At 44.5% G+C, this 1,153,433-nt stretch overlaps 1 protein-coding gene, 4 non-coding genes and 4 pseudogenes across 5 annotated transcripts; 4 read left to right on the forward strand and 5 right to left on the reverse strand.

The window, feature by feature from the left end:
* Window positions 1-37,122: 37,122 nt before the first annotated feature.
* Window positions 37,123-889,650, forward strand: LOC124718676 (C3 and PZP-like alpha-2-macroglobulin domain-containing protein 8). The gene is made up of 28 exons (XM_047244301.1): window positions 37,123-37,286; window positions 206,717-206,841; window positions 373,901-374,094; window positions 463,096-463,263; window positions 579,637-579,762; window positions 584,190-584,587; window positions 598,633-598,926; window positions 611,585-611,775; window positions 698,296-698,413; window positions 707,252-707,389; window positions 718,930-719,099; window positions 730,652-730,749; window positions 730,831-730,976; window positions 743,500-743,650; window positions 747,027-747,221; window positions 753,279-753,551; window positions 762,748-762,961; window positions 772,755-772,937; window positions 776,071-776,262; window positions 778,631-778,835; window positions 788,904-789,156; window positions 795,859-795,989; window positions 805,817-806,032; window positions 833,060-833,202; window positions 842,370-842,535; window positions 843,651-843,849; window positions 870,645-871,070; window positions 884,812-889,650. Exons 2-28 carry the CDS (start codon window positions 206,744-206,746, stop codon window positions 885,075-885,077), a joined length of 5,352 nt encoding a protein of 1,783 aa, XP_047100257.1. The 5' UTR covers window positions 37,123-37,286; window positions 206,717-206,743; the 3' UTR covers window positions 885,078-889,650.
* Trnat-ugu lies at window positions 467,190-467,263 on the reverse strand. The gene has a single exon. It is a non-coding gene; the product is annotated as a tRNA-Thr (tRNA).
* Window positions 553,377-553,450, reverse strand: Trnat-ugu. The gene has a single exon. It is a non-coding gene; the product is annotated as a tRNA-Thr (tRNA).
* Trnat-cgu lies at window positions 553,815-553,889 on the reverse strand. Its single transcript has one exon. It is a non-coding gene; the product is annotated as a tRNA-Thr (tRNA).
* Trnat-ugu lies at window positions 553,963-554,036 on the forward strand. Its single transcript has one exon. It is a non-coding gene; the product is annotated as a tRNA-Thr (tRNA).
* Window positions 843,368-843,485, reverse strand: LOC124719268 (annotated as a pseudogene).
* Window positions 889,651-963,889: 74,239 nt separating the features above from the next.
* LOC124719171 lies at window positions 963,890-964,007 on the reverse strand (annotated as a pseudogene).
* Window positions 964,008-978,473: 14,466 nt separating this feature from the next.
* LOC124719141 lies at window positions 978,474-978,590 on the forward strand (annotated as a pseudogene).
* Window positions 978,591-1,080,552: 101,962 nt separating this feature from the next.
* LOC124719160 lies at window positions 1,080,553-1,080,670 on the forward strand (annotated as a pseudogene).
* Window positions 1,080,671-1,153,433: the final 72,763 nt, after the last annotated feature.

The following is a 1,153,433-nucleotide window of genomic DNA, read 5'->3' on the forward strand; positions in this document are numbered from 1 at the left end:
TTTCTTGTTCCTATCTGCGACTCAGCATCTCCACTATATGGTCAGTAGTAACATCCCTTTTCATTATTATTGCGCTCCATCCTGGATCTTCCATTGTTCGATGTATACATCGATATTTCTTATACCAATTTACCTATACACAGATACCAAATTGGCAATATAGAGTGCCAAAATTTTTATTTCATATTATATTTCACCACAATTTCCGGTAAATATTTGAGGTTGTTCTTTCGAAATTGTAGTAGAACGTAATTTTGCTTTCACTGTGGGAAGAAATCTTAACTATTTTTTGAGCTTTCATCACGCCCATCTCCTTGAATGTGTGAAGCAAGTGTAGGTGGCACAAAGAAGAATTTTTAACGCAGCTAGTGTGCTTTTAATTCACATTGGCATTCCTGAGAACAGTTGCTGAAACAGGTGAACAAAAATCTAAATGAAAAGACTGGAGGACGGAGATGTGTGACGGGAAATGTTGGCGTACTCGCCGCTCGGCGCTGCTAGCAGAAACTGTAACGTTTAGTTTGACCACACAGTTTTGACACTACAACCGCTAGGTCGCTGGCGTTTTCGGAAACGAAAATGCAAGGATATCGACATGACGCGTTCGGAACATATCCGACATGGGACGAAAATTAACGGCGAACCAATCGGTCACCTTTTATTGTGCCACTTACATGCAGTTATTCCCAATGTTAGCAAAGTGGTTATCGCCAAGCGTCAACGCGCATCGTTTTCCTTTCAATGCTTACGCTGAAGGGGTTAGGCATTCTGCTAGTTTGCTGATGTACAGAATATCTAACAATAAATCAATACTTAAATATACAGATCTAAAACCGGCAGTATATTTACAATGCGCAGCCGATATTTTAATCGGCCAGTACGTCGATATACACTCCTGGAAATTGAAATAAGAACACCGTGAATTCATTGTCCCAGGAAGGGAAAACTTTATTGACACATTCCTGGGGTCAGATACATCACATGATCACACTGACAGAACCACAGGCACATAGACACAGGCAACAGAGCATGCACAATGTCGGCACTAGTACAGTGTATATCCACCTTTCGCAGCAATGCAGGCTGCTATTCTCCCATGGAGACGATCGTAGAGATGCTGGATGTAGTCCTGTGGAACGGCGTGCCATGCCATTTCCACCTGGCGCCTCAGTTGGACCAGCGTTCGTGCTGGACGTGCAGACCGCGTGAGACGACGCTTCATCCAGTCCCAAACATGCTCAATGGGGGACAGATCCGGAGATCTTGCTGGCCAGGGTAGTTGACTTACACCTTCTAGAGCACGTTGGGTGGCACGGGATACATGCGGACGTGCATTGTCCTGTTGGAACAGCAAGTTCCCTTGCCGGTCTAGGAATGGTAGAACGATGGGTTCGATGACGGTTTGGATGTACCGTGCGCTATTCAGTGTCCCCTCGACGATCACCAGTGGTGTACGGCCAGTGTAGGAGATCGCTCCCCACACCATGATGCCGGGTGTTGGCCCTGTGTGCCTCGGTCGTATGCAGTCCTGATTGTGGCGCTCACCTGCACGGCGCCAAACACGCATACGACCATCATTGGCACCAAGGCAGAAGCGACTCTCATCGCTGAAGACGACACGTCTCCATTCGTCCCTCCATTCACGCCTGTCGCGACACCACTGGAGGCGGGGTGCACGATGTTGGGGCGTGAGCGGAAGACGGCCTAACGGTGTGCGGGACCGTAGCCCAGCTTCATGGAGACGGTTGCGAATGGTCCTCGCCGATACCCCAGGAGCAACAGTGTCCCTAATTTGCTGGGAAGTGGCGGTGCGGTCCCCTACGGCACTGCGTAGGATCCTACGGTCTTGGCGTGCATCCGTGCGTCGCTGCGGTCCGGTCCCAGGTCGACGGGCACGTGCACCTTCCGCCGACCACTGGCGACAACATCGATGTACTGTGGAGACCTCACGCCCCACGTGTTGAGCAATTCGGCGGTACGTCCACCCGGCCTCCCGCATGCCCACTATACGCCCTCGCTCAAAGTCCGTCAACTGCACATACGGTTCACGTCCACGCTGTCGCGGCATGCTACCAGTGTTAAAGACTTTTTTTTTTCCACTCCATTTCCAGGAGTGTATTTTCATAGGTAAATCGATATGTTGATACATTTTCGATTAGTCGACAGTGGACAAGGATATTTTTTAAACGTCGATATGTCGGATTCCCGATACTTTTAGAAATATCAATAGTTCCAGCACGAACCAGATGCTCGCTGCAGAGGCTCTTACCCAGTAACACTGTTGGCAGCGATTTGGTTCACTTAAGCTCAACAGTTGTACGTTTATTTGCCCGTGCACATCGCAGCCGCCATTCACCCCTGTCATCTACGGTCTGTGGCATACCACACTTACCTGGCCACCAATTCTGGATAGCGCCATGTTAACCCTGTGGTGCATGAATTTCACTGCAGTGGACAGCTGTTAATGGTCAATTCTCTGGCGTTTTCAATCATTCATGAGGCTGCAAATGCATGCAGGACACAACACCAGTAGGGAGTGCGCACTGCAGTGAACTGTGTGCATTTGCAGCCTCATGACTGCCGAAGAAACGACCATTAACAGCTGTCAACTGTAGTGGACGCTATGCGCCACAGGGTTCAGTTTACTTTAGCTGGGGCGGCACGCAAACAGTTCGGAAATACTTGCACGCTTTACCCAAAAGCCAATGATCGTGCCCCACAGGACGGCAGACAAATCGCTCCGTTTCCGCATTATGACAACGATTGCTTTTTTTTTGCCATCCCCCAACGTTCTTTATACACCGAAGCGCCGAAGAAAATGGTATAGGCATGGATATTCAAATACAGAGATACGCAAACAGGCTGAATACGGCGCTGCGCTCGGCAACGCCTATATAAGACAACAAGCGTCAAAATGGTTCAAATGGCTCTAAGCACTACGGGACTTAACATCTGAGGTCATCAGTCCCCTAGACTTAGAACTCCTTAAACCTAACTAACCTAAGGACATCACACACATCCATGCCCCAGGCAGGACTCGAACCTGTGACAGTAGCAGCCGCGCGGTTCCGGACTGAAGCGCCTAGAACCGCTCAGCCACAGCGGCCGGCAACAAGTGTCAGGCGCAGCTGTTAGATTGGTTACTGCTGCTACAATGGCAGGTTACCAAGATTTAAGTGAACAGGCAGAAGATGGCGCTGCGTTCAGCAACGCCTACATAAGACAACAATGGACATAGTGTTATAGTCGGCGCACGATGGATGGAACACAGCATCTCCGAGGTAGCGATGAAGCGGAGATTTTCCGACACGACCATTCCATGTTGTACCGTGATTATCAAAAATGTGCTAAAACATGAAATCTGCTGCTGCCGCAAAAAGATCCTGCAAGAACGGGACCAACGACGACTGAAGAGAATCGTTCAGCGTGACAGAGGTGCAACCCATTCTCAAATTGCTGCAAAAAATGTTCAAATGTGTGTGAAATCTTATGGGACCTAGTTGGTAAGGTCATCATTCCCTAAGCTTACACACTACTTAACCTAAATTATCCTAAGGAGAAACACACACACCCATGCCCGAGGGAGGACTCGAACCTCTGCTGGGCAATCAACAAGTGTCAGCGTGCGAACCATTCAGCATCATCGATGGCCCATGAACATCGACAGTAGGCAATTGATGGCTGGAAACATATTGCCTGATGGGACGAGTCTCGTTTCAAATTATATCGTGTACGGGTGTAGAGACAACCTCATGAGTCCATGGATCCTGCTTGTTATCATGGGACTGTTCAAGGTGGTGGAGGCTCTGTAATTGTCTGGGGCATGTGCAGTTGAAGTGATATGGGACCCCTGAGACGTCCAGATACGAGTCTGACGGGTGACACGTACGTAAGCATCCTCTCTGATCACCTGCTTCCATTCATGTCCATTGTCGCCGAACGGCCAATTCCAGCAGGACAATGCGACACCGCACACGTCCATAATTGCTAAAGAGCGACTCCAGGAACTCTCCTCTGCGTTTAGACACTTCCGCTGGTCACCAAACTCCCCAGACATGGACACTGCTGAGCGTATCCGGGATGCCTTGCAACGTGCTGATCAGAAGAGTTCTCCACCCCGTCCTACTCTTACGTATTTATGGACTGTCCTGCATGATTCATGGTGTCAGGTTCCTCCAGCACTACTTGAGACATTAGTCGAGTCCATGACACGTCGTGCTGCGGCACTTCTGCGTGCCATGTCCGCAGGTTTATTTTCCGGTGTGTTTGGTCGTTGCGGACGTCGCAAGACATCCTGTTCAAGTTCGGTGGTTGATCCTTCCACTCAGTTTTTTATTAGCCAAACGGCTCTCTGACCGAACACGCTGAGCTACCGTGCCGGCTGTGTATTGGGCAGGGATGCTGACCATTACAGCGCCGCACCGCTACGACGGTTAATGCTGCCCAAGATGGCTGCCCTCCCCAAAGCAAGAAGACCCGGGTTCGAGGCCCGGCCGCAGCACAATTTTAGTTCAGCTTCCAACATATAAGATCTATACATGTTCTTAGACCTTATAACTAAATTTTCGCCAAGTCTAGTCTTTATGTTGGAAGTTGAAGAAATGAATCAAAATTTGTTCGTTGTTGATCGTTGTGTTTGGTCGTTGCGGACGTCGCAAGACATCCTGTTCAAGTTCGGTGGTTGATCCTTCCACTCAGTTTTTTATTACCGAGGCAAAACGTCTCTCTGACCGAACACGCTGAGCACAGCTCGTGGTCTTGCGGTAGCGTTCTCGCTTGCCGCGCACGGGGTTCCGGGTTCGATTCCCGGAGGGGTCAGGGATTTTCTCTGCCTCGAGATGACTGGGTGTTGTGTGTCTTTCATCATCATTTCATCACCATCATTGACTCGCAAGTCACCGAAGTGGCGTCAGCTAAAAAGGACTTGCAATTTCGGCGGCCGAACACCCCACATGGGGTCTCCTAGCCAACAATGCCATACGATCATTTCATTTCATGTGCGTGCTCGCGAGGGCACCAGGTGTACCAGTATCTTTGGTTCTTCAGTGTATACCCTGCACTGCCAGTGGTGCCACCTGTCGCCTCTGAGTGGTCACAGCACGCTGTCGTCACACTGATACGACTGGACCGTAGCCTGACGTATCGCTTTCCCCACCCGCCACGGTCTGTGACACCGCAAACGCCGAAGTTTATACGCCGGCCGTCGCACAGGATCGCTAATTGCAGACACCCCCCCCCCCCCCCCTGCCACCGCTATATCCACCGCAAGAAGCGAGATCCAGTTTCAGTTCGGTGCGGCGACACGGGCCATCCATCACAGTCCGCTCGCCGTGGCGCTCCCCTTTGTGTTCCCAGGCTGGGCTGGGGGAACTAACTGGGCGTGGTTCTTTGTGGAACACCCCCGCCCAACCCCTGCCACGGTCGCCACCTTACTCGTTCCGCGCTGGCTTCCTGCAATGCTCAGACCTCACTCCGCGTTGAATTAGCAAACTGCCTGGTAGGCTAGTCACGCAACCTGGCTCACACACACGCACACACTCACGCAAATACAAACGCACCCACGCACACTTTGGGCGTGGCAGCCTGTAGCAGACCTGCCTCACGCGGCAGGGTGGAGCCCAATGACGTCACAGTTTATTTCTGCACTGTTCCCTTGTAGTTCCGACCGTACTGCAGGTTGGCGTGGCAGCTCCAGCGTTTTTCAGTATACTGGGTGAGTCACCTAACGTTACCGCTCGATATATTACGTAAACCACATCAAATACTGACGAATCGATTCCACAGACCGAACGTGATGAGAGGGGCTAGTGTAATTGGGTAATACAGACCATAAAAAAATGCACGGAAGTATGTTTTTTAACACAAAACTACGTTTTTTTAAATGGAATCCCGTTAGTTTTGTTAGCGCATCTGAACATATAAACAAATACGTAATCAGTGCCGTTTGTTGCATTGTAAAATGTTAATTACATCCGGAGATATTGTAACCTAAAGTTGACGCTTGAGTACCACTCCTCCGCTGTTCGATCGTGTGTATCGGAGAGCACCGAATTACGTAGGGATCCAAAGGGAACGGTGTTGGACCTTAGGTACAGAAGAGACTGGAACAGCACATTACGTCCACATGCTAACACCTTTTTATTGGTACGTTACCATGAGGGGTGAGGTAAACGTACACACGTGGTTTCCGTTTTCAATTACGGAGTGGAATAGAGTGTGTCCCGACATGTCAGGCCAAAAGATGTTCAATGTGGTGGCCAACATTTGCTGCACACAATTGAAATCTCTGGCGTAATGAATGTCGTACACGCCGCAGTACATCTGGTGTAATGTCGCCGCAGGCTGCCACAATACGTTGTTTCATATCCTCTGGGGTTTTAGGCACATCACGGTACACATTCTCCTTTAACGTACCCCACAGAAAGAAGTCCAGAGGTGTAAGATCAGGAGAACGGGCTGGCCAATTTATGCGTCCTCCACGTCCTATGAAACGCCGGTCGAACATCCTGTCAAGGGTCAGCCTAGTGTTAATTGCGGAATGTGCAGGTGCACCATCATGCTGATACCACGTACGTCGACGCGTTTCCGGTGGGACATTTTCGAGCAACGTTGGCAGATCATTCTGTAGAAACGCGATGTATGTTGCAGCTGTTTGGGCCCCTGCAATGAAGTGAGGACCAATGAGGTGGTCGCCAATGATTCCGCACCATACATTTACAGTCCACGGTCACTGTCGCTCTACCTGTCTGAGCCAGCGAGGATTGTCCACGGACCAGTAATGCATGTTCCGTAGATTCTCTGCCCCGTGGTTTGTGAAACCCGCTTCATCGGTAAACAGGTAGAACTGCAACGCATTCTCTGTTAATGCCCATTGACAGAATTGCACTCGATGATTTAAGTCATCACCATGTAATTGCTGATGTAGCGACACATGAAACGGGTGGAAGCGGTGACGATGCAGTATGCGCATGACACTACTTTGACTCAGTCCACCGGCTCTCGCAATGTCCCGTGTACTCATGTGTGGGTTCATGGCAACAGCAGCTAACACACCAACTGCGTCCGCTTCTCCTGTGACGGGCCTGTTACGGACCCGTTTGTGTGCTACGACCATACCTGTTGCATACAGTTGGCGATAGATGTTTTGCAATGTGCGGCACGTTGGATGCTCTCTGTCCGGGTACCGTTCTGCATACGCCCTGCAGGCTTCAGTTGCATTTCGTCGACACTCGCCATAGATGAGTATCATCTCCGCCTTTTCAGAGTTCGAATACACCATGGTCACAGTTCCTACAACACTACACTATCACAGACGTCTGGTAACACGGTGTACTACAGTTGGTCTGCGTGCGGAGACGAATGCAGAATAACAATAGCAGCAAGCGCTACATGCGGACACTGCGACAGCTAGACCAAACCACAACAATGCACTACGGCCACACTCGTAAACACGGTCGTCATCGTAAACATGTCCCTGCAGATGCTGCTCGCCGACCGTGGCCCGTGTTTGTTACAACACGCAACTGAACGTCGGAGGTTCCAAGCGTCAGCATTAGGTTGCAACATCTCCGGATGTAGTTAACATTTTACAATGCAACAAACGGCACTGATTACGTATTTGTTTATATGTTCAAATGTGCTAACAAAACTAACATGGTTCCATTTTTAAAAAAACGTAGGTTTGTGTTAAAAAACATACTTCCGTGCATTTTCTTACGGTTTGTATTAAACAATTACACTAGCCCCTCTCCTCACGTTCGGTCTGTGGAATCGGTTCGTCAGTGTTTGATGTGGTTCACGAAATATATCCAGCGGTAACGTTAGGTGACTCACCCTGTATACGACAACGACTAGCCACTCCCAGTAGACACCGAGAATTTTATACAGGGCACTTCGAAGTTTCTACTCTGAGGTGACGAAAATCATGGAATAACGATATCCACATCTACATCTACGTCATTACTCTGCTATTCACAACAAAGTGCCTGGCAGACGGTTCAAGCTGTCCCTCCACTGTTCACCACTCGAACGGCACGCGGGAAAAACGAGCACTAGTATCGTCTATACAATGGACAAAATGGCAGTGCAATGCGAGAGTGTACTCAGCTGATTTTGCTCGCGTATCATGTAATTTCTGGAAAACCAGAATCTACTCTGTAGGAATCAACATGGATTCCGGAAACAGCGACCGCGTGAGACCCAAGTCGCTTTAATTGTTCACGAGACCCAGAAAATACTAGATACAGGCCCCCAGGTAGATGCCATTTTCCTTGACTTCCGGAAGGCGTTCGATACTGTTCCGCACTGTCGCCTGATAAACAAAGTAAGAGCCTACGGAATATATATATATATATATATATATATATATATATATATATATATATATATATATATATATATGGCTGGATTGAAGAGTTTTTAGCAAAAAGAACACATTATGTTGTTCTCAATGGAGAGACGTCTACAGACGTTAAAGTAACCTTTGGCGTGCCACAGGGGAGTGTTATGGGACCATTGCTTTTCACAATATATATAAATGACCTAGTAGATAGTGACGGAAGTTCCATGCGGCTTTTCGCGGATGATGCTGTAGTATACAGAGAAGTTGTAGCATTAGAAAATTGCAGCGAAATGCATGAAGACCTGCAGCGGATAGGCACTTGGTGCAGGGAGTGGCCACTGACCCTTAACATAGACAAATGTAATGTATTGCGAATACATAGAAAGAAGGATCCCTTATTGTATGATTATATGATAGAGGAACAAATACTGGTAGCAGTTATTTCTGTAAAATATCTGGGAGTATGCGTATGGAACGATTTGAAGTGGAATGATCATATAAAATTAATTGTTGGTAAGGCGGGTACCAGGTTGAGATTCATTCGAAGATTCCTTAAAAATGTAGTCCATCAACAAAGGAGGTAGCTTACAAAACACTCGTTCGACCTATACTTGAGTATTGCTCATCAGTGTGGGATCCGTACCAGGTCGGGTTCACAGAGGAGATAGAGAAGATCAAAAGAAGAGCGGCGCGTTTCGTCACAGGGTTATTTGGTGAGCGTGATAGCGTTACGGAGATGTTTAGCAAACTCAAGTGGCAGAGGTTTCCAGAGGGTGCGTTTCTGGACTTATACCTCCCGAGGAGATCACGAATGCAAAATTAGAGAGATTCGAGCGCGCACGGAGAGTTTCCGGCAGTCGTTCTTCCCGCGAACCATACGCAACTGGGCCAGGAAAGGGAGGTAATGACAGTTGCACGTAAAGTGCCCTCCGCCAGACTCCGTTGGGTGGCTTGCGGAGTATAAATGTAGATGTAGATGTAGATGTAGAAGTGCCTGGCAGAGGGTTCAATGAAACACCTTCAAGCTGTCTCTCTACCGTTCCACTCTCGAACGGCACGCGGGAAAAACGAGCACTTAAATTTTTCTGTGTGAGCCCTGATTTCTCTCACTTTATCGTGATGATCATTTCTGCCTACGTAGGTGAGTGCCAACAGAACGTTTTCGCAATCGGAGGAGAATTCTGGTGATTGAAATTTCATGAGAAGATCAAGTCGCAACGAAAAACGCCTTTGTTTTAATTATTGCCATTCCAATTCACGTATCACGTCTGTGACACTATCTCCCCTATTTTGCAATAAAAATGACCGGCCCATCTCTGAACTTTTTCTATGTCATCCGTCAGTCCCACCTGATGCGGATCCCACACCGCACAGCAATACTCCAGAATAGGGCGGACAAGCGTGGTGTAAGCAGTCTCTTTAGTAGACCTGTTGCACCTTCTAAATGTTCTGCCAATGAATCCCAATCTTCCGTTTGCTCTACTCACAATATTATCTATATGATCGTTCCAATTTAGGTTATCTGTAACTGCAATCCCTAAGTACACTCCTGGAAATTGAAATAAGAACACCGTGAATTCATTGTCCCAGGAAGGGGAAACTTTATTGACACATTCCTGGGGTCAGATACATCACATGATCACACTGACAGAACCACTGGCACATAGACACAGGCAACAGAGCATGCACAATGTCGGCACTAGTACAGTGTATATCCACCTTTCGCAGGAATGCAGGCTGCTATTCTCCCATGGAGACGATCGTAGAGATGCTGGATGTAGTCCTGTGGAACGGCTTGCCATGCCATTTCCACCTGGCGCCTCAGTTGGACCAGCGTTCGTGCTGGACGTGCAGACCGCGTGAGACGACGCTTCATCCAGTCCCAAACATGCTCAATGGGGGACAGATCCGGAGATCTTGCTGGCCAGGGTAGTTGACTTACACCTTCTAGAGCACGTTGGGTGGCACGGGAGACATGCGGACGTGCATTGTCCTGTTGGAACAGCAAGTTCCCTTGCCGGTCTAGGAATGGTAGAACGATGGGTTCGATGACGGTTTGGATGTACCGTGCACTATTCAGTGTCCCCTCGACGATCACCAGTGGTGTACGGCCAGTGTAGGAGATCGTTCCCCACACCATGATGCCGGGTGTTGGCCCTGTGTGCCTCGGTCGTATGCAGTCCTGATTGTGGCGCTCACCTGCACGGCGCCAAACACGCATACGACCATCATTGGCACCAAGGCAGAAGCGACTCTCATCGCTGAAGACGACACGTCTCCATTCGTCCCTCCATTCACGCCTGTCGCGACACCACTGGAGGCGGGCTGCACCATGTTGGGGCGTGAGCGGAAGACGGCCTAACGGTGTGCGGGACCGTAGCCCAGCTTCATGGAGACGTTTGCGAATGGTCCTCGCCGATACCCCAGGAGCAACAGTGTCCCTAATTTGCTGGGAAGTGGCGGTGCGGTCCCCTACGGCACTGCGTAGGATCCTACGGTCTTGGCGTGCATCCGTGCGTCGCTGCGGTCCGGTCCCAGGTCGACGGGCACGTGCACCGTCCGCCGACCACTGGCGACAACATCGATGTACTGTGGAGACCTCACGCCCCACGTGTTGAGCAATTCGGCGGTACGTCCACCCGGCCTCCCGCATGCCCACTATACGCCCTCGCTCAAAGTCCGTCAACTGCACATACGGTTCACGTCCACGCTGTCGCGGCATGCTACCAGTGTTAAAGACTGCGATGGAGCTCCGTATGCCACGGCAAACTGGCTGACACTGACGGCGGCGGTGCACAAATGCTGCGCAGCTAGCGCCATTCGACGGCCAACACCGCGGTTCCTGGTGTGTCCGCTGTGCCGTGCGTGTGATCATTGCTTGTACAGCCCTCTCGCAGTGTCCGGAGCAAGTATGGTGGGTCTGACACACCTGTGTCAATGTGTTCTTTTTTCCATTTCCAGGAGTGTATTTAGTTGAATCTACAGCCTTCAGATTTGTGTGACTTATCGCGTAATCGAAATTTAGCTAATTTCTTTTAGTACTCATGAGAATAAATTCACACTTTCCCTTACGCAGGGTCAAATGCCACTTTTTGCACCATACAGATATCTTATCTAAATCAAGTCGTTTTGATCATCTGATGACTATACAAGACGGTAAATGACAGCACCATCTGCAAACAATCTAAGACGGCTACTGAGATTGTCTCTTGTGTCGTTAATATAGATCAGGAACAGTAGAGGGCCCATAACACTTCCTTGGCGAACGCCGGATATTACTTCTGTTTACTCGATGACTTTCCGTCTATTACTACGAACTGTGACCTTTCTGACAGGAAATCACGAATCCAGTCCCACAACTGAGGCGATACTCCGTAGGCACGCAGTTTGTTTAAAAGACACTTGTGAAGAACGGTGTCGAAAGCCTTCTGGAAATCTAAAAATATGGAATCAATTTGACATCCCCTTACTTCATGAGTATAAAGAGCTAGTTGTGTTTCACAAGAACGATAGTTTCTGAAACCGTGCTGACTGTGTCAAAAAGTCGTTTTCTTCGAGGTGTTTCATAATGTTCGAATAGAATATAGGCTACAAAACCCTACTGCAAATCGACGCTAGTGATATAGGCCTGTAATTCATCGGATTAATCCTATTTCCGTTTTTGGGTATTGGTGTGACTTGATCAATTTTCCAGTCTTTAGGTACGGATCTTCCTGTGACAGAGTGGTTGTATATAGTTGCTAAATATGGAGCTTTTTATCAGCATACTCTGGGACGAACCTGTCTGGTATACAATCTGGACTGGAGGCCTTGCCTTTATTAAGTGATTTAAGCTGCTTTGTTACACCGAGGATATCTACTTCTATGTTTCTCATCTTGGCAGTTGTTCTTGATTGGAATTCAGGAATATTTACTTCGTCTTGATACAGATGGCAGTAGTATCGTGTATACAATCGACAAAATGGCAGTGCAATGGGAGAGTGTACTCAGCTGATTTTGCTCGCGTATCATGTCATTTCTGGGAACCCAGAATCTACTCTGTAGGAATCAACATGGATTGCGGAAACAGCGATCGTGTGAGACCCAACTCGCTTTATTTGTTCATCAGACCAAGAAAATATTAGATAGAGGCTTGCAGGTAGATGCCATTTTCCTTGACTTCCGGAAGGCGTTCGATACGGTTCCGCCCTGTCGCCAGATAATCAAAGTAAGAGCCTACGGAATATGAGACTAGCTGTGTGGCTGGATTGAAGATCTCCCGAGGAGATCACTAACGTAAAATTAGAGAGATTCGAGTGCGCACGGAGGCTTTCCGGCAGTCGTTCTTCCCGCGAACCATACGTGACTGGAACAGGAAAGGGAGGTAATGACAGTTGCACGTAAAGTGCCCTCCGCCACACACCGTTGGGTGGCTTGCAGAGTATAAATGTACATGTAGACGTAGATTCTTGGGAAAAGATTTCCGACTTTATTATGGCCGCACGACGAGACTTAACAGACTGTGAATACGGAAAAGTAGTTGCAGGCTAGACGTGTCGGACATTCCATTTCTGAAATCGTTAGAGAACTCAATATTCCGAGATCCACAGTGTCGAGAGTGTGTTGAGAATCCCTCTCACCACATACAACGCAGTGGCCGACTGCCTTCACTTAACGACCGAGAACAGCGCCGTTTGCGTAGAGTTGTCAGTGCTAATAGACAAGCGCACTACGTGTAATAACGGCAACAGTGTGGGACGTACGATGAACAAATCCGTTTGGACAGTGCCGTGAAATGTGGCTTTAACGGTCTATGCCAGCAGGCGATCAACGCGAGTTTCTTTTTTTTTTTTTTTTTTTTTGGCCGCGCGGGATTAGCAGAGCGGGCTAAGGCGCTGCAGTCATGGCCTGTGCGGCTGGTCCCGGCGGAGGTTCGAGTCCTCCCTCGAGCATGGGTGTGTGTGTTAGTTCTTAGGATAATTTAGGTTCAGTAGTGTGTAAGCTTAGGGACTGATGACCTTAGCAGTTAAGTCCCTTAGGAATTCACACACATTTGGCGAGTGTCTTTGCTAAAACGACGATATCGCCTGCTGTACTTCTTCTGGGCTCGTGACCATATCTGTTGGATTTCTTGATGCAATAATTTCCAGCAGCAGTATGTATTGTAGAAATTTATTTTCTGAACTTCTCGTGTGCTACCAGTTTCGTCATTACACTGATGCCATCTTCAGGCTCCACACGCCATAGTCGTAAAATCGCTAAACACGGAAGGAGCCATACAACTGGATGCGACAGCTCTGTTACATAACGATTTGATTCACGGATCCGTGTATAGCGATTTTACGATAATGACGTGTAGGGCCTGAAGGTGGCATCAATGTAATGCCGAAACAGGTAGCACATTAGAGGTTCAGAAAATAAATCTCTACAATATTTACTACTGTTGGAAATTATTACTTCAAGAAATACTTGCCAGCCGTTGTCCGATGGTCCATAATGGATCAACGAAGATATCTGTTGGACGCTGGGCGACTAGGAAACGCGTGGCCTGGTCAGATGAGTCCCGATGTCAGCAGGTAAGAGCTGAAGGTAATGTTCGAGTGTGGGACGAAATTGTGAACAGTGCACTGTGCAAGCTGGTTGTGACTCCATGATTGTGTGGGCTGGGATTACATAGAATGGACTGGGTCCTCTGGTCCAGCTGAACCGATCATTGACTGCAATGGTTATTTTTAGCTACACTATTGGCCACACCAAGAAGAAATGCAGATGATAAACAGGTATTCATTGGACAAATATATTATACTAGAACTAACATGTGATTGCATTTTCACGCAATTTGGGTGCATAGATCCTGAGAAATCAGTACCCAGAAGAACCACCTTTGGCCGTAATAACAGCCTTGATACGCCTGGATATTGAGTCAAACAGAGCTTGGATGGCGTGTACAGGTACAGCTGCACATGCAGCTTCATGACACGATAGTTCACGAAGAGTAGCGACTGGCGTATTGCGACGAGCCAGTTGCTCGGCCACCATTGACCAGACATTTTCAATTGGTCTGAAATCTGGAGAATGTGCTGCCCAGGGCAGCTCTTGAACAATTTCTGTATCCAGAAAGGCCCGTACAGGACCTGCAACATGCGGTCGGGCATTTTCCTCTTGAAATTTAGGGTTTCGCAGGCATCGAATGAGGGGTAGAGCCACGGGTCGTAACACATCTGAAATGTAACGTCCACTTTTCAAAGTGTCGTCAATGCGAACAAGAGGTGTAGCCAATCGCACCCCATACCATCACGCCGGGTGATTCGCCAGTATGGCAATGACGAATACACGCTCCCATAGTGCGTTCACCGCGATGTCGCCAAACACGATGCGACCATCATGATGCTGTAAACAGAACCTGGATTCATCCGAAAATATGACGTTTTGCCATTCGTGTACCCAGGTTCGTCGTTGAGTACTGTTGACTACACCATCGTAGGCGCTCCTGTCTGTGGTGCAGCGTCAAAGGTAACCGCATCCGTGGCCTCCAAGCTGATAGTGCATGCTGCTGCAAACGTCGTCGAACTGTTCGTGCAGATGGTTGTTGTCTTGCAAACATCCCCATCTGTTGACTCAGGGATCGAGACGTGGCTGCACGATCCGTTACAGCCGTGCGGAAAAGATACCTGTCATCTCGGCTGCTAGTGATACGAGGCCGTTGGGATCCAGCACGGCGTTCCGTGTTACCCTCCTGAACCCACCGATTCCATATTCTGCTAACAGTCGTTGGATCTCGACCAACGCGAGCAGCAATGACGCGATACGATAAACCGCAATCGCAATAGGCTACAATCCCACCTTTATCAAAGTCGGAAACGTGATGGTACGCATTTCTCATCCTTACACGAGGCATCACAACAACGTTTCACCAGGCAACGCCGGTGAACTGCAGTTTGTGTATGAGAAATCGGTTGGAAACGTTCCTCATGCGAGCACGTTGTACGTGTCGCCACCGGCGCCAACCTTGTGTGAATGCTCTGAAAAGCTAATGATTTGCATATCGCAACATCTTCTTCCTGTCGGTTAAATTTCGCGTCTGTAGCATGTCTTCTTCGTGCTGTAAGAATTTTAATGGCCAGTAGTGTACTTGGAGACCATCTGTAACCATTAATGGACTTTATGTTTGCAAACGATGATCGAGGTTTCGTGGTAGACAATGCCCATATTAACGCCCCACAGTTATTCACCATTTGTTTGAAGAAGATAAAGTGTCACTGAAATGATACAGCATTTGGCGTGGACATCATTAAAACAAAGGCGTTTCTCGTTGCGGCGGAATCTTCTGACGAAATTCACAATCACCAACATTCTCCCCCGAATACGAAAATATTTTGTTGACACCTACCTGCATAGCTAGAAACAATCACCATGAGAAAGTAACGGAAATCAGAGCTCGTACAGAACGATATAGGTGTTCGTACTTTCCGCACGCTATACGAGATTGGAATAAAAGAGAAGGCGGATCGATGAACCCTCAGCCAGGCACTTAAATGTAGTTTACAGAGTATCCATGTAGATGCACAATTGGAGAGAATGATTTGGGCACGCAGGTCGCCCCACATGAAACCCAGCGTACATTTATTGGACGTAATCACGTCTGTTCGTATACAAAATTCTGCAGTGGCAACACCTTGGCAGTTATCAACGCCTATAGACGGAGCATGGCTCAATATTTCTGCAGGAGACATCGAACGCCTTGTTGAGGCCATGCCGCATCGAGTTTCTACACTACACATGGGAAAGTGGTTGGCCCGACAGGATATTAACAGGTGTCCCATGGCTCTTGCCGCCTCAGTGTACATCAAGCCTCTAGCAATGATAAATAACGTCATGGGTAGATAGATAATCAGCGATCACAGACCCTGTAGAACACACGCTGCTTCCACAAACTGCCTCCATTCCTTCCTGTTTTGTTCCCAGTCCCTCGAGGTGTGTTCAGTTCCCAGGGCTGCTTAGGTCTTTTGCCAGGTCGTCCATCCAGCACTGCCTTGGTCGTCCAATGGGGCGTTTGGTGTTTGGTTTCCCCTCCAGTGCCATCTTCGCCTGTCTTCCATCTGGCATACGGGCTACATGGCCCACCCATTGTATTATTTATCTTCTGCAGGTAAGTTGGTTGTCGCATCAGATGGTAGATTTCCTCGTTTTTCCTCCTCCTCCATTCTCCATTATCTAAAACTTGTCCCCATGTCTTCCTCATTACTCTTCTCTCAAATATTAATAGTTTTTCCTATTCTCACTTATTCATGTTCTATGTCTCTGAACTGTACATTGTATTGTATTGCATTTTAACCGGGAACCTAGAAACGACGGAGATGCTCCGTCCCCGCCGCAGCCGCAGTCCACTTCACTCCTCCGCCGCCCCACACCGAACCCAGGGTTATTGTGCGGTTCGGCCCCCGGTGGACCCCCCAGGGAACGTCTCACACCAGACGAGTGTAACCCCTATGTTTGCGTGGTAGACTAATGGTGGTGTACGCGTATGTGGAGAACTTGTTTGCGCAGCAATCGCCGACATAGTGTAACTGAGGCGGAATAAGGGAAACCAGCCCACATTCGCCGAGGCAGATGGAAAACCGCCTAAAAACCATCCACAGACTGGTCGGCTCACCGGACCTCGACACAAATCCGCCGGGCGGATTCGTGCCCGGGACAAGGGGCTCCTTCCCACCCAGAAAGCCGTACGTTAGGCCGCACGGCCAACCGGGCGGGCTTGAACTGTACATTACTGCTGGGCATATCACTGTGTTGTAGAGTTTCATCAATGTTCACTGAGATCGATTCTAAGCCGAGCTTCATGGGTAACAATTTTTATTAGAAAAAATAATGTCCACTCATGTTAGGCATCTTTTTATTCATCTAGGGTATATATAACCGCTTCAGATTTATTTAGCCCTTTATTACTGGATCACTACCACTTTTGTGGAACTGAAAGCCACGTCTTCAGGTGAATATATGATTAAAACACGTTCACCTGGAAATGTGACTTCTAGTGCTACGAAATCGGTAGTGACCCAGTAATAAAAGTCTAAATACTGCTAAAGGAGTTATTAATTCCCAAGATAAATACTCATAGATGTGGTTGCCCCATCTACAAGGTTCAGTTTTTACTGATTTTGCCATCCTTGGGTCGATGATGTTTCATCGAATGGGCTGGGTCTACTAACCAGGTGTCTTGCATCGACATATGGCAAACTCCAGTAAACTGATAGAGTGATGTTCATCAAGAAAACCTTGAGAATGATACGAAACAACTCCTGTGGAAATATTAACCGATCACCCTTTATCAGTTGCACACAGTAAAACTATTTTAAACTGTTAGGCTGTAATCATGGACGAGAAATAGTTTGGACAAGAAAAGAATAGAAGCTTTCGAAATGTGGTGCTACAGAAGAATGCTGAAGATTAGATGGGTAGATCACATAACTAATGAGGAGGTATTGAATAGAATTGGGGAGAAGAGGAGTTTGAGGCAAAACTTGACTAGAAGAAGGGATCGGTTGGTAGGACATGTTCTGAGGCATCAAGGGATCACAAATTTAGCATTGGAGGGCAGCGTGGAGGGTAAAAATCGTAGAGGGAGACCAAGGGCTGAATACTCTCAGCAGATTCAGAGGGATGTAGGTTGCAGCAGGTATTGGGAGATGAAGAAGCTTGCACAGGATAGAGTAGCATGGAGAGCTGCATCAAACCAGTCTCAGGACTGAAGACAACAACAACAGGCTGAAATCCACTAGTCAATAACGGTGAATTTACATAGGGAGAGTTTCAAAACCAACTCCTATCTGACTCCTACAAGGACCAGATCTGTGTTTTTCACCTGAGGAATAACGGGCCGGCCGCTGTGACCGAGCGGTTCTAGGCGCTTCACTCCGGAACCGAGCTGCTGCTACAGTCGCAGGTTAGAAACCTGCCTCGGGCATGGATGTGTGTGATGTCCTTAGGTTAGTTAGGTTTAAGTAGTTCTAAGTTTTAGGGGACTGATGATCTCAGATGTTAAGTCCCATAGTGCTTAGAGCCATTTTCTGAAGACTCTCCAAGTAGTATGAGAGGGCATACTGCTAGAGCTTCGTGCTATGCCAAAATGCCTGGGTGTCACATTAGAAAGGGCACTCATTTGCAGGTAACATCGCACAAAGAGGAAGGACACAGCAGCTGCAAGGAACGACATCAAGCGCCAACCAGCAGGCATCTCATGGCGTACAGAACCCAGGACAGTAAGAACTGCATCTTGTAGGAGACAGGTGCCTAAATTGTACCATTTTTGAGCTTCCATTTTTATAGCCTATAATGAGTCATCCTCCTCTACAATTACACTACTGGCCATTAAAATTGCTACACCAAGAAGAAATGCTGATGATAATCAGGTATTCATTGGACAAATATATTATACTGGATCTGACATGTGATTACACTTTCAGAAATCAGTACACAGAACAATAACGGCCTTCATACGCCTGGGTATTGAGTCAAATAGACCTTGGATGGCGTGTACAGGTACAGCTGCCCATGCAGCTTCAACATGATACCACAGTTCATCAAGAGTAGTGACTGGCGTATTGTAACGAGCCAGTTGCTCGGCCACCATTGACCAGACGTTTTCAATTGGCGAGAGATCTGGAGAATGTGCTGGCCAGGGCAGCAGCCGATCATTTTCTGTATCCAGAAAGGCCCGTACAGGACCTGCAACATGCGGTCGTGCCCTATCGTGCTGAAATGTAGGGTTTCGCAGGGATCGAATGAAGGGTAGAGCCATGGGTTGTAACACATCTGAAATGTAACGTCCACTGTTCAAAGTGCCGTCAATGCGAACAAGAGGTGATCGAGACGTGTAACCAATGGCACCCCATACCATCACGCCAGGTGATACGCCAGTATGGCGTCGACGAATACACGCTCCCAATGTACGTTCACCGCGATGTCGCCAAACACGGATGCGACCATCATGATGCTGTAAACAGAACATGGATTCATCCGAAAAAATGACGTTTTGCCATTCGTGCACCCAGGTTGGTCATAGAGTACACCATCACAGACGCTGCTGTCTGTGATGCAGCGTCAAGGGGAACCGCAGCCATGTTATCCGAGCTGATATTCCATGCTGCTGCAAACGTCGTCGAAATGTTCGTGCAGATGGTTGTCGTCTTGCAAACGTCCCCATCTGTTGACTCAGGGATCGAGACGTGGCTGCACGATCCGTTACAGCCATGCGGATAAGATGCCTGTCATCTCGACTGCTAGTGATACGAGGCCGTTGAGATCCAGCACGGCGTTCCGTATTACCATCCTGAACCCACCGATTCCATATTCTGCTAACAGTCATTGGATCTCGACCAACGCGAGCAGTAATGTCGTGATACGATAAACTGCAATCGGGATTGGCTACAATCCCACCTTTATGAAAGTCGGAAAGTTGATGGTACGCATTTCTCCTGCTTACACGATGCATCACAACAACGTTTCACCAGGCAACGCCGGTCAACTGCTGTTTGTGTATGAGAAATCGGTTGAAAACTTTCCGCATGTCAGCACATTGTAGGTGTCGCCACGGCCGCCAACCTTTTGTGAATGCTCTGAAAAGCAGATCATTTGCATATCACAGCATCTTCTTCCTGTCGGTTAAATTTCGCGTCTGTAGCACGGCATCTTCGTGGTGTAGCAATTTTAATGGCCAGTAGTGTACCTTTTTTTATAGAGATAACCGATACAGTGTATACTGTCGATTCTTGCGTGGGTTAAAATTATCTCAGCTGTTTCGTTAAAAGAATTCGTATGATTTTGTGTACAATGTATTATATTTCAGGCTAAAATCTATAAAAATGAAATTAATGTGTTACAATCGATATGTACTAACAGTTTAAATTTCTTTTTTTTAACAATAATTGAAATTTCAAAATTTCTGGGGTAGTTACAATTCATATTACTAATCACGCAATCTAGCTTGGTAGTAAAGGATGTAGCGTGCAACATTGGCTCCGTTCATAACATAAGTTCATGGCTTGTAGAAAATAAACTAACGCTAAATCGCAGTAAGACTCAGTTTTTTCTGTTTGTAACACGCAATTCAAGTAAACCCGGCGTTTTAATTTCACAGAACGGGCATATGATTAGTGAAACTGAACATTTCACATTTCTGGGAGTTCAGATAGATGGTAAGGAAAGCCCACGTTCAGGATCTTGTGTAGAGACTTACTGCTGCCAATTTTAGTGCTCGAACGTTATTAGAAGTAAGTGATCGTTCGACATGAAAATTAGTCTACTTTGCTTATTTTCATTCGCTTATGTCGTATGATGATGATTTTCGGTTTGTGGGGCGCTCAACTAGGCGGTCATCAGCGCCCGTACAAAGTCCCAGTATTTACACGGCCCAACTTTTGTACATAGTCCAATCTGGCCACTGTCACGGATGATGATCATGATGAAATGAGGAGGACAACACAAACACCCAGTCCCCGGGCAGAGAAAATCCTCAACCCAGCCGGGAATCAAACCTGGGACCCAGTGATCCATAGGCAGCAATGCTATCCACTACACCACGAGCTGCAGACTTACGTTGTATGGTATTATATTTTGGGGTAGCGTTGGGGTTGTTTTGGGGAAGGAGACCAGACAGCGAGGTCATCGGTCACATCGGATTAGAGAAGGACGGGGAAGGAAGTCGGTCGTGCCCTTTGAAAGGAACCATCCCGGCATTTGCCTGGAGCGATTTAGGGAAATCACTATTTTGGGGTAACTCTTCCCATTATGAAAGGATATTTTTGGCTCAGAAACGGGCGGTTCGGGCAATAAGCGGTGTAAGTTCGCGATCCTTTTGTAGACCCCTGTTCATTAGTCTGGGTATTCTGACATTGGTCTCTTAGTATATACTGTATATTCTTTATTGTCGTTTCTTGTTAACAGTATCACCTTATTCCCAAGAAGTAGCAGCTTTGACTCAGTTAATACTGGACAGAAATCCAGTCTGGATCGCACTTCCTTAACTCTTGTGCAGAAAGGTGTGCAGTATACTGCTGCATCCGTTTTCAATAAGCTATCACAAGAATTCAAAAATCTTAGCCGTGATCCACGATCTTTCAAATCGAAACTCAAGAGTTTCTTCAGAGGACACTCCCCCTGTTCTGTTGAGGAACTGCTTGAAAACTAAAGCTGATTCTGATGTTATACTGTTGACTGCGTTTACTTAAATTATGGCTTGACTTTTTTTGGGTTCATTAACATTTTTTTATCTGTTATTACTTTTATGTTGAAATTTCATGTACTGTCACGTTCCATGACCTTGGAGATTTGCTCCTCAATTTGGTCATACGAAACTAGACGAGTTAATAAAATAAAAAATAAGGAAGGAGCGTTATGGTCTGGGGAATGCTTTCGTTGGACTCACTGGGTGATCTTGTCATTCTTGAAGGGACAACGAGTCAACAGAAGTATGTATCTATCCTTGGGGACCATATCCACCCCTGTGGGCAGTTTGTTTTTCCCTCGGCGCGATGGCATCTACCAGCAGAACAATGCAACGAGTCTCACAGCTCGCAACGTAAATGTATGGTTCTAAGAGCACCAGTATCGGTTCACCGTACTCTGTTAGCCACCAGACTCCCCGGATTTCAATCCAATCGAGAATCTATGGAACAACCTCGATCGTGTTTGTGCCATGGATTCTCAACCGAGAAACCTATGGCTGCTGGCTACGGTATGGTCCCACCCTCTCGGCACCTTCCAGAACCTCACTAAAAGAGCATAAATACAAATCTTCAAAATACATGTACCTGTGTTAACAAATCTTAGAAACATTAAAAAAGAGAAATATCTAACTAGCTTTTACATCAAATCTGTTTACGTACATTCTAAGGTTACTCAACAATTATCAATTATCAGTCAACTCATGTACACTAACGTGCTGGCAAAATGATGCATGTGAGAAGACTTCTGCTTCCACGTTTCTCTTTCTCATCATTCCTACATTATAATCTAACAACGTAGCAGGTCAGCAACTGGAAGCAGTTAATTCCATAAATTATCTGGGAGTACGCATTAGGATTGATTTAAAATGGAATGATCGTATAAAGTTGATCGTCGGTAAAGCAGATGCCAGACTGAGATTCATTGGAAGAATCCTAAGGAAATGCAATCCGAAAACAAAGGAAGTAGGTTAGAGTACGCTTGTTCGCCCACTGCTTGAATACTGCTCAGCGGTGTGGGATCCGTACCAGTTAGGGTTGATAGAACAGATAGAGAAGATCCGACGGAGAGCAGCGCGCTTCGTTACAGGATCATTTAGTAAACGCGAAAGCGTTACGGAGATGATAGATAAACTCCAGTGGAAGACTCTGCAGGAGAGACGCTCAGTAGCTCGGTACGGGCTTTTGTTGAAGTTTCGAGAACATACCTTCACCGCGGAGTCAAGCAGGATTGCTCCCTCCTACGTATATCTCGCGAGGAGACCATGAGGATAAAATCAGAGAGGCATACCGACAATCTTTCTTTCCACGAACAATACGAGACTGGAATAGAAGGGAGAACCGATAGAGGTACTCAAGGTACCCTCCGCCACACACCGTCAGGTGGCTTGCGGAGTATGGATGTAGATGTCGATGTAGAAGGCGGCAAAGATGCCATTACCAGCAGGTCAGTGAGTTTGAATGGGGTCGTGTAATAGGGCTTCGAGAAGCCAGATGTTCCTTGTGAGATACTGCACGAGGACATGGCAGGCCGCGGTGGCCGAGCGGTTCTAGGCGCTTCAGTCCGGAACAGCGCGGCTACTACGGTCGCAGGTTCGAATCCTGCCTCGGGCATGGATGTGTATGCTGTCCTTAGGTTATGTTGAGTGGTACTTAAGATAAGTAAATAAATTAGTGAAATCAAAGTGAAGTAGAAATTAGAAAATTAATGAAAAACGTAGTTTAGGTCAGAAAAGTACACACTGGGAAACAGCGGGCACAGCAGCAGAGCAGAAGAGACCATGACCATGAAGTCAGCAAGTTCCACATAAGTGGACGCTCTCGATTCAGCCGTCAGGGCATCGCCCGACCGGCTCACGTTTTTCTCAGTTGTCACATGTGAGCTAAGGCCCTCGCCTACATTCCAAGAGCCAATGACCGACGTTAAGAAGATTCTTCGAGAAGCTTTTCAACGTGACAGAAGGGGCAATGACCGTGAAGTCGTTCACCTCCAGTGAACTGAAGTGAATAAATACGCGAGATGCAGTGGGCCCGACGGGCAGAAGAGTAGCAGTAGTTTTCAGGGAGTTTCGGTGCTGAAGACCGTCATGCAGGAAGAGACTACATCGTGCACAGACGCACCAAGTCCGCCGCTGTAATGGAATAGCAAGCAGCAGCCTCCGTGCCAGAAGACAGAAGTTAGAAGGTATTTGAAGTCTGATTTCTACGTACCCGGGTGACTCGTGACGATGGGAAGGTTACGACCTCACATCAGCAGTCACCTGTGAGCTGGGATGAAGATCGGACAGCCGAAGACTGGCAAGCTGGAGTCCGTTGTTCGAGTCCGGGACACTGGCCTTCCCCCGCCGCGCCGCGGACGCTGGCCGACGCACAACACACGCGGCCGCTTAGAGAAGAGAAACACTGGGACGCCACATCCAAGGTATCACCGTCCGATGCACGACTTCGTTCTCAATCATTAAACGGGCCACAGCACGATGCGCGTCTCCAGTCAGCTGGGCGAGACGGCGACACGAGATACACACCGCCAGGCGTAATCAGACGCCGCCGCTGCCGCAGCAGAAGGCTTCGCAAACGACACAGCTGCCGCTCTACGAGCCAGAACATCCAGTAAGAAACAGTTGTACAAAACATTCAATAAAAGTTATCTTCTGTAAAAATGCTGTTTCATTCTACCTCATATCCGAGCCAAGGAAGAACCCACCCTGCCCACGTGTTGTTAAGAGAGAAAAAGTAATTTATTTAGTATTTTCACCCTGACATAATGCTTTAGAATCAAATGCCGTTTGCAGTAATGCTCATCCTGGCAATTGACTAGCATCAAAAGAGAAAACACAGTAGAAGTGTTACATTTAGTAGCAGAAGTGTTACAGTTAGTTAGGCTTGAGTACTTCTAAGCGACTCATGACAGCCGATGCTAAGTCCCATAGTGCTCAGAGCCATTTGAACCATTTGAACTTGGCAGGAATGTAGCGACTGTGCATGATCGTTGGCAGCGGCTGTCAACGAGAATATACAGTCGCAAGAAGACCGGGCTTCTGATTGGCACGTGGCACTACAGACAAGCTAGACCACTGTGTTCTGATTATGGCTCTGGCGCATCGTATAGCATCTGCATCATCAGTCTGAACAGAAGTTACTATCACGGTAACACAATGAACTGTTATGGTTCAAATGGCTCTGAGCACTATGGAACTTAACATCTGAGGTCATGAGTCCCCTAGGCTTAGAACTACTTAAGCCCAACTAACCTAAGGACAGCACACACATCCATGCCCGAGACAGGATTCGAACCTGCGACCGTAGCACCAGCGCAGTTCCGGACTGAATGACCTAGAACAGTTCGGCCACAACGGCCGGCTCAACGAAATGTTAGAAAATCGGTACTTCACGTAAAGCTTCGATCCAAACGCTTTGTAGCGTGCGGGATAGCAATTCGATTCTACACAGACTACGCGAAAGAACATTCCCCCCTTCTAACAACCGTGTACCGCAAGTCTCTAGAGGAACGGAAGGTGCCAAACGATTGGAAAAGAGCACAGGTAGTCCCAGTTTTCAAGAAGGGCCGTCGAGCAGATGCGCAAAACTGTAGGCCTATATCTCTGACATCGATCTCTTGTAGAATTTTAGAACATGTTTTTTGCTCGGATATCATGTCATTTCTGCAAACCCAGAATGTACTCTGTAGGAATCAACATGGATTCCGGAAACAGCGATCGTGTGAGACCCAACTCGCTTTATTTGTTCGTGAGACCCAGAAAATGTTAGATACATGCTCCCAGGTAGATGCCATTTTCCTTGACTTCCGGAAGGCGTTCGATACAGTTCCGCACTGTCGCCTGATAAACAAAGAAAGAGCCTACGGAATATCAGACCAGCTGTGTGGCTGGATTGAAGAGTTTTTAGCAAACAGAACACAGCATGTTGTTCTCAATGGAGAGACGTGTACAGACTTTACAATAACCCCTGGCGTGCCACAGGGCAGTGTTATGGGACCATTGCTTTTCAGAATATATACAAATGACCTAGTAGACAGTGTCGGAAGTTCCATGCGGATTTTCGCGGATGATGCTGTAGTATACAGAGAAGTTGCAGCATTAGAAAATTGCAGCGAAATGCAGGAAGATCTGGTGGGGATAGGCACTTGGTGCAGAGAGTGGCAACTGACCCTTAACATAAACAAATGTAATGTACTGCGAATACATAGAAAGAAGGATCCTTTATCGTATGATTATATGATAGCGGAACAAACACTGGTAGCAGTTACTTCTGTAAAATATCTGGGAGTATGCGTAAGGAACGATTTGAAGTGGAATGATCATACAAAATTAACTGTTGGTGAGGCGGGTGCCAGGTTGAGATTCATTGGGAGAGTCCTTAGAAAATGTAGTCCATCAACAAAACACTCGTTCGACCTATACTAGAGTATTGCTCATCAGTGTGGGATCCGTACCAGGTCAGGTTGACAGAGGAGACAGAGAAGATCCAAAGAAAAGCGGCGCGTTTCGTCACAGGGTTATTTGGTAAGCGTGATAGCGTTACGGAGATGTTTAGCAAACTCAAGTGGCAGACTCTGCAAGAGAAGTGCTCTGCATCGCGGTGTAGCTTGCTGTTCAGGTTTCGAGAGGGTGCGTTTCTGGATGAGGTATCGAATATATTGCTTCCCCCTACTTATACCTCCCATGGAGATCACGAACGTAAAATTAGGGAGATTCGAGCGCGCACGTAGACTTTCCAGCAGTCGTTTTTCCCGCGAACCATACACGAGTGGAAGAGGAATGGGAGGTAATGACAGTGGCATGTAAATTTCCCTCCGCCACACACCGTTGCGTGGCTTGCGGAGTATAAATGTAGATGTAGATGTAGATTCCACTGACTCCAAACCATCGCCATTTGCGACTTCACTGGTGTCAAGAGAGAGCTCAACGAAGGGCTGGTTGGATGTCTGTTGTGTTTTCTGATGAAAGCTGGTTCTGTCTCGCTGCCAGGGATGACCGAGTGTTGGATAAAAGGAGTGAAGTTCACGGCCGCAACCGACCTGTGTGCTTGCCGGACATAGACCTACACCTGGAGTTATGGTCTGGGGTGCGGTTTCGTATGACAGCAGGAACGCTCTCGTGGTTACCCCACACACCCTGACTGAACGTCAGTCTGGTAATTCGACCTGTTGTGCTGCCATTCATGAACAGCATTTCAGAGGATGTTTTCCAAGAGGATAATGCTCATCCACCTGGCGCTGTTGTAATCCAGCATGCACCGCAGAGTGTCGACGTGTTGCCTCGGCCTGCTCAATCACCAGATCCGTCTCCAGTCGAGCCCATATGGCACATCATCGAACGATAACTCCAGCATCATCCACAACGAGCGTTCTTTCAACATTCTAGCGGTTACACCAGTTATTAATGTACCAGCACTCCACATTTGCAATGGCTTATCTCGCACATTAGCCTGTGATCTTATTTTTTTTCCCTTTATTGTTTCAGTGCCCCATCTGCGACAGGCTGCCAGCATATGCGCTGCTCTTTAGCTGAATGACAGTAATTATACAAAGAAGACATTTAAAATAACAGAAAGGAGAAACAATGGCGTACATAGATATAAAAAGGGAACAGTACAGAAGAGAAAAGACAGAAAGGAGGGAGACTGTAAAATGCAAATCCATAAAAAGTAGCGCACACACATTGGGACAATTGAAGAACAGAAGGCAAAGTACGGCCAGAGCATAAGAGTATCGACGGATGGCATAGCACATAACAATCACTGACAGTAACACTATGTACAAGTCCAGCACACAATTAAAATCTCAGCTCTTGACGCACAGGAGAACAGTACCAAACACAACACTGCCATAGCACACTGATTACGATCTGCCCAGGGCATAGAGATGAGGGAGAAGGGAAAAAGGGGAGGAGGGGAGAAGTGGGGGGAGAGTTGGGGGGAGCGCCGAAGAGGGCCAGGTAGAAAAGGAGGTGGGAGGGAAACAATAGAGGAGGGGGTGCAGGGACCCAGGGGGAAGGAGGGAAATCTGCTCTGGGAGAAGGAGGGTAGAGGATAAAGGGGGCCCATGGGAGGGAGGGGAACAAGGCCAGGTTACACTTGGAAGGAAGGGTAGATGCCATGGCAAAGTTTAACATCTGGGAGGGGGAGGTGCTGGAAATTGCCCTGATGATGGAGTTGAAGGGTGTGGAGGTGGTGAGTGGGTGGGTTACAGGGATAGAGGTGCAGCCACAGGCAGAGGGTGGAAATGAAGGAGGAAACATGAGGGTGGGGAGCATCAAGCCTGCAGGCAGTGTAAGGGATGAGGAGAAGTTGGAGGAAAAGGAGGAGGTGGGGGAAGAGGATGAGGTCATACAGGAGTCATGTGGGGGAAGGAAAGCGCATATGGAATGCAAGGTGGAGCGCGTGACTTTCGAGGATTCAGAGGAGGGCCTTATCAAAGTGGGGGGGAGGCAGGCAATGCTGACATAACAGAGGATAGGATGGATGAGGGATTTGTAGGTGTGGAGGATGGTGGAAGGATGCAATCTCCATGTCCGGCCACAAAGGAGCTGGAGGCGGGAATGGGCTTCCTGCTGGATGGTCAGGAAATAAGGGGTCCAGGTGAGGTGAGGATCGAGGTGAGGCCAAGGTATCTCAGGGTGGGGGTGAGCTGGATGGGAGGACCATAAAGGGTGAGGTAGAAATCGTGGAGACAGAAGGAGCGGGTGGTACATCCTATGATGATTGCTTGGGATTTGGAGGGGTTGATATAAAGGAACCACTGATTGCACCAAGTGGTGAACTGGTCATGTGGGTTTGAAGGGTGCGTTGGGACTGTTGATGGGTAGGATAGAGTGCCAGGAATGCGGTGTCATCAGCATACTGGAGGAGGTGGACAGGAGGCATTTCAGCTCTATACAGGAGATAAAGGAGGGGAGAGAGGACAGAGCCCTGGGGAACGCCAGCAATGGATAAATGATACGGGAGTTGGTGACGTGGAGGTCGACGTAAAAAGGACGGCGTGAGAGTAAGGAAGCTACCAGATTGACAAAAATGATATGCAGGGTGTAGCTTTGGAGTTTAAAGATGAGACTGGGATGCCATATGCGGTCATAGGCATTTTGGAGGTCGAGGGAAAGCCTGTGATCTTACAATGTTAATCACATAAATATGTTACCTAGACAAATGTATTCGCGAAATTTCATAACTCTACATTAATTATCTTACGATTTTTTCACATCAGTGTATAATCATATTATTTAGATCTTTAATAAGGAATTTTATTTTTTTTCAATTGTTCGTTTCTGTAACTGATCACTACATTTCGCTTTTAAAATACCTCTGTCCTAATTCTCTTCTCATGGCGTCATCTGCTGTGAGCGGTCCGCTTTAGCTAGACAACTCTTGTACATCAATACCCAGTATTATTTGCGCGGTGAGAACTTGCACAAAGGTATTTCTGACATGTTTACATTTTGTGATGCATTGCTTTCGGCCTAATAGTGTTTATGTTTCCTGTGGTGTCACTGCCAGACACCACACTTGCTAGGTGGTAGCCTTTAAATCGGCCGCGGTCCATTAGTATACGTCGGACCTGCGTGTCGCCACTGTCAGTGATTGCAGACCGAGCGCCACCACACGGCAGGTCTAGAGAGAATTCCTAGCACTCTCCCCAGTTGTACACACGACTTTGCTAGCGATGCTACACTGACAAATTACGCCCTCATTTGCCGAGACGATAGCTAGCATAGCCTTCAGCTACGTCATTTGCTACGACCTAGCAAGGCGCCATTACCAGTGTATATTGAAATGGAAATTATGTACAGTCAAGAGAGATGTACACCGATTGTGGACTAAAGTTAAGTATTCTACCAGTACCTCCTGTTTTGCTAGTCTTATTTCTCTGACCTGTTCCAGACCTCACGCCAGTCTGCGTGTAATTAAACGCGTGCATTTCGGCCTCCTCTAGCAACACGGTGTTGGCTCTTCGGCCAACACTTCATTTCCCTCTGAACTGCACCATATACTTTACAAGTAAATCTACTGCCTTTTTATTTTTCAGAATTTAGCTTGGAGGAATAAGCGGATCACTCGCCTTGAATGCCGTTTTGGTTCGCTTTATTTTAATAGGGCACTACACAAAGTGTCTTAAGACTCGACAAGGGTAATTATCCACTGAAGCTTTTTACGTATTTTGAACGTGACTCTCAGAGTACAAAACTTTAATTTATGGCAGTTCCTTTAAAACTTTTCTCTGATATGTGTACTGGTGACTTTGATAGACAGGATCAGTTACTAGCTTCTGAACATTTAAGGATGCTATACGTTTATTTTTAATTTAAAGTGGCACAGCACGGTGTTCTTAAAATACTGACAATGGTGTTTTTCCTGCTAAGACACTAGCATGGACGGCAGATTACGTGTTTAACACCTGTTGTGACAATAATTTGGTTTGTAATATTTTCCTTGGTAGTAGAAAATTGTACTGAAATGGGGTCATGTCATTTTTAGAAAAGATTGTATTTTTCGTTGTAGGCAAATCTGAGGATGCCGTAAACAAGGCGAAACGCGTTATTGGCGAAGTATATAATAACAGTACGTGTTTTGGAGCAAAGACTGTTTATCTCTTTCTAACAGTCATCAAAAAATTTTCTAGTAATTTTGCTGAGCAGAAAGCTTTTGCTCTCACAAAACACGGAATTATTTCAGATCCTGATAGACAATTAACTGATGAAAAGTGCACGTTTAATTATAGATTAGCTAGGGGAAGGAGGCACGCAGAATGTTTTTTCGGTACGTTAATACACAAGTTTCTAGGAAACCACGCTGCGCATTTCTGTTTAATCCTATATATTCTTTCTTTTCCGAAACTTCCTTCAACTAATCTCGATTACTGCAACAGTCTCTGACATTCCACTCGTAACGGTTTCTCACTCTTTTGTCCTCTGCATTCCCGTTGCCCTATTCAGCAAATACTTCACAAGACCAGCAGAATGAGTGTCAAACACAGAATCACTTCTTACTCTTCTGAGCACAGAGACCATCTAAAAAGGAGAAGGAAGTCTCGTAAATTGTCATTCAGTACACAGGGTGAATCACCTAATACTTGAACCGCAAATATAGCGGAAATGGAAAGTGATATTGTCTTGCGTTTTCACAGATTCGATTGGTAGCTAGGGGCTCGTATTGTCAGCCAATACACAATCTACATCTACATCCATACTCCGCAAGCCACCTGACGGTGTGTGGCGGAGGGTACCTTGAGTACCTCTATCGGTTCTCCCTTCTATTCCAGTCTCGTATTGTTCGTCGAAAGAAGGATTGTCGGTGCCTCTGTGTGCGCTCTGATCTCTCTGATTTTATCCTCATGGTCTCTTCGCGAGATATACGTAGGAGGGAGCAATATACTGCTTGACTCCTCGGTGATGGTATGTTTTCGAAACTTCAACAAAAACTCGTACCGAGCTACTGAGCGTCTCTCCTGCAGAGTCTTCCACTGGAGTTTATCTATCATCTCCGAAACGCTTTCGCGATTACTAAATGATCCTGTAACGAAGCGCGCTGCTCTCCATTCGATCTTCTCTATCTCTTCCATCAACCCCATCTGGTACGGATCCCACACTGCTGAGCAGTACTCAAGCAATGGGCGAACAAGCGTACTGTATCCTACTTCTTTTGTTTTCGGATTGCATTTCCTTAGGATTCTTCTAATGAATCTCAGTCTGGCATCTGCTTTACCGACAATCAACTTTATACGATCATTCCATTTTAAATCACTCCTAATGCGTACTCCCAGATAATTTATGAAATTAACTGCTTCCAGTTGCTGACCTGCTTTACTGTAGCTAAATGATAAGGGATCATTCTTTCTATGTATTCGCAGCACATTTCACTTGTCTACATTGAGATTCAATTGCCATTCCCTGCACCATGCGTCAATTCGCTGCAGATCCTCCTGCATTTCAGTACAATTTTCCACTGTTACAACCTCTCGATAACCACAGCAACATCCGCAAAAAGCCTCAGTGAACTTCCGATGTCATCCACAAGGTCATTTGTGTATATTGTGAATAGCAACGGTCCTACGACACTCCCCTGCGGCACACCTGAAATCACTCTTACTTCGGAAGACTTCTCTCCATTGAGAATGACATGCTGTGTTCTGTTATCTAGGAACTCTTCAGTCCAATCACACCATTGGTCTGATAGTCCATAAGCTCTTTGTTCATTAAACGACTGTGGGGAACTGTATCGAACGCCTTGCGAAAGTCAAGAAACACGGCATCTACCTGCGAATTGTAATAATACGTTTGTTTGTGTGCCCATCTTCCTCAGCAGCTCTTAACATCTGTTATTATAGGTTATCTGTCTTGAGCTGACTGCAGTGTAATTAAAAAGAACTACACCAGACGCGTTTCGCTTTTATTTACAAAGCATTTTATGTGGTATTTTGCAAATTGGATACACAAGTATGCGCATATGTTTTTTGATTCTTTTAGGTTAAAAACAGCGTTTCCTTTATGAAGTTGGCCTGTAAGCTACTTACGGTGTTTCTTTACATAGTCTGCACCTTCCTCTCTTGTTAGCAGTGGTTGGTGTCGGCAGGCTTCATTCATTTTTGGCATTTTGCGTTATTTCCTGCACTACACTACTCATAACTGACTTTCTTAACTGCTTCTCATTCATCACTGCCACCGTGTTTATACCTGTTCGTTTGTTTTCGTTGACGTTGTGAGTGTTGCCAACCTATGAAACGATTTTGTGTGTGTACTTTATAATGATAGTTTATAATGATTTCCACTACTGTATGGACAGAATGGACGTGGCACTACAAGTAGAACGTTGAGAAAATACACAGAGAATCACAAAAATTAAATTCTATAAGTTGATGCTTATGCCTCTTCTATAGTATGGCATTGAAGCCTAGCTTTATGAACACAAAAGATTCTAGCCACATTCGGGAAATGTTTTACGAGTACTGGTAAATAATTTCGATGTCCGGGGAATCTGGTGGCCAGCGGAAGTGTTTAAACTCAGAAGTGTGGTACTTACTCCACTCTGAAGCGATTCTGAACGTGTGAGGAGTCGCACTGTCCTGCTGGAGTTTCCCAAGTCTGTCGGAATGCACATTGGACAGGAATGGATGCAGGTGCTCAGACAGGATGCCTACACAAGTGTCACATTTCAGATTCGTATCTAGACGCATCAGGAGTCCCATATCACTCCAACTGCACACTCGCCATACCATTACAGACAGTCCACCAGCTTGAGCAGTCCCCTGCTGACATGCATGGTCCATGGATTTATGGGGTTGTCTCCGTACCCGTACACGTCCATCCGCTCGATACAATTTCAAACGAGTCTCGCCAACATGTCTCCAGTGATCAACAGTCAATGTCGGCGTTGACGAATCCAGGCAAGGCGCAAAGCTTTCTGCTGTGCTATCATCAAGGGTACACTAGTGGGTCTGCAGTTCTGAACGCCCATATCGATGATGTTTCGTCGAATGATTCGCAGGCTGACAGTTGTTGATGGCCCAGCATTGAAATCTGCAGCTATCTGCGGAAGGGTTGCACATCTGTCACGCTGAACGATTCCCTTCGGTCGTCGTTGGTCCCGTCCTTGAGGATCTTTTTCCGACCGCAGCGATGTCGCAGATTTGGTGTTTTACCGGATTCCTGATATTCACGGTACACTCGTGAAATGATCGTACCGGAAAAATAATGTTTTTCTATTGGCAATAAAGAAAACTGACCAATCAGAACGAAATATTCTTCGCACGACTTTTCTCTTGGAGATATAGAATGCTTACAGCAGTCTAAGGGGGTACGGTCGTGTGTAGTATGAGCTGCAAAGGAAGTTACAATTTGCCGCTTTTAGATGTGTTACAGGTTTCAAAAATGGTTCAAATGGCTCTGAGCACTATGGGACTTAACTACTGAGGTCATCAGTCCCCTAGAACTTAGAACTACTTAAACCTAACTAGCCTAAGGACATCACACACATCCAGGCCCGAGGCAGGATTCGAACCTGCGACCGTAGCGGCCACGCGGTTCCAAACTGACGCGCTTAGAACCGAACGGCCACACCGGCCGGCTGTTACAGGTTTCAAAAGTGTTTTAAAGTGAAGGGCAAAGGAAGTTACAATTTACCGCTTTTAGATGTGCTACAGGTTTCAAAAGTGTTTTAAAGTGAAGGCATATTTATTCAGGTGTGTTTATTTTATAAAGTACGGATTTTTAAGTAATTTTGTGTATGAGAAAAGACAGTAATTCCGCGTGGCATATTGAGCAGATCGGTGACTATAAACTTGAGTGCATTAGACGCTGATAAACTTAATAGTATGGCGAGCACTGTCATTTAAGAACAATTCGTGCTTAGTAGCTGGTCATATTTCGGGAAATACGTTACCGTAACTTGCTAACGTGGAGTAAAAGGTTTGTGCATCACTGTGTTACGATGAGCACGGGCTTGGCAGTGAACGTGTACATCTCAAGGTTCAGAATATACCGAACTTTTGCCAGTATTTCCACCTTTCATTCAAAATTAAGACCTTTTCCGATTAGAATACTTACGTCGAATGCAGCCTCGTGCGAGGTGCAGTGCGGTAGATTTCTGCTCAGTTTTCCTACCGATGATCTGCTGCAATGAGTTCGCAGGTAGGTGCAGCTAAGGACGAAAGTAGCCGCGACGCCACAAGGATTAGGAAAGGACGGGGAAGGAAGTCAGCTGTGCCTCATCAAACGAACTATCCTGGCATTTGCCTGAAGCGATTTAGGGAAATCATGGAAAACTTAAATCAGCATGGACAGGTGTGGGTTTGAAACGTCGTCCTCCCGAATGAGAGCCCAGTGTGCTAACCACTGCACCACCTCGCTCGATACACTCATACACTATGTGATGAAAAGTATCCGGACACCTGGCTGAAAATGACTTACAAGTTCGTGGCGCCCTCCATCGGTAATGCTGGAATTCAATATGGTGTTGTTCCACCCTTAGCCTTGATGACAGCATCCACTCTCGCAGGCATACGTTCAATCAAGTGCTGGAAGATTTCTTGGGGAATGGCAGCCCATTCTTCACGGAGTGCTGCACTGAGGAGAGGTATCGATGTCGGTCGATGAGGCCTGGCACGAAGTCGACGTTCCAAAACATTCCGAAGGTCTTCGGTAGGATTCAGGTCAGGTCTCTGTGCAGGCCAGTCCATTACAGGAATGTTTTTGTCGTATAACCACTGCACCACAGGCCGTGCATTATGAACAGCAATGGCCATCACCGAATTGCTCTTCAACAGTGAGAAGCAAGAAAGCGCTTAAAACATCAATGTAGGCCTGTGCTGTGATGGCGCGACGCAAAACAACGAAGGATGCAAACCTTCTCCATGAAAAACACGACCACACCATAACACCACCGCCTCAGAATTTTACTGCTGGCACTACACACGCTGGCAGATGACGGCCACCGCAAATTCACCACACCCACACCCTGCCATCGGATCGCCACATTGTGTACCGTGATTCGTCACTCCACACAGCGTTTTCCACTGTTCAGTCGTCCAATGTTTACACTCCTTACACCAAGCGAGGCGTCGTTTGGCATTTACCGGCGTGATGTGTGGCTTATGAGCAGCCGCTCGTCCGTGAAATCCAAGTTTTCTCACCTCCCGCCTAACTGTCGTAGTACTTGCAGTGGATCCTGATGCAGTTTAGAATTCCTGTGATGATCTCGATTGATAACTTCATGGCAGATTAAAACGGTGTGCCAGACCGAGACTCGAAATCGGGACCTTTGCCTTTCGCGGGCAAGTGCCCTACCAACTGAACTATCCAAGCACGACTCACGCCCCGTCCTCACAGCATTAATTCCGCCAATACCTCGTCTCCTACCTTCTAAAAATCTGCGAGGACGGGGCGTGAGTCGTGCTTGGGTAGCTCAGTTGGTAGAGCACTTGCCTGCAAAAGGCAAAGGTCCCGAGTTCGAATCTCGGTCCGGCACACAGTTTTAATCTGCCGAGAAGTTTCGTTCAGCGCACACTCCACTGTAGAGTGAAACTTTCATTCTATCTGGATAGATGTTTGCCTATTGCACTTTAGGACCCTCTTCAACTGTCGGCAGTCTCTGTCAGTCAACAGAGGAGGTCGTCCTATACACTTTTGTGCTGTACATGTGTGGTGTGCGTACTGTAAGACCTTCAGTACACACACCATTACATTATTTGACCTGTCCCTCTAACGAAGTAGGCGAGTGTCTGCAATATGTCTCGTGGTCTTACCGTGGCGTGTTTATCTTCCGCCGTTAGGTCTGACGATAGAAATGCCACTTGCACGCTTAGAGTAGCAGATTGACGGTGACCAACTTTAAACAGAACTTGATTAATTTTCACACACATTTATTAATATAATAAAAATCATAGATATTACGTAACTTGATTCTGGATGCTGTTTACAATTGACAATCTGAAGTTCCTTTGGTCTTGGTATGTTAATCTTATTCTCACATATCTCTGATACTTGACAAAGTGTCTATACATTTCTCTACATGGCTATGTACAGGAATATGGTAATCTTATTAGGCACAGAGTGGAACTTGACTACAGACTAATGCAGACTGACTAATCGGAGCTCTGTACACTCGTTATAATACCTCGCGCGTTCAGGTATCACTGTGCGAGTGTGATCCGCGAGGAGAAAAGGTTCTACGTTAGCAGCAATCTCATTGGCTGCGTTACATATTAATACACGGATCGGCGGAAGCAGAATTTGGTCCGTCTCTATGGCAGCGCCATCTCGTAGTGCAGAGATGGACGAGCCCTGTGCCTGCGTTGTTGTGCTTAGCGGGGCGCGCTCTAGTGGGAAAGTTGTGTACGCGCTGACTATGTGGAACTATTTACACAACAACATGTCCCTTCACGTTTCCCCTTCACTATCTTATCGAAAACAGTGGATCTATGGATGTTTAGGTGTGTGGAAATCTCGCATACAGATGTATGACACAAGTGACACTCAGTCACCTGACCCCATTAGAAGTCCTTGAGTTCCACGTACGGAGCGCCCCATTCAGGTCTCTCACGATGTGTAATGATTACTGAAGTCGCTAATATGAAAAACATATGTCCGGATACTATTGATCACATCGTGTATGTGAGAGAGAATGTCCATGTGGTGCGGTGGAAATGTACTATTCTTTTGTCCCTTTAGTTACGACGTGTAATCGAGGAGAGACAAGAAGGAGCGTCAGTGGGTCCTTCGTTGCTCTATTCCCGTCCCTCCGCGTGCGTGCATGCGGAGGCGTCGTGCCTTTCCGCGGGAGGTGCCGCCTTTCACGGCCTTATCTGCGTCCTTTCGCGGAGTCGCGCGGCTGAAAGCGTGCGCCCCTGCGCGCTTCCTGCCCGCACAAACAGCGCCGCGACGCTAAACAGCCCCTCGCAGGCGACGCCGGCGTCCTTGCAGCCACTCCACTCCAGGGCGGCGCCGGCCTCATCTGTCGCCGGCCTTGGCGGCGCCTCCGCGCATGCGCACAGCTGCAGCGCCGGCCGGGGGAGGGGGTGGACGCGGCAGGCGCCGCCGCGACGCCTGGACCAGCCGGCCAGTCGCCGCTCGGACCCCGCGCTCCACGGTCGCACAGTGGCGGTGCCGCGTGACGTCACACAGTGTCGCATCGCAGTGCTGTGTCGCGGGTCAGCGCCCCAGCTAGGCGCAGCGAGCGCCGGGTTGTCTACGCCGTAGGCGCCGCTCTAAGACATCGCGCTGTTCCGAGGGACTTTCTTGGTAAGTCGTCAGCCTACTTATCCAACACCATGTGTTTAGTCTTTCTTATTGTCAGGTTACGGAGACAGCCGTGTGCGGGCAGCAAGACACGAGTAATACCACCTCGTTGACATCTCTTTTTCTCTACATCTTACCAAGTTCCTAGGCATTCATATTCCACGTAACATCAATTAGCTTCATTTTCTCCTTTGACGTGTCGCGGTATAACTGCATTGTTTACGAAATAGTCAGTGCCCTGACATCTCTTTTCCCTCTACTATCAATTCCACATCTTACCAAGTTCCTAGACATTCATATTCCACATGACATCAATTAGCTTCATTTTCTTCTTTGACGTGACGCGATATCACTGCATTGTTTATGAAATAGTTAGTGCCCCAATGTACCATATCGTTCATGGCATATTCCTGGTGTGAGATCAGCCTATGGAGCAAATACTTACGCGTTCTCCAGGTGTTGCCCACATGTCAGTCTGAGGATACACTGCTGTAGCGATAACATGAGACCACTGAAACTGCTTGTTTGACAATGGTTCTTGCCTCATAATATTTTACAACTTATTTGTGACTTCAGTCTTCTCACATGTTAAATGTGGCACGTCAAATTCTTGATCTCAGAGTAGCACTTCGTAGCCTGTATCCTCAAATTTTTGTTGGCTGTATTCCAGTCTCTGTCATTTTCTGTGGTTATTACCTGGTCCAGTTCACTCCAGTACAACTGATGTTATTCCCTGATGTCTCAATACATGTTCCATCATAGTGTCCATTTCTTTCATCTCAGAAGTTCCTTCAAATTAAGGCCCATCTCTGATATTATTAGACTTGTTTCAAGCAAGAATGCCCTCATTACCAGCTTCCTTCGTCATGCTATTTTGCCTTACAGATAGCAACTTCCCTCATCTCATTTGGTTAAATATGGCACACCAAGACATCTCAGAGTAGCACTTCACAGCCTACATCCTAAAATTTTTGTTGGCTATATTCCAATCTCTGTCTTTTTCTTAAGTTATTACCCTCTACAGTTCCCTCTAGTACAACTGAAGTTATTCCCTAATGTCTCAAAACATGTTCTGTCTTAGTGTCCATTTCTTCCATCAGTCAAAAGTACATTATCAGAAATTTCTTCAACTTCAGGCCCATCTTTGATACTATTAGACTTGTTTCGAGCAAGAATGCCCTCATTACTAGCTTCTTTCGTCATGTTATTTTGCTTACAGATAGCAACTTCCCTCATCTCATCTCAGCTGGTTAAATGTGTCACAGCATATTCTTCATCTCAGAGTAGCACTTCACAGCCTACATCCTCAAATTTTTGTTGACTATATTCCAGTCTCTGCCTTTTTCTACATTTATTGCCCTCTACAGGTCCCTCCAACACAACTGAAGTTATTCCCTGATGTCTCAACACACGTTCCGTCGTAGTGTCCATTTCTTTCATCAGTCAAAAGTACGTTCTCAGCAATTTCTTCAAGTTAAGGCCCATCTATGATATCATTGGACTTGTTTCGAGCAAGAACGCCCTCATTACCAGCTTCCTTCGTCATGTTATTTTGCCTCAAAGATAGCAACTTCCCTCATCTCATCTTTGTAGTCCCGGACGTCCGTGTTAATAAATTTGTTGCTATTCTCATTTTTTCTACTCATCATAACTTTCTCTTTCTTTAGTTCACTCTTAATGTATAGTGTGTGCTTATTGGACAGTTTATTTCGTTCAACAGTCCATGCAATTCTTCCTCATTTCTAAGGTAGAATTTTCATCAACGAATCTCATCATTGATATTTTGTCACTGTGAATATTAATCCCACTTCTGAACGTTTCTTTTTTATCGTCATTGTTTCTTCCACGTAGAAATATAACAACGAAGGCGGACTACTCCTTCCTTTCCCTCTTGGTTCTGATACATATTTCATATTATCCGACTTTTCCTATAGCTCACCATTTATCTGGTAATTTCGAAAACTCTTGCGCTATCGTACATTGACAAACGCTTTTCTAGGTCGAGAACCACCATCATGTCTTCATTTTTCTTAAGTATTCTTCCCATTATTAATCGAAAGTCAGGATTGACTCTCTTGTGCTTTCACTTTTCCTAAATCCAAACAGATTGTCATCTTTTCAGTTCCATTCCTCTATATTTTTCTTGTCAGGAAATTGGAATTCTGGGATGTTAAACTGAGTCTGCGATAGTTCCAACACTCTCCGTAATTTCGCGTATTACATTTCTCCAAAAGTTTGTCACTACGTATCCAGACTCATAGATCCAACAAACGATTTGAGAAGCTCCGAAGGAAATAATAACTATTTCCTGGTTAATCAGAAATTATTAGTTCACTTTACATTGCAACGAATGGTACTGATGTGAATTTTCTTCTCATTCTGTAACGCATCATCAGTTGTCATCAAGAAACAGCAAATAGGAAATAGAGAGTAAGGATCGATATAGAGTTGAAAGATTCTTCAGTATAGATTTTGTAGATGCATTTATCTGAATAAACTACCATATTTAGAAGGCAAATTAACCATCAAGCTATACACACGACAATTCCACTGAGTCATTCGCCTTCTGACACTGAATTTTCATGATGATAGGTCATGTTGACTCAGAAGACAACATGAAAACTATTCATCAACCAGACCACCTATATTGGAAAAGATTGTCATCTGGTTAACTCTAAACTCATAATTTTCAGCTGTCCCCATCGGGGTATATCAACAACACCTGTCGGCAGCTGAGGGTTTCAATTAATTATCATTTATACTAAACTCCTAAGTTTAAAACAGCATTTTTTACAGGTAAGTACTTCGCTTTTTGCGCCGTGAAGTGTTATGTGTATAACAGAGAGCGGTGATGCGGGCTTCATCAACGTTCCTTTGAAGACGTTCTGTTTTATCAGGTTGCGGTTCACGCGAAAAAGTCACATTGTGATTTCAGTCAGTTGGGCATTATGAAACAAAAACACAGAAAACATATCCCGACAAATGAAAACCTAAGCACCTCGCTATTCACACAGGGTGATCCAGCTTGGTTACTATTCTCTGATATTTCCTATACCGTTTAAGATATCTTAATTCTATATTAGACTAAATGAACTGTAGGGTGGGTCTCACTAAATGGTGCGTAGTCTGTTTCTGTGGCTGCAGAGATATCTCTACCAAATTCGCTTTTTGAAGTAGAACTATAGCAACGACAGCTGATAGTCGTAGAACTGCTACAGACAAATAAAAAGGAGTTTCACTCTTCAAATTCGGGTTAGATGTTTCGGAGAAAGACACCTAATTTTCTTAAACTAACCAACGCTCGACAGACGAGAAGCAGAAAGAGAGAACGAAGGCTACAGTTCTTCTGTATCCCTTTCATATCGATATTTCTTCTTTATCCGCCGTGACATACGTTCCTATTTGGGTATGAAATCAGGAACTCCCACATAAGACAGCAATCGGGATTATGTTCAAAATAGATAATGTCTAAATACTACAATTACTCCGGAACTATTAATCTGATTTTTTAAGAGTGAAACTCGTTTAGAAGTAGTGAAAGCTACTAGAATTCCAGCAGAAAAAAGTTGGTACTGATATACTTGTAATTAATATGGGTATAGAAAGAAACTATAAGCCATTTAGTGAGAAGTTTTTCCATAACTCATCTGGGTGAAAACAGAGACCTGTAACTGTCCCGAAAATTTTTGAGGTAAACAGTATAGCTCAGTCTCCCGGTATATCAATATTCACTGTTGGCCTGTATTCCCGTCGAACAGCATAACGCCGTACGTTCACAAACGCCACAGTTTATACCTGTAACGAAAAAATGTATCCAAATTGATGGTCTGCTCACCACACCAGCAGGCACAGAATATTTTAATGTTAGCTTATAACATTTTTTTCTGTGGGGAGACAAATTTCAAATTGACAGCGAAAAAAAAGTTTGTATTTGAAATGCATAAATTTTCAACGTGCGAGAAGGACGCAGTACAAAATTAATTATGCATGCAGACAGTTCATCCGTTCCGGGAATCGAAAATGTCGACGAGTTTTGCCTGTTATCGATGTCGTCGCTGGCGAGATTCTGTCCCACGAATTCCAAGTCAGCACCAGTACGTACGTATCAGATCCTGAGACTAGCCCGGACATACAAAAAGGAGCTTATATCCGGAGAGAGAAAAGACTTAATAAAATATTTCTTATTTACTTACTAAAACACGACTTTAGCTTAGATTTTACGTTTGCGTGCAAATATTTTTCTATTTTTCTACTGATGATGACGAATGCAGTGGAAGTTCTAGTGGCAAAAGACATTTTTAAGTGATATAATTACAATTTAACAACTTGCGAATTTATTTTTTCCTTACTTGTACTGCGAAGCTTTGCTTCTTTCCCAGTTTCATGACTCTAGGTCAATGGGTGGAAACTAGTAGGTTTCGATGAGTGAGTTATCGAATATGGTGGAAGCTGAAGAAATGGATTAAAATTTGTCCCGTAGCCGGTTCTCCTTGTTTACTAGACAGGTACGCTAGCCATCACACCACCAGAGTGCTAACAGACTCGTAGCTGCAAATAGCTCCCTAACACAAACTTCAGTTTATTGCGCTGGTTTAGAAGCTTATTCTCCGTCGCCGTAGACCGTTGCATGTGGCGCAACTTTCAACTTGATACGTCCACCCATTTCGGAGGAGAAAGCGGCTTTGGAGACGTACAGACAGAGGGACGGTTAACAAACGACATCTTTTTTATCTGTGGTACAGTTACACATAATAGAATGTAGTCGAATTAAATCAGGTGATGATGAGGGAATTAGATTAGAAAATGAGACACTTACAGTAGTAAAGGAGTTTTTCTGTTTGGGTAGCGAAATAACTGATGATGGTGGAAGCAGGGAGGATATAAAATGTAGACTGGCAATGGCAAGGAAAGCGTTTCTGAAGAAGAGAAATTTGTTAACATCGAGTATAGACTTAAGTGTCAGGCAGTCCTTTCTGAAAGTACACTCCTGGAAATGGAAAAAAGAACACATTGACACCGGTGTGTCAGACCCACCATACTTGCTCCGGACACTGCGAGAGGGCTGTACAAGCAATGATCACACGCACGGCACAGCGGACACACCAGGAACCGCGGTGTTGGCCGTCGAATGGCGCTAGCTGCGCAGCATTTGTGCACCGCCGCCATCAGTGTCAGCCAGTTTGCCGTGGCATACGGAGCTCCATCGCAGTCTTTAACACTGGTAGCATGCCGCGACAGCATGGACGTGAACCGTATGTGCAGTTGACGGACTTTGAGCGAGGGCGTATAGTGGGCATGCGGGAGGCCGGGTGGACGTACCGCCGAATTGCTCAACACGTGGGGCGTGAGGTCTCCACAGTACATCGATGTTGTCGCCAGTGGTCGGCGGAAGGTGCACGTGCCCGTCGACCTGGGACCGGACCGCAGCGACGCACGGATGCACGCCAAGACCGTAGGATCCTACGCAGTGCCGTAGGGGACCGCACCGCCACTTCCCAGCAAATTAGGGACACTGTTGCTCCTGGGGTATCGGCGAGGACCATTCGCAACCGTCTCCATGAAGCTGGGCTACGGTCGCGCACACCGTTAGGCCGTCTTCCGCTCACGCCCCAACATGGTGCAGCCCGCCTCCAGTGGTGTCGCGACAGGCGTGAATGGAGGGACGAATGGAGACGTGTCGTCTTCAGCGATGAGAGTCGCTTCTGCCTTGGTGCCAATGATGGTCGTATGCGTGTTTGGCGCCGTGCAGGTGAGCGCCACAATCAGGACTGCATACGACCGAGGCACACAGGGCCAACACCCGGCATCATGGTGTGGGGAGCGATCTCGTACACTGGCCGTACACCACTGGTGATCGTCGAGGGGACACTGAATAGTGCACGGTACATCCAAACCGTCATCGAACCCATCGTTCTACCATTCCTAGACCGGCAAGGGAACTTGCTGTTCCAACAGGACAATGCACGTCCGCATGTATCCCGTGCCACCCAACGTGCTCTAGAAGGTGTAAGTCAACTACCCTGGCCAGCAAGATCTCCGGACCTGTCCCCCATTGAGCATGTTTGGGACTGGATGAAGCGTTGTCTCACGCGGTCTGCACGTCCAGCACGAACGCTGGTCCAACTGAGGCGCCAGGTGGAAATGGCATGGCAAGCCGTTCCACAGGACTACATCCAGCATCTCTACGATCGTCTCCATGGGAGAATAGCAGCCTGCATTGCTGCGAAAGGTGGATATACACTGTACTAGTGCCGACATTGTGCATGCTCTGTTGCCTGTGTCTATGTGCCTGTGGTTCTGTCAGTGTGATCATGTGATGTATCTGACCCCAGGAATGTGTCAATAAAGTTTCCCCTTCCTGGGACAATGAATTCACGGTGTTCTTATTTCAATTTCCAGGAGTGTATTTGTATGGAGAGTAGCCATGTATGGAAGTGAAACATAGACGATAAACAGTTTTGAGAGAATAGAAGCTTTTTAAAAGTGGTACTAGAGAAGATTGCTGAACATTAGATGGGTCGATCATGTACCTAATGAGGGGGTATTGAATAGAATTGGGAGAAGAGGAATTTGTGACACAACTTGACCAGGAGAAGGGATAGATTGGTAGGACATGTTCTGAGGAATCAGGGATCACCAACGTAGTACTGCAGGGCAGATTAGAGGGTAAAAATCGTAGAGGGAGACCAAGAAATTAGTACAGTAAACAGATTCTGAGGTATGTAGGTTGCAGTGGTTACTTGGAGATGAAGAGACTTACATGGAGAGCTCCATTAAATCAGTCTTTGGACCAAGCACCACAACAACAACAGTTACAAATTAACAATTTTCGGATTTTTTCCTACATTTGTGCTATGAAACGCAGCTTCTCACCAAATTATACGAGTTTAGGTCAACCGGAAGCACACTATAGCTTTTGATGAGTGAGATTGCTAGTGTCAAACTGTGTGATATATATGGCCGTCCTTTTGATTGCATTGACTTTGAAACTTAATTTTTTTTTATTCTGCCAAGGAACCACAGACCTCACTCAGTATGTGACTTAAATATCAATTAAATGAATACCCCTAGCTGCATACAGGCGTTGACATAAGTCAACGGGGACAGTTTAAAATGTGTGCCGCCGACCGGAACTCGAACCCGGGTTCTCCTGCTTGTATGGCAGAGGCTTTATCCATCCGAGCTACCGAGGACACAGAGAATAGTGCGACTGCAGAGATTTACCTCTGTCACGCCTTCCGACAGACCCACATTCCCAACTTATTGTCCCGCACTATATTCGTAGCGCCCCTGCCCATTATAATCATTACTCGCGGCTTTTTGCCGATTCCCCTAAGAGTTCGGGTACTGTTTGTGCATCAACACAGAAGAAGATGGTCAAATGGCTGGTGAGCCTTAACTATGTATGAAGATGGTATCTGTTTTTCCGGACATGTCGGAAAGAACAGATACCATCTTTACATATACTTAAATATCAGCTCGATACATTCAACCAATCGAGATGCAAAATAGGGTTCTTGCATGTCTGACAGACAGACACATGTACGGAAAACAATGCAGCTTCTCAAGAGTTCCCTCTATACCGACTGATGTACAGACTCTTAAGAAAATAGTTAACGTATAATATTAAAATCAGTTTTTTAGATCTGTGGAGCTAAACACAAAAGATTACCATAGATACATTAACGATTTTTCTTTGACAAAGGATTTACGGCCCTGAAATGGCTCTGAGCACTATGGGACTTAACATCTGAGGTCATCAGTCCCCTAGAACTTAGAAGTACTTAAACCTGACTAACCTAAGGACAATACACACATCCATGCCCGAGGCAGGACTCGAACCTGCGACCGTAGCAGTCGCGCGGTTCCAGACTGTAGCGCCTAGAACCGCTCGGCCACCCTGGCCACCAAGGAGTTACGAGAGTAGTTGATGGGATTGGACAGTTTCCAGAACAGAAGTTATAATATGTGCATCCACAAACGTGAAATAGGCGAATGTAGTGGAATTAGATGAGGTAATGCTGGCAGAATTAGATTAGGAAACAAAACCACTAGATGTAGTCGATGGTTTTTGCTCTTCAGGTAACGGTATACCTGAGCAAGAAAGGCGTATCTGAAAAAGAGAAATTTCCTAAAGTCGAATATAAATTTCAGTGTTAGGAGGTATTTTCTGAAGGTATTTGTTTGGATTGTAGCCTTGTACAGATGTGAAACGTGGCTAACAAGCAGTTCAGGCAATAAGCGAGTAGCATTATTTGAAATATGATGCTGTAGAATATTGTTGAAAATGATTGTAGATGAGTAGATTGAATAACTAATGGTAACAAAATAACTGTGGCACAGCTTGACTGATGGAAGAGATCGGTTAAAGAGACACATCTCGGCCTGAGTAATCATGAAGTTGTCAGTTTGTCGGTGAAAGGAAGTGGATAGGAGATGGGGTGGAAATATTTTAGAGGGAGATCAACATTTGAAAACAGCAAGCAGGATGCACATTGCAGTAGTTATCCGGAGATGAAGAAGTTTTCACGGGAGAGAGTACCATGGGCACCGCATCAAACTAATCTTCGGTCTGAAGACCACAACAACAACAAAACATTAAGATCCGGTTACCTTCCATTCGGAAAGTGGGTGCACTCAGCGACTGGTGGCTTCCAAATTATAGAGTGCAGCAATCAGTTGTCCTTTATATATTTTATTACGCAAATCCAGATATTGGCTAGCCATTCTCAGTGCACTATTTTCTATTCTCGATGCATGTAAGTCCCTGTTGTTCGTGCGCCAGTCACATTTCTTGAGTAGTATTCGAAGAAATGTGACTGACGCCCGAAGAACAGGGACTTACATGCATCGAGAATAGAAAATAGTGCATTGAGAATGGCTAACCACTAGCCGAAATCTGGATTTGCGTAATAAAATCTAAAAAAGGACGTCTGATTGCTGCACTCTACAATTTATTTAAAAAAAAATTAGACTGCTTAAATGAGAGTCTGGTCATTTCACTGTGTGCATTGTTTATTCTACTGTACACTCGCGGTTCTAGGCGCTTCAGTCTGGAACCGCGCGACCGCTACGGTCGCAGGTTCGAATCCTGCCTCGGGCATGGATGCGTGTGAAGTCCTTAGGTTAGTTATGTTCAAGTAGTTCTACGTTCTAGGGGACTGATGACCTCAGAAGTAAAGTCCCATAGTGCTCAGAGCCATTTTTTTTTGTACACTCGCGATTTAGGTGTTTGGCCATTTTCCAGTAGCACAATGTTAAGCACGGTCAGAGTTCTGTAAACGAAGTCATCGTCAAAATACGAGTATCTTAAACCTGGTTATACAATGATCACAGTAAACAGTGTGGTAGTGGAAAGTTGCCAAAGTCCGAGATCATGATTGTACAGTAAAATAAACAATATTTACAGTCAAATGGCAGTACTTTCATTTGATGACGAACACGCTGCAGTTCATGCATGCCCGAAGGAACAGGTACTGCGCCGTCGATGGCTGTTATGGAATACATGGGAACAGGTGTTCTGTCGCCTTGGAACAAGGCATCACCATTGACGAACAAACATTGTACTACGGAATAGACCTGATCAACCAAAGTGGGCAAATAATCCTTGGCAGTAATCCGACCTTGAAGAGTAACCAGGGATCCCGTGGAACACCACGATATGGATGACCAACTGATCACCGAACCGCTGCCATGTTTCACTCTTGGGGCCGAAACTCGGCCAGAATTTGGAAGCAGTGTCAAACGACACCAAACGTTTTCTTCCATTGCTCCACAGTCCATGTTTCCTGGAAGTTAACGAAACTCCTCCTGGAAAGGCCACGAAGGCCCAATGGTCCGACCGGCCGCCGTGTCATCCTCAGCCCACAGGGTCACTGGACGCGAATACGGAGAAGCATGTGGTCAGCACACCGCTCTCCCGGTCGTATGTCAGTTCACGAGACAGGAGCCGCTACTTGTCCTTAAGTGGCTCCTCAGTTAGCCTCACTAGGGCTGTATTGTGTTTTACGTTAACGAGGGGCCTGGAAACGACGGAGAGGCTCCGTCCCCGCCGCAGCCGCAGTGGTACACTACCCCACGACGACTACCGCAGTCCACTTCACCCCTCCGCCGCCCCACACCGAACCCAGGGTTATTGTGCGTTTCGGCCCCCAGTGGACCTCCAAGGGAACGTCTCACACCAGACGAGTGTAACCCCTATGTTTGCGTGGCAGAATAATGGTGGTGTACGCGTACGTGGAGAACTTGTTTGCGCAGCAATCGCCGACATAGTGTAGCTGAGGCGAAATAAGGGGAACCAGCCCGCATTCGCCGAGGCGGATGGAAAACCGCCTAAAAACCGTCCACAGACTGGCCGGCTCACCGGACCTCGACACAAGCCCGCCGGGCGGATTCGTGCCGGGGACCAGGCGCTCCGCCCCAGTCTGGAAAGCCGTGCGTTAGACAGCACGGCCAACGGGGCGGGCTCACTAGGGCTGAGTGCACCTCGCTTGCCAACAGCAATCAGCAGACCACGATGGGCACCCATCCAAGAGCTAGCCCAGCCCGAAAGCGCTTAACTTCGGTGAACCGACGACAACCGATGTTACCACTGCGGCAAGGCTATTGGCTTTCCAAGTTTCCTGATACTGGTCTTCACATCATTGCTTGTTTTCAGAATCCATTATTACTGGCATTCTTGTTCTGTTATAAATACATCATACCGTTTGTGTGAACGTCCAACGATGTGATAGTGTTTTTAGTCGTTCGTCTAATTCTATCTAATTGGCCTACTCTGGTGTTCAAAAATGGCTCTGAGCACTATGGGACTTAACATCTGAGGTCATCAGTCCTCTAGAAAGAATAACTACTTATACCTAACTAACCTAAGGTCATCACATGCGTCCATGCCCGAGGCAGGATTCGAACCTGCGACAGTAGCAGCCGCGCGGTTCCAAACTGAAGCACCTAGCAACCGCTCGGCCACACTGCCCGGCGCTACTGTATTGTGGCAGTCTTTGTTTACATCGTAATGTATACGCTGCAAATCACTGGAAACTGTGCGGCATTTTTTCATTTTCTAAGCTTTGCTCCAGGAATATTTCAGCCTTGAAGCTGATTGGGAAACACTGCTTGTAAAGGGTGTTTCTAAATTCCTTCTGCCACCGTCCTCTATCGGTGGCTTCCAATCGGATTGTGTTACTACGAAATGTCGTCTGAGCTGCGCAACTGGATTCGTTGTATCCTGTTGCAGAAGCTCAGAGATCGTAGTAGATGAAGGCAAGTCATCTAGTAAAACAGAAATGATATCTGCTTTTCGCCAAGGACCTTTTTCCTTTAGTAATCTATATAAAGTCTGTTGACATAATATCGATATATCGATGTTCCCTTAGAAGTGATCGATATATACCAAAGAAACATTATATTGATATTGAAAAGGCAATATCGAGTGCATATATATATATATATATATATATATATATTGGAACAATCGAAATAAAATGTTCAAACGTACCTACGTTCTGTATTTTAATTTAAAAAACCTACCTGTTACCAACTGTTCGTCTAAAATTGTGAGCCATATGTTATGTGACTATCACAGTGCCATCATCACAAATCGAAAAAAGTGGTCCAACTAAAACGTTCATATTTCTTTACGTACTACACGAATATGTATAAAAAATGGGGGTTCCTATTTAAAGAAACGCAGTTGATATCCGTTTGACCTATGGCAGCGCCATCTAGCGGGCCAAAGATAGCGCCATCTGGTTTCCCCCTTCAAGCTAGACGAGTTTCGTTCTTTGTAGTTTTTTCGTTTGATGCTTATTTCCTGAGATATTTGGCCCGGCCACGATCAATGGAGCACCCTGTATATATATATTCAATTTTCGGTAAATATTTAAAATTACTTACATCTGAGGTCATCAGTCCCCTGGACCTAGAAACTACTACATCACACACATCCATGCCCGAGGCAGGATTCGAACCTGCGACCGTAGCATCCGCATGGTTCCGGAGTGAAGCGCCTAGAACCTCTCGGCCACAGCAGCTGGCTCTCCAGTCTTTCTCTTTGACTGTGTGAAGCAAGTATACATGTCACAAAGGAAAAGGCCAATTGCACTGAGGGTTGGCGGTGTGAACGGAATAACAACATATCCAACGTGAAGGAACAGCACACCAATTGCCTTAGAAAACAATTTTTACCGAACTAGTGAGCTGTTTCTTCACATCGGCATCGTTCAAAAACAGTTGCTGAAAATGGTGGACAAAATTCTAGATGACAAAACTGGTCTTTGCGTTGGGCGTAAACGTGCGAGGGGAAATGCTGACGTAATCGGCGCTACCAACACAAACTGCAACGTTTAACTTCACCACTCTATTTTGACACTGTGACAGCTAGTTCGCTGGCGTTTGCAGAAATGGAGAAGCAGGGAAGTCGACACGAAGTGTTCCAGAAAAATCCGATATGTGACGAAACCGAACGACTGATCCATCGGACACCTTTCATTGTGCCCCTTTCATGCAGTTACCATTGTTAGCAGTTATCGTCAAGTGTCAACGTGCATCGTTTTGTTTTCAGTTCTTGCTCTAAGGGTGATAACCATACTGCTAGCTTATTAATGTACAGAATATCTAATAACAAATGAATACTTAAATATATGGCTCTAAAACTGGCAGTATATTTACAATGCGCAGGCGACATTTCTTTGGCCGGTACGTCGATATTTTTCCGCCGATATGCCGATAATCGTTCTCAGTATATCGAGAGCCGATAATTACTCTTTTTTAAATATCGACATATCAGAATAGTCCGCAGCTCCTAGCGTTCTCGCTTCCCGAGCACGGGGTCCCGGGTTTGATTCCTGGTGGGGTCAGGGATTCTCACCTGCCTCGAGATGACTGGGTATTGTTGTGCCATCTTCATTCTTCAACTGGCTCTGAGCACTATGGGACTTAACATCTGTGGTCATCAGTCCCCTATAACTTAGAACTACTTAAACCTAACTAACCTAAGGACATCACACACATCCATGCCCGAGGCAGGATTCGAACCTGCGACCGTAGTAGTCCCGCGGTTCCAGACTGAAGCGCCGAGACCGCACGGCCACACCGGCCGGCAAAATCGTTTTTGCGGACATCACACACATCCATGCCCGAGGCAGGATTCGAACCTGCGACCGTAGCAGTCGCGCGGTCATCATTCTTCCCCATTATCGGTCGGAGGAAGGCAACGGCAAACCACCTCCGCTAGGACCTTGCCTAGTAAGGCGGTGCGTGTCTCCCGCATCGTTTCCCTACGCTCTGTCAGGGAGTATGGGACCTCATCATCATAATATCGGAATCTCGATGTTTTTAAAAAATATCAGCAGCCCTGATATATATTAACGATTCAGGGGAAAATGTGAGCAGCACTGTTTGATTGTTTGAAGATGACGCTGTACTTTAACATTTACTAAAGTCAGCAGAAGCTCACAACGGAATACAGAATAATCTAGATAAAGTAGTGCACGGTATTAATGGTTACAATGGACCCTTTAACAATAAACGTGCGCCGTTCTCCATACGAGGACGAAATGAAATGGATTAAACTCCAGTAACATGGATAACACGAATTTATATGTTGTCGCTTCAACTGATTACCTACGAATTACAATTGCAAAGAACCAGGACTGGAAGGACCACACAGAAAACGATGTGGAGAAGGCGAAGACTTCGTTTTTCTTGTCAGAAAACTTAGATCTCGCAACAAATCGACTACCCACGCTTCTTCATTTTCTTATGGCGTACAGGAGTGGTGTATGGGATCCGTACAAATGGGATTGGTGGAGGACGTAAAAGAAGATATTTTCTTGGTAAGTACAGGAGGGAGTAAAACGGATATGACAAGCAATTTGGGGTCGCAATCATTAAAATAAATATGCTTTTTTTCCGCTCCGGAAGGATCTTTTCACGAAATTACATTCACCACCATTCTCCGCGGAGGGCGAATTGATTTTGTTCGCCCCGACCTACACAGGGCGAAATGAATATCACAAAGCTACGTTTTCCTGGGTGGGGAAATCTATCGCAGCGTCTTCCGCCGTCCGATGCAGACCGCAGGACGCTGCATGAACCGTTTTCGTATGCGCGTGTCTGGACGTGATGAAAGCTCAAAAAGTAGTAATACTCCTTCAAACAGTGAATCTTGTAAAAAATGAAAGTGGTGTTTCTTTTATGTAATTTGCCAACTGCACATGATAGGGTTATACGAGAACTACCTTCTGACAGCTTTATTTTAATTTAACGAAAATTTTGCTCTTCCGAAATAGATAAATATTTTAAGAAATTTGGGTATTTCACATTACTCAATATTTATCACGCCATACCTGCTAAACTGTGTGTCATATAGCAAAATAATTTTATAGTTGCCTTCAGCAGTATATGTCAGAACGTCTGCAAACTTCCTGCCCAATAGAGTCAGTAACAGTGAAGTAATACACTACTGGCCATTAAAATTGCTACACCACGAAGATGACGTGCTACAGACGCAAAATTTAACCGACAGGAAGAAGATGCTGTGATATGCAAATGATTAGCTTTTCAGAGCATTCACTCAAGGTTGGCGCCTGTGGCGTCACCTACAACGTGCTGCATGAGGAAAGTTACCAACCGATTTCCCATACACAAACAGCAGTTGACCGGCATTGCCTGGTGAAACGTTGTTGTGATGTCTCGTGTAAGGAGCAGAAATGCGTACCTTCACGTTTCCGACTTTGATAAAGTTCGGATTGTAGCCTATCACGATTGTGGTTTATCGTATCGCGACATTACTGTTCGCGTTGGTCGAGATCCAATGACTGTTAGCAGAATATGGAATCGGTGGATTCAGGAGGGTAATACGGAACGCCGTGCTAGGTCCCAACGGCCTCGTATCACTAGCAGTCGAGATGACAGGCATCTTATCCGCATGGCTGTAACGGATCGTGCAGCCACGTCTCGATCCCTGAGTCAACAGATGGGGACGATTGCAAGACAACAACCATCTGCACGAACAATTCGACGATGTTTGCAGCAGCATGGACTATCAGCTCGGAGACAACGGCTGCGGTTACCCTTGACGCTGCATCACAGACAGGAGCGCCTGCGTTGGTGTACTCAACGACGAACCTGGGTGCACGAATGGCAAAGCGTCATTTTTTCGGATAATCCAGGTTCTGTTTACAGCATCATGATGGTCGCATCCGTGTTTGGCGACATCGTGGTGAACGCACATTGTAAGGGTGTATTCGTCATCGCCATACTGGCGTATCACCTGGCGTGATGGTATGGGGTGCCATTGGTTACTCGTATCGGTCACCTCTTGTTCGCACTAACGGCACTTTGAACAGAAGACGTTACATTTCGGATGTGTTACGACCCTGCATTCGATCCCTGCGAAACCATACATTTCAGCAGGATAATGCACGACTGCATGTTGAGGTTCTGTACGGGCCTTTCTGGATACAGGAAACGTTCGACTGCTGCCCTGGCCAGCACATTCTCCAAATCTCTCACCAATTGAAAAGTCTGGTCAATGGTGGTCGAGTAACTGGCTCGTCACAATACGCCAGTCACCACTCTTGATGAACTGTCGTATCGTGTTGAAACTGTATTGGCAGCTGTACGTGTACACGCCATCAAAGCTCTGTTTGATTCAATGCCCAGGCGTATCAAGGCCGTTATTACGGCCAGAGGTGGTTGTTCTGCGTACTGATTTCTCAGGATGTATGCACCCAAATTGCTTGAAAATGTAATCACATATCAATTCTGGTATAATATATTTGTATAATGAACACCCGTTTATCAACTGCAATTTCTTCTTGGTGTAGGAATTTTAATGGCCAGTAGTGTACATTAGAATGTGATGTATGACGTGAAATGTAGTAAGCGATAAACTTTTTTCCCTTCATATTTTTTGTGGGGGTGAAAGCGAGACATAGTTATGGAAAGGTTTGAGTTTATTTTTACAGTCTGTCGGAAGTCGGGGGGTGCTACAGTTTCTCCTAGAGAAAAGGGGTACTGTGTGGTTCATTCCAGCACACTGCGAGGAACATTTTGCTGTTATAGAGGCGGAACAGTGTGACGTCACACTAGTATCGGAGAGGGTGGAGGCCAAACCTGCAGTGCAGTGTTTCATCTGGAAAATTGTTAATCTTGGCAATCCGAAAGTTCATAGAAGATAGGGAAGAGAATGAAAGCTGCATATTATTGGGAAGAGTACCCAGGAAGCGCAAAGTGGTCACAAAAATGTTATTACGTCGTGAACAAGAATGAATGTCTAACAATTTTTCGACGGTTTCGTTAGTTAAAGACAGAGAAGTAGTTCATATACCAGACTAGTGAAACCAATCACATTACAAGAAAAACTCACTGATATTAAGATATTTAGTAAGTAACGTTAATTTAAGCTTTCAGGTCTACATCTACATGGATACTCTGCAAATCACACTTAAGTTTCTGGCAGGGAGTTCGTCGAAACACCTTCACAATAATTGTCTATCATTACAAACTCGTATAGCGCGCGGAAAAAGCGAAAACCGATATCTTCCCGTGCGAGCTCTGATCGCACTTATTTCATTACGACGATCGTTTCTCTATGTGTAAGTCGGCGTCAACAAAATATTTTCGTATTCAGAGCAGAAAGCTGGTTGAAATTTCGTGAGAAGATTCCACCGCAACGGAAAAGGCCTTTGTTTTAATGGTGCCCACCTAAAGTCCGTGACACACTTTTCCCTATTACACGATAATACAAAACGTCCTGCCCTTCTTTGAACTTTTTCGATGTACTCTGTTAATGCTATCTGGTACGGATTCCACACCGCGCAGCAGTATTCTAAAAAGAGGATAGACAAGCGTAGTGTAGACGGTCTCTTTACTAGATTTCTAAGTGTCCGGCCAATAAAACGCAGTCTTTAGTTCGCCGCCCGCACAACATTTTCTGCGTGTCTTTTCAGGTTTAAATTGTTCGTAATTGCGACTCCTAGGGATTTAGTTGAATTTATTGCCTTTAGATTTGACTGATTTATCGTGTAACCGAATTTTAAAACATTCCTTTTAGCACTCATGTGGATGACCTAAACCTTTTCAATATTTAGGGCCAGTTGCCAATTTAAGCACCATACAGATATCATTTCTAATTTTTTTTTTTTTTTGCTATTTGTTTTGGTCTGCTGATGAGTTTACTAGACAATAAATGACAGCCTCATTCGCAAAAAATCTAAGACGGCTACTCAGAATGTCTCCTAAAACGTTTGTATAGGTAAGCAACAGCAGAGAGCCTATAATTCTGCCACTGACAACGCCAGAAATCACATCTGTTTTACTCGATGATTTTCCGTCAGCTACGTCGAACTGTGACCTCCCTGGCAGGAAATCACGGATCCTGTCACATAACTGAGACGATATCCCATAAGCGCGCAGTTTCACTACAAGCCGCTTGTGTAGTACAGTGTCAAAAGCCTTTTGGAACACAAGGAATAAGGAATCAATTTGAAATCCCTTGTCAACAGCACTCAACACTTCGTGTGAGTAAAGAGGTAGTTGTGGTTTACAAGAACGATGTTTTCTAATTATCTGTTGACTGTGTGTCAGTAGTCCATTCTCTTCGAGGTAATTCATTATGTTCGAACACAATATACGTTCTAAGGTCCCGATGCATATCATCGTTAATGATATGGGACTGTAATTTATTTTATTACTCCTACTGCCTTCCTTGAATATTGGTGTGACCTGCGCAACTTTCCAGTTTTTAGGTACGGATCTTTAGTCAAGCGAGCGGCTCTATATGATTGTTAAGTATGGAGGTATTGCATCAGCTTACTCTGAAAGGAACCTAACTGGTATACAGTCTGGACCAGAAGACTTGTTTTTATTAAGTAATTTAAATTGCTTCACTACTCCGAGGATATCTATTTCTAATATCGATTGTTATACGTACTGCTAGGCTACTGCTCTAGCAGAATAAATGTTGATTTGTCAAGCGTCTGCAACGTATATCGTACCGGACTGCTTTCCTTCCACACTAACTAAAATGTATACAGGGTGTTACAAAACGGTACGGCCAATCTTTCAGGAAACATTCCTCACACACAAAGAAAGAAAATATGTTATGTGGACATGTGTCCGGAAACGCTTACTTTCCATGTTAGAACTCATTTTATTACTTCTCTCCAAATCACATTAATCATGGAATGAAAACACCCAGCAACAAAACGTACCGGCGTGACTTCACTTTGTTACAGGAAATGTTCAAAATATCCTCCGTTAGCGAGGATACATGCATCCACCCTCCGTCGCATGGAAACTCTGATGCGCTGATGCAGCCCTGGAGAATGGCGTATTGTATCACAGCCGTCCACAATACGAGCACGAAGAGTCTCTACATTTGGTACCGGGGTTGCGTAGACAAGAGCTTCCAAATGCCCCATAAATGAAAGTCAAGAGGGTCAGGAGAGCGTGGAGGCCATGGAATTGGTCCGCCTCTACCAATCCATCGGTCACCGGATCTGTTGTTGAGAAGCGTACGAACACTTAGACTGAAATGTGCAGGAGCTCCATCGTGCATGAACCACATGTTGTGTCGTACTTGTAAAGGCACATGTTCTAGCAGCACAGGTAGAGTATTCCGTATGAAATCATGATAACGTGCTCCATTCGACGCCACATTGGGCGACCTGCCTGCCGGATGGCGATGAAGTGATAAAGACAGCACGACACCCATTCCCTAAGCGGATAAAATCCCCGACCCAGACAGGAATCGAACCCAGGGCCGTAGGACGGCTATCCGTCACGCTGGCTATCGGGGCGGACAAGAATCCGGTAAAACATCAAATCTTCGACATCGCTGCGCCCGGGAAAAGATCCTGCACGAACGGGACGAATGACGACTGAAGAGAATCTTTCAGCGTTGCAGATGTCCAACCTTCCCGCAGATTGCTGCAGATTTCAATGCTGGGCCATCAACAACTGTCAGCGTGCGAGCCATTAAACGAAACATCATCGATTTGAGCTTCCGCAGCCGAAGGCCCACTCGTGTACCCTTGATGACTGCACGACACAAAGCTTTACGCCTCGTCTGGGCCGTCATCACAGAAATTGGACTGTTGATGACTGGAAACATGTTTCAAATTGTATCGAGCGGATGGATGTGTATTTGTATAGAAACAACTTCATTACATCTACATCTACATGGATAGTCTGCAAGTCACATTTAAGTGCTTGGCAGAGGGTTCATCGAACCACCTTCACAATTCTCTATTATTCCAATCTCGTATAGCGTGCGGAAAGAATGAACACCTATATCTTTCAGTACGAGCTCTGATATCCCTTACTTTATCGTGGTGATCGTTCCTACCTATGTTGGTCGGTGTTAACAAAATATTTTCGCAATCCGTTGAGAAAGTTGGTGATTGGAATTTCGTAAGAAGGTTCCGTCGCAACGAAAAACACCTTTCTTTTAATGATTTGCAGCCCAAATCCTGTATCATTTCTGTGACACTCTCTCCTATATTTCGCGATAATACAAAACGTGCTACCTTTCTTTGCACTTTTTCGACTTTTCGGCTTTTTCGACGTCAGTCCTATCTGGTGAGGATCCCACACCGCGCAGCAGTATTCTAAAAGAAGACGGACAAGCGTAGTGTAGGCTGTCTCCTTAGTAGATCTGTTACATTTGCTAAGTGCCCTACCAATAAAAGGCAGTCTTTGGTTAGCCTTCCCCACAACATTTTCTGTGTGTTCCTTCCCATTCAAGTTGTTCGTAATTGTAATACCTACGTATTTAGTTGAATTTACGGTTTTCAGATTAGACTGATATATCGTGTAACCGAAGTTTAACGAGTTCCTTTTAGCACTCATGTGGATGACCTCACACTTTTCGTTATTTAGGGTCAACTGCCACTTTTCAGACCATTCAGATATCTTTTCTAAATCGTTTTGCAGTTTGTTTTGGTCTACTGATGACTTTATTAGTCGATAAACGACAGCATCATCTGTAGACAACCGAAGACGGCTGCTCAGATTGTCTCCCAAATCGTTTATATAGATAAGGAGCAGCAAAGGGCCTGTAATACTGCCTTGGGAAACGCCAGAAATCACTTCCGTTTTACCCGATGACTTTCCGTCAATTGCTACGAACTGTGACCTCTCTGACAGAAAATCACAAAATTGAGGCGATATTCCATAAACACGCAATTTCAATACGAGCCACTTGTGTGGTATAGTGTCAGAAGCCTTCCGGAAATCCAGCAATACGGAATCGATCTGAAATACCTTGTCAATAGCACTCTACACTTCATGTCAATAAAGCAATAGTTGTATTTCACAGGGACGATGTTTTCTAAACCCAATTTGACTGTGTGTCAGTAGACCGTTTTCTTCGCGGTAATTCATAATGTTCGAACACAATATATGTTCTAAAATCCTGCTGTATATCGACGTTAACGATATGGGCCTGTAATTTAGTGGATTACTCCTACTACCTTTCCTGAATATTGGTGTGACCTGTGCAACTTTCCAGTCTTTGGGTACGGATCTTTCGTCGAGCGGACAGTTGTATATGATTGTTAAGCATGGAGCTAATGCATCAGCATACTCCGAAAAAAACCTAATTGGTATACAGTCTGCACCAGAAGACTTGTTTTATTAAGTGATTTAAGTTGCTTCACTACGCCAAGGATATTTACTTCTACGTTACTCATGTTGGCAGCTGTTCTCGATTCGTGTTCTGGAATATTTACTTCGTCTTCTTTTGTGAATGCATTTCGGAAGGCTGTGTTTAGTAATTCTGCTTCGAATCCATGTAAACTGCAAGTCAAGAAGGGACTGTTGAAGCTGGTGTATGCTCTATAATTGTGTGGGGCATGTGCAGTTGGAGTGATATGGGATCCCTGATACATGTAGATACGACTATAGCAGGTGACATGTACGTAAGCATTCTTTCTGACCACCCACATCCATTCGTGTCCATTGTGCATTCCGTCGGACTTGTTCAATTCCAGCATGACAATGCGACACCCCACACGTCCAGAACTTCTGCAGTGTGGCAGCACGAACACTGTTCTGAGTTTGAACACCTCCGCTGGCCATCAAACTCCTCAGACATGAACGTTATTGAGCATATCTGGGATGCCTTGCAACGTGCTGTTTAGAAGATATCTGCACTCTCTCGTACTCTTACGGATTTATAGACATCCTGTTGTATACATAGTTCCGCGTAGTCAGTGCGTACACAACTTTCCCACTAGAGCGCACCTCGCTATGCACAACAGCGCAGGTGCAGCGCTCGTCCGTCTCCGCACTACGAGATGGCGCTGCCTTAGAGACAGACCAAATTCTGCTTCCGCCGATCCGCGTATTAATATGTAACGCAGCCAGTGAGATTGCTGCTAACGTAGAACCTTTTCTCCTCACGCATCACACTCGTGCAGTGATACCTGAATGCGCTATGTATTATAACGAGTGTACAGACCTCCGTTTAGTCAGTCTGCATCAGTCAGCATTAGTCTGCATTAGTCTGTACCAGTCTATAGTCAAGTTTCAGTCTGCGCCTAATAAGATTATCATATTCCTGTACATAGCCATGAAGAGAAATGTTTAGACACTTTGTTAAGCATCAGAGATATGTGAGAATAAGATTAACGTACCAAGACCAAATGAACTTCAGATTGTCAGTTGTAAACAGCATCCAGAATCAAGTACCGTAATGTCTATGATTGTTATTATTTTAATAAATGTGTGTGAAAATTAATCAAGTTCTGTTTTAAAGTTGGTCACCATCAATCTGCTACTCTAAGCGTGCAAGGGGCATTTCTATCGTCTGACCTAACGGCAGAAGATAAACACGCCACGATAAGACCACGAGACATATTGCTGACACTCGCCTACTTCGTTAGAGTGACGAGTCAAATAAACTGATGGTGTGTGTACCGAAGGTCTTACAGTACGCACACCACACATCCCTTCAGGAGTCATGGTGTCAATTCCCTCCAACACTACTTCCGACACTAATCACTAATCGTGTGATCGTGAGGGGCCCCACACGATATTAGGCTGGTGTACCAGTTTCTTTGGCTCTTCAGTGTATAACGTAGCGTCTTAATTTTTTATCTAGTGTTGCCATGGAGTCTGAAGAACAACTCAGTTTCATCCTCCATTTCAAGCTGCGCTAGCTTGTCGTTAAACTTCGAAAAAGTGTCTGTCGGGCCTCACGTCTTTCCTTAAGGTCCATGTACGAGCGGGAGAGAGCCGTCATGTTCCTCTCCAACCGAGAAAACCGCTGCGACGTGCAGGAAGGTCTTCTCCTGAAGCACGTAGTCGTTTTCCGCAGGTAAAATAATACAGCTCTCAGCGGCATTGTGTTGCCCGGACCCTAGGAAGACGGTCTGCTATGTTCGCAATGTGCGTGTGGGTTGAGCGCCGTGTGGCACGCATTTTACTCTGCACGTTGCGGGGGGTTTTCCACTGCTGGGAAAACGTAGCTTTATAACGTTAAAGATGTCATAGGTCGCACGAAAAGATTTAGTTCGTTTTTAGCCCACGTCTAATTCAGGAGTGTGCTACTGATCGATCACTGCCTCAGTACATTTGTTTCACTCGATCTCTTAGGGGTGGCAGGAACGCAACTAACAAGGAGAGGGCGTCAGCGATGCGATAGTCTTTTTTTAAACTCTCTGTACGGTGAAGTAGTTTAAGACCCCAGGCATCACCCACTGCAGCCATTCACCCTAGTGGGCACACGTTTGCGAATAATTGACGAAAAAAAACTTCGGAATTTTGTGTCACACTTTATAGTGTTAAGAATTAGTATTATATAGTCCTTCTGTGTTGTGTAATGGATAAGTCGCCACGGTAGCTGGGCGTGTTCGGACAGAGAGATGCCTCGTCTCTGTAATAAAAAAAACTGACTGAGGGGGTCAATGGTGAACTTGAAGCAGTGTCGTGCGACGTCCTCTATGCAATGAACCATAAGGAACAAATGCAAAAAAAAAAGGAAGAGAAAGAAAGATAGAATAATAGCTTCATCTACAGAAAGTTGTGTGTTCGAACATCGTCAAGTGTATAACATTTTTGAATTTTTTTCAGTCTTTATGGAAATTACTTCGATCATTATTTTTATTCAACTAATTGGTTTAAATGAAACAACAACATTAACTGTTTAAATATCTCCACGACGCATTTCAAAGGTTTAAACCTCCACCATCAGGTGGATTTACATTTGCTAGTATGACATTTGTATGTGTTGTGTTAATGATTTTTTGGAGGAACTTGCGGCACTGTCTAGAGGAGAAACAAAACACTATTTCAGAACAAGGTTTTGAGTTTCTTTTGACAAAAAATTAAACGTATATCTAACGGTAAAATTGAAATAAGTAAAATAGGGTACCTCCAGTGGTCTTTAAACAGGCGCCATATTTGTTTATAGAATATGACAGTGTACATGTGATGTGTTACGGCTGTGAAAGGAACCTTTGACCACTGGAGGTACTCTATTTTACTTATTTTATGTTTGCCGTTAGATATACGTTTTATTTTTTGTCAAAAGAAACACAAAACCATGTTCTGAAACAGTGTTTTGTTTCTCCACTAGAGAGTGCCGCAAGGGTCTCCAAAAATCGTAACCCAACACATACAACTGTCATACTAACAAATGTATATCCACCTGATGATGGAGGTTTAAACCTTTGAAATGCGTCGTGGAGTTAAATAAACAGTGACTGGTTACAGTAAACTTGTTGTTTCATTTAATGTCAATAACAGTCACTGTAAAGCCTAACTAAAATGTTCGTAATTGGTATAAATATATTTTTTTATTTCTATCCTTCTGTTACACCATATGAACTTTCTCATTTGTGTCATGTTTTCTTTATATCATTCTTTTTTCAATCTGAATTCTTGTGTGAGTATTATGTATATATTATTATAATTATGTATATAATTATATTGAGCTGATATAATATTTAATTATTTTAAAATTCCAACCTATTAGTTACAAAACAAAAGACGAATTACTCTATTTATATTTGTCCAATCATGTGAAAAATATATTTTCGTTACCAGATGTGCAACTCTTTTTTCGCGCGGTAATCGTCGTACAAGCATTTCGAACGTAATATAAGTACATATTCCTCTATGGTCAAAACAACACAGAAAAAAATTTAAGTGAAAGACGGTTTTGGGTTTATAAGTAAAACGAAATTCAAGCAAAATGAGAAATAGATACAATGGATGCAATAATGTGGATGAGGGAATGGGGTGATAAATCGAGAGGAATTAAATCGAAATTAACACATAAACTTAATTAAAAACTCACGAACAAAGAGTTCAAGTGGAAAAAGTATGTCACTGTTGAAATTGTAATTGTATCACACGTACATTATAAATGGTCTACTTGTTTGCGTAATAAATAAATACTCTGCTGCTGCTATCTCCAAACTACTGCAGCTGCAGCTGTTACGCTAGTTAAAAAATAAAAATTCAAACTACTAGCAACGCGATATGCAATTCGTGCTTTAAAATAGAGAGATACACACAAAACGTCTGTGCTAATAAATCTCATTACTGCAAGATCATTGTCAATTAAAGTTCTTTGGAAAAAACGACGTTTTATCAATGGAGTGAGTGACTGGTTATTTTGCAAAAACAATTTTTAGTAAAATTTATAGAAGCAATCACATTCTTATGGTACAGTCATAAACTGTTTCGGCCATACAATGACGATCTTCAGATTCTATAACAATACAAAAGAAAAATTTATGCTAAAACCTAAAAATAAGTGCCATATTTAACCAGGCTTATTAGTAATCTAACTGAATTTATGCGAAATACATATAGTTCATGCCTAAAGGCGGCATCCACTGAACAGAGGTTGAAGCGTTGTCAACCTAGCTATAACATGTAAAACACCGTTCTTTTATGGACATAAAAATATGTTACACAAAAAAAAATTTACAATTAAAGTTCTGTTACTGAGAAACTCGGAAAATCAAAATTATATATGTGAAACTTGAAATAAAGAGACGAATGCTGATTGCTGATTGATGGGAAAAAAATAAACTAACTCTATTAATAAAACTTTACATCACTGAGACAAAATATTCCAACACTTGAAATATTAGAACTTCCATTTATATTAATAGTGGAAAAAACCTGCTCAAACTGTCTTTACTTTCGTAGAAACACGTATCATATCCATTTTTGAAGAAAAATAAAAATCTATGGTTCTAAATTATTGATCAAATTAATTACTAACCTTCGATGTCTCGGAAAATGTGCCGTTACAGTTCCTTTTGAGATCTGGATAAATTTAGAAAATATCTCTCCATAAATGAAAAATAATATAAGAAAATATTGTCGACACACAGCACGGCCAAAGCACATCTCACTCCATCACAAGATATAACTCGACTGGACCGAAGACCAAGCACTTTGGTGCCTTTCCCCCCTTTTAAACCAACCAACGCCAGCCGTGGTGGCCGTGCGGTTCTAGGCGCTTCAGTCCGGAACCGTGCGACCGCTACGGTCGCAGGTTCGAATCCTGCCTCGGGCATGGATGTGTGTGATGTCCTTAGGTTAGTTAGGTTTAACTAGTTCTACGTTCTAGGGGACTGATGAACTCAGATGTTAAGTCCCATAGTGCTCAGAGCCATTTGAACCAGCCAAACCAACCAACCAACAATTCGACTCGTCATCTCGCTCTCTCTCTGCAAGACTGCACTCACAAGCAAAGCTTCCATTAACAGCGTCTCGCAGCACAACCTCTTTGGCACAGACGTCGCCCGCTATTATTCCGATGCTTTTGAAGCTTTACTTTTCTGAGTGATACCTAAAATATTACCAAAATTACAATTCTGTGTATAAAACAAAACCCTTACATTGTAAATTCAGTCCCTCTACAGAACTTGTCTCAAAATATGGTAGAAAACCTGAAGAGATTCTGGTCGTATGTAAAGTACACCAGTCGCAAAAAACAGTCAATACCGTCACTGCGCGATAGCGGTGGAAATGTTACCGATGATGGTGCCACTGAAGAATAGTTACTGAATACAATTTTCCGTAATTCCTACACGAAGAAGACGAAGTAAATATTATAGAATTCGAAACCAGAACAGCTGTTAGCATGAGTGACATAAAAGTAGATATCTGAGGTGTTGCGAAACAACTCAAACCACTTAAGAAAGGCAAGTCTTCCTGTCCAGATGGTATACCAATCTGGTTCCTTTCAAAGTATGCAGACACAATAGCGCCTTTCTTAGCAATCATATACAACCTCTCACTTGACGAAAGGTCTGTTCCTAAAGACTGGAAAGTAGCACAGGTCACACCAATATTCAAGAAAGATGTAGAAGTAACCTATTGAATTACAGACCCATATCACTGACCTCAATTTGCAGTAGGATTTTGGAGCATATGCTGTACTCGAACATTATGAATCAACTTGAAGAAAATGACTTACTGATACATAACCAACACGGATTCAGAAAATATCGTTCTTGTTCAACACTTTATTCCCATGAAGTAATCAGTGCTGTCGACAAGGGATCTCAGGTCGATTCCGTATTCCTAGTTTTCCAGAACAATTTTAATACCGTTTCTCACAAGCGACTAATTATGAAATTGCGTGCATATGGAGTATCGTCTCAGTTGTGTGACTTGATTCGTGATTTCCTCTCAGAGAGGTCACAGTTATTAGTTATTGACGGTAAATCATTGAGTAGGAACAGAAGTGATATCTGGCGTTCCGCAAGGTAGTGTCATACACCCTCTGCTGTTCCTGATTTATATAAATGATCTAGGTGATAATCTGAGCAGCCCTTCGATTGTTTGCAGATGATGCTGTAATGTACCGTCTAGTAAAATCATCAGACAAGCAATTCCAATTACAAAATGATGTAGAGAGAATTTATGTTTGGTACGAAAAGTGGCAATTGGCACTAAACAAAGAAAAGTGCGAGGTCATCCACATGGGTACTAATAGAAATCCGATAAATTTAGGGTATACGATAAATCGCACAAATCTAAGGGATGTCAATTCAGCTAAATACCTAGGAATTACAATTACCAGCAACTTAAATTGGAAAGACCACATAGATAATATTGTGGGGAAGGCGAAACAAAGACTGTGCTTTGTTGGCAGAACACTTAGAAGATGCGACAAACCCACCAAAGAGACAGCCTACATTACACTTGTCCGTCCTCTGCTGGAAAATTGCTATGCGATGTGGGATCCTTACCAGGTAGGACTGACGGAGGACATCGTAAAAGTGCAAAGAAGGGCAGCCCGTTTCGCGTTATCGCGAAATAGGTGTGAGAGTATCACTGATGTGATACGCGTGCTGGGGTGGCAGCCACTTGAAACAAAGGCGGTTTTCTCTGCGGCGAGATCTGTTTACGAAATTTCGATCACCAACTTTCTCTTCCGAATGCGAAAATATTTTGTTGACACTCACCTACTTAGGGAGAAATGATCATCATAATAAAATACGAGAAATCAGAACTGGAACGGAAAGATTTAGGTGTTCTCTTTTCTCAAGCGCCATCGAGAGTGGATGGTACAGCAGTGGTATGAAAATGGTTCGATGAACCCTCTGCCAGGCACTTAAGTGTGAATTGCAGAATAACCATGTAGATATAGATGTAGATGTAGAACCTAGGTGTTGGCAAGAAGTATTTTCAAAACAGGTTGCATACAGTGAAATATGTTTTCTAGAAAGCATGTAATTCAAAACTGTGTGACTTTTAAATTCCGATAGCAGCATCATCCATCTGTTCTGATCTAGAATAATCTTTACTACCATACTTTTGGACATAGACATTAGCTGCGTAAATTACTTTCGATGCGTCTGGTACCACTTACTCGAAACTGAATATGACTATCTATAAATGAGATTGGGTACAAAGAATGGCTAATAGTGATCCACAAAAGGGCTTCTGTATGAAACACAAGGGCTACCTGTCGCGTGTAGAACTGAAGACCGTGTCCTACATGAGCGCCAGAAGCGAGCGACAGCGAGCGACTTCTGGACATGCGACACTCCAGCGACAGACTTCTGGATACGCGACACTCCAGCGACAGACTTTTGGATATGCGAAACTCCAGCGACAGGCTTGTGGATACGCGACACTCCAGCGACAGACTTCTGGATACACGACACTCCAGCAACAGACTTCTGCATATGCGACACTCCAGTGACAGACTTGCGGATACGCGACACTCAAGCGACAGACTTCTGGATACGCAACACTCCAGCACAGACTTCTGGATATGCGACACTCCATCAACAGACTTATGGATACGCATCACTCCATCGACAGACTTCTGGATACGCGACACTCCATCGACAGACTTCTGGATACGCGACACTTCAGCGACAGACTTCTGGATATGCGACATTGCAGTGACAGACTTCTGGATACGCGACACTCCAGCGACAGACTTCTGGATACGCGACACTCCAGTGACAGACTTCTGGATATGCGACACTCCAGCAACAGACTACTAGATACACGACACTCCAGCGACAGACTCCTGGATACGTGACACTCCATCAACAGACTTCTGAATACGCGACACTCCATCGACAGACTTCTGGATACGTGACACTCCAGCGACAGACTTGTGGATACGCGATACTCCAGCGACAGATTTGTGGATATGCGACACTCCAGCGACAGACTTGTGGATACATGACACTCCAACGATAGACTTGTGGATACGCCACACTCCAGCGACAGACTTCTGGATACTTGACACTGCAGCGACAGACTTCTGGAGATGTGACACTCCATCGACAGACTTCTGGATACGCAACACTCCAGCGACAAACTTCTGGATATGCGACAGTCCAGCGACAGATTCTGGATAAGCGACACTCCAGCGACAGGCAGCAGCATCGGGCGGAAAGCTTCGATGTCCTGCGTGTGAGCGACCATGTCGCGCTACAAGATGGCTGCTTAGAGCCAACCAGCTTTTTCTATAAAATGGCGTCCCTGACCTGTAGAATACTGTAGCTGGAGAGTAGGACTACAAAATTAGGTATACTTAGAACAAAGCGAAAAGAAATGCTGTGCATGAAATTTACAAAGTGAAGAATCTTCAAGGAGAATTTGATAATTCATAAACTACTGGCCATTAAATTTGCTACACCACGAAGATGACGTGCTACAGAGGTAAAATTCAACCGACAGGAAGAAGATGCTGTGAAATGTAAATGATTAGCTTTTCAGAGCATTCACACAAGATTGGCGTGGGTGGCGACACATTCAACGTGCTGACATGAGGAAAGTTTCCAACCGATTTCTCATACACAAACAGCAGTTGACCGGCGTTGCCTGGTGAAACGTTGTTGTGATGCCTCGTGTAAGGAGGCGAAATGCGTCCCATCACGTTTCTGACTTTGATAAAGGCCGAATTGTAGCCTATCGCGATTGCTGTTTATCGCATCGCGACACTGCTGCTCCCGTTGGTCGAGATGCAATGACTGTTAGCAGAATATGGAATCGGTGAGTTCAGGAGGGTAATACAGAACGCCATGCTGCATCCCAACGGCCTCGTATCACTAGCAGTCGAGATGACAGGCATCTTATTCACATGGCTGTAACCGATCGTGCAGCCACGTCCCGAGCCCTGAGTCAACAGATGGGGACGTTTGCCAGACAACAGCCATCTCCACGAACAGTTCGGCGACGTTTGCAGCAGCATGGACTAACAGCTCGGAGACATTGGCTGCGGTTACCCTTGACGCTGCATCACAGACAGGAGCGCCGCGATGCTGTACTCAACGACGAACCTGGGTGCACGAATGGCAAAACGTGATATTTTGGGATGAATCCGGTTCTGTTTACAGCATCATGATGGTCGCATCCGTCTTTGGCGACATCGTCGCCATACTGCTGTATCACCCGGCGTGATGGCTCAAATGGTTCAAATGGCTCTGAGCACTATGGGACTCAACTGCTGTGGTTATCAGTCCCCTAGAACTTAGAACTACTTAAACCTAACTAACCTAAGGACATCACACACATCCATGCCCGAGGCAGGATTCGAACCTGCGACCGTAGCAGTCGCACGGTTCCGGACTGCGCGCCTAGAACCGCGAGACCACCGCGGCCGGCACCCGGCGTGATGGTATGGGGTGCTACTGGTTACACTTCTCTGTCACCTCTTGTTCGCATTGGCAGAAATTTGAACAGTGGACGTTACATTTTAGATGTGTTACGACCTGTGGCTCTATCCTTCATTCGATCCCTGCGAAACCCTACATTTCAGCAGGATAATGCCCGGCCGCATGATGCAGGTCCTGTACGGGCCTTTCTGGATACAGAAAATGTTCGACTGCTGCCCTGGCCAGCACATTCTCCCGATTTCTAACCAACTGAAAACGTTTGGTCAATGGTGGCCGAGCAACTGGCTCGTCACAATACGCCAATCAATACAATTGATGAACTGTGGTATCGTGTTGAAACTGCATGGGCAGCTGTACCTGTACTCACCATCCAAGCTCTGTTGGACTCAATGCCCAGGCGTATCAAGGCCGTTATTACGGCCAGAGGTGGTTGTTCAGGGTACTGATTTCTCAGGATCTATGCACCCAAATTGGGTGAAAATATAATCACATGTCAGTTGTAGTATTATATATTTGTCCAATGAATACCCGTTTATCATCTGCATTTATTCGTGGTGTAGCAATTTTAATGGCCAGTAGTGTATCACCAGGTAAATTCTACGAATACACGTGAATGAACAGAGCAGCATTCGAATATCTCATCAACAAATTAAAGACCAATGTTTTTTTAGATTTTCAAGACATTTTAACAGCCGATAAATGCGGAAGACTGACTGACTGCCCTAAATATAAAGATTGAGCACAGCAAATTTGAGCTTGCTGTGGTATAGCAGAAGCGTTGACGTATGTGTTTGCAGTTTCTAAATGATCCTGGGTTCTATGTCAGCCAGTTCCTATATTTTACCTGGCTCAGTTACAATTTTTATACTAAGTTTTATGTATATTGTTAACACTGCATCGCTAAGTATATTTTAACGTATTGCCAAAGTACTTAATCTTTGAGTATATACACACCTATCCCAGTATATCACAGACCTTGAATTCCTAATAAATTACAATGAACAACCATGAAGTTTTACAGATATTTGACGTTGCCAAAGTAATTCGTCAGCAGTAAGTGTTAAGGCGAAGCGTTTTAGTTAATATGAATAGTTGTTGTTGTTGTTGTTGTTGTGGCCTTCAGTCCTGGGACTGGTTTGATGCAGCTCTCCATGCTACTCTATCCTGTGCAAAATTCTTCATCTCCCAGTACCTACTGCAACCTACATTCTTCTGAATCTGCTTAGTGTATTTATCTCTTGGTCTCCCTCTACGATTTTTACCCTCCACGCTGTCCTCCAACGCTAAATTTGTGATCCCTTGATGCCTCAAAACATGTCCTACCAACCGATCCCTTCTTCTAGTCAAGTTGTGCCACAAACTTCTCTTCTCCCCAATCCTATTCAATACCTCCTCATTGGTTACGTGATCTACCCACCTTATCTTCAGCATTCTTCTGTAGCATCACATTTCGAAAGCTTCCATTCTCTTCCTGTCCAAACTAGTTATCGTCCATGTTTCACTTCCATACATGGCTACACTCCATACAAATACTTTCAGAAACGACTTCTTGACACTTAAATCTATACTCGATGTTAACAATTTTGCTTTTGTTGATGTTCATCTTATATCCTCCTTTCAAGACACTGTCCATTCCGTTCAACTGCTCTTCCAAGTCCTTTGCTGTCTCTGACAGAATTACAATGTCATCGGCGAACCTCAAAGTTTTTACTTCTTCTCCATGAATTTTAATACCTACTCCGAATTTTTCTTTTGTTTCCTTTACTGCTTGCTCAATATACAGATTGAATAACATCGGGGAGAGGCTACAACCCTGTCTCACTCCTTTCCCAACCACTGCTTCCCTTTCATGCCCCCCGACTCTTATAACTGCCATCTGGTTTCTGTACAAATTGTAAATAGCCTTTCGCTCCCTGTATTTTACCCCTGCCACCTTCAGAATTTGAAAGAGAGTATTCCAGTTAACATTGTCGAAACCTTTCTCTAAGTCTACAAATGCTAGAAACGTAGGTTTGCCTTTTCTTAATCTTTCTTCTAAGATAAGTCATAAGGTTAGTATTGCCTCACGTGTTCCAACATTTCTACGGAATCCAAACTGATCTTCCCCGAGGTCCGCTTCTACCAGTTTTTCCATTCGTCTGTAAAGAATTCGCGTTAGTATTTTGCAGCTGTGACTTATTAAACTGATAGTTCGGTAATTTTCACATCTGTCAACACCTGCTTTCTTTGGGATTGGAATTATTATATTCTTCTTGAAGTCTAAGGGTATTTCGCCTGTCTCATACATCTTGCTTACCAGATGGTAGAGTTTTGTCATGACTGGCTCTCCCAAGGCCATCAGTAGTTCTAATGGAATGTTGTCTACTCCCGGGGCCTTGTTTCGACTCAGGTCTTTCAGTGCTCTGTCAAACTCTTCACGTACCACCTTATCTCCCATTTCGTTTTCATCTACATCCTCTTCCATTTCCGTAATATTGTCCTCAAGTACATCGCCCTTGTATAAACCCTCTATATACTCCTTCCACCTTTGTGCCTTCCCTTCTTTGCTTAGAACTGGGTTGCCATCTGAGCTCTTGATATTCATACAAGTGGTTCTCTTCTCTCCAAAGGTCTCTTTAATTTTCCTGTAGGCTGTATCTATCTTACGCCTAGTGAGATAAGCCTCCACATCCTTACATTTGTCCTCTAGCCATGCTTGCTTAGCCATTTTGCACTTCCTGTCGATCTCATTTTTGAGACGTTTGTATTCCTTTTTGCCTGCTTCATTTACTGCATTTTTATCTTTTCTCCTTTCATCAATTAAATTCAATATTTCTTCTGTTACCCAAGGATTTCTATTAGCCCTCGTCTTTTTACCTACTTGATCGTCTGCTGCCTTCACTACTTCATCCCTCAGAGCTACCCATTCTTCTTCTACTGTATTTCTTTCCCCCATTCCTGTCAATTGTTCCCTTATGCTCTCCCTGAAACTCTCTACAACCTCTGGTTCTTTCAGTTTATCCAGGTCCCATCTCCTTAAATTCCCACCTTTTTGCAGTTTCTTCAGTTTCAATCTGCAGTTCATAACCAGTTCATAACCATAACCAGTAACCAATAGATAACCAATATGAATAGTATGTAAAAGTAAAGAATACAAAATTTTTGAAAAGAAAGTCAAACGTTTTGTGAAATGGTTTGCCTAGAAGTATTAAATAAAAATATTAGGGAAACGTGAAATGCACCTCATTTTCTGTTGATGATTCAAAGGCACATAGAACGTTTCTCTGATCTATTTATTTCTTTTAGAGAAATCATTTCATAAAATATTTGACCGATTTCCTCCATTTTTTTTTATTTTCAAGTTTTGTTCAGAAAGCATGATCTTACTGACTCCTCGTTTGCCTTCGTAACGTCTTCTGTTCTCGAAAACCCTAACTTTGGTACTTGATTCGAAGGGACCCTATTTGACATTTAAATACACCACCAATGTATCTTTGTATGTGCAAAATAGCTAGGCCTTGAACACATGACAGTTTTGACCGTTCAATTACATAGCTTGGCAGCAGTTTTTCGTAACTATTTCAATTTTTCCTCAACTCAGTTACGTTTTCCTTAATTACCCTGATTATTTTCAATCAGTTAAATATCTCATGCAAAACTAGACCTCGCGCTGGTCACTTTGATAACCCGTTTGCCTGTTTTTCTCCACTTTGTTTGGCTATGAAAACCGCTAGGTGTTCGTGCATTCGGAACCCACCGAGTTGGATAACGTATGTGATATTCGTTAACTGCAGCCGTAGCATTACCATGACATTTGCCATAAATAAACACCATATAGGCGTATTCCTCTATTGTAAATTTGAAAGGCATCCCTGTTTCATAAATAATCTACAAACTACAACAAGTTCTATGTTGTTTCACTTAAATACACTTTTGATATTATGTTCTTACACTGAACAACACAGAAAATTAAATCGTTTCAAGGTTAGGAAACGGCAGATTCAACTCACTATCGGTCCCCAACAATGACATAAACGTTTCTACATTCTTAATGAAAGTAAAGAAATTTACTTGTATAATAACCTTTGCTTCTCTGGATGTTCTGCCAAACTACTGCAGCTACACGTCTGGGACATATCCTGTTAGATTCACCAGAACTATAACAACAAAATAAATGGAAATCATGCTTTACTTTAACCGTATACAGTTTTGCGATGGCTTCAAATTAGCGAAGTTGCTAAATTTCAGGCAAAATCTTTTATTAGCCGTAACTCCGTAAGTAAATATCTACATCTACATGGATACTCTGCAAATCACATTTAGGTGCCTGGCAGCAGGTTCATCGAACAAACTTCATAATTCTCTATTATTCCAATCTCGTACAGCGCGCGGAAAGAATGAACACCTATATCTTTCCGTACGAGCTCTGATTTCTATTATTTTATCGTGGTGATCGTTCCTCCCTATGTAGGTCGGTGTCAGCAAAAAATTTTCGCATTCGGAGGAGAAAGTTGGTGATTGGAATTTCGTGAGATGATTCCGTCGCAACGAAAAACACCTTTCTTTTAATGATTTCCAGCCCAAATCCTGTATCATTTCTGTGACACTCTCTCCCATATTTCGCTATAATACAAAACGTGCTGCCTTTCTTTGAACTTTTTCGATGTACTCCATCAGTCTTATCTGGTAAGGATCCCACACCGCGCAGCAGTATTCTAAAAGAGGACGGACAAGCGTAGTGTAGGCAGTCATCCTTAGTAGGTCTGTTACATTTTCTAAGTGTCCTGCCAATAAAACGCAGTCTTTGGTTAGCCTTCCCCACAACAATTTCTGCGTGTTCTTTCCAATTTAAGTTGTTCGTAATTGTAATACCTAGGTATTTAGTTGAATTTAGATTAGACTGATTTATCGTGTAACCGAAGTTTAACGAGTTCCTTTCAGCACTCATGTGGATGACCTCACACTTTTCGTTATTTAGGGTCAACTGCCACTTTTCGCATCATTCAGATATCTTTTCTAAATCTTTTTCTATTTTTTTTATCTTCTAATGACTTTATTAGTCGATAAACGACAGCGTCACCTGCAAACAACCGAAGACGGCTGTTCAGATTGTCTCCAAAAGCGTTTATATAGTTAAGGAACAGCAAAGGGCTTATAACACTGCCTTGGGGAACGCCAGAAATCACTCCTGTTGTACTCGATGACTTTCCGTCAATTACTCCGAACTGTGACCTCTCTGACAGGATATCACAAATCCAGTCACATTGCTAAGACGATATTCGATAAGCACGCAATTTCACTTGTGTGGTACAACGTCAAAAGCCTACCGGAAATCCAGAAATACAGAATCGATTTGCAGTCCTATGTTTATATGAACTATTTTTCTTTACTTTTACTATTAGAATAACATATTAAAATATTTGCATATGTTCATGAATCAAGCTGTATACAGGATGTTACAAAAAGTTACGGCCAAACTTTCAGGAAACATTCCTCACACACAAAGAAAGAAAATATGTTGTGTGGACTTGTGTCCGGAAACGCTTACTTTTCATGTTAGAGCTCATTTTATTACTTCTCTTCAAATCACATTAATCATGGAATGGAAACACAGAGCAACTGAACGTACCAGCGTGACTTCAAACACTTTGTTACAGGAAATGTTCAAAATGTCCTCCGTTAGCGAGGATACATGCATCCACCCTCCGTCGCACGGAATCCCTGATGTGCTGATGCAGTCCTGGAGAATGGCGTATTGTATCACAGCCGTCCACAATACGAGCACGAAGAGTCTCTACATTTGGTACCGAGGTTGCGTAGACAAGAGCTTTCAAATGCCCCCATAAATGAAAGTCAAGAGGGCTGAGGTCAGGAGAGCGTGGAGGCCACGGAATTGGTCCACCTCTACCAATCCATTGGTCACCGAATCTGTCGTTGAGAAGCGTACGAACACTTCGACAGAAATGTGCAGGAACTCCATCGTGCATGAACCACATGTTGTGTCGTACTTGTAAAGGCACATGTTCTAGTAGCACAGTTAGAGTATCCCGTACGAAATCATGGCGGTGAATCGAAGAAGTACAGTACATACTGATGAAACTAAATTGAGCTCTAACATGGAAATTAAGCGTTTCCGGACACATGTCCACATAACATCTTTTCTTTATTTGTCTGTGAGGAATGTTTCCTGAAAGTTTGGCCGTACCTTTTTGTAACACCGTGTATAAACGATATACTGAAGACGTAACGTTTGTAACCGAGCGAGGTGGCGCAGTGGTAGCGCATTCGGGAGGAAGATGGTTCAATCCCGCGTCCGGCCATCATGATTTAGATTTTCCGTGATTTCCCAAAATCGCTCCAGGCAAATGCTGGGATGATTCCTTTGACAGGGCACGGCCGACTTCCTTCCCCATCCTTCCCTAATCCGATGAGACCGATGACCTCGTTGTTTGGTCTCTTCCCCAAACAAACCAAACCGTAACGTTTGTTTGCTAGAACACTTGTCAACAGAGTACCCGAAAATGCGCTAAGGCCGAAACTGTGTACAAGTGCAGTAAGGAGTACGTAAAAAGTAATGGAAAATGGGGAGGTGACACAAGAAAACTTGAGGAGTCACGCGGAATGTATGATTCAACGCTGCAAGAGATGGAGTAGTTGAAACGGGCCCTTAATTAGAGACTGTGACATACGTATTTTATTAGTCCGTTGTGAATCCGTTCCGATTTAATTCACGAGGACGTCTGTGTCAGAGACTCCCCCATACTGCGGAGTGTCGGAAATCCATTTGTGTTTCTCCAGACGACCCCATTCCCGCGCCACAATGTCATTTCTCGGGTTACTCCACCCCCTCTCTATACAGCGGTGGTTACGCGCTGTTAAAGGGGATGCTCCATTAAGCCAACAGAACTTCCGCGGCCCCCACAAACCGATGGGTAAACAGCGCTTCAGTTGCGACGTAAAACGCTTTCTATTGCCGCACCTTAATGCGCCAGTGGGTAGGGGATTTCAAAAGCGGTATCAGACTCTACAGTTTCACCTTTACGACGAAGATAGCTGCTTTGTCCAGAAAATAACACTAAGCATATTTTATGAGACTAGTTGCTTCTACACAACCGGCCAGTAATATTGCTACAACACGAAGATGACGTGCTACAGACGCGAAACTTAACCGACAAGAAGAAGATGCTGTGATATGCAAATGATTAGCTTTTCAGAGCATTCACACAGGGCTGGCGCCGGAGGCGGCACCTACAACGTGCTGACATGAGGAAAGTTTCCAACCGATTTCTCATACACAAACAGCAGTTGACCGGCGATGCCTGGGGAAACGTTGTTGTGATGCCTCGTGTAAGGAGGAGAAATGCATACCATCACGTTTCCGACTTTTATAAAGGTTGGATTGTGGCCTATCGCGATTGCGATTTATCGTATCGCGACATTGCTGCTCGCGTTGGTCGAGATCCAATGACTGTTAGCAGAATATGGAATCGGTGGGTTCAGGGGGGTAATACGGAACGCCGTGCTGGATCCCAACGGCCTCCTATCACTAGCAGTCGAGATGACAGGCATCTCAGCCACATGGCTGTCACGGATCGTGCAGCCACGTCTCGATCCCTGAGTCAATTTGCAAGACAACAACCATCTGCACGAACAGTTCGACGACGTTTGTAGCAGCATGGACTATCAGCTCGGAGACAATGGCTGCGGTTCCCCTTGACGCTGCATCACAGACAGGAGCGCCTGAGATTGTGTACTAAACGACGAACCTGGGAGCAAGCATGGCAAAACGTCATTTTTTCGGATGAATCCACGTTCTGTTTACAGCATCAAAATGGTCGCATCCGTGTTTGGCGAGATCGCGGTGAACGAACATTGGAAGCGTGTATTCGTCATCGCCATACTGGCGTATCACCCGGCGTGATGGTATGGGGTGCCAGTGGTTACACATCTCGATCACCTCTTGTTCGCATTGACGGCACTTTGAACAGTGGACGTTACATTTCAGATGTGTTACGACCCGTGGCTCTACCTTTTATTCGATCCCTGCGAAACCCTACATTTCAGCAGGATAATGCACGACCGCATGTTGCAGGTGCTGTACGGGCCTTTCTGGATTCAGAAAATGTTTGACTGCTGACCTGGCCAGCACATCTCTCACCTATTGAAAACGTCTGGTCAATGGTGGCCGAGCAACTGGCTCGTCATAATACGCCAGTCACTACTCTTGATGAACTGTGGTATCGTGCTGAAGCTGTACCTGTACTTGCCATCCATGCTCTGTTTGACTCATTGCCCAGGCGTATCAAGGCCGTTATTACGGCCAGAGGTGGCTGTTCTGGGTACTGATTGCTCAGGATCTGTGCACCCAAATTGCGTGAATTTGTAATCACATGTCAGTTCTAGTATAATATATTTATCCAATGAATACCCGTTTATCATCAGCATTTCTTCTTGGTGTAGCAATTGTAATGCCCACTAGCGTATAACACGTAAACAAATGATTCAGAACTGCTTTGATTTTTGACTAAGTCTTAGGAAATGTAAAAGAGCGTAAAACGTTTACCTTATTTTTCATGTGTCATAGATCAAAATTGTCCACAATTCTCACTATGCCACTGTAGTCTAGCTACTGCGACATTTTCTACGCGTTTACATTACATGTGTCGTCAGTGAAAATTACTTTTGTAGTGTCCTTCCACTGGAGAGTAGCAAAATTTAAGATTAGACACATAGATCCAAAGACACGTGTAGGCCTGAATCCTATAGTCAGAGATCACAAAACACACAGAATACTGACGACGTATCTGTTCTGATAGAATACGAAGAAATCGAAGGCCATCGACAAATATCGACATTCTCATATTTCACTGAATCTCCAAAGAAACTGGCATAGGCATGTGTACCCAAATACAAAGAGATGTAAACGGGCAGAACGCGTCGCTGCGGTCGGCAACGCCTATATACGACAACAAGTGTCTCGAGCAGTTGTTAGATCGGTTACTGCTGCTACAATGGCAGGTTATCAAGGTTTAAGTGAGTTTGGACCTGGTGTTATATTCGGCGCACGAGAGATAGAACACAGCATCTCCGAGGTAGCGATGAAGCGGGGATTTTCCGGCCCGACCATTCTATGAGTGTACCGTGACTATCAAGAATGTGCTAAAACATCAAATCTCCGACATCGCTGCGGCCGGTAAAAGATCCTGCAAGAGCGGGACCAACGACGACTGAAGAGAATCGTTCAGCGTCACAGAAGTGCAACCCTTTCACAAATTGAAGCAGATTTCGATGCTGGGCCATCAACAAGTGTCTGCGTTCGAACTATTCAACATCATCGATGGCCCATGAACACCGAAATTAGACTGTTGATGGCTAGAAACACATTGTCTGATGGGACGACTCTCGTTTCGAATTGTATCGTGTGAATGGACGTGTACGAGTTTGGAGACAACCTCATGAACCCATGGACCCTGCGTATTAGCAGGGGACTGTTCAAGCTGGTGGAGGCTCTGTAATCCTGTGGGGCGTGTGCAGATGGAGTGATATGGGACCCCTGATACGTCTAGATACTACTCTGACGGGTGACACGTACATAAGCATCCTGTCTGATCACCTGCATCCATTCATGTCCATCGTGCATTCCGACGGACGGCCAATTCCAGCAGGACAATGCACCACTCACACGTCCAAAATTGCCATTGAGTGACTCTTCTGAGTTCCGCTGGCCACCAGGCTTCCGAGTCACGAACATTATTGAGCGTATCTGGGATTCCTTGTATGCTGTTCAGAAGAGATGTCCACCCCCTCTGTACTCTTGCGTACTTATGGACAGCCCTGCAGGATTCATGGTGTCAGTTCCCACCAGCGCTACATCAGACATTAGTCGAGTCCATGCCACGTCTTGTTGGGGTACTTCCGCCTGCTCGCGGGGGCCCTACACGATATTAACCAGACGTACCGGTTTCTTTGGCTCCTCAGTGTATATCGTCCGTAAATCTTATGGGCCTCCGACACGTTTTTTCTTTTTTTGCAGTCTTCGGTAAATATTTGAAAATTTTCTGTAGAAACAGCAGTAAAACATAATTTTGCTTTCTGTGCGAAGCAATCGTGCTACTTTTAGCGCTTTCATCGCGTTGAGCGTTTCTCTTTGACTGTGCGTAGCAAGTATAGTTGGCACAAAAGAACAATTCCGATTGCACTTGGGGGAGGGGGTGAATGGAATACCAAGTTTTCCGACATGAAGAAATGGGAAACCAGTTGCTTTCGAAACCATTTTTAACGCATGTAGTGTGCCTTTTCTTCACATCGGCACTGTGCAAAAGCAGCTGCTGAAAAAGCTGAACAAGAATATAAATGGCTCAAGTTAAAAAATGTTCAAATGTGTGTGAAATCTTATGGGACTTAACTGCTAAGGTCATCAGTCCCTAAGCTTACACACTACTGAACCTAAATTATCCTAAGGACAAACACACACACACACCCATCCCCGAGGGAGGACTCGAACCTCCGCCGGGACCAGCCGCACAGTCCACTACTGCAGCGCCCCAGACCGCTCAGGTAATCCCGCGCGGTATAAGATTGGTCTTGGCGGTGGACAGAGATGTGAGAGGGGAAATGTTGACGTAATCGGCGCTACCAACAGAAGCTGTAACGTTAGTCTTCCCCACGCTGATTTGACACTCCAAATGCTGGGTCGCTGACGTTAGCAGAAACGAAAAATAAAGAAAAAGCAATAAAAAAAGGGGAAAACGACATGAAGTGTTCCGTAAAAATCAGACATGTGACGCAACCACCACGGATCCATCGGACACCTTTTATTGTGCCACTTACGTACAGTTAGCATTCTCGATCAAGACTTCCCATACTCCGAGGAGGGTAGGCCGCACCGCCGACTATACAAGGTCGGAGGTGGTTTGCCATTGCTTTCCTGCGACTGTAATGGGGATGAATGATGATGACAAAACACAAGAATACCCAGTCTTCTTGAGGCAGAGATAATCCCTGACCCCGCCGGGAATCGAACCCGGGACCCGTGGCGCGGGAAGCGAGAACGCTACCGCAAGACCAGGAGCTGCGGGCGATAAAAATGCGCGAGAGAGCTTTGAACTTAGCTCGCCCGCTTTGCAGTGCAGCGTCGTGGCCATTTAACCACGACTCCGTGTTTAGCATTGTCAGCAAACTGACTATCACCAAGCGTGAACGTGCATCGTTTTCCTTTCAGTTCTTCCTCTGGGGAGGATAACCAGGCTGCTAGCTTGTTGATGTATTGAATATCTTGTAAAACAATAAACTGGTAGCCAAGATCGTAAAAATTCCTTCTATTGCATGATTACCGGTTTCGGCGTAACTTAAGCCGCCATCATCGGATTTGTATATACTCTCGATAGATTTTATATATCACCAGACTTATGTGCTGTGTATATCCCTGCAGATCCTATAAAACATCTATGTATGTTCGTATCTTATTACGTATAGGACCAAACAGATGTACATTTTTGCAATTCCGCAGTTCTCATGTAATTTGCGTTTGCTTTTCGATATGTCGTATATGTGGACAGGCAGATGCGCAATGTGTAGGTCTGCAGCTTTCATAATTTTTTTATGTGTTTACGGGATACAGTAATCTCTAGAATTATGAACAAGACCTAATGACGTAGTGTTGCCACACACGCAGAGCCTGTTATGACGCGAGCTGTGACGTTCATTGGTGCCTCTTCTGCTAGCGCCATGTCGCGACATGGCCTGTAGTGTAAGAACGGAGCCGGAGTTGCGGTAGTACCTAGCTTGCGCTTGTATGTGATGGAGACACTTAACATTTATAATCTCATCTCTCTTGGACGCCTATGTGCTACTTACGACTATTTTGTAAGGCCTGTGTCTTATAGGCAACTATTAATAACACCATTCTTTGCCTTGATGTTGTAACATGTATGTGTCTTAAGGTATATATATATATATATATATATATAAAAAATTGGGGATTAGATTCCATATATATATATATATATATATATATATATATATAAAAAATTGGGGATTAGATTCCATATATATATATATATATATATATATATATATATATATATATATATATGATGGCAGCTTTAGTTTCGTCGAACAGATGTGCAGAACTATAGACCTATATCTCTAGCGTCGATCAGTTGTAAAATTTTGGAACGCGTATTATGTTAGTGTATAATGACTTTCCTGGAGACTAGAAATCTACTGTGTAGGAATCAGCATGGGTTTCGGAAAAGACGATCGTGTGAAACCCAGCTCGCGCTATTCGTCCACAAGGCTCAGACGGCCATAGACACGGGTTCCCACACTGCTGCCTTTTCTTGACTTCCGCAAGGCGTTCGATACAGTTCCCCACAGTCGTTTAATGAACAAAGTAAGGGAACATGGACTATCAGACCAATTGTGTGATTGGATTGAAGAGTTTCTAGATAACAGAACGCAGCATGTCATTCTCAATGGAGAGAAGTCTTCCGAGGTAAGAGTGATTTCAGGTGTTCAAAATATACATAAATGACCTTGTGGATAACATCGGCAGTTCACTGAGGCTTTTTGCGGATGATGCTGTGGTATATCGAGAGGTTGTAACAATGGAAAATTGTACTGAAATGCAGGAGAATCTGCAACGAATTGACGCATAGTGCAGGGAATGGCAATTGAATCTCAATGTAGACAAGTGTAATGTGCTGCGAATACATAGAAAGAAAGATCCTTTATTATTTAGCTACAATATAGCAGGTCAGCAAACTGGAAGCAGTTATTTCCATGAATTATCTGGGAGTAGGCATTAAGAGTGATTTAAAATGGATGATCATATAAAGTTGATCGTCGGTAAAGCAGATGCCAGACTGAGATTCATTGGAAGAATCCTAAGGAAATGCAATCCGAAAACAAAGGAAGTAGGTTACAGTACGCTTGTTCGCCCACTGCTCGAACACTGCTCAGCCGCGTGGGATCCGTACCAGATAGGGTTGATAGAAGAGATAGAGAAGATCCAACGGAGAGCAGCGTGCTTCGTTACAGGATCATTTAGTAATCGCGAAAGCGTTACGGAGATGATAGATAAACTCCAGTGGAAGACTCTGCAGGAGAGACGCTCAGTAGCTCGGTACGGGCTTTTGTTGAAGTTTCGGGAACATACCTTCACCGAGGAGTCAAGCAGTTTATTGCTCCCTCCTACGTATATCTCGAGAAGAGACCATGGGGATAAAATAAGACAGATTAGAGCCCACACAGAGGCATACCGGCAATACTTCTTTCCACGAACAATACGAGACTGGAATAGAAGGGAGAACCGGTAAAGGTACTCAAAGTACCCTCCGCCACACACCGTCAGGTGGCTTGCGGAGTATGGATGTAGATGTAGATGTAGATGTAGAATCATTGAATAAAAAGGATTCCTGCGATGTTGGCAACCAGTTTATTGTTTTACAAGCATCTAGATCACTCCAACATGAGCACAATGTGCTCCCTATAGCATGGAATATATAATAATAAATCAATGCTTAAATATACGGCTCTAAAACCGGCAGTACAATAGCAATTTGTAGCCGATATTTTTGTAGAAAAACGAGGGTAATGTAATGTAATCGAATTAACTCGGGTGATGCTGAGGGAATTATATTAGGAAATGAGACACTTAAAGTAGTAAAAGAGTTTCGCTATTTAGGGAGCAAAATAACTGATTATGGTCGAAGTAGAGAGGATATAAAATGTAGACTGGCAATGGCAAAGAAAGCGTTTCTGAAGAAGAGAAATTTGTTAACATCGAGTATAGAGTTAAGTGTAATGAAGTTGTTTCTGAAGGTATTTATATGGAGCGTAGCCATGTATGGAAGTGAAACATGGATGATAAATAGTATGCACAAGAAGAGAATAGAAGCTTTTGAAATGTGGTGCTACAGAAAAATGCTGAAGATTAGATGGGTAGATCACGTAACTAATGAGGAGGTATTGAATAGAATTGGGGAGAAGTGGAGTTTGTGGCACAACTTGACTAGAAGAAGGAATCGGTTGGTAGGACATGTTCTAAGGCATCAAGGGATCACCAATTCAGTATTGGAGGGCAGCGTGGAGGCTAAAAATCGTAGAAGGAGACCAAGAGATGAATACACTAAGCAGATTCAGAAGGATGTAGGCTGCAGTAGGTACTGGGAGATGAATAAGCTTGCACAGGATAGAGTAGCATGGAGAGCTGCATCAAACCAGTCTCAGGATTGAAGACCACAACAACAACAACAACATTTTTGTAGGCCGGCACGTCGACATTTGGCCTGTCGATATATCAATTCCTTTTTCGATATGTCGAGGACCGATAATCAAATTTTTGTAAATATCGAGACAAGGAATTGCCGATATTTTTAAAGACATCAGCAGTCCTATAGTAAGAGTGTCTATGCTTTGAAAATTTCTCGCCTTTTTCTGATTTCAAGTTTAACCGAGGAGCTGAAATTAGCATGCCGTATTCTTCGAAAAGAATGATTGTGTGAAGTATCTCCGATAGTACCATTCAAATTGTACCGGGAAAAACGAATACTGGAAACCGTTTTTCTGGGTGAATGTTCGTCCGATAGAAGCAGTGATACTTTAATGTGTATTCCGTGCACTCGTCACTAACTCGCTCTTTCAGTGTAATACCAAGATGTAAGAGCAGTATGAATTGTCTGTTCCTACGGCGCTCTAAATAAGCGTTACATTCACAGCGGAAGCTCTGGGGAGGCTTCGTAGACGTCAGTACTTTGGTGTGCCGTCGTGGTCTTCAGTTAGTTTACTGGTTTGACGGAGATCTTCACGCTTCTCTGTCTTGTACAAGTTTCTTTCATTTGTGCGTAGCTATTGTAGCATACATCCACTTGAACCTGCTTAGTATATGCAACCCATATACAGAGGAATGGAAAACAAAACTGAGGATGTGTTTGATGACGATCAGTTTGGCCTTAGGAAAGGTAAAAGCACGAGAGAGGCCATTCTGACGTTGCGGTTGATAATGGAAGCAAGACTAAAGAAAAATCAAGACCGTTCATAAGGTTTGTCGACCTGGACAAAGCGTTGGAGCCTCGCGGGATTAGCCGAGCGGCGTAAGGCGCTGCAGCCATGGACTGTGCGGCTGGTCCCAGCGTAGGTTCGAGTCCTCCCTCGGGCATGGGTGTGTGTGTTTGTCCTTAGGATAATTTAGGTTAAGTAGTGTGGAAGCTTGGGGACTGATGACCTTAGAAGTTAAGTCCCATAAGATTTCACACACATTTAATTTTAAAGCGTTGGACGTTATAAAATGGGGCAAGACGTTCGAAATACTGAGAGAAACAGAGGTAAGCTATAGGTAGAGACGAGTAATATACAATATGTACAAAAGCAAACAGGAATAAGAGGACGACCAAGAACGAAGTGCTCGCATTAAAAAAAGTGTGAGACAAGGGTGTTGTCTTTCCCCCTTGCTGTTCAATCTGTACAACGAAGAGGCAATGGCGGAAATAAAAGAAAGGTTCAGGAGTGGGATTAAATTTCAAGGTGAAAGGATTTCAGTGATACGATTCGCTGGTGACATCGCTATTCTGAGTGAAAGTGAAGAAGAATGACATGATTACTTATTGAGAGTAAATCAAAGAAAGACCAAAGTAATGAGAAGTAGTAGAAATGAGAACAGCGGGAAACTTAACATCAGGATTGATGGTCACGAAGTAGATGAACTTACGGAATTCTGCTACCTATACAGTAAAATAACCAATGACGGACGGAGTAAGGAGGACATGAAAAGCGGACTAGCAATGGCAAAAAGTGCCCTAATATCAAATATAGGCCTTAATTTGACGAAGAAATTTCTGAGAATATACGTTTTGAGCACAGCAATGAATGGTAGTGAAATATTGACTGTGGGAAAACCGGAAGAGAAGATAAAAATGATTCAAATGGCTATAAGCACTATTTGACTTATCTGAGGTCATAAGTGCCCTAGACTTAGAACTACTTAAACCTAACTAACCGAAGGACATCACACACATCCATGCCCGAGGCAGGATTCGAACCTGCGACCGTAGCAGCAGCGGTGTTCCGGACTGAAGCGCCTAGAACCGCTCGGCCACAACGGCTGGCAAGAGAAGAGAACCGAAGCATTTGATATGTAGTGCTAGAGACGAATGTTGAAAATTAGATTGACTGATAAGGTAAAGAATAAGGAGGTTCTGTGCAGAACGGTGAGGAAAGTAAAACGTGGAAAAAGGAGGACAGGATGATAGGACATATGTTAAAACATCAGGGAATTATTTCAGTGCTAATAGAGGGAGCTGTAGAGTGCAGAAACTGTAGAGGAAGACAGAGATTGGAATACATCTAGCAAACAATTGAATACATAGGTTGCAGGTGCAGCTCTGAGGTGAAAAGCTTGGCACGGGAGAGGAATTCTTGGCGTTTCATAGCAAACCAGTCAGAAGACTGATGTCTCAAAAAAGAAAGTGTCTCTCTAATACTTCCCCCCCCCCCTTCTCCTCACGGCCGCACACAGTTTCTTTCATTACAAAATGGACCATTCCCTATTGTCTCAGTGATCGTCTGAACAGTTTATGATCCAAATTTCATGTTTTCTCCAGTCGAATATTTTCAGAGAAGATTTTCTAAAGATCGGAAACACTTGACTTGCACCTAACAGTACACATTTTATATCTCTTCTACTTTCACTACTGTGTGCTGTTTTTCATCCATGTTCCACACTTGAATATAATGGGGAGAAAGCACTGATAACTAGTACAGAGGGATGTAACTTCTGCCACGCAGTTCAGAGTACAAATGTAGATGTAGATGCAAATGTAGAACTTAAAACTTGGTTCCCAATTCAAAAATATTTTATATTCTTTTTTTCTGATTATTTATGTGTTCAAATGGTTCAAATGGCTCTGAGCACTATGGGACTTAACCTCTGAGGTCATCAGTCTCCTAGAACGTAAAACTACGTAAACCTAACTAACCCAAGGACATCACACACATCCATGCCCGAGGCAGGATTCGAACCTGCGACCGTAGCGGTCGCGTGGTTCCAAACTGCAGCACCTAGAACCGCTCGGCCACCGAGGCCGGCTCTAACTGTGTCAGTGTTATAAATTGTATTAAATACATTGGCTGAAAAAGACCGGCTTTGTATAGACTTTATATTCGCTTTTATTCTTAGAACATTCCAGATTTCTTGAGAACGTATGAGAACGTCATAATAATGAACTGTCAAAAAGCATTTCACACTGAAAAGTATACTCGAATGCTCAATAATACTATTCTGCTTTGCACTTCTCGAACACGAACGTTTTGTTCATGCGTTTGTGATCGTTGTCTTTAACAAACTTCATTCACGTTAGCTCTACTTCGTCCATTTCGTATTCTTCTTTCTTCAGCAGTTCCTCTCCTTCTGCTTCATGAGTGCCTAACTCGATCTTCTTCTCTGATTCCGTCTCATTTTTCATCAGTTAAGGTTTTTCTCAGTCTATTAATATTCTACCGTTTACAACCTAAACGTACTTCTCGATCCCAACTGTTTCACTTCTTTCCTGTTCTTTCTATTTTCTTATTTTCAGTTCACTTCTGAGAAGATCTCCTCCTCTTTTACGTTTTATCGTCCTATTAAATTTTAGTATTATTTAACCCAATTAAATAGACCACTGGCTATTAAAACTGTTGCAACAAGAAGAAATGCTGAAGATAAACGGGTATTCATTAGACAAATATATTATACTAGAACTGACATGTGATTACAATTTCACGTAATTTGGGTGCATAGATCCTGAGAAATCAGTACCCAGAACAACTTCCTCTGGCCGTAATAACGGCCTTGATACGCCTGGGCATTGAGTCAAACAGAGATTGGATGGTGCCTAAAGGTACAGCTGCCCGTGCAGCTTCAACACGATACCACAGTTCATCAAGAGTAGTGACTGGCGTATTGTAACGAGCCAGTTGTTCGGCCACCACTGACCAGACGTTTTCAATTGGTGAGAGATCTGGAGAATGTGCTGGCCAGGGCAGCAGTCGAACATTTTCTGTATCCAGAAAGGCCCGTACAGGACCTGCAACATGCGGTCAAGCATTATCCTACTGAAATGTAGGGTTTCGCAGGGATCGAATGACGGATAGAGCCACGGGTCGTAACACATCTGAAATATAGCGTCCACTGTTCAAAGTGCCCTCAATGCGAACAAGAGATGACCGAGATGTGTAACCAGTGGCACACCATACCATCACGCGGGGTGATACGCCAGTATGGCGATTGACGAATACACGCTTCCAATGTGCGTTCACCGTCGATGTCGCCAAACACGGATGCGACCATCATGATGCTGTAAACAGAACCTGGATTCATCCGAAAAAATGACATTTTTCCATTCGTGCACCCAGGTTCGTCGTTTACACCATCGCAGGCGCTCCTGTCTGTGATGCAGCGTCAAGGGTAACTGCAACCATTGTATCCGAGCTGATAGTCCGTGCTGCTGCAAACGTCGTCGAACTGTTCGTGCAGATGGCTGTTGTCTTGCAAACGTCCCGATCTGTTGACTCAGGGATCGAGACGTGGCTGCACGATCCGTTACAGCCATGTGGATAAGATGCCTGTCATCTCAACTGCTAGTGATACGAGGCCCTTAGGATCCAGCACGGCGTTCCGTATTACCCTCCTGAACCCACCGATTCCATATTCTGCTAACAGTCATTGGATCTCGATCAACGCGAGCAGCAATGTCGCGATACGATAAACCGCAATCGCGAAAGGCTACAATCCGACCCTTATCAAAGTCGGAAACGTGATGGTACGCATTTCTCCTCCTTACACCAGGTATCACAACAACGTTTCACAAGGCAACGCCGGTCAACTGCTGTCTGTGAATGAAAAATCGGTTGGGAACTTTCCTCATGTGAGCGCGTTGTAGGTGTCGCCGCCGGCGCCTACCTTGTGTGAATGCTCTGAAAAGCTAATCATTTGCATATCACGGCATCGTCTTCCTGTCGGTTAAATATCTCGTCTGTAGCACGTCATCATCGTGGTGTAGCAATTTTAATGGCAAGTAGTGTATCTCTTGTACGTGTTCACAACCTTAAAAAAGTCACTTACATTTAATTTTACACTCGATTATATCACTTTTCTTTGAAGTATAATCGATTTCGAGGAGTGAACTGACTATGCATTTCGTCATGAGCTGGAACAAATCCCTCCACAATAGGATAGTGGAACATCTGAGAACATTAGCGAACATCCTGGAACATCCAGCAACAGTTTCGAAAATTCTAGAAGATTCAATTACATGCTGGAACATTCCACATCATTCCCGAACCTTTTGAAAGATTCTATAGCGTTCTGGATCATTCTCGAATCTTCTGGTAGTTTCTCTTACATACTGGAGCATTCTACAGCATTCCTGAAAATTCTTGAAACAACATTGTGTCCAGTCTCGGCCCCTTTGGCACTCGATTGCCTGATGCGACACCACACATAATTTTTTTTTTTTTTTTTTGCACATAGAAGTTCTTAAAATAAAATAAATTTCTACAATACATACCTTGTTGGTAAATTATTGCATCAAGAAGTTCATGTCAGCCGTCGTCCCACGATCCATAATGGATCAACGAAGTTCTTGCCATAAGAAGTCAATTAGCGAGAACCCCTATTTTGGCAGCCATGTCGTCGAGTCGAACCCCTGTACATTCTAACCAAAGCCTTCTTCATAGACCAGGGCTGCAGAGCTAACGTACCATAAACCTCGTTATGGCTGTGTGGGTGCATCGCAGATATACAGTGGAAAGCGCAAATAAGTAACGCTCACATTCACTTTTTATTATAGCACGAAACCGTTGTAACAAATGCTGCATATGTGAAAAGGCTGCCTGCAGAATAACGGTTTGGAGATAGCGGTCTTGGCGCTCTGATCCAGTTACCGCTAGGAATATAACGTTAAAAGGTTTAGCGTTAGCTCGGATTAGCGGCCCCTTGTACAGTCATTCGAATATCTACCTTACCGTACCTACGTTACAATACATGGTGTTTCAAAAAGAATATACGTATTTCGAATGCATATATTTATTAAATTTCAAGGCATACGAGTATGAAACTTTACACACATATTTACGAACCTCTCAAGTTCAGATTACAGATGTTCAATACGTCCCCCATCAGCGATACGAACAATATCACATCGATACTCAAATTCCTCTCATACTCGGGCAAGCATGTACTTCGTCACTGATGTTATGGAAGTACGTATTCGGTTCTTCAACTCTTCCAGTTTCTGTCGGAGTGATGGTACATAAACGTTGTCTTTAACGGAACCGCACAGGAAGATGTCAGAGGGAGTCGAACCCCATGACCGTGGAGCCCAGCTGAGACATGCTAAGTCCCTAGTGATACGCCCGCTAAACCCTCTGGGCAGAACAGGTAATAGGACTGTGGAAAGGGCCAAGTAGGTTGAGGTCAGTTTCACCTTCTAATTGTAATTTGCTGTAATTTAATAACTTTTACAACCAAAGCGGTACATAGCCGGGACCTTTACCGAATGCAACTCTTTCACGGCTGAAGACCTCCAAACAGTAAATCTTGACAAATCAACAAGATAAAAATCCAATGAAGATAGCAATAAAAGAATTTAAAAAAAAAAACATCACAGCAAGACAGATAGAACAAATATATGAAAGGTGCAATACAAATGGCTGAAGGCCACAATTAAATTTCAAAATTTTAGAATATATTACCGTTGACCTTTATAGGCAGAAGGCCAGAATGTTTAAAAACAAGAAATCTTAAAAATCAACAAGATAAAAATGCAATTAAAGAGACAAATAAAATAAATAAAAAACATACCACGGCTAAGTAGAGAGCCTCAAGGCAAAGCAGATAGAAAAAACTTACGCAAGGTGCAATACCAATGGCTGAAGGCCACAACTAAGTTTCAAAATTTTAAAATATGTTACCATAATCTTTTAAAGGCAGAAGGCTTCAATGTTTAAGCTTGATAGATAAATTTAAGAGTAAATTTTGCAAATTTTTAAGAAAAAATAAAAAATAACCATAAGCCTTACATTTTAAGTAGCTGAAAACATAATTAAACACCGGTGGCATTCAGAAGGCCTCCAGGGAGGTCGGTCTGCCCTCGCTCACTTAGGCGAGACAGGTGGTGAGCCCAACTACACTCGATCCGTCGGAACCCAACCAGGGGACAACCACGAACCGACCGACAAAACGACTTGCTTGCCATGAAAACTGAAACAGTAAAAGTTGCAAACGTGATAATCCACAATGGAGTATGTATTAGCTGTCAAAATTACACACCGTGTTGGACAGCAGCAACAGGTGAGGAAAGGACGCTGCCTCAAATTACATTAGTGGCCAGGGCAGGTAACCAGAACACTAACGCCCACTAGGTAGAAAATTCCGCTGGTACACTTGAATTTGAAACACGGTAGTATAGTTAACTTCACCCGAAAGAACACTGCGTGAATTTACGTCAGTGCCCAGGGCAGGTAACCAGAACATTGACGGCAACAAGGCAGAAAATTCCTCTGGTACACTCGAATTGTAGTCAACCAAAATAGTTAATTGCACCGCATGGCGGCTAAATTTGAGCAGTAGAAACACTCGGTGTTGCTCACAGGAATACCTCCCCAACAGCAAACCACCAAAACGGACCACACAACATGAATGGACGTGGCTTGAGTAGTTGAAACCACTGCTCAACTTCTACGTCCTGGGTCGGTGAGCCACGAAGCTCGTAGCGATCGGACAGCCCCACACACGCTCCGACACTGCACAGGGACCGCCAGCGGACCCAGCCGACTGCTCCACGTGGAGATAACTTCCCTCGTCAGCAACAAGCGACCGACTGCCTGCCAACCCCCTAGCCGGAAACTATATGCACCAAACCAGAGATAGTACACGGTGCAAATATCGATACACATGACTGCTGCCACTCTTAGAAGGAAGAAGAACCAAGATGTAACCGCAACAAGGGCGGGAAACCAGAGCACGGCTGCACCGAACGAGGTGGCGCAGTGGTTAGACACTGGACTCGCATTCGGAAGGACGACGGTTCAATCCCGCGTCCGGCCATCCTGATTTAGGTTTTCCGTGATTTCCCTAAATCACTCCAGGCAAATGCCGGGATGGTTCCTCTGAAAGGGCACGGCCGACTTCCTTCCCCATCCTTCCCTATTCCGATGAAACCGATGACCACGCTGTCTGGTCTCCTACCCCAAACCAACCAACCAACCAACCAACCAGAGCACGGCTGACCTAGCTCCTTGACAACCAATCCAACGGTTCGGTAGAGTTTCATTCAGATGTTCACGCACTTGGCGACTCCAGTCAGGGGGTGCCCCGTCCTGTTGAAAAATAAAGTTGGCTTCGTGCAGCCTCAGAAACAACCATAGACGTCATGGACGTCATGGTTAAACGCAGGGTGGATGGGTCATTGGGGCATTCGGTCTATCGAAAACCCATGCATACGGATCTGTACCTGCAGGCGTCAAGCTGTCATCACCCGTCACAAACAATGGGTTTCCTTCGAACGTTGGTGCATAGGGCACATGTCGTGTCTGATAAAGACAGCTTTGCAGACGGATTAGAGCACTTGAAATCTGTATTTCAACGTAATGGATATTCTGCACATCAGGTCAGTACTGCTTTAAGGAGGAAAAAACGTGACCACCAACAAGATCAAGAGGATAAGAAGGTGTTTAAGTCCAGAGCATTTCTCCCGTATGTCGGGAACATTTCATCGAAAGTAGGCAGAATTTTAAAGAAACATCGTGTGAAAGCAATCTTCCGGCCACCTACAAAGACTCGTGCTCTTCTGGGCTCAGCTAAGGATGACCTGGGATTACGGAAGGCTGGAATTTATAAAATACCTTGCGAGTGTGGGAAAGCCTACATTGGTCAGACCACACGCACAGGACACGACTGCTGCGTTGAACATGAGCGCCACACTCGCCTTTTACAGCCAAGTAAGTCGGCTATAGCCGAACATTGTATTTCCACAGGACATACTATGGATTATTCGGCCACGAAAATCTTGGCCCCATCGATATCCTTCTGGGATTCAGTTGTGAAGGAATCCGTGGAAATACGTTTAGCGGATAATCTCATTAATCGTGATGGCGGCTTTTTATTGAATAAGGCCTGGGACCCGTTGATTTCTTTAATTTCAACCAAAAGAAAACTTTTTATGGCTTCTGACACGTCGAGCTACAAGTAATTTTAATATTGAAATTTTATTGTTTTGGACACGTCTGCGTGCATGTTTTACTTTTTTCACGCATTCGATTGCGCTTCATAGATGCAGTAATATTGTAGAGGGCCTTGGAATCGACAGGTGGCGCGCATGCTACGGTAACTTGCGCATGCGCGCCTGCGGCACTTTTACGTATAAATAGAGCGACTTGCACTAGCAACCTCCAGTGTCAAACACTCGCCTGAAGATGGCTGTAAGGTTGTCAGCCGAAATATCGTGGAAAGAAGTCGATGAGATCCGGCTGCAATCCCGAACTCTTGTGGAATATTCGATACGCCGGGAAAACTTCAAGAGTCACGACCATAGATTTGTAACATAGCGAGATACTGCTGACCGCTAACCGTGTTTCCGTCAAAGAAGAATGGACCGCAAACAGATGGTCGGGATATCGCGCAAAACGCATTGACTTTGGACAAATCTTGTACACATCCAATGGCTGCATGTGCGTTCTGTAGGCCCCAAATTCGAACATCGTGTTTGTTTACCTGACCACTAACATGGAAAGTCGCTTCATCACTGAACACGATGCGTTGTGCGAAAGTGTTATTGAAGTGTTGTCAGAAGAGCCAACACCGTGTTGCTAGAGGAGGCCGAAATGCCCGCTTATAAGCTCACGCAGATTGGCGTGAGGTCTGGAACATTACAAGGAAATGAGAACTTAGAAAAACGGACGCAGTTTCTGTAATGCTTAACTTTAATCTATAATTGTAGAACATCGCTCTTGATTGTACATGCTTCACAATATAAATCTCAAATGCTGTGGCGCCTTGCTAGGTCGTAGCAAATGACGTAGCTGAAGCCTATGCTAACTATCGCCTCGGCAAATGAGAGCGTAATTTGTCAGTGAACCATCGCTAGCAAAGTCGGCTGTACAACTAGGGCGAGTGCTAGGGAGTCTCTCTAGACTAGACCTGCCGTGTGGCGGCGCTAGGTCTGCAATCACTGACAGTGGCGACACGCGGGTCCGACGTATACTAATGGACCGCGGCCGATTTAAAGGCTACCACCTAGCAAGTGTGGTGTCTGGCGGTGACACCACAGTTATTATTGCCAATAGCATCAAGAAACTCGTTACAAAATGCTACTCGTTTGCATTTGTCAACAGGACGCAGAGCTTGTAGCAGCTGTAACTTGTGCGGCTTCATAACCAACCGACGTCTCAAAACACGCCACACTGTTGTTGTAGGCAGTTGTAACTCCCGACTGGCAAGACGAGTTGATTTTGAAAGACTACGTTGAAAGGCTGTTTGAATTCGTGCAACATTTTCTTTCAAGAACAAGAGGGTGGCCAAGACTCTTCCCTTTACATACACATCCTGTATCTAGAAACTGTCGATACCATCTGCGAATGTTCCACCCATTCGGAGGATCAATTTGGTACCTCAACCTGAAACGTCTTTGCACTATAATCACGGAATTGCTCTTCGTAAACTCGAGAACACAAACTGGTTTCTGCTGCGGAGTAGCCATTTTAAACATATGACGGTTACCAAGCAAAACAGAGAACAACTGACATCTAGCGGCAATTAATATAAACTAGATCATGTATTAGTTTCTCCAAATGCCGGGCCGAGGCGCAGCGAGCTATAGTTTGGACAAAATAATGATTTGTAATACGTATATTCTTTTTGAAACATCCTGTATATTTAGTAAGGTTTCAACGGCGAACCAGAGCTGGCGCCCAGGAAAACTGTGTAAATCGATTAATTCCTTCTGGAAAAGATTTTAGTTAAATTAATGCTCAGCTATTGGCACAATTTTTATGTGCACCGTTCAGATTTTACGTGCAAAAACAGTCGCAAAATGGTTCAAATGGCTCTGAGCACTATGGGACTTAACATCTGAGGTCATCAGTCCCACAGAACTTAGAACTACTTAAACCTAACTAACCTAAGGATATCACACACATCCATGCCCGAGGCAGGATTCGAACCTGCGACCGTAGCAGACGCGCAGTTTCGAACTGAAGCGCCTAGAACCGCTCGGCCACCCCGACCGGAAAACAGTCGCTCTTAAACAACTCCGAACTGGAGCGAGATTGATGTTTCAAATTGCGTCCACCGGTCTATCGTACCGTTATCTAAGACAAGTTTCATCCGTTTGAAAAAATCTTGCTTCGTTTGGGTTTTCCATGCAAAAGACATGTTTTTGTGGGACATATTTGAAGCGCACCACTTGTGTACTTTGTACTTGTACGAATTGATTCAAATTTTGCACATAGGTATATAGATGGATAAAATCAAAACTAATTCTTTTTATCCAATATTCTTTAACGGTTGTCAAGACACGATGGTTTAAAGTCGAGCTAAATGTAGCACGTAAAATTCGTTCTGACGTGAACTGAATACTCGGAAGCGGTTTAAAGTGAATACAATAAATAAATAAATACATTTTACGATAAAAGCGAAAATTCCTTTTCAAAAATCTAGCTCCATTCGCATTTTACGTGCAAAAATACGTATTTTGTAAAATTTTTCTTTTTTTCTATTTTTCTTTTTTACGCGCTCCACTTCTGTGTTTCTAATCTATGCAAACCGGTACAAATTATGTAAGAAGGTAAACAAATACATGCATTTAATGGTTATTTTGTGGAAGATTGATACATTGCCACGTTAAAGCGATCTAAAATTGTACATAAAATGCACATAAAATCCGGCTTTGCGCAAATCACACGTGATAAGACGGTTTAAAGTTATACTGACAGTAAAAATATATTCTTACAGTAGTATAAGAGGCGTTTGCAAAAATATTTCATCGTTCGTGTTTTACGGCGAAAAAGCTCCCGTTCGCACATGAAATTGTGTTTCGTGGAAATGCGTTCCATCTTAATCGCTGTATTTGGATATAGTTATACAACTTTTCATTATCGTATCGTTGCAATATTAGAGAATTTGCTACTCACCATATAGCGGAAATGCTGAGTCGCGATAGGCACAACAAAAAGAGTCACACAATTATAGCTTTCGGCTATTAAGGCTTTTGTCAGACGTGTGTGCAAGATGCGTTTGCGTGAGTGTGTGTGTGCGTGTGTGTGTGTGTATGTGTATTGCTGACAAAGGCCTCAATGGCCGAAAGCTATAATTGTGTGAATCTTTTTGTTGTGCCTATCGCCACTCAGCATCTCCACCATATGGTTAGTAGCAACTTTCCTTCTCTCGTATTGTTACATTCCATCCTGGATTTTCCATTGTTTAATCATCGTATCGTTGTGTGCATAAGTTAAAGATTTTATTCACCAGTGGCTTAAAATCACAGAAACATCTTTGGACGATTGAAACAATGCATGTCACAATTGCGAATTATGCCGAGCCCTGTGCAAAATGTTATACTGTTTGATCAAGCATCTAAAGCTTTATCGATGACCACGCAGAAAATCAAACCAACCCGAAAATTACTGTACAAATAACTGTCGGAAAAATGGTCACTTTTTTCCTAGCCAATACAAAATGTTTTCTGCGTTTTCTTCTAAAACTGCTATCTTGCACAAAATTTTCGGGCAAAAAAAGCTTGAGTTCACCGGAATTTTGTCTTCGATGACATGGTTTGAGACCGTGGCTGTTATGTAAAATAAATTGTAGAAGTGATCAGCAACCAGAAGCAAATTGGCTTTGAGTCATTTTATTCAAAAAGTACGGTTACCGGTTTCCAGTTCTTTTACAATTGATCATCAGACGGTTTTTTCATGCTTTTATGAATACAGGAAACCAGAGTACAACCTGTATTGACGACAGCATGAAAACCCTGTCTGATGATGATTTGTAAAAAAATTCGAAACCGGTATCGGTATTTTTCGAATAAAGTATCGTAAAACCAATTTTTAATGGTTGCTATTCACCAGCAATGATTTATTAAGCTTAAATTCGTCAGATATATAACAGGATTCAAGAGTTCATAGTATTTTGCCGTGTATACATCGTTTTGCAGTCGCTCTGCTTATTTCAGCCAACCATACTCATTCTTAATTCAGTTAGTTGTTGTAACATTTCCTTTTTCTTGAGCCGATTTCTTAATTTTCTATTTGTACTATTGCACACTTTAAATAAACAATGACTACAATTTTAAGATAAGAGATAATAGCAAGAGTTATGCTTCTTAATAGTTTATTGTTTGTTGCGCAAATCTGTCACCTTGCGAAACAGCAAAATTTAAGTATGTTTATCTATGTAATATTGTCGTTTCGTGAGGTTATGCGCATAATATAAACTATTTATATAGGTTACTATAATAAACTCCGTACAGTGTTTAATAGCCGGCCGCGGTGGTCTCGCGGTTCTAGGCGCGCAGTCCGGAACCGTGCGACTGCTACGGTCGCAGGTTCGAATCCTGCCTCGGGCATGGATGTGTGTGATGTCCTTAAGTTAGTTAGGTTTAAGTAGTTCTAAGTTCTAGGGGACCGATGACCACAGATGTTAAGTCCCATAGTGCTCAGAGCCATTTGAACCATTTTTTTGTTTAATACTTCGATCGGTGTAGTATTTATATTACGTGTTGTTTTGTGCACTAGATTAAGTATTTATGGTTATTTTTATATGTTTGCGTATAGAGTCTCATGCATACTGGCAGAATTGAAGCTGTGAGGACGGGTCGTGAGTCGTGCTTGGGTAGCTCAGATGGAAGAGTACTTGCTGGCAAAAGGCAGTGGTCCTCAGTTCGAGTCTCCGACCGGCTCACAGCTTTAATCTGCCAGGAAGTTTCAAGTCTCACGCATATACATTAAAGAGCAAAAGGATTTGTACACCTGCCTAACCTCGTGTAGGGCACCCCCGAGCACGCAGTACTGCACCAACACGACGTGGCATGGACTCGACTAATGTCTGGAGAACTGCTGGAGCGAGTTGAAACCATGAATCCTGCAGGGCTGTCCATAAATCCGTAACTGCACGAGAGGGTGGGCGTCTATTCTGAACGGCACATTGCAAGGCATCCCACATATGCTCAGTAAAATTCATGTCTTGAGAGTTTGGTGTCCAGCGGAAGTGTTCCTGGAGGCACTCTGTAGCAATTCTGGACGTGTAGGGTGTCGCATTGTCCCACTGGAATTGCCCCAGTCCGTCGGAATGCACAATGGATATGAGTGGATACAGGGGATGAGACAGGATGTTTATGTACGTGTCACCTGTCAGAGTCGTATCTAGAAGTATCACGGGTCTCATATCACTCCAGCTGCACACGCCCCACGCCATTACAGAGCCTCCACCTGCTTGAATAGTCCCCTGCTGACATGCAGCGTTCGTGGATTCATGAGGTTGTCTCCATGCCCGTAAACATCCATCTACTCGATACAATTTGAAACGAGACCCTTACAACCAGGTAACTACACTCCTGGAAATTGAAATAAGAACACCGTGAATTCATTGTCCCAGGAAGGGGAAACTTTATTGACACATTCCTGGGGTCAGATACATCACATGATCACACTGACAGAACCACAGGCACATAGACACAGGCAACAGAGCATGCACAATGTCGGCACTAGTACAGTGTATATCCACCTTTCGCAGCAATGCAGGCTGTTATTCTCCCATGGAGACGATCGTAGAGATGCTGGATGTAGTCCTGTGGAACGGCTTGCCATGCCATTTCCACCTGGCGCCTCAGTTGGACCAGCGTTCGTGCTGGACGTGCAGACCGCGTGAGACGACGCTTCATCCAGTCCCAAACATGCTCAATGGGGGACAGATCCGGAGATCTTGCTGGCCAGGGTAGTTGACTTACACCTTGTAGAGCACGTTGGGTGGCACGGGATACATGCGGACGTGCATTGTCCTTTTGGAACAGCAAGTTCCCTTGCCGGTCTAGGAATGGTAGAACGATGGGTTCGATGACGGTTTGGATGTACCGTGCACTATTCAGTGTCCCCTCGACGATCACCAGTGGTGTACGGCCAGTGTATGAGATCGCTCCCCACACCATGATGCCGGGTGTTGGCCCTGTGTGCCTCGGTCGTATGCAGTCCTGATTGTGGCGCTCACCTGCACGCCGCCAAACACGCATACGACCATCATTGGCACCAAGGCAGAAGCGACTCTCATCGCTGAAGACGACACGTCTCCATTCGTCCCTCCATTCACGCCTGTCGCGACACCACTGGAGGCGGGCTGCACGATGTTGGGGCGTGAGCGGAAGACGGCCTAACGGTGTGCGGGACCGTAGCCCAGCTTCATGGAGACGGTTGCGAATGGTCCTCGCCGATACCCCAGGAGCAACAGTGTCCCTAATTTGCTGGGAAGTGGCGGTGCGGTCCCCTACGGCACTGCGTAGGATCCTACGGTCTTGGCGTGCATCCGTGCGTCGCTGCGGTCCGGTCCCAGGTCGACGGGCACGTGTACCTTTCCGCCGACCACTGGCGACAACATCGATGTACTGTGGAGACCTCACGCCCCACGTGTTGAGCAATTCGGCGGTACGTCCACCCGGCCTCCCGCATGCCCACTATACGCCCTCGCTCAAAGTCCGTCAACTGCACATACGGTTCACGTCCACGCTGTCGCGGCATGCTACCAGTGTTAAAGACTGCGATGGAGCTCCGTATGCCACGGCAAACTGGCTGACACTGACGGCGGCGGTGCACAAATGCTGCGCAGCTAGCGCCATTCGACGGCCAACACCGCGGTTCCTGGTGTGTCCGCTGTGCCGTGCATGTGATCATTGCTTGTACAGCCCTCTCGCAGTGTCCGGAGCAAGTATGGTGGGTCTGACACACCGGTGTCAATGTGTTCTTTTTTCCATTTCCAGGAGTGTAGTTTCCAGTCATCAACAGTCCAGTGTTGACGGGCCCAGGCAAAGCGTCAAGCTTTGTGTCGTGCAGTCATCAAGGGTACACGAGTGGGCCTTCGGCTCCGAAAGCCTGTTTCTTTGAATGTTTCGCATGCTGACACTTGTTAATGACAAAGCATTGAAATCTACAGCAAGTTGCGGAGGGGTTGCCCTTCTGCCACGTTGAACAATTCTCATCAGTCGTCGTTGGTCTCATTCTTGCAGGACCTTTTTCCGGCCGCAGCGATGTCGGAGATTTGATGTTTTACCGGATTGCTGAGATTTACCGTACACCCGTGAAATGGTCGCACGGGAAAATCCCTAGTTCATCGCTACCTGGGAGATGCTGTGTCCCATCGCTCGTGCGCCGACTATAACACCTCGTCGAAACTAACTTAAATTTTGATAACCTGCCATTGTAGCAGCAGTAACCGATCTAACAACTGCGCCAGACACTTGTTGCCTTGTATAGGCGTTGCTGACAGCAGCACCGTATTCTGCATGTTTGCATATCTCTGTATTTGAATACGCATGCCAGTTATAGTTTGTTTGGCGCTTCAGTTTATTTAAAACAGGTCCCTTATGTTGAATAACGAACACAGGTTCAAAAAATATCGTTCTTTTGCAACACAGCTAGCTCTTTATTCCCATGAAATAATGAGTGCTGTCCACAAGGGATCTCAGATCGATTCCAAATTCCTAGACTTCCAGAAGGCTTTTGCTACCGTTCCTCACAAGCGACTATTAATCAAATTGCGTGCATGTGGAGTATCGTCTCAGTTGTGTGACTGGACTCGTGATTTCCTCTCAGAGAGGTCACAGTTCGTAGTGATAGACGGTAAATCATCGAGTAGAAAAGAAGTGATATCTGGCGTTCCGCAAGGTAGTGTCATAGGCCCTCTGCTATTCCGGATTTATATAAATGATCTAGGTGATAATCTGAGCTGTCGCCTTAGATTGTTTGCAGATGATGCTGTAATGTACCGTCTAGTAAAATCATCAGACGATCATTTCCAATAACAAACTGATGTAGAGAGAATTTCTGTATGGAGCGAAAAGTGGCAATTGGCACTAAACAAAGAAAAGTGCGAAGTCATCCACATGGGTACTAAAAGAAAACCGATAAATTTTGGGTATACGATAAGTCGCACAAGTCTAAAGGCTGTCAATTCGACTAAATACCTAGGAATTACAATTACGAGCAACTTAAATTGGAAAGACGACATAGATAATATTGTGGGGAAGGCGAAACAAAGACTGCGCTTTGTTGGCAGAGCACTTAGAAGATGCGACAAACCCACTAAAGAGACAGCCTACATACACTTGTCCGTCCTCTGCTGGAATATTGCTGCGCGGTGGGGGTTTCTTACCAGGAAGGATTGAAGGAGGATATCGAAAAAGAGCAAAGAAGGGCAGTTTGTTTCGTGTTATCGCACAGTAGGGGTGAGAGTGTCACTGATATGATACGCGAGTTGGGGTGGCAGTCACTCAAACAAAGGTGGTTTTCTTTACGGCGAGATCTATTTACGAAATTTCAATCAACAATTTTCTCTTCCAAATGCGAAAATATTTTGTTGACGCCCACCTACGTAGGGATAAATGATCATCATAATAAAATAAGAGAAATCAGAGCTGGAACGGAAAGATTTAGGTGTTCCTTTTTGCCACGTGGAGTTCGAAGGTTTGACTCGGCGCCCCACTGCAGAGTCCTAACTAAGGTACGAGCATATGGGATTGGTTCCCACATATGTGAGTGGCTCGAAGACTTGTTAAGTAATAGAACCCAGGACGTTGTCCTCGATGGTGAGTGTTCATCGGTGGTGAGGGTATCATCTGGAGTGCCCCAGGGAAGTGTGGTAGGTCCGCTGTTGGTTTCTTTCTACATAAATAATACTTTGGATAGAGTGGATAGCAATGTGCGGCTGTTTGCTGATGATGGTGTGGTGTACGAGAAGGTGTCGTCGTTGAGTGACTGTAGGAGGATACAAGATGACTTGGACAGGATTTGTGATTGGTGTAAAGAATGGCAGCTAACTCTAAATATAGATAAATGTAAATTAATGCAGATGAATAGGAAAAAGAAACCCGTAATGTTTGAATACTCCATTAGTAGTGCAGCGCTTGACACAGTCACGTCGATTAAATATTTGGGCGTAACATTGCAGGGTGATATGAAGTGGGACAAGCATGTGATGGCAGTTGGAGGATAGTCGTCTTCGGTTCATTGGAAGAATTTTGGGAAGATTTGGTTCATCTGTAAAGGAGACCGCTTATAAAACACTAATACGCCCTGTTCTTGAGTACTGCTCGAGCGTTTGGGATCCCTATCAGGTCGGATTGAGGGAGGACATAGAAGCAATTCAGAGGCGGTCTGCTAGATTTGTTACTGGTAGGTTTGATCATCACGCGAGTGTTACGGAAATGCTTCAGGAACTCGGGTGGGAGTCTCTAGAGGAAAGGAGGCGTTCTTTTCGTGAATCGCTACTGAGGAAATTTAGAGATCCAGCATTTGAGGCTGACTGCAGTACAATTTTACTCCCGCCAACTTACATTCCGCGGAAAGGCCACAAAGATAAGATAAGAGAGATTAGGGCTCGTACACAGGCATATAGGCAGTCATTTTTCCCTCGTTGTGTTTGGGAGTGGAACAGAGAGAGAAGATGCTAGTTGTGGTACGAGGTACCCCCCGCCACGCACCGTATGGTGGATTGCGGAGTATGTGTGTAGATGTTGATGTAGAAGGTGAAATGGTAGAGAAGTAGTATAAAAATGGTTCGATGAGGCCTCTGCCAGGCACTTAAGTGTGAACTGCAGAGCAACCATATAGATGAAGATGTAGATGTATAATATGCTTAAATCCTTTAGAGACAAGGTCACGTTTACTTAATCATGGCAAAGGGATGACAGTAATTAGCGTACGGTGGAAGGCGTGCTGTAACGTGCTTTCGTGTGAGGTACTTTACCAACAGCGTGTGTGGGTGTTACAGGGTGAAGACCAGTTCGCCGGATGGAGCAGCGCGAAATATTTACACCGCCAGCGTGTTTTACCTCCCGCGGTGACAGCACTGTTATTCACCCCTGTCTGCAGGGGTGCCGAACTGGATAAATATGGCGGCCGCGTCGCCGACCGGACAGATAAATGGCATCTGCCACGACCTGCGACCTCGCCCTGGCGGCTCGGATTTCGGGGACAGCGGTTCGATACTCGTCCGGGGGGGTGGGTGGCTGGCGGCTGATGAAATGGCTTTCCGCTCTCCGCCGGCAATCGCCGCGAGAGAGCTACGTGTCTGCGAAAGAGGGACGCCACGCTCGTGCAGTGGGTCTAGGCTGGAGGGGGGGAGGGTGACTGGGGGGCTGAAGGGGGGACGCCATAAGTCTTCCGCACGATTTACAACCTGCAGCGTGCGGGCAACGGCCATGATTCTGTGTCACGGACTGTCGGTGCTGACAGATGCGTCGCCCGACCACAGCTTTGGAGTGCCTGGGGTAGGTCAGGCCGCAATTAGCCGAATTAATACGTGGAACACGGTGGAAAATAAAACCTCGCATTGCTTCTCTTCGGAATGTACTAGGAGTGAGCGTAACAAACCCTAGCAGTAGCAAGGCACTTTCCATATCGCGCATCACCGAGGGCGTGGGGAGTACTTTATACCCACCCTAAAATTAATTTTAAGAAAAACGAAAAATCGTTAATTATTGTTAAATTACGAGGCTAAACCAGAAAGTAAGGTTACAAGAAGTGGTTGAAGTACAAAAACATGGGCCGCCCGGTGTGGCCGTGCGATTCTAGGCGCTTCAGTCTGGAACCGCGTGACCGCTACGGTCGCAGGTTCGAATCCTGCCTCGGGCATGGATGTGTGTGATGTCCTTATGTTAGTTAGGTTTAAGTAGTTCTAAGTTCTAGGGGACTGATGACCACAGATGTTAAGTCCCATAGTGCTCAGAGCCATTTGAACCATTTTGAAGTACAAAAACATGAATTTATTTTAGTAAAATTTACATGTCTTCCATTTGTAGACTTAGAGAAAGCTTTTGACAATGTTGACTGGAATACTCTCTTTCAAATTCTGAAGGTGGCGGAGGTAAAATACAGGGAGTGAAAGGCTATTTACAATTTGTACAGAAACCAGATGGCAGTTAAAAGAGTCGAGGGGCATGAAAGGGACGCAGTGGTTGGGAAGGGAGCGAGACAGGGTTGTAGCCAATCCCCGATGTTATTCAATCTGTATATTGAGCAAGCAGTAAAGGAAACAAAAGAAAAATTCGGAGTAGCTATTAAAATCCATGGAGAAGAAATAAAAACGTTGAGGTTCGGCGATCACATTGTAATTCTGTCAGAGACGGCAAAGGACTTGGAAGAGCAGTTGAATGGAATGGACAGTGTCTTGAAAGGAGGGTATAAGATGAGCATCAACAAAAGCAAAACGAGGATAATGGAATGTAGTCGAATTAAGTCGGGTGATGCTGAGGGAGTTTTGCTATGTTGGGAGCAAAATAACTTATGATGGTCGAAGTAGAGAAGATATAAAATGTAGACTGGCAACGGCAAGGAAAGCGTTTCTGAAGAAGAAAAATTTGTTAACTTCGAGCATAGATTTAAACGACAGGAAGTCGTTTCTGAAAGTATTTGTATGGAGTGTAGAAATGTATGGAAGTGAAGCGTGGAAGATAAATAGTTTAGACAAGAAGAGAATAGAAGCTCTCGAAATGTGGTGCTACAGAAGAATGCTGAAGATTGGATGGGTAGATCACATAACTAGTGAGGAGGTATTGAATATAAATGGGGAGAAGAGGAGCTTGTGGCACAACTTGACTAGAAGAAGGAATCAGTTGGTAGGACATGTTCTGAGACATCGAGGTATCACCAATTTAGTATTGGAGGGCAGCGTGGAGGGTAAAAATCGAAGAGGGAGACCAAGAGATGAATACACTAAGCAGATTCAGAAGGATGTAGGTTGCAGTACGTACTGGGAGATGAAGAAGCTTGCACAGGACAGAGTAGCATGGAGAGCTGCATCAAACCAGTCTCAGGACTGAAGACCACAACAACAACAATATGAGCCAAACCACGTCTGCCTCACTACCAAATTTTGTTACTATAAAACAGACATCTGTAGTTAGCTACGTTCAAGCCACACAATCAAACTGGCATACCACGTAATTTTGCACCACCTTTCGCACAAATCAACTCCTCTTTCCAGGCATACTGAAATAAAACAATAGATGCAATCAAATCAAATGTGACCTTTCATCAATTAAGGCATTACACGTGTAAATCGAGAATCACACTTGTAACGTCATATGCATGTTTACCCATAAAAGAACTATTACTGATATATCTTATCATGACACAGTTCGATTCTAACCCCATTGACAATTTCTAGAGAGCCTGTATAGGGAGAAAGTGGCCAACCGGACCATACAGCGGCCATTTTCTGCCAAACTGCGGGCAGGTCTTTTGAAAGGCCAGTAGTGGAGTAGTGGAGTACACACTCACAGAATCGAAAGCACAAGACAATATGGCGAAATCATTCATTGAATGCCTTTGTTTATAAGAATAATGCGTTATAATAATTTTCACACAGCCAATTTACGGGTCTGTTTTCAAATTTAACTATGTACATTGCAAGTTGTTTTATACGTAGTAAAAAGCAAAAAGTCTTCCTTCGCATAGACAAGAGTACTTGGTTGGTTTCCACAAGGCTCCTGTTTGATTTGTGTCAGCCCTGTTGACTGCTTCTGCCCACTCCTTTCGTCTTTCTTCAATGCGTGGAAATGCCGACATGCGAAATCCACCTTCGCCTCTATTGGAACAACCAAATGCAGCACAACCTGGCATCGTTTACGAACGTCTGCGGAACCAATTACAGATGTCAAAAACAATACTGTACAACTACTAGCGTGTTTACTTCAAACATGTAGGCCTACCGACTCCATCACAAAACGCTTCATTATTTCAACTCGTATTTAAGATCGCAAACGCTAACTACGTACTAAAAGCGATATACAACTAAATCGAACATGCATTCACAACACATAACAAGTCTCTCAATAATTCAAATACCTTTTAATCGTTTCCAAAAGTCCCGGCGTCCATAGGAAGCGCGAGAGACGTTTGGCGCCATTTTGCTGCCAAAGCTAATCAACCAATGCAGCTCTCTCTCTATACAGGCTCTCTAACAATTTCAGGCGTGTCGGGCGCTATTTTTCAGCCAAAGCTAATCATCCAATCACGGGCAGCGTCACCTATGGCTGCTCTCTCCCTATACAGGCTCTCTAACAATATTAGACGTGTCCTGCCGTCTGTAGTCTTGATGGAAACTAAGACATAAAACCGTCAGAGTGATCAAAACGCCTGCGAGAAAGCAGTAATTAAATGGCAGCGAGAGAAAGTGGAAAAGGCAGTCAAGAAAAGAAAGTCGCAAGAAACGTGTTTTCCTTACCGAAAAGTTACATCCTTTTTTCAAACTCATTATAAGTATTGGTAGAAGGCGTAATTCTCCCACCGACGAAGGCTTCCGAATTCCGCGAGAGACTTCCCCCGCCGGGCAGCAGAAATTAAAATTCATCCGGCGCAGCTCCTGGGAAAAGCCGCGGCATCTGAAGACCGCTGCGCAGCGCCTCCTAAGCGTCCCTATTTGTTGTTGCATCCGTAATTTCCAGCAGCGGCGGTCGTCCGCATCTCCGGCGGGCCCTTTTTCCCTTTTTGCCGTTGCGCTCCGGCAGAGCACGTAAACGCCGGCGCTTGTTTCGTCCCCGTAGTACAGCCGCGGAGGACACCACCGCAGCCGACCACCGCAGAGGGGGGTTTAATCCGGTAAGATGTTCCCAGAGTGCGGCGATAAACTCCGCTACCTCTGGCCAGGGGAGAAGACGGAACCGGAGGTATAGAGGGGTAGGGGGTGTTTGCGGGTGAGGTAGAAGAGTCCAGATTAAAAGCCGTGCCGGCCCTGCAGTGCACCCGGGAACACAGCACACCGCAGAGCTGCACGCAGCTCTTCAAGAGGGAAGGGAAGAGAGAAGAAAGAAACAGGGGAGGGACCGGGACTTCACGTGGCCAGCGCCTGTCAGCTGTTCCTGTTGTTAATTTCGCCGAGAGCCGCCGCACAGCCCTATGGCGCTGCGGGTCCTTCTCAGCACCTCCCCACAAACCTCCCACCACCACTGCTCGTTCAAGGCCACTCACCCCCCCCCCCACCCCCGCCATTCCTACTCCACTTAAAAAAAAAATAACCTAGGAGATATCATCGTCAGAGAGACCGATTTACTTCAGTCTGAAAACCAGTAATGCAGCCATAACACAAAACTACACTACTGGCCATTAAAATTGCTACACCAAGAAGAAATGCAGATGATAAACAGGTATTCATTGGACAAATATATTATACTAGAACTGACATCTCATTACATTTTCATGCAATTTGGGTGCATAGATCCTGAGAAACCAGTACCCAGAGCAACCACCTCTGGCCGTACTAACGGCCTGGATACGCCTGCGCATTGAGTCAAACAGAGCTTGGATGGCGTGTACAGGTGCAGCTGCCCACGCAGCTTCAACACGATACCACAGTTCATCAAGAGTAGTGACTGGCGTCTTGTGATGAGCCAGTTGCTCGACCACCATTGACCAGACGTTTTCAGTTGGTGAGAGATCTCGAGAATGTGCTGGCCAGGCCAGCAGTCGAACATTTTCTGTATGCAGAAAGGCCCGTACAGGACCAGCAACATGCGGTCGTGCATTATCCTGCTGAAATGTAGGGTTTTGCAGGGATCAAATGAAAGGTAGAGCCACGGGTCATAACACATCTGAAATGTAGCGTCCACTGTTCAAAGTGCCGTCGATGCGACAAGAGGTGACCGAGACGTGTAACCAATGGCACCCCATACCATCACGCTGGGTGATACGCTAGTATGGCGATGACAAATACACACTTCCAATGTGCGTTCACCACGATGTCGCGAAACACGGATGCGACCATCATGATGCTGTAAACGATGACGTTCTGGCATTCGTGCACCCACGTTCGTCGTTGAGTACACCATCCCAGGCGCTCCTGTCTGTGATGCAGTGTCAAGGGTAACCGCAGCCACGGTCTCCGAGCTGATAGTCCATGTTGCTGCAAACGTCGTCGAACTGTACGTGCAGATGTTTGTTGTCTTGCAAACGTCCCCATCTGTTGACTCAAGGATCGAGACGTGGCTGCACGATCCGTTACAGCCATGCGGATAAGATGCCTGTCATCTCGACAGCTAGTGATACGAGGCCGTTGGGATGCAGCACAGCGTTCTGTATTACCCTCCTGAACCCACCGATTCCATAATCTGCTAACAGTCAGTGGATCTCGATCAACGCGAGCAGCAATGTCGCGATACGATAAACCGCAATCGCGATAGGCTGCAATCCGACCTTTATCAAAGTCGAAAACGCAATGGTAGGCATTTCTTCTCCTTACACGAGGCATCACAACAACGTTTCACCAGGTAACGCCGGTCAACTGCTGTTTGTGTATAAGAAATCGGTTGGAAACTTTCCTCATGTCAGCACGTTGTAGGTGCCGCCACCGGCGCCAACCTTGTGTGATTGCTCTGAAAAGCTAATCATTTGCATATCACAGAATCTTCTTCCTGTCCGTTAAATTTCGCGTCTGTAGCACGTCATCTTCGTGGTGTAGCAATTTTAATGGCCAGTAGTGCACAAGCTATATCAAAATTGGTCACCCAAGGTGGTAGTGGTGGTGGTAAGTTCCTTTGGGACCAAACTGCTGATGTCATCGGTCCCTAGGATTACACACTACTTAATCTAACTAAAAATGTCTTACGCTGAGGACAACACACACACACCCATGAACGAGGGAGGGCTTGGACCTCTGATGGGGGGAGTTGCGCGAACCTTGGCAAGGCGGCTGAGACCACGCGGCTACCTCCCCGCGCTGCGAATCATCCAATTTGGCACGTCTATGTTACTCAAACTAATGTAAATGTAATTGTCGTGTGGCTAGGGCCTCCCGTCGGGTACACCGTTCGCCGGGTGCAAGTCTTTCGATTTGACGCCACTTCGGCGACTTGCGCGTCGATGGGGATGAAATGGTGATGATCAGGACAAAACAACACCCAGTCCCTGAGTGTAGAAAATCTCCGACCCAGCCGGGAATCGAAAGCCGGCCCTTAGGATTGACATTCTGTCGCGCTGTCCACTCAGCTACCGGGGACAGACCTCAAACTAAAAAACTTATAAAATGAATTTAGTTCTTTAATGAACGGGAAACTCAAAAAGTTTTTTTGTCATACCTTTTCATTGGTGTTCAATATTCTCCCCTTCACAGCATATGTCATTGCAGTATTCAAATTGTTCCCACACTGCACTGAGCACGTCTCGAGTTACGGCTTCCACAGCTGCTGTTACGTGATGTCTCAGTTCATTCATTCTTGTTGGTAACGGAGGCACATAAACAGAGTCTTTTTTAAACAACCACAAGAAATAATCTCATACAGTCAGGTCCGGTATCCGGTGACCTCGGAGGCCAGTAATGTAAGGTTGAATCATTTGATCCACTGCGACTGATCCACTGTTCAGTAGTTCTTCGATTCAAAAATTTCCGCTCTTCCAGTAGGGTGGCGCCCCATCCTGTTGGTAAATGAAGTCGTTCGGAGCAGTCCCCAATTGTCGGATAAGAAAACTCTCAAGCATATCAAGGTAAGTGCTTCCTGCAACAGTGTTCTTGGCAGAGAAAAATGGACCGTACACCTTTACCCGTGAAACTGCACAAAACACATAAACTTTTCGAGAGTCCCTGTCATGTTGTACTACTTCATCCGATTGTTCCATACCACGTATTGTCACATTATTATGACGATTCATCTTTCCATTTAAATGGACTGTTGCCTCGTCACTAAACACTAAGCGTGGAAGAAAACTGTCATCCTCCATCTCGCAAAGAACGAAATTACAGAACTCCACACTTTGTTGTTCGTCACCTTCACAAAGTGCTTTTAGTAGCTGAATTTTGTACGGTTTCGCGTGTAAACGTCGACGCAACACACGGCAGATGGACATCGTAGTCATTTTAAGCTGTTGAACTGCACGGCGAACGGATTTCTGCGGACTCCTTGTCAAACTATGGAGGATGCGTTCGACGTCTGTGTCAGACACTCGGGGACGGCCCGGCGATTCGCCGTTACGCAAACAATCTGTTTCTCGGAATTGCTCGTGCCATCGTGTAGTGCTCTCTGCTGTTGGAAGATCCATACCACACCCAGCGCGAAAGCCATGGTGAACAGTTATTACTGACCCGCATAACGCAAAACGTAGAACACGAAACGCTTTCTGTTGTCCCGACACCATTTTTACTACAACCGAAGTAGGCGCATACTGCTGCTATCTATCAGGAACCATGTAAAACACAAGAGTTTACTCTCTCCAACAAGACGTTGCTCATACACATATCTCAAATGACATAATACTTATGAATTTTTTTTTTAATTGAATGATTCTTTTTGATACACCTAGTAGTTTGAATATAAAATAAACTTGAAGCTATCCCAATCCTAATTGCGTCTTTCTCACCAAGAATTTTGATGTGCTAACATATTTCTGCTTTTTTGTGCTGAAAGAGGGTAGCAGAGACAGAGAAATAGAGATGGACAGAGCGTTGGTGAAATGAGAGGAGCCGGTACCAGTGTTAGAGAAAGAAAGACGAGACAGTCATGGTGTGAGAGACAAAGTGGTAGCGAAACAGAGAGGTGGATTATATAATGACGGTGGGAGCCAGGCAGTGAGGAGATAGTGACGGTCAATAAGACACAGTGGCAGTAAAAGAGAAAGAGAGATGGGTGGAAATAGTAGAGTTTTTGAGGTGCCAAGGTATGATGAAGACAGTAATAGTGGAAAGAAAAACGAAAAGAAACAGTCTAACTGAAGGAGTAAACAGTGACAGTGGGAGAGAAACGCAGGAGGAGCCAGTGTAAGTGAGAGAGAAGATAATGTCAATGGCAGAGAAAGGGACTAGTGCAGAAGGTGCCAGAGAAAGATAGGACATTACATTTCCGTTTGTGGGAAGGAATCGGCTTTTATCAATTTTCTCCTATCGGCCTCTACCCACATGTTATAAAAATTTTTCTGTTTCTCCCACTTTATATATATATATATATATATATATATATATATATATATATATATATATATATAGAGGCAGTGAGGAGATAGAATGGGAAACATCACAACAGGGGATAACCTTAGGAAACCTACAGATTAAATGCCTGGCTTTTGCAGACGATTTGGCGATTGTCACGAAAGGTATAAAGGAAACAAAAGACGCTATTGAAAAACTGCACGAAATCGCTTCCAAAACTGGACTACAAATCTCTTACGAAAAGACACAGTTTATGAGCACAAAGAAACTCTCATCCCTGAACACAAAGTATGGCACGATTTACAAAACGGCAAACTTCAAATACCTCGGTGAAACACTACAAATGAGTGGACATAACAGAGACTCAAACGAAGAAAGAAAGACTAAACTGGACAAGGCATACAAAGTAGTGTGGAATCATTACAACAAGAAGTCTATCTCACAAAATGCCAAATTACGCCTCTACGACACGGTGGTGCTCCCCGAGGCACTATATGCAGCAGAGACCACACTAATCCTAGGGCATACACGTATCAGACAATTAGAAAAAGTAGAACGGAAAATACTTAGGAAAATATTTGGCGCAACTAACAACAATGGAATATGGATCAAGAAACCTACAGAGGAACTGTACAAACATACGGAGACAATCACAGAGAAGATTAGAAAACGCAGACTACAATTCTATGGACACCTATACAGAATGCCATCACACAGGCTGACCAAACAGATCTTTGACTGGGTAACCACTAGAAACAACAAATGGGTGGCAGAGGTAGAAAACGACCTGAACCAACTCAACATAACAGCAGACACAATAAACGACAGAATAAAATTCAGAAACATCATTAAGAAAAGTAAACTACATGAGATACAATGTGACAAACGAACAGGCATAAAATGGACCGAAGAACGCATGCAAGATCACAGGCAGAAGATGAAAGAAATATGGGCAACCAAAAAGGCAATCAAGATGAAGCCGAAGACACAAATCCGACAAAAAGCATGGACAGAAGACCGGAAACAGAAACAGAGCGAGCGAATGAGGGAAGTTTGGGCAGCAAGGAAGGCATCAAAAGGAACTGGCCATGTAGTTTAGTCCAAATGCGCTCTTTAAGGGCAAAACACCAATAATAATATACACACACACACACACACACATATATATATATATATATATATATATATATATATATATATATATATATATATATGTTAAAATTTGCCGGTGTATGGGACAGAATCTGGAGCAAACAATCCCCGCAGACGTGAGTGGAGAGAAGACAACGGTGATGGAAGAGAAAGACAGCAGACAGTGAGTAAGCAAGGGACAGTGCAATGGGAGAGAAAAAGAATGGGACAAACGCGATGCTGGTGGGGCAGAGACAGTGAAAATGGCAAAGAAGGAGACAGTGGTAAGGAAAAGCGAGAAAAAAGGATGAAGACAGTGAGAGTGGGAGAGACAGGCAAGAGAACGTGTTAATTGGCAGGAGTTCAAATTCGCGAAGTGCCGCCATTTTCATTCTTTTCACCCGCGCGGGGTAGCCGCGCGGTTTGAGGCGCCTTGCCACAGTTTGCGCAGCTGCAGGTTCGAGTCCTCTCTCTGGCATGGGTGTGTGTGTTGTCCTTCGCATAAGCTAGTTTAAGTTAGATTAAGCAGTGTGTAAGTCTAGGGACCGATGACCTCAGCAGTTTGGTCTCATTGGAACTTACCACCAGTACCACCATCGTTCTTTTCTCTTTATTGTTATTTCTTCTCTCTCTTCCCTGCACGTTTCCGCTGGAGGCCATGGATTTCGAGTTGTTCAACAAAACTTACAGAAGTGACCTTCAAACGCATCTCCATACCTGCCACCCCTCCCGCCCCCCCCCCCTCCACACACACACACTCATACACACACACACACATTTATCCGTCATCTGTCATCTAGTATGTTGTCCGTGGCACTCTATCTTATCATTGTACAAAAATTTCCAACCACAGGAACTATTCCCGATATTCGCCCTTGTTTGGTACCAATTAATTGGGCTATTGACGCCACCAGCATAGTCGGCTATTTCATTAACATCGTTAATTTAAACGTACCCGCGAGGGTAAACGACTTTTGCAAACTTTAAACTGAAACTAATTATGTTGGCAATACGATCCAAACTTAACCCCATAGAAGCATATCAGCTTCATAGTCAGAAGGCCTGTTTATCTTACGTTGTTAACATTCAAGAACTTGTTAGTTAAAATTTACACAAATGACAGTGAGCTTTACAATTTTTAAGTGCTCGACAAAGCCGGTTGCGGAATAAAGCCAGTCGGTGAAGATCGAAAAAAGTCGAATGTCGGAAATAATTCGTGCAGTCGCAAATATTTGTACAATAGTAGGAGAGAGTGCCACAAACAACATACTAGAAATTCTGATCGGTGGAGCTGAGTGTGGGAGTGCGGATTCATTTCGTCACATTTGTACGTTGCTCGTGAATAACTCGAACACTACGAGGTTTAACGAAAAGGGATCCCAGTACAACATTTAACTACGTTAAATTCCCTACAGATATGTCCAGCTCCTTTTTTTCAGCAGGGCTAATAGCTTGCGTGTAGCGAGAGAGGGAATAGAAAAATCTCAAGCGCGGTTTCTGACGGCCAGTGATAGCATTGCGGGTTGCATAGAATGGCGTCGGTAGGGGCAGCTACATACTCCGCATCGGCCAAAAGTATCTCTTGGTCATTTTGCTGGAGCTCTCCAGGCTACCCTGTCCTTAGCGACTTTAGCGACTACCTTGGTCCTGCATAATTACTGAAACTGCATACATTCGAACCTGCTTACTGTACTCAAACCTAGGTGTGCCTCTACTGTTACTTTGCACACTTCAGACCACTGAATAACTATTCTTCAGCGAATCAGAGACTATGTCGTAGCCCTATTCAGTTCTTGTTCGTTTGTTACTCGTTCTATCGATCAAATGTTCAGATTTCTTATGTATTACCAAATGTCACAAAATTTTGTCTCATCTTTGTCTATGCTTTGTGTCATTCCTGTAAAGTATACACTCAATACTTCCTAACATTTAAATTTTTTCTCGGTTTTTCCCGCTTCCCGAAATTTTTTTCTAATACATTTTACATTGAAGCGTCAAAGAAAGTGGTGTTCAAGTTCAGAAATATCTACACAGGCAGAATACGGCGCAGCGGTCGGCAACGCCTATATAAGACAACAAGTGTCTGGCGCATTTGTTAGATCGATTACTGCTGCTGCAATGGCAGATTATCAATATTTAAATGAGTTTGAACGTGGTGCCTTAGTTGGTGCACGAGCGATGGGACACAGCATCTCCGAGGTAGCAATGAAGTGGGGATTTTACCGTACGGCCATTTCACGAGTGTACCGTGAATACCAGGAATCCGGTGAAACATCAAATCTCCCACATCGCTGCAGCCGGAAGAAGATCTTACAAGAACGGGACCAACGACGACTGAAGAGAATCGTTCAACGTGACAGAAGTGCAATCCTTCGGCAAATTACTGGATATTTCAATGCTGGGCCTTCAACAAGTGTCGACGTGCGAAGCATTCATCGAAACATCTTCGATATGGGCTTTCAGATCCGAAGTCACACTCGTGTAGCCGCGATGACTGGGCCGGCCGGAGTGGCCGAGGGGTTCTAGGCGCTTCAGTCTGGAACCCCACAACCGCTACGGTCGCAGATTCGAATCCTGCTTCGCGCATGGGTGTGTGTGATGTCCTTAGGTTAGTTAGGTTTAAGTAGTTCTAAGTTCTAAGGGACTAATGACCTCAGATGTTAAGTCCCATAGTCTTCAGAGCCATTTTTTGAACCTCGATGACTGCACGACACAAAAATTTAGCCTCGCCTGGGTCCGTCAACACCGACATTGGGCTGTCGATGACTGGAAACGCTTTGCCCGGTAGGACGAGTCTCGTTTCAAATTTTATCGAGCGGATAGACGCATACGAGTATACAGACAGCCTCATGAATCCGTGGACGCCGGCCGGTGTGGCCGTGCGATTCTAGGCGCTTCAGTCTGGATCCGCGTGACCGCTACGGTCCCAGGTTCGAATCCTGCCTCGGGCATGGATGTGTGTGATGTCCTTAGGTTAGTTCTAAGTTCTAGGGGACTGATAACCACAGATGTTAAGTCCCATAGTGCTCAGAGCCATTTGAACCATTTGAACCAATCCGTGGACTCTGAATGTCAGCAGGGGACTATTCATACTGGTGAAGTCCCTGTAATGGTGTGGGGCGTGTGCAGTTGGAATGATATCGAATCTCTGATATGTCTGTATACGACTCTGACAGGTGACACGTACATAAGCACCCTGTCTGATCACCTGCACCCATTCTTCAAGCCCATTGTGCATTCCGACGGACTTCGGCAATTCCAGGCAGGACAAGACGATAATCCACACGTCCAGAATTTCTGCAGGAAAACTCTTCTAAGTTTAAACACTTTTGCTTGCCACCAAACTCCCTAGACACGAACATTATTGATCATAAACGAGATGCCTTGCAAGGTGCTGTTCAGAAGAGATCTCAACCACCTCGTACTCTTATGGATTTATGGACAACCCTACAGGATTCATGGTGTCAGTTCCCTCCAGCACTACTTCAGACATTAGCCGAGTGGATGCGGTACTTTTGCGTGATCGCGGGGGTCCCTACACGATATTAACCAGACGTACCAGTTTCTTTGGCTCTTCAGTGTATGTCCTGCTTAAATCTGTCGTCGTCTTTCTTTCCGCCCGAACGTCAAACGGCATCTGTTAGTGACAGTGTCTGATTTCGTAAATTAATTTCTTCTCTTTTCCCTAATTTCATTCGACTACATTCAACTGCTCTTGCTTTAATGTTGCTGATCTTCATCTCAGAAGCTCTTTACTATAAACTAGCCATTCCGCTGAACGGAACTTACGATATATTTTTACCATCTCTACAAAAAGAATACAAAGTATTTGTGTCTTCTGCTTACACTTTAATTTCTTCTTTATATTTCTGTTCTAAAACTGAAGAAACTGCAAAAATATGGGAATTTAAGGAGATGGGACCTGGAAAAACTGACAGAACCAGAGGTTGTAGAGAGTTTCAGGGAGAACATTAGGGAAAAATTTACAGGAATGGAAGGAAGAAATACAGTAGAAGAAGAATGGGTAGCTTTGAGGGATGAAGTAGTGAAGGTAGCAGAGGATGAAGTAGGTAAAAAGACGAGGGCTAGTAGAAATCCTTGGGTAACAGAAGAAATATTCAATTTAATTGATGAAAGGAGAAAATATAAAATGCAGTAAATGAAGCAAGCAAAAAGGAATACAAACGTCTCAAAACTGAGATCGACAGGAAGTGCAAAATGGCTAAGCAGGCATGGCTAGAGGACAAATGCAAGGATGTGGAGGCTTATCTCACTAGGGGTAAGATAGATACAGCCTACAGGAAAATTAAAGAGACCTTTGGAGAAAAGAGAGCCGCTTGTATGAATATCAAGAGCTCAGATGGAAACCCAGTTCTAAGCAAAGAGGGGAAAGCAGAAAGGTGGAAGGAGTATATAGAGGGTCTATACAAGGGCGATGTACTTGAGAACAATATTTTGGAAATGGAAGAGGATGTAGATGAAGATGAAATGGGAGATACGATACTGCGTGAGGAGTTTGACAGAGCACTGAAAGACCTGAGTCGAAACAAGACCCCGGGAGTAGACAACATTCCATTAGAACTACTGACAGCATTGGGAGAGCCAGTCCTGACAAAACTCTACCATCTGGTGAGCAAGATGTATGAAACGGGCGAAATACCCTCAGACTTCAAGAAGAATATAATAATTCCAGTGCCAAAGACAGATGTGAAAATTACCGAATTATCGGTTTAATAAGCCACGGGTGTAAAATACTATCGCGAATTCTTTACAGACGAACGGAAAAAGTGATTGAAGCCGACCTCCGGGGAGATCAGTTTGGATTCCGTATAAATGTTGGAACATTTAATACAACCCAGTATGTTATCCTCGGTGTTGAGTGTTCATCAGAGGTGAGGGTATCATCTGCAGTGCCCCAAGGAAGTGTGGTAGGTCCGCTGTTGTTTTCTATCTACAAAAATGATCTTTTGGATTGGGTGGATAGCAATGTGCGGCTGTTTGCTGATGATACTATAGTGTACGGGAAGGTGCCGTCGTTGAGTGACTGTAGGAGGATACAAGATGACCTGGACAGGATATTTTATTGGTGTAAAGAATGGCAGCTAATTCCAGTAATGTTTGAATACTCCATTAGTAGTGTAGCTCTTGAGACAGTCACGTCGATTAAATATTTGGGCGTTACACTGCAGAGCGATATGAAGTGGGACAAGCATGTAATGGCAGTTGTAGCGAATGGGGATAGTCGTCTTTGGTTCATTGGTAGAATTTTGGGAAGATGTGGTTCACCTTATAAAACACTAATACGACCTATTCTTGAGTACTGCTCGAGCGTTTAGGATCCCTATGAGGTCGGATTGAGGGAGGACATAGAAGCAATTCAGAGGCGGGCTGCTAGATTTGTTACTGGTAGGTTTGATCATCACGCGAGTGTTACGGAAATGCTTCAGGAACTCGGGTGGGAGTCTCTAGAGGAAATGAGGCGTTCTTTTCGTGAATCGCTACTGAGGAAATTTAGAGAACCAGCATTTGTGGCTGGCTGCAGTACAATTTTACTGCCGCCAACTTATATTTCGCGGAAAGACCACAAAGATAAGATAAGAGAGATTAGGGCTCGTACAGATGCATATAGGCAGTCATTTTTCCCTCGTTCTGTTTGGGAGTGGAACAGGGAGAGAAGATGCTAGTTGTGCTACGAGGTACCCTCCGCCACGCACCGTATGGTGGATTGCGGAGTATGTATGTAGATGTAGATGTAGAAACAATACTGACCCTACGACATATGGAATGCAAACCTACGTGTCTAGCATTTGTAGACTTATAGAAATCTTTTGACAATGTTGACTGGAACACTCTCTTTCAAATTCTGAAAGTGGCAGGGGTTAAATACAGATAGCGAAAGGTTATTTACAATTAGTACAGAAACCAGATCAAAGTTATATGAGTCTAGGGGCATGAAAGGGAAGCAGTGGTTGGGAAGGGTGTGAGACAGAGTTGTAGCCTATCCCCGGTGTTGTTCAATCTGTATACTGAGCAAGCAGTAAAGGAGACAAAAGAAAAATTCCGAGTAGGAATTAAAATACATGGAGAAGAAATAAAAACTTTGACGTTCGCCTATGACACTAATTCTGTCAGAGAGAGCAAATGACCTGGAAGAGCAGCTGAACGGAATGGACAGTGTCTTGAAAGGAGGATATAAGATGAACATCAACAAAAGCAAAACGAGGATAATGGAATGTAGTGGAATTAAACCGGGTGATGCTGAGGGTATTACATTAGGAAATGAGATGCTTAAAGTAGTAAAGGAGTTTTACTATTTGGGGAGCAAAATAACTGATAATGGTTGTAGTAGAGAGGATATAAAATGTACACTGGCAACGGCAAGGAAAGCGTTTCTGAAGAAGAGAATTTTGTTAACATCTAGTACAGATTTAAGGGTCAGGAATTTGTTTCTGAAAGTATTTGTACGGAGTGTGCCCATGTAAGGAAGTGAAACCTGGACGATAAATAGTTTGGACAAGAAGAGAATAGAAGCTTTCGAAATATGAAATGTGGTGCTACAGAAGAATGCTGAAGATTAGACGGGTAGATCATATAACTAATGAAGAGGTATTGAATAGAACTGGGGAGAAGAGGAGTTTGTGGCACACCTTGACTAGAAGAAGGGATCGGTTGGTAGGATATGTTCTGAGGCATCAAGGGATCAACAATTTAATATTGGAGGACAGCGTGGAGGGTAAAAATCGTAGAGGGAGACCAAGGGCTGAATACACTCAGCAGATTCAGAGGGATGTAGGTTGCAGCAGGTTTTGGGAGATGAAGAAGCTTGCACAGGATAGAGTAGCATGGAGAGCTGCATCAAACCAGTCCCCAGACTGAAGACCACAACAACAACATTTCTGCTCAATTTCTTCGTTTGTTTGCTGTTCGTTCTGTCTTAACAAGATGGGAGGCAGGTTAGAATGCTGTCTCACACCATCCATATATCTGCATGTACACTCCCCAAGTCACCTTATGGTATGTGGCGGTGGGTATTTCTAGTATGATTGCCTACTCTTCCATTCCTTTCTCTGTTCCCAAATGTCGTGTGTGAAGAATGATTGTCGGTAAACCTCCTTATTAGCTTTAGTATACCGGACACTCCTGTCGTGAACACTTCGCGAGACGAACGTGGGAGGAAGTAATACCTTGTCCAGCTCTTGCCGGAAAGTGCTCTCTCGGAATCCGAATACTAAACGTCTTCGTGATGCACAACGCCTCTCTTCTAATGGCTGCCACTGGAGCCTGCTGAAAATTTCCGTAACGCTAGCGCGTCGACGAAGCGATCCCTTGACATTATGCGCCAGCCTACGTTGGATTTCCCCACTTCCGCTAATAATTCGACCCAACACCGATTGCAGACTGTTGAGCAATGTTCAGAAAGCGGTCGAAAAAGTGTTTTGTAGGCCACTTCTATTGTGAATGAGTTACATTTCCTTAAATTCCTGCAACGTCCTTGCCGCAGTGGTAACACTGGTTCCAGTCAGATCACTGAAGTTAGGCGCTGTCGGGCTGGATCAGCACTTGGATGGGAGACCATTCGGTCTGCTGCTGTCATGCGGTGTCCACTCAGCCCTTGTGAGGCAAACTGTGGAGCTATCTGGTTGAGAAGTGAAGGCTCCGGTTTCGTAAACAGACATACGGCCGGGAGAGCGGTGTGCTGACCACACGCCCCTCCATACCCGCATCCAGCGACGCCTGTGGGCTGAGGATGACACGGCGGCCGGTCGGTATCGGCTCGGGAGGAGTTTAATGTAGTTTTTAAGATTTTTCCCACGAATCTCATTCTGGTGCCTACTTCCTCTACAGTTTGTTTTATGTGGTCATCTTGCTTTAGGTCGCTCTGGATGGTTTGACAAATGTATCGTACAGTAGTCGATTTCTCTGCCTGCTTATGCACGACACGTTAGATTTAATTTTCAAGATCAAGGTGTGTGTGTGTGTGTGTGTGTGTTTGAGGTTTACGGGCGCTAAACAGCGGGGTCATCAGCGCCCAAACGCATAAAAACAGGAACACATGCAGTGAAGGGACTAAGACGGACAGCGAACAAGGAGAACGGCTAAAAGACACAGACCTGACGCAGTTTCAAATCCTCACATACAGAGGCAAAACAAGAGGAGAAGGAACACACTAAAAAGGAAGGGAAACAAGGAAAAGAGAACAGAAACCGAAGGGAAACAAGGAGGTAATCGTGACTGGCTGACCTCTTACCTAAAACCTGGGTGAGCCAGTCACCCAGCAGCACATTAAAACCCTCTCCCTAAAATCCGAGGCAACAAATTGGACAGGACACAAAACCGTAAGACCTTAACTACAGTCGTTGCGTCATCTTGTAAAATAGAGGGCAAATCCGGTGGCAAAGAAACCACCGCCCTCTGGTCAGAGAATCAAAGACAGTCAAAAAATGTGGCGGACAGTAATCTGGACGCCACAAGCACTGCAGATTGGGGGGGGGGGTCCTCCCGCCGGAGTAAAAAACGGTGCGTTAAGGGACTGTGCCCGATGCAGAGGCGAGTGAGGAGAACCTCATCACGCCTGCGTGACTCGTAGGACGTACGCCATGGCCGCGTGGTGGCCTTGACCAGGCGCAGCTTATTTTCACCGACTGCCAGCCACTCCTCTTCCCACTGACGCAGAACGCGAAAACGCAGGAGGGAGGTAACAGCATGGAGGGGGACGGCACATGCAACAACGTGAGGGAGGGAACATGCATCTTTGGCAGCCACATTCGCCTGTTCGTTTCCCCTAATACCCACGTGCCCCGGCACCCAGCAGAAGGAAACCTCCTTCCCCTGCCGTTGCAGATGGAGTAGGGCATCATGGATGTTCTGGACGACTGTATCCGCTGGGTACAAGTGTTGCATGGTCTGAAGGGCACTCAGGGAGTCAGAACAGATGAGGAACTTAAGACTGGGAACACATCTCATCTGCTCCAATGCCCGCAAGATCGCAAACAATTCGGCATCAAAGATGGTAAACACCGCAGGAAGCTGTAACTTGACGACTCGATCAGGGAAAACAACAGCACAACCAACAGAGTCCCCCCGTTTAGAGCCATCCGTAAATACTGGTACATGGTCAAATGCCAGTCTCTGAACCGAGTTTCATAGCTTCTATGTACCTGGTTACAATTCCTTGCTGCTATTGATAGTGTGACACTGAAACGTTTTTAGAAAGTGAAACATGGATTACTATCAAAAATATTTAATTTTCTTTTCCTTTTTGTTCAAATATTCCCTAAAAACATCAAGACATTGTTCCCTTTGATTAAACCAATTTTTGGGGCAATGATAGCATTGTTCGTGAGGCACTTCAGAAACAAGACTTTATAGTCTTTCACTGCTTCGACTGACGAGGAAAAACAAATTACATGCATTATATCTTTAGTTTTTGGAAACAAAAAGAAATCACAAGGTGTTACGTCAGGGCTTCTTGGTGGAGGGTCATGGGTTTTTCGAACAGAACCTGAAACTTTTAAGGCATTCAGATACTCAGTTGTTAGCTTTGTTGTGTGCAATGATGTGTTGTCGTGATGAAAGTTTTTTCACAGACTTTTTTAAAAGATTTGCGTTAACAGAGATTTATGTACCAATTGGGAGCAACGGTGCATCTATCGTAATCCTATATTAGCAATATGTCCCAATTTAGAAAAATACCTGGCAATCATCTGCTTACCAGCACTGCTAATTCGTCAAATTTTCTTAGCCTTAGGTTCTGTTCGAAAGATTTATTGAATAGATAGATTTTTCTTTTCTGGATCACAACAATGAATCCAATTCATGACCAGTAGGGATACTGCAAACCAAATTTAAAGTACCTCCTTGGGTATTTGCAGATTTCTTTCTGCACCATCAGCGCTTGCTGTTTTGATCTGGCGTTTGTTAATGTGGAGCCCATAGGCAACAAAGTTTTCTCACGTCTAAATACTGATGTTTCGGTCTTGAATCGTACCAGTGCCCAATGTTGCGGGAATAAATTCATAAGATGTTCCTCGATCTACTTCAAGCATTACGAAAGAAATGCCAAACAGCAGTTCTTGAGCGTCGTCCACGAAATTGATCACTAAGAAAAAACCAATCTATCTTGAATTACCCATACCAATTACAAACTGGTGTCTTAGATTAGGCTTCTTTGTAATACGTGTTTCTAAGCCGAGGTTCACGTTGTTTAGCCGTTAAAGACGATTTAAAATCGTAAAAAAATCATGGACCGGAATTTTATTCTAGTGGAATGCATTTTTCGGTGTGGACAAAATCTTTAAATGATAATAATTAACGTAGTTAGAGCAAATGGAACAGATCACACGGCAGTCAACAAGCAGCAGGTTAGAAATGATGTGTCAAAAATAAAAAATAGATTTCGTTTGTTTTTAGAACGGTGGCATTCTAAAGACTTTCAGACTGTCATGTTAACTGAATCTTCCGGCGGTTCTTGGTATAACATCATAATAAATAAAAAAAACGGTGGTTTGCTTTTTGTTCTACAGTAGTACTTTTATTGTGTTAACGGGATTTCGGCTTAGAAGGCCATCTTCAGACATTTACTAACAATTGTCGCCAAAGAAGTTAAAATGTTTGTAACTGATATTGGAAAAGAAGTTACACATCTAGATAGAAGCAGAAAGGTACAGTAAATAACATCTTTGACAGTGTGATGGTAATGCAGTGTAAAAAGTAAAAAGTTGAGCAGTAAATACATGTAAACGGAGCAAACAGGAAAAAACTTCCACACAATACCGGAACAGCAAGCCTACATAACAGTTTGTATTAATAAACGAAACCAATAAAACAAAACAAAATTAGTACTTGACAAGGCTACTTCAGGAGGTACACAACATGGAAATCAACAAACTTGTAGCTCACAATCCCGATCTAATCTTAAATGACCAGACACATCTTAAGACATCCCCTCTCCTAAAGTTCAATTGATCTTTTCTGTTTTTAATTACTTCCCACACTGTCTCTTCCTACAATTCCACCATTTTCTTATATTCATTGGTTTTTTGTTTATTTTATTGAAATTTTCTATGTAATCCATATAAACTGTACGTACAATTGTTAGCCGGCCGGAGTGGCCGAGCGGTTCTAGGCGCTATAGTCTGGAAGCGCGAGACCGCTACGGTAGCAGGTTCGAATCCTGCCTCGGGCATGGATGTGTGTGATGTCCTTAGGTTACTTAGGTTTAAGTAGTTCTAAGTTCTAGGTGACTGATGACCTCAGCAGTTGAGTCCGATAGTGCTCAGAGCAATTTGAACATAACAATTGTTAAGTCTTTCTTTTAACTGGTACTTGTATTGCTTTCCATGTTTAATACCTCTTGTAGTTGTCTCATCAAGTACTGTTATTATTTTACTTGGTTCATTTATTTAATGCAAACTGTTACACAGTCACCGGTTTAGTATAATGTTAACGTTTGTTTTTGCTTCTTTTGTATTTGCATATTGCTCGACATTTTACTTTTTAAAATTCAGTACCATCACACTCTCAAAAAACGCATTTTCTGTATGTTCCATCACAGTCTTCCGTGTTTTTTTTTCTTTTTTTTTTACGCGCGTTGTAGCCGCGTGGTCACAGGCTCCATGCCACGGTTCGCGCGGCTCTCCCCATCGTAGGTTCGAGTTCTCCCTCGGGCATGGGCGTGTATATTGTTCTTCTTAGCGTATGTTAGTTTAAGTTAGGTTAAGTAGTGTACAAGCCTAGGGACCGATGACCTCAGCAGTTTGGTCCCATAGGAATTTACCACCACTCCGTTTTCCCGCATTTAGTAATTTCTGGTTATCTTGTTGATATTGCCCTTATATATTCTGTAGTTCCACCGACAACTATTTCTTTATTTAATTGGTCTGTGTATCGCTCCGCATGTTTTATACGCACTGAAGTAGCCTTGTCAAGAACTAATCTTCTTTTACTTTATTAGTTTTGTTTATTAATATCAACTATTACGTAGGCTTGCTGTTCCAGTTCTGAGTGAATTTTTTTTCCTCTTTGCTGCGTTTACACGTATTTCTTCTTCTTCTTCTTCTTCTTCTGCTTTTACGGCCTCATTGGACCACTTCAGTCAATCATTTCTGGTCCTCTTCTTTGGTATTTTCCCCTTCCGAGTGGCCCAGTATCTCTTCATTCGTTCCGATGCTTTTCGTCGTTCCTCATCTGTAAATACCCTTTTCATTGTATGTCGTTTGTCAATTTTTGGTTTAAATCTTATTTGTGTGTCCCTCAACTTCTTTAAATTTGGCGTTTTGTTCTGCAAATCATCCAGAGTTATTTCCAGTTCTTCCATATCCTCTCTTATTTCCTTAAGCCATCCTCCTTGTTGTTTCAAATTCCAGAGTTTCTCAATAATTTTCCTTGATAATCTGGTTTCTGGTGTCCTCAGAATGTGACCACAAAAAGAGATCCTTTTCTTTCGTATAGTATCGGTGATGGGCTCCAGTTCTCTATATACCACTTCATTTGGAACTATCCGCCATTGCCCAGCTTTTTGATATTTCTTATTTATGCATGTTCTAGCAATTCTTCTCTCTACTTTTAAAATTTTGTCAATTCTGTTTTTCTGGGTGACTTTAAAAAGAGTTTCACTTCCGTATGTAACCTCTGGTTGAACCACCGTCTTGTAGTGTTTTAATTTTGTTTTAATTGATAGACATTTTTTATTGTACGTAGACCATGTTAGTTTTTGAGCTTTTATCATTTTATTAGTTCTTGCTCGCCATGCAGGTTTCTCGTCCAATTTATGTGTTATAATTTCACCCAGGTATTTAAATTGTTTCACTATTTTAATTTCCCTATTGTTCACTGTGATGTGATCTATTACAAGTGGATCCGTTACCATTATTTCAGTCTTTTCAAATGATATCTGGAGTCCTAATTTTTGTGCTATATTTTGTAAGCTTGTTATTTGTTTCGTGGCTTCCTGAATATTATTAGCTAGTAATGCTAGGTCATCAGCAAATCCCAAGCAATTTAGGTTTATTTTATCTTTCTTAGTTCCAATTTTAATATTCATAGGATTTTATTTATTTAACACATATTTACTGTTCAACTTTTTACTTTTTACACCGCATTACCACCACACTGTCAAAGATGTTATTTTCTGCACATTCCTGCTTCAGTCTAGATGTGTAACATTTTTCGGTTGTCTTCTACAAAGATTTCTAAGTTCTTTGGAGGCAATTGTCAGTAAATGTCTGAAGATGGCCCCGTAAGCCGAAAACCGGTCAAGACAATAAAAGTGTTACTGCGGAACAGAGCTGTCAAGAGTGTCCGTCGTATACGTGCTTTGGCCGCATCACTTCTCGAGTTGCTACTTAGGGCCGCTTTTAGCTAATTGCTAAACACCGGACGAGCAGGAGCGATGGATCGCTGTACGCCGACGCCCACGTTAGCGTAATGCCGGCTTGTGAGGCTGAGTTAGGTGTGTCGCCCTGTGGCTTTGTGGCAGGGGCTGACTTGTGACTACACGGCTCCCACGTACGGAGCCAATCCCAGTGTTGGAGGAGGCTTTTCTCCGCTGTGCGGAACAATAGCGCCTTTCAGTGTGTGTGTGGGTGGGGGGGGGGGAGGGGCAGTGGTGGGGGGTGAGGGAGGCTGGAACGTATCGAGCGCCAGGGATAGAGCAATCACCGTAATGCCCGCCGGCCAAGACCTGGGAGTCGGGAATCAGGATACGGTGGGGCAGAGTCCAGGTACCTCCGGCCTTTACTGCGGACGCTGCGTGTTTCGGGAGCCTCCATCTCTCCTTTGTCCGTGAAACACCAGCGATCTCGACAATAGTTGTTCTTTTCCGGGAAGGAAGGAGGAATCTACTTGCCCTGCCGAACAAAATATTGCGAAACCGTGAGGGACCAATCATGAGAACGCATGAGATACACGAGGGGGTGCCCAAGGCAAAGGGGATTTATTTTTTGTAAAGCTACGTCTTTTCAAATTGATTACCAAACCATGTTATCCACCACAGACTACTGACTGAGAGAGACAGGCCTGACCAGGTGAAGCATGTTCTACGGGCTGTCAGACAAGAGACTGGCCATAAAAATTGTTACACCAAGAAGAAATGCAGATGATAAACGGATATTTAATGGACAGATATATTATACTAGAACTGGCATGTGATTACATTTTCACGCAATTTGGGTGCACAGATCCTGAGAAATCAATACCCAGAACAACCACCTCTGACGGTAATAACGGCCTTGATACGTCTGGGCATTGAGTCAAGCAGAGCTTGGATGGCGTGTACAGGTACAGCTGCCCATGCAGCTTCAACACGATACCACAGTTCATCAAGGGTAGTGACTAGCGTATTGTGACCAGACGTTTTCAATTGGTGAGAGATGTGGTGTATGTGCTGGCCAGGGCAGCAGTCGAACATTTTCTGTATCCAGAAAGACGCGTACAGGACTTGCAACATGCGGTCGTGCATTATCCTGCTGAAATATAGGGTTTCGCAGGGATCGAATGAAGCGTAGAGCCACAGGTCGTAACACATCTGAAATGTCCACTGCTCAAAGCGCCGTCAATGCGAACAAGAGGTGACCGAGACTTGTAACCAATGGCACTCCATACTATCACGCCGGGTGATACGCCAGTATGGCGATGACAAATACACGCTTCCAATGTGCGTTCAAAAATGGTTCAAATGGCTCTGAGTGCTATGGGACTCAACATCTGTGGTCATAAGTCCCCTAGAACTTAGAACTAATTAAACCTAACTAACCTAAGGACATGACACACATCCATGCCCGAGGCACGATTCGAACCTGCGACCGTACCAGTCGCGCGGTTCCTGACTGAGCGCCTAGAACCGCTAGACCACCGCGGCCGGCCCAATGTGCGTTCACCGCGATGTCGCCAAACACGGATGCGACCATCATGATGCTGTAAACAGAACCTGGATTCATGCGAAAAAATGACGTTTTGCCATTCGTGCACCCAGGTTAGTCGTCGAGTACACCATCGCATGCGCTCCTGTCTGTGATGCAGCGTCTAGGGTAACCGCAGCCACGGTCTCCGAGCTGATAGTCCGTGCTGCTGCAAACGTCGTCGAATTGATCGTGCAGATGGTTGTTGTCCTGAAAACGTCCCCATTTGTCGACTCAGGAATCGAGACGTGGCTGCACGATCTGTTACAGCCATGCAGATAAAATGCCTGTCATCTCGACTGCTAGAGATACGAGGCCGTTGGTATCCAGCACGGCGCTCCGTATTACCCCTCTGAACCCACAGATTCCATGTTCTGCTAACAGTCATTGGATCTCGACCAACGCGAGCAGCAATGTTGCCATACGATAAACCGCAATCGCGATAAGCTACAATCCGACCTTTATCAAAGTCGGAAACATGATGGTACGCATTTCTCCTCCTTACACGAGGCATCACAACAACGTTTTACCAGGCAACGCCGGTCAACTGATGTTTGTGTATGAGAAATCGGTCAGCACGTTGTAGGTGTCGTCACCGGCGCCAACCTTGTGTGAATGCTCTGAAAAGCTAATCATTTGCACATCGCAGCATCTTCTTCCTGTCGGTTAAATTTCGCGTCTGTAGCACGTCATCTTGGTGGTGTAGCAATTTTAATGGCCAGTAGTGTATTTTCAAATTGTTCACAAAACAACCTTACCCAAAACAGACTACCGTCTGAGAAAGACCACGTATTGCTCGTAGGCCTGACCAGGTGAAGCACGTTATACGGGCTGTCGATGAAGAGACAAGTGGCCCTGGCATATGGTATACCTCCACGCTACGCATGTTGTATACGCCATGAGAAACTCATACACGCGCATCGTCTCTAACGTGTGCAGGACATTACGCCTGCCGATCACCCACCGTGGGAGAACTTTGGCCGATGGTTTGTTGCACAAACTGCCAATCCGTTGCTCTTCTCTTAAGTTTCGGTTACAGACGATGCAACATTTGGAAGAGGTGGAAAAACAGATTTTCATGCCCGACACTTACGGGCTGTTATCAGTCCTCCTGCTGTAGTGGAAACGAAATGAGCGTTTGCCGTCATTGGCCGGAAGGCCCCTTACAGGGCTGGTCCGGCCACCTTGGTGCAGGTCTTACTACAGTCGACGCCACATTGGGCGACCTGTGCGCCTTATGAGGATGCAATGATGATAAAAGCAACACAACACGCAGTCCCTGAGCGGAGAAAATACCCGACTCAGCCGAGAATCCAACCCGGGCCCTCTTGGACGGCAATCCGTCACGCTGACCACTCACCTATCGGAGCGGACCCTGCTGCAGTACAAGGTGGACATCAGCATCAGTTTAACATTAACGTGTGCGATTGAATTGTGCGAGGAGTTACCGAAAGAAAGCGATTTTTTTTTAAACTATGTATTTTTAAATTGTTTACAGAACAACCTTATCCCCTTCAAAATACTCTCCATTACAGCTAATACACTACGTGATCAAAAGTATTCGGACACACCCAAAAACATACGTTTTTCATATTAGGTGCATTGTGCTGCTACCTACTGCCAGGTACTCCATATCAGCGACCTCAGTAGTCATTAGAATTCGTGAGAGAGCAGAATGGGGCACTCTCTGGAACTCACGGACTTCGAATGTGGTGAGGTGATTGGGTGTCAGTTGTGTCATACGCCTGAACGCGAGATTTCCACACTCCTAACCATCCCTAGGTCCACTATTTCCGATGTGATAGTGAAGTGGAAACGTGAAGGGACACGTACAGCTCAAAAGCGTACAGACAGAGCTCGTCTGTTGACTGACAGAGACCGCCGACAGTCGAAAGGCTCGTAATGTGTAATTGGCAGAAATCTACCAAGACCATCACACAGGAATTCCAAACTGCATAAGGATCCACTGCACGTACTATGACAGTTAGGCGGGAGGTGAGAAAACTTCTATTTCGTGGCCGAGCGGCTGCTCATAAGGCACACATCACGCCGGTAAATGCCAAACGACGCCTCGCTTGGTGTAAGGAGCGTAAACATTGGACGACTAAACACTGGAAAAACGTTGTGTTGGGTGATGAATCACGGTACACAATGTGGCGATCCGATTGCAGGGTGTGGGTATGGCGAATTCCTTGTGAACGTCATCTGCCAGCGTGTGTAGTGCCAACAGTAAAATTCGGAGACGGTGGTGTTATGGTATGGTCGTATTTTCCATGGAGGGGGCTTGCACCCCTTGTTGTTTTGCGTGGCGCTATCACAGTGCAGGCCTACATTGATGTTTTAAGCACCTTCTTGCTTCCCATTGTTGAAGAGCAATTCGGGGATGGCGATTGATTTTTCAACAGGATTGAACACCTGTTCATAATGCACGGCCTGTGGTTACACGACAATAACATCCATGTAATGGACTGGCCTGTACAGAGTCCTGACCTATAGAACACCTTTGGGACGATTTGGAACGCCGTGGCAGGCCTCACCGACCGTCATCGATACCTCTCCTCAGTGCAGCACTCCGTGAAGAATGAGCTACCATTCCCCAAGAAACCTTCCAGAACCTGACTGAACGTATGCCTGCGACAGTGGAAGCTATCATGAAGGCTAAGGGTGGGCCAGCACCATACTGAATTCCAGCATTACCGATGGAGGCCGCCACCAACTTGTAAGCCATTTTCAGCCTGGTGTCCGGATACCTTTGATCACATAGTGTACATCTGTCCCAGCAGTGCTTCCATGGTCCGAACATTTTTTGTATTCGTCTTTATAAATCGCTGACAATTCTTCCCTCGCTTTTTTCTTGACTTCTTCAGTGTCGTCAAATCTGTGTCCGTTCATGCCCCTTTTCATGAGTGGATATGAAAAAAAGTCGCATGGATCCAGGCCAGGCGAGTAAGGTGCGTGGAGCAGTGGAACCGGGCCATTTTTAGCCAAAAACTGTATAACAGAAATGTCTGTGCGTGCATGTGCGTTGTCGTGATGAAAGAACCAGTCTCCTATATGCCACAAAATCACCGAACCGAGCACTGAGATAACGCAGTAATGTCTGACAGTTTATGTAACTCAGTAGTTAAATCTTCACGTGTTTGTTCAAGTGTGGTGTCTAACTTTTGAAGCTTTTGCTGTGTTTGTCTCTGATTTTGTTCCATTGTGTCTAACTGTTGCTGTGTTTGTCTCTGATTTTGTTCCATTGTGTCTAACTTTTGAAGCTTTTGCTGTGTTTGTCTCTGATTTTGGATCAATTGTCTACATTTCCCTTACTTCACGTCTATGGTCACAAATTTATTGTCGTCAGACTACTGGTTTCGGTCTATAATCACCGTCTTCAGTGCTGCTGACAAGATGACTCTTGCATATGCTGTTATTTATATATTTTTGACGATGCTAGTGCTACTTTTGTGTTCAACATTTGACGATGCCTCTGTGGTAGCAGTACATTAGAACATGTTTTTATAAAACACACCTGAAGACAGTAAAAGCAGTCAGGAACTCAGTCCACGTTTTCGGTCGGATTCAGCTAAACATTTTGCAACAGTCGGCTTGATCTCTGCGAATTATTATCAAACTACGTTTCCATTCAGTGAATTTTCCAGCCTGCTTCCAAAATCAAATCGCATACCTCTGATACGTTCGGTACATACTGATGCGTCAACATGTTTGTTGTTTAATTACTACAGCAGCCTGAAGGTTTAATTATAATAGCAGTGTTTACAAAAAAAGGATGCGATTTACGGATCAGCTACGTTGGTATTTCGCAATGTTTCCTTCGTACCGCTATGGATATTATCGTTCAACGTTTTCGTCATAACAATGCCCGTTTGATGACCATCGAAAATTCGCGGAATTCTGTCTTCCATTCCTTTCCTATGTGTGTGTGTGTGTGAGTGTGTGTGTGTGTGTGTGTGTGTGTGTGTGTGTGTGTGTGTGCCTGTGTGTGTTTACCTCTTTACCTCTGTTTCTCTCTCTCGCAAATGCACACACACACACACACACACACACACACACACACACTGGCGTCGATAACACATTTTAAAAAGCCCTTTTCACACAAGCAGTAACAATATGTTGAAGCAGAGTTATCCGAAACACAGTAATCACTTGGATGTTGCCAAGTGAAAATGAAACAGGTAGGGTCTACGATCGAGATAAAGATTTAATAAATCGGAATCACATAAGTGGGTGGAAAAAGGAATACACCAGGGAAAATGCTCCTATCGTCGCACAAAAATGGCGATTACGTTAATGTTAAAGAAACTTCCGACTGAAATGTGGACTAGCAGCTGGCTCACTCAACTTTCCTTAGCACTTTTCATAATTGCAAAAAAATTTCGGATGTGGACGTATTTGCGCTTTTTTTTAATGGGGGGGGGGGGGGGGTAGGACGTGAAACGGGCTGACTTGGAGCAGGAGAGGCACCACAGGACATATTAATTTCCACAGTCTACAGTTTTACAAATAAATTCATAAAACCTTGTCAGCATGACCAGGAAGGATTCCGGGTTCACACTCATAGCAATGGAATTCCAAAAACATAGCAAAATAAATTTTTTTTACATGTGAAATTCCATCATTTTTTCACTTACTACTGGCTGCATTTCTTGCTATAGGTACAGTTTTCTTCATAAGTAAGAGAGATTCTTCCATGAATTCTGCGCAGCATACAAACCATACATGGTGGTATATGAAACTCCAAAATTTTCCAAATCTATTAAGAACTATGGTAAATATTGAGACAATTAACTATAAAATTTGACTTCTTTTCTAAACATGAAGTTTAAAATGTAACACCTCATGTATTTCTTCATAAATCAAATACACTACTGGCTATTAAAATTGCTACACAAAGAAGAAATGCAGACGATAAACGAGTATTCATTAGACAAATATATTATACTAGAACTGACATGTGATAATATTTTCACGCAATTTGGGTGCATAGATCCTGAGAACTCAGTACCCAGAACAACCACCTCTGCCCGTAATAACGGCCTTGATACGCCTGGGCATTGAGTCAAACAGAGCTTGGATGGCGTGTACAGGTACAGCTGCCCATGCAGCTTCAACACGATACCACGGTTCATCAAGAGTAGTGACTGGCGTATTGTGACGAGTCACTTGCTCGACCACCATTGACCAGACATTTTCAGTTGGTGAGAGATCTGGAGAATGTGCTGGCCAGGGCAGCAGTCGAACATTTTCTGTATCCAGAAAGGCCCGCACAAGACCAGCAACATGCGGTCGTGCATTATTCTGCTGAAATGTAGGGTATCGCAGGGATCGAAGGAAGGGTAGAGCCACAGGTCGTAACACATCTGAAATGTAACGTCTACTGTTCAAAGCGCCGTTAATGTTAACAAGAGGTGACCGAGACGTGTAACCAATGGCACCCCATACCATCACGCCGGGTGATAAGCCAGAATGCCGATGACGAATACACGCTTCCAATGTGCGATGTCGCCAAACATGGATGCGACCGTCTTGATGCTGTAAACAGAACCTGGATTCGTCCGAAAAAATGACGTTTTGCCATTCGTGCACCCAGGTTCGTCGTTGAGTACACCATCGCAGGCGCTCCTGCCTGTGATGCTGCGTCAAGGGTAACCGCAGCCGTGGTCTCCGAGCTGATAGTCCATGCTGCTGTAAGCGTCGTCGAAATGTTCGTGCAGATGGTTGTTGTCTTGCAAACGTCCCCATCTGTTCACTCAGGGATCGAGACGTGGCTGCACGATCCGTTACAGCCATGCGCATAAGATGCCTGTCATCTCGACTGCTAGTGATACGAGGCCGTTGGGATCCAGCACGGCGTTCCGTATTAGCCTCCTGAACCCACCGATTCCATATTCTGCTAACAGTCATTGGATCTCGATCAACGCGAGCAGCAGTGTCGCGATACGATAAACCGCAATCACGATAGGCTACAATCCGACCTTTATCAAGGTCGGAAACGTGATAGTACGCATTTCTCCTCCTTACACGAAGCATCACGACAACGTTTCACCAGGCAACGCCCGTCAACTGCTGTTTGTGTATGAGAAATCGGTTGGAAACTTTCGTCATGTAGGTGGCGCCACCGGCGCCAACCTTGTGTGAATGCTTGAAAAGCTAATCATTTGCATATCACAGCATCTTCTTCCTGTCCGTTAAATTTCGCGTCTGTAGCACGACATCTTCGTGGTGTAGCAATTTTAATGGCCAGTAGTGTGTATTCTAGAGTGTCATACACCTGCAGGTATGGTTTGTATGCTGTGCAAAATTCATCCAAGAATCGCTGTTACTTATGAAGAAAACTGTTCTGAAGAAAACTACCTATAGCAACAAATGCAGCCAATAGTAAGTGAAAAAATGATGGAATTTCACATGTAAAAATATTATTTTGTTATGTTTTTTAACTTCCACTGCAATGAATGTGAAGGCTGAATCCTTCCTGGTCATTCTGACAAAACATTTGTGAATTTATTAACTGTAACTCGCTCACACCCACTAGTCCGTCGCTATAAGTCAGTCTTACCCATCCACTTCAATTTGCCGTTTCACGTTCAATAATTTAGCCCAACTCACTGTCACTGTCTCTTTTTGTCACTCTTTCACTGTTTCCTGTCTAACACACACAGTCTCCTTCCTTCTGTCCTGCTACTACTCTCTCCCTCTTGCTCTCTTATTGCCACTATCTCATTCATTCCTTCCCACTGTTGCTGTCTCTTCTCATTGTCACTACCTCTCTTTTGCTCGTTGCCATTGTCATAGATTCTGCCTCTTATTATCACTGGCTTTCTCACACCCACATTTTCCTATTCTTTCTTCTTCTCGTACGGGCAATGACTCCTTCATTCTTTTCTAGCACTGTTCTGTCACTGTCAACTATGTTCCACTGTCACTGTCTTCCCATTCTTTCTTCCGCACTGCCAATCTCTCCTTCTACTGTATTCCGCTATTTATTTCTTTTACGTCTCTTTCCCATTGGAACTGTCTGCTCTCTCGGCATATAAAAGCGCGACTATATTATCACGCCAAAAATTTTAGTAAACTTTTTAAATCTACATCTACATTTATACTCCGCAAGCCACCCAACGGTGTGTGGCGGAGGGCACTTTACGTGCCACTGTCATTACCTCCCTTTCCTGTTCCAGTCGCGTATGGTTCGCGGGAAGAACGACTGTCTGAAAGCCTCCGTGCGCGCTCTAATCTCTCTAATTTTACATTCGTGATCTCCTCGGGAGGTATAAGCAGGGGGAAGCAATATATTCGATACCTCATCCAGAAACGCACCCTCTCGCAACCTGGCGACCAATCTACACCGCGATGCAGAGCGCCTCTCTTGCAGGGTCTGCCACTTGAGTTTATTAAACATCTCCGTAACGCTATCACGGTTACCAAATAACCCTGTGACGAAACGCGCCGCTCTTCTTTGGATCTTCTCTATCTCCTCCGTCAAACCGATCTGGTACGGATCCCTATACTCAAGTATAGGTCGAACGAGTGCTTTGTAAGCCACCTCCTTGGTTGATGGACTACATTTTCTAAGCACTCTCCCAATGAATCTCAACCTGCTACCCACCTTACCAACAATTAATTTTATATGATCATTCCACTTCAAATCGTTCCGCACGCATACTCCCTGATATTTAAACGGAAGTAACTGCTACCAGTGTTTGTTCCGCTATCATATAATCATACAATAAAGGATCCTTCTTTCTATGTATTCGTAATACATTACATTTGTCTATGTTAAGGGACAGTTGCCACTCCCTGCACCAAGTGCCTATCCACTGCAGATCTTCCTGCATTTCGCTACAATTTTCTAATGTTGCAACTTCTCTGTATACTACAGCATCATCCGCGAAAAGCCGCATGGAACTTCCGACACTATCTACTAGGTCATTTATGCTGAGAAAGGTAGAATGAGCCAGCTGGTACACCATTTTTCAGTCAGAGTCTTTTTAAAAAGTATCATATCCGCCTTTATTGTGCTTAGACAGGAGCGTCATTACGCTGATCCCCTTCTTTTCCTTGCTTCAGGAGGGCAGGTCACTTATACCTAAAGAGCTGCATGAACCAATTAAATTTCGATAGTTTACTTATAAGAAATTATAGTAACGCAAAGCTCATTTAACACATCACAAATTTTGCTTGTGCTTAAGTATTACAAAATGGAATTCCCACAACCCTGCTGATGATAATGGAGACACTTTACACCATACTGCTCCTAAGTTACTTCATAAAATCACCAATTACATTGTTGTAGACAAAATTAAAAAACACATGCGTCTCCATCAGAGGTATGCCCACTACTCCCAACATTCTGCGATACTCACAGTATTCCAGAGGGTTTACAAAGTAAAAGAGTTCAAAAACTTTCTTGACAAAAGAAGAATCTTTACGACATTATATCATTATCTTACAAATGAATCCAGAAATAAATTTAACAACTCGCGTTACATTATGCAATTAATGATATGAACTTTAGGTATGCCAGGTATTTCGTAATTTCAGATATTTCGAAAAGGAAAATAATTTTAACTGTGCATACCGAGTGTAACAAATTAATTTCTTTTTATACATTTTAGTCTGAAATACAATACATCATATTAAATTCTTTTAGTTAAACAGCTGAGATAACGTCCACCTATACAAGAATCGATAGTATAAATGGTATCGTTTATTTCTATAAAAAAAAGGTAATGTTAGAAAGGGTGTCCCATTACAATATCTAAATAAGTTTGTTTTGTTATTATCCTTCTGCTTGGCTTGATGCGGTCAGTTCTTTGTGGCGGGCCGCATCAAAAGCGTGCTCTACCATGCATACCGATTCCAAAAGCAGAGATAACAACAAAGTGTATAAAATTTAATTTTGTGATGAAGTCGCTTTTTTCTCACGGCTTCATGCACGTATGCGAAATGCCACACACATTCCACAGGTATCTAACACTTTCACACATATTTCATTTTCATTTTGTAGTGCTCATTATCGCGTTCTGGTTGACGCACAGAGCAACAGAAATAATGGTTCATATATGCCACTCCTTCTCAAGTTCGTCCCTCACTAATGGGGGTGGTAGGATTACCTTACTGCCACGGTGTTATATATACAGACATACTATTATGTAAAGAGAAGTCGTTGTTCAATGTTGTTACCAAAAATGTGGAAAAGTTCTTGGCCGATTCAACTCAAATTTTTGCACGATATTCCAGTAAACGATGGAACTGACATAGGCTATATATCTTTCCAGTATGTATGGCATAGAAATAAATGTGTACTCTGTGAAAGGGAAATGTTGTTGGCAAAAATCTCGGGATGTTCATGGCGATTTGTTTCAGATTTTTACACGAGTTCGCGAAATCTCCGTATCCTCTCGCTGTTGGCGTCCCTTATATAACCTACTAGGGTGATAACAAGACTAAAAAGGGAAAAACACTAATGCTCTCTGGTGGGCGTTATATCTGTCACACAGAACTGCAACTCGAATCATTTCCATACCCACCGCCGGTGTATATGTTCACAAACTTGCATCGACTTCCCACCACGTCTTCTGCAAGAGCTTCACTTGCTTTTGTCACGTAGTCTGTGTCTATACATTCATGTATACATCGCACCGAAATCATACCGCAGTACACCTGCTTCGAATGATGTACACTGTATTTGCGGTACAAGCATAAATACACTGAAGTGCCAAAGAAACTGGTATAGGCATGCGTATGCAAATACAGAGATATGTAAACAGGCAGAATACAGTACTGCGGTCGGCAATATCTATACAGGGTGTTACAAAAAGGTACGGCCAAACTTTCAGGAACCATTCCTCACACACAAAGAAAGAAAATATGTTATGTGGACATGTGTCCGAAAACGTTTACTTTCCATGTTAGAGCTCATTTTATTACTTCTCTTCAAATCACATTAACCATGGAATGAAAACACACAGCAACAAAACGGACCAGCGTTACTTCAAACACTTTGTTACAGGAAATGTTCAAAATGTCCTCCGTTAGCGAGGATACATGCGTCCACCCTCCGTCGCATGGAATGCCTGATGCCCTGACGCAGCCCTGGAGAATGGCGTATTGTATCACAGCCGTCCACAATACGAGCACAATACCGGGGTTGCGTAGACAAAAGATTTCAAATGCCCCCGTAAATGAAAGTGAAGAGGGTTGGGGTCAGGAGAGCGTGGAGGCCATGGAATTGGTCCGCCTCTACCAATCCATCGGTCACCGAATCTGTTGTTGAGAAGCGTACGAACACTTCGACTGAAATGTGCAGGAGCTCCATCGTGCATGAACCACATGTTATGTCGTACTTGTAAAGGCAAATGTTCTAGCAGCACAGGTAGGGTATCCCGTATTAAAACATGATAACGTGCTCCATTGAGCGTAGGTGGAAGAACATGGGGCCCAATCAAGACATCACCAACAATGCCTGCCCAAACGTTCACAGAAAATCTGTGTTGATGACGTGATTGCACAATTGCGTGCGGTTCTCGTCAGCCCACACATGTTGGTTGTGAAAATTTACAGTTTGATCACGTTGGAATAAAGCCTCATCCGTAAAGAGAACATTCGCACTGAAATGAGGATTGACACATTGTTGGATGAACCATTCGTAGAAGTGTACCCGTGGAGGCCAATCAGTTGCTGATAGTGCCTGCACACGCTGTACATGGTACGGAAACAGCTGGTTCTCCCGTAGCACTCTCCATACAGTGACGTGGTCAACGTTACCTTGTACAGCAGCAACTTCTCTGACGCTGACATTAGGGTTATCGTCAACTGCACGAAGAATTGCCTCGTCCACTGCAGGTGTCCTCGTCGTTCTAGGTCTTCCCCAGTCGCGAGTCATAGGCTGGAATGTTCCGTGCTCCGTAAGACGCCGATCAGTTGCTTCGAACATCTTCCTATCGGGACACCTTCGTTCTGGAAATCTGTCTCGATACAAACGTACCGCGCCACGGCTATTGCCCCGTGCTAATTCGTACATCAAATGGGCATCTGCCAACTCCGCATTTGTAAACATTGCACTGACTGCAAAACCACGTTCGTGATGAACACTAACCTGTTGATGCTACATACCGATGTGTTTGATGCTAGTAGTGTAGAGCAATGAGTCGCATGTCAACATTACATTCCTTCAATTGGACCAACTGGCGGTGAATCGAGGAAGTACAGTACATACTGACGAAACTAAAATGAGCTCTAACATGAAAATTAAGCGTTTCGGGACACATGTCCACATAACATCTTTTCTTTATTTGTGTGTGTGGAATGTTTTCTGAAAGTTTTGCCGTACCTTTTTGTAACACCCTGTATAACACAACATGTGCCTGGCGCAATTGTTACATCGGTTACTGCTGCTACAGAGATACGTTATCAAGACGTAAGTGAATTTGAACGTGGCGTTATAGTCGGTGCACGAGCGATGGGACACAGAATTTCCGAGGTAGCGATGGAGTGGGGATTTTCCAGTACGAGTGTACCGTGAATATCAGGAATCCGGTAACACATCAAATCTCCGACATCGATCCTGCCCGAACGGGGCCAACGACGACTGAACGGAATCCTTCATCGTGACATAAGTGCAACCCTTCCGCAAATTGCTGCAGATTTCAGTGCTGGGTCATCAACAAGTCTCAGCTATACGGCTCGCGTGGGCCCGTCAACACCAACATTGGACTGTTGATCACTGGAACCATGTTGCCTGCTCGGGCGAGTCTCGTTCCAAATCGTATCGAGCGGATGGGCGTGTGGGGGTGTGGAGAAAACCTCACGAGTCCATGGACCCTGCATGTCAGCAGTGGACTGTTCAAGCTGGTGGAGGCTCTGTAATGGTGTGGGGCGTGTGCAGTTGGAGTGATATGGGACCCCTGATACGTCTCTAACAGATGACACGTACGTAAGCATCTTGTCTGATCACCTGCATCCATTATTCATGTGCAGTCCGACGGACTTGGGCAATTCCAGCAGGACAATGCGTCACCCCACACGTCCAGAATTGCTACAGAGTGGCTCCAGGAACACTGTTCTGTGGTTAAACACTTCCGCTAGCCACCAAACTCACCAGACATGAACATTATTGAATTATGTGGGATGCCTCGCAACGTGCTGTTCGGAAGAGATCTCCACCCCCTCGTACTCTTACGGATTTATGGACAGCCTTGCAGGATTGATGGTGCCAATTCCCTCCAGCACTACTTCAGACATTAGTCGAGTCCACGCCAGCTCGTGCTGCGGCACTTCTGCGTGTTCGCGGGTGAACTACACGATATCCGACAGATGTGCCAGTTTTTTTGGCGCTTCAGTGTACATTGTTTAATGCGTGCTTATTTCATAACGCTTAATTATTAAAATTTTCCCTGGATGTGAGCATATCACACTAATGTCATATTATGCTTCTAACCCAGTATAGATCAATACATGCATTAATGGTCGATAAGTAAGCGCTCGATTGAGCAGAATCTCTTCTTACACCTTCGTGATGAATGTACCATAATGAATAAATCTGAAGAGCCCACGTTACATTGTGGTAATACAAATATTCAAATGTTTTTTATTCCAGTCTTTGATCACAATATCAGTTCTTTTGACGATGACCGGTTTCAGTCAGTAATGACCATCCTCAGATCTACAATATAAAATTCATGAGATCATGGAAACTGGTGTGCAAGACGCTTATCGTACCAAAGGCCTGGAAAATATCTGAGTGGAAACTGAGTCACCTGATCACAGGTTCTGAGAGGCAGTTGCTCTCGTGTGGGACAAGCGTGACGGAAGTGTAGAACACGATTTCTTTTCCGAAGGCCCCAAAAATGCCTCAGTGGAAGATGAATCCCGGAGTAAGAAGTTGGCGGTGATAATTGGTTTTGTGCGACAAGCCCGATGGGTGTAGAAGACGCTCACCGTATGAAAGCTCGGAGTACTACCTCGGTGAAAATTGAGTCAGTTAAGAAACGAGTTGCTGGCGGTAACTGTTCTCTTGTGAGAGCCTAACTAAAGTATAGCAGCCACTTTCTGTAAGAAAGACCTGAAAGACAACTCAGTGGGAATTGACTTACCTGGAACAAGCTGTCAGTGATAGGTATTCTCGTTTAAGCGCAGCCTAACGGGTGTAAAAGCGGCATCCTGTAAGGTCCCCAAATATCACAAACTATCCGTCTTCAGGCCACAAGTGCCCCCTCGGGACCGTCCGACCGCCGTGTCATCCTCTGCTGAGGATGCCGAAAGGAGGGGCGTGTGGTCAGCACACCGCTCTCCCGGTCGTTACGATGATTTTCTTTGACAGGAGCCGCTATTATTCGGTCGAGGAGCTCCTCAATTGGCATCGAGAGGCTGAGTGCACCCCGAAAAAAGGCAACAGCGCATGACGGTCCGGATGGTCACCCATCCAAGCGCCGACCACGCCCGATAGCGCTTAACTTCGGTGATCTCTCGTCTACATCTACATCTACACCCATACTCCGCAAGCCACCTCATGGTGTGTGGCGGAGGGTACTTTGAGTACATCTATCGGTTCTCCCTTCTATTCCAGTCTCGTATTGTTCATGGAAAGGAAGATTGTCGGTATGCCTCTGTGTGGGCTCCAATTTCACTGATTTTATCCTCATGGTCTCTTCGCAAAATATAAGTAGGAGGGAACAATATACTGCTTGACTGCTGGCCGCGGTGGCCGTGCGGTTCTAGGCACTTCAGTCCGGAACCGCGTGACTGCTACGGTCGCAGGTTCAAATCCTGCCTCGGGCATGATGTGTGTGATGTCCTTAGGTTAGTTAGGTTTTAAGTAGTTCTAAGTTCTAGGGTACTGATGACCTCAGATGTTGAGTCCCATAGTTCTCAGAGCCATTTCAACCATTTGAACTGCTTGACTCCTCGGTGAAGGTATGTTCTAGAAACTTCAACAAAAGCCCGTACCGAGCTACTGAGCGTCTCTCTTGCAGAGTCTTCCACTGGAGTTTATCTATCATCTCCGTAACGCTCTCGCGATTGCTAAATGATCCTGTAACAAAGCGCGCTGCTCTCCGTTGGATCTTCTCTGGTGCGGATCCCACATCGGTGAGCAGTATTCAAGCAGTGGGCGAATAAATGTACTGTAACCTACTTCCTTTGTTTTCGCATTGCATTTCCTTAGGATTCTTCTAATGAATCTCAATCTGGCATCTGCTTTACCACTGATCAACTTTATATGATCATTCCATTTTAAATCACTCCTAATGCCTACTCCCAGATAATTAATGGAATTTACTGCTTCCAGTTGCTGACCTGCTATATTGTAGCTAAATGATAAGGGATCTATCTTTCTGTGTATTCGCAGCACATTACACTTGTCTACATTGAGATTCAATTGCCATTCCCTGCACCATGCATCAGTTCGCTGCAGATCCTCCTGCATTTCAGTACAATTTTCCATTGTTACAATCTCTCGATATACTACAGCATCATCCGGAAAAAGCGTCAGGGAACTTCCGATGTTATCAAAAATGGTTCAAATGGCTCTGAGCACTATGGGACTCAACTGCTGTAGTCATCAGTCCCCTAGAACTTAGAACTACTTAAACCTAACTAACCTAAGGACATCACACACATCCATGCCCGAAGCAGGATTCGAACCTGCGACCGTAGCAGTCGCACGGTTCCGGACTGCGCGCCTAGAACCGCGAGACCACCGCGGCCGGCTCCGATGTTATCCACAAGGTCATTTATGAATATTGTGAAAAGGAACGATCCTACGACACTCCCCTGTGGCACACCTGAAATCACTTTTACTTCGGAAGACTTCTCTCCATTGAGAATTCTGTTATCTACGAACTCTTCAATCCAATCACACAATTGGTCTGATAGTCCATATTCTCTTACTTTGTTCATAAACGACTGTGGGGAACTGTATCACACGCCCTGAGGAAGTCAAGAAACACGGCATCTAACTGGGAACCCGTGTCTATGGCCCTCTGAGTCTCGTGGACGAATAGCGCGAGCTGGGCTTTACCCATGCTGATTCCTCTTTGAGCCGCTACCATTCGGTCGAGTGGCTCCTCAATTGACATGACGAGGCTGACGGGAACCGGTGTATCCACTGCTGCAATGCCGTTGCCTAACGTTAGTTAGCAATAATATCCGTAATACGTAAGTAGGCCGTACTTCCAACAGCGCAACAAAACCGTGTGCTACGGCTTCTGACAATCATCGCGTTTGTTTACATCAGGTTTATTCTTGTGATGAATGGATTGCAGTTCGCAGTACATCACGTGAGGAAACGGCAAGCTGAGTTTCAGACGAGCTATGTTTTCTAAAACCATGCTGATTCGTGAATAGAGGCTTCTCCGTCATAAGAAAGTTCGTTATACTCTTATTTGAATTCAGAATATGTTCCGCGATTCTGCAGAAAATAGAAATCGGGGATATGGGTCTGCAGTCTTTAGGAGTCCATTCTTTTATCGAGTCCACTCCAATAGCTGAGTGGTCATCGCGGCGATCTGTCACGCCTAGGGGCCCGGGTTCGACACTCGGCTGGATCGGAGATTTTGTCCGCTCAGGGACTGGGTGTTGTGTTGTCCTCATCATCATTTCATGATCATCAGTGGAAGGCATCGGGGAAACCACCACTGGAATCACCTTCATAGACGTTCATGGGTTGGGTTGGGTTGGGTTGGGTTGTTTGGGGGAAGAGACCAAGAGGTCATCGGTCTCATGGGATTAGGGAAGGACAGGAAAGGAAGTCGGCCGTGCCCTTTCAAAGGAACCATCCCCGCATCTGCCTGGAGCGATTTAGGGAAATCACGGAAAACCTAAATCAGGATGGCCGGACGCGGGATTGAACCGTCGTCCTCCCGAATGCGAGTCCAGTGTGCTAACCACTGCGCCACCTCTCTCGGTAAGCTCATGCGGTGGACCTCTCTGACAAGGCTTCCCCCATGACAAGACCTGCCGTAAGGCAGAAAAGAAAGTCTTTCTTTTACCCAGGAGTGGAAGAGTCAGCGAGTAAAGAAGTTGCAGGCGATAGGGGTTCTCGTCTGGGACCAGTCTAACGCAGGTGCAGAAGACGCTTTCTGCGCCAAATTCCCGAGCTACTCCGGTCGCCATATCGGCGGTGGAGCCGGTGCTTTGGACCAGCGAGTAACGACCGCTGCAGTAGACCACGGCTGCACACACACCCACATTGAGAGAGCCCGCGATATTAATGAGACTCATTAGACGGCTGCGGATTCACTTTTGCGCCGGCGCAGTCATTAGCCGGCCCGCTGCGCCCCTAATTAACAGGTTGGCACCCCCGTCGCGGCCCCCAGTGGGGCGAGAACGCGCGACCTCACACTACGGCCGCCCGACTGCGACCTTTTTTGACGCCACCGTGTCGCACGCGGTGTTTACTGTACCCGCTTCCTCCGGCGCGGGTGGCAACTAATTTTCGCCTTACTTTCTCCTGCCCAAGTCTCCGCCTCTGCTTTCGTAGCCACTCCGATTCACTGTCTGCTCCACTGCAGTTATTCACACACCCCTTTCTGCTTATTCTCCGTCAACGTGTATCCATACTTTGCGAATCAGTAGCCTTTCCATAGCTGAGGATACACATCGTCTCTGGTTATACACTACTCGCCATTAAAATTGCTACACCACGAAGATGACGTGCTACAGACGCGAAATTTAACCGACAGGAAGAAGATGCTGTCATACGCTAATGATTAGCTTTTCAGAGCATTCACACAAAGTTGGCGCTAGTGGCGACACCTACAACGTGCTGACATGAGGAAAGTTTCCAACAAATTTCTCATACACAAACAGCAGTTGACCGGCGTTGCCTGGTGAAACGTTGTTGTGATGCCTCGTGTAAGGAGGAGAAATGCGTACCATTACGTTTCCGACTTTGATAAAGGTCGGATTGTAGCCTATCGCGGTTGCGGTTTATCGTATCGGGATATTGTTGCTCGCGTTAGTCGAGATCCACTGATTGTTAGCAGAATATGGAATCGGTGGGTTCGGGAGGGTAATGCGGAACGCCGTGCTGGATCCCAACGGCCTCGTATCACTAGCAGTCGAGATGACAGGCATCTCATCCGCATGGCCGCTTCACCCACGTCTCGATCCCTGAGTCAACACATGGGGACGTTTGCAAGACAACAACCATCTGCACGAACAGTTCGACGACGTTTGCAGCAGCATGGACTATCGGCTCGGAGACCATGGCTGCGGTTACCCTTGACGATGCATCACAGACAGGAGCGCCTGCGATGGTGTACTCGACGACGAACCAGGGTGCACGAATGGCAAAACGTCATTTTTTCGGATGAATCCAGGTTCTGTTTACAGCATCATGATGGTCGCATCCGTGTTTGGCGACATCGTGGTGAACGTACATTGGAATCATGTATTCGTCATCGCCATACTGGCGTATCACCCGGCGTGATGGTATGGGGTGCCACTGGTTACACGTCTCGGTTACCTCTTGTTCGCATTGACGGCACTTTGAACAGTGGACGTTACATTTCAGATTTGTTACGACCAGTGGCTCTACCCTTCCTTCGATCCCTGCGAAACCCTGCATTTCAGCAGGATAATGCACGAACGCATGTTGCAGACTCTGTACGGGCATTTCTGGATACAGAAAATGTTAGACTCCGGCCCTGGCCAGGACATTCTCCAGGTCTCTCACCAACTCAAAACGTCTGGTCAATGGTGGCCGAGCAACTGGCTCGTCACAATACGGCAGTCACTACTCTTGATGAACTGTGGTATCGTGTTGAAGCTGCATGGGTAGCTGTACCTGTACACGCCATCCAAGCTCTGTCTGACTAAATGCCCAGGCGTATCAAGGCCGTTATTACGGCCAGAGGTGGTTGTTCTGGATACTGATTTCTCAGGATTTATGCTTCCAAATTGCGTGAAAATGTAATCACATGTCAGTTCTAGTATAATATATTTGTCCAATGAATACCCGTTTATCACCTGCATTTCTTCTTGGTGTAGCAATTTTAAAGGCCAGTAGTGCATATTTTCCCAAATCTTGTATAAATTAAGAGGGGTAATGTACAAAAAAGTTACATTTTCTTCAAGTTTGTAATATTACGTACACGGTCATTATTTTCCTCTTTTTTGTTGTTCATTACTTGTTTCCACATTATTTTTACGCTGAGGAGCTAAGGAAACTGGTATAGGCATGCGTATTCAAATACAAAGATATGCATAAGAGACAGAATATGGCGCTGCGATAGGCAAAGCCCATATAAGACAACAAGTGTCTGGCGCAGTTCTTACATCGGTTACTGCTGCTAATGGCAGGTTAACCTAGATTTAAGTGAGTATGAACGTGGTGTTATAGCCGGTGCACGAGCGATGGGACACAGCACCTTCGAGGTACCGATGAAATTGGGATTTTCCCGTACGACCATCTCACGAATGTACCGTGCATATTAGGAATCCGGTAAAACATCAGATCTCCGACATCGCTGCGACTGGAAAAAGATGCTGCAAGAATGGGACCAACGACGACTGAAGAGAATCGTTCAACGTGACAGAAGTACAATTCTTCCGCAAACTGCTGCAGATTTCGATGCTGGACCGCCAGCAAGTGTCACCGTACGAACTGTTCAACGGAACATCGTCGGTATGGGCTTTCGGGGTCGAAGGTCCACTCGTGTACCCTTGACGACTGCACGAGACAAAGCTTTACGCCTCTGCTGGGTCCGTCAACACCGACATTCGACTGTTTATGACTGGAAACATGTTGCCTGGTCAGACAAGTCTCGTTTCAAATTGTGTCGAGTGGATGGTCGTATACTGGTACAGAGACAACCTCATGAATCCGTGGACCCTGGAAGCTAGTGCAGGCTCTGCAATGGTGTGGGGCGTGTGTAGTTGGAGTGATATGGGACCCCTGATATGTCTGGATACGAGTCTGACAGATGACACGTACGTAAGCATCCTGTCTGATCACCTGCATCCATCCGTGTCCACCCAATGTTGGCACGGTAGCTCAGCGTGTTCGGTCAGAGGGTTAGCTACCCTCTGTAACAAATAAACTGAGTGAAGGGATCAACGCCGGCCGAAGTGGCCGTGCGGTTAAAGGCGCTGCAGTCTGGAACCGCCAGACCGCTACGGTCGTAGGTTTGAATCCTGCCTCGGGCATGGATGTTTGTGATGTCCTTAGGTTAGTCAGGTTTAACTAGTTCTAAGTTCTAGGGGACTAATGACCTCAGCAGTTGAGTCCCGTAGTGCTCAGAGCCATTTGAACCATTTTTGAACGGATCGACGAAAAACCTCAAAGAGTGTCATCGGGGGTCCGCCCCGAACAAATTCAACGATCAGTACAGAACAAAATTAGATCACAAAATAGCTGCACGGTAGCTCAGCGTGTTGAGTGAGAAGGCTGCGTACTCTCTGTAATAAAAAAAACTGAGTCAAGGAATCAACGATCAACTTGAATGGATGCCTTGTGACGTCCGCCTAGGCCAAACGCAACGAACTGTATCGAACCTAGAGACCAGGGTTCGATATCCGGCCGGGGCATGAGATTTTCTCCGCTCAGGAACTGGTTGTTGTGTTGTCCTCATCATCATTTCATTCCCATCTCCAACGCGCAAGTCGCCCAATGTGGCGTCGAATGCAATAAATAGTTGCCCTCGGCGACCGAACTTCCCCGACTGGGGGACTCCCGGCCCACAATGCCGTACGCTCATTTCCGTTTTGCGTGCTCGCGTGGGTCCTACACCATATTAGGCAGGTGGCACCAGTTTCTTTGGCTCTTCAGTGTATCTTTCTAACCAAACATGTTTCCCTTATTCATAACAGGGGTCACCAGTGACCTGCAATGGAAATGTAATAATTTAATTGTGCATTTCTGTACGGAAGTTCTTGTAAGCACAATAAACTATCTAACGATACTACATGACAAAAAAAAGAACAGTGAAGTACCCAGAAGACATGATCGGATGTCTATGTAACCTCCGATTCAAGTATGCAGGCCGCGCGGCGTTAGCCGAGCGGTCTTAGGCGCTGCAGTCATGGAATGTGCGGCTGGTCCCAGCGGAGGTTCGAGTCCTCGCTCGGGCATGGGTGTGTGTGTTTGTCCTTAGGATAATTTAGGTTAAGTAGTGTGTAAGCTTAGGGACGAGGACCTTAGCAGTTAAGTCCCATAAGATTTCACACACATTTGAACATTTTTGAACAAGTATACACCGTCGCCAGGTATGTAAATTATTAGGGCTGTATTTCTTTGTGACAGGAGCGAGACTGCATTACCAGACCTTCTAGGCTGTATAGGTCGCGTCAACAGCGCCATATGTTGAGTGATCGCGGTGAAAGACAAAGAGACGCCATGTACTCATGCGAGATGGCGTTATCAGCACATGAGGGGATTGGAAAACGACCTCATTCCGTGTCTTCATTTCGCTGGACCGTAGAATAGTGCAATATACACATTTCTTTGTCTGTAATAATCTCTTCTACCTACTAATTTTACTGCTAATACTAATTTTATTGTTTTTTGTTTAAGCATTTTTACTTCTGCGTTTTGGGAAACATTACCGACGAGTTTCAACTATGGTAATTTACGTAAATATGCTCAGTAAGGATTGAATCTGTTCTTTTATCCCCTATCGATTACTACATTTTAGACCACCTTTAAACTTGCTTTACCGCCAGTCCGGTAAAATATCGATCAGTGCGCATTGTCCGATTAATGGTTGGCGCCTACTACTAATTTTCAAAACGCAGCAGAAAAATTAATTCAGATTCCGATGTCGCAAGCTCTCGACACTCCACCATGAGCCGGATAAACTTTCGCACCATTCGATGTAGAAAATACAAGGAACAGAAACATTTAAAAGAAAAAATCTGTGGTAAAGACTATGGGACCAAACTGCTGAGGTCATCGGTCCCTAGGCTTACACACTACTTAATCTAACTTAAACTAGCTTATGCGAAGGACAATACACACACACACCGATGCCCTAGGGAGGACTCGAACCTCCGACGGGGGGGAGCCGCGAGAACCGTAACAAGACGCCTCAGATCGCGCGGCAATCCCCCGCGCCTGAACAGAAACACAGGACATTAAAATTTTTTATTATCTGTCAATAATTCAATAAACGATATTAGCCTAATCAGTGGCTACTTATTCAGATTTTATGGTCTAATTAAGATTCCACAGAGCACGTTAATTACACACGTGCAATTACATTCATTACTTTCATGTATTAGCAGGGAAAATCAAATATGACTTTGCTACACATACCAACGCGGAGAGTATACACACACGCATTTTTCGCACAGTCTAATAAGCACAACCACGATACACTCTGGTGTGAAAGTTGTTACGTTTAACAGCTGGAGCGTCACTAGCTAAATCAGTCACATGTGTCATGAAGATAATGGTTGTCCTACTTAATTAACCCAAGAGTTATCGTATTCTTGTGTTCCATGTGTTAGTAAATACCAAGAGACATAAAGTATCGTTCCCGGGTTCGATTCCCGGCAGGGTCAGGGATTTTTTCTGCCTCGTGATGACTGGGTGTCGTGTGATGTCCTTATGTTTGTTAGGTTTAAGTAGTTCTAAGTTCTATGGGACTGATGACCATAGATGTTAAGTCCCATAGTGCTCAGAGCCATTTGAACCATAAAGTATCGTGAAAGACATGTTGTGAGTTAACGAGCATTGCGTTCTCACTTAAATATATGGCCAAAAGAGTCAGCCTACAGGAATTGTGAAACGAACCCTGTCGTCCAGGATCGCGTGCCACAAAGGGCGCAGATTCACCACGAGATGGGGAAACTCACAGCCGTCTATTGTCTATTGAGGGCTAAGCGCTGTAGTGTGCGAATGAGACAGACGAGAACCTACGTCATAGGGAAACCCAGTAGAAGGCTCTTATGGCCAAGGAGACGTAGCAGTGTTAATTATGGCGGACCTAAGATCGGCCATAAAGGAAAACATTTATGAAAACTATTTAATTCTGTAGTAATGCAGGGAATCAAGCCACAGTAATTTTAATCTGCCCTCGTCCATAAATTTTCATGGTGATTACAACTAAAATTGAATATTGATCATATCTATAATAGTTTAGCATTCACTGTCTAAGTGAAATCAACAAGCTTTGTAAGACAGACCTGAATGCTAATGTCTGAACGCTTTGGTCGGTCTTAATGATCTACATTTCATATAGAAGCGCATCATTAAAATGAGAAACGTTGTAAATATCAACTCTGTAACTTTAAATCTACTATATATTTTAAACAAATAAATTATCAGTATTTTCAGTTAAGCATCAGATCATCATTTCCTCCACACAAAACACATTTAGCGATGACAGCATGACACCTTATTGAATCATTCGGTAACAGAATATGTGTTGTAAAGTTTGTAAGAGGTCCATGACTAAGGAATTTGTCGCTAGCGCACTCGAGCAGATGCAATTTCGATGGATTGTTCACGTTCTGCCTGCGATACGTAAGCTATAAGAGAATCTTAGACCAGAAAGCAGTGTTGGCTGTAGTGCGAACTGTGTAGCAGTAGGAGTAAGTTGTAGCTAGCTATCTGGTACACCGAGTTGGCTGGGCCGGTCGTGGGGAGCGATGGCGGTGCCTGAGCGATGTAGTATAAGGTAAAGGCAGCCTCGCGCATATGTACTATTGTTATAACAAGTCCCATGTAATTTTTTTTGAAAAATCTCTTAATAATAATCCTTCTTATAAAAATTAACTTTTGACAATCATTCATCTCAGTATAAAGAATTTACTAATTTTTCCTATCAATGGTCATCCCGATTATTGTAAGGAAAAATCAGTTGTTTCTTGTTATACATGACAAATGAACAGCCCAGCATTGCACTGGGCTGTGCCAGAAAAATTTCTTATAGGAGCAGATATTATCCGGCGACCTTATTGAGGAAAGAATTTTCAATTTATTCAGTATGATCTTTCAGGGCCATGACGCAGCACTGCTGACGTAAAAATTTTACCAGTTCAGATTCTCAGTTAATTATTAATATGAATCACATTTTTACTAGGAGGTTAGTCACATTTTATTATTGGTAGGTTATGGAATTTATCTGTTGGTAGGTTACGCTGAATGTGAATGCAATATAAATATTTTTAACTATGGGGAGGTTACAAGTTTAGTGCATAATAGTTACTTTTGTTCTTTATTTATTTACCAGAAAGCACTTTGCTGCAAGGCTACTGGCCGTGACATTCAAAGTTAAGAAGGAAATTGTATTTGTTTTATGTAAAAGAATTTAACAATGGGTATTATTGTTACTTTATTTAGAACGTGAAAGTGGTCAAGCTTTGATTATTTAAATATGTTAAAATGTAAAATAATGTAGAATAAGATGTAGCCAATCGGATGGACGGCCTCAGGAAAGAGAACTGCCTTAGTTGAGCGAGGATATTCGGCGCGCGGTAAACTCGGCCAGGGACGGGCAGAGGGCAGTTCTGGTCTAGACACCAAAAAGGACATTTCGGCTGGAGACACCAAAGGGTGCAGTTCGGACTGAGACGCGAAAGCGGACAGCCGGTCTTTAGGCAGCTAGGAAGAGAAACGACTTAGAAAATTTCGCGTTGTGTGGGATCGCGCGCCTGGTGTGAACTATAACTTTTCGCGCAGATAACTTGTATTTCGCGATGAGATTGTGAAGGGTCGAACTGTATCGACTGGATACACGCTCGAGTGTAACGGGCACTCTAAATACGACCACTTTCGGTATTAGTTTGCTTTCTGAATAAACATTATTCTAACCAAATCGCAACTTTGTGGCCTACATCATCTATCGGTCGTTAATTTAGTTCCCAATATTATTATTACTGTTATTACATGTTGTGTTAACTTTGTATTTCGCAAACTTCCCATTAGCTAAACAATTTAACCAAAGGGTCACAAGTGTCTAATTTAGGGCGTGCGGTTCAACCCCTAGACGAGTTTGCGCCAAGACATTTCGGCGAAGAGGAACCGTATGTGGACCCGAACGTCTTTGCCTCTTTATACTCATGAAGTAATAAGTGCTGTCGACAGGGGATGTCAAATTGATTCCATGTTTTTAGATTTCCAGAAGGCTTTCGACACCGTTCCTCACAAGCGTCTTCCAACCAAACAGCGTGCCTACGGAATATCGCCCCAGTTGTGCGACTGGATTCGTGATTTCCTGTCAGAATGGTCACAGTTCGTAGTAATAGACGGAAAGTCATCAAGTAAAACAGAAGTAATATCCGCCGTTCCTGATCTATATTAACGACATAGGTGACCATATGAGTAGCCACCTTCGATTGTTTGCAGATGATGCTGTCATTTACCGTCTTGTAAAGTCATCAGATGATCAAAATGACTTGTAAAATGATTTAGATAAGACATCTGTATGGTGCGTAAAGTGGCAATTGGCTCGTAATAAAGAAAAGTGTGTTGTTACTCACATGAGTACTAAAAGAAATCAGCTAAATTTGGATTACGCCATAAGTCACACAAATCTGGAGGCTGTAAATACAACTAAATACTTAGGGATTACAATTACAAATAACCTAAATTGGAACGACCACATAGATAATATTGTGGGTGGAGCAAACCAAAGACGGCGATTCATTGGCAGAACACTTAGAAGGTGCAACAGGTCTACGAAAGAGACTGCTTACACCACGCTTGTCCGTCCCATTCTGGAGTATTGCTGTGCGGTGTGGGATCCGCATCAGGTGGGACTGACGGATGACATCGAAAAAGTACAAAGAAGGGCAGCTCGTTTTGTATTATCGCGATATATGGGAGATAGTGCCACAGACTTGATACGTGAATTGGAGTGGCAATCGTTAAAACAAAGGCGTTATTCGTTGTGACGGGATCTTCTCATGAAACTTCAATCACCAGTTTTCTCCTCCGATTGCGGAAACATTCTGTCGTCATCCATCTACATAGGGAGAAATGATCATCACGATTAAACAAGAGATATCAGGGCTCGCACAGAGAATTTTAAATCCTTGTTTTTCCCGCGTGGCGTTCAAGAGTGGAACGGTAGACAGACAGCATGAAGGTGGTTCATTGAACCCTCTGCCAGGCACTTTATTGTGAATGGCAGAGTAATCATGTAGATGTAGATGTATATGAAGATGTACATGGCATGTTAGCTCGCAATGTAAAAACAGCCGAGTCACACTGACTCAGTGAGTTAAGTCCCAACTCATTCATGAAGAAATACTTTCAAATATGTATTTGTAGCTTATACCGCAGAAAGCAAGAGAATATAAAAGCACTTCATGCATGAGAAGCGCATATATCTGTTTGTTTTCTATTGTTATTATCATAGAGAATTTACATAACACTTACAAAATTTTTTCTAGAGTCCAATGATTCACCCCTTCGTACACTTTACCTGACTGGCTAATGCACAAATATTTTTGTAAATGTAATTACTTTTACTTCAAAAGTAGAAATGTTGAAGATTGTTGCCGCCCTTTTTTGGCTCAGATTTAGCAACAATTGGGGAAATCGTTTCTCATCGGTTGGGAAATAGGTTTATAGTTTTTTAACCATTTATTAACATGACTGCGTCGTTTGTCCCTTATTTGATACGTTAAGCAATATAGATATTACGTTCCACATGCCTTTCCTACGATCCTAATTCACTGATTTGTCTGGAAGTATAGCGAACAAAAGTCTAGTTTGTTAGATGGTGTAAGTAGGCTGTTTAGATATGTTGGTAACGCCACGTAGCGCTCCCTATGAAAATCGCTGACTGTGCTGTGTGCAGTCTGTGGCTGGATGGCATTGTTGGAATATTTGCTATTGTAGTGTTGGGCAGCTGGATGTGAACGGCGCGTAGCGTTGCGCAGTTGGAGGTGAGCCGCCAGCAGTGGTAGATGTGGGGAGAGAGATGGCGGAGTTTTCAGAGCGGGCGATATAGTCGTGTGTCCGTCAGAAAGAGGAAATTTGTAGTCTGGATATCATGAACTGTTACATATATGTTGACTTTTGAACATTATTAAGATAAATACGTAGTTTGTTCTCTACCAAAATCTTTCATTTGCTAACTATGCCCATCAGTAGTTAGTGCCTCCCGTAGTTTGAATCTTTTATTTAGCTGGCAGTATTGGTGCTCGCTGTATTGCAGTAGTTCGAGTAACGAAGATTTTTGTGAGGTAAGTGATTCATGAAAGGTATAGGTTATTGTTAGTCAGGGCCATTCTTTTGTAGGGTTTATTGAAAGTCAGATTGCGTTGCGCTACCAATATTGTGTGTCAGTTTATTGATTATCAGACTAAGTAAAGAGAGAGATGTGAATGAGTAGGTTCAGTTTTACTCAGCTGTCTCTGTATCAAATAACAAAGAAGTTTATCAGTACAGTAAATTAAAATTTTTCTAAGGGAACGTTTCAGTGGTATACGACGTCTTTCTGTAAAAGGTCATGTCTTCTGGTGTTTACTGGCAAATTTTTGTTATTAAAGGAAAACGACAATCTTCAGTATATGTCTGTACGCTACAAGAGAATCGTAAATAAACTGTCCCGTAATGCAGCGTTATGTATCAAAAGAATGGCTCTAAGCGCTATGGGACTTAACATCTGAGGTCATCAGTCCCCTAGACTTAGAACTACTTAAACCTAACTAACCTAAGGACATCATACACATACTTACCCGAGGCAGGATTCGAACCTGCGACCGTAGCAGCAACGCGGTTTCGGGCTGAAGCGCCTAGAACCGCTCGGCCACAGCGGCCGGCCGTTATGTGTCCTTAGGAAACTAAATAATCACAAATCTGCTGCAATTGTTTAGTTATTGTCGACTTTTATGTCATTAAATACACTCCCTATAGTATAAATCAATATAAATGTTAGTAGTCTCATTCTTCCAATGCCGCATTCAGAAAAGTTGCTTGCTGGCCGCTTGGAGCGCCGCTATCTCTGGTGTTAACAAAAACGATACGTAATGTCGCGATTGTTGTGTTTGTTGTTCCTAAGAAGTTACCGAACAAAAGAATGGTGGCGGCGATAACAATTCGCGAACAAGTGCATCCTACTGCAGCTCCCTACCAGACAGATACTGCCATTATAGTACGTCGTGATTTTACACAGAAGCGGGAAAAAACCTCGCATAGCCATGCGTATTGAAATACAGAGATATGTAAACAGGTAGAATACGGCGCTGCGGTCGGCAACACCTATAGAAGACAACAAGTGTCTGGTGCAGTTAGATCGGTTACTGCTGCTACAATGGCACGTTAACAAGATTTAAGGGGGTTTCAATGGGCTGTTGTAGTCGGCGCAAGAGCCATGGGTCACAGCATCTCCGAGATAGAGATGAAGTGAGGATTTGCCGTACGAACATTTCTCGAGTGTGCCGTAAATATCAGGAATCCGATAAAACATCAAATCTCCAGTACCGCTGCGATAGGAAAAAAAGTCGTGCAAGAACGGGACCGACGACGACTGAAGAGAATCATTCAAGGTGACAGATCTTGCCGCATCAGATTTTCACCTTCTTCGCTGTCTATCGAACAACCTTCAAGGACCTTCATTTCCAGATGAAAATGTGCTCCAAATATGGCTCGACGTGTGTTATTCGCCTCAAAATCGGCTGATTTCTGCAGTCGTGGAATCGAAAAGTTGCCCCAGCATTGGCAGACTGTCGTAAATAATGCAAGAGAACACACAGGGTGACAATTAGTGAACTATATGAAAAAAAAAACTTAAATTAGTTACAAACTACGGCGTGAACGGACTTTATTCAACATGTAAACGTCACTACATATATTCGGATTTAGGTTGTGACGTGTTCGATAAGCCTGTCATCATTGGTGATGATGTGGCACAGACGAACAGCGAAATTCTGCATGACCCGCTGAAGTGGCGGAACTTCGATGCTGTCGATGACCTCCTGAACGGCTGTTTTCAGCTCAGCAATGGCTTTGGGTCATTGCTGTACAACATGTCTTTAACATCGGCCCAGGAAAGGAGGTCGCACCTGTTTAGATCCGGATAATATGGCGGCCAATTGAGGCCCATGCCTGTGGCCTCTGGGTATCCCAGAGCCAGAATGCGGTCCTCAAAGTGCTCCTTCAGGACTTCACTCTCCTGCTGCGATTGGTTCGAGCTCCGTCTTGCATGAACCACATCTTGTCTAAATCGGGGTCACTTTGGAAAATGAGGATGAAATCACCTTCCAAAACCCGCACGTACCGTTTGGTAGTCAACGAACTGAGCCGTAGTATAAATTGCTGTCTTGAAGAGCGCGCCGCAGCGCGTAGTGTAAAGCAGTCGCTTTCCGTTTCTGGCGGTGGCGCCGTTGTGGCAATCGCAGCTTTAGTGTCTCCCTCTGGTGGCGAAGGGGAAAGGTTGCCTGTTCACGTGCATTTAAGGGGCGCTATGAGCTCGCCAGTCGGTTAGCAGCTAAATTCCCGTCGCTCTGCAATCTTCCTCTCCCTGGACCTCGAACGTGCTTATGGCCGCGTATGGCATTCAGGTCTCCTCTTCAAGCTCCAAACCTTCGCCCTTCCCATTAACTACGTCCATCTGATCGGCTCCTTTCTCTCCCACCGTCCTTCCTACGTCGCCATCCATAACACGGATTCCTACACCTTTTTTCCCTCCGCCGGTGTGCCCCAAGGCTCCGTCCTCTCCCCCCTTCTGTATTGTATACGGCGGACATGCCGCCGCCGTCACCCCCCGTCCACCTTTTCCAGTTTGCCGATGACACCGCCTTCCTTGCCCTCGCCCCCACCCTCCAGCACTCCCAACACCTTCTCCAATCCCATCTTGACCGGTTCACCGCTTGGTGCAACCAGTGGTTGCTCAAGGTCAATCCCTCCAAAACCCAGGCGATCATTGTAGGCAAAACCACCCCTTCCTTCCACCTCCTCGATTTCTATCTAACCATCTATGGCCGTCCTATCGTCCTCACTCCCACCCTTAAGTACCTTGGCGTCACCCTCGACCGTCGCCTCTCCTGGACCCCCCCATCTCCGGACAATCCAAGCCGAGGCACGCTCCCGACTCCGTCTCCTCGAGCTCCTTTCCAGCCGTACGTGTGGTCTGGACCCCTCCACCACCCTCCACACCTATAAATCCCTCATCTGCCCTATCCTTTGTTATGCCCATCCGGCTTGGATCTCCACCCCCCCCCCCCCTACCTTTTATAAATCCCTCCAAATCCTTGAACGCCATGCTCTCTGCCTCACCTATCGCATCCGTCTCCCCTCCCCCACACGGATCCTGTACGATCTCATCCCCCACCTCCTCCTTCTCCTTGAAAGGATACGGATCCTGTACACCTCCCTCCCCATCTCTCCCCTGCCCATGGCATCCCTGTCTCCCCTCTCCCTCTCCCACTCCCCATTCCTCCTCCTCCTCTCTTGGCAGATCCCAGGACTCACACACGCTCAGTGAACATTCGCGCGCCGGAGATCATCGCCATCAGTGTCTCGTGTGTGTGCCTTCGTTTGTGTTTAGTGTTTGTTCGCCGTCATGCCACCACTGTTCACGTGTGCCGTCGCCGTCATCAAATGTTATGTGCGCCATGTCAACAGGTTTTAGAGTTTTTTCTTGTCCAGCGTGAACGGCTTCATGTATGTTGTTTTTGTGTCTACAGTTTTTACCCGCCATTTTTATTGTATTATCTGTCATTCCTTTATGTCATTTATTGTACCACTCGCGGCTGAAGAGCTGCTGACAGCCCACCTTTGTACAAGGTGTTTAAAATAACAATAAAGAAAAAAAAATCGGTCAGTCAGTCTGAGTCAGTCAGTCGGAGGCAGTTGGTCATCCAGGGCAGTCGTCTGGGCGAGTCTGGTCAGTTGGTTAACGAAGTTAATCTGGGTCTGTCTCTCGTCCCCATTTGTCCAACAGTCAGTGTCTGTCCGTCGTCCAGAGTGCTCTAGCATGCGTTAGGCCGCCAGTCTGCTCGAGTTTGCTCAGGCAATGGTCAATGTGCAATTGGATCGATCGTTTGGTCGGTCGCGCACTGAGACACGAGATGACTTGTCCGCCTTGAGCGTCGGCGCATGTGAGGTTGCCACGTGAGCCCAGTGGACCGCGCCGTATAGCGACGGGTAGTGGCTCCGCGGCCGACACGAGAGCAACAGGAGTCAACGCACGACATCGGTCTGGCCGGGGTGAGCTGCGACGCCGTGAGACGGGAGATCGGCGCGCCTTCCTGCGTCCGTTGAAGCGGCTGGCAGCGGACGGTTCGGGAGAGCGATTTGGGGCTGCTGCGCCAGGTCTTCGCCAGACATCGCAGTTTATTAGAGGTGATTAGTGATATGTTGTTTCAGTTACTTGTTAAATTTTACTTGTGTTCTTGGCCAGTCTCTCGTCCCCAGCTTGCTCGTCTGTCTACCGTCCGCATTTGTTAGGCAGTCAGTGTCTGTCTGTCTGTCGGTCTGCCGTACGTTAATAGCTGCCTGTGTCATGTTTGTCGGATTCGGTGTTAACGAATTTATTGCTTGAAGTGTAACGGTCGAATTCCTGAAATATGTTTTTATCTTGCCTATCATCTTGCGAGGTGGTGTAGGTGTAATGTAGAGCATGTTGTACATTTTATGTAAGTCTGCATTTTATGGTTTTATTCAAATAGTCATTTTAGGTTATAAGGTTGCTACCCTTCCACCGTAAGAGTCCTTTAAAAAAATTGCACTTTCGGTGCTAAACAATTTGAGTGTTGTACCATTTCCATCCCTCTTACGGGGTGCACAGTTTACGTGTTTGTATGAATTTTTAAAAAATTTTTAGTTTAAAGTAACCTGGTGTGTTGCAGATTTGCACCAGTGTACTCTTTCAGAGGTTGTTGTGAGCGGTCATGACTACGGCTGTGTTGAAAGGGAGCAGGCAAGCTTCTCAGCCCGAAGGCTCCTACTGTTAATATTGTTCTTACTGCCTCTAAATAAAATTGTAACTTGATGTTCCGAGGGTGCTTTTCTGCTTGTAATTTTAAATCTGTTTTTGAAAACGCTTTTAGGAATAAAATTCACATTTGTTAAAAGTAATTTCATTTTCCATCAGTTACTTCCTGGCAACTACTTCCACGCTCACCTAGTGTGATTAAATGTGTTAATGTTCTTGATGAATCGCTAGTAAATAAAGTAAATTCTTTAAGAAAAGGTTTTGGAAAGTTAAAATCACGGTTGACGAGCCATCGAGGAATATCGCACTGATCACTCTGTGACTGGATATTGCACACCACACAGTCACCTGTTGACAGTCAACAGACTTCTCGATCGTGAAATGCGGATTCTCAGTCTCCCAAATGCGCCAATTTTTCTTATTGACATACCCGTCCAAGTGAAGGTTGTGATATTATTGGATTTCAGACATTTTGGATATGAGAAAAGGACAGCCCTCGAGCTGTAGTTTGTAATGATACTAAGCATGACAACGCGAGAGTTAAGAAACGAAATTTGTTTATGACGTGCGCCTATACCAAGACGCGCGGCCAGCGTTTAAAAGGTGCTTTTAAACACTATGACCCGCTGGGCGCAGATATTTAAAATTATTGCCGCAGCGCTTGATAGCAAGAAGCTGCGAAACAGAAGAAAGAACAATTTATCATTTGTTAGGAAAATTCTAGAGTCTTTATAGTTAGTTGTACTTCTGGTCACCGATATGTTAACATGTACTTCATTACCTTTGATGTTTGGTCGTGTAGCACCGCTACAAGTTATACACTCCTGGAAATGGAAAAAAGAACACATTGACACTGGTGTGTCAGACCCACCATACTTGCTCCGGACACTGCGAGAGGGCTGTACAAGCAATGATCACACGCACGGCACAGCGGACACACCAGGAACCGCGGTGTTGGCCGTCGAATGGCGCTAGCTGCGCAGCATTTGTGCACCGCCGCCGTCAGTGTCAGCCAGTTTGCCGTGGCATACGGAGCTCCATCGCAGTCTTTAACACTGGTAGCATGCCGCGACAGCGTGGACGTGAACCGTATGTGCAGTTGACGGACTTTGAGCGAGGGCGTATAGTGGGCATGCGGGAGGCCGGGTGGACGTACCGCCGAATTGCTCAACACGTGGGGCGTGAGGTCTCCACAGTACATCGATGTTGTCGCCAGTGGTCGGCGGAAGGTGCACGTGCCCGTCGACCTGGGACCGGACCGCAGCGACGCACGGATGCACGCCAAGACCGTAGGATCCTACGCAGTACCGTAGGGGACCGCACCGCCACTTCCCAGCAAATTAGGGACACTGTTGCTCCTGGGGTATCGGCGAGGACCATTCGCAACCGTCTCCATGAAGCTGGGCTACGGTCCCGCACACCGTTAGGCCGTCTTCCGCTCACGCTCCAACATCGTGCAGCCCGCCTCCAGTGGTGTCGCGACAGGCGTGAATGGAGGGACGAATGGAGACGTGTCGTCTTCAGCGATGAGAGTCGCTTCTGCCTTGGTGCCAATGATGGTCGTATGCGTGTTTGGCGCCGTGCAGGTGAGCGCCACAATCAGGACTGCATACGACCGAGGCACACAGGGCCAACACCCGGCATCATGGTGTGGGGAGCGATCTCCTACACTGGCCGTACACCACTGGTGATCGTCGAGGGGACACTGAATAGTGCACGGTACATCCAAACCGTCATCGAACCCATCGTTCTACCATTCCTAGACCGGCAAGGGAACTTGCTGTTCCAACAGGACAATGCACGTCCGCATGTATCCCGTGCCACCCAACGTGCTCTAGAAGGTGTAAGTCAACTACCCTGGCCAGCAAGATCTCCGGATCTGTCCCCCATTGAGCATGTTTGGGACTGGATGAAGCGTCGTCTCACGCGGTATGCACGTCCAGCACGAACGCTGGTCCAACTGAGGCGCCAGGTGGAAATGGCATGGCAAGCCGTTCCACAGCACTACATCCAGCATCTCTACGATCGTCTCCATGGGAGAATAGCAGCCTGCATTGCTGCGAAAGGTGGATATACACTGTACTAGTGCCGACATTGTGCATGCTCTGTTGCCTGTGTCTATGTGCCTCTGGTTCTGTCAGTGTGATCATGTGATGTATCTGACCCCAGGAATGTGTCAATAAAGTTTCCCCTTCCTGGGACAATGAATTCACGGTGTTCTTATTTCAATTTCCAGGAGTGTATTTCATTTAGTGTGAAAAACCACGTTATCACCAAGGAAAAAAAAACGCTTTTGTAAACCTTGTGACAATAAAAAATACTTACGCGCACGCCAGGACATTTAATTTTTACAAAATATCACACATACAAAAGCAGCGATTTTTGGACTGCTCCATGTATGAGAAAAACATAAAAATGTAAGTTTTGTATTCATTGTAAATTTGTTAATGTTTATAGTTTAACGCCTTTGTTCTTTGAGAATATATTGATGCTTCACTGTACATAAAATCTATGCTTATTCTTTTCTTTAAATTAACCACAAATAATGTTTATGTTTAGATGAACTTTGTTACAGGTTCGCTCTTTATCGCGGTGTCTCGATTGTACTTGGGAGACCATTAATGTGTTCAATTTCCGATCTGACAACTTTTTTTTCTACAAAATTTCACTGTTTTGCATTCATTTCCAATTTTTTTTATATTTCAAATAGGTCCCTTAGGTAATTTCATTGAAGAGTCTGATTGCGTGAAAGCAATCCGGGTTAAGAGGTCATTTGAGAAACTATTTTCGCGCGATCAATCTGTATGTCTCCTGAACACAATCGAGAACCGACGCATCGGCGATCATTCATTAATTTTTCTCTCTTTCCAAGTCGTACCAAAAACCGGCCAAGGAGAACTGCCGTGAGTACGCAATCTAGTGTTAAAGGTTGCATTCTTTATCTTGTCGGCAAACATTGCCATAAATTATCATCAATATTATACACTCCTGGAAATTGAAATAAGAACACCGTGAATTCATTGTCCCAGGAAGGGGAAACTTTATTGACACATTCCTGGGGTCAGATACATCACATGATCTCACTGACAGAACCACAGGCACATAGACACAGGCAACAGAGCATGCACAATGTCGGCACTAGTACAGTGTATATCCACCTTTCGCAGCAATGCAGGCTGCTATTCTCCCATGGAGACGATCGTAGAGATGCTGGATGTAGTCCTGTGGAACGGCTTGCCATGCCATTTCCACCTGGCGCCGCAGTTGGACCAGCGTTCGTGCTGGACGTGCAGACCGCGTGAGACGACGCTTCATCCAGTCCCAAACATGCTCAATGGGGGACAGATCCGGAGATCTTGCTGGCCAGGGTAGTTGACTTACACCTTCTAGAGCACGTTGGGTGGCACGGGATACATGCGGACGTGCATTGTCCTGTTGGAACAGCAAGTTCCCTTGCCGGTCTAGGAATGGTAGAACGATGGGTTCGATGACGGTTTGGATGTACCGTGCATCTTCAGTGTCCCCTCGACGATCACCAGTGGTGTACGGCCAGTGTAGGAGATCGCTCCCCACACCATGATGCCGGGTGTTGGCCCTGTGTGCCTCGGTCGTATGCAGTTCTGATTGTGGCGCTCACCTGCACGGCGCCAAACACGCATACGACCATCATTGGCACCAAGGCAGAAGCGACTCTCATCGCTGAAGACGACACGTCTCCATTCGTCCCTCCATTCACGCCTGTCGCGACACCACTGGAGGCGGGCTGCACGATGTTGGGGCGTGAGCGGAAGACGGCCTAACGGTGTGCGGGACCGTAGCCCAGCTTCATGGAGACGATTGCGAATGGTCCTCGCCGATACCCCAGGAGCAACAGTGTCCCTAATTTGCTGGGAAGTGGCGGTGCGGTCCCCTACGGCACTGCGTAGGATCCTACGGTCTTGGCGTGCATCCGTGCGTCGCTGCGGTCCGGTCCCAGGTCGACGGGCACGTGCACCTTCCGCCGACCACTGGCGACAACAACGATGTACTGTGGAGACCTCACGCCCCACGGGTTGAGCTATTCGGCGGTACGTCCACCCGGCCTCCCGCATGCCCACTATACGCCCTCGCTCAAAGTCCGTCAACTGCATATACGGTTCACGTCCACGCTGTCGCGGCATGCTACCAGTGTTAAAGACTGCGATGGAGCTCCGTATGCCACGGCAAACTGGCTGACACTGACGGCGGCGGTGCACAAATGCTGCGCAGCTAGCGCCATTCGACGGCCAACACCGCGGTTCCTGGTGTGTCCGCTGTGCCGTGCGTGTGATCATTGCTTGTACAGCCCTCTCGCAGTGTCCGGAGCAAGTATGGTGGGTCTGACACACCGGTGTCAATATGTTCTTTTTTCCATTTCCAGGAGTGTATTTGGTTAAATGAGGAAAGCAAAAACCTTTTAACGCTAGAAGGTGGACTTCGTTGCTAAACCAAACCATGCACGCGCATACTAATTCCCTCACGTCCCGCGCCCAACCGCGCAGTTTGAATGTCCTAACGCAAACAGTTCAGAAGTTGTGATGATTTTATTTCATGTAGTTCAATAACTGTCAACCTGTATTATTGATGACTAAAGTCTCTGTTTTGTGTATCTGCTGTGTTTATTAAACATACGGATATCGCCAGGAACTTATACACCTGCCCAATATTAGCAGTATTTTTACGGTTACGCTGCAGTGATTTCACAGTTACTGTTGTTGGTCTGTACCTCGCAGTAGCTGGACAGACCATCCACCATATCCAGACCGCCCACAGAAGGTGCGAATGCAATATGGACGTCGGCGGCCGACCGCGCACAGCGGTGATATTAAAGTAGTAACTCAGCCGCCTCGTGGCTCTGCTTTCTGCGTTTCTCCCTGCCGACCGCACGAGCATCCAGGACAGTCTGACGTCATCAGAAAAGTCCTGTAGACCTGGACCCCAACGGGAGACTGAGGCATTCTACAGTGGCGCGTTGCCGTATTGTGTTCGTAGCTACTGGAACTTCTGATGATCAGGGCAATCATTGACTTTTATGACGTTAAATGAAGTAAGTGCAAGTAGCACAAAGTGCCGTTTTTGGTTCGCGAATGCTGTATAAGAACAGATAAGTAAGTATGAGATACTACTTTCTCCGGAATTTAGTATACTTTGAGAAGGATGTTGTCTAAAGTAAATATGTAGATCATTGTTCTACTGACAAACGCTATACGAACTAGGGAGAGAAATTTTTAAGACAGTGTGAATGCAGACGACGGGGAATTTTGTATCATAATATTTTAAGTAAATTTATGCTAGAAACTGAACTAAACATTGTGTCTTCTCATGGAGGAAGCCTCGTCAGAGGTCCACCGCACGAGCGTCTAGGGAAGTGATTCCAGTGGTGGTTTCCCGTTGCCTTCCACTGATGGTGACGAAATGACAATGAGGACAACACAACAGCCAGTCCCTGAGCGGAGAAAATCTTCGACCCAGCCGGGAATCGAACCCGAGAGCCTTGGCGTGACAGACAGCCGCACAGACCACTCAGCTATCGTGGCGGAGTTTATGGTAAAAGGAAAGCTAATTCGAGTGCAAATGAAAGCGGTTAATAACGAAAAGTACAAACATAACATCAGAATATTAAATATTTATTTCGGGAAAAAGTCCATTTCGAAAATGTGCTATTTGTTTATTGGTTAGTCATGAAAAGCGCTGGCTAAAGCAGGTGAATAATGTTTTCCTATTGTCCTCAAAGAAAACTGACCAATCAGAACGTAGTATTCTTCGCGTGTCTTTTCTCTTGGAGATACATAGCCCCTCCCGCTAGAGCTTCGAGTTCTCCCTCGGACATGGGTTTCCGTGCTGTTCTTAGCTGTATGGGTGACCATCGAGGCCGCCATGCGCTGTTGCCATTTTTCGGGGTGCACTCAGCCTCGTGATGCCAATTGAGGAGCAACTCGACCGAATGGTAGCGGCTCCGCTCAAAGAAATCCAACGTAACGACCGGGAGAGCGGTGTGCTGACCACACGCCCCTTCTATCCGCATCCTCAGCTGAGGATGGTCCAGATGGGCCTGAAGACAGAGTGCTTAGTTTAAGTTATTTTAAGTAGTGTGTAAGTCTAGGGACCGATGACCTCAGCAGTTTGATCTACATCTACATCTACATTTATACTCCGCAAGCCACCCAATGGTGTGTGGCGGAGGGCACTTTACGTGCCACTATCATTACATCCCTTTTCTGTTCCAGTCGCGTATGGTTCGCGGGAAGAACGACTGTCTGAAAGTCTCCGTGCGCGCTCGAATCTCTCTAATTTTACATTCGTGATCTCCTCAGGAGGCATAAGTAGGGGGAAGCAATATATTCGATACCTCATCCAGAAACGCACCCTCTGGCGGGCAAGCTACACCGCGATGCAGAGCGCCTCTCTTGCAGAGTCTGCCACTTGATTTTACTAAACATCTCCGTAACGCTATCACGGTTACCAAATAACCCTGTGACGAAACGCGCCGCTCTTCTTTGGATCTTCTCTATCTCTTCCGTCAACCCGATCTGGTACGGATCCCACACTGATGAGCAACACTCAAGTATAGGTCGAACGATCGAAGCGTGGAATGTCAGATCCCTTAATCGGGCAGGTAGGTTAGAAAATTTAAAAAGGGAAATGGATAAGTTAAAGTTATAGTGGGAATTAGTGAAGTTCGGTGGCAGGAGGAACAAGACTCCTGGTCAGGTGACTACAGGCTTATAAACACAAAATCAAATAGGGGTAATGCAGGAGTAGGTTTAATAATGAATAGGAAAATAGGAATGCGGGTAAGCTACTACAAACAGCACAGCGAACGCATTGTTGTGGCCAAGATAGATACGAAGCCCACACCTACTACAGTAGTACAAGTTTATATGCCAACTAGCTCTGCAGATGAAGAAAGAAATTGAAGAAATTTATGATGAAATAAAAGACATTATGCAGATAGTGAAGGGAGACGAAAATTTAATAGTCATAGGTGACTGGAATTCGAGTGTAGGAAAAGGGAGAGAAGGAAACGTAGTAGGTGAATATGGATTGGGGCTAAGAAATGAAAGAGAAAGCCGCCTGGTAGAATTTAGCACAGAGCACAACATAATCATAGCTAACACTTGGTTTAAGAATCATGAAAGAAGGTTGTATACATGGAAGAACCCTGGAGATACTAAAAGGTATCAGATAGATTATATAATGGTAAGACAGAGATTTAGGAACCAGGTTTTAAATTGTAAGACATTTCCAGGGGCAGATGTGAACTCTGACCACAATCTATTGGTTATGACCTGTATATTAAAACTGAAGAAACTGCAAAAAGGTGAGAATTTAAGGAGATGGGACCTGGATAAACTGAAAGAACCAGAGGTTGTACAGAGTTTCAGTGAGAGCATAAGGGAATAATTGACAGGAAAGGGGGAAAGAAATACAGTAGAAGAAGAATGGGTAGCTTTGAGGGATGAAGTAGTGAAGGCAGTAGAGGATCAAGTAGGTAAAAAGACAAGGGCTAGTAGAAATCCTTGGGTAACGGAAGAAATATTGAATTTAATTGATGAAAGGAGAAAATATAAAAATGCAGTAAATCAAGCAGGCAAAAATGAATACAAACGTCTCAAAAATGAGATCGACAGGAAGTGCAAAATGGCTAAACAGGGAAGGCTAGAGGACGAATGTAAGGATGTAGAGGCTTATCTCACTAGGGGTAAGGTAGATACTGCCTACAGGAAAATTAAAGAGACATTTGGAGATAAGAGAACCACTTGTATGAACATCAAGAGCTCAGATGGAAACCCAGTTCTAAGCAAAGAAGGGAAAGCAGAAAGGTGGAAGGAGTATATAGAGGTTCTATACAGGGGCGATGTTCTTGAGGACAATATTATGGAAATGGAAGAGGATGTAGATGAAGATGAAATGGGAGATATGATACTGCATGAAGAGTTTGACAGGGCACTGAAAGACCTGAGTCGGAACAAGGCCCCCGGAGTAGACAACATTCCACTGGAACTACTGACAGCCTTGGGAGAGCCAGTCCTGTCAAAACTCTACCATCTGGTGAGCAAGATGCATGGAACAGGCGAAATACCCTCAGACTTCAAGAAGAATATAATAATTCTAATCCCAAAGAAAGCAGGTGTTGACAGATGTGAAAATTACCGAACAATCAGTTTAATAAGCCACAGCTGCAAAATACTAACACGAATTCTTTACAGACGAATGGAAAAACTAGTAGAAGCCGACCTCGGGGAAGATCAGTTTGGATTCCGTAGAAACACTGGAACACGTGAGGCAATACTACCCTTACGACTTATCTTAGAGGAAAGATAAGGAAAGGCAAACCTATGTTTCTAGCATTTGTAGACTTAGAGAAAGCTTTTGACAATGTTGACTGGAATACTCTCTTTCAAATTCTAAAGGTAGGAGGGGTAAAATACAGGGAGCGAAAGGCTATTTACAATTTGTACAGAAACCAGATGGCAGTTATAAGAGTTGAGGGACATGAAAGGGAAGCAGTGGTTGGGAAGGGAGTAAGACAGGGTTGTAGCCTCTCCCCGATGTTATTCAATCTGTATATTGAGATAGCAGTAAAGGAAACAAAAGAAAAATTCGGAGTAGGTATTAAAATTCATGGAGAAGAAATAAAAACTTTGAGGTTCGCCGATGAAATAGTAATTCTGTCAGAGACAGCAAAGGACTTGGAAGAGCAGTTGAATGGAATGGACAGTGTCTTGAAAGGAGGATATAAGATGAACATCAACAAAAGCAAAACGTGGATAATGGAATGTAGTCCAATTAAGTCGAGTGATGCTGAGGGAATTAGATTAGGAAATGAGATACTTAAAGTAGTAAAGGAGTTTTGCTTTTTGGGGAGCAAAATAACTGATGATGGTCGAAGTAGAGAGGGTATAAAATGTAGACTGGCAATGGCTAGAAAAGCGTTTCTGAAGAAGAGAAATTTGTTAACATTGGATATAGATTTAAGTGTCAGGAAGTCGTTTCTGAAAGTATTTGTATGGAGTGTAGCCATGTATGGAAGTGAAACATGGACAATAAATAGTTTGGACAAGAAGAGAATAGAAGCTTTCGAAATGTGGTGCTACAGAAGAATGCTGAAGATTAGATGGGTAGATCACATAACTAATGAGGAAGTATTGAATAGGATTGGGGAGAAGAGAAGTTTGTGGCACAACTTGACCAGAAGAAGGGATCGGTTGGTAGGACATGTTCTGAGGCATCAAGGGATCACCAATTTAGTATTGGAGGGCAGCGTGGAGGATAAAAATCGTAGAGGGAGACCAAGAGGTGAATACACTAAGCAGATTCAGAAGGATGTAGTTTGCAGTAGGTACTGGGAGATGAAGAAGCTTGCACAGGATAGAGTAGCATGGAGAGCTGCATCAAACCAGTCTCAGGACTGAAGACCACAACAACAACAACAGGTCGAACGAGTGTTTTGTAAGGCATCTCCTTTGTTGATGGACTACATTTTCTAAGGGCTCTCCCAGTGAATCTCAACCTGGTACCCGCCTTACCAACAATTAATTTTATATGATCATTCCACTTCAAATCGTTCCGCACGCATACTCCCAGATATTTTACAGAAGTAACTGCTACCAGTGTTTGTTCCGCTATCATATAATCATACAGTAAAGGATCCTTCTTTCTATGTATTCGCGATACATTACATTTGTCTATGTTAAGGGTCAGTTGCCACTCCCTGCACCAAGTGCCTATACGCTGCAGATCTTCCTGCATTTCGCTACAATTTTCTAATGCTGCAACTTCTCTGTGTACTACAGCATCATCCGCGAAAAGCCGCATTGAATTTTCGACACTATCTACTAGGTCATTTATATATATTGTGAAAATTAATGGTCCCATAACACTCCCCTGTGGCACGCCAGAGGTTACTTTAACGTCTGTAGACGTCTCTGCATTGAGAACAACATACTGTGTTCTGTTTGCTAAAAATTCTCCAATCCACTCACATAGCTGGTCTGATATTCCGTAGGCTCTTACTTTGTTTATCAGGCGACAGTGCGGAACTGTATCGAACGCCTTCCGGAAGTCAAGGAAAATAGCATCTAGCTGGGAGCCTGTATCTAATATTTTCTGGGTTTCATGAACAAATAAAGCGAGTTGGGTCTCACACGATCGCTGTTTCCGGAATCCATGTTGATTCCTACAGAGTAGATTCTGGGTTTCCAAAAACGACATGATACTCGAGCAAAAAACATGTTCTAAAATTCTACGACAGATCGATGTCAGAGATATAAGTATATAGTTTTGCGCATCTGCTCGATGACCCTTCTTGAAGACTGGGACTACCTGTGCTCTTTTCCAATCATTATCGCTTAGGAATTCACACACATTTGAACATTTTAAGGAGTCAGAGCCCAACCTTTCAATGGTACGATCGTGTGCAGCATGAGCTCCGAGCCAAGCTACAGTTTATCGCTTTTAGTTGTGCTACATGCCTCAAATGACCTTTAAAGTGGACGCATATTTATTCCGGTGTGTTTTGTTTTTAGAAAGTACGGGTTTTTAAGTAATTTTGTGTATGAGAAAACACAGTTACGTTGCATGCAACCTGGTGCGAATTGCAGTACGGTAGGTTTCCTACCGGCGATCTGCTACCACGAGTTCACACGTAGGTGCAGGACAAAAGAAACCGCGCCACCGCAACACGGCTAAGTGATCAACGCATTCACTCAACTTCGTTAGAGTGCTGAACACATGAACAGTTGATATGCTGCAGTTACACCTATTGTACACTGATGACCCACAACATTATCATAAACTGCTTAATTGAGTATTGGCCCATCTCTAGAAATAAGTACAGGAGCGATCCTGCTTTGTATTGATTGCACAAGTCCTTGGTAGGTTTCCGGACATGTGTAGCACCTGATGTGTACCCAATTTCGGTAATTTAGAGGTCAGGGGTGTATTTGCACAGAGGTGGGTCCCCATAGTGTCCCACACGTATTCCATTAGGTTCAGATCACATAATATTGATGACTAAGAAATCAAAGTCATGTTCCGAAACCACTGTAGCACGAGTCTAGCCTTGTGACACGGAGTGTTATCCGGCTGGAAGATGTCATTGCCAAGCATGAAGTGATGCTGGTCGTTGGCACATAATCGTCACCCCTAGCCCGCAGCTGTCATGGAGCCATTGGTTAGTACAACAGGCACCATCAAACTCTGTCTCGCGTAGCATAACTGTGCCTCTATTGTCCAACGTCCATGGCTTGCTGCACGTTTGGAAGAAGTGTTCACCTGGATGACAACATACCTGGAGACGATCATCAACTAGCACTGTTGATATTTTTAAAAAATATCTGGTATCCGATATATCGGTATTTAAAAAATTATGTTCCCTCCATATATGTGAAGAAAGTATCGATATATCGATATATTGCCGGAAGAAGTACCGAAGCACCGCCCTATAAATATATCGACTGCACATTATAAAAATACTCTTAGTTTTAGAGCAGTATATTTAAGGGGACCACAACGTGGATCTGGTCGAAAAAGATCGATTTTCGGTTTTCATCATATTTCGATAGATTAAGGTTTTATTTAAGTACTCTGAAAAGGATTTTGCTGAATTTTTTTTTTCGAGCATTTAAAGAGCATTTTCCCACCACGTGTGTTTATGTGCCACGCCCACTTTTCTGTCACCCACTGTCAACCCACCCACTGTCAACTCTAAGCCATAAGGAGATGCCATTATTAGCAAAATATAATGTGTAGGCCATTCTCAAAAACGTTTGGGAACAAGGCTGAGAAAACTAACTGTTGATACGGGAGGAAAAAAATAGAAGATGGAAAATTGTTGACTGGACAGGGTCGGTTAACTAAAACTGAAATACAAAACTTACAGGCATACTATGGGCAGGCAATTAGGAGAAATAAAGTAAATCTGGAGGCAATGAAGAGAGATGTTTGGTCGATATTCTTCCATAAGTCCTCTACTGAAGACAAGCCATGTCATGGATTGTGTCCATCAGGAGAAAATTCGTGATGCAAATACAATAGGGCTCAGGCATTCTCTTCCTGCTGATGTTATTACAGCAATTAAACCTATTTTCAGATACTTGACTCATCTTGACCTTACAAGGAAAGGTCTGCGTGGGCAGACACAGAACCCAAATGAATGTTTCAACAGCATAATTTGGAACCGCCTTCTAAAACTGTATTTGTAGGTATGCATAAAATGAAACTAGGAGTTCATGATGCTGTTATTACATTCAATTGTGGTAATACTGGAAAGTGTTGCGTACTGAAAAAGATGGGAATTAATCCTGGTGAAAATGTGATCACTGGGCTGCAACAGTGCGATAAAATGAGGATAGCCAATGCAGACAGGGCTGCATCTGATATGTCCAAGGAAGCAAGACAAACATCTAGGAAGGTGAAACAGAAGGTGGAAGACCTGCTAGAGGCCAAAGAAGGGCCATCATATGCTGGAGGACAGTTTTAATTACCCGTAAGTAACAAATTTCAAAAGTTTTTTCTTTAAAGTCAATTTCCCGCAAACTAAAATTTTCAGTACATACGCCCCATTATATCAGAAACTATCGTAGATGAATGAAATTTTCAGAGACTCTGCATAAAATAGAAAGCCACCTCTGGAAGTTCACAACAAATATTTTCTGCAGAAAAAAATTAATATTTTTTGTTAACAAAATAAAAAAACTATTTCTTAAAAACTATAAAATCGATAAAGTAGGTTTTAGTACAGTTGACTCTATTAGTATGATGTAACATACAGTAAAAATATTAAGGTCCTACATCAATTTTTTTTTTCAAAAATGCGTCAAATACTTTCCTAAATTAACAGGGGTTAAGTAGGCAGGCTGTGGTCCCCTTATGTATTGATTTATTGTTAGATAGAAGCACTTAGAGCAAGAACTGAAAGAAAAATAATCCCCGTTAACGCTTGGCGATAACCGGTTTTGCTAACAATGGTAGCTGCACGTAAGTGGCACAATAAAAGATGTCTGCTGGGTCCGTCGTTCGGTTTCGTCACATATCGGATTTATTCGGAACACTTCGTGTTGATTTCCCTGTTTTTACATTTCTGCCAACGCCAGCGACCTAGCAGTCGTAGGGTCAAAACTGCGTGGTGAAGTCGAAACGTTGCAGTTTCTGTTTCAGCGCAGAGTGCCGATTAAGTCGTCATTTCCCCTCACACGTCTCCTCCCATTTGGATTTTTGTTCACCACTTTTGTTCACCAATTGTGGCTGATTCTTGAAGAAACCAGTGATAAAACTGCTCCCGATGTTGAAAGTTTGTGTCTACTAAACACTCCACACGCTGTAAAGTGATAAGGGTAGTAACAACTGTCATGGAGAATGTTCCGGAATGTTAGACACGGTCGTATGGCTTATCCTGTACTGGCGGGCCAACTGGCTGGTACTGACACGGCGGTCGCCTTCATGTCAGCAAGCTGTCAATTCGAATACAGAACCATTGTGTACAACGCTGTATCACATCCACTACAAGGTGAGTCAGCAATCCTCTCTTCTATTTTAGACTGATATGCTCTCCGTATTTCTTCTGACTTTAGTTTCTTAATGTCAAAACGTTTTGTGGCCTTTTTGTTTACTCAATAGTGAGGTCCTTTGCCTCTATTTAATTCTCACTAGATGATGGTCTGAACTACAGTCAGCTGCACAATGGCTCCAAACATTCATTATGTCTGATCCGTGCCTCCTGTCAATCAATATATGGTCTATCTGATTTCTAGTTTGTCCATCATAGTTGGCTGATAAGCCTCTCCTTCTCCCATTTTTGCATTCGAGTCTCCTATTAAGATCTCAACATGTTTGGGGGCCTGATCGTACAACTGCTCTACTTTGCTATAAAACTCATCCTTCTGTTGTTCATCTGCCAGTATAGATCATAAGATCTATACTGTTCTTCTGGAGGGCTCTATCTTTTAACATGGGCTGGCGGGTGGTCCTGGCGGTCAGCCGGCGATGTGGGTGTCCGTCCCTTATCGTAGGGGCTTCTAGCTTAACACGGTTCTGCTCTCGGCTTCTATTCTCGTTTCTTCCCTCGGAACTGCGTCTGTTTCACGGTGGGAAGGTATGACATGCATTTAGGCGTTCTTGTGTTAGTCTGTGGTATTCCATTTGCTCACTCGTTGATCGTATTACTTTGGTTAATCTAATGTCAGGATTTATTCGTAGGTATGTGACATACTGCCGGATTTGCTTATCATGTCAGGGTTTTCATGGAAAGTGTTGAATTTGCCTGACACCTTACATATTCAGGATTTATTCGGAGCTATGTGACGTACAGCCGGATTTGCTTATCATGTCAGGGTTTTCATGGAAGGTGTTGGATTTGCCTGACACCTTACAACTGCTGGTCCATCCCAGACTGAGTTCCAGACACTCGTCGCCGGCCGATGTGGCCGTGCGGTTCTAGGTGCTTCAGTCTGGAACCGCGTGACCGCTACGGTCGCAGGTTCGAATCCTGCCTCGGGCATGGATGTGTGTGATGTCCTTAGGTTAGTTTGGTTTAAGTAGTTCTAAGTTCTAGGGGACTGATGACCACAGATGTTAAGTCCCATAGTGCTCAGAGCCATTTGAACCAGACACTCGTCGACGCAGAAACACTATCGGTCGCTCCAGAGATGGTACGACAGTGCACGTATCGATACGAGCTGCTGCTGCCGCTCACGGGCAAGTAAGGCAGGAAGTTAGTGACGCCAGTAAATGGAATAAGAAAACGAGGCGTCAGTACCATAATAGAAGATGACAAACAATAAATGGCATGAACACTAACCGTGCACGGCTCAAGTCTCTTTTGCTTAACAGTTCTTATTTCAGCAAGAGGTAGTGCCTTATGCAACTGGTAATCACTTTGGCATGATTTTAATTTTATTGTACCCCAGTACAGCCATAACCAATGAGTAATTGGCCTATGGACTGCTGGTCATTGTAGGACTAATAACAGCGGATTCCAGTGGAAGATGCAATTCTCGTTTGTATGTACACACTGAGTTACAAGTTAACAGGTGTGGAAACGCAGTTTGCCTGCTGAGTTGAGCGAACGCAGGCCTACGGTCGTAAGGAACGCGCCGCGGCCTGTCTTTGCCGTAGGCCTCGGTTCATAGCCCTCTGTGCCTACAGGAGCAGTACAAACAGCTAAGGGCCCTTGGCAACTAGGTGTCGCTGACTGCAAGCTCTGTTTAAGATGTACAAGAATAAGATTGTCTATCAACAAAACCAGGATGAGCTAAAAATTTGTTCCAGCAGGATGGTCGTTTGTGTTTATATTAATTTTATATCTTAATGTTTACCTATTAATTAGACTTGCGGCGGCGTGGTTCTTTCCGTCCCTTTACGACGTACCTGCACCTACCTGTGAACACTGTCTCAGCAGGTCATCAGTAGGGAAGCCGAGCGAAACCTACTGTACTTCGACGTGAACCAGGATGCAATTGAAGTCACTAATCTACGTTTCGGGAGAAAGTTTTCACACGAAATGAAAGGTTGGAAATTTTGCCCTCAATTAATATATTCTGAAACTTAGGTGAACAAGTATCACTGCCAGGCCCGTGATAGTCTTAACGCAGTCACTCGCAATCCCTTTCACTCACGTTAGCAAGTTTATCGTGTTGCATTACCCGAAAACGTAATAGCTACAAAAATATGTATTGTTTTTGATTCAGAATGCTCGCCAAATATTAACTCTGTCAGTACCAAATGCAGTCACAGTTTTTTAGCCACCGACCTGCTCAATAAGCCACGCGGAATTTATGTCTTTTATCTTCACAAAATTCACTTAAAAATTCCTAAATTTCTTCACGGCCATCGGAATAATTATGCCGTCACTTTACAACACTTTTGATGTATGAAACACTGCTAGATCCGCCAACCTATCATTTCCATCGGAACTGCTACTACACACGTCCGAATTGTTTCATGGCTACGCTCCCACTCCTCTCTAGAATACTCTAAGTCTTCTCTACCAGCAGAGAAAGGCGTGCGAAGAATATTGCTTTACCATTGGCCAGTTTACTCAACAGCCAATAGCGAAACAACATTCTCCCGCGTCACTCCGCGCTTTTCGTCCATAACCAATTGCCAAATAGTAAACCTCACGACTGCACTTTTTACCGACGTAATTATCTAATATGCTGAAGTTTTGCTTATGCATAAAGTTATTTACTATTGTTATTTATACCTGAATTAACTTTCCCTTTAGCATAAACTTACTTTACACATCTATTCTACAAAAATCCCCTTTGTCAATATCCATACTTCTTCGAAATGTTCCCACACTAAATGTTACTACACAACTCGTTAACAATTGTCTTCATATTAACCTTAAACCACACTCACGCATCATTCATACTGCTAAAACACATTTATAACATTTTACATACACAAAAAGACATAATAACGCTTTATGAAAATACTAGAACAGCTTATGAAAAACATTCTATTACTTTAGTGCACTCTAGTGGGCACAATCGAAACTAAATCACAGTCCCCCTATCCAATACTGTCCTTTATCGCCGGCCGCGGTGGCCGTGCGGTCCTGGCGCTGCAGTCCGGAACAGCGGGACTGCTACGGTCGTAGGTTCGAATCCTGCCCTGGGCATGGGTGTGTGTGATATCCTTAGGTTAGTTAGGTTTAAGTAATTCTTCATGCTTTCCCGGCGATCTGTTGACATCTTGGATATTCGGGAATCCAGCCGGATTTCGCGTCGTTCTCGCACGATATTTCAACAGCGTGCCTCGCTGTCTTCTTCAGGTGCTACCTGAGACTGGTCCTTGGGTCGATCGAGTCCAGTATTTATACCTGGGAGGAGCTGGGCGCTCCCTAATCGGTCCGCGCCGGGTCGAGTGCTCCATCTGTGGTCCGCGCCCGCCAGACTCGGCTTCAACGGACCCCTCCAGTCGCAGATGTTCCGACTGCCGTCGGCGCCCGTTCTGGCCGTCCTCAACGGATGTGGTCGTCACCTGAGGTGTCTCAGACCCGATCTGAGATGTTGGGTACTCTATATCCTGAGTGTTACTATGATTTCCACTTCTGTTTCGTGCTGGGCGCTCCCTAATCGGTCCGCGCCGCGTCGTGTGTTCCGTCTGAAGTCCGCGCCCGCCAGACGCGGCTACATTGTCCCTCTCTGGTCGCTGGTGTTCCCTCCGCCGTCCGCGCCCGCCCTGGCCGTCTTCTGAAGTCGAGTTCATGATCTGGGGTGTATCAGATCTGGTCTCCAATGTCAGACTCCTTGTCTCACGGCTGTTCTCTCGGTCTCCACTTCTATTTCTTGTAGAATCCCGGAGTGCCCTGCGTTGAGTTTTCACAAGCTCAAGCGCTGGATTCCAGGCAGTGCTGATTTGGTATCCCGAGTCACGGTTGATTAGATTGTCTGTGACCTTAATCTCAATGGCTTCTTTAATGACACTGTCCCAAAATCTTGAGGTCTGTGTCACAATCTTGGTGTCATTGTAATCCATTGAATGACCACGTTCCAGACAATGCTCTGCTATGGCTGATTTAGTTACCTGCCTCAGTCTGGTATGTCTCTGGTGTTCTTTACACCTGATGTTCACAGTTCTGGTGGTCTGGCCAATGTCGACATCCCACACTGGCATGGTATGTTGTAAATACCTGGCTTGCGTAGCCCCAGGTCATCTTTTACATTCCCCAGCATAGCCCCAATTTTGGTGGGTGGGCAAAATATGCTGTTGATGTCATATTTCTGGAGAATCCTGCTGACCTTGGCAGAGATAGGTCCGGCCTATGGCAGGTATGCCATCTTCTTTGCCTCTTCTGGTTCTTCTTCTTGATCCTTTGGCCGGTTAGCAGGTTGAAGTGCCTTCTGGATATCTCTAGAGGAGTACCCATTCCTGCTGAACACTGATTGTAAGTGTTCTATTTCTGTGGCCAGACTATCAGGATCTGACAGAGTTTGTGCTCTGTGGACCAGTGTTTTGAGCACTCCATTCTTCTGTGCCGGATGGTGGCAACTGCTGGCTTGTAGGTACAAGTCAGTGTGCGTAGGTTTGCGGTACACACTGCGTCCAAATGTGCCATCTGCCTTTCTCTTCACCAGAACATCCAAGAACGCAAGTAGTCCATCCTTCTCCATTTCCATTGTGAACTGAATGTTCGGATGGCAAGAGTTCAGATGTAGCAGGAACTCATCTAACTTCTCTCTACCATGGGGCTAGATGACAAAGGTATCATCCACATACCGAAAAAAGCACTTGGGGTCATATGTGGCTGAAGACAGTGCCTCCTCTTCAAACCTTTCCATAAATAGGTTGGCCACCACTGGTGATAGAGGGCTGCCCATAGCCACCCCTTCTGTCTTCTTCAGGTTTAAGTAGTTCTAAGTTCTAGGGGACTTATGACCTAAGATGTTGAGTCCCATAGTGCTCAGAGCCATTTTTTTTGTCCTTTATCGGCTGATACATAAACTACGTGCGCGTCCAGTCTCGCGTCACCATCTGTCACTATCCAGCTCTGAGACACATCTCCCACTTAACCGCCTCCAAGGCAGGATCGGTGTACGTCGCTACGCCTCAGACTGAAGAGTCAAAGAAACTGGTACACCTGCCTAATATCGTGTAGGGCCCCCGCGATCACGCAGAAGTTCCGCAAAACTGCGTGGAATGGACTCGACTAATCTGTGAAGTAGTGCTGCAGGGAAATGACACCGTGACTACCGCACGGCTGTCCATAAATCCGCAAGAGTATAAGAGGGTGGAGATGTCTTCTGATCAGCACGTTGCAAGGCATCCCAGCTATGCCCAGTTACGTTCATGTTTGGGGAATTCAGTGGCCAGCGAAAGTGTTTAAACTCAGAAGAGCCACTCCATAGCAATTCTGGACGTGTGAGTGTCGCAGTGTCCTGCTGGAATTGCCCAAGTCCGTCGGAATGCACAAGGGCACGAATGGATGCTGGTGATCAGACAGGATGCTTACGTACGCGTCAAAGTCGTATCTAGACGTATCGAGGGTTTCCATATCACTCGAACTACACACGCCACACACCATTACAGACCCTCCACCAGCTTTGAAACTTCCCCTTAGAAAAATTTATGAATTACTGTGCTGATAAGCCTATTACGTTATTTGATTTTCAAACAGCTGAGCAGAACTGAACGTACTCAGACATTTCTCTCTTTACTTATTCTGATCAACACTAAACTGACACACAATACTTTTAGCGCAACGGAATCTGACTTTGAATAATCCCTACAAAAGAATGGCCCTGACTAACAATAACCTATACCTTTCATGAATCACTTACCTCACAAAAATCTTCGTTACTCGAACTACCGCAATACAGCGAGCGCCACTACTGCCAGCTAAATAAAAGATTCTAACTACTGAAGGCACTAACTACTGATAGGCATAGTTAGCAAATGAAAGATTTTGATAGAGAACAAACAATGTATTTACCTTAATAATGTTGTTCATGATATCCAATACTACAAATTTACTCTTTCTGATGGACACACGTCCAGATCGTCCGCTCTCAAAATTCTGCCATTTCACTCCCCACATCCACCACTGCTGGCGGCTCACCTCCTACTGCGTAACGCTACGCGCTGTTCCCATCAAACTGCCCAACACTACAATGGCGAATAATCCAACAATGAGTCCAACCAGCCACAGACTGCACACAGCACAGTCAGCGATTTTCATACAGAGAGCTACGTGACGTTACCAACATAAAAACCTAAACAGTCCTATAGTGCTCAGAGCCATTTGAAGAACCGTTTGATGCTGATATTCACGGTACAGTCGTGAAATAGTGGTACGGGAAAATCCCCACTTCATCACTGCCTCGGGGATGCTGTGTCCCATCGCTCGTGCGCCGACTGTAACACCACGTTCAAAACTGATAACCTGCCATTATAGCACCAGTAGCCGATCCAAAAACTGCACCAGACACTTGCTGTCTTATATAGGCGTTGCCGACCGTAGCGCCATATTCTCTCTGTTTACATTGGTCTATATTTGAATACGCATGCCTACGCCAGTTTCTTTGGTCCTTCAGTGTATTGCGTTTTTAACCTGGTTGCAGAACGCGATCTTTCTACCCCTTCCTGTCCCTCTCCCACCCGTACGAAAGGAGGAGGCTGAAACAACATTAAAAGAAAACACTTTTACACTACTGGCCATTAAAATTGCTACACCACGAAGATGGTATGCTACAGACGCGAAATTTAACCGACAGGAAGAAGATCCTGTGATATGCAGCTTTTCAGAGCATTCACACAAGATTGGCGCCGGTGGTGACACCTAAAAAGCGCTGACATCAGGAAAGTTTCCAACCGATTTCTCATACACAAACAGCAGTTGACCGGCGTTGCCTGGTGAAACGTTGTTGTAGCCTGTCTGATTACAGCCTATCGCAACTGCGGTTTATCATATCGCGACATTGCTGCTCGCAATGGTCGAGGTCCATTGACTGTTAGCAGATTATGGAATCGGTGGGTTCGGAAGGGTAATACGGAACGCCGTGCTGGATCCCAACGGCCTCGTATCACTAGCAGTCGAGATGACAGGCATCTTATCCGCATGGCTGCAACGGATCGTGCAGCCACGTCTCGATCCCTGAGACAGCAGATGGGGACGTTTGCAAGACATCTGCACGAACAGTTCGACGACGTTTGCAGCAGCATGGACTATCAGCTCGGAGACCACGGCTGCAGTTACCCTTGACGCTGCATGACAGACAGGAGTGCCTGCGACAGTATACTCAACGATGAACCTGGGTGCACGAATGGCAAAACGGCATTTTTTCGGATGAGTCCAGGTTCTGTTTACAGCATCATGATGGTCGCATCCGTGTTTGGCGACATCGCGGTGAACGCACATTGGAAGCGTGTATTCGTCATCGCCATACTGGCGTATCACCTGGCGTGATCGAATGGGGTACCATTGGTTACACGTCTCGGTCACCTCTTGTTCGCACTGAGGGCACTTTGAACAGTTGACGTTACATTTCAGATGCGTTACGACCCGTCGCTCTACCCTTCATTCGATCCCTGCGAAACCCTACATTTCAGAAGGATAATGCACGACCGCATGTTGCAGGTCCTGTACGGGCCCTTATGGATACAGAAAATGTTCGACTGCTGCCCTGGCCAGCAAATTCGCCAGATCTCTCACCAACTCAAAACGTCTGGTCAATGGTGGCCGAGCAACTGGCTCGTCGCAATACGCCAGTCACTACTCTTGATGAACTGTGGTATCGTGACGAAGCTGCATGGGCAGCTGTACCTGTACACGCCATCCAAGCTCTGTTTGACTCAATGCCCAGGCTTATCAAGGCCGTTATTACGGCCAGAGGTGGTTGTTCTGGGTACTGATTTCTGAGGATCTATCCACCCAAATTGCGTGAAAATGTAATCACATGTCAGTTCCAGTATATTTGTCCAACGAATACTCGTTTATCATCTGCATTTCTTCTTGGTGTAGCAATTCTAATGGCCAGTAGTGTAAATAGGAAAAGAATAATATTCACCATGATACTCATCAGGAATAACGTCCTCTGCGACTCACCCGGGAGCGAGACTTCTGCCGGTAATTCCGTGTATCTGGCGCTATGGAGAGGAACTCCATTGTATCTCGAGGAAAAAGTTTCGCCGCCGCCTACTGCGGAAACGCCTCCGTCTCGAGGAAGGATGCGCCCTTTCGGCAGGAGTCAAAAGAAATGTGGCGTCCGTTGTTCACCCGCTCTCCTCCCTTAGCAGAGAAAAATACGCGAGCGTTGCGCTGGGGAAGAGGAGCTCCAGTGATGAAATTCAGGACGGCGCGGAAACGGTGCGGCTGGCGAACCGGCGAGGGAAACTTTTCTGCCAGCGTAGGAAAACGCGAAGAGGCTGTGCGGTGGGAAGTGGGGGTAGGATGGCCTGGCGCGGTGTAGGCAGCGGGTCTGTTTGTGGAAGGGGAGGGGGCAGACAGACAGACACAGACAGAGAGGTTCTGTTTCTTTGCGGGACGGCGGACTGGCTATTCTTACTGGGAGGACGGAAGTTGGCGGTTGGCATGGAGACGGAGAGACGCCGCGGGAACTGCGCCTCAGACGTCACTTCCGCGCCGAGCGGCGGAGACATCGGCAGACCGAGGGGAATTCCCCGCTGGGTCGCGTAACAATGGAGTACGGTCCGCCGTAATACGTGAGACAGTAATTGTAATAAAAATTTATGTCCAGCATTAAATTCTCCATAATACATATAGATGGTCAAGAATTTAATGCTAGACCATATATGTGTATGGTACAGAAGTTAATGCTTGACAATACATATGCATAGTCCAGTATTGGCAGTCTGGTAACCAATGAGGTTTATCCGAGGTGCGATTATTGCTAGTCGAAAACATTATGTCCAGCATTAAATTCTGGGCAGCACACACACAGAGTTATTTATGGTGGTTAAGATAAGTGGAACATCCTCTATATATACGAGAAAATTTAGTATAGTAGTTTAGTCCTTTTAAATACTGTTGGGTAGAGTAGACATACACTACAGGCTGTCCTTGCTACAAACTGCATCGACATAACGTATATATATATATATACAGGGTGTTGCAAAAAGGTACGGCCAAACTTTCCGGAAACATTCCTCACACACAAATAAAGAGAAGATATTATGTGGACATGTGCCCGGAAACGCTTAATTTCCATGTTAGAGCTCATTTTAGTTTCGTCAGTATGTACTGTACTTCCTCGATTCACCGCCAGTTGGCCCAATTGAAGGAAGGTAATGTTGACTTCGGTGCTTGTGTTCACATGCGACTCATTGCTCTACAGTACTATCATCAAGCACATCAGTACGTAGCATCTACAGGTTAGTGTTCATCACGAACATGGTATTGCAGTCAGTGCAATGTTTACAAATGCAGAGTTGGCAGATGCCCATTTGATGTACGGATTAGCACGGGGCAATAGCCGTGGCGCGGTACGTTTGTATCGAGACAGATTTCCAGAACGAAGGTGTCCCGACAGGAAGACGTTCGAAGCAATTGATCGGCGTCTTAGGGAGCACGGAACATTCCAGCCTATGACTCGCGGCTGGGGAAAACCTAGAACGACGAGGACACCTGCAATGGACGAGGCAATTCTTCGTGCAGTTGACGATAACCCTAATGTCAGCGTCAGAGAAGTTGCTGCTGTACAAGGTAACGTTGACCTCGTCACTGCATGGAGAGTGCTACGGGAGAACCAGTTGTTTCCGTACCATGTATAGCGTCTGCAGGCACTATCAGCAGCTGATTGGCCTCCACGAGTACACTTCTGAGAATGATTCATCCAACAATGTGTCAATCCTCATTTCAGTGCAAATGTTCTCTTTACGGATGAGGCTTCAATCCAACGTGATCAAATTGTAAATTTTCACAATCAACATGTGTGGGCTGACGAGAATCCGCTCGCAATTGTGCAATCACGTCATGAACACAGATTTTCTGTGAACGTTTGGGCAGGCATTGTTGGTGATGTCTCGATTGGGCCCCATGTTCTTCCACCTACGCTCAATGGAGAACGTTATCATGATTTCATACGGGATACTCTACCTGTGCTGCTAGAAAATGTGCCTTTACAAGTACGACACAACATGTGATTCATGCACGATGGAGCTGCTGCAGCCGGCCGCGGTGGCCGTGCGGTTCTAGGCGCTCCAGTCCGGAACCGCGCTGCAGCTACGGTCGCAGGTTCGAATCCTGCCTCGGGCATGGGTGTGTGTGATGTCCTTAGGTTAGTTAGGTTTAAGCAGTTCTAAGTTCTAGGGGACTGATGACCACCGCAGTTGAGTCCCATACTGCTCAGAGTCATTTGAAGCTCCTGCACATTTCAGTCGAAGTGTTCGTGCGCTTCTCAACAACAGATTCAGTGACCGATGGCTTGGCAGAGGCGGACCAATTCCATGGCCTCTACGCTCTCCTGACCTCAACCGTCTTGACTTTCATTTATGGGGGCATTTGAAAGTTGTTGTCTACGCAACCCCGGTACCAAATGTAGAGACTCTTCGTGCTCGTATTGTGGACGGCTGTGATACAATTCGCCATTCTCCAGGGCTGCATCAGCGCATCAGGGATTCCATGCGACGGAGGGTGGACGCATGTATCCTCGCTAACGGAGGACATTTTGAACATTTCCTGTAATAAAGTGTTTGAATTCAGGCTGTTACGTTCTGTTGTTGTGTGTTTCCATTCCATGATTAATGTGATTTGAAGAGAAGTAATAAAATGAGCTGTAACATGGAAAGTAAGCGTTTCCGGACACATGTCCACATAACATATTTTCTTTCTTTGTGTGTGAGGAATGTTTCCTGAAAGTTTGGCCGTACCTTTTTGTAACACTCTGTATATATACTAGCCGACCCGGCGAACTCTGTTCCACCTAAAAGCCAATAAATAATTAGATTTTGGATGTTAAGTTCAATTTTTTATTAGGAAATACAAATAAAAAATTTAATTATTTTAACGATTCTTTATTCTTTATGTTTTTTTGGTGCATAACTTCCACTCTTCAATTAAGTGCCTTGTGATACATGACATTTTTTGTTTTATTATCAGGCGCAAGAACAAACAACGCAGATGGTCTTCCGACCCGTGAACATGCCACATATAATTGACCATGCGAGAAACATGGATATTCCAGATTTAAACCACAAACTTTCAACGATTGGCCTTGTGATTTGTTAATGGTCATGGGGAATGCAAGACGGGTCGGAAGTTGAAGTCTTTTAAACTCAAACGGCATATCGGTTGCGATCATCGGGATCCTCGGAATGAGAACTTCCTCACCTTCGAATTTTCCTTTGAGTATCGTCGCGTAAATAACATTGTTCATCAATTTACTTGCCACCAAACGCGTACCCTTGCACAGTTTTGGTTAGTTTATATTTCGAAGCATGATTACTACGGAGAAAACTTTTAGGCATAAATTGTGCGGTGGTAAGCCAGGCACATCCAAGGAGTTTAAAAATTCAATTGGGTTGTTGGTGGCTTCATCTTCATTTGTTACACAGTCAATAGATTTGAATGATTGCATTTTCCCAATGATCTCATTCTGAATTATGTAGTTTAGGTCATCTACATCTTTATTCTTAGCCGCTAAAATAGCTCGCTCACTCAACCATTCAGTACTTTTGTAGTTAGTAATGAAGTTTGGGAATACTTTGTTGGTAAGTTCGTCTTTCGATGAGTCAAAGTTACAGAAATTATGAGGAAATGAAATCAATCCGCTCGATTCTTCGACAGGTGCTCGACCATTACCGATAGTCAGCAATTGCTCAGAGAAATTTTCAGCAGATGTATAATCAAGCAATGCAACTCTCATGTTTCTTGTCAGCTGAAGTTTCTTAACATAGATTCGATGATTTGAGGCAAGCATTTAATTCGTCTGCAGCCGTTGATCTTGGAAGTGTTTGACGGAAACCGCCAGACAGTAAAATAATTGCTCGTTTAAAACATCTCAAGTCATAGCGTAGATCTCTCAATGTTCGGTTAAGTGCCTCTTATGCACGTTTATGCGCCATTGTGCATTCGTCCCAGATGATGATTTTGGATGCTGATAAAACTTCGGCCATTGCTGAGTTTTTTTGTAATATTACATGTTGGTTCTTCAATAGCTTGAAGATTTAACGGTAATTTTAATGCTGAATGAGCCGTACGGCATCCTTCTAACAATGTGGCTGCTATTCCAGAAGAAGCAACTGCAGCCGCAACGTTGGATCCCGCACGAACAGTGGCCAAAACTACTGACATGAGGAATGTCTTGCCAGTTCCACCAGGGGCATCCACGAAATATAAACCACAATTTCCATCATTCATTAATGTATTATAAACTTCCTTTTGTTGGGGGTACAACAGGGGTACATTCGTTTGAACTACTAAATCTAATTCCTGGTGATCATATTCACGTTCTAGTTCCAGTTCGCGATTAAATGCGTCATTCATTTCACGATTTGGAGCTGGCATTCCCAACGTGACTAATAAATTTCCGCATATGTCTTCGATCAAGAGCAAAGCTCGATTATGTATTTCCTCATTCATTTCAAGATCTTGATTTCTGGAACTGACACGAATTTGATGTAAGATATCTTCTGGCATATTATCCTCGTATTTGTGCCATAGGTTAGATGGGTTCAATGGAAAGCATGTTGAAATGATGATAGCAAATATTGTGCGTATCTGACTTGGAGATGCTGAGGTAATGGCTTCACGGATTCTCGTACACCAATGGGTATCGTTTTCTAGTAAATTGAGTTCTTCACGTGCAGCACGATATGTTGGGAATATTATACCATTAACAGTCCGTAGTGTCTCAAATGACGTTGGCCCACGCACATTTACCAGCAACAACCGCAACTACAGTACTGGCGATTAAAATTGCTACACCACGAAGATGACGTGCTACAAACGCGAAATTTAACCGACAGGAAGAAGATGCTGTGATATGCAAATTATTAGCTTTTCAGAGCATTCACACAAGTTTGGCGCCGGTGGCGACACCTACAACGTGCTGACATGAGGGAAGAACCAACCGACTTCTCATACACAAACAGAAGTTGATCAGCGGTGCCTGGTGAAACGTTCTTGTGATGCCTCGTGTAAGGAGGAGAAATGCGGACCATCAAGTTTCCGATTTTGATAAAGGTGGGATTGTAGCCTATTGCGATTGCGATTTACCGTATCGCGACATTGCTGCTCGCGTTGGTCGAGATCCAATGACTGTCCGCAGAATTTGGAATCGGTGGGTTCAGGAGGCAATACGGCCTCGTATCACTAGCAGCCGAGATGACATGCATCTTATCCGCATGGCTGTAACGGATCGTGGAGCCACGTCTCGATCCCTGAGTCAACAGATGGGGACGTTTGTAAGACAATAACTTTCTGCACGAACAGTTCGACGACGTTTGCAGCAGCACGGACTATCAGCTCGGAGACCGTGGAAGCGGTTACCCCTGACGCTGCATCACAGACAGGTGCGCCTGCGATGGTGTACTCGACAACAAATCTGGGTACACGAATGGCAAAACCTCATTTTTTCAGATGAATCCAGGTTCTGTTTACAGCATCAAGATGGTCGCATCAGTGTTTGGCGATATAGCGGTGAACGCACGTTGGAAGCGTGTATTCGTCATCGCCATACTGGCGTATCACCCGGAGTGATGGTATGGGGTGGCATTGGTTACACGTCTCGATCAGCTCTTGTTCGCATTGACGGCACTTTGAACAGTGGACGTTACATTTCAGATGTGTTACGACCCGTGGCTCTACCCTTCATTCGATCCCTGTGAAACCCTACATATCAGCAGGATAATGCACGACCGCATATTGCAGGTCCTGTACGGGCCTTTCTGGATACAGAAATCGTTCGACTGCTCCCCTGGCCAGCACACTGTGCAGATCTCTCACCGATTGAAAATGTCTGGTCAATGGTGGCCAATCAACTGGCTCGTCACAATACGCCAGTCACTACTCTTGATGAACTGTGATATCGTGTTGAAGCTGCATGGGCAGCTGTACCTGTACACGCCATTCACGCTCTGTTTGTCTCAATGCCCAGACGTTTCAAGGTCGTTATTACGGTCAGAAGTGGTTGTTCTGGGTACTGATTTCTCAGGATCTATGCACCCAAACTGCGTGATAATGTAGTCACATGTCAGTTCTAGAATAATATATTTGTCCAATGAATATCAGTTTATCATCTGCATTTCTTCTTGGTGTAGCAATTTTAACGGCCAGTAGTGTAGAGGCATTGATCATGCTTTGGATGAACTGTATACATACGGCCAAGAGCATCGGTACAACGCACATCCGGATAACCAGGAACCGCATGGCCTTGCTTCCGTCGTTGGAAATTCTTCGATGAAGCACGAAGTCGAGCCATACTAACGCGGTGCTCTTCACGGGCAATTTCCTGTTCTTCTTCAGTCCTTTCATTCGCAATTTTTTGTATCCTTCTTGCATTACGGCTTTGTCGAGAAATATTCGATCGATTTGGTCGCGTAATTGTTAATGATGATTCAAAGAAAATACAAATTATTTCTTTAAATTTTTAATTAATGATATATACTGATACTTAAAAATAGACGTTTAGCTGTCATTTGCGTTTTGTTATTCCATGTCAGATGCGTTTTTGTTATACCACGTTTTATAGTGACGTTTAGCTGACATACGTTTTGTTATTCCATGCCAGATGCGTTTTTGTTATACCACGTTTTATAGCGGTCGAAAGGGATAAAAGGTATCCTATGTCCGTGTCCTGGTTCTAAGCTTCCTCTCCACCAATTATCATCCAAATTGGTCCAGCCGTCGTTTAGCTGACATTTGCGTTTTGTTATTCCATGCCAGATGCGTTTTTGTTACACCACGTTTTATAGCGGTCGAACGGGATAAAAGGTATCCTATGTCCGTCTCCTAGTTCTAAGCTACCTCTCCACCATTTTTCAACCAAATCGGTCCAACCGTTCTTGAGTTATAAATAGTGTAACTAACACGGTATTCCACTTATCTTGAACACCCTAAATAACTGTTTGTCCAGACGGGGTGGTCTCGCGGTTCTAGGCGCGCAGTCCGGAACCGTGCGACTGCTACGGTCGCAGGTTCGAATCCTGCCTCGGGCATGGATGTGTGTGATGTCCTTAGGTTAGTTAGGTTTAAATAGTTCTAATTTCTAGGGGACTAATGACCACACCAGTTGAGTCCCATAGTGCTCAGAGCCATTTGTTTGTCCAGATGCAGATTACAAAATGTTTCAAGCGAATGTTCTTTAGCCGTCAGGGGGACATCAATCAGCATGATTGCCTTTGTTGTAGCTTTGTTTTTTTCAAAGATATCAACAGCTGCATGACTTTTTTAAATGAAACCCTGCATTTGTATTCGGTAGGTAATTCATTTCCTCTCCTAAAGACCTATTCAAAAATGTATCACAGTGTACCATTCACTGAAACGCAACGTTATTAACTACGTAACATTGGCTTAGAGCCCGGGATCACAAACTCGTCCACTTGCCGAGTTGTCAGGAAACAAATGAAAACCAAGTAAAAACATAACACAAAATTGACTTCGACTCTCCTGTACCATTGCCCAGCAGTAGAACATTCAAAGGTGCTCTCCAACCCGAACGCCGGCCGAAGTGGCCGTGCGGTTAAAGGCGCTGCAGTCTGGAACCGCAAGACCGCAACGGTCGCAGGTTCGAATCCTGCCTCGGGCATGGATGTTTGTGATGTCCTTAGGTTAGTTAGGTTTAACTAGTTCTAAGTTCTAGGGGACTAATGGCCGCAGCAGTTGAGTCCCATAGTGCTCAGAGCCATTTGAACCATTTTCCAACCCGAACTTCCTCTCCAATGTTCTATTTTCCGATGAATGTTCCTCAAACAAAGGACAGGTAAATACAGGGAACATGCATTATTGGTCCAGCGACAACCCACGATGGCTTACACAGGTGGAACATCAGCGTCAATGGAGAGTTAACGTCTGGTGTGGGATGCTTGGTACTACAATTATTATTTCATCGATGGCAGTATAAACGGCACAGCGTATGCCAACTTCCTCAGACGAATTCTTTTCCTCTTCTGGATGAAGTACCGCTACGAACCAGAAGGCTTATGGGATATCAACACGATGGATATCCAGAACATAATGCCTTGCGTGCACGTCGTGTTCTGAACCGAAGGTATCCTGCCAGACGGATTGATCGAGGAGGAACAGTTACTTGGCCTGCTAGGTCTCCTGATTTAAATCCTCTGGACTTTTTTCTTTGGGGACGCATTAAAGACGTTGTCTATCGTGATATTCCAACAACTCCAGAGGACGTGCTTGCTTGTAATTCTCTTCAGTAGGCAACACTGGAAGCGGTAAATAATTCTTTCGTTCAACGAGTGCACCAGTGTATCGGTGTCCAGGGTCACCACTTTGAGCGCCTTTGAATGTTCTACTCCTGGGCAATGGTGCAGGAGGGTCAAGGTCAGTTTTGTGTTACGTTTTTACTTGGATATAATTTGTTTTCTGACAACTCCAGCAAGTGAACAAGTTTGTGAACCCGATCTCAAAATCAATGTAGTGTTATGTAATTAATGTAATTAATGTAATTAATAACAAGTTATTTATTTACTTATTACATTATTTATATTATATCTATATTATATTTTATATACACACTCCTGGAAATTGAAATAAGAACACCGTGAATTCATTGTCCCAGGAAGGGGAAACTTTATTGACACATTCCTGGGGTCAGATACATCACATGATCACACTGACAGAACCACAGGCACATAGACACAGGCAACAGAGCATGCACAATGTCGGCACTAGTACAGTCTATATCCACCTTTCGCAGCAATGCAGGCTGCTATTCTCCCATGGAGACGATCGTAGAGATGCTGGATGTAGTCCTGTGGAACGGCTTGCCATGCCATTTCCACCTGGCGCCTCAGTTGGACCAGCGTTCGTGCTGGACGTGCAGACCGCGTGAGACGACGCTTCATCCAGTCCCAAACATGCTCAATGGGGGACAGATCCGGAGATCTTGCTGGCCAGGGTAGTTGACTTACACCTTCTAGAGCACGTTGGGTGGCACGGGATACATGCGGACGTGCATTGTCCTGTTGGAACAGCAAGTTCCCTTGCCGGTCTAGGAATGGTAGAACGATGGGTTCGATGACGGTTTGGATGTACCGTGCACTATTCAGTGTCCCCTTGACGATCACCAGTGGTGTACGGCCCGTGTAGGAGATCGCTCCCCACACCATGATGCCGGGTGTTGGCCCTGTGTGCCTCGGTCGTATGCAGTCCTGATTGTGGCGCTCACCTGCACGGCGCCAAACACGCATACGACCATCATTGGCACCAAGGCAGAAGCGACTCTCATCGCTGAAGACGACATGTCTCCATTCGTCCCTCCATTCACGCCTGTCGCGACACCACTGGAGGCGGGCTGCACGATGTTGGGGCGTGAGCGGAAGACGGAATTCGGCGGTACGTCCACCCGGCCTCCCGCATGCCCACTATACGCCCTCGCTCAAGTCCGTCAACTGCACATACGGTTCACGTCCACGCTGTCGCGGCATGCTACCAGTGTTAAAGACTGCGATGGAGCTCCGTATGCCACGGCAAACTCGCTGACACTGACGGCGGCGGTGCACAAATGCTGCGCAGCTAGCGCCATTCGACGGCCAACACCGCGGTTCCTGGTGTGTCCGCTGTGCCGTGCGTGTGATCATTGCTTGTACAGCCCTCTCGCAGTGTCCGGAGCAAGTATGGTGGGTCTGACACACCGGTGTCAATGCGTTCTTTTTTCCATTTCCAGGAGTGTATATTAAATTTCATAAATTATATTTTATTTTATATATATATTACATTAATTATTTATTAATTATATACATAGGGTGTCCCATTTATCTTGACCAGCCTAAATAAATGTTTGTCCATATACACACACACACACACACACACAAATATATATATATATATATGGACAAACAGTGATATATATATCTACTTGATAGTGCCCAAGAACAGTTAGAACCAAAAATTGGTGAATACCAAGCAGGCTTTAGACTAAAATGATCCTGTCCGGAATAAATTCTTATATATATATATATATATATATATATGGACAAACAGTGATATATATATCTACTTGATAGTGCCCAAGAACAGTTAGAACCAAAAATTGGTGAATACCAAGCAGGCTTTAGACTAAAATGATCCTGTCCGGAATAAATTCTTAATTTAAAACTAATCCTTAGGCACCAAAGGATTTCTGGTAACAATATTGTATGTACATCTGTGGATTTTAAAAAGGCCTATGACTTAGTTCCCAACTGCCTTGCCGCAGTGGTAAAATCGGTTCCCGTCAAATCGCCGGCGTTAAGCGCTGTCGGGCTGGGCTAGCACTTGGATGGGTGACCATCCAGTCTGCCGAGCGCTGTTGGCAAGTGGGTTGCACTCAGCCCTTGTGAGGCAAACTGAGGACCTACTTGATTGAGAGGCAGCGGCTCCGGTCTCGTAAACTGCCATACGGCCGGGAGAGTAGTGTACTGACCACTTGCCCCTCCAAATCAGCATCCAGTGACGCCTATGGGCTGAGGATGACACGGCGGCCGGTCGGTACCGTTGGGCATTCCAAGGCCTGTTCAGAACGAATTTAGTTTAATTTAGTTTATGACTTAGTTGATTGCGAATCTCTTTCCCAATTTTTAAAGTAACAAGGGCTAGATAATAAAAGGCTAACACTGATCAAGGAAGCATTAATTGACACTAGCTCTAAAGTTAAATTCATGGAAGATATTTCTGAACCATTTGATATGAAGACTGGTGTTAAACATGGAGATGGACTCTCCCCATTACTGTTTAACTGAGTTTTGGAAAAAACAAATACAGAATGGTGAGATCAAAAATCGAGTTAAAACAGAGATCAATCAATCAAGTTAGGTAGAAGTAATAATAGATTGCCTCGCCATTGCAGATGATCTGGCAATTTTTACTATGGATTTACCACAGCTCAAAAATAAATTGTAGTTCTCAAAGAAGGTGCGGGAAAAGTAGGACTACAAATATCAATGGAGAAAACGGAATCTATGACATTCAACAAGCAGGCACCAAAGTTTTTAAACACAAAATATGGAAAAATAAAAAGGCTTTCTCAGTTTAAATACTTGGGGAGTATCATACAAGAAAACGATCTGGAAAAAGCTACAAAAGAAGATAGCTGTCAAAAAATGACAACTGCTTTCATACAAACGCAAAATATTTATAGTAAAAAATAACTTTCTACATTCAGTAAATTTACGCGTTACAGCACTGTAATCAATCCTGGATATGTTTATGGAGTGGAAACCTAAATTTTAAACAGAAAGAGGGGTAGTGAAGAAATTCATAAGAAAGAAAGATAGATTATTAGGAAAACATTAGGCCCGAAAATTACTGATGGAGAAACATACAGGCTGAGAAGTAATAAGGAAATAGAAGAATACACAGTCATACAAGGTGACATAAGAAAACGAAGGCTTAAATTTTGTGGGCGCATTTAAAGAATGGCACCCACTAGGTTGTAGAATTCTAAGAAAACAGAAGTCAGGGCAAAACTGAGCCAATTGAATGGATCGCTGCCGTTAAGGAGGATCTTAAAGTAACCATTGTAGCTTAGGCAGAGCTTACAGATAGAAAAACACTCAGACTAAAGAGATTTGATTGGGGAGTTGGTCAGACGAAAATTAGAAAACGGACTGGACCACCGTGGTCTGATGAAAGAGAGAGACTTCATTCTGAAAGGATGAAACAAATTTGGACACAAAGGAAGACCAACCATCAAAAGTGAAATTGATCGATTGTACCTCGCGTGATCCTGTTGGGCCCATAGGTGTGAGTCACTAGCTATTGCCACCTAGAATAACTTCGAATGTATGATAGTAGCTGAAAAGTATGTGGGATAAATGTTGCATGGAACAATGGGGGCCATAATATGACGTTGCTTTCTTATTGCTAGGTGGGGTCGTGTCAGAGATATGAGTTCAACTTTCTTTTTTAAATGGGATGCTATAGTTTCGTACTTATTATCTGATAGCGGCTATCGAGACGAATCCAGTGATGTGTAACAGTAAGGTCCTTGACGGTCAATGAAAGTCAAAATGGTGGCATTAAAGTCTATTTACAGAAGGTGTTGGAAGTTCTGATCACTGATAGCAATGCAGTGCTGCAATCTTTTTATCAGTGATTGATTGGTATGCCTTATCACTTCGGCACTTATCAAATCAAATGCTCTGATAATTCTCTCTCGTATATCGTGCAAATAGTAAATATTCGCCGAATATGGCGTATCCAACTATCGTGCCATTGACATGTAAACACCATTCGACGGTTTCGCAGTAGAACACTAATAGGAACGGTAAGATTAGTATATTGTATATTGTATATTGAGCAAGCAGTATAGGAAACAAAAGAAAAATTCGGAGTAGGTATTAAAATCCATGGAGAAGAAATAAAAACTTTGAGGTTCGCCGATGACATTGTAATTCGGTCAGAGACAGCAAAGGACTTGGAAGAGCAGTTGAATGGAATGGATGGCGTCTTGAAAGGAGGATATAAGATGAACATCAACAAAAGCAAAACGAGGATAATGGAACGTATTCGAATTAAGTTGGGTGATGCTGAGGGAATTAGATTAGGAAATGAGACACTTAAAGTAGTAAAGGAGTTTTGCTATTTGGGGAGCAAAATAACTGATGATGGTCGAAGTAGAGAAGATATAAAATGTAGACTGGCAATGGCAAGGAAAGCTTTTCTGAAGAAGAGAAATTTGTTAACATCGAGTATAGATTTAAGTGTCAGGAAGTCGTTTCTGAAATTATTTGTATGGAGTGTAGCCATGTATGGAAGTGAAACATGGACGATAAAAAGTTTGCACAAGAAGAGAATAGAAGCTTTCGAAATGTGGTGCTACACAAGAATGCTGAAGATTAGATGGGTAGATCACATAACTAATGAGGAAGTATTGAATAGGACTGGGGAGAAGAGAAGTTTGTGGCACAACTTGACCAGAAGAAGGGATCGGTTGGTAGGACATGTTCTGAGGCATCAAGGGATCACCAATTTAGTATTGGAGGGCAGCATGGAGGGTAAAAATCGTAGAGGGAAACCAAGAGATGAATACACTAAACAGATTCAGAAGGATGTAGGTTGCAGTAGGTACTGGGAGATGAAGAAGCTTGCACAAGATAGATTAGCATGGAGAGCTGCATCAAACCAGTCTCAGGACTGAAGACCACAACAACAACATTCATGAATTCATACAAAAATGACTCTACCTTATCGAGTTTGGGTTCGAATGAAGCGTCTTGATGTGCAGAATACGATTGAGAGGACGGAATATGTAAGAAATGAAGGTCTGGAGACCACGCCACCATACACACTGTAGAATCTGTTCTGTGTTTGTTCATTTATTTTGGCACATTTAACTTGTAGATGGTTGTTTCCGCTACTGTATACGCCCTCATGGTACCTTATCACCAGCTATTGCCTCACCAGCGTTTCCACTGTCAATTCTTGAAGTCCACACTTCCATGATCACTTGCACCAACAGAGCATAGATTCTTGGGACAATACTTCATTCAGTGATGGCTGACCTCTATCTTCTCCCTATCTGCAGAGTTACGTTGTCTAGTCTGGACGGCAGCATGATGACTTATGGCTTATTGCCTCACGAGGTCTTCCTTGGCCCTCCTGGATACTGCGGCTGCAGTATCATCGAAGATGTTCCATGTCAAGTCACTCTTTAGTGCTGCTTTTGATCCTCATCCCTAATACCTGACGTCCATTACCGCCGCGCCTTCATACAGCGCGCAGTCCCACAGTATGTGTTCTGGTGTTCCCACACTGCTACAGGTAAAGCTATCATTCACCAGTCTTTTGATTTTGTAAGGATACGCAGCATATGGGCCATGGACAATCAGGTGACGTACCAGTCCACTCGATGGGTTAAGAAATCTCCTTCTTAATCTTTCCCTGATGTTAGGAGGAAATGTGTATGTTCTCCTGACGGTACGCTACTGTCTAGCACTCCTTTTGCCAAAGCTGTAATATGGGCCTTCTCATTACCTTTTTAAAATTGGCCTCAGTTCCAAGCATCCTTCCTACTTCACTTTCTTTAATCAGTAAAAGTCACCACATTTCCTAATTTCCAAGTCTAATGAGCAAATTCCTAGAATTACTAACAAAGCCTCATTCGGGGATAGTGCACTAGGCGTCCGTTAATCTTAGCAGCACTCCTTGTTGAACTCTTCTCACTACTGAGGCTGTCTCCGGTAGCTCCAAGCTATAAGCCCAGACGCTCCCACCATATCCTGCGATTGATTCTACACCGAAGGACCAAAGAAGCTGGTACACCTTCCTAATATCGTGTAGAGCTCCCGTGAGCACGTAGAAGTGCCGCAATAAGATGTGGGGTGGACTAATGTCTGAAGTTGTGCTGGAAGAAACTGACACCATGAATCCTGCAGGGCTAACCATAAATCCGTAAAAGTGTGAGGGGGTTGACATCTCTTCTGAACAGCACGTTGCAAGGCACCCCACATATACCGAATAATTCTTCATATCTGGGGAGTTTGGTGGTCAGCAGAAGTGTTTAAACTCAGAAGAGTGTTCCTGGAGCCACCCTGTAGCAATTCTGGGCATGTGTGGTGTTGCGTTGCCCTGCTGGAAACGCCCAAGTCCGCTGGAATGCACAACGGACATGAATGAATGCAAGTGATCAGACAGTATGCTTACGTACGTGTCACCTGTCAGAGTCGTATCTAGATGTATCAGGGTTCCCGTATCACTCCAGCAGCACACGCCTCACACTATTACAGAACCTCAACCAGTTTGAACAGTTCCCTGCTGAAATACAGGGCTCATGGAATCATGAGGTTGTCACCGGACCCTTACACGTCCATCCGGTCGATACAATTTGAAACGAGACTCGTCCAACCAGGCAACATGCCTCCAGTCATCAACACTCCAATGTCGGTGATGACGGGCCCAGGAGAGGCGTAAAGCTTTGTGTCGTACAGTGATCAAGGGTACACGAGTGGGCCTCCGTCTCCGAAAGCCCATATCGACGATGTTTCGCCAAATGGTTTGCACGTTGACATTTGTTGATGACCCAGCACTGAATTCTGCAGCAATTTGCGTAAGGGTTCACTTCTGTTACTTCCAACGATTCTCTTCAGTCGCCGTTGTTCCCGTTTGTGCAGGATCTTTTTCCGGCTACAGCAGTGTCGGAGATTTGGTGTTTTACCACATTCTTGATATTTGAGGAACCACATTGAAACTCACATAAATCTTGATAACCTGCCATTGTAGCATTAGTAACCAATCTAACTGCGCCAGACACTTATTGTCTTTTGTAGGCATTGTCGACAGCAGCACCGTATTCTGCCTGTTTACATATCTCTGTATTTCCATATGCATGCCTATAAATATAGTCTTTTGGCGCTTGAATGTAATATAGATTGGTGTCATGCTCTGACTGTCTTCAAGAGAAACCGATATTACCTACGAGGTGCATTCAAGTTCTAAGGCCTCCGATTTTTTTTCTAATTAACTACTCACCCGAAATCGATGAAACTGGCGTTACTTCTCGACGTAATCGCCCTGCAGACGTACACATTTTTCACAACGCTGACGCCATGATTCCATGGCAGCGGCGAAGGATTCTTTAGGAGTCTGTTTTGAACACTGGAAAATCGCTGAGGCAATAGCAGCACGGCTGGTGAATGTGCGGCCACGGAGAGTGTCTTTCATTGTTGGAAAAAGCCAAAAGTCACTAGGAGCCAGGTCAGGTGAGTAGGGAGCATGAGGAATCACTTCAAAGTTGTTATCACGAAGAAACTGTTGCGTAACGTTAGCTCGATGTGCGGGTGCGTTGTCTTGGTGAAACAGCACACGAGCAGCCTTTCCCGGGCGTTTTTGTTGCAGTGCAGGAAGGAATTTGTTCTTCAAAACATTTTCGTAGGATGCACCTGTTACCGTAGTGCCCCTTGGAACGCAATGGGTAAGGATTACGCCCTCTCTTTCCCAGAACATGGACACCATCATTTTTTCAGCACTGGCGGTTACCCGAAATTTTTTTGGTGGTGGTGAATCTGTGTGATTCCATTGAGCTGACTGGCGCTTTGTTTCTGGATTGAAAAATGGCATCCACGTCTCATCCATTGTCACAACTAACGAAAAGAAAGTCCCATTCATGCTGTCGTTGTGCGTCAATATTGCTCGGCAACATGCCACACAGGCAGCTGTGTGGTCGTCCGTCAGCATTCGTGGCACCCACCTGGATGACACTTTTCGCATTTTCAGGTCGTCATGCAGGATTGTGTGCACAGAACCCACAGAAATGCCAACTCTGGAGGCGATCTGTTCAACAGTCATTCGGCGATCCCCCAAAACAATTCTCTCCACTTTCTCGATCGTGTCGTCAGACCGGCTTGTGCGAGCCCGAGGTTGTTTCGGTTTGTTGTCACACGATGTTCTGCCTTCATTAAACTGTTGCACCCACGAATGCACTTTAGACACATCCATAACTCCATCACCACATGTCTCCTTCAATTGCCGATGAATTTCAATTGGTTTCACACCACGAAAATTCAGAAAACGAATGACTGCACGCTGTTCAAGTAAGGAAAACGTCGCCATTTTAAGTATTTACAACAGTTCTCACTCTCGCCGCTAGCGGTAAAATTCCATCTGCCGTACGGTGCTGCCATCTCTGGAACGTATTGACAATAAATGCGGCCTCATTTTAAAACAATGTGCATGTTTCTATCTCTTTCCAGTCCGGAGAAAAAAAATCTGTGGTCTTAGAACTTGAATGCACCTCGTATTTGCAATGGTTATAATTTTATTCATCACGTTTGTACCTTTTCTGCCTGCTTCCACTACATGATGTGCAAAGCTGCGATGTTGATCCACAAACACCCCTAGATATCTTGTTACTGCGCTTTTCCTAATCGTTATATCATTTAATTTCATTTCAGAGTTTCTTCGTAAGTTCCCTTTCAGCAGCAGGTACACCATTTTGTGAGGTGATGATGCACTTCGACACCAGTCCTTAAGTTTGTGGAGGGCTGCATTACATTTTTCTTCTGTAATTCTTCTGGAGTCACCACTTACAACGAATAGAACGTTATCTGCAAATGCACCAGTCCGTTTATGTTACGGCTGTCAATTAATTTCTATAGTATGGGCTTTTGTGCTAGACTCCAAAACTCCAGACAACATAGTGATCCTTGTGGACAGCCGTTTGTTATTGTTTTGGTTATTTTTTTTCCTGGGCCTGTTAAAGAAAAACATGTCGCCTGTGGCAATAACCTCTCAGGCAGTTATACAGCGTTTCTGGGCACTCCAAATCCCTAAAGCGACCTAAGAAAGGTGGCCACCATAGGTTATCGAAAGCACCAGCTATATTGATCACCATCGTTAGAGCTTATGTAGAAGGAGTATCTGTCGCTAGCGAAATTGACTTATAGCTTGCCTCTTCTACTCCTGCACTGGCGAGGCTCATCCCTCATAGCAGTCTGTGATGTAATCCTTTGCTTCATAGTTTTTCAAATATCTCGCAGACAATGTTAGATAGATTAATTGGTCTGTAGGAGTGAAGTAGGACACTAGGATTTGGAGCGAAGTCGACGTTCTATCTCGTCCCAAAGCTGTTCCATTGGGTTTAGGACCATTCTATTGGCAGGTTAATCCATTTCAGTAATGTTATTGTCAATAACCAATGCATCACTGATGCTGCTTCAACAGGGGTCATACACATATGAAAAACCATGTTCTCCAAACCGTTCCCCTGCAATACAAAGTACTCACGCACTGTAAAATGTGTCCATATGCTCCGAATTTAGCGTCTTTTTAAGCTCTATAACGGAGACCACAGCCTAACCATGAAAGACATCCCCAATGCGATGGTATCACCTCCACTGTGGTTCACTGTTGGCATTATGTGTGATGGGAGGAAAATTTCTCCAGGCACTCCGCATACCCAAACCTTTCCATATCAATACTGCAGGCACACAATGATACATCACTCCAAATCACACGCTTCCAGTCATACACTGTCCAGCGCTGTCGCATACCACTGACTACAGAACTGTGTGGTCAATGAACGGCTGCTCATGCATTATACCCCATTACTTTTAATTCCATAGGCACAAGCATTGCGCCAACTGGACCTCCGGTAGCACTTTGAAATTAACGAGAGATTCCGTCCACTGATTTCATGCGATTTTCTGCAACCACCCTCTGCTGTGCTCGACTGTACCAGTCTGTCAGTAGATGAGGTCTGCCAGGCCTTGGTGTAGGTGGTTGTTCCTTCGAAATTTACACTTGACAGTCACATCCTCAACAGTTGACCTGGACAGAAATAGAAGGGTTGGGATGTTGTTGGTGTCACTAAGGTGACATCCAACAAGTAGTCCACATTCAAAGCCACTGATCAGCCTGTTCTGCTACTACTGCTTCTCTGCTGGTAACACAACATTCTCTGCACCCTTTCATATTGATTGGTCCACCTATCATGACATCTATTGCTCAGTTAACAATTAAATTGGGGTCCCCATACACATTTGATTAGATAGTGTAAACTGAACGATAAAAGCAATGGACCAAATACTGAACCTTGGGGTACAATAATTTCAAATAATAGACAGTTCAGTTCTAAGACAATTATTTACCAGCACACATTAATACAAGGGTACATCTCTCCATATAAATTCAGATAGTTATTATGAGAAGTGATTTTTGGCTTTTCCTAAAGTAGTGTTGTAAGTCCTCTGCTGCTCCTTATCTACACTCATGCTCATAAATTAAGAATAATGGTGAAACATCGCTTTGGTGGGCAGTTTTCAGGTTTAAAACACCTTGGCATATGACCATGTGGTGCATTTGACCTGTGGTCGTCGCACGGTGGCGCAGGCAGCAGTCCACATACACAGAGGTGTGTGGGTGCATGTCAGAGTACGGTGCACCGAGTAAGTGTGCAGACGTTTTCAGAAGTGCTAATGGTGACTGTGTGTTGATAATGGCCCAAAAAACACATACTGATGACGTTATGAGGGGTAGAATAGTAGGGCGACTGGAGGCTGGTCAAACACAGCAGGTCTTATCACGATCCCTCTACGTGCCAGAAAGTGTGATCTCCAGATTATGGCAACGATTCCAGCAGACAGGAAACGTGTCCATGCGCTACAAAAATGGTTCAAATGGCTCTGAGCACTATGGGACTTAACATCTATGGTCATCAGTCCCCTAGAACTTAGAACTACTTAAACCTAACTAACCTAAGGACAGCACACAACACCCAGCCATCACGAGGCAGAGAAAATCCCTGAACCCGCCGGGAATCGAACCCGGGAACCCGGGCGTGAGAAGCGAGAACGCTACCGCACGACCACGAGATGCAGGCCATGCGCTACAGTACGGGCGTCCACAGTGTACTGTACCACAAGAAGACCGATATCTCACCAATAGTGCATGGAGTACTGCAGGTAGCATTGCTCAAAACATAACTGCAGCCACTGGAACAGTTGTCTCCAGACACACAGTCTACAGACGACCGAACAGACATGGTTTATTCGCCTGGAAACCTGCAAGGCGTATTCCACTGACCCCTGGTCACAGGAGAGCCCGTAAAGCCTGGTGTCAGGAACACAGTACACGGGCATTGGAACAGTGGTCGCGGGATATGCACAGATGAGTCCAGGTATAGTCTGAATAGTGATTCTCGCCGGGTTTTCATCTGTCGTGCAGCAGGAACCAGATACCAACCCCTTAATGTCCTTGAAAGGGACCTGTGTGGAGGTCGTGGTTTCATGGTGTGGGGCGGGATTATGATTGGTGCACGTACACCTCTGCATGTCTTTGACAGAGGAACTATAACAGTCAGGCGTATCGGGACGTCATTTTGCACCAGTATGTCCGCCTTTTCAGGGGTGCAGTGGGTCCCACCTTTCTCCTGATGGATGAAAACGCACGGCCCCACGGAGCTGTCATTGTGGAGGAGTACCTTGAAACAGGAGATATCAGGCGATTGGAGCGGCCTGCCTGTTCTCCAGACCAAAACCCCATCGAGCAAGTCTGGGATGCTCTCAGTCGACGTATCGCTGCATGTCTTAAAAACCCCTACGACACTTCAGGAGGTAACAGCCACTGCAGCAATAATGGGAGGCTATACCCCAGCAGCTGCTCGACCCTCTGATACAGAGTATGCCAACCCGTTGTGCATGCTGATCATATCACCTATCACCTATTGATGTAGGGGTACATGCACAGGAAACAGTGGCGTTTTGTAGCACATGTATTTCGGGATGGTTTTCTCAACTTATCACCAATACCGTGGACTTACAGATCTGTGTCGTGTGTCTTCTGTATGTGCCTATGCTATTAGCGCCGGTTTTGTGTAGTGCCACGTTGTGTGGCACCACATTCTGCAATTATCCTTAATTTGTGACCATGAGTGTATATAAACGGTTAAGGAGACAATATAAGCAGCCGTGCCAGAATGAGATTTTCACTCTGCAGCGGAGTGTGCGCTCATATGAAACTTGCTGGCAGATTAAAACTGTGTGCCGGACCGAGACTCGAACTCGGGACCTTTGCCTTTCGCGGGCAGAAGTAAAGCTGTGAGGGCGGGGCGTGAGTCGTGCTTGGGTAGCTTAGTTGGTAGAGCACTTGCCCGCGAAAGGCAAAGGCCCCGAGTTCGAGTCTCGGTCCGGCACACAGTTTTAATCTGGCAGGAAGTTTCATAAGCAGCCGTGTTAGACTGTTTGCAGATGATGCTTTCATTTATCGTCTAGTACAATCATCACAAAATCAAAACAGATTGCAAAACGATGTAGAAAATATTTGTGTCTGACGTGGAAATTGGCAATTGACCCTAAATACCGAAAAATGTGAGGCCATCCACATGAGTGGTGAAAGGAATCAGTCAAACTTTGGTTACAAGATAATTCACTCAAACCTAAATACAGTTAATTCAACTGGGTACCTAGGATTTACGAGTACAAACAGTTTAAATTGAGAAAAACACATAGAAAATGTTGTGGGGACGGCAAACCAAAGATTTCGTTTTATTGGTAGAACAATAAGAAGATGCAACAGATCTTCTAAAGACGCTGCCTACACTATGCCTGTCTATCATCTTTTGGAGTACTGGTGTGTGGTCCTGGATTCCTGGCAGACTGGCTCTGAGGTCTTTGGGACTTAACTTCTGAGGTCATCAGTCCCCTAGAACTTAGAACAACTTAAACCTAACAAAACTAAGGACATCACACACATCCATGCCCGAGGCAGGATTCGAACCTGCGAATGTAGCGGTCGCGCGGTTCCAGACTGAAGCGCCTAGAACGCCTCTGCCATGCCAGACAGGATTAACCGAGTACATCGAGAAATTTCAAAGGATAGCAGCGCGTTTTATACTACGGCGAAACAGGGTACCGCGTGTCAAGGACATGATACAGGATCGGGGTGGACATCATTAAAACAAAGGCATTTTTCTTTGCAGCGGAATCTTCACACGAAATTTCAGTCAGTAGCTTTCTCCTCCGAATTCTAAAATATTTACCTACAAAGGGAGAAAAGATCACCATAATAAAACAGAGGAAGTCAGATGTTTCACACAAAGATATAGGTGTTTCGATAAACCCTCTGCCAGGCACTTAAGTGTGATTTTCAAAGTACTCATGTTGATGTATATGTAGCTGTAGTTGTAGATAGTGTGAACTTAACGATAAAAGCAACGGACCAAACACTGAGCCTTGAGGAACAGTAAATTTTTCCGTTCTAAGACAATTATTTATCAGCACACATTCATACAAGGGTACACCTCTTCACATAAATTCAGGTAGTTAGTATGAGCTCTAAGTAATATTTCCGACTGTGTCATCAACAATGCGATGAGGGAGATTCGTGTGTGTCGCGTGGGGACCTCACACCTTAATTTGCGTCGCGACGTCGGGAGATTACGGCAGCCAGAGGTCTCTCGCTCGCGGCGCCGGTACAAATCCGGAGCGGCGGTTTTGTTTCACAACAGGTTGCCCCTCCCAGCGGGGACAGACGGAGAGAGGCGGGTAGTTGATTTCTGGGGCCCTGGCGAGCTGTTAGCCCGCCGTCCGCTCCCGGGGGAAATTAGCAGCCGACCTGACTCCCGAGCCTCCTGCACTCTTGCTGTCTTTGAAGCTCCTTATTCGCCGCCAGCAGTACAAGAATAACACCCCTCGCTCTGCCCTGTTGTACGTCCAGCACACAAGGGAACGCCGTACCACCTTTGCGTCCTAATTAACTATTAACTGTTTCATTCATTTACTCTCTTTCGTGTATCCCGACCCACAGGGCGGTATAAAAAGTCAAAGTAGACAGTACAAATTTTTCCAGGTGCCAGGAGTACTTTCTCTCTCAGGGGTCCATAAGAACTTACACTACTAGCCATTAAAATTGCTACACCAAGAAGAAATGCAGGTGATATACGGGTATTCATTGGGCAATATACTATACTAGAACTGACATGTGATTACATTTTCACGCAATTTGTGTGCATAGGTCCTGAGAAATCAGTACTCAGAACAACCACCTCTGGCCGTACCGCCTTGATACGCCTGGGCATTGAGTCAAAGAGAGCTTAGATAGCGTGTACAGGTACAGCTGCCCATGCAGCTTCAACACCATACCACAGATCGTCAAGAGTAGTGACTGACGTATTGTGGAGAGCCAGTTGCTCGGCCACCATTGACGAGACGTTTTCAGTTGATGAGAGATCTGGAGAAAGTGCTGGCCAGGGCAACAGTCGCACATTTTCTGTATCCAGAAAGCCCCGTACAGGACCAGCAACATGCGGTCGTACATTATCCTATTGAAATATAGAGTTTCGCAGGGATCGAATGAAGGGTAGAGCCACGGGTCGTAACACATCTAAAATGTAACGTCCATGTTCAGAGTTTCGTCAATGCGAACAAGAGGTGACCGAGACGTGTAACCAATGGCACCCCATACCACCACAGGCGGGTGATACGCCAGTACGGCGATGACGAATACACGCTTCCAATGTGCGTTCACCGCGATGTCGCCAAACACGCATGCGACCATCACGATGCTATAAACAGAACCTGGATTCATCTGAAAAAATGATGTTTTGCCATTCGTGCACCCAGGTTCGTCGTTGAGTACACCATCGTAGGCGCTGCTGTCCGTGATGGAGCGTCAAGGGTAACTGCAGCCATGGTCTTCGAGCTGATAGTCCGTGCTGCTCCAAACGTCGTCGAACAGTTCGTGCCTATAGTTGTTGTCTTGCAAACGTCCCTATCTGTTCCCAGAATGAGATTTTCACTCTGCAGCGGAGTGTGCGCTGATATGAAACTTCCTGGCAGATTAAAACTGTGTGCCCGACCGAGACTCGAACTCGGGACCTTTGCCTTTCGCGGGCAAGTGCTCTACCATCTGAGCTACCGAAGCACGACTCACGCCCGGTACTCACAGCTTTACTTCTGCCAGTATCCTGTCTCCTACCTTCCAAACTTTACAGAAGCTCTTCTGCGAACACACAAGAGCACTTGCCCGCGAAAGGCAAAGGTCCCGAGTTCGAGTCTCGGTCGGGCACACAGTTTTAATCTGCCAGGAAGTTTCATATCAGCGCACACTCCGCTGCAGAGTGAAAATCTCATTCTGGAAACATCCCCCAGGCTGTGGCTAAGCCATGTCTCCGCAATATCCTTTCTTTCAGGAGTGCTAGTTCTGCATGGTTCGCAGAAGAGCTTCTGTAAAGTTTGGAAGGTAGGAGACAGGATACTGGCAGAAGTAAAGCTGTGAGTACCGGGCGTGAGTCGTGCTTCGGTAGCTCAGATGGTAGAGCACTTGCCCGCGAAAGGCAAAGGTCCCGAGTTCGAGTCTCGGTCGGGCACACAGTTTTAATCTGCCAGGAAGTTTCATATCAGCGCACACTCCGCTGCAGAGTGAAAATCTCATTCTGGAAACATCCCCCAGGCTGTGGCTAAGCCATGTCTCCGCAATATCCTTTCTTTCAGGAGTGCTAGTTCTGCATGGTTCGCAGAAGAGCTTCTGTAAAGTTTGGAAGGTAGGAGACAGGATACTGGCAGAAGTAAAGCTGTGAGTACCGGGCGTGAGTCGTGCTTCGGTAGCTCAGATGGTAGAGCACTTGCCCGCGAAAGGCAAAGGTCCCGAGTTCGAGTCTCGGTCGGGCACACAGTTTTAATCTGCCAGGAAGTTTCGTCCCTATCTGTTGACTCAGGGATCGAGACGTGGCTGCACGATCCGTTACAGCCATGCGGATAAGATGCCTGTCATCTCGATGAGGCCGTTGGGATCCACCATGGGGTTCCGTATTACCCTTCTGAACCCACCGATTCCATATTCTTCTAGCAGTCATTGGATCTCGGCAACGCAAGCAGCAATGTCGCAATACGATAAACCCCAATCGCGATAGGCTACAATCCGACCTTTACCAAAGTCGGAAACGTGATGGTACGCATTTCTCCTCCTTACACGAGGCAACGCCGGTCAACTGCTGTTTGTGTATGAGAAATCGGTTGGGAACTTTCCTCATGTCAGCACGTTGTAGGTGTCGCCACCGGCGCCAACCTTGTGTGAATGCTCTGAAAAGCTAATCATTTGCATCTTCTTCCTGTCGGTCAAATTTCGCGTCTGTAGCACTTCAACTTCGTGGTGTAGCAATTTTAATGGCCAGTAGTATAATTATGTATGTAGACAGTTCACCGTCCCACGTATCGAGAATCTCTACAATTTTTGGCTGTTAACGACGTTGACACTGGAAGGATATCTAAAATAATAAAGTCTGCTCGAAGACCCCTCGGTACTGACCGGCCGCCGTGTCATCATCAGACCACAGGCGTCACTGGATAGGCAGGTGCAATGGTCAGCACACCGCTCTCCTAGCCGTTGTCAGTTTACGAGACCGGAGCCGCTGCATCTCAATCAAGTAGCTCCTCAGTTTGCCTCACTAGGGCTGAGTGCACCCCGCTATCCAACAGCCCTCTGCAGAGCAGATGGTCACACATCCAATTGCTATGCTGGTAAGTGATTTGTGAAACGTATAGGTTAATGTTAGTCAGGGCCATTCTTTTGTATGGATTTTTGAAAGTCAGATTGCGTTGCGCTAAAAATATTGTGTTAAAGCACAGTCTTGTATAATTTTTCAAAAAGGGGACGCAATCTGACTTTCAAAAATCCATACAAAAGAATGGCCCTGACTAACATTAACCTATACGTTTCACAAATCACTTACCTCACAAAAATCTTCATTACTCGAGCTACTGCAATAAAGCGAGCGTCACTACTGCCAGCTAAATAAAAGATTCTAACTACTGAAGGCACTAACTACTGATAGGCATAGTGAGCAAATGAAAGATTTTAATAGTGAACAAACACTGTATTTACCTTAATAGTCATGATATATATAGCAGTTCATGACAGTCTTACAAATTTCAAAACTCCGCCATCTCTCTCCCCACGTCCACCACTGCCGGCGGCTCACCTCCAACTGCGCAACGCTACGCGCTGTTCACATCCAGCTGCCCAACACTACAATGGCAGACAACAATGCAAACTAGCCACAGACTGCACACATCACAGCCAGTGATTTTTCATATAGAGCGCTACGTGGCGTTACCAATAAGAAAACATAAACAGCCTACTTACAGTATCACTAGCAGTCGAGATGACAGGCATCTTACCCGCACGGCTGTAACGGATCGTGCAGCCACATCTCGATCCCTGAGTCAACAGATGGGGACGTTTGCAAGACAACAACCATCTGCACGAACAGTTCGACGACGTTTGCAGCAACATGGTGTATCAGCTCGGAGACCATGGCTGCGGCTACTCTTGACGCTGCATCACAGACAGTAGCGCTTGCGATGGTGTACTCAACGATGAACCTGGGTGCACGAATGGCAAAACGTAATTTTTTCGGATGAATCCAGGAACTGTTTACAGCATCATGATGGTCGCATCCGCGTTTGGCGACATCGCGGTGAACGCACATTGGAAGCGTATCAACCGGCGTGATGGTATGGGGTGCCATTGGTTACACATCTTGGTCACCTCTTGTTCGTATTGACGGCACTTTGTACAGTGGACGTTACATTTTAGATGTGCTACGACCCGTGGCTCTACCCTTCATTCGATCCCTGCGAAACCCTGCATTTCAGCAGGATAATGCACGACCCCATGTTGCAGGTCCTGTGCGGGCCTTTCTGGAAACAGAAAATGTTTGACTGCTGTACTAGCCAGCACATTCTCCAGATCTCTCACCAACTGAAACCTTATGGTCAATGGTGGCCGAGCGACTGGCTCGTCACAATACGCCAGTCTCTATCCTTCATGAACTGTGGTATCGCATTGAAGCTGCATGGGCAGCTGTACCTGTACACGCCATCCAAGCTCAGTTTGACTCAATGCTCAGGCGTATCAAGGCCGTTATTACGGCCAGAGGTGGTTGTTCTGAGTACTGATTTCTCAGGATATATGCACCCAAATTGCGTGAAAATGTAATCACATGTCAGTTCTAGTATAATATATTTGCCCAATGAATACCCATTTATCATCCACATTTCTTCCTGGTGTAGCAATTTTAATGGCCAGTAGTATAATTAACTGGTGATGAAGTTTTGTTCCATCAACTGCGAAAATGTAGTTAGGGATGAACTACTGTAGTTTCGTTTCCCTGTTTTGTGAGGGATGTCAGGAAGAAAAGGTCTCGTGAAGATTTGAAACTAAGAATGAAGATTGTTGGAAGTCGCTAAGTGCTCTCATCCTCAAATACTGGAAAAACAGTCTGGGCAATTTGCGCGCCATGAGATGCGCTGCCTCAACACACATCCACAGTTTCTAACTGCAATACTTGACTTATTGTGGTAAATCTTTAGCGTAAGAGTATACCTCTTAAAGAGAAGATCATGATGGCATTTTAAATTTTTAAGTTACAGTCAGATTAAATACTGAAAGTTGAAACTTCAGTCAGCACTGGATGTCGTTAGGCATCCTGTAACTGTGGTCACATGATCGCACCCCAGGTTATCCATTTAGTAGTATAGATCGGACGACTCCAGTTTAACTTTGCTCTGCAGGCCTTCAGTGTTTTTTTCACACAATAATCCGTTTAATTTTTGACAATTAGTGTAAATTTTTAGTGCCAGCATGTCACTTGCTTGCTTAAATAATTATAGCTCTAGTCTGTATCAGGATGAGACTTAGATTGTTTGCTGTAAATCGACTGTAGGTTTGTTCCTCTATCATTTTATCATCTGCCCTGGATGTGTTGTCAGGTTTTGACCCTTCATTAGTATTCATATAGCCAGGTTACATATGCAATACAGTGAGTAGTGCTTTATTCATGGCTGTAATTTACTGCATTATTTTTTCAGTACAAATTTTAGTCGTTAGTTGCAGATAAATTTTATTATACTTTACTGGTTTCGACAAATTAATTTGTCATCTTCAGAAGCCTACAATATTAACGACATTATAAATATTTGCTCCTTGGATATACACTTATGTGAAGTATAAAAAGTATATTACACATACTTACTTAGTTTAGCATTTAATATCGTACTTATTTTTGAAAAATGACATCAATGTGTCCTTTACCACCAATAATGCTACAAAGTTGCTTTCTATACACGATGAGAACCTCGAATTGATGAATTTCTCAAATCTGGAGTATATAAAATACAACACAACGTAATACAACGTTTCTATCTAGGACAGATAGGGAAGACCTTTAACACCTGTTTTTGTGAGCACTTGCTCAACAAACAGAATTTTATGGAAATTGTACAAGTAATTGACAAAGGCTTCAAAATGAATCCTTTAGAAAACTTTGAAATTTATGAACATTCTGACCTAAATTCAAAAGATTTGTTGAATGATCAATTTGCATTAAAAAAACAGACCCTATTTTGATTGTATATCATCTCTTATAAAATGTGGAAATTAGCTGATGATTTTTATATGTTAGTATCATGTGTCGTATTTTTTCAAATGTATTATATATAACTTATTTATATTATATATAACTTATTTATATGCCTTAGTTACAGTTTTATAGGTGTTTTTATATATGTTTCTTGCCGCTAGCCCAACAGATACACGTATGTGATTCAGTTATTGTAAATTTCCAAACAGTCTTTAAAATAATCACATAGAATATGTAAATTTCTGAACATACCATGGAATTATCCTTCTATGAAGAATATATTGATAAACTCAGTAACTTTCTGTAACAAATTTTTTATAATCCACATGAGTGTATAGCCAAGGTCTAAGAATTTATAATATCGCTAATTTTGAAGGTTTCTGAAGGTGAAAAAATAAATTTGTCAAAACCAGTAAAGCATAATAACATTTATTTGCAACTGATGACCAAAAATATCCTGAAAAAACGGTGATTACTGTATACAATACCTTGCACTCACGTGTAATGAGCTTTACATTCAAATAACCTGCTAATAAACTACTTGTGATACTCAGTTCACTCATGGCAGACAGGTGATAAGTCATCAGCAATGAAGAATTAATTTTAAAAAATGTAAAATAAAAGTGGGTGCCCAACCTGCTCAGCAATGTGTATACCTTCCCTTAACAATCCATCCTTTCTCGTACAGTTAGCCACTTGCAAAGCAGGCGTTTAGGAAAGGCCTACATCTTCATGAACGATCTAGTTATAATTTTCTATCTGTAGGGTTTATCACCTAAATAGTAGAGTGATTATATTCATAACTGAACACAAAATTTGGGAACAAAATAACAAAAACATTTTTAATCATTGAAAACTGATATTACAGCATTACTGTAACATATCATTTCTATGCTCAATTTAATAATAATTGTACAACATTAATCATAAAATGCATGTATATCAAGTGAGACTGATATTACGAAAATTAAATTAAAACTGTGATACGCCTACACACAAAACGAGTAGCAAATGAATGGAGTTTCTTAAATATCAAAATTATTTCATAATCTGAATGCATTATTAATAAATTATCGTAAATTAACATTTTTATTGTCAGTTCTATTGATCACATTGAGGGGACTCTCAATTGTTTCCCACTTACAACGTTTATGTGACACAACACAACCAAAAGAAACAGAAAGTCAAAATACAATGTTACTGTCAAAGAGTGGCTATTAAATATAGCAAAGTAAAGAGGAAAAGAAAAATAAGAATATACTCAGTATCGTATTACAAAGGTAACATATCAGATAGTCATAAAGTGGCATTTTGTTCACCCGTATCGACTGTATGCCTGCTCATACATGTTACTCATAAAGTGGTGCAGCTGTCTACTGACAATATATATAAACTGATTTTCCTTAAACATAACTCGCAAAGATACTATAACGAATGTCTGAGATACAGCCAGTTCGACGTTTGCCTCTGATCACATATCTTAGTTTTCATGTCTTTTACTAATAGGTCTTCAATCTGATACTATATGCTGTCTTATGTTTTGCAGCCCCATATTTTGTAGTAGTGAAGATACATATCAATGGCTTAACATAAGACAAGGAAGATGGCATTCTGTTACGTTGTTCTGTGTACATTCTCATGGTAATGATCAGTATTATGAACAAAAACATGTACTGAGTTTGTATTTGTTGCTGCTTCCACAGTTGATGTTGAGTCTAGCAAAATCCTCAGAGTGTGCAGTTTCTTCCTAACGTACAATTGCAATACCACAGATTTATTCATCTCCATGGGAAACGTGTCTCACCTACCACTGTCATTTTCTGTTTCAGAGATGCTAGAGTGACCAGACACCAGAGATGACTGCTGCCAAAGGAGGTGCCATGTTGGCTCTTCTGCAGTTGGTAGCACTGGCAGCCATGTTGCATTCTATGACTGCTGCGGAGACGTGTGACCAGTAAGTACTATCACTTAGTTTGCATCCTATATCACTAGTCAGCAGTAAGTATGTCTCTCACATTTGAATAACTTGAATAACAATTTAGTGGTCATAAACAATGGAATAAAATTATAATTTAGATTTCATAGAGATAGTGCTTGGGAAATCACTATGCGTCATGTTCAGCAGCATAAAACTGCTGGTTTATGCAGTGACTTAAACAAAACAATGCATAGCGCCTTGTCGACATTGAAGTCATCAGAGGCAGAGCTCAGTTTCGAACAGACAGCGAGTGTTGCAGCAAACAGACTAACTCATTTTCATGGGAATCGAGTTGGTATGTGTCGTACTCGATTTCGGGGCGGAAAGCTGCGCATAAATTACCAAAAACTTTCAGCACTGCAGCTTTTCGGTGGATAGAGAAAATAAATAAGTATATTTTTTTCGTTTTTTTCTCTAAATTACTTTGGGTTCTGTGCATTATTGTGCAAAATACAATCGCCGAAACGTACAATTGAAAATGCAGAGTTATTCATCAACCCAGAGACATAAAAGTACTGTCATATGAAGGCAAGCATGAAGGAGACAAAGCTGATGATGTAGAAGTTGACAAAGAAGGAAACGATGGATGAACCGCTACCAGATGAGTACTGGATGTGTTTCCCAGAGCGGATTCGTCTACTGGACAAATATATTATGGATAAAAGAGACCACTTTGGCTGGGAGGGGTGCATTGCATGTCTCAACGGTTTAAGTGGCCATACCGTAGGTGCATGCACAATGGAAGTGTATCAGAGTGTATACTTGGACGAGGAAAAAACTAATTTTTTTCCCTGAATTTCCAGTTAAAAGTACATTTCCACCCAGGTGAAAATACACTTTTTCTGTGTTTAAGTAAAACTTATCAGTCTTTTGAATGATTATGGTTTTATACATGAACGTAGAATTTCCAGGCACTTCAGAAAACGAAACTCAGGGAACCAAACGCGTTTTGGGAAGATGTCTGACGTGCAGCAACATGTACACTGCTTATTTCCATATTACGAAACTATAAATTCGAATTCAGCCGAACACCGCATGTGACTTACCGAAGCATTGAAATCGTGATTGTGATGCGCTTTTGTAAGCCTGTCACAGGTCACGTCACGTGATCTCGCCAGCCGACGACAGCGGATATTCAGCACATAGGACACGTGATGTAGTCGGCCAAAAGCAACATCACTGTTAGGTAATGCGAACACACAAATAGGGAAAGTTAATGGTTTAAATTAATATATGTAGTGTTGCTACAAGAAAAGAAAAGCTTTCACATATAATGTTGTCCCTTTTGCGTGTCTTGCACTTTAAGATACATCACACAAATGTGCCAGTAAAATGTTTAAGAACGACATAAATGTTAGAACTTCTGGGCTCCAAATTATTCAAAATAATCGTACTCAAAGAATTAATTTTTAAATGAAGAGTCAAAAGCTCTGGGATTTATGAAATTCAGCGTACATTCTCGCACGTAGTTCATCTTGCGTAAAAGGAAATTTACTTTGAAAGTAACGCTTTTCAAACCACCATTCGCAATATTTTCCAGCGACCTGTTAGAAACAGGTTGGTTTCAGCACTTGCCAGAGAGCGCCTGATAACATAATGTCATAAAAGAAACAAGACGTTAGAGGACACTCTAAGTGCACGGGTATTTCGAGAACCATACTAAAATGCATAATTCGGCTTAAAGTGCACATTCGTATTTCCAGATTCGGATGTAAATATTGTTCGAGTACCAGTATTGTATTATCTCATGATTGGTTCTTTATTATGGCATTATGCCATACGTTCTGTAAGATGAAAACATGCACCTGAAATGCAGCGAACAGTTTAAACTGGTAATAAATTGGCTGGTTTAGCGGAAAAGATAAGTAAAAACCAAATTTCTTTAGCAAATCGACAGAAATAACTTCATTGTTCTGCAATGCGATTAATGCTTGACTGTCAGAAAGGGAAAATAAAATAAAATCTGAAACTAATAACATATTTTAGCCTACCGTAATTATGTAATTCACTGGATAGCTCCTGGTCACAGAAATCAGTTTTGTTTTCATTTGACATAAGAGCAATAAACGAAAAGCAAACAGCAAAATCACCAAACGTAAATATGGGTCACGTGAGATTACCCACTTCCCCATTACAACTTAAGACTACTCTGTAGATCTGCACCGGATCTACGATATTTCCGAACCAGAGCAATACTAGATAGTGGCGACCCCCCCCCCCCCCCCCCAACCTTCGAGCGTCTGAGGTAGGAAACCAAAAATTTAAAAAATCGACTTTTCAAAACATGTCCATTTTGTAGCGCACATGTTTCTGAAGAGTCTGATACATAAAACATACGTGTTTGAGGAAATGGAAGACATATTGTTTGGTCTTAAATGTGCCAAAGTGTAGTCCCACGCCTCTTCACACAGCATTCTATAGCACGTCACTGTATTTCGTTCTGTGGAACTCAAACATGTAACATTTTGTAATTGGTGCCATCAAACTATATTCAGGACAGGGGAAATTAAAAATTTCCTGTGGTGCCTCTCCTGCTCCCAATCGGCCGGTCTGAGAACCTGCCCCTGTTTCAAAAAAACTCACAACAAATACTGGATGGGATTGTTTGTAACCGGGAGAGCAGTAACTCTTCAGAAAATTTGCACTCTTAGCTAATAACGTTATGTTTTGTGTGACATAAAATTGAATATAGAATACATAAAAGCAGTAGCCGGCCGGTGTGGCATTGCGGTTCTAGGAGCTTCAGTCTGGAACCGCGTGACCGCTACGGTCGCAGGTTCGAATCCTGCCTCGGGCATGGATGTGTGTGATGTCCTTAGGTTAGTTAGGTTTAAGTAGTTCTAAGTTCTAGGGGACTGATGACCTCAGATGTTAAGTCCCATAGTGCTCAGAGCCATTTGAACCATTCTGAACCATAAAAGCAGTAAAGACAATAGACAAGCAAGCCAGTACACATTTCTTCAATCCTTAGGTCCTTGCATTTTTTTTCTCACTAGACTTCGTACAGCTTTATATGACGTGCTTTCCTTTTGGGTAAGAATCTATTAGCTCATCAAAGTTCGTCAAACGTTTTGCTACACGAAAAAACCAAATGTTGTGTAATACTGAAAACTCTATTAATACGAATAGAACCCAAGACTGGTGTGGCTTCTCGATCTGATTACGTGTATTTTGTCACGAAGTAAGTGTGCCTAATATTGCAGCAATTGTAACACACACCGAATAAGCGACACTGTTTGGGCACAAATGGTCATTTTTATAACACGACAGAATATAATCACGAAGTACCAATATCAAATTCCTATTAGGCCTACTACAAGCAAAACGTTTCATGTTAAGAAATAGTTTCACATTTCATTCATACACTCTAGCTTCTGAAGCAGTAGTACGAAATTTTTACATCAATTTGGAGTCGTTATATTCTTCCATAATTTTTGTGATGTCCCCGTTTCTTCTCCTTCCTCGTTCTAACAATCAATCTTGTCATCACTAATTCTGTGACTATTCCTGCCAGGGTTAAAACTTATTCTCCGTTTAACTTGACTAACCCTGCCGCAATCACCGTTTTAGTTATCCCGCGTTTTTTCTCCGGTTACGCGTTATCACGTGTTCGAACAACACGTTTTCTGCGCTGCTTCCACAATAGAACTTTAGCGGCTGCTATCTGGGGACTTTACAACTGGCCCTTACCAGTGTAGGGTTCTGGCAAAAAAGCGCATGCGCATGAGCTCGCTGGCAACTGCTCATACGAATCTACTGTAAGCAGTTGCGACGTCACTCTCATCGGTGGCAATTTGCTGTTATGAAGCATTGCATAGTCTTCCTAAAGCCGTCGACACATTTTGCTGTTGGCAGACGCTTGTGCGAGCACTGTGTTTTGTGCTGTATATGGTGCATTTCTTTGGCAACTTAGTTTTATTTTCGTTTTTTTTTTTCTCTCTTTCAAGTTTTATTGCTGCAGTATTATTCTGCAGTAGTAGAGTATTGGTTCTTACCGGTCAATGCTACAAAAATTTAACTGTAAACTAAAACAATGAAAAATTCCCGAAATTCTAGAACAATCCCGGGATTTTTCCCGGTTTTCTACCGGAAGAAAAAATTCCCGTTTTTTTCCCGGATCACCTGGTTGTCCCGGGTCGTATACACCCCGTATATCTGTTGAGAGGCCGGACTAATATATGGGTCCTGCAAAGGGGCAGCAGCATTTACAGTAGTAGTAATTCCAATCCCAACGAAAGCATGGTTTTGACAGATGTGAAAACTACCGAACTATCAGTTTAATAAGTCACAGCTGCGAAATACTGACACGAATTCTTTACAGTCGAATGGAAAACTTGTGGAAGCCAACAATGAGGACGATCAGTTTGGATTCCGTAGAAATGTTGGAACACGCGAGATAGTACTGACCCTACGAATTATTTTAGAAGATAGGTTAAGGTAGGGCAAACCCACATTTCTAGCATTTGTAGACCTAGAGAAAGCTTTTGACAATGTTGAGTGGTATATTGCCTTTCAAATTGTGAAGGTGGAAGGGGTAAAACACGGGGAGCGAAAGGCTATTTACAATTTGCACAAGAACCCGATGGCAGTTATAAGAGTCGAGTGGCATGAAAGGGAGACAGTGGTTGGGAAGGGAGTGAGACAGGGTTGTAGCCTTTCCCCGATGGTATTCAACGGGTATGTTGAGCAAATAGTAAAGGAAACCACAAAAAATTTGAAGCAGGAACTAAAATCCAAGGAGAAGAAATAAAAAGTTTGAGGTTTGCCGACGATATTGTAATTCTGTCAGAGACAGCAAAGCACCTGGAACAGCAGTTGAAGGGAATGGACAGTGTCTTGAAAGGAGGATGTAAAATGGAAGCAAAACGAGGGTAATGGAATGTAGTCAAAATAAATAACGAGATACTGAGGGAAATCAGATTAGGAAATGAGACACTTAAAGTAGTAGATGAGTATTGCTTTTTGGGGAGCAAAATAACTGATGATGGTGAAATAGAGAGGATATAAAATGTTGAGTAGCTAGGGCACAGAAATCGTTTCTGAAGAAGAGAAATTTGTTAACATCGAATATAAATTTAAGTGTCAGCAAGTCGTTTCTGAAAGTATTTGTATGGAGTGTAGGCATGTATGGAAGTGAAACATGGACGATAAATAGTTTACACAAGAAGAGAATAGAAGTTTTCGAAATGCAGTGCTTCAGAAGAATGCTGGAGATTAGATGGGTACGTAAGTAATGAGGAGGTACTGAATAGAACTGGGAAGAAGAAGAATTTGTGGCACAACTTGAGTGGAAGAAGTGGTCGGTTGGTAAGACACATTCTAAACCATAAAGAGATCACCAGTTTAATATTGGAGGGAAGGGTGGAAGGCAATATTCGTAGAGGGAGACCAAGAGATGAATTGAGATTCACAAGGATGTAGGTTACCGTAGTTGTACGGAGTTGAAGAAGCTTGCACAGGATAGAGTAGCATGGAGAGCTGCATCAAACCTGTCTCTGGACTGATGACCACAGCAGTGGAGACAATCTGGGCGATTGACTGATATGGCCTTGTAGTGTTAACCAACATACCTATGTTGCCACAATGAGATTTTCACTCTGTAGCGGTACGGCACACAGTTTTAATCTGCCAGGAAGTTTCATTCCTATGTTGGTTTCGCAAACAGCTGAAAACAGCGCCAGAATACAGACATTACATTTCCGAAAAAGGTATACCTCTACTTTATGTCTTAATGATGATGCCCTCATGTTAGACAACATACTTCGGAATTAAAGTAGTCACCGGTTCAGAAATACCAGTGGGGAGCATGTCATTATCAGGAAAAACCAAAACTGCCATTATGTGGGTCACAATGTCACATATTAGATTCAAAAATGGTTCAAAATGGCTCTGAGGACTATGGGACTTAACATCTATGGTCATCAGTCCCCTAGAACTTGGAACTACTTAAACCTAACTAACCTAAGGACATCACACAACACCCAGCTATCGCGAGGCAGAGAAAATCCCTGACCCCGCCGGGAATCGAACCCGGGAACCCGGGCGTGAGAAGCGAGAACGCTACCGCACGGCCACGAGCTGCGGGCTATTAGATTCCTTAATTGGGTACGCAGGCTAGAGAATCCGCACACATCAAAAAAAGATTTGCATCACCTCGGTTCCGAGAGTTTCGGAATCTGTAAAGAAAATTTCCGCTTTTTTATTGCTCATGAAAACCACAATTTGCATGTTCTACCACCATACAGCGAGACCTTCAGAGGTGGTGGTCCAGACTGCTCTACACATCCGTACCTCTAACACCCAGTAGCACGCCCTCTAGCGCTGATGCCTGTATTCGTCGTAGCATACTATTCACAAGTTCATCAAGGCACTGTTGGTCCAGATTGTCCCACTCCTCAACGGCGATTTGGCGTAGATCCCTCAGAGTGGTTGGTGGGTCACGTCGTCCATAAACAGCCCTTTTCAATCAATCCCAAGCATGTTCGATAGGGTTCATGTCTGGAGAACATGCTGGCCACTCTAGTCGAGCGATGTCGTTATCCTGAAGGATGTCATTCACAAGATGTGCATGATAAGGGCGCGAATTGTCGTACATGAAGACGAATCCTCGCCAATATGCTGCACATATGGTTGCACCATCGGTCGGAGGATGGCATTCAAGTATCGTACAGCCGTTACGGCGCCTTCCATGACCACCAGCAGCGTACGTCGACCCCACATAATGCCACCCCAAAACAGCAGGGAACCTCCACCTTGCTGCACTCGCTGGACAGTGTGTCTAAGGCGATCAGCCTGACCAGGTTCCCTCCATGCACGTCTCCGACGATTGTCTGGTTGAAGGCAAATGAGACACTCATCGGTGAAGAGAAATTGACGCCAATCCTGACCGGTCTCCATTCGGCATGTTGTTGAACCCATCTGTACCCCGCTGCACGGTGTCGTGGTTGCAAAGATGAACCTCGCCATGGACGTCGGTTGCTCATCACGCACCCCATTGCACACAGTTTGAGTCGTAACATGGCTCACTATGGCTGGACTAAAAGCATTATTCAACATGGTGACGTAGCTGTCAGGGTTCTTCCGAGCCATAATCGGTAGGTCGCGGTCATACACTGCAGTAGTAGCCCTTGGGGGGCCTGAGCGAGGCATGTCATCAACAGTTCCTGTCTCTCCGTATCTCCTCCATGTCCGAACTACATCGCTTTGGTTCACTCCGAGACGCCTGGACACTTCCTTTATTGAGAGCCCTTCCAGGCACAAAGTAACAATGCGGGCGCGATCGAACCTCGGTATTGTCCGTCTAGAGATGTTTGAACTACAGACAACACGAGCCGTGTAGCTCTGGAACGACTGGAACTGATCGGCTGTCGGACCCACTCTGTCTAATAGGTGCTGCTCATGCATGGTTGTTTACATCTTTGGGCGGGTTTAGTGACATCTGTGAACAGTCAAAGATACTGTGTCTGTGATACAATATCCACAGTCAACCCTTTACCTTCAGGATTTATGGGAACCGGGGTGATGCAAAACCTTTTTTGACTCCTGTAGAATTTAATAATTTTATTTAAAAAAATAATTTATGTGCCTGTTTCTCAGAAACTATATAAGATACTTCTACAAAATTTTCTCTGTGTAATCTCTATGCGGACAGTAACATCCTCTCATGAGATTTTTGAAGATACCGAATAGCAAAATTTTAATATTTTTTTAAATTCTAATTCTGTAAGCATAATATAAAATTCATGCAAAATTCCAAGTTCTTTGCCCCCTATTTCGACCTACATTCAGAATTTCAAAATGTACTCTTGAGACAACATTCATTGCGTTTGTATAAAATAAGTGTGCAAAATTTCATAATTACACATTCCGAAAAAAAGTTATATAACTTTAAAACAACATAATTTTCAGGAAATACAGTTTCAAGTTCAATGTAACATTTTTTCTTCAGAAGTCCCCAGATTTGTACTCAGGGTGCCCCTTCCCTTCAAGGGCTCTCTTCTGGTTTCTTGTTTTCGCCCTTACTCCTAGAGCAGGTCTTCAACCGACTTCACAGCTGTAGATAAGGGCTATGAATCTATTTTACTCAGAATGCGTCGAGTGGAGTTTGCTATCCTGAAGCCTGTTCTCTCTAACATCTACGTCCTCTCTACGATGTCATCATTAAATACAAGAACTGCGCCATACGTTGCCGGCCGTGGTGGCCGAGCGGTTCTAGGCGCTACCGTCTGGAACCGCGCGACCGCTACGGCCGCCGGTTCGAATCCTGCCTCGGGCATGGATGTGTGTGATGTCCTTAGGTTAGTTACGTTTAGGTAGTTCTAAGTTCTAGGGGACTGATGACCTCAGAAATAAAGTCCCATAGTGTTCAGAGCTATCTTTTGCGCCATACGTTGCAATTCTTACAACTGTATGAGATGAAAATGTGATTTTAGGGCATCGTTTCCACGTGAGTGAATTCAGAGACTCATTTGAATTCTGGGTTTCGCCATGAATCCATTTCATTTGAAGTTCAGGATCGGCCAGAAACCTTTAAGCCAGCTTGACAACATCCAGGACACAATTTGGAAGACTCTCGTTATGAATGTGGAGATTGCTATCCCTCTGAGGCTGTAGCTATTTACACTAGCTAATGTCACACAGGTTATGAATGGGATGTTCGTCTGTTGACTCCATGTGGAAATACGTAGCCCATACAGCACTTTTTCATGTCACTTCCACTGGACAGATTCTCTCCGAGAGCCTTGCCATAAAACTCTTGTATGATCTTCTTTGTGAGTCTGTTGTGTCTACCAGTGCTGTTTCCATTTTGTGATTTGCTACTATTTCTAAGATACTGAACAGAGTCACAGGCGATTTATAACCAAACAGTATATATCACAGCCTTCTAGATATATCTACACTCCTGGAAATGGAAAAAAGAACACATTGACACCGGTGTGTCAGACCCACCATACTTGCTCCGGACACTGCGAGAGGGCTGTACAAGCAATGATCACACGCACGGCACAGCGGACACACCAGGAACCGCGGTGTTGGCCGTCGAATGGCGCTAGCTGCGCAGCATTTGTGCACCGCCGCCGTCAGTGTCAGCCAGTTTGCCGTGGCATACGGAGCTCCATCGCAGTCTTTAACACTGGTAGCATGCCGCGACAGCGTGGACGTGAACCGTATGTGCAGTTGACGGACTTTGAGCGAGGGCGTATAGTGGGCATGCGGGAGGCCGGGTGGACGTACCGCCGAATTGCTCAACACGTGGGGCGTGAGGTCTCCACAGTACATCGATGTTGTCGCCAGTGGTCGGCGGAAGGTGCACGTGCCCGTCGACCTGGGACCGGACCGCACCGACGCACGGATGCACGCCAAGACCGGAGGATCCTACGCAGTGCCGTAGGGGACCGCACCGCCACTTCCCAGCAAATTAGGGACACTGTTGCTCCTGGGGTATGGGCGAGGACCATTCTCAACCGTCTCCATGAAGCTGGGCTACGGTCCCGCACACCGTTAGGCCGTCTTCCGCTCACCCCCCAACATCGTGCAGCCCGCCTCCAGTGGTGTCGCGACAGGCGTGAATGGAGGGACGAATGGAGACGTGTCGTCTTCAGCGATGAGAGTCGCTTCTGCCTTGGTGCCAATGATGGTCGTATGCGTGTTTGGCGCCGTGCAGGTGAGCGCCACAATCAGGACTGCATACGACCGAGGCACACAGGGCCAACACCCGGCATCATGGTGTGGGGAGCGATCTCCTACACTGGCCGTACACCACCGGTGATCGTCGAGGGGACACTGAATAGTGCACGGTACATCCCAACCGTCATCGAACCCATCGTTCTACCATTCCTAGACCGGCAAGGGAACTTGCTGTTCCAACAGGACAATGCGCGTCCGCATGTATCCCGTGCCACCCAACGTGCTCTAGAAGGTGTAAGTCAACTACCCTGGCCAGCAAGATCTCCGGATCTGTCCCCCATTGAGCATGTTTGGGACTGGATGAAGCGTCGTCTCACGCGGTCTGCACGTCCAGCACGAACTCTGGTCCAACTGAGGCGCCAGGTGGAAATGGCATGGAAGCCGTTCCACAGGACTACATCCAGCATCTCTACGATCGTCTCCATGGGAGAATAGCAGCCTGCATTGCTGCGAAAGGTGGATATACACTGTACTAGTGCCGACATTGTGCATCCTCTGTTGCCTGTGTCTATGTGCCTGTGGTTCTGTCAGTGTGATCATGTGATGTATCTGACCCCAGGAATGTGTCAATAAAGTTTCCCCTTCCTGGGACAATGAATTCACTGTGTTCTTATTTCAATTTCCAGGAGTGTAGTTCAAGTTTGCTTGAAAGTAATCCAGAGAATCGTTGTCCACCGAGGTAGTACTGAAGCGTAGGTTCAAAAAGTGGGCGTGGCAGGAGGGACTCGTCGCACATTCAATTATTTTTCAGGCACTTCGGATGCGATTTCATCATCGAAACTGTGGGAACTTATTGTCCATGAGTTTTGCTAACAAATGGAAAAAAAACTGAAAATTGATATTTTCGGTCAATTCTATGAACGTCCGCCCTTAATACACATATTTACAAAAAAAATGGTTGTGAAGTCGAGAAGTCAAAAAGCTGAAAAATATTTGGGTAATGGTTGCTCTGTTCCATGTGTTCCTCTCAGACGAACAGTTTGATACAGGGGACGACATTTTGGCAGGCAGCATGGAATCAGACAGAAAACTGATGACTCTAAAAAATCTGAAGTATCCAGAATGAGATTTTCACTCTGCAGCGGAGTGTGAGCTGATATGAAACTTACTGGCAGATTAAAACTGTGTGCCTGACCGAGACTCGAACTCGGGACCTTTGCCTTTCGCTGGCAAGTGCTCTACCATCTTTTTCTTTTTTTCCTTGGTGATCGTTGTGTTTGGTTGTTGCAGACGTCAGAATGACATCCGTTAAAGTTCGTTTGTTGATCTTCCCACTCAGTTTTTTTTTATTACAGAGGCCAACCGGCTCTCTGACCGAACACGCTGAGCTACCGTGCCGGCACCATCTGAGCTATCCAAGGACGACTCACGCCCCATCCTCACAGCTTTACTTCCGCCAGTACCTCGTCTCCTACCTTCCAAACTTTACAGAAGCTCTCCTGCGGAACTTGCAGAAGCAGCACTCCTGGAACAAAGGATATTGCGGAGAAATGGCTTAGCCACAGCCTGGGGGATGTTTCCAGAATGGTAAGTATAGTCTACAATCCACTTCCATGGCTTTGCAAGGTATGGATCCAGATGGTAGGTCCGCAGCTCGTGGTCAAGTGGCTAGCGTTGATGCCCTTGGATCACGGGGTTCCGGGTTCGATTCCCGGCCGGGTTGGGGATTTTCTCTGCCCGGGAAATGGGTGTTCGTGTTGCCCCCATCATTTCATCATCATCATTTGTGACAGTGGCTAGATTGGACTGTGTAAAAAATTGGGACATTGTACGGTCCTGCCGGCCGCGGTGGTCTAGCGGTTCAGGTGCTCAGTCCGGAACCGCGCGACTGCTACGGTCGCAGGTTCGAATCCTGCCTCGAGCATGGGTGTGTGTGATGTCCTTAGGTTAGTTAGGTTTAAGTAGTTCTAAGTTCTAGGGGACTGATGACCACAGATGTTAAGTCCCATAGTGCTCAGAACCATTTGAACCCATTTGTACGGTCCTGATGCCTGCCCATTTGGGCGCCCCACAAACGTAACATTATCATCATCCAGATGGAGGGGTAATAGTGTGTTGTAACGGTGATTTATTTTGCTTACGAATACGGGAAGTACAGCGAGTGTAAGCTGTCAGCTCATATTGCTCTTTGCACACAAACGGGTGATGGCGTGATAATCATCGGCAACGTCTTGAGCACGTTTACGTCCACCTCCTCCGAACACAACAGGTTCTACACGCGTAGCGCCTCAGCCGTGACGAACACCAGCCGTGCCTCTCAATTATGGAGAGGCCATTAGCAGCTGGGCGTGGGCCGCAGCCATTAACAAACTGGGCGTGGCGCTAAATTCGTAAATGTGCAGACGGTATAGCGCAAAACACGACTGCGTCTGCCAAATTAGTTGTAACATCTGAACAGGGAAGAGTCTATCATCGTGATGGGTGTAATACACTGATGTGGCAAAACGTTACGACCACCTGCTTAATACACTACTGGCTGTTGTGTCTAGACAAGACAGTCTAGACACAATGAGAGGAAGCCGAAAGGCACGCGCCTAAACTCACGCAGGCTGGCGTGAGGTCTGAAACAGGATAAGTAATGAATGCTATAAAGAAAAGTGCGTAGCTTCTGGAATACTTAACTTTAATCCACATTTGTGGAACATCGCTCTTGATGATACATTGATAGAATCTCAATATCAATTGAATACGGAGCCTTGTTAGGTCGTAGCAAATGTAGCTGAAGGCTATGCTAACTATCGTCTCGGCAAATGAGAGCGTAGTTGTCAGTGAACCGTTCCTTGCAAAGTCGGCTGTACAACTGGGGCGAGTGCCAGTACGTCTCTCTAGACCTGCCGAGTCGTGGCGCTCGGTCTGCAATCACTGACAGTGGCGACACGCGGGTCCGGCGTATACTAACGGACCGCGGCCGATTTAAAGGCTACCGCCTAGCAAGTGTAGTGTCTGGCGGTGACACCACACTGGCCATTGCTACACCACGGAGTTTACGTGCTACAGACGCGAAACTTAACCTACAGGAAGCAGATGCTGTGATATGGAAATGATTAGCTTTTCAGAGCATTCACACAAGGCTGGCGCCGGTGGCGACACCTACAACGTGCTGACAGGAGGAAAGTTTCCAATCGATTTCTCGTACACAAACAGCAGTTGACCGGCGTTGCCTGGTGAAACGTTGTTGCGATGCCTCGTGTAAGGAGGAGAAATGCGTATCATAACGATTACGACTTAAAAGGTCGGATGGTAGCCTATCGCGATTGCGGTTTATCGTATCGCGACATTGCTGATCGCGTTGGTCGAGATCCAATGACTGTTAGCAGAATATGGAATCGCTGGGTTCAGGAGGGTAATACGGAACGCCGTGCTAGATCCCAACGGCCTCCTATCACTAGCAGTCGAGATGACAGGCATCTTATCCGCATGGCTGTAACGGATCGTGCAACCACGTCTCGATGCCTGAGACAACAGATGGGGACGTTTGCAAGACAACAACCGTCTGCACGAACAGTTCGGCAACGTTTGCAGCAGCATGGATTATCAGCTCGGAGACCGTGGATGCGGTTACCCTTGACGCTGCATCACAGACAGAAGCGCCTGCGATAGTGTACTCAACGACGGACCTGGGTCCATGAATGGCAAAATGTAATTTTTTCGGATGAATCCACGTTCTCTTTACAGCATCATGATGGTCGCATCCGTGTCTGCCGACATCGCGGTGAACGCACATTGGAAGCGTGTATTCGTCATCGCCATAGTGGCGTATCACCCGGCGTGATGGTATGGGGTGCCATTGGTTACACGTGTCGGTCACCTCTCGTTCGCAGTGACGGCACTTTGAACAGTGGACGTTACATTTCAGATGTCTTACGACCCGTGGCTCTATCCTTCATTCGATCCCTGCGAAAGTCTACATTTCAGCAGGATAATGCACGACCGCATGTTGCAGGTCCTGTACAGGCCTTTCTGGATACAGAAAATGTTCGACTGCTGCCCTGGCCAGCACATTCTCCAGATGTCTGACCAACTGAAAACGTCTGGTCAACGGTGGCCGAGCAACTGGCTCGTCACAATACGGCAGTCACTACTCTTGATGAACTGTGGTATCGTGTTGGAGCTGCACGGGCAGCTGTACTTGTACACGCCATCCAAGCTCTGTTTGACTCAATGTCCAGGCGTATGAAGGCCGTTATTACGGCCATAGGTGGTTGTTCTGGCTACTGATTTCTCGGGACCTATGCACTCAAATTGCGTGAAAATGTAATCACATGTCAGTTCTAGTATAATATATTTGTCCAATCAATACCCGTTTATCATCTGCATTTCTTATTAGTGTAGCAATTTTAATGGCCAGTAGTGTAGCTTGTTTGTCCTTCTGATCTCATTGATTCTGCGTATCAGGGATCCGACAGTTTGTTGGTAGGTCTGTGGACGTTCTTAGCACTAGATGTCTACGCACAGGTGATGCAATTCGCGTAAATAACGGGTCGCTGATTTTCGTGCGTAGTGAAATCGCCCGATAGCGACCCGGAAGGGTTCCATAGGATTTACATGTGGCGAATTTTGCCGCCGAGACATCACCGTGAAAATGAAACAAATGAGCCCTCGGTCACAATTTTTGGTATTATTGACCAGGTTTCATTCAACACTTCTAAGAATTTAGACATACAAAGTGGTTTATAACATGACTACAAATTTATGAAAAACAATTTTTTTTATACATAAAAAACTGTAAGTACTGACTAACAATACCAGACATTGACAGTACTCACATGTCAAGTATAACATAAATAACAAGCCAGAAGGGCTTTAGTCACAAAAATTTAAAAAAAAATGTGTGAAGGCGAGCCTCTAAGTGCTGCTCATACCTGTACAGCCACAGGTTACAACGCAGGTGGCGGAGCACTGTCTCACCGAGGGACTCAGAATGCTGTATGACGCGACACAAATGGTTGCCCCTGCATCTCGCTATTGGGACTGTGTTTTAAAAGAATCCATAGAGATTCGTTTATCTGACAATCTTATTAATAGAGACAAGGGTTATCTTTTAAGTAAGACTTGGACCCGGTGTTACCTGACATTAAAAAACAACGGTATGTGTTTCGATCGTCGGAATTAAAATTTTTAAAAACATTTTAATTTTTGACAGCGATATCTCGATTTCGCCTGTTTCCACCACTGGCGCCACGGTAGGCTTTCTGCGCTAGAGGGAAGTTACGGCACCTTCTCGCGCACGCGTTGTGGGTCTTCTGCGGCCTATATAGGGGCCGCAGCTTGCGCTAGGAAGTCAGTTCTGGCGAGATCGTGCACCAGCACTCTCAGCTGAAGATGGCGGCCAGTTGGACCGATGAAATATTGTGTCAAGATGACGTTATGATCCGGCTGCACACCCGAGAAGAATATTATCAATTATTACGCCGGGATAGCCTTCGTAGTCACAGCCGCAGGTACAACTTGGGTACTTAATATTCGAATGGAGACAGACGAAAATTATAATGAATATTGAAACTTCCTGGCAGATTAAAAATGTGTGCCCGACCGAGACTCGAACTCGGGACCTTTGCCTTTCGCGGGCAAGTGCTCTATCATCTGAGCCAACGAAGCACGACTCACGCCTGGTACTCACAGCTTTACTTCTGCCAGTACCTCGTCTCCTCGCTTCCAAACTTTACAGAAGCTCTCCTGCGCTCTGCACTCCGCTGCAGAGTGAAAATCTCACTCTGGAAACATCCCCCAGGCTGTGGCTAAGCCATGTCTCCGCAATATCCTTTCTTTCAGGAGTGCTAGTTCTGCAAGGTTCGCAGGAGAGCTTCTGTAAAGTTTGGAAGGTAGGAGACGAGATACTGGCAGAAGTAAAGCTGTGAGTACCGGGCGTGAAACGTGCTTCCTTAGCTCAGATGGTAGAGCACTTGCCCGCGAAAGGCAAAGGTCCCGATTTCGAGTCTCGGTCGGGCACACAGTTTTAACCCGCCAGGAAGTTTCATACCAGCGCACACTCTGCTGCAGAGTGAAAATCTCATTCTGGATAGTGAATATTGTTCAGTACATATTACAATGGCCAATGTTTTGTTTAACAGCGAACGATGAAGTAACTTTTCGTCTACATCAGATTTTAGAAGTACAGTTTGAAGCATAAAAGCCGGCCGGAGTGGCCGAGCGGTTCTAGGCGCTACCGTCTGGAACCGCGCGACCGCTACGGTCGCAGGTTCGAATCCTGCCTCGGGCATGGATGTGTGTGATGTCCTTAGGTTAGTTAGGCTTAAGTAGTTGTAAGTTCTAGGGGACTGACGACCTCAGAAGTTAAGTCCCATAGTGCTCAGAGCCATTTGAACCATTTTTGAAGTATAAAAACGTCATTATGGAACATACAGAAAGGGCTGAATAACACAACTTGTTGAAAACGATACAACATGAAGTACAGCCAGTAAACCTTTTAATAAATGAAAAATTATGCGATGGCTTAGATGGAAAATAACACTTCGGTGAACCGCACGATGAGACGCAAAATTAAATGTCAAGGAACGTCTTTACACCGTTAAAAAGTTTTTGTTACGCAACCGCAGCTGCTCATTGAGAATGAGGCCATCATTTCGAGAAATATGTTTAAAAATCTCTAACTTTTCAAGAATATCTAATTTTCGCCCCCTTCTTTTCGGTGTGCAATATGTTGCTATCGGAAATAGTTTTAGGCGCGTGACATGTAATCAGAAGAAGGTCGGCAAAAGATGAATTTTGAAGGATAGTGCCATTTTTTCTTAAAAGGTGTTCTTTATATCTGTTTGTCCTAAGGAGTAGGAGCAGCAAGCATTGCAGAAAATTTCATAGAAGCCAGAATTTTCTAAAGGGGAACGAGTCGTTTTTACATTATGAATGAAGTTTTGTTTTTCAAGTTATTGTTGGTAGAAAAGGCAACGTCGCAGTTATATTTATTACGCAGAAGACGCTGGAACTGATAGGAGATGGGCCCCAAGAAAGGAACAGAAAAACATATTTTTCGACATGTTTGAGAGTGAATGTCGAGTGATACTAATACGCATGTACACACTCAAGCACTAAATTTTCTGTAAATATGAATGTATTTTTTTGATTTGATAAACTACAATCCCTATCTGTTTATACTAAATTTTAGACGCCCTTAACAATCTGGCACTTCCGCTAATCCGGCACCCATATGTGCGAGGAATGGCCGGTTTAGCAAGCATAACAACGTGATAAAACTTTTCGGCTTACTGGAAGAGAGAATGCGATTTTTTTCTCCAGAACTAACACGGAAATAACAACAACACTTCTGCGCCACGTTTGTTCTCAGAAGAGACTCTTCACAAGCAGCGGGAGCTGCGTTCTAGCGGCGAATTTCTGATGCACGTCCTGGTCCGTGTCACCCATTGTTCGAATTCTCCCTCACTTAGCCTACATCAGCATTCGTAATAGGCAGCTCAAGGTGGTATAGATACGTGCGGAATTATCGCTGGGCTTGCGATGCACTATGTGATTGAAAGTATCTGGACTCCCCAAAAACTTAAGTTTTTCGTATTACGTGTATTGTGTTGCCACCTACTGCCAGGTACTCCATGACAATAGTCATTAGACACCTTGAGAGAGCAGAATGAGGCGTTGCGCAGAACTCACAGACTTCGAACGTGGTCAGGTGATTGGGTGTCACTTGCGTCATACGTCTGTACGCGAGATTTCCAACTCCTAAACATCCCAAGGTCGACCGTTTCCGATGTGATATTGAACTGGAAACGTGGAGGGACACGTACAGCACAAAACCGTACAGGCCGACCTGGTCTGTTGACTGACAGAGACCGCCGACAGTTGAATAGGGTCGTAATGTGTAAGAGGCAGAAATCTATACAGACCATCACGCATAAATTCCAAACTGCATCAGGATCCACTGCAAGTACTGTGACAGTTAGGAGGGAGGTGATGAAACTTGGATTTTATGGTCGAGCGGCTGTTCATAAGCCACTCATAAATCTGGTAAATGTCAAACGACGCCCCGCTTGGTGCAAGGAGCGTTAACATTGGACGATTGAACAGTGCAAAAACGTTGTGGAGTGACCAATCAAGGTACACAATGTGGCGATCCGATTGCAGGGTGTAGGTATGGCGAATGACCGGTGGACGTCATCTGCCAGCGTGTGAAGTGCCAACAGTAAAATTGTGATGTTATGGTGTCGTCGTGTTTTTCCTGGAGGGGGCTTGCACCCCTTGTTGTTTTGCGTGACACTGTCACAGCACAGGCCTGCATCGATGTTTTAAGCACCTCCTTGCTTCCCACTGTTGGAGAGCAATTCGGTGATGGCGATTGCATCTCTCAACACGATCGAGCACCTGTTCATGATGCATGGCCTGTGGCGGAGTGGTTACGCGACAATAACTTTCCTGTAATGCACTGGCCTGCTCAGAGTCCTGACCTGAGTCCTATAGAACACCTTTGGGATGTTTTGGAACGCCGACTTCGTGCCAGGACTCACCGACCGACATCGATATCTCTCCTCAGTGCAGCACTCCGTGAAGAACGGGCTGCCATTCCACGAGAAACCTTCCAGCACCTGATCGAACGTGTACCTCCGAGAGTGGAAGCCCTTGGGTTGGGTTGGGTTGTTTGGGGAAGGAGACCAGACAGCGAGGTCATCGGTTTCATCGGATTAGGAAAGGATGAGGAAGGAAGTCGGCCGTGCCCTTTCAAAGGAACAATGCCGTCATTTGCCTGGACTGATTTAGGGAAATCACGGAAAATCTAAATCAGGATGGAATTATAATTATAAAATTATGAAAATTCTCCTATTTGACCTATTCCAAAAACCTCACGAGAGAAGCCTACAACATATAAAGAGATGAAACTGGGAAATTTTTGTAGAAATCTCTTGAATACTTTCTGAGAAAAAGGAACATACATTATTTTTTTAAAATAAAACTTCAAATTAGATTAAAAAAAACGTTGAATATATATAATCAAAGTATTTTATATGTAAATGTGTTACTTTCATTTAAAGCGTGCTACAAAATTTCATTGCCATTACTCGAAAACTGTGGATTTTGTGTCTGTTTTTCATGAACGTCCTCCCTTAACCAGACTGGAAATCAAAACATGATGAATGAGAACTTTCAGTCAAATCATTGTGCTTTAGTAAAATATTATCGGGTTTCGATCGGCATCGAGGGGGTAATTGCCCACGAGCTTTCGACAGGGATCCCCCCTGTCGACATCAAGCAGTTGATGGCCGTGTGAATGCCACTGCCATGATGATATAGACGTCCCGCGTCATACCGGTTGTTTCAAAAAAGACTTTACAAATTTAAAAATTCATATAAATTAATTCATAGCATCTACAGAGGTGATTGTAGTGTCAATTTGTAGAGAAATACGTCACGTTTTGTCTCACGTAGTTCGCTAATGCCGAATCGCACCGTAAGGAGCGCTAGCGGCAGTTACGTTAAAGATGGCCGGCTTCACTGGAGCCAAGCGTGCTACCTGCGTGTTTTGTTTTGAAAAATCAGAGTCGGCGACAACAGTTGAGCATAATTTCCATACCAAATACACTAAAGATCCTCCTGGTAGGCCTACAATTTATGAGTAGCATAAATGTTTTGTAGAAACAGGATGCTCGGTAAGACGCGGGAAATCTTCAGGTTGTCCAAGCATATCTGACGACGTCGTTGAGCGAGTGAGACAATGTTTTTGTCAACAGCCCTACGAAATAGACATGGCGTGCATCTCGCGAACTGTAAATCCCACATATGACTGTTTGGTATGTGTTGAGAAACCGTTCGCATTTGAAACCGTACTGATTAACGATCGCACAAGCATTAAAAGACGCCGATAAAATTGCTCGCAAGAACTTCTGTGCTCATATATTAAATCGATTATATGAGGATGAAGATTTCTTGGACAAAACCATCTTTTCTGACGAGTCGACTTTTTACTTAAATGGCAAGGTTAACACACACAACTATAAGATTTGGGGCAGATAAAATCCAGAACAAACATTGTAACATGTGCGTGATATTCCTAAACGGAACTTTTTTTGTGCATTGAGCAAGAACAAGGTGTGTGGCCCCTTTTTCCGTGAGAGAACCGTCAACAGGATAGTGTAGCTGGATATGTTACAACAATTGTTGATACCACAGATCGATTAGGACGACCGAGAACGGAATGTTTACTTCATGCAAGATGGTGCACCACCCCACTACCTGGCTGATGTCCAGGATTTTCTCAGTGACCGCTTTATAGGTCAGTGGATTGGCCGTGATGCGTCAACTGCATGGCCCACACGTTCAAAAGACCTGACACCACTCAACTTTTTTATGGGGATTCATCAAGGATATCATGTTTGTACCTAAAATGGTTCAAATGACTCTGAGCGCTATGGGACTTAACATCTGAGATCATCAATCCCCTAGGACTTAGAACTTAGATTCCGGAATAGTCCCCCATTCGGATATCCGGGAGGGGACTGCCAAGGGGGAGGTTACCATGAGAAAAAGATTGAATAATCAAAGAAAGGATAACGTTCTAAAGGTCGGGGCGTGGAATGTCAGAAGCTGGAACGTGGTAGGGAGACTTTTTTTTTTGTCATCAGTCTACTGACTGGTTTGATGCGGCCCGCCACAAATTCCTTTCCTGTGCTAACCTCTTCATCTCAGAGTAGCACTTGCAACCTACGTCCTCAATTATTTGCTTGACGTATTCCAATCTCAGTCTTCCTCTAAAGTTTTTGCCCTCTACAGCTCCCTCTAGTACCATGGAAGTTATTCCCTCGTGTCTTAGCAGATGTCCTATCATCCTGTCCCTTCTCCTTATCAGTGTTTTCCACATATTCCGTTCCTCTTCGATTCTGCGTAGAACCTCCTCATTCCTTACCTTATCAGTCCACCTAACTTTCAACATTCGTCTATAGCACCACATCTCAAATGCTTCGATTATCTTCTGCTTCGGTTCTCCCACAGTCCATGTTTCACTACCATACTGCAGACGTACATCCTCAGAAATTTCTTGCTCAAATTAAGGTCGGTATTTCATATTAGTAGACTTCTCTCGGCCAGAAACGCCTTTTTTGCCATAGCGAGTCTGCTTTTGATGTCCTCCTTGCTTCGTCCATCATTGGTTATTTTACTGCCTAGGTAGCAGAATTCCTTACCTTCATTGACTTCGTGACCATCAATCCTGATGTTAAGTTTCTCGCTGTTCTCATTTCTACTACTTCTCATTACCTTCGTCTTTCTCCGATTTACTCTCAAACCATACTGTGTACTCATTAGACTGTTCATTCCGTTCAGAACATCAACAAAAGCAAAACGAGGATAATGGAATGTAGTCAAACTAAATCGGGTGATGCTGAGGGGATTAGATTAGGAAATGAGACACTTAAAGTAGTAAAGGAGTTTTGCTATTTAGGGAGTAAAATAACTGATGATGGTCGAAGTAGAGAGGATATAAAATGTAGACTGGCAATGGCAAGGAAATCGTTTCTGAAGAAGAGAAATTTGTTAACATCGAGTATAGATTTAAGTGTCAGGAAGTCGTTTCTGAAAGTATTTGTATGGAGTGTAGCCATGTATGGAAGTGAAACATGGACGATAACCAGTTTGGACAAGAAGAGAATAGAAGCTTTCGAAATGTGGTGCTACAGAAGGATGCTGAAGATAAGGTGGGTAGATCACGTAACTAATGAGGAGGTATTGAATAGGATTGGGGACAAGAGAAGTTTGTGGCACAACTTGACTAGAAGAAGGGATCGGTTGGTAGGACATGTTTTGAGGCATCAAGGGATCACAAATTTAGCATTGGAGGGCAGCGTGGAGGGTAAAAATCGTAGAGGGAGACCAAGAGATCAATACACTAAGCAGATTCAGAAGGATGTAGGTTGCAGTAGGTACTGGGAGATGAAGAAGCTTGCACAGGATAGAGTAGCATGGAGAGCTGCATCAAACCAGTCTCAGGACTGAAGACCACAACAACAACAACAATTCCGTTCAGCAGATCATTTAATTCTTCTTCACTTTCACTCAGGATAGCAATGTCATCAGCGAATCGTATCATTGATATCCTTTCACCTTGTATTTTAATTCCACTCCTGAACCCTTCTTTTATTTCCATCACTGCTTCCTCGATGTACAGATTAAAGAGTAGGGGCGAAAGGCTACAGCCTTGTTTTACACCCTTCTTAATACGAGCACTTCGTTCTTGATCGTCCACTCTTATTATTCCCTCTTGGTTGTTGTACATATTGTATATGACCCGTCTCTCCCTATAGCTTACCCCTACTTTCTTCAGAATCTCGAACAGCTTCCACCATTTTATATTGTTGAACGCTTTTTCCAGGTCGACAAATCCTATGAAAGTGTCTTGATTTTTCTTTAGCCTTGTTTCCATTATTAGCCGTAACGTCAGAACTGCCTCACTCGTCCCTTTACTTTTCCTAAAGCCAAACTGATCGTCACCTAGCGCATTCTCAATTTTCTTTTCCATTCTTCTGTATATTATTCTTGTAAGCAGCTTCGATGCATGAGCTGTTAAGCTGATTGTGCGATAATTCTCGCACTTGTCAGCTGTTGCCTTCTTCTGAATTGTGTGGATGATGCTTTTCCGAAAGTCAGATGGTATGTCGCCAGACTCATATATTCTACACACCAACGTGAATAGTCGTTTTGTTGCCACTTCCCCCAATGATTTTAGAACTACTTAAACCTAAGTAACCTAAGGACATCACGAGCCAGGATTCCAGCCTGCTCGGCCACTGCGGCCGGCTTTGTACCTCCTGTGTCAGCTTCTCTACCTGAACTTAGATCAAGAATTTACGCCGCCACTGAGCAAGTTACACCTGCAATGCTACAGAAGATTGGGAATAAAATGACTTCCGATGGGATGTGTGCAGGATAAGCGCCGGAATAATATCCTTAGTTTAAGATTGCAAAAACTTGATGTGTTTCCCTAAGAAATAACACTAATCCCATCTCTTTATCTTCTTTCAACTAATTGATATGAATTCTGAAAGTAGTAAAGTCCTTTTTGATACAGCCCGTATATGGCAATGTTTTGGTGGCACGATCTCCGTGCCCGCTTCACCTGGACAATCACTGGATTCCAGCCCGTACTCAGCTGCAATCCACTGTCTTTACTGAGGGTGCTGTCCAACATTTTGATCTTTATTGCTTCATTTATTACGCTATCCCAGAAGCCGTTGGTCCGTTTAACAGTAGAACCATCGTCGAATGCAATTCGGTGTCCGTTCTACTGAGCGTGAAATTATTGGTTTGCTTATTTATTTGGCTATGAACGAGATCGGTTTTCACACGCACACAGGATTCTTTTGAACTTCATGTATGGGATGTGGCTTTGAGCTCAGTAGCACATTTGGGTTGTCAGTCCACATTCCCAGATTTGTATTTACGGTAACACACACACATGAAAAGGCTACTCACTTGCCCCGATTTCCAGTGCGTCCCATGCTAAAGCTGATTTCTCGGAATAGCGTAAGTGGAAACACAATTCATGTTCTATAGGACGCTGTTCAATAGTGCGGACGGTCTGACCGACATAAAACTGTTAACATCTACACGGTATTTTGTATCCTCCAGGTGTTCTAAGACCTACATTGTCTTTCACAGGCTAGGTTAGTTGCCGGACCTTTGGTGGGGCTATGAAACCTCTCTCGATTTTATGTTTCTTCAGGAATCGGCTAATCTTCCCTGTCACTGAACTACAAAACAGTAAAAACGCAGTCTTCCTCGGGCGTCCTACTGCTTTCGAGGCTAAGATTGCTTGGGAAATCGGCGTGCTGTCGTAAGCGTTTCCATTGAAAACGCTACGTACTTGGCTGTGTAGCCTCGGCAGGCTTTCAGCGTCTGGGACGGTTTCTGCTCGATGTACCGAGGTCCACAGAACAGACCGCTTCTGTGCTGGCTGGTGGTAGCTGGTGGTGTGCAGATACCGATCCGTGTGGGTGGGCTTGGAGTAAACGCTTTGACCGAGGCACCAGTATGTTCACTTAAACATACGTTACGGCCTTGTAGCCCATCTCCGATGTTACTCGAACCGTATATTGAGCAAGCAGTAAAGGAAACGAAAGAAAAATTTGGAGTAGGAATTAAAGCGATGGAGAAGAAATAAAAACTTTGAGGTTTGCCGACGACATTGTAATTCTGACAGAGACAGCAAAGGACGTGGAAGAACATTTGAACGGAATGGACGGTGTCTTGAAAGGAGGGTATAAGATGAACATCAACAAAAGCAAAACGAGGATAATTGACTATAGTCGAATTAAATGACGTGATGCGAAGGGAATTAGTTTAGGAAGTAAGACACTTAAAGTAGCAGATGAGTTTTGCTATTCGAGGAGCAAAATAACTGATGACGGTCGAAGTAGAGAGGATATATAGCTGTAGACTAGCTATGGCAAGGAAAGCGTTTCTGAAGAAAAGAAATTTGTCAACATCGAGTATAGATTTAAGTGTCAGGATTGGAGCCATGTGAATGCTGAAGATTAGATGGATAATCACATAAATAATGAGGAGGTAGTGAACAGAATTGGGAAGAAGACAAATATGCGGCACAACTTGAGTAGAAGAAGGGATCGGTTGGTAGGACATGTTCTGAGGCATAAAGGAATCACCAACTTAGTATTGGAGGGCAGCGTGGCGGTAAAAATCGTAGAGGGAGACCAAGAGATGAATGCACTAAGGAGATTCAGAAGGATGTAGGTCGCAGTAGGTTCTCGGGGAAGCTTGCACAAGATAGGGTAGCATGGAGAGCAGCATCAAACCAGTGTCTGGACTGAAGACCACAAAAACAACAGTCCACAACACCTGAGGAACACCGTAGAACGACGTGTATGGGCACCCATAGCATTTGACACCTTTTCCTCAAGAGTGGGCAGAGGTATCACGTTCAAATTAATGTAAAACACACTACTGACCATTACAATTGCTACACCAAGAAGAAATGCAGATAATAAACGGGTATTCATTGGACCAATATATTATACTAGAACTGACATATGATTACATTGTCACGCAATTTGGGTGCATAGATCCTGAGAAATCAGTACCTAGAACAACCACCTCTGGCCGTAATAACGGCCTTGATACGCCTGGGCATTGAGTCAAACAGAGCTTGGATGGCGTGTGCAGGTACAGCTGCCCATGCAGCTTCAACACGATACCACACTTCATCAAGAGTAGTGACTGACGTATTGTGACGAGCCAGTTGCTCGGCCACCATTGAACAGACGTTTCCAATTGGTGAAAGATCTGGAGAAAATGCTGGCCATTGCAGCAGTCGAACATTTGCTGTATCCAGAAAGGCCCGTACAGGACCTGAGACATGCGGTCGTGCATTATCCTGCAGAAATGTAGGGTTTCGCAGGGATCGAATGAAGGGTAGAACCACGTGTCGTAATACATCTGAAATGGAACGTCCACTGTCAGAATGCTGTCAGTGTAAACAAGACGTGACCGAGACGTGTAACCAATGGCACCTCATACCATCACGCCGGGTGATACGCCAGTATGGCGTTGACCAATACACGCTTCCAATGTGCGTTCACCGCGATGTAGCAAAACACGGATGCGACCGTCATGATACTGTAAACAGAACCTGGATTCATGCAAAAAAAATGACGTTTTGCCATTCGTGCATCCAGGTTCGTCGTTGAGTACACCTTCGCAGGCACTCCTGTCTGTGATGCAGCGTCAAGGGTAACCGCAGCCATGGTCTCCGAGCTGATGGTCCATGCTGCTGCAAACGTCGTCGAACTGTTCCTACAGATGGTTGATGTCTTGTAATCTTTCCCATCTGTTGACTCAGGGATCGAAACGTGGCTGCACGATCCGTTACAGTCACGCGTATAAGATCCCTGTCATCTCGACTGTTACTGAATCGAGGCCGTTGGGATCCAGCACGGCGTTCCGTATTACCCTCCTGAACCCACCTATTGCATATTCTGCTAACAGTCACCGGATCTCGACCAACGCGAGTAGCAATGTCGCTATACGATAAACCGCAATCGCGATAGGCTACAATTCGACCTTTATCAATGTCGCAAACGTGATGGTTCACATTTCTCCCCTTACACGAGGCATCACAACAACGTTTCACCAGGCAACGCCGGTCAACTGCTGTTTGTGTATGAGAAATCGGTTGGAAACTTTCCTCATGTCAGCTCGTTGTAGGTGTCGCCACCGGCGCCAACCTTGTGTGAATGCTCTGAAAAGCTAATCATTTGCATATCACAGCATGTTCTTCCTGTCGGTTAAATTTCGCGTCTGTAGCACGTCATCTTCGTGGTGTAGCAATTTTAATGGCCAGTAGTGAATAAAATACTAAGTTCTATACTGTCTTGGCGGAGTCGAAAATTAATGTTTCTAATTAAAAATTACAGCCATTTATGTCACGTACTCTTATAACCGGAAACTTGCGCATCGACTGCCTCAGATGACGAGTCCTTGTCGCACTTTTCCGCTTTTCTTGTTACTGTTACATATTTCCATAATTTATGCAGCGCGCTGTGTCTGAATATTCAGACCGAGCAGAACCGCCGCCGACTTCAGTCCGCGTTTCGCAGGAACAGGTGGAGAGGCAGCTAGCAGAAGGCGGTTAGCTCCCCGCTCCCCTTCCCCCCGCAGCCAGTAGCTAGACGCGTCTGTATGTGGCTCACAACGCCGGCGCAACACACACAGAGCGAGAGAAAGCGGGCATCGCGGCTCGTTTGCCGCCCTTTGTTCTGCAGTCTGCGCCTGCAAGGCGCGCCTCGGCCTGTGTGACTTTTATTGTTCCTGCCCTTCTCCGCTGCTGTGTTCTCAGCCCAGCCTCTGCGCTTAGCAGCTTCCCGCTTCATCCGCACACAGACTACTCGAGACCTGCCGCGGCAGCATAGGTCTCCACGCCTCTAGCACACACCACACACTTCTCCCAGAGAGTTCCGCGTTTTCCTGTCTGCGCAATTTGTTACTCAGTCTTAGAGCTGCAAGGTAACTCATTTCGCGTACCCCAGACAAGACCTGTGTGTAGCGAGGTTAACTCGTAATAATTCGTGTAGACCAAAGTTGCAAAAAAAAAAAAAAATAAATAAATAAAAAAAAAAAAAAATTGTTGTTGTGGTTTTCAGTCCCGAGACTGCTTTGAGACTGGTTTGATGCAGCTCTCCATGCTAACTCTATCCTGTGCAAGCTTCTTCATCTCCCAGTACCTACTGCAGCCTACATCCTTTTGAATCTACTTACTGTATTCATCTCTTGGTCTCCCTCTACGATTTTTACCCTCCACGCTGCACTCCAATGCTAAATTTGTGATCCCTTGATACCTCAGAACATGTCCTACCAACCGATCCCTTCTTCTAGTCACGTTGTGCCACAAACTCCTCTTCCCCCAATCCTATTCAATACCTCCTCCTTATTTATGTGCCCTATCCATCTAATATTCGGCACTCTTCTGTAGCACCACATTGGAAAGCTTCTACTCTCTTCTTGTCCAAACTATTTATCGTCCATGTTTCACTTCCACACATGGCTACACTCCATTCAAATACTTTCAGAAACGACTTCCTGACACTGAAATCTATACTCGATGTTAACAAATTTCTCTTCTTCAGAAACTCTTTCCTTCCCATTGCCAGTCTACATTTTATATCCTCTCTGCTTCGACCATCATCAGTTATTTTGCTCCCCAAATAGCAAAACTCCTTTACTACTTTAAGTGTCTCGTTACCTAATCTAATTCCCTCAGCATCACCCGACTTAATTCGACTACATCCCATTATCCTCGTTTTGCTTTTGTTGATGTTCATCTTATATCCTCCTTTCAAGACATTGTCCATTCTGTTCAACTGCTGTCTCTGACAGAATTATAATGTCATCGGCGAACCTCAAAGTTTTTATTTCCTCTCCATGGATTTTAATACCTACTCTCAATTTTTCTTTTGTTTCCTTTACTGCTTGCTTAATATACAGATAGGATAGTATCGGGGAGAGGCTAAAACCCTGTCTCACTCCCTTCCCAACCACTGCTTCCCTTTCATGTCCCTCGACTCTTATAACTGCCATCTCGTTTCTCTACAAATTGTAATTAGCCTTTCGCTCCCTGTATTTTACCCCTGCACCTTAAGAATTTGAAAGACAGTATTCCACTCAACATTGTGAAAAGCTTTCTCTAAGTCTACAAATGCTAGAAACGTATGTTTGCCTTTCCTTAGTCTTTCTTCCAAGATTAGTCGTAAGGTCAGTATTGCCTCACGTGTTCCATTACTTCTACGGAATCTAATCTGATCTTCCCCGAGGCCGGCTTCTACCACTTTTTCCATTCATCTGTAAAGAATTTGCGTTAGTATTTTGCAGCTGTGACTGATGAAACTGATAGTTCGGTAATTTTCACATCTGTCAACACCTGCTTTCTTTGGGATTGCAATTGTTACATTCTTCTTGAAGTGTGTGGCTATTTCGCCTGTCTCATACATCTTGCTCACCAGATGGTAGAGTAAAATTTAGTTTCTCTTAAAATTTCGTAATTCACTACACTGAAGAGCGAAAGAAACTGGTACAACTTGCTAATACGGCGTAGGGCCCCCGCGGGCACCCACATGTGCCGCAACACGACATGGCATTGACTCGACTAATATCTGAAGCGGTGCTGGAGAGAACTGACGCCATGAATCCTGCAGGGCTGTCCATAAATCCGTAAGCGTACGAGGGGGTGGAGATATCTTCTGAACAGCACGGTCCAAGGCATCCCAAATACGCTCAATAATGTTCAAGTCTGGGGAATTTGGCGGCCAGCGGAAATGTTTAAACTCAGAAAAGCGTCCCTGGAGCCACTCTGTAGCAATTCTGGACGTGTGGGGTGTCACATTGTCCTGCTGGACTTTTCTATCGCAATGGACATGAATGACAGCTGGAGACTGCGCCTGCTGTAAAATATGTAGGCGTAACTATCCATTTGTAGACTTAGAGAAAGCTTTTGACAATGTTGACTGGAATACTCTCTTTCAAATTCTAAAGGTGGCAGGGGTAAAATACAGGGAGCGAAAGGCTATTTACAACTTGTACAGAAACCAGATGGCAGTTATAAGAGTTGAGGGACATGAAAGGGAAGCAGTGGTTGGGAAGGGAGTAAGACAGGGTTGTAGCCTCTCCCCGATGTTATTCAATCTCTATATTGAGCAAGCAGTAAAGGAAACAAAAGAAAAATTTGGAGTAGGTATTAAAATCCATGGAGAAGAAATAAAAACTTTGAGGTTCGCCGATGACATTGTAATTCTGTCAGAGACAGCAAAGGACTTGGAAGAGCAGTTGAACGGAATGGATGGTGTCTTGAAGGGAGGATATAAGATGAACATCAACAAAAGCAAAACGAGGATAATGGAATGTAGTCGAGTGAAGTCGGGTCATGCTGAGGGTATTAGATTAGGAAATGAGACACTTAAAGTAGTAAAGGAGTTTCGCTATTTGGGGAGCAAAATAACTGATGATGGACGAAGTGGAGAGGATATAAAATGTAGACTGGCAATGGCAAGGAAAGCGTTTCTGAAGAAGAGAAATTTGTTAACATCGAGTATAGATTTAAGTGTCAGGAAGTTATTTCTGAAAGTATTTGTATGGAGTGTAGCCATGTATGGAAGTGAAACATGGACGGTAAATAGTTTGGACAAGAAGAGAATAGAAGTTTTTGAAATGAGGTGCTACAGAAGAATGCTGAAGATTAGATGAGTAGATCACATAACTAATGAGGAAGTATTGAATAGGATTGGGGAGAAGAGGAGTTTGTGGCACAACTTGACCAGAAGAAGGGATCGGTTGGTAGGACATGTTCTGAGGCATCAAGGGATCACCAATTTAGTATTGGAGGGCAGCGTGGAGGGTAAAAATCATAGGGGGAGACCAAGAGATGAATACACTAAGCAGATTCAGAAGGATATAGGTTGCAGTAGGTACTGGGAGATGAAGAAGCTTGCACAGGATATAGTAGCATGGAGAGCTGCATCAAACCAGTCTCAGGACTGAAGACCACAACAACAACAACAACAACAACTATCCAGAGTGACCTTAAGTGGAATTACCATGTAAAACAGATAGTGGGAAAAGCAGACACCAGATTCAGATTCAGCGGAAGAATCTTAAGGAAATGTAGCTCATGCACGAAAGAAGTGGCTTATAAGGCGCTTGTTCGCCCGATTCTTGAGTATTGTTCACCTATTTGGGACCCCTGTCAGGTAGGACTGATAGAGGAGATAAAGAAGATCCAACGAAGAGAGGCGCGTTTCGTCACGGGATCGTTTAGCTGGCGAGAGAGCGTTACGGAGATGCTGAACAAACTCCACTGGCAGACGGTACAAGAGAGGCGTTGTGCATCACGGAAGAGTTTATTATTGAAATTTTTCAGGAGGAGTCAGGCAACATATTACTCCCCCCCCCCCCCCCCATACATCTCGCGTATTGACCACGAGGAGAAAATTCGAGAAATTAGAGACATTACAGAGGCTTACCGAAAATCATTATTCCCGCGGACGAGTGGAACAGGGTTGGAGGAATCAGATACTGGTACCGAAACTACCCTCCGCCACACACCATTAGATGTAGATGAATGGATTCGGCTGATGAAGCAGGATTCTTATCTACATGTTGCCTGTCACAGTCGAATGTAGACATATGAGGGGTCCTATATGAATCCCACTGCGCATGTCCCACACCATTACAGAGCACCAGTTTGAAAAATCCCCTTACTCGTCCATCCGTTCGATACCGTTTGAAACGAGACTCGTTCGACCAGCCAAATTTCAGATCATTACCTCCAGAAATGGGCAACGCAGTGGCCGGCGACCTTCACTTAACGACCGATAGCGTTGGCGTCGATTTGTCAGTGCTAACAGACAGGCAACACGGCGTGAAATAACCGCATAAATCAAAATGGGACGTACGACGAACGTATCCGTTGGGACAGTGCGGGAAAACTTAGGCTTAATGCGCCATGGTAGCAGATGACCGACGCAGGTGCTTATGCTAACAGCACGACATCGCCTGCAGCACCTCTTCTGGGCTCGTGATCACATCGGTTGGACCCTAGACGACTGGGAAACCGTGACCTGGTCAGATGAGTCCCGATTTCAGTTGGTGAGAACTGATGGTAGGGTTAGTGTCCGGCACAGAACCCACAAAGTCATGGACCCAAGTTGTCGACTAGGCACTGTGCAAGCTGGTGGTGCCTCCATGATGGTTTGAAGTGTGTTTACATGGAATGGACTTGGTCCTCCGTCCCAAAACAGAAACGGTCATTGACAATTTGCATCCATTCATGTTGCCAAAGAACGATGGAATTTTTACGGATGAAAATGGGCCATGCCACTGGACCACAGTTCTTTGCGATTGGTTTGAAGAACACTACAGACAAGTCGAGCAAATGGTCTGGCCACCGGGATCGTGCGACATGAATCCCATCAAAGGTTTGTAGGACATAATCCAGAGAGCAGTTCATGCACAAAATCCTACACCGGCAATACTTTTCCAATAACAGTCGGCTATAGATGACGATGATTATATTTGGTTTGTGGGGCGTTCAACTGCGCAGTCATCAGAGAATGTATAGAGTCCCAATTTGTACACAGTCCAATTTTTTCACAGTCCAATCTAGCCACCGTCACGAATGATGATGATGATGATGAAATGATAAAGACAAGACAAACACCCAGTCCCCGGGTAGGGAACATTCACAACCCGGCTCAGGACTCCGTGAATTACAGACAGCTATAGATGGTGATGATGATGATGACATTTGGTTTGTGGGGTGCTCAAGTATGCAGTCATCAGAGCACATATAAAGTCCCAGTTTTTACACAGTCCAATTTTTTAACAGTCCAATCTAGCCACTGTCACGAATGAAGATGATGATGATGCAATGATGAAAACAACACAAACAGCCAGTTCCCAGGCAAAGAACAGCCCCAACCCAGCCCAGGACTCCATGAGTTACAGACAGCTATAGTTGATAATGATGATGACGACGATATTTGGTTTGTGGGGCGCTCAACTATGCAGTCATCAAAGCACATATTAACTCCCAGTTTCTACACAGTTCAATTTTTTAAAAGTCCAATCTAGGCACTGTCACGAATGATGACGATGATGATGATGATGATGATGAAATGATGAAGACAACACAAACAACCAGTTCCCAGGGAGCGAACGTCCACAACCCAGCCCAGGAGTCAATGAATTACAGACAGCTATAGATGATGATGATGCTATTTGGTTTGTGGGGCGCTCAAGTATGCAGTCATAACAGCACATATAAAGTCCCAGTTTGTACACAGTCCAATTTTTTAACGAATCTAGCCACTGTCACGAATGATGATAAATGATGAAGACAACACAAACAGCCAGTTCCCAGGCTGTGAACATCCTCAACCCAGCCCCGGACTCCGTGAATTATATAGATGATGATGATGATGATGATGATGATATTTGGTTTGTGGGGCGCTCAACTATGCAGTCATCAGAGCACATATAAAGTCTCAGTTTGTACACACTCCAATTTTTTAACAGTCCAATTTAGTCACTGTCACGAATGACGATGGTTATGACGGTGATGATGAAATGATGAAGACAACACAACCACCCAGTCCCCAGGCAGAGAAAATTCCCAACCCGGCCGGGAATCGAGCCCGGGACTCTGTGATCCAGAGGCAACAACACTAGCCACTAGACTATGGGCTGCGGAAGGACAGCTGTAGGGCCATCATGGCTCAATATTTCTGTAGAGGCCTTCCAACGAATTGTTGAGCCCATGCCACGTCGATCTGCCGCTCTACGTCAGGGAAAAGGAGGTCCGACACAATATTAGGTATTCCGTCCACCCCAAAAGCTGAACGGTCAGCGCGTTGGAATGCCACACGCGGGTTCGATTCCCAGCGGGGGTGGCAAATTTTTCTCCCCTCAGGTAATGGGTGTTGTGCTGTCACCATCATTTCATCCCCACTGTCGTCCCACTCAGTAAGGCTTGCGCTTGGCGGCCGCACTTCCCTCCTGGGAACTCCTGGCCACTGAAGCCATGTCACTGGATCACAATTGTTCGTGATTGGTTTGAAGAACACTGTGGACAATTCGAGCGAATGGACTGGCCACTGGGATCATGCAACATGAGTCCCATCGAAGGTTTGTAGGACATAATCCAGAGATCAGTTCGTGCACAAAATCCTACACCGGCAATACTTTTCCAATAACAGCCAGCTTCCAGGAGGTATCCCGTGTCTTTTGTCATCTCGGTGTATGTTCATTGTGATACCAAGCTTTCTTCAGGCCTCACCAGTGCAACTGATGACTACCCGCCGCCTGTACTTATTTTTGCCAAATAATGCGGCAAACGGGATGCTATTAATGGCCGAGCCAGTCGTATTTCCGCGGCCAGCTATGGAGCCATGACGCGCGCGACATTACCTCGTCAGCGGCGGCCGACGCAGCTTATTACGCAGCGGAATACCGCCGACTGCGGCTATTTGGAACACGTCCGCGCCACGCCCAGATGCTCATCTGTTGACAGAGCGCGCGGTCGCGCGTGGCTGAGCAAACAGTGGCGCGATTATCCGGTCGACAAGCGGCACGCGTGCGACCGTGTGTGCGTGTGTATCGATTATTGTGTCAGCCGCACCGCTACACGCTGGAGCTAGCCGCTCTACGGCCCGAGGGTCGGAGGTCCGTCGGCCACGCCCACGTGTCACTTGCACGTGGTTTATCAAAACGGTACTGCGGCAGTGCGTGCTGCACGTGGCGCGCTGGGGTCGGCTGTTCACATCCGACACGTATCCAGTACAGCAGAGGCCTCTTCACGACTTTCCATCACAAGCGATCTCACAGCAAGGTATGCGAGTGTCGGACTTACCTACTGTACCGCAGCAGATTACACTACTGGCCATTAAAATTGCTACACCAAGCAGAAATGCAGATGATAAACGGGTATTCATTGGACATATTATACTAGTAATGACATGTGATTACATTTTCGCGCAATTGGGGTGCATAGATCCCGAGAAATAAGTACCCAGAACAACCACCTCTGGCCGTGATAACGGCCTTGATACGCCTGCGCATTGAGTCAATCAGAGCTTGGATGGCGTGTACAGGTACAGCTGTCCACGCAGCTCCAACACGATACGATAGTTAATCAAGAGTAGTAACTGGCGTATTGTGACGAGCCAGTTGCTCGGCCACCATTGACCAGACGTTTTCAGTTGATAAGAGATCTGGAGAATGTGCTGGCCAGAGCAGCAGTCGAACATTTCCTGTATCCAGAAAGGCCCGTGCATGACCTGCAATACGCGGTCGTGCATTATCCTGCTGAAATGTAAGGTTTCGCAGGGATCGAATGAAGGGTCGTAACACATCTGAAATGAAACGTCCACTGTTGAAAGTGCCGTCAATGCGAACGACAAGTGACCGAGAGGGGTAACCCCATACCATCACGCTGGGTGATACGCCAGTATGGCGATGACGAATACACGCTTCCAATGTGCGTTCACTGCGATGTCGCCAAACACGGATGCGATCATCATGCTGCTGTAAACAGAGCCTGGATTCATCCGAAAAAATTACGTTTTGCCATTCGTGCACCCACGATCGTCGCAGGCGCTCCTGTCTGTGATGTAGCGTCAAGGGTAACCGCAGCCACGGTCTCCGAGCTGATAGTCCATGCTGCTGCAAACGTCGTCGAACTGTTCCTGCAGACAGCTGTTGTCTTTCAAACGTCCCCATCTGTAGACTCAGGGAATAACACGTGGCTACAAGCTCCGGTACAGCCATGCGGATAAGATGCCTGTCATCTCGACTGCTAGTGATACGAGGCCGTTGGGATCCAGCACGGCGTTCCGTATTACCCTCCTGAACCCACCGATTCCATATTCTGCTAACAGTCATTGGATCTCGACCAAGGCGAGCAGCAATGCCGCGATACGGTATACCGCAATCGCGACAGGCTATAATCCGACCTTTATCAAAGTCGGAAACGTGATGGTACGCATTTCTCCTCCTTACACGAGGCATCACAACAACGCTTCACCAGGCAACGTCGGTCAACTGCTGTTTGTGTATGAGAAATCGGTTGGAAAGTTTCCTCATGTCAGCACGCTGTAGGTGTCGCCACCGGCGCCAACCTTGTGTGAATGCTTTGAAAAGCTAATCATTTGCATATCACAGCATCTTCTTCCTGTCGGTTAAATTTCGCGGCTGTAGCATGTCATCTTCGTGGTGTAGTAATTTTAATGGCCAGTAGTGTAAAACATTCTCTGATCGCAAATTCAGTCATCTCTCTCGACCATTAGTATCATGACGAGACTAATACTTCTCCTTAAACTTACAGATATCAGCCATCAGCAATGACTGCCTTCGTCAAGAGGTATAAAAACTTGAAGATAATCCAAAGACTGAGCATAATTTGTTGCTCCACCTCTGTCCGTAATCCAAGGAGTTATTTGGCTTGGCATCGAATGAAAGTGTTGTTGGACTTCCTCCTGAGCCATATCGTGCAAAACTCTGTCCTACTGCCGCCTTAGGTCGTCAAAATCCAGAGCTGGTTAGAGGGCCCTGCAGACACTACACGAAACGTTCTCAGCTGTGATCCGGCGACATTGCTGGCCGAGGTAGGGTTTGTCAAGCATGAAGACAAGCGGTAGAAACTCTCACTGTGCGGGGACTGGCATTATCTTGCTGAAATGTAAGCCCGGGATGGCTTGCCATGAAGGGAAACGATTTGGGGCGTTGAATATCGTCGAAGTACCGCTTAACTGTAAGGGTGTCGCAGATGGCAACGAAAGTGGTGCTTCTATGAAATGAATTGGGATCACAGACCATCATTCCTGGTTGTTGTGTAGTATGACTGACGACACTCACGTTGGTATCCCGCCGCTGTCTGTCTCCAGGGTGCATATTCTGTATCTTTACGCCATTGTGCCGATCGTTTCGGTACTCAAGAGCACCGATCGGTCTGTTACTCGAATTAGAGCCCCACCATTATTCAGTAAGCATTTCGGTAGCGATACGGTTCGGGTCTACAGAACCGTAGCGCTGTTGTCGGTTCGCGTCGCTCAAGCCAATCAAAGGCGAGCTGCCGCAGATCCGCGCATGCGCACTGCAGTGCACACAGCGCCACGAAATAATAGCGGCTATCAGAGGACACAGGTGCGGTGTTCTTCCAAGTACCGAAAATTGCGTTTACGTTGCCATAACGCATGACGCCGCATTCCATCGAGCTGACGTGCCCGCCTTCATCGCTCTTCCCTCCTCCTTACAAGGGAACCTCCCCATCGCACCACCCTCAGATTGCCACAGTGGATAGGCCTTGAAAAACTGAACACAAATCAATCGAGAAAACAGGAAGAAGTTGTGTGGAACTATGAAAAAAAATAAGCAAAATATACAGACTGAGTAGTCCACGTGCAAGATAGGCAACATCAAGGAGGATGTCAGCTCAGGAGCGCCGTGGTCCCGTGGTTAGCGTGAGCAGTTGCGGAACGAGAGGACCTTGGTTCAAGTCTTACCTCGAGTAAAAAGTTTAATTTTTTATTCTCAGACAATTTTAGTGTGGGAGTATACGTGATTACGATTCCTCCAGGTTGTACACCTCTTGTGCAACCGTTAGATGTGTTTGGTTTTCGGCAAGTGAAATACTTTGTGAACAGATTCTATGAGTTGGTGAAGCTGCACAGGTACACAGAGCAGTATTGTTTACGTGATCGTGTGTCAATTATCAAAGTTCAGACACTCACACATAATCAACTTCGCTCTCCAAAATTCCAGGACATGTTCAGATTTGCTTGGACATATGCAGGATTCGACGGTCTACACACGGAAAAATTTGAAAACGTTAAAAACGTATGTTTTGACCGAGCACAGGGAAAACTGTGCGACTGTGAAACTCTTGCATTCATTTGTTGCAGTTCATGTGACAAACTCTTATGTTTTCATCACTTTTTTGGTAGTAATTATCACATCCACAAGCAAACCTAAATCGGGCAAGGTAGAAGATTCTTTTTACCCAGTCGCCAAGTGTACAAGTTAGGTGGGTCGACATCATATGCCTGTCATGTGACACACATGCCGTCACCAGTGTCGTACAAAATATATCAGATGGTTTTTCCTGTGGAGGAATCGGTTGACCTATGACCTTGCGATCAAATGTCTTCGGTTCCTATTGGAGAGGCACGTCCTTTCGTCTACTAATCGCGCGGTTTTACGGTGCGGTCGCAAAACACAGACACTAAACTTATTACAATGAACAGAGACGTCAGTGAACGAACGGACGGATCATAACTTTGCGAAAATAAAGAAAATAAACTTTTCAGTCGAGGGAAGACTTGAACCAAAGACCTCTCGTTCCGCTGCTACTCACTCTAACCAAGGGACCACGGCGCTCCTGCTCTCATATTATCCTTGATGTTTCCTACCTTCCACATGGACTACTCAGTTAGTATATTTTGCTTATTTTTTTCATAGTTCCGCACAACTTCTTCCTGTTTTCTCGATCGATCTGTGTTCAGTTTTTCAAGGCCTATCCACTGTTCCAACTTATAACTAAATCTGAGGGGGGGGGGGGGGGGGTGCGATCGGGAGGTTCCCTTGTTAGTATCAGGCGCAGTATATCCATTTCCATGATTCTCAGCTGGAATGCATAGAAGTTTTTACAGTTTCCCTGACCGAATGTTTCCATGCATGCACAATAACGACAGCATATTTGACTGTATTCTGCAGATTGTCGTAAGTGGTTCAAATGGCTCTTAGCACTATGGGACTTAACTTCTTAGGTCATCAGTCACCTAGAACTTAGAACTGCTTAAACCTAAGTAACCTAAGGACATCACACACATCCATGCCCGAGGCAGGATTCGAACCTGCGACCGTAGCGGTCGCGCAGTTCCAGACTGTAGCGCCTAGAACCGCTCGGCCACCCGGCTGCCCTGTCGTAAATTCCGCATTATGTCATCTTACTCTCATTCACACTGACATCGTGTTTTGGATTTTACGTTTCGAAAAATGAGTTAGGAATAGTGCGTAGTACCACATTGTACTAATACATTTATAAAAACACCCGAAAAACTGATTCTGAGAGTTTCAAAGAATAAGAAGATAAACAGAATGTGGCTACGACTCGGTCCTAGAGATCCAGATGATTAAGTAGCCCACTTCCCTTCATGATACGTCAACGCTTTGGGTCTTAAAAACAAAATTGAGAAAACGCATTTTCGAGAGCTCCTGCAGTGCGTCGAAGTTTATAACATGCATCTCATGAATGAAAATGTTTCGTATATGGTGCTACAACCTAAAAGTATTATGTCAGAGATCTTTCGTCTTTGTCTACTGCTGTAGAGGATTCGATCGCAGATAAATACTTGCGACCAGCAAGACTATGAAGATGACTGCTAGTTACATTCCCAGTGATTTAAGTTGTGCTCTTAGATTCCTGTCTAACCGCATACGCGGAAATCGCTACATAATAAGTGAATTATTTCTGACAAGAAAAAATATAAAGGTCACGGTCGGTTGTTTCACTCACAGAAATTTCGTATTTCGGTTTTTAAACACACAGAAATCACGAGTCATTATGGAGGAAGTGCACTCTTACATGTAAGTAATAACGAATATTGCAGAAAAATCTTAACTTACTGTCGTGTACATAGTTCCACGTAGTCAGCGCATACACAGCTTTCCCACTAGAGCGCGCCCCGCTAAGCACAACAGCGCAGGCGCAGCGCTCGTCCGTCTCCGCACTACGAGATGGCGCTGCCATAGAGTCGGACCAAATTCTGCTTCCGCCGATACGCGTATTAATATGTAACGCAGCCAATGAGATCGCTGCTAATGTAGAACCTTTTCTCCTCGCGGATCACACTCGCGCAGATATACCTGAACGCGCGAGGTATTATAACGAGTGTACAGACCTCCGGTTAGTCAGTCTGCATCAGTCTACATCAGTCTGCAGCAGTCTGCATCAGTCGGCATCAGTCGGCATCAGTCAGCGCCTAATAAGATTATCATATTCCTGTACATAGCCATGAAGATAAAAGAATAGACACTTTGTCAAGCATCAGAGATATGTGAGAATGAGGTTAACGTACCAAGACCAAAAGAACTTCAGATTGTCAATTGTAAATAGGATCCAGAACCAAGTTAAGTAATTCTGTATTTGTTATTATAGTAATAAATGAGTGTGAAAATTAATCAAGTTGTGTTTAAAGTTGGTCACCGTCAATCTGGTACTCTAAGCCTGCAAGTGGCATTTCTATCGTCTGACCTAATGGCAGAAGATAAACACGCCACGATAAGACCACGAGACATATTGCTGACACTCACCTACTTTGTTAGAACGACAAGTCAAATAATCTGATTGTGTGTGTACCGAAGGTCTTACAGTATACACACCACACTTACACGAACAACAATGTCTCAGAACATGTTGCATATATGAAGAGGAAAAGGCGGAATGTTTCTACCCAACAACGCAGAGATACAAAAGTCAGAATGGTTCTTATCTAAATGGCAAAAAAAAGTGTGCACAATTCGACTCCGCGCCGTGAAAGTGCGGGGAGACAATCATAACAAATGTTTCTTAAAATATGTAAATTATCTATCCTTTTAAAACACTGCTCACACAGAGTAATATAATTATTACTGTATAGATGAAGATAAATCACAAGTTTATTGCTTGTGGAAAGGGAGTGTGGATTCATGAAGTCAAACCCGTGTGTAGAGGGTTGTTTCACTGTATGCACAGCAGTAACATCGTCGATTACGTCACTGTGATTGGCAGTAGTCTCCTCCATATAACAGACAGCCGCCCGAAGCTGGGCTCCATATACGAGGTACATTCAAGTTCTAAGGCCTCCGATTTTTTTTTCTCTGGACTGGAAAGAGATAGAAACATGCGCATTGTTTTAAAATGAGGCCACGTTCATTGTCAATACGTCCCAGAGATGGCAGCACCGTACGGCAGATGGAATTTTACCGCCAGCGGCGAGAATGAGAACTGTTTTAAATACTTAAAATGGTGACGTTTTCCTTACTTGAACAGCGTGCAATCATTCGTTTTCTGAATTTGCGTGGTGTGAAACCAACTGAAATTTATCGACAGTTGAAGGAGACATGTGGTGACGGAGTTATGGATGTGTCGAAAGTGCGTTCATGGGTGCGACAGTTTAATCAAGGCACAACATTGTGTGACAACAAACCGAAACAACCTCGGGCTCGCACAAGCCGGTATGACGACATGATCGAGAAAGTGGATATAATTGTTTTGGGGGATTGCCGAATGACTGTTGAACAGATCGCCTCCAGAGTTCGTATTTCTGTGGGGTCTGTGCACACAATTCTGCATGACGACCTGAAAATGCGAAAAGTGTCATCCAGGTGGGTGCCACGAATGCTGACGGATGACCACATGGCTGCCCGTGTGGCATGTTGCCAAGCAATGTTGACGCGCAATGACAGCATGAATGGGACTTTCTTTTCGTTGGTTGTGACAATGGATGAGACGTGGATGCCATTTTTCAATCCAGAAACAAAGCGCCATTCAGCTCAATGGAAGCACACAGATTTACCGCCTCCAAAAAAATTTCGGGTAACCGCCAGTGCTGAAAAAATGATGGTGTTCATATTCTGGGACAGCGAGGGCGTAATCCTTACCCGTTGCATTGCAAAGGGCACTATGGTAACAGGTGAATCCTACGAAAATGTTTTGAAGAACAAATTCCTTCCTGCACTGCAACAAAAACGTCTGGGAAGGGCTGCGCGTGTGCTGTTTCACCAAGACAACGCACCCGCACATCGAACTAACGTTACGCAACAGTTTCTTCGTGATAACAACTTAGAAGTGATTCCTCATGCTCCCTACTCACCTGACCTGGCTCCTAGTGACTTTTGGCTTTTTCCAACAATGAAAGACACTCTCCATGGCCGCACATTCACGAGCCGTGCTGCTATCGCCTCAGCGATTTTCCAGTGGCCAAAACAGACTCCTAAAGAAGCCTTCGCCGCTGCCATGGAATCATGGCGTCAGCGTTGTGAAAAATGTGTACGTCTGCAGGGCGAGTACGTCGAGAAGTAACGCCAGTTTCATCGATTTCGTGTGAGCAGTTAATTAGAAAAAAAATCTGAGGCCTTAGAACTTGAATGCACCTCGTAGTACTGTGCGCTGATACGCCGAATGGGCCACCCACATCATAACTCTGTGTGGTTTCTTCATTTCCTTTTCGATACTGGTGCAGCTCTCATATTCGTGTTCTTGGATTCGTTTCGACGCGAGATTTCGTTTGACTTGCGTTTCTACACTCCTGGAAATGGAAAAAAGAACACATTGACACCGGTGTGTCACACCCACCATACTTGCTCCGGACACTGCGAGAGGGCTGTACAAGCAATGATCACACGCACGGCACAGCGGACACACCAGGAACCGCGGTGTTGGCCGTCGAATGGCGCTAGCATTTGTGCACCGCCGCCGTCAGTGTCAGCCAGTTTGCCGTGGCATACGGAGCTCCATCGCAGTCTTTAACACTGGTAGCATGCCGCGACAGCGTGGACGTGAACCGCATGTGCAGTTGACGGACTTTGAGCGAGGGCGTATAGTGGGCATGCGGGAGGCCGGGTGGACGTACTGCCGAATTGCTCAACACGTGGGGTGTGAGGTCTCCACAGTACATCGATGTTGTCGCCAGTGGTCGGCGGAAGGTGCACGTCCCCGTCGACCTGGGACCGGACCGCGGCGACGCACGGATGCACGCCAAGACCGTAGGATCCTACGCAGTGCCGTAGGGGGCCGCACCGCCACTTCCCAGCAAATTAGGGACACTGTTGCTCCTGGGGTATCGGCGAGGACCATTCGCAACCGTCTCCATGAAGCTGGGCTACGGTCCCGCACACCGTTAGGCCGTCTTCCGCTTACGACCGAGGCACACAGGGCCAACACCCGGCATCATGGTGTGGGGAGCGATCTCCTACACTGGCCGTACACCACTGGTGATCGTCGAGGGGACACTGAATAGTGCACGGTACATCCAAACCGTCATCGAACCCATCGTTCTACCATTCCTAGACCGGCAAGGGAACTTGCTGTTCCAACAGGACAATGCACGTCCGCATGTATCCTGTGCCACCCAACGTGCTCTAGAAGGTGTAAGTCAACTACCCTGGCCAGCAAGATCTCCGGATCTGTCCCCCATTGAGCATGTTTGGGAGTGGATGAAGCGTCGTCTCACGCGGTCTGCACGTCCAGCACGAACGCTGGTCCAACTGAGGCGCCAGGTGGAAATGGCATGGCAAGCCGTTCCACAGGACTACATCCAGCATCTCTACGATCGTCTCCATGGGGGAATAGCAGCCTGCATTGCTGCGAAAGGTGGATATACACTGTACTAGTGCTGACATTGTGCATGCTCTGTTGCCTGTGTCTATGTGCCTGTGGTTCTGTCAGTGTGATCATGTGATGTATCTGACCCCAGGAATGTGTCAATAAAGTTTCCCCTTCCTGGAACAATGAATTCACGGTGTTCTTATTTCAATTTCCAGGAGTGTATATTGTTCCGAACACATTTACGAGTCTCACAATACATCTTTGAATTCAACTTTCAGTTTACATCGATTTCCACTTACAATCCGGCGAATCTTTTTATTGCCTCACTTCCGGTCCTAGTAATGCACCTTGAGCTCTTTAGTGTGTCACTCGAATCAATGTCCTTGCTAAATGCGTTTCGACGCCACACTGATTTATAACTTTACAGAAAGGTAATTCATAGCAGTTAGGCGCATGCGCCTGCATTAGTACGATGGCGACACAGCCAAAACAAACACTGTGCGACAAACAGGTACAGGCATGGTCTATTCCCTGTGAACATAGCCATTGTAGACGCATTTTAAGCTCGTCTTTAAGACTTAACTTTGTTTGTCACATTCACTTTTATACAGCCCCTTGTTTGTCAAACAACCCCATGCGCGCACCAACGAAGTTTGTCAATTTACCCTCACTTTTCAACTAGACCCAACCTTGTTTGTCAAATTCAGTTTTATGCAGCCCCTAGTTTGTCAAACAAGCCCGTGCAAGTTTGTCAATTTACCCACACTTTTGAACTAGACGCAGGTCGTGTATGCTGTATTTTGACACCAGTGGGAGAGGCCACAAATACAAACGAAGCATTTCTAACGTCGGCGCTGGCACTATGTTTAACGAAGAACCCGTTAATGGAAATGTTACTTTCGGAACCTGATTATTACATCTACACTTTTTGCCAATGGACTGTGAAACTCTTAAAAACCTGTTTACAGTTGCTTCGCCGTCAGTTTGAAAAAGAAGACACAAATATGGAAAATTTATTCTGTCTTGCTCAGCCCGGAAATGTCAGTTTATAAAAATACGGGGGAGAGTCAAATGAAAACCTTATATTTGTAATAACAAGTTGAAATTTCGCGCCGTTATCCTGTAAGTTGGTAAGCGTGCTGAAAATAGAGTGCAGAATGGCCTGTAGGTGGCATCACAGTGCAGTTGCACACATACCGTCGCAGTATCAGTTTAAAGATGGCCGCCCCACTTGCGACTTGGACCAGGAAAGAACAGAAATCTGTTATTCGGTTTTTGCGTAGTAAAGGTGTGAAACCTATTGAAATTCCTCGAAGAATGAAGGTTCAGTACGGTGATGCATATTTGTCACAGCAGCAAGTCTACAAATGGAGTAGGAAGTTCGCAAATGGTGTGACTTCAGTGGAAGATGCTCCTCGTCCAGGTCAGGCACAACGAGTTGTGACTCCACAGAACATGGCAGAAGTTGAAGCCATAGTGAAGGATAACCGCCGAGTGACACTGAATGACACTGCAGAATGTTTACAGATTAATCATGGGTCAGCACACCACATTGTGCATGATGTGCTCCAGTTTCACAAAGTATCTGCAAGATGGGTGCCACGGCAGCTGATTCCTGAAATGAGAGAACGACGTGTTGATACTTGTGAAGAACTTCTTCGGCGCTTTGAACGAGAAGGTGATGACTTCCTTGCAAGAATCGTTACTGGGGACGAAACCTGGGTTCACTTCCACCAACAAGAAACGAAGAGAACGAGCAAGGAATGGTGCCATTTCTCATCACCAAAACCAAAGAAGTTTCGAACAGAACCATCAGCAGGGAAGGTTATGCTGACTCTCTTGAGGCACGAAAAAGGCGTCATTTTGGAGCATTAAATGCCTAGAGGGACCACTGTCACCAGTGCATCATACACAGATCTCCTAAAAAATCATCTGCGGCCTGCAATCAAATCAAATCGACGTGGATTGCTGTCAGCAGCTGTCCTTTTGCAACATGACAATGCAAGGCCCCACACTGCCCGTACAACAGTTGCAAGAATCACAGACCTGCATTTTGAGTGTCTTCCTCATCCACCATACTCACCAGGCCTTGCCCCAAGTGATTTCCATATCTTTGGACCACTCAAAGACGCAATGGGAGGAAAGAAGTTCCGTTCTGATGAAGAGGTACGCCACGCGGTGCATGAGTGGTTGCTCGGACTACCAAAAGAATTTTTTTCTAAAGGAATTTATGCACTTTGTAAGCGCTGGAGGACTTGCATTGAGCTTGGGGAAGATTATATTGAAAAGTGATACAGCTTTGTACCACTTCCGCACAATAAATAATATTTTAAGAAATATTTATGGTTTTCATTTGACTCACCCTCGTATCACAACACGGGAACATATAGCCTACACCTCCTGTGGATCAACACGAGAACTTCGATTCGTTTACTCTTTTGTACTCCCGCTTGTGTGCTGTGCGCAGAACATCGATTTTGTCCCTAACGTCTTCCTGTGTTATTTGTGAGTGCGAAACATCGACACCTGTGCACATCTTGGTGATTGCCAGTGAGATTTTACTGTCATCCTTGACTGCAGTATCCATAGTTGCGGAAATGGACGATACAAGGAGATAAATTACAATAAAAGCCTATTTTCACGAAAGGTATGCGGCGAAAAATCAACACGTACAACGCCCACAGTCTTGTCAAATATTCTGTCAATCAAAATTCCTGTCAAACACGTCAAACATTCTCTGTTTGACAAACACCTCAAACAGCACAGTATGCGGTAAAATGTTTAGCAATCAAAGGAAAATTTAACAAATAGTTTGATCGTGTACGGTAACATGTAGTCCCCTAGTTATTAACGATTCGAATGTGAAGGTACTTTGCCACGCATGGAGGTTAGACCAGCGAGCGAACAGACGTTTTCACGTTGTTGTTTTTGTTGTTGTGGTCTTCAGTCCATAGACTGGTTTGATGCAGCTCTCCATGCTACTCTAGCCTGTGCAAGCTTCATAATCACCCAGTACCTACTGCAACCTACATCCCTCTGAATCTGTTTGGTGTATTCATCTCTTGGTCTCCCTCTACGATTTTTACCCTCCGCACTGCCTTCCAATAATAAATTGGTGATCCCTTGCTGCCTCTGAATATGCCCTACCAAGCGATCCCTTCTTCTAGTCAGGTTGTGCCACAAATTTCTCTTCTCCCCAATTCTATTCAATACCTACTCATTAGTTATGTGATCTACCCATCTAACCTTCAGCATTCTTCTGTAGCACCACATTTCGAAAGCTTATATTCTCCTTTTGTCTAAAATATTTATCGTCCACGTTTCACTTCCATACATGGCTACACTCCATACAAATACTTTCAGAAACGACGTAATGACACTTAAATCTATACTCATCTTAACAAATTACTCTTCTTCAGAAACGCTTTCCTTGCCATTGTCATTCTTCATCCTCTCTACTTCGACCTTCATCAGTTATTTTGCCCCCCAAATAGCAAAACTCCTTTACTGCAGTAAGTGTCTCATTTCCTAATCTAACTCCCTCAGCACACCCGATTTAATTCGACTACATTCCATTATCCTCGTTCTGCTTTTGTTTATGGTCATCTTATATCCTCCTTTCAAGACACTGTCCATTGCGTTCAGCTGCTCTCGCACTTCCTTTGCTGTCTCTGACAGAATTACAATGCCATCGGCGAACCTCAATGTTTTTATTTCTTCTCCATGGATTTTAATTCCTACCCCGAATTTTTCTTTTGTTGCCTTTACTGCTTGCTGAATATACAGATTGAATAACATCGGGGATAGGCTACAACCCTGTCTCACTCCCTTCCCAACCACTACTTCCCTTTCATGCCACTCGACTCTTATAATTGCCATTTGGTTCCCGTACAAATTGTAAATAGCCTTTTGCTCCCTGTATTTTACCCATACCACCTTCAGAATATGAAACAGAGTATTCCAGTCAACATTGTCAAAAGCTTTCTCTAAGTCTACAAATGCTAGAAACGTAGGTTAGCCCTTCCTTAATCCATTTTCTAAGATAAGTCGTAGGGTCAGTATTGCCTCACGTGGCCGGCCGGTGTGGCCGTGCGGTTAAAGGCGCTTCAGTCTGGAACCGCGTGACCGCTACGGTCGCAGGTTCGAATCCTGCCTCGGGCATGGATGTGTGTGATGTCCTTAGGTTAGTTAGGTGTAATTAGCTCTAAGTTCTAGGCGACTGATGACCTCAGAAGTTAAGTCGCATAGTGCTCAGAGCCATTTGAACCATTTTGAGCCTCACGTGCTCCAACATTTCTACGGAATCCAAACTTATCTTCCCCTGAGGTCGGCTTCTACCACTTTTTCCATTCGTCTGTAAATAACTCGTGTACGTATTTTGCAGCCGTGGCTTACTAAACTGACAGTTCGGTACAAAAAAAAAAAAAAAAAGCTCTGAGCACTGTGGGACTTAACTTCTGAAGTCATCAGTCCCCTAGAACTTAGAACTACTTAAACCTAACTAACCTAGGACATTACACACATCCGCGTCCGAGGCAGGATTCGAGCCTGCGACCGTAGCAGGCGCGCGGTTCGGGACTGTAGCGCCTAAAACCGCTCGGCCACTCCGGCCGGCATAGTTCGGTAATTTACACATCTGCCAACCCCTGCTTTCACGTAAGATTAAAAAAAAGAAGATGTGTCGCATAGCGTGATGTGGTGCCACATTATGTAGCAAGGTGGAGGTTGCCGTAATGCATCCTAAAGTGGGGCGTATTTACTTTGTAATGAAGTAATAGCCGCGTTGTGTGGAAAGCAGTTTCACTGTCGTTAGGAGGGGAACGGTCGAGGGGGAAGGAGGGGAAATAAACAGTCTGTGAGGGCGCCGATTAGGCGTCTCGTGGGAAGCCATTAGGCAGATTAAATTTGTGACCGCCCGTTCCGAGTTTCAGATTTCCGAAGTCTGAGTTCGCGTGACTGCAGCGAAGAGAGGGGCCTTGCTTTTTATTTTTCGGCGATGTTGGGGATGGGTGGGGGGGAGGGAGGGTAAGGAACGGGACACGACTCTGGTCTGTACAGTCTTACTCATTATATTAATTGCAGAAATGGACCGTCTGCCCATCTCCGTTGGTAATGAAACCCGCTTACGGGAATTGTGGCATTTGGGGCCCGGAAACCTCATTTCCGTAATGAGACAAGCAAAGCAGGTGGGCGCGACAGAGAGGGAAAGAGCGGGGGAGAGATAGAGAGACAGAGAGAGAGAGAGAGAGAAATGTAAAAACGCGAGATGAATAAAAACGTGTTTTTCACAGAGCGAGGGCGGAGCGGCGTTGTGTGATGTAGCTTGTGGCAGAAAGAGCGCCCTTCGATACGCCAGGAAGCTTTCGCCCAACATTACTTTGGTCCATTGTCTGTTTCCGATACCCTCTGTGTATCGGATGCGGGCGTGCGCTTCACTCGTTACAACTTCCAAACGAAACGACGGCTTGCATTTCATTCTCAGGAATTGCCAGTAATGTTTTGCGAATTTGCACTGACTCGTCTGTCAAAAACATTGGATGAGAACTGGCTTTTACTTTACGCAACAGTATAGCGCCTGCTCTGTTCTGGCACACTGGCGTCCAGGTTAAAGTCATGATAAGATAAAAGGAAGTTTGGTGTTATTTCCTGATCGAAAAAAAAGCTCGAATTTCCCTTGTAATCACGCTTGGATTTTTACTTACAATAAAAATACCTGATGAAGACCTGCGCTAAGCATCAGCTACACTTACAGTTACACTTCGCAGGCCATCTTAATGTGCGTGATAGAGGGTAATTCTTGCACCACCTGCTAAACCCCCTAATCCTCTTGCGATAACGAGTAGCGCACAGTAAAGCTTGCTTGACTGGTTTGGACATTAAAGGCACTAAACTATAAAGATATGAGTCCCTTATTGCTCGGTCACGGATTAAAAACCATGCACCAAAAAAGAAGAATCATATCACTCGAAACCCAGGGAAGGAAATAAATCCGTAAAATTACACTACTAGCCATTAAAATTGCAACACCACGAAGATGACGTGCTACAGACGTGAAATTTAACCGACAGGAAGAAGATGCTGTGATATGCAAATGATTAGCTTTTCAGAGCATTCACACAAGGTTGGAGCCGGTGGCGACACCTACAACGTGCTGACACCAGGAAAGTTTCCAACCGATTTCTCATACACAAACAGCAGTTCACCGGCGTTGCCTGGTGAAACGTTGTTGTGATGCCTCGTGTAAGGAGGAGAAGTGCGTATCATCACGTTTCCGACTTTGATAAAGGTCGGATGTAGCCTATCGCGATTGCGGTTTATCGTATCGCGACATTTCTGCTCGCGTTGGTCGAGATTCAATGACTCTTAGCAGAATATGGAATCGGTGGGTTCAGGAGGGTAATACGGAACGCCGTGCTGGATCCCAACGGCCTCGTATCACTAGCAGTCGAGATGACAGGCATCTTCTCCGCATGGCTGTAACGGGTCGTGCAGCCACGTCTCGATCCCTGAGTCAACAGATGGGGACGTTTGCAAGACTACCATCTGCACGAACAGTTCGACGACGTTTGCAGCAGCATGGACTATCAGCTCGGAGAGCACGGCTGCGATTACCCTTGACGCTGCATCACAGACAGGAGCGCTTGCGATGGTGTACTCAACGACGAACCTGGATGCACGAATGACAAAATGTCATTTTTTCGGATGAATCCAGGTTCTGTTTACACCATCATGATGGTCGCATCCGTGTTTGGCGACATCGCGGTGAACGCACAATGGAAGCGTGTACTCGTCATCGCCATACTGGCGTATCACCCGGCGTGACGGTATGGGGTGCTATTGTTTACAAGTCTCGGTCACCTCTTGTTCTCATTGACGGCACTTTGAACACTGGACGATACATTTCAGATGTGTTACGACCCGTGGCCCTACCTTTCATTCGATTCCTGCGAAACCTTACATTTCAGCAGGATAATGCACAATCGCATGTTGCAGGTCCTGTTCGGGCCTTTCTGCATACAGAAAATGTTCGACTGCTGCCCTGGCCAGCACATTCTGAAGATCTCTCACCAATTGAAAACGTCTAGTCAATGGTGGCCGAGCAACTGGCTTGTCACAATACGCCAGTCACTGCTCTTGATGAACTGTGGTATCGTGTTGAAGCTGCAGGGGCAGCTGTATCTATACTCGCCATCCAAGTTCTGTTTGACTCAATGCCCAGGCGTATCAAGGCCCTTATTACGACCAGAGGTGGTTGTTCTGGGTACTGATTTCTCAGGATCTATGCACCCAAATTGCGTGAAAATGTAATCACATGTCAGTTCTAGTATAATATATTTGTTCAATAAATACCCGTTTATCATCTGCAGTTCTTCTTGGTGTAGCAATTTTAATGGCCAGTAGTGTACGACTGTAACCACACTGAAGTAGAAAACAAAAGTATCAAGCCAAAATTGAAAACAATAATTTTACTTTCGCCAGTCACTGTTTATTTATCTGAACTACGCGTTTCAATGGTTTGAATCTCCATCATCACGTAGATTTACATTATTCAGTACGACATTTGTGTGTGTGTTGTGTTATGACTTTTTGGAGGAACAAGTGCCATTAAAGTGGGCATAGGCTCCTTTCAGTGTCGTAACACATCACATGTTCGCTGTCATATTTTGTAAACAAACCTGTGACCGTTACAGTGCCGCAAGCTCGTCCAAAAAATCGTAACACGACACACACACACACACACACACACACACACACACACACACACACACAAATGTCATACTGACAAATGTAAATCTACATGATGATGGAAGTTCAGACCTTTGAAACGCGTCATGCAGACAAATAAACAGTGACTGTAACATTAAACTTGTTGTTTCATTTAATGTCAATAATAGTCAAAGTAGAGCCCAACCTAAAATGTTCGCATTTAAAATTGAAAACATTACCTGAAAGGAAAAAAAAAGAAACGAGCAGCAGGTGTTAAAACAATATAGCAGATGGCCTTGGCTAGCTGATCAGCAGAATAAGAAAGGATGAGCCAGCCACTCTGCAACACACTATAAACCGCAACATAAAGAAACAAGGGAAGAGAAACACAGATGGTGAAAACACGAACAACAAGTCGAACAGACGACACCAGAGATAGTTAAAATTCAGATAGCTTGTAGACGTTGCTATACGCTCACCCTTAGACTGAGTGATAGAACTTAAAACTTTCAACTTAGAACTAGATCAGCCGTTGAGGCCTTATCGCCTAATGCAAAAAAAAAAAAAATAAATAAATAAATAAAAGTCGGGCCACTAAGGAATTATCAGAAGTGGACGGAAATCGGTAGATGCGATGTACAGGTCCAGATAAAAATGATTACAATTCTAGGAAAAAAATCAATAATTAATTCAAGAGAAAGAGACTGACAAATTAGGCGAGTCAACAACGAGTTTCTCGACCTCTGGCTCATATGTTAGTAGTTATTCGGCTTGGCAGTGATTGATAGAATTGTGACTCTTCAAGCTTTCCCGGCGGACATGTTGTAAATGAACCATGAACCCTGCCATTGGTGGGGAGGCTTGCGTGCCTCAGTGATTCAGATGGCCGTACCGTAGGTGCAACCACAAAAGAGGGGTGTCTGTTGAGAGGTCAGACAAACGTGTGGTTCCTGAAGAGGGACAGCAGCCTTTTCAGTAATTGCAGGGGCAACAGTCTGGATGATTGACTGATCTGGCGTTGTAACACTAACCAAAACGGCCTTGCTGTGCTGGTACTGCGAACGGCTGAAAGCAAGGGGAAACTACAGCCGTAATTTTTCCCAAGGGCATGCAGCTTTACTGTATGATTAAATGATGATGGCATCCTCTTGGGTAAAATATTCCGGAGGTAAAATAGTCCTCCATTCGGATCCCCGGGCGGGGACTACTCAAGAGGACGTCTTTATCAGGAGAAATAAAACGGGCGTGGAATGTCAGATCCCTTAATCGGGCAGGTAGGTTAGAAAATTTAAAATGGTAAATGGATAGGTTAAGGTTAGATATAGGCGGAATTAGTGAAGTTTGGTGGCGGGATGAACAAGACTTCTGATCAGGTGAACCATCGCCAGCAACTGGGGCGAGTGCTAGGGAGTCTCTCTAGACTAGACCTGCCGTGTGGCGGCGCTCGGTCTGCAATCACTGATAGTGGCGACACGCGGGTCCGACGTATACTAACGGACCGCGGCCGATTTAAAGGCTACCACCTAGCAAGTGTGGTGTCTGGCGGTGACACCACAGTAAATTAATGCAGATGAATAGGAAAAAGAATCCCGTAATGTTTGAATACTCAGTTAGCAGTGTAGCGCTTGACACAGTCGTGTCGATTAAATATTTGGGGCGTAACATTGCAGAGCGATATGAAGTGGGACAAGCATGTAATGGCAGTTGTGGGGAAGGCGGATAGTCGTCTTCGGTTCATTGGTAGCATTTTGGGAAGATGTAGTTCATCTGTAAAGGAGACCGCTTATAAAACACTAATACGACATATTCTTGACTACTGCTACAGCATTTGGGATCCCTATCAGGTTGGATTGAGGGAGGACATAGAAGCAATTCAGAGGCGGGCTGCTAGATTTGTTACTGGTAGGTTTGATCATCACGCGAGTGTTGTGGAAATGCTTCAGGAACTCGGGGTGGGAGTCTCTAGAGCAGGGCTTCCCAACCTTTTAAGCTGGTGGACCCCTTTCTTCAGTCGAAAATCCATGGAGTACCCCTAGTCTGTTCCCAATGCCGCCTCCTCCCCCCCCCCCCCCCCCCGAAGTATCAATAGTCTTTGATTTACAGATGAATGAAAACACTTATGAAATAGGTAGTGCACTGACAAAGCAAGTTTAACATTTAGTGATGCCTGGGGCCGCATACGTGCCAGCGAGTGCTGTGATTGGTCGACAAAGCTCGCTCCGCGCATGCGTAAAAGGTTTCAGCGCATCTACCGCCGTGATCCGGCGCACAAACGACCCCCGTATTGTTGCGAAACAGTCGATCAGAGAAGCCGCATTCTCCGCACTAAATTGTGTATGCGTTCTCACTTAGGAACCGCAAAGGCTGCTTGGGAATACGACCTGAAGTAAAAGCACACATTTTTTTCACACGGAAAAAAATAGTGATGAATTTGATTTTCACATTTTTATTCAATAATTTTACTCGTTATTTTAGACGATTTGGTGAAAGGTGGCCGCGGACGCCCTAGAAAGAGCCGACGGACCCATAAGGGGTCCGCGGACCACAGGTTGGAATGCCTTGCTCTAGAGGAAAGGAGGCGTTCTTTTCGTGAATCGCTAGTGAGGAAATTTAGAGAACCAGCATTTGGGGCTGACTGCAGTACAATTTTACTGCCGCCAACTTACATTTCGTGGAAAGACCACAAAGATAAGGTAAGAGAGATTAGGGCTCGTACAGAGGCATATAGGCAGTCATTTTTCCCCTCGTTCTGTTTGGGAGTGGAACAGGGAGAGAAGATGCTAGTTGTGGTACGAGGTACCCTCCGCCACGCACCGTATGGTGGATTGCGGAGTATGTATGTAGATGTAGATGTAGTCCTGGTGTGTTTGACCAGTCTCCAGTTGTCCTAGTATTCCGACCCTCATACCGTCATCAATATGTGTTCCTTGAGCCATTTTCAACACACAGACACCATTAGCAAGTCTGAAAACGTCTGCACAGTTACTCGCTGCACCGTTCTCTGACATGCACCAGCATACGTCTGCGTATGTGGACTGCTGCCAGCGCCACCGTGCGACGACCGCAACTCAAATGCACCGCATGGTCATACCTGAAGTGACTTCAACCCGCAAACCGCCCATCAGAGTGTTGTCTCACCATGTATCAGCATTATCCATAATTTATGAGCATGAGTGAAGTTCTAGTGTTTCTAGAGTAGATCGCTCGGATTTAACAATTGCAGCCATACACGGCTCGTCCATGAGCATAAAAACATAGCGGAAATTTCGTGTCGAAACGTGTTCGCCAGTATTATGGCTGGTTCAAATGGCTCTGAGCACTATGGGACTTAGCAGCTGAGGTCATCAGTCCCCTAGAACTTAGAACTACTTAAACCTATCTCACCTAAGGACATCACACACATCCATGCCCTAGGCACGATTCGAACCTGCGACCGTAGCGGTCGCGCGGTTCCAGACTGAAGCGTCTAAATCCTCTCGGCCACTCCGTTCGGCTGTTAGCATTATGAATAAGGCCAAGCCCACACGCATCGATTTTTATCGTACGTAGAAATATTGTACGATTAAATTCTTTTTTGCCTTAATTAATGTTTTCTGTGCATTTATGTGGCAAAACAACGTTTGCTGGGTCAGCTATAATAAATAAAGATTTTCAGAGGCGGAACGAACTTCGCTGGATATAGCTAGTCAGAACTGTGGATTTTGCAGTGGACACAAAGTGTGTTGTGAGGCCATCACTCTGTTGTATAAATAATTCAGAAGCCAAGATCGCTTAAACACTGTTTACTAGATGACCGGTTTCAACACACGAAAGGTGCAATCATCAGATCTGTGAAGATATAACACGAGAGATTTGAGGGAGGGCAGTGTGATGCCGACCGTTGTTAGTCGAGCTGTAGTCATGTGTCAAATAGTTTTATCTGGTGACTTCGGTTTTATATATGGGACGGAATAGAATGACCATGGGAGCAGTTGCTTTTAATTTTTTAATTTTTATTTCTGCGCCAGTGATTTTATATCAGCTGGTCTGCCACAATATCCAAATGATTTATGCATGTTAAGCTACATTCAGGTATGTGGTGCTGTACAAATAGTAATGTATACATTGTAACTCATGTAAACCCTCCCTCAAACCTGTCTCGTTTTAACTTCACAGATCTGATGATGGCACCTTTAGTGTTTTGAAACCGGTCATCTAGTAAACAGTGTTTAAGCAATCTTAGCTTTTGAATTATTCATAGAATTTTGGGTCACCTATGCCTGAGGTACAGGCAGGATTTCCCCGTTGCGTCCAACGCTGGCTTGCTATTCCAATGCCGGAGAGCCTCAGCAGTAATGACATAAAAGACTAACACTCTATCGGAAATTCACAGTTTAGCCCTTCCCTGATCTGCCGGACGTTGCTAGCAGAATGTGTCACAGAGATCAACATTACAGACCAATATCCTTAACATCTGTTTGTTGCAGGATTCTCGATCATATTCGCAGTTCGAATATAATGAATTTCCTTTAGACAGAGAAGTTGCTGTCCATGCATCAGCACGGCTTTAGAAAGCATCGCTCCTGCGAAACGCAACTCGCCCTTTTTTCACATAATATCTTGCGAACCATGGATGAAGGGTATCAGACGGATGCCATATTCCTTGACTTCCAGAAAGTGTTTGACTCGGTGCCCCACTGCAGACTCCTAACTAAGGTACCATCATATGGGATTGGTTCCCAATACATGAGTGGCTCGAAAACTTCTGAAGTAATAGAACCTAGTACGTTTTTCTCGATGGTGAGTCTTCATCGGAGGTAATGATATCATCTGGAGTGCCCCAGGGAAGTGTGGTAGGTCCGCTGTTGTTTTATATCTACATAAATGATCTTTTGGATCGGGTGGATAGCAATGTGCGGCTGTTTGCTGATGATGCTGTGGTGTACGGGAAGGTGTCGTCGTTGAGTGACTGTAGGAGGATACAAGATGACTTGGACAGGATTTGTGATTGGTGTAAAGAATGGCAGCTAACTCTAAATATAGATAAATGTAAATGTTGTGTTGGCAGAAGAGCCAACACCGTGTTACGAGAGGAGGAAAAAAAGCACGCGTTTTAGCTCACGCAGGCTGGCGTGAGGAGGGAAGAACTATACTGACGTGAGGTCTGGGACACGACAAGGAATCAGAATTCAGTAAGCGGACGTAATTAGTTTGATACTTATCTTTAATCCATTAATGATGAACGTCGCTCTTGACAGTACAAGATTCACAATATTATCAGTTCAGAATACATTCTTGTAGAATATGGCGTGTTGCTAGGTCGTAGCAAATGACGTAGCTGAAGGCTATGGTAAACTGTCTTCTCTGCAAATGAGAGCGTATGTAGACAGTGAACCTTCGCTAGCAAAGTTGGCTGCACAACTGGGGCGAGTGCTAGGGAGTCTCTCTAGACTAGACCTGCCGTGTGGCGGCGTTCGGTCTGCAATCACTGATAGTGGCGACACGCGGGTCCGACGTATAGTAACGGACCGCGGCCAATTTAAAGGCTACCACCTAGCAAGTGTGGTGTCTGGCGGTGACACCACAGTAAATTAATGCAGATGAATAGGAAAAAGAATCCCGTAATGTTTGAATACTCAATTAGTAGTGTAGCGCTTGACACAGTCACGTCGATCAAATATTTGGGCGTAACATTGCAGAGTGATATGAATTGGGACAAGCATATAATGGCAGTCGTGGGGAAGGCGGATAGTCGTCTTCGGTTCATTGGTAGACTTTTGGGGAGATGTGGTTCATCTGTAAAGGAGACCGCTTATAAAACACTAACACGACCTATTCTTGAGTACTGCTCGAGCGTTTGGAATCTGTATCAGGTCGGTTTGAGGGAGGACATAGAAGGAATTCAGAGGCGGTCTGCTAGATTTGTTACTTATAGGTTTGATCATCACTCGAGTGTTGTGGAAATGCTTCAGGAACTCGGGGTGGGAGTCTCTAGAGCAGGGCTTCCCGACCTTTTAAGCTGGTGGACCCCTTTCTTTAGTCGAAAATCCATGGAGGACCGCTAGTCTGTTCCCAATGCCCCCTCCTCCCCACTCCCCCCCCCCCCCCCCCCCCCGAAGTATCAATAGTCTTTGGTTTAGAGATGAATGAAAACGACTTATGAAATAGGTAGTGAACTGACAAAGCAAGTTTAACATTTAATGATGCCTGGGGCCGCATACGTGCCAGCAAGTGCTGTGATTGGTCGACAAAGCTCGCTCCGCGCATGCGTAAAAGGTTTCACCGCATCTACCGCCGTGAGCCGGCGCACAAACGACCCCCGTATTGTTGCGAAACAGTCGATCAGAGAAGCCGCATTCTCTGGCACTAAATTGTGTATGCATTCTCACTTAGGAACCGCAAAGGCTGCTTGGGAACACGACCTGAAATAAAAGCACACATTTTTTTCACACGGAAAAAAATAGTGATGAATTTGATTTTCACATTTTTATTCAATAATTTTACTCGTTATTTTACACGATTTGGTGAAAGGTGGCCGCGGACCCCCTAGGAAGAGCAGGAGAACCCCTAAGGGGTCCGCGGACCACACGTTGGGAAGCCCTGCTCTAGAGGAAAGGAGGCGTTCTTTTCGTGAATCGCTACTGAGAAAATTTAGAGAACCAGCGTTTGAGGCCGACTGCAGTACAGTTTTACTGCCGCCAACTTATATTTCGCGGAAAGATGACAAAGATAAGAGAGATTAGGGCTCGTACAGCGGTATACAGGCAGTCATTTTTCCCTCGTTCTGTTTGGGAGTGGAACAGTGAGAGAAGATGCTAGTTGTGCTACGCTGTACCCTCCGCCACGCACCGTATGGTGGATTGCGGAGTATGTATGTATATGTAGATTGTACCGCCGCCGCTGACAGGTTGATGCGGCACCGCCCACCCCCCACCCCCGCTCTCCCTCAGGACCGGAGGCAGTGGCGTCACCAGAGAGACAGGGGACAGCACTCAGGATGGACAGGCAGCGAGGATGCGCTAAGGGGCTCAGGGCCCGACGTGGTCCCAGGGGGCGACGGAGCCGTCAGCCGAGGCTGAGGGGAGGGGGTGGCGGCGGGGGAGGTAGCAGCTTGTGAAGGGTTCAGGGGCGGTAAGGGGCTGCGGTGGGTGCAGAGCCCCCAGCACTGCACTTGACAGTTCGAATTATTACGTCAGTTTAGGTTGGCTGTACTGTAATAGCGATGCTGCAGCTGCAGTCTCTATACGCATAGCAGGTGATGCTGTCTTCTGTTCCATCTCGTAAAGGTAAGCTATTGACCAATAGCAGTATAGACACTGGCGTCCAAAATGAAGACAACAAACGGAAGTTTTACAAAGCAGCGTTTATTTTGCCACATAACAGATTATAGAATACAGAACGTAAACAACTGCAAAATGCAAACCGGTACACAACAAGGTTGTTTTTTTTTCCAACTTAACGGATTTGCACCCACTAACTATTTAATATACAACAAAGTACAGTGTCAGCACAAAATATTGCCCTGACTATAACAATTTATTACAGAATAACCATTTGATATAATCATCAACGCCGGCCGGAGTGGCCGAGCGGTTCTAGGCGCTTCAGTCTGGAACCTCGCGACCACTACGGTCGCAGGTTCGAATCCTGCCTCGGGCATGGATGTGTGTGTTGTCCTTAGGTTAGTTATTTTTAAGAAGTTCTAAGTTCTAGGGGACTGATGACCTCAGATGTTAAGTCCCACAGTGCTCACAGCCATTTGAACCAATTTTTTTTCATCATCAACAAAAGCAAAACGAGGATAATGGAATGTAGTCGAATTAAGCCGGGTGATGCTGAGGGAATTAGATTAGTAAGTGAGACACTTAAAGTAGTAAATGAGTTTTGCTATTTGGGGAGCAAAATAACTGATGATGGTCGAAGTAGAGAGGATATAAAATGTAGACTGGCAATGGCAAGGAAAGCGTGTCTGAAGAAAAGGAATTTGTTAATATCGAGAATAAATTTAAGTGTCAGGAAGTCGTTTCTGAAAGTATTTATATGGAGTGTAGCCTTGCATGGAAGTGAAACATGGACGATAAATAGTTTGGACAAGAAGAGAATAGAAGCTTTCGAAATGTGGTGCTACAGAAGAATGCTGAAGATTAGATGGGTAGATCACATAACTAATGAGGCGGTATTGAATAGAACTGCGGAGAAGAGGTGTTTGTGGCACAACTTGACAAGAAGAAGCGACCGGTTGGTAGGACATGTTCTGAGGCATCAAGGGATAACCAATTTAGTACTGGAGGGCAGTGTGAAGGGTAAAAATCGTAGAGGCAGACCAAGAGATGGATACACTAAGCAGATGCAGAAGGATGTAGGTTGCAGTAAATACTGGGAGAAGAAGCAGCTTGCACAGGACAGAGTAGCATGGAAAGCTTGTAACGTTGTTACTTTTATTTGCTATGAAAGCGATGCTGACAGACAATAAAAGCGGGTTAAAAGCTGTGAGCTCTCTGGGGAAGCTAACCTTGCGTTACTGCGCAATTGTTTCACCAGGTATCCAGTCTAGCTTACCAAATTCCCAAGCAGACTAACATTAATTATAACCTTTTAATAGTCATACGACAATCGGTGATATATATATATATATATATATATATAAAAAGAGAATTTAAATAACAAGAAATAAATCAGTTTATATTTCGAAATTTATTTTAGCATTGATAATTGAAATTTCAGCATATTAAACGTGAGTCATAACTAAGCTGGTGCCTTATTTAGGACTGTGAAAATGTGGGTTTGTAATCTTACGGAACACATCAAATAGGGAGCCAAGATTGGGAGACTACATACAACACTGCATTCATAAAATAACACACAAAGAACGTTGAAACATATGCAAGAGGAAATTAACCACACCAACCGATACAATTTTCACCCAAAGAAGTTACGTTCGTAGCACAATCCTGTCCGTCATGTAATTACCACACACTGGTATACTAAATTCATACTAACTCTCTGTGAAATCTTCCCGAAAAGAATGGCTGAGGGCTACTTTGATGATTATACCACATGCTTCACGTGCTCAACTTGGTTTACACAAAGAATGTAACACCACAATAATTTTGATAATTAAAATAAATTACATCGAAAAGCAATTTACAAAAGAAAAACCTCGAACTGGTTACTAACGTCTTACTATTAACCTGATGGGTCAAACAATTGTATAAGCACGTGGTACTGGTCTCGCAAAGTACACCCCACGTGGGTTGAACATAAAGAAAAGTTGCTATATTGGAAAATATTGTCAAGACGAGACGTTATAATCTCACGCACATTCGCATTTAAGATTGATGATATTAGTTAGAGTTACTGATCAACACATGGTTCCACTTTACTCACAAAGTAGTGACAAAGCAACTACCGGAAGATATTCTGAACTTCACAGTCAAATTACACTGCGTTGCAATTTAAGATAACATTAGATATTTTAGAGCTAAACCTGAAATAAAGGTGATTAAATTTTCAGTTAGGCTGAACTTAAGAAATCCATTGTCCTACGGAATTGGCAGACACGCGCTTAGCCGGAGATCTTACCACTTCAGACGCTCGCCGCGGACAGACTGACCTGCGCTCCTACCGAGCGTGCTTCCCTATACAAAACGGAAGTGACCAGAGAGGCAGCTTCCTATACCAACATGACAAGGGACAGACAGGACCACACTAAGCATAGAAACCTCTCCGCTTTTACAAAGCGTAGCTACCTGTTCCGACGTTGGTCCTACTGTTCCCTAGCAGACAGGCTTGTCTGCTACCATCCAGCATGCAACTAGATACACATTTGCTCATTCATCCTCTCACACAGAAGGGAAGGGGGATGACAGTATCTTATCATATACTGTATATAAAAGAAAGCGGATGTAGGTTCCGTATGAGACTGTGTGACATGAATTACATATAAACTGTGTTTTAAAGTGTAGTAGTGTGACAGATCGTTCTTGTTTATGCGTAAAAGTAACACGTTCCTCTCCTCCCAGATAGTCAGAAACACCACAGTAAATTTAGAAGTGGAATGTATGCCGTAAATGACAACAGATTTAAGAAATTAACATGAAAGGAATCCAACAGAGACCTTTCAAGCTGCATCAAGCCAGTCTCAGGACTGAAGACCGCAACAACAATAACAACATAATCATTTACATTTGATGCCGTTACATAGGTTAATGTTACTAGTTTTTTTAGACCACTTACGTTAGTAAACCTCAACGTGTGCTCCCTTGGTAGCTTGGAGAATGTCGAGGCTGTATTCGAGCTCCCGCCAGGTGCTTCGTAACATGTGTCCTGTCACAGTACCCACAGCAGCTTGTATCCTAGCCTTCAGTTCGTCGACGTCAGCAACTGGTGTGGCGAAGACCCTGTCCTTGATATAGCCCCAGAAAAAAAAGTCAAGGGGCGTAATGTCTGGAGAGGAGAGTATGTCCGGATTGGTGGACTGGAAGGAATGGTCCAACACCCTGGTCACCCGGTTATTCTGTTTCAAATTTTTATAATCAGGGCAAGACTTTGTGCTCACCCTGTATATCAAGCACAGACGTCGACGAAATGAAGGCTAGGATGGAAGCTGCTGTGGGTACTGTGACAGAACACATGTTACGAAACACCTGGCGGGGACTGGAATACAGCCTCGACATTCTCCGAGCTACCAAGGGAGTACACATTGAAGTTTACTAACGTAAATGGTCATAAAAAAACCTAGTAACACTAGCCTATGTAACAGCATCAAATGTAAATTATTATGTCAAACGGTTATTCTGTTATAAATTTTTATAATCAGGGCAAGACTTTGTGTCACCCTGTATATCTAATAGACAACAAAGCTAGCAGTACAAGCAGAGTGCAGATCAGACTATTTTCTACTAATGTCTAAGACATTATTCAAGTTTATCAGAGACACAGAAATTCAAGTGGAATCCGAGCCAGAGAAAACCAATAATATTCAATATAATTTACAAAGCCTTGACCATAGTTCTGACCGTTTCTTGTACTAGCAAAGGCTAGCAGAAAAACTTGCTGCCGTTGAAAGAACATCTGGAGATAAGATGTGTGAGATGGTTAAAGACACCATTCATAACGCAGCTTATGAAGCACAGGGAAGAAAAGAAATCCAAAAGAGTAATAGAATATGTGACGAGTGGTGGAACCACTCGGTACAAGAGAAGGTAGAAAGTAAGAAGAAAGCTTATAAAAACGGCTGGACTCAAGATCAGACAATGATTGGTGGGAATACAGATAGCGGAGAAAATATGCACAGAAAACAATAACTAAGACAAGAAACAAAGCCTGGCAGAAAACCGGTGAAGAGATAGAAAAGAGCATGGGGAATACACGAGTAGATCAAGCCTGGAAGGTATTAAAATCACGAGAACACAGAATAAAGATAAAGCAGATATAAACCTCATTAGCATGCAGGAATGGATACAACACTACCAAGGATTACTAACTGAGAACAGAGCGGCATTCACTGAGAACCCACTAGACATTGAAATCAGTTTATTTTATTCAATCGTATGGCTAGGGCTCCCCGACCGGCGAACCTTTCGCCGGGTGTCGGTCTTTCAATTTCGCGCCACTTCGGCGACTTGCAGTCGACATCCGTCTCTGAGCAGAGAACATTCCCCGACCCAGCCGGGAATCGAAGCCGGGCACAGAAGATTGACAATTCGTCACGCTGACCATTCAGCTACCGGGGGCGGACGTTGTAATCAGTAATGATAATATACAACCGATAACTCCGAAGGAAGTCCAAAATGCAATTAATGCCATGAAAAGCAAATAGTCGCCGAGTCCAGGACTAACTTATGTACAGGGTGTTACAAAAAGGTACGGCCAAACTTTCAGTTAACATTCCTCACACACAAGGAAAGAAAATATGTTATGTGGACATGTGTCCGGAAACGCTTACTTTCCATGTTAGAGCTCATTTTATTACTTCTCTTCAAATTACATTAATCATGGAATGGAAACACACACACAAAAAAAAATTGGTTCAAATGGCTCTGAGCACTATGGGACTCAACTGCTGTGGTCATAAGTCCCCTAGAACTTAGAACTACTTAAACCTAAGTAACCTAAGGACATCACACACATCCATGCCCGAGGCAGGATTCGAACCTGCGACCGTAGCGGTCGTGCGGTTCCAGACTGTAGCGCCTTTAACCGCTCGGCCACTCCGGCCGGCGGAAACACACAGCAACAGAACGTACCAGCGTGACTTCAAACACTTTGTTACAGGAAATGTTCAAAATGTCCCCCGTTAGCGAGGATACATGCATCCACCCTCCGTCGCGTGGAATCCCTGATGCGCTGATGCAGCCCTGGAGAATGGCGTATTGTATCACAGCCGTCCACAATACGAGCACGAAGAGTCTCTACATTTGGTACCGGGGTTGCGTAGACAAGAGCTTTCAAATGCCCCCATAAATGAAAGTCAAGAGGGTTGGGGTCAGGAGAGCGTGGAGGCCATGGAATTAGTCCGCCTCTACCAATCCATCGGTCACCGAATCTGTTGTTGAGAAGCGTACAAACACTTCGACTGAAATGTACAGGAGCTCCGTCGTACATGATCCACATGTTGTGTCGTACTGGTAAAGGCACATGTTCTAGCAGCACAGGTAGAGTAACCTGTATGAAATCATGATAAAGTGCTCCATTGAGCGTAGGTGGAAGAACGAAATTAAAATGCGCTCTAACATGGAAATTAAGCGTTTCCGGACACAGGTCCACATAACATCTTTTCTTTATTTGTGTGTGAGGAATGTTTCCTGAAAGTTTGGCCGTACCTTTTGCTAACACCCTGTATAGAACTGATTGAAGCAGCACCGTCAAAACTCCTTGAGATATTGGCAGTGATTTTTGACAAATGCCTTAGATGTGACGAAGCCCCAAAGGAGTGGAAAAAGGCCACAATCACATCAATATTTAAGAAGGGCAACATGATAAATTGTGCAAACTATCGTGGTATTAATGTGACGCCATCCGTGGCATGGGTCTATGTGGGTATCATAAAAAAGAGGATAGAGAAGAAATAACTGAATCTGAAGAACAAAATGGATTCAGATCTGGTCGCTCCTATACTGATGGAGTATTTACCCACAAAAACCTAGTGGAGAGAAGGACAGCAAGGGACCCACCTCGTCTTTGTAGACCTCCAGAAAGATTCTGACACGGTTCCACAGAACAAGCTATGGACAAGTCTAATTGATAATGGTGTGTCACCGAGCTATGTGAAAACTGTCATACTCCTCTACCAAGGATACACGGCAATGGTAAAAGTGAGAAATCAACTATCTCAACAGTTTGAGGTGACAAAGGAACTATGCCAGGGATACACACTCGCCCCTACACTCTTGAAGATGTACCTAGAGGAGGCACTAAAATCCAGGAAAATGAAAAGCGGAGTAATGGGTATCCCCATAGACCATGAGATCTTGTTCAGTTTATTTTTTGTTGACGACCAAGTGTTAGGAGCTGGAGGTGAGGAAGATGGAAATTACATGTTCCACAAATTAAAAGAAGAATATGAAAAATGAGGTCTTGTCATAAACGTATCTAAAACAGAATATCTGAAAGTGGGAGAAAATGCTGTTAACGACTTACAACTCGGTGCTGATACTGTTAAAGTGCGTCGTAATTTTAAGTACCTGGGTGTGACACTGTCGCCCAGTAGCAGTAGTATGGATGATATAAACAGTTGGCCAGGGCAAGCGAACCTTAAAACAACTAAATGGTATTCTCTGGAACAAAAACATAACTCGCAGAACAAAACATACCGTCTGTCACACAATTATTGAAAGTATCACAATACGTGCTGCAGAGTTGTGGGAACTAACTCAGACGTAGGAAGATCGCCTGCTGGCTGTCGAGATGGATTTCTGGAGACGGAGTTGAGGATATTCCAGGCTTGACCATATTGGAAATGATAAGATCAGAGAGGTTGTGAATGTCGAAAGCACAAGCCTAGACTACATAGAAAAGAAGCGCCTACTCTGGTATGGTCACATACAGCGTACGTCAGACACAAGATGACCAATACGTGTATGGCAATGGACTCCAGATCATAGAAGAAAGCGCGGTAGACCTGCGAGATGCTGGAAAGACGACGTCAACGAAGTAATGGCGGCGAGAGGTCTTAATGAAGGAGACTGGAATGACCGTGAACGATGGAGGTTGGGATGCGAGAGGCGGCGGCGGTCGTAGATAATGGTTCAAATGGCTCTGAGCACTATGCGGCTTAACTTCTGAGGTCATCAGTCGCCTAGAACTTAGAACTAATTAAACCTAACTAACCTAAGGACATCACACACATCCATGCCCGAGGCAGGATTCGAACCTGCGACCGTAGCGGTCTCTCGGCTCCAGACTGTAGCGCCCAGAACCGCACGGCCACTCCGGCCGGCGCGGCGGCCGTAGAAACATCGCTTATATATATATATATATATATATATATATATATATATATATATATATATATATATATATATATATATATCGTGACTGGGCCTAATATCTCACGAAATAATCGTCAAACGAAAACTGTATGTGTGTGTGTGTGTGTGTGTGTGTGTGTGTGTGTGTATTGTTCAGTTACAGTAACAATGTTGTGTTCCTTCCCTGTCAGTTAACCTTCCATGTCCTTCGACTCTTTGTAACAGCAGTGTGATACCTGTGTAACTTGTAAGCAGTCTGCCATTCTAGGTACCGTACTGCATCCCCACTATCTGCAGAACTAAAAAAAAAAAGATATTTTAGTCAACATTTTCATTCATGCTATAAACGTGTGTTTGGCTTTATTTAACCTAATAGGGCAGAGGTTGTGTTACTGTGAACAGTTCAGTGACCGGGTTGTTCTAATCAGAATCGACAGCAGACCAACACCGACAACGATAGTTCAGGTATACATGCCGACGTCGCAAGCTGAAGATGAACAGATAGAGAAAGTGTATGAGGATATTGAAAGGGTAATGCAGTATGTAAAGGGGCACGAAAATCTAATAGTCATGGGCGACTGGAATGCAGTTGTAGGGGAAAGAGTAGAAGAAAAGGTTACAGGAGAATATGGGCTTGGGACAAGGAATGAAAGAGGAGAAAGACTAATTGAGTTCTGTAACAAGTTTCAGCTAGTAATAGCGAATACCATGTTCAAAAATCACAAGTGGAGGAGGTATACTTGGAAAAGGCCGGGAGATACGGGAAGATTTCAATTAGATTACATCATGGTCAGACAGAGATTCCGAAATCACATACTGGATTGTAAGGCGTACCCAGGAGCAGATATGGACTCAGATCACAATATAGTAGTGATGAAGAGTAGGCTGATGTTCAAGACATTAGTCAGGAAGAATCAATACGCAAAGAAGTGGGTTATGGAAGTACTAAGGAATGACGAGATACGTTTGAAGTTCTCTAACGCTATAGATACAGCAATAAGGAATAGCGCACTAGGTAGTACAGTTGAAGAGGAATGGAAATCTCTAAAAAGGACCATCACAGAAGTTGGGAAGGAAAACATAGGTACAAAGAAGGTAGCTGCGAAGAAACCATGGGTAACAGAAGAAATACTTCAGTTGATTGATGAAAGGAGGAGGTACAAACACGTTCCGGGAAAATCAGGAATACAGAAATACAAGTCGCCGAGGAATGAAATAAATAGGAAGTGCAAGGAAGCTAAGACGAAATGGCTGCAGGAAATATGTGAAGACATCGAAAAAGATATGATTGTCGGAAGGACAGACTCAGCATACAGGAAAGTCAAAACAACCTTTGAGGACATTAAAAGCAACGGTGGTAACATTAAGAGTGCAACGGGAATTCCACTGTTAAATGCAGAGGAGAGAGCAGATAGGTGGAAAGAATACATTGAAAGCCTCTATGAGGGTGAAGATTTGTCTGATGTGATAGAAGAAGAAACAGGAGTCGATTTAGAAGAGATAGGGGATCCAGTATTAGAATCGGAATTTAAAAGAGCTTTGGAGGGCTTACGGTCAAATAAGGCAGAAGGGATAGATAACATTCCATCAGAATTTCTAAAATCATTGGGCGAAGTGGCAACAAAACGACTATTCACGTTGGTGTGTAGAATATATGAGTCTGGCGATATACCATCTGACTTTCGGAAAAGCATCATCCACACAATTCCGATGACGGAAAGAGCTGACAAGTGCGAGAATTATCGCACAATCAGCTTAACAGCTCATGCATCGAAGCTGCTTACAAGAATAATATACAGAAGAATGGAAAAGAAAATTGAGAATGCGCTAGGTGACGATCTGTTTGGCTTTAGGAAAAGTAAAGGGACGAGAGAGGCAATTCTGACGCTACGGCTAATAATGGAAGCAAGGCTAAAGAAAAATCAAGACACTTTCATAGGATTTGTCGACCTGGAAAAAGCGTTCGACAATATAAAATGGTGCAAGCTGTTCGAGATTCTGAAAAAAGTAGGGGTAACCTATAGGGAGAGACGGGTCATATGTACAACAATCAAGAGGGAATAATAAGATTGGACGATCAAGAACGAAGTGCTCGTATTAAGAAGGGTGTAAGACAAGGCTGTAGCCTTTCGCCCCTACTCTTCAATCTGTACATCCAGGAAGCAATGATGGAAATAAAAGAAAGGTTCAGGAGTGGAATTAAAATACAAGGTGAAAGGATATCAATGATACGATTCGCAGATGACATCGCTATCCTGAGTGAAAGTGAAGAAGAATTAAATGATCTGCTGGACGGAATGAACATTCTAATGAGTACACAGTATGGTTTGAGAGTAAATCGGAGAAAGACGAAGGTAATGAGAAGTAGTAGAAATGAGAACAGCGAGAAACTTAACATCAGGATTGATGGTCACGAAGTCAAAGAAGTTAAGGAATTCTGCTACCTAGGCAGTAAAATAACCAATGACGGACGGAGCAAGGAGGACATCAAAAGCAGACTCGCTATGGCAAAAAAGGCATTTCTGGCCAAGAGAAGTCTACTAATATCAAATACCGGCCTTAATTTGAGGAAGAAATTTCTGAGGATGTACGTATGGAGTACAGCATTGTATGGTAGTGAAACATGGACTGTGGGAAAACCGGAACAGAAGAGAATCGAAGCATTTGAGATGTGGTGCTACAGACGAATGTTGAAATTTAGGTGGACTGATAAGGTAAAGAATGAGGAGGTTCTACGCTGAATCGGAGAGGAAAGGAATATGTGGAAAACACTGATAAGGAGAAGGGACAGGATGATAGAAAATCTGCTAAGACATGAGGGAATGACTTCCATGGTACTAGAGGGAGCTGTAGAGGGCAAAAACTGTAGAGGAAGACAGAGATTGGAATACGTCAAGCAAATAATTGAGGACGTAGGTTGCAAGTGCTACTCTGAGATGAAGAGGTTAGCACAGGAAAGGAATTCGTGGCGGGCGCATCAAACCAAACCAGTCAGTAGATTGATGATGACAAAAACCTAACTTTTAATTTAAGTCATAGGATCACTACTTCCTTGCGTCTTCTTACATTTCTCAGCAATCCATACTGATCCTCCCCAAGCTCAACTTCTACCCGTTTTTCCATTGTTCTCTAAATTATGCGTGTCAGCATTTCGCGACAATAACTTATTAAACAGGTGGTTCGCTGGTATCCACACCTGTCAGCACCTGCCTTCTTTGGAATTATTACATTCTTCATATACTATGAAGGTATTTCAGCTGTCTCATACGCCTCACACATTATCTAGAAAGATTTCGTCAGAGGAGGCCTTCCAACACTCTGGACGTTCAAAACGGTTCAAATGGCTCTGAGCACTATGGAACTTAACATCTGAGGTCATCAGTCCCCTATACTTAAACCTAATTAACCAAAGGACATCATACACAACCATGCCCGAGGCAAGATTCGAACCTGCGACCGTAGCAGCAGCGCGGTTCCCGACTGAAGCGCCTAGAACCGCTCTGGATAAGTCTCAGGGATTTATTCAGTTCGGATTTTAGAACGACCGTGTTTTTTAACCCACGTAAAATTCATCTACGTCCGCAGAGAAGGTCAATTATACTAGCAATTTCACGTGGTTCAGTAGCCTGGTCGATCTAGTTGAATTGGGCGTCACTTTGGCGATTTATGTGACCCTAACGTGCCCCAGTTATACTACCAGGGCTGCAGTTTAATGCGAGATTCCCCAAATCCCATATCCTCACACTGCGTGCAGGTGAAGGCTATGTTAATGGGAAACTGGATATTTTCGTGGACCAACCGGGAGTGGATCCCGCGATCTCTCAGTTGCCAGGCACCTGCTCTAACACTTTTTTTTTCTCTTTTCTGTCTTCTTCCTTACGATGTATTGCTTCGCTTTATCCTTTGACCAGTACTTCTGCGTGGATGTCGGATGACATATTTCAAATTCCATCGATGAGAACGGACCCAGTTTCTCTATCACACAGCATGGCTAGTTGCCTGATCGAAAGCGCTGAGCTACCGTAGCGCCACCGCTAGACCACCGGCCCCGACAGAAGTTCAATAACTCAGCTGTGTACACTCTCTCCTTCCGTCCAAGCTCACGTCTCTGCACTCATTCAGAAACTAATTAAAATAATGTTGCTTTTTTTACCAACCTGAGGGAGAAAAATTTGGTAGCAGAATAGCAAGGACAAAGCCAGTGATTAAATTCTTCAATTTAACATGACGTCCAATAAATCGAACTTCTCCACTAAGCCGAAAAAGGAATGTAAAGCTCCAAAAACGTCACGACAAATAAAATTCTAGCCTCAAGTAAAATGTAATTAAACTATTCCAAAAACCATCACCCCAAAATACTCTCTAATTATTTCCCCTATCTTCTCACGTTCTGAGGCTTTTTGCGGACGGTGCTGTGGTATAACGAGAGGTAGCAACAATGGAAAATTGTACTGAAATGCAGGAGGATCTGCAGCGAATTGACGCATGGTGCAGGGAATGGCAATTGAATCTCAATGTAGACAAGTGTAATGTGCTGCGAAAACATAGAAAGATAGACCCCTTATCATTTAGCTACAATATAGCAGGTCAGCAACTGGAAGCAGTTAATTCCATACATTATCTGGGAGTAGGCATTAGGAGTGATTTAAAACGTAATGACCATATAAAATTAATCGTCGGTACAGCAGATGCCAGACTGGGGTTCATTGGAAGAATCCTAAGGAAATGCAATCCGAAAACAAAGGAAGTAGGTTACAGTACACTTGTTCGCCCACTGCTCGAATACTGCTCACCGGTGTGGGATCCGTACCAGATAGGGCTGATAGAAGAAATAGAGAAGATCCAATGGAGAGCAGCGCGCTTCGTTACAGGATCATTTAGTAATCGCGAAACAGTTACGGAGGTGATAGATAAACTCCAGTAGAAGACTCTGCAGGAGAGACGCTCAGTAGCTCGGTACGGGCTTTTGTTGAAGTTTCGAGAACATACCTTCACCGAGGAGTCAAGCAGTATATTGCTCCCTCCTACGTATATCTCGCGAAGAGACCATGAGGATAAAATCAGAGAGATTAGAGCCCACACAGAGGCATACTGACAATCTTTCTTTCCACGAACAATACGAGACTGGAATAGAAGGGAGAACCGATAGAGGTACTCAAGTTACCCTCTGCCACACACCGTCAAGTGGCTTGCGGAGTATGGATGTAGATGTAGATGTAGAAGTTGTAAAAATGCAAAGTGTCAATTGATAAGCCCTCCTGCTATTCCTCGGTATTACTTAAACAGAGATCAACGTCCTTCTGCAACTTGTGGTTAACACTAGCTTCTGCTCGACTCCACGCAAATCTGATCATATATGTATAACATCTCAACAATAACTGAATTAAATCGCCAATCGGAAACCCGGTTCATGATTCATGGATCATGCTGCTCGGTCCGAGTTGCAGGTTACCTATACAAACGGCTCCCACAGGCAAAAACATTCGATTTTCGGTATCTCATATAATTGTTTGCCAAAATTAAGAATTTTTATCTGCATCTACACCTATACAGATACTCGCAGCCGACAGTAAGGAGTGTGGCGGAGGGTACTCGGTACCTCTACTAGCCATTTTCTTTCCTATATATATGAAGAGGGTATCTGTTCTTTCTCTTCCGAAAGAACTTTCATATATATATGAAGATAAAATGTGTACAGATTCTTGATGCAAGTTCATACTGAGTTATGACGGAATCCGTAGATAAGGTTCACCACTTGTCACGGAAAAATAGAATCTATAACTATAAGGCACATTAACAGTTTGATACCGAGCGAGGTGGCGCAGTGGTTAGACACTGGACTCGCATTCGGGAGGACGACGGTTCAATCCCGCGTCCGGCCATCCTGATTTAGGTTTTCCGTGATTTCCCTAAATCACTCCAGGCAAATGCCGGGATGATTCCTCTGAAAGGGCAAGGCCGAATTCCTTCCCCATTCTTCCCTAATCCGATGAGACCGATGACCTCGCTGTCTGGTCTCCTTCCCCGAAACCAACCAACCAACCAACCAGTTTGATACAAGAATTAAAAAAAAAAAAAAGGTTCAAATGGCTCTAAGCACTATGAGACTTAACATCTAAGATCATCAGTCCCCTAGAACTTAGAACTACTTAAACCTAACTAACCGAAGGACATCACACACATCCATGCCCGAGGCAGGATTCGAACCTGCGACCGCAGCAAATACAAGAATTACATAGCTTTTAGTGTTGGGTACTAAAGACTGACCACAACCTGAATTACAACACTGACGTTCTAGATTTAAGTGTGTGATTTAGCTACTTGTGCAGTACACAAGATTATAGTCTTACATGATGAAAATGAAGAAAGTAATTTATGTAACATATTTCAAATTATGAACTAGTTTTCTTCTTTGTCGGGCGTCTTCAGACCGCTGGATTGCGTTATAGCATTTGTATCTGGAGTATGTTTCTTCGGCGTATGTTCTTTAATTTTAAGTCATCGTCATTTTATTTTTCTGTTCTCAAAAAGTAACTGCCAATAAAAATTGCAATACTAGAAGCATAAATGGCGTAAACTCTCACTACAAAGTCTTACAGGCCTTATTAGTATAGAAGGGAGAACGATTCAAAGCTTCACAACTATTTCACACGCTACCACAACATATTACAGGACTTTCAGATGATATTGCGACGTTCAACAAAATTTGGCGTTGCTCAAAATCTCCTTACATCAACAAAATAGTATCTTCCTAGAAGTTCTCACATACAGTGATTCTGGGTTACAAGCCAAGGTGTCGCATTTAACCTGACCGAGCGAAATAAACGTTTAGCGCAGAACCAAAAAAAAACAAAGTATCAATCAAATGTTGTTTTGCTAGCACAAGGACACTAACCAGCGTGATTTATTTTCTTGTAGCTTCGTTAGTTACAAATATATGAGCATCAGTATTCCCCTTTTTAAAAATATCACCCTGTATTTTGTAGTTGAAACTCCAACTCCTCGCCTTAAGACCCGTTCAAAAACTCCTCGCAGTCTACCATTCACGTAAATGTGGCGTTATTAAAATATAGCACAAAAATTATTGCCTCTCCTGTACCGTTACACAACGCACGTACGCACACCGACGTAAGGGGTCCGCTTCCTGCTGCTGGCGGAAAACGTAGCCGTGTTGAGCTGAAGGTGTGTGCCAGTACCATTTACACCGACGAGCAGAAGCTACAAACGCTACGCGTCACTTCGTTTTACAGTACTGCAATACTGTTAAGCGATATGTTGTGTATAATATAGGCACCCATCGAATGAGCATATGGAGTAGATTCACAGATACGTGAGTCGCTCGAAGACTTCTTAAGTAAAAGAACCCAGTACGTTGTCCTCGACGGCGAGTGTTCATCAGAGCCAAGGGATACCGTCAGAAGTACCCCAGGGAAGTGGGATAGGACCGCTATTGCTTTTTGTATAAATAATTGATTTGGCGGACAGGGCGGACAGCAATCTACGGTTGTTTGCTGGTCTACGGTGAGGCGTCCAAGTTGAAAGGTCCCTGTTGGATTCCTTTCACGTTAATTTCTTAAATCTGTTGTCATTTATTGCATACATTCCACTTCTGTGTGAAAGGATGAATGAGCAAATATATTTCTAGTTGCATGCTTGATGGTAGCAGACAAGCCTGTCTGCTAGAAAACAGTAGGACTAACGTTAGAACAGGTAGCTACACTTTCTAAAAGCAAAGAGGTTTCTATTCTTAATATGGTCCTGTCCGCCCCATGTCATGTTGATATAGGAAGCTGCCTCTCTGGTCACTTCCGTTTGTATCTGTGAAGCACCCTTGGTAGGGGCCCACGCCAGTTTGTCTGCGGCGAGCGTCTGAAGTGGTAAGATCTCCGGCTAAGCGCATCTCTGCTAAGTCCGTACGATAATGGATTTCTTAAATTCAGCCTAACTGAAATTTTAATCACCTTAAGTTGCAACGCTAGCAGCGCATGTCGGGTGTTTCAAGTGTCAACTTCGCGTCTCGATATCTCTGGATGTAATGGGAATATTGCGATGCAATCAACGCCATTGTGTATGTGCTTTGTCATGCTATGTATTGCTGAAGAAAGAATATGGGAGGTCCATTTAAAAAAACATAAGTTTGTGTTAAAAAACACATATGCTTTCATTTTAGAATGTTTCCAAATATGTACATTCATGGGCCCCAGCCCTACATTGATACCGGTGAAAGTCGTTTTCCAATAGCTGTTATTGTTCCAGAGATATTTTGGGTGGACAAGATAGCTGGGACACCCTATATATATATATATATATATATATATATATATATACACTCCTGGAAATGGAAAAAAAACACATTGACACCGGTGTGTCAGACCCACCATACTTGCTCCGGACACTGCGAGAGGGCTGTACAAGCAATGATCACACGCACGGCACAGCGGACACACCAGGAACCGCGGTGTTGGCCGTCGAATGGCGCTAGCTGCGCAGCATTTGTGCACCGCCGCCGTCAGTGTCAGCCAGTTTGCCGTGGCATACGGACCTCCATCGCAGTCTTTAACACTGGTAGCACGCCGTGACAGCGTGGACGTGAACCGTATGTGCAGTTCACGGACTTTGAGCGAGGGCGTATAGTGGGCATGCGGGAGGCCGGGTGGACGTACCGCCGAATTGCTCAACACGTGGGGCGTGAGGTCTCCACAGTACATCGATGTTGTCGCCAGTGGTCGGCGGAAGGTGCACGTGCCCGTCGACCTGCGACCGGACCGCAGCGACGCACGGATGCACGCCAAGACCGTAGGATCCTACGCAGTGCCGTAGGGGACCGCACCGCCACTTCCCAGCAAATTAGGGACACTGTTGCTCCTGGGGTATCGGCGAGGACCATTCTCAACCGTCTCCATGAAGCTGGGCTACGGTCCCGCACACCGTTAGGCCGTCTTCCGCTCACGCCCCAACATCGTGCAGCCCGCCTCCAGCGGTGTCGCGACAGGCGTGAATGGATGGACGAATGGAGACGTGTCGTCTTCAGCGATGAGAGTCGCTTCTGCCTTGGTGCCAATGATGGTCGTATGCGTGTTTGGCGCCGTGCAGGTGAGCGCCGCAATCAGGACTGCATACGACCGAGGCACACAGGGCCAACACCCGGCATCATGGTGTGGGGAGCGATCTCCTACACTGGCCGTACACCACTGGTGATCGTCGAGGGGACACTGAATAGTGCACGGTACATCCAAACCGTCATCAAACCCATCGTTCTACCATTCCTAGACCGGCAAGGGAACTTGCTGTTCCAACAGGACAATGCACGTCCGCATGTATCCCGTGCCACCCAACGTGCTCTAGAAGGTGTAAGTCAACTACCCTGGCCAGCAAGATCTCCGGATCTGTCCCCCATTGAGCATGTTTGGGACTGGATGAAGCGTCGTCTCACGCGGTCTGCACGTCCAGCACGAACGCCGGTCCAACTGAGGCGCCAGGTGGAAATGGCATGGCAAGCCGTTCCACAGGACTACATCCAGCATCGCTACGATCGTCTCCATGGGAGAATAGCAGCCTGCATTGCTGCGAAAGGTGGATATACACTGTACTAGTGCCGACATTGTGCATGCTCTGTTGCCTGTGTCTATGTGCCTGTGGTTCTGTCAGTGTGATCATGTGATGTATCTGACCCCAGGAATGTGTCAATAAAGTTTCCCCTTCCTGGGACAATGAATTCACGGTGTTCTTATTTCAATTTCCAGGAGTGTATACATACATATATATATATATATATATATATATATATATATATATATAATCACCAGTTATCATAAGATGATTATTAAAAGATTATAATTAATGTTAGTCTGCTTGGGAATTTGGTAAGCTAGATTGGATACCTGGTGAAACAGTTGTTCAGTAATGCAAGGATAACTTCACCAGATAGCTCACAGCTTTTAACCCGCTTTTATTATCTTGAATATCAGCACCGCTTTCAGATCAACTTAATGCATCAACTTTATAAAGTGATTGACTGTAGGAAAATATAAGACGATGTAACCTTCCCGTATAAATAAAAAATATAAAATAATGATGCATAACCTTCCCAAACAGAAAATAAAAATAGAAATAATTAAATTTTGATAGTTAAATTCTGACGTATAAAAACTGATAAATCTTAACTCATAAAAAACTGATAAATTTTGACGTAAGCAGCGCTACGTCATGGCCTTGTGAAATCAACCTGAATAAACTGAAAAATTCTTACCTCGTGATGAAGTCGCCGGATAACGCCGTCTACGTATCTGCTCCTAAATGGCACAGCTTAGTGCACTGCTGGCCTGTCTACTAATACTCAACAACATTTGTCTGAGATCTGAATTACTGCAAAAACTGACTTTACTTAGTGACACAACTGCACAGCTGGTCTCTGATTACTAAAGAGCACATGACTATGATCTGACAAAAATTCTGGAATATTTTAATTTAGATAAATGACTGGATCCGGACTGGCAACGACTTCAGGAAAAATTATACTTTTACAGTTGACTAGTGCCGCGCGGGATTAGCCGAGCGGTCTGGGGCGCTGCAGTCCTGGACTGAGCGGCTGGTCCTGGCGGAGGTTCGAGTCCTCCCTCGGGCATGGTTGTGTGTGTTTGTCCTTAGGATAATTTAGGTTAAGTAGTGTGTAAGCTTAGGGACTGATGACCTTAGCAGTTAAGTCCCTTAGGATTTCACACACATTTGAACATTTGAACAGCTGACAAGTAAAAACTACTATGTTCCAAAAAGTTTTTACGTTATTGATAAAGATGTACTATCAATCACAAGGGGAATATTGAATATATTACAAATCTGGGTCAACTGGTGCTGACGAATAACAAAAGAAAAGATTGAAACCAATTCATATTAACATCGCAGACAAGTGACTTAACTAAGAGGGTGCCAATAAAAGTAATAAAATTTACCTTACAATAGATTGTTGACTTAATTACACCGTTTATTTTTCATTATATCAAGGGGGTATGACGTCAAACGGGCCGACTTGGAGCAGGAGAGGTACCACACCACATTTTAATTTCCACTGTCTATACTTTTACAAATAAATTCATAAAACTTTGTCAACATGACCAGGAGGGATTCAGAATTCACACTTTTAGCAATGTAAGTTCAAAAAAGTAACAAAATAAATTTTTTTACGTGTGAAATTTCATCATTTTTTCACTTATTATCGGCTGCATTTGTTACTATAGGCACACTTTTCTTCATAAGTAAGAGAGATTCTTCGATAAATTTTGCGCAGCATACAAACCATACTTACATGTGTATGAAACTGTAGAATTTATTTAATTAATGAAAAAATGAATAAGCTGTTACATTTTAAACTTCATCTTTAGACAAAACTCAAAGTTTATGGTTAATTATCTCAATTTTTACCACAGTTTTTAATAGATTTGGAAAATTCTAGAGTTTCGTACACCTGTAAGTATGCTTTGTATGCTGTGCAAAATTCATCGAAGTATCTCTCTGACTTATAAAGAAAAGTGTACCTATAGCAACAAATGCAGCCAATAGTAAGCGAAAAAAATGATGAAATTTCAGACGTAAAAAAAATTATTTTGTTATATTTTTGAACTTACATTGTCGGCTCGTTTGACGTCCTATCCCCCATTTGTTCATCATCATCTCATTCCGTGGTATCATTTAGCTCTGCAGCTGATCACAATTATTATTCAGTTCCATATAGTAAAATTTTACAATTTGTTCTGCACTGTGGCTTTAACAACTACAAACTGCCCTGTATACCAGCGACAGACTACAACCACACTGTTGCAGCGAGGGACTGCAACTGCGGCAAAGACTGCTCTGACCTGCGACTCTATTGCAGCTCTCTTTGGACAGGGGCAAAGATATTTTATGTCTCAGGCAGCGCCTGTGAATTGTCGTTCTAGCAAGTGAGCAATACCTCGGGATTACATTTGGTCCAGCAGGGTGGTGAACTCCTTACAACGACTTAGACAAAATTTGCAGTTGGTGTGACGACTCTAAGCTAGATCTGAATGTGGAAAAACGTAAGTCAGTACGGATGAGCAGCAAAAACAAACCGGTAATGTTCGGGTACAGCATTAGTAGTGCCCTGCTTGATACAGTCATGTCGTTTAAATATCAGAGCGTAATGTTGAAAAGCTATTTTCTACATTTACGTCTACATCTACATCGATACTCTGTAAATCACATTTGAGTGCCTAGCACAGGGTTCATCGAACAACCGTCAAGATTCTGTATTATGCCAATCTCGTACAGCACGCGGAAGCAACGAAAACCTATATCTTTCCGTACGAGCTCTGATTTATTTTATTATGGTGATTGTTTCCCCGTATGTAGGTCGGTGTCGTCAAAATATTTTCACATTCGGAAGAGAAAGTTGGTGATCGGAATTTCGTGAGAAGATTCCGCCGCAACGAAAAATGCCTTTTGTTTTAATGATGTTCACCCCAAATCTTGTATCATTTCAGTGACACTTTCTCTCCTATTTCGCGATAATACAAAACGTGCTGCCATTCTCTGAACTTTTTCGATGTACTCCGTCAATCCTATCTGGTAAGGATCCCACACCACGCAGTAGTATCCCAAAAGAGGACAGACAAGAGTAGTGTAGGAAGTCTCCTTAGTGGATCTGTAAACATTTTCTAGGCGTTTTGCCAGAAAAACGAAGTCTTTGCTTAGCCTTCCCCACACCATTTTCTATGTGTTCCTTCCAATTTAGGTTGTTCGTAATTCTATTACCTAGGTATTTAGTTGAATTTATGGCTTTTAGATTAGACTGATTTACCGTGTAAGCGAAGTTTAACGAATTCCTTTTAGCACTCATGTGGATGACCTCACACTTTTCGTTATTTAGGGTCGATTGCCAATTTTCGCACCATACAGATATTTTCTAAATCGTTTTCCAGTTTGTTTTGATCTTCTGATGACTTTATTAATCGATAAACGTCCGCGTCATCTGCAAACAACCTAAGAGGGCTGCTCACATTGTCTCCCAAATCGTTTACATAGATAAGGAACAGCAAAGGGCCTATAACATTACATTGGGGAACGCCAGAAATCACTTCAGTTTTATTCGATGACTTTCTGTCAGTTACTACGCCACATAACTGAGACGATATTCCATAATCACACAATTTCACTACGAACCGCTTGTGTGGTACAGTGTCAAAAGCTTTCTGGAATCTAGAAATACGGAATCAATTTGAAATCCCTTGTCGATAGCACTCAACACTTCGCGTGAGTAAAGAAATAGTTGTTTGACAAGAACGATGTTTTGTGAATCCATGTATCAATAGACCGTTTTCTTCAAGGTAATTCATAATGTTCGAACACCATATATGTTCCAACATCCTACTGCATCTCGACTTTAATGATGTGGGCCTGTAATTTAGTGGATTACTCCTACTACCTTTCTTGAATATTGGTGTAATATTTGATATGGAAGGACCTTGTGAGAATTGGCGAATGGTCGACTTCGGTTTATTGGGAGAATTCTAGAAAAGTGTGGTTCTTCTGTAAAGGCGACCGCATATAGGACGCTACTGCCACCTACTCTTGAATACTGTTAGAGTGTTTGGGATTCGTACCAGGTCGGGTTAAATGAAGCCATCGAAGCTTTTCGGAGTCATCCTGGCAGATTTATTATTGGTAGGTTCGAGCAACAAGAAAGCGTTACGATGATGCTTCGAGAGCTCAAATGGGAATCCGTGGAAGAGAAAAATAAAAAATGGTTAAAATGGCTCTGAGGACAATGGGACTTAACATCTGAGGTCATCAGTCCCCTAGAACTTAAAACTATTTAAACCTAACTAACCTAAGGACATCACACACATCCATGCCCGAGGCAGGATTCGAACCTGCGACCGTAGCGGTCGCGCGGTTCCAGACTGAAGCGCCTAGAACCGCTCGGCCACATCGGCCGGCTGTGGAAGAGAAGGCAACGTTCTTTTCGAGGAACATTAATTATTTAGGAAATTTAGAGGACCGGCATTTGAAGCTGACTGCCGACCGATTCCACTGCCGCCAACATACATCGCACGTAAGGATCACGAAGATAAGATACGAGAAATCAGGGCCCGTACTGAGGCAAGTAGACAGTCGTTTTTCCCTCACTCTATTTACGAGTGGAATAGGAAAGGAACTGAATTAACATTATTGTTGGTTTATTGTAATTTGAGGTAGGCGTAATGTAAATAAGATGACGTTATTGCATTTACTGCCGGCCTGCATTCTGCATTCATGAGTAGTCTTTCTGCCGCCTCTTCGTTGCGGTACACCTACGCAAACATTCAAATGAAGACAGTTCGCGGAATTACCGGTGTGTATTTTCCTTGTGCTTCCATTTGTTTTCTCTCAACTCCAGAAAGTGGACAAGTTACGTTACCCCAGGTAACTGCTCAGTGTTATTTACAGCACAGGAGAGTCAAAGTCACTTTTGCGTTACGTTCTAATAACGTCTTGTTTACGACAATGGATCACCGAATAAAAGAATGCCAGAATGAAAAATGCTCCTTCGGCATTACAATAAGGCGAATATGTCCTGGACACAGTTAGGGGTGTAAAGGAAGGGAACTAGATTTTCGACTTATCTGGCTGCTTCAAACACACTTAAATCAAATCATCCTGACATATTCGCGCTTTCTGACTTGTTAGTAAACCCCCCAGGACAAACCCATCCCCAAGAATTTTAACTCCACTTCCCAGAAAACTTGTCTAGCTATTACAATTATGCTCATCACCCATATGATATTATGTATTGTTTACTATGACTGGCGAATCTTCTGGATCTTGGGTATGTTGTTGTTGTTGTTGTTGTTGTTGTGGTCTTCAGTCCTGAGACTGGTCCGATGCAGCTCTCCATGCTATTCTATCCTGTGCAAGCTTCTTCATCTCCCAGTACCTACTGCAACCTACATCCTTCTTAATCTGTTTAGTGTATTCATCTCTTGGTCTTCGTCTACGATTTTTACCCTCCACGCTGCCCTCCAATACTAAATTGGGGATCCCTTGATGGCTCAGAACATGTCCTACCAACCGATCCCTTCTTCTAGTTAAGTTGTGCCACAAACTTCTCTTCTCCCCAATCCTATTCAATACCTCCTCATTAGTTACATGATCTACCCATCTAATCTTCAGCATTCTTCCGTAGCACCACATTTCAAAAGTTTCTATTCTCTTCTTGTCCATGCTAGTTATCGTCCATGTTTCACTTCCATACATGGCTACGCTCCATACAAATACTTTCAGAAACGACTTCCTGACACTTAAATCTATACTCGATGTTAACAAATTTCTCTTCTTCAGAAACGCTTTCCTCGCCATTGCCAGTCTACATTTGGTATCCTCTCTACTTCGACCATCATCAGTTATTTTGCTCCCCAAATAGCAAAATTCCTTTACTACTTTAAGTGTCTCATTTCCTAATCTAATTCCCTCAGCATCACCCGACTTAATTCGACTACATTCCATTATTCTCGTTTTGCTTTTGTTGATGTTGGGTATGTAATATCTCTTTATATTCTACTAATTATCCCTGCACAATTCTATGAGTGAATTACGTCTCCTGCTTGACCAACTATATACTCGCAGAATCGATGCGCAAAGTAGTACAGTACTATTACTATTCCATGAGCGCATAATTACTCTTTGTAATATTCTCTCTGGTGTGTCGAGGGGACTTCTAGGATCTTCTCCGTGCCGAATAGCCGCATTGAATAATTGAAATTTTGCTATAGAGATTACTGGAAGAAAGAGATTGAAAATATAATGCATGCTACTCAAGAAAATATATACTGAGCATTTACATCAAAGGTGTGTAAGGAATTTCATTATATATGTATTCTCTAATTGGAAATTTGCACGGAAGTGTCGTGTCGTTGGTAATCAGAAGGGAACTTCCGATGAATTGGAAACGAACCTGCGATTATTAGATCCAAGAGCCCCATTATTTCATCGGATAATTACACTCTATCAAAGCAAACTTTCCGCTTGATCTGAGGTCTCCCGACTGACTACGCAACGCAAGAAAACCAAGAAATTATATTTACACAGAATTGCAGAACGCTTCGAATCATCGAGACTGCAGACAAGGAGAGTCGTAGTTCGATTCTGATTAAACAAGTAAAGCTTAATTATAACTTTCTTGAGCGACTGAGATGACTGTGATATGGCTGCTTATGAATGAGATCCTTAATGAAATACTAATAACTAACTTTCCTCCTCACCAGCAATCAGTATAAACACAATATTAATTAAAATTATAGGTACAGCATCAGGGACTTCAGCCTATAAATTGCGAGATCCACGTGTGGCAACACCTTGCAGCTAAGAGAACTCATTGTGCTGGGGAAGCTAGAATTAACTAATGAAAAAGCGCGAACATGTCAAGATGTTTTGATTTAAATGTATATTCAGCTTTCTCTGTGCTACAGTAGGAAAATTTTCATTCTGGTTTCCAACTTTTAATACTTTTTGACAGTAGACCGCTATAGCTTTGGCAACCGACGTAGAGTTTTGTTGAATCGGGCGACGACTGAACCGTCATAGATTTTTTATTGCCTTTCGAATCATTTTGCTTATATCGTGGCAACGGATACAGCATCCACAAAGCAACGGAACGACCATTAATTAAGTGTATTTGTCTTACTTCTTAACCAACCGGAATCGATTCACGCAAGTCCGAAACATACAAATGGCGCACGTAAAAAAAGACAAAAAGCGCTGTTTTTGCACGTAAAATCCAAATGAAGCTTTTGAAAGCGAGTTTTAAATTTTATCGTAACGATGCAGTTTTTTTATTTTTTTCAAGCAGTTTAAACCGACTACGCGCATTCAGATGACGTAGGAACGAATTTTATTTGCTCGACTTTAAACCATCGTATCTTGGTAACGGATACAGATTATTACATAAAAAAGTTGGTTTTGAGTTCGTACAAGTTTAAACTATAGAAGTGGGGTGCCTTAAAATCTTCCAGAAAAAGGTGTTTTTTGCACATTTTGCTTGTAAAATTTGAACTTTGCATATACAAGTGACGTCAATAGCTTAGCATTGATTTCAGCCCAACTGAATTTTTTTGCAAAAGGAATTAATTCATTCGCACAGTTTGCCTGGGCATCAGATCCAGTTCGTCGCTGAAACCTAACTTAATATACCGGAAGATAGCGAGAGTTAGACGGATGTTCCACTACCCATATAAACGGCCGCTGCTCGGGCTGAACCAAAAACATTTTACCCCACGTTCCTAGCGCAAATAGGAACCAAGCACCAAGACCACCCCCGAACCTCGAATTGGGAGCGACGATCTGGAAAATATCTGTTATAACGCTTCCGGTCTGTAAGGATAGGGTGCCATTTAAGAAGGACGAAATGCTGTTCACATATTCGTATTGTACAACCAGTGGTTGATGTTATTGTTATGGTCTTCAGTCCAGAGACTAGTTTGATGCAGCTCTCCATGCTACTCTATCCTGTTCAAACTTCTTCATCTCCAAGTAACTACTGCAACATTTATCCTTCTTGATCTGTTTAGTGTATTCATCTATTGGTCTCCCTCTACGATCTTTACCCTGCACGCTGCCCTCCAGTACTTGATGCCTCAGAACGCGTCCTACCAACCGATCCCTTCTTGTAAGCAAGTTGTGTCACAAATTTCTCTTCTTTCAAATTCTATTCAGTACCTCTTCATTAATTACATGATCTACCAATCTAATCTTCAGCATTCTTCTATAGCATCACATTCGTATTCTCTTCTTGTCTAAACTATTAATCGTCCATATTTCACTTCCATATGTGGCTACACTCCACACAATTACTTTCAAAAAGGACTTCCTGACACTTGATTCTATACTCGATGTCAACAAATTTCTCTTCTTCAGGAACGCTGTCCTTGCCATAGCCAGTACAGATATTCTATTCTCTCTACTTCGACCATCATCAGTTACTTTGCTACCCAAATAGCAAAACTCATCCACTACTTTAAGTGTCTCATTTCCTAATCTAATTCTGTCAACATCACCTGATGTAATTAGAGTACATCCCAGCATCCTCGGTTTGCTTTTGTTGATGTCCGTCTTATATCCTCCTTCCGAGACACTGGCCATTACGTTCAACTGCTTTTCTAGGTCCTTTGCTGTCTCTGACAGAATTACAATGTCGTCGGCAAACCTCAAAGATTTTATTTCATCTCCATTAATTTTAATTCATACTCAAATTTTTCTCTTGTTTCCTTTACTGCTTGCTCAATATACAGATTGAATAACGTACCCTGTCTCACTCCCTTCTCATCCACTGCTTCCCTTTCATGCCCCTCGACCACCTGGTTTCTGTAGAAATTATAAATGGCCTTCGGCTGCCTGTATTTTACTCCTGCTATCTTCATAATTTCAAAGAGAGTGTTCCAGACAATATTGTCAACAGCTTTCTCTATATTTACAAATGCTAGAAACGTAAGTTTGCGTTTCCTTAGCCTGCTTTCTAAGATACATCGTAGGGTCAGTATTGCCGAGCGTGCTCCAACATGGAATCCAAACTGATCTCCCTTGAGTTCAGCTTCTACCAGTTTTTCCATTCGTCTACAAAGAATTCGTGTTAGTATTTTGCAAACGTGACTTACTAAATTTATAGTTCTGTAAATTTCACACACGTCAAGATCTGTTTTCTTTGTGTTTGAAGTATCATATTCTCCATGAATAAAAAATTAGGAGTGCGGGTAAGCTACTACAACCAGCATAGTGAATATATTATTGTGGGGCCAAGATACACGAAGCCCACGCCTACTACAGTAGTAAAAGTTTATATGCCAACTCGCTCTGCAGATAATGAAGAAATTGATTAAATGTATGATGAGATAAAAGAAATTATTCAGGTAGTGAAGGGAGACGAAAATTTAATAGTCATGGGTGACTGGAATTCGAGAGTACGAAAAGGGAAAGAAGGAAACATAGTAGGTGAATATGGATTGGGGGTAAGAAATGAAAGAGGAAGCCGTCTGGTAGAATTTTGCACAGAGCATAAATTAATTATAGCTACCGCTTGGTTCAAGAATCATGAAAGAAGGCTGCATACATGGGAGAACCCTGGAGTTACTAAAAAGTATCAGATAGAGATTTAGGAACCAGATTTTAAATTGCAAGACATTTCCAGGGGCAGATGTGGACCCTGACCACAATCTATTGGTTATGAACTGTAGATTAAAACTGACGAAACTGCAAAAAGGTGGGAATTGAAGGAGGTGGGACCTTGATAAACAGACGAAACCAGACGTTGCAGAGAGTTTCAGGGAGAGCATAACGGAACAATTGACAGGAATGGGGGAAAGAAATACAGTAGAAGAAGAATGGGTAGCTCTGAGGGATGAAGCAGTGAAGGCAGCAGACGATCAAGTAGGTAAAAAGACGGGGGCTGGTAGAAATCCTTGGGTAACAGAAGAAATATTGAATTTAAATGATGAAAGGAGAAAATATAAAAATGCAGTAAATGATGCAGGCAAAAAGGAATACAAATGTCTCAAAACATGAGATCGACAGGAAGTGGAAAACTGCTAAGCAGGGATGATTAGAGGACAAATGTAAGCATGTAGAGGCTTATCTCACTAAGGGTAAGATAGATACTGCCTACAGGAAAATTAAAGAGACCTTTGGAGAAAAGAGAGCTGCTTGTATGAATATCAAGAGCTCAGATGGAAACCCAGATCTAAGCAAAGAAGAGAAAGCAGAAAGGTGGAAGGAGTATATAGAGGGTCTATACAAGGGCGATGTACTTGAGGACAATATTATGGAAATGGAAGAGGATGTAGATGAAGATGAAATTGGAGATACGATACTGCGTGAAGAGTTTGAGACAATTCCATTAGAATTACTGGCGGCCTTGGGAGAGCCAGTCATGACAATCTACAATCTGGTGAGCAAGATGTGTGAAACAGGCGAAATACCCTCAGACTTCAAGAAGAATATAATAATTCCAATGCCAAAGAAAGCAGGTGTTGACAGATGTGAAAATTACCGAACTATCAGTTTAATAAGTCACAGCTGCAAAATACTAACGCTAATTCTTTACAAACGAGTGGAAAAACTGATAGAAGTCGACCTCGGGGAAGATCATTTTGGATTCCGTAGAAATGTTGGAACACGTGAGGTAATACTGACCTTACGCCTTATCTTAGAAGAAAGATTAAGGAAAGGCAAACCTACGTTTCTAGCATTTATAGACTTAGAGAAAGCTTTTGGCAATGTTGACTGGAATACTCTCTTTCAAATTATAAAGGTGGCAGGGGTAAAATACAGGGAGCAAAAGGCTATTTACAATTTGTACAGAAACCAGATGGCAGTTATAAGATTCGAGGGGCACGAAATGGAAGCAGTGGTTGGGAAGGGAGTAAGACAGGGTTGTAGCCTCTTCCCGATGTTATTCAATCTGTATATTGAGCAAGCAGTAAAGGAAACAAAAGAAAAGTTCGGAGTAGGTATTAAAATCCATGGAGAAGAAATAAAAACTTCGAGGATCGCCGATGACATTGTAATTCTGTCAGAGACAACAAAGGACTTGGAAGAGCAGTTGAACGGAATGGACAGTCTTGAAAGGAGGATATAAGATGAACATCAACAAAAGCAAAACGAGGATCATGGAATGTAGTCGAATTAAGTCGGGTGATGCTGAGGGAATTAGATTAGGAAATGAGACGCTTAAAGTAGTAAATGAGTTTTGCTATTTGGGAACCAAAATAACTGATGATGGTCGAGTAGATTGGCAATGGCAAGGAAAGCGTTTCTGAACAAGAGGAATTTGTTAACATCGAGTCTAGATTTAAGTGTCAGGAGGGGGTTTCTGCAAGTATTTGTATGGAGTGTAGCCATGTATGGAAGTGAAACATGGACGATAAATAGTTTGGACAGGAAGAGAATAAAAGCTTTCGAAATGTGGTGCCACAGAAGAATGCTGAAGATTAGATGGGTAGATCACGTAACTAATGAGAGGGTATTGAATAGAATAGGGGAGAAGAGGAGTTTGTGGCACAACTTGACAAGAAGAAGGGACCGGTTGGTAGGGCATGTTCTGAGGCATCAACGGATCACAAATTTATCATTGGAGGGCAGCGTGGAGGGTAAAAATCGTATAGGGAGACCAAGAGATGAATACATTAAGCAGATTCAGAAGGATGTAGGCTGCAGTAAGTACTGGGAGATGAAGAAGCTTGCACGGGATAGAGTAGCATGGAGAGCTGCATGAAACCAGTCTCAGGACTGAAGACCACAGCAACAACATTCTTCTTGAAGTCTGAGGGTATTTGCCTGTCTCATACATCTTGCTCACCAGGTGGTAGAGTTTTGTCAGGACTGGCTCTCCCAAGGCCGTCAGTAGTTCTAATGGAATATTGTCTACTCTCCGGACATTGTTTCGACTTAGGTCTTTCAGCGCTCTCTCAAACTCTTCACGCAGTATCATATTTCCCATTTCATCTTCATCTACGTCCTCTCATTCCCATAACATTGTCCTCAAGAACATCGCCCCTATATAGACCCTCTACATACACCTTCCACTTTTCTGCTTTCCCTTCATTGTTTAGGGCCAGCTTACCATCTGAGCTCTTGATATTCATACAGGTGGTTCTCTTTTCGCCAAAGATCTCTGTAATTTTGCTGTAGGAAGCATCTATGTTGCCGCTAGTGAGATATGCTTCTGCATCGTTACATTTGGCCTCCAACCGTCCCTCCTTAGCCATTTTGCCCTTCCTGTCCATCTCATTTTTGAGACATTTCTATTCCGTTTCGCCCACTTCATTTACTGCATTTTTATATTTTGTCCTTTCGCCAATAAAATTCAATATCTCTTCAGTTACCCAAGGATTTCTACTGCTCTTCTTATTTTTATCTACTCGATCCTCTGCTGCCTTCACTATTTCGTCTCTCTAAGCCACCCATTTTTCTTCTACCGTATTCCTTTCCCCTTTTCTCGTCAATTGCTCCCTTAATGCTCTCTCTCTGAAACTCTCTATGACCTCTGTTTCTTTCAGTTCATCCAGGTCTGATCTCCTTAAATTCCTACCTGTGGTGTGCGTATTGTAATACCTTCAGTACACACACCATCAGATTATTTGACTTGTCACTCTAACGAAGTAGGCGAGTGTCAGCATAATGTCTCGTGGTCTTATCATGGTGTGTTTATCTTCTGCCGTTAGGCACGCTTAGAGTAACAGATTGACAGTGGCCAACTTTAAACAGAAGTTTATTAATTTTCACACACATTTATTAAAATAATAACAACATAAAATTACTTAACTTGATTCTGGATGCTATTTACAATTGACAATCTTAAGTTCCTTTGGTATTGGTACGTTAATCTTATTCTCACATATCTCTGATACTTGACAAAGTGTCTATACATTTATCTTCATGACTATGTACAGGAATATGGTAATCTTATTAGGCGCAGACTGAAACGTGACTATAGACTGGTGCAGACTAATGTAGACTGGTACAGACAGGTGCAGAATAATGCAGACTGACTAAACGGAGATCTGTACACTCGTTATAATACCTCATGCATTCATGTATCACTGTGCGAGTGTGATCCGCGAGGAGAAAAGGTTCTAGGTTAGCAGCAATCTCATTGGCTGCGTTACATATTAATACGAGGATCGGCGGAAGCAGAATTTGGTCCGTCTCTAAGACAGCGCCATCTCGTAGTGCGGAGACGGCCGAGCGCTGCGCCTGCGCTGTTGTGCTTAGGCCGGTATTACACTATCAAATTTCTTTGTCAAAGATTTGATCAAAGATGTGATCCAATACTCCGTCCAATATATTTGACAAAGATCTTTGACGTAGCGCTAGAAGGGGTATTACACTGTCATCAAATTTTTTGTCAAAGTTTAAGATGGCTGACAACAACTTGTTATTAACCGCAGCAGTTCTACGTACTCCAATTGCATTGTGTGCACATGCAGAAAAGAAGTGGGGGGGGGGGGGGGGAGGGGGAATGGAACCATACATACGAGGTTGACAGTCTTAAAAGTCCTGGGATTACAACTTGATAATAAATTCAGTTGGGAGGAGCACACCACAGAACTGCAGAAAGGCCTTAACAAATCTGTATTTGCAATTCGAGTGTTTAGCAGACATAGGCAACATAAAAATGAAAAAGCTTGCATACTTTCATTCCATAATGTCATAAGGGATAATATTTTGGGGTAAATCTTGAAGTCAAACAAAAGTTTTCAAGGTCCAAAAGCGTGTAATACGTATTATTTGTGGAGTAAATTCACGGACCTCCTGCAGAAACCTCTTCAAAGAACTGGGTATACTAACTACTGCCTCTCAGTATATTTACTTCTTAATGAAATTTGTCGTAAATAATATATCTCTTTTTCCAAAAAACAACTCAGTTCATACATACAATACCGGGAATAAAAATGATCTGCACAAGGACTTAAAAGCACTCACTTTACTTCAAAAAGTGGTCCACTACTCAGGAAGACTCACCTTCAATAATTTGCCAGGAAACAGAAAAAATTTAGTTAGAAATAAAGATCAGTTTAAAAGGAGCCTGAAAGACTTACTACTGGCCAACTCCTTCTACTACACTGGCGAAATTTTTAATAGAAACAAATGATGTATTTATTCATACAATTATTATTGTTATTTCAGCTTAAAAAAATCGACATGTTCCACATCCACGAGGATCTCCTCACCATGGATCTATGGAACGAAAAACTAATCTAATCTGGGTGAAGCCGTGGGTTTTACGACGACACGATAAAAGCATTCAACAAAACTTGTTACGTGAGCTTACAGTGGAAGACGTCAAGTCGTACATCAATTACTTAAGAATGGATGAGCATATATTTCTGTATGTGCTCAATGAAGTGTATCCTCATATCACAAAGCACAATATTCACTTAAGAACTGCTACATCTTCAGAAGACAGGCTCACTATAACACTCCGATTCCTTGCTACAGGAGAGGGTTATGTTAGGTTAGGTTAGGTCTCCAATCTTCTTAATCTATTTTTGTATTCAGGGTGCCTCACGTTGTAAAGCGCCTCATCAGCTTCAGACATCTCTATTAATTTTGTAGTTGTCGGCACACACCAATTGTATTTACCGGCAATGGTTATAAAAACACTACAGACGACAGAACGCTGCAGCGATGCTAGCGCTCCATGTGGTAACATGTCACATTGCAGTGAACAGAAGACAAGCGGTTTCTTTGATCAAATATACAGCGAGGCCCTAGATTTGATCAAATATTGGACGACATTTGACGAAGTCCCTATTACACTATCAAATATCTTTGACAAAGATATTGGACAAAGAAATTTGATAGTGTAATACCGGCCTTAGCGGGGCGCGCTCTAATGGGAAAGTTGTGTACGCGCTGACTACACGGAACTATGTACACAACACTACATTTGCATGATACATTTTATTTATTTTCCTGCTGGACAAGAAGATATCTCGAAGTAGTCAAGGTGAATGGGACACGGTGTATTTCACTGAAATGCTGCATCATAACTTGCGACAGTGTTGTTTTACCGCACTCCACTCGCTTCGTAAAGGTCCCTCCGCTACGGCCCCATTTGACGGATTTTTCCTACCGGTAAGGGCTTCTCCGCATCGGCCACGCAACAAAAAATAGAGTTGTTTTCGCTGCAGAAGAGTTTTCGCATGTAGCCTACAGCCAGCACATCGGGAGGAAATACGATTGTGTTTGGACTTTCAGGTACCCCTCTGCCCTTCCCATCACCCCCTCCGATAGCGCTACAGCAACACACTGCGTCCACTTCTATTTCTTTTTCTGGTACGCGGGCCACGTCAGTCTCTCGTGTATAGTGGATGACGTCACGCGTTCTGTGGAGAGGACTCTCCCCGCCGGTTTATGTTACGGCGGGTCAGTCGATAGCCCTTCACCGCGCGAGGCAGTAAACAGTTTCGCGCCGGCCGCGCTATCTGCGGAACTGTGAGCGTTATTCAAACGGCTGTGGCTCTCCAGAACCCAGAGGCTATCTGCTACGGCTCTTAAGAAGGCACTGTGCGATGCGATACGAAACGCAGGCCGGAGGTGTGGCTACAGCCGTGGAATGCCTCGTATCTGCCTACACGTTTCACATTCAGAGGCGGCTGAAAAGCCGGAACTGCTCCTGTCTGCATTTACTGTATGTTGTCCACATCCCAGAAGTGTCCATAAAGCCAACGTCCGAAACGTGTGAAGAAGTCGATGAGGTACAGCTGACTCGGTTACGGTACAGTAACACAGCTCGAACAACCTTTCACTTTTTGTCTGGGATCTGCACGAAAACATTAATCTCTGACTAAATCGATTGCGCTGATCACGAATCTGAAACCTGTTACTCTACAACACGTGAGGTGTCTGTGCGCGGGTCGTTGTGGGCGAGTGGTTCTAGCCGCTTCAGTCCGGAACCGCGCTGCTGCTGCGGTCGCAGGTTCGAATCCTGCCTCGGGCATGGTTGTGTGTGATGTCCTTAGGTTAGTTAGGATTAAGTAGTTCTAAGTTCTAGGGGACTGTTGACCTCAGATGTTAAGTCCCATAGTGCACAGAGCCATTTTAATTTTGAAACTGACTTAAAAGTCCATCGCGCCCCCATCGGTAATGATGGAATTCAATATGGTGTTGGCCCACCCTCAACATTCGTGAAAGCTTCCATTGTCGCAGGCATACGTTCTTTCAGGTGCTGGAAGGTTTCTTGGTGAATGGCAGCCTATTCTTCACAGAGTGCTGCGCTGAGGAGAGTTATCGATGTCGTTCAATGAGGCCTGGAACGAAGTCGGCGTTCCAGGATATGCCAAAGATGTTCTATAGGATTCGGGTCAGTACTCTTCAGTACTCTATTTAGGCCAGTCTAATAACAGGGATGTTATTGTCGTGTAACCACTCCGCCACTGGCCGTGCATAATGAATAGGTGCTCGATCGTGTTGAAAGGTGCAATCACCATCCCCTAATTGCGCTTGAACAGTGGGAAGCAAGAAGGTGCTTGAAACATCAATTTAGGCCTTTGCTGTGATAGTGCTACGCAAAACAACAAAGGGTGCAAGTGTCCTCTATGAAACACACCACCATACAATAACACCACCGCCTCCGAATTTTACTGTTGTCACTACACACGCTGGCAGATGACGTTCACCGGGCATTCGCCATACCCACACCCTGCCATCGGATCGCCACATTGTGTACCGTGATTCGACACTCCACACAACGTTTTTCCACTGTTCAATCATCCAATGTTTACTCGTTTGGCATTTAGTGGCATGAAGTGTGGCTTACGAGCAGCAGCTCGACCATGAAATCCAAGTTTTCTCACCTCCGGCCTAACTGTCATAGTACTTGCAGTGGATCCTGATGCAGTTTTGAATTCCTGTGTGATGGTCTGGATAGATGTCTGCCCATTACACGTTAAGACCCTCTTCAACTGTCGGCGGTCTCTGTCAGTCAACAGACGAGGTCGGCCTGTACGCTTTTGTGCTGCACGTGTCCCTTCATGTTTCCACTTCACTATCAGTTCGGCAACAGTGGACCTAGGGGTATTTATGAGTGTGGAAATCTCGCTTACAGACGGATGACAGAAATAACACCCAATCACCTGACCACGTTCGAGGTCCGTCAGATCTGCGTAACGCCCCATACTGCTCCCCCATGCTGTCTAATGACTACTGAGGTCCCTTATTTGGAGTACCTGGCAGCAGGTGGCAGCACAATGCACCTTTTATGAAAGACATATGTTTTCCGGGGTGTCCGGATACTCTTGATCACAAAGTGTATTTATTTCACGTGTATTTAACATACTTCAGACATATTTGTACACGTATGTTACCTGTATCTTAAGCGCATTTCACCCTGCAACTTTCGTTCTGACGCAACTAAATACTTATGAATTATGTGACGTACAATGGTGGAACTGTACACCATGTTCCTCTGACGCGTCAGCCAACATATCCTGAAAATGGGGTAGGTGTACATTAGAAAATATGGTTTAAGGGACCCCCTTGCATCCTAACTATCTAAACGAATGTAGCGTATTTTCCACTGTTTCCCTGAAATCAGAGTGCTTATTCTGGCCGAGGAAATGATGCAATACATGTTTTACAAATCTCCAAGCTTGGTCTTCTATTTCTGTAATTGTACTTTCAATGTGTGCATTACGCATCAAGTTACATATTGTATGAGGTCCAACAAATACCGTTCTTTCAACAGTGCAACCAATAGATTTGGGTACTGAATACACAAGTACTGGAAATAGTTCCCTGTTTTATCCAAGGAGCGCTAGTTAAGATCCCACAGTGTTTCTATGTATATTCATCGTCTCTGGGCACGGTATAGCTAGAATCCACGTAATTTCATTTTCGTTTCGTCCTCTTTTGTTTCATGCATAGTAATTTGTAACGTAATGAGAATGAGTTACGAATGAATATACTAAATCATTATAAGATTTTAAAATTATTTTGCTTCTATGATATGTAAATGCGTGGGCTTGCCGAAAGATACTGTTATTAGGCGATGGAGTGGCTCTCTGTGAACAACGAGATGAAACAGATTGGGCGAACAGTTAATAATAATTGCCAGCGGAGAGCAGCGGCGGAATCAGAGAGAATAGCTCTGGGAAGAGGAATTTCCGATTTAGCAAAATCAACGAGAGTAACGCTCGTATCACAACACTTGCCGCAAAGGTGACGTCATTTCGATGTCACTCGCAATGTCGACCGCATGATCGGCTATCGACTTTGTGACAAGGAAGAACAAGAATATTATTGCTCCTCCATTCACTCGCAGCAATTTAAGCTGTCTTCTTAGGTTCCTTCCTAACCATGTACTCGGAAGTCGCCACATATTTGGAAATAGAGGGCCAAATATTTGTGAGAAGAAAAATACAAATTTTACTGCAGCTCCCTTTAGTCGCAGCAATGAAAGCTGTAATCTTAGCTTTCTCTCTAAACACATACTCGGCCGCATCTCGTGGTCGTGCGGTAGCGTTCTCGCTTCCCACGCCCGGGTTCCCGGGTTCGATTCCCGGCGGGGTCAGGGATTTTCTCTGCCTCGTGATGGCTGGGTGTTGTGTGCTCTCCTTAGGTTAGTTAGGTTTAAGTAGTTCTAAGTTCTAGGGGACTTATGATCACAGCAGTTGAGTCCCATAGTGCTCAGAGCCATTTGAACCATAGCCAAACACATACTCGGATATCGCTTAATATTTATTTCATCCTTCGTTCTCAGATCAGAGCGAATATAAATAGCGCCTCATGTTGCAGAACATATTTGCATTTCATTCATAAAAAATTAACACAATGTGTTAACGATGCTTACATGGGAAAAATGATTGGGATGCGAACCAACAACATTCTACTCCCGATACCATAACGTTATTCATTATACAGGCACTTAAAGATGCGATGTTTGATTCCGGTCTTGCTTATCATATTTTATTCTGAAGGCTTGTATCGTTGATGCATTATTAAGTTACATTCAATGGCAATGGTGAGGTGTTTGTGATAAATTTTGGATGATGAGTTACCTTGAAACTGCGTACTGAAAACTATAAAACATGCTGTTTCATTCTTAATTTGTATTGACGATAATAACTAACTCTTGACTGAATACTTTCATATGAAGGCATTAATCATCGATAAATCATTAAGCGACATTTTATTGTAGCAATTACTGGTATACTAAATCAGTCCAAGAATGAAGTCATCTCGTAAATCTCTGGTACTCGCGCATTATATCTTGTGAGAGACTCGTATCAGAAGCTGACTTAAGTCGATATCGATCATGCTGTCGTAGATGTTGCGAGTGTCGTCAAAAAGATGTCACGTTTGCGGGAACAGTTGTGGAACTAGCGTTAGCCAAACAATGATGGTCTTCAGGAAGTTTAATAAAGGAAATTTTGTTGTTTTTCTCTAGAGCGTAAGTGGGCATCTAGATGTGTAAATACACTACTGGCAATTAAAATTGCTACACCACGAATATGACGTGCTACAGACGCGAAATTTAACCGACACGGAGAACATGCAGTGATATGCAAACAATTACCTTTTCAGAGCATTCGCACAAGCTTGGCGCCGGTGGCGACACCTACAACGTGCTGACACGAGGAAAGTTCCCAACAGATTTCTCATACACAAACAGCAGTCGACCGGCGTTACCTGGTGAAACGTTGTTATGATGCCTCGTGTAAGGAGGAGAAATGCGCACCATCACGTTTCTGACTTTGATAAAGGTCGGAATGTAGCCTATAGCGATTGCGGTTTATCGTATCACGACATTGCTGCTCGCGTTGGTCGAGATCCAATAACTGTTAGCAGAATATGGAATCGGTGGGTTCAGGAGGGTAATACGGAACGCCGTGCTGGATCCCAACGGCCTCGTATCACTAGCAGTCTACATGACAGGCATCTTATCAGCATGACTGTAACGGATCGTGCAGCCACGTCTCGATCCCTGAGTCAGCAGACGGGGAGGTTTGCAAGACAACAACCATCTGCACGAACAGTTCGACGACGTTTGCAGCAGCATGGACCATCAGCTCGGAGACCATGGCTACGGTTACCCTTGACGCTGCATCACAGACAGGAGCGCCTGCGTTGGTGTAGTCAACGATGAACCTGGGTGCACGAAAGGCAAAACGTCATTTTTTCGGATGAATACAGGTTCTGTTTACAGCATCATGATGGTCGCATCCGTGTTTGGCGACATCGCGGTGAACGCACATTGGAAGCATGTATTCGTCATCGCCATACTGTCGTATCACCCGGCGTGATGGTATCGAGTGCCATTGGTTACACGTCTTGGTCACCTCTTGTCCGCAATGACGGCACTTTGAACATTGGATGTTACATTTCAGATGTGTTACGATGATTGGCTCTACCCTTCCCTGCTAAACCCTACATTTCAGCAAGATAATGCAAGACCGGATGTTGCAGGTCCTGTACGGGCCTTTCTGGATACAGAAAGTGTTCGACTGCTGCCGTGGCCAACACATTCTCCAGATCTCTCACCAACTGAATCCTTCTGGTCAATGGTGGCCGAGCAACTGGCTCGTCACAATACGCCAGTCACTACTCTTGATGAACTGTGGTATCGTGTTGAAGCTGCATGGGCAGATGTACTTGTACACGCCATCCAAGCTCTGTTTGACTCAATGCCCAGGCGTATCAAGGTCGTTATTACGGCCAGAGGTGGTTGTTCTGGATACTTATTTCTCAGGATCTATGCACCCAAATTGCGTGAAAATGTAATCACATGTCAGTTCAAATATTATATATTTGTCCAATGAATACCCGTTTATCATTTCCATTTCTTCTTGGTGTAGCAATTTTAATGGCCAGTAGTGTATCTTTAAAAAGACTGAAAAAAGCGTGAAATGGAATCACAAAGATAACAGCAAAATTTAAAATGAGAAAATTCTATTCTAGTTTAATTTTATCTTAGGTTTGAAATTTCAAGATGTTCTTTAGTAATAATTTTTAAATGATACGCATTCATTAATCCAATTGTTGATACAGGTCCCTCTTCTAATTACTATATAAACTTTATAATTTTTATACCCATGCAAAGTTTCAAATACACTGAAGCGCCAGAGACACTGGTACACCTGTCTAATATCGTGTAGGCCCCCCCCCCCCCCCCCCCGAGCTCGCAGAAGCGCCCCAACACGACGTGGAATGGACTCGACTAATGTCTGAAGTAGTGCAGGAGGGAATTGACACCATGAATGCTGTAGGGCTGTCCTTAAATCCGTAAGAGTACGAGGGGGTGGAGATTTGCAATGCATTCCAGAAATGCTCAATAATGTTCATATCTGGGGAATTTGGTAGCCAACGAAAGTGTTTAAACTCAGAGGAGCGTTCCTGGAGTCACTCTGTAGCAATTCCAGACGTGTGCGGTGTCGCATTGTCCTGCTGGAATTGCACAAGTCCGACGGAATGTACAATGGACATAAATTGGTGCAGTTGATCAGACAGGATGCTTACGTACGTTTCACCTGTCAAAGTCGTATCTAGACGTATCAGGGGCCCCGTATCACTTCAACTGCAAACGCCCCACACCATTACAGTGCCCCAGCATTGAAATCTGCAGCAATTTGTTGAAGAGTTGCACTTCAATCGCGTTGAACGATTCTCTTCAGTCGTCGTTGGTCCTGTTCTTGCAGGATGTTTTTCCGGCCGCAGCGATGTTGGAGATTTGATGTTTTACTGGATTCCTGATATTCACGTCACACTCGTGAAATGGTCGTACAGGAAAATCGCCACTTAATCGCTACCTAGGAGATGCTGTATCCCGTCGCTCGTACGTAAATTATTACACCACGTTCAAACTCGCATACATCTTGATAACTGCAATTGTAGCAGCATTAACCGATCTAACAACTGCCCCAGACACTTGTAGTCCTATATAGGCGCTGCCGACCGCAGAGTCGTATTGTGCCTGTTTACATATCTCTGTATTTGAATACGCATGCCGGCCACGGTGGCCGAGCGGGTCTAGGCGCTCAGTCCGGAACCGCGCGACTGCTGCGGTCGCAGGTTCGAATCCTGCGTCGGGCATGGATATGTGTGATGTCCTTAGGTTGGTTAGGTTTAAGTAGTTCTAAGTTCTAGGGGACTGACGACCACAGATGTTAAGTCCCATAGTGCTCAGAGCCATTTGAACCATTGAATACGCATGCCTATACCAGTTGTTCCTTTGGCGCTTCATTGTAGTTTTCATACGTATGCAGTTTGAGACCGATGAATCATCGCGTGATTTAAGAAAAATACCATAAAATACACTGTCTCTTTCTCGTACATAGGTGGGCTGTCAGTGCGATCGCGTTCGTGATCGAACGTTTGAAGCAGATTCTACTACAGCCTTGACTTCATACGTTACATGCGTAAATAGGGACAATGTGTTTTTCCACAGTTTAGATAAACTAGATTAGTTGTTCAACCATTGTTTTGCGTCGCTGCGATGGACGGGCGCTCCACGTAATAGCTAGAGCTGTCCATCTGAGACCGAACCTGAAAATGCTTGAAAAGAAGTCCATGTAAATAAAGAAATATTTGACTCGATTACTGCCCAACGAACGCGAGGGGGTCCGCAAACTGGTATGTGCAGTGCTGTTTACTTAATATACAGGATGTAAATTTTAAGTTGACGAACCAGAGTAACTCGAACAATAAGCTTCACACGAAAAAATGTGTAGAAGTCAAAGTTGATTATTTTCGAGGGGGGCATCTGTTGGTTCTAAAATTAGCCCACCACCCCAGCCCCCTGGGAGTGGGGCAGGAGGCAACTTTACAATTTCAAATGGGAACCCCCATTTTTCTCTGCAGAATCAGATTCTACGTAAAAAACTACGTACATTTTGTATTAAACATTTGTGTTGATTCTTGGTAGTTGCCGCTGCAATTCAAGAAAATCCATCTTCTCGTTTTTGCGTGGAAAATGTTTATGGATAATTAAAAATACTTATTTACTTCGTAAATTTTGATTCGCTAAGACTAAAACTCTCCCTCTCTCCCAATAGAAAGAGAGGAATTAGAGTTTTACAAATGTTGACCACAAACAAACAAAACTTATCCGAATCTGTGGGAAAAATTAATATTTGGGTCAACATTTGTAAAACTCTAGTTAGTCTCTCTCAAACGCCACCCTTTGGGAGAGAGGGAGAGTTTTAGTTTAAGCGAATCAAAATTTACGAAGTAAATATTTTTTATTTATCCGTAACCATTTTCCCCGCAAAAATGAGAACATGGATTTTCTTGAATTACAGCGCCAACTACCAAGAATCAAAACCAATGTTTAAGGCAAAATGTACGTAGTTTTTTATGTAGAATCTGATTCTGTAATAAAAAAATTGGGGGTTCCCATTCGAAATTTTAAAGTTACCTCCCGCCCCACCCCCAGGGGGCTGGAGTGGCGGGTTAATTTTAGAACTAACAGATGTTCCCCTCGAAAATAATCAACTTTGGATTCTACACATTTTTTTGTGTGAAGCTTATTTTTCAAGTTGTTCTGGTTTGTCAACTTAAAATTTACACCCTGTATATTAATTAAACAGTTTGCCAACTCAAAATTTACACCCTGTATACAGTCAAAGGGCCCTATGGTGTCCGTAAGGGATAAGCTTGATTAGGTGTCAATTGAATTGGAGTTGCGTAGCTTGAAGTGCATGGAAAGAAAATTGCGGATCAGTTAGATGACGATCAGTTTCGCCTTCGAAAAGGTAAGGGCGACAGAGAGGAAGTGCTCATGTTGAGACTGATAATGGAAGCACGGTTTGAGAAAAGTGAAGAGCAACAAATAATCCTGAGTTGATAATGAGCATCAAAACGGATACAGAGATTAGTGTCAGTACACGGTTGTCGTTGCGAGACTGAATATTGTAGCCCCTATATCCTCCAAAAATAAACCAAAAATATACCTATTAAAAAAATCAGATAATAATTGACTTGACGCCTTCCTGAGAGACAATCTCCACTCCTTCCAAATTGACAATGTAAATGTGGACCAGTTGTGGCTTCAGTTCAGAGAGTATCTACACCAATTGAACGGATTATACCAAACAAATTAACAAACGACGGAGCTGATCCTCCTTGGTACACAAAACGGGTAACAACACTGTTGCAGAAACAATAAAAAAACATGCTAAATTTAAACAAACGCAAAATCTCCAAGATTGGCAATCTTTTACAGAAGCTTTTCTTCAATGCGAGATGCTTACAATAGTTTCCACAACGAAACTTTCTCTCGAATCCTGGCAGAAAATCCAAAGACATTCCGGTCGTATGTGAAGTATGCTAGCGGAAGGACACAATCAGTGCCTTCTCTGCGCGATAGCAATTGAAATATCAGTGGTAGTGTGCTGCTAAAGCAGAGTTACTAAACACAGCCTTTCGAAATGCCTTCACCAAACAAAACAAAGTAAAGATTCCAGAATTCGAATCAAAAACGTCTGTCCACATGAGTAACATAGAAGTATATGTCCTCGGAGCAGTGAAGCGACTTAAATCACTTAATAAAAGCAAATCATCAGGCCCAGACTGAATACCAATTACGTTCCTTTTGTACAACCGCTCGCTCGACGAAAGATCCACACCTAAGGACTGGAAAGTTGGACATGTCAGACCAATATTCAAGAAAGGCGGTAGGAGTAATCCATTAATGTACAGGGACATATCACTGACATCGATATGCAGCAGGATTTTTGAACCTGTATTATATTCGAAAATTACGAATTACGTGAAAAGAACGGTCTATTGACACACAATTAACACGGATTTAGGAAACATCGTTCTTGTGAAACACAGCTACCTCTTTTACACACATAAAGTGTTAAATGCTATTCACAAGGGATTTCAAATTGATTCCGTATTTCTAGATTCCTAGAAGGCTTTTGACACTGTACCTCACAGATGGCTTGTAGTCGAATCGCGTGCTTATGGAATACCATCTCAGTTATGTGACTGGGTTCGTGATTTCCTGTCAGAGAGGTCAAGATTTGTAGTAACTGATGGTAAGTTATCGAAAAAATAGAAGTGACTTCTGGTGTTCCCCAAGGTAGTGTTATAGACTCTCTGCTCTTTCTTATCCATACGAACAACTTAGGAGACAATGTGAGCAACCGTCTTTGGTTGTTTGCAGATGATACTGTCATTTATCTTCTATCAACGTCATCAGATGATCAAAACCAACTGTAAAATGATTTAGAAAAGATAATTGTATAGTGCGAAAATTGGTAAATAATGAGATGTGTGAGGTCATCAACATGGGTGCTAAAAGAAATCCGTTACACTTCAGTTTCACGATAAATCAGTCAAATCTGAAGGCGGTAAATTCAACCAAATACCTAGAAATTACAATCATGAACAACTTAAATTGGAAAGAACACACAGAAAATGTTGCGGGGAAGACAAACCAAAGACTGCGCTTTACTGCTAGAACACTTACAAAACGTAACAGAACTACTAAAGAGACTATATATAGTACATTCATCAGTCCTCTTTTGGAGTACTGCTGGGTGGTGAGGGGTCCTTACCAGATAGGGTTAAGGAAACACACCGAGAAAGTTAAAGTAAGACCAGCACGTTTGACTTAAACAAAGGTGTTTGCCATTGCGGCGGAATCTTCTCACAAAATTTTAATCACCAGCTTTCTCCTCCGAATGCAGAAATGTTTTATTGACGCCTACCTACATAGGGAGAAACGATCATCATTGTTGTTGTTGTGGTCTTCAGTCCTGAGACTGGTTTGATGCAGCTCTCAATGTTACCCTATCCTGTGCAAGCTTCTTCATCTCCCAGTACCTACTGCAACCTACATCCTTAGGTATTCATCTCTTGGTCTCCCTCTACGATTTTTACCCTCCACGCTGCCCTCCAATGCAAAATTTATGATTCCTTGATGCCACGATCATCATAATACATGGGTTATCCAGAAAGAAAGTTCCGATCGGTCGCGAAATTGAAACCACTGGGAAAACCCGGCAAAGCTTTGCATAGATGTGTTGGACAGTGTCTCTAGTATTCCCGTCGATCGTGTCGCGTCGCTCTTTTCAGTTCTGAGTGGACAGTGAGCACGTAAAGATGTGTAGGGAATAGCATCTCCCGCCAAGTATGAGGGCCCGGTTAGAGATTTCGCCTGTGTCCTGCAACCCACATAACACAACTGTCGAGCAGTTCCTTCTCCATGCCAATTCTCGGCCGCACACTGCAGGGGCAATGAAGACACTACTGCAGCGTTCCCGGTGAGATGTGTTTGATCACGCACAATACAGTCCGTAATTGGCTCCCCCTGAGTCTCGTCTCTGCTCACAAGAACAGCTGGCTATGAAGACAACATTTTTCCACAGACAACGAGCTGCAGGCCAGTGCAGATAACTGGCCGAAAGCACAGGTGGCTGCTTTCTGTGACGAGGATATTGGAAAGTTGATACCACACTACGACAGCACTCAAAGTTGGAACGGCGAGTATGTAGAGAAGTAGGTGGAAGTTGTACCTAACTGTTGCAAATAAAACGTTTCTGCTTTTCACTGTGCTTTCCACTTGGCGACCGATCGGAACTTACTTTCTGGATAACCCTCATAAAACAAGGGAAATCAGAGCTCGCACGGAACGATACAATTGTTCGATTTCCCGCGTGCTGTTCAGTATTGGAATAACAGAGAATTACTGTGAAGGTAGTTCGATGAACCCTCTGCCACGCACTGAAATGTGATTTGGAGAGCATCCGCGTAGATGTGAATGTAGACGTTCATAGAATTCCCAGACCTTAAAAAAAGCTTACGACAATGCAAAACGTTTATGTTCGGAATTGTTATTCTGAAAATAGTAGGAGTAAGGTAAATGGGAAGACGGGTAACATATATTGAGTACAGGAACCAAGAGGGGACAATAAGAATAGAAGACCAAGAGCGAAGAGCTCGGTTTAAAAAAGATGTAAGGGAAGGATGTAGTCTTTCACCCCTGCTGTTCAATCTATGGATCGAAGAACAACGACAAAAATAGAAGACGGGTTCAAGAGTAGGATTAAAATTGAGGGTGCAACGACATCAATGATAACATTCGCTTATAGAATTGCTACCCTCGATGAAAGTAAAGAATAATTAACAGCGTCTGTTGAATGGTATGGACAGCCTAATGAGTATAGATTCCGGATTGAGAGTAAACCGAAGAAAGACGAAGGTAATGGGGATTAATGACAGAAACTAGATTAGCGTTAAAATTGGGGACGACGAAGTTAAATTATTCTACTTCCGTGGAAACAAATTTACACATGAAGGACTAAGGAAGGAGGACATAAAAAGCAAATTAGTACAGGCAGAGGCGTCATGCTTAGTCAACAGCAGTCTCGTACTACCAAACCTTGGCCTTAATCTGAGGAGTAAATTTGTAAGAGTGTACATTTGTAGCGCAGCATTGTATGTTAGTCAATCGTGGATTGTGGAAAAACTGCACCGGAGGAGAATTTACATCCACATCTACATCCATAGTCCGCAAGCCAACTGACGGTATATGGCGGAGGCTACTTTGAGTACCTCTATCGGTTCTCCATTCTGTTCCAGTTTCGTATTTTTCGTGGAAAGAAAGATTGTCGGTATGCCTCTGTGTGGGCTCTACTCTCTCTGATTTTATCTTCATGGTCTTCTCGCGAGATATACGTAGGAGGGAGCAAGATACCGCTTGACTCCTCGGTGAAGGTATGTTCTCGAAACTTCAACAAAAGCCCGTACCGAGCTACTGAGCGTCTCTCCTGCAGAGTCTTCCACTGGAGTTTATCTATCATCTCCGTAACGCTTTCGCGATTACTAAATGATCCTGTAACGAAGCGCGCTACTCTCCGTTGGATCGTCTCTATCTCTTCTAGCAACCCTATCTGGTACGGATCCCACACTGCTGAGCAGTATTCAAGCAGTGGGCGAACAAGCGTACTGTAACCTACTTCCTTTGATTCCGGATTGGATTTCCTTAGGATTCTTCCAATGAATCTCAGTCTGGCATCTGCTTTACCGACGATCAACTTCATATGATCATTCCATTTTAAATCACTCCTAATGCTTACTCCCAGATAATTTATGGAATTAACTTCTTCCAGTTGCTGACCTGCTATATTGTAGCTAAATGATAAAGGATCTTTCTTTCTGTGTATTCGCAGCACATTACACTTGTCTACATTGAGATTCAACTGCCATTCTCTGCACCATACGTCAATTCGTTGCAGATCCTCCTCCATTTCAGTGCAGTTTTCCATTGTTACAACCTCTCAATATACTACAGCATCATCCGCAAAAAGCCTCAGCGAACTTCCAATGTTATCCACAAGGTCATTTATATATATTGTGAATAGCAACGGTCCTACGACACTCCTCTGCGGCACACCTGAAATCACTCTTACTTCGGAAGACTTCTCTCCATTGAGAATGACATGCTGCGTTCTGTTATTTAGGAACTCTTCAATCCAATCACACAATTGCTCTTACTTCGTCCATTAAACGACTGTGGGGAACTGTATCGAATGCCTTGCGGAAGTCAAGAAACACAGCATCTACCTGGGACCCCGTTTCTGTTGCCCTCTGAGTCTCGTGGATGAATAGCGCGAGCTGAGTTTCACACGCTCGTCTTTTTCGAAACCCATGCTGATTCCTACAGAGTAGATTTCTAGTCTCCAGAATCGATACGTTTGAGATGCGGTGCATTGTATTTCAATAGTAACAGCTTGTATAACCTAACGCAGATGTTACCTAACTGTATATGTGTGGTTATGTTGTTCACTTAGTGGGATGAAACAGTTTAATTTCGTTCTGGTAATTCAAATTCAGCTGTGCTTCTTCAGAGCTCAAATGCTCTAATCTTGCTGCATTAGCAGAAGCGTTCAGTTTTAAGTTCTACATCGTGGTTATAAATAGCAGGGGGTTCGCATTTGTGTCATTACGGCGTTCTGCGTGGTGGATGAACGGGTTCTTAATGTTTTGTACTTATGAAATGAAATTACTTGATCTAATGGTTTTGATATATCCGCCGTCCGCGGATAGGAAAATCTCAGAGTGTGAGTTATAGCGTTTTCATTTCAACTAAAGTCTTTCTTCAAAATTTACAAAATAATATTCGTGAGGTAGGTCTGATCCTCCAAGCCTACCAATAACTGAATCAGAGATTCTTCCAAACATAAACTGTCTGTGGTAACCATACAACTTCACCAAACCAAGCCCCGGGCGTCTCGTGAAGAGCGGCGTGGAGTCCACGTCGCCGTCACCTGAGTCCGAGGGCGAGGCCCTGCAGGGATGGCTCGGGTAAGTGGCGGCGGTGGACGATGACGCGGCGGCTACGATGACACCAGTGGGCTCGCTCGGCGTGAACTGCTCCTGCGCCAGCCTAAATACTGCTTGGCGCATGGATATGGCTGGCTCTATTTGCAATCACGTGTCGAGCTGAAGGAAAGAGGTCCGCGGCCTTAGCGACCTCTTGCGGCGCCGTGGACGCCTCCTGGTGGTCTCTGGGAAGCGTCTGTGTTTCCGGGACGACCGGCCAGGCTGACCCCTACTCGCTCCGGGACCCGCTGTACCGGTCTGTTTCGCGGGAAGCAAGAGTTGCAGGCGCTTAGTCTCGACACAGAAGGTTTGGTTGGTTGTTTTGGGGAAGGAGACCAGACATCGAGGTCATCGGTCTCATCGAATTAGGGAAGGATGGGGAAGGAAGTCGGCCGTGCTCTTTGAAAGGACCCATCCCGGCATTTGCCTGGAGCGATTTAGGGAAATCACGGAAAACCTAAATCAGGATGGCCGGACGCGCACAGTTGGTTTGTTGCGGGCGCAAAGAGCCTCATACAGGCTCTATTTAACCTGTCGTCCTTCACACATCCTCACAATTTCTGTATAACTGAATATTTAAACTTGAAAACTGTGACACAGAAAATTGCAAGAAAAACGCTGGAAACATGTTGTTGTTGTTGTTGTTGTTGTTGTTGTTGTGTTCAGTCCTGAGACTCGTTTGATGCAGCTCTCCATGCTACTCTATCCCGTGCAAGCTTCTTCATCTCCCAGTACTTACTGCAACCTACAGCCTTCTGAATCTGCTTAGTGTATTCATCTCTTGGTCTCCCTCTACGATTTCTACCCTCCACGCTGCCCTCCAATACTAAATTTGTGATCCCTTGATGCCTCAGAACATGTACTACCAACCGGTCCATTCTTCTTGCCAAGTTGTGCCACAAACTCCTCTTCTCCCCAATTCTATTCAATACCTCCTCGTTGGTCGTGGGATCTACCCATCTAATCTTCAGCATTCTTCTGTAGCATCACATTTCGAAAGCTTCTATTCTCTTCTTGTCTAAGCTATTTATCGTCTATGTTTCACTTCCATACATGGCTACACTCCATACAAATACTTTCAGAAACGACTTCCTGACACTTAAATCTATACTCGATGTTAACAAATTTCTCTTCGTCAGTAACGCTTTCCTTTCCATTGCGAGTTTACATTTTATATCCTCTCTATTTCGACCATCATGTTATTTTGCTCCCCAAATAGCAAAACTCCTTTACTACTTTGTGTCTCATTTCCTAATCTAATTCCCTAAGCATCACCCGACTTAATTCGACTACATTCCATTATCCTCGTTTTGCTTTTGTTGATGTTAATCTTATATCATCCTTTCTTCTAACATGAGGCGTAAGGTCAGTATTGCGTCACGTGTTCCAACATTTCTACGGAATCCAAACTGATCTTCCTCGAGGTCGGCTTCTACCAGTTTTTTCCATTCGTCTGTAAAGAACTAGCGTTAGTATTTTGCAACTGTGACTTATTAAACTGATAGTTCGGTAATTTTCACATCTGTCAACACCTGCTTTCTATGGGATTGGAATTATTATATTCTTCTTGAAATCAGAGGGCATTTCGCCCGTCTCATACATCTTGCTCACCAGATGGTAGAGTTTTGTCATGACTGGCTCTCCGAAGGCCGTCAGTAGTTCTAATGGAATGTTGTCTGTTCCCAGGGCCTTGTTCGACTCAAGTCTTTCAGTGCTCTGTCAAACTCTTCACGCAGTATCGTATCTCCCTTTTCATCTTCATCTACATCCTCTTCCATTTCCATAATATTGTCCTCAAGTACATCGCCCTTGTATAGACCCTCTATATACTCCTTCCACCTTTGTGCTTTCTCTTCTTTGCTTAGAACTGGGTTTCCATCTGAGCTCTTGATATTTATACATGTGGCTCTCTTTTCTCCAAAGGTCTCTTTAATTTTCCCGTAGGTAGTATCTATCTTACCCCTCGTGAGATAAGCCTCTACATCCTTACATTTGTCCTCTAGCCATCCCTGCTTAGCCGTTTTTCACTTCCTGTCGATCTCATTTTTCAGACGGTTGTATTCCTTTTAGCCTGCTTCATTTACTGCATTTTTATATTTTCTCCTTCCATCATTTAAATTCAATATTTCTTCAGTTATGCAAGGGTTTCTACTAGCCCTCGTCTTTTTACCTACTTGAACCTCTGCTGCCTTCACTACTTCACCCCTCAGAGCTACCCATTCTTCTTCCACTGTATTTCTTTCCCCCATCCTGTCAATTGTTCCCTTATGCTCTCCCTGAAACTCTGTACAACCTCTAGTTTATTCAGTTTATCCAGGTCCCACGTCCTTAAATTCCCACCTTTTTGCAGTTTCTTCAGTTTTAATCTACAGTTCATAACCAATAGATTGTGGTCAGAGTCCACACCTGCCCCTGGAAATGTCTTACAATTTAAAACCTGGTTCCTAAATCTCTGTCTTACCATTATATAATCTATCTGATACCTACTAGTATCTCCACAATTCTTCCATGTATATCACCTTCTTTCATGATTCTAGCTATGATTAAGTTATGCTCTGTGCAAAATTCTACCAGACGGCTTCCTCTTTCATTTCTTACCCCCATTCCATATTCACCTACTATGTTTCCTTCTCTCCCTTTTCCTACTCTCGAATTCCAGTCACCCATGACTAAAGTTTCGTCTCCCTTCACCACCTGAATAATTTCTTTTATCTCATCATACATTTCATCAATTTCTTCATCATCTGAGAGCATTTTGGCATATAAACTTGTACTACTGTAGTAGGCGTGGGCTTCGTGTCTATCTTGGCCAGAATAATGCGTTCACTATGCTGTTTGTAGTAGCTGACACGCACTCCTATTTTTTTTATTCATTATTAAACTTACTCCAGCATTACCCCTATTTGCTTTTGTATTTATAACCCTGTGTTCACTTGACCAAAAGTTTTGTTACTCCTGCCACCGAACTTCACTAATTCCCACTATATCTGTCCATTTCCCTTTTTAAATTTTCTAACCTACCTGCCCGATTAAGGGATCTGACATTCCACGCTCCGATCCGTAGAACGCCAGTTTTCTTTCTCCTGATAACGACGTCCTCTTGATTTGTCCCCGCCCGGAGATCCGAGTGGGGGACTATTTTACCTCCGGAATATTTTACCAAAGAGGACGCCATCATCATTTAACCATACAGTAAAGCTGCATGCCCTCGGGAAAAATTACGGCTGTAGCTTCCCCTTGCTTTCAGCCGTTCGCAGTACCAGCACAGCAAGACCGTTTTGGTTAGTGTTACAAGGCCAGATCAGTCAATCATCCAGACTGTTGCCCCTGCAACTACTGAAAAGGCTGCTGCCCCTCTTCAGGAACCACACGTTTGTCTGGCCTCTCAACAGATACCCCTCCGTTGTGGTTGCACCTACGGTACGGCCATCTGTATCACTGAGGCACGCAAGCCTCCCCACCAACGGCAAGGTCCATGGTTCATGGAGTGAAGGCTGGAAAAATACCCAAAACGTAATTCCATGTATTCTTAAAATCATTTTTGTCAAACCCTGACAATTTTTAGTCAAAGTCACAGTCCAAAACTCGCCCACAATCGAACGTAATTGTGTCAATTACAAATTTTTCAATATCTCCATCAACAATAATGTATTATTCCAACTGCATTCAGTGTGTCCACGAAAGCTCAGACTGTATTAGTCCCAATTCACTGTAGTTATCTCCCTCTTAATACGAAAATTTACAGGGAATAAGGTTTCTCCACTTTTCAGGGAGTGCAACGCTCTGTTGTAATAGTTACCGCCGGTTGCACGTTTCCCCTCATTTTCAACAGGATTCATACTTTATTTAAAGACAGAATCAAATATAAAGTTAAATGTATTGGGAAAAGATTACGCACGAAAGGGGACAGCACAGGTGTTACAGTAGGAAGTTGAAAATTTGGTAGTCTAATTTAATAAGGAAAACGTAGGTTCTCTGCAAAATTGGGGAAGAAAGCAATATTTGAAAACATTGACAAAAGGATGGGAGAGGATGTCAGGATGTGTGTTAACACATCAGGGAATAATTTCGTCTGAATGATGAGTCTTCCTAAGACTTGCGAGATCACTGATTCTAGCTTTGTCACATGTTTTACGTATACATGGTGGTCCATTGATCGTGACCGGGCCAAATATCTCACTAAATAAGCCTCAAACGAAATAACTACAAGGAAAGGAACTTGTCTAGCCTGAAAGGTGAAACCAGATGGCGCTATGGTTGGCCCGCTAGATGGAGCTGCCATAGGTCAAACGGATATCAACTGTTTTTTTTAATAGGAACCCCCATTTTTATAACATATTCGTGTATTACGTAAAGAAATATGAATGTTTTAGTTGGACCACTTTTTTCGCTTTGTGGTAGATGGCGCTGTAATAGTCACAAACATATGGCTCACAATTTTAGACGAATAGTTGGTAACAAGTAGGTTTTTTTAAATTAAAATACAGAATGTAGGTACGTTTGAACATTGTATTTCGGTTGTTCCAATGTGATACATGTACCATTGTGAACTTATCATTTCTGAGAACGCATGCTGTTACAGCGTGATTACCTGTAAATAACACATTAATGCAATAAATGCTCAAGATTATGTCCGTCAACCTCAATGCATTTGGCAATACTTGTAACGACATTCATCTCAACAGCGAGTAATTCGCCTTCCGTAATGTTCGCACGTACTTTGACAATGCGCTAACGCATGTTGTCAGGCGTTGTCGGTGGATCACGATAGCAAATATCCTTCAACTTTCCCCACAGAAAGAAATCCGGGGACGTCCGATCCCGTCAACGTGCGGGCCACGGTGTGGTGCTTCGACGACCAATCCACCTCTCATGAAATATGCTAGTCAATACCGCTTAAATCGCACGCGAGCTATGTGCCGGACATCCATCATGTTGGAAGTATATCGCCATTCTGTCATGCAGTGAAACATCTTGTAGTAACATCGGTAGAACATTACTTAGGAGCCGGCCGGAGTGGCCGAGCGGTTCTAGGCGCTACAGTCTGGAACCGCGTGACCGCTACGGTCCCATAGTGCTCAGAGCCATTTGAACCAAGCCATTACTTAGGAAATCTGTATACATTGCACCATTTAGATTGCCATCGATAAAATGGGGGCCAATTATCCTTGCTCCCATAATGCCGCACCATACATTAACCCCCCAAGGTCGCTGGTGTTCCACTTGTAGCAGCCATTGTGGATTTTCCGTTGCTCAATAGTGCATATTATGCCGTTTTGCGTTACAGCTGTTGGTGAATGACGCTTCGTCGCTAAATAGAACGAGTGCAAAAAAACTGCCATCGTCCCGTAATTTCTCTTGTGCCCAGTGGCAGAACCGTACACGACGTTCAAAGTCGTCGCTATGCAATTCCTGGTGCATAGAAATATGGTACGGGTGTAATCGATGTTGATGTAGCATTCTCAACACCGACGTTTTTGAGATTCCCGATTCTCGCGCAATTTGTCTGCTACTGATGTGCGGATTAGCAGCGACAGCAGGTAATACATCCACTTGGGCATCGTCATTTGTTGCAGGTTGTGGTTGACGTTTCACATGTGGATGAACACTTTCTGTTTCCATACATAACGTAACTATCCGGCGAACGGTCCGGACACTTGCATGATGTCGTCCAGGATACCGAGCAGCATACATAACACACGCCCGTTGGGCATTTTGATCGCAATAGCCATACATCAATACGATATCGACCTATTCCGCAATTAGTAAACGGTCCATTTTAACAAGGGTGATGTATCACGCAGCAAATACTGTCCGCACTGGTAGAATGTTACGTGATACCACGTACTTATACGTTTGTGACTATTACAGCGCTATCTATCACAAAGCGAAAAAAGTGGTCCAACTAAAACATGTAATAAAAAATGGGGGTTCCTATTTAAAAAAACGGAGTTGATACCCGTTTGACATATGGCAGCGCCATCTAGTGGGCCAACCATAGCGCCATCTGGTTTCCCCCTTCAAGCTAGACAAGTTTTGTTCTTTGTAGTTTTTTCGTTTGACGCTTATTTCGTGAGATATATGGCCCGGTCAGGATCAATGGTCAACCCTGTATGTGTTGTTGTATCGGTAGGTTCAATACTGCCGAATATGAAACTTCCTGGAAGATTACAACTGTGAGATGGACTGACTTGTGAGACTCCATCTTGGGTCCTTTGCCTTTCATAGGCAAGTGCTAATCTGCCAGGAACCGTCTTATCAATGCACACTCTGTCGCAGAGTGAAAATTCATTCTGGGGAGTTCTGAACATTGTTATGTAGCCTTAAAATGGAATACCTACATCTGCATCTACATGATTACTCTGCAATTCACATTTAAGTGCTTGGCAGAGGGTTCATCGAACCACAATCATACTATCTCCCTACCATTCCACTCCCGAACAGCGCGCGGGAAAAACGGACACCTAAACCCTTCTCTTCAAGCTCTGATATCTCTTATTTTATTTTGATGATCATTCCTACCTATGTAAGTTGGGCTTGGTGACTGAAATTTCGTAAATAGATCTCGCCGCGACAAAAAACGTCTTTGCTTTAATGACTTCCATCCCAACTCGCGTATCATATCTGCCACACTCTCTCCCCTATTACGCGATAATACAAAACGAGCTGCCCTTTTTTGCACCCTTTCGATGTCCTCGGTCAATCCCACCTGGTAAGGATCCCACACCGCGGAAAAAAATGGCTCTCAGCACTATGGGACTCAACTGCTGTGATCATTAGTCCCCCAGAACTTAGAACTACTTAAACCTAACTAACCTAAGGACATCACACACATCCATACCCGAGGCAGGATTCGAACCTGCGACCGTAGCAGTCGCACGGTTCCGGACTGCGCGCCTAACACACCGCGCAGCAATACTCTAACAGAGGACGAACGAGTGTAGTGTAAGCTGTCTCTTTAGTGGACTTGTTGCATCTTCTAAGTGTCCTGCCAATGAAACGCAACCTTTGGCTCGCCTTCCCCATAATATTATCTATGTGGTCATTCCAACTGAAGTTGTTCGTAATTTTAACACCCAGGTACTTAGTTGAATTGACAGCCTTGAGAATTGTACTATTTATCGAGTAATCGAATTCCAACGGATTTCTTTTGGAACTCGTGTGGATCACCTCACACTTTTCGTTATTTAGCGTCAACTGCCACCTGCGACAACATACGGCAATCTTTTCTAAACCGCTTTGCAAGTAATACTGGTCTTCGGATGACCTTACTAGACGGTAAATTACAGCATCATATGCGAACAACGTAAGAGAACTGCTCAGATTGTCACCCAGGTAATTTATACATATCAGGAACAGCAGAGGTCCCAGGACGCTTCCCTGGGGAACACCTGATATCACTTCAGTTTTACTCGATGATTTGCCGTCTATTACTACGAACTGTGACCTTCCTGACAGGAAATCACGAATCCAGTCGCATAACTGAGACGATACCCCATAGGCCCGCAGCTTGATTAGAAGTCGCTTGTGAGGAACGGTGTCAAAAGCTTTCCGGAAATCTAGAAATACGGAATCAACTTGAGATCCCCTGTCGATAGCGGCCATTACTTCGTGCGAATAAAGAGCTAGCTGCGTTGCACAAGAACGATGTTTTCTGAAACCATGCTGGTTACATATCAATAGATCGTTCCCTTCGAGGTGATTCATAATGTTTGAATACAGTATATGCTCCAAAACCCTACTGCAAACCGACGTCAGTGATATAGGTCTGTAGTTCGATGGATTACTCCTACTACCCTTCTTAAACACTGGTGCGACCTGCGCAATTTTCCAATCTGTAGGTACAGATCTATCGGTGAGCGAGCGGTTGTATATGATTGCTAAGTAGAGAGCTATTGTATCAGCGTAATCTGAAAGGAACCTAGTCGGTATACAATCTGGACCTGAAGACTTGCCTGTATCAAGCGATTTGAGTTGCTTCGCAAACCCGAAGGTATCTACTTCTAAGAAACTCATGCTAGCAGCTGTTCGTGTTTCAAATTCTGGAATATTCCATTCGTCTTCCCTGGTGATGGAATTTCAGAAAACTGCGTTCAATAACTCCGCTTTAGCGGCACATTCGTCGGTAACAGTACCATCGGCACTGCGCAGCGAAGGTATTGACTGCGTCTTGCCGCTTGTGTACTTTACATACGACCAGAATTTCTTCGGATTTCCTACCAAATTTCGAGACAATGTTTCGTTGTGGAACCTATTAAAGGCATCTCGCATTGAAGTCCGTGCCAAATTTCGCGCGTCTGTAAATTTTAGCCAATCTTCGGGATTTCGCGTCATATTACACAGTGGCCAGCGAAACTTTCTTTCTATTTCAGCAGTAGTGCCCAGAGTGCTTTCGGCAATCTGATGGAATTTGTTTCGTGATGTTGGCGATTTCCGAAAGTGGCGACCATGCCAGGATCGCCGCCGCCTTTCGCAGCCGAGTCCCCAGCAGACGAGTGGGCGGTCAAGAAGTGGTCACGGCCGGCCCATTCGTCTCCACGAACAGCCCCGGAAGTGGTCACTTATCTGCCAGCAGACGGTAAAGAACCACTTCCGGGGGAACCCTGCGCCCCCGCACAGATCGCTCAGGGCCGTGGCAGCGGCCGGGCGTGGGTGTGGGAGTGTGGGGGAGGGGGTGACGTCGCCAGGTGATGGAGAGTCACCAGGATGGTGGGCCGCTCAGGGACCGTACGTCTCCCACAAGGAAGGCGGCGAGAGAGGGCCGACGTCTCGTACGTCATAAGAGTTACGGCAGGGTGCCACGAAAAGGAATGGCCGGGCTACGTACTAACTTCGTCACCTAGATCCTCCCCTTAAAACTTGACTGCAGTGAAGTAAGTTAGTGGTTTGTCAGCAACTTAGAAGTAGGAGTAATCCGCTGAATTACAGGCCTATATCACTAACGTCGATTTGCAGTAGGGGTTTGGAACATATACTGTATTCGAACATTACGAAATACCTCGAAGAAAACGATTTATTGACACATAGCACGGATTCAGAAATATCGTTCTTGTGAAACACAGCTAGCTCTTTGTACTTATGATGTAATGAGTGCTATCTACAGGGGATGTCAAATTGGTTCCATATTTTTAGATTTCCAGAAGGCTTTTGACACCGTTCCTCACAAGCGTCTTCTAATCAAACTGCGTGCCTACGGTGTATCGCCTCAGTTGTGCGACTGGATACGTGATTTCCTGTCAGAAATGTCAGTTCGTAGTAATACACGGAAAGTCACAGAGTTAAACAGAAGTAATACCCGGCGTTCCCCAAGGAAGAGTTACCGGCCCTCTACTATTCAAAAAAATGGCTCTGAGCACTATGGGACTTAACTACTGAGGTCATCAGTCCCCTAGAAATTAGAACTAATTAAAGCTAACTAACCTGAGGACATCACACATATCCATGCCCGAGGCAGGATTCGAACCTGCGACCGTAGCGGTCGCGCGGTTCCAAACTGTAGCGCCTAGAACCGCTTGGCCATCCCGGCCGGCAAATAATGATAAGTGTGAATTTATTCAGATGAGTACTAAAAGAAATCAGCTAAATTTAGATTACGCGATAAGTCACACAAATCTGAAGGCTGTAAATTCAACTAGATACTTACGGACTACAGTGACAAATAACCTAAATTGGAACGATCACATAGATAATATTGTGGGTAGAGCAAACCAAAGACTCCGATTCATTGGCAGAACACTTAGATTAGGTCTACTAAACAGACTGCTTACACCAAGCTTGTCCGCCCTATTCTGGAGTATTGCTGTGCGGTGTGGGATCCGCATCAGGTGGGACTGACGGATGACATCGAAAAAGTACAAAGAAGGGCAGCTCGTTTTGTATTACCGTGAAATAGTGGAGATAGTGTCACATACAAAGGCGTTTTTCGTTGCGACGGGATCTTTTCATGAAATTTCAATCACCAGTTTTCTCCTCCGATTGCGAGAACATTCTGTTGGTAGGCACCTACATAGGGAGAAATGGTCATCACGATAAAGTAAGAGAAATCAAGACTCGCACTGAAAAATTTAAGTGCTCGTTTTTCCCGCGTGCTGTTCGAGAGTGGAACGGTCGAGAGACAGCATGAAGATGGTTCATTGAACCCTCTGCCAGGCATTTTATTGTGAATAGCAGAGTAATGACGTGGATGTAGATAAGAAGCTATATTCTTGAACACACAGTACAAGAAATGCTGTACATCAGTGGTCATTAAACTGTTTTGCTAAGGACCCAATACTGTCACTGTGGGACAGCGCCTTGGGACGCAAATACACCTATATTATTATCAACTGGTAACCTACATTAATACGTATGAGACCTTAATGTACTAGCTATTCTCAAGTCGCGATAAATTACCTGGCGACTCTCAACTACGGATCGTTAAAACTCGCCACCATTTGCGACACTTTCTATTTCAGGGGTGCCGTAATCCTCTGCAACCACGAACTTGAGACTTTAATTTCCTGGCGAAATGTGTTGTCTTTTATGTCTGAGCGGATGAGTAATTCATTAACAACACTAACTGTGCTTATATTTAAAGGCTTTATGCAGTATGGGACGGCATCACAATTTAATGTTCAGTAAATGTCTTGAGTGTCACTTTTCTTTTGCCCATTGCGTTATGTTACAACAGCCTTAATTTCATATTCTTTTCTACAAAGACCACACAAGCGACTCGTAGTGAAATTGCGTGCTTATGGAATATCGTCTCAGCTATGAGACTGGATTTGCGATTTCCTGTCAGAGAGGTTACAGTTCGTAGTAACTGACGGAAAGTCATCGAGTAAAACAGAAGTGATTTCAGGCGTTCCCCAAAGTAGTTTATAGGTTCTTTGCTGTTCCTTATCTATACTAACGATTTGGGAGACAATCTGACCAGACGTCTTCGGTTGTTTGCAGATGACGCTGTCGTTTATCGACCAATAGATTCATCAGAAGATCAAAACAAACTGCAAAACGATTTTGATAAAATATCTGAATGGTGCGAAAAGTGTGAGCTGATACACATGAGTGCTAAAAGGAACTCGTTAAACTTCGGTTACATGATAAATCAGTCTAATCTAAAAGCCGAAAATTCAACTAAATACCTAGATATTACAGTTACGAACAACTTAAATTGGAAAGAACACATAGAAAATGTTGTGGGGAAGGGTAACCAAAGGCTGCGTTTTATTGGCAGGACACTTAAAAATTGTAACAGATCTACTAAGGAGACTGCCTACGCTACGCTTGTCCGTCCTCTTTTAGAATACTGCTGCGCGGTGTAAGATCCTTACTAGATAGGACTGGCGGAGTACATCGAAAAAGTTCAAAGAAAGGCAGCACGTTTCGTATTATCGCGAAATACGGGAGAGAGTGTCACAGAAATGAAACAGGATTTGGGCTGGACATCATTAAAAGAAAGGCGTTTTTCGCTGTGACGGAATCTTCTCACGAAATTCCAATCACCATCTGTCTCCTCCTCCAAATGCGAAAATATTTTGTTGACACCGACCTACGTAGGGAGGAACGATCCCCAAGATAAAATACGGGAAATCAGAGCTCGTACAGAGAGATAGAGGTGTTCGTTCTTTTCGCGCTCTATGCGAGATTGGAATAATAGGGAATTGTGAAGGTGGTTCTATGAACCCTCTGTCAGGCACTTAAATGTGATTTGCAGAGTATCCATGTAGATTTAGATGTAGATGTGCATACCAGTTACGAGGAAGAGCGCCGGCCAGGTGAGAAATCGGTACATTTGGAACTCTGGTATCATTTTCTGAATATTTTCTGGTAGATGTTAGGAAGGGGGCATTTCTGGGTTTATTTTCTAAAAAATCTGTAAAATGGGGATGCATACCGTGATTCAAGAATTGTTCCGTCTGTGCTATTGTTGTCGGTAGCAAGCGGATGCGATGCGAGTGAGTTGCAACGTAACAATCGATATGCACAGGACCAACTTCGAGATATATCGCACGCAGAGGGGCACTACCATAAACTCCGTAACATTTTATTTAAAAAATAACATACCGTCATGAATTTCTTTGAACAGCATTAATTTTAATTAATACTGTTGGACCAAAGCGTCATTTACAGTTTGTTTTACATTTTGCTACTATTGTAAATATGAACGTCCAAGCTCTGTTCCAAATATTCGGTAGTAAGATTGCGTCTTAGATCACTCAAAACACTTTTATAAGCAGAAAAGGAGCGTTCTACCAGAACTGAGGTAACTGGGCAGTATTTGAATTTGGGTATTACGTTGGCACTTGTTTCTGGTAAAAGTTCACCCGTCCCATTAATAAAACTATCAATTTGACACAAGGGTTCAAGGCCTGGGTTATTGTTTAAAATGTTTTCAAACTTTAAGTTTTCTTGGGAATACCTCCGGCAATGAGAAGTTCACTAGAATAATTTTATTCATTAACTGAATAGATTCATTCAGCGCCAAACATGGAGTTTCAAGCTTTTTAATACTTGCAGGTATATGGAAAGAATGAGTGCTAATGACAGCAATGTCTTTTATAATACCGGAGTCATTAAAAGCTTCCTTGCACTGTTAAACTGCCAAAACCTCTGCACTATCGAAGTCGTTTACTACCCAGCTAATGGTCTCGAAATGTTAATTGTAGCCGGCCGGAGTGGCCGTGCGGTTCTAGGCGCTATAGTCCGGAGCCGAGCGACCGCTACGGTAGCAGGTTCGAATCCTGCCTCGGGCATGGATGTGTGTGATGTCCTTAGGTTAGTTAGATTTAATTAGTTCTAAGTTCTAGGGGACTGATGACCTCAGAAGTTAAGTCGCATAGTGCTCAGAGCCATTTGAGCCATTTGTTAATTGTAAAGCAACACAGCTTCGACCACGTACCTCAACGGGTTACCACTGATTCGAGGGGCAAGGACACATTTGGTAGTTTTTCTTTGTAGGTCTAGATGCGAGCAGGAGCCTTTAGAAACACTTTCTTTGTAGATGAAATCACTTTATTTACATTCACAATCGCGGAGCCTACTACTTCAACAAGGCGATGTAGTCGATAAGCAAAGCACGTCAGATAAATCAAATTGGGATAAAATACTCGGATTGCATTTCCTGCTTTGATCGTATAGGGAGCGGCATCTGAAATAAACAGAAACATCCTTTTTTATGCAGAGGATTTCTAATACTATTATTCACAAATCTGGCGATCGAAGAATGATTTACTTTTTCAAGTTCTTTGCAGACCGCTAAATAGATTAGATTAGATTAGATCAGATTTGAAGTGTTGGTAGAAGAGACAACACCGTGCTGCTAGAGAAGGCCGAAATGCACGCTTTTAAGCTCACGTAGATTGGCGTGAGGTCTGGAACAAGGTCAGAGAAATAAGACTAGCAAAACAGGAGGTAACTGGTAGAATACTTGACTTTAATCCATAATTGAAGAACATCGGTCTGATGGTACAGTCATCACAAGTTAAATATCTATTGATAATGGCGCCTTGCTAGGTCGTAGCAAATGACGTAGCTGAAGGCTATGCTAACTATCGTCTCGGCAAATGAGAGCGTATTTGTCAGTGAACCCTTCCTAGCAAAGTCGGCTGTACAACTGGGGCGAGTGCTAGGGAGTCTCTCTAGACTAGACCGGCCGTGTGGTGGCGCTCGGTCTGCAATCACTGACAGTGGCGATACGCGGGTCCGACGTATACTAGCGGACCGCGGCCGATTTAAAGGCTACCACCTAGCAAGTGTGGTGTCTGACGGTGACACCACAAGATTAGTACTTGTTTCACAGATCTTGAATACGACACTTCGTAATGATGTGAACGTGTAGGTTAATAAAAGGTGTCTATACAAGATATTACAATACACAAAATATTACATGACACTTAATATTTTTAATTTTTTGTGGGGGGGGGGGGGGATAATAGGAAGAAGAAGGCTCTTCTTTTAAAGCACTGACAATTAAATTTGCAATGTTATGGCCACTAGTGTCCGTAGTTCCGTCAGCTGAAATCCAGATAATGCTGTCCTTGAGTTCATTGCGTATTTCTTCCAGAACATTCACGTAAATTGTCGGCATGTAATTTTTAGGCAATGTTGATTCATCTTTCTCAAATCCTAGTATTTGATGAGTTTCGTATTTAAATGGTTTGGGTGTCCAGACCGAACAAAAAGTATTTGTGTTTTCGGACGAGTTTCGATCCGCCGTCCACAATTATATCCGTGTGGTAATCTATGTCGCCACCGATTTCTTGACAAATTAAATATGACTATCGTTCTTTATATTTAGTACATCACAAAAAGTCAAAGCTGATTTTTCTCTGTAACTCTTGCGAAAATATTGGGAACAACTTGTTTCTAACCATTAATGGAGTTCTGCGCGCTTGTTTCACGACGAAACAGAAAGCAATATCATCCATTTTCACGGTACGTATGAACAGCAACACAATTACAGCAGAAATAGCGTTCAAATCCGCTACAGAGACTGTGATTGTGCACGGTTTTTGAAATCAAAATTACGTAACTAAAGTACGATTACGAAAAACGTTGACGGCTGTAAATACTTCAGAATATATCAAAGTTTCATACACACTGACATAGTAATAAGATTTCTAATACGAGGGTGAGTCGTACGAAAACCTAAAATTTGTAATAGCAAATCGGAATTTCGCGCCGTTATCCTGTAAGTTGGTAAGCGTGCTGCAAACAGCGTGCAGAATGTCCTGTAGGTGGCAGCATAGTGCTCATGCACACATACCGCCGCAGTATCAGTACAAAGATGGCCGCCCCATTTGCAATTTGCACCAGGGAAGAACAGCGTTCTTTTACTCGGTTTTTGCGCCGTGAAAGTGTGAAACCTAATAAAATTCATCGACGAATGAAGGTTCAGTACGGTGATGCATGTCTGTCACAGCAGCAAGTCTACGAAGTTCGCAAATGGTGTGACTTGAGTGGGAGATGCTCCTCGTCCAGGTCAGACACAACGAGTTGTGACTCCACAGTACATTGCAGCAGTTGAAGCCATAGTGAAGGAAAACCGCCGAGTGACACTGAATGACATTGCAGCATGTTTACAGATTAGTCATGGGTCAGCACACCACATTGTGCATGATGTGCTCCAGTTTCACAAAGTGTCTGCAAGATGGGTGCCACGGTATGAGAGAACGACGTATTGATGCTTGTGGAGAACGTCTTCGGCGCTTTGAACGAGAAGGTGATGGCTTCCTTGCAAGAATCGTTAATGGGGACGAAACCTGAGTTCATTTCCACCAACCGGAAACGAAGAAAGCGCGCAAGGAATGGCGCCATTCCACATCACCAAAACCAAAGAAGTTTCGTACAGAACCATCAGCAGGGAAGGTTATGCTGACTCTCTTTTGGGACGAAAAAGGAGTCTTTTTGTAGCATTCCATGCCTAGAGGTACCACTGTCACCAGTGCATCATACACAGATATCCTACAAAGTCATCTGCGGCCTGCAATAAAATCAAATCGACGTGGATTGCTGTCAGCAGGTGTCCTTTTGCAACATGACAGTGCAAGGCCCCACACTGCCCGTACAACAGTTGCAACAATCACAGACCTGCATTCTGAGTGTCTTCCTCATCCACCATACTCACCAGATTTTGCCCCAAGTGATTTCCATATGTTTGGACCACTCAAAGACGCAATGGGAGGAAAGAAGTTCCGTTCTGATGAAGAGGTACGCCACGCGGTGCATGAGTGGTTGCGCGGACTACCAAAACAATTTTTTTCTAAAGGAATTTATGCTATTTGTAAGCGCTGGAGGACTTGCATTGAGCGTGGGGGAGATTATGTTGAAAAGTGATACGGCTTTGTACCACTTCTGCACAATGAATAATATTTGAAACAATATTTAAGACTTTCATTTGACTCACCCTCGTAAATAAGTTGGATCTACTTCCAAGGGCGGGACACAAGTGTAGGAGAGTTATGCCAGCGTTTGTGTTTGTTTACATCAGTTTTATTCTTATGATGAACACCAGTGTTTCCGAGCCGTAAGGCGAGAAATTGCAAAAGTCCTTTTACTTTTTGACTTGCTCTGGTATTTTTGTTTGTTACCTGGTAGGAAAACTTTACGCTTACGAAGTTCGTAAGGTTAGTTGATGTTATCGGATCCGAGTGTCAGTTGCTAGATACATATCTCTATAAAATACAACTGGGGTCAGCGATGCGCACGGATATTTAATTACGACGGCTTGTGGCCTGCGGGTCGCAGTTCGATATCCGTAGCTGTAAATCTGTGCCGGCTCCAGGGCACCCATGCAGAGTTAATTAACACCTCGAAAGACTTGAGCTGCGACCGTGAAACTTCGTGATGGAGGTGGTCCTTTTACAATGGGCGTTCAGTAAGCAATGCAACTCAGTTTTTTTCCCCTCGGCTAATTTCGATTGCGAAAATGCAAAATTTGTTGTGGGACTGAATCATTATTTTAAAGAAGAAAGTTTTCTCTATTTCGTGTGGCGCTCTTTAGTGGTAATTGAAAAATAAATTTTGATAAGAGGAAATTAACTGCAGTGCCGTTAGTTAAAAGAATCAGCGAAGTAAAAAAAAAAAAGTTTAAATTATCACACGGCACAGATAAATCTACCACTAAGAGAGAGAAAACTAAGAATTCAAAATTTTGTCTAACCTGCTTTTATACCGTGGAGTGGACTGTCCGCGCACATCATTTGTTTGCCGTATGCCGATCGTTAATATTACGCGTTACGCGCAGAAGTGCTCTCAGGAAACTGCATTTACAATCGCCTTAATAGGTCTAAGGGGCGCATGAGTGGTACAAATTCGAACATCAATTATGTTCGGCAGCGACCAGCAAACGATATGTCGGCGGTCTTGCAGTTCTCCTAGCTGAAACGTAGAAAAGTTGGCAGGCAAGGTTAATGTTGTTGAAATGAAAACATCGGCAAACAGTAACAATTATTCATACATTGACGATACTTGTACATAGATAAATACTTTACACACCTTTAAAATATGTTTCAAGTACAAATTCAATCGAGACAGCGGTCACTTATAGAGAGCGATCGACAAAGGCGGAGACATCAAGAGATAGCCGGCCTCAGGAAAGAGCGATCGTCTTTATACAGAGGGGTCCAAAAAAATGTATCCACTGTTTAAAAGTCCATAACTTGCAATCTGATTGACGGAGTTGTCTCATTTTTGGTGGAAGTGTAGCTTAAAGTCAACATAACGATATCACTGTAGGTGTTCGAAATGGTCGCCATTAACATCCTCACACAAACGATTCCGCCGAACTGCAGCACGAACGACGGCCGGTGTGGCCGAGCGGTTCTAGGCGCTACAGTCTGGAACCGCGCGACCGCTCCGGTCACAGGTTCGAATCCTGCCTCGCGCATGGATGTGTGTGATGTCCTTAGGTTAGTTAGGTTTAAGTAGTTCTAAGTTCTCGGGGACTGATGACCTCAGCTATTAAGTTCCATAGTGCTCATAGCCATTTGAACCCATTTTACCTGTCGGGAACACTAAAGGACGTTGTTTATCGACAAAAGTCACGCACATTGGATGAACTTCGAGAATCCATCGTACATTCATGTGCAAATATCCAACTGAACACGTTGCAGTCAGTAGTTCGTGCTGCAAAAAATGGTTCGAATGGCTCTGAGCACTATGGGACTTAACTTCTGAGGTCATCAGTCCCCTAGAACTTAGAATTACTTAAACCTAACTAACCTAAGGACTTCACACACATCCATGCCCGAGGCAGGATTCGAACCTGTAACTTTCACTATTTTAATAAGATGATAAATGATGTCAATATGTTGGAAATAAAATGTTAACTACGATGTCAGGCTTCAAGAAGAATATAGTTATTCCGTCTCCAAACAAAATACGTATGAAAATCAGCGAACTAGCAGTTTAATACTTATATGGATATAGTGTCTGTTCTTTCAGACGTGTATGAAGGAACAGACACCATTGATGACCTGCAGCTGTCTAGAACGAAATTAGAATTATATTAATACCCTCAGCTGCTGACGGGCGTTGTTGATATATAGCAGCGGGAACATGTGAAAATGTGTGCCCCGACCAGCACCCGGACCCGGGATCTCCTGCTTACATGGCAGATGCTCTATCCATCTGAGCCACCAAGGGCACAGAGGATAGCGCGACATGTCCGAAAGAACAGACACCATATCCACATAATGGCTCTGAGCACTATGGGACTTAACATGTCAGGTCATCAGTCCCCTAGAACTTAGTACTACTTAAACCTAACTAACCTAACGGCATGACACACATCCATGCCCGAGGAGGATTCGAACCTGCGACCGGAGCGGTCGCGCGGTTCCAGACTGTTGCGCCTAGAACCGCTCGGTCACCCCGGCCGGCGGCGACGGATTTCAATCGGTGCAGTGCCCTTTGCGTTCAAAAACCGAATAACTGCGCGCAATTCGCACTTGGCGATAACTTCCAACGGGAGCCCCATTTTCAACGGCTGCCAAGCCAAGGCTGAGTGCCACAGAGAGGGGTGCGCATGTTTGCCCGCATCTCGTGGTCGTGCGGTAGCGTTCTCGCTTCCCACGCCCGGGTTCCCGGGTTCGATTCCCGGCGGGGTCAGAGATTTTCTCTGCCTCGTGATGGCTGGGTGTTGTGTGATGTCCTTAGGTTAGTTAGGTTTAAGTAGTTCTAAGTTCTAGGGGACTGATGACCTAAGATGTTAAGTCCCATAGTGCTGAGAGCCATTTGAACCATTTTTGGTGCGTATGTTTACACATAGCGCGTGAAGCACTCTTCATAACAGTGTGATAAACTACCACACAAACAGAGTTCTGTATTTATAAAAAAAATAGGTGACCTTACTTTTGGGACTACCCTCGTCGTTGCCATTTGGTTTCCATACAAATTGTAAATGGCTTTTCGATCCCTGTGTTTTACTGTTTTATCCCTGCCACATTTAGAATTTGAAAGGGAGTATTCCAGTCAACACTGTCAAAAACTTTCTCTAAGCTACAAATGGTAGCAACGTAGGTTTGCCTTTCAAATGGCTCAAATGGCTCTGAGCACTATGGGACTTAACATCTATGGTCATCAGTCCCCTAGGTTTGTCTTTCCTTAACCTATCTTATATGAGAAGTCGTAGGGTCAGTATTCCTTCGCGTGTGGCTACATTTCTCTGAAACCCATACTGATCTTCCCCGAGGTCGGCTTCTACCAGTTTTTCCATTGTTCTGCAAAGGATTCGTGTTAGTATTTTGCAATTGTGACCTCTAAAACTGATGAAATTAGAATTATATTAATACCTTCAGCTGCTGACGAGCGTTGACGTACATCAACGGGGACAGGTGAAAATGTGTGCCCCGACTGGGACTCGAACCCGGGATCTCCTGCTTACATGGCAGACGCTCTATCCATCTGAACCACGGAGGGCACAGAGGACAGTGCGACTGCAGGGACTATCTCGCGCACACCTCCCGGGAGGCCCACATTCTCACCTCGTATGTCCACACACTACATTCGTAGTGTCTCACCCCAACACACTCATTACTCGTGGAAGACATTCTTACCAAGTCCCGTAAGAGTTCGGGGGATATGTGTGCACCCGCACAGAAGAAGAAGGTCATGGCCGGTATTGCCAGAACTATATACTTATATGGATATGGTGTCTGTTCTTTCGGACATGTCGTGCTATCCTCTGTGCCCTTGGTGGCACAGATGGATAGAGCATCTGCTATGTAAGCAGGAGATCCCAGGTTCGAGTCGTGGTCGGCGCACACATTTTCACATGTTCCCGTTGATATATATCAACAACGCCCGCCAGCAGCTGAAGGTATTAATATAATTCTAATTTCGTTCTAGACAGCTGCAGGTCATCAATGGTGTCTGTTCCTTCATACAAGGGCAGTTCAATAAGTAATGCAACACATTTTTTTTCTGAAACAGGGGTTGTTTTATTCAGCATTGAAATACACCAGGTTATTCCCCATTCTTTTAGCTACACAACACTATTTTTCAACGTAATCTCCATTCAATGCTACGGCCTTACGCCACCTTGAAATGAGGGCCTGTATGCCTGCACGGTACCATTCCACTGGTCGATGTCGGAGCCAACGTCGTACTGCATCAATAACTTCTTCATCATCCGCGTAGTGCCTCCCACGGATTGCGTCCTTCATTGGGCCAAACATATGGAAATCCGACGGTGCGAGATCGGGGCTGTAGGGTGCATGAGGAAGAACAGTCCACTGAAGTTTTGTGAGCTCCTCTCGGGTGCGAAGACTTGTGTGAGGTCTTGCGTTGTCAGGATGAAGGAGAAGTTCGTTCAGATTTTTGTGCCTACGAACACGCTGAAGTCGTTTCTTCAATTTCTGAAGAGTAGCACAATACACTTCAGAGTTGATCGTTTGACCATGGGGAAGCACATCGAACAGAATAACCCCTTCAGCGTCCCAGAAGACTGTAACCATGACTTTACCGGCTGAGGGTATGGCTTTAAACTTTTGCTTGGTAGGGGAATGGGTGTGGCGCCACTCCATTGATTGCCGTTTTGTTTCAGGTTCGAAGTGATGAACCCATGTTTCATCGCCTGTAACAATCTTTGACAAGAAATTGTCACCCTCAGCCACATGACGAGCAAGCAATTCCGCACAGAAGGTTCTCCTTTGCTCTTTATGGTGTTCGGTTAGACAACGAGGGACCCAGCGGGAACAAACCTTTGAATATCCCAACTGGTGAACAATTGTGACAGCACTACCAACAGAGATGTCAAGTTGAGCTCTGAGTTGTTTGATGGTGATCCGTCGATCATCTCGAACGAGTGTGTTCGCACGCTCCGCCATTGCAGGAGTTACAGCTGTGCACGGCCGGCCCGCATGCGGGAGATCAGACAGTCTTGCTTGACCTTACGGCGATGATGACACACGGTTTGCCCAACGACTCACCGTGCTTTTGTCCACTGCCAGATCACCGTAGACATTCTGCAAGCGCCTATGAATATCTGAGATGCCCTGGTTTTCCGCCAAAAGAAACTCGATCACTGCCCATTGCTTGCAACGCACATCCGTTACAGACGCCATTTTAACTGCTCCGTACAGCGCTGCCACCTGTCGGAAGTCAATGAAACTATACGAGACGAAGCGGGAATGTTTGAAAATATTCCACAAGAAATTTCCGGTTTTTTCAACCAAAATTGGTCGAGAAAAAAAATGTGTTGCATTACTTATTGAACTGCCCTCGTACATGTCTGAAAGAACAGACACTATATCCATATAAGTATTAAACTGCTAGTTCGCTGATTTTCACACGTATTTTGTTTGGAAACGGAATAACTATATTCTTCTTGAAGCCTGACATCGTAGTTAACATTTTATTTCCAACATATTGACATCATTTATCATCTTATTAAAATAGTGAAAGTTACTGGTTCGAATCCTGCCTCGGGCATGAATGTGTGTGATGTCCTTAGGTTAGTTAGGTTTAAGTAGTTCTAAGCTCTAGGGGACTGATGACCTCAGATGTTAAGTCCCATAGTGCTCAGAGTCATTATATGGATATGGTGTTCGTTCTTTCGGACATGTGGCGCTATCCTCTGTGCCCATGGTGGCTCAGATGGATAGAGCATCTGGCATGTAAGCAGGAGATCCCGGGTTCGAGTCCTGGTTGGGGCACACATTTTCACATGTTCTCGTTGATATATATCAATAACGCCCGTCAGCAGCTGAGGGTTGGTTGGTTGTTTCGGGGAAGGAGACCAGACAGCGAAGTCATCGGTCTCATCGGATTAGGGAAGGACTGGGAAGGAAGTCGGCCGTGCCCTTTGAAAGGAACCATCCCGGCATTTGCCTGGAGCGATTTAGGGAAATCACGGAAAACCTAAATCAGGATGGCCGGACGCGGGATTGAACCGTCGTCCTCCCGAATGCGAGTCCAGTGTCTAACCACTGCGCCACCTCGCTCGGTGCAGCTGAAGGTATTAATATAATTCTAATTTCGTTCTAGACAGCTGCAGGTCATCAATGGTGTCTGTTCCTTCATACATGTCTGAAAGACCACACACCATATCCATATAAGTATTAAACTGATAGTTTGCTGATTTTCACACTTATTTTGTTTGGAATTGGAATTACTACATTCTTCTTGAAGTCTGACATAGTAGTTACCATTTTATTTTCAACATATTGACATCATTTACCATCTTATTAAAATAGTGAAAGTTACATTGGAGTTCACTATCGACATAATATGGACGTCACATCAACCTAAATGTACTTGAAAATGGCGATAAATTCGAAACAGTCAGTCGTGAATGAAGATTACTTATTACAAACATCTATTCTAGTAATCTCGTTAATGTTTTCGAAGTATGAGTTAGTTTGCTCAAAAAGGTCCGTGTGCAGTACGGTGCCCCATTAGACAACCGGACGCTACGGGCACAGAAAAAGGCTTTGCGATGCTTGGAGCGGTAGCGTCACGGGATGGACGTCTTTGTCAGTGTTCCAGGGTGGCTGCGATGCCAGGGCGAGAAGAAAAGGGACAAATCAACAGAGCAGAGGGCCAGAGGGGGCGTGGATGAGGCGCCAGTCAGACGAGCAGCGGCCACCGACTGCCCTCCAGGGGTTAAACGTGGGCACGCTTGAAAACGAAAAACGCAAAAAAATGTCCTCTCCGCCACAAAAGGGTCATGGGCCACGTGTGTGTGTGTGTGTGTGTGTGTGTGTGTGTGCGAATCGGCAAAAAGTGACGCGCTACACCGTGCCGGAGCTGTAACTGGTTTTTCATTTGCCCCCGTCACAGAGGCGGGATGTGGTTTCGCTGTGTCGTAAATGAACAAAAAAAGAGAGGCAGAGAATGGCAAGAGTCGCCCGCTAGCGAAGGGAAAAAAAGGCAGCGAAGAAAATCTCTGTTTTAAACACTGCGAGAGAGCTGTGCGGATGACAAAACAGGGACTGCGATTCATTAAATTCAAATAAATACAAAATCTGGCAAACTTGTATCAACGAATGGAGGAGGAATCGAAAGCTAAGAATTTGCCGTTCCGTTCGCGATGATACCATCGTCAGTGTTGGACTACAAAGAGTGATTCAACAAGGACAAAACAGATACAAAAAAACGGTTCAAATGGCTCTGAGCACTATGGGACTTAACTTCTGAGGTCATCAGTCCCCTAGAACTTAGAACTACTTAAACCTAGCCACGCGGGATTAGCGGAGCGGTCTAAAACGCTGCAGTCAAGGACTGTGCGGCTGGTCCCAGTGGAGGTTCGAGTCCTCCCTTGGGCATGAATGTGTGCTTCTCCTTAGGATAATTTAGGCTAAGTAGTGGGTAAGTTTAGGTTCAAAATGGTTCAAATGGCTCTGAGCACTATGGGACTTAACATCTGAGGTCATCAGTCCCCTACAACTTAAAACTACTTAAACCTAACTAACCTAAGGACATCACTCACAACCATGCCCGAGGCAGGATTCGAACCTGCGACTGTAGTGGTCGCGCGGTTCCAGACTGTAGCGCCTAGAACCACACGGCCACCCCGCCGGCGTGAAACAACAGATGTCCGATATCGCTGCGGTAGGAAAAACATCCTGCAAGAACGGGACCAACGACGACTGAAGAAAATCGTTCAACGTGATGGAACTGAAACGCCTGGTTAAATCCACAGGACAGAACAGGTAGCTGGAATTGTGGAAAGGGGCCAAAAATGAGCGGCTGTCAGTTACACTCGAACACATATAACTTTGTGATTCTTGAGCTTCTCCCGGCGTATTTGATAATCAAAATATCCACGGGTGTACTGCCGGTCTACAGTGTCCAACGGGCACAATATTTCGGCCATCATACATGTCGCCATCATCAGGTTAACTGACGGACTGAGCTCCTGTGAACGTGCCGGTACGGAGATCCGTACACTATGGCTGCTCAGGGGGAACTGGGTTCGGTCGCGGCGGCAGCCGATTTAAATACCCTCCGCCCGCGGCGCGCTCCCTCCGCCGTCCGCGTCCCGCGCCACGGTCGCGCGGTGGAACAGATTGCGACGGCGTCTGAGATGACGTCGGTGTGATGGCTCTGTCCGCCGTGGTCGTCACAACTATACATTTGCTCGATTTACTCTTGATTAACCCAATCGCTGGTTCCCAAGCCTTGCTAAGATTATAGCCACAGTCACGGTTTATGAGGTCGTAATTGGTGCGAATTTCGATGGCCTCTCTAACAACGCTGTCCCAGTGTCTCGACGTCTCTACCAGAATCCTCGCGCGTTCATACTCCATAGCGTGATTATCCGACAAACGATGTTCAGCGACCGCCGACTTGCTCAGATACATCAGTCGAGTGTGCCTCTGGTGTTCACGGCATCGATCCTCGACGGTACGCATCGTCTGACCAATATACGACTTGCCACATTGACACGGAATCTGGTACACGCCGGCCTTCCTCAAACCGAGGTCATCTTTGGCGCTCCCCACCAGTGCACGGGTTTTATTCGGAGGACAAAACACAGTTCCTACCCGGTGTTTCTTCAAAATGCGGGCAATTTTCCCCGAGAGTGCGCCTGTATATGGGATAAACGCAGTGCCTACCTCCTCCCTCGTGACTTCATCCATCTCCACAGGTTGTGCTGTAGTGGTTGGGCGGAGAGCACGTTGAATCTGCCACTCTGAGTACCCATTTTTTCGAAATTCAGTTCTCAGATGTTCCAATTCCTGGGGTAGACTCTCTGCGTCAGAGATAGTGGGCGCCCTATGTACTAGAGTTTTGAGCACCCCATTCCTCTGTGAAGGGTGGTGGCAGCTGTCTGCGTACAAATACAGATCAGTGTGCGTTGTCTTGCGATACACCCCATGGCCTAGGGTGCCGTCAGGCCTTCTCTTGACCAAGACGTCAAGGAAAGGTAGTTTACCCTCCGTTTCAGTCTCCATAGTGAATTTGATGTTGGGGTGTATGGAGTTTAGATGTGTAAGGAAGTCGAGGAGTTTATCCATACCATGTGGCCAGATGACGAACGTGTCGTCCACGTGACGGAAAAAGCAAGTAGGTTTCCATTCGGATGACGACAGGGCTTCCTCCTCGAAGTTCTCCATGTACAAATTCGCTACCACCGGTGAGAGTGGGCTACCCATGGCGACTCCCTCCGTTTGTTCCTAGTATTCTCCATTAAAAAGAAAATACGTGGAAGTCAAGACATGCCTAAAAAGTTCAGTGGTCTTCTCGTCAAACTTCTGACTAATCAATTCTAGTGACTCTCGCATGGGTACCCTCGTGAACAAGGAAACGACGTCAAAACTCACCATGATATCTGACTCTTCCAACCTGAAGCTATCAAGGCGTTTAACAAAATCCACGGAATTACGGATGTGATGAGGGCATTTACCCACATAAGGACTTAATATTCCCGTCAGGTATTTGGCCAACAAATATGTAAGTGCCCTGATGTTGCTGACAATGGGGCGTAATGGTACCCCCTCTTTGTGAACCTTTGGGTGTCCATATAGTCTAGGCGGTACCGGACCTTGGGGTAACAATTTCTTAGCGTCACCCTCCGGTAAATCTGCGTCCTTGAGAAGCGACCTCGTCTTGTTGTCCACTTTCTTTGTAGGGTCAACGCTGATCTTCCGGTAGGAATCGTCATTTAGCAGGCTGTGCATCTTATCAGTGTAGTCCTTATGGGAGACAACAACTGTAGCATTGCCTTTCTCAGCAGGTAAGACAACAATTTCAGAGCGCTCCCTCAGATCACGAATCGCCGCCCTCTCTTTACTGGTGATATTTGACTTCATCGGCTTGGATTTCGTCAACGCACGACAAGTTTCACGACGTATTTCCTCAGCTGATTCAGGCGGAAGTCGAGCTGCAACCTGTTCAACAGCACTAACAATTTCTGCGATCGGAGTGAACTTGGGGGTGGGAGCGAAGTTGAGACCTTTCTGCAAAACCGAGACCGCATCATCACTTAACACCATGCCACTCAAATTGATGACAGTGTTGCCCGGAACCTGCAGAGATGGGTTGTCAAGGAGACGTGAGAACTTAGCTGTTTGACGTCCCGTTGCCTTTTTATGGGCGGAATCAGCTGCAGCCCACGTGACACCATCAATCCAATCCCAGGAAAAAGAGGTGAAATTACTAGCCAGTTGCAAATGTAGTTTGAGTAATTCCTGTGAGATAAACTCAAGGCTCCGGCGGGTGAATTGCACTCTCTCACGTACCAATGCGAGGCTGGCTCGTTTCTTGATTCTCTTAGCTGCTGCAGAATCGATGTGATGCATAACCTTGGCAAAATTTGGAACAACATTCTCGGAACGACATCTCTTTAGAAAGGCAAGAGTACTTAGCAAACGACATCTACGGTGGCGCAACTTTTCAAATTTCTTCATACTGCGGTACATCTCCTCCCCGTAAAGGTGTATGATGTGATTCTTGAGTTTCTCCCGGCGTATTTGATAATCAAAATATCCAGCTTACAGTGTCCAACGGGCACAATATTTTGCCGATCATACATGTCGTCATCATCAGGTGAACTGACGGACTGAGCTCCTGTGAACGTGCCGGCACGGAGATCCGTACGCTATGGCTGCTCAGGGGGAACCGGGTTCGGTCGCGGCGGCGGCCGATTTAAATACCCTCCGCCCGCGGCGCGCTCACTCCGCCGTCCGCGCCCCGCGCCACGGTCGCGCGATGGAACAGATTTTAAAACGGCTGAGGGCCCATGATTTAAAAACACAACTATAATAAATTTTAAAAGGCAGACGGCCCAAAACTTTATCCTTAAATATATATATTTTGTTAATGGGGCTGAAGGCCCAAACAATCTAAGATTTAACAAGTAAGGAATTTAAGACGGCTGAAGGTCTATGACTGAAAGACACAACTACAATAAATTTTAAAAAGGCAGAAGGCCCAAACCGTTATCTAAAAAAATATTTTAAATGAGGCTGAAGGCCCAAACAGTGCAAGACTTGAGAAGTAAGGAACTTTCAATTTTAAAGCGGCTGAAGGCCCATTATTTAAAACCTAACTGAAAGCATCCAAATTCAAACCATCGGCTATGAGCCATTAAAATACACAATCAAACAACAATAAGAAAAGGCAGTACAGCCAGTGGCGCTCAGAAGTTTCCAGGGGTCGGTCTGCACTTGAAATATTAAATTTCGCCTAGGAGAGACAGGTAGTCGGCCCAGCTATATCCGATCCGCCAGCAACCCAACCAAGAGACAGTCAACGGACCCACCAACAAGACGACTTGCTTTCCAGCCGACCAGTACACAAGGAACTGCAAAGTCAAACGTAAAAGGCGTAACCGGCCACAACCAAGTATGCATAATCTGTCAAAACTACACACACGTGTTGGACAATGACAACAGGTGAGGAAAGGACACAGTCTGAGTTTTATGTCAGCGGCCAGGGCAGTTAACCGGAACGCTAACGGCCACAAGGCAGAAAATTGCGCTGGTGTACTTGACTCCATATAATCAAAATCCAGTTAAACTCCACCAGGTGCTGGCCAAACTTTCGCCAACTCGAACACTCGCTGTTGCTCACGGGAATACCCCCAACAGCCAACCATGAAAACCAACGGCATAATGTGAACAGACTGGCTTCAGTAATTAAATCGCCACTCATCTTTGATGTGCTGGGTCGGTGAGCCACGAACCTCGTAGCAATCGGAACAGCTCCCACACACTCCGACAGTGCGTAGAGGCAACACCGTCTCAAAGGAAGACCTCGGCGTTTGTTCGTGACGTCACGTCAGCTAGGGACGGCGAACACCAGGTCTGTTGCAGGCATACTCATAATGGTGGTGTCTCCCTCCCTGACACTGGAAAATGTGAAACTATTGGCGGTAGTTGACCAACACACATTGTTCTGAGAGATTTCTGCAATCAATTAATTGTGCAATTCACTGCACTTCTTAACAAATAGTATACTCCTGAATTTAAATTTCCACCTGTTTTAAGGATTGGCATACAAAAACAACTTCATGGTCCAGCAGCAACAGAATTCGTACTTCTTTACCTTATTTGTAAATCTGAGGAAGTTACGTTTGTACTAGGTTGCTTTTACAAGAAACTGTGATCATATTGGTGCTCTTCTTTAGGTATCTTGGTTGACTATGTGGTGAGCAGCACTCAATGTTAATGTAATATCTTGCGATTGTACACGTTGGGGGAGGGGGTGGGGGACAGAAGAAGAGGCAAAAGAGAGATACTTGTTCAATGAAATAATATTTTTTATCTTATAAACTTTCTCCTTTCAGTTGCAAGAGGAGAATATTTATCTTTCCTAATGTGCATGTTTAAAAGAGTTTAAGCTCAGCAGTATTTTCGATGTATGAAGCTATTTTGTTTCCTGCTTAGAATTCCTTTCGTTGAAAACGACTGTAATCTAATGACTGGCAACCGTTGGACATTTACGCATGTAAATTACTTCACATCTCCAGTGATAACAAAATGGATCAAGTAAATATAGTTACCTGAATGTAAAATTTCCGAAGCTTGCAATGGGGCAAAGCATCTTCTCATATTGATCTACGTTTGTTTATACAGGATTCAGTAATACAGAACTATGATCTTCATTTGTAGCTTTACGATGGTAAGAAAATCTTTCATCTAAATAAAACTGCAGAATCCAAAACAATACCAAACGTTTTGTCCAAAAATAAGAGATTTATAGTGATAAGCACGCCCAGGCGTTTCTGCCTGCAACACACCTGGCGTTCGCCGTGCCTAGCTGACGTGACGTCACCAACAAGCGCCGAGGCCTTCCTTTGAGTCGGTGATGGTAGAGACCGCCAGCGGGCCCGGCCCACTGCGCCGCGTGGAGATTTCCTGGCTGATCCACACCAACCGACCGACTGCCGCACACCGGCTAGCCGGAAACTAGAAGCACCCGACCAAAGATAGTAAAAGGTGCAAATATCGATACACACCACTGTTGGCACACGTAGAAAGAGGAAGAACCACGACATAACCGCGGGAAACCAAACCCAGAGTAACAGTCAATGTTTAAAACAACGTATAATCCGGGACTAGCACGGTTCAGGAACTGCAACCCTTCCACAGATTGCTGCAGGTTTCAGTGCTAAGCCATCAACAAGTGAGCAAGTGTCTGCGTGTGAGCCATTCAACGGAACGTCGTCGATATGGGCTTTAAGAGCCGAACATCTGTACCCTCGATGACAGCACGACACAAAGCTTTAGGCCTCCCCTGGGCCTGTCAAAACCGACATTGGACTGTTTATGACAGGAAACATGTTGCCTGGTGGGACGAGTCTCGTTTCAAATTGTATCGGGTGGGTGGACGTGTACAGGTATGGAGACAACCATATGAATCCACGCGCCTTGCATGTTAGCATGGGACTGTTCAAGCTGGTGCAGGCTCTGTAATAGTGTGGGATGTGTGCAGTTGGAGTGATATGGGAACCCTGACACCTCTAGATACGACTCTGACAGGTGACACATACGTAAGCATCCCGTCTGATCACCTGCACCCATTGATGTCCAGTGTGCATTCCGACTTACTTGGGCAATTCCAGCAGCACAATGCGGCACCCCGCACACCCGGAATTGTTTATAGTGGCTCCAGGAAGACTCATCTCAGTGTAAACACGTCCGCCGGCCACCAAACTTACTGACACGAACATTGCTGAGCGTATCTGGGATGCCTTGCAACGTGCTGTTCTTCCCCCGTCGTACAGCCCTGCAGGATTCATGGTGTCAGTTCCCTCCAGCACTACTTCAGACATTAGTAGAGTCCGTGCCACGTCGTGGTGCAGCGCTTCTGCGTGCTCGTGGGGGTCCTACACGATATTAGGCAGGTGTACCAGTTTCTTTGGCTCTTCAGTGAATTCATTTTAAAAGACGAATGGTAGCAGTAGCAACCAAGGAGACAGGTCACAATTCTCAGTTATTTAGGTGCGCCATCCCCCTGCGTGCTAACGCCTCGCTGTTGAGGTACAGGGTCATGCGTAGATGGGAAGGCGAGGGCTATAACTGACAGGCTACTAGCTCCGTCTAGTAAAGTTAACAACGTGGCCAAGGCGTACTTCGTTCCAGCCACGTAGAGAGGTCGAGGTCCTATGACGCATGGCTTCTTACTCCACACATCTCACACATATCACGACTGTCATCCTACAACAACAACACCTCCCTACCTTTTGGGAGGCAGCCGAGGTCATAATGCTACGGAAGCCAGGAAAACACCATAGACAACACAAATTTAGAAAATACCAACAGAGCTAGCTCTTTACACACACGAAGTGTTGAATGCTATTGACAAGGGATTTCGAACAGATTCCGTATTTCTACATTTCCAATAGGTTTTTGACGCTGTTCCAGAAAGCAGCCTCTAGTGAAATTGCGTGCTTATGGAATATCGTCTCAGTTACGTGACTGGATTCGTGATTTACTGTCAGAGAGGCCACAGTTTCTAGTAACTGACAGAGAGTCATCGAGTAAAACAGAAGTCATTTCTGGCGTTCCTCAAGGTAGTGTTATAGGCCCTTTGCAGTTCCTCATCTATATAAACGATTTTGGAGTGAATCTGAGCAGCCATCTTAGGCTGTTTGCAGATGATGCTGTTTTTTTTATTTTATTTTATTTATTTATTTATTTATTTTTATCGACTAGTAAAGTGCTGTGGCCTTCTCCAACAGACATCACGGCGCCTAGAGTATCAGCAACCAAACTGACAGCCTGCACCAGCGGGTTGCCCGCCTCGCAGGCACACCGTAGCACTACACAACCGACAGGCAATATTGATGAACGGCCACAACGGCAACCACAACAACAACACCTCAGCAAAGACACCAGCAGCCACCAGGGGCCACTACCGGCCCACATAAACATAAGGAAGAGGTCGCTGCAGATCCTGGAACTATTTTCACACGTCAAACCACGTGATGCAAAATAGTTCTGAGGTACTCATCCGCCGAAGCGCTATAAAGGCCGGCGATCGGCGGCACATCGGCAGTTCATCAACCGCCAGCAGACATGGATAGCTGCCGCCCCGGCAGCCCAGCTTGGATCTTCTTGCTGATCTCTGGATTAAGCTTGGTATATCGGAGAAGTCTGTGGCGGAAACTAGTAGGAAATTATTTCAGTTTTTTTCTATATAACTCTTGTATGTAGTTGTGATTCGAGCACAGATCACTGTTTTGTGTTGGTGTTATACTTGGAGAATTTGTTTTGGTTAATTGAACAGTCCAATAAATTGTTTTCGGACTTTGATCGTTAGTTTCTTCTGCTTACGCACACATACCATAAAGCACTCAGGAGATCAAAATAAATAGCAAAACGATTTAGAAAATGTATCTGTAGGGTGCGAAAATTGGCAGTTGCCCTAGATAATGAATAGTACTAGGTCATCCACATCAGTGCTAAAAGGAATCCGTTAAATTTCGGTGACATCTAAATCAGTCAGATCTAAAGGTTTTAAATTGAACTAAATACCTAGCAATTACAATTACGAACAACTTAAATTCGAGAGAACACACAGAAAATGTTGTAAGGAAGGCAAACCAAAGACTGCGTTTTACTAGCAAAACACTTACAAAATGTAACAGATGTACTAGAGAGACTGCCTACACTACGATTGTCCGTCCTCTTTTGGAGTACTGCTGTGTGGTCTGGGGTCCTTACCAGATAGGATTAATGGAGTTCGTGGAGAAAGTTAAAAGAAAATAAGCACGTCATGTACAGGGCTACTACAAATGATTGAAGCGATTTCATAAATTCACTGTAGCTCCATTCATTGACATATGGTCACGACACACTACACATACGTAGAAAAACTCATAAAGTTTTGTTCGGCTGAAGCCGCACTTCAGGTTTCTGCCGTCAGAGCGCTCGAGAGCGCAGTGAGACAAAATGGCGACAGGAGCCGAGAAAGCGTATATTGTGCTTGAAATGCACTCACATCAGTCAGTCATAACAGTGCAACGACACTTCAGGACGAAGTTCAACAAAGATCCACCAACTGCTAACTCCATTCGCCGATTGTATGCGCAGTTTAAAGCTTCTGGATGCCTCTGTAAGGGGAAATCAACGGGTCGGCCTGCAGTGAGCGAAGAAACGGTCGAACGCGTGCGGGCAACATTCGCGCGTAGCCCGCGAAAATTGGCTCATGCCACAACTGGAGACCGACAGCGCCGACTTCATCTTTCAACAGGATGGTGCTCCACCGCACTTCCGTCATGATGTTCGGCATTTCTTAAACAGGAGATTGGAGAACCGATGGATCGGTCATGGTGGAGATCAAGATCAGCAATTCATGTCATGGCCTCCACGCTCTCCCGACTTAACCCCATGCGATTTCTTTGTGTGGGGTTATGTGAAAGATTCAGTGTTTAAACCTCCTCTACCAAGAAACGTGCCAGAACTGCGAGCTCGCATCAACGATGCTTTCGAACTCATTGATGGGGACATGCTGCGCCGAGTGTGGGAGGAACTTGATTATCGGCTAGATGTCTGCTGAATCACTAAAGGGGCACATATCGAACATTTGTGAATGCTTAAAAAAACTTTTTGAGTTTTTGTATGTGTGTGCAAAGCATTTTGAAAATATCTCAAATAATAAAGTTATTGTAGAGCTGTGAAATCGCTTCAATCATTTGTAATAACCCTGTATTATCGCCAAACAGGGGACACAGTCAAGGACACGATACAGAATTTGGGGTGGACATTATTAAAACAAAGGCGTTTTTAGTTGGGGATGGATCTTCTCACGAAATTTCAATCACGAACTTTCTCCTCCGAACGTGACAATATTTTGTTGACGCCGACCTACAAATGTAGAAACGATCACCATAATAAAATGAGGTAAATTAGAGCTCGCACGGACAGATGTAGGTGTTCGTTTCTTCCGCGCGCTGTTCGTGAGTGGAGCAACAGAGAATTACCGTGAATATATTTATACGGATATGGACAGACACCATTGCTGACCTCCAGCTGTATAGAACGAAATTAGAAATATATTAATACCTTCAGCTGTTGATGGCCGCTAATATGTACCAACAGGGACGGGTGAAAATGTATGCCCCGACCGGAACTAGAACCCGTGATTTCCTGCTTACATGGCAGACGCTCTACACATCTGAGCCACCGAGGACACGGAGGATAGCGCGACTGCAGGGGCTATCTCACGCACGCCTCCCGCGAGACCCACATTCTCACCTTGTATGTCCACACACTACATTCGTAGTGTCCCTACCCAACACACTCATTACTCGTGGCAGACATTATCACCGAGCGAGGTGGCGCAGTGGTTAGACACTGGACTCGCATTCGGGAGGACGATGGTTCAATCCCGCGTCCGGCCATCCTGATTTAGGTTTTCCGTGATTTCCCTAAATCACTCCAGGCAAATGCCGGGATGGTTCCTCTGAAAGGGCACGACCGACTTCCTTCCCCATCCTTCCCTAATCCGGTGAGACCGATGACCACGCTGTCTGGTCTCCTTCCCCAAACCAACCAACCAACCATTGTTACCAAGTCTCGTAAAAGTTCGGGGAATATGTGTGCATCCGCACAGAAGGAGGTCATGGCCGGTATTGGCAGAACGATATACTTATATGGATATGGTGTCTGTTCTTTTGGACATTTCATTAGATTAAAAAAAATTAAAGCTAAATTTAGGAAAACTGGTATTTCACTTCTCGGTTACATGTAAAGAAATATTTCTTAGGGGACGAAATTTGCTATAGAAATATCTCCACAAGAACGCAAAACGGCATGATTAGCAAAAAATTTGGACTCCTGCTACCAGAATAGCTTTTCGGTCAGGAGTACATCTGGAAATAGCGTGCTCATATGGCCTTAATTAGCATGAAAAGCTTAGAAACTGTTGCAATTTGTGAACAACATAAAAATTCGATTAAATAAAAACAAAAACAAAAATTCTGCTAGCCATACAATCTACATGAGCGAATCAGCTGGCACTGAGCTAGTAAGTACTAAAGCTACAAATTGTTTATATGTCTTAAATCGAGAACGAAGTTTTTCGCGGCGGCACTTCTGTATAAAATATTCTCGGTATTCTTGCCGCGTCAGTTCTAGATAAAATCTCGAGCTTTCGACGATTACCTCCATCGTCATCGTCAGGAGCTGACTGTCTCTACTGCTGCTATGGTAGCCTCTATATAGCCCGAAGACGGCTTCTGATTGGTCGGATTCTGATTGGTCGGCGATTACGTGCTGCTGTCTCAGACGGTGTCACTGTGTGCGCCGGTGGCGCCACCGCTTCCGTTTAAACGTAAACCTTGGAAGGAACGTCTCTGCTGCTTCTCTGCATCAAGCGCTCGTTTCCACGCACAGCTCAGATGGTATCCGCTATCGCGGTTAAAGTTCTTTTGGCTCATTCTGATTTCAACAGCCTCCTTAATAACAGAATCCCAGTACGTGGAGGCATGGGACAGAATTTTAGTTTCATCGAACAATATTTTGTGTTTGTTCGTGAGGCTGTGCTCCGCAATTGCCGATTTCTCAAGCTCTCTATTTTTAATGTGGCGTTGGTGTTCTGCACAGCGGTCGGAAACGGTACGAATAGTCTGACCTACATATTTGCTTCCACACTCACAGGGTATATTATAAACACCGGGGACCCTGAGGTCGAGATTGTCCTTAACAGGGCGCATCATCTCCTTAATTTTCTTAGGAGGACGAAAAATCGGTCTAATACCACGTCTACGCAGGACTCTTCCTATTTTGCTGGAAATTGCGCCACAAAAAGGAAGAACCGCAATCGGTGTTTCATCCTGTGAGGTTGCAGCATTATCACGTTTCCTTCTTTTGGAGAACGCTGCCTTTATATCGCGTGCACTATAGCCGTTCTTTCGGAACACGTTCTTTAGGTGATTAATCTCGAACCTTAAGTGGTCCTCGTCAGAAACAGTTTTGGCTCTATAACCCAGACAATATATTCGTCCAGTATTTGAGTATGGGCACACGTAGAGACTTCCAGTAAATTTTACACATAACTGCAAACCTTTACGAGACTTTTTCTCATTGATACCCCCCTTGCCGCCCCCCCCCCCCCCACACACACACACACAAAGTAATGAAACGAAAAAAAGTTTATCACTTATCACAGTTCTGCTGTTCACGCAATAAAATTTAAGCATCAGGCGTGACATTTTAATTTATTAATTCCTTACTTCTTTGTCTATTCCCAACACATTTTGCAGACAGTATACACATTTGCCACAGAATGGCATTGTAGGGCACATCATGCAAGGCATATGTCGTCATAAACGTTTAAATACGTGAGAAACTAGCTTTTCTTAAAACAGAGTGCAAATTACGCAGATACATTAACTCACTTGTAAAGTAATCAGACGTTTGAAGCTGTTTCATACTGGTCGTGTGAACAATCGGTGGTAGTGTGAGGTTCATAATGGTATGGGGTTACGGGGCTATCACACTGAACTTACGTCAGGCTGGAGGACTTTGAGAACAAAGGAACGCAAAATTTTATCTCGGGTGGAGGGTCATCGGCAGAAAGTAGAGGTGCTCTCACATTGTTTTCGAATGCATAACCGTGTTACATAAGTCCCTGCGGAGAGCGGTTCGCTTTTGCTTGGTATTTTCTCTGGCAATATAAGCTCAGACACTGTTTTCACATTGGGCCTGATGTGATAATGGAATGCTGGAACCGCTCGCTTCTGGAGTAAATCGGCGACTAAACTACGGCTGCTGCTTTATTTACAACTGGCTATGAAGTAGACGTACCCGCAAGAGTGCCTCAGGGAAGTCTTTTGGGGTTCTTGCTGTTCGTATTGTGTATTAATAACCAGGAAGTTAACATCAGTACTGACGTCAGACTTTTTGCGTTTGTTGGACTTATCTGTAACAGATGACTATCACAAAAAGCGGCACTAATATTCACTTAGATCTTGATAAATCCACAAAGTGACCAAAGGTTGACAACTTGCTTCAGATTTTCAGAAACGTAAAAATATGCAATTCGTATAACGCTGGAAAATACCGTTTTACGACTACAATAAAATGATTTACGATACAATGGGCCCGCAGGAGAGATACCAAATAAAGAACATAGAATTGTCCGCCGAAGTCCCCAAAAAATACTAAACCAACATACATACCTATAACATATTAAAACACAATATCAGACAGGTTAAACGCACTAATGCAGAACACAAGTAACCAATCTGTGTGTAGAAGCAACAACAATATCCGCCATAGACTTCATTCAGAGGAAAAAAATTACGACATATACAAAATCGAATGTCACGGCTCCAATAAATTTTACACAGGACAGATAGGGTGCAACATCAGTATCAAATATCGAGACCACACGAAAATTAGTGAAAATAGTGCATCTACATTCTTCAACCACTTAAAGAACGATAACCACAACGCATAACGAAAGGAGTTGGCAATGAAAATAATATTACCTAAAGGCTTAACACTGAACATACTTGAAGAGACAGAAATCTACATACACACAATACAACGCCCTGATGACGTTTCAAATACCAAAGATAACGGATAGATACAAACAACTGCCTACAGACACGTCGATTACAGAGCCATACATACAGCCCGTTATGGTAACACTAATACACCATAGCCAACTGCAACCGCATAGCATTTTTGCTACAGTTGTTGATCTGTCAAATTTGGCGATGAAACACCAAATTGTAAAAAATTACAGAAAAGGACCATTAGCAACAGGAACAAACCACACAACAGCTTGTGGCATAAGAGACCTAAACATACACCACGTTGTAATACAATAGACAACGACAGTGACCAGTGATTATGTATGGACGTGAGTACCAAATATATATGAAAATATGATTAACCAACAATATAATAAAAGAAAAATGTTATATAATTTTCGCAGATGGTCTGAAGATGGCAGACTATCCCAAAACAAATACATCATTAAAGTACTATAGGAGCAATCTGGATTTTATTACTTAATAAAATGAAACGAATCAGTTGGAATCTGACAAGTGATACTAATACCTTGCTGTAACAGAGAGCCTCAAAAGCAGTTTGCTTACGAAACTTTCGTGTAACCCATCCTAGATTGTTGCTTTAGGGTATAGCACCCACACCAATCAAGCCTAACAGAAAATAGGGTGAACGGATACAAAGAACAGCACAGCTCTGTTTGACATACAGGACGGCGTCAGGGAAATGGTGAGAGATGTCAAGTGTAAACGATTTAGAAAAAATATCTGAATGGTGCGAAAAGTGGTAGTTGACCATAAATAACGAAAAGTGTGAGGTCATCCACATGAGTGCTAAAAGGAACTCGTTAAACTTCGGTTACACGATAAATCAGTCTAATCTAAAAGTCGTAAATTCAACTAAATACCTCGGTATTACAATTACGATCAACTTAAATTGGAAAGAACACATTGAAAATGCTGTAGGGAAGGCTAACCAAAGACTGCGTTTTATTCGCAGGACACTTAGAAAATGTGACAGATCTACTAAGGAGACCGCCTACACTACGCTTGTCCGTCCTATTTTAGAATACTGCTGCGCGTTGTGGGATTTTTATCAGATAGGACTGACGGAGTACATCGAAAAAGTTCAAATAATGGCAGCACGTTTTGTATTATCGCGAAATATGGGAGAGAGTGTCACAGAAATGATACAGGATTTGGGCTGGAAATCATTAAAAGAAAGGCGTTTTTCGTTGCGACGGAATCTTCTCACGAAATTCCAATCATCAACTTTCTCCATCGAATGCGAAAATATTTTGTTGACACCGACCTACATAGGGAGGAACGATCACCACGATAAAATAAGGGAAATCAGAGCTCGTACGGAAAGATATAGGTGTTCATTCTTTCCGAGATTGGAATAATAGAGAATTGTAAAGGTAACGATGAACCCTCTGCCAGGCACTTAAATGTGATTTGCAGAGTATCCACGTAGATGTAAGTGTAGATGATGAAGGTAGACTGAACCGTTTCGCGAAAAACAAACCAGAAAATTTGAAGAAGCAGTATGAAGTAATGAATCTAAGAATATAATACAGCTATCCTCGCATAGTTGCTATAGATTACTGACCTGTTATAACCCACACACAGTTATCTGAAGTAGGGATAGCGAGTATCGCTGAAACAACCAGTTTTTGATTACATCTGTTATTTTCGTCTCCAATTCAACCCAACTGTTAAAACCGCTAACAATAATATGTTTCTGAAATAACTGATTCTCGGTTGATTGTTGCTATAAATGTAGACATCGCACAAAGATTGAAAGATTCTGCGACTCTCTCAGCCTTTCGCATCATTCGTTTCAAGATTCTCAGAATCAAGGGGTTCAGACACGTTGGAAACTGAGCTACAGCAGTCAACATGATCGTGTATACCGAGCGAGGTGGCGCAGTGGTTGGCACTTTGGACTCACACTTTGGAGGATGACTGTCCAGACCCGTGTCCGGCCATCATGATTAAAGATTTCCTTGATTTCCCTAAATGGTTTCAGGCGAATGCCGGGATGGTTCCTTTGAAAGGGCACGGCCGATTTCCTTCCCTGTCCTTCCCTAATCAAATGGGACCGATGACCTCGCTCTCTGGTCCCCTCCCTCAAACCAACCAACCAACCAACCATGATCGTCTAGGATAGTGACACTTTAAGTTCCTCATGAAATGTACTTTCGTAAACGCTGGATTTTGTACTGCAAGAGAACAGTTTGTTAAGCCGTGCATCAGGTGGTGCTTTCATAGTCAGTGACAGTGGTAAATTATGAGGCATTCCTGTAGCGAAGAGCTGTGTCAAAGTCAAGTAAATCTGTATGAATGCATGGTTTCGCGGCGATATGAACTGATAAAATTTCCTCGTGCTTCCAGCCGCGTTAGGTGGTTAAAATCCCACGAGCTTTCGACCGAGCTCTCCCCGGTCAAAGTGGTAAGACTGACTGCTGTGTCACCGTGGCCGCGTCGTTATATAGCCGCACTGCTGACTGTGACGTCACTGGTGCTCACTACCTCGCCATATATGGTAATGTTTTCATCCCACGTCCATCGCGCCCGTTTTAACCTCGCGATGGCCGTGTCCCAGGCTGTGCTGAGCTGCAAATAGCCGTCCTTGTTGATGGTGTTTTCAGAGGTTTTTATTTCACTAGCTTCTTAACTGGAATACTCTCTTTCAAATTCTGAAGGTGGCAGGGGTAAAACATAAGGAGCGAAAAGCTATTTACAATTTGTACAGAAACCAGATGGCAGTTATAAGAGTGGAGGGGCATGAAAGGGAAGCAGTGGTTGGGAAGAGAGTGAGACAGGGTTGTAGCCTCTCCCCGATGTTATTCAATCTGTATATTGAGCAAGCAGTAAAGGAAACAAAAGAAATATTCGGAGTAGGTATTAAAATTCATGGAGAAGAAATAAAAACTTTGAGGTTCGCCGACGACATTCTAATTCTGTCAGAGACAAATGGTTCAAATGGCTCTGAGACTATGGGACTTAACTACTGAGGTCATCAGTCCCCTAGAACTTAGAACTACTTAAACCTAACTAACCTAAGGACATCACACACATCCATGCCCGAGGCAGGATTCGAACCTGCGACCGTAGCGGTCACGCGGTTCCAAACTGACGCGCTTAGAACCGCACGGCCACACCGTGTCAGAGACAGCAAAGGACTTGGAAGAGCAGTTGAACGGAATGGACAGTGTCTTGAAAGGAGGATATAAGATGAACATCAACAAAAGCAAAACGAGGATAATGGAATGTAGTCAAATTAAATCGGGTGATGCTGAGGGAATTAGATTAGGAAATGACACACTTAAAGTAGAAAACGAGTTTTGCTATTTAGGGAGTAAAATAACTGATGATGGTCGAAGCAGAGAGGATATAAAATGTAGACTGGCAAAGGCAAGGAAATCGTTTCTGAAGAAGAGGAATTTCTTAACATCGAGTATAGATTTAAGTGTCAGAGAGTCGTTTCTGAAAGTATTTGTATGGAGCGTAGCCATGTATGGAAGTGAAACATGGACGATAAATAGTTTGGACAAGAAGAGAATAGAAGCTTTCGAAATGTGGTGCTACAGAAGAATGCTGAAGATTAGATGGGTAGATCACATGACTAATGAGGAGGTATTGAACAGAATTGGGGAGAAGAGGAGTTTGTGGCACGACTTGACAAAAAGAAGGGGCCGGTTGGTAGGACATGTTCTGAGGCATCAAGGGATCACAAATTTAGCATTGGAGGGCAGCATGGAGGGTAAAAATCGTAGAGAGAGACCAAGAGATGAATACACTAAGCAGATTCAGAAGGATGTAGGTTGCAGTAAGTACTGGGAGATGAAGAAGCTTGCACAGGATAGAGTTGCATGGAGAGCTGCATCAAACCAGTCTCAGAACTGAAGACCACAACAACAACAACAACAACAGCTTCTTTTATGACGCTATCCCAAAATGACTTCGTCCTCATAACGACAGGCGTGTTCTGCCACGGCCGATTTTTCTGGATAGCGTAGGCGTAAGCACCTCTCGCGTTCCGTCCGGCGTGGCTCCACAGAGCGTACTGTTTGGCCGACGTAGTAACAGCCACACTGACATGGTATGTTGTACATTCCAGGCGTTCTAAGCCCTAGATCGTACTTCACAGGCCTCACGAGCTGTCGGATTTTTGCTGGGGGCTTGAACGCCGATGAAACATTATGTCTTTTCAGGTGCCGGCTAATCTTTCAAGTAAATCTATTATTCACTTATCAAATAAAGTGAACTAATATTTCATGTGTTGTCGTTTGATGAGTATCCTGCCAGAGCAATTAAAGGACCCACTGTTATGGCTCGCCGAAAGCAGTTTCGTCAGGCCATGACTCCAACTTATCTGAAAACACGGATGCGAGCCACGTGTCTTCTGATCTTCGTTGTTTTACGCTTCTTTGAAGCTGAAGAACTACTGTGTATCCACTCGCTTGGCTGTTCCGTTGTCTCACGATCGTAAATGTATACCCATGTTTCATCCACGGTGACGAAATATTCAGAACTCTAACACGATCCCGTGGAAATTGGACCTAAGTGACTGTGAAGCAAACCATTCGTTCACGCTTTTCGTCTGCACTGACGCATTTAGGCAACTACACTCCTGGAAATTGAAATAAGAACACCGTGAATTCATTGTCTCAGGAAGGGGAAACTTTATTGACACATTCCTGGGGTCAGATACATCACATGATCACACTGACAGAACCACAGGCACATAGACACAGGCAACAAAGCATGCACAATGTCGGCACTAGTACAGTGTATATCCACCTTCCGCAGCAATGCAGGCTGCTATTCTCCCATGGAGACGATCGTAGAGATGCTGGATGTAGTCCTGTGGAACGGCTTGCCATGCCATTTCTACCTGGCGCCTCAGTTGGACCAGCGTTCGTGCTGGACGTGCAGACCGCGTGAGACGACGCTTCATCCAGTCCCAAACATGCTCAATGGGGGACAGATCCGGAGATCTTGCTGGCCAGGGTAGTTGACTTACACCTTCTAGAGCACGTTGGGTGGCACGGGATACATGCGGACGTGCATTGTTCTGTTGAAACAGCAAGTTCCTTTGCCGGTCTAGGAATGGTAGAACGATGGGTTCGATGACGGTTTGGATGTACCGTGCACTATTCGGTGTCCCCTCGACGATCACCAGTGGTGTACGGCCAGTGTAGGAGATCGCTCCCCACACCATGATGCCGGGTGTTGGCCCTGTGTGCCTCGGTCGTATGCAGTCCTGATTGTGGCGCTCACCTGCACGGCGCCAAACACGCATACGACCATCATTGGCACCAAGGCAGAAGCGACTCTCATCGCTGAAGACGACACGTCTCCATTCGTCCCTCCATTCACGCCTGTCGTGACACCACTGGAGGCGGGCTGCACGATGTTGGGGCGTGAGCGGAAGACGGCCTAACGGTGTGCGGGACCGTAGCCCAGCTTCATGGAGACGGTTGCGAATGGTCCTCGCCGATACCCCAGGAGCAACAGTGTCCCTAATTTGCTGGGAAGTGGCGGTGCGGTCCCCTACGGCACTGCGTAGGATCCTACGGTCTTGGCGTGCATCCGTGCGTCGCTGCGGTCCGGTCCCAGGTCGACGGGCACGTGCACCTTCCGCCGACCACTGGCGACAACATCGATGTACTGTGGAGACCTCACGCCCCACGTGTTGAGCAATTCGGCGGTACGTCCAACCGGCCTCCCGCATGCCCACTATACGTCCTCGCTCAAAGTCCGTCAACTGCACATACGGTTCACGTCCACGCTGTCGCGGCATGCTACCAGTGTTAAAGACTGCGATGGAGCTCCGTATGCCACGGCAAACTGGCTGACACTGACGGCGGCGGCGCACAAATGCTGCGCAGCTAGCGCCATTCGACGGCCAACACCGCGGTTCCTGGTGTGTCCGCTGTGCCGTGCGTGTGATCATTGCTTGTACAGCCCTCTCGCAGTGTCCGGAGCAAGTATGGTGGGTCTGACACACCGGTGTCAATGTGTTCTTTTTTCCATTTCCAGGAGTGTATTTCGCTGAGAGCTTTCTGATGTCCAAAATCTCATCAATAGTATCACGCACGTATTCTCAGAATACAGGGTGAAAAGTATTTCAACCGATAAACTCTGGGAAGTTGTAGAGGACATCAAAACAAATATTTTTCCCTAACGTCATTTTTTCCTATGAGGTTTATTTAAACTGTTGGAGGCCGTATTACGATCTTCAGTTGTTAGAGGCCGTGTTACGCTCTTCAGTTGTAGGCAACTGCTGTCCACCAGTGTAGTAGTGCATCGTCTCTGTTTAGTAATGGAGCGATACAGCTGGAGGGAGTACACTGATATGGTTGGTGCGTATTACGTAGCGCACCACAGTGGACGAGCTGCACAGCGGGTTTATCAACAACGATATCCTAATCGCCATATCCGCACCTTTGCTGCTGTGTACCAACGTCTGCGTGAGACCGGGTCATTAGCAGATTACCTGGACAGGGACGCCGTCGCACGGTAAGAACGCTGCAATTTGAGGAAGCTGTCTTGCAGCATGTGGAGCGGGATCCTTCAATCAGCACTCGTGCAATTGCAGGTAACATGGGGACGAATCAGATGAATGTAAGAACAGTCCTTCGAGAGCAATTGTTACGTCAATTTCAACCTGGAACCAGTTGATTATCCACCCAGAGCACAGTTTTCGCAGTAGTACCTGGAACAGTGTGAAATGCATCCTACATTTCTATCCTTTGTGTTGTTTACCGATGAAGCAACGTTCGGGCGTGATGGAGTCTTCAACATGCACAATTAGCATGTTTGGAGTGAGGATAAGCCACATGCCACAGTTACTAGCGCTCATCAAGTGCGGTTCTTGGTTAATGTGTGGGTCGGTGTTGTTGGGGACTGTTTAATTGGGACGTATCTGCTACCTGGGCCATTAAATGGCAATCAATATTACAATTTTCTCGCCAGAGCATTGCCAGAATTGCTGGAAGACGTCCCGCTCCCTACAAGACAACGCATGTGGTTCCAACATGACGGGGCATCGGCACTTTTCAGTCGTCGTGTGCGTCGATTCCTGGACCGACGGTTCCCAGGGACGTGGATTGGCAGAGGTGGTCCTGTACCATGGCCTGCTCGATCCCCACATATGTCCCCTCTGGACTTCTTTGTGTGGGGAGAGATGCGCAACCTTGTTTACGCAAGTCCTGTTGCATCAGAAGAGGATCTGGTTGCCCGGATAGTAGTAGCAGCAGCAGGAACAATTCAGGATACTCTTGGAGTTTTTGCCCGTTTCAAACAGGACATGATCCGACGGTGTAACCTTTGTTTACCGGTCAATGGAGGAATTCCGGCCGGGGTAGCCGTGCGGTTCTAGGCGCTACAGTCTGGAGCCGAGCGACCGCTACGGTCGCAGGTTCGATTCCTGCCTCGAGAATGGATGTGTGTGATGTCCTTAGGTTAGTTAGGTTTAATTAGTTCTAAGTTCTAGGCGACTGATGACCTCAGAAGTTAAGTCGCATAGTGCTCAGAGCCAGTGGAGGAATTTTTGAAAATGTACTGTAATTGAAATTGGGTTGTGTTAATGTGTTGTGTCTTGGTCATAAAAAAATGGAAAAGTGTTTGTTGGTTTAATTAATTTGCCGCGAGAAAAATCTTCCTCTACCGGTTTAAATACTCCTCATAGGAAAAAATGACAATAGGGAAAAATAATTGTTTTGATGTCCCCTACAACCTCTCAGAGTTTGTCAGTTTAAATACTTTTCACCCTGTATGTCCAGGGTTTCCCCTGACCTTTTTAGTAGTTATTTTCCGATTATCCAGCATCGTGGAACGAACAACACCCACTGTTTCCGAAACTGTGCCTTCACTTCGCATTCGAGAACGCTGTTCATGCCCAGTGCTGAAACGCTCTGTTTTAACAGAGCAACCCTATTCTTGATAGTGGAGTAGGACAGGCAGCTACCAACCAATATCAACCAATGCGCCAGACATAAATTTGTTTGGCAGTGTTCCCGTTATTTAAAGAAAAAGTGCTCACTTCAGTCTTGCACAGAAAAATAAAACGAAATGTTAGAGCTACGCAGACTTCAAGAAGAATATAATCATTCCAATCCCAAAGAAAGCAGGTGTTGACAGATGTGAAAATTAACGAACTATCAGTTTGATAAGCCACGGCTGCAAAATACTAACACGAAATCTTTACAGACGAATTGAAAAACTAGTGGAAACCGACCTCGGAGAACATCAGTTTGGATTCCGTAGAAACGTTGGAACGCATGAGGCAATACTGAGCCTACGACATATCTTAGAAGACAGATTAAGGAAAGCCAAACCTACGTTTCTAGCGTTTGTAGACTTAGAGAAAGCTTTTGACAATGTTGACTGGAATACTCTCTTTTAGATTCTGAAGGTGGCAGGAGTCAAATACAGGGGGCGAAAGGCTTTTTACAATTTGTACAGAAACCAGATGGCAGTTATAAGAGTCGAGGGACATGAAAGGGAAGCAGTGGCTGAAAAGGGAGTGAGAGAGGGTTGTATCCTCTCACCGATGTTATTCAATCTGTATATTGAGCAAGCAGTAAAGGAAACAAAAGAAATATTTGGAGTAGGAATTAAAATCCATGGAGATGAAATAAAAACTTTGTGGTTCGCCGATGACATTGTAATTCTATCACAGAGAGCAAAGGACCTTTAAGAGCAGTTGAATGGAATGGGCAGTGTCTTGAAAGGAGGATATAAGATGAACACCAACAAAAGCAAAACGAGGATAATGGAATGTAGTCGAATTAAATCGGCTGATGCTGAAGGAATTAGTTTAGGAAATGAGACGCTTAAAGTAGTAAATGAGTTCAGCTATTTGGGGAGAAAATAACTCATGTTGGTCAAAGTATAGAGGATATAAAATGTAGACTGGCAATGGCAACGAAAGCTTTTCTGAAGAAGAGAAATTTGTTGACATCGAGTATAGATTTCAGTGTCAGGAAGTCGTTTCTGAAAGTATTTCCATGGAGTGTAGCCATGAATGGAAGTGAAACGTGGACGATTAATAGTTTAGACAAGAAGAGAATAGAAGCTTTCGAAATGTGGTGCTACAGAAGGATGCTGAAGGTTAGATGGGTAGATCACATAACTAATGAGGAGGTATTGAATAGGATTGGGGAGAAGAGAAGTTTGTGGCACAACTTGACCAGAAGAAGGGATCGGTTGGTAGGACATGTTTTGAGGCATCAAGGGATCACCAATTTAGTATTGGAGGGCAGCGTGGAGGCTAAAAATCGTAGAGGGAGACAAAGTGATGAATACACTAAACAGATTCAGAAGGATGTAGGTTGCAGCAGGTACTCGGAGATGAAGAAGCATGCACAGGATAGAGCATCATGCAGAGCTGCATCAAATCAGTCTCTGGACTGAAGACCACAACAACAACAACCCAATTACTATCACACATAAAGTAAATAACAAGATTTATTCCCAAAGCGCCACAATTAATCTAGACCAGTTTTAACTGGGAAAAGCCGAGGACTTATTAGCAATTCCCTGTGAGTGTCTCCAGTTGCTAGTAACAGTCAGAGTGCAAATAATTTAGTCAGGTTACGCTGGTCGTCCGTAATTAGTTCTGAGTTGCTCTATCTCCACACGTTTCACGATTACGTGCTAACCGGACAAGGAAATTCTTCCTTTCCGACGCCAGTCAGCTTACTTCTTCAAAAACAGTGGGCTCGCTACGCTAAATAATACTGTCTGCCTGTGTGCCGATTGTTAGCGCCAAAAAACAATAACGCAGCGTTCAATGACTGTGTTTGTTATCCCACTTTGTCTTCCATTCCCACTAGCGTAAAAAGCTCGCGCACAGATGCAGGCGAATAATACTGAACACTGGCGAATTGTCTGCGAATGCTCGTTCGTTTCTATTCGCTCCCGTGTGGAGAGAGTTCGGCAGTCATTTTTTCCGTGCTCCTCAAAGCGGCACATAATATCGATGAAAAGAGTGATCCTAATTTCGCAAGGTCTCTGTTTGCGAAGTTCGTAACGGAGATTTTCGTCGTCCAAATAAGTCATAATGTCAGAGGATTGAGCTTGTTCCATACTTGTACAACATAACAACATTAGCGATAAGGTCTGTAACTGTGTGGAAATGACCAGCACTCTTTTTCAGTCACCTGGTACCCTTCCTCAACTACCTACTGCGAGATAAGTTACGTACTATTAGGGCACACCAATAAACTTATACTGAATGCTGCAAAACACTTCGAAGTGGGAAAAACAGACCTATTTACACTGATGCCGGTGTTTAGTTCTGAATAACTGGTATTATTTGTTTGGTCTCGGTTATAACAGGCTATTTTTTTCATTTTTCACTAATAACCAGGTTCAAATAACGATATATGAATTTATTATAGCAGTGGTGCTACAATTTTTGGTTCTTGTATAACACTTTTTTGAAAAACGAGTAGCATTTATTCGTAACATTTCCATTGCTTTGAAATGTTGAGTTATTAAGCGATGAGTGATATTTCAGTAACAACGCCTACAGTTTGAAACGATCAACAACAATAGATATAAGATTTGTTACATCACTGCTGAGACAATAATGTACCCATTGTCTTCCTCCACCCAAAAGCAGTGATCCTTTAGTTTTTTGGGACCAAAGTAGCAGATGTATGTTAAACTTACCATTTATGGCTAACAAATACACGCATAAAAATCAGTTTTGGATCACCTCAGTTCCGAGGGTTCCGGAAGCTGCACAGAAAATCGGAATAGAGATCAACATAAACATCATTTTCCCCTTTTTATTGCTCATGAAAACCGCATATTGCATGTTATACCACCATACAGCGAGACCTTCACAGGTGGTGATCCAGATTTCTGTACACACCGGTACCTGCGAAACCTAGTAGCACTTCCTCTTACGTTGATGCATGCCTGTATTCGTCGTGGCATACTATCTCATCGTGGCATACTATCTACAAGTTCATCAAGGCACTGTTGGTCCAGATTGTCCCACTCCTCAACGGCGATTCAGCGTAGATCCCTCAGAGTAGTTGGTGGGTCACATCGTCCATAAACAGCTCTTTTAAATCTATCACAGTCGTCATGTTCGATAGGGTTCAGGTCTGGAGAATATGCTGGCCGCGCAAGTCGAGCGATGTCGTTATGCTGAAGGAAGCCATTCACATGATGTGAACGATGGAGGCGCGAATAGTCGTCCATGAAGACGAATGCCTCGCCAGTATGCTGCCGATGTGGTTGCACTGTCGGTCGGAGGATGCCATTCACGTATCGTACAGCAGTTACGGTGCCTTCCATGACAACCAGCGGCGTACGTCGGCCTCACATAATGCCACCCCAAAACAGCAGGGAACCTCCACATTGCTGCACTCGGTGGACAGTGTGTCTAAGGCTTTCTTCGTCTGTGATTTGCTCTATAATTACAACGTTTTCTTTCTCTTCTGTTCCATGACATCATTAACAATAAGCTGCAAGGTGCATTAGATTCCACTGAGCCTCTTCACATTGAGTACATAACATTTTTCATATATTTACATATCCATTTTTTTTTCTTTTTGACATAGTTAGCCGGCCGGTGTGGCCGTGCGGCTCTAGGCGCTTCAGTCTGGATCCGTGTGACGGCTACAGTCGCAGGTTCGAATCCTGCCTCAGGCATGGATGTGTGTGATGTCCTTTGGTTAGTTAGGTTTAAGTAGTTGTAAGTTCTAGGGGACTGGTGACCACAGATGTTAAGTCCCATAGTGCTCAGAGCCATCTGAATCATTTTTGACATAGTTAATAAAACATCAACTAATGCTATATCGTTCTTTGACGGGTTGCTGAAATAGTGTCAGCAGCTGAAAATACCGACATAATTATTGATGGTGTGATGGTAACTTCAACATACTGAAGAAATGAAATATAGTATGGTTAATAAAAGCAAAGTATCTATGCAAAATTAGCCTATTTTGTAGAAATGAGGATCACCCTGTGGGAAATATGTACAGTTTTGTTGATAAATATTATACATGTGGAAGTCCATCATGTGATGGTCCCTTATACAGGGTGTTACAAAAAGGTACGGCCACACTTTCAGGAAACATTCCTCACACACAAATAAAGAAAAGATGTTATGTGGACATGTGTCCGGAAACGCTTAATTTCCATGTTAGAGCTCATTTTAGTTTCGTCAGTATGTACTGTACTTCCTCGATTCACCGTCATGATTTCATACGAGATACTCTACCTGCGCTGCTAGAACATGTGCCTTTACAAGTACGACACAACATGTGGTTCATGTACGATGGAGCTCCTGCACATTTCAGTCGAAGTGTCCGTACGCTTCTCAACAACAGTTTCGGTGACCGATGGATTGGTAGAGGCGGACCAATTCCATGGCCTCCACGCTCTCCTGACCTCAACCCTCTTGACTTTCATTTATGGGGGCATTTGAAAGCTCTTGTCTACGCAACCCCGGTACCAAATGTAGAGACTCTTCGTGCTCGTATTGTGGACGGCTGTGATACAATACGCCATTCTCCAGGGCTCCATCAGCGCATCAGGGATTCCATGCGACGGAGGGTGGATGCATGTATCCTCGCTAACGGAGGACCTTTTGGACATTTCCTGTAACAAAGTGTTTGAAGTCACGCTGGTACGCTCTGTTGCTGTGTGTTTCCATTCCATGATTAATGTGATTTGAAGAGAAGTAATAAAATGAGCTCTAACATGGAAAGTAAGCGTTTCCGGACACATGTCCACATAACATATTTTCTTTCTTTGTGTGTGAGGAATGTTTCCTGAAAGTATGGCCGTACCTTTCTGTAACACCCTGTATACAGGCAGTTTCGAACATTACAGCATGAAAGTGGAGATTTGCAGATACCACCAACTCGAGGATCTGATGGGTACCCAGACTACCAGTCACAGATGGTGTTTGCAAATCTTCGCCAGTCCCTACTATCCAAATGTCTTTGTATTTCTCTGGCTCCCATAGAGACAGGTTTTGATGATGAGGTCCCATAGTCCGAGGAGCGTAGGGGACGATGCGCGAAACCCGCACCACCATACTAGGCAAGGTCCTAGCGGAGGTGGTTTGCCATTGCCTTCCTCCGTCCGTAATGGAGATGAATGATGGTGAAGAAGGCGACACAACAACACCCAGTCGTCTCGAGGCAGGGAAAATCCCTGTCCCCACTAGGAATCGTACCCGGGACCCCGTGCACGGGAAGCGAGAATGCTGCCGCAAGACCACAAGCTGCGGACAGGCAGGTTTTGGTGGAGAATAAAAAAAAAAAAAAATTGGAAAACATGTTTTTGCAAAAGGCATAGATTAAGCAACCAAATGCATCGTTAAATATTTTCTGTGGTTACCCCACGTTATTTACTACGAATGTTGTGTCGTTCTTTTCAGAACGTCACAGCCTATCTCAGTCTACCCCTCCTGACGTCGACGGCACGTTGAATCCCGATCATCCTTTAACATTTTAAATGTTCGGATAATAAGTTGCCGTCTCTTTAATCTAAGAATAGATGATCAATGCAGCTAGCCGCTATCTCTGTGTAATGTCTTGTCCGTATAGACGTGTATCTGTTGTCTTTAAGATCCCTTCACCTTCACACACAAGTCTATACAGTAAAGTAAGGCCCTCCCAGTTCTTGGCTGATCCGTGATAAGACAGGCGAAAAATTAAACTAATGGAGGATTATTAGTATCATCTCTATTTTCACTCGCTCTCTCTCTTTCTCTCCTTTATCTATGTATAGTTTTTAATATAAGATTTCATTACGTGAAATCAGCCAAATAGAATCTTTGCTGGAGTCCTTCGTCTTGGTAATCAGCGGCTGGCTTGCTGTAAGTGATCTTTACATTTATTATTACGGTTAAACACTGCAGTCAGTCGGGAGAATCAATCGTTTGGACAATTTGTTCCTTTTACGAAAGATTGCGAATTTCAGATGTGTACGAAGCCTTTTTGGACGATTTAACACAGACTCAGTGATTGGAGGCTCTCTTCGACACAGCTGACACTTCCCCACTGATTACAGGGCCAACGTGATCATCAAATGATTAAAAAAAACTCATTCGTTCATTCACTCCAGAACAAAAAAGTCAAACCTTATTTAGGGGGGAAATCGTGTATTAAATCCATCTCCATTACATGTCCAGATCTCCGGTGATTCCACGCCTTAATTATTTTCCTTTTACAATCTTTTTCTCTTCAAAACAAACCGCTAGCTGCACAAATGTTGATTGGCTCGCTTTAGCGAGAAGAAAAGCAGAATATGTATCTCTCAGAAACACGTCAATCCCCTCAACAGATACTCCAGAAGCTGTCCTAGTTACCACTGCAACAACCATGGAGAATGCATATATCCATCTCTGTAATTTCAAAGAATAAATGCACTAGAAAATACTTTGGCTTCTACGAGCTGTCGCCGCATATACAGGGTGTTACAAAAAGGTACGGCCAAACTTTCAGGAAACATTTCTCATACACAAGTAAAGAAAATATGTTATGTGGACATGTGTCCGGAAACGCTTAATTTCCATGTTAGAGCTCATTTTAGCTTCGTCAGTATGTACCGTACTTCCTCGATTCACCGCCAGTTGGCCCAATTGAAGGAAGGTAATGTTGACTTCGGTGCTTGTGTTGACATGCGACTCATTGCTCTACAGTACTAGCATCAAGCACATCAGTACGTAGCATCAACAGGTTAGTGTTCATCACGAACGTGGCTTTGCAGTCAGTGCAATGTTTACAAATGCGGAGTTGGCGGACGCCCATTTGATGTATGGATTAGCACGGGGCAATAGCCGTGGGCGGTACGTTTGTATCGAGACAGATTTCCAGAACGAAGGTGTCCCGACAGGAAGACGTTCGAAGCATTTGATGAGCGTCTTAGGGAGCACGGGACATTCCAGACTATGACTCGCGACTGGGGAAGACCTAGAAAGACGAGGACACCTGCATGGACGAGGCAATTCTTCGTACAGTTGACGATAACCCTAATGTCAGAGTCAGAGAAGTTGCTGCTGTACAAGGTAACGTTGACCATGTCACTGTATGGAGAGTGCTATGGGAGAACCAGTCGTATCCGTACCATGTTCAGCGTGTGCAGGCACTGTCAGCAGCTGATTGGCCTCGACGGGTACACTTCTGCGAATGGTTCATCCAACAATGTGCCAATCCTCATTTCAGTGCAAATGTTCTCTTTACGGATGAGGCTTCATTCGAAGGTGATCAAATTGTAAATTTTCACAATCAACATGTGTGGGCTGACGAGAATCCGCACGCAATTGTGCAACCACGTCATCAACACAGATTTTCTGTGAATGTTTGGGCAGGCATTGTTGGTGATGTCTTGATTGGGCCCCATGTTCTTCCACATACGCTCAATGGAGCACGTTATCATGATTTCATACGGGATACTCTACCTGTGCTGCTAGAACACGTGCCTTTACAAGTACGACACAACATGTGGTTCACACACGATGGAGCTCCTGCACATTTCAGTCGAAGTGTCCGTACGCTTCTCAACAACAGATTCGGTGACCAACGGATTGGTAGAAGCGGACCAATTCCGTGGTCTCCACGCTCTCCTGACCTCAACCCTCTAGACTTTCATTTATGGGCGCATTTGAAAGCTCTTGCCTACACTACCCCGGTACCAAATGTAGAGACTCTTCGTGCTCGTATTGTGGACGGCTGTGATACAATACGCCATTCTCCAGGGCTGCATCAGCGCATCAGGGATTCCATGCGATGGAGGGTGGATGCATGTATCCTCGCTAACAGAGGACATTTTGAACATTTCCTGTAACAAAGTGTTTGAAGTCACACTGGTACGTTCTGTTGCTGTGTGTTTCCATTCCATAATTAATGTGATTTGAAGAGAAGTAATAAAATGAGCTCTAACATGGAAAGTAAGCGTTCCGAACACATGTCCACATAACATATTTTCTTTCTTTGTGTGTGAGGAATGTTTCCTGAAAGTTTGGCCGTACCTCTTGTAACCTCCCCACAAAAATTTTCAAAACAATATTTAATAGAAATGGAGCCAAGAAGCAATATTGTCCCCACAAAAATATTTAAATAAAAAATATAATAATAAATGGGAGCCAAGCGTAACCTCCCTAGCAATTAAATTTAATGACAATAAAAGTGAGAATCGCAATCTGACCCAAGTTTAAGTTCCTCACAAAAATAATGAAAAACAATTCAGTGCTAATGATACTTCAGTGACAATGATAATTCAATTAAACCGAAATATCGGTCTTTGGCCCTGTGCAAAACAATCAGAATTAAATTCTTACCTCATTGGAACTGCTTGTCAAATTTCTGCTCTTATTGTTGCGCACGGGTTGGAGGAACTGCATTGCAAATAATATTTTTTTTTTAATTTATTTTTAAATTTAACTGAAACTTTTCTTTAAGGGAAATGAAGGAAATCGTAATTAAATGATTTTTTTTGTGTAAAAACTGCTTTGAAATCAAAATTATTATTGGGGCATTTGTTGGAAATTAATTACAATAAATAAACTTTACATTATCTGATGATTACCTTAATTAACAATATACTTCATTCAGCATCTTGACCAGAATGCCATGTCGACGCTCGCCGACTCCTCACACACAACTGCACTGGGCTGCTACTACGCACATACTGCCCTGCTCACAGACTGCCCACTGACAGACTGCTCGCAACTGTACTGCACGACTACTACTAGCGTACTGCTCGCAACACTCGCGCGGTCAAGCGCAGACTAACTACGATAAATGGCTCTCTGGTCAAAGATTCTGCAATGCCTCGCCATCGCCGCCTCACAACATACGTGTTTCATAACCCTCCACTGGGGGGGCAAAAATTTGGCAGCGATGGTGAGTCATTTGGACTTGCCAAGCGCGGCAAAATTTTTTCTTTAATTAATGAACTTTTACAATTTACAGAATATTTAGATACATGAATTAAATGTTGTGCACATGCACCGAGTACAAAACATTTCAGACAAAGACAAGATATGAGTACAAAACTTAGTAGCAAATCAGAAAAATGTATATAAAAAATTATTTGACAGATAAAGTGCACAGGCACTGAAAAAATTCTTTAGCAGAAACAGAATGGCAAAAAAATCATGTTGACAAGTGACATGAGTGCACATGCACTGCAGTTCAGAACATATCAGCAAATGACGAAATGTATATACAATGAGTAAGAAATGACGCAAGTGCATACGCACTGAAGTATTGAACATACAGAATGAGTACAATTCATATTGAAAAATGAGAAAAGTGCACAGGCACTGAAGTTCAGTAGAAAACATATTAATACCTAACATAAGTGCACATGCACTGTAGTTCAGAACATATCATCAAAATAAAAATGTATATACAATATAAAAGACAAGAGTGCACATATACTGTACTTCAGAGCAAATCAAAAAAATGTCTTTAGCATTTTCACAACAAATAAACATAATGGCAAAAAATCATATCGACAAGTGCCGTAAGTGTACTCGCACTGGAGTTCAGCGAATCGAAAAAAATGTATAACCCATGAACATAAATGATGTTAGCAAAAAAATGATCTTCACTATGTGACAAGAATTAGGATAGGAAAGGGAAGGATTGCATCATGGTTGTAGCACTTTAGATTGCACACAGCTGTTCTGAAAGTCCATATCTTTCCACAGAAGCACAACACCAAGTGACACAATTTGAAGTTCTTTTCCCATCAGAATTTATCAGTGTAGCCAAGACACTGAACTGTCGTAGTAATGTTCCATGTTCTCATTTTGGCAGTACACTAGGTACACCAAACAGTGGGACCATAATAACGTCTTCATCGCTCACGGTAGTGGACAGCATGTCGTGTCAACACCACGCTCTTACAAGGCACACCAACGTAGAATTTGTGCAAAACCAAAGATAGTGCTCCATGATCACTAGGATAGACAGGACAAATGGACATTGCAGTAATTCAGGGTAGTTAGCTCATAAGGTGAAGGACATTAAGTCACATACCATTCTTCATTAGTAGTTTGCGGCATTCATAGCCCAGTTGTTGAACATTTCTGTACCATGTATGTAGTATTACAGAAAAATGTTCATTAATTGTTTTACATAGAATCAGTAACCTTCTTTTCCTAGTTACAAAGCATTACGAAATAATCGCATTCTTTTCCAGTTACAAAGTATAGCATAGTTAATTAATCATTTGTCATTCCAATATAGTATTAATCATTAGCCTTCTCATAATTACAAAGCATTATGAAACAATCACATTCCTTTCCAATTACAAAGGATAGCATAATTAATTAATCATTTTCCAAGTGACATATTATTCATTGCTGTTCAGCATTACTCAGAACTTTCTCAAACTGGTATCACTATTTGGGACTGGTAATACATTTTTTTGTTAGCAATGCATTGCGTTGGGATCGATAATTAATTGCTGAGGCATAACACTATTTGCTTTTGACCTATTGCTGCAAATGAGGATAGGTAACGTCATTCGTCATGAGTCAGCTGTAGCAAGGTTATGCAACAAGGCAGTATATGTGATCACATTTATAAATGATAAACACAAATGGGTAAAAAATAAAAAATGCAAGTACTAGAACAGGTATAATAAGTAACAGGTTTAGTAAGTATCATGAAAAACTTCTCCTGAAAAAAAATACAAAATGGATTATCGAGCTGAAAGAAGAAACGCATACTATGCTGAAAAGTAGTGAACTTCGAATTAACAGGTAGTGAAATGTGTATAAAAATGTGTTCCATAGCTGTCCTTTCCAAAACTTTCCGTCATCCTACTATGCAATATAACGCCTGCTGTCAAAGCAAACTGCAACAAATACTTAAATAACTACATAGCATAAATACATAACTTCAACATTATCCTCATCTGTAAAGAAAAAACTTCATTATTCATTATCCATATTATCATAACTTCATTATTATCATCACCTGTAAAGAAAAACTTCATTATTCATAATAGCATATTCTTCATCATTATTCATCAGCATTCATTATCATCTGCAAAAAAATCACTTCATTACTCATTATACAACTATTCCTTATCTCTAGCATATTTCATCACTAAAACTAAGATGTGTAGTTCTGTCTGACAGCCTGCATCAATCACCTTGTATTCTGAAAGAAAAAATTAGTTAAGACTGCTATTCTACGATGAGCATAGTATATTCTTGTCAATGCTTGTTAATCCTGATCCATTTACTCTTCCCCATAAAGTTATTGCAACTTCTTTCGTTTATTCCGTAGGTGAAATTCCCATTTCTGTTGAATTTATATCTTACACGCATCATTTCTTTCTGAAATTGATGGACAGAGATTAATGTCTTGCATTTAAATCATATACCCACTAAATAATGACTGGTTTATGGTAACATAATTAACCATACAGCATAACATGACAGAAAACGTAATATGTCAAAGACATTGACAGTGTTCAGATGCAAAAATGTACATAGAATATCACAATGCAGCAGCAAAAAATGTAAAACGGTCATGATCTTGAGATGGCATAAGGCAAAAAATGTCAAAGTCGACTGGTGTGTGTTATATCTTAACTATTTCACAGTGCATACAAACAAAACTGGAATACAATCATACACACAAAAAAAATGGAAAATGTGCACGGTCTGATGTGTAACGACAAGAAAAGCGACCTGCTAACCTTACCTTGTCGGGCACTTGCCAATAAAAAATACGATAATCCTCAGTAATTAGTCATGTGAATATAATTGCATTAATAAATGGCATCATAGCATGTTACATCATAAAGTGGTTTCATTCAATAAACGGTTTAATGTTTGAGATATGGTGATTGCCTTTCGATTTTCTGGTTCTCAAAGTTTCGACGTGTACAACATTGGGGTGAGGGATGCTGCGAATCCGATATGGACCTGCGTATAGAAGTTCAAATTTACTGCACTTACCTTTTAATTTACTGGATAAATAGTGTGTACGTACTAATATTTTCTGTCCAACGTGAAAGTCGCGGCGTCTACAAACCTGTTTTTGTTGTCTTCTCCGGCGCTCTGCGGCACGTTTGATGTTGTTCAGCGCAATGTCAATTATTTCGTGGTGTCTTAGTCGACGACATTTAGGGAAGTTTACTAAATCTTTAATTTTGTTTGGTGGTTCAACGTTTTTCAGTATAACAGTATAACATCTTGGAATGAGAGTATGTGTGTATCCCAATCAATATGCCTTTTGTGGCAGTATATTCGGCACAGCTTACCAATTTCTTTCATTAATCTTTCACAGGGGTTCGAAGAAGCATGGTACTTGGATATATAGATCGGAGAAATGTTTCTAGCTCGTAACATACGTGTCCATGTGCTACAACGAAATTGAGATCCATTGTCAGAAATTACTTTCATCACATGCCCTACATGAAATAGAAAATGTTTTACAAATGCTTTCGAAACAGTTTTAGCAGTAGCTTTGCGTAATGGAGTGAAAGTAACAAATTTTGAAGTGAGCTCAACAGCGACAAAGATGTAGCAAAAACCTCTGTTAGTTCTCGGAATCGGACCAAAAATGTCTACAGCGGCCATGTGTCTTAATTTAACGGGTACAATGGGATATAAAGGAGGAATATGTGAAGTGGTGTCTGATTTAGCTTTCTGGCAAATTTTACAAGACGCTAAAACTCGTCGTATACGTTTCTCCATGTTAGTAAAATAACAGTTCTGTCTCAGTATAAGAAAACATTTTCGTGCTCCGTAATGTGCGTAACTTAAATGAGTGTACCAGATTAATTCGTTAACCAGTTCGTCAGGAATGCATAATAACCAATTGTTGCTGTCAGGATGAGAGCGGCGAAACAGAATTTCATTGCGTACAGTGTAATGGTTTCTAATCGTAACATTATTCTTATCTTCCCAAAGCTGTTTAATTTCTTTCCACACGTTGTCTTTGTTTTGTTCTTGTGCTATGTCCTGTAATGACGATGAAATAAAGTTTTCAAATGCAACTTGCTGAATGTACATGACACTGAAATTTGTTTTGCAGAAGTTGGTTGCTACGTCTTGCTGATTGTTGCCGAGAGAACGCGATAGTGCGTCTGCTATAACATTTTGTGTGCCGGGAATGTGAACTATTGTAAAATTAAATTCCTGCAAATAATGTTTCCATCTGCTTAATCTATCGTGAGTGAATTTAGCCGAAAGTAAAAATTGTATCGCTCTGTGGTCTGTGTAGACGGTGGTATGTCTGCCATAAAGAAAGTGCCTAAATCTCGTGAAAGCCCATACAACACATAATGTTTCCAGTTCTGTAACAGAATAATTTCGTTCAGCAGGTGACAGAATGCGGCTGGCAAATGCGATGTTTTTAATTACTGTAGAGCCATCTTCTTCAATTTCCTGGAAAATGTGTACGCCTAAAGCGGTGTTGGAACTGTCGGTGGCAACGGAAAAATTTCTAGTAAGATCTGGGTGCGATAACAGTGGAGCATTCAACAAAGCATGTTTCAGTTTCATAAATTCAGAATGTGCTTGCTTATCCCAAGACCAAATACTGTTTTTACCTGTTAATTGGCATAATCTGGGTGTGTCTAAAGCAGAGTGATGAATAAATTTACGAAAAAAGTTAATTAAGCCCAAAAAACTGCGTAATTGCTTCTTTGTCGTAGGAACAGTAATGTCACGTAGAGCTTGAAGTTTTTCCGGATGAGGTGCTAGGCCTCTGCTGAAATTACGTGTCCAAGAAATTTTATAGAAGTTTTGCCAAAGTGCGATTTACTGAGGTTAACTGTGAGTCCTTGTGCATGGAAAGTTTGCAACAGTTGTTCTAAAATCACATTGTGTTCAGACCAGTTAGCTTCTGCAATAAGAATATCGTCTACGTACGTCGTAATTCTGTCCTTAAGTTCTGTCGGAAGTATTGTGTTCAAACCGCGAATAAAAGCTGCAGAAGAAATAGTTAACCCGAACGGTAATTTGCAAAACTGATAACAGTCGCCAAAACAGAGAAAAGCTGTGTATTTTCTGCAGTTCGGATGAAGTTGAATTTGCCAAAATCCCGATTTCAAATCTAATGTGGAATAAATAGCTGTACCATGAAATTTCTGTAAAAGTTCCTCTAGTGTCTGTGGTCGATCTGTTTCATTAATAATAATGTCATTAATGTGACGCGAATCAAGTACAAGGCGAAGTGAGCCATCTTTTTTCTTAACAATATGTAACGGGTTTATGTACGGACTAACTGCCGGTTCAATAATTCCTTGGTCAAGCAAATCCTGCAATTGTTTTTTAACTTGTTCTCTATGAATATACGGAATAGGATAATGCTTAGCTTTAAATGTATCGTGCTGTTTGACTTGAAATTCATACGTAAATCCGGACATAGTACCAGGAATGTTGTCAAAAACTGGAGCTTGCTGTAAAAGAATTTCGTGTAATTGCGTTCGTTCGTCGTCTGTAGTTGCACTGCTCTCTTTAACCTTATCAGAAATCATCTGTATTACGTCGTAGTCAGCTTCGTCTGGAGTATTATAGTTGTGTGCGTACGTATCCGTGAACAATGTGGGATTACAGTCTATGTTACGTGTTGCGGAAATGACCTCTGTGCGGTTAATTGTTTGTTCTTCCGCAGATAAAGAGTGTTGAAATTCTAAAGCAAGTTGTACATTTTCATCCTTTAACATTAAATACGAATTCTTAAAATCAATGACTGCGTCGTGTTGTACCAGAAAATTCGTACCTAAAATAACGTCTGTTGTCAATAAAGGAACAATCCAAAAATTAGAGTGAAAAGTATGACCTGCAATACAAAATGATAAATGCGTCTGTAATTTAACGTCTACACCTTTACTCGATACTGCTCCCTTCACTTTGGTTTTGCCTAAAGGTAATGTCGGATAAGTATTCTCTTTGTTACACTCGTTATAAGTCTCCTCATTTATTACTGATATAGGTGATCCGGAATCGATTACTGCTGAAAATTTCGATGAACCAATTTTAATTTCGATGATAGGATGTGAAATAGTTTTCTGAACAAATGGTCTTTCCTGCAAAAGAGTGTCTCTGATGTCGTCAAAAGTAATTACATTTTCGTGAACTACATTTTGCGTGTCAAAGGTAGTGCTTGTGTTACTGGAATATGCAATCTGTACTGTGTCTGGTCAAATTCTGTCGTACGTGCTATTATTAACGGGAAGATGCTGTGGCATTTCGATTATTTGAACTGTTCTGTTAACTAATCCTGACGTATTACGCTATGGATGACACCTATTGTCTGGATCATTCATGATAATGTGTTGTTGCTGATGTTCTTGCTGCTGAAAAGATCGACTGTTATTAAATGTACGCTGAAAATTGTGCTCATTATTTTTACGTTGGTCATGATAGTCACTTCTATACGGTACATTGCGATAAGAATTCAAATACTGTGTTTTCTATACGTAGTTATTTCCTTGCTACTGTGCGTTACTATTTGTTGGATCTGGGACTATACGTGCACGCGGCGAAACATTAAAGTTTGCTTGACCTTGTAGACTGCATTGTTGGTTAGGTATGCTAAGCGGCTGACTTTCATGCTATTGTGGTGAAAAACATCTATTGTTACAAAAATGTGGTTGCGACTGCCGACAATTTTGTACATACTGATGATTACGATTTTATCTGTTATTAACGTTACGGCGGTAGTTGTCATTACGGGAGTGCCTACTGAAAATTGTCACATTCGGTAAAAGATTTGTCATATCGGGTTTTCATTACAATGTTTCTTAATTCTAGATAGAGCAATAGTTAAAGAGCAGTTTTGATAGATATAAAGAATAGTAGAAGAAAAGGCAGCAGTGCAGAAAACTAAAGATGAAACAGCACTACTACAGCTCGGGGCCCTATGCTCGCTACGGCACATATTCATTAAAGCGTAATGAATCCCCTGAGGTCATTTACGCACTGCAAATAAATTTTAGCTTTTGCGTTGCAAGCAATAGCGGTAAAATTCCAAAAGTAAATCGCTGTATTCTTGCTAATTCCAGTTTCTGCATAATACGTAATGCTGATGAAAATACAATAGCAAATTGTCGCCTCTTGTTCAAAGCTAGTTTCTGCATTACAGGCAATAGCGGTGAATGTACAAAGATAAATTGTCGTATACAGTGTAAAGCGTGTACCTGTACGCTGTCATTATTAAATTCCTTACATTTTCTTACAAATGCAAACTGCTTATTATCAACGTTCTCGTCACTGAATTTGAGAACACGTTCGGGTTTGTGTGAGAATCTGTTCGTCTGTGTCATTTCGGATTTCAAGTTGCGTAGCTTTTCAGATATTAAGTCGCGTAGCTTTTCGGATTTTAATTCGCGTAGTCTCTGTAAATTGCTCACATTATACGCGTTACTTCTTGTTGTAAACTCGATAACTTTCCACGTAACGTGTTATTAGACGAATCTATCTCATTAATTGTCTGCTGTAAATTTTGAAATTCAGGTGTTTGCTTAAATGAAATCGGTGCAGTATCGTTTGATTTATTATCATTATTACTTTCAATAGCATCAATACGACTGGCTAATTCATCATATTTTTCAGTCAGTATTTTTGCCTGATCATCGATTTTAGAATCGGACGCATTAATCTGTTTTTGCAACTTACGTGTAGTTTCGCTCAGTTTTTTAACATCAGCTTTGATGACATCGCAATCCTGTGTTAGTTCTAATTGTTCGAATCTGTCTGTCACTGTTTGAATATTTACTGTGTGTGTATCTGTTTTTGATTTAAGATCAGAAATTTCATGACGTAATTCCGCGTTCAACTGTTCGTTGGTGTTAATTTTGTCGGACACTGTAGTAATATTATTGTCTACATACGTTTTTGCCTTCGCAAACATTTTACGTTTGTCTTCCTGTCTCTGTGCTGTGATTGTTTCCATTACTTGTCGTTTTACTTTGTTTTGATCCTGAATAAATTTACGGAAACGCGTATCACTGTTTTGTATGTGAAGATTAAAGCGTTCGTCAATCTGAGTGTTCTGTTGGTCGAATTTCGCGTCGATCTTTTCATCCATTGTGCGCGAAAGTTCTGCTGTCATTGCTTTAAACTCGTCGCGTAATTGTGTAGCTTTTTCAGAGCATTGTTTAGCGACTGTACTAATTTCCACTCTAAGTGTTTCTGTTGCGACTGTCTGCATTTCACTTAATTCTTGCGCAACAGACCTAATTTCTTCGCTACTTTTCTTTGAGCTAGCCTCAATTTCCTCGCGTAACTGTTCCTTAGTGTCATGACACTGCGCAGCAACGGCTCTAATTTGTTCACTAAGCTGCCTGGAATTGTCGTCTAATTTTTCATTTAACTGTCTGGAATTGTCGTCTAATTTTTCATTTAACTGTCTGGAATTGTCGTCTAATTTTTCATTTAAGTATTGTTTGAGTTTTTCATTATCTTGTTTGTTATATTCCCTAAGTTGTCTGAAATTGTTGTCTGTTTTCTCACTCTGTTGTTTGTTTGATTCAAGAATTTATAGCAACAATGCCTTAAGTGGATCCGATACAAAATTAGCATTTCTATTCTCCGTGCTATTTAATGGTGGATCTGAAATTGTCTTGTTTTGCGTGACCATTTGGTCATTCTGTAATTTACAGAATGGTTTATCAGTCGGATGTACACTTGGTTCAAAATGGCTCTGAGCACTATGGGACTCAACTGCTGAGGTCATTACTCCCCTAGAACTTAGAACTAGTTAAACCTACCTAACCTAAGGACATCACAAACATCCATGCCCGAGGCAGGATTCGAACCTGCGACCGTAGCGGTCTTGCGGTTCCAGACTGCAGCGCCTTTAACCGCACGGCCACTTCGGCCGGCTGGATGTACACTGTCAGACACTATTTCGGAATTAAATAGATCCGTCGTACTTCCAGTACACTGTTCATTTTCACTAGAAAAATTTGTCTGTACATTACTTGGATTTTCTAAATCGGGTGTGTTATGCTCGGCAGCGCTCATTACTATAGACCGCTCCGCGTCATCAATTGTCGTCAAATTAACAGACGAGACAATTGAGTTCGTTTGTTCATCATTAAGGTAAAAGTCATCATTAGTGGTTGGAATGCACTGACTGTTAGTGAACGCAGGATTGTCATCATTACACTGCGTGTCACAATTACTATCGGTCACGCTGTTTAAGTCGGTAATTTCATTCAAAATACCTCGCGATACACTATTCATAGTCTTTCGCGGCATTTTCACAATAGTCACAATTATTCACAAAAGAAATAAGCACAAATACAGAAAGGCAACAAACAAATACAACAGAGCAACGAATTGCCGTTGACCTGTAGAAAGAAAGTCACAAGATTAGTAAAAGCGTTGCGCCAAATCCTAATTATATCTAAGCAAATAAGAGCAGATATCTGACTGTTTTTCAAAAGACTCTCAACGAAATTCGATCCTGGACTGGGTGTCGCCAAGTGTAACCTCCCCACAAAAATTTTAAAAACAATATTTAATAGAAATTGAGCCAAGAAGCAATATTGTCCCCACAAAAATATTTAAATAAAAAATATAATAATAAATGGGAGCCAAGCGTAACCTCCCTAGCAATTAAATTTAATGACAATAAAAGTGAGAATCGCAATCTGACCCAAGTTTAAGTTCCTCACAAAAATAATGAAAAACAATTCAGTGCTAATGATACTTCAGTGACAATGATAATTCAATTAAACCGAAATATCGGTCTTTGGCCCTGTGCAAAACAATCAGAATTAAATTCTTACCTCATTGAAACTGCTTGTCAAATTTCTGCTCTTATTGTTGCGCACGGGTTGGAGGAACTGCATTGCAAATAATATTTTTTTTTTATTTTTAAATTTAACTGAAACTTTTCTTTAAGGGAAATGAAGGAAATCGTAGTTAAATGATTTTTTTTTTTGTGTGTAAAAATTGCTTTGAAATCAAAATTATTATTGGGGCATTTGTTGGAAATTAATTACAATAAATAAACTTTACATTATCTGATGATTACCTTAATTAACAATATACCTCATTCAGCATCTTGACCAGAATGCCATGTCGACGCTCGCCGACTCCTCACACACAACTGCACTGGGCTGCTACTACGCACATACTGCCCTGCTCACAGACTGCCCACTGACAGACTGCTCGCAACTGTACTGCACGACTACTACTAGCGTACTGCTCGCAACTCAAGTGAGCTACTGCTATCGACAGACTACATCACACAACTGCACTGGGCTGCTACTACTGACCGACTGCTCTGCATGACGACTACTAGCGTACTACCGGACGCAACTGAACTGAGCTACTGCTATCGACAGAGTGTACTGCATGACGACAACTAGCGTACTGCTCGCAACACTCGCGCGGTCAAGCGCAGACTAACTACGATAAATGGCTCTCTGGTCAAAGATTCTGCAATGCCTCGCCATCGCCGCCTCACAACATACGTGTTTCACTCTTTGTAACACCCTGTATTACGTGAAAATCAGATCAGATAACTTTTCCAAAGTGAATGAATGTGGATGGCTTGATTGTAAATGATTAATTGGTACGTGGTAGAGGGTATTTGCTGTGGGGACATTACAGTCCTTCGCTCACCTCCCTCTTTTGCTTGTGACTGGGTGGAGTATATTTTCATGAGGATGCTTGTGATGTTGCAGGTCTGTGACGGTGGTGAGTCCGCGGACGGCGGTGGCAGGGGGCGCCACGGCCGTGCTGGTCACCCTCAGTGGGGGGCCGCGCCGTCCCCCTCGGCCCCCCCTCAATGTGACCCTGCACCTCTTGGCGGCGTCTGGCGGCGACGAGGCCGACGCCGACCGGCCCATCATCTCCAGGAGCTCTGCCCTGGTGCAAGGTACGCCTCGCAGGGTATCTTACTGTTGTGTACATAGTTCCGCGTAGTCAGCGCGTACACAACTCTCCCACTACAGCGCGCCCCACTAAGCACAACAGCGCAGGTGCAGTGCTCGTCTGTCTCCACACTACGAGATGGCGCTGCCTTAGAGACGGACCAAATTCTGCTTCCGCTGATCCACGTATTAATATCTCACGCAGCCAGTGAGATTGCTGGTAACGTAGAACCTTTTCTCCTCGCGGATCACACTCACGCAGTGATACATGAACGCGCAAGGTATTATAATGAGTGTACGGACCTCCGATCAGGAATCTGCATTAGTCTGCACCAGTCTGAACCAGTCTGCATTAGTCTGTACCAGTTAAGTTTCAGTCTGCACCTAAGAAGATTATCATATTCCTGTACATAGCCATGAAGATAAATGTATAGACACTTTGGCGAGTATCAGAGATATATGAGAATAAGATTAACGTACCAAGACCAAAGGAACTTTAGATTGTCAATTGCAAATAGCATCCAGAATCAATTTACTTAAGGTTTATGCTTGTTACTATTTTAATTAATTTGTGTGAAAATTAATCAAGTTCTGTTTATAGTTGGTCACCATCAATCTGCTACTCTAAGCGTGCAAGTGGCATTTCTATCGTCTGACCTAACGGCAGAAGATAAACACACCACGATAAGACCACGAGACATATTGCTGACACTCGCCTACTTCGTTAGAGTGACAAGTCAAATAATCTGATGGTGTGTGTACCGAAGGTCTTACAGTACGCACACCACAATATCATTATGCTGCTTCACCATTTACAACAGTCTGCCAACACTGGCGTAACTTTGCGATTCCGCCACTGTAGAAATCACATCGTTTTAGGCGGAGAAGTCATTCGGATAACACTTTCATCCAGAGAGGAAGTTCCTTCATGGCTGTCCGACACACAGGGGAAAAGGTGAAAATCTGGGAGCGCAAGATCAGCTGAATAAGGTGGGTGCGGATTGACTCCCTAACCCAACTGCTGTATAGTGTTTCTTGTCAGTCTAGAAGAACGTTTGAGGGAGTTATCAATGGAGTAACATCACTCCACGTAGTCTTCCTTGTCGTTTTTTTTCGCACTGTGTCTGCAAGAGGTCTCACTTGTTGGCAAGAAATGTCAGTAATGATGGTTACACCTTGGGGTAGCAATTCGTAGCACACCACACCGTCACTGTTCCACCAGATGCTTAACATTATCTTTTGTGGGTGCACACAGGTTTTTGAACGGGGAGTGGGAGCTTTGTTTGGGCTCTTCTATTCTGTTCTTTTCCGTACGTTAGCATAAAGACACAGTCTCTCATCACCAGTAATGATGCAGGGTAGAAATGGTCGATGTTGCTCACTAGCCTATTGCTGATAAGCAAGCACAGATGCAAATGTTTCCACCCACAGATTTTTGTGATTTTAACTTTGAGAGTGTCGTACACACACACCCGAGTTTTGAAACTTCCCCACTGCACGAAATGTCACACAATGGTCGAATGATCACACTTCACCAATGTTGTGTACATAGTTCTGCATAGTCAGAGCGTACACAACTTTCCCACTAGAGCGCGCACCTCTAAGCACAACGGCGCATGCGCAGCGCTCGTCCGTTTCCGCACTACGAGATGGCGCTGCCTTCGAGACGGACCAAATTCTGCTTCTGCCGATCCGCGTATTAATATGTAATGCAGCCAATGAGATGTCTGCTAAGTGTAACCTTTTGTCCTCGTGGATCACACTCGGGCAGTGATACACGAACGTGTGAGGTATTATAATGAGTGTACAGATCTCCAATTAGTCAGTTTGCATTAGTCTGCATTAGTCTATAGTCAAGTTCCAGTCTGCACCTAAGAAGATTATCATATTCCTGTACATAGCCATGAAGATAAATGTATAGACACTTTGTCAAGTATCAGAGAAATGTGAGAATAAGATTAACATACCAACACCAAAGGAACTTCAGATTGTCAATTGTAAATAGCATACAGAATCACGTTACACAAGGTTTATGCTTGTTACTATTTTAATAAATGTGTGTGAAAATTAATCAAGTTCTGTTTAAAGTTGGTCACTGTCAATCTGCTACTCTAAGTGTGCAAGTGGCATTTCTATCATCTCTCTTAATGGCAGAAGATAAACATGCCACGATAAGACCACGAGACATTTTGCTGACACTCGTCTACTTCGTTAGAGCGACAAGTCAAATAATCTGATGGTGTGTGTACCGAAGGTCTTACAGTATGCACACCACACTTATTCTAACGTGTAGATCTGTCACTCACTGGAGGATCCCAAGTGAAAAACAACAGTGGTTGCCACACAATTTTCAATTCTTAGTATTATCCTGACAGTTTCTTCTGTAATTTGGAAGCAGATTTTCATCCCCCTCTTCATTCTTAGATAGTATTACATAGCGAAGAGCTGTTTGAAATATATCCTTGTTTTCTAGTCCGCTAAGCCGTAGGTTAGCTTCTAAGTTTTCGTAGTTTACGTAATTAACTGCACTCACCTGGGGATCCTTGGTTGTGTCTGGATGGTGTTCTGGACTGTTTGTTTGTTTCTCCGATTTCGAGCGATTTTGCTGTGCAGCATGTTTTCCCTGCTTTATGATTTCTGGTATAGTGTGGAGTTTGATGTGTTTTGGCTGAGCATTTCCCCTGATAGTGACTTGTTTTTTATCTCTTCTGAGGACTACTTCGTGAAAGGTGACTGTTGTATGTCCGTTTCTGGGGTGGTTATGTCTGGTGTTGTGCCGGTGCAGGCTGTGTCTTCCTGTTCTGCTACCTTACTGTTTTGTTTATCGTAGTGACTGTGTGTGCTACCCCCGTAGACAAAACGAACTGGTGTAATATAGAGTCTACATTTGGTTGTATTTTATCCTGCTTGTTGTGCGGGTAGTGTGCAGTTGTCGTTCTCTGTGGTGTCGGATTTCTTGTGAACTCCGTGACATTTTCATTCTCAGGATGTTCAAGGACGTCGTTACATTTCTCTGGACTATCTCATAGTATTACGTCTTCCAGTTCGTCAACTCGCGAAAAGAGACACGCCTGGAAGATGGCCTAACCAAAAATTGGTTCAAATGGCTCTGAGCACTATGCGACTTAACTTCTGAGGTCATCAGTCGCCTAGAACTTAGAACTAATTAAACCCAACTAACCTAAGGACATAGCACACATCCATGCCCGAGGCAGGATTCGAACCTGCGACCGTAGCGGTCGCTCGGTTCCAGACTGTAGCCCCTAGAACCGTACGGCCACTCCGGCCGGCTGGCCTAATCAAACACGTGATGTTTCAGGTGCCTGACCACCTCATACTCAATTGTTACCTTCACGCACATATCGTCTATGTAGTTGGTAATGCTGAAGTATGTAAATTGTATTGTCTCCCAGAACTGAGGCTCTACATTACTATTAGTATCTGCATTTGGGGGTTGTAACAACGCCATGTGTTGCCGCCAGGCAACGGCTCGCCGCCAGCCTCTCATCCTAGTCGACGGAGATTTGTATCTTTGCCTGTTTGTGTTATTAGTTGCGTCTGTCCCTGCGTGTGTTGGGGGGGGGGGGGTTCTGACAGTTATGGTAGCACTCATTATTAACGGACGTTGTCCAGAACATCGTGCTCGGTGCGCTGTATTTGTCTTTCGTAGGGCTGTTTATATGTAGGACAGTCTGGCCCGCCTACCTTATCGTATGTTCTATTTCTGTGTTTGCGTGGTATACAGCCTGCAGGATTCTCCTGCGTGCATTCTCACTTTTTGTGTCCCGATTTTGCACATCTCCTGCATACTGGTGTCCTTGTCGCAGCACTTCGATAGGTGACCGACCGAAGCCCCAACAGTTAAAACATTTTTGTACAGCAACAAAGTGATTGATATAAAAAGACTTAAATTGAATAAAAACCCTTTCTTTTTGAAGAGGCAGTATCCGTACTCTTGGAGATACTTCCTAGGTTGTCTACCCTGGTGCAAATTGGGCCCCATGTGATGCCAATCCTAGCATGTAGGTCACCGACTGGAAGATCCAAGAGACACAGAGCAGTGACTGTCCCACGGGAATCAGATTAGATTAGATTAGATTAATACTAGTTCCATGGATCATGAATACGATATTTCGTAATGATGTGGAACGAGTAAAATTTTCCGATACATGACATAATTAAGTTAATTTAACAACATAATTAAGTTAATATAACAACTTTTTATTTTTTTGTTTTTTTATAATTTTTTGTTTTGTTTTTTCTTTTTTTCTTAATTTATATCTAAAAATTCCTCTGTGGAGTAGAAGGAGTTGTCAATCAGAAATTCTTTTAGTTGCTTCGTAAATACTTGTTGGTTATCTGTCACACTTTTGATGCTATTTGGTAAGTGACCAAAGACTTTAGTGGCAGTATAATTCACCCCTTTCTGTGCCAAAGTTAGATTTAATCTTGAATAGTGGAGATCATCCTTTCTCCTAGTATTGTAGTTATGCACACTGCTATTACTTTTGAATTGGGTTTGGTTGTTAATAACAAATTTCATAAGAGAGTATATATACTGAGAAGCTACTGTGAATATCCCTAGATCCTTAAATAAATGTCTGCAGGATGATCTTGGGTGGATTCCAGCTATTATTCTGATTACACGCTTTTGTGCAATGAATACTTTATTCCTCAGTGATGAATTACCCCAAAATATGATGCCATATGGAAGCAATGAGTGAAAATAAGCGTAGTAAGCTAATTTACTAAGATGTTTATCACCATAATTTGCAATGACCCTTATTGCATAAGTAGGTGAACTCAAACGTTTCAGCAGATCATCAATGTGTTTCTTCCAATTTAATCTCTCATCAATGGACACACCTAAAAATTTTGAATACTCTACCTTAGTTATATGCTTCTGATTAAGATCTATATTTATTAATGGCGTCGTACCATTTACTGTACGGAAATGTATGTACTGTGTCTTATCAAAATTCAGTGAGAGTCCGTTTACAAGGAACCACTTAGCAATTTTCTGAAAGACATGATTGACAATCATACCCAGGACTTCTGCCCTGGTGCGAGGAAGGCCCCACAGGACACCTAATCCTACCATGTAGGTCCAGCACCAATTGGAGGATTCCGAGTGAAACAGAACAGCAATTGCCAAATGGCCTGTTGGCCTGTTTCTCTGGTTTTCCCGAAGTTTCGCCTGCACAAGTGGCTGGCATTGTCAAAGGTCACCCACCACTCTTCCATTGCTGGTTGTGGACTGGAGTCGAGCTCACAGTGTATAACGGTACTTTGCGGGCAGATGTGTCAATTAGCATCATATTAATTAAAATGGGGGGATAAATAGACTTTATTTTGGAAGAATTAAAAAGGGGAAAGTAATACGAAACTTTAATAACTCCACAGTATTACTAAGAAGCAATATAATGAAAAGTAATAAAAAGCAAAGTGGCAAAGACCAAGCGGGACGGAAAGATATAGGGTCGCGTTTGTTTTTAACACTTATAAAAGAACATGTAACACATTATTGAGCTCTCTACCTGCAGTTATCGCAATCGGGCTAGTCGATGAAAAAGTGGTACGCAACTGCGAAATTCGTTAAGGAGATTATTTAAAGACTCTTCAAGCACGTTTAAAATACATTACGTGTGACGAAGTGATCAGAGACATTTATTGTCGGGTGAAGAAAAATGATTCCGACAACATAATTCGCACTTTGTGTTAGCCGGGAAAAATACTCTTGGGAAACTATTATGGTTGTGGAACCCACGAAAGTTGTACGCAAAGGAAAGCTATAGTTTACGAAATTCTGAATTTTATGAATGTGAAACGCGTGTGCGCAGAACATTAAGAGAATCATATCCTTGGACCGTTGCGGGGGTAGCTGATACAAACAACGCGCCAGCATAAAAATGGTTCGCTTATTAACTACCAGATAATAATTAACGGGGACCTAAAATACACTCCTGGAAATGGAAAAAAGAACACATTGACACCGGTGTGTCTGACCCACCATACTTGCTCCGGACACTGCGAGAGGGCTGTACAAGCAATGATCACACGCACGGCACAGCGGACACACCAGGAACCGCGGTGTTGGCCGTCGAATGGCGCTAGCTGCGCAGCATTTATGCACCGCCGCCGTCAGTGTCAGCCAGTTTGCCGTGGCATACGGAGCTCCATCGCAGTCTTTAACACTGGTAGCATGCCGCGACAGCGTGGACGTGAACCGTATGTGCAGTTGACGGACTTTGAGCGAGGGCGTATAGTGGGCATGCGGGAGGCCGGGTGGACGTACCGCCGAATTGCTCAACACGTGGGGCGTGAGGTCTCCACAGTACATCGATGTTGTCGCCAGTGGTCGGCGGAAGGTGCACGTGCCCGTCGACCTGGGACCGGACCGCAGCGACGCACGGATGCACGCCAAGACCGTAGGATCCTACGCAGTGCCGTAGGGGACCGCACCGCCACTTCCCAGCAAATTAGGGACACTGTTGCTCCTGGGGTATCGGCGAGGACCATTCGCAACCGTCTCCATGAAGCTGGGCTACGGTCCCGCACACCGTCAGGCCGTCTTCCGCTCACGCCCCAACATCGTGCAGCCCGCCTCCAGTGGTGTCGCGACAGGCGTGAATGGAGGGACGAATGGAGACGTGTCGTCTTCAGCGATGAGAGTCGCTTCTGCCTTGGTGCCAATGATGGTCGTATGCGTGTTTGGCGCCGTGCAGGTGAGCGCCACAATCAGGACTGCATACGACCGAGGCACACAGGGCCAACACCCGGCATCATGGTGTGGGGAGCGATCTCCTACACTGGCCGTACACCACTGGTGATCGTCGAGGGGACACTGAATAGTGCACGGTACATCCAAACCGTCATCGAACCCATCGTTCTACCATTCCTAGACCGGCAAGGGAACTTGCTGTTCCAACAGGACAATGCACGTCCGCATGTATCCCGTACCACCCAACGTGCTCTAGAAGGTGTAAGTCAACTACCCTGGCCAGCAAGATCTCCGGATCTGTCCCCCATTGAGCATGTTTGGGACTGGATGAAGCGTCGTCTCACGCGGTCTGCACGTCCAGCACGAACGCTGGTCCAACTGAGGCGCCAGGTGGAAATGGCATGGCAAGCCGTTCCACAGGACTACATCCAGCATCTGTACAATCGTCTCCATGGGAGAATAGCAGCCTGCATTGCTGCGAAAGGTGGATATACACTGTACTAGTACCGACATTGTGCATGCTCTGTTGCCTGTGTCTATGTGCCTGTGGTTCTGTCAGTGTGATCATGTGATGTATCTGACCCCAGGAATGTGTCAATAAAGTTTCCCCTTCCTGGGACAATGAATTCATGGTGTTCTTATTTCAATTTCCAGCAGTGTACTAAAAACAGTGCATACACCGTTAGATTGAACCCTGCGTGTGAAAGAAAATCACATCGAACATTTCGAGAGCGAAGAATAGACATTTAAGTGCCGAATTGATAGCCTGGGTCGTGTCGATATTTGGACATTATATGACACGCGTTATTCAGAACACGATGTCGACCATTTTAATACTGAAAAGAAGGATAGGATCATCACCTCCAATCCCGATTCATATTTCATATTTAGTAAGTGAAAAGAAATTGTAACGTGCGCGTGGGGCACACAATACTCATTAAAGGCTGTACTATGGTAAATGAGTGGGGTTTACTCTACGAGACAGGATTTTTGTATAGATATTGACCGCGTGTACCTGAATGGAGGCAAATCAGACTTACACCCACTCTGTAATAACAATGATACATCAAGCAAGTCCGAAATACAACTACACGTCAGGACGGACAAAAAGCAACACAGCAGATGCTGCCAATTTGTTAATAATACGGTCGCCAGCCTAATTAGGCATTAACTGAGTTTCTTCTCTGTACAAGTTGATGTACATTCATGCAAAACAACACGTAGTAACGCTGCATAATATAGTAAATTTTAGAACTAGAAAATCTATTGAACTGATAGTTTCACTTTCTGTACTGATATGGAAAAACCATGAATACATAACGCTACACTGTAATGTATACTACCAAACTTCGTACTGTCTATTGATCTGATTAAAATCGGGCATAGGTTACCCTAGAAATAGTAATTTCGAGCCACAAACAAAATGTCAATTTTAATAAAGATAAAACACTGATAAATTTTGGCTTTTATATTGACTTTAACTTTTGCTGGTCAAATCAATTTAGAACACTTCAGAATTCAAATGAATAAAAAAAGGGGGGAGGGGGAACCTTGAAACTGTTATGATCACTGTATTAAAAAAATTAATTACTGACTCCATTATGCGCTCAAGATTTCCAATATATGAGTTACTACTCTCTTTATCTTATTTCCTACTCATTTAAATACCTTTATATCTGTCTCGAAATAATTAAACTTCATTACTAAATCAATATTAAAGTTATCTTCCAACTTTGTCAGACCTTCGTTATTCATTTACTGGTTCATTAACAAAACAATTCTTTAAACACCATTCTAACATAGTTAGGTCTGCAGGTAATTATTATTAACACAAACTTTAATTTTTCATCTCGGGACACTCGGATTGCACAACATTTGGAAAGGACCCTGTCTAGGTTAGTTGTGAGGATAATTAAATGACAGGAAAGTTCTGGTAAAATTTAAGTTGTTATTGAACAGTATGGAACAAAAGTAACACTGGTCCATACGAATACAGTGCTAAAAGTTTCAACCTGTTCGTATCGATGCGGCGGTTGGCGGGCGGCGAGATGGCGAGGCACAGAGCACACATACAACCACAGCTATGGCTCTTAACGTACCGGCACTTTATTTCTTCATAGCGTCGCAATACTTTTCCGGTTAGTGCCTATGGAATTTTGCCATGCTGTATGGGCGTTGGAACGGCATACCCGAGGCTCAGTGAAACTACGTCTTCCAGGAGAGCCTCCTCGCTCCAGAAGGTGTTGCTCAAACCAGTGCCAAACTCCAACTACTACTGCTGAGCCCGTTATGCCGTGCAGTGCCCGCGTGCATTTTCCCGCGCTCGCCTGCCATCCACCTTTTACCGCTCCCTTACAGACAGGGTATTTACCCGAGGTTTTGCATTCTACATATCCTAACAGATTGCCTACGTATGGACCAGACGCACATTTACAATTTTAATCATCTTACAACAGTTTCAACGTTTCTTACATTTCAATTCTGTTACAATATTGTTTGACATTTGACATAAACATTAATATTCACATTGAAAATTGATTACAGTTTTCTTAACACAATGGCATGAAACAAGAAAACAAATGAAATCACAACATCAATTACTCAAGTTTAACGAAAAATCAGATGGAAAAAAAAAATTATTTATATGTACAATAGGACAACGTCGTTGTTGTTACAAAATGTGTTAATAAACAAACTACATTTCAATTTTATCCACGATTTTGGCTTCATTACGTAGTCTTCACTACACGATAAACAATATCTGTAGAAGTTATAGACCACGTATCGTCGTAGTATTTAGCCAACCAATATTGTGGGATACCAAAAAATGTAAATGCATGGAATTTTTCTTACAGCGGATGTATAATGTGTGAGTGCGACGAACTATATTGAGAAACTGAACATCCATTACCTACTTGCATGTTTATCTGCGAAAATGGTCCTTGTCAGTACATCAGCATAGAGTTCGAATAGAATCGCTGCAACATTGCAAACCATTCAGATTAATCGAACATCTAAATACGCATAATGCTGGTACCACCAGGATGTGTTCTTTCTCCTCACCCCAGTGGCAATAATTGAATTAAGAGTCAGCCAGGAATAACATTTAAATCAATTGACGACCATTGAGCTAGCGTCACGAATTTTCAAACGTCTACTGCCATGTATGAAGGCGCGTGACACCGCGAGTGTTAACGTCGATCGAGGGGCGTCGTCGTGATCGTATTGAATGTCATTGAGCGGTTACAATTGGCAGATTATATGTACCTGCGCGCCAACTTTGGAGCACTTTTTTGTGGCGTTTACCATTGCAGCATGGGAATCCAGGGTCTGTTCACCTCGAAACATTCTTGTTTCCTGTTGAAGCTGTTGTCATGTTTATTACTATAGCTTCCTTGCCGGACGGTGTGGCCGAGCGGTTCTAGGCGGTTCAGTCTGGAACCGCGTGACCGCTACAGTCGCAGGTTCGAATCCTGCCTCGGGCATGGATGTGTGTAATGTCCTTAGGTTAGTTAGGTTTAAGTCGTTCTAGGTTCTATGGGACTAATGACCTCAGATGTTAAGTCCCATAGTGCTCAGAACCATTTGTACCATTTTTTTTAACAATAAGGTGTAATAACTTTTATGAGCAGCAAGAACTTCCGTGTCAGGGAACCTTGTTATGGGGTCGGACTCTCCCTGCCAACATAATTTACCATGCAGGCGGAAGAGAACCAAAGACTACCCTCTCTAAGTGTGATGTTCACAAACGATGGAAAAAAAAAAATGGAATGTCGGGTGACGATGGCCTACCGTCGGGTAGACCGTTCGCCTGGTGCAAGTCTTACGATTTGACGCCATTTTGGCGACTTGCGCGTCGATGGGGATGAAATCATGAGGATTAAGACAACACACACAACAACCAGTCCCAAAGGGGAGAAAATCTCCGACCCAGCCGGGAATCGAACCCGGGCCCTTAGGAATGACAGGCTGTCCGCTGACCACTCAGCTACCGGGGGCGGACACAAGCGGTCGTGAGAACTTGGAACAATTTGTGCAGCAAAAGGCGACGCACACTGACCGATACCTGCACACATGGTCAAATCGTCACCTGAGCCAGAAAAGAGGTATGATTAACACGCACACAACGCGAGCAAGACGAGTATGTGAGCCGCAGCACACAGGAGGAAAACGTAAAGAGCAGTGGGTATTCCACCAGTTACATAAGTAGTGTCACAGAATCAAACACTCGTCCAGTCGACACAAATGTCAGGTACGGCCCTTCTGCTATACTTTCTAAGAGCAACGGACAGAATCGGTCGTACGTTGCGCGAAGATGCCGTAAAACTTATTTATAAAACAACAAAGAAGACCGAATAGTGTCTAAGATAGGCAAAGTAGAAAAGGGCCCACTTGCAATGACTAGAATACACGGCATACCATGTACATGTAGAAAAGTCTTCATTGGAATGACACGCCGATCAGTCAACACCAGGATCACCGAACATTAGTGGCACCGCAGATTGTAGCAGGTAGGGAAATCTGAGTGGCAAAAACGCGATGTGTGACACCAACCACCTAGTGAAGTACGTCGACACAGAAGTTCTTGCTGTAGAGAAGAGCTTTCACACCCGTTTGTTCGAGGAAGCTATAGACACACACGTACATGACAATACCTTCAACAAGAAAGTAGAAAGCCTCAAACTGAAGGGATCTTGGATAACCCATGCTGCAGCGAACGAGCGTTGCAGGTAGCAAGGTGCGAATCTCAGTGGTAATGACCACCGGAAACTCTCGCGACCTTGACACGCCAGGTTCATATAACTTGCGGCTGTGAGCTCGATTCCAGCCCACCACCATCAACTCCGAGTGAAGCTTTGACAAAGACAGCCACTCATGCTGCTGTAATGTCAGAAAGTACACCAGACAAGCGTTGGCTGAAGAGCCTGAGACAGAAGCCGACAGGCAATTCCTCAGTAAGTGACCACAAAAGCCTTAAAAATTTTGTAGAATGGTGGCTGTGTCATAGGACCCATACTCAGTACTCCTGGTCCGGTGCAAGGGAGGACACGCATAACCTGTGGTCCTAGAGTGTAGAGCCATCACCTGATGAAGGACGCCAGTTACGATAAATGCAAGATGTCCTACATGAGAGTATATCAGAGCCAAGCGAAAATGTATCATCAGATGATTTTGACGTCTCTTTACATAAAAAATATAAGCTTCTCTTGAAATTCCACACTCTTTGAAGGCAGGTCATTCATTACCGCCGGATGAACTACGAGTGAAACAAATGTAACTGCCTCCTCAGGGGTGTGTGTTGGGACCAAGACTACTGTCAACATGAATGTAAACCTAAGCAGACAATCATGACATCTCTCTATGAATGTTCTGATCATCTCCTGGAATTCTACTCTCGTTTTAGAGTGTACTGCATCTTACAGCAATAAATAAATCGACAATACTACTGCCAAAACTTGCCATATAATCATAACATCTCACAATGCGTGACCTGGCCATTTCCTGGGATTTGGCGGGAAACAGCAATAACAGGTTCACAGGGGTGTAAATGTAACTAATGATATAAGCTACATGCATGTAACCTCTAGCTGGTGATCTTGATATCAGTTTGTATAGCCTGATCACCTTTGGAATTACGGGTCGTCTTATAGAGTGTGAGTGTGAGGGCTTTATTTTGTCAAGTTTCACAATGGATTGATCCAACAAGTACCCTTTGGCTTCTGCAAGAAAGAATTTCCCCCCCACTGTACTACACAAGTCAGACAGACGCTCCTAATATACCAACAAGAACTACTTGAAAAACATTCAGCAACAAATATGTTCTGGAGTCGTCCGCTGTAAGGAAAAGACACAAAAATATTCTGTATATTCTTACGTAACTAGTGGAATGGTTGGGTACAGGAGTATTGCTAGTTAGTGTAAGTAAAACATTAAACGAACGAAAAATATTATTCATTGCAAAAAATTCTAGAAAGCAAGTGAAACTTTTTCTTATAAAATAATAATAATTTTCCGGATTCAGTAGATTGCCTCTAATGGATATGAATGCTATTATTTTATGGAAAGGTTCTTTTCTTCCTTTTCTTTAAGAATGTTATTTACTCGGCAGATGGCTGAGAGCCATGCCTACACAACTTGAGTAGGTTTTCTAGGTACAGTCAAGGTTGTCGCGTGAGAAATGAGATGGAGTGTACTGTTATAGAGGACAGATGGGGCTCGCATATGCTGTAGCGCACAATACCATGAGCTGCGACGACTGCTGCCTGTGTCACTCACTGCTGACAAATAACATTACTTTTCTCTTTCTGTCTGGATTGACCTTTGCCAATCAAACTCTCCCTACACCTAGAAGAAGTCAAGGACTCCTATCCGCCCCTAGTCTAACTATTGGCGTGGTACACTGGTCAGATAACCAGTCCACCATGCTGCCACTCAATACTCGCTTGCAGGCGTTAAACTAGTACACTGTCCGTGTTCACGCCGCACAATAAGTGTGGCGGCCAACACAGTGAACAACGCTTAATCGCAAGAGACTCAATATAGAGTGTCACTCAGATTTGCTAACGACAGAGGTGCTCTCCCAGTGAAGTACTGAGGAGAGACTTTGTTCCTCACTCTTTGCGTGCATGTACGAGTACGCTCGCTCTCGTTACATGTTCCTGCTCCAAGGGCGACAACAAAAAGGCCCCTTTTTCTGGAAAAGTTGTATGGGTATATCATTCACTGTCTTCTGTCACTCCTGTTGCTATTTGCATCAGAAATATTCCACCAATCAGCGTTGCTCTTTTAAACGGGAGAATGACGTTCCGTTTGAGTCGACCAATGCGGAAACCTGTAGCATCTCCGTTAGGCGTATACTGTCCTCCTGTGAGAACTCCATAACTACGTAGTCGGTCCATGAAAAAATGCGTCTTCTGGGCGCTCCCACACAATGTAGCGGAATTTGCTTTTAAGTCGGACACGGGGTTCATGATCCCTTCACTCTTCTCTCTGGGCGGTCGCTTTGGCCTAAGTAGGTATGTTTTTGGCCCAGCCCTTTGAAGGGACGGTCTTCCCAGTGGGCTGGTTACCTCTTTAGAAAGAAAATTCCTGTGGCCGTCATGTTGTGTACACCAGCCATGACTTTTTTCAACCTCGGTGCGCACTTGCGATTTACTTGTTAGATTTGCGTATCGCTTACATGAATTCATACAAAATTGACTCTGCCTTATCGAGTTTGGGTTCGAATGAAGCGTCTTGTCCAGAGTGCGATTGTGCAGACGGAATATGTAAGGAATGAAGGTCAGGAGACCACACCACCTTACAAGTGTACTGCCATTACCAATGAAATACACAGCATGAGACAAACGCAATCATACCAAAATCACAGGGGCTTACGTCAGGACTAACATTAATGTCAACTTGCGTGTAAAACTTACCAAATGCTTATGTCATCCCTCGAGGACTGCTGTGCTGATGTCGCGGAATTCTGATTTCATTATAGTGTGTGTAGCCATCACTCAAAGGAGACTGTGACAGAAAAGAAACACAGAAGCACTGTGTCATAAGACTTTATTTGTAGTTTTCACAAATCTCGTGTATGCATATGGAACACGTTTGTTTTTTAAAATACTTTGTTAGTTTTTGTACCTTTTGCAGCATTTATTTTTATTTTCCCTCGAGTGAAATACACTTCATGAAGTTGTTTCTCTTTCAATATGGATGATGTTTACTTCGTTTCTTCTCTACTTACTGACAGTATTTTTCATGTATTCTTTCGTATATTTATTAAACAGCTCTCATGTTGATGTTAACGACTCTGCACAGCTTCCCATTTGGTCTACTACAAACAGTTTGGCCGGCCGCGGTGGTCTAGCGGTTCTAGGCGCGCAGTCTGGAACCGCGCGACTGCTACGGTCGCAGGTTCGAATCCTGCCTCGGGCATGGATGTGTGTGATGTCCTTAGGTTAGTTAGGTTTAAGTAGTTCTAAGTTCTAGGGGACTGATGACCACAGATGTTAAGTCCCATAGTGCTCAGAGCCATTTGAACCATTTTTTTGAGCAAACAGTTTGTTTCATTTCTACCAAAAGCTGACATGCGACGTCCTTTATTTAGACAGTTCCTCAAACACATAGGTAATTATGTAGTAAATGAGTTTACACAAACCCTTCTGTCGCAGATAAGTACATTGTTTGCACAATATGCCACGATTTCTCGCATTGGCAAGTTCATCCTTATATTAAGTAATTAATTAGGTATATTTACGCATTCCCGTATTTTAAAGGTGTTTTTTTTTATTAAGACAGAATAGTGTAGAGGTAGAGAGGGACGTTCTTTTCTTAATAAATTTAAATTAGATGTAGTTTTATCCGTCCATGGATCTCTTTCACAAGAAAGTAGATTCTGTGGTGGTGTTATGGATTAGGAAAAGAAAACAAACTTCATTAATGCAGACATTTACATACTTACATGGACCGACATATGTAATCAGTGTCATGATATAATATGTGTAATTGATAATCATGAAATCTGTTTATAGAATAATCTGAACATCTATGGAACTTTACTCTCATCCAATATGGTGCAGCAGCACATTTATTACTAAGGTGTGAACTACGAGCACAACAAATGTAACGACTACGGTCCATGGGGGTGTGTGTTGGGACCAAGACTATTACCAAACTTAATTTAAACCTACGCTGACAATCATAGCAGCTCTCAATAAATGTTCTAATCGTCTTCTGGAATTCTGCTCTCGTTTTAGAGTGTACTCCACATTTGGAAATGGGAGACACAGCAAAAAACAGATGAACAATGCTACTGCCGAAATTCATGTAAACTTGTCCATATGCCTGAAGCTATTTGGGAAAATCACGAAAAACCTAAATAAGAATCGGGACTGGAACCTCCATCTACATCGACATCTACATTCTGTGCAAGCCACCATTGCATTGCCCCCACTGTTGCACTTCCAAGTGGAGCGAGGGGAAAACTGATTATATGCCTCTGTATGAACCCCAATTTCTTTTCTCTTGTCTTAATGCACGTCGGTTTCAGTAGGATCGTTCTGTAGTCTGCCGTAAATGCCGATTCTGTAAATATCTGCGATAGCGTTCCGCTACAACTCTCACTTTTTCCCTCCACAGATTCCCATTAAAGTTCAAGGAGCATTTCCGTAATACACTTGTCTTCCTCTAATCTACAAGTAACAAATCCAGCACAACGCCTTTGAATTGCCTTTACGTGATTCTTTAACCCCATCTGGTGGGGATCCCAAAGACTCGAGCAGTACTGAAGAATGGATCGTGAAATGTCCTTTATACTGTCTGCTTCATAGAGGATGAATAAGAACTACAACGGCAAACTTTCGTAGGTGGTAGTATGGACCAAAAGAAGAAAAAAAAAAGCAGTCGATCGCACGTGGTCTCAACTTTTGTCCACTCTTTCCTACACCACTTGTACCACAGTCAACCACTAAGTATTGTAACGCACTTTATTCCTAACATGTGTGACGTAGCACCCAACTTGACTTTTCCTACCAATTTGGAGAGCAAAGATTCTAGCCGGCTGGAGTGGCCGTGCGGTTCTGGGCGCTACAGTCTGGAACCGAGCGACCGCTACGGTCGCAGGTTCGAATCCTGCCTCGGGCATGGATGTGTGTGATGTCCTTAGATTAGTTAGGTTTAATTAGTTCTAAGTTCTAGGCGACTGATGACCTCAGAAGTTAAGTCGCATAGTGCTCAGAGCCATTTGACGAAAGATTCTGTGTAATATCTTTACTTAAAAGTTTGGCTGTTCTTTTTTTTCTCACAGTATGATTCTTCTGAAAGCCAGTCTGTTGTCATATAATGATTGCCTAATAAGCAGGAAAGAATTTCGCAACACAAAAAAATTAGTGGAACAACGGTCAGTTTGTTTGCATTTTAACTTTAAAATGTGAAGTTGCCCCACCAATAATCAAGAAAAAAATCAAGAAAAAAATCAAGAAAAAATACGATCGTAGTACAATTAAGACGAAGCCAGCGCTAGAGCAAGCCGGATATTTTCCAGAATTGTAGAGATCCATGTTTTTCAGGAAAATTTAAATGAATTTGGTAAGTTCAACATTTAAGCTATATTGCTCTGGCTAACCTTATGTGTCGTAACTGCTCATCAATACTTCTGATTCTTTCCTTACAGGTTATTCAACACACCATATTGTTTAATGATACCAATAACTCGCCTCCACCCGATTCTTTAAAGAACCGAACTCGCATGTGCAAAGTAGTTTCAAATGTCTGATGAGTTAGAGTAAGGTTGCTATCGATGAGCCAGCTCGATTTTTCTGTGGATATTGAAAATAAGCGCATTCTAGCTGTCACTGAGTGTACCCCCTGTTGACAAGGATTAGCCACCTTAGTCGTGAGTTTTTCCATGAAGCCACAAAGCAACAGTGAAAAAAGATTTGAGTTGCCTCTGTTCTTCTAATTCACTAGCATTAATGGTAGAAACATCGTAATGATATTGTGAATAGTAATTGAGTTTCTGCAGCCATCATTGGAAAGTACGAGCAGGTCTCACCCTTTCGTCATCCACACTTCTTATAAAAATAGATGTACGTATATACATATGTATGTACGTTCCATATCTCCTCCCAATCCACTGGACTGAGTTCAACCAAACTTTATACACATATCACTTATCAATTGCAGTTGTTTCAGAGAAAATGCCTTATCGGCATGCTGCACATCGAAATTTATATTTTTATTTATGCAACCAGATGCGTATCGCCTTTTTTACAAAGCATCTTCAGTGGGTGTCCCGAAATATTACATGATTTGTCCATTTTTACACATAGGTTATGGTTTCACATCTGGGTTATAGATTTAAAAACAGTTCCTTAACTTTTTTTTATGAAATGGAAAGGTACTTAAGGTAACTTCTAATTCACTGCATCTAAGCAAACTGCTTTTTCTCATCTGGCAACCAGGTGGACGTCTTACAGTTCACTGTTTACGTTACGCATCCCTGTAACTACCATCTTTTTAATACAGAGTTTCATTTGTTTTTCTCAGTGTTACCAACATTCTCAGTTTTCTGCATTCAACTGTTGTGTGTGTGTGTGTGTGTGTGTGTGTGTGTGTGTGTGTGTATTAGAGAGGGAGAGAGTTTTTTTATAATAAAAAATTATTTATTTTATTTTATTTATTCGTTTATTTATTCTTAAAAATAATAATAATGTTTTTTGTTTATGGCTCTAACCACTATAGGACTTAACATCTGCAGTCATCAGGCCCCTAGACTTAGAACTACGTAAACCTAACTGTATTTGTTTTATAATTTTTTTGTTTAATTTGGTGTCTAGATCCCTATTGTACCTATTGTTTGTTGCTATTTGTGTGATGATGTCTAGTTCTTTCTGGTACATCATCACACAAATAGCAACAAACAATGGGTACAATATGGATCTAGACACCAAATTAAACAAAATAATTAAAAAACAAATACAGTCAGTGAACACAGTGCACAAACACCCACAAACAACAGTACAGCCGGCCGAAGTGGCCGTGCGGTTAAAGGCGCTGCAGTCTGGAACCGCAAGGCCGCTACGGTCGCAGATTCGAATCCTGCCTCGGGCATGGATGTTTGTGATGTCCTTAGGTTAGTTAGGTTTAACTAGTTCTAGGTTCTAGGGGACTAATGACCTCAGCAGTTGAGTCCCATAGTGCTCAGAGCCATTTGAACCATTTTTTTGAACAACAGTACAACAAAACACTACAGAAACAGGCACAGTTACAGAACAATAACGACACAAAGAATACAGGAAAACAAGAAAGAGCCGGCAGCTGTGGCCGAGCGGTTCTAGGCGCTTCAGTCCGGAACATCGCCGCTGCTACGGTCGTAGGTTCGAATCCTGCCTCTGGCATGGATGTGTGTGATGTCCTTAGGTTAGTTAGGTTTAAATAGTTCTAAGTTCTAGGGGACTGATGACCTCAGATGTTAAGTCGCATAGTGCTCAGAGCCATAAACAAAAAACATTATTATTACTTTAAGAATAAATAAACGAATAAATAAAATAAGGTAATTAATTTTTTACTTAAAAAACTCTCTCCCTCTCTAATACACACACACACACACACACACACACACACACACACACACACACACACACAAAACACTTGAATGTAGAAAATGTTGGTAACACTTAGAAAAACTAATGAAACTCTGTATTAAAAAGATAGTAGTTACAGTGATGTGTAACGTAAACAATGAACTGAAAGTGAACTGTAAGACGTCCACCTGGTTGCCAGATGAGAAAAAGCAGTTTCCTTAGATGCAATGAATTAGAAGTTACCTGTAAATACCTTTCTATTTTATAAAAAAAACGTTAAGGAACTGTTTTTAAATCTATAAACCAGATGTGAAACCATAACCTATGTGTAAAAATGGACAAATCATGTAATATTTCAGGACACCCACTGAACATGCCTTGTAAAAAAAAAAGGCGAAACGCGTGGGTGTGCATAAATAAAAATAAAAATTTCGATGTGCAGCATGCAGAAAAGGCATTTTATTTTTAACAACTGCCATTTGTATACAGCTGCTGCGAAAATGGCCACTACAAGAAACGTGTTAATCACTTATCGTTTGGAAATAATGGCTGTCGGCGTACCTGCCTATCAGAGGGTTTGTATTAGGTATGATGAAAAGTTGGATCCCATGTCGAACGCATACAGTCATTTTAGTCATCCAGTGTTTGACAATGAGGGTACTTAATGACTTGCAACAAACTTTACTCATAATTTCAAACCTTTATGAAACGATTTCTCTCTGGCAGTTCTCTCCTCCCTTAAAATGATGAAAGGAAAGAAGTTAATCGCTTACTACTTGTTCCTTGTTCATGCAGCAAAACTGCCGCATCTGGCATCAAAGACGAAGAATTTAAAAGGTGCTTCGAACACTACAGTGAACGTTTGGACGAGTGTATTAACGCTAATGGAGAGTACTTCGAAGGAGATGAAGGTTGTATTTGAAAACAACAAAGTATATGCTTTCTAGAAAGAAATTCCGGTTATTTTTGGGTCCCCCCTCGTACAGTAAGAGGTTCAGGTGGGTGAAGGTCACAGAAATTAGCCATATACAAGAAGCCTTCCACGACATAGAGAGCCTTCATCAGAGCAGACCTCGGACTGAAGACCACAACAGCAGCAGCAACAACAACAACAACAACAAATTGTTCGCCCAGAGGCGTACGGCGAAGAGCGTGATCCTGATTAGCGCCTATGCACGCGCGCTTGTTCGCTCGCACGCGGACAATACAACAATTGTCCTGCGCTGGCCGTTTCGCGCAGTTCCGGACGCAGCGCCGTAATGACCTCTGACAAATTACGAGTGGGGCGCACGGCCGTGTTTATGGGCCGTAATTCTGGTTCAGGCGCAGCGATGGACGAGACGGCAAACGCTCACGCCGACCCGGGATCCGGTAAACCAGTGACGTGTAGGCGGGGCACAGAGATTCCAAAACCCTCCCCTGTGTCGCGTGGCAGCCGCTTGCGCGGGTGACACAATAAACGCGCGGGATTTGTACTCGCGAGCTCAGAGCCAGCAGTAATGCATTGCAAATAGTATGACCTACTGTGTGTGCGCTCATGTCGGCACTAAAGTGTGTACAACTGCCACCAGAGACCTGGCTACCCCTGGTCCCGTAGCAACGGGTCCGCTCAGCACCTACACTAATGCTCAAAAGTATTTTGACAACATAAAATTCGTCATCATTTCTCTTAACATAAAACACTATCGGACAGTGCCTTGAGTATAGTGGAGAGCAGTGCAACTGCAATTATTTCAAGGTGTCAGGTTGCAATTTGTTTGTTTACACTTTGCGCCTACGGACGAATGCGACTTTCAGCGAGCTCAAAAATATTCTGACACGCCGTTTGTTCCTTGAGTTCGTGAATGTTACTTTCCTCTTAGTTCTGATTTCTACTGCTAAACTACTGGCCATTAAAATTGCTACACCAAGAAAAAATGCAGATGATAAACGGGTATTCATTGGACAAATATACTAGAAATGACATGTGATTACATTTTCACGCAATTTGGTTGCACAGATCCTGAGAAATCAGTACCCAGAACAACCGCATCTGGCCGTAAAAACGGCCTTGATACGCCGGGGCATTGAGTCAAACAGAGCTTGGATGGCGTGTACAGGTACAGCTGCCCATGCAGCTTCAACACGATACCACAGTTCATCAAAAGTAGCGACTGGCGTATTGTGACGAGCCAGTTGCTAGGCCACCATTGACTAGTCTTTTTAATTGTTGAGAGATCTGGAGAATGTGCTGGCCAGAGCAGCAGTCGAACATTTTCTGTATCCAGAAAGGCCCGTACAGGCTCTGAGCACTATGGGACTTAACTTCTGAGGTCATCAGTCCCCTAGATCTTAGAACTACTTAAACCTAACTAACCTAAGGACATCACACACATCCATGCCCGAGGCAGGATTCGAACCTGCGATCGTAGCGGTCGCGCGGTTCCAGACCGTAGCGTCTAGAACCGCTCGTCCACTCCGGCCGGCTGGCCCGTACAGGACCTGCAACATGCGATCGTGCACTATCCTGCTGAAATGTAGGGTTTCGCAGGGATCGAATGAAGGGTAGAGCCACGGGTCGTAACACACCTGAAATGTATCGTCCACTGTTCAAGTGCCGTCAATACGAACAATAGGTGACCGAGACGTGTAACCAATGGCACCCCATACCATCACGCTGGGTGATACGCCAGTATGGCGATGACGAATACACGCTTCCAATGTGCGTTCACCACGATGTCGCCAAACACGGATGCGACCATCATGGTGCTGTAAACAGAACCAGAATTCATTCGAAAAAATGACGTTTTGCCATTCGTGCACCATAGAGGCGCTCCTGTCTGTTATGCAGCGTCAAGGGTAACCCCAGCCACGGTGTCCGAGCTGATAGTCCATGCTGCTGCATACGTCGTCGAACTGTTCGTGCAGATGGTTGTTGTCTTGCAAACGTCCCCATCTGTTGACTCAGGGATCGAGACGTGACTGCACGATCCGTTACAGCCGTGCGGATAATATGCCTGGCTAGTGGTACGAGGCCGTTGGGGCCCAGCACGGCGTTCCGTATTACCCTCCGGAACCCACCGATTCCATATTCTGCTAACAGTCATTGGATCTCGACCAATGCGAGCAGCAATGTCGCGATACGATAAACAGCAATCGCGATAGGCTACAATCCGACCTTTTTCAAAGTCGAAAACGTGATGGTACGCATTTCTCCTCCTTACACGAGGCATCACAACAACGTTTCACCAGGCAACGCCGGTCAACTGCTGTTTGTGTACGAGAAATCGGTTGGAAACTTTCCTCATGTCAGCACGTTGTAGGCGTCGCCACCGGCGCCAACCTTGTGTGAATGCTCTGAAAAACTAATCATTTGCATATCACAGTATCTTCTTCCTGTCGGTTAAATTTCGCGTCTGTAGCACGTCATCTTCGTGGTGTAGCAATGTTAATGGCCAGTAGTGTATTTATTTAAGGGGAGGTATACCATCTTTAGGTTAAAAAAATCGATCTTTTTAAACTTCGACTTTTGGATCCATAAAAATGTTTAGTATACCCCCCAGTTCTTCCGAGTACGAAACGGAAATATTTGTTATTCGCAGTTGAACAAAAAAATGCACCTGCCTGAAATCGGCCTTTTTGACGCACCAGTTTTTTTCTTTCAGAGGACGAGTTATTGTACCGGTGCTTGGGAGGAAGCATACAAAACTCAAATGAGAGCTTCAACACGTATGTTTGGAAGTTAGCCCGCAAGCATTTGCATTCTGGTGCGAAGACTGTGGAGATTGCGACTCTCCTGGAAGTGAGCAGCTTCAACAAAGGGTATTCAGCAATTTTGAAGACCGTGACGACGATGGACGTTACCCTGGGACTCTATTCGACGCAGTTCGCCAAGCATTCGGACGACCACCGGATTCAAGCGGCCGAAAACCACTTGTCACCGGCCGTACGAGCGGCTCTGGAGCAGCGCAGGATGGCCCAGATAGAGCAGATCTGAATGAAATAATTGGACACCGAGGGAATTATAGTGGAATATTGTAGGTCTATACGAAATTCCTCAACATATCGTTGACATTTTCGGAAACTCGTATCTACATTCGAGTGCTGAATTCAAATCAGTCATAGGTTTCATAATGAGGAAAGCTATGGACAACTGAACATGGCCACACGTTTTAATGAGCAATCTAGGCTTACAGACAAGGGCGCCCATGTGCGGGATCGAAGGGGAGTCGCCCACCACCAACCCATCCCCGTCCCCTAGCTCTCAGATAAAGGAAATAATAGAGTCAGGTCCTTTTCTTTCAGGAAAATTATTTAAAAGTCGGTATTATGTAGGACTTTAATGGAGTCAGAACTGGAACTTTCTTATGGCATTTAACGCGAATCTCTCGCCCAGAGCGAAGTCCCCAAGCGACTGGAAGAAAGAGCAGATGACTCCTGTGTATAAGAAGGGCGAAAGAACGGACCCGCAAAATTACAGACCAATATCCCTAGAATCGGTTTGCTGAATAAATCCTTCGACATATTCTCAGTTCGAGTATAAACTGAAGATAAAAAAAAAAGGTAAACCCGCCAAATATCGTGTAAAGCCCTCGAGAGCACAAAGAAGCGCCGTAACACGACGTGGCATGGACTCGACAAACGTCTGAAGTAGTTCTGGGTGGAATTGACACTATGAATTCTGCTGGGCTGTCCAAAATTTCGTAAGAGTACGAGTGGGTGGATATCTCTTCTGAACAGCAAGTTACAAGGCATCAAATATATAGTCAATAATGTTCACCTTGGGGGAATTTGGCGGCCAGCGGAAGTGTTTAAACTCAGAAGAGTGTTCCTGGAGCCACTCTGTAGCAATTCGGGACGTGTGCGGTGTCGCATTGTCCTGCTGGAATTGCCCAAGTCCGACGGAATGCAGAATGGACATGAATGGGTGCAGGTGATAACACACGATGCTTACGTACGTGTCACCTCCCAGATTCGTATCTAGACTGCACACGCCCCATACCATTACAGAACCTCGACCAGCTTGAACAGTCCCCTGCTGACATGCAGATTCACGGTACACTCGTGAAACGGTCTTACGGGAAAATCCCCACTTCTTTGCTACCTCGGAGATGCTGTGTCCCATCGCTGTTCATCTTATGGACGCTAAACATCGAGGTCATCAACGCCATTAGATTTATCAAAACAAACGAACGTGGAGATAAGCTCTAAAATTTTTGCACACTCGTGCACTCCACGCCACCTCACAGACACTCCATCTCACATGCGCTAAAATAAATTACAAAGAGGAAAAGTAGCTACACATGAAATTAAAACACAGAGAAAACAAAATAACGTTTATCTCGACGTGGTTCTCATATTGCGGGGAATACCGTTTTGACCATCTACATGATCTTGAAAAGGATCCCGGTCCGAAACCAGTCATCGAGTAAATAAAACTGAAATTTACAACGTTGGGTTGTCTTTCCGTCGTTGTTGCAATAATAACTGATTTTTGTTCGCCTGAATTCAAAGAAAAAGTATCGGCAGCAATTGAGAGACTTATACCAAATAAATTAACAAACGACGGAGCTGATACTCACTGATACAGAACTCTGTTGCAGAAGCAACGAAAACAACATGCGAAATCTAACGAAAGAAACCTCTCCAACATTGGCGATATTTTACAGAAACTCGAAATTTAGGGCGGAATTCAATGCGAGAGGCATATAATTGTGGTGTCACCGCCAGACACCACACTTGCTAGGTGGTAGCCTTTAAATCGGCCGCGGTCAGTTAGTATACGTCGGACCCGCGTGTAGCCACTGTCAGTGATTGCAGACCGAGCGCCGTCACACGGCAGGTCTAGAGAGACTTCCTAGCACTCGCCCAGTTGTACAGCCGACTTTGCTAGCGATGGTTCACTGTCTACATACGCTCTCATTTGCCGAGACGATAGTTAGCATAGCCTTCAGCTACGTCATTTGCTACGACCTAGCAAGGCGCCACTATCATTTGCATTTCCTATTTATCTTGTGATGCATGCATGTACCGTCAGAGAAATAAGACTAGCAAAACAGGAGGTAACTGGTATAATACTTAACTTTAATCCACAATTGGTGGACATCGCTCTTGTACAGATATAATATCCATTTCAATATACACTGGTAATGGAGCCTTGCTAGGTCGTAGCAAATGTAGCTGAAGGCTATGCTAACTATCGTGTCGGCAAATGAGACCGTAGTTGTCATTGATCCATCTCTGGCAAAGTCGGCTGTACAACTGGGGCGAGTGCTAGTAAGTCTCTCTAGACCTGCCGTGTGGCGGCGCTCGGTCTGCAATCACTGACAGTGGCGACACGCGGGTCCGACGTATACTAATGGACCGCGGCCGATTTAAAGGCTACCACCTAGCAAGTGTGGTGTCTGCCGGTGACACCACACATCGGCCGATTTAAAGGCTACCACCTAGCAAGTGTGGTGTCTGGCGGTGACACCACACACACACAATCAACTTCGCTCTCCAAAATTCCAGGACATGTTCAGATTTGCTTGGACATATGCAGGATTTCACGGTCTACACACGGAAAAATTTGAAAACGTTAAAAACATATGTTTTGACAGAGCACAGGGAAAACTGTGCGACTGTTGCAGTCATTCGTTGCAGTTTATGTGACAAACTCTTATGTTTTCATAACTTTTTTGGGAGTGATTATCACATCCACAAGAAAACCTAAATCGGGCGAGGTAGAAGAATCTTTTTACCCATTCGCCAAGTGTGCAAGTTAGGTGCGTCGACAACATATTCCTGTCATGTGACGCACATGCCGTCACCAGTGTCGTATAGAATATATCAGACGTGTTTTCCTGTGGAGGAATCGATTGACCTATGACCTTGCGATCAAATGTTTTCGGTTCCCATTGGAGAGGCACGCCCTTTCGTCTACTAATCGCACGGTTTTGCGGTGCGGTCGCAAAACACAGACACTACACTTATTACAGTGAACAAAGACGTCAATGAACGAACGGACAGATCATAACTGCCAAAATAAATAAATTAAATTTTTGACTCTAGGGAGGACTTGAACCAATGATCTTCCGTTCCACTGCTGCTCACGCTAACCACGGGACCACGGCGCTCCTGATCTCACACTGTCCTTGATGTTGCATATGTTGCACATGGACTATTCAGTTTGTATATTTTGCTAATTTTTTTCATAGTTCCACACAACTTCTTCCTGTTTTCTTGATTGATCTGTGTTCAGTTTTGTCAAGGCCTATCCACTGTGCCAACTTATAACTACATCTGAGGGGGGTGCGATAGGGAGGTTCCCTTGTCAGAGCCATTTGAACCAACAGCGGTCTGTTGACACACAGTCAGCATGGATTTCGGAAACATCGCTCTTGTGAAACCCAACTACCTCTTTACCCGCATGAAGGGTGGAGTGCTATTGACTAGGGATTTCTTTCCTATTCCGTATTTCTGGACTTCCGGAAGGCTTGTGACACTGTAGCACACAAGCGGCTTGTAGTGAAATTGCGTGCTTCCGGAATATCGTTTCAGTTATGTGACTGGATTTGTGATTACCTGTCAGAGACCCGGGTTCCCGGGTTCGATTCACGGCGGGGTCATGGATTTTTTCTGCCTCGTGATGACTGGGTGTTGTGTGATGTCCTTAGGTTGGTTAGGTTTAAGTAGTTCTAAGTTCTAGTGGACTGATGACCATAGATGTTAAGTCCCACAGTGCTCAGAGCCATTTGAACCATTTTTTTGAACCTGTCAGAGAGGCCACAGTTCGTAGTAATTGACGGAAAGTCACCGAGTAAAACAGAAGTGATTTCTGGCATTCCCCAAGATAGTGTTACAGGCTTTTTGCTGTTCCTTATCTATGTAAACGATTTGAGAGACAATCTGAGTAGCCCTCTTAGGTTGTTTGCAGATGACGCTGTCGTTTATCGACTAGTAAAGTCATCAGAAGACGAAAACAAATTGCAAAACGATTTAGAAAAGATATCTGAATGGTGCGAAAATTGGCAATTGATCCTATCTAACGAAAAGTGTGAGGTCATCCACATGAGTGCTAAAAGGAATCCGTTAAACTTCGGTTACATGATAAATCAGTCTAATCTAAAAGCCGTAAATTCAACTAAATACAAAGGTATTACAATTACGAACTTAAATTGCAAGGAACCGATAGAAAATGTTGTGGGGAAGGCTAACCAAAGACTGCGTTTTACTGGCAGATCACTTAGAAAATGTAACAGATCCACTATGGAGACTACCTACACTACGGTTGTCAAATGGTTCAAATGGCTCTGAGTACTACGCGACTTAACTTCTGAAGTCATCAGTCGCCGAGAACTTAGAACTAATTAAACCTAACTAACCTAAGGACATCACACACATCCATGCCCGAGGCAGGATTCGAACCTGCGACCGTAGCGGTCACGCGGTTCCAGACTGAAGCGCCTTTAACCGCACGGCCACACCGGCAGGCCACTACGGTTGTCCATCCTCTTTTAGAATACTGCTGTGTGGTGGGTGATGCTTACCAGATAGGATTGATGTTGTACATGGAAAAAGGTCAAAGAAGGGCAGCACGTTTTGTATTATCGCGAAATAGGGGAGAGTGTCACTTAAATGAGATGGACATCATTAAAACAAAGGTGTTTTTCGTTGCGGAGGGATCTTCTCACGAAATTCCAATCACCAACTATCTCCTCCGAATACGAAAATATTTTTTTGACGCCGACCTTCATAGGGAGAAACGGTCAACATGATAAAATAAGGGAAATCGGAGCTCGTACGGAAAGATATACCGGGTGATCAAAAAGTCAGTATAAATTTGAAAACTGAATAAATCACGGAATAATGTAGATAGAAAGGTACATATTGACACACATTCTTGGAATGACATGGAGTTTTCTTAGAATCCAAAAAAATAGAAAAGTTCAAAAAAGTCCGACAGATGGCGCTTCATCTCATCAGAATAACAATAATTAGTATAACGAAGTAAGACAAAGCAAAGGTGATGTTCTTTACAGGAAATGCTCAATATGTCCACCATCATTCCTCAACAATAGCTGTAGTCGAGGAATAATGTTGTGAACAGCACTGTAAAGCATGTCCGGAGTTATGGTGAGGCATTGGCGTCGGATGTTGTCTTTCAGCATCCCTAGAGATGTCGGTCGATCACGATACACTTGCGACTTCAGGTAACCCCAAAGCCAATAATCGCACGGACTGAGGTCTGAGGACCTGGGAGGCCAAGCATGACGAAAGTGGCGGCCGAGCACACGATCATCACCAAACGACGCTCGCAAGAGATCTTTCACGCGTCTAGCAATATGGGGTGGAGCGCCATTCTGCATAAACATCGTAAGATCCAGCAGGTGTTTATCAGCCAGGCTGGGGATGATGCGATTCTGTAACATATCGGCGTACCTCTCACCCGTCACGGTAGCAGTTACAAAACCAGAATCAGGCATTTCCTCGAAGAAAAAAGGGCCGATAACGGTAGATGCGGTAAATCCAACCCATACCGTGACTTTCTCGTCGTGCAATGGAGTTTCCAAGACAGTTCTAGGATTTTCGGTAGCCCAAATTCAGCAGTTGCGGACGGTGACAGACCCTCGGAGCGTGAAATGAGCTTCGTCGGTCCACAACACGTTACTCAACAAATCGTCATCTTCCGCCATCTTTTGAAACGCCCACACCGCAAATGCCCTCAGCTTCACTAAATCGCCAGGTAACACTTCATAGTGCCGATTTTGTACGGATAGCATCGGTGGGCATGCGTAAGTGCCAACCAAACAATAGTGTATTGAATTTTGGTGCGACGTGCGGCTGCATGAGCGCTGACATCCCCGTGCATAGACGAACCCGCTACAGTCTCCATTTCTCCCTGAACTGTCTCAGCAGCATTACGCCTTGTGCTCGGTCGGCCACTACGGGGTCTATCATCTAAACAACCTGTGGCTTCGAACTTTGAAATCATTCTCGTCCCAGCTGCATTTGTCAACGGACCTGTACCTGTTTGAATCCCCTTCCTATGGCGATAGGATCGTAACGCTGAACTAGCACATTCCCCATTCTGGTAATACAGCTTCAGTAAAAGCGCCTTTTCAGGTAACGTCAACATGCTGCGACTGCTGGCGCATCTGATTCTCTCTCTCATTACATCTCGTTTTATACACGATTGTCATGCGCAGTCACTGACGTTTTGCTGTCCAGCGCCATCTGTCGGACATTTTGTGAACTTTATTTTTTTTTTTTGTTCTAATTAAACCCCATGTCATTCCAAGCATGTGCGTCAATTTTTACTTCTCTGTCTACATTATTCCGTGGTTTATTTAGTTTTCATATTTATACTGACTTTTTGATCACCCGGGATTTGTTCGTTCTCTCCGCGCACTATTCAGGGTTGGAACTGTAGTGTTGGCAGAAGCGCCAACACTGTGTTGCTAGAGGAGGCCGAAATGCACGCGTTTAATTACACGCTGACTGGCGTGAGGTCTGGAACAGGACAATATCTTGAGAATTGCAATTAAAGTACGTAGTTGATATAATACTTAACTTTAATCCACAATTGTAGAACATCTCTCTTGATGATACATGCTTTACATAATAAATATCAATTGAATACGGCGCCTTGCTAGGTCGTAGCAAATGTAGCTGAAGGCTATGCTAACTATCGTCTCGGCAAATGAGAGCGTAGGTGTCAGTGAACCTTTCCTTGCAAAGTCGGCCGTACAACTGGGGCGAGTGCCAGGACGTCTCTCTAGACCTGCCGAGTGGTGGCGCTCGGTCTGCTACCACTGACAGTGGCGACACGCGGGACCGACGTATACTAACTGACCGCGGCCGATTTAAAGGCTACCACATAGCAAGTGTGGTGTCTGGCGGTGACACCACAGGAATAATAGAGGATTATTGTGTAGGTGGTTCGATGGACCCACCTGTCAGGCGCTTAAGTGGGATTTTTGTATGCATGTAGATGTAGATGATTAGAAATGTGGGCGCCAATAGCGATGATAAAGTTGTCGACACCAGCTTCTGTCGTTGGTGGTGAGAGAGTTCCGGCGAACGCGGTGCGAATTGGAACCCTTCAGGGAGCGGGCGTTCGGATACTGTTGCTAGGTCTCAAGGCCGGCCGGGGGAACGTGTAACGATCCCGTCCCGACCGACTGCGGACCAGTCCGTAGAGCTCAGCGTGGCCAGGGGCTGGGGGAGAGGGGTTGGGGGTGGTAGGAGGGGCGGAGAGGCCGCTGTGTACCCTGGGAGAGCAAACAGCGGCGTTGATGGAGCCCGGGATCCGTCTTGTAGGCCGTCTAGGAGCAGAAGGGCCCGGGGCCCGCTCCACGTTTCAATAGACCGACGCCGTTGCAGGCCGTGGTAGTGCCATGTCGCGACCGAGCCCCACCCGAGTTCAAGCAGCGCCTCTCCTCATCGTACGACCGACATTTCGCAAATACGTTCACGCTGGTATTACTTTGGGTTGTTTAATGTTACAAATTGGTTCAAATCGCTCTAACAAGGGAACCTCCCCATCGCACCCCCCTCAGATTTAGTTATAACTTGGCACAGTGGATAGGCCTTGAAAAACTGAACACAGATCAATCGAGAAAACAGGAAGAAGTTGTGTGGAACTATGAAAAAAGAAGCAAAATATACAAACTGAGTAGTCCATGTGCAACATAGGCAACATCAAGGATAATCAGATCTCAGGAGCGGCGTGGTCCCGTGGTTAGCGCGAGCAGCTGCGGAAAGAGGAGTCCTTGGTTCAAATCTTCCCTCGAGTGAAAAGTTTAATTTTTTATTTTCAGACTAATCTGTCCGTGCAATTTTAGTGTGGGAGTAGACCTGATTACCATTCCTCCAGGTTGTACACCTCTTGTGCAACCGTTAGATGTGTTTGGTTTTCGGCAAGTGAAATACTTTGTGAAAAGGTTCTATGATTTTGCGAAGCTGCACAGGCACACAGAGCAGTATTGTTTACGTCAATTATCAAAGTTACGTCAATTATCAAAGTTCAGGCACTCACACATAATCAATTTCGCTCTCCAAAATTCCAGGATATGTTCAGATTTGCTTGGACATATGCAGGATTTGACGGTCTACACACGGAAAAATTTAAAAACGTTAAAAACATATGTTACAACAGAGCACAGGGAAAACTGTGCGACTGTGAAACTGTTGCATTAATTTCATACAGTTTATGTGACAAACTCTTATGTTTTCATCACTTTTTTGCGAGTGATTATCACATCCACAAGAAAACCTAAATCGGGAGAGGTAGAAGAATCTTTTTATCCATTCGCCAAGTGTTCAAGTTACTTGGGTCGACAACATATTCCTGTCATGTGACGCACATGTCGTCACCAGTGTCGTATAGAATATATCAGACGTGTTTTCCTGTGGAGGAATCGGTTGACCTATGGCCTTGCGATCAAATGTTTTCGGTTCCCATTGGAGAGGCACGCCCTTTCGTCTACTTATCGCAAGGTTTTGCGGTGCGGTCGCAAAACACGGACACTAAACTTATTACAGTGAACAGAGATGTCAATGAACGAACGGACAGATCATAACTTTGCGAAAGTAAAGAAAGAAAATTTTTACTGCAAGGAAGATTTGAACCAAGGACCTCTCGTTCCGCAGCTGCTCGCACTAACCACTGGACGACGGCGCTCTTGAGCTCACGCTCTCCTTAATGTTGCCTATCTTGCGCATGGACTACTCAGTTTGTATATTTTGCTTATTTTTTTCATAGTTCCACACAACTTCTTCCTGTTTTCTCCATTGATCTGTGTTCAGTTTTTCAAGGCCTATCCACTGTGTCAAGTTATAACTAAATCTGAAGGGGCTGAGATGGGGAGGTTCCCTTGTGGGCACTGTGGGGCTTAACCCTTTCAGGCCAAACTTTTTGTCTGGAGAAAGAAATTTTATTTTCTTTATGTGGTAATGATCTTAGGCTATTTTGTAATAATTTTAGGTGAAAGATTTATGCAAAAGGAGGTGCCTGTTTCCAAAACATACTTTGTACAATTTGCTTAATTTTATTTACTAAAATAGCTAATTACGAAATATTCTCTGTTCTATTAAACAATAACATGATCATTCAATAATTGCCAGGCAAAATAACAACAACAATATTCAGTTACACAGTGGAATACAGCGAACCAACCACCTCCATGTATTCTGGTGGTCATGAGCTGCTACGTTGACTTGCTGGTGTTGTCATAGTGGTGCCCAACAGTTGGCAGCCCTTGAGCATGATGAAAAGGTTGAACAAGCACAAACGCGTATCTCAAGTTTCCGTTGGGAAAAAATGTTACTGCTACAACTAAGACACAGCAAAAGTTTATGTACACAACTGTAGCCAGAGGATCTGAAAGGGTTAACATCTGAGGTCATCAGTCCCCTAGACTTAGAACTACATAAACCTAACTAACCTAAGGACATCACACTAACGAACCTGCGACCGTAGCAGCAGCGCGGTTCCGGACTGAAGCGCCGCGAACCGCTCGGCCACACCGGCCGGCTTTAATGTTACAGCAATGAAAAATTACGTCAGATGTACACTGAAGAGCCAAACAAACTGGTACATCTTCCAAGATGCTACTCCAGACGGGTGTAAAATGTATGTGCGCAACGGAAAATAATACACGCTAAAATGAAGCAGATCTTAGGCTGTCTTAATAGACTTTAACACATAAATTACAACCTAAACATAAATGACTGATTAAGGCAACTAATACTATTAAATGTCAAACATTGTTCCTGTTGTGTTGGCTGAAGAGCCAACACCGTGTTACTAGAGGAGGCCGAAATGCACGCCTTTTAGCTCACGCAGGCTGGCGTGAGGAGGGGAGAACTATACTGACGTGAGGTCTGGAACATGACAAGGAATGAGAATGCAGAAAGCGGACGTAGCTAGTGTGATACTTAACTTTAATTCATTAATGATGAACGTCGCTCTTGACGGTGCATGATTCACAATATTAACGGTTCAGAAGACATAGTAACTGAATATGGCGCCTTGCTAGGTCGTAGCAAATGACGTAGCTGAAGGCTATGCTAAACTGTCGTCTCTGCAAATGAGAGCGTATTTAGTCAGTGGCCCATCGCTAGCAAAGTCGGCTGTACAACTGGGGCGAGTGCTAGAGAGTCTCCCTAGACTAGACCTGCCGTGTGGCGGCGCTCGGTCTGCAATCACTGATAGTGGCGACACGCGGGTCCGACGTATACTAACGGACCGTGGCCGATTTAAAGGCTACCACCTAGCAAGTGTGGTGTCTGGCGGTGACACCACAGTTCCTGCTGTATTTATTGTAGATTCAAATCCACCCCCTGTAGCTGAGTGGTCAGCGCGACGGACTGTTAATCCTCAGGGCCCGGGTTCGATTCCCGGCTGGGTCAGAGATTTTCTGCGCTCAGGGACTGGGTGTTGTGTTGTCCTAATCATCATCATTTCATCCCCACCGACGCGCAAGTCGCCGAAGTGACGTCAAATCGAAAGACTTGCACCAGGCGAACGGTCTACCCGACGGGAGGTCCTCGTCACACGACATTATTATGTAGATTAAAAACAAAATTTTATATTGCAAGGTTTACATTTCCTAAGTGAAATTACTGGTCAGTTTTCCAACTCTGCCCCGCATGATTGCGGTCTAATGTCAATAACGCAAAATGACTGATATCATCTACATACCAAACGCTAGAAGACACTGCTTACAAAGATTATCTACAGTGCTGTGGAATCTCAGTGGAAATAAACTAACGTGATCACAGCTGTTTAGCTTTTATAGCCCTAATTTGCGATATCCCGCCGACCGGAGTGGCCGAGCTGTTCTAGGCGCTACAGTCTGGAACCGCACGACCGCTACGGTCGCAGGCTCGAATCCTGCCTCGGGCATGGATGTGTGTGATTTCCTTAGGTTACTTGGGTTGTAAGTTCTTCGGGACTGATGACATCAGAAGTTAAGTCCCATAGTGCTAAGAGCCATTTGAACTATTTGCGATATCCCCGTATGTACTGTGTCTGGTGCGTCGAAGTGATGATTCTCGTACTCGTCTGCGACGATGGAAGAACTCCAACCACAAATAAACTCTTTCAAACACTAGGACGGCAGACGGCGGTCCTCTGACTAATATACTCTACTAGTGCCTTCTCCTCTCTGTGTTCTACAGACGAGAAACGCTAACTCCCAACCACAAGGACGGAGTTCAGATGACGTCTCAACGTAAGTATAGGCAGAGGAAGTGCTCTCAATTACTGAACGCTGCGTACTCAATGACGACTTCCAACCCAGAGGTGAAGTCCAGAATCATATAAGTTCGCAACAGTACAGCGCCTAACTGTTCTAACTACAAACTCTCCTGAGAGGAAAGACAGCATCTCTGTACCAACAAAGCTGATACCGAGCGACCGTCACACACGGGCGCTCACAACGGAACACCTCGTCTCTCCACAGCTGGCTTCCCAGCAAGACTCGGCTCCCCACACTCGTAATTCCGAAAACGAATCATATTCCAGAAACCATGAAATATTCTCCCTGTCTACAGATTCTTCCGAACGCCGATCATCCATATTTTAGTCTTTGGTCGTCCAGCGCGGAAAGTTTGCGAGGAAAAACCTATACTCGTACAATGGTACACTTCTCAGTAAAAATCATTGGAAACAACCAAGCCTCGCGGTTTCCGAGATGCCGTTTCTTCGTTCCTCGCACCTGCATCCAAAATTGGCAGAGTTGGGAATTATTATCCGGTTATCCTTCCGGTCCTGCTACAATAGCGACCAGCCGTCACCCTATTGTGCTCCAGAGCTCAGGTGCCACGACGTCCGTCTAGCTACTTCCTGTGTTTAAGCAGGACCAACACCTGTGCGGCCTTCCACCCAGAGCTTGAGTTCTGCCTGGTCCACCGTTTCACCTCCACTGGCGTTCCAACCTCTACTAGTATTGGCAATCATTCATTACGCCGTTTATATAATAAAGACACTACGTCACCTTTCACGCAAGCAATAAGCCTTAACAATCATTTACAAGCCATACGTCACAATGTCAGTCTCCTTTATGTATTCATATTTATGATGTACAACCTATCAAATGATACCTAATTGTGTTTGTAGATCACGGCAAAGTATGTGGATCGGCTCTTGTAACCACCTTGCAAGCTCTAATACCGTGTAGGGCCTCCACGAGTCGCAACATGAACAAAGAGTGTACTCGACTAACCTTTGAAGTAGTGCTGGAGGGAATTGACACCATGAATCCTGCAGGGCTGTCCATAAAGCCGCAAGAATACGACGGGGTGGAGATCTCTTCTGAACAGCACGTTGCAAGGTATCCCAGATATGCTCAATAATGTTCATGTCTGGGGAGTACAGTCGCCAACGGAAGTGTTTAAACTAAGAAGAGTGTCCTGGAGTCACTCTCTAGCAATTATGAAATTGTGAGGTGTCGCATTATCCTGCTGGAATTGCCCAAGTCTGTCGGAATGCTCAATGGACACGAATGGATGCATGTGATCAGACAGGATGCTTACATACACATCACATGTCAGAGTGCTGTCCAGATGTATCAGGGGTCCCATATCACTCCATCTTTGCACGCCCCACGCCATTACAGAGCCTCCACGAGCTTGAACAGTCCCCAGCTGACGTGCAATGTCCATCAATTCGTGACTTTGTCTCCATACCCGTAGACGTCCGTCCGCTCGATAGAATTTGAAACGAGACTCGTCCGACCAGGCAACATATTTCCAGTCATCAATAGGCCAATGTGTCGTGCAGTCATCAAGGGTCCACTAGTGGGTCTTCAGCTCCGAAAGCCGATATCGATGGTGTTTCGTTGAATGGTTCGCACGCTGACATTGTTGATGGCCCAGGATTAAAATCTACAGCAATTTGCGGAATGGCTGCACTTCTGTCACGTTGAACGATTGTCTTCTATTGTCATTGGTCTCGTTCTTGCACAATCTTTTTCCGGCCCCAGCGATGTTGGATATTTGATGTTTTACCGGATTCCTGGTATTCACGGTACACTCCTGAAAAGGTCGAACGGGAAAATCCCCACCGCATCGCCACCTCAGAGATGCTGTGTCCCATCGCTCGTGCGCCGATTGTAACACCAAGTTCAAACTCAGTTAAATCTTGATAACCTGCTATTCTGACAGCCGTAACCGCCAGACACTTGATGCCTTATATAGGCCTTGCAGACAGTAGCTCCATACTCTGCCTATTTATGTATCTCTCGATCTGTATATGCATGTCTATACCACCTTCTTTGGCGCTTCTTGTATCTACCAAAACCTGCAGCTACCAACGTTAATGATGTGGGTCAGTAGTTTAGTCGATCACTCCTATTGCCTTTGTTGGATGTTGGTGAGCAGGCAGCTGCGGTGAGGACAACAAGTGGGGCGCGAACCCCCGGCGCTGTCTTCACCCCAGGGCGCAGCTGCGTGCGCCGCCAACTGCTGCAGGCTCGGCGCAGTAACTCACCCCTGGAAGGCTAATTAACCCTTCAGCGCTGAGCGCCTCCAGGGGCGGCCGCATTCAACGCTACTCCCACACCCACCCCCCCCCACCCTCGCAGCCCCCCCCCCCCGGCAATACTCGCAAGCCTTCCGTGGTGAATGCCAGTAGCGCCTTCCTTCGCCTTCGGGGGCAACTACTGTGAGCTGACAAGTACGGGACCGCTAGGGACACGGTCGATTCACCGGTAAGGCTGGCATTCCACTATCATATTTCTTTGACAAAGAAATACGAACAAATATTCGTCAAATTTCTTCGACAAAGATCTTTGACGTGGCGCTAAAAAGGTGTATTACACAGTCATCATATTTTTCGTCAAATTTCAATACGGTGGACAGCTACTTGTTATGCGCTGCCGTTGCTAGTACCACAATTGTATTGTGTGCGTATTTGGAAGAGAAGCGGCGGAAAAAAAGGAAACAGATGAAGCCACAGGTACAGATAATAAAAGTATTCAGCAAAATTTGTTATGACAGTTGCTAGCGGAGAAAGTCCAGTGTTAATACATTACTGGCCATTAAAACTGCTACACCACGAAGGTGACGTGCTACAGACGCGAAATTTAACCGACAGGAAGAAGATGCTGTGATATGCAAATGATTAGCTTTTCAGAGCATTCACACAAGGTTGGCGCCGGGTGCGACACCTACAACGTGCTCATATGAGGAAAGTTTCCAACCGATTTCTCATACACAAACAGCAGTTGACCGGCGTTGCCTGGTGAAACGTCGTTGTGATGCCTCGTGTAAAGAGGAGAAATGCGTACCATCACGTTCCCGACTTTGACAAAGGTCCAATTGTAACTTATTGCTGTTGCGGTTTATCGTATCGCGACATTGCTGCTCGCGTTGGTCGAGATCCGATGACTGTTAGCAGAATATGGAATCGGTCGGTTCAGGAGGGTAATACGTAACGCCGTGCTTGATCCCAACGGCCTCGTATCACTAGCACTCGAGATGACTGGCATCTTATCTGCACGGCTGTAACGGATCATGCAGCCACGTCTCGATCCCTGAGTCAACAGATGGGGACGTTTGCAAGACAACAACCATCTGCTCGAACAGTTCGACGACGTTTGCAGCTGCAAGGACAGTCAGCTCAGAGACCGTGGCTGCCTTTACCCTTGACGCTGCATCACAGACAGGAGCGCCTGCGATGGTGTACTCAACGACGAACCTAGGTGCACGAATGGCAAAACGTCATTTTTTCGGATGAATCCAGGTTCTGTTTACAGCATCATGATGGTCGCATCCGTGTTTGGCGGCATCGCGGTGAACGCACATTGGAAGCGTGCATTCGTCATCGCCATACTGGCGTATCACACGGCGTAATGGTATGGGGTGCCATTGGTTACACGTCTCGGCCACCTCTTGTTCGCATTGACGTCACTTTGAACAGTGGACGTTACATTTCAGATGTGTTACGACCCGTGGCTCTACCCTTCATTCGATCGCTGCAAAACCCTACATTTCAGCAGGATAATGCACGACCGCATGTTGCAGGTCCTGTATGGGCCTTTCCGGACACAGAAAATGTTCGACTCCTGCCCTGGCCAGCATATTCTCCAGACCTCTCACCAATTGAAAACGTCTGGTCAATGGTGGCCGAGCAACAGGCTCGTCACAATACGCGTCACTTCTCTTGATGAACTGTGGTATCGTGTTGAAGCTGCAAGGGCAGCTGTACCTGTGCACGCTATCCAAGCTCTGTTTGAGTCAATGCCGAGGCGTATCAAGGCCGTTATTACGGCCTGAGGTGGTTGTTCTGGGTACTGATTTCTCAGGATCTATGCACCCAAATTGCATGAAAATATAATCACGTATCAGTTCTAGTATAATATATTTGTCCAATGAATACCCATTATCATCTGGATTTTTTCTTGGTGTAGCAATTTTAATGACCAGTAGTGTATGTAAGTTACTTACGAATGTATGAGAGTGTATTTCAGTATTTGCTCACTAAAGCGGCTTCTTATATTACAAAACAGAACACTCTCTTGAGAAATGCTACATGTGCAGAAGACAGGCTCACTTTCACACTGCGATTTCTTGATACAGAAAAGATCTACTCTAGTTTACAATACAGGTCCAGAACATGACATAGCACATACAAAAAAATCCAATAAACGTGTGAAGCGATTTATAAAGTGCTAAATGGGAAATATGTGAAGGTAAATAAATGTTTAGTACACTATATGGGCAATACGAACTATTTTTATTTCCATTGTTCTTCTTACCTCAGTTACACGTAGCGTAACCGAACAAGGTGGCGCAGTGGCTAGCACACAGGACTCGCATTTGGGAGGACGACGGTTCAAATCCGCTGCTGGTCATCCCGATTTAGGTTTTCCGTGACTTTCCTAAATCGCTCCAGGCAAATGTCGGGATGGTTCCTTTCAAAAGGTACGGCCGATTTTCTTCCCCATCCTTCCGTAATCGAATGAGACCGATGACGTCGCTGTCCCGTCTCCTCCCCCAAACAATCCAACCCAATATGTAGAGTAATACTATTTTATATCAGTGTTTGAACAACGCCTTCTGCCTTACAAATTTTGTTCCTTGTTCTTTCTTTCGATTTATTATTTGAGTCTTGCTTAATTTAGTACAGATACCGAAACAATATCAAGATAAGAAGCATAGTACATTAGGAAACTCTTGCAGCGAGTTAGGTATCAACATTCTGTCGTCTCAAAATCTTCGTGAGTCTTCGAGTTTTAGATTTAATGACCAACATATTTCTCTACATAAATGTAACACAGGAAAAATTCTGTCAACGGAGAACGAAAAGGAGAATAAACTCCTGCTTAAACGATTCTGGAAATCATAAGGAAAAACAATACTGCATTTGCTTCAGTATTACAATGTGAACTTCCCAGAATCCTTCTGATGATAACGCAGACATAACTCCATATCTCTCCGTGTTACGACGCTTTATAGTTTCCGCCGGATTTTACGTGCGTGCTTTACTTGTACTAGTAGGGTACTTTAGAACCTGTGTATCGTGGAAACGCATAAAGATATCAAGGCATGTTAGCAACATATCGTAAAGATTACACCCACTTGCTGTGCATAGCCGTACTTGGAATCCGCGGCCCGCTTATGGTTCGAAGAAAAGGCACAAAAACGCTTATTTCCAGTTTTGAAAGAAACTACCCATGAACTAATAAAGCCAGCCGGGGTGGCCGAGCGGTTCTAGGCGCTACAGTCTGGAACCGCGCGACAGCTACGGTCGCAGGTTCGAATCCTGCCTCGGGCATGGATGTGTGTGATGTCCTTAGGTTAGTTAGGTTTAAGTAGTTCTAAGTTCTAGGGGACTGATGACCACAGAAATTAAGTCCCATAGTGCTCAGAGCCATTTGAACCATTTTGAACTAATAAAGATTTTTGAAAACTGAAGATAACTCGTCTAGATAAATGCCTAGAGAATATACCGCTAAAACTTCAGCAATTTTCTGCGGTTATTTATTACGAGGGCTGGAACTTAAATAGTGGCAACTATTTCTTCACAACCGATACAAAAGAGTTTCATGTTTGCACCTATTAGTGTCCTTCAAAGTAGTCACCAGCGTTGTGTAGAACCCGTTGCCAGCGATGTGGAAGGCGTAGTATACCGTTAGCAGAGTCTGTTCTGTTGATGGTGCGAATAGAGCGGTCTACTGCCTGTCGAATCTCTGGAACAGTTCTGAAGCGAATGCCACGAAGCCAAAACTGAAACGCCAATCCAACGAATGCCGTCATTATGGGTCGCCGCGAAAGTCGAAAGTGCGGCAGAGCTCCAGTATCGTGAAAGTTATCATGATTCTCGTGTACGACTGTGATGGTGTTATCCTAACGCATTACGTTCCTCGATAGGAGTCCGTTAATGCACAGTATTACTGTTCATTTTTGGAGCATCACCTGCCACTAGCTTTGCGAAAGAAGCGGCGACACTTTCTGCGCAACCCACCCATCATTCTGCACGACAATGCGCGGGCGCATACAGCGCAAGCTGTGGCTGCTCTGTTCGGTCGATGGGACTGGGCAGTACTGTACCATCCACCATACTCCCAGGACTTAAGTCCTCGTCATTTTGATTTGATTCGGAAGATGAAGGTACCAGTTCGTGGCATTCGCTTCAGAACTGTTCCAGAGATTCGACAGCCAGCAGACCGCTTCATTCGCACCATCAACAGAACAGGCTCTGTTAACGGTATACTACGCCTTCTACATCGCTGGCAACGGATTCTACACAACGTTGTTGTCTAACAGTAACAGCCTATTGCAGGGATTTCACCGTACTGTTGAATATTGAAGCCATTGAAGATATTAATTACAGTCTGTCGTCTGGTAACCTCTTAGCAGCTTCCTTGTCCGAATCTGAGAAATACATTTCAGTACTGGAAGTGTCACCTGATACGTTGTTAACGAGTCGATCAACAACAAACCCACGAAGCCAACCAGGCGCCGCATTTTCTCCTCTCCTTTTATGACGTGCCGTTCTATATCCCGCCAACTTTCGGCAGTGACATGTGAAAAATCTGCGTGCGTTAGTTCCAGTACGTCTGGCAACTTAACAGTTTTGTTATTTGTCGGGCAAAATCCCTTAACTTGGCTCTAGATCAGTTCTGTTGGGTTCATATCGTAATGGTACAGTGGCAAAATTGAAAAAGCAGCATTTGTATGGTGTGCTCGATGCTGTGTAAATGATTGTTTTTCATGTTTCTATGGCACTTACCAATCTGGTTCGTGTGAGACTACATCTGAGGTACGAAGCAACGGACATAGTCCAAATAAAGAGTGTTTGGTCTTCCAATTTTGTCCTAAAAATGAAATTTTTATCTTTCCTTAATTTAAGCAACCTTTATTTACAATCTAACATATCGATAACTAAGAATTTATATTTGAAATGAAAACAGGAATTTTACGTGCAGTATGTAATCAGAAACAATAAGACGTGCATTGCTCATCAAAAATGATGGATTTTTACAATTACGAGATGCAGGTATGAAACATCCCCTTATAAAACTTATGAATGACAGTGCTGGTAAACCTCTTACGTTATTTGATCTTCAAATAGCTGAGCAAAATTGAACGCACTCAGACATTTCTCTCTTTACTTATTCTGATCAACAGTAAACTGACAAACTTTTTTTTCAATAATTCCTACAAAAGAATTGCCCTGACTAACAATTACCTTTCATGAATCACTTACCTCACAAAAATCTTCATTACTCGAACTACTGCAATACAGCGAGCGCCAAAATTGCCAGCTAAATAAAAGATTCTAACTACTGAAGGCACTAACTACTGATAGGCATAGTTATCAAATGAAAGATTTTGGTACAGAACAAACAATGTATTTACCTTAATAGTGTTAAAAAGTCATATATATATATATATATATATATATATATATATATATATATATATATATATATCTCAATTCATGACATTCATCTTTACAAATTTACTCTTTCTGATGGACACACTTCCAGATCGTCCGCTCTCAAAATTCTGACATCTCTCTCCCCACATCCACCACTGCTGGCGGCTCACCTCGAACTGCGCAACGCTATGCGCTGTTCACATCCAACTGCCCAACACTACAGTAGCAAATATTCCAACAATGCAAACCAGCCACAGACTGCACACAGCAGTCAGTGATTTGTATACAGAGCGCTACGTGGCGTTACCAACATAAAAACCTAAACAGCCTACTTAAAGGTATTTCAAACTGAACGAGAAACGAATGTGAGTAGGGGTAGACCTGAATCAGCGGCCCATGAACTGCACCATGTTGTCAAGATACTACGCTATCGATTCCACTATACGTCCAAATACAGTCCCTCGGAAAACTTGAAAGCCGATTTTTTTCTGTAAATTTATGAAAAATTTCGAGAACAACCTATTTGTCGGCACTTTTTAACCGTGTTCCACACACGAGTTCACTGCGGAGCAAGAAGCAGTCTCAGACATTTTCATGCTGCGTATTAACATCGCAGCAATCAGAGCACAACAGTACAGAGAGTGTGACCGTACACGATTTTCGCAAGAGAAACTATATAGCTGCAGCGTGATTAAGAAAAACCTTGATAGCTGTTAATACGAGGCGCATTTGAAAAGTCCGCGCACAGTCCGAGAGATTCCACGACCGGCACGTATCGAGATCATGTTTAGTTAGTAGCATCTTTGGAATGAACGCACACCAAGTTTCAGCCATATTGGTCAATTTCTTTGAGTTTGGGATTTGTGCGAGTCAAGGAAGCAGAGTGACTGTCAAAAAATGGACGAAAAAGAATTGCGTGTGGTGATTAAACATTACTTTATGAATGGCAAAACGCCTCAGGAGACTAAAGAGAAGCTTGATAAATATTATGGTGACTCTGCACCTTCGATTAGAACAGTTTATAAGTGGTTTCAAAATTTTCGGAGTGGCCATATGGGCACAAGTGATGCTGAACGTTCTGGACTCCCTGTGGAGGTTAAGACTCCAGAAATCATTGATAAAATCCATGATATGGTGACGCATGACAGAAGAGTTAAGGTGCGTGAGATTGCTAGTGCTGTGGGCATCTCGAATAAACGGGTACATAACATTTTGCATGAACATTTGGACATGAGATGCAACATGTGTTCCGCGATTGCTCACGCTTGATCAAAAACAGAATCGTGTGAAGTGTAGCAAGGATGGTTTGCAGCTGTTCACGAAGAATCCGCAGGACTTTAAGCGTCGTTTCGTCACTGTGGATGAAATGTGGATACATTACTATACTCCTGAGACCAAACAACACTCTAAATAATGGATTACCAAGGGAGAATATGCACCAAAAAAAGGCGAAGACCATTCCTTCGGCCGGAAAGATTATGGCGACTATCTTTTGGGATTCGCAGGGGATAATCCTCATCGACTATCTGCAAGAGGGTAAACCAATTATAGGTGTATGTTATTCATCGTTAATGGACCATCTGAAAACCGAGCTGCAAAAAAAACGCCGGCGATTGGACCGCAAAAAACTCCTTTTCCATCACGACAATGCACCAGCACACACCTCAGCAGTTGTGGTCGCAAAAGTAGTGGAAATAGGATTCCAACTCGTTTCACACACCCCTATTCTCCAGACTTGGCTACCTCACACTAGTATTTGATCCCCAATTTGAAGAAATGGCTGGTGAGACGAAGATCTTATTCAAACTAGGAAGTGATTGTAGCAACTAATAGCTATTTTGCAGACTTGGACAATTCCTATTATTCGCAAGGGATCAACAAATTAGAACAGCGTTGGACGAAGTGTATCAAGTTAAAAAAAGAGACTACGTCGAAAATAAAAAATAAGTTTACCCCAAACACGTAAGTAGTTTTTATTTTGGTACGGACTTTTCAAACGCCCCTCTTAGATTAGAATATCTTAAAGTATCGTTTAACGTAACTTAGTAATCATATTTCTAATACGTATGGAGGACCTATGTCCAAGAGCGCAACAACACCAGTGTGTGTGCTATGGCTTTTGACCAATCATAGCGTTTGTGTTTCCTTACATCAGGTTTATTGGTATGCTGAACAGAGCATAGTGACCGTAGTAGTGTGATAGACTGAATGTTTGGTTACGACCAAGAGAGTAAGGTCTGCGTTCGTTTGCGTCTGTTACTTCTAAATATTTTTTCCCCTTCGTTTGTTTAAAATATTCTGCGACATTATTAATTTAAGGAAGGTACACTACTGGCCATTAAAATTGATACACAAAGAAAAAATGATGATAAACGGGTTCATTCGACAAATATGTTATACTAGAACTGATATGTGGTTACATTTTCACGCAAATTGGATGCATAGATCCTGAGAAATCAGTACCCAGAACAACCACCACCGGCCGTAATAACGGCCTTGATACGCCTGGGCATTGAGTCAAACAGATCTCGGTTGGCATGTACAGGTACAGCTGTCCATGCAGCTTCAACACGATACCACAGTTCGTCAAGAGTAGTGACTGGCGTATTGCGACGAGCCGGTTACTCGGCCACCATTGACCAGACGTTCTCAATTGGTGAGAGATCTGGAGAATGTGCTGGCCAGGGCACCAGTCGAACATTTTCCGTATCCAGAAAGGCCCGTACAGGACCTGCAAGATGTGGTCGTGCGTTATCCTGCTGAAATGCAGGGTTTCACAGGGATCGAATGAAGGGTAGAGCCACGGGTCGTAACACATATGAAATGTAACGTCCAATGTTCAAAGTGCCGTCAATGCGAACAAGAGGAGACCGAGACGTGTAACCAATGGCACCCCATACCATCACGCCGTGTGATACGCCAGTATGGCGATGATGAATACACGCTTCCAATGTGCGTTCACCTCGATCTCGCCAAAGACGGATGCGACCATCATGATGCTGTAAACAGAACCTGGATTCATCCGAAAAAATGACGTTTTGGCATTCGTGCATCCAGGTTCGTCGTTCAATACACCATCGCAGGCGCTCCTGTCTGTAATGCAGCGTCAAGGGTAACCGCAGCCATGGTCTCAGAGCTGATAGTGGATGTTGCTGCAAACGTCGTCGAACTGTTCGTGCAGATGGTTGTTGTTTTGCAAACGACCCCATCTGTTGACTCAGGGATCGAGAGGTGGCTGCACGATCCGTTACAGCCATGCTGGTAAGATGCCTGTCATCTCGACTGCTAGTGATACGAGGCCGTTGGGACCCAACGTGGCGTTCCGTATTATCCTCCTGAACCCACCGATTCCATATTTTGCTTTAACAGTCATTGGATCTCGACCGACGCGAGCAGCAATGTCGCGATACGATAAACAGCAATCGCGATAGGCTACAATCCGACCTTTATCAAAGTCGGAAACGTGATGGTGCGTATTTCTCCTCCTTACACGAGGCATCACAACAACGTTTCACCAGGTATCGCCGTTCGACTGGTGTTTGTGTATGAGAAATCGGTTACAAACTTTCCTCATTCCAGGACGTTGTAGGTGTCGCCACCGGCGCCAACCTTGTGTGAATGCTCTGAAAAGCTAATCATTTGCATATCACAGCATCTTCTTCCTGTCGGTTAAATTTCGCATCTGTAGCACTGCATCTTCATGGTGTAGCAATTTTAATGGCCAGTAGTGTAGTTCGTGATCACTAATTCTGTTGCCCAGTTAATCGAGAACATCAATTTTATTTACGTGGCAAAATACATAAAATAATTCCTTCTTTAATGCGTCAGCTGATGACCTGTTTTCATTTTCCCCCCACCACAGTTTAACCTCAGATTTCCCCTCGTCTATTTTCGTTAATTACTCCAAAAGGTTGTGTTAGCTCTTGACTTTTCGTTACTGCCAGTTTCCAGGTGTATGTGGGGTACGTTTCGTGTTGCTCATAAATTCACTATTATCGTACTACAATCGTAGTCGTGTCATTTAAGACTGCCGATTGGTGCTGTTCATTTATTCCCTTTGCTACTTCCAACTTATTAGCAAAGACTGGCAGTACCATTCAGAAGCAAAATTAATGTTACTCAAGGGATTCTTTTCACAATATAGTTACCACAGTGCGAAAAGTCTCCTCGGCGGATGGAATGTAGCGGTGCTTTCTTTAAGCGAAGCTGCAGTTTTTGCAGAGAGAAAGAGAGGGAGAGAGAGAGAGAGAGAGAGAGAGAGAGAGAGAGAGAGAGAGAGAGAGAGATGAGCCCCGACTGAAGTATTCAGAAAATACTGCTTTGTGGCTCGCCACAGAGTGGCGTCCTTCTTTTCATCGCAAAACTTCCGCCCGCAGTCGAACGTTGTACGTTTCACTGCCGGCGACGCCAATACATTCCGGGAGTACTCCCGTATTGTCATGAAGGACCGCAAGAAAAACACAGAGAGCAGGCCGGAAAGGAAATGATGTCCTTTTTTTCCCTCTTCGTTTTTTTTTTTTTTTCATCCCTGAGGATCCGGGAATCGAGGCAGACTGTATCGCCGCGGTTATTCCCTGTTGCTTATTCTGGCGGCATGTGTTCGCGTAGCCAAGTCTCAAACGCTGCCGTGTTAACCACGCTTTTGTTCTCTCTTATTAGTGAGCTCAGCGCTCGGCTTGCCACATAAAGAGCAGAAAAATGTAAGAAAAGGGCGAAGGCAGCTTACGAAAGAACTGCGGTGTGCGGCATGTTTTGTTGCGGAGTAGCTAAACTGTACAGGTAAAGGTTTAACCTCTAACAGATACACTATGTGATCAAAAGTATCCGTACACCTTACTGAAAAGGAATTACAAGTTGGTGGCGCCCTCCATCGGCAATGCTGGAATTCAATATGAGGCCGGCCGGTGTGGCCGTGTGGTTCTAGGCGCTTCAGTCTGGAGCCGCGCGACCACTACGGTCGCAGGTTCGAATTCTGCCTCGCGCATGGATGTGTGTGATGCCCTTACGTTAGTTAGGTTTAAGTAGTTCTAAGTTCTGGGGGACTGATGACCTCAGCATTTCAGTCCCATAGTGCTCAGAGCCATTTGAACCATTTTTGAACCACTCTCGCAGGCATACGTTCAATCAGGTGCTGGAAGGTTTCTTGGGGAATGGCAGCCCATTCTCCACGGAGTGCTGCACTGAGGAGATGTATCAATGTCGGTCGGTGAGGCCTGGCACGAAGACGGCGATCCAAAACATCCCAACGGTGTTCTATAGGATTCAGGTCAGGTCTCTGTGCAGCCCAGTGCGCTACAGGGACGGTATTGTCGTGTAACCACTCTGCCACACGCCGTGCATTATGAACAGGTGTTCGAATTTGTTGAAAGATGCAATTGCCATCCGCGAATTGCTCTTCAACAGTGGGAAGCAAGAGAGTGCTTAAAACATCAATGTAGGCATGTGCTGTGATAGTGCCACGCAAAACAACAAGGGGTGCAAGCCCCCTCAATGAAAAACACGACCACACCGTAACACCACCGCCTAGGAATTTTACTGTTGGCACTACACACGCCGGCCGCTGTGGCCGAGCGGATCTAGGCGCTTCAGTCCGGAACCACGCTGCTGCTAAGGTCGCAGGTTCGAATCCTGCCTCTGGCATGGATGTGTGTGATGTCCTTACGTTAGATAGGTTTAAGTAGTTTCTGAGTCTAGGGGACTGATGACGTCAGATGTTAAGTCCCATAGTGCTTAGAGCCATTTGAACCACTACACACGCTGGCAGATGACATTCACCGGCCATTCGCCATACCCACACCCTGCCGTCGGTTCGCCACATTGTGTACCGTGATTCGTCACTCCACGCAACGTTTTTCCACTGTTCAGTCGTCCAATGTTTACGCTCCTTACACCAAGCGAAACGTCGTTTGGCATCTACCGGCGTCATGTGTGCCTCATGAGCAGCCACTCGACCGTGAAATCCAAGTTTTCTCACCTCCCGCCTAACTGGCATAGTACTGGCAGTGGATCGTGATTCAGTCTGGAATTCCTGTGTGATGGTCTGGATAGATGTCTGGCTGTTACACGTTACAACTCTGTTCAACTGTCGGCGGTCTTGTCAGTCAACAGACGAGGTCGCCTGTACACTTTTGTGCTGTACGTGTCCCTTCACGTTTCCACTTCACTATCACATCGGAAACAGTAGACCTAGGGATGTTCAGGAGTGAGGAAATCTCGCGTACAGACGTATGACGTAAGTGACACCCAATCATCTGACCACGTTCGAAGTCCGTGAGCTCCACGGAGCGCCATATTCTGCTCTCTCACGGTGTCTAGTGACTACTGAGGTCGCTGATATGGAGTACCTGGCAGTAGGTGGCAGCACAATTCACCTAATATGAAAAACGAATGTTTTGGGGATGCCCGGATACTTTTGATCACATAGTGTACCTCAGTTTGATTTAGAGATCGAGACCAACCAAAACAAAAGATGTTTACGTAACTGTCGTTTTAAAGGCACTTCCGAGCGAGCTGGCGCAGTGGTTCTCACACTGGATTCGCATTGGGGAGGACGATGGTTCAAACTCGCGTCTGGCCATCCTGATTTAGGTTTCCCGTGATTTCCCAGAATCGGCTCAGGCTAATGCCGGGATGCTTCCTTCGAAAGGGCACGGCAGATTTCCTTCCCCATCTCTAATCTGATGGGACCGATGACCTCTTTGTTTGGTCCCCTCCCCAAAACCAACCAACCAATATTCGTGTTAAGTGAATAGCATCTTCATCTAATCAAACCGCAAATAACATCTGTAGACTGACCAACTTTCACTTAGCTTCATAGTAAAATTGTCATTACAGTCTCTCTAGTTTCGGTCACATCAATTGAAAAATTACGTGAGAGAGGTGAAATAAAATTAGTTTAGTGCATCAGAGCCGAATTTTATTACAAAATATTTTATTTTCGGGCAGTTTCTTCAGCAAATAGTTGACCGTGGCCCTGGGGTGCACTTGATGTGACAATTCAGAGGTGTGCACTAATAGGGTTAAAATTCTGACATGATGAGCCAAGCATACCGCTCCTCTCTACTATTTATTACACTCTTTAACTTTGAAGTGTTAATTTATTTTTGTGTATAATTCCCCAACTGATTTTTGTATCAGTGTTCGTATGATATGTTCTGAGTAGGATGACATTTTAATGAGAGATCCTGCGACATACGATCTTTGATCTTGATGATTTGAATCCCAAAGTTTTTATTTCGAAACAGTGTCCTTACGTATCATCTACTTTGAGGAACTACTCCGCTATACACGCGTATAATACTATCTGTGTTACCTGCAAGATGATGGTGAAGCTCACTTGAGTACATCGATATTTTGTTACTGTTGATTCGTAGGTAAATAAAGAAGTGAATAATATGCCTTGCAGTTACTCCTATTCAGTTATTGCTTATTATTTCCAATTCGTAATGGGTACCAGCTACCGTCATACAGCATTACCTCTAACTGCACACATTATTTCAGTACGTTCACCCCTTTGTTGTTGTTGTTCTTCTTCTTCTTCTTCTCATTATTCTCCTTCACTTCCCGTAGTACCCAATTTGCATGTTATGGTAGTCCGTTCTTGTATCGCCTTGCTACATTCTTCTTCCGGTGCATTTATTACTTATAGCCTTTACTGAGAATCTTTCGTCACCCATGCAGTCTACATGTTCCTTCCATTTTCTCCTATTTTACTCTATTATTCGTTTACGTTTTATATTCCTAAATATTTTCTTATATTTCTGAGGGTATTTTCGTTGTGTCGTAACTGCAAGAAAATGCGATTTTTTTTTTCCTCCAGACGCGTTTCGCTTTATTGAGGTAAAACATCGTCAGTGGCCTGTAATTAAAGATGTTTATAATTTTATTTGTTTTTAAGTTCGGAAAACAGTCATAGAAACAAATAAAATTATAAATATATTTAATTACAGACGACTGATGATGCTTACTTCAATAAACTGAAACGCTTCTGGTGGAAAAAACACGCATTTTCTTCTAGTTGCGACGACAGAACAAAAATATCCTCACGAACTGTTAAGCAGCTACGAAGAATATGGCCACACAAATGAAGAATTTATTGAGGCATTTCCTTATATCTTATATTCTTTTTCGATCTTCCATTGTACATCCTTCCACTCTTCTTAGATATCTCATTTCTTGGGTCTATATAGTACTTTCTTGGCGCCTTCTTGTTACCCATGCTTCACATCGGTAATTAAAGGTTGATACTGCTATTGTTTTATAAAACTTCAGCTGAGTTTCTTTCCTGGCTTTATTCTACAAACTTTTTTGGTGATTCGACTTTGTTAAAATAAAGCATTCTGTCTAAATCTTCAGCGGTTGTGAAGCACTCTCGTATCATGCATTGCAAGTAACTCTTTCACCCATTTCTCCTGATACTTTCCACCCCTCCCTCCTTGGTGGTGATGCCTTAACGAGTTTAGCGCCCCTGCCTCTCACTCTATGATTTTCACCAGATGCACCACATGGTTTAATATGATTTTGCCATGGAGTATAATATCATTAGAGATAATTTTCTTTCCTTATCCGTACTTTTTCTTAGCGTACCTGTACATAAAACGGTGGCTGAATACACAGTGAATTTAACTATTCATTTATTGAGGCATTATAAATATGTGGGTAACACTGAATATTTCCAAAGATTGCTTTACGTAACAAAACATGGCCCTCAAATGAAGAAAAAAATTCTAGGAATTTACATTTCGAGCACAGCATTGTATGTAAGGTATACAAATGGTTCAAATGGCTCTGAGCACTATGGGACTCAACTGCTTTTGGTCATCAGTCCCCTAGAACTTAGAACTACTTAAACCTAACTAACCTAAGGACATCACACACATCCATGCCCGAGGCAGGATTCGAACCTGCGACCGTAGCAGTCGCACGGTTCCGGACTGCGCGCCTAGAACCGCGAGACCACAGCGGCCGGCTGAAAGGTATACACTGAAACGCCAAAGAAACTGGTATAGGCATCCTAATCAAATACAGAGATATGTAAATTGGCAGAACACGGCGCTGCGATCGGCAACGCCTATATAAGACAACAGTTGTTAAATCGTTTATCGCTGCTACAGGGTGTTTCAAAAATGACCGGTATATTTGAAACGACAATAAAAACTAAACGAACAGCGATAGAAATACACCGTTTGTTCCAATATGCTTGGGACAACAGTACATTTTCAGGCAGACAAACTTTCGAAATTACAGTAGTTACAATTTTCAACAACAGATGGCGCTGCGGTCTGGGAAACTCTATAGTACGATATTTTCCACATATCCACCATGCGTAGCAATAATATGGCGTAGTGTCTGAATGAAATTACCCGAAACCTTTGACAACGTGTCTGGCGGAATGGCTTCACATGCAGATGAGATGTACTGCTTCAGCTGTTCAATTGTTTCTGGATTCTGGCGGTACACCTGGTCTTTCAAGTGTCCCCACAGAAAGAAGTCACAGGGGTTCATGTCTGGCGAATAGGGAGGTCAATCCACGCCGCCTCCTGTATGTTTCGGATAGCCCAAAGCAATCACACGATCATCGAAATATTCATTCAGGAAATTAAAGACGTCGGCCGTGCGATGTGGCCGGGCACCATCTTGCATAAACCACGAGGTGTTCGCAGTGTCGTCTAAGCCAGTTTGTACCGCCACAAATTCACGCAGAATGTCCAGATAGCGTGATGCAGTAATCGTCTCGGATCTGAAAAATGGGCTAATGATTCCTTTGGAAGAAATGGCGGCCCAGACCAGTACTTTTTGAGGATGCAGGGACGATGGGACTGCAACATGGGGTTTTTCGGTTCCCCATATGCGCCAGTTCTCTTTATTGACGCAGCCGTCCAGGTAAAAATAAGCTTCGTCAGTAAACCAAATGCTGCCCACATGCATATCGCCGTCATCAATCCTGTGCACTATATCGTTAGCGAATTTCTCTCGTGCAGCAATGGTAGCGGCGCTGAGGGGTTGCCGCATTTGAATTTTGTATGGACAGAGGTGTAAACTCTGGCGCATGAGACGATACGTGGACGTTGGCGTCATTTGGACCGCAGCTGCAACACGGCGAACGGAAACCCGAGGCCGCTGTTGGATCACGTGCTGCACTAGCTGCTCGTTGCCCTCTGTGGTTGCCGTACGCGGTCGCCCTACCTTTCCAGCACGTTCATCCATCACGTTCCCAGTCCGTTGAAATTTTTCAAACAGATCCTTTATTGTATCGCTTTTCGGTCCTTTGGTTACATTAAACCTCCGTTGAAAACTTCGTCTTGTTGCAACAACACTGTGTTCTAGGCGGTGGAATTCCAACACCAGAAAAATCCTCTGTTCTAAGGAATAAACCATGTTGTCTACAGCACACTTGCACGTTGTGAACAGCACACGCTTACAGCAGAAAGACGACATACAGAATGGCGCACCCACAGACTGCGTTGTCTTCTATATCTTTCACATCACTTGCAGCGCCATCTGTTGTTGAAAATTGTAACTACTGTAATTTCGAAAGTTTGTCCGCCTGAAAATGTACTGTCGTCTCAAGCATATTGCAACAAACGGTGTATTTCTATCGCTGCTCGTTTAGTTTTTATTGCCGTTTCAAATATACCGGTCATTTTTGAAACACCCTGTACAATGGCAGCTTATCAAGATATACGTGAGTTTGAACGTCGCGTTATTGGGCGCAATAACGATGGAACACAGCATCTCTGAGGTAGCGACAAAGTGGAGATTTTCACGTACGACCATTTCATGAGTGTACCGTGAATATAAGGAATCCAGTCAAACATCAAATCTCCGACATCGCGGCCGAAAAGAGATCTTCCAAGAACGGGACCAACGACGACTGAAGAGAACCGTTGAACGTGACAGGAGTGCAATCCTTCCGCAAATTGCTGCAGATGTCAATGCTGGGCCATCAACAAGTGCCACTGTGCGAACCATTGCAAGAAACATCATCGATATGGACTTTAGGATCACAGTGTAGCGATCCGATGGCGGGGTGTGGGCATGGCGAATGCCCGGTGAACGTCATTTGCCAGTGTGTGTAGTGCCAACAGTAAAATTCGGAGGCGGTGGTGTTATAGTGTGGTCGTGTTTTTCATGGAGGGGGCTTGCAACCCTTGTTGTTTTGCGTGCCACTGTCACAGCACACGCCTACATTGATGCTTTAAGCACCTTCTTGCTTCCCACTGTTGAAGGGCAATTCGGGGATGGCGATTGCATCTTTCAACACGATCCAGCACCTCTTCCTAATGCACGGCCTCTGGCGGAGTGGTTACACGACAATAACATCCCTGTAATGGACTGGCCTGCACAGAGTCCTGACCTGAGTCCTATACAACACCTTTGGGATGTTTTGTAACGCCGACTTCGTGCCAGGCCTCACCTACCAACATCGAAACCTCTCGTCAGTGGAGCATTCCATGAAGAATGGGCTGCCATTCCCAATAAACCTTCCGGCACCTGACTGAACGTATACCTGCGAGAGTAGAAGCTGTCATCAAGGCTAAGGGTGGGCCAACACCGTACTGAATTCCAGTATCACTGACAGAGGGCGCAACGGACTTGTAAGTCATCTTCAGCCAGGTGTCCGGATACTTTTGATCACATAGTGTACGTAGTCAAATACAGAGATATGTAAACAGGTAGAATACGGTGCTGCGGTCGGCAACGCCTATATAAGACAAGTGTCTGGGGCAGTTGTAAGATGAGTTACTGCTGCGACAATGGGAGGTTATTTAATATTTAGATGACTTTCAACGTGGTGTTATAGACGGCGCATGATCGATGGGACACAGTGTCTTTGAGATAGCCGTGATGTGGAATTTTCCCGTTCCAACACTTCACAGGTGTACTGCGAATATCAGGACCCCCCTCCTTGCAGCGGTGTACCGTAGGTCTCTAGAAGAGCGTAGCGTTCCAAAGGATTGGAAAAGGGCACAGGTCATCCCAGTTTTCAAGAAAGGACGTCGAACAGATGTGCAGAACTATAGACCTATATCTCTAACGTCTATCAGTTGTAGAATTTTGGACCACGTATTATGTTCGAGTATAATGACTTTTCTGGAGACTAGAAATCTACTCTGTAGGAATCAGCATGGGTTTCGAAAAAGACGGTCTTGTGAAACCCAGCTCGCGCTATTCGTCCACGAGACTCAGAGGGCCATAGACACGGGTCCACAGGTAGATGCCGTCTTCCTTGACTTCCGCAAGGCGTTCAATACAGTTCCCCACAGTCGTTTAATGAACAAAGTAAGAGCATACTATCTGACCAATTGTGTGATTGGATTGAAGAGTTCCTAGATAACAGAACGCAGCATGTCATTCTCAATGGAGAGAAGTCATCCGAAGTAAGAGTGGTTTCAGGTGTGCCGCAGGGGAGTGTCATGGGACCGTTGCTATTCACAATATACATAAATGACTTGGTGGATGACATCGGAAGTTCACTGAGGCTTTTTGCAGATGATGCTGTGGTGTATCGAGAGTTGTAACGATGGAAAATTGTACTGAAATGCAGGAGGATCTGCAGCGAATTGACGCATGGTGCAGGGAATGGCAACTGAATCTCAATGTAGACAAGTGTAGTGTGCTGCGAATACATAGAAAGATAGATCCCTTACCATTAAGCTACAAAATAGCAGGTCAGCAACTGGAAGCAGTTAATTCCATAAACTGTCTGGGAGTAGGCACTAAGGGTAACTTAATATGGAATGATCATATAAAGTTGATCGTCGGTAAAGCAGATGCCAGACTGAGATTCATTGGAAGAATCCTAAGGAAATGCAATCCGAAAACAAAGGAAGTAGGTTACAGTACGCTTGTTCGCCCACTTCTTGAATACTGCTCAGCAGTGTGGGATCCGTACCAGATAGGGTTGATACAAGAGATAGAGAAGATCCAACGGAGAGCAGCGCGCTTCGTTACAGGATCATTTAGTAATCGCGAAAGCGTTACGGAGATGATAGATAAACTCCAGTGGAAGACTCTGCAGGAGAGACGCTCAGTAGCTCGGTACGGGCTTTTGTTAAAGTTTCGAGAACATACCTTCACCGAAGAGTCAAGCAGTATATTGCTTCCTCCTACGTATATCTCGCGAAGAGACCATGAGGATAAAATCAGAGAGATTAGAGCCCACACAGATGCATACCGACAATCCTTCTTTCCACGAACAATACGACTGGAATAGAAGGGAGAACCGATAGAGGTACTCAGGGTACCCTCCGCCACGCACCATCCGGTGGCTTGCGGAGTATGGACGTAGATGTAGATGTAGATGTAAAAACGAACATGAATTTAAAATAGTTTCAAAGCCCGCTAAAACACTCCATTCGAGTCAAGTGATGCCTGTGACGTGACTGGCTAGCTCGCCGTTCGTACTGCGACACGTCAACGATATGCGCTTCCAGAGCTCGGAGCCGAAGGCCCACTCGTGTACCGTCGATGACTGGCCGACACTAAGCTTTACGCCCCGCCTGGGCACGTCAGCACCTATGTTGGGTTGTTGATGACTGGAAACATGTTGCGTGGTCGGAGGAGTCTCGTTTCAAACTGTATGGAGCGGATGGACGCGTACGGGTTATCAGGGAACTGTTCAAGCAGGTGGAGGCTCTGTAATGGTGTGGGGCGCGTGCAGTTGGAGTGATATGGGACCTCTGATACGTGTAGATACGACTGACAGGTGACACGTACGTAAGCATCCATTCATGTCCATTGTGCATTCCGGCGGACTTGCGCAATTCCAGCAGGACAATACAACACCCCACACGTCCAGAATTGCTACAGAGTGGCTCCAGGAACACTCTTCTTAGTTTGAACGCTTCCGCTGGCCACCAAACTTCCCAGACATGGCGTTATTGAGCATATCAGGGATACTTTTCACCGTGCTCTTCCGATGAATTCTTCACCACCTCGTACTCTTACGGATTTAATGGACAACCCTGCAAGACTCATGGTGTCAGTCCCCTCCAGCACTACTTCAGACATTGCTGGAGTCCATGCCACGTCGTGTTGCGGCACTTTTGCGTGCTCACGGGGTCCCTACACGGTATTAGGCAGGTGTACCAGTTTCTCTTGCTCTTCAGCGTAACTATTCCACACAGTGGTGTTACTGACAACAATCGACAAAATTTGTAACATGCATCTTTAGTGAATCATTTCAGTGTTGCACTATAATGACAGTCCACTGGTTGGCAGTTTTACAAAAAGTTAATCTGTACTTATCTTTTCAATGTCTGTATCTGTCTATCTACTAATGTCCTGCACAGAGATCGTGGTTTGTTTCGTGAAATGACTGAAAACTTATTATTTGTTTGTTACATTTATACGTTTATTACGTTTTCTTAATGCAGACATGATGATATCGGTCTTTGGAACACACTGTGATTACTTCATTGGCACTCCTCTATAATTTAGATTCATGACATTAACAGTCACAGCCAACAGCGTACATACGCCACACTTCACAGAACCGACCCCTAATGACGATTATTCGCCTCGTATGGTGCCAACAACCTCCAAAGGCAATGTTACACCAGAATACATATTTTTCGTTGTAGAGACGGAAATAAAATGTTGTCTGTGATTTACGTCGTGTTATATGGTCTAGCTGTGTTGTGTAGTGGATTAGCCGGGACGGTAGTTGAGAGTGTTCGGACAGATAGTTGGTTCGTCTCTGTGCTCTGAGCACTATGGGACTCAACATCTGAGGTCATCAGTCCCCTAGAACTTAGAACTACTTAAACCTAACTAACCTAAGGACATCACGCACATCCATGCCCGAGGCAGCATTCGAACCTGCGACCGCAGCGGTCACGCGGTTCCAGACTGAAGCGCCTAGAACCGCTCGGCCACTCCGGCCGGCATTTACGGATGTCATCGATAATATTTCATTAACACAATTGAAGGGCTTATTTCAATAGTGGTACAAGTCCATTTTTGTTCATCTTGAGATACAGAGTCCTAAAGTTAAATGACCGCTGAAAAATCTGCAGTTGAGATACCAGAAATATTCAAGCATATGACTTCTTGCTAGAGATGATGTTTCCTTCTGTTTGTTTGGATTATTAATCTCAGAAGCATTATAGACAGAAAAGCGGAGGTAATGGACTTGTACCACTATTGAAATAAGCCCTTCAATTATTTGTTTCATTAGATTATTTTCACTTTGCAACATACGTCACTTTATTCATTTATATTTACATTGATAGTAATAAATGCCTGCATGACTAACATTTGGTATGTCACACACTTTTGCGTAAAAAGCATACCGAATATTCTCATAAATATCGAATAGAAATAACCGATTAATGCTGTAATATCTCTTTATATTCGATGAATAATTCTGATACAATTCTACCCTTGAATGACGTTTACTAATTTTCTATCTTCATACTCGCAGAATCCATGCGAAAAGTAGTTCATACAATAGCTATGCCATGGACGCAAAATTATTCTTTGTAGTACTCTCTTTCGTGGTTGTTAGAAAAGAAAAAAAAGAAAGGGAGTTTACGGGATGTGCCGATTAGCCTGAGCTTGGTTTGGAAGAACTGTAATCTGATTATTGAGATTTATGACAGAAGATAACTGAGACGAAACTGTACGATTAAAAAGGAAATATATATAGATTGCTCCTTCAAATAAAAGGTGTGTATTGGAAATTTGAGAATTAATGATATTTATCGATATATTGCGTAGTTGTTAATCAGAAGGGAACTTCCGAAAGACTGGATACGAACCTGCATTTAATAATCCAAGAGCTCCATTACTTCTTCGGAAGGTTAAACTTCATCAAATCCAAATATCCGCTTGATTTGAGGTTTCCCGACTGATTATACAACGCTCCCAAAATTACGAGGCATTTTATTTGTACAGATTAGCAGACTGCCGCAAAGCACGAGCCTGCAGAGAAGAAGAATCATCGCCTGATTTCATTCTAACAAGTAAAATTTCAGAATCATTTTGAGTGACTGAGCTATGACTGTGTTTCCTATCATGAATGATTGATTGCTCGAACGAATTAAGAGCTACAGAATTACGTAGAAAAGAGAGGAAAAAAAATTACAATGCAATAAAAAAACCAAGCTCCCTATCGAAAAATCGAGAATTACGCAATTATGACCAAACAGTATCGGTAGAACTGGGAGAGGGCCCCGGCATCGGTAGGTTCTCTATAGAGAAGAGAAAATCAACCTAGGGTTGTTACAAAGTGAATCAAGGACTGTAGGAAAAACATTAAAGAAAGAATCGAAAAGTTTGAGATGTGGCGTTACAGAAGGATGCTGGTAGTTGTGTGCATGGAACTTAAGAGGCACAAGGAAGTACTCAGCAGGGTCGGCGAAGGGAGGTATACCTGGAAGATTGCAAGAAATAAATGAAATGATCTTATAGCATTGTTGGCCGGGAGGCCCCATTCGCGGGAGTTCGGCCGCCGTATTCCTAGTACTTTTTAGGTGACGCCACATCCTCCACTTGCCAGTCAATGATGATGAAAATGATAACGAAGGACATACAACACTCAGTCCCCTGCCAGGAATCGAACCCGGGACCCCTGCGAGGTAAGCGGTTACGCTACCGCTACGCTATGGAGGAGGGCTATTGGGAGGAAGAAGAGTGTGATGCTGGGACATCTGCTAAGGTATCAGTGAATAACTGACGTGGTACTAGAGCGAATTCTAGGGGGTAAAAACTGTGGGGGAGGATAGGCACTGGAATACATTTAACACATAACAGAGGGTGCAGTGTGCAAGTACAGCTCTCAAATGAAGAAGTTGGTACGGGAGAGACAATCTTGGTGGTCCCCATCAAAGCAGCCAGAAGGCAGACGGCATAAAAAGATAGATACGGTATATCTATGTTACTACATCTACATGGTTACTCTGCAATTCACACTTAAGTGCCTGGCAGAGGGTTCATCGAACCATTTTCATACTACTTATCTACCATTCCACTCTCGAATGGCGCATGGGAAAAAGAAACACCTAAATCTTCCCGTTCGAGCTCTGATTTCCCTTATTTTATTATGATGATCAATTCTCCCGTCGTAGGTGGGTGTCAACAAAATATTTACGCATTCGGAAGAGAAAGTTGGTGATTGAAATTTCGTAAGTAGATCAAGCCGCAAAGGAAACCGCCTTTGTTTCAGTGACTGCCACCCCAACTCGCGTATCATATCAGTGACACTCTCACCCCTATTGCGCGATGACACGAAACGAGCTGCCCTTCTTTGCACTTTTCCGATGTCCTCCGCCAATCCTACCTGGTAAGGATCCCACACAGCGCAGCATTATTCCAGCACAGGACGGACAAGTGTAATGTAGGCTAGTCTCTTTAGTGGGTTTGTCGCATCATCTAAGTGTTCTGCCAACAAAACGCAATCTTTGTTTCGCCTTCCCCATAATATTATCTATGTGGCCTTTCTAATTCAAGTCGCTCGTAATCGTAATTCCTAGGCATTTAGCCGAATTGGCAGCCCTTAGATTTCTGCGATCTATCGTATACTCAAAATTTATCGAATTTCTTTTAGTACCCATGTAGATGACCTCGCACTTTTCTTTGTTTAGTGCCAATTCCCACTTTTCGCAACATACAGAAATTCTCTCTCGATCATTTTGTAATTTGAATTGATCGTCTGATGATTTTACTAGACGGTAAATTACAGCATCACCTGCAAACAATCTACGGGGGCTGCTCAGATTATCACCTAGTCACCTAGATCATTTGTGTAAATCAGGAGCAGCAGAGGGCGTATGACACTACCTTGCGGAACGCCAGATATCACTTCTGTTCTACTCGATGATTTACCGTCTATCACTACGAACTGTGACCTCTCTCAGAGGAAATCACGAATCCAGTCACACAACTGTGACAATGCTTCATAAGCACGCAATTTTATTAATAGTCGTTTGTGAGGAACAGTATCAAAAGCCTCCTGGAAATCTAGGAATATGGAATCGATCTGTCTAAACGGTTAACACGGGTTCACACCAAACAAATCCAATTGTAGGTTGCCCTTCTAGCAGCTTGTTTTTCAGTTTTCCATACAGTTATTAAGAGGTTCAATTTTACGCTAAAAGCTTAGCACATTAATACAAGCACTAACTTAAGAAAATTTGTATGCATATGCCTTTAAACAGGGTAACTCAATGCTCACTCGGGAGGACGACGGTTCAATCCCGTCTCCGGCCATCCTGATTTAGGTTTTCCGTGATTTCCCTAAATCGTTTCAGGCAAATGCCGGGGTGGTTCCTTTGAAAGGGCACGGCCGATTTCCTTCCCAATCCTTCCCTAACCCGAGCTTGCGCTTCGTCTCTAATGACCTCGTTGTCGACGGGACGTTAAACACTAATCTCCTCCTCCTCCTCATTGCTCACAAACTACCCAGACTATATTCATAGAGTGCTAGCGAGTCAGTGGACTTAGCGATTTCCAACAAACTTTACATATTATTTCAATCATTTTAGAAACTTTTACTCGCTGCCACCCACCACAGAACAATGAAACAAAATGAACGTTTCTCGCTTAATGCATTTTCGCTGTCCATGCAGTAAATTTCAGCATGACGTTTTAATTTGTTACTCTTTTAGCGCTAACTCTATTCGCAAACATTTTGCTGGCGGAATGTACCTGCAGAGTTACAACACATTACGACACGCACTTTAAGGTGTCAGTTGAGCCGTTGAGTATACGACTCGGATGCTGTACTGAAGGGGCAAAGAAACTGGTACACTTGCCTAACATCGTGTAGGGCACCCGAGAACACGCAGAAGTGTCGCAACACTACGTAGCATGGTCTCAAATAATGTCTGAAGTAGTGCTGGAGGGAACTGACACCATGAATCCCACACGGCTGTCCATAAATCCGTGCCGGCCGCGGTGGCCTCGCGGTTCTAGACGCGCAGTCCGGAACCGTGCGACTGCTACGGTCGCAGGTTCGAATCCTGCCTCGGGCATGGATGTGTGTGATGTCCTTAGGTTAGTTAGGTTTAAGTAGTTCTAAGTTCTAGGGGACTGATGACCGCAGCAGTTGAGTCCCATAGTGCTCAGAGCCATAAATCCGTAAGTGTACGAGGGGGTGGAGATCTGTTTTGAGCAGCACATTGCGAGGCATTCCAGATATGCTCAGTAATGCTCATTTCTGGGGAGTTTGGTGGCCAGTGGAAGTGGTTAAACTCAGGAGAGTGTTCCTGGACCCACTCTGTAGCAATTCTGGAGGTGTAGGGTGTCGCATTGTCCTATTGGAATTCCCAAGTCCGTCTGATTCCACAATGGACACGAATGTATGCAGACGATTAGATGGGATACTTACGTACGTGTCACCTGTCGGAGTCGTATCTACACGTACCAGGGGTCCCATATCATTCCAACTGCACACGCCCCACACCATTACAGAGCCTCCAGCCGCTTGAATTGTCCTCCAGCCGCATAGACATACAGCGTCTATGGATTCATGAGGTTGTTTCCATACCCGTAGACGTCCACCCGCTCGATACAATCTGAAATGAGACTCGTCCGACGATGGAAGATGCTTCCAGTCATCAACAGTCCAATGTCGGTGTTGACGGGCCCAGGCGAAGCATGAATCTTTGTGTCATGCTGTCATCAAGGGTACACGAATGGACCTTTGGCTCCGAAATCCCATATCGATGATGTATCGTTGTATGGTTCGCATGCTGACACTTGTTGCTGGTCCAGCACTGAAATCTGCAGCAAGTTGTGGAATGGTTGCCCTTCTGTCACGTTGAACTATTCTCTTCAGTCGTCGTCGGTTCCGTTCTAGGAGGATCTTTTTCCGTCCGCTATGTCGGATATTTGATGTTTTACCGGATTCCTGATATTCACGGTACACTCGTGAAATTTTCGTTCGGGAAAATCCCTTCATCGCTACCTCGGAGATGCTGTGTCCCATCGCTATTGCGCCGACTATAACGCCACGTTCAAACTCACGTATATCTTGATAAGCTGCCATTGTTGCAGCAGTAGCCGATCTAACGACTGTTGTTGTCTTATACAGGCGTTGCCGACCGCGGCAGCGTATACTGTCTATTTACATATCTCTGTATTTAATAACGGATGCCTATGCCAATTTGTTTGGCGCTTCAGGGTATAACTCCCATACAATGTTGTGATCGAAGTTTAAATTCTTAGAATTTTTTCTTTAATTTAGGGCCATGTTTTGTTACGTAAAGCAATCTTTAGAAATATTCAGAGTCACCCACATATCTATTAACTGGAAATCGATAAACGAATAGTTAAATTCACTGTGTGTTCAGTCACCGTTTTATGTACAGGTATGATAAGAAAAAGCACGGATACAGAAAGAAAATTGTCATGAAGGATATTATACTCCCTGGCAAAATTGGTGAAAAACACAGCGCGAGAGGCAGGGGCGCTAAACTGATTAAGGCATCACCACCAAGGATGGAAAAGCGGTGGGGGGTGGAAAGTATCAGGAGCGATGAGAGATGGGTGAAAGAGTTACTTGCAATGAATGATACGAGAGTGCTGCACAACGATTGAGATAATTTACAGTTTTACACTCCTGGAAATTGAAATAAGAATACCGTGAATTCATTGTCCCAGGAAGGGGCCATTTCCACCTGGCGCCTCAGTTGGACCAGCGTTCGTGCTGGACGTGCAGACCGCGTGAGACGACGCTTCATCCAGTCCCAAACATGCTCAATGGGGGACAGATCCGGAGATCTTGCTGGCCAGGGTAGTTGACTTACACCTTCTAGAGCACGTTGGGTGGCACGGGATACATGCGGACGTGCATTGTCCTGTTGGAACAGCAAGTTCCCTTGCCGGTCTAGGAATGGTAGAATGATGGGTTCGATGACGGTTTGGATGTACCGTGCACTATTCAGTGTCCCCTCGACGATCACCAGTGGTGTACGGCCAGTGTAGGAGATCGCTCCCCACACCATGATGCCGGGTGTTGGCCCTGCGTGCCTCGGTCGTATGCAGTCCTGATTGTGGCGCTCACCTGCACGGCGCCAAACACGCATACGACTATCATTGGCACCAAGGCAGAAGCGACTCTCATCGCTGAAGACGACACGTCTCCATTCGTCCCTCCATTCACGCCTGTCGCGACACCACTGGAGGCGGGCTGCACGATGTTGGGGCGTGAGCGGAAGACGGCCTAACGGTGTGCGGGACCGTAGCCCAGCTTCATGGAGACGGTTGCGAATGGTCCTCGCCGATACCCCAGGAGCAACAGTGTCCCTAATTTGCTGGGAAGTGGCGGTGCGGTCCCCTACGGCACTGCGTAGGATCCTACGGTCTTGGCGTGCATCCGTGCGCCGCTGCGGTCCGGTCCCAGGTCGACGGGCACGTGCACCTTCCGCCGACCACTGGCGACAACATCGATGTACTGTGAAGACCTCACGCCCCACGTGTTGAGCAATTCGGCGGTACGTCCACCCGGCCTCCCGCATGCCCACTGTACGCCCTCGCTCAAAGTCCGTCAACTGCACATACGGTTCACGTCCACGCTGTCGCGGCATGCTACCAGTGTTAAAGACTGCGATGGAGCTCCGTATGCCACGGCAAACTGGCTGACACTGACGGCGGCGGTGCACAAATGCTGCGCAGCTAGCGCCATTCGACGGCCAACACCGCGGTTCCTGGTGTGTCCGCTGTGCCGTGCGTGTGATCATTGCTTGTACAGCCCTCTCGCAGTGTCCGGAGCAAGTATGGGGGTCTGACACACCGGTGTCAATGTGTTCTTTTTTCCATTTCCAGGAGTGTAGATAGAATACTTTATTTTAACAAAGTGGAACCATAAAAAAATATAGCCAGGAACGAAACTCAGCTGAAGTTTTATAGAACAAAAGCATTACCAACCCTTACTTACGGATGTGAAAAATGGTTAACAAGAAGACGCCAAGAAAGTACAATATAGACCCAAGAGATGAGATATCGAAGAAGAGTGAAAGGATGTACAAGGGAAGGTCGACAAAGAAATGAAGATAAAAGGAAATGCGTCATTAAATTCTTCATTTGTGTGGCCATATTGTCCATAGCTGCTTTACAAGTCCTGAGGGTATTTCTGTTCTGTCGTCGCAACTGCAAGGAAATGCGTGTTTTTTTTTTCTCCACCAGAAGCGTTTCGCTTCATTGAAGTGAGCATCATCAGTGGTCTGTAATTAAAGATATTTATAATTCGATACAATTTGAAACGCGACTCGTCCGACCAGGCAACATATTTCCAGTCGTCAAAAGTCCAATGTCGGTGTTGACAGGCCCACGTGATGTATAAAACTATTTGTCGTCCAGTCATCTTTGGCTCCAAAAGACCATGTCGATGATGTTTCGTCGAATGGTTCGCACGCTGACACTTGTTGATGGCCTAGCACTGAAATCTGCAGCAGTTTGCATAAAGATTGCACATCTGTCACGATGAACGTTTCTCTTCTGTCGTCGTTGGTCCCGTTCTTGCAGGATATGTTCCCATCAGCAGCGATGTCAGAGACTTGATGTTTTACTCCTGACATCCATTGTCACTCGTGAAATGTTCGTACAGGAAAATCCCCACCTTATCGCTACCTCGGAGATGCTGTGTCCCATCGCTCGTGCACCGACTATAACAACACGTTCAAACTCACTTAAATCTTGATAATCTGCCATTGTAGCAGCAGTAACCGATCTGACAATTGCGCCAGACAGTTGTTGTCTTATATGGGCGTCGCCGACCGCAGCGCCGTATTCTGACTGTTTACATTTGCCTATATTTGAATACGCATGCCTATACCGTTTCTCTGGCGGTCCAGCGAGTAAGTGCGACCCCTGCTGAGCTTCAGGAAAGTGAAGTGGGAAGTTCCCCAAAAGATCATGCAGATTTAAGAGATACAATATCCTGCAACAGATAACCTCCTATTTAATGAAACCTACGAGAGATGGTCCAATTGAGCATGAAAATACAGGAACCACACCTCACATGATAATGAAGGAGCTCGTCTCTTTACAAAAGGAAAATAGCTGTCTCCACAGCATTCAGATAGGATGCTTACGTACGTGTCACCTGTCAGAGTCGTATCTAGACGTACCAGGGGTCCCATATCATTCCAACTGCACACGCCCCACACCATTACAGAGCGTCGAGCAGCATGAATTGTCCTCTGCTGACATACAGCGTCCATGGATTACCACAAGAAAGCAAACAAATGCATGTTGTTGTTGTTGTAGTCTTCAGTCCTGAGACTGGTTTGATGCAGCTCTCCATGCTACTCTATCCTGTACAAGCTGCTTCATCACCCAGTACCTACTGCAACCTACATCCTTCTGAATCTGCTTAGTGTATTCATCTCTTGGTCTCCCTCTACGATTTTTACCCTCCACACTACCCTCCAATACTAAATTGGTGATCCCTTGATGCCTTAGAACGTGTTCTACCAACCGATCCCTTCTTCTAGTCAAGTTGTGCCACAAACTGCTATTCTCCCCCATTGTGTTCAATACGTCCTCATTAGTTGTGTGATCTACGCATCTAATCTTCAGCATTCTTCCGTTGCACTACATTTCGAAAGCTTCTATTCTCTTCTTGTCCAAACTATTTATTGTCCATGTTTCACTTCCATACACGGCTACACTTCATACAATTACTTTCAGAAACGACACTTAAATCTATACTCGATGTTAACAAATTTCTCCTCTTTAGAAACGCTTTCCTTGCCATTGCCAGTCTACATTTTATATCCTCTCTACTTCGACCATCATCAGTTATTTTGCTCCTCAAATAGCAAAACTCCTTTACTACTTTAAGTGTCTCATTTCCTAATCTAATTCCCTCAGCATCACCCGATTTAATTCGACTACATTCCATTATCCTAGTTTTGCTTCTGTTGGTGTTCATCTTATATCCTCCTTTCAAGACACTGTCCATTCCGTTCAACTGCTATTCCAAGTCCTTTGCTGTCTCTGACAGAATTACAATGTCATCGGCGAACCTCAAAGTTTTTATTTCTTATCCATGGATTTTAATACCTACTCCGAATTTTTCCTTTGTTTCCTTTACTGCTTGCTGAACATACAGATTGAATCCCATCGGGGAGAGGCTACAACCCTGTCTCACTCCCTTCTCAACCACTGCTTCTCTTTCATGTCCCCCGACTCTTATAACTGCCATCTGGTTTCTGTACAAATTGTAAATAGCCTTTCGCCCCCTGTATTTTACCTCTGTCACCTTCAGAATTTGAAACAGAGTATTCCAGTCAACATTGTCAGAAACTTTCTCTAAGTCTGCAAATGTAAAGAATTCACGTTCGTATTTTGCAACTGTGACTTATTAAACTGATAGTTCGATAATTTTTACATCTGTCAACGCCTGCTTTCTTTGGGATTGGAATTATTCTATTCTTCTTGAAGTCTGAGGGTATTTCGCCTGCCTCAGACACCTTGCTCACCAGATGGTAGAGTTTTGTCAAATGCATATAAACAGTTAATAAATGGACAAAAGCTTGTAGGTATTAAATATAGCCTTGGCACAGGTGTGCGGACTAATGAGAGCATAAAGTGAAACTGTATTAAGGATATGGGCAATGACTGTGAAAATAGTTACTGATCTGAAAAAAGAGCCCTGTAAATGCCAGTACAAACACCAGCGGATTCGCAAAGAGCATGCTGGAGCAACTAGTAGGCTGCGAATATTAAAATTATGCAATGAAACCTTGATGTAAGTTGACTAGCTCTATGTCCTTTGGGTCAGTGATTGCATTGCTGTCACATGTTTAGCACTCTTAAACGGAATGAGTGTGGAAGATGGCTTGAGTAGAGGCTGGAAATTCTGAGTCCTGATCGACCTCTGTATTCTAAGTCGGAGGCATCATCATCCCCCTCTCTCTCTTTCTCACTCTTTTCCGCACCCCCTCTCTCCCTCTCCCCGTCCCCTCCCTCTCTCCCTCTCCCTCCCCCCCCTCTCTCTCTCTCTCTCTCTCTCCCACCCCCCCCTCTCTCTCTCTCTCTCTCCCTCTCTCCTTCTCTCCTCCCTTCTCTCCCATAATGGTGTGGCACCGCACAGAAAGACAATCAGAAAATGTCTGCCGCTGGATGATAGGTTTTCCAGCCCCAGGTTATCAAAACTTTTGCATATAGACGTGCACAAAAAATACGCCTTTTACAGAAATAATTGTTGCGAGCCAAGCAGTATCTCTTTAAAGTCAGTACCACCATTAGACTGTTTCTTATATGCAGTGTTACATTTACACGATCATGATTTCGGCTTCAAAGTACCATTATCAAGTGTTTGAATGTTATACAGTGCCTAAAATGGCATATTGTCGTATTTAAAATACACTCTTAGAGACACATTGTCTAAGGGTCAATACTGGGGGGTCAGTGCAGACAGAATGTCAATCCTAAGGGCCCGGGTTCGATTCCCGGCTGGGTCGGATGTTGTGTTGTCCTAATCATCATCATTTCATCCCCTTCGACGCGCAAGTCGCCGTAGTGGCGTCAGATAGAAAGACTTGCACCCGGCGAACGGTCCACCCGACGGGAGGCCCTAGCCACACGACATTTTCGTTTTATTTTCTGTTGCATGGCCGTGGACAATGGCTGACCTCACGATCTCAAGTTATGGGTACTTCACCTGCCTTTCAGAACTTTATCTCACTAAAAGGGGTTCCTTCTAGCATCTCTCACAATGCGGTTTTGTGGAATGCAGGCCACCCTCCTACAACTGCTATGCAGAGACGGAAGGTAGTGATTTCTCTTCTTTTTTACCTTCGCTGGGGCTGCGTTGAGTTCGGAAGAAGTTTATGACCCTCCTTCTGAGTTTAACTTCTCCATCACGAACCAGCTGAAGAAACCTTTGAAGGCTGCAGAAAATAACAGTTCTCCCTCACTGTAATAAAAAGAAAGGGGTAGTAGAAGTAATGATCTGTGCAGTAATTGGCAGTAGCGAATACTCTTTGCAGTTTTCATACCATACTGGCCATTGAGATGTGCGTATCTGTACTACTATATAAAGATAAGTTATTTAATGTTGTTACCACAAATCTCAGAAAGTGCATGTCCTATTTACTTCAAATTTTTACGTAACATTTTAGTGAATATCTATACTACGATATAAAGATAAGTTATTTAGTGTTGTTACCACAAATCTCAGAAAGTGCATGACCCATTTACTTCAAATTTTTACACTATACTTTAGTGAACTTTCAGACAAACATATGTTATGTAATTTAACTATGTTATATATAAATATTTATGTAATATTTAAGGGGAAATACCTAAATGGCCGGCCGGAGTGGCCGAGAGGTTCTAGGCGCTTCAGTCTGGAACCGCGCGACCGCTACGGTCGCAGGTTGAATCCTGCCCCAGGCGTGGATGTGTGTGATGTCCTTAGGTTAGTTAGGTTTAAGCAGCTCTAAGTTCTACGGGACTGATGACCATAGATGTTAAGTCCCATAGTGCTCAGAGCCATTTGAGCCGTTTTGAGGTGCGGGTCTCCCACATCGTCCCCCTACGCTCCTCGGAGTGTGGGACCTCATCATCATCATCATCATCATCATCAGTCTTAAGGACATGTGATCAAAAAGATTTTGTCCGCAACTCGTGGTCTTGCGGTAGCGTTCTCACTTCCCGAGCACGGGTACCCGGGTTCGATTCCTAGCGGGGTCAGGGATTTTCACCTACCTGGAGATGACTGGGTGTTGTTGTGTCGTCATCATCATCATCACCATCATTCATCCCTATTACGGTGGGAGGGAGGCAACGGCAAACCACCTCCATTACAACCTCGCCTAGTACGGCGGTGCGGGTCTCCCATATCGGTCCCCTGCGGTCTGTCAAGAAGCATGGGACTTCATTTCCATTATATATGAGTATATATGTAATATATAAAGAAGAAACGTTGTTACCAGAAATCTCAAAAAGTACTTGACCAATGTACTTGAAATTTTGAAGTATACTCTAATAAGAATTAACGTTGCCAGTGACTATATATTTTTTTTAAACTGTGGCGTATGGATTTTCTGTTAAAACCGACTGTGAGAAAGGAAATGCTCCACTGTGATTTGCAGTAAAAACGTGTGGTTTTGTTTTCTTTTTCGCAGCCAGTTTTAACTACGGTATCAGGACACTTAAACCATTAGATAAATTGTTTGTTCCATGTATATTGTTCATCGTTATATATCTTTTTAAACGAAATTGGATACACCACAATGTGCTGTTTTGTTTTCTTCTTCACAGAAAACAGGAAAGTTGTATTAATGGCTAAACGGCTTATCATTAGAATACTGGTATGGAAATTAGTATGGAATCTCAATTTGCAGTAAGAATAATTAAGATTCAATGCTACCATGGGAGGGGGGGGGGGGGAGAGAGCGCGAGGAGATGGACTGCAGCTGCGGGAAAATAGAGGGGATGGATGTAGAGAGGTTCAAGGAGGAGATGGCCAAAAAGAGGAGGTAGAAGGAGATACAGAGGGAGGAACTAGGAGATGGACAGAGAAATGGGTGGGAGGTTATAGGCAGAGAGCTGGGGAGGAATAGAAGATAGGCAAAGAGAGGGGGAAGAAGAGATGGACAGAGAGAAGGGGCAGAAGGAGATTAAGGTGTACATCCTGTTCCTATAGATATTTAGAAATTGTGAAACATTTCTAGGTTCACTAGTCACATTATAAGGTCGCTTGTGAGACATTTTGGACATTAACTGCAAAGTAACGATAAAAATGAAGATATGAAGTTTTATAGACGACAATTCGATTGTTAATGAACTGGAGGTAGTGGAAGGGGGGGGGGGCATGTTTAGTGCTAATATAAAAAAGATATAATTTTTAAACTCATAAAAAAAGTGACATTGAACAGTCAGATTTCCACAATTAACTGTGATAATCCTATGGTTTACTGTTCTATTTAGTGATCACAATTATATGTTAGAAAAGATATTCTGTTACATGGACATTTAAGGTACCTATATAGGCCTGACTAGCTATTGCAGAGTACACAGTGGGAAAAGATCTGGCTTGAAAAACATGTCGTACGCCTTAAGATAGACAACCCAACTTACATCATCTGCATCATCATGCAACTTAAGACAGACAACCTAACTTAAGTCATTTGCTCCAGATGCGAATAATTTAAGTTAAGCTGCCTGCCTTAAGCTGCATGATGATGCAGATTATGCAAGCTCGGCTGTCTGTCTTAAAGGTGCATGATCATGTAGATTATGTAATTTCGGTTGCCTATCTAAAGATGCATTATGATGGAATTGATGTAAGCTGTATTGCCTGTCTTAGGGTGTGTGATGATGTGTATGATATAATTTGGGCTGCCCATCTTAAGGTGCATTCTGATGTGGATGACGTAAGTTGGGCTGCCTGTCTTAAGATGCATTATAATTATATGATTGCCTGTCTTAGGGTGAATGATGATGTGGATGATGTCAGCTGGGCTGCCAGTCTTAAGGTGCATGGTGATGTGGATTATCAAATTTTGGTTGCCTGTCTAAAGGTGCATTATGATGCAGTTGATGTAAGCTGTATTGCCTATCTTAAGGTGTGTGATGATGTGTATGATATAATTTGGGCTGCCCATCTTAAGGTGTAGTGTGATGCGGATGACGTAAGTTGGGCTGCCTGTCTTAAGATGCATTATAATTATACGATTGCCTGTCTTAGGGTGAATGATGATTTGGGTGATGTCAGCTGAGCTGCCAGTCTTAAGATGCATGGTGATGTGGGTGATGTAAGTGGGGTTGCCTGTCTTAAGGTGCATGACATATTTTCTGGGCAAGGTTTATTTTTTCCACTCTGTCGTTGTCACCTTTATGCTTTTGTGTATGAAAAGAGAGAGGAAAACGACTTTTTATATGATTCTGAACCTGCCATAATTCTTTTCTGTAATTCCACATGATCTCTATGCATAATAGACCATAGTTGCAGCAGCATTTTACTGAAACGAAAGTTCTCTAAATTTATGCAACAGCATATCACGATATCAGTGAGTGCTTTCTTCTATTTAAGAATTAATGTTTCACTGCTCTGTTGAGTGATTGCAGCATTCAAAACTCCTGGCAGATTAAAGGCATGTGTGCTGAACGCAGAACTGGACCCAGAAACCTGTCCTTGGCAAGAATACTCGTACCGAATGAGGTTTAAAAAATGAACATATTGGACAACTTGTGTGCTGGTGATGAGGACAACACAACACCCAGTCCCCGAGCGGAGAAAATTTCCAACCTGGCTGGGAATCGAACCCAGGCCCACACAGCTAAGCAGGCCACAGTATCAAGAGCGTGCCGGGAATATCAAGTTCCAGGCATTATCAATCACCATGGACACGTCAATGGCCGATAGCATTCACTTAACAACCCAGAGCAGTGAGAAATGCGTAGAGTTGTCAGTGCTAACAGACAAGCAACACTGTGTCAAATAACTGCAGAAATCAACTTGGGCCACTGACGTGTCCATCTACTTAGCTGGGTGGTAACATCCTTTCCTACCATGCAATGGGCCTGGGTTCGATTCCCAGCTGGGCTGGAAATTTTCTCCGCTCGTGGACTGGGTGTTGTGTTGTCCTCATCATCATTTCATCCTCATCACCGGCACGCAAGTCTCCCAATGTGGCGTCGACAGAAATAAGACCTGCACTTAGCGGCCGAACTTCCCCAAATGGACTCTCTCGGCCAACAATGCCATACATTCATTTTTAACCTCATTCGGTACGAGTATTCTCTCCAAGGACAGGTTTCTGGGTCCCATTCTAGCTTCAGCACACATACCTTTAATCTGCCAGGAGTTTTGAATGCAGCACTCACTCAACAGAGAAGTGAAACATTAATTCTTAAATAGAAGAATGGCGATACTGTTACCGTGATATGCTGTTGCATGAATTTAGAGTACCTTCGTTTGAGTAAAATGGTGCTGCAACCATGGTCTGAAATGCATAGAGACCATGTGGAATCAGAGAAAATAACTATGGCAGGTTCAGAGTCGTATAAAAAGTCGTTTTCCTTTCTCTTGCCGCCGCACACGGATTGCCGGCAGCGGTGGTCACGGAAATGTACGGTCGCAAGAAGACTGAGATCGAGACGACCAGCTGGCACTACCGAGAGGAAGGACCCTGTATTGGGCTTGTGGCTCTGGCGCATCGTACTGCATCTGCAGCAGTAATATTTGCAGCAGTTGGCACCACAGTGATGTAACGAACTGTTACAAATCGGTTACTTCAGTGACAGCCAGACTCCCTGTAGCCTGCTTTCCACTGACCCAAAATTACCTCCCTTTCCAACTTCAGAGGTGTCAAGTGAGAGATCAGTGGAGGGCAGGGAGGAGGTCTGCTGTGTTTTTTGATGGAAGCTGTCTGTGCGTCGGTGCCAGTGATGGCCGTGTCTTGGTTAGGAGGAGACCTGTTGAGTGTTTGGGTGTCACTTGCGTCATACGTCTGAACGCGAGATTTCCACACTTAGAACATCCCTTGGTCCACTGTTTCTGTTGTGATGCTGAAGTGAAACGTGAAAGGACAAAAGCGTACAGGCCGACCTCGTCTGTTGTCTGACAGTTGAAGAGGGCATTAATGTGTAATAGGCAGACATTATCCAGACCATCACACAGGAATTCCCAATTGCATCAGGATCCACTGGAAGAGAGGCGGGAGGTGAGAAAACTTGAATTTCACAGTCGAGCGGCTGCTCATAAGCCACACACCACGCCGGCAAATGCCAAACGACGCCTCGCTGGGTGCAAGGAGCGTAAACATTGGACGAGTGAACAGTGCAAAAACGTTGTGTGGAGTGACGAATCACGGAACACAATGTAGCGATCGAATGGCAGGGTGCGGGTATGGCGAACGGCCGGGGAACGTCATCTGCTAGCTTGTGTAGTGCCAACACTAAAATTCGGAGGGAGTGGTCTTATTGTGTGGTCGTGTTTTTCATGGAGATGGCTTGCACCCCTGGTTGTTTTCCGTGGCACCATCACAGCACAGGCCTACATTGATGTTTCAAGCACCGCCTTCCCACTGTTGAAGAGCAATTCGGGGATGGCGATTGCAGCTTTCAACACGATCGAGCACCTGTTCATAATGCACGGCCTGTGGCGGAGTGGTTACATGACTATAACGTCCCTGTAATAGACTGGCCTGCGCACAACCCTGACCGGAATCCTACAGAACACCTTTGGGATGTTTTGGAAAGCCGACTTCGTGCCAAGCCTCACCGACCGACATCGATACCTCTCCTCAGTGCTGCACTCCGTGAAGAATGGACTACCATTCCTCAAGAAACCTTCCAGCACCTGATTGAAGGTACGCCTGCGAGAGTGGAAGCTGTCATCAAGGCCAAGGGTGGGCCAACACCATACTGAATTCCAGGATTACGGTTGGAGGGCGCTACTAACTTGTAAGTCACTTTCAGCCAAATGTCCGGATACTTTTGACCATATAGTGTACCTGCCCAGTGTACATTGTTGTTGTCTTCAGTCCTGAGACTGCTTTGATGCAGCTCTCCATGCTACTCTATCCTGCACAAGCTTCTTCACCTCCCAGTACTTACTGCAACCTACATCCTTCTGAATCTGCTTAGTGTATTCATCTCTTGGTCTCCCTCTACGATTTTTACCATCCACCCTGCCCTCCAATGCTAAATTTGTGATCCCTTGAGGCCTCAGAACATGTCCTACCAGCCGGTCCCTTCTTCTTGTCAATTTGTGCCACAAACTCCTTTTCTCCTTAATTCTATTCAATACCTCCTCATTAGCTATGTGATCTACCTATATAATCTTCAGCATTCTTCTGTAGCACCACATTTCAAAAGCTTCTATTCTCTTCTTGTCCAAACTATTTATCGTCCATGTTTCACATCCATCCATGGCTACACTCCATACAAATACTTTCAGAAACGACTTTCTGACACTTAAATCTATACTCGATGTTAACAAATTTCTCTTCTTCAGAAACGCTTTCCTTGGCATTGCCAGTCTACATTTCCCCTCTACTTCGACCATCATCAGTTATTTTGCTCCCCAAATAGCAAAACTCCTTTACTACTTTAAGTGTCTCAATTCCTAATCGAATTCCCTCAGCATCACCCGATTTAATTCGACTACATACCATTATCCTAGTTTTGCTTCTGTTGATGTTCATCTTATATCCTCCTTTCAAGACACTGTCCATTACTTTCAACTGCTCTTCCAAGTCCTTTTCTGTCTCTGACAGAATTACAATGTCATCGGCGAACTTTAACGTTTTTATTTCTTCTCCATGGACTTAAATACCTACTCCGATTTTTTCATTTGTTTCCTATACTGCTTGCTCAATATACAGATTGAATAACATCGGGAACAGGCTACAACCCTATCTGACTCCCTTCCCAACCGCTGCTTCCCTTTCATGCCCCTCGACTCTTATAACTGCCATCTTGTTTCTGTACAAATTGTAAATAGCCTTTCGCTCCCTGTATTTTACCCCTGCTACCTTTAGAATTTGAAAGAGGGTATTCCAGTCAACATTGTCAAAAGCTTTCTCTAAGTCCACAAATGCTAGAAATGTCGATTTGCCTTTCCTTAATCTAGCTTCTACGATAAGCCGTAGGGTCAGTATTGCCTCACGTGTTCCAACATTTCTGCGGAATCCAAACTGATCTTCGCCGAGGTCGCCTTCTACCAGTTTTTCCATTCGTCTGTAAAGAATTCGTGTTAGTATTTTGCAGCTGTGACTTATTAAACAGATAGTTCGGTAATTTTCACATCTGTCAACACCTGCTTTCTTTGGGATTGCAATTATTATATTCTTCTTGAAATCTGAGGGTATTTCGCCTGTCTCATACATCTTGCTCTCCAGATGGTACAGTTTTGTCAGGACTGGCTCTCCCAAGGCCGGCCAGTGTACATGTGGTACTGCAAATGGAGGATCTGCGACATTTAAACATGAACGTCCCTAGAATGAGATTTCGCGAAACGTTGTTACTTTCTTGCGTCGTTTTTTCCACAGCGCCTCATCGGTACGCGGGTAAAAGTTGATAACAGTGTGAACGACAGAGAAAAAGTTCCTTGTATATGTATGTCTCCTCCCTTTTGTCTCTCCTGACGGCTACGTACACACATGATTTTTTTGTGCACTACTATGGCAAAGCAGCTATCGAAATACGTAAGTCTCGTTGGAATCCTCGCTTGATGGGATATTGTTTCTGGAAATTGTCTTAAATGATTAATTACGCCATTTTACTGGAATCGGCTGTGTGTTCTTGGTGCAACGTTGTAAATTAACTAAACAAACACTGTTTATTGCCTTGTTTCACAATTTTTTTTATTGTTACTGCAGAACCAAGGTTTCGGGTTATAAGACGAACTGGAAAAGAAATTATGCAAAGCACCTTTCATAGAGAAAACCTCAAACAGAGTAAGCAACATTTTGAAGGCAAAGGGTTTCTCTGTGCTTTTCTGTCTCCCTCAGACAATTGGTAGTTGCCTGTTCAATGCAAAAGACAGACAACCAGCCAACACAAAAAGTGGAATAATGAGATTTTCACTCTGCAGCGGAGTGTGCGCTGATATGAAACTTCGTGGTAGATTAAAACTGTGTGCCCGACAGAGACTCGAACTCGGGACCTTGCCTTTCGCGGGCAAGTGCTCTACCAACTGAGCTACCGAAGCACGCCTCACGCCCGGTCCTCACAGCTGTACTTCTGCCAGTATCTCGTCTCCTACCTTCCAAACTTTACAGAAGCTCTCCTGCGACCCTGCAGTTCGAGTCTCGGTCGGGCACACAGTTTTAATCTGCCAGGAAGTTTCATATCAGCGCACACTCCGCTGCAGAGTGAAAATCTTATTCTGGAAACATACCCCAGGCTGTGGCTAAGGCATGTCTCCGCAATATCCTTTCTTTCAGGAGTGCTAGTTCTGCAGGTTCGCAGGAGAGCTTCTGCAAAGTTTGGAAGGTAGGAGACGAGATACTGGCAGAAGTAAAGCTGTGAGTACCTGGCGTGAGGCGTGCTTCGGTAGCTCAGATGGTAGAGCACTTGCCCGCGAAAGGCAAGGTCCCGAGTTCGAGTCTCGGTCGGGCACACAGTTTTAATCTGCCAGGAAGTTACAAAAAGTGGGGTTTTATGTGACAACATGCTAGGAGTGTCGCTCTTGCCACACTGGACAGACGGGGAAGTCAATCTGTAACAGGTTGAAAGATGATCATAGGAGTTGGACACTGAAGATATCTGATTCAGCCTTTGCAAAACATTGCCTTAACAATAACCACAGATACATAATAGATGTATAAATTTTACACACAGAGGAGAAGCGGGCTAAACTCAACCAGTTAGGAATTTTAGAAATTGAAAAATAGATATGTACATCCCACACCTATTATTAAACGAGCATGCCCAGTTCAATTATTCACCTCTTTTAGATGATATCACAAATGCAGTATAGAAGTAAAGCTTTGGGCCTCAATGCATCAGTAGATAAAAGTTTCTTGGCTGATCCATAACTTTATTCCCTGGTTGTTTAGTCTTGTTATTGTAATTGCTGGATTGTGTAATTCCATATGTAATTTGTTAAAAATTGGTCATTGAAATAATTTTACACTAAGCCCTGGGTCGATACATTAAGAAGTTGAGACGATTACCTTGCCTTATCATCATGTTTATCCGTGCATTATCATGTTTGGGAATCAGTAATGTAATTGAAATGGTCTTATAACCCGAAACCTAGGTTGTGCAGTAACAATAATAAAATTTGTGAAACAAGGCAAAAAGCAGTGTATGTTTAGTTGATTAATTATATACACTACCGGCCATTAAAATTGCTGCACCATGAGGATGACGGCTACAGACGCGAAATTTAACCGACAGGAAGAAGATACTGTGATATGCAAATGATTAGCTTTTCAGAGCATTCACATTAGGTTGGCGACGGTGGTGACATCTACAACGTGCTGACATAAGTTTCCAACCGATTTCTCAAAGACAAACAGCAGTTCACCGCCGTTCCCTGGTGAAACGCTGTTGTGATGCCTCGCGAAAGTAGGAGAAATGTGTACCATCACGTTTCCGACTTTGATAAAGTAGCCTATCGCGATTGCAGGTTATCGTATCGCGACATAGCTGCTCGCGTTGTTCGAGATCCAATGACTGTTAGCAGGAGGGTAATACGGAACGCCGTGCTGGATCCCAACGGCCTCGTCTGCATCACAGACAGGAGCGCCTGCGATGGTGTACTCAACGAAGAACCTGGGTGCACGAATGGCGAAACGTCATTTTTTTCGGATGAATCCAGGTTCTGTTTACAGCATCACGATGGTCGCATCCGTGTTTGGCGACATCGCGGTGAACGCACATTGGAAGCGTGTATTCGTCATCGCCATACTGGCGCATCACCCGGCGTTATGGTATGGGGTGCCAATGGTTACACGTCTCGGCCACCTGTTGTTCGCACTGACGTCACTTTGAACAGTGGACGTTATATTTCAGATGTGTTACGACCCTGGCTCTACCCTTCATTCGATCCCTGCGAAACCCTATATTTCAGTAGGATAATGCACGACCGCATGTTGCAGGTCCTGTACGGGCCTCTCTGGATACAGAAAATGTTCGACTGCTGCTCTGGCCAGCACATTCTCCAGATCTCTCACCAATTGAAAACGTCTGGTCAATGGTGGCCGAGCATCTGGCTCATCACAATACGCCAGTCACTACTCTTGATGAACTGTGGTATCGTGTTGCAGCTGCATGGGCAGCTGGACCTGTACACGCCATCCAAGCTCTGTTTGACTTAATGCCCAGGCGTATCAGGGCCGTCATTACGGCCAGAGGTGGTTGTTCTGGGTACTGATTTCTCAGGATCTACGAATCCAAATTGCCTGAAAATGTAATCACATGTCAGTTCTAGTTTTTATCATCTGCATTTCTTCTTGGTGTAGCAATTTTAATGATCATTATATATCGGGGCTGTTCGGAAAGTAACTTGCGATCGGTGGCGAAATGGAAACCAATGCGAAAAACCGATTAAGTTTTATACAGATGTGTTTGGTAGTGTCTGTACTATGGCCTGTCGATCGCAGCACGTCGCTCTTTTCAATTCTGAGATCATAGTGAGCACTTAAAGAGGCCTAGAAAATAATGTCTTCCGCCACGTATGACGACCTGGTGAGAGAGTTCCCTGAAACAAAGGAAGTAGGTTACAGTACGCTTGTTCGCCCACTGCTTGAATACTGCTCAACAGTGTCCAATCCGTACCAGATTGGATTGATAGAAGAGATAGAGAAGATCCAACGGAGAGCAGCGCGCTTCGTTACAGGATCATTTAATAATCACGAAAGCGTTACGGAGATGATAGATAAACTCCAGTGGAAGACTCTGCAGGGGAGACGCTCAGTAGCTCGGTACGGGCTTTTGTTGAAGCTTCGAGAACATACCTTCACCGAAGAGTCAAGCATTGCTCCCTCCTACGTATATCTCGCGAAGAGACCATGAGGATAAAATCAGAGAGATTAGAGCCCACACATAGGCATGGCGACAATCTTTCTTTCCACGAACAATACGAGACTGGAATAGAAGGGAGAACCTATATAGGTACTCAGGGTACCCTCCGCCACACACCGTCAGGTGGCTTGCGGAGTATGGATGTAGATGTAGATGTAAAAACGAACATGAATTTGAAATAATTTCAAAGCCCGCTAAAACACTCTATTCGAATCGCGTGATGCCTGTGACGTCACTGGCTAGCTCGCCGTTCCTACTGTCATAATGCTAATTCACAGTGACGGCCTGCTTCCGAAACTTACGTCTCGAAGAACGGGTTACAAACGGTGTGTAGTACCATACTGTACAAATACATCTATGAAAACTCCTGAAAAGTTGTTTTTGAGTGTTCCAGAGAATGAGAAGGTGCATAAAAATGTGGTTGCACCCTACAGGCAAATTGCCACAATGTCGAAGCACAGGTTCACTAACTTAATTAAAATGTGTTGCATTGTGAATTGTTTCCGATATATGCTACCGAGCGAGGTGGCATAGTAGTTAGCACACTGGGCTTACATTCAGGAGGACAATGGTTCAAACCCGCGTCCGCTCACCCTGATTTAGGTTTTCCGTCCTTCCCTAATCTGATGGGAGCGACGACCTCCCTGTTTGGTCCCCTCCCCAGAATCGACCAACCAACCAAGGTATGCTCTCCCACTCGTTACAGCGAAGGCTAGTGTCATTCAACGAAATTAAAATCCTAGTGAAAAGTGTCGTATTACCGAACAATACCCTCAACTGTTCGGTTGCTCACTTGTCAAAGCGTAATCTCGCAATAATTCCTAGAACTACAGACTCTGCTACAACACTTGAAGAAGTACGTCAACCAGACTGGCATTTCTTTCCTGGAACAAATAACGACAGCACCACTTGGATTATGGGCCAGTTCTAATATTTTGCAATTACCAATAAACATGCGAGTATAGACGAGTACCCGCAGTATATAATGGAAGAGTACCATAGTCTTAAAAAGAGTCAGAAATACAAAGCTTGGTTTCAAAATTTCTTACTTCACACTTTGCCGTAATGAAGGGGTAATTTTTGCTTCGTGCACAACACTACAGCGAGTCGCTACTAAGTTTGCATCATTTTAATTAAGTTGCCAATTTTTTTGTTACGAAAAGAAGATTTATTTAGTTTAAAAAATAAATAAATAAAAAGCGATGGCGTAATGGTTACCTGCACCTTCCCGGTGAACAAGAGATCCCGGCTCGAATTCAAAAAAAAAAAAAAATTGTTAGGGTGAAAGTGGCGGTGGCACTAGATTTGTTTTTATTTGTAGGTTAGATAGGATTTTGGCGGTGGTATTAAAAACGGAAAAAAGCATTGAATCGCCAGATTTAAGAGTTGATGTCCATAGATCGCTGGTTCGAATCTAAGCCGAAGCGCGATCTGTGACGTCTTGTCACGCTTCTCGCGGCTCCCCCCCGTCGGAGGTTCGAGTCCTCCCTAGGGCATGGGTGTGTGTGTTGTCCTTAGCGTATGTTAGTTTAAGTTAGCTTAAGTAGTGTGTAAGCTTAGGGACCGATGACCTCAGCAGTTTGGTTCCATTAGACCTTACCACAAATTTTCAAATTTTTTTCTAACCTGAAAGAATATTACTACTTATTTATAAAAAGACTCGACAGTCCTCTCATATGAAAACCAAATCACAATTACAAAACATCATACCGATCAGAAACAGAATATCATTATTTTTCTTGTTGTCTACATGCGCATACATTTTCAATAGCTGTTCACACACGTTACGTTCAAAATGTTAATGTGACCACACCGTTTTTACTTTATTAGAAACAATGTTTTTAGGTTCGTAGTGTCCAGTTATGATCCTTACTGTTTAAGATTACGCAATTCCATTATCTTACATAAAGATGCGGCAAGTCTGCTTCAGACACTAGGGCTAGTTTACACTCACAAACATCACAGCCCGTAAGTTCGTGTCACTTGTACGTCGCACACGCTTTATATCTTCACTACTAGCAATACTTTCCAAAAAAGTGAATTGTTTCTTCGCAAAGTAAGTAGATTTATCCCGTGTTGTCCATTTCTCAGCTATGGCTGCAATACAACTCACAATCGAAACAACTGCTACAATCAGCTCTTGCTAACGCTATTTTATTATTTAGTGTAAAAATTTTGAAAAATATGCTACTTTTGGAGGATTAGAGCATGTGACCTCCACTTCTGGAGTCGAAAACGCTATCCGTTGCACTACCAAACGCCTGCTAAATGCATTATTTCTGCTGAGTTTCTTCTAGAGAGAAAATCAGCACTACGTTTTGCCAAGAATAATTTTATTATGCTTTGGGTCGTAGCTCATCACTGGCAGTCGACAATCTAGTTATAATATACGGACCCGTTTGTAAAACTTCTACAGTTCCCTCGTTTTGAGAGAGGTTAATGAAGTTGCAGGGAGCAGGGTAAAGAATGTCCGTCGTTGCACATATGGCTATGAGCACTATGGGACTTAACTTCTGAGGTCATCAGTGCCCTAGAACTTAGAACTACTTAAACGTAACTAACCTAAGCACTTCACACACATCCATGCCCGAAGCAGGATTCGAACCTGCGACCGTAATGGTCGCGCGGTTCCAGACTGTAGCGCCTAGAACCGCTCGGCCACGCCGGCCGGCCGTTGCACATATACTCGGTCTAGATGGATGGCGCAGAAATACATCAACTTTCGCAAGGCTTCCACTATAAGCGTTCACAAAATTCCTGTCTATTGTTACTCAAAAGCTGTAATTGCGTTTTTCATCACTAAATAGCTAAACCGTTTGCAATAAAAGTAGGTAAAAATCTCGTAACTTCGGCTATCGCTCCTGCAACACAGGCATAGCTTCGTCTTAGTCCTATACTGTTACGTCACCAGGACATCAGCCGGTAACAGAGCGTTTTCAATCACGTGACCAGATCTTGATATTTAATGATTTTTAAGCTTTAATTACATAAAAACAGAAATTTTGTGAGAATATGGACCGTAATTGCTATTTCAATGTTATAATTATTCAGAATAACAACAATCCGAACCATATTTTTAACAAAGGAAAATTGCCTATTATAATCGGTTCTTTATCTACTTTTACATCTACATCGACACTCAGCAAATCACATTTAAGTGTCTGGCAGAGGGTTCATCGAACCACCTTCACAATTTTCTATTGTTCCAATCTCGTATAGCGCGCGCAAAGAACGAACACCTATATTTTTCCATACGAGCTCTGATTTCCCTTATTTTATCATGGTCATCGTTTCTCCCTATGCAGGTCGACGTTAACAAAATATTTTCACATTCGGACGAGAAAGTTGGTGATTGGAATTTCTTGAGAACGTTGCTCCGCAACGAAAAACGCCTTTGTTTTAATGACGTCCATTACAAATCCTGTATCATTTCAGTGACACTCTCTCCCCTATATGGCGATTATACAAAACGTGCTGCCCTTCTTTGAACTTTTGCGGTGTACTCCATCAATCGTATCTGGTAAGGTTCCCTTACCGTGCAGCAGTATTCTAAAAGAGAACGGACAAACGTAGTGTAGGCAGTCACCTCAGTAAATGTTACATTTTCTATGTGTCCCGCCAATAAAACGCACTTTGGTTAGCCTTCCCCATAATATTTTCTATTTATTCCTTCCAATTTAAGTCCAATTTTCCGCGTGTTCGTATTAATATTATGTTTTCTTTAGACATCAACAACTATGTGTACAGAAGGGGTAAGGCTCGATTTACAACAATTGCCGCAAATGTAACGTCACTCTGACATCACACACAATATCGATGACCGTATGATCGGTTGTCACAGCATTCGATACGTGCCTCTCACAAGATTTCATGTGCGCGTCCCAGAGATCTATAAAAACACGTCATTCTTGGAATGATTTTTTGTAGTTATTGCTATAATAAAATGACATGTAACGACTTATCGACGGTTCATGCCTTTATATAGGAGTGCTCTTTAAGGAGTGAGCTGTAATCGTCAATAATTTACAAATGAAGAACGAAACACATTTGTGTTTCATAATCTGCGGTATGTCCTTTCAACGTAACGAAGCACTCAAAATTTATCACAGACATATCACCATTCTCATTAAATGTCACTTAATAGCGCATCAACGATACAAGCCTCCACGATAGAATATGATGACCAAGACCAGAGCTAAATATCCCATGGTTAAGCGCTAGTGTACTGAATAACATGTGGTTTCTGGAGTCGGAAGTTGGTTCGCACCGCGTCACATTCAAGCTTTTTGAAGTTAGCATTGTTAACACGTACTGTTACTTTCTTGTGAATATAACACATGCATCTGCAATATTCGCTGTCATTTACATTCAGTCTGATGTGAGAACAGAGGATCAAATAAATGTTTAGCGAATTTTGAGTGTGTGGTTAAGCAGGAACGTAAGAAGACAGCTTAAATTGCTTCAATAATATTACTAGTCTTCATTGTCACAAACTCGACAGCAGATTGAACGGTCGTCGATTTTCCGCGTGACGTCAGAATGACGTGACGTTTGCGGGAATCCTCGTGAAAAGAGCAAGACCCGCACAGAGTCCACATAAAGAACATTTAAAGCTTGGATAAGAAAAATCTAACTCCGACCTACAATACCGCTCTACAGAATTGGCTAATTACTACCAGTAAGGTCAGCCTACATTGACAGATGCGAGTTTCGGTTACGAAATTGAGATTTATTTAACAAACAGTGACAGACAGGTCGTTAAGGTCAACAGATACAGAGTTCAGCCGATGCTTCCCTTTTTGAAAAGTTGTACGGCTAATGCAGCTATAACGCTATGACTGCTATATACAACCCGCCCTAATTCCTGAACAGAGCGCCGCTTTTGTTCCGAAACTATTTCCCTGTTAGTCTCTCTGTGACGACAGCGAAAATTTAATATTTCTGACAAATGTACGGGTGCTTTTAACCCAGTGCTCGCGTTCCGTAACGCCAAAAACACAATCCCAGCAAATTTCGTTTGTTTCTCGCTTTATAACAGAGATCAGATCTATCGAGCAATATTCATTACTTACGTACTTTCTGTGAGTTAGATGTGTTTCAGGTATAGCCCCGATAAATTTTTCCGAGTTTTCGGCGTTATCTGGTGTTCGCTAGCACACATATTTCTTCTTTAATCGATACTTACGCAACTAGTAGGCCACTGGAAAATAGCGAACTTCATTCCAGATTTCAAGAACGCTGGTCGTAGAGATTTTGATAATTATTGCCCTACACTTATAGATCCTGCCAATCTCTAGAGTTGCGGAACATGTTTTACGTTCAAGCATGAGGTTTCAGGAGAAGGACAAACCTCTTGTTAAAAATGAATGTGGATTCCACAAGCAGAGATTTTGGGAAGTCAGGTCCGTCTGTTTGTCGCTAAGATCCATAGCTCCATAGTAGATCTGCTGATATTTTTAAAAAATATCGAGACCCCAATTTATAGATATTTTAAAAAAATTTAATTATCTGCCCTCGAGATATCTAAAAAAGTATAGATATATCAACGGGAAAAATATCCACGTAGCGGCCTATAAAAATATCTTCGTACATCCATAGTTGAAATGGAGGACAGTGGGACGTCAGCTGGTATAACTTTATATTAAAAATGAAGAAATTCCTCCAGCTGTATTTAAGGTGTCGATTTTATTTTGGCAACTAGTTTCAATGTTGTAAGAACGACATCTTCAGGGCCATACTCTTGTTGATGTTAACTGCGTGCGGCTAATATTAGAAGGCAGTGGAGAGATATGGATGTGCCCCGTGTGGAAGGTGGGTAGTTACTCAAAGTTACTAGTAGTAACTAGTAATAACTACAAAATTACTACCCACCTTCCACACGAAGCACATCCATATCTCACCACTGCCTTCTAGCATCAGCCGCACGCAGTTAACGTCAACAAGTGTATGGGCCTGAAGACGTCGTTGTTACAACGTTGAAACTAGTTGCCAAAATAAAATCGACACCTTAAATACAGATAGAGGAATTTCTTCATTTTTAATATAAAAATATGGGTTGCACGTTGTAAACACACTGGAGAGCCAAAGAAATTGATACACGTGCCTAATATCGTGTAGGCTGGCTCCCCCCCCCCTCCCCTCCCCTCCTAGCGCGTGGAAGTGCCGAATCCCGATGTGGCATCCACTCGACGGATGTCTGAAGTAGTGCTGGACGGAATGGACACCTTGAACCCCAAAAGACTGTCCATAAATGCACAACAGGACGAGCAGGTGGAGATCTCTTCTGACCAGCACATGGCAAGGCATCCCAGATATGCTCAATAATGTTCATGTCTGGGGAGTTTGGTGGCCAGCGGAAGTGTTTAAACTCAGAAGAATGTTGCTGGAGCCACTCTGTAGCAATTATGGGCGTGTGGGGTGTTGCATTGTCCTGCTGGAACTGCCCAAGTCAATCGGAATTCACAATGGATACGAATGGATGCAGGTGGTCAGACAGGAGGGTTACGTACGTGTCACCTGTAAGAGTCGTATCTAGAAGTAAGAGGAGTCCCGTACCACTCCAAATGCACACGCCCCACACCATTACAGAGACCCCAGCAGTTCAGTCCAGTGCTGACACGCAGGGTCCGCAGATTCATGTGGTTAACTCCAAACCCATACTCGTCCATCCGCCCGATACAATTTGAAACGAGACTCGTCCGACCAGGCAATATGTTTCCAGTCATGGACATTTCAATGCCGGTGTTGACGGTCCCCTGCCGGCCGCTGGTGGCCGAGCGGTTCTGGCGCTACAGTCTGGAACCGCGCGACAGCTACGGTCGCAGGTTCGAATCCTGCCTCGGGCATGGATGTGTGTGTTGTCCTTAGGTTAGTTAGGTTTAAGTAGTTCTAAGTTCTAGGGGACTTATGACCTCAGCAGTTGAGTCCCATAGTGCTCAGAGCCATTTGAACGATTTTGTTGACGGTCCCAGGCGAGACATACAGCTTTGGGTCCTGCAGCCATCAAGGGTTCACGAGTGGGCCTTCGGCTCTGAGCTCCGAAAGCCCATATGGTTCATACAGTGACACTTGTTGATAGCCCAGCATTATAATCTGCAGTACTTTGCCAGAGGGCTACATCTCAGTCATGCTGAAAGATTCTCTTCAGTAGTCTTTGGTCCCATTCTTACATGATCTTCTTCCGGCTCCAGCGATGTTGGAGATTTGATGCTTTACCACTTTGCCGGAGGGTTACATTTCAGTCATGCTGAAAGATTCTCTTCAGTAGTCTTTGGTCCCATTCTTACATTATCTTCTTCCGGCCCCAGCGATGTTGGAGATTTGATGCTTTACCACTTTGCCGGAGGGTTACATTTCAGTCATGCTGAAAGATTCTCTTCAGTAGTCTTTGTGGTCCCATCCTTACATGATCTTCTTCCGGCTCCAGCGATGTTGGAGATTTGATACTTTACCACTTTGCCGGAGGGTTACATTTCAGTCATGCTGAAAGATTCTCTTCGGTAGTCTTTGGTCCCATTCTTACATGATCTTCTTCCGGCTCCAGCGATGTTGGAGATTTGATGCTTTACCATTTTGCCGGAGGGTTACATTTCAGTCATGCTGAAAGATTCTCTTGAGTAGTCTTTGGTCCCATTCTTACATGATCTTCTTCCGGCTCCAGCGATGTTGGAGATTTGATGCTTTACCACTTTGCTGGAGGGTTACATTTCAGTCATGCTGAAAGATTCTCTTCAGTAGTCTTTGGTCCCATTCTTACATTATCTTCTTCCGGCTCCAGCGATGTTGGAGATTTGATGCTTTACCACTTTGCTGGAGGGTTACATTTCAGTCATGCTGAAAGATTCTCTTCAGTAGTCTTTGGTCCCATTCTTACGTGATCTTCTTCCGGCTCCAGCGATGTTGGAGATTTGATGCTTTACCACTTTGCCGGAGGGTTACATTTCAGTCATGCTGAAAGATTCTCTTCAGTAGTCTTTGGTCCCATTCTTACATATGCTGAAAGATTCTCTTCAGTAGTCTTTGGTCCCATTCTTACAGGATCTTCTTCCGGCCCCAGCGATGTTGGAGATTTGATGCTTTACCACGGTCCTGATATTCGCATTATACCTGTGAAGTGGTCGTACAGGAAAATTCCACATCATGGCTACCTCGGAGACGCTGTGTCACATCGCACATGCGCCGTCTATAACTCCACGTTCAAACTCACCTAAATTTTAAATAAGTTCCTGTTGTAGCAGCAGTAACTGATCTAACAACTGTGCTATACAGTTGTTGTCTTACATAGGCGTTGCCGTCTGCAGCGCCGTATTATACCTATTTACATAGCTCTGTATTTGAGTACGTGAACTGTATGATCGGAAGTATGCGGACACCTGGCTAAAGATGACTTACAAGTTCGTGGTGCCCTCTAACGGTAATACTGGAATTCACTATGGTGATGGCCCACCCTTAGCCTTCATGATAGCTTCCACTCTGGCAAGCATACGTTCAATCAGGTGCTGGAAGATTTATTGGGGAATGGCATCCCATTCTTCATGGAGTGCTGCAGTGAGGAGAGGAATCGATGTCGGGTTGTGAGGCCTGGCACGAAAACGTCGTTCCAAAACATCCCAAAGGAGTTCTATAGGATTCAGATCAGGACTCTGTGCAGGCCAGTCCATTACGAGGATGTTGTTGTCATGTAAACCACTCCGCCACAGGTCGTGCATTATTAACAGGTGCTCGACTGTGTTGAAAGATGCAATCGCCATCCCCGAATCGCTCTTCACCACTAGGGAGCAACAAGGTGCTTAAAACATCAATGTAGGTCTGTGCCGTGACAGTGGCACGCAAAACAACAAGGGGTGCGAGCCCCCTCTATAAAAAACACGACCACACCACACCCTAACACCACCGCCTCCGAATTTAGTGTTGGCACTACACACACTGGCAGATGACGTTCACTAGGCATTCGCCATATCCACACGATGCCATTGGATCGCCACATTGTGCTCCGAAAGCCCATATCGATAATGTTCCTTGAATGTTTTGCGCGCTGACGCTTGTTGATGGTCCAGCATTGAAATCTGTAGCAATTTGTGGAACGGCTGCACTTCTCACGTTCAACGATTCTCTTCAGTCGTCGTTGGTCCCGTTGTTGCAGAATCTTTTTGCAGCTTCAGCGATGTCGGAGATTTGTTGTTCAGCAGATTCCTGATATTTTCGGTACGCTCGAGAAATGGTCATCTGGGAAAATCCCACTTCATCGCCACCTCGGAGATGCTGTGTCCCATCGCTCGTCGCCGGCTTTAACAGCACGTTCAAGCTCATTTAAATGTCGATAACCTGCCATTGTAGCTGCAGTAACCGATGTAACATCTGCGCCAGACACTGGTCGTCTTATACAGGCGTTGCCGATCGCAGCGCTGTATTCTGCCTGTTTACATATGTGTGTTTGAATACACACGCCTGTTCCAGTTTCTTTAGCGGTTCAGAGTACGAGGGCAGTTCAATAAGTAATGCAACACATTTTTTTTCTCGGCCAATTTTGGTTGAAAGAACCGGAAATTTCTTGTGGAATATTTTCAAACATTCCCGCTTCGTCTCGAATAGTTTCATTGACTTCCGACAGGTGGCAGCGCTGTACGGAGCTGTTAAAATGGCGTCTGTAACGGATGTGCGTTGCAAACAACGGGCAGTGATCGAGTCTCTTTTGGCGGAAAACCAGGGCATCTCAGATATTCATAGGCGCTTGCAGAATGTCTACGGTGATCTGGCAGTGGACAAAAGCACGTTGAGTCTTTGGGCAAAGCGTGTGTCATCATCGCCGCAAGGTCAAGCAAGACTGTCTGATCTCCCGCGTGCGGGCCGGCCGTGCACAGCTGTGACTCCTGCAATGGCGGAGCGTGCGAACACACTCGTTCGAGATGATCGACGGATCACCATCAAACAACTCAGTGCTCAACTTGACATCTCTGTTGGTAGTGCTGTCACAATTGTTCACCAGTTGGGATATTCAAAGGTTTGTTCCCGCTGGGTCCCTCGTTGTCTAACCAAACACCATAAAGAGCAAAGGAGAACCATCCGTGCGGAATTGCTTGCTCGTTATGTGGCTGAGGGTGACAATTTCTTGTCAAAGATTGTTACAGGCGATGAAACATGGGTTCATCAATTCGAACCTGAAACAAAACGGCAATCAATGGAGTGGCGCCACACCCACTCCCCTACCAAGAAAAAGTTTAAAGCCATACCCTCAGCCGGTAAAGTCATGGTTACAGTCTTCTGGGACGCTGGAGGGGTTATTCTGTTCGATGTCCTTCCCCATGGTCAAACGATCAACTCTGAAGTGTATTGTGCTGCTCTTCAGAAATTGAAGAAACGACTTCAGCGTGTTCGTAGGCACAAAAATCTGAACGAACTTCTCCTTCTTCATGACAACACAAGACCTCACACAAGTCTTCGCATCCGAGAGGAGCTCACAAAACTTCAGTGGACTGTTCTTCCCCATGCGCCCTACAGCCCCGATCTCGCACCGTCGGATTTCCATATGTTTGGCCCAATGAAGGACGCAATCCGTGGGAGGCACTACGCGGATGATGAAGAAGTTATTGATGCAGTACGACGTTGGCTCCGACATCGACCAGTGGAATGGTACCGTGCAGGCATACAGGCCCTCATTTCAAGGTGGCGTAAGGCCGTAGCATTGAATGGAGATTACGTTGAAAAATAGTGTTGTGTAGCTAAAAGATTGGGGAATAACCTGGTGTATTTCAATGGTGAATAAAACAACCCCTGTTTCAGAAAAAAAATGTGTTGCATTACTTATTGAACTGCCCTCGTATTTTCGAGAAAGATAGCAGTAGCGATATGGGTCAATAACTTTGTAAGCGGCGCTGTGTGGCAGTGCTGGACTCAGGACGTGACGTTTCGGTTGTTCCAGGCCAGGCGGTGATCCCAGTGCTGGTGCCTCTGGACGCGCCGCCATCCTGCGTTCTCCAGGCAGTGGTGGGGGGCAGCGTGCAGACGTCTTCGCGGCTGACGCTGGCGGGGCCCCTGCGGCACGCCATCCTGCGGCCAGACCGGACCTCCTACTCCCCGGGGGACACAGGTGAGGCGCCACCCACACAGTCAGCAGGTTACAAGTCTCCACAGGGTGCAGTCGGCCCACGGTGATCATGTGTAGACTACCTGTCCCCCTCCACATCATTTAAAGAGGGATGTACCACTGTGCAAGGAAGAATTTTTAAGGGAGCACAGCTGGAGAATACCCTAGAAGCTATCTCAACAGATGACCAATGGCCTTCCATAGTGGTGACACCAGTTCCCAGCTGATCACCAACGTGAAGCAGTGTCTGGTTGGGCTAGCACTTGTAAGGGTGAATATCCAATCTGTTGGCAAGCGGAGTGCTCTCAGCCCTTGTGAGGCAGTTGAGGAGGGTAGTGCATGGAAGTGTGGTCTGTACGGCCCATGGTGATTATGTGTAGGCTATCTGTCCCCATCCACATCATTTAAATAGGTATAGAGATTTACACTGCAGTGCAAGGAAGAACTTTTGAGGAGGTACAGTTGGAGAATACCCTAGAAGCTATCTCAACCGGTGGCTAACGGTCTTCCATATTGATGACACTGTTTCCCATCTGATCACCAAAGTAAAGCACTGTTGGGCTGGGCTAGCACTTGGATAGGTGACCATCCAATCTGGCGAGGACTGTTGGCAAGCAGAGTGCACTCAGCCCTTGTGAGGCAGTTGAGGAGGGTAGTGCATGGAATTGTGGTCCGTCCGGCACATGGTGATTATGTGTAGGCTACCTGTCCCCATCCACATCATTTAAAGATGGATAAAGATTTTCACCACAGTGCAAAGAAGAAATTTTTAGTAGGTACAGTTGGAGAATACCCTAGAAGCTATCTCAACCGATGGCTAACGGCCTTCTGTAGTGGTGACACCGGTTCCCATCTCATTACCAAAGTTAAGCATTGTCTGGTTGTGCTAGCACTTGGATGGGTGACCATCCAGTCTGGCGAGGACTGTTGGCAAGTGGAGTGCACTCAGCCCTTGTGAGGCAGTTGAGGAGTGTAGTGCACGGAACTGTGGTCCGTCTGGCACATGGTGATTATGTGTAGGCTATCTGTCCCCATCCACATCATTTAAATAGGGATAGACATTTGCACTGCAGTGCAAGGAAGAACTTTTGAAGAGGTGCAGTTGGAGAATACCCTAGAAGATATCTCAAACGATGGCTAACGGCCTTCTGTAGTGGTGACACCAGTTCCCATCTGATCACCAACATAAAGCAGTGTCTGGTTGGGCTAGCACTTGGATGGGTGACCATACAGTCTGGCGAGCGCTATTGGCAAGCGGAGTGCACTCAGCCCTTGTGAGGCAATTGAGGAGGGTAGTGTAAGGAAGTGTGGTCTGTCCAGTCCATGGTGATTATGTGTAGGCTACCTGTCCCCCTCCACAAAATTTAAAGATGGATAGAGATTTTCACCACAGTGCAAAGAAGAAATTTTTAGTAGGTACAGTTGGAGAATACCCTAGAAGATATCTCAACCGATGGCCAATGGCCTTCCATAATGCTGACACCGGTTCCCATATGATCACCAAAGTTAAACACTGTGGGGCTGGGCTAGCAGTTGGGTGGGTGACAATCCGGTCTGGCGAGCACTATTGGCAAGAGGAGTGCACTCAGCCCTCGTGAGGTAATTGAGGAGGGTAGTGCAAGGAAGTGTGGTCCATCCGGCCCATGGTGATTATGTGTACGCTGCCTGTCCCCCTCCACATAATTTAAAGAGGGATAGAGATTTGCACCACAGTGCAAGGAAAAACGTTTGAGCAGGTACAGTTGGAGAATACTCTACAAGCTATCTCAACAGATGGCCAACAGCCTTCCGTAGTGGTGACGCTGGTTCCCATCTGATGACCAAAGTTAAGCACTGTCGGGCTGGACTAGCACTTGGATGGGTGACCATCTGGTCTGAGGATCACTCGAGCACTATTGGCAAGCAGAGTGCACTCAGCCCTCGTGAGGCAAATTGAGGAGTTACTCGATCGAGAAGTAGTGACTCTTCTCTCGTAAACTGACATACAGTCGGGAGAGCAGTCTGCTGACCACATGCCTCTCCATAGCTGCATCCAGTGACGCCTGTAGGCTGAGGGTGACACGGCGGGCGGTCGGTGCTGTTGAGCCTTCATGGCCCCTTCATTCATGAAGATGCAAAGCTAGTACTTTTTGCTGCTGCTACAAGAAAAGTAATCACACCCAGCAAGAAAGAATCAGCTGAGGAAATCGCAAATACTGTCTTTCAGAAAATTATTAAGTGGCTCTCTACAAACGGACTCTCCTTACATTTTGACAAAACACAGTTTATACAATTCGGTACAATAGATAACATAACACCGTTGATAAATATAGACTATGAACAGAAGTCTGTTGCTAAGGCAGAATATACAAAATTTCTGGGTGTGTGCATTGATGAGAAACTGAACTGGAAGAAACACATCTGTGATCAGCTGATATGGTTAGGTTCAGCCACTTCTGCTATTAGGGTTATTGCAAATATTGGTGATAAACATATCAGTAATGTAGCCTCTATGCCCATTTTCGTTCACTGCTTTCATAGGGCTTCATATTTTGGGGCAATTCGTCATTAATAGAGAAAGTATTCATTGCACAAAAATGTGTAATCAGAATAATAGCTGGAGCCCACCCAAGATCACTTTGCAAACATTTATTTAAGAAACTCGGGATATTCACAGTACCTTCGCAACACGTATACTCACTTATGAATTTTGTCATTAATGTACCATCCCAATTCAAAAATAACAGCTAAGTGCATAGCTGCAACACTAGAAGAAAGGATGATATTCACTACTCTGGATGAAATCTCACTCTGGCTCAGAAAGGGGTGAATTATGGAGCCACAAAATCTTTGGTCATTTGCCAAATAGTATCAAAAGTCAGACAGATTGCCAACCATCATTTAAAAGCAAATTAAGAGAGTTTCTGAATGACACCTCTTTCTACTCAATAGATGAATTCTTAGATATCAATAAGTAACTGTAAAAAAAAGTATATATTTTGTGTAAAGAAAACTTATGTTGAAGAGACACGTTCCGCAGGCCGGAGTGGCTAAGCGGTTCTAGGCGCTTCAGTCTGGAACCGAGCGACCGCTACGGTCGCAGCTTCGAATCCTGCCTCGGGCATGGATGTATGTGTGTTCTTAGGTGAGTTAGGTTTAAGTAGTTCTAAGTTCTAGGGGACTGATGACCTCAGATGTTAAGCCCCATTTGAACCATTGACACGTTCCACATCATTTCGAAATGCCGTATTCATGATCTATGGAACAAGGATTAATGTATGTCTCAACACATTATGATTACAACTCTCTCAATCCAAATGGCACATCCCATTGAAACGAAAGTTTGCACTTTCGACCTATACACAAATACCTGACAAACAGAAAGCTGCATATTAACTGGAATGGGTCTATCACTAAGCCCACAGACCAGGCAACATACCTCGAAGTGACAATTGCCAGATGCCCCACGTACAAACGTCACTGCAAAAAATCGTGAAATAAGGTAACAACAAGGAACAATATCCTCAGAAAACTAATTGGCAATAAGGGGGGGGCGCCAAATGTAGTGTTTATAGCCACCAGTTTAGCACTTTGCTTTTCTGCAACTGAATACGTGTCCGGTATAGACCGGCACGTGCTGAGACGGTCGACATAAGCCTTAATTAAACCTGTAGGATGCATGAAGCGCACTTCACTGGAAAATCTCTACCATGCTTCAGGTTTCTGGAGTCCCAAGTCGCATACGGTAGCTCAAGAACATAACAAGCAGTTCAAAAAGACACTGGATGGGGGCCATACATTATATATGTGAAGACAGTAACTGTTCTCGAAAGAACAGAATACTGTTGTTGACCGTGCAGCTTTTCCCTGGAATAAATGATGACTAACTGAAACCCTCAGCTGCCGACAGGTGTTGTTGATATACCTCGATGTGGACAGTTGACAATGTGTGCTCCGACCGGGACTCGAACCCGGGACCTCCTGCTTACATGGCAGACGCTCTACCCATCTGAGCCACCGAGGACACAGATGAATAGCGCGACTGCAGGGACTTATCCCTTGCACGCTTCCCGTGAATGTGTGTCTCACGGGAAGCGTGCAAGAGAAAAGTCCCTGCAGTTGCGCTATTCATCTGTGTCCTTGGTGGCTCAGATGGATAGAGCGTCTGCCATGTAAGCGGGAGGTCCCGGGTCCGAGTCCCGGTCGGGGCACACATTTTCAACTGTCCACATCGGGGTATATCAACAACACCTGTCGGCAGCTGAGGGTTTCAGTTAGTCATCATTTATGCCATACATTACGCCATAGCTTTTATGGATTAAAAAGATTAAAATCAAGATATGGGTTCCTCAGTTACAATTTGCATGAAGCCCGTGATGGCTACTATGTTTCAGAACATCCACCAAGTGGTGCTGAATTGTACTACAAGTCATAGAATATGCTAACCTGTGTCAGAACTGGCAAACCACCTGTAAACATCAGTATGATAAAACTGAGCGTATTAGAACCTGATGGCAACTGCTGGAACTGTGGAGAAATACAAAACGCGCAACGTGTTCCGACATGCTGGAATTGGCCTGCACGTTGCTTCCTAGATGACCTCTGGCTAAACAAGCCTGAATCTTTCGACTTTGCCCAGTATTGGGCCAGAAAAATTGCCAGCGTCAGGCACGAAAAAGTAAAGTAAGTTAGGTGGGGATGTATGTAAAATTGGTGAGAAACGTTGAAAACAACTTCTGTTTGACGCCAGACACTTCTACAGCTCTTTAGAAATATTGTCTCCAATTTTCTGAGTGTAATTCGTGTTACAAAGCCATCTTGCTTCAAGCAGTGTGCAGTGCCATGACACTTTTCTAAATGACTCTCTCCTCAATTGAGATATTTTATTATTTTCTGCCATCAGAGAAGAATACAGAAGGCTGTGAGCCCATTTGCGATTCGATTAATTACGACTGATGAAAGAAATACACACATCGTGGAACACAAAATGTGAGCAAAAGGTTTAGCCAATTCATTTGGAAGAGACGTCCAAAGACAACGCTTTGCCCACGTACTACTGTTAAAATGTCCTCATATGATGCTTGTCTGGAGTTCAGTGACGGCAGTACTAGAAGAATCAGGACCCATATGAGACTAAGATTTGATGTTGGTTGCTTCACTGAAAACCTGTTGAAGAAGGTAGATGATATGTGTATTGTTAGTTCTGAAATGTCTGTGGTGGACATAGTCAAAAGGGAATGCCAGAAGGATCAGAGTACAACAAAAGGACAAACGTATGGTTATGGGCAACATAGAGGTACTCATTTCTGCTATAAATCCTAACAAAATCTTTTTTCTGCGTTTTGCCTCAATTTTCATTTTTCAGTGTATAAGGAACATTCTCTGTTCAACCATTCCAGATAAAAAGATGGAAATTGTTACAGACTTTGTACATACTATAACATAACTTCGTGCAGTACAAAATTTTTCAAAGTGCATTGCCGTGAAGTTTATTTAAATTTTCGTCGAATAATAATTGCTGTGTGTCATACATATAAATTTAAAAAAATTGCTGTGGCGCTTCTGAGACTGATATGAAGAAAACCGGCACACAATTTTTTTATCTAATTAATAAGAATAATTACCACATTTTGAAAGTCATAAGGAAAGTAACCTTTGAGAAAATGTTGCTCGTGTGATAGTATATGTCCTAAACTGTCGAGCTACGTTGTAAGGTTCTAAGCACTATGGGACTTAACATCTGAGGTCATCAGTCCCCTAGACTTAGAAGTACTTAAACCTAACTAACCTAAGGACATCAAACACATCCATGCCCGAGGCAGGATTCGAACCTGCGACTGTAGCAGCAGCGCTGTTCCGGACTAAAACGCCTAGAACCGCTCGTCCACAGCGGCCAGCCACAAGGATTTGGGTTTGACTATACAAATTTAGTTGCTGACTCTCCTGCAATGCCACTTAACTCGGGTCAGTTTCGCATAAACAATTATTACAAATATTTAATGATGTTCCCCAAAAATCTGTGATCGGGGAGTGGATATTGAAACACGTTTCACTAGAGAAAAGTCTTGATATCACAATGAGATTTATTTAAATCAAACACGTTCGTCTGAATAGTGACTGAGCACTGCAACATTAAACGAGCATTTCTCTTAAACAAGAAATTCAAGTGAAATCCGAGACTGTACCGCTGGCAATATTCAGCAAGAGTTGCTACTGCTCTCTGAAATTACGTGCAACATAGTGTGTACCGGACGGCAACAAGACCAGATGTGCGTCAGCATAATTATTACGCAGCAGTGGCTGAGCACCGCGGAAATCGATCCGTACTACAGCCTCAGTACAGTTAAGGGGCTCCGGAAAGGCTCAAAATCATGAAAAGTTCAATTTTTACTTTTTTGCGTTTTCTGAATCTGCAGACTATTACCTTTTAATAGATATATAATTTATTCAATTCCGAAGACTACAACTATTTTTAAATTTTTTTTGAAATGTGTTCTACATGGGCGTGACCCACTGTGGCGCTGTTAAACTGCTGTCAAATGGTGTTATTATTAACGTCCGTGTTCATCAGGTACATTTTAGTGATGTGAGATAAAGTATGTGTTGTGGCTAACCTGTGATGGTTCAATATATATCGCTGGTGTGTTTTTGTCGATTGTTTCATGTTTATTTACTCTGTCGTTATCTCGAAAATATTCGTAATTAATTCTGTTTCTTGAGTCTCTGTTTTGTTGAAGTATAATAATGAGTAAAAGTAAAGTTATTAGAAATCCTCTGAAGGCTTTTAAGAAAAGGAGAAATGTTGGAAAGCCAAAGGTATGTGTTATTACTGTAAACAATAAAGACGATAACCAAGTGAGTGAACCTAACCTCTCAAGTACACCTGCCCAAAGCAGTCAAAGTGGGAAAGAAAATACTTCACAGAAGAAGCTTGGTTCAATGAGTGAAAACTATGAATGTTTTATGGGCGAATCGGATGTGAGTGAAATATTTGATATGTCGGTTCTCAAAGGAATTTTTTCAAACTGTGTAAGATGTATTCATTGTAGTGAAGTTGGTCTGGAACTCTCCATAATAAAGCACGTAGGACTTGCTAGTGAAATACAACTGAAATGTGATAAGTGTTCATACATGACCACCTTTTGGAACAGTGTTGCAGTAACTGCAACTGAAGAAAATGGTAGCAAAATCTACGAACACAACAACGAGCGATGCTTGCTCTAGACAAGGAACGCCTTCGGGCTGCAGACAGGGCTGTAAAGAGTCTAGAAATACAAGCAAGAGTAAACAGGAGGAGGAACAAGAGGAAGCTGGAGGAGGAGTTTGCAGAGGATGAAGATAATCCATCCTATGGACCTAGAATGCACTAAAAAGTTAATCCAATCTTTGTCGCTCGATTCCCAAAACTTTTATTTTCTCATACTAATTACATGTTTTCTAAGGATCTTCCAAACATATTTGTTTCAAACTTTCAGTAAATGTTACACAGTACCTTCTGCATAATTTAACACAGCCTTTTTCCAAAAAACTGTATATTTTTGAATATATAAATAAAAAATTGCAAAAAAATGTTGTGAATTTTCATTACAATTGAAAAAAAAATCATCTTTAATAACTGAACCAAAAATTTTGTAAAATCGCTGTGTTAAGTTGTAGCCCATATTCCAATAAATAATCTGTAAAAAGTTCAACTTCCTACCTCAAATACTTTGTGAGGAAAGATGTAATTTATAAGCGTTATTTTAACATTGCAAGTATAGGGCGTTCCGGAGCCCCTTAAGTCTGCTACAGAAGGAGGATTTGAACATATTATTGCAGTGAAGAGCCAAAGAAACTTGTACAACAGCCTTACATTGTGTAGGGCCCCTGCGAGCACGCAGAAATGCCGCAACACGACGTGACATGCACGCAACTAATGTCTGAAGTAGTGCTGGAGGGAACTAAAACCATGATTCCTCCAGGGCTGTCCATAAATCTGTAAGAGTACGAGCGAGTGGAGATCTCTTCTGAACAGCCACTTTGCAAGGCACCCCAGATATGCTCAATAATGTTCATGTCTAGGGAGTTTGGTGAGCAGCGGAAGTGATTCAACTCAAAAGAATGTTCCTGGAGATACTTTGTAACACCCCTGGACTCGCGGGAGGGGGGGGGGGGTGCCGCATTGTCCTGCTGGAATTGCCCAAGTCCGTCGGAATGCACAACGGACATGAATGGATGCAGGGGATCAGACAGGATGTTACGTGTTACCTGTCAGAGTCGTATCTGGACGTATCAGGTGTCCCATATTACTCCAGCTGCAAGCGCCCCACACCATTACAGGGCTCCATCGGCTTGAACAGCCCCCTGCTTCAGTGTGATTCCATGAATGCCGGGGCTGCGCATATTACCACTAGTGTTGACATCGTGCGTGCGGCCGATGGCTGTGTCTGGTGGAGGCCGATTGCAGCGACCAGGCTGTCAGCGCACCGGGTCGATCAGAGGACACTGGAGTGAAGCCCACAAAAGAAGCGCGCCATGAAATTTCCGAGTTTTGCGTCCGGAGGTCTGAGTGACGCCGAACCAGTCTCTCCGATGGTCCATAAGAGAACTGCCGACCGTTCCCCGCAGAAACCCCGCAAAACTCAGGGCGATGAGTCCATAACTGGCAATCCTGTCCCAGCGGCAAACTCCGCGGCAGTGAGACTTCAGGAACTAGTGTGCTGGATTCCCACCACACATAGGGGAAAGTGGGTAAAGAATACGCGATTAGTACACTACTGGCCATTAAAATTGCTACACCAATAAGAAATGCAGACGATAAACGGGTATTCATTGGACAAATATATTATACTAGAACTGACATGCGATTACATGTTCACGCAATTTGGGTGCATAGATCGTGAGAAATCAGTACCCAGAACACCCCCTCTGGCCGTAATAACGGCCTTGATACGCCTGGGCAGTGACTCAAACAGAGCTTGGATGGCGTGTGCAGGTACAGCTGCCTATGCAGCGTCAACACGATACCACAGTTCATCAACAGTAGTGACTGGCGTATTGTGACGAGCAAGTTGCTCGGCCACCATTGACCAGACGGTTTCAATTGGTGAGAGATCTGGAGAATGTGCTGGCCAGGGCAGCAGTCGAACATTTTCTGTATTTAGAAAGGCCCGTACAGGACCTGCAACAATCGGTCGTGCATTATCCTGCTGAAATGTAGGGTTTCGCAGGGATCAAATGAAGAGTAGAGCCACGGGTCGTAACACATCTGAAATGTAACGTCCACTGTTCAAAGTGCTGTCAGTGCGAACAAGAGGTGACTGCGACGTGTAACCAATGACACCCCATACCATCACGCCGGGTGATACGCCAGTATGGAGATGACGAATACACGCTTGCAATGTGCGTTCACCGCGATGTCGCCAAACACGGATGCTACCGTCATGATGTTGTAAACAGAACCTGGATTCATCCGGAAAAATGACGTTATGCCATTCGTGCATCCAGGTTCGTCGTTCAGTACACCATCGCAGGCGTTCCTGTCTGTGATGCAGCGTCGAGGGTAACCACAGCCACGGTCTCCGAGCTGATAGTCCCTGCTGCTGCAAACGTCGTCGAACTGTTTGTGCAATTGGGTTTGTCTTGCAAACGTCCCCATCTGTTGACTCAGGGATCGAGACGTGGCTGCACGATCCGTTACAGCCACGCGGATAAGATGCCTGTCATCTCGACTGCTAGTGATACGAGGCCGTTGGCATCCAGCACGGCGATCCGTATTACCCTCCTGAACCCACCGATTCCATATTCTGCTAACAGTCATTGGATTTCGACCAACGCGAGCAGCAATGTCGCGATACGATAAACCGCAGTCGCGATGCGCTGCAATCCGACCTTTATCAAAGTCGGAAACGTGATGGTACGCATTTCTCCTCCTTACACGAGGCATCGCAACAACGCTTCAGCAGGCAACGCCGGTCAACTGCTGTTGGTGTACGAGAAAACGGTTGGCAACTTTCCTCATGTCAGCAAGTTATAGGTGTCGCCGCCGGCGCCAACGTTGTGTGAATGCTCTGAAAAGCTAATCATTTGCATATCACAGAATCGTGTTGCTGTCGGTTAAATTTCGCGTCTGTAGGACGTCATCTTCGTGGCGTAGCAATTTTAATCGCCAGTAGTGTATTTAACTGCTCATGTCTAGTAGATGAGAAGGTTAAAAGGAACTTTTCGGATAACAAATCATTGCCACTTTATTTGGGAGCAACACGCATCAGTTAGAGCTGCCTGACTTTTAAAACAAAGCTGAAATGTCCACATATGTAAGACTCTGTTCGTTCATACTTTAAGCCGTATTGTCTGGTAAAAGTACATGACATGTAGTCAGAGAGTACGCACCAACATCAATCACAAGAAAATTCACCATGTCCTTCATAACCGTCGCCGGCCGCGGTGGTCTAGCGGTTCTAGGCGCTCAGTCCGGAACCGCGCGACTGCTACGGTCGCAGGTTCGAATCCTGCCTCGGGCATGGATGTGTGTGATGTCCTTAGGTTAGTTAGGTTTAAGTAGTTCTAAGTGCTAGGGGACTGATGACCTCAGATGTTGAGTCCCATAGTGCTCAGAGCCATTTGAACCAACTATCGCACTTAATCCAATCTTCCCTGATAGGCTCCTTGTAGACTTCACCAATCATTGAAAGTTCAGGACATCAGATCTACATCTACATAGATACTCCCCAAGCCACTGCTCGGTGCGTGGCGGAGGGTACCCAGTCCAACTATTAGTCATTTCCTTTTCTGTTCCACTCCCAAATCTAGTGAGAAAAAAACGCTTGTCCATATGCCTCTGCATGAGCCCTACTTTCTCGTTTCTTATCTTCATGGACCTTATGCAATGTCTGTTGGCGGCAGTATAATCTTTCGGCAGTAAGCTTAAAATGGCGGTTCTCTAAATTTACTCAATAGTGTTTCTACAAAAGAACTTCGCGTTCTCCCCAGGGATTCCCATTTGAGATCCCGAAGCATCTCTGTAACACTTACGTACTGTCAGAGCCTACCGATAACAAATCAAGCGCCCCGCCTCTGAACTGCTTCGATGACTTCCTTCAATCCGACCTGGTATAGATCCCGAACACTCGAGCAGTACTCAAGAATAGGTCGCACCAGCGTTCTGCAATCGTTCTCCTTTATATGTGAACCACTCTTTCCTAAAATTCTCCCAATAAACCGGAGTCGACCATTCGCCTTCCCCTACGAAAGTCCTCACATCCTCTTTCCACATCATATCGCGTTGCAACGTTACGTCCAGATATTCAAACAACTTGACTGTGTCAACCAGGACACTAGTAATACTGTATGCCAGCTTTACAGGTTTAATCTTCCTACTCATCCGGATCAACTTACGTTTTTCCATATTTCGGGCTGGCTGCCATTCATCACACCAACTGGAAATTTTGTCTAAGTCGTCTTGTGTCTTCCTGCAGTCACTTAACTTCGAGACCTTACTGTACACCATGACGTCGTCAGCGAAGAATCGCAGATTGCTGCCCACACTGTCCGCCAAATCATTATCAACAGGATCGGTCCTGTCACACTTCCTTGGGGCACTCCTGACAATACCTTTCTCTCTGATGAACACTTGCTGTCGAGGACAATGTACTGGACTCTATTACTGCTCTGGTGAGTCCTACTTCATTTGTAGTGACTCCTTAAGCAGCCTACAAGCCCTTCTGAGTGCTTCAAATAGTTCAAATGGCTCTGAGCACTATGGGACTTAACTGCTGTGGTCATCAGTCCCCTAGAACGTAGAACTACTTAAACCTAACTAACCTAAGGACATCACACACATCCATGCCCGAGGCAGGATTCGAACCTTCGACCGTAGCGGTCGCGTGGTGCCAGACTGTAGCGCCTAGAACCGCTCGGCCACTCTGGCCGTCCCCAATGCTTCCCTAGACATCCCTTGGTATTGTTAACCCAGGAGTCTCTTTATGCCCCCTACAGGAGTGGACGCTCAATGACCTTCATTTGGACCCCAGGCCATGTTGGGATACCGGGCAATGAACATGTTGACCGCCTGGCCAAATAGGCCACCAGTAAACCACCTCTGGACATTGGCCTCCCGGAGACTGATTTGCGAGCAGTCTTACGCCGCAAAGTTGTCGACATTTGGGACACTGAATGGCGCATCCTGACCACACCACACAAACTCCGTCCTATCAAGGAGTCGACGAATGTGTGGCGGCCATCCATGCGAGCCACTCGCAGGGAGTCAGTTGTCCTTTGTCGGCTCCGCATGGGCCACACCCGCTTGACACACTGCAATTTACTGCGCCATGAGGACCCGCCTCTATGTCGCTGCGGGTCGGCTTTGACAGTGGTCCACATTTTGTTGGCCTGTCTCCTTTTAACTGTGCTCAGGCAGACGTTTGCGCTGCCTGGTACGCTCCCTGCCCTTTTAAAAGATGACACTGCTATGGCAGGCTTAGTTTTGCGTTTTATTCGGGCAGGGCGCTGTTATCACATAATCTAAGTGTTTGTCGTTTTTTGTGTTGAGTCTGGCCTTTGGCCTATGATTTTAGACTGGATTTTTGTTTTTTAGTGTGTTTCTAGGTGGTTGGCTTTTCCTTTTTTGTCTCTATGGGCGGACAACCACTGTCACACTCTGTGTGATCTTGATCCCCTTTGTCTGGTCTCTTGAGTATTTTTTGTCCTGTGTCGTCTCTTGTCTCCATTGTTCGTTTTTATTCTGTGTGGGTGTTTGAAATTTTTGGACAAAGGGACCGATGACCGTAGCAGTCAGGTCCCTTCAATCCCACACACCAACCAACCAACCAACTTAAGAAGTCTTCGAACCACTCACATTCCTGGGAACTTATTCCACATACTCGTACCTTCGTTAACAGCCTGCAATGGGGCACCATGTCATATGGTTTCCGGAAATTTGGAAATATAGTAGCTGCCTGTTGCCCTTCATCCATAGTCCTCAGTGTATAACGTGAGAAAAGGGCAAGCTGAGTTTCGCACGAGCGATGCTTTCCAAAACCATGCTGATTCGTGGACATAAGCTTCTCAGTCTCAAGAAAGTTTATTATATTCGATCTGAGATTATGTTCAATAATTCTGCAACAGACAGAAGTTAAGGATATTGGTCTGTAATTTTGCGGGTCCGATCTTTTACCCTTCTTATATACTGGAGTCATCTGCGCTTCTTTCCAATCGCTTGTCACTTTGTGCTGGGCGAGAGATTCATCATAAATGCAGGCTAGGTAAGGGGTCAATGACGTAGAGTACCCTTTGTAAAATCTAAATGGGATTCCATTCGGATCTGGTGATTTATTTGCTTTCTAATCTTTCAGTTGTTTCTCCACGCTTATTACGCTTATTACTTTGTCGTCCATACAGGCGTCTGTCCGATGGTCAAATGACGGTATGTTTGTATCAATCTCTTGTGTGAACGATTTCTTGAACGTGAAGACGCATCTCCATCTACATCCATACTCCGCAAGCCACCTGACGGTGTGTGGCGGAGGGTACCTTGAATACTTCTGTCGGTTCTCCCTTCTGCTCTAGTCACGTATTGTTCGTGGAAAGAAAGATTGTCGGTATGCCTCTGTGTCAGCTCTAATCTCTCTTATTTTATCCTCATGGTCTCTTCGCGAGATATACGTAGGAGGGAGCAATATACTGCTTGGCTCCTCAGTGAAGGTATGTTCTCGAAACTTCAACAAAAACCCGTAGCGAGCTACTGAGCGTCTCTCTTGCAGAGTCTTCCACTGGAGTTTATCTATCATCTCAGTAACACTTTCGCGATTACTAAATGATCCTGTAACGAAGCGCGCTGCTCTCCGCAGAATCTTCTCTATCCCTCGGATTTGGACCTGGTTGTTTCTGAAGATGAGGGCGCCGTTAAGTCCATGTTAGCTGTAGAGGTTCAGCGTTGTTGGTACTGGTCTTTCGTCTCGTCTTAGTTTTGGCTGGTTTAGCTTGTTTGTCTAATAATGCCCTTGTCTGTGACCCAGACAACATGTCGGTTTTTTTTGCCGTTTTCTTCTTTGTTGTGGCTCTATCATAATTTGGCAGTGGATAAGTGCTGGATAGGCTCACACCTGCTCGTACCTCAGCTCTCTGAACTTCATTTGTGTCACGTTCTTGGTTTGTTCTTGGTGACTGCAGAGGCAAATCACCTGTCACTGAGAAGCAACATTTGTTCGTGGGCTCCTGTGAAGCTCCTTTGCCTCCTTCAGTTGTTGGAAATTCAGCTCTCTCAGTGATTTCTGACGTAGACACCCGGATTGAATGGGATTATTCCCGTTCATTCAGAGGATTTCTCAGCTGTTCGTATTACGGCTACTCTAGAATATGCAACTCGAAATAAAGCACACCCATCTGTCTGCGTAATGGGACTTCCTGGCTTAGTAGCCGTTAGGGGATGGTGGATTAAGAGTACGCGTGTAGGCTTTCCTGCTATCTTACAACATACTCTTAACCGATGCGCTACACAGTTCAATAAACTAAACTCCTTCCGGACAGGCCATGAAGGCCAAACGGTACCGACCGACCACCGTATCATCCTCAGTTCATAGGTGTCACTGGATGCGGATATGGAGGGGTATGTGGTCAGCACACCGCTCTACCGGCGTGTGTGTGTAGACGAACACGTGGAAATGAAATCTGAGCCAAGAAAGGTTAGTAATTAGAAAGGTACTTGAAAACATGACCTGTTTGTGATATTGTAAAAAACTACATTTGTGACAGTCGTGATAGAAGAGGCTTTAGGCCGGTATTACACAATCAAATTTCTTTGTCAACGCTGATATGTCAAGTATTTATGGCGAAGAAGTTTGATGGTGTAATAGGACACTTTGTCAAATCTCGTCTGTCGTCAAATAAATTTGATCAAATCTAGGACCTCGCTTTAGATTTGATCATTAAGTCGCCTGTCTTCTGTTCACTGCAGCGTGACATGTTACCACGTGGAGCGCTGGCATCGCTACAGCGTTCTGTCATCTGTAGTATACTTATAAACATGTCCGGTAAATAAAATTGGTTTGTACCGCCAACTACAAAATTAATATAGACGTATGGAGCTGATGAGTCGCTTTACAACGTGAGGCATCCTGAATACAAAAATAGATTAAGAAGATTGGAGAGTCATAAAAATATTGCTGAGGTCATTAGCCGGGAGATACAGCTCTCGGACACAAAATTTAATTGATTTGTTTATAAAATAAAAATAGATCTTAATGCACATAAAGTGTATTGAACATTTATTTACCTCCAGACATTGGTTCTTTAGTGCTTTATAAATTGCTGCACACGTTTCAGGTATTATTTTTGTTAATGTGCACTGTGGAATTCGATTGCTGTACTGTAAGCTAGAGTAACTTTCTCCTATAGCAAGGAATCGGAGTAATACAGCTGAGCCTGTCTTCTGCAGATATAGCAGTTCTTAACTGAATATTGTGCTTTGAGGATACACTTCACTGAGCACGTGCTGAAATGTATGCTCATCCATTCTTAAGTGATTTATGTACGACTTGACGTCCTCCACTACAAGCTCACGTAACAAGTTTTGTTGAGTGCTTTTATCGTCTCGTCGTAAAACCCACGGCTTCACCCAGGTACGTTTCCTTTTTTTTCTCCCGCTTCCCTTCCACATGGGCACACAGTGCAATTGTGATACATGCAACTGATTCGGTTAATAACAAGTTGTTGTCAGCCATCTTGAACTTTGACGAAAAATATGATGACTGTGTAATACCCATAGAGTAAATATCTCTGGAGTGAGCATTGCGTTCTGCGCATGTTGTCAACATTAAACCAGGATTGTCACGTAATCTCGGGACTTCGCTGTGCCTGTGTGCTTTCTGCAGCGTTTGAAGTTTATAATACCAAGAGTTTTTGTTGTGTTTCACCGTTTGTTGATAGTGTAATAGCGATGGTGAATTACGTTGTTGCTACGGATGGAAAGACAAATATGTGAAAGGAGGGATAGTAACTTTTCATGGGTACATTCCATATAGCTCTAATTATAGTTTTCATTTTAGTAAGAGACACTGCATACGTTTAAAAATTTCGAGACCCATTATAATTAAGACTTGATTCTGTAGACCTATTTTTCTACGATTTTATGACTATATAATAGACATTACGGCTCGTACAAAAGCTTACAAACAATCGCTTCCTCTCGTAAATTTGGTAGTGGAACAGGAAAGGGAAAGGTTAGTTGTTTCAGTAAATACTATCCTCCATGCATTTATCAGTGACTTGTCGATTATGTATAGAGATTACTCAGTCTACTATTTATTTCATGAACTGGGAGCAAGTACTTAAAATGCGTTAAATAAATACCTCAAAGTGCCACCAGTACGAAAAATTGTGCTTTAGGTCGCAAGAACGAGAAAATAAATACGCAGAAATACAAGAAAAAAAGGACGAATTAGCAGGGATATAATCGCTAATGTGTGGTAAATTCGGTGTTTTTCGGACACTTGCGAAAGTACTAACGTACTGTCAAGTCGTTTTGCAGGACTATCACTGCAAAAATGTACTTCAGGCTCTGTAATACTATAATATGCGGTATCATACCAAAAACTACCAAAAATCGAGTGCATCTGAACTGTGACACCTATCGCAAAGAAGCTGAATGTAATATCACTTGCCCTTAAAAGTTACGTAGCTGGTTTATTCCCGGTATCAAATGGATACTGTTAAAATGTCTTCGCAACGTATATAAATAATCCACGACACGTACGAAAAGAGTCCGTCTGTACTAGGGATGTACTTAGTGACATTCTAAATATACAGGGCGTTATACGAACAAACACACGACGTCCCGAGATCACGTGACCAGGCCGGCAATGTATGTTGCGCATGTGAGTGCTCACTCCAGAGATATTTACTCTATGGTAATACCCCTTTGTAGCGCCACGTAAAAGATCTTTGTCAAATAAATTTGACGAATATTTGATCATGTCTTTAATGAAATCTTTGACAAAGAAATTTGGGATAAATTCTAGTGTCCGATTCCAATCGTCGGCTTTGACCAATGACGTCATACCTAAGGCAAAGACGCTACATATAGGCAATCTATGAAAGCAACGGATTATAATCGTAAAAAAAAGAATGTACAATATAATAAAATTACAGTCACATTCACGCAGTTATTTACTTAGTCATGAATTATACCGAAACGAACTGATGATAACGAAAATAAGAACAAGAATTTTAAAAAAAATTAATGTCTGGTAAGAATTATTCTCGCAATTTATGTGACTAGAAAAGCACAGAGAACCTTTAATTTGCATTACAGTAAAGCGCATGGTGAAGTCATATGCTATGAAAAAGCGTTAATTTTACAATAATTATTGAGTCTAACGGGAGAAGCGCTGGAAAGTGGAGGTGCAGGGCCAGGAGAAACTAAAATGTACCAGAAAAAGAGGAAAATTAAATGAATGACAACAAACACGAAACAGTAGCATAAAATGTGGAGAAACCGACACACTAAATTCTCAAAGAAAAGCCAGTACATGACAAACGAATATCTGCAAAAAATAAAGAATATTGGAATGGATAGCTAGAATTAATCTATGTTGGTAAATTCCAGTTACAGATTCCAACCGCTCCATGATTCATATGATATTTTTTTTTTGCTGATATATGCACTGAAACGTAATACCATTTCTACATTTGGAATTTTTCTCTAAAGCTACTGCGGTGAATTACAAAATTTGGAATCGGTAACTAGAACTAACCTTCTATGCAGGTCAATTCTAGTTACCGATTCAAATATTAGCCAATATTAGTAACATTTTTGCAATAGTTCAGATAGCAATTAGAAATGCAGAAATCAAATTAACCTACATTTTAGTGCACACACGTGCTGAAAAAACTAAATAATGAATCATCGAAAGTCTCGAATCCTATTCCAGCCTTTCGATGGTTCATAATATTTCACATTTTTGCAGTAAATTTGTGGACTATGTTTTTCTAGGATTTCTAGGTTTCTTATTGATCTCAGAACTACTACGAAAAACTAATAACTATTGTAGGTACAGCTTCCAAATTTTTCTCTTTATCACAGTAATGAAGATAATAATACCATATGTAGAAATCCTGTAACACTTCAATGCACGCACTTGTTGTTAAAATTATCCAAATAACGAACTGTGGAATGGGTGGAATCGGTAACTAGAATTAACCCATGTATGTCAGTTCCAGTTACCGATTTCAACATTTGTTAGATCCCACTTTTTGACAATTTTCATTACTTGTGTACTCTTCCCATTAGATTTAGCTATTAGCATTAAACGTTAACGCTTATTCACTATGCGCTACACTGTACTGGATTTAAAGGTTCTCTGTGCTTGTCTTACTCGCATAAATTACTATAACAATTTATTTCAGACATGAACACTTCTTTTTTCTTTTCTTATTTATTTTCGTTACCTTTAATTCTTGTCGGTATAATTTGTGGCTAAGTAATTAATCACGTGAACTGTGTTTGTAGTTTTATCGTATGCTACATTCGTTTCTTTACGAATGTGATCCGTTGCTTTCATAGGTTGCCCCTATGTAGCGTCTCTGCTTGGATATGACGTAATTGCTGAAAGCCGACGAGTGGAATTGGACACTAGAATTGACCCGACGTTTGATAGTGTAATACCGGCCTTACTAAAGCAAAACGCGTCTGCTCAACTTATGATTGTACGCAGTCACTAAAGACGTAATCACTCCAATATCACTTGTGAGAGATTCCAAAAAAAGAAAAAGACGGCATGTAATTACTTTTGTATTGCATCACTGTTCGTTTTAGAACACCCACTCGCAGCAAGAGAAAAGTGCATCACACTAAGATCATCTGTCACTAGTTCTTGCATAACTCGCGCGAGGCGCTGCTGCAGCTTACAGTTACTGTTGCCAACATTCATTCCGTGCTAACTAATACTAAATATTAGATATAAAATAGAAACTCAGAACAGTGCGGAAAAACTGCTATTTAGGGTACGATGAAGTGAATGTCGGAACAACAAAATACACATCGAAAACTGGGTCAAGTGAAGCGGATTTGCGCCATGACGTCAGAATTGGCCAGAGAGCATTTATTACACAGATGAAAGAGCTGACAATACTGTTCATAAACAAAGGAATACGAGAGACGAAAAAGTTAGTTGACATATATAAATGCCTGCAGTATTTTCACGTTAAGGATATCGCGTGTTTCCATAGTATTATTTCTCTGGAAAATGTAGGGGAAAAATGAATGGAAAATATTGGAAGCATAGAATACATCACGTTACATATATATCAGCTGTATCTCGAACCTCATTCGAACTGTATTGCTTAAGTGCAGTACGGGATACAAGTTAAGCGTACGTCGATTTCTTCGTTTTCACTAGCATTAGTTTCCTGTTGCTGAGTTGAACTATGAATCCCCTGCTTCAATAAACCCAAAATGAAGCACGGGACACAAATTTTACATGTGTTTTTTATTTCGCCTCCTCTATCACTAACAGTCTGTTCTTACGTAGATATTCGTACTACCGAGCTACGTACATAATATTTGTATACCATACATCCGTTGACCTCTATGTATTATGTACATTGCTAACGAAATGGACGTACGATACATTTGCAACCTGTACCTCAGTTGAATTACGCGAAGAGGCAATAAGACGACACACTTACAATTTGTGTCCCGTACTTCACTATGGGGTACAGTTTTTTTTTCCGCCTTCGATGCCAATAGTATCGACTGAAAGTTATAGTTTTGCTGAGCAGTGACAATAGTATCTCATTGTTTAGTTGAGCTATATAGCTATACACAACATTTGTATCCTGCTCTCCGGTTGACATATACAGGGTGTTACAAAAAGGTACGGCCAAACTTTCAGGAAACATTCCTCACCCACAAATAAAGAAAAGATGTTATGTGGACATGTGTCCGGAAACGCTTAATTTCCATGTTAGAGCTCATTTTAGTTTCGTCAGTATGTACTGTACTTCCTCGATTCACCGCCAGTTGGCCCAATTGAAGGAAGGTAATGTTGACTTCGGTGCTTGTGTTGACATGCGACTCATTGCTCTACAGTACTAGCATCAAGTACATCAGTACGTAGCATCAACAGGTTAGTATTCATCACGAACGTGGTTTTGCAGTCAGTGCAATGTTTACAAATGCGGAGTTGGCAGATGCCCATTTGATGTATGGAATAGCACGGGGCAATGGCCGTGGCGCGGTACGTTTGTATCGAGACAGATTTCCAGAAAGAAGGTGACCCGACAGGAAGACGTTCGAAGCAGTTGATCGGCGTCTTAGGGAGCACGGAACATTCCAGCCTATGACTCGCGACTGGGGACGACCTAAAACGACGAGGACACCTGCATGGACGAGGCAATTCTTCGCGCAGTTGACGATGACCCTAATGTTAGCGTCAGAGAAGTTGCTGCTGTACAAGGTAACGTTGACCTCGTCACTGTAAGGAGAGTGCTACGGGAGAACCAGTTGTTTCCGTGCCATGTACAGCGTGTGCAGGCACTATCAGCAGCTGATTGTCCTCCACGGGTACAGTTCTGCGAATGGTTCATCCAACAATGTGTCAATCCTCATTTCAGAGCAAATGTTCTCTTTACGGATGAGGCTTCATTCCAACGTGATCAAATTGTAAATTTTCACAATCAACATGTGTGGGCTGACGAGAATCCGCACGCAATTGTGCAATCACGTCATCAACACAGATTTTCTGTGAACGTTTGAGCAGGCATTGTTGGTGATGTCTCGATTGGGCCCCATGTTCTTCCACCTACGCTCAATGGAGCACGTTATCATGATTTCATACGGGATACTCTACCTGTGCTGCTAGAACATGTGCCTTTACAAGTACGACACAACATGTGGTTCATGCACGATGGAGCTCCTGCACATTTCAGTCGAAGTGTTCGTACGCTTCTCAACAACAGTTTCGGTGACCGATGGATTGGTAGAGGCGGACCAATTCCATGGCCTCCACGCTCTCATGACCTCGACGCTCTTGACTTTCATTTATGGGGGCATTTGAAAGCTATTGTCTACGCAACCCCGGTACGAACTGTAGAGACTCTTCGTGCTCGTATTGTGGACGGCTGTGATACAATACGCCATTCTCCAGGGCTGCATCAGCGCATCAGGGATTCCGTGCGACGGAGGGTGGATGCATGTATCCTCGCTAACGGAGGACATTTTGAACATTTCCTGTAACAAAGTGTTTAAAGTCACGCTGGTACGTTCTGTTGCTGTGTGTTTCCATTCCATGATTAATGTGATTTGAAGAGAAGTAATAAAATGAGCTCTAAAATGGAAAGTAAGCGTTTCCGGACACATGGCCACATGCAATATTTTCTTTCTTTGTGTGTGAGGAATGTTTCCTGAAGTTTGGCCGTACCTTTTTGTAACACCCTGTATAGGTATATCTCATCAATGTTACGTATGTAGTTAGTGTTAGTGTAAAGGTCAACTGAAGGGGAGGATACAAATTTTAGTTGTGTCGGCCGTTTTGCCTCCAATATTGCTACTACAGATTCGAAAAAATCAAACTGATAGTAGTGCTGGGAAACGAGAGAAGAACGACAGCTTCGAAATTTCTATTACGTACTGGACCACACGAAAGCATACGTAATGGTGTAATACAACAATGAAATACGTCAAGATAGTCAAATGCAGTAGAAGAAAAAAAATGGAAAACTGAACTTATCACACGGAAACTTCTTAAAAGAACCGAAGCTCGCCTAGGAAGACATCAACAAAAATCACATACCCACAAACACAACATTACGAAAACACACACACACAAACGCACACACACATTCACCCTCCCCCCACCCCCCATCCTAATGTGAAATTAGCTAACATATTTCGACGGTACATTTGCCCAACATGTTTAATAAAACATTTAAACGGGTAATATGTTCGGGGAATACAATGTCTACACGAATACTCGTCTAGGTGACTTTGAAGTGTGTAAATCTAGCTTTTCCCCTTCCCTACAAGAGATTTCACAGCTGACTAATAACCCTTTATACTATTTGTGCAAGCCCCTGTGGATAAGGATCTGAACTCAATGTTGTGATTAACTACGAGATACTGATAACCCCTTTCCCCTAAATCCCTACATGAAGAAAACCCGTCTGCAATTACAGTGGAACCCTCTGCAACGCCATCTTCAATTAAGCTGACCAAAACTTCCTTCCTTCGATTGGGTACTAGTTTGAACACTACATCGTCACACAACTGACCTGAAACTACTGCCCCCCAAACCCATAATCCCACCAGAGGTTCCTCCCTGTTGCACTTCCTTTTGCCAAAATGCGACTCGTCAATTTCGACCATAACCCGCCCCCCCCCCCCCCTCCCATCGGCTCCCTATATATCATTTATTCCCCACACACTTCCCCACAAAAAGAATACCAATCCACAGCTGTACGCTTACTCACGCGACATTCATGCACATACAGCCACACAGGATATCCCAAACACCAACAGTGAGTGATTTTCATAATGTCTCTCAAGGCGAGTTTAGATTTTTCGAGCCACGTCCCTCGTCTAATGGATCGCCAAAACCTATCTCTGCTGCTGCGCCATACCAATAAGTCGTGAATGTGGCGACGAGATACACTTATGAGGCGCATATGTTCGCCGCACTCACGACATCGAACATACTCAGCAATGAGACCACACATTTGCAAAAAATCAAATCGTGGCGAACATGTCTTCGCCCATAGCCTCTCGTAAATCATCAAGATTCATCGCAACAATCTATACCTAGAAACGAAAATGAGATACTAAAAATTGTTCTAAAATAAGAAACTAATAGTCCAAATTAACTCAGTATCACCACGAATGAAATTAAGTACCGAATGCATTGGAAACAACAATTTAATAAATGCACACGGAAAATATTTTCAGCAATATGAAGCGATCTCTTTCAAAATCACATTCAGTTATTTTAATGTACAATGTTATCGCTTAGCGAGAACACAGACCTGTTTAATTATCTATGGCTCGAAGTGAAGACACTACTATCTATGAGTAATGTATGACGTTCTAGGTCAAAGCCAACGGGTTGTATCCCCTGCTTCACTAGACTCCAAAAAATGGATACGGTGAAAGTGATACTTGAACAATTATTTATAAATTAGTGATCCTGCGCAACATGTTAATGACTGGTGTCTGCTTACCTGGCGGCGCGTGGTTTTCTGTTGTTCAGCTCGTTGTTCCAGTCAGCATTTTTTGATCAACACTTCGCGTGCAGCTGCGACCGACGGATGCAAAGGCCTGTGAGACACACGGCGATTTTCTCTGATGTTCACCGCTTGAAAAGTGAAAAGCGGGAGTGCTGAAAACGGTCTGCAGTTGGCAGACTGCCCGAACAGAGAACTGTTTCTGCGCAACGGTCGTCGTGCAGTGACGTCATCCAGTCATTGTTGAAGCCAACTGAATCGAGCGGAAGTGAGCCGGTGCGCTCTGCTAGTGGTTCACTCACAACTTGTTTAAGTGTATATATACGGGCGGGCACGGTAGCTCAGCGTGTTCGGTCAGAGAGCTGGTTGGCCTCTGTAATAAAAAGAAACTGAGTGAAAGGTTCAACAACGAACTTGAACGGATGTCATGTGACGTCCGCAACGACCAAACACAACGAACAAAAAAAAAAAAAAAAAAAAAGGATGGATAGAGCGTCTGCCATGTAAGCAGGAGATCCCGGGTTCGAGCCCCGGTCGGGGCACACATTTTCCACTGTCCCCGTTGACATATCAAGCCTGTATGCAGCTAAGGGCATTCATTTCATTGTTAATGTTAGTTAAGTGTTTCTTTTTCTTTTCCTTTGAAGTTGTTCACACGCATTTTTTTTTTCTTTTTATTTCAGTACGCTCCCTGTGCATTCAAAAGTAGAACGAGAGAGAAATGAAGTTTTTGAGAACCGTGTATTGTAACCCGTGGGCAGGGCTATTGCCTGCTTTTGACAATGTTGACTGGAATACTCTCTTTCAAATTCTGAAGGTGGCAGGGGTAAAATACAAGGAGCGAAAGGCTATTTACAATTTGTACAGAAACCAGATGGCAGCTATAAGAGTCGAGGGGCATGAAAGGGAAGCAGTGGTTGGGAAGGGACAGGGTTGTAGCCTATCCCCGATGTTATTCAATCTGTATATTGAGCAAGCAGTAAAGGAAACAAAAGAAAAATTCGGAGTACGAATTAAAACCCATGGGGAAGAAATAAAAACTTTGAGGTTCACCAATGACATTGTAATTCTGTCAGAGACAGCAAAGGACCTGGAAGAGCAGTTGAACGGAATGGACAGCGTCTTGAAAGGAGGGTATAAGATGAACATCAACAAAAGCAAAACGAGGATAATGGAATTTAATGGAATTAAATCCGGTGATGCTGAGAGTATTAGATTAGGAAATGAGACACTTAAAGTAGTAAATAAGTTCTGTTATTTGGGGAGCAAACTAACTGATGAAGGTCGAAGTAGAGAGGATATAAAATGTAGGCTGGCAATGGCAAAGAAAGCGTTTCTGAAGAAGAGAAATTTGTTAACATCGACTATAGATTTAAGTGTCAGGAAATCGTTTCTGAAAGTATTTGTATGGAGTGTGGCCATGTATGGAAGTGAAACGTGGACGATAACTAGTTTGGACAAGAAGAGAATAGAAGCTTTCGAAATGTGGTGCTACAGAAGGATACTGAAGATTAGATGAGTAGATCACTTAATTAATGAGGAGGTATTGAATAGAATTAGGGAGAAGTTGTGGCACACCTTGACTAGAAGAAGGGATCGGTTGGTAGGACATGTTCTCAGGCATCAAGGGATCACCAATTTAGTATTCGAGGGCAGCGTGAAGGGTAAAAATCGTAGAGGGAGACCAAGAGATGAATACACTAAGCAGACTCAGAAGGATGTAGGTTACGTAGGTACTGGGATATGAAGAAGCTTGTACAGGATAGAGTACCATTGAGAGCTGCATCAAACCAGTCTCTGAACTGAAGACCACAACAACAATAACTTAGAACAAACTGATGGTGTTGCTATGGATAGCCCTTTGTCTACTATAGTAGCTAACTTTGTGGTAGACTTAGAGGAAAATGCATTTCAGTCAGCGGTCTTGAAACTTAAAATCTTTCTGGAGATATGGAGGTAAGTGGACGATACCTCTGTAGTTTGGCCACATGGAGCAGCAATGCTTCCTGCATTTCTGGAACACCTTATCTCCATCCGTCCAAGCATTTGCTTCACAGTGGAAGTAGAGAGAAATGGAGACCTCCCCTTCTTAGATGCCTGGCTCTGACAAAAGAAGACGGTTCCTTGGGTCTCAGTGTGTTTCGTAAATCAACTGCCACTGACCTATATCTACGAGCTACCAGCTGCCATCACCCATCTCAATGGAGTGGTGTGTTGCGCACTCTGATTCACAGGGCTAAAGTTATATCAGATGCAAGAATCTTATCAGCAGAGCTTACCCATCTTCGCCCTGTTTGTTGCACAAAATGGGTACTCTGATAAACAGATCCGTAAGGCATTTCTGCCTGCATGCACTAAAGGTGAAGAACAGCCAGAAGAAATGGAGAACTCCATGAGGACGGCTTTTCTACCCTATGTCGGCGGCATATCCTTTAAGACTGGCAGGTTGTTCAAAAAACACCAAATAAAATGTGTCTTTTATCCTCTAGCGTGAGTCCAAACTATGCTGGGTTCTGTTAAAGACAACCTAAGTCTAAGGAGACCAGGGATATACAGAATGTTTCAAAAAGAACTTTACAACTTTAAAAACTCATATAAATTCATTAAAAGAAGATGTAGAGCTGGCTTTAGTGTTATTTTGTAGGAAAATAAATCAAGTTTTTTTACCTTTGTAAGTAGGCTGTTTAGGTTTTTATGTTGCTAACGCCACGTAGCGCTCTGTATGAAAATCACTGGCTGTGCTGTGTGCAGTCTGTGGCTGGTTTGCATTGTTGGAATAGTGGCTATTGTAGTGTTGAGCAGTTTATATATAAGTTCTTGACCTCCATCTTCACAAATTTCTTTCTTCATATATAAGTTCATGACCTCCATCTTCACAAATTTCCTTTTTCTGGCGGGACACACTTCCAGATCGTCCGCTCAAAACTCCGCCATCTCTCTCCCCACATCCACCACTGCTGGCGGCTCACCTCCAACTGCCCAACGATACGCGCTGTTCACATCCAACTGCCCAACACTACATTAGCGAACAATCCAACAATATATATATATATATATATATATATATATATATATATATATATATATATAAGTTTGAAGACTATTAAGGTAAATACATTGTTCTCTATCAAAATCTTTCATTTGCTAACTATGCCTATCAGTAGTTAGTATCTTTTATTTAGCTGGCAGTAGTGACGCTCGCTGTATTGCAGTAGTTCGAGTAACGAAGATTTTTGTGAGGTAAGTGATTCATGAAACGTATAGGTTATTGTTAGTCAGGGCCATTCCCTTGTAGGGATTATTCAAAGTCAGATTGCGTTACGCTAAAAAAATATTGTGCGTCAGTTTAGTGATGATCAGAATAAGTAAAGAGAGAACTGTCTGAGTACGTTCAGTTTTACTCAGCTGTCTTTGTATCAAATAACGTAGAAGTTTACCAGCACAGTCATTTATAATTTTTCTAAGGGGTCGTTTCATACCTTAAACTAGTCCGCCCCTGGTAGCTGCGTGGTCAGCGTGACTGAATGCCATACCTAACGGCCCGGGTTCGATTCCCGGCTGGGTAGGAGATTTTCTCGGCTCAGAGACTGGGTGTTGTGTTGTCTTTATCGTCATCGTTTCATCTCCATCGACCCGCAATTCGCCGAAGTGGCGTCAACTCGAAAGATCTGCACCAGGCGAACGGTGTACCCAACGGGAGGCTCTAGCCACATGGCATTTCCATTTATTACCTTAAATTGAGGATGTTACATGTAGCTTCCGTTGTTTATCCTGCACACATCCCATCGGAATTCAATTTCTTCCCAAACTCGCAACGGCATTGCAGGTTCAACTTGCTCAGCGGCGGGGTAAATTCTGGCTCTAAGTCCAGGTAGAGAAGTCGGCACAGGAGGTACAAACACGATATCCTTGATGAATCCCCATAAAAGAAAAAAATCGAGTGGTGTCAAGTCTGAGGAACGTGGGGGCCATGCAATTGACGCATCAAAGCCGATCCATTGAGCTGGAAAGCGGTCACTGAGAAAATCCCAGACATTACCAGGGTATGGAGTTGGTGTACCATCTTGCATGAAATAAACATTTCGTTCTTGGTCATACTCAAGGATCTGTGTATCAGAAATTGTTGTGACATATCCAGGTACACTACCCCGTTGACGGTTCTATTACGGAAGAAAAAGGGCCGTGCGCTTGGTTCTTGCTTAATGCACAAAAAACGTTCAGTTTAAGGCTGTCACGAACTTGTTGCACCGTTTGATGTGGATTCTCAATGCCCCAAACCTACAGTTGTGTGTGTAAACCTTGCCAAATAAGTGAAAATCGACTCGTCAGAAAAGCTGATTTTGTCCAAGAAATGTTCATACTAATGTAATCGATTTAACATATCCATACAGAAGTTCTTACGAGCAATTTTATCAGTGTCTTTTATTGCTTGTAGGATCGTGAATCTGTATGGTTCCAAATGCAAACGGTTTCTCAATGCACGCCAAACAGTCGTATGTGTGGGATTTGCAGTTCACGAGATGCACGCCGGCTCGATTTCGTACCGCTGCTGACAAAACGTTGTCTCACTCGTTCAGCGACGTCGTCACATGTGCTTGGACGACCTGAAGATTACCCGTGTCTTACCGAGTACCCTGTTTCTACAAAACATTTATGCCGCTCATAAATTGTAGGCCTACTAGGAGGAGCTTTAGTGTGCTTGGTACGGAAATTACGCTGAAATGTTGTCGCCGACTTACATTCTTCAAACCACAACACTCTGTTAGCACGCTCGGGTCCAGTGAAGACAGCAATCTTTAACGCAACTGCCGCTAGCGCTCCTTAGGCTAGGCGCAAATTGAGAAGCGTATAGCACGTGTGACGTGACACGACACTACAGCGTGACACGCACGTGCCGCACGGGTCGAGCGGGTGCAGCGCATATTGCGACGCGTACACCATACTTCGCACGCGCCGACTGGCGAAGCGCGCGCAACCTGTTATCTTTCTCAAACGATTTTACAGAAACTATTCACTGAAAATATTTGATTTTTGCCTTACTTGTAGCGTTATAAGCTTCGTGGTGAAGTGCCCATCATCTCGCTAATGACCATTCTTATTGTGATGTACACATTTTAGTAAGACACTACGCAAAACTCAAAAAGTTTGCAACGAAAATTAGGGGTCGCTATGATTTTGCGTTTGGTCCGTGTTACACCATATGTTGCTGCGTATGAAATTCAACTAACATGCTGAATTTTTGTTTGGGCTTGGGAGGAGATCTCTATTTGGCTCCGATCCCGAGAAAACGGATCCCATGTAGCGCGCTCACTTCCGAACTCACGCCCGCGAGTATGAAATATTCGCAACATCTCTCGTATCTCCTAAACCGCTCGACACATGGAAACGAAAGTTTGGCGAATGATAGCACACAAGGAGGAGAGTGTTTTGCCAATTCTTAAACAGACGGGACTTTCTTATCTATGGCGATATATCAATACTTATACTTCCCTTTTTATTTATTTCACTACAGTGACTGTAATTTTCTAAGAGTTATCGATAGCTAGCGAAACAAGAGCTTGCCAGTGTGCAAATAAACATGAAATTTCTTTTTTTATGTTACTGCAAACCGACACTATGAGGTTTTTCGTAAGCTATTGAGCTCTGTGATTGCCAATTACTTGTTTAATGAGGCACTCAGTTTCGGAAATCTGTCGCAATAGCTGCTGTGAGATGTGTTTGGCAAATTACCCTGTGACAAAGGAAGTACAATTAAACCAAGAGAAATGTGGCCGTTACTCACAAACGGTGATGCTTCTTAGAATGAGAAAAGGTTAATAACTCACACAAAAATGGATTGCCAATTCTGTTGGAATTTTGGTAGAATCCCCGTAACCCGTCGTATTATTAACACTGAGTGACTGGAATGGAAACTTACCAAAGGATTTTATTCCTTCTCTTGATCTGAGCAGTATCAAAATAATGACGAGCGTTCCATCAGGCGGAATGATAGGCACATGCCAGTTACTGGTTACTCACCTACGGCTTGCCAAACTGACAATGAGTGATCGCGAATGAAATAGTTGTTATTGAGAAAAATAAACAATCGATCTGTCGCACAACACAATGGTCAGTGTATTGTCAGCAGCGAAGGATAATGCGCGCGACAGGAATGCACAAACTAGCTTCGTGTGCCTTGTGAGTTGGAGTTCGAGAAACATTGTCATGAAAGTAGATCTGCCTTTGTCAGCAGTACACTTCAACAAATTAAATATATCTTATCATAAAGATCTTTTAGGATATTCCTAATTTCGTAATAAAACCGATCATTTTTCAAAAAATGGTTCAAATGGCTCTGAGCACTATGGGACTCAACTTCTGAGATCATCAGTCCCCTAGAACTTGGATGGCGTGTACAGGTACAGCTGCCCATGCAGCTTCAACACGATACGACAGTTCATAAAGAGTAGTTACTGGCGTATTGTGATGAGCCAGTTGCTCGGCCTCCATTGATCAGACGTTTTCAATTGGTGAGAGATCTGGAGAATCAGCTGGCCAGGGCAGCAGTCGAACATTTTCTGTATCCAGAAAGGCCCATACAGGACCTGCAACATGCGGTCGTGCATTATCCTGCTGAAATGTGGGGTTTCGCAGGGATCGAATGAAGGGTAGAGCCACTGGTCGTAACACATCTGAAATGTAACGTCCACTGTTCAAAGTGCCGTTAATGCGAACAAGAGTTGGCCGAGACGTGTAACCAATGGCACCCCATACCATCACGCCAGGAGTTACACCTGTATGGCGATGACGAATACACGCTTGCAATGTGCGTTCACCGCGATGTTGCCAAACACGGATGCGACCATCATGATGCTGTAAACAGAAACTGGATTCATCCGAATAAATGACGTTTTGCCATACGTGCACCCAGGTTCGCGTTTAGTACACCATTGCAAGCGCTCCTGTCTGTGATGCAGCGTCAAGGCTAACCGAAGCCATGGTCTCCGAGCTGATAGTCCATGCTGCTGCAAACGTCGTCGAACTGTTCGTGCAGATGGTTGTTCTTTTGCAGACGTCCCCATCTGTTGACTCAGGGATCGAGATGTGGCTGCACAGAGGGCACTGGATGTCACCGTGCTCTATGATTCGTGTACGATGACGTTATAGCCCCACCCATTGGCGCCTGCACTTTTCTAGCAAACCAGCGTAATCATTGGCAGACGATTGCAGCAACAGGATTCTTCATCGTGTGTGCTCCAAGTCGGTTTAAAGTGTGTTGTTCTGGAGTGTTTCTAATACTGTGGCCACACCTGTGTGTGCCTTCAGTGTCTTCGTTGTATTTAAGAATCACTACCTATATTTTTTAAGTTTATGTCTACTTTTTTAATTGTCCCCCCATGAACGTCTCTATATCAGTGTATTTTTACCTCCATTACCTCCCCTTACTCTTTTTTATGTTCCCCTTTTTTATCGCCTTATATATGTAACATTTTATCCTTGTCTTAGTTGTCATGTCACTCGGCTGAAGAGCGGCGGATTGTGCCACTGACAACTCTCCCCTGCCCATATGGGGCAGGGGAATGAAATCACAATAAAGGGAAAAAAACAGGAACATGTCAGTAAGCACCTGAAGATGACGAGCAGTTGCCTCGCTGAAATATTGTGCAGCTTCCACAGCATTTCCCGATGCGACAGCCATGAACCAATGAAGCAACTATAAATCCATCTCTATAAATCCGTCTCAAATTGCTGCAACTATTGATACAATTTAGACACACGGCGTGGAATATATGTACAGCCCGTGCAGCATGCAGTGGCCGATGTGCAGTGAACAGCTTTCCTGCAAAGTCCAGAGCGAGTCCATTCATTTGTTCGGGAGGCCAGTGTGTCTGGAACCTTTCAGTCGATTGGCGATGACGTAATCGACGCTCACGCCCTGCAATTTTCCTCAAACCATTTCACAAAAACTGTTGTATATATATATAAAAAAAATTCATTTTCGCCTTGCTCATAGCTGTACATGTCAGCTTCATGATGACATGCCCATTATTTAGTTATTGGGTATGGTTATTGTGATATTTGCATTTAAGTAAGAAACTGCGACAGAAAAAAAAAAGTTTGCAGTGGAAAATAAGGCTCGCTATGATTTTGCGTTTGGTGCATATTACGTAATATGTTGCTGTGTATGAAATTTAGCTAACATACTGAAGTCTTCTTTAGATTTTGGTGGAGGTCTATCTGTCACCAGTATGGATAAAACTGGTCTGAAGCCATTTGCGATCGCGCGGGCCAGCGATAACGGCAGAATGAAATATCTAGAACACTGAAACTTTCTGGCAGATTAAAACTGTGTCCCAGACCGAGACTCTAACTCGGGACCTTTGTCTTTTGCGAAAGACCTCCACCAAAATCTAGAGAGAACTTCAATATGTTAGCTAATTTTCATACAATAATCTATTCTAAAAATTTATACAAATCATAAAAACGTGGAACAATAAGTTAACGGTGATAACACGCAAACCAAAGCCCAAGCAGAGTAGAACACTGAGCAATACGAGAATACATTCTACAAGATGCTCGGGAAAAAGGAAAAATAGCAACCAATATACAGGTCGAGCTCGACATCCTGTGTAAACTTCGGGACATATATCGATTAAAAATGACTAATGAGCGAAAGACTTTCCATAGTTGAACAAAAAAGAGAAATAGCGCTTTTTCAAAACAACTGTCTTAGGTTTGACGATAATTACCTAAAAATAAAGAGAAATAATGAAATAATCGCGAGACGAGAGAGAAAGTGGAAAATCGGGGGTCTCCGGCCTAAATCGGGGGAGTTGCTAGGTATGCTGCAGTATCAGCAAAAAAAACGCTGGGTCACCTTGGTAAGTTAAGGGTTAAAATGAAATGACGATTGGTGACTGAGGACCGCTTGTCTTCTTACAGTTAACAAAGAAATAAAAAGCATTAAATGTGTCAGTGATAGTTGAAGCAGGTACGTTATCTTACAACATAAAAGAAAAAAAAAAGAAAAAGTTTTGGTGATTGTATTGTAAGGTATTTGTGCCAGAGTTCTGCTTGTGTCCTGTGGCAGGAACTGCACTTGACACTAAACATCTCTGACAGTCTCAAGGGGGAAGGGCAAAGCAGAGGGGGAAGGAGAGGAGCATTTGCCAATTTAAAGGCGCAGTGTTTCATGCGGGGGGAATCACAACTGGCCGATAGTCACGAGAAGGCGCTCGACCGCGAAGTTTTATGGCTGAACAGAGAAGCGTGGGGGAGGGGGGGATGAGGAGAAAGGGGGGCAAAGGAAGGAAGAAAGTGGTGTGGGGTAAGGTGAAAGAGGGAGGGTGGGGGTCAGCCGAGCTGCGCTGGGGAATAGGGAGCTCTGTGTAGTGTGTGTGTGTGTGTGTGTGTGTGTGTGTGTGTGCGGCGGGCAGTAATGGGAACGTCAGGGAGTTCCCTGGGGCCTTCGCCACTCTGCCCTACTCTACCTGCCGGGGACCCCAGGGAGCCACGTGGCCTAACAGGAGCTGCGGACGGCAACTGGGGCGTCTCAAATTCTACTGCGTCCCGAAACTGTAATGAGCGGCCAGTGTCACAGCCGCTTACCGCCTCTGCCGGGCCGAAAGGAGCGAGGAGAGCAGCTAAAGAGCACAGGGGATGGAGTAACGCCGATAGCTCAACGTCCCGCAGGTATCAAAACGCTCCTGACTGAACACAACCACCAACAGAAATATAGGGCGCGGCAGAAAAACGGGCTGTTCTAATTAGCCTATAAGACTCTGGCTTCCGTGTCTATCAAACTGATAGAACAAGGTGACTTCCCTGGGAGGCCGTGTGTATCAGATTGATAAAGTGCGCTCAGAATAATATGCACACTGCACTCGTATTCCAGAGGACGATGGTTCAATCCAGCATCCGACCATCCTGATGTAGGTTTTCCGTGATTTCCCTAAATCGCTCCAGGCAAATGCCGGGATGTTTCCTTTGAAAGGGCACGGCCAACTTCCTTCCCCATCCTTCCTTAATCCAATGAGACTGATGGCCTCGCTGACTGGTTGGTTGGTTGGTTGGTTTTGGGGAAGGAGACCAGACAGCGTGGTCATCGGTCTCATCGGATTAGGGAAGGATGGGGAAGGAAGTCGGCCGTGCCGTTTCAGAGGAACCATCCCGGCATTTGCCTGGAGTGATTTAGGGAAATCACGGAAAACCTAAATCAGGATGGCCGGACGCGGGATTGAACCGTCGTCCTCCCGAATGCGAGTCCAGTGTCTAACCACTGCGCCACCTCGCTCGGTCGCTGTCTGGTCTTCTCCCCCAAACAACCCAGAATAATGTGACTGGTGGATGCGCAATCGGCAGGGCACGCGTCGGGGAGTGGTAGGGGTGGGGGATGTGGGCAGGCGCTGTAGGAGAAATGCTGAGCGCTGGAGGGGAAGTGAAGAGTACACTCATACGTTTTGTTCATTTGAAGTGGAGCCCCTGCACGCCCATACTTGCATGGTGACCACCCAAGAAGATCTTTCATTACCTATGCTTTGGTTACTACACTGAAGTGCCAAAGAAGCTGGTACAGGAATGGATATTCAAATACAGACATATGTAAACAGGCAGAAGAAGGCACTGGGATTGGAAACTCCTATATAAGACAACAAGTTCAAATGGTTCAAATGGCTCTGAGCACTATGCGACTTAACTTCTGAGGTCATCAGTCGCCTAGAACTTAGAACTAATTAAACCTAACTAACCTAAGGACATCACACACATCCATGCCCGAGTCAGGATTCGAACCTGCAACCGTAGCGGTCACGCGGTTCCAGACTGAAGCGCCTTTAACCGCACGGCCACACTGGCCGGCAAGACAACAAGTGTCTGACGCAGTTGTTAGATGTGTTACTGCTGTTACAATGGCAGGTTATCAAGATTTAAGTGAGTTTGAACGCGGTGTTACAGACAGCGTATGAGCGATGGGACACAGCAGCTCTGACATAGTGATGAACTGACGATTTTCCTGTATGACCATTTCACGAGTGTACCGAGAATATCAAGAATCCCGTACAACATCAAATTCCAACATCGCTGCTGCCAGAAAAAGATCCTGCAACAACGGGACCAACAAGACTGACAAGGCAATCGTACACTGCGACACAAGTGCAACCCTTTCGCAACTTGCTGCAGATTCCAGCGCTGGGCCAGCAACAAGTATTAGCGTGAAACTTCGTGGCAGATTAAAACTGTGTGCCGGACCGAGACTCGAACTCGGAACCTTTGCCTTACACGGGCAAGTGCTCTACTATCTGAGCTACCCAAGCACGACTCACGCCCTGTCCTCGCAGCTTTACTTCCGCCAGTAGTAGCAAGTATTAGCGTGTGAACCATTCAATGAAACATCATCGACACAGGCTTTCGGAGCCAAAGGCCCACTCATATACCCTTGATGACTGCACGACACAAAGCTTTACGCCTCGCCTGGGCCCGTCAACACTGACATTGTAATGTTGATGAATGGAAACATGTTGCCTGGTCGGACGAGTCTCGTTTCAAATTGTACTGATTGGATGGACGTGTAAGGGTATTGACACAACCTCACGATTTCATGGACCCTGCACGTCAGCAGGAGTCTGTGCAAGCTGGTAGAGGCTCTGTACTGATGTGGGGTGTCTGCAGTTTGAGTGATATGGGACCCCTGGCACGTATACATACGACTCTAACAGGTGACACGTACGTGAGCATCTTATGTGATCGCCTGCGTCCATTCATGTCAGTTGTGCATTCCGACGGACTTGGGCAATCCTAGGAGGAAATGCGACACCCCACACGTTCAGAATTGCTACAGAGTGGCTCCAGAAAAACTCTTCTGACCTTAAACACGTACACTGGCCACCAAATACCCCAGACATGAACATTATTGAACGTATCTGCGATGCCCTTCAACGTGCTGTTCAGAAGAGATCTCCACCCACTCGTACTCTTACGGATTTATGGACAGCCCTGCAGTATTCATGGTTTCATTTCCCGCCAGCACTACTTCACACATTAGTTGACTGCACGCCACGTAGTGTTGCGGCACTTCTGCATGCTCGCATGGCCCGACACGGTATTAGACAGGTGTATGAGTTTCGTTGGATCTTTAGTGTATTTAAGAAGCGTTCGGCTAAATGGCGAATGTTTCTACATGTTTCTCTTGTTATGTTAATATTTTCTTCTTTTTTCAAAACACAGCTGAGTTTAATGGCATGTTACAAAGATGCCATTTTTGTTACCTATTTTAGTGTTGGCAGAAGAGCCAACACTGTGTTTCTAGAGGAGGCCGTAATGCACGCGTTTAATTACACGCTGACTGGCGTGAGGTCTGGAACAGGACAATATCTTGAGATCTGCAAATAAAGTACGTGTATGATGTAATACTTAACTTTAATCCACAATTCTAGAACGTCTCTCTTGATGATACATGCTTCACATAATAAATATCAATTGAATACGGCGCCTTGCTAGGTCGTAGCAAATGTAGCTGAAGGCTATGCTAACTATCGTCTCGACTAATGAGAGCGTAGTTGTCAGTGAACCATTGCTATGAACGTCGGCTGTACAGCTGGGGCGAGTGCCAGGACGTCTCTCTAGACCTGCCGTGTGGTGGCGCTCGGTCTGCTATCACTGACAGTGGCCACACGCGGGTCCGACGTATACTAGCGGACCGCGGCCGATTTAAAGGCTACCACCTAGCAAGTGTGGTGTCTGGCGGTGACACGACACATCTTATTTCTAGTATTTTGATATGGTGGTTTATTTTTCATCATCCCAAAGAAATGTAACTGTGTTTTCCTCTTCTACATCTACATTTATACTCCGCAAGCCATCCAACGGTGTGTGCCGGAGGGCACTTTACGTGCCACTGTCATTACCTCCCTTTCCTGTTCCAGTCGTGTATGGTTCGCGGGAAGAACGACTGTCTGAAAGCCTCCGTGCGCGCTCTAATCTCTCTTTTTACATTCGTGATCTCCTCGGGAGGTATAAGTAGGGGGATTATCCAGAAACGCACCCTCTCGAAACCTGGCGACCAATCTACACCGCGATACAGAGCGCCTCTCTTGCAGAGTCTGCCACTTGAGTTTATTAAACATCTCCGTAACGCTATCACGGTTACCAAATAACCCTGTGACGAAACGCGCCGCTCTTCTTTGGATCTTCTCTATATCCTCCGTCAAACCGATCTGGTACGGATCCCACACTGATGAGCAATACTCAAGTATAGGTCGAACGAGTGTTTTGTAAGCCACATCCTTTGTTGATGGACTACATTTTCTAAGCACTCTCTCAATGAATCTCAACCTGGTACCCGCCTTACCAACAATTAATTTTTTATGATCATTCCTCTTCAAATCGTTCCGCACGCATACTCCCAGATATTTTACAGAAGTAACTGCTACCAGTGCTTGTTCCGCTATCATATAATCATACAATAAAGGGTCCTTCTTTCTATGTATTCGCAATACTTTACATTTGTCTATGTTAAGGGTCGGTTGCCACTCCCTGCACCAAGTGCCTCTCCGCTGCAGATCTTCCCGCATTTCGCTACAATTTTCTAATGCTGCAACTTCTCTGTATACTACAGCATCATCCGCGAAAAGCCGCATGGGACTTCCGACACTATCTACTAGGTCATTTATATATATTGTGAAAAGCAATGGTCCCATAACACTCCCCTGTGGCACGCCAGAAGTTACTTTAACGTCTGTAGACGTCTATCCATTGATAACAACATGCTGTGTCCTGTTTGCTAAAAACTCTTCAATCCAGCCACACAGCTGGTCTGATATTCCGTAGGCTCTTACTTTGCTTATCAGGCCACAGTGTGGAACTGTATCGAACGCCTTCCGGAAGTCAAGGAAAATAGCATCTACCTGGGAGCCTGTATCTAATATTTTCTGGGTCTCACGAACAAATAAAGTGAGTTGGGTCTCACACGATCGCCGTTTCCGGAATCCATGTTGATTCCTACATAGTAGATTCTGGGTTTCCAAAAACGACATGATACTCGAGCAAAAAACATGTTCTAAAATTCTACAACAGATCGACGCCAGAGATATAGGTCTATAGTTTTGCGCATCTGCTCGACGACCCTTCTTGAAGACTTCATCCTTAAGAAGAAAATTACTGTACGTCTTCTAACGATTTCTCCAATGGTGCTCAGTATTTAAGCAGAACTGAATGCTAGTAGGCTACATAGAATTATGATAATTTTACAGATTCCTTTGCTGACATAGGTTGGAAGAAGATACGCAGTACCACCAGCTATCTTCGAAAGCGCTGACATTATGTGTGAACTTTCATGAGTAGCAAGCAGATACCATGTCTGAAACTTAAAAAAGTAGCGGTCTTGGCAGAATTTGGTATTTCCCCAGAGAACGTGCCCACGAGTGCTTGTTTAAAATTTCCTGCGTACGTTACAGAACAATATGGCGGACGCCATTTCACGGCAATCCTTCTGTTTTATTTAAACCCCTAAAATATCACAACCTAGTACTGATTAGCTGTGCTACCTTACTCATAAGGGGTATGGAATCAACTTTTTGGGTGCTTCTAGACATTTCATTCTTGTTTCTATCGCCGTCACGTCATAGGCAAGACTTATATCAGTTCTCTCGGGATCATACTAAAACCAACGCATAATTTTCGATAATTCGTACCTCCTGGTTTTCAAAACTGAATATCCTGACTTCTGAAGGTTTCACAGTGATGCTGCTGCAATTGCAAAAAACAATTTACTCTTGGTTTTTATTTGTGTCCTGCTCTGACAAAACTCTACCATCTGGTGAGCAAGACGTATGAGACAGGCGAAATCCCTCAGACTTCAAGAAGAATATAATAATTCCAATCCCAAAGAAAGCAGGTGTTGACAGATGTGAAAATTACCGAACTATCAGTTTAATAAGCCAGCGCTGCAAAATACTAACGCGAATTCTTTACAGACGAATAGAAAAACTGATAGAAGCTAACCTCGAGGAAGATCAGTTTGGATTCCGCAGAAATATTGGAACACATGAGGCAATACTGACCCTACGACTTATCTTAGAAGATTTATTTATTTATTTATTTATTTAACCTGGCAAGATTAGGGCCATCAGGCCCTCTCTTACATCTAACCAGGCATTCTACTTATTTTACATTCATACGTTTTAGTAGGCATGTTAAACTACATCTAGTACAAAAAGTGAAATAAACAATTAGAAAGGTACACCTGGAAAAATACATACATATAGAGTTTATATTCATAGATCATAAGTACTGTTATAATTAGACATTATTGAAGAGACAAATTTTAGATAGGAGTGCTGGTAGCAGGGAGTATGAGGGAGACTCATGGTGAAGGGAGGAGAAGAATAGACATGATGAAACATAATTAAGGAAATATAAAGGAAAAGAAGATTGCCTGGCTAATAGAGATAGATGAAGGGGAAGGCATCTCAGGAGCAAGATAGAAGACGCTAGCTTTGCTATTTGACAGATGGGACGATTGGCCTGGTACATTAATTTTGTGGAGAACTTTATGAGGATGATAGTAGGAAATGCTTCAACTTCTTCTTAAAAGTAGCAGGAGATAGATTAAGGAAAGGCAAACCTACGTTTCTAGCATTTGTAGTCTTAGAGAAAGCTTTTGACAATGTTGACTGGAATACTCTCTTTCAAATTCTGAAGGTGGCAGGGGTAGCTATTTACAATTTGTACAAAAACCAGATGGCAGTTATAATAGTCGAGGGACATGAAAGGGAAGCAGTGGCTGGGAAGGGAGTGAGACATGGTTGTAGCCTCTCCCTGATGTTATTCAATCTGTGTATTAAGCAGGCAGTAAAGCAAACAAAAGACAAATTCGGAGTAGGAATTAAAATCTATGGAGAAGAAGTAAAAACTTTGAGGTTAGCCGATGACATTGTAATTCAGTCAGAGACAGCAAAGGACCTGGAAGAGCAGCTGAACGGGATGGAAAATGTCTTGAATGGAGGATATAAGATGAACATCAACAAAAGCAAAACGAGTATAATGGAATGTTGTCGAATTAAGTGGGGTGATGCTGAGGGAATTAAATTAGGAAATGAGACACTTAAAGTAGTAAATGAGTTTTGGTATTTGGGAAGCAAAATAACGGATGACGGTCGGAGTAGAGAGGATATAAAATGTAGACTGGTAATGGCAAGGAAAGCCTTTATGAAGAAGAGAACTTTGTTAACATCGAGTATAGATGTAAGTTTAAGAAAGAAGTTTCTGAAAGTATTTGTATGGAGTGTAGCCATGTACGGAATTGAAACATGGACGATAAATAATTTAGACAAGCAGAGAATAGAAGCTTTCGAAATGTGGTGCTACAAAAGAATGCTGAAGATTAGATGGGTGGATCCCATGACTAATGAGGAGGTATTGAACAGAATTGGGGAGAAGAGGAGTTTGTAGCACAACTTGACTAGAAGAAGGGATCGGTTGGTAGGACATGTTCTGAGGCATCAAGGGATCACAAATTTAGTATTAGAGGGCACCGTGGAGGGCAAAAATCGTAGAGGCAGACCAATAAATGAATACACTAAGCAGTTTCAGAAGGATGTAGGTTGCAGGAGGTACTAGGAGATGAAGTTTGCACAGGATAGGGTAGCATGGAGCGCTGCATCAAACCAGTCTCAGAACTGAAGACAACAACAACAACAGTTAGATCTATGATGGGAACATTACAAAAAATATAAAAACACATTTGGTGTACTGGCAGGGCCCTGCTTTGTACACTATTTGTAATCCTCGTAATGTGAGCGCCATAAATTTTCGAAAATAGTCCGTAAGGGAATCACAAATGATTACATTGTTCGGATGCTCGGTGTGTGTGATCTCAGTGACGTGGAAGGTTACTACAGAACAAAATACGTCATAATCGGAAGATAAATGTGCATTCACAAGAAAATGACATTGTCAGCGGAAATTCAGACGCGATTGTGATCACGGAGATGAGTTTATTGCGAAGTCAGTACGGAGATGGACAAAGTCAGTGCCAGTGGTGACTCGCTATTGTCAGTATAACACTGTCGAAGGATCTCCCGGGCCGAAGTTTGTGTGTGATCTTTCACCTACAGAGGGTGAAGTTGTTTGATGAGCAAACTGTACGTGCTATATGCATTTTCACCAGTGCTGAACCACCACATGTTGTTCAGAATCACAACGCAAATGCAGCTCAGAACAGAATGAGACTTAGCCGGCCGCTGTGGCTGAGCAGTTCTAGGCGCTTGTCCGGAACCGCACCGCTGCTAAATACGCAGGTTCGAATCCTGCCTCGGACATGGATGTGTGTGATGTCCTTAGGGTTGTTAGGTTTAAGTAGTCCTAAGTCTAGGGGACTGATGACCTCAGATGTTAAGTCCCATAGTGCTTACAAGGGAACCTCCCCATCGCCCCCCCCTCAGATTTAGTTATAAGTTGGCACAGTGGATAGGCCTTGAAAAACTGAACACAGATCAATCGAGAAAACAGGAAGAAGTTGTGTGGAACCATGAAAAAAATAAGCAAAATATACAAACTGAGTAGTCCATGTGCAAGATAGGCAATATCTAGGAGAGTCGCAGGTCAGGAGCGCCGTGGTCCCGTGGTTAGCGGGAGCAGCTGCGGAACGAGAGGTCCTTGGTTCAAATCTTCTCTCGAGTGAAAAGATTTATTCTTTACTTTCAGACAATTATCAAAGTTCAGGCACTCACACATAATCAACTTCGCTCTGCAAAATTCCAGGACATGTTCAGATTTTCTTGGACATATACAGGGTTTGACGGTCTACGCACGGAAACATTTGAAAACGTAAAAAACATATGTTTTGACAGAGCACAGGGAAAACTGTGCGACTGTGAAACTGTTGCATTCATTTGTTGCAGTTTATGTGACAAACTCTTATGTTTTCAACACTTTTTTGGGAGTGATTATCACATCCACAAGAAAACCTAAATCGGGCAAGGTAGAAGAATCTTTTTACCCATTCGCTAAGTGTACAAGTTAGGTGGGTCGACAACATATTCCTGTCACGTGACGCACATGCCGTCACCAGTGTCGTATACAATATATCAGACGTGTTTTCCTGTGCAGTAATCGGTTGACCTATGACCTTGCGATCAAATGTTTTCTGTTCCCATTGGAGAGGCACGTCCTTTCGTCTACTAATCGCACGATTTTGCGGTGCGGTCGCAAAACACAGACACTAAACTTATTACAGTGAACAGAGACGTCAATGAACGAACGGACAGATAATAACTATGAAAAAATGAAGAAAGTAAAATTTTCACTCGAGGGAAGACTTGAACCAAGGACCTCTCCTTCTCCAGCTGCTCACGCTACCACGGGACCACGGCGCTCCTAATCTCACATAGTCCATTATGTTGCTTATGTGGCCCATTGACTACTCAGTTTGTATATTTTGCTTATTTTTTCACAGTTCCACACAACTTCTTCCTGTTTTCTCAATTGATCTGTGTTCAGTTTATCAAGGCCTATCCACTGTGCCAACTTATACTAAATCTGAGGGGGGTGCGATGGGGAGGTTCCCTTGTCAGAACAGAATGAGACTTAGCCGGCCGCTGTGGCTGAGCAGTTCTAGGCGCTTGTCCGGAACCGCACCGCTGCTAAATACGCAGGTTCGAATCCTGCCTCGGACATGGACGTGTGTGATGTCCTTAGGGTAGTTAGGTTTAAGTAGGTCTAAGTCTAGGGGACTGATGACCTCAGATGTTAAGTCGCATAGTGCTTAGAGCCATTTGAACCATTTGAACCAGAATGAGACTTAGGACAGATGTGGATTCTGCCAAACTGAGAGCGTTTTCTGATCAGTTACTCAATGCTGGAGCTCCTCGCTCCGAAAAAAATCAGTGCTTGAAATGTGCTCAGCATACAAAAATATTGGTCATACGGTTTTTAGTGCTGCCATGACACGAAAACGATTTCCACACATTCTTGTTAACGATAAAGCAACATGTCAACAATGCTTATTTAATTTAAATACACTTTTAGGCAAGTAAAGAACCTAACACTGCACACCATTTTCATCATGGCAGCGACAACAACAACCGTTATGAAATTGTCTCGAATGAAAAACAGCCTACAGTTGCATTAAATTATGTTTATTTTAAACCTTCACCATGGTTTCTGCTATAATACCACAGCCTTCTTCATAAGTCCTAAAAAATGATCAAAATAACATCTAGACCAGTGATACAATCCGCACATAAACTTCAAAATTAGATAAGTGATAACATGTTACTTACATACACACTGATAAATGAATAATGTCGTAAACCAGCGGCTGCGTCAAGACCAATAAAATAGCTTTAACAGACATAAGCCTGGTACGAACATAAGTAAAATTACATATGGCACAGTATGTCCTCCGCCACTACCACTGTTACACTGGGCACATGGTTGTCAAATGTGGTGCACCCCGTGCACCATAGGTGGCCCTCACCGCAGTGAGATACGTCGCACCGTGTATCAGACAACTAGTCAATATGTACGACAATAAATCAAGCCCACATGTGCAAATAACGGACCATATATGAATCGTGATTTATTTTCAAAGAATATTCTTAAGAATTTATTTTATTTACTAGCGATTCATCAAGAACATTAACACATTTAATAACACTATGTAAGCATGGAAGTAGTTGCCAGGGATAACTGATGAAACATAACCAAATTCCTTTTAACAAATGGGACGTTTATTCACTTTAATAGTGCCTAAAAGCATTTTTTAAAAGAAACAGATTTAAAATTATAATCAGAAAGCACCCTCTAAATATCAAAGTTACAATTTATTCAGAGGCAGAAAGAAACAAATTTTAACTGTATGAGCTTTCGGGCAGAGAACCTTGCCGCTCCCTTTTGACGCGGCCGTAGATACGACCGCTCACAACAGCCTCTGAAAGACTACACCGGTGCAAATCTGCAACACACTAAGAGTTTTAACAATTTACACAAGCACACAAACTATGAACCCCTGTAGGAGGGATGGAAATGGTGCAAAACACTAACAATTAAAATATTCCAGAATGAGATTTTCACTCTCCAGCAGAGTGTGAGCTGATATGAAACTTCCTGGCAGATTAAAACTGTGTACTGGGCCGAGACTCGAACTCGGGACATTTGCCTTTCGCGGGCAAGTGCTCTACCATCTGAGCTACCCAAGCACGACTCACGCCCTCTCCTCACAGCTTTACTTCTGCCAGTACTTCTACCAGTTGGTAGAGCACTTGCCCGCCAAAGGCAAAGGTCCCGAGTTCGAGTCTCCGCCCGGCACACAGTTTTAATCTGCCAGGAAGTTTCATATTCAGCGCACACTCCGCTGCAGAGTGAAAATCTCATTCTGGAAACATGCCCCAGGCTGTGGCTAAGCCATGCCTCCGCAATATCCTTTCTTTCAGGAGTGCTAGTTCTGCAAGGTTCGCAGGAGAGCTTCTGTAAAGTTTGGAGGGTAGGAGACGAGGTACTGGCAGAAGTAAAGCTGTGAGGACGGGACGTGAGTCGTGCTTGCGTAGCTCAGTTGGTAGAGCACTTGCCCGCGAAAGGCAAAGGTCCCGAGTTCGAGTCTCGGCCTGGCACACAGTTTTCATCTGCCAGGAAGTTTCAATTAAAATATTAACCTTGCCGCCGAAAAACTTGATTTTAACTTCTAAGAATAGTCTTATGCTGAAAGGATGGCAACTTTATATACTAAAATGATCATTTAAATAAAAGCCCACCAAATGCAATCTTATATAAAATTCTACAACGTTGGCCAAACAATAGTTAAGATGCTCTACAGTACACAGATACCGCCTCTCAAGATCGTAGGCAATAATATCAAAGTTTCCAAAGATCAAAAAATATTTCAGGTATTAGGCGGTCAATAAATTCGTTTACACATCAAACGCGACAAACATGACAGAGGCAGCTGCTATGTATGGTACATTGATAGGGAGATTATCGAACAACCAGAATCGCAGGTTGCTCTCTCTGTGAGGTATTGGACGGGTAAAACAAAAGGTTTCGAACTCCAGGCATATTTTTTGATTTAACTAAGGCGTTTGATTGTGTTGATTACAAAATATTGTTCCAGAAGTTGGATCATTACAGAATATCGGGAGTAGCTCACAATTGGTTCACCTCTTACTTTAGCAACAGACAGCAAAAGGTCATTATTCACAATGATGAGAATGGCTGTGATGTGAGGTCTGAGTGGCGTACAGTCAAATGGGGGGGAGGGGGGAGGGGTGGCACTCCTGTTTCTTACTTATATAACTGATATGTCTCCTAGTATTAAAAGTAACTCCAAAATATTTCTGTTTGCTGATGACACTAGCTTGGTGGTAAAGGGTGTTGTGTGTAACATTGGCTCGGTTTGAAATAGTGCAGTGCGTGACCTAAGTTCATGGCTTGGGGAAAGCAAACTAACGATAAATCGCAGTTAGACTAAGTTTTTACAGTTTCTAAAACACAATTCAACAAAATCTGACGTTTTAATTTCACAGAATTGACATATGATTAGTGAAACTGAACAGTTCAGGTGTCTAGGTGTTCAGATAGATAGTAAACTGTCGTGGAAAGTCCACATTGAGGATCTTGTTCAAAGACTTAACGCTGCCATTATCACTATTCGAACGGTATAGGAAGTAAGTGAACGTTCGACACGAAAATTAGTCTACTTTGCTTATTTTCATTTGCTTATCTCGTATGGTATTATATTTGGGGTAGCTCTTCCCACTCTAGAAGGATATTTTTGGCTCAGAAACGGGCGGTTCGAGCAGTAAGTGGTGTAAGTTCACGAACCTCTTGTCAACACCTGTTCACGAGTCTGAGTGTTTTGACATTGACCTCTTACTATATACACTCCTGGAAATTGAAATAGGAACACCGTGAATTCATTGTCCCAGGAAGGGGAAACTTTATTGACACATTCCTGGGGTCAGATACATCACATGATCACACTGACAGAACCACAGGCACATAGACACAGGCAACAGAGCATGCACAATGTCGGCACTAGTACAGTGTATATCCACCTTTCGCAGCAATGCAGGCTGCTATTCTCCCATGGAGACGATCGTAGAGATGCTGGATGTAGTCCTGTGGAACGGCTTGCCATGCCATTTCCACCTGGCGCCTCAGTTGGACCAGCGTTCGTGCTGGACGTGCAGACCGCGTGAGACGACGCTTCATCCAGTCCCAAACATGCTCAATCGGGGACAGATCCGGAGATCTTGCTGGCCAGGGTAGTTGACTTACACCTTCTAGAGCACGTTGGGTGGCACGGGATACATGCGGACGTGCATTGTCCTGTTGGAACAGCAAGTTCCCTTGCCGGTCTAGGAATGGTAGAACGATGGGTTCGATGACGGTTTGTATGTACCGTGCACTATTCAGTGTCCCCTCCACGATCACCAGTGGTGTACGGCCATTGTAGGAGATCGCTCCCCACACCATGATGCCGGGTGTTGGCCCTGTGTGCCTCGGTCGTATGCAGTCCTGATTGTGGCGCTCACCTGCACGGCGCCAAACACGCATACGACCATCATTGGCACCAAGGCAGAAGCGACTCTCATCGCTGAAGACGACACGTCTCCATTCGTCCCTCCATTCACGCATGTCGCGACACCACTGTAGGCGGGCTGCACGATGTTGGGGCGTGAGCGGAAGACGGCCTAACGGTGTGCGGGACCGTAGCCCAGCTTCATGGAGACGGTTGCGAATGGTCCTCGCCGATACCCCAGGAGCAACAGTGTCCCTAATTTGCTGGGAAGTGGCGGTGCGGTCCCCTACGGCACTGCGTAGGATCCTACGGTCTCGGCGTGCATCCGTGCGTCGCTGCGGTCCGGTCCCAGGTCGACGGGCACGTGCACCTTCCGCCGACCACTGGCGACAACATCGATGTACTGTGGAGACCTCACGCCCCACGTGTTGAGCAATTCGGCGGTACGTCCACCCGGCCTCCCGCATGCCCACTATACGCCCTCGCTCAAAGTCCGTCAACTGCACATACGGTTCACGTCCACGCTGTCGCGGCATGCTACCAGTGTTAAAGACTGCGATGGAGCTCCGTATGCCACGGCAAACTGGCTGACACTGACGGCGGCGGTGCACAAATGCTGCGCAGCTAGCGCCATTCGACGGCCAACATCGCGGTTCCTGGTGTGTCCGCTGTGCCGTGCGTGTGATCATTGCTTGTACAGCCCTCTCGCAGTGTCCGGAGCAAGTATGGTGGGTCTGACACACCGGTGTCAATGTGTTCTTTTTTCCATTTCCAGGAGTGTATATTGCTTACTGTCGTTTCTTGTTAACAGTATTAGCTTCTTTCCATGAATAAGCAGCTTTCACTCGGTTAATACTCGGCAGAATGAAAGCTGCGTTTGGATCGGACTTCCTTCAAAGCTGCATCCATTTTCAAAAAGATACCACTAGAATTCAAAAATCTTTGCAGTAATCTACGCGCTTTGAAATCGAATCTGGAGAGTTCCCTCATGGGCCACTTCTTCTGTTCCGTCGAGGAGTTCCTTGAAAAATTAAGCTCATTCTTGTCATATTGTTGATTGCTTGTACTTATGGACTGAATCTTTTCCGGTCCATAAACATTTTATTTTTATCTGTTATTACTTGTCTAGCTTGAAGTCGGAAACCAGATGTCGCTGTGGTTGGCCCGATAGATGGCACTGCCACAGGTCAAACGGATATCAACTGCGTTTTTTTAAAATAGGAACCCCCATTTTTTTATTACATATTCGTGTAGTACGTAAAGAAATGTGAATGTTTTAGTTGGACCACTGTTCCCGCTTTGTGATAGATGGCGCTGTAATAGTCACAAACGTAGAAGTACGTGGTATCACGTAACATTCCGCCAGTGTGGACGGTATTTTCTTCGTGATAAAGTACCCGTGTTAAAATGGACCGTTTACCAGTTGCGGAAAAGGTCGATATCGTGTTGATGTATGGCTATTGTGATTAAAACGCCCAACGGGTGTGTGCTGTGTAAGCTGCTCGGTATCCTGGACGACATCATACAAGTGTCCGGACCGTTCGTCGCATAGTTACGTTATTTAAGGAAACAGGAAGTGTTCAGCCACGTGTGAAACGTCAACCACGACCTGCAACAAATGATGATGTCCAAGTAGGTGTTTTAGCTGCTGTCGCGGCTAATCCGCACATCAGTAGCAGACAAGTTGTGCGAGAATCGAAAATCGCAAAAACGTCGATGTTGAGAATGCTACATCAACATCGATCGCACGCGTACCATATTTCTATGCATCAAGAATTGCATGGCGACGACTTTGAACGTCGTGTACAGTTCTGCCACTGGAAACAAGAGAAATTACGGGACGATGACAGATTTTTGGCACGTGTTCTATTTAACGACGAACCGTCATTCACCGCCAGCGGTAACGTAAACCGGCATAATATGCACTATGGGGCAACGGAAAATCCACGCCGGCCGCGGTGGTCTCGCGATTCTAGGCGCTCAGTCCGGAACCGCGCAACTGCTACGGTCGCAGGTTCGAATCCTGCCTCGGGCATGGATGTGTGTGGTGTCCTTAGGTTAGTTAGGTTTAAGTAGTTCTAAGTTCTAGGGGACTGATGACCATAGATGTTAAGTCCTATAGTGCTCAGAGCCATTTGAACCATTTCTTGGAATATCCACGATGGCTGCAACAAGTGGAACATCAGCAGCCTTGGCGGGTTAATGTACGGTGCGGCATTATGGGGGGAGGATAATTGGCCCCCATTTTGTCGATGGCAATCTAAATGGTGCAATGTATGCTGATTTCCTACGTAATGTTCTACCGATGTTACTACAAGATGTTTCACTGCATCACAGAATGGCGATGTACTTCCAACATGATGGATGTCCGGCTCATATCTCGCGTGTAGTTGAAGCGGTATTGATTAGCATATTTCACGACAGGTGGATTGGTCGTCGAAGCACCATATCATGGCCCGCACTTTCACCGGATCTGACGTCCCCGGATTTCTTTCTGTGGGCAAAGTTGAAGGATATTTGTCATCGTGATCCACCGACAACGCCTGACAACATGCGCCAGCGCATTGCCAACGCATGTGCGAACATTACGGAAGGCGAACTACTCGCTATTGAGAGGAATGTTGTTATACGTATTTCCAAATGTATTGAGGTTGACGGACATCATTTTGAGCATTTATTGCATTAATGTAGTTTTTATAGGTAATCACGCTGTAACAGTCTGCGTTCTCAGAAATGGTAAGTTCACAAAGGTACATGTATCACATTGGAACAACCGAAACAAAATGTTCAAACGTACCTACGATCTATATTTCAATTTAAAAAACCTACCTGTTACCAATTGTTCGTCTAAAATTGTGAGCCATATGTTTGTGACTATTACAGTGCCATCTATCACAAAGCGAAAAAAGTGGTCCAACTAAAACATTCATATTTCTTTACGTACTACACGAATATGCAACAAAAAATAGGGGTTCGTTTTTAAAAAAACGCAGTTGATATCAGTTTGAGCTATGGCAGCGCCATCTAGTGGGCCAACGATAGCGCCATCTGGTTTCCCCTTCAAGGTAGACAAGTTTCGTGCTATGTACTTTTTTCGTTTGACGCTTATTTCGTGAGATATTTGGCCCAATAACGATCAATGGACCACCCTATATATATATATATATATATATAGCTTTCACAAACTACAACAAAACACAAGAAACACAGGACAACTTCTATGTAATTCGAAGACAAACATCGAAAACAATAAGACAAGAGAAACGCAAATACATAAACGATCAGCTAAACTCCATCGAAGAAGACTTCAGAAATTTCAACATACAGGATTTCTACAGGACGTTCGCCAACCAAGTCAAAGGATACTCACCACAGAACCTCTGCTTCAGAAAAGAAGACGGAAAACTGGCACTTACCAACGAAGAAAACTGTGAAGAGCTCGCGAAGTACTTTTCAAAATTACTAAATTGCCCGGAACCTAACTCAACCTTCGAACCCCGAGAACCGGCCAACGCACCGGAAGACTCACCATCACCAACAAAAGAAGAAATCCTCCACTGCATAAAGAAACTGAAAAACAACAAGGCAGCCGGTGAAGACGGAATAACGGCAGAACTGCTGAAGAACCTAGGACCAAACTCGCTAAACGAAATCACACAAATCATACAGAACACCTGGACAACCGAAATCATACCGGACGACTGGAAGACCGCACTCATTCACCCGCTACACAAGAAAGGTGACAGTACAGACACAAACAATTATAGAGGAATTTCCCTGCTACCGGTCATCTACAAAATTCTATCAACCTGCCTTCTCACCAGAACGCAAGGGCAACTGGAACCCGCCATCTCGGAATACCAAGCGGGTTTCAGACCCAACAGAGCCTGCCCCGAACAAATCTTCAACCTGAAATCAATCATAAAATACCACATGACAAGCCCCAAAAAAATCATCTGCACTTTCGTCGACTTCAAAAAGGCTTACGACTCGATCGACAGAAAGTCCCTCATCCAAATCCTCAGAGAAAAAGGCCTAGACCAAAAGACCCGAAGACTAATCGAACAGACACTAACCAATACAAAATCCAAAGTCAAATTCATGGGCGAAATCTCGGACCCCTTTGAAATCCACACTGGCCTAAGACAAGGAGATGGACTATCCCCGCTATTGTTCAACACCGTCCTGGACAAAGTAATGAGCGAATGGGAAGCTGAAGTCAGGAGAAAAAACACCTAGAGACCAGTCACATTAGGAAGGAAAAGACTGGAAATCCCTTACCTAGCATTCGCAGACGACCTAGCGATACTGACCTATGACCCAACATCAGCAAAAACACAGATCGAAATCCTGAAAGAATGCGCCGAGAAAGTCGGCCTACAAATCTCTTTTGAAAAAAACGCAAGTCCTAACAAGAGAAGGCGACGACATCACAACCAAGTACGGCAAAATTAAAGGGGTCACACACTTCAGATACCTAGGCGAAATCATCGAACCGACCGGAACAGAGAAACTGGCTTACGAAGACAGACAACAGAAGACACGGAAATCACTAGGCATGGTACGAAACGTATACAACAAACAATGCATTTCCAGAAACACCAAGATCAGACACTATAACAAAGTGATCAAACCCGTAGCACTGTATGCCAGCGAAACACTAGCACTCAACAGGAAAATCAAAATTGAAGAAATCAAAAAAGAAGAACGCAAAATCATGAGGAAAATTTTAGGAGGAAGACCCACACCAGATGGCTACAGACTACAGAAGAACTCAACAGTAGAAGCATATTCGAACATCGAGAACGATATGAGAAAAAGGCGCCTTAAATTCTACGGACATTTAGATAGACTCCCTGAAACAAGACTCACCAAGAAAATTCTAGAACACATCAAGACACTTAAAGTCTCGACACCCTGGATGGATGGAGTCCGAAAAGACCTACAAGCAATTGGCACCACAAACACCACAAACAAAAGCACCTTCCGAAAACACATAGACAATTGGGAAGTAAAGTCAGAAGCGCTAAAACAGCGGACCAAACAAGAATGGTCTGAGGAGAGGAAAGAGGCCCTCTCCAAGAGAATGAAGGAGTACTGGAAGGACAAGAAGAACAAGCCTTCAAAGTCATAAGCTTAACGATTTCCTTTTAGGGAAAATTCGCCAACAATAAATAACAATATATACACTCCTGGAAATTGAAATAAGAACACCGTGAATTCATTGTCCCAGGAAGGGGAAACTTTATTGACACATTCCTGGGGTCAGATACATCACATGATCACACTGACAGACCCACAGGCACATAGACACAGGAAACATGGCATGCACAATGTCGGCACTAGTACAGTGTATATCCACCTTTCGCAGCAATGCAGGCTGCTATTCTCCCATGGAGACGATCGTAGAGATGCTGGATGTAGTCCTGTGGAACGGCTTGCCATGCCATTTCCACCTGGCGCCTCAGTTGGACCAGCGTTCGTGCTGGACGTGCAGACCGCGTGAGACGACGCTTCATCCAGTCCCAAACATGCTCAATGGGGGACAGATCCGGAGATCTTGCTGGCCAGGGTAGTTGACTTACACCTTCTAGAGCACGTTGGGTGGCACGGGATACATGCGGACGTGCATTGTCCTGTTGGAACAGCAAGTTCCCTTGCCGGTCTAGGAATGGTAGAACGATGGGTTCGATGACGGTTTGGATGTACCATGCACTATTCAGTGTCCCCTCCACGATCACCAGTGGTGTACGGCCAGTGTAGGAGATCGCTCCCCACACCATGATGCCGGGTGTTGGCCCTGTGTGCCTCGGTCGTATGCAGTCCTGATTGTGGCGCTCACCTGCACGGCGCCAAACACGCATACGACCATCATTGGCACCAAGGCAGAAGCGACTCTCATCGCTGAAGACGACACGTCTCCATTCGTCCCTCCATTCACGCATGTCGCGACACCACTGTAGGCGGGCTGCACGATGTTGGGGCGTGAGCGGAAGACGGCCTAACGGTGTGCGGGACCGTAGCCCAGCTTCATGGAGACGGTTGCGAATGGTCCTCGCCGATACCCCAGGAGCAACAGTGTCCCTAATTTGCTGGGAAGTGGCGGTGCGGTCCCCTACGGCACTGCGTAGGATCCTACGGTCTCGGCGTGCATCCGTGCGTCGCTGCGGTCCGGTCCCAGGTCGTCGGGCACGTGCACCTTCCGCCGACCACTGGCGACAACATCGATGTACTGTGGAGACCTCACGCCCCACGTGTTGAGCAATTCGGCGGTACGTCCACCCGGCCTCCCGCATGCCCACTATACGCCCTCGCTCAAAGTCCGTCAACTGCACATACGGTTCACGTCCACGCTGTCGCGGCATGCTACCAGTGTTAAAGACTGCGATGGAGCTCCGTATGCCACGGCAAACTGGCTGACACTGACGGCGGCGGTGCACAAATGCTGCGCAGCTAGCGCCATTCGACGGCCAACATCGCGGTTCCTGGTGTGTCCGCTGTGCCGTGCGTGTGATCATTGCTTGTACAGCCCTCTCGCAGTGTCCGGAGCAAGTATGGTGGGTCTGACACACCGGTGTCAATGTGTTCTTTTTTCCATTTCCAGGAGTGTATATTGCTTACTGTCGTTTCTTGTTAACAGTATTAGCTTCTTTCCATGAATAAGCAGCTTTCACTCGGTTAATACTCGGCAGAATGAAAGCTGCGTTTGGATCGGACTTCCTTCAAAGCTGCATCCATTTTCAAAAAGATACCACTAGAATTCAAAAATCTTTGCAGTAATCTACGCGCTTTGAAATCGAATCTGGAGAGTTCCCTCATGGGCCACTTCTTCTGTTCCGTCGAGGAGTTCCTTGAAAAATTAAGCTCATTCTTGTCATATTGTTGATTGCTTGTACTTATGGACTGAATCTTTTCCGGTCCATAAACATTTTATTTTTATCTGTTATTACTTGTCTAGCTTGAAGTCGGAAACCAGATGTCGCTGTGGTTGGCCCGATAGATGGCACTGCCACAGGTCAAACGGATATCAACTGCGTTTTTTTAAAATAGGAACCCCCATTTTTTTATTACATATTCGTGTAGTACGTAAAGAAATGTGAATGTTTTAGTTGGACCACTGTTCCCGCTTTGTGATAGATGGCGCTGTAATAGTCACAAACGTAGAAGTACGTGGTATCACGTAACATTCCGCCAGTGTGGACGGTATTTTCTTCGTGATAAAGTACCCGTGTTAAAATGGACCGTTTACCAGTTGCGGAAAAGGTCGATATCGTGTTGATGTATGGCTATTGTGATTAAAACGCCCAACGGGTGTGTGCTGTGTAAGCTGCTCGGTATCCTGGACGACATCATACAAGTGTCCGGACCGTTCGTCGCATAGTTACGTTATTTAAGGAAACAGGAAGTGTTCAGCCACGTGTGAAACGTCAACCACGACCTGCAACAAATGATGATGTCCAAGTAGGTGTTTTAGCTGCTGTCGCGGCTAATCCGCACATCAGTAGCAGACAAGTTGTGCGAGAATCGAAAATCGCAAAAACGTCGATGTTGAGAATGCTACATCAACATCGATCGCACGCGTACCATATTTCTATGCATCAAGAATTGCATGGCGACGACTTTGAACGTCGTGTACAGTTCTGCCACTGGAAACAAGAGAAATTACGGGACGATGACAGATTTTTGGCACGTGTTCTATTTAACGACGAACCGTCATTCACCGCCAGCGGTAACGTAAACCGGCATAATATGCACTATGGGGCAACGGAAAATCCACGCCGGCCGCGGTGGTCTCGCGATTCTAGGCGCTCAGTCCGGAACCGCGCAACTGCTACGGTCGCAGGTTCGAATCCTGCCTCGGGCATGGATGTGTGTGGTGTCCTTAGGTTAGTTAGGTTTAAGTAGTTCTAAGTTCTAGGGGACTGATGACCATAGATGTTAAGTCCTATAGTGCTCAGAGCCATTTGAACCATTTCTTGGAATATCCACGATGGCTGCAACAAGTGGAACATCAGCAGCCTTGGCGGGTTAATGTACGGTGCGGCATTATGGGGGGAGGATAATTGGCCCCCATTTTGTCGATGGCAATCTAAATGGTGCAATGTATGCTGATTTCCTACGTAATGTTCTACCGATGTTACTACAAGATGTTTCACTGCATCACAGAATGGCGATGTACTTCCAACATGATGGATGTCCGGCTCATATCTCGCGTGTAGTTGAAGCGGTATTGATTAGCATATTTCACGACAGGTGGATTGGTCGTCGAAGCACCATATCATGGCCCGCACTTTCACCGGATCTGACGTCCCCGGATTTCTTTCTGTGGGCAAAGTTGAAGGATATTTGTCATCGTGATCCACCGACAACGCCTGACAACATGCGCCAGCGCATTGCCAACGCATGTGCGAACATTACGGAAGGCGAACTACTCGCTATTGAGAGGAATGTTGTTATACGTATTTCCAAATGTATTGAGGTTGACGGACATCATTTTGAGCATTTATTGCATTAATGTAGTTTTTATAGGTAATCACGCTGTAACAGTCTGCGTTCTCAGAAATGGTAAGTTCACAAAGGTACATGTATCACATTGGAACAACCGAAACAAAATGTTCAAACGTACCTACGATCTATATTTCAATTTAAAAAACCTACCTGTTACCAATTGTTCGTCTAAAATTGTGAGCCATATGTTTGTGACTATTACAGTGCCATCTATCACAAAGCGAAAAAAGTGGTCCAACTAAAACATTCATATTTCTTTACGTACTACACGAATATGCAACAAAAAATAGGGGTTCGTTTTTAAAAAAACGCAGTTGATATCAGTTTGAGCTATGGCAGCGCCATCTAGTGGGCCAACGATAGCGCCATCTGGTTTCCCCTTCAAGGTAGACAAGTTTCGTGCTATGTACTTTTTTCGTTTGACGCTTATTTCGTGAGATATTTGGCCCAATAACGATCAATGGACCACCCTATATATATATATATATATATATAGCTTTCACAAACTACAACAAAACACAAGAAACACAGGACAACTTCTATGTAATTCGAAGACAAACATCGAAAACAATAAGACAAGAGAAACGCAAATACATAAACGATCAGCTAAACTCCATCGAAGAAGACTTCAGAAATTTCAACATACAGGATTTCTACAGGACGTTCGCCAACCAAGTCAAAGGATACTCACCACAGAACCTCTGCTTCAGAAAAGAAGACGGAAAACTGGCACTTACCAACGAAGAAAACTGTGAAGAGCTCGCGAAGTACTTTTCAAAATTACTAAATTGCCCGGAACCTAACTCAACCTTCGAACCCCGAGAACCGGCCAACGCACCGGAAGACTCACCATCACCAACAAAAGAAGAAATCCTCCACTGCATAAAGAAACTGAAAAACAACAAGGCAGCCAGTGAAGACGGAATAACGGCAGAACTGCTGAAGAACCTAGGACCAAACTCGCTAAACGAAATCACACAAATCATACAGAACACCTGGACAACCGAAATCATACCGGACGACTGGAAGACCGCACTCATTCACCCGCTACACAAGAAAGGTGACAGTACAGACACAAACAATTATAGAGGAATTTCCCTGCTACCGGTCATCTACAAAATTCTATCAACCTGCCTTCTCACCAGAACGCAAGGGCAACTGGAACCCGCCATCTCGGAATACCAAGCGGGTTTCAGACCCAACAGAGCCTGCCCCGAACAAATCTTCAACCTGAAATCAATCATAAAATACCACATGACAAGCCCCAAAAAAATCATCTGCACTTTCGTCGACTTCAAAAAGGCTTACGACTCGATCGACAGAAAGTCCCTCATCCAAATCCTCAGAGAAAAAGGCCTAGACCAAAAGACCCGAAGACTAATCGAACAGACACTAACCAATACAAAATCCAAAGTCAAATTCATGGGCGAAATCTCGGACCCCTTTGAAATCCACACTGGCCTAAGACAAGGAGATGGACTATCCCCGCTATTGTTCAACACCGTCCTGGACAAAGTAATGAGCGAATGGGAAGCTGAAGTCAGGAGAAAAAACACCTAGAGACCAGTCACATTAGGAAGGAAAAGACTGGAAATCCCTTACCTAGCATTCGCAGACGACCTAGCGATACTGACCTATGACCCAACATCAGCAAAAACACAGATCGAAATCCTGAAAGAATGCGCCGAGAAAGTCGGCCTACAAATCTCTTTTGAAAAAAACGCAAGTCCTAACAAGAGAAGGCGACGACATCACAACCAAGTACGGCAAAATTAAAGGGGTCACACACTTCAGATACCTAGGCGAAATCATCGAACCGACCGGAACAGAGAAACTGGCTTACGAAGACAGACAACAGAAGACACGGAAATCACTAGGCATGGTACGAAACGTATACAACAAACAATGCATTTCCAGAAACACCAAGATCAGACACTATAACAAAGTGATCAAACCCGTAGCACTGTATGCCAGCGAAACACTAGCACTCAACAGGAAAATCAAAATTGAAGAAATCAAAAAAGAAGAACGCAAAATCATGAGGAAAATTTTAGGAGGAAGACCCACACCAGATGGCTACAGACTACAGAAGAACTCAACAGTAGAAGCATATTCGAACATCGAGAACGATATGAGAAAAAGGCGCCTTAAATTCTACGGACATTTAGATAGACTCCCTGAAACAAGACTCACCAAGAAAATTCTAGAACACATCAAGACACTTAAAGTCTCGACACCCTGGATGGATGGAGTCCGAAAAGACCTACAAGCAATTGGCACCACAAACACCACAAACAAAAGCACCTTCCGAAAACACATAGACAATTGGGAAGTAAAGTCAGAAGCGCTAAAACAGCGGACCAAACAAGAATGGTCTGAGGAGAGGAAAGAGGCCCTCTCCAAGAGAATGAAGGAGTACTGGAAGGACAAGAAGAACAAGCCTTCAAAGTCATAAGCTTAACGATTTCCTTTTAGGGAAAATTCGCCAACAATAAATAACAATATATACACTCCTGGAAATTGAAATAAGAACACCGTGAATTCATTGTCCCAGGAAGGGGAAACTTTATTGACACATTCCTGGGGTCAGATACATCACATGATCACACTGACAGACCCACAGGCACATAGACACAGGCAACAGAGCATGCACAATGTCGGCACTAGTACAGTGTATATCCACCTTTCGCAGCAATGCAGGCTGCTATTCTCCCATGGAGACGATCGTAGAGATGCTGGATGTAGTCCTGTGGAACGGCTTGCCATGCCATTTCCACCTGGCGCCTCAGTTGGACCAGCGTTCGTGCTGGACGTGCAGACCGCGTGAGACGACGCTTCATCCAGTCCCAAACATGCTCAATGGGAGACAGATCCGGAGATCTTGCTGGCCAGGGTAGTTGACTTACACCTTCTAGAGCACGTTGGGTGGCACGGGATACATGCGGACGTGCATTGTCCTGTTGGAACAGCAAGTTCCCTTGCCGGTCTAGGAATGGTAGAACGATGGGTTCGATGACGGTTTGGATGTACCATGCACTATTCAGTGTCCCCTCCACGATCACCAGTGGTGTACGGCCAGTGTAGGAGATCGCTCCCCACACCATGATGCCGGGTGTTGGCCCTGTGTGCCTCGGTCGTATGCAGTCCTGATTGTGGCGCTCACCTGCACGGCGCCAAACACGCATACGACCATCATTGGCACCAAGGCAGAAGCGACTCTCATCGCTGAAGACGACACGTCTCCATTCGTCCCTCCATTCACGCCTGTCGCGACACCACTGGAGGCGGGCTGCACGATGTTGGGGCGTGAGCGGAAGACGGCCTAACGGTCTGCGGGACCGTAGCCCAGCTTCATGGAGACGGTTGCGAATGGTCCTCGCCGATACCCCAGGAGCAACAGTGTCCCTAATTTGCTGGGAAGTGGCGGTGCGGTCCCCTACGGCACTCCGTAGGATCCTACGGTCTTGGCGTGCATCCGTGCGTCGCTGCGGTCCGGTCCCAGGTCGACGGGCACGTGCACCTTCCGCCGACCACTGGCGACAACATCGATGTACTGTGGAGACCTCACGCCCCACGTGTTGAGCAATTCGGCGGTACGTCCACCCGACCTCCCGCATGCCCACTATACGCCCTCGCTCAAAGTCCGTCAACTGCACATACGGTTCACGTCCACGCTGTCGCGGCATGCTACCAGTGTTAAAGACTGCGATGGAGCTCCGTATGCCACGGCAAACTTGCTGACACTGACGGCGGCGGTGCACAAATGCTGCGCAGCTGGCGCCATTCGACGGCCAACACCGCGGTTCCTGGTGTGTCCGCTGTGCCGTGCGTGTGATCATTGCTTGTACAGCCCTCTCGCAGAGCCCGGAGCAAGTATGGTGGGTCTGACACACCGGTGTCAATGTGTTCTTTTTTCCATTTCCAGGAGTGTATAATATATATATATATATATATATATAATGGTATGTCATTGTTGGCCGGGAGGCCCCATTCAGGAGAGTTCTGCCACCGTATTGCAAGTTCTTTTTAGCTGACGCCACATCGGCGGCTTGCTAGTGAATGATGATGAAAATGAAGATGAAGAGCACACAACAGTCAGTCCCCTGCCGGGCATCGAACCCGAGCCCCTTGCGTGGTAGGCGGTAACACTACCGCTACGCTACGGAGGCGGACTGTTATTACTTTTATGTTGTAAGTTCATGCACTGACACGTTCCATGACTTGTGATTTGCTCCTCAATTTGGTTCTACGGATCTTGACGTGTAAATAAAAATAAAATAAAAGATAATGCGTATTACTTAATTGGGACATACTGTGTGTGTCCCATTAACAACGAAATAGTTAAATGACACCTAGACTTTAAAGACAGCCTGTATATCGTGAAAAGCAACAGCTTCCGCAGTGATCCCTTAAGGACAGACTTGCGACAAGATGCATCCTTGTACTTAAAGATGTGTAGCTCCAAAACTATCACAGCTAAAATAGTAAAACTTGAGACAGTTGTGTACAACACTATGGTTGGTAACCAGTGCAATGTTTGTTTGAAAATATGAATGGACATTCATTTGATAAGGATTTGAATTTTTACTTACCATTGTTCCTATAATGTATCTTTTCTCGTAAACTAATGAAGCAATAAAACTGGAATTTCACCTTTTACATTTGCATAAGAGGCTAATAGAACGTGTGGAACATATTGTTGTTCGAGGTCATAATTGCTTCGAAATTAATTTTCCAATGTTGTGTTATATGGTGCTGCTGTGTTTTCCTCAAATTTTAAAGGAGAACTTTTCTCAGAGAAAAGCTAACGGAAAAGCGCTGCACATGATTATTCAGTAAGTAATTCTTAAGAACTACGCCAAATTTCAGGACTTTAGTTTTTATAGTTCCTGAGAAAAGGTGTATTACAGCTCAAAAAAATCATTTTGCTGCAATTCGCATTTAAAACTTTTATTTCAATTTTTTACAATATCGCTATACCTATAGTGACTAATGCTGTACATATCCATAACCTCTATTCTTTTCCTCGTCTTTCTGGAGTAATCTCTTCCCCTGCTTCCTTTGCGTAGCCAATTTTTGCATTTTTTCTTCTGCTCGATGCTTCATGGGTGCTTCTGGGTATCTTCTGTGTGAATGGACTTGAATTGAAGTCTAGTCTTTGCAGGCACTTAATCCTACCACCATTCCAACTGCTGAACATTAGACAGGCATCACATATAGTTCAAAAATGGTTCAGATGGCTCTGAGCACTATGGGACGTAACGTCTGAGGTCATCAGTCCCCTAGAACTTAGAACTACTTAGACCTAACTAACCTAAGGACATCACACACATCCATGCCTGAGGCAGCATTCGAACCTGCGACTGCAGTGATCGCGCGGTTCAGGACTGTAGCGCCTAGAACCGCTCGGTCACCGCGGCCGGCACATATAGTTACCTTCTCAACAATTATGGTAAAAAAACACTGTTTTTGGACAGCGTCAGAACACATCCACACGAGGTGATTGTAGCCCTCATTTGTATTCTGTGTTTTTCCATGTACTCAATTTTTCAGCGGTTCAGTATTAGCTAGGTACCTGAAGGTTGAGTTTATAACATCTAAAACAGCAAGTGGCAAACCATGTTCGCTGGTGTATGGCTTTCCACTGGCTTCTACCTGAAGGTATTAGCACTAAGATATGTCACAAAGGGAATCTTGAGGATCCACACTTAGGAGCAGCAAGTGTAATACTTTTATTTAAGTATCCTGTATCTTTTACACATGTAATTCGACATTTCCTCACTTTTTTGAATATGCGTCGGCTGTTACGGCCCATTTCGAGCAGAACAGGTTCAAATGCTTCAAATGGTTCTGAGCACTATGGGACTTAACTTCTGAGGTCATCAGTCCCCTAGAACTTAGAACTACTTAAACCTGACTGACCTAAGGACATCACACACATCCATGCCCAAGGCAGGAGGCGAACCTGCGACCGTAGCGATCGCGCGGTTCCAGACTGTAGAGCCTAGAACCGATGGGCCACTCAGGCCGGTGCAAAACACGTTGATATATTCGAAACTAAAGACTGAAATAAAATGTAGCACGTGCTATTAAAAAATATGTTGTAAACAAAGGAACAAGCAAAGATAATCTTTCTCACAGCCTTCTAGACTTATCCGCAGTTCGTTTCAACTGTGTGAACGAAAAATTAACGGACAAACAATTTGTAGTGTGGAGAAGGCGTGGATCACATCATAGAAAGAGGGGGCGTAGCAGGCGCAGTCACACAGACAAACGTTTTTAAAACGTATTTCTCGTCAGAAATCGATTACGACACTTCTTTTAAGAACCAATCTAATAAAGTACGCTACAAAAAAATTCAAATTTTTTCCTAATTTTGCCCTACATCTGCCCATAAGCACTCCCAACTTTACATGACATCCCTGCCAGATTCAAACCTCTCCGCAGTTACCTGACACTGGAGGACGAAGCCTCTGCTTCCTACACCCCAGTCGTCATTAATAGAACCAATTTGCCTCCTCGCTCGGCCGGCCGCGGTGGTCTCGCGGTTCTAGGCGCGCAGTCCGGAACCGTGCGACTGCTACGGTCGCAGGTTCGAATCCTGCCTCGGGCATGGATGTGTGTGAAGTCCTTAGGCCAGTTAGGTTTAAGTAGTTCTAAGTTCTAGGGGACTGATAACCACAGCAGCTGAGTCCCATAGTGCTCAGAGCCATTTGAACCATTTGATCCTCCTCGCTCGGAAAATTCAATGGTTCAAATGGCTCTGAGCACTATGGGACTTAACATCTGAGGTCATCAGTCCCCTAGAAATTAGAACTACTTAAACCTAACTAACCTAAGGACATCACACACATCCATGTTCGAGGCAGGATTGGAACCTGCGATCGGAAAATTCACTCGGCCCAATTCTACAAGTGTAGGCCTCCGTGAGTAGAACGCTTGAACAGGTGCCGATGGCACAGCGGTGGTCAAACAAACTTTATTAAAACATATTGCTTGCTAGAATTCGATTATGAAACTTTGCGATGTTATTCTTTTAAGAATCAATCTAAGAAATTTCGCAATACAAAATTCCGATTTTTTTCGCAATTTTGCCGTACATCTGAGCTTAACCACTAGCGAATCTATAAGGCTCCCCTGACAGAGCAAAACCTCTTCGTGAGAAGGACCAAGACTGTGCTTCCTACATCCCATTCACGAAATGAACCTCTGTTGAGCTTTGTCGCTAGTCGAACCACTTCGCCCGGAAAATTCACTTGGCCCAGTTGTACAGACATAGGCATCCGTGAGTGGAACTCTCGAACATGTGCCGATGGCACGGTGGTAGTAGAATAAACTTTTTTGAAACATATTTCTCGCCAGAATTCGATTATGAAACTTTGTGATATTATTCAGTTAAGAATAAATCTAAAAAATTTTGCAATTTAAAAATTCGAATTTTTTCGCCATTTTGCCGTACATCTCAGCTTAAGCACTCGCAAATTTGTATGCCTCCCCTGACAGAGCCAAACCTCTTCGTCTGGAGGACGAAACCGGTGCTTCCTACCTCCCGGTCATGAAATGAACCTCTGTTCAGCTTTGTGGTTAAGGGGCTCCGGAACGCCCTATACTTGCAATGTTAAAATAACGCTTATTAATTTTCCTCACAAAGTATTTGAGGTAGGAAGTTGAACTTTTTACAGATTATTTATTGGAATGTGGGCTACAACTTAACGCAGGGATTTTACAAAATTTTAGTTCAGTTATTAAAGACGATTTTTTTTCAATTGTAATGAAAATTCACAACATTTTTTTGCAATTTTTTATTTATATATTCAAAAATATACAGTTTTTTGGAAAAAGGCTGTGTTAAATTATGCAGAAGGTACTGTGTAACATTTACTGAAAGTGTGAAACAAATATGTTTGGAAGGTCCTTAGAAAACATGTAATTAGTATGAGAAAATAAAAGTTTTGGGAATCGAGCGACAGAGATTGGATTAACTTTTTAGTGCATTCCAGGTCCATAGGATGGATTATCTTCATCCTCTGCAAACTCCTCCTCCAGCTTCCTCTTGTTCCTCCTCCTGTTTACTCTTGCTTGTATTTCTAGACTCTTTACAGCCCTGTCTGCAGCCCGAAGGCGTTCCTTGTCTAAAGCAAGCATCGCTCGTTGTTGTGTTCGTAGATTTTGCTACCATTTTCTTCAGTTGCAGTTACTGCAACACTGTTCCAAAAGGTGGTCATGTATGAACAGTTATCACATTTCGGTTGTATTTCACTAGCAAGCCCTACGTGCTTTATTATGGAGAGTTCCAGACCAACTTCACTACAATGAATACATCTTACACAGTTTGAAAAAATTCCTTTGAGAACCGACATATCATTCACATCCGATTCGCCCATAAAACATTCATAGTTTTCACTCATTGAACCAAGCTTCTTCTGTGAAGTATTTTCTTTCCCACTTTGACTGCTATGGGCAGGTGTACTTGAGAGGTTAGGTTCACTCACTTGGTTATCGTCTTTATTGTTTACAGTAATAACACATACCTTTCGCTTTCCAACATTTCTCCTTTTCTTAAAAGCCTTCAGAGGATTTCTAATAACTTTACTTTTACTCATTATTATACTTCAACAAAACAGAGACTCAAGAAACAGAATTAATTAGGAATATTTTCGAGATAACGACAGAGTAAATAAACATGAAACAATCGACAATCACACCAGCGATATATATTGAACCATCACAGGTTAGCCACAACACATACTTTATCTCACATCACTAAAATGTACCTGATGAACACGGACGTTAATAATAACACCATTTGACAGCAGTTTAACAGCGCCACAGTGGGTCACGCCCATGTAGAACACATTTCAAAAAAAATTTAAAAATAGTTGTAGTCTTTGGAATTGAATAAATTATATATCTATTAAAAGGTAATAGTCTGCAGATTCAGAAAACGCAAAAAAGTAAAAATTGAACTTTTCATGATTTTGAGCCTTTCCGGAGCCCCTTAATCGAACCACTTCGCCACCTTGCTCAGAAAATTCACTTGGCCCAATTATACAGGCGTAGGCCTCCGTGAGTGGACCACTTCAAGTGCCATTGGCGCGGTGGTGGTGGTGCTGAGGACAGGGTATACGGTGCGGGGGAATAGAGCAGGCGGCCGCGCAGTGGCAGAGGTGCAGCCGCCGACGCCGCCCCCGTGGAGACTCGTGCCCGGTGAGCGCCGCCCCCGGGCTATCACAGCCCGCCTCCGCCGCCGCCGCCACTCTGCGCTGACCCCGTGACCCCGGAGCGCCCTCCTCGCCGCGCCTTCTTTCACCTCCGCCTCCCGCCTCCACCCCCGCCGCCACTCAGACGCCACTTGTCGCCCGGCCAGATAAGGCACAGCGCCGTCTTTGTCGCGACGCCCGCCCCTACCGCCCCCGGTCGTCGCGGCGTCAACACGCGCCTTTGTGCCGCGGCAAAGCGCGTCCGGCCCGCCCCGTGGCCGCCGCTAGCACTTCGCATTGCCAGTGCGCGTGCCCTAACTCCAGCGAGTCCGACGGGCAACTTGGCTGAAAAGGTCCCGACATCCAGCCGCGTTAAAATTATACAACGTAAAGTCCCGAGCGACTAAAAAAAAAGCGATGGTGACGCCTCTATATAACAAGGGTAGAAGGACGGATCCTCAAATTTACAGACCAATATCCTTGACATCGGTTTGTTGCAGGATTCTCGAACATATTCTCAGTGCCATACCCTCAGACTTCAAGAAGAGTATAATAATTCCAATCCCAAAGAAAGCAGGTGTTGATACATGTGAAAATTACCGAACTATCAGTTTAATAAGTCACAGCTGCAAAATACTAACACGAATTCTTTACAGACGAATGGAAAAACTAGTAGAAGCCAACCTCGGGGAAGATCAGTTTGGATTCCGTAGAAACACTGGAACACGTGAGGCAATACTGACCTTACGACTTATCTTAGAAGAAAGATTAAGGAAACGCAAACCTACGTTTCTAGCATTTGTAGACTTAGAGAAAGCTTTTGACAATGTTGACTGGAATACTCTCTTTCAAATTCTAAAGGTGGCAGGGGTGAAATACAGGGAGCGAAAGGCTATTTACAATTTGTACAGAAACCAGATGGCAGTTATAAGAGTCGAGGGACATGAAAGGGAAGCAGTGGTTGGGAAGGGAGTAAGACAGGGTTGTAGCCTCTCCCCGATGTTGTTCAATCTGTATATTGAGCAAGCAGTAAAGGAAACAAAAGAAAAATTCGGAGTAGGTATTAAAATTCATGGATAAGAAATAAAAACTTTGAGGTTCGCCGATGACATTGTAATTCTGTCAGAGACAGCAAAGGACTTGGAAGAGCAGTTGAACGGAATGGACAGTGTCTTGAAAGGAGGATATAAGATGAACATCAACATAAGCAAAACGAGGATAATGGAATGTAGTCAAATTAAATTTGGTGATGCTGAGGGGATTAGATTAGGAAATGAAACACTTAAAGTAGTAAAGGAGTTTTGCTATTTGGGGTGCAAAATAATTGATGATGGTCGAAGTAGAGAAGATATAAAATGTAGACTGGCAATGGGAAGGAAAGCGTTTCTGAAGAAGTGAAATTTGTTAACATCGAGTATAGATTTAAGTATCCGGAAGTCATTTCTGAAAGTATTCGTATGGAGTGTAGCCATGTATGGAAGTGAAACATGGACGATAAATAGTTTGGACAAGAAGAGAATAGAAGCTTTCGAAATGTGGTGCTACAGAAGAATGCTGAAGATTAGATGGGTAGATCACGTAACTAATGAGGAGGTATTGAATAGGATTGGGGAGAAGAGAAGTTTGTAGCACAACTTGACCTGAAGATGGGATCGGTTGGTAGGACATATTCTTAGGCATCAAGGGATCACCAATTTAGTGTTGGAGGGCAGCGTGGAGGGTAAAAATCGTAGAGGGAGACCAAGAGATGAATACACTAAGCAGATTCAGAAGGATGTAGGTTGCAGTAAGTACTGGGAGATGAAAAAGCTTGCACAGGATAGAGTAGCATGGAGCGCTGCATCAAACCAGTCTCAGGACTGAAGACCACAACAACAATTCTCAGTTCGAATATAATGAATTTCCTTGAGACAGAGAGGTTGCTGTCCATGCATCAGCACGGCTTTAGAAACCATCACTCCTGTGAAACACAACTCTCCCTTATTTCACATGATAGCTTGCGAACCATGGATGAAGGATATCAGACGGATGCCTTATTCGTTGACTTCCGGAAAACGTGTTACTCGGTGCCCCACTGCGGACTCCTAACTAATGTATGAGCATATGGGATTGGTTCCCAAGTATGTGAGTGGCTCGAAGACCTCTTAAGTGATAGAACCCAGTACGTTGTCCTCGAGGGTGACTGTTCATGGGAGGTGAGGGTATCATCTGGAGTGCCGCAGGGAAGTGTGGTAGGTCCGCTGTTGTTTTCTATCTACATAAATGATCTTTTGGATAGGGTGGATGGAATGTGCGGCTGTTTGCTGATGATGCTGTGGTCTGCGGAAAGGTGTCATCGTTGAGTGACTGTAGGAGGATACAAGATGACTTGGACAGGATTTGTGATTGGTGTAAAGAATGACAGCTAACTCTAAATATACATAAATGTAAATTAATGCAGATGAATAGGAAAAAGAATCCCATAATGTTTCAATACTCCATTAGTAGTGTAGCACTTGACACAGTCACGTCGATTGAATATTTGAGCGTAACATTGCAGAGCGATATGAAGTGGGACAAGCATGTAATGGCAGTTGTGGGGAAGGCAGATAGTCGTCTTCGGTTCATTGGAAGAATTTTGGGAAGATGTGGTTCATCTGTAAAGGAGACCGCTTGTAAAACACTAATACGACCTGTTCTTAGGTACTGCTAGAGCGTTTGGAAATCTCTATCAGGTCGGATTGACGGAGGACATAGAAGCAATTCAGAGGCGGGCTGCTAGATTTGTTACTGTGTAACCTCCCCACCGTAATTTTATAAGAAATGTAAAGCAATACTTAATAGAAATGGGAGCCGAGTGTAACCTCCCTACAAAAATTTTAAAAGAAAAAAGGACGATACTAATTAGAAATGCTAATGGACACTGCTCTAAGCGTAACCTGCCCACAATGAAATGTACTGACAATGGCAACAAAAATGTGAAATACGCAATCTGACTCGAATGTAAATCCTTCAAAAAAAATTAAAGTCCATTCAGTGATAAGAAAATTCAATTAAACCGAAATATCGGTCTTTGGCCCTGTGTAAAACAATCAGAATTAAAGTCTTACCTCAGAATAAATGGACGTCACATATCTGCTCTTGTTGTTGCGCACCGCTTGGAGGAACTGCATTGCAAATAATAATATTCTCCTTTTTTGTGATTTTACTAAAAATTTTCTTTTAAAGAAGTGGAGTAAAAAGGGAAGTGCAACGAAATCTTTAGTTCCATAAAAAATTAAATTTTGAAAAAACGCTTTTGAAATAAAAATTATTATTGGGGAACTTGTTGGAGAATAGTTACAATAAATAAAATTTTTTATTATCTAATGATTATATTAATTAACAGTATACCTTATTCACCATCTTGACCAGTGTTGCCGACCGCCTACATCACGCAACCGCACTGGGCTGCTACTACTGACCGACTGCTCTGCATGACGACTAAACCGAGCTACAGACTCGCAACGACTACTACTGACCGACTCGCAACGACTCACTCGACCGACTGCTACAGACTGAGAACCGCTCGCAACACTCGCGCGGTCATGCGCAAACTCTCTGGTCACAGATGCTACAATGCCTCGCCATCGCTGCTGCGTTACATACGTGTTTCATAACCCTCCACTGGGGGGGGCAAAAATTTGGCAGCGATGGTGAGTCATTTGGACTTGCCAATCGCGGCAAAATTTTTCTTTAACTAACAAAATTCTACAACTTACAGAATATTTAAATGTTGTGCACACGCACTAAGTACAAAATATATCAGACAAAGACAAAATGTGAATACTAAACATAGTAGCAAATCAGAAAAAAGTATATACAAATTTTTTTTTTGACAGATAAAGTGCACAGGCACTGAAAAAATTCTTTAGCATATTCAGAACAAATAAACAGACTGGCAAGAATAATTAGATGTAGTACATAAAGTAAATGTTGTGCACACGCACTAAGTACAAAATATATCAGACAAAGACAAAATGTGAATACTAAACATAGTAGCAAATCAGAAAAGTATATACAAACTATTTGACAGATAACAAAGTGCACAGGCACTGAAAATTCTTTAGCATATGCAGAACCAATAAACAGACTGGCAAAAAAAAAAATTGTACATGCACTGAAAAATGTCTTTAGCATTTTCACAACAAATAAACATAATGGCAAAAAAAAAATCATGTCCAAAGTGCACATGCACTGAAAAATGTCTTTAGTATTTTCACAACAAATAAACATAATGGCAAACATCATGTCGACCAGTGACATAAGTGTACTCACACTGGAGTTTAGCGAATCGAAAAATGTATAACCTATGAACATAAATGATGTTACCAAAAAAAAATTTTTTTTTTTTTTTTTATGTGACAAGAATCAGGATAGGAAAGGGAAGGATTGCATCATGGTTGTAGCACTTTAGATTGCACACAGCTGCTCTGAAAGTCCATATCTTTCCACAGTAGTACAACACCAAGTGACACAACTTGAAGTACTTTTCCCATCAGAATTTATCAGTGTAGCCAAGACACTGAACTGTCGTAGTAATGTTCCATGTTTTCATTTTGGCAGTACATTACGTACACCAAACAGTGGGACCATAATAATGTCTTCATCGCTCATGGTGGTGGACAGCATGTCGTGTCAACACCACGCTCTTACAAGGCACACCAACGTAGAATTAGTGCAAAACCAAAGATAGTGCTCCATGATCACTAGGATAAACAGGACAAATGGACATTGCAGTAATTCAGGGTAGTCAACTTATGAGGTGAAGGACATCAAGTCACATAATATTGACAATTACAGACTTAATTAGTAGTTTGTGGCATTCATAGCCCAGTTATTGAACATTTCTGTACCAAGTATGTAGTATTACAGAAAAATGTTCATTAATTGTTGTACATAGAATCAGTAGCCTTCTTTTCCTGGTTACAAAGCATTATGAAATAATCGCATTCTTTTCAGTTACAGAGTATAATTAAGAATCATTAACCTTCTCCTAATTACAGTTAATTAATCATTTGTCTAATTACAGTTAATTAATCATTTGTCGTTAATTAATCATTTGTCTAATTACAGTTAATTAATCATTTGTCGTTAATTAATCATTTGTCTAATTACAGTTAATTAATTAATCATTTGTAGCCTTAATTAATTACAAAGCATTATTAAACAGTACCATAGTTAATTAATTATGTGTCATTCCAATCTGTTAAGAATCATTAGTCTTTTCCTAATTACAAAGCATTATGAAACAGTCACATTCATTTCCAACAACAAAGTATGGCATCGTTAATTAATCATTTGAAATTCCAATATATTAAGAATTATTAGCCTTCTCCTAATTGCAAAGCATTATTAAACAGTCACATTCATTTCAAATTACAAAGTATCAACATTGGAAACAAGAGCTAATCAATGGCATAATTAATAACAATTCGTGGAGTGACATTAATTATTGGCACTCCGTGGCCAGCAAGTATTGAATAAAATCATCATTCAGTATTATTCAGATTATTACGAAGTCATTATTAAAAATCAGTTAATTACAGTCATAGCATTAATAATCATGGGCATTACAAGTACTCATTACAATAAACAGTGTTCCTCATTCAGTAGTATTCAGATCATTACAAAGGCATTATTAAAATCAGTTAATTACAGTCAAATCATTAGTAATCACAAGCATTATAAGTGGTAACATTACAATAAACAGTGTTCCTCCTTCAGTAGTATTCAGACCATTACAAAGTCATTATTAAAATCAGTTAATTACAGTCAAATCATTAATAATCACAGGCATTATAAGTGGTATCATTACAATAAACAGTGGCAGTTATTAGCTAGTGACAAAGCATCATTTTGAATATAGTCTCATTAAGAGGTCATTAATCAAGTGACATGCTATTCAGAGTTGATCAGTATTATTCAGAATTATCATAAACTAGTGACATTATGTGGGACTGGTAATACATTTTTTTGGTAGCAATGCATTGCGTTGCGATCGATAATTAATTGCTGAAACATAACACTATTTGTTTTTGACCTATTGCTGCAAATGAGGATAGGTAACGTCATTCGTCATGAGTCAGCTGTAGCAAGATTATGTAACAAGGCAGTACATGTGATCACATTTATAAATGATAAACACAAATGGGTAAAAAATATAAAAATGCAAGTACTAGAACAGGTACAATAAGTAACAGGTTTAGTAAGTGTCATGAAAAACTTCTCCTGGAAAAAAAATACAAAAACGGATTATTGACCTGAAAGAAGAAACGCACACTATGCTGAAAAGTAGTGAACTTCGAATTAACAAGTAGTGAAATGTGTATAAAATGTGTTCCATAGCTGTCCTTTCCAAAACTTTCCGTCATCCTACTATGCAATGTAACACCTGCTGTCAAAGCAAACTGCAACAAATACTTAAATAACTACGTAGCATAAATACATAACTTCAACACTATCCTCATCTGTAAAGAAAAAAACTTCATTATCCATATCATCATAACTTCACCATTATCATCACCTGTAAAGAAAAACTTCATTATTCATAATACCATTTCCTTCATCATTATTCATCAGTATTCACTATCATCTGCAAAAAATCACTTCATTACTCATAAAAACTTCATTATCCATATCATCATAACTTCACCATTATCATCACCTGTAAAGAAAAACTTCATTATTCATAATACCATTTCCTTCATCATTATTCATCAGTATTCATTATCATCTGCAAAAAATCACTTCATTACTCATTATACAACTATTCCTTATCTCTAGCATATTTCATCACTAAAACAAAGATGTGTAGTTCAGTCTGACAGCCTGCATCAATCACCTTGTATTATGAAAGAAAAAATTAGTTAAGACTGCTATTCTTCGATGAGTATAGTATATTCTTGTTAATGTTTGTTAATCCTGATCCATTTACTCTTCCTCATAAAGTTATTGCATCTCCTTTCGTTTATTCCGTAGGTGAAATTCCCATTTATGTTAAATTTATTTCTTAGAATCATCATTCCTTTCTGAAATTGATGAACAAAGATTAATGTCCTGCATTTAAATCATATACCCACTAGATAATGACTGGTTTATGGTGACACAATTAACCATACAGCATAACATGACAGAAAACGTAATATGTTAAAGACGTTGACAGTGTTCAGATGCAAAAATGTACACAGAATAATACAATGCAGTAGCAAAAAAAAATGTTAAACAGTCACGATCTTGAGGTGTCATATGGCAACAAAAAATGTCAAAGTCAACTGGTGTGTGTTATATCTTAACTATTTCACAGTGCATATAAACAAAACTGGAATACAGTCACATACACAAAAAAATGGAAAATGTGCACGGTCTGATGTGTAACGACAAGAAAAGCGACCTGCTAACCTTACCTTGCCGGGCACTTGCCAAGAAAAAACACGATAATCATCAATAAGTAGTCACATAAATATAATTGCTGAAATAGTCGTAAATGTGTAAATTCATCTGGAAAAATATGCACGGTCTGATGTGTAACGACAAGAAGAGCGACCTGCTAACCTTACCTTGCCGGGCACTTGCCAAGAAAAAATACGATAATCATCAATAAGTAGTCACATAAATATAATTGCTGAAATAGTCGTAAATGTGTAAATTCATCTGGAAAAATATGCACGGTCTGATGTGTAACGACAAGAAGAGCGACCTGCTAACCTTACCTTGCCGGGCACTTGCCAAGAAAAAATACGATAATCATCAGTAATTAGTCACGTGAAATAATTGCATTAGTAAATGGCATCATAGTGTGTTGAATCATACAGTGGTTTCACTCAATAAACGGTTTAATGTTTGATATATGGTGATTGCCTTTCGATTTTCTAGTTCTCAAAGTTTCGACATGTACAACATTGGGGTGAGGGATGCTGCGAATCCGATATGGACCTGCGTATAGAAGTTCAAATTTACTGCACTTACCTTTTAATTTGCTGGATAAATAGTGTGTACGCACTAATATTTTCTGTCCAACGTGAAAGTCTCGGCGTTTACAAACCTGTTTTTGCTGTCTTCTCCGGCGCTCTGCGGCACGTTTGATGTTCTTCAGCGCAATGTCAATTATTTCGTGGTGTCGTAGGCGACGACTTTTGGGAAATTCTATTAATTCTTTAATTTTGTTCGGTGGTTCAACGTTTTTCAGTATAACAGTCGGAGATAGCATAGTGGATTCATTTGGAATGGAATTAATTACATCTTGGAAAGAGAGTATGTGTGTATCCCAATCAATATGTCTTTTGTGGCAGTATATTCGGCACAGCTTACCAATTTCCTTCATTAATCTTTCACAAGGGTTCGAAGAAGCGTGGTACTTGGATATATAAATCGGAGAAATGTTTCTAGCTCGTAACATGCGTGTCCATACACTACTACGAAATTGTGATCCATTGTCGGAAATTACTTTCATTACATGCCCTACATGAGATAGAAAATGTTTTACAAATGCTTTCGAAACAGTTTTAGCAGTAGCTTTGCGTAACGGAGTGAAAGTAACAAATTTTGAAGTGAGCTCAACAGCGACAAAGATGTAGCAAAAACCTCTGTTAGTTCTGGGAATCGGACCAAAAATATCTACTGCGGCCATGTGTCTTAATTTAACAGGTATAATGGGATATAAAGGAGGAATATGTGAAATGGTGTCTGATTTAGCTTTCTGGCAAATTTTACAAGACGCTAAAACTCGTCGTATACGTTTCTCCATGTTAGTAAAATAACAGTTCTGTCTCAGTATAAGAAAACATTTTCGTGCTCCGTAATGTGCGTAGCTTAAATGAGTGTACCAAATTAATTTGTTAACCAGTTCGTCAGGAATGCATAATAACCAATTGTTGCTGTCAGGATGAGAGCGGCGAAACAGAATGTCATTGCGTACAGTGTAGTGGTTTCTAATCGTAACATTATTCTTATCTTGCCAAAGCTGTTTAATTTCTTTCCACACATTGTCTTTGTTTTGTTCTTGTGCTATGTCCTGTAATGACGATGAAATAAAATTTTCAAATGCAACTTGCTGAATGTACATGACACTGAAATTTGCTTTGCAGAAGTTGGTTGCTACGTCTTGCTGATTGTTGCCGAGAGAACGCGATAGTGCGTCTGCTATAACATTTTGTGTGCCGGGAATGTGGACAATCGTAAAATTAAATTCTTGTAAATAAAGTTTCCATCTACTTAACCTGTCGTGAGTAAATTTAGCCGAAAGCAAAAATTGTATCGCTCTGTGATCTGTGTAAACAGTGGTATGTCTGCCATAAAGAAAGTGCCTAAATCTCGTGAAAGCCCATACAACACATAATGTTTCCAATTCTGTAACAGAATAATTTCGTTCAGCAGGTGACAGAATGCGGCTTGCAAATGCGATGTTTTTGATTACTATTGAACCATCTTCTTCAATTTCCTGGAAAATGTGTACGCCTAAAGCGGTGTTGGAACTGTCGGTAGCAATGGAAAAATTTCTAGTAAGATCAGGGTGCGATAAAAGTGGTGCATTCAACAAAGCATGTTTCAGGTTCATGAATTCAGAGTGTGCTTGCTTATCCCAAGACCAAATACTGTTTTTACCTGTTAATTGGCATAGTCTAGGCGTGTCTAAAGCAGAATGATGAATAAATTTACGAAAAAAGTTAATTAAGCCCAAAAAACTGCGTAGTTGTTTCTTCGTCGTAGGAACAGTAATGTCACGTAGAGCTTGAAGTTTCTCTGGATCAGGTGCAATGCCTTCTGCTGAAATTACGTGTCCAAGAAATTTTATAGAAGTTTTGCCAAAGTGCGATTTACTAAGATTAACTGTAAGTCCTTGTGCATGAAAAGTTTGTAACAGTTGTTCAAGAATCAGATTGTGTTCAGACCAGTTAGCTTCTGCGATAAGAATGTCGTCTACATACGTCGTAATTCTGTCTTTAAGTTCTGTCGGAAGTATAGTGCTCAAACCGCGAATAAAAGCTGCAGAAGAAATAGTTAAGCCGAACGGTAGTTTGCAAAATTGATAACAGTCGCCGAAACAGAGAAAAGCTGTATGTTTTCTACAATTCGGATGAAGTTGAATTTGCCAAAATCCCGATTTCAAATCTAATGTGGAATAAATAGCTGTACCGTGAAATTTCTGTAAAAGTTCCTCTAGTGTCTGTGGTCGATCTGTTTCATTAATAATAATGTCATTAATGTGACGTGAATCAAGTACAAGGCGAAGTGAGCCATCTTTTTTCTTAACAATATGTAGTGGGTTTATGTACGGACTAACTGCTGGTTCTATAATTCCTTGGTCGAGCATATCCTGCAATTCTTTTTTAACTTGTTCTCTGTGAATATATGGAATGGGATAATGCTTTGCTTTAAATGTGTCGTGCGGTTTGACTTGAAATTCATACATAAAGCCGGACATAGTACCAGGAATGTTGTCAAAAACTGGAGCTTGCTGTAAAAGAATTTTATGTAATTGCGTTCGTTCGTCGTCTGTACTTGCACTGCTCTCTTTAACCTTATCAGAAATCAATTGCATTACGTCGTAGTCAGCTTCGTCTGGAGTATTATAGTTGTGTACGTACGTATCCGTGAACAATGTGGGATTACAGTCTATGTTACGTGTTGCGGAAATGACCTCTGTGCGGTTAATTGTTTGTTCTTCCGTAGATAAAGAGTGCTGAAATTCTAAAGCAAGTTGTACATTTTCATCCTTTAACATTAAATAAGAATTCTGAAAATCAATAACTGCGTCGTGTTGCACCAGAAAATTCGTACCTAAAATAACGTCTGTTGTCAATAAAGGCACAATCCAAAAATTAGAGTGAAAAGTATGACCTCCAATACAAAATGATAAATGCGTCTGTAATTTAACGTCTACACCTTTACTCGATACTGCTCCTTTCACTTTTGTTTTGCCTAAAGGTAGTGTCGGATAGGTATTCTCTTTGTTGCACTTATTAAAAGTCTCCTCATTTATTACTGATATAGGTGAGCCGGAATCAATTACTGCTGAGAATTTCGATGAACCAATTTTAATTTCGATAACAGGATGTGAAATGGTTTTCTGAATAACTGGTCTTTCCTGTAAAAGAGTGTCTCTGATGTCGTCAAAGGTAATTACATTTTCGTGAACAACATTTTGCGTGTCTAAGGTAGTGCTTGTATTATTGCAAGATGCGTCCTGTACATTATCTAGTCAGATTCTATCTGACGTGTTATTATTATTAGGAGGGTTCTGTGGCATTTCTACTATTTGAACTGTCCTATTACTTCTTCCAGGCGTGTTACGCTCTGGATGGTACCTACTGTCGGGTTCATTCATGAGAATATGTTCTTGCGTATGATTTTGCTGTTGGTGAGACCGACTGTTATTATATGTACGCTGGTAATTGTGCTCATCGTTTTTACGTCTGTCGTAATAGTCATTCCTATACGGTGCATTACGATAGGAATTGAAATACTGTCTTCTTTGTACGTAGTTGTTTCCTTGCTGACGTACGTTACTATTTGTTGGACCAGGGGCTATACGTCCACGCGGCGAAACATTAAAGCCTGGTTGACCTTGTGTATTCCATTGTTGGTTAGGTATGTTAACCGGCTGGTTTTGATGTTGTTGTTGTGAAACACCTCTATTGTTACTAAAGTGTTGTTCCTGTTGCTGAAAATTTTGACGGTATTGATAATTAGAATTTTGCCTGTTATTAAAGTTTTGGTAGTTGTCGTTCCTAAAACGTCTGTTATCTTTCCGATTGGAATTACGTCCCTGATCATAATTGTAGTACTGTTGTTGACCTTGGTTGTTACTCAAAAAGTTTTTGTTTACAAAAGAATAATCAGATTGCTGTACTTCCAAGAGCTGTAAAAGATCTCTGAATGCTGAAATGTTTTCTTTTTGCTGGCCCGTTAGAAGTGACACTCGTAATGACCGTGGTAATTTAGAGATGCATAGTTGTATAAGTGCGGATTCACTGTACGGTTCACTTAGGTACTGGTTTTGTTGTACCATGTGCTCAAAAAATTGCGTTACACTGGGAAAATTTGAGTTTTCATAGTTTGGCAAACTAATTAGTTGGTCTTTAATTCCGCGCTGTGTCGTCTTCGACCAGTACGCTGACAGAAAAGCATTCTGAAATTCCTCTACCGAGTAACACTGTCTCGCGATCGGTCTCATACGAGTTGCCGGTTCGCCTTCCAAAAAACTGCAAATAAATTCAAGTTTATGTGTTACAGGCCAAGTCGGTGGAAGAGCAAAACTAAACTGTTGAATCCAATCCAGTGGGTGAATCTGCGTTCTATCGTTTTTAAATATTTTGAACTTTCTTACTGACAGAAAATGTTTATAGTCGAAATTATCATCTCTATGTAATGAAACAGGTTCAGGATCGTAAGAGAATCTATTGAACTGCGGTTGATCGGAATCTAAGTCCCGTACTCTCTGTAGATTACCCAAATTATACGCGCTGCGTGAGTCTGACACATGTTCATAAAGTGGCGTCTGTTGCGGTATGTTATTAACTGAAATGTTTTTCATCTCTGTTACTTCTTGTTGTAAATTTGACAACTTCCTACGTAACGTATTGTGAGATGAATCGATCTCATTAATTGTCTGCTGTAAATTTTGAAATTCAGGTGTTTGGTTAAATGAAACCGGTGCAGTATCGTCTGATTTATTGTCATTAGTATTTTCGATAACATCAATACGACTGGCCAATTCATCATATTTTTCAGTCAGTATTTTAACCTGATCATCGGTTTTAGAATCAGACGCATTAATCTGTTTTTGCAACTTGCGCGTCGTTTCGCTCAGTTTTTTAACATCAGCTTTGATGACATCGCAATCCTGTGTTAGATCTAATTGTTCGAATCTGTCTGTCACTGTTTGAATATTTACTGTGTGTGTATCTGTTTTTGATTTAAGGTCAGAAATTTCATCCCGTAATTCCGCGTTCAATTGTTCTATGGTATTAATTTTGTCGGACACTGTAGTAATATTATTGTCTACATACGTTTTTGCTTTCGCGAATATTTTACGTTTGTCCTCTTGTCTTTGTGCAGTGATTGTTTCCATGACTTGTCGTTTTACTTTGTTTTGATCTTGAATAAATTTGCGGAAACGCGTATCACTGTTCTGTATGTGCTGATTAAAGCGCTCGTTAATCTGAGTGTTCTGCTGTTCGAATTTCGCGTCTATCTTTGCGTCCATAGTGCGCGAAAGTTCTATCGTCATTGCTTTAAACTCATCCCGTAATTGTGTAGCTTTCTCAGAGCATTGTTTAGCGACTCCGCTAATTTCGTCTCTGAGTGTTTCTGTTGCGGCTGTTTGCATTTCCCTTAATTCCTGCGCAACAGACTTAATTTCTTCGCTATTTTTTTGTGAACAAGCCTCAATTTCCACGCGCAACTGTTCCTTAGTGTCATGGCACTGCGCGGCAACTGCTCTAATTTGTTCACTAAGCTGTCTCGAATTGTCGTCTAATTTTTCATTTAAGTGTTGTTTGAGATTTTCATTATCTTGTTTGTTCTGTTCCCTAAGTTGTTTGAGATTTTCGTCATTATTATCAAGTTTTTCATTTAAGTGTTTGAAATTTTCGTCATTTTTGTTCTTTGACTGTAGCATTATTGTCATAAATTGTTCCAAAGTAACATTACCTACTTTATTCTCACTACTGTTTGATGGTGTATCTACAATTGTCGCGTTTTGTGTGACCATTTGGTCATTCTGTAATTTACAAAAACGTTTATCAGTCGGATGTACATTGTCAGACACTGTTCCGGAATTAAATAAATCCGTCGTACTTTGTGTATCCTGATCATTTTCTTTAGACAAATTTGCCTGTACGTTACTTGAATTTTCCAAATCGGGTGTGTTAAGCTCTGCAGCGCTCATTACCATAGAGCATTCTGCGTCATCAATTGTCGTCAAGTTAACAGACGAGACAATTGAGTTCGTTAGTTCATCATTAAGGTGAAAGTCATCATTAGTGGTTGGAATGCACTGATTGTTAGTGAACGCAGGATTGTCATCATTACGTTGCGTATCACAATTACTATCGGTCACGTTGTTTAAGTCGGTAATTTCATTCACAATACTTCGCGATACACTATTCACAGTCTTTCGCGGCATTTTTACAATAGTCAAAATTTTCCACAAAACAAATAAGCACAATGCAAAAGCAACACACAAATACAACAAAGCAACAAATTTCCGTTGACCTGTAGAGAGAAAGTCACAAGATTAATAAAAGCGTAGCGCCAAATCCTAATTATACTTAAGCAAATAAGAGCAGATATCTGACTGTTGCTCAAAAGACTCTCAACGAAATACGATCCTGGCAGGGTCGCCAAGTGTAACCTCCCCACCGTAATTTTATAAGAAATGTAAAGCAATACTTAATAGAAATGGGAGCCGAGTGTAACCTCCCTACAAAAATTTTAAAAGAAAAAAGGACGATACTAATTAGAAATGCTAATGGACACTGCTCTAAGCGTAACCTGCCCACAATGAAATGTACTGACAATGGCAACAAAAATGTGAAATACGCAATCTGACTCGAATGTAAATCCTTCAAAAAAAATTAAAGTCCATTCAGTGATAAGAAAATTCAATTAAACCGAAATATCGGTCTTTGGCCCTGTGTAAAACAATCAGAATTAAAGTCTTACCTCAGAATAAATGGACGTCACATATCTGCTCTTGTTGTTGCGCACCGCTTGGAGGAACTGCATTGCAAATAATAATATTCTCCTTTTTTGTGATTTTACTAAAAATTTTCTTTTAAAGAAGTGGAGTAAAAAGGGAAGTGCAACGAAATCTTTAGTTCCATAAAAAATTAAATTTTGAAAAAACGCTTTTGAAATAAAAATTATTATTGGGGAACTTGTTGGAGAATAGTTACAATAAATAAAATTTTTTATTATCTAATGATTATATTAATTAACAGTATACCTTATTCACCATCTTGACCAGTGTTGCCGACCGCCTACATCACGCAACCGCACTGGGCTGCTACTACTGACCGACTGCTCTGCATGACGACTAAACCGAGCTACAGACTCGCAACGACTACTACTGACCGACTCGCAACGACTCACTCGACCGACTGCTACAGACTGAGAACCGCTCGCAACACTCGCGCGGTCATGCGCAAACTCTCTGGTCACAGATGCTACAATGCCTCGCCATCGCTGCTGCGTTACATACGTGTTTCAACTGGTAGGTTTGATCATCACGCAAGTGTTAACGGAAATGCTTCAGGAACTCGGGTGGCAGTCTCTGGTGGAAAGGAGGCGCTCTTTTCGTGAATCGCTACTGAGGAAATTTAGAGAACCAGCATTTGAGGCTGACTGCAGTACAATTTTACTGTCGCCAACTTACATTTCGCGGAAAGAGAGATTAGGGCTCGTACAGAGGCATATAGGCAGTCATTTTTCCCTCGTTCTGTTTGGGAGTGGAAGAGGGAGAGAAGATGCTAGTTATGGTACGAGGTACCCTCTGCCACCCACCATAAGGTGGATTGCGGAGTATGTATGTGGTTGTGGATGTAGATACACCTTCTAGGGTGGAAAGCGTCCGTCACAAGGCCGTTCTCAGTGATAAACGCACACAATTTCGTGCAGCAGAACGTGAAGTGGACAAGAGATGAGGTTGTCACTTGTATTTCTAGTAATTAAGTCTTAGGCCACACCAATAAAAAGACTTTTCTCCAAACAATCGAATTTTCGTACATACACTGACAGAAAAAAACATACCAACACTAAAAAGTAGTCTGAAGAGGCAAAGAAACTGGTACAGGCATGCGTATTCAAATACGAGGGGTTTTTGAAAGCTCCGTTCAAAGTACGAGAGATGGCACCACTGGTGCGTATCGAGGTCATGTGTAGTTAGTAGCATCTTTCGAAAGAACGCACACCAAGTTTCAGCCATATTCGTCTATTTCTTTGTGTCTGGCAATCAAGGAAGTCGTGTGATTGTCAAAAAATGCACGAAAAAGAATTTCATGTAATGATTAAACATTACTTTATGAAATGCATAGCCCGCATCTCGTGGTCGTGCGGTAGCGTTCTCGCTTCCCACGCCCGGGTTCCCGGGTTCGATTCCCGGCGTGGTCAGGGATTTTCTCTGCCTCGTGATGGCTGGGTGTTGTGTGCTGTCCTTAGGTTAGTTAGGTTTAAGTAGTTCTAAGTTCTAGGGGACTGATGACCATAGATGTTAAGTCCCATAGTGCTCAGCGCCATTTGAACCATTTTTTGAAATGCATAACGCCTCAGGAGACTAAAGAGAAGAATGATAAACATTATAGTGGCTCTGCACGTTCGATTAGAACAGTTTATAAGTGGTTTCAAAGTTTCGGAGTGGCCATATGGGAACAAGATGTTTTGTTGATCCGAAAATAGAGATGCACTGACTCGTGACAGAAGAATGTAAGAGCCAATACGTTTATCTGTCTCTAAATTAAGCTCACAACTTGGAGATATGCAGCAGCTTATTCTCACAACGAGAAGAGATAGAGATACCGTTTTGACACAACAAGGACCTGATTTCCGTGACGACGTACGTTAAAAAAAAACCGAAAATCGCATTTTTGGTGATACGTTCCTCTGACTCTCACACGACGAAGTGATGCTGAACTTTCTGGACGCCCTGTGGAGGTTACGACTCCAGAAATCATTGATAAAATCCATGATACGGTGATGGATGACAGAAGAGTTAAGGTGCGTGAGATTGCTAGTGCTGTGGGCATCTCGAATGAACGGGTACATAATATTTTGTATAAAACATTTGGACATGAGGAAGCCGTCCACAAGATGGGTTCCGCGATTGCTCACGCTTGACCAAAAATGGAATCGTGTGAAGTGTTGCAAGGATGAAACTTCCTGGCAGATTAAAACTGTGTGCCGGACCGAGACTCGATCTCGGGACCTTTACCTTTCGCGGGCAAGTGCTCTACCAACTGAGCTACCCAAGCACGACAGAGGTTCGCAGGAGAGCTTCTGTAAAGTTTGGAAGGTAGGAGACGGGGTACTGGCAGAAGTAAAGCTGTGACGACAGGGCGTGAGTCGTGCTTGGGTAGCTCAGTTGGTAGAGCACTTGCCCACGAAAGGCAAGGATGGTTTGCAGCTGTTCAGGAAGAATCCGCATGACTTTAAGCGTCGTTTCGTCACTGTGGATGAAACATGGATACATTACTATACTCTTGAGACCAAACAACAATGTAAACAATGGGTTACCAAGGGAGATGGTTCAAATGGCTCTGAGTACTATGGGACTTAACTTCTAAGGTCATCAGTGCCCTAGAACTTAGAACTACTTAAACCTAACTAACCTAAGGACATCACACACATCCATGCCCGAGGCAGGATTCGAACCTGCGACCGTAGTGGTCGCACAGTTCCAGACTGAAGCGCCTAGAACCGCTCGGCCACCGCGGCCGGCACCAAGAGAGAATCTGCACCAAAAAAGGCGAAGACCATTCCTTCGGCCGGAAAGGTTATGGCGACTGTCTTTTCGGATTCGAAAAGGATAATCCTCATCGACTATCTGGAAAAGGGTAAAACTATTACAGGTGCATATTATTCATAATTATTGGACCATTTGAAAACCAAGCTGCAAGAAAACCGCCGACGATAAGACCGCAAAAATGTCCTTTTCTACCACGACAATGCACCAGCACACACCTCAGCAGTTTTGGTCGCAAAATTAATGGAAATAGGATTCCAACTCGTTTCACACTCCCCCCCCCCCCCCTATTCTCCAGACGTGTGTCCCTCGGACTACTATTTGTTTCCCAGTTTGAAAAATGGCTGGAGGGACAAAGATTTTATTCAAACAAGGAGGTGATTGCAGCAACTAATAGCTATTTTGCAAACTTGGACGATTCCTGTTATTACGAAGGGATCAACAAATCAGAACAGCGTTGGACGTAGTGTCTAAGTCTAAAAGGAGACTATGTCGAAAAATAAAAAAGGGTTAGCCAAAAACGTTAGTAGTTTTTATCTTTACACGAACTTTTCAAACGCCCCTCGTACAGGCAGAATACGACGTTGCATTCGGCAACGTCTATATAAGACAACGAGTGCCTGGGACAGTTGATGCATCAACTACTGCTGCTACGACGACTGAAGAGAATCGTTCAGTGTAACAGAAGTGCAACACTTCCGAAAATTGTTGCAGATTCCAATAGTGCGCCATCAACAAGTGTCAGTGTGGTAACCATTCCACAAAACATCATCGATTCGGGGTATCGGAGCCTAAGTCTTACCAGTGTACCGCTGATGATTGCACACACGAAGCTTTATGCCTCACCTTGGCCCGTCAACACCGACAATGAACTGTTGATGTCCGGAAACATGTTGCCTAGTCGGACGAGTCTCGTTTCAAATTGTATCGAGCGGATAGACGTGTACGAGTATGGAGACAACTTCATGAATTGATGGACCCTGTATGTCAGTAACTCAAGTTTATGCACCAACAACCGATGCTGAAAAGGAAATTATTGACCAGTTCTATGGAGATTTACAAGAATTACTACTGTCAACACCAAAAAAGGATATCGTCTCCATAGTTGGAGATTGGAATGCAAAAGTGGGAAATGAAGCTGTAGAAGGTATAACAGGGAAATATGGTCTTGGTACAACAAATGAAGCTGGACAGAGACTCCTAGAATTCTGCCAAGAAAATTCATTGATAATTACTAATACACTGTTTCAACTACCAAAACGACGCCTATATACCTGGACTTCGCCAGATGGCCAACACCGGAACCAAATTGATTACATACTTTGTAATCAGAGGTGGAAGAGCGCGGTTCAGTCAGCTACAACAAGACCTGGGGCTGACTGCGGATCAGATCATGAGCTCCTGATTGCAAAATTTCGGCTGAAACTTCAGAATGTAGCAAAAAGTATCCCAACTTGCAGATACGACCTTAACTCTATACCCTCCGACTATGCTGTAGAGGTACAAAACAGATTTAATGTATTACAGCTGGAGGACAAAAGCTCGCAAGAGATGTGGACAGAAGTAGCTAATACTGTCAAGGAGGCCGCAGAGAAACACATTACCAAGAAAAGGAACAGTAAGAAGGCTAGATGGCTATCAGTTGAGGCACTGCAAGTTGCAGAAGAACGAAGGAAAGCAAAAATCAAGGGAGATAGATCAGCTATGTTTGAATTAAATAAAGATTTTCAGAAATTAGCTAGAAGAGATAAAAATATATTCTTTAATGAACAGTGCAAGAAAGTTGAAGATAGTAACGTAATGGGGAAGACAAGAGATCTTTATAAGAAAATTAGAGAAATTAAAGGAAAATTCCAGGCAAAAATTGGAATGATAAAGGATGGAAACGGGAAAGATCTGAGTGAAGCAGAGGATGTTAAGGAAAGATGGGCAGAATATGTAGAAGACCTATACAAGAAAGAACTGCATCATGACAGGGCTCCTACTGCTGATGTTAATGTTAATTTAGAACTAGAGCCAGATATTTTGGAGAGCGAAATCCAGTGGGCCCTTGAAAATATGGCTGATAACAAAACCAGTGGACATGATGAAATACCAGCAGAATTGTTTAAAGTCACTGGAAAGGATGCAGTAAAAGTGCTGCACTCAATATGTCAAAAAATATGGATCACGCAGCAGTCGCCAGAAGACTGGAAAAGATCAGTATTCATCCCCATTCCAAAAATCGAAAAGTTCTAAAGAATGCTCAGATTACCGAACAATCGCACTTATTTCACATGCTAGCAAAGTTATGTTGAAAATCTTACAAAATAGACTTCGCCAATATCTAGATCGAGAACTACCAGAAGAACAAGCTGGATTTAGGAAAGGAAGAGGAACTAGAGATCAAATTGCTAACATTCGGTGGATTATGGAAAAACCGAGAGAATTCCAGAAAGATGTGTACCTCTGCTTTATTGACTGCGCCAAAGCCTTTGACTGCGTCGATCACAACAAATTATGGAACGTATTGAAAAACATGGGTGTACCAGATCACCTCATTCATCTGATACGGAGTTTATACCTTGACCAAGAAGCCACGGTGAGAACTATGTATGGAACAACGAAATGGATAAAGATTCAGAAAGGGGTCCGGCAAGGCTGCATACTGTCACCGTACTTATTCAATCTGTATGCAGAACATGTCATGAGGAATGCGAGGCTAGATGAAGGAGAAACAGGAATTAAAATAGCTGGAATAATTGTAAACAACCTCAGGTACGCGGATGATACGATCCTGTTGGCAGAAAGTGAAGAAGAATTGAGAACACTCTTACTGAAGGTGAAAGACGAAAGTGAAAAGGCTGCTCTTATGCTGAATGTGAAGAAAACGAAAATTATGGCAACTACACCTACCAATTCGTGGGATATAGCAGGAGAAACCATGGAGGTAGTGACAACATTCAGTTATCTCGGTTCCCAGATCTCTGCTGACGGTGACTGCAGCCATGAAATCCGGAGACGCCTGTTGCTCAGTAGACAGGCGATGTCAAACCTTGACAAGGTTATAAGGTCCAGAGATATAACACTAGCAACATAGATCCGTATTGTGAGGGCTATGGTCTTTCCAGTTGTGATGTATGGATGTGAGACATGGACCATTAGAAAGGCTGAACGGCGAAGAATTGACTCCTTCGAATTGTGGTGTTGGAGGAAACTTCTTAGAGTTCCATGGACTGCAAAGAGAACCAACAGATCAATATTGGAGCAAATTAAACCAGATTTCTCCCTGGAAGGTCTAATCTTAAAACAAAAGCTGACCTACTTTGGACACACAATGCGAAGGCATGCCTCGCTGGAAAAAACATTAATGCTGGGGAAGATTGAAGGAACTAGAAGAAGAGGACGTCAGAGGATGAGATGGATCGATGGCATCATAGAAGCAATGTGTTCCAACCTGGAAGGTCTACGGGAGAAAGTGCAAGACAGGAAAAACTGGCGTGATTTGGCTCATGGGGTCACGAAGAGTCGGAACCGACTAAACGAATAGAGAGAGAGAGAGAGAGAGAGAGAGAGAGAGAGAGTATGTCAGCAGGGGGCTGTTCAAAGTGGTGGAGGCTCCGTAATGGTGTGCGACAAGTGCAATTGGAGTGATATGGGACCCCGGATACGTCTAGATATGACTCTGACAGATGACACATACGTAAGCATCATGTTCTGATCACCTGCATCCATTCGTGTCCATTGCGGATGCGAAAGGACTTCGGTAATTCCAGCAGGACAATGCGACGACTCACCAGAACTGCTACAGAATGCCTCCAGGAACACTCTTCTGAATTTAAACACTGCCGCTGGCCACCAAAGTCCCAGACATGAACATTGTTGAGCATATCTGGGATGCCTTGAAACGTGCTGTTCAGAAGACATCTCCACCCCCTCCCACTCCTACGCATTTATGGACAGCCCTGCAGGATTATTGAAGTCAGTTCCCTCCAGCACTACTTCAGACATTAGTCGAGTCCATGCCACGTCGTGCTCAAGCACTTCTGCGTGCTCGCGCAGGCCCTACATGATACACTCCAGGAAATTGAAATAAGAACACCGTGAATTCATTGTCCCAGGAAGGGGAAACTTTATTGACACATTCCTGGGGTCAGATACATCACATGATCACACTGACAGAACCACAGGCACATAGACACAGGCAACAGAGCATGCACAATGTCGGCACTAGTACAGTGTATATCCACCTTTCGCAGCAATGCAGGCTGCTATTCTCCCATGGAGACGATCGTAGAGATGCTGGATGTAGTCCTGTGGAACGGCTTGCCATGCCATTTCCACCTGGCGCCTCAGTTGGACCAGCGTTCGTGCTGGACGTGCAGACCGCGTGAGACGACGCTTCATCCAGTCCCAAACATGCTCAATGGGGGACAGATCCGGAGATCTTGCTGGCCAGGGTAGTTGACTTACACCTTCTAGAGCACGTTGGGTGGCACGGGATACATGCGGACGTGCATTGTCCTGTTGGAACAGCAAGTTCCCTTGCCGGTCTAGGAATGGTAGAACGATGGGTTCGATGTCGGTTTGGATGTACCGTGCACTATTCAGTGTCCCCTCGACGATCACCAGTGGTGTACGGCCAGTGTAGGAGATCGCTCCCCACACCATGATGCCGGGTGTTGGCCCTGTGTGCCTCGGTCGTATGCAGTCCTGATTGTGGCGCTCACCTGCACGGCGCCAAACACGCATACGACCATCATTGGCACCAAGGCAGAAGCGACTCTCATCGCTGAAGACGACACGTCTCCATTCGTCCCTCCATTCACGCCTGTCGCGACACCACTGGAGGCGGGCTGCACGATGTTGGGGCGTGAGCGGAAGACGGCCTAACGGTGTGCGGGACCGTAGCCCAGCTTCATGGAGACGGTTGCGAATGGTCCTCGCCGATACCCCAGGAGCAACAGTGTCCCTAATTTGCTGGGAAGTGGCGGTGCGGTCCCCTACGGCACTGCGTAGGATCCTACGGTCTTGGCGTGCATCCGTGCGTCGCTGCGGTCCGGTCCCAGGTCGACGGGCACGTGCACCTTCCGCCGACCACTGGCGACAACATCGATGTACTGTGGAGACCTCACGCCCCACGTGTTGAGCAATTCGGCGGTACGTCCACCCGGCCTCCCGCATGCCCACTATACGCACTCGCTCAAAGTCTGTCAACTGCACATATGGTTCACGTCCACGCTATCGCGGCATGCTACCAGTGTTAAAGACTGCGATGGAGCTCCGTATGCCACGGCAAACTGGCTGACACTGACGGCGGCGGTGCACAAATGCTGCGCAGCTAGCGCCATTCGACGGCCAACACCGCGGTTCCTGGTGTGTCCGCTGTGCCGTGCGTGTGATCATTGCTTGTACAGCCCTCTCGCAGTGTCCGGAGCAAGTATGGTGGGTCTGACACACCGGTGTCAATGTGTTCTTTTTTCCATTTCCAGGAGTGTAATTTACGTGATGTCTACGTTTGTTCTGCTTCCTCGTTCTAACAAACAATCTTTTCGTCACTAATTCTGTAACTATTCCTCCCAATTTCAAAACTTACTCTCCGGTTAGCTTTACTATCCCTGACAGAATCACAGGTTCAGTTATCTAGCGTTTATTTTCCGGTTAACCGATTTTACGTGTTCGTACAACGCGTTTTCGACCCTGTTCCGAGAACAGAAGTTATGCGACTTTTAAGTGGGGACTGCACAACTGGCTCTTAGTAGTGTAGCGTTTAGACAACAGTTTTATATAAAAATTTCATTTTTTTGAATTCACCGAGAAGCTTTCTTCCCTGTTATTCCTGTTAGTCGTTTATTTCCCCGTTGGTTGTCTGAATCTGTGGTTTTCGGTAATAATTATAACAACACTGATCATTAACACGCCCAATCAACGACATAAACAGCGACTGACATTCACCCGTTTGGTTTATTCGCCTCAGCTCCTATAGCCCCCTCCCCATTTTCCTGCAGGGAAGTTTTTTTATTTCTTGATGCGACGTGGATTCCCATGGCACAGATATCGCGTGCACTATGCACGCATTCAGTAAATCTACGTACGATTAGTTCAGAAATCAACTTAGAATGCGTTCAGTAATGTTCAGAAATCACGTGGGATGCGTATCAAAATTATATGATTTGATAGTACAACGCCGGCCGCTGTGGCCGAGAGCTTCTAGGCTCTTCAGTCCGGAACCGCGGAGCTGCTACGGTCGCAGGTTCGAATCCTGCCTCGGGCATGGATGTGTGTGATGTCCTTAGGTTAGTTAGGTTTAAGTAGTTCTAAGTTCTAGGGAACGGATGACCTCAGATGTTAAGTCCCATAGTGCTTAGAGCCATTTAAACCATTTGATAGTACGAGGGTCACTCCAAAAGAAATGCACCCTATTTTTTTTAACTCCATCTTTTATTTTACAGTGTGTAGATACATTCTTTAGGAACAATATTCTGTAAAGTTTGGAAGGTAGGAGACGAGGTACTGGCGGAATTAAAGCTGTGAGAACGGGGCGTGAGTCGTGCTTGGGTAGCTCAGTCGGTAGAGCACTTGCCCGCGAAAGGCAAAGGTCCCGAGTTCGCGTCTCGGTCCGGCACACAGTTTTAATCTGCCAGGAAGTTTCAACAATATTTTCATTTCTCCACATAATTTCCACCCCTCTAAACTGCCTTACGCCATCTTGGAACCAGCGCCTGTGTACCCGCACGGTAAAATTCTGGAATAACCTGTTGGAGCCACTGTTTGGCAGCGTGCACAAGGGAGTCATCATCTTCAAACCTTGTTCCACGAAGAGAGTCTTTCAGTTTCACAAAGTGAAGATAGTCACATGGAGCCAGGTCATGACTGTAAGGCGGGTGTTTCAGTGTTGTCCGTTCGAGTTTTATGATCGCTTCCACGGTTTTTTGACTGACATGTGGCCATGCATTGTCGTGCAACAGCAAGACATCCTGCTTTTGCCGATGTGGTCGAACACCACTCAGTCGAGCTTCAGGTTTCTTCAGTGTCGTCACATATGGATCAGAATTTATGGTGGTTCCACTTGGCAGCATGTTCATAAGCAAGAGTCCTTCAGAATCGAAAAACACCGTAGCCATAACTTTTCCAGCAGAAGTTGTGCTTTTGAATTTTTTTTTCCTTGGGTGAATTTGCATGATGCCACTCCAGTGATTGCCTCTTCGTCTCTGGTGAAAAATGATGGAGCCATGTTTGATCTCCTGTCACAATTCTTCCAAGAAATTCATCTCCACCATTCTCGTACTGCTCCAAAAGTTTGCTGCATATCGTTTTTCTTGTTTCTTTGTGAGCCACTGTCAACATCCTGGGCACCCACCTGGCACAAACCTTTCTTCAACGCCAACACTTTCAGTATTCTGGAAACACTTCCTTCCCCTATCCCAAAGTAGCGTGACAGTTCGTTCACTGTGACGCGTCTGTCAGCAGTCACCAAATCGTTAACTCTCTGCGCATTGTCTGGAGTGTGTGCAGTGCAAGGACTGCCGCTTCGAGGACAATCCTCAATATTGCCGTGCCCGCTTTCATCGCGTAACCTGCTTGCCCACCGACTAACTGTGCTGCGATCGACAACAGCGTCTCCATACACCTTTTTCAACCTCTTGTGGATGTTTTCCACTGTCTCGTTTTCGCAGCACAGGAATTCCATGACAGCACGTTGCTTCTGACATACGTCAAGTGTATCAGCCATCTTGAAGACATGCTGTGACGGAACAAGTTGAACTAAGTATGAAAACAAGCGGGAAGGATGTATCTGCACACTGTAAAACTCTCACACGTGCAGAATGAAAACTGTATTTTTACAAAAATAGTGTGCATTTCTTTTGGAGTGACCCTCGTACAAAGCGCGTTGGTGTTAGGCGCTTTGTGAAACAAGGTTTCTATTCTTCAAGAATATGAATTTGGCGCCCCCTGAAATTTCTGCCAGGAGCAGATGGCCCGTGCTTCCCCTTCCCCCCCCCCCCTCCCTCATACATCCGGGCCAGCAGCCCAGACCATCACATCTGGTTTTTAGCCCTTTTGACGGACGAGACTCAGGTTGGTACGCCACCTCTGTCCGAGGCATCTCCAGACACGTCCTCCCTGGCCACTGGGGCTCAATTCGAAACGGGAGTCATCACTAAAGAGTTTACTCAATGAGATTCCAGGCCGACGAAATTTCCAGAGACAGCGGTGGGATATCAGCCTGATTGTCCCCACCATGCGTCTCGACAACCAGGATTGATCGTCTGTGTCCCATGCCCTTTCGTAGTAGAACCCCCTCGGTTGTCATCCACAGCACTCCTCCACAACGGCTGCACGTCGACAATATTCTACGCACCGTTTTGTTGCCCTTCATAGCAAGCCATCCTGGGCTTACATTTCAACAAGATAATGCCCGCCCACCTCGAGAGCTTCTAGTGCTTGTTTTCCTGCTTGCCAAACCCTATTTCGGGCACTGAGGGCGCCAGGTCTCTCCCGGTTAAAGAATGTTTCGATAAATATGGACAGGGCCCTGCAACCATCTCGGAATTTTGACGATCTTTTTGTATCCCGCCTGAAAGGTTGCGCGAATGACGAAAGCGAATAGGAGCAGGAGAGGTAAAACACTTCGGTACTGTGTGTAAAACTATAGGTGTTTACTATAGGCAGAAACAAAGTTAGTAAATGGTTACATAACTTTGCAATGATGAGCACGCAGGTGCGAAGTTTTAGACCCGTCGTAAGTAGTGCGAAGTCTCTATATGAAGCGAAGTGTCCCGGCCGTCTGCTCTTTCTTCATCATATGAGCTGAATCTGGAGCGGAGCTCGTAGATCTGGACAGCGCCGGCTAGAGGGCGCTGTCGTTGGTGTCGGTGTCGTAGTGCGAACCTAAGAACTTGCACCTACGCCCTGGCATCATAGCTATCGATACCACAGATCTAACGCGCCGATTGGACAGAATTTGGCACGATATCCCTCAGGATAATATCCAAGAGCTCTGTCGATCAATGCCAAGCGGAGCAATTGCTTGCGTAAGTGTCAGCAGTGGACCAACGTCTTATTGATTTGTTCAGTTTGTGAAGCTCTGTTTCTTGAAAAAATCATCTATTTTTTAAAATTGTAATCATTTGTTTGTCTATATATATGAAAACTGTAACTGTTCTTGAAAGAACAGATACTGTTGATGACTGTGCAGCTTTTCCCTGGAATAAATGATGACTAACTGAATCCCTCAGCTGCCGACAGGTGTTGTTGATATACCTCGATGTGGACAGCTGAAAATGTGTGCCCCGACCGGGACTCGAACCCGGAATCTCCTGCTTACATGGCAGACGCTCTATCCATCTGAGCCACCGAGGACACAGATGAATAGCGCGACTGCAAGGACTTATCCCTTGCACGCTTCCCGTGAGACTCACATTCCCAACTGTCCACAATTCTAGATATGTATTGTACCTTATAGAAATTTGCCCATCCACTCATTACTCGCGCACGCTTTGGCGATTCCCGTAAGAGTTTGGGCAACCTGTGCGCATTCGCACAGACGAAGGTCAAAAGCTGGGTAGCCTTTTAACTATATATATGAAGACAGTAACTATTCTTGAAAGAACAGATACTGTTGATGACCGTGCAGCGTTTCCCTGGAATAAATGATGACTAACTGAAACCCTCAGCTGTCGACAGGTGTTGTTGTTATACCTCGATGTGGACAGCTGAAAATGTGTGTCCCGACCGGGACTCGAACCCGGGATCTCCTGCTTACGTGGCAGACGCTCTATCCATCTGAGCCACCGAGGACACAGATGTGGGAATGTGAGTCTCACGGGAAGCGTGCATGGGATAAGTCCCTGCAGTCGCGCTATTCATCTGTGGCCTCGGTGGCTCAGATGGATAGAGTGTCTGCCATGTAAGCAGGAGATCCCTGGTTCGAGTCCCGGTCGGGGCACACACTTCCAGCTGCCCACATCGAGGTATATCAACAACACCTGTCGGCAGCTGAGGGTTTCAGTTAGTCATCATTTATTTGTTTGTCTGTACCTGAATGTCTCATCTACCACACGTCCAGAATTGTTACTGACAAGGGAACCTCCCCATCGCACCCCCCTCAGATTTAGTTATAAGTTGGCACAGTGGATAGGCCTTGAAAAACTGAACACAGATCAGTTGAGAAAACAGGAAGAAGTTGTGTAGAACTGTGAAAAAATAAGCAAAATATACAAACTGAGTAGTTCAAGGGAAGATAAGCAACAATAAGGACGGTAGGAACGCAGGAGCGCCGTGTTCTCGTGGTAACGTGAGCAGCTGTGGAACGAAAGGTCCTAGGTTCAAATCTTCCATCAAGTGTAAATTTTAATTTTTTATTTTCGGTTTATGTGACAAACTCTTATGTTTTCATCACTTTTTTGGGAGTGATTATCACATCCACAAGAAAACCTAAATCGGGCAAGGTAGAAGAATCTTTTTACCCATTCGCCAAGTGTACAAGTTAGGTGGGTCGACAACATATTCCTGTAATGTGACGCACATGCCGTCACCAGTGTCGTATAGAATATATCCGATGTGTTTTCCTGTGGAGGAATCGGTTGACCTATGACCTTAGGATCAAATGTTTTCTGTTCCCATTGAAGAGGTACGTCCTTTCGTCTGCTAATCGCACGGTTTTGCAGTGCGGTCGCAAAACACAGACACTAAACTTATTACAGTGAAGAGAGATGTCAATGAACGAACGGACAGATAATAACTATGCAAAAATAAAGAAAGTAAAATTTTCAGTCGAGGGAAGGCTTGAACCAAGGATCTCTCGTTTTTTTTTTTTTAATTTAATTTAATTTTTTTATTTTTATTTACGGGTCTCCTTCCTCCCCTTCAACCCGTCCTTTACGCTCGCCAAGTGTTGCCTTCTCGGCCCGGCTTCTCCGCCTTTAAAGAATGAATGTAACTTGATGATGTGGAAACACGCTTCTTCTGAACGACAAACGAAATATGCCCCTTCTGTTGCCTTTGTTTGCAACATGGCTTGAATAAAAATAAATGTAAGTTCCATTGAGAAGGCAGTCACATAATTGTTATGGAAATGTAACTGCATCTGTAAAATTTCGTTCTCCGGGCGTGGAAAAACGGAAAGAAGCAAACTCATTATTGCTGATAAGTAAAATTCTCTTCTTCTGAAAGGTAATGATTTAAAGTAGGCTTCTGCTGCTTGATTTTACACATAATAACATAAATATGTCTTCCTGTGAAAAGTAGGAGTGAAAGAAAGAAACTAAATAAAGGGTAGATACCAGTTTCATCACTGTGTCGTATGGTTCCCCCAAAACAAAGTAATATAAACATAGAGGCCGAACTGGTTTATATTTATGATCTTCTCCGATTACTTGCTGTTGGATATCCTCCTCTTGCTACGTGAAGTACAACCTTGTACCACAAAGCTTTCGTCTAATATACGAAATGCTTCGTTGGATAATGTAAATTACGCACTTCTATTGGTTACAGTATTGTTTTAGTTAAAAAATTTGCGTAGTTTTCCTTGTATTTTTTAGTACACATCAACTTTTGGTGCTCAGTTGTAAGGTATACCCAGAAGTCCTCCCTATTGCTTGATTCTTTTGTTAGGATGTAATGCACCGTTTGGCCTTTCAACCAGTTGATTGCGTTTCGTTTTGTTTTAGGGTAAGGTATACTGTCAGGGTTTAAAAATGCAGCAGGCGTAACGGCGTTGGGCGTAGTTCTGCTGACGCTCGCTATCTTTTGTCTTATGTAGAGCCATATGTCTTTTACCTTGTCACACAACAATCTATGCTCTTCGGTGTCTGGTATATTACATAATGTACACAGCGGTGACTCGGCCAATCGAATAGAGTGCAGTTTAGAGTTCGTCGGAATTTTCCTGTTTACAGCTTAGTACCAGGTCGATCTAACATACGTTGGCAGGTTCCGGCAGTGAATATTTTGCCATATTGTTTACCAGTTATAACAAGGATACTTTTGTTCTACGTCGTTTCTGGGTTTGTCTTTCATCAAGTTATTGTAAAGTTCTTTCACTTTCATTATGTCTTTTTCAGGGATCCTTGCCTGTATGTAGCTGTATTCCACTAAAAAGTATTTCAAGTGGTATAGTCCGTTGGGTACGTGTTGGACATTTATAGGTGCACTGATGTCAGCAGGAGCTATTTCATTTAACAAATGTGCAACAAGGGTGCCACGTGGTTCCTTCCATTGTTTGTATGTGGTGGAAAGGTATAAGGCTTGCGCTTTTTTGCTGATATCGGTGAGATTTAACCCACCGCATTTCGTAGGGAGCATCAGAACGTCATATTTGACTTTGAAAATATGACCGCGGCTGACAAAATGTCCTAGTGCAGATGCGATACTTTTCGACAAAGGCGCAGGTGGTGGCAGAACTTGTGCTACATAATTGACTTTGGATGTGATGTATACATTTGCCACTATTACTTTCTGAAGTTCATCGAGTTTCCTAATACTATGTGCTTGTACAGAGGCGCGTATGCTGTTAAGTAATTTTCGATAATTCGCAGCAATAGTGTGCTTGATATTTCTTTTAAAATCTATGCCGAGACATTTCATGGTTTCAAGCTCGCGTAACAGACCCTGCGTTTGCGCCCCAATTCCACGGCCGATGTTGAAAATCCCCGACTTTGTTCTATTTAGTTTTGCACCAGATGCCTGTTCATATTTTGTTACTATTTGTAGTGCGCTCTCTACTTCAGTGCCATTCACGACTAGAAAGCCAACATCATCAGCGTACGCCTTGCACACGATCTTTTCTCCATGTATTTGTAGCCCTTGTAGATGTTTCATAAGGGAGGCAAGCAGGGGCTCGATGGCGATGGCGAAGAGTGCCATTGACATTGGACACCCTTGCCTAATGGAGCTGGTGACGTCAATCGGGCGGCTAATGTGCCCATTGATGACAAATCTGGCTGAGTTGTTTGTTAATGTATTTCGTACTACTGCTATGAATCTAGGAGGGAAGCCCATTGCGCCCATGGTCCGAAGGAGAAAACGATGATTTACCCTGTCGAATGCTTTATCAAAGTCGAGTGAGATGAGTGCACATTTTATATTGCAGACTTCGGCCGTTGAGATTAGGTCCCTGTAATCACAAAGGGTCTGGAGAATTCTTCTATCTTTGCCCACACTTGTTTGATAAGGGCCAGTGACGCTGGTCATTGTGGTTTTCAGCCTGCGAGCGAGGATGCGGCCAAAGATTTTGTAGTCACTGTTTAAAAGCGTGATTGGCCTCAGAGCGCTTACAATTTTCATGTTGGTGGTTTTTGGCACTAACACTACGAGTCCCTCACGAAGTTCTTTCGGGATGTCATTTTCAGGGTTTAGTAGTTCGTTGCAGATGAGAGTTAACTTAGCTTTTACGAGGTCACTAAATTTGCGATAAAATTCTGCCGGAATTCCGTCTGCCCCTGGAGCCTTATTTTTCATGCTTCCATATATAGCTTCTTCGACATCTTCTTCAGTCACTTCCGAGATGAGAGTTTGTGCTTCCGCGTGGCATACTTTGCCCTGGAGGTTGATCGTTAACTCGTCTTGAAGCTGTTCGTCAACTGGTTGACTAGACATTAAGGATTCAAAATGCTGTACGATTGCCTCATTAATCTCTCTCTGCTTCGTCAGCTTCCTTCCATCATCAGTTGTTATTTCAGAGATTATCTTGCGAGACGCCCTTTTTCTTTCACGAATTACATGATAAATGGAAGTGACCTCGTGCTGTGCTATATTCTGGGCACGCGACCGTATTTGGTAGCCTTCCAGTTGTTTACGCCTAAGAACCAAAATTTTTGCTTTAATTTTGTTAATTCTTTCGTAGTTGTCCACAACTGTTGCATCGGACTTGTACAAATCCCTTAGACACTGAAAGTAGAAGTCTATAGTTGATTTGTATCAAAAGTTTTTGTCTTTTGAGTAATTTATGAAAAACCTCCGTATTTTAGGTTTGGCATGTTTGAGCCACCAGTCAGTGCCAGAGTTGTACGAGCTACATTTGCTTTCACACTCTCTCCACAACTTGTAAAGTGCCTCCTGACAAGCTTGGACTTCCAGATGTGACACCTTGAGCTTCCATGTGCCTCTACCTCGGTAGGTCCCTTGTTTTGTCAGATTGATTGTGCATATGTACGCAACGTGATCCGAGAAAACGGTAGGCCATATTTCGGACTGCAAAATGTGGTGTTTCAAATTATGAGTTACATATATCCTGTCGAGACGGCTCGCCGAGTGACTTGTGGCGTGGGTGAAGCCAGGGGCTGCACCGTGCATATGTTCCCATGAGTCTGTTAGTCTTAAGTCATTAACTATACGTTCCAGTTCAGTACACTAGTTGAAATTGGGAGTTTGGTCTTTGGCATGCAAAACACAGTTAAAATCTCCTCCTAGGATAAGGTGTTCATATCGAGTTCCAAATAGTGGGACAATTTCTTCTTTAAAGAACTCCGTTCTGCGGTGCCTGTTACTGGATCCTGAAGGGGCATACACGTTAATGAGTCGTATGTTGTTTATTGTGGCCGCTATGCCTTTACTGTTTGGTAGTTTTACTACATCTTGGACTACTATGCCCTCCTTTGTGAGCAGAGCCGTGCCCGTTTCCGCTCTATGCCCTGGGTTTGTAATGGCGTTGAGGCCAGGTACGTTACCGAGCTCAATGTCTGTCACTTCTTGTAAAAGGATACTGTCACTGTCAGAAGCATATATAAAATCCTTTAAGTTCTGTAGTTTAAAGGAACTACTAATCTTATTAAGGTTTACTGTAGCGATCTTGTACGCTTGTATGTCAGACATTGGTCGTTCTACTTGATCAAACTTTAAACAACATTCTTCCGTTTTGTCTCGCAAGCGTCAGCTTTAATACTCATTTTAATAATATTCACCGGTAGCAAATGGTTCAGTGGTGTGTCCTTGGCCTTTAGAAAGTTCCTTCACGGAGACGTCTTCGTTGAAGAAATCAGCCACCTTTGTGGCTGGAGTACAGTCTGTTTTAGTTTCTGAAACTTCTGTCATTTCTTCATCCGCATTGTTATGATCGCATTCGTCTGCCCAGCTGGTTGACGTTGTCATCGTGGGTTGGACGAGTGAATCTTCAGGAGAGTGACTCGCTTCTTGAGGGTGGGTGGGTGCTTTCTTTGTTAGCTTTCCTTGGACGTCCCGTTTTTCCAGTGCAGAAGGGGAACGCTCCTCAGAAACTGGTGTCGCTTTCGTGTTGCCAGCCATCTGTTGGCTTAAGCTACTACCTATTTCCTTTGCTTTTTGTCGGAGTGTAGGAGCCGTCTCCTCTGCACCTTTGCGCGCCAGCCGGCGTTTCTTATTTTTTTTGGGAGAATTGCCTCTCGACGGACTTTCTTCAGTATCCAAGTTAGTTTCGCTTTCCTGCAAGGTGTGTCGGTCTTCAACTTCCGGTGGATCTGCTGCCTTAACAGTTGCAGGTGCCTGTTTCGGTGAAACTTCAACTGTTTTCGTAGGTTGGTGGGACTCTTGTAGGTCGTCAGCTATGACGGCACTGACATCCATCGGAATTTCAGTGCCTGGAGAATTTGTATGTGCACACGATTCAGGGGCTGAGGAAGCAGTCGGCCGTTCGCGTGCCATGGCGGCGTAAGTTCCCGGCAGTGTTGTCATCGCCGGTGGCCTGGCGGCCTCGCCGGCCGGCAGCTGCGCCACGCGCCGCTGTATACATTCTGCGCGAACGTGCCCAGGCTTGTTACAGGCTGGCTCTGAGCACTATGGGACTCAACTGCTGAGGTCATTAGTCCCCTAGAACTTAGAACTAGTTAAACCTAACTAACCTAAGGACATCACAAACATCCATGCCCGAGGCAGGATTCGAACCTGCGACCGTAGCGGCCTTGCGGTTCCAGACTGCAGCGCCTTTAACCGCACGGCCACTTCGGCCGGCTAAAACGTCTTGTTACAGGCGGCACAGGTTCGCGGTTGGTCGTCATAAATTACAATCCCTCTATATCCGCAGACATTGATGTACGACGGGATGTGCTTTTGTAACTCAACTCGAAGCTGCCGTACTCCATTTAGTACTGGGAATTTGTGCGCGCTTGACCATTTCTCGGCAAAGTTGCTGTGCACTTTGCCGAAGGGTGAAATTACGGCATTAATTTGGTCTGTTGAAATCTCAAAAGGCAACTCGAATATTCGAACTGTGCGAATACCAAAACCAGCATGTGCAACGGTGACTTCACCAACGTTTCCATCTGAGTGCTTAAATTGCATGACACCTCCGGAAGACTAAACTATTTTCTCGCACAACTCGGAACTACGTATTTTAACAAACACGACACAAGCTACAATCGACAGATGGATCCCGATTATATCATTAAAGGAGAGCTTCACATCTTCTTCTAACCAATTTTCTACTTCAAACGACTTGGGTCTGGCATATCGAGGATCAAAGGTAAGTTTCAACGTATCTTTTCGACTTGGTTGAGCCATCACTGCATGCTACTCATTACTTCTCGAAGCGTTCTATAAACGGAGTTTTAATCCGCAGCAAGCGCAAGACTCACCACGCGGAAGCACACACGGCGCAGCGCACACCACACTACGTCCTACCTCCACGCCGTCCGCCGGCGAACTTCGCGTTCAGCAGCTGCTCACGCTACCACGGGACCACGGCGCTTCTAACTACACTCTGTCCATGATGTTGCTTATGTGGCCCATGGACTACTCAGTTTGTATATTTTGCTTATTTTTTCACACTTCCACACAACTTCTTCCTGTTTTCTCAATTGATCTGTGTTCAGTTTATCAAGGCCTATCCACTGTGCCAACTTATAACTAAATCTGAGGGGGGGGGGGGGGGGGTGCGATGGGGAGGTTCCCTTGTGAGTGGCTCTAGGAACAGTCTTCTGAGTTGCAAAACTTCACTGGACACCAGACTCCACAGACATGAACATTACATCTACATCTACAATTATACTCCGCAAGCCACCCAAAGGTGTGTGGCGGAGGGCACTTTACGTGCCACACACATTATTGAGATATCTGGGATGCCTTGCAACGTACTGTTCGGGAGAGATCTCCACCCCTTCCAGCTCTTACCCATTTATGGACAGCCCTGCAGGGTTCACGGTGCCAGTTCCCTCCAGTAGTACTTCAACATTAGTCAGGTCCATGCCACTTCGAGTTGAGGCACTTCTGCATGCTAGCGGTGGCTCTACACGATATTAGGCAGGTACACCTGAAACATACCCTTAGAAAAATTAGTGAATTACTGTGCTGATAAACCTCGTACGTTATTTGATTTTCAAACAGCTGAGCAGCACTGAACGTACTCAGACATTTCTCACTTTGCTTATTCTGATGCCGGCCGGAGTGGCCGAGCGGTTAAAGGCGCTACAGTCTGGAACCGCACGACCGCTACGGTCGCAGGTTCGAATCCTGCCTCGGGCATGGATGTGTGTGATGTCCTTAGGTTAGTTAGGTTTAAGTAGTTCTAAGTTCTAGGGGACTGATGACCACAGCAGTTGAGTCCCATAGTGCTCAGAGTCATTTTGAACTTATTCTGATGAGCACTAAACTGACACACAATATTTTTAGCGCAACGCAGTCTGATTTTCAATAACCCCTACAAAAGAATGGCCCTGACTAACAATAACTTATACCTTTCATGAATCACTTACCCCACAAAAATCTTCGTTACTCGAACTATTGCAATACAGCAAGCGCCAATACTGCCAGCTAAATAAAGGATTCTAACCACTGATAGGCATAGTTAGCAAATGAAAGATTTTGATATAGAACAAACAATGTATTTACCTTAATAATCTTCAAAAGTCATCATATATATATATATATATATATATATATATATATATATATATCAGTTCATGATATCCAGTATTACAAATTTACCCTTTCTGATGGACACACGTCCAGATCGTCCGCCATCTCTCCCCCCACATCCACCACTGCTGGCGGCTCACCTCCAACTGCGCAACGCTACGTGCTGTTCACATCCAACTGCCCTACACTACAATAGCGAATATTCCAACAATGCGAACCAGCCACAGGCTGCACACAGCACAGCCAGTGATTTTCATACAGAGCGCTACATGATGTTACCAACATAGAAACCTAAACAACCTACTTACACACCAGTTTGTTTGGCTCTTCAGCGCACATCCCGACAGTTGATTATCTAATACATACCAATATGAACTTTTTATAGTGGCGATCATATTTCGTCGGTTCGAATGATGCTTGCAGAACACATCACTTCTTTAAATGACATACTAGACCAGACATCCAATCCCAGCACCGCATCTGCATTTTGTAGAATTGGATTTATGTGGTCGTAGTACTTTAGGTCGTTTCGGTCACTTACAAGGGGAGGCCGCCAATTGTGAAATTCAGATTCGATTCATACTGCGCATAAAAAAGCTCATGGCCAGAGGTGTAATGTGGCAAAGCACCAAGATGCACTTCTCAGCCGTTGTCGACAAAATCGACAGTTAAAAGAAACCACTGCGGTGAAATACTCTCTACGGTTAATAATTTTTCTACAGCGCCGTGGCGCAGCGGTAAGCGCTTGGGTTCGTAATTCGAAGGTCGCCGGTTCGAATCTTGCGCCATGCAATTTTTTTATTATTAGTTTTTTGTAATTTAAATATATATATATATATAAGGCGGATCGCTCTCCAATTGTACCGCCTCCATTTTTCCGTTTGTTTAACGGGGTGTACCAAAGCTCTCCCGTCCGCACTGATTTTCGACGATGTTATAAGTTGCGCTAGGGACCGCATCTACCTTCTTTCGAAGTTAGCGGGCAACTACGCTGTTATGCGGCGGCTCGTTTCGGCCCATTCAACATCTGTCCTTCAAGTGTAACGAGCGAGTAACGGAGTTTATATTTCATACCTGCCACAGCAAGTTTGTGTTCGTGGGGTCTCTATTCTAATTCGAACGTTTGACTTACGCTATACGTATTCGTTTCGGAATATCGTTTCTACGTCTTCCGTTACCTATACGTGGTTAACATTATGAAGATAATTAATAACATTTGTGAAATACAACTTTGTTTGCGGAAAACAATGATGTTCGAAGTCGCCAGTTTTTCCACGACAAACGATTTTCAACAACTTATTATATGCATAATTGTTGCAACTGATTGCCGGGAATTATATATATAAATCTGAATTACAAAAAACAAATAGTTAAAAAAACAAAAAAGGTAGCAAGGCGCGAGAATCGATCCGGCGACCTTCGGATTACGAATCCGACCGCTTACCGCTGCACCACGACGGTGCAGAAAATTAGTAATCGTAGAGAGTATTTAACCGCAACGGTTTCTTTTAACTGTCGATTTTCTCGACAACGGCTGAGAAGTGCATCTTGGTGCTTTGCCACATTATACCTCTGGCCATGAGCTTTTATTATGCGCAGTATGGATCGAATCTGAATTTCACAATTGGCGGCCTCCCCTTGTTAGTCTACATCTACATCTACACGATTACTCTGAAGTTCAAAATTAACTGTCAGGCAGAGGGTTCATCGAACCATGCTCGAGCTACTTCTCTACCATTCCTCTCTCGAACAGTACGCACAGAAAACGAACACTTAAATCCTCTTGTGCGAGCTCTGAATTCTATTTTGTTCAAAGAAAATCAAATGGCTCTAAGCACTATGGGACTTGACTTCTGAGGTCATCAGTCCCCTAGAACTCAGAACTACTTAAACCTAACTAACCTAAGGACATCACACACATCCGTGCCCGAGGCAGGATTCGAACTTGTGACCGTAGCAGCAGCGTGGTCCCGGACTGAAGTGCTTAGGACCGTTGAAAGGTCGCTACACTGAGTCACAGCGCCAGAGATTGCGCCAAAGAGTATTATTCCGCCGCCTCCACTGGCAGTGGTTGTTCAGAGGTTGTCGAGGGCAGTTGTAGTTCAGAGGTTATCGTGGGCAGTGCTTGTTGAGAGGTTGTCGAGAGCAGTACTAGCTGAGAGCATGTCGTGGGCAGTTATTGTTCTGTAGGGCGAGACAGCAGATGCTGTTCGGTTGGTGTAATGTGTATATGGAAGATGTCGCAATGATCACAGTGTATTTTTCGTCAATATATATGGAGGTAGCAAAAACTTTTTTTTTATTTCAAATTTCCTAAATAACAATGCCTCTTGGTCACAGGTTCAGTCAACAAAGCATCTGGCTCGTATTCATGTATTAGACTTGTAATTCTGGTTTCTATGTGCAATTATAGTATTTCTGGTTTTTCAATTAGTTCATTGTAAATGGTGTTTAAAATATCTTGTCGTATTGAGGAAGAACCGTGCCAGATACATGTACGTTGAATCACACTTCCACACACAGAACAGTTACACTTGTGCTTTGTTGCTTCGTAGCTTTTATAGTTGCTCGTGACTTAATTAATCAATTGTGTTAACGGAAATTTCCTTTCAATTTTTATTGTTATTTTATGCAGTCAGATTGCGTACTAATACTACTCAGGACCAACCGGTTACGAGACTTCGCAACCGGACACACAGCGACTACAATTATTTGCATTTTTAAAAATTAAGTCCCCATGCACCGTTCCACCAAAGCGGCCGGCATATGATCATCATTCCTCCCCCTGGAAGTGGGCGGAACAAAATATTTTCCCATTCTGAGGAAATGCCAATGACTACTACCCCAATTCATGTATCATATCCGTGGACTCTCCCCGCTATTTCACGACAATACAAAACGAGCTCCCATTCTTTGAACTCTTTCGATGAATCCCATACTATGCAGCAATACTGAAGAGGGCGAACAAGCGTGGTGTAAGCAATCATTTTAGTAGACTTTTCACAGTTTCTATGTTTTTTGCCAATAAAGCGCTGTCTCTGGTGTTTGTCCACAACGCTATGTGACTGTTCCAATTTCAGTTATTCGTAATTCCATTTCTAAGTATATAGTTGAATCTAGTTTGATTTATCTTGTACCCGAGATTTAGCGAATTATTTTTACTACTGATTTGGATGACTAACAATTATCGTTACTTCAGTCAGCTTCCACTTTTCGCGCCATACAGACACATTGCGTAAATAATTTTGCAATTTATTTTTATCATCTGATGGCTTTAGAAGGCGGTGAATGATAGCATCATCTTCAAAAATTCAAAGAGGACTGATTACTAAACTCTTATGCAGATCAAGAACTGCAAAAATGGTTCAAATGGCTCTAAGTACTATGGGACTTAACGTCTGAGGTCATCAGTCCCATAGACTTAGAACTACTTAAACCTAACTAACCAAAGGACATCACGCACGTCCATGCTCGAGGCAGGATTCGAACCTGCGACCGTAGCAGCAGCGCGGTTCCGGACTGAAGCGCGAAGAACCGCTCGACCACAGCGGCCGGCTCAAGAACTGCAGGCGGCATATATCACTTCCGTAGGGTACGCCAGATATTACATTTGTTTTACTCGGTAACTTTCCGTCGGGAATTACGAAATGTGACCCTTCTGAAAGGAAATCAGTAATATATTCACACAACTGAGACGATACTCCATAGACATGTAATTTAATTAGAAGTCGACTGTGTGCGACTGCGTCAGAAGTCTTCTGGGAGTTTAAATATATGGACCAAATTTGACGTACCCTGTCGAAAATAAAGAGCTAGTTGTGTTTCACAAGAACGATATTTTCTGAATCCGTGTCGTATGTTTGTCAATGAATCGTTTTCTTCGAGGTATTCATAACTTTCGAACACAGTACATTTTCCAAAATCCTACTACAAATCGACGTTGGCTATGCGTGTCTGTAGTTCAGCGGATTGCTCTTATTTCGTTTCTTGGGTGTCAATGAATCTTGTGCAACTTTCCAGTCTTTGCATACGAGCGAGCCGTTGTATATGATTGCGAAGTATGGAGCTATTGTATCGGCACACTCTGAAACCAACCTCATTGGTATCTTAGTTATTGTACGGATCTGCAGTTTCTGCTGATCTCTCACCAGTGCATAAGTAGAATTATTGCGTCATGAGATTGGCAAAACGGTATGGGCTTGTCCTATGTAAAATGGCGAAGCGGTTCTGAGGTTCCATTCAGTCCCTTGTAGACCATGCTGGTCTGGCAGTTGACACGGTCAAGTCGTTTAAATATCTGGGCGTAGCGTTGCAATGCAGTATCAAATGGAATGAGCATGTGAGGACCGTGTTAGGAAGACGAATGGTCTACTTCTGTTTATTGGGAGAATTTTAGGAAAGAGTGGTTCACCTGTAAAGGAGACCACATATAGGATGTGCTGCGACCTGTTCTTGAGTACTGCTCCAGTGTTTGGGAACCGTACCAGGTCATACTGAAGGAAGACATCGAAGCAATTCTACATCTACATAGGAAACCGCATATAGGACGTGGTGCGACCTGTTCTTGAGTACTGCTCCACTGTTTGGGATCCATACCAGGTCGTACTGAAGGAGGGCATCGAAGCAATTCTACATCTACATAGGAGACTGCATATAGGACGTGGTGCGACCTGTTCTTGAGGACTCCTCCACTGTTTGGGATCCGTACCAGGTCATACTGAAGGAGGACATCGAAGCAATTCTACATCTACATAGAAGACTGCATATAGGACGTGGTGCGACCTGTTCTTGAGTACTGCTCCAGTGTTTGGGATTCGTACCAGGTCGTACTGAAGGAGGACATCGAAGCAATTCTACATCTACATAGGAGACTGCATATAGGACGTGGTGCGACCTGTTCTTGAGGACTGCTCCACTGTTTGGGATCCGTACCAGGTCGTACTGAAGGAGGACATCGAAGCAATTCTACATCTACATAGGAGACTGCATATAGGACGTGGTGCGACCTGTTCTTGAGTACTGCTCCAGTGTTTGGGATCCGTACCATGTCGTACTGAAGGAGGACATCGAAGCAACTCTACATCTACATAGGAGACCGCATATAGGACGTGGTGCGACCTGTTCTTGAGTACTGCTCCAGTGTTTGGGATCCGTACCATGTCGTACTGAAGGAGGACATCGAAGCAACTCTACATCTACATAGGAGACCGCATATAGGACGTGGTGCGACCTGTTCTTGAGTACTGCTCCAGTGTTTGGGATCCGTACCAGGTCGGATGAAGGAAGCAATTCTACATCTACATGGATACTCTGCAAATCACAGTTAAGTGCCTGGCAGAGGGTTTACCAAACTAACTTGGCAATTCTCTATTATTCCAATCCTGTATAGCGCGCTGAAAGAACGAACTTTCCATGCGAGCTCTGATTTCCCTTACTTTACCATGGTGATCGTTTCTCCCTTTGTACACTATGTGATGAAAAGTATCCGGGCACCACCCCTCCCTCCCCCCCCCACCGAAACATAAATTTTTCATATTAGGTGCACTGTGCTGCCACTTACTGCCAGGTATTCCGTACTAGCTACCTCAGTAGTCATTAGAAAACGTGAGAGAGCAGAACGCGGCGCTCCCCCGAACTCACGGACTTCGAACATGGTCAGGTGATTGGGTGATACTTGTGTCATACGTCTGTATGCGAATTTCCACACTCCTAAACATCCATAGGTGCACTATTCGCGATGTGATAGTGAAGTGGAAACGTGAAGCGACAAGTATAGCACAAAAGTGGACAGGCCGACCTCTTATGTTGACTGACAGAGACCGCAGACAGTTGAAGAGGGTTGTAATGTGTAATAGGCAGACATCTATCCTGAGCATCACACAGGAATTCCAAACTGCATCAGAATCCACTGCAAGTACTACGACAGTTAGCCGGGAGATGAGAAAACTTGGATTTCATGGTCGAGCGACTGCTCATAAGCCATGCAACACGTCGGCAAATTCCAAACGAAGCCTCGCTTGGTGTAAGGAGCGTAAACACTGGACGATTGAACAGTGGAAAAACGTTGTGTGGAGTGACGAATCGCGGTACACAATGTGGCGATCCGATGGGAGGGTGCGAGTGTGACGAATGGCCGGTGAACGTCATCTGCCAGCGAGTATATTGCCAAGAGAAAAACTCGGCGGCAGTGGTGTTATGGTGTGGTCGTGTTTTTCATGGAGGGGGGCTTGCACACCTTGTTGTTTTGAGTGACACTATCACAGCACAGACCTATATTGATGTTTTAAGCACCTTATTGCTTCTCATTGTTGAACAGTAATTCGGGAATGGCGATTGCATCTTTCCATACCCTCGATCACCTGTTCAGAGTGCACCGCCTGTGGCGGAGTGGTTACACGACAACAACATCCCTTTAATGGACTGGCCTGCACAGAGTCCTGACCTGAATCCTATAGGGCACCTCTGGGATGTATTGGAACGCCGACTGCGTGCCAGGCCTCACCGGGCGACATTGATACCTTTCCTCAGTGCAACACTCCGTGAAGAATGGGTTGCCATTTCCCAAGAAACCTTCCACCACCTGACTGAACGTATGCCTGCGAGAGTGGAAGCTGTCAACAAAGTTAAGGGTGGGCCAAATCCATACTCCCGGGTTCGATTCCCGACCGGGTAGGGGATTTTTTCCGCGGGGGAGTGCGAGTTTGTGTTGTTCTCATCATTTCATCACCATTCATGAAAGTGACGAGATTGGACTAAGAAAAGATTGGGGATTTGTAAGGAAGCTGATAACCGCGCAGTTCAGACCCCCACAAATCAAACATCACCATCATCATCACATGACAACACTTTCTATGTGTTCCTTCCAAATTAAGTTGTTCATAATGGTAATTACTAAGTATTTAGTTCAATTTACGGCCTTTACATTTGACTGATTTATCGTGTAACACCGGAAATCACTTCTGTTTTACTCGATGACTTTCCGTCAGTTACTACGAAATGTGACCTCTCAGACAGGAAATCGCAAATCCAGTCACATAACTGCGACGATGTTCCATAAGCACCCAATTTTACTGCGAGCCACTTGTGTGGTACAGTGTCACAAGCCTTCCTGAGATCCAGGAATACGGAATCGATCTGAAATACCTTGACAATAGCACTCAGCACTTAATGTGAATAAAGAGGTAGTTGTGTTTCACAAGAACGATGTTATCTGAACCGATGTTGACTGTGTGTCAATAGACCGTTTCTGTGTAGATTCGTTATGCAGACTGTTGGCAGTGTAACAAGGTGATGTGTTTTCTCTCTCTCTCTCTCTCTCTCTCTCTCTCTCTCTGTTCTTCTCAGTCTCTCTCTCTCTTTTATACCGAATCCGACCGTGGCATAATTAATGTGTCAGTGGATCTCTGGTGGCTTCTTTCATTGTTGTTAATACACAACTAGCCATTAAAATTGCTCAACTAAGAAGAAATGCAGATGATAAACGGATCTGTACCCAGAACAACCACCTCTGGCCGTAATAACGGCCTTGATACGCCTGGGCATTGAGTCAAACAGGGCTTGGATGGCGTGTACAGGTACAGCTGCCCATTCAGCTTCAACACGACACCACAGTTCATCAAGAGTAGTGACTGGCGTATTGTGACGAGCCAGTTGCTCGGTCACCATTAACCAGACGTTTGCAATTGGTGAGAGATCTGGAGAATGTGCTGGCCAGGGCAGCAGTCGAACATTTTCTGTATCCAGGAAGGCCCGTACAGGACCTGCAACATGCGGTCGTGTATTATCCAGCTGAAAGGTAGGGTTTCACAGGGATCGAACAAAGGGTAGAGCCACGGGTCGTAACACATCTGAAATGTAACAAGCACTGTTCAAAGTGCCGTCAATGCGAACAAGAGGTGACCGAGACGTGTAACCAATGGCACCCCATACCATCACGCCAGGCGATACGCCAGTATGGCGATGACGAATACACGCTTCCAATGTGCGTTCACCGCGATGTCGCCATACACGGATGCCACCGTCATGATGCTGTAAACAGAACCTGGATTCATCCGAAAAAATGATTTGCCATTCGTGCATCCAGGTTCGTCGTTGAGTACACCATCGCAGGCGCTCCTGTCTGTGATACAACGTCAAGGGTAACCGCAGCCACGGTCTCCGAGCTGATAGTCCATGCTGCTGCAAACGTCGTCGAACTGTTGGTGCAGATGGTTGTTGTCTTGCAAACGTCCCCATCTGTTGACTCAGGGATCGAGACATGGCTGCACGATCCGTTACAGCCATGCGGATAAGATACCTGTCATCTCGACTGCTAGTGACACGAGGCCGTTGGGATCCAGCACGGCGTTCCGCATGACCCTATTGAACCCAACGATTCTGTATTCTGCTAACCGTCATTGGATCTCGACTAACGCCATCAGCAATGTCGCGATTCGATAAAGCGCAATCACAATAGGCTACAATCCGACTTTTATCGAAGTCGGAAACGTGATGGTACGCATTTCTCCTCCTTACACGAGGCATCACAACAACGTTTCACCAGGCAACGCCGGTCAACTGCTGTTTGCGTATGAGAAATTGGTGGAAAACTTTCCTCATGTCAGCACGTTGTAGGTGTCGCCACCGGCGCCAACTTTCTGTGAATGCTCTGAAAAGCTAATCATTTGCATATCACAACATCTACTTGCTGTCGGTTAAATTTCGCGTCTGTGGCACGTCGTCTTCGTGGTGTAGCAATTTTTATGGCCTGTAGTGTAGTTGAAAAGTACTCCGCTGCGTAATCGGTTTTTGACACAGGTCTAGCCGTTACAGAAACACCGTTTATGGGGGTGGGAATTCAGGCGCTACCTGATGCGGGATGTGCGTGTGTGTGTGTGTGTGTGTGCGTGCGTGTGCGGCCGTTCAATTAGGCAGAGTGCTTTGCCGCTGGCCAAGGCTGCGGCCGCTGGTCTGCCGTGAGCTCACGAAGCAGCGTCTGTCCATCCATCTCTGTCGCCGTGGGCTCAGCACGACGCGTCACCCTGAAGCGGACGCCGGCCCACAAGCGGTTCATCCGCCGCCCATAGCCCTTCCGCTTATCCTCACACGCCAGCCACGCAAGCGTAACGCCGGCCTCACACCGGACGTGAATGCGAGGAGCTCTTCCTATATTCAGCTCCGCACTGTCGCCTGATAAACAAAGTAAGAGCCTACGGAATATGAGACCAGCTGTGTGGCTGGATTGAAGACTTTTTAGCAAACAGAACACGCCATGTTGTTCTCAATGGAGAGACGTCTACAGACGTTAAAGTAACCTCTGGCGTGCCACAGGGGAGTGTTATGGGACCATTGCTTTTCACAATATATACACTACTAGCCATTAAAATTGTTACACCACGAAGATGACGTGCTACAGACGCGAAATTTAACCCACAGGAAGAAGATGCTGTGATATGCAAATGATCAGAATTTCAGAGCATTCACACAAGGTTGGCGCCGGTGGCGACACCTACAACGTGCTGACATGATGAAAGTTTCCAACCGATTTCTCATACACAAACTGCAGTTGACCGGCGTTGCCTGGTGAAACGTTGTTGTGATGCCTCGTATAAGGAGGAGAAATGTGTACCACCACGTTTAGGACTTTGATAAAGGTCGGATTGTAGCCTATCGCGATTGCGGTTTATCGTATCGCGACATTGCTGCTCGCGTTGGTCGAGATCCCATGACTGTTAGCAGAATATGGAATCGCTGGGTACAGGAGGGTAATACGGAACGCCGTGCTGGATGCCAACGGCCTCGTATCACTAGCAGTCGAGATGACAGGCATCTTATCCGCATGGCTGTAACGGATCGTGCAGCCATCTCTCGATCCCTGAGTCAACAGATGGGGACGTTTGCAAGACAACAACCATCTGCACGAACAGTTCGACGACGTTTGAAGCAGCATGGACTATCAGCTCGGAGACCGTGGCTGCGCTTACCCTTGACGCTGTATCACAGACAGGAGCGCCTGCGATGGTGTACTCAACGACGAACCTGGTTGCACGAATGAAAAAACGTCGTTTTTTCGGATGAATCCAGGTTCTGATTACAGCATCATGACGGTCGCATCCGTGTTTGGCGAGATCGCGGTGAATGCACATTGGAAGCGTGTATTCGTCATCGCCATACTGTCGTATCACCCGGCGTGATGGTATGGGCTGCCATTGGTTACACGTCTCGGTCACCTCTTGTTCGCATTGACGGCGCTTTCAACAGTGGACGTTACATTTCAGATGTGTTACACCCCGTTGCTCTAACCTTCATTCGCTACCTGCAAAACCCTACATTTCAGCAGGACAATGCACGACCGCATGTTGCAGGTCCTGTACGTGCCTTTCTGGATACAGAAAACGTTCGACTGCTGCCCTGACCAGCACATTCTCCAGATCTCTCACCAACTGAAAACGTCTCGTCAATGGTGGCCGAGCAACTGGCTCGTGACAATACACCAGTCACTACTCTTGATGAACTGTGTTATCGTGTCCAACCTGCATGCGCAACTATACCTGTACACGCCATCCAAGCTCTGTTTGACTCAATCCTCAAGCGTATCAAGGCCGTTATTACGGCCAGAGGTGGTTGTTGTGGGTACTGATTTCTCAACATTTATGCACCCAAATTGCGTGAAAATGCAATCACATGTCAGTTCTAGTATAATATATTTGTCCAATGAATACCGGTTTATCATCTGCATTTCTTCTTGGTGCAGCAATTTTAATGGCCAATAGCGTATAAATTGTAGTGTTAGCAGAAGAGCCAACACTGTTTTTCTATAGGAGGCCGAAATGCACGCGTTTCATTACACGCTGACTGGCGTGAGGTCTGGAACAGGACAATATCTTGAGAATTGCAAATAAAGTACGTAGATGATGTAATACTTAACTTTAATCCACAATTGTAGAACATTTCTCGTTACGGTACATGCTTCATAATATTATCAACTGAATACGGCGCCTTGCTAGGTCGTAGCAAATGTAGCTGAAGGCTATGCTAACTATCGTCTCGGCAAATGAGAGCGTAGTTGTCAGTGAACCTTTGCTATGAACGTCGGCTGTACAACTGGGGCGAGTGCCAGTACATCTCTCTAGACCTGCCGTGTGGCGGCGCTCGGTCTGCAATTACTGACAGTGGCGACACGCGGGTCCGTCGTATACTAGCGGACCGCGGCCGATTTAAAAGCTACCACCTAGCAAGTGTGGTGTCTGGTGGTGACACCACATAAATGACCTAGTAGATAGTGTCGGAAGTTCCATGCAGCTTTTCGCGGATGATGCTGTACTATACAGAGAAGTTGCAGCATTAGAAAATTGCAGCGAAATGCAGGAAGATCTGCAGCGGATAGGCACTTGGTGCAGGTAGTGGCAACTGACCCTTAACGTAGACAAATGTAATTTATTGCGTATACCTAGAAAGAAGGATCCTTTATTGTATGATTATATGATAGCGGAACAAACACTGGTAGTAGTTACTTCTGTAAAATATCTCGGAATAGGCGTACGCAACGATTTCAAGTGGAATGATCATATAAAATTAATTGTTGGTAAGGCGGGTGCCGGGTTGAGATTCGTTGGGAGAGTCCTTAGAAAATGTAGTCCATCGACAAAGGAGGTGGCTTACAAAACACTCGTTCGAATTATGGTTGAGTATTGCTCATCAGTGTGGGATTCGTACCAGGTCGGGTTGACAGAGGAGATAGAGAAGATCCAAAGAAGAGCGACGCGTTTCGTCACAGGGTTATTTGGTAACCGTGATAGCGTTACGGAGATGTTTAGCAAACTGAAGTGGCAGACTCTGCAAGAGAGGCGCTCTGCATCGCGGTGTTGCTTGCTGTCCATGTTTCGAGAGGGTGCGTTTCTGGATGAGGTATCGAATATATTGCTTCCCCCTACTTATACCTCCTGAGGAGGTCACGAATGTAAAATTGGAGAGATTCGAGCGCGCACGGAGGCTTTCCGGCAGTCGTTCTTCCCACGAACCATACGCGAGTGGAACAGGAAAGGGAGGTAATGACAGTGGCGCGTAAAGTGCCCTCCGCGACACACCGTTGGGTGGCTTGCGTAGATGTAGATGTAGGTGTGGTAGAAATCTTAATTTGGACGACACTGTCTGTTGAGCGCAGCAATCTGGTGTTTGGTTAAAACGACTGTCAAGATCGCAATAACATTTGTTTATTATGACACGGCTTACCGTGCAGCCATCCTCAGATTCTCTTGAGCACATTTTAGTTATTATGTTCCTGAACGCCCTTACATCTCCGACTACCTGACTCCACAAAGACTTTGGGGAACATAACAACTAAAATCGTTAAACGCCAAAAAGGAAAAAAAAATACGTGTCCAGCGCAGTTGTTAGATCAGTTATTGCTGCTGCAATGACAGGCTGTCTAGATTTATGTGAGTTTGAACGTGGTGTTATAGTCGCCGAACGAGCGATCGACACAGCATTTCCGAAGAAGCGGTGAAGTGTGGATTTCCCCGTACGACCGTTTCACGAGTGTCTCGTGATTATCAGAAATCCGGTAAAACATCAAGTCTCCGACATCGCTGCGGCTAGAGGAAAATTCTTCAAGAATGGGACCAACGACGACTGAATAGAATCGTTCAAAGTGACAGAAGTGCAACCCTTCCGCACATTGCAGCAGATATCAATGCAGGGCCATCAACAGGTGTCAGCGTGCGAACTATTCAACAGAACATCATCGGTACGGGCTATCGGAGCCGAAGGCCCAATCGTGTACTCTTGATGACTGCGCGATGCACAGCTTTACACCTCGACTGGGCCCGGAAACAGCGACACTGCACTGTTGATGACCGTAAACGTGTTGCCTGGTCGGACGAGTCTCGATCCAAATTGTATCGAGCGGATGGACGTGTATAGGTATGGACACAATCTCTTGACTCCATGGACCCTACAGTTCAGCACAGGACTGTTCAAGTTGGTGCAGGCTTTGTAATGGTGTGGGGCGTGTGCAGTTGGAGTGATATGGGACCGTTGAGACGTCTAGATACGACTCTGACAGGTTACAAGTACGTAAGCATCCTGTCTGATCACCTCAACGCATTTGTGTCCACTGTGCATACTGACGGCCTTGGGCAATTCCAGCAGAACAATGCGACACCCCACACGTCCAGAACTGCTACAGAGTGGCTCCAGGAAGATTCTTCTGAGTTTAAACACTTCCGCTGGCCACCAATCTCCCCAGACATGAACATTATTGAGCATATCTAGGATGCCTTGGAACCTGCTGTTGAGAAGAGATCTCCACCACTTCAGATTTTCTGCGATTTTCGGCAGAGGGCATTTGAGTACCGTGCCAACTACCTGCAAATAATTGCGCATGCATGATATCCGCGTCTGCACTTTCTTCGCGCACGTGTTCGGTTTACAGGGGCCTCAACTTGAGGATACCGTCAGTCGTACCAGCAAAATTCAGCCACCTGAAAATGTAAAATGTCGGATAGTTGCTCCAAGGAAGTATTGTGGAATTTGCACATCGTTATCCGGCGCTAAACCCGTGAACACTATTTACAACATATCAGCCGGGGAAACTTCAAGTGTCACAAAAGTGTCCCTGCTGTTTGTGTTTCAAAAGATCCGCATGTAGATAACGATATAGTCTCCATGTTGTACAGTATTTAACAATCATTGACTGAGCGTTGCTGGTGAATTAAATAAAAACTTAGTTTCTACAGAGAATCGTACAAATCCCTTGGAAAAAGCCTTTCTGAGATTGATGTCTGAAATACTTCTGTGCGATACTGACTGGGGGAGACTGGGTCAATAATTGAATCATTGAAGACTAAGGACTCTCATGGACATGATGGAGTGCCTAGCAGAATATTAAAGTCTGTGCTGCATATGTTAGCCCAGTAGATAGCCTTTTTTGTAATTTTTCCTTTAAGATTGGTTAGTTTCCTGAACGATCAAAGTACTCAGAATTAAACCCACATTATAAAAAGGGAGAAAGGGATAATGTAGGCAATTTTAGACCCATTTATATGCCATTAGTGTTTGCTAAAGGTGTTGACAAGACTGTGTATGTGGGGATAATTGATCATTTTATATCACATAATTTGCTATGAAATGTACAATTTGGCTTTAGAAGTGGTTTAACAACTGAAAATATTCTCTTTTCTCTGTGAGGTACTGGATGGGCTAAACAAAAGATTTCAAACGCTGGACATATTTCTTGATTTAACTGATGTGTTTTATTCTGTTGATTACAAAATATTGCTCCAGAAGACTGGCCATTATGGAATACAGGGAGCAGCTCATAATTGTTTTACCTCTCACTTTAATAACAAGCAACAAAAGGTCATTATACACAGTGTTGAGAATGGCTGTGATGTGGGCTCTGAGTGCGGTGCAGTCAAATGGGTGGGTGCCCCAGGGATCAGTGTTGGGGCCACTCTGTTCCTTATCTGTATAAATGATATGCACTCTAATATTACAGGTAACTCTAACATATTTCTGTTTGCTGATGACACTAGCCTAGGAGTAAAGGACGTTCTGTACAACATTGGCTCTGTTTCCAGTAGTGTGGTTCATGACATAAGTTCATGGCTTGAAGAAAATAAACTGACACTAAATCACAGTAAGACTCAGTTTCTACACTTTCCAACACACAATTTAACACATTGGCATATGATTATTGAAACTGAACGGTTGAAATTTCTGGATGTTCAGATAGATAGTAAACTGTCGTGGAAAGCCCATTTCACAATCTTGTTCAAAGACCTAATGCTGCCATTTTTGCTATTCAAACGGTATCTGAAGTAAGTGATAGTTCGACACGAAAAGTAGTCTACTTTGCTTATTTTGGTTCGCTTATAACGTATGGTGTTATATATTGGGGAAACTCTTCCCATTCTCAAAGGATATCTTTGGCACAGAAACAGGCGATTCGGGCAATAAGTGGTGTAAGTTCGCGAATCTCTTGTGACCCCTATTCATTAGTCTGGGTATTCTGACATTGGCCTCTCAATATACATATACTTTACTGTCGTTTCTTGTTAACAATATCAGCTCATTCCCAAGAATTAGCATCTTTCACTCAGTTACTAGAAAGCAGAAATCCAATCAGCAATTGGATCGCACTTCCTTGACTTTTGTGCAGAAAGGTGTGCGTTATACTGCTACACCCATCTGCAATAAGCTACCACTTGAATTCAAAAATCTGAGCATAAATCCACGCGCTTTCAAATCGAAACTGAAGAGTTTCTTCTTGGGTCACTCCTATTCTGTTGAGGAGTTCCTTGAAAAATTAAACTGATTCCTGTGTTATGAGGGTCACTCCAAACTATTTTTTTAATCCATCTTTTATTCTACATGTTTGAAAGTTTTACAGAGTGTAGATACATTCTTTAGGAACAATATTTTCACTTCTCCACGTAATTTACATCCCTCTCAACTGTCTTACACCATCTTAGAACCAGCGCCTGTATACCCGCACGGTAAAATTCTGGACCAACCTGTTGGAGTCACTGTTTGGCAACGTGCACAAGGGAGTCATCAGTTGCAAACCTTGTTCCACGAGGAGAATCTTTCAGTTTCCCGAAGAGATGATAGTTACATGGAGCCAGGTCAGGACTGTAAGGCGGGTGTTTCAGTGTTGTCCATCCGAGTTTTCTGATCGCTTCCACGGTTTTTTGACTGACATGTGGCCGTGCATTGTCGTGCAACAGCAAAACATCCTGCTTTTGCAGATGTCGTCGAACACGACACAGTCGAGCTTGTCCCTTCTCCTTATCAGTGTTTTCCACATATTCCTTTCCTCTCCGATTCTGCGTAGAACCTCCTCATTCCTTACCTTATCAGTCCACCTAATTTTCAACATTCGTCTATAGCACCACATCTCAAATGCTTCGATTCTGTTCTGTTCCGGTTTTCCCACAGTCCATGTTTCACTACCATACAATGCTGTACTCCAGACGTACATCCTCAGAAATGGAACCGAGTTTCATCACCTGTCACAATTCTTCCAAGAAATTCATCTCCACCAATCTCGTACTGTTCCAAAAGTTCGCTGCATACCGTTTTTCTTGTTTCTTTGTGAGCCACTGTCAACATCCTGGGAACATACCTGGCACAAACCTTTTTCAACACCAACACTTTCAGTATTCTGCAAACAGTTCCTTCCCCTATTCCAACGTAGCGTGACAATTCGTTCACTGTGATGCGTCTGTCAGCAGTCACCAATTCGTTAACTCTCTGCACATTGTCTGGAGTGTGTGCAGAACGAGGCCTGCCGCTGCGAGGACAATCGTCAATATTGCCGTGCCCGCTTTCATCACATAACCTGCTTGCCCACCGACTAACTGTACTGCGATCGGCAGCAGCACCTCCTTACACCTTTTTCAACCTCTTGAGGATGATTCCCACTGTCTCGTTTTCACAGCACACTGACAGCACGTTGCTTCTAACGAACGTCAAGTGTAGCAGCCATCTTGAAGACATGCTGTGACGGCGCCACTCACGGGAGCAGGTTGAACTAAGTTTGAAGGCGAAGGATGTATCTACACACTGTAAAACTTTCACACATGCAGATTGAAAACTGTATTTTTACAAAAATAGGAAAAATGACTGCCTATATGCCTCTGTACGAGCCCTGATCTCTCTTATCTTATCTTTGTCGTCTTTGCGCTAAATATAAGTTGGCGGCAGTAAAATTGTACTGCAGTCAGCTTCAAATGCTGGTTCTCTAAATTTCCTCAGTAGCGATTCACGAAAAGAGCGCCTCCTTTCCTCCAGAGACTCCCACCCGAGTTCCTGAAGCATTTCCGTGACACTCGCGTGATGATCAAACCTACCAGTAACAAATCTAGCAGCCCGCCTCTGAATTGATTCTATGTCCTCCCTCAATCCGACCTGATAGGGATCCCAAACGCTCGAGCAGTACTCAAGAATAGGTCATATTTGTGTTTTATAAGCGGTCTCCTTTACAGATGAACCACATCTTCCCAAAATTCTACCAATGAACCGAAGACGACTATCCGTCTTCCCCACAACTGCCATTACATGCTTGTCCCACTTCATATCGCTCTGCAGTGTTACGTCCAAATATTTAATCGACGTGGCTGTGTCAAGCGCTACACTACTAATGGAGTATTCAAACATTTTGGGATCCTTTTTCCTATTCATCTGCATTAATTTACATTTATCTATATTTAGAGTTAGCTACCATTCTTTACACCAGTCACAAATCCTGTCCAAGTCATCTTGTATCCTCCTACAGTCACTCAACGACGACACCTTCCCGTACACCACAGAATCATCAGCAAACAGCCGCACATTGCTATCCACCCTATCCAAAAGATCATTTATGTTGATAGAAAACAACAGCGGACCTACCACACTTCCCTGTGGCACACCAGATGATACCCTCACCTCCGATGAACACTCACCCTCGAGGACAACGTACTGGGTTGTATTACTTAAGAAGTCTTCGATCCACTCACATATTTGGGAACCAATCCCATATGCTCGTACCTTAGTTAGGAGTCTTCAGTGGCCCACAGAGTCAAAAGCTTTCCGGAAGTCAAGGAATATGGCATCCGCCTGATACCCTTCATCTATGGTTCACAAGATATGCTCTTTGTCCTGAGCTGCTAGTGTCGATGCTGGGCAAGTACGTCCACAGTTGGCACATACGTTTGCAACTGTGTGTGACTGTATTGTGATGCTTTTACTTTTTGCTGCAGTGCACTTCTGGGTGCTGGCGCTGGACCAATCACTGCGACTTCCCTCCGGAGCGGCGGGCAGCGTCTGCGTCAGGGACCCCGCCAGAAACTGCGTGGCGCGGTGGCCGCAAGTCAGCCTCGGACACGGTGAGTGCTTCCCTTTCTATCTCCTGTCACCACCTCGTCACTGGATCTCGACATAGTAGTGCCACAATTGTCAAGCAGTTCACAGACAGTCAGCAATATTGAGCAATAATATCGTACAGTACTGAGGCACAATTAAGTGGAGGGTACCTCAGGGATCAGTGACTGGACCAATACTATTTCTCAACCTGCGAAATGGTCACGAATAAAATAGTGACCCGAAATAGAATATTTCCTTTACGTCTGTGGTCACAAATTTTTTCTCATCAAACTACCTTTTTCGGTATATAATGATCATCTTCATATCTGTTTTATAAAAACATGTCCTGGATCTCGACTTAGTAGTGCCACAGTTACCAAGCAGACCACAGACATTCAGCAATATCAGGCAATAATATCGTACAGTACTGAGGCACAATTAAGTGGAGAGTACCTCAGGGATCAGTGCCTGTACCAAGACTATTTCTCAAGCTGCAGAATGGGCGCGAATAAAATAGCGACCCGAAATTGAATGTATTTCCTTTACTTTAAGTCTGTGGTCACAATTTTTTTTGTCATCAAACTGCTGGTTTCGGTCTATAATGATGATCTTCAGTTCTGTTTTATAAAAAAACATGTCCTAATGTACTGCAGCCATAGTCCAATCGTCCAGTGTTAAACACAAAGCGCCATAATCGTCGGGATTACGGAAGTGACCGATTCCACCCATGTGAATCATGACGTCATCAGTATGGCGGAAATGGCTCCAATATCGCGCTTATGATGTCACTACATACATGAGAAAAAAAATACGAAAACACCTATAAATAAGACAATAACATCTCCCTCCAAAAATACAATCAAACTAGCGGAACAACCTCGAGAAATTGGGGGTTTTAGGTAGCCGACAAGCTAAATATAACAGTAAAAAAAACACACCAGATCCCAAAACACACAAAACGAACAAAAAAAAATTACAAAATCTACAGGAATCGGACACTTTCCTTGACCTATATAGGTCAACCGCAGCTGATGATACCAAAACACGAACGCCTACAGCAAAAACTACGAATACTGGAATGATAAATTTCCCTTGACCACAACTGACGATACCAAAACATCAATACGTACATATAAAACTATACGAAAATGCTAATCGGTCATTTCCCTTGACCTATATAGGTCAACCACAACTATTGATACGAAAAAACCAACACTTACAACTACGAAAAACAGAACCAAATCCGCAACACCTCAAAAATTCAAAAGTCAAATATCCCTACTTAATTTACAACATATTCGATACACAATAAATGCACAAAACATTACAACTCGAGAAAAATAGACCTAAAAAAACTTTTACTTACGACCAGCAAATTTCGGGGCTGCAAAGTAGGTCGGCCATCCCAAACACACACACACACACACACACACACACACACACACACACAAAGAGGGCGTCATCAAACACACACACATGCAAGAGACATCTGCATATGCTGCTGGCAAGATGACTCTTGCATATGCTGTTATTTACATATAGGATGATTCACGAAGATATACAAATATTTTAATATGATATTCTACAAGTTAAACTAAGGGAAAAAGTTCATATAAATATAGGTCCGCAAATGTTTAATTACAGAGTCACTGCTAACAAAAGATTTTATCTGAAATTTAGCAACTTCAAAAAAAATGGTTCAAATGGCTGTGAGCACTATGCGACTCGACTTCTGAGGTCATCAGTCGCCTAGAACTTAGAACTAATTAAACTCAACTAACCTAAGGACATCACACACGTCCATGCCCGGGGCAGGATTCGAACCTGCGACTGTAGCGGGCACGCGGTTCCAGACTGAAGCGCCTTTAACCGCACGGCCACACCGGCCGGCGATAGCAACTTCGCTAATACGAGTATGAAGCCATCACAAAACTGTATGAGGTTAAACTAAGGCCCGATTTCCATTTATTATGTTGTTATTTATCTGGTGAATCTAATGAAACATGTTCCAGACGTGTACCTGCAGTAGTTAGTACAACAGTTACTATGTGGTTTCACTCAAGTACACTGTTGTTATTACGTTCTTCCACTGAACAATACAGAAAACCAACTCGTTTCAGGGTTAGGAAACGACTGAAACAGTTCACTAGCGGTTGTGAACGATGACGTGAACGTTTCTACATTCTTACTGGAAAGTAAACAAATTTACTTGCATAATAATCTTTTCTTCTCTGGATTTACCGGAATACTACTGCAGATACACATATTTTATTCGATTCACCAGACCAGTAACAACGAAAAAATGGAAATTGTGCTCTACTTTAAGCTCTTACAGTTTTGCGATGGCTTCGTATTAGCGAAGTTTCTAAATTTCAGGCAGAATCTTTCATTAGCTTTAACTCCGTAACTAAACATTTGCAGACCTATGTCTATATGAACTTTTTCCTTTAGTTTTACTTCTAGAATAACATATTAAAATATTTGCTTACCTTCATGAATCACCCTATATATTTTATGATGCTGGTGCTGATTTCGTGTTTAACATTTGACGATGCCACTATAGTTCCGGTACATTAGGACATGTTTTTATAAAACAGATCTGAAGATGGTCATTAGAGGCCGAAACCGGTACTCTGATTACACAAATATTTGTAACCATAGACGTAAAGTAAAGGAAATTTATTAAAACTCTTTCTTATACGGAATGATTCAGCTGCCCCTAGCGATCTGGTTTTATACATCCCTCAGTTCTGTTTCTGGCCTTAGTAAACCACGTTAGAGGTTTTGAAATTCTCTCGCTCGCTACAGATATAAAAAATGAAAGGAATGAACAGGATCCTTTTCCAACAGATTTAATGTAGTTAAAATTTGTACTGGAATATGTTTTCGGTTTTCGAGTTATTCATGAGTTATTCAAACGTATCCCGCCTCCCACACTCAGCTTCCACGGTCAGGATTTCTAGCATCGCTGTTCACGGCACGCCCTTCAATCACTGTACAAAAGTTTGCGACTGCACAACATTTCCCACGTTCGACCTGTTTTGGCAGACAAGTTTCGTCTTTGTAGTTTTTTCGTTTGACGCTTATTTCGTGAGATATTTGGCCCGGTCACGATCAAATAGATATATTAAGTACAAATGCATATACCCTCATTTGTTTAAACTTGTTCAAACCAATGCAAATTCCACAAATAAAAATACTCCTTTTTTAAAAATAAGGTTTATTTAAAAAAATGGTTGAAATGACTCTGAGCACTATGGGACTTAACATGTATGGTCATCAGTCCCCTGGAACTTAGAACTACTTAAACCTAACTAACCTAAGGACATCACACAACACCCAGTCATCACGAGGCAGAGAAAATCCCTGACCCCGCCGGGAATCGAATTATTTCATCATCATCATCATTATTTAAGACTGATTGTGCCTTTCAGCGTTCAGTCTGGAGCATAGCCCCACTTATAAAATTCCTCCATGATCCCCTATTCTGTGCTAACATTGGTGCCTCTTCTGATGTTAAACCTATTACTTCAAAATCATTCTTAACCGAATCCAGGTACCTTCTCCTTGGTCTGCCCCGATTCCTCCTACCCTCTACTGCTTCTCCCATGCGTGTAACATGACCCCACCATCTAAGCCTGTTCGCCCTGACTGCTACATCTATAGAGTTCATTCCCAGTTTTTCTTTGATTTCCTCATTGTGGACACCCTTCTGCCATTGTTCCCATCTACTAGTACCTGCAATCATCCTAGCTACTTTCATATCCGTAACCTCAACCTCATTGATAAGGTAACCTGAGTCCACCCAGCTTTCGCTCCCATACAACAAAGTTGGTCGAAAGATTGAACGGTGCACAGATAACTTGGTACTGACTTCCTTCTTGCAGAAGAGAGTAGATCGAAGCTGAGCGCTCACTGCATTAGCTTTGCTACACCTCGCTTCCAGTTCTTTCACTATGTTGCCATCCTGTGAGAATATGCATCCTAAGTACTTGAAACCGTCCACCTGTTCTAACTTTGTTCCTCCTATTTGGCACTCCATCCGTTCATATTTCTTTCCCACTGACATTACTTTCGTTTTGGAGATGCAAATCTTCATACCATAGTCCTTACATTTCTGATCTAGCTCTGAAATATTACTTTGCAAACATTCAATCGAATCTGCCATCACAACTAAGTCATCCGCATATGCAAGACTGCTTATTTTGTGTTCATTATCAATTCGATGATATTATGATACATAATATCATAATATCATCGAATTATTTAAAAAACGAAAAATTTTGGCACTGCTGTTGTGTCTCATTGACATCTTTGTTTATTTTTTAATTGGTTATTAGCCACAAATAATAAATACTTGTTATATCGAAAAACAATCAAATACAGAAACATCGGAACTAAAATACATGTAACGGTTTTAAGCGCCCTGTTTTTGCCATCCCGATTGCAGGCGTGCTGAGCTTCTCGCTACCGCTGTCGGGGGCGGCGCCCACGGGCACGTGGCACCTCCACCTGGAGGCGGACGACCGCCGTCTCTCCGGCTGGGGGGCGGCGGCCGCCTTCAACGTCAGCCTGCCGCAGCAGGAGGCAGCCGGGGGCGGCGGGGGCGGCGGTGCCGGGGGCGGCACAGCCAGGCCACTGGGCACGCCGGCCTCGCCCTGGCTGGGAGCCGGGGGCGGCGGAGGCGACGAGGGCGGCGGGGGTGTCGGGGGCGGAGGTCGCGGCGAGGCGACGCAGGCGTCGGCGCCGGAGGACGAGGTGGCGATGGCGGAGGAGCACTTCGTGGAGCTGCGCTTCGGGCGCGCCGTCCGCAGGCTGTACAAGCCGGGCCTGCCGTTCGTCGGCAAGGTGAGTGGCAGCCACCCTCTGCCACGCACTGCATTCTGCCGCTGCTGGCATCCTTCCTGTGCAGTCTCATAAACTGACGGTGAACATCTTCTTATGGGGAACCATCACCAACCTCACCTCACATTTTAAGGCGAAAAATCATACATGCAGCACATCAGCCGATGGAGGCTACAAAAAATTGCTTTGCCAGAGAAGTCTGTAGACTCCAGTTCCTTTAAATATAAACTGAACTGCTGAAGAAACTAGTACGAGAATCCGTATTCAAATACAGAGACACGTAAGCAGGCAGAATACGGCGCTGCGCCTATGTAAGGCAACAAGTGTCTGGCGCAGCTGTTGGATCGCTTACTGCTCCTACAGTGGCAGGTTAACAAGATTTCAGTGGGTTTCAACGTAGTGTTGTAGTCAGCTCACGAGCAATGGGACACAGCATCTCCGAGATAGTGATGAAGTGGGGATTTTCCCGTACGACCATTTCACGAGTGTACTGTGAGTCTGCATGTCAGCAGGGGACTGTTCAAGCTGGTGGAGGCTCTGTAGTGGCGTAGGGCGTGTGCAGTTAGAGTGATATGGGACTCCTGGTACGTCTACATACGACTCTGACAGGTAACACGTACGTAAGCATCCTGCCTAATCACTTGCATCCATTCATGTCCATTGTGCACTCCGACGGACTTGGCCAATTCCAGCAGGACAATGCGACCTTCCGCACGTCCAGAATTGCTACAGAGTGGCTAGAGAAACACCGTTTCGAGTTTAAACACTTTCGCTGGCTACCAAACTCCTCAAACATGAACATGAACTGTTCAGAAGAGATCTCCACCACTCGTACTCTCACGGGTTTATGGACAGCCATGCAGGAGTGATAGTGTCAGTTTCCTGTGGAATGATTTCAAAGAGGTACTATCGACAGCAGTTGAGAGATATATCCCACATAAATTAATAAGTGATGTACTGATCCCCCATGGTACACAAAACGGGTCAGATCGTTGTTGCAGAAGAAACGAAAAAAGCATGCCAAATTTAAAAGAACGTAAAATCTCCAAGATTGGCAGAGTTTTACAGAACGAAATATAGCACGTACCTCAATGGCAGATGCTTTTAATAATTTCCACAACGAAATTCTATCTCGAAAACTGGCAGTAAACCCAAAGAGATTCTGGTCATACATAAAGCACACCAGTGGCAAGACGCAATCAATACCTCCACTGCGCGATAACAACGGTGAAGTCACTGATGACAGTGCAACCAAAGCAGAGTTATTAATCACGGTTTTCCGAAACTCCTTTACCAAACAAGACGAAGTAAATATTCCTGAATTCCAATCAAGAACAACTGCCAAGATGAGAAACATAGAAGTAGATATCCACGGTGTAACGAAGCAGCTTAAATCACTTAATAAAGGCAAGGCCTCCGGTCCAGATTGTACACCAGTGAGGTTCCTCTCAGAGTATGCTGATAAAATAGCTCCATATTTAACAATTATATACAACCACTCGCTCACAGAAAGATCCGTACCTAAAGCTTGGAAAATTGCTCAAGTCACACCAATACCCAAAAAGGGAAGTACGAGTAATCCGCTGAATTACAGGCCTATATCACTAAAATCGATTTGCTGTAGGGTTTTGGAATATGTAGTGTACTCGAACATTATGAAGTACCTCGGAGAAAACGATTTATTGACACATAATCGGCACGGTTTCAGAAAATATCGTTCTTGTGAAACAGAACTAGCTCTTTATCCTCATGAAGTAATGAGTTCTATCGACAGGGGATGTCAAATTGATTCCATATTTTTAGATTTCCAGAAGGCTTTCGACACCGTTCCTCACAAGCGTCTTCTAACCAAACTGCGTGCCTACGGAGTATCGCCTCAGTTGTGCGACTGGATTCGTGATTTCCTGTCAGAGAGGTCACAGTTCGTAGTAATAGACGGAAAGTCATCGAGTAAAACAGCGTTCGCCAAGGAAGTGTTATAGGCCCTCTAGTCTTCCTGATCTATATTAACGACATAGGAGACAATCTGAGTAGCCGTCTTAGATTGTTTGCAGATGATGCTGTCATTTACCGTCTTGTAAAGTCATCAGATGATCAAAACGACTTGCAAAATGATTTAGATAAGATATTTGTATGGTGCGAAAAGTGGCAATTAACTGTGAATAAAGAAAAGTGTGAAGTTATTCACATGAGTACTAAAAGAAATCAGCTAAATTTACATTACGCGATAAGTCACACAAATGTGAGGGCTGTAAATACAATTAAATACTTAGGGATTACAATCACAAATAACCTAAATTGGAACGATCACATAGATAATATTGTGAGTAGAGCAAACCAAAGACTGCTATTCACTCGTAGAACGTTTAGAAGGTGCAAGGTCTACTAAAGAGACTGCTCACACTACGCTTGTCCGCCCTATTCTGGAGTATTGCTGTGCGGTGTGGGATCCGTATCAGGTGGGGTTGACGGATGACATCGAAAAAGTACAAAGAAGAGCAGCTCGTTTTGTATTATCGCGAAATGAGGGAGATAGAGTCACAGACATGATACGTGATTTGGAGTGGCAATCATTAAAACAACGGCATTTTTCGTTGCGACGGGATCATCTCACGAAATTTCAATCACCAGTTTTCTCCTCCGATTGCGAAAAAATTCCGTTGGCACCCACCTACATAGGGAGAAATGATAATCACGGTAAAATAAGAGAAAGAAGGGCTCGCACAGAAAAATTTAAGTGCTCGTTTTATTCCGCGTGCCGTTCGAGAGTGAAACGGTAGAGAGGCAGTATGAAGGTGGTTCATTGAACCCTCTGCCAGGCACTTTATTGTGAATAGCCGAGTAATCACGTTGATGTAGATGTTCCTGCAGCAGTACATCAGACATTAGTAGAGTCCATGCAACGACGCGCTATTGCAGTTCTACGTGGTCGCGGTAGCCCTACACGATATTAGGCAAGTGCATCAGTTTCTTTGACTCTTCAGAGTATATACTAACGACCAACCCATAGTCCGCAACTGCAGGATGCTGATGATCTCACTCTGCCAATCTAAAGCACAACTCGTGGCTAACAGGTGGAGATTGTCCTAAACGACACACGCAGAATTACAAAAGGCTGCTTGAAGTCAATTCTACCACCTTGCAGGAACTGCATCACCTCCTGTTCGGAGAGAAATAAATCTGCAGCTCGTGGTCTAGTGGTTAGCGTTGCTGTCTCTGGATCACCGGGTCCATATTCAGTTACTGGCTGGGTTGGGAATGGTTCAAATGGCTCTGAGCACTACGGAACTTAACATCTATGGTCATCAGTCCTGGGTTGGGGCTTTTCTCTGCCCAGGGACTGGGTGTTTGTGTTGTCTTCATCATCATCATCATCATCATCTTCATTTGTGACAGTGGCTAGATTGGACTGTATAAAAATTTGACTGTGTAATGTGCAAAAATTAGGACTTTGTACGGGCGCTGATGACTGTGCAGTTGAGCGCCCCACAAACCAAACATAATCATCATAGGAGAGAAATAGTGGCAGACGGGGAAAAAGAAAGAGACATGGAACCAACCAGGGAAAGAACGAAACTGGAACAGGAGGGAATGCATCCGTTTCATGGGCAACGACCCTGCCCACAACGACTAACGTCAAGGAATAGTTTCCTTAGTACATCAGAGAAACTAACAATCACTTATGATGAAGCCATGCTGCAGTTATGAATGACTGAGGAAATCCCACCCTCCGGGTTGGAAAGACTGTCAGAATCTGTATCCTCTGGTCACGACGAGAACTGGACGATCTGGGAGCCCTCGATTAGGCTGGGATCAGAATTGGGCAGATCAAGGACTAACCTGGCAAAGAGCGGATACGCTGAAGAACACAAAACCCAATGTGACTGCAGGGAAGAACAGACCATTCACCATATGCTTCAGTGTCGACTTCGTCCAGACATCTGCACAGAGGATGACCTTACCCGGGCAATAGAAAACCCACGGCAAGTTGCCAAATTTTGGTCAAAGATTACATAAACTGTGTTGATCTGACAGCAATTGTATAAACCGTGTTTTGTGTACGTTTCTGACACAAGAACAATAATAATCAGCACTACCGATCTATTCCGCGTGAAAATTTGGACTGTAATTCTAAATCGGCAAAGCTGCTGTTTTAAAAGTCTCTGTTACTGATAAGTTAGAAACACGTATAGTATTTAACAATCACTTTCTGAGCGTTGTTGGTGAATTAAACAAAAACTTACTTTCTACAGGGAATCATATGACTCTCTTGGAAAATGCCTTTCTGAGACTGATGTCTGAAATACTCCTCTGTGGTATAGACAAGGGGGAGATTGAGTCAGTAATTAAATCACTGAGGACTACGGCCTTTCACGGATACGATGGAGTACCTAGCGGAATATTACAGTGCTGTTCTGCACATGTTAGCCCTGTACTTAGCCATATTTGTAATTTTTCCTCTAAAAATATTGAGTTTCCTGAACGATTAAAGTACTCACTATAAAGCAGCCTTATAAAAAGGGCTGAAGGGATAATGCACATAATTTTAGGCCTATTTCTATGCCATCAGTGTTTGCTAAAGTTATTGAAAAGGCTGTGTATGTAAGGATAACTGATCATTTCATTTCACATAATTTATTGTCAACTGTATAGTTCGGATTTAGAACTGGTTTAACAATTGAAAATGCTATATTCTCTTTTGTCTGTGAGGTACTGGATGGAGTAAACAAAAGGTTTCGAAAGCTAGGTTTGTTTTTTGATTTAACCAAGGCGTTTTATTCAGTTGATCACAAAATATTGCTCCAGAAGTTGGACTGTTATAGAGTACAGGAAGCAGCTCACAATTGGTTCACCTCTTGCTTTAAGAACAGACAGCAAAAGGTCATTATTCACAATGTTGATAACGGCTGTGATGTGGGGTCTGAATGGGGTACTGTCAGGTGGGAGGTGCCCCAGGGATCAGTGTTGGGGCCACTCCTGTTCCTTAGTTATATAAATGATATGCCCTCTAATATTACGGCTAACTAAAATATTTCTGTTTGCTGATGACAGTAGTTTGGTAGCAAAGGGTGTCGTGTGCAACAATGGCTCGGTTTCAAATAGTGCAGTGCATGACCTAAGATCATGGCTTGTAGAAAATAAACTAACTCAAGCCACGCGGTTCTAGGCACTTCAGTCTGGAACCGCGTGACCACTACGGTTGCAGGTTCGAATCCTGCCTTGGGCATGGATGTGTGTGATGTCCTTAGGTTAGTTAGGTTTAAGTTGTTCTAAGTTCTAGGCGACTGATGACCACAGATGTTAAGTCCCATAGTGCTCAGAGCCATTTGAACCATTTTTGAACTAACTCAAAATCACAGTAAAACTCAGGTTTTACAGTTTCTAACACACAATTCAACGAAACCCAATGTTTTAATTTCACAGAATGGGCATGTGAGTAGTAAAACTGAACAGTTCAAATTTCAAGGTGTTCAGAAAGTTTGTAAACTGTCGTGAAAAGCCCACTTTCTGGATCTCCTTCAAAGACTTAATGCTGCCATTTTTACTATTCGAACGGTATCTGAACTAAGTGATAGTTCGAAGCGAAAAGTAGTCTACTTTGTTTATTTTTATTCGCTTATGACGTACGGTGTTATATTTTGGGGTAACTCTTCCCATTCTCAAAGATATTTTTTGCTCAGAAACGGCCGATTCGGGCAATAAGTGGTGTAAGTTTGCGTCTTGTCGATCCATGTTTACTAGTCTGGGTATTTTGGCATTGGCCTCGAAATATATATGTTATTTACTGTAGTTTCTTGTTAACAATATCAGCTTATTCCCAAGAACTAGCAGCTTTCTCTCAGTTAATACTGGGCAGAAATTCTATCTGCATTTGCAGCGCACTTCCTTAACTCTCATGCAGAAAGGTGTGCAGTATACTGCTGCATCCATTTTTAATAAGCTGTCACAAGAATTCAAAAATCTTAGCAGTAACCCACGCGCTTTCAAATCTGAATTGAAGATTTTCCTCGTGGGTCACTTTATCTATTCTCTCTAGGATTTCCTTGAAAAAGTAAACTGATTCTTATAGTATATTGTTGATTCTGTTTACATAGACTTACGGTTTTTCTTTTTTGGGTTCGTACACATTTTATTTTATCTGTTTTTTACGTTAAGTTGTAATTTCGTGTACTGATACGTTCCACGACCTTGGAGATTTACTCCTCAATTTGGTCCTAGAGAACTAGAGGCATAAAATTAAAAAAAAAAATTAAAAATGCGGGGAATCAGCTGGCCCAATACTTATTCTGCCTTACTGACCGAAAATTTCGACATACTTAATCATTACAGCCATCCTCTCTTTGTAATGAAGCCTTCATATTAAGCATGTCCCTCTTTCTACTGCCGTCTCCTTTTCCTCCCAGTGGCCCTTCCTGCTGTCTGCTTCTCCCACTGACACTATCTATCCTCCCGCTCTTCCTTACCACTGCCTCCTTCTCTGGCGCTTTCACTGCCTCTCTGTTCCGTCACCATTCTCTTCGTCCCATTCTTTTTCTCCCTCATTCTCATTGCCTTTTCTTTCTCGTGTACAGTCTGCCGTCTTTCTTTTCAGCCACCATTGCGTCGTCTCCTGTTACGTCTGCCACAGACGGCCCCTGCCAGGCAGACTACACTCGAGACACCCCTGTGTACCATATAACATACACAAGCACTTGCAGGAGCAACCAAGAGGAAAACAATTCTTCAAAATAAACAGAACTTGCTAGAGACTAATGCGAACCTTTTTCTGTAGAGGTAGACTAGTAAACGTGGGTCGACAAGACGCGAACTTACACCACTTATTGCCCGAATCGGCCGTTTCTGAGCAAAAAATATCTTTGAGAATGGGAAGAGTTACCCCAAAATATAATACCACACGTCATAAGCGAATAAAAATAAGCAAAGTAGACTACTTTTCGCTTCGAACTATCACTTAGTTCACATACCGTTCAAATAGTAAAAATGGCAGATTAAGTCTTTGAAAAAGATCCAGACAGTAGGCTTTTCACGACAGCTTACTAACTTTCTGAACACCTAGAAATTTGAACTGTTCAGTTTCACTAATCACAGACACAGGGAAAGTTGGAGTACTCCGCCAGCCTCCGCCGGCTTTATAAGGCCAGTGCAGCAGCAGTACGGCCAGTTACTCGCTGAGCTAGGACCAGATCCGATGGACCTCACCAACGCTCTTGATGAATAGTCGTCTACATGTTATTTGTTTTCTTTGTGTGTATATAATGATTGTTCGAGAAGTGTAGTTCAGTTTCAATAAACGACATTATACTGAGTGTTCTACAATACTGAGTATTCTTCATCTCCAGATATGTCTTTAGCGATTGTTTGCACCGACGTTTGATCAGCAGACCATGAAATTTCAACTCAGGGGAGTTGGGGGTCTGTGAGGATCCGAACCCCTCCCCCCCCCCCCCCCACCTTGGGGCCTTCGAAAGATCTTGAGTCATCTGTTTTTTTTTTTCATTTCCACTATATTCTCTTGCTCACACTACTTCTATCTCCTCTCACCTCTCTTTCTCTTTTACTGCCACACTCTCACTGATCATCTCTATTTCCTCTCTTGCGTTCCATTCCTATTTTCTTTATCCATCTCCCATTTCACTCTCACTTCCTCTCTCCCACGATCACTGTTTTCTCTCACTGTCTCCTCCCCTTCCACTGTCCATCACTGTCTCCTTGCTACTCTCTTTCAGCACAAAAAGAACGCGAATATGTACACCTGCGAGAATGATTGGCAAGCAAGACCGAATGAGGACTGGTCCAGCTGGCTCCCCACTTTTCTGTCAAAGATTTTTTAAACAGGAGCACATTCGTCTTTTTGTACCCTGACACAGGCCTTTTTCTATTGCTTCCCTTCTTTTCCCTGTCACAGCAGGATACAGTGTTTATACAAGGGCCGTTCTGAAAGTAATGCCTCCTATTTTTATTCACAGAAACTGAAGGACATCCATGAATCACAACAGCACAGCTAAACCGAGAGGTATTTCAGTTTACAGACTGTCATTTTTCCACGTAGCCACCATCATTTTTCTCCGGCCGGCTCTTTCAGAGGCCCAAAGGAACAGAAGTCTGAAGGCGCTAAATGGGGACTGTATGGTGGATGTGTAAAACAGATCAGCCGAATCTTGCAATGAGTTGCGTAGTCACAGAACTCGTGTGGAGCCTGGAGTTTTCATGTTCGTCTTCTTCTCTGGCCTTATCCTGGGAATTCGGCCTTTCAGCTTCGTCAGTGTCGTCTTGTAGCGTGCCAAACTGACAGTTTCTCCAGACTCCAGAACATCTACAACAACCACATTCTGTCTATCCCAGAAGACCGTGCACATCACTTTGCCTGCAGATGGGTGTGTCTCGAATATCTTATTTGATGGAGAATTCGCATGTCGCCATTCCATGGACTGGCTATTGTATTCCGCCTTGTAGTGGTGACCCCACAGTGTCGATGCTACTAAGACAACACCTTCAGCTTCATATTGGTCCAGCAGGTCCCGACAGATTTCCATTCGATGAGCTTTTTCTTCTTCTGTAAGCATCCGCTGGACCCATCTCGTACAGACTTAGCAATAACCGAGATGTTCGAACATTGTTTCAAGGCATTTCAGCCAACATTCAGCTTTGCACACAACTCTCTATTCGTTATCCGACGATCAGTAGGGATGAGTTGATCAAGGCGCTCTTCATTGCGAGGGATGACAGCTGTGCAAGCTAGACCAACCCGTGGCTTGTCATGCACACACTTTCCACCACCTCGGAAAGGCCGCACCCATCGCCTCACAAAAATGGTTCAAATGGCTCTAAGCACTGTGGGACTTAACATCTAAGGTCATCAATCCCATAGACTTATAACTACATAAACCTAACTGAGGACATCACACACATCCATGCTTTAGGCAGGATTAAAACCTGCGACCGTAGCAGCAGCGCGGTTCCGGACTGAAGTGCCTAGAACCGCTCGGCCACACCAGCCGGCATCGCCTCTGGAGTGGCCAAGTGGTTCTAGGCGCTACAGTCTGGAACCGCGCAGCTGCTACGGTTGCAGGTTCGAATCCTGCCTCTGGCATGGATGTGTGTGATGTCCTTAGGTTAGTTAGGTTTAAGTAGTTCCAAGTCCTAGGGGACTGATGACCTCATAAATTAAGTCCCATAGTGCTCAGAGCCATTTGAACCATTTGCATTGCTTCACATCCATCAGGTCTATTGTATCGTCTCCATACTCCTTTAGCAAGCGTCGATGGATTTCAATCGGAGCAATTCCTTCAGCAGTGAGGAATCCAATCAGACAGCGCTGTTTTATACGTGCGTCGATATCAGATTCCATTTTAGCGCCAACAATCTCAGAACAACACAAAAACCACCTGCAAATGTAAGAGGAAGGTTCGATATCTGGCACGGTCATCCAAAGTTACAAATATATATATATATATATATATATATATATATATATATATATATATATATATATATATATATATATATATGGGCCACCTGCAGTATGCTAAAAATGCTGTGTTTCATTTGCAAGTTAAAGAATTTCGCACCACAAAAATTTTTTTGTAAGAATCTTACACCGCCAGGGCAACGGCCTTGCCGTCGTGGAAACACCGGTTCCCGTCAGGTAACCGAAGTTATGCGCTGTCGGGCGTGGCCGGCACTTGGATTGGTGACCGTCCGGGCTGCCATGCGCTGTTGCCATTTTTCTGGGTGCACTCAGGCTCGTGATGCCAACTGAGGAGCTACTCGACCGAATAGTAGCGGCTCCCGTCAAAGAAAACCATCATAACGACCAGGTGAGCTGTGTGCTGACCACGCGACCCTCCTATCAGCATCCTCCATGAGGATGACACGGCGGTCGGATGGTCCCGATGGGCCACTTGTGGCCTGAAGACGGGGATGGAGTGCTTACACCGCCAGGTGGAGCCATCGGATAATATCCAGGTAAAGACAGCCTGTTCTGCGCCCTTCAATCAGAGGCAGTGCGGGGTAAGCTTAGATTGGTGAAAAAATGGCGACGGTAAAAATAGTTTCGTGACCTCAGAACCATAATAGTCACCCCAGAACCTCCTTGCTGTTTGTTCACTACGACAGTGAAACTACATTCACGCCATACTTGCTTCAGTACGACAATTTTGATCCGGTTGATCTCGCTGACGCATAAACATATCGGAAAAAGTTTCCGTAGCTCATCGAGAACATCATATTAATAACATGGTAAAAAATTCGTCAACATCAGTTCTCAACAGAAATTACAGAAGTGCTCAACCGCGCAATTCGTACTTTTTGTACCCAAAAATCAAGGTTTGTCCAGGTTTTCTCGGGAACAGTCCATAACAAAAGGTGCTTCTACACTGAAGAGCCAAAGAACCTGGTACACCTGCCTAATATCGTGTAGGGGCTCCATCAGTACGCAGAAGTGCCGCAACACTACGTGGCATGGACTCGACTGATGTCTGAAGCAGTGACGGAGGGCACTGACCCAACAAATCCTGCACGACCGTTCGTAAATCCGGAAACAAACGAGGAGTAGGAGATCTCTTCTAAACAGCACGTTGCAAGGCAACCCAAATATGCTCAGTAATGTTCGTGTCCGGGGAATCTGGTAGCCAGCGGATGTGTTTAAACTCAGAAGAGTATTACTGGAGCCACTCTAGCAATTCTGGACGTATGTGGTGGCGCATTGTCTTGCTGGTATTGCCCAAGTCCGTGGCAATGCATAATGGACATGAATGGATGCAGGTGATCAGACAGGACGCTTACGTACGTTTAACGTGTTAGGGTTGTATCTAGACGTATCGGGGTCCCTTATCACTCCAACTGCATAGGCCCACGCCATTACAGAGCCTCCAAAAGCTTGAACAGTCCCTGGCTTACATGCAGGGTCGATGGGTTCACGAGGTTGTCTCCATACCCGTACACGTCCATCCGCTAGATACAATTTGAAACGAGACTCGTCCGACCAAGCAACATGTTTCCAGTCATCAACAGTCCAATGTCGGTGTTGATGGGCCCAGGCGAGGCGTAAAGCTTTGTGTCGTGCAGTCATCAAGGGTACATTACTGGGCCTTCGGCCCCGATAGCCTATACCGATGCTGTTTCGTTGTATGGTTCGCTCGCTGTAACTTGTTGATGGCCCAGCTTTGAAATCTGCAGCAATTTGCGGAAGGGTTGCACTTCCGTCACGTTGAGCGACTCTCTTCAGTCGTTGATGGTCCCGTTCTTGCAGGATCTTTTTCCGGGGGCAGCGATGTCGAGGATTTGATGTTTTACCGGATTCATGATATGCACGGTACACTCGTGAAATGGTCGTATGGGAAAATGCCGATTTCTTCGCCACGTCGGAGACGCTGTATCCCAAGACTCGTGCGCCGGCTATGACACCACACTCAAACTCACTTAAATCTTGATAACCAGCCAATTTAGCAGCAGTAACTGATTTAACAACTGCGGCAGACACTTGTTGTCTTATATAGGTGTTGTCGACCGCAGCGCCATATTCTGCCTGTTTACATACACTACTGGCCATTAAAATTGCTACAGCAAGAAGAAATGCAGATGATAAACGGGTATTCATTGGACAAATATATTATACTAGAACTGACATGTGATTACATTTTCACGCAATTTGAGTTCATAGATCCTGAGATCCTCAGAAATCAGTACGCACAACGACCACCTCTGGCCGTAATAACGGCCTTGATACGCCAGGACAAAACAGAGCTTGGATGGCGTGTACAGGTACAGCCGCCCATGCAGCTTCAACACAATACCACAGTTCATCAAGAGTAGTGACTGGCGTATTGTGACGAGCCAGTTGCTCGGCCACCATTGACCAGACGTTTTGAATTGGTGAGAGATCTGGAGAATGTGCTTTCCAGGGAAGCAGTCGAACATTTTCTGGATCCAGAATGGCCCGTACAGGAGCTGCAACCTACGGTTGTGCATTATGCTGTTGAAATGTAGGGTTTCGCGAGGATCGAATGAAGGGTAAAACCACGGGTCGTAACACATTTGAAATGTAACGTCCACTGTTCAAAGTGTCGTCAATGCGGGCAAGAGGTCACCGAGGCGTGTAACCAATGGCTCCCAATCACGCCGGGTGATACGCCAGTATGGGGATGACGAATACATGCTGTGCGCTCACCACGATGTCGCCAAAACACGGATGCGACCATGATGATGATGTAAACAGAACCTGGATTCATCCGAAAAAATAACGTTTCGCCATTCGTGCACCCAGGTTCGTCGTTGAGTACACCATCGCAGGCGCTTCTGTCTGTGATGCAGCGTCAAGGGTAACCGGAGCCATGCTCTCTGAGCTGATAGTCCGTGCTGCTGCAAACGTCGTCGAACTCTTCGTGCAGATGGTTGTTGTCTTGCTGAGTCTCTTGACTCAGGGATCGAGACGTGGCTGCACGATCCGTTACAGCCTTGCGGATACCTGTCATCTCGACTGCTAGTGATACGATGCCGTTGGGATCGAGGACGACGTTCCGTATTACCCTCCCGATTCCATATTCTGCTAACAGTCATTGGATCTCGACCAACGCGAGCAGCAATGTCGGGATACAATAAACCTCAATCGCGAAAGGCCACAATCCGGAAACGTGATGGTACGCATTTCTCCTCGTTAGACGAGGCATCACAACATCGTTTCACCAGGAAACGCCGGTCAACTGCTGTTTGTGTATGAGAAATCGGTTGGAAACTTTCCTGATGTTAGTACGTTGTAGGTGTCGCCACCGGCGCCAAGCTTGTGTGAATGCTCTGAAATGCTAATCATTTGCATATCACAGCATCTTCTTCCTGTCGGTTAATTTTCGCGTCCTTAGCATGTCATCTTCGTGGTGTAACAACTTTAATGGCCAGTAGTGTATATCTGTATCTGGATACGCATGACTGCACCAGTTTCTTTGGCATCTCAGTGAAATTTAGCACCATGATGACTACGAAGTCTTTCGCGACGTATTTCTTGAGTAAAAATCTCTCGGTGTACATGCCGCCTCAATTCAGGATAAAACTCCAAGCTTTCGACCACTACCTCCATGGTCGTCGTCAGGGCTAAAACTGACTGTCGTGAACTAGCGAGGTTCCCACTTTTATATGCAAAGGACGGCTTCTGTTTGGCTGGAATACGTCATAGCAACAGAGCGATATGGCGCGTAGTGAAACCATAGCCAGAGCCCAGAAGAGGCAAGGAATAAAACCAGTTTTCCGACCACCTAGGAAAATTAAGGAAATGTTGAGACCAGTCAAAGATAGTCTCGGCTTAAGAGTGCCGGGAATTTATACTATTCCTTGCGAATGCGGCAAGAATTACGTGGGCCAGTCTGTAAGAAGCGTTGCCGACCGCTGCATCGAGCACCAACGCCACCTGAAATACAGGTATTTGGAAAAAGCAGCGGTGGCTGAACATAGCCTGCTTAACAAGCATAAGATTTCATTTGAAGAAACCAGAGTAATAGCCCACGCATCGAATTACTGGGATTCTGTGATCCGGGAAGCAGTCGAAATTAGACTTAGCGATAATAACTTTAACAGAGACAACGGCTATGCACTTAGCAACACTTGGAATAGTGCACTGGATAAAGAAAAATCGCAGAGAAAAACTTCTCGTACCTTACCTCCTGATTCAAGGGATGGCGCTGAAAGCAACGCGGGATAGTAACTACATCTATGGAAGTAGAGGGCACCACCTCACTACGCGCCATATCGCTGTTGCTATGACGTATTCCAGCCAATCAAAAGCCGTCCTTTGCGTATAAAAGTGGGAACCTCGCTAGTTCACGACAGTCAGTTTTAGCCCTGACGACGACCATGGAGGCAGTGGTCGAATGCTTCGAGTTTTATCCTGAATTGACGCGGCATGTACACCGAGAGATTTTTACTTAACACCATGATGTTTATCTGAATTTAGAAATTTGTGGAGCTCCCCAGAATGTATACTTAGGAGCCGCCACTGCACTGTGTAGTGGAAGAGGTGTGGGGGTAATCCCTCAGCGGGGGTGTCTGGTGTGGCGCAGGTGGAGTCGGTGAGCACGGAGAAGGTGGTGCGGGTGCGGGTGAAGGTGTACGACAACACGACGGCCATCTACAGCCAGGACCTGGAGATCACGTCCGGGGAGGCGGCGTTCGTCGTCCCGGCCATCCTCGCCGACAGCGACCTCATCACGCTCCAGGCCGAGCTGGTCTCGGTGGGCGGCAAGGAGATCGACAGCCACTACGTGCTGGCCAGGGAGCCCGTGCGCAGGTGGCCCGGCTCCAGCGCGCTCCAGGACTGCTACCTGCTCGTCCAGGGCCTGGAGAGGACCTTCCAGGTACGTGCCTCCCTATCGCCCTAGTTTCTCACCACAGGTGTACATTCCAGGCTGCTACCTCTTAGTCCACTTTTTGGGAGAAGACCTCTCAGATGTGTACACTCCTGGAAATGGAAAAAAGAACACATTGACACCGGTGTGTCAGACCCACCATACTTGCTCCGGACACTGCGAGAGGGCTGTACAAGCAATGATCACACGCACGGCACAGCGGACACACCAGGAACCGCGGTGTTGGCCGTCGAATGGCGCTAGCTGCGCAGCATTTGTGCATCGCCGCCGTCAGCGTCAGCCAGTTTGCCGTGGCATACGGAGCTCCATCGCAGTCTTTAACACTGGTAGCATGCCGCGACAGCGTGGACGTGAACCGTATGTGCAGTTGACGGACTTTGAGCGAGGGCGTATAGTGGGCATGCGGGAGGACGGGTGGACGTACCGCCGAATTGCTCAACACGTGGGGCGTGAGGTCTCCACAGTACATCGATGTTGTCGCCAGTGGTCGGCGGAAGGTGCACGTGCCCGTCGACCTGGGACCGGACCGCAGCGACGCACGGATGCACGCCAAGACCGTAGGATCCTACGCAGTGCCGTAGGGGACCGCACCGCCACTTCCCAGCAAATTAGGGACACTGTTGCTCCTGGGGTATCGGCGAGGACCATTCGCAACCGTCTCCATGAAGCTGGGCTACGGTCCCGCACACCGTTAGGCCGTCTTCCGCTCACGCCCCAACATCGTGCAGCCCGCCTCCAGTGGTGTCGCGACAGGCGTGAATGGAGGGACGAATGGAGACGTGTCGTCTTCAGCGATGAGAGTCGCTTCTGCCTTGGTGCCAATGATGGTCGTATGCGTGTTTGGCGCCGTGCAGGTGAGCGCCACGATCAGGACTGCATACTACCGAGGCACACAGGGCCAACACCCGGCATCATGATGTGGGGAGCGATCTCCTACACTGGCCGTACACCACTGGTGATCGTCGAGGGGACACTGAATAGTGCACGGTACATCCAAACCGTCATCGAACCCATCGTTTTACCATTCCTAGACCGGCAAAGGAACTTGCTGTTCCAACAGGACAATGCACGTCCGCATGTATCCCGTGCCACCCAGCGTGCTCTAGAAGGTGTAAGTCTACTGCCCTGGCCAGCAAGATCTCCGGATCTGTCCCCCATTGAGCATGTTTGGGACTGGATGAAGCGTCGTCTCACGCGGTCTGCACGTCCAGCACGAACGCTGGTCCAACTGAGGCGCCAGGTGGAAATGGCATGGCAAGCCGTTCCACAGGACTACATCCAGCATCTCTACGATCGTCTCCATGGGAGAATAGCAGCCTGCATTGCTGCGAAAGGTGGATATACACTGTACTAGTGCCGACACTGTGCATGCTCTGTTGCCTGTGTCTATGTGCCTGTGGTTCTGTCAGTGTGATCATGTGATGTATCTGACCCCAGGAATGTGTCAATAAAGTTTCCCCTTCCTGGGACAATGAATTCACGGTGTTCTTATTTCAATTTCCAGGAGTGTAGAATGAAGGCTTACACGACCAGGTTACATGGCTGTTGATATACTTTCCGGGATATGAGGTCGTGGTCCAAGAACTTTTCTGCTCCTTACGTTTCGTCCAGAACTGCGCTGGACTTCCTCAGAGGCGCTGCTCCGCTGAGTCTTGCCGACTGACTGGTCGGGCGTCTGAGAGCGACTTATATATTGTGAGAAAGGGGGGCGTGGTTCAGGTGACACGTGATGAGCAGTGATGACGACGCCCCCCTTTCTCACAATATATAAGTCGCTCTCAGACGCCCGACCAGTCAGTCGGCAAGACTCAGCGGAGCAGCGCCTCTGAGGAAGTCCAGCGCAGTTCTAGACGAAACGTAAGGAGCAGAAAAGTTCTTGGACCACGACCTCACATCCCGAAAAGTATATCAACAGCCACCTCTCCGATGAGTACCATCTTTTGTGGACTGGCAAGACAGCCAATCCACGAGGACGGGAGGCCAAAGGGCACGCGTTTAAACTCACGCAGGATGGCGTGAGGTCTGGAACAGGACAAGGTCTTTATAGTAGCGAAAGTAGTACGTATCTTCTGGAATACTTAACTTTAATCCATAATTGGTGAACATCGGTCTGACGGTACATGCATCACAAGATAAATAGCACTTGATAATGGCGCCTTGCTAGGTCGTAGCAAATGACGTAGCTGAAGGCTATGTTAAACTATCGTCTCGGCAATTGAGAGCGTAATTTGTCAGTGAACCATCGCTAGCAAAGTCGGCTGTACAACTGGCGCGAGTGCTAGGAAGTCTCTCTAGACCTGCCGTGTGGCGGCGCTCGGTCTGCAATCACTGATAGTGGCGACACGCGGGTCCGATGTATACTAATGGACCGCGGCCGATTTAAAGGCTACCACCTAGCAAGTGTGGTGCCTGGCGGTGACAGCACACCATCAATCAGTTGCTATTAGAACACACTCTGGATCTGCTGCCCATTTATTGAGGGGCCTGCAGGGGCTCCTTCAGGTGCCTAGTATCGGCCACTTGTCGTGAGTACCATCAGCCGTCATCGAGGCTGCAGTGCCCGCTGAAACGCCTGTCCACTTGTTCTGGGGTTGCAGAAGGTATTTCACACGCTGAACATCAGCTGGTTGTCAACTGTAGTGGTTAATACGAGGGTAATCCCAAAAGTAAGGCCTCCTATTTTTTTATAGGTACATACACCTCTTTATTTCTAGAATGGTTTACATCACTCTACAGTTTGATCATTTAGCTATTTTTCGACATACTCACCATTTCTGTCGATGCATTTTTGTAGACGCTGTGGCAGTTTTTGAAGACCTATGTCATACTAGCTCACCGCCATGCTGTTCAGAAAGTTATGAACCTCTTCTTTCACCTCGTCGTCGGAGCTGAGTCGCTTTCCGGCCAAATGTTCTATTAACCTAGGGAACAGACGATAGTCACTGGGCATCAAGTCAGGACTGTAGGCCGGGTGGGTGATTATGTTCCACTGAAACCGTTGCAGGAGAGCGGTGTGTGGGCGAGCATTGTCATGGAGAATGGGTACGCCCTTGCTCAACATTCCTCTTCCCCGGTTCTGAATTACCCGTTTGAGTTTTTGCAGAGTCTCACAGTACCTGTCAACGTTAATTGTGATCCCAGCGATTCAGCTCCGACGAGGAGGTGAAAGAAGAGGTTCATAACTTGCTGAACAGCATGGCGGCGAGATGGTATGACATGGGCATGCAAAACCTGCCACAGCGTCTACAAAAATGCATCGACAGAAATAGTTATTATGTCGAAAGATAGGTAAATGTTCAAGCTGTAAAGTGATGTAAACCATTGTAGAAATAAACAGGTATATGTACTTGTAAAAAAATAGGAGACCTTACTTTTGGGATTATCCTTGTACTACAGTCACCTCTTTGTCCAGGGGCTGGAGGGGAAATTCTGTGTATAATCAACTAATTCTGATCACTGTTCCATTGTAGTCCACAGCTGTTAACAGTTTAATAACTGGTGCCTGGGAACTAGGGACGAATTTGAATTTAACGCCATTTCGTCATATGATGGTCGGCAGCCACGTTCTTTCAATCCCTTACGGTTCATTATGGCCATTCGACGTCGGCTGGTAAGTAATTTTCAATTTTAATAAACTTCACCAACAGCCTTATACGTCAAGATATTCTATTTGATCCTGAAAGCAACCAGTTTCGGCATTTCATTTTGCCATCTTCAGGTCCCATAAGCTTTTATAGAAATAATCGAACTTGTCGCATAGCGCCATAAATCACTGGCTATCCTGAATTCCAGTCGCTATACAAATTTCTTCATACGAAGACGAGATCGTCCACTTGTTCTGGGCTTGCAGAATGTATTTTAGCCGAGTGTCATCAGCTGGTCGTCAACTGTAGTGGTTAAAATTACAGCCACGTCTTTGTCGAGGAACTGGAGGGGAAATTCTGTCTCTGTCTTCGCATGTCATTCTCAACGGAGAGAAATCTTCCGAAGTAAGAGTGATTTCAGGTGTGCCGCAGGGGAGTGTCGTAGGACCGTTGCTATTCACAATATACATAAATGACCTTGTGGATGACATCGGAAGCTCACTGAGGCTTTTTGCAGATTATGCTGTGGTGTATCGAGAGGTTGTAATAATGGAAAATTGTACTGAAATGCAGGAGGATCTGCAGCGAATTGACGCATGGGCAGGGAATGGCAATTGAATCTCAATGTCGACAGATGTAATGTGCTGCGAATACATAGAAAGATAGATCCCTTATCATTTAGCTACAAAATAGCAGGTCAGCAACTGGAAGCAGTTAATTCCATAAATTATCGGGGAGTACGCATTAGGAGTGATTTAGAATGGAATGATCATATAAATTTGATCGTTGGTAAAGCAGATGCCAGACTGAGATTCATTGGAAGAATCCTAAGGAAATGCAATCCGAAAACAAAAGAAGTAGGTTACAGTACGCTTGTTCGCCCACTGCTTGAATACTGCTCAGCATTGTGGGATCCGTACCAGATAGGGTTGATAGAAGAGATAGAGAAGATCCAACGGAGAGCAGCGCGCTTCGTTACAGGATCATTTAGTAATCGCGAAAGCGTTACGGAGATGATAGATAAACTCCAGTGGAAGACTCTGCAGGAGAGACGCTCAGTACCTCGGTACGGGCTTTTGTTGAAGTTTCGAGAACTTACCTTCATCGAAGAGTTAAGCAGTATATTACTCCCTCCTACGAATATTTTGCGAAGAGACCATGAGAATAAAATCAGAGCGATCAGAGTCCACACAGAGTCATACCGACAATCTTATTTTCCACGAACAATACGAGACTGGAATAGAAGGCAAAACCGATAGAGGTACTCAAGGTACCCTCCGCCACACACCGTCAGGTGGCTTGCGGAGTATGGATGCAGATGTAGATGTAGATGTAGCAATTGTATAACGACTGAACTTCACGATACCCAGTGATTTATAGCGCTATACAATAAGTTCATTTATTTGGATAAAAGAGTGTGGGGCCTGAAGATGGCAAAATGAAATGCCGAAACTGGTTGCTTTCAGAATAAAATAAAATTTTTTACAGTGTACGGCTGTTGGTGAAGTTGATTGACATTGAAAAAAAAGTGGTTCTTTCATGTTTGCAATCCTTCCCACTTGCAGCCTGATAGCTTTTGTGTGGCGAGCATTGTTGTTTGGTGTTTCCTCTCGTCATGGAGCAGATGACAACTGAGCAACGTATCCAAGTGGTAAAAAGTTATTACAAAAACTGTGAAAGTCCCACGGCAACCATTCGTAAATCGCCCGTGACACTTGGACGTAATGCTACTCCAACCGAATGACCAGTTCGGAAGTTGATCCGGAAGTCTGAAACCACGAGTTCTGTTTGAATACAGGACGACCGTGTTCTGTTCGAACACAAGAAAACACTGCTGTCATGCGTGACAATGTGACCGTAAGTCCCAGAAAATGGGTTGGTCGCCGAGCTCAACGATTGAATTTATCAACAAGTTCACTGCGTGAAATGCTTTTCAAAATATCTGAAAATGCATGCGTATAAGATTCAACTTACACAAGAGTTGAAGCCTGCAGTTCACGGAAAGAGATATCGATTTGCTCACTGGGTCTACCTCGACAAACGGAGCACCAGAACTCAACAAAAAGAATAATTTTCTGAGACGAGGCGAACCTTCACCTCAGAGGGTACGTCAGTAACCAGAACTGCAGAATTTGGGGTAACGAAAATCCGCGAGTGACTGGAAGACGGGATGCGTCCACAACGCACGGCTGTGTGGTATGGGTTCTGGGCAGGAGTGATCAGGGCGAACTTTTTCGAAAATGACGGTATTTGGTTTCAACAACATGGTTCCATATGTCACGCATCACGTGAGACGATTGCTCTGCTGAATGAAAGGTTTCCTCAAAAAATTATCTCTTTGCGTGAAACCCCAGGAATGGCCTGCCAGATCATGCGAGCTTACGCATCGTGACCTTTCTTTGGTGAGGATTTGCGAAATCAAAAATCTAATTAACCACAAACAATACACCAACTGAAGAATGAAATTGAAAGGGTTATTAACGGCGTCGTACCAGATGTTTTTTAACACATCGACGAGAACTTCAATGAACGTACTGCTCCTTGCCGCGCGGCCTTGGGTGGTCACACGGAGGATGTAATTTTTCATACATAAATGGGAGTAGTTACTGAACCGCGAATTTATTTTCAAAATCTTTTCTTAAAGAATTTACTTTATTTACTAGCGATTAATCAAGAACATTAACACATTTAATCACACTAAGTGAGCGTGGAAGCAGTTGCCAGTGGGTAATTGATGAAAACAAATCAAATTTCTTTCAACAAATGAAAATTTTATTCCTAATAGCCCTTTTTTGGAAACATTTAAAATTATAATCGGAAAGCACCGTCTAAATATCAAGTTACAATTTATTCAGATGCAGAAAGAAACAAATTTTTGATTGTATGAGCTTTCGGGCTGAGAACTTTGACGCTCGCTTTTGACACGGCCGTAGTCCCTACCGCTCACAACAACCTCTGAAAGACTACACTGGTGCAAATCTGCAACACGCGAGATTACTTTAAGCTAAAAATTTTAACAACTCACACAAAACATAAACTATGCACCCCGTAGGAGGAATGGAAATGGTACAAAAAGATTGACTTGCCACCGAAGGTCCAACTTGAATTAAAAAATCGCTTACGGTGGAAGGGTGGCAACTTTATATACTAAAATGACCATTTAAAATAAAACCCCTGAAATGCAATCTTACATAAAATATACAAGGTTGGCCAAACATGCTCTACATTACACATATACCGCCTCTCAAGATGATAGGCAAGATAAAAACATATTTCAGGAATTCGGCCCTTACACTCCAAGCAATAAACTCGTAAACACCGAATCGGACAAACATGAAAGAGGCAGCTATTAACGTACGTCAGACAGACAGACAGACACTAACTGCCTAACAAATGCGGACGAGAGAGAGACGAGCAAGCTGGCAACGAGAGACTGACCAAGAAAGCAAGTAGAATTTAACAAGTAAATGAAACAACATATCACGAATCACTTCTAATAAACTGCGATGTCTGGCGAAGACCTGGCGCAGCACCCCGAAAACGCTCTCCCGAACCGTCCGCTGTCAGCCGCTTCAACGGACGCAGGAAGGCGCGTCGATCTCCCGTCTCACGGCGTCGCAGCTCGCACCGGCCAGCCCGGTGTCGTGGGTTGACTCCTGTTGCTCTCGTGTCGGCTGCGAAGCCACTACCTCTCGCTATACGGCGCGTCCCACTGGACTCACGTGGGGACCTCACATGCGCCGACGCTCAAGACGGACAAGTCATCTGGTGTCTCAGTGCGCGACCGACCAACCGACCGATCCAACTGCCAATGACCATTGTCTGAACAAACTCGAGCAGACTGGTAGCCTAACACGTACTAGCACTCTCGACGACAGACAGACACTGACTGCCCCACACTGACCCGGCTCACCAGCTGACCAGACTCGCCGCCTAGAGAGTTTCTTTTTTTTTTTTCTTTATTGTTATTTTCAAACCCGTACAAACAGGCAGGCTGTCAGCAGCATGGTACGCCGCTCTTCAGCCGTAGAGGAGATAAACAAAGAACAGAAAGAATACACAAATGTGACATAACGGTGGGTAATAAAACAGTAGACACATAAAGACAAACACGGAGCCGTTCACACTCGACGATAATTCACTACAAACTGTTGTCACGATGCACTAACACTGAAGATGGCGATGGCACAGGTGAACGATGGAGTATGACGGGAACACTGAACACTAAACATGACGGCACTCACAAGACACTGATGGCGATGATCTCCGGCGCGCGAATGTCCACATAGCGTGTGCGAGTCCGGGGACCTGCCAAGAGGGGAACAGGGGTGAGGAGGGGTAGAGGGGAGGAAAAGAGGATGCCACGGCTTAGGAGACGTGGACAGAAGGATAGGGACAGGGGAGGGGAGGCCCGGGAGAAAAGGAGGAGGGAGGGAAAAGGGAGAGAAGGGAGGGAGGGTGCCCAGAGGAGTAAGTACAGGAGGAGGGTGGGAGGATCAAAGTTGGTAGGAGGGGTAGACGGAGGGGAGGAGGGCATCATCAGGGAGAGGGAGCCGGCGGAAGCCACCTTGGGAGAGGGTAAGGAGGGTGCAGAGATGGAGACCGGGCGGGACGTGGGAATACAGGCGCGGCAGCGGGCGGGGGTGGGAGAGGAGCGGGGAGACGAGCGGGTGAGGAGGATCAAGTTTACGGGAGGTGTACAGGATCCGTATCCTTTCCAGGAAAAGGAGGAGGTGGGGGAAGGGGATGAGATCATACAGGATCCGTGTGGGGGAGGGGAGACAGATGCAGTAGGCGAGGCGGAGAGCATGGCGTTCCAGGATTTGGAGGGATTTATAAAAGGTAGGGGGAGCGGAGATCCATGCTGGATGGGCATAACAAAGGATAGGGCGGATGAGGGATTTATAGGTATGGAGGATGGTGGAGGGGTCCAGACCCCACGTGCGGCCGGAAAGGAGCTTGAGGAGACGGAGGCGGGAACGTGCCTTGGCTTGGATTGTCTGGAGATGGGGAGTCCAGGAGAGGCGACGGTCGAGGGTGACGCCAAGGTACTTAAGGGTGGGAGTGAGGGCGATGGGACGGCCATAGACGGTGAGATAGAAATCAAGGAGGCGGAAGGAAGGGGTGGTTTTGCCTACAATGATCGCCTGGGTTTTGGAAGGATTGACCTTGAGCAACCACTGGTTGCAGCAAGCGGTGAACCGGTCAAGATGGGATTGGAGAAGGCGTTGAGAGCGTTGCAGGGTGGGGGCAAGGGCAAGGAAGGCGGTGTCATCGGCAAACTGGAGAAGATGGCCGCCTAGAGAGCTCATAGCGCCCCTTAAATGCACGTGAACAGCCAACCTTTCCCCTTTCCCACCAGAGGGAGACACCAAAGCTGCGATTGCCACAGCGGCGCCACCGCCACAAACGGAGGGCGACTGCTTTACATTACACACTGCGGTGCGCTCTTCAAAACAGCAAATTTTTACCACAGCTCAGTTACGTAATGTGTTCCTAAAAAAAAATTACATTTTCAATCAATTTTTTCTGTTGTATAGCACTTTAATATTCGTCTCTACTTACTGGACACACCATAGCTACTGATAACGACAGTCAGCCGAATCTGACCAAAGCCTATGTGTGCACCAGACCGCTTCCAACTCGTCTAGGGGCCGGATGGAACCAATTGTAAGTTGGTTCTGATCATAGTTTACATGTGCTCGTGTGTGCCTGTTGCTTGTCCAGCAGCTGGAGCGGACCTTTCTGGTGGTAGTGTCAGCGACGTCTAATCAAGGCTAAAGCGAACGCTTCTGCTATAAAAGCTCCATAAACCTACCTCACCACAATTCTGTTATCTCTCGCAATGGTCAGATGACGTCGTTACTCTGCCGTAGTGCAGTTCGGCAGAGTGTCGGCTAGATGAGCAATCTGACGCTGGAGAATCAATTAGCTCCTCCTCCATAAGCTTGGAGTGACGAAATGTGAGGCATAAAAATGTACCTTACTTCCAAAGAAACTCACCACGGAAGTGTGCATTGTCTTATAACGCATGTGAAGTGGCTGGAGCCCGTGTCCAATCAGATTTTAGTACATGACCTACACTTATTTGTGCTGATCATAGCACCGAATTTCTTCCTAAACCACCTCCAAATTTTGCACTGATTGCTGGGCCCAAATGTATGTCCAACTGAGTGCACTAGCTGATAAGTTTGGCACATGACTTTTTGTCTAACTTCAACTTATGTACGTTTTTTATTTATTTTATGTATTTACTTATTTAACGTGATGTAATTAAATCCAGCAGATCCTCTCTTACATTGGACCAAGGTTTCACACATACACTGAAAATTTTTTACGTGGTAGTTACTCAAGAAATAACCATTTGTAATATGACAAATGGTATTAAAATGATTTGACTGTCTATAGCGGTAATGTGAGTAAGTGGTACTGGCTATGAACTAATAAATTAAATACCGATACTACTGGTTTACTGCTGTTGCTTCCGCTAAACGTGATAATAGTAACCTAAATAATAATAATAATGACACTAATAAAAATATAGAAAGTATTTTTTGCTGTACAAAGGAGATGTTTTCTGATATGGCACGTTCTAGCGGATCGAAATTTAAGAGACTGCACGGTCTAAATATACTGGGAGATAAGGAAACCTGGTGGGAAAGAAGGTTGTACAAGGGTAACGAGCGTGTACGGGGACAACGGTGATCATTATTTTTGCTCTAGTATATATGTCATTAACTGTGATGTGAAGCTGGAGGTGTTTGTTATTCACTTGTCTAATCTAATGCGGGAGGTTATTCCAGAATCGGGTTAGTGCTAGTGAGATGGACTCCGAGAAAGTGGTCGGATGATGGAATGAGACAGAAAGGATTTTGCTCTGATGGGAACGGGTGTTTTGTTGTGGATTGGCCAGAGCGTCAACCCACAATGAGAGGAAGCCGAAAGGCACGCGTTTAAGCTCACGCAGGCTGGCGTGAGGTTTGGAACAGGACAAGTAATTATACTATCAAGAAAAGTACGTAGCTTCTGGAATACTTAACTTTAATCCATAATTGGTGAACATCGGTCTGACGGTACATGCATCACAAGATAAATAGCAAATGATAATGGCGCCTTGCTAGGTCGTAGCAAATAACGTAGCTGTAGGCTATGCTAACTATCGTCTCGGCAAATGAGAGCGTAATTTGTCAGTGATCCATCGCTAGCTAAGTCGGCTGTACAACTGGGGCGAGTGCTAGGAAGTCTCTCTAGACCTGCCGTGTGGCGGCGCTCGGTCTGCAATCACTGATAGTGGTGACACGCGGGTCCGACGTATACTACCGGACCGCGGCCGATTTAAAGGCTACCACCTAGCAAGTGTGGTGTCTGGCGCTGACACCACATGTTTCTTCCACGTTCTTCAGACAAGAGCGTTTGAGGGGGACTGTGTCCGGCGATAAGGCAGTAGACAAGACAGAGGATATGAAAATCTCTGCACTTGTCTGCATACAGCCATATAGCTGTGTATATGATGATATAATCAGATAGTCTAACATCACAGATATAATGAACACGGGCATTCTTAACCCTTTGCAGGCTCCGTGGGCTTTCCTGAGAAAGGTCTTGCACCATAACATTGCTGTCAATAACTGGAACTGCAAGGGTTTGCACAAGTTTCTTTTTCAGGTCAAAAGTAGATAGCTTTTTTATAATGCTGTAGGGCATGGAGAAATGCTGATGCCCCCTCGCCCACTGCAGTTACGTACTCCATGCAATTTAGATTTTCACCTGTTATTAGAAACAGATGCTTCGGTGAAGGAAAGAAGTTGATATTTGTCCCATTTTGGGTTTAAGGTGGTAGGGATTCCCGACATTTCTGGCTAATGAGCCCAGAACGACCAGTCAGTACTCCTTGGACGTTGCGTAAGTTGAACTTGAACTATAAATCGTGTGCCTATTTTGATAGTGCGCACAGGCTGGTATTGAGATTCTCGATAGATGTTTCTCAGGCTCATACGTTTTGCACTTAGGTACAGTCGATGATCATCAGTGTACCTGTGGTATTTGCAATAGCACAAAACTGATGTCAAATCATTGACATACAATGAAAAGATTATAGGGCCTAATACTGAACCCTGTGGTAAGCCTGCAACTGCATGCTTCCATTATGACTTTATGGTGCCAAACACAACGCCTTTCTGGCGAGAGGTTAGGTGTGAGCCAAACCGTCACACTCCACTTGGCGAGAAAGTTTGGCCAGTAAGTTTGGCAAATAAAATGTCGAAGTCGACAACGTCGAAGACTTTGCTGCAGTCTAAGAAGCACATTCGCAAATTTCCCCCAAGTTTCCAATATTTACCGAAGTTTCCCAAGGTCCTCCACATTTTCTATGGTTGCCCAAGTTTCCAAGGTTTTCCCAAGTTTCCCGAAGTTCTCAACATTCCCTAAGTGTCCCCAAGTTCTGCAACATGTCCCAAAGTTTCCCAAAGTTCCGTACATTTCCTAAGCTTCCCAAAATGTCCAAGGTTTCCCAAAGTCTCCCAAAGTTTCCACTTTTCCTGACTTTCCCCACGTTCCCAAGGTTTCCCCAAATTTCCCAAAGTTCTCCACATTTTCTAAGCTTCCCCAAGGTTCCAAGGTTTCCCCAAGTTTCCCCAAGTTTCCCAAAGTTTCCCACTTTTCCTAACATTCCCCCAGTTCAGAAGGTTTCCGCAATTTTCCCAAAGTTCTCCACATTTCCTAAGCTTCCCCAAGATCCCAAGGTTTCCCCCAATTTCCCAATGTTCTCAAAATTTCCCAAGCTTCCCCAAGTTTCCCAAAGTTTCCTCTTTTTCCTGACTTTCCCCAAGTTCCCAAGGTTTCCGCAATTTTCCCAAAGTTCTCCACATTTCCTAAGCTTCCCCAAGTTTCCAAGCTTTCCCCAAGTTTCCCATAGTTCCCAATTTTTTCCAAAGTTTCCAAGGCTTTCCAAAGTTTTTGAGTTCCTCTCATTTTATACGTTTTGCAAGTTTTTCAACTTGAATGGTATAGGTTTAGGTGTGGATGTGGGAGGGTTAACGAGTAGTGTGTGTCCGTCTGCGCAGCCAGAGGAGCGCGCCCACGCCACGGTGCTGTCGACGTGCGCCTGCGAGCGCGACGTGTTGGCCGTAGTGACCGCCCCCGGGGGCCGCGTGCTCCACTGGACAGAGAAGCGGGCCGACGCGCCGCCGCCCCCGGACCTCAGGCCCCCGCCCGCCAGCGTCGACGGCGCCGCCATCTGCCGCCTCAACTTCAGGTAAGTGCGCCGCCCCTCCGCTCTACCTGCTTCCAGCAGCACGTCGACCCACTGGTAAATCCTGCCCATTGATATTGTCTCTGATCTGTGACATAGTACTGGACGATTCCACAGAACCTCCAGCATCCCAGGCAGTTGCAAAACATGACACTACCGAAAGGCTTTTTATTCACACACCCATTTGCAGGTGGAGCTGAGTTTTCGGTATGACCTCCTAAGGGACTGTTTATGGTATTTTTTCAGTCTGAATCGTAGAGTGTCAGATTGTAACCTCCCCCCGTCACTTATCGACCTTAATGACAGTGAAAAATTAAACCACATGTACCTAATGGAAATTTGGGAAAAGCTATCGTCACCTAAGTTAATCTGTCGGTAAAGAGGGAGAAAGGGTTACATCTAAATGAAAGGAAAAATGCAAATGAAACTGGTGGAAATTAATTTTTAAAAAGGGTAAAGTTATTAAAGAAAGTAAATGTGCGGTCGTTACGTTAACAATTAACAGGCGTTGATTAGATATTTGACATTTGGGGAAAATTACGGTCCCCAGTCCTATGGAGAACTACTACAATAACTGAAAAATGAATGTTAATGCACATATAATTAGCACTAAAAGCGTGGCAACGGAAGATTGACACGTGTTGTGTGAAAACTGAAAGTTTGTCAGAAGTAATAAATTTCGCTACACTCTGACTTAATTTAGCAAAAGAATTAATAAAACCGGAAAATTGAAAGTTAATTTAGTGACTGAAATTAATAGTGAACTTCATTTATGAAACACTACGAAATTAAATTAAATAAGGTTAGTCTTGGGCTACCTCAACAATCTTCTCAAAAGCAACTTGAATCTACGCAATTTAGAAATAAGAGATTTAACGTTGAACTTAAAATGATTTTGAACAATTGACAATAGTAAAATTTAGTACGTACCAAGCTGAGCTGCAGTCACAGGTAAGCTAAAATATGGTAACAAAACTCGCACTCTTAATTTGTGTTTGGTTATTGTAGCCAGCTATGAATACATTAACTGATATTAAAGCAGTGAAATGGAATGATATTACTTTAATGCTGGCGTTTGAATCTCAATGATACTCGGGTTCATTTCAGAATAGGAAGGGACCCTGCTTGGTAATCCAATTGGGACAAAGAGCAACAAAGTTTCATTCTAAGTTGCTGTATTTTAGTGATGAAAATGGAACACTTTGAAACGCTGAGGTCTGCCATACAGTTCTAAAACTTTACGTGCTTTCAGTCTTCCTTGTTGGTTGATAGAAGTTTTGAAGTCGTCGATCGAGGAGGTGGCGACAGTCACTCATTGTCGGCCGTCGCTGTTGCAGAAGCTGGATGTTGGCGCGCCTTCTCCTCGACACGGTCACCAGGCGAAACGGGCTCTTGATGTGTGCCTGCTAATGTTTCCCGTCCGCAACACCGTGCCAGAAACTATCATAGCAAGTCGAGCGCAATTACATGCTGCCAAACCCCAAAAGCGTGGCAACTCGCGGGAGCGTCACACAACACACCTGCTCCACCGCCCTACTCCAGCCAGACCCCGCTCTGCCCGCGCTCCACGCGGCAGAGTTAACACTACCAAAGATCCTTAACACTTTGGTTCTCCACACGACCTATCGATGTAATCGTTCGATAGCATAGTTTTCCCAAGGAAAGACCCAGCGTAAAATTACAAATAATATTTACAAAACAAACCGATTATATATCGACATAAATGCATATATACGAGGCTTGTTCAGAAAGTAAGCTCCGATTGATTGCCAAATTGAAACCACAGTGAACATCAGAAATGTTTTACTTGTAACAATTAGCTACACCTTTCAGCTACTTCTCTACGTAGTCGCCGTTCTGACTTAGACTTTTGTCATAGCGTTGTACAAACTTTTCAATAGCCTCATCATAGAAGGCAGCCGCCAGTGCTTTCCGCCAATTCTCCACGCTGGCCTACACCTCGTTGTCTGTGTCAAAATGTTGTCTTCAAAGACAGCGGTTCATGTGACCAGAGATGAAACTCAGGGGGAGACAACTGCGGACTGTATTGTGGGTAATCTAACATTTCCATTTGAAAACGATGCAGGAGCATCTTCATTGCCCCTGCAGAATGCGGCTGAGAATTGTCGTGAAGACGAAACAGCACGACAGTTATGTAATGTTAGCTGCATAGCTTCAGGCGAAATTTCTCACCAGGCCCTCGTACTTGGCGGCAGACACTATTTTCTAGACATCTTTACGCACTCACTGCGAGCTCAGAAATGAGAAGAGCGACGTGATGCTAACTGGGGTTATACTAGAGACACTACCCAACACATCTGTGCAAAGCTTTATCGGATTTTCATAGCCGTTTCCATTTCGCGACCGATCGGAGCTTACTTTCTGAACGCCCCTCGTATGTATACAGGGTGTTTCAAAAATGACCGGTATATTTGAAATGGCAATAAAAACTAAACGAGCAGCGATAGAAATACACCGTTTGTTGCAATATGCTTGGGACAACAGTACATTTTCAGGCGGACAAACTTTCGAAATTACAGTAGTTAGAATTTTCAACAACAGATGGCGCTGCAAGTGGTGTGAAAGATATAGAAGACAACGCAGCCTGTGGGTGCGCCATTCTGTACGTCGTCTTTCTGCTGTAAGCATGTGCTGTTCACAACGTGCAAGTGTGCTGTAGACAACATGGTTTATTCCTTAGAACAGAGGATTTTTCTGGTGTTGGAATTCCACCGCCTAGAACACAGTGTTGTTGCAACAAGACGAAGTTTTCAACGGAGGTTTAATGTAACCAAAGGACCGAAAAGCGATACAATAAAGGATCTGTTTGAAAAATTTCAACGGACTGGGAACGTGACGGATGAACGTGCTGGAAAGGTAGGGCGACCGCGTATGGCAACCACAGAGGGCAACGCGCAGCTAGTGCAGCAGGTGATCCAACAGCGGCCTCAGGTTTCCGTTCGCCGTGTTGCAGCTGCGGTCCAAATGACGCCAACGTCCACATATCGTCTCATGCGCCAGAGTTTACACCTCTATCCATACAAAATTCAAGCGCGGCAACCCCTCAGCGCCGCTACCATTGCTGCATGAGAGACATTCGCTAACGATATAGTGCACAAGTTTGATGACGGCAATATGCATGTGGGCAGCATTTGGTTTACTGACGAAGCTTATTTTTACCTGGACGGCTTCGTCAATAAACAGAACTGGCGCATATGGGGAACCGAAAAGCCCCATGTTGCAGTCCCATCGTCCCTGCATCCTCAAAAAGTACTGGTCTGGGCCGCCATTTCTTCCAAAGGAATCATTGGCCCATTTTTCAGATCCGAAACGATTACTGCATCACGCTATCTGGATATTCGTCGTGAATTTGTGGCGGTACAAACTGCCTTAGACGACACTGCGAACACCTCGTGGTTTATGCAAGATGGTGCCCGGTCACATCGCACGGCCGACGTCTTTAATTTCCTGAATGAATATTTCGATGATCGTGTGATTGCTTTGGGCTATCCGAAACATACAGGAGGCGGCGTGGATTGGCCTCCCTATTCGCCAGACATGAACCCCTGTGACTTCTTTCTGTGGGGACACTTGAAAGACCAGGTGTACCGCCAGAATCTAGAAACAATTGAACAGCTGAAGCAGTACATCTCATCTGCATGTGAAGCCATTCCGCCAGACACGTTGTCAAAGGTTTCGGGTAATTTCATTCAGAGACTACGCCATATTATTGCTACGCATGGTGGATATGTGGAAAATATCGTACTATAGAGTTTCCCAGACCGCAGCGCCATCTGTTGTTGAAAATTGTAACTACTGTAATTTCGAAAGTTTGTCTGCCTGAAAATGTACTGTTGTCCCAAGCATATTGCAACAAACGGTGTATTTCTATCGCTGCTCGTTTAGTTTTTATTGCCGTTTCAAATGTACCGGTCATTTTTGAAATACCCTGTATATATAGGGTGAGTCACCTAACATTACCGCTGGATATATTTCGTAAACCACATCAAATACTGACGAATCGATTCCACAGACCGAACGTGAGGAGAGGGGCTAGTGTAATTGGTTAATACAAACCATAAAAAAATGCACGGAAGTATGTTCTTTAACACAAACCTACGTTTTTTAAATGGAACCCCGTTAGTTTTGTTAGCACATCTGAACATATAAACAAATACGTAATCAGTGCCGTTTGTTGCATTGTAAAATGTTAATTACATCCGGAGATATTGTAACCTAAATTTGACGCTTGAGTACCACTCCTCCGCTGTTCGATCCTGTCTATCGGAGAGCACCGAATTACGTAGGGATCCAAAGGGAACGGTGATGGACCTTAGGTACAGAAGAGACCGGAACAGCACATTACGTCCACATGCTAACACCTTTTTATTGGTCTTTTTCACTGACGCACATGTACATTACCATGAGGGGTGAGGTACACTTACACACGTGGTTTCCGTTTTCAATTACGGAGTGGAATAGAGTGTGTCCCGACATGTCAGGCCAATAGATGTTCAATGTGGTGGCCATCATTTGCTGCACACAATTGCAATCTCTGGCGTAAGAAATGTCGTACACGCCGTAGTACCTATGGTGTAATGTCGCCGCAGGCTGCCACAATACGTTGTTTCATACCCTCTGGGGTTGTAGGCACATCACGGTACACATTCTCCTTTAACGTACCCCACAGAAAGAAGTCCAGAGGTGTAAGATCAGGAGAACGGGCTGGCCAATTTATGCGTCCTCCACGTCCTATGAAACGCCCGTCGAACATCCTGTCGAGGGTCAGCCTAGTGTTAATTGCGGAATGTGCAGGTGCACCATCATGCTGATACCACATACGTCGACGCGTTTCCAGTGGGACATTTTCGAGCAACGTTGGCAGATCATTCTGTAGAAACGCGATGTATGTTGCAACTGTTTGGGCCCCTGCAATGAAGTGAGGACCAATGAGGTGGTCGCCAATGATTCCGCACCATACATTTACAGTCCACGGTCGCTGTCGCTCTACCTGTCTGAGCCAGCGAGGATTGTCCACGGACCAGTAATGCATGTTCCGTAGATTCACTGCCCCGTGGTTTGTGAAACCCTCTTCATCGGTAAACAGGTAGAACTGCAACGCATTCTCTGTTAATGCCCATTGACAGAATTGCACTCGATGATTAAAGTCATCACCATGTAATTGCTGATGTAGCGACACATGGAACGGGTGACGATGCAGTATGCGCATGACACTACTTTGACTCAGTCCACCGGCTCTCGCAATGTCCCGTGTACTCATGTGTGGGTTCATGGCAACAGCAGCTAAACACATCAACTGCACCCGCTTCTCCTGTGACGGGCCTGTTATGGACCCGTTTGCGTGCTACGACCATACCTGTTGCATACAGTTGGCGGTAGATGTTTTGCAATGTGCGGCAAGTTGGATGCTCTCTGTCCGGGTACCGTTCTGCATACACCCTGCAGGCTTCAGCTGCATTTCGTCGACACTCGCCATAGATGAGTATCATCTCCGCCCGCCTTTTCAGAGTTCGAATACACCATGGTCACAGTTCCTACAACACTACACTATCACAGACGTCTGGTAACACGGTGTACTACAGTTGGTCTGCGTGCGGAGACGAATGCAGAATAACAATAGCAGCAAGCGCTACATACGGACACTGCGACAGCTAGACCAAACCACAACAGTACACTACAGCCACACTCGTAAACACGGTCGTCATCGTAAACATGTCCCTGCAGATGCTGCTCGCCGAACGTGGCCCGTGTTTGTTACAACACGCAACTGAACGTCGGAGGTTTCAAGCGTCAACTTTAGGTTACAATATCTCCGGATGTAATTAACTTTTACAACGCAACTAACGGCACTGATTACGTATTTGTTTATATGTTCAGATGCGCTAGCAAAACTAACGTGGTTCCATTTAAAAAAACGTAGGTTTGTGTTAAGAAACATACTTCCGTGCATTTTTGTATGGTTTGTATTAAACAATTACACTAACCCCTCTCCTCACGTTCGGTCTGTGGAATCGGTTCGTCAGTATTTGATGTGGTTTACGAAATATATCCAGCGGTAACGTTGGGTGACTCACCCTATATATATATGTTATGTGGACATGTGTCCGGAAACGCTTAATTTCTATGTTAGAGCTCATTTTAGTTTCGTCAGTATGTTCTTCCACCTACGCTCAATGGAGCACGTTATCATGATTTCATAAGGGATACTCTACCTGTGCTGCTAGCACATGTGCCTTTACAAGTACAACACAACATGTGGTTCATGCACGATGGAGCTCCTGCACATTTCAGTCGAAGTGTTCGTACGCTTCTGAACAACAGATTCGGTGACCGATGGATTGGTAGAGGCTGACCAATTCCATGGCCTCCACGCTCTGCTGACCTCAACCCTCTTGATTTTCGATTATGGGGCATTTGAAAGCTCTTGTCTAGGCAACCCCCGTAGCAAATGTAGAGATTCTTCGTGCTCGTTTTGTGGACGGCTGTGATACAATACGCCATTCTCCAGGGCTGCATCAGCGCATCAGGGATACCATGCGACGGAGGGTGGATGCATGTACCCTCGCTAACGGAGGACATTTTGAACTTTTCCTGTAACAAAGTGTTTGAAGTCACGCTGGTACGTTCTGTTGCTGTGTGTTTCCATTCCACGATTAATGTGATTTGAAGAGAAGTAATAAAATGAGCTCTAACATGGAAAGTGAGCGTTTCCGGACACATGTCCACATAACATTTTCTTTCTTTGTGTGTGAGGAATGTTTCCTGAAACTTTGGCAGTACCTTTTTGTAGCACAATATATATATTGTAAAACAATTACAATATATAAAGAGACAGAAATGTCATATCTTCAGGTAAGAAAATAAGAAAAAAATCTATAGCACAATAGATGGAAATAAGACGATATGCTTTTCCGGCGTTACAAGATCACACAAAGCACTTGCAGATGCATCATGTCTAGTTCTTTGGGCAGAGTGCCCCACATTACATTTGATAATAAGGTGTAACATGTCTAAAACACTTATGTGGCTTCAAGTATAAAATAAGTTTCAGCTTTGTGTGACAAGAAACGAATGAGGAAACTCATAAACCAGTCCTTCGACCAATACTTGAATATTGCTCACCACTACAAGATTCCTACCGGATGAGACAGAGAGGGAACACATAAGAGCACCGCATTTCGTTACGGGCTCATATAGTGAGTGCAAGTCCATGACGTTGGAGTGGCATTCTGCGTCGCGGCACTGTTTACTCCGAGAGCACAGATTCCTAGAAAAATCAACAAAACTACAGCTTCCACCTACGTGCATCTCTCGAAAAGAGCATGGAGATAAAATTAGAGAGATTCTAAGCCACGCAGAGAATTGCCAGCAATCGTACTTCCCGTGAACTATTCGCGACGCATGTAGAAACTAGAAATGTCTGTTTGTCATTTTTGGGACCAATACAACTGAAAATATTCGTGTGAATATATGTTCTTATTGACATACCCACGTTACACTGAACGGGGTGCCAGATGCCTCTACCTCAAATGACTTTAATTACTTTTGAATACCTTGTGGGAGTGAACAGTGATCAGTGTGTTACAAATATTTACAATCAAAATCAGTCTTGATCACAATTTATTTATTACGGTGACCGGTTTCGGCCACTACTGTTGTCATCTTCAGACCAATGAGTAAGAACCTCCTCTGGTGGTAAATCACTACTCAATAAGTGATTTACGATCAGGAGGAGGTTCTTACTCATTGGTCTGAAGATGACCACAGTAGCGGTCGAAACCGGTCAGCGTAATAAATAAATTGTGATCAAGACTGATTTTGATGTTGTTGTTGTGGTCATCAGTCCTGAGACTGGTTTGATGCAGCTCTACATGCTACTCTACCCTGTGCAAGCTTCTTCATCTCCCAGTAACTACTGCAACCTACATCCTTCTAAGTCCGCTTAGTGTATTCATCTCTTGGTCTCCCTCTACGATTCTTACCCTCCAAGCTGCCCTCCAATGCTAAATATGTGATCCCTTGATGCCTCAGGACATGTCCTACCAACCGATCCCTTCTTCTGGTCAAGTTGTGCTACAAACTCCTCCCCAATTCTGTTCAATACCACCTCATTAGTTATGTGATCCACCCATCTAATCTTCAGCAGTCTTCTGTAGCACCACATTTCGAAAGCTTCTACTCTCTTCTTGTCCAAACTATTTATCGTCCACGTTTCACTTCCATACATGGCTACACTCCATACAAATACTTTCAGAAACGACTTCCTGACCCTTAAGTCTATACTCGATATTAACAAATTTCTCTTCTTCAGAAACGCTTTCCTTGCCATTGCCAGTCTACATTTTATATCCTCTATACTTCGACCATCATCAGTTATTTTGCTCCCCAAATAGCAAAACTCCTTTACTACTTTAAGTGTCTCATTTCCTAATCTAATTCCCTCAGCATCACCCGACTTAATTCGACTACATTCCATTATCCTCCTTTTGCTTTTGTTGATGTTCATCTTATACCCTCCTTTCAAGACACTGTCCATTCCGTTCAACTGCTCTTCCAAGTCTTTTGCTGTCTCTGACAGAATTACAGTGTCATCGGCGAACCTCAAAGTTTTAATTTCTTCTCCCTGGATTTTAATACCTACTCCGAATTTTTCTTTTGTTTCCTCTACCGCTTGTTGAATATAGAGATTGAATAACATCGGGGAGAGGCTAGAACCCTGTCTCATTCCCTTCCCAACTACTGCTTCCCTTTCATGCCCGTCGACTCTCGTAACTGCCATCTGGTTTCTGTACAAATTGTAAATAGCCTTTCGCTCCCTGTGTTTTACCCCTGCCACCTTCAGAATTTGAAAGAGAGTATTCCATTCAGCCAGATTTTGATAATAAAAATCAAATGACTTTGTTCATCAGCGAGGCCACTTTTAGGTGGATGACGAAATCTACATCAACGTAAACAGATGTTAATCGCCGTGGCACGGCAGTCATTACTATTAGCAACTGGCCCCGATTTCGCCACTTGCTATTAATCAGTACGGCGTTATCGGCCCCGAGCATGGGTGAATGATCCAGCTTGCTTAACCTTCTTTAGGAGTATGTTGCCCACACAAGAGGAAAATATGCCAGTGAGATTCAGAATGCTGTGTGGTTTATTCACGTCTGGCCTCCAGCATCTTCCCGCTTCACCGCACATGCATCGAGGTGCAGTGCATCAGAGTGTCTTGGCTCCCAATCTAGTTTGTCGATATACAAAACCACTTAGGTTGGGACCGAGCGATGTGGCACTGTGCTTCGCACACTGGACTCGCATTCTGGAGGACGACGGTTCAAAGCTGCGTTCACTCATCCTGATCTAGGTCTTCCGTGGTTTCCCTAAATCGCTTCAGGCAAATGCCGGGATGGTTCCTTCGGAAGGGCACGGCCGACTTCCTTTCCCCTCGTTCCCTAAATTAATGGGACTGATGACCTTGCTGTTTGGTCCCCTCCTCAAACCAACCTATGGTGGTTCTTACTTTTTAGAATTTCCTGATTCTCCACGCAGTCCCAGCAGTTTTCCTTCCTTTTGTTTTAAGAAGAATTTTAAGTCCCTTTTTGTTGAAACTACAAACGAGGAACCGACACTGCAGTGGTCGAGGAGTTGCATCTTGTTTATTGCTGGTTATGCGTGTGCTTGACTGCTATCAGGTTTCAGAATGAATTTCTCCCGCTGCATCGCAGTGCGAAACATCCTGGCAGATTAAAACTGTGTGCCGGGACGAGACTCGAACTCGGGACGTTTTGCCTTTTATTGGGTACTCCACTACGGACCTGTTCTGCTTTTAGGGAAAGAACATTTTGACGCGAAGCACCGTTTGTTCCCATATATGCCTTAAGTTGTAAAACAGAGCTGAAGTAGTAATTAAGGTAAATAAATAACAGATTGCGACTTCCAATGGCGAGAGTTCCTTGGTTCAAAATGGCTCTGAGCACTATGGGACTTAACTTCTGTGGTCATCAGTCCCCTAGATCTTAGAACTACTTAAACCTAACTAACCTAAAGACATCACACACATCCATGCCCGAGGCAGGATTCGAACCTGCGACCGTAGCAGTCCCGTTGTTCCGGACTGCGCGCCTAGAACCACTAGACCACCGCGGCCGGCTGTTCCTTGTAGGACACAACTCGGAACTCGTAACAGGCAAAAGGTGACGAAAAAAAAACATAACAAACATTCATTCCAAAACCTTTCCACAATTTAATTTATTACTCGCTGGGTGCATGTGATGCCTGTAAAGAAGCCATATACACGCATCAAAAAAAAGTTTTCCATCACCTCGGTTCCGAGAGTTCCCGACCCTGTACAGAAAATTGGAACAGAGATCAAAATAAAAATCATTTCCGGCGATTTTATTGCTCATGAAAACCACACATTGCATGTTGTACCACCATACAGCGAGACCTTCAGAGGTGGTGGTCCCGGTTGCTGCACACACAGGTAACTAATACCCAGTAGCCCGTCCTCTTACATTGATGCATGCCTGTATTCGTCGAGGCATACTATCCACAAGTTCATCAAGGCACTCTTGGTGCAGATTGTCCCACTTCTCAACGACGATTCCTTAGAGTGGTTAGTGGGTCACGTCGTCCATAAGCAGCCCTTTTCATTCTATCCCAGGCATGTTCGATAGGATTCATGCTGGCCACTCTAATCGACCGATGTCGTTATTGTTATATTGCTAGAGAAGGCCGAAATGCACGCTGTGAGCTCACGCAGGATGGCGTGATGTCTGAAACAGGATACGTAATGAATGCTATAAAGAAAAGTACGTAGCTGCTGGAATACTTAACTTTAATCCATCATTTGTATACATCGTTCTTGCTGAGACATGCTTCATACGATAACTATCAATTGCTATGGCGCCTTGCTAGGTCGTAGCCATTGACTTAGCTGAAGGCTATTCTAACTATCTTCTCTGCAAATAAATGAGGCTTCGTCAGTGTTGCATCGCTAGCTAAGTCGTCCGTACATCTGGGGCGAGTGCTAGTAAGTCTCTCGAGACCTGCCGTGTGGTGGCGCTCGGTCTGCGATCACTGACAGTGGCGACACGCGGGTCCGACATGTACTAATGGACCGCGGCCGATTTAAAGCTACCACCCAGCAAGTGTGGTGTCTGGCGGTGACACCACAGTTATCCTGAAGGAAGTCATTCACAAGATGTGCACAATGGTGGCGCGAATTGTCGTCCATGAAAACGAATGCCTCGCCAATGTGCTGCCAATGTGGTTGCACTATCGGTCGGAGGATGGCACTCGCGTATCGTACAACTGCGCCATCCGTGACCACCAGCGGCGTACGTCGGCCCCACATAATGCCACCCCAAAACAGCACGGAACCTCCACCTTGCTGCACTCGCTTGACAGTCTTTCTAAGGCGTTCAGCCTGACCGGGTTGCCTCCAAACACGTCTCTGACGATTGCCTGGTTGAAGGTAAATGCGACACTCATCGGTGAAGCGAACGTGATGCCAGTTCTGAGAGGTCCATTCGGCATGTTGTTCGGCCCATCTGTATCGCGCTGCATGGTGTCGTGATTGCAAATATGGACCCCGCCATGGACGTCGGGAGTGAAGTTGCGCATCATGCAGCTTATTGCGCACAGTCTGAGTCGTAACACGACGTCCTGTGGCTGCACGAAAAGCAACATTCGACATGGTGGCGTTGCTGTCAGGGTTCCTCCGAGCCATAATCCGTAGGTAGGTGTCATCCACTGCAATAGCAGCCCTTGGGCGGACTGAGCGAGGCATGTTATCGACAGTTCCTGTCTCTCTGTATCTCCTCCATGTCCGAACAACGTCGCTTTGGTTTCCCTCCGAGACGCCTGGACACTTCCCTTGTTGGGAGCCCATCGTGGCACAGAGTAACAATGCGGACGCGATCGAACCGCGGTATTGACCGTCTAGGCGTGGTTGAACTACTGGCAACACGAGCCGTGTACCTCCTTCCTCGTGGAATTGGAACTTATCGGCTGTCGGACCCCTCTGTCTATTAGGGGCTGCTCATGCATCGTTGTTTACATCTTTGGGCGAGTTTCGTGACATCTCTGAACAGTCAAAGGGACTGTGTCTCTGATACAGTATCCACAATCAACGTCTGTCTTCAGGAGTTCCGGAAATTGGAGTGATGCCAAACTTTTTTGGATGTGAATATATTTGAACAAATGAAACAAACTTCGGCGCCGGAGTGGTTTTCGCAAATCGTTCCCAGAACCGATCGCGGTCCTCTGGTTTGGAGCCGAATGGAAGGCTTAAACCAGAGGCTCAGACGATTCTGCGGAGATCTGGGGTGCAAATTTCTCGACCTCCGCTATCGGGTGGAGAAATGTAGGGTCCCCCTGAATAGGTCAGGCGTGCACTACACGCAGGAAGCGGCTACAGGGGTAGCGGAGTACGTGTGGAGTGCATATGTGGGTTTTATTAGGTTAGAGAATTCCCTCCCTAGGCCCGACAAGACGCCTCCTGAGACGCGGCAAGGTAGGAGTAGGCAAAATGCAACAGGGAATAACAATATTAATCTGCTAATAGTAGACTGCAGGAGCGTCTATAGAAAGGTCCCAGAACTGCTCTAATTAATAAACGGTCACAATGCCCACGTAGTACTAGGGACAGAAAGTTGGCTGAAACCAGATGTAAACAGTAATAAAATTCTAAACTCAGATTGGAATGTATACCGCAGAGACAGGCTGGACAGTGAAGGGGGAGGCGTGTTTATAGCGATAAGAAGTGCAATAGTATCGAAGGAAATTGACGGAGATCCGAAGTGTGAAATAATTTGGGTGAAGGTCACGGTTAAAGCAGGTTCAGACATGGTAATTCTATGTCTCTATAGGCCCCCTGGCTCAGCAGCTGTTGTGGCTGAGCACCTGAAGGATAATTTGGAAAATATTTCGAGTAGATTTCCCCACCATGTTATAGTACTGGGTGGAGATTTTAATTTGCCGGATATAGACGATTTCCCCACCATGTTGTAGTTCTGGGTGGAGATTTTAATTTGCCGGACATAGACTGGGAGACTCAAACGTTCATAACGGGTGGCAGGAACAAAGAATCCAGTGAAAATTTTTTAAAGTGCTTTATCTGAAAACTACCTGGAGCAGTTAAACAGAGAACCGACTCGTGGCGATAACATATTAGACCTTCTGGTGACAAACAGACCCGAACTATTTGAAACAGTTAACGCAGATCAGGGAATCAGCGATCATAAAGCGGTTACAGCATCGTTGATTTCAGCCGTAAATAGAAACATTAAAAAAGGTAGGAAGATTTTTCTGTTTATCAAAAGTGACAAAAAGCAGATTTCAGAGTACCTGATGGCTCAACACAAAGGTTTTGTCTCAAGTACAGATAGTGTTGAGGATCAGTGGACAAAGTTCAAAACCATCGTACAATATGCGTTACATGAGTCTGTGCCAAGCAAGATCGTAAGAGATGGAAAAGAGCCACCGTGGTACAACAACCGAGTTAGAAAACTGCTGCGGGAGCAAAGGGAACTTCACAGCAAACATATAGCCAAAGCCTTGCACACAAACAAAATTTACGCGAAGCGAAATGTAGTGTGAGGAGGGCTAAGCGAGAGGCGTTCAATGAATTCGAAAGTAAAGTTCTATGCACTGACTTGGCAGAAAATCCTAAGAAATTTTGGTCTTATGTCAAAGTGGTTGGTGGATCAAAACAAAATTTCCAGACACTCTGTGACCAAAATTTTACTGAAACAGAGGATGACAGACTAAAGGCCGAAATACTAAATGTCTTTCTCCAAAGCTGTTTCACAGAGGAAGACTGCACTGTAGTTCCTTCTCTAGATTGTCGCACAGATGACAAAATGGTAGATATCGAAATAGAGGGATAGAGAAACAATTAAAATCGCTCAAAAGAGGAAAGGCCGCTGGACCTGATGGGATACCAGTTCGATTTTACACAGAGTACGCGAAGGAACTTGCCCCCCTTCTTGCAGCGGTGTACCGTAGGTCTCTAGAAGAGCGTAGCGTTCCAAAGGATTGGAAAAGGGCACAGGTCATCCCCGTTTTCAAGAAGGGACGTCGAACAGATGTGCAGAACTATAGACCTATATCTCTAATGTCTATCAGTTCTGGAATTTTGCAACACGTATTATGTTCGTGTATAATGACTTTTCTGGAGACTAGGAATGTACTCTGTAGGAATCAGCATGGGTTTAGAAAAAGACGATCGTGTGAAACCCAGCTCGCGCTATGCGTCCACGAGACTCAGAGGGCCATAGACACGGGTTCTCAGGTAGATGCCCTGTTTCTTGTTCCGCAAGGCGTTCTATACGGTTCCCCACAGTCGTTTGATGAACAAAGTAAGAGCATGTGGACTATCAGACCAATTGTGTGATTGGATTGAAGAGTTCCTAGATAACAGAACGCAGCATGTCATTCTCAATGGAGAGAAGTCCTCCGAAGTAAGAGTGATTTCAGGTGTGCCGCAGGGGAGTGTCATAGGACCGTTGCTATTCACAATATACATAAATGACCTTGTGGACGACATCGGAAGTTCACTGAGGCTTTTTGCAGATGATGCAGTGGTGTATCGAGAGGTTGTAACAATGGAAAATTGTACTGAAATGCAGAAGGATCTGCAGCGAATTGACGCATGGTGCAGGGAATGGCAATTGAATCTCAATATAGAGAAGTGTAATGTGCTGCGAATACATAGAAAGATAGATCCCTTGTCATTTAGCTACAATATAGCAGGTCAGCAACTGGAAGCAGTTAATTCCATAAATTATCTGGGAGTACGCATTAGGAGTGATTTAAAAGGGAATGATCATATAAAGTTGATCGTCGGTAAAGCAGATGCCAGACTGAGATTCATTGGAAGAATCCTAAGGAAATGCAATGCGAAAACAAAGGAAGTAGGTTGCAGTACACATGTTCGCCCACTGCTTGAATACTGCTCAGCAGTGTGGGATCCGTACCAGATAGGGTTGATAGAAGAGATAGAGAAGATCCAACGGAGAGCAGCGCGCTTCGTCACAGGATCATTTAGTAATCGCGAAAGCGTTACGGAGATGATAGATAAACTCCAATGGAAGACTCTGCAGGAGAGACGCTCAGTAGCTCGGTACGGGCTTTTGTTGAAGTTTCGGGAACACACCTTCACCGAGGTGTCAAGCAGTATATTGCTCCCTCCTACGTATATCTCGCGAAGAGGCCATGAGGATAAAATCAGAGATATTAGAGCCCACACAGAGGTATACCGACAATCCTTCTTTCCACGAGCAATACGAGACTGGAATAGAAAGGTGAACCGATAGAGGTACTTATGGTATCCTCCGCCACACACCGTCAGGTGGCTTGCGGTGTATGGATGTAGATGCAGAAATTAGAATAATTCTTATTTTAGAACGAATATAAGAAATATTGCAGGAATAATAGAAGAGAAAGAATAAGTATTCTGCTTCCAATCATGAAAACTGTCCACCTCTTTGTAGGCCACGTAAAGTAATAAATAAAAAGTTTTGAAGCCATTCCTTATATCTGTTATTCTTCTTCAACTTAAAATGTTCTTCTGTAATACAAAACACATACTCTTGTAAGTTCGAAGTTTTGTTTGTTAATACGTAAAACACAAACTGTCCCAGAAGCCACGAATGACTGTTATTCTTTGCGGACGGGTAACATTTCCAGTCTAATTGTAAAGCTTCTTGAATTGGTATATGACGTTCTGTGGTTCTGTTGAGAAGTGCTAATTTCTTCCTCGTCTAATTCCAAATTCTGATTTTCTTTGCACATAAGAACAAGTGCGCTACAGTTTCTACAAGTTGACATTTGTCGCAGTATGGAGATGGTCTCAATTTGATTTTCCGTCTTCGTTCCCCTATGCGTATAGTTTCGATTACGATGTCATCATACTGCACTAACTAGATTAGGTATAACTTTATTATTGATATTTTTCCAAATGTTCATCCAATTTTTTGCAGGATATTTTAGCTGATTTGGGTTGTGAACACGATTTCTGGTGACATATTTATAGACAGTTGTAGTGTTGGTTTGTGCTGGATGACGTCTCACATAGCTCCAATCGACATAGTACTTTCGGACGTAATCTAGGCTGGCATCTGTATGTGCTACATTAACAAGAGCATTCCTGTCCCCAGGATGTAACGACAGGAACAGAAGTTTATTGATGCCTGTCTTAGTGGAATGTATTAGCGTAAAGGCACGAGTTGGAAATAGTGCGTCACATCCAGATTTAACGCCTTTAATTCCAAGTTCTCCGTTGTGCCTCTGCGAAGTCGACGTGTGGAAGGATACTTTTTGTTTCCACACATACCAAAACGCTGCAGCTAGTATTTTTCGTGCGGTGACGTCCAGTATGAGTAACACTGCTGCGACATGATATATTTTGCTAAGAATGTATGTACACTCCTGGAAATTGAAATAAGAACACCGTGAATTCATTGTCCCAGGAAGGGGAAACTTTATTGACACATTCCTGGGGTCAGATACATCACATGATCACACTGACAGAACCACAGGCACATAGACACAGGCAACAGAGCATGCACAATGTCAGCACTAGTACAGTGTATATCCACCTTTCGCAGCAATGCAGGCTGCTATTCTCCCATGGAGACGATCGTAGAGATGCTGGATGTAGTCCTGTGGAACGGCTTGCCATGCCATTACCACCTGGCGCCTCAGTTGGACCAGCGTTCGTGCTGGACGTGCAGACCGCGTGAGACGACGCTTCATCCAGTCCCAAACATGCTCAATGGGGGACAGATCCGGAGATCTTGCTGGCCAGGGTAGTTGACTTACACCTTCTAGAGCACGTTGGGTGGCACGGGATACATGCGGACGTGCATTGTCCTGTTGGAACAGCAAGTTCCCTTGCCGGTCTAGGAATGGTAGAACGATGGGTTCGATGACGGTTTGGATGTACCGTGCACTATTCAGTGTCCCCTCGACGATCACCAGTGGTGTACGGCCAGTGTAGGAGATCGCTCTCCACACAATGATGCCGGGTGTTGGCCCTGTGTGCCTCGGTCGTATGCAGTCCTGATTGTGGCGCTCACCTGCACGGCGCCAAACACGCATACGACCATCATTGGCACCAAGGCAGAAGCGACTCTCATCGCTGAAGACGACACGTCTCCATTCGTCCCTTCATTCACGCCTGTCGCGACACCACTGGAGGCGGGCTGCACGATGTTGGGGCGTGAGCGGAAGACGGCCTAACGGTGTGCGGGACCGTAGCCCAGCTTCATGGAGACGGTTGCGAATGGTCCTCGCCGATACCCCAGGAGCTACAGTGTCCCTAATTTGCTGGGAAGTGGCGGTGCGGTCCCCTACGGCACTGCGTAGGATCCTACGGTCTTGGCGTGCATCCGTGCGTCGCTGCGGTCCGGTCCCAGGTCGATGGGCACGTGCACCTTCCGCCGACCACTGGCGACAACATCGATGTACTGTGGAGACCTCACGCCCCACGTGTTGAGCAATTCGGCGGTACGTCCACCCGGCCTCCCGCATGCCCACTATACGCCCTCGCTCAAAGTCCGTCAACTGCACGTACGGCTCACGTCCACGCTGTCGCGGCATGCTACCAGTGTTAAAGACTACGATGGAGCTCCGTATGCCACGGCAAACTGGCTGACACTGACGGCGGCGGTGCACAAATGCTGCGCAGCTAGCGCCATTCGACGGCCAACACCGCGGTTCCTGGTGTGTCCGCTGTGCCGTGCGTGTGATCATTGCTTGTACAGCCCTCTCGCAGTGTCCGGAGCAAGTATGGTGGGTCTGACACACCGGTGTCAATGTGTTCTTTTTTCCATTTCCAGGAGTGTATTTATAAACTGAACTTTCTGCAATCGGTCTAAGAATCGGATGTTACGTTCCTTCAGCAAGGTTCTGATGACATTAAGTTTCCGCTCCCAATTGTTCGTAGCCATGAGCTTGGGATTCGCCCTTTAAAGACAATCCGAGGTTGGAGTCTCTCTTGATTTACATCCAACCACTGCGCACCTATTGCACTGCTGTAAGAACCGAGATGCATTTTTTAGGATTTTTGAAAATTCAGTTTTGCGCCAGAGGATCGTGAGTACTGGTGTACCAAACGTCGCACTTCATCCACCTCACTATTCGAATTTACAATAAGACTTACGTGGTCAGAATAACCGTGACAGCCGCGCGGGATTAGCCGAGCGGTCTAGGCGCTGCAGTCATGGACTGTGCGGCTGGTCCCGGCGGAAGTTCGAGTCCTCCGTCGGGCAAGGGTGTGTGTAATTTAAGTTACGTAGTGTGTAAGCTTAGGGACTGATGACCTTAGCAGTTAAGTCCCATACGATTTCACACACATTTGAACATAACTGTGACAAACTGTCTTAATATTGAAGACCTGCAGTCCTCTCAATTCCGGGTTCCCGGGTTCGATTCCCGGTGGGGTCAGGGATTTTCTCTGCCTCGTGATGGCTGGGTGTTGTGTGACGTCCTTAGGTTAGTTAGGTTTAAGTAGTTCTAAGTTCTAGGGGACTGATGACCATAGAAGTCCCATAGTGCTCAGAGCCATTTGAACCATTTTTCCTCTCAATTTCTGCTGCATTGTCGAAAGCAATGGTTCCACCGCAATCGCATATTATGTCACAGACAGTGGACAACATTCACGTACTGACTGTTGAACTGGAAATGTTTCAGTCAGTTGTCCATTGATTTCAATCCTTAAAAAAAAATCACTGATACATCTACGTATGACAGTTTTAAAGTGGTGGTTAAAACCCATTTTCTGCATGGTGCTGAATAAGACGCCACGATTGAACCTATTGAAGAAAAACAATAAGGAAAGATTTATCCAAATGAGGTTTGTGACGCCCATCTACTCACATAAGGTGTCCAACATTGATCTTCCCTTTATTGCACTCGTTTGGTAAGGACCTATAACATTTTGCAAAAGTGGCCTCATCCTTCTATTCAGAATACGAGTCACCGTAGATTAGTGACTGATTTTAAATCAGGAATCATCTTGCTATCTTGCTGCTGGTCTTTTTTTTTTCCTACGACCATTCCATCCGTAAATAGAGGAGGGAACGCCTGGTCGGTTAATAACTCACTGTACGGATCAGTGAGCTCATTCATTATTACGTCCCACATGAGTACATAAAATTCGAGGCGGAGGCCGCCGAGACCATCTGACTTCTTCCACGGAGCGTCGTTAATTATGAAATGATAAGTAAATCAAGACCCCACACTGCCGACAGGCGTTGATATACATCAACCGGAACAGTCGAAAACGTGTGCCCCGATCGGGACTCGAACCCATGACCTCCTGCTTACATGGCGGACGCTCTATCCATCTGAGCCACCGAGGGCACAGGGGATAGTGCGACTGTAGGGATTTATCCCTTGCACGCTCCCCGTGAGACCCACATTCCCAACTTAATGTCCACACACTACATTCGTAGTGCCCCTGCCCATTACATGGTCACCACGGTCACTGATGGTTTCCGTTCTTTCGGACATCTCCGAAAGAACAAATACCGTCATCATGTAGTTAAGGCTAACCGGCCATTGACCTCCTTCTGTGCGGATGCACACGCATTGCCTGAACTCTTACGGGACTTGGTAAGATTGTCTGCCGCGAGTAATGAGTGTAATGGGCAGGGGCACTACGAATGTAGTGTGTGGACATTAAGCTGCGAATGTGGGTCTCCCGAGGAGTGTGCAAGGGATAAGTCCCTACAGTCGCACTATCCCCTGTGCCCTCGGTGGCTCAGATGGATTATACGTCAGCTCCCAACTCAAACTTTGGCATCGTTGCCCGCAGAGCCTTACTAGCCTCCTGCTTCACAACTTTGCACCGGCCTCCTTGTCCGCCCCAGTACTGATATCGACCATTCCAACCCCCTTTTACTACATCCAACGATTTTTCCTGGAGTTCAGTTATATCTACCGGTCCTTACCACTTCCACGTTTGTACCTCACGAAAACAGTCTCCGAATTGTTACAACAGTGCCGCCCGTCCAACCCCATCGAACGTAAGTATCCACAGTACGTGTGGCGACACATATGGAAGGCGATCCATGCGCGTTTTCTCGAATCAGACGTTCAATCAGCGTGGTACATCACCGTGAATGGCAAACACGTTAACCGAGATCGTCTGTACCGCATCCATCTCGCCGATTCATCCCTCTGCACCCACTGTGGCGTGGATGACACGGATGTCCACCGGTTCCACTGTGGCACGGCGCTAGACGTCTGGACACTTGCGCGGCGAATTTTGGCGTTTCTTACTCGCCAGACACCGGCTCAGATCGACGTCCACATGCTTTTGTACCCCGATAAGACTTTCTACCCCTCGCCAAAACTAACTCTGTGAATTGGATCTGTGGCCACACGATCCGCTATCTTTTTACTTCAGGCGACAAGTCTACGCTAGGATATTGGACTTATCTCAACGAACGACACTGCGTCCTGATACGCAACCCATGCTATAAACAATATTTTTCTAATTTCTTACGGAGCACTTTCGATGACCCACCTAGTAGCTGGAACGTCCAAGCCCTGAGAAGCTGAAAACTGTATAAAACGAACCGAACTGAATAGATCTGCTACCCAGAACCCACGCCTACGCCATGAGAAGACACGTTTGGACGAGCGGGCATGCTGTAGGCGGATACACTTCAGGAGCTCCTGTAAGAACAGGACTTTAACTACAAGTCGCATGACGACTTAAAAAGCTTTTCCTTATTTCTTCCTCATAGTTTGTTCTTAAAGGAAAAAGAAATTTGATTTTGACTTTGAGAAACTTTTTTTTTTTTGTTCCAAAGGATTGCTTCTTCGCCAACAAGACGAAGGAGACTCATTTTTGTTTACTGGAAGGAGAAACCAGTATAATCGGAGTCTTTGTTTTCTTTCGGGGGGGGGGGGGGGGGGGAAAGGTGGATAGAGCGTCCGCCATGTAAGCAGGAGGTCGTGGGTTCGAGTCCCGGTCGGGGTGCACATTTTCGACTGTCGGCAGCGTAGGGTCTTGATTTAATTATCATTTTGTCCGAGAGCGCTGTATGGTCATATATGACGTTAATTATGGTTTTTGGTTCGTCCTGAGTTATATGTTCGATTACACTGGCATTATCCTCCTCCACGTATTCCCGTCGTAACATTTGCTAAAAGTTATTCACCGTCCAGTCTATCTACTTCTGTTCCAGCGTATAGAGATCCGTACAATATTTCGCGACATACTGTTATATGGCGCACTGAGTAGTGTATTCTCCTCCGTCATTGTCCGCTAGCGCGGTTATTATTCTCTGTTTCCCTCTACATGTCTCCCTTATTACATGGAACAACGACGTACGTTCCTGCATAAGATCTTCCTTGCCTCGAGCTCACGTACGCACACCATCCACGCGCTGCCGGGCTAGGGCGGTTATTTTCGACTTCAAGCGTTTCAGTTGGGTTACGTGAGCCGAAAGAGCAACTGGTTCTTTAGGTCTCGCAGACAGGAGAAGTAATATTCCGCCGTTTGTTTGCGCCAGTATGCTTGGGCCGTCCTGATAATTTGGAAGGATAAGCATGTGTGCCACGTTTGTCTAATCTGTTGCTTAAGCTCAGCATACTGCAATAGTGACACGTGAAGTTGTTATAAACCACGGCCACGAAAAGTTTTTTTGTCGGTTATACCTTAATTAAATATGATATGCACAATGATCAGAGAATATTGGTAACATAGATTCTATGTATCCGGCTCGGTCACGTGCTACTGACCGTAAGTACAACTGCCGCGACGGCGATTGAAGTAAGTCCAGGTGTCTTGCAGTTCTAACTCAGTCACCAATGTTTCTAGCTCTTCACAAGTATTAAAATTGGGCATCTGTCCTTCACGGTCCAACACACAGTTAAAATCTCCGGCAAGCATGGCGGCGGCCCCAACGCTCTTTAACAGTTCAACTATCCCATTGTAATCTTACTCTCCCACACATCACTATTAAATTTTGAAACTTCCTGGCAGGTTAAAACTGTGTTCCAGACCGAGACTCGAAAGGCAATGATCCAGAGTTCGATTTTCGGTAGGACACACAGTTTTAATCTGGTGGGAAGTTTCATATCAGCGCAGAACGAAAAATTCCATTCAGGTATATTGTAGCTCAAAAAATGAGTTTATGACAATTAGCATTTAAAGCTTTTATTTCAATTTTTGACAATATTGCTAGACCCCTTGCGACTAATGCTGTCAATATCTGTAATCTTTATTCTCTTCCTCGTCCTACTGGAGTAATACTTTGCCATGTCTCCTTTGTCTAGCCAACTTTTTCGTTTTTTCTGAGCTTTGTCCAGTCGTACTTCATGGATGATTCTGAGTATCTTCACTGTGAATGCACCTGAACGGAAGCCTAGTCCCTGTGGGCACTTAATCCTACCAACATTTCCACTGTTCAGAACTAGACAGGCATCACATGCTGCTATCTTCAGAAGAATTGAGGACACCAACACCGTTCATGGAGAACGCATCCATATGTGGTGATTGTGGCTGTCATTTGTATTCTGTGTTTTCCCATGTACACGCATTTTCAGCGGTTCAGGATTTGCTAGGTACCTGAAGGTTGATTTTATAACATCTAAAAGAGCAAGTGTCAAACCATGTTTACGGGTTATCGCGGTACAAGGGTATTTTTGTTTCTTTTACTTATTGCGGTACTTAATAAAAATAAATATGTATTAAATACTGTGATGTCATTTACTTTGTTGAATACTGTGGGCTAGCATGAGACTTTGAAATAACCCAATACCACGACAACATACGTATGGACCTCGGCTACTCCGAAGTACGCACTAAATGATATTTTAAATACAACGCGCGACTCACCGCCTTCTAATAGATAGTTCGCGTGAGCGCTGCTATTTTGAAAAGAAAACGTGCCTGTAATAATAAATAATAAAAAATACTTATTTAATTCGTAAATTTTGATTCACTAGAACTAAAACTCTCCCTCTCTCCCCATAGGGTGGGGTTTCAAGAGAGGAATTAGAGTTTTAGAAATGTTCATCCAAATAATAATTTTTTCCGCAGATTCGGATAAGTTTTGTTTGTTTCTTGGTCATGAGGCCACAGAAATTTTAATTATCAAACAGCCGGCCGGAGTGCCCGAGCGGTTCTAGGCGCTTCAGTCTGGATCCGCGCGACCGCTACGGCGCAGGTTCGAATCCTGCCTCGGGCATGGATGTGTGTGATGTCCTTAGGTTAGTTAGGTTTAAGTAGTTCTAAGTTCTAGGGGACTGATGACCTCAGCTGTTAAGTCCCATAGTGCTCAGAGCCATTTGAACCATTTTTTTTTAATTATCAAACAAATCATCTGAGTAGCTAACTACCCAAAGATCCTACTTACTGACGAGTGAACTCATTGGTTATTTATCCGTGACCATTTTCCACGCAAAAATGAGAACATGAATTTTCATGAATTACAGCGCCAGCTATCAAGAATCAAAACAAATGCTTAAGACAAAACGTACGTAGTTTTTTATGTAGAATCTGATTCTGCAATAAAAAATGGGGGTTCCCATTTGAAATTTTGAAGTTGCCTCTCGCCCCACTCCCAGGAGGTGACGGGCTAATTTTAGCACCAGCAGATGTCGCCCTCGAAAATAATCAACTTTGGATTTTACACATTTTTCGTGTGAAGCTTATTTTTCGGCTTGTTCTGGTTTGTCAACTTATAATTTACATCCTGTAGATAAATTATTTGGCGGGCAGGGTGGGCAGCAATCTGCTGTTATTTGCTGATGAGGCCGTGGTGCAAGGTAAGGTGTCGAAGTTGAGGGACTGTAACCCCCCTCCCCCGAGACCCTGCACCCCATACTTGCCTCTCTCCTTCCCACATCCCTCCCTACCTGGCCCTCTTCCGCGCGCCCCCCGCTCACGTCCCCCATCTCTTCCCCTCCCTCCCTTCTTCCGGTCTCCCTCATCTCCTTGCGCCTGGCAGATCCTCTGTTTTTATCATCGTCAGTGTGCCACATCAGTGTTGTGTTAAGTGCTGTTTCTCGTGTGCGTCTAGAGGTGTGATTTTAATTGTGTACTGCCTTGAGGTTCGCCGTGAGTGTTTGTGATGTGCTACGCCATCCGTCGATACCTTTTATGCTCCAGTCATACTGTGCCTTGTGTTCTTTTAACTGTCGCAGTGTGTGGCTTTTTGTGTGTGCTACTTTTAAACAGTTTTTTATCTCCATTTTACAGTCACCCCGTTTTTTGTATATTGCCTTCCATGATGTTCCCCTTTTTTTATATCTATGTTCACCATCTTCTCTCCTTTTTTATTTTTAAATGTCTTCTATTGTTTGTTTCTATGTCTTTCGGCTGAAGAGCAGCGCATATGCTGCTGCCAGCCCGCCCCGATGGGGAATTGAAATACGAGGCCTGTTCAGAAAGTAAGCTCCGATTGATTGCCAAATTGAAACCACAGTGAACATCAGAAATGTTTTACTTGTAACAATTAGCTACACCTTTCAGCTACGTCTCTACGTAGTCGCCGTTCTGACTTAGACTTTTGTCATAGCGTTGTACCAACTTTTCAATAGCCTCATCATAGAAGGCAGCCGCCAGTGCTTTCAGCCAATTCTCCACGCTGGCCTACACCTCGTTGTCTGTGTCAAAATGTTGTCTTCAAAGACAGCGGTTCATGTGACCAGAGATGAAACTCAGGGGGAGACAATTGCGGACTGTATTGTGGGTAATCTCACATTTCCATTTGAAAACGATGCAGGAGCATCTTCATTGCCCCTGCAGAATGCGGCTGAGAATTGTCGTGAAGACGAAACAGCACGACAGTTATGTAATGTTAGCTGCATAGTTTCAGGCGAAATTTCTCACCAGGCCCTCGTACTTGGCGGCAGACACTATTTTCTAGACATCTTTACGCACTCGCTGCGAGCTCAGAAATGAGAAGAGCGACGTGATGCTAACTGGGGTTATACTAGAGACACTACCCAACACATCTGTGCAAAGCTTTATCGGATTTTCATAGTCGTTTCCATTTCGCGACCGATCGGACCTTACTTTTGGAATAACCCTCGTACAATAAAGAAGAAAAAAGGGACTGTAAGAAGATACAAGACGACCTAGAAAAAATTTTCCACTTGTCGTGATGGATAGCAGCTAGCTCTAAATGTGGAAAAGTTGATACAGATGAGTAGGAAGAACAAACCTGTAATGTTCAGTTGTAGTGTTACTAGTGTCCATCCTGACACAGTCAAGTCGTTTAAATATCTGGGTGTAACGTTTCGAAGCGATATGGAATGGAGCTAACATGCACCTAGCAAACGCACGTTTTCGGTAAAAATAGGAAGCGAACTCGCGTAGACTGTACACCGTCCTGTATCGCTTGGATTCCACCGAAGTAACTGTTTGTGCGCCGCCCGTAATGTTGACAAAACCGCGTGGCATGTGGTGAGATTATTTTCCACTTTCGTGGCGAGCAATTAACTTTGACGGTTAAGAGTCAGTACGATGCACCATTTCACTTGGAATGTACGGTCACCTCTGAACTGTTTCTGATAGGGACTTATTATTATCAAGAATATTATTAAGTTTGAGCATGTTAAGTTTAGCTGAATATATTAATCAGGTAGGACTCAAAACTATTATTTATACTCTAGTTCCTGATACCGCTGAGTAAATGGCCAGGAGGAGCATGTTCTTTCACTTGGCGCAATGAGAGTGTGGACTTGCAGACTGGAAATTATGATCAGAATGTTCTCCATCGCTTTGTGGCAGTCTGGCGCTTGTAAAAACGACAAATGGAGCAGCGCTTAAAACAATCTGACGCGGACATCTTCAACGAGCACATGATACTCCAGTCAGTACAGCCCAGATATTCGAACAGAAATTGGCATCAGGCGCGACGGAAGTTTCAAAACCCATTATTTCCCGGTAACATACGAAATAGGTGGTACGAGTAGGTGACAGATACGATAAATACGGAGTAAAAATGTTCCAAAATAAAAATGGCTGATTCTGCTTAGTGTGAAGTATGTGGAGTCACAGCAGCGATGCTATTAGTCTGAGGTACCAATTTTCTACATGTCGAACCAGACAAGGAAAAAGTTGTCGCATGTAAATGGCGAGAAGTTGGGCGTATAACATTCGAAACAGTTCTGACCCCGGATTGCAAATTTTTCGCCACAGCAAAAAATAATGCACACTCTTGGATTCTTAACCGTTTCTTGAGCTTGCAAACTGAATTCCAAAAGTTAAGGACGAAAGTAGTTTTCGCATGATGTGGTATTGCCAAGTAACGTTAACTCGACGAAACTTCTACCATACCCAAAGAGAACTCCTGCAGTGCAATACAAAGGTAACTGACAGAAATACACAACGAGACGAACACAAATGACGCTTTTATTCAAATATAATAACTACACTAAAAGCAGCGCGATTCTTGACGGTCGCCACGACATTATAAAGGTGTGAATGGTTCTGTTATGCTGGAGCCAATGTAGCCCCTGACGACCGGCAACCCATATTACACCACAGAGGACGGGGTTGTCTAGGACCAAGGCGTGCCAAGTACGCTAACGTGGATAGTTGTGGTTTAATGCGTTTAAAATATCTTCACCAAACCCTGGAGCACTTCCTAAAGTGGGAAGTCACTAATGTCGAAACGATTCTCCTAAATACGTGAGAACCATTTTCTTTCCATGCTCTACCCATTGGCACTGTGTGGTGTGCGTACTGTAAGACCTTCAGTACACACACCATCAGATTATTTGACTTGTCACTCTAACGAAGTAGGCGAGTGTCAGCAATATGTCTCGTGTGGTCTTATCGTGGCGTGTTTATCTTCTGCCGTTAGGTCAGACTATAGAAATGCCACTTGCACGCTTAGAGTAGCAGATTGACGGTGACCAACTTTAAACAGAACTTGATTAATTTTCACACAGATTTATTAAAACAATAACAAGCATAAAAATTACTTAACTTGGTTCTGGATGCTATTTACAATTGACAATCTGAAGTTCCTTTGGTATTGGTACGTTAATCTTATTCTCAAATATATCTCTGATACTTGACAAAAAAAAATGGTTCAAATGGCTCTGAGCACTATGGGACTCAACTGCTGTGGTCATCAGTCCCCTAGAACTTAGAAATACTTAAACCTAACTAACCTAAGGACATCACACACATCCATGCCCGAGGCAGGATTCGAACCTGCGACCGTAGCAGTCGCACGGTTCCGGACTGCGCGCCCAGAACCGCGAGACCACCGCGGCCGGCCGATACTTGACAAAAGTGTCTATACATTTATCTTCATGGCTGTGTACAGGAATATGGTAATCTTATAGGGTGCAGACTGAAACTTTACTATAGACTGGTACAGACAAATGTAGAACTCGTACAGACTGTTGCATACAAATCCTGACTGGTACAGACTGGTGCAGACAAATGCAGACTGACTAATATGAGGTCTGTACACTCGTTAAAATACTTCGCACGTTCAGCTCTCACTGCGCGAGTGTGATCCGCGAGGAGAAAAGGTTCTACGTTAGCAGCAATCTCATTGGCTGCGTTACATATTAATACGCGGATCGCCGGAAGCAGAATTTGGTCCGTCTCTAAGACAGCGCCATCTCGTAGTGCGGAGACGGACGAGCACTGCGCCTGCGCTGTTGTGCTTAGCGGGGCGCGCTCTAGTGGGAAAGTTGTGTACGCGCTGACTACACGGAACTATGAACACAACACATTGTATCTGGCTGCTCCGCTACTGTCACCCTCTAGCGAAGTCCAGCAGAAGAACACGAGTGCTGTTCGAAAAGTAAGATGACTTATCAGATTGCACGAGCAAAGTACATTCGAGTATCGATTTTTTTTGTCATGTTGGTACACATGTTCCGAACATATGTTCACAGTTTCAAGTGTACAGCATACTTTGTTTGTTTTCGACAGATAAAAAGGTTAGACGTGTTTTTAGAATGCTCGGTAATTTTCGATTATTATAAAAAAAAATGGAGCAAAGAATTTGCATCAAATTTTGTGTGCTAAACGGAATCAAGTGCTCTAAAACAATAGAAATCTTGACAGTGGTGTGGGGTGAGTCTGGTGTAAGTAAACAAAGTGTGGTACAAGCTTTTCTAAGATGGCCGAGAAGATGCCAATGACGAACCACGCTCTGGACGGCCCAGCACATCAACAACAGATGATAACGTCGATGCTGTGAATAAGGGAAATTGTTTTGGAAACTCATCGAATTACCGTAAGAGAAGTTGCTGAGGATGTTGGCGTATCGGCCGGCTCGTGTAATGCAATTTTTTCGGATTTTTTGGGCTCGAGACGTGTGTCAGCGAAGTTTGTTTCAAAACTTCTCAAATTTGATCAGAAGAACCGTCACATGAGCATCGCTCAGGAGCTCTTGAATGACGTCAGCCGGCCGGTGTGGCCGAGCGGTTCTAGGCGCTTCAGTCTGGAGCCGCGCGACCGCTACGGTTGCAGGTTCGAATCCTGCCTCGGGCATGGATGTGTGTGATGTCCTTAGGTTAGTTGGGTTTAAGTAGTTCTGTTCTAGGGGACTGATGACCTCATATGTTAAGTCCCATAGTGCTCAGAGCGATTTGAACCATTTTGAATGACGTCAGTAATGATCCCGATTTGTTCAAAATGGTCATAACTGGTGACGAAACGGGTTTACGGTTATGACGTCCAAACAAAAGCTTAATCGTCCCAATGGAGAGCCGAGACAGAAAAAAGCACCCCAAGTTCTATCAAATGTCATCGTTCTGCTCACTGGTTTTTTTCAATTACCGTGGCGTAGTGCATGATGAATTTTTGCCTCGAGGTCGTACGGTCAATAACAAGCATTACCTTGACGTCATGCGCCGTTTGGGAGAAGCAATGCGCAAGAAATGTCCGGAATTGTTGATGAAACCATTCATGGGTTTTGCATCACAACAATGCACCTGCTCATTCATCGTTGCTTGTTCGAGATTTTTCGGCCAAAAACAACATGAGAATCATGCCTCAGGCACCATATTCACAGGATTTGACTCCCTGCGACTTTTTCCTGTTCCCAAAGCTGTAGAGATCTATGAAAAGACGAAGATTTTCAACGATTGAGGAAATGAAAACTGCATCGCTGGAAGTAATCAAGGCTGTACCAAAAAGTGCTTATGAGAAGTGCTTCGAGTATTGCAAGAAGGGTTGGCACAAGTGTATTGTATATGAGGGGGATTACCTTGAAGGTGACAACATGAATATTGATGAATAAATATTTTTTCATAAAAATATAAAGTACCTTACTTTTTGAACACACCTCGTATGTCGGAAATGTTCCGATTTCTCCAGTTGGCACTCCATTTTCTAGCGTCCACAGCTTCACCAACTATCTCCAGATGATGAAATGACAATATGTAAACTCAAATATTTCTAGACGTGCTGGTCACAAAGGACGGCAAAAGCCTGGGACACAGAGTGTATCGAAAACCGACACACACGGACAGATACCTGCACAAACTATCAAATCGCCACGTGAGCCAGAAAAGAGGCGTAACCAATACGCTCGTAACGCGAGCAGGACGAATATGTAAGCTGCAGCACCTCAGACACGAAATGCTACACCTGGAAAGTGTTCTGAGGAGCAATTGGTACTCTACAAATTATATTAGAAGTGTAAGAGAGCCAAACACTCGGCGAAGTAAGAAATCAGAAAAATTAATGTCGGGTACGGCCTTTCTGCCACACATTCCCGGGGTGACGGACAGAATCGGCCGCATATTGCGCAAACACGGCGTAAAAACGATTTTCAAACCGACAAGGAAGATCTGAGAATGTCTTAGATTGGCAAAGAAGAAAAGGGATACACTTGCAATGTCGGGAATATACCCCATACCATGCACATGCGGAAAACTTTACGTCGGAATGATTGGACGATCGATCAACACCAGGATTAAAGAACATAAGCGACATTGCAGGCTGGGGCAGGTGGAGAAATCGGCCGTGGCAGAGCACGCACTGAATGAGACCGACCACGTAATAAAATTCGCCGACACGGAAGTTCTGGCTGTAGAGAAGCACTATCACACGCGCTTGTTCAGAGAAGCTGTGGAAATACAAAACCACGCGAACAGTTTGAACAAGAAAGAGGAAAGCCTTAAGGTAAACGGATCCTGGCTTCCCGTACTGCAGCGAACGACCGTCGCAGGCAACAAGAGGAGAACCGCACCGGAAATGACTGCGGAGAAGCCCTCGGACGTTGGCGCGCCAGGTACATATAGTCTGCGGCCGCGAGCTCGGCTCCAGTTCACCACCGACAATGGGGAGGTGAAGCTTTGACAATCCCAACCACTCGTGCTGGCGAAACGTCAGTGGAATCGTAAGACGAACGTCGGCCGAAGAACCTGAGACAGAAGCCAATAGGCGGTTTGTCAACAAGTGGACACGAAAGCCATAACAATTTAGTAAACTCAAATAGCTAAAGTCAACTACAAATAAAAAATGACAATCAATAAATAGACCCATAACAACTGGAATACGAACATTCAAAAGTACACTACTGGCCATTAAAATTGATACACCAAGTAGAAATGCAGGTGATAAACGGGCATTCATTGGACAAATATATTATACTAGAATTGACATGCGATTACATTTTCACACAATTTGGGTGCATGGATCCTGAGAAATCAGTACCCAGAACAACCACCTCTGGCCGTAATAACGGCCTTGATACTCCTGGGCATTGAGTCAAACAGAGCTTGATTGGCGTGTACAGGTACAGCTGCCCATGCAGCTTCAACACGATACCACAGTTTATCAAGAGTAGTGACTGGCGTATTGTGACGAGCCAGTTGCTCGGCCACCACTGACCAGTCGTTTTCAGTTGGTGAGAGATATGGAGAATGTGCTGGCCAGGACAGCAGTCGAACATTTTCTGTATCCAGAAAGGCCCGTACAGGAGCTGCAACATGCGGTCGTGCATTATCCTGCTGAAATGTAGGGTTTTGCAGGGAGCGAGTGAAGGGTAGAGCCACGGCTCGTAACACATCTGAAATGTAACGTCCACTGTTCAAAGTGCCGTCAATGCGAACAAGACGTGAGCGAGACGTGTAACCAATGGCACCCCATACCATCAGGCCGGGTGATACGCCAGTATGGCGATGACGAATACACACTTCCAATGTGCGTTCACGGCGATGTTGCCAAACACGGATGCGACCATCATTATGCTGTACACAGAACCTTAATTCATCCGAAGAAATGACGTTTTGCCATTCGTGCACCCAGTTTCGTTGTTGAGTGCACCATCACAGGTACTCCTGTCTGTGATGCAGCGTCAAGGGTAACCGCAGCCACGGTCTCCGAGCTGAGAGTCCATGCTGGTTCAAACGTCGTCGAGCTGTTCTTGCAGATGGTTGTTGTCTGGCAAACGTCTCCATCTGTTGACTCAGGCATCGAGACGTGGCTGCACGATCCGTTACAGCCATGCGGATAAGATGCCTGTCATCTCGACTGCTAGTGATACGAGGCCGTTGGGATCCAGCACGGCGTTCCGTATTACCCTCCTGAACCCACCAATTCCATATTCTGCTAACAGCCATTGGATCTCGACCAACGCGAGCAGAAATGTCGCGACACGATAAAACCCAATCGCGATAGGCTGCAATGCGACCTTTATCAAAATCGGAAAGGTGATGGTACGCATTTCTGCTCCTTACACGAGGCATCACAACAACGTTTCACCAGGCAACACCGGTCAACTGCTGTTTGTGTATGAGAAATCGGTTGGAAACTTTCCTCATATCAGCACGCTGTAGGTGTCGCCATCGGCGCTAACCTTGTGTGAATGCTCTGAAAAGCTAATCATTTGCATAATAGAGCATCTTCTTCCTGTCGGTTACATTTCGCGTCTGTAGCACGTCATCTTCGTGGTGTAACAATTTTAATGGCCAGTAGTGTAAAACGCTATCATCTTATGCACCAACCTAATATTTGCGCGAACCCCTGAAAACGTAATGCTGGATGGCCAGACAGGGTCTTAAACCACAGTCCTCCCGAATGCAAGCGCATTGCACACACTCAGGTCGGCCAGCGCGTTGTTTTAAGCTATTATAAAGTCCCCGGTCAAAATAGCTCCTCAACAAATTCTGTGTCGACTAATTGTTCAAGAATCCGTTGCTGCCATCCTGCGTGTTGGTAGAAAAGTCTCAATAGCCCGCTGCGCAGTAATATAAAATTCCACTGTGCTCCAGCAACGTTGTTGGGTGCCGAATAAACGATTTGATTCGCTTCGTCGTCTGAGAGAGCCCCGAGGCCCAGTTTCGCGAGCTTCCGCTGCTCGCTCCAGAACTGTTTGCTCCCCAACTAGGATCCCAACGTCTCTGCAGCAACTGGCGACTCCAAACTTAAACAACCTAGCGCTGTGGCCCTCGTAATTAAACTTCGTCCGCATTATCAAACTCTACTAACAGTGTTTACGGTCATTTCTCAACTCGACACCGAGCCGTAACTCATTCCCTCTCGTACTTTGAGCATCCCCCGTCTGTGACCTCGCAAGTTTGGCCGCACCGAAACAATGCAGCCGGACAAGGCGGTGACGTCAGTACAGGCAGCACAGAAAGTTGTGACGCGGACGATGTGATGCGGAAACAAACTGTTGTTCGGTGTTTCTCTTCAGTCAGAGGGAGCCACGTGGAAGATCAGTTGTGGGCAGTGCTGTTTTTCTGGGGGAACGGTGGGGGATGCGTACCCCTAAACTTTTTCGTCGACAAAGTAATTTTTTTACGATGTTGAGAACTTGGAAGAGCGCCAAAGATTTATTTCGTGGACGTAAATTTTTTATTTCATTTATTCGTATTGGTAATTGTAATACGAACGGTACTAGTGCAGTTTTTGGTGGGAAAAGCGATGTCATTGACTCTTTCCAGTATTTCGAAGCTGCGGCAACCGTTCTCGACAACTGAATCGCTGGCAGCCAGTTCGACAAGCATGTAGTGCCCTCGTCCGCTAATAGTGGGCGATGGTAGTGCTAAACGGATATGCGTACGCTCAAACGCTGAGCTACCGATAGATGTCTCTACGGTCCCGCTACCATCATCCTTCGCGATTCATTGCCATCTTTGTTTTGTTATTCTTTATTCGTTTGCGTTTGCTGTTCCGTTCGTGTCAGTTGTGTGAAGTTTTACAGTGTGTCCTGTCTTTCGTAGCAATTTGTAAGTTAAGTTGGAGGTGGGACATGAGCAGAAAACTAGGGGTTGATGGGAATCGCATGCTTCATTTGAGGTGATTTAAACTGATGTGTTCGATACCACATTCTCTTGTATGTTCGGGTGTTTCTCGGTATAGTCTGCTTCATTTGAGCAGCATTTCAACTGAAGAGTCCGATACCATTTCTTTTTTGTAGTTCGACATCTTGATGACGTTACGGCTAAAAGCAGACAGGTGGTATCCCATGCTTCAGTTATACTTAATTTTCGCTGCATTATATCCAATGTCGGAGCACCCTCAAACTTTTTTTTAGAAAAAAAGCACTGGTTGTGCGTAATGGGTTCTGTGTGAAAAAGGAGTTATAAGATGCTCATCAACAAACGTAAAACAAAGGCAACAGATTGTAAAATTATAAAACTGGGTGATGCTGGGCCGGCCCCTTTTGGCCGAGCGGTTCTAGGCGCTTCAGTTCGGAACCACGCCGCTACTACGGTGGCAGGTTCGAATCCTGCCTCGGGCATGGGTGTGTGTCATGTCCTTAGGTTAGTTAGGTTTAAGTAGTTCTAAGTCTAGGGGACTGATGACCTAAGATGTTAAGTCCCATAGTACTCACAGCCATTTGAATTTCGGCGACGGTGAGGAAAGTAGATCACAAACAGGAAAGGGTGTTCTGCCATTCGGGCAGCAAAATAATTGACGATTGCCGAAGAAAAGTGCATATATACTGCAGGATGGCTATAGTAAGAAAACCGTTCTGGAAAGGAGAAAATTTTTTACATCGGATATAAACTGAAGTGTTTGCTGGCACATGATATTTTCTGTAGCTAACTGTGTGGAGCGTAGCACTATGCCCAACCGAACCGTAGCTGGCAAGTACTTCAGACCAGAAGAGAAAAAGATTTGAAAAAAAAAAATGGCTCTGAGCACTATGGGACTCAACTGCTGAGGTCATTAGTCCCCTAGAACTTAGAACTAGTTAAACCTAACTAACCTAAGGACATCACACACATCCATGCCCGAGGCAGGATTCGAACCTGCGACCGTAGCGGTCTTGCGGTTCCAGACTGCAGCGCCTTTAACCGCACGGCCACTTCGGCCGGCAGAAAAAGATTTGACGTTATGGTGTTACACAATAGTACTGAATTTTAGGTGGGTGAACTGGCAAATGCAGAGGTATTGGACCGAACTGAGAAGAAAGGTAATTATGCCACAACTCGAAAAAGCAATGATGTCGGGGGATATGAGACTTCAGTACGCATCAATGAATCATCAGTTTGGCGGTGGAGGCAGGTACAGGTGGTACCGGATAAAATCTGCAGAAGGGGGCCAACTAGTAAAAGCAATAAGCAGATTCAAATGTGTCTGAATTGGAGTATTTCACAGATGTCTACATCTACATGGATCTACATGGATATTGTGCAAATCACGTTTAAGTGCCTGGCAGAGTGTTCATCGAACCACCTTCACAATTATTATTCCAATCTCGTATAGCGCGCGGAAAGAATGAACACCTATATCTTTCCGTACGAGCTCTGATTTCCCTTATTTCGTCGTGGTGATAGTTCCTCCCTATGTAGGTCGGTGTCAGCAAAATATTTTCGCATTCGGAGGAGAAAGTTGGTGATCGGAATTTCGTCAGAAGTTTCCGTCGCAACGAAAAACGCCTTTATTTTAATGATTTCCAGCCCAAATCCTGTATCATTTCTGAGACACTCTCTCCCATATATCGCGCTAATACAAAACGTGCTGCCTTTCTTTGAACTTTTTCGATGTACTCCGTCAGTCCTATCTGGTAAGGATCCCACACCGCACAGCAGTATTCTAAGAGGACGGACAAGCGTAGTGTAGGCAGTCTCCTTAGTGGGTCTGTTACATTTCTGGCAATAAAACGCAGTCTTTGATTAGCCCTCCCCACAACATTTTCTATGTGTTCATTCCAATTTAAGTTGTTCGTAACTGTAATACCTAGGTATTTAGTTGAATTTACGGCTTTTAGATTAGACCGATTTATCGTGTAACCGAAGTTTAACGAATTACTTTTAGCACTCATGTGGATGACCTCACACTTTTCGTTATTTGTGGTCAATTGCTACTTTTCGCACTATTCAGTTTCTTTTTCTAAATGATTTTCCAGTTTGTTTTGATCTTCTGATGACTTCATTAGTCGATAAACGACAGCGCCATAAATTAAACCACACCACATCATTGAGAAACGTTTCATTTTGAGAACGAAATTTTTGAACCATTGACAGGTCGATGTTATTTTCCTTGACTTCCGGAAGGCGTTCGATACAGTTCCGCACTGTCGCCTGATAAACAAAGTAAGAGCCTACGGAATATCAGACCAGCTGTGTGGCCGGATTGAAGAGTTTTTAGCAAACAGATCACAGCATGTTGTTATCAATGGAGAGACGTCTACAGACGTTAAAGTAACCTCTGGCGTGCCACAGGGGAGTGTTATGGGACCATTGCTTTTCACAATATATCTAAATGACCTAGTAGATAGTGTAGGAAGTTCCATGCGGCTTTTCGCGGATGATGCTGTAGTATATCGAGAAGTTGCAGCATTAGAAAATTGTAGCGAAATGCAAGAAGATCTGCAGTGGGTAGGCACTTGGTGCAGGGAGTGGCAACTGACCCTTAACATAGACAAATATAATGTATTGCGAATACATAGAAATAAGGATCCCTTATTGTATGATTATATTATGGCGGAACAAACACTGGTAGCAGTTACTTCTGTAAAATATCTGGGAGTATGCGTGCGGAACGATTTGAAGTGGAATGATCATATAAAATTAATTGTTGGTAAGGCGGGTACCAGGTTGAGATTCATTGGGAGAGTCCTTAGAAAATGTAGTCCATCAACAAAGGAGGTGGCTTACAAAACACTCGTTCGACCTATGCTTGAGTATTGCTCAACAGTGTGGGATCCGTACCAGATCGGGTTGACGGAGGAGATAGAGAAGATCCAAAGAACAGCGGCGCGTTTCGTCACAGGGTTATTTGGTAAGCGTGATAGCGTTACGGAGATGTTTAGCAAACTCAAGTGGCAGACTCTGCAAGAGAGGCGCTCTGCATCGCGGTGTAGCTTGCTCGCCAGTTTTCGAGAGGGTGCGTTTCTGGATGAGGTATCGAATATATTGCTTCCCCCTACTTATACCTCCCGAGGAGATCACTAATGTAAAATTAGAGAGATTCGAGCGCGCACGGAGGCTTTCAGACAGTCGTTCTTCCCGCAGACCATACGCGACTGGAACAGGAAAGGGAGGTAATGACAGTGGCACGTAAAGTGCCCTCCGCCACACACCGTTGGGTGGCTTGCGGAGTGTAGATGTAGATGTAGATGTAGAAACTACAGGGTCATAGAGAAAAACGGGAACATTTCCACAATTCAATAAAACTAGAAGTGATGAAGGAAAGAAATTGCATTCGAAGTAATTGAATCCTTACATTTTGCCATTTACGAAACATTGATGTCATTTTTTTAAAAGTTACGTCCTTTAGATGGTGTCCTCCTGTACGTATACATTCGTGAAATCCGCTATTGAGATTTCTCATTGACCGCTGCAATATCTCAGCTGGGATACTGTGAACTGCATCCCGAATTCTCTGTTTTATCTCATCCAGGGTTCTTGGTCGAATCGTGTAGTCCCACAAGAAAACATCACAAACGGATAAATCTGGCGATCTAGGAGGCCAGGGAATGTTACCGAATCGTGAGATCACACGGTTGCCGAACAATTCTCGCACATATGCCATTGATTGCCGTGCAGTGAGTGACGTCATTCCGTCCTGTTGAAACCAGGCTTCTTGAACGTCTGGAAAGTTGTTCAATGCAAGTGTAACTGAAGTTCGTAACATCTCCACGTAACGATCGGTATTGACAGCTATTGTGTTTTCCTGCTCGTTTGCGAAAAACTACTGTCCGATAATCCCATGTGATAAAACACCACACCACACGGTCACTTTACTAGCGTGTAAAGGGCGCTCATGAACGTAATTGCCGTCCGCGGTGGCCGAGCGATTCTAGGAGCTTCAGTCGGAACCGCGCAACTGCTACGGTCGCAGGTTCGAATCCTGCCTAAGGGATGGCTGTGTGTGATGTGTCCCAAAAAATAAACGGCGACAAACTTTTCGGGCAGATTCCTTATACAACACAAGTAAAATCTGTCAAGTAACCATGGGTTCAGAGTTGTATACCTTCAGAGATATGAGCACTTGTTCATCTTCTACTGAACAAGTGCTGATGGCTGGTAAGATATGCAGTCTGAGCCCACGTTTACTATACATTTTTCTTTTTCGACTCCATACTGTCTCCTCCTAAAATACGAAAAGCAAAAATAATGATGGAAGCTGAAAAAAAGAACTGAAATTTGTGCCATGGCCGGGACTTGAGCTCAGATCTCCTTGATTACTAGGCAGGTATGAAACTTCCTGGCAGATTAAAACTGTGTGCCGGACCGAGACTCGAACTCGGGATCTTTGCCTTTCGCGGGCAAGCGCTCTACCAACTGAGCTACCCAAGCAAGACTCACGCCCGGTACTCACAGCTTTACTTCTGCCAGTACCTCGTCTCCTACCTTCCAAACTTAACAGAAGCTCTCCTGCGAACCTTGCAGAACTAGCACTCCTGAAAGAAAGGATATTGCGGAGACATGGCTTAGCCACAGCCTGGGGGATGTTTCCAGAATGAGATTTTCACTCTGCAGCGGAGAGTGCTCAGTTGGTAGAGCAGTTGCCCGCGAAAGACAAAGGTCCCGAGTTCGAGTCTAGGTCCGGCACACAGTTTTAATCTGCCAGGAAGTTTCATATCGGCGCACACACCGCTGCAGAATGAAAATCTCATTCTGGAAACATCCCCCAGGCTGTGGCTAAGCCATGTCTCCGCTATATCCTTTCTTTCAGGAGTGCTAGTTCAGCAAGGTTCGCAGGAGAGCTTCTGTAAAGTTCAGAAGGTAGGAGACGAGGTACTGGCAGAAGTAAAGCTGTAAGGACGGGACGTGAGTCGTGCTTGGGTAGCTCAGTTGGTATAGCACTTGCCCGCGAAAGGCAAAGGTCCCGAGTTCGAGTCTCGGTCCGGCAAACAGTTTAAATCTCCCAGGAAGTTTCATATCAGCGCACACTCCGCTGCAGAGTGAAAATCTCATTCTGGACTGGGCAGGTATGTTAACCACTACACCAACACAGCATTGTAGCTAACATACTTGCACAGACTATCCTAGTTCAATGACCTCCCAAAGACAAACCCAATTCACATGTTATTTTCCCCTTCTTAGAGGGTCACTGTTTCCAAGGCTCTCCAGTATTGGAATAGCACCCGAGCTTCCATCATTATCGTAGATAAAGATGAGACTCATATGTCTCAAGAAGCATTTAATTATATCCGTAGATCACTTACGCCTGAGATACAGCCAGGATGTCCCCATTATGGCCAACGCTGGGGTGTTTTTCCTATACCAAAGAGCCTTGGCAAAAGTGACGAAGTAAGAAGTGGAAAATAAGCTGAAGATATGAATAGAAGTTTTCTTTAGGGAGGGCATTCGATTAGAGCAGTCTGTGCATGCTTGTTAGTTATAGTGCTGTGGTGGTGTAATGCCTAGCAGCTTGGTTTGGTAAGCAAGGAAACTTCGGTTAGCGTCTTGGCCATTGCACAAATTTTAATTCATTTCTTCAGCTTCCATCATTATCGTAGGTAAAGATGACTCAACAAGGAAAATTTAATTATATCAGAAAAACAAAGAATTTACAGTAGAAGTGATGTGTTTCATAGTATCGAAGATGGACACGTGCTCATATCTCTTAAGGTATTTTAGAGCCTATGTTTATGACACATTTTTCTCTTGTTTTGGTGAAAGGAATCTGTTCCCAAAGTTTGTTGGCGTTTATTTGGATACCCTGTGTATGTATACTGGGTGGTCCATTGATCGTCACCGGGCCCAATTTCTCACGAAATAAGCGTCAAACGAAAAAACTAGAAAGAACAAAACTTGTCTAGCTTGAAGGGGGAAACCAGATCGCGCTATGGTTGGCCCGCTAGATGGCGTTGCCATAGGTGAAACGAATATCAGCTGCGTTTTTTTAAAATAGGAACCCCCATTTTTATTACATATTCGTGTAGTACGTAAAGAATATGAATGTTTAAGTTGGACCTCTTTTTCTGCTTTGTGATAGATGGTGCTGTAATAGCCACTATCATATGGCTCACAATTTTAGACGAACACTTGGTAACAGGTAGGTTTTTTTAAATTAAAATACAGAACGTAGGTACATTTGAACATTTTATTTCGGTTGTTCCAATGTGATACATGTAACATTGTGAACTTATTATTTCTGAGAACGCATGCTGTCACAGCGTGATTACCTGTAAATACCACATGAATGCAATAAATGCTGAAAATTATGTCTGTCAACCTCAATACATTTGGCAATACGTGTATCGACATTCCTCTCAAGAGCGAGTACTTTGCCTTTCGTAATTTCGCACATGCATTGACAATGCGCTGACGCATGTTGTCAGGCGTTGTCGGTGGATCGCGATAGCAAATATCCTTGAACTTTCCCCACAGAAAGAAATCCGGGGACGTCAGATCCGGCGAACGTGCGATGTCCCGGACACCCATCATGTTGGAAGTACATCGTCATTCTGTCATGCAGTGAAACATCTTGTAGTAACATCGGTAGAACATTACGTAGGAAATCAGCATACATTCCACCATTTAGATTGCCATCGATTACATGGGGGCCAATTATCCTTCCTCCCATAATGCCGCACTATACATTAACCCGCCAAGGCCGCCGATGTTCCACTTGTCGCAGCGATCGTGGATTTTCCGTTGCCCAATAGTGCGTATTATGCCGGTTTACGTTACCGCTGTTGGTGAATGACGCTTCATCGCTAAATAGAACGCGTGCAAAAAATCTGTCATCGTCCCATAATTTCTCTTGTGCCCCGTGGCAGAACTGTACACGACGTTCAAAGTCGTCGCCATGCAATTCCTGGTGCATAGAAATATGGTACGGGTGCAATCGATGTTGATGTAGCATTCCCGATTGTCGCGCAATTTGCCTGGTTCTGATGTGCGGATTAGTCACGACAGCAGCTAAAACACCTACTTGGACATCATCATTTGTTGCACGTCGTGGCTGACGTTTCACATGTGGCTGAACACTTCCTGTTTCCTTAAACAACTTAACTATCCGGCGAACGGTCCGGACACTTGGATGATGTCGTCCAGGATACCGAGCAGCATACATAGCACACGCCCGTTGGTCATTTTGATCACAATAGAAATACATCAACACGATATCGACATTTTCCACAGTTGGTAAACGGTCCATTTTAACACGGGTAATGCATCACGAAGCAAATACAGTCCGCACTGTCGAAATGTTACGTGATACCACGTACTTATACGTCTGTGACTATTACAGCGCCATCTATCACAAAGCGAAAAAAGTGGTCCAGCTAAAACATTCATATTTCTATACGTACTACACGAATATGTAATAAAAAATGGGGGTTCGTATTTTCAAAAACGCAGTTGATATCAGTTTGACCTATGGCAGCGCCGTCTAGCGGGCCAACCATAACGCCATCTGGTTTCCGCCTTCAAGCTAGACAAGTTTCGTTCTTTGTAGTTTTTTCGTTTAATGCTTATTTCGTGAGATATTTGGCCCGGTCACTATCAATAGACCACCCTGTATACTGAAAATAATATGAAAACGGTAACTGTCATCTCACATTTCCTTACGGTGCTCCTGAAATTACTGGAGAGGAATCCCAGCTTTTCAAATGGTTCAAATGGCTCTGGGGACGTAACATCTGAGGTCATCAGTCCCCTAGACTTAGAACTACTTAAACCTAACTAACTTAGGGACATCACACACATCCATGCCCGAGGCAGGATTCGAACGTGCGACGGTAGCAGCAGCGCGGTTCCGGACTGAAGCACCTAGAACCGCTCGGCCTCCCAGCTTTTGCGAGACACCGTTTTTTAGTTCAATATAAATACAGAAAACTTCAACCAGCCAGTTTCCTGAAACACTTGTTTATCCCACAAACCGTTTTCAGGCACATCTTAAGATGGTGCGCTGGAGATTACATGACTACTTCATAGCGCAGAGGTGGGCAAATAGCAGCTCGCCGGCCACATGCGGCCCGCCAAGACAGTCAGAAAAATCCGCCTTGAACCGACATTTCCTTCCCCTTGCGCGACCGAAGTTTTTTACGGCCACGCCATTACCTACGCTCAGTATAGGTACTATGTGCTCAAACAAAGTTGACACTCGTCGCAGTGACCTAGGGACGCGAGCGACTTCCGTCAGCCACCGCGCCGTACGTAAATTTACCTTGCGCATCTAGTAGGATGCGGACTACACTGAAGAGCCAGAGAAACTGGCATAGGCACGCGAATTCAAATACAGAGATATTTAAACAGGCAGAATACGGCGGTGCGGTCGGCAACACTTATGTAAGACAACAAGTGTCTGGCGCTGTTGTTAGATCGGTTACTGCTGCTACAATGGCAGGTTATCAAGATTTAAGTGAGTTTAAACGTGGTGTTATAGTCGGCGAACGAGCGATGGAACACAGCATCTCCGAGAAAGCGATGAAGTGGGCGTTTTCCTGTATGACTCTTTCGCGAATGTACCGTGAATATCAGGAATCCGGTGGAACAACAGAACTCCGACATCACTGCGGCCGGAAAATGATTCTGGATGAACGGGACCAACGACGACTGAAGAAAATCGTGCAACGTGACAGAACTTCACCCCTTCCGCACATTGCTGCAGATTTCAGTGCTGGACCACCAACAAGTGTCAGCGTGTGATCTATTCAACGCAACATCATCGGTATAGGCTTTCGGAGCCGAAGGCTCACTCGTGCACCCTTAAGGACTGCACGACACAAAGCTTGACGCTTTGCCTGGGCCCGTCAACACCGACGTTGTTGATGGCTGGAAAGATGTAGCCTGATCGGACGAGTCTCGTTTCAAATTGCATCAAGTGGATGGACGAGTACGTGTACGGAGACAACTTCATGAATCCCTGGACCCTACATCCCAGCAGAGGACTGTTGAGGCTTGTGGAGGCTCTGTAATGGTGTTGGCGGTGTGCAGTTGGAGTGTGATATGAGACCCATGATACATCTAGATACGACTCTGACAGGTGACACGTATTTAAGCGTTCTGTATGATCACCTGAATCCATTCATGTCCATTATGCATTTCGACGGACTTGGGCAATTCCGCCGGCCGGTTTGGCCGAGGGGCTCTAGGCGCTTCAGTCTGGAACCGCGCGACCGCTACGGTCGCAGGTTCGAATCCTGCCTCGGGCATGGATGAATGTGATGTCCTTAGTGTGGTGTCACCGCCAAACACCACACTTGCTAGGTGGTAGCTTTAAATCGGCCGCGGTCCATTAGTACATGTCGGACCCGCGTGTCGCCACTGTGTGATCGCAGACCGAGCGCCACCACAAAGCAGGTCTCGAGATACGGACTAGCACTCGCCCCAGTTGTACGGACGACGTAGCTAGCGATGCACACTGACGAAGCCTCGCTCCTTTGCCGAGCCAATAGTTAGAATAGCCTTCAGCTAAGTCAATGGCTACGACCTAGCAAGGCGCCATTAGTAACATTGCATGTATCTAAAGAGTCTCACTTGTATCGCCACAATCTCCAGATGTACCAAAAAGGATGGATTAAAGTTAAGTATTCTAGAAGCTACGTACTTTTCTTTATAGCATTCATTACGTATCCTGTTTCAGACCTCACGCCATCCAGCTTTAGCTTTGCGCGTGCCTTTCGGCTTCCTCTCATTGTGTCTAGGCTGTCTTGTCTAGACACAACACTTAGGTTATTTAGGTTCAAGTAGTTCTAAGTTCTAGGGGACTGATGACCTCAGATGTGAAGTCCCATAGTGCTCAGAGATATTTGAACCATTTTGGGCAATTTCAGCAGGACAATGCGACAACCCACACGTCCAGAATTTCTAGAGAGGAGCTCCAGGAACACTCTTCTCAGTTTGAACACTTCCACTGGCCACAAAACTCCCCAGACATGACCATTATTGAGCGTATCTGGGATACCTTGCAGCATGCATTTCAGAAGAGTTCTCCACCCCCTCGTACTCTTACGGATTGATGGACAGCCCTGCAGAATTCATGGTGTCAGTTCCCTCCAACACTACTTCAAACATTAGTCGAGTCCATGCCACGTCGTGTTGTGGTATTTCTGCGCGCTCACGCGTACCCTACACGATATTAGGCAACTGTACCAGTTTATCTGGCTTTTCCGTGCGTACTACTTTTCCTGTTGATCTGATTTGCTCTTTGTCTGTGCAACAGTAAATATATAAATTTCCGACTTTCTTTAAACCACGATCCTCCGAAAGACTTAAAATCAGTCATGTATGTCGCGTGTTTAATGAAGAATGGACAAACACGTCACTCATAATGAAAGAAATACTGCGAGAATATTCACGCCATCATCCGTGCAGTTAATAAATAACAGTATATACATCGTTTATCGATACTCAGAGGTGAGGAAACAAAGGGGAGCGCTTTTTAATGAACAAAATACGCTGGCCCGTAGAACAGTGGCTCCCAGCCTGGAGGTAATTAGCCTCTGAGCGGTAAAATTAAATTGCGGGGTAAAAACAATTCAATTCTGTTTCAGCCAAAAAACTAAATTATTTTCAAAATGTATTTTATCACAATTTTGTAACACTAATATTGATTATGTAGTGTGATTCACCGAGATATACAAATATTTTAATATTTTATTCTACAAGTAAAACTGAAGAAAGAAGTTCATGTAAACATAGGTACGCAAATGTTTAGTTACGGAGTTACGGCTAACAAAAGATTTTGCCTGAAATTTAGCAACTTCGCTAATATGAAGCCGTCGCAAAACTGTACGAGGTTAAAGTAAAGCATGATTTCCATTTATTTTGTTGACAGCATTGAAGAAGTCAAGAAAAAAAATGGGAGGAGCTGTCTGCCATTTCCAAAGACGACTACAAGAACAGTGGAAGCACTGGTACTAGTTATAATGCAGAGTACTTTGAAGGGGATAAAGTTGTATTGTAAAGAATTTGAAAATATATAGCTTTTAAAGAATAATTCCGACTTTTTGAATACCTGCTTGTACTGGAAAGGTAAGCAGGTTAAGGCAATTTTTAGGAAACCAGAAACTGCCAGGAAGTGTTTCTGATGAGATTACGTGTGATCTGCAGAGTTTGGAGGAGCGGGTCACAAGACGGATTCAGTACCGTACGGACACTGTGCCTGAATTCAGTTTTCTCCCTTTTCCCATCACCGTTGATGTTGACACAACAGCACCCGAGCAGATACACCTTGAACTTATTAACACGCAGTCAGATCGCATCGCAGAACATCTGTTTCATGCTGTGACACTTCTTGACTTTTACAAATTTTCGTTTGCTGAAAGATTGCCGTGCATAAAGTAATTTTGTGGGAATATGTTTTCCATGTTTGGCTCTTCCTTGACAGACATTGTCTGGTAGGCAGCGATGAATATCTCAACAGGGAATCTCACTTCTGATTTAACATATATATATATATATATATATATATATATATATATATATATATATATATATATATACTCCTGGAAATTGAAATAAGAACACCGTGAATTCATTGTCCCAGGAAGGGGAAACTTTATTGACACATTCCTGGGGTCAGATACATCACATGATCACACTGACAGAACCACAGGCACATAGACACAGGCAACAGAGCATGCACAATGTCGGCACTAGTACAGTGTATATCCACCTTTCGCAGCAATGCAGGCTGCTATTCTCCCATGGAGACGATCGTAGAGATGCTGGATGTAGTCCTGTGGAACGGCTTGCCATGCCATTACCACCTGGCGCCTCAGTTGGACCAGCGTTCGTGCTGGACGTGCAGACCGCGTGAGACGACGCTTCATCCAGTCCCAAACATGCTCAATGGGGGACAGATCCGGACATCTTGCTGGCCAGGGTAGTTGACTTACACCTTCTAGAGCACGTTGGGTGGCACGGGATACATGCGGACGTGCATTGTCCTGTTGGAACAGCAAGTTCCCTTGCCGGTCTAGGAATGGTAGAACGATGGGTTCGATGACGGTTTGGATGTACCGTGCACTATTCAGTGTCCCCTCGACGATCACCAGTGGTGTACGGCCAGTGTAGGAGATCGCTCCCCACACCATGATGCCGGGTGTTGGCCCTGTGTGCCTCGGTCGTATGCACTCCTGATTGTGGCGCTCACCTGCACGGCGCCAAACACGCATACGACCATCATTGGCACCAAGGCAGAAGCGACTCTCATCGCTGAAGACGACACGTCTCCATTCGTCCCTCCATTCACGCCTGTCGCGACACCACTGGAGGCGGGCTGCCCGATGTTGGGGCGTGAGCGGAAGACGGCCTAACGGTGTGCGGGACCGTAGCCCAGCTTCATGGAGACGGTTGCGAATGGTCCTCGCCGATACCCCAGGAGCAACAGTGTCCCTAATTTGCTGGGAAGTGGCGGTGCGGTCCCCTACGGCACTGTGTAGGATCCTACGGTCTTGGCGTGCATCCGTGCGTCGCTGCGGTCCGGTCCCAGGTCGACGGGCACGTGCACCTTCCGCCGACCACTGGCGACAACATCGATGTACTGTGGAGACCTCACGCCCCACGTGTTGAGCAATTTGGCGGTACGTCCACCCGGCCTCCTGCATGCCCATTATACGCCCTCGCTCAAAGTCCGTCAACTGCACATACGGTATGGTGGGTCTGACACACCGGTGTCAATGTGTTCTTTTTTCCATTTCCAGGAGTATATATATATATATATATATATATATATATATATATATATATATATATATATATATATATATAGGGTGTTTCAAAAATGACCGGTATATTTGAAACGGCAATAAAAACTAAACGAGCAGCGATAGAAATACACCGTTTGTTTTAATATGCTTGGGACAACAGTACATTTTCAGGCGGACAAACTTTCGAAATTACAGTAGTTACAATTTTCAACAACAGATGGCGCTGCAAATGATGTGAAAGATATAGAAGACAACGCAGTCTGTGGGTGCGCCATTCTGTACGTCGTCTTTCTGCTGTAAGCGTGTGCTGTTCACAACGTGCAAGTGTGCTGTAGACAACATGGTTTATTCCTTAGAACAGAGGATTTTTCTGGTGTTGGAATTCCACCGCCTAGAACACAGTGTTGTTGCAACAAGACGAAGTTTTCAACGGAGGTTTAATGTAACCAAAGGACCGAAAAGCGATACAATAAAGGATCTGTTTGAAAAATTTCAACGGGCTGGGAACGTGACGGATGAACATGCTGGAAAGGTAGGGCGAGCGCGTACGGCAACCACAGAGGGCAACGCGCAGCTAGTGCAGCAGATGATCCAACAGCGGCCTCGGGTTTCCGTTCGCCGTGTTGCAGCTGCGGTCCAAATGACGCCAACGTCCACGTATCGTCTCATGCGCCAGAGTTTACACCTCTATCCATACAAAATCCAAACGCGGCAACCCCTCAGCGCCGCTACCATTGCTGCACGAGAGAATTCGCTAACGATATAGTGCACAGGATTGATGACGGCGATATGCATGTGGGCAGCATTTGGTTTACTGACGAAGCTTATTTTTACCTGGACGGCTTCGTCAATAAACAGAACTGGCGCACATGGGGAACCGAAAAGCCCCATGTTGCAGTCCCAGCGTCCCTGCATCCTCAAAAAGTACTGGTCTGGGCCGCCATTTCTTCCAAAGGAATCATTGGCCCATTTTTCAGATCCGAAACGATTACTGCATCACGCTGTCTGGACATTCTTCGTGAATTTGTGGCGGTACAAACTGCCTTAGACGACACTGCGAACACCTCGTGGTTTATGCAAGATGGTGCCCGGCCACATCGCACGGCCGACGTCTTTAATTTCCTGAATGAATATTTCGATGATCGTGTGATTGCTTTGGACTATCCGAAACATACAGGAGGCGGCGTGGATTGGCCTCCCTATTCGTCAGACATGAACCCCTGTGACTTCTTTCTGTGGGGACACTTGAAAGACCAGGTGTACCGCCAGAATCCAGAAACAATTGAACAGCTGAAGCAGTACATCTCATCTGCATGTGAAGCCATTCCGCCAGACACGTTGTCAAAGGTTTCGGGTAATTTCATTCAGAGACTACGCCATATTATTGCTACGCATGGTGGATATGTGGAAAATATCGTACTATAGAGTTTCCCAGACCGCAGCGCCATCTGTTGTTGAAAATTGTAACTACTGTAATTTCGAAAGTTTGTCTGCCTGAAAATGTACTGTTGTCCCAAGCATATTGCAACAAACGGTGTATTTCTATCGCTGCTCGTTTAGTTTTTATTGCCGTTTCAAATATACCGGTCATTTTTGAAACACCCTATATATATATATATATATATATAGAAACGGCCGACAGCATACATTTGTCTCACTAAATTGATTCGGAAATTAAATGAACTTGCAGCTGTACATGATTTGAAGTTAGCACAATGGATAAACTTAGTATAACTGTCACCATATTGTTGTTGTGGTCTTCAGTCCTGAGACTGGTTTGATGCAGCTCTCCATGCTACTCCATCCTGTTCAAGCTCCTTCATCTCCCAGTACGTACTGCAACCTACATCCTTCTGAATCTGCTTAGTGTATTCATCTCTTGGTCTCCCTCTACGATTTTTACCCTCCACACTGCCCTCCAGTGCTAAATTTGTGATCCCTTGATGCCTCAGGACATGTCCTACCAACCGATCCCTTCTTCTAGTCAAGTTGTGCCACAAACTTCTCTTCTCCCCAATCCTATTCAATACCTCCTCATTAGTTACGTGATCTACCCACCTAATCTTCATTATCTTATTTTTATCTTCATTATCTCCATTATCTTATTTTTATTTATTGACTTGTATAGTATAATTTGCACCTTTTGTGAAATAAGGACAACCAATCAATTTCTAAGTGGTGTGGCCCCCGCTATCCCTAGACCCAAAATAATTGTCCACACCCATCGTAATCTAAGCTGGGTGCAGGTTCTGTGATAAGTGTGTATCGCCATGAGTAATGTCTACATGGCGATCTGTATCCAAAAATAAATACTGTACTTACTGCGGCAATATGGCGGTTTTGTAATTAGTACCCATCTGGTAGCTTCCATTGTGATTGGCGGTTGCTTTCACATCACTTCTTTTCAGTGGATATGTATATCTACATGTAATCACGAAACTTTGCCACTTTCTCAGCATCCAGTTGTAGAATTGGCGCTCGTTACAAAGATCGTCTCACCAAGATATAACATAGTTCGTTCAGAGAGATTATTTCTTTCCTGTTTGCACATAAAGCAGTCTATGTGTGGACAAATATTTTTATCAGAACTGACGTTATAATGAATGTCTGAAAATAAAATAAAATGATAACATTTGCAAAAAAATTGCGGCTGTTAATGTGCACAAGAACTTTACATTTAAAAAACAAAAATAAAACTTCAAAAGAATTGATATCAAATTCCTGTTCTTATGCAGGGTGTTCAAAAAGTCTCTCCGCAGTACCGTATGATTGTTAGCCGTGCGTGCCGTATGCCGCAGTGAATGTGCCGAAATGAAACTCAGTGAAATACAAGATATTAATTTATTGAATATTCATTTTTACTTACAAATTTTCACATTTAATGTTGAAAGTGTCCCCCCCCCCCCCCCTGTTGTTGAATACACAATTGAATTCGTCTAATCACGTTTCCAAACATTTCTTCTCTAATAGAAGCAGTGAAAGTGGATATTTCAGCTTTCAATTCATCGATGGATTTGGGCGGTTTTTATAGAAGTTGCTTTCGCCGCACCCCAGAAGAAAAAGTCAGGTGGTGTTAGGTCAGGCGATCGTGGAGGCCAAAGTCCCTGTGAAATTATGCGATCACCAAAGACATCAGCAAACAGTGGTACTGAAACGCGATATGTATGCGCGGTAGTACCATCTTGTTGAAAATAACCGTTCAGTATTTCACTTGACACAAGCGCTCCTATGATCGGGTACAGAATATCACTGCAGTATCGTCGTACGGTTATAGTGTCGTTGAAAAATATGGAACCCACAATCCGACGTCTAGAAATTGCAATCCAACACAGAATGAAGTCGTTCCTTATGAATACACAATGCATTTTCAGTACTCCACATACGTGAATTTTGCGAGTTCATGTACCCGGATAAATTAAACCACGCCTCATCAGTGAAAAACGTTTCATTAAGAATATCCCTTCCATTTTGTTGAACTAAATTTTTGAACCATTGACAATAATGCAGTCTGTTGCCATGATCAGTATTTTCCAGTACTTGTACGACTGTCACTATACATCAGAAAAGTTCTAATTTTTTCCTTACAGCTGTGTGGGCCGTTCCGACTAACATCGATTTCCTGGGCGAGTTTTCTTACTGACTTGTTCGGACTCGTGGGCATTTTATCGGAAATATCGAGTAGTTTATTCTCAGACAAAACGCTAGGACGACCACTTCTCGGTGCATCTGTCACTGAACCCATTGTTAATCAAACCTCGCACAGTATCGCGAGGTGGGAGTGTTGTCTCCGGGAAAACTGAATTATATGTTTGACGACCTGAAACTGTGTCTTTACCGCCAGCTTTGAACACTTGATCGACTAAAAACACATGTTCTTCAGTGGTTAGCATTTTAACAGTGACGGACAATGGAACTAAACTTAAATGTTGACGTCAACACGTACCGACACACACCAACGATACTACTGACGCTGGCTGAGATAAACGAAACAGTGGAATGTTGGGAGAGTCCACTCGAAGGGAAGTAACCCAGGCAGGTGAACAATCATACGGCACGCGCGGCTAACAATCATACGGCACTGCGGAGAGACTTTTTGAACACCCCGTATTAACATGGTCTGGAATATTAGAAAATCGAGATTTTGTTTACTGCAAGTAAATCATCACGTGTTGTGTCTCTGCAGTGTTGGTTAGTTTTGTGGCGCGTTTCGTGGGACGTGCGAATGTAAAGTGTTGTTTACATTTCATCTGTGTGTGTGTGTTTGTGTGTAATAGAGAGAGAAAGAGCTACAACATCAAAATTTGATAAAGCCTGAAACATCCTTAACAACCGTCGATTTTATTCCGTTAAGGGTGACATTGGTTTCTGATGTGATTTTTGAAGTTTTTCTGGCGTACTCAATATACGATGAGATTTCAGAATTGCGGCCGTATCATGTTGACTTGTTGCCACAACATTTCGGCTGGCAACCGTCCAATCACTTTGTCGGTCGCTCACCTGAAGATGGCTGGATGGTTTCCAGCCGAAATGTTGTGGTAACAGGTCAACGTGACAAGGCCGCAACCCCGAAACCTCATTGAATAAATGTTGATTTCTGTCTGCAAGGAAGTCTTGAGTCCACTCAAAAATCTGATTCCATACTTGGTAAGCTCCTATTCTGTTTGCTAGTTTATATACCTCTGACAGTACAGTTCGGAGAATAGTCTTGTAACACTAACGTAGATGAACTATACACTACAGTTACACAAAATTGTTAAGGCTTTCGTGGCCACTTGTTGACAATCTGCGTATTGGCTTCTGTTTCGAGCTCTTCAGCCGGCGTTCGTCTGATGATTTTAGCGACGTTTCGCCAGCACGAGTGGCTGGCATCGTCAAAGCTTTGACAATGCCAGCCACTGGTGCTGGCGAAACGTCAGTAAAATCATCAGATGAACGTCGACCGAAGAACCCGAGACAGAAGCCAATGCGCAGTTTGTCAAACTACAATTACCTTGCTGTCCTTCGAAATAGTCACCTCCCATAACTATGCATCGCTGAGCTCTGCAATACATGTCCCAGAAGCATTGCGCGAAGTCTTCCTTTGGGATGGTGTTCAAAAGCCGGGTCGCATTTCGTTGGATGTCAGGAATATCGTCAAGTCTCTTTCCTTTCAAAACGAGTTAGAATCGAGGGAATAGGAAGAAGCTTGGAGAATTGAGATCTGGCGAGTAGGCTGGATGTTCAAGTTGCACCACTCCCTTTTTTTGCCAGGAACTGTTTGGCGATATTGGCTGTGTGTGGGCGAGAGTTGTCGTGGACAAAAAAATCAGAAACTTTGTTGTCCGTACTGTGGTCGTACCCTGCGTAGACGTTGCACGAAACGGGTCAAAATTTCAATGGACCGTGCAGCGTTCAACGTCGTTCAAATGGTTCAAATGGCTCTGAGCACTATGGGACGCAACATCTGACGTCATCAGTCCCCTAGACTTAGAACTACTTACACCTAACTAACCTAAGGACATCACACACATCCATGCCCGAGGCAGGATTCGAACCTGCGACCGTTGCAGCAGCGCGGTTCCGGACTGAAGCGCCTAGAACCGCTCGGACACAGCGGCCGCCTCATCGTCGTTCCCTCACGTAGAAATTCCTTGAGGATAGTGCCTTGACTATGGAAAACGGTGATGTGCATCGTTTTGATGCGTGATTTTTGGGCTCTGACGTTTTTCCGACGAGGTGATGTCAGAGAATGCCATTCCATGCTTTGCCGTTTCGTTTCAGGATGGTACCAGAGACACCAGGTTTCAACCTCAGTGACAAAGCGGTTCAAGAAATTGGGTGTCGAAACCACCGTTCGACAAAATCATGTGATGCCTGCTTCTGTTAGTCAAGTGATGTGGCACAGGACCAAAACACGTTTTCCCAAAAAAAAAAAAAAAAAATGGCTCTCAGCACTATGGGACATAACTTCTGAAGTCATCAGTCCCCTAGAACTTAGAACTACTTAAACCTAATTAACCTAAGGATAAGGACAACACACACATCCATGCCCGAGCAGGATTCGAACCAGCGACCGTAGCGGTCGTGCGGCTCCAGACTGTAGCGCCTAGAACCGCTCGGCCACTCCAGCCGGCACACGTTTTCCACTTCCCTAACTCTTTGGTAAGGATTTGCCGCACGGATTCACGGTTCATCTGCAGCTCATCTGCTATCGTGCGGGCAGCTAATCGACCGTCGTTCGTGATTAACGTCCTCACTTTACGTTTTCGTCACTGACGGCGGTCGCCGGTCGTCCGCTACAGGGATTGACAGACTTTCCCAGCCTCCTCGAAAACGGGCGAAGCATTCGTACACACACTTCAAGGACGGTGCTTGATCCCTGTAAACACGTACCAGTATCGCATGCGTTTCTTTCGGCGGCTTGCCAAGCTTAAACCCAAATTTCAAACTGATCCTTTGCTCGTTCATTGCCCTGGCCTCAGTTCAGAACAAATGCACTAAACAAGCATTTCGTCCAACAGGTCTAACACGGAGCACTCACGATGCTCAACTGAACTACGGTGGGGGCAGGTTGTCAACACTGGCCAGCACGCAGGGACAGTATTGCCTAGTCGACCGTTCTGGTTTTATTCACCGAACTTCACTGCCGACGATGCCACTTCAGTCTAATCATACTCGAATACCATTTTAATCAGACCAGAATGTGATCCCTGAGAGGGAATGGTTCTCAGGCACTCTAAGAGAGGACTGGGAATCAGCCAAGGAGTGTGTGTACTTTAATCAAATCCAGTGGGTGGTGGGAACATTCCAACCGTTTGTTAGGCAGTTAGTGTCTGTCTGTCTGTCTGTCGGTCTGCCGTACGTTAATAGCTGCCTCTGTCTTGTTTGTCGGATTCGGTGGCAACGGCAGAATTCCTGAAATATGTTTTTATCTTGCCTCTCATCGTGAGAGGCAGTATATGTGTAATGTAGAGCATGTTTGGCCAACCTTTTATATTTTATGTAAGACTGCATTTCATGGGTTTTATTTAAATGGTCATTTTAGTATATGAAGTTGCCAACCTTCCACCGTAATTTTTTTTAAATCAAGTTGTACTTTCGGTGTTAGTGTTTTGTACCATTTCCATCCCTTCTACGGGGTGCATAGTATGGTGTCACCGCCAGACACCACACTTGCTAGGTGGTAGCCTTTAAATCGGCCGCGGTCCGTTAGTATACGTCGGACCCGCGTGTCGCCACTATCAGTGATTGCAGACCGAGCGCCGCCACACGGCAGGTCTAGTCTAGAGAGACTCCCTAGCACTCGCCCCAGTTGTACAGCCGACTTTGCTAGCGATGGTTCACTGCCTACTTACGTTCTCATTTGCCGAGACGATAGTTTAGCATAGCCTTCAGCTACGTCATTTGCTACGACCTAGCAAGGCGCCATTATCAGTTACTATTGATATTGTGAATATTGTACCGTCAAGACCGACGTTCACCATTAATGGATTAAAGTTAAGTATTCGACCAGCTACGTCCATTTTCCTAAATTCTAATTTCCTTGTCCTGTTCCAGACCTCACGCCAGCCTGCCTGAGCTAAAACGCGTGCATTTCGGCCTCCTCTAGTAACACGGTGTTGGCTCTTCTGCCAACACAATACATAGTTTATGTGCCTGTGCGAGTCGTTAACAATTTTTAGTTTAAAGTTATCTGGTGTGTTGCAGATTTGCACCAGTATAGCCTTTCAGAGGTTGTTGTGAGCGCCGGCCGGTGTGGCCGTGCGGTTCTAGGCGCTTCAGTCTGGAACCGCGTGACCACTACGGTCGCAGGTTCGAATCCTGCCTCGGGGATGGATGTGTGTGATGTCCTTAGGCTAGTTAGGTTTAAGTAGCTCTAAGTTTTAGGGGACTGATGACCTCAGATGTTGTCCCATAGTGCTCAGAGCCATTTTTTTGTTGTGAGCGGTCGTGACTACGGCTGTGTCAAAAGGGAGCGGCAAGGTTCTCAGCCTGAAAGCTCATACAGTCAAAATTGTTCTTTATGCCTCTGCATGAATTGTAACTTGATATTTGGAGGGTGCTTTCTGATTATAATTTTAAATCTGTTTTTAAAAAAAAGGTCTTTTAGGAATAAAATTTCCATTTCTTGAAAGAAATTTGATTTTTTTTCATCAGTTACCCATCGGCAACTACTTCCACGCTCACTTAGTGTGATTAAACGTGTTAATGTTCTTGATGAATCGCTAGTAAATAAAATAAATTCTTAAGAAAACGTTTGAAAGTAAATTCATGGTTCATTACTGCATTACATGGAGGTGCAGTGTTGCCTAGTCGACCGTTCTGGCTTCATTCACCGAAATTTACTGTCGACGATGCCACTTCGGTCTAATCATATTCGGATACCATTTTAATCAGACCTGAAGATGGTCATTAGGGATCGAAACCTTTAGCCTGACGGTGATTTTCTGTAATCGACGAGTGAAATTAAAACAACGAATTGTGTTCTTCCTCGTCCATTGTCTTGACTCACCTGTGTGGAGCAGGTCGTAACAAAAAGAGCTAGCGGAAAACTACCTACGCTAAAGATATACCCGCTGCATTATTTGCGACACTGCAGTCCGTCCCAGCGCAGGCACGGATGACCGTAGAGTACGTAGCGCAGCCCACTGCACGCGCCACGTGTCACAACAGTTCGCACGCTGAAGGCTCCCCTTTCTTTTATTTATCCTGTTTTCCGTCCCTCCCACGTCCCCTCTGGGACGGACGTGAATATCAACACAGTGACGGGGGGGGGGGGGGGGGGGGGGGGGGGCGGGGGGCTGGTCCCGAACGCGCGCGGCTGTTTGAAGAAACAAAGCGTGCCTGGCTACCCCAGCTTCCCCCCTAACTCTCCGCGCGTCCCGTCTGGTTCATTATCCTCACCCTCTGCGCACCTCAACTCTTCACACACCGGGGAGCGAGCCGCCAAGTGGGCACCAGGGCAGGGGAGGGGAAGACTCAGTCGCTCCCTCACATACATACATACCTCTTTGCACCCCTTGTCCTTTCATGCTGCTCCCTTGCTAGTACATACGCAAAAAAAAAAAAAGAAAACCTGGTGACAACAGAAATTTAACTAGCTCACTGCCTGTGTACAAGGCAACTATGAAGTCTATGAAACATTCTTAAAAAGTCAGCAGAGGTACAGATGGTGGACAACTTGTATGGAAACGCCAAGAAGACAACACTATACCATGCCTACTGCAAAATTCAGCTTCCCCTTTTCTCAGATGCTATGCTGGGAAATGTGGATGAAGGGCAAAAGGCACTTTTCTATTTCTAGATTTGTGGAACGCATTCGACACAGTGCCCCATTGCAGGTTTTTAATGAAGTATCGAGCATATGGAATAAGTCGAAGACTTCTTAAATAATAAAATCCACTATGTTGTCCTCGATGGCGAGTGTTCACTAGAGACAAGGATATCGTCGGGAGTGTCCCAGAGAAATGTGTAGGAGGACTGTTGTTCTCTAAATACGTAAATCATTTGCTGGACAGGGACATAAGTGATTTGGCGGACAGGGTAGGCAGCAATCTGCGGTTGTTTGCTGATGATACCATGGTGTGGCCATGCTCAAAGGAGGACTCGAACTTCCAACAGGGGAAGCCGAGAGAACCGTGGCAAGGCGCCTGGAAGTTGGAAGTTGGAAACAGTGTGAAACACGGCTCGTCCGACCAAATGAGCTCCTTCCAGTGCTCTGTAACCGAGGCTGTGTGGCTTCGGCGCCACGTTTTCCTGTTACAGGCATTTGCATGACTGAGTGGTTTTGGAATTCCAGCTGGCCCTGCGCTTCCCTGGTTCTAGAGCTCCTCCGTGTAGTTTTGGTGCTGACGGTGTTCAGGAGTGCGACATTTAGTACTGCATTGACTTTTGGAGCTGTTGTCCTCTTATTTTTCCTCACAATCCTCTTCAACGACCCCCTGTCACGATCACTAAACACTCACTTTAGTGCGCGCTGTAACTTAGCGGGTGATGTTTTTCGGATGGCGGTATAAATCTTCGATATGTTGGCTCTTGAAACACCGAAGACTTTGACTACCTTGGTTACAAAGCGCCCACCACACGAGCACCAACAATTTTCCAACTCTCGACTTCGCTTAGCTCCGACATGTCCGTTCAAAAACACCACCAATTTACACAGTCAACTAGTGAATTGACACAAGAAATACAAAGAACATGGTGGTTCGTGCAACACAGAACGTTCGGGCTGATATAGGCTGGGACATTATGTCCTGCGGTCCGACAAACTCTCCATACCGAGTGTAGAACTGAACATTCATCAGCCAAGAGTCCGGAAAATCCTTCATAAGTGATTAGGTGTGGAACCATACAAACTGCAGCATCTCGAGACATAAGCCATGACGATAAATTGCGCCGCCTGCAGTTGAGCGCTAATATACAGAACTATCTCGAAAATGGCAAGTGTTTCCGAGTGATGAATCGCTGTATACCATGTGGAAATACGGTGGAAAAGTTTGTTTTTGTAAATGACTACAGAACGTTACCTTCCATCATATATAGTGTTAACAGAGAAGTGCAGGGCAGGTGGTAAGCAAATTAATCTTCGTGGACGAAGCAACTCTTCATCTACTGGGGACAGTCAACCAACACGAGGTTTGTGAGTAAGAATAGGAGAAACTGCACGTGAAAGTCGAACACATCTGTGATACCGGGAAAGTTATGAAGTTCGGTGGGTGAGAGCATAGAAATGAGCTGTCGAGAGACACTGAATGGCCATGGCACAGTACGGCATGACATATGTAGCGCCTCGAATACCATTCAGGAAAGTAGGCCAATACTACTCCCACAACACGCCTACCATGTAGGGCAGGCTACATATCAGGGGTCGAAAACACATTTATTTACCGCTGAGCTACACGTCACTATGTGAAGCAGTTCAGTAAAGCAGACCGATATTATTCCATCACAGACAGCCAACATGTGAAGGCCTAGCAAACCGTTTTTTGACCCTGACATGTAGGCTGCCCTAAAGGGATACTGTTCCCATACAGCTTGGTTGTTGTGCATGGCAGCATATGTGCCAGGGGCCGGAAAAACACGTTTTTTGGCCATATTTCCATTCCTGCTGGAGGAAGGAGGTTGTAAACCCCTCAGCATTGATACCCATGAGGTGTAAAGTCTGTGTGCCAGATTTAGTAACCGATCCACGACAGGCTTACTACATTGATGTTTTAAGCTCCTTCTTGCTTTCCCACTGTTGAAGAGCAATATTGGCGATGGCGATTGTATGTTTCAACAAGATCGAGCATCTGTACATAATGCCCGGCCTGTGGCAGAGTGGTTACACGACAATAGCATTCCTGTAGACCAGTTGAACGGAATGGACAGTGTCTTGAAAGGAGGATATAAGATGAACATCATCAAAATAAAAACGAGGATAACTGAATGCAGTCAAATTAAATCAGGTGATGCTGAGGGAATTAAGTTCGGAAATGAGATACTTAAAGTGATAGATGAGGTTTGCTATTTGGGGAGCAAAATAACTGATGATGGTCGAAGTAGAGACGATATAAAATGTAGACTGGCAATGGCACGGAAAGCTTTTCTGAGAAGAGAAGTTTGTTAACATAGTGTATAGATTTGTCAGGAAGTCAAGCATTTATATGGAGTGTAGCCATGTATGGATGTGAAACATGGACTACAAATAGTTTAGCCTAGAAGAGAATAGAAGCTTTCGAATGTGATGCTACAGAAGAATGCTGAAGATTAGATGGGTAGATCACGTAACTAATGAGGAGGTACTGCATGGAATTGGGGAGAAGAGGAATTTGTGGCGCAACTTCACTAGAGGAAGGGATCGGTTGGTAGGACATGTTCTGAGGCATCACGGGATCACCAAATTAGTCCTGGAGGGCAGCGTGGAGGGTAAAAATCGTAGAGGGAGACCAAGAGATGAATACACTAAGCAGATTCAGAAGGATGTAGGTTGCAGTAGGTACTGGGAGATGAAGAGGCTTGCACAGGGTAGGAGTAGCTTGGAGAGCTGCGTCAAACCAGTATCCAGTATCTGAAGACCACAACGGACAACAACAAGATAGTAAAAATTGTGTGTAGAAAAAACAGTGCGATGATTAAAGTACTTGCCAGACAAATATAATTATATAAAAATCAGAGGCCACAATATCGTATTAGTATTAGCTACAAGGAAATTAGAATCAGAACGTGAAATATTATATGGGCTCTTGCGACGGTATAGCAAAAGATTTACAAATCATAATACTGGAAACGTATCGTATTACAAAATAAAATTATATTGATAATTTACCGTGTAAAAAGATCCGAAAATTGTAATTTATAATTACATCACCCAAAAAAATACTCTTTTACCATTTGTTGTGCGAATGTTAAGGCTCCTTTCTCTCTGAAAGGGGCTAGAGGAATCAAATTGAAATTTATATTAAATGCTAAAACCTATCGTCCCCCTGGTGGTGTAAAATATTGAAGATGCTAACCGCCAAGCCTCCAGACACTCAGATCGGTACCAGACGTTGCATGCAGATAGAGTATCAACCAAAACTCCGATTTACTTCCTGCTATGTACTGTGGTCCAGTAGAGCATGCGAAAACTGTAATTAAAAGTAACACAAAGTCTACCGGAACACAGGGAAAAGCGTATTAGTGACTAAAAAATTTTTCCAGATCTCGTTTGGGTGAGCTGGTAGAGCGAGGGGGTCGTTGTGCCAAAGGTGCCGCGTTCAAACCCCACTGAGAACAGTGTTTTAGCTGTCCACGCGTGAAACTGTTATATGTTTGCCTGACATGTAAAAGGACTTCTCGGAGTTTGTAGCAACGTTCCTTTCGCAGTCTCCTTTCGCTTTCGTTAATTGAAAGTTGCAAACTTACAGAGTACATTTACACAGGTGGGGTGTGGTGATCTGTCGGATATGTACGAGAGAACAGAAACCACACGTGATGAAGCAGCTGTTGTATTTGTAGTTTCACAGATAAACTTACACAATCGGAATAGTAGAATAAAGTAACAATCCCATCGCACATGCGTAAGTATTAATACTCCCCATATAACACTTTCACGCATAATACAGTTTCAAAAAGCTTATCAACTTGTAAGGCGCTTGTTCGTCCGATTCTTGAGTATTGTTCATCTGTCTGGGATCCCTGTCAGGTAGGACTGATAGCGGAGATAGAGAAGATCCAACGAAGAGCTGCACGTTTCGTCACGGGCTCGTTTACCTGGCGAGAGAGCGTTACGGAGATGCTAAACTCCACTGTCAGACGTTACAAGAGAGGCGTTGTGCATCACAGAGAAGTTTACTATTGATATTTCAGAACTGTTTCATGATGAGTCGGAGAACATATTACCTCCCCCCCCCCCCCCCACCCCCCCCCCCCACATACATCTCGCGTATTGATCACGAGGAGCAAATTCGAGAAATTAGAGCCAATACAGAGGCTTACTGACAATCATTCTTCCCACGCACTATTCGCGAGTGGAACAGGATTGGAGTGATCAGATAGTGGTAGTGAAAGTACCCTCCGCTATACAAAATTAGGTGGCTTGCGGAGTATAATGTAGATGTAGATGAGAAAGAAAAAAATGTCATCAATGGGATATGAACCCAGGAGTTTTGGTGCGACGATCTAATGCTGTACTATCTTCCCCACGGGAACTATAGGAATTAGTGACTCACAATTCTTGTACTCCGTAGCTCTGTTGTTACTTTTAATTAACGTTTGCGCCAGTCCAGATGGACGACAGCACATAGTACGAATTAAAAGCGTAGCTTTGGTTGATATTCTATCGATATACAACGTTTGGTACCGATCTGACTCTCTGACATATAGAGGTTTGGGTGCAAGTGAATGTAGTCAGAAGATATGACCCCCTACGTCACATATTCTGATACGCGCAAACATATGGAAGCTTACAAGGGCGGTCCGTACTGACACTGTACTCTGTTCATCATAAGAATAAACCTGATGTAAGCATTACACTGTGAAACTTCCTGGCAGATTAAAACTGTGTGTCGGATCGAGACTCGAACTCGGGACCTTTGTCTTTCGCGGGCAAGTGCTCCACCATCTGAGCTACCCAAGCAAGACTCACGACCCGCCCTCACAGCTTCAATTCTGCCAGTACCTCGCCTCCTACCTTTCAAACTTCACAGGGGCTCTTCTGCAAGGTTCTCAGAAGAGCTTCTGTGAAGTGCTCTACCACCTGAGCTACCCAAGCAAGGACTCACGACCCGCCCTCACAGCTTCAATTCTGCCAGTACCTCGCCTCCTACCTTCCAAACTTCACAGGGGACTCTTCTGCAAGGTTCTCAGAAGAGCTTCTGTGAAGTGCTCTACCACCTGAGCTACCCAAGCAAGACTCACGACCCGCCCTCACAGCTTCAATTCTGCCAGTACCTCGCCTCCTACCTTCCAAACTTCACAGGGACTCTTCTGCAAGGTTCTCAGAAGAGCTTCTGTGAAGTGTCTAATAAAACATGTCCCCAGACGTATATCTGCAGTACTTTTCCAGAACATTCAGAAAGCAAAGAAGTAATTTGGTAATGTTTGTAATTACATAACTACTGGGCCATATTTGTTTTTTAAATTCCAGACAATTGCACAAAGTTTTTCAACAGAAGTTGTAGAGAATTTAACTTTGGAGAAATGATGGTAATAACGTTAACTGAAACTGAATGAATATGTCAGATAATCTGCTTTTATTAACACCATACCACACGTGAATTCATGTTTAAACCAGAAAAAGCAAAGTTCTTTCATTGAACAACATAGAAAACACTCGTTTGAAGGTTAGGAAACGACCGAAACAACTGAATAACGGTTGCCAACAATGACATAAACTTTTCTACACTCTTATGGAAAAGTAAACAGATTTACTTGACTAATAATGTTTGCTTCTCTGGATGTTCTGGAAAATTACTACAGATGCACGGCTGGAACATGTTTTATTAGATTCACCAGACCAATAACAACAAAATAAATGGAAATCGTGCTTTACTTTAACCTCGCACAGTTTTGCGGTGGCTGCATATTAACGAAGTTGCTAAATTTCAGGTAAAATCTTTTATTAGCCGTAACTCCGTAACTAAACATTTGCGGACCTATGTTTATATGAACTTTATTATTTACTTTTAAAATATTTGCGTATCTTCGTGAATCACCCGGTATAAGCACCGTCACTCCGAAATTTGAAAGTCAGTTATCTCTATAAATTTATGAAAAACATTCAGAACAACTATTCCTGTTTTGACCGTAAACAGAAAGCAGCCTAAGCCATTTTCACACTGCATATGAACAGCGTAGCAATCAGAGCACAACAGTACAGAGGGTGTTAATACATTTGAATATTTTAATAACGTAAATTAGTAATAATACATCTAATACATGAGAAGGACCTAGATATTTGCATATCTATTACTTGGCTGTTTTTAGACGCCAATTTTGAAGACGTAGTGCTGCTGGTATCTTCGTCCTCGGCTGTTATTTCCCGTTGTCGGGCCGTTGGTCGGCGCAGCAGAATTGATTAAGTTGTTGGTCGGTCCTTTAGCCGTCCCTGGCTCGGGTTGTCATCTGATTACTTAATCTTATTCTTGGCTGCCTGTCTCACTTAACCTTACGTTAGAGTTACCTCCTCAGGCCGACCCTTGGAACACTTCTGAGAAGGTGGCGGGCGGTTCTAGGCGCTTCAGTCCGGAACCTGCACTGCTGCTACAGTCGCAGGTTCGAATCCTGCCTCGGCATGGATGTGTGTGATGTCCTTACGATAGTTAGGTTTAAGCAGTTCTAAGTCTAGGGGACTGATGACCACAGATGTTAAGTCCCATAGTGCTTAGAGCCATTTTTGAACTTCTGAGCACCATTGATCTGTTGTTTTTAGACTGTGATTCTCTTTTATCTCAAGTACTGTGCGAGGCCTTGAGCCGCCTACTAATTTAGTGTGTTTTAATCTTAAAATAAGGCCTTCAGCTGTCTTAAGTTAAAACTTTGAACATTCCTGTTTGAACTAATTTTTTTTTTTTAAAAAAAAAAGAAAAAAAGGGGGATTCTTCATTATTGCAAATTCTCGTTGTCCAGGCCTTAAGCCGTGACTTGTTCTGCGTTCGGTATGTAGCATTCAGCCGAGATTTTATGTCAAATATTATTAAGGTAAGGCCTTCAGCTGTCTTAAATTAAAATTCACTTGTTTAAAAGCTTTTTAAGTTTTTTTCTCTATTGGAAATTCTTCTGTGGCTTCAGCCGAGTATTTAGGTAAGATTTTCTTTTTTAAGTATGGCAATCCTTAAAGCAATTGTAATAAGTTGTGTTCGGGCTTTCAACCGTATTGTTATGAGTCCTTTTAAGGGCATGTGTGTTTAAGAGGGGGGGGGGGGGGGTAGGGTGTCAAACGGGCCGACTTGGAGCAGGAGAGGCACCACAGGACATTTTAATTTCCACTGTCTATACTTTTAGAAATAAATTCATAAAACTTTAACAGCATGCCCGGGAAGGATTCACGATTCATACTCATAGCAGTGGAAGCTCAAAAAAGTAACAAAACACATTTTTTTAAGTGTGAAATTTCATCATTTTTTCATTTACCACTGGCTACATTTGTTGCTATAGGTACACTTTTCTTCGTAAGCAAGAGAGATTCTTCGATGACTTTTGTGCAGCATACAAACTATAGTTACAGGTGCATGAAACTCTAGAAGTTATTTAATTTATGAAAAAATGAATTAACTGTTACATTTTAGACTTCATGTTTATAAAAAAACTCGAGTTTTATAGTTAATTATCTCAATTTTTCCACAGTTTTTTAATAGATTTGGAAAATTCTAGAGTGGTACTGAAAAATAAGAATCTTAAAGCTACGTATTTTCTGCAACTTCGTGCGGCTGTGGAGAAAAATGAATATTATGTTAATAGTGGACGAGTTTTTCGCTTCCGCTAATTTTTATAAGTTAATATCGCCACGTAATGGCGCCGTTGGCTGCATCGGCCGCTGCGATTGTTGCACTGTAAATTACTCGAATGCAGGTTAATTCAAGGAAGGCAGACATGAAATCGGGATCAGCTCTTACAAATTAAAAGTGATCAGTAATATTAAATCAATATATTATCTGCTTAATTCGTGCAAATATGCTTACATTTGCCAGCACTCGCAAGATGTCCGTCTACACGCAACCAACACAAGAGAAGAAGTGAAGACGACTAAAAAATTAACAAAGGAGCGTATCTTGTCGTCTCTTTAGATCATTTTGTTATATTTATTTGCCCTCGCAACTTACACAGAGAAATTATTATAATACGGAGAATAATTTATGTTCGCCTGAGCGGCTAGTCTCCACTTATTATTCAAATTTTAAATCTCTCTTCTTTATAAATACTGTTTTTTAAGTCTTTTCGTAATATAGAACTGGGAACGCTATACACTGTACGTTTGCTACGGCTTCTGACCGATCAACGCGTTTTTGTTTGTTTACATCAGGTTTGTTCTTATACTGAACGGAGAATAGGCTGCTTTTTTTTTTCTTTGGTTATTTGCTCCCACCCGTGACCTGTGGGTTACGATTAAAGACGTGCATTCACTTCCTAGCCGCGCGGGATTAGCCGAGCGGTCTCATGCGCTACAGTCATGGATTGTGCGGCTGGTCCCGGTGGAGGTTCGAGTCCTCCCTCGGGCATGGATGTGTGTGTGTGTTTGTCCTTAGGATAATTTAGGTTAAGTAGTGTGTAAGCTTAGGGACTGATGACCTTAGCAGTTAAGTCCCATAAGATTTCACACACATTTCAACATTCACTTTCTAATTTCTATTGTCATTCATCAGTATACGTTCATTTGCAGAATCGCTTTTGCTAACCCTGCCCGACCTGCAATTTCGATTTGCCCCAGAGCGCGGAGGATAAAGTTCGAATTTATACAACAATCAAATTTAGATTTATTGAGCCGGCCGTTGTGGCCGTGCGGTTCAAGGCGCTTCAGTCTGGAACCACGCGACCGCTACGGTCGCAGGTTCGAAATCTGTCTCGAGCATGCATGTGTATGATGTCCTTAGGTTAGTTAGGTTTAAGTAGTTCTAAGTTCTAAGGGACTGATGACCACAGATGTTAAGTCCCATAGTGCTCAGAGCCATTTTTTAACCAAATGTATTGAACGAACCGTGGTGTGGTTTTTCTATCCGACCGCGCCTCGCCTGTCCAAACGACGCGTCGAACATAATTTGTCAATATGTGTCAGATTATTGCCGTAAAATCGATACCTACCAGCGCGTGCATTTTGAGCACATTGTTTCCCTGGCAAAAGTTACGACTTTGCAGCGCTGTCCAGCTTAGCAGGCCATATGCGTGTATTCAGACCTGTCGCCAATTAATATTTCCCTGTCGATTTCACCCAAACATTTGCACGCCGAACGCCGCTACGTAGACGGCTGGACACAAACTGATACACGGTATTAATAGCGCAGTTACGAGTTTAATCAGGCCCAATACAGAGGCGTGTTTGCATACACAATCAAACACGTCAGCGCTCGCGAGCAAATAGTGCCCCCACCATACAACCTCACTCCTGACACACAAACATAGGAGCTCGTGTGTGCTAATTCCCTTGCGCGCTCCTGAATTCTTAATGCGTATGAAGAACGTAGCGCTGTTCTTGAGAAAAGCAGACCATTATTAAACTGAGTTGCTCTCACGTCATACAGTTTGTGACAATTCTTTATGCCTGTTTTCCATGTAGAATACCAATTTTCGTAGGTCTAGCTTCAAAATTGCATTAATAGCAACGTTATACAGGGTGAAAAGTATTTAAACCGACAAACTCTGGGAGGTTGTAGGTGACATCAAAACAAATATTTTTCCCTAAAGTCATTTTTTCCTATGAGGATCATTTAAACCGGTGAAGGCCGTATTACGCTCTTCAGTTGTAGGCAACTGCTGTCCACCAGTGTAATAGTGCATTGTCTCTGTTTACTAATGGAGCGATACACCTGGAGTGAGTACACTGATACGGTTGGTGCGTACTACGTAGCGCACCACAACGGACGAGCTGCACAGCGGGTTGATCAACAACAATATCCTAATTACCGTATCCCGCATCATACGACCTTTGCTGCTGTGTACCAACGTCTCTGTGAGACCGGGTCATTAGCAGATTACCTGGACAGGGACGCCGTCGCACGGTAAGAACGCTGCAATTTGAGGAAGCTGTCTTGCAGCATGTGGAGCGGGATCCTTCAATCAGCACTCGTGCAATTGCACTTGACATGGGGACGAATCAGATGAATGTAAGAACAGTCCTTCGAGAGCAATTCTTACGTCCATTTCACTTACAGCGTGTCCACAACCTGGAACCAGTTGATTATCCACCCAGACCACAGTTTTCGCAGTGGTACCTGGAAGAGTGTGAAATACATCCTACATTTCCATCCTGTGTTTTGTTTACCGATAAAGCAACGTTCGGGCGTGATGGAGTCTTCAACATGCACAATTCGCATGTTTGGAGTGAGGATAACACCCATGCCACAGTTACTAGCGCTTATCAAGTGCGGTTCTTCGTTAATGTGTGGGTCGGTGTTGTTGGGGACTGTTTAATTGGGCCGTATCTGCTACCTAGGCCATTAAATGGTAGGCACTATTACAATTTTCTCGCCAGAGCATTGCCAGAATTGCTAGAAGACATCCTGTTCCCTTCAAGACAACGCATGCGGTTCCAACATGACGGGGCGCCGGCACATTTCAGTCACCGTGTGCGTCGATTCCTGGACCGACAGTTCCCAGAAACATTTACGCAACTCCTGTCGCATCAGAAGAGGATCTGGTTGCCCTGATAATAGCAGCAGCAGTAACAATTCAGCATACTCCTGGGGTTTTTGCCCGTGTGAGACAGAACATGATCTGACGGTGTAACCTTTGTTTACGTGTCAATGGAGGCATTTTTGAAAATCTACTGTGATTGAAATAGGATTGTGTTAATGTGTTGTCCCTTGGTCATAAAAAAATTGAAAAGGGTTTGTTGGTGTAATTAATTTGCCGCCAGAGAAATCTTCCTCTACCGGCTTAAATACTCCTCATAGGAAAAAATGACATTAGGGAAAAATATTTGTTTTGATGTCTCCTACAACATCCCAGAGTTCGTCGGTTTAAATTCTTGTCAACCTGTATATATATCGTCCAGCCCAGACCCAGACTGCTAAGTACAGAAGCTTTAAATCTGAAGAAGGTGTGGATCTTATAGTTTCTATCCTTAGCGGTCAGGGCTGGACGACATAATGTCGTTATTAAGCCAATTTTGAAGCTAGTCCTACGAAAATTGGTGATTTACATGTAAAACGGGAATAAAGGACTGTCACAAACTGCATGCGGTGACAGCCACGCAGTTTAATAATCGTCTGCTTTTCCCAAGAACAGCATTCCGGAGCGCGCAAGAGAATTAGCACACGGTATATATATATAACCTTGCCGGCCGGTGTGGCCGAGCGGTTCTAGGCGATTCAGTCTGGAACTGCGCGACCGCTACGGTCGCAGATTCGAATCCTGCCTCGGGCATGGATGTGTGTTGTCCCTCGGTTAGTTCGGTTTACGTAGTTCTAAGTTCTAGGGGACTGATGACTTCAGATGTTAAGTCCCATAGTGCTCAGAGCCATTTGAACCTTTTTTTTTTTCCTCGGTTCCGAGAGTTCCGGAACCTGTACAGAAAACTGGAATATAGATCTACATAAACATCATTTCCGTCGTTTTTATTGCTCATGAAAACCACACATTGCAACATTTCATGTTGCGCCACCACATAGCGAGACCTTCAGAGGTGGTGATACAGATTGCTGTACACACCGGTACGTGTAATACTCAGTATAGCACGTCCTCTTGCACTGATGCGTGCCTCTATTCGTCGTGGCATACTATCCACAAGCTCTTCGAGGCACTGTTGGTCCATATTGTCTCACTCCTCAACGGTGATTCGGCGTAGATCCCTCAGAGTGGTTGATGGGTCACGTCGTCCATCAACAGTTCAAAAATGGCTCTGAGCACTATGGGACTTAACATCTATGGTCATCAGTCCCCTAGAACTTAGAACTACTTAAACCTAACTAACCTAAGGACATCACACAACACCCAGCCATCACGAGGCAGAGAAAATCCCTGACCCCGCCGGGAATCGAACCCGGGAACCCGGGCGTGGGAAGCGAGAACGCTACCGTACGACCACGAGATGCGGGCTCCATCAACAGTCCTTTTCAATCTATTCCCGACATGTTATAGGGTTCATGTCTGGGGAGCATGCGGCCACTCTACTCGCGCGATGTCTTTATCCTGAAGGAAGTCATCCACGAGATGTGCACGATGGGGGCGCGAATAGTCGTCCATGAAAACGAATGCTTCGCCAATATGCTGCTGATATGGTTGCACTATGGCTCGGAAGATGGCATTTTCGTATCGTACAGCCATTACGGTAGCTTCCATGACCACCAGCGGCGTACGTCGGCCCCACGTAATGCCATCCCAAAACACCAGTGAACCTCCACCTTGCTACACCCGTTGGACAGTGTGTCTAAGGCGTTCAGCCTGACTGGGTTGCCTCCAAACACGTCTCCGACTTTTTTTGATTGAAGACATATTCTACACTCATCGATGAAGAGAACGTGATGCCAATCCTGAGCGGTCGATTAGGCATGTTGTTGGGCCTATCTGTACCGCGATGCATGGTGTCGTGGTTGCAAAGATGGACCTCGCCTTGGACATCGAGAGTGAAGTTGCGCATCATGCAGCCTATTGCACACAGTTTGAGTCGTAACACGACGTCCTGTGTCTGCACGAAAAGCTTTATTTAACATGGTGGTGTTGCTGTCAGGATTCCTCCGAGCCATAATCCGTAGGTAGCGGTCATCCACTGCATTAGTAGCCCTTAGGCGGCCTGATCGAGGCATGTCACCGACGGTTCCTGTCTCTCTGTATCTCTTCCATGTCCCAACAACATTTCTTTGGTTCACTCCGAAACGCCTGGACACCTTCCTTGTTGAGAGCCCTTCATGGCGCGAAGTAACAATGCGGACGCGATCGAACCGCGGTATTGACCGTCTAGTCATGGTTGAACTACAGACAACACGAGCCGTGTACCTCCTTCCTGGTGGAATGACTGGACCTGATCGGCTGACGGACCCCCTCCGTCTAATAGGCGCTGCTCATGCATGGCTGTTTACATCTTTGGGCGGGTTTAGTGACGTCTCTGAACAGTCAAAGGTACCGTGTCTCTCATACAATATCCACAGTCAATGTCTATCTTCAGGATTTCTGGGAACTGGTGTTATGCAAGTCATTTTTTGATGTGATATATATATTTCGTCCAGCCCAGACCGCTAAGGATTCTTCGAAATTCTAAACCTAAGGGGTATATATATATATATATATATATATATATATATATATATATATATATATATATCCCTTCTTAAACAACGCCTACAATATAAGATCCACACCTCCTCCAAATTTCAAGTTTCTATCCTTAGTGGTCTGGGCTGGACAATATATATAATGTCGCTATTAAGGCAGGTTTGAAGCTAGAACTACGAAAATTGGTATTTTACATGTAAAACGGGCATAAAGGACTGTCACAAACTGTGTGACGTGACAGCAATGCAGTTTGACAATCATCTGCTTTTCTAAAGAAAATCACTCATGAAAATCTAGAATAAGTTTACCCGCAACTATCAAAGACATTGAAAAAGTTATTAAAACGTTATAAACCTAGTGGAGAAGACTCTATTGAAGCAGAATTTTGAAATGGTCTCTACCAAAAGTAAAAAAAAAGAGCTAAAATTAATCTTCGAGAAAACTTGCAAAACAGAAAATCTCCCAGGAGAGTGGGTAGTGGTCTTGATAGATCCACTACGTAAGAAAGGCCATAAACAAGACTTTAATAACAGAGGCATTTCCTTGCAACCAGTTGCATATAACATAGTTTCCAAGATTGTACTAAATGAAACAGAAACAACGATGGAGAGTAATTTAGGAGAATATCAAGGTAGCTTTAGGGAGGGTAGATCATGTCACGAACAAGTATTTAATCTGAAGTCAGCCATCTGGCGCAGGTTACTGAATTCAAAAGTTAGAATTTTAAAAAGCTAATTTCGTGTACTGTTGTGTTTGAGGAATATTTAAAGCACAGTTGTCATGGTTGCACCGCGGGCTAGTGGTCTGAAGTCATCGTCCAGGGTTCGATTTCCACAGATGCCACTCTTTTTTTTTTTAATATTTTATTCCTCCCAGTCTTGAACTCCACCCCCGTCGGTGGTTCGAGTCCTCCCTCGGGCGTGTGAGTGTGTGTGTTGTCGTTAGCGTACGTTGGTTTGAGTAGTGTGTAAGCTTAGGGACCGATGACCTTAGCAGTTTGGTCCAATAGGAACTTACCACAAATTTCCAAATTTTTAAGTTAGGTCAGGGGGCTGCTCACCCTCTGTAATAAAAAAACTGAGTAAAGGAATCAACGACCAACTTGAACGGATGTCTTGTGACGTCCGCACAGTCCAAACGCAACAAACAATACCGAACAAAATGAAAAAAAACGCATAGATTGGTAAGTCATATTCCAGGGTTGGATTTCCACAGATGCAAATCTTTTTTTCAAAACTGTTTTGTTCCTCGTACTGTTAAATCGTTAATTATAAAATTTAAATATACCGGGTGATCAAAAAGTCAGAATAAATTTGAAAACTTAATAAACCATGGAATAATGTAGATAGAGAGGTAAAAATTGACACAAATGCTTGGAATGACATGGGGTTTTATTAGAACCAAAAAAGAATCACTAGACACGTGAAAGATCTCTAGAGCGCGTCGTTTGGTGATGATCGCGTGCTCAGCCGCCACTTTCGTCATGCTTGGCCTCCCAGGTCGCCAGACCTCAGTCCGTGCGATTATTGGCTTTGGGGTTACCTGAAGTCGCAAATGTATCGTGATCGACCGACATCTCTAGGGATGCTGAAAGACAACATCCGACGCCAATGCCTCACCATAACTCCGGACGTGCTTTACAGTGCTGTTCACAACATTATTCCTCGGCTACAGCTATTGTTGAGGAATTATGGTGGACATATTGAGCACTTCCTGTAAACAACATCATCTTTGCTTTGTCTAACTTTGTTATGCTACTTATTGCTATTATGATCAGATGAAGCGCCATCTGTTGGACATTTTTGAAATTTTGTATTTTTTTGGTTCTAATAAAACCTCATGTCATTCCAAGCATGTGTGTCAATTTGTACCTCTCTATCTACATTATTCCGTGACTTATTCAGTTTTCAAATTTATACTGACTTTTTGACCACGCGGTACTTAAACAGTTCACCTGAAATTAGTTTATTCAATTGCTTTACGATTACTACAATTGTTACAGTTTGGTATAATATTGCACGTGTTGTAACAGATTATTATGCTTTAGCTGCGAAGAAAGTGAGGAATAAATAAACAAAATATTGCGGAGTCCATTCCTGTCCTTTCTTAAATCTACAGTGTACTCTAGTAGTATTCTCTGGATCATTAGCAACGCAAAAGTAGGAATACTTGTTCCTCGTTTTCACGTAGAGCCAGTGGAAGAGTTCAACAAATCACAAAAAAACAATTTTGTTCTCTTTTTATTAGATGACTTCAAACCAATGAAAAGAATATATTTTTCTAAGCATCGTACGAGGAGACGCACAAACTCAGAAAAGTAGATTGCCCTGTTTAGATATTTCCCATTGAAATCAGTCTCATATGTTTTATTTTTCCAGTTACTTTGCTCCGGAACGTACGCTCCCTATTTTTACTTGTGGAGCCTTCTAGCTACGACGAATGTTGACTCCGCTGCGCAAACACGAGACCCTGGCGCGTCGCGAGATGAATCAATTACTGCGAATCGCCGCTGAAATCACAGCCCCTACCAACTTCCTCGCGTAATGGAATTTGCTCTTTAAAATATCCGGGGAAAACCTCGCTCTTTGTGCACGTACCAATAAACTGGTAGCGCAGTATCTCGTGTTTGAGGTGGTAAATTGAATTCGCCGTATTTCATCTATTTCAAATTGGAATTGTCGAAATAGGTTTGCCGCGGAAGTACGCACCGACACTACTGCATACTTTTCTGCCCTTTTCCTTTCTTAACGTCGCTTGATCAGGCCGCAACTCCCTGGAAACATGTTCGTAAGGGCAGAAATGAAGTTCAGTTCCGTTCCGTGGTTTAATAGTTTCAACAACGAGGAATCGATAGCTGTAATGAAACTGCAGCAAAACTGGAGCAAATATCGTAACACGTGTTGAGAAAAACCGTGTCCGCTCTGCGTTTTGAAAACTTGAACCACTCCACATGAAACAACTCATTTTCCAATCTCTGTGTAGTGCTTGCAACAATCCGAATTTTAGGACTCTTTCGTTTACGTCATATGCATTCCCGCAACACCGTTATTCGTAGCAGTAGCAACAAAGATAGTGAGAATTATAGAAAATTTGAAAAAAGACGCCAAAAATGTCGATGATTACCGATATGTGACGGACATGCAACAGAATAAGAACAATGGTAGAACACCTTTCATCTACATCTACATCCATACTCCGCAAGCCACCTGACGGTGTGTGGCGGAGGGTACCTTGAGTACCTCTATCGGTTCTCCCTTCTATTCCAGTCTCGTATTGTTCGTGGAAAGAAGGATTGTCGGTATGCTTCTGTGTGGGCTCTAATCTCTCTGATTTTATCCTCATGGTCTCTTCGCGAGACATACGTAGGAGGGAGGAATATACTGCTTGACTCTTCGGTGAAGGTATGTTCTCGAAACTTTAACAAAAGCCCGTACCGAGCTACTGAGTGTCTCTCCTGCAGAGTCTTCCACTGGAGTTTATCTATCATCTCCGTAACGCTTTTGCGATTACTAAATGATCCTGTAACGAAGCGCGCTGCTCTCCGTTGGATCTTCTCTATCTCTTCTATCAACCCTATCTGGTACGGATCCCACACTGCTGAGCAGTATTCAAGCAGTGGGCGAACAAGCGTACTGTAACCTACTTCCTTTGTTTTCGGATTGCATTTCCTTAAGATTCTTCCAATGAATCTCAGTCTGGCATCTGCTTTACCAACGATCAACTTTATATGATCATTCCATTTTAAATCACTCCTAATGCGTACTCCCAGATAATTTATGGAATTAACTGCTTCCAGTTGCTGACCTGCTATTTTGTAGCTAAATGATAAGGGATCTTTCTTTCTATGTATTCACAGCACATTACGCTTGTCTACATTGAGATTCAATTGCCATTCCCTGCACCATGCGTCAATTCGCCTCAGATCCTCCTGCATTTCAGTACAATTTTCCATTGTTACAACCTCTCGATACACCACAGCATCATTTCTACACAAAATGCAATATTGGGCCCTATTGGACCACAGAATGTAGGTCAAGCGCATTTCATAATTTTCTTAGTTTTCCTTTGTGCCCGAATTAAATTAATTCTCTCGGAATAATTTCTTCTCCTAAGTTAATCTCAGACCAACCAGTTCTACTCTACTTGGCAATTTCGGTCAAATCTTTGAACGGTGCGAAAACACGACTCCCTCGAAATCACACAACGAATTTTTGCCCCAATTTACACAGCCAACAAAAAGTGGGAAATGGGCAAATAGAATATCAGATTACCCAGCGTCTTGCAAAAAAACTTAGTTAATTTATTTTAAAATTATCAGGGTAATTAAGAAGAAATCAAATACTGATTTCAGATAGAATTGCGTAATCAATTGTTGTCCACGTTTTCAAAGCCAAAACACAAACGGTGTATCCTCTGACCATATTATCAATTAATCGCAGCTGGAATCGGCCAGCTGATACAAATACCTGAATGTAACATTTCGTAGGGATATGGAGTGGAATAATAACAAAGGTTCAGTTGTGGTAGCATTCCATCATATGATCCATCGTCTCCATTTTATCCCTATGTCCCAAGAACAGTGTTTGTTTAGTTAATACAAATAACGGCTCTCGATATATCAAAATATGTGTCATAGATATCGACGATGTGCACCGAAATTTTTCTTGCGAGATACACTTACCTATCGGTATATCGATACTTACTCAACAGCCCTAGTAGAAACAAGCTTGGCAACACGTCGCCGGACGTCGGCAACAGAATGTCAACATTGCTGTGCGTTTGGTCTCAATGACGCGCTTCAATTTTTGCAGTGTGTCCACTTACCGCTGTGGATTAACTGTGGCGCATTGTTGCATATGGTCAATCAGCAGCGGGCCTTTGCAGTCAAAGGAAAAGGTCACTGTGAATTTCCCGGAGGTGGTGTGCCTGTTGTTTCGACTACGGTGCACAAGTGTCGCTGGGATACCCTTACACATGCTCCACACAGTGCCGACATCTCCCCATGAGATTTCCATACCTCTGTCGGCACTAAATTTCCTTTGCAAAAACAGACATAATGTCTGATGCGATAACAGCAATCAGTGATTTTATAATATTACTTATAATCCGTCTTGATTGCAAATGTTTTTTTTTTTTTTTTTTTTTTGTTCATATGACCGGTTTCGGTTCATTCAGAACCATCTTCAGATCTGATATTTCAGTTACAGGAGTAACCCGTCCAAATTCAACAAATTTCACAAATTTCTGAATTTGGACGGGTTACTCCTGTAACTGAAATATCAGATCTGAAGATGGTTCTGAATGAACCGAAACTGGTCATATGAATAAAAAAAAATTGCAATCAAGACGGATTATAAGTAATAATATTACTAAATTTCCTTCTCAGTAAGAGGTGTACACCTCGGTACAACCATGGTTCTATAGGCACCCGCAAAAACTTTTCCATGAAGGCAGTTACCATCGTGTCTCCCTAACCTGTTAACAGCGGTTGCGATTACTTTTGCAACAACAAACAGTGTACCAACTTTTTCGCACCTGCCCCATTTCTACTGGACTGCCTGTTGCACATCCTTTTGAACCTCCTTAATGTGGTCTTCCTCTCTCCCTCTGTAGTTTTGACCTTCTACCACCTCTCCCACCCCCGTACATACACACACACACACACACACACACACACACACACACAAATCAAAATGATGAATACTTGAAACTTCAGGATGACTCCTATACAACCAAACACTTCTCTTAATCAGCTTGTGCCTTAAATTTGTTTCCGCCCCAATTCTATTCAGCAGCTCTCCATTAGGCAGCTCATCCGCTCATCTCATCTTTTGCTTTCTTCTCTGGCTCTACATTCCAAAACATTCTAATTCTCTTCCTACGTGAAGTTTTCATCATCCACATATGAGGCTACATTCCAGACAAGCACCTCCACAAAAGGTTCGTAACGTACAGATTTACACTGTCCAGACTGCAGATAAATGTACACTTTCCATTCACATTAGGGGGGCAGGGCATAAGATCAGGAAAGGCACCACAACACATTTTAATTTCCACCTTGTATACTTTTACAAATAAATTCATATAAATTTTTCAGCATGACCAGGAAGGATTCAAGATTCACACTCATAGCAGTAGAAGTTCAGAAACATAAAAAGAATTACATGTGAAATTTCATCATTTTTTTCACTTACTATTTGCTGCATTTGTTGCTGTAGGGACACTTTTCTTCATAAATAAGAGAGATTCTTCGATGAACTTTGCTCGGCACACAAACCATACTTACCGGTGCATGAAACTCTGGAATTTTACAAATCTATTCAAAACTGTGGTAAAAATTGAGGTAGTTAGCTATAAAATCTGGGTTTTTTCTAAACATAAAGTTTAAAATGTAACAGCTCATTCATTATTTTCATAAATTAAATAAATTGTAGCGTTTCATACACCTGTAAGTATGCTTTGTATATTGTGCAAAATTCATCGAAGAATCTCTCTTATTTACGAACAAAAGTGTACATATAGCAACAAATGCAGCCAGTAGTATGTGAAAAAATGATGAAATTTCACATGTAAGAAATCATTATTTTGTTATGTTTTTGAATTTCCACTGCTATGAGTGTGAATCCTGAATCCTTCCTGGTCATGCTGACAAAGTTTTATAAATGTATTTGTAAAAGTATAGACAGTGGAAATTAAAATGTCCTGTGGTGCCTCTCCTGCTCCAAGTCGGCCCCTTTGACGTCGTACTCCCTCCCCCATTAATAATAGACAGAATGTACATCACAAGGGGGTCTAAACAGGAGATGGGACACAGCATCTCCGAGGCAGTGATGAAGTGTACCGTGAATATCAGGAAACCGGTAAAACATCAAATTTCCGATATCGCTGCGGCCGGAAAAAGATCCTGCAAGAGCGGTACCAAAGACGACTGAAGAGAATCGTTCAACGTGACAGAAGTGCAACCCTTCCGCAAACTGCTGCAGTTTTCAGTGCTGGGCCATCAACAAGTGTCAGATACGCGTGCCGTGCGGAGTGGCCGCGCGGTTTGAAGCGCCATGTAACGGATTTCGCGAGCTTTCCCGCCGGAGCTTCGAGTCCTTCCTCGGGCATGGGTGTGTGTGTGGTCTTAGTGTAAGTTAGTTTTAGTTAGTTTAAATAGTGTTAGATTAAATAGTTTAGGGACCGGTGAACTCAGCAGTTCGGTCCCCTAGGAATTCACACACACACACACACACACACACACACAAAACGCTTTTCGTACCGCCTGGGCCTCTCAGTTCATACATTGAACTGTTGGTGACTGGAAACAGCGTGCGATCCATTGAACGAAACGTCATCGATATGAGTTTTCAGAGCCGAGTACCCTTGACGATTGCACGACACAAAGCTTTACTCCCCGCCTGAGCCCGTCAACACCGACTTTGGACTGTTCATGGCTGGAAACATGTTGCCTGGTCGGACGAAAATGGCTCTGAGCACTATGGGACTTTTCTGAGGTCATCAGTCCCCTAGGATTTAGAACTACTTAAACCTAACTAACCTAAGGACATCACACACACATCCATGCCCGAGGCAGGATTCGAACCTGCGACCGTAGCGGTCGCGCGGTTCCAGACTGTAGCGCCTAGAACCGCTTGGCCACCCCGACCGGCATGTCGGACGAGTGTCGTTTCAAATTGTATCAAGCGAATGGACGTGTTCGGGTATGGAGACAACCTCACGAATCCATAGACCCTACTTGTCAGCGAGGGACTGTTGAAGCTGGTGGAGACTCTGTTATGGTGTGGGGCGTGTGCAGTGGGAGTGATATGGGAGCCCTGATACGCCTAGATACGGCTCTGACAGGTGACACGTACGTAAACATCATGTCTGATCACCTGTATCCATTCGTGTCCATTGTGCATTCCCACGGACTTCGACAATTCCAGCAAGTCAATACGACGCCGTACACGCCGAGAATTGCTACACAGTGGCTCTAGGAACACTCTTCTGAGTTTAAACACTTCCACTGGCCAGCAAACTCTCCAGAAATGAACATTACTGAACATATCTGAGATACCTTACAACATGCTCTTCAGAAGAGATTACGGATTCATGGACAGCCCTGCAGGATTCATGTTGTCAGTTCCCTCCAGCACTACTTCAGTCGAGTCTATGCGACGTCGTGTTTCGGCACTTCTGCGTACTCGTCGGGGCTGTTCAGTGTATTTATTTTTTATTTAGCGTATGGCATTTAGACACAATTGTTATTACAATCAATATGCAAAATTGTAATAATTTGGCATTAGATATTCTTACAGTTATTACAATAGTTATACAGAATTATACAAAATTATACAAAATTACACATAATACACATGTTACAGTAGTTATACAAAGTTATAGTAGTTTGGAAGTAATTACAAACAAACATCTAATGAGTTAATATATGCAATTGATTCTGGAGTCGCCATCAGGAAATCTTCTGGAGTCCCATCATAGGCTGTCCTGGGGCAGTCTTCTATTATGTGCTGGATAGTTTGATTTTCTCCACATTGACATAGCGGCGATTCTGTCATGCCCCACTGGTAGAGGGAATAGGCGCATCTGCCATGTTTAGTTCTAATTCTGTTTAAAGTTGCCCAGGTTTTGCGTGATAAGTCAAAACCTGGAGGCTTCTGGGAGATACATGGAAGTTTGCTGATGTTCTTTAAGGACCATTCTTGGTGCCAGGCGCTGGTTATGTTGAATTCTTCCTCTGTTGCAGATGTTCAGTGTATAATAGACTAGAGATGGGTAGTTCGCGAACGAACAGGTGCAAAGGAACGGTTCACCAAGATGAACGAAAGAACCGAGGAACGAATTCCAAGGAACGATCGGTTCATAGTTCACTTCGGTCGCGGCGGTCTACTTATAGTTCCCGGGAACGAGGAGCGATCGGTTCATAGTTCACTAGTTCACTTCGGTCGCGGCGGTCACTTCGGCAGTTCTCGTTCCAGCCTCGGTCGCGTGCTCTTCTCAGTGTCGGTCTCCCTCAGCCGCACTCGTCGTTCTTCGCATGACCACATGTCTCAGTTCCACTGCCGACTGCTCCTAGTTAGTTCAGTATCCAGTTGTTCGTTTCGTTCACTGCGCTCGCCCATTTTACATGTGTTCCAAACTGTTCTTGCACTTGGGTCTGGGTATTCAGTGTACACAACCGGTAATCAGAAAGTATTTTATAGTTACGTAAATTACATAAAAATTACGTTGTACGTAACAGGTACGTCTTTTCAGGTAACAAAAGGGCATATCAGATCACTTCATTGTATCGATGAACAGCAGAAGAGATACTTATAACAAGGCAAGGTTTTTGTTATTCATATATTTTTTGGTTTCATCCACTTGCTTTAGCAGCTAACTTTCAATAATTTGTGTAATTTTTTGTGTAAGAAAATTCATATAAAACGATTTTCGTGTATCTTTCATATACAAAACATTATATTTAGGAACGCTCTAATTATTTTTAAGTTTGGTTGTTTCCAATTTGCATTACTTGCTAGTTTGGTTTCTTTGAAAAAGAAAAGAGTGGTTTGTGTGTCATTTTGGAACAGTAGGAAAAGCGGTGCCTCTCCATTTGAAAAGACATAGATTGCCATAAAATCGTATTTACATATTATCTAAAAAACATTTGTTCAGAAGGAGCTTTCAAACCAGAAACATTACTACTGCGAACTTCATTATTATTATTATTGCTGTATTAACTTTAATAATGGAACATAAAAACCTAATTTTCACTAAGCGTGTGACGCAAGTATGAGAAAACCACATTTTATTTTATGTTTCCATGAAGTCTCTACTTCGCCTACGAACTCAGAGACAACGTGAAGTACATGTAGGGTGTAAACGATTATTGTTTACAACGTAGCATAGCTATGTAGTGGAAGTCGAAACGAAGAATTTCATACAAGACACTCGTGGTCTATTAAGTTGGGAAACAGCCACCAACAGGTTTACAAGACTACATGAGCTATAGCCCATGCGCGTCGCGTGAGATTTTCATGTTCTCTTCTCCAGCTCTCTACACATCGTCATCGATTGTTTCGCAATTGTTGCTTGAATTAGCTTGTTATTTCTACACTGCCTGATTATTACATGTTTGTCTGTTTGTCGTATCTACTCGTAGTGGGCAACACATCGTCCGTAATTGGCGAGCAGTCTGTACTCGGGGCCGGTTTTCCGTGCGCCACCCTATATATTATTTCCCTGCGATTAGCCACCCAAGGCTACAGTTGGCTAAACGAGAGGTTCTGTAGAATCACAGAAATTACTTCTAAAAGTGTGTAAGAATTCTGTAATGAATAAAAACTGTACTCCAGGGGAGAGACAAATGCCCTCTCTTGGTGCCCTCCATCCATCAGTCACCTACACTACTAGTTTTCAGTTTTTCATAAGAGCCATATACCAAGCACAAATGAACGGTGAACGAGTAAAAATGAACGGTTCCATAAAAAGAACGATCAGCAGTGAACTACTTCCCAAGGATGAACGAGTTTACCCATCTCTATAATAGACGCGTAAAACTTCTCTTGCAATTTTCTCGGAATTGCCAGCGTAGAACACCTTATTAGTTGCACATTACGTTGTTTTTAATGGCCTACTGAAGGTGTACAACGTTGAAGTAAATCCGTCATCCCAGCATCCTAGCCTCCTCTCGTCAGTACGGACTTACGGCAAGCGTACCAACACGAACACGCTCGAGGTTTGTTCCCGCTAGACTGCCGGTATACAAACCAAAAGGCAGTTATAAGAGTTGAGGGGCATGAAAGGGAAGAAGTGGTTGGGAAGGGAGTGAGACAGGGTTGTAGCCTCTCCCCGATGTTATTCAATCTGTATATTGAGCAAGAAGTGAAGGAAACAAAAGAAAAATTCGGAGTAGGTATCAAAATCCATGGAGAAGAAATAAAAACTTTGAGGTTCGCCGATGACATTGTAATTCTGTCAGAGGCAGCAAAGGACTTGGAAGAGCAGTTGAACGGAATGGACAGTGTCTTGAAAGGAGGATATAACATGAACATCAACAAAAGCAAAACGAGGATAATGGAATGTAGTCGAATTAGGTCAGGTGATGCTGAGGGAATTAGATTAGGAAATGAGACACTTAAAGTAGTAAAGGAGTTTTGCTATTTGGGGAGAAAAATAAGTGATGATGGTGGAAGTAGAGAGGATGTAAAATGTAGAATGGCTATGACAAGGACAGCGCTTCTGAAGAAGAGAAATTTGTTAATATCGAGTATAGATTTAAGTGTCAGGAAGCCGTTTCTGAAAGAATTTGTATGGAGTGTAGCCATGTATGGAAGTGAAACATGGACGATAAATAGTTTGGACAAGAAGCGAATAGAAGCTTTCGAAATGTGGTGCTACAGAAGAATGCTGAACATAAGATGGGTGGATCACATAACTAATTAGGAGGTATTGAATAGGATTGGGGAGAAGAGACGATTGTGGCACAACTTGACTAGAAGAAGGGTTCGGTTGGTAGGACATGTTTTGAGGCATCAAGGGATCACCAGTTTAGTATTGGAGGGTAGCGTGGAGGGTAAAAATCGTAGAGGGAGACCAAGGGATGAGTATACTAAGCAGATTCAGATGGATGTAAGTTGCAGTAGGTACTGGGAGATGAAGAAGCTTGCACAGGATGGAGTAGCATGGAGAGCTGCATCAAACCAGTCTGAGGACTGAAGACCAGAACAACAGCAACAACAGACTGCCGATGAGCTCTCCGCCCTCGCTCTAGCGCCCGCTGAGGAAAGCGAGATGGAGGAGTGATCGCAGCGCCCTCGGCTGGCCGCTCCACAGACACTCCGTGGCGGGGCGGGGTCGGTGTGACTCCTCCCTCGGCAAACAGCGGGCGGCGCTAACGAGGCGGTGGTGCGCCCCGGCACCAGCGGCGCCGCACACCCCCCGCCACGCACCACCACTCGCAGTAGCCTCCGGCGCCCTTCCGACCCCCCTCTTCCTGCGTGCCCACGTGTCACCGAGACCACGGGTGCGAGACACGTGTACCAGGCCCTCCTCAAACACTGATTGCATGCACTCAGCTTCAGCTGCCAGAAACTACACTACTGGCCATTAAACTCGCTACACCAAGAAGAAACGCAGATGATAAACTGGTATTTATTGCACAAATATGTTATACTAGAAGTGACATGTGATTACATTTTCACGCAATTTGGGTTCATACATCCTGAGAAATCAGTACCCAGAACAACCAGCATGTAGAGGTACAGCTGTCCATGCAGCTTCAACACGATACCACAGTTCATCAAGAGTAGTGACTGGCGTATTGTGACGAGCCAGTTGTTCGGCCACCATTGACCAGACATTTTCAGTTGGTGAGAGATCTGGAGAATGTGCTGACCAGGGCAGCAGTCGAAAATTTTCTGTATCCAGAAATGCCCGTATAGGACCTGCAACATGCGGTCGTGCTTTATCCTGCTGAAATGTAGGGTTTCGCAGGGATCGAATTAAGGGTAGAGCCACTGGTCGTAACATATCTGAAATGTAACGTCCACTATCCAAAGTGCCGTCAATGCGAATGACCGAGACGTGCAACCAATGGCACCCCCATTCCATCACGCCGGGTGACACGCCAGTATGGTGATGACGAATACACGCTCCCAATGTACGTTCACCGCGATGTCGCCAAACATGGATGCCACCATCACGATGCTGTAAACAGAACCTGGATTCATCCGAAAAAATGACGTTTTGCCGTTCGTGCACCCAGGTTCGTCGTTGAGTACACCGTCGCAGGCGGTCCTGTGTGTGATGCAGCGTCAAGGGTAGCCGCAGCCATGGTCTCCGAGCTGATAGTCAATGCTGCTGCAAACGTCGTCGAACTGTTCGTGCAGATGGTTGTTGTCTTGCAAACGTCCCCATCTGTTGACTCAGGGATCGAGACGTGGCTGCACGATCCGTTACAACCATGCGGATAAGATGCCTGTCATCTCGACTGCTGATGATACGAGGTCATTAGGATCCAGCACGGCGTTCCGTATTACCCTCCTGAACCCACCGATTCCATATTCTGCTAACAGTCATTGGATTTCGACCAACGCGAGTAGCAATGTCGCGATACGATAAACCGCAACCGCGATAAGCTACAATCCGACCTTTATCAAAGTCGGAAACGTGATGGTACGCATTTCTCCTCCTTACACGAGGCATCGCAACAACGTTTCACCAGGCAACGCTGGTCAACTGCTGTTTCTGTATGAGAAATTGGTTGGAAGCGTTCCCCATGTCAGCACGTTTTAGGTGTCGCCACCGGCGCCAACGTTGTGTGAATGCTCTGAAAAGCTAATCATTTGCATATCACAGCATCTTCTTCCTGTCGGTTAAATTTCGCGCCTGTAGCTCGTCATCTTCGTGGTGTAGCAATTGTAATGGCTAGTAGTGTAAAACATTCTTTGATCGCAAATACAGTCATCTCTTTTAGCCATTACTATCATGATGAGACTCATACGTCTCCTTAAACTTGCAGCTAACTACCATGACTGCCTTCGTCACGAGGTATAAAAAGTTTGAAGTTAATCCAAAGACTGAGCACAATTTATTGCTCGACCACTGCCCTTTACGCAAGAAGTTATTTGGCTTGGCATCGAATGAAAGTGTTTTTGGAAGTTCTCCTGAGGCATATCGTGCCAAACTCTGTCCAACTGCTGTGTTAGATCGTCAATGTAGAGCTGGTTGGAGGGCCCTGAAGATAGTAGTCGAAACCTTCTCAACTGTGATCCAACGACATTGCAGGCCAAGGTAGGTTTCGTCAAGCACGAAGACAAGCAGTAGAAACTCTCACTGTGCGCGGACTGGCATTATCTTGCTGAAATGTACGCCCAGGATGGCTCGCCATGAAGGGAAGCAAAACAGGGCGTAGAATATCGTCGAAGTACCGCTTTGCTCTAAGGATGCCGTGGATGGCAACTAAAGTGGTGCTGCAATGAAATGATATAACATCCCAGACCATCATTCCCGGTTCTCGGGTCAATATGACTGACGACACTCAGGTTGGTATGCCACCACTGTCTGTCTCCAGACATGTGTTTGCTGGTCATCGTGGCGCAGTTCGAAGCAGGACTCTTGATTGAAGACAATTACACTCCAATGAATGAGATTCCAGGCCGATCACTAGTCTGGAGAACCCTTGGACAGCATTGAGATAGCAGCCAGTGTGGCCGAGTGGTTCTAGGCGCTTCAGTCCAGAACCGCCCTGATGCTACAGTCGCAGGTTCAAATCCTGCCTCGGGGATGGATGTGTGTAACGTTCTTATGTTAGTTAGGTTTAAGTAGTTCTAAGTCTAGGGGACAGATGTTAAGCCCCATAGTGCTCAGAGCCCTTTGGAACATTTTTGAAGCATTGAGATACCAACCTGACTCTCGACCAGTACACAGCCCGACATCCGGGAGTGATGCTCGGGGGTGCCCTTTGGTTGTCAACTGTGGATCGCTTGCAGCACAGTGGTATGTCTACGATATTCTACACCCCATTTCATTGCCATTCATGGCAAGCCATCCTGCCGCCTGCACATGGTGAGAATTTATACTGTTGTCTTCGTGCTTGACAGATACTACTTTGGCCAGCCAGTTGGCCGGATCTCGACCCATTTGAGATAGTTTGGTGCATTATGGACAGAGCCCTCCAACCACCTTGAGATTTTGAAGACCTAACGCGCCAATTGGACAGAATTTGTCACGATATGCCTCCGGATAACGCCCAACAGCTCTGTCGACCAATGCCAAGCCGAATAGGCTAACTGTTTGCATGGGGGCCAGAGGTGGTCATACACGTTATTAATTTGGTCAAGTTGTGAAGCCCTTTCTCTTGAATAAATCGTTGAGTGTCTCCGAAATGGTATTCGCTTGTTTGTCTGTGCATGCACATCACATCTGTCGATTTCCGTCCCAGTCGGATAATACCTTTTGTAGTGTCTTGCACCTTAAGGAAGCAAGGAAGAGGAAGTTGTTGTGGGCGGCAGGTATCTTCTTTCTACAATGCAAATGCACATTTGGGTTAATACAACTTGAATGGAGCCCATGTGTTGTGGTACAAGCTCATCAGTAGTAGTCCTCTTGCAAGCAATATTCACTGCTAGTTAAGTACAATTCTGGTGTAGGTAAACTTGCCTTGGTATAGGCGCCAATCTGGTCGCTATGTACTGTCGTAGCCTCAAACCCCCTCTGTGAGTAAACTGACAGACGCAAAACTGGATAACTGAGTGCTTGAGTGAGTCCCTCCAGTCAGCAGCGGCGGCCTAAATACCTGCTGTCGAGAGGGCGTTGGTGGCGTATTGCTCGTGCGTGTGTCTTTGGCCTCTCTCGTTTTAGGCACGCTCGATCCAGCAACTACTAAATGATCTTCGCACTCCATCTTAGGCGAACGGTGTGCTGGCGACAGCTTACACCAGCACACCATTCTGCTTCATCGTTTTTTATCACTTTTTGTTTTCCTCAAAGTGTAAAGTGTATCACAATAAATCGTTGGAGACTGTTGGTCACATATATAAAACTGCTGAGGACAATATCCCTGAAAAACATCAGATATTTTACTGAATAAAATGTTCTTGGGTTTCCAACCGCTTCAGTTTCTTAAAACTACACGAGCTTTTGGCCAAGCACTCCTTGGCCATTGTCAAGTGTTATGACTGCCAGCGGGCTGTTGGCGCGCCCTTATATACGCTAGCTGCCGGCTGTGACGTCACTGGTGCGCTGTGGCCAGAAATACATCGGACAAACAGTGTGCACTGTGGAACAACACAGGAAAGAACATGAGAGTTGTTATCGCCTACGCTATCCAGAGAAATCTGCGTTAGCTGAGCATCCGTTAGAAAAAGGTAACCACATAAAATTTGACGATACCTCTGTCGTGGCTCGCACTAACAGCTTCTGGGACAGTTTAATAAAGGAAACTATTGAAATAAAAATTACCGCAAACACCCTGAATAGAGACGGTGGCTTGCAGCTCAGCGCTGCGTGGGATCCAGCAATAGCGCGGTTGAAGAGGGCACATCGAACGCCGACTCAAAACATGCCCATATATGGCGATGTCACGGTCACCAGGTCACAGCTGGCAGCTAGCGTATATAAGGGTGCACCAACAACCCACTGGCAGTCATAAAACTTGCCAATGGCCAAGGAGTGCTTGCCCGAAAGTTCGCGTAGTTTTAAGCAATTGACGCAGTTGGAAACCCGAGAACATTTTGTTCAGTGTTATCGCTGCGACACTCTGCATTCATACAGATATTTTACTGTTGCATCTGGACAGTGTAGTGAGTTCCAGAAGCTTGTACACATTGAGTATCAAATCAGATTCCTGTCTAGGTTCAGGACATCCAGGCAGTACATCGCCAAGGTGTAAAAATAAAGTCAGGAATTGTAGTGTTGTAGAGCTGTTACCGTTTTGTTCGCCATGCAGTATCCTTGCAGTCGACTTCTATAACACTGGTGGCACTCATGAGTAGCACCACATTTTGCCTAGCACTGTGCTGCATCAATCTGCTGACGAGGATCTGACTGGGATTGGGGTTTGTGACTGTGTTGCCGAGCTTACTGACCAGCCTAACCATGCCCCTGACTGTGATTGGGGTTGCGGCTGTGTTGCTGAACTAGCTGACCAGCCTAACCGTGCCCCTGATTGTGACTGGGGTTTGCGACTGTGATGCTGAGCTCGCTGACCAGCCTAACTGTGCCCCTGACTGTGATTGGGGTTTGCGAGTGTGTTGCCGAGCTCACTGACCAGCCAAACTGTACCCCTAACTGTGATTGGGGTTTGCAACTGTGTTGCCAAGCTCGCTGACCAGCCTAACCGTACCCCTGTCTGTGATTGGGGTTTGCGAGTGTGCTGCCGAACTCGCTGACCAGCCTAACTGTGCCCCTGACTGTGATTGGGGTTTGTGACTGTGTTGCCGAGCTCGCTGACCAGCCTAACTGTGCCCCTGACTGTGATTGGGGTTTGCGACTGTGTTGCCAAGCTCGCTGACCAGCATGACCATGCCCCTGACTGTGATTGGGGTTTGCGACTGTGTTGCCGAGCTCGCTGACCAGGCTAACCGTGCCCCTGACTGATATTGGGGTTTGTGACTGTGTTGCCGAGCTCGCTGACCAGGCTAACTGTGCCCCTGATTGTGATTGGCGTTTGTGACTGTGTTTCCGAGCTCGCTGACCAGCCTAACTGTGCCCCTGACTGTGATTGGGGTTAGCGACTGTGTTGCCGAGCTCGCTGACGAGCCTGACCGTGCCCCTGACTGTGATTGGGGTTTGCAAGTGTGTTGCCGAGCTTGCTGACCAGCCTAACCGTGCCCCTGACTGTGATTGGGGTTTGCGAGTGTGTTGCCAACTCGCTGACCAGCCTAACTATGCCCCTGACTGTGATTGGGGTTTGCGAGTGTCTTGCTGAGCTCGCTGACCAGCCTAACTGTGCCCCTGACTGTGATTGGGGTTTGCGACTGTGTTGCCGAGCTGGCTGACCAGCCTAACAGTGCCCCTGACTGATGTTCGGGTTTGCGACTGTGTTGCCGAGCTCGCTGACCAGCCTAACCGTGCACCTGACTGTGACTGGGGTTTGCGACTGTGTTGCTGAGCTCGCTGACCAGCCTGACTGTGCCCCTGACTGTGATTGGGGTTTTCGACCGTGTTGCTGAGCTCGCTGACCAGCCTGACTGTGCCCCTGACTGTGATTGGGGTTTGCGACCGTGTTGCTGAGCTCGCTGACCAGCCTGACTGTGCCCCTGACTGTGATTGGGGTTTGCGACCGTGTTGCCGAGCTCGCTGACCAGCCTGACCTCGCCCCTGACTGTGATTGGGGTTTGCGACTGTGTTGCCGAGCTTGCTGACCAGCCTAACGGTGCCCCTGACTGTGATTGGGGTTGCGACTGCGTTGCCGAGCTCGCTGACCAGCCTTACCGTGCCCCTGACTGTGGTGGGGTTTGTGACTTTGTTGCCGAGCTCGCTGACCAGCCTAACCGTGCCCCTGAGTGTGATTGGCGTTTGCGACTGTGTTGCCGAGCTCGCTGTCCAGGCTAACCGTGCCCATGACTGTGATTGGTGTTTGCTACTGCGTTGCCGAGCTCGTTGACCAGCCTAACTGTGCCGCTGGGTGTCTTTGTGTCCGCAGCTTCGAGGTGCAGGCGGTAATGGCGCCCACCAGCCAGCTGCTCGTCTACTACGTCACCGAGGAGGGCGAGCCCGTCAGTGACGTCATCAGCTTCGATGTCAGCCTGCAGCACAGTGCCGTAAGTTCATTGTACAGCTCCCCATTTCCTTGAATTGGTTGATTATTGTTTAAATGACTATGACCAATTACCAGGCGCGTTTTTTAAGTAAGGCCCGTTTTGTTGTACACACTAGTAGTTAGCGCGCATACCGCAACGAGCGCGTGCGTCGCATACTGGCATGCCTCGGGAACAGCTGCGCTCAGCTTCAGCTCTGTAGCTAACCCGTACAGTTCTGTTCTGTGCTTTCAAAATATTTAAGACTATCAACTCGACCGCCGCGTGTGAGATTCGCTCAGTGATACGGTTTTTGTCAGCAAGGAACCCCTTCTGCTGCAGATTGGCGATGTGTATGGTGATATTGTTGGGAGTGAAAGCAAAGTGCGTAAGTGGGTACGAGAATTCAAATATGGCCGTGAGAACGTCCATGATGAGGACCGCTCCGGTCGCCCTTCTTTGTCTACAGAAGATTTGGCGTTTCAGTTGAAGCGAGGATTCGTGAGAACAGGCGCTCCACAATAACGGGTCTCTCAAACGGATTTCCTGACGTGTCGAGATCAGTGGTTTACAACTTTGTTTCTGAACACCTAAAGTTTAGGAAACTGTGCCCCCGTTGGGTCCTGAAACTCCTAACAGAGGACCACAAATACCGAAGATTTGAGTGTGCGATGAAGTTCTTGACTCGGTGTCACGAAGAATGTGACGGCTTGTTGAGTCAGATCGTAACTGGAGACGAAACATAGGTTTCACATATCACGCCCGAATTGAAGCAACAGAGCGTTGAATGGAGACACACACGCTCGCCTGTAAAGGTGAAGGCCAAACAGACTCTGTCCCAGCGGAAAATCATAGCGTCGCAGTTTTGGGATAGGCACGGTGTTTTGTTGGTCGACTTCATGCAACGATGAACCACTATCAATGCAGAAGCGTACTGCCAAACCCTGAGAAAGCTACGCAGAGAGATTCAAAACAAAAGACGTCGCATTCTGACAAAGGGAATTGTCCTTCTCCATGACAATGCAAGACTTCACACTGCAGGCCAGACCCGCGATTTAGTTGACAGTTTCGGCTGGGAAGTTTTAGATCACCCACCTTACAGTCCTGATTTTGCGCCGAGCGATTACCATCTGTTCCTCCACCTCAAAAAAATGGTTCAAATGGCTCTGAGCACTATGGGACTCAACTTCCGAGGTCATAAGTCCCCTAGAGCTTAGAACTACTTAAACCTAACTAAGCTAAGGACATGACTCACATCCATGCCCGAGGCAGGATTCGAACCTGCGACCGTAGCGGTCGCGCGGTTCCAGACTGTAGCGCCTAGAACCGCTCGGCCACTCCGGCCGGCGCTCCTCCACCTCAAACACCACCTCAGTGGCAACCGTTACAATGATGACGACGACGTGAAAATGGCAGTGAACTCTTGGTTATCGGAGCAGGCATCAAGTTTTTATGAAGAGGGTATTTTAAAATTGGTTGAAAGGTATGATACGTGTTTCAACAAACTTGGCAACTACGTCGAAAAATAGAGTGAAGTATGTACTTTCTGAAAATAAATTTCTTCAAATAACCTTTGGTTGTGTACGTATGTTCAAACGGACCTTATTTAAAAAACACGCCTCGTATTATTATTGTTCTCGTGTGAGAAACATACTTAAAACACAGTTTATACAATTGCTAACATATCCACACAATTTATGTAATATTTGACCAAAATTTGGCCACTTCCAGTGCATTTTCCACTGGCCAGTGAAGGTCATCTCCTGTGAAGATGTGAAGATGGCTGGACGCAATCGACACGTGTGCATATTTCCAGAATGTGATTTTCACTCTGAAACTAAGTGTGCGCTGATACGAAACTTCCTGGCAGATTAAAACTGTGTGCCGGACCTTTGCCTTTCGCCGGCAAGTGTTCTACCTTCTGAGCACCTTCAATTCGGCCAGTACCTCGTCTCGTACCTTCCAAACTTCATAGAAGCTCTTCTGTGAAGCCGGCCGCGGTGGTCTAGCGGCTCTAGGCGCTCAGTCCGGAACCGCGCGACTGCTACGGTCGCAGGTTCGAATCCTGCCTCGGGCATGGATGTGTGTGATGTCCTTAAGTTAGTTAGGTTTAAGTAGTTCTAAGTTCTAGGGAACTGATGACCTCAGATGTTAAGTCCCATAGTGCTCAGAGCCATTTTTTTCTTCCGTGAACCGCAATATCCTGTCTTCCAGGAGTGCTAGTTCTGCAAGGTTCGCAGAAGACCTGTGCGGTATGGAAGGGAGAGGACGAGGTACTGGCGGAATTTAAGCTCTGAGGACGGATCTTGAGTTGTGTTCGGATAACTCAGATGGTAGAGCACTTGCCCCCGAAAGACTAACATCCCGAGTTCGAGTCTCCATCCGGTACACAGTTTTAATCTGCCAGGAAGTTTCTTGTAAGCATATGTTGAACACGCAGTCAAAATGAGTTTTGTTTTCTTCAGTGTATTCCCATTTTGCCAGGTTAGCCCATGATATGCCTTCCCAGATCGGCCTATTCTCATCATGACCAAGGGGTAAAGATTCTGGAAATATTTTCCAACCAGGAGGGTTGGATGTCTCTGCTCTCCATAGTTGCAGCCTGTCTTCAGAGGCTGTTAGTTTCTCCGATGTTCTGGGGACGGACACTTTTCCTTGACTTTAGTCCTTGTAGTTAGGGTTGTTGCCCATGCATGGGACGCGTTTTTTACTGCTCCAGTTTCGTTCTTTCCCTGGTTTCCACTACTTCTCACCGAACAGTACGTGGTGCAAGGTAGAAGAGCCATTCGACGGGAGTTAACTTCAAGCAGCCTGTTATAATTCTACATGTGTATTTTAACAAACAGCGCTGATATAATAGTATTTTATTCAGCTGTTTCTTATGCCTGTGACCTTATTTCGAAGCCATGGTAATTTTCAAGCTTTGTGCATCGCATATGGATACCGCTGGTGCTGCCGAAACTATTAACTTATAACTTTGTAGAGCTTTATTAATCTGCAGTTGCCAAGCGTTATTTTTGAGAGGTTTGATTCTTTTTCACGAAGCTGTCAGTGTCGAAAACGAATCAAACACCTCAAAAATAGTGCTCAGCAGCTAAAGATTAATAAAGCTCCACCAACTTAGTAACATGTAATAAACGGCGATAGCGCCAGCAATAACACCGTGCGAAGCACATAGCCTGAAAATGACCATGGAGTCGAAATTAGTGCCTATCCATAGAAGAACTGAATAAAATACTGTTGCAACAGCGTTACTGGTTAAAATTATTTAATGTCTTTACATGAGACGTACAACGCTGCAGGCGCAGGGGAAATAAAAAAGCAATAGTTAATTATTCATGGGCGTTAACGACCATAGAAGGTGAACTATACCATCCTGACAACGAATAACGAACACGAAGCTGATTGTAACATAATTAATCCCCCCTCTGGGAAATGTAAATGAAATATTTTCGTACAATAAAATTATGTTTGAAGGATGAATCGTTTGCTAAGTTACCAACCAACTTCCCAATAACTCCACTTCGTTGTGAATGGCTAGCTGTAAAATAATATAAAAAAGTCCTTCAGAATCTCACATACAAGAGATTAAGGTGACAACGAAAATAGAAACACTCATGGTTAGTAGATGCCGATTTACCATGCCTACCAGTCACGAAAGAGAGTTGCCTACCACTCACTTACTAGAGTGGCACAGACAATAACCTATCGTCGATGTGCTATTTCCTACCTATCACCTACTGGAACTGTTTTCCAGTCAGTCACCACAGTGGCAGACAAATAGCCTACTGTACAGTCATCTCCCTCTATAGCAACCTGTCTACAAATTGTCCAATGACATCTCAGACATGTAACGTTGGTAACTATAAGATAACCGAAATAAACATTCACCAGTACATAGCAGCCCCCCCCCTTTTTTTTTTTTTTTTTTTTTTTTTTTTTTTTTTTTTTTTTTTTTTTGCCTCATCGGTCTCCTGACTGGTTTGACGCAGCCCGCCAGGAATTCCTCTGCTGTGCCAACCTCTTCATCTCAGAGTAGCAGCTGCAACCTACGTCCTCAATTATTTGCTGGATGTATGCCAGCCTCTGTCTTCCTCTACAGTTTTTGCCCTCTACAGCTCCCTCTAGTACCGTGGAAGTCATTTCCTAATGTCTTAATAAATGTCCTATCACCCTGTCCCTTTCTCCTTGTCAGTGTTTTTCACATATCCCTTTTGTCTCCGATTCTGCGCAGAACCTCCTCATTCCTTTCCTTATCAGTCCACCTAATTTTCTACATTCGTCTGTAGCACCACATCTCAAATGCATCGATTCTCTTCTGTTCTGGTTTTTCCACAGTTTATGTTTCACTACCACACAACACTGTGATCCAAACGTACATTCTCAGAAAATTCTTTATATAATTAAGATCTGTGTTTATTACTAGTAGACTTCTCTTCGCCAGAAATGCCCTTTTTGCGATTGCTATTCTGCTTTTGACGTCGTCGTTTCTCCGTCCGTCATTGGTTATTTTGCTGCCCGTATAGTAGAATTCGTTAATTTCATCTACTTCGTGACCATCAATCCTGATGTTAAGTTTCTCGCTGTTCTCATTTCTACTACTTCTGGATACTTTCGTCTTTCTTCGATTTACTCCCAGTCCATATTCTGTACTCATTAGACTGTTCATTCCATTCAGCAGATCATGTAATTCCTCTTCACTTTCACTCAGGACAGTAATGACATCAGCGAATCGTATTATTGATATCCTTTCACCTTGAATTTTCCCTGAAAAGGACCGCAGCAAATCATTCGAAACGTTCAAAAATTAGCTGCTTTACTGTTTTACAATTATGTGGCCTAATACCCAGAATTGTTTTATTCAAAATGTTTTAAGACGTAATATTCACTCAGAATAATTATCAATGAGTACACGTCTCTGTTTTACAAACTTGATGTAAAATCACATGCTAACAATTTCTGCAGATATTGTTAACGTACGAGGGTCGTTCAATTAGTAACGCCCCATATTTTTTGTTTCAGTACGTATTTATCAATAAGAGTCAGAATTTGGTCACAGTAAACACCAAAATGTCCATGTCCTATTTTTCTAGGTAGTCTCCATGTCGGTCTATGACCGTACGCCAACGTCGTTGAAGAGCGTGTATTCCCTGCTGGTAGAAGCTCTTGTCCTGTAGGCGTAGCCATGTTTTCACTGCATGACTGACACTCTCGTCATTTCAAAGTGTGTTCCCCGTAGAGAATCTTTAAGCGCCCCAAAGATATGGAAGTCCGAGAGTGCCAGGTCTGGACCGTAGGAAGGTGATGATATCCCACCCGATTCGGAGATGTGTTCCCACGTTCCCAGACTTGTGCGTGGGCGTGCGTTATCGTGTTGGAGCAAGATTTCTGCAGGATTCTTGTCCGATCGAACACCTCGGAAACTGTTCTCGAGTTTATTCATAGTCTTCACGTATGTCTCTGAAACGATGGTTGACACTCTTCAAATCACATCCACGAGAATGACGCCATCACAATCCCAGAACTGTCACTGTGACTTTTCCAGCTTTGAATTTCCTGTTTTGTGGTCAATGGAAATGAGAGTTTGGCGTCATTGTCTGGGAGGCCCCTTGCGGGGCAGGTCCGGCCGCCTTGGTGCAGGTCTTATTACATTCGACTCCACATTGGACGACATGCGCTCCAGATGGGGATGAAATAATGATGAACGCAACACAATGCACAGTCCCTGAGCAGAGAAAATCTCCGACCCAGCTGGGAATCGAACCTGGGCCCGTAGGACGGCAATCCGTCACGTTTTACCACTCAGCTATCGGGGCGGACCTCTTTTGTGGCGAATAAGGACTGCCTTTTTGTTTCTGGCGCCAAGTGATGCACCCAGCTTTCGTCTTCCGCAACGATCCGCGACAGAAAGTCCTGTCTCTCGGTCTCAAAACGCTCCAACAATTCAAATGAAATGACTTTTCTTTGAATCCTGTGGTCCGCTGTGAGCATTCGTGGAACCTATCGCCAGCACCTCTTTGAATATCCGAGAGTCTCGATCATTGCAGACGCACTTCCAATGCTGACCGACAACTGTAGAGCCATTTGTGGAATTGTGATGCGCCGCTAGGCACGAATAATGGCATCCGAACGATTCAGCACGTCTGGAGCAGTGGCTGTGACAGGACGTCCAGAGCGTGGCTGATCGTAGAGCTCTGTTTCTGCATTTCCTCAGGCTGTGACTTTCTTTACCCATCACCCGACTGTACTCCTATCAACTGCAGTATCGCCATACACTGCACACAAACGTTTATGGATGTCCACCACAGTTTCTTTTTGCACACAACAATTCAATAACAGCAGCCTGCTTGTAACGTGAGTCGCATGTAGACGCCATTTTGACGCTGTACTACGGCTCTGCCATCTACCAGAACGGTTCGTAACCGCACCGGCGCACAGAACAAACACCAAATTAGATTAGATTAGCACTTGTTCCATAGATCATGAATACGACATTTCGTAATGATGTGGAACGTGTAAGGTTAATAAAAGGTGTCTATACAAGTTATTACATTACAGAAAATATTGCATGACACAAAATTTTTTTTTTGTGGGGTTTGGGGAAATTACCCACTTACTATATCCAGAAACTCATCTAATGAATAGAAGGAGTTGCCATTATGCCATTAATAAATTCTTTTAATTTCCTTTTAAAGGCTGTATGGCTATCTGTCAGACTTATGATGCTATTAGGTAAGTGACCAAAGACTTTTGTGGCAGCATAATTTACCCCTTTCTCAACCAAAGTTAGATTTGACCTTGCGTAGTGAAGATCATCCTTTCTCCTAGTGTTGTAGCCATGTACACTGCTATTACTTTTGAATTCGTTCGGATTGTTAATAACAAATTTCATAAGTGAATATATATATATTGTGAAGCTACAGTGAAGATCTCTAGCTCTTTAAATAAGTGTCTGCAGGATGATCTTGGATGAGCTCCAGAAATTATTCTGATTACACGCTTTTGTGCGATGAACACTCTTTTACTCAATGATGAGTTACCCCAGAATATGATGCCATACGAAAGCAGAGAATGAAAATAGGCGTGGTAAGCTAATTTACTGAGATGTATACCGCCAAAATTTGCAAATGACTCTAATAGCATAAGTAGCTGAACTCAAGACGTTTCAGCAGATCTTCTGTGTCTTTTTTCCAATTCAACCCCTCATCAATGCATACAACTAGAAATTTTGAATATTCTACCTTAGCTACCGATTTCTGATAAAAGAGTGTATTTATAAATGGTGTCATTCCATTTACTGTGTGGAACTGTATATACTGTGTTTTGTCAAAGTTTAATGAGAGCCATTTGCAGAGAACCACTTGATGATTTTCTGAAAAACATCGTTTACAATTTCACATTTCCTGTCTATTGGGTGTGACAGCTATACTTCTATCATCGGCAAAAAGTACCAGCTTTGCATCTTCGTGAATATATAATGGAAAGTGACTGATATATATTAAGAACAGCAGAGGACCCAAGACTGAACCTTGCCGCACCCCATTCTTGATTGTTCCCCAGTTTAACTCAGCAGTTTTTTTTTTTTTTTTTTGCATATTATGTGAAGTGCTTATTTCAACTATCTCTACTCTTCCAGTTAGGTATGATTTAAACCATTTGAGTGCTGTCCCATTCATACCAAAGTACCTGAGCTTATCTAGAAGTATTCCATGATTTACACAATCAAAAGCCTTTGATAGATCACAGAAAATCCCAACAGGTGACTTCCGGTTACTCAGAGCATTTAATATTTCATTAGTGAAAGTATATATAGCATTTTCCGTTGCCAAACCAAACTGACATTTTGTTAAAGTTTTATTTTTACAGAGGTGTGAAGCAACTCTACAGTACATTAATTTTTCAAGAATTTTGGATAAGGCAGTCAGAAGAGAGATTGGGCGGTGGTTGTTGACATCAGACGTATCCCCTTTTTTATGCAGTGGTTTAACAATGGCATACTTCAGTCTATCTGGGAAAATACCCTGCTTCAGAGAGCTATTACGTATGTGGCTAAGAATCCCACTTATCTCTTGCGAACAAGCTTTCATTATCAAATGTGAAGCACCAACAACGACGTTTGTCTGTGTATAGTAATGCCTGTTTAATAAAATGTGAGACATTACTTATTGATAACACTCGTACATGTCCAGTGAATAGGAACGTCCTATTGCTAGTTGTTTTGGTTGGCAGGAGAGCCAACACCGTGTTACTAGAGGAGGCCGAAAGGCACGTGTTTTAGCTCACGCAGGCTGGCGTGAGGTCTGGAACAGGACAAGGAAATTAGAATTTAGAAAAACGGACGTGGCTAGTGGAATACTTAACTTTAATCCGTTAATGAAGAACGTCGGTCTTGACGGTACATGATTCACAGTATCAATAGTAACTGATAATGGCGCCTTACTAGGTCGTAGCAAATGACGTAGCTGAAGGCTATGCTAAACTATCGTCTCGGCAAATGAGAGCGTATGTAGTCAGTGAACCATCGCTAGCAAAGTAGGTTGAACCACTGGGGCGAGTGCTAGGAAGTCTCTCTAGACCTGCCGTGTGGCGGCGCTCGGTCTGCAATCACTGATAGTGGCGATACGCGGGTCCGACGTATGCTAACGGACCGCGGCCGATTTGAAGACTTCCACCTAGCAAGTGTGGTGTCTGGCGGTGACATCACACTAGTCGTTTAAGATATTGTGTTTTTTTCTGAACTTGGGTGTACGTTCTAGAGTCCCCACGTGCAGGGCCCCTGTACTATCAAGTTGACGTGTTGTAGGTGTCGGTGTTGAGAGCAGTTTTCCAGCAGGTAATGTGTCTACTGTGCTGTGTCCACAGGTGTCGGTGAGCACGGAGGAGCGCGACTTCTGGCTACCTGGACAGCGCCTGGAGCTCCGCGTCACGGCTGAGCCCAACTCGCTGGTGTGCGTAGTGGGGGGCAGGCCGGATGTGGCGGGGGCGGGGGCGGCGGAGGCGGTGGCGACGGCACCACCAGGGGCGGCTTTGGGGGCGGCGGCCGCCCCCGCTGAGGACAGGTGAGCCGACAGCGCCGCGCTGTCACGCAGTACGCTGTACACTCAAGAACCAATGAAACTACACTACTGGCCATTAAAATTGCAACTCCAAGAAGAAATGCAGATGATAAACGGGTATTCATTGGACAAATATATTATACTAGAACTGACATGTGATTACATTCTCACGCAATTTGGTGCATAGATCCTCAAAAATCAGTACCCAGAACAACCACCTCTGGCCGTAATAACGGCCTTGATACGCCTGGACATTAAGTCAAACAGAGCTCGGATGGCGTGGCAGGTACACCGTCCATGCAGCTTCAACACGATATCGCAGTGTATCAAGAGAAGTGACTGGCATATTGTGATGAGCCAGTTGCTCGGCCACCATTGACCAGACGTTTTCAATTGTTGAGAGATCTGGAGAATGTGCTGGCCAGGGCAGCAGTCGAACATTTTCTGTATCCAGAAAGGCCCGTACAGGACCTGCAACATGCGGTCGTGCATTATCTTGCTGAAATGTAGGGTTTCTCAGGGATCGAATGAAGGGTAGAGCCACGGGTCGTAACACATCTCAAACGTAACGTCCACTGTTCAAAGTGTCGTCAGTGCGAACAAGAGGTGACAGAGACGTGTAACCAATGGCACCCCATACCATCACGCCGGGTAATACGCTAATATGGCGATTGCGAACACGCTTCCAATGTGTGTTCACCGTTATGTCGCCAAACACGGATACGACCATCATGACGCTGTGAAAAGAACCTGGATTCGTCCGAAAAAATGACGTTTTGCCATTCGTGCACCCAGGTTCGTCGTCGAGTACACCATCGCAGGCGATCCTGTCTGTGATGCTGCGCCAAGGGCAACCGCAGCCGTGGTCTCCGAGCTGATAGTCCATGCTGCTGCAAACGTCGTCGAACTGTTCGTGCAGATGGTTGTTGTCTTGCAGACGTCCCCATCTGTTGACTCAGGGATTGAGACGTGGCTGCACGATCCGTTACAGCCATGCGGATAAGATGCCTCTCATCTCGACTGCTAGTCATACGAGACCATTGGGATCCAGCACGGCGTTCCGTATTACCCTCCTGAACCCACCGATTCCATATTCTGCTAACAGTCATTGGATCTCGACCAACGCGATCAGCAATGTCGCTATACGATAAACCGCAATCGCAATAGGCTACAATCTGACCTTTATCAATGTCGGAAACGTGATGCTACGCATTTCTGCTCCTTACACAAGACATCACAACAATGTTCCACCAGGCAACGGCGGTCAACTGCTGTTTGTGTATGAGAAATCGGTTGGATACTTTCCTCATGTCAGAACGTTGTAGGTGTCGCCACCGGCACCAACCTTGTGTGAATACTCTGAAACGCTAATCATTTGCATATCACAGCATCTTCTTCCTGTCAGTTAAATTTCGCGTCTGTAGCGCGTCATCTTCCTGGTGTAGCAATTTTAATGGCCAGTAGTGTAGTAATACAGAGATGTGTAAACAGGTAGAATTCGGCGTTGTGGTGGGCAACATCTATACAAGACAAGAAGTGTCTGCCGCAGTTGTTAGATCGGTTACTCCTACTACAATGGCAGGTTATCAAGATTTAGGTAAGTTTGTAAGTGGTTTTATAGTCGGCGCACGAGCGATGGGACACAGCATGAAATGGCGATTTTCCCGCATGCCCATTTCACGAGTGTTCCGTCAATATCAGGAATCCGGTTAAACATCAAATCTCCTACACCGCTGCGGCCGGAAAGATATCCTGCAAGTACGGTACCAATGACGACTGAAGAGAATCGTTCAACGTGACAGAAGTGGAATCCTTCTGCAAATTGCTGCAGATTTCAATGCTGGGCCATCAACAAGTGTCAGCGTACGATCATTCAACAAAACTTCATTGATACGGGCTTTCGAAGCCGAAAGCCCATTCGTGCACTGCACGAGACAAAGCTTTACGCCTCGCCTGGCCTCGTAAACACCGACATTGTACTCTTGATGCCGGTTTCAGCTTGTACCAAGCAGATGGACACGAACGGGTACAAAGACGACCTCATGAATCGATGGATGCTGCATAACAGCAGGGGACTGTTCAAGCTAGTGGAGGCTCTGTAATGGTGTGGGGCGTGTGCAGTTGGAATGATTCAGGATTCCTGATAGGTACGACTCTGATAAGTAACACGTACGAAAGCAACCTGTCCGATCACCTGCATCCATCGAGGTCCATTGTGCAATCCAACGGACTTGGGTAATTCCAGCATGACAGTGCGACTCCCAACACGCCCAGAATTGCTACAGAGTGGCTCCAGGAACACTCTTCTGCGTTTAAACACTTCCGCTGGTCACCAAACTCTCCAGACACGAACATTATTGAACATATATGGGATACTTTGCAATGTGCTGTATAGAAGAGACCTCCACTCGTACATCATAGGAGATCGTATTTTGAACATTTGTCAAAAGGAGGCCAGTACCTGTTCCTTTATAACAAGCAAACTAATTACCGTAAGCCGGCCGGAGTGGCCGAGCGGTTCTAGGCGCTACAAAATGGTTCAAATGGCTCTGAGCACTATGGGACTCAACTGCTGAGGTCATTAGTCCCCTAGAACTTAGAACTAGTTAAACCTAACTAACCTAAGGACATCACAAACATCCATGCCCGAGGCAGGATTCGAACCTGCGACCGTAGCGGTCTTGCGGTTCCAGACTGCAGCGCCTTTAACCGCACGGCCACTTCGGCCGGCCTAGGCGCTACAGTTTGGAACCGCGCGACCGCTACGGTCGCAGGTTCGAATCCTGCCTCGGGCATGGATGTGTGTGATGTCCTTAGGTTAGTTAGGTTTAAGTAGTTCTATGTTCTAGGGGACTGATGACCTCAGAAGTTAAGTCCCATAGTGCTCAGAGCCATAATTACCGTAAGAGTACCAAACTTGATAGCATTAATGTCCAGAGTATAGGGTGTACGATTTCCATGCGTCACATCGTCACCGTCTGGTTCCAACTATGGCCATCAGGTGCCCTTATCAGTCATCATGATCCATAGTCTCCCACATCTGACAAGTCGCAATGGACTTGTTCACGTGTCAACATTAGGTAGCCGGCCGCGGTGGCCGTGCGATTCTGGCGCTGCAGTCCGGAACCGCGGGACTGCTACGGTCGCAGGTTCGAATCCTGCCTCGGGCATGGGTGTGTGTGATGTCCTTAGGTTAGTTAGGTTTAAGTATTTATAAGTTCTAGGGGACTTATGACCTAAGATGTTGAGTCCCTTGGGCTCAGAGCCATTTTTTCAACATGAGGTTGGACAATAGGAGCGCGGTGAATGGTGAACCTCTGTTATGAAAACAACAGAAATGCTTCAGCTGCACTTCGAGAATATCGCCGGCTGAAAGGATAATGGAAGGGTCCTGCTTCTCCACATGCTGTCCGGAGCATGATGAAGAAGTACGAATCATTGGAGAACTGGGCGTCGCTCCGGGAAGAGGCCGACGATTGGTTGCACCACAGGTGGCTGATTAAATCGCTGTTGCTATGGCAGACAACGCTGCGCGCAATTCCCGATGGTCAGGCAGTGGGCGTGCTGCGTCAGGACAGTTGAACATTCCGTGGTCCACTGTATGGAAGGTGCTTCGAACCATTCTAAAATGGTATTCTTTGCAAGACCCATATCGTACAGCAACTTGCACCACAGGACGCACAACGATTTCTTCACTTCGCTCTCAACTTTCTCGCAAGGATTGAAGTTGTCGAGCGCTGGTCCTGGACCATCCCATGGACAGACGGAGCTCATTTTTCTCTGACAGGTGAGGTGGACACACAGAATTGCTGAGTGTGGGGATCTTCACCTCCAGTCATTGCGCACAAAGTTCGTCTGTACGGTGAACCTACAGGGTGTTTCAAAAATGACCGGTATATTTGAAACGGCAATAAAAAGTAAACGAGCAGCGATAGAAATACACCGTTTGTTGCAATATGCTTGGGACAACAGTACATTTTCAGGCGGACAAACTTTCGAAATTACAGTAGTTACAATTTTCAACAACAGATGGCGCTGCAAATGATGTGAAACATATAGAAGACAACGCAGTCTGTGGGTGCGCCATTCTGTACGTCGTCTTTCTGCTGTAAGCGTGTGCTGTTCACAACGTGCAAGTGTGCTGTAGACAACATGGTTTATTCCTTAGAACAGAGGATTTTTCTGGTGTTGGAATTCCACCGCCTAGAACACAGTGTTGTTGCAACAAGACGAAGTTTTCAACGGAGGTTTAATGTAACCAAAGGACAGAAAAGCGATACAATAAAGGATCTGTTTGAAAAATTTCAACGGACTGGGAACGTGACGGATGAACGTGCTGGAAAGGTAGGGCGACCGCGTACGGCAACCACAGAGGGCAACGCGCAGCTAGTGCAGCAGGTGATCCAACAGCGGCCTCGGGTTGCAGCTGCGGTCCAAATGACGCCAACGTCCACGTATCGTCTCATGCGCCAGAGTTTACACCTCTATCCATACAAAATTCAAACGCGGCAACCCCTCAGCGCCGCTACCATTGCTGCACGAGAGACATTCGCTAACGATATAGTACACAGGATTGATGACGGCGATATGCATGTGGGCAGCATTTGGTTTACTGACAGAGCTTATTTTTACCTGGACGGCTTCGTCAATAAACAGAACTGGCGCATATGGGGAACCGAAAAGCCCCATGTTGCAGTCCCATCGTCCCTGCATCCTCAAAAAGTACTGGTCTGGGCCGCCATTTCTTCCAAAGGAATCATTGGCCCATTTTTCAGATCCGAAACGATTACTGCATCACGCTATCTGGACATTCTTCGTGAATTTGTGGCGGTACAAACTGCCTTAGACGACACTGCGAACACCTCGTGGTTTATGCAAGATGGTGCCCGGCCACATCACACGGCCGACGTCTTTAATTTCCTGAATGAATATTTCGATGATCGTGTGATTGCTTTGGGCTATCCGAAACATACAGGAGGCGGCGTGGATTGGCCTCCCTATTCGCCAGACATGAACCCCTGTGACTTCTTTCTGTGGGGACACTTGAAAGACCAGGTGTACCGCCAGAATCCAGAAACAATTGAACAGCTGAAGCAGTACATCTCATCTGCATGTGAAGCCATTCCGCCAGACACGTTGTCAAAGATTTCGGGTAATTTCATTCAGAGACTACGCCATATTATTGCTACGCATGGTGGATATGTGGAAAATATCGTACTATAGAGTTTCCCAGACCGCAGCGCCATCTGTTGTTGAAAATTGTAACTACTGTAATTTCGAAAGTTTGTCCGCCTGAAAATGTACTGTTGTCCCAAGCATATTGCAACAAACGGTGTATTTCTATCACTGCTCGTTTAGTTTTTATTGCCGTTTCAAATATACCGGTCATTTTTGAAACACCCTGTATCACTGTACAGTGTGGCTTCAAGGCAACATCCGTCATTAGGCTATCCTTTTTTGGAGAGGTTGGCGCTCAAGGGCCAAAGACGTGCAGTGCGACTGCTCAGTGTCACTGCGATATCCTTCGCCAGCCTGTCATACCCGCCCTACAGGAGGGAGACGCATTGATGTCAACAGTTTCCATGCAAGATGGGTCCCCACTGCATATCCCTCGTGAAGTTTAACTGCTTCTCCGAAACACGTTTGGAAACGATCGAAGTATCGGCCAATCGTTTGAAAATACTTGGCTGGGACGGTCGCCTGATCTTATTCCCTGTGATTTCTGGTTGTGGGGCTACCTGAAGGACAGGGCTTACCAGGGGAACGTTCACACACGTGCTGCTCTGAAGCGCAGTACCTGTGTACATGCTTCGTTTTCTTTTCAGAATGTAATCCTTCAAAATCAGACTATTCTGGACACTGGGGACGTCATATTGAGCCGGTTTGTGGCAGTAATGGTACCGCTATGTAATGGTACGGTGTACCGTAGCACCACATTAAATGTGTTTCAACTGAACCGATTGTACATTATTCCTCTTCCGCATGTCCTTGACATTAATCCTAACAAGTTTGGTACTTGTACAGTAATTAGTTTCCGTGTTATAGCGTCTTAAATAGGGAGAATTTAATTATAACCACCTAGTATATACACTGAAGAGCGAAAGAAACTGGTACAGCTGCCTGATATCTTGCAGGGCACCCACGGGCACGCAAAAGTGCCGCAATACGACGTGGCATGGACTCGACTAATGTCTCAGGTAGCGCTGGAGGGAACTGACACCATGAACCCTGCGGGGCTGTCCATAAATCCGTAAGTGTACGAGGGGAGTGGAGAACTCTTCTGAACAGCAGTTCGGAAGGCATCCCAGATATGCTGAGAAATATTCATATCTGGGGAGTTTGGTGGCCAGTGAGGAGTTTTCAACTTATAAGAGAGTTCCTGGAGCTACTCTGTAGCAATTCTGGACGTGTAGGTTGCCGCATTGTGCTGCTGGAATTGCCCAACTCCGTCGAAACGCACGATGGACATGAATGGATGCAGGTGATCAGACAGGTTGCTTACGTACATGTCACTTGTCAGAGCCCTAACTAGACGTATCAGGGATCACAAATCACTCCATCTGGACACGTCCGACTCCATTACAGAGCCTCCACCAGCTTGAACAGTCCGCTACTGACACGTGGAGTCCATGGATACATGAGGTTCTTTCCATAATCATACGCGTCAATCCGCTCGACACGATTTGAAGCGAGACTCATGTTTCCAGTAATCAACACTCCAATGTCAGTGTTGATGGGCCCAGGTGAGCGAAAGAAACTGGTACAGCTGCCTGATATCTTGCAGGGCACCCACGGGCACGCAAAAGTGCCGCAATACGACGTGGCATGGACTCGACTAATGTCTCAGGTAGCGCTGGAGGGAACTGACACCATGAACCCTGCGGGGCTGTCCATAAATCCGTAAGTGTACGAGGGGAGTGGAGAACTCTTCTGAACAGCAGTTCGGAAGGCATCCCAGATATGCTGAGAAATATTCATATCTGGGGAGTTTGGTGGCCAGTGAGGAGTTTTCAACTTATAAGAGAGTTCCTGGAGCTACTCTGTAGCAATTCTGGACGTGTAGGTTGCCGCATTGTGCTGCTGGAATTGCCCAACTCCGTCGAAACGCACGATGGACATGAATGGATGCAGGTGATCAGACAGGTTGCTTACGTACATGTCACTTGTCAGAGCCCTAACTAGACGTATCAGGGATCACAAATCACTCCATCTGGACACGTCCGACTCCATTACAGAGCCTCCACCAGCTTGAACAGTCCGCTACTGACACGTGGAGTCCATGGATACATGAGGTTCTTTCCATAATCATACGCGTCAATCCGCTCGACACGATTTGAAGCGAGACTCATGTTTCCAGTAATCAACACTCCAATGTCAGTGTTGATGGGCCCAGGTGAGCCATAAAGCTTTGTGTTGTGCAGTCATCGAGGGTACAAGAGTTGGCCGTCGGCTCCGAAAGTTCCATATCGATGAGCTTCGTTGAAAGGTTTGCACTTTCACACTTGTCGATGGCCCAGCATTGAAATCTGCAGCAATTTGCGGAAGCGTTGCATTTCTGTGTGTGTGTGTGTGTGTGTGTGTGTGTGTGTGTGTGTGTGTGTGTGTGTGGTTTGAGGTTTCCGGGCTCTAAACAGCGTGCTCATCAGCGCCCAGGTTGCATTTCTATCTTGTTGAACAATTCTCTTCAGTCGTCGTTGGTCTCGTTCTCACAGAATCTTTTTCCGGCCGCAGTGATGTCGGTACACAGGTGAAATGGTCCTACGAGAAAATCCCCACTTCATCGCTACCTCGGAGACGCTGTGCCCCATCGCTAGTGCGCCAACAATAACACCCCGTTCAAACTCACTTAAATCTTGATAACCTGCAATTGTAGCAGCAGTCACCGATCTAACAACTGCGCCAGACACTTGTCTTATATAGGCGTTGCCGACCGCAGTGCCGTATTCTGCCTGTTGACATATCTCTGCATTTGAATACGCATGCCTATACAAGTTTCTTTGGCGCTTCAGTGTGAAAAAAACAAATATGGGCTTCAAAAGCAAACGACGTAATCCAGTATGGCATCTGGCGAGTACTGCCCAGGGTCATGGAATTCGAGGACGCATCTACACTCATGCGCATAAATTAAGGATAATTGCAGAATGTGGTGCCACACAACGTGGCACTACACAAAACTGGCGCTAGTAGCATAGGCACATAGGGGACACATACGACACAGATGAGTAAGCCCACGGTATTGGTGAGAAGTTGAGAAAACCGTCCCGAAACAAGTGTGCTACAAAACACCATGTTTCCTGCACACGTACCCTGACATCAATATGGGATATGATCACCATGCACATGTACACAGGCTGCAGAACTGGTTAGCATACTTTGGATCAGGTGGCCGAGCAGCTGCTGGGGTATAACCCCCCATTCTTGCACCAGTGCCTGTCGGAACTCCTGAAGTGTCCTAGGGGTTTGAAGACGTGCTACGATACGTCGACAGAGAGCATCCCAGACGTGCTCGATGGGGTTTAGGTCTGGAGAACAGGCAGGCCAGTCCATTCGCCTGATATCTTCTGTTTTAAGGTACTCCTCTATGATGGCAGCTCGGTGGGGCCGTGCGTTATCATCCATCAGGAGAAAGGTGGGACCCACTGCACTCCTGAAAAGGCAGACATACTGGTGCAAAATGACGTCCCAATACACCTGACCTGTTACAGTTCCTCTGTCAAAGACTTGCAGGGCTGTAGGTGCACCAATCATAATCCCACCCCACACCATCAAACCATGACCACCATACAGGTCCCTTTCAAGGACATTAAGTGGTTTGTATCTGGTTCCTGGTTCACACCAGATGAAAACTCGGCGAGAATCACTCTTCAGTCTATACCTGGACTCGTCAGTGAACACGTACTGTGTTCTTGACACCAGGCTTTACGGGCTCTCCTGTGATCAGAGGTCAGTGGAATGCACCTTGAACGTCTCTGGGCGAATAAACCATGTCTGTTCAGTCGTCTGTAGACTGTGTGTCTGGAGACAACAATCCCAGTAGCTGTGGCAAGAACCCGAGCAAGGCTACCTGCAGTAATCCATGGCCATATGTGGGCACTGATGGTGAGATATCGGTGTTCTAGTGGTGTTGTATACTATGAAAGTCCCGTACTACAGCGCCTGGACACGTTTCCTGTCTGCTGGAATCGTTGCCGTAATCTTGACATCACAGTTTGTGGCACATGGAGGGCCCGTGCTACGACCTGCTGTGTTTGACCAACCTCCAGTCGCCCTAGTATTGTACGCCTCATAACGTCATCAGTATGTGTCCTTTCAGCCACTTTCAACACACAGTCACCATTACCACGTCTGAAAACTTCTGCACACTTACTTGCCGCACCGAACTCCGAGACGCACCAACAAACCTCTGCGTATGTGGACTGCTGACAGCACCACAATGCGACGACTGCAAGTCAAATGCACCGCATGGTCATACCCCGAGGTGATTTAAACCCGAAAACTGCTCACCAGAGCGTTGTTTCACCATGTATCAGCATTGTCCTTAATTTATGAGCATGAGTGTGGTTAGCCACAATCATCTGCACAAAGCAAAAATCTAACCGTCTTCTCCTGTGTCTCACACTCGGGATTGCTTCACAGTGTGAAACTGTACTTGTTATTGACATGTCTGCGTAAGCGGAAGAAACTATCAAAGTCTGAAAACAATTTATTGGACTGTTCAATTAAGCAAAAAGAAATTCTTCAAGTATAACACCAACATAAAACAGTGATCCGTCTTCGAATCACGACTACATACAAGAATGATATAGAAAAGATATTACAATGGTAAAACAGAGAAGACACATGAGTTAGAACAAAACGGCGGGGAAAAAACAGTAGACACATGAATATAAAAAACATGAAGCCGTTCACACTCGATGACAATCCACACTACAAACTGTTGACACGACGCACAAACACTGAAGATGTCGATGGCACTGGTGAACGATGGAGCGTGACGGTGAACACTGAACACTAAACACGACGACACACACGAGACACTAATGGCGATGATCTCCGGCGCGCGAATGTCCAAGTAGCGTGTGCGAGTCCGAGGACTTGCCATGAGGGGTAGAAGGGTGAGGGGGGGTAGGGGAGAACAAAGATGCCAATGGCTGAGGAGATGGGGGGAAGAGGAGAGGGACAGGGGAGGGGAAGCCCGGGGAGGAGTGGGGAGAAATGGAGGAGGGAGGGAAGGGGGAGAGAAGGGAGGGAGGGTGCCCAAAGGAGGAATCACAGGAAGAGAGAGGATCAAAGTTGGTAGGAGGGGTAGATGGAGGGGAGGAGGGCATCATCAGGTAGGGGGAGCTGGCGGAAGCCACCTTGGGAAAGCGTAAGGAGGGTGGAGAGATGGAGACTGGGCGGGATGTGGGAATACAGGCGCAGCAGCGAGTGGGGGTGGGAGAGGATGGGGGAGACAAGCGGATGAGGAGGATCGAGTTTATGGGAGGTGTACAGGATCCGTATCCGTTCGAGGAAATGGAGGAGGTGGGGGAACGGAATGAGGTCGTACAGGATCCGCGTGGGGGAGGGGAGACGGATGCGATAGGCGAGGCGGAGAGCATGGCGTTCAAGGATGTGAAGGGATTTCGAAGATCCAGGCAGGATGGGCGTAACAGAGGATAGGGCGGATGAGGGATTTATAGATGTGGAGTATGGTGGAGGGGTCCAGACCCCACGTAAGGCCGGAAAGGAGCTTGAGGAGACGGAGTTGGGAGCATGCCTCGGCTTGAACTGTCCGGAGATGGGAGGTCCAGGAGAGGCGACGGTTGAGGGTGACGCCAAGGTACTTAATAGTGGGGGTGAGGGCGATAGGACGGCCATAGATGGTTAGATAGGAATCGAGGAGGCGGAAGGAAGGGGTGGTTTTGCCTACAATGATCGCCTGGGTTTTGGTGGGCCGATGTGCGGCCGAGCGCCGGCCTTAATAGCGCTTTGCCGGATGAGTACCTCGGAACTATTATCCATCACGTGGTTTGACGTATTCAAATAGTTCCGGGCTCTGCAGCGACCTGTTCCTTATGTTTATGTGGGACGGTAGTGGCCCCTGGTGGCCGCTGGTGTCTTTCCTGTGGTGTTGTTATTGTTGTTGTTGTTGTGGTCGTTCATCAATGTTGCCTGTCGGGTGTAGTGCTTCGGTGTGCCTGCGAGGCGGGCAACCCGCTGCTGCATGCTGTCAGTTTGGTTGCTGATTAGGCACCATGATGTCTGGTGGAGCAGGCCACAGGAGTTATCACTTTCTGCGAGAGGACAGCGTCACTTATGGTGATGAACTCCTTCTGACAGAGCTTTTGAATGAGACGTTATCGGTTAAACATCTGATGCACCTGTGGTTGAGACTGAAGACGAGAGGACGGCCGTTTCTCTCTCCCGTGTTGCAGGAACGGCACCGGATCGTGGTCCGGAGGCGTGCTGGACTTCCAGCAGGCGGGCCTGGATGTGTTCCAGCGGCGCTGCGTGCGCGCCACCCCCAGAGGACCCCGCGTGGCGGCGCTGCGCCAGCAGAGGGCGCCCACCCCGGGGCAGGCGGCGGCTTCGGACGGGTCTGGAGGCTACGGCCTGGGCGCGCTCCAGCTGGGCGTCGACCACGTCTGGTTCTGGCGCTGCTTCAACTTCAGGTACTCCGAGCACTCCCACAGTCCGTAAACACAGATGTAAACTGAAGGGCGGTCACCGCTATCAGTTCCATTGGGACATTAAGTGGAATCAGTGGCGACGAGTGAAAGTGTGTACTGGACCGGGATTCGAACCCAGGACCTCCTGCTTACTAAGCAGGTGCAACGCTGATATTTCTATATGTAAACTGATGGGCTGTCACTGCCATCAGTTCCATCGGGACACTAAGTGGAATCAGCGGCGACGAGTGAAAATGTGTACCGGACCGGGTTTCGAACCCGGTAACTCCTACTTACCAGGCAGGTGCAACGCTGATATTTCTATATGCAAACTGAAGGGCTGTCACCGCTATCAGTTGCATCGGGGCATTAAGTAGAATGAGCTGCTACGAGGGAAAGTGTGTACCGGACCGGGATTCGAACCCGGGACCTCCTGCTTACTAAGCAGGTGCATAAGTCACTGCGCCATCCGGAACGCAGCGTTATCGCAACTGCACGGACTATCTCGGCACGTCTCACTCGTCACAGCTGATTCCGCTTAATGTACCGCCGACAGCTGACAGTAGCCGTCCCCATTCAATTCACATACAGTTTTTCACAGCTGCGGGATCTGTATGGCGTCTCTTCTTTCAAAGGAAAAGACACCGTCCCTTCCAATATCAGATATTTCTTTTCGTGACTGAGCCGGCCTGAGTGGCCGAGCGGCTCTAGGCGCTACAGTCAGGAACCGCGCGACCGCTACGGTTGCAGGTTCAAATCCTGCCTCGGGCATGGATGTGTGTGATGTCCTTAGATTAGGTTAGGTTTAAGTAGTTCTAAGTCTAGGGGACTGATGACCTCAGATGTTAAGTCCCATAGTGCTCAGAGCCATTTGAACCAATTTTATTCGTGACTGAGGATGGTGTACTCAACAACATTACACCAGTACTTACGTCATTTGCAGACTAGCAATTATACGAGGTTCGTTGAATAAGAAATGCTCCATATTTTTTCTCAGAACGTATTTATTGTTAAGATTCAGTACTTGGTGACAATATACATCAACATGTCTTGTACATGTCCTATTTTTCTACGTAGTCTCCAACACGGTCTATGGCCATACGCTAATGTATTCACTGCTGGTAAAAGCTCTTGTCCTGCAGGCGTAGCCACGTTTCCACTGCAAGACTGATACTCTCGTCATCTTCAAAGTGTGTTCCCCGTAGAGAACCTTTAACCGGCCCAAAGAGGTGGAAGTCAAGGGTGCCAGGTCTGGACTGTAGGGTGGATGAGGCAATGATGTCTCACCCAATTTGGCGATGTGTTCCCGAGTTCTCAGACTTGTGTGTGGGCGTGCCTCATCTTGTGGGAGCAAGATTTCTGCTGTTTTCTTGTCCGATCGAACACGTCGGAAACGCTTCTTGATTTTACACTACTGGCCATTGAAATTGCTACACCAAGAAGAAATGCAGATGATAAACGGGTATTCATTGGACAAATATAGTGTACTACAACTGACATGCGATTACATTTTCACGCAATAGGGCGCATAGATCCTGAGAAATCAGTACCCAGAGCAACCACCTCTGGCGGTAATAACGGCCTTGATACGCCTGGGCATTGAGGCAAACAGAGCTTGGATGGCGTGAACAGGTACAGCTGCCCATGCTGCTTCAACACGATACCACAGCTCATCAAGAGTAGTGACTGGCATATTGTGACGAGCCAGTTGCTCGGCCACCATTGACCAGACGTTTTCAATTGGTGAGAGATCTGGAGAATGTGCTGGCCAGGGCAGCAGTCGAACATTTTCTGTATCCAGAAAGGCCCGTACAGGACCTCCAACATGCGGTCGTGCATTATCCTGTTGAAATGTAGGGATTCAGAGGGATCGAATGAAGGGTAGAGCCACGGGTCACAACACAACTGAAATGTAACGTCCACTGTTCAAAGTGCTCGCACCCCATAACATCACGCCGGGTGATACGTCAGTATGGCAATAACGAATAAACGCTTCCCATGTGTGTTCACCGTGATGTCGCCAAACACGGATTCGACCATTCAGAACCTCCATTCATCCGAAAAAATGACATTTTTGCCATTCGTGCATCCTGGTTCATCGTCGAGATCACCATCGCAGGCGCTCCTGTCTGTGATGCAGCGTCAAGGGTAGCCGCAACCACGGTCTCCGAGCTGATAGTCCATGCTGCTGCAAAGGTCGTCGCACTGTTCGTGCAGATGGTTGTTGTCTTGCAAACGTCACCATCTGTTGACTTAGGGATCGAGACGTGGCTGCACGATCCGTTACAGACATGCGAATAAGATGCCTGTCATCTCGACTGCTAGTGATACGAGGCCGTTGGGATCCGCCACGGCGTTCCGTATTACAATCCTGAACCCACCGATTCCATATTCTGCTAGCAGTAATTGGATCTCGACCAATGCGAGTAGCAATCTCGCGATACGTTAAATCGCAATCGCGGTAGGCTACAATCCGACCTTTATCAAAGTCCCAAACGTGATGGTACCCATTTCTCCTCCGTACACGAGGCATCACAATAACGTTTCGCCGGCCGAGGTGGTCGAGCGGTTCTAGGCGCTACAGTCTGGAACCGCGCGACCGCTGCCGTCGCAGGCTCGAATCCTGCCGCCGGGATGGATGTGGGTGATGTCCTTAGGTTAGTTACGTCCAAGTAGTTCTAAGTTCTAGTGGACTGATGACCTCCGAAGTTAAGTCCCATAGTGCTTAGAGCCATTTTGAACAACGTTTCACCAGGCAACGCCGGTCAACTGTACGAGAAATCGGTTGGAAACTTTTCTCGTGTCAGCACGTTGTAGGTGTCGCCACCGGCGCCAACCTTGTGTGAATGCTCTGAAAAGCTAACCATTTGCATATCACAGCATAGTCTTCTTGTCGGTTAAATTTCGCGTCTGTAGCACATCATCCTCGTGGTGTAGCAATTTTAATGTCCAGTAGGGTATATTTACACCAAATTCTGAGTCTTAACTATAAGAAATGTGGGGCATTATTGAACGACCCTCGTATAATTACTAGTCTACAAATCACGTAAGTACTGTTGTAATGTTTTTCAGTAAACCATCAGCAGTCAGGAATAGAAATATCTGCTATTGGAGTGCACGGTGTCTTTTCCTTTGAAAGAAGAGACGCCATACAGATCCCACAGCTGTGAAACCCTACGTAGATTGAATGGGGTTGGCTGCTGACAGCTGTTAGCGGGGCATTGAGCGGAACCAGCGGCGACGAGTGAGACGTACCGAGATAGTCCGTGTATTTGCGATAACGCTGTGTCCCAGATGGCTCAGTGGTTAATGCACCTGCTTACAAGGGAACCTCCCTATCGGCCCCCCGTCAGATTTAGTTATAGGTTGGCACAGTGGATAGGCCTTGAAAAACTGAACACAGATCAAACGAGAAAACAGGAAGAAGTTGTGTGGAACTATGAAAAAGTGAGCAAACTATACAAACTGAGTAGTCCATGCGCATGATTGGCAACATCAAGGATAATGAGAGCTCAGGAGCGCCGTGGTCCCGTGGTTAGCGTGAGCAGCTACGGAATTTTAGGAGATTTCCGTTACCTCGGCAGCAAACGAACTGATGATAGGTGAAGCAGAGAAGATATAAAATGGAGACAGGCAACAATAAGAAAAGAATTTATGAAAATAGGAATTTGTTAACACTGAATGCCATGTACAGACACCAAGTCGCATGTGGGTGGCCTGTCCCAAGGATGGGAGAAAGTTGGTTGCGAACTCCTGAATGAAGAGCAGTTTGAAATGAAAATAGAGGATTAAAAGAAAGTCATGGTATAATTGAAACTTACAGCGTACATAGAGGGTCATCCAGGCTGGAATGTTGAGACATTCACCAGATTCAGTGTTTGAAAAATACGGAAAAGGAAGGAGATATAAAAATGGTTCACGTTTGAATCAGCTGGTGGCTGGTTGGCGAGAGTTGAGACAGAGGGAGATGGCATAAGGTCGAGTGCTCTGTCAGGAAGTTGGAATGAAGCCAAGAGTACCTACTCTGTCAGGAAGCTGGACCACAAAAGAGAAAAGCCAGTGACTGTTTCTCTCCAGAACTCTCCAGCGTCCACACATGTGACCCACATCCCACTCTCGCTATTGGCTAAATCTATGGCACGAATTCAGCAGCAACTTTTTACTGTATCGACTTACGGAAAAGAAATTTATGGCACAAGCCTACTGAAAGAAAGGATCAGCTAATTGGACACTTTCTGAGGCATCAAGGAACGTGAATTTGGAGATGGACGGTACGTGCAGCATGTTTCGTTAGTCTGCTCGCAAACTGTGGTGAAGATTTACTATCCTGAGACTTATATTCTCTTGTCTTTCACTTGATGAATAGCACGAGGGCCGTTTCAAAAGTCCGTGCAAAAATAAAAACTACTTACGTGTTTGGGGTAAACGTTTTTTATTTTTCGACATAGACGCCTTTTAGACTTGTACACTTCGTCCAGCACTGTTCTAATTTGTTGATCCCTTCCGAATAATAGGAATTGTCCAAGTCTGCAAAATAGCTATTATTTTTTGCAATCACCTCCTCGTTTCAATGAAATCTTTGTCCCGCCAGCCATTTCTTCAAATTGGGGAACAAATAGTAGCCCGAGGGAGCCAAGTCTGGAGAATAGGGGCGATGTGAAACGAATTGGAATCCTGTTTCCATTAATTTTGCGACCACAACTGCTGTGGTTTGTGCTGGTGCACTGTCGTGATGGAAAATGGTCCAATCGTCGGCGTTTTTCTTGCATCTCAGCTTTCAAACGGTCCAGCAAGGATGAATAATATTCACCGGTAATAGTTTTATCCTTTTCCAGATAGTCGATGAGGATTACCCATTGCGAATCCCAAAAGACAGTCGCGATAACCTTTCCGGCCGAAGGAATGGTCTTCGCCTTTTTTGGTGCAGATTCTCCCTTGGTAACCCATTGCTTACATTGTTGTTTGGTCTTAGGATTATAGTAATGTATCCATGTTTCATTCGCTGTAAGGAAACGACGCTTAAAGTCCTGAGGATTCTTCCTAAACAGCTGCAAAAAATCCTTGCAACACTTCACACAATTCCGTTTTTGGTCAAGCGTCAGCAATGGTGGAACGCGTCTTGTGGATAACTTTCTCATGTCCAAATGTTTATGCAAAATATTATGTACCCGTTCATTCGAGATGCCCACAGCACTAGCAATTTCACGCACCTTAACTCTTTTGTCATCCATCACCATATAATGGATTTTATCAATGATTTCTGGAGTCGTAACCTCCACAGGGCGTCCAGAACGTTCAGCATCACATGTGCCCATATGGCCACTACGAAAATTTAGAAACCACTTGTAAACTGTTCTAGTCGAAGGTGCAGAGTCACTGTAATGTTTATCAAGCTTCTAGTTAGTCTCCTGAGGCGTTTTGCTTTCATAAAGTAATGTATAATCACCATACGAAATTCTTGAAATTCTTTTTCGCCCATTTTTTGACAATCACTCGACTGCCTTGATTCACACGAATGCTAAACACAAAGAAATAGACCAATACGGCTGAAACTTGGTGTGCGTTCTTTCCAAAAACGCTACTAACTAAACATCACCTCGATAAGCGCCAGTGGTGCCATCTGTCGGACTTTGCACGGACTTTTCAAACGCCCTTCGTATTTAAAAGTGCCTGGAGACCATAATCTGACATTTCACCTTGGTTGCTCGGTGCCTGGCCAGGGTGTCACATAAGTAGCAGTTGACTAAAACATTAATCTCTGCAGCGTTTACTTTTCATGTTGGGCTTTGACCAGCAACATAAAAGAAAAGATTGCCATTGATATGATTTACTGCACTTAAACAGTGAAAGCAACGTGCAGTCTGAAAAACTGCTTGATTCTTTTTGTGTTTTGTTAATAAAGGCGGTGGATGCCACGTCTACAACTGAGCACTGCCAAGATGTAATAAAATATTACCTGGAAATGCATATTCTCCTTTTCTATGTGATGCCTGGGAGAGCATTGCAGAAAATAAATTAAAAAAAGGGATTAGTGTTATGTGATTCCTCTACTGTAAACTCCACAGATTTTATAAAATGGGGTAGAAAATGTTCAAATGTGTGTGAAATCTTATGGGATTTAACTGCTAAAGTCATCAGTATCTAAGATTACACACTATTTAACTTAAGTTATCCTAAGGACAAACACACACACACCCATGCCCGAGGGAGGACTCGAACCTCCATCGGGACCAGACGCACAAAATGGGGTAGGTCTGATAAGAAAACAATACCTTTGACAGACTGCTTTTGTATTTCCTTTTATAAAACACAATGAATAAGTATCAGTACACACATACATTACGCGAGAGAGAGGGACAGGCAAAAACATTTCCACATTATGACATTCCTTTTGCATTAACAACCAGCCAACAATCTACCCCCTTTTTTGTAACTGTTATTTTTCTTTCACTTCCCATATTGAAATCCACAAAAATATTCTTCTTTGTGTTGCAGTATAATTTTTAAAGTCCCATTGTGTATTTCAATGATTTACACTGACATTACAAGCTGCTGTTTATTACCCACTCATTTAGACTCAGTGCAACCCGGCCTCCACTAGCACTTCCCATGCTTGGCAACACAAGGTCACACAGAGTGCCCATCATTGGATTGCTGAGCCATCTCGAATCACAGTGTTTATGAGAGAAAAGAGAAAACCCACATATCAGAGCATAATTTTGTACAGGGTGAATCACAGTTTGTTAGTGTGAGCAAAATAAAACAAGACACGGTGACTGCAGTTTGGGATCTATGCCATAGGTTTTCCATGAATATGTCGACACAAAATCATAACAAGTGTTTCTTATTAATATGTTATTTAACTCTCAACCTCGCCGGCCACGGTGGTCTCGCGGTTAAGGCGCTCAGTCCGGAACCGCGCGACTGCTACAGTCGCAGGTTCGAATCCTGCCTTGGGCATGGATGTGTGTGATGTCCTTAGGTTAGTTAGGTTCAAGTGGTTCTGAGTTCTAGGGGACTGATGACCACAGATGTTAAGTCCCATAGTGCTCAGAGCCATTTGAACCATTTTTTTGAACTCTCAACCTCTTTGATACTATGGTTATATGAAATGTTAAAATGGTTTCAGAATACATAAATCATATGTTTATAACTTGTAGCACGAGATTGTGGGCTCATGAGGTCAAACAAGTGTACCAAGAGGTGTTTAACTGTTTGCATAGATCCATCATCAGTGAGGTAACCACAATCAGCAGCGGCATATTTCATAAAACAGACAACCACGTGTAGCAGATTACAGATGTACATAAAATGAGCTTTGGTGAGTTCAAGATAATACAGTGCAGTCATATTCGTAATGTGACATCTACATAATCTCTTTCCACAGCTTTTTAATTTCCTTTTGACGCTGATGTAGCTCTTGCATTCACTCATCACTGGACTTCTAAGGCTTTTTGGATTCGTTTGGCGTAAGCTTTCCTCTGACTTGAATTTTCTATAACTATGAGGCTATTAGCGAGTTATCTGAGACAGTATCTTCCATATACCTTGTATCTTTCAATTAAATACAAATTTTCACTTATACTTTAAAACTTTCATTCTCAACATATACCATGCATACATACACTATGTGATCAAAAGTATCCGGACACCTGGCTGAAAATGTCTTACAAGATCGTGGCGACCTGCATCAGTAATGCTGAAATTCAATATGGTGTTGGCCGACCCTTAGAACTGATGACACGCTCCACTCTCGCAAGCATACGTTCAGTCAGCCGGTGTGGCCGTGCAGTTCTAGGTGCTTCAGTCTGGAACCGCGTGACCGCAGGTTCGAATCCTACCTCGGGCATGGATGTGCGTGATGTCCTTAGGTTAGTTGGGTTTAAGTACTAAGATCTAGGGGACTGATGACCACAGATGTTAAGTCCCTTAGTGCTCAGAGCCATTTGAACCATACGTTCAGTTATGTGCTGGAAGGTTTCTTGGGGAATGGCAGCCCATTCTTCATGGAGTGCTGCACTGAGGAAAGGTATCGATGTTGGTGGATGAGGCCTGGCATGAAGTCGGCATTCCAAAACATTCCAAAGGTGTTTGATAGGATTCATGTCAGGAACCATTACAGAGATGTTATTGTTGTGTAACCACTCCTCCAGAGGCCGTGCATTAGGAAGAGGTGCTCGATCGTGTTGAAAGATGCAATCGTCATCCCCAACCTGCTCTTCAAAATTGGGAGGCAAGAAGGTGCTTAAAACTTCACTGTAGGCCTGTGCCGTGATAGTGCCATGCAAAACAACAAGAGGTGCAAGCCCCCTCCATGACAAACATGAGCATACGATATCACCACCGCCTCTGAATTTTACTGTTGGCACTACAAACAATGGCAGATGACGTCCAATGGGCATTCGCCCAACCCACACCATGCCATCGGATCGCCGCATTCGCCACCGCAATTTAACACTCCACACAACGGTTTTCCACTGTTTAATCGTCTAATGTTTACACTCATACCAAGCGAGTTGTCGTTTGGTATTTACCAGCATGATGTGTGGCTTATGAGCAGCCACTCGACTGTGAAATCCAAGTTTTGGGATCCACTTGCAATGGATCGTGATGGAGTTTGGAATTCCTGAGTGATGGTGTGGATAGATGTCTGCATATTACACATTACGACCTTCTTCAACTGTCAGTAGTCTGTCAGTCAACAGATGAGGTCAACTTGTATGCTTTTGTGCTGTATGTGTCCCATCACGTTTGCACTTCACTATCACATCGGAAACAGTGGACCTAGGGATGTTAAGGAGTGTGGAAATCTCATGTACAAACATATGACACAAATGACGCCAGATCACCTGACCACATTCGAAGTCCGTGAGTTCTGCATGGCACCCCATTCTGCTCTCTCACAAGGTCTAATGACTACTGAGGTCGCTGATACGGAGTACCTGGTAGTAGGTGGCAGCACAATGTACCTAATATGAAAAACGTATGTTTTTGGGGCTTTCCAGATACTTTTGATCAGGTAGTGTACAGCTGACTCCCCTTGATTGGAATGAATCCACAACCTTCAGTGAGTGTGCTCATTTACATCCCACCTCCACCAGGAATCTGAGAATCTGAAATTAGTATGGAGGACATGAAGAGGGACTGTGGGTAGGTGGGACCAGTTGGGACAGTGGTTCAGCCAAGATGTGTGCTGAGACAGTCTACATAACTATGACAAACGTGTCTGAGTGGCAAAGTGGTTGACACAACTGCTTAGTAAGCAGTCGTTATGAATCAGCATTGTGCGAAATTATGAATTGCTGTAACATGAAAATGAGTATGGCTATGGTGTTCATTCAGGTGAAGAGGTCCCACAACACTACTGTGACCCAAAGTGAGACAATAAAAGTATTATTACGTAAATTGAAGGTGTTGGGGGGGGGGGGGGGAATAAAGGAAAGGAAAGGAACTAATGAGATCAGCTGCATCGGGAATTCACAGGAAATTCCCTACACTGGTACGATGACATCACAAGCAAAACAAATGCTTCACAACAAACATGTACAGTCGTGGACAAAACGAGTGAGACTCCTCGTCTTTTCGTTATGTTAATCTGCACAGATTTAAAGTCTGCTACACAGCATAACAGGCAAGGCGACGAAGTACTACCAACATACTATGTGCAGGCATTAAATTGAAAAACTATCCGAACTTTGTCAGTCTGTTTTCAATCATGGTTCAAATGGGTCTGAGCACTATGGGACTTAACATCTTAGATCGTCAGTCCCCTAGAACTTAGAACTACTTAAACCTAACTAACCTAAGGACATCACACACATCCATGCCCAAGGCCACCATGGCCTGCTCAATCATGGCATGGTTATGACTATAGTAAGCTGATTAGTGTGTTAAACACGACACCTAAATATAAGGTATAAATCGAACAAGAAACGCTAAGTAGTATGAACCGTACTAATAAAAATGAATTTCAGCTTATCCAGATAACATAACTGTTTTAGTAAGACAAAGTACCCCAGATCGTTACGAAGTAGCAAAATATTATGCGCATTCGACCACAAAACTGCCTGTGTCAACGTCCAGACCAGTCATACTGCATTACCGTTGCTGACCTACCATGAAAGTGTGCAAATTTAGCAATGTGTGAAGATTCATAACGAAATTCAGGTAAAAATCATTCAGTGCCACATGTAAGTCAATTCAGTTATTGACAGAAGTGGAAAAAGTAGGCAGTAACGAGTATGAAATTCTACAAGCTTTTCATATTTACATTTACAGGGGTCAGGTACAAAATAAAGGTAGAAATAAAACGTACTTGGGGCCACAGAATTTCTTAAAATTGTTTTACTAATAGTCTATCTGCCTCCATCGAAATTAGAACCGAAAACAAACACCTTTCACTACACTAGCAGACAACCCAGGCAAACAGCCCTCTATTATTACCCAAGACATGAATAAGCCGGCAATTTCGCAATGAAAATGGCAAAATGATCTGCAGTTTCTGTTGCATAGAGCTTTCTACCTTTATGTCACCGCTTATGTGACAATCATTCGGGATGTTTATCGAAATAACTAAATAATGTTATTATAAGTAAATTTAGTAGGATAATTCTGCCCCACCTCAGGAAATAAACGGCTACATAGCTGCCAAATGTATTCTAAAATGTTTCAAATTCTCCATTAGACTCACCACAGCCATAAAACGTTCATTAGTTGAAGCGATTCTTGAGCTACCTACAAATGGGAATGCTCGCACTTATAAAACGTGGTGACATTAATACTGGGATCTGAATTACCACGTGTATAGGCAAATGGATTTTATTTGAATTCCTGTTAACGTTATTTGGTTCGAAAGCATAGCTACGAGTAATATGCTGATGTATGGACTGCAACTAGGACATTTCGAATAAAGAGTAGGGGGAATTATTTATGCGGCCCTCATCTTCAGTAACTGTCGTTGCTATTTTCGTTGTTAGGATTTTGTCACCTAAATCGGTAAAAATGGAAACCTAGTAGTCTCACTTTCTTTACCTCTATCTGTCTGTGCATAGTATGTTGGTAACACTTCGTCACCTTGCCTGTTATGCTGTGTAGCAGACTTTAAAGCTGTGCAATTCAGCATAACGAAAAGGCTCGTTTTGTCCATGACTGTACAGACAGGATGTATCTGTTGTGGTGTCTACCATTGTTTAAGCTTTAATCATTGTTTAGTTCTTAGAAATTCGAATGTGGAAGTTTGAGCGATGAGGGAATAACTGTTTCACATCAAAAATAAGTAAATGAAAACAAATAAGAGTGGACCATACTTGTCCTTCACAGCAGCCAGTGGAAACTGTAGAGGGAGAGCAAATGGTTGAATACATTAGTCTGATTCAAATGGGTGTAGGTTAGAGTACTTACGCAGCGATACACAGTGTAACACAGGAGAGCTGACTGAAACCAGTACACTTCCATTACTTTACTTACAAGTAGCTAGAACCCTCATTGTGCTACTACTTGAGTCGAGCACTGGTATCTATGACTGATACATCACGGTGTGACGCCGGACTCTGCAGCGGTTCGCAGCAGCAGCACCGGACGTGGGCGGCGGCACCCCCGGAGCCGGGCCAGTGGACGGTGCGCGCGCTGTCGCTGCCGCTACCGCCGCCGCCCCGTGCCGCCCACCCCACAGGCGCCTCCTCCCCTGGCGCCGCCCCCGGCGCCTCGCCGCCCCCGGGCGCCGCGCCAGGCTCAGGGCGCGGGCTGCGGCTGTCGGCGCCGCTGCAGCTGACCGTCTTCCGGCCGCTGGGCGTCGCCTTCTCGCTGCCGCCCACGCTGCGGGTGGGCGAGACGGCGCAGGTGGACGTCCGCATCGCCAACAGCGCCGCCTCCTGCATGGACGTGAGTAGCTCCATGAACTAGCTCTGCCTCTTCCCCCGATTACTGAAGCTACGAGGCGATTCAATAAGTACCCACAGTAGGAATGGAGACGACTTTTTTCTTTTTCTAAAGCAAATTATTTGCTTCACAAAGGACAACACTTTCCGCCTGGTCTGTTATTGAATGTTGATGGATGAGGAACAGACTTGTCTCGTTGGCAAGGGGATCCGAAACCAACTACACAACACGCACCCAAAATGTATCCCTCCACAACAAATAACACAGTAATGTGTATACTGTCAATTACACTACTGGCCATTAAAATTGCTACACCACGAAGATGACGTGCTACAGACGCGAAATATAACCCAGAGGAAGAAGCTGCTGTGATATGCAGATGATTAGCTTTTCAGAGCATTCACACAAGGTTGGCGCCGGTGGCGACACCTACAACGTGCTGACATGAGGAACGTTTCCGACCGATTTCTCATACACAAACAGCAGCTTGGTGAAACGTCGTTGTGATGCCTCGTGTACGGAGGAGAAATGCGTACCATAACGTTTCCGACTTTGATAAAGGTCGAATTGTAGCCTATCGCGATTGCAGTTTATCGTATCGCGACATTGTTACTCGCGTTGGTCGAGATCCAATGACTGTTAGCAGAATATGGAATCGATGCGTTCAGGAGGGTAATACGGAACGCCCAACGGCCTCGTATCACTAGCAGTCGAGATGACAGGCATCTTATCCACACGGCTGTAACAGATCGTGCAGCCACATTTCGATCCCTGAGTCAACAGATGGGGACGTTTGCAAGACAACAACCATCTACACGAACAGTTCGACGACGTTTGCAGCAGCATGGACTATCAGCTCGGAGACCGTGGCTGCGGTTACCCTTGACGCTGCATCACAGACAGGAGCGCCTGCGATGGTGTACTCAACGACGAACCTGGGTGCACGAATGGCAAAACGTCATTTTTTCGGATGAATCCAGGTTCTGTTTACAACATCATGATGGTCACATCCGTGTTTGGTGACATCACGGTGAACACACATTGGAAGCGTGTATTCATCATCGCCGTACTGGCGTATCACCCGGCGTGAAGGTATGGGGTGCCATTGGTTACATATCTCGGTCACCTGTTGTTCTCATTGATGGCGCTTTGAGCAGTGGACGTTACATTTCCGATGTGTTACGATCCCTGGCTCTACCCTTCATTCGATCCCTGCGAAACCCTACATTTCATCAGGATAATGCACGACCGCATGTTGGAGGTCCTGTACGGGCCTTTCTGAATACAGAAAATGTTCGACTGCTGCCCTGGCCAAAACATTCTCCAGATCTCTCACCAATTGAAAACGTCTGGTCAATGATGGCCGAGGAACTGGCTCGTCACAATACGCCAGTCATTGCTCTTGATGAACTGTGGTATCGTGTTGAAGCTGTGTGGCAGCTGTACCTGTACACGCCATCCAAGCTCAATCACCCAGTCGTATCAAGGCCATTATTACGGCCAGAGCTGGTTGTGCTGGGTACTGATTGGTACGGATATATGCACCCAAACTGCGTGAAAATGTAATCACATGTCTGTTCTAGTATAATATATTTGTCCAATGAATATCCGTTTATCATCTACACTTGTTCTTGGCGTAGCAATTTTAATTGCCAGAAGTGTAAGTATTTACCATTGGAGGGTGTTGTATCTTTACCATCTTTATTACCTATATGGAAATGTTCTACTGGGAAAACAAAAGGGAAAGTAACACAAACAAATTATTTATCAACGCACTGGAAATAACATTTCACAACCTTGGGATAAGATAATGGACTGGAGGAGTGAAGCAAGACAGAGAAAAGAACAATATACTTTACAACAAGCAATATAAGTTTTAAAACAATTTTTAAAGCTCAAGATGGTTGTTTTAGTGATATATTTTTATTCTATTATAGACTTGCCATATTATAGTGATTTTTCGTTTATAAAATTACCATTTCTTAATGTAGCTAGATGTTTAAGAAAGGTATAAACATCATAAATTCTAGGTGCGAAACGAGAGCTTTGCTGATGACTTAGCAGCGATCAGAATAATCAAAATAGGCCATAGAAAAACTATGCAACGTAGCAGCAAAGGAAAGTCACCAAATATTTTGTATGAAAACCCACTGCATGGAATATCAATGTCAAATGAGCCGCATAGTCCTATTTGACGCTTAAAATGGGCGATTTTGCAATTATCCTCCTTCAAATATCTTGGAAACCTATTAGTTCATTAGGACTGGATAGTAGAGCAAATCTAAGAAAGAAAGAAAAAAAAACATGACACTTCAAAACGCGTTTGGAATGACATAGAACAAGTACAACAAGAAAGTAATACTGTGCAATGCTAAACAGCCACATAAAAAGATAGTTCTTTCACCTAAAGTATCATATACATCAAAGACGATTACGATTGGAGGGCACTTTAAAGCAGCCAAAGTTGAAAAACAGGAGTCCGCAAGTCTTGCGGAAATGTGTGTGTTGCCCCCCACACAAGAAAACAGAATTTGAGTGAAGAATAGAACCTCTGACTTCTAAACGTATGAGAGTAATCCCAAAAAGAAAGGTCTCCTATTTTTTATAAGTACAGAACTCTGTTTGTGTGGCAGTTGGTCACACTGTTATGAAGAGTGCTTCACGCGCTGTGTGTAAACATGCGCACGCCGCGCTGAGGCACTCAGTCTTGGCTTGGCAGCCGTTGAGAATGGAGCTCCCGTTGGATGTTACCGCCAAGTGCGCAGTTACTCGGTTTTTGAAAGCAAAGGGCACTGCGCCGAGTGAAATTCATCGCCAATTGACGGAAGTGCATGGTAAGTCGTGCATGGACGCCAAAAATGTTCGTAAGTGGTGTAGAGAGTTTGCGGTTGGTCGGACCGGAATTCACGACGAACAAAGGAGCGGGAGACCGTCAGTTTCTGAGGAGACAGTGTTGGAGGTTGAGCAAAGCATGCGTGTAGATCGGCGGATCACCCTGTATGATCTCTGCACGTTGGTTCCTGAGGTTTCCCCAAGCACCGCTCACAGAATTTAATGGAAACATTGAACTACCGGAAGGTGTGCGCAAGATGGGTACCACGCATACTGACTGAGGACCATATGCGGCAATGAGTTGATGCTTCCCGCGCATTTCTTCACCGCCTTGTAGCCCAACAGGACGAATTTCAACTGGTTCAAATGGCTCTGAGCACTATGGGACTTAACATTTGAGGTCATGAGTCCCCTATAACTTAGAACTACTTAAACCTAACTAACCTAAGGACATCACATATATTCATGCCCGAGGCAGGATTCGAACCTGCGACCGTAGCGGTCGCGCGGCTCCAGACTGAAGCGGCTAGAACCGCTCGGCCACACCGGCCGGCCAGGACAACTTTCTGGACTCAATTGTCACGGGTGGCGAAACCTGGGCATACACCAGAGACCAAGCAACAATCACGTCAGTGGCGGCATCCATCTTCGCCAAAGCCGCAGAAATTCGAAAAACACAGTCTGCCGGTAAAGTCATGAAAACCGTTTTTTGGGATCGGAAAGGGGCATTGTTGGTCGACTTTATGTCCACTGGGACCGCAATTAACGCTGACAGGTAGCGTGAGATTCTGAAAAAACTCAAACGGGCAATTCAGAACCGGAGAAGAGGAATGTTGAGCAAGGGCGTACAGATTCTCCATGACAACGCTCGCCCACACATCGCTCAGCAAACCGTTGCTCTCCTGCAACAGTTTCAGTGGGACATAATCACCCACCCACCCTACAGTCCTGACTAGGCGCCCAGTGACTATCATCTGTGCCCTAGGTTAAAAGAACATTTGGCCAGAGAGGGATTCAGCTCCGACGACGAGGTGCAAGAAGAGGTTCATAACTTTCTGAACAGCATGGCGGCGAGTTGGTATGACATGGGTATACAAAAACTGCCACAGCGTCTACAAAAGTGCATCGACAGAAATTGTGATTATGTCGAAAAACAGCTAAATGTTCAAGCTGTAAACTGATGTAAACCATTATAGAAACAAACGGGTCTATGTACTTATAAAAAATAGGAGACCTTACTTTTGGGATTACCATCGTAAATAGAAGAGTTCACTAATCCTGTACCCAATAGAAACTCTGTAATCAAAATTATAGAATGGACAACTATTCTGCTCACGTAGTCCCAAGGCTACTATTCGTTCAGTTTCTCTTCACTACTGCACTAGTGAAGGTTTTAGAACAATATTAGTTGCATGAATCATTGTGTTTAAGTTATGAAATTGCCCTTTGGAAATTATTAACATGGAGTTGGCTCAATTTCCATTGTGGTCTTCACAGCGATGACTCTCCATTTGAGAAGAATTTATTACTGGCGATCCCTCCCTATATACTTGGGAACTGGAAAATAAATACAGCAAGCCAGATGATCGAATGTGGTGCTGCAGCAAAGAGCGATAACGCACTTCATGCAGTTTCGACACTAGAGCTCATGACGAACAAGCTGCTGCGTTGTCGCGTTGAAACAGTATTTTCTTCTTCTCCAAGTGCAGTCATTTTTTTCTTCAATTTCTTGTCAAAGCTGTTCCATTTTCTAAGAAGTCTATGAGTATCAACTTTTCGACACGTTGGAACAGATTCACGAGAAGCAATCGATTGTTTTGATTGTTGCGTGTTTCCCGGGCTATTAAGCGGAAGGAGCGGAGTGGTTGAGACGCTGGTGACACATTCTGGAGGTCCTTGGTTCAAATCTCCTGTGACCATCCGGATGCAGGTTTTCTGTGAATACTGCGATGGTTCCTCTGGAAGGGTGTGACCGATATCCTTCCTTAGGCCGAGCTGGTCCTCCATCTCTAATGACCTAGTTCGCGGAGCATGATGGAACCCTAACTCCTTACTTTAGATACCAGTACAGTTTTTCTAGAGTCTAGTGATGAAGAGATCATAGACGATAACAGGTATACGCTAAAAGTCTCGTCTATATGACTCCAAACTCAGCTTCGCAGTTTGTTGTCCACCGAGAGAAATCGTGGTACCTACAGACCCAAAATTTATTTCGCCACTAACTTATCATGTAAAATCCTAATTGTCATTCCCGACGGCACGACAGACCTAATGCCCTGCTACTCGTGCACTTTCATTGAATAGTGAGTTAACATCAAATTTTGCGACTTTTTCAACACGTTTTTCAGTAATGTCTCCTGCAAGGCAGCTAGGACGATATTCACCCAAAACAGATGTTCGATCACTTTTTTTGTTCCTTGAACAAGTATTTAACTGTAGTTACTGATGGTGATTTCCGCTTTCATCTCGTCACACAGCTACCAATCCAAAAGCAAGAACTGAACCACTGTAAGATCCGGAAATTTTTACTCCTTGAGTTGCATTACCTGGTAGCAAACAATTAGCTACTCGTTCAGTTCGGTCTCTAGAGACTATTATTAGCTGAACTGCGGTCTTGTGAATGCTGAGCTATAGGAAGTTATGCCCAGGTTTATACAGACCAGATATAAACTATTTTATCAAAAGTATGTGGAGACCCAAATGTAATGTGGAAGTGACCACTAATTGTCACAAGAGCTGGACCTACCAGTGAAAAACGAGGTGGTTATCATTGTGTTGTCAGCAGAGAAGCGGTGACAAGAGAATGGGTTGTTCAGGAGAGCTCAGTGAGTTCGAACATGTACTGGTGACTTGAAATCACCTTGAACCGTGAATTTACTTTCAAAACTTTTTCTTAAGGATTTACCTTATTCACTAGCGATTCATCAAGAACTTTAACACATTTAATCACACTCTGTGAGCGTGGAAGTAGTTGCCATGGAGTAACTGATGAAACCAAAATGAAATTGCTTTTAACAAATTGGAATTTTATTCCTAAAATGTTTTTTTTTTTATTTTAAGCAAAAAGCACTCTGTAAATATCAAGTTACAATTTATTCAGAGGCAGAAAGAAACAAATTTTTGAGTGTAGAGCTTTAGGGCTGAGAACCTCGCCGCTCCCTTTTGACACGGCCGTAGTCAAGACTGCTCACAACAGCCTCTGAAAGACTACACTGGTGCAAATCTGCAACACACCAGATTGCCTTAAAGTAAAAGTTTTAACAATTCACACAAGCACACAAACTGTGCACCCCGTAGGAGGGATGGAAATGGTACAAAACACTAAAATTAAAGGATTAACTTGCCACCGAAGGTGCAACATGATTTTAACTTCTAAGAAAAGTCTTACGGTGGAAGGGTGGCAACCTTATATATTAAAATGATCATTTAAATAAAAGCCCATGAAATGCAATCTTATATAAAATTATACAAGGTTGGCCAAACATGCTCTACAGTACACATATACCGCCTCTCAAGATGATGGGCAAGATAAAAACATATTTCAGGAATTAGGCCGTTACGCTCCAGGCAATAAATTCGTTAACACACCAAATCCGACAAACATGACAGAGGCAGCTATTAACGTATGGTAGATTGATAGCGAGATTACCGAACAACCCGAACTGGGGGTTGCTCTAACCCACAAGGGAAAAAAAAAACGGACCACCCAATTCATAAATAACCACCTTCCTGCAGGTGGGCAAATGATAAGAATAGCGGGACGACCCCAAAACAAAGCAGCTGGTGACCTCACCAAGAAAACAAGTAGAATTTAACAAGTAAATTAAACAACATATCACCAATCACTTAACTTCTAATAAGCTGCGATTTCTGGCGAAGACCTGGCGCAGCACCCCCAGAACGCTCTCCCGAACCGCCGCTGCCAGCCGCTTCAACGGACGCAGGAAGGCGCGCCGATCTCCCGCCTCACGGCGTCGCAGCTCGCCCCGGCCAGACCGATGTCGTGGGTTGACTCCTGTTGCTCTCGTGTCGGCCGCTAAGCCACTACCCCTCGCTGTACGGCGCGGCCCACTAGAATCACGTGGCGACCTCACATGCGCCGACGCTCAAGGCGGACAAGTCATCTTACATCTCAGTGCGCGACCGACCAACCGATCGATCCAACCGCCAATGAGCAGACTGGCGGTCCAACGCGCAGACTCAGATGCAGGAACTAAGCCCCCGACCGGGCGACCACTCGTTGAGTTCCCTTAGTGGCGGAGTGGAAAGACTCTCATTTATCTGGCTTTAAAGATCGATCCGAACGACAGACATACAAGGACTCCGAACGAGAGACAGACACTAACTGCCTAACAAATGCGGACGAGAGACAGACTACCAAGCTGGGAACAAGAGACTGACCCAGACTGACCGACTGGCGAGCTCATAGCGTCCCTCAAATGCACGTGAACGGGCAAACTTTCCCACCAGAGGGAGACACCAAAGCTGCGATTGCCACAATGGCGCCACCGCCAGAAACGGAGGGCGACTGCTTCACACTACGCGCTGCGGCGCGTTCTTCAAAACAGCAATTTTAACCACGGCTCACACCTGAACGACAAATCCAGCAGTTCCTGTCAGATCACCGAAGATAAGTTCTGTGAGGCTTGGCTAGCACTTGGATGAATCATCGTTCGGGTCTGCCGAGTGCTGTTGGCAAGTGGGCCGCACTCACCCCTTGTGAGGCCAATGGAGGTGTTACTTGACTGAGGTAGCGGCACCGATCACAAAAACTGGTGACGGCCAGGAGAGTAGTGTGCTTGGACTACATGCCTACCCGTATCTCCATCTGGTGACGCGTAAGCGCTGAGGATGACACGGCGGCCGGTCAGCACCGTTGGGTCTTCAAGGCCTGTTCGGACAGTGCATGTATGTATTTATGAATGACAAATGCATTAGGACATTTCAACCCTTTCGAAGCCGGCCAAGACGACTGTTTGTGATGTGATTGTGAAGTGGAACCACGAAGTAACAACCACAGCCGAACCAAGACCAGCAGACCTCATGTACTTGGTTGTAACAAATCGCATGAAATCAGCAGAAGGTTTCACTTGTGAATTCCAAAGTGCTACTAGCAGTCCTTCTTGCACTATGACTGCTGCGTAAGGAGTTAAAAAATGGAGCAGAATGGTCAAGCGGTTCCTCATAAGCCTCATATTTCTGTAATTAGTACTGACACTTTCGGTGGTGTAAAGAGCGAAGCTACTGGACAGCAAATGACTGGAAATGAGGTTTCTGGAATGATGAATCACGCTGTACCCTGTGGCAATTCGATGGAAAGCTTTAGGTTTATTGAACACCTGGAGAACGTTACACGCCATCATGAGCTGTGCCAACAGTGAATCACACAGTGAGTGATGCTCCCATATAAGGGTTGTTTTCACTGTTAGGACATAGACCAGACATTGTGCTTAAATGCAGAAGGACTTGAACAGATTTTACAGCATTGTGTACTTTTGAGGAACAGTTCAGAGACGGTGACTTGTATCAGTGTGACAATGCACCGTGTCATAAATCGTACCCCTGAGGTAACTGCCTGTTGATAATAACATTTATGGAAAGGACTGTCTCGAGCAGAGGCCCGCCCTCAACTCAGCAGAAAACCTTTGGGAGGAGCTGGAACATAAAATTGATTCCAGACCCCACTGTCCAACATCACTACCTTCTCATGTTTTGGGCCTTGGGGATGAATGGGTTGCCAATCCTCCACAGACATATCATTAAGAGCATCCCCCACTGGATTCAGGCCATCATAAAAATTAAGAATGGGCACATGTCTTACTAACCTCCATAGGACTGAAATTCTTCCAGTCCATATGTGGCATAAAAGCAAACCAGTGCTTAACAGTATTGGTTAAAGACAGTCTTGGTTGCAATTTCAGTTTTTTATTTTTCAACGATGCGTTTAAGCTTATTTAGGCATCTTCAGGTTATCTAAATAGAAAACAGAGACCAAATACATCTATTTAAGAATCGCCATCGCGTTGTGCAGACTTGGATAACCTGTAAGCATGTATAAACAGATCAACTATTGAAAATATAAACATATCACCTATTGAAAGAGCAAATACCTTAATATAGTATTTCTTAAGCATCCTTTAGTCAGTGTAGCCAAAGGACATCGTCGAATATATCAGGCCAGCATCGCCTTCGTTAAACTGAGTAAAAACTAGAAATATAAAATAGTGAAATCATTACCTTTTCTAGACGGACGCGAGATTCACCAAGATCTGCATAACGCGTTCCCGTTCACGGGAGCGAGTAACAGAGTAAGATGGGGGCTCAGGTAGTAAGCATAATGCGCCACAGCGTCGTGTGCCAGTACTGAAGACTAATACAGAATCACCTCAATAGGTGGCGCTGCGACGCAGCAATGATTAAAAATGAGAGATCGTAAACTGGATATATATACCCACTAAATCTTTATAAATGTAATGCACATAAAACATTGATACGTTGGAATTACTAGGGGCAACACCTGTGCATAACTTATCCTAAAATTCAGACGAAGTAAAATATAAATGAAGGAGGTAAATTTAAAATGAGAAAACAAGGTGTATTGCCGGCCAGAGTGGCCGAGCGGTTCTAGGCGCTACAGTCAGGAACCGCGCGACCGCTACGGTCGCAGGTTCGAATCCTGCCTCGGGCATGGATGTGTGTGATGTCCTTAGGTTAGTTAGGTTTAAGTAGTTCTAAGTTCTAGGGGACTGATGACCACAGAAGTTAAGTCCCATAGTGCTCAGAGCCAGCCAAACAAGGTGTATTATACAACACACAGATGCAGTACATAAACAGATTTTTCGTATCATATACCACTAGAACGAGATCATCAAAAACACAGGACCGTAATTTCAAATAAAGAGGCCGCCCATATAACACTCAATACTGCGTCATATATTCGACGATGCCCTTCGGCTACACTGACTAAAGGATGCTTAGGAAATACTAAATTAAGATATTTGTTCTTTCAATAGGTGATATGTTTATATTTTCAGTAGGTGATCTGTTTATACATGCTTACAGGTTATCCAAGTCTGCACAACGTGATCGCCATTCTTAAATAGATGTATTTGTTCCCTGTTTTCTATTTAGATAACCTGAAGATGCCTAAATAAGGTGAAACGCGTCGTTGAAAAATAAAAATAAAAAATTGCAAGCAAGACTGTTTTTCACCAATACTCCATAGGACTGATGCTTGATAGTTCAGAGCTGTCACACTTTGGAGGTGATGGTGCTGCTGTCATGTGCATTGAAGTAGTGGTTTCCTGGATGGGCAGCTGTAGGACCCCATGCCCAGCAGGAGAATTCAGGAGATTAGACATAGCTGATGGAGTGCGTAGTTGATGCTTCACAGATCTGAGTTGTTCCAGTTCAGAGGTGATGCTGCTTCAAATGCCAACATTCAGATAGTAGTCTCCAGTACAGGGATTAGTGATCACAAGGTTGTTGTAGCTAGGCTCAATACCGTTGCTTCCAAATCCACCAGAAACAAACGCAAAATAATTTTATTTAAAAAAGCGGATAAAGTGTCACTAGAAGCCTTCCTAAGAGACAATCTCCATTCCTTCCGCATTGACTATGCAAATGTAGACGAGATGTGGCTCAAATTCAAAGATATAGTAGCAACAGCAATTGAGAGATTCATACCTCATAAATTGGTAAGAGATGGAACTGATCCCCCATGGTACACAAACCAGGTCCGAACGCTGTTGCAGAGAAAACGGAAAAAGCATGCGAAGTTCAGAAGAACGCGAAATCCCGAAGATGGGCTAAAATTTACAGACGCGCAAAATTTGGTACGGACTTCAATGCGAGATGCCTTTAATAGGTTCTACAACGAAACATTGTCTCGAAATTTGGTAGAAAATCCGAAGAAATTCTGGTCGTATGTAAAGTACACAAGCGGCAAGACACAGTCAATACCTTCGCTGCGCAGTGCCGATGGTACTGTTACCGACGACTGTGCCGCTACAGCGGAGTTATTGATCGCAGTTTTCCGAAATTCCTTCACCAGGGAAGACGAATGGAATATTCCAGAATTTGAAACACGAACAGCTGCTAGCATGAGTTTCTTAGAAGTAGATACCTTAGGGGTTGCGAAGCAAATCGCTTGATACGGGCAAGTCTTCAGGTCCAGATTGTATACCGATTAGGTTCCTTTCAGATTACGCTGATACAATAGCTCCCTACTTAGCACTCATATACAACCGCTCGCTCACCGATAGATCTGTACCTACAGATTGGAAAATTGCTCAGGTCGCACCAGTGTTTAAGAAGGGTAGTAGGAGTAATCCATCGAACTACAGAGCTATACCATTGCAGTAGGGTTTTCGAGCATATAATGCATTCAAACATTATGAAACACATCGAAGGGAACGATCTATTGATACGTAATCGGCATGGTTTCAGAAAACATCGTTCTTGTGCAACGCAGCTAGCTCTTTATTCGCACGAAGTAATGGCCGCTATCGACAGGGGATCTGAAGTTGATTCCGTATTTCTAGATTTCCGGAAAGCTTTTGACACCGTTCCCCCCAAGCGACTTCTAATCAAGCTGCGGGCCTATGGGGTATCGTCTCAGTTGTGCGACTGGATTCGTGATTTCCTGTCAGGAAGTTCGCAGTTCGTAGTAATAGACGGCAAATCATCGAGTAAATCTCAAATGGTATCAGGTGTTCTCCAGGGAAGCGTCCTGGGACCTCTGCTGTTCCTGATCTATATAAATGACCTGGGTTACAATCTGAGCAGTTCTCTTAGCTTGTTCGCAGATGATGCTGTAATTTACCGTCTAGTAAGGTCATCCGAAGATCAGTATCAGTTGCAAAGCGATTTAGAAAAGATTGCTGTATGGTGTGGCAGGTGGCAGTCGGAAAGTGTGAGGTGATCCACATGAGTTCCAAAAGAAATCCGTTGGAATTCGATTACTCGATAAATAGTACAATTCTCAACTAAGTACCCGGGTGTTAAAATTACGAATAACTTTAGTTGGAAAGACCACATAGATAATATTGTGGGGAAGGCGAGCCAAAGGTTGCGTTTCATTGGCAGGACACTTAGAAGATGCAACAAGTCCACTAAAGAGACAGCTTACACTACACTCGTTCGTCCTCTGTTAGAATATTCCTGCGCGGTGTGGGATCCTTACCAGGTGGGATTGACGAAGGACATCGAAAGGGTGCAGAAAAGGGCAGCTCGTTTTGTATTATCACGTATTAGGGGAGAGAGTGTGGCAGATATGATAGGCGAGTTGGGATGGAAGTCATTAAAGCAAAGACGTTTTTCGTCGCGGCGAAATCTATTTACGAAATTTCAGTCACCATCTTTCTCTTCCGAATGCGAAAATATTTTGTTGAGCCCAACCTACATAAGTAGGAATGATCATCAAAATAAAATAAGTGAAATCAGAGCTCGAACAGAAAGATTTAGGTGTTCGTTTTTCCCGCGTGCTGTTCGGGAGTGGAATGGTAGAGAGATAGTATGATTGTGGTTCGGCGAACCCTCTGCCAAGCACTTAAATGTGAATTGCAGAGTAGTCATGTAGATGCAGTGAGCTACAAAGAACCCGTGCCTGTCTGTAGGTTTGTAGAGATGAGATGTATGCCTGCTGGACTGCAGGGTTTGGCACTACCTGGATAAGAGCCGTTCCACTTTGCAGGTGACGGCGCTGCTGTCGCTGACCGAGGGCGCGCACTTCGCCAGTTCGGGCCTGCTGTACGTCAGCGAGAAGCTGAGACTGGGGCCGCACGGCGCCACTTCTCTGGTGGTCAGGGTCGTTGTCACCAGCCCAGGCGTCAAGAACATGACAGGTGCGTGCCTCCACCTCTCTGCTCCACCAGACTGCTCCGCACCCACTTCATTACAAGCACCCTGCTAGTCACACTCGTGACAGCCAGTGATAGGATAACCCAAAGTGAAACGAAGGCTGCAGATTGATGAAGCTGGGAAGCACTATACAGCGTGGTCCATTGATAGAGACCGGGCCAAATATCTCACGAAATAAGCATCAAACGAAAAAACTACAAAGAACGAAACTTGTCTAGCATGAAGGGGGAAATCCGACCGGAGTGGCCGTGAGGTTCTAGGCGCTACAGTCTGAAACCGAGCGACCGCTATGGTCGAAGGATCGAATCCTGCCTCGGGCATGGATGTGTGTGATGTCCTTCGGTTAATTACGTTTAAGTAGTTCTAAGTTGTAGGCGACTGATGGCCTCAAATGTTAAGTCCCATAGTGCCCAGAGCCACTTGAACCATTTTTTGAATGGGGAAACCAGATAGCGCTATGGTTGGCCGGCTAGATGTGCACTGCCATAGGTTAAAAGGGTATCAACTGCGTTTTCTTAAATAGGAACCCCCATTTTTTATTGCATATTCGTGTAGTACGTAAAGAAATATGAATGTTTTAGTTGGACCACTTTTTTTCGCTTTGTGACAGACGGCGCTGTAATAGTCACAAACGTATGGCTCAAAATTTTGGATGAACAGTTGGTAACAGGTAGGTTTTTTAAATTAAATACAGAACGTAGATACGTTTGAACATTTTATTTCCGTTGTTTCAATGTGATTCATGTACCTTCGTGAACTTATCATTTCTGAGAGCGGATGCTGTTACAGCGTGATTGCCTGTAAATACCACATTAATATAATAAATGCTCAAAATGATGTCCGTCAACCTCAATGAATTTGGCAATACGTGTAACGACATTCCTCTCATCAGCGAGTAGTTCGGCTTCCGTAATGTTCGCACATGCATTGACAATGCGCTGACGCACGTTGTCAGGCGCTGTCGGTGGATCACGGTAGCAAATACCCTTCAACTTTCCCCACAGAAAGAAATCCGGGGACGTCAGATCCGGTGAACGTGCGGGCCATGGTATGGTGCTTCGACGACCAATCCACCTGTCATGAAATATACTATTCAATACCGCTTCAACCGCACGCGAGCTATGTGCCGGACATCCATCATGTTGGAAGTACGTCGCCATTCTGTCATGCAGTGAAACATCTTGTAGTAACATCGGTAGAACATTACGTAGAAAATCAGCTTACATTGCACCATTTAGATTGCCATCGATAAAATGGGGCCCAATTATCCTTCCTCCCATAATGCTGCACAATACATTAAACCGCCAAGGTCGCTGATGTTCCACTTGTCGCAGTCATCGTGGATTTTCCGTTGCCCAATAGTGCATATCATGCCCGTTTACGTTACCGCTGTTGGTGAATGACGCTTCGCCGCTAAATAGAACGCGTGCAAAAAATCTGTCATCGTCCCGTAATTTCTCTTGTGCCCAATGGCAGAACTGTACACGACGTTCAAAGCCGTCGCCATGCTGTCCTGGTGCGTATAGATATGGTACGGGTGCAATCGATGTTTATGTACCATTCTCAACACTGAAGTTTTTGAGATTCCCGATTCTCGCGCAGTTTGTCTGCTACTGATGTGCGGATTAGCCGCGACAGCAGCTAAAACACCTACTTGGGTATCATCATTTGTTGCAGTTCGTGGTTGTCGTTTCACATGTGGCTGAACACTTCCTGTTTCCTTAAATAACGTAACTATCCAGCGATCGGTCCGAGCACTTCGATGATGGAGTCCAGGATACCGAGCAGCATACATAGCACAAGCCCGTTGGGCATTTTGATCACAATAGCCATACATCAACACGATATCGACCTTTTCCGCAATTGGTAAGCGGTCCATTTTAACACGGGTAATGTATCACGAAGCAAATACCGTCCGCACGTTTGTGACTATTACAGCGCCATCTATCACAAAGCGAAAAAAGTGGTCCAAGTAAAACATTCATATTTCTTTACGTACTACACGAATATGTAATAAAAATGGGGTCCGTATTTTAAAAAAACGCAGTTGATATCCGTTTGATCTATGGCAGCGCCATCTAGCTTGCCAACCATAGTTTCATGTGGTTTCCCCCTTCAAGCTAGACGAGTTTCGTTCTTCGTAGTTTTTTCGTTTGACTCTTATTCCGTGAGATATTTGGCCCTGCCACTATCAATGGACCACCCTGTATAATACACTTGTTTTTATCAAATAGGTGAACAGTGAAATAAATTTAAATACCTTTCAGTGTTCATAGGCTGCTTTGCCAGTCACATTTATATCACATTCCCTTTCCATAAACTGAACTAAATAAAGATTTCGTTTTAGAAAGTAAGCAAAGGTTTCATTTTAGTAACTAACGTGCCAACTGTAGCAAATTTCATACAACATCACTAGAAATTATTACTTTTTTTATTACTCAAATGAAATTATATGGTTCTGGAAACTTTTTAGAGTCTCAGACATGAAAATATTCAGACAGAAATAACAAATGGCAATTTCTACCAAGTCTGGGATTCGAATCCAGTTCTCCTCACTGGGCAGATGTGGTAACCACTACACCACTCTAGAGCACTGGTTCTGTGCAACTGCATGAACTATCTACTCTGCATCCCTCCTTGATCCAGATTCTCATTCACCCCTCAGCGCACTTGGTATTCCTCCTAAACTCGAGCAGCATTATAAAGACTCTCCAATTGTATTCGAATAGTACCTCAGTATCGAAATAAACGAGGATCGTGCGAGAAACCTAGGCATAGATTTGAGGAGGGAACTGTGCTAAGGTAGTCCAAGCAGTTGTGCAAAGCCAGCAGGAGGCCTGGGTTCAAGTCCCGGCCTTGGCACAAATTTTTACTCGTCACTTCAGTCTGCTGTATACACGATTTTTATTATTAGTATATTAACTTGGAGAGTGTGTGTGTGTGTGTGTGTGTGTGTGTGTGTGTGTGAGCCTTTGTTTTTGGGGGTGGAGGTGGGGAAAGGCTGCTCAAGATTCCTAAAACAATTAGTGCTTTCCTTACTGATTGAGGTAAATCAACCTGATGTAGTTATAAACATCTGATATGCATAATGGAATGACAAATAAATATGGCTGGTTACAGTGGTTTGTTCTTTCAACTGATATTCATTATGGTCTCGATCAAACCCACTACAATAATATTGGAAGACTACATAGCCACTATATGGTAGCATGTGTAGTGCAGACATGGGCTTAGACATAGAGAAGACAGTAATCGGGGGACCTTTTTCACAACAGCCACTCCTGCATTAGAAATGAGCAACTGGCGACCCTACCAGGAAACTCTGTGTCTCACTTCTACGTTAGTTCCTCTTTCCTGCAGTGGAAGTGTCTGGATATGGTGGAGACTCGTGCAGGGACACCGGGGGCGGCAATGGCACATCTCCAGCGCACAGTGGGGGCAGCACAGGCAGCAGAAGTGCACTGTCTGCCTCTGTGACACGCTCAGCTAGCACGCTGGTCACGCCCGAGGGGCTCCGCCGGACAACCACCGACAGTGCCTACTTCTGCGCCAATGGTCAGTAACACATTGATTTCATGCTTTTTTATGCTCTTTTGATGTGATCAGACATGACTTCAGCTTGCTGTGCCTACCTCTTCATCTCACTTCTAATCATATCAGTCTAGCTTATTTTCCACATCTTTCTAAAGCATGTGGTGTTTTTTTCTTTTTTAAAAATATTTAAATTTGGTTAATTTATTACTATCTTGTGAAGATTCAGAAATCTGTTGTGAGTTTTGCACCACATCTTGGTGGGAAGAGCAAAGACTTTTCAAACACTTAAGTACTGTATGTGATAGTTTATAAGTCACCTGAAATCGTTTGCAGAAGGTGTAGCGTTCTCAAGATAAAGAGCAGAGTTCGCATTGCCACTTAATTTATTTGTGTCGTGATCATGTTCGATCACGACCGGATATGAGACATAGCAACTACCAACAGGGAAACCGAAGGGACCAGACAGAGCTGGAAATTTTTTTTGCTCTACTACACCACATACTAAAAGAAGTTGGATTTAAATCAGAAACAAGGTAAATAGCAATGCGCCTTCTGCCTTAATTACGACGTTTGCCGACATGCAGTCGGCTCCTGGTAGCTGTATGAAAACTATAAAAACACCGTTATTTCTGTTACCATTAATAGGAGATGGGTAGTACAGAAATACTTTAAGTAATAAGCAGGCACTACAGCATTTGAGAGCACAATAGCCAATTTAATTACCTTAGTCAGTATTGCTAACAATAGGATCCATACATTTCAATTTTATATATTGCTGGCTGTTTCTTTAAATAAAGTCCTTTAGCATTTTCGATATTTCATCTTAGCTGCACACATAAATTCTTACATAGCACTGCACAATAGTAATATTTTATAATAACTAATTACTGATTCCGGACCACGCCATATTCGTGTCCGCCGTCTTTAAAAAATATCACGACTGTGATAACAGAAGAGAATTACAATTCTTCAACTGTCAAAAAATAAGAAACACAACATTTCTCTATTGATACAATTTATGAACAATTCGTGTTCTGCGCCGTGGCGCGTAAGATATTCTTTGAAATATCAGGTGGTCGCTGCTTAGCGATTTTTACACAAATTGTATGGCTTTTATGAGCCTGCATGGTTAGGTTATCGAATGTAAGTTTATTTAAGATATCGAAACAGATACTAATATTACAAGCACTACTTCTAAAACACTGCAATTTACATCGTATCCTATTTCCCCAAAGTCCATGGTTCACTTCCATACACTGCTGTGCTCCAGATATACATTCTCCCTCATGTTCAGGCTGATGTTTGGTACTAAAATACTCGTTCTTCTTGTTCGTCAGAAATGTACTATTTTATCTGACCTAGTCTGCTTGTTATTTTCTTCTTATTTCAACGATCATCTCTTATTTTCCTTCCAAGGTGCCAGAATTCCTTCACTTCAACAACCCAATGCTCATCAAGTTTTATATTATTTTTATCGCTAATTTCATTTCTGCCACATCTCGTTACTGTCGTCTTTCTTCAGTTCAAGCTAAATCCATATCCTGTAGTCATTACACTGTTCATTCCATTCAACAGATTCTTTAATTCTTCGTTGTTTTCGTTGAGTAAAGCAATGTCATCAGCAAATCTTATCACTGACATCTTTCCACACTGAATTTTAATCCTTTTGCTGAACCTTTCTTTTATTTCCGTTATTGGTTCTTCAGTGTATAGACTGACCGGCAGAAGTGAAAGTCTCCATCCCTTCCATGCCTTTTAATCCGAATACATCGTTCTTGGTCTATTACTGCCTCTTGGTTTTTGTACATACCGCATAGCATTCGCCTTTCCCTTTATCAACTTTTCTGAGAATTTCGAACATCTTCCATCATTTTTCGCTGTCAAACGCTTTTGCCGGATCGACAGATTCTGCACAAGTGTCTTGATTTTTCTTAATTCATTCTTCCATTAACAAGAACTGCCTCTCTAGGACCAATACCTTTCCTAAAGCCAAACTGATTGTCATCCAATAATTCCTTAGCTATCTGTTTTGTATATTATTCTTGTCAGGAAACTGAGTGCATGAGAACTTGCCGATTGTTCAATAGGTCTCGCTCTGCTACATACCAAACTGAATAGCTGCTTTGATGTCACTTTCGCTAATGATTTTAGAAATTCCAAATGATCTGTGTCTTCTGTCTTACTTGAGGACGAGTCTTCCAAACCTCTGTTATACTCTACTAGATCCCTGATGTCCTCCATACTGACTCCCATTTCCTCTTGTGTCACTTCAACAGACCTTTTCTCCCATTCATAGAAGTCTTCGATGTACTCTTCCATTTATCCAGTCTCTCGTCTGCATTTAACAGTGGAATTTCTCTTGCGCTATTAATTTTGATGCCTTTTCTTTTCATTTCACCGAAGTTTACTTTGCATTTTGTATACAGGGTGGTCCATTGATCGTTACCGGGCCAAGTATCTCACGAAATAAGCGTCAAACGAAAAAAGTACAAAGAACGAAACTTGTCTAGCTTGAATAGGGGAAACCAGATGACGCTACGGTTGGCCCACTAGATGGCGCTGCCATAGGTCAAACGGATATCAATTGCGTTTTTTTTTTTTTTTAAATAGGAACCCCCATTTTTATTAGATATTCGTGTAGTACGTAAAGAAATATTAATGTTTTAGTTGGACCATTTTTTTCGCTTTGTGATAGATGGCGCTGTAATAGTCACAAACATATGGCCCAAAATTTTACACGAACAGTTGGTAACAGTTAGGTTTTTTCAATTAAAATACAGGACGAAGATACGTTTGAACGTTTTATTTCGGTTGTTCCAATGTGGTACATGTACCTTTGTGAACTTATCATTTCTGAGAACGCATGCTGTTATTGCGTGATTACCTGTAAATACCACATTACTGCATTAAATGATAAAAATTATGTCCGTCAACCTCAGTGCAATTGGCAATGCGTGTAACGACATTCCTCTCAACAGCAAGTAGTTCGCCTTCCGTAATGTCCGCACATGCATTGACAGCGCGCTAACGCATGTTGTCAGGCGTTGTCGGTAGATCACGATAGCAAATATCCATCAACTTTCCCCCACAGAAAGAAATCCGGGCACTTAAGATCCCGTAACCGTGCGGGTCATGGTATTGTGCTTCGACGACCTGTCATGAGATATGCTATTCGATACCGCTTCAACCGCACGCAAGCTACGTGCCGGACATCCATCATGTTGGAAGTACATCGCCATTCTGTCATTCAGTGAAACATCTTGTAGTAACATCGGTAGAACATTATGTAGGAAATCGGCATACATTGCACCATTTAGATTGCCATCGATAAAATGGGGGCCAATTATCCTTCCTCCCATAATGCCACACCATACATTAACCCACCAAGGTCGCTGATGTTCCACTTGTCGCAGCCATCGTGGATTTTGCGTTGCCCAATAGTGCATATTATGCCGGTTTACGTTACCGCTGTTGGTCAATGACGCTTCGTCGCTAAATAGAACGCGTGCAAAAAATCTGTCATCGTCCCGTAATTTCTCTTGTGCCCAGTGGCAGAACTGTACACGACGTTCAAAGTCGTCGCCATGCAATTCCTGGTGCACAGAAATATGGTACGGGTGCAACCGACGTAAATGTAGAATTCTCAACACCGACGTTTCTGATTCCCGATTCTTGCGCAATTTGTCTGCTATTGATATGCGGATTAGCCGCGATAGCAGCTAAAACACCTACTTGGGCATCATCATTTGTTGCAGGTCGTGGTTGACGTTTCACACGTGGCTGAACACTTCCTGTTTCCTTAAATACCGTAACTATCCGGATACCGAGCAGCATACATAGCACACGCCGGTTGGGCATTTTGATCACAATAGCCATACATCAACACGATACGACCTTTTCTGCAATTGGTAAACGGTCCATTTCAACACGGGTAATGTATCACGAAGCAAATACCCTCCGCATTGGCAGAATGTTACGTGATACCATGTACTTACACGTTTGTAACTATTACAGCGCCATCTATCACAAAGCGAAGAAAGTGGTCCAACTGAAACATTCATATTTCTGTACGTACTACACGAATATGTAATAAAAAATGGGGGTTCCTATTTTTTAAAAAAAACGCAGTTGATATCCGTTTGACCTATGGCTGCGCTATCTAGCGGGCCAACAATAGCGCCATCTGGTTGCCCCCTTCAAGCTGGACGAGTTTCGTTCTTTGTAGTATTTTCTTAGATGCTTATTTCGTGAGATATTTGGCCCGGTCGCTACCAATGGACCACCCTGTATAACAAACTGAATGAATGTGGCATAAAAAAATGGAAAACTGAGTTTATCAGTGGCATATTGCATGTAATGAACAGACAAATACCTGCTGAAAGGAACTCTGACAATGCACCACAGAAATCTAGAAACGGCAAGAGGTGTTATTCAATAATGTTGGAATAAGCATGTACATCTACATGGCTACTCTGCAGTGCATCTGACACTTAAGTGCCTGCCAAAGGGTCTTGGAACCACTTCAGGCTTTCTGTAGCAGTTCTGATTTCTTTTACTTTATTGCAAATATAATTTCCCCGTATGTAGGCTGGCGACAATAAAATACGCAACTGGCCATTAAAATTGCTACACCACGAAGATGACGTGCTACAGATGTCGTATTTAACCGACAGGGAGAAGATGCGGTGATACGCAAATGATTAGCTTTCCAGAGCATTCACACAAGGCTGGCGCAGGTGGCGACACCTACAACGTGCTGACATGAGGATAGTTACCAACCGATTTCTCATACACAAACAGCAGTTGACCGGCGTTGCCTGGTGAACCATTGTTGTGATGCCTCGTGTAAGGAGGAGAATAGCGTACCATCACGTTTCCGACTTTGATGAAGGTCGGATTGTAGCCTATCGCGATTGCGGTTTATCGTATCGCGACATTGCTGCTCGCGTTGGTCGAGATCCAGTATATGGAATCGGTGGGTTCAGGAGAGTAATACGGAACGCCGTGCTGGATCCCAACGGCCTCGTATCAGTAGCATTCGAGATGACAGGCATCTTATCCGCATGGCTGTAACGGATCGTGCAGCCACGTCTCGATCCCTGAGTCAACAGATGGGGACGTTTGCAAGACAACAACCATCTGCACAAGCAGTTCGACGTCTTTTTCAGCAGCACGGACTATCAGCTCCAAGACCGTGGCTGCAGTTACCCTTGACGCTGCATCACAGACAGGATGATGTACTCAACGACGAACTTGGGTGTACTAAACACATCCTGGATGAATCCAGGATGTGTTTAGAGCATCATGATGGTCGCATCCGTGTTTGGCGACATCACGATGAACGCACATTGGAAGCATGTATTCGTCATCGCCATACTGGCGTATCACCCGGCTTGATGGTATGGGGTGCCATTGGTTACACGTCTCGGTCACTTCTTGTTCGCATTGAACAGTGGAGGTTACATTTGAGGTGTGTTACGACCCGTGGCTCTACCCTTCATTCGATTCCTGCGAAACCCTACATTTCAGCAGGATAATGCACGACCACATGTTGCAGGTCCTGTACGGGCCTTTATGGATACAGAAAATGTTCGACTGCTGTCCTGGCCAGCAAATTCTCCAGATCTCTCACCAACTGAAAACGTCTGGTCAATGGTGGCCGAGCAACTGGCTCGTCACAATACGCCAGTCACTACTCCTGATGAACTGTGGTATCGTGTTGAAGCTGCATGGGCAGCTGTACCTGAACACGCCATCCAATCTCTATTTGACTCAATGCCCAGGCGTATCAAGGCCGTTATTAGGGCCAGAGGTGGTTGTTCTGGGTACTGATTTCTCAGGATCTATGCACCCAAATTGCGTGAAAATGTAATCACATGTCAGTTCTAGTATAATATATTTGTCCAATGAATACCTGTTCATCATCTGCATTTCTTCTTGGTTTAGCAATTTTAATGGCTAGTAGTGTATTTTCTCATCCAGAAGAGTGGTTCATATTTACAGTAAGCTGAACGGGTGTTGTCATATAACGGATACATGTCAACAGCTGGTACTCAAGTGCACCTCGCACCCTTTCAGAGAAACTGGTGGTGTCTACACCGGAGGACTTCCAGCCAGAGTGGCTGCCGGCTCCACGGAACCGCGCCGGCGTCGTCCTGGAGGTGCGGGCGGCGGCGCCGGGGGCGGACCGGGATCGTGGGGGCGGCGCTGGGGGCGCAGTTGGCAGTGGTGGTGGAGACACGCCCCCGCAGCCGGCCGCCGTGGTGCTGCTGTCCTCTGGCAGAGGCGCCGGGCCCGACTCCTACCTGCTGGCGCTGGGAGACGTCTCGTGGCTCACCAGGGGGCCGCACGGTACGTTGCGTGGCGCACCGCACAGCACAGCACAGCTACATTGGTTCCTATAGCACGTGATACTGATACTAAAGGGGCTATGTATTTGGGGACTTTAGAATGTGCACTCATGTTCAGAAAAAAAAAACGTAATACTTTGAACAACTAGAGACACGACGTTAACGTTCACAGGAGATGTACAGAAGTATGTTCTGTAAAAATGACTAGCATCTGAAACATATCGGCCTGCAGGTACAACGTCAACATCGATGTAGTGGTGCAGCACCACCTACCAGTAAAGCGTACCTATGGCTGTTGACGTTGCTGTAAGCCAAGATTTCAGCAGACGTGCTGGATGCCTCACAGTTGTATGTGCAAACTGTACCATGAAATTAGTGAGTTTCTTCAAGATGAAACATGGGTGGCCTACGTCATACCAGAATCAAAGCAACAGTCCATGGAATGGCGGCATTCAATTCACCCAGAAAAGTGAAATTTAAGCAAACAATTTCTGCCCGGAAAATCATGTGCACAGTTTTTTGGGACAGAAAAGGAGTATTGCTTGTGGAATTTCTGCTTCCAAATGAGACAATCAATGCAGCAGCTTACTGTAAGACATTGCACAATCTGCGCCGTTCAATTCAGAACAAAAGACGTGGCAAGTTGAGCAAGGGCATCGTTTTGCTGCAAGACAATGCCCGTCCGCATGTGGCGAATCAGACCAAAGATCTCATCACATGTTTTCGATGGGAAACTCTAGATCACTCTCCGCACAGCCCCGATCTTGCGCCCAGTGACTACCATCTGTTCCTGCACTTGAAGAAACACCTGGGCGGTCAGCGTCTTCAAGACGATGACGAAGTCAAAACAGTGGTGATGCAGTGGTTAACAAGTCAGGCGGCAGATGTCTATGAGGAGGGTATCCAAAAACTGGTACAACGTTATGACAAGTGCCTCAATATTGACGGAAATTATGAAGAAAAGTAGATTAAGGTACAGGTTTTTGTGTAAAGATAAAATATTTGAGGTATCTTAGCACGTCTTTTTTTAAATTTCAAAACGGTACTTACTTATAAAACACGCTTCGTACATAGTTTTTAAAAAATAATTCAGGTTTTTCTTGGGTATCTCCTCGTAATGTTATTTCCATATATGTTCCATAGATCACCTGAACGATTCTTTTATCTAAACGATCTGGAACGAGTCAGTTTACAGGGGATGTATTCATGATTAGAGTTAATATTAACGAACACATTGTTTATTTTTAGTCCTACTGATGTAATACGCTTTTTTTGTGATACACATGATGACGTAAATATTCGCAGAAACCAGTATCATATGGAAACTGAGACCGATACGGAAATTCCGTAATTAGCTGTGGATTCAGGGATTTATTATCTTACAGAAACACCGCTTTTTATGAGTGCAATTTTCGTAGCATTTAGCGTTTTTTTATTTTTTTTTACACTAGTCAACTCCTGTTGGGAGAAATAATGCTCCCATTATCAGGGTGTCTCTCGAAACGCTTTCTCAACGTATTTGTAAAACGCCTGGGATCTTTGGACGTTCATGGGCAACGTTCAACAGACGTGCTTAACCCACGCTCCACATGAAAAATGTTCAGATCATCGGGTTGTTCCCCGAAACGGTTTGTTGAGACGTATGGGCGATAGAAAAAGGTTGAACGCTACGAGTTACAGGTTTTACTATTGTTCATTCATATATATTAGATACATGTAATAAAAATTACCCTGAGACCTTATAGAAGGGTACAAATGGTTAAAATGGCTCTGGGCACTATGGGACTTAACTTCTGAGGTCATCAGTCCTCTAGAACTTAGAGCTACTTAAACCTAATTAACCTAAGGACATCACACACATCCATGCCCGAGGCAGTATTCGAACCTGCGACCGTAGCGATCGCGCGCCTCCAGACTGTAGCGCCTAGAACCACTCGGCCACCTGGCTGGTTGGGAGGGTACAGATGAGACCTTGGAACATGTGTCAGAACTCGTGACAACACGAAGTGGAAAAACTGCGCATCGGTGGTAGGCCATTCATCACGAAGGATGGTCGGTGCAGCGCGTGATAAATCAGCTGCGCCCGCCCCCTCCCACCCCCTGAAATCGCCCTCCTAGGTGAGCGATCATCCACCAGTGGCGCAGAGGGTGGACAGCGGTTAGCGGCGATGAGTGATGAGATGGCCCCCAGTGTACGGCCTCAGGGGCGTGTCTTCCCCCTCCCTATTCCCCTCCCCACCCCCACCACTGTGCTGTGTCCTGTTTGGGTTCTGGAACACTCTGGCCGATAATCACACCCAGTAGGGCAAAACTGCTCTACAGGAATCAACCGGAATTTGCGATGCCAGAGGTTAACTTTAACAAGTACCGCAAAGGCGATGGCTGCTGTGACGTCACATCATGGTCCGTATTTAAGTTAAACATAAACATGTCGTATTTTTGAGAGAATTTTGTTTTTAAGACAAAAAACATACAGTGTTTTCTGTTCAGCAGGAATTCTGATACTCTGTCAGTTTACCAGTATTTTTCCTTTACAGCGGCTGTCTAACGTCAGCAATATAGTATTCGCAGTCAACGATAAATGTTTACCAAAGTCCAGATACATATGCTTGTGTCAAAGACTTTAGATCAATTCTTTGACAGTGTAGTAGCATGAAACTTTTAGCTAAAGTGCTTGATGAAAGGTCCGTCCTGATAGCTGAGTGGTTAGTGCGGCAGTCTGTCACGCGAAGAGGCCCGGGTTCGATTCCCGGCTGGGTTGGAGATTCTCTCCGCTCAGGGACTGGGTGTTGTATTGTACTAATTATCATTTCATCATCACCAATGGAAGGCAATGGGAAACCACCACTGGAATCACTTCCCTAGATGCTCATGCGGTGGACCTCTCTGATGACGCTTCCCCCAAGAAAAGACCTGCCGTAAGGCAGAACACAAAGTTTAAGTTTTTTTAAGTTTTGATAAAAGTTAGAGTGAGGCCATTGGTTATGTGTTGCTTCGCTTTGTTTTGTGCATTTTATAAAATGACAAATTATATTCGGCGCGTGGCTACCAGCCAGTGATCATTGCAAAGTATGGAAAATACGAAATTATTCTACGTTTGTTTGTGTGGTCATCTTCCACGACAGCTATTAGCATCTGTTATTGTAGGTTATCTGTCTTGAGCTGACTGCAGTCTAATTCAAAAGAATTACACCAGGCGCGTTTCGCTTGTATTTGCAAAGCATCTTCTGTGGTATTCTGTAAATTGGATACACAAGTTTGTACTTTTTTTGTTGTGTTAGGTTAAAAACAGCGTGTTCTTTATAAAATTGGTCTGCAAGCTACTTCTGCTCCTTCCATTCTTGCTAGCAGTGGTTGGTGTCGACTGGCTTCATTTCACTTCTGCTCTTGGTAGTTTTTGGCATTTTGCGTTATTTTCTGCGCTGCATTATTTACAACTGAGTTTCTTAACTGTTTTTCATTCACCACTGCCACAGTGTTTATGCCTATTCGTTTGTGTTCGTTCACATTGTGTGTGTTGCCAACCTTTTGTGTGTGTGTGTGTGTGTGTGTGTGTGTGTGTGTATGTGTGTGTGTGTGTGTGTGTGTGTGAGAGTTAGTGAAATTGTCTTGTATGTAGGGAGAGAAACGAGAGGACTTTTTTTTTTTTTTTTTTTTTTTTTTTTGCAAGTGCGGTGGAGGGGAGAGGAAAGACAGGGATGGCCTGGACAGTAATTATGGAATTATGAGATAGATATGGGAGGAAATGGTAGTGGTAAATGGAGCCTGTGGTTGTACTGTATTTGTATTTATAATATTATATTAAGTGGTCAATCAATTTAATGAGTGGACGGCTGCTGTGGCCGAGCGGTTCTAGGCGCTTCAGTCTGGAACCGCGCGACCGCTACGGTCGCAGGTTCGAATCCTGCCTCGGGCATGGATGTGTGTGATGTTAGATTATTTAGCTTTAAGTAGTTCAAAGTTCTAGGGGACCTATGACCTCAGCTGTTAAGTCCCATAGGGCTCAGACCCATTTTGAATTTAAAGAGTGGTTTCCCAAGTTGATCTGATCATTTATGAATAGTTTCTTTTCTGTTATGTTTATTTGAATGTGCTAGTTTTCTTGTAGGGTGAGGAGGTGTTTTTTGTTGTTGTTTATCCATATGATTTCTATGTCTATGTCTCTGGTTGTAATTTCATGTTGATGTTGGTGTAAGTGTTCTGCAAAAGTTGAATGATTTGTCCTATGCTTCCACGCTCTTATATGTTCATTGTATCTGATGTCAAATATCCTTCTGGTTTGACCTATGTATTTTCCATCACATGTATTGCATTTCAGTTGGTATATTCCTGACTTACGATACAGATCAGTTTCTCCTATTGTTTTTGGGGAGTATTTCTGAATTGAGTTGTTGGTTTGGTGTGCTATTTTTATGCCTTGTTTTTTGAAAATATTGGATATTGTGTGTGTTTATTTGTGGTTGTATGTCATTGGGTACCATCTTTTACTTTCTGTTTCTTTCACACTTTGTGTTGTTTCTATTCTTGTATTTTGTGTATTTGTTTGTGTGTGATTTTGTCCTTGTGTTGGTGACAGTTAGGTGTTTGTTCCTTTTTTTTTCTTGATTTTCTTGTTCAGCTTTGTTACTAAGTTCTCTCTGTATCCATTGTTTGTGGCTATTTGTATTATAATATTCATTTCTTTTTTGTAATTGTCTGTATCTCATGGCACTGTGTTTAGTCCTACCTGCTTTTTCAGAATTGGGGTGTTCTGGTGTCTCATGTATAATTGTGTCTGTTGTTGCCGGTCTTCGGTATATGGCAAATGTGTGCTGGTTGTTTTGAAACTTTATGGTGATGTCCAAGAAATTCAAGTGTTTATTTTGTTCTTTCTCTACTGTAAAATGAATATTATCTTGAACAGAATTTATGTCTATGTGTAACTGGTCTATTTTACTGTTTGGTTCATCTACCAGGCGCACGATGTCATCCATATATCTGAACATTTCGAGCTTCTCCATTCGCTGTCTGCCCACAGTCGATTCCATTTATGTCTTTCCCAGACATGAGATCGCCACTGATATATGCTATTTTTAACTGTTTGGCATCCGTTTAATAGCTCCAGTGAAGTAGCTTCTTGAAATATGTTTCACAAAATCATTGACAAAGCATGCATTTGTGTCGGCCAGCTGGTAACACCACATTGCTGACGTCACACAGACATGCAGGTAGGCCTGTGTCTATTGTAGGCCTTGTAGTCCACATTCTAAACTACATGTTGTACTAGGATATAAGTTTCCAGGTACACTTAGTGGTATGTGTGTGTGTGTGTGTGTGTGTGTGTGTGTGTGTGTGTGTCTGTGTGTGTGTATACATACATATACATCTATACACTCACAGACACACACACATATATATATATATATATATATATATATATATATATATATACTACACCCAAACTGCACTACAAATACAGTTAGCTGTAAGGAAATAATCAATTAAAATATTTTGCCTGATACTGCAGTTCTCATGCATAGACAGCAATCATGTGGTGAGTGATAAACTTTTCTCCTTTCAGGAAATGGATTCACTAACTGTGAATAAATACTACTGTCAGCGGCCTGTGACAAACGAAAATCTGAGCCAGAGTAGGACTCGAACCCAAATTAGCATTTGTCACCTTAACAACTATGACTATGCGAACACGCCCCCTGTATCAGTCCGAAACTTCGCCACAATCCAAATTCTGGCACATTCGTGAACCTAAGCATACGAAGACTTTGATATTATTATCAAACCCATTTTTCGTCCCCCGTCACAATGTGATGCAGAAATCTCTTCCGTTATTGCCTCTGAAACAACTGTTCGCAAACGCCGTTCAACGTTTGTTTGTTTCAGGTCACACGGGACCCAAGTTCCTTCTTTCTGAATCATACACATAGCCTTGAGACGTTTTGAAATGGCTTGCTGTATCACGCCCACTAATTGTGCCAATTCTTCTTGAATTGACGCGAGTCTTCACTCAGCAATGTCTCCATTTCTACATCTTCGTAAACATTCTCTCTTCCACCACTATGCCGGTCTACGACGTTAAAATCACCGTTCTTGAAGCGTTGAAACCACTCACGACACGTTCTTTCACTAATAGTGTCCCTACCATACACACCTGAGAGCATTCGATGAGATTCAGCCACTGTTTTCATCATATTGAAACAAAACAGTAACACCTCCCGCAAATGACGAGAATTAGGATCGTAAACTGACCTTTAAATCAAGAACAACTTTATGATGCAGACATAAGTCGACTGATGCTTGAACGAGGTTATGTTGACGGAAGTCCAAGCTAACTGCCTGACGTCTGCGATCTGTTTCTTTCGACCGCTACTTACCGTATATATATATATATATATATATATATATATATATATTTATATTACTGGCCATTAAAATTGCTACACCACGAAGATGACATGCTACAGACGCGAAAGGTAACCGACAGGAAGAAGATGCTGTGATTTGCAAATGATTAGCTTTCCAGAGCATTCACACAAGGTTGACGCCGGTGGCGACACCTAAAACGTGCTGGAGTAACCGATCTAACAACTGCGGCAGACACTTCTTGTCTTGTATAGACGTTGCCGACCACAACGCCGAATTCTGCCTGTTTACACATCTCTGTATTACTACACTACTGGCCATTAAAATTGCTACACCAGGAAGATGACGTGCTACAGACGCGAAATTTAACTGACAGGAAGAAGATGCTGTGATATGCAAATGATTAGCGTTTCAGAGTATTCACACAAGGTTGGTGCCGGTGACGACACCTACAACGTTCTGACATGAGGAAAGTATCCAACCGATTTCTCATACACAAACAGCAGTTGACCGCCGTTGCCTGGTGGAACATTGTTGTGATGTCTTGTGTAAGGAGCAGAAATGCGTAGCATCACGTTTCCGACATTGATAAAGGTCAGATTGTAGCCTATCGCGATTGCGGTTTATCATATAGCGACATTGCTGATCGCGTTGGTCGAGATCCAATGACTGTTAGCAGAATATGGAATCGGTGGGTTCAGGAGGGTAATACGGAACGCCGGGTTGGATCCCAACGGTCTCGTATCACTAGCAGTCGAAATGACAGGCATCTTATCCGTATGGCTGTAAGGGATCGTGCAGCCATGTCTCGATCCCTGAGTCAACAGATGGGGACGTTTTCAAGACAACAACCATCTGCACGAACAGTTCGAAGTTGCTTGTAGCAGCATGGACTATCAGCTTGGAGACCATGGCTGCTGTTACCCTTGACGCTGCATCACAGCTCCTGGGTGCACGAATGCCAAAACGTCATTTTTTCGGATGAATCCAGGTTCTGTTTACAGCATCATGATGATCACATCCGTGTTTGGCGTCATCGTGGTTAACGCACATTGGAAGCGTCTATTCGTCATCGCCATACTGGCTTATCACCCGGCGTGATGGTATGGGGTGCCATTGGTTACATGTCTCGGTCACTTCTTGTTCGCATTGACGGAACTTTGAACAGTGGACGTTATATTTCAGATGTGTTACGACCCGAGGCTCTACCCTTTATCCGATCCCTGCGAAACCCTACATATCAGCAGGATAATGCACGACCGCATGTTGCAGCTCCTGTACGGGCCTTAGTGGATACAGAAAATGTTCGACTGCTGCCCTGGCCAGCATGTTCTCCAGATCTCTCACCAATTGAAAACGTCTGGTCAATGGTGGCCTAGCAACTGCCTCGTCACAATACGCCAGTCACAACTTTTGATGAACTGTGGTATCGTGTTGAAGCTGCATTAGCAGCTGTACCTGTACACGCCATCCAAGCTCTGTTTGTCTCAATGCCCAGGCGTATCAAGTCCGTTATTACGGCCAGAGATGGTTGTTGTGGGTGCTGTTTTCTCAGGATCTATGCACTTAAATTGCGTGAAAATGTAATCACATGTCAGTTCCAGTACAATATATTTGTTCAATGAATACCTGTTTATCATTTGCATTTTTTCTTGGTGTAGCTATTTTACTGGCCAGTAGTACATATATATATATATATATATATATATATATATATATATATATAGAGAGAGAGAGAGAGAGAGAGAGAGAGAGAGAGAGAGAGACAGACAGAGAGAGGGAGGGGGGTGGGGGGTCCAAAAAAATGTATCCACTGTTTAAAAGTCCATAAGTGGCAAACTAATTGACAGAGTTGTCTCATCTTTGGTAGTGTAATAGTTTGTAGTTCCGGCAATCGCCACAGAAGCGTTGTATTGTGTTGTTCTTGTTTTGTCAGATGACAGTGTTTTGTTCTTAGTTGCACCCAGTTACTCGAGTAAACATGGCTGGCGCAAGGCTTACATTCAATGAGCTTCAGAAGCTTCAGACATCCATTTTACCTGCCATCCGAGACTTTTATGGAGACGGAAGAGGTTCCCTTCAACAAGATGGTGCCCCAGCCCACTACCAAAATCGTGTTACGGTGTATCTCGACGAAAATCTACCAGGAAGATGGACAGGCCGTAGAGGTGCTGTGGAGTATCCTACACGTTCCCCAGACCTAACTCCTCTGGACTTTTACCTGTGGGTAACACTAAAGGACGTCGTTTATCAACAAAAGCTACGAACATTGGATGAACTTCGAGAATCCGTCGTACATTCATGTGCAAATATCCAACTGAAAACGTTGCAGTCAATAGTAGTTCGTGCTGCAGTTCGGCGGCATCGTTTGTGTGTGGATGTTAATGGTGACCATTTCGAACACCTACAGTGATGTCTTTAAGTTGGACTTTCAGCTACCCTTTCACCAAAAATGAGACAACTCCATGAAATAGTTTGCAAGTTATGTACTTTTAAACAGTGGATACATTTTTTTGGACCCATCACAACTGACTGCTAAACTCTTTTCATTCAAAATGTTTTCAGAAGATTTTTCTTTGTGTAACATTACTTCTAACTGTTGCAGTAGATGAAGTTTTATTACGAGGCTTTTCTGTGTGGAGTACACTTAAGCTGTTGTGGATGTCTTATTATACTTCTATCAGAGAGTGTAAAGGACTTGGACGAGCAGCTGAACTTCAGCAAAAGTAAATGAAGGGTAAACAGAATGTTGTTCAGCTAGATTAGGAGATACTGATCGACCCAGAACAGGAGGTGAGCGCACTGCAGAGCTGACATTGGCCGGTGTTTCTTTACAGCTTACGGCGTGCGGTTGGCGAGTGCGGAGACACCTGGCCTGGTGACTGGGGAGTTCCGGACGCTGTGGCTGAGCTGGGAGCGCGGCCTGCTCTCTCTGGGCCGGGGTTCGCACCTCCACCAGGGCCCGCTGCTCAGCTGGCGCGCGCCCACGGACAGCCTGGCCATCTCGCACATCGGACTCTCCGCGCCCTGGGGAACTCCAGCAGAGTTCAGGTCAGTGCAAAGCAGTACACCAGCCAACATATGGGTGTTTCACACCAGCAAGGCCCACATACCAATGCCAACACCCTCAATATTAACTACCATCACCAATGTATACCCCACAACCACCAATATCTATACATCAGCGCCACCAGCATAATCAATATTCTCCTCCACCACCCGTGTCAGCAACAACAGCAACATCACATGGTTCAAATTGCTCTGAACACTATGGGACTTAACATTCGAGGCCATCAGTTCCCTAGACTTAGAACAACTTAAACCTAACTAACCTAAGGACATCACACATATCCATCCCCGAGGCAGGATTCGAACCTGCGACCGTAGCAGCCGCGCGGTTCCAGATTGAAGGGCCTAGAACCGCTCGTCCACTGCGGCAACAACAACATCACCAACATGTCAAGCACACTGTGATATTTTCATCAGATGTGTCATGTTTGTTTCCGATCACTTTTTATTCACAGTTATTGGTGCTCCGTGTGGGATATTGTATAGCATGTTAAGAGAAGGAACGTCTGCCATAACCTCAGTCTGCATTTAACAAGAAAAATATCATCAGATTTAAAAGTCAATAAAATTCTAATGGGTTTGAGGTCGCATTGTCAACTACAAAATTCCGACGTTTCGGCGACTATTGCAACACGCCTTCCTCAGGGTGTATTGCTAACTGCTGAATGAGCAATAGTTTCGTTACTTGTATACTATACAGTAGTGCTGTCATTGGATATGAGGGTGAGGAGGAAGGGTATTTTATAGTTAATAATACGACCTCAAACCCAGAAGAATTTTATTGACTGTAACAACGGCCACGGAAACCTACATTTACAAATTTAAAAGTATTCACAATTTAGAGTCCCAAAACTCAAGTAAAGTCTCAATAATCATATAAGGATGCGACGCTGACACATAAATTAATACTAAATACCATTTAGTAGTAATAATTACCTGTTGTTAGTGGTGTACAGCAGGGATGTGTGTCAGCTCCTACTCTGTTTGGGATCTTCTTTTCTCTTCTGCTGAGATCTGCCTTTGAATACTAGGTTTGATGTAAAATCTTTTCAACATTGCCCGCCTCATGGCCATTGTCAAAGTAAATACGGTTGTTATTGGTGACCTTTTATATGCTGACAATACAGATCTGGTGGCATACAAAGAAGATGACCTGCAGTTTGTAATTAATAAATTATCACGCGCATGTGAAAAATTTGGTCTTTCTATCAGTCTCCAAAAGCCTAAGATCATGATGCAGGGCATTACTAACCTTCCACCTAGCAGCATTTAGGGCAGCTCTTTCCAAGTAGCATGGTTTTACCTGTGGATATAGTAAGTGGGTAATTTCCCCAATCCCCACAAAAAAGTTAAAAATATTAAGTGTCATGTAATATTTTGTGTGATGTAATATCTTGTATGGACACCTTTTATTAACCTTACACATTCCACATCATTACGAAGTGTCGCATTCATGTACTAATCTAATCTAATCTACTGGCGATCTACCCTTATCAACTTGGTTCAAATGGCTCTGAGCACTATGGGACTGAATTTCTGTGGTCATCAGTCGCCTAGAACTTAGAACTACTTAAACCTAACTAACCTAAGAACAACACACACATCCATGCCCGAGGCAGGATTCGAACCTGCGATCACAGTGGTCGCGCGGTTCCAGACTGTAGCGCCTAGAACCACTCGGCCACTCCGGCCGGCTGTAGCAACTTGCTGTGGACGCTGAGATTACTGAGAGAATCGCAAAAAGAATATCATGGCTAGAATGAAAAATATACTGTGGAACAATAGACTGCTCATAATAAAGATTAAATTGCAAGAATACAACGCTTCTATTTTCAGCATGCTGCTCTACAGCTGTGAGACATGGGCAACTCGTGCTAAGCAAGAATCTCGACTGAACAGCTTTCATCTCCCCTGTTTCCACAGGATCCTCCATATCTCTTGGAGAGACAGAGTACCCAACACTGAAGTCTTACAACTCGCAACAATAACCAGCATTCACGCACTCCTGAGCCACCGACGTCTAAGGTAGCTAGCACAAGTCAGGCACATGGATGATGAACGAATTCAGAAAAACTGCCGTACAGGGAACTGCAGGATGGTGTGAGCCCAATGAGAAGGACGTCTGCAAGAGAGACATTAACACGCTCTACTATGAAGTTATCTCCATAAGGACACCGTTACGGCGTGGCTAATGGCTGTATAGTACTTTCGTAGAGCTGGTCATGATGTCTCCTTTGTTGAAGCTGCTGAGTCTGCGTTGTCCATGTGGCTTCTCGTTGTCTAGGCGAGGATTCCTTTGCTGCTCTGGGTCCAAGAAATCATGACGCAGTATTCCACGGTTTATTTGTAACAAAAACATATATTTATTGCCAAAACTAGAAAACAGCTACACTCAACCGTGGCCAACACTCAAGTGGCCGAAAACCTGTTATAGACCACAGACCACGGTCATAAGCTACAAACAACATACAATTTCAATGTTGATTATTGATCGCAACACCTAACCTAGTATTATATTAAGTAAATGCTTTTTAACACAACTATAGTGTATGATATGACAAAATGAGGTCTATTTGTCAGTTCCATTACAACATGACCAAGGCCAGTATTAATTCAAGTCGCTGACCAAATACTGCTGACGACCGTGCAAATGGTGACTAACTTTGCGAAGTGGGGTCAAGCTTTCAGAGGGCGAATGCACACAAGAACAAATCAGGAAGAGGACAAAATGAAGGGGAAAACGGCTTTTGTATGAAATCCCTCACGTTTCACGTGCCCAAGTTGCACAAGGAGCTACCACTCTAGAGTGGGACTTTTCAGCCACAGAAAATGTTGCAGATTCTGAACCAAGTTATTCTTCAAGGATGGACAGATGCCACGTATAATAACTGTGGATTGTGGTCTGAAACTGACACCCATAACACTTTCTAAGCATATGCAAAGCTCTGTTTAAACATTTAATGATATCACTCTTAGATACAGTGGAGCTGTCGCCTCCAGATGTGCCAGACATTGGTTGATTTGGGGGAGGGGATCAACCAGTGAGGTCATCAGTCCCATTGGGTTAGGGAAGGATGGGGAAGGAAGTCAGCTGTGCCTTTTCACAGGAACCATCCCGGCATTTGCCTGAAACGATTTACGGAAATTACAGAAAACCTAAATCATGATGGCTGGATGCAGGTTTGAACCGTCACCCTCCTGAATACAAGTCCACTGTGCTAACCACTGCGCCACCTCTCTCGGTGTGCCAGAGGTAAGGAAGAATGTAGTCACACTGGGGCGTCGGCTAGTTGCAGAATATTAATTATATAGTTTCAGCTTTAAACAGTCCACTCTGTTATACAGGGTGTAACGAGTATAAGTGCAGATATACACAACTGGACATTAAAATTACCACACCAAGAAGAAATGCAGATGATAAACGGGTATTCATTGGACAAATATATTATACTAGAACTGACATGTCATTACATTTTCATGCAATTTGGGTGCAGAGATCCTGAGATAGCAGTACCCAGAACAACCACCTCTGGCGGTAATAACGGCTTTGATACGCCTGGGCAGTGGGTCAAACAGAGCTTGGATGGCGCGTACAGGTACAGCTGCCCATGCAGCTACGTCACGATACCATAGTTCAACAGTAGTGACTGGCGTATTGTGACGAGCCAGTTGCTAGGCCACCATTGACCAGACGTTTTCAATTGGTGAGAGATCTGGAGAATGTGCTGGCCAGGGTAGCAGTCGAACATTTTCTGTATCCAGAAAGGCCCGTACAGGACCTGCAACATGCGGTCGTGCATTGTCCTGCTGAAATGTAGGGTTTCGCAGGGATCTAATGAAGGGTAGAGCCACGGGCCGTAACACATCTGAAATGTAACGTCCACTGTTCAAAGTGCCGTCAATGCGAACAAGAGGTGACCGAGACGTGTAACCAGTGGCACCCCATACTATCACGCTGTGTGATACGCCAGTATGGCGATGACGAATACACACTTCCAATGTGCGTTCACCGCGATGTCGCCAAACACTTATGCGACCGTCATTATGCTGTAAACAGAACCTGGATTCATCCGAAAAAATGACGTTTTGCCATTCGTGCACCCAGGTTCGTCGTTGAGTACACCATCGCAGGCGCTCCTGTCTGTGGTGCAGAGTCAAGGGTAACCTCGGCCATGGTCTCCGAGCTGATAGTCCATGCTGCTGCATACATCGTCGAATTGTTCCTGCAGATGGTTGTTGTCTTGCAGACGTCCCCATCTGTTGACTCAGGGATTCAGGGACCGAGATGTGGCTGCACGATCCGTGACAGCTATGCGAATAATATGCCTGTCATCTCGACTGTTAGTGATACGGCGTTCCGAATTACCCTCCTGAACTCACCGATTCCATATTCTGCTATGAGTCATTGGATCTCGACCAACGCAAGCAGTAATGTCGCGATACGATAAACCGCAATCGCGATAGGCTACAATCCGACTTCAAAGTCGGAAACGTGATGGTATGCATTTCACTTCCTTACATCACAACAGCCTTTCACCAGGCAACGCCGGTCAACTGCTGTTTGTGTATGAGAAATCGGTTGGAAACTTTCGTCATGTCAGCACGTAGTAGGTGTCACCCCCCGCGCCAACCTTGTCTGAATGCTCTGAAACGCTAATCATTTGCATATCACAGCATCTTCTTTCTGTCAGTTAAAATTCCCGCCTGTAGCACGTCATCTTCGTGGTGTAGCAATTTTAATGGCCAGTAGTGTATTTACATGTGATACCTAAATATATACACACATCAGTGTGTTGGTTACTTTTGCTTCGCATCTTCACACAAACACTTCAGAAACTTTACGACTTGATGTTTTCTGCACGGTCGTACTGCAACACTGAGTGGACTACACCTTATCCTTTTTGCATCCACGTGTCCAGACTTCACCACCTGACCTCCTCCCCATGGGAAACTAAACGTTAATGGCTTACTCTTGTCACATGTACTTGGAACTACTAAGCAACCTAAAAACATAGTACTCCTAATAGCTGAACTCTGGCTGAAGATGAAGTACATGCTGATGTAATGTTGTTCAGTTCACTGTTCTCAGCCACCAATAAAAATATCTACACTTATACCTGTTACATCCTGTATATCTGCAAAAAAGATCAAGCAAAGAGGAATGCATGTAATTTCTGTGGTGTAACGATACAGATTCCACCTGTATTGTGATTGTTCATCAAGACTGAATTGACTTCAGCACTGGAAGATATGCTGAATCCAAATGTGATATTCAATAAAAGTTTTGTAGTGAGTTTGATTGGATACCTGCTTTTCCAACCAGTCACTGAATCCACACACAGTTTGGAAGTCACTGTACCCATACACAGTTCAAAGTCGACACAGGCTTCGTATGGCAAGTGACAATAAACACTGTTATGCTGCAACTTGAGAGTAAAGTGCCGACAGGTATGTGGAATAGTATACACGGTCCTATTGTTTAATACATCAGTCAGTGGTGAATAAATAAATCAGGGTCATCAATGGAAAACGTACTAGGGAATGAAGAAGGATTGTTTACTGTTGCTATATACAAGAAGCTTTAGACATGGCATCCAATAAACAGGGAGTGAACAGTACCAGGAATGTTACAACACCCGCCATTAAATATCAAAATCACAAGTCTCATGACAGTCACCAACACAAATAGCATCACTGCAACCAAGGTGAACGTCACCAAAAGTAATACTACAATCAGAAACTTAACCAGAATTACCACCAACAAACCAAGAAGAAGTAGTTCCCATCAGTAGATTCACAACCAACACTATCACCACCTCCCACAACAGAAATACTAGTGTCACTAAAATAAAGACTGCCACTTACTTCAATACCACACACACTAATCTACAAAAATTAAGACCACCACCACCAAGGCCTCTATTAGCCATATGTCGTGAAGACTTCATACATTCTAGCTCTGTGCTGAGCATCATTAGTGTTGAGAAGTTAACACTCTCAAAATATCAGAGACCCTACATCCACTAGAAACCAATGCGGCAGTAGGTGTTCAACTCACCCTTTCACTGGTCTCATTTTCTTTGCGCCATCAAGTCTCCTGATCTGTTTGATGCACCTCTCCTCTCCATGACTTCCTCTCCTATGCCAGATTCTTCATCTTAGAATAGCCCTTCCAGCCGATACTCTCAGTCAGTTATTGGCTACAATGCAGCCCCTGTCTTCCCCTACAGTTTTCGCCTTCTAGGACTCCCTCTCACACCATTGAAGCTATTCCCTAATATCTTACCCCATCCTATCATCATGACTCTTCTTCCTGTCAATGTATTCCACATCTTCCTCTCTTCGCTGATTCTCTGGATTGCTATTCCTCCCAGCTTCCAGCATTCTTCTATAGCACAACATCGCAGACTCTTAGATTCCCTATACTGCCGCACACTGTGTCATATTACACTTTGTACGAATGTACAATGCTTGAAAAAAGTTTGTAGGATCCAGAACAAGAGGAGGAATCAAAATGAACCTTCATGGATTGAGAGGGTGTATGGTGTTATTTCCATGATTACAGTTTCCATTCAAATTTACGGATAACTTGGCAATATGAGCCCATTTATTAGCAGTATGACGTTGCACCCCCTCTCGCCAGGATGCTTGCAGTGATTTGGTTGGGAAGGTGTCATAAAGCCATTGTATTCTCTCCCAAGGTAAGCTGGCCCACAACTGCTCTAACTGGTCCTTAATATCCTGAATGGTGGAAATCGGATGGAGTTTGCATCTGACCTGGTTGTTTCTGGTCATCTTCTTGGCTGTGGGAGTACTTCAACATCATGTATATGGTTGATAGATACATGTACCATGGGTGGACGACCATTGTCCTGTTGTAGTACAGCACCATAATGCTGTCACATGTACAGCTAGCCCACTAAACGATTTTGTTGGATTGATTGGCCAGGATATCCTCTTCAGGGTTCAGCCGCCATATTGAAAGTCTTTTTAGTTGGCGCCACTTCAGCGGCTTTCATGTCAATGATGATGAAAATGATGATGAAGTGACACACAACACCCAGTCCCCTGCCGGTAATAGAACCTGGACCCCCATGCGTGGTAGGCAGTAACACTACCACTGCACTATGGAGGGGGATTGGCTAGCCCATGAGGACACTGAATAGTCGTGGCATACTGTTGTGCCCCAATCTCTATCATTCATGACCTGAAGTACATGATGAAACCAGGAGTAATATTGCTATGCCTGTCTATAACATTTGAAAGAATAGGACCTCTCCCCAGGCTGTCACCATACTATCCAACAATTTTTGTCCTGCGTACACAATGTGACATCATTCGTCATCAGTCTCTGCTTCCTGGTAACGACACGACTCCAAACTGAAAAATGGTTCAAATGGCTCTTAGCACTATGGGACTTACCATCTATGGTCATCAGTCCCCTAGAACTTAGAACTACTTAAACCTAACTAACCTAAGGACATCACACAACACCCAGTCATCACGAGGCAGAGAAAATCCCTGACCCCGCCGGGAATCGAACCCGGGAACCCGGGTGCGGGAAGCGAGAATGCTCCAAACTGAACCACTGTGCTGTGGTGTGAGTGGCACTCTATGCATGAGATGGTAATTCCCTGTTGTGACTGCTGCTAGTGTCCAAGCAGTGGTGCGGGGTAAAACGAAATGTCGCAAGGAGTCCATTACTTGTTCATGTATGGCAGGTACAAATGCAGAGGGGTAGAATGTGCCTACTATACAAAAGTGTCCTTCTATTGTGGTGTTCAGACATAGTCATCTGGAACACTTATGACATAAAAGCATGGCTTTAGGCTCCAACATCAAGTCAAACATTAGACCACTACCACATCTGTATGCAGACAGATCTGGATATTCCACCATTCGATCACCCAGGCAATGGAGACCCAAAATGATGCCCCTTTCAGACTGTCCAGCCTACCTTCTCATGTAAGTACACTCCTGGAAATTGAAATAAGAACACCGTGAATTCAATGTCCCAGGAAGGGGAAACTTTATTGACACATTCCTGGGGTCAGATACATCACATGATCACACTGACAGAACCACAGGCACATAGACACAGGCAACAGAGCATGCACAACGTCGGCACTAGTACAGTGTATATCCACCTTTCGCAGCAATGCAGGCTGCTATTCTCCCATGGATACGATCGTAGAGATGCTGGATGTAGTCCTGTGGAACGGCTTGCCATGCCATTTCCACCTGGCGCCTCAGTTGGACCAGCGTTCGTGCTGGACGTGCAGACCGCGTGAGACGACGCTTCATCCAGTCCCAAACATGCTCAATGGGGGACAGATCCGGAGATCTTGCTGGCCAGGGTAGTTGACTTACACCTTCTAGAGCACGTTGGGTGGCACGGGATACATGCGGACGTGCATTGTCCTGTTGGAACAGCAAGTTCCTTTGCCGGTCTAGGAATGGTAGAACGATGGGTTCGATGACGGTTTGGATGTACCGTGCACTATTCAGTGTCCCTTCGACGATCACCAGTGGTGTACGGCCAGTGTAGGAGATCGCTCCCCACACCATGATGCCGGGTGTTGGCCCTGTGTGCCTCGGTCGTATGCAGTCCTGATTGTGGCGCTCACCTGCACGGCGCCAAACACGCATACGACCATCATTGGCACCAAGGCAGAAGCGACTCTCATCGCTGAAGACGACACGTCTCCATTCGTCCCTCCATTCACGCCTGTCGCGACACCACTGCAGGCGGGCTGCACGATGTTGGGGCGTGAGCGGAAGACGGCCTAACGGTGTGCGGGACCGTAGCCCAGCTTCATGGAGACGGTTGCGAATGGTCCTCGCCGATACCCCAGGAGCAACAGTGTCCCTAATTTGCTGGGAAGTGGCGGTGCGGTCCCCTACGGCACTGCGTAGGATCCTACGGTCTTGGCGTGCATCCGTGCGTCGCTGCGGTCCGGTCCCAGGTCGACGGGCACGTGCACCTTCCGCCGACCACTGGCGACAACATCGATGTACTGTGGAGACCTCACGCCCCACGTGTTGAGCAATTCGGCGGTACGTCCACCCGGCCTCCCGCATGCCCACTATACGCCCTCGCTCAAAGTCCGTCAACTGCACATACGGTTCACGTCCACGCTGTCGCGGCATGCTACCAGTGTTAAAGACTGCGATGGAGCTCCGTATGCCACGGCAAACTGGCCGACACTGACGGCGGCGGTGCACAAATGCTGCGCAGCTAGCGCCATTCGACGGCCAACACCGCGGTTCCTGGTGTGTCCGCTGTGCCGTGCGTGTGATCATTGCTTGTACAGCCCTCTCGCAGTGTCCGGAGCAAGTATGGTGGGTCTGACACACCGGTGTCAATGTGTTCATTTTTCCATTTCCAGGAGTGTATATGGCTTCTCCCAGACCTTCAACATCTATCACTGTGCACACCACTTATACAGCCTGCTAGAACTTACAGCAACAGTAAACACACAGAACGCTAATGGACTCCAGTGACCATTCCACCTGTCACAGAGAATTGCAACTCAATAATTCACATAGCCAATGGTGTTTTCTCTGTGCTCCACTTTTTTTGTCAGGCCGTCTATGTTGCGCATTGTATGTAATAATGACCCAAACAAATATCCACAAGGTATATAATGTATAACACACGTATGTGGCAGTGTGTGCTTGGTGACTGGCCCTCAATTGTTATGGTTAATGTAATGCAATGTCTTTCACGCAGTTGTTCGACACAGTGAATGTATATGGTGGTGTGATGTTTCAGGCTGTGGAACTACAATGAAGAAGCGGGCTTCTCACAGGTGCTTCACCTGGACGTGCCCCAGCCAGTGGTCCCTGGTTCAGAGCAGGGCTCCCTGTCCGTAGCTGGTGGACTTGCACTCCCATCGTCTGCTGCTTCGTGGCTCCACCCAGCTCAGCATGCCACCGACATTGGCGAAGCCAGCAGGTGATGTATTTGTTACCAACCACACTGCACAGTGACTAGTAGAAGTAGCTGTAACCTCTAGTGTCACAGTCATCCATGTGATGGGAGACTACAAATTAGGTATCTTGAACTAGGAACCCATTGGTTGGAAACATGTATATCATGGCTGCATCCAGCCCAGTGCACCACTGACACTGGAAAAGTCCGCAGGTGAACTACATTGATGAGCCTGTAGGCCCATCTTTTGAACCCAATACAGCAGCAATTTAGAGTGTCATGGATTCGACAACTCATTGGCATGTTTATGGAGCCATGTCACACAAGATGTCTATGCAATGGTCACACAAAAAGTTTTGTTAGTTTCAGGCCAGTGGTTTGTGCAAACAGAAGTGACGCATGTCGTCATCAGAGATGTGTTCCACCATGTTCAGAGAAGGTGAATTTGGTGGACAAAACATCAATGTGAGTTCACTGTCATGCTTCTGAACCCAATGTAGCAGTAGTCTGTCCTTGTGAGATGCCCAGTTATCCTCTTGGAAGATGCCATCACCATCAGGGAAGACATCAATCATGAAGGAATTCAGGTGGTCCACAGTAATCTTTACATAGATCACAGCTGTCGTGGTGCCCTCCGTTACTACCACAACTCCCATGAAAGCTCAGATAAATGTCTCCCATAGTATAATAAAAATAATTTTAATGTCATATGGCCAAAGGTCTGATGCAAGTCTTACACTTGGACACCATCTGAGTGAACTGTATATCCCTGAGCTAATGGCACCTGGAATGTTAAGACAGTCACCCATCCAAGTACAAACTTTGCTGATTGGGAGAGAACCAGTGTTGCTAATGTAGTTGCAAGACCGTTGGACCCCATTGCCTAATACAACAGCTACTGGCCTATGGCCATCTATCTGGTACACGACAAATGTAATTTGTGTGAACAGGCCTCGTGTTTACATGTTTACGCCGTTGTCCAGAGTGTAACCTCAGGTGAACCTGATGTATGTCCAGCCTCTATAATGTCCCTCATCCAGAGTGTAGCCTCGGGCACAGCTGCTGCATGTACAGCCTCTACAGTATCCCCCATCCAGAATGTAGGTTTAGGAATACCTGCTTTATGCAGTTTCTCCACATAATGTTTCATCCACTGTGGAACTTCAGGTATACTTGCTGCACACAGATCCTCCACACTGCCACATACATGATTTTTTTATTTAAAAATTGGTAAGAAACCTAAATTTGAACTGTAACTGTATGAGTAGGACTTAAAAATATACTCATATGTAATTGTTAAAACTAATCACATATGCATATCCTGTAAACTGACTCATGCCACATCTTTTTGGCGAAATTGGCGAATTGGTTGTAATCATCTGTGGTGTATGTAACATACTATGTCTCAATAATCCTGTGTCAGCTGCACATGTAACTGACGCTGTTTCTGTGTCAAGACAGGAACATACAGGGATGTCTGCTATGAAGCACAATGTTCAACAGTGTGCACCGAATGGTGTGCGCTTAAAACTCGTGCCTGCACCAGCACTGTGCTGCCTTGCCAGATCGGCCGCGCATCACCACCTATCTTGCTTGGCAGAGTGTAACGGGCTCCGACGTCTACGTTCTGTGGTGACGCATGGACATCCAACACCTTGTCGCCCACTCCTTGTTGCACTGTCCTTCTACCATCTACCATAGTTGCTCGCGACATTAGGACTCGAAAAGCCGGCAAACTTCACAGTTTGCTAGGTGCTCGTTCACAGGCACTGAACCATAACAATGTAGCCTATGTAAAAATGACTTATGTCAGTGGATGTTTCCCGTATGCACTCCGCAAAGAGTGATTTCCCATTCGTCTCTGCTCCGCTTCTATGCTCTCCATAACGCAGGCGGCATTCAGTGACACTATGGGCAGTGCTCGGGATGCGTTGGTCTAGTAGTGTACGTGCCACAATCTACACCACTCAGTGCATTGTAGTGGTGGCTTCTCAACACTAGGGTAGAACCTTCTGGGGACTCTGAGGCAGGAAATCGAAAGTGTCCAGATATGTCATCATCCAGGCAAATAGCTGCTCAAAACATGCAGCACATCACTTACACATGGCTGGTGAGGACAGTAACATGATGTGGGAGACATTCGCCTAGGCTTCCGTGGGACATGTGATAGTAATCCGAGGTATTGTGACAGCGGTGGACTATATTAACATTATTGTGGGCCGCCTACATCGATCCATACTTGATGTTTTTCCTGACAGCAATGATACCTTCTAGCAGAATAACTGTCCCTGTCACAAGGCCAGGATCATGCTACATCATTTGAGGAACATTAGCAGGAACTCACACTAATGCCTTGGCTCCCAAATTCCCCTCACCTGAAGCAGGTGGAGCACATCTGGGATCCTATCGAGAGCCAGGTCCTCACCGACAGACCAGCGGCTCGTAATTTATATGTACTGCGTGATCTGGCCGAAGTCATCTGGTGCCAGATACTACTGAAAAACTTGCAAGGATTTTTCGTATCCATGCCACTGAGAATCGTGTTCTGAAGGTGGGTTATTAAAGCCAGTAGTCATTATATTTTCGCTTCTCAATATCAATTTCTTGTTAGTTTCCTTCCTTTGCAGATAATTCCGATATTGTTGAGGATGCCTAATACTTTAGTCCACCAAACTTTATCATAGGCTGTCTCCAAGACAACATAAACTGAAGGTAATTCGCCAATACAACTTGTATTTCTTGTACTTGTGACTGTTCTGAAGCCCAACTGCCCGTCATCCAGAGTTTAACCTCAAGTGAACCTGATGTATGCATAGCCTCTACAGCATCCCCCACGCAGAGTGTAAGTTTGGGAATACCTACTGTTTGCAGATCCTCCACATGGTCCGTCATCCAGTGCGAAACGTCAGGTATACTTCCTGCACACAGAACCATCCACACTGAGCCTCAACCAGAGTGCGAGCTCCACCATACCTGCTGTATCCAAAGATTCCACACTACCCCCCATTCTGAGTGTAACCACAGGTATATCTGCTATGCACACCCTCTACATGGTCCTTCATTCAAAGTGGAAGCTCGGGTACACCTGCTGTATCAACAGCCTCCTGATCACCCCACACCCAGAGTGTAACCTTGGGCATATCTGCCGTGTCGACAGCCTGGTGTCTACGCTCGCGTCGTTCAGCCCTCTGCCGACGCTGGACCACAGGGGGATGCTGATGGACCAGGAGGCGCCCTCTGGTGACGTCACGGACGTGAGGTGGCGGCTGGCCACGCAGCTGCAGGCGCTGCTCGTCTTCCGCAAGCCGGACGGCTCCTTCGGGGACCACCCCACGAAGGGCAGCCACAGGTACACAGCTCTAGCCTACCCGACAACCTCACAGCTGACCCACTTGGAACTTTAAGGCCAGATTTCTGACTGGAAATGGAGGAAAAAAGATTCTATGAACATGTGTCCAGAAATGCATCATTGCCACAATAGATGGCACTGACGAATGACAGTTCCTGTGACCACATACTGGGTGTTCTGTGTGTGTTTCAGGTGATAGGGGCAGTAGCAGTTGTCATGCAGGATACACATAACAGTACTTTGTCTTACACTGTGTTGGCAGGACACTAGCCAGGAGCGTGTACTGGAGTTTATCTCAACATCCTGTAGACCCCAGTCTTCTAAATCTGGTGTACACACTCTGCTGTCTCCTACATGTCTTCTGCCTGAAAGGACTCATGAGCACACAAACGTCCAAAAAGGGCTCGAAATGTTGTGTGATGGGGTTGGTTTCTATGAGGGCACTTGTTTTGGTATAGCCGTGCTGCATCTCGACCATTTCCATCTGCTTGGCCATACACAGACACCACCTCGGCTCGTTCCTGACATGCATACCAGACTGTTCTGTGGCTTTCATCACACTGCATCACATAGCCTACGAATCGCAAGGAACACATGGCACACAGTCAGGGGAATTGTCATTCGTCAGCGTCACCTACCATAGCAACAACGCATTTTCGGACACATGTTCACAGGAGCTTTTTTCCTCCATTTCCAGTCAGTAATTCGTCCCTGCATTTGTCGGTTTTATTAATGTTCAACCTGTATAAGATTGGAGACTCCTAATGTGTCAGTATCTGCTACCCAGCTTTGCTCCTTACAGGAACATTTCCTAAAAATGTTTGAGAATATAATGTACTCCAGAATTGTCACCGACCTGTGTAGTAATGGAACACTTAACCAGACACAGTTCGGATTTGAAAAAGACCACCTACTGAGTCACATACACTATTGGTCATTAAAATTGCTACACCACGAAGATGACGTGGTACAGGCGCGAAATATAACCGACAGGAAAAGATCCCGTGACATGCAAATGATGAGCTCTTCAGAGCTTTCACGCAAGGTTGGCGCTGGTGGCGACACCTACAACGTGCTGACATGAGGAAAGTTTCCAGCCGATTTCTCATAGACAAACAGCAGTTGCCGGCGTTGCCTGGTGAAACGGTGTTGTGATGCCTCGTGTAAGGAGGAGAAATGCGTACCATTACGTTTCCAACTTTGATAAAGGTCAGATTGTAGCCTATCGCCATTTCGGTTAATCGTATCGCGACATTGGTGCTCGCGTTAGTCGAGATCCAGTGACTGTTAGCAGAATATGAAATCGGTGGGTTATAAGAGGGTAATACGGGACGCCATGCCTCGTATCACTAGCAGTCGAGATGACAGGCATTTTATCCGCATGGCTGTAACGGACCTTGCAGCCACGTCTCGAGCCCTGAGTCAACAGATCGGGACGTTTGCAAGACAACAACCATCTGCACGAAAAGTTCGACGACGTTTGAAGCAGTACGGACTATCAGCTCTGAGACCACGGCTGCAGTTACCCTTGACGCTGCATCACAGACAGGAGTGCCTGCGATGGTGTACTCAACGACGAACCTGGGTGCACGAATGGCAAAACCTCATTTTTTCGGATGAATCCAGGTTCTGTTTACAGCATCATGATGATCGCATCCGTGTTTGGCGACATCGCGGTGAACGTATATTTGAAGCGTGTATTCGTCATCGCCATACTGGCGTGTCACCCGACGTGGTGGTATGGGGTGTCATTGGTTACACGTCTCGGTCACCTCTTGTTCGCATTGACGGCACTTTGAACAGTGGACGCTACATTTCAGATGTGTTTAGACCCGTGCTCTATCCTTCACTGGATCCCTGCGAAACCCTACATTTCAGCAGCATAATGCACGACCGCATGTTGCAGGTCCTGTACGGGCCTTTCTGGATACAGAAAATGTTCGACTGTTGCCCTGGCCAGCAGGTTCTATAGTTTTCTCACCAATTGCAAACGTCTGGTCAATGGTTGCCGAGCAACTGGCTCGTCATAACACGCCAGTCACTACTCTTGATAAACTGTGGTATCGTGTTGAAATTGCATGGTCAGCTGTCCCTGCACACACCATCCAAGCTCTGTTTGACTCAATGCCCAGGCGTATCAAGGCCGTTATAACGGCCAGAGATAGTTGTTCTGGCTACTGATTTCTCAGGATCTATGCACCCAAATTGCGTGAAAATGTATTCACATGTCACTTCTAGTATAATTTATTCGTCCAATGAATACCCGTTTATCATCTGCATTTCTTCTTGGTGTAGCAATTTTAATGGCCAGTAGTGTAAAATCACAAATCAGATTATCCAACTTGAGAGACTCACGCCTCTGTTGCAGCGGCACGGTGTGGGCCCTGGACGTGCTAAACCGAGCGCAGGCTCACGTCGCTGTCGACCCGCAGCTGCTGACGTCAGCCAAGCGGTGGCTGCAGGCCCGCCAGCGCGCCGACGGAGGCTTCGCGCCTGACGATGCCGCCACGGGCGACGTCGAAACGACGGCCGAGACTCTGGTCGCACTGCTCGCTGTCGGGCTCGAAACGGAGGTGAGTCATCGACCTTTCCGAGCAGACCTTACCTCAGAGCTTTCTTACACTCCTGGAAATGGAAAAAAGAACACATTGACGCCGGTGTGTCAGACCCACCATACTTGCTCCGGACACTGCGAGAGGGCTGTACAAGCAATGATCACACGCACGGCACAGCGGACACACCAGGAACCGCGGTGTTGGCCGTCGAATGGCGCTAGCTGCGCAGCATTTGTGCACCGCCGCCGTCAGTGTCAGCCAGTTTGCCGTGGCATACGGAGCTCCATCGCAGTCTTTAACACTGGTAGCATGCCGCGACAGCGTGGACGTGAACCGTATGTGCAGTTGACGGACTTTGAGCGAGGGCGTGTAGTGGGCATGTGGGAGGCCGGGTGGACGTACCGCCGAATTGCTCAACACGTGGGGCGTGAGGTCTCCACAGTACATCGATGTTGTCGCCAGTGGTCGGCGGAAGGTGCACGTACCCATCGACCTGGGACCGGACCGCAGCGACGCACGGATGCACGCCAAGACCGTATGATCCTACGCAGTGCCGTAGGGGACCGCACCGCCACTTCCCAGCAAATTAGGGACACTGTTGCTCCTGGGGTATCGGCGAGGACCATTCGCAACCGTCTCCATGAAGCTGGGCTACGGTCCCGCACACCGTTAGGCCGTCTTCCGCTCACGCCCCAACATCGTGCAGCCCGCCTCCAGTGGTGTCGCGACAGGCGTGAATGGAGGGACGAATGGAGACGTGTCGTCTTCAGCGATGAGAGTCGCTTCTGCATTGGTGCCAATGATGGTCGTATGCGTGTTTGGCGCCGTGCAGGTGAGCGCCACAATCAGGACTGCATACGACCGAGGCACACAGGGCCAACACCCGGCATCATGGTGTGGGGAGCGATCTCCTACACTGGCCGTACACCACTGGTGATCGTCGAGGGAACACTGAATAGTGCACGGTACATCCAAACCGTCATCGAACCCATCGTTCTACCATTCCTAGACCGGCAAGGGAACTTGCTGTTCCAACAGGACAATGCACGTCCGCATGTATCCCGTGCCACCCAACGTGCTCTAGAAGGTGTAAGTCAACTACCCTGGCCAGCAAGATCTCCGGATCTGTCCCCCATTGAGCATGTTTGGGATTGGATGAAGCGTCGTCTCAAGCAGTCTGCACGTCCAGCACGAACGCTGGTCCAACTGAGGCGCCAGGTGGAAATGGCATGGCAAACCGTTCCACAGGACTACATCCAGCATCTCTACGATCGTATCCATGGGAGAATAGCAGCCTGCATTGCTGCGAAAGGTGGATATACACTGTACTAGTTCCGACATTGTGCATGCTCTGTTGCCTGTGTCTATGTGCCTGTGGTTCTGTCAGTGTGATCATGTGATGTATCTGACCCCAGGAATGTGTCAATAAAGTTTCCCCTTCCTGGGACAATGAATTCACGGTGTTCTTATTTCAATTTCCTGGAGTGTATTTTGCCTGACAATGTTCCTTCACCCCTGACAGTGCCCTCACATTGTCAATACATTGCCATATTCTGCTTTCGCTCAAGTACATTTGGCACGTCTGTATTTCTGGAACTAATAAACATAAACGAGGGTCTGACTACGAAGTCTTTCGCGATGGAGTCCTTGCATAAAAAGTTCTCAGTTTACTTGTCGCTACAAATTTGGATAAAATCCCGAGCTTTCGATGACTACCTTCGACACACTTTGACGACCACCTAATTTTTGTGTGGTGGAAAATATTATGTAATGACTGACGGAACAGCCATGGGTTCGCCACTGCCACCAGCCATAGCTAACTTCTTCATGGAGGATTTCGAAGAACAAGCGTTGAACAGTGCTCCCTTACGTCCATCCTGCTTCTCCGGGTATGTTGACGATACATTTTTAATCTGACCACACGGCAGTGACGCACGGTAGCAGTTTGTTGATCTATGGTATACATCAGAACATACGATTTACAGTGGAGGTGGAGAAGGATGGGAAGTTACCGTTCTTAGATGTGCTGGTGGAGCGAAAATCATATGGACGTCTCGGACATTCTGTGTACAGAAAACCGACGTATACAGATTTATATCTAAACCCACGTAGTGTTCACCACCCAGCTCAGAAGAGAGCTATGCTGAATACCTTGGTACACAGAGAAACGACTATTTCGGACGAGGATCATCTCGGCTCCGAGATTAACCATCTGACGATGGTATTCAGAAAAAATGGATACTCTGATCGTGATATCAGATCTACTCTGGCGAAGAAACCTAGGAAGGACGCTGTTCGAACAGATCAAGAGGACCAACACATCGCGCAGCTACCATTCTGCGGTGCACACGACCAGCAAGATCGGCAGACTCCTGAACGGGCAGGGAATCAGACCAGTCTTCCGGTCACCCAGGAAGATTAAGGAAATGTTGAGACCCGTTAAAGATAATCTCGGCCTGAGAGTACTGGAAGTTTACAGCAGTCCTTGCGAGTGTGGCAAAAATTGTGTGGGCCAGTCTATAAGAACTGTTGCCGATCGCTGTGTGGAACATCAGCGTCACCTGGAAAACAGGTATCTAGAAAAATCAGCGGTGTCTGAGTGACCACAGTTTGTTAAATAAACATAAGATTTTATTTGATGAAACAAGGCTACTTGCTCACGCTTCAAAGAACTGGGACTCTGTCATCAGGGAAGCAGTTGAAATTAGACTTTGCGAAAATAATTTCAACAGAGGCTCCAGTTATGCACTCATCAATGCATGGAAGCGCGCAATTGATAAAGAAAGAGCGCAGAGGGAGACTTCTTACATTCCTCGCAGTTCTCCGCCTGTTGCGATGGATGGCGCTGCAAGCAACGCTGTATAAAGCGCGCAAACAAAATCTATGGACACAGAGGCCGCCACCTCCGTACGCGCCGATATTACCGTGACGTCATCCAGCCAATGAGAAGCCGTCCATTGCTTATAAAAGCGGAACCCTCACCAGTTTTACCCCACGAGCTTTTGACCGCGTTTGGCATTCCGGTCTCCTCTTCAAGCTCCAAACCTTCGCCCTTCCCATTAACTACGTCCGTCTGATCGGCTCCTTTCTCTCCCGCCGTCCTTCCTAAGTCACCATCCATAACACAGATTCCTACACCATTTTCCCCTCTGCCGGTGTGCCCCAAGGCTCCGTCCTCTCCCCCCTTCTGTACCTTTTGTACACGGCGGACATGCCGCCGCCGTCACCCCCCGTCCACCTTCTCCAGTTTGCCGATGACACCGCCTTCCTTGCCCTTGCCCCCACCCTGCAGCGCTCCCAACACCTTCTCCAATCCCATCTTGACCGGTTCACCGCTTGGTGCAACCAGTGGTTGCTCAAGGTCAATCCCTCCAAAACCCAGGCGATCATTGTAGGCAAAACCACTCCTTCCTTCCGCCTCCTTGATTTCTATCTCACCATCTATGGCCGTCCTATCACCCTCACTCCCACCCTTAAGATCCTTGGCGTCACCCTCGACCATCGCCTCTCCTGGACTCCCCATCTCCGGACAATCCAAGCCAAGGCACACTCCCGACTCCAAGCTCCTTTCCGGCCGCACCTGGGGTCTGGACCCCTCCACCATCCTCCACACCTATAAATCCCTCATCCGCCCTATCCTTTGTTACGCCCATCCGGCCTGGATCTCCACCCCCCCTGCCTTTTATAAATCCCTCCAAATCCTTGAACGCCATGCTCTCCACCTCGCTCATCACATGTCTCCCCTCCCCCACGTGGATCCTGCATGATCTCATCCCTTTCCCCCACCCTTTTCCTTCAAAGGATACGGATCCTGTACACCTCCCGCAAACTCGATCCTCCTCATCTGCTTGTCTCACTCATCCTTTCCCACCCCCGACCACTGCCACGCCTGTATTCCCACGTCCCACCCGGTCTCCATCTCTCCACCCTCCTTACCCTCTCCCAAGGTGCCTTCCGCCAGCTTGCCCTCCCTGATGATGTCCTCCTCCCCTCCATCTACCCCTCCTATCAACTTTGATCCTTCCCCCCCCCCCACTTCCTGTGTCCTTTCCTTTAGGCACCCTCCCTCCCTTCCTTTTCCTTTTCCCCCGTCCCCTCCCTCCAGCCCTCTTCCCCCGGGCTTCCCCTCCCTCTTCCTCCCTTCCCCCCGTCTCCCCTGCCCATGGCATCTGCTCTCCCCTCTCCCTCCCTCCCCCACTCCCCCTCTCTTGGCTGGTCCCCGGACTCGTACATGGTTAGTGAGCATTCGCGCGCCGGAGATAAACGCCTCGTGTTCTGTGTGAGCCGTCGTTTTGTGCTTAAGTGGTTCAGTATTATTCGTTTTGTGCACCTACGTTCATGTGTGACAATTCTCGTTTCTGTCTGTGCCCAAGTGTTTGAACAATTTTATCTTGGACTCTACGCCCGTGAACGGCACCTTGTATTTTAAAAAGTGTTTGTCTCCGTTTATATGTCCACCATGTTTTTTCTCTAAATGTCTTCATTTGTATATCTGTGTTTCTCTGCGGCCAAAGAGCGGCGTCGTATGCTGCTGCAGGCCTGCCTGTACTTCAGGTTTCAAAATAACAATAAAGAAAAAAAAACAGTTTTACCCCTGACGAAGATGACGGAGGTAGTCATCGAAAGTTGGAGATTTTATCCAAATTTGACGCGGCAAGTAAATCGAGAACTTTTTATGAATCTACGAGGGTCGTTCAATAAGTAATGCCCCACTTTTTTTCTCACAACATATTTATTGTTCAGAGTCACAATTTGGTGACAATATACATCAACGTGTCTTGCCCGTGTCCTATTTTTCTACGTAGTCTCCATCACATTCTATGGCTGTACGCAAACGTCGTTGAAGAGCATGTATTCCCTGCTGATAAAAGCTCTTGTCCTGTGGGTGTAGCCATGTTTTCACTGCACGACTGACACTCTCGTCATCTTCAAAGTGTGTTCCCCGTAGAGAATAGTTTAGCGGCTTAAAGAGATGGAAATCAGAGGGTGTCAGGTCTGGAATATATTATGGGCGAGGCAATGATGTCTTACCGAATTTGGCGACGTGTTCCCGGGTTCTCAGACTTGCGTGTGGCGATGCAGTATCGTGTTGGAGCAAGATATCTGCTGGATTCTTGTCCGATCGAACACGTCGGAAACGGTTCTTGAGTTTCAAGAATGAGATTTTCATTCTGCAGTGGAGTGTGTGGTGATATGAAACTTCCTGGCACATTAAAACTGTGTGCCGGACCGAGACTCGAATTCGGGACCTTTGCCTTTAGCGGGCAAGTGCTCTACCATCTGAGCTACCCAAGCACAACTCACGCCCCGTCCTTACAGCTTTACTCCTGCATCGTCACCTACCTTCCAAACTTTACAAAATATCGCCTGTGAACCTTGCAGAACTAGCACTCCTGAAAGAAAGGATATTGCGGAGACATGGCTTAGCCACAGCCTAGAGGATGTTTCCAGAATGAGATTTTCACTCTGTAGCGGAGTGTGCGGTGATATGAAACTTCCTGGCACATTAAAACTGTGTCCCGGACCGAGACTCGAACTCGGGACCTTTGCCTTTAGCGGGGAAGTGCTCTACCATCTGAGCTACCCAAGCACGACTCACGCCCCGTCCTTACAGTTTTACTCCTTCCAGTACCTCGTCTCCTACCTTCCAAACTTTACAGAAGCTCTCCTGTGAACCTTGCAGAACTAGCACTCCTGAAAGAAAGGATATTGCGGAGACATGGCTTAGCCACAGCCTAGGGGATGTTTCCAGAATGAGATTTTCACTCTGTAGCGGAGTGTGCGGTGATATGAAACTTCCTGGCAGATTAAAACTGTGTCCCGGACCGAGACTCGAACTTGGGACCTTTGCCTTTCGCGGGCAAGTGCTGTACCATCTGAGTTCATTCAGAGTCTTCACGTATGCCTCTGAATTGATGGTTGACCCTATTGGCATCACATCCACGAGAATGACGCCACCACAATCGCAGAAGACTGTCACCGTGTCTTTTCCGGCAGAGGGGTTTGTCTTGAATTTCTTCTTTTGTGGTGAATGAGGATGATGCTACTCCATGGATTGCCTTCTTGTTTCTGGCGCAAAGTGGTGCATGCAGATTTCGTCCCCCGTAACGATTCGCGACAGAAAGGCCTATCTGTCGTTCCCAAAACGCTCCAACAATTCAGATGAAATGGCTTTTCTTTGAATCTTGTGGTCCGCTGTGAGTCGTAAGCACCTCTTTGAACATCCGAGAGTCTCGATCATTGCAAACCCACTTCCAATGCTGACCGACAGCTGTAGAGCCTATTGTCGAGTTGTGATGCTCCGCTCGGCACGAATAATGGCATCTGCACGATTCAGCACGTCTGGAGCAGTGGCTGTGACAGGACGTCCCGAGCGTGGCTGATCATGAGCCCTGTTTCTGCATTTCCTGAGGCTGTAACTTTTTCTATCCATCGCCCAACTGTACTCCTGTCAACTGCAGCATCGCCACACACTGCGCACAAACGTTTACGGATGTTCACCACTGTTTCTATTTGTGCACACAATAATTCAGTAACAGCACGCTGCTTGTAACGTGAGTCGTGTGTAGACGCCATTTTGGTGCTGTACTCCGGCTCTGCTATCTGCCGGCGCACAGAACAAAAATCAAATATGAAGCATCAATGAGGACGTTTGTCTATTTACATTAATGGCTTTATAAAAAAGAATGTGGGACATACTTATTGAACTATGGTCGTACAGTTATGAACGGGAAACTCAAAATGTATTCTTCCATACCTTTTCATAGATCCTCAATGTGACCCCCCCCTCCCCCTTTTGAGACGCACGCCGTATTCAATGCATTATTTGAGTTGCAAAAATGGTTCAAATGGCTCTGAGCACTATGGGACTCAACTTCTGAGGTCATTAGTCCCCTAGAACGTAGAACTAGTTAAACCTAACTAACCTAAGGACATCACACACACCCATGCCCGAGGCAGGATTCGAACCTGCGACCGTAGCGGCCTCGCGGTTTCAGACTGCAGTGCCTATAACCGCACGGCCACTTCGGCCGGCTTTTGAATTACAGCTTCCACGGTTGCTGTTATGCGGTGTCTCAGTACATTCATTGTTGTTGGTAAAGGAGGCACATAAACAGTCTTTCATAAACCCCCACAAGAAATAATCACATACAGCCAGGTCCAGTTACCTTGGAGTCCAGTAATGTGAGGCTGAATCATTTGGTCCAATGCGACCCATCCATCGTTCAGTAATCTTTTGATTTAAAAATTCCAGCACCTCCAGATGCCAGTGTGGTGCCCCATCCTGTTGGTAAATGAAATCGTTAGAGTCAGTCTCCAACTGTGGGAAAAGGAAGTCCTCTAGCATATCGAGATATCGGCTTTCTGTAGCAGTGTTCTCGGGAAAGAAAAGTGGAGCGTACGCCTTTTCCCGTGAAACTGCACAAAACACATAAAATTTTGGAGAGTGCCTCTCATGTTGTACAACTTCATGTGGTTGTTCCGTACCCCATATTCTCACACTTTGACGGTTCACATATCCATTTAAATGGAATGTTGCCTCGCCACTAAACACTAATCGTGGAAGAAAACTGTCATCCTCCATCTTGCCGAGAACGAAATTGCACAACTCCACACGTCCTTGTTTGTCACCTTCACAACCACCTTGCAGTAGCTGAACTTTGTACGGTTTCATGTGTAAACGACGCAACACACGCCAGACGGCCATCGGGGCCATTTTGAGCTGTCGAGGTGCACGGCGAACGGATTTCTGCGGACTCCTTGTGAAACACAGGCGGATGCGTTCGACGTCTGTGTCAGACACTCGGGGACGGCCCGGCGATTTGCCTTTACACAAACAACCTGCTTCTCGGAACAGTTCATGTCATCGTCTGATGCTCTGTGCTTTAGGAAGATACACACCATACCTAATACGAAAGCCACGCTGAACAGTTATTATTGACACACACTGCGCAAAACGTAGAACACAAAACGCTTTCTGTTGTCCCGACACCACTTTTACTAGAACTGAAGTTGGCGCACAGTGCTGCTACCTACCGGGAACCACGCAAAACGCTTTTTGATACAGCCTGTATTAGAACCAAGCGTAAGGAATGTAACACTCACGAGCTGCGATCAAAAAGCAACTGGAATTTCTTTTAATTTCGCGGTCTTTATACATCAGATTTTCAATATTTCTTATCGTATTGGTACACATGGTCCTGAGGTATGTTTCCATTTTTAGCGGTTTTGAATATTTATTGTTAACAGTCGATTAGTTTATATATGCTTTCTAGTGCTCGGCGAAGTTTTGCTTTCGAAAATGATGAATCAAAGAATTTTGCATTGAATTTTTCTTGTAAGAATGGAATAAAGTTCAGCGCCGCATTCCAAATGTTGACTATACCTTTTGTCTAAGCTGTTGCGAGTAAGACAAGAGTTTAGGAGTGATACAGTTTGAGAGAAATCTGAGAAGTGTTGAAGACACGGGAGCCATGGGCTCCCCAGCGTATCAGTTACTGAGTATTGTGTGGAAGAAGCAAAGATAATCCTTCTGGAAAATAGCCGAATCACCATCAGAGAGCTTGATCATAATGTCAGCACATCCTCTGGCTCATGCCAAGTACACACATCAAATAAAGTTTTGTATCACCTTGGTTCCGAGAGTTCCGGAACCTGTACAGAAAATTGGATTAGAGATCAACATAAACTTCATATCCGCCCTTTTTATTGCTCATGAAAACTACACATTGCATGTTGTACCACCATACACCGAGGTGGTCCACTTTCCTATACACACCGGTACCTCTAATACACAGTAGCACGTCCTCTTGCATTGATCCATGTCTGTATTCTTCGTGGCATACTATCCACAAGTTCGCCAATGCACTGTTGGCCCAGAATGTCCCACTCCTCAACAGCGATTCGGCGTAGATCCCTCAGAGTGGTTGGTGGGTCACGTTGTCCATAAACAGCACTTTTCTATCTATCCCGGGCATGTTCGATAAGGTTCACGTCTGGAGAACATACTGGCCACTCTAGTCGAGCGATGTCGTTATCCTGATGGAAGTCATTCACAAGATGTGCGCGATGGGGGCGCGAATTGTCGTCCATGAAGACGAATGCCTCGCCAATATGCTGCTGATATGGTTGCACTATCGGTCGGAGGATAGCATTCACGTATCGTACAGCCGTTACGGCGCCATCCGTGACCACCAGCGGCGTACGTCGGCCCAACGTAATGCCACCTCAAAACAGCTGGGAACCTCCACCTTGCAGTACTCAGTGGACAGTGTGACTAAGGTATTCAGCATGACCAGGTTGCCTCCAAACACGCCTCCGACGACTGCCTGGTTTAAGGCATATGCGACACATCAGTGAAGAGAAAGTGATGCTAATTCTGAGCGGTCCATTCGGCATGTTGTTCGGGCCCATTTGTACCGCGCTGCACGTGTCGTGGTTGCATAGATGGACCTCGCTGTGGATGTCGGGAGTGAAGTTGCGCATCATGCAGCCTATTGCGCACAGTTTAAGTCGTAACACGACGTCCTGTGGCTGCACGAAAAGCATTATTCAACATGATGGCGTTGCTGTCTGGGTTCCTCCGAGCCATAATCCTTATGTGGCGGTCATCCACTGCAGTAGTAGCCTTTGGGCGGCCTGAGCGAGGCATGCCATCGACAGTTCCTGTCTCTCTGTATCTCCTCCATGTCCGAAAAACATCGCATTGGCTCACTCAGAGACGCCTGGACACTTCCCTTGTCGAGAGCCCATCCTGGCACAAAGTAACAATGTGGAGCCACGCGGGACTAGCCGAGAAGTCTGAGGCGCTGCAGTCATGGACTGTGGGGCTGGTTCTGGCGGAGGTTCGAGTCCTCCCTCGGGCATGGGTGTGTGTGTTTGCCCTTAGGATAATTTAGGTTAAGTAGTGTGTAAGCTTAGGGACTGATGACCTTAGCAGTTAAGTCTCATAAGATTACACACACATTTTAACAATGCAGACACGATGGAAGCACCTGTCACGTACCAAAAACAGTTTACAGAATATAGATGTAGATGTAGTTGTCGTCATATGGATCACACTCATCTGCCCATCTGTGTATGCAGGGTGACGAGGAGTGCTGCCTGCGAGCGCGCTACTTCCTGGAGCGGTCGCTGCTGCTGGACCGATCCTCGGCTCCCCCTCCACTGTCTGCGGCCTCTCTGGCGCTGGCGCTGGTGGCGTCCCGCAGCGAGGTGGCCGCCGCCGCTGTCGCCAGGCTCAGAAACGTCTCCGCCAATGAGGAGGGCGACTTTGGCTGGCCTTATCACCTGTCAGACGCCAGAACGGGAACGCTGCCCAGGGACCGCCGACTAGCCAGTGAGTATTGCCCACATTGTAGTCACTAGGAAGGCCTGGGAGATCCTGGCAGGGTCGCCGTTTCAAGTTTGTAGATGTAAAAGAGCCCTCCGTGAGCCAGCAGCCAACCATGGTGGCTGAGCGGTTTTAGGCACTTCAGCCTGGAACCGCACTGCTGCTACGGTCACTGGTTCGAATCCTGCCTTGGGTATGGCTGTATGTGATGTCCTTAGGTTAGTTAGGTTTAAGTAGTTCTCAGTCTATGGGACTGATGACCTCAGATTGGTAAGTCTGATAGTGCTTAGAGCCATCTGAACCATTTCTTATGAGCCAGCAACAGCACCCAGCATTAGGTGGCACACATAGCAGGGCAGATGACTGCTAATCCGCTAAGGGGGATTGGATGTCAAACGGGCTTACTTGGAGCAGGAGAGGCACCACAGGACATTTTAATTTCCGCTGTCTATGCTTTTACAAATAAATTCTTAAAACTTTCACAATCTGTGACATCGTCGTGAAAAAACACAGTGACCTGTATATGTAATAAGTTTCCTTTAATTTACAACTATGGTCACAATCTTTTTTGTTTAACAGATTACCGGTTTCGGTCTTTAATGACCATTATCAGGTCTGTTTCATAAACACAAAGTCCCAATGTACTGCAGGCATAGTGGCATTGTCAGATGCATTTAATATTTGACGATGCATCGTCAAATGCATTTAACATTTGACAATGCCACTATGGCTGCAGTACATTAGGACATTACCGAAACCGGTAATCTGTTAAACAGAAAAGATTGTGACCATAGACTAAAGGAATGTTAAAACTTTGTCAGCATGACTAGGAAGGATTGAAGATTCACACACATAGTGGAAGTTAAAAAAACATAATAAAATAATTTTTTTTACATGCAAGATTTCATCATTTTTTTCACTTACTATTGGCTGCTGCATTTATTGCTTTAGGTACACTTTTCTTCATAAGTAAGAGAGATTCTTCGATGAATTTTGCACAGCATACAAACCATACTTACAGCTGTGTGAAACTATTAAAAACTGTGGTGTGCAGTGATGGAGTTCTCATTTGTACTCAGGAGATTCATGTGAAAAGATTTCTGATGTAATTATGGACGCACGAGAGGAATTAACAGACTTTGATGGTTCAAATGGCTCTGAGCACTATGCGACTCAACTGCTGAGGTCATCAGTCGCCTAGAACTTAGAACTAATTAAACCTAACTAACCTAAGGACAGCACACAACACCCAGCCATCACGAGGCAGAGAAAATCCCTGACCCCGCCGGGAATCGAACCCGGGAACCCGGGCGTGGGAAGCGAGAACGCTACCGCACGACCACGAGATGCGGGCAACAGACTTTGAATGTGGAATTGTACTTGCAAGGAGATGCACGAGACATATTTCGGAAATCAATAGGGAATTCAATAATCCGAAATCCACAGTGTTAATAAAGTGCAAAAATATGAAAATTCAGGGCTTACCTCTGACCACAGGCAACACAGTGGCCGAAGGCCTTCACTTAACGACCGAGAGCAGTGACGTTTGCGTAGAGGTGTCAGTGCTAACAGACAAGCAACAGTGCGTGAAGTGACCACAGAAATCAATGTGGGACTTGACGACGAACGTATCCGTTAGGACAGTGCGGCGAAATCGGGCGTTAATGGGCTGTGGAAGCAGACGACCGACGCGAGTGCCTTTGTTAACGGCACGACATCGCCTCCAGCGACTCTGCTGGGCTCGTGGCCGTATCTGTTGGACCCTAAACGACTGGAAAACCGTGAACCGATCAGATGAGTCTCGATTTCAGTTCGTAAGAGCTGACGGTAGGGTTCGAGTGTGGCGCAGATCCCACGAAGTCAAGAAGGCGCTGTGCAAGCTGATGGTGCCTCCACAACGATCTGGACTGCGATTTGTCCGCAGCTCGTGGTCGTGCGGTAGCGTTCTCGCTTCCCACGCCCGGGTTCCCGGGTTCGATTCCCGGCGGGGTCACGGATTTTCTCTGCCTCGTGATGACTGGGTGTTGTGTGATGTCCTTAGGTTAGTTAGGTTTAAATACTTCTAAGTTCTAGGGGACTGATGACCACAGCTGTTAAGTCCCATAGTGCTCAGAGCCATTTGAACCATTTGGACTGCGTTTACATGGAATGGGCTGGGTGCTCTGATCGAATTGAACCTCTTATGAGTGCTGGAACTTCAGTAGTGGCAACTATTTATTCATAACCGATACAAAACAGTTACATGTCTGCACATGTAGTCACAAGCGTTGTGTAGAACCCGTTGCCAGCGATGTGGAAGGCGTTGATGGCTGCGGATGGAGCGGTCTACTGCCTGTCGAATCTCTGGAACAGTTCTGAAGCGAATGCCACGAAGTGTTTCCTCGATCTTCGGAATCAAAGTCTCACGGACCTAAGTTCGGGGACTATGGTGGATGGTACAGTACTTCCCAGTCCCATCGACCGAACAGAGCCGCCACAGCTTGCGCTGTATGCGCCCGCGCATTGTCGTGCAAAATAATGGATGGGTTGCGCAGAAAGTCTCGCCGCTGCTTTCGCAAAGCTGGCGGCAGGTGACGATCCAAAAACGTAGAGTAGTACTGTGCATTGACGGTCTGCCGTGGAGGGACGTAATGCGTTAGGATAACACCATCACAGTCGTACACGTGAATCACCATAACTTTAACCCTACTGGGGCTCTGACGCACTTCCGACTTTCGCGACGACCCATAATGACGCCATTCGTTGGACTGGCGTTTCAGCTTTGGCTCGTACGATGTGGCCCATGTCTCATCCAGTGTTACGATACGGCGTAAGAAAGCCTCTCCTTCGCGCTCATACCGCTCCAAGTGCGTCTGAGCAGCGTTTCGTAACGGATGCATTTCTGCATTTCCGTCAAGTCGTGCGGAACCCATCGTGATGGAATTTTTCGCATGCCCAGGCGTTCCTTCAGGATGCGAAGCACAGCCGTATGCACTAATCCGTTTCGTGAGCGAGCTCACCAATCGTATGGCGTCGATCACTGTCCACTAACGCGGTAACAGCACGCACTTCTTCTCAAGAGACGCCAGGACGACCTGCCCAATGCATGTCTGCCACAGTTTGCCGACCTTCGTTGAAGGCTTTTACCCAACGTGCCACTGTTCTGTGCGGCAATGCCGATTCCCCACACACCTCTTGAAGACCTTGATGACATTGTCGTGCTGTACGACCTCTGGCACATTCAGTCTTGATCCAACTCTGTTCTTCCTGTTTCGAAAACATTATGACACCGTTACGTCAGACTGCTCGCTCACAAGTGACTGTGTTTCCCTCGGTTGTGCGCGCACCGATGACGTCGAACGGGCGAGTCCACTTGCTCGGAGGCAAGGTAGGTATGTCAACAACGTGGGCTATCAGCGACAATGGTAGATTCCATTGCACAGTGTCTCCACAGCAGTGTTGGCACTATTGAAGTTCCATCCTACGTATTCACTGGCAATGGTAATGTTCGGCTACTTGGACAATATTTGCAGCCAATCATGGACGTCATGTTCCCAAACCATGATGGAATTTTCATGGATGACAATGCGCCATGTCTCCTGGCCACAATTGCTAGCGATTGGTTTGAAGAAATTTCTGGACAATTAGAGTGAATAGCTTTGCCATCCACGTCGCCCTGCCATGAATCCCATCGAACATTTACGAGACATAATCGAGAGGTCAGTTCGTGCACAAAATGCTGCACCGGAAACACTTTCGTAATTATGGACAGCTGTGGGTCAGCATTTCTGTAGGGGTATTCCAACGAACTGCTGAGTCCATACCACATCGAGCTGATGCACTACGCCGGGCAAAGGAGGTCCAGCACCATATTAGGAGGAGCCCACTACTTTTGTTACAGCAGTGTATTTACTAACAACGTTAACTGAAACAATCCAGTATTATAATACTGCTGACAAAAATGATCTGTGCTACTATCTATTGAGTCTAACTATGGTACAGAAAGATGTTAATGAAAGTTAAATTGTAATTTAATTAGTTATTTTTATATCCCAAGTACTTCCACCTCCCCCCCCCCCCCCCCCCCAACGCTACCATCAATAAATATGCTCCAATGTTAATGTTAAAACGACGACTCAACCACCACTTTACAGGATAAAAAGCATTGACGTTTACACGTTTAAATAGTCAAGCATTGACTTTCAGAATTACTGTAGAAGAAGCTTCTAAGAGCGACCAATATAAATCAGCACTGAAGAGCAAAAGAAACTGGTACATCTGCCTAATATTGTGTAGGGCCCAAGCGAGCACGCAGAATTGATGTGGCATGGATTCGATTAATGTCTGAAGTAGTGCTGGAGGGAATTGACGCCATGAATCCTGCACGGCTGTCCATGAATCCGTAAGGGTATGAAGGTGTGGAGATCTTCTGAACAGCACGTTGCAAAGCATCCCAGAAACTCTCAATAATTTTCACGTCTGGGGAGATTGGTGGCCAGTGGAAGTGTTTAAACTCAAAATAGTGTTCCTGGATCCACCCTATAGCAATTCTAGACGTGTGCGGTGTCGCATTGTCCTGCTGAAATTGCACAAGTCCGTCGGAATGCACAGTGGACATGGATGAATGCAAGTGATCAGACAGGATGCTTACGTACGTGTCACCTGTAAGAGTCGTATCTAGACGTATCAGGGGTCCCATATCACTCCAACTGCACACGCCTCACACCTTTACAGACCTTCCCCCAGCTTCAGTTGTCCCTTGCTGACATGCAGGATCCATGGATTCATGAGGTTATCTTCATACCCGTACACCTCCATCCGCTCGAAACGATTTGAAACGAGACTCGTCCGACCAGGCACTGTCGCCTGATAAACAAAGTAAGAGCCTACGGAATATCAGACCAGCTGTGTAGCTGAATTGAAGAGTTTTTAGCAAACAGAACACACCATGTTTTTCTCAATGGAGTGACGTCTAGAGTCGTTAGAGTAACCTCTGGCGTGCCACACGGGACTGTTATTGGACCGTTGCTTTTCACAATATATATAAATGACCTAGCAGATATTGTGCGGCTTTTCGCGGATGATGCAGCATTAGAAAATTGCAGCGAAATGCAGGAAGATTTGCAGCGGATAGGCACTTGGTGCAGGGAGTGGCAACTGACCCTTAACATAGACAAATGTAATGTATTGCGAATACATAGAAAGATGGATCCTTTACTGTATGATTATATGATAGCGGAACAAACACTGGTAGCAGTTACTTCTGTAAAATATCTGGGAGTATGCGTGCGGAATGATTTGAAGTGAAATGATCTAATAAAATTAAATATTGGTAAGGCGGGTACCAGGTTGAGATTCATTGGGAGAGTCCTTAGAAAATGTAGTCCATCAACAAAGGAGGCGGCTTACAAAACACTCGTTCGACCTGTACTTGAGTATTGCTCATCAGGGGGGGATCCGTACCAGGTCGGGTTGACAGAGGAGATAGAGAAGATCCAAAGAAGAGCGGCGCGTCTCGTCAAAGGGTATTTGGTAAGCGTGATAGCGTTACGGAGATGTTTAGCAAACTCAAGTGGCAGACCCTGTTAGAGAGGCGCTCTGCATCGCGGTATAGCTTGCTGTCCAGGTTTCGAGAGGGTGCGTTTCTGAATCAGGTATCGAATATATTGCTTCCGCCTACTTATACCTCCCGCGGAGATCACGAATGTAAAATTAGAGAGATTCGAGGGCGCACGGAGGCTTTCCGGCAGTCGTTCTTCCCGCAAACCATACGCGACTGGAACAGGAACGGGAAGTAATGACAGTGGCACGTAAAGTGCCCTCCGCCACACACCGTTGGGTGGCTTGCGGAGTATAAATGTAGATGTAGATGTAGATAAACAGTCCAATGCCGGTGTTAACGGGCCCAGGTGAGGCGTAAAGGTTCGTGTCATGCGGGTACACGATTAGGTCTTCGACTCTATGGATGATGTCTCGTCGAATGGTTCGCACACTGACACTTGTTAATTGCCCAACATTGAAATCTGCAGCACTTTGCGGAAGAGTTGCACTTCTGTCACTCTGAATGACTATGTTCGGTCGTCGTTGGTCCTGTTCATGAAGGTTCCTTTTCCGGCCGCAGCGGTGTCGGAGATTTAATGTTTTATCGGATTCCTGATTTTCACTGTACACTCGTGAAACGGTCGCACCTGAAAATCCTCACTTGATCACTGCCTCAGAGATGCTATGTCCCATCGCTCGTGCGCCGACTATAGTACCACGTTAAAACTCAGTTAAATCTTGATGACCCGCCATTGTAGCAGGAGTAACTGATCTAACAACTGCGCCAGACACTTGTTGTCTTCCATAGGCGTTGTCGACCGCAGGGCCGTATTCTGTCAGTCTACACATCCTTGTATTTGAACATGTATGCCTATACCAGTTTCTTTCGCTCCTGGGTGCCAAATAACGCGGCTGCTTCCCTTGCATCCGTGTCTTCTTAAGATCTAAATTCACATCACCTTCAGGTGATAAAATACGAGTGAAATAGAATGGCACATGTTCTCCATAGTTCTTGCAGCGTCACAAGAACATCTTGTATCTTCCTGAAAGTCTCATCCTGGAGACAAAGACAGAAGTAACACGAGTGAGCTCTTCATGAATATAAATAGGCTTGGTTTTGCACTGGTTAGTACTGACTGACGGAAATTTATGACTTGGCTCCTGATGATGTTTTGGTTTCGGTTTCAGCCACGGCAGCGGAGTACAAGGCTTCCCTGTACGCCCTGATGACATACTCCATGATGGGTGACCTGCGCTCCGCCGAGCCCGTCGCTAAGTACCTGTTCTACCGCTCCTACCTGCTGGACACCCACAAAGAGGTACGCCAACATCTATACAGTCCTGAACCATACGATAACTCGCCATGAAATAATGAACAATGTACACTCATGTTCATACATTAAGGATAATTGCAGAATGTGGTGCCACACAACGTGGCACTATACAAAACTGGCGCTAATAGCATAGGCACATAGGGAACACACACCACACAGATCTGTAGGTCCACGGTATTGGTGAGCAGTTGAGAAAACCGTCCCGAAACACGTGTGCTACAAAATGCCATTGTTTCTTGCGCATGTACCCCGACATCAATATGGGATATGATCACCATGCACACGTACACAGGCCGCAAACGGGTTGGCATACTCTGGATCAGGTGGTCGAGCAGCTGCTGGGGTATACCGGTATACCCTCCCATTCTTGCCTGTTGGAACTCTTGAAGTGTCGTATGGGTTTGAAGACGTGCAGCGATACGTCAACGGAGAGCATCCCAGACATGCTCGATGGGGTTTAGGTCTGGAGAACATGCAGGCCACTCCATTCGCCTGATATCTTCTGTTTCAAGGTACTCCTCCACGATGGGAGCTCAATGGGGCCGTGCGTTATCATCCACCAGGAGGAAGGTGGGACCCACTGCACCCCTGAAAAGTGGTGCAAAAATAACGTCCCGATACACCTGACCTGTTACAGTTCCTCTGTCAAAGACATGCAGGGGTGATCATGCACCAATCATAACCCACCCCACACCATCAAACCACAACCTCCATACAGCTCCCTTTGAAAGACATTAAGAGGTTGGTATCTGGTTCTTAATTCACGCCAGATGAAAACCCGGCGAGAATCACAGTTCAGACTATATATAACTGGACTCGTCCATGAACATAACCTGGGACTACTATCCCAGTGACCGTACTGTGTTCTTGATACCAGGCTTTACGTGCTCTCCTGTGACTGGGGGTCAATGGAATGCGCCTTGCAGGTCTCCGCGCGAATAAACCACGTCTGTTCAGTCGTCTGTAGACTGTGTGTCTGGAGACAACTGTTCCAGTGGCTGCAGTAAGGTCCCGAGCCAGGCTATTTGCAGTACTCAGTGGCCGTCTTCGGGCACTGATGGTGAGATATCGGTCTTCTTGTGGTGTTGTACACTGTGGACGTCCCGTACTGTAGCGCCTGGACACGTTTCCTGTCTGCTGGAATCGTTGCCATAATCTTGAGATCACAGTTTATGGCACACGGAGGGCCCGTGCTACGGCCTGCTGTCTTTGATCAGCCTCCAGTTGCCCTAGTATTCTGCCCCTAATAACGCCATCAATATGTGTTCTTTTAGCCAATTTCAACACACAGTCACCATTAGCACGTCTGAAAACGTCTGCACCCTTACTCACTGCACCGTACTCTGACATGCACCGACACACCTCTGCGTATGTGGACTGCTGCCAGCGCCACCGTGCGACGACCGCAGGTCAGATGCACCGCCTGGTCATACCCCGAGGTGATTTAGACCCGCAAACCGCCCACCAGAGTGCTGTTTGTCCATGTATCAGCATTATCTTTAGCCGCGCGGGATTAGCTGAGCGGTCTTGGGCGCTGCAGCCAGGGACTGTGCGGCTGATCCTGGCGGAGGTTCGAGTCCTCCGTCGGGCATGGGTGTTTGTGTTTGTCCTTAGGATAGTTTAGGTTAAGTAGTGTGTAAGGTTAGGGACTGATGACCTTAGCAGTTCCCACGCCCGGGTTCCCGGGTTCGATTCCCGGCGGGGTCAGGGATTTTCTCTGCCTCGTGATGACTGGGTGTTGTGTGCTGTCCTTAGGTTAGTTATGTTTAAGTAGTTCTAAGTTCTAGGGGACTGATGACCATAGATGTTAAGTCCCATAGTGCTCAGAGCCATTTGAACCATAGTTAAGTCCCATAAGATTCCACACACACAATCTTTGATTTTTGAGCGTGAGTGTAAATAACATGCAGCGCATTCGCTCCTGAAATACACAGCTTTTCAGTATTACAGTAGTAACTTCATATGTCTGGTGCGAAAGCAGTAAATACGAGGTCTGTTCAAAAAATTCTGGGACATTCGTAGTTTCGCGCAAATGGCGTGTTGGAGCGAAATGTGGTTGGCAACCCTGCACACGCCTGCGTTTCATTTTCGTACGTCTGTTAGTTATTGTTGACTGCTGTATTGAGTAGAACGTTATGTCGCACAGTTTGCGAATTTCGAGATGGCAGCAAAGCCTCTGCTTTAAATTTTGTGCCAAAATTTAAATTAGTGTGACTAGGGCCCCCCGTGGGGTAGACCGTACGCCGGGTGCAAGTCTTTCGATTTGTCACCACTTCGGCCAGTTGAGCGTCGATGGGGATGAAATGATGATGATTGGGACAACACAACACCCAGTCCCTGAGCGGAGAAAATCTCCGACCCAGCCGGGCCCTTAGGATTGACATTCTGTCGCGCTGACCACTCAGCTGCCGGAGGCGGACAAATGTTTCCTCAAACTCTAGGAAACCTTTACAGAGACACACCAAACGATGCAGGAAGCCTACGGTGATGAGTGCTTCAGCCGTACTCGGTGTTATGAATGCTTCACGCGGTTTAAATACGGCCGGACGGAAGTTAAAGATGACCGTCGTTCAGGACGCCCTTCGACGTCTACCGATGACGCTCGTGTCAGGAACGTCAACGAAATTGTGCTTGCAAATCGAAGACTGACTGTCCGAGAGACTGCAGAAGAATGTAACATTTCAGTTGGATCGTGTCACGACATCCTGACACAGCATCTTGGAATACATCCTGTTGCTGCCAAGTTCGTCCCACGGCTCTTGACTCAAGGCGAGAAAGGCCTTCTCCTCGCAATCTGTGAAGAGCTTTCGGATCGCGCAACTGCGAACGAGGTTGGGTTGGGTTGTTTTGGGGGAAGAGACCAAACTGCGTGGTCATCGGTCTCATCGGTTTAGGGAAGGACGGGGAAGGAAGTCGGCCATGCCCTTTCAAAGGAACCATCCCGGAATTTGCCTGGAGTGGTTTAGGGAAATCACGGAAAACCTAAATCAGGATGGCCGGACGCGGGATCGAACCGTCGTCCTCCCGAATGCGAGTCCAGTGTGCAAACCACTGCGCCGCGAACGAGGTGTTCCTTAAGAGAATCATAACTGGTGATGAGACCTTGATCTACGGTTACGATATTTAGATCAAGTTTCAGTCTTCACAGTGGGTCGAGGAAGGTTCTCCAAGACCAAAATCTCAGGTCAGGTAAAGTCTCAAAGCCATGCTGATAGTTTTCTTTGAAGGATTAGTTCGTCATGTACTCGTGCCACAGGGACAAACTGTTAATCGATAGTACTGTCGGGACGTGTTGCGACGCCTGCGGGAAAATTTGAGAAGGAAACGGCTTGAGAAGTGGCGAGAAAATTCATGGCTGTTACGTCACGATAACGCACCCACATATTCATTCCTGTTGGTGCGTGGCTATTGCACAAACAACGAAATCGCTGTGCTGTCTCATCCTCCGTACTCTCCAGACCTGGACCCTCCGGACTTTTTTCTTTTCCCAAAAGTTGAAAACCCCGTAGAAAGGACGAAAATTTGCAGTGGTAGACGAGATAAAAGAAAATTCGCAGACGGCTCTTCATGCGGCCCAGCAAGAGGCGCATCAAGATACTTCTTCCGGAAGTGGAAACGGCGTTGGAAGCGCTGTATCAATTGCGGGAAAGAGTATTTCGAAGAAGACAATGTACAATAATTAAACGTGAGCCTAGAAAAAATTTGTGGACAAATTTCAGGAATTTTTTGAACAGACCTCGTATTTTGAAATAGAGGCACTTCACTCACTTGTCTACAGCCGTCTTGCAGTATCTGTCCATCAACTTGGATGTCTTCACATCACCCCTCCCACCAGCACCGCATAGTAGCTACCGTCTCTACCACGATTACATTGTGCCCTCTCTGGTAATGCAGAAATCAGTACATTAAGGGGGGTAGGACGTCAAACGGGCCGACTTGGAGCAGGAGAGGCATCACATGACATTTTAATTTCCAGTGTCTATACTTTTACAAATAAATTCATAAAACTTTGTCAGCATCACCACGAAAGATTCAGGATTCACGCTCATTGCAGTGGAAGTTCGAAAACATAACAAAATAAATTTCTTTACGTGTGAAATTTCATAATTTTTTCATTTACTAATGGCTGCATTTGTTGCTATAGGTACACTTTTCTTCATAAGTTAGAGAGATTCTTCAATGAATTTTGCACATCATACATACCATACTCACAGGTGTATGAAACTCTAGAATTTATTTAATTTATTAAAAAAACGAATGAACTGTTATATTTTAAAATCCATGTTTAGGAAAAACACAAATTTTATAGTTAATTACCTCAATTTTTACCACAGTTTTTAATAGGTTTGGAAATTTCTAGAGTTTCGTACACCTTTAAGTATGGTTTGTACGCTGTGCACAATTCATTGAAGAATCTTTCTTACTTATGAAGAAAAGTGTACCTATTGCAACAAATACTGCCATCAGTAAGTGAAAAAAATGATGAAATTTCACATGTAAAAAAAAATTATTTCGTTATGTTTTCGAACTTCCACTGCTATGAGTGTGAATTCTGAATCCTTCCTGGTCATGCTGACAAAGTTTTATAAATTTTTTTGTAAAAGTATGTACAGTGGAAATTAAAATATCCTGTGATGCCTCTCCTGCTCCAAGTCGGTCCGTTTGACGTCCTACCCCCCTTAAAGCACTGTGCAAATATTCATTCACTGATATCTTGTAGGATAATATTCTGGGGCAGCTCCTCACTTAGGCAGAAAGTATTAAACATACAAAGGAAAGTAATTAAATTTAGTTTTGAGGTTCACGAACGTACATCTTGCAGGTATCTTTTTAGCTGTGTATACTCAACACAGATTCACAGTAAATTCATTTCCTTACGAAATTTGTTAACAAAAATCCACTAGAGTTTGAGAGTCACAGACATTTTCACAAGTACAAATGAAGAAAAAATGATCTGCATTACCTTTAATCAACTGGACATTGGCACAAAAAAGGGTGAACTACGCATGTAGGAAACTCTTCCACAATCTACCTATGGAAATAAAGTATCTGACTGACAGCAGAACTGTTTTCAAATGTATGTTAAAGATGTTTCTCCTGAACAACTTCTTAGCGATTGTAGAGGAATTCTTGTATAGAAACACAGTATTCAGCTATTTTTACAGAATATCCTGTAAATCCTATAAATGTATGATGTGTATCCATACAAATGTTTAACATATATATTGTCTGATAAAAACAGTGAAGGCCTCAGAAGACATAGTCCAATGTGATTGTAACTTCAAACACATACACACCATTGGCAGACATGTAAATGATCAGAGGTGTAATTTTCCGTGACTGGTGCAAGGCATTTGTGTGCACAAACCAGCCGTCTTTCACTGCCAGGCATTAGTTTCTGCAGCACCTGTCTGCCCTCTGTAGCTGGTTTACCTGATTGTCAACACTATAATAGCTGTGCTTGTAGTTTGTATCCATTTCCTCTGATAGCATCACACCAGCCCTCCTTTCACTTTCAGACACCATCTCCCACAACTACATTTGGACCTCCCTATGCACATGGTGTACCTGTGTCAAAAGGCATTATGGCCACTGTCCACATAGCACCTAGTCGTCCCCTTGAACAACTTTACACCAGCTGTCTCCTCCAGACAGTAGCTAACACAGCTGCTGCATGGATCGTTACTGTTTTGAGATCTCTCTCTACATCTGGTGTCCCCATATGTGTGCTTGGTGTGGCAGCAATGCTAGTACCATTTATCCATCCCTATGGACCGCAGCATTCACATCAACCCTCCATTCACCTCCAGATAGCAGCTTCTACAGCACCTGCCCAGACCGTGACAACACTGCACCCTTCTCCACAGCTATCATACCTGTATATGTACCTACAGTGGCAGCTGTGTGGTCTAATATTTATCTATCCCCTTCATCTTTCACAACCTCAAACAAGCCCTTCCTTCTCCTCCACACAACAGCTCCTACAGTGTCTGCCTAGACTATGACTACATTGGGCCCTCACTCCACAGCTGGTGTCCCCATATGTGTGTTCACTGTGGCAGTAATGCTAGTACGATATATCCATGTTCATGGACTTCAGTGCTCACATCTGCCCCTTCACAGTCCCTCCTGCTGGAGGTTCGAGTCCTCCCTTGGCCACGGATGTGTGTGTTGTTCTTAGCATAAGTTAATTTAAGTACCGTGTAAGTCCAGGGACTGATTATCTAAGCAGTTTCGTCCCTTAGGAATTTGCACATCACATCAGCCCTCCCTTCACCTCCAGACAGCAGTTTCTATGGGCACCTGCCCAGACCATGACTACGCTGCACCCTTGTCCACAGCTAGCACACCTATGCATGTACCTACAGTGGCATATGTGTGCTATAGTATTTATCTACCGCCTTCATCTTTCACACACTCAAACAAGCGCTTCCTTCTCCTCCAGACAACAGCTCCTACAGTGCCTGCCCAGATTGACTACATTGGGCCCTCACTCCACAGCTGGTGTCCCCATATGTGTGTTCACTGTGGCAGCAGTGCTAGTATCATATATCCATGTTCATGGACTTCAGTGCTCACATCCGCCCTTGCACAGTCCCTCCTGTCGGAGGTTCGAGTCCTCCCTTGGGCGCCGGTGTGTGTGTCGTTCTTAGCACAAGTTAGTTTAAGTAGTGTGTAAGTCCAGGGACCGATGACCGCAGCAGTTTGGTCCCTTAGGAATTCACACATCACATCAGCCCTCCCTTCACCTCCAGACAGCAGTTTCTACAGCACCTGCCCACACCATAACACTGCACCCTTCTCCACAGCTAGCACACCTATGCATGTACCTACAGTGGCAGATGTATTTATCTACCCCATTCATCTTCCATGCACTCGCATGAGACCTTCCTTCTCCTCCAGACAACAGCTCCTACAGTGCCTGCCCAGACTATGACTACATTTTGCCCTCACTCCACAGCTGGTGTCCCCATATGTGTGTTCACTGTGGCAGTAATGCTAGTACGATATATCCATGTTCATGGACTTCAGTGCTCACATCTGCCCCTTCACAGTCCCTCCTGCTGGAGGTTCGAGTCCTCCCTTGGCCACGGATGTGTGTGTTGTTCTTAGCATAAGTTAATTTAAGTACTGTGTAAGTCCAGGGACTGATTATCTAAGCAGCTTCGTCCCTTAGGAATTTGCACATCACATCAGCCCTCCCTTCACCTCCAGACAGCAGTTTCTATGGGCACCTGCCCAGACCATGACTACGCTGCACCCTTGTCCACAGCTAGCACACCTATGCATGTACCTACAGTGGCATATGTGTGCTATAGTATTTATCTACCGCCTTCATCTTTCACACCCTCAAACAAGCGCTTCCTTCTCCTCCAGACAACAGCTCCTACAGTGCCTGCACAGATTGACTACATTGGGCCCTCACTTTACAGCTGGTGTCCCCATATGTGTGTTCACTGTGGCAGCAGTGCTAGTATCATATATCCATGTTCATGGACTTCAGTGCTCACATCCGCCCTTGCACAGTCCCTCCTGTCGGAGGTTCGAGTCCTCCCTTGGGCGCCGGTGTGTGTGTCGTTCTTAGCACAAGTTAGTTTAAGTAGTGTGTAAGTCCAGGGACCGATGACCGCAGCAGTTTGGTCCCTTAGGAATTCACACATCACATCAGCCCTCCCTTCACCTCCAGACAGCAGTTTCTACAGCACCTGCCCACACCATAACACTGCACCCTTCTCCACAGCTAGCACACCTATGCATGTACCTACAGTGGCAGATGTATTTATCTACCCCATTCATCTTCCATGCACTCGCATGAGACCTTCCTTCTCCTCCAGACAACAGCTCCTACAGTGCCTGCCCAGACTATGACTACATTTTGCCCTCACTCCACAGCTGGTGTCCCCATATGTGTGTTCACTGTGGCAGTAATGCTAGTACGATATATCCATGTTCATGGACTTCAGTGCTCACATCTGCCCCTTCACAGTCCCTCCTGCTGGAGGTTCGAGTCCTCCCTTGGCCACGGATGTGTGTGTTGTTCTTAGCATAAGTTAATTTAAGTACTGTGTAAGTCCAGGGACTGATTATCTAAGCAGTTTCGTCCCTTAGGAATTTGCACATCACATCAGCCCTCCCTTCACCTCCAGACAGCAGTTTCTATGGGCACCTGCCCAGACCATGACTACGCTGCACCCTTGTCCACAGCTAGCACACCTATGCATGTACCTACAGTGGCATATGTGTGCTATAGTATTTATCTACCGCCTTCATCTTTCACACCCTCAAACAAGCGCTTCCTTCTCCTCCAGACAACAGCTCCTACAGTGCCTGCACAGATTGACTACATTGGGCCCTCACTTTACAGCTGGTGTCCCCATATGTGTGTTCACTGTGGCAGCAGTGCTAGTATCATATATCCATGTTCATGGACTTCAGTGCTCACATCCGCCCTTGCACAGTCCCTCCTGTCGGAGGTTCGAGTCCTCCCTTGGGCGCCGGTGTGTGTGTCGTTCTTAGCACAAGTTAGTTTAAGTAGTGTGTAAGTCCAGGGACCGATGACCGCAGCAGTTTGGTCCCTTAGGAATTCACACATCACATCAGCCCTCCCTTCACCTCCAGACAGCAGTTTCTACAGCACCTGCCCACACCATAACACTGCACCCTTCTCCACAGCTAGCACACCTATGCATGTACCTACAGTGGCAGATGTATTTATCTACCCCATTCATCTTCCATGCACTCGCATGAGACCTTCCTTCTCCTCCAGACAACAGCTCCTACAGTGCCTGCCCAGACTATGACTACATTTTGCCCTCACTCCACAGCTGGTGTCCCCATATGTGTGTTCACTGTGGCAGTAATGCTAGTACCATATATCCATGTTCATGGACTTCAGTGCTCACATCCATCCTTGCACAGTCCCTCCTGCTGGAGGTTCGAGTCCTCCTTTGGGCGTAGTTGTGTGTGTTGTTCTTAGCACAAGTTAGTTTAAGTAGTGTGTAAGTCCAGGGACCGATGACCTCAGCAGTTTGGTCCCTTAGGAACTCACACATCACATCAGCCCTCCCTTCACCTCCAGACAGCAGTTTCTACAGCACCTGCCCACACCATGACAACACTGCACCCGTGATTTCCCTAAATCACTCCAGGCAAATGCCAGGATGGTTCCTCTGAAAGGGCACGGCCGACTTCCTTCCCAATCCTTCCCTAATCCAATGAGACCGATCACCACGCTGTCTGGTCTCCTTCCCTAAACCAACCAACCAACCAACACTGCACCCTTCTCCACAGCTAGCACACTTATGCATGTACCTACAGTGGCAGATGTGTGCTTTAGTATTTACCTACCCCTTCATATTCCACACCCTCACATGAGCCTTTCCTTCTCCTCCAGACAACAGCTCCTACAGTGCCTGTCCAGACTATGACTACATTGGGCCCTCACTCCACAGCTGGTGTCCCCATATGTGTGTTCACTGTGGCAGCAATGCTAGTACCATATTTCCAAGTTCATGGACTTCAGTGCTCACATCCGCCCGCGCACAGTCCCTCCTGCCAGAGGTTCGAGTCTGCCCTTTTCTGCCCATCCTTCTCCTCCAGACAACAGCTCCTACACCGCCAGCCCAGACTATGATTACATTGTGCCCTCTCTCTGCAGCTCGTGTACCTGTACGTGCACCTACTGTGGCATCTGTATGCTCTAGTTGCTATCCACCTCCTTGGACACCATATCAGCCTTCTTCTCCACACAATAGCTTCTACAGCACCTGTTTGGAACATGACTACATTGGGCATCCCTCCTCTCTCTGCAGTTGGTGTACCTGTGCGTGCGTGCGCTGTGGCAGCTGTCGTCGGTGGCCCAGGACCGGGAGCGCGCGCTGACCGTCTCGCTGGCCACGTCCGGCATGGAGCTGACAGACACTTTGGAGCTGAGACCGGGAACCCAGCCAGCCAGGGCGCTGCCGCTGCCCAGCCTGCCCACCAAGGTGTTCGTCTATGCCACTGGCGCCGGCTGTGCCACCGTGCAGGTAACGACACCACTGCTTCCCAACCACACTCCATTCTTAGCAATATGCCCCTTACAACTGTGCTCCAGCGATGGTTACAAACACTCTCCAAGAGAAATAGACGACGTACCAAGGAATTATCTGAATTGGACCAAAATGGGAGGATGCGATGTTCATGTTCAGGCATATAAACGCTTACAATTTCATTAAAATTGGATGATTTATTCAAGACAACGACCTTTGCATATTGAGCAAGACAATAATGTGTTCGTTCGCCTCTGGTCCCTACACAAACAGTTATTCAGCTTGACGTTCGTGTAAAGAGTTGCTGGATGTCCTCTATAGGGGGATCATGATAGACTCTGTCCAATTCGTGCGTTAGAACATCAAAATCCCGAGCTGCTTCGAGACCCTACCCGTAATTCTCCAAAACTGGGGAGAGATCTGACTGCTGCTACAGTCGCAGGTTCGAATCCTGCCTCGGGCATGGATGTTTGTGAAGTCCTTTGGTTAGTTCCTTTGAAGTAGTTATGAGTCTCGGGGACTGATGACCTCAGATGTTAAGTCCCATAGTGCTCAGAACCAGAGATCTGGCGACCTTGCTGGCCAAGGAAGAGTTTGGCAAACAAGAAGATAAGGATCAGAAACTTTTGCCTTGTGTGGACGGGCATTACGTTGCTGAAATGTAAGCCCAGAATGGTTTGCCATAAAAGGTAACAAAACTGAACATAAAATGTCATCGACACACTGGTACGCAGTAAGAGGGTCGCAGATGACAACCAAGGGAGTCCTGTTATGCAATGAAATGGGTCACCACGCCATCACGGCCGCGCGGGGTAGCCACCCCGTCTGAGGCACCTTGCAAATTTTCGCACGGCTCCCCCTGTCAGAGGTTCGAGTCCTCCCTCGGGGATGGCTGTGTGTGTGTTGTCCTTAGCGTAAGTGAATTTAACTTAGATTAAGTAGTGTGAAAGCCTACGTTGTTGTTGTTGTGGCCTTCAGTCCTGAGACTGGTTTGATGCAGCTCTCCATGCTGCTCTATCCTGTGCAAGCTTCTTCATCTCCCAGTACTTACTGCAACCCACATCCTTCTGAATCTGCTTAGTGTATTCATCTCTTGGTCTCCCTCTATGATTTTTACCCTCCACACTGCCCTCCAATGCTAAATTTGTGATCCCTTGATGCCTCAGAACATGTCCTACCAACCGGTCCCTTCTTCTTGTCAAGTTGTGCCACAAACTCCTCTTCTCCCAAATTCTATTCAATACCTCCTCATTAGTTATGTGATCTACCCATCTAATCTTCAGCATTCTTCTGTAGCACCACATTTCGAAAGCTTCTATTCTCTTCTTGTCCAAACTATCTATCGTCCATGTTTCACTTACATACATGGCTACACTCCATACAAATACTTTCAGAAACTACTTCCTGACACTTAAATCTATACTCGATGTTAACAAATTTCTCTTCTTCAGAAACGCTTTTCTTGCCATTGCCAGTCTACATTTTATATCCTCTCTACTTCGACCATCATCAGTTATTTTGCTCCCCAAATAGCAAAACTCCTTTACTACTTTAAGTGTCTCATTTGTTAATCTAATTCCCTCAGCATCACCCGACTTAATTCGACTACATTCCATTATCCTCGTTTTGCTTTTGCTGATGTTCATCTTGTATCCTCCTTTCAAGACACTGTCCATTCCATTCAACTGCTCCTCCAAGTCCTTTGCTGTCTCTGACAGAATTACAATGTCATCGGCGAACCTCAAAGTTTTGATTTCTTCTCCATGGATTTTAATACCTACTCCGAATTGTTCTTTTGTTTCCTTTATTGCTTGCTCAATATACGGATTGAATAACATCGGAGAGAGGCTACAACCCTGTCTCACTCCCTTCCCAACCGCTGCTTCCATTTCATGTCCCTCGACTCTTATAACTGCCATCTGGTTTCTGTACAAATTGTAAATAGCCTTTCACTGCCTGTATTTTACCCCTGCCACCTTCACGATTTGAAAGAGAGTATTCCAGTCAACATTGTCCAAAGCATTATCTAAGTCTACAAATGCTAGAAACGTAGGTTTGCCTTTTCTTAATCTAGCTTCTAAGATAAGCTGTAGAGTCAGTATTGCCTCACGTGTTCCAATATTTCTACGGAATCCAAACTGATCTTCACCGAGGTCGGCTTCTACCGGTTTTTCCATTCGTCTGTAAAGAATTCGCGTTAGTATTTTGCAGCTGTGACTTATTAAATTGATAGTTCGGTAATTTTCACATCTGTCAACACCTGCTTTCTGAGGGTATTTCGCCTGTCTCATACATCTTGCTCACCAGACGGTAGAGTTTTGTCAGGACTGGCTCTCCCAAGGCCGTCAGTAGTTCTAATGGTATGTTGTCCACTCCCGGGACCGAGGAATTCAGCAGTTTTGTCCCATACGAACTTGTGACCTCCCTCTTACTAATCGGCCTATCGTGCTTGGGATATTAAATATGACCGTCGATTGCTTGGACTTTTTTTAACTGTATAAGGCTATCTTTCCCGAAGAATTGATACCGATAAGTAGGAGAAAAGTATACAACCCACCCTTCTGATGGAAAGTCTATTAAAAATAAAAGTAATTAAACCGAACAGGGAATTTGGAAAATGAAAGTTATTTTGTGCATTCACTCACGAACAACGCTGGACAGAAATGGGTACCACTGGTCATGAATCCAAAAGTTACACTAATGAACGGAAAGGAAGTAATTAACGGTTGACAGTGCACTAGAGCAATTTACATCCAAAATCCAGTACAAGATGATGGGAAAGAAAAACATGTATTATTAAACACTGACGTGTATGTAATGATAAAGAAAACTGAGAAATCACTCTTACGTTATGTTTGGCATTAAATTTTGAAAAAGGCAATCGAGTAATGATTTGAAAATATGCAATTAAACTGTATGTTAGTACTGAACTTCGTTACGTGAATAATGACTTTCAGTGACCTCAACATAACGTCATCAAAGAAATTCAGAAAAACAGCAAGCACTTTTTTATATTGCCGTTACTTATTTTGCAAATTGGATTTCATATTATTGTCTGAACAACTGAGCCTTTTTTACTGACTTGAACAGAATTAAATACTAGAATATGTACCAAATCAAACAGTCATGTGCTCAAGTTATATGTAAAATAAATAAAACTTACGCACTCTTAATTTGTGCACTTAACTTTAGATTTGGATTTTTTCCAGTGATTGATTCTCAAACTTGAAAAATGAAATTGCTTTACTTTAGTCATATACTGAAGCCTCTGTTGTACAACAATTAATTGAATGTAGACTGAGGCTAAAATTCTTCAGAGAGTAATTATTCATTAACAAACTGGCTGTAACTATTCAATTGGTTTCTTATAACACTCAGTTAACATATTAGGAAAAAAAAGGAACAAGGATCCCGCTTCGTAACAAGGTCTGGGGGCAATGAGGGCACAATCTCCCTGAGTTTAACTGATTATTATTTAAATAAATCTTATCAATTAAATCACATACAGTTGTGCTGCTGGGTTAGCCGTTAATACTTTCTACCAATGAACAGTCTTACTGGATACTGTGGATACGACGAAACTCGGAGCCGACGACGAAACTGTGATGCTGGAACCGCTGCTGTTGTTGAAGACGGTAGCATCCTGTGGGGCCACGGCTAATTACAGGGACGGGCAATCGTATTTAATACAGCCTCTTCCGCCCGTCCACTGTCCCTACTCCTGCTCTAGACGTCTGGCCGGCGCGCGTACGAACATGATGCTGCCGAAAATGGTACTCTCTACTGCGAGAGCGTTAACACCACACTTCCGCACACTATGAGGTGCATTCAAGTTCTAAGGCCTCCGATTTTTTTTCTCCGGACTGGTAAGAGATAGAAACATGCGCATTGTTTTAAAATGAGGCTGCGTTCATTGTCAATGAGTCCCAGAGATGGCAGCACCGTTCAGCAGATGGAATTTTACCCCCAGCGGCGAGAATGAGAACTGTTTTAAATACTTAAAATGGCGACGTTTTCCTTACTTGAACAGCGTGCAATCATTCGTTTTCTGAATTTGCGTGGTGTAAAACCAACTGAAATTCATCGACAGTTGAAGGAGACATGTGGTGATGGAGTTATGGATGTGTCAAAAGTGCGTTCGTGGGTGCGTCAGTTTAATGAAGGCAGAACATCGTGTGACAACAAACCGAAACAACCTCGGACTCGCTCAAGCCGGTCTGACGACACGATCGAGAAAGTGGAGAGAATTGTTTTGGGGGATTGCCGAAAGACTGTTGAACAGATCGCCTCCAGAGTTGGCATTTCTGTGGCTTCTGTGCACACAATCCTGCACGACGACCTTAAAATGGGTGGCTCGAATGCTGACGGACGACCGCACAGCTGCCCGTGTGGCACGTTGCCGAGCAATGTTGACACGCAACGACAGCACGAATGGGACTTTCTTTTCGTCGGTTGTGACAATGGATGAGACGTGGATGCCATTTTTCAATCCAGAAACAAAGCGCCAGTCAGCTCAATGGAAGCACACAGATTCACCACCACCAAAAAAATTTCGGGTAGCTACCAGTGCTGAAAAAATGATGGTGTCCATGTTCTGGGACAGCGAGGGCGTAATCCTTACCCATTGCGTTCCAAAGGGCACTACGGTAACAGGTTCATCCTACGAAAATGTTTTGGAGAACAAATTCCTTCCTGCACTGCAACAAAAACGTCCGGGAAGGGCTGCGCGTGTGCTGTTTCACCGAGACAACGCACCCACACATCAAGCTAATGTTACGCAACAGTTTCTTCGTGATAACATCTTTGAAGTGATTCCTCATGCTCCCTACTCACCTGACTTGGCTCCTAGTGACTTTTGGCTTTTTCCAACAATGAAAGACACTCTCCGTGGCCGCACATTCACCAGCCGTGCTGCTATTGCCTCAGTGATTTTCCAGTGGTCAAAACAGACTCCTAAAGAAGCCTTCGCCGCTGCCATGGAATCATGGCGTCAGCGTTGTGAAAAATGTGTACGTCTGCAGGGCGATTACGTCGAGAAGTAACGCCAGTTTCATCGATTTCGGGTGAGTAGTTAATTAGAAAAAAAATTGGAGGCCTTAGAACTTGAAGGCACCTCGTACAAGCAATGGAATTCGTCCCCCTCTTTCTCCGCGCGCTCTGTGCAACAACTCCCTACCCAAAGATTTTACAACGCACAAGCACTGCTATTATCGTTGCTAGTCGATGCAAATAACAATTCCTTTGGCTTTTTCCCAGAGCTTACAAGTTTCGCAGTAAAACACAGATAAATACAATGAAACGTCAGTCCGCAGATCGTGGTCGTGTGGTAGCGTTCTCGCTTCCCGCGCCCGGGTTCCCGGGCTCGATTCCCGGCGGGGTCAGGTGACTGATGACCATAGATGTTGAGTCCCATAGTGCTCACAAGGGAACCTCCCCGTCGCACCCGCCTCAGATTTAGTTATAAGTTGGCACAGTGGATAGGCCTTGAAAAACTGAACACAGATCAATCGAGAGAACAGGAAGAAGTTGTATGGAACTATGGAAAAATAAGGAAAATACACAAACTGAGTAGTCCATGCGCAAGATAGGCAACATCAAGGGTAGTGTAAGCGCAGCAGTGCCGTGGTCCGGTGGTTAGCGAGAGCAGCTACGGAACGATAGGTCCTTGGTTCAAGTCTTCCCTCAAGTGAGAAATTTATTTTCTTTATTTTCGCAAAGTTGTGATCAGTCAGTTCGCTCATTGACGTCTCTGTTCACTGTAATAAGTTTAGTGTCTGTGTTTTGCGACCGCACCGCAAAACCGTGCGATTAGTAGACGAAAGGACGTGCCTCTCCAATGGGAACCGAAAACATTTGATCGCAAGTTCATAGGTCAACCGATTCCTCCACAGGAAAACACGTCTGATATATTCTACACGACAATAGTGACGGCATGTGCGTCACATGACAGGAATATGTTGTCGACCCACCTAACTTGTACACTTGGCGTATGGGTAAAATGATTCTTCTACCTTGCCCTATTTAGGTTTTCTTGTGGATGTGATAATCACTCCCAAAAAAGTGATGAAAACATAAGAGTTTGTGACATAAACTGAAAATAAGAAATTAAACATTTCACTGGAGGGAAGACTTGAACCAAGGACCTCTCGCTCCGCTGCTACTCACGCTAACCACGGGACCACGGCACGGCCGAGCTGACATTGTCCTTAATGTTGCCTATCATGCACATGGACTATTCAGTTCGTATATTTTGCTTATTTTTTCATAGTTCCACACAACTTCTTCCTGTTTTCTCGATTGATCTGTGTTCAGTTTTTCAAGGCCTATCCACTGTGCCAACTTATAACTAAATCTAAGGGGGCTGCGATGGGGAGGTTCCCTTGTCAGAGCCAAAGAAACGTCAACAGACTTCTGCCTAAACGTACACATACAGCGAAGCAATGTTCTTACCTATTAAAAGAAAGCATGTAAATTAAAAATATTTACATACCATTCAAAAAAAGTTATACATCGGTATCAGGTGCCATGCATCCTGCATTTTCGGTGTTACAAGCTTACCACCACGACGCCATCACTCCTGGTTGTCAGGCTATATGGTGGGCGACAGTCAGGTTGGTATCCCATCACTGTCTGGGGCGCTCACTTCGAAGCGGGACTCATCACTGAAGACAACTCTGCACCAGTCAATGAGACACCAGGCTGATGACGTATCTGGAGACGCCCCAGACGGCTGTGAGATGCCAGCGTCACTGTCGCCTGTCATATGCCCTGACAACTGGGAGTGATGGTCTAAGCAGCCATCTGTTTTCATAGCAGAATCCCTCCTTCTGGTTGTCATCAGGAGTGTTGTAGGGAAGCAGCCTACTCACGCCGTATAAAATTCACATCAGTGTTTCCATTGTGTGCCAGCCAGTCCGCTGAAACTAGCTCTGACGACATAAATGTTGCGCAATACTTTAAAAATCAAGTAAATAACCTGAAACGTTTCTAGCATGTCAGTAGTAATACTAAATCAATATGTGTTGAATGTCAGTTCGATAAATTTAACCATTTTCGAAATTTGGACGTTTTTCTGTAAAAATCATTGGCGCAACAGAAAAGAGCTAGAAACTTAAAAATTTATATTTGGATTCCTTTCTCATAATAATTTAGTAGAAACAGTATTCTGGATCCCACAAATTAAAATTTTAGTTGAAATTCATGATTTTCTGGTTTTTGTCTTAAAAATTAAGGAAGCAAGATAGATTAAGTAGGCGAATAAATAAGGCTAGGATGTTTAAATTTAAGTAGAAGGGAGATCCGCTATAATTATAAATATGTGAGAAGTTTCAACTGTATAACTATAAAACTATAGTGATAGCGTATCTCCAAAGGGCAAGTTCAGAGCTCGTCTACTGCGTGTAGTGTAATTAAATTAATTCTCTCGCCCAAAATATTTTACTTAGCCACGTCAGACTTTTATTATGATTACTTACCAGTGTGCTGAAGGAACATTTAAATTGAGAGCTTCATCGGCCATTAGCAAAGGAAGCGATGATTTATTCAATAACTTAAATTGGTGCATTACTAGCCCAGCGGCTAGTCGGGAGAGCAATTTTGATCAGGCGTTCCCTGGCTGCGTTCACACTGCCGGCCGGGCCGGGCCGGGCTGACGCGTGCTGGCTCGGCTCGTGCCTAGCCAGCTCAGGCCGACGAGTAGTGCATTCACGTTGCGCGCCGCGCCGAGCCGGGACGGCGAAATGGGGGAAAATCCACTTCTCCGATTTTCATGTTTTAAAAATTCTTAGCGGTATATAAGACTTCGCCACATCGTTTTATGAACTTATTTTTTCCTTAAAAGCGTTGCTTACGTCGTGAAAAAAGAAAAAGTCTACTTTTCGTTTCGCGTGATTTCTTAGTTTCGTAACGCTTCCCAACCGATTTTGAAGAAAGTATGCGGCTAAAAAATCTTATTTTTGTACACGTGCTAGTGTAACATCTTAGCTTTGTATTGAATCATTTATCTTTTCATATTTCTTAACAGTCATTGTGAAATGATGCTATTTGTCAACGTTGTGCACTTGATTTACAAATCTTGTAGTGAAAAAGTTATGTAGCGGGTAGCTTACTGTTAGATCCGTTTTAGACCATACATTGTTGCGAATGAAATGTAGCTAAAAGTACCAAAAAGTTTTGAAATGATAATGACACTGATATCTGTCTCTGGTCACAAGTAATGCGAGATATTCAGTGGCGTCAGTGCCGCGTCCGCAAGCCACGGAGTTCGAGCGGTTACAGCTTGGTTTAATGTAGTCATATTATGCAGGACAGAAAAAAATTAATTACTAGTGATCAGTGGTGTAAAACTAATCACAAAAACAAACTGGAGATTTGTGATACGTTTACTGCAGAAACTGAAGCGCAATTCTGTAGTCTCGTTGTCTACTTTAACAGAAAAAATAATGGAGAGTTAATAAAACTACTGTACATCGACACAGATGTGCGTTTCATTGTTCTTCATTGTTTTTTTTTTCTTCCTTGGCGGGCTGCGCTGCACTGTCAAGGTAATCCCCACTCTTTGGCTAAATGGATGTCAGCTGCCGGAGGCCAAATAAATAAATTTTAAAAAATCCCCACCTTTCGACAGCTGACAAGCAAGTCAGTAGAAAACGCAGCTGCAGCCAACAGCTGCTCGCCTTTAGCTAGTCTGTGCTGTCGTGTAGAACAATGTCTTCACTCTTTTATTCGTATTGTTTTGAATCTGCTGTAACTCGTCGAGTTTTGAAGTACAGAAGAACTAGGAGGTTATGGATTCATCCCATAAATAGCGACAGACATTTAGGAGAGTTTTTTTCTTTATATGAAGAACTTAAAAACTATCCTGACAAATTTTATTCTAATTACAGAATGAATCATAATACATTTCAGTATGTGCTGCAGATCATTCAAGACAAAATTTCTAAACAGAACACAAATTTTCGCAGAAGTATAACAGCAGAAGAAAAATTGTGTATAACGATAAGGTAAGATTCGTTAGTACAAAATTTTTGGTTTGCAGTAGAACTTTGTACAGCATTCGCTACCTCCAGTTAATTGTAGTCATGCTTTTGTATTTTAAATTTCACAAACGCTTACCTCTGAGGGGAAGAGAGTTTATGGGACTCCTGAGAATCATTAGGAAGTAATTAGCTTCGTCATTTTGGGTAATGTCTTGCTGTGCCTTCAACGAAGAATCGCAGAAATACTCCTTCAGAATTTTCCAACTTGTTTCTTCTTTTTTCTTCATGATGCAGCGCTTGGCAGTGGTGATGGTTCATCATGTGGAGCCACTGATGACCTCACAGAATTCTTTTCATTACCTTGTAAGATAGACAGAATGATAGGCGAAGAGTTTTGAGATAGTGCCCTTTGACTCAGTGGTTCTATTTCCACTGATAAGGAACTGCCACAGCATGACTTTACAATGCATTATCATCTGGTAGGGACACATTTCCGTCCCTCAGTGACACTCATATCTGTCTCCGTTTACAAGTAACTGCGAACTATTCAGTGGCGGCAATGCCGCGATCGCTGGCAAGCTATTATTGTAAATGCATGTAAATACGGTAGATTAAATAAATGAAATGAAAGTAATTTCGCATGTATCATCATAATAAACGTAATTTTTCCTCACTGATTGTGAAATGTGAGGTAACATCTTAAAATAAAAGACGTGTGCAGTCACACTTGTGAAGAAAGCAGAAGGGAGACGTGTGATGCGTGTACTGCAGAAGCTGTAGTGCTGCTCCACAGGCTCGCGCCTGCGGTCGGCTCGCGCCGGCAATATTAAACACTCGGAATGTCGTCGGCTCGGCTCCGGGAGGCTCACGCCGTGTCGGCGCGGCCCGGCCGCCAGTGTGAACACCGCAATTCAAAACCATGTGTCTGATATCGAAGCGGGCGGCGGCCCGGCCAGGCTCGGCTCGGCCCGGCCGGCAGTGTGAACACAGCTTAGCCGTCCGCACCGCCGCTTTATATATAAGAAAGCTGCGCGAGAGAAGAAAGAGGCCCCAGTTCTCTCCAGACGCTGATTACCGCACCACCTGTGTCGGGAGTCGCGTCGCGTCGGTATCATTGCTATAAACAGCCTCGGATGCCGTAATAAGTTACTAGGGATACCATGAAATCGTTTTCGAGTGAAGTGCTAATTCTGGGATGACTTTAATGGTTCAAATGGCTCTGAGCACTATGGGACTCAACTGCTGAGGTCATTAGTCCCCTAGAACTTAGAACTAGTTAAACCTAACTAACCTAAGGACATCACAAACATCCATGCCCGAGGCAGGATTCGAACCTGCGACCGTAGCGGTCTTGCGGTTCCAGACTGCAGCGCCTTTAACCGCACGGCCACTTCGGCCGGCGATGACTTTAATGATCTATCTCCAGTTTGCGTATGTCGTATTTTCACGTGCCGCCACGGGACAGACATTCTACCATTATTTAGCTTCGCGTCTGATGAACATTATCATCAAATTATGGCGAGCATTCACTTAAACATTTAATTTGAACAGTTATAGTTGCATCAGCGCATTAGACTCTGAACTGCTCTGGTAGTTGGATTGTGTGGATTCTTTTTGGTCTATGACTTTCAGAATATAGTGAACATTTTAGAGAGAATCGTTTTTGATTATGAATCCCAGACAATGTCCTAATTCCTCAGAGCTATAAGCTGTAGCTATAAGTGTATTTCTCAGATGAAGTGGGCACTAGGAATTCTAATTACAGGCTTCACGTTTTGCTAATCACTTTCTGGTTGCCAATATTGTAGTTAGAGAGCCAGTGTTGAGAACGGCAAACAACAGCATTAAATAAATAATAGAAACATTTCATAAACAATAATTCCACCCACCGCCCCACAGTGTCTGTACAGCATAGTGGCACGTCGACGATATTCTATACCTAGTTTTGTTGTCCTTCATGGTAAGCCATCCTGGGCTTACATTTCAGCAAGATAACGCCCGTCGACACATGACAAGATTTTGTACCGCTTGTCTTCGTACTTTCCAAACCCTATCTTGACCAACAATGTCGCCAGGTCTCTCCCCAGCTGGCAACGTTTGAAACATTATGGGCAAGTCCGTCGAACCAGCTAGGCATTTTGACGGCCTAACGCGCACTTGGACATAATCTGGCACGATAGCCCAATGGAAGACATCCATAAACCCTATCAGTCAGACCGCTCGTACAAGAGCAATTGGTGGGCCAACCGATTATTGACTTGCTCAGTTTGTGAAACTCGCTGCCTTGAATAAAGCAACCAATTTTTTTGGAACTCTAATCATTTCTTTGTCTGTACATGTACATTATATCTATGGATTTCCGTCCTACTCAGATAATTCCTTCTTGGTGCATCCTTTTTTTCTGTCTTAGAGTGTACTATCTCGTTGACACTTACAATGATAATTAATTAAATAAATTAAACATTGATGATTATCGGTCTCGTATTCATCCCCTGCGTCTAGAGTAAGTCTCATGTACAAGTGCGAGAATGTATTCCAAATGTATCCCCATCAGAGCAGAAATTGAAAGGAAAAAGATGCATGTTCATGCTTGACGATAACGATTACGATAAAATAACATCATACCAATAGCATTGTGATATCCATGTACGTTAAAAAGCGAAATGGGGAGGATATCTGATAAACGAATAATTTTCAGATATAATCAATAAATACCACATCATATAAAATTATACGGGGTGTTCTGAAAGTCTCTCCGCAGTGGCGTATGATTGTTAGCCGAACGTGTCGTATCATTGTTCGCCAGCCTGGGTTACTTCCCTTCAAGTGGACTCTCCCAACATTCCACTGTTTCCTTTATCTCAGCCAGCGTCAGTAGTATCGTTGGTGTGTGTCGTTACGTGTTGATGTGAACGTTTAAGTTTAGTTCCTTTTTTCGCCTGTTTCGTTTTTGTCACTGTTAACCATTGAAGAACGCGTGTTTTTAGTCGTACAAGTGTTTAAAGCTGGCGGTAAATACACAGTTTCATTTCGTCAAACATTTAACTCAGTTTTCCCGGAGACAACACTCCCACATTGCGATACAGTGGGAGGTTTAAATAACAAATTTCAAAGTAGGGTTTCAGTGACAGATGCACCGAGAAGTGATCGTCCTAGCGTTTTGTCAGGATAAACTACTCTATATTTCCGATAAAATGTCCACGAGTCCAAACAAGTCAGTAAGAAAACTCGCCCAGGAAATGGATGTTAGTGTCGGAACGGCCCACACAGCTGTAAGGAAAAAAATTAGAACTTTTCCCATACAAAGTGACAGTCGTGCAAGAACTGAAAAACACCGATCATGGCAAGAAATTGCATTATGGTCAATGGTTCAAAAATTTCGTTCAACAGAATGGAAGGGATATTCTCAATGAAACGTTTTTCATTGATGAGGCGTGGTTTCATTTGTCCGGGTACATGAACTCGCAAAATTCTCGTATGTGGAGTACTGCAAATCCATTGTGTATTCACAAGGAACGACTTCATTCTGTGTTGGATTGCAATTTCTAGATGTCGGATTGTGGGTCCCATATTTTTCAACGAAACAATAAACGCCCAACGATACTGCAGTGATATTCTGTACCCATTCATAGGAGAGCTTGTGTTAAGTGAAATACTGAACGGTTATTTTCAACAAGATGGTTCAACCGCGCATACAGCTCTCGTTTCAATGTCACTGCTTGCTGATGTTTTTGGTGATCGCATAATTTCACAGGGACTTTGGGCTCCACGATCGCCTGACCTAACATCACCTGACTTTTTCTTCTGGGGTGCAGCGAAAGCAACTGTCTACAAAAACCGTCCAAAATCCATCGATGAATTGAAAACTGTAATATCCACTTTCACTGCTTCTGTTACAGAAGAAATGTTACAGCTTGTGTTTGGAAACATGATCAGACGAATTGAATTGTGTATTCAACAACAGGAGGGACACTATCACCATTTAATGCCTTAATTTGTAAGTAAAAATAAATATTCAATAAATTAATAACTTGTATTTCACTGGCTTTCATTTCGGTATATTCACTGCAGCATACAGCACGCGCGGCTAACAATCATACGACACTGCGGAGAGACTTTTTGAACGCCCCGTAGATACAGCTGTATTACTAGAACGAGTTCCAAAACGAGTGCTTTCCATTGTTTTTTATCTTAACTATTCTATGTTATAAAACTATTGTTGTTGTTGTCGACCTCAATCCGAAGAATCGTTTGACGCAGCTCTCCATCCTACTCTATCCTGTGCGAGTCTCTCCATCTGCGAGTAACTAGTGTGTCCTACGTCCCTCAGAATCTGTTTAGTGTATTCATCTCTTGGTCCCCCTCTACGATTGTTACCTCCCACACTTCCCTCCAACACTAAATTAGTGATCTCTTGATGCCTCAGAATGTGTCCTACCAACCGATCCTTTGTTCTAGTCAGAAAGTGTGACAAATTTCTTTTTTCCCCAATTCTGTCCAGTACATCCCCATTAGTTGTAAAAATGCTTTGCCTGATTGTGGATATTCCCGTAGATTTCGTCTGTGGAAGTGTTAAAAACTGTAGCCATTTCACCCAAGAAATTTTGTTTCCTGTAGTACAGTAACTGTACATTCCACAACGCTGCGCTTTCCTCGTAAAAACTAATTCAGTGCACAACTTTTTCCTGAGTCCACTTCCTGGAAGCTTTCTTTGCTAGTTTTTTTGCCGACACATCGCTGACATTCACTCACAGTGTGTACCCATCGAGACATTTTCACACTGCACAATAACAGCGCGACAATCAGAGCACAATGCTGCAGAGGCTGTGACAGAACACGATTTTTTGAAATAAAAACCACGTAGCTAAAGCGTGATTAAGAAAAACGTTGATGCCTGTTAATACATTAGAATATCTTAAAGCTTCATTTAAAGTAACTTAGTAATAAGATATCTAATGCATAAGTAGGACCAACTTCCAAACACCAGCGTACGTGTACTACAGCTTCTCACCAACCATCGCGTTTATGTTTTTTTTACATCAGGTTTATTCTTATGATGAATGGTGTATAGTTTCAAGTGTCCCGACAATGGCGGCACACTTTTACAAAGCGATTCATTGCATTGTTAATGTGGCGCAGTGGATAGCGCTGAAGTGTGCCGTTCATATTCTTTAATTAATGTGAGGTTGTGAGGGACGTGTGGATGCTATTATGTCATTCTGCGCAACGGATTAATCTGAGATGTACCCTTTACCCTGTGGCTCCTGCAAGATGCAGTTTCCACCCCCACACTACTACAGAAGTCAGACAGACGCTCCTAACGTTCTAAAGATAAATGCCTAAAAACTTTCAGCAATAAATATCTTCTGGAGTCGTCCGCTGTAAGGAAATGACACAAAAACTCACAAAATTTCTTACGTAACTAGTGGGATACTTGGGTACTTGAGTAGTGCTAGTTAGCGTAAGAAAAACATGAAACTAGCGAAAATTAAATTTGTTTTTTTTTTTTTTTTGCAAAAATCCTGAGAAATCACAATGGCACTTTTAGTTATGGACTGAACAAGTTATTTCCGGGTTCCTTTCGGAATATGAAGTTACCTCTTAAGGATAGTATTCGCTAATTAAATTTCTATACAAAGTTTAAGATTGTTATTGAGTTGGCAGAATGGCTGAGAGCTGCGCCTACTCAACTTGAATAATTATCCGTTAGAATGTTGCTAGGTACAGTTGAGGCTGTTGCGTGTGAAATGCAGTGAAGTGTACTGTTGTGGAGGAAATATGGGGCTCGTGAGGGCTGTAGTGCATAATACCATAAGCTGCGACGACTGTTGTCTGCGCCGCTCGCTGCTGACAAATAGGATAAGTCTCGTTCTATCTGGATTGACCTTCGCCAATCAAATTCTACCTACGCCTTGATGGAGTCAAGGAATCCTATTCGCCCCTAGTCTAACTACTGGCGTGGTACACCAGTCACATAACTAGTCCACCGCAATGTCGCTCAAAAATTCGCTCGCAGGCATTTAACTATAACTCTGTCCATTCACACCGCACAATAAGTGTGGCGGCCAACACAGTGAACAACACTTAATCGCAAGGACTCAGTATAGAGTCGCACTCCGATTCGCTCTTGACAGAGGTGCTCTCCCAGTGAAGTACTGAGGAGAGACTTGTCCCTCGCTCCAAGAACGACAACGGAACGGCCCCTCTCCACGCCAGACGTGAAGGGGCATTTCCTTCGGTCTCCTCCATTACTCCTTCAGCTCAAGGCATCAGGAATATCGTCTGCCAATCAGGATTGCTCTTCTAAATTGGGAGAATGACGTGTCGTTTAAGGCGACCAATCTGGAAATCTGTAGCATCGGCGTTTGGCGTTTGGTGTCTCCCTATGAAAACCTCTGAAACTGCATGCTATGTTTGTAAAGAATGCGTAGGCTGGGAGCTCCCACTCAATGTAGCGGAATTTGCTTTTAAGCCGAACATGGGGTCGTTCTCCCTTTCACTCGGGCAAACGCTGGCTGCTCCACGGGTGGTCGCTGGCCAACATAGATAGGTTGACTCATCCTCTAAAGGCACCGGCCTCCCGGTGTGCGGTCTGCCTCTCCTGAAGTATAAGCTTTTGTGACCGTCATGTCTTGAATGTGTGTGTGTATGCCAGCCTCGAGTATTTCAACCTCGGTATGCACTTGCGATTTATTTGTTATTTGCATATCGCTTACATGAATTCATACAACACTGACTTTATCTTATCGAGTTTGGGTTCGAATGAAGCGCCTTGATGTGCGGAATATGATTGTGAGGGCGGAATATGTAAGCAATGAAGGTCAGGAGACCACAACGTCTTACAAGGTTGAGCCTCTAAAGTCATAATTTTTTTTTTACTTTCTTATGCTAATTATATACACACGTCAAAAAAAGTTTTGCATCACCCCAGTTCCCAGAATTCCCGAACCTGTACAGAAAATTGGAATAGATATCAACATAAAATTCATTTCCGCCCTTTCTACTGCTCATGAAACCACACAATGCGTATTGTACAGCCGTACATGACACCTTCAGAGGTGGTGGACCAGATTACTGTATACATTGGTACCTCTAATACCCAGCAGCACGCCCTCTTGCATTGAGGCATGCTTGTATTCGTCGTCACCACTATGCACAAGTTCATCAAGGCACTGCTGGTCCACATTGTCCCACTCCTCAACGGCGATTCGGGGTAGATCCCTCAGAGTGGTTGGTGCGTAACGTCATCCATAAACAGCGCTTTTCAGTCTATAAGAGGCATGTTCGATAGGGTTCATGGCTGGAGAACATGCTGGCCACTTTAGTCGAGCGATGTCGTCATCCTGATGGAAGTCGTTCACGAGATGTGCACGTTGTGGGTACGAATTGTCGTCCATGAAGACGAATGCCTCGCCAATATGCTGCCGATGTGGTTGCGCTATCGGTCGGACGATGGCAATCATGTACAGCCATTACGGCGCCTTCCATGACCACCAGCGGCGTATGTCGACCCCACATAATGCTACCCCAAAACAGCAGGGAGTCGCCACCTTGCTGCACTCGCTGGACAGTGTGTCTAAGGCGTTCAGCCTGACCGAGTTGCCTCTGAACACGTCTCCGAGGATTGTCTGGTTGAAGGCATTCGTGACACTCATCGGTGAAGAGAACGTGATGCCAATTCTGAGCGGTCCATTCGGCATGTTGTTGGGTCTATTTGTACCGCACATGCAGCAGTTGTGAAGATGGAGCCGCCATGGACGTCAGGAGTGAAGTTCCGCTTCATGCAGCCTATTGCGCACAGTTTGATTCGTAAGAAAATGGTGGCGTTGCTGTCAGGGTTCCTCCGAGCCATAATCCGTAGGCAGTGGTCATCCACTGCATTCGTAGCCCTTGGGCGGCCTGAGCGAGGCATGTCATCGACAGTTTCTGTCTCACTGTATCTCCTCCATGCCTGAACAACATCGCTTTGGTTCACTCCGAGACGCCTGGACACTTCCCTTGTTGAGAGTCCTTCCTGGCACAAAGTAACAATGCGGACGCGATCGAACCGCGGTATTGACCGTCTAGGCATGGTTGAACTACAGACAACACGAGGTGTTTGTCTCCTTCCTGGTGGAATGACTGGAACTGATCGTCTAATAGGCGCTGCTCATGCATGGTTGTTTACATCTTTGGGCAGGTTTAGTGACTTCTCGGAACAGTCAAAGGGAATGTGTCTGTAATACAATATCCACAGTGAACGTCTATCTTCGAGTTCTGGGAACTGGGGTGATGCAAAACTTTTTTGATGTGTGTATAAAAGGCCATACAGATCAGCCTACTAGAAAGGGTCGCTGGCCAGACAAGACTCAGGATCTCGAAAGAGAAGACCAAATTCATGACAAGTGACAAATACGGACCACAGTTCCTTGAAACAGAGATTGGACGGATTGAGAGGGTAAAAAAATTCAAATACCGTTTTCAAGCCATACAACAGGACGGACTGGAGAAAGCTGCTGTGGCGGACTGAATGCCAAAAATGGAAAGAGCTTACGGATTAACTAAAAACATTTACAACAAAAAGTGCATCGCTTGGAATGCCAAAATAAAGCGCTGCAATACTGTGGTAAAAACATAGTGCCTGCATGCCCGTGAGTGCCTCTCAATGAAGTTGGCAAAGCTGGAGATACTTGAAAGAAGAATATTACAGAAAATCATGAGTCCAACCCAGGTTGAAACTGGCTGGAAACTTCGGAGCAATAATGAAATTTACAAAGAGGTGAGGGAATCACGGAGACTATGAAAAAGCAGAAGTTAACATTTCTAGGATATTTGTACAGAATGGACAAAACCAGACTAACCAAAAGGATATTCGACTACCTGCGGAGAAAGAAGACAACAACGACATGGATTAAGGAAGCTCGTAAAGATCTGGAAAGGTTCAACATTCAGGAAGTTCAGAAGTTAAATAGGGATACATTTCGGACCAAGATTTAAAAATTTGTAATGATTTCAAGTCCAAAAAGCTAAGAAGACTGGAAGAGCGTGGACGGATGAACAGAATCAACAGCATAGCGTCCATGCGAAGGAGTATTGGAGAAATAGGAAACTTCGGACAAAGACAAAATGGTATTGTAGCGTGATTCTAAATCGTCAGTTACCCAAATAAAAAAAAAGGCAATGTACTGAATACAGAGCATCGCACATCCCAAACCCCTAAGGACAGAAACTTGAAATTTGGAGAGGGTGTTGATCTTACACTGTAGGTGTCGTTTAAAAAGGGATTTTTCGAAATTCCACCCTTAAGGGATTGAAATAGGGGATGAAAGGTTGAAAATATGTGGACACTAAGGCAATTTTGAAACCAGACCTACGAAAATTGGTATTTGGTTTCTCGGTCAAAGAAACATGTGTTTCCACATTTTTGGCAGTTTAGCCCTTATGGTGGTGAAAAAGTGTGTGAAAGCTTTTCTTTAAGTAAATCATTATTAAAGAACTACTAAGGTATTTTTAAAATTGCAGCTATGAAAATTGGTTACAAATTAAAAATAAGTGTTTCAATGTTTCTGGAAATTCAACCCCTAAGGGGGTGACATAGGAAATTAAATCTTTATGAAGTATTTCATTAAGAAAGCATTTTATAGATAAATCTGTGAAAATTTGAATTTGGCTTCTCAGTAAAAAATAAAAAATACTTATTTCACTGATTTGGAAATTCAACCCCTGCTGGAGTGAAATAGGGGATGAAACTTTTTATGGAAATATTTCGTTATGCAAGCACTTCTGAAGCCAAATCCAAGAAAATTTCAATTTTCCTTCTCTGTTAGAAATTTTAAAAAATGACACATTTCACGGCTTTTGAAAATTCGACTCCTAAGGAAGTTCAATAGGAGGTGTATGTTCAATGAGAAGTTTTTCTTGTGAAAGCATTTTTTAAAGCTAAGTCTATGGTAACCAGTATTTACGAGTAGCTTCTCTGTTAGAAATGAAAGATCATGTGTTTCACTGTTTTTGGGAGTTCAAACCCAAAGGCGTGGAGTAGGGGTGAAGATTTTTAAGAAAGTATTTCGATGTACTATAAAATTTTAAAGGTAAATATATGAAATTTGCTATTTCACTACACGTTCCCATATAAAGAAATATGTGTCAGGGCACGAAAGTTTCTATGGAAATATGACCACAAGAACGAAAAACCCATGATTAATAAAAATCTTGGACTCCAGCTGTCAGTATCGCTTTTTGGTCAGAAGTACATTCAGAAAAGACCTTACTTCTGTGGGCTTAATTGCAGTGAAAATTTTAGATTGTTCTGCAATTTGTGAATAACATAAGAATTGGATTAAATAAAAACAAATCTAAAATCTGAGCTGACCGTACAGTCTACGCGAGGGAACCGAGCTAGTTTTGGATAAAACTGCTTCCTCGACTGATTTCACGAAACAACTGTTCACAAATTTGTAGGCCCTGGATTCAGTAATTAGGTTTCAAGTTATCGCGAAGCCTGAAAAGCGTACAGATGTAACCGAAGTTGATGGAGCGTTCTTTGAACGCTGTGACATACGAACTCCAATGACGAGGCAAGTTTTCGCATTGAATAACGAACACTGCGTTCGATAGCTTTTCCGACGACAATATTTCGAGGCGAATGTAAAGAACGAGCAAGGTCATTAGCCTTTTTCTTCAGAGCAGAACCGTACTCTTCAAAGTTCTGAACACATGTGACACTTGAGTGTAACGACACAATTTGACCGTTAAATAGGATCTCGTAGTATCGCCGAAACTCCCTTTGTCGGGTTTGTAACAATACTGCTATTATGGTGTTCCTGTTTATTAGATACTATAGTTGAAGTTGCTAGTAGCTAGCAAGATTACACGCGTCTTCTACCATTCCCGAATACATTGATGAAATGTTTCTTTGTAAATGTATAAAAAAGTAGCCCCAATTTTAATTAACACCTGAAAATATTATAAAAATTTTTACACATATAAATGAATGTATATATTAATTGAACGAAACGATGTACTAATGAGACAATGTATTTTTAATTATTCATGAATTATTTTGTAAAAAAAGAATCTGTGTGTTAAAATGTGACAAGCAAATGTAGTTGGTACATTCGTTTGTCTAGCGATATAAAAAAGCGGAACGCGATATGTTCGCTTTCTCTCCCTCTTTTGTCCTCCGCTACCGACGCAAGCTGTGTAAATGTTACATGTGTAACTTGTACGCTTTTGTTGAATAATTATGTTAATTTGATGTTAAGTAGCCGTGTTTCATTTGAAGATCCCTTTCGCCGCTATTCATGTTACACTAAGTGATTTTATTATACTTGTTTTAAAATCCAGTTTCAGGCTGCATCGAAGAGAATTTGCTCGCGCATTGTTAGGTGGTCACGGCCGAACACTCTTAGTGTTCATTCGCCGTTTAATCCGTCAGTTTATAATTCATACGTTACTGAGATCATGTTCACCGATCTGTTTCTCTCAAAATCCAGGCAATGTTATTACGCGAACCGCGTAATATGTAGATCGGTCGTTGGCCTCCAAAGGATTCCGTCGAACAACGCACTCTCCGATCTGATGTACTGACGATGCCGGAAGGCAGAATTCAGCTTCATTAGAAAAGGGAGTAAAATTTTTCTGTGTTATGTTTTATCACTTCAGTAGTATTGCTTCCAGCAAGGCAAGGAAAATTCTGTAGTGTTCTCAACCAGTGCTTACCAGATATTCAATGCTTCCTTAAATGTCAGGTTTACCAGCAGAGATAAAACCTATTAACATGCCATTTTAATTCATTAATTCATATCTATTTAACCAATAATAATATATCTTGTTTTTTATTTATTTTTAATTGAGAAACGATACACTATCCTTCGATGCACCCCCACGTATGGAACAGTGGGACTGTCCTACTATGAATTACCTCGAAGCAAACGGTCTATTGACACACAGTCAACTCGGATTTAGAAAACATCATTCTTGTGAAACACTACTAGCTCCTTACTCCCACGAAGTGTTGCATGCTATTGACAAGGTATTTCAGATTGATTCCGTACTTCTGGATTTCCAAAAGACACTGTACCACACAAGCAGGTTGTAGTGAAATAGCGTGCTTATGGAATATCGTCTTAGTTATGTGACTGGATTCGTGATTTCCTGTCAGCGAGGTCAGAGTTCGTAGTAACTGACGGAATGTCATCGAGTAAAACAGATTTCTGGCGTTCTGCAAGGCAGAGTTATAGGCCCATTGGTCTCCCTTATCTATATAAACGATTTGGGACACAATCTCAGTAGCCGTCTTAGGTTGTTTGGAGATGATACTGTCGTTTAGCGACTAATGAAGTCATCAGAAGAACAAAACAAATTGCAAAATTATTTAGAAAAGATATCTGTATGGTGCGAAAATTGGCAATTGAGCCTAAATAACGAAAAGCATGAGGTAATTCTTTAAACTTCGTAACGCGATAAATGAGTCAAATCTAAAGACCGTAAATTCAACTAAATACCTAGGAATTACGATTACGAACAACCTGAATTGGAAGAAACACATAGAAAATGTTGTGGGGAAGGCTAACCAAAGACAGTTTTATTGGCAGAACACTTAGAAAATGTAACAGATCTACAGGGCTATTACAAATGATTTCATAAATTCACTGTAGCTCCATTCATTGACATATGGTCACGACACACTACAGATACGTAGAAAAACTCATAAAGTTTTGTTCGGCTGAAGCCGCACTTCAGGTTTCTGCCGCCAGAGCGCTCGAGAGCGCAGTGAGACAAAATGGCGACAGGAGCCCAGAAAGCGTATGTCGTGCTTGAAATGCACTCACATCAGTCAGTCATAGCAGTGCAACGACACTTGAGGACGAAGTTCAACAAAGATCCACCAACTGCTAACTCCATTCGGCGATGGTATGCGCAGTTTAAAGCTTCTGGATGCCTCTGTAAGGGGAAATCAACGGGTCGGCCTGCATTGAGCGAAGAAACGGTTGAACGCGTGCGGGCAAGTTTCACGCGTAGCCCGCGGAAGTCGACGAATAAAGCAAGCAGGGAGCTAAATGTACCACAGCCGATGGTTTGGAAAATCTTACGGAAAAGGCTAAAGCAGAAGCCTTACCGTTTACAATTGCTACAAGCTCAAACACCCGATGACAAGGTCAAGCGCTTTGAATTTTCGGCGCGATTGCAACAGCTCATGGAAGAGGATGTGTTCAGTGCGAAACTTGTTTTCAGTGATGAAGCAACATTTTTTCTTAATGGTGAAGTGAGCAGACATAATGTGCGAATCTGGGCGGTAGAGAATCCTCATGCATTCGTGCAGCAAATTCGCAATTCACCAAAAGTTAACGTGTTTTGTGCAATCTCACGGTTTAAAGTTTACGGCCCCTTTTTCTTCTGCGAAAAAAACTTTACAGGACAGGTGTATCTGGACATGCTGGAAAATTGGCTCATGCCACAACTGGAGACCAACAGCGCCGACTTCATCTTTCAACAAGATGGTGCTCCACCACACTTCCATCCTGATGTTCGGCATTTCTTAAACAGGAGATTGGAAAACCGATGGATCGGTCGTGGTGGAGATCATGATCAGCAATTCATGTCATGGCCTCCACGCTCTCCCGACTTAACCCCATGCGATTTCTTTCTGTGGGGTTATGTGAAAGATTCAGTGTTTAAACCTCCTCTACCAAGAACCGTGCCAGAACTGCGAGCTCGCATCAACGATGCTTTCGAACTCATTGATGGGGACATGCTGCGCCGAGTGTGGGAGGAACTTGATTATCGGCTTGATGTCTGCCGAATCGCTAAAGGGGCACATATCGAACATTTGTGAATGCCTAAAAAAACTTTTTGAGTTTTTGTATGTGTGTGCAAAGCATTGTGAAAATATCTCAAATAATAAGGTTATTGTAGAGCTGTGAAATCGCTTCAATCATTTGTAATAACCCTGTACTAAAGAGACCGTCCGTCCTCTTTTAGAATACTGCTGGGCGGTGTGGGATCCTTACCAGATGGTATTGACGGAGTACATCAAAAAAGTTCAAGTAACGGCAGCACGTATTGTATTACCGCGAAATAGGGGAGAGAGTATCACAGAAACGATTCAGGATTTGGGATGAAAATCATTAAAATAAAGGCGTTTTTCGTTGCGGCGGAATCTTTTCACGAAATTTCAATTACCAATTTTCTCCTCCGAATGAGTATTTTGTTGACGCCGACCTACATGGGGAGAAAAGATCACCGTTATAAAATAAGGGAAATCGCAGCTTGCACGGAAAGATATAGGATTTCGTTTTATCCGCGCCCTGTACGAGATTGGAATAATAGATAATTCTGATGGTGCTTCGATGAACCCTCCGCCTGGCACTTAAATGTGATTTGCAGAGTAACCATGTAGACGTAGATGTAGGAATACTATTTTCGGTACCTGTCTACACTTTCTGCGAAAGCGGCGGCGTTCGACTGTTTCTTGTCACCGACTGTGGGGCGACGGCTTCTTGGTTCCGAATCCTTTCAACTTTCAAACCATCTTCCAGAATGACTTTAGTTACGTAAGTCAAAGAAATACGAAAGCATAATAGCGTCGGTAGACTAGTAGTGAGCTGTTTCAACAGTTTGGCGCCTGTCCTGGCAGAGGGCATTTGTGACTGATCCATCGTCTCCATCACTCAACATTGACAGTAACTAAAATTTGTAAATAACGTTTACCGATGAACTGAATGATATTGTAATTATCATTAACAAATTCGCATTGCAAGTAACGTCATTAGAACGGCTAGAGCTGTATGTTAATATTCAGATAGTAAATATAAATAATTTATGATTCGCTTATTGGCGTCCAGCGTGGTAGGGGAATCCTCGCTGCTGCCTCTCTCTCTCTCTCTCTCTCTCTCTCTCTCTCTGCTGCAGTTCAACACTGCTCTTGCTAGCCCGGCCGTTCTCACTCTGTGAGACCATCTGGCGCCTCATTCGATGAGTCTGCCTTGTGATCCTACCATCTTGTTAGCAGCCCGTAACAAAATCTTCCTTTACTGTGCGTTAAAACATAGCAAAAAAAATTTCGTCTTCACCTACGTCCTCTTCTATTTCCATAATATTGCCCGCAAATACACTCCTGGAAATTGAAATAAGAACACCGTGAATTCATTGTCCCAGGAAGGGGAAACTTTATTGACACATTCCTGGGGTCAGATACATGTCGGCACTAGTACAGTGTATATCCACCTTTCGCAGCAATGCAGGCTGCTATTCTCCCATGGAGACGATCGTAGAGATGCTGGATGTAGTCCTGTGGAACGGCTTGCCATGCCATTTCCACCTGGCGCCTCAGTTGGACCAGCGTTCGTACTGGACGTGCAGACTGCGTGAGACGACGCTTCATCCAGTCCCAAACATGCTCAATGGGGGACAGATCCGGAGATCTTGCTGGCCAGGGTAGTTGACTTACACCTTCTAGAGCACGTCGGGTGGCACGGGATACATGCGGACGTGCATTGTCCTGTTGGAACATCAAGTTCCCTTGCCGGTCTAGGAATGGTAGAACGATGATTTCGATGACGGTTTGGATGTACCGTGCACTATTCAGTGTCCCCTCGACGATCACCAGTGGTGTACGGCCAGTGTAGGAGATCACTCCCCACACCATGATGCCGGGTGTTGGCCCTGTGTGCCTCGGTCGTATGCAGTCCTGATTGTGGCGCTCACCTGCACGGCGCCAAACACGCATACGACCATCATTGGCACCAAGGCAGAAGCGACTCTCATCGCTGAAGACGACACGTCTCCATTCGTCCCTCCATTCACGCCTGTCGCGACACCACTGGAGGCGGGCTGCACGATGTTGGGGCGTGAGCGGAAGACGGCCTAACGGTGTGCGGGACCGTAGCCCAGCTTCATGGAGACGGTTGCGAATGGTCCTCGCCGATACCCCGGGAGCAACAGTGTCCCTAATTTGCTGGGAAGTGGCGGTGCGGTCCCCTACGGCACTGCGTAGGATCCTACGGTCTTGGCGTGCATCCGTGCGTCGCTGCGGTCCGGTCCCAGGTCGACGGGCACGTGCACCTTCCGCCGACCACTGGCGACAACATCGATGTACTGTGGAGACCTCACGCCCCACGTGTTGAGCAATTCGGCGGTACGTCCACCCGGCCTCCCGCATGCCCACTATACGCCCTCGCTCAAAGTCCGTCAACTGCACATACGGTTCACGTCCACGCTGTCGCGGCATGCTACCAGTGTTAAAGACTGCGATGGAGCTCCGTATGCCACGGCAAACTGGCTGACACTGACGGCGGCGGTGCACAAATGCTGCGCAGCTAGCGCCATTCGACGGCCAACACCGCGGTTCCTGGTGTGTCCGCTGTGCCGTGCGTGTGATCATTGCTTGTACAGCCCTCTCGCAGTGTCCGGAGCAAGTATGGTGGGTCTGACACACCGGTGTCACTGTGTTCTTTTTTCCATTTCCAGGAGTGTACATCGCCCTTGTATAAATCCTCTGTATACTTCTTCTACCATTCTGCTTTCCCTTCTTCGCATACAACTGGTTTTCCATTTGAGCTCTTTTCTCCAAAGATCTCTTCAATTTTTCTGTAGGCAGTATCTGTCTTACCCTTGGTGATATATGTCTCTACATCCTTTTTTCACACATATTTGTACATATATATCACCGAGCGAGGTGGCGCAATAGTCACCACACTGGACTTGCAATCGGGACGATTGCAGTTCAATTCCATGTCCGACCATCCTGATTTAGGTTTTCTGTTATTTCCCCAAATTGCTTCAGGCAAATTCTGGGATGGTTCCTTTGAAAGAGCACAGCCCATTTCCTTCCTCATCCTCCCTTTATCCGATGGGGCCAGTGACCTCACGGATTGCTCCCCTCCCCTCAAATCAACCAACCAACCAACTGTCAGGTGTGATTTCACAAACACCTTCATTCTCGGTTCGTTTACCTTGGAAGAGATGATATCTGGCGGACCTATTAGGTATACAGTGATATCTGCACGTTATATGGACCTCCTTGTGCAGTAAGTGAGTCCACCATTGCAAGAAGGTAACTATATCCACACCACTATTTTTGTGCGAGATGGAGCGACACCAGATGTCGCTTGCCAGATGAAAGATCGGCTTCGGGAAGCGTCCAGTAACTACCACATTACCTCTAGTCTATTTCAAGGTGTGTAGCGTTCCAGATCCTCTGACATAAATCCATGCGACTTCTGGTTATGGGGATACCTGAAAGATCTTGTCTATCAGGGATTATGTATCTGGACTCTTCCTGATCTGAAGGTTCGCATATGACAACATATCGGTATGATTGGTCTAAGGCACTGCAGTCATGGACTGTGCGGCTGGTCCCGGCGGAGGTTTGATTCCTCCCTCGGGCATGGCTGTGTGTGTTTTTTTTCGGTCTGATTACACCAGATATGATGCAATCACCAACTGAACATGCCGTATTACAGATGCAGCATGTTGCTCAGTTGGGAGACAATATTGAACACATGTTGTAACTTGCTGCCACATGCTAGTAAACGTGCCAGGACTACCGATATCATGTGTTCGATCGTTCCTCTCCTTTTTCTGCACCCACACCACATTCAGACTGCTTACAGGGCCATATGTTCACCTGCTTTTTTTTTTTTTTTTTTTTTGGCTTACTCTGTGAGTGCACCAATTAATGGACAAACCTAGGACGTATCACCGTCCTGCTAATATACAAGCTGCACTACAACACTGTCAGTTTAACTATAACCAACCGGTTGGGATGCAGACCAGTCCAGAGCAGTAGTCATCATGTACCACATAAAAATGACAACAAGTCTGGCGAAATATCGCACTCAGGCACCTGAGTATTCTACAAGTTGGAAATAGCCGGGAAAGCATCACATCCCAATAAATATCAACCAAATATACAGTTTAATGTCTTTCCTTCATTTCTCCTACTGCTGCAGTGGTGCCAACATCACTTTCAAATTTTCCCACTCCTCTGCGCCACGCAGTAAAACGTAAGCCAGCACCATTCTAGGAGTGCCCTCGAGTAAGTGGTTACCGTGGCCTGTTGCAGGGTCGCGTGAGCTACTCCACGTACGCGCCAGCCTCCCGGACGCCGCTGCTGGACATCTGGGCGGCAGTCGAGGGCGAGGACTCGTCAGGGCTCCGACACCTCGAGGGCCGGCCTGCCAGGCTGTCCATCAGGGTCTGCTTCAGGTGAGTGGCGTACCTCACCCTCCTGCAGCTCTCTGTGTCCACCTGGACACCTCTAGCAGTGCATGTCTTGCTGAAGGTCGCCGTTCTCTGAGGCAACACTGCTTACTACTGAATGTAGTCACTGCGGATGGACTCATCTCCAGACTAGTCAAGAGTTCATTCCAATTACAACAACGGTCTTTGGAAATTCTTAGAAAGTTTCACCAGGTCACAATGACCATTCCACACCCTTCTGTTGTTTTGCTTATTCTTAAAACAACATTTAGTAACTTTCTTATATACACTGATGGAGGGAAAGTCCGAACAACAAGAAATACACTACTGACCATTAAAATTGCTACACCGAGGGGAAATGCAGATGATAAACAGGTATTCATTGGACAAATAAATTATACTAGGACTGACATGTGATTACATTCTCATGCAATTTGGGTGCATAGATCCTGAGAAATCAGTACCCAGAACAACCACCTCTGGCCGTAATAACGGCCTTGATACGCCTGGGCATTGAGTCAAACAGAGCTTGGATGGCGTGTACAGTTACAGCTGCCCATGCAGCTTCAACACGATACCGCAGTTCATAAAGAGTAGTGACTGGCGTATTGTGACGAGCCAGTTGCTCGGCCACCATTCACCAGACGTTTCCAATTGCTGAAAGATCTGGAGAATGTGCTGTCCAGGGCAGCAGTGGAACATCTTCTGTATCCAGAAAGGCCCGCACACGACCTGCAACATGCGGTCGTGCATTATCTTGCTGAAATGTAGGGTTTCACATGGATCGAATGGAAGGTAGAGCCACGGGTCGTAACACATCTGAAATGTAACGTCCACTGTTCAAAGTGCCGTCAATGCGAACAAGAGGTGACGGAGACGTGTAACCAATGGCACCCCATACCATCACGCCGGGTGATCCGCCAGTATGGCGATGACGAATACACGCTTCCAATGTGCGTTCACAGCGATGTCGCCAAACACGGATGCGACCATCGTGATGCTGTAAACAGAACCTGGATTCATTCGAAAAAATGACGTTTTGCCATTCGTGCACCCAGGTTCGTCGTCGAGTGCACCATCGCAGGCTCTCCTGTCTGTGATGCAGCGTCATGGGTAACCGCAGCCATGTTCTCCGAGCCGATAATCCATGCTGCTGCAAACGTCGTCGAACTGTTCGTGTAGACGGTTGTTGTCTTGCAAACGTCCCCATTTGTTGACTCAGGGGCCGAGACGCGGCTGCACGATCCGTTCCAGCCACGCGGATAAGATGCCTGTCATCTCAACTGCTAGTGATATGAGGCCGTTGGGATCCAGCACGGCGTTCTGTATTACCCTCCTGAACCCACCGATTCCATATTCTGCTAACAGTCATTGGATGTCGACCAACGCGAGGAGAAATGTCGCGATAGGATAAATCCGACCTTTATCAATGACGGAACCGTGATGGTACGTATTTCTCCTCCTTACAGGAGGCATCACAACAACGTTTCACCAGGCAACGCCGGTCAACTGCTGTTTGTGTATGAGAAATCAGTTGGAAACTTTCCTCATGTCAGCACATTGTAGGTGTCGCCACCGGCGCCAACCTTGTGTGAATGCTCTGAAAAGCTAATCATTTGCATATCACAGCATCTTCTTGCTGTCGGTTAAATTTTGCGTCTGTAGCTCGTCATCTTCGTGATCTAGCAATTTTAATGGCCAATAGTGTAATTAAGGGAGAGTAACGAAAGTTTAGGAATTCAGTTGCCTAGGTAACATATTTGAGTGATTAACATTGCAAGATCAGAGGTTAAAGTTAGCGCGAAGTAAACCATTGCAAATATGAAGTACTGGTACATTAATAACCGGTGTAACTACCAGAATGTTGAATGCCACATGCACATGTGCAGGCATTGTGATGTCAGTTTGTCAGATGGAGTTCCTTGCCTGTTCCACTTTCTCGGTCAATACATGGACGGTTAATGCCGGATGTGCGTGTTGTTGGAGTTTTGGTCCCATGATGCCCGACGTGTGCTCGATTGGAGAAAGATCTGGTGATCGAGCAGACCAAGGCAACTGTAGATACCCTGCACAGCGTGTTGGGTTGTAACACTGGTATGTGGGTGAGCGTTATTCTGTTGGAAAACACCCACTGGAATGCTGTTCATGAATAGCAGCACAACAGATTGAGTCATCGGACTGATGTACAAATTTGCAACCAGACTGCATGGGATAACCACGAGAGTACTCCTGCTCTCATACCAAATCACATCTCAGACCATAACTCCAGCTGTAATTGCTGGCCAAGCGATTGTAGGCACTTCAGTCTGGAACTGCATGACTGCTGCAGTCGCAGGTTCGGATCCTGCCTCGGGCATGGATGTGTTTGATGTCCTTAGGTTAGTTAGGTTCAAGTAGGTGTAAGTTCTAGGGGACAGATGACCTCAGATATTAAGTCCCATAATGCTCAGAGCCATTTGAACCATTTCCAGGTGTAATTCCACACTATGTAGGATGCCATACTGGTTGCAGGCCTTCAATTGGTCTCCTCCCAACCGTGACATGGCCATACCTGGGACTGAGACAGACCCAGTACCAGTTTTCATGAGAAAACACAACAGACTTCCTGTCTGCCTTCGAATGAGCTTTCGCTTGACACCACTGATCAAAAACAAAAAAGCACCTGGACCAGATGGTATCCACTCGGAAACACTGAAAAAACTAGCACCGCAGATCACTCCGTTCCTAACAACGTTACTGAACGATGCCTTACGGCTGGGCAGGGTACCTACAGTATGGAAAACCTCCAAAGCAGTCATTATTAAGAAATCAGCGGACAGGTATCCTTCAGATCCAAAGACTTACAGGCCAATATGCCTAATAAACACCCTAGCAAAGATTCAGGAGAAGCTACTGTGTAAGCGCCTGCAAACACACAGAGCTCTCAGGGGCATGAGCCAACACCAGTTCGGTTTCAGATCTGGCAGATCAATAGATGATGCCATCAACCAGGCCCTGCACATAGTTAACACCACTAAACAGAAATACGCCATGGCAATAATGATTGACATTGCCGGAGCATTTGATAATCTTTGGTGGCCAGCACTGTTTCAGAGGCTAAGAAATCTGGAGGTACCGCAATCGCTGTACAACAGTTTTCTGGACTACTGTAAAGACCGAGTAGTCGAATGGCAGATGGACAGCCGGAAAGTACGAGATGTGGCTAGAAAAAACCGGACTAGTACTGGTGAAACAATAAAACGAATGCAATAAGGCTGAAAGTCGCGTGGCCTGTCACGTGACTCTCGCTCCGCCTGCTGCTCGAGTTTCATCTGCCTCCTGCACTCAGTCTGCCCGTGGCGTCTGTTTTAAGTAGTTGACGTTTTGTCTGTGCGTCGGAAAATGTTGAGTGTACAGAAAGAACAGCGTGTTAACATCGAATTTTGTTTCAAACTAGGAAAATCTGCAAGTGAAACGTTTGTAATGTTACAACAAGTGTACGGCGATGATTGTTTATCGCGAACACAAGTGTTTGAGTGGTTTAAACGATTTAAAGATGGCCGCGAAGACACCAGTGATGACACTCGCACTGGCAGACCATTGTCAGCAAAAACTGATGCAAACATTGAAAAAATCGGTAAACTTGTTCGACAAGATCGCCGTTTAACAATCAGAGCAGTGTCTGAGTTAACAGGAGTTGACTTGTTGTCTTTGGCAATAAATAATATAAATAATATTGACACCACTGAAGTCGCAAATGGTGGTGGTTTGGGGGTCAGTGGATTGCACGCTACGGGGCGTCTGGGTCGGTGCTATCCTTGAAGTAACACATTTGTAACAGTTCGTTGTGTCACTACGGTGCCACCAGCTGCTCAAATTGCTGCTGCAGATGCAGTACGGCGCGCCAGAGCCATACGTTGAACACGATGGTCTTCCCTCTCGGTAGTGCTGCGTGGCCATGCAGAGCCCGGTCTCCTTGGGACTGTGCATTGTCGCGGCCACAGCTCTAAGCATAGTGGCTACATTCCTGCAAGTTCTTTATGGAACATCTCAGAAATAATGTCCAGCTTATCGCAGCCCTGTTACATGACCTCATACAAATTCAGTGAGCTGATGACAATGGCATCTTCGTCGCCTTCAAGGCATTCTTGAGTAACAACAACTTTCCACTTCAACTCTCACGACTCCTGCAGCGCTTATTTCCAGCAAAGCTGATTAGCATCCTCATACTAGCGCGAAATTTGAATAAACGACTGTTGTTTATCTCGCACAATTCCTTCTTGGTGTTGGAATTTTTTTCTATCACTGTAATGTATGTCAGATCGTGAAGCAGTTGAGTTCAATCTGCCCTGCACATCCTCCTTGGCCGGCTGCTTTCTAGGTGCTTCAGTCTGGAACTACGTGACCACTACGGTCGCAGGTTCGAATCCTGCCTCGGGCATGGATGTGTGTGATATCCTTAGGGGACTCATGACCTCAGATGTTAAGTCCCATAGTGCTCAGAGCCATTTGAATCAATTTGAACATCCCCCTTTATTGACCCCGTTAGCCAGTGAGATTTACAAAGGGAGGCCGCCAATTGTGAAATTCAGATTCGATTCATCCTGCGCATAATAAAAGCTCATGGCCAGAGGTGTAATGTGGCAAAGCACTAAGATGCACATCTCAGCCGTTTTTTTTTTTTTTTTTTTTTTTTTTTGTCGGGAAAATCGACAGTTAAATGAAACCGTTGCAGTGAAATACTCTGTACGATTACGAAATTTCTATAGCGTCGTGGCGCAGTGGTAAGCGCTCGGGTTTGAAATTCGAAGATCACCGGATCGAATCTCGCGCCATGCAATTTTTTTTATTATTAGTTTTTTGTAATTCAAATATACACTCCTGGAAATTGAAATAAGAACACCGTGAATTCATTGTCCCAGGAAGGGGAAACTTTATTGACACATTCCTGGGGTCAGATACATCACATGATCACACTGACAGAACCACAGGCACATAGACACAGGCAACAGAGCATGCACAATGTCGGCACTAGTACAGTGTATATTCACCTTTCGCAGCAATGCAGGCTGCTATTCTCCCATGGAGACGATCGTAGAGATGCTGGATGTAGTCCTGTGGAACGGCTTGCCATGCCATTTCCACCTGGCGCCTCAGTTGGACCAGCGTTCGTGCTGGACGTGCAGACCGCGTGAGACGACGCTTCATCCAGTCCCAAACATGCTCAATGGGGGACAGATCCGGAGATCTTGCTGGCCAGGGTAGTTGACTTACACCTTCTAGAGCACGTTGGGTGGCACGGGATACATGCGGACGTGCATTGTCCTGTTGGAACAGCAAGTTCCCTTGCCGGTCTAGGAATGGTAGAACGATGGGTTCGATGACGGTTTGGATGTAACGTGAACTATTCAGTGTCCCCTCGACGATCACCAGTGGTGTACGGCCAGTGTAGGAGATCGCTCCCCACACCATGATGCCGGGTGTTGGCCCTGTGTGCCTCGGTCGTATGCAGTCCTGATTGTGGCGCTCACCTGCACGGCGCCAAACACGCATACGACCATCATTGGCACCAAGGCAGAAGCGACTCTCATCGCTGAAGACGACACGTCTCCATTCGTCCCTCCATTCACGCCTGTCGCGACACCACTGGAGGCGGGCTGCACGATGTTGGGGCGTGAGCGGAAGACGGCCTAACGGTGTGCGGGACCGTAGCCCAGCTTCATGGAGACGGTTGCGAATGGTCCTCGCCGATACCCCAGGAGCAACAGTGTCCCTAATTTGCTGGGAAGTGGCGGTGCGGTCCCCTACGGCACTGCGTAGGATCCTACGGTCTTGGCGTGCATCCGTGCGTCGCTGCGGTCCGGTCCCAGGTCGACGGGCACGTGCACCTTCCGCCGACCACTGGCGACAACATCGATGTACTGTGGAGAGCTCACGCCCCACGTGTTGAGCAATTCGGCGGTACGTCCACCCGGCCTCCCGCATGCCCACTATACGCCCTCGCTCAAAGTCCGTCAACTGCACATACGGTGCACGTCCACGCTGTCGCGGCATGCTACCAGTGTTAAAGACTGCGATGGAGCTCTGTATGCCACGGCAAACTGGCTGATACTGACGGCGGCGGTGCACAAATGCTGCGCAGCTAGCGCCATTCGACGGCCAACACCGCGGTTCCTGGTGTGTCCGCTGTGCCGTGCGTGTGATCATTGCTTGTACAGCCCTCTCGCAGTGTCCGGAGCAAGTATGGTGGGTCTGACACACCGGTGTCAATGTGTTCTTTTTTCCATTTCCAGGAGTGTATATATATGTATATATATATATATATGTATATATACATATATATATATATATATATATATATACTGTTAATGAATTGCTTATAGCATGCTGGTGAAGGCGGATCGCTCTCCAATGTACCGCCTCCATTTTTCCGTTCTTTTAACACGGTGTACCTAAGCTCTCCCGTCCGCACTGATTTTCGACGATGTTATAAGTTGCGCTAGGGACCGCATCTACCTTCTTTCGAAGTTAGCAGGCAACTACGCTGTTATGCGGCGGCTCGTTTCGGCCCATTCAACATCTGTCCTTCAAGTGTAACGAGCGAGTAACGGAGTTTATATTTCATACCTGCCGCAGCAAATTTGTGTTCGTGGGGTCTCTATTCTAATTCGAACGTTTGACTTACGCTATACGTATTCGTTTCGGAACACCGTTTCTACGTCTTCCGTTAACTATACGTGGTTAACATTATGAAGACAATTAATAACATTTGTGAAATACAACTTTGTTTGCGGAAAACATAATGATGTTCGAAGTCGCCAGTTTTTCCACGACAAACGACTTTCAACAACTTATTATATGCATAATTGTTGCAACTGATTGCCGGGAATTATATATACAAAAACAAATACTAAAAAAAAAAAGTTGCATGGTGCGAGATTCGATCCGGCGACCTTCGGATTTCGAACCCGAGCGCTTACCGCTGCGCCACGACGCTATAGAAAATTAGTAATCGTAGAGAGAATTTCAGCGCAACGGTTACTTTTTAACCGTCGATTTTCTCGACAACGGCTGTGAAGTGCATCTTGGTGCTTTGCCACATTACACCCCTGGCCATGAACTTTTATTATGCGCAGTATGAATCGAATCTGAATTTCACAATTGGCGGCCTCCCCTTGTTAACCATTGTGTTTTGTGTGAATTATACTGCGGACCTAGAAACGACGGAAAGGCATCTTCTTGCCGTGGCCCTCAGTGGTTCACAACCCCACAACAGGCCACAGCAGTTCACCCACCCCACCGCCGCTCCACACCGAACCCAGAGTTATTGTGCAGTTTGGCCCGCAGTGGACCCCCCTCCCCCTGGAAACACCTCATACCAGACGAGTGTAGCCCCAAAATTCTATGTGGTAGAGTAATTATGGTGTACGCCTACGTGGAGACAGTGTTTGCACAGCAATTGCCGGCACAATGTAACTGAGGAGGAATAGGGGGAGCCAGCCCGCATTCACCGAGGTAGATGGAAAACCGCCTTAAAAAACATCCACAGGCCGGCCAGAGCACCGGACCTAAACACTAATCTGCCAGGCGGATTCGCGCCGGCGACCGGCACGCCTTCCCACTCGGGAAGCAGCGTGTTAGACTGCATGGCTAGACAGGTGGGGTAGATGTAACTATTCTCTGGAAGCCGTGATGTGAGCAGCACTGGACGGCAGTAAGCACCAGCTCTAAACAAAACTGCAAAGCATCTTCCATTTTTACACATATTATGCATCGTTAAGTCATAAACTTTAAAGTACCACCATACAAGCTGAGTGACTGGCTCTCTAAGCTGGGTGGTGGAGTAAGGGTAGCAGAGGTCGAAGGCCAGTAGTTGACTACTTTGGGTGGGCTACCATTGGAGGGGTGCGTAGGTTCCTGATAGTCGTCTGGCACATTAATGAAACATTTTGGTTAAAAAATCGATTTATTGCTCAGCAAACAATGACAGTGATGGTGGTACACGAAGAAACCTACGACCCCAGGATGTAAGCTGTAGTCGTCCTCTGAAGATATAAAAATTTACATTTATTGTGTTCAATCCGATTTAGATACCTTTAGATATGATGTGTGGTTGTAAAAAATGGTTTTTATTTTAATTGAACATTAACAGGGAATATTTTGAATTAACAATATTGGGTTCCCAGTGACCCCACCTTACCAGTTATGGAACAACTTATGGACCATGCTAGTTACGGCTTGCTGTGACTATAAAGTGATAGTTTCAAAAGCAACACAGTCCTCCGCTTTCCAATTTCCTCCAATAATTTGAGTACTTATTTATCCTTTCTTATAACTCCTTATTTCCCTCCACGATCTGCTTCTCTTGCACCTGCTTTCCAGTACCTTTAGTACATCCTGTGGTGTCACCGCCAGACACCACACTTGCTAGGTGGTAGCCTTTAAATCGGCCGCTGTCCGTTAGTATTCGTCGGACCCGCGTGTCGCCACTTTCAGTGATTGCAGACCGAGCGCCGTCACACGGCAGGTCTAGTCTAGAGAGACTCTCTAGCACTCGCCCAGTTGTACAGCCGACTTTGCTAGCGATGGTTCATTGTCTACATACGCTCTCATTTGCCGAGACGACAGTTTAGCATAGCCTTCAGCAACGTCATTTGCTACGACCTAGCAAGGCGCCATGTTCAGTTACTATTCTGAACAGATAATATTGTGGATCATGTACCGTCAAGAGCGACGTTCATCATTAATGGATTACAGTTCAGTATCAAACTAATTATGTCCGCTTTCTGAATTCTAATTCCTTGTCTAATTCCTCACGTCAGTATAGTTCTTCCCTCCTCACGTCAGGCTGCGTGAGCTAAAAGGCGTGCATTTCGGCCTCCCCTCGTAACACGATGTTGGCTCTTCAGCCAACACAACACATACCATGCAAGATACTGTTAATGATGTAAACGTAGGCTTCCGCGGACCTTGTCACAGTCAATAAAATTCTTCTGGCTTTGAGGCTGCATTGTCATCTGTAAAAGTTCGACGTTTCGGCGGCTGTTGTAAGGCGCCTTCCTCATGGTGTATTGCTAACTGTTAATGATGATTATATATCGACAAGCTGCCTGCAAACATCATCAAGGTGACCTACATCCCCTCTTGAACTCTTTAGACGCTGTGACACGGTGTGGTGTGGTCTGGTGTTTCAGGTGGAAGTCCCACCGACCATCTGGTGTGCTGAGACTGGAGGTGCGCCTTTTCTCCGGGTTCCAGCTCTCATCCTGGAGCGGCAGCGTGCAGGTGGACAGCAATGGGACCACAGCGGACGTCCAGCATGGTTCCAGGGCCGACAAAGTCTGGTTCCTCATGTCTGGTGTAAGTACTACAGTCGCAGGCCAAATTCTTCTTCTAAACCCCAAAGTAAAAGCCTGTTGATCGTACTAGCCCCATACCAATGTCACTTGCAGCGTGGTTCCATTACTTACCAAAGATGGTTCCTTATGTCTGGTGTCAGTACCACAGTGGATGGTTGGGAACAACAGCTCCAGGAGATACACTGCAAACTTTGTAGTCTAGGTGATGGTGGTAGAGGCCAGCTGAACTGATAGAGCAGTTAGTTATCTCTGTTATGCATCCAGAGCCAACCTAGTCAGGTTCCTCATATCAGGAGTGAGTATCATAGAGCTAGCCAAAGTCCTCTTATCAACCCTGACGGGAAACCCCACAGCTGAATCACACGCTGGTAGAGGCCACCAGATCTAATGGTGCTATCTCATACCCCTGTCACATACAGCAAGGTTCCATGCAAATCGATGTCTGATTCCTCTTCTTTGACATGAATGCCATGCCAGCAGCCAAAATCCTCGTCCTGAACTCTAACATGAAATGCACTGTTGTGTAATATGCTGGTAGAGGCAAACAGAACCGCTGGAGCAATCCCATATGTACATGCATGTGGCTCCAGGGATGAGAATGTCTGGTTCCTCATCCCTGTCATAAGTACCACTAACTAACTAACTCAGGCCACGAGTGGCCTACCGGGACCATCCGACCGCCATGTCATCCTCAGTGGAGGATGCGAATAGGAGGGGCGTGGGGTCAGCACACCGTCTCCCGGTCATTATGATGGTATTCCTGACCGAAGCCGCTACTATTCGGTCGAGTAGCTCCTCAATTGACATCATGAGGCTGAGTGCACCCAGAAAAATGACAACAGTGCATGGCGGCCTAGATGGTCACCCATCCAAGTGCCTACCACGTCCGACAGCGCTTAACTTCGGTGATCTCACAGGAACCAGTGTATCCACTGTGGCAAGGCCGTTGCCCGTCATAAGTACCACATCATGAGGAAAAGTCCTTTTCCTCAACCCTGACATGAGAACAACAGCTGTTACATTGCAGTCAAACCAGACCTTCCCCAAAATGGCAGCCCGTGTGTTCTATCCCACAACAAGCCCATTACAAATGGTTGTTGTTTTGTTACTCGGCAGGTGACCTCCCAGTGCGCAGTCTGCGTGCAGCTCTCAGCTGGTGGCGTCTACCCAGTGACGTCATCCCGGCCGGCGTTGGCGCGGGTCTACCCAGCGGAGCGCCCTCACGTGGCAGCACACGTGTTCTTCCACAGCGCCACGCTGTTGACTGCGGGTGCCGATGACGACCTCCTCACATGGTTCGGCGCCTCACAACAAGGTCAGCACACACATGATACAGCGAAACTGATCAACCATTTATGAACCACCCCTACCAACCAACTCAGCGCCAAATGTCAGACCTTGATCTGCTACGTGTACATCTACACTCTGCAAGCGACCTTACAGTTTGATATGAGGGTTTCTGTGTATCAGAATCACCTCCTCCTTTTTCTGTTCTGTACACTTTGGAATAATGACTACTGGCAAGTCTTCCTGGGGGCTCGAAGCTCTGTAATTTAACCTTCATGGTTTCTCATGAGATATAGATACGAGGAAGCAATATTTTACTAGACTCTTCTAGAAAGTCGCGCGGGGTAGCCGAGCGGTCTATGGCGTCTTGTTACGGTCCGCGCGGTTTCCCCCGTCGGAGGTTCGAGTCCTCCCTCGGGCGTAGGTTAGTTTAAGTTAGATTAAGTAGTGTGTAAGTTTAGGGACCGATGACCCCAGCAGTTTGGTCCAATAACACCTAACCACAAAATGCCAAAAAAATTTCTTCTACGCTACTGGCCATTAGAATTGCTACACCACGAAGATGACGTGCTACAGACGCGAAATTTAACCGACAGGAAGAAGATGCTGTGATATGCAAATGATTAGCTTTTCAGAGCATTTACACAATGTTGGCGCCGGTGGCGACACCTACAACGTGCTGACATGAGGAAAGTCTCCAACCGATTTCTCACACACAAACAGCAGTTGACCGGCGTTGCCTGGCGAAACGTTGTTGTGATGCCTCGTGTAAGCAGGATAAATGAGTACCATCACGTTTCCGACTTGGATAAAGGTCGGATTGTAGCCTATCACCACTGCGGTTTATCGTACCGCGACATTGCTGCTCGCGTTGGTCGAGATCCAATGACTGTTAGTAGAATATGGAATCGGTGGGTTCAGGAAGGTAATACGGAACGTCGTACTGGATCCCAACGGCCTCGTATCACTAGCACTTGAGATGACAGGCATCTTATCCGTATGGCTGGAACGGATCGTGCAGCTACGTCTCAATCCCTGAGTCAACAGATGGGTACGTTTGCAAGACAACAACCATCTCCACGAACAGTTCGACGACGTTTGCAGCAGCATGGACTATCAGATCAGAGACCGTGGCTGCGGTTACCCTTGACGCTGCATCACAGACAGGAGCGCCTGCGATGGTGTACTCAACGTCGAACCTGGGTGCACGAATGGCAAAACATCATTGTTTCGGATGAATCCAGGTTCTGCTTACAGCATCATGATGGTCGCATCCGTGTTTGGCGACGTCGTGGTGAACGCACATTGGAAGTGTGTATTCGTCATCGCCATACTGGCGTATCACCCAGCGTGATGGTATGGGGTGCCGTTGGTTACACGTCTCGGTCACTTCTTGTTGGCATTGGCGGCACTTTAAACAGTGGACGTTACATTTCAGATGTGTTACGACCCGTTGCTCTACCCTTCTTCGAACCCTGCGAAACCCTACATTTCAGCAGGATAACGCACGACTGCATGTTGCAGGTCATGTATGGGTCTTTCTGGATACAGAAAATGTTCGACTGCTGCCCTGGCCAGCACATTCTCCAGATCTCTCACCAACTGGAAACGTCTGGTCAATGGTGTCCGAGCAACTGGCTCGTCACAATACGCCAGTCACTACTCTTGATGAACTGTGGTATCATGTTGAAGCTGCATGGGCTGCTGTACCTGTACACACCATCCAAGCTCTGTTTGACTCAATGTCCAGCCATATCAAGGCCGTTATTACGGCCAGAGGTGGTTGTTGTGGGTACTGGTTTCTCAGGATCTATGCACTCAAATTGCGTGAAAATGTAATCACATGACGGTTTTTGTATAATATATTTGTCTATTCTTCTTCGTGTAGCAATTTCAATGGCCAGTAGTGTAGAAACGTACACTCTCAAAACCTCATTGTGATGCAGAGTGTCCCTCTTGCAGCGTTTGCTATTTGTGCTGGCTGAGCATCTTCGTAATGGTTTCATCCTCACTGAATCAACCTGTGACGAAATGTGTCACGCTTCATTAGATCATCTCTATTTGGTCTAACAGTCCTATCTCGTATGGACCCCAGACCAATGACTAATATTCAAATATTAGTCAAATGAGGTTTTCGTAGACTGCATCCTTTGTGGGTCTACTGTACAGTCTATTCACATTAATCTGACCACCACCTAAGCTCGACATCAGTCTGCAATAACGACTCACAGATGGCAATTGTAGTCTATATAAAGTGTGTCAGGGATGTGGGGAACAGTGCAGTCATTGCAATAGTGCAGAAACAGAGCGATTTATCTGACATGCAAATGGGTTCGATCATAGGAATTTGGGCCAAGTGGTAATGATGTTGGGTTCGTGGGGCGCTCAACTGCATGCTCATCCGCACCCATACAAGCTCCCAATTTTTACACAGTCCAGTTTTTACAGAATCCATATTAGCCACGATCACAGAAGATGATGATCAAGAAATGATTAGGACAACACAAACACCCAGTCTCCAGGCAGAGAAAAATCGCCAACCCAGGCAGGAACCGAACCCGGGACTCCATGATTCAGAGGCAGCAACTCTAGCCACTAGACCATGAGTGGCAGACTTTGAGCCAAGTGTGGTAGCATTTGTGAAATGACCAAGTTTGTAAATGGCTCATGTGCTAATATGGTTAAGATACACTGTGCATGGTAAAACAGTGCTATCTAAATCCCGTACCGAGGCAACAGTGCTGCACCACGGGCCATAGATGACAGTGGTGAACGATGGTTGTGGAGATGCCTAAGGGCGAACAGACGTGCAACTCTTAAGCAACTGATCAAGCAGGTGAACTGAGGGCCTACCAATGGTGTCTTTTCACCGGCCGTTCAGTGAACGTTACCTTGTATGGGCCTCTACAGCAGGTGCCTGGCTCATGTACGCATGCTTACTGCTGTTCATTGGCAATGACAGCTGGGATTCACGTTCCAATAGCGCAGCTGGACGTCCACTGAGTGGTGAGAGGGACCTTTTCAGATGAATCGCATTTTATGCTTCATAGGACAGATTTTCATTGGTGTGTATGGCCTTGGAACAATTGACAGGAAGATCCGGGCCGGATTTTCGTGGCATTCACTTGGTGATCTCGTCTTTCTGGTCAGCACAATCAAGCAACACAAGTATGTATCTGTGCTTAATGCCCATCCTTAACATGCAGTCTGGTTTTTTCCTCAGCATGATGGCATCTACCAGGATGACAGTGCAATGTGTCCCACAGTTCACAGTTTGTGTGTGCGGCTCAATGGGCACCAAGATGACTTTGCCATACTCCCTTGGCCACTAAACTCCCCAGGTTTATACCCAATCGAGAATCTGTGGGACCATCTCGACTGGCCTGTTTGCACCATGGATCCTCAGCTGAGAAACGTATAGCAGTTAGCTGTGATACTAGAGTTGCCATGGCTCCATATCCCTGTTGGTATCTTCGAGACCCTCAGTCACTCTGTTCCTGCAAGTCTGCACTGCAAATGGTGGTCATTGAGGTTTCTGACAGGTGGTCAAATGAATGTGGCTGGACTCTGTATATTTCCTGAGGATTCTTCCACTGAATCTCAGTCGGGGATCTGCCTCACCTGTGATTAATTTTATGTGGCCATTCTACTTTAAATCTGTCAGTACACGTACTCCCAGATACGATGAAGCCATGGCTAAGTTTTAATTACTGATTCTTGGACCTTGATTTGCAGGGCATGGTGCTAGTCATTCGAGAACTTGTGTAATGTGTAGTATCCCTAAATCAGTTGATACTAGCAGTTTGAGGTTATGTTACTTGTTGTTATCCAGCAAATGATGACTGGAAAGTTAACTAAACAACATCATGTATTTGTTCTGCAAATGCAATGATAAGATGACCATGATTACAGTGATGTTTGTGATTTGTTTGTGGAACATTTGCTAAACATACAATTTTCATCTCGACAAGGTATTCGCTACATAAATTTAAGATATGGAGCACCATCGTTCATTTAGGAGAAAGACTGCTACTACAGAAGAGAATATTAAAGTTGTTTCATGTAGTGGCCAACTAAATCTCGAAGAAAACGTCTAAGGAGCATGGATTAGCAAGAACAAGTCTATTAACAATTCAGAAAAACCTGAAATTGGCAGCATATAAACCAACTGTCCTTTAAGGTCAAAATAAAGATGATCCAGGCTTTTAAGGTGTCGATGGAGACAGATTTAAACTTCCCTGGCGTGAATGTATGGGCAGAAGATTACCAGCTGTGGGCTAACATGCTTTTTTAACGGTACTTTCAGATCTGTAATTACCTAGATAAGCTTCAAGAAGTGTTTTTAGACATGGAGAATAGTCCACTTTTTTAACATCCGCAGACGATTAAGTCACAAGATGGAGCCGAAGCTCCAGGGACTTACAGTGAGAGATTTTATAAATGAAAACTTTGATCGATGGGTTGACATACAGGGCCTGCACGATCCGCAGATATCACACCCAGAAGTCTAGGGTATAGTAAAAAAATCAGGGTTATCCTGATAAGATTCGTGAGATTGAGCATTTGAGGAACCTCCTCCAATCAGAGACTGAAAACCTGCGGCCCTGGAAGATTTGGAATAAAATTTGTAAATCAGTGTTGAAAATATGCAATGTTTGTTTATAACATCGTGGAAATCACTTTGAGCATCTTTTGCAGGCTGACTGGACTCTACATGTATTTCTGTAATGATAATAAGTCAATATTTATTGAGTACAGCCTAGAAGTTATTTTCCGGAGTGCTGAATGAAAAGATAAATAAGTACGCTCTGAATGTCCTCAGAGAACAGCAGTCTGATTTCCGCCAGATAGAGACACTCCTGAACAATTGTTTGTTATTAGACAAATAATGGAAAAATTTTATGACATAGATCTTCACTACCTCCCTGTTGATTATAAATGAGCTTTTGATAGTGCTAATGGGTCAGCATTATATAAAATACCAAAGTAATTGAACATCTGTGACAAGCTAAGAAGGTTAGCTGAGTTAACAATTAAGGACACAAAGGCAAAAGTAGATATGAAAAAGCCGCGTGGGGTAGTCGCGCGGTCTTAGGCGCCTTGTCACGGTCTGCGCGGCTCCCCCCCGTCGTAGGTTCGAGTCCTCCCTACAGCATGCGTGTGTGTGTTGTCCATAGTGTAAGTTAGTTAGATTAATTAGCGTGCAGGCTTAGGGTCCGATGACCTCTGCAGTTTGGTCCCGCAAGACCTTACCACAAATTTCAAGTTTTTTTCAACGATGAAAAACAAAATGACCAAGAGCTTTAACTTCACAGATGGAGTGGAACAGTGCTGTCTGCAGTCCTGTTCAACTTAGCACTGCATAATCTGATACAAAGAAAGACAAGAGAGAAACAATAATGACGAAGGCATGGCAGATATTTGCTTATGCAGATGATTGAGGCAAGACATGTAAACACCAATAAAGTATTGTAGAAAGCAATGTAAGCAGAAACAGAAAATTTGGACTTACGGTAAACCCATGGTAAGAAGAACGCCACATGACCTGAAGGCTTGTAATAAATGTTTTAAAGCTGTCAGCCGCATCCATTATTGAAGTGTCCTCTTAACCAGTGTGATATTCCTGGCTGTGGTCGCCAGTATTTAATTTTGCTAGAAGCTCGCCTTGATGCAGCTTGATACACGCGAAGTACCATATGGTACAAAAGTGGAGTGCGGTACAAGCGACAGATGGTACAGTATGTACCAGTCCCGTGGGAGAGTGCGCCAATTGTACTGAACTTGCTTCTGATTGGTCGCCACATTCAGGTGCTGGCGCCAAAACGCCTAACTTCTGTTATTAATTATTTCTATACTTTTCATTGTATTTAACCCAGTTTTTAGTATGACAATCTCTCGTGGTTACTCTATGAGTCTATCGTTTTTGTTTATTAAATTTCACTAGTTTTGAGAATTATAAGAGTACCGATATTGCAGCTGAAGTGCTTCGGAGACCTTCGGGTCGCTTCGGCGCATCTGGAAGACAAAGTACATCGGCTGCGCTAGCCACTCTGTTTCAGCCGTTCTGGAGGGTCGGTCACGTATCTCAGTATCGTGTGTTACTTAGATGTGAATGTGTAATACTCACTCCGTCTAGTGCATATCGGAAAGACGGTCATGTGTATCATATTTCGGAAGTTGGATGGAAAAGTTACCATACAATTAAGAAAGCTATGTCGAGTGTTGTAAAAGACAGTGTAAAAAGTGATTATTTAACATGTAAACAAACAGGATACGTTATTGAGAGGTGCCGCCTACCACCATTGTCAGTAGTGTAGATCTTTTCCTCTGTAGATACAGAGACTAACCTGGCAAGTGGCATCCCGCAAAAAGCACAGTCACAGTTTCGAACTGACAGCGTAGTAGCGCCCGCCGAAGAAGATCCCACGACCGACGAGCTGCCTTCTGCGCTGGGGACACAACTTTAGAAGACGACAGGCTGGTAGAAAGAACGATCAGAAGCTCTTATTCAATCTCTCCAGATCGCTCCAACTTCCAGATCTGACTTCCAAAAGGACACATAATTTATAACAGCGATAACAGTTTGCGGCAGTGTATTAGAGAAAGGATATAAGCAGGAAACAAAGTCTATTATACAAACTTATGGGTATTCAAGAATTCTCCAAATACAAGGTCAAACAAGTTAAGAGAATACTATTCTCTTGTGCAATGGGTCGTTACATATGGATAAGCAATCCAGGCGACGACAGAAGCAGATATGAACAATCAAAGGGCATTTGAAAGGAAAACTTTATAGGCCCATGATGGAGGCAAATGGTTGGAGAGCAAGGTATAACCATGAAACGCAAAAACTTATACTAGGGAAAGATATAGTAGAATTTATTAAATCTCAAAAACACCCTGGTTGGGCCGTATGGAGAGCATGGCAGATGACAGGAAGGCCAAACGAATAATGAAAGGTGGATTGTATTCAACCAGAAGAATGGGCCAACCTAGAGCTACATGACTGACAATGTGTTGGCTGACCGAGGGTGGAAGAAAAAAGCAGAGAACAGAGATGTATACAGAAAAACTGTTGAGGAGGCGAAGGCCTATCAAGCGTTGTAGTGCCACAGAAGAAGAAGAGGAAGAAGACGAAATTTGTATTTTTTTTTTAGTTTAATATTCTTGCACCAAACACGTATTTGATAATTGACTTACGGCAAACCCTGTAGTTTTATGGAAATAACTGCTTCCAGTGATTGTTCTGCGCCTCGTGATGGTTGGGTGTTGTGTGCTGTCCTTAGGTTAGCTACGTTTAAGTAGTTCTAAGTTCTAGAGGACTGATAACCATAGATGTTAAGTCCCATAGTGCTCAGAACCATTTGAACCATTTGATTGTTCTGCAATTGTGTAATCATCCAATAACGTGTGTTTCTGTCTGTGTATTAGCAATACGCAGTGGCGGCTCGGGAGTATTCATCCTGCATGTTCACAAATTTTGTTTACAAATTCTGAGATTGAGGAAAATACGAGAGTGAAATTAATAGCTGTACAACAGTTGTCCTATTATACAACTACAGCCATTGCCAATAATAATAATAAAAATATTAATAACAATAATAATAATATGCTTAGCTTTTCTGAAAAAAGAAATCATTGTTTTTGTGTAATTTTGTTATTTTTTACATAATTAAATTCAGTTTAGGGCAAAAATGAAGTAATGTTTAAGCTTTCCCTACTCTCCATTTCGCATTTTTGTGTAAGTGGCAATTTTAGTGCTTTTTTTCAGACAAATGTGCGAGAAGGTATTAGTTAAATAATTAAGTTCCGTCAAGAAAATCAGACTTTCTTAAGTTGCACCCCTGCAACAACTTAACCCTTACTATACCCTTTTGTTTGTTAAATGTTCGCTTGTAGTGATGTTTATTTGATTTCATCACTTTCTCAGTCCACAGATGTGGTCTGGGAGTTGCTTCTTCCTCTGCCGTTATCTTTTCCTGGTAATTTTCTTCTCGGTTAGCACTTAAAACAGATTCAACACAGTTCATGTTGACGCTGCACACGAAAGTCTATTCCTGTACAGCAAGCAACCGACTCCAGACTCAAACTGCCGCTTTGGAAATGATTCAATTCAGGTAGTACTGTCTACCAACATGGTCACTTGAGTAGAACACAAATAAGACGCCGCAAACCATGAGGCCTAAAAGCACACCATCGTCGATCCAACATTTAAATCAATATCGCAGAAAACAGTGAGACAGCTCTTCGTGAATGTTCACATATACAATGTGGGCCTACAGCACAGATAAACGTGATCCAGCATAAGATCCACAGAAGTCTGAATACATAATAAAGTTTCAAGATCCTTGATTATGTATTTTATGGTTCTCAGCACCTCAAATGGATTACTGTACGATAAAATCCAAAACTTAATATACTACGAGAATCACTCCAAAAGAAATGCACACTATTTTTTAAAAAATCCATCTTTTATTCTACATGTTTGAAAGTGTTACAGTGTGTAGATACATCCTTTAGCAACAATATTTTTATTTCTCCACATAATTTCCTTCCCTCTCAACTGCCATACGCCATCTTGGAACCAGCACCTGTATACCCGCACAGTAAAATTCTGGACCAACCTGTTGGAGCCACTGTTTGGCAGCGTGCACAAGGGAGTCATCATCTTCAAACCTTGTTCCACGAAGAGAGTCTTTCAGTTTCCCAAAGAGATGATAGTCGCATGGAGCCAGGTCAGGACTGTGAGGCGGGTGTTTCAGCGTTGTCCATCAGAGTTTTGTGATCGCTTCCATGGTTTTTTGACTGACATCTGGCCGTGCATTGTCGTGCAACAGCAAAACATCCTGCTTTTGCCGATGTGGTCGAACACGACTCAGTCGATCTTAAAGTTTCTTAAGAGTCGTCCCATTTGCATGAGAATTTTTGGTGGTTCCACTTGGCATGATGTCCACCAGCAAGAGTCCTTCGGAATCGAAAAACACCGTAACCATAACTTTTCCAGCAGAAGGTGTGGTTTTGACTTTTTTTTTTTTTCTTGGGTGAATTTGCATGATGCCACTCCATTGATGCCTCTTCGTCTCTGGTGAAAACTGATGGAGCCATGTTTCATCACCTGTCACAATTATTCCAAGAAATTCATCTCCACCATTCTCGTACTGTTCCAAAAGTTCGCTGCATACCGTTTTTCTTGTTTCTTTGTGAGTCACTATCAACATCCTGGGCACCCACCTGGCACAAACCTTTTTTCAACGCCAGCACTGTCAGTATTCTGTAAACACTTCCTTCCCCTATCCCAACGTAGCGTGACAATTCGTTCACTGTGATGCGTCTGTCAGCAGTCGCCAATTCGTTAACTCTCTGCACATTGCCTGGAGTGTGTGCAGTACGAGGCCTGCCGCTGCGAGGACAATCCTCAATATTGTCGTCCCCGCTTTCATCACGTAACCTGCTTGCCCACCTACTGACTGTACTGCGATCGACAGCAGCATCTCCATAAACCATTTTCAACCTCTTGTGGATGTTTCCCACTGTCCCGCTTTCACAGCACAGGAATTCTATGACAGGACGATGCTTCTGACAAACGTCAAGTGCAGCAACCATCTAAGACATGTTGTGACGGCGCCACACACAGGAACAGGTTGAATTAAGTTTGAAAACAAGCGGGAAGGATGTATCTACACACTGCAAAACTTTCACACATGCAGAATGAAAACTGTATCTTTACAAAGGTAGTGTGCATTTCTTTTGGAGTGACAATCGTATATCACATTCAGAATCCCACAAAAACGGTTTTTTGTCAGTATAACTGTAACAATACTTACATACGATCTAATTTTGCTATAGTGAGTGATTTGGCTTATCTAAGGAATATGCTACCGTCTAGTGGAATTTATGGCAAGCGAATATGGAAAAAAGTCCGCTGCAGTGTGCTACCACCTAGTGGCACTGATGTAAACTTATAGTTAAGCAGTATGGGCCGTGAACTGTCCATGTTGTCTTATAAAATCCGCATGTATTTGGTCCATAAGGCAATTACCTCACGCCAGTTGCGCAGCGCAAAATCTCCGTAAAATGTGCACAACTGAATGTGTGCATGCAACCCTGATTCCAAGTTTCACGGAATCTAGATGAGTTGTAATGTAACACAGCGTGATAGATGTAGTGCTGTGTATTTCAGATTTCCGCATCTAAATTACGTTTAGCAGCATTCAAAGAAAATAACCAATCAATCCACAAGGTGTCAAAAGTTAAAAGTGTTCACGTGTTCCTGCGCTCTTACACAACAGCCGTCACTGACAATGCGTTACGTTTGTTTATGTTGAGGGTCAATTGCCGCTCCCTTCACGAAGCGTTTCAGTACAACTTTCTACCATTGCGATTTTCTGTGTAGAACAACGTCTGTCGCGAGATGCCTCATGAAAATGCCGACGTTATCTCGTAGGCTAATATATATATATATATATATATATATATATATATATATATATATATATATGTTGTTGTCGTCTTCAGTCCTGAGACTGGTTTGATGCAGCTCTCCATGCTACTCTATCCTGTGCAAGCTTTTTCATCTCCCAGTACCTACTGCAACCTACATCCTTCTGAATCTGCTTAGTGTATTCATCTCTTGGTCTCCCTCTACGATTTTTACCCTCCACGCTGCCCTCCAATACTAAATTGGTGATCCCTTGATGCCTCAGAACATGTCCTACCAACCGATCCCTTCTTCTGGTCAAGTTGTGCCACAAACTTCTCTTCTCCCCAATCCTATTCAATACTTCCTCATTAGTTATGTGATCTACCCATCTAATCTTCAGCATTCTTCTGTAGCACCACATTTCGAAAGCTTCTATTCTCTTCTTGTCCAAACTATTTATCGTCCATGTTTCACTTCCATACATGGCTACACTCCATACGAATACTTTCAGAAATGACTTCCTGACACTTAAATCAATACTGGATGTTAACAAATTTCTCTTCTTCAGAAATGCTTTCCTTGCCATTGCCAGCCTACATTTTATATCCTCTCTACTTCGACCATCATCAGTTATTTTGCTCCCCAAATAGCAAAACTCCTTTACTACTTTAAGTGCCTCATTTCATAATCTAATTCCCTCAGCATCACCCGACTTAATTAGACTACATTCCATTATCCTTGTTTTGCTTTTGTTGATGTTCATCTTATATCCTCCTTCCAAGATACTGTCCATTCCATTCAACTGCTCTTCCAAGTCCTTTGCTGTCTCTGACAGAATTACAATGTCATCGGCGAGCCTCAAAGTTTTTATTTCTTCTCCATGAATTTTAATACCTACTCCGAATTTTTCTTTTGTTTCCTTTACTGCTTGCTCAATATACAGATTGAACAACATCGGGGAGAGGCTACAACCCTGTCTTACTCCCTTCCCAACCACTGCTTCCCTTTCATGTCCCTCGACTCTTATAACTGCCATCTGGTTTCTGTACAAATTGTAAATAGTCTTTCGCTCCCTGTATTTTACCCCTGCCACCTTCAGAATTTGAAAGAGAGTATTCCAGTCAACATTGTCAAAAGCTTTCTCTAAGTCTACAAATGCTAGAAACGTAGGTTTGCCTTTCCTTAATCTTTCTTCTAAGATAAGTCGTAAGGTCAGTATTGCCTCACGTGTTCCAGTGTTTCTACGGAATCCAAACTGATCTTCCCCGAGGTTGGCTTCTACTAGTTTTTCCATTCGTCTGTAAAGAATTCGTGTTAGTATTTTGCAGCTGTGACTTATTAAGCTGATAGTTCGGTAATTTTCACATCTGTCAACACCTGCTTTCTTTGGGATTGGAATTATTATATTCTTCTTGAAGTCTGAGGGTATTTCGCATGTTTCATACATCTTGCTCACCAGATGGTAGAGTTTTGTCAGGACTGGCTCTCCCAAGGCCGTCAGTAGTTCCAATGGAATATTGTCTACTCCGGGGGCCTTGTTTCGACTCAGGTCTTTCAGTGCTCTGTCAAACTCTTCACGCAGTATCATATCTCCCATTTCATCTTCATCTACATCCTCTTCCATTTCCATAATATTGTCCTCAAGTACATCGCCCTTGTATAGACCCTCTATATACTCCTTCCACCTTTCTGCTTTCCCTTCTTTGCTTAGAACTGGGTTTCCATCTGAGCTCTTGATATTCATACAAGTGGTTCTCTTATCTCCAAAGGTATCTTTAATTTTCCTGTAGGCGGTATCTAGCTTACCCCCAGTGAGATAGGCCTCTACATCCTTACATTTGTCCTCTAGCCATCCCTGCTTAGCCATTTTGCACTTCCTGTCGATCTCATTTTTGAGACGTTTGTATTCCTTTTTGCCTGTTTCACTTACTGCATTTTTATATTTTCTCCTTTCGTCAATTAAATTCAATATTTCTTCTGTTACCCAAGGATTTCTACTAGCCCTCGTCTTTTTACCTACTTGATCCTCTGCTGCCTTCACTACTTCATCCCTCAAAGCTACCCATTCTTCTTCTACTGTATTTATTTCCCCCATTCCTGTCAATTGCTCCCTTATGCTCTCCCTGAATCTCTGTACAACCTCTGGTTCTTTTAGTTTATCCAGGTCCCATCTCCTTAAATTCCCACCTTTTTGCAGTTTCTTCAGTTTTAATCTACAGGTCATAACCAATAGATTGTGGTCAGAGTCCACATCTGCCCCTGGAAATGTCTTACAATTTAAAACCTGGTTCCTAAATCTCTGTCTTACCATTATATAATCTATCTGATACCTTTTAGTATCTCCAGGGTTCTTCCATGTATACAACCTTCTTTCATGATTCTTAAACCAAGTGTTAGCTATGATTATGTTGTGCTCTGTGCAAAATTCTACCAGGCGGCTTCCTCTTTCATTTCTGTCCCCCAATCCATATTCACCTACTATGTTTCCTTCTCTCCCTTTTCCTACACTCGAATTCCAGTCACCCATGACTATTAAATTTTCGTCTCCCTTCACAATCTGAATAATTTCTTTTATTTCATCATACATTTCTTCACTTTCTTCGTCATCTGCAGAGCTAGTTGGCATATAAACTTGTACTACTGTAGTAGGTGTGGGCTTCGTATCTATCTTGGCCACAATAATGCGTTCACTATGCTGTTTGTAGTAGCTTACCCGCATTCCTATTTTCCTATTCATTATTAAACCTACTCCTGCATTACCCCTATTTGATTTTGTGTTTATAACCCTGTAGTCACCTGACCAGAAGTCTTGTTCCTCCTGCCACCGAACTTCACTAATTCCCACTATATCTAACTTCAACCTATCCATTTCCCTTTTTAAATTTTCTAACCTACCTGCCCGATTAAGGGATCTGACATTCCACGCTCCGATCCGTAGAACGCCAGTTTTCTTTCTCCTGATAACGACATCCTCTTGAGTAGTCCCCGCCCGGAGATCCGAATGGGGGACTATTTTACCTCCGGAATATTTTACCCAAGAGGACGCCATCATCATGTAATCATACAGTAAAGCTGCATGCCCTCGGGAAAAATTACGGCTGTAGTTTCCCCTTGCTTTCAGCCGTTCGCAGTACCAGCACAGCAAGGCCGTTTTGGTTATTGTTACAAGGCCAGATCAGTCAATCATCCAGACTGTTGCCCTTGCAACTACTGAAAAGGCTGCTGCCCCTCTTCAGGAACCACACGTTTGTCTGGCCTCTCAACAGATACCCCTCCGTTGTGGTTGCACCTACGGTACGGCTATCTGTATCGCTGAGGCACGCAAGCCTCCCCACCAACGGCAAGGTCCATGGTTCATATTATATATATATATATATATATATATATATATATATATATATATATATATATATATATATATAATGTGCAATTAGACCCTGTTGAATTGCGCAAAGCTCCTTGATTCTTTTTGCTTCTTTTCACACTGCTCTCATCTCATTTTTTCTGCATGGGCTCTCTCCCTTTCCTCTGTCCATTTTGTTCCTGCTTTTTCGGAACTTCGTTCTCTGACTTCCCATCTGTCAACTTTCTGCTTAAATACCTTTCTATTCAAAATATCTGAATAATTTATCTGAGCTCTTTGTAGGTCCTTTTTGGCCTTTTGTATCCAGGGTATAGTTTTAAGTCCTTCCATGTATTTAAGAATTTTGTGCATAAGTCTTGTTTTGGGAGGCCTAGAGACGTGCCCATAAATTTTAATCTCCTTTTTCTAATGTCTGCTGCAAGGTTGGACAATTTCCCAGTTGTTTGACGAGACTGTAGTCTATAGCCCTCTTCTGTTTCCTTTGGTCCTAGTATCTTTCTGATATTTTACGTTCTTCCTTTAATAGTTTTCTAGGCCACCTTTTATGTGGATTGTCAGGGCTTCACTGGCATACAGGACTTCAGGTTTTAATACTGCATTGTAGCGATTTTGAACAAGCATTTTTTATTGTACATCTTGTAGGTTCTTCCATAGGCTCTAATTAGTTTTTGGAGGCGAATGTTTTGTGCTATTTTTTCTCGCCCCTTAGGTTCAAGGACCTCACCTAATGATTTGAAATATGGGACTCTATTGATATGACCTTATTTTGTAGTCAAGTTTTGGGTGTCAGCTTTTTTGGCGATGAACCAGACTTTAGGAAAGATATTTGCAGACCAACTTTCTCTGTACATTCTTTAACGGTTTCAACCTGTTTGATTGCTGTTATCTTATCATCCGCTAGTGGGGGTAAGTCGTCAGCGAAAGCTTAAAATTAAATTCTTATTTCAGCATTGGCTCGCTCCATCTGTACAGGTTTCAAGCACTTTTTATTCTTCAATTCCTTTTCCCATTCGGGGATGACCTTGTCCAGCACAAGGCTGAATAGGAGAGGAGACAGACAGACCGTCAACTTGTCGGACGCCAGTTTTGATCAGGAAGGGCTCGGATATTTCACCCACGAATTTCATGTTGGGGGTAGTATCAGTTAATGTTTCTTTGATGAGGTTAAGGGTTTTTGGATCTAACTCTTGTTCTTCATGGACATCAGAAAGTGCTTGTCGGTCAACCGAGTCGTATGCCTTTTTAAAGTCAACAAACGTGCAAATTATTGGGTTGTATCTGATTGCTTTGTATTTTAGCACGGTCTGTGCAGAATCTAATGGGGCGAAAGCCACCTTGATATTCACCAATTTTGTTTCCCAGTTGCTCTTGTGCTCTTTGAAGAACACAAGCTGATAGAACTTTGTATGCGACCTGAAGTAGTAATATTATATATAATGGTCCAGTAACACTCCTTTGGCGGTGCACCCGAAGTTACTTTTACGTCTGAAGATTTCACTCCATTGAGAATGATAGGCTGTGTTCTGTTATTGCTAGAAACCCTGCTGTCCAGTCACATATTTGGTCTGATAATCTCTACGGTAGTATTTTGTTCATTAGGTGGCAACTGTATCGAGCGTTTTTCGCAAGTCAGGAAACCGGCATCATTTTGAGTCCTAAGCTGCAACATGGAAACCTAGGCTGAGAAACCTGGATGTTTCTACCTTAATTCGATGTGCAACTATTTCTAGAGAATCTTGGTAATAATAATGATGCTTGCATTAATGAAAAGTATAGCCTTTCTAATTTACTGTAGAGCGTAACACCTCTCTCTTTAACTAGCATTTACTTCCCTAAAGGCGGCTACACTAGTTCAAGCATGCTTGAGCAGGATCCTTGCACAAGTGTACTTGCACAAGCATGCTTGAGTGTGTGTAGGATAAATTTACTCGAGCACCAGGCTTACACAAGCAGGTTGATGCTTTATCGAATTTCGATTATGCATGATAGTGCAAGCGTTCAAGCGTATGCATGCTTGAAAGTGCGTACCAAGTATAACCACGCATTCATCAAATCTGAGTGAGTCTGAGCAGTGTGAGAGTCTTGTGCTTTCTTTAATACTAGCAAAACGGCTGCCGCAGCCAGCGCATCGCCGTCTGAGATCGATATTTTCCGGACTAAATACACTGCTGTTTGTACAAGCTTGCTTGAGCCGTATGGAAGCAAACCGATTTTGTGCATGCTTGCGCAAGCAGGCTTGTCAAGCAGGCTCGTCAAGCATGCAGTTACGTGTGTTGTCGCTTTAAAAGGGTTCTTTGTAACACTCTATTAGAAAGGAGGGAAAATAACGAAGCAATCATGACTGAGGACCTATCGTAGAACTCTTTTTGGTCTAAATCGTGAAGCTCTCTGCATAGTGTAACTTTGCGCTTTCTACATTCATAGCTTGTCTCTCTGTTCACGAATCATCCTATGCCTCCCTCCGAGACCACCATTCATTTCGGCGAAGACAGCTCCGTTTCACTTAGATAGTGAGCATCTAAGAGAAGGGAATTGGCGGCCTCGTAAAGTCCTTGTGCTGTGTGTGACATGCAGTTTAATTTGATCTTTCGCATTTCGAGTTTGTTAGGATACACGAGAAAAATTACTGGAGCTCACGGTGTTCTGATCTGAAGTTGTGTTGCACTGTCAGGATAGTCCTGAGAATACATCACTGCCGGCCGGAGTGGCCGAGCGGTTCTAGGCGCGACAGTCTGGAACCGCGCGACCGCTACGGTCGCAGGTTCGAATCCTGCCTCGGGCATGAATGTGCGTGATGTCCTTAGGTTAGTTAGGTTTAAGTAGTTCTAAGTTCTAGGGGACTGATGACCTCAGAAGGTGAGTCCCATAGTGCTGAGAGCCATCTGAACCAATACAGCACTGCCTAGCACAAGATCAGTGGTCATCCAGCTTCCCTCACAGTCTACTTTCTCGCTTAGTATCCGCACTCTTCAGTCGTGTTACCAACATGTTTACTCTGCAAATTCACATTTGAGTTTTTAGCAGAGGGACCACAGAATCACTTTCAACCTATACCCCCGCCCGTGCCGCTATACAGGTTGTTTCCGCAACAGCGTGCAAAAATATAACACGACATAGTGGATGCTCCACTGAACAATTTGAGAAAGGGGACCTGGGGTCGGAGGAGCCAGCTTGAGGAGATAACAGGAATAAAATCACGTTGTTATGTACTTTTTTACACTGAAGAGCCAAAGAAACTGCTACAGTTGCTTAATATCGTGTAGAGCCCCGCGAGCACGCAGAACTGCCGAAACACGACATGGCATGACTCGACTAATGTCTGAAGTAGTGCTGGAGGCAATTGACACCATGAATCCCGCTAGGCTGTCCATAAATCCGTAAGAGTATACGAGAGAGTGGAAACCTCTTCTGACCATGACGTTGCAATGCATCCCAGATGTGCTCAACAATCTTCATACGTGGGGAGTTTGTGGCCAGCAGGAGTGTTCAGACTCAGACCAGTGTTCCTGGAGCCACTCTGTAGCAGTGCTGGACGTGTGGGGTGTAGCATTGTGCTACTGGACTTTCCCATGTCCGTCGGAATGCACAATGGACATGAATGAACGCAGGTGATCAGACTAGGTGCTTACGTTTGTGTCACCTGTCAGAGTAGTATCTAAACGTGTCAGGTGTCCCATATCACTCCAACTGCACACGACCCACACCATTACAGAGCCTCCACCAGCTTGAACAGTCCCCTGCTGACATGCAGGGTCCATGGATTCATGACGTTTTCTCCATATCCGTACACCTCCATCCGCTCGATACAATATCAAGCGTAAAGCTTTGTGTCGTGCAGTCATCAAGGGTACACGAGTAAGCCTTCGGCCCCATATCGATGATGTTTCGTTGAATGATTCGCACGCTGACACTTGTTCATGGCCCAGCATTGAAATCCGCAGCAATTTGCCGATCGGGTGCACTTCTGTCCCGTTGATCGATTCCCCTCAGACGTCTTTGGTCCCGTTCTTACAGGATCTTTCCCCGGCCGGAGGGATATGGGTTAATTGGTGTTTTACCGGATTCCTGATATTCACAGTACACTCGTGAAATGGTCGCACGGGAAAATCTCCACTTTATCGCTACCTAAGGGATGCTGTGTGCCATCGTTCACGCGCCGACTATAACACCACGTTCAAACTCACGTAAATCTTGATAAGCTGCCATTGTAGCAGCAGTAACCGATGTAACACCTGCGCCAGGCACTTGTTGTCTTATATAGGCGTTACCGATCGCAGCACCGTATTCTGTCCTTTTACATATCTCTGTATTTGAAAACGCGTGCCTATACGTTTCCTTGGCGTTCAGTGTATTTATATTAGTTAACTGCCAATACCATGATTGATACAATGAACGTACCATTTGTACTCTTACAAAATGTGCTGCAACTGACGTCCATCAGCTTCAATGCAAGCACGATTTCGGAGAACAAGATTCTGACGCACCCTGACAAATATCCCTGGTAGGGTTCGGATCACATCACAGGCAGGTACAATTCTGGCAACTAATTCCATCTCCGTATCCACTGGGGTCTCATACACACGTGACTTTAGATATCCCCATAGGAAATAATCACGGGGATTCAGGTCAGATGACCACGCAGGCCATGGCATGGGAGCTCCCCTTTCAATCGAGCAACCAGGAAATACAGCACTGAGATCAGAATGAGATTTTCACTCTGCTTCGGAGTGTGCGCTGATATGAAACTTTCTGGCAGATTAAAACTGTGTGCCGGACCGAGACTCGAACTCGGGACCTTTGCCTTCCGCGTGTTGTATCCACATCCTCACACATGCAGCCAAGGCCACGTGCTCCAACAACTCATGCAGAACACTTTGCACGAACCTCAATTAAAGGTGGGCATTCAGACGACGAGGTAGAAGATATGGCCCACTGAGATTGTCACCCGCCAGATATCTACAGGAAAACGTAATTAATGGAGTGACTACTACAGCGTGATGGTTTTGCTCATCCCACACATGGCTATTCCTGCTGTTCGAAATACCATCACGATCAAGTGAGATCTCGTAAGGAAACAGCACGATTTGCAGGAAATCCGTCCATTGTTTGAGCAACCACTGACACAATGCGATCCTTTGTGCAAAGTCACTCAAACAAGCACTACATGGAATCGTTATGGGTCATATGGGTGTAATTGATGTTCGTGGAGTACTCGCCACACGCTAGTACGTGCAGCGCCCATTTCACGTGCAATACGATGAGTACTTCTTGTGGTGTCCGATGCAGCACCTTCCAGGACCATCTCTTCACCATAGGATGTGGGAGTGGTCCTCATGTTGCAAGGTCCCTCCTTTCCAATGAACCAATCTCGCCGGCCGCTGTGACTGAGCGGTTCTAGACGCTTCAAGCCTGTTCAAATGGTTCAAATGGCTCTGAGCACTATGGGACAAATTTCTGAGGCCATCAGTCCCCTAGAACTTAGAACTACTTAAACCTAACTAACCTAAGGACGTCACACACATCCATGCCCGAGGCAGGATTCGAACCTGCGACCGTAGCGGTCGCGCGGTTCCAGACTGTAGCGCCTAGAACCGTTCGGCCACCCCGGTCGGCTTCATGCCGGAACCGCGCTGCTGCTACGGTCGCAGGTATGTGTGTGACGTCCTTAGGTTAGTTACATTTGAGTAGTTCTAAGTCTATGGGACTGATGACCTCAGATGTTAAGTCCCATAGAGCCGTTTGAACCAGTCTCCCGCATTCGTCGATCGAGAGAAATATTCACTCTCCTTAGGTTAGTTACATTTGAGTAGTTCTAAGTCTATGGGACTGATGACCTCAGATGTTAAGTCCCATAGTGCTTAGAGCCGTTTGAACCAGTCTCCCGCATTCGTCGATCGAGAGAAATATTCACTCGTCATGACAGATGATGCCTGTTAGAAAATCATTCCCTGTACAGCCTTTCCGTAGCGAGAGCAATGCAACTTACTTCCCCATACACAAGATGCATTCTGTGAGTTCTGCGAAACTATACCGGTACTGCCCGATCGTGCTGCACTGTACGTCACTGAAAAGCACTGAGTAATGAACGGGTCTATGGTTGATTCATAGCACATTCTGTCATGGAATACTGTACATACGATACAACAGAGCCACCTTATAGACAAGGAAAGTAAACAAAACTACATCATGACTTCCCAGTAATCAGGCTCGTCCTCCTACTTTTCCTGCAGGAAATATCGAATGTGCATGTAAATAAACAACATAGTACGTATTAGCTTGTACACACGTTAGTTGTAATTAAGCTGGATAACAGTAATGCTAGACAAAGCGGTGAATAAGTTTACTTCCTTATCTCCTTAAGCTGGCTATCCCATCGTGTTAAATTTTTTGTACACTCTTACGGAAACATCTTGTAAAACAGCACGTCGGAAAAATGAACATCTGAATCTCTCTGATTCATTTCCGCTGTCGTCCGTCAATCCTATCTGGTTAGGATCCCATACTGCACAGCGATAGTTCGGCAGAGGACGGACAAGAGTACTTAAGGCACACTCTTTAGTACAACTGCTCATCTGCCAATAAAAGACAGTCTTTGGTTCCACGTCCCCACAGCATTTTATTTGTGATTGCTCCACGTCAAGTTGATCGTAATCCTAATTGTCACAGTCACAGTCAATAAAATTCTTCTGGAAATCTGACCGCATTATAAATGAGAAGAATTCTCCGACACTTCGGCCACTGTTGCAAATGACCTCCGTCAGGATGTTTATGAATTGGCAGTGCGGTCACATACATAGGTATCTACTTGAATCGACAATTTATCTCATTTATCGCGTGTCCTAAATTCAACAGAAAATGTCTCGCTATTCATGCAGAGGAGTTCATATGTTTCATTGCTTCTGTTAAGTTTCCGCTTTTTAGACCATATAGATGTCTTTTGTAAACAATTCTTCAATTATTTTTTTATCTACCGATTACATCATCAGCAAAGAACCCAAAAGAACTGCTCAGATTGCCTGTTCAATCGTTCATACGGATTAAGAACAGCAGAAGGTCTATAACAATTCCTTGTAGTACCCCATGTACAACTGCAGTTGAACTAGATAACTTCCCATCAGTTACTTCGAACTGTGACCTTTTTGACAGGAAATCACGAATCCACTCGCACAGCTGAGACAATATACCATAGGCACGCAATCTGATCAGAAGAATCCTATGAAACATGGAGTGTCATGATCTGTACCATCCCATTCTGACTATACCGCAAAATATATCTGGAAATTAATCGATGTCAGAATCCTGTTCTGGATGCACTTGCAACTGAAGTTTCAACAGAAATGGCAAGTATTTCATTTCTAACTTTCGAATGGTTCAAATGGCTCCAAGCACTATGGGATTTAACTCCTGAGGTCATCAGTCCACTAGACTTAGAACTACTTAAACCTAACATAAGGAGATCACACACATCCATGCCCGAGGCAGGATTCGAACCTGCGACCGCAGCAGCCGGGTGTTTCCGGACTGAAGCGCCTAGAATCGGCTCGAACATTCGATGCCTGAACTCTCAGCAATTCCTTCTTGAGCATAATCTGTGCCACGCCCACGTTCGTCTGCATTATCTTCCGAGAAATCAGTGTCACTTTCTTCAAATTCACGAGACAAACCGAGGAAATCTAAACATCGATCAATCTGCACCTCGTATGTTTTGACGCAACAGACTGTATGCACGGCAGAACTAGGCCGGCGAGAAGACAAGAAGAAGGGAAGATTTATACACGTTTCTTGTGCATGCCCACCACATAGCTATCAGTACTTGACCTAGGATCTCTAATGAGAAACCGAGTAGGGCGGGAACTGACTAATCAGTGGCAGAGTTACACACAGGACCCGAAGTGATACAACAGTATCGATACTTTAAACATAACCTAGAAGTGATGGAATCTTGAGTGCACGTGCTGCCACAGTGGTGTTTCAGATATAACGAAACTCAAAAATATCATCAAAAAGTAACTGAAATAGGTTGCGATTACAGTATTCTATCTACCGGGTGGTTATAATTAATCTTTCCCTATTTAATACGTTGTCCGCCATTCGTGGTCTCGCGGTAGCGTTCTCGCTTCCCGAGCACGGCGTCCCGGGTTCGATTCCCGGCGGGGTCTGGGATTTTCACCTGCCTCGAGATGACTGGGTGTTTTTGTGTCGTCTTCATCATCGACATTCATCGCCATGACGGTCGGAGGATGGCAACGGCAAACCATCTCCATTAGGCCCTTGCCTATTACTGCGGTGCGGGTCTCCAGCATCAACCTCCTACGCTCTGTAAAGAAGCATGGGACTTCATTTCCATTTCATTTAATACGTTATAACACGGAAACTAACTACCATTCGAGTACCAATGTCCAGAGTATGGGGTGCACTATTTTCATGCATCATAGCGCCACCGTCTAGTTCCAACTCTGGCCACCAGGTGCCGTGATCAGTCATCGTGATTTAGAGAGCCTGTATACAGAGAGAGTGGCCATAGGTGAAGTTGCCCGTGATTGGTTGATTAGCTTTGGCAGAAAAATGGCGCCAATCGTCTCTCGCGCTTCCTGTGTTAGCCGTCCTTTTGAGTTGAGGTTCAAAGAACTTTTGGAAACGATTAAAAGGTATATGAATTATTCAGAGACTTGTTATGGCTTGTACATGCATGCTCGATTTAGTTGTATACGAGTTGAAATAATGAAGCGTTTTGTGATGAAGTAAACACGTTAGTAATTGTACAGTATTGTTTTTGACATCTGTAATTCGTTCTGCAGACGTTCGTAAACGACGCCAGGTTGTGCTGCATTTGGTTGTGCCAATAGAGGCGAAGGTGGATTTTGCGTGTTAGCATTTCCACGCAATGAAGAAAGACGAGAGCAGTGGGCAGTCGCAGTCCACAGGGCTGACATAAATCAAACAGGAGCCTTGTGGAAACCAACCAAGTACTCTCATCTATGCGAAGGAAGTCGTTTTTGCTTTTTACTACATATAAAACAACTTGCAATGTACATAGTTAAATTTGAAAACAGACCTGTAAATTGGCTGTGTGAAGAATTATTGTAGCACATTACTCTTATAAACATAAAATTAAAATGGGGTTGTGTATCTAATATGTAAGAATATTGCTAAGCTGCAGACGTCATAATTAAATCCTTCAGTGTCATAAGGTTTTTTAACAGTACTGTATTGAAGATTTCCACGAGTGTCATTTGATTTCTAGGCCACTGTTAGTAATTCCAGATAATCTCATTGTAGTATTATAACTATTTCATTAATGCTGTTAGGGCAGGAAGTTTCCCAGATTTCTGTCTTCATTTTGTCGTGGTTGGTGAAACATTATTCGTAGTAAATAATTGGAGGTACTCCTGAAGACAGTTTTTAATAGGCCTACTTACTGTGCGGTAGAAGCGATAGGGTAGTTTATTTGGTCGTTATTACAGTAGCCTACATTTAACATTACCTGATTTTTGTAATCTTTTTCGTTTGATATCTACGAGAGGTATTCAGTATAACGTGACAAGAAGTACTACAATGTCTCACACTCTTTGCATGTCACAAGTAAACAACTGCTTACGACTTTCATTCATTTGACGTACTACAGGTACGTTAAATCTTTAGCGTTAAGTACCTCCGATACAAAACAAATGCTATACGCTATATTTTTCTTTTACGTTATTTTCATTGCAATATGTCTAGTAAACGAACTTTAAAGGAGATAAATGCAAGTAACGAATAATTTTTACAGCCAATGTATCAAATTTTCCTGTGCTGTACGTAGTAGGCTACTATGAATATATTATTCTTATAAACAAAGGCATTTAACGAATGATTTCGCCATATTGTCTTGTGCTTTTGATTCGGTAAGTGTGTACTCCACTACCGGCCATTCAAAAGTCCCGCCCGCAGTTTGGCAGAAAAATGGCCGCCATATCGTCCAGTTGGCCACTCTCTCCCTACACACGCCCTCTATCGTGATTCATAGTCTCACACACATTACCAGCAGCAATGGACTTGTCGACGTGTCAACATGAGCTTGGACAATAGGAGTGGGGTGAATGGTGAACCTCCATTATGAAAACTAGAGTAATGCTGAATATGCACTTCGAGAGTATCGCCGGCTGAAAGGATTACAATTCAACTGGAGAACTGGGCGTCGCTGCGTTAAGAGGTAGACTACTGGTTGCACAACAGGTGGCTGATCAAATTGCTGTTGCTATGGCAGACAACGGTGCGTGCAATTCCCGATCAAATGGCAGTGTATGTACTGTGTCACGACATCCTGGCAGATTAAAACGGTGTGCCAGACCGAGACTCGAACTCAGAACCTTTGCCTTTCGCGGGCAAGTGCTCTACCGACTGAGCTACACAAGCACGACTCACGCCCCATCCTCACAGCTTTAATTCCACCAGTGGAGTTAACTCGGGACCTTTTCCTTTTGTGGGCAAGTGCTCTACCGACTGAGCTACCCAAGCACGACTCACGCCCCGTCATCACAGCTTTAACTCCGCCAGCGGAATTAACTCCGGACCTTTGCCTTTCGTGGGCAAGTGTTCTACCGACTGAGCTACCCAAGCACGACTCACGCCCCGTCCTCACAGCTTTATCTCCGCCAGCGGAATTAACTCGGGACCTTTGCCTTTCGTGGGCAAGTGCTCTACCGACTGAGCTACCCAAGCACGACTCACGTCCCCTCCTCCCAGCTTTAACTCCACCAGCGGAATTAACTCGGGACCTTTGCCTTTCGTGGGCAAGTGCTCTACCGACTGAGCTACCCAAGCACGACTCACGTCCCCTCCTCCCAGCTTTAACTCCACCAGCGGAATTAACTCGGGACCTTTGCCTTTCGTGGGCAAGTGTTCTACCGACTGAGCTACCCAAGCACGACTCACGCCCCGTCCTCACAGCTTTAACTCCGCCAGCGGAATTAACTCAGGACCTTTGTCTTTCGTGGGCAAGTGTTCTACAGACTGAGCTACCCAAGCACGACTCACGCCCCATCCTCACAGCTTAAATTCCGCCAGTGAACTCGGGTCCTTTGCCTTTTGTGGGCAAGTGCTCTACCAACTGAGCTACCCAAGCACGACTCACGCCCCGTCCTCACAGCTTTAACTCCGCCAGCGGAACTAACTCGGGACCTTTGCCTTTCGTGGGCAAGTGTTCTACCGACTGAGCTACCCAAGCACGACTCACGCCCCGTCCTCACAGCTTTAACTCCGCCAGCGGAATTAACTTGGGACCTTTGCCTTTCGCGGGCAAGTGCTCTACCGACTGAGCTACCCAAGCACGACTCACGGCCCATCCTCACAGCTTTAATTCTGCCAGTGGAGTTAACTCGGGACCTTTGTCTTTTGCGGGCAAGTGCCCTACCAACTGAGCTACCCAAGCATGACTCACGCTGTCGGAATTAAAACTGTGAGGACGGCGCGTGAGTCGTGCTTGGGTAGGTCAGTTGGTAGAGCACTTGCCCGCGAAAGGCAAAGGTCCTGAGTTCGAGTCTTGGTCCGGCACACAGTTTTAATCTGCCAGGAAGTTTCATATCAGTGCACACTCCGCTGTTGAGTGAAAATTTCATTCTGTATCACGACAGTTGAACATCCCGTATGGAAGGTGCTTCTAACCATTCTCAAAAGGTATCCGTACATGATCCCTACCGTACAGCAGCTTGCACCACAGGACGCACAATGACTTGTTTTCACTCTCCACTTTCTCGCAAGGATTCGAGTTGACGGGAGCTAGCCCTTAACCATCCTATAGACAGACGAAGCTAATTTTTCTCTGACGGGTGAGGTGAACACACATAGTTGCCGAGTGTGGGATCTTCACCTCCAGTCAACGTGCATGAAGTTCCACTGTACGGTGAACATCCCAGCATATGAAGTGGCTTCACGGCTACGTTCATCATTGACCCATTCTTTTTTGAACAGGTTGGCGCTCAAGGACCAACGACGTGCAGTGTGACTATCCAGCGTTACTGCGATATGCTTCGCCAGTATAGCATACGCGCCCTACAGGAGAGAGCCGCAGTGAACTCAACAGTTTTCATGGGGCCCCACCGCACATCGCTCGTTAAGTTCATTTGCTTCTCCAAAAAACGTTTGGAAACGATCAAATTATCAGCCGATCGTTTCCAAACGCTTGGTCGGCACTATCACCTGATCTCACTCCCTGTGATTTCTGGCTGTGGGCCTACCTGAAGGACAGGATTTACCAGGGGAACAGTCAAAAAGTGCTGATTTAAAGTGCGGCCTGTCAAGAGAGCCAGCATACCTACAGACATGCTTCGTTCTGCTGTGCAGAATGCAGTCCTGTGCTTTCAGACTCTTCTGGACACTGATCGGCGCCATATTGAGTACCTTTTGTAGCAGCAATATTACCGGTATATAATGATATAATGTACCGTAGCAGCACATTAAAAGTGTTTCAATTTAATTGATTCTGCGCTATTTCTCTTCCGCATGTCCTTGACATTAACACTATCAAGTTTGGTACTCGTACAGTAATTAGTTTCTGTGTTATGGCGTGTTAAATATGTAAAGGTTAATTATAACCACGCGTTACCACTGCATACTTACTGCGCAAGATATCCATGTGGGACATGGTGGATGCTGCAAATGAAGTGATGGGAAAGCGACTGATTACATACTTCCGTACGAGTCATTCCTTCTCGTATGTCGTCTTCCCAATGAGGAACCATCTTTGTCACGGTACATCGTTCTTTGAACGACATCACATTCCGCTATCACTTCTCACTCTTCTCTTCCGAACCTCATTCTTAGTTGTTCACATTCTTGTTCAGTGCTGCATACCATCACTTTAGTCTTTCTGTTGATTATTCTCGTACGATATTGGTCGCCGAAAGTACTTTCCACTGTGCTACGGCCCTTTCTAGATCGTATTTCGTCATTCTGCTTTGTGACCACAGCAGTTTCATCTTCATATCGTGGCATGTCCATTATTTTTTATCCTCACCAGTCACGGTGTACAAAAGTTGTATGAATTTTTCGACGGTTGTAGGTGGAGTCCAGATGGGGTCCAACTTCTCCGAGGTCTGCGAGTGCGGGCAGGAGTGCCCGCACGACCCGGTCGAGCCGCAGCCTTCGCCAGAGACGCCAGTCACCACCACCACGACCACAGCCACGGCGACGGCGTCGGCGGCCTCCAACGCCGCGGGCGGTCACGACCAGAGACCGGACACGACCACGAGGTCCCTGTCCACGCCCACATCACGACCCACCAGCACGTCTGACGAGCCTGGGGGAGGTGACGTCACCAACAGTGGCGCGGGGGCGGTGACGAAGACGACGTCGACGCCCACGACCACGACCGAGGAGCCGGAGTCCGTCAACATCATCATCACGGATGACAACGCCGAGCTGGAGAGCCAGAAGGAGCGCCCGGCAGGAAAGAGACACGGCCCATCCTCCAAGAGCGAGAGTCCAGGTCAGCTGCCTTCATCTGGGTCCATACCCTGCATTCGAACGGGTCATTAGAAGTATATACTGGGTGTTCATAATGAAGGTGGAGCTACTGTCAGAGGTCCGATGTGGGCTGTAATTATCGTATGGCAGGAACACATCGCGCAGCTATTGAACCATAGGCCGGCCGCAGTGGCCGTGCGGTTCTAGACGCTACAGTCTGGAACCGAGCGACCGCTACGGTCGCAGGTTCGAATCCTGCCTCGGGCATGGATGTGTGTGATGTCCTTAGGTTAGTTAGGTTTAATTAGTTCTAAGTTCTAGGCGACTGATGACCTCAGAAGTTACGTCCCATAGTGCTCAGAGCCATTTGAACCATATTGAACTATATGAAATAACAACTAGCTCTTTATTCACATGAACTGTTGACTGCTATTGACAAGGGATTTCAGATTGATTCCGTATTTCTGGATATCCGGAAGGCTTTTGACACTGTACCTCACAAGAGGCTCATAGTGAAATTGCGTGCTCAGGGAATATCGTCTCAGTTATGTGACTGGATTTGTAATTTCCTGTCAGAGAGGTCACAGTTCGTAGTTCATCGACTAAAACAGAAGTGATTTCTGGCGGTCCTCAAGGTACTGTTATAGGCCCTCTGCTGTTCCTTATCTATATAAACGATTTGGGAGACAATCTGAGCAGCCGTCTTACGTTGTTTGCACATGACGCTGTCGTTTATCGACTAATGAAATCGTCAGAAGATCAAAGTAAACCGCAAACCGATTTAGAAAAGATATCTGAATGGTGAGAAAAGTAGCAATTGACCCTAAATAACGAAAAGTGTGAGGTCATCCACTTGGTGCTAAAAGGAATTCGTTAAACTACGGTTAAAGTACTAAAGGAGTTTTGCTATTTGGGGAGCAAAATAACTGATGATGGTCGAAGTACAGAGGATATAAAATGTAGACTGGCAATGGCAAGGAAAGCGTTTCTGAAGAAGAGAAATTTGTTAACACCGAGTATAGATTTAAGTGTCAGGAAGTCGTTTCTGGAACTATTTGTATGAAGTGTAGCCATGTATGGAAGTGAAACATGGACGATAAATAGTTTGGACAAGAAGAGAATACAAACTTTAGAAATGTGGTGCTACAGAAGAATGCTGAAGATTAGGTGGGTAGACCACGTAACTAATGAGGAGGTATTGAATAGGATTGGGGAGAAGAGAAGTTTGTGGCACAACTTGACTAGAAGAAGGGATCGGTTGGTAGGACATGTCCTGAGGCATCAAGGGATCACAAATTTAGCATTGGAGGGCAGCGTGGAGGGAAAAAATCGTAGAGGGAGACCAAGAGATGAATACACTAAGCAGATTCAGAAGGATGTAGGTTGCAGTAGGTACTGGGGAATGAAGCAGCTTGCACAGGATAGATTAGCATGGAGAGCTGCATCAAACCAGTCTCAGGACTGAAGACCACAACAACAAACAACAACGGTTACACGATAAATCAGTCAAATCTAAAAGCCGTAAATTCAACTAAATACCTAGGTATTACAATTACGAACAACTTAAATTGGAAAGAACGCGCAGAAAATGTTGTGGGGAAGGCTAACCAAAGACTGCGTTTTATTGGCGGGACACTTAGAAAATGTAACAGACCTACTAAGGAGACTGCCTACATTACGCTTGTTCATCCTCTTTTAGAATACTGCTGCGCGGTGTGGGATCCTTAGCAGGTAGGACTGACGGAGTACATCGAAAAAGTTCAAAGAAAGGCAGCACGTTTTGTATTATCGCGAAATATGGGAGAGAGTGTCATAGAAATGATACAGGATTTGGGCTGAAAATCATTAAAAGAAAGGCGTTTTTTGTTGCGACGGAATCTTCTCCTCCGAATGCGAAAATATTTTGTTGACACCGACCTACATAGGAAGGAACGACCACCACGATAAAATAACAGTAATCAGAGCTCGTACAGAAAGATATAGGTGTTCATTCTTTCCACGCGCTATACGAGATTGGAATAATAGAGAATTGTGAAGGTGGTTCGATGAACCCTCTCCCAGGGATTTGAATGTGATTTGCAGAGTATCCATGTAGATGTAGATGTAAAGTCGTCTCAACTTCTGAACGGCTTGCGTTAGAACGTTAAAAGTGCACAGTTGCCAACGGGGCCTTAGGGCAATTAGTATGATTTGGTTTAGCGACGAAGCCCACTTTCATTTAGATGGTCCGCAGCTCGTGGTCTTGCGGTAGTGTTCTGGCTTCCCGCGCACGGGGTCCCGGGTTCGATTGTTGTGTTGCCTTCATCATTCATCCCCATTACGGTCGGAGGAAGGCAATGGCAAACCACCTCCACTACGACCTTGCCTAGTCGGCGGAGCACCATTCTCTACGCTCCTCACAGTATGGGACCTTATAATAATTTGCATGGGTTCCCCAATAAGCGAAATTGGCGCATTTGAGGGAATGAGAATCCGCTTATTTCGCTATCGAGAAGTCTCTTCACCCTCAACGGTGATTGTGGTGTGCAATGTCCAGTCACGGAACAGTTGGTGCCATATCCCTTGATGGCACAGTGACTACAGAATGGTAGGTGAATGTTTTGGAAGATGATTTCATCCCAATTACCCAAAGTGACCCTGATTTCGACAATATGTGCCTCTCGACCCAATCGAAGCAGGAGAGTGTGTGATTTCTTTGGGGAGCACTAAGGGGACCGCGTTGTGGCTCTGGGGTACCCAAAGGCCACTGGCCTTGGCCTCGATTGGCCGCCATATTCTCCAGATCTGAATAGGTGCGATTCTCTCTTGTGGGGTTATATTAAAAACAAGGTGAACAGCAATAACCTCAAAACCATCGCTGAGCTGCAAACAGCCGTTCAGGAGGTCATCGAGAGCATCGATGTTCCGACACTTCAGGCGGTGATGCAGAATTTCGCCAATGATGGCAGGCATGTCGAACCTAAATCTGAATATCTATAGTGACGTTTACACGCTGAAGAAAGTGTTTTCAGGCCTTGGTTTGTAACTAATTTACGTTTTTTTTTCATGTAGTTCAATAATTGTTGCTCTGTATATACAATGGTGGGAAAAAAACAAAAAACCAAGAATGATTTGTGCGACATAAACGAAAGATCTTAGACCTGTTTCTATATCTGAAATATCACGTATATTCCAGTTTCGCGCCAGTAAATAACAGCAGTGCAAATCAGGTTAGCTTTAAATAAACACTGTTTTTGTCAAGAGCGTTATTTACCTTTGAGATTCCACGTGGTGAGTTGATGTTAGTCAAGAATGCCGTGAAGCGGACAAAGATGCAATTATCAACACCTTACTGAGTTTGAACCATGTCGTGAAAACGGACTACGAGAAGCTGGATGTTACTTCTGCGATACTGCAGAGAGACTATCTAGGAATTTAGCCGTTGTACATTATATATGGCAGCGATGGTTACTTCACTACTGGCCATTAAAATTGCTACACCACGAACATGACGTGCTACAGACGCGAAATATAATCGACAGGAAGAAGATGCTGTAATATGCTAATGATTAGCTTTTCAGAGCATTCACAAAAGGTTGGTGCCGGTGGCGACACCTACAACGTGCTGACATGAGGAAAGTTTACAACCGATTTCTCATACACAAACAGCAGTTGACCGGCGTTGCTTGGTGAAACGTTGTTGTGATGCCTCGTGTAAGGAGGAGAAATGCGTACCATCACGTTTCCGACTTTGATAAAGGTTGAATTGTAGCCCATCCCGATTACGGTTTATCGTATCGCGACATTGCTGTTCGCGTTGGTCGAGATCCAATGACTGTTAGCAGAGTATGGAATCGGTAGGTTCAGAAGGGTAATACGGAACGCCGTGCTGGATCCCAACGGCGTCGTATCACTAGCAGTCGAGATAACAGGCATCTTATCCGCATGGCTGTAATGGATCGTGCAGCCACGTCTCGATCCCTGAGTCAACAGGTGGGACGTCTGCAAGACAACAACCATCTGCACGAACAGTTCGACGACGTTTGCAGCAGCACGGACTATCAGCTCGGAGACCGTGGCTACGGTTACCCTTGACGCTTCATCACAGACAGGAACGCCTGTGATGGTGTACTCAACGACGAACCTGGATGCACGAATGGCAAAACGTAATTTTTTCGGATCAATCCAGGTTCTGTTTACAGCATCATCATGGTCGCATCCGTGTTTGGCGACATCACGGTGAGCCCACATTGGAAGCGTGTATTCGTCATCACCATACTCGCGTATCAAAAAAATGGTTCAAATGGCTCTGAGCACTATGGGACTCAACTACTGAGGTCATTAGACCCCTAGAACTTAGAACTAGTTAAACCTAACTAACCTAAGAACATCACACACAGCCATGCCCGAGGCAAGATTCGAACCTGCGACCGTAGCGGTCTCGCGGTTCCAGACTGCAGCGCCTAGAACCGCACGGCCACTTTGGCAGGCCTGGCGTATCACTTGGCGTGATGGTATGGGTTGCTGTTGGTTACAGGTCACGGTCACCTCTTGTTCGCATTGACGGCACTTTGAACAGTGGGCGTTACATTTCTGATGTGTTACGACCCGTGGGTCTACCTTTCATTGGATCCCTGCGAAACCCTACATTTCAGCAGGATAATGTACGACCGCATCTTGCAAGTTCTGTACGGGCCTTTCTGGATACAGAAAATGTTCGAATGCTGCCCTGGCCAGCACATTGTCCAGATCCCTCACCAATTGAAAACGTCTGGCCAATGGTGGCAGAGCAACTGGCTCGTCACCATACGCCAGTCACTACTCTTGATGAACTGTGGTATCGTGTCGAAGCTGCATGGGCAGCTGTACCTGTACACGCCATCCAAGCTCTGTTTGACTCAATGCCCAGGTGTATCAAAGCCGTTATTACGGCCAGAGGTGGTTGTTCTGGATACTGATTTCTCAGGATCTATGCACCAAAATTGCGTGAAAATGTAATCACATGTCACTTCTAGTATATTTCTCCAATGAATACCCGTTTATCATCTGCGTTTCTTCTTGGTGTAGCAATTTTAATGGCCAGTAGTGTAGTTCAGTTTTCGCCACCAGGTGCAAATCTATCGCTGCGAATACAAGAAAAAAGTATAGAAATGTTTTTCATATGTAATGGACTAGGTACGAAACATGGGTAAAAAGGTCAAAAGTGGAAAAGTCATAATTTCGATTTGGTTACTAATTGCTGCTTACGCAGAGCATCGGAGAGATCGACAAGATGTTGAAGAGCGCCAGATTTGCGCCTGGTGGCCAAAATTGGAACTAATTTTTTTCCAGCGTAAATCGTCACAGCATTAACGCATTTGAATATCTACTACGTTTCAGTGCAGCGCGATAATTACAGCCCACTCTGGACCTCCTTGAGTAGCTGTACTATAATTATAGCTATCCAGCATTGAAAGCTTTTGGAAACATCCTATGGACTGGACTATTATGCTGTCTGACAGAAAAATGTGAAGCGCCCAGAAGGACAGGAGGATATTAAGTGAAAGAGTTTTGGAGAGGATCTCGTGCTATTTCAGTGGTTACAAAATAAATTAAATTTTACAAAGAACTTGACACTATGAGCCCACTTATCAGGATAACGTTGCACCCTGGTCTGGATACATGCTGTGGTTCGGTTTGGAAGGTTGTCATTGTCACCTCTCCTAAAGGAAAGTGGCCCACAGCTTTTCTAACTGGCCCCTGAGATCCAGGTTACTGGCATTGACACAGAGCTGACGACCAAGTTAATCCCACAAATATTGTATGGGGGACAGATCTGGTGATCGTGCTGGCTACAGGTGTATTTCAGCATTGAGCGGACAGTTCATAGAGACATGTAGCGTGTGTAGATGAGCGTTGTCATGCTGAAATATACTACTATGAGACTGTCGCGCGACAGGTAACACATGAGGAGGCAGGATGTCCATCACATACTGTTGTGCTGTCAGAGTTCCCTCAGCCATTATCAGGCTCGAAGGCATACCCGAAGGCTCCCCAGACCGAAACGCCAGGAGTAACGCCGCTGCGCCTCTCTGAAACATTGGGAGAATGAGATCTCTCACGAGGTCATCATCATATTCGCTGACGAGAACCGTGTTTCATGCCCTGAACACTGAGCGAGGTGGCGCAGTGGTTAGCGCAGTCGACGTGCATTCGGCAGAACGATGGCTCAAACCCATATCCGGACATCCTGATTTAGGTTTTCTGTTATTTCCCTAAATCACTTCAGGCAAATGCCGGGATGGTTCCTTTGAAAGGGCATGGCCGACTTCCTTTCCCATCATTTCCTAATCCGATGGGACCAGTGTCTTGACTGTTTGGTTCCCTGCCCCCAAATCAACTAACCAACCGTCCACCCAGATAGCTGAGTGATCAGCGTGACGGATTGCCGTCCCACGGGCCGCGTTCGATTCCCGGCTGGGTCGGAGATTTTCTCTCCGCTCAGGGACCGGGTATTGTATTATCTTCATCATTTCATCCCCAACCGGCGCGCAGGTCACCCAATGTGGCGTCGCATGTAACAAGACCTGCACCAAGGCAGCCGGACCTGCCCCGCTAGGGGCCTCCTGGCCAATGACGCCAAACGCTCATTTCCAACCAACCACCCATTACTGAACACAACGCAACTCCACTCATCACCAATCTATGATTCCTGCTCACAGCACAATGCACCCGCTCGTTTTGTGATGTTAATGGGAGGGTATACCTGGGATGCTAATTCCACAGTCAGCTGACCCTAGAGTCTGACCGATGGCACCATATGAAACAGGAGTTTCTGAGAGTCCATTACTTCTACTCGGATGGCAAGTGCAGATGTGAAGGGGTTAAGATGTGCTCGGTGCACAGCACGGTGATGCTTGCTTTTGGTGGTCAGATGTGGTCGATCGGAGCCTTATCGACTAGTATGCTTGCCCTCACATTCCCATGTCGTCCAAAATGAGGCCACTGTCACATCCGAAAGCCCCACAAATCTTATACTGCACGATTTGACCACCCGTCCGCGAGTCGCAATGTGGCCTCGTCCAAGATCTGTCAGGCGCTGACAACGCTGCCTCACACGAGTACGCGGCATCTCCATATCTTTCCGAGCGATCAACACAACATCCGACGCTTTTCATGACCCTTATATTTCATATGAGGCTGGTAACACCACTAAACAGGAACAACAATAATATGCTGTGGCCGGCCGCTGTGACCGAGCGATTCTAGGCGCTTCAGTCCGGAACCGTGCGACCGCTACGGTCGCTGGTTCGAATCCTGCGTCGGGCATGGATGTGTGTGGTGTCCTTAGGTTAGTTAGGTTTACGTAGTGGACTGATGACCTCAGATGTCGAGTCCCATAGTGCGTAGATCCATGTGAACAATGCACTGTGGTGTGTACGTGTATGAAGTTACACTGACATCCAGTCACGTGTTCTGAATGCTTCACTTTCTTTGTTAGGCAGTGTATTCACACCAAAAAACTACAATTTTCTCTCTTCATATGATGTTGTATCCAAAACCTGTGAAATGGAAGAGCTATATCACGTTTCCACTAGAAACAATGATACCACAAGTTTCTATATCTGAAAACTGCTAAGACATTCAGACAGTCTACTCGTTCTCGCAATGGTGTGTCTTATAAGTATCATGGAAATGAAATGAGCGTTTGGCGTCATTGGCCGGGAGGCCCCTTACGGGGCAGGTCCGGCCGCCTTCCTGCAGGTCTTATTACATTCGACGCCACATTGGGTGACCTGCACGTTGATGGGGATGAAATTATGAAGACAACACAACACCCAGTCCCTGAACGGAGAAAATCTCCGACCCAGCCGGGAATATAACCCGGACCCATAGGACGTCAATCCGTCACGCTGACCACTCAGCAACTGGGCCCCGGCCAGGGTGGCCTAGCGGTTCTAGGAGCTACAGTCTGGAATCGTGCGACCGCTACGGTCGCAGGCTCGAATCCTGGATGTGTGTGGTGTCCTTAGGTTAGTTAGATTTAAGTAGTTCTAAGTTCTAGAGGACTGATGACCTCAGAAGTTAAGTCCAATAGTGCTCAGAGCCATTTGAGCTATTGGGGCGGACATAAGTATCATGATCAAAGCCAAGAAGGTTTTAGTCGACAAATGTGCAATTAATTAATGTGAGTCGAAGTATGACCTTCGTGCATCAATACACAGATGCGAGCACCATTGTCAGTCTTCTGTCGTACAAACCCTGGGCCGGCCCCTTCCTATTTCGTCAACCACAAAGCTGTTGACGCGTCCGGCCATCCTGATTTAGGTTTTCCATGATTTCCCTAAATTGCTCCAGGCAAATGCCAGGATGGTTCTTTTCAAAGGGCACGGCCGACTTCCTTCCCTGTCCTTCCCTAATCTGATGAGACTGATGACATCACTGTCTGGTCTCCTTCCCCAAAGAACCCAACCCCAACAAAGCTGTTGAGGCACCGTGAGGAACAAGCCTGGCCGTTACTTTACACACAACGGGATCATGGAATGGATCCTTTCAAAAGTAATCACCACACGCTTTAAGACATTTATTCTACTGGGAGACGAGACGATTAATTCCTGTTTCATAGAAGGGGGTCGACCATTGACGGATGCGCAACTGCACCCACTTTTGCACATCCTCTTCCGACTGAAACTGTCGTCCACACATGTCTTTCTTCGGGTCGCCAAAGAAGTGAAAATCACACGCTGAAGGATCTGGGCTGTTCGGAGAGTGTCGCAGCGTTTCGCAACCAAATCGGCGAAGTTTAGCAGTGTGTGGGCAGACGTTATCGTGTAACAGGATAATTCCAACAGACAGAATTTCGAAAGCCCGAGGGCAAACGGCAAAGCCAACAGCCGGCCGCTGTGGCCGAGTGGTTCTAGGCGCTTCAGTCCGGAACCGTGCTGTTGCTACCGTCGCAGGTTCGAATCCTTCCTCGGGCATGGATATGTGTGATGTCCTTAGGTTAGTTAGGTTCAAGTAATGCTAAGTCTAGGGGACTGATGACCTCAGATGTTAAGTCCCATAGTGCTTAGAGCCATTTGAACCAAAGCCAACAGCGGAAATATCCCACATCTCCCGCGCCAAAGAACTCCAAAGCTCGTCACACAAGTTCTGGTAAGCTCATGATGATATCCGTCTTCGACTGCAGGGCCCCTCTGCTTGTCCAGTTCCTTGAGCATCGAACCACAAACAGTGGATACCCCAAGGAAGACACTTTGCAGGAACTGCGGGGTCCCATAAAGTAAAACGCTCAGCAATGCTGTCGAACGCGTTCATTCCGTTACACGATAATGACCGCACTCGCACTGCAATCCGACGAAGGCTTCGCTACGGCGTCTTGGTCTGATTTTCACATCTTCGTCGACCTGAAGAAAGACGTGCGTGTGTGTGGGTTTCAGTTGGACGAGGAAGTGCAGGAGTGAGTGGCTGTGGATCAGTCAGCAACATGCGTAATCGTATTGTTGGCCGGGAGGCCCCATGTGGGGAAGTTCGGCAGCCGTATTGCAAGTCCTCTTTAGTTGACGCCACTTCGGCGACTTGCGAGTCAATGATGATGAAATGATTATGAAAGACACACAACACACAGTCATCACGAGGCAGAGAAAATCCCTGGCCCCGCCGGGAATCGAACCTGGGACCCCGTGCGCGGGAAGCGAGAACGCTACCGCAAGACCACGAGCTGCGGACAGTCAGCAACAGATTGTGTTCTATGAAACTCCTCCACGTAGGGTAAATGTCTTAATGCGTATGGTGACTACGTTTGAATGGAACCATTTCATGGTCCCGTTATGGTAGGTGTTCGGTTTTCATTTGACTGTCCCTTACTCAACAAACGGTCCTAAGTGCATGTACAGCAGTAGCTGCTTCATGTTGAACCACACACTACCACACTTGTAGATACAACTGTTGTGGTATAAGGAGTACAACTTTGCTTCCGCCGTTTGCCGATAGCTGGCGACAACGGTAAGCAGCGGTCGAAAGAAACAGACGTCAGGCAGTTGGCTTGGACCTCGGTCAACATAACCTCATTCAAACATTAATCGATTTGTGTCTGCATCATAAAGTTGTTCTTGATTGAAAATGTCAGTTTACGAGCCCAATTCTCGTCATTTGCGGGAGGTGTTGCTGTTTTGTTTCAATATGAAGAAAACAGCGGCTGAGTCTCATCGAGTGCTCTCAAGTACGTATGGTAAGGACGCTATTAGTGAAATGATGTGTCGTGAGTGGTTTCAATGCTTCAAGAACGGTGACTTTTAACGTGGTAGACCGGCATAGTGGTGGAAGAGAATATTTTCGAAGATGCAGAATTGAAGACATTGCTGAGTGAAGACTCACATCAAACTCAAGAAGAATTGCCACGATTAGTGGCAGTGACACAGTAAGCCATTTCAAAACGTCTCAAGGCTATGGGCATGATTCAGAAAGAAGGAACTTGGGTCCCATGTGAGCTGAAACAAAGAGACGTTGAACGGCGTTTGTGTGTTTGTAAACAGTTGCTTCAGAGGCAAAAACGGAAGGGATTTCTGCATCGCATTGTGACCAGGGATGAAAAATGGAGTCATTACGATAACCCTAAACGCATGCCATACTTCCACGTCGACGGTCAAACCGAATATTCACGGCTCCAAGATCATGCTCTGCATTTTGTGGGACCAGCTCGGCGTCGTGTACTATGAGGTGTTAAAACCAAGTGAAACAATCACAGGTGCTCGGTATCGGACGCAATTAATGCGTTTCAGCAGAGCATTAAAAGACAAACGGCCGCAATACAGCGAGAGGTACGACAAAGTGATTTTGCAGCAAGACAACGCTCGACCCCACGTGCAAAAGAGGTCAAAACGTACTTGGAAACGCTAAAATGGGAAGTCCTACCCCACCCGCCGTATTCTCCAGACATTGCTCCCTCTATCACCAGTTTAGATCAATGGCGCACGGCCTGGTTGACCAACACTTCCGATTTCATGAAGAAGTCACACATTGGATCGATTCGTGTATCGCTTCAAAAGATGAACAACTTTTTCGACGCGGGATTCGTACACTGCCCGAAAGATGGGAGAAAGTAGTGGCCAGCGATGGAAAAAACTTTGAAACATACATATGTAACCAGTTTGTTTCATTAAGCCTCAAATGTTGGTTCAAAAGGTTCAAATGGCTCTGAGCACTATGCGACTCAACTTCTGAGGTCATCAGTCGCCTAGAACTTAGGATTAAACCTAACTAACCTAAGGACATCACACACATCCATGCCCGAGGCAGGATTCGAACCTGCGACCGTAGCGGTCGCTCCAATCCAGAGTGTAGCGCCTAGAACCGCACGGCCACTCCTTCCGGACCAAATGTTGGGGGAAAAACCGCGGAAGCAATGTTGTACACCTTGTACATTACATAATTATACTTGCAGCGTTCCGCTGAAAATGGTCATGTGGACCGACCCTGTCCGACGTGATAAAATTGTAACTCTAAGCAGCGAATGTTAACATTTTAATCACATAAAAATTAAGTCCATGAATTTTGTACAAGGTGCTGTGCAAAGAGTGTTTAAAACCATCAGAGTATCCCTAGTTGTTGTTTCCAACATGTGTCCATTTCGACTGAAGGAAAGTTTTTTCGGGTACATAGAGGTGCAACATCGCTTAAAAATGGAAGGGGTTCTCAATTATACCACATGTCATTCTCTTAGTACAGGATGACCACATGAAATCTCCCTGATTCTAAATGCAATCAAAAAAATATGAGGGTACATTGTGTACAGTAACTCAAAAGGTTTTGTTCAAAACATTTATACACTTCTACATGGGCTCATTTCGTAACCTGTAAAATGCCTAGACGGTACTCTAGCTCAACCTACGTGTGCACGAGCCTGTCGGGTGTGATGTAGGCTATTGCATCCACAGTTCTTCTGCAGAAATCCCCATGGCCATGTGCTGGTTAGGCATATGCAATGTCTTTCTCTTAACCCCACAGGAAGAAATCGAGATGGGTTAGGTTTGGAGATTGCTTTGACTACTTGGCTGGTCCATCTTGTCCTATGCATCGCTGTAGAAATATTCGGTCCAGCAAGTTAGAATTTGTAACCTCCATTGCATCCCCCTCTTGGAAGATCTCGTCTGGATCAAGGGAAGAAACCAAGGGACAGCAAGCTGCTCAAGGATTTCCGGATAAACGGTCCTGTTAATGTCTGTTCGGTGAATACAGCTGGTCCAATATGCTGTCTACCATCAGCTCACACCACACATTCACCTTTTTGCTGGCTATGGCTTATTCCGGAAAACTGTGGGGTATTCCGAACCTCAGATGCGAATGTTGTGAACCTTCCCATATATGTTGAAGGTTATTTCGTCTGAAAATATTATATTCCCTAACGATGACAGTCGTGGTTCTGCCTGTGACAGTTGTGGTTCTGCCTGTTCCAATTCAATAGCTCAACAGCAAATTCGTGGCGTCGTTGCAACTCGTTTCGTTTCTGTGCACACAAAATTTCAACTTTGTAAGCGTGCAAACGAAGTCGTTCCTGCAGAACCTTGTGAACATTTGAGCGAGGGATGTCTAGCTCTGGTGATGCTTGGTTAACTGACGTTGATGGTCTTGTTTGGAATGTCCCCATACCATTTATAGACATGTGCCTTTTCAGCCACAACTTGACTGCCTGTTAACACTTCCAGTATCTAGGAACTTGTCAGTTGGGAGGAGCACGCCACAGAACTGTAGAAACGCCTTAACAAATCTGTATTTGCAATTCGAGTGTTAGCAGACACAGGCGAAATAAAAATGAAAAAGCTTGCATATTTTGCCTACTTTGATTCCATAATGTCATATGGTATAATATTTTGGTGTAACTCTTCAAGTCAAACAAAAGTTTCCAGAGTCCAAAAGCGTGCAATACGTATTATTTGTGGAGTAAATTGACGGACGTCCTGTAGAAACCTCTTCAAAGAAATGGGTATACTAACTACTGCCTCTCAGTATATTTACTCCTTAATGAAATTTTTCCTAAATAATATATCTCTTTTTCCAACAAACAGCTCAGTTCATACATACAATACCAAGAACAAAAATGATCTGCACAAGGACTTTAAAAGCACTTACTTTAGTTCAAAAAGGGGTCCACTACTCAGGAACACTCACCTTCAATAATTTGCCAGCAAACATAAAAAATTTATGTTACAAATAAAGATCAGTTTAAAAGGGGCCTAAAAGACTTGTTAGTGGCCAACTCCTGCTACTCCATTGACGAATTATTTAATAGAAACAAATGATGTATTGTATATATTCATACTGTTAGTATTCTTATTTCAGCTTAAAAAAATTGACATGTTCCACATCCACGAGGATCCCCTCAGCACAGATCTATGGAACGAAAAGCTAATCTAATCTAATCTAATACCAAGTCTTAACGTATGATGAGCCCCTTAGAAAGTTCATGTCGGAAATATCTTTGGACACCAATGGTCGTTTTTGTTTCCTCATACCACTCTATACTGTGGACTCTCTCTTGAGATGTAGTCAGTTCTGGTAATTTTTTAGCACTTGAAACAAAACAAGAGGAATCGTTGACAAAAAAATCTTCACAACATTTTTCCAGTTGCTTCACCTCACGTCTTACACCACAAGTATCCATATACTACATGTCTGCATTGGAAATCAGATTTCATGTAGACACCCTGTATTATGAAAAAACACATGACTATTTCTTGTGTGTTCACTGCTCAGGCAGACTATGTCACAATATTGTAGTACTGTACTTCTTTGATGAATGCCCACAGATTCTGGGAGGGGTGTCAACATGGAGCGCCGCCCAGTGGACAGTTCAACGCCACTGCAGCAGGATCACCAGATGACACTGAAGGAGAGCCGTGGTCACGTGGGAGTCCAGCCTCCACCTCAATCTCAACCTCAACCTCAGCCTCAGCAGGAGGAGCGGCTGCTGGTGCTGGACCGCGATACACTGTGGGGAATGCTCCGGGAGGCGGTCCACGTCGAGCTCAACAGCAGCAACCTGCTGAGGCGCGCCGCCACTGAGGCAGACTGAGCTCGAGGTCGCGGTCACCGGCCAGCATCTGGCTAGGCTGCAGTGCGTGTACTGGACCTATCAGTAGGTCAGACTGTGGGGCTAGTCACCGAGTAGCCATCAGACAAGATCGTGACATCGGTCCTTGGTTTGTCACCAGACAGACTGAGTGGCCAGCCTCCAGTCTCCAAACCAGACTGTGGGCGTATCCCCAACCTGTCATGAAACTGACTAAGAGACCCATCACTGGTCACCAGCCAGACGCTGATCAGCCAGACAATCTTAGAGCCAGTCATCCAGCCTGCTGGATGTGCCATTGATGCTCCACAGAGTGTGTACTGTCGTGAGCCTGTCACAGTCACCAGCCAGACAATCTTTACCAAGCAGCAGCTGCTGGTTGCTCCTGCCAGTCACCCACATAGCGTGTATACTGACATTGGATCAAGCACTTCCTCCATTTAGTGGCACTCAATGAACATCATTGCAGAAGTCTCTTGCAATACAGAAAATGCCCCCAAAAAGGAAACCCTACTGCTGAGGACAAGGGCCATGATGGTATCAGCACAAATTATTCATTTGAACAACAAACTAGTAATCTGCGCTATCTAGGCTTCAAAAACTAATGAATCGTTTTGTAGAACAGTAAATGCTCCAAGAAAGTGAATCCTTTGTTCTTGGAATACCTATAACCAATGTCCTTGAGAGCGTAGATTGTTCAGTAATATAATAAAATTCTTTGTAAAATGGAGTTCGGTATTGATTCAGGCTGGGAAATTGTTCTCCTGAACCTCAGACCAGTCATTTGCACTGCATAGGCTTGAAACACTGATAAGTCATTTCACAGAACCAACAGAAAATACTCCAAAAAAGGGAACCCCTTGTTTTTTTGAAATGACTGCATTAAATTTTCATAACAACAAAAGTCATTCAGTAAAGGACTAAACACACCTACAGAGCGAACGTGTGGAGGAGTGCTGTGAAAATATTCATTGCAGTGAAAAATTATTCCCTTGAACCTGAGAATGGTCAGATTCTGTATCTAGGTCAGAATAACAGATTAGTCGTTTTCCAGCACAAAGTATACTTCAAAAACTACAACTTTCTTCATTTATGAAAGTGCAACTGATTCGTTCTGGGGATTTTTTGTAGTTTATCGCTTTCCCAACAGCCAACCCAGACAACTGCATCAAATTGTTCACATGTAAAATCAAGCAGCTCCTGTCTCTAAATACCACACACCATTGTTCTTGTAGACAAATAACGTTTAACCTGGGATATTGGAGGGAATCAACAAAAGGTTCGATGCACTGGACAATCATCGTGATGCTAGGCTGGATAGTTAAGGGCATTCACGTTCCACTGTGAAAGCTGTACTCTCCTAGGACCTGATCAACTGCCACATATACCCATCAACAAATTGCCCAGTCTGGAACAGCTGGAACACCATATAAACACTCGTTTTCATCACCCTAAATGCAGTCACCTGTTTGTTGCTTATGCTACCATAGTTTAACTTAAAGGTAGCATTCTAGCAGTAGGAGTTAAGTTCCCGCTATTTTCGTATGGTTTCGTTAAGTTAGGAATTTACAGTAGCTTTCACAATGAAAGAACGTGGGAGCAAGAATCACCTTCGATGTTAAAATTCTCAGTTATGTTTTTCTCTAATCTGAATCGACGGGCCTCAAAGTATGAAGCTTCATTTAGAGTGTTAAAGGAGATTATCAACATATGTTCAGGGCATCCTAGCTGTATACTTCCCGCGAAAAATATAAACAAAAATATGGTGCATAGCACTAAATATTTCGGAATTATGAGTACGAAGCGTAATTTTAATCGTATGTTTAGCAATAACATTATTGTTGGGTATCTGTTCTGCTCATACAGAAGAATAGATAAATGGCTGATTACATATCTTGTTTAATTAGTTCATAAAAAAATTCACACAATTTTTGGTAATAGTTCTCCTTCCTTATTTCCTTCTATGCGACATTTCCTTAAAATTCCATCTGCACCATCATTTTTCCTATGTACTCGTCCAAGAGTGCAGAATTTTGTGTGGAAGCGAAAAGCTAAAAAATAACGAAGCAAATATTTCTTGCCCCCTTTCTTCTTTCTGTCCTAGTTAGATATTATAAAAATTCTCATATTGCTCCCCAAACTTTCACAAACCAACTGATTTAACGTTTTTACACCACCACAGATATTCCAGCAATACCACTCATTCCACAAGCCTGCCAACGATGTTTAATTCGAGTTCTTTATTTACGCAGTTATTTGTGAATAAAGCACTGTAGAGGGATCAACACATTTCTTTATACATAATACTATCGCCATCGTCAGCTCAGTAATTTAGGGTAAATGATGATAATAATGACAGGAGTTTCTTATACGGCATCAGGCTGCAAAAGTTCAAAAATTTTATAAAGGTTTACTCAGCAAAACTTAGAATATGTAAAACAACATTCGGGGTAAAAATCAGTTACACCTGTGCATAACCGGGATATCAATTGTCAACTTAGTTGAATTTTTTTAATTTTTTTACAAAGATGCAAGTGTAAGCCGAGTGATGGTGTAAGTGCGAGGGGCATACTCTCCACTTTCATCCTCCTTTCATAAAATAAAAAACGCGAATTAAATGGACACACTTGCACATTCGTCAGATTAGCTATCCAGTCGGCAAGAAATGTTCATGTGGAGTTCACCTAAATTTGACAAGTATTCATTATATCTGCTTTATATCCATATCTGTACATCACCACATATAGTTTAGTATTAAATATTTTGAGGAAAAATATATGTAATACTAAAGTTAATGAAATATATATTTAATTCAGGCACAAAGATTATATCCTTCCGAAACATCATTTTAACTGTCAGACTCAAGCACCAGAAGCCGGTCAAAGTATCTTTAGCCACTGTCTGCATGGGCTGTCATAGTTCACAAATGTAACTTAAAATAATTACAACATTCACTCTTCGTATGTAAATATGTAAATAGTATAAAAGTAAGGTCAAACTACAGGTAGTAATCAGTTATCAGATTTGACCGAGACTGTAGAGATGTCAAAAGGTGGTTTGTGTCAATCCTTCGGTATCCTTCGTGATATTCATATAACTGAGCTGGATATCTGCTTCTTCCAAAATTTTGTCACTATGACGAAGCTCGTCAGTTACAGCTCCTATGGCGTTTTAAGAATCTTGGTTAAAAATATTCCTGCTTTGTTTAATGCTCTATGAAGTATGGCTCACTTTGGAACCATGAATTTCCCAATATTACCTGTTTGAGATCTACAAGTTCAACAGGGTCTCTTATACTCGACAGATGGAACGGTCAAATCTCTTTATCCTGTGCAGGTGTGAGATGTACCATCCGTATCCCAACATGATGCGAGTTACTGTGAATGGATGGTGTTTATTAAATCTCGTTTGAGTAAACCATAATTTTTATGAAATAATATATGCTACAACAGTCACCTGTTACTGATATTTTATTAGGACGACACGGTTTGGCAACATTTTGCCATCGTAAGGTGCGTTGACCGTTACTTTTACACTGTAATTAATATGAAATAAAGTTAGTTTCCTTTGTTGTGTGTGCTAGTGAAGTTACGCGTTGAAATGAGGGCTGTTCGGGAAGATAAATATGTTGCAGTTTGTATATTATGTGATAAGCATGGTTAGTCATTTTGTTAGTGCATTTACTTACATTTTTGTTGGTAATTTCATTGGCTGGCACACAGAGCACAGTAAAAAGTACTGAGCAACTTATCAATCATTTTTTTACATCAATCCAAAGAGTCTTAAAAGCTAAGATAAACCAGTTTCTATTGCTAATGGAATAGTATACGGTGAAGGTGAAACATTTACATCTAGATACATTTACGTCATGGCAAATATTTTGTGAGTGGTTGGCTAAGGCAATTTTTTTTTCTATGTGCCTAACAACGAAATTATAAACAGTAGTGTAAGTAAATAAAATAACAAAATGCACCTTATGATGGCAGCATACTGCCGAAACGCGTCGTGCTAATAAAATATTACTAACAAGTGACTGTTACAGTATATATTTATTTATAAAAATCTTAAAATGAGTCGCAGCCCTTAAATAACATCCATATAACATGGATAAATTTAAGAACCATTATTGTTTAGGGTTATGAAGATCGGATTTTGCACAATTTCGTCCTTTTATCAGTTGAAGGGAGACTGCTACATCTCTTTCCATTCCTAGAAGACCTTGTTCCTCAGCGTAGCGGTAAGCCAGTCTAGTATAATAAGCAAGAGCTGCTGTCTCAGCTAGCTTCAAAACTTACTCTACCAGCTCATTTTCTGTGATGCCAGAGTGTCATTTCATCCAAAGTAATTATACAAGTATATGTGGATACTCGTATTTTGATGCAATTTAAGTATATTAAATGCATGATGGTTAGTTTTTGAGTTCCATTCGTAATACTCTAATAAGTCAACATGGATAGACAAACCGACTATAACAGAAACCAGAAATCTTTGCAGTGACTGTCAACGTCGATTCAACGCCCGAGGAAATTAATATGAAAAAAAAAAACACAGTCAAGCATTTGAGTATTCAGGGGTCTCATCTATTTGCTAGCACGTCGTATCCTGCTCGTTGTATGTCTTGCTTTTTGAAATTTTTACTGATTATGTTAACATAGTCAGTGTCTTGTCAAAGACAGATACATACGTATTAGTAAAGTCAAAATTGTCACAAAAATATTGTCCAGCTTAACACTGGAAGTCACTTTAAATAACGACTTCATGTTCAACTACATTCGTCGCGAATTCTGAACACATTTCATTATTCGCCCATACATTGTTTGCAATGCAAAAGATTCAAGCGAGAAAGATATATTTTGCATTGCTATGTGAAATACCAGTTTCTTTTTTAGGTGTGTGAAATGTAAATGTTAACTGTAATTCGTCACGAATGAGCAAAAGTGAACGTGGAAGAAACCATAATATGCAGTTAGTTCAAGATACCCTTCTCAGAAATAAACTTACTAAAGACAGTACAAAGGTAATCTCTGTGGACTCTCATAGAAGTTACTAATGCAATAAGATGTGCAGACATGAGTTTTTCAACGAGAGTTTGCAATTTGCTTAAGGTTTTAACCAATATTTTTGCATATCAAAAACAAATTACCTTTAATCTTGTACATGTTGCATATGAGATGTTTGTTCTAATAAAAATTGAAAACTGTTTTAAGCATATTAAAAGAATTTGAAATGTTTGTGACTGAAAAGCATTATTGCAGAATATAAAACTGTGAAAGTACTATGAGTGCAAAAGATTTTATGTTTTTGCAGAGAAGTATTAAAAAAATTTTAAAGCCTGCTGATAAAAGAGACAGTGATTCTGCTCGTAAGCTGAAAAATCAAAACGACAAATCATTTGCTATTCCAAAACTCTTTACATAGAACAATGCTGACTTCTATTTTTTAAGCAACTGTACCATTTTGCACCCATAGCACATTATTTTGGAATTGTTATTGCATTATCAAGTACTGGTATCAAATCAGTCTTCATACCACGATTTATTGTGCTTCACAAAACTCGTTCTCATCCAGATATTCTGTCACATACGTAAATTCTATCACAGCACGTTCCTGTCTTTGTCGGCCATATTGTTTCCTGGTCACTGCCGTCCGCTCTGAGTTGAAGCAGAGATAATCGCAAAACAGAGAGATCAGTCAGCGATAATGTTACACATAATGCCTTCTGAGATCGAACTGAAGCGAAATGTATCTCTCTTTGATGCTGTACAGGGGTCATTGAAGGACTGATGAAACTGAATTGCTCACTAAGAGAAAGGGAGGTTTTCGTTTTAAAATAGCAAATGAAATTAGTATTGAACTCAGCGAACATGATTTTCACTCTTCTGTTTAACATCACTGTCAAAAGAGGCCATGATGTGTGATAAACATATGTAAACTAGTCATTTTTAAAGTTACGTCTGTTATTCTTTAGAATGTAATACAGGTGATGCTGAAGTTTTCCAGTAATATTTTCCCTTGCTTCAGTCTTAACAGAAAGTAGAAATTTGTTTAGCGAATGTTAGAAGGTAGCAAGTGTAGTGGTTATATATGATATAAGGTTAAAATTGACTTTAAGAACGTTATGATTGCACTCAGAACACTTTTGTCATTTTGCAAACTATTGTTCTAATGATAAATATTAATTTTTGTAAATTCACTAGAAATATATTTTGTTCAGAATAAGGACTGTGAATACACTGAAATGTAAGCCCACGTTAATTTAGTAAATAAAGCAATTTCTCAGTAAGGTGTATCATTTATTTTGGTTTGTATACATTACAAAAGTAAAACTGACGTCTGGCGATGATCTATTGAGGATGCCAACAAAAAGTATACACTGTATAACAGCTGGTATGTACATAACTAACAACAGAGAGAAATTTTGTAAGATCTGTCATCGACAGGTGAAGAAGGCACAGGAATCTATTATTTATCACAAATTTTGATGGCCATTATTGCAGTATAATGCAATGACAACTACATTATAACAGCTTTTGGTTACCTAGCAACATCTTCAGATGTGTGGAAACAAACAGAAAAGCTGTCTTTCTATTAATATAAAACCCTCCTAATAAGTTTTCAAACATGTAAGATGTTTATAAGAGTATTAAGACATTACAAATAGTAAAAAACTTACCAACTTCATACTATAACTGGTACTTATATACAGTGTTAAACACCATAACGTCGTTAATAAGCGTACCTTATCAACAGCTAAAGGGTGGTCAAGATCTAAAGTCCTAAAACTAAAAAGCAAAGGTCATGGCCATCATGGAGTCATTGAAAAAACTCGTAGTAAGTGTAGACCCAGTTTCAAAGAAAATTATTAAATACCTGTTTTGGGTCATCATGCTTCTGATCAGTTCGAGATACCTTTCGTGAGCCAACCTCTTAATCCCAAAGTAGCGCTCACACCGTATGCCCTCATTTATTTGTTGGACTTTTTTCAATATCTGGCTTGTCCTACCGTTTTTACCCTCTACAGGGCCTACTAGTTCCACAGAGATTACGTCTTAAAACATATCCTGTGATTCTGCCCATGTCAGTGTTTTTCATATGTTCCTTTCTTCACCTTTTCTGTGGCGAACCTCTACATTCCTTATCAGTCCACCTGATTTTCAACGACATTCTGTACCACCACATCTCAAATGCTTCGTCTCTCTTCTTTTCTGATGATTTATCGTCGTACAATGCTGCTCTCCGAATGTAAGATACATTCTCAATCATTTTTCCCTTAGATTGAGGCTGCTGGTTGATAGTAGCAGACTTCTCTTCAGTAACAATGTAGAGTCTTGTGCCAGAAGGAAGCAAGGGAGACGATGTTGCTATGTGTGGCCGGTGTTATCTTTCTACAACCCATATGCACATGTGGATTAATATGGTTCTTTATTTACATGACCATTTACTTAACTGCAAGAGAGTCCATGCATTGTGGTACAAGCTCTTCAACAATAGTCCTCTAGCAGACAACATCTGGTTACAGTCTCATCTGGACAATATCGGTAATCTTGCTATTACAAACTTTAGTCTCACCGTCAGTTCCACTATAGGCACTAATCTGGTCGAGATGTACTGTCGTAGCCTGTGACGCCAAGCCCACTCTGCGATCGAAGTGACAGATTGCGAACTCGATGAGTGAGTCAGTGAAGCCCTCCACTGTGCTGTGGCGGCCTTAAGAAACGCTGCTGAGGGAGCGTTGGCAGTGTGTTGCTTGTTGGTGTGTCTCTGCCCACTCTCAGGATTTACTATCGACATTCACGCTTCATCTTTGCCGACTGGCGACAGCTTACGCCAGCAGAAACAGTATTGCCGTTCACTGTGATACTCGAATTTTTGTGTCCTTCTTGATTTGTCCATCATGTGTTGTTTTGCTTCCAGCATAGTAGGAATCCTTATGCAACCCCTCATTACTTTCGTCTTCCTCAATTCTTATTCTGTACTCATATTAGGCTGTTCATTCCCTTCTGCACGCCCTGTAATTCTTCTTCACTTTCACTAACGATAGCAAAGTCATAAGCGAATCTTATTATTCATATCCTTTCACCCTGAATTTTATACCCACTCTTGAACCTTTCTTTTATTTTCGGTTTTGCTTCTTCGACGTATAGATTGAACAGTAAGGGCAAAAAGACTATAGCCATGCCTCACATCCCTTTTAATCAGATCACTTCAACTGCGATCCTCCTTTCTTACCGTTTCCTCTTCGTTTTTATACATATTATGTATTATGTGTCCTTCCTTATAACTTACTTTTATGTTACTCAGGATTTCAAACATGTTGCACCATTTCATATTGTCAAATTCTTTTTCGACAGATCTTATGAAAGTTTGTTGATTTTTCTTAAGTCCTGCTTCCATTATCTATAGCAATATCAGAAGAGCGACTCTGGAAACAAAGGAGATCGTCATCAAACAGATCCACAATTTTCTTTTTTGTTAGTTATAAATGGCGAACGACGGTGATCGCGCACAAGCCTTGTCCAAAATTTAGTTTCTCAGGAGAACGAAAAAAATTTTCTAAATAGTTGTATGGAGTGTTCAAAAAGTCTCTCCGCAGTGCGTATGATTGTCAGCCGTGCGTGCCGTATGCCGCAGTCAATATACCGAAATGAAACTCAGTGAAATAATAGTTATTAATTTATTGAATATTCAGTTTTACTTCGAAATTTTCACATTAAATGTTGAAAGTGTCTAATCATGTTTTCAAACACAAGCTGTAACATTTCCTCTGTAACAGAAGCAGTGAAAGTGGATATTGCAGTTTTCAATTCATCGATGGATTTTGGACGGTGTTTATAGACCGTTGATTTCGCTGCACCCCAGAAGAAAAAGCCAGGGGGTGTTAGGTCAGGCGATGGTGGAGGCCAAAGTCCCTGTGAAATTATGCGATCACCAAAAACATCAGCAAGCAGTGACATTGACACGCGAGCTGTATGCGCGGTTGCACCATCTCGTTGAAAATATCCGTTCAGTATTTCACTTTTAACACAAGTTCTCCTATCAATGGGTACAGAATATCACTGCAGTATCATTGTGCATTTATTGTTTCCTTGAAAAATATGGGACCCACAATCCGACGTTTATAAATTACAATCCAAACTCCTATTTTCACAGAATGAAGTAGTTCCTCATGAATACACAATGGATTTGCTGTACTCCACTTACGAGAATTTTGGGAGTTCATGTAACCGGCTAAATGAAACCACACCTCATCGGTGAAAAACGTTTTATTAAGAATATCCCTTCCATTTTGTTGAACGAAATTTTTGAACCATTGACAATAATGCAGTCTCTTGCCATTATCAGTATTTTTCAGTTCTTGCACGACTGTCGCTTTGTATGGGAAAAGTTCTAACTTTTTCCTTACAGCTGTGTGGGCCGTTCCGACACTAACATGGATTTCCTGGGCGAGTTTTCTTACAGACTTCTTCCGACTCGTGGACATTTTATCGGAAATGTCGAGTAGTTTATCCTCAAAGAAAACGCTAGAACGACCACTTCTCGGTGCATCTGTCACTGAACCCGTACTTCGAAATTTGTTAATCAAATCCCGCACAGTATCGCGATGTGGGAGTGTTGTCTCTGGGACAACTTAATTGAATGTTTGACTAACTGAAACCGTGTATTTACACTTTGCGGAACCATGTCACATAATAGACGCCTGCATTGTGGAGGCAACCAAGTGCATCTTTTTTGTTGTCGGAAAAAATCTTTTATTTTGTTTTGACTAAAGACAGATGCCCGAATATCATTTTTCTTTAGAATTCTGCTTATCCGGTCAGTGACCCCAGAAAAGAAGGATAACGTGACGGAGTGAGATGGCGGTTCCACGTCATTCTTATTGGTTCAAATGGCTCAGAGCACTATGTGACTTAACATCTGAGGTCATCAGTCCCCTAGAACTTAGAACTACTTAAACCTAACTTACCTAAGGACATCACACACGTCCATGCCCGAGGCAGGATTCGAACCTGCGATCGTAGCAGGCGCGTCATTCTTATTAGCGTGATTAATATTCCGCTTAAATACCCTGTCAATTGAATAACTATTATAGCCATTCGCCTTCATTGTCCTCTTTAAAAAAATCCAACTCCGATTGCAGGTTGTCGTCATCGCTGACACGGAAGGCACGTGAAGACAGAGTGTTGAGTACTGCTTGCTTCTGGGCTGGGTGGTGGTGCGAAGTAGCATCTAAATACCTGTTTGTGTTGCACTCAACTTTCTGTACACTCTGTGACCTAGAGTGTTATCAGATCTTCTGTACACCAACACATATAGGAACGGGGGACCGACCTCACTCTCAAATTTGATTTTGGGATGAATTCCATTTAAGAAATTGTGTAACGCATGAAGTTCTTCTTCGCTGTGTGGCCACATAACAAATGTATCGTCTACACAGAGGAGCCAGCAAGAAGGCTTCAAAGGAGTCCTACTTAATGCCTGTTGCTCAAAACGTCCCAGAAAAATGTCAGCTGCAGCAGGTGATACGGTTGAACCCATAGCAAGGCCGTCAGCCTGTTCATAGAATTCACCATTGTATTTAAAATAGCTCGAACGAAGACATAATTCAGTTAAGTCACAAACATCTGGAGCAACTTTGTCCCTTATGATCTCCATTGTATGCGATACTGGGAATATTAATCGACGATTCATTTCCGTTGAGACACTACGGAAAGTGATGGCAAATTTCAATGTTCGTTCGCGCCACACCCGTATTGCGAGTGATAGATATTTCGAAAAGATTGTGATGTGACTGCAAAGACTGCTTACGGAGGACACTGTACAGCGCTTTAGCAGCTTTTTGAACTATTTTGAAACTTCCGTAAAACTTCTGAATAAAATTCTTAGAGCTTTCACAATTACCTTTTGTTGCACTCGAGTGTCGTACTTATTTCTCGAGATATGTCACTCTGAAACCTTACTGGGCACCTTGTACATATAAAAGTGCTCTCTCTCTCTCTCTCCCTCTCTGTCAGGAGTGAGTTACTGTCAATAATATACAAATTACTAATAAAGACAAAGTCTCCGGTCCAGTTTGTATACCAGTCAGGTTCTTTTCAGAGTATACTGATACAATACCTCCATATTTAGCAATTATACACAACCGCTCGCTCATAGAAAGATCCGTACCTAAAGACTGCAAAATTGCTCAAGTCACATCAAAACCAAAAAAGGGATATAGGAGTGATCCGCTGAATTACAGGCCCATATCACTAAGGTCCATTTGCAGTAGGATTTTGGAACATGTCCGTAGAAATGTTGGAACACGTGAGGCAATACTAACCTTACGACTTATCCTAGAAGAAAGATTAAGAAAAGGCAAACCTACGTTTCTAGCATTTGTAGACTTAGAGAAAGCTTTTGACAATGTTAACTGGATTACTCTCTTTCAAATTCTGAAGGTGGCAGGGGTAAAATACAGGGAGCGAAAGGCTATTTACAATTTGTACAGAAACCAGATGGCAGTTATAAGAGTCGAGGGGCATGAAAGGAAAGCAGTGGTTGGGAAAGGAGTGAGACAGGGTTGTAGCCTCTCCCCGATGTTATTCAATCTGTATATTGAGCAAGCAGTAAAGGAAACGAAAGAAAAATTCGGAGTAGGTATTAAAATTCATGGAGAAGAAGTAAAAACTTTGAGGTTTGCCGATGACATTGTAATTCTGTCAGAGACAGCAAAGGACGTGGAAGAGCAGTTGAACGGATTGGACAGTGTCTTGAAAGGAGGATATAAGATGAACATCAACAAAAGCAAAACGAGGATAATGGAATGTAGTCAAATTAAATCGGGTGATGCTGAGGAAATTAGATTAGGAAATGAGACACTTAAAGTAGCAAAGGAGTTTTGCTATTTAGGGAGTAAAATAACTGATGATGGTCGAAGTAGAGAGGATATAAAATTTGGACTGGCAATGGCAAGGAAATCGTTTCTGAAGAAGAGAAATTTGTTAACATCGAGTATAGATTTGTCAGGAAGTCGTTTCTGAAAGTATTTGTATGGAGTGTAGCCATGTATGGAAGTGAAACACGGACGATAACTAGTTTGGACAAGAAGGGAATAGAAGCTTTCGAAATGTGGTGCTACAGAAAAATGCTGAAGATAAGGTGGGTAGATCACGTAACTAATGAGGAGATATTGAATAGGATTGGGGAGAAGAGAAGTTTGTGGCACAACTTGACTAGAAGAAGGGATCGGTTGGTAGGACACGTTTTGAGGCATCAAGGGATCACCAATTTAGTATTGGAGGGAAGCATGGAGGGTAAAAATCGTAGAGGGAGACCAAGAGATGAATACACTAAGCAGATTCAGAAAGATGTAGGTTGAAGTAGGTACTGGGAGATGAAGAAGCTTGCACAGGATAGAGTAGCATGGAGAGCTGCATCAAACCAGTCTCAGGACTGAAGACCACAACAAACAACTGTGTTCGAACATTATGAATTACCTCAAAGAAAACAATTTATTGACACACAGTCAGCACGGATGCAGAAAACATCGTGTGAAACACAACTAGCTCTTTATACTCATGAAGTAATGAGTGCTATCGACAGGAGATGTAAAATTGATTCCATATTTTTAGATTTCCAGAAGGCTTTCGACACCGTTCCTCACAAGCGTCTTCTAACCAAACTGCATGCCTATGGAATATCGCCTCAGTTGTGCGATGGGATTCGAGATTTCCTGTCAGGAAGGTAACAGTTCGAAGTAATAGACGGAAAGTCATCGAGTAAAACAGAAGTAATATCCGGCGTACCCCAAGGAAGTGTTATGGGCTCTCTGTTGTTCCTGATCTATATTATCGACATAGGAGAAATCTAAGTAGCCCTCCTAGATTGATTGCAGATGATGCTGTCATTTACAATGTTGTAAAGTCAGCAGATGACCAAAAGGAATTGCAAAATGATTTTGACAAGATATCAGTACTGTGTGAAAACTGGCGATTGATCCTGAATAAGGTAAAGTGGAAGTTATTCACATGAGTACAAAAAGAAATCCGTTAAATTTTGATTACGCGATAAGTCACACAAATCTGAAGGCCGTAAATTCGACTAAATACTTAGAGATTACAATTATAAATAACCTAAATGGGAACGATCACATAGATAGTGTTGTGGGTAGAGCAAACCAATGACTGCGATTCATTGGCATAACACTTAGAAGGTGCAACAGGTCTACTAAAGAGACTGCTTACACCACGCTTGTCCGCCCTATTCTGGAGTATTGCTGTGCGGTGTGGGGTCCGCATCAGGTGGGACTGACGGATGACATCGAAAAAGTACAAAGAAGGGCAGCTCGTTTTGTATTATCGCGAAATAGGTGAGATGGTGTCACAGACATGATACGTGAACTGGAGTAGCAATCATTAAAACAAAGGCGTTTTTCGTTGCGACGGGATCGTCTCATGAAATTTCAATCACCAGTTTTCTCTTTCGGTTGCGAAAACATTCTCTTGGCACCCACCTACATAGGGAGAAATGATCATCACGATAAAATAAGAGAAATCAGGGCCCGCACAGAAAAATTTAAGTCCTCGTTTTCCCCGCGCGCCGTTTGAGTGTGGATCGATAGACAGACAGTTTGAAGGTGGTTCATTGAACCCTCTGTCGGGCACTTTATTGTGAATAGCATAGTAAACACTTAGATGTAGAAGTTACTGTAAGCATGAAATATATAAATGCAAAATTCAGAGCATGTTGATCGTTTGTAAAGAAACAAACTACCACTCAGAATCAAACATGTGGAAAATACTGACAGATTTTTCAAAGTAGTTGAAAATAACCTAGACTCAGCCTCCTATAAAACATAAAAGAAAATGTATGAGCTAGTTCTTTTAGGGCATGCTTTCGAAACAAGAACGTTTTCAACTAAACGACATCTTTAACCAGCAATAAGACGATTGTAGTCATCCTATTACAACAAATTTTACCTGTACCGACGAGTTTTCGAGACCTCCTCATAGTGGTGGTTTTTTGAAACAGCAGCTGTTCACACGACATACATGTACGATTAATGAGCTGCCGCTTTAATTCGTCCGTTACAATGGGTGCACACCATTTCTAGTTACAGACCAACTCCTGAAACTAATTCTCACAGTTTGTAGAAAGTAAACTTATGTTGCTAAGATACCTTAATGAACATCATTGAATAGATACGTTAATTGGCTGGCTCCTGCTTACTTTTTGATTGTAAATCAGCAATTCGTCTCACATTTGATGAAAGCGTATCAGTAAAAATATTTAGTACAACTATATCAGTAAGTTATGGAACTTATTCTTGGAAACACGTTAATATCTCGCTTACCCGCTGCAGAATGCAGAACTTCTCGCATTTGTAAACAACTTCGAGGGTGGTTTGAAAAGTTCTCGAAATCGCCGCGAGAGGTCAGCGCTAGCGCAACGAGTTGTTCACGTGATATTCATTGGACTGTTGCCTGTAAACAAGTGCCACGTCAGTGGTCTTAATAGAGATCTGTGGCGGTGACACGGTTCTGATGTTGTTCCCGCGTAGTGATTTGCAAAGATGGGAAAATTCGAGATTCGAGCAGTGATTAATTTTCGTAAAGAAAGGTATGAAAGCAAAGGACATTCGTATCGATTTCCGGAATACGTTGGGGAACTCCGATCCTTCATATTCAGCTGTTGCAAAGTGGTCAAATGAATTTAAATTTGGTAGGGAGAGCTTAAATGATGATCCGCGCAGGGGTCAGCCAAGATGTGTCACTACTCCAGAGATCATTGCAAAAGTGCACAAAATGGTCACGGAGGCTCGCCGATTGAAAGTATGTGAAATTGCTCACACTTGCCAGACGTCATCTGCAAGCCTATATCACATTTTAACTGAAGAATTAGAAATGAAAAAATTATCTGCAAAATGGGTGCCGCGACGCTTGATGGTGGATCAAAAACGCACGGAAATGGACATATCGAAACAATGTATGGCCGTTTTAGGAGAAACGAACAAGATTTTTTGCGACCGTTTGTGACCACAGATGAAACTTGGGTACACTGCTATACCTCAGAGGCAAAACAACAGTCAAAGCAGTGGAAACATGCTCATTATCCACCACCAAAGAAAGCAAAGGCAATTCCTTCGGCGGGAACGGTCAAGGCATCAGTGTTCTGTGATGCGAAGGGGATTCTGTTTGTAGATAATCTCCCCACTGGGCGAACAATTACTGGAGAATACTATGCTAACCTCCTGGCGAAATTGAAACAAAAGATACGCGAAAAAAAGGCCAGGTTTAGCAAGGAAGAAAGTCATCTTCCATCAAGACAATGCACGCCCGCACACATGTGCCGTCCCAATGGCAAAATTACACGAACTAAGGTATGAATTGTTGCCAAACTCGTGTTACTCACCTGATATCGCTCCATCAGACTTCTATCTCTTCCAAAAACTGAAAATTTTTCTTTGTGGACGAAGATTCACTTCAAACGAAGAATTGATAGCCGGAGTCGACAACTATTTTGCAGGCCTGGAGGAAACTTATTTTCGAGATGGGAGCAAGGAACTGCAACATCACTGGACCAAGTGCATTAATCTACAAGGAGACTACATTGAAAAATAAAAAGAGTTTCAGTGATTTAAGTACTTTTCTTCCATTCCGTTCCGAGAACTTTTCAAACCACACTCGTAGTTTTAGCGCCCGCTGCTGCGCTCATATAGACTGCATTGCCAGCACACATTTTTTGTTTATCTCCAATCAAATGTTTATGGTGTTTACAAATTAGAACATTTTCTAAGCTTTTCACGCCATTTAAGGCCACAGGAGCGCGGTCTTTCCCGAATGTACTTATGGTTAAAGAGAGGTTTTGGTAACTGGGGTCAGAGTTGTTTCTTAAACCTACTTATTGAGTTCTTGTGATAATATTTCCATAGAAAGTTTCATCCCGTAATACGGACGTTAAACAGCAATGTCCATATACAGGGTGTTACAAAAAGGTACGGGCAAACTTTCAGGAAACATTCTTCACACACAAATAAAGAAAAGACGTTATGTGGACACGTGTCCAGAAACGCTTAACTTCCATGTTAGAGCTCATTTTAGTTTCGTCAGTATGTACTGTACTTCCTCGATTCACCGCCAGTTGGCACAATTGAAGGAAGGTAATCTAGCATCAAGCACATCAGTACGTAGCATCAACAGGTTACTGTTCATCACGAACGCGGTTTTGCAGTCAGTGCAATGTTTACAAATGCGGAGTTGGCAGATGCCCATTCACAATCAACAAGTGTGGGCTGACGAGAATCCGCACGCTATGGTGCAATCACGTCATCAACACAGATTTTCTGTGAACGTTTGGGCAGGCATTGTCGGTAATGTCTTGATTGGGCCCCATGTTCTTCCACCTACGCTCAATGGAGCACGTTATCATGATTTCATACGGGATACTCTACCTGTGCTCCTAGAACATGTGCCTTTACAAGTACGACACAACATGTGGTTCACGTACGATGGAGCTCCTGCACATTTCAGTCGAAGTGTTCGTACGCTTCTCAACAACAGATTCGGTGACCGATGGATTGGTAGAGGTGGACCAATTCCATGGGCTCCACGCTCTCCTGACCTCAACCCTCTTGACTTTTGTGGTGTCACAGCCAGACACCACACTTGCTAGGTGGTAGCCTTTAAATCGGCCGCGGTCCATTAGTATACGCCGGACCCGCGTGTCGCCACTGTCAGTGATAGCAGACCGAGCGCCACCACACGGCAGGTCTAGAGAGACGTCCTAGCACTCGCCCCAGTTGTACAGCCGACTTTGCTAGCGAAGCTACACTGACCGATACGCTCTTATTTGCCGAGACGATAGTTAGCATAGCCTTCAGCTACGTCATTTGCTACGACCTAGCAAGGCGCCATAGCAGTTGATAATTAATATTATGAAGCATGTACCGTAACGAGAGATGTTCTACAATTGTGGATTAAAGTTAAGTATTACATCATCTACGTACTTTATTTGCAGTTCTCAAGATATTGTCCTGTTCCAGACCTCACGCCAGTCAGCGTGTAATTAAACGCGTGCATTTCGGCCTCCTGTAGAAACACAGTGTTGGCTCTTCTGCCAACACTATAACTTTCATTTATGGGGGCATTTGAAAGCTCTTGTCTACGCGACCCCGGTACCAAATGTAGAGACTCTTCGTGCTCGTATTGTGGACGGCTGTGATACAACACGCCGTTCTCCAGGGCTGCATCAGCGCATCAGGGATTCCATGCGACGGAGGGTGGATGCATGTATCCTCGCTAACGGATGACATTTTGAACATTTCCTGTAACAAAGTGTTTGTAGTCACGCTGGTACGTTCTGTTGCTGCGTGTTTCCATTCCATGATTAATGTGATTTGAAGAGGAGTAATAAAATGAGCTCTAACATGAAAAGTAAGCGTGTCCGGACACATGTCCACATAACATATTTTTTTTCTTTGTGCGTGAGGAGTGTTTCCTGAAAGTTTGGCCGTACCTTTTTGTAACACCCTGTATTTAGTTTTAAGTTGTTGTTGTTGTGGTCTTCAGTCCTGAGACTGGTTTGATGCAGCTATCCATGTTACTCTATCCTGTGCAAGCTTCTTCATCTCCCAATACCTACTGCAACCTACATCCTTCTGAATCTGCTTAGTGTATTCATCTCTTGGTCTCCCTCTACGATTTTTACCCTCCACGCTGCCCTCCAATACTAAATTGGTGATCCCTTGATGCCTCAGAACATGTCCTACCAACCGATCCCTTCTTCTGGTCAAGTTGTGCCACAAATTTCTCTTCTCCCCAATCCTATTCAATACTTTCTCATTAGTTATGTGATCTACCCATCTAATCTTCAGCATTCTTCTGTAGCACCACATTTCGAAAGCTTCTATTCACTTCTTGTCCAAACTATTTATCGTCCATGTTTCACTTCCATACATGGCTACACTCCATAGAAATACTTTCAGAAACGACTTCCTGACACTTAATTCAATACTCGATGTTAACAAATTTCTCTTCTTCAGAAACGCTTTCCTTGCCATTGCCAGTCTACATTTTATATCCTCTCTACTTCGACCGTCATCAGTTATTCTGCTCTCCAAATAGCAAAATTCCTTTACTACTTTAAGTGTCTCGTTTCCTAATCTAATTCCCTCAGCATCACCCGGCTTAATTCGACTACATTCCATTATCCTCGTTTTGCTTTTGTTGATGTTCATCTTATATCCTCCTTTCAAGACACTATCCATTCCGTTCAACTGCTCTTCCAAGTCCTTTGCTGTCTCTGACAGAATTACGATGTCATCGGCGAACCTCAAAGTTCTTGTTACTTCTCCATGAATTTTAATACCTACTCCGAATTTTTCTTTTGTTTCCTTCACATTTTGCTCAATATACAGATTAAATAACATCGGGGAGAGACCTCAACCCTGTCTCACTCCCTTCCCAACCACTGCTTCCCTTTCATGTCCCTCGACTCTTATAACTGCAATCTGGATTCTGTACAAATTGCAAATAGCCTTTCTCTCCCTGTATTTTACCCCTGCCACCTTCAGAATTTGAAAGAGAGTATTCCAGTCAACATTGTCAAAACCTTTCTCTAAGTCTACAAATGCTAGAAACGTAGGGTTGCCCTTCCTTAATCTAGCTTCTAAGATAAGTCGTAAGGTCAGTATTGCCTCACGTGTTCCAACATTTCTAGGGAATCCAAAATGATCTTCCCAGAGGTCGGTTTCTACTAGTTTTTCCATTCGTCTCTAAAGCGTTTGCGTTAGTATTTTGCAGCTGTGACTTATTCAATTGATAGTTCGATAATTTTCACATCTGTCAACACCGGCTTTCTTTGGGATTGGAATTATTATATTCTTCTTGAAATCTGACGGTATTTCGCCTGTCTCATACATCTTGCTCACCAGATGGTAGAGTTTTGTCAGGACTGGATCTCCCAAGGTAGTCAGTGGTTCCAATGGAATGTTGTCTACTCCGGGAGCCTTGTTTCGACTCTTTCAGTGCTCTGTCAAACTCTTCACGCAGTATCGTATCTCCCATTTCATTTTCATCTACATCCTCTTCCATTTCCATAATATTGTCCTCAAGTACATCGCCCTTGTATACACCCTCTATATACTCCTTCCACCTTTCTGCTTTCCCTTCTTTGCTTAGAACTGGGTTTCCATCTGAGCTCTTGATATTCATGCAAGTGGTTCTCTTTTCTCCAAATGTCTCTTTAATTTTCCTGTAGGCAGTATCTATCTTACCCCTAGTGAGATAAGCCTCCACATCCTTACATTTGTCCTCTAGCCATCCCTGCTTAGCCATTTTGCACTTCCTGTCGACCTCATTTTTGAGACGTTTGTATTCCTTTTTGCCTGCTTCATTTACTGCATTTTTATGTTTTCTCCTTTCATCAATTAAATTCAAAATTTCTTCTGTTACCCAAGGATTTCTACTAGCCCTCGTCTTTTTACCTACTTGATCCTCTGCTGCCTTCACTATTTCATTCTTCAAATCTACGCATTCTTCTTCTATTGTATTTCTTTCCCACATTCCTGTCAATTGTTCCCTTATGCTCTCCCTGAAACTCTGTACAACCTCTGGCTCTTTTAGATTATCCAGGTCCCATCTCCTTAAATTCCCACCTTTTTGCAATTTCTTCAGTTTTAATGTACAGTTCATAACCAATAGATTGTGGTCAGAGTCCACATCTGGTTCCTAAATCTCTGTCTTACCATTATATAATCTATCTGAAACCTGTCAGTATCTCCAGGCTTCTTCCATGTATACAGCCTTCGTTTATGATTCTTGAACCAAGTGTTAGCTATGATTAAGTTATGCTCTGTGCAAAATTCTACCAGGCGGCTTCCTCTTTCATTTCTTAGCCCCAATCCATATTCATCTACTACGTTTCCTTCTCTCCCTTTTCCTACTACTGAATTCCAGTCACCCATGACTATTAAATTTTCGCCACCCTTCACTATCTGAATAATTTCTTTTATTTCATTATACATTTCTTCAATTTCTTCGTCATCTGCAGAGCTAGTTGGCATATAAACTTGTATTACTGTAGTAGGTGTGGGCTTCGTATCTATCTCGGCCACAATAATGCGTTCACTATGCTGTTTGTAGTAGCTTACCCGCATTCCTATTTTCCTATTCATTATTAAACCTACTCCTGCATTACCCCTATTTGATTTTGTGTTTATAACCCTGTAGTCACCTGACCAGAAGTCTTGTTTCTCCTGCCACCGAACTTCACTAATTCCCACTATATCTAACTTTAACCTATCCATTTCCCTTTTTAAATTTTCTAACCTACCTGCCTATTAAGTGATCTGACATTCCACGCTCCGATCCGTAGAACGCCAGTTTTCTTTCTCCTGATAACGACGTCCTCTTGAGTAGTCCCCGCCCGGAGATCCGAATGGGGGACTATTTTACCTCCGGATTATCTTACCCAAGAGGACGCCATCATCATTTATGCATACAGTAAAGCAGCATGCCCTCGGGAAAAATTACGGTCGTAGTTTCCCCTTGCTTTCAGCCGTTCACAGTACCAGCACAGCAAGGCCGTTTTGGTTAGTGTTACAAGGCCAGATCAGTCAATCATCCAGACTGTTGCCCCTGCAACTACTGAAAAGGCTGCTGCCCCTCTTCAGGAACCACACGTTTGTCTGGCCTCTCAACAGATACTCATCCGTTGTGGTTGCACCTACGGTACGGCCATCTGTATCGCTGAGGCACGCAAGCCTCCCCACCAGCTGCAAGTACGTTTTAATACAATATTTTCCTAGAAATTTTCATCCCCAATTTCACCACCTTAGGGACGAACTTCCAAGAAACACTGAAATACGTATTTTTTATTTGTAATCGAGACGTTAAACACCAATTTTCATAGCTGTGGCATTCTTAAAATTCTTTATAAGTTCTTCAATAATTATTTATTTTCAGAGAAATTCACACATTATTTCACACCCATAAGAGTTAAATTTCCAAAAATGCTGAAACAAGCGTTTCTTTATTTCTGACCAAGAAGAGAGTTACCCATTTCTGTAGGTCTAACTTAAAAATTGCCTTAACAGTGATATATTTTCAAAGTACGTTTCATCCACTATTTCGAAAAATCCCTTCTTAAACGACGCTTAGTCCGCAGCTCGTGGTCGTGCGGTAGCGTTCTCGCTTCCCATGCCCGGGTTCCCGGGTTCGATTCCCGGCGGGGTCGGGGATTTTCTCTGCCTCGTGATGGCTGGGTGTTGTGTGCTGTCCTTAGGTTAGTTAGGTTTAAGTAGTTCTAAGTTCTAGGGGACTGATGACCATAGAAGTTAAGTCCCATAGTGCTCAGAGTCATTTGAACCAAACGACGCTTACAATATAAGGTCAACACCCTTTCCAAATCTGAAGCTTCTGTCCAATGATGATTTACTCAGCACATTTCCTTATGTACGAGGTTTGGAACTTTCATAGTGGCAACTATTTATTTACAACCGATACAAAAGACTTACATGTCTGCACCTGTTACTGTCCTTCAAAGAAGTCACCAGCGTTGTGTAGAGCCCGTTGCCAGCGATGTGGAAGGTGTAGTATACCATTAGCAGAGCCTGTTCTGTTGATGGTGCGAATGGGGCGGTCTAAAGTTATGGTGATTCTCATGTACGACTGTGATGGTGTTATCCTAACGCATTACGTTCCTCCACGGCAGATCGTCAATGCACAGTATTACTGTTCATTTTTGGAGCATCACCTGCGACCAGCTTTACGAAAGAAGCGGCGACACTTTCTGCGCAACCCACCCATCATTTTGCACGACAATGCGCGGGCGCATACAGCGCAAGCTGTAGCTGCTCTGTTCGGTCGATGGGACTGGGAAGTACTGTACCATCCACCATACTCCCCGGACTTGAGTCCTTGTGACTTTGATTTGATTCCGAAGATGAAGGAACTACTTCGTGGCATTCGCTTCAGAACTGTTCCAGAGATTCGACAGGCAGTAGACCGCTCCATTCGTACCATCAACAGTACAACAGGCTTTGCTAACTGTGTACAACACCTTCTAAATCGCTGGCAACGGGTTCTGCACAACGCTGGTGACTACTTTGGAGGACAGTAACAGGTGCAAACATGTAACTCTTTTGTATTGGTTGTGAATAAACAGTTGCCACTATTTAAGTTCCAACCCTCATATACAGAGGTGTAACTTCGAGGGTAATGTATCCCACAGTACAGAGAAAGTATAACCTCCAGTTCTTTCTACTTGCCGTTGATGTGTTTTAACATCATGTTCGCCTCACATGTTGTGGACCGAAGGATCATGGAAGTACACAGCTGCAGCTTCGACACAGCGAGTGACGTCAGAATGACGTGGCATATGCACAATGTCTACCGCAGTGTTTGTTATATATTTCTCTGGCATGGTGACTACTTTGGAGGACAGTAACACGTGCAAACATGTAACTCTTTTGTATTGGTTGTGAATAAACAGTTGCCACTATTGAAGTTCCGACCCTCATATATAGAGGTGTAACTTCGAGGGTAATGTATCCCGCAGTACAGAGAAAGTATGACCTCCAGTTCTTTCTACTTGCCGTTGATGTGTTTTAACGTCATGTTCGCCTCACATGTTGTGGACTCAAGGATCATGGAAGTAGACAGCTGCAGCTTCGACACAGCGAGTGACGTCAGAATGACGTGGCATACGCTCAATGTCTACCGCAATGTTGGTTATCCGTTTCTCCGGGATGGTGGGAGCAGACACATTCACTGTGGGCTACAGCGCGCCATTTCCTTGTAGCGGTGTAACTGGCCACCGAACACAGGCTAAGCCGGCGGATTTACGCGCCTCCATAAATAGTGGCGCCAGTCGTGAGAAATGGCCGCCAGCGACAAGCCGAGACCGAGCGGCTGCACTGCCTAGCTACTGGCTACTGGCTACTGGCTATTGGCTAATGGCTAGCTGCTGGCCACCCAGAGATGTTGCTAACACACTGGGGACAAGGGAGTGCCGGATAGGTCCATAGAGTAAATATCTCTGGAGTGAGCATTCACATGCGCAGAACAGATTTTGTGTTGTCAACATACATTGCCGGCCTGGTCACGTGATCTCTGGACGTCGTGTGTTTGTCCATATAGCGCCCTGTATATTTAGAATGTCAGTACATCTCTAGTACAGATGGACTCTTTTGGTACGTATCGTGGATTATTTATATATGTTGCGCAGACATTTTAACAGTATACATTTGATACCGGGAATAAACCAGCTACGTAACTTTTAAGGGCAAGCGATATTACATCCTGCTTCTTTGCAATAGGTGTCATAGTTCGATGTTTGGTAGTTTTCGGTACGATACGGCACTTTATACTATTACAGAGCCTGAAGTACATTTTTGCAGTGATAGTCCTGCAAAACGACTTGACAGTACGCTAGTACTTTTGCAAGTGTCCGAAAAACACAGAATTTACCACACATTAGCGATTATATCCCTGCTAATTCGTCCTTTTTTCTTGTATTTCTGCGTATTTATTTTCTCGTTTTTGCGACCTAAAGCACAATTTTTCTTACTGGTGACACTTTGAGGTATTTATTTAACGCATTTTACATACTTACTCCCAGTTTATTAAATAAACAGTAGACTGAGTAATCTATATACATAACCGGCAAGTCACTGATAAATGCATGGAGGATAGTATTTACTGAAATAACTAACCATTCCCTTTTCTGTTCCACTATCAAATTTACGAGAGGAAGTGATTGTTTGTAAGCTTTTGTACGAGCCGTAATATCTGTTATATACTCATAAAATTGTAGAAAAATAGATCAAGCCCTAATTACAAAGCGTCTCGAAATTTTTAAACATATACAGTGTCTCTTGCTAATATGATAACAATAATTAGAGCTACATGGTATGTACCCATGAAAGTTACTATCCCTCCTTTCACATATTTTTCTTTGCATCCGTAGCAACAACAGTAATTCAACCTCGCTACTACACTATCAACAAACGGTGAAACACAACAAAAACTCTTGATATTATAAACTTCAAACGCTGCAGAAAGCACACACGCACAGCGAAGTCCCGAAAACACGTGACAATTCTGATTTAATGTTGACAACATGCGCAGAACTCAATGCTCACTCCAGAGATATTTACTCTATGGATAGGTCACGCGATGTGATCAAGCGTTCCTGGTGAGGGAATAAACAGCCTGCAATTAATTGGAAACTGTTAACAGAATCTTATGATGAACGTGTCCCTACATGGACGTGATATGTAAACACCCTTTACACTTAGGGTTCCAATATACAGGGTGGTCCATCTCACGAAATAAGCGTCAAACGAAAAAACTACAAAGAACGATACTTGTCTAGCTTGAAGGGGGAAACCAGATGGCGCTATGGTTGGCCCGCTAGATGGCGCTGCCATAGGTCAAACGTACATCAACTGCTTTTTTTAAAATAGGAACCTCCCCTTTTTAATACATATGTATACAGCATGTTGTTCTTAATGGAGAGACGTCTACAGACGTTAAAGTAACCTCTGGCGTGCCACAGGGGAGTGTTGTGGGACCATTGCTTTTCACAATATGTATAAATGGCCTAGTAGATAGTGTCGGAAGTTCCATGCGGCTTTTCGCGGGTGATGCTGTAGTATACACAGAAGTTGCAGCATTAGAAAATTGTAGCGAAATGCAGGAACATCTGCAGCGGATAGGCACTTGGTGCAAGGAGTAGCAATTGACTCTTAACATCGACAAATGTAATGTATTGCGAATACATAGAAAGAAGAATCCTTTATTGTATGATTATATGATAGCGGAACAAACAATGGTAGCATTTACTTCTGTAAAATATCTGGGAGTATGTGTGCGGAACGATTTGAAGTGGAATGGTCATATAAAATTAGTTGTTGGTGATGCGGGTACCAGGCTGAGATTCATTCGGAGAGTCCTTAGAAAATGTAGTCTATCAACAAAGGAGGTGGCTTACAAAACACTCGTTCGACCTATACATGAGTATTGCTCATCAGTGTGGGATCCGTATCATATCGGGTTGACGGAGGAGATAGAGAAGATCGAAAGAAGAGCGACGCGTTTCGTCACAGGGTTATTTGGTAACCGTGATAGCGTTACGGAGATGTTTAGCAAACTCAAGTGGTAGACTCTGCAAGAGAGGCGCTCTCCATCGGCGTGTAGCTTGCTGTCCAGGTTTTAGAGAGGGTGCGTTTGTGGATGAGGTATCGAATATATTGCTCCCTCCTACTTATACCTCCCGTGGAGATCACGAATGTAAAATTAGAGAGATTCGAGCGCGCACGGAGGCTTTCCGGCAGTCGTTCTTCCCGCGAACCATACGCGACTGGAACAGGAAAGGGAGGTAATGACAGTGGCACGTAAAGTGCCCTTTGCCACACACCGTTGCGTCGCTTGCGGAGTATAAATGTACATGTAGATGTAGATTCGCGTAGTACGTAAAGAGATATGAATGTTTTAGTTGGACCACGTTTTTCGCTTTGTGATAGATGGCTCTGTAATAGTCACAAACATATGGCACACAATTTTAGACGAACAGTTGGTAACAGGTAGGTTTTTTAAATTAAAATTCGGTTGTTCGAATGTGATACATGTACCTTTGTGAACTTATCATTTCTGAGAATGTATGCTGTTACAGCTTGATTACCTGTAAATACCACATTAATGCAATAAATGCTCAAAAAGATGTCCGTCAACCTCAATGCATTTGGCAATACGTGTAACGAAATTCCTCTCAACAGCGACTACTTTGCCTTCCGTAATGTTCGCACATGCATTGGCAATGCGCTGACGCATGTTTTCAGGCGTTGTCGGTGGATCACGACAGCAAAAATCCTTCAACTTTCCCCATAGAAAGAAATCCGTGGACGTCAGATCCGGTGAACGTGCGGGCCATGGAATGGTGCTTCGACGACCAATCCACCTGTCAGGAAATATGCTATTCAGTACTGCTTCAACCGCACGCGAGCTATGTGTCGGATATCCATAATGTTGGAAGTACATCGCCATTCTGTCATCCAGTGAAACATCTTGTAGTAACATCGGTAGAACATTACGTAGGAAATCAGCATACATTACACCATTTAGATTGTCATCGATAAAATGGGGACCAATTATCTTACCTCCCATAATGCCGCACCATACATTAACCCGCCAAGGTCGCTGATGTTCCACTTGTCGCAGCCATCGAGGATTTTCTGTTGCCCAATAGTGCATATTATGCCGGTTTACGTTACCGCTGTTGGTGAATGACGCTTCGTCGCTAAATAGAACGCGTGCAAAAAATCTGTCATCGTCCCGTAATTTCTCTTGTGCCCTGTGGCAGAACTGTACACGACGTTCAAAGTCGTCGCCACGCAATTCCTGGTGCATAGAAATATGGTACGGGTGGAATCGATGTAGATGTAGAATTCTCAACACCGAAGTTTTTGAGATTCCCGATTCTCGCGCAATTTGTCTCCTACTGATGTGCGGATAGCCGCGACAGCAGCTAAAACACCTACTTGGGCATCATCATTTGTTGCAGGTCGTGGTTGACGTTTCACATGTGGCTGAACACTTCCTGTTTCCTTAAATAACGCAACTAACCGGCGAACGGTCCGGACACTTGGATGATGTCGTCCAGGACACCGAGCAGCATACATAGCACACGCCCGTTGGCCATTTTGATCACAATAGCCATACATCAACTCGATATCGACATTTTCCCCAATTGCTAAACGGTCCATTTTAACACGGGTAATGTATCACAAAGCAAATACCGTCCGCACTGGCGGAATGTTACGTGATACCACGTACTTGTACATTTGTGACAATTACAGGGCCATCTATCCCAAAGCCGATAAAGTGGTCAACTAAAAAATTCATATTTCTTTACGTAATACACGAATATGTAATAAAATGGGGGTTGCTATTTAAAAAAACGCAGTTGGTATCCGTTTGACCTATGGCAGCACCATCTAGCTGGCTACCCATAGCGCCATCTGGTATCCTCCTTCAAGCTATACGATTTTCGTTCTTTGTAGTTTTTTAGTTTGATGCTTATTTCGTGAGATATTTGGACCGGTCACTATCAATTGACCACCCTGTATATATTTGATCTTCTTGTCCCGACATGACCCAGCAAAATGCTCTTACGAGCTTGGCTGAAGTACTGAAGTAACGCCATCTGTTAGCTCAACATATTACGAGGGCAGTTCAATAAGTAATGCAACACATTTTTTTTTCTGAAACAGGGGTTGTTTCATTCAGCATTGAAATACACCAGGTTATTCCCCAATCTTTTAGCTACACAACACTATTTTTCAACGTAATCTCCATTCAATGCTACGGCCTTACGCCACCTTGAAATGAGGGCCTGTATGCCTGCACGGTACTATTCCACTGGTCGATGTCGGAGCCAACGTCGTACTGCATCAATAACTTCTTCATCATCCGTGTAGTGCCTCCCACGGATTGCGTCCTTCATTGGGCCAAACATATGGAAATCCGACGGTGCGAGATCGGGGCTGTAGGGTGCATGAGGAAGAACAGTCCACTGAAGTTTTGTGAGCTCCTCTCGGGTGCGAAGACTTGTGTGAGGTCTTGCGTTGTCATGAAGAAGGAGAAGTTCGTTCAGATTTTTGTGCCTACGAACACGCTGAAGTCGTTTCTTCAATTTCTGAAGAGTAGCACAATACACTTCAGAGTTGATCGTTTGACCGTGGGGAAGGACATCGAACAGAATAACCCCTTCAGCGTCCCAGAAGACTGTAACCATGACTTTACCGGCTGAGGGTATGGCTTTAAACTTTTTCTTGGTAGGGGAGTGGGTGTGGCGCCACTCCATTGATTGCCGTTTTGTTTCAGGTTCGAAGTGATGAACCCATGTTTCATCGCCTGTAACAATCTTTAACAAGAAATTGTCACCCTCAGCCACATGACGAGCAAGCAATTCCGCACAGATGGTTCTCCTTTGCTCTTTATAGTGTTCGGTTAGACAACGAGGGACCCAGCGGGAACAAACCTTTGAATATCCCAACTGGTGAACAATTGTGACAGCACTACCAACAGAGATATCAAGTTGAGCACTGAGTTGTTTGATGGTGATCCGTCGATCATCTCGAACGAGTGTGTTCGCACGCTCCGCCATTGCAGGAGTCACAGCTGTGCACGGCCGGCCCGCACGCGGGAGATCAGACAGTCTTGCTTGACCTTGCGGCGATGATGACACACGCTTTGCCCAACGACCCACCGTGCTTTTGTCCACTGCCAGATCACCGTAGACATTCTGCAAGCGCCTATGAATATCTGAGATGCCCTGGTTTTCTGCCAAAAGAAACTCGATCACTGCCCGTTATTTGCAACGCACATCCGTTACAGACGCCATTTTAACAGCTCCGTACAGCGCTGCCACCTGTCGGAAGTCAATGAAACTATACGAGACGAAGCGGGAATAATTGAAAATATTCCACAAGAAATTTCCGGTTTTTTGGACCAAAATTGGCCGAGAAAAAAAATGTGTTGCATTACTTATTGAACTGCTCTCGTAATTCAGCTTTATTCAGTTTTATTTATGTCAACAAGTCTATCTTGACAAGTCTATGTTGACAAGGTCGGCTCACAGATGGGACTCACTGTTGCGTATGCTGTATCGACGATACAAGCACGTTCTAGATGCAGTGAATTCACTCGAGAATTAGCAGACTTCGCCAGCAGTAAGGGGCTGGTACACTGAAGCACTAAAGAAACTGGTTTAGGCATGCGTATTCAAATACAGAGGTATGTAAACAGGCAGAATACGGCGCTGCGGTCGGCAACACCTATATAAGACAACAAGTGTCTGGCGCAGTTGTTAGATCGGTTACTGCTGCCACAATGCCAGGTTATAAAGAATTAAGTAAGTTTTAACGTGGTGTTATAGTCGGTGAACGAGCGATGGGACACAGCATGTCCGAGAAATCGATAAAGTGGGCATTTTCCTGTATGACCCTTTCGCGAGTGTACCGTCAATATCAGGAATACGGCAAAACATCAAATCTCTGATATCACTGCCCCCGATAAAGATCCTGCAAGAACGAGACCAATGACGACTGAAGAGAATCGTTCAACGTATCAGAAGTGCAATCCTTCCGGAAATTGCTGCAGATTTCAATGCTGGGCCATCAACAAGTGTCAGCGTGCGAACCATTCAACGAAACATCATGATATGGTCCTTCGGAACCGAAGGCCCACTCGTGTACCCTCGATGACTGCACGACACAAAGCTTTATGCCTCGCCTGGGTCCGTCAACACCGACATTGGACTGTTGATGACTGGAAACATGTTGCCTGGTCGGACGAGTCTCGTTTCATATTGTATCGAGCGGATGTAGGGTATGGAGACAACCTCGTGAATCCATGAACCCTGCATGACTTCAGGAGACTGTTTAGGTTGTTGAAGGCTCTGTAATGATGTGGGTAATGTGCAGTTGGATTTATATGGGACCCCTGATACGTCTAGATATTATTCTGACAAGTGACAGGGACGTAGACATCCTGTCTGATCAGCTGCAGCCATTCATGTCTATTGTGTATTCCAACGGACATGGGCAATTCCAGCAGGAACACTCTTCTGAGTTTAAACACTTCCGCTAGCCACCAAACTCCCCAGATATGCACATTACTGAGCATATCTGGGATGTGTCGCAGCATGCTGTTCAGAAGAGATCTCCATCCCCTCGTACTCTAACGGATTTATGGACAGCCCTGCAGCATTCATGGTGCCAACTCCCTCCAGCACTGCTTCAGACATTAGTCGAGTCAATGTCATGTCGCGTTGGGAAAACGGTGTGGGAAAACGTTGATGAAAATAGGGGCACAAAATATTCAGTCTGTGATTGGTGTTGTGTAATATGGAACAGCGTATTTTTCTTTAGAGCGATCGAATCGAATCAGAACTAGCAGTGGCAAAGTGAAAACATGAATAGTGTGTGTGTGTGTGTGTGTGTGTGTGTGTGTGTGTGTGTGTGTGTGTGTGTGTGTCTGCGTGTCTACGTGTGTGTTCATGTAATTTGATTAGCCTTAAGATCGGCATAGGGCACTTTTCATGAATTCAAGATATAATAAACCAAGGTGTTCAATCTGATGACCCGTTTTCATCGTATTATTTACACTGAGGTAATGATGTTAAAGAGTAGCAACAGCACATTAAGAGGACAATTGTCACATAGGATGAGGCTGTAGAAGTTGTTACTCTATACCTCTACTTGAAGAGCAAATTGTCTACCAATTGTGCTTACAAGTAGTCTTACGAAGACAATAAACAGTTTATAAAATCGTCAGACACCTGGTTAACTTACACAGTTTTATATCAGTTGTCCCAGTCCCTGAGCCTCTTAACAAACTTTTCGCTGATTTCTTTAAACGTATCAGATTTTAAAATGTACTGTCATATCATATGAGGTCATATAGGTTTGAAGTGAATAATAATGAGCCGAATGTTGATCCTTGTGGGGTACTAAAAGTAACACCTGCCCTTTATGAATATGCTGGTTTCTAATGCATAAACGTCAATTATGCGACTCCACACATTCTTGTAATTACTGTGACACTGTTTCCAATGTGACAGTGAATTAGAAACGTGAAGGGACACGTACAACACAAAAGTGTACAGGCTGACCTCGTTTGTAGACTGACAAAGACAGCCGATAGTTGAAGAGGGTCGTAATGTGTAATAGGCGGACATCTATCCAGAACATCACACAGGTATTCTAAACTGCGTCAGGGACCACTGCAAGTACTATGACAGTTAGGTGGGAGGTGAGAAAACTTGGATTTCATAGTCGAGTGGCTGCTCATAAGCCACATATCACGCTGGTAAATGTTAAATGAGACCCCGCTTAGTGTAAGGATCGTAATCATTGGACGATTGAACTGTGGAAAAACGTTGTGTGGAGTGACGAATCACGGTTCACAATGTGACGATCCGATGGCAGGGTGTGGGTATGGCGAATGCCCGGTGAACGTGATTTGCCAGCATGTGTACTGCCAAAAGTAAAATTCCGAGGCAGTGGTGTTATCGTGTGGTCGCGTTTTTCGTGGAGAGGCGTGCACCCCTTGTTGTTTTCGTGGCACTATCACAGCACAGGCCTAAATGGTTCAAATGGCTCTGAGCACTATGGGACTTAACGTCTATGGTCATCAGACCCCTAGAACTTAGAACTACTTAAACCTAACTAACCTAAGGATAGCACACAACACCCAGTCATCACGAGGCAGAGAAAATCCCTGACCCCGCCGGGAAGCACAGGCCTACATTGATGTTTTAAGCACCTTCTTGCCTCCCTCTGTTGAAGATCAATTCAGGGATGGCGACTGCATCTTTCAATATGATCGAGCACATGTTCATAGTACAAGGCCTGTGGTAGAGTGGTTACATGACAATAACATATAATAATAACAGCACCTGATTGAGCGTATGCCTGCGAGAGTGGAAGCTGTCATCAAGGCTAACGGTGGGCCACCACCATACTGAATTCCAGCATTACTGATGGAGGGCACTACGAACTTGTAAATCATTTTCAGCCAGGTGTCCAGACACTTTCGATCATGTGGTGTAGTTCAGTAATTGTCATCCTGTAGGAATAAAGATGGGCAAAATGTTGAACCCTGTGGAGCAACTGTAGAAACACCCACCCTTTCTTAAGATACTTTCCAAGATGCTACTCCAGGTGGGTGTAAAATGAATGTGCGCAACGGAGAATAATAAACGCTAAAATGAAGATCTGGCCCTGTCTGACTACCCCCTGAAGCAGATCTTAGGATCTCTTAATTCTATAAATTATAATCTAAACATAAATGAATGATAATGGCTACTAATCCTACTAAATGATAAACATTGTTTCTGCTTATATATTTACTGTAGATTAAAAAAACTTAATGTTATGAAGTTATTTCCTAAGTAAAATTACTAGTCAATTGCCCAACTCTGCCCCTTATTATGACTGCGCAGTCTATCAATAACGCGAAGTGACTGACATCAGCCGCGCGGTATTAGCCGAGCGGTCTGAGGCGCTGCCCTCATGGACTGTGCAGCTGGTCCAGGCGGAGGTTCGAGTCCTCCCTCAGGCATGGCTGTGTGTGTTTGTCCTTAGCGTAATTTACGTTAAGTAGTGTGTAAGCTTAGGGACTGATGACCTTAGCAGTTAAGTCCCGTAAGATTTCACACACGTCTGAACGTTTTTTTGAACTGACATCATCTGTGTACCAAACACCAGAAGACACTAATTTCAAAGATAACCTACGGTGGTGTGGAATCTCAGTGGAAATAAACTAACGTGATCACAGCTGTTTAGCTTTTATAGCCCTAATAAGCCGAAGCAATTTGATCACCATATGTACTGTGTCTGGTGTGTCGAAGTGGTGGTTCTCGTACTCGTCTGCAAGATGGAAGACCTCCAGCCACAAATAAACTCTTTCAAACACTAGGACGGCAGAAGGTGGTCCTCTGACTAATATACTCTACTAGGGCCTTCTTCTCTCTGTGTTCTACAGACGAGAAACGCGAACTCCACAAGGACAGAGTTCAGATAACATCTCAACGTAAGTACAGACAGAGGAAGTGCTCTCAATTACTGAATGCTGCATACTCAATGACGACTTCCAACCCAGAGGTGAAGTCCAGGATCATATAAGTTCGCAACAGTACAGCGCCTAACTGTTCTAACTCTCCTGAGAGCAAAGACAGCATGTCCGTCTGTACCAACAAAGCTGATACCGACCTCCCAACCATCGTAATTCCGAAAACGAATCATACTCCCGAAACCACGGAATATTCTCCCTCTCTACAGATTCTTCCGAACGCCGACCAACCATACGATGTGCATTCAAGTTCTAAGGCCTCCGATTTTTTTTCTAATTAACTACTCACCCGAAATCGATGAAACTGGCGTTACTTCTCGACGTAATCGCCCTGCAGACGTACACATTTTTCACAACGCTGACGCCATGATTCCATGACAGCGGCGAAGGCTTCATTAGGAGTCTGTTTTGACCACTGGAAAATCGCTGAGGCAATAGCAGCATGGCTGGTGAGTGTGCGGCCACCGAGAGTGTCTTTCATTGTTGGAAAAAGCCAAAAGTCACTAGGAGCCAGGTCAGGTGAGTAGGGAGCATGAGGAATCTCTTCAAAGTTGTTATCACGAAGAAACTGTTGCGTAACGTTAGCTCGATGTGCGGGTGCATTGTCTTGGTGAAACAGCACACACGCAGCCCTTCCCGGACGTTTTTGTTGCAGTGCAGGAAGGAATTTGTTCTTCAAAACATTTTCGTAGGATGCACCCGTTACCGTAGTGCCCTTTGGAACGCAATGGGTAAGGATTACGCCCTCGCTATCCCAGAACATGGACACCATCATTTTTCAGCACTGGCGGTTACCCGAAATTTTTTTGGTGGCGGTGAATCTGTGTGCTTCCATTGAGCTGACTGGCGCTTTGTTTCTGGATTGAAAAATGGTATCCACGTCTCATCCATTGTCACTACCGACGAAAAGAAAGTCCCATTTATGATGGCATTGCGCGTCAACATTGCTTGGCAACATGCCACACGGGCAGCCATGCCGTCATCCGTCAGCATTCGTGGCACCCACCTGGATGACACTTTTCGCATTTTCAGGTCGTCATGCAGGATTGTGTGCACAGAACCCACAGAAATGCCAACTCTGGAGGCGATCTGTTCAACAGTCATTCGACGGTCCCCCAAAACAATTCTCTCCACTTTCTCGATCATGTCATCAGACTGGCTTGTGCGAGCCTGAGGTTGTTTCGGTTTGTTGTCACACGATGTTCTGCCTTCATTAAACTGTCGCACCCACGAACGCACTTTCGACACATCCATAACTCCATCATCACACGTCTCCTTCAACTGTCGATGAATTTCAATTGGTTTCACACCGCGCAAATTCAGAAAACGAATGATTGCACGCTGTTCAAGTAAGGAAAACGTCGCCATTTTAAGTATTTAAAACAGTTCTCATTCTCGCCGCTGGCGGTAAAATTCCATCTGCTGTACGGTGCTGCCATCTCTGGGACGTATTGACAATGAACGCGGCCTCATTTTAAAACAATGCGCATGTTTCTATCTCTTTCCAGTCTGGAGAAGAAAAATCGGAAGCCTTAGAACTTGAATGCACCTCGTATTTTAGTCTTTTGTCGTCCAGTGCGGAAAATTTGCGAGGAAAAACCTATACTGGTGCAATGGTATACTTCTGAGTAAAAATCCTTGGAAATAACCCAACCTGCGTGATTTCCGAGGTGCCGCTTCTTCGTTCCTCGCACCTGTGTCCAAAATTTGCAGAGTTCGGAAGTATTATCCGGTTATCCTTCCGGTCCCTACTACAATAGCGGCCGATAGCGGCCGGTCGCCGCTATATTGTGTCTTCGCACTCAGGTGTCACTTCCTGTGTTTAAGCAGGACCAACCAACCTGTGTGGGCCTTGCATCCAGGGCTTGAGTTCCGCCTGCCATTTCATCTCCACTGTCGTTCCAACCTCTACTAGTATACGAAATCATTCATTACGCCGTTCTCATAATAAAGACACTCCGTCACCTTTCATGCAATAAGCGTTAACAATTATTTACAAGGCATATGCGACAATGTCAGTCTCCCTTATGTATTCATATATACGATGTACAACCTATGAAATGATACCTTATTGTGCTTGTAGATCACGCAGAGTACCAGGTGAACAAAAAGTCAGTATAAATTTGAAAACTTAATAAACCACAGAATAATGTAGATAGAGAGATAAAAATTGACACACATGCTTGGAATGACATGGGGTTCTATTAGAACCAAAATAAAAAAAAAAAGTTCACAAAATGTCCGACAGATGGCACTGGAACTGCAAAATTTGGGCTACCGAAAATTCTAGAACTGTCGTGGAAACTCCATTGCTCCATTGCACTACATGAAAGTCACGGTATGGGTTGGATTTACCACATCTACCGTTATCGGGCCTTTTTTCTTCGAGGAAACGCGTGATTCTGGTTTTGTAACTGCTACCGTGACGGGCGAGAGGTACCCCGATATGCTACAGAATCGCATCATCCCCAGCCTCGCTGATAAACACCTGCTGGAACGTACGATGTTTATGCAGGATGGCGCTCCACCCCAAATTGCTAGACGCATGAAAGATCTCTTGTGCGCGTCGTTTGGTGATGATCGTGTGCTCAGCCGCCACTTTCGTCAAGGTTGGCCTCCCAGGTCCCCAGACCTCAGTCCGTGCGATTATTGGCTTTGGGGTTACCTGAAGTCGCAAGTGTATCGTGATCGACCGACATCTCTAAGGATGCTGAAAGACAACATCCGACGCCAATGCCTCACCATAACTCCGGATATGCTTTACAATGCTGTTCAGAACATTATTCCTCGACTACAGCTATTGTTGAGGAATGATGGTGGACATATTGAGCATTTCCTGTGAAGAACGTCATCTTTCCTTTGTCTTACATTGTTATGCTAATTACTGCTATTCTGATCAGATGAAGCGCCATCTATCGGACATTTTTTGAACTTTTGTATTTTTTTGGCTTCACTGAAACTCCATGTCATTCTAAGCATGTGTGTCAATTTGTACCTCTCTATCTACATTATTGAGTGATTTATTCAGTTTTCAAATTTATATTGACTTTTTGATCACCCGGTATGTGCATGGGTGCTTGTAAGGTGCGAAATGTTATCTCGGTGCGACTCCGCATGTTCTGTTATTTAAAAATGATAGCGGGCCCTAATGTTGACCCTTACAGGGCAGAGGCTTGCTTCTGACGGATAAACGTAGTGTCTCGCTGCGACTCCACACATTCTGTTATTTCGGTGAGATGGGAAGTAATTACGCCCGAGTGAGATAGCAGTACGGCCCGGGTACGACCCCGCAGTGAATGCGAGCCTGGCAGACGCGAGAGGACACATTGTAGGCAGCTGACGTCAGAGTGGCAGCCATATCTGGGCAGTAAATCTGCCGCGGCGCTCGGCTGGGAGTGGCTGTCAGCGCCACGCGCGGGCGGGCCGCGAACTACGGAGCGCGGAAATTAGCTGCACCAGCTGACACGTGGCGCGGAACAGGCGACGTCCAAAGGCCGCGTGTCGAACTCGATGAAACGCGGCCGAAGTGTGGAATACGCGATGCTGAAAGGGGAAAAGGTCCGTGAAAGCACAGTTGTAAATTAAGAATCCTATTCCAGCTTTGGAGCACTGAGAGTGTGCCACGACTGTCAATGTTTTTTTTTTCTTTATTGTTAATAATTTGACACCTAGGTAGGCCAGCAGCGGCATACTACGCCGCTCTTCGGCCACAGATAAAACTAATGATACAAAAGAAGACAATCGCAGAACAGACATGGTGGATATACAAACGTAGATGTACAAAATTGAAACACACGGAGCTGTTCACGGGCGCAGAGTCCAAAATAAAAATGTTCAGACACGTAGACACCCACAGAGATGACAGATGGCACATGCGAACGTTGGAGCACAAATGATTAAACACTGGAACACTTGAACAGAAACACGACAGCATACACAAACACTAGGATCTCCGGCGTGCGAAAGTTCACTATACGTGTATGAGTCTGGGGACCTGCCAAAAGGGGAAAAATGGGGGGGGGGAGGAGGGAGAGGGGAGTGTGTAGATGCCAGTGGCAGAGGAGATGGGAGGGGGAGGAAAGAAGGTAGGGGGGTAGGGGAAGCCCGGGGGAGGAAGGGAGGAGGGAGAGAAGGGAGAGAGGGTGCCCTCGGAAGAAAACACAGGGTGCGGTAGACGAGGATCAAGGTAGGAGGGGTAGATGGAGGGGATGAGGGCATCGTCAAGGAGGGGGAGATGGTGGAAGCCACCTTGGGCGAGGATACGGAGAGTGGAGAGATGGAGAGCATGTGGGATGTGGGAATGCAGGCGCAGCAACGGACAGGGGTGGGAGAGAATGGGAGAGACAAGTGGGTGAGGGGGATCAAGTTTGCAGGAGATGTAGAGGATCTGTATCCATTCGAGGAGAAGAAGGAGGTGCGGGTATGAAATAGGGTGATAGAGGATCTGTGTGGGAAATGGGAGACGGATACGATAGGTGAGGCAGAGCACATGATGTCCTAGGATTTGAAGGGATTTTTGAAAGGTAGGAGGGGTGGAGATCCAGGTGGGGTGAGCGTAGCAGAGGATAGGGCGGATAAGGGATTTATAGGTGTGGAGGATGGTGGAGGGGTCCAGACCCCATGTGTGGCCAGAAAGGAGCTCGAGAAGATGGAGTCGGAAGCGTGCCTTGGCTTGGATTGTCCAGAGATGGTGGATCCAGGACTGGCGACGGTCAAGGGTGACGCCAAGGTACTTAAGGGTGGGGGTGAGGGCGATAGGACAGCCATAAATGGTGATAGAAAAAAATGGCTCTGAGCACTATGGGACTTAACATCTGTCGTCATCAGTCCCCTAGAACTAAGAACTACTTAAACTTAACTAACCTAATGTTAAGTCCCACAAAAAAATAAGAAAAAAATAACTAACCTAAGGACATCACATACATCCATGCCCGAGGCAGGATTCGAACCTGCGACCATAGCGGTCACGCGGTTCCAGACTGAAGCGCCTAGAACTGCACGGCCACACCGGCCGGCTAAATGGTGATAGAAGTTGCGGAGACAGAAGGAAGGGGTGGTTTTGCCTACAATGATCGCCTGGGTCTTAGAAGGATTGGTCTTGGGCAACCACTGGCTACACCAAGCGGTGAACCGGTCAAGATGGGATTGGAGAAGGTGTTGGGAGCGTTACAGACTGGAGGCGAGGGCAAGGAAGGCGGTGTCATCGGCGTACTGGAGAAGTTGGATGGGGGGTGACGGCGGCAGGCGGCGGCAATCTGGATGATTGACTGATCTGGCCTTGTAACATTAACCAAAATGGCCTTGCTGTGCTGGTACTGCAAATGGCTGAAAGCAAGGGGAACTACAGCCGTAATTTTTCCCAAGGGCATGCAGCTTTACTGTATGGTTAAATGATGATGGCGTCCTCTTGGGTAAAATAGTCCCCCATTCGATCCTCCGGGCAGGGACTACTCAAGAGGACATCGTTATCAGGAGAAAGAAAACTGGCATTCTACGGATCACAGCATGGAATGTCAGATCCCTTAATCGGGCAGGTAGGTTAGAAAATTTGAAAAGGGAAATGGATAGGTTGAAGTTAGATATAGTGGGAATTAGTGAAGTTCGGTGGCAGGAGGAACAAGACTTTTGGTCAGGTGAATACAGGGTTATAAATACAAAATCAAATAGGGGTAATGCAGGCGTAGGTTTAATAATGAATAAAAAAAATAGGAGTGCAGGTAAGCTACTACAAACAGCATAGTGAAAGCATTATTGTGGCCAAGATAGACACGAAGCCGTCACCTACTACAGTAGTACAAGTTTATATGCCAACTTGCTCTGCAGATGACGAAGAAATTGATGAAATGTATGATGAAATATAAGAAATTATTCAGATTGTGAAGGGAGACGAAAATTTAATTGTCATGGGTGACTGGAATTCGGTAGTAGGAAAAGGGAGAGAAGGAAACATAGTAGGTGAACATGGATTGGGGGCGAAGAAATGAAAGAGGAAGCCGCCTGGTAGAATGTTGCACAGAGCACAACTTAATCATAGCTAACACTTGGTTCAAGAATCATAAAAGAAGGTTATATACATGGAAGAAGCCTGGAGATACGGACAGGTTTCAGGTACATTATACAATGGTAAGACAGAGATTTAGGAACCAGGTTTTAAATTGTAAGACAAATCCAGGGGCAAATGTGGACCCTGACCACAATCTATTGGTTATGAACTGTAGATTAAATCTGAAGAAACCGCAAAAAGGTGGGAATTTAAGGAGATGGGACCTGGATAAACTGAAAGAACCAGAGGTTGTACAGAGTTTCAGGGAGAGCATAAGGGGACAATTGACAGGAATGGGGGAAAGAAATACAGTAGAAGAAGAATGGGTAGCTTTGAGGGATGAAATAGTGAAGGTAGCAGAGGAGAAAGTAGGTAAAAAGATGAGGGCTAGTAGAAATCTTTGGGTAACAGAAGAAATATTGAACCTAATTGATGAAAGGAGAAAATATAGAAATGCTGTAAATGAAGCAGGCAAAAAGGAATACAAGCGTCTCAAAAAAAGAGATCGACAGGAAGTGCAAAATGGCTAAGCAGGGATGGCAGAGGACAAATGTAAGTATGTAGAGGTTTGAAACTTCCTGGCTGATTAAAACCGTGTGCTGGACCGAGACTCTAACTTGGGAGCTTTACCTTTCGCGGGCAAGTGCTCTACCAACTGAGCTACCTAAGCACGACTCACACCCTGTCCTCACAGCTTTACTTCTGCCAGTACCTCGCCTCCTACCTTCCGAACTTTACAGAAGATCTCCTGCAAACACTGCAGAACTAGCACACCTGAAAGAGAGGATATTGCGGAGACATGGCTTAGCCACAGCCTGGGGGATGTTTCCAGAATGAGATTTTCCCTCTGCAGCAGAGTGTGCGCTGATATGAGTGAAAAATCTCATTCTGGAAACATCCCCCAGGCTGTGGCTAAGCCATGTCTCCGCAATATCCTTTCTTTCAGGTGCGCTAGTTCTGCAGTGTTTGCAGGAGAGCTTATGTAAAGTTCGGAAGGTAGGAGACGAGATACTGGCAGAAGCAAAGCTGTGAGTACCGGGTGTGAGTCGTGCTTCGGTAGCTCAGATGGTAGAGCACTTGCCCGCGAAAGGCAAAGGTCCCGAGTTCGAGTCTCGGTCGGGCACACAGTTTTAATCTGCCAGGAAGTTTCTTACGATATTGCTTGGCGCATACTCATCTAATGCATATTGTACGATGGTTCTGAACTTTGTCCACTGATCCTCAACACTATCTGTACTTGAGATAAAACTTTTGTGTTGAGCCGTCAAGTATTCTGAAATCTGCTTTTTGTCACTTTTGCTAAACACAAAGTCTTCCTGCCTTTTTTAATATTTCTATTTACGGCTGAAATCACCGATGCTGTAACCGCTTTATGATCGCTGATTCCCTGTTCTGCGTTAACTGTTTCAAATAGTTCGGGTCTGTTTGTCACCAGAAGGTCTAATATGTTATCACCACGAGTCGGTTCTCTGTTTAACTGCTCAAGGTAGTTTTCAGATAGTGCGCTTAAAAAAGTTTCACTGGATTCTTTGTCCCTTCCATCCGTTATAAAAGTCTGAGTCTCACAGTCTATATCTGGTAAATTAAAATCTCCACACAAAACTATAACATGCTGGGGAAATCTACTCGAAATATTTTCCAAATTTTCCTTCAGGTGTTCTGCCACAACAGCTGCTGTGCTACAGCGTTAGGGTTTTGCTCGTCCCACACATGCCTATCCTTGCTGATCGAAACACCGTCACGATCAAATGAGGCCTCGTCAGTAAACAGCACGATCTGGAGGAAGTCTGGCCGATCAATCCATTGTTGGAGCAACCACTGACACAATGCGATCCTTGGTGCAGAGTCAGTCACGAGCATCGCATGGACTGGTGACAAGGGTGTAATTGTTGTTCGTGGAGTACTCGCCACACACTAGTATGTACAGCGCCCAATTCACGTGCAATACGGTGAGCGAGACTAGAGCTCTGGACCTTTGCTCTTTCGCAGGCAAGTGCTCTACCATCTGAGCTACCCAAACACGACTCACGCCCCGTCCTCACAGCTTTACTTCTGCTAGTACCTCGTCTCCTACCTTCAACACTTTACAGAAGCTCTCCTGCGAATCATCTACATCTACGTCTACATACACACTCCGCAATCCACCATACGGTGCGTAGCAGAGGGTACCTCGTACCACAACTAGCATCTTCTCTCCCTGTTCCACTCCCAAACAAAACAAGGGAAAAATGACCGCCTAAAATGGTTCAAATGGCTCTGAGCACTATGGGACTCAACTGCTGAGGTCATTAGTCCCCTAGAACTTAGAACTAGTTAAACCCAACTAACCTAAGGACATCACAAACAGCCATGCCCGAGGCAGGATTCGAACCTGCGACCGTAGCGGTCCTGCGGTTCCAGACTGCAGCGCCTTTAACCGCACGGCCACTTCAGCCGGCAATGACCGCCTATATGCCTCTGTACGAGCCCTAATCTCTCTTATCTTATCTTTGTGGTCTTTCCGCGAATTTTAAGATTGCGACAGTAAAATTGTACTGCAGTCAGCCTCGAATGCTGGTTCTATAAATTTCCTCAGTAGCGATTCACGAAAAGAACGCCTCCTTTCCTCCAGAGACTCCCACCCGCGATCCTGAAGCATTTCCGTAACACTCCAGTGAGGATCAAACCTACCACTAACAAATCTAGCAGCCCACCTCTGAATTGCTTCTATGTTCTCCCTCAATCCGACCTAATAGGGATCCCAAACGCTCGAGCAGTACTCAAGAATAGGTGGTATTAGTGTTTTATAAGCGGTCTCCTTTACAGATGATCCACATTCTCCCAAAATTCAACCAATGACCCGAAGAACCATGCAGAACTAGCAGACCTGAAAGATAGGATATTGTGGAGACATGGCTTAGCCACAGCCTGGGGGATGTTTCCAGAATGAGATTTTCATTCTGCAGCGGAGTGTGCGCTGATGTGAAACTTCCTGGCAGATTAAAACTGTGTGCCGGACCGAGACTCGAACTCGGGAGCTTTGGCTTTCGCGGGCAAGTGCTCGCAGGAGAGCTTCTGTTAAGTTTGGAAGGTAGAAGACGAGGTACTGGCAGAAGTAAAGCTGTGAGGACGGGGGCGTGAGTCGTGCTTGGGTAGCTCAGATGGTAGAGCACTTGCCCGCGAAAGGCAAAGGTCCCGAGTTCGAGTCTCCGTCCGGCACACAGTTTTAACCTGCCAGGGAGTTTCATATCAGCGCACACTCCGCTGCAGAGCGAAAATCTCATTCTGAATACGGCGAGTACTCGTAGTGGGCTCCGCTACAACACGTTCCAGCGCCACCTCTTCAAAATCGGGTGTGGGAGTCGTCCTTATGTTGCCAGATCCCTCGTTTCTACTTTCCAGTGAACCAGCCTCCCGCATTCGTGGATCGAGATAAAACAATGATCTGCTTGGCCGATGACACCCATTAGAAAAGAGTTGCCTGTACAGCCTTTCAGCAGCGAGAGCACTGCAGCGCACTTCCACATACCAAAGGAGCTAGTCAGTGAGTTCTGCGGAACCGTACTGCTAGTGCTCCATCGTGTTGTACTGTACGTTGCATGGGGGCTTAATTAGATATAAATGCAAATAATTGTAGTTTTAGTAGCTGTCTGTCCGGTTACGCTGTCTCGTAACCGGTTGGCCCTGACTATTTACTCCGCAATCTGACTGCATAGAATAACAACAAAGAATGAAAGAAAACTTCCATTAACACAATTTATTAATTAAGTCCCCAGCAACTATAAAAGCTACGAAACAACAAAGCACAAGTGTAACTGTTCTGTGTGTGTTGGTGTGATTCAACGTACACATCTGGCACGGTTCTTCCTCAATACGACAAGATGCTTTAAGCACCATTTACACTGAAGTAATAAAAAAAACAGAAATACTGTAACTGCACATAAAAACCAGAATTACACTCTAATACATGAACACAAGCCAGATGCTTTGTTGACTGAACCTGTGACCAGGAGACATTGTTAGTTAGGACATTTGAAATAAAAAAATTTTCTTTACCTTCATATATATTGACGAAACATACACTCTGATCATTACAACATCCGCAATCGAACAGCATCGGCTGTCTAGCCCATCAGAACAACTGCATACAACATGCTCACAACTAGTCACGGCTACATCAGAACTCCTACTGCCCACTTCTCAATAAGCACTCTCCACCACGACTTCTCGACAAGCACTCTCCACTACCATTTCTCAACCAAAACTGCCAGTGGAGGCAGCTGAATAATACTCTCTGGCGCAACCTCTGGCGCTGTGGCTCAGTGTAGCCACCTTTCAACGTCTCTGAATAGCGCTGACAAGGGAACCTCCCCATCGCACCCCCCTCAGATTTAGTTATAAGTTGGCACAGTGGGTAGGCCTTGAAAAACTGAACACAGATCAATCGAGAAAACAGGAAGAAGTTGTGTGGAAGTATGAAAAAAATAAGCAAAATATACAAACTGAATAGTGTATGCACATGATATGCAACACCAAGGACTGCGTGAGCTCGCGAGCGCCGTGGTCCCGTGGTTAGCGTGAGCAACTGCAGTATGAGAGGTCCTTGGTTCATATCTTCTGTCGAGTGAAAATTTTAATTTTTTATTTTCAGACAATTATTATCTGTCCGTCCGATGCCATCACTTTTCTGGGAGTGATTATCACATCACAAGAAAACCTAAATCGGGCAAGGTAGAAGAATCTTTTTACCCATTCGCCAAGTGTACAGGTTAGGTGGGTCGACAACAATTCCTGTCATGTGACGCACATGCCGTCACCAGTGTCGTATAGAATATATCAGACGTGTTTTCCTGTGGAGGAATCGGTTGACGTATGACCTTGCGATCAAACGTTTTCGGTTCCCATTGGATAGGCATGTCCTTTTGTCTACTAATCGCACGGTTTAGCGGTGCGGTCGCAAAACACAGACACTAAACTTGTTACAGTGAACAGAGACGTCAATGAACGAACGGACAGATAATAATTGTCTGAAAATAAAAAATTAAAATTTTCACTCGAGGGAAGACTTGGTCCAAGGACCTCTCCTACTGCAGTTGCTCACGCTAACCACGGGACCACTGCGCTCATTAGCGGATATTCTCCGAGATGTTGCTTATCTCAGCATGGAGTACTCAGTTTGTATATTTTGCTTATTTTTTTCATACTTCCACATAACTTCTTCCTGTTTTCTCGATTGATCTGTGTTCAGTTTTTCAAGGCCTATCCACTGTGCCAATTTATAACTAAATTTGAGGGGGTGCGATGGGGAGGTTCCCTTGTGAGTAATGAATGGGCCTTTCGTTGATTCACGGCACGTTCTGTCATGGGAGAATGTAAACACGATACAACAGAACCACCTTATGGGCAAGTAAACAAAATCTGCATCATGACTTCGTAGCAATCTGGCTCGTCCTTTTCATTGTTTCCCAGCGGGAAATAAGGAATATAGATGTAAATAAATGTCAGTTCCCCCTGGCACTACTTCAGACATTAATCGAGTCCATGCCACGTCGTGTTGCGGCACTTCTGCGTGCTCGCTGTGGCACTACAGGATATTACACAGGTGTACCAGTTTCTTTGGATCTTCAATGTATTTAAATATAACTACCGCATCGCAAGATTTAATACCCATCCGTCTCTGATCTGCTTACACACTTTCCTTGCCGTGTCACCTAATTCCACATTCACTAAAGGACATCCAGTTTAACTGGACCGTTGCTATACACAACATATATAAATGACCTTGTGGATTACATCGCAAGTTCACTGAGACTTTCTGCGGGTGATGCTGTAGTACATCGTGAGGTTGTAACAATGGAAAATTGTACTGAAATGCAGGAGGATCTGCAACGAATTGACGCATGGTGCAGGGAATGACAATTGAATCTCAGTGTAGACAAGTGTAATGTGCTGCGAATACATAGAAAGAAAGATCCTTTATCATTTAGCTACAAGATAGCACGTCAGCAACTGGAAGCAGTTAATTCCATAAATTATCGGGGAGTAGGCATTAGGAGTGATTTAAAATGGAATGAGTATATAAAGTTGATTGTCGGTAAAGCAGATGCCAGACTGAGATTCATTGGAAGAATCCTAAGGAAATGCAATCCGAAAACAAAGGAAGTAGGTTACAGTACACTTGTTCGCCCACTGCTTGAATACTGCTGACCGGTGTGAGATACGTACCAGATAGGGTTGATAGAAGAGATAGCGAAGATCCAATGGAGAGCACCGTGCTTCGTTACAGGATCATTTAGCAACTGCGAAAGCGTTACGTAGACAATAGATAAACTCTAGTCGAAGATTCTGAAAGAGAGACATTCCAGTACGGGCTTTTGTTGAAGCTTCGAGAACATACCTTCACCGAGGAGTAAAGCAGTATGTTGCTCCCTCCTACCTTATATCTCACGAAAAGACCATGAGGATAAAATCAGAGAGATTAGAGCCCACACAGAGGCATACCGACGATCTTTTTTTCCGCGAACAATACGAGACTGGAATAGAAGGGAGAACCGATAGAGGTACACAAGGTACCCGCCGCCACACACCGTCAGGTGGCTTGCGGAGTATGGATGTAGATGTAGATTGCAGCCTATCGCGATTGTGGTTTATCGTATCGCGACATTGCTGCTCGCGTTGGTCGAGATCCCTTGACTGTTAGCAGAGTATGGGATCGGTGGGTTCAGGAGGGTAATACGGAACGCCGTGCTGGATCCCAACGGCCTCGTATCACTAGCAGTCGAGATGACAGGCATCTTATCCGCATGGCTGTAACGGATCGTGCAGCCACGTCTCAATCCCTGAGTCAACAGATGGGGACGTTTCCAAGACAACAACCATCTGCACGAGCAATTCGACGACGTTTGCAGCAGCATGGACTATCAGCTCAGAGACCGTGGCTGCGGTTACCCTTGACGCTGCATCACAGACAGGAGCGTCTGCGATGGTGTACTCAACGACGAACCTGGCTGCACGAATGGCAAAACGTCATTTTTTCGGATGAATCCAGGTTCTGTTTACAGCATCATGACGGTCGCATCCGTGTTTGGCGACATCGCGGTGAACGCACATTGGAAGCGTGTATTTGTCATCGCCATACTGGCGTATCACCCGGCGTGATGGTATGGGGTGCCACTGGTTACACGTCTCGATCACCCCTTGTTCGCATTGACGGCACTTTGAACAGTGGACGTTACATTTCAGATGTGTTACGACCCGTGGCTCTACCCTTCATTTGATCCCTGCGAAACCCTACATTACAGCAGGCCCTTAATCGGGCAGGTAGGTTAGAAAATTTAAAAAGGGAAACTGATAGGTTAAAGTTAGATATAGTGGGAATTAGTGAAGTTCGGTGGCAGGAGGTTCAAATGGCTCAGAGCACTATGTGACTTAACAGCTATGGTCATCAGTCCCCTAGAACTAAGAACTACTTAAACCTAACTAACCTAAGTACATCACACAACACCCAGTCATCACGAGGCTCGGTGGCAGATGGAATAAGACGATTGGTCAGGTGAATACAGGATTATAAATACAAAATCAAATAGGGGTAATGCAGGAGTAGGTTTAATAATGAATAAAAAAATAGGAGTGGGGGAAGCTACTACAAAGACCATAGTGAACGCATTATTGTGGCCAAGATAGACACAAAGCCCATGCCTACTACAGTAGTACAAGTTTATATGCCAACTAACTCTGCAGATGATGAAGAAATTCACGAAATGTATGATGAGATAAAAGAAATTATTCAGGTAGTGAAGGAAGACGAAAATTTAATAGTCATGGGTGACTGGAATTCGTCAGTAGGAAAAGGGAGAGAAGGAAACATAGTAGGTGAATATGGATTGGGGGGAAGAAATGAAAGAGGAAGCCGTCTAGTAGAATTTTGCACAAAGCACAACTTAATCATAGCTAACACTTGGTTCCAGAATCATAAAAGAAGGTTGTATACATGGAAGAGCCCTGGAGATACTAAAAGGTATCAGATAGATTATATAATGGTAAGACGGAGATTTAGTAACCAGGTTTTAAATTGTGAAGACATTTCCAGGGCAGATGTTGCTCTGACCACAATCTATTGGTTATGAACTGTAGATTAAAACTGAAGAAACTACAAAAATGTGCTAATTTAAGAAGATGGGACCTGGATAACCTGAGTAAACCAGAGGTTGTAGAGAGTTTCTGGAAGAACATAAGGGAACAATTGACAGGAATGGGGAAAGAAATGCAGTAGAAGAAGAATGGGTGGCTTTGAGGGATGAAGTAGTGAAGGCAGCAGACGATCAAATAGGTAAAAAGGCGAGGGCTAATAGAAATCCTTGGGTAACAGAAGAAATATTGAATTATATTGGTGAAAGGAGAAAATATAAAAATGCAGTAAATGAAGCAGGCAAAAAGGAATACAAACGTCTCAAAAATGATATCGACAGGAAGTGCAAAATGGCTAAGCAGGGATGGCTAGAGGACAAATGTAAGGATGTAGAGGCTTATCTCACTAGGGGTAAGATAGATACTGCCTACAGGACAATTAAAGAGACCTTTGTAGAGAGGAGAACCACTTATGTGAATATCAAGAGCTCAAATGGAAACCCAGTTCTAAGCAAAGAAGGGAAGGCAGAAAGGTGGAAGGAGTATATAGAGGGTTTATACAATGGCGATGTACTTGAGGACAATATTATAGAAATGGAATAGGATGTAGATGAAGGCAAAATGGGAGATAAGATACTGCGTGAAGAGTTTGACAGAGCACTGAAAGACCTGAGTCGAAACAAGGCCACGGGAGTAGACAACATTCCATTAGAACTACTGACAGCCTTGGGAGAGCCAGTCATGACAAAACTCTACCATCTGGTGAGCAAGATGTATGAGACAGGCGAAATACCCTCAGATTTCAAGAAGAATATAATAATTCCAATCCCAAAGAAAGCAGGTGTTGACAGATGTGAAAATTACCGAACTATCAGTTTAATAAGTCACAGCTGCAAAATACTAACGCGAATTCTTTACAGACGAATGGAAAAACTGGTAGAAGCCGACCTCAGGGAAGATCAGTTTGGATTCCGCAGAAATTTTGGAACACGTGAGGCAATACTAACCTTACGACTTATCTTAGAAGAAAGATTAAGAAAAGGCAAACCTACGTTTCTATCATTTGTAGACCTAGAGAATGCTTTTGACAGTGTTAACTGGAATACTCTCTTTCAAATTCTGAAGGTGGCAGTGGTAAAATACAGGGAGCGAAAGGCTATTTAAAATTTGTACAGAAACCAGATGACAGTTATAAGAGTGGAGGGACATGAAAGGGAACCAATGGTTGGGAAGGGAGTGAGACAGGGTTGTAGCCTCTCCCCGATGTTATTCAATCTGTATATTGAGCAAGAAGTAAAGGAAAAAAAGAAAAATTCGGAGTAGGTATTAAAATCCAGGGAGAAGAAATAAAAACTTTGAGGTTCGCCGATGATATTGTAATTCTGTCAGAGACAGCAAAGGACTTGGGAGAGCAGTTGAACGGAGTGGACAGTGTCTTGAAAGGAGGATATAAGATGAACATCAACAAAAGCAAAACGAGGATAATAGAATGTAGTCAAATTAAATCGGGTGATGCTGAGGGAATTAGATTAGGAAATGAGACAAAGTAGTAAAGGAGTTTTGCTATTTAGGGAGTAAAATAACTTATGATGGTCGAAGTAGAGAGGATATAAAATGTAGACTGGCAATGGCAAGGAAAGCGTTTCTGAAGAAGAGAAATTTGTTAACATCGAGTATAGATTTATGTGTCAGGAAGTCGTTTCTGAAAGTATTTGTATGGAGTGTAGCCATGTATGGAAGTGAAACATGGACGATAAATAGTTTGGACAAGAAGAGAATAGAAGCTTTCGAAATGTAGTGCTACAGAAGAATGCTGAAGATTAGATGGGTAGATCACATAACTAATGAGGAGGTATTGAATAGAATTGGGGAGAAGAGGAGTTTGTGGCACAACTCGACAAAAAGAAGGGACCGGTTGGTAGGACATGTTTTGAGGCATCAAGGGATCACAAATTTAGCATTGGAGGGCAGCGTGGAGGGTAAAAATCGTAGAGGGAGACCAAGAGATGAATACACTAAGCTGATTCAGAAGGGTGTAGGTTGCAGTAAGTACTGGGAGATGAAGAATCTTGCACAGGATAGAGTAGCATGGAGAGCTGGATCAAACCAGTCTCAGGACTGTAGACCACAACAACAACAACAACAATGCACGACCGCATGTTGCAGGTCCTGTACGGGCCTTTCTGGATACAGATCTCTCACCAATTGAAAACGTCTGGTCAACGGTGGCCGAGCAACTGGCTCGACACAATACGCCAGTCACTACTCTTGATGAACTGTGGTATCGTGTTGAAGCTGCATGGTCAGCTGTACCTGTACACGCCATCCAAGCTCTGTTTGACTCAATGCCCAGGCGTATCAAGGCCATTATTACGGCCAGAGGTCATTGTTCTGGGTACTGATTTCTCAGGATCTATGCACCCAAATTGCCTGATAATGTAATCACATGTCAGTCCTAGTATAACATATTTGTCCCATGAATACCCGTTTATCATCTGCATTTCTTCTTGGTGTAGCAATTTTAATGGCCAGTAGTGTATAACAACCACATCGCAAGATTTAATACCCATTCGTCTCTGCTCTGCTTACACACCTTCCTTACCGTATCAACTAATCGCATCTTCACCAAGGGACATCCAGTGTAACTGTGGTCAGAGGTCATAACGTTTTGGCCCATCGGTGTGTGCGGGCAGAGAGCGAGGAGCGGACCCATCACTAAGCCTTGTGGGACACCACAGTTTACTTTGTGAAAGGGAACGGCCACGTGGTCTATTAGCATTTCCGGACAAACGGACAAGGTTATGCAGCCGAGGTACACGACCGCCATATTGAGCGCGCACTGCCTCCGCGGGAGGCAGGCAGAGGGGTGGGCGGTGTCTTCATTAAGGGAACGGAGGCGCCGTGTTTGCCGTAGCAATCAGTCCCGTCTGTGCCGGAGACTCGCTAACGAGCGTAACAAAGGCGCCGCGGCGGGAAAGAATCAACTGTCTCCTCTGCCGCTGACTCTGCCGTCTTGGCAGACTCCGGACTCGTCACGTCGGGGGAAAGACTGCTCACCGAGGGGACTTTCGTCTTTCCGCCGGACGAGACACAAAGAGCAGGGGGAAAAGACAGCGCCGACACAGTCAGCTGTTACGTCGTTATTTTCACTGCGAGGCCAGCCTGACACTACTTGCATAAGCACCCAGGACAAAGACGTAGTCGCCCCTGAGCAGAGGTGTACTGTACTCGGTTCGTCATAAGAATAAACCTCATCCAAACACTACACCATGTTGTGATTCTTGAGTTTCTCCCGGCGTATTTGATAATCAAAATATTCACGGGTGTACTGCCGGTCTACAGTGTCCAACGGGCACAATATTTCGGCGATCATACATGTCGCCATCATCAGGTGATCTGACGGACTGAGCTCCTGTCAACGTGCCGGTACGGAGATCCGTACGCTATGAATGCTCAGGGGGAACTGGGTTCGGTCGCGGCGGCGGCAATTTTATAAATACCCTCCGCCCGCGGCGCACTCCCTCCGCCGTCCGCACCCCGCGCCACGGTCACGCGGTGGAACAGATTGCGACGGGGTCTGAGATGACGTTGGTGTGATGGCTCTGTCCGCCGTGGTCGTCACAACATGGTTCTATGGGACTTAGCATCTAGACTTAGAACTACTCAAACGTAACTAACCTAAGGAAATCACACACATCCATGCCCGAGACAGGATTCGAACCTGCGACCGTAGCAGCAGCGCGGTTCCGGACTGAAGCGCCTAGAAACGCTCGGCCACACCGGCTGGCGAGACCAGCTTAAGGATATAAGAGGAATAAAATCACATCAAATGTTCAAATGTGTGTGAATTCTTAAGGGACCAAACTGCTGAGGTCATCGGCCCTAGACTTACACACTACTTAAAGTAACTTAACGCTAAGGGCCAGCCGGGGTGGCCGAGCGGTTCTAGGCGCTACAGTCTGGAACCGCGCGACCGCTACGGTCGCAGGTTCGAACCCTGCCTCGGGCATGGATGTGTGTGATGTCCTTAGGTTAGTCAGGTTTAAGCAGTTCTAAGTTCTAGGGGACTGATGACCTCACAAGTTAAGTCCCATAGTTCTCAGAGCCATTGGAACCATTTTTAACGCTAAGGACAACACTCACACCTATGACCAAGGACGGCCGCGGTGGTCTAGCGGTTCTAGGCGCTCAGTCAGGAGCCGCGCGACTGCTACGGTCGCAGATTCGAATCCTGCCTCGGGCATGGATGTGTGTGATGTCCTTAGGTCAGTTAGGTTTAAGTAGTTCTGAGTTCTAGGGGACTTATGACCACAGATGTTGAGTCCCATAGTGCTCAGAGCCATTTGAACCATTTTTATGCCCAAGAGAGGGCTCGAATCTTCAGCGGGAGGGGATCACATTACTGTGTACTTTTTTATTTAAGTTAGTTACAGTTAACTGCAGAAATTATCATTGAGAGAATGAAAGTACCATTTATAATGTATCTTACAAAATGTGGTAAAACTGATGGCCATCAACGTCAAGCAAGCATGACATCGGCGAACAAGATTCTGACGCACCCTCACACATATCTACATCTACATGATTACTTTGCAATTCACATTTAAGTGCTTGGCAGAGGGTTCATCGAACCACAATCATACTACACTCCTGGAAATTGAAATAAGAACACCGTGAATTCATTGTCCCAGGAAGGGGAAACTTTATTGACACATTCCTGGGGTCAGATACATCACATGATCACACTGACAGAACCACAGGCACATAGACACAGGCAACAGAGCATGCACAATGTCGGCACTAGTACAGTGTATATCCACCTTTCGTAGCAATGCAGGCTGCTATTCTCCCATGGAGACGATCGTAGAGATGCTGGATGTAGTCCTGTGGAACGGCTTGCCATGCCATTTCCACCTGGCGCCTCAGCTGGACCAGCGTTCGTGCTGGACGTGCAGACCGCGTGAGACGACGCTTCATCCAGTCCCAAACATGCTCAATGGGGGACAGATCCGGAGATCTTGCTGGCCAGGGTAGTTGACTTACACCTTCTAGAGCACGTTGGGTGGCACGGGATACATGCGGACGTGCATTGTCCTGTTGGAACAGCAAGTTCCCTTGCCGGTCTAGGAATGGTAGAACGATGGGTTCGACGACGGTTTGGATGTACCGTGCACTATTCAGTGTCCCCTCGACGATCACCAGTGGTGTACGGCCAGTGTAGGAGATCGCTCCCCACACCATGATGCCGGGTGTTGGCCCTGTGTGCCTCGGTCGTATGCAGTCCTGATTGTGGCGCTCACCTGCACGGCGCCAAACACGCATACGACCATCATTGGCACCAAGGCAGAAGCGACTCTCATCGCTGAAGACGACACGTCTCCATTCGTCCCTCCATTCATGCCTGTCGCGACACCACTGGAGGCGGGCTGCACGATGTTGGGGCGTGAGCGGAAGACGGCCTAACGGTGTGCGGGACCGTAGCCCAGCTTCATGGAGACGGTTGCGAATGGTCCTCGCCGATACCCCAGGAGCAACAGTGTCCCTAATTTGCTGGGAAGTGGCGGTGCGGTCCCCTACGGCACTGCGTAGGATCCTACGGTCTTGGCGTGCATCCGTGCGTCGCTGCGGTCCGGTCCCAGGTCGACGGGCACGTGCACCTTCCGCCGACCACTGGCGACAACATCGATGTACTGTGGAGACCTCACGCCCCACGTGTTGAGCAATTCGGCGGTACGTCCACCCGGCCTCCCGCATGCCCACTATACGCCCTCGCTCAAAGTCCGTCAACTGCACATACGGTTCACGTCCACGCTGTCGCGGCATGCTACCAGTGTTAAAGACTGCGATGGAGCTCCGTATGCCACGGCAAACTGGCTGACACTGACGGCGGCGGTGCACAAATGCTGCGCAGCTAGCGCCATTCGACGGCCAACACCGTGGTTCCTGGTGTGTCCGCTGTGCCGTGCGTGTGATCATTGCTTGTACAGCCCTCTCGCAGTGTCCGGAGCAAGTATGGTGGGTCTGACACACCGGTGTCAATGTGTTCTTTTTTCCATTTCCAGGAGTGTATCTCTCTACCATTCCACTTCCGAACACAGCGCGGGAAAAACGAACACCTAAACCTTTCTGTTCGAGCTCTGATTTTTCTTATTTTATTTTGATGATCATTCCTACCTATCTAGGTTGGGCTCAACAAAATATTTTCGCATTGGGAAGAGAAAGTTGGTGACTGAAATTTCGTAAATAGATCTCGCCGCGACGAAAAACGTCTTTGCTTTAATGACTTCCACCCCAACTCGCGTATCATATCTGCCACACTCTCTCCCCTATTACACAAAACGAGCTGCCCTTTTTTGCAGCCTTTCGATGTCCTCCGTCAATCGCACCTGGTAAGGATCCCACACCGCGCAGCAATATTCTAACAGAGGACGAACGAGTGTAGTGTAAGCTGTCTCTTTAGTGAACTTGTTGCATCTTCTAAGTGTCCTGCCAATGAAACACAACCTTTGGCTCGCCTTCCCCACAATATTATCTATGTGGTCTTTCCAACTGAAGCTGTTCGTAATTTTTACACCCAGGTACTTAGTTGAATTGATAGCCTTCAGAATTGTACTATTTATCGAGTAATCGAATACCAACGGATTTCTTTTGTACCTCATGTGGATCACCTCACACTTTTCGTTATTGAGCGTCAATTGCCACCTGCCACACCATACAGCAATCTTTTCTAACTCGCTTTGCAACTGATACTGGTCTTCGGATGACCTTACTAGACGGTAAATTACAGCATCATGTGCGAACAACCTAAGAGAACTGCTCAGATTGTCACCTAGGTCATTTATATAGATCAGGAACAGCAGAGGTCCCAGGACGCTTCCCTGGGGAACACATGATATCACTTCAGTTTTACTCTGGTATGTTTCGAATCGCATCACAGGCTGCTACAATTCTGGCAACTGATTCCATCCCCGTATTCAGTGGGGACTTTAGATATCCCCATAGCAAATAATCCAGAGGATTCATGTCACGTGACATCGCAGGCCATAGAATAGAACCTCCCCTTCCAGTCCAGCGACCAGGAAATACTGTGCCGGTGGTGCTTCATCGAACTGTACTGTACGTCTCTGAACAGCACTGAGTAATGAACGGGTATGTCGTTGATTCACAGCACGTTCTGTCATGGGACTATGTAAATACGATATAACATAGCAACCGTATGGACAACTAAAGCGTGGTAATCAGGCCCGTCCTCCTTATTTTCTTGCAGGAAATATAGAATGTACAGCCGGCCGGAGTGGCCGAGCGGTTCTAGGCGCTACAGTCTGGAACCGTGCGGCCGCTACGGCCGCAGTTTCGAATCCTGTCTCGGGCATGGATGTGTGTGATGTCCTTAGGTTAGTTAGGTTTAAGTAGTTCTAAGTACTAGGGGACTGATGACCTCGGAAGTCCTATAGAGCTCAGAGCCATTTAGGACGGGTGGTAGGGACAGAGCATCGAGTGACATTATACTGAGTGCACTATCCGAAAATTACCTCGAGCAATTAAACAGAGAACCGACTCGTGGAAATAACGTCTTGGTCCTAATGATAACAAACAGACCCGAACTTTTCGACTCTGTAAGTGCAGAACAGAGAATCAGTGATCATAAGGCCGTTGCAGCATCCCTGAATATGGAAGTTAATAGGAATATAAAAAAAGGGAGGAAGGTTTATCTGTTTAGCAAGAGTAATAGAAGGCAGATTTCAGACTACCTAACAGATCAAAACGAAAATATCTGTTTCGACACTGACAATGTTGAGTGTTTATGGAAAAACTTCAAGGCAATCGTAAAATGCGTTTTAGACAGGTACGTACCGAGTAAAACTGTGAGGGACGGGAAAAACCCACCGTGGTTCAACAACAAAGTTAGGAAACTACTGCGAAAGCAAAGAGAGCTTCACTCCAAGTGTACACGCAGCCAAAACCTCTCAGATAAACAGAAGCTAAACGATGTCAAAGTTAGCGTAAGGAGGGCTATGCGTGAAGCGTTCAGTGAATTCGAAAGTAAAATTCTATGTACCGACTTAATAGAAAATCCTAGGAAGTTCTGGTCTTACGTTAAATCTGTAAGTGGATCGAAACAGCATATCCAGACACTCCGGGATGATGATGGCATTGAAACAGAGGATGACACCCGTAAAGCTGAAATACTAAACACCTTCTTCCAAAGCTGTTTCACAGAGGAAGACCGCATTGCAGTTCCTTCTCTAAATCCCCGCACAAACGAAAAAATGGCTGACATCGAAATAAGTGTCCAAGGAATAGAAAAGCAACTGGAATCACTCAACAGAGGAAAGTCCACTGGACCTGACGGGATACCAATTCGATTCTACACAGAGTACGCGAAAGAACTTGGCCCCCTTCTAACGGCAGTGTACCGCAAGTCTCTAGAGGAACGGAGGGTTCCAAATGATTGGAAAAGAGCACAGGTAGTCCCAGTCTTCAAGAAGGGTCGTCGTGCAGATGCGCAAAACTATAGACCTATATCTCTGAAGTCGATCTGTTGTAGAATTTTAGAACATGTTTTTTGCTCGCGTACCATCTCGTTTCTCTAAACCCAGAATCTACTATGTAGGAATCAACATGGATTCCGGAAACAGCGATCGTGTGAGACCCAACTCGCTTTATTTGTTCATGAGAACCAGAAAATATTAGATACAGGCTCCCAGGTAGATGCCATTTTCCTTGACTTCCGGAAAGCGTTCAATACTGTTCCGCATTGTCGCCTGATAAACAAAATAAGAGCCTACGGAATATCAGACCAGCTGTGTGGCTGGATTGAAGAGTTTTTAGCAAACAGGACACAGCATGTTGCTCTCAATGGAGAGACGTCTACAGACGTTAAAGTAACCTCTGGCGTGCCACAGGGGAGTGTTATGGGACCATTGCTTTTCACAATATATATAAATGACCTAGTAGATAGTGTCGGAAGTTCCATGCGGCTTTTCGCGGATGATGCTGTAGTATAGAGAGAAGTTGCAGCATTAGAAAATTGTAGGGAGATGCACGAAGATCTGCAGCGGATAGGCACTTGGTGCAGGGAGTGGCAACTCACCCTTAACATACACAAATGTAATGTATTGCAAATACATAGAAAGAAGAATCCTTTATTGTATGATTATATGATAGCGGAACAAACACTGGTAGCAGTTACTTCTGTAAAATATCTGGGAGTATGCGTGCGGAACGACTTGAAGTGGAATGATCATATAAAATTAATTGTTGGTAAGACGGGTACCAGGTTGAGATTCATTGGGAGAGTCCTTAGAAAATGAAGTCCATCACCAAAGGAGGTGGCTTACAAAACACTCGTTCGACCTATACTTGAGTATTGCTCGTCAGTGTGGGATCCGTACCAGATCGGGTTGACGGAGGAGATAGAGAAGATCCAAAGAAGAGCGGTGCGTTTCGTCACAGGGTTATTTGGTAACCGTGATAGCGTTACGGAGATGTTTAGCAAACTCCAGTGGCAGACTCTGCAAGAGAGGCGCTCTGCATCGCTGTGTAACTTGCTGTCCAGGTTTCGAGAGGGTGCGTTTCTGGATGAGGTACCGAATATGTTGCTTCCCCCTACTTATACCTCCCGAGGAGATCACGAATGTAAAATTAGAGATATTCGAGCGCGCACGGAGGCTTTCAGACAGTCGTTCTTCCCGCGAACCATACGCGACTGGAACAGAAAAGGGAGGTAATGACAGTGGCACGTAAAGTGCCCTCCGCCACACACCGTTGGGTGGCTTGCGGAGTATAAATGTAGATGTAGATGTAGATTTGAACCAAGCCTTCTCGGCATCAAAATAACATGGCTGGTACTGACTGGTTCCAAAATTAAATGCGCGCAAATCGACAGTTATCTTTAAGGACACCAGGAGCGACGCCTTTACGTCGAGCGACGTCGTTCGCTAAGACTAACGTTAATTCATTCTTTGCAATATATCAACGACTTCTCCAAAAATATCAGTTTAATGTTCTCGAATATGGAACATTGATGAAACATGTGTCACAACGGTTCAAGAATCTAAGAAAACAGCTGCTCGTGGCCAAAAGCAAATTGGAGCTATCACATCGGCTGAGAGCGGAACTCTTGTAACACTTGCTTGTGCCTCTAACGCTGCGGGTAATTTTATCCCATCGATGTTCGTTTTTCCAGGCTCAAATATTCTGAAATGTTTATTCGTGGTGGACCTCCAGATTAATTGGAGCTGGTAATTCCTCTGGATTTACTACTTGATAACCATAGCTCACACACGCGAATATTGGAGTTGAAAAAGCCAAAGAAAATAATGTTATCATTTTATCGTTTCCCCCACACTGCTCCCACAATTTGAAAACCTTGAGACGTAGGAGTGTACGGCCCTTTTAAAAATTACGTAAATAGGGCACAGACAGCATGGATGCACAACAATCCGGGGAAAACCATGACAATATATGACATCCCAGGTATTGTGAAAGAGTCGTTACCGCTTGCCTTAAACCCTGCTAATATCATGAGTGGATTTAAAGCTTCTGGTGTGTGGCCTTTCAATGCTGATATTTTCCAAAACTCCGACTTTGCGCCATCTTATGTTACGGATCGTCCAGATCCTACACAAGAGCCAGATGTCGTAAATATCACAGAACTATTAGATTCTGCCCTGAATTAGATATCAGCACCACGGAAATTATAAGCCAAATCGAAACTGCGAACGAACCAATTCCTAGTTGCTCCAGTCTACAAAAACCTTTTTCGCCATCGAAGATTAGACCTCTACCAAAGGCGCCACCAAGAAAAACTAATACAGACGCAAAAGAACCATTTGAAAGAAGTACATGTAAATAAACAGCACAGTGCATGTAATATTATAAAATATGGCGTTTCAGTCTTCGATCGCTATACTTTATTTTCAATTACCGGTTTCGGGCTAGCTGTTCATCTTCAGTAGTCACAATATATGATCTGAAGATGGCCAGCTAGCCCGAAACCGGTAATTGAAAATAAAGTATAGCAATCGAAGACTGAAACGCCATATTTTATTAATGAACGATCGCGGAATTCCCATTCAGACAATTATGTCTAGTGTGCTGTCACCGCCAGACACCACACTTGCTAGGTGGTAGCCTTTAAATCGGCCGTGGTCCGTTAGTATACGTCGGACCCGCGTGTCGCCACTGTCAGTGACTGCAGACCGAGCGCCACCACACGGCAGGTCTAGAGAGACTTACTAGCACTCGGCCCAGTTGTACAGCCGACTTAGCCAGAGATGGATCACTGACAAATACGCTCTCATTTGCCGAGACGATAGTTAGCATAGCCTTCAGCTACACTCCTGGAAATGGAAAAAAGAACACATTGACACCGGTGTGTCAGACCCACCATACTTGCTCCGGACACTGCGAGAGGGCTGTACAAGCAATGATCACACGCACGGCACAGCGGACACACCAGGAACCGCGGTGTTGGCCATTCGCAACCGTCTCCATGAAGCTGGGCTACGGTCCCGCACACCGTTAGGCCGTCTTCCGCTCACGCCCCAACATCGTGCAGCCCGCCTCCAGTGGTGTCGCGACAGGCGTGAATGGAGGGACGAATGGAGACGTGTCGTCTTCAGCGATGAGAGTCGCTTCTGCCTTGGTGCCAATGATGGTCGTATGCGTATTTGGCGCCGTGCAGGTGAGCGCCACAATCAGGACTGCATACGACCGAGGCACACAGGGCCAACACCCGGCATCATGGTGTGGGGAGCGATCTCCTACACTGGCCGTACACCACTGGTGATCGTCGAGGGGACACTGAATAGTGCACGGTACATCCAAACCGTCATCGAACCCATCGTTCTACCATTCCTAGACCGCCAAGGGTACTTGCTGTTCCAACAGGACAATGCACGTCCGCATGTATCCCGTGCCACCCAACGTGCTCTAGAAGGTGTAAGTCAACTACCCTGGCCAGCAAGATCTCCGGATCTGTCCCCCATTGAGCATGTTTGGGACTGGATGAAGCGTCGTCTCACGCGGTCTGCACGTCCAGCACGAACGCTGGTCCAACTGAGGCGCCAGGTGGAAATGGCATGGCAAGCCGTTCCACAGGACTACATCCAGCATCTCTACGATCGTCGCCATGGGAGAATAGCAGCCTGCATTGCTGCGAAAGGTGGATATACACTGTACTAGTGCCGACATTGTGCATGCTCTGTTGCCTGTGTCTATGTGCCTGTGGTTCTGTCAGTGTGATCATGTGATGTATCTGACCCCAGGAATGTGTCAATAAAGTTTCCTCTTCCTGGGACAATGAATTCACGGTGTTCTTATTTCAATTTCCAGGAGTGTACGTCATTTGCTACGACCTAGCAAGGCGCCATAGCATTTGATATTATTTTATATTGTGGTTATAACATGTACCGTCAAGAGAGATGTTCTACAATTGTGGATTAAAGTTAAGTATTACATCAACTACGTACTTTATTTGCTGCTATTAATTCCTTTAACTGTTCCAGACCTCACGCCAATCTGCGTGAGCTTAACGCGTGCCTTTCGGCTTCCTCTCATTGTGACTTGGCTGTCTTGCCAAGTCACAACATCTAGTTTTGACAAACATGTAATATTGTAGGCATGTTAGTTCTAAATAAACTGTAAAACGGTAATACTGGACGAAACGGAAGACAAGTTTACTTCCTTAAGCTGGCTTCTCCGACCCCAGATTCCCTACCTGAAATTGTGAACTGGAGCATCCTCTGTGTCCTGTTAAATTTTTGCTCGCTCTTACGGAAACGTCCTGCATACCACCCACCAAACAAAGCCCACGTTCAACATGGCAAAAGTTTTTACTGTTTTTGAGGCAGCTTCAAAAATATCGGTAGGTGTCTCGCAATGCAAATTGTGTAAATAGTTGCTGAACATTCACTTTGATCCGGTCATCCTGGTTCATCAAATGATGACATAAAGTCTGAAAATGAGTCCGTGATCATGTTTTTGGAGTTTTATTTTACAGGTCCGTCTTGATCTCATAAATTTTTACATTTGACTATGACCGGTTTCGGCACTGCTATCTTCAGATCATTAAATGTTCTGATGTAGCATCATCGTCAAACTAAAGATGTAGGTCCATAGTAAGTGCTCCTGATTTAGGTTTTCCTCGAATTTTCTAAATCGATTCAGGCAAATGCCGACATGGTTCCTTTGAAAAGGCACTGCCGACTTCCTTTCCAATCCTTCCCTAATCCGATGGGACCGATGACCTCGCTGTTTGGTTCTTTCCCCCAAATCAATCAACCAACCAGCTAAACACTCATTTGGGAACATCGAGTATATGTTTACAAATGTGACCAACGGTATGCTCAGTTCATAAATATTCCGAAAGAGGACAAAGACTTAGTAGCTGACAAGAGTGTAGAAATGTGTGATAAGGGCTTGAGCCCGTTTTTCAGTACATAGGCTTTCTAAATTTAGAGTAAACATTGACTGAAATATGAAAAAAATGTGACTCAGTGAATATCAAAAAGTACATTTTAGTAAGGTGCAAAGTAGTGTGAAGAAAGCTTAGTATAAAATAAAAGCTTCTTCTTTCAGACATGAACTATGTGCATTAACATAATACGAAAAATGAACTTCGTGTTTGCTATAATGCATTTGGGGAATTAAGAGCGAACTATTATTGGCACTTAGAATGAATTCAGCGAACCTGCAATACGCATCCTGGAAAAAATAATTAAAATTTGTCTAACTGGGATCTTATTTGAGTGCAACTCACTAAGGTTACAAAAAGTAGATTTCGAAAATCTTGCTTTAGTAGGCGTTGCAGTATAAAATACGTCTTCATGTTCTTAAATGCAACGAATCTCACCTGTCACAGATCTGTTTACTACAGAAAGCATATATTAGAGGTGACCTGATGATGATTCGGTTTGAGAACAGACAGTGCTAGTCTAAAGAAGACGAATAAAAAATAATCTCGTAAAACGCCGAAATGGAAAAAAGACCAAATAAAATCCCCCATTTTCTATTCTACAATGACCCAAAATGAACATTTCATTGAGCAGTTCATCCGCATGTAAGCCCCCGTACAATCGCGCGAGGAAGTGGCATGAATCAGGCAAGTGTCCTACACATTCAAATCAAATGTCTCTGAGCACTGTGGGACTTCCGAGGTCTTGAGTCCCCTAGACTTAGAACTACTTAAACCTAACTAACCAAAGGACATCACACACAACCATGCCCGAGGCAGGATTCGAACCTGCGACTGTAGCAGCAGCGCGGTTCCGGACTGAAGCGCCTAGAACCGCTCGGCGACAACGGCCGGCTCCTACGCATTCTCCAACGACATAGGTTCCATCCCTATCATATCTCTCTCCATCACGAGCTGCATGGGACAATTATGAGAATCGTGTTAGCTTCTGTACATGTACATTAAGACAGAATACTCCAGATGTATTGTGCAGCTTCTTTAGTGATTAAGCCACATTTGCGAATCATGGCCAGGTTTTCCGCCGAAACATGCACTATTTGCCTGTTAACAATCTCCATTGTCTTCGTCACGTGGAACTTTAGTGTCCATGCAGTATAAACGTATGGTGTGGGGGAGTGAACCATCAGATCACTGGGCCATTTTCGTAGATGGAACACTAAACACTCACAACTGTCGGAGCCTCCTAGGACACCATCTTCCAAGGATGCTAGAAGACGTTCCTCTGCAGACTAGGAGGAAACTGTAGTATCAACATGATGGCTAACCAGCCCATAGTGCACAGCGTACTACAGGATGTCTTCACAAATTGTTTCCAAATCGTTGGATTGGACGTAGAGGACCAATACCTTGGCTGGCCCATTCCCCGGATATGACGCCTGTGGACTTTTTGTATGGGGAATGTTGAAAGACGCTCTCTACAAGGACATACCAGTTACACCCGATGATTTGCAACGACGTGTTACTGCAGCCTGCCCAGACATCGCTGCCGACATGCCAGCTCGTGTGCAGAAGTCGTTCCATACCAGACTGGCGGTGTGTATTGCTGCTGCCAATGTCCATTTTGAATGCAACCTGTGATGGTCAGTTGTCTAATGGACAGAATCCACATAATTAGTGTATGCATGCGTGTTGTTCTTTAGTGTGTGCTACCACAGGTATCATCCAAGCGTCGGTGTGTGTGAACTTTTCAAAATTCGATATCACGTAAAGGACTACAATCCAGCAACAAACACCACTGATATACTAATTACTGGATCTCATCTTTTGTAATATCCTCTAAGACCCTCGTCACAGCTTTTTGGACATCTTGTGATCTTTGAAAATGGTGTCCCTTGACCGCCGTTTTGACTCTTGGAAGTAAAATAAAGTCGCACGGAGCGATATCTGGCGAATAAGGTGGCTATGGTAGTATTGAAATTAGTAGCTAAAAATTGCTGTACTGATAGAGCAGTATGGAATGGCGCATTATTGTGGTGCAGAATCCTATTATCAGCAATGTTCTCATACCAAGATCTTCAGTTATTATTAGACCAACCGTTTCTCAATTGATGTTCAGTTCTTCTGCAATCATTTTCACGGATAATCTTCGATCAGATCGTATGAGTTCACACACCCTGGCCAAGTTGACATCTTTCCGTGAGGTTGATGGTCGTCCACTGCGGTCTTCATCTTCAACATTCGTTCTGCCTTCACTAAACATTTTATGCCAACGGAAAACTTGAGCTCTTGACATAACCTCCTCTCCAAAAGCCTTCTGAAGCTTACCGTTAGTTGTCGTCGCGTTTTCACCCAATTTAACGCAAAAAGAAATGGCATACCTTTTGTAACATCCACGAGATATATTTTAGCTACAGTGCGACGAGAGAAAATTATGCCTCTAACAGTTATGAACATTATCTATTCGACGTATGAAAAAACAGTGAAAACGAATGAAAACGATGATAAATATTAATTATTTATATAATATTCTATGATGTAATTGGACATATCGATGTGTATCATACAAAGACAATGATAACTGTAAATTCCTTTTATGATCTGCGTTTGTCTTCCTTCTTTTTTTTTTACCTTTTGTTGGTTGGCTTTTGTAGGTTGCAGACACATATCGAACCGAGGTCTGTTAAGAAACTGTAATTATTTGTTAATTATTACTTGAAAATAGAGTTCATTATTATTATAAATATGAGTGAATAATTATTTGTAACTTTAATTCCTCTCTCAGTAAGCATTATCTGTGTTAATTATTTCTTTCCGCTGCAAGCAGCGCAGCCATTGATGATAGCGATTTGTATCGCGTTTTTGTCTGTGTTTTCCTTAGAAACAAATCAAATGTTTGCTTGATGAAGTCTAAATAGTGCACAATACGAAAGTAGATTTTATAGAGTTTAATAAGCATTTTAAATATTTACTTATTTGCTCTAACAATAGAAAGTCTCTATCAATTGTCTGCCGCCATCTTTACAATTATCTCAGCGGCAAATTCAAATTTAAATTACGCAATTATGCAGAATAGATGCCGAAGGTAATACAAATGTGTAAAAATAAATGTGCACCGGTGGTCCCGAACTCATTTTAATGAGAATGATTAGAATCAGATTGGTTATTTAAAAACAGTGCTCATAGCACGATCCTTATAAGAAACTTTTCTACCTGATGTATGGAGCCGAAATTAATTACGCACGAGTTGCGAAGAATATTGTTTCAGGTAACATACGTCAGTGTTGTGCGCGGCTGATATTCGGTGGTTTTAATGATCATTTTGCTGAAGATAACTGCTTCGATCTTAATCAATAGTTGTATTGAATCTGTTGTATGAACTGTGATTTAGTGACACTTTACACAACTTACAGACAACACTTTAACACGACGTTAACTTGGAGTTCTTTAGCAACTTGATCAAATCTTTAGCCGGGAGAAAAATTATTTAGTAATTACTCAATGTAATAAAATAAGATTATCATCTCCATTTACAAATTAGTTAAATACCAAAACACTGAATAACACAGCAAACGCCACACTTTGCGTAATATTATGCGGTTCCATTTCCGTGACTAGAGACACAAACACGTGTTAACTTATTACAGCACAACTCACGACTGAGCAGTTGCATCGATGTGCCGCTTGGACTAGAAGCGGCATATAGACCAAGGTCGAAGATATTGTGCCTATGCAAGCCTGCAAGGTTGCCACATCTTGCAAAGAAACTTACTTTATTGTCGCACCTCATAGATCCTTTAGAATTTCATCTAGACAAGGTGTGGAAAAGTGGGGTTACAGAACCTATTATTTGTCAATCCATTTTGTGCTAGTCGGCTGAGATGACCAAAGAGTTTCATTCATCTTTTCCTAATATCAATTTCTATGTCTGAAAACTTTTCTGTTGTTTTCATTAATTGTAGCCTGTAACCGTCTTTGTTATCTCTTCCTCCTAGATTTTTCCTAATGTTTTCTTTTCTTTTTTCATGTCTTCAAGTTGTTGTTTTCTGTTAAGAGTTAGCGTTTCACTTGCTGGTTTTATGACAGTATTGTAGCGTCGAATTTTTGACCTTCTTGACATTGATTTTTTTGTTGTGAAGGTTTTGCGTTAACTATAATCCTTTCTTTAATTTTTTGGAGGCGACGTTGCTGTGAGATTTTTTTCAAAACCTGTTGGTCCGATGAATTCTCCAAGGTATTTGTAATAGGGGACCCTGTTAATTTTACCATATTTTGTTTTCAAGCTTGCAATTTCTGTTTTTGAATAGAAGAATTCAGTTTTCTCAAATGAAATTCGTTAAACTACTTTTTCTGCACATTCTTTGAGTATTTCCAGCTGTTTGGCTGCAGTCTGCTGATATTCTGTTAGTATCGCCAGGTCGTCAAATGCAAGATGTGGTATGTAGGGGTTGTTTCTGGCAATGCCCAGTCAGATTGGCTTCCAAACCCCACTTTTCTTGAGTTTTTTGTCCCATTCTTCCATAACTTTGTCTAGAACTACTTGAACCAAATAGGAGAGAATCCATCAGTTTGTCTCTGAGACAAGATGTTCTGAGGTCTCCCCCATAAATTTTACTTCAGATTTCGTGCCAATTAGTTTTTGTTTTACGATTTTTCATGTTTTGAGATCTAATCCCATCTCTTCTAAAATTTGGAATAGCGAGGGCTGTCTATTGAATCGTATGTTCTTTTTTTTTTTTTTTTTTGAAATCTACAAATGTGCATTTTCAGGTTTTTGTCTGAGAGCTCGCATTTTGAGTATGTTTTTTGAGGTTCAAAAGTGGCTCCAGTCTGAATCCTGCTTGATATTCTCTTACTTTGGGCTCTTATTGCTGTTGTGTTCTATTCAAGATACAAGCTGATAGAATTTTGTAGGTGACTGGTAATAGGGAGATCCCCCTATAGTTCTTTACCTTTTTAAAGTAGTGGATGGCTCAGAGCAATCTTCGAATCATCTGGGATTTTTTCGGTTTGCCAGATGTTTTGGATTATTTGAGTAATTTCTTTGAGTGAATTCGGAGCCGAAATTTTTCAAGAGTTCTACTATAATTCCGTCCTCCCCCGATGATTTATTGCCTTTAAGTTTCTTGATGTGAGCATAAATTTCTTCTTGTGTTGGTGGTGACGAGTTCTGTGGTGAGATTTCTGGATGCACTTCCGGGAATCTATCTTTAGGTCTGGACAATTTAAAAGCTGTAACAAATATGTGGCTAGTACTTGGCAGTTTTTGTCAGGGCCAATTTACCATCTTCTTTTCGATATATATACAGGGTGGACCATCTGAAGTTTTGGATGAGATTATGTTCGTAAGCTCAAATGGGGACATCAAATAATACTGCACGTGACCTATAGCCCCCGCCCCCTTGGGTGGGGTGGGGGGCAACTTTTAAATCTTAAATGGAAACATCGATTTTTTTATTGCTGGTTCGTATTCTCCATAAAAAAGTAATCTGATAGATGGCGCTGAAATAGATAAATAAAGTAAAATTGCGGAAGAACTCTGATTTATTTAGAATTATCAGAGGAAGACGCATCAAATCGATACAGAATGTGAACCAATTCTTTCATTACGGCAAATTAAGCTATTGTGCTACAAAATGTACTGTATCCTACTTTTAGCATTACCCAGGAACAACGACATGGACATAGTAGAATGATCTTCCCATAGGGTACTCTATTAGCATGGGTCCCCTTGTCTCTCATATGTTGGGGTGCTTCATTAGTGTGAGTCCTCTTGCCTCTCACATGTTGGGGTGCTTCATTAGAGTGAGTCCGCTTGCCTCTCACATGATGGGGTGCTTCATTAGAGTGAGTCCCTTGCCTCTCACATGATGGGGTGCTTCGTTAGTGTGAGTCCCTTGCCTCTCACATGTTGGGGTGCTTCATTAGTGTGAGTCCCCTTGCTTCTCACATGTTGGGGTGCGTCATTAGAGTGAGTCCCTTGCCTCTCACATGATGGGGTGCTTCATTAGAGTGAGTCCCCTTGCCTCTCACTTTTTGGGGTGCTTCATTAGTGTGAGTCCCCTTGCCTTTCACATGTTGGGGTCCTTCATTAATGTGAGTCCCCTTGCCTCTAACTTGTTGGGGTGCTTAATTAGTGTGAGTCCCCTTGGCTCTCACTTGTTGGGGTGCTTCATTAGTGTGGCTCCCTTGCCTCTCACATGTTGGGGTGCTTCATTAGTATGAATTCCCTTGCCTCTGACATGTTGGGGTGTTTAATTAATGAAAGTAGCCACGAAGGAATTGTTCAAAACTATCCTTATTTGCTTCAATGCATAAAGTCAATCATCTGCGAAAGTTGTCCACAATTTTGAGCAACACATCCTGTGGTACGGCTGCGCATGCTCATTGAATGCGTTGCTCCATATCGTTTAAGGTTGTGAGCTGTCTTTCACAAACAATATTTTTTAAATAACCCCACAATAAAAAATCAGTAGACATTAGGTCTGGTGAAAGTGGAGGCCACTGAATTGGTCAGCCGCCACGGTGCCATAAATTTAAAACGTTCCGTACAGTTTTAGCATAATGGGGAGCTGCTCTGTCCTGTTGGAACCACATTCGTTGCCTAGTTTCTAAATCAACATCTTCCATTTGTCCAACAAATCATCACGGAGAAGTTGTAAATAAGGTTCCCCAGTAACATTTCGGTGAAAATAATACGGTCCTACGAATATATATATGTGTGTAATAAGGTAAGGAATAATGAGTAGTGGTTAGGGACTCTGGTTTGTGAAAAAGGTTGTTGGAAACCAAGAATCGTACTTTAAGAGTTATGAAATGTGTGTATATGCGTGAATGTATCACAATGCTGGCGAAAATTTTTTGGACGCTGTTATATTTACAGGCTTTCGTTTCTACACATTTGTAACGCAAATTTTTATATGAGACTGTCACTGTAGCGAAAACTGCTGTCGTAAATATTTCGGTAAGAAAGGTAAGTGACCGTGACGTAATTCGTTGTGAGCGGCCAGGTGTGCCAGCGGCCTTGAGAAAAAGCCATTAGGTGGTATAAAAAAAAAGGGGAGGCCATTATCCTCGCTATCGACATTCCTTTGTAGAAAGCATCGTAAATACGACACCCTCAAACTTGAAAACATGATTACACTGTAGAGTTCTTAATTTATGATATTTACTGAAATGAAATGATGAGAAACATTTTATGTCTATTGTCTTGTTAGTTGAAAGATTGTTTACTGCATTATGAAATGCCATATGGCTAGTGAATGACGTTTGACGCCTTACTTTACCCATTTTTTTTAATATCTAGTTTCTAGCTTGTAACCTCCCCACAAAAATTTACAAGACAGAAATATTATTTAAGAATGCTAATGGACATTGCTCTAAGTGTAACCTCTCCACTGAAATTTTAAAGACAGAAATAATAAATGAATAGGAGCCAAACGTAACCTCCCTAGCAATTAAATTTAATGACAATGGGAACAAAAATGTGAAATTCGCAATCTGACTCTGGTGTAAGCTCCCACTAAAATAATGAAAGTCCATTCAGTGATAATGATTATTCAATTAAACCGAAATATCGGTCTTTGGCCCTGTGCAAAAAAATCAAAATTAAATTCTTACCTCATTGCAACACCTAGTCAAATTTCTGCTCTTGTTGTTGCGCACCGCTTGGAGGAACTGCATTGCAAATAATAATATTCCCTCTTTTTTTTTTTTTTTGTTATCTAATTGAAAACTGAAACTTTTGTTTAGGGGAAGTGGAACGAAATAGTTACTTCAATTAAATGAAAATTTTATGTAAAAATTGCTTTTGAAATCAAAGTTATTATTGGGGGCACTTGTTGAAAATTAGTTACAATAGTTAAACTTTACATTATCCGATGATTATCTTAATTAACAGTATACCTCATTCAGCATCTTGACCAGTGTTGTCGCCAGACCACATCACGCAGTCCCACTGGACTGCTACCACTGACCGACCGCTCTGCATGACGACTACTGGCGTACTGCACGCCACTGAACAGAGCTACTGCTCGCGACGACTACTGACAGAGTACTGCCCTCAACTAGACAGAGCTACAGACTCGCAACGACCGACTGACAGACTACTCCACGCAACTCTCGCGCGGTCAAGCGCATACTCTCTGGTCACAGATGCTACAATGCCTCGCCATCGCTGCTATGTTACATACGTGTTTCAAGCTGCACTGCAGCATTGGTTAAAATAAAATTTAATATATGTTCTAATATAGTTATTTTATGCCTACAGATCCAGTCAATAAGAAATTTATGATCTACTTCCAAGAAAACGAGGGCACATAAATAGACATTTCCCTTCACAGGAATTGTATAAATAATTTCTTTACGATTTGGTAACTTATCTGCTAGTGTAAGTTATTGTGATGCATCACTACAGTGTTAAGATGTGACATAGGTATTAGCCATGGCCATTTTTTTAGTGTAATATTCTTTCTGCTTGAGCTTTGTCATGTTTAGGTTTATAGCACTTGCTGCCGCTGATTGCCAGGCATAGTGTTACTGAATTTGACTTTGTATTACTGGGTTAAGCCAGTTTTACTACTGATTTATTTTTATTGTTTGCTGCACATTGCCTTATATTAGTTGTAGTATTGCAGTTGCTCTGCTAATTTATGCTGCTTGCTTTGGTATTTGTATTTTTTTATCATTACTGTTTGTGTTAATTGTTTTGTGCTGCTGCATTGCCTCGTCCCTTAGATTAGCATCTGAGCTCAGTAGATTTAAGTTAGCTTCAGAGGGGGTAGACTATATAAGAAACTAACTATGATGAATTGGAAGAAATGCACTTAGAAGCTATAAGAAAATGGTTTGGCCAAAAAAAAAAGTATTTTGAAAGAGGATATGACCCAAAAAAGTAGGGTTTAGGGACAACAGATTTAGGTGGGATTTTCTTGGAAATAAATGATGAGGTAAGATAATGGAAAATAAATAATGAGGTAAGAAATGTGTGAACATATAAATACAGAAAGCATGCTTGGATAGAATTTTTTTGGTGGAAACAAATTTTGAAATAAGAGGAAAGATACATGGAATGAAGTTCTGGGTTGGACTGCAGTACCAAATGTTACACTGAAAACAAACCCTGTCCTTTCCCTTTGTGTTATCCCACTATGTGTTTGTGTACCCTTGTGTATTTCTTTTCTTCCTGTCTCTGTGTACTGTTTCATAGAAATTTTTTTCTGTTCTAGTACTAAGCTACATTCACTATGATGAGGAATACTGTTATCCTCAAATATAATTTGCATTTATAATATGTTATTTTCTTTGTAAAGATGTTTAGACATTATTTATTCTGTTCTGTTTTAATGCTTAGGTGTGAAGTTGATATTTCAAAAGTTATTCTGATCTTTTATGTAGGTACTCATAATTCCTGTAACAATTATGTATATGTTTATTTTTATTCTTTTGTAAAGCCTGTATTACTACAAATGTTATCTGTATTGCTATGTTTTTAATGATGTTTTCTGTATCTTTGTAATTGTATTCTCATGTTATAAAATTGTAATTGACACCAGTTCATCATATTATTAACTTGTAAGTTACATTTCACTGCACACATTTCTGTTGGTCATAGTATATGGACAATATGTGAGAAGTAGGGACTGATAGTGTTTGCACGTGTGTTAATAATCCAGCAAGGGACTGGTTAACAGCATTGCTGGTTCTAAGGACAATTAGAAAAAAAAAACTTTGTGAGTGCACAAGTGGTGGTTTATGGACTTGCTATATTATCCGCAAGACTCTTCAATGGTGATTGTGCACCTGCACAGTCACAACAGATGGTTGCTGGCCGTCTCTACATGGACTACAGTGGGTCTGCATCTTTGATGGCCCACCAATACCATTATTTCTACAAGGACTACAGTGGGTCTACACCTTTGCTGACTCACCAATACCACAATCTCTACCAGGACTGCAGTGGCTCTGCACCTCTGGTGGCCCATCAATACTGTAATCTCTACCAAGACTACAGTGGGTCTGCTCTGTGACGACCTACCTACCAATATTCTTCAAAACTTTGACTGACTCTGTGGTGGGTTTACTCTGTTGTGGCCCATTACCTGTCTGCATGTCAAAAGTCAGCACTGTCTTTCCGCTGGAAGGACAACACTACTTCTTCAAGACTGCATGGAAATCCACTACTTCCGTGTGCATTTTCTTTTACTGCTCAGACTTTGAGAAAAACACTGCTATTTTATGGTGATGAATGATTAGGACTGTCTTTATGGACTATGAGAAAGTTTAGCTTTTGACCAACATTGTATCAATAAGTGTGTGCATTTGATATCTTTGTTATTGTAATTATGAAAAATTTTATCAAATCATTATTGGCCACTGCCCAAAACAATTTGTAAAATTTTTTGTGGGGAGCATGGGGGCTATGTAAGTAGGCTGTTTAGGTTTTCTTACTGTATGAAAATCACTGGCTATGCTGTGTGCAGTCTGTGTCTAGTTTGCATTGTTGTCTGCCATTGTAGTGTTGGGCTGGGGCAGCTGGATGTGAACAGCGCGTAGCGTTGCGCAGTTGGAGGTGAGCCGCCAGCAGTGGTGGATGTGCGGAGAGAGATGGCGGAGTTTTGAAATTTGTAAGACTGTCATGAACTGCTATATATAATATGACTATTAAGGTAAATACAGTGTTTGTTCTGTATTAAATTCTTTCATTTGCTAACTATGCCTATCAGTAGTTAGTGTCTTCTGTAGTTTGAATCTTTTATTTAGCTGGCAGTAGTGGCGTCCCCTCTTTATTGCAGTAGCTCGAGTAACCAAGATTTTTGTGAGGTAAGTGATTTGTGAAACGTATAGGTTAATGTTAGTCAGGGCCATTCTTTTGTAGGGATTTCTGAAAGTCAGACTGCATTGCGCTAAAAAAATATTGTGTGTCAGTTTCAGCACAGTCGTGTATAATTTTTCAAAGGGGACGTTTCAAAGTAACTGCTTAAAATTCCACACCAGACCATTAACGACCATTTTTGTTGATTGTCAACGGGTCTGTGGCAGTGTGGATAGAATGACAATCATGACGATTTAATTCGCCATTGTTTTCGAACGTGGCTTCATCAGTGAACATAACGTATCTTAAAAAATCATTGTTACCTCTTTCATTTCCAATGCCCCCTGGCAGAAATGCACGCGTATTTGCATATCTTTCGGCGTTAATGCCTGTGTCATATGATACGTATGATAATTATGTGCCTTTAGAATCCTCAAAACAGTTGATTTCGGTATTCCAGTTTGTCTCTGAATCGCACGACTACTAATTTCGGGATCCAGTTGAACACACGCGGGAACGGTAAGGGTACAAGCGTCATTTTCATTGTATTCGCGAGGACAAGGTGGGCGTTGCATGTATCCATTTCGAGCTCGTTGACTGTAATTTTGAATAATGTTTTCGCTTGGATGTCGTCTGTTTGAGAAACGATCCGCATACAGTTGCGCAGCAGCAACGTAATTGTTGTGGCATTCACCTAAAATTAACATCATATCAACAATCTCTATAGGAGGATAGTGAGCCATGTTTCGCTAAAGAATAATTTACTTTCGTCAGTTGATGTTTACAGTTCACAGTCTGAAAGTGAAGTGACGTCTGATCACATTACACCGACCTTTATACTGAGACATAGTTAGCAGTTTGGCCACGGTAGCGACAGAGTCGCGTGAGTAATGCAATTGTGAAGAGTTTCCTAAAGAGATTTTAATACCATTCCGCCTCCCTCCATCAAAAATTGTGGCAGGTAGGACACATTTTGTGAAAAAAATAGCTTAATTTGGCGTAATGAAGGAATTGGTGCACATTTTGTAGCGATTTGATGCGTCCTTCTCGGATCATTCTAAATACACTCCTGGAAATGGAAAAAAGAACACATTGACACAGGTGTGTCAGACCCACCATACTTGCTCCGGACACTGCGAGAGGGCTGTACAAGCAATGATCACACGCACGGCACAGCGGACACACCAGGAACCGCGGTGTTGGCCGTCGAATGGCGCTAGCTGCGCAGCATTTGTGCACCGCCGCCGTCAGTGTCAGCCAGTTTGCCGTGGCATACGGAGCTCCATCGCAGTCTTTAACACTGGTAGCATGCCGCGACAGCGTGGACGTGAACCGTATGTGCAGTTGACGGACTTTGAGCGAGGGCGTATAGTGGGCATGCGGGAGGCCGGGTGGACGTACCGCCGAATTGCTCAGCACGTGGGGCGTGAGGTGTACACAGTACATCGATGTTGTCTCCAGTGGTCGGCGGAAGGTGCACGTGCCCGTCGACCTGGGACCGGACCGCAGCGACGCACGGATGCACGCCAAGACCGTAGGATCCTACGCAGTGCCGTAGGGGACCGCACCGCCACTTCCCAGCAAATTAGGGACACTGTTGCTCCTGGGGTATCGGCGAGGACCATTCGCAACCGTCTCCATGAAGCTGGGCTACGGTCCCGCACACCGTTAGGCCGTCTTCCGCTCACGCCCCAACATCGTGCAGCCCGCCTCCAGTGGTGTCGCGACAGGCGTGAATGGAGGGACGAATGGAGACGTGTCGGCTTCAGCGATGAGAGTCGCTTCTGCCTTGGTGCCAATGGTGGTCGTATGCGTGTTTGGCGCCGTGCAGGTGAGCGCCACAATCAGGACTGCATACGACCGAGGCACACAGGGCCAACACCCGGCATCATGGTGTGGGGAGCGATCTCCTACACTGGCCGTACACCACTGGTGATCGTCGAGGGGACACTGAATAGTGCACGGTACATCCAAACAGTCATCGAACCCATCGTTCTACATTTCCTAGACCGGCAAGGGAACTTGCTGTTCCAACAGGACAATGCACGTCCGCATGTATCCCGTGCCACCCAACGTGCTCTAGAAGGTGTCAGTCAACTACCATGGCCAGCAAGATCTCCGGATCTGTCCCCCATTGAGCATGTTTGGGACTGGATGAAGCGTCGTCTCACGCGGTCTGCACGTCCAGCACGAACGCTGGTCCAACTGAGGCGCCAGGTGGAAATGGCATGGCAAGCCGTTCCACAGGACTACATCCAGCATCTCTACGATCGTCTCCATGGGAGAATAGCAGCCTGCATTGCTGCGAAAGGTGGATATACACTGTACTAGTGCCGACATTGTGCATGCTCTGTTGCCTGTGCCTATGTGCCTGTGGTTCTGTCAGTGTGATCATGTGATGTATCTGACCCCAGGAATGTGTCAATAAAGTTTCCCCTTCCTGGGACAATGAATTCACGGTGTTCTTATTTCAATTTCCAGGAGTTTACATTGGAGTTCTTCCCCAATTATAATTTTTCTCGATTTCAGCGCCTTCTGTCAATGGTTTAAAAATTTTTCAGGCAAAACTTGATTACTTTGTTATGGAGAATCCGAATCTGCAATGAAAAATGGGTGTTTCCATTTAAGATTTAAAAGTTGCTTCCTGCCCCACCCAAGGGGTCAGGGGCTGGGGGTCACGTGTAGCATCATTTGATGTCCCCCTTTGAGCTTACGAACTTGTCTTACTCACTACTATTACCCGATGTATAGTTTTCGAGATAATCTCATCAGATACTTCAGATGGACCACCCTGTATACAGGGCGAAAAGTATTTAAACCGACAAACTCAGGGAGGCTGTAGGGGACATCAAAACAAATATTTTTCCCTAATGTCATTTTTCCCTATGAGGAGTATATAAACCGGTAGAGGAAGATTTCTTTGGCGGCAAATTAATTAAACCAACAAACTCTTTCCCATTTTTTTATGACCAAGAGACAACAACTAGGTAGCAGATACGGCCCAATTAAACTGTCTCCAACAACACCGACCCACACATTAACGAAGAAGCGCATTTGATGAGCGCTAGTAACTCTGGCATGTGGATTGTCATCACTCCACACATGCGAATCATCCATGTTGAATACTCCATCATGCCCGAACGTTGCTTCATAGGTAAACAACACAGAGGATGGAAATGTAGGATGCATTTCACACTGTTCCAGGTACCACTGCGAAAACTGTGCTGTGGGTGGATAATCAACTGGTTCCAGGTTGTGGGCATGCTATAAGTGAAATGTACGTAACAATTGCTCTCGAAGGATTGTTGTTACATTCGTCTGATTCGTTCCCATGTTACGTACAATTGCACGAGTGCTGATTGAAGGATACCTCTCCACATGCTGCAAGACAGCTTCCTCAAATTGCAGCGTTCTTACCGTGCGACGGCGTCCCTGTCCAGGTAATCTGCTAAATGGCCCGGTCTCATGGAGACGTTGGTACACACCAACGTAGTACGCACCAACCATATCAGCGTACTCACTCCAGGTGTATCGCTCCATTAGTAAACAGAGACAATGCACTACTACACTGGTGGACAGCAGTTGCCTACAACTGAAGAGCATAATACGCCCTCTAACAACTGAAAATCGTAATACGGCCTCTATCAACTGGAGAGCGTAATACGGCCTCCACCGGATTAAATAATCCTCATGCGAAAAAATGACATGAGGGAAAAATATTTGTTTTGATGTCCCCTACAACCTCCCAGAATTTTTTGGTTTAAATACTTATCACTCCGTATACTGCGCTGCGACACTTGGTGAGGCAGGTCACCTTCCGCCATCTTGCAATCAGAGGGTGCGCTTTGGCGTTGCGACACGCGTCACTTCCGGTCTGGCTGGCTCCCCCACCACGTCCGCCCCTGTTTACCGTTTGTTAACTTCCGTAATAGCCCGGCACATGGCCAGCGAAATGGCTTCCGCGAGCAGGTTACTCTATCAAAGGAAATAATTTCCTGTCAAGGCGAGTGACGAATTCAATTACAAGGCGCATTTCCGACAACAGTCTCCTTCGGAAACTGAAATAACTTTTCTCGTTATTTTAGCAGATTTGCAATATCTGGATTGGAAAGAAATCGTCCAGTATCAGAGCAGCTGAGGTTCTACTTAAAGGAAGCGTTACTGAATCGATGCTTTTTATGCTACACTGACGGAAAAAAACTGGAAGGCCAAGAAGAAGTTGTGCGAAATAAACGAAAGTTTGTAGGCGTGTTTCTACACCTGAATGACGACGTCTATTCAAGTTTTGTGTCACTGGGACAGGAGTTCCGCTACTAGCTCTACTATGAGGATGTAAGTAAGGTTTGTAAAATTGGTGCTGTTTGGTAGGTTTCCGCCCTCTGTTGGAGGCCAGACGGTATCGTTAAGTTGGCATGGTTGCGGTTCCTTGTCTTCTTCTCGTGTTGACTGGCGCCACTCGGTTTCGCAGGCGTTGCCTGTCCGCTATTGGCAGCAGTGGCGGTTATCGATATGTAGTGACTATTGCCCTATCTTTGGGGCAACGTCGTTGTTTTTCCAGGTCATGTGAGTGGCGAGTTCGGTTGGGGACTCGGGATACGCCAGGTCCGTGCAGTGCGAAAACACACCGGGACTGCTGGCGGCGCGCGTGGACTGCCAGATGGAAGGTCCGTGGTCACGAGGGTGCACGACCTCGTCGTAAACCGGATCCAGCAAGCTTTCAGATGAGTGCATTTCAATCCAAGTAGAGAAACCTCCACCACTGTGACATCTCGCGCTTCTCCAGTGACTTGGGTTCGTGTTGCTGCTCGTAGTGTCGCCGAGGCGAAGAGCAGCGAGTGGAGTGCTTGGGGAAGGCGGATCTGATTAGCTTTCCTCGACTTCTTATTACTATTCACTGCGTTCAACTTGTTACAATTTGTTAAGCCCAACCAGCGGTTAATTTTTCTTGCCTGGTGGCCGCTAACGCCCCAGTTACCTGTCCTCATTAACAAATACTTATTTAGTTTGTAAATTTTGATTCACTGAAACTAAAACTCTCCCTCTCTCTCCATAGGGTGGGGTGTGAGAGAGAGAAAATGTTGACTCAAATACTGTATTAATTTTTTCCGCAGATTCGGTAAGTTTTGCTTGTTTCGTGCTCATAAGGCCACACAACTTTTAATTATCACACATATATTCTGACTAGCTAGAGAACTCACCAAACATCCTACTTAAGTATTTTTTATTTATCCATAACCATTTTCCACGCAAAAATGAGAACATGGATTTTCTTGAGTTTCAACGGCAACTACCAAGAATCAAAACAAATGTTTAAGACAAATTGTACGTAGTTTTACATGTAGAATCTGATTCTGCAATAAAAAATGGTTCCCATTTGAAATTTTTAAGTTGCCTGCCGCCCCTCCCCCACGGGGCTGGGGTGGTGGGCTAATTTTGGCACCAGCAGATGTCCCCCTCGAAAATAATCAACTTTGTATTCTAGACATTTTTTCGTGTGAAGCTTATTTTTCGAGTTATTCTGGTTTGTCAACTTAAAATTTACACTATATATATATATATAGATCATGCCTCTATATATATATATATATATATATATATATATATATATATATATATATATATATATATATTCCTGGAAATGGATAAATGAACACATTGACACCGGTGTGTCAGACCCACCATACTTGCTCCGGACACTGCGAGAGGGCTGTACAAGCAATGATCACACGCACGGCACAGCGGACACACCAGGAACCGCGGTGTTGGCCGTCGAATGGCGCTAGCTGCGCAGCATTTGTGCACCCCCGCCGTCAGTGTCAGTCAGTTTGCCGTGGCATACGGAGCTCCATCGCAGTCTTTAACACTGGTAGCATGCCGCGACAGCGTGGACGTGAACCGTATGTGCAGTTGACGGACTTTGAGCGAGGGCGTATAGTGGGCATGCGGGAGGCCGGGTGGACGTACCGCCGAATTGCTCAACACGTGGGGCGTGAGGTCTCCACAGTACATCGATGTTGTCGCCAGTGGTCGGCGGAAGGTGCACGTGCCCGTCGACCTGGGACCGGACCACAGCGACGCACGGATGCACGCCAAGACTGTAGGATCCTACGCAGTGCCGTAGGGGACCGCACCGCCACTTCCCAGCAAATTAGGGACACTGTTGCTCCTGGGGTATCGGCGAGGACCATTCGCAACCGTCTCCATGAAGCTGGGCTACGGCCCCGCACACCGTTAGGCCGTCTTCCGCTCACGCCCCAACATCGTGCAGCCCGCCTCCAGTGGTGTCGCGACAGGCGTGAATGGAGGGACGAATGGAACCTTGTCGTCTTCAGCGATGAGAGTCGCTTATGTCTTGGTGCCAATGATGGTCGTATGCGTGTTTGGCGCCGTGCAGGTGAGCGCCACAATCAGGACTGCATACGACCGAGGCACACAGGGCCAACACCCGGCATCATGGTGTGGGGAGCGATCTCCTACACTGGCCGTACACCACTGGTGATCGTCGAGGGGACACTGAATAGTGCACGGTACATCCAAACCGTCATCGAACCCATCGTTCTACATTTCCTAGACCGGCAAGGGAACTTGCTGTTCCAACAGGACAATGCACGTCCGCATGTATCCCGTGCCACCCAACGTGCTCTAGAAGGTGTAAGTCAACTACCCTGGCCAGCAAGATCTCCGGATCTGTCCCCCATTGAGCATGTTTGGGACTGGATGAAGCGTCGTCTCACGCGGTCTGCACGTCCAGCACGAACGCTGGTCCAACTGAGGCGCCAGGTGGAAATGGCATGGCAAGCCGTTCCACAGGACTACATCCAGCATCTCTACGATCGTCTCCATGGGAGAATAGCAGCCTGCATTGCTGCGAAAGGTGGATATACACTGTACTAGTGCCGACATTGTGCATGCTCTGATGCCTGTGTCTATGTGCCTGTGGTTCTGTCAGTGTGATCATGTGATGTATCTGACCCCAGGAATGTGTGAATAAAGTTTCCCCTTCCTGGGACAATGAATTCACGGTGTTCTTATTTCAATTTCCAGGAGTATATATATATATATATATATATATATATATATATATATACGGGATTCGGGGTTCCCTGCCCCAGGAGGGAGGCACGAAGTATATATATATATAGTGTAAATTTTTATATATATATATATATATATATATATATATATATATATATATATATGGGGTTCGGGGTTCCCTGCCCCAGGAGGGAGGCACGAACTATATATATATATATATATATATATATATATAGTGTAAATTTTGATATATATATATAAGGGGTTCAGGGTTCCCGGCCCCGCGAGGGAGGCACGAAGTTTGGGGATTGGCAGTAGCGTCGCGACAAGAGGTGGTCACGAGGGCCGAGCGGCCGAAGAAACTAGCTACGCAAGGAGGGGCTGCGCAGACCGAAGATACCGGAGTACTTCACAGGGGTCAGCGTCGAGTACAAGCAGCAGGCCGCCGTCCTGTATCTTGGTTGGCAACATTCGTGTCGGACGACCGTTCGTGGCCTGGCTGCCCCCTTTCTACCTGGCTTTCATCGGCACCACTCAGTAACCGCTGCGGCGCACCGTGGATCCGTCGAACTGCTTGCTGATAAAGCACTCCGTCTTCAGGCCACGAGTGGCCTACCGGGATCATCCGACCGCCATGTTATCCTCACTGGAGGATGTGGATAGGAGGGGCATGGGGTCAGCACACCGCTCTCCCGGTCGTTATGATGGTATTCTTAACAGAAGCCGTTACTATTCGTTTGAGTAACTCCCCATTTGGCATCACGAGGCTGAGTGCTCCCCGCAAAATGGCAACAGCGCATGGCGGCCTGGATGGTCACCCACCCAAGTGCCGGCCACGCCCGACAGCGCTTTACTTCGGTGATCTCACGGGAACCGGTGTATCCACTGCGGCAAGGCCGTTGCCTGCTTCCTGATAAAGGGGAGTTAAATTCTGTAATACTTGTGATGATTTGTTTCATTGTCTCCCTGCCCTCCTTATTATTTCCTGGTTTGTACCCGACCCTCAGAGTTTTACTCGGTCGGCTCTTTGGCCGTAAATATAGGCAGTAGTCGTCGTTTGAAAATTTGTCGCGCTATTATATTGCCTTTCCTTTCTGGTTTGTACCCGATCATTAATGCTCTAATTAATGAGCTCTTGGTTGTACATAAAGTCGGAACAATTGTACTAAGGGACAAGTTGTCGTTAAACAAAAGATCGATCTTGTGGATACATTTAGCTGTGAACCAGTTCAATTCTTTGACTGTAATTGCAATCCTCAGTCATTACTTATAATCTGAACAACCTGTTGCAGTAAGCTGTTCGTTTCTGTGTTTGAAAGACCGGGTCATTATTGGTGTATTTTAGATGGATCTTGTGTTTCCGCCGAGTGAGTTCTCTTGTAATAAGTGTTCACAAGTAATGTTTTAAGACGTTCCTTCAGAGCCGTGTTAATAACTGACAATCAGTTTAAGTTTGAAAATATTAACAACCTACTGTCACCAGGGCTTTAGTCAAAATAAGATTGTCCGAAGGGACGAGTTGGGATCCTGTCGCACCTTGGTTGCCTATTGATATTAAGAGGTTGGTTGCTTTGAAGTAAGCCTTACCATTGTCATATTATTTGATAACCTATTTAACCTATAAGCACAGGTGCGCATCTTAACCCCGAACATTTCGACATACAGCTGTCAAATTAAAAGTGCCAAATATCTCACGAAATAAGCATCAAACGAAAAAACTACAAAGAACGAAACTCATCTAGCTTGAAGGGGGAAACCAGATGGCGCTATGGTTGGTCCGCTAGATGGCGCTGCCATAGGTCAAACGGATATCAACTGCGTTTTTTTTAAATAGGAACCCCCATTTTTTATTACATATTCGTGTAGTACGTAAAGAAATATGAATGTTTTAGTTGGACCACATTTTTCGCTTTGTAATAGATGGCGCTGTAATAGTCACAAACGTATAAGTACGTGGTATCTCGTAACATTCCGCCAGTGCGCACGGTATTTGCTTCGTGATACATTTGTTGTTGTTGTTGTTGTGGTCTTCAGCCCTGAGACTGGTTTGATGCAGCTCTCCATGCTACTCTATCCTGTGCAAGCTTCTTCATCTCCCAGTATTTACTGCAAGCTACATCCTTCTGAATCTGCTTAGTGTACTCATCTCTTGGTCTCCCTCTACGATTTTTACCCTCCACGCCTCCCTCCAATGCTAAATTTGTGATCCCTTGATGCCTCAGAACATGTCCTACCAACCGGTCCCTTCTTCTTGTCAAGTTGTGCCACAAACTCCTCTTCTCCGCAATTCTGTTCAATACCTCCTCATTAGTTATGTGATCTACCCATCTCATCTTCAGCATTCTTCAGTAGCACCACATTTCGAGAGCTACAATTCTCTTCTTGTCCAAACTAGTTATCGTCCATGTTTCACTTCCATACATGGCTACACTCCATACAAATACTTTCAGAAACGACTTCCTGACACTTAAATCTATACTCGATGTTAACAAATTTCTCTTAATCCGGAAACGCTTTGCTTGCCATTGCCAGTCTACATTTTATATCCTCTCTCTTTCGAACATCATCAGTTATTTTGCTCCCCTAATAGCAAAACTCCTTTACTACTGTAAGCGTTTCGTCTCCTAATCTAATTCCCTCAGCATCACCCGGCTTAATTCGACTACATTCCATTATCCTCGTTTTGCTTTTGTTGATGTTCATCTTATACCCTCCTTTCAAGACACTGTCCATTCCGTCCAACTGCTCTTCCAAGTCCTTTGCTGTGTCTGACAGAATTACAATGTCATGGGCGAACCTCAAAGTTTTTATTTCTTCTCCATGGATTTTAATACCTACTCCGAATTTTTCTTTTGTTTCCTTTACTGCTTGGTCAATAAACAGATTGAATAACATCGGGGAGTGGCTACAACCCTGTCTCACTCCCTTCGCAACCACTGCTTCCCTTTCATGTCCCTCGACTCTTATAACTGCCATCTGGTTTCTGTACAAATTGTAAATAGCCTTTCGCTCCCTGTATTTTACCCCTGCCACCTTTAGAATTTGAAAGAGAGTATTCCAGTCAACATTTTCAAAAGCTTTCTCTAAGTCTACAAATGCTAGAAACGTAGGTTTGCCTTTCCTTAATCTTTCTTCTAAGATAAATCGTAAGGTCAGTATTGCCTCACGTGTTCCAACATTTCTACGGAATACAAGCTGATCTTCCCCGAGGTCGGTTTCTACCAGTTTTTCTATTCGTCTGTAAAGAATTCGAGTTAGTATTTTGCAGCTGTGACTTATTAAACTTATAGTTCGGTAATTTTCACATCTGTCAACACCTGCTTTCTTTGGGATCGGAATTATTATATTCTTCTTGAAGTCTGAGGGTATCTCGCCTGTCTCATACATCTTGCTCACCAGATGGTAGAGTTTTGTCAGGACTGGCTCTCCCAAGGCCGTCAGTAGTTCTAATGGAATGTTGTCTACTCCCAGGGCCTTGTTTCGACTTAGGTCTTTCAGTGGTCTGTCAAACTCTTCAAGCAGTATCGTATCTCCCATTTCGTCTTCATCTACATTCTCTTCCATTTCTATAATATTGTCCTCATGTACATCACCCTTGTATAAACTCTCTTTATACTCCTTCCCCCTTTCTGCCTTCCCTTCTTTGCTTAGAACTGGGTTTCCATCTGAGCTCTTGATATTCATACAAGTGGTTCTCTTTTCTCCAAAGGTCTCTTTAATTTTCCTGTAGGCAGTATCTATCTTACCCCTAGTGAGATAAGCCTCTACATCCTTACATTTGTCCTCTAGCCATCACTCCTTTGCCATTTTGCACTTCCTGTCGATCTCATTTTTGAGACGTTTGTATTCCTTTTTGCCTGCTTCGTTTACTGCATTTTTATATTTTCTCCTTTCATCAATTAAATTCAATATTTCTTCTGTTACCCAAGGATTTCTACTAGCCCTCGTCTTTTTACCTATTTGATCCTCGGCTGCCTTCACTACTTCATCCCTCAGAGCTATCCATTCTTCTTCTACTGTATTTCTTTCCCCAATTTGTGACAATTGTTCCCTTATGCACTCCCTGAAACTCTGTACAAACTTTGTTTTACTCACTTTATCCAGATCCCACCTTCTTAAATTCCTACCTTTTTGCAGTTTCTTCAGTTTTAATCTACAGTTCATAACCAATAGATTGTGGTCAGAGTGCACATCTGACCCCGGAAATGTCTTACAATTTAATACCTGGTATCTTCTGGTAAACCTTCCGGGATGTAAGGTCTTGGTCCATGAAACTCTTCAGCTCGCAACGTTTCGTCCAGAGCTCCGCTGGACATCTTCAGAGGGGTGTTTCTCCTCCAGTGAGTCTTGCCGACTGATGGGTCGGACGTCTGAGAGCGACTTATACATCGTAGAAAGTGGGCGTGACCAGAGTTACACGTGATATGCAGAGATAATCTTTGTCAGAGATAAAACTTAACTATCGATCGTAATCTCGTCACGGATAAAACCGGTTAGCAATTCTGTAGTGCTACTGTCCAAAGATCACTAAGTTTCATGGTCTCTTCTTTCCGATTAAAATTATCCCTATGTTTATATATTTCAATTGCTTCTCTACAAAGCCGTGGGTAATAGTTCGTCGTCGCAGATAAAATGTTTGTTTCGGAAAACTTCACTTGATGATTTCCTGGCTGAAAAGCGTGTTCTGCTACAGTCGATTTATCTGTTTTTCCTAATCGGCAAAGACTTCTGTACTTTTAACCGTGTATTTACGCTTCTTTTTGTTGTTCCAACATAAACTTTACCACATGTACACGGAATTTTATATACGCCACTGGCTGATAGGGGAGCGCGTTTATCTTTTACAGACCGGAGAACATGACAAATTTTCTTCGTTGGTCTAAAAAGAGGTCTAATATCATGTTTACTTCAAATCTTTCCAATCTGATCCGTTACTTTCTTTATAAAAGGGAGAGAGACTGTATTCTTCCATCGTTTTTCGGACTTGTCCCTAGGCTTTTAGTTGTTTGGGTGCAGAATTCTGCTTACTTCTTTCTTTGAGTAGCCATTTTTCTCAAAAGCGTGCTTCAGATGTTTTAATTCGACGTCTAGATACTCCGGCGTGCAAATCCGTCTGGCTCTGTCAACGAGACTTGTAATCACACCTCTCTTTTGCTGTGGATGGTGGTTAGAGTTTTTATGTAAGTATCTGTCTGTGTGCGTTATTTTTCTAAAAATCTGTTGTTTCAATCTTCCATCCGTCTGTCTCATAACTAAAACATCCAAAAACGGTATTTTGTTATCATTTTCTCTCTCCATGGTAAACTGGATTCTTGGATTTATATTATTAAGGTAATTAAAAAATTCCCCTAAGGCTTCTCTACCATATGGGCAGACCACAAATGTATCGTCTACATACCGATACCAGCGAGATGGTTTCTTATCTGCTTTTTCCAAGGCTGACTGTTCGAATTTCTCCATGTAGAAATTAGCTACTGCAGGACCCAATGGGTTACCCATTGCTACGCCATTAAGTTGTTCATAAAATTCATTATTCCACTGGAAATCGCTGGAAGTAAGACAATGTCTGAAAAGAGCAGTCAAATCTTCTGGAAAAATATCCGTTATAAAATCCATAACTTCATTAACTGGAATCATAGTAAATAAAGATACTACATCAAAACCTACTAAAATATCCTCAGGTTTCAGAATTAAACCTTCAATTTTCTCTATAAAATGACGTGAGTCCTTTATATATGAGTCAGTTTTTCCAATATATGGTTGTAAGCGAGTTGTTAGATATCTTGCTATTTCGTACGTAGGAGAATTGATAGCACTAACAATCGGTCTCAGAGGAAGGTCCTTCTTATGTACCTTGGGTAGGCCATAGAGTCTAGGACACATTGCTTCAGTCTTCAATAAAGCTCTTTTTTCTTCTTTTTGAATAGAAGTGGCCGATTTTATCAGATTATTTGTTTTCCGTAGTACGCTGGCTGTAGGATCTTTCTTAAGTTTTTTGTATTGTCCTGACGTTAAAAGATTCAAAATTTTGCTTTGATAATCTTCTGTATTTAAAACGACAGTAGCATTTCCTTTATCAGCAGGAACAATCACTATGTCTTAATACCTGGTTCCTAAATCTCTATCTTACCATTATATAATCTATCTGATACCTTCTAGTATCCCCAGCATTCTTCCATGTGTACAACCTTCTTTTATGATTCTTGAACCAAGTGTTAGCTATGATTAACTTATGCTCTGCGCAAAATTCTACCAGACGGCTTCCTCTTTCATTTCTTTCCCCCAATCCATATTCACCTACTGTGTTTCCTTCTCTCCCTTTCCCTATTCTCGAATTCCAGTCACCCATGACTATTAAATTTTCGTCTCCCTTCACTACCTGAATGATTTCTTTTATCTCATCATACATTTCATCAATTTCTTCATCATCTGCAGAGTTAGTTGGCATATAAACTTGTACTACTGTAGTAGGTGTGGGCTTCGTGTCTATCGTGGCCACTATAATACGTTCACTATGCTGTTTGTAGTAGCTTACCCGCACTCCTATTTTTTTTTATTCATTATTAAACCTAATCCTGCATTACCCCTATTTGATTTTGTATTTATAACCCTGTATTTACCTGACGAAAAGTCTTGTTCCTCCTGCCACCGAACTTCACTAATTCCCACTATATCTAACTTTAACCTATTCATTTCCCTTTTTAAGTTTTCTCATATACCTCCCCGATTAAGGGATCTGACATTCCACGCTCCGATCCGCAGAATGCCAGTTTTCTTTCTACTGATAACGACGTCCTCTTGAGTAGTCCCCGCCCGGAGATCCGAATGGGGGACTATTTTACCTCCGGATTATTTTACCCAAGAGGACGCCATCATCATTTAATCATACAGTAAAGCTGCATGCCCTCGGGAAAAATTACGGCTGTAGTTTCCCCTTTCTCTCAGCCGTTCGCAGTACCAGCACAACAAGGCTGTTTTGGTTAGTGTTACAAGGCTAGATCAGTCAATCATCCAGACTGTTGCGCCTGCAACTACTGAAAAGGCTGCTGCCCCTCTTCAGGAACCACACGTTTGTCTGGCCTCTCAACGGATACCCCTCCGCTGTGATTGCACCTACGTTACGGCTATCTGTATCATTGAGGCACGCAAGCCTCCCCACCAACGGCAAGGTCCATGGTACATGGGGGGCGTGATACATTACCCGTGGTAAAAGAGACCGTTTACCAATTGCGGAAAAAGTCGATAACGTGTTGATGTATGGTTATTGTGATCAAAATGCCCAACTGGCGTGTGTTATGTATGCTGCTAGGTATCCTTGCGACGTCATGATCCAAGTGTCCGGACCGTTCGCCGGCTAGTTGCGTTGTTTAAGGAAACAGGAAGTGTTCGGCCACATGTGAAACGTCAACCACGACCTGCAACAAATGACGATGCCCAAGTAGGTGTTTTAGCTGCTGTCGCGGTTAATCCGCACATCGGTAGCAAGCAAATTGCGCGAGAATCGGGAATCTCAAAAACGTCGGTGTTGACAATGCTACATCAACATCGATTGCACCCGTACCATATTTCTATGCACCAGGAATTGCGTGGCGACGACTTTGAACGTCGTATACAGTTCTGTCAGTGGACACAAGAGAAATTACGGAACGATGATAGATTTTTTGCACGCGTTCTATTTAGCGACGAAGCGTCGTTCACCAAACGTAAACCTGCATAATTTGCACTATTGGGCAACGGAAAATCCAAGATGGCTGCGACAAGTGGAACATCAGCGACCTTGTCGGGTTAACGTTTGGTGCGGCATTATGGGACGAAGGATAATTGGCCCCCATTTTATCGAAGGCAATATAAATGGTGCAATGTATGCTGATTTCCTACGTAATGTTCTACCGATGTTACTACTAGATGTTTCACTGCATGACGGAACGGCGATGTACTTCCAACATGATGGATGACCGGCACATAGCTGGCGTGCGGTTGAAGTGGTTTGAATAGCATATTTCATGACAGGTGGATTGGTCGTCGAAGCACCATACCGTGGCCCGCTCGTTCACCGGATCTGACGTCCCCGGATTTCTTTCTGTGGGGAAAGTTGAAAGATATTTGCTATCGTGATCCACCGACAATGCCCGACAACATGCGTCAGCGCATTGTCAATGCATGTGCGAACATTACGGAAGGCGAACTACTCGCTGTTGAAAGGAATGTCGTTACACGTATTGCCAAATGCATTGTGGTTTACGGACCTCATTTTGAGCATTTATTGCATTAATGTGGTATTTACAGGTAATCACGCTGTAAGAGCATGCGTTATCAGAAATTATAAGTTCACAAAGGTACACGTATCACATTGGAACAACCGAAATAAAATGTTCAAACGTACGTACGTTCTGTATTTTAATTTAAAAAACCTAACTGTTACGAACAGTTCGTCTAAAATTGTGAGCCATATGTTTGTGACTATTACAGCGCCATCTATCACAAAGCGAAGAAAGTGGTCCGACTATAACATTAATATTTCTTTACGTATTACACGAATATGTAATAGAAAATGGGGCTTTCTATTTAAAAAATGCAGTTGACATCCGTTTGACCTATGGCAGCGCCATCTAGCGGGCTAACCATAGCGCCATCTGGTTTCCCCTTCAAGCTAGACGAGTTTCGTTCTTTGTAGTTTTTTCTTTTGGCGCTTATTTCGTGAGATATTTGGCCCGGTCACGATCAGTGGACCACCCCGTGTAGTATTCATGTGTTGCGGAAGGGCATTTAATGAGACAGACTGTGTCCAGCGTGGTAGTAGACACCCGATAACGGGCGGGCTGTAGGCCCGGTCGTCTTGTAACCTTTGTCATATTGTTTGCTGTTTTGCAATATAGCACTACAGATTTCTTGTGCAAAGATTAAAAGCTTATTCAACTTGAGGTTTAAGGTCAAAAGAATTTTGCAAATTTGTTCATTTTGTTAAAGAAAATTTTATGGTTGGTTCGATTATCTGTAAAACACAGTTTACATATTGTTAAATAAACAGGTTTTGTGAAAAGAAAGTTATGTTGGTGGGTCCTCCCTTCCATATTTTCCTTAATTCCAGTTCAGTACCACGTATATAATATATGTATCAACAGTTACCTTTTACTAGCAACTTTGCTCACGCGAAAGCTAGTGCAGAAAATAAATACGCAAACTCTGAAGCACTGATCTAAACTATATGCTGCGTACTAACATGACATTTAAACGGAGTCACGTTACGTGGCTTTTCTGGCGTTAAGATACATTTTACATCAGCTTTCACTTTTTATTCCGCCATATAATGAAATTTGCTTCGGGTGTTGGTGCCCTGCCGCCCGTAGTGGCCGTGCGGTTCTAGGCGCTGCAGTCTGAAACAGCGAGACCGCTACGGTCGCAGGTTCGAATCCTGCCTCGGGCATGGATGTGTGTGATGTCCTTAGGTTAGTTAGGTTTAACTAGTTCTAAGTTCTAGGGGACTAATGACCCACAAGTTGAGTCCCATAGTGCTCAGAGCCATTTGAACCATTTGTTGGTGCCCTACAACCAAAATATGATATGGGATAGTGCCTGTTTGACTCTAATTTTGCCTCGCAACGATTTTAAACGATGTAAACAAATTATTACAGTGTAGATGTTTTGGTTATTTACGTTGAAAAATCCGCACCATTACGTTCCAGTGATGACTGATACAAAGATGGCGATATCGCAGCCGCAACAAAGCTAAAGATTTTCAGTCTCAGAGATATTTCGATACATACATAGATGTGACAGTAGAAATTTACAAACTACCATTGTTAATTACTTACTATTTATATTAAAAAAGAACTGATTGAAATTAAGGTAAACAAATCAAGCAGCCAGTATATTAAAAGTTTTACTGTACTGGGGTTATATAAGTGTTGTAGTGTACATTGGAAGCAAAGGAAATGATAAGGGGTAGATGTACATAAACAAATATTCCAACAGTGGGCATATTATGTAAATATTATGTAATACACTGGAAGCAAAGTATGTGATCAGGGATAGATGTACATAAATAAATATTACGACATCGGACATTACATTAATTTTTTATAGTTAGTAGAAGGCATTGTACTGCTAAGCAAGCTGGTATATTTTATGCACTATTTCATGTTGGGTTAGTATCTAGATTTTATTATTGTTAAAGGGAGTAGTTTTTATTTTAAACTGCAGAGCAGGTGAACGAAGTTTTGAAGAAAGGCTGCACTGGCTAGCTCGATCTATTCATTGGCGAGATTTTGTGGTGATCTGCTTTTATGTTCATATTTTTCAGTCTCTTCAAGCAAATTCATTGAAGCCTGGTAGTCAAGGGAAGGCAGGATTCGGCTACGATTGAGGATGGGGCCGTAATCAGTTACCACTGGTTGCCCTTTACAGTTAGACACAATTTATTTTAAACCAGTAATTACAGACTCAACAATGAATAAAGATACCACACGTTATTAATGAAGGAATAAACAACTGTGTAAATAATAGTGTTTTCAATGAGTTACAATTTAGCAAATCACCATTAAATACAGATACAGCAGATAATATTTTGAAAGCAAGCCACTGTGATCTGGGCAGAAGGCCTTACACGCCAGGAATGGCAATAAATTAAGAACTGTTTAAAACTCGCTGCAACTTACAAATTAGAGGTATTTAAATACTAAAGGCAAGTCCCCACAAACACAGCAGAAGGCATCAAACGCCAGGAATGACAGTAAATAAGGTTTTAAAGGCTTACTGCGTAAATTCAAGTACCAAATTAGAATTTTAAGGCAAATGACATAATCACGGCTGAAGGCCTTACACGCCAGGAACGGAATAATACAAAAAACAGCAAATACGGTAGCAAAGGTTAATTAAAAAACAAGCAACTAATCACCAAACGCGTCAAATAAGATGATGGTAAACTTTGTAACACAACCCTTAACGTCCACTGAACACTACTCCGCTAGATTTATTCGAATGTTCAAATGTGTGTGATATGTTATGGGACTTAACTGCTAAGATCATCAGTCCCTAAGCCTACACACTACTTAACCTAAATTATCCTAAGGCCAAACACACACACCCATGCCCGAAGGAGGACTCGAACCTCCGCCGGGACCAGCCGCACAGTCCATGACTGCAGCGCCTGAGACCGCTCGGCTAATCCCGCGCGGCAGATTTATTCCAGAAGGCGACCAGAACTATTAACCTTTAAAGTAGGCATTAAAAGGTATTATAATAAATAATACAATACTAAAACACAAGGACCAGTGCACAAGTTCCTTAAAGGGTACTTACTACTGAAGCAGATTACACCCGCAGAAGGCGTGGGCTGAAGGACCGTTACACTGAACTACTGGCCATCAGACCTCCTTTTAGAACACACGTGTCTTACAAGAACCAAGGTGCCACAGACGGTGCTCCAGGAATCGACCTCTGAGAAGGTTCGGCAACAAACAGTTTCGCGAGTGACTGGATAGGCAGCCAAGAGTTGCATTCACTTCACAAGATGGTAACTCAAACTAGTGGCAGTCTAACGAATGACTAATGATGATCTTTCTGAAGCTACCTGACGTGCGATAAACCAAATGCATCGATGGAACAATACGCCAAAGCCGGAACCGGCGGCCTGCACTACGTCCCCAGAATGTTTAGAGTGCCCGTAACGAGAAAGGAATCACTACTACCAGAGCAGAAGAATCACCCACCGGGCTGCAATGAAGAAAGCTGCCAAAACTACACGCTTTACCGGACAGCAGCGGCAAGACGAAGAAACGTACACTGTCGTTACATACACTAACCCCCAGGGCAGGTAACTGGGGCGTTAGCGGCCACCAGGCCAGAAAAATTACCGCTAGTTGAACTTAACAAATTGTAACAAGTAGAACGTAGTAAACAAGTTGAACGTAGCTTGAGGAAAGCTAATCAGATGCGCCTTCCCCAAGCACTCCACTCGCTGCTCTTCTCCTCGGCGACACTACGAGTAGCAAAACGACACAAGTCACTGGAGAATCGCGAGACATCACAGTGGTGGAGGTTTCTCTACTTGGATTGAAAGGCACTCATCTTAAAGCTTGCTGGATCCGGTTTACGACGAGGTCGTGCACCCTCGTGAGTCCCCAACCAAACTCGCACACTCACACGACCGGGAAAAACAACGACGTCGCCCCAAAGACAGGGCAACAGTTACTACATACCGATAACCGCCACTGCTGCCACTAGCGGACAGGCAACGCTTGCGAAACCGAGTGGCGCCGGTCAACACGAGAAGAATACAAAGAATCCCAACCATGCCAACTAAACGATACCGTCTGGCCCCAACAGAGGGCGGTAACCTACCAAAAGCACCAATGCGAGCTGCAGCTCGGCTCATTCATAAAGCTACCTTTCTCAGCATCGTGAAATACATGGATGTCGTCTTCAGCACTCTTAATTCCATGTTTGTTAATAGCTGTGTGCATGGCAAATGTGTATTTTGATATGTTACGTTTGAACAGCATCTATCCCTATGTCCAGTCTGTTTCTCCTCTGCATGATGGCATTTATCAGGAGGACAATGCACTGTGCCACACAGCTTGTAGTGTGCCAGAATGGTTCGAAGAACACTAGGACGAGTTTACCCACTGCCCTGACCACCAAACGCCCCGGATTTAAACCAGTCGAGAATCTGTGGGAACTGTTCCCCTCATTCATCCTCTACCGAGAAACCTAGCGCATCTGACCACGACATTGCAGTCGGCATGGCTCCACAGCCCTGTCGCTGCCTTTCAGAACCTCACTGACTCTCCACGCATCGGAAAAGATGGCTTTTGATAGATCGTGACTTCTAATAGATGGTCACAGTAACCTGAGTAGACAGTGTGTAAGTTACAATCTACGCATTTTGCCTTGAAGGAAGTGTTAATGATACGTGCTAGGCACCGATATTTAGTTTCCAACCTTTCTAAATAAACACATGGCCATTGGGCTCACTTAGGAGGTGAAATAGAAATTATTACTTCGCCGATAAACGAATTCACACAACAAATAACTAATGTTGAGTACCGACCGTGGACGAGGGACGTTAGCAGTCTGCTCATAATAGCTGTGACTTAAGTATCGGATCTTTTAAATCAGGCATGGTTCATTGTTGTTGCAACATTTCAGTGTTCACTGTGTTGTTAAGTAACGCATCGATTGTATTATTGGAGTTGTTCGAAAATTCAATTTTTTTTATTCCAGTCATCGATCACAATACTCGCGCAAACCAAGTTGACACTCGGCGCGGTGGCTGATGGGAACGACTGAAATCCTAAGAAATTTTGGTCTTACGTCAGAGTTGTATGTCGATCAAAACAAAATGTCCAGACACTCTGTGACCAAAATGGTATTGAAACAGAGGATGACAGACAAAAGGCTGAAATACTAAATGTCTTTTTCCGAAGCTGTTTCACAGAGGAAGACTGCACTGTAGTTCCTTCTCTAGATTGTCGCACATATGACAAAATGGTAGATATCGAAATAGATGACAGAGGGATAGAAAGACAATTAAAATCGCTCAAAAGAGGAAAGGCCGCTGGACCTGATGGGATACTAGTTCGAATTTACACAGAGTACGCGAAGGAACTTGCCCCACTTCCTGCAGCGGTGTACTGTAGGTCTCTAGAAGAGCGTAGCGTTCCAAAAGATTGGAAAAGGGCACAGGTCATCCCCGTTTCCAAGAAGGGACGTCGAACAGAATTGCAGAACTATAGACCTATACCTATTTTAGAACATGTATTGTGTTCGAGTATAATGACTTTTCTGGAGATAGAAATCTACTCTGTAGGAATCAGCGTGGGTTTCGAAAAAGACGATCGTGTGAAACCCAGCTCACGCTATTCGTCCACAAGACTCAGAGGGCCATAGACACGGGTTTCCAGGTAGGTGTCGTGTTTCTTGACTTCCGCAAAGCGTTTGATACAGTTCCCCACAGTCGTTTAATGAACACACTAAGAGCATATGGACTATCAGACCAATTGTGTGATTGGATTGAAGAGTTCCTAGATAACAGAACGCAGCGTCTCATTCTCAGTGGAGAGAAGTCTTCCGAAGTAAAAGTGATTCCAGGTGTGCCGCAGGGGAGTGTCGTAGGTCCGTTGCTATTCACAATATACATAAATGACCTTGTGGATAACATCGGAAGTTCACTGAGGCTTTTTGCGGATGATGCTGTAGTATATCGAGAGTTTATAACAATGGAAAATTGTACTGAAATGGAGGAGGATGTGCAACGAATTGACGCATGGTGCAGGGAATGGCAATTGAATCTCAATGTAGACAAGTGCAATGTGCTGCGAATACATAGAAAGAAAGATCCTTTATGATTTAGCTACAATATACCAGGTCAGCAACTGGAAGCAGTTAATTCAATAAATTATCTGGGAGTAGGCATTAGGAGAGATTTAAAATGGAATGACCATATAAAATTAATCGTCGGTAAAGCAGATGCCAGACTGAGATTCATTGGAAGAATCGTAAGGAAATGCAGCCCGAAAACAAAGCAAGTAGGTTACAGTGCACTTGTTCGCCCACTGCTTGAATACTGCTCACAGGTGTGGGATCTGTACCGGATGGGGTTGATAAGAGAGATAGTGAAGATCAGACGGAGAGCAGCGCGCTTCGTTACAGGATCATTTAGTAATCGCGAAAGCGTTACGGAGATGATAGATAAACTCCAGTGGAAGACTCTGGAAGAGAGACGCTCAATAGCTCGGCAAGGGCTTTTGTTGAAGTTTCGAGAACATACCTTCACCGAGGAGTCAAGCAGTATATTGCTCCCTCTTAGGTACATCTCGCGAAGAGAGATTAGAGCCCACACAGAGGCATATCAACAATCTTTCTTTCCACGAACACCACAAGACTGGAATAGAAGGGAGAACCGATAGAGGTACTCAAGGTACCCTCCGCCACACACGGTCAGGTGGCTTGCGGAGTATGCATGTAGATGCAGATGTAGATGTAGACTGTAAATGGGAAACGCCTTTACAGTCGATCCCATCAGCCATCGCGCTGAGTGTCAACTTTGTTTGCGCGTGTAATAAATTCCTTTGACGATGACCGGTTTCAGTCAGTAATGACCCTCTTCAGATCTGTTCTATACCGTGTCCTAATGTGATAAAGCCGTAATAGCATCGTAGAAACATATAAATATACTCAGCATAGCATCGCCACATCACTTTAGGACATGGTGTAGAACAGATCTGAAGATGGTCATTACTGAATGAAACCTGTCATCATCAAAGAAATTTATATTGTGATCAAAGACTGGAATAAAGAAACTTTTGACACTATTGGATCACTATTCATATTTGCGACCATTTGAAAATTGACGTTGCCTACTATTTTAATAGGCAACGGCCTTGCCGCAGTGGATACACCGGTTCCCGTCAGATCACCGAAGTTAAGCGCTGTCGGCGTGGCCGGCACTAGGATGGGTGACCACCCAGGCCGCCATGCGCTGTTGCCGTTTTTCTGGGTGCACTCAGCCTCGTGATGCCAATTGAGGAGCTACTCGACTGAATAGTAGCGGCTCCAGTCAAAGAAAACCATCATAACGACCAGGAGAGCGGTGTGTTGTCCACATGCTCCTCCTATCCACATCCTCAGCTGAGGATGACACGGCGGTCGGATGGTCCTGATGGGCCACTTGTGGCCTGAAGACGGAGTGCTTTACTATTTTAATGAGGCAAATTCGCACTTAAACAGCCTGTCTAATAATAAATAAGTAGTGGTGATGTACCGTACCATGACTCTTACAAACATGTATGACAAACTCATTGCTGACGAGGGAAACTCTCCGTCGCCGATTTAGTGGTACTACGGCCCTGTAGATAGCACATCAAAAACTGAACACAGATCAAGCGTGAAAACAGAAAGAAGGGGTAATAAACTGTGCGAAAAAAGCAAAACGGTGGTAGTAGTAGTAGTAGTGTAAGTAAGCTGTTTAGGTTTTTATGTTGGTAACGCCACGTAACGCTCTATATGAAAATCACTGGCTGTGCTGTGTGCAGTCTGTGGCTGGTTGGCATTGTTGGAATATTCGCTATTGTAGTGTTGGGCAGTTGGATGTGAACAGCGCGTAGCATTGCGCAGTTGGAGATGAGCCGCCAGCAGTGGTCGATGTGGGGAGAGAAATGGCAGAATTTTGAGAGCGGACGATCTGGACGTGTGTCCATCAGAAAGAGTAAATTTGTAATATTGCATATCATGAGCAGATACATATATGATGACTTTGGAACATTATTAAGGTAAATACATTGTTTGTTTTCTATCAAAATCTTTCATTTGCTGACTATGCCTATCAGTAGTTAGTGCCTTCAGTAGCTAGAATCTTTTATTTAGCTGGCAGTAGTGGCGCTCGCTGTATTGCAGTAGTTCGAATAACGAATATTTTTGTGAAGTAAGTGATACGTGAAAGGTATAGGTTAATGTTAGTCAGGGCCATTCTTTTGTAGGGATTTTTGAAAATCAGATTGCGTCGCGCTAAAAATATTGTGTGTCAGTTTAGTGTTCATCAGAATAGGTAAAGAGCGAAATGTCTGAGTACGTTGAGTTCTGCTCAGCTGTTTGAAAATCAAATAACGTAAGGGGTTTATCAGCATAGTAATTCATAAATTTCTCTAAGGGGACGTTTCATAGTAGTAGTAGTAGTAGTAGTAGTAGTTGTTGTTGTTGTTTATTCATCCAGCGACAATGTACATAGTATGGGTTTCGTCAAAGAACGTAGTATAAGAAAAATAAGATAAGTGTGTACAGTTTCTTACATAATATAAGCCGGCCGCGGTGGTCTAGCGGTTCTAGGCGCTCAGTCCGGAGCCGCGCGACTGCTACGGTCGCAGGTTCGAATCCTGCCTCGGGCATGGGTGTGTGTGATGTCCTTAGGTTAGTTAGGTTTAAGTAGTTCTAAGTTCTAGGGGACTGATGACCATAGATGTTAAGTACCATAGTGCTCAGAGCCATTTGAACCATTTTTGAACATAATACAATGGTTCATTGTACCCATTACAATATTTTTGGGCAACAGTACTTTGATTACTGTAATAATATAAAAGTATGAGAAGCAGTTTTTACATTAAATACATTACAAGTAAATAATTGATTCAACACTTTTGTTCAGAAAAATTAACATTGAGGCTGTGGCAAGCATTTGATTTATTAAAAGGCAGGTCGGCGTTGGCCGTAATATTGATGGTTTATTGATAGCAAAATCTATTTTCAATCACATAGTGGTCTTCTTCAGTGCTCTGGTATACAAATTAAACTCATAGACACTGGTGTCAAGTTATCAATAACCAAAACTGAGAAGGGATCACAGACAACGATCGGGAAGTCTTTATTTGCAATTTCACAAATGTGGTAGGTCCTGTAGGCGATGATATCTCTGTCCACGAAGCTCTCAAGTCCTGATACATTAGGTACACCGGTTCCACCACGTACAACAGCTACCGTCAACCATCCGTTTCCATGTGAAAAGCTGTCATTCAGATCGATACTGAAGTTGAGTCTACATCCACAGAAAACAGCAGGTCCGTCTAGTAAAGAGTGTGCAGCTACAGACTTGATAGTGTTCTTCTTCTTGTCCGCGGCAGACGTTGTCATTTCGATGTCTTCAATTGTTTTATATACAGTCTGTCTTGAACGACGACGATATAGTCGACGTTATAGTCGAGCAAAGATACTAGCGATTCGTCATGGGGACATTTAGTCAGCGCGAGAGCGTTACGGAGATGCTGAACAAGCTCCAGTGGCGGACACTTCAAGAAAGGCGTTACGCAATACGGAGAGGTTTATTATCGAAATTACGAGAGAGCACATTCCGGGAAGAGATGGGCAACATATTACTACCGCCCACATATATCTCGCGTAATGATCACAACGAAAAGATCCGAGAAATTAGAGCAAATACGGAGACTTACAAGCAGTCGTTCTTCCCACGCACAATTCGTGAATGGAACAGGGAAGGGGGGATCAGATAGTGGTACAATAAGTACCCTCCGCCACACACCGTAAGGTGGCTCGCGGAGTATAGATGTAGATGTAGATGTAAAGGGGATATATCAATACGCGCTGCCAACGCCGGTCATGGTCAGGCAAAGCAGCAACTCAATGACAGTAGTAATTTAAATTAACGTAGTCAGGTGGAAGTACGCTAAAAACAGGGAGTAAAATACATGATGGCGGGAAGATGAGCCACACACGGCTCAGCCTTTATCTAGGCAGTCTGCAACAGTAGCTGTTTTACTGTCAACGCGCTCCAAATAACCTACAGGCAGACCTGAGTACCTCAGTGCCTTCAGCGCAACAGAAACAAAATCTCCCCGACACCGGAATGGAGTGTATGCTAAGCTGCGAGCTTCTCCGCCCTGCCCCCCAGTTCTCCAACGAGGTGCGGTAATTTTTCCTCCCGTTCTCTCGGGCTATGCAAAGCGGCAAGAAACGCCGCCGCACCGCATCGCCGTAATGGCCCACGCCCCAGTCGCACGCCGGGTCTGTACTGACATTCTCTCCCGTCCCCTATACAGTCGGCGGGCTGTTTTTGTAGTCGCGCGGCAGGGGGTGGCGTCCCCTGCTGCCTGGCGGATTTCCGATATCGGCCGTGCGGTGGCGCAATTACCCTCCCCTCCCCGCTCCATGCCCTTCCCCCCCTACCCACCCACGCCGGGACCTATCCCACAGGCGACGCGCCGTCCCATTTTCTACTCCGCCGCGCACTTGAGGAATTCGCCCAGTGCGGTGGCAGCCGATAACGCCCGCGTTTCGTCTAGTCCACACGAGATACGTGTGCTTAAGGGGAGGTAGAACGTCAAACGGGCCGACTTGGGCAGGAGAGGCACCACAGGACATTTTAATTTCCACTGTCTATACTTTTACAAATAAGTTCATAAAACTTTGACAGCATGACCAGAAAAGGATTCAGGATTCACACTTGTAGCAGTGGAAGTTCAAAAACATAACAAAATAAAGTTTTTTTACATATGAAATTTCATCATTTTTTTTCACTTACTATTGGCTGCATTTGTTGCTATAGGTACACTTTTCTTCATTAGTTAGAGAGATTCTTCGATGAATTTTACACAGCATACAAACCATTGACCAATGCTCATTAGATGACAAAGGAGTAGAAATTGGAGGAAGGAGAGTAGGGTGTTTGAAGTTTACTGATGACATGGTCCTTCTAGCCACAGGGGAAAAAGAATTACAGGATTTAGTGGACACCACTGAAACTAACGGAAAGAAATATGGAATGTAAATTAACACAAATAAAACAAAAGTATTGGCACTAGGAGGAAATAAAAACTATACTGAATGGAGAAATACTAGAACAGGCGCAAAATTTTAAGTATCTTGGAAGCAGGATAGACACCAACTCGAAGTGCAGCACAGAAATTAAAACAACGATAGCAACGGCAAAAGAGGCGTTTTATAAATGGTTCAAATGGCTCTGAGCGCTATGGGACTTAACATCTGCGGTCATCAGTCCCCTGGAACTAAGAACTACTTAAACCTAACTAACCTAAGGACATCACACACATCCATACCCGAGGCAGGATTCGAACCTGCGACCGCAGCGGTCGCGCGGGCGTTTTATAAGACAAGGAGAATTTTCTGCAGTAGTCTGGACAGAGAACTCAGGAAGAGGCTCATAAAATGTCTTGTATGGAATGTTCTTCTATATGGCGCTGAAACATGGACTATGAGGAAGAAAGACAGAGAAATGCTGGAGGCTTTTGAGATCTGGACATAGCAGAGGACGCAAAGAGTAAGTTGGATGGACAGAGTAAAAAATGAAGAGGTACTGAGAAGAGTGGGAGACAAAAGACAGTTACTAGACGTAATAAAGAGAGGAAAAAGAAATTGGATTGGGCATATATTAAGAAAGAATGACGGACTGATAAAAACAGTTTTAGAACGTTATGTAGAAGGGAAAAGGGAGCGAGGAAGGAAGACATTTCAGATATTGGATGACGTGATGGACGGTACAACATACAGCAGCCTTAAGAAGGAAGCAATGGATCGCAGAAAATGGAGAGGCAAAGGACCTGCTAATATAGCAGATAACTGATGATGACGATGATGATGATACAAACCATACTTACAGGTGTATGAAACTACAGAATTTTCCAAATCTATTAAAAACTACAGCAAAAATTCAATTAACTATAAAATTTGAGTTTTTTTTAAACATGACGTTTAAAATATAACAGGTCGTTCATTTTTTCGTAAACTAAAGAAATTCAAGCGTTTCATGCCCCTGTAATTATGGTTTGTATGCTGTGCAAAATTCATCGAAGAATCTCTCCTACGTATGAAGAAAAGTCTACTTATAGTAACAAATGCAGCCAATCGTAAGTGAAAACATGATGAAATTTCACATGTAACAAAAAATTTTAGTTTGTTTTTGAACTTGCACTGCTAAGAGTGTGAATCCTAAATCCTTCCTGGTCTTGCTGAAAAAGTTTTATGAATTTGTTTGTAAAAGTATAGACAGTGGAAATTAAAATGTCCTGTGGTACTTCTCCTGCTCCAATTCGGCACGGTTGACGTCCTACCCCCCTTAACGTGAAATGGGGCGGGTAATTCGTTACTAAAAACAGTGAACCATTTTACTTACCAATCGTGGTATTCAGAATGAGAAGGAGACGAGGTACTGGCGGAAGTAAAGCTTGGGTAGCTCAGTTGGTAGAGCACTTGCCCGCCTAAGACTAAGGTTCCGAGTTCGAGTCTCGGTCCGGCACACCGTTTTAATCAGCCAGGAAGTTTCATATCAGCGCACACTCCACCGCAGAGTGAAAATACATTCTAGAAACATCCCCCAGGCTGTGGCTAAGCCATGTCTCCGCAATATCCTTTCTTCCAGGAGTGCTAGTTCTGCAAGGTTCGCAGGAGAGCTTCTGTGAAGTTTGGAAGGTAGGAGACGAGGTACTGGCGGAATTAAAGCTGTGAGGGGGGGGAGGGAGGGGCTTGAGTCGTGCTTGGGTAGCTCAGTTGGTAGAGCACTTGCCCGCGTAAGGCAAAGGTCCCGCACACCGTTTTAATCAACCAGGAAGTTTCATATCAGCGCACACTCCGCTGCAGAGTGAAAATTTCATTCTAGAAACATCCCCCAGGCTGTGGCTAAGCCATGTCTCCGCAATATCCTTTCTTCCAACAGTGCTAGTTCTGCAAGGTTCGCAGGAGAGCTTCTGTGAAGTTTGGAAGGTAGGAGACGAGGTACTGGCGGAATTAAAGCTGTGAGGGGGGGGAGGGAGGGGCGTGAGTCGTGCTTGGGTAGCTCAGTTGGTAGAGCACTTGCCCGCGTAAGGCAAAGGTCCCGCACACCGTTTTAATCAACCAGGATGTTTCATATCAGCGCACACTCCGCTGCAGAGTGAAAATTTCATTCTAGAAACATCCCCCAGGCTGTGGCTAAGCCATGTCTCCGCAATATCCTTTCTTCCAGGAGTGCTAGTTCTGCAAGGTTCGCAGGAGAGCTTCTGTGAAGTTTGGAAGGTAGGAGACGAGGTACTGGCGGAATTAAAGCTGTGAGGGGGGGGGAGGGAGGGGCGTGAGTCGTGCTTGGGTAGCTCAGTTTGTAGAGCACTTGCCCGCGTAAGGCAAAGGTCCCGCACACCGTTTTAATCAACCAGGAAGTTTCATATCAGCGCACACTCCGCTGCAGAGTGAAAATTTCATTCTAGAAACATCCCCCAGGCTGTGGCTAAGCCATGTCTCCGCAATATCCTTTCTTCCAGTAGTGCTAGTTCTGCAAGGTTCGCAGGAGAGCTTCTGTGAAGTTTGGAAGGTAGGAGACGAGGTACTGGCGGAATTAAAGCTGTGAGGGGGGGGGGGGGGGAGGGAGGGGCGTGAGTCGTGCTTGGGTAGCTCAGTTTGTAGAGCACTTGCCCGCGTAAGGCAAAGGTCCCGCACACCGTTTTAATCAACCAGGAAGTTTCATATCAGCGCACACTCCGCTGCAGAGTGAAAATTTCATTCTAGAAACATCCCCCAGGCTGTGGCTAAGCCATGTCTCCGCAATATCCTTTCTTCCAGGAGTGCTAGTTCTGCAAGGTTCGCAGGAGAGCTTCTGTGAAGTTTGGAAGGTAGGAGACGAGGTACTGGCGGAATTAAAGCTGTGAGGGGGGGGGAGGGAGGGGCGTGAGTCGTGCTTGGGTAGCTCAGTTTGTAGAGCACTTGCCCGCGTAAGGCAAAGGTCCCGCACACCGTTTTAATCAACCAGGAAGTTTCATATCAGCGCACACTCCGCTGCAGAGTGAAAATTTCATTCTAGAAACATCCCCCAGGCTGTGGCTAAGCCATGTCTCCGCAATATCCTTTCTTCCAGGAGTGCTAGTTCTGCAAGGTTCACAGGAGAGCTTCTGTGATGTTTGGAAGGTAGGAGACGAGGTACTGGCGGAATTAAAGCTGTGAGGGGGGGGGAGGGAGGGGCGTGAGTCGTGCTTGGGTAGCTCAGTTGGTAGAGCACTTGCCCGCGTAAGGCAAGGGTCCGCACACCGTTTTAATCAACCAGGAAGTTTCATATCAGCGCACACTCCGCTGCAGAGTGAAAATTTCATTCTAGAAACATCCCCCAGGCTGTGGCCAAGCCATGTCTCCGCAATATCCTTTCTTCCAGGAGTGCTAGTTCTGCAAGGTTCGCAGGAGAGCTTCTGTGAAGTTTGGAAGGTAGGAGACGAGGTACTGGCGGAATTAAAGCTGTGAGGGGGGGGGGGGAGGGAGGGGCGTGAGTCGTGCTTGGGTAGCTCAGTTTGTAGAGCACTTGCCCGCGTAAGGCAAAGGTCCCGCACACCGTTTTAATCAACCAGGAAGTTTCATAACAGCGCACACTCCGCTGCAGAGTGAAAATTTCATTCTAGAAACATCCCCCAGGCTGTGGCTAAGCCATGTCTCCGCAATATCCTTTCTTCCAGGAGTGCTAGTTCTGCAAGGTTCGCAGGAGAGCTTCTGTGAAGTTTGGAAGGTAGGCGACGAGGTACTGGCGGAATTAAAGCTGTGAGGGGGGGGGGGAGGGAGGGGCGTGAGTCGTGCTTGGGTAGCTCAGTTTGTTGAGCACTTGCCCGCGTAAGGCAAAGGTCCCGCACACCGTTTTAATCAACCAGGAAGTTTCATATCAGCGCACACTCCGCTGCAGAGTGAAAATTTCATTCTAGAAACATCCCCCAGGCTGTGGCTAAGCCATGTCTCCGCAATATCCTTTCTTCCAGGAGTGCTAGTTCTGCAAGGTTCGCAGGAGAGCTTCTGTGAAGTTTGGAAGGTAGGAGACGAGGTACTGGCGGAATTAAAGCTGTGAGGGGGGGGGGGGAGGGAGGGGCGTGAGTCGTGCTTGGGTAGCTCAGTTTGTAGAGCACTTGCCCGCGTAAGGCAAAGGTCCCGCACACCGTTTTAATCAACCAGGAAGTTTCATATCAGCGCACACTCCGCTGCAGAGTGAAAATTTCATTCTAGAAACATCCCCCAGGCTGTGGCTAAGCCATGTCTCCGCAATATCCTTTCTTCCAGGAGTGCTAGTTCTGCAAGGTTCGCAGGAGAGCTTCTGTGAAGTTTGGAAGGTAGGAGACGAGGTACTGGCGGAATTAAAGCTGTGAGGGGGGGGGGGAGGGAGGGGCGTGAGTCGTGCTTGGGTAGCTCAGTTTGTAGAGCACTTGCCCGCGTAAGGCAAAGGTCCCGCACACCGTTTTAATCAACCAGGAAGTTTCATATCAGCGCACACTCCGCTGCAGAGTGAAAATTTCATTCTAGAAACATCCCCCAGGCTGTGGCTAAGCCATGTCTCCGCAATATCCTTTCTTCCAGGAGTGCTAGTTCTGCAAGGTTCGCAGGAGAGCTTCTGTGAAGTTTGGAAGGTAGGAGACGAGGTACTGGCGGAATTAAAGCTGTGAGGGGGGGGAGGGAGGGGCGTGAGTCGTGCTTGGGTAGCTCAGTTGGTAGAGCACTTGCCCGCGTAAGGCAAAGGTCCCGCACACCGTTTTAATCAACCAGGAAGTTTCATATCAGCGCACACTCCGCTGCAGAGTGAAAATTTCATTCTAGAAACATCCCCCAGGCTGTGGCTAAGCCATGTCTCCGCAATATCCTTTCTTCCAGTAGTGCTAGTTCTGCAAGGTTCGCAGGAGAGCTTCTGTGAAGTTTGGAAGGTAGGAGACGAGGTACTGGCGGAATTAAAGCTGTGAGGGGGGGGGAGGGAGGGGCGTGAGTCGTGCTTGGGTAGCTCAGTTTGTAGAGCACTTGCCCGCGTAAGGCAAAGGTCCCGCACACCGTTTTAATCAACCAGGAAGTTTCATATCAGCGCACACTCCGCTGCAGAGTGAAAATTTCATTCTAGAAACATCCCCCAGGCTGTGGCTAAGCCATGTCTCCGCAATATCCTTTCTTCCAGGAGTGCTAGTTCTGCAAGGTTCGCAGGAGAGCTTCTGTGAAGTTTGGAAGGTAGGAGACGAGGTACTGGCGGAATTAAAGCTGTGAGGGGGGGGAGGGAGGGGCGTGAGTCGTGCTTGGGTAGCTCAGTTTGTAGAGCACTTGCCCGCGTAAGGCAAAGGTCACGCACACCGTTTTAATCAACCAGAAAGTTTCATATCAGCGCACACTCCGCTGCAGAGTGAAAATTTCATTCTAGAAACATACCCCAGGCTGTGGCTAAGCCATGTCTCCGCAATATCCTTTCTTCCAGTAGTGCTAGTTCTGCAAGGTTCGCAGGAGAGCTTCTGTGAAGTTTGGAAGGTAGGAGACGAGGTACTGGCGGAATTAAAGCTGTGAGGGGGGGGGGGAGGGAGGGGCGTGAGTCGTGCTTGGGTAGCTCAGTTTGTAGAGCACTTGCCCGCGTAAGGCAAAGGTCCCGCACACCGTTTTAATCAACCAGGAAGTTTCATATCAGCGCACACTCCGCTGCAGAGTGAAAATTTCGTTCTAGAAACATCCCCCAGGCTATGGCTAAGCCATGTCTCCGCAATATCCTTTCTTCCAGGAGTGCTAGTTTTGCAAGGTTCGCAGGAGAGCTTCTGTGAAGTTTGGAAGGTAGGAGACGAGGTACTGGCGGAATTAAAGCTGTGAGGGGGGGGGAGGGAGGGGCGTGAGTCGTGCTTGGGTAGCTCAGTTTGTAGAGCACTTGCCCGCGTAAGGCAAAGGTCCCGCACACCGTTTTAATCAACCAGGAAGTTTCATATCAGCGCACACTCCGCTGCAGAGTGAAAATTTCATTCTAGAAACATCCCCCAGGCTGTGGCTAAGCCATGTCTCCGCAATATCCTTTCTTCCAGTAGTGCTAGTTCTGCAAGGTTCGCAGGAGAGCTTCTGTGAAGTTTGGAAGGTAGGAGACGAGGTACTGGCGGAATTAAAGCTGTGAGGGGGGGGGGAGGGAAGGCGTGAGTCGTGCTTGGGTAGCTCAGTTGGTAGAGCACTTGCCCGCGTAAGACAAAGGTCCCACACACCGTTTTAATCAACCAGGAAGTTTCATATCAGCGCACACTCCGCTGCAGAGTGAAAATTTCATTCTAGAAACATCCCCCAGGCTGTGGCTAAGCCATGTCTCCGCAATATCCTTTCTTCCAGGAGTGCTAGTTCTGCAAGGTTCGCAGGAGAGCTTCTGTGAAGTTTGGAAGGTAGGAGACGAGGTACTGGCGGAATTAAAGCTGTGAGGGGGGGGGAGGGAGGGGCGTGAGTCGTGCTTGGGTAGCTCAGTTGGTAGAGCACTTGCCCGCGTAAGGCAAAGGTCCCGCACACCGTTTTAATCAACCAGGAAGTTTCATATCAGCGCACACTCCGCTGCAGAGTGAAAATTTCGTTCTAGAAACATCCCCCAGGCTGTGGCTAAGCCATGTCTCCGCAATATCCTTTCTTCCAGGAGTGCTAGTTCTGCAAGGTTCGCAGGAGAGCTTCTGTGAAGTTTGGAAGGTAGGAGACGAGGTACTGGCGGAATTAAAGCTGTGAGGGGGGGGGGGAGGGAGGGGCGTGAGTCGTGCTTGGGTAGCTCAGTTTGTAGAGCACTTGCCCGCGTAAGGCAAAGGTCCCGCACACCGTTTTAATCAACCAGGAAGTTTCATATCAGCGCACACTCCGCTGCAGAGTGAAAATTTCATTCTAGAAACATCCCCCAGGCTGTGGCTAAGCCATGTCTCCGCAATATCCTTTCTTCCAGGAGTGCTAGTTCTGCAAGGTTCGCAGGAGAGCTTCTGTGAAGTTTGGAAGGTAGGAGACGAGGTACTGGCGGAATTAAAGCTGTGAGGGGGGGGGACGGAGGGGCGTGAGTCGTGCTTGGGTAGCTCAGTTTGTAGAGCACTTGCCCGCGTAAGGCAAAGGTCCCGCACACCGTTTTAATCAACCAGGAAGTTTCATATCAGCGCACACTCCGCTGCAGAGTGAAAATTTCGTTCTAGAAACATCCCCCAGGCTGTGGCTAAGCCATGTCTCCGCAATATCCTTTCTTCCAGGAGTGCTAGTTCTGCAAGGTTCGCAGGAGAGCTTCTGTGAAGTTTGGGAGGTAGGAGACGAGGTACTGGCGGAATTAAAGCTGTGAGGGGGGGGGAGGGAGGGGCGTGAGTCGTGCTTGGGTAGCTCAGTTTGTAGAGCACTTGCCCGCGTAAGGCAAAGGTCCCGCACACCGTTTTAATCAACCAGGAAGTTTCATATCAGCGCACACTCCGCTGCAGAGTGAAAATTTCATTCTAGAAACATCCCCCAGGCTGTGGCTAAGCCATGTCTCCGCAATATCCTTTCTTCCAGGAGTGCTAGTTCTGCAAGGTTCGCAGGAGAGCTTCTGTGAAGTTTGGAAGGTAGGAGACGAGGTACTGGCGGAATTAAAGCTGTGAGGGGGGGGGAGGGAGGGGCGTGAGTCGTGCTTGGGTAGCTCAGTTGGTAGAGCACTTGCCCGCGTAAGGCAAAGGTCCCGCACACCGTTTTAATCAACCAGGAAGTTTCATATCAGCGCACACTCCGCTGCAGAGTGAAAATTTCGTTCTAGAAACATCCCCCAGGCTGTGGCTAAGCCATGTCTCCGCAATATCCTTTCTTCCAGGAGTGCTAGTTCTGAAAGGTTCGCAGGAGAGCTTCTGTGAAGTTTGGAAGGTAGGAGACGAGGTACTGGCGGAATTAAAGCTGTGAGGGGGGGGGAGGGAGGGGCGTGAGTCGTGCTTGGGTAGCTCAGTTTGTAGAGCACTTGCCCGCGTAAGGCAAAGGTCCCGCACACCGTTTTAATCAACCAGGAAGTTTCATATCAGCGCACACTCCGCTGCAGAGTGAAAATTTCATTCTAGAAACATCCCCCAGGCTGTGGCTAAGCCATGTCTCCGCAATATCCTTTCTTCCAGGAGTGCTAGTTCTGCAAGGTTCGCAGGAGAGCTTCTGTGAAGTTTGGAAGGTAGGAGACGAGGTACTGGCGGAATTAAAGCTGTGAGGGGGGGGGAGGGAGGGGCGTGAGTCGTGCTTGGGTAGCTCAGTTGGTAGAGCACTTGCCCGCGTAAGGCAAAGGTCCCGCACACCGTTTTAATCAACCAGGAAGTTTCATATCAGCGCACACTCCGCTGCAGAGTGAAAATTTCATTCTAGAAACATCCCCCAGGCTGTGGCTAAGCCATGTCTCCGCAATATCCTTTCTTCCAGTAGTGCTAGTTCTGCAAGGTTCGCAGGAGAGCTTCTGTGAAGTTTGGAAGGTAGGAGACGAGGTACTGGCGGAATTAAAGCTGTGAGGGGGGGGGAGGGAGGGGCGTGAGTCGTGCTTGGGTAGCTCAGTTTGTAGAGCACTTGCCCGCGTAAGGCAAAGGTCCCGCACACCGTTTTAATCAACCAGGAAGTTTCATATCAGCGCACACTCCGCTGCAGAGTGAAAATTTCATTCTAGAAACATCCCCCAGGCTGTGGCTAAGCCATGTCTCCGCAATATCTTTCTTCCAGGAGTGCTAGTTCTGCAAGGTTCGCAGGAGAGCTTCTGTGAAGTTTGGAAGGTAGGAGACGAGGTACTGGCGGAATTAAAGCTGTGAGGGGGGGGAGGGAGGGGCGTGAGTCGTGCTTGGGTAGCTCAGTTTGTAGAGCACTTTGCCCGCGTAAGGCAAAGGTCACGCACACCGTTTTTAATCAACCAGGAAGTTTCATATCAGCGCACACTCCGCTGCAGAGTGAAAATTTCATTCTAGAAACATACCCCAGGCTGTGGCTAAGCCATGTCTCCGCAATATCCTTTCTTCCAGTAGTGCTAGTTCTGCAAGGTTCGCAGGAGAGCTTCTGTGAAGTTTGGAAGGTAGGAGACGAGGTACTGGCGGAATTAAAGCTGTGAGGGGGGGGGGGAGGGAGGGGCGTGAGTCGTGCTTGGGTAGCTCAGTTTTGTAGAGCACTTGCCCGCGTAAGGCAAAGGTCCCGCACACCGTTTTAATCAACCAGGAAGTTTCATATCAGCGCACACTCCGCTGCAGAGTGAAAATTTCGTTCTAGAAACATCCCCCAGGCTATTAAGCCATGTCTCCGCAATATCCTTTCTTCCAGGAGTGCTAGTTTTGCAAGGTTCGCAGGAGAGCTTCTGTGAAGTTTGGAAGGTAGGAGACGAGGTACTGGCGGAATTAAAGCTGTGAGGGGGGGGGAGGGAGGGGCGTGAGTCGTGCTTGGGTAGCTCAGTTTGTAGAGCACATGCCCGCGTAAGGCAAAGGTCCCGCACACCGTTTTAATCAACCAGGAAGTTTCATATCAGCGCACACTCCGCTGCAGAGTGAAAATTTCATTCTAGAAACATCCCCCAGGCTGTGGCTAAGCCATGTCTCCGCAATATCCTTTCTTCCAGTAGTGCTAGTTCTGCAAGGTTCGCAGGAGAGCTTCTGTGAAGTTTGGAAGGTAGGAGACGAGGTACTGGCGGAATTAAAGCTGTGAGGGGGGGGGGAGGGAGGGGCGTGAGTCGTGCTTGGGTAGCTCAGTTGGTAGAGCACTTGCCCGCGTAAGACAAAGGTCCCACACACCGTTTTAATCAACCAGGAAGTTTCATATCAGCGCACACTCCGCTGCAGAGTGAAAATTTCATTCTAGAAACATCCCCCAGGCTGTGGCTAAGCCATGTCTCCGCAATATCCTTTCTTCCAGGAGTGCTAGTTCTGCAAGGTTCGCAGGAGAGCTTCTGTGAAGTTTGGAAGGTAGGAGACGAGGTACTGGCGGAATTAAAGCTGTGAGGGGGGGGGGAGGGAGGGGCGTGAGTCGTGCTTGGGTAGCTCAGTTGGTAGAGCACTTGCCCGCGTAAGGCAAAGGTCCCGCACACCGTTTTAATCAACCAGGAAGTTTCATATCAGCGCACACTCCGCTGCAGAGTGAAAATTTCGTTCTAGAAACATCCCCCAGGCTGTGGCTAAGCCATGTCTCCGCAATATCCTTTCTTCCAGGAGTGCTAGTTCTGCAAGGTTCGCAGGAGAGCTTCTGTGAAGTTTGGAAGGTAGGAGACGAGGTACTGGCGGAATTAAAGCTGTGAGGGGGGGGGGAGGGAGGGGCGTGAGTCGTGCTTGGGTAGCTCAGTTTGTAGAGCACTTGCCCGCGTAAGGCAAAGGTCCCGCACACCGTTTTAATCAACCAGGAAGTTTCATATCAGCGCACACTCCGCTGCAGAGTGAAAATTTCATTCTAGAAACATCCCCCAGGCTGTGGCTAAGCCATGTCTCCGCAATATCCTTTCTTCCAGGAGTGCTAGTTCTGCAAGGTTCGCAGGAGAGCTTCTGTGAAGTTTGGAAGGTAGGAGACGAGGTACTGGCGGAATTAAAGCTGTGAGGGGGGGGGACGGAGGGGCGTGAGTCGTGCTTGGGTAGCTCAGTTTGTAGAGCACTTGCCCGCGTAAGGCAAAGGTCCCGCACACCGTTTTAATCAACCAGGAAGTTTCATATCAGCGCACACTCCGCTGCAGAGTGAAAATTTCGTTCTAGAAACATCCCCCAGGCTGTGGCTAAGCCATGTCTCCGCAATATCCTTTCTTCCAGGAGTGCTAGTTCTGCAAGGTTCGCAGGAGAGCTTCTGTGAAGTTTGGGAGGTAGGAGACGAGGTACTGGCGGAATTAAAGCTGTGAGGGGGGGGGAGGGAGGGGCGTGAGTCGTGCTTGGGTAGCTCAGTTTGTAGAGCACTTGCCCGCGTAAGGCAAAGGTCCCGCACACCGTTTTAATCAACCAGGAAGTTTCATATCAGCGCACACTCCGCTGCAGAGTGAAAATTTCATTCTAGAAACATCCCCCAGGCTGTGGCTAAGCCATGTCTCCGCAATATCCTTTCTTCCAGGAGTGCTAGTTCTGCAAGGTTCGCAGGAGAGCTTCTGTGAAGTTTGGAAGGTAGGAGACGAGGTACTGGCGGAATTAAAGCTGTGAGGGGGGGGGAGGGAGGGGCGTGAGTCGTGCTTGGGTAGCTCAGTTGGTAGAGCACTTGCCCGCGTAAGGCAAAGGTCCCGCACACCGTTTTAATCAACCAGGAAGTTTCATATCAGCGCACACTCCGCTGCAGAGTGAAAATTTCGTTCTAGAAACATCCCCCAGGCTGTGGCTAAGCCATGTCTCCGCAATATCCTTTCTTCCAGGAGTGCTAGTTCTGAAAGGTTCGCAGGAGAGCTTCTGTGAAGTTTGGAAGGTAGGAGACGAGGTACTGGCGGAATTAAAGCTGTGAGGGGGGGGGAGGGAGGGGCGTGAGTCGTGCTTGGGTAGCTCAGTTTGTAGAGCACTTGCCCGCGTAAGGCAAAGGTCCCGCACACCGTTTTAATCAACCAGGAAGTTTCATATCAGCGCACACTCTGCTGCAGAGTGAAAATTTCATTCTAGAAACATCCCCCAGGCTGTGGCTAAGCCATGTCTCCGCAATATCCTTTCTTCCAGGAGTGCTAGTTCTGCAAGGTTCGCAGGAGAGCTTCTGTGAAGTTTGGAAGGTAGGAGACGAGGTACTGGCGGAATTAAAGCTGTGAGGGGGGGGGAGGGAGGGGCGTGAGTCGTGCTTGGGTAGCTCAGTTGGTAGAGCACTTGCCCGCGTAAGGCAAAGGTCCCGCACACCGTTTTAATCAACCAGGAAGTTTCATATCAGCGCACACTCCGCTGCAGAGTGAAAATTTCGTTCTAGAAACATCCCCCAGCCTGTGGCTAAGCCATGTCTCCGCAATATCCTTTCTTCCAGGAGTGCTAGTTCTGCAAGGTTCGCAGGAGAGCTTCTGTGAAGTTTGGAAGGTAGGAGACGAGGTACTGGCGGAATTAAAGCTGTGAGGGGGGGGGAGGGAGGGGCGTGAGTCGTGCTTGGGTAGCTCAGTTTGTAGAGCACTTGCCCGCGTAAGGCAAAGGTCCCGCACACCGTTTTAATCAACCAGGAAGTTTCATATCAGCGCACACTCCGCTGCAGAGTGAAAATTTCATTCTAGAAACATCCCCCAGGCTGTGGCTAAGCCATGTCTCCGCAATATCCTTTCTTCCAGGAGTGCTAGTTCTGCAAGGTTCGCAGGAGAGCTTCTGTGAAGTTTGGAAGGTAGGAGACGAGGTACTGGCGGAATTAAAGCTGTGAGGGGGGGGGGGGAGGGAGGGGCGTGAGTCGTGCTTGGGTAGCTCAGTTTGTAGAGCACTTGCCCGCGTAAGGCAAAGGTCCCGCACACCGTTTTAATCAACCAGGAAGTTTCATATCAGCGCGCACTCCGCTGCAGAGTGAAAATTTCATTCTAGAAACATCCCCCAGGCTGTGGCTAAGCCATGTCTCCGCAATATCCTTTCTTCCAGGAGTGCTAGTTCTGCAAGGTTCGCAGGAGAGCTTCTGTGAAGTTTGGAAGGTAGGAGACGAGGTACTGGCGGAATTAAAGCTGTGAGGGGGGGGGGAGGGAGGGGCGTGAGTCGTGCTTGGGTAGCTCAGTTTGTAGAGCACTTGCCCGCGTAAGGCAAAGGTCCCGCACACCGTTTTAATCAACCAGGAAGTTTCATATCAGCGCACACTCCGCTGCAGAGTGAAAATTTCATTCTAGAAACATCCCCCAGGCTGTGGCTAAGCCATGTCTCCGCAATATCCTTTCTTCCAGTAGTGCTAGTTCTGCAACGTTCGCAGGAGAGCTTCTGTGAAGCTTGGAAGGTAGGAGACGAGGTACTGGCGGAATTAAAGCTGTGAGGGGGGGGGGGAGGGAGGGGCGTGAGTCGTGCTTGGGTAGCTCAGTTGGTAGAGCACTTGCCCGCGTAAGGCAAAGGTCCCGCACACCGTTTTAATCAACCAGGAAGTTTCATATCAGCGCACACTCCGCTGCAGAGTGAAAATTTCATTCTAGAAACATCCCCCAGGCTGTGGCTAAGCCATGTCTCCGCAATATCCTTTCTTCCAGTAGTGCTAGTTCTGCAAGGTTCGCAGGAGAGCTTCTGTGAAGTTTGGAAGGTAGGAGACGAGGTACTGGCGGAATTAAAGCTGTGAGGGGGGGGAGGGAGGGGCGTGAGTCGTGCTTGGGTAGCTCAGTTTGTAGAGCACTTGCCCGCGTAAGGCAAAGGTCCCGCACACCGTTTTAATCAACCAGGAAGTTTCATATCAGCGCACACTCCGCTGCAGAGTGAAAATTTCATTCTAGAAACATCCCCCAGGCTGTGGCTAAGCCATGTCTCCGCTATATCCTTTCTTCCAGTAGTGCTAGTTCTGCAAGGTTCGCAGGAGAGCTTCTGTGAAGTTTGGAAGGTAGGAGACGAGGTACTGGCGGAATTAAAGCTGTGAGGGGGGGGGGGAGGGAGGGGCGTGAGTCGTGCTTGGGTAGCTCAGTTTGTAGAGCACTTGCCCGCGTAAGGCAAAGGTCCCGCACACCGTTTTAATCAACCAGGAAGTTTCATATCAGCGCACACTCCGCTGCAGAGTGAAAATTTCATTCTAGAAACATCCCCCAGGCTGTGGCTAAGCCATGTCTCCGCAATATCCTTTCTTCCAGTAGTGCTAGTTCTGCAAGGTTCACAGGAGAGCTTCTGTGAAGTTTGGAAGGTAGGAGACGAGGTACTGGCGGAATTAAAGCTGTGAGGGGGGGGGGGAGGGAGGGGCGTGAATCGTGCTTGTGTAGCTCAGTTTGTAGAGCACTTGCCCGCGTAAGGCAAAGGTCCCGCACACCGTTTTAATCAACCAGGAAGTTTCATATCAGCGCACACTCCGCTGCAGAGTGAAAATTTCATTCTAGAAACATCCCCCAGGCTGTGGCTAAGCCATGTCTCCGCAATATCCTTTCTTCCAGTAGTGCTAGTTCTGCAAGTTTCGCAAGAGAGCTTCTGTGAAGTTTGGAAGGTAGGAGACGAGGTACTGGCGGAATTAAAGCTGTGAGGGGGGGGGGGGAGGGAGGGGCGTGAGTCGTGCTTGGGTAGCTCAGTTGGTAGAGCACTTGCCCGCGTAAGGCAAAGGTCCCGCACACCGTTTTAATCAACCAGGAAGTTTCATATCAGCGCACACTCCGCTGCAGAGTGAAAATTTCATTCTAGAAACATCTCCCAGGCTGTGGCTAAGCCATGTCTCCGCTATATCCTTTCTTTCAGGAGTGCTAGTTCTGCAAGGTTCGCAGGAGAGCTTCTGTGAAGTTTGGAAGGTAGGAGACGAGGTACTGGCGGAATTAAAGCTGTGAGGGGGGGGAGGGAGGGGCGTGAGTCGTGCTTGGGTAGCTCAGTTGGTAGAGCATTTGCCCGCGTAAGACAAAGGTCCCACACACCGTTTTAATGAACCAGGAAGTTTCATATCAGCGCACACTCCGCTGCAGAGTGAAAATTTCATTCTAGAAACATCCCCCAGGCTGTGGCTAAGCCATGTCTCCGCAATATCCTTTCTTCCAGGAGTGCTAGTTCTGCAAGGTTCGCAGGAGAGCTTCTGTGAAGTTTGGAAGGTAGGAGACGAGGTACTGGCGGAATTAAAGCTGTGAGGGGGGGGGGAGGGAGGGGCGTGAGTCGTGCTTGGGTAGCTCAGTTGGTAGAGCACTTGCCCGCGTAAGGCAAAGGTCCCGCACACCGTTTTAATCAACCAGGAAGTTTCATATCAGCGCACACTCCGCTGCAGAGTGAAAATTTCGTTCTAGAAACATCCCCCAGGCTGTGGCTAAGCCATGTCTCCGCAATATCCTTTCTTCCAGGAGTGCTAGTTCTGCAAGGTTCGCAGGAGAGCTTCTGTGAAGTTTGGAAGGTAGGAGACGAGGTACTGGCGGAATTAAAGCTGTGAGGGGGGGGGAGGGAGGGGCGTGAGTCGTGCTTGGGTAGCTCAGTTTGTAGAGCACTTGCCCGCGTAAGGCAAAGGTCCCGCACACCGTTTTAATCAACCAGGAAGTTTCATATCAGCGCACACTCCGCTGCAGAGTGAAAATTTCGTTCTAGAAACATCCCCCAGGCTGTGGCTAAGCCATGTCTCCGCAATATCCTTTCTTCCAGGAGTGCTAGTTCTGCAAGGTTCGCAGGAGAGCTTCTGTGAAGTTTGGAAGGTAGGAGACGAGGTACTGGCGGAATTAAAGCTGTGAGGGGGGGGGAGGGAGGGGCGTGAGTCGTGCTTGGGTAGCTCAGTTTGTAGAGCACTTGCCCGCGTAAGGCAAAGGTCCCGCACACCGTTTTAATCAACCAGGAAGTTTCATATCAGCGCACACTCCGCTGCAGAGTGAAAATTTCGTTCTAGAAACATCCCCCAGGCTGTGGCTAAGCCATGTCTCCGCAATATCCTTTCTTCCAGGAGTGCTAGTTCTGCAAGGTTCGCAGGAGAGCTTCTGTGAAGTTTGGAAGGTAGGAGACGAGGTACTGGCGGAATTAAAGCTGTGAGGTGGGGGGAGGGAGGGGCGTGAGTCGTGCTTGGGTAGCTCAGTTTGTAGAGCACTTGCCCGCGTAAGGCAAAGGTCCCGCACACCGTTTTAATCAACCAGGAAGTTTCATATCAGCGCACACTCCGCTGCAGAGTGAAAATTTCATTCTAGAAACATCCCCCAGGCTGTGGCTAAGCCATGTCTCCGCAATATCCTTTCTTCCAGGAGTGCTAGTTCTGCAAGGTTCGCAGGAGAGCTTCTGTGAAGTTTGGAAGGTAGGAGACGAGGTACTGGCGGAATTAAAGCTGTGAGGGGGGGGGAGGGAGGGGCGTGAGTCGTGCTTGGGTAGCTCAGTTGGTAGAGCACTTGCCCGCGTAAGGCAAAGGTCCCGCACACCGTTTTAATCAACCAGGAAGTTTCATATCAGCGCACACTCCGCTGCAGAGTGAAAATTTCGTTCTAGAAACATCCCCCAGGCTGTGGCTAAGCCATGTCTCCGCAATATCCTTTCTTCCAGGAGTGCTAGTTCTGCAAGGTTTGCAGGAGAGCTTCTGTGAAGTTTGGAAGGTAGGAGACGAGGTACTGGCGGAATTAAAGCTGTGAGGGGGGGGGGAGGGAGGGGCGTGAGTCGTGCTTGGGTAGCTCAGTTTGTAGAGCACTTGCCCGCGTAAGGCAAAGGTCCCGCACACCGTTTTAATCAACCAGGAAGTTTCATATCAGCGCACACTCCGCTGCAGAGTGAAAATTTCATTCTAGAAACATCCCCCAGGCTGTGGCTAAGCCATGTCTCCGCAATATCCTTTCTTCCAGGAGTGCTAGTTCTGCAAGGTTCGCAGGAGAGCTTCTGTGAAGTTTGGAAGGTAGGAGACGAGGTACTGGCGGAATTAAAGCTGTGAGGGGGGGGGAGGGAGGGGCGTGAGTCGTGCTTGGGTAGCTCAGTTGGTAGAGCACTTGCCCGCGTAAGGCAAAGGTCCCGCACACCGTTTTAATCAACCAGGAAGTTTCATATCAGCGCACACTCCGCTGCAGAGTGAAAATTTCGTTCTAGAAACATCCCCCAGCCTGTGGCTAAGCCATGTCTCCGCAATATCCTTTCTTCCAGGAGTGCTAGTTCTGCAAGGTTCGCAGGAGAGCTTCTGTGAAGTTTGGAAGGTAGGAGACGAGGTACTGGCGGAATTAAAGCTGTGAGGGGGGGGGAGGGAGGGGCGTGAGTCGTGCTTGGGTAGCTCAGTTTGTAGAGCACTTGCCCGCGTAAGGCAAAGGTCCCGCACACCGTTTTAATCAACCAGGAAGTTTCATATCAGCGCACACTCCGCTGCAGAGTGAAAATTTCATTCTAGAAACATCCCCCAGGCTGTGGCTAAGCCATGTCTCCGCAATATCCTTTCTTCCAGGAGTGCTAGTTCTGCAAGGTTCGCAGGAGAGCTTCTGTGAAGTTTGGAAGGTAGGAGACGAGGTACTGGCGGAATTAAAGCTGTGAGGGGGGGGGGGAGGGAGGGGCGTGAGTCGTGCTTGGGTAGCTCAGTTTGTAGAGCACTTGCCCGCGTAAGGCAAAGGTCCCGCACACCGTTTTAATCAACCAGGAAGTTTCATATCAGCGCACACTCCGCTGCAGAGTGAAAATTTCATTCTAGAAACATCCCCCAGGCTGTGGCTAAGCCATGTCTCCGCAATATCCTTTCTTCCAGGAGTGCTAGTTCTGCAAGGTTCGCAGGAGAGCTTCTGTGAAGTTTGGAAGGTAGGAGACGAGGTACTGGCGGAATTAAAGCTGTGAGGGGGGGGGGAGGGAGGGGCGTGAGTCGTGCTTGGGTAGCTCAGTTTGTAGAGCACTTGCCCGCGTAAGGCAAAGGTCCCGCACACCGTTTTAATCAACCAGGAAGTTTCATATCAGCGCACACTCCGCTGCAGAGTGAAAATTTCATTCTAGAAACATCCCCCAGGCTGTGGCTAAGCCATGTCTCCGCAATATCCTTTCTTCCAGTAGTGCTAGTTCTGCAAGGTTCGCAGGAGAGCTTCTGTGAAGCTTGGAAGGTAGGAGACGAGGTACTGGCGGAATTAAAGCTGTGAGGGGGGGGAGGGAGGGGCGTGAGTCGTGCTTGGGTAGCTCAGTTGGTAGAGCACTTGCCCGCGTAAGGCAAAGGTCCCGCACACCGTTTTAATCAACCAGGAAGTTTCATATCAGCGCACACTCCGCTGCAGAGTGAAAATTTCATTCTAGAAACATCCCCCAGGCTGTGGCTAAGCCATGTCTCCGCAATATCCTTTCTTCCAGTAGTGCTAGTTCTGCAAAGTTCGCAGGAGAGCTTCTGTGAAGTTTGGAAGGTAGGAGACGAGGTACTGGCGGAATTCAAGCTGTGAGGGGGGGGAGGGAGGGGCGTGAGTCGTCCTTGGGTAGCTCAGTTGGTAGAGCACTTGCCCGCGTAAGGCAAAGGTCCCGCACACCGTTTTAATCAACCAGGAAGTTTCATATCAGCGCACACTCCGCTGCAGAGTGAAAATTTCATTCTAGAAACATCCCCCAGGCTGTGGCTAAGCCATGTCTCCGCAATATCCTTTCTTCCAGTAGTGCTAGTTCTGCAAGGTTCGCAGGAGAGCTTCTGTGAAGTTTGGAAGGTAGGAGACGAGGTACTGGCGGAATTAAAGCTGTGAGGGGGGGGGGGGGGGGGAGGGAGGGGCGTGAGTCGTGCTTGGGTAGCTCAGTTTGTAGAGCACTTGCCCGCGTAAGGCAAAGGTCCCGCACACCGTTTTAATCAACCAGGAAGTTTCATATCAGCGCACACTCCGCTGCAGAGTGAAAATTTCATTCTAGAAACATCCCCCAGGCTGTGGCTAAGCCATGTCTCCGCAATATCCTTTCTTCCAGTAGTGCTAGTTCTGCAAGGTTCGCAGGAGAGCTTCTGTGAAGTTTGGAAGGTAGGAGACGAGGTACTGGCGGAATTAAAGCTGTGAGGGGGGGGGGAGGGAGGGGCGTGAGTCGTGCTTGGGTAGCTCAGTTTGTAGAGCACTTGCCCGCGTAAGGCAAAGGTCCCGCACACCGTTTTAATCAACCAGGAAGTTTCATATCAGCGCACACTCCGCTGCAGAGTGAAAATTTCATTCTAGAAACATCCCCCAGGCTGTGGCTAAGCCATGTCTCCGCTATATCCTTTCTTCCAGTAGTGCTAGTTCTGCAAGGTTCGCAGGAGAGCTTCTGTGAAGTTTGGAAGGTAGGAGACGAGGTACTGGCGGAATTAAAGCTGTGAGGGGGGGGGGGGTGGAGGGAGGGGCGTGAGTCGTGCTTGGGTAGCTCAGTTTGTAGAGCACTTGCCCGCGTAAGGCAAAGGTCCCGCACACCGTTTTAATCAACCAGGAAGTTTCATATCAGCGCACACTCCGCTGCAGAGTGAAAATTTCATTCTAGAAACATCCCCCAGGCTGTGGCTAAGCCATGTCTCCGCAATATCCTTTCTTCCAGTAGTGCTAGTTCTGCAAGGTTCGCAGGAGAGCTTCTGTGAAGTTTGGAAGGTAGGAGACGAGGTACTGGCGGAATTAAAGCTGTGAGGGGGGGGAGGGAGGGGCGTGAGTCGTGCTTGGGTAGCTCAGTTGGTAGAGCATTTGCCCGCGTAAGACAAAGGTCCCACACACCGTTTTAATGAACCAGGAAGTTTCATATCAGCGCACACTCCGCTGCAGAGTGAAAATTTCATTCTAGAAACATCCCCCAGGCTGTGGCTAAGCCATGTCTCCGCAATATCCTTTCTTCCAGGAGTGCTAGTTCTGCAAGGTTCGCAGGAGAGCTTCTGTGAAGTTTGGAAGGTAGGAGACGAGGTACTGGCGGAATTAAAGCTGTGAGGGGGGGGGGAGGGAGGGGCGTGAGTCGTGCTTGGGTAGCTCAGTTGGTAGAGCACTTGCCCGCATAAGGCAAAGGTCCCGCACACCGTTTTAATCAACCAGGAAGTTTCATATCAGCGCACACTCCGCTGCAGAGTGAAAATTTCGTTCTAGAAACATCCCCCAGGCTGTGGCTAAGCCATGTCTCCGCAATATCCTTTCTTCCAGGAGTGCTAGTTCTGCAAGGTTCGCAGGAGAGCTTCTGTGAAGTTTGGAAGGTAGGAGACGAGGTACTGGCGGAATTAAAGCTGTGAGGGGGGGGGAGGGAGGGGCGTGAGTCGTGCTTGGGTAGCTCAGTTTGTAGAGCACTTGCCCGCGTAAGGCAAAGGTCCCGCACACCGTTTTAATCAACCAGGAAGTTTCATATCAGCGCACACTCCGCTGCAGAGTGAAAATTTCGTTCTAGAAACATCCCCCAGGCTGTGGCTAAGCCATGTCTCCGCAATATCCTTTCTTCCAGGAGTGCTAGTTCTGCAAGGTTCGCAGGAGAGCTTCTGTGAAGTTTGGAAGGTAGGAGACGAGGTACTGGCGGAATTAAAGCTGTGAGGGGGGGGGGAGGGAGGGGCGTGAGTCGTGCTTGGGTAGCTCAGTTTGTAGAGCACTTGCCCGCGTAAGGCAAAGGTCCCGCACACCGTTTTAATCAACCAGGAAGTTTCATATCAGCGCACACTCCGCTGCAGAGTGAAAATTTCGTTCTAGAAACATCCCCCAGGCTGTGGCTAAGCCATGTCTCCGCAATATCCTTTCTTCCAGGAGTGCTAGTTCTGCAAGGTTCGCAGGAGAGCTTCTGTGAAGTTTGGAAGGTAGGAGACGAGGTACTGGCGGAATTAAAGCTGTGAGGGGGGGGGAGGGAGGGGCGTGAGTCGTGCTTGGGTAGCTCAGTTTGTAGAGCACTTGCCCGCGTAAGGCAAAGGTCCCGCACACCGTTTTAATCAACCAGGAAGTTTCATATCAGCGCACACTCCGCTGCAGAGTGAAAATTTCATTCTAGAAACATCCCCCAGGCTGTGGCTAAGCCATGTCTCCGCAATATCCTTTCTTCCAGGAGTGCTAGTTCTGCAAGGTTCGCAGGAGAGCTTCTGTGAAGTTTGGAAGGTAGGAGACGAGGTACTGGCGGAATTAAAGCTGTGAGGGGGGGGGAGGGAGGGGCGTGAGTCGTGCTTGGGTAGCTCAGTTGGTAGAGCACTTGCCCGCGTAAGGCAAAGGTCCCGCACACCGTTTTAATCAACCAGGAAGTTTCATATCAGCGCACACTCCGCTGCAGAGTGAAAATTTCGTTCTAGAAACATCCCCCAGGCTGTGGCTAAGCCATGTCTCCGCAATATCCTTTCTTCCAGGAGTGCTAGTTCTGCAAGGTTTGCAGGAGAGCTTCTGTGAAGTTTGGAAGGTAGGAGACGAGGTACTGGCGGAATTAAAGCTGTGAGGGGGGGGGAGGGAGGGGCGTGAGTCGTGCTTGGGTAGCTCAGTTTGTAGAGCACTTGCCCGCGTAAGGCAAAGGTCCCGCACACCGTTTTAATCAACCAGGAAGTTTCATATCAGCGCACACTCCGCTGCAGAGTGAAAATTTCATTCTAGAAACATCCCCCAGGCTGTGGCTAAGCCATGTCTCCGCAATATCCTTTCTTCCAGGAGTGCTAGTTCTGCAAGGTTCGCAGGAGAGCTTCTGTGAAGTTTGGAAGGTAGGAGACGAGGTACTGGCGGAATTAAAGCTGTGAGGGGGGGGGGAGGGAGGGGCGTGAGTCGTGCTTGGGTAGCTCAGTTGGTAGAGCACTTGCCCGCGTAAGGCAAAGGTCCCGCACACCGTTTTAATCAACCAGGAAGTTTCATATCAGCGCACACTCCGCTGCAGAGTGAAAATTTCGTTCTAGAAACATCCCCCAGCCTGTGGCTAAGCCATGTCTCCGCAATATCCTTTCTTCCAGGAGTGCTAGTTCTGCAAGGTTCGCAGGAGAGCTTCTGTGAAGTTTGGAAGGTAGGAGACGAGGTACTGGCGGAATTAAAGCTGTGAGGGGGGGGGAGGGAGGGGCGTGAGTCGTGCTTGGGTAGCTCTGTTTGTAGAGCACTTGCCCGCGTAAGGCAAAGGTCCCGCACACCGTTTTAATCAACCAGGAAGTTTCATATCAGCGCACACTCCGCTGCAGAGTGAAAATTTCATTCTAGAAACATCCCCCAGGCTGTGGCTAAGCCATGTCTCCGCAATATCCTTTCTTCCAGGAGTGCTAGTTCTGCAAGGTTCGCAGGAGAGCTTCTGTGAAGTTTGGAAGGTAGGAGACGAGGTACTGGCGGAATTAAAGCTGTGAGGGGGGGGGGGGAGGGAAGGGCGTGAGTCGTGCTTGGGTAGCTCAGTTTGTAGAGCACTTGCCCGCGTAAGGCAAAGGTCCCGCACACCGTTTTAATCAACCAGGAAGTTTCATATCAGCGCACACTCCGCTGCAGAGTGAAAATTTCATTCTAGAAACATCCCCCAGGCTGTGGCTAAGCCATGTCTCCGCAATATCCTTTCTTCCAGGAGTGCTAGTTCTGCAAGGTTCGCAGGAGAGCTTCTGTGAAGTTTGGAAGGTAGGAGACGAGGTACTGGCGGAATTAAAGCTGTGAGGGGGGGGGGGAGGGAGGGGCGTGAGTCGTGCTTGGGTAGCTCAGTTTGTAGAGCACTTGCCCGCGTAAGGCAAAGGTCCCGCACACCGTTTTAATCAACCAGGAAGTTTCATATCAGCGCACACTCCGCTGCAGAGTGAAAATTTCATTCTAGAAACATCCCCCAGGCTGTGGCTAAGCCATGTCTCCGCAATATCCTTTCTTCCAGTAGTGCTAGTTCTGCAAGGTTCGCAGGAGAGCTTCTGTGAAGCTTGGAAGGTAGGAGACGAGGTACTGGCGGAATTAAAGCTGTGAGGGGGGGGGAGGGAGGGGCGTGAGTCGTGCTTGGGTAGCTCAGTTGGTAGAGCACTTGCCCGCGTAAGGCAAAGGTCCCGCACACCGTTTTAATCAACCAGGAAGTTTCATATCAGCGCACACTCCGCTGCAGAGTGAAAATTTCATTCTAGAAACATCCCCCAGGCTGTGGCTAAGCCATGTCTCCGCAATATCCTTTCTTCCAGTAGTGCTAGTTCTGCAAAGTTCGCAGGAGAGCTTCTGTGAAGTTTGGAAGGTAGGAGACGAGGTACTGGCGGAATTCAAGCTGTGAGGGGGGGGAGGGAGGGGCGTGAGTCGTCCTTGGGTAGCTCAGTTGGTAGAGCACTTGCCCGCGTAAGGCAAAGGTCCCGCACACCGTTTTAATCAACCAGGAAGTTTCATATCAGCGCACACTCCGCTGCAGAGTGAAAATTTCATTCTAGAAACATCCCCCAGGCTGTGGCTAAGCCATGTCTCCGCAATATCCTTTCTTCCAGTAGTGCTAGTTCTGCAAGGTTCGCAGGAGAGCTTCTGTGAAGTTTGGAAGGTAGGAGACGAGGTACTGGCGGAATTAAAGCTGTGAGGGGGGGGAGGGAGGGGCGTGAGTCGTGCTTGGGTAGCTCAGTTGGTAGAGCACTTGCCCGCGTAAGGCAAAGGTCCCGCACACCGTTTTAATCAACCAGGAAGTTTCATATCAGCGCACACTCCGCTGCAGAGTGAAAATTTCATTCTAGAAACATCCCCCAGGCTGTGGCTAAGCCATGTCTCCGCAATATCCTTTCTTCCAGTAGTGCTAGTTCTGCAAGGTTCGCAGGAGAGCTTCTGTGAAGTTTGGAAGGTAGGAGACGAGGTACTGGCGGAATTAAAGCTGTGAGGGGGGGGGGGGGGGAGGGAGGGGCGTGAGTCGTGCTTGGGTAGCTCAGTTTGTAGAGCACTTGCCCGCGTAAGGCAAAGGTCCCGCACACCGTTTTAATCAACCAGGAAGTTTCATATCAGCGCACACTCCGCTGCAGAGTGAAAATTTCATTCTAGAAACATCCCCCAGGCTGTGGCTAAGCCATGTCTCCGCAATATCCTTTCTTCCAGTAGTGCTAGTTCTGCAAGGTTCGCAGGAGAGCTTCTGTGAAGTTTGGAAGGTAGGAGACGAGGTACTGGCGGAATTAAAGCTGTGAGGGGGGGGGGAGGGAGGGGCGTGAGTCGTGCTTGGGTAGCTCAGTTTGTAGAGCACTTGCCCGCGTAAGGCAAAGGTCCCGCACACCGTTTTAATCAACCAGGAAGTTTCATATCAGCGCACACTCCGCTGCAGAGTGAAAATTTCATTCTAGAAACATCCCCCAGGCTGTGGCTAAGCCATGTCTCCGCTATATCCTTTCTTCCAGTAGTGCTAGTTCTGCAAGGTTCGCAGGAGAGCTTCTGTGAAGTTTGGAAGGTAGGAGACGAGGTACTGGCGGAATTAAAGCTGTGAGGGGGGGGGGGGGAGGGAGGGGCGTGAGTCGTGCTTGGGTAGCTCAGTTTGTAGAGCACTTGCCCGTGTAAGGCAAAGGTCCCGCACACCGTTTTAATCAACCAGGAAGTTTCATATCAGCGCACACTCCGCTGCAGAGTGAAAATTTCATTCTAGAAACATCCCCCAGGCTGTGGCTAAGCCATGTCTCCGCAATATCCTTTCTTCCAGTAGTGCTAGTTCTGCAAGGTTCGCAGGAGAGCTTCTGTGAAGTTTGGAAGGTAGGAGACGAGGTACTGGCGGAATTAAAGCTGTGAGGGGGGGGGGGGAGGGAGGGGCGTGAATCGTGCTTGGGTAGCTCAGTTTGTAGAGCACTTGCCCGCGTAAGGCAAAGGTCCCGCACACCGTTTTAATCAACCAGGAAGTTTCATATCAGCGCACACTCCGCTGCAGAGTGAAAATTTCATTCTAGAAACATCCCCCAGGCTGTGGCTAAGCCATGTCTCCGCAATATCCTTTCTTCCAGTAGTGCTAGTTCTGCAAGGTTCGCAGGAGAGCTTCTGTGAAGTTTGGAAGGTAGGAGACGAGGTACTGGCGGAATTAAAGCTGTGAGGGGGGGGGGGGGAGGGAGGGGCGTGAGTCGTGCTTGGGTAGCTCAGTTGGTAGAGCACTTGCCCGCGTAAGGCAAAGGTCCCGCACACCGTTTTAATCAACCAGGAAGTTTCATATCAGCGCACACTCCGCTGCAGAGTGAAAATTTCATTCTAGAAACATCTCCCAGGCTGTGGCTAAGCCATGTCTCCGCTATATCCTTTCTTTCAGGAGTGCTAGTTCTGCAAGGTTCGCAGGAGAGCTTCTGTGAAGTTTGGAAGGTAGGAGACGAGGTACTGGCGGAATTAAAGCTGTGAGGGGGGGGAGGGAGGGGCGTGAGTCGTGCTTGGGTAGCTCAGTTGGTAGAGCATTTGCCCGCGTAAGGCAAAGGTCCCGCACACCGTTTTAATCAACCAGGAAGTTTCATATCAGCGCACACTCCGCTGCAGAGTGAAAATTTCATTCTAGAAACATCCCCCAGGCTGTGGCTAAGCCATGTCTCCGCAATATCCTTTCTTCCAGTAGTGCTAGTTCTGCAAGGTTCGCAGGAGAGCTTCTGTGAAGTTTGGAAGGTAGGAGACGAGGTACTGGCGGAATTAAAGCTGTGAGGGGGGGGGGGGGCGAGGGAGGGGCGTGGGTCGTGCTTGGGTAGCTCAGTTGGTAGAGCACTTGCCCGCTTAAGGCAAAGGTCCCGAGTTCGAGACTCGGTCCGGCACACCGTTTTAATCTGCCAGGAAGTTTCATAAATTTACTTGAACAACCCTGGCAGTGAATTGTTAGTCATTCATAATCTAGTATCTCACCAGTTTGAATCAGTGTGGCAGTTACAACCCCATTCAGAGAAGTATGACCTCTCTTCTGCCAAGATCCATCAAAAACTGATACAATGTCTGTATTCTCAGAAAAGGCTACTGCTTCCTCTGTTGCTCTTTTCATTGAATGTTCGTTACACCACATAAAGCATTATGTATTCATTTATTGTATCTGTCAAACCTCGGTGGAGGTGGAGGCAAATCCATCACTGTACAAAAAGTCTGGACAGCTCTCCTTCCCCTTCTAATACATCGCACTGCGTAAGCAAGCTGAATATTTACACTCTAATGTCGACTATCAGCTACTGGCGACGTCATAGTATCACTGTGCATCTTACACGAGTTGCAGGCAATCACTAACCGACTTGGAAGACCCTTCCTTGCTGCAATGTCTTCAGAAATGTCAATACTATCTTCACAATTGCATTACTTACGTTTCACAGCACTCTTCAAAAGTCTTGTCAGCGTATTAAGGTTCACAATAACAAACACGTCGTTATTGCTGTTCACAATACTACTAGGCTTGTTCTTGTTACATTCAAAAAGCGAAAGTTACATCTAGAAGCTCTGCCTGTAGACAGTTTCCGTGCGCGACTTTTGAAACAACTGATGTGTATTATTCCGTTGTGTTTGGAACTGGTCGCCGCGAAACTTTCGTTTGGGGCTAAATTTCTTTACTGTCGGCGTTTGTAACACAGGAAACACGCACACATAAACAGAATAGCACACGATAACTACAAGACCACACGCGTATGATATTCCGAAATATATTCTCAGATCTTTGTATGCATTCGAACCATAGCCTTCTAGGTACGCCTGTACTTTGGTTCTGGGAGTCAGTGACTTCTCCAATACACCTGTGTTAACGATCCATAACTAGCGATCGAAAAAACCGAAGAACAAAATAATGCATCACGTATTCTGACGCACTTCAAACTGACAGATGGGCGTGGCCTTTGTGCAACATTACGTTCAACCTCAATTTTAGAACGAACGGAAAATGATAATGCCCCTAAACTGTACATTTTTGAAATCAGCATGAAACGCTCTTTTCTGTAGACCAAGAAATTTTTTTTCAAATTTTTGGTCATTTTCACGAGCATATCCCCTTAACTTCAAACAGAGACTGCGTAAAAGGATTTGTAGTATTCTGTGCGTAGGGTGACGGACGAAAATGTTGCTCAAATTAAGGATATCTTTTCTCCGTACTGGAATGCAGTAGACAAATGAGTTTGGTGCAACGAATACTTCATACACTGAAGTTTTTACTGGTATTTTATATTGAAAAATATTAATATCTTCACCGTGTTATTGAGATTTTCCCGAGGCAAGTTTGAAAGGAGGTAGATGGACGGTTGTCGCTGTAAATCCGGTTGTCGTTACCTGAAACATGAGATTAACGTAGGACCGTGATACTTTCGGATGTAATTTTAGTTCAAAGTAGGGATTTAAAAAATGCGAAATTATAGACATTTGAAAAAAAATGGTCATTTTTGGATCCCTATTTTTTGGCCGAAAAAATACTAAACATCAACATTAAAAAATCGTCTACGATGAACTGAAGAGAATTACATTTGCTTCAAAAGAGACCAAAAATCATTGAAATCGGATGAAAATTATACCGTGGGCGACGACAACCATGACGAAAAAAATCGTTTTGAGAAAAACGCTTTAAAGTGTGATACGTATTTATCGTATAAAATAAGTGACAAAGTTTGAAGCTTACGAGATATCATCGGTGCCTGGTCCGTAAGAACTATCTCCGCTGCTAGTGGATGGCCGCTTTCTGCTACTTTGACCCGATAAGCCCTCATTTCCGTCCTCAAAGCACTTTGCGTCGCCGGTGCCGTCTCTGTCTTCACAGAATCGACGCATTTCATCACCGGTGTGAATTTGATGGACATTAATGCAGTATGGCTTTAATGCAGAACGGCCTACACTGAATAGCCGTGTGTCCAAATTTGGAGCAATGTTGACAGTTTCGCTTCGGCTGGATGTTATTTTTGGAGCGTATTTTCAAATGAGACTATTGAAACTTTCGTTGACGTATTGAGTACAACCACCCAAACAACGTTGCAACAAATGAAGTTTACTCAGATGGGTATAAACAGGGGCGACGGCATCGATAACGACTTATAGCAACCGGTTCTCTAACGCCGGGGCGTGCCGTGCACGCTCGGGTTCAAACGCCCACAGAATCGTTACATTTTGGAGTTCGAGCATAATATTTTGAGAAATAATTCTTCTATGTATATACATTCGAACTCCGTAATGAAAAAAAATTTGAGTTTTTCCTACCGCCACCCTGTCTTTCCTCTTAAGTGGGGTAGGATGTAAAACGGGCCGACTTGGAGCAGAAGAGGCACCACAGGACATTTTAATTTCCACTGCCTAAATTCAAAAAGCCGGCCGTGGTGGCCGAGCGGTTCTAGGCGCTTCAGTAAGGAACCGCGAGGCCGCTACGGTCGCAGGTTCGAACCCTGCCTCGGGCATGGATGTGGGTGATGTCCTTAGGTTAGTTAGGTTTAAGTAGTTCTACGTTCTAGGGGACTGATGACCTCAGATGTTAAGTCCCATAGTGCTGAGAGCCATTTGAACCATTTTTTTTTTAATTCAAAAAAACTTTGTCAGCATTACCAGGGAAGGATTCAGGATTCACGCTGATAGCAGTGAAAGCTCAAAATACAAATTTACATGCGAAATTTCATCTTTTTTTCATTTACTGTTAGCTGCATTTGTTGCTAAAGGTGCACTTTTCTTCATAAGTAAGAGAGATTCTTAGATGAATTTTGCACAGCATACAAACCATACTTATAAGTGTGTGAAACTCTACAATTTTACAAATCTATTACAAACTGTGGTAAAAATTGAGATAATTAACTACAAACTTTGAGTTTTTTCTAAACATGAAGTTTAAAATGTAGCAGCTGATTCATTTTTTCATAAATTAAATAAATTCTAGAGATCCGTAGACCTGTAAGTATGGTTTGTATGCTGTGGAAAATTCGTCGAAGAATCTCTCTTACTTACGAAGAAAAGTGTACCTATAGCAAGAAATGCAGCCAATAATAAGTGAAAAAATGATGAAATTTCACATCTAAAAAAATTATTTTGTTATGTTTTTGAACTTCCACTGCTGTGAGTGTGAATCCTGAATCCTTCCTGGTCATGCTGACAAAGTTTTGCACAGCATACAAACCATACTTACAGGTGTATGAAACTTTAGAAATTATTTAATTTATGAAAAAATGAACGTGCTGTTACATTTTAAACTTTATGTTTAGAAAAACTCAAATTTTATCGTTAATTATCTCAATTTCTACCACAGTTTTCAATAGATTTGAAAAATTCTAGAGTTTCATACATCTGTAATTATGGTTTGTATGCTGTGCAAAATTCATCGAAGAATCTCTCTAACTTATGAAGAAAAGTGTACCTATAGCGACAAATGCAGCCAACAGCTTGTGAAAAAATGATGTAATTTAACATGCAAAAAAAATATTTTGTTATGTTTTTGAACTTCCACTGTTACGAGTGTGAATCCTGAATCCTTTCTGGCCGTTTTGACAAAGTTTTATGAATTTATTCGTAAAAGTATAGACAGTGGGAATTAAAATGTCCTCTGGTGCCTCTCCAGCCCCAAGTCATCCCGTTTGACATCCCACCCCACTTAAAGAAAAAAAAAACACAGTTGATATCCGTCTGACCTATGGCAGCGCCATCTAGCGGGCCAACGATAGCGCCATCTGGTATCCCCCTTCAAGCTAGACGAGTTTAGTTTTTGTAGTGTTTTCGTTCGACGCTTATTTCGTGAGATATTTGGCCCAATCACTATCAATGGACCACCCTGTATGTTGTGAACAGTAATGGCAATATAAAAATGCCATGGGATACACTATAAATTATATTTTAACCAGTCGATTTCGTACTGATGAGAATTATGTATTGAGTTATGCCTGTTAGAAATTCCTGAGTCCAGTCACAGATGTGGCCTGATAGTAAGGCGACAGTTTGCTCACCAAACGACAGTACGTAACTGCACCGAATGCCCAAATCTTTAACATATTGCAGCGTGTCAGCAACTGTGAAATGTACAGCAAATAATTTTTTTTTTTCAGTCTGTAGTTGCAAGGTAATTTTACTCGTTTACCTAGGTTTCGATTCCAGTAATGGAATCTTCTTCAGAACCTATAAATTAAACCACATACTCTACCACCAACAACCTCAAAAAGAACTTAGTTCATTCCCTGGATAAAGGTAATGATAAATCATCGCTGTCAGGTGTGTATAAAATCATGTGTGCTGAATGTCCTTCTTATTACATTGGCCAGACAGGAAGGGCCCTGTCTGTTAGGTTTAAAGAGCATCTGCCGACAAAAAGCGGTGATGGAACTCGAGGATCTACATTTGCTGAACATCTGGTCCAAAAGGCGCATGCTCCCAAGCCTCTAAAAGACGCAAAGCTGTTGCATAATGAAGTAAAGGGATGTAGGCTAGACACTCTCGAAGAATTGCAAATTTTTAAACATCTTAGTATTGATAGAGACAACTTACTTAATGATCAGCCGCAATTAAAAAATAGAAGTTATTTCGAAGGATTTCAACCTTTACTCCAGTGGAGTTAACCAACAGGCCGCCTCGAATGGCCGATGCTGTTTCCCTATTTGCTTTGTCCCTTTATTATAATGCGATTGTACATGTGTGTCTTTATATTTCGTTATATGCTTGGTAATTACACATAGTTGCTAAGGCGTTTTTATGTTAAAGACATTTTATGCTTAGCACGCATGGTTTTGACACTAATTTTTAGTTACTGTAGCGGGGCTACGCCCTCTTACTATAATATTTAAAGGAAAAAAAAAATTATACCTTGGCGTTGTGGTTTGTTCTCAGGTAAATTGTTTAATGTTGCTATACCAATAGATAGGTTTGTGCAATTGTAGGACGGCTTTAGTCACATTTTGTTTATATGTATATTAGCTGTAAGTAATTTTGAGACAGTTTGTCTCTCGCGCCTGCGCTTGCGCTTGCGCATGCGCATGCGCTTGGCCGCGGCCGAGCCTCGCCGCGTAACTGCTCACAACGCCTAGTTTTCGAGCCGCTTACGTGTGGTCCTGATTTCTGGCCGGCGTAGCTCCGTCTACGTTCGCCTTAATGGTTTTAATTTTGACTGACATAATCTTATGATTATGCGTCTTTATTGCTTTAATTTTTAATCTGTGACATGGCCAGTGTTTGGCTCACAAAATAATTTAATTTTTTGTAAGTATCACAATTTCTTTAATATTCAATCATTAGACAGATAATGCATTTTAGTGAGTAATATATGTCCGTATGTGGTTTAATTTATAGGTTCTGAAGAAGATTCCATTACTGGAATCGAAACCTAGGTAAACGAGTAAAATTACCTTGCAACTGAAGGCTGAAAAAAAAAAAAAATATTTGCTGCACCGAATGCCTCCCAGCAGTCGAGGAACACGGTATCAAACTGTTCCCCTTTGTGTACAACGCTCTGCATTTGACAGAGTGAACCTGCGTCCTGTGAGATCTCTGTGTATGGGAGCCGCGTCGGTGTTTACGCTCGAGGGACGTCCACGTGTCAAAAAACTTGGCCGCCCCAGGTACGGCGCGCCGCCTCAGTGCAGCGTGCGAGGGGAGCTCCCCGACCTGCGACGCGCCTCCATTGTGGCGGCAGGGCATTGTCTGACGGACGACAGACGCCGTCTAATTAGTCAGCCGCGTCGCGTTCTCCCATGGACGCCGTCTGCAGGGCAGCCCACATAGCTCGTCTGTCCCCACTGCACTGCAGCCGCGTGCGTTCGCGTCGCCAGGCACGCGGTGGACAACGGACACGGGTCAGATGGCTGCCACCAAAGAGACACAATACATCTACATCTACATACATGCTCCGCAATCCACCATACGGTGCGTGGTGGAGGGTACCTCGTACCACAACTAGCATCTTCTCCCCCTGCTCCACTCCCAAACAGAACGAGGGAAAAATGACTGCCTATATGCCTCTGTACGAGCCCTAATCTCTCTTATCTTTGTGGTCTTTCCGCGAAATGTAAGTTGGCGGCAGTAAAACTGTACTGCAGTCAGCCTCAAATGCTGGTTCTCTAAATTTCCTCAGTAACGATCCACGAAAAGAACGCCTCCTTTCCACCAGAGACTCCCACCCGAGTTCCTGAAGCGTGAGGATCAAACCTACCAGTAACAAATCTAGCAGCCCGCCGCTGAATTGCTTCTATGTCCTCCCTCAATCCGACTTGATAGGGATCCCAAACGCTCGAGCAGTACTCAAGAATAGGTGGTATTAGAGTTTTATAAGCGGTCTCCTTTACAGATGAACCACATCTTCCCAAAATTCTACCAATGAACCGAAGACGACTATCCGCCTTCCCCACAACTGCCATTACATGCTTGTTCCACTTCATATCGCTCTGCAATGTTACGCCCAAATATTTAATCGACGTGACTGTGTCAAGCGCTACACTACTAATGGAGTATTCAGGCATTACAGGATTCTTTTTCCTTTATATCTGCATTAATGTGCAATTATCTATATTTAGAGCTAGCTGCCATTCTTTAAACCAATCACAAATCCTGTCCAAGTCATCTTGTATCCTCTTACAGTCACTCAACGACGACACCTTCCCGTACACCACAGCATCATCAGCAAACAGCCACACATTGCTATCCACCCTATCCAAAAGATCATTTATGTAGATAGAAAACAACAGCGGACCTACCACACTTCCCTGGGGCACTCCAGATGATACCCTCACCTCCGATGAACACTCACCATCGAGGACAACGTACTGGGTTCTATTACTTAAGACGTCTTCGAGCCACTCACATACTTGGGAGCCAATCCCATATGCTCGTACCTTAGTTAGGAGTCTGCAGTGGGGCACCGAGTCAAACGCTTTCCGGAACTCAAGGAATATGGCATCCGTCTGATACCCTTCATCCATCGTTCGCAAAACATCATGCGAGTTGCGTTTCGCAGGAGCGATGCTTTCTAAAGCCGTGCTGATGCATGGACAGCAACTTCTCTGTCTCAAGGAAATTCATTATATACGAACTGAGAATGTGTTCGAGAATCCTGCAACAAACCGATGTTAAGGATATTGGTCTGTAATTTTGAGGATCCGTCCTTCTACCCTTCTTATATACAGGTGTCACCTGCGCTTTTTTCCAGTCGCTCGGGACTTTACGTTGGCAAGAGATTCGCGATAAATGCAATCTAAGTAAGGAGCCAATGCAGTACAGTACTCTCTGTAAAACCGATTTGGAGTCCCATCAGGACCTGACGACTTATTTATTTTCAACCCATTCAGCTGCTTCACAACCCCAGGGATGTCTATCACTATGTGCTCCATACGGGAATCTGTACGAGACTCGAACGGCGGTATGTTTGTACGATCCTCCTGCGTGAAAGACTTCTCAAATGCTAAATTTAAAACTTCAGCTTTCGTTTTGCTGTCTTCCGTTGCCAGGCCAGACTGATCAGTGAGTGACTGGATGGAATACCATACAGACACAAGCAACTCTGAGACAACAGCAAAGCACCTCTCCAACTCTCTGCCGTCAAAACAAACGGGAGTGCTATAGGACAGTGGCAGATACTTTGGCAAATAGCTACGAAATACGAGGGTGAGTCAAATGAAAACCTTAAATTTGTAACAACAAATCGAAATTTCGCGCCGTTATCTTGTAAGTTGGTAAGTGTGCTACAAACAGTGTGCAGAATGGCCTGTAGGTGGCAGCATAGTGCAGATGCACACACACCGTCGCAGTGTCAGTATAAAGATGGTCACCCCACTTGTGACTTGCACCAGGGAAGAACAGCGTTCTGTTATTCGGTTTTTGCGTAGTGAAGGTGTGAAACCTATTGAAATTCATCGACGAATGAAGGTTCAGTACGGTGATGCATGTTTGTCACAGCAGCAAGTCTGCGAATGGAGTAGGAAGTTCGCAAATGGTGTGACTTCAGTGGAAGATGCTCCTCGTCCAGGTCAGGCACAACGAGTTGTGACTCCACAGAACATTGCAGCAGTTGAAGCCGTAGTGAAGGAAAACCGTAGAGTGACACTGAATAACATTGCAGCATGTTTACAGATTAGTCATGCGTCAGCACACCACATTGTGCATGATGTGCTACAGTTTCAGAAAGTGTCTGCAAGATGGGTGCCACGGCAGCTGACTCCTGAAATGAGAGAACGACGTGTTGATGCTTGTGAAGAACTTCTTCGGCGCTTTGAACGAGAAGGTGATGGCTTCCTTTCAAGACTCGTTACTGGGGACGAAACCTGGGTTCACTTCCACCGACTGGAAACGAAGAGAGCGAGCAAGGAATGGCGCCAGTCCTCATCACCAAAACCAAAGAAGTTTCGAGCAGAACCATCAGCAGCGAAGGTTATGCTGACTCTCTTTTGGGACGAAAAAGGAGTCTTTTTGGAGCATTCCATGCCTAGAGGCACCACTGTCACCAGTGCATCATACACAGACCTCCTAAAAAATCATCTGCGGCCTGCAATCAAATCAAAGCGACGTGGATTTCTGTCAGCAGGTGTCCTTTTTCAACATGACAATGCAAGGCACCACACTGCCCGTACAACAGCTGCAACAATCACAGACCTGCATTTTGAGTGTCTTCCTCATCCACCATAGTCACCAAACCTTGCCCCAAGTGATTTCGATATGTTTGGACCACTCAAAGACGCAATGGGAGGAAAGAAATTCCGTTCTGATGAAGAGGTACGCCATGCGGTGCATGAGTGGTTGCGCGGACTACCAAAAGAATTTTTTTCGAAAGGAATTTATCCACTTTGCAATCGCTGGAGGACTTGCATTGAGCGTGGGGGAGATTATGTTGAAAAGTGATACAGCTTTGTACCAGTTCTGCAAATTAATAATATTTTTTAAAGAATATTTGGCCTCGCGGGATTAGCCGAGCGGTCTAGGGCGCTACAGTCATGGACTGTGCGGCTAGTCCCGGCGGAGGTTCGAGTCCTACCTCGGGCATGGGTGTGTGTTTTTGTCCTTAGGATAATTTAGGTTAAGTAGTGTGTAAGCTTAGGGACTGATGACCTTAGCAGTTAAGTCCCATTCGATTTCACACACATTTGAACATTTGTTTTCATTTGCCTCACCCTCGTAACATCCAGCTCGAGGTAGAGATGGGAAAAACCGACCAGCTAAAACCTGTACCGGTTGTTTAATTCTGAATAACTAGTATTTTTCGATGGTTGCTTGGTCTCAGCTATCACAGGCGTTCTTTTTACGTTTGACCAATAACCAACTGAAAGACCGAAATATCAATTAGCCATAACAGAATTCTAGAATTTTTCAGTCTAAAGCAGATGTCATCCAAGAATCTGTCAATTAAGACCAAACTTAAAGCATACAATGCCGTGATAGAGCCAGTATTGTTGTATGGGACAGAAACCGTAAGCACAACAAAGAAGGACGAAGACAACTTGTTCTTCGAAAGAAATATTATGAGAAGGATCTTTGGACCTGTCTAGGAAGGGAGCTCGTGGAGACGTAGAACAAACCAAGAATTGTATGAGCTGATGAGACAAGCGAACGTCGTTCAAAAACTGAAAGCGTGGAGAATACGCTTAGCAGGAGACTTTGCTAGGAGACCAGACACCTCTGGCAAAAGCCGTAGATATGGGAGGATCTGAAGGTATCCGTCCACAGAACGACCTTTGCCAGGTAGCAGTCCGTGACAACTGGTTCCAAAGTGCACAAGATCGCAGTCTATGGAGGAGAAATGTGAGGTCGGTGCATGATCTACAGGGTCCTCGATCGCCGATTTGATTGATTGACGGCCCCTCCCGCCGGAGGTTCGAGTCCTCCCTCGGGCGTGGGTGTGAGTGTTGTCCTTAGCATAGGTTAGTTTAAGTAGTTTGTTTTACGTTTTACCAATAACTGACTGAAAAACCGAAACATCAGTTAGCCATAACAGCAGTCTAGAATTTTTCAGTTCCACAGAACAACCTATGGACAAGTCTAATTGATAATGGTGTGTCACCGAGCTATGTGAAAGCTGTCAGACTCCTCTAACAAGGTTGTACGGCAATGGTCACAGTGATAAATCAATTATCTCAAGAGTTTGAGGTGACAAAGGGACTACGCCAGGGATGCACACTCGCCCCTACACTCTTCAAGATCTACCTAGAGGAGGCACTAAAATCATGGAAAAAGAAATGCGGAGGAATGGGTGTCCCTATAGACGACGATTTTTTGTTCACTCTATTTTTTGCTGACGACCAAGTTTTAGTAGCTGTAGATGAGGAAGATGCAAATTATATACTCCGTAAATTAAAAGAAGAATGTGTGAAATGGGGTCTTGTCGTAAACGTATCTAAAACAGAATATCTGAAAGTGGGAGAAAATACTGTTAACGACTTAGAGCTCGGTTCTGATTCTGTTATAGGGTGTCATAATTTTAAGTACTTGGGAGTGACACTGTCGTCCAATGGTAGAAATATGGATGATGTAAACAATAAGATAGGCCAGGGCAAGCGAGCCATAAAACAACTAAATGCTGTTCTCTGGAACAAAAACATTTACCACACAATTATTGAAAGTATCAAAACATATGTGCAGAGTTGTGGGAACTAACTCAGAGGCAGAAAGATCGCCTGCTGGCTGTCGAGATGGATTGCTGGAGACGGAGTTGTGGATACTCCAGATTTGACAGTATTAGAAATGATAGGATCAGAGAGGTTACGAATGTCAAAAGCACAATCCTAGAGTACATAGAAAGGAAGCGCCTACTCTGGTATGGTCACTTACAGCGTATGCCAGACACAAGATGACCAAAACGTGTATGGAAATGGACTCCACATCAAAGAAGAAAGCGCGGTAGACCTGCGAGATGCTGGAAAGACGACGTCAACGAAGCAATGGCGGCGAGAGGCCTTAATGAAGGAGACTGGAATGACCGCGAACGATGGAGATTGAGATGAGGGAGGCGGCGGCAGCCGTAGAAACCTCGCTCATATATATAAGTAGTTTGTAAGTCTAGGGACCGATGACCTCTGCAGTTTGGTCCCTTAAGAACTCACACAAATTTGAACACTTGATTGACTGATTGATTGATACAAGGGGTAACTTTTATTCATTAACATTGCACTTGTTTGAAATATTTCGTTGTTATAGAAAATGGGAAAAGTGATCAGTAATATTTTAATAACAGTGCTGTGAGAAGCAAGTAACAAATGCACGGCACAGGAATCAGTACAGCAGTGCTGAGACAAATAATGTCTGTGTTGCTGTGTGTCGTGGCTTAAGGTATATATTGTGCGTGCACCGTGCAAGTCTTGCTCTCACTTGGTCTGTATGGCAGTTTCTCGCAGTCATTGCCGGACATCCCTCAGAATTGCACCATCTCTAGCCCAGAAACATTTTTACAAAGTGACATAGCAATGAAGTAAAGTGCTTAATTTCCTTTAAAAGATTAAAGATTTGTCTGCAATTTGTATGAAATAATAAAAGAAGAAGGAAATTAATGTAACAGTAATAAATGAAAAACTAAACGGCAATTCTTTTATTGTATACAATAGAAAGTACCTGATCTGCTGCCTGTGGCTGCCTAATATGGCTTTATCTGCTTCTAGCCGTTGAAAACAGACAAATTGACACAAAAAATAGTCCTAGAACCTCAGTTTCCACCATTTAGCACTAACTAGTCGTAATGTCCAAACAGTGATATAATCCCAGATTACATAACCATTAATGAACAAAGTTTCAAAAAAATAGAATCGATACGATAAAACAGGTGTTTTTTTTTTTTTTTTTTTTTTTTTGTAATATTCGACCACTTATCACATTTGTGAGAAAATCAGTCGACAGTGGACAACCTGTTCTCCATTATTTGCCTATTTAATTTAACGTTGTCGTTAAATGTCCTTGTTCCATCTCTACACTACTGGCCATTAAAATTGCTGCAACACGAAGATGACGTGCTACAGACGCGAATTTTAACCGACAGGAAGAAGATGCTGTGATATGCAAATGATTAGCTTTTCAGAGCATTCACACAAGGTTGGCGCCGGTGGCGACACCTACGACGTTTGCAGCAGCATGGACTATCAGCTCGGAGACGATGGCTGCGATCACAGACAGGAGCGCCTGCAATGGTGTACTCAACGACGAACCTGGGTGCACGAATGGCAAAACATTTTTTCGGATGAATCCAGTGTCTGCTTACAGCATCATGATGGTCGCATCCATGTTTGGCGACATCGCGGTGAACGCACATTGGAAGCGTGTATTCGTCATCGCCATACTGACGCATCACCCGGCGTGATGGTATGGGGTGCATTTGGTTACACGTCTCGGTCACCTCTTGTTCGCACTGACGTCACTTTGAACAGTGGACGTTACATTTCAGATGTGTTACGACCCGTAGCTCTACCCTTCATTACATGCCTGCGAAACCCTATATTTCAGCAGGATAATGCACGACCGCATGTTGCAGGTACTGTACGGGCCTTTCTGGATACAGAAAATGTTCGACTGCTGTCCTGGCCAGCACATTCTCCAGATCTCTCACCAAATGAAAACGTCTGGTCAATGGTGGCTGAGCAACTGGCTCGTCACAATACGCCAGTCACTACTCTTGATGAACTGTGGTATCGTGTTGAACCTCCATGGGCAGCTGTACCTTACACGCCATCCAAGCTCTGTCTCACCCAATGCCCAGCCGTATCAAGGCCGTTATTACGGCCAGAGGTGGTTATTTTGGGTACTGATATCTCCGGATCTATGCACCCAAATTGCGTGAAAATGTAATCACATGTCAGTTCTAGTATAATGTATTTGTCGAATGAATACCCGTTTATGATCTTGATGTAGCAATTTTAATGGCCAGTAGTGTAAAAAGTCACTGCTCCCGATATGTTCGTTCCCAAGCGCTTGCCACGACAGTCCCACACCCAAAGCGTTAGGTCGTCAATTCAATGATCCCGGGTTCAAACCCCGTTAGCTACTCTTTTTTAAACTGTTACGTGGGAGAACATTTTCCTGACGTGCAAAAGAGAGGAGGGGGATATTAGTGTTTAACGTCCCGTCGAGAACGACGTCATAAGAGACGGAGCACAAGCTCGGAGAGGTAAATCGGCCGTGTCTTTTCACAGGAACGATCCCGGCATTTGCCTAAAGCGATTTAGAAAAATCACGGAAAACCTAAATCAGGATGGCCGGACGCGGGTTTGAACCGTCGTCCTCCCGAATGCGCGTCCAGCGTGCTAACCACTGGAGTTTGTAGAAATGTTCTTTTGGCATTCTGTTTTCGCTTCGTTAGTTGAAAGCAGCTCACCTATATAGAGTACATACGAATGGTCTTCTGCCGGATTCTTCGGAAAGGATTAGTCTGCAACAACGGAATGATCTTCTTAAGCTGCAGTCCCTCACATACAGTCACCTGCGTTCTCCATGTTTCTACAATTCTCACCGTCGCGGGTGGATAATGGCTAAACCACTTGTTAAACCCACAGTTCTGTTTCAGACACAAGTTTTTCATTCTGCAACCTAGAGGGTGGAATTCATCAAATGATGTTCGAAAGTAATTTGTTTCACACACTTCATCGAATGCAACCACTATTGTGAGGCCTTTGTTCTTGAATGAATGTATAACACTACGTGTGGGGGGTAATGTTTGCATTGATTTTTGAACGGTATGTAGTTATTATTAATATTATTATTGATATTATTATTACTACTACTGCTACTACCTTTTCACGTCTGATGCAATAAGTTTCCTTTACATGTGGAAAAATCGGGTCTGCTGCCGGATGTTTGTGTCGCTCTGGCACAATATTTCGGCCACATAACTCGTTGCCTTCTTCAGGTGTTACCTGAGACTGCCGTGTTGGATTTTTTTTATTTTATTTTTTTTTTAACCTTTTCATTCCCACACCTGAGTGGTAGGGGGTGGGCCACTGGACAGCAACTTGCTCTATTTGGCCTTAGTTTATGGAATGCTGTTTTGGCTCTGTTTATTTTTTGGTTTGGGGTATAAGGGGGGGCTTGTCTCTCCCAGTTGGGAATTTGTTTGCAGGAACTTTTGGGAACAGCTCCAGTACTCACCTTACAGCCTAAGGAAAACCTGCAAAACCCGGCTGGAGCTGGTGGTTGTTTCCAACCTTCTGACTTGAATTGATTGGACCTATATCGGTTTCCAATGTTTGATATAATCGTACTCCCTAGAGCACGGGTGTCTTCTCAGTGGCACGGCAGATGTTGTGCTGGAGCCACTTTCTTGGTCGTCGCCTAATATTCGTCTTATTCCGAGGTCTTCTACCTCTGGGGAGGGAGATCTCGGAGTGAGAGGTTTGCTGCTCGTTGTTGTAACCTTATGTAGCTTCCATGGAGACCTAGTGGACTCCATAGCTGCTATTTCGGTTTGCATGCCGATGGACTCCGCATCTGCCGTTTCGGTTTGGGCGCCTCGATGGCGCTTGTACCATTTGGACGATGTCTGGGTGCCCTCTTCAACACGCACGCAGATTTCCGTGGGGACGGATGGTGCGCCATCTGTGGTCTGGCTGGCGCGGTTGATCACCATCCTCTACTTGGTGTTATCTTCTGTTTGTGTGGCCGTGGATGCGCCTCTATGTGCCATCGGGACGTCTCGTTGCTGGTAGAGAGCCCATGCTTCCCTAAGTAGGAGACAGGCAGCCTCCATCTCCGCGTGAAGGACCATCCGGAAACGTGACTCAGCTTCCTCCATCAGCGCGTCGATGTTGCTCTCTCCATTGCTGCATGCTGAGTGGCGTTCCGCCTGCTCGCACGTAGGTCCCCCCCCCCCCCCCACTACCTCTGCCACTGGCGGGTGGAGAGGCTGGCCGCGTGTTGTGGCGGGGCGCTGCTGCTTTGTTCGCCTGCTCTGGGGCTTCAGCGCTGGCGCGCTTGCGCCTCCTCCTCCTTCTCCTTTTCTTCGTTGCCATCGGATTCTTCTTGCAGCAGACTTCTATGTAGGCGGAAAAAGCCCTGCAGCCTCGCCAGCTGGCAACATGGTCGCCGCCACAGCGAGCACAAGTTGGTTTGTCTTCTCTACACAAAGTGCACTCGCAGGTGTCGTGGCCACCTCCGCATTTGGCGCACTTTGTTTCGTAGCAGCAGTGCTTTGCCACGTGACCCTCCCTCTGACACTTGAAACACTGAGGTTTCGTGTCGAGGTCAGGCGGGAGTGGTTCGACCGTCACGTCGAAACCTGCCAGGGTTGTTAGCCCACAGATTCCGACGTCTTTGCTGCCTTCTTGGCTGGAGTCTTCTTGAGGCTACTCGACAGCCAGGATGAACAGTGGCGGCCTCTGCTTGTTCGTCCTGTTGTGCAGCATAACTATGGCCTCATAGTTATGGTGCAACAGGGCTTTGCGCACCGCGTCGGTCGGTATGACCCAGGGTAGCCCCCTTAGTAGGACCTTAAGCAGCGGCTTCTTCTTCTTTGGTCCACTGTAAGTAGTGGGTGGCTCTGTGAGGTACGCTTTCAGCCTATCGCATAGAATCTTTCGATCCTGCTGCGAACGTGGCTGGATGGACAGTGTGGCGTCATTGTCCATCGTCTTCACTTTTGGGTGGTAGCACAGTTCCACTGCCACCTCGTCGTAAGTTTCCACCCAGTCTCGACCCGTGTAGCGTATGCATACAGGGAGAACTTGGGCGTTGGGTCGACAGGATGGTGGTGCTACCACCTCTTCTACTGCATGGGTGGTCGGTGTGATGGAGCAGCTGCGTCGGTCTGAAGAGACGCTGGCTCGCTGCCGTTCGACCGAAGAAAGTCTGCGCGAGTTAGCATCTTTGCGGGTGAGTTATGCTTCCCGCGTTTCCTTTTGCCCATGGCGAGTGCGGCGTCTCTACACGACAATTTGCTTTGGAACAACACGACAAAATTGCCGAGACGCGCACTCACCACGAAACCGCCCTCTCTTACTCTACGCGCGGCGGTTGCGGCGCGCCCGACGATACAGACCCGCTCGCCACCGCTGACTAACTCGGAATGGCCGTGTTGGAGGATCTTGTCCAGTGTTTATGCCCAGAGGGCGCTGGGTGCTCTCTTTGCCGTCCGCGCCCGCCTGGCGCTGCTTGTAATGCGTTGTCTCTTCCCCCGGTGTTCCCTCAGCCGTCCGCTCCCGACTTGGGCGCCATCTGTGGCAGCTCTCTGAGGCCTGTCCTGTGTCGGGCGTTCCGTTCGCGGTCCGCGCCCGCCAGGTGCTGCTCCTGAGGTTTTAACCCCTCCCTGGTGCTCCACAGACGTCCGCGCCCGGCTCGTCCACCATCTGTGGTCGTGGCAGTTGTCTGGGGCCGGACCCGCATGTGGCGTTCCGTTCGTGGTGCGCGCCTGCTGAAGGCAACGAGTTACGTGGCCGAAATATTGTGCCACAGCGACACAAACATCCGGCAGTAGACCCGATTTTTCCACATGTAAAGATCTCGCCGGGAAAGCCTGAAGAGTTACAAGTTTCCTTTAATTTACTTCTATGGTCATAAACTTTTTGTTAACAGATTACCGGTTTCGGTCTTTAATGACCATCATCAGATCTCTTTCATAAAAACACAGTCCTAATGTACTGCAGCCATAGTGGCATCATCAAATGTTAAATGCGGAATCAGCACCAGCATCTGCATTTAACATCTGAAGATGCCACTATGGCTGTAATACATTAGGACTTTGTTTTTATGAAAGAGATCTGATGATGGTCATTAAAGACCGAAACCGGTAATCTGTTAACAAAAAGTTTGTGACCATAGATGTAAATTAAAGGAAACTTATTACATATACGAGTCACTGTTTTTTGGCGACAATGTCGCAGCTTGTTAAATCTGATGCAATAGTTTCTTTATTTTTCAGTTCTGATTGTACAAGGTACAGAACTTTGCTTCCTTTTTTTCCCCAACATTTGAGGCTTTAATGAAACAAATTTGTTACGCATGTATCATTCAAAGTCTTTTCCAAAGCTGGCCTCTACTTTCTCTCATCTTTCCAGCAGTGTACGAAACCCGCATCGAAAACATTGTTCATCTTTTGAAGCGATACACGAATCGATCCAGTTTGGCACTTCTTCATGAGATCGGAAGTGTTGGTCAGATAGGCCATGCGCCATTGATCTAGACGGGTGATAGTCAGACGGAGCAGTATCTGGAGAATACGGCGGGTGGAGTAGGACTTCCAGTATCAACGTTTCCAAGTACGTTTTGACCTCTTTTGCAACGTGGGGTCGAGCGTTGTCGTGCTGCAAATTCACTTTATCGTGCCTCTCGCTGTATTGCTGCCGTTTGTGTTTTAATGCTCTGCTCAAACGCATTAATTGCGTCCGATAACGAGCACCTGTGATTGTTCCACTCGGTTTTAACACCTCACAGTACACGACGCCGAGCTGGTCTCACCAAATGCAGAGCATGATCTTGGGGCCGTGAATATTCGGTTTGACAGTCGACGTGGAAGTGTGGCCGGTATATCCCCATGATTATTTGCGTTTAAGGTTATCGTAATGAGTCCATTTTTCCTTCCCGGTCACAATGTGATGCAGAAATCCTTCCGTTTTTGCCTCTGAAGCAACTGTTCAGAAACACGCAAACGCCGTTCAACGTCTCTTGGTTTCGGCTCATATGGTACCCAAGTTCCTACTTTCAGAATCATGCCCATAGACTTGAGACGTTTTCAAATGGCTTGCTGTGTCACTCCCACTAACCGTGCCAATTCTTCTTGAGTTTGACGCGAGTCTTCATTCAGCAGTGTCTCCAGTTCTGCATCTTCGAAAACGTTCTCTCTTCCACCACTATGCCGGTCTACGACGTTAAAATCACCGTTCTTGAAGCGTTAAAACCACTCACGACACATTCTTTCACTAATAGCGACCTTACCATTCGTACTTGAGAGCATTCTATGAGACTCAGCCGCTATTTTCTTCATACTGAAACAAAACATTGACACCTCTTGCAAATGAAAGAATTTGGCTCGTAAACTGATATTTTCAATCGAGAACAACTTTATGATGCAGACACAAATCGACCAATGTTTGAATGTGATTATGCTTACCGAGGTCCAAGCTAATTGCCTGACGTCTGCGATCTGTTTCTTTCGACCGCTACTTACCGCTGTCGCCACCTATCGGCAAACGGCGGAAGCAAAGTTGTACACCTTATATATTATGTGAAACTACAAATGTATTCTATAGATTTATCACTTTCAAAGAAAAAAGGCAAAAGCAGACTGCTATGAGGACATTGTTGTAATCTCCAAACAGCCCTTTTACGTATCATAAACATGTAGTCCCAATAACACTTTCATTCATAATACAGTAAGAAAAAGGTTTATCGTTATTGGGATGTGAACTCGAGACCCTTCGCACCACGACCAAACACCCTACCAATTCACCTACGGAAGCCACCGTTGTTAATTAGTCGCAGTTTGCCTTTCCCTGTGCTGTGGTAGTTCTGGCGTTACTTTTAATTAACGTTTACGGCCGTTCTGCTCGACCTCAGCACATAGTATGAACTAAGTGGAATTTTCGATTGATTCTCTATCGACATAAAACGTTTGGTATAGACCTGAGTGTCTGACATCTGGAGTTTTTGGTGTCAGTGGATTTCCCCATTTGCTTCTCCACAAATACTCATCCCTTACCGAACCTCCTATATGGAATGCCACCAGGCAACGTACAGTAACGCTGTGAGGAGTTGTCACAATTTTTTGCTCATTTGGTGACCAGTCTCAAAAACGCTCGAAAACGAATTAATGGAAATAAAGAAATATTTCATAACTGGCCGTTACAGTTACATTGCCATTAAAGGATGTAGTGTGTCCACAGTCACTGAAATAATCCTGAAATATTTCGTACAGGTATCATTCTCCAACAGCATCTGTTCTTTCGGGAATACATGCAAAAATACAGTGTCTATTAAAAAGATTTTTAAAAAACCATAACTACACTACTGGCCATTACAATTTCTACACCAAGAAGAAATGCAGATGATAAAAGGGTATTCATTGAAGAAGTGTATTATACTGGGTGGCCCAAAAAGGATGGTCGGATTTGAACTGCGTAGTACCATTGAAAGGTGAGGAGGGGGGACCACTGCCGGCCGTCTGCAAGTCGGCCATTACACCCAGTTTGCCACGAGATGGCGCAGTGGACGGTCGAGCATCGTGTTTTTGCTGTGGAACAGTTTTTCAGAAATGATGAATCGTTTATTACTGTGCAACGATTGTTTCGACAACGTTTTGGTGTAGCGCGTGATGGACCCATTCCAGATCGCAGATCCATATCACGTTGGGTGACTGCATTCCGGACAACAGGGTCTGTCAAAAGTGGTAAATCTACAGGGCGTACACGTACGGCAGTTACTCCACAGAACATTGATGATGTTAGAGCGTCAGTGCTGCAAAGCCCGCGTCGTTCCACTAGGCGTCGTGCTCAAACTTTAGGCCTCAGCCGTAGTTCGTTGCAGCGTATTTTAAGCCGTGAGTTACAATTTCACCCATACAAAATTATGATCACGCAAAAGCTGTATGATCGTGATTTTGAGCAGCAAAGACGATTTTGTGAATCAATGCTTGACATTTTGTACTCTAATAATGATGTTGTGCTTCTTATGTCAGATGAAGCCCATTTCCATTTAGACGGCTATGTCAATAAACAAAACTGCAGGTATTGGGCAGCAGATAATCCCAGAGAATTGCACCAAAAGCCTCTTCATAGTGCTAAGGTAACAGTCTGGTGTGGAATTTCAAGATTGGGGATTGTTGGTCCTTATTTTTTTGAGGAGAACAACGCTACAGTCACAGTGAACTCGAAACGTTACGTTAACATGCTACGTAGCTTTTTGGTGCCGAAACTGCGAGAGTTACATGTAAATCGAGATCGAATTTGGTTTCAACAGGACGGGGCCACGGCCCACACAGCCAATGACTCCATGTGTGTTTTAAGGCGGATGTTCCCCCACCACATCATCTCGCGTTTTGGAGATGTCCACTGGCCCGCGAGATCACCTGACCTCACAGCCTGTGATTTTTTTCTTTGGGGATACCTAAAGTCAAAAGTCTACGTAAAGAAGCCCCGAAACTTAATTGATCTGAAGGAGGCAATCAGTGCGGAAATTATGGCAATTCAAGAAGAAACAGTAGTGAAAGTGATGGAAAATTTCGAGGAAAGACTTGTGGAATGCATCACCGAGGAAGGACACCATCTTCCGGAAGTCATTTTCCGTACATGATTTTTTGTGGTTAGTTCTTGTAATTGGGTGCCTGGGAGCATTTAGTTACGTAATTGAATAAAATTAATTTGTAAAACTGATGGAATTATAGTTATTTAAAATGTGACCATCCTTTTTGGGCCACCCTGTACTAGAACTGACATGTGATTAAGTTTCCACGCAATTTGGGTGCATAGATCCTGAGAAATCAGTACCCAACACAACCACCTCTGGCCCTAAACGGCCTTGATATGCCTAGGCATTGAGTCAAACACAGCTTGGATGGTGTGTACAGGTACAGCTGTCCATGCAGCTTCAACACGATACCACAGTTCATCAACAGTAGTGACTGGCGTATTGTAACGAGCCAGTTGGTCGGCCACCATTGACCAGACGTTTTCAGTTGGTGAGAGATCTGGAGAATGTGCTGGCCAGGGCAGCAGTCGAACATTTTCTGTATCCATAAAGGCCCGTACAGGACCCGCAACATGCAGTCGTGCATTATCCTGCTGAAATGTAGGGTTTCGCAGGGATCGAATGAAGGGTAGAGCCACGGGTCGTAACACATCTGAAATGTAACGTCCACTGTTCAAAGTGCCGTCAGTGTGAACAAGAGGTGACCGAGACGCCTAACCAATGGCACCTCATACCATCACGCCGGGTGATCCGCCAGTATGGCGATGACGAATATACGCTTCCAAATTGCGTTCACCGCGATGTCGCCAAACACGGATGCGACCATCGTGATGCTGTAAACAGAAACTGGATTCTTCCGAAAAAAATGACGTTTTGCCATTCGTGCACCCAGCTTCGTCATTGCGTACACCATCGCAGGCGCTCCTGCCTGTGATGCAGCGTCATGGGTAACCGCAGCCATTGTCTCCGAGCTGATAGTCCATGCTGCTGCAAACGTCGTCGAACTGTTGGTGCAGATGGTTGTTGTCCTGCAAACGTCCCCATATGTTGACTCTGAGATCGAGACCTGGCTCCACGATGCGTTACAGCCATCTGGATAAGATGCCTGTCGTCTCGACTGCTAGTGATACGAGGCCGTTGGGATCCAGCACGGCGTTCCGTATTACCCTCCTGAACCCACCGATTCCATATTCTGCTAACAGTCATTGGATCTCGACCAACGCGAGCAGCGATGTCGCGATACGATAAACCGCAATCGCGATAGGCTACAATCCGACCTTTGTCAGATTCGGAAACGTGATGGTTCGCATATCTCCTCCTTACACGAGGCATCACAACAACGTTTCACCAGGCAACGCCGGTCAACTGATGTTTGTGTATGAGAAATCGGTTGGAAACTTTCCTCATGTCAGCACGTTGTAGGTGTGTCTCCGGCGCCAATCTTGTGTGAATGCTCTGAAAAGCTAATCATTTGCATATCACAGCATCTTCTTCCTGCCGGTTAAATTTCGCGTCTGTAGCACGTCATCTTCGTGGTGTAGCAATTTTAATGGCCAGTAGTGTGTTATGTTATTTGAGATATGTACATGAAAGACGTACTGTTGGAAAGAGCAAACTCTGGAGTCTTACGTGCTTCCCGCTATGTAGCAGCAGTATGCGCCCACTTCAGTTCTACTTAAAAATGGAGTCGGGACAAAAGAAAGCGTTTTGTGTTCTACGTTTAGCGCAGTGCGCATCAGTAATAATTGTTCAGCGTGACTTTCGTACTGTGTATGGTGTGGATCCTCCTACAGCATTGAGAATTAAAATATGCACATGAACAATTCCGAGAAACGGGTTGTTTATGTGGAGGCAAATCGCCGGGCCGTCTTCGAGTGTCTGACATAGACGTAGAACGCATCCGCCATAGTTTCACAAGAAGTCTACAGAAATCCGTTCGCCGCGCAGCTCGACAGTTCAACATGACTCCCATAACCCTCTGGCGTGTGTTGCGTCGACCTTTACACACGAAACCGTACAAAATTCAGCTTCTGCAAGCTCTTCGTGAAGGTGACAAACAACAACGTGTGGAGTTCTGCAATTTCGTTCTTGGCCAGATGGAGGATGACAGTTTTCTTCCACGTTAGGTGTTTAGTGACGAGGTAACATTCCGTTTAAATGGAAGGTGAATCGCCATAATGTGAGAATATCTGGTACAGAACAACCATATGAAGTTGTGCAACATGGGAGGGACTCTTGTACAACACGAGATGGAGTCTCCAAAATTTAATGTGTTTCGTGCAGTTTCACGAGAAAAGGTGTAAGGTCCATTTTTCTTTGCCACGAATACTATTAAGGAAGCACATATCTCGATATGCTTGGGAATTTACTTTTGCCACAGTTGGAGACTGATTCAAACGACTTCATTTACCAACAGGATGGGGCACCACCACACTGGCATCTGGAAGTGTGGGATTTTTTAAATCAAAGGATTCCTGCACGATGGATCGGTAGTACTGGACCAAATAACTCAGCCTTACATTACTGGCCTCCAGGGTCACCGGACATAACTGTATGTGATTATTTTTTGTGAGGGTTTATAAAAGACTCTGTTTATGTGCGTGCATTACCAACAACAATGAATGAACTGAGACTCGCATAACAGCAGCTGTGGAAGCTGTAACTCAAGACATGCTCGGTGCAGTGTGGGAACAATTTGAGTACCGCAATGACATACAGGGGACAGGAAAAATAATGTGAACTCCTGTACTTACTTGGGAATGGTTTATTAATAAGGAGTTTGTCCATAATACAGCTGCGATTCTTCTTGGAATACTGGCATATAATGGTTGTATAGTATTCAGTGGAATGTTATGCCAGTCTTCGATCAGCACCTCCTCTAACTCCTGTAGTGATGAGGGAGACAGCAACCTGCTCTGGAGTCAGTGCCCCAATACCGCCCACAAGGCTTCCATAATGTTCAAGTTCGGGAACTGTGCTGGCCAGGGAAGACGCTGCAGCTGAGCTGCATTCTCCTAATACCATGACTGCTCTGTCTTGACTGTGTGAATGGATGCATCATCGTCCTGAAATATGGCGTCATTGTTGGGGAAGAAAATTTGAATCAAAGGGTGCACCTGATCACCTAAAATGTTCACATGGTCGTTGGCTGAAACACGGCCTTTGAGAGTAATGATGGGACCAGAAGAATACCATGATACGGCTGCCCACACCATCACTCTTCCAGCTCCACGCCTAACCGTTGGAATCAAGCGTACAGAACTGTAGGCTTCTTTTGACGTTCTCCAGGCGTAAACCCGGCCCGATGTTGGAAATAAACGACAACCTTGACTCGTCAGATGATATGACGTCTTTCCACAGCCGTCCAGGATTTATCCTCCTGACACCATGTTTTACGCTTCTTTGCGTTGGTTGTCGTCACTAATGATTTCGGTATAGGAGCTCGTCCACCAGTATTCGCTTTATGGAGTTCTCTGCCGATAGTGTCGACACATATGAGGTCTCGAAGATGGCTACTGAGCTCTGCAGTCAATTCAACCGCCGTAGTTTTGTGTTGTTTTGACACGATTCGTGTTAGCGTATGACGATCTCTATCATTTAGTTTTGATTTGCACCCACTATTATATTTACACAATGGAAATGGAAATGAGCGTTTGGCGTCATTTGCCGGGAGGCCCCTTGCGGGGCAGGTCCGGCCGCCTCGGTGCAGGTCTTTTTATATTCGACGCCACATTGGGCGACCTGTGCGCCGGATGGGGATGAAATGATGATGAAGACAACACAGCACCCAGTCCCTGAACGAAGAAAATCTCCAACACAGCCGGGAATCGAACCCGGGCCCGTAGGACGGCAATCCGTCACGCTGACCACTCAGCTATCGTGGCGGACATTTACACAATGATGTCTCTCCATGTTTTGTGTAGGATGTCATGATTGTTGCTCTTGAAACATTGAATAAGTTGGCTGTCTTGGTTACTGATGCTCCAGCTAATCGGTCCCCCACAATCTACCCTCTTTGGAACTCTGTTAGGTCTTTCATTGCACGTCAACCTCGGCCTCTGAGTGCAAATACGAAGTGTGCACTACTCGTGAACAACCTTCTCTGAAACCTAGTCCGTACTGAACACGCACAGTCAAAAAATCAAATCAAATCGCTCTGAGCACTATGGGACTTAACATCTGAGGTCATCAGTCCCATAGAACTTAGAACTACTTAAACCTAACTAACCTAAGGACATCACAAATATCCATGTCCGAGGCAGGATTCGAACCTGCGACAGTAGCGGTCGCTCCGTTCCAGACTGTAGCGCCTAGAACCGCTCTGCCACTTCGGCCTGCCACGCACAGTCCAGCACGACACGTGCAGTACCATCCAATTACTAGCACTGTTCACATTATTTTGCCTATCCTCTGTATGCCGTGCATTTGGAGGGGGACGTATTGAACATCTATGAAATTATATGAAAAAAAAACTTTTTAAGGGAAGGGGCGTTGATGAAAAACACCCACTATTTCAAAAATGCACCAAATCCACAGTTTTGGAGATATGCCAATGAAATTTTGTTCGACGCTTTACATGAAAGTAACACATTTACATATAAAATCCTTTGATTATATATATTCAACGTTTTTTAATGAAATTTGAAGTTTTATTTTCAAAAAATAATGTATGTTCCTTTTTCTCAGGAAGTATTCTACAAACATTTCTCTGTTTCATCTCTTTATATGTTGTAAGCTTCTCTCATGAGGTTTTTGGAATAGGTCAAATAGCAGTATTTTCATAATGTTTTAATTATAATTCCACAGGTACAATTTTAAATTCATGCAAAATTCCAAGTACTTTGCCCCATATCTCAGCTTGCAATTATAATTTCAAGATTTGCTCTTGAGACAACGTTCATTAGGTTTACAGAAGTATGTGTACACAATTTCATAATATTGGCATTCATAGAATGTGAGAAAAAGGTACATAAACTTTAAAAAACATACTTTTCAGGAAACGCAATTTAAAGTTCAACCTAACTTTTTCCTTATGTCACTTCTTCAGAAAGCACCACATTCGTACTCTGGGTCGTCTTTTCCTTCAAGGCTTCTGTTCTGGTTTCTTGTTGTCTGTCTTCTTTCCTTTACCAGATCTTCAGCTGACGTTTCAGCTGCAGAGACGCGCTGTAAATCTATATTTCTCAGGATATCTTGAGTAAAATTGCCTATCTTGAAGCCCATTCTTTCTAATTCCTTCATCCTCCCTACGTTCACACCATTAGATGCAATAACTGCATCATAAGTTGCAATTCTGACAACTGTAGCAGATGCAAATGTATTTATGGAGCACCGTTTCCATACGAGTGAATTTAGAGACGAATTTAGATTTTGGGTTTTGCCATGAACCCACTTTTTGAGAAGTGCGGGGTCGGCCAAAGATGATATATAAAACCAAAGAGTATGTATCACGGCCTTCTAGATGCATCCCGCACACGTTTGGTTGAAAGTAATACACAGAATCGTTGTTCACTGAGCTCGTATTGAAGTGCTGCTTCAAAACATGGGCGTGGCAGGGAGGCCGCGTCACACTTTTAATTAATTTTGAGGCATTTCGGATGCGATTTCGACATTGAAACTTTGGGAACTTATTGTCCATGAGTTGTACTAATAAATAAAAAATAAATCGCAAATTGACATTTTTGGTCAATTTCATCAATTGAGTGAATTGAGAGACTCATTTAGATTTTTCCTTGTGTCACTTCTTCAGAAGGCACCACATTCGTACTCTGGGTCGTCTTTCCCTTCAAGGCTTCTCTTCTGGTTTCTTGTTGTCTGTCTTCATTCCTTTACCAGGTCGTTCATCAAAGAACAAAATTCATAGTATATGTTTACAAATTTCAGAAATATAGACGTGCCAAATCGGATCATTCTTTTTGATACAGCCTGTATTATTACATTCAGTTGATACACAGTTCTACAACGTCGTAATGGATAAACTGAAATACAGTTTTAATGTGCCAAGAGGTTTCATAAAAAGCAGTATTGCCTAAATCTTGGAGTGACAAAGAAGAGAAAGATTATTTGCGTGGGTAATGTGCGTAGCGAATTCTGATACTATAACAAATTCGCCAAAGTTCAAGCACGGAAAAGCAGACGCACCCACTTTTCTCGTAATTGCCAGCGCAGCATTGCCCCTTTTCGCATGCAGCTCAAACTGCACCGCTGTGCGGCGGGTAGCGCACCGCGCAGGGGGAAGGAGACACGCGTCGGCGGTACGTGAGCTGGCTCCAGAACAGGAGCAGTGGCTGGCTGCATCGCACCGTATCGATTCAGGGCGGTCTTGCCGTCGCCGCGTCCCAGTCTTCCTTCACCTGACTTCAGCCTCCACCCCCTCCCCGCCCCCACAGTCGCAGTGCCGACTTTCGGGAGCCGCAGTACACCCACTCAGGCTCTCCGCGTCACTACATTTTACAAGGGGACCTGGATGACTGGTCTTCTTCGTTTCCTGCAGGATTTTCAACTCAGAGTCCGGACATCAGTCTACTATCGCAGCATAAAAATAAAAAAATTAAAAAAACTCGAAAAAGGACCTTTATACACTACTGGCCATTAAAATTGCTACACCACGAAGATGTGCTACAGACGCGAAATTTAACCGACGGGAAGAAGATGCTGTGATATGCAAATTATTAGCTTTTCAGAGCATTCACACAAGGTCGGCGCCGGTGGCGACACCTCCAACGTGCTGACATGAGGAAAGTTTCCAACCGATTTCTGATACACAAATAGCAGTTGCCTGGTGAAACGTTGTTGTCATGCCTCGTGTAAGGAGGAGAAATACGTACCATCTCGTTTCCGACTTTGATAATGGTCGGATTGTAGCCAATCTCGATTGCAGTTTATCGTATGGCGAGATTGTTGCTCGCGTTGGTCGAGATTCAATGACTGTTAGCAGAATATGCAATCGGTGGGTTCAGGAGGGTAATACGGAACGCCATGCTGGATCCCAACGGCCTCGTATCACTAGCAGTCGAGATGACAGGCATCTTATCCCCATGGCTGTAACGGATCGTGCAGCCACGTCTCGAACTCTGAGTCAACAGATGGGGACGTTTGCAAGATAACAATCATCTGCACGAACAGTTGGACGACATTTGCAGCAGCACGGACTATCAGCTCAGAGACCATGGCAGCGGTTACCCTTGACTCTGCGTCACAGACAGGAGCGCCTGCAATGGTGTACTCAACAACGAACCTGGGTGCACGAATGGCAAAACGTCATTTTTTCGAATGAATCCAGGTTCTGTTTTTAGCATAATGATGGTCGCAACCGTGTTTTGGCGACATCGCGGTGAACGCACATTGGAATCGCGTATTCGTCATCGCCATACTGGGGTATCACTCGGCGTGATGATATTGGGTGCCATTGGTTACACGACTCGGTCACCTCTTGTTCGCATTGACATTACATTTCAGATGTGTTACGACCCGTGGCTCCACCCTTCATTCGATCCCTGCGAAACCCTACATTTCAGCAGGATAATGCACGACCGAATGTTAGAGATCCTGTACGGGCCTTTCTGCATACAGAGAATGTTCGACTGCTGCCCTGGCTAGCACATGCTCCAGATCTCTCGCCAATTGAAAACGCCTTGTCAATGGTGGCCGGGTAACTGCCTCGTCACAATACGCCAGTCACTACTCTTGATGAACTGTGGTATCGTGTTGAAGCTGCATGGGCAGCTGTACCTGTACACGCCATCCAATGGCCAGGCGTGTCAAGGCCGTTATTACGGCCAGAAGTGGTTGTTCTGGGTACTGATTTCTCAGGATCTATGCACCCAAATTGCGTGAAAATTTAATCACATGTCACTTCTAGTATAATATATTTGTCCAATGAATATCCGTTTATCATCTGCATTTCTTCTTGGTGGAGCTATTTTAATGGCCAGTAGTGTAGATTAAAATTTTTCCGAGCCTAATTAAATACGGGTTATTCGTAAGTACTAGCAGGTATTCAGCAGACTATGCCATGAAAACCGAAACACGTACAGCAAATATACACGTATCATGCGATAGGTCGTCGAAGACCTAAACACACTGTGAACGGAGCCCGAATAATACTCGGGCAGCGGCATTTAATCGGGCAGATGGCGCCCGAGTCTTGCTCGTGTTTGGTGTAAATTCGTAGCATACTGAGCCTCCTGCTCTCTGCTGTTTGCCGTGCAGACTGCACAAGGAATACTCCCAGTACTGTCCTACTACGTACTTTACCACTTCTATTTGTTCTTCACAAACGCGCTTCCTATATTCAGCACTCTCTGCTGAGTCCCATACTATTGCTCTCGGCTGCTACCTGTATCTTGTTGGTCCACTGCACGCGCTCTGCATAGTTTTGCCGTTGGGAATTTCGATACTAGCGGTGTTTTCAACGCCCTGGAGTATCAAATCGACGATTCCGGTTCACAAGGGGAAACTGGTGACTGTGATACTAATCTACAACTTCGTGTGACTGAATGCTTCGGTAAGTAATAAATACAGTAAAATAATGTTGTGCAGCGTTTGAAATATTGTGTCGTCTAAACGAACATTCATAAAAGAACTCAGGTAATACTCGTAAAAAGTAACACAAAGAACCGCACTAAACATGTGTCTGCAAAGCATGTTCCGCTGCCAGTAAGAGAGTGAAGAGAAGAAATTAAAGATACTCGTGGTGTTCAGATAGTGTTGTGATTACACTTCTCTACTGTGATGTGATGTAACTGTTTCGGAACATACCACACTCAGGCAAATTGCGTGTAAGAACGGTGTTGTGACACAGCAGGTTGGAACTATTCCATTCGTTATTACTTCAACTCCTGTTGATAACCAAGTTTTTCTTTTGCTTTTTCCCTTTCCATATTTTTCAAATACTGTACGTACAGAAGGTGTTCGAATATTTCAAAACGTCACTCAGACTATTTCTCACTTTTATTCATTATTCAAAGCAATATTTTTGATGCGCTGATCCTGATGTTGTACTAAATTTTACTGAGAAATCAGTTAATTAAAAATTATACCTAACTAAAAATTCCATCCCGATGCGTAATAAGCAAAAGCTTGATGAAGCCTCCTCGGGTTATCAGCCGCGTCAGCGCGTCGTTCTGCGGCAACGTTTCGATAAGTTTCCTACTCGCCATCTTCAGGTGAAGATGACTAGTAGCAATGTTACCGAAAAACGTTGCGCAGGACGGCGCCTTGATTCGGCTGATAACCCGAGAAGACTGCATCATCGAAATTCGCCGAAAAAGCCTGCATTCTTGTGAACTAATACGTATGTCTGAGCTAGTTATAAAGACTAGCGCCGACCGCTGTGGCCGAGCGGTTGTAGGCGGTTCAGTCCGGAACCACGCCGCTGCTACGGTCGCAGGTTCGAATCCTGCCTCGTGCATGGATGTGTGTGATGTCCTTAGGTTAGTTAGGTTTAAGTAGTTCTAAGTCTAGGGGACTGATGACCTCAGATGTTGAGTCCCATAGTGCTTAGAGACATTTGAACCATTTGAAAGACTGGCATTTCAACTTTCAAATAACGTATCCCAAATTCAGTAAAACTAATTAATTTACGAGATTATTCATATTCAATCTCAGAAATGGCTTCGTCTTGCATTGCAGATTTAGCCTCTATATTCGTTAAATTGCGACCGTTGGCATTATACTTTTGTAGACCTGAATTTTACGCACTAGATTACATACTGGATTAATTTATTAACTTACTAATTAAGACCTTTTGCGTAGTTTACCGTAATTTTCAAAATGTCGTTTGTAGTCGTAAGTCCGGCATTCGTAACGTGGAAGTCCGCAACTCGTGGTCTTGTGGCCTCTGGATCACTGGGTCCCGGGTTCGATTCCTAGCCGGTTTGGGGATTTTCTCTGCTGAGGGACTGGGTGTTCGTGTTATCCTCATCATTTCATCATCATTCATGAAAGTACTTTGCCGTCTGCGGTGACCGAGTGGTTCTAGGCGCTTCAGTCTGGAACCGCGCTACTCCTACCGTCGCAGGTTCGAATCCTGCCTCGGACATGGGTGTGTGTGATGTCCTGTGGTTAGTTAGGTTTAAGTAGTTCTAAGTTCTAGGGGACTGATGACCTTAGATGTTAAGTCCCATAGTGCTCAGAAACATTTGAACCATTTGAAAGTGGCTTGATTGAACTATTTAAAGATTCGGATTTTGTATGGGCGCTTATGACCGCGCAATTTAGCTACCCTCAAAACAAAACTCATCAACATTGTAACACAGATGGATCAAGTGATTCTATAAAGTTTTGTAAATTTCTACACCACCACATTTTTCAAAGACTGAATCTTTATGAACACCATAGCCCATCTTGAATAGCAGAATGTAACCTATGCGTTTTTCAAATGGTTGTCTCGTTTCCGATATGACAGTTTGTTCATATGTCAGTCTTTAAATAGCCTGACATGCCTCAAAGTCTGTAGTATGGGCCCATTCCTGGTCGAGCTAATGGATGTGTAATATGGTTCAAATGGCTCTGAGCACTATGCGACTTAACTTCTGAGGTAATCAGTCGCCTAGAACTTAGAACTAATTAAACCTAACTAAACTAAGGACATCACACACATCAATGCCCGAGGCAGGATTCGAACTTCCGACCGTAGCGGTCGCTCGGCTCCAGACTGTAGCGCCCAGAACCGCACGGCCACTCCGGACGGCTGATGTGTAATACACCTCCTGAATGTCGAGAACCTACTCCTCAATGGATATGCACAGTTTGTCCATGAAAATGGACATATCTATCGCTTGAGCCTTGTCGCGCAGTTACGCAGGATCAGCCACCGTCAATCGGATTTGGCATGTTAATGTTTAAGGGGTGGCCGGATGCCCTTCCTGCCGCCACCCCGTACCCCCCAGGACGAAATTAGTGTACCTCAACTGTGGGCATCGAGTGTAATCCATGGAATAGTTCGAAAGTGTTCAGATGTCTGCGAGCCGTATAGCTGAGGCGGAACACGGGGATCAGCCCGGTATTCACCTAGTGGGATGAGGAAAACCGCCTAAAAACCCACCCAGGCTGGCCGGCACATCTGCCCTCGTCGTTAATCCGCCGGGCGGATTCGATCCGGGGCCGCCGCGCCTACCCTAGTCCAGGAAGCAGCGCGTTAGCGCTCTCGGCTTCCCTGGCGGGTCATGAAAATATACAGTATCCATAAAAACGCAGTAATACGAGGGTTGTCCGCAAAATAAGGTTGCCAAGGCGCTAAAGCCGTGGAAAGCGCTGTTACGGTGGATCCCGCGATTCTGTAGTGTACCTCGGTTCCCCCACTCCAAATCCCCTCCCTAGCGAGTCACCTGCGGAGCTCAGTCTAGGCTTGGCAGCCGCACATGATGGATCTCCCCCTCGCTTCGCCCGCTGTGCTCGGTGATCCGTTTCCTGTCTGCAAAAAACATTGCGCCGGCAGAAACCCATTCCCAGCTATGCGAAATCTATGGAGACAAGTGTATGAGCCTACAACACGTGCGCAAATGGTGCAGAGAGTTCAAGAACGGGAATACTGACGTCCATGATGAGGAGCGTTCTGCACGGCCATCTGTTTCTACATCTACATCTACATTTATACTTCGCAAGCCACCCAACGGAGTGTGGCGGAGGGCACTTTACGTGCCACTGTCATTTTACCTCCCTTTCCTGTTCCAGTCGCGAATGGTTCGCGGGAAGAACGACTGCCGGAAAGCCTCCGTGCGCGCTCGAATCTCTCTAATTTTACATTCGTGATCTCCCCGGGAGGTATAAGTAGGGGGAAGCAATATATTCGATACCTGATCCAGAAACGCACCCTCTCGAAACCTGGACAGCAAGCTATACCGCGATGCAGAGCGCCTCTCTTGGAGAGTCTGCCACTTAAGTTTGCTAAACATCTCCGTAACGCTATCACGCTTACCAAATAACCCTGCGACGAAACGCACCGCTCTTCTTTGGATCTTCTCTATCTCCCCTGTCAACCCGACCTGGTACGGATCCCCCCCTGATGAGCAATACTCAAGTACAGGTCGAACGAGTGTTTTGTAAGCCGCCTCCTTTGTTGATGGACTACATTTTCTAAGGACTCTCCCAATGAATCTCAACCTGGTGCCCGCCTTACCAATATTTAATTTTATTAGATCATTCCACTTCAAATCGTTCCGCACGCATACTCCCAGATATTTTACAGAAGTAACTGCTACCAGTGTTTGTTCCTCTATCACATAATCATACAATAAAGGATCCTTCTTTGTATGTATTCGCAATACATTATATTTGTCTATGTTAAGGGTCAGTTGCCACTCCCTGCACCAAGGGCCTATCCGCTGCAGATCTTCCTGCATTTCGCTGCAATTTTCTAATGCTGCAACTTCTCTGTATACTACAGCATCATCCGCGAAAAGCCGCATGGAACTTCCGACACTATCTACTAGGTCATTTATATATATATTGTGAAAAGCAATGGTCCCATAACACTCCCCTGTGGCACGACAGAGGTTACTTTAACGTCTGTAGACGTCTCTCCATTGAGAACAACATGCTGTGTTCTGTTTGCTAAAAACTCTTCAATCTAGCCACACAGCTGGTCTGATACTCCGTAGGCTCTTACTTTATCAGGCGACAGTGCGGAACTGTATGGAACGCCTTCCGGAAGTCAAGAAAAATAGCATCTACCTGGGAGCCTGTATCTAATATTTTCAGGGTCTCATGAAGAAATAAAGCGAGTAGGGTCTCACACGATCGCTGTTTCCGGAATCCATGTTGATTCCTACAGAGCAGATTCTGGGTTTTCAAAAATGACATGATAAGCGAGCAAAAAACAGCTTACAAATTTCTACAACAGATCGATGTCAGAGATATAGGCCTATAGTTTTGCGCATCTGCTCGACAACCCTTCTTGAAAACTGGAACTACCTGTGCTCTTTTCCAATCATTTGGAACCTTCCGTTCCTCTAGAGACTTGCGGTACACGGCTGTTAGAAGGGAGGCAAGTTCCTTCGCGTAACCTGTGTAGAATCGAATTGGTATCCCGTCCGGTCCAGTGGACTTTCCTCTGTTGAGTGATTTCAGTTGCGAAACAATCGCAAAAGTGGAGGCAGCGGTTCGTTAGCTCTCCGAAATGATCCCTGATGTCAGCGAAACCTCTACTGACAAGATTTTGACGGAGCATGTAGGATATCTAAGTCTGCAGGCTTTCGTGGCCGTTGTCACTGAAGTTAAAATCTTCTGGGTTATTAGGCCGCGTCATGTTTCTTATAAAATGATCGACGTTACGACCCCTGTGCTGGGATCTTCCTCAGGGTCTTTTGGTGTTCACTACTGCTAACACACTGTCAGAGACAAGTGTCGCGTCCACTTATAAAGTAGGAATTTTTTCTAGCGATCGTTCTCGAGAAGTGATAGTATTGGTTAAAATACATGTGGCTACCATTCATTGGTGGGCCATAGTCATAGTCACACTGAGGATATCTGCGGGTGACATTCTTGTTAGCTTCGATGTGACATCGTTATTTACTAACGTCCCAGTATCAGATGCAATGGAGATCATAAGAGAGAATGTTGCTCCAGATGTTTGTGACTTTATTGAATTATGTCTTCGCTCGAGCTATTTTAAGTTCAAAATGGTTCAAATGGCTCTGAGCACTATGGGACTCAACATCTTAGGTCATAAGTCCCCTAGAACTTAGAACTACTTAAACCTAACTAACCTAAAGACATCACACACACCCATGCCCGAGGCAGGATTCGAACCTGCGACCGTAGCAGTCCCGCGGTTCCGGACTGCAGCGCCAGAATCGCTAGACCACCGCGGCCGGTCTATTTTAAGTACAGTGGTGAATTCTATGAACAGGCTGACCGCCTTACTATGGGTTCATCCATTTCGCCAGTTGCAGCTGACGTTTTTATGGAACATTTTGAGCAACAGGCGTTAAGTAGTGCTCGTTTGAAGCCTTCTTGCTGGTTCCGCTACGTGGACGATACATTTGTTATACGGCCACACGGCCAAGAAGAACTTCATGCGTTCCACAATTTTTTAAATGGAATTCACCCCAAAATCCCAAAATCAAATTCACTTTGGAAGCTGAGAATGAGGTCAGTCTCCTGTTCTTAGATGTGTTGGTATACAGAAGATTTGATAACACTCTAGGTCACAGAGTGTACAGATAGCCGACTAACACAGGTATTTAGATGCCACTTCGTACCACCACCCAGCCCCGTACTCAACACTCTGTCTTCACTTGCCTTCCGTGTCAGCGATGACGACAACTTGGAATCGGAGTTGAATTTTTTAAAGAGGACATTGAAGGCAAATGGGTATGATAGTTATTCAATTGACAGGGCTTTTAGGCGGAATATTTATACCGCTAATAAGAATGACGAGGAACCGCCTTCTCACACCGTCAGGTTACCGTTCGTTTCTGGGCTCACAGACCGCATAAGCTGAATTTTAAAGAAAAATGGTATTCAGTCATCTTTCTTTAGTCAAAACAAAATAAAAGACTTTTTCCGACGGAAAATGGATGCACCTGTTACCTCCACAATGCAGGCGTCTATCATGTGGCTTCGGCAAAGTGTATAAAGGCGAAACGGGAAGAACTGTTAAAGAACGCATTAAGGAACACGAACGGCACATGCGGCTAAAACAAAGTGCAAAATCGGCAGTAGCGGAACATCACGAGAAATGTGGCTCTGACATCGACTTTGAAAACGTACGTGAACTGGCTAAAGAAACAAACATTTACAGAAGAAACGTCCGAGAAGCGTTTGAAGTTTCTAAGAATGCGTCTAATTTCAATAGAGAGGACGGCTATAGGCTTCCGGCATCGTGGCTCCCCGCCATCAAGGAGGTAAATACGCGGCCGCGGCGTAAACAGCGCGCTGCAAGTCACCTGGGCGGGCAATAGTATTTTGGGTAAACATTCCCCCTCTCTTGCTCTGCCCGTTTCGAATCTAGCCACTGATGACGACCAACCAATACAGGTAGCAGGCATTTCAACCAATAACCCTTCTCCAGCATAAGTGTGGAACAGTTCCTTTCTATCCAATGACGATGACCGCCAATGGTATCCACAGGAGATGAGCTACCAACGCCCCTTCTTCTGTATTAGCCTATGACTATGTCCCACCAATGGTAGCCACATGTATTCTAACCAATACTATCACTTCTCCAGCACGAACGCCAAAAAATTCCCCCATTACAAGTGGACGCGACACTTGTCTCTGACAGTGTTCTAGCAGTAGTGAACACCAAAAGATCATGAGGAAGATCCCAGCAGAGGGGTCGAAACGTCGAACATTTTAGAAGAAACATGACGCGGCCTAATAACCCAGAAGATTTTTACTTCATGTAGGGTATGCTAAGGTCTGCGCGAGGTGGGTGCCAAAAATGTCGACCGAAGACCGCAAACGTCAACGCGTTGAAGCGGCCCAAGAATTTCTTCAAGATCACGGAACTCATGGCGAGGAATACCTCGACTCCATCGTCACTGCAGACTTGGGTGCACTACGGCGCACCTGAAACCAAAGAACAGTCCAAACAATGGAAGCACCGAGAGTCGCCGAGATCGCGAAAATTCAGACAAACGCAAAGTGTCGGCAAACTGATGGCAACAGTGTTTTGGGGCAGGAAGGGGCTATTGTTGTGCGAGTTCTTGCCCGCTGGTACAACAATCAACGCTGCCGGGTACTGCGAGACACTGCAAAAATTGCGCCGTGCAATTCAAAACAAGAGGAGGGGTATGTTGTGCAAGGGGATGCGTTTCCATCAGGATAACGCTCGACCGCACACCGCTAAAGCCACCAACGAGCTAATCGCAAAATTTGGATGTGGTATTGTCAAACACCCACCCTACAGCCCCTGAGCCTTGGCGGCTCATATCGATAGTGCCACTCTGGTGGTTTATCTTTCCTGTCACTGTCAGGGCGGTAAGCAGCGCCCTCTGGGGCCTACGCGAGGAGTAACGAGGCGAGGTCCTGCGAGGGGGTGTGCTCCGGGACGTGGTGGGAAACGGCTGTCGGGTTGACGCAGCGAGTGTGGGACCGGACCTACCGCATGGAGATATACAAGTTGGCTCTGAACGGAAGGCGCCGTAGCAAGCAGCGGGAAGCGGGCGTCCTGTAATTTATGTAAAGGAGTAACGATTTTTGCATTCGATGTCCCAGTGGTTCCCGAGAGTTGCGGTGGCTGCTTTCGGAAAAGAGAACTGGTAAGAGCTTGTGTCTACGCTTTTTTCGGTATGATGTTGCTGCCTGCCGTTGTAAACGGGTGAAAATCAGGCGCTTGTATTGGCTATACGGGAACTGGTGACGTAAAATTACATTTGTGATTGAGTCTCGCTTGTACTGTGACAATTTAGAGGCGAAAACTGTGGTGGTTTCATTAGGTCTGGTTCTTTGCTGTGCAACTAAGGGAGTCAGTTGTTTGGGGTAACTGAGGGAGCACCATTATGTTGGTCTAAGTGATACGTTCTCCACGTTTTGTCTCTGGCTTTGCGAATCGAATTCGTGGAGGAGTACACGTGTGAGTAATTTGCTCTTGTATTGATGGTTATGTTGTAAAGACTGTTCTCTGGTGTGTTAAATCAAGCGCTGATTTGTTGCCAATCTAAGCAGAAGTTACCATTGCTACTTGCTTATGTGCTACTGTCCTTATGATTGGCGTTGTTTGTCTTTTGATTGTGGGTGTGCTCACGTTAAAAAAATTACGGCTACAATTCATATGGGTGGTCTAGTAAGGAAACTGCTTAAGCTTTTATCATATGCTGGTCTGTTTGCCTATCACATTGGCTATCTATGCAGTAACTGAAGGAACGTTTATGGTGGTTCAAGATTGTAGGCTGACTAGTATTTGAACTGGTGTTGAGGTTAAGGGCGAGATCAGCATCCCGCGAACCCGCACGCTGTGCGTGGTTAAATGCTCCGCTATTGGGGAGTCGGCTCTCTGTTCTTGGATTTTGTAAGGATACGTGGCGAGTGCATCGCTGTAGTTTTTCGCGTGCTAAATTGCGGGGTGTCGGTGCCGTCCTAGGGCTAGACTTGTGATGTATGTTATGTTGAAAGGGAATTAACTGTACGAGAGATCTTAGTTTGTTTTAGGTCTGTACATGCAATGGTGTTGATATTTTGTCGATTGCGACAATAACTTCCTGTGTGGGGAGATCCTCTGAGGCACTTGTATTGTACTGGTGCAGTGCAGTCCATCTGAAACGTGCTGCTTAAAACTTGGGACTGCAGCTTTCTGATGTTATATATTACTGTTTTATCTTAAATGTCTTGGATGTAATATGGTTGTTGAAGATTATATAATTTTGATCGCTGGTTCCTTAAAGGAAGTATTTCGTTTTAAAATATGTGCTCGGTCAGAACCTATTTAAATATGATTTTAACTCATCATTCAAATTTTCTAGTCTTGCTTTCTTAAAAAGCTTTCAGTTAAATGATTGCTATTTGCCTGTTTAAATGTCTGAATGACTTAAATGAAAAGAATATTATTTTGTAATTTGTACTGATTGTTCCTTTTGGGTAATACCTGATTTGTGTGTTCAATAAATGAGTGTATAGTCAATGGTGATGCACTGTTCTATTGCTAGCCTACCCCTTCCACTCCACAGCCTAATGAGCTGCTTTGTGTTGAAATTGTGTTCAGAACACCCCTCTGACCTGACACCTCAAGAACTACTTAAACCTAACTAACCCGAGGCAGGACCATAGAGGTCGCGCGGTTCCAGACTGAAGCGCCTAGAACTGCTCGGTCACCACGGTAGCTACATGGCTACACTCCATACAAATACTTTCAGAAACGACTTCCTGACACGTAAATCTATGCCGATGTTAACAAATTTCTCTTCTTCAGAAACGCTTTCCTTGCCAGTCTACATTTTATATCCTCTCTGCTTCGACCATCATCAGTTATTTTGCTCCCCAAATAGCAAAACTCCTTTACTACTTTAAGTGTCTCATTTCCTAATCTAACTTCCTCAGCATCACCCGACTTAATTCGACTACATTCCATTATCCTTGTTTTCCTTTTGTTGATGTTCATCTTATATCCTCCTTTCAAGACACTGTCCATTCCATTCAACTGCTCTTTCAGGTCCTTTGCTGTCTCTGACAGAATTACAATGTCATCAGCGAAACTCAAAGTTTTTATTTCTTCTCCGTGGATTTTAATACCCACTCCGAATTTTTGTTTTCTTTCCTTTACTGCTTGTCAATATACAGATTGAATAACATTGGGGATAGGCTAACAACCGTGTCTCACTCCCCAACCACTGCTGCCGACCGTAGTGGCCGTGCAGTTGTAGGCGCTACAGTTTGGAGCCGAGCGGCCGCTACGGTCGTAGGTTCGAATCCTGCCTCGGGCATGGATGTGTGTGATGTCCTTAGGTCAGGCTGGTTTAATTAGTTCTAAGTTCTAGGCGACTAATGACCTCAGAAGTTAAGTCGCATAATGCTCAGAGCCATTTGAAGCAACCAACCACTGCTTCTCTTTCATGGCCCTCGTCTCTTATAACTGCCATCTGGTTTCTGTACAAATAGTAAATAGCCTTTCGCTCCCTTTATTTCACCCCTGCCACCTTCAGAATTTGAAAGAGAGTATTCCAATCGACATTGTCAAAAGCTTTTTCTAAGTCTACAAAAGCTAGAAACGTAGGTTTGCCTTTCCTTAATCTTTCTTCTAAGATAAGTCGTAGGGTCAGTATTGCCTCACGTGTTCCAACATTTCTACGGAATCCAAACTGATCTTCCCCGAGGTCCGCTTCTACCAGTTTTTCCATTCATATACAGATTGAATAACATTGGGGATAGTATTTCGCAGCCATGGCTTATTAAACTGATAGTTCGGTAATTTTCACATCTGTCAACACCTGCTTTATTTGGGATTGGAATTATTATATTCTTCTTGAAGCAGTAGCACCACTATGTGGATGCAAATCAGGTTTGCTTTAAATACACCTTTTATCTGTCGTGTGCATTATTTACCTTTGAGACTGGGCGAAGTAGGGCAATAGGGCCAGGAGAAGCTCGAGGTTCCTTCTGCAATACTGCAGAAAGACTTGGCAGGAATGTAGCCCATGTACATGATTGCTGGCAGAGGTGGTCACGACAATGTACCATGGCAAGAAGAGCGGGCTCCGAATGGCCAGGTGGCACTACCGAGAGGCAAGACCAACGTGTTCGGTGTATGACTCTAGTGCATAGCACTGCGTCTGCAGCAGCAATGTGAGCGGCAGTTGCCGCTGCCGTGACACAACGAACTGTTACAAATCGGTTACTTGAGAGATACATCCGAGCCAGACGCTGTGTAGCGTGCATTCAACTGACCTGAAACCACTGTGAACCGTGCACGGCTCATGTTTATCCCATTTATTGTTTGTCATCTTCTATTACAGTATTCCCATCTCATTTTCTTATTCCATTTACTGGCATCACCAACTTCCTGCCGTACGTGCCCGTGAGCGGCAGCAGCAGTGTGTATCGATAAGTGCACTGTCATGTCATCGCTGCAGTGATCGATAGTATTTCCGGGTCGTTGTGTGTCCGGCAGTCAGGTCGGAGACGGATCAGGAGTGCATTCGGGACACAGCAGCAGTGAAGTAGGTGAGGCCCCAACAGCCAGTGCTCGCCGACCACTGGTGACACACATGAACTGTCCAACGGAGTGAGACTGGAGCCGGACAACTGTTGGTTGGTCTATCAGTTGGTCGCCTCATCGGCTGATGTATATTTGGTCCTTTCACCATTTCTGGGCCTGGGCAGTTGGTCGGTTGGCACAGAGCAGCGAGGAATTCTCCGCAGAACGTGGTTTGGCCGGGGCCGCTGGCGGTCTCTAAGCAGTGTCGGACTGTGTGGGGCTGTTCCTTTTGCTACGAGGTCCGTGGCTCACCGACCCTGGACACGAAAGTTGAGTTTTGATTTAATCTACCAACAAGTCAAGACTGATCATATTGTGTCATTTGGAGTTCGTTGTCGGCTGTTGGGATATTGCCGCAAGCAACAACGTGGTTGTCAAGTTGGAAAATTCTACCCACCCTCCGGTGGAGTTTCACTGTATTTGGTTATTTGAATTGAAGTGCACCAGCGGAATCTTCTGCCTTGTGGCCATTAACGTTCCGGTTACCTGCCCTGACCGTTGACGTAAATTTCAGGCAGTGTGGTTTCCTGATCGTGTTGTTGCTGTCCAGCACGGTGTGTAGTTTGACAGCTCCATGTATGATTGGTTGTGGGCGCCAATACCTTCTACGTTCTTCCATTGAACTCCTTGATGTGCCCTGGTCTGGTGAAGTGGAAGTTATCTTGTCGGTGGATCCGTTGACTGTCGGTCGGTTGGGTTGTCGTCGGATTGTGAATGGTTGGCCCGACTGTCTGTCTCACCTAGGCGAGCGTTAGTGTTTGAATTCCAGTCCGACCCTCGAACATCTGAGCGCCCCTTTTTTTATTTGTTCTTGTTGTTCGTACTTGTATGGTTTCAAGCCGATTTTTTTTTAAATTATGGATGTTTTGTCCTTAAGGCGTAAGATTCTTTAAGCCTTCAGCCTAATTTAAGGAACTGTTTCACATAAGAATTAATGTTATGGTGTTTTAAGTGTTAGACCTCCAGCAGATATGAATTTGACTTGTTTGCTCTTGAAGTGTCTGATTCTTTGGGCCTTCAGCCTAACTAAAGAATTGTTTTAAGATGGTGTTTTAAGTGTTAGACCTCCAGCAGATATGAATTTGACTTGTTTGCTCTTGAAGTGTCTGATTCTTTGGGCCTTCAGCCTAACTAAAGAATTGTTTTAAGATAAGGCTTTGCCTTTTAAATTTCTGTTTTGGTTCAGCTTTGCCTAATTAAGAACTGCTTTACGTAAGGCCTTGTTTTTTTAAAAAAGAATTTAATGTTGTTTAGCCTTATGTGTTGGGCTTTCAGTCGATTTTGAATTCAAATTGTTTGCTCTGAAAATTTCAGATTCTTTGGGCCTTCAACCTAAATAGAGAACTGTTGTAAGATAAGGCATGCCTTTTAAATTTCTGATTATGCTTGCGTTTTAAGTTATTGGCCTTAAGCCATTTTTAAATTAAAGTGGCTTTTAGCTGGTAATTAAGTCCCATAGGTTAAAGCTGTATGTTTAAAAAAAAATTTTTGGGGGTTCTTGTAATGTTTGATCAAATAATAAAGTTGTATGTTCGAGTGTAACTGAGAGCCCCTTTTTGGGCCCCCTTCCACAATTTAAACTACCTGTCCTGTCCCGTCCTGTGGGTTAAGCTGGGCGTTTCACACCGCCATTTGCGACCAGGAGTGTCAAGTGAGAGTTCATTGGAGGGCGGAGTGGAGGTCTGTCCTGTTTTCTGATGAAAGCTGACTCTGCCTCGGTGCCAGTCATGGCCAAGTGTTGGTCAGGAGATCAGTTGAGGGCTTACAGGCAACCTGTCCGCATGGTAGACACACTGTACCTACACCTGGAGTTACGGTCCGGGGTACGATTTCGTGTGACAGCAGGAGCTCCTCTCATGGTTATCCCGCGCTCCCTGACTACAAAAGTGTACGTCAGTTTAGTGATTCGACCTCTTGTACTGCCGTTCGTGAACGGCATGCCACAGGGTGTTTTCCAGCAGGATAACGCTCGACCGCATGCAGCTGTTGTAACCCAACACACCCTACAGTGTGTCGACATGTGCCTTGGCCTACTCTATCACCTGATCTACCTCCAATCGAGCACATACGGTACATCATCTGACAACAGCTCTAACGTGATCCGCAAACAACGTTAGCCGCCCCTGTACTGACCGACCGAGTGCAACAGGCACAGGACTCTATCGTACAAACTGGCATCTGGCACCTGTACAACACAGTGCATGCTCGTTTGCACGATTGCGTTCAACATTATGGCGATTAAAGCAGTTATTGATATACCAGTATATCGTCCCTGCAGTAGCTATTTCGCACTTACGTTAGCCTGTGGTCTCACAATGCTAATCACTTAAACATGTTGCCTAGACAAATGTATTCCCGAAATTTCATTACTCTACACTAATTATTTCTTGATGTTCAGATTTCTTCCCGTCAGCATATGTCATACACTAGTGCTTATACAAGTGTCGTTCCGAAAGTAATGCCACCTTCTTTCTTTGGATGTCCACGCCGGATGTCATTGGTGTAGCGCTAACGCTTGAACCTTCCTCTTTCATCTGCAGGAGGTTCCGTTATTCTGCGGTAGTTGCCACCAGAAGAGGAATGTTCCAAATTGGCGTCTGATGTGGACACGCATATAAAACAGCGATCTGTACTTAAATTCCTCTCTCCTGAGGAAATTGCGCCGACTGAAATCCATCAATGCTTGCCAAAGGTGGATGAAGATGATGCAATAGACATGGACAATGTGACGTGATGGGTACAGCATTTTCAAGGTGCCGAGAAGTGTGTGCAGCCCAGTCGACACTGCACAGCAGTCATCCCTCACTGAGAAGACCATATTGATCAACTCATCCCTGCTGATTAGAGGATGGCGACCTCGCAGTGAAGACCATCTTGATCAACTCATCCCTGCTGATTAGAGGATAGCGACGTCGCAGTGAAGACTGTCTTCATCAACTCATCCCTGCTGATCGGAGGATAGCGACCTCGCAGTGAAGACTGTCTTGATCAACTCCTCCCTGCTGATTAGAGGATAGCGACCTCGCAGTGAAGACCATCTTGATCAACTCATCCCTGCTGATTAGAGGATAGCGACATCTCAGTGAAGACTGTCTTGATCAACTCATCCCTGCTGATCGGAGGATAGCGACCTCCCAGTGAACACCGTCTTGATCAACTCATCCCTGCTGATCGGAGGATAGTGACCTCGCAGTGAAGACCGTCTTGTTCAACTCATCCCTGCTGATCGGAAGATAGTGACCTCGCAGTGAAGACCGTCTTGATCAACTCATCCTTGCTGATCGGAGGATAGCGACCTCACAGTGAAGACCGTCTCGATCAACTCATCCCTACTGGTTGGAGGAAAGTGACCTTGCAGTGAAGACCGTCTTGATCAACTCATCCCTGCTGATCAGAGGATAGCGACCTCGCAGTGAAGACCGTCTTGATCAACTCATCCCTGCTGATCGGAGAATAGCGACCTCGCAGTGAAGACCGTCTTGATCAACTCATCCCTGCTGATCGGAGGATAGCGACCTTGCAGTGAAGACCGTCTTGATCAACTCCTCCCTGCTGATTAGAGGATAGCGAACTCGCTGTGAAGACCGTCTTGATCAACTCATCCCTGCTGATTAGAGGACAGCGACCTCGCAGTGAACACCATCTTGATCAACTCATCCCTGCTGATCAGAGGATAGCGACCTCGCAGTGAAGACCGTCTTGATCAACTCATCCATGCTGATTGGTGGATAGTGACTTTGCAGTGAAGACCGTCTTGATCAACTCATCCCTGCTGATCGGAGGACAGCAAACTCGCAGTGAAGACCGTCTTGATCAATTCATCCTTGCTGATCGGAGGATAGTGACTTCGCAGTGAAGACTGTCTTGATCAACTCATCCCTGCTGATCGGAGGACAGCAAACTCGCAGTGAAGACCGTCTTGATCAACTCATCCCCGCTGATCGGAGGATAGCGACCTCACAGTGAAGACCGTCTTGATCAACTCATCCCTGCTGATTGGAGGATAGCGGCCTCGCAGTGAAGACCGTTTTTATCAACTCCTCCCTGCTGATTAGAGGATAGCGTCCTCGCAGTGAAGACCATCTTGATCAACTCATCCCTGCTGATTAGAGGATAGCGACCTCGCAGTGAAGACCATCATGATCAACTCATCCCTGCTGATTAGAGGATAGCGACCTCGCAGTGAACACCGTCTTGATCAACTCGTCCCTGCTGATAAGAGGATAGCGAACTCGCAGTGAAGACCGTCTTGATCAACTCATCCTTGCTGATCGGAAGATAGCACCTCGCAGTGAAGACCGTCCTGTTCAACTCATCCATGCTGATCGGAGGATAGCGACCTCGCAGTGAAGACCGTCTTGATCAACTCATCCCTGCTGATTAGAGGATAGCGACCTCACAGTGAAGACCATCTTGATGAACTCATCCCTGCTGATCGGAGGATAGCGACCTCACAATGCGACCTCGCAGTGAAGACTGTCTTGATCAACTCATCCCTGCTGATCGGAGGATAGCGACCTCGCAGTGAAGAGTGTCTTGATCAACTCATCCTTGCTGATCGGAGGATAGCGACCTCGCAGTGAAGACTGTCTTGATCAACTCCTCCCTGCTGATTAGAGGATAGTGATCTTGCAGTGAAGACTGTCTTGATTAACTCATCCCTGCTGATTAGAGGATAGCGACCTCGCAGTGAAGACCATCTTGATCAACTCATCACTGCTGATCGGAGGATAGCGACCTCGCAGTGAAGACCATCTTGATCAACTCATCCCTGCTGATCGGAGGATAGCGACCCTGCAGTGAAGACCGTCTTGATCAACTCCTCCCTGCTGATTAGAGGATAGCAACCTCGCTGTGAAGACCGTCTTGATCAACTCATCCCTGCTGATTAGAGGATAGCGACCTCGCAGTGAAGACCGTCTTGATCAGCTCATCCCTGCTGATCGGAGGATAGCGACCTCGCAGTGAAGACCATCTTGATCAACTCGTTGCTACTGATTGGAGGAAAGTGACCTTGCAGTGAAGACCATCTTGATCAACTCGTCCCAACTGATTGGAGGAAAGTGACCTTGCGGTGAAGACGGTCTCGATCAACTCGTCCCTACTGATTGGAGGATAGCGACCAGAGAATTGTGCACAATCCTGAATGTCGGCTGTAATGTCTTGTAAACAATGTTGGAAAACCTTGGTTATGGCAAAGTCTGTGCGAGATGGGTCCTGAAGATGCTCACAGAAGAACAAAAAACTCATTGAACAGAAATTTGTTGGGATCTGCTGGTCCAGTGTGATACTAAAGATGATACTTTTATAAATAGCATCATCACCAGAGATGAGACGTCCCAGCGAATTCTCCGTCGAAGAAGACATTCGACACACAGCCGTCTGTAGCAAAGTGATGCTCACAGTCTTCTGGGATAGCCAGGGTGTGGTTCTTTAGGATGTCCTGGAGCCTGGAGAAACAGTCGTTTCAGAACGCTACAAGACGACACTTACTAAACTGAAAGCCCGAATTTCCAGGATGAGGCCAGAGAAGAAAGTCAACTTTTACCTGCAACACGATAACGCCAGTCCCACACCAGCTTTGCGGCCACGCAACTCTTTGGAAAATTCGGTGGACTGTCTTACCACATCCACCGTACAGTCCTGATTTAGCGCCTTCGGAGTTCTATCTCTTTGGGCCTCTAAAAGATGGACTATATGGCAAACATTTTCAAGACTTGGATGCTGTTGTCAAAACTGTGAAAAAGAGGTTAGCCTCAGCTGATTCCGATTTTTACAAGCGCAGGCTCTGGTTCATAGTTGGCAAAAGTGCGTAACGAATGGTACTGAGTATGTGGAAAAATGTCTGTCTGTAGCTGACATATTGCTCTGTTTAACTGTGCTGTTTTGATGTAAAGATGTATGTAGAACTGTAAACGGATCCTAGACAAGGCTCGACATGCGTTACTTACCAAGAGTAATAGAATGTAACCCTTGTGCGCTTTTTCTGGTTAAGCCACCTCACAAGGAGAATTGTAAATTTAAAAATTACAGGGTCGCCCCCAGGCCAAGCCTTCCTAACAGTTAAGAAAAGACCGAACTGGAAATTATCAGTTTAATTAAATTAAGAATTTAATTATAAGAATGCAATTTTTTTAAGACACTAACAAGATGAACAGAATTATATGTCGTATATCAATGAGCTTGTCTAATTAAATTGATTTTTCCTCCCATTTTTGTTCATCACAAGCAAGCAGGTTAACTTGAAAAAAAAAATCAGGGAATAGAAAATTAATTTGAAAACTGGCATCAATGAGAAAGATAAATGACGCAGAGTTTATCTTTTATGTAGCATATTTATTTCATTACTGAATTTGATGCACATCTTATGAACATACATGACTGGTGCCTGAATGAAAAATTTAACTAAATAATTCGCAAAAATGGATGAATAGCGCCATTAAAAAAGGAAAAACACACAAAAGGGAACACAATAATTCAATCATTCCATCTACATACCCACGACTGTCAGAAAGGAGCAAAGCAACTTCCACACTCTTAATTTCAACAACCATCATCGCCGGTTATTGACAAAATAATTATCCCACATTCGGAAAATACATAACTACACACGCTTCAGTTAAGCTGAAGTACTTATATATGCCATGAATTTAACATAGGGAAGTTCTAATTCGATCTAATTCCTATCAGCAGATACACTCTCTAGGAGCTACAGACTGTACTCACCAACCGCTAGCTGCAGAGTGTCCTTTCTCCACCGAGCATCGCCTAACTACCAGTGCAGCGGAAGCTACCAGAGGGGTAGGCTTCCGCCACCAACCTGACAGACAAACCAACCTCAGACTATAAGGGGTAAACCTCTCTGTCCAGGAACTGGGATCCTAAGTTGGTCATCCTGTGCTGCCCTCCAAACGAGAAGCAAACATCATCTGCTCCTAGCAGACGACAACCAACTCAGCGTCCCCCACAAAAGAAACCCGAAACAACTCGTAAAAACACATTAACGCACACATAGGGTAGGTTGCAGGGGAAAACGTAATAAATACAGGTCATGTTTTTCTATGGAACAAAAAAAATCAAGCATAATATCATTTTATAAGCCTTAGTTTCAATGCTCGATCTTTCTGGGAGAGTTAATAAATTGAACCGCAATTTGGCGGTGGACAGAATAGGATGCACAGAATCCAGTGAGAAAGGCGTCTATGAAACGACTCCACAGAGACGTTTCAATGTATATACACTGAAGCGCCAAAAAACTGGTATAGGCATGCGTATTCAGGCCACAGGTACGTAAGCAGGCAGAATATGGCTCAGCGGTCGGCAACGCCTATATAAGACAACAAGTGTCTGGCGCAGTTGTGAGATGGGTTACTACTGCTACAGTGGCAGCTTATCAACATTTAAGTGAGTTTGAACCTGGTGTTACAGGCGGTGCACGAGCGATGGGACACAGCATCTCCGAGGTAGAGATGAAGTGGGGATTCTCCCGTACGACCATTTCACAAGTGTACTGTGAATATCAGGAATCCGATAAAACATCAAATCTCCGACACCGTTGCGACCGGAAGAAGATCCTGAAATAACAGAACCAACGACGACTCAAGAGAACCTTTCAAGGTGACAGAAGTACAATCCTTGTGCAAATTTCTGCAGATTTCAATTCTGGGCCATCAACAAGTGTCAGCGTGCGAACCATTGAACGAAACATCATCGAAACGGGTTTTTGGAGCCGAAGGCCCACTCGTGTATCCTTGGTGACTGTACCACACAAAGTTTAACGCCTCACGTAGGGCCCTCAACACTGAACTGGACTGTTGATGTCTGGAAACATGTTGCCTGGCCGGACGAGTCTCGTTTCATATTGTATCGAGCGGATGGACGTGTATGGGTACGGAGACAACCTCATTAATCTGTGGACCCTGCATGCTAGCAGGGGACTCTTCAAGCCGCTGGAGGCTCTATAATAGTGTGGGGCGTGTGCAGTCGAAGTGGTATAGGACCCCTGATACGTCTAAATACGACTCTGACAGGTGACACATACATAAGCATCCTGTCTGACCACCTGCATCCATTCATGTCCATTGTGCAGTCTGACGGGCAAATCCAGTAGCACAATGCGACACCCCATAGCTCCAGAATTGCTACAGTGTGGCTCCAGGACCACTCTTCTAACACTTCCGCTGGCCACTAAACTGTCGGCACATGAACATTATTGAGGATATCAGGGATGTGTTGCAACGTGCTGTTCAGGATAGATCTCCACTCCCTCTTACTAATGCGGATTTATGGACAGCCCTGTAGGATTCATCGTGTTAGTTCCCTCCAGCACTATTTCAGACATTAGTCGGGTCCATGCCACGTCGTGTTGCAGCTCTTACGCGTGTTTGCGGTGGCTTCAAAAATGGTTCTAATGGCTCTGAGCACTATGGGACTTAACATCTGAGGTCATCAGTCCCCTAGAACTTAGAACTACTTAAACCTAACCAACCTAAGGACGTCACACACATCCATGCCCGAGGCAGGATTCGTACCTGCGACCGTAGTGGTCGCGCGGTTCCAGACTGAAGCGCCTAGAACCATTCGGCAACCAACGGGCGGCACTTCCGGGGTCCCTGTATGAGATTAGGTAGGTGTACCAGTTTCTTCAGCTGTACAGAAACTAGATGGGAGTTATAAGAGTCGAGAGGCATGAAAGGGAAGCAGTGGTTGGGAAGGGGAGTGAGACAGAGCTGTAGCCTATCCCCGATGTTATTCAATCTGTATACTGAGCAAGCAGTAAAGGAAACAAAAGAAAAGTTCGGAGTAGGAATTAAAATCCATGGAGAAGAAATAAAAATTTTGAAGTTCGCCGATGATATTGTAAAGGACCTGGAAGAGCAGCTAAACGGAATGGACAGTGTCTTGAAAGGAGGATATAAGATGAACATCAACAGAAGCAAAACGAGGACAATGGAATGTAGTCGAATTAAATCGGGTGATGCTGAGGGAATTAGATTAGGAAATGAGACACTTAAAGTAGTAAAGGAGTTTTGCTATTTGGGGAGCAAAATAACGGATGATTGTCGAAGTAGAGAGGATATAAAATGTAGACTGGCAATGGCAAGGAAAGAGTTTCTGAAGAAGAGAAATTTGTTAACATCGAGTATAGATTTAAGTGTCAGGAAGTGGTTTCTGGAAGTATTTGTATGGAGTGTAGCCATGTATGGTAGTGAAACGTGGACGATAAATAGTTTGGACAAGAAGAGAATATAAGCTTTCGAAATGTAGTGCTACAGAAGAATGCTGAAGGGTAGTAGATCACATAACTAATGGGGAGGTATTGAATAGAAGTGGGGAGAAGAGAAATTTGTGGCACAATTTGACTAGAAGAAGGGATCAGTTGGTAGGGCATATTCTGAGGCATCAAGGGATAATCAATTTAGAATTGGATGGCAGCGTGGAGGGAAAAAATCGTAGAGGGAGACCAACAGATGAATACACTTAGCAGATTCAGAAGGATGTAGTTTGCAGTAGGTACTGGGAGATGAAGAAGCTTGCACAGGAATAGAGTAGCATGGAGAGCTGCATCAAACCAGTCTCTGGACTGAAGACCACAACAACAACAACCAGTTTCTTTGGCTCTTCAGTGTATCTCCAGTAGTTTCCAAGAATAAAAATACGAGGAATTGCTTTCGGATCGACTCTCGTACTTCAAGCTAGTTTGGCGTCAGTTGCAAGTCGATTCCATGTAGTGGTTAATTTTAGTGGACAGCAGAGAACGTCAGTGGCGTAGTACTGCTGACATTAGCATCATTCCCGTGGCGTTAGATCTGAACTGCCGATCACTCGCTCCCTTACGAAAGTGCTATGGAGCCGGTACTGGATACTGGGCGTCAAACACAAACAGGGGTGTGGCGCGCCGTATTCTGCACGTGTACGGTTAATGCCTGCACAAATGTTTGTGCTGGCTGTGGGAGCGCGTTATAAGAGGGGCTTAGGGGCGACACCCGGGCGGCGCCGTGGTTGCTGCAGGGATAGCGGACGCCTCTGGGGATTAGGGACGCGGGGAGGGGATTAGCCGGCGGCGGCCCGCAGGGCTCGAGGCTGGTGCCTGCGCTGCTGCGGCCGCCGTCTCAGCCCTCCACCTCCACCCTAACATCTATGATTTACACAAACAATTGCTGATACTCGCTTAGTTTTTATCATCATCGTCCTCTGACTACTGGAGTCACTCGGTGTGGAGCCAGTACGACCCCAAATCGAGGGTTTAATCTTCTGCCGCCCTGGTTACTGGATTGACCCAGAGCGATTTTAGCTTTGGTGTGGCACAGGAGAAATTGCACTCCTGCTTCCAGTTTTAATGCGGTATTTTCTGACTTTTGTCTCAGCACCACAGGTCGAAACAGGGGGTTCTCTGTTGTTTTCTCAGATCGTTTCCTCAAGATCTGACTACCTCAAGCGTTAACTGTTTTCGATACAGAATTGTAAGGAAGCTTGTGGGCACTGGAGCGGATGAGATGTTCTTCAAGTGCTAAATTTCTAGTCCCAATTCTATGAGTGCCCTTCATTCTCTGAAACGTTTGTGCCCAACAGATAGTCCAGAATATCCAGGATGCCCTCCTCCAATTACGACTGGGTAAGGTGTTGTAACACCTATTTTTGATGTATTTTGTATCTGTATCGATATTTCTATGTCAATTTGTAGTATTAAACTAAACTAAACTCCTCCCGAACAGGCCACGAAGGCCCAACGGTACCGACCGGCCGCCGTGCCCTCCTCAGGCCACAGACATCACTGGATGCGGAAATCGAGGGGCATGTGGTCAGCACACCACTCTCCCAGCCGTATGTCAGTTTACAAGACCGGAGCCGCTACTTCTCGATCTAGTAGCTCCTCAGTTTGCCTCACAAGGGCTGAGTGCACCCCGCTTGCCAACAGCACTCGGCAGACTGGATGGTCACCCATCCGAGTGCTAGCCCAGCCCGACATCACTTAACTTCAGTGATCTGACAGGAACCGATGTTACCACTGCGGCAAGGTCGTTGGGTCCAGTTTGTTGTATTGCTTATGTATAATGTTGTATCTGTCATGGAAATTCTTTGAGTACGTATACATGTCTCACTTATGTGAAACTTTTGACCGACTTTGTTTAAGATGTGCTTATGAATTTAAATAATTTCTGCGACGATTGTTATATAATATACTGTAAATGACTTGGTCCATAATTAGCGAACATAGGGCTGAATGTAAAAGATGTAGGGAAGCCCCGCAGCTACGGAAGTAATCTGGTGGAGTGGAAAAGGTGTGGTTGACGCGCAAGAGGCAACACGTCCTTGGCTGATTTAACATTTCGGTAGCAGTAGCGGATCGGATCATTACGGCTCATATTCCTGGAGTTTTGAGGTCAGAAGAGCTTAAGGGCAGTATTTATGGGCCTCGGATGCTGCATTTGGTGATACCATTATCAAGGCATGGTTTTTGGCCCTATCAATATAATTCTGACGCCAAGAAGATATGTATGAGGGCAAGGCCAAAAGTATTGTTATGGCTGCACCGCCGCCATGTTAACAGCCACTGCAAATTACGCCTCCAGTGCCACCAGCTTTCCACTAAATTGTTTATATTTGGCACTATGTAAATGGGCCAGGTAATTGTGAAATTTTGTTGATTTTATAGTAATAATCGTGGACTTGCTAAAAACTCAATCTTACACCCGTGATTATCCCAAATGAAAAACCCTGACGGGATTCCTATCCTAGTGAATTTAATTTTGAGTGTCCTAATTTAGTATGAGACAATGGTTGAACTTGAATTATACTTTTGACTAGGTCCAAAAACTGCTTATGAAAGCACATTCGTTATTTAAAGAGTTATAGTTTGTTGTGCTTTAATTAATTAATAATTAATGATAATAAGACTTATCATTTCTCATACTTACCGGTGTAATTTTGTTAATGAGCATGGTTGTCCAAATAATGAAAGTTTAAGGGTCTTCAAATACTGGGCTAGTTAGTTAATGAGGCAACGCAAAAGCTCGTTCAGAGCCAGTGTAGTTAGATTTACAGTCTGTTTAGTTGCTTCAATCCAAGTTTAAGAAAGAACTATTTACTGTGTTATCTATTCTAACGCAAGTTGGCTAATGCACAGACGTAGAGAGCCTGTACTAAGCAATGAAGTTATGGGATATGATCATTAGCAGACCCTCTGATTTAAATTCAGAATCATTTCAAGCTTTTCCCTGTTCGGTGATTAGTTTTACAAACTGTTACACCCAGTTCATTTAAGGTACGTATTGTTGAGAGGCGTATGTTACTGTTTACTACGAAGGTAAGTCAATTATTATCCGCAAAGTAGTTATAAAATTTTATTGTAATCAAATAGGAAACTTACAAGAACATCATTTTTCGACATAGTCTCCCTGCGTTTCAACGCACTTGGTCCATCGTTGTACAAGCTTCCTGATGCCCTCATAAAAGAAGGTCCTCGGTTGAGCTGCGATCCAGGAATGCACCGCTTCTTTCACTGCTTCGTCCGAGGCAAATCGACGGCCTCTTAATGCCTGTTTGAGTGAACCAAGCAAGTGATAGTCAGAAGGAGCAAGATCGGGACTGTATGGAGGATGATCCAGTACTTCAAGTTTGTGTTTCTGGAGCGTTACAGCAGTGTGGGCAGCAGTCTGCGGACGGGCATTGTCGTGCAACAACACGACACATTTTAACAGCAACCCTCGGCGTTTGCCGTTTGCTTCGAACTGCAGGCAGTAAGCGTCTGACTGTAACGTACACTGTTTGTTGTTGTGCCCCTCTCCCCATAATGTTCCAGTACTGGACCTTGTGTGTCCCAAAAAACCGTAAGCTTCAGTTTTCCTGCGGACTGTTGGGTCTTGAACTTTTCCTTGCACGGCGGCTTTGGATGTTTCCATTCCATACTCTGACGTTGACTCTCCGGCTCGTAATGATGGATCCATGTTTCGTCACCAGTAATGATCCTGTCTAAGAAGTTGTCCCCTTCGTTACCACAGCGATCCAAATGTTTTTTGCAGATGTCCAAGCGCGTTTGTTTATGCAACTGTGTGAGTTGTTTTGGGACCCATCTTGCACAAACTTTATGAAACACCTAGTCTGTTGTGGATGATTTCGTACACAGAACCGTGACTAATTTGCAGACGATATGCCACTTCATCAATAGTTAATCGTGTAAGAGAATCATTTCACGCGAACGCTCAATGATTAATGGAGTTTTTGGTCGACCTGTACTTAATATTTTGATAACTTGATTTTCCGCGGCGACTTTCTGATATTCTGCCTATCACTTGTTGTTGGTACTTGTATGGCTTCTAGCCGGTTTTGTGTTTTAAATTAGAGTTGTTTTAAGGTCTTCATCGTGCGTAACACTTGAGCCTTCAGCATAGTTTAAAGTACTGTTTCACGTAAGCCCTTTGGCATTTAAACAAAAATTTTGAATTTTTAAGTCTTCGGCCTTCAGCCGATTTGAATTTAAATTGTTTACTTCAGCCTAACTGAAGAACTGTTTTAAGACCAGGCTTGGCTTTTAAATTTCTGATTATGCTTGCGTTTTAAGTTATTAAGTTATTATAAGTTATAGCAAATAAAAAGCGCAGTTAACATTCTTTGCCTAGTGTCATCTGTTGACTGACGTTCTTACTTCGTTATAACAACCTTGTGCATAACGATATTGATGTACTGTGTCTGCAAGTGCATATTATATGCCGACATGCACATTCAGCACCAGTTATAGTTGGTCAAACACAGCTGTAACCCTAAATGTATTATATCAATAAGAAGCAACATTGCCTTTCTCTCCAGAAAATATCATTTAGAGACAAGTAACCTAAAAAATGTGTTTGATTCTGCTTCCAATATGACAGTTGTCGTTAATAGGTACTCCACATGCGTACAGGACTTTCCAATGGTAACACAGCAGAACTCAGACATCTGTATAAGTGTAGTGACATGAAAACAATAGTATTGAGTCATATATGTTAACACAGCAGAACTCAGACTTCTGTATAAGTGTAATAACATGAAAACAATAGTATTGAGTCATACGAATGTCTCACTATTGCTCCGATGCAGTTCAAGACTCTGGAGAAAAATTTTACACATGGTGTCCTACATGGCAACTGCACACACAAGAACTCTTTGCCGACACTACAACCACCTACACAAGAAAGATTTTCCTCGCTTACCTTCTAGTACTGGACAAACTATTCCTGATTTAACTGGAACATCTGTACTCCCCACTTTCATATCAACAGCCTCAAATTGCATACTCTGGACCTCAGGCTATGTTACAGGTCAGTGTCACACCAAGATTTTGGGGAAAGGTAGGGGGGGGGGGGGGGTCGGCAAGTCACTCTCCAACAAGTCCTTACCAATAATTAAATGGCGGAATATTTACGGCTATAGGACGGCTTAACATGTGGAAAATGAATTTTCATTATTCACTCACTGTATTTAACATTTATCACTCCTTTAAAACCGCGTAACAACTTCAATCAAACACAGTTCAATCACTCATTCTGCACACTTATTTCATAATTATGGAACTTTTAAACTGCAAATCCTCTAAGAGCTGTCTTGAATGTTCACGATTCTCTCTTAGAAGCCTTGATGTGGATAGTTACGTACAACAACCAGTAATCATAATCGGAACTGCGTCTGCAAAAGCACAAGGATTATTAAGCATTTTTGCTCACTAATTACAAGCAATGTAACTGACAGAGTAGTATTACTGATATTTGCTGTAGTGAAAGCCACTCAATCTGGGATGTTTCCCATTTGCAGGAACGATCTCATTTAAGTAATTAAGTTCATCAAAACACTTTGAAACTAACCTCTCGTCTGACGAACACCGTCTTAAGACGCAGTGGCAATTTCACCAGATCTGTTGACAAAGATATTTTGAATTATCGCATTACTGACTGAAATGTAGTTCGGGTACCTGTGAACATAACAATACGCTAGAATTTGTTTTCTAAACACGAACTACACTACTGGCCATTAAAATTGCTACACCAGGAAGAAATGCAGATGATAAACGGGTATTCATTGGACAAATATATTACACTAGAACCGACATGTGATTACATTTTCACGCAATTTGGGTGCATAGATCCTGGGAAATCAGTACCCAGAACAACCACCTTTGGCCGTAATAACGGCCTTGATACGCCTGGGCATTGAGTGAAACAGAGTTTGGATGGCGTGTACAAGTACAGAAGCCCATGTAGCTTTCACACGATACCACAGTTCATCAAGAGTAGGGACTGGCGTGTTGTGGCGAGCCAGTTGCTCGACCACCATTGACCAGACGTTTTCAATTGGTGAGAGATCTGGAGAATGTGCTGGCCAGGGCTGCAGTCGAACATTTTCTGTATCCAGAAAGGCCCGTACAGGACCTGCAACATTCGGTCGTCCATTATCCTGCTGAAATGTAGGGTTTCACAGGGATCGAATGAAGGGTGGAGCCACGGGTCGTAACAAATCTGGAATGTAACGTCCACTGTTCAAAGTGCCGTCAATACGAACCAAATTGCTAAGAAAAAAACAGCTGTAAAATTTTCTACTTTAGGAGATAACAGGGCAAAAAACTATGAGAGTAATAACTTTATTTCTATTCCATTTTTAGGGAACGTTTCATATAAGATTAAAAGACTTTTACAGAAACAATACGGTTATAGAGTTGCTTTTTCCGTAAATAATAGCCTCAAACGTAGAGTAATTCATAATATTGGAGCACGAGAAGAACTCAGCACTAAGTCCGGTGTATACAAAATTACTTGTAACGACTGCCCAAACTATTACATAGGGCAGACAGGTAGACCCATTAAAGTTAGGTATAAAGAACACAAGTTAGGTAAAAATGGGGAAAACGTATATAATTCCACCTTTGCTGAACATCTATGGCTCTTACAGCACACGCCAAGTGAACTGGACGACGTAGAGCTGCTTCATGAAGCTGATAAAGGTGACAAACTAGACTTGCTCGAAGAATTAGAGATTTTCAAGCATCTGTCTCTAAAAGATGGTTTTGTTCTTAATGAACAGGTGCAGCTTCGAAACAAAAATTTTTTAGACAGTTTCAAACCCCTCATTGCCTTAATGTAATATAGTCTGGCTGACTAGGAGTTATTTTCTTGCTTGTTGATGCCGGTGAAATGCGCTTTTCCTATCTTGTTGGGATCTACATATTGTGATGTTTGTTAATTATGAATTTCAATGTGTATGTGTGGTTAAATGACTACTATGTTTTATTCATACAGACAGATAGTTTCGTTTTATTATAACATTTTGGTTGTTTCGCTAGTATGTATTTCACTGCCTACGTTACGCGAGACTCTCGCGCATTACAGTAGTGCCCTCTCTCGTTAGATGTACCAAGCGCAAGCTTTATCCGTTTGACACTAAGACACAGATAAATTTGGTTCTATATTTCTAGTTTACATAATTGACTTTAATTGGCATGATACGCTTTATTTATTAAGACAAAGTTTGAATTAACACAACCTTTAATAATTTTTGATGCGCTTATGTATGTATTTATGGATTGTAATATGCGCGAGTCTGGCACATGCAAGTGCCCTCTCTCGGCGAAACAATCTACCTTAGTGCCTTCACACTCGTGTCTCAACAGTTCATAGGCGAAGTAACATTGTTAAACTGTTCGCTTTGATCCTGTGCCCATTACACATGTTGTACAAATGGAGATGATATTTTAATTACTGACGACGCCTTTTGGCATAATTGTTTCATTATTCTCCAGTGCATGATGTAATTTTAGTAAGTACTAAAGATTGTGTGCCTGTATTACTTTAGCAATTTCACCGTTATTTAAGCTTCTGTTTCTCACTTTCGTTGACCCCCCCCCCCCCCCCCCCCCCTGCTGAGGACATCATCAGGTTCCTCACCATTGTCCTTCAAAACGTCCATCCCTTTCAGCGCCCCCACACCTTACAACAGATCTCCCTCGCCGCCCGTTCCATATTCCACCTTAAAATGTACGCCACCTTTTCCAATAACCAGGCCCATTTCACCTTCTCCCGCCTTGACACCCTCGTATAAGTCCTTATCATGGCGCGACAGCATCGTATCCTTTTCAACAATATCCGCTCCCTTCCCGCCAACAAGAACCTCTTCCTGCACACCCTTGCTACCCACCGTGTGGATGCCTTCCTCCTCAATGAAACCTTCCTCCAACCCCACCACTCCATCCACACCTCCCCCTATCTCCTCCACCGCTCCGATAATCCCCTCCCAGTTGCGCGTGGCGGAGTTGCCATTGGCCACCACCGCCAGATCCCCATTCGGCTCCAGCCTCTCCTTCCCGACCCCACCGAACACCTGATCCTTAGTCTCTTCTTCCCCGGCCTTACCATTACCTGTGCCACCATCTATGTCCGCCCCACCGCCCCTCTTCCTTTCGACTTCCTCTCCCACATCGACCGTACCTTCTCCTCCTATGTGATCGCCGCCGACCTCAACATCCATAGTCGCTCCGCTGCCCAGTTACGGCGGTGGCATCGGTTCCTCTCCTCCCTTCAAGGCGACCTCATCCCCATCCCCCAGCACACTCGTCCCGAATCCAACTCCACTCCCGATGTTATCCTCTCCTCCCCCAACCTCCTTGGTCGCATTACGGTGGATGTCCTGGAGCCTATTGGTAGCGACCATCTCCCTGTCCTCCTCACCGTTTCAGACGGCCGTCGCCCCCGCCCCGACCCTCGTCATGACCCTCCCCCTAAGTACATCCATGACTATTCCCGTGCCAACTGGAATGCCTACCGGGATACCCTCTCCACTCAGGTCGATAGCCACCCTCTCGCCTACCGCCGTCCCGATGATGTCACCCATGCCGCCTCCTTTCTCCAGCAGACCTTGTCTGAGGCCGTGGAGGCCCACGTCCCTACTGTTGCCATCCACCCCCACCGTCCTACCTTACCACCACAGGCCGTCCTCCTCCTCCGTGAATCCCGTCGTCTCTACCGTGCCTTCCTCCGCACGCGTGACCCGGACACCCTACGACGCCACCGGCAACTACAGCGACACATTCGAAATTTGCTCGCGGCCAAGAAACGCCGGGACTGGCGACAGACATGCACCCGTTTAACTGCTACCCTCCCTATAAACTCGTCCAAGTTCTGGACCGCTTTCCGTCGCCTTACCGGAACTAAACCCTCCCCCTACTATCCTCTTCTCCACGATGATCACCCCTTCCCTGACGCCCTTAGTAAGGCCAATCACTTTGCCTCCTACCTGTCCGATGTGTTTTCCATCCCTGATGATCCCCAGTTCGATTACTCCCTCTTCCCAGATATCCGCGATCGAACTGACACCTCTGTCCCTCCCCTCGCTCCTGGTTTCCAGTACTTGGACAACATTCCACACACGGACCTTAATGCCCCCATCACCACACAGGATCTCATCAATACACTCCGCACCAAACGCAACACCGCTCCTGGTCACGATCGTGTCACCTACCGTCACCTTCGTGAAGCTCCTGTCTCTTTTCTCTCCACCCTGGCCAGGCTCTACAATGTAGTCCTGTCCACCGGTTACTACCCCGACCTGTGGAAAACCTCCCGTATCCTCATGTTCCTCAAACCTGGCAAACCGCCGTCCGCCGTCTCCTCCTACCGTCCCATCAGCCTTACCTCGGTCTTCAGCAAGGTCCTGGAATCTATCCTCACCCGCCGCATCCACCAGCATCTCCGCCAGCACCGCCTCCTCCCCGTTACCCAGTGTGGCTTTCGGCCGTCCTTCTCTTCCGACGATCTTCTCCTTCACCTCACTCATCTCCTTTCCGAACAGCTCAATTCCCGTCGCTCCGCAATCTTCCTCTCTCTTGACCTCGAACGCGCATATGACCGCGTATGGCATTCCGGTCTCCTCTTCAAGCTCCAAACCTTCGCCCTTCCCATTAACTACGTTCGTCTGATCGGTTCCTTTCTCTCCCGCCGTCCTTCCTATGTCACCATCCATAACACCGATTCCTACACCTTTTTCCCCTCCGCCGGTGTGCCCCAAGGCTCCGTCCTCTCCCCCCTTCTGTACTTGTTGTACACGGCGGACATGCCGCCGCCGTCACCCCCCGTCCACCTTCTCCAGTTTGCCGATGACACCGCCTTCCTCGCCCTTGCCCCCACCCTGCGATGCTCCCAACACCTTCTCCAATCCCATCTTGACCGGTTCACCGCTTGGTGCAACCAGTGGTTGCTCAAGGTCAATCCTTCCAAAACCCAGGCGATCATTGTAGGCAAAACCACTCCCTCCTTCCGCCTCCTTGATTTCTATCTCACCGTTTATGGCCGTCCCATCGCTCTCACCCCCACCCTTAAGTACCTTGGCGTCACCCTCGACCGTCGCCTCTCCTGGACTCCCCATCTCCAGACAATCCAAGCCAAGGCACGTTCCCGACTCCGTCTCCTCAAGCTCCTTTCCGGCCGAACGTGGGGTCTGGACCCCTCCACCATCCTCCACACCTATAAGTCCCTCATCCGCCCTATCCTCTGTTACGCCCATCCCGCCTGGATCTCCGCCCCTCCTTCCTTTTATAAATCCCTCCAAATCCTTGAACGCCATGCTCTCCGCCTTGCCTATCGCATCCGTCTCCCTTCCCCCACGCGGATCCTGTATGACCTTATCCCCTTCCCCCACCTCCTCCTCTTCCTCGAAAGGATACGAATCCTATACACCTCCCGTAAACTCGATCCTCCTCACCCGCTCGTCTCCCCAATCCTCTCCCACCCCCGCCCGCTGCCGCGCCTGTACTCCCACGTCCCACCTGGTCTCCATCTCTCCACCCTCCTTACCCTCTCCCAAGGTGGTTTCCGCCAGCTCCCTCTCCCTGATGATGTCCTCGTCCCCTCCATCTACCCCTCCTATCAACTTTGACCCTGCCCCCCCTCCCTCCTGGTGTCCTTTCCCTTCGGCACCCTCCCTCCTTTGTCTTCCGTTCCCTTCTCTTTCCTTTTCCCCCTTCCCCTCCCTACCCCCTCTTCTTCCGGGCTTCCCCTCCCCCTTCCTCTCTCCCCCCTCTTTCCCCTGCCCGTGGCGTCCCTGCTCTCCCCTCTCGCTTTCCCACTCCCCCTCCTCCTCCTCCTCCTCCCCCTCCTCTCTTGGCAGGTCCCCGGACTCGCACACGCCTCGTGAACTTTCGCGCGCCGGAGATCATCGCCCTCGTTTTAGTGTCTGTGCCGTTGTGTCTGTGCCTCAGTGTTTTTCGCCGTCCACGCTCCTTCGTTCACGTGTGTCATCTACCTCGTCAGTGTTTGTGCCCAGTGCCGACGGTTTTTTTTTTTTTGTTTGTTTCATCAAGTGTGAACGGCTTCATGTTTTTTAACTATTGTATCTCCTGTTTTTTAAACCGCCATTCTGTTACTTGTCTGTCTCCCTTTCTTTTTTATTGTACTGCTTATGGCTGAAGAGCGGAGTACACTGTTCCGCTGCCAGCCCACCTTGTATGGGGTGTCCAAATTACAATAAAGAAAAAAAAAAAAAAAAAACTTTCGTTGATATGGCTTTTCTAATGAATGTGTCTTTCTATTCAGGAAGTTTACTTCTGCTGAAGTATATTTATATGTACCGAAACCTTGATCAAGAATTTTAATAAAAAAATTCTATCCTGCAACTGTTTTTGGCTGCCATCCTTTATTGTGACGAACAAGAGGTGACCGAGACGTGTAACCAATGGCACCCCGTACCATCGCGCCGGGTGATACGCCAGTATGGCGATGACGAATACACGCTTCCAATGTGCGTTCACCGCGACGTCGCCAAAGACGGATGCGACCATCGTGATGCTGTAAACAGAACCTGCATGCATCCGAAAAAATGACGTTATGCCATTCGTGCACCCAGGTTCGCCGTTGAGTACACCATCGCAGGCGCTCCTGTCTGTGATGCTGCGTCAAGGGTAACCGCAGCCACGGTCTCCGAGCTGATAGTGGATGCTGCTGCAAACGTCGTCGAACTGTTCGTGGAGATGGTTGTTGTCTTGCAAACGTTCCCATCTGTTGACTCAGGGATCGAGACGTGGCTGCACGATCCGTTACAGCCACGCGGATAAGATGCATGTCATCTCAACTGCTAGTGGTACGAGGCCGTTGGGATCCAGCACGGCATTCCGTATTACCCTCCTGCACCCACCGATTCCATATTCTGCCAACAGTCATTGGATCTCGACCGACGCGAGCTGCAATGTCGCGATACGATAAACCCTAATAGCGATACGCTACAATCCGACCTTTATCAAAGTCGGAAACGTGATGGTACGCATTTCTCCTCCTTTCACGAGGCATCACAACAACGTTTCACCAGGCAACGCCGGTCAACTGCTGTTTGTGTATGAGAAATCGATTGGAAACTTTCCTCACGTCAGCACGTTGTAGGTGTCGCCACCGGCGGCAACCTTGTGTGAATGCTCTGAAAAGCTAATCATTTGCATATCACAGCATCTTCTTTCTGTCGGTTAAATTTCGCGTCTGTAGCACGTCATCTTCGTGGTGTAGCAATTTTAATGGCAAGTAGTGCAGCAGTGGTGGAGTGCGGAGGGATACAAGACCTGGATCCCTTAATTGCGATTCTTAATTGCGACAAATCACAGTTTAGAATAACAGATACTGAAAAGTAGCATTCACAGAAATCACAGATATCGGAAAATCGCAGTTTACATCACTACACGGAAGCGAGGGGAGTGGAAAACGCCACAGGCCGTGCTAGCGAGCAGCCGGAGGAGGGGGAGGAGACAAAACAACGGTGAGCGAGGCCGTCGCGCCGCCGGCAGCGGACGCAGCCCCTACCACCGCCCCCGCACCGTAACAAACACCTGCACCGTCCAGCCTCAACAAAAGGCGGATTAGGGAGGGGAGCTTGGTGGAGGCTGAGGTGCCGAGGAAACCAGCCCGCGCGGAAACCCAACGCCCTGCAGCGGTGCAGACCACCGAGCCGAGGCACCAGCGACGGAAACCGCAAAGACAAACAGCACTCAGGAGTCGACATGAGGGCAGGCGGAGGATACTAAGTTCACAGGACTTGGATACGATGTGACGTCATTATGACGTATACACGCTACATCGAAAACGATAGAAACCGTATATCGACTATTCGACTTTTGTGAACTTTCGAGAGGTTGTGACAGGGTAGCGCTGTGCTCTGCGCCATTCGTTTGAATGTGTTTTGCGTTCCTTGCGTTTAATCGTGTATTGTACTGTGTTTGTGTCCTGTGCGTTGTTTTTCGTTTGCTCGTCTCCAATTATGTGTTCAGCATTCGAGAGACTAATGAGAGAAAAGCTGAAAGAGTTCAGCATCGATGACGACGGGCAATTGCGTGGTTATTGTGAATCTCAAGCAGAAATTGATGTACTTCTGACCCAGCTGAAGTGCGTCGGTTATTCGCACTCGGTGAGAAGAAGCACTCAGCAGCCAAAATCTTTAGATGCGTCAAGACACTAACCTTTGGTTAAGATTACATTGAGAAATCCACTTCCCCTCGTATTTCATCTCTGGTCGACGATTTTTCTTCAACAATACCTCATATTTTTCTTTTTAAGTTCGAAATTCAATCATTCTATGCACCAGTCATTACTGGACACTAAGGTACCTGTCTCTGCGGTCCGAGTCTAAAATTACTTGGAATTATGGTTGATAAAAGACTATCTTGGGATGGACATATAAATTACTTAGCTAACAAACTTGCACGAGTTCTCTTTCAGCTATATAAATTAAGAAAAAAAAGTCAGCAAGAGTATGCTGCTACAATCTAATATGTACTGACAAGACCAATTGTATGAAACCATACTAAAATATTGATAATAAATAAATATTATTTTCGGCATAAGCGTTCAATACAACAATCACACAATCTAATCTGGTCGGGACATAAGAAGACTTCACTTTTTTACGAAACGTGTTGTCCGTGGTGTTTTCAAGGCCACGGTCAGGAATATTTCTATTAATATCCAGCTCTTTTATTTTGGCGAAATACATATACGCTGCCACACTGAGCTGTTATCAGAATCGCACGTGTCAAAACAAACCACTAGCTGACGACAGTTTAGAATCTCGAACGTTCGTAAAAGTCGATAGATGTGTTAATCGACTAAAGCGTAAATACGTCATAATGACGTCACATCATATCCAGGTTGGGTGAACTTAGCATCCTCAAGGGCAGGTCATCAAAGAGAAGGCAAACCACCTGACAAAGATACTGAAACTCAGCAAGGAAGACGGCGTTAGTGCGAAAGCTACGAAGAGGAAAGGTGGAGAGACTTCTAAACAGAACCCTCAGGCCACGGAAAAGAACATGGCAACAAGCGGAAACTGAAACTTGGTAGTCAAGGGAAGGCACGAATCGGTTACGATTGTGGACGGGGCCATAGTCAGTTACTATTCGTTGCCTTTAACAGATATACACATTTATTTTAAACCATTAATTCCAGACTCAACAATAAATAAAAAGAACCACACGTTATTAATGAAGGAGTGAACAACTGTGTAAAAGGACAGTTTTTTCAGTGGGTTAAAATTTAGAAAATCACCATAAAATGCAGAAACAACAATGTTTTTAAAAACAAGCCACTGTGAACACGGGTGAGGGCCTTGTTGTTGTTGTTGTTGTCTTCAGTCCTGAGACTGGCTTGATGCAGCTCTCCATGCTACTCTATCCTGTGCAAGTTTCTTCATCTCCCAGTACTTACTGCAACCTACATCCTTCTGAATCTGCTTAGTGTATTCATCTCTTGGTCTCCCTCTACGATTTTTACCCTCCACACTGCCCTCCAATGCTAAATTTGTGATCACTTGATGCCTCAGAACATGTCCTACCAACCGGTCCCTTCTTCTTGTCAAGTTGTGCCACAAACTCCTCTTCTCCCCATTTCTATTCAATACCTCCTCATTAGTTATGTGATCTACCCATCTAATATTCAGCATTCCTCTGTAGCACCACATTTCGAAAGCTTCTATTCTCTTCTTGTCCAAACTATTTATCGTCCATGTTTCACTTCCATACATGGCTACACTCCATACAAATACTTTCAGAAACGACTTTCTGACACTTAAATCTATACTCGATGTTAACAAATTTCTCTTCTTCAAAAACGCTTTCCTTGCCATTGCCAGTCTACATTTTATATCCTCTCTACTTCGACCATCATCAGTTATTTTGCTCCCCAAATAGCTAAACTCCTTTACTACTTTAAGTGTCTCCTTTCCTAACCTAATTCCCTCAGCACCACCCGACTTAATTCGACTACATTCCATTATCCTCGTTTTGCTTTTGTTGATGTTCATCTTATATCCTCCTTTCAAGACACTGTCCATTCCGTTCAACTGCTCTTCCAAGGGCCTTATACGCCAAGAATTGCAATAAATTAAGAATGCTTAAGAACACGCTGCAATTTGCAACTTACAAATATTGATATATTACAGGCAAGTAGCCACAAACACAGCAGAAAGCATCAGATGCCAGACACTGCACTAAATAAGGTTTTAAGGCTTACTGTTAAAAATACCAACACCAAATTAGAATTTTAAAATAAATAATTACGGCTGAAGGCCTTACACACCAGGAATGGCAATTATATAAAAAATTTAGAAATCTGCCGTAAAACAGGAAATACAATAGCAAACGCTAATTTTTAAAAAAACAAGCAACAGATCACCAAACCAGTGAAATAAAATGACGTTAAACCTTGTAACACAACCCTTACACTGCTAGACTTATTCCACAAGGCGACCAGAACTATTAACTAGGCATACATAACCTATAATGTAGGCATTACTAGGTATTATAATAAATACAATAATAAATAAATAATAAATCCACAGAAGACGATTCTGATACCTATCGGAAGTAAAAGACTGATAGAAAGAAGCGATTTGTATAAAGTGGTAGAGACACACAAGTGCCTCGGGATCCAGTTGTATACATTGTAAGGTGGCTACAATTTCGCACCTTACAAGCACTCATCCACATACTTTGCTGTGAACTACAACCACAATTAGATATCATTTGACAGGTTGTACATCGTATATATGAATATTGAAAGGAGACTGACATTGTCACGTGCGCCTTGTAAATCGTTGTTAACACTTATTGCATGAAACGTGATGGAGTGTCTTTATTATAAAAACGGCGTATTGAATGATTGCCTATGCTAGTAGACGTTGGAACGCCAGTGGAGATGAAACAGCAGGCAGAACTCAAGCTCTGGGTGGAAGACCCACACAGGTGTTGGTCCTGCTTGAACACATGAAGAAGCTAGACGGGCGTCGTGACACCTGACTCTGGAGCACAATAGGGTGACGGCCGGCCGCTATTGTAGTAGGGGCCGGAAGGATAACTGGATAATACTTCCGAACACTGCAAATTTTTGACGCAGGTGAGAGGAACGAAGAAGCGGCACCTCGGAAACCACGCAGGCTGGGTTATTTCCAAGGATTTTTACTCAGAAGCGTACCATTGTACGAGTATAGGTTTTTCCTCGCATACTTTCCGCGCTGGACGACAAAAGACTAAAATATGGTTGGTCGGCGTTCGGAAGAATCTGTAGACAGGGAGAATATTCCGTGGTTTTGGGAATATCATTCGTTTTCGAAATTACGAGTGTGGGGAGCCGAGCCTTGCTGGGAAGAGAGCGGTGGAGAGGCGATGTCTTCTGTTGTGAGCGTCCGTGTGTGATGGTCGCTCGATATTAGCTTTGTGGGTACAGACGAACTTGCTGTCTTTGCTCTCAGGAGAGTTTATAGTTAGAACAGTTACGCACTGTACCGTCGCGAACCTATACGATTCTGGACTTCACCTCCGGGTTGGAAGTCGTCTTTAGTCTGCAGCGATCAGTAATTGAGAGCACTTCTTCTGTCTATACTCACTTAGAGACGTTATCTGAACTCCGTCCTTGTGGCTGGGAGTTCGCGTTTCTTGTCTGTAGAACACAGAGAGAAGAAGACAGTATTAGAGCATATTAGTCAGAGGACCGCCTTCTGCCGTCTTAGTGTTTGAAAGAGTTTATTTATGGCTGGAGTTCCTCCATCTTGCAGACGAGTACGAGAACCATCACTTCGACGCACTGGGCACAGTACATACGGTGATATCGCAAATTAGGGCTATAAAAGCTAAACAGCTGTGATCACGTTAGTTTATTTCCACTGAGGTTCCACAGCACCGTAGATCATTTTTGAAAGTAGTGTCTCCTAGTGTTTGGTACGTAGATAATGTCAGTCAGTTCTAAGCAAAGAAGGGAAAGCAGCAAGGTGGAAAGAGTGTATTGAGGGTCTATACAAGGGCGATGTACTTGAAGGCAATATTATGGGAATGGAAGAGGATGTAGATGAAGATGAAATGGGATATATGATACTGCGTGAAGAGTTTGACAGAGCACTGAAAGACCTAAGTGGAAACAAGGCCCCGGGAGTAGACAACATTCCATTAGAACTACTGACAGCCTTGGGAGAGCCAGTCCTGACAAAACTCTACCATCTGGTGAGCAAAATGTATGAACACGCGAAATACCCTCAGACTTCAAGAAGAATATAATAATTCCAATCCCAAAGAAAGCAGGCGTTAACAGATGTGAAAATTACCGAACTATCAGTTTAATAAGTCACAGCTGCAAAATACTAACGCGAATTCTTTACAGACGAATGGAAAAACTCGTAGAAGCTGATCTCGGGGAAGATCAGTTTGGATTCCGTAGAAATGTTGGAACACGTGAGGCAATACTGACCCTACGACTTATCTTAGAAGAAAGATTAAGGAAAGGCAAACCTACGTTTCTGGCATTTGTAGACTTAGAGAAAGCTTTTGACAATGTTGACTGGAATACTCTCTTTCCAATTCTGAAGGTGGCATGGGGTAAAATAAAGGGAGCGAAAGGCTATTTGCAATTTGTACAGACACAGATGGCAGTTATAAGAGTCGAGGGACATGGTATTAAAATCCATGGAGAAGAAATAAAAAATTTGAGGTTCGCCGATGACATTGTAATTCTGTCAGAGACAGCAAAGGACTTGGAACAGCAGTTGAACGGAATGGACAGTGTCTTGAAAGGAGGGTGTAAGATGAACATCAACAAAAGCAAAACGAAGATAATGGAATGTAGTTGTTTTAAATCGGGTGATCCTGAGGGAATTAGGTTAGGAAATGAGACACTTAAAGTGGTAAAGGAGTTTTGCAATTTGTGGAGCAAAATAACTGATGATAGTCGAAGTAGAGAGGATATAAAATGTAGACTGGCAATGGCAAGGAAAGCGTTTCTGAAGAAGAGAAATTTGTTAACATCGAGTATAGATTTAAATGTCAGGAAGTCGTTTCTGAAAGTATTTGTATGGAATGTAGCCATGTATGGAAGTGAAACATGGACGATACATAGCTTAGACAAGAAGAGAATAGAAACTTTCGAAATGTGGTGCTACAGAAGAATGCTGAAGATTAGATGGATAGATCGCATAACTAAGGAGTAGGTATTGTATAGAATTGGGGAGAAGAGGAGTTTGTGGCACAACTGAAGAAGGGATTGGTTGGTAGGACATGTTCTGAGGCATCAAGGGATCACAAATTTAGTATTGGAGGGCAGCGTGGAGGGTAAAAATCGTAGAGGGAGACCAAGAGATGAATACACTAAGCAGATTCAGAAGGATGTAGGTTGAAGTAGGTATTGGGAGATGAAGACGTTTGCACAGGAGAGAGTAGCATGGAGAGCTGCATCAAACCAGTCTCAGGAGTGAAGACCACAACAACAACAACAACAAGATCTGCTTCAGGGGGTGATCAGACAGGCTAAAAACTTCTTTTTAGAGTTTATTAGTTTCCGTTGCGCACATTCATTTTACACCCGTCTGGAGTTGCATCTTGGAACATGTCCGCTAAAAATGGCCGCGCAAACCTGGAGATCAGTTTTGCACGCCATAAGAGGGGTAGCGAGGAGAAATGCCCGCAGTGAGCTGGATCTGTATCAGAAAGGCAAGATGATAAACAAACAGCTGTTATCGAAAGTATGGTTTCTCGCCCAAATTTGCAGTCCACCAAAAGAAATAGCACGCGCCATAGAGGAGGCAATCCAGTACCTTCTCTGGCGACACGAAATTTTCAAAGTGAAAAGGGCAACTTGGACTTTAGGCATAGAGTAAATATCTCTGGAGTGAGCACTCACATGCGCAGAACAGATTTTGTGTTGTCATCATACATTGCCGGCCTGGTCACGTGATCTCGGGACGTCGTGTCTTTGTTCGTATAGCGCCCTGTATATTTAGAATGTCACTACATCCCTAGTACAGACGGATTCTTTTCGTACGTGTCGTGGATTATTTGTATATGTTGCGAAGACATTTTAACACTATTCATTTGATACCGGGAATAAACCAGCTACGTAACTTTTAAGGGCAAGTGATATTACATTCAGCTTCTTTGCGATAGGTGTCAGTTCAGATGCACTCGATTTTTGGTAGTTTTTGATATGATACCGCACTTTATAGTATTACAGAGCCTGAAGTACATTTTTGCAGTGATAGTCCTGCAAAACGACTTGACAGTACGTTAGTACTTTCACAAGTGTCCGAAAAACACCGAATTTACCACACATTAGCGATTATATCCCTACCAATTCGTCCTTTTTTCTTGTATTTCTGCGTATTTACTTTCTCGTTTTTGCGACCTAAAGCACAATTTTTCTTACTGGTGGCACCTCGAGGTATTTATTTAACGCATTTTACGTACTTGCTCCCAGTTCATTAAATAAATAGTAGACGGAGTAATCTATATACATAATTGACAAGTCACTGATAAATGCATGGAGGATAGTATTTACTGAAACAACTAACCTTTCCCTTTCCTGTTCCGCTAGCAAATTTACGAGAGGAAGCGATTGTTTGTAAACTTTTGTACGAGCCGTAATATCTATTATATAGTCATAAAATCGTAGAAAAATAGGTCTACAGAATCAAGTCTTAATTATAATGCGTCTCGATATTTTTAAACGTATACAGTGTCTCCTACTAAAATGAAAACTATAATTAGAGCTATATGGAATGTACCCATGAAAAGTTACTATCCCTCTTTTCACATATTTTTCTTTCCATCCGTAGCAACAACGTAATTCACCCTCGCTATTACACTATCAACAAACGGTGGAACACAACAAAAACTCTTGGTATTATAAACTTCAAACGCTGCAAAAAGCACACAGGCACAGCGAAGTCCCGAGATCACGTAACAATCCTGGTTTAATGTTGACAACATGCGCAGAACGCAGTGCTCACTCCAGATATATTTACTCTATGACTTTAGGTGCGGATGAAGGTGGACTGGGCCTCGTCGACCTCCGACATAAAAGCGTGGCGTTGCTGATACGTCGCACGAATGTTATTGCAGAGAACTACCCAGACGGCATCACAGCTCGCATGGTAAATGTTGTGGACTGGCAAGACAGCCAATCCACTGTGACGGGTAGCCGAAAGACACGCGTTTAAGCTCACGCAGGCTGGCGTGAGGTCTGGAACAGTTAAGGGAATTTATAGTAGCAAAGAACGTAAGTAACTACTGGAATACTTAACTTTAATTCATAATTGGTGAACATCGGTCTGACGGTACATGCATCACAAGATAATTAGCAAATGATAATGGCGCCTTGCGAGGTCGTAGCAAATGACGCATCTGAAGGCTATGCTAACTATCGTCTCGGCAAATGAGAGCGTAATTTGTCAGTGAACCCTCGCTAGCAAAGTCGGCTGTACAACTGGGGCGAGTGCTAGGACGTCTCTCTAGACCTGCCGTGTGGCGGCGCTCGGTCTGCAATCACTGACAGTGGCGACACGCGGGTCCGACGTATACTAACGGACCGCGGCCGATTTAAAGGCTACCACCTAGCAAGTGTGGTGTCTGGCGGTGACACCACAGTAAATACGTACAGGCCAGGATCTCAGGAAGCGCCAGTTAACATCGTAGCTATCCCGTACAAGCTAAAATACGTACAGGATTTTTACTTACAGGGAGGCTATTATGGCAGAGTTTCGATTATCCGACCTAAACCGGCCGTGGCAAGGTCGGATAAGCGGAAAGGTTGGATAACACGGAAAATAATACAAAAAAACACAAAAATTATACTAAAGTAGGCCAAATGAGTTAAACATTTAATACAATACAAATCAAATTAGACTGAACAGACATTTACTGTGTGAAGAAGTTAGTAATTGTCTTTTGTTTGCCTGCTGTTTGCCGTTTTTTTGCCGCTAAATCACGTAGTCTCTTACGAAGTAAAACCTCGGTAGACGATGTTTCCTCCAGTTGCTCTACATATTTCAAAGCAGTTTCAAAGGCCTTGTGTCCTTCGTTGTGAGAAATCTTGGGCGCACTTTCCTCCACTACATCCGCTTCATCGTCTTCCTTTTTTTCGTTTACCATGTTGACTATTTGTCCATCTGTCACTTCAGATTCTTCATCTTGGACAATCCGTTCATTTATGTCATCTTCTGTGGCGTCAGCACATTCCGAAACTTTTCGTAACAATGAAAGCAGGGTAGTATTTTCTGGTTCGGTCTGCTGCTGTAGATTTTCGTCATCTGGAGAATTTTCTTGATTTTCCTGTAGCGAAATTATCCAAGATTTTGCAATTGTATTTGCTCCAATACTCTGCCGAGATTGTGCCACGTCATAAGGTACGTCTTTCAAATTAATACGGCGCAACTGCTCTAGCATGTCTTCTCCCTTGTCCATAGCATTAATTAAATAGGAAAGCAAGTTTCTGCGGTAGTTTCTCTTCAGTGTCTCTAAGGTGCCTTGGTCCATAGGCTGACATAAGGATGTGACATTTGGAGGCAAAAACATGTGAAGTTTATTCCTAAACAACTGAACAGCTTCAAAATTTGCTGAAAGCTTATCACCACAGACATTAAGTTGCGGAATTCCGTATCTTTTCTTCCATCTATCGAGCCAGCCTACACTAGCTGTCAAATCAGGTTCACCTTCGTTTAGTTCGTTACGAAACTTTAAGGCTTTTTCCTGCAAAATAGCTCCCGACGTGGGTACGCCTTTATCTCTGTGTTGCGCAAACCATAGAAACAAAGCTTCACTTACTTTTTCATAAACACATTTTTTCATGGTTTTCCGATCTTCCAAACCAGCCGAGGTTGCTCGCTGAGAACACCACTTCTCTATTTCATTGCGGTTCCTTTTCCAGTCTGCAACTGTTGTTTTCCTGACGTTATAATTTCTAACATTCTGCATGGTGTCTGTTGGTTCTAAGTCGTGTCTCCTTACCACTTTCGCGCGACGATGCTCTGAGCGTGTTTTTTAGGGAGTTGACTAGTTTGAACCAGGGACCTGTTGCCGGTAAGGAGACGTCAGACCACACATGACATGTAGAGTTCAGAAGAGTTCAGTGAGACTAGTGATGATACAATCAATTACTTAATAATTTCAACGTCAGCTCCACTGCACTCCCTGTAAAAGAATCTTAATGCTAACTAAATTTAGTGGAAGGGGTTCAAGGCTTTCCTATTTTTAGTTAGCTGGTAAAATAACGTCGAAAAAGCAGTTAAGTTTACCATTGTCATTTTTATTCTAATCATAAAACTTTGGTTATAAATTGTACTATTGATAAAAGGAAATATTTTAATACAGGATGACAAAAACCAACTGCGTTCAACAAAAATGTGAACGAATATTCCCTGAATGGGTTTCCAAGTACTATAATGGATCGAAGGATGACCTATGCCATATCACATCCATAATATAGGTTTAAATTAAGTTTCATAAAAGAGAAAACTATCAAAAATGGTCTACAGTGACCCTCAATTATCTTTGATTACTTATCTAAGTTGTCGTAAATTACAGAGGCTGATGTGGCTTCTCAATAATTATATAACAGAAAAATCATCGGGTTTCAGATTTTAACTTCAAGTAGCAAATGTGAATACCACGAAGTTTAATTGAGGATCGACACTAGTATTACGTAAAAGGGGGTGTAACAGATGAGACTTCTGCAGTTCTGAGTGAAGCCTTATGCGCTCTTATGCGGCATCGCGTGCGTTCATTACCTTGTCGGTGGTTAGGCAGCATCAGGGGCGGCTGGCGGCCCAGCTCCACACACCTCGCTGTCTCAGTAGCAATTCTCATGAACTACTGTTTACCGAAGTTGGTTTAAGAAAAAGGTATCTGGCTGTGTTTTCAACTGACCAATCAGCGTCTCAATGTTAACCTTATGCTCCGCCTACAAAAATTCTGTCTATCCAAAGGGAAACGTTATACTTTTCGCGTTTGGACAATGTTTTTAATATTTGCTACATAACAGAGACGGGTATAGTCTCACAGTAAAACTTGCAGCTGGTGTGGCCCTTTTAGCGTTATCGTAAGATCTATACTGTTCTTCTGGAGGGCTCTATCTTTTAACATCGGCTGGAGGATGGACCTCTTGGCGGTTGGCCGGCGATGCGGCTGTCCCATTGTCCTGTTCTTATCGTAGGGCCTTCTAGCCTACACGGCTCTGTTCTCGGCTTCTGTTCTCGTTTCTCCCCTCGGAACTGCGTCTGTTTCACGGTGGGAAGGTATGACATGCATTCAGACATTCTTGTGTTAGTCTGTGGTATTCCATTTGCTCACTCACTGATCGTATTACTTTCGTTTTTATTCGGAGCTATGTGACATATTGCCGGATTTGCTACCATGTCAGGGGTTTCATGGAAGGTGTCGGATTTGCCTGACACCTTATAAATCTTGCGCCACTTTTAATAAAGTTTCACCATTGTCTATTCTTTTTAAAGCTTTAAGTTTTTCCACTGTTGAAACGACCACCTTTTTCAGTTTTGAAACCATCGCCACAATTCTTGATGATAAACAAAGTGCAACACGTCCACTCCACTACAGATCTAAGTTAGCACTGAGGAGTGAGGAGTAGCAGACGGCGACAGCGAACTGAGTATCAACAAACAACACGGTAGTCACTGACCTGTCGTCGGCTGGCGCGGTGAAAGGGTCGGATAATACAGAAGGTCGGATAACCGAAGATTGGGTAATCGAGACTCTACTGTACTAGAAATGGCCGTCGACGGTCGCACAAGGACAAGAAAGAAGTTATACATAGGACTATGAGGGGAAGCACAGAAAAACAGGATAGAAGCCCGAAAAACCAGACATACATTGCAAACAAGTGTGGAAAAACTTGAACGAAAACGCACTTAACACGAAAATAAAATCCATCTGGTACAAAGTTATAAAGGAGACAACATCGACCAACGCCATGCTGACTGCAATAAAGTTAAGGCCGTCGGAGAAATGCCACACCGGCGATTAAAGGGACACGCTAGAGTACCGTTTCCAATGCGGCAAAGCAGCAACAACATAGGATATCTCTAAAGAAATGGTAGCGCTAATAAACATAACACGGCAACGGCCTTACCACAGTGGATACACCGGTTCCCGTGAGATCACCGAAGTTAAGCGCTGTCGGGCGTGGTCGGCACTTGGATGGGTGACCATCCAGGCCGCCATGCGCCGTTGCCATTTTTCGGGGTGCACTCAGCCTCGTGATGCCAATTGAGGAGCTACTCGACCGAATAGTAGCGGCTTTGGTCAAGAATACCATCATAACGACCGGGAGAGCGGTGTGCTGACCCCACGCCCCTCCTATCCGCATCCTCCACTGAGGATGACACGGCGGTCGGATGGTCCCGGTATGCCACTCGTGGCCTGAAGACGGAGTGCTTTTAAACATGAGCTGCTGACCGCACCAAACATAAAACCTTTTCATAGAAAAAAGAAAACAACAACCTCATGGATCCTACTCCACTCAATTATAGACCTCAGACACGAAGACAGAACTGAGCATCTCACATAGCTATCAACATCTACGTGATTACTCTGCTGCTCATAATAAAGTGCCTCGCAGAGGGTTCAATGAAACACCTTCAAGCTGTCTCTCTACCGTTCTACTCTCCAACGGCACGCGGGAAAAACGAGCACTTAAATTTTTCTGTGCGAGCGCTGATTTCTCTTATTTTATCGTGATGATTATTTCTCTCTATGTAGATGGGTGCCAACTGAATGTTTTCGCAATTAGAGGAGAAAACTGGTGATTGAAGTTTCACGAGAAGATCCCGTCGCAACGAAAAACGCCTTTGTTTTAATGATTGCCACTCCAATTCACGTATCACGTTTGTGACACTATCTCCCCTATTTCGCGATAAAACGAGCTGCCCTTCTTTGTACTTTTTCGATGTCATCTGTCAGTCCCACCTGATGCGAATTCCACACCGCACAGCATTACTCTCGAATAGGGTGGACAAGCGTGGTGTAAGCAGTCTCTGTAATAGACCTGTTGCACTTTCTAAGTGTTCTGCCAATGAATCGCAGTCTTCGGTTTACTCTACCCACAATATTATCTACGTGATCGTTCCAGTTTGGGTCATTTGTAATTGTAATCCATAAGTATTTTATTGAATTTACAGCCTTCAGATTTGTGTGACTTATCGCGTAATCGAAATTTAGCTGATTTCTTTTAGTACTCATGTGAATATCTTCACACTTTTCCTTATTCAGGGTCAATTGCCACTTTTCGCACCATACAGATAGCTTATCTAAATGATTTTGCAACTCGTTTTGGTCATCTGATGACTTTGCAAGACGGTAAACGACAGCATCATCTGCAAACCATCTAAGACAGAAACTCAGATTGTCTCCTATGTCGTTAATATACACTACTGGCCATTAAAATTGCTACACCACGAAGATGACGTGCTACAGACGCGAAATTTAACCGACAGGAAGAAGACGCTGTGACATGCAAATGATTAGCTTTTCAGAGCATTCACGCAAGGTTGGCGCCGGTGGCGACACCTACAACGTGCTGACATGAGGAAAGTTTCCAACCGATTTCTCGTACACAAACAGCAGTTGACCGGCGTTGCCTGGTGAAACGTTGTTGTGATGCCTCGTGTAAGGAAGAGAAATGCGTACCATCACGTTTCCGACTTTGATAAAGGTCGGATTGTAGCCTATCGCGATTGCGGTTTATCGTATCGTGACATTGCTGCTAGAATTGGTCGAGATCCAATGACTGTTAGCAGAATATGGAATCGGTGGGTGCAGGAGGGTAATACGGAATGCCGTGCTGGATCCCAACGGCCTCGTATCACTAGCAGTCGAGATGACAGGCATCTTATCCGCCTGGCTGTAACGGATCGTGCAGCCACGTCTCGATCCCTGAGTCGACAGATGGGGACGTTTGCAAGACAACAACCGTCTGCAGGAACAGTTCGACGACGTTTGCAGCAGCATGGACTATCAGTTCGGAGACCGTGGTTGCGGTTACCCTTGACGCTGCATCATAGACAGGAGTGCCTGTGATGGTGTACTCAACGACGGAACTGAGTGCACGAATGGCAAAACGTCATTTTATCGGATGAATCGAGGTTCTGTTTACAGCATCATGATGGTCGCATCCATGTTTGGCGACATCGCGGTGAACGCACATTGGAAGCGTGTATTCGTCAACGCCATACTGGCGTATCACCCGGCGTGATGGTATGGGGTGCCATTGGTTACACGTCTCGGTCACCTCTTGTTCGCATTGACGGCACTTTGAACAGTGGACGTTACATTTCAGATGTGTTACGACCCGTGGCTCTACCCTTCATTCGATCCCTGCGAAACCCTACATTTTAGCAGGATGATGCACGACCGCATGTTGCAGGTCCTGTACGGGCCTTTCTGGATACAGAAAATGTTCGACTACTGCCCTGGCCAGGACATTCTCCAGATCCCTCACCAACTGAAAACGTCTGGTCAATGGTGGCCGAGCAACTGGCTCGTTACAATACGCCAGTCACTACCCTTGATGAACTGTGGTACCGTGTTGATGCTGCATGGGCATCTGTACCTTTACACGCCATCCAAGCTCTGTTTGACTCAATGCCCAGACATATCAAGGCCGTTATTACGGCCAGAGGTGGTTGTTCTGGGTACTGATTTCTCAGGAACTATGCACTCAAATTGCGTGAAAATGTAATCACATGTCGGTTCTAGTATAATATATTTGTCCAATGAATATCCGTTTATCATCTGCATTTCTTCTTGGTGCAGCAATTTTAATAGCCAGTAGTGTATGATGTCCTTGGGGAACGCCGGATATTACTTCTGTTTTACTCTATGACTTTCCGTCTGTTACTACGAACTGCGACGTTTCTGACAGGAAATCACGAATCCAGTCGCACAACTAAGGCGATACTCCGTAGTCACGCAGTTTGGTTAGAAGACGCTTGTGAGGAATGGTGTCGAATGCCTTCCGGAAATCTAAAAATGTGGAATCAATTTGACATCCCCTGTCGATAGCACTTACTACTTCAGGAGTATAAAGAGCAAGTTGTGTTTCACAAGAACGATATTTATATGTGTCAATAAATGGGAAGGAAACAGAAAAGTCATGGTGTCCAAAAGCTACCGAACAGTATTCATGAATTTTCTACGGATAGCCCTGGATGCGGCCTTAAGAAAAGCCATCCCCCTCCGCCCCCCCCCCCCCCCCCGCGTGAGGTCGTCGCCCCGCCCGCTATAGACGGACAGACAGCTGAGGGAGGACAACGGCCAGCCGCAAACCGCAGCACCCCCCCCACCCCCACCCCCACCCACAGCCACACCCCGTCAACCGTTCTGCGCTCGCATCTCACAAGGGAACCTCCCCATCGCACCCCCCTCAGTGGATAGGCCCAGAAAAACTGAACACAGATCAATCGAGAAAACAGGAAGAAGTTGTGTGGAACTATGAAAAAACTAAGCAAAATACAGGGTGATTCAAAAAGAATACCACAACTTTAAAAATGTGCATTTAATGAAAGAAACATAATATAACCTTCTGTTATACATCATTACAAAGAGTATTTAAAAAGGTTTTTTTTTCACTCAAAAACAAGTTCAGAGATGTTCAATATGGCCCCCTCCAGACACACGAGCAATATCAACCCGATACTCCAACTCGTTCCACACTCTCTGTAGCATATCAGGCGTAACAGTTTGGATAGCTGCTGTTATTTCTCGTTTCAAATCATCAATGGTGGCTGGGAAAGGTGGCCGAAACACCATATCCTTAACATACCCCCATAAGAAAAAATCGCAGGGGGTAAGATCAGGGCTTCTTGGAGGCCAGTGATGAAGTGCTCTGTCACGGGCTGCCTGGCGGCCGATCCATCGCCACGGGTAGTTGACGTTCAGGTAGTTACGGACAGATAAGTGCCAATGTGGTGGCGCTCCATCCTGCTGAAATATGAATTGTTGTGCTTCTTGTTCGAGCTGAGGGAACAGCCAATTCTCTAACATCTCCAGATACTGTAGTCCAGTTACAGTAGCACCTTCGAAGAGAAAGGGACCAAAAACTTTGTTGGCTGAAATGGCACAGAAAACGTTCACCTTAGGCGAGTCACGTTCATACTGAGTTGTTTCCTGCGGATTCTCAGTGCCCCATATACAGACATTGTGACGGTTGACTTTCCCGTTAGTGTGGAAAGTTGTTTCATCACTTAACACAATCTTTGAAACGAAAGATTCATCTGTTTCCATTTGAGCAAGGATAAAATCACTGCGCCTCAAGCGAACAAATGTACAACTAAATGAAACTTTATAGCTCCCTAATTTGTCGTTGCAGAGTTTTAAATTCCTAAAGTTGTGGTATTCTTTTTTAATCACCCTGTATACAAACTGAGTAGTCCATGTGCAAGATAGGCAACATCTAGGAGTGTCCTTCATATCTAATTTCATCCCTTCTTGTGTATATTAGTGTTCTCGTATTTAAATTCCTTCTTTTCTGCTTTTTTGTGACGTTAATATGTGTTGTGTTTCTTCGCTCCAAGACTCATGTAACCTTTGCTAAAGCTAATACCCTTTCTTTGTAATAATTTGTACTGTATATTTGCCACTACTGTTACCGTTTTCTGCCACGCTGCGAAATTAACAAAATTGTCATTGATTGTAGCGAACTGTGCACCTAAAACAGAATACAAGCAAATAACTCTGAAGAACTATGCGATGAACTCTTGACACGAAGCCAAAAAACAAAAGGAAAATGTAAAATTAATATTTAATACTTGTAAATTGAAACAACGTACGAAATTCATAAATTTTATACCTCATTGTTGTCTTTGTACATCGTTACAAGAAATAAAGTCTTATGATATTGTTTAAAAAAAAGTTCAATTCCCAGTCTGACACAATTTTTTAATTTTCGTTATTGATTTAAACCACTGCCCATTGGCAGCTAATGCTTTTCATTCCTTTGTGTCGGTATGGTCAGATCTGATAGACAATTAGAGAATAGTTCAAGGATAGTTCCAGAAAGCAACTAGATTAGCTTAGATGGGGACACCTGAGGGGAACATGTTTTCCATTTTGCAGTATACAGGGTGAGGCAGCTAAGTCATAACACCCCTTGTATCTCCCCAACCGTAATAGATACAAAGATGTCGTATGGACAGTGAATTGCACGGACAGGTGCTACTTGAATACATCACATTTCATGTTTGTGCTATTTTTTATTACAGAGATATGAGCCCATCTACGGTTTTTTTTAAAATGGAACCCTATGTTAAATTTTAGCATAACATGATGGGCTTAAAAAAGACGTTTTGAAATATGTTTATATCTTAATGTTTAGGCAAATAGTTTCTGACAAGGGAACCTCCCCATCGCACCCCCCTCAGATTTAGTTATAAGTTGGCACAGTGAATAGGCCTTGAAAAACTGAACACAGATCAATCGAGAAAACAGGAAGAACTCGTGTGGAACTATGAAAAAAATAGAAAAATATACAAACTGAGTAGTCCATGTGCAAGATAGGCAACATCAAGGGTGAGATGAGCTCAGGAGCGTCGTGGTCCCGTGGTTAGCGTGAGCAGCTGCGGAACTAGGTGTCCTGGGTTTAATTCCTCTCTCGAGCGAAGAGTTTATTTTTCTTATTTTCAGACAATTATTATCTGTCCGTCCGATGCGAGGTAACTGCGCCGTAGCATGAGGATGCTACACCTAAACAAACATCGAAACACACGACGTCAGTCGACTACAGCGCACGGAAGAGAGTATTCCTGCTAACGAGGGTCCCTGGCTGGCAGTTGACTGTTCGCAACTTTGGACGGGAGTGCATTAAATACGTGAGATGTATTCCGTGGGCAATATGAATCCAGAAAATATAGCTCGCGACTTCAATAACAAGGTCAATGAATATTTTCCGAACTGTAAGTTTGCGGTGCGGTCGCAAAACATAGACACTAAACTTATTACAGTGAACAGAGACGTCAATGAACGAACGGACATACCATAACTTTGCGAAAATAAAGGAAGAAAAACTTTCACACAAGGGAAGACTTGAATCAAGAACCTTTCGCCCCGCAGTTGCTCACGTTAACCACGGGACCACAGCGCGCCTAGTTACAGGTAATCCTAGATGTTGCCTATCTCTCACATGGACTACTCAGTTTGTATATTTTGCTTTTTTTTCATACTTCTTCCTGTTTTCTCGAATGGTCTGTGTTCAGTTTTTCAAGGCCTATCCATTGTCCCAACTTATAACTAAATCTGAGGGGGGTGCGATGGGGAGGTTCCCTTGTGAGACACTGATATGTTCTCGTATCGTGTTCGTCCTTCGCAGCGGCTTTGTCCAATGCGACGTTTCCTGTTGTGTAGAGTACACCACAGTCTATAGACTGTGGAGTACACGATAAACTTTGCGAGTCCGTCCTTACACGAACACGCCAATTTACTTTACAATAGTAATCTATACTGCGATATTTTGCGCAAAAATTAACTGATGATGTCGCGCAAATATTATTCAGTTATTTGACAACTGTGATACCAAAACAGTAGACAACATACAGTATTAAAATACTACAAGATGTTAATACATTTTAAAAAACTGAAATACAAATGTAAATGAGGAGGCCCTTATTGGTCACAATTATTTCGTATGCATTTGTTTTTTATTTGAAAATATTTGCTAGTGATCACAATACGAACCAAATACACACAAAGATGCAAAACACACACTGTACATGATACAAAACTTTACTGAAGCATGTGCTCAAAATGCCTCCCTTCTGCTGACATGCACATTTGTAATTGCCGTTCGAATGATTTGTGAATGGCTGCGAGGGTGTCACGTGAGATATCAGCGCACGGTTAGATGATACGTTGTTTCGTATCGTCTGGAGTAGTTAGTATTTGAGCATACACTTTATGTTTGATAGCTCCCCACAGAAAAAAAAAACAAGAGGGTTCAAATCAGGAAACCGGGCTGGCCACTTCACTGCAGCACGTCGTCCTATCCAACAATCCGGGAACTTTTCATTTAACAGCTCTGTAGCCACACGGGAAGAGTGAGCAGGACAGCCGTCATGTTGGAACCACATGCACTGACGCGTAGTTAGTGGTACCTCTTCCAGCAAGATGGGCAGAATGTTTCGCAGGAACTGTGCATAGTTACTGCCATTTAGTATAGCCGGAATGACGGCCCCACAATGACATTTCCGACGATGCTGCATTACACGTTAACACTCCACGGTTGCTGATGCTGTACCTGTCGAAGCGAATGAGGGTTCTCTATTGACCAGTAATGCATATTATGCAAATTCACATTACCGTGGTTGGTGAAAGTCGCTTCATCAGTAAAAAGCACCTGTTGAAAAAACGTTGGACCATCTTGTAGGCGCTGTAGAGCAAACCAGCGAAATTCCTGGCACCATTTGAAATCAACACCAGAGAGTGCTTGATGTAATGAGAGGTGAAATGGGTGAAATCTATGCCAGTGCAATACGTGTAGAACACTTCTCTGACTTAAACAACATTCCGAGGCCATACGTGGCGACGAAACAGTAAGGTTATTATGCACCAATGCATCAACGCCCTCTTCATGTACCTCGGCAGTTGCCTTGTCCTATGTATGGCGTTCCATGATCCCAATTCAAGCAGTTTCTTGCAAATATGTGCAACAAGCTTGCGCATATGACGCTCACGATCGGGATGCAGCTCTCCATATCGCTTTATTGCTCTAACAGCATTTCTTCTGCTTTCACCATACACTAGAAGCATATCTAACATGAACCATGGACCTTGCCATTGGTGGGGAGGCTTGCGTGCCTCAGCGATACAGATGGCCGTACCGTAGGTGCAACCACAACGGAGGGGTATCTGTTGAGAGGTCAGACAAATGTGTGGTTCATGAAGAGGGGCAGCAGCCTTTTCAGTAGTTGCAGGGGCAACAGTCTGGATGATTGACTGATCTGGCCTTGTAACACTAACCAAAACGGCCTTGCTGTGCTGTTACTGCGAACGGGTGAAAGCAAGGGGAAACTACAGCCGTAATTTTTCCCGAGGGCATGCAGCTTTACTGTATGGTTAAATTATGATGGCGTCCTCTTAGGTAAAATATTCCGGAGGTAAAATAGTCCCCCATTCGGATCTCCGGGAGGGACTACTCAAGGGGACGTCATTATCAGGAGAAAGAAAACTGGCATTCTGTGGATCGGAGCGTGGAATGTCAGATCCCTTAATCGGTCAGGTAGGTTAGAAAATTTAAAAAGGGAAATGGATAGGTTAAAGTTAGATATAGTGGGAATAAGTGAAGTTCGGTGCCAGGAGGAACAAGACTTTCGGTCAGATGAATACAGGGTTATAAATACAAAACCAAATAGGGGTAATGCAGGAGTAGGTTTAATAAGGATTAAAAAAAATAGGAGTGCGGGTAAGTTACTACAAATAGCATAGTGAACGCATTATTGTGGCCAAGATAGACACGAAGCCCACACCTACTACAGTAGTACAAGTTTATATGCCAACTAGCTCTGCAGATGACGAAGAAATTGAAGAAATATATGATGAAATAAAAGAAATTATTCAGATAGTGAAGGGTGACGAAAATTTAATAGTCATGAGTGACTGGAATTCGGTAGTGGGAAAAGGGAGAGAAGGAAACGTAGTAGGTGAATATGGATTGGGGCTAAGAAATGAAAGAGGAAGCCGCCTGGTAGAATTTAGCACAGACCACAACTTAATCATAGCTAACACTTGGTTCAAGAGTCATAAAAGGAGGCTGTATACATGGAAGAAGCCTCGAGATACTGACAGGTTTCAGATAGATTATATAATGGTAAGACAGAGATTTAGGAACCAGGTTTTAAATTGTACGACAATTCCAGGGGCAGATGTGGACTCTGACCACAATCTATTGGTTATGAACTGTAGATTAAAACTGAATAAACTGCAAAAAGGTGGAAATTTAAGGAGATGGAATCTGGACAAACTGATTAAACCAGAGGTTGTACAGAGTTTCAGGGAGAGCATAAGGGAACAATTATCACAAATGGGGGAAAGAAATACAGTAGAAGAAGAATTGGTAGCTCTGAGGGATGAAGTAGTGAAGGCAGCAGAGGATCAAGTAGGTAAAAAGACGAGGGCTAGTAGAAATCCTTGGATAACAGAAGAAATATTGAATATAATTGATGAAAGGAGAAAATATAAAAACGCAGTAAATGAAGCAGGCAAAAAGGAATACAAACGTCTCAAAATTGTGATCGACAGTTAGTGCAAAATGGCTAAGCAGGGACGGCTAGAGGACAAATGTAAGGATGTAGAGGCATATCTCACTAGGGGTAAGATAGATACTGCCTACAGGAAAATTAAAGAGACATTTGGAGAAAAGAGAACCACTTGTATGAACATCAAGAGCTCAGATGGAAACCCAGTTCTAAGCAAAGAAGGGAAAGCAGCAAGGTGGAAGGAGTATATAGAGGGTCTATACAAGGGCGACGTACATGAGGACAATATTATGGAAATGGAAGAGAATGTAGATGAAGACGAAATAGTAGATACAATACTGCGTGAAGAGTTTGACAGAGCACTGAAAGACCTAAACTGAAACAAGGCCCCGGGAGTGGACAACATTCCATTAGAACTACTGACAGCCTTGGGAGAGCCAGTCCTGACAAAACTCTACCATCTGGTGAGCAAGATGCATGAGACAGGCGAAATACACTCAGACTTCAAGAAGAATATAATAATTCTAATCCCAAAGAAAGCAGGTGTTGACAGATGTGAAAATTACCGAACTATCAGTTTAATAAGTCACAGCTGCAAAATACTAACGCGAATTCTTTACAGACGAATGGAAAAACTAGTAGAAGCCAACCTTGGGGAAGATCACTTTGGATTCCATAGAAATGTTGGAACACGAGAGGCAATACTGACTCTACAGCTTATCATAGAAGCTAGATTAAGAAACGGCAAACCTACGTCTCTAGCATTTGTAGACTTAGAGAAAGCTTTTGACAATGTTGACTGGAACACTCTCTTTCAAATCCTGAAGGTGCCAGGGGTAAAATACAGGCAGTGAAAGGCTATTTACAATTTGTACATAAACCAGATGGCAGTTATAAGAGTCGAGGGACATGAAAGGGAATCAGTGGTTGGGAAGGGAGTGAGACAGGGTTGTAGCCTCTCTCCGATGCTATTCAATCTGTATATTGAGCAAGCAGTAAAGGAAACAAAACAAAAGTTTGCAGTAGGCATTAAAATCCATGGAGAAAGTATAAAAACTTTAAGGTTCGCCGATGACAACCTAATTCTGTCAGAGACAGCAAAGGACTTGGAAGAGCAGTTGAATGGAATGGACAGTGTCTTGAAAGAAGGATATAAGATGAACATCAACAAAAGCAAAACGAGGATAATGGAATGTAGTCGAATTAAGTTGGGTGATGCTGAGGGAATTAGATTAGGAAATGAGACACAGTAGTAAAGGAGTTTTGCTATTTGGGGAGCAAAATGACTGATGATGGTTGAAGTAGAGAGGATATAAAACGTAGACTGGCAATGGTAAGGAAAGCGTTTCTGAAGAAGAGCATTTGTTAACATCGAGTATAGATTTAAGTGTCAGGAAGTCATTTCTGAAAGTATTTGTATGGAGTGTAGCCATGTATGGAAGTGAAACGTGGACGATTAATAGTTTAGACAAGAGGAGAATAGAAGCTTCCGAAATGTGGTGCTACAGAAGAATGCTGAAGATTAAATCAGTAGATCACATAACTAATGAGGAGGTATTGAATAGAGTAGGGGAGAAGAGGAGTTTGTGGCACAACTTGACAAGAAAATGGGACTGGTTGGTAGGACATGTTCTGAGGCATCAAGGAATCACAAATTTAGTATTGGAGGGCAGAGTGGAGGGTACAAATCATAGAGGGAGACCAAGAGATGAATACACTAAGCAGATTCAGAAGGACGTAGGTTGCAGTAAGTACTGGGAGATGAAGAAGCTTGCACAGGAATAGAGTAGCATGGAGAGCTGCATCAAACAAGTCTCAAGACTGAAGACCACAACAACAACAACAACTTTTTTCCATTGATGTATATATCTGCTTCAATAAATTGTGATGGAAATGCAATGTCTCATTACCCCAGCAGCACATTTATACTCATCTCTCCAGCTACCTCTTGCATCACCTTGCAGCATTATCAAGAAGCAGGAAAACAATGCCTTCCCTGTTAAGTTCCTCAGTGGTCAACAGGTCAACAGGAAAGGTCACATTGGACAACGCCACTTCGAAGGAAAAACACGATACAAGAACATATCTGTGTCTCAAAAACTATTCACCTTAATATTATGATATACACACGTTTGAAACTGTCATTTTAAGTCCATCATGTTATTTAACATAGTGTTCCATATTAAAAAATCAAAGATTGCCTCATATCTCTGTGATAAAAAATAGCACAAATATGAAATCTGATGTATTCAAGTAGCTCTTGTCCCTGCAATTCACTGCCCAAATGACATCTTTGTATCTATTACGGTTGGGGAGATACAAGGGTGTTATGACTTAGCTGCCTCACCCTGTATACTGCAAAATGGAAAACATGTTCTCCTCAGGTGCCTCCACCTAAGCTAATCTGGGACTATCCTTGAACTACACTTGAATGCCACACCTCCCCTTCAGAATTGCCACACCATTCATATTATCCATCATAATCAGTTGGGTGGGCAAGTTTGGCCACATTATCTACACGTGGAATTGTGGCCCAGAGTTTTCTGCTCTCAGTGTGGATCTAGCTCCTGTTTAAATCAGTGTTTCCTCTGTCATCAACCTGAGTACTTGCTCTATCATGTAATGCAAGAACTTTTCTCTCAACACTAATCACTATTTAGGTTACAAGTATGTCATTTACAGTGCCTTCACTGTCAATGGGTGTGCAGTGTTTAGCAAGGTACCAAATGTCAACAGAATGTAGTGTGTTTTCTCAGTTTCTGTATTGTCGATCCCCTCCTTAAAAATCACCAGGAAACTGAGTAGCTCAATAACAATTTGTTCTTCTGACGACAGCAGGATCAAATGAGAGTTGGAAGTAATCCCAGAAGCACGATTTATCTACAGAAGGAAACATATAAACACAAGATAAATCATTAAATAATAATACCAAATTTATGGATGTCTTTTGCTTTAACATCTCCTCAAAACTGCCCAGAAATGGAAACAACATAACCAACTTTGAGCTACATCCTGTTTCAACATCCACTTCTGAAGACTTTTCAAGTTGGTCCCTTACTCCAAGACATTTGAGTAGTGTAAAAATATGTATGGAGTATGGATGACAACTTCAGCTGTATTTATGGGTGTTACTTATTTGCAACTGATTTCAGTGTTACATTGTACCATCTTCAGGTCTCTGAATACAGTAAACACAACTTTTATCTAACTGTACACAATGCAATATCAAACTGTCTACAGTTTCTTCCACAATTTATCAAACATTAATTCCATTAAACTAAAACAATTCCAGTTTTCATACGAAAATGTGACCAGCAAACTGTTAAAACCTTAGAAAAAGACAAAAGCTTTGCATAGTGTCATATTTATAACAACTGTACCAAAACAAGGCAGCCTACCACATACGTAGATGTATTAATACGTAAGAACAGTGTAGGCACACAAAGTGATTGGCTGTGTATCTTCATGTGCCAGTAACATAAGACAGTTCATATGATGTGGTGTATAATTTACACAACAGTACAGGGACATATTATAAAACAGTAATGTAACATATGACAATGGTAGTTAAATTGTTTAATTGTATGATAAAACATATCAGTGTAGATTAGAACCAATATTTGCATTGTAATAGATTGCACATAGCTATTTACTATGTTCCAACCATTTCACCTAAGTGAGCTAATATGTGAACTAGTAACTGGTGGGCAATCCAGAACTCGTGGCATTCCACAAAAGCAGCATGGATTTATAACTAAGAACACAAAGTACATCATATGTCTCCCATTAATAACACTCTGCAAACACGCGCCCCCACTTAAGGAAAACAATTGTCATCCTGTGATCTATCAGACATTGGATGAACGAAGAGTGTAACAGTCTGGATGTGTACAGTGGAAAAACTGATGACAGTTTTCTTGTATGCACCATCACTAGCTTCACAACTGACGAACCTGCTATATTCAGAGTTAATCAGTTAGGGGCATTTGAAATGTAACAGATCAGTGTAGATAGAAAATTGAATGGTTCAATACCCCAACTCTTAGTTCAAACACGTGCCCCCACTTTAGCAAAACAGATGTCATCCTGTGATCTGTCAGACGTTGGATGAATGAAGAGTGTAACAGTCTGGATGTGTACAGTGGAAAAATTTATGACAGTTTTCTCGTATGCACCATCACTAGCTTCACAACTAACGAACCTGCTATATTCAGAGTTAATCAGTTAAGAGTCATTTGAAACATAACAGATCAGTGTAGACAGAAAATTGAATGTTTCAATACCACAACTCTTAGTTCAATTAGGACATGTAATCATCCAGATTCCAAGTAACAGTATAATTATAGTGTAAATAAAATCAGTGTCAGTAACCCTACTTTGTGAATATTATGTACTGTATGTGATGTTGAAATAGCAATGCACAAAGCTGATAGAACTTGGTTAATGGATAAGAACTTCTAAAATTGGCACATTCGATTGTGAGTAGCTGATCATGAAATCATGTTTTTATGTGTGCCCCCACTAAAGCAAAACAACTGTCACTCTGTGATCTATCAGACGTTGGATGAATGAAGAGTGTAACAGTCTGTATGTGTACAGTGGAAAAATTGATGGCAGATTTCTCGTATGCACCATCACTAGCTTCACAACTGACGAACCCGCTATGTTCACAGTTAATCATTTAAGGGTCATTTGAATGTAACAGATCAGTGTAGATAGAAAATTGAATGGTTCAATACCCCAACTCTTAGTTCAAACACGTGCCCCCACTTAAGCAAAACAGATGTCATCCTGTGATCTGTCAGACGTTGGATGAATGAAGAGTGTTACAGTCTCGATGTGTACAGTGGAAAAATTGATGACAGTTTTGTCGTATGCACCATCACTAGCTTCACAACTGAGGAACCTGCTATATTCAGAGTTAATCAGTTAAGTCATTTGAAACATAACAAATCAGTGTAGACAGAAAATTGAATGTTTCAATACCACAACTTTTAGTTCAAACAAGTGCCCTCAGTTAAGCAAAACAACTGTCATTTTGTGATCTATCAGACGTTGGATGAAGGAAGAGTGTAACAGTCTGGATGTGTACAGTGGAAAAATTGATGACAGTTTTCTTGTATGCACCATCACTAGCTTCACAACTGACGAACCAGCTATATTCAGAGTTAATCAGTTAAGGGTCATTTGAAACGTAACAGATCAGTGTAGACAGAAAATTGAATGGTTCAATACCACAACTCTTAGTTCAATTAGGACATGTAATCATCCAGATTCCAAGTAACAGTATAATTATAGTGTAAATAAAATGTCAGTGTCAGTAACCCTACTTTGTGAATGTTATGTACTGTATGTGATGTTGAAATAGCAATGCACCAAGTTGATAGAACTTGTTTAATGGATAAGAACATCTGAAATTGGCACATTCAACTGTGATTAGCTGATCATGAAATCATGCTTTTATGTGTTGCTCATTTTAAACTGTGTATAGGTACACAGGGAAAAGCCCCAACAAGCTATAAGAAAATTTAAAATCAATGATAATAATCATTAGTGTGGCCGCTGTAAGTGCTGATAAAGATATATTTAGCTACGCCAGAAGGCGAATGACAAATGATAAAAAATTCCATTAAATTTTTTTTTGTTATTAGAGAGACTCTGTCTTTAGTTTTTGAGTGGATAAGACGTATTTTTGTAAGATGTGTGAGGTAGCCATTTGTGTTGTCTGAATAATAATTATTATTTGTGCAAAACCACGAAAGTTTTCTTTTCTTCCACGCATGATCACAGTGTCAGGTCCACAAGCGGCCTGCATTCGGAAGAAGAAGCCCGATTATGAACTGTTATAGACACGGTCAACAGATAAATATTCATGGCAGAAGAAGATGAATATAGCCCATGGCATCAGAAGTAAGTTCACATGAAAACGTACTCAAAGGAAAGAAACTATAAAAATCCAAAATTTGGGCATTAACTGAAAATAATTGATTTCTATTAATCTCTTTATTTATGTACCCTTCATTAATATTGCTGTTTATATGTGTATATGTACATAAATTTGCACAATTGTCAGTCAAAATATCTCAGACGAAGTTTAACTCATCTCGCATACAGCTATATGGTTCAAATGGCTCTGAGCACTATGGGACTTAACTACTGTGGTCATCAGTCCCCTAGAACTTAGAACTACTTAAACCTAACTAACCTAAGGACAGCACACACATCCATGCCCGAGGCAGGATTCGAACCTGCGACCGTAGCAGTCGCGCGGTTCCGGACTGCGCGCCTAGAACCGCTAGACACCGCGGCCGGCATACAGCTATATAACGCAATACACTCCAGAGCATTTGCAGCAGATTTTACTACATCCTACTGGTTTGTAGAAATGTACTTACCTTCCTCACGACACCCATGTGACCAAGCATATCTTTGGAAACTCCTTTTGACCATCCTATCTTAATAGTTGCCCTTCCTACAAAATACACGGTTACTTACCATAATTAAGTTGTCAGTAACAGCATGGAGATCATTCACTACCAAAATGTGACTTACCCATTTGAGATGAGAATTCTGACTATCCAGTGCAATTGTTGATGACTCGAACACACCCGATGTCTGCAATTAAACAGGAGTATTTCTGATAGTGGCTCTTTTAGGCAGTTGTCTTTGCAATTTTATGACAGACTAATTGCACAACTTTCTCTCCAGCCTTGCCACAACGAATCAAGTCTTCCAGTTCCAGAGTTGTCTTCAAAATAATATTAAGGATTGAGTGAATCAGTGCAGTTGAACTGACTTCATGAGGGACAATGCTTATACAGTATTCACACCACTGTCTGTGATAACTGTCTCTGTTCTCAAAATTTCAAGTATTACAAGGGTGGTTTGAAAGGTTATCAGAATCACCATAAGAGGTCAGTGCTAGTGCAATGAGTTGTTCATGTGATAGTCATTGCACTGTTGCCTGTAACCACGTGCCATGCCAGCACTCTTGGGAGAGACCTGTGGCAGTGATGTGGCTCTGTTGTTGTTCCCGCATAATGATTTGCAAAGATGTAAAAAATCAAGATTCAATCAGTGATTAAGCACTTCGTAAAGAAAGGTATGAAAGCAAAGGACAATCATGCTTATTTCCATAATACACTTGGAGGGGGGGGGGGGGGGGGGTCTCTGCTCCTTTATATTTAACTGTTGCCAAGGGGACAGATGAATTTAAATTTGGTTGTGAGAGCTTAGATGATGATCCGCACAGTGGTCGGCCAAGATGTGTCACTACTCCAGAAATCATTGCAAAAGTGCACAAAATGGTCACAGAGAATCGTTGATTGAAAGTCATGAAATTTCTCACGTTTGCCAGATGTCATCTGAAAGGGTGTATCACATTTTAACTGAGGAATTAGAAATGAAAAAATTATCAGCAAGATGGGTGCTGGGACTCTTGACGCTGGATCAAAAACTCACGACAATCGACGTATCGGAACAATGTTTGGCCCGTTTTAGGAGAAACGAACAAGATTTTTCGTGTTGGTTTGTGACCACAGATGAAACTTGGATGCACTACTATACCCCAGAAATGAAACAACAGTCAGAGCAGTGGACACATGCTGATTCTCCGACACCAAAGAAACCAAAGACAATTCCTTCGGTGGGGAAGGTCATGGCATCAATGTTCTAGGATGCAAAGGGGATTCTGTCTGTAGATAATCTCCCCACTGGGCAAACAATTACTGGAGAATACTATGCTAACCTCCTCGACAAATTGCAAGATGAGATACACGAAAAAAGGCCAGGTTTAGCAAGGAAGAAAGTTATCTTCCATCAATACAATGCATGCCCGCAAATGTGTGCCGTTACCATGGCAAAATTACACAAACTAAGGTACGAATTGTTGCCACACCCACCTTATTCACTTGATATGGCTCCATCAGACTTCTATCTCTTCGCAAAACTGAAAATTTTTCATGGTGGGAGAAGATTCGCTTCAAACAAAAAATTGACAGCCAGAGTTGACAGCTATTTTGCAGGCCTGGAGGAATATGGCATTCCATGATCCCGATTCAAGTAGTTTCTTGCAAATAAATGTGAGAAGCTGGTGCATAGGATGCTCACGATCAGGATACAGCTCTCAATATCGCTTTATTGCTCTAACAGCATTTCTTCTGCTTTCACCATACACTAGAAGCATATCTCATTTTGTTCCATCATCTTTCGGGAATGCACTCGGGACAGCGACAATTGTTCTTGCGATATTTCGGCTAGAAACCTCCCAGCCTTCTTCAAGGCGAGTCGGAGACTGAGTTCATAGCGTTTGCGCGTGCCTATTTATACGGAGAGTCACGTGATACAAAGCTGCTGAGGATTGAAAGTGCATCTGTCAAAGATATCAAAGTCGCCACTACTGTGCTAGTCATAGATAAGATGTATACAGCAAAGATAAACATATAAGTGCGGAGTGCAAACAAATACCTCATTTTTCCTCATTGGTGTACATGTCTGCTTCGAGTAACTGTGATGGAAATGCAATGTCTCATTACCCCAGTAGCACATTTATACCCTTCCTTCGAGCTACCTCGTGCATCACCTTGCAGCGTGATGGAGAAGCAGGAAAACAATGCCTTCCCTGTAAGTTCCTCAGTGGTCAACAGGAAACGTCACATTGGACAACCCTGCTTCAAAGGACAAATGCAATACGAGAACATATCTGTGTCTCAAAAACTATTTGCCTAAATATTATGATACAGACACATTTGAAACTGCAGTTTTAAGTCCATCATGTTATGCTAAAATTTAACATAGTGTTCCATGCAAAAAAATCCAAGATGGCCTCATATCTCTGAAATAAAAAATAGCACAAACATGAAATTTGATGTATTCAAGTAGCCCCTGTCCCTGCAATTCACTGTCCAAACGACATCTTTGTATCTATTACGGCTGGGGAGATACGAGGGGTGTTATGACTTAGCTGTCTCACCCTGTATATTGCAAAATGGAAAACATGTTCTCCTCAGGTGCCTCCATTTAAGCTAATCTGGTTCCTTTCTGGGACTATCCTTGAACTACGCTCAAATGCCACACCTCCCCTTCAGAATTGCCACACCATTCATGTTATACATCATAATCAGTTGGGTGGGCAAGTTTGGCCACATTATCTACACATGGAATTGTGGCTCACAGTTTTCTGCTCTCAGTGCAGATCTAGCACCTGGTTGAATCAGTGTTTCCTCTGTCATCAACCTGAGTACTTGCTCTAGCGTGTAACGCAAAAACTTTTCTCTCAACACTAATCACTATTTAGATTTCAAGTATGTCATTTACAGTGCTTTCATTGTCAATGGGTGTGCAGTGTTTAACAAGGCAGTGAATGTCAACAGAATGTAATGTATTTTCTCAGTTTCTGTATTGTCGATCTCCTCCTTAAAAATCACCAGGAAACTGAGTAGCTCAATAACAATTTGTTCTTCTGATGAGGGCAGGATCAAATTAGAGTTGGAAGTAATCTCAAGAGCACGATTTACCTACAGAAAAACATATAAGCACCAGTTAAAGCATTAAATAATAATACCAAATTTATGGATGTCTTCAACATCTATTCAAAACTGCCCAGAAATGGAAACAACATGACCAACTTTGAGCAACATCCTGTTTCAACATCCACTTCTGAAGACTTTTCAAGTTGGTCTCTTACTCCAAGACATTTGAGTAGTGTAAAAATATTTATGGAGTAGGGATGACAACTTCAGCTATATTTGTAGGTCTTATTTATTTGCAACTGATTTCAGTGTTACATTCTACCATCTTCAGATCTCTGAATACAGTAAGTAAAACTTTTATCTAACTGTACACAACGCAATATCAAACTGTCTACAGTTTCTTCCACAATTTATCAAACATTAACTCCATTAAACTAAAACAATTTCAGTTTTCATATGAAAATGTCACCAGCAAAGTGTTAAAACCTTAGCAAAAGATGAAAGCTTTGCATAGTGTCATATATATAACAACTGCACCAAAATAAGACAGGCTATGACAAATGTAGATGTATTAATATGTAAGAGCAGTGTAGGCACACAAAGTGATTGGCTGTGTATCTTCATGTGCCAGTAACATAAGACAGTTCATATGATGTGGTGTATAATTTACACAACAGCACATGGATATATTATAAAACCGTAATGTAACATATGACAAAGGTAGTTAAATTGTTTAATTGTATGATAAAACATATCAGTGTAGATTAGAACCAATATTTGTATTGTAATAGATTACACATAGCTATTTACTATGTTCCAACCATTTCGCCTAAGTGAGCTAATATGTGAACTAGTAACTTGTGGGTAATCCAGAACATGTGGCATTCCACAAAAGCAGAATGGATTTATAACTAAGAACACAAAGTACATCATACGTCTTCCATTGATAACACTCTGCAAACACGTGCCCCCACTTAAGCAAAACAACTGTCGTCCTGTGATCTATCAGATGTTGGATGAATGAAGAGTGTAACAGTCTGGATGTGTACAGTGGAAAAATTGATGACAGTTTTCTTGTATGCACCATCACTAGCTTCACAACTGAGGAACCTGCTATATTCAGAGTTAATCAGTTAAGGGTCATTTGAAACGTAACAGATCAGTGTAGACAAAAAATTGAATGGTTCAATACCACAACTCTTAGTTCAATTAGGACGTGTAAGCACTCAGATTCCAAGTAACAGTATAATTATAGTGTAAATAAAATGTCAGTGTCAGTAATCCCTACTTTGTGAATGTTATGAACTGTATGTGATGTTGAAATAGCAATGCACCAAGTTGATAGAACGTGGGTAATGGATAAGAACATCTGAAATTGGCACATTCGATTGTGATTAGCTGATCATGAAACCATGCTTTTATGTGTTGCTCATTTTAAGTTGTGTGTAGGTACATAAGGAAAAGCCCCAACAAGCTATGACAAAATTTAAAACCAATGATAATAATCATTAGTGTGGCCGCTGTAAGTGCTGATAAAGATATATTCAGCTACGCCAGAAGGTGGATGACAAATGATAAAAAATTCCATTCAATTTTTTTTTTTTTTTTTTTTTGGTTAGTAGAGAGACTCTGTCTTTAGTTCTTAAGTGGATAAGACGTATTTTTGTAAGATGTGTGTGGTAACCATTTGTGTTGTGTGAATAATAATTATTATTTGTGCAAAACCATGAAAGTTTTCTTTTCTTCCATGCATGACATCCGTGTCAGGTCCACAAGTGGTCTGCATTCGGAAGAAGAAGCCCGATTAAGAACTGTTATAGACATGGTCAACAGATAAATATTCATGGCAGAAGAAGATGAACATAGCCCATGGCATCAGAAGTAAGTTCACGTTAAAACATACTCAAAGGAAAGAAACTAAAAAAATCCAAAATTTGGGCATTAATTGAAAATAATTGATTTCTATTAATCTCTTTATTTATGTACTCTTCATTAATATTGCTATTTATGTGTGTATATGTACATAAATTCGCACAGTTGTCAGCCAAAATATCTCAGACGAAATTTAACTTATTTTGCATACAGCTATATAACGCAATGCACTCCAGAGCATTTCCAGTAGATTTTACTACATCCTACTCGTTTCAAGAAATGTTCTTACCTTCCTTAGGTCACCCATGTGACCCTGCATATCTTTTAAAACTCCATTTGACCATCCCATCTTAATAGTTGCCCTTCCTACAAAATACACAGTATACTTACCATGATTAATTTGTCAGTAACAGAATGGAGTTCATTCACTACCAAAGTGTGACTTAGTCATTTGAGATGAGAATTCTGACTATCCAGTGCAAGTGTTGATGACTCGAACACACCTGATGCCTGCAATTAAACAGGAGTATTTACGACAGTGGCTCTTTTAGGCAGTTGTCAATGCAATTGTATGGCAGACCAATTGCACAACTTTCTCTCCAGCCTTGCCACAATGAATCACGACTTCCAGTTCCAGGGTTGTCTTCAAAATAATACAGGGTGTTACAAAAAGGTACGGCCAAACTTTCAGGAAACATTCCTCATGCACAAAGAAAGAAAATATGTTATGTAGACATGTGTCCGGAAACGCTTACTTTCCATGTTAGAGCTCATTTTATTACTTCTCTTCAAATCACATTAATCATGGAATTGAAACACACAGCAACAGAACGTACCAGCGTGCCTTTAAACACTTTGTTACAGGAAATGTTCAAAATGTCCTCTGTTAGCGAGGATACGTGCATCCACCCTCCGTCGCATGGAATCCCTGATGCGCTGATGCAGCCCTGCAGAATGGCGTATTGTATCACAGCCGTCCACAATACGAGCACGAAGAGTCTCTACATTTGGTACCAGGATTGCGTAGACAAGAGCTTTCAAATGCCCCCATAAATGAAAGTCAAGAAGGTTGAGGTCACGACAGCATGGAGGCCATGGAATTGGTCTGCCTTTACCAATCCATCGGTCACCGAATCTGTTGTTGAGAAGCGTACGAACACTTCGACTGAAATGTGCAGGAGCTCCATCGTGCTTGAACCACATGTTGTGCTGTACTTGTAAAGTCACATTTTCTAGCAGCACAGGAGAGTATCGCGTAGGAAATCATGATAACGCGCTCCATTGAGCGTAGGTGGAAGAACATGTGGCCCAATCAAGACATCACCAACTATGTCTGCCCAAATGTTCACAGAAAATCTGTGTTGATGATGTGATTGCACAATTGCGTGCGGATTCTCGTAAGCCCACACATGTTGATTGTGAAAATTTACAATTTGATCACATTGGAATGAAGCCTCATCCGTAAAGAGAACATTTGCACTGAAATGAGGATTGACACATTGTTGGATGAACCATTCGCAGAAGTGTACCCGTGGAGGCCAATCAGCTGCTGATAGTGCCTGCACATGCTGTACACGGTACGGAAACAACTCGTTCTCCCGTAGCACTCTCCATACAGTGACGTGGTCAACGTTACCTTGTACAGCAGCAACTTCTCTGACGCTGACATTAGGGTTATCGTCAACTGCACGAAGAATTGCCTCGTCCATTGCAGGTGTCCTCGTCATTCTAGGTCTTCCCCAGTCCCGAGTCATAAGCTGGAATGTTCTGTGCTCCTTAAGATGCCGATCAATTGCTTCGAACATCTTCCTGTCGGGACACCTTCGTTCTGGAAATCTGTCTCGATACAAATGTACCGCGCCACAGTTATTGCCCCATGCTAATCCATACATCAAATGGGCATCTGCCAACTCCACATTTGTAAACATTACACTTTCTGCAAAACCACGTTAATGATGAACACTAACCTGTTGATGCTACGTACTGATGTGCTTGATGCTAGTACTGTAGAGCAATGAGTCGCATGTCAACACAAGCACCGAAGTCGACATTACCTTCCTTCAATTGGGCCAACTGGCGGTGAATCGAGGAAGTACAGTACATACTGATGAAACTAAAATGAGTTCTAACATGGAAATTAAGCGTTTCCGGACACATGTCCACATAACATCTTTTCTTTATTTGTGTGTGAGGAATGTTTCCTGAAAGTTTGGCCGTACCTTTTTGTAACATCCTGTATTAAGGAATGAGTGAATCAGTGCAGTTGAACAGCCTTCATGAGGGACAATGCTTATACAGTATTCACACCACTGTCTGTGAAAACTGTCACTGTCCTCAAAATTTCAAGTATTACAAGGGTGGTTTGAAAGTTTCTCAGTGTGGCGGTGACGTGGCTCTGTTATTGTTCCCGCATAATGATTTGCAAAGATGTAAAAAATCGAGATTCGATCAGTGATTAAGTACTTCGTAAAGCAAGGTATGAAAGCAAAGGACATTCATACCGATTTCCAGAATACACTGGGGGTGGGGGGGCGGGGGGGGGGGGGGGGTGGGACTCTGCTCCTTTATATTTAACTGTTGCCAAGTGGACAAATCAATTTAAATTTGGTTGGGAGAGCTTAGATGACGATCCGCACAGTGGTCAGCCAAGATGTGTCACTACTTCAAAAATCATTGCAAAAGTGCACAAAGTGGTCACAGAGAATCGTCAATTGAAAGTCATGAAATTGCTCACATTTGCCAGGTGTCATCTGAAAGGGTGTATCACATTTTAACTGAAGAATTAAAAATGAAAAAATTATCAGCAAGATGGGTGATGCGACTCTTGACGCTGGATCAAAAACTCACGACAATGGACGTATCGGAACAATGCTTGGCCCATTTAGGAGAAATGAACAAGATTTTTTGTGTTGGTTTGTGACCACAGATGAACCTTGGATGCACTGCTATACCCCAGCAACAAAACAACAGTCAGAGCAGTGGACACATGCTGATTCTCCGACACCAAAGAAAGCAAAGACAATTCCTTCGGTGGGAAAGGTCATGGCATCAGTGTTCTGAGATGCAAAGGGGATTCTGTCTGTAGATAATCTCCCCACTGGACAAACAATTACTGGAGAATACTATGCTAACCTCCTCGACAAATTGCAAGATGAGATACACGAAAAAAAGGCCAGGTTTAGCAAGGAAGAAAGTTATCGTCCATCAATACAATGCGTGCTCGCACATGTGTGCCGTTACCTGGGCAAAATTACATGAACTAAGGTATGAATTGTTGCCACACACACCTTATTCACCTGATATGGCTCCGTCAGACTTCCATCTCTTCCCAAAACTCAAAATTTTTCTTGGTTCAAAAAGATTCACTTCAAACAAAAAATTGACAGCCAGAGTTGACAGCTATTTTGCAGGCCTGGAGGAAACTAATTTTTGAGGTGAGATCAAGGCACTGGAACATCATTGGACCAAGTGCATTAATTTACAAGGACCTTATACTGAAAAATAAAAAAAGTTTCAGTGATGTAAGTACTTTTTTTCTATTCAGTTCCAAGAACTTTTCAAATCACTCTCGTAATCCTTTTTCTTCTTCTTTTATCAGTTTCCTGCAGGATTTCTGCTGTAATACACTGGTGTATAAAACTAAAGAACTATATGGAGTGTTACTGCCACATATTGTGGCTCAATGAAACTTGTACTGTGCATAGAAAGAACTGCTACAGTATAGTAAAGAAGGTAACTGAAATAAACATGTAATGAGGTCGTGAGAAAAGATGCTTTTATTCAAAGACAATAATTAATGGTTAATGGCAGTCCATTGGACATTACAAATGGTGGAATGTGTGGTGTCACCGCCAGACACCACACTTGCTAGGTGGTAGCCTTTAAATCGGCCGCGGTCCATTAGTATACGTTGGACCCGCGTGTCGCCACTGTCAGTGATTGCAGACCGAGCGCCACCACACGGCAGGTCTAGAGAGAGACTTACTAGCACTCGCCCGAGTTGTACAGCAGACTTTGCTAGCGAAGCTACACTGACAAAATACGCTCTCATTTGCCAAGACGATAGTTAGCATAGCCTTCAGCTATGTAATTTGCTACGACCTAGCAAGGCGCCATAGCATTTGATATTTATATGGTGAAGCATGTACAGTCAAGAGAGATGTTCTCCAATTATGGATTAAAGTTAAGTATTACAGCAACTGCGTCCGTTTTTCTAAGTTCTAATTTCCTTGTAATGTTCCAGACCTCACGCCAATCTGCGTGAGTTTAAAAGCGTGCATTTCGGCCTCCTCTAGCAACGCGGTGTTGGCTCTTCTGCCAACACTTCAGAATGTGGTTCTTAATAGGGTGTGAGAGCACCACAAATGGCGATGCAAGCTCTGTGACATGGTCCTGTACTGGTCACAAGACTGGTAACATATTCTTACGGTAGGGCATTCCATTCTTCCACTAATGCAGATGGCAACTGCTGGGTGATCATTACTGCATGTGGATGTACTACAATACGTCTCATCAACACAGCCCCGATTTGCTAGATGGGGTTTAAGTCAGTGGAATGGACAGGCCAGTCCATTCACCAAATATCATTTTGTTCCGAGAGCCCCTACACTGTACAATGTGGTTGCACATTGTCAACCATAAAAATGAAGTCAGGACTGACTGCACCACAGAAAAGATGCATTTGGAGAGGGAATACAGTTTCATAATAACGTAAACTGGTGAATGTACTGTGTTCAAAGATTTAGAGTTCAGTACACACCTGAAATGTTCTGCGTCCCTACAACACAACACCTGAACCACCAGAACAATCATATTCAACATTGTTCCTGAGTGTATTGCATGTTCCCATCTCTTGCCACGTGAGGATGTGTCCAGAATCACTTCTCAGACTGTATCAGTTGTCATTTGAGAAGAGCACACAACCCCACTCTTCTCTGAGCCATTCCCTGTGCTCTTCGTACCATCGAAAATGTATCTAACATTTTCAACTGTACATTGATACTAAGCAAGTAAATGATTGGAGCAGCCTTTAGTTGTGATATTATTAATTTTCAATTATGTTTAAAAATTTCTCACTTAGCTTTTTTTAGGAACAAATTAAGATTCTTACAGACTAACTGATGTTCTGGTTACTGTAATAAATGGACATATGTGTGTATTCTAGCACCAGGTGACATAGTAATATTGTAAAGAAACAATCATAATTGAGTCGCTGTGCAGCATACGCACTATATCCAACTTAACAAAACTTGCTGTGCATGATTGCAGTGTATACTTTATGCCATGTAATTTATGTGCATCATTTGTTTTCGTTTCTGTAAGCTCCCGAAGGTTTCAGAATCTGATCACAGAAAGCTATTTACTGCAGCGTTGACATAGCCCTGAGAAATAAACATAATTTGTTTGTTTTTAGTAATTTTGAACCAGAATATGTTATGACATGCTAATACGCCCTACACTATTGAATAACTATTTCCTCACTACAATATGATGGTACATTTTTTTCAATGTAGAGCTGGGTCTACATTTGACAACAACCTATACTTTCACATTCACAAGAGAGAATACAAGAGGAAGACAGAATGAACACAAGTAGAGGAATGTGGTGAGAAAGGTGATATAGTTCCAATGAGGAAACACCCAGAATACCAAAGCCTCTGCCATCACCAACAACAAGGATGTCTCATCTACCTGAGATGATGAATGAAACCTGGAAAAGTAATTTCAGGTGTGGTTTTCCTGGGTATAATAGTTCCACTTATGTGCACTGCACTAAATACAAACATACCCTAATACATAGCAAAAAGTTACTGTATTTTGTAGTTCCAAAAAAAAATAAAAATAGAAGAATGACCCTATCATTCCATAATAAGATCACTGCATTGCTGGAAGAGAGTAATGCTCTAGGTGTCCTACAGACAAAGTTCTGCAGTGCTCTGGATAACACGTACATCCCCGCATGGGACAGAAATGGCAAGATCACCAGAAATGTAGTCCAAAGTTGAAGTATGCGGGGCAGTGTGACTCTTGTGAACAAAACATCTAAATTGCACACAGATGCACCAAGAAATTGTGGTGATATATGGACAAAATTTAGGGTTGTGTTCAGCTGTATTGAAATGGTTCAGGAAATCGAGAAATTTATTTGCAGCTATTGCAGATTTTTCTGATTATGATGTTCATACAGTGGTTCACAAATGGCTCCATGATCAAGGAGTGGATTTCTAGATAGAGGAAATGAATGACGGGTGGAAGGTTGTGTTGTTTATGGAGGCTTGGTCTCACTATGTTGAAAAGTAGTGTCACATATTTGTGTCACTTTGAAGTGTAGCACAGCATTCAATAAACATTACTTGGCCCACCATAATAATGTGTAACTTTCTATTTGAAATCTCCTCATATGAAAAATTTTCTCATTAGATTTTCAGATATAGTAATAAAATAACACTTTGCGCTACTTGCATGAGTATATTTACGTATTTCAGTTGCCAGTTTACAAATAAAACCCCTTAGAAAAGTCCTTAAAAACCTGTCATTTGTGGGATACATGAAATTATGTAGTCCTGAAGTTTTAGCACCAGCAAAGAGCACAATGTGACTGGATGTTTCCTACCAGGCAGAAACAACATAACAAAACGAGGTAAAATTGTAATGTCCAGTTGCTTTCATGCAGAATAGGAATCCGGAGCCCCCAACAGTGAGGACCTCAAGGTGACACTGTCAGCTATGTTGTTGTACAATCATTTAGTGAGTCTGATGGATTGATACACCCTTACTTTGCTCCAGAGTGAATGCATATTCTGTAAGATTGGTAAAATTTAGACCAGTGATGGTGGTAAATGGCTGACAAGGGGAGGCCGCCAATTGTGAAATTCAGATTCGATTCATACTGTGCATAATAAAAGCTCATGGCCAGAGGTGTAATGTGGCAAAGCACCAAGATGCACTTCTCAGCCGTTGTCGAGAAAATCGACAGTTAAAAGAAACCATTGCGGTGAAGTACTCTCGACGATTAATAGTATTCTACAGCGTCGTGGCGCAGCGGTAAGCGCTCGGGTTCGTAATCTGAAGGTAGCCGGATCGAATCTCTCGCCATGCATTTTTTTTATTATTATTAGTTTTTTGTAAAATATATATATATATATATATATAAAGTATTAATGAATTGCTTATGCATGTTGGTGAAGGCGGATCGCTCTCCAATTGTACCGCCTCAATTTTTCCGTTTTTTTTTAACAGGGTGTACCAAAGCTCTCACGTCCGGACTGATTTTCGACACTGTTATAAGTTGCGCTAGGGACCGCATCTACCTTCTTTCGAAGTTAGCAGGCAACTACGCTGTTATGCGGCGGCTCGTTTCGGCCCATTCAACGTCTGTCATTCAAGTGTAACGAGCGAGTAACGGAGTTTATATTTCATACCCGCCACAGCAAATTTGTGTTCGTGGGGTCTCTATTCTAATTCGAACGTTTGACTTACGCTATACGTATTCGTTTCGGAATATCGTTTCTACGTCTTCCGTTAACTATACGTAGTTAATATTATGAAGACAATTAATAACATTCGTGAAATCCAACTTTGTTTGCGGAAAACATAATGATGTTCGGAGTCGCCAGTTTTTCCACGACAAACGACTTTCAACAACTTATTATATGCATAATTGTTGCAACTGATTGCCGGGAATATATATATATATATATATATATATATATATATATATATATATATATATGAATATAATAGAGGGAAACATTCCACAAGTTTCATCATCTTTCTTTTTAGATATATATATATATATATATATATATATATATATATATATATATATATATATATATATATAATGGAAGGAAACATTCCACGTGGGAAAAATTATATATAAATACAAAGATGAGGTGACTTACCGAACAAAAACGCTGGCAGGTCGATAGACCACAAACAAACACAAACATACACACAAAATTCAAGCTTTCGCAACAAATTGTTGCCTCATCAGGAAAGAGGGAAGGAGAGGGGAAGACGAAAGGAAGTGGGTTTTAAAGGAGAGGGTAAGGAGTCATTCCAATCCCGGGAGCGGAAAGACTTACCTTAGGGGGAAAAAAGGACAGGTATACACTCGCACACACGGACATATCCATCCACACATACAGACACAAGCAGACATATTTAAAGACAAAGAGTTTGGGCAGAGATGTCAGTCGAGGCAGAAGTGTAGAGGCAAAGAAGTTGTTGAAAGACAGGTGAGGTATGAGTGGCGGCAACTTGAAATTAGCGGAGATTGAGGCCTGGCGGATGACGAGAAGAGAGGATATACTGAAGGGCAAGTTCCCATCTCCGGAGTTCGGATAGGTTGGTGTTGGTGGGAAGTATCCAGATAACCCGGACGGTGTAACACTGTGCCAAGATGTGCTGGCCGTGCACCAAGACATGTTTAGCCACAGGGTGATCCTCATTACCAACAAACACTGTCTGCCTGTGTCCATTCATGCGAATGGACAGTTTGTTGCTGGTCATTCCCACATAGAATGCGTCACAGTGTAGACAGGTCAGTTGGTAAATCACGTGGGTGCTTTCACACGTGGCTCTGCCTTTGATCGTGTACACCTTCCGGGTTACAGGACTGGAGTAGGTAGTGGTGGGAGGGTGCATGGGACAGGTTTTGCATCGGGGGCGGTTACAAGGATAGGAGCCAGAGGGTAGGGAAGGTGGTTTGGGGATTTCATAGGGATGAACTAACAGGTTACGAAGGTTAGGTGGACGGCGGAAAGACACTCTTGGCGGAGTGGGGAGGATTTCATGAAGGATGGATCTCATTTCAGGGCAGGATTTGAGGAAGTCGTATCCCTGCTGGAGAGCCACATTCAGAGTCTGGTCCAGTCCCGGAAAGTATCCTGTCACAAGTGGGGCACTTTTGTGGTTCTTCTGTGGGGGATTCTGGGTTTGAGGGGACGAGGAAGTGGCTCTGGTTATTTGCTTCTGTACCAGGTCGGGAGGGTAGTTGCGGGATGCGAAAGCTGTTTTCAGGTTGTTGGTGTAATGATTCAGGGATTCCGGACTGGAGCAGATTCGTTTGCCACGAAGACCTAGGCTGTAGGGAAGGGACCGTTTGATGTGGAATGGGTGGCAGCTGTCATAATGGAGCCCCCACTCTCTACAGCCCCCTCTAGTACCACAGAAGTCATTCCCTCATATCTTAACAGATGTCCTATCATCGTGTCTCTTCTCCTTCTCAGTGTTTCCCACATATTCCTTTCCTCCCCTTATCGCAGAGATGTGTTTTAAATAGCAGCACTCCCATATTCTATTTTCTCAGGCTTGCCTGACATTTGGCATCACCCCCAAAGGCCTTACACTTAAAGTTCCCATCTCTGGCTGCAACCCTTCCTTCCATCAGTCCCTATACCAGTTCCAAACTGAACAATCCATTGCCCTCACCCACCTAATCCTTCACCTACACATCAACTCAGCCAATGAACACACCCGTCAACTCCTATCCTTAATAAAAGTCCTTAATCTTTCCTCTCCCACATCCACACCGGCTGTCCAGAGCATCCTCCTACAGGCCAACCGTAAATTAGAACAGCATGCCACCCTCCACCTCAAAAAACTATCCAATCTCCTGGTTTCCCACCTCCGGAAAGGCAACTCACTCACCCTTCACAACCTTTCCAGCAAACCTCAACCTCCTCTCATTGCACACAAACCCAGTCTCTCCCATCTACTCAATCTCCCACTTCCAGCTCCACTCCCTCCAAAACCTCAAAATTCCGATCAACACAATCTGGAACCACAACACCCTAATTCAGTAGTTAACCTTTCCTCCAAACCTCTCTCCCAATCCGAAACCTCTGTCCTATCCAAAGGCCTCACCTTCAGCCCCACTCCCAGATTCAACCAAACAGCCCTCGTCAAAGATTTACTGTCCTACACTCGTACTCTCTGCTGGAAGTATCACTTTGCCACGAAGAAAAATGATCCTAATCCTACTCCTAATGATCCGACTCCTCAAGACACCATCCAAATTGAACCCTGCCTGGAACAGTTCCGTCCTCCGTCACAGCGGGACCCACCTCCTCTTCCTCAAAATCACCCTCTCCAAACCTTCCAGGAATATCTGACTTCCAGCCTTGCATCTCAATCCTTCTTAAAAAACCTTAACCTACACCCAACATCACCACTGCTGAAGCCCAGGCTATCCGTGATCTGAAGGCTGACCGATCCATCATCATTCTTCCGGCAGACAAGGGTTCCACGACCGTGGTACTTGATCGTCGGGAGTATGTGGCTGAGGGACTGCGTCAGCTTTCAGACAACACCACATACAAAGTTTGCCAAGGTAACCCCATTCCCGATGTCCAGGCGGAGCTTCAAGGAATCCTCAGAACCTTAGGCCCCCTGCAAAACCTTTCACCTGACTCCATCAACCTCCTGACCCCACCGACACCCCGCACCCCTACCTTCTACCTTCTTCCTAAAATCCACAAACCCAATCATCCCAGCCGCCCCATTGTAGCTGGTTACCAAGCCCCCACAGAACGTATCTCTGCCTACGTAGATCAACACCTTCAACCCATTACATGCAGTCTCCCATCCTTCATCAAGGACACCAACCACTTCCTTGAACGCCTGGAATCCTTACCCAATCTGTTACCCCTGGAAACCATCCTTGTAACCATTGATGCCACGTCCTTATACACAAATATTCCGCACGTCCAGGGCCTCGCTGCGATGGAGCATTTCCTTTCACGCCGATCACCTGCCACCCTACCTAAAACCTCTTTCCTCATCACCTTAGCCAGCTTCATCCTGACCCACAACTTCTTCACTTTTGAAGGCCAGACATACCAACAATTAAAGGGAACAGCCATGGGTACCAGGATGGCCCCCTCGTACGCCAACCTATTCATGGGTCGCTTAGAGGAAGCCTTCTTGGTTACCCAAGTCTGCCAACCCAAAGTTTGGTACAGATTTATTGATGACATCTTCATGATCTGGACTCACAGTGAAGAAGAACTCCAGAATTTCCTCTCCAACCTCAACTCCTTTGGTTCCATCAGTTTCACCTGGTCCTACTCCAAATCCCATGCCACTTTCCTTGACGTTGACCTCCACCTGTCCAATGGCCAACTTCACACGTCTGTCCACATCAAACCCACCAACAAGCAACGGACCTCCATTATGACAGCTGCCACCCATTCCACATCAAACGGTCCCTTCCCTACAGCCTAGGTCTTCGTGGCAAACGAATCTGCTCCAGTCCGGAATCCCTGAATCATTACACCAACAACCTGAAAACAGCTTTCGCATCCCGCAACTACCCTCCCGACCTGGTACAGAAGCAAATAACCAGAGCCACTTCCTCGTCCCCTCAAACCCAGAATCCCCCACAGAAGAACCACAAAAGTGCCCCACTTGTGACAGGATACTTTCCGGGACTGGACCAGACTCTGAATGTGGCTCTCCAGCAGGGATACGACTTCCTCAAATCCTGCCCTGAAATGAGATCCATCCTTCATGAAATCCTCCCCACTCTGCCAAGAGTGTCTTTCCGCCGTCCACCTAACCTTCGTAACCTGTTAGTTCATCCCTATGAAATCCCCAAACCACCTTCCCTACCCTCTGGCTCCTATCCTTGTAACCGCCCCCGATGCAAAACCTGTCCCATGCACCCTCCCACCACTACCTACTCCAGTCCTGTAACCCGGAAGGTGTACACGATCAAAGGCAGAGCCACGTGTGAAAGCACCCACGTGATTTACCAACTGACCTGTCTACACTGTGACGCATTCTATGTGGGAATGACCAGCAACAAACTGTCCATTCGCATGAATGGACACAGGCAGACAGTGTTTGTTGGTAATGAGGATCACCCTGTGGCTAAACATGCCTTGGTGCACGGCCAGCACATCTTGGCACAGTGTTACACCGTCCGGGTTATCTGGATACTTCCCACCAACACCAACCTATCCGAACTCCGGAGATGGGAACTTGCCCTTCAGTATATCCTCTCTTCTCGTCATCCGCCAGGCCTCAATCTCCGCTAATTTCAAGTTGCCGCCACTCATACCTCACCTGTCTTTCAACAACTTCTTTGCCTCTACACTTCTGCCTCGACTGACATCTCTGCCCAAACTCTTTGTCTTTAAATATGTCTGCTTGTGTCTGTATGTGTGGATGGATATGTCCGTGTGTGCGAGTGTATACCTGTCCTTTTTTCCCCCTAAGGTAAGTCTTTCCGCTCCCGGGATTGGAATGACTCCTTACCCTCTCCTTTAAAACCCACTTCCTTTCGTCTTCCCCTCTCCTTCCCTCTTTCCTGATGAGGCAACAATTTGTTGCGAAAGCTTGAATTTTGTGTGTATGTTTGTGTTTGTTTGTGGTCTATCGACCTGCCAGCGTTTTTGTTCGGTAAGTCACCTCATCTTTGTATTTTTTTATATATATATATATATATATATATATATATAAATTATAAAAAACAAATACTAAAAAAAAAAAAAAAAAAGGTTGCATAGCGCAAGATTCGATCCGGCGACCTTTGAATAACGAACCCGAGCGCTTACCACTGCGCCACGACGCTGTAGAAATTTATTAATCCTAGAGAGTATTTCACCACAACGGTTTCTTTAACTGTCGATTTTCTCGACAGCGGCTGAGAAGTGCATCTTGGTGCCTTGCCACATTACACCTCTGGCCATGAGCTTTTATTATGCGCAGTATGAATCGAATCTGAATTTCACAATTGGCGGCCTCCCCTTGTGAGTGTTGAAATTCACACAAGGATCTCTAAAAACTGATGTTCATTTCTCAAGTATCTTATGTTACATGAACATCCACCTGGCTGTGTGAACTGTGACAGTCTTCTGACACCCAGTACAGAGTCACAGCTTCCTAGAAAAGATATATGTTACAGAAAAAAATAAAACTGCACAAAAACTGTGTAAGCCAACTTATTGGTGCTTTCAAACCTCTTTTCGAACTAAACTAAGGTTTCTTAAGCACCTAGCTGTTTTTGCGTTCGCTACTTAATCACACAATTGAATTTTTGACTGAGCAATTTGTCTCTCTTATTATTTTGCCATTTTCTTTCTAGATTCTCCACCTACATCAGTATTCTGCTGTTCACCCATCTCATAAAAACACCACAGCTGGTATAAGCAAATAAAATGATAATATCCTTTGAAACTGGCTGTGGTAATTGCCCTGACAGAGGTGAAGAAGGATGAGCAAAGTCTAGTGCTGAATAAAGGAAGAACTTTGCAAATCGACTGCTTCCAATAAAACTGCTTTGTTCACCATAACCTAATATTCCACACAATATCAGTTGTTTGTGATGTACCCTAACAGTCACTTTTCACCACTACATAAGACTTGCTTCTAATTATCTGTCTCTTTCCACATCAGTCTATTTTCTCGTATTTAGTTTATCAGCTTTCTTTGTGTATTTTGAATTTTTGTAGATGGTTTCTCTTTTAGAAATCATACCCAGCCTGCCATGTGTCAAGGTTCAGAACTGCCTCTTATTTGTGGCAAATTATTAGGTTTTGTGGGACAGCTTATATGAACCAATCTTGCAAAACCTGGTATGAGAGTGCCGTTCATCTTAATTTTGACACTTATTTAGAAAAACATTTTGACACAATTGAAGTATTCCAGCCACAGCAAGAGGTCAAAATATCTTATTTGTGATAACTAATTTTATTTAAAAGACAATGTTTTAATTAAACATCAGTATCCCTTTTGTAATACTTTTCCTAGACAAAACAATTTCAGTTTCACAATCCTCTGATGATCAAAGAGAATAGTTTGATATACATTGCAATAAATTTCAGTTTTGTTTTTCACCGTTTTTGTTTTTTATATTTGTTGTATTTTTGTTTTTGTATGTTTTTAGCTCTTCCACACCTTTCCAGCACAGGTCATTTATAGAGTAAAGTGCCCATATTTGGACTCCTATTTTGTTTTTGATTTTTAAGAAATTGAAAGTATTAAAATGTTATATTTAAAAAGTGTTTAATATTTACTTTCTAATATTGTGCACCATTTACATTTTATTTTTTGCAAATATAATGAAAAATTATTATAAAAAAAGTTTTTTTCTAAAATCATGCACTTTGTGAGTTTGCAAAATACTTGGGCTATCCAAAGAGTAGATTAAATTTTCACCTGCAGCTGCAATGGATTAGGCTAGTGTGGCGATATTGCTGTCTGAGCATTTGTCTGTTCATTCAGCATCCACCCACATCAGGGTGAGGAGTGTGTCATTTCCCGTTATTTCACAACAAAAGTTTTAAAGTGTGCCACAACTGAAAATCCCACAAGTTGTGACGTGTGGGTTCTTGTCGCAAAACAACCACAAACTGATTGAAATTTATTGGCAATTGGGTGAAGTGTATGGAAACAATGTAATCACTGCAGGTGGAGTGCACCAGTGCTGCATTAGGTTTAAAAATGGCCATGCTAATTTTCACAATGAAGAATGGAGGAACTGATTGCAAAATTCGATGAGAAGGTTCAACAAAACTGTCATTCACAGTGACGGAGCTCTCATTTAGTTTTCCACAAATTTCATGAGGTTTGTTGCATCAGATAGTTGTGCAGAAGCTAAGGTATCACTAAGTGGGATTAACTGGTTGAAATCTCAGCCAGCAGAATTTTATGACAATGGAATTAAGCTTGTTGTATTTGCCAAAATTGAACCGTTTATAAATATAATCAAAATAGCACTAAACAAAATTGGAAAAAGGTATTAAATTAAAGAAAACATAATGTAGTTTCAAAGTAGGTATAACACAACATCTTTCAGAAAGCAATAGAATTTCTGTGTTTTTTCTTTGCTGAACCCAAGAGCCTTGTTTTAGGATGTTCCTGTAGGCCTTATTTCTGACTGCTTGGCTTTGTAGTATATAAGAAAGAGACTAATCAATTTGTTTGCAACAACCTTGCATAGGTTGAAAAGCTTTCCTAGCTTATGGGGAAAGAGGGAAGGCAGATGGGCACGCAGAGAGGATGCAACAGGACACGGGCAGAGAAAGAGGGCAGGAGGAGTTGGGCAGAGGGAGGGGGCAGGAAGAGATGAGCAGAAAGAGAGGGCAAAATGCATAATGCAAAAGTTTTTTCCATTGTCAATCGCAAACTGATAAGCAAATGTGAAGGGAGCGATATGTGTGATTTGTTACAGAGTAGTATAAGCCTAAACCACTACTTACACGTAGACCCACTGGAGTTCAGGAAAATGCAGAGCCAAGAGACCAGGGGTACACTTTAGGCGTAAAAGTCCAGTTTAGGGCACTTTCCTCTATATTACAAGGACGATTTGCATTCACACAGAACTGGCAACTTGAGAGAGAGACTCTGAATCATTTATATGCACTGAATTATCTGAATGACTGGCCATCAGTACAGCTTTAAATAGCACAAAACTTAATTCAGTTCATAAGAACTTTGATATAGGGATCATTTGATGCCATGGGAATGACGTCAAAATCCACTGGAAGAAATGGAGCTACAGATGTGTACAGTTGAATGTGGACGCTTGGGTAGCAGAAGCAATTGTGGTGAGGTTTCGGCACAGCAAAGCAAGTAGGCCACTTGACAACTGCAGGTGTGCATGCTTTCAAGATGTCAGTGTATTGTTTTTGCCTAATATGAAGATGGAAACACTTACGGAGCAAAATATTTCAGTGGCATAACATACATATTCCCCCCATGAACCATGGACCTTGCCGTTGGTGGGGAGGCTTGAGTGCTTCAGCGATACAGATGGCTGTACCGTAGGTGCAACCACAACGGAAGGGTATCTGTTGAGAGGCCAGACAAACATGTGGTTCCTGAAGAGGGGCAGCAGCCTTTTCAGTAGTTGCAGGGGCAACAGTCTGGATGATTGACTGATCTGGCCTTGTAACATTAACCAAAACGGCCTTGCTGTGCTGGTACTGCGAACGGCTGAAAGCAAGGGGAAACTACAGCCGTAATTTTTCCCGAGGACATGCAGCTTTACTGTATGGTTAAATGATGATGGCGTCCTCTTGGGTAAAATATTCCGGAGGTAAAATAGTCCCCCATTTGGATCTTTGGGCGGGGACTACTCAAGAGGACATCGTTATCAGGAGAAAGAAAACTGGCGTTCTACGGATCGGAGCGTGGAATGTCAGATCCCTTAATCAGGCAGGTAATTAGAAAATTTAAAAAGGGAAATGGATAGGTTAAAGTTAGATATAGTGGGAATTAGTGAAGTTCGGTGGCAGGAGGAACAAGACTTTTGGTCAGGTGATTACAGGGTTATAAATACAAAATCAAATAGAGGTAATGCAGGAGTAGGTTTAATAATGAACGAAAAAATAGGAGTGCGGGTTAGCTACTACAAACAGCATGGTGAACGCATTATTGTGGCCAAGATAGACACAAAGCCCATGCCTATTACAGTAGTACAAGTTTATATGCCAACTAGCTCTGCAGATGATGAAGAAATTGATGAAATGTATGACGAGATAAAAGAAATTATTTAGGTAGTGAAGGGAGACGAAAATTTAATAGTCATGGGTGACTGGAATTCGTCAGTAGGAAAAGGAAGAGAAGGAAACATAGTAGGTGAATATGGATTGGGGGGAAGAAATGAAAGAGGAAGCCGCCTTGTAGAATTTTGCACAGAGCATAACTTAATCATAGCTAACACTTGGTTCAAGAATCATAAAAGAAGGTTGTATACCTGGAAGAATCCTGGAGATACTAAAAGGTATCAGATAGATTATATAATGGTAAGACAGAGATTTAGGAACCAGGTTTTAAATTGTAATACATTTCCAGGGGCAGATATGGATTCTGACCACAATCTCTTGGTTATGAACTGCAGATTGAAACTGAAGAAACTGCAAAATGGTGTCAATTTAAGGAGATGGGACCTGGATAAACTGAAAGAACCAGAGGTTGTGGAGAGTTTCAGGGAGAGCATAAAGGAACAATTGACAGGAATGGGGGAAAGAAATACAGTGGAGGAAGAATGGGTAGCTCTGAGGGATGAAGTAGTGAAAGCAGCAGACGATCAAGTAGGTAAAAGGACGAGGGCTAATAGAAATCCTTGGGTAACAGGAGAGATATTGAGTTTAATTGATGAAAGGAGAAAATATAAAAATGCAGTAAATGAAGCAAGCAAAAAGGAATACAAACGTCTCAAAAATGAGATCGACAGGAAGTGCAAAATGGCTAAGCAGGGATGGCTAGAGGACAAATGTAAGGATGTAGAGGCTTGTCTCACTAGGGGTAAGATAGATACTGCCTACAGGAAAATTAAAGAGACCTTTGGAAAGAAGAGAACCACTTGTATGAATATCAAGAGCTCAGATGGCAACCCAGTTCTAAGCAAAGAAGGGAAGGCAGAAAGGTGGAAGGAGTATATAGAGGGTTTATACAAGGGCGATGTACTTGAGGACAATATTATGGAAATAGAAGAGGATGTAGATGAAGATGAAATGGGAGATACAATACTGCGTGAAGAGTTTGACAGAGCACTGAAAGACCTCAGTCGAAACAAGGCCCCGGGAGTAGACAACATTCCATTAGAACTACTGACGGCCTTGGGAGAGCCAGTCCTGACAAAACTCTACCATCTGGTGAGCAAGATGTATGAGACAGACGAAGTACCCTCAGACTTCAAGAAGAATATAATAATTCCAATCCCAAAGAAAGCAGGTGTTGACAGATGTGAAAATTACCGAACTATCAGTTTAATAAGACACAGCTGCAAAATACTAACGCGAATTCTTTACAGACGAATGGAAAACCTGGTTGAAGTGGACCTCGTGGAAGATCAGTTTGGATTCCGTAGAAATGTTGGAACACGTGAGGCAATACTGACCTTACGACTTATCTTAGAAGAAAGATTAAAAAAAGGCAAACCTACGTTTCTAGCATTTGCAGACTTAGAGAAAGCTTTTGACAATGTTGACTGGAATACTCTCTTTCACATTCTAAAGGTGGCAGGGGTAAAATACAGGGAGCGAAAGGCTATTTACAATTTGTAAAGAAACCAGATGGCAGTTATAAGAGTCGAGGGGCATGAAAGGGAAGCAGTGGTTGGCAAGGGAGTGAGACAGGGTTGTATCCTGTCCCCGATGTTATTCAATCTGTATATTGAGCAAGCAGTAAAGGAAACAAAAGAAAAATTCGGAGTAGGTATTAAAATTCATGGAGAAGAAGTAAAAACTTTGAGGTTCGCCGATGACATTGTAATTCTGTCAGAGACAGTAAAGGACTTGGAAGAGCAGTTGAACGGAATGGACAATGTCTTGAAAGAAGGATATAAGATGAACATCAACAAAAGCAAAACGAGGATAATGGAATGTAGTCAAATTAAATCGGGTGATGCTGAGGGAATTAGATTAGGAAATGAGACACTTAAAGTAGTAAAGGAGTTTTGCTATTTAGGGAGTAAAATAACTGATGATGGTCATAGTGGAGAGGATATAAAATGTAGACTGGCAATGGCAAGGAAATCGTTTCTGAAGAAGAGAAATTTGTTAACATCGACTATAGATTTAAGTGTCAGGAAGTCGTTTCTGAAAGTATTTGTATGGAGTGTAGCCCTGTATGGAAGTGAAACATGGACGATAACTAGTATGGACAAGAAGAGAATAGAAGATTTTGAAATGTGGTGCTACAGAAGAATGCTGAAGATAAGGTGGGTAGATCACGTAACTAATGAGGAGGTATTGAATGGGATTGGGGAGAAGAGAAGTTTGTGGCACAACTTGACTAGAAGAAGGGATCGGTTGGTAGGACATGTTTTGAGGCATCAAGGGATCACAAATTTAGCATTGGAGGGCAGCGTGGAGGGTAAAAATCGTAGAGGGAGACCAAGAGATGAATACACTAAGCAGATTCAGAGGGATGTAGGTTGCAGTGGGTACTGGGAGATGAAGAAGCTTGCACAGGATAGAGTAGCGTGGAGAGCTGCATCAAACCAGTCTCAGGGCTGAAGACCACAACAACAACACCAACATACATATTATTGCTCTTGTACTGTACAACAGGTGATTTGTGGCAGTAGTACAGGCCTGCTTTAATGACCTGGTTTGCAGGGGCAAGATGTGAAGGTCTGGGGAAAATTTGACATGAATACAGGAGGGAGTGTACAGAGAGAGGGACAGGAGTGGGGGACAGAGAGAGGAAGAAGGAGGAGGAGGAGCAGGTAGATGAGGAGGACATGATAGGGAAAAGGGGGCAGGAGTAGATGGGCAGAGGGAAGAGGAGGTGGAAGGGGACGGGCAAAGAGTGGATTGGCAAAGAGAGGCAGAGAGAAATGGACAAGGAGAAGCGGATGGGCGTAGAGAGGGGCAGGACAAGATGGGCACAGAGAGGGGGCAGGAGGAGATGGGTAGAGAGAGGGGGCAGGAGGAGATGGGTAGAGAGAGGGGGCATGAAGAGACGGACATGGAAAGATGTGCGCAAAGGAGTGGGCACAAAGAGATGGTCATGAAGAGATGGACAGAGGGGGCAGGAAGAGGTGGACACAGAGAGGGGGGAAGGAGGGGATGAGCAGAGAGAGGTGGCAGGAGGGGATGAACAGGGAAAGGGGGCAGGAAGGGATGAGCAGAGGGAGGGAGCAAGAGGGGATGAGCAGAGAGAGGGGCAGGGGGGATGAGAAGAGAGGGGGCAGGAGGGGATGAGCAGAGAGAGGTGGCAGGAGGGGATGAGCAGAGAAAGGGGTCAGGAGGGGATGAGTAGAGGGAGGGGGCAGGAGGTTATGAGAAGAGAGGGGGCAGGAGGGAATGAGCAGAGAGAGGGGGCAGGAGGGGATGGGTACAAAGAGAAGGGTGACTGGTAGAGAGGTGTGGAGGCACATTGTAAGAAGTAAGAAGAAGAGGAAGAGGAGGAGGAGAGAGGAGGAGGAAGAGAGAGGGAGACTAGCTTATGGGGAAAGAGGGAAGGCAGATGGGCAGGCAGAGAGGATGCAACAGGACACGGGCAGAGAAAGAGGGCAGGAGGAGTTGGACAGAGGGAGGGGGCAGGAAGAGATGAGCAGAAAGAGAGGGCAAAATCAAATGGGTAGTAGAGGTGGCAGAAGGAAATGGGTAGTGACAGGAGACTGGTGGAGATGAGCAGAGACAGAGAGGGTGGTGAGATGGGGGGAGGGGAAAGGGTGAACCGAGAGTTAGTGTGTGAGGAAATGGACAGAAAGGTGGCAAAGAGATGGGCAGGAGAAGATTGACAGGGAGAAGAGGCAGGAGGAAATGTGCAATGAGAAACAAGTGGAGATGGACAGAGAGAGGGGGTTGAGAGAGGGGGTCGGGAGGAGACATCCGGGGAGGGGGACAGGCAGAGTGGCAGTCAGGAGGGGACAGGGAAAGATGGGGTCGAGTTGGGTATAGATGTAGGGAGGGACAGGTGGAGGAGGAGGAGAGGTAGGAGGAGGAGGGGGGAGGAGGAGGAAAAGGAGGAGGAGGGGTGAAGAGAGAAGCAGGAAGAAATGTGTACTGAGAGGGGGCAGTAGGAAGTGGGCAGAGAGTGAGGGCGTGAGGAAACGGGTAGTTAGATGGGACAGATGGAGATGGGCAGAGATAGGGAATGGAGAAATGGGGTACAGGAGGTGAAGGGCAGATAGAGGGCAAGAAAAGATGGGCAGAGAGAGGGGGCAGACACAGACAGGTAGAGAGAGGGGGGACAGAAGCAGATGGGGGGGGGGGGAGAGGAACAGGAGAAGATGGTCAGAAATAGCTGGCAGGAGGAGATGGACAAAAAGGTGGAGAGGGAAAGAGATGTAGATGTGGGAAGAGGAGGAGATGGAACAACAAATGGGGAGGAGGGGATAGGGAAAGAGAGGGGGCAGACAGAGAAAGGCACAGAGAGGGGGCAAGAGGACAGAGGCACACAGGGGAGGAGGAATTGGACAATGACAGGCCAGGAGGAAATGAGCATTGAGGTGGGGAGGATAATAGAGGCAGATAAGGAGGATGGGAGGGACAGAGAGAGAAAGGAGGAGGGGATGGGAATAAAGAGGGGGTAAGAGGAGGTGGGCAGAGACGGGGGGGGGGGACAGGAACAGGACGAGATGTGCAGAGAGAAGGGTCTAGAGGAGATGGGAAGTTACATGGGAATAGGGAGCCTTGGGGGCAGAGGGGGGGGGGGGAGGAGTAGGAGAGGATGTGGCAATTTGAGATTGCAAAAAGAGGGCAGGAGGAGATGGGTATAGAGAGGGAACAGCATTAGATGAGCACCGAGACAGTGAGGAGGAGAAACACTGAAGGCAGGAGGAGGTGGATATGAATTGAGAGGGGAATGAGGAAATGGGAAAGAAAGGGAGCTGGAGGAGATGGGCAGAGAGAGAGGACAGGAAGAGGAGGTCAATATAAAGGGCAGGAGGATACAGTAGGTGGTCAGGAAAAGGCAGGAAGTTATGGGCAAAGGGAGGAGGCAGACAGAATTTGGTAGAAATATGGGGAGGAAGAGAGAGGCAGCATGAGGAGGTGGGGGACAGAGAGAGGGGTAGGAAGAAATGGGAAGACTGGTGGGAGGAGGTATTAGGCAGACTGGGGTGGGGGGGGGGGGGAAGAGGAGATGGACCAAAAGGAGGGGGAAGGAGACATGTGTAATGTACATGCTGAATTTGTATACAAGTGAAGCTGTGGGGAGAAAGGCTAGTAAACAAGTATCACACCTTTTCTTTGTTATTCATAAAATTATGATAACATTAAACAAACAATGGACTTGGAACCCTGGACAACCAATGACCACAAGAAGTATATACCACAGGAGACTGGTTCATTCAAATGGCTCTGAGCACTATGGGACTTAACTTCTGAGGTCATCAGTTCCACAGGAGACTGGGATTTACTATCTATACCATTAGCAGTGGTTTGTATTCACACAGGACATATTACTCATTGCAAAGCATAACAGACATTGTATCCATAACAGCTGCTGCATGCTCTGAAATAACTTGCTACATCTCTCATGGATGTGCTCCACATCGTCATCTATGACAGCAGTACTGTCTGTTGGCAGCTTACAACTGCATCTGACATGCAAATCATAGATTTTGTGTATGAAAATGGACATGTGTAAAACAGAAGTTCTGTCTGTAGTATATGTAAATGAACACTTAAATATCCATGAATAGATCATCGGGCAAAAGGGAAAGTTCCATGTCCAGTCAGTAATGACATCAGCTCTTAAAAGCCCCATTGCAAATCTAATATAGTCTTCCACATAAGATCAAAATTATTTCATTGTTCTCACCTTTTAGTAAAACCCTAAGGCCATTCTTGGTAGATCACTACTCCTATGCAGCAGCAGAATTTTTAGAATGTATTAAATAAAAGAGGCATCGAACAAGAAAGTGAATAATCTCCTATGTGAGCATCTAAACTCTGTTACAGATAAAGACAGAACAATCATTCATTTACTGCATTATTACTGTTACATTTTCTGTGCTTCATGTAAGAGAGAGAAAGGGAAATAGAAAGAGAAAGAGAGAGAGAGAGAGAGATTTTTTAATGAATTTATAAATACAGAATTGCAATAGAATCAGATAGTGATGCCCAAAGGGTCTTGCAATTCATTGGTCCATGCTCTCCAACAAGTTCACAAAATTAATAAGAAAGCCTCATAATCTTTTATAAAATGAAAGAGAATAAAAAAATAAAAGTCTGGGTATAGGAGTATGTAAACCACCTATATTTTACTTCAGAATTCCAGACGTCTGTCCACTACCCACTATGATGAACTTGTGCTTCCCATTATTTTATTACAAGAGATCGTACCAACAATGATGCATTTTTGAATGATCCTCTGCATGTTTCTGCTTTGAAACAGCATATACATAGTGTAACTAAAGTCTGTTTACACATCTACATCTACATCTACATCCATACTCCGCAAGCCACCTGACGGTGTGTGGCGGAGGGCACCTTGAGTACCTCTATCGCTTCTCCCTTCTATTCCAGTCTCGTATTGTTCGTGGAAAGAAAAATTGTCAGTTTGCCTCAGTGTGGGCTCTAATCTCTCTGATTTTATCCTCATGGTCTCTTCGTGAGATATACATAGGAGGGAGCAATATACTGCTTGACTCCTCGGTGAAGGTATGTTCTCAAAACTTTGACAAAAGCCCGTACCGTGCTACTGAGCGTCTCTCCTGCAGAGTCTTCCACTGGAGTTTATCTATCATTTCCATAACACTTTCGTGATTACTAAATGATCCTGTAATGAAGCATGATGCTCTCTGTTGGACCTTCTCTATCTCTTCTATCAACCCTATCTGGCACGGATCCCACACTGCTGAGCAGTATTCAAGCAGTGGGCGAACAAGTGTACTGTAACCTACTTCCTTTGTTTTCGGACTGCATTTACTTAGGATTCTTCCAATGAATCTGTCTGGCATCTGATTTACTGACGATTAATTTTATATGGTCATTCCATTTTATATCACTCCCAGATAATTTATGGAATTAACTGCTTCCAGTTTCTGACCTGCTATATTGTATCTAAATGATAAAGGATCTTTCTTTCTATGTATTCGCGGCACATTACACTTGTCTACATTGAGATTCAATTGCCATTCCCTGCACCATGCGTCAATTCATTGGAGATCCTCCTGCATTTCAGCACAATTTTCCATTGTTACAACCTCTCGATATACTATAGCATCATCCGCAAAAAGCCTCAGTGAACTTCCGATGTCATCCACAAGGTCATTTATGTATATTGTGAATAGCAACGGTCCTATGACACACGTGAAATCACTCTTACTTCGGAAGACCCCTCTCCATCAAGAACGACATGCTGCGTTCTGTTATCTAGGAACTCTTCAATCCAATCACACAATTGGTCTGATAGTCCATGTGCTCTTACTTTTTTCATTAAACGACTGTGGGGAGCTGTATCGAACGCCTTGCACAAGTCAAGAAACACGGCATCTACCTGTGAACCCGTGTCTGTGGCCCTCTGAGTCTCGTGGACGAATAGCGCGAGCTGGGTTTCACATGACCGTCTTTTTTGAAACCCATGCTGATTCCTACAGAGTAGATTTCTAGTCTCCAGAAAAGTCATTATACTCGAACATAATACGTGTTCCAAAATTCTACAACTGATCGACGTTAGAGGTATAGCTCTATAGTTCTGCACATCTGTTCGAGGTCCCTTCTTGAGAATGGGGATGACCTGTGCCCTTTTTCAATCCTTTGGAATGCTATGCTCTTCTAGAGACCTATGGTACACCACTGTAAGAAGGGGGGCAAGTTCCTTGGCGTACTCTGTGTAAAATCAAACTGGTATTCCATCAGGTCCAGTGGTCTTTCCCCTTATGAGCGTTTTTAATTGTTTGGACTTGGAGGACTTGTAGTGGGAACAAATATGGTTAAGTTTAGCATATGAGCTCATATCTGGAAACGTACCACAAAAAACCACAACACACATTGCTCTCCAACTCCTGCTGCTAGTTGTCTGGGCCCACTTACAAGTAGGACTCAATGGGACAACCGTCAATGTCAGCACATATACAGTACCTCTGTGGCACATTCCGGTACATACCATAGCCAATCGGTGGTCCTTCTACATTATTTGCATCAGTAGCTAGATACAAGAGTCTCACGAATCAAGGATTTCTTGTGTGACCCCATGGATAGTAGTCTAGAGGGTTCCAGTCAGGAGAACTAAGCAATCGGGCCACCGAGACATAAACACTGGCCAGCCACTGTGGCAGAGCGGTTCTAGGTGCTTCAGTCCGGAACCGTGCTGCTGCTATGGTCGCTGGTTCAAATCCTGCCTCGGGCATGGATGTTTGTGATGTCCTTAGGTTAGTTAGGTTTAAGTAGTTCTAAGTCTCGGGGACTGATGACCTCAGATGTTAAGTCCCATAGTGCTTAGAGGCATTTGAAACACTTGAACCTAAACACTGCTGCTAAAATCGTTGATTCAGAGGATCCCAGACTGCACATAAAAAATGAGTGGTTCGCTACTGTGCCGGAACCACAGGGTTTGACAAGCATGCAGTGATACATCTTCAGAGACCCCATGCTGCACGCTATGGAATGACCCGCACAACAGTGCATGAACTGACTGCAGAATTGGGCTCTGATGCAAAACCCTGTTACTGTATTGCCTGTATCATCTGGGGGTGGTACAGGTGTAGCTGCTGCTCATGCAGAACACACTAGACAGTTAGGTGACCCACAATCAGTCTGCTGTGTTTCTGGTACTTGTCATTGTGTTCTCTTCCACTGCAAGGACTACAGTTTCTTCAAACTTAAGTGTGAAGCACTGCCGTGGATTGCCAGTCAGCCCTGCTGACAGTGAATATCCCTCTCTCAGGCCTACCGGTATGCTGTAGTAAAGAGGGAGTGCAAATGTGTCAACCAGTGTAGAAAATGCTCCCCATAAAATTGATGAACAGCTCTCCCATCGCACCGAGCTTCACCATTCGTTAACATCGTGTTGGCATATTCTGCACATGTGTAGCTCACCATGGTCAACAGTTACACACTAAAAATAACGGCACAGTAGTATGTTTGTATAGTGTATTGACGTTATTGGAGAAGGAAGAGATTAGTGTTTCACAACCCATCGACAACTAAGTCATTAGAGTTGGAGCACGAGCTGAGATTAGGGAAGAATGGAGAAGAAAATAGACTGTGCCCTTTCAAAGGAAGCAACTTGGCATTTGCCTTAAGTGACTTACAGAAATCACGAAAAATCTAAACCTGCATGGCAGGAAGCAGATTTGAACCATCACCCTAAAGAATGCGAGTCCAATGTGCTGACCACAGTGTTATCTTATTTGGTATTGGCATTATTGTTGTATTTTGTCAAGTATCGCATATGTATTAACCACCCTCTTCGGCAGGCAGTACATTGATTGCTACATGCCACCACATGAGAATCAGAGTGTGGGCAGTTGCCTGACACACATTATGTAAAATAACCAGTGGAATGATAATAGTACATTATGTGATAGCCTTGGGAGAGCCAGTCCTGACAAAACTCTACCATCTGGTGAGCAAGATGTATGAGAAAGGCGAAATACCCTCAGACTTCAAGAAGAATATAATAATTCCAATCCCAAAGAAAGCAGGTGTTGACAGATGTGAAAATTACCGAACTATCAGTTTAATAACTCACAGCTGCAAAATACTAACGCGAATTCTTTACAGACGAATGGAAAAACCGGTAGAAGCTGACCTTGGTGAAGATCAGTTTGGATTCAGTAGAAATATTGGAACACGTGAGGCAATACTGACCCTGCAACTTATCTTAGAAGAAAGATTAAAAAAAGGCAAACCTATGTTACTAGCATTTGTAGACTTAGAGAAAGCTTTTGACAGGGTTGACTGGAATACTCTCTTTCAAATTCTGAAGGTGGCAGGGATAAAATACAGGGAGCGAAAGGCTATTTACAATTTGTAAAGAAACCTGATGGCAGTTATAAGAGTCGAGGGACATGAAAAGGAAGCAGTTTTTGGGAAGGGAATGAGATGGGATTGTAGCCTCTCCCCGATGTTATTCAATCTGTATATTGAGCAAGCAGTAAAGGAAACAAAAGAAAAATTTGGAGTAGGTATTAAAATCCATGGAGAGGAAATAAAAACTTTGAGGTTCGCCGATGACATTGTAATTCTGTCAGAGACAGCAAAGGACTTGTAAGAGCAGTTGAACGGAATGGACAGTGTCTTGAAAGGAGGATATAAGATGAACATCAACAAAAGCAAAATGAGGATAATGGAATGTAGTCGAATTAAGTCGGGTGATGCTGAGGGAATTAGATTAGGAAAGGAGTTTTGCTATTTGGGGAGCAACATAACTGATGATGGTCGAAGTAGAGAAGATATAAAATGTAGACTGGCAATGGCAAGGTAAGCGCTTATGAAGAAGAGAAATTTGTTAACATCGAGTATAGATTTAAGTGTCAGGAAGTCGTTTTTGAAAATATTTGTATGGAGTGTAGGCATGTATGGAAGCGAAACATGGACGATAAATAGTTTAGACAAGAAGAGAATAGAAGCTTTTGAAATGTGGTGCTACAGAAGAATGCTGAAGATTACTCGTAGATGGATAGATCATATAACTAATGGGGAGGTATTGAATAGAATTGGGGAGAAGAGGAGTTTGTGGCACAACTTAACTAAAAGGAGGGATCGATTGGTAGGACATGTTCTGAGGCATCAAGAGAGCACCAATTCAGTATTGGAGGGCAGCGTGGAGGGTAAAAATCATAGAGGGAGACCAAGAGATGAAGACACTAAGCAGATTCAGTAGGATATAGGTTGCAGTAAGTATTGGAAGATGAAAGAGGATAGAGTAGCATGGAGAGCTGCATCAAACTAGTCTCAGGACTGAAGAACACAACAACAACAACAACATGTGATAGCAGTTATTTTCTTTGTTGTTATAAATACCAACAAGGTCTTATCTTTGAGAAATACTTTGTGCAATGGTCCCACTGTAAAGAACACACTAATAAGAACATTATATTAACTTGCAGCTACAAATGGCTTTCTAGAGGGCCTACACCATTCCTCGAGGGCCACTATAATAGGCTACATGACAGATTTGCAGATTGACGTCCTTCCTGTAGTGATGACGGGATTGTGTACTCGATGAAAAGAAGAGCTGCAGACTTCCACAGCAGAGCAGGGTATGGCGAATCTCTGCACCTACCAGGATAGTTTTTCAAACACCAACCCCACTCTATTTGAGACTTCCTTGTGCGACTGTAGAAGCAAATGGAGGCCGTGCAACCTAAAGCAACTTCACAACACAGAAAACAGTCTTGTACTGTTTTCTAAGACCTGGCAATGATGAAGCACATTTTTCTCAAATGCAGCCCACTGTGCCAATCACTGGAACCACCCTACTGAGGCCCGTACACAGTTACAGAACAAAATGGTAGAACACCCACTCTGCGTGTTAAAGAGTCAGTTACAACAGTGTCTGTCGAACAGTGCAAGATGGTCAGTCTACCAAAGTGCAGAAGATGCCACAAAAATGCAGGCATCCACCAGGAACAGAACAACTGCCATGCTGCAGCCATTCGCAACAAGGTATTATCTAGTGCAGTACCGTTTGCCAGGAGACCCATCCAGCGGTAGCAGTTGCCTCGCAACACCAGTTGATCCTTCTGTGCCAGCCAAAGCAGAAACTCATTACAGATGAAATATGCAGCTCATTTTCAGGCAGGCAGATATTTCATAACTCATGTTCATCCAAAAAAATATTTTCTTTTCCCTGTGAAGGCGTGGTGTAGCAACTCATCTTGTAGCCTACTCCACAGCTATCCGTTGCCAACATTGTGAACAATCAATGCCACAAAGACCGCGCTTTTGGCATTTAGTACATTCTATCTATTTAGTACATTGCTATCACAGTGTGTGGTGCTGATGGACACACATCATGTAAAATAACCATGTTGTATGATGGTACCCTGAGCCACGGTGTGTAGAGGAAGAAAATGCACACTGACCTGTACCTGCATGCAGACAGCTGCCACCACCCTTCTCAGAGGAATGGCGTACTAAAAACACTAGTACACAAGGCGCGCAGCATCTCAGATGCAGAGAATCTGCCCCAGAAATTGCACCACCTTGATCTCTCCATCCCACCACCACAGCACAACCTGTGAAGATGGATGAAGTCACGGAAGAAGAGGTAGCCACTGCCTTTATTCTGTACAATGGCGCACTATCGGGGAAAATCGGCCATATATTAAAGAAACACTAAGTTAAAACTGTCTTTTGCCCGCCCAATAAAACGTGGGCATTACAGGGAAGTGTGAAAGATGACCTCAGTTTGAGGAAGGCCGGCATATACCAAATTTCCTGTGAGTGTGGGAAGACTTATATTGGACAAACGGTACGCACCACCGTAGATCGTTGCCGAGAACATCAAAGGCATACTCGACTGAAATATCCAAATAAGTCGACGATAGCAGAGCACTGTTTGTCCGAGAAACACGAGATGGATTATGAGCGTACCAAGATCCTGGCTCAGACCTATAAACATTGGGACAGTGTTATAAGGGAGGCTATCAAAATTCGCGCCAGGGAAGATGTTATCAACTGAGATTGCGGCTACAATCTCAGCAAGACTTGGGACCCGGCATTGAATGTAATTAAGAAGACTCTCAGCAAGAAGTACAAACTGGCAGATGCAGTGAGCACATCGATGCTACGACAGATTCCGACACCCACGTCTTCGCGACCGCTGGCCCTCAGGCGCGGACGGCGAAGAGAGCTGCCCGCGGGGGGAGGGGATTTAAATTGGCCACCCACCCTCAGGAGCTCAGTTCGTCAGTGCACCTGATGATGGCCACATGTCTGATCACCGAAATATTGTGCCCGTTGGACACTATGAACTGGCAGTATACCCGTGGACTGTTCGAGCAAGTTGTATCATAATTATTCATTGTGACTGTGCCATGTTATCTGAATATCTTACTGGGTAATATGATTGACAGAGAGCTCTAAAAATATTCTATAGAACTCACAGCACTAATAGAAAGCACTGAATCTCAAATCATTATAGCCCCTGAAAGCTGGCTAAAGCCAAATACAAGCTCAGCCAAAACTTTTACAAAGGCCCTAATGGTGTTCAGGAAGGATAGGGTAAATACAGTTGGCAATGATGTGTTTGTTGTTCTTAGAAGTAGTTTATCTTGTAGCGAAATTGAAGTAGGTATTCCCTGTGAGTTAGTATGGGTAGAAGTCATTCTTGCCAACTGGAATAAAATAATAATTGGATTCTTTTACTAATCTCCCAACTCAGATGACATAATTGCTGAAAGGTTCAAAGAAAACTTGAGTTTGATTTCAAATACATACCCAACTCTTACAATTACAGTTAATGGTGACTTCAATTTACCCTCAATATGAGGGTGAAAATACTGTTTAATTCTGGATGTCATATGAAATTCTGCTAAACACATTCTCTGAAAATTATTTGGAGCAATTAGTTGAGGAGCCCACTCAAATGGTAAATGATTGTGAAAACATACTTGAGCTTTTAGCAACAAATAACCCTGAGCTGGTAATGAGAGTCAAAATGTATACAGTGATTCGGAAACAAAGGGTTGTTGTAGCAAGACTGAATACTGCTAATGCCCAAATCCACCAAAAATAAATGAAAATATATTTATTTAAAAAAGCAGATAAAAATTCCCTTGGTGCCTTCCTGGGAGACAAATTCCACTCCTTCCAAATTAACAATGTAAGTGAAAACCAAATGTGGCTTGAATTCAAAGAAATAGTATTAACAGCAATTGAGAGGTTTATACCAGATGAATTAAATGATGGAGTTGATCCCCTGTGGTACACAAAACAGGTCAGAACATTGTCACAGAATCAATGAAAAAAGCATGCTAAACTCAAACAAATGCAAAATCCTCAAGATTGACAATCATTTACAGAAGCTCAGAATTTAGCGAAGACTTCAATGCGAGATGCTTATAATAGTTTTCACAGTGAAACTTTGTCTTGAAACCTGACAGACAATCTAGAGAGATTTTGTTCATGTGTCAAGTATGCCATTGGCAAGACACAATCAATGGTTTATCTGTGCAATAGCAATGGAAATACTATCAATAACAGTGAGGCTAAATCAGAGTTACTAAACACAGCCTTCCAAAATTCCTTCAACACAAAATACAAAGTAAAATATACCAGAAATTGAACCAAGAACAGCTGCCGACATGAGTAACTTAGAAGTGGATATCCTCAGAGTAGTGAAGCAACTTAAATCACTTAATGAAAGCAAATCTTCTGGTCCAGACCGTCTCCCAATTATGTTCCTTTCAGAGTAAGCTGATGCAATAGCTCCATACTTAACAATCATATACACCTGCTCATTCAACAGAAGATGCATACCCAAAGACTGGAAAGTTGCTCATGTCACACCAATATTCAAGAAAGGCAATACGAATTTTCCACTAAATTACAATCTCATATCATTAATGTCGATATGCAGCAGGATTTTGGAACATATATTGTTTTCAAACAGTATGAATTACTTCATAGAGAATGGTCTATTGACACACAGTCAACACAGATTTAGAAAAAAATTGTTCTTGCGAAACACAACTAGCCCTATGAGCCCCCCAGCATGAATATGTTGAGTGTGATTTTGAAGCATCTTAAGTTTTAAAAATACTTCATTGCACAGGAATGGTTATAAAAAGCAAATAAATAGATTTCTTAAGAAATGCAACTTATTGAGCCCACCCTCATAATGTGACTACTGAAAAGTTTTATTAATCTTTTATGACATGGCAGCTGTTTGTATGACTCATAGTCTGTTGCTCCTGAACACAGTGATCTTATCAGTTGTTAGAAAATGCTTTCTTCTGTTTGGCTTTGTGTGTGAGAGTAATGTGATCTAAATACACATTGTGTCGAGTCATTTTGTTTTAGTGCTGCATTTGTATTAGTGTTTGTACAATGTTTAAATCAGCCAAATAACTTTTGCTACATTTGTGCGGGGGTATACTATTAAATCATGCAGGTGACATATGACAACAATAAGGAAGAAACTGTATGCTCCTTACCACAGGTGCAAGTTAAGTGATCAGCACCAAAACTGGGAACCATATATTGTTTGCGTGAACTGCTCATCTCGTCTTAATGTTTGGGTGAAGAAAAAAAGGTAAAGTTGCGTCTATTGCTAATCCGATGATAAGAAGGGTACCGACCAATCCCATAAATGATTAGTATTTCTGCATTGTTAAAATAGCAGGAGTGAAGGGCAAGGATAGAAAAACGATCAAGTATCCTTCCATCAACCTATTCGACCCATACCACAAAGTTCTTCCTTACCTGTCCCTGTTTCTCCAGCGACTTGATCAATGGAAGCTGAACCCCGGTTCAGATCTCATACAAATGCAAAGAATGCAAGCTCTGGTTTGATTACAAGGAAATGACACCACATCTTCTGACACAAAATGATTTGAATGACCTTGTTATGGACCTGAATCTTTCTAAGACACCAAGCTGAACTTTTTCATCTGAAACAGTGAAATTTACTAGACAAATATGTTAGGATTTGTTTCTTTTGACATCATCAGGCTGGCTTTGCACCATTCTTTGACATGGAAGACTCACTCTGTTACTGCAATGACGAGAATGGTCCATTTAATGCCGTGGGAATGAAACATACATGAAGGGAATTGCAACTATTTGTTGATGGCTCCAAAACTAGCCCCAGATCAGTACTTCTGCACGGTAGCAATGTAAATCCACCTGTTTCCATAGCTTATGCCACTATTTTGAAGGAAACATACAGCAGTATGGAACTTTTGTTGAAGAAAATTCAATAAAACAGCCCCAGGTGGCAAATCTGCACTGAGTTCAAACTAATTGGGATGCTTACAGGATTACAGTCTGGGTATACAAAGCACTGCTGTTTGCTTTGAGAATGGGGTAGCCGTGATTGAAAGATTCATCATGACAGACAGATTTGGCCTGCCCGTGCACAAATGAAACCTGGTTGGAAGAACATAGTGAATGTTCCATTGGTGAATTTGAAAGACATTTTGTTACCACCACTTCACATAAAATTTAGGCTTAAGAAGTCATTCTTTGATGCAATGGCCAAAGGTGGACCTGGTTTTATGTGCTTGCGTTAGAAATTCCATATACTGAGTGAAGTCAAAGTGAAAACAGGTGTGTTTATTGGCCCTCAAATTAGATAGATCAGTCACAATCTGGATTTTGTCACAGCTGTGATCCCTCTTGGACTGCTGGAATTCTTTCAAATAACTGTGTTCTGATTTCTTTGGAAACAAGAGAGCAGACAATAGTGATGTGTTAATCAACAAACTACTACAATCTTACCTCAATCTCAGTTGTAACATGCCTTTAAAACTGCACATTCTTCACTCACATTTGAATTCTTTTCCTGCTGGTGCTCTGGGACAAGTCCTCGATGCACAAGGGGAAGGATTTCAGCAAATCATATCTACAGTAGATATCAGGGCAATGTGTAACACATATGGTGGCTGACTACTGTTGGATGCTACTGCAGTATAGTAGTGCCACACATAAGAGATGCAGCAAACATCTAAAAATAATTTAGGTATGTATGAAACATATTTCATTACCATTTCATGCTCTTTGTGTTGATAAATTAGCATTTATAGACGAAATAATATTGTTTAAGCAATGCAAAAACCAAATACAATTTGATAGTGACTAGTACAATTTACACAAAACCTTTGGATGTTGTGGAAAAATCAGTGCCATATGTTTAGCAGGTTAAAATACATAAGGATAACCTATTTTGGTGCTCGAAAATTTTACAAAGTTGAATTTTGTAGACCAGTGTTACAAAGAACTTAAACAGGAAATACCACATAGAAAATTTTGTACAGAAGTTGAAGCAAAGACTGCATTTTATTGGCAGAACACCTGGAAGATGCAACAGATCTGCTAAACAGACTGCCTAAACTATGCTTGTCTGTCCTCTTTTGGAGTACTGTTGCACAGTTTGGGATCCTTACCAGATAGGACTGAGTACATTGAGGAAGTTCAAAGAAGGGCAGCACATTTTGTATTATCAAGAAAGAGGAGGAGAGTGTCATGGACATGTTACGGGAATTGGGGTGGACGTCATTAAAACAAAGGTGTTTCTTGTTGCAGTGGGATCTTCTTATGAAATTTCAATCACTAGCTTTCCTCTACAAACACGAAAATATTTTGTTGGTGCTGGCCTAAATATGGAGAAACGATCAACATAACAAAATAAGGGAAATAAGAGTTCACACAGAAAGATATAGGTGTTTGTTTCTCTGTCTGCTGTTTGAGAGTGGAGTAACATAGAATTATTTTGAAGGTGATTCAATGAACCCTCTGCCAGGCAGTTCAGTGTGATCTGCAGAGTAGTCATGGAGATGTAGATGTAAATATGTGATAGGAATTAATTACCTATTGTTCTGCACACTAATAAAGAGTCTTATCTTTAGGTGAACTGCACAATTTATTAAGTACATATATAAGGTGCGTCAAAAAAAATGTATACACACTTTGAACTGTCATAGACAATTTATTTCCCGTTCTACAAGGTTAAATATCTGTGAGAAAGTAATGTTATCTTTCTTCAACAGGTGGCAGCAGTGGCAAGGAAGTAACTGCAACATGGCAGACATGCGTTTGAGCTTTGAAGCGCGGAAGCAGATAGTTAAGTGGTACTGGAAGTTTGAGAATGTAGCTGCGGTTCGAAGACAGTGGAGGAGTGAGTATGGTACAGAACCACCTTCAAGGTTAACAATTACACGTCTATGAGACAAATTTGAAATTCATGGAACAGTATGTGATGTGCATAAAGGTCGATCAGGACGACCTCGTACATCTACAATTGATGCTTCCACAATTGCGGTCTCAGAACTGTTTCAGCGTTTGCCTAAAAAATCTTCAAGGCAAGCAGCACGTGAGAGTAATGTAAGTGCTAGTAGTGTGCTATACATTCTGAAGAAAGGCAAGTTTCATGTGTACATTCCAAGGCTGGTGCAACAGCTAAGTGACAACGATCCAGATCGAAGGTTAGAATTTTGTGAATGGGTTCAGGAGATGGTGTGACGTGAACCGGAATTTTCGGGTAGCATAATTTGGTCGGATGAAGCCCAATTCAAACTCATTGGAACTGTCAATAGGCACAACTTTGTGTACTGGGCTGAAGATAATCCTCACATTACTGTTGAAAAGGCTGTGAATTTGCCTGGTGTAAATGTGTGGTGTGGTTTGTCTGCAAGGGGACTCATTGGGCCTTTCCGCTTTGAAGGTACTGTTACTGGAGAAACGTACCTAACAATGGTTGCTGACTCCATTTTCCCTGCCATTCATGCATTATACGGCAATGATGAGTTCTACTTCCAACAAGATGGCGCCCCGCTGCGCTATCATAGCGACATACGAGCATACCTGGATCACAATGTGCCAGGCCAGTGGATAGGATGCAGGGGACCAATCGAGTTTCCTGCACGCTCTCCAGACCTCATACCGCTGGATTTCTTCTTATGGGCACAGTAAAAGATGAGGTGTACAAATGTAAACCACGTAACCTGGACACACATTGGAATGAGATTCAGGCAGTGTGCGCAGAAATCTCATTGGGTACTTTGGTACGATGTACAGAGTCAGTGGTGACTCGTACTCAGAAATGCCGAAGGCCACCAGTTTGAACATTAATCACATTTTCAAAGTACATTTATTTTTCCAATTGGACTTTAAGCTTTCAATTTCCAGAAACTTAACATTGTAGAATGGGAAATAAATTTTCTATGACACTTCAAAGTGTGTATACATTTTTTTGACGCATGCTGTATACTACTTTTAAACATTTTCATAGATGCACTTGTAACACTTATACACAAATGTGCTTGGAAATGGGCATCACACTCGAAACCTGTAGTGTTTGATGGAACACTGAAAAGGAACATCAAACAGCTGGGGTGGAGTCATTATTTCACACGTTATCAACACAGCTGTGGTGACACAAATTGGAACACTTCAGTAAACTGGCCTATCAGGCAAGAGGTTAGACCATCCAGTTCTTGAAAGCATCACTGAAGTTCATCAAGTGCACTGGCACTGTTAGGTTTAACTATAAATGTGCATATAGACATGTTGTTCTCAAACACATTTCTATTGATCTTAAGGGCAGAGCTGTCATATTAACAAGGAAGTATGGTGAAAATGAAATTATTAAGAGTGGAGATTAGGGATGAACACAAATCAGTATGCAGAGATGTTGGGATACATAACACATCAATGCCACATCGAGAAGTGAAGATTGGATGCAAACATGAAAAGAAGTTGGCCTCATTAACAAGCAGAGTGGGCAAGGAAAAAATGTAAACAGGAATATGTAAAATAACATTTTTACAAGAGAGCAGTTAATTAAACAATTAATTCAGTTTACAAGCACAGAGGTTGAACTATTGAAGAAGGGAACAGAAAACTGCTTATGACCTGGGATTTTGAGAAATGCAAATAAAAATTTAATGGCAGCAGCTAAGATGACAATCAATCAAGGGGAACTGCCAATGAAGAAGATGGATAATATGATTAGCAAAACTGTGGGTATTCTGAGCGAGAAAGTTGCACGGAACACAAGAAGAATGAAAGCGCATCACAATATGGTGTTAAAACCAATGAATGGCAGGAACTTTGCAATTAAGGCTGACAATGGAAGGACACTTGTAATTTTAAAAGGAAACAAATATATCAGTAACATTTTAGGATTTTAATATGAATGATAGCTGTAAGCTGAAGTTGTGACCCAAACACTAGATTACACTTTCCTTATAAGGCAATGAGAAGACAATGCAATTTTCTATTTACAGAGAAGGATACAAGAGAGATTGTAGGGGGGGGGAGTTGAATGGAAACCTTAAAAGTGTAATTAAAAATTGACATTTTGTGCCATTGTTCTGCAAGTTGGCTGCACTGTTACCAGTAATGTAAGGAATGCCCTACTGCGAGCAGCATATTACAGAAAAGCAAAACACAGCCATAATACCAGTTCAAAATGGCTGCCCTGCTTGTGACATGCATGAGAAAGAACAGCATACTATCATATGTTTTCCAAGCTGTGAAGGTACAAAACTTATTGAAATCCATTGGTGAACAAAGGTCCAGTACGGTGGTACATGTAGACTATGTGATCAAAAGTATCCGGACACCTGGCTGAAAATGACTTACAAGTTCATGGTGCCCTCCATTGGTAATGCTGGAATTCATAATAGTGTTGGCCCATCCTTATCCTTGACAGCAGCTTTCATTCTTGCACACATACATTCAATCAGGTGCTGGAAGGTTTCTTGGGGAATGGCAGTCCATTCTTCATGGAGTGCAGCACCGAGGAGAGGTATTGATGTCAGTCAGTGAGGCCTGGCACCAAGTCGGTGTTCCAAAACATCCAAAAGGTGTTCTATAGGACTCAGGTAAGGACTCTGTGCAGGCCAGTCTGGTACTTCCTACAAAGTGAATCAAGAACCCTCTCTAGCTTAAGCAAAAATGCTCTGAAGTCATAGTTAGGGGACCTATAAACAACAGCAATTAGAAGTTTAGTTTCACTAAATTCAACTAATGCTGCACAGCTTTCAAATATTTGTTCAGTGCAGTGTCGTGATACGTCAATGGACTCAAATGAAATACTGTTTTTTACATACAGAGCCACTCCCCCACCCCACAAGGAACTCCTTGAGAAACAGCCAGCTAATCTGTAGCCTGGTAAAGGAAGCCTCTGAATTATCAAATTATTTCAGTGGTGCTCTGATATACCAATAATTTCAGAGTTAACATCTATTAGCAGTTCACTAACTTTATCTCTAATACCTCTTATATTTTGATGAAATATGCTAATTCCTTCTCTACTTGGAAACATTACATCCCCTGGAGGTGAGCCCTTAGTTAGAGGCACTTCCTTTAAGCAGGTATACCTATCAGCTGACTTCAGTCTAAAAAAAGGTGCAGCTCTAACACCAACTACTACAGGAATTTTTCCATGAGTGATAGCACTACCACCACCACCACCCACTACACTGTCACCTATAAGCTTAGCCAACCTCCCCTTCCCATACCTATTGAGGTGCAGGCCATGCCTAGTGAAACACCATCTACTGATAGACCCAACTGGCACCACTGAGATGTGATCCATGCCCTCCGCCATCAGTGCCCTCCCCAGCCCCACATTAACGTGCCTAACAGCCGCATTAAGGTGAGGCCGATCATGACGCTGAAACAGTTGCACGAAATGCACATTAGTGCCACCAGTTTGAGTAGCTATCTTAACCAAGTCACCACTGACATCATATTCCCCATCCCTATTGAGACTGTTCCCTGCTCCACCCACTATCACTACCTGATCCTCTTTAGTAAAATTCTTACATAACTCCCCTATGCTTTCAGTCACCTGAGCCAACCCTGCACTAGGCTTCACAATGCTGGTGACCTGGTACTCACTCCCCAACACTTCCTGCAACTGCTGACCCACGCCTCTACTGTGGTAACTACCTAGCAGCAGAACCTTCTTTCTGCTAGACTTTGCAACTAACCTAGGCCTCCTAATTGCTGAGGACTGCTGCAAGTTACCCACATCTACGGCTACACGAGACTCCTCTCCACTCAACTCTGACAGTTGGTCGTATCTATTGCATGTATGCAAAGTAAAACTGTCTGAATACCTCCTCTTTCTAGCTACCTTCTTGCCAACTGCCAGTTCCCAGTCCCCACCACCCTTCACCCTCCTCAACCTATCTAGTTCCTCCTTTGTGCATTGTAACTACACCTGAAGGGCACAGATCTTATGCTCCTGCTCCTCTATTAACTTGTTTCTACTACAGATTCTACATTCCCAGGAGAGGATCTCCCTAAAATGACCACTGGCTTCCCCACTGAATTCCCCCCAATGAAAATGCTTTGAACAAATCCCACACCGTGATCCACTACTCACAAACCTACGACAGAGCCCACACTTTTCACTCATGGTAAAATTTTACAGTTACTGAAAAAAAACTATACGTCTACGTTACCAAATCAGTTACACCAGTAGAACTATTTAAGAACTAACAATAATGGTCTCGAAATTCTCTGCCTACTAAGAAAGCAGCTACTTGTGTTAATACTACTACAACACAGCCGATACCAATACCAGCAAAACTTCACAAAATTATTAGCTAAAACCAAAAAATTAAAACGACCACTGTAACACTAAGCGAAGTTAAAACACTAAATGAAAATTTTACTGAAATATTTCACTAGAAATAACAATAAACATCAGTTGAAAACTAAAGCACGAAATTTACTAAACGACTTCAACACACTGAAAACTCTATAAAACACAGCGAGCGAACGATTACAAAAGTTTATTAAGTCATTATTTCGCCACAAACGGCACGCAACACCGCTGAAATCTATTAAATTTAATAACTGTATTACAGAGCACAAATAAGTTTGTCAGTACTTAGCTTATAACCGCTACAGCTGCAGTGCACGCCGCAAAATGTAAACACACTACTAGAGAGGGTTCTTGATTGACTTTGTAGGAAGTACCAGAAAGTAGTTACATGTGGTGACTTCAATATTAATTTTGTACATGATTGTGCAAAAAAAAGGATGTTGGTAGATCTCCTAAATTCATATGATCTGATGCAAACCGTGTTTTTTCCAACTAGGGTGCAGGGGAACAGTAGCACAGTCATAGACAATATTTTTATTCATTCTTCATTACTAGACGGGCATTCTGTTAGTAAAAGGGTGAATGGCCTTTCAGACCATGATGCACAAATTTTAACACTAAAAGGTTTTTGTACTCAAACCAATGTCATATTTAATTACAAACTACGTAGGAAAGTTAATCCAACAGCAATAGAGAGTTTTTCAAAACTTGTCAAGGAACAAGAGTGGTAAGATGTTTATAGTGCTGATAATATAGATGATAAATACAATGCTTTCCATAACACATTTCTCATGCTCTTTGAGAGTTGCTTTCCATTAGAACATTCTAAATGGGGTACTAGCAGTAGTGGACAGCCCAGTTGGCTGACTAGTGGGATAAGGATATCATGTAGAACAAAGCGGGAATTATATCAAAATGTTAGAAGTAGTCACAATCAAGCTACAGTAGCCCATTACAAACAGTATTGTAAGGTGCTTAAAAATGTTATTAGCAAGGCAAAAAGTATGTGGTATGCAAATAGAATAGCTAATTCACAGGATAAAATTAAAGCCATATGGTCAGTTGTGAAGGAAGTGTCTGGTCAGCAGCACAAGGTTGATGATATAAACTCAGTTGGCAGTAAAAATATTTCTGTTTCTGATAAATCAGATATATGTACAGTATTTAACAACCATTTTCTGAGCATTTCTGGTGAATTAAATAAAAATTTAGTTTCTACAGGAAATCATATTAATTTCTTAGCAAATGCCTTTCCGAGATTGACGTCTGAAATACTCCTCTGTGATACAGACAATAGGGAGATTGAGTCAATAATTAAATCACTGAAGACTAAGTACTCTCATGGTTATGATGGAGTGTCTAGTAGAATATTAAAGTACTGTGCTGCACATGTTAGCCCTGTATTTAGCCATATTTGTAATTTTTCCTTTAGGAATGGTCAGTTTCCTGAGCGATTAAAGTACTCAGTAGTAAAGCCGCTTTATAAAAAGGGAGAAAGGGAGAAAGGGATAATGTAGATAATTTTAGACCTATTTCTATGCCATCAGTGTTTGCAAAAGTTATCGAAAAGGCTGTGTATGTAAGGTTAATTTATCATTTTATATCACACGATGTGCCATCAAATGTACAGTTCAGCTTTAGAAGTCGTTTGACAACTGAAAATGCTATATTCTCTTTTCTCTGTGAGGTACTGGATGGGCTAAACAAAAAGTTTCGAACGCTTGGCGTATTTTTTGATTTAACAAAGGCATTTGACTGTGTCGATCTCACAATATTGCTCCAGAAGTTGGACCATTACGGAATAAGGGGAGTAGCTCACAATTGGTTCACCTCTTACTTTAGCAACAGGCAGCAAAAGGTCATTATTCACAATGTTGATAACGGCTGTGATGGGGATCTGAGTGGGGTACTGTCAAGTGGGGGGTCCCCCAGGGATCAGTGTTGGGGCCGCTCCTGTTCCTTATTTACATAAATGATGTGCCCTCTAGTATTATGGGTAACTCTAAAATATTTCTGTTTGCTGATGACACTAGCTTGGTAGTAAAGGATGTTGTGTGCAACATTGACTCGGTTTCAAGTAGTGCAGTACATGACCTCAGTTCATGGCTTGTAGAAAATAAACTAACTTTAAATCACAGTAAGACTCAGTTTTTACAGTTTCTAACACACAATTCAACAAAACCTGACGTTTTAATCTCACAGAACGGTCATATGATAAGTGAAACTGAACAGTTCAAATTCCTAGGTGTTCAGATAGATAGTAAGCTGTCGTGGAAAGCCCACGTTCAGGATCTTGTTCAAAGACTTAATACTGCCATTTTCACTATTCGAACGGTATTGAAAAAAAGTGATACTTCGACACCTAAATTAGTCTACTTTGCTCATTTTCATTCACTTACGTCTTATGGTATTATGTTTTGGGGTAACTCTTCCCATTCTAGAAGGATATTTTTGGCTCAGAAACGGGCGGTTCGGGCAATAAGTGGTGTGAGTTCATGAACCTCTTGTCGACCTCTGTTCACGAGTCTGGGTATTTTGACATTGGCCTCTCAATATGTATATTCCTTATTGTCTTTTCTTGTTACCAATATTAGTTTATTTCCAGCAATAAGCAGCTTTCACTCAGTTAATACTCAGCAGAAATCAAACCTCCATTTGGATCGGACTTCCTCAACTCTTGTGCAAAAACATGTGCAGTATACTGCTGCATCCATTTTCAATAAGCTGTCACGCGAATTCAAAAATCTTAGCAGTAATCCACGCACTTTCAAATCAAAACTGAAGAGTTTCCTCATGGGTCACTCCTTCTATTCTGTCGAGGAGTTCCTTGAAAAATTAAGCTGATTCTCATTGTATTGCTGATAGTGTTTACTTAAACTTATGGACTGATTTTCTTTCAGGTTCATGAACATTTATTTTTATCTGTTATTACTTTTATGCTGTAAGTTCATGTACTGACACGTTTCATGACCTTGGAGATTTGCTCCTCAATTTGGTCCTACGGAACTTGACATGTAAATAAATAAATAAATAAATACAGGGATATTATTGTCGTGTAACCACTCTGAAACAGGCTGTGAATTATGAACAGCTACTCGATCGTGTTGAAAGATGCAATTGCTATCCCAGAATTGCTCTTCAACAGGAAGAAGCAAGAAGGTGCTTAAAACATCAATGTAGGCATGTGCTGTGATAGTACAATGCAAAACAGCAAGGGCTGCAACCTCCTCCATGAAAAACACGACCACACCATAATAACACCAACTCCAAATTTTACTGTTGGTACTACACGCTCTGGCAGATGATGTTCACTGGGCATCTGCCTTACCCACTCCCTGCCATCAGATCACCACATTGTGTACCGTGATTCATCACTCAAAAACATTTTTTCACTGTTCAGTCGCCCAATGTTTACAGTCCTTATGCCAAGCGAGGCATCGTTTGGCATTTACTGGCGTGACGTGTGGCTTATGAGCAGCCACTCAGCCATGACCTCCAAGTTTTCTCACCTCTTGCCTAACTGCCATAGTACTTGCAGTGGATCCTGGTGCAGTTTGGAGTTGATGGTCTGGATAGATGTCTGCCTATTGCACATTATGAACCTCTTCAACAGTCGGCAGTCTCTGTCAGTCAGCAGACGAGGTCGGCCTGTACGCTTTTGTGCTGTATGTGTCCATTCATGGTCCTGCTTCACTATCACATTGGAAACAGTGGAACTAGGGATGTTTAGGAGTGTGGAAATCTCGCGTACAGACGTATGACACAAGTGACACCCAATCACCTGACCACGTTCAAAGTCCATGAGTTCCACGAAGCACCCCATTCTGCTCTCTCATGATGTCTAATGACTGCTGAGGTTGCTGATATGGAGTACCTGACAGAAGGTGGCAGCACAGTACACCTAATATGAAAAATGTATGTTTTGGGGTGTGCAGATACTTCTGATCACATATGAGCAGAGTATAAAATTTGGAAATGGACAGACACTCAGTGCCCACTGTCGGACACACTGTGTTGTGGTAACAGGGTCTACTGCAGCAGCTGTGATAGGAAATTACCATATGATGATGGGTGAAATAGCCACACATCTGAACATCAGTCAGAGCTCAGATCATCATGTCATTCAGAAAGTGTTTAAGTTTCACAAAGTGTCTGCAACATGGGTGTCACATTAGCTCACTTCAGAACTAAAAGAGCAACATGTTGATGTCTGTGAAGAACTTTCATGCTGCTTTAAAGCAGAAGTGATGGTCTCTTTGCAGGGATCACCACGAGAGATGAAACCTGGGTGCACAACCACCAACTTGAAATGAAGAGAACAAACAAGGAATAGTGCTGTTCCTCAGTATCCAACCCAAGAAGATATGGATGCAGCCATCTGCAGAGAAGGTTCTGTTGACTCTCTTTTGGGATGAACAAGGTGCTGTCTTGGAACACTGCACTATTAGGGGAAACACCATCAACAATGCATCATATTTCAATTTTTTAAAAAGATCACGACCTACAATTACATCAAAATGATGCCGACTTCTGACTACATGGGTCGTTTTTCAACATGATAATGCTTGACCTCATACTGCCCACGGAACACTTGGAACTGTCAATGACCTGCACTCTGACAATCTGCCGCAGCTGCCCCACTCCCCAGATCTCACACAGAGTTATTACATGTCTGGATCACTCAAAGAGGTAATGGGAGAAAAGAAATTTCATTTCGATGAAGAGGTGCAGCAGGCGGTACATGAGTGGCTGTGCACACAACCAAAATAATTTATTTTTCATTTTATTTTTTTTCCAGATGAATCTGTGCACTTCCTATGCACTGGAGAAAGTGTGTTGAATTACACTGAGACTGTGTCAAAAATGACACACTTGTGTTCCAATTTCGTTAAATAAGAAAATTTAAAAACAATATTTAAAGTTTTCATTTGACTCTCCCTCGTAATTATGAATTCAAGAGCACTATCTCCCACCGTGACTTCTCCAAAATACAAAAAGAAGCCACACCAATTATATCTATCACAAATTTCATTAATATTCCAGTAGACCATATTGGTAAGGAGTTGAAGAAAAAAATTATTCAAGGCTTTTATACCCATGATAACCAGTATTCTGTTAGGAAGACATGAATTGGCCAATGGCATCAACAATGTTAGCTGGTTCCTCTCACTAGACATTGTACGTCTACACACCAACATTTCAATGGATGGAGCTAATCAGGAGCAACTTGACACATAACAAGAAAATGGCAGTGTTCGCATTCATGAGTTTATAGTATTAATAGACCACATAATATCATACAACTATTTTAATTTTCAGGATGAAGTACATATACAACACAATTGTGTTGCCATGGGGAGTTCATTGCCTGGAATGACTGCCACTTTTTTGTTAACAGTATTTAGAACAGGATTTTTTTCTGAAAATGCACAACTAACGAGTAAACTCAAACCATGGATAAATGGTTCAAATGTCTATAAGCACTATGGGACTTAACATCTGAGGTCATCAGTCCCCTAGACTTAGAACTACTTAATCCTAAGTAACATAAGGACATCACACACATCCATGCCTGAGGTGCAACCACAATAGAGGAGTATCTGTTGAGAGGCCAGACAAAAGTGTGGTTCCTGAAGAGAGGCAGCAGCCTTTTAAGTAGTTGTAGCAGCAACAGTCTAGATGATTGACTAATCTCACCTTGTAACATCAACCAAAACGGTCTTGCTGTGCTGGTACTGCGAATGGCTGAAAGCAAGGGAAACTACAGCCGTAATTTTTCCCGAGGGCATGCAGCTTTACAGTCCTCTTGGGTAAAATATGTCGGAGGTAAAATAGTCCACCATTCGGATCTCCGGATGGAGACTACTCAGGAGGACGTCGTTATCAGGAGAAAGAAAACGCATTCTACGGACCAGAGTGAGGAATGTCAGATCCCTTAATCGGGCATAGAGGTTAGAAAATTTAAAAAGGAAAACGGGTAGGTTAAAGTTAGATACAGTGTGAATTAGTGAAGTTCGGTGCTAGGAGAAATGAGACTTCTGGTCAGGTGAATACAGGGTTATAAATACAAAATCAAATAGGGGGAATGCAGGAGTAGTTTTAATAATGAATAAAAAAATATGAGTGTGGATAAGCTACTATGAACAGCATAGTGAATGTATTATTGTAGCCAAAATAGACACAAAGCCCACCCCTACCACAGTAATACAAGTTTATATGGCAACTAGTTCAGCAGAAGTTGAAGAGATTGAAGAAATGTATGATGCGATTAAAGAAATTATTCAGACAATCAAGGGGGACGAAAACTTAATAGTCATGGGAGACTGAAATTCGATAGTAGGGATAGAATGAGAAGGAAAAGTTTTAGGCGAATATGGAATGGGGGTAAGAATCAAAGAGGAAGCCGCCTGGCAGGAATTTTGCGCAGAGCATGACTTAATCATGGCTAACACTTGGTTTAAGAATCACGAAAGAAGGTTGTATATTTGGCAGAGGCCTGGAGACACTAGAAGAATTCAGATAGATTATATAATGGTAAGCCAGAGAGGAACCAGGTTTTAAATTGTAAGACATTTCTAGAGGCAGATGTTGACTGACGACAAACTATTGGTTATGAACTGTAGATTAAAACTGAAGAAACTGCAAAAAGGTGAGAATTTAAGGAGATGGGATCTGGATAAACTGAAAGAACCAGAGGTTTAGACAGTCACAGAAAGAGCATTAGGAAACAACTGACAAATACAGGGGAAAGAAACACAGTAGAAGAAGAATGGGTAGCTTTGAGAGATGAAATAGTGAAGGCAGCAAAGAAAGGGGTGCGGCAGGTCCAGTAGCAAGGGGAGAGCCTCCAACCATCAGGGCAGCAGGCATGTTTGAGCAGCTCCGAGGGCCACTGTAGGAGGTGTAATGGGAAGGAATACCATCACCAAAGGGGGTGACGTTATCGTAGCTGTAGTGTATGACACTGTTACACATGTTGGGTGCAACGAGTTTTACTACTTCTTGCCCTCTTGAGAAGTTAGTTTGTCCAGCATTTTATATTGTTGTGTTTCCTTCTCTTTATGGAAAGCAGTGCAATCTGGCAAGCACAGAGAATGGTGCTTTCCAAAGTTCACATAGATGGAGGAGGTGTACAAGAAGCATTTGCATGCAATCGTCATCCTCAATCTCTATAGATGGAACTAGCATTGCAATGTGAAACCAAGTGCCTGTATTTCATACACTTGAAGCACCACATAAGGGAGGGAACACACAGTACCACATCATGTCAGTATACCATCACATTGACCTATTTAGGCAATGAGTCACCCTCAGAGGATAAAATGAAGGGAACTGTACTTGTCCTTTGGCCCCCTATGGACACAACAGTTGTGTACGAGCAGTGTATTGAAAAAGCTCAGGAAATAGGTGAATTGAATTAAATTCATCAAGCACCTCAAATACCTAGTTTTAGTTTAAGTATTAATCCTGTGCCAAATAATACTCCTACAGAAGGAAATTCATTTGTGAATGTTAAAATGGTAATTCAAAAGACAACTAGAATTGCTATAGGTACTAATTATGAAACATAATTCTCAAACACGTGCATTAAGTCATACTGACGAAATGTGGATGACTACTTCTACTAAACCATAGGTAGATGATTTTAGAGGTGTTTGTTTTCACTCTAATGCAATGTATAGCACTGATATATTACCTGGCTCCTCTGCAACACACACACACACACACATATATATATATATATATATGAATATAATAGAGGGAAACATTCCACGTGGGAAAAATATATCTAAAAAGAAAGATGATGAAACTTACCAAACAAAAGCGCTGGCAGGTCAATAGACACACAGACAAACACACACACAAAATTCTAGCTTTCGCAACCAATGGTTGCCTCGTCAGGAAAGAGGGAAATTTTTTTAAAAACACGAGGCTGAAATGAAAATGAAAATAAATATGAAAAAATATATGGGGAGAGATAAAGGTAAAATTAGAAAGCAAATGGAGATCGCACCAGATCTCCATTTGCTTTCTAATTTTACCTTTATCTCTCCCCATATATTTTTTCATATTTATTTTCATTTTCATTTCAGCCTCGTGTTTTTAAAAAAATTTCCCTCTTTCCTGACGAGGCAACCATTGGTTGCGAAAGCTAGAATTTTGTGTGTGTGTTTGTCTGTGTGTCTATCGACCTGCCAGCGCTTTTGTTTGGTAAGTTTCATCATCTTTCTTTCTTTTTAGATATATCTTTCCCACGCGGAATGTTTCCCTCTATTATATATATATATATATATATATATATATATATATATATATATATATATATATATGACACCAGCAGACATATTAAAAGGCAAAGAGTTTCTTGTTTTTAATACATTTTTCCCATGTGGAATGTTTCTTTCTATTTTATTTCTAGTAATTTAAATATACCAAAAAATAAAGAAAAAAAAAAGGTAGGAACCGTGATCGTAGTAGATCACCTACTTTAGGTGAAAAGGATGTTCAGGATTTAAGATAAAACAATAGGTATTATTTTTGTAAAAGTTTATAGTCAATAAACAAATTGTACAAATAAAATGGATTTAATTGTTTTTCTAATTTTATATCCCACGTAGTGCAATAATATTTACAAATCCTTTGTTCCCATACATCTCCTTTGAAATATTCAATATTAGAAAATACAAATACAGGAGTTTTATCAAGAGCAAAATCTCCTTCAAACTTTATTTGAATATTAGTAGGACCACCACTAAAAATTCATTTTATTTGTTCAAATGATCCCGATCAAAATTGGGATCACCATACATATTAAGCGTTTATTAGCACATTCCATCAACCCAAACGTAAAATGTTTATTGTTTTTATTACACCATCCTGTATTTATCACAGCACTTGCTATTACATGAGTAAACATAGATTTGAAACTATTTGGTGGACCTATTAACTGAATACAATTTTGTTATCCATTTATTTATTTTTTGTTCAATACATTATACAATGTACATATAAAATAATAAATCATACCCCAGTCACCTCCAAATTCATATTGTAACAAATGTTTAATTATATCTAACAATTTTTTTTTCCATTGAAATAATATGAATCAAATTGTTGTGCATATGCTTGAGAACACACTTCCTTTGCATTCAAAAGATAATTATACAATTGCCATAATTGTTATCAAATTCTGAGCTACTTGAGTCACTTTCAAATTGGGATTCTACAAATTCACATACATTGGAATTTCCCTTAATTTGGCTTTGTACCAAACATGGTGAGGTAATATTTTGGTTTTCTGCCCATTGTAGAATTGACAAATCATGAATACATTTTCTGGTTTGTCCAACCATGACGACGAAACATATCCGTCTTGGTTTCACAATGAAATACTTGAGGAGATTGATTTTTCCATCGGAGTCATAAGGTCCGATGACCCTAGTAAATTCGGCCCGTCCAAAGATAGAAGTGATGCTGTTGGGGGAAGATACATCTGCATGACCCGTTATGTCGTTTACAGTTGTGAATGAAGTGGATGTGTTCTCCATTACTTCCTGCCTTTTCGAGGAAGAGAAAGATGAATTTTCCACGTTTTGTGTGAATTTTCTATAAAAAATTGTAATGATTTTATAATTGTTTTGCCTGAAGCCGTTACGTGACCAATTGCTTTGGAATTTGAATATATTGCAGAAATTAACAAAATGTTCTGGTTTTTGGCACGGTTCCACTTGTCTTGTATACAATTCACTATTTTGAATAGTGATACTCGTATATTTTTTGATAAAGTGGTTATATAACCATACAAGGAATCTATACATTTTTGTTCTGATTGATGTAAGTTAACAATTTTAATCAGTAGAGATATAATTTCTAAATATGGTACTGAATCAGTACTTTCAATTTTCCTTTTCCGGTCCCTTTTCTTAGGTATTGAATTTGTATTGGTACCTCCTCCTCCTCCTCCTCCTCCTCCTCCTCCAACAACAACTTCTAGATCTTTACCTGGGGTTTTAGGAGGTTCTTGGTCGGTAACATCTTCAGTATCAGAATAGTCTGAAGAGGAAACAGTAGCACTTTTATTGTTGGACATGGTTTTACATCCAAATAATTGGTTAATTTCTTTTTGATTTGGAAAAAAATAATATATGTCTTTCTTTCCTTTTTTTCAGTAACCTAAAACATTTCAAAATTACACTTTAGTCTGTATTTGTGACATCATGGTAAATATATTTATCAACAAATTTTGTATGTATTCTTTCTCCAAATGTTGCTTTTTGAACATACATTGCAAAAAAGAATTGAACTCATTTGCAATATTGTTTCAAACATATTGGTAACACTTTTACACCTAATTTCCATTGTCTGAAAAGCATAATGACCTTGACTTGGAGAATAAGCTGCATAGATGTAAGGTTTGCTACTTACATATGCATGTACATTAGTTAATTGTTTCAGTGCTTCATTATATTTCTTACTAACAATTTCATTAATGTAACATTCAGCACATAGTGCTGATAATAATTGTGGTTTATAAATATTACTCTAATGTAAATTACAAAAAACATGTAGTTTTCCAATATTACATACACAGTATATACAGTTGACCAAAATAATTTCTGTAATTGCAAACTTTATTGATTTGGTCTTGACCATTTTATACAACATATATCAGGTATTATAGCTAAATACCACATAAAATGATCATATCTTCTAAATTCTTTTAATTTCCAATCAAAAGACCACTGAACATTATTTTCATAAGTTGTTTTTCCAATAACTTGATGAATTTGTAAATTAAAAACACATTTAGGCCAGGTTAATTCAAAAGAAAATATATCAGGTTCAGATGTAGTTCTGTAGTTCAATGGATTTATACTTGTTATATCTTTTGTGCATTCAAAGGAAATATGTTTCAAACGTTCTTCTACTTGTAAATCAGAGACAGTTCTATTTGATTCCTCATCTGAATATGAAATAATGTCATCAGATTCGTCTGATTCCCATTCCAACATTGCCCTTGCACCTGATATAGATGGAAGAGAATCACTAGAATTGGTGCCCAAAGTTTCTACACCTTCAAAAGGTGGTTCGTCTGACATTTCTAGAAATAAAATTAAAAAATAAATTAACTCTGCTAGTGCTTTTACATAAAATATATACAGTTTTAGGGCGAAAAATTGCTACGATCGTTAGCGCCCAGCCTACGGCTTAGAGGGGGGGGGGGGAAAAAAAAAAAAAAACCACAACCACCACCACCACCACCACCACCACCACCACCAACAACAACAACAACAACAACAAATTGGAAATCAGCAACAATGGGCGCGAAACTCAAAAAAGTGGGGAAACTAAAAACCAGAAGGAAAGCTTAGAAAACCACTATAGAAGGGGGCGGGGGGGGGGGGGGGGGGGAGCATATAATATACTGTAGCAGCTGATGGCGACAGATGTATTGAACAGCCTGGAGAACAGCGTAAAGCTCCGCAGTAAAAACTGAACACTGGTTGGGAAGTCTAAATCGATTAGGGGTGTTGCCAACAATATAGGCACTCCCAACACCAAATGATGTTTTTGAGCCGTCAGTGTAAATAAATGTGGCATCCTTCATTTGTGCGCATAGAGCGGCAAATGCCTGACGATAAATGAGGGAAGGGGGTACCAACGTTGGAAAGCTGACAAAGGTCACGGAGCAGGTGGGTCCAAGGTGGAGCCAAGGAGGTGCTGTAACCCCAGTCGTCAAGAAAGTTTTAGGAAAGTGGAAGGAAAGAGAACGTAGCAGTTGAAGGAAGCGGACTACCGGTGGTAGTAGAGAGGAAAGGCGGCCTGCATACCCTAAATCCAAGGAGGTGTCGAAAAAAGGACATGGGCCGAATTAGCAGGCACGGAAGACAGATGGCTGGCATAATGACTCAGGAAGACAGCTCGTCGATTGGACAGCAGAGGGTCAGCAGTCTCAGCATAAAGGCTTTCCACAGGACTGGTGTAAAAAGTTCCAGACGCTAAACGCAATCCACGGTGGTGGACAGAGTCGAGACGCCGAAGAATAGACGGCCGAGCAGAGTCCAATTTCGAGCGCACTAAGGCGTGATAGAGGCAGAGAAGGACCACTCGGTCACCTCCCCAGGAGGTGCCATTCAGAACACAGAGGGTGTTGACAGATTGCAGACAGCAAGCTGAAAGACAGGAAACATGGGAGGAGCAGCATAGTTTTCTGTCAAACATAAGACCCAAGAATTTAGCGACGTCCGCAAATGGAAGGTCGACAGGGCCTAGATGTAGGGAAGGCGGAAGAAACATCAAAAATTGACACAAACGGTCTTACTTGGAGGTAAGTGGGAGCCGGTTTCGATGCTCCAAGAGTGGAGGCGATCGGACATCCTTGAAGACGTCGTTCAAGAAGGCTGCTCCGTTGAAAGCTGTAGATTGCAAAATCGTCCACAAAGAGGGAGCCCGATACATCGGGAAGGAGACAATCCATGATTGGATTTATGGCGATGGCAAACAGTACAACACTTAGCATGGAGCCCTTGGGTACCCCGTTTTCTTGGGAGAGAGTAGTGTTCACCTGCACTTGAAATGTGCGCTCTACCATAAATTCACGAATAAAAAGGGGCAGCTGACCTCAAAAGCCCAAAGAGAACAGTGTGTGGAGGATGCCTGTCCTCCAACAGGTATTGTATGCTCTCTCCAGATCAAAAAATATTGCTATCATTTGGTATTTCCTGAGAAAATTGTTCATGATATAAATGGAGAGAGCAACAAGATGGTCAACTGCAGAACGATGCTTTCGGAAATCGCATGGGGCAGATGTTCGGGACTCCAGACAGCAACAGCTTGGAAGGAACTGTTTAAGGGGATTGGGTGACAATGGACATTATCATGGAGAAGAATCATGTGTCCTCCACGTGCTGGAGTGCCATCAACAGAGGGGAGATCAAACAGGACTGACTGAAAATGAGGGAAAACAAAGCGATTGTGGGGACGCAGCTGTGTTTCCTGAAGACAGAAGATGACTGGCGAGTAGGATCATAACAGGATCGACAATTCATCCCGACTGGCTCTAATGCCGCAGATATTCCAATGGATAATTGACATAGAGTGGACAGAAAAGGGGGAAAAATCTTACCTCAGTTGCTCTCAACTCAACAACTGCTGAGAGCCAGCAGCCGACACCGTGGAACGGCAGTCAGCCAAAGGCAGAAGATCCTGATCCATAGGTTGTTCAGAGGCAGCTCCTGCCACCAGCAATCGGCCAGTTAATCGGGCGCCAGCAGTGCACCTTGGCAACACAGAAGACGACCGAGGTCGGTTACTGCCAGGTGGTGCTGTAGGTGAGACATGCCGTGGCGGAGAAGGAGAGTAACTTGGTTTCTTATGAGCCTTCTTATAAATAGGGTGTTGAGATGAGGAAGGGATCAATGGTTGTGAAGTTGGGGTATTAAAAAAATCTTCTCGAATAGGCTCTTTCTTTGGAAGTCCGGGTGTCTGATTTTGGGGCTCATAATTTAGCCGAAGCCGATGAAGGGTGAGCCGTAGAGTGAGCAGGTGATAGTGGCGAGGTTGAATGGGCAATCTTTACTCTGGCCGATCTGGCTACTGTGGCACTAAAGGTGAGATCACAAGTCTGTGTGGCTGCCTCCTTAGTAGGCCAAGGAGATGCAAGGACAGTGCTATATTTTCCTGCTGGAGGCACAGTGGGCTTTCGACTGGCGAATAACTTACGAGCAGCAAATGTAGACACCTTTTCCTTCACTCTGATTTCCT

The sequence above is a fragment of the Schistocerca piceifrons genome, chromosome 10 (genome assembly GCF_021461385.2).
Source record: "Schistocerca piceifrons isolate TAMUIC-IGC-003096 chromosome 10, iqSchPice1.1, whole genome shotgun sequence".
Classification (NCBI taxonomy): Eukaryota; Metazoa; Arthropoda; class Insecta; order Orthoptera; family Acrididae; genus Schistocerca; species Schistocerca piceifrons.

Bases quoted from the DNA above. Each gene is read 5' to 3' on its own strand.
- LOC124718676 (XM_047244301.1), top strand. From the start codon at position 206,744: ATGACTGCTGCCAAAGGAGGTGCCATGTTGGCTCTTCTGCAGTTGGTA. The intron at 753,552-762,747 runs GTACGTTGCGTG...GTTTCTTTACAG, and splicing joins GCTCACCAGGGGGCCGCACG to CTTACGGCGTGCGGTTGGCG. The intron at 833,203-842,369 runs GTGAGTGGCGTA...CTGGTGTTTCAG, and splicing joins TCCATCAGGGTCTGCTTCAG to GTGGAAGTCCCACCGACCAT.